This window comes from Pan paniscus, chromosome 3 (genome assembly GCF_029289425.2).
Source record: "Pan paniscus chromosome 3, NHGRI_mPanPan1-v2.0_pri, whole genome shotgun sequence".
Classification (NCBI taxonomy): Eukaryota; Metazoa; Chordata; class Mammalia; order Primates; family Hominidae; genus Pan; species Pan paniscus.
This window is the reverse complement of record NC_073252.2, coordinates 86366296-87519728: the sequence shown is the minus strand read 5'-3', so window position 1 is coordinate 87519728 and position 1153433 is coordinate 86366296. Positions and strand designations below refer to the sequence as shown.

General features: G+C 38.7%; 9 protein-coding genes, 1 long non-coding RNA gene, 2 other non-coding genes and 2 pseudogenes across 40 annotated transcripts; 8 read left to right on the top strand and 6 right to left on the bottom strand.

Annotated features, from left to right (window-relative positions):
* Nucleotides 1-207561: 207561 nt before the first annotated feature.
* Nucleotides 207562-274437, top strand: GPRIN3 (GPRIN family member 3). Of its 3 annotated transcripts, none has more exons than XM_003829886.5 (2): nucleotides 207562-208102; nucleotides 265482-274437. In XM_003829886.5, the coding sequence occupies exon 2, from the start codon at nucleotides 265605-265607 to the stop codon at nucleotides 267933-267935; it is 2331 nt and encodes a 776-aa protein (XP_003829934.4). In that variant the 5' UTR covers nucleotides 207562-208102; nucleotides 265482-265604; the 3' UTR covers nucleotides 267936-274437. The 3 variants fall into 3 exon arrangements, with proteins under 3 accessions (XP_003829934.4, XP_034814806.3, XP_063459901.1); XM_034958915.3 differs by lacking the exon at nucleotides 207562-208102 and adding an exon at nucleotides 208182-208331; XM_063603831.1 differs by lacking the exon at nucleotides 207562-208102 and adding an exon at nucleotides 208649-208852.
* Nucleotides 274438-385364: 110927 nt separating this feature from the next.
* On the bottom strand, nucleotides 385365-385466 carry LOC112439671 (U6 spliceosomal RNA). Its single transcript, XR_003027923.1, has one exon. It is a non-coding gene; the product is annotated as a U6 spliceosomal RNA (small nuclear RNA).
* A 16192-nt stretch (nucleotides 385467-401658) lies between these two features.
* On the bottom strand, nucleotides 401659-405074 carry TIGD2 (tigger transposable element derived 2). The gene is made up of 2 exons (XM_008955292.6): nucleotides 404656-405074; nucleotides 401659-404472 (listed from the first exon to the last, which is right to left on the bottom strand). Exon 2 carries the CDS (start codon nucleotides 403560-403562, stop codon nucleotides 401985-401987), a length of 1578 nt encoding a protein of 525 aa, XP_008953540.2. The 5' UTR covers nucleotides 403563-404472; nucleotides 404656-405074; the 3' UTR covers nucleotides 401659-401984.
* A 289-nt stretch (nucleotides 405075-405363) lies between these two features.
* Nucleotides 405364-789910, top strand: FAM13A (family with sequence similarity 13 member A). Of its 13 annotated transcripts, XM_008963666.5 has the most exons (25): nucleotides 458775-458967; nucleotides 459097-459147; nucleotides 486465-486654; nucleotides 495121-495330; nucleotides 524625-524802; nucleotides 577582-577735; nucleotides 609272-609355; nucleotides 664576-664739; nucleotides 710689-710730; nucleotides 725112-725153; nucleotides 727810-727989; nucleotides 734381-734567; nucleotides 748290-748366; nucleotides 748753-748795; nucleotides 757378-757525; nucleotides 765644-765857; nucleotides 766371-766509; nucleotides 767261-767342; nucleotides 768442-768662; nucleotides 769278-769361; nucleotides 777170-777265; nucleotides 778735-778818; nucleotides 784083-784279; nucleotides 784853-784954; nucleotides 787613-789910. In XM_008963666.5, the coding sequence occupies exons 2-25, from the start codon at nucleotides 459121-459123 to the stop codon at nucleotides 787737-787739; spliced, it is 3072 nt and encodes a 1023-aa protein (XP_008961914.2). In that variant the 5' UTR covers nucleotides 458775-458967; nucleotides 459097-459120; the 3' UTR covers nucleotides 787740-789910. The 13 variants fall into 13 exon arrangements, with proteins under 13 accessions (XP_024784438.2, XP_008961914.2, XP_063459641.1 ...); XM_024928670.4 differs by lacking the exons at nucleotides 458775-458967; nucleotides 459097-459147 and adding an exon at nucleotides 405364-405497; XM_063603571.1 differs by lacking the exon at nucleotides 710689-710730.
* Nucleotides 787579-923462, bottom strand: HERC3 (HECT and RLD domain containing E3 ubiquitin protein ligase 3). 5 transcript variants are annotated; one of them, XM_063603570.1, is made up of 28 exons: nucleotides 923296-923440; nucleotides 920260-920317; nucleotides 910162-910416; nucleotides 866162-866321; nucleotides 864073-864149; nucleotides 863072-863293; nucleotides 862033-862124; nucleotides 860834-860964; nucleotides 860103-860263; nucleotides 857642-857718; nucleotides 853582-853706; nucleotides 851924-851983; nucleotides 848654-848765; nucleotides 848061-848250; nucleotides 846108-846271; nucleotides 845879-845992; nucleotides 839898-839921; nucleotides 839716-839805; nucleotides 838004-838174; nucleotides 835893-836036; nucleotides 834802-834968; nucleotides 829320-829386; nucleotides 828823-828905; nucleotides 811853-812036; nucleotides 811524-811626; nucleotides 804132-809363; nucleotides 792917-797217; nucleotides 787579-788439 (listed from the first exon to the last, which is right to left on the bottom strand). In XM_063603570.1, exons 3-26 carry the CDS (start codon nucleotides 910385-910387, stop codon nucleotides 809155-809157), a joined length of 3153 nt encoding a protein of 1050 aa, XP_063459640.1. In that variant the 5' UTR covers nucleotides 910388-910416; nucleotides 920260-920317; nucleotides 923296-923440; the 3' UTR covers nucleotides 787579-788439; nucleotides 792917-797217; nucleotides 804132-809154. The 5 variants fall into 5 exon arrangements, with proteins under 5 accessions (XP_063459640.1, XP_003811323.1, XP_008961912.1 ...); XM_003811275.5 differs by having other exon boundaries at nucleotides 792917-809363; XM_008963664.5 differs by lacking the exon at nucleotides 839898-839921 and having other exon boundaries at nucleotides 792917-809363.
* On the top strand, nucleotides 816448-820225 carry NAP1L5 (nucleosome assembly protein 1 like 5). Its single transcript, XM_003811278.6, has one exon. It carries the CDS (start codon nucleotides 818376-818378, stop codon nucleotides 818922-818924), a length of 549 nt encoding a protein of 182 aa, XP_003811326.1. The 5' UTR covers nucleotides 816448-818375; the 3' UTR covers nucleotides 818925-820225.
* On the top strand, nucleotides 831172-831278 carry LOC112439783 (U6 spliceosomal RNA). The gene has a single exon (XR_003028003.1). It is a non-coding gene; the product is annotated as a U6 spliceosomal RNA (small nuclear RNA).
* A 57981-nt stretch (nucleotides 923463-981443) lies between the features above and the next one.
* On the bottom strand, nucleotides 981444-992433 carry LOC112439594 (leukocyte surface antigen CD53-like; annotated as a pseudogene).
* Nucleotides 991863-995134, top strand: PYURF (PIGY upstream open reading frame). Its single transcript, XM_008963662.4, has 2 exons — nucleotides 991863-992634; nucleotides 994108-995134. The coding sequence occupies exons 1-2, from the start codon at nucleotides 992432-992434 to the stop codon at nucleotides 994247-994249; spliced, it is 345 nt and encodes a 114-aa protein (XP_008961910.2). The 5' UTR covers nucleotides 991863-992431; the 3' UTR covers nucleotides 994250-995134.
* LOC100973017 (PIGY upstream open reading frame) lies at nucleotides 994343-994558 on the top strand. The gene has a single exon (XM_055111620.2). It carries the CDS (start codon nucleotides 994343-994345, stop codon nucleotides 994556-994558), a length of 216 nt encoding a protein of 71 aa, XP_054967595.1.
* Nucleotides 995135-1005163: 10029 nt separating the features above from the next.
* Nucleotides 1005164-1007555, top strand: LOC100972663 (nuclear receptor coactivator 4-like; annotated as a pseudogene).
* Nucleotides 1007524-1058665, bottom strand: HERC5 (HECT and RLD domain containing E3 ubiquitin protein ligase 5). 9 transcript variants are annotated; one of them, XM_008963661.5, is made up of 23 exons: nucleotides 1057839-1058665; nucleotides 1055889-1056012; nucleotides 1055188-1055264; nucleotides 1052999-1053220; nucleotides 1051732-1051823; nucleotides 1051371-1051501; nucleotides 1048165-1048310; nucleotides 1046947-1047023; nucleotides 1046109-1046212; nucleotides 1044700-1044759; nucleotides 1042836-1042929; nucleotides 1040134-1040323; nucleotides 1036604-1036758; nucleotides 1029906-1030019; nucleotides 1028956-1029066; nucleotides 1026789-1026959; nucleotides 1022966-1023109; nucleotides 1021789-1021955; nucleotides 1016129-1016195; nucleotides 1015134-1015204; nucleotides 1011708-1011891; nucleotides 1011526-1011628; nucleotides 1007524-1010453 (listed from the first exon to the last, which is right to left on the bottom strand). In XM_008963661.5, exons 1-23 carry the CDS (start codon nucleotides 1058101-1058103, stop codon nucleotides 1010248-1010250), a joined length of 3075 nt encoding a protein of 1024 aa, XP_008961909.3. In that variant the 5' UTR covers nucleotides 1058104-1058665; the 3' UTR covers nucleotides 1007524-1010247. The 9 variants fall into 9 exon arrangements, with proteins under 9 accessions (XP_008961909.3, XP_054967591.2, XP_054967590.2 ...); XM_055111616.2 differs by lacking the exon at nucleotides 1052999-1053220 and having other exon boundaries at nucleotides 1057839-1058265; XM_055111615.2 differs by lacking the exon at nucleotides 1029906-1030019 and having other exon boundaries at nucleotides 1057839-1058260.
* A 499-nt stretch (nucleotides 1058666-1059164) lies between these two features.
* Nucleotides 1059165-1102177, top strand: LOC106634697 (uncharacterized). The gene is made up of 5 exons (XR_004671130.3): nucleotides 1059165-1060172; nucleotides 1095061-1095133; nucleotides 1095790-1095915; nucleotides 1096081-1096187; nucleotides 1099409-1102177. It is a non-coding gene; the product is annotated as an uncharacterized LOC106634697 (long non-coding RNA).
* On the bottom strand, nucleotides 1072279-1136101 carry HERC6 (HECT and RLD domain containing E3 ubiquitin protein ligase family member 6). 3 transcript variants are annotated; one of them, XM_008963658.5, is made up of 23 exons: nucleotides 1135721-1136101; nucleotides 1132109-1132268; nucleotides 1129926-1130002; nucleotides 1124623-1124850; nucleotides 1121942-1122036; nucleotides 1119380-1119507; nucleotides 1118535-1118671; nucleotides 1117279-1117346; nucleotides 1110480-1110601; nucleotides 1109864-1109923; nucleotides 1106869-1106959; nucleotides 1102218-1102407; nucleotides 1097909-1098063; nucleotides 1091513-1091626; nucleotides 1090783-1090890; nucleotides 1086715-1086885; nucleotides 1084190-1084333; nucleotides 1079605-1079771; nucleotides 1078524-1078590; nucleotides 1077714-1077784; nucleotides 1075323-1075506; nucleotides 1075129-1075231; nucleotides 1072279-1073140 (listed from the first exon to the last, which is right to left on the bottom strand). In XM_008963658.5, the coding sequence occupies exons 1-23, from the start codon at nucleotides 1135917-1135919 to the stop codon at nucleotides 1072920-1072922; spliced, it is 3060 nt and encodes a 1019-aa protein (XP_008961906.1). In that variant the 5' UTR covers nucleotides 1135920-1136101; the 3' UTR covers nucleotides 1072279-1072919. The 3 variants fall into 3 exon arrangements, with proteins under 3 accessions (XP_008961906.1, XP_008961905.1, XP_054967594.1); XM_008963657.5 differs by having other exon boundaries at nucleotides 1106866-1106959; nucleotides 1135721-1136100; XM_055111619.2 differs by lacking the exons at nucleotides 1106869-1106959; nucleotides 1109864-1109923; nucleotides 1110480-1110601 and having other exon boundaries at nucleotides 1135721-1136098.
* Between the last annotated feature and the right edge of the window lie 17332 nt (nucleotides 1136102-1153433).

Below are 1153433 nucleotides of genomic sequence, written 5' to 3'. Positions count from 1 at the left end.
CTGGATAATTTATAAATAAGGATTTATTTTGCTCATGGTTCTGTGGACTGTGCAGGCATGGCGCCAGCATCTGCTCAGCTGCTGGTGAGGCCTCCGGAAGCTTACAATTATGGCCGAAGGTGAAGGGGGAGCTGATGTATCACATGGCAAAAGAGGGAGCACGGGAGAGAGACAGAGGTGCCAGCCTCCCCTAAACAACCAGATCTCACATAAACTCATTATTGCAGAGAGGGCACCAAGACCATTTATGAGGGGTCCATCCCCATGACCCAAACATCTTCAACCAGGCCCCACCTCCAACACTGGGGATTACATTTCAACATGAGATTTGGAGAGGACAAACATTCAAATTATATCACCCCTCTGGGAAGTTCCCTAGCTCTTCCAGGCAGATATAGTGCCTTCCTTAAATGCTCACAGTCAAGTGCAAGATACACTTGAAAATATGTAATATATTAGCTTGATGCCCTGCCACAGGTTAGACTTCAGTTGCCATATTAATATAGATATTGTTATTTTTCTGTAAACTTTGTTTATCCCATTTCTTCTCCTTCCTCACAATTAACATAAAATAATGAAGTAAGTGAACCGAGCTTCTGTAAGATGTTATTGGCGTAAGAATGAAACCAACAAGTATTTTGTCCTTTCGCAATACTCTGGGAGGAAAAAGCATTACCAATCATGTCCATGGACAAAGCGCCAAGAAAAGCAAGGGGTATGTTCTAAATGCATAGTAATGTCTTCCTTTCTTACTTCATACCACATGGGATAATTACTCCTGATTTTCACAGTATTCATCAGCTTTGCTGCAGTAACAAACCCTTTCAAGTTTCATTGGTTTCCTACAATACATTTTTCATGCCCATTCATGTTAAATGCAGCTGCGGCTCTGCTACAGGCGGAGGCACTGCTCCATGGGTTTTCTCATTCAAAGACCAGGACGAAAGAACAGCCACCATCTGGGACTTGTCATAATAGCATGAGAGCAGGATGCCTCACACAGTTACATTTCATAATTCTGTCACATCTACTCACATTTACCTCAGGAAGTCACATGATCAAGCCTAGGGCAGAAAGTGAGAAAGTAGAGGGAGATACTGAAAGTGACATGGCAAGGACAAAGAGATATAATCCCCTTATAGGGAAGGGAACAAAACAATATTTCAATCTACCTCATTCAGCCATTGGTTTCTAAATTTCTTTCTGTAGACCTCATACTACAGTGGAAAGAGGGTACATCAGAAGTCAGATGGGAACATCTGTCTCAGCTCTTGTCCAACTCAATCTCACTGAGGTTTGGTTTCTTCATCTATAAAATGAAGGGATAGGACTAAATCATCTAAAAATTACCCATCCAAATAGGCCATCCAAGTTTTGTGTGACACTTTCTTAGTCTGTCATGATTGGGAAGGAAATGCAAAATGCAACAAGAAAAACTAGTTTCCATTTATAAGGACTGGTTCAAACACATGATGCCACAGATGTAAATTCTATTATATTTTATTGGGAGGCTGTTGGGTTTTTTTTGTTTGTTTTGTTTTTGTTTTTTCCTGTAACATATTGACATTACCAATTTGTTACTCTTTCATTTGAAAAAAAACATGTCAGCCATACGTACTCAAGTCTACTGTATTAGTACGTTTTCAGGCTGCTGATAAAGACATACCCAAGACTGGGAAGAAAAAGAGATTTAATGGACTTAAAGTTCCATGTGGCTGGGGAGGTCTCAGAATCATGGCGGAAAGCAAGGAGGACCAAGTCACATCTTACATGGATGGCAGCAGGCAAAGAGAAAGAGAGAGAGAACTTGTGCAGGGGAACTCCTTTTTAAAACCATCAGATCTCATGAGACCCACTCACCATTGCAAGAACAATGAGAGAGACCCACCCCCATGATTTAACTACCTCCCACTGGGTCCCTCCCACAATATGTGGGAATTGTGGGAGTTACAATTCAAGATGAGATTTAGGTGGTGACACAGCCAAACCATATCATCTGCTAAGTTGCAAATGATAGTCTTTTCATTGCAAATAACAGAAAATCCAGCTCACATTGTTGTACACAATAAGATGATTAATGAGTTAAAATAGCCCAAAAGTCTACAGGAGAAAATGGCTCAAATCAGATGTGATTTGATTTGATAAGTAAATCATTTCACCAAGACCCTGTCAGCTTTATCCCAAGACTAAGTCTTCTCTTGGTGACAAAACGATTACCAGCTGCAATTTCAGTAATGTATGCCCTTCCTTCCAGTCCCAAAGGAAGATGTTTGCCACCCTAACTATTGACTAAAAGTTCTGGGCTTTACTCTGAGTGGACAAACCTGTGCCAAGTTCTTATCCTTGAACCAATCTCAGTCAGAAAGAGAATATAAATGTGCTCTTCAGCTTCTGCCTACTCAGATCCCCTGGCTTTGCCCAGTGGGGAAGGAAAACAGCAAATACTGGAGAAGCAACCAGTCAAATCAACAAGTAAAGTCAGAGATTTAAAGAGAATATTTTAATGACTGCTTTGTAAACTTTATCAATACTAAGGAATATATCACGTAAAGAGATAGAAGATGATAGGAAATAATCCACCACATTTACATATCCATGAGCATATTTTATGCTACTAAAAAAGATCATGACTTATTCTAATCTGAATTTTGTAAATTTTCAGTGTGTTTTCCTACTGAGAGTGTTTACTTTGAAGAAAGTTAAATTTTCCTATTTTTAGAGTTCTTAAAAATCTTTCTGAAAAAAAGGAGGTTCCACTACAAATGGTTCAATATTTATGGTGAAGAAAACATAAATCTAATTTATCATCCTTAGAAGTTACCCGATACTTTTATATTGATTTCAAGATTTTATGAATACAACTTATTTTGCTTGACTATCTCTTTTGTTATCATAAACAGAATGTTCTTTTACCTGGGGTCAGAAATAAGAAAGCACTCTATTTGAGGGGAAAGAGTCCTAGATTAAAACACACAGCACATGACAAATGCCAATCCCTTTTTGTTCCTTTTAATTTCAATATTATTCTCTTATTCCCAGAGGAGTCCTTGGAAAAGCGGGGCATATGAGTAGCTTGTGGAGGAGCTAAATAGCAGAGAACAGCTTTTAGTTTCTGAAGAATCAGGTCTTACAGATGTGCCTTCAATCTTTTGTATGAAATACTGGGAATTCCTAGAGCATCGACCACATTTATTCCTAAGGAAATGCCAAAATGTACTCCAAACATAAATATAAGTGATTTTTGGATTATCTAGTTTTGTTCCTTTCCAATAGCTTAGAATATTGAGTCAACAGCATGTGAACTTCTTATTCACAGTTAAACAGAATATAGCCTCCTCTGAATTATTTATACTAATTATGGGGAAAGAGAAGAAATGTCACGAATAAATTAAATTTGTAGGTGAACAAAAATATCTGTATTTTCATGGCGTATTGTATTTATCCTTGAGCTAGAATGTCTCACAGTACAATTTCTTATAATGTTTTACCTATCAGACTTGAAGTTTTGGGGTGCCAAGTTATAAGGAATTGAGGCAGGCACTACAACTACAATCAGCAAGTCATGGTTAGTCATCTCAAGGAATGTAAAGTCTTAGAGAAGACACAGATAAGAATACTAAGGTTCACAAAACAGTAAGATAATTGCTACAATTGCTGTAGGGGAACAGGAACAGGAAGAGGGGGAGCCTGAAGAATACAGAAATTCTAAAGCTAGGTAATATAGGAGCTGAATGTTCAACGATGAGATATCTAGACAGCTGATGAGAAAGGGCATATGTGGCCAACGTACATGAAATAAAGAGATCCCGGGCTTGCAAAGAAAACCAAACAGTTCCATAGAGCTTTGGCCAGCTCCAGGCAGCAGTACAAATCTGGGGTGGGCTGCTTCCAGAGCCTTTTTTGGCATCACAAGCAGTTATGGAATAAGACTAAAGTATCATGCAAAGAACCAAGTACCTAAAGATTTATTCTTTTAAAACATAGATTTCTGGACTCCACACCTAATCAAGAAATGAGAACACTGGAGCTGGCCCCAAGAATCTGTATTGTTAATAAATGATACAGATATTTTAAATGTTTACTAAAATATGAAAATTATTGTTTTATTACATGGAATGCACATTATAATCACCTGGGAAGCCTTAAAAGATGCCAGTGCCTGGACCCCACTGCAGATATTGTTACCCCGGCATCAGAAGTTTTTCATACCTCTCCGGTGATTCTAATGTGTACCAGTTTGAAAACCACTTGTCTGGGGAAACAGTCAGCATGTGTTTCCTTTTCTTTTTGCTGACATGTGTCCCCAGTGACTTTTTAGCAAAACAAAATCCATTTCTCTAAGTACTAAAACCCACTTTTACCAGCATCAAAGTAATGACAATCTGTTCTTTGTGTTTGGGTTTGCCAATAATTTGAAAAAGACCTTGCAGTCTAGTATAACCACCTAATTATGCCTAAATTCAAAAAAATAATCAAGATAACTGAAAGAAGGTTAGACAACACCAAAGCTTTAGGGGAAAAGTATCTGATACTTTCAAGTACTGTGCATTAGAATTAAATATTTCAGGAGCTCTATTTCAGGGAGATCCAGAACTTTTGCTTCATGAATGTAATTTGGTGATGATATGTCTTTCTACACATGTGCATAAAACTACTAATCCCTGTGAATTTTCCAGTATAAATTCCTTCTTTTGTGGGCAGGCCTTTGTTGTATGATCATTTAGGAGACACATTCAGAGATGTTTTATCTCATTTGTTCATTTGCTTTTCCTAATAACTATTTATATTTATAATAAAACTGTAAGCTGCCTTCTAAATGGACCATCACCCTCGAACCTGCACTGTATAGTCATTACCTGTTGGACAGTACATCCTCTATTCATTAAGAAGGAAAAAGTAGGCAAACAGCCAGCAAGCTAATTTCCAGCTGTACCAGAGGATAGAAAGAATTTTTGGACTAATCTCATTGTTTTGGATACAACAACAGTGGAAAAGGATAATAAAGAATATAAAAAAGATGGATATAAGAAGATAATCCATTTATTTGTTGGTTAAAATAACAGGAGCACCAGAATTTTTAGTACATGTTAATCAAGCAATAGAAGGAGAGATGGGAAGGAGTAAGAAAAAGGCAATAAACTATTCATCTTTATCTGTTGACGAAGATAATTCTTCACTGCTTTAGGTCTGGGGCCAGTGTTATTTACCCTGGAAACTAAGGTGGCTGAAAAGAGCAAAGAACAAGGCCATGCCTAAGTTTGTGTGTGCTAAGTGGTGAAACAGCCACCCTTCTCCACAGTGTTCTCTCAAAACTGTTTCTACCTATTGATGAGAAATGACAAAGAAAAGGTAAAATCCATTCTAAATTGTCACCTTTATCACTTTCCTAGTAATGCCTTCAGGCCAGATAGGAGTATTTGTTTCATATTGTCCTAATAGGAAATGAACCTAATTAGATCCTATTTTGTTCTTGGCCTTATAAACGTAAGTATCACCATAAGCATTCATAATATTACACAAGGTATTGTCCATAGGAAACCAAATACATTTACTTTCTGTCTTCTTTGAGGCTAAAAATCAAAGGCAACTGATTCTATGAATGGGGCAGGCAAATACAACATGAGCCTGAAACATCTTGTAGTGCCAGAAAGTAGGAAGTACTTAAACAAATGATGGGGCATGTCAAAGGACCCAAAAGCCAACCTGAAAGAGGTCACAATGACTAAAGCTGGAACAATTTGAACAACAACCTAATTAACTCAGTACTAGATTATAATCCAAAGTACAAAGTAAATACCCATGAGTCCATACTGATGTAAATAAATGACTGAATAAATAAACAAATGGGGGCAGAAGAGACAAATCTTTCTTAAAGAAGAATTCTAAATAATTTATGTAGTTACTCTCCCCTCCAAAAGGTGGAGCTTAATTCCCGATTGATCCCTTTAGTGTGGAATGGATTTAGGAGTTGCTTCCAAACGATTGACATCATAATCAAATACTACCTAGGTATCCCTGGATTGGGTCTTAGATCAGAAAATAATTGGTGAAAAAAACTAGTACTATTACCTTAAAGTAATAGTAATGTACCAGTGGTTTCTTAGTTTTGGCAAATGTGCCCTGATCGTATAAGATGTTAACAATAGGAGAAACTGGGTGAGAGGTATATGGGACTCCCCATTCTATCTTTAAAACTTTTCTACGAATCTATTTCAAAATAAAAAGTATATTGCATATTAAAAAAAATAAAAGGCAACATTATGAAAGTATATGGGATGATAATGTCAAACTAAGAAGATTTATTTGACAAATGATATGCAGGTAATATTTTTAAACTTGTGAATTAAGTGCATTTTAGAGAGGAGCAGGCAAGGTCATACTAAGAAAATGTTGTGCATAGAATTTAATATAGTTCCACTTCTTTGTGACAATTCAAGAAGGCTTTCTACATACACTAACTTCCATTTCCTAAAACAAACAAAATATCATATCCTTCAAGTGCTTTCAAAGGTAAATTTTCTGCAGGCCATATCAAACCTGAGACCACTATGCAATAGGGTAAAAACTTCAAATATTTTGCGCCAAGTACCCACCTAACATTTATTATTACAGCCCTAATCTACCAGGTACCCTGACTTTTCTGTGAATTCATGATGGTGTTTCCCACTCTTCAACTGCCATATGCTTTATCTCCAGATGTGGTCTTATAGCCTCATTTACCTCTTCTATACCGCTGCTATCACTAGCTTCTCTTTATTCTGTCATTTGGAGCGGAAGCAACAGAATTTGGAGAACAACATTTTTCCATCATAAAGTTTATAAATTTTGATCAGGGTTGGATAGTATGCAAAGTTATTCTGACCACCTTAGTTTTGTTTCTAGGTCAGAGTTTCTCAGAGTAGTGAATTGATATGTCAGAACCCCTTGACATATCAATTCCTGGCCTAGAACTGAGTTAGAATCTCTGCAGTAGGGTGCAGAAATCTAGCATTAACATTGGCTCCCAGGTGACATTTTTGTTCCCCACTATGGGAGGTTACAACTCTCTGGACTTCCCAAAAGATTTTCTATTTTTTTTGAGATGGAGTCTCGCTCTGTCGCCCAGGCTGGAGTGCAGTGGCGCGATCTCGGGTCACTGCAAGCTCCGCCTCCAGGGTTCACGCCATTCTCCTGCCTCAGCCTCCTGAGTAGCTGGGACTACAGGCGCCCGCCACCACGCCCGGCTAATTTTTAGTATTTTTTTTTAGTAGAGACGGGGTTTCACCGTGTTAGCCAGGATGGTCTCGATCTCCTGACCTCGTGATCCGCCCGCCTTGGCCTCCCCAAGTGCTGGGATTACAGGCGTGAGCCACTGCGCCCGGCCCAGGATTTTCATTCTTAGTTTTAGCTTCTTTCTGTGAAAGAATGTGAAACATTTTGGGGTAATCTCTTGTCTCCTCATGACTGTTGAGGTGTTCCAGATTTCAGAGGCTGAGGAAGCTCCGTCTTAACTCTTCATTAGGAAGAGTCTTATCAGTTCCAAAATAAAGGACTCATAGAAATAAAACTTCTGTGACTGTTTCTCAATCTCCACCTTTCCAAGGATGCTATCCAAATAAGGCCCCTACTACCACCCAGCTATGGACAGCTTCATTGAGAAGTGTTCATACACATTTAAACATTGTTTTAATCACTTGCTTCACTTTCTTCAATAGATTTCTTCCCACACTTACTATACTAATAATATAATAGGTTTCATATACATGACGTAGTAGAGAATTAGGTTGAACCTATATGAATAACAGATCGTTTAAGCTGATACTACACAGTTTAAAGATTCTCTGAAAAGATATTTCTTTTCTCAAAGCTAGAATAATTTGAAAAGTGTATGTGGCTTGTACTTGTTGAACTTTTCTTTCATAGCTAAACTTTCCATTGCCTGCCTCACTGTGGACACATCATTCTCATTTTCTTCTTTATTCATTTAAAGTGGTCAAATTGTCTTTCATGTTAATTAGCTTTAAACAAGAGAAAGAATCTGTGTGTGTGTAATATCCAACTCCAGATAGGTATTATTTCATTAACTTCATACTTTGGAGATATAATGGTTCATTGTTATACCACAACACAGCAGGTATAAATTAAATCTAAATGGGTTATTCATTAAACAGGCAGTGTGAAGTATCGAGAAAAGCAAGGTCCCTTCACTTAATTTAATGCTATTTTCCCCATAAAATCACAATGTTGCTCTAGTAGTTCAAACACATACCTATTTTAATTAATTTCTAAATTCTTTACTCAAAAATAATAACTTCAAAAAAAAGTGATTAATGCTGATTTCAACATAAGACAAAACAAACCTAGAATGCCAGCCTCATTGATGTTCCTAGGCAAATGTGACTGATACCTGTACATATGTTTTTGTTTGTGGATACAATATTTCCCAAGAAAATATTATGCAAAAACCTTTTGAGGTCCACTAAATATCAAATTTAATTATTTAAGAAATACTAGTAGTTTTTAAATTACTTATTCCTTTAATATTTTGAATTCTGAAGTAACACAGTGTAGACAAGGTTACATTGATTAATAAAGTCCTTTAAACAAAAACCCTCTGAGTTCTGAAAACCTTTCTTAAGGGTTTCTTAAAGGGTTTAAGAACAAATGCAAATACAGTAGACATTTTCCCTGCCCTTACAGAATCTGGAACCTAGTGCTATTATTATTTCTAAAAGTATAGTGACTCTGTCATTTTCACACTAGGTAGATTCATAGCTTATTAATCCATAAGTTTTTTTAGTACTTAATTGTTACTGTCTCAACACACAACAAAACAACAAACAGGAAATTTTAAACATGGTAGAAACATAAGCATGCATCAAAGATGAAATAATTCATGAAGGCATTAACAGTTTTACAGAATTAGTAATCATATCACTTCTAGGCCTTTTGGCTAAGATCAAGTGTGGTAATCACAGCATTTATTATAAGATTCAGCCAATTATATAGTAAAATTAGAAAACAAGAAACTATCTGAAAAAATGCTAATTCTGTGATATAAATTACAGTCCCTAAAAAATTAGGAGTTGATCTTTAGGAAGTTTATTAGAAGAAATAAACCCTGAATGCAGAAAGTCAAGATCTTGTCCTTTCCAAGTAAATGATAATATGATGTAAATAAATGGAGGAAAGGCTATCTCTTCCACTCGCCTATAAAAGTATGAAATTCTTAGCCTCTTCTGATTGTTACTCTTTAGAAAATCATATTATGTAAATTAATTAGGAAGATTAATTTTAAGTAATTCACAAAAATCCTGAAAGTTTTTCATTGTGAAATTAATATTATACACACATATTAAAATGTAAAGCTTAGTCATTTTACAACCTAATCCATAAATCAAGAATGACCTAGAAACTGTTTGGTTTCTCCCAACTGTTGGTTCAGCTCAACCTGTCCATTTGCCATTACTAAGTCAGTAAAGAACTTCTGCTGGTCATCTAGGAAACTATAATATAAATTGTGATAATCTCATTTTCCATAAACCTGTAAACAAGAGATAAACTGAATAGAGAAAGCACAAATGGATTCACCATCCCCTTGGAAAAAAATAAGTTTTAAATTATCCTACAAAAAGCCTCTTTGAAATATGGGACATGCTGTTTTACAGTAAGAAAAAAAGAAAAGCAAGAATCTGAAGATTCTCAAGAGGTACTAGGATAAATGAAGAAAGAAATGGAACATGAAGAATAATGACATACATTCATTGCAAATTCAGGAAGCTTTTTTCCTCTTGTCTAATTTAAAAATTGGACTCACAAGCCTGCAATTCTGCCAGTATTACTTTGCCTTTATCATACAGTAGGACAATTTTATTTGTTCATGTAATATAAGCAATTTCAGAAAAGATTTAATGAAAACAAAATCTCAGCAGTAGCATTTTTGTATTTCACTGAATAGTTTTAGAAACATCCAGAACTATCACTTTATTAAAATTCTAGGAATTGACTTAAGTGTGTAAAGGTTTTCAGTTTCCTATTTTCCAATTTTGATGTTACAAGACTAAAAAAAGTCTACCAAAAAAGAAGGAAAAGGAGGTACAGGAAGAGAGAAGGATGAGGAGGTGGTGCTGAGAGCAAAGTGTTAGCAATTATATCAGTATTATTGTATGGCTCATTCTGGTCATTTAAAAACCCAAGCAAGAGTGAAGAGTAGTGATGGAGCAGAAAAAAAGTATTTATGTAAAATATTCATAGTAGGGAAAGTCACCAATTGAATCAAGTTTCAATTATTGTATAATTTAGATCAAAACAGCCCCTACATAGGCACCTGTTCTATTACAAATTGTATATAAGTTATAAATCAGCACCTGGTTGTATTGACAAGATATGCTCCTTGTCCAAACTTTAGTCAGGCTCCTCTGAACCCTATACCCAACTAAGTTTCAACCTGTGGAATTTTCTGTCTCTGCATTGTGCTATTTTAGCAGAAGTCCTAAGTCAGTTTAGCAAGCATCCCCCATCCTTAATATCTGATCACCCTCAGTATCTTTCTTCTTTTTTTTTTTTTTTCCTTTTGAGACAGAGTCTCACTCTGTTGCTCAGGCTGGAGCACAGTGCTGTGATCTGGGCTCACTGCAACCTCTGACTCCTGGATTCAAGTGATTCTCCTGCCTCAGCCTCCTGAGTAGCTGGGAGTAGAGGCACGCGCCACCACACCTTGCTAATTTTTGTATTTTTAGTAGAGATGGGGTTTCACCATGTTAGTCAGGCTTGTCTTGAACTCCTGACCTCAGGTGATCCACCCACCTCTGCCTCCCAAAGTAATGGATTACAGACCTGAACCACCACCCCTGGCCTGATCACCCTCGGTATCTGATCAAGTTCCTCATCCTTCACACACCTCCCAGATCTGATCACCCTTGCCTCCCTCTGGTGAGAATCCTGTTAGGTTTGTTTAATCAGAATCCCCAACTTCTGATGTTTCCTCTTTGTAATTTTTCATCCATTGACCCCCAACCTGATCCTTAACTATAAATCCCCTCTTGCCCATGCTGTTTTCAGAATTGAGCCCAGTTCTACACTGAAGTCTCAATAGTTCCCAGATGAACTCCTTTACTATCCAGCTCTGGTTTTCTTTTAAAACACTCAATTAAATATTTTGTTACATATCACTTTCTATGGTCCTCTGTTTCACACTGCTAACATACATCTTGACAAATACTAAAACTCTCAGTCCCTTGAGATCTAAAGTATGCTATATATTTCTCTCAAGCTCCCCTGTTGCTCCTTCCACAGGTAGCCAGCAGAGAAATAATAAATACTCCAAAGATATAAGTAAATTACACAGGAATGGGATTGGCTTCCTTAAAGATTGAGTAGGGAGGTACCTTTTCAGTCTTGAATTATTTGCTTCTACCAGCAGAGATATATGTTAACATCTTCCAAAGCTGCTTTTTGAGATGTCCTTCTCATTGAATGACTTTAAGACTAAAAAAGTCTGAAAGTCTTAAAGTTAGTTGTTAACAGAGCTATCAAGGTTTAAGGAGTTAAAAAGAAAGTTCAAAATCTACCTAGTATACTTTGAATTCATTTGACAGATTTTCCCCTAAAATGAAGAAAGTAAAGGGAAATGGAATAATGTAACATGCATAGGCTTTCTCTAGAATAAAAATGTCTCTTCCAAAATAAAACTTCATGTCCCATATTTTCTAAAAACCCAGTTTCAATTTCTATGGGAAAGATGCACATAATGCTATTACTTGCCAGCTAAGGGATGTGACCTGAAGAACTAGCTACTTCTCTGCTGCCTTTCTTAACACCCAATATGGCCGTATCCAAGCACTACCATTGGTCATCCTTGCACGCATGGACTGTGAACACGAAAGAGGGACTGTGCCAAATTTGTGACTAACTTAATGCACAGATACTAAATTACTGGTTTTGTCTAGTTTTCATTTTTATAGAAAAAAGAAACCAAGTAATTATGAATCTAAATAGTAATAATAACAATCCTGCAAATTTGTATAATGCTAACACATTTATAAATTAATGTTGTAGACATTTTCTCATCTGACCATCACTACAAATCTCTGGAGTGGACCTAACAGTTATTATCTTTATTTCACAGAAAATGGAAATCTGATTTAGAGAAGCTTTAATTCACTATACCTAAATTTTTAACCCCAGGGACATTCAATAATACAAAGCAGAAATATACCTCTTGGAGATACCATTTGAAAACGACATGGTGATATTCTGATGGACTAGAAACCATGTAAGATATGAGATATCAAGTATCTCCTACTTTGCTATATCGAGTGTTGTGCAGGGAAAGAATTCTATGGCCCAACTAGAACTTAAGTAATACGAATGTCTGCTATAATAGATTTCACTTTATTTAACATGTGATTTTTTCCTTTTTGGTATGACTTAAAAAAAATAATAAGTCAACTGGGCATGGTGGCTCATGCCTGCAATCCCAGCAGTTTGGGAGGCCAAGGCAGGAGGATCGCTTGAGCTCAGGCGTTTGAGAACAACTCAGCTCTGGCAACATAGCGAGACCCCGTCTCCGTACACACACACACACGAAAAAAAATTAAAAAAAGAAGTCAACAGAATTTAGTAAAACAATTTAGCATGCATTTTAAAGATCAAACCATTACTATACACCTATGGAATTACATTGTTATCACTTTTATAAGGAATTGCCCTTTATCCACAAGCGTCATCCAAAACTAATAAAATAAGTGATAAATTTCCTTTTAACAAAGTAAACATTGTGTTCTACTGTGATGACCAAACATTCTACCAGTAAATGTCAAAGGTTGGGAACAGGGAACTCTTGTTTGAGATGATGGAAGGACATTTCCTGAAAGAAAAGCCTGGCAAGCAACACTGGAAAATCTACTCTTTAAACTTCCCTTTATAAATCCCAATGAAGCACCTCTCCCACTTGCAACATAGATAAAATGGAAATATTCTCATTCTTCTTTTCTATATTAGTGTTTATATGTTTTATAAACTGTAGAGGCTTATGTTTCACCTTTGAGTTTTTAAAATAACAATATACTTTGAAAGGTGAATCCAATGTTATTGAAACATAAGTCTACAAACCTTGGAGTTCAGTTACAAAGGTCCCATTGGGACAATTTTCTTTTTTTCCTGAATGTCACAACAGCTTTGGGTCACCAATAATTTTCCTTTGCTTTTCTTCCTGTCCTTGCCATGATCCAACCATGCCAGCAGGGAATCGGCATGATGCTTTGCAGCCAGCTTCAAAAAAGCTACATCTTCCCTAATGAGGCACTGAGAGGAGACAGCCACAGAGTCTGATAAAATTCCACTATGTAACTTTTGATGCTTCTAGCTCCATCTTCCACCCAAATCAGATGAAAGTAAGGAAATATATAAGATCATGAAAAATACAATAGAGATATCACAGCCAGGTGTATCCACAACATGGAGACCCACACAGCTTTGAAATTTATTTAACTCAGTATAATTAGAACTCAAAGATTTTAAGAGTTAAAATTTTAAATCATGCTGGGCATTATTTCAATTTTTATCACAAATTGCCTTGACAATGAAATGAAAGTCATTTTCTGACCTAAAAATGTACTGTAATATGATTAAAATATTGCTATAATTAAAAGAGAAAACTTGAATGATCTGAAGTCTAACCAAACTACACAGAATGACTTCAGCCCTGACAAAAGCCCTCATGGGACCCTGCTTTAGTAAACGTAGATGTTATGGTGGGAGGTTCCCCACCTCTGTTGTCTGCTGCCAGGTGAACATCTGTTTGTGGGTAGACCACAGACCAATCAAGATCAACACTAAGGTTGAGTCCTGCATAGGCCTGTGGGAACCCTGGAGTAAGGGGAATTAAGGTAATAGAGAACATTCCTTACATTATTTTCTTCAGCATAATTCCATGACTGTATTTCTATTCCACAGTTTGGGTTAAATACAAGTTATAAGTCAGATAGCTGAAAATTTCAAAACTTTTCTCCAGACAATTCAAATGTGCTCTAGTGAAGAAGAGTGGGGATTTTCTGCATTGTCATCATGAGCGTTTAGACACATGGACTCATCTGGAAGACCCATGGAGCTGACCAAGAGCCCACCTGGACAGCCTCCTGAGAAAGACTGCATTACCTGGCTTCGGAGGAGAGATGCCAAATACCACTCAGAATGTCCTCACTTTGTTGTCTAGTCGAGACCTCATGGTCTCCTATAAAAGTTATTAAGATAAAATTCCTACAAGAAAAAAAACATTGATTTTACAGAGAAATTTTTGTGATATACTAGGAACACAATGCTGGAGTGATCTGAGCCAAAATGAGGCTCTCAGGAACAAGTCTAACAATTCCTTCCTAGCCCACTGCACACAGCCCCCAAATGGGGCTATTATCTCCATAGGTGTACAAGCAGTGTCCTTATAGAAAAAAATTCTTGGTAGCTTGAAACACTCAGAACATGTGAGTGTCTGAAATACCCAGAAATACCCAAAAGAATCTGATTTTAAGCAGCATCCTTTCACTATATAGTACATTGTTGGGATAACTGGGAAAATCTGAATGAAGTCTAAGGATTAGCTAAATAGTGGTATTTATTTCCATATTTGGATGATTGAATGGTTGTATAAGGGAAAGTCCTTTTTTTATAAGAAATGCATAATAAAGTACTTGATCATAGGCTATCAGGTGTGCAAGTTACTTTCTAATGATTGAAGAAAATAAAAGTTCCATGTATTAAGCTTGCAACTTTTTATAAGTAAAGATTCCTTTAATTTTTGCATTTATTTACTAGTTTTTGCTTATATGTGCTTTTAAAAATTACAAATACACACACATACACACTCCACAACCTGGCCTAAACCTGTTATTCCAGTATTTTTACTTATTATTCCCCTTCATAAATCCTGTACTCCCATTTGTCTAGTTTATTGACTGTTCCCCAACATAGCCTGAAGACTTTTCCACTGACATGACTTTGCTTTAATTGTTACCCTCACTCAAGGAACTTTCCCAGCAAAAAATCTGCCATCAAATTCTACTCATCCCTGAAGACCAGTTTAAATGGCATTGTCTCCATTAAATCTTCTACCAGAGCCTAGTCTGATGCTTCATACCTGGTATGGGCTCAGAATATATCTGGCGAAAAGAATTCAGTCACTTAGGATTGGAACACTTAATGGTAAGTTAATAGAAATTGTACATGAGAAATTAGTCCAAAGGTAGATGAACACTTAACTTTTACTCTATGAATACAAGGTAAAGAATGCATTATTCAGGGTTCCCCAGAGAAACAGAACCAATATATAAAGAGATTTTATTTTAAAGTATTATCTCACACAATGATAGAGGTGGAGAAATCCCACAATCTAAGAGATGCAGCAAAGACAGTGGTGTTTTTTGAAGGAAGGCCTGAGAGCTGGAGGGCCATGGTATAGAATCCAACGTGGGCCTAAAGGCTGAGAACTAGGAGTGCTGAGAGGAGTAGATCCATTCCAAGCTCAAGGAGTCAGGCAGAGAGCAAATTCAAACTTCCTCTGCCTTTTTGTTCTATTCAGGCCCTGAATGGTTTTGATAATGCCCACCCACACTGGGGGAGAACATCTGCTTTACTCAGTCCACTGATTCAAACACTAGCCTCTTCCAGAAATGTCCTCAAAGACACATGCAGAAATAATCTTTAACCAGCTATCTGGGCATCCCATGGCCCAGTCAAGCTGACACATAAAATTAGCCATTACAAAGAAGAAGGTCAAAAAAGGAGATATAAAGTGGTTATCTGCAGGTAAATTTGAGACTGCAATGTAAAGACCCATGAGAAAGAGTGTAGAAGAGATTCAAATAATTGTAGCTGGCAGTATAGAAACCTAGCCTTGCTATCTTGAAGCACTGGCTAATAAACTAGAAGTCTATTAAAACAAAATAAACTAGAAAGCTATTGAAACAAAAAATAAATGAAGACATTTTCATGTACAAGCAATTAAACAAAGCAAGACAAGAGCTCTAAATATACAGATAGTGTGTTTAGATGTAATTTTGTTTGATTGAAGAAATATGGGGTTGGATCACAGGAAAAGATTAAAGATAATCCTAAAACACTGTGAGGGGTAGAACAGTCCCCCCTAAAATGACATATTCTGACTATATATTTCCTAAACCATTTTCTTCAGAAAAGATGCTCTAAATTTAAAATACAGTCATGAGTCGCTTAACAACAGGGAAACATTCTGAGAAATGTGTTGCTAGGCATTTTTGTCATTTTGTGAACATCCTAGAGTGTACTTATACAACCTAGATGGTATAACCTACTACACACCTAGGCTAGTTGGTATAGCCTGTTGCTCCTAGGCTACAAACCTGTACAGCATGTTACTGTACTGAATACTACAGGCAGTTGTAATACACTGGTGGGTATTGACACTCCTAAACACAGAAACAGTACAGTAAAAATACAACACAAAAGATAAAAAATGGTACAATACAGGGCACTTACTATGAATGGAGCTTGAAGGACTGGAAGTTGCTCTGGGTGAATCAATGAGCGAGCGGTGCATAAGTGTGAAGGCCTAGGCCATCACTCTAAACTACTGTAGACTTTATAAATATTGTACACTTTGGTTACACCAAACTTATTTTTAGAAATTCTTTTCTTTAATAATAATTAATCTTAACTTACTGTAACTTTTTTATTCATAAATTTCTTAAGTTTTTAAACTTTTTTGACTCACATAATAACATTTAGCTTAAAACACAAATGCATTGTACGGCTGTAAAAAAAATTATTTACATCTTTATTCTACAAGCTTTTCCTATTTTTAAAATTCTTAATTTTTACTTTTTAAAATGTTTTGTTAAAAACTAAGACACAAACACATACATTAGCCTAGGCCTACATGGGATCAGGATCATCAATATCACTATCTTCCACCTCCACATCTTGTCCTACTAGAAGATTTCCATGGGCAATAACATGCATGGAGCTGTCATCTGCTGCAACCATAGCTTCCTCTGGAATACCTCCTAAAGGACCTGCCTAAAGCTGCTTTACATTTAATTTACATATATATGTGTGTATATATATATATATGTAGGAGTACACTGTAAAATAAGTACAATTACAGTACTTACAGAAACCAATAACAGTTGTTTATTGCCATTATCAAATATTATGTACTATACATAATGTATGTGCTATCCTTTTATACAACTGGCAGTGCAGGAGGTTTCTTTACACCAGCATCAGCACAGACATATGAATAATGCGTTATGCTACTATCAGAGGCATTCAAACCACAGTGACTCCATCTTGAAAAGCGGCTGGGTAAAATGAGGCTGAGACCTACTGGGTTGCTTTCCCAGGAGGTTAGCATTCTTAGTCACAGGATATTTACAGTTGGCTCTGTTATATCCTGGGTCTGTTAAGTCCTGGGTCTGGCAGGAAATAACAGACCCGGGAAATGTCCTGATGTCCCAATATCTTAAGAACAAAAGCATTCTTAGTTTAAGAATAAGTTTCACTTCAAAGATAAAAATATAGATTATTAAGACAGTAGTTATACACCGATTAACAATCTTTTTGTCACAGCCCTTTTAGTAGAGCACCTCTCTTCCATGATATTTTGTTTTCTTACCTTACGTGCAAACAAGCATTGTACCTAATGTGGATGTGTTCCTCCTCTTGCTTCTGGGAATGCCCTGCTCTGTCTATGGAGTAGCTATTCTTTCATTTCTTGCTTTCTTAATAAACTTGCTTTTACTTTGCTCTGTGAACTCACTCCAAATTCCTTTCTTGCACAAGATCCAAGAACCCCCTTTTGGGGTCTGGAAAGGGGCTTCTTTCTCTCAACACTGGAACGTCACTAGGCAATAGGAATTTCTTGGCATCATTATAATCTTATGGTACCACTATTGTTTATACAGCCCATCATTGACGAGCATGTCATTGTGCAACACATGACTGTATATGTATTAGTCATAGCTATGAAAGGCCAAGCACATAACTGCTAAAGAGACAAAGTATTCCAGCTTCTCCTTGAATTTTCTGTCAAATAACACCTAGAAGTCAATAATGGTAATTCGTATACATCCGGAGTATTTCATCACAGGGCTACCATGAATTGAGCAGACACTGCAGACTGTTACATTAATATGAATTCTACATTTTAAGAGGACTTCCTCCAAAGATGGGAAAAAGAACAAAAACGGTTTCAGTTTCTGAAGGAAAATATTGGAATTATGCCAGTTTTCAAGAATCAGCAGTTTGGCAAATTAAGATCTCACAAAACAAAAATAAGTAATTTTATAATCAAAGTTGCCATAGTGCAACATCTGTCACTTCACCCTTAACCTTAAACTGTTTTCCTCTATGACATTTTAGGAGGTTCAATATTTCTATTAAGCTGTGGATCGCCTATTTCTCAATACTTCACTTCACTAACCAGTTCACTTGTAATACCCAAGAAATAAATCTTTCAGGGTCTTTACAAAGAAATGCATTTTTATAAAGATTTCCTGAGTAAAATATATTGATCTCAAAAAGGCTTGGAACATCTCTGTTTATTTATGCCTTCATGTTTCCTTGTTTCTAGCATCTCCCACAGACAGATAAGCTAGATTTATTTTTCTTTCTCACAGCAGTCTCCTGAGTCTAGTGTGCCTTGAGTAGAAGACCGTTAAGACACTTTCTGACCCTGAGATTCAGTCATCTATGAATGTAAAAGGTCTTTGAAGTGATCAATTAGAATTAACATTGTAGGTTTCAAGTCCCTTTAGCTTTCTCCTTTCCAAAGCCGAAAATTAAACTCATTAGGCAAAAAGAAATCAGGAGGCCAATTTTTTTGCAAATTATGTTTCCCTTGGGGTGCTTTCCTAGGGAAGAATTAAAGGATAAGAGGCTCATTTGCACTCTAGGAATGAATAATAATGGCTTATAATGACCATGACAATAAGCACTAGCCTATGCAGTCTAGGGCTTAGAATAAATCAGGGTGGATCTAATACGTAACAGGCAGTCGGCAGAGGGCCTAATGAGAAAGGCAATGATTTCTGTCATGCCTTTCCATTAATTTGTGGTTTGCTTTTTGTGGGTATTGATCTGTAGGTGACCTTTAGGAAATGTCTCTTCCAGGCATGCTTGGTTTCTCTTATCTGTTGATTTGGAGATCACTAGATGTTACTGAGGAAGACCAAGAAGAGAAAAATATGTCTGAAACATGTTAAGAAGGCCTAAGCAAATATTCAGTCTATTTTAGTCTATTTGAGTGAGTTGCTAAGCCTAAGATATTAATAATTGTCAAGACGGTTATTTGGGAAGACCCAGCAAATTGTAGTAAATCTCTTTCCAAATCAAATATTTCCTGAACTGAATTGTGAGTGGAATAGTAAAAACACTTCACACTTACAAAGTCGATGATACCGCAACATCTTCTTAAATTCTTCCATAAAATCACACTATCATTCTTTCATCCATAAGTGGAATATTCTGAGGCCAGCTACGTCTATGATAGAAACAGGAAGCAGCCAAGTCCCCCTGTGTCCGGAATTGGGGGGTTCTTGGTCTCACTGACTTCAAGAATGAAGCCGCGGACCCTCGAGGTGAGTGTTACAGTTCTTAAAAGCAGCGTGTCCGGAGTTTGTTCCTACTGATATTCGGATGTGTTCCGAGTTTCTTCCTTCTGGTGGGTTCGTGGTCTCGCTGGCTCAGGAGTGAAGCTGCAGACCTTCGCGGTGAGTGTTACAGCTCTTAACGCACCGCGTCTGAAGTTCTTCGGTCCTCCCGGTGGGCTCGTGGTCTCACTGGCTTCAGGAGTGAAGCTACAGACCTTCCCAGTGAGTGTTACAGCTCATAAAGCCAGTGCAGACCCGAAGAGTGAGCAGCAACAAGATTTATTGCAAAGAGCGAAAAAACAAAGTTTCCACAAGGTGGAAGAGGACCCCAGCGAGTTGCCACTGCTGGCTGGGGCAGCCTGCTTTTATTCTCTTATCTGGCCCCACCCACATCCTGCTGATTGGTAGAGCCCAGTGGTCTGTTTTGACAGGGTGCTGATTGGTGTATTTACAATCCCTGAGCTAGACATAAAGGTTCTCCAAGGCCCCACCAGAGTAGCTAGATACAGAGTGTGGATTGGTGCATTCACAAACCCTGAGCTAGAAACAGGGTGCTGATTGGTGTGTTTACAAACCCTGAGCTAGATACAGAGTGCCGATTGGTGTATTTACAATCCCTTAGCCAGACGTAAAGGTTCTCCAAGTCCCCACCAGACTCAGGAGCACCCAGCTGGCTTCACAGGGTGGATCCCGCACCGAGGCTGCAGGTAGAGCTACCTGCCAGTCCCGAGCAGTGCACGCCAGCACTCCTCAGCCCTTGGGTGGTCGATGGGACTGAGCGCCGTGGAGCAGGGGGCAGCGCTTGTGGGGGAGGCTGGGGCCGCACAGGAACCCACGGAGGAGCCAGGAGGCTCAGGCATGGCGGGCTGCAGGTCCCGAGCGCTGCCCCCTGGGAAGGCAGCTAAGGCCCCGCGAGAAATTGAGCACAGCAGCTGCTGGCCCAGGTGCTAAGCCCCTCACTGCCCGGGGCCGGCGGGGCCGGCCGGCCGCTCCAAGTGTGGGGCCTGCCGAGCCCACGCCCACCTGGTACTCGCACTGGCCTGCAAGCACCACGCGCAGCCCCGGTTCCAGCCCGCGCCTCTCCCTCCACACCTCCCTGCAAGCTGAGGGAGCCAGCTTCGGCCTTGGCCAGCCGAGAAAGGGGTTCCCACAGTGCAGCGGCGGGCTGAAGGGCTCCTTAAGTGCAGCCAAAGTGGGAGCCCAGGCAGAGGAGGCGCCCAGAGCAAGCGAGGGCTGTGAGGACTGCCAGCATGCTGTCACCTCTCACCCCGACCCCCATCCCCCCAGGTTAAACCCTGCCTTCAAGCCTAAAACAGCCTGAGGACTGAAAAACTGAACTGCCAGTCCCGGATGAAGCCCGCCCTTTCCCCACCGCCCTGCAACCCCCCACCCCCACTAACACCCTCCCCACCCCGCCACCACACCCCCTCCCACACCACCCCTTATTCTTTCTGAAGACGGAAAGAGAGGCTGTGCACTGAGAGGCCGCGGTGGGGCCTCGGGAAGTTCCACTGTTTGCAGGGAGGAGAAGCTTGGCCTAGGCTCTCCTGTTCCGGGGTGGTGACCTGGGATTCAGTCTGTGAGATGGAGGCCTGTTAACAGGAACTCCTATCGCTTTGCTGAGTTTTTTTTCCTTTTCGCCCATTTCGTTCCCCCTCACCCTTCAAAGTGTCTGCGAGCCTAATCTTTCCTGGTCGTGTCACAAGAACCCACTGTTTTCCTACAATATCTATACAAACAAACTCATAAATCATGTGGCTTCCGCTGGTCTTTTGAAAAAAGAGCAAATTAACTTGAAACTAAATGTTAACATTTTAAACAACCAATTAGAAACTAGTATTGAAAATTAGTTGTTTGGTTAAGACAAGCTGTATGTTCTATAAAGTAATGATTGATTTTGTCATTTTGGGAGAAAAATTTTTAGAAAGAATTGGTCCCTTGGTATGTAAATACTAAGTTCCAGAGAAAAAACATAGTCTAAAATTCAACAGAGCTGAGTAGCACTGTGTTGAATTTTACTGTTTTCAATTATTAACAAATTCTTATTTTTAGTTACTCTCAAAATTTGTTAAGACACTAAACAGTATAGTGTAGCAAATGTTTCAAAGTTAATGAGAATTATTAATGGTAATTTTTATCATATGCCCTCCCTACAATGCTAGTAGATTAATAACTAAATACGGAAGTTACCCACAGCTTGGCTGCCAGGAAGAATTATATAAACTAATTAACAGAAAACCTTGCAGGAAACTGGTCTCATTAAAAATCTTGATAAAAGAGGGGAAAGATGCCATAAAGAAAAAAATAAGCAGATTTTCCTACATATAACTATTGTTTCTTTATAATGAAATATATCGTAACCAAAATAACAGGTAAAAGGCTAATAAAATATTTTCAGAAAAAAACATAAAATTGAAAGGATGAAATGCGAGCACATATAAGGAAAAATTAGTAAACAAAAAATTGAAAAAGTAAATAAAATTTTCATTAAAATTTGGAAAACATACCTAATAAATATACACAGTGTAAAATAAGGTAATTTATGCTAATGTGTATAATAAATGTGTATAATAAAATAATTTATGGTAATGTGTATATGTACATTGATATCATTATAGAAACCATTTTTATTCTGGGTTCCAAAAATTACATAAAAGTCTCCTTCAATGCAGTAATCTCACTCTAGGGAATTTTCCTAAAGATTATCTAAAAGAACTAATATTTCTATTCATTGCAGATTTACTTATAACAGAAAAAAACCTAGCTACTTGGCAATAAGAAATGATTAATTAAATTCTGGCCTATCAATTCAATGAAGTATTATTGGGCAATAACTAAATTGTTATTTATGAGACTTCTGTAGCAACATTTGATAAATATTAAGTGCAAATAACTGTCAAAAACTTTACATAGCTACCAAGAATAGAAAAGAATGTGGAAAAAGTTTTGAGTGGAAATATCGTGAATGCTATGTCTAATTTTTTGCCACATTTTTATTGTAGCTTATTTACAGGGAAGGACAGTAGATTAAAAGCTTGCTCAAGCTTTTATTGGAATTCAGTGATTTCAAAATAGTGAAATATAAGCTATTCTAGCTGAATTTGCATTGTACTGTTTTTCCAAAAACAACATTTTTCAATTATAAATGTGCTGTAAAATAATATTCAATAAAATATTTCACTAGTGCAGTTAACTCAGACAGACAACGTTTGACAGGACGTTTTACTGAACTAATTGATAACGTTTTGGATTTCAGAACTAGGAACTAAGTAAGGTCTGGCACCAGGCCGAAGGCAACCCAGATGGAACCCCAGCTGTTCTAAGTAGAAATCATCTCGAAGTTCTTAGTGAAGAGAAAGTAAAACTGATACGAGAACTCTCCTCTCGTATATAATTTGCCTATATGGTTCTATGAAAAAATTGATACGAGAACTCTCTCTTCTTTATAATTTACCTATATGGTTATATGAAAAAATTGTCACAGGAATTTCGTTAGAATGCAAGCTCAGTCTGCCCGCAAAATGCTTTGGCTGCTTTTTTTTTTTTTGAAAGGGAGTCTCACTCCGTCGTCCGGGCTCCAGTGCAGTGGCGCAATCTCGGCTCCCTGCAAGCTCTGCCTCCTCCCAGGTTTATGCTATTCTCCTGCCTCAGCCTCCCGAGTAGCTGGGACTACAGGCGCCCGCCACCATATCCGACTAATTTTTTTGTATTTTTAGTAGAGACGGGGTTTCACCATATTAGCCAGGATGGTCTCGATCTCCTGACCTCGTGATCCGCCCGCCTCGGCCTCCCAAAGTGCTGGGATTACAGGCATGAGCCACCTCCCTGGTCTGGCTGCTTTTTTAAAACCCTGATTCAATTAGAGCAGGGGTCAAAAGCTAAGGGCCTGGGGGAAATCTGGCTTACAGATTTTTGTTTGTGTGGAAATAGCTTTGATAAAGTTTGAACCGAAATACCTTATGGTGGGGTTAGCCGTCTAGACCAATTCATACATTTATGTTACTTGCCTGGATCCCAGAGGCATTTGAGCTGATGATGTCTGTATTAGAACATTTGGGACCCTGAACTGGTGGAGAAGTGACTGTGATCTGAAAAGTCTTCTGAGTGGGCCCATTATGGGAGCCCCCTAGATCTCCCTAATTTGTTGATAGTTCAATTTTTCTAGGAGGCCTAGGGCTGTGGCAACTGAATTTGAATTCTTCAATGTATGTGGTTGCAGAGGTTGGGGAGATAGGATCCTCTCACCCCTGAGCTTTCTTATCTTAGCCCCAGGGGTTGAGATATTTTGCAGCTGTTGTCCTTGGATCAAACTATCAGTGTAAGGTTGGAATCAGTCAGCCTTCAGTAAGTTGAGAAAGTGCTAGAAGGCCCTTTTCCCTTTTCTGTGCTTCCTACTGGAGAAAGGCAGCTCCCAGCAACCCTTAATTGACTGTCAGATATAATATTCTAATATAATGATGTTGGCATTAATGATAGTATATGGAGAGTCTTCTGCCCCTGTTTAAAAGAAAAATACAATCATTTGGAACATATTGCAATTAGGCATGCATCTCACATAACACCTTTTACCTGAGAATCTCAGACGTGTATAGGAATTAGCTGATTTACCTTTAATGAATGATATATTTTTAATTCTTAGAGCCTGCAGACCGCATATAAAAAACATAAATGGAATTCCAAGGTTGAAAGAAAAAGAGAGTAAAAACAAATAAAATACATTGTCTTTTCAGGAGGGTTGAATATGTCCAATGGGAAGAAACATTGCATGTAATAGATAAAGGCATCAGTGTGACATGCTTATGAAAAAGCACGTTTTGCCCTCTAGCATTTTTCACCGTTAGATTCAAATAATAGTTAAACATTTCTCCTTTGTACCAAGAGCATCTATTACTCAGGCATCTTTAACTTTTGGTGACATCTACTGTACAAAGGGGAAAATGCTGTGGAGTCATTCTAGGAATGATAGTTGAGCTGCTTAGAGTGTGTCTAGCTGTTATTACTTCTTCTTCTTTTTGTATTTACAATGCTATAACTTTTTTGATATTTCTCCTCAATATAAATAGTCCTCATTTTAAAAAGTAAAGATATTTAAATAATTTCCATATGCATTGTGTCATAGAAATATTGACCTGAACTGGCAAATTCTAACTGAATGTTCTGGCAAATAGTTTAAAGATTGCATTTCAACTTAATAACTTTGCTAAAACTCTGGTCTAATATTAGGAATGACATTAAAGTGGATATTTAAGTACATTCTCTTATATTTAAAAACAGCTACATCTGAAGGCTGATTAAAATATTATCAATATTATAATAGTAATATTTACAGTAGAACTTGAATTTTAAAGGCAATTAAAGCTCCTAATAGGTTGTCAACTTTACTTTCTAGTCGCTGTTCTAGCTGTAAAATATAAGCACAATTATCTAGTATGCACCAGAAAATAGGCATCATTTATACACACTCCTAATTACGCTCCATCTCAATCCTTTGGCTCTGTTCCACAAGTGATGGTTTGAAAAACATTTACATACTTCATAGCTCTTGATTATAACTAGGAAAATCTCTGAGGCATATGGTAAATCAACAACAAAGTAAACCATTTTTTAATTGAGTATTCATTATTTGCAGTTATTCTGCAAGACACATTTACCAATGTAAGGTGATAAAATCATCTAGCTCCCAAAGAAAAGTTCAAAATAGGAAGATCTCAAGTTCCATAAAACAGCCTAGTCTTACCCACTCCTGTTAACAGGTGAGAAGATACTTCCCCCAGTTGACTATGGTTCTCCAGGTCTTAAAAAACAAACATAGTTTTTTCTAATTCTGTGAAGAACGTCATTGGTAGTTTGATAGGAATAGGAAAAACATGGAATCAACCTAAAAGACCATCCATGGTAGACTGGATAAAGAAAATGTGGCACATATACCCAATGGAATACTATGCAGCCATAAAAAGAATGAGGTTATGTCCTTTACAGCATCATAGATGGAGCCAGAGGCCATTATCCTAAGTGAACTAACACAGGAACAGAAAACCAAATATCACATGTTCTCATAAGTGGGAGCTAAACATTGAGAACACATGGACACAGAAAAAGGAAACCATGGACACTAGGGCCTACTCGAGGATGGAGGATGGGAGGAGGGAGAAGGTCAAAAAACTACCTATTGGGTACTCAACCTATTACCTGGGTGAAAACATAATCTTACACCAAAACCCCATGACACACAACATACCTATATAACAAACCTGCACATGTATCTCTGAACCTAAAATTCAAGTTCAAACAAACAAACAAAAATGCTTATTCTTCTAATCTTATTCTTCTTATGCATTGTAATCTAGTAGACAGCCATTTCAAAGTTCACGGTAGGAGAAAAAACATATATGGTTGAAATAAACAAAACTAGAGTCTCGTGCAATGTTACATGAACAGGTTAAACTATTAAGCAATTCCTTTCCGGGTCCATGGCCCGGGGATCGGGGACCCCTGTTAGACAACCACCATTTTGTCCTCAGAAATTACTTCTTGTATTTACTATCAATTTTAAAATACTTTACATTTCCTCCCCAAATACATTTTATCATATTCAGTCCTTGAATTTCCTTGATCACTTGTAGTAAGTAAAGGAGTATTCTGGGAATCCATTGGTCATCTCCCCAGACTATGGAAGGTGGGAAAATAATAGCATAGGAAAAGGCAAAGAGGCAGGAGGAAGCTTCACCCAGACTTAGTCACTCTCACCCACCTTCCAACAACCCTGAGTCACTTTCTCTTAAAGTGTGAAATAATCCTTTCTGTGACCTGTCAACAAAATACAGAAACAACAGTTTGGAAATGCCTAATATATAGGCCCCAAAATATTCACAGCTAATTAAATTCAGTTGATAATTCAACTGCAAATCATAAATATACATGCTATTTGAGATTCTGCCTAGAATTTAATTTTCATCCTAATTCTAGCAATAACTAACCATTTTTCCACTATATCAAGTTTTGGGTTTTAAACACTAGGTCAAACAAACACAATCTTGAAGTTTCAGTCTATGAGTTTATAAATTTTTTAAATCATCTATCACTATTCTTCTACTAATCTCAGCTTATTGTAAAATTAATTCACCATATGTTCTTTTTAGTTCATGGTCTCAAGGAAAATAGGACAATTTCAACTAATAAAAGGAATTATAAAGATTTTTCACATTTCTAGAACTAATTATTAAAATGTTTGCATGAATCAACCAGCTTAATTTGGGCTCTGCACAAGTCTACAGTAAGTAGGTAAAATGACCATGAATAAATCACAGTTCTCTCCATAATTTCAGCTTGGTCCACTTGCTTTGAACTGGTATTCCCACCTGCTTCACTCTCCCTTAGATCACATTGTCAGGACTGCCATCTACTGACAGAGCTGGCTGCATCTAAGTGAGATGATTTAAAAGAGTGGCCATGTCATTTGTTGACCAATCAGGAAAGCTTTGAGAGTGAAAAAAAATTTTTTTTACATAGTGCTCCTCAAAAAAAAGTTAATTTTTTTCTAAAAAGAAAAATACATTTCTGTACAACTGAAACAAAATATTTAAAACTTCTGTGTATTCATTTCATTTTCTGAACCTTAAAAGATAATATAAGCAGAATAAATATTCTTGGTACATATCCATGTTCTTAAATAAAATTTTTTAGTGATATCTGTCTCTAATACCATGCCACTGGAATTTTCCTGAAAAGTATATTTTTAAAATATAATTTTATTATTTTTACATTTTTAAATTTAAATGCCTTTCTGAAATCATTTGATTTAATGTAAAGGATGATATATTTTCATTTAAATTTATCATCTTATTCAGTGCTTTCTATTTTTCTTGCCTATTTTATATTCCCTTGTCTCTCCATTCTTGCCTTCTTTTTTTGTTTTTTTGTTTTTTTGTTTTTCATCTTTTAAGTTTCAGGGTACATGTGCAAGATGTGCAGGTTTGTTACATAGGTAAACGTGTGCCATGGTGGTCTGCTGCACCTATCAACCCATCACCTAGGTATTAAGTCCAGCATCCATTAGCTATTCTTCCTGATGCGCTCTCCGTCCTGTCTCCCCGCTACAGCAGGCCCCAGTGTGTGTTGTTTCCTCCCACATGTCCATGTATTCTCATCATTCAGCTCCCAATTATAAGTGAAAACATGCGGCGTTTGGTTTTCTGTTTCTGTGTTAGTTTGCTAAGGATAATGGCTTCCAGCTCCATCCATGTCCCTTCAAAGGACATGACCTCATTTATTTTTATGGCTGTATAGTATTCCATGATGTACATGTACTACATTTTGTTTTTTATTTTTATTTTATTTTAGGTTCTGGGATACATGTGCAGAACGTGCAGGTTTGTTACAAAGGTAAATGTGTGCCATGGAGATTTGCTGCACTTATCTACTCATCATCTAGGTATTAAGCCCCACATGCATTAGTTATTTGTCCTGATGCTCTCTTTCCCCCTGCCCCACTGACAAGCCCAGTGTGTGTTGTTCTCCTCTCTGTGTCCATGTGTTCTCATTGTTCAGCTCCTACTTATTAGTGAGAATATGTGGTGTTTGGTTTTCTGTTCCTGCGTCAGTTTGCTGAGGATGGCGGCTTCCAGCTTCATCCATTTCTCTGCAAAGGAAATGATCTCATTCCTTTTTATGGCTGCATAGTATTCCACGATTTACATGTACCACGTTTTCTTTATCCAGTCTATCATCGATGGGCATTTAGGTTGATTCCATGTCTTTGCTATTGTGAGTAGTGCTGCAATGAACATACATGTGCTGTATATTTATAATAGAATTATTTATATACCTTTGGGTATATACCCAGTAATGGGATTGCCTGGTCAAATGGTATTTCTGGTTCTAGGTCCTTGAGGAATCACCACACCATCTTCCACAATGGTTGAACTAATTTACACTCCCACCAACAGTGTAAAAGCATTCCTTTCTCTCTGCAGCCTTGCCAGCATCTGTTGTTTCTTGACTTTCTAATAATGCCATTCTGACTGGCATGAGATGGTATCTTATTGTGGTTTTGATTTGCATTTTTCTAATGATTGGTGATGTTGAGCTTTTTTTCATAACGTTTGTTGGCCTCATGGATGTCTTCTTTTGAGAAGTGTCTGTTAATGTCCTTTGCCCACTTTTTAATGAGGTCGTTTTTTTTTTTCTTGTAAATTTGTTTAAGTTCCTTGTAGACTCTGGATATTAGAACTTCGTCAAATGGATTGATTGCAAAATTTTTCTCCCATTCTGTATGTTGTCTGTTCACTCTAATGATAGTTTCTTTTGCTGTGCAGAAGCTCTTTAGTTTAATTAGATCCCATTTGTCAATTTTTGCTTTTGTTGCAATTGCTTTTGGTGTTTTTGTCATGAAATCTTTGCCTGTCCCTATGTCCTGAATGGTATTGTCTAGATTTTCTTCTAGGGTTTTTATAGTTTTGGGTTTGACATTTAAGTCTTTAATCCATCTTGAGTTAATTTTTGTGTAAGGTATAAGGAAAAGGTCCAGCTTATTCATTATCCAGTTTTTATAGATTTGCAGATGTTGAACCAACCTTGCATCCCTCCCAAGGATGAAGCCAACTTGATCGTGGTGGATAAGCTTTTTGATATGCTGCTGGATTTGGTTTGCTAGTATTTAATTCAGGATTTTTGCATCAATGTTCATTAGGAATATTGGCCTGAAGTTCTCTTTTTTGGTTGTATCTCTGCCAGGTTTTGGTATCAGGATGATGCTGGCCTCATCAAATGAGTTACTGAGGAGTCCCTCCTTTTCAATTGTTTGGAATAGTTTCAATAGAAATGATAACAGCTCCTCTTTGTACTTCTGGTAGAGTTCAGCTGTGACGCTCTCTGGTCCTAGGCTTTTTTTGGTTGTTAGGCTATTTATTACAGCCTCAATTTCACAACTTGTTATTGGTATATTCGGGGATTCAATTTCTTCCTGGTTTAGTTTTGGGAGGGTGTATGTATCCAATAATTTATCAATTTCTTCTAGATTTTCTAGTTTATGTGCACAGAGGTGTTTATAGTATTCTCTGATGGTTGTTGTATTTCTGTGGAGTCAGTGATCATATCCCCTTTATCATTTCTGATTGTGTCTATTTGATTCTTCTCTCTTTTCTTCTTTATTAGTCTAGCTAGTGGTCTATCTAGTTTATTAATTTTTTCAAAAAACCAGCTCCTGGGATTCATTGATTTTTTGAAGAGGTTTTTGTGTCTCTGTCTCCTTCAGTTCCACTCTGATCTTGGTTATTTCTTGTCTTCTGCTAGCTTTGGGGTTTGTTTGCTCCTGGTTCTCTAGTTCTTTTAGTTGTGATGATAGGTTGTTGGTTTGAGATCTTTCTGGCTTTTTGATGTGGGCATTCAGTGCTATAAATTTCCCTCTTATAAGTGTCTTAGCTGCATCCCAGATATTCTGGTACATTGTCTCTTTGGTCTCATTAGTTTGAAAGAACTTCTTGATTTCTGCCGTAATTTCGTTACTTACCCAGGAGTCATTCAGGATCAGGTTGTTCAATTTCCATGTACTTGTGTGGTTTTGAGTGAGTTTCTTAATCTTGAGTTCTAATTTGATTGTGCTGTGGTCTGAGAGACTGTTATGATTTCAGTTCCTTTGAATTTGCTGAGGAGTGTTTTTACTTCTCATTATGTGATCAATTTTAGAGTAAGTGCCATGTGGCAATGAGAAGAATGTATATTCTGTGTTTTTGTGTGAAGAGTCCTGTAGATATCTACCAGGTCTGCTTGATCCAGAGCTGAGTTCACGTCCTAAATATCTATTAATTTTCTCTGTCAATGATCTAATATTGTTAGTGTGGTGTTAAAGTCTCCCACTATTATTGTATGGGAGTCTAAGTCTCTTTGTAGGTCTCCAAGAAATTTATGATTTATGATTTTGGGTGCTCCTGTATTGGATGCATATATATTTAGGATAGTTGGTTCTTCTTCTTGAACTGAACCCTTTACCATTATGTAATGCCCTTATTTGTCTTTTTTGATCTTTGTTGGTTTAAAGTCTGTTTTGTCAGAAACTAGGATTGTGACCCCTTCTGTTTTCTGTTTTCTATTCCCTTGGTAAATTTCCCTTTATTTTGAGCCTATGTGTGTCTTTGCGCATAAGATGGGTCTCTTGAAGACAGACGGGTCTTGGCTCTTTATCGAGCTTGCCATTCTCTGTCATTTAATTAGGGGCATTTAGCCCATTTACATTTAAGTTTAGTATTGTTATGTGTGGATTTGATCCTGTCATCATGATGCTAGCTGGTTATTTTGCAGACTTGTTTATGTGCTTGCTTCATAGTGTCACTGGTCTGTGTACTTCAGTGTGTTTTTGTACTGGCTGGTAGTGGGTTTTTCCTTTCTATATTTAGTGCCTCCTTCAGGAGCTCTTGCAAGACAGGCTTGGCGGTGATGCATTCTCTCAGCATTTGCTTGTTCGAAAAGGATCTTATTTCTCCTTCGCTTATGAAGCTTAGTTTGGCTGAATATGAAATTCTGGGTTGGAAGTTCTTTTCTTTAAGAATGTTGAATATTGTCCCCGCATCTCTTCTGGCTTGTAGGGTTTTTGCTGAGAGGTGCACTGTTAGTCTGATGGGCTTCCATCTGTAAGTGACATGACCTTTCTCTCTGGCTGCCTTTAACATTTTTTCTTTCACTGAAATCATTTTAAAAGGTAATTTATGATTAACAAATTTAAAATTGTTGGCATATTCAATTGACTCCTCTCTTTAGGCCATAATTAAGAAAATACTTCTCTGTAGGTGCTGAAGTACCAGAGATATTCAGAGTAAATTCCATTAAATGGCAGGCATTGTCATATATATCATGTGGAATGTTGTAAGAGAAACCAAACTTATAAATTGTGAAGTAGATAACTAAATTAGATTTTAAATGGAATGTCACAAACTAATAATATTATCAATTTAAAGAAGTGGGAGATCAGAGGCCATACAGATTGGGCCCTTCTAGCAATTTTAACAAAAATATGGTATGTTTCTAGTCAAAAATTAAATTTTTTCCTTAGGCTTTGGAGACTAGAAAATCCTTGTTCTGTATTGTGGATAAAACAAACTTAGATATTGATTTTATACCATCATTTGCACTGGCCAAAAGGATGCTCAGATCAGAGAGGCACTTCGTTAATAATTGTGCAAGATCATAAGTGTACATATTGTCATTATTGTTGCTTGATTTTGCCTTTAAGTTTATTTACTTGAATATGTAATATAAATACAAATATAATATAAATTTTGAGTGTTTCAACTGATATAAAAATGTATACATGAAAAGTTATCTTCACTCTTCTATCCTTCAGCTACTCATACCCCCACTCCCATGAGGAAAAAAAATATCATCAGTTTCTTTTCTATTCTGTCAGTGGTCTTCCAAGACCACTGTGTGTATACTTTTTCTTTTCTTCTTTTCTGTAGGAATGGAGCAAGCCATACACATGATTCTACCTTTTGCTAGATACTTTTAACAATATATGTAATGTAGTTTCCTATAAGGACATAAAGATCTTCTACAGTCTTCTTTATAACTGCTTAGTATTCCAGTTTCAGAATGCTGTACCAAAATTTGGCTATTCCATAATTTATTTAACACGACACGTACTAATAACATTAGGGTTGTTTTCAACCATTTGCCATTTCAAAGAGTAATATAATGAATAATCTTATAAATATATTATTATTTTACACACATAAAACATTTTTAATTTTGAAGGTTTTCTTCCAAAAGGTACTCTATACAAGTATTCTCAATTTACATTCCTACACGGATATGCTACATTTTTATTATATTTGCCAATTTGACTGGTGAGAAACAGTATCATTGTGATAGTATTCTCTTATTGTAAGTGAAGTCAGGCAGCTTTTCGTGATTAAGATCCATTTTTATTTTCTGCTAATTTGTATTATTTGCCCTTTTCTATTGGATTGATGATCTTTTCCTTAATGATTTTTTAGAGTTCTTTTTATATTAGGAAAACTACACTTTTGAATGTAATAGCTGCAAATATTTTTTCCAGTTGGTCACTTTTCTTCAAGATATTTTACCTTGCAGAATTTTATCAATATCATCATCATCATCACTGTTTTATGGAGTTGAATTTATTAGTCTTTTTTGTATATATTCTAAGTTTTGGATCACACTTTATATATATTGTAAGCTTTGGATCATACTTTCCCTCTCTGAGATTATTGAAAATATATTATTTTGTCAGTCTCCTTGATTCCAGCCCTGCTGTTTGACCTTCATTGTTTATGGAATCCTTTCCAACTATTTTTGAGTCTGGGGTTTATCTGTCAGCTGGTTTTACCAAAGAAGTGATTTGTGTTCAATTATCTTCTTGTTGCCTTCTTGTGATTTCTTAAAAGGAGAAACATTTTGGCTATATGTATTCAGGTTCAAACTGGAAGTCCTTTTTAAGAAAAAATCTTATTATATACAATGTATTTCTGTAAGTCAAGTCAGATCCTTTGTAGAATGTGAATATTAATGCATAAACACAATTATCTTGATATACAATTAGTGCTGGGTTTTTGTTTATTAGCATGTTTGTTTTATATTACTTAGCTTCCTTTCACCAAAATATATGTTGATTTTTTAAATTGTCTTGGGGCACTGTCCTTCTAGGATTAAGTTGCACTATAATAATTTATAATTTTACACACAAACTTTTCTTACAACCGCAGGAGTTTGAGAGGCCTCCTCAGAACTCCTAATGCTCATCATGACCTCATTTGAGATTCAGAGAATCCAAACAAAATCATTTACGATAAAAGAGAAAAACTTGCCTTTGATGTTGCCACTGATGCATGAGGAATTAAAATGCCAAACAAGATGTGACCTATTTTAAAAACCCATAACAAACATTATTAAAATGGTTATTTATTTTGAAATGATCATGGAACATATGATTCAACATAAAACCTTGCAGTTTCCAATATGAATAAGCTTAGAAAATATATACTCAACATAGTTTTAACCAAATTATTAATTTTTCTTCAAAATCTTTGGTTAATGTAGCAAGTTCATTGACAATTAACTTTTTTATATAGAAAAAGATCTAGTCAGACTGTTAAGAATATAAATTAATTAATGTTGTAGGAAATAAAATTTAGGTACAAAATATAACAGGATATTAAAATGAGACTTCATATGCTTCAGTTTCATGCCAGGCCCAAAAGAAAAACAGAACCATACATGCCAGCCGCCCTCCATTTCAAAGTATCTTGCTAAATCATCTATGTAGGACTGCGAAGTAGGTAGTAAAAAATATTTTTGCACTTATTGACTCATTCCCTGATTTGAAAATATGTTTTGGTTTATATTCTATACAGGTTGTAACAGAATATCACAGATTAGGTGATTTATTTATTTATTTGTTTATTAAGACTGTGTCTCGCCCTGTGGCCCAAGCTGGAGTGCAATGGCACGATCTCGGCTCACTGCAGCCTCCGCCTCTTGGGTTAAAAAATAAAATTTATTTATTACAGTTCTAGAGGCTAGGAAGTCCAAGGGCATGGTGCTGGCATCTGGTAGGGTCTTCTTGCAGCATCATAACATGATGGAGGGCATCACAGGGCGAGAGGGTGACAGCATGTGTGTCAGCTCAGGTCTGTCTTCCTATTCCTATAGTCACCAGCCCCATAACGAAGGCCTCACCCTGATGACCTTATCTAATTCTAATCACCTCCCAAAGGTCCCATGTCCAATCAACATATGAATTTGGGGATTCAGTTTCCAACACGTGAAATTTGCAAGACACATTCAAATGTTTGCAGGTTGTAAAAAGTTGAAGAAACCTAACTAAAGAGAGAATTTCTTTAAAATAAGTTGCCCAGATGCAGTGGCATTTTACCTATTTCTATTATGTGGCTAAGAAACAAGGTGTTTGTCCTGACCTCACAGCTACGAAGTGGATCTTCCAAAGTGCTGCCCAGATAATTTGATATTTGTCCACTAAAGTTTAGAGATATAAACATTTGGTGTTTGCTTCACACCTGAGAAATTCAGAAGTGGAAGTTTGTACCTGGATCTGTAAAGAAAGAAGCCTCTATTTTCCATCAGTGGTTGGTCAGAGAGGTGTAATTTTTATGTTGAGAAGTGGGTTTTATAGGAAAGAACCTGACATGCTCTTTTAATGGGACACTCCTCTTCAAGAGCATTTGCTGCCAGGAAGGAGGAGCCTTTAGCAAGAAGAGGCTGTAGATACACTGTCCAATGGAGAAGCTGCTGGGAGACAGGGGAATGTAGGGAATAACTGTCACAGAAACATTCCCCACACACAAAAACCGAATTTTGATGTTTTTGCAAAGGGAGAAAATCTAAGAAAGCCACAAAAATATTCCAGAAAAAAAAATGAGCCCTGGGAATCTGCCATACTCGGAGGACACTAAATACCAAATTGTATCTGCCTCTGTCAACTAAGATGTTTTTCACATCTTTTGTTCTCCCTCCAGAACCAATCCAGGAAGTTGCAAGAGCAGCCTTGTGGGCCAAGTGATGCCAAGAAGGCTCAGAACAAGGTAAGGAAATGGAGAAGTATCCACACTCTCCTCCCCTGCTAAAGGTTTCTCAGATTGAAGCAGTGTGTCAGGGGCATTTTAAAAAGGCTTTAATTTGATTAAAGTGCAGAGGTTGGGTTATTAAAAGAGACAAGGTATACCATTTCAATACTGAGTCCCAATGGATGACTAGAATTTAGCAAGATAAATGGAAACTTTCTTCCAAAGCATAGGAAATATAGCATACCCATGTTGTATTCACCTCTTCTTCACTCTGTTGATGAGGAAGGGATTCCTACCCTAGGGTTAAGGAAATGGCTGAAAACACAACACCTGCCATTGAACAGATGAGATTGACAGGAGTTTATTAATCACATATACGCAGAGCCCAGGGGAGAAGGACATCCTAAACCAAGGAGGACTATGTGGAGGTGCACTTGGGAATCGATGAACAAGCAGGGGCCGTGGGGGGCTTTGTAGTAACAAGAGGGTAGGGTGAACCCTGCATCCTATGGAAGGATGTGAGTGGCTTCTTTGAATAATTTTGTGAGCTGGCACAAAAGTGAAGCCAGGGGACATAGGGATTGTGCCTGGTCCCCATGATAGGAGGGTTGTTTGGCTAGGGGAGCTTATTGCAGAAGCAGAGGGGAAGGATAACTTGTTGTTAGGCCACTCAAGACCCTTCTAAAATTTTAGGCCTTCACTATAATATAGAAGCACCAGAAAATATTGTATATTTAGAGTCTTAGTACTATTTTGGAATGCCTTGAATGTGGAGTACAGGAAGAGAAAAGTTGGGATGAGGCTGAGAGATAAGCAGGAGCCAGAATCTAGTCTCAAATTCCTTTTTTATCTAGGTCTCTAGCTATAATAAGGTGAATGTTCGTATTAGGGCATAGTCAGAGACAGGGAGAACAATTAGGAAGCTGTTGGAGTCTTGTGGGAGAACGGAATGTACTAAAAGTAATACTGGGAATAGAGATACATGGATAATCCCAGAAACATTAAGAAGAAGAAAAACCAGTTTTCTGGATTAAGCAACTAGATAAATGACTATGTCAAGTTTCTCCAACCTGTGGCAGGCCATGGGCTACATGTGGCCCAGGACGGCTTTGAATGTGTCCCAATTCATAAACTTTCTTAAAACATTATGAGGTTTATGCATGAACCTTTTTTTTTTTTCATTCATCAGCTATAGTTAGTGTTAGTGTATTTTATGTGTGGCTGTGATGGTTAATACTGAGTGTCAACTTGACTGGATTGAAGGATGCAAAGTAGTGATCTTGGGTGTGTCTGTGATGGTGTTGCCAAAGGAGATTAACATTTGAGTCAGTGGGCTGGGAAAGGCAGACCCAGCCTTAATCTGGGTAGGCACAATCTAATCACCTGCCAGCAAGGCTAGAATATAAAGCGGGCAGAAAAACGTGAAAAGACTAGACTGGCCTAAGCTTCAAGCATCCTCTTATGGTGGATGCTTCCTGCCTTCAAACATCTGACTCCAAGTTCTTCAGTTTTGGGACTTGGACTGGCTTCCTTGCTCCTTAGCCTGCAGATGGCCTATTGTGGGACCTTGTGATTGTGTGAGTTAACACTTAATAAACTCACCTTTATGTACATATCCATCCTATTAGTTCTCTCACTCTAGAGAACCCTGACTAATACAGTGGCCCAAGACAATTCTTCTTCTGGTGTGGCCCAGGGAAGCCAAAAGATTGGACACCCAGGACTAGGTCTTTCACTGTAGTAAGGAAAACCAAATAGTCACAGTTCAGAAATAGAAATGCACTATTCACAAAACTACTACAAATTTTTCATACGGTAGGAGGATGAGAGTCATGTATTACAAATGTTAGATTTTTGCATTTCCTGTGTTTATTGATTGTAAGAAGCTTATAGCACAATAGAATCAATATCTGGGTGATGTGAAGTAAGTTTAAAAGATAGTAGTCTCAAATAATTTTTACTAGTTGGTTATACTGAGATGAGGCTCATATAAGAACTAATAGTACTTTGTGGTATTTGATAAGTACCAAATGATCAAAAATGAAAATAAGTTTTATAAAAGTATTTAAAGATATCTCACAATACTAATGAAAACTTCTTGCAAAACACAAAATATAAAATGTCATATTTTTAACTTTTTATGTTAGGAAAATAGTGCTGGAATTATGATGAATATTTTTGCATAAAATTGTCCTTTTTATGTTTTAACAGTGAAAACTTAGCTATTATTAAGTTTGTTATCTATATTAAGACATTATCTATATTAATATCAAAAATTGACTGGGCCTGGTGTTCTGGCTTGTGCCTATAATCCAAACACTTTGGGAGGCTGAGGCAGGAGGCCTGCTTGAGTCCAGGAGTTTGGGACCAGCCTGGGCAACATAGCAAGACCCTGTCTCCAGAAAAAGAAGAAAAAAACGGATTGGTTATATAAATAACAGTACAATTATATAATTGAATATTATGCAGTCATTAAAAAATAATAAAATAGAACTGAATGTATTCTTTTAAAAGACATAAACAATATATTACTTTAAAATGCAGCTAAGGGAGAATATTATGGCACAGTTATATCTCTATCTCTCCCGCTAGCTCTACATGCGTAAGAAATTCTGCAAGAAATTACCAACAGGTTAATAGTGGTTATTCTGATAATGTGAAATTGCAAGGTTACTCTCACTTTCTCTCTACCATTTGAAATTTTAGAATAATAAAAAAACCCTGACTAGTATTAGTCAGGGTTCTCCAGAGAAACAGAACCAACAGGACATATACAAATACATAAGAGAAAGATTTATAAGAATTGGCTCATGTGATTATGGAGGCTGAGAAGTCCCACAGTATGTCCTCAGACCCAGAAAAACTGGTGGTGTAATTCAGACTGAGTACCAAGGCCAAAGAAGCAGGAGAGCAGATGATGGATTTCACAGTCTGGGGCCAACAGCCTGACAAGGTAGGGAGTAGGCAGAAGTGTGCTGGTGTGAGTCCCAGCGTCTGAAGGCTCTGATGTGCGAGGGTATAAGCAGATGGATGTCCCAGCTCAAGAAGAGAGAAACAGAATTTGCCCCTTCCTTTTGGTTTGATATGGGCCCTCAACAGACTGCATGATGCCAGCCTATATTGTTGAGGGTGGATCTTCTTTGCTGAGTCTACTGACCGAAATACTAATCTCCTTCAAAACCACTATCACAGATACACTCAGAAATATTTTCCTAGCTACCTGGATATCCCATATTCCAGTCATATTGACACATAAAGTTAACCATCACAATATGTTATCTGAAAAAAAAATTTATGAAATGACTTCTATTGTTGCCTTATGAGGAGCTTTCTGAACAACCCTTTTTTAGACAGACAAAATCGTACAGGCCAAATGACATAGAAACCCTTTCTTCTATGTTTGCATCCCAACTCCTACCACTGAGTGCTTTCCATTCCCCAGCAACTAAACTTAAAACTGATATATTTCATAGGATTTGCTGCATAGCAAACTCATGACTACTTACTGTTCATTATTTTAGCTTTACATAGTGGTAAATTACACAAAGGTGTCTGGCCATTTGAGAAAAGCCCAAATACAGGGCTTCCTATTTTTATTAAGGTAAAACATGCTCTCAATAATCCAAAGTTGAAATTATGGAACAATTTTTCATTTCCTCTTTGCTTTCTACATTATGTCACCAACAAGGTCACCCATATACTTCCACTCCTTTCTATTCTTTACAATAGGGATAGGTAAATGTTTTCCTGTAAAGGACCAGGTAGTAAATATTTTAGCACAACATGCTTGCATTTTAAATACACTTTGCTAAATGAAATAAGTCAGACATTAAAAGGCTCATTTTGTATAATTTCATTAATAAACACTCTGGAAAAGGCAAAACTATAGGAATAGAAAGTAGCTTAATGGTTGCCGGTGGTAGAGGAATGATGGGAGAGGTGAATATAAATTAGAAGCAACTGGGAACTTGGGGGATGAGAAAACTGTTCTGTATGAAACTGTGACTGTGGACACATGACTCATTGCATTTGTCAAACTCACAGAAACATAAGCCACAAAGAGTGCATTTTACTGCACGTTCCTTTTTTAAAAATCAAACAGGATGTGTGGAGGAGTGGAACGCAAACTGCCAAATAAATCTAGCTGTATTACAGATGAATCACATGATCACACTAAAGGACATGAGGAAGAAAGGAGCTGACTTAAGTAACTTTGGTAAGCAGTTATGTGACGGTATATTTTAAAGACAAAAAGTAATGTACACTAACACTCCGCTCTAGTGTAGGGGTTGGCAAACTTTTTGAGTAAAAAACAAGATAGTAAATATGTTAGGCTTTGTGGGTCATATAGTCTCCATTACCACTTCTCAACCCTGCTGCTGGAGCACAGAAGCAGCCATAGACAATACATAAATAAATGAGTGTGGCTATGTTTTAACAACACTTTATTTATAAAAACAAATACAGGGTCAGATGTGGCTTGTGAGCCATAGGTTGCTAATTCCTGATACAGTTGGCAAATTAGTCTCTTACATGGGTATGGGTTTCATTTCATATTTTATAGTACGGTTGAGCTAATAAGTAAATATAGTGTAGATAGTGAAAGCTGAGTTTCTCACTGTCAAAAGAAGAAGTTACAAATAAGGAAAGGGTGGATGCTGGAATGAACCACTGGTACTGGATTAGAGATGGAGATATCAGTATGAACTCATGATTTTCAAATATCTGCAAATGTAGATAAACAAATATGAGGCTCATGCCTTATGTTTGTAGGCATGAGTTAGTGTAATACATGTATCTCCAGTTGTATCCATTAAAATGTGCTAGAAGAAGTATCACGCCAGCAGCAAAGAGCTTCATTTCTAAATATCATGTGCTCATAAAAGGAACTATGGTTCCTTGGAAAAATGATTCATTTCAGGGTTATGGCAGGAAAAATATAAACAATCCTGGAACAATTTGTGATACTAGAGAGTAAGAAAGTAATTAAAAATGAGCAAATAAAATATCAAAGCATATTCAAAGGGCAAAAGAGACAACCTGAAAAAAAATCCCAATAGCCAAAATTAGGACAATTTGAGAAACAAAAAAAGTAATGATAGTATTGTATTGTAACCCAGAGAATGAAATAAATACTCATTCTGATATTAAAAAAAACTGAATAAATAAATCAGTAGAGGAAAAGAGACAAATCATCCTTACGAAATATTTCTAATTAAAAACTTAAAAGGCATAAGGAAAATAGAAAATAGAAAGTCATTGCTAGAACACCACAGCAATAATTGACTTATGCAGGATCAGTGATGGATCCTAAAATTGATAGGTAAAATTTAAGTAGAAATAAGATTTTGCATAGTCACTGTGTGTCCATTTGGACTGCATTAACAAATGATCATAGACTGTGTGGCTTATAAACAACAGAAATGCATTTTTCAACAGTTCTGAAGGCCAGTAAGTCTAAAATAAACACACTGGCAGATTCAGTGTCTGGTGAGGACCCACTTCCTCATAAAAAGCTGTCTTCTCATTGTAACCTCGCATGGCTGAAGGGGCAAGCAATCTCTCTGAAGTCTCTTTTACAACAGCACTAATCCCATTCTTGAGGGCTCCACCCAAATGACCTCATCACCTCCCAAAGGCCCCACTCCCAAATACCATGACCTTGGGTGTTAGAATTTCAGGACATAAATTTGGAAGGAACATAAACATTCAATCCACTGCAATCACAAAGTATCTCTCTCAAAATATTTAGTAATCACAAAGAGAAAAACAGCAACTTTACAATGGAAAAACATGGCAGACGCCAAGTGATCAAGATTAATATAATCAGTAATAAGACATATCAATGTCATTTACTTCGGATATGATGCATTCAGAAGTGCATATCATCAGAGGTAAATGATATTGATATGCATTATTCTTCTTAATTATGCATAGCCTTAATATAATCAATAAAAAATCTAACAAACCCAAATGGAGCAAAGTTCTATAAAATAACTCCTCTTCAGTAATATTAAAAACAAGACAAGGAAAGACTGAGAAAGCATCTCAGATTGGAAGAGGCTAAGGACATTCAGCAGCTATGTACAATGTGAGGTTCTAAATTGGATCCTGAACCAAAAATAATAAAATAAACTAGTGAAAAAATGGTGAAATCTGAATAAATTCTGTAGTTTCATTAATAGCATAATACCAAGGTTAATTTCCTAGGTTTGATCATTTTATTCTTTGGCTGTGTAAGATGTTGGCATAAGGATAATCTGGGTAAATATATATAAAATAGACTCTGTACTACTTTTTGCATCTCTTCTGTGTGTCTAAAATTATCACGAAATTTTAAAAAATGTTAAGGCTAAAAATTCATCTGCTGCCCACCAATTATAAGTATAGGATTAAATGGTGGGGCTATTAAAAACCTTTCACAATGGTATATAAATGCCTATTCAATATAATTAACATATACTTTACAGATTAGATGATTTTTCTTGGTGTAACCCATTTGTCATCATGGACTCGGGGTTAAAGGAAAGCATATGACAACTGCCAGTAGGATCCAGCTCTGAAGAAATTAAATACAAGGTCAATGATAATGATCTGCTTCCCTGGTACAGCTTTGCTGAAGCTTCAGGACTCTGTGAGAAGCCCAGAATTTGACTTGGCACCCAAGCTAGCCTAGAACCAACAACATTAATGCAAAGAGGCTCTGAACTAGGAAAGTCTAAAAGTCTAAATAAATACACTGTCTCTCCATGTCCTGTACATATGGATCCAGAAGTGTTCCCATGATCTGAGATAGAGAATACTGAGAAGGCCAATGGACTGACAAAGGCTGGAGGGTCGTGGCTGAAATATTCTGGGATTTCAACATTGGAGGCAAGTGACTAGAACCATTTCAGAGTAGGTGCCAACATAATGTCTCAAAAACACTATACAGAAGTGGTCACATCCAGTGGATAGCAGTCAGGGGTTGGTAAGACTGCATGCTTCTCAGAAAACTGGCAAGGATTCCTATGACTATGCCTTCAAAACCATTTTCTCCTATTCCTACAAGGACTTTTGAGTCTCCAAAAAAACTCAGAAATCACCTGAAATTAGATCACAGGGAAAATGAGGAAATCTAAAAGACTGAAAACTTGCACAAAAAAACCTAAACAAACCAAAGAGATTTATGCTGGAAGAAATTGAGGCCTTTATTTATATTCTGAAATAGGGTCTTTTGCAGAAAATAAAAATGTTACATTTTTACTTGCAAGTCTGAGAAGAAATTACTGAATTAGTGGCCTTACAATCCCTATTTTTTATGTACCATTTGACTAAAAGTTTTACCATCATGTGCCCAACATGATAGTAGGTATTTGATATATATTTGTCACATAAATCAATTAATAAACGATAAGGTCACTACCCTGGAGCTCAAGACCCAGAGAGGCAGGCAGACATGTAAATAGATAATATCAATATTTAAAACAATCATTAATGAAAGATGCAACACACCTAACCATGTCTGCCTACAAGAAGCAAAAAAGATTTCAAAGAAGAGTGGTGTGGATCTTGAAGGATTAACAGGGGTTTGACAAGGATCTTCTGAACTAGAGAGAAACATAAACTTTCTTGGGGTTGAAACCATTTATTTTAGACTTCTTAATATTTTCTCTGAGAGACATTCAGTAAATATATTAATTTGATTAGAGTTTTAGTTTACAATCCAATGTAAAAATAAATTGCCAGTTCCTAAAACATATTTCTAACTGATGATGTTAGAATGCTTTTTATAGCCAAGTTGATAACTATAGTGAGTTTGTATAGTTGGTGAGGTCTATTTATGAAATACTTACCATGGGATCAAATCAAATAATGATCATGAATGAGCATGCAAGTAAATTGACCTTTTTAACTTTTTTGTTTTAAATATATAAAAATTTAATAATAATGTTATCTATGGAAACCTCAGATTTTCTGAGCAAATCTATGCTTTCATTTGAACTTCTCTGCCTACATTATTAAAATTTGATTGTATTTATTTAAAAAGTACTGAGCTTTAAATGTTATATAAAAGGTGAATTTGATCTCTCTTATCCCTGCTTTGAATCTTCTTACTCTCAATAAATCAAGAAATATATTAAGAGAGAGCAGGGAGGGAGGAAGCGAGGGAGAGAGAAGCAGAGACAAAGAGACAGAGAACTTCAATTAGAGACACACACTGATCACAAATGGATACAGTTTTTTTTTTCATATTTCAGTATAAAATTATAGAATCATGAAATCTAAATTGTATTTCTGGAGACAAACTTAGAAATCATCTCTTTAGTTCCTTTGTTTTACATGTAATATTTATTAAACTACAAATTGGGCTTTATTCAATAAACAGAAACATTTTAAATGTCTTAGTTTGAACTATTACTATTTTTAGTTTAGTTTGTTTTAAGAACTTTATTGGGATATAATAGACATATAAAATTAACCATTTTAAAGTGTACAATTCAGCGAGTTATAGTAGAATAACAGTTATGCATTCATCACCAACATCTAATTTTAAAACATGTCATCACTCCAAAAAGAAACACATACTTATTATAGTCACACCCCATTCCCACCCTCCCCCAGCTCCTTGCAATCTAAGGTACTTTCTATCTCTATAGATTTGCCTTTTGTGAGTAGATTCTTTCACTTAACTTAATGTTTTCAAGTTTCATCTATGTTGCAGGAGGTGACAGTACTTTATTCCTTTTTTCTGCTGAATAATATTTTATTTTATGGAAATACCACATTTTACTTATCTATTCTTCAGTTGATAGGCATTTGGATTGTTTCTACTGTTGGACTATTTAGAATAATGTTGCTATGAATATTTTTTTTGAGTCAGAGTCTTGCTCTGTTGCCCAGGCAGGAGTGCAGTGGCATGATCTCAGCTCACTGCATCCTCCACATCCTGGGTTCAAGTGATTCTCCTGCCTCAGCCTCCTGAGTAGCTGGGACTACAGGTGCATGCCACCACACCCAGCTAATTTTTGTATTTTTAGTAGAGATGGGGTTTCACCATGTAGGCCGGGATGGTCTTGATCTTCTGATCTTGTGATCCACCCACTGTGGCCTCCCAAAGTGCTGGGATTACAGGTGTGAGCCACTGCACCTGGCCGAATATTTTTATTCATAGTTTTTATTCAAGTTTTTATTTGGACATATACTTTAAATCATGGGTCTATAACAAGGAGTAGAATATTCTGCGTCAGATAGAAACTCTAGGTTAAAATTCTAAGGAACTGCCAAAATGTTTTCCAAAGTGACTGAGCCATTTTAAAATCCCACCAGCCTTGGATGGTGATTCCAATTTCTTCAAGTTCTTGTCAACATTTGTTATTGTCTGTCTTTCTTGATATAGCTATCTGTCTTAGTTCCTTTATGCTGCTGTAACAAAATACCTGAGACTCAGTAATTTGTAAACAACAGAAATTTATTTATTATAGTTCTGGAGGCTGCAAAGTCCAAGAACTGGGCACTGGTAGATTTAGTGTCTGGTAAGGGCCTGTTCCACTGATGGTGGGTGTCTTCTCATGGTAGCGTCTTCAAATGGAAGAAGACAGAAGGGCAAAAAAAGAGCCTAAGGTTGTTCCTTCCAGCCCTTTTATAAGGCACTAATCCGTTCATGAGGGCAGAACCATCACAACTTAATCACTTCCTAAAGGGCCCATCTCTTAACACCACCATAATAGGGGTTAGTTAAGTTTCAACATGAATTTTGAAGGGGACATATTCAAACCATAGCTTTGTCCTAGAAGTTGTGAGGTAGTATCTCAGTGTTGTTTTAATTTGTATTTCCTTAATGGCTAATGAGGGTGAGCATCTTCTCATATATTTACTGGCCACTCATTTGTCTTCTTTGCAGATATGTTTGTTCAAATCTTTTCATTTTTAAGTTGGATTATTTGTCTTTCTATTATTGAGCTGTAACAGTTTGTCATGTATTCTGGATACCACTCCCTTATCAGATTTATGATTTGCTAACGTTTTCTCTCTCTGTGAGTTGTCTTCACTTTCTTAATTGTTTCCTTTGAAGCACAAAAGCTTTTAATTTTGATAAAGTCCAATTTATTTTTTGTGGGTTTTTTTTTTTTGGCAACTTGTGCTTTTGGTGCTATTTCTAAGAAACCATTACCTAATCCAAGGTCACAAAAATTTAGTCCTACTTTTTCTAAGAGTTATAGTATTAGCTCTTACCTTTGGGTCTATGATCCATTTTTCAATTAATTTTTGTATATGGTGTGAGGTATGGGGTTTAATGTCATTCTTTTTCATGTTGTCCCATTTTTTGAAAAGACTATCCTTTCTCCCATTGAATTGTCCTGGCATACTGGTGGAAAAGGTACTAACCAAAAATGTAAAGGTTTATTTCTAAAATTTCTACTCTATTTCATTGTTTTAGGGTTGAATTTGTAATAATGCCTATGCTAGTACCTGTCCCCACAATGCTTATTTTCTTACCAAAATAGTTTAGAATGAAATTCAACCCTCAAAGTCAGCAGAGGTATTTTCTTAGTTCATTTTGTCCTGCTATTATAGAATACCACAGACTTGATAACTTATAGTAAAACAGAAATTTATTGGCTCACAGTTCTGGAGGCTGGGAAGTCCAATATCAAGGTGCCAGTATCTTGCAAGAGACTTCTTAGGGCACCATTCCATGGTGGAAGGTGAGAGGGTGAGAGAAAGAGAGCAAGAAAGGGCTGAACTCATTCTTTTTTAAGGAACCCACTCATTGATGACAGCATTAATCCACTCAGAGGACATGCCCTCATGGCCTAATCACCTCCTAAAGGTCACACTTCCCAATGCTGTAGCACTGGGTATTAAGTTTACACCACATGCTTTTTGGTGGGACAAATTCAGACCATAGCAGATTCTTTTCTTCCTGTTGTTGGCACTAGTATCCAGACACAGTCTTGAAAAGTCAAGCAAAGAAATTCATTGTGCCTTTTTCTCTTTGTTTTAGGTTTAGGATAGTTGTTGTTAGAAATAGTGATTTACTTGGTCTCCTTTACTATATGTAGATTCTAAACTGTTCAACATAATGAATTTGATTACACACATTCTCTGTTGATATTGACTTTGTAAGTATCAGCTTTTACAACCTATCTGTACTCAGATAGGTTTCTTTTGTATCAGCAATATATTACTATTATAAAGAAGTGAAAAAGCAAGATTTGCTGTGAATGTTTTAAATTTAAATGTAACATAATTAAAAGACAACTGAAAAGACCTGAAAATTTATTATTATCGTGTTTGTTGATATAATGACAATTAATGAAGATACTTATTGTCCCATTACCATTCTTTAAATATTTCTAATTCTAATGGACTCCGAAGCTCCTAGAAAGCTTTATGAGTTCATGTATTAGCCCAACAAATATTTAATGGGCACATCCTATGTGGCTAGTATTGTTTTAAGTACATAGGATTTATAAAGATAAATGAGGCATAATCCCTCTTATGAAACAGGTCTGCTAGAAAAGAAAATTTCATAGTTAAAAAACTGTAACACAGCCAGGCACACTGGTTCAGGCCTGTAATCCCAGCTACTTGGGAGGCTAAGGTGAAAAAAATCACTTGAGGCCAGGAGTTTGAGACCAGCCTGGACAACATAGTGAGACCCTATCTCTAAAAAAATAAAATGAAAAGAAACCATAAAAAAAGTGATGTGGACTACTGAAAGGCACAATAAGTATTAAGGGAATTGAGGCAAAGTTGAATTGTGGCTGGAGCAAGTGAGATAAGTGGGAGACTATAAGAACATTTAAAGAAAGATGTAAAATTATGAAAAAAGTTTATCTAGAATTTATTTTATCTCCCTCTAAAATATTATGCCTATAAATCAAAGGAGTTCTTCCCATTTATTCCAACATTCCTCCCTCGTTCTCTCTCTTATTATCTCTTTTTCTCTTCTACCCTTTCTCCTCTCTCCCTTCCTCCACATTTCTTACTTGCCAGGAACCAATCTGGAGTAGAGAAGAGAGTAAGAGGGTACAGTATTGAATCAAGCTGATTGAGCATGTGTAGTGATGGTGACATCTCCATGTTAATATGAATATCATCATCTTTTAGTCATTATAACTTAAGCCTCAAAGTACTTCATTGAAAATACTGAGGATTTTAAACAATCTGACAAATAGAAATGGATCCATGGACTAGATTTTTGTCTCTCTTTTTTTTTTTTTTTTTTTTTTTTTTGAGATGGAGTCTTACTCTTGTCACCCAGGCTGGAGTACAATAGCACCATCTCAGCTCACTACAGCCTCCACCTCCCGGGTTCAAGTGATTCTCCTGCCTCAGCCTCCCGAGTAGCTGGGATTACAGATGCCTGCCACCACGCCTGGCTACTTTTTGTATTTTTAGTAGAGACGGGGTTTCACCATGTTGGCCAGGCTGGTCTCGAACTCCTAACCTCAGGTGATCCGCCCCCCTCGGCCTCCCAGAGGCCTCCCAGAGTGCTGGGATTACAGGCGTGAGTCACCGCTCCTGTCAGATTTTTGTCTCTCTTAAGCCACACATCTCAACTAACCTTTTGAAAAGAGTTAGTCAGCCTTTGATAAAAATGCCAAAACCATTTGAATTAAAATTCAAATTATACAGATTTTTTAACTGCGGAAAACATGGGGATTGCTAAATTACCATTTTAGCCCATAACTTCAGTCATTGACTGAACCTAAAATAAAGCCAGATGAACTAATTCATACTTTAAGCACAAAGAAAGCAAACGCATTTTCATTAAACTTTGGAAATACTGCTGTAGTACTTCTGGCCATGTAAAATAAGAAATTATTTTTACACATAATGTGGACAACTGAAGAATGACTTAACACCTTTAAATTTTTCAATCTAAAAAAGAAATAAAAGATTACCTGTTGTCCACAAGTTAGAAAGCTGATAATATTCATGTTAAACATTCTATTTATCCTCCTTTTTAAAATTGTGGGATGGGGAAGTTGGAAAATGATAAATTATTTATGCTGTCATAGGTTATTAGAATACAGCATTTGGAACTGGTGATTCTGAGTATGAGGAATAAGATATTACATCACACTTGCCAGGAAGTGATCAAAAGACTCTTAAGCTACAGAGGCTATTGCCATATACCCTGCTTTTTAACAATTTATACCTTTTTAAAAGTAAATGTGTGTATGTTTATGTGTGTGTGTGGTTGTGTATGCCAGAGAGTAAATAAAAAGAACAGAAATGCTTATTTTGAAAACAATGTATTAGATATGTTAATTATCCAAAGGAGCATTTATCCAAAAAATATTATTTTATGCCAGCTTTCTACCTATGTATGTACACGTCTAAATATTTTTAAATTTCACCCAGAAAACTTTTATTTGCCATGATTTTTTACTCAAACCTGTGAAGAACAATCCTTTTTTTGTTAAACAGCTTATTCTTTACAATAAAGGACATGACACCCTTACAAATGATGTTTGCAAAGTATTTTCAAGCAAAATTAAAGTAGTATAACTCTATCATTAAGATCTCATGCAAGGCAGATGGGTTCCACGTGGTAACAACGTATTGCAGACTACCTTGACATTGATTTGAATGGAACCTCAAGGAACCAGTAAAGATTCCTGTGCTCTTCGTGCCTGTCTCTCACCTCTCCCAGGGCCTTGCTCCATCAATTATTTGCACTCTGTCTTATACATTCTTCACTTCAACCCACAAAAACATCAAGTCTCTCTTATTCTAAAAATTTCCATTCTCTCCAGTTCTATTCAACATACTTCCTCATAATCTCTGCCAAACTTCTTAGAAAATATAGTGCATTTTCATTCATCCTATACCAGTCATCATTGAGATAGAGAGTTCTAGCTGCCTATCTTGTATCCACACTCCTGTTCTTTGTACCTAACTGCTCCCTGATCAATGCCCACCTGAAATATTTTATTTCCCAGTCTTTCTGACCACTGTTGATCTTCAATGGGTTCTAAGCAGAGGTTAGGTGGACTTTTATTAAAAAGTGTCATAAACTAAGTTTACAATATTGACATGTACCTTCTTGCCATTAGTTCTTTCTCCTTCCTCCTGTCTGGAATACAGGCGCAGTGGCCAGAGCTCCAGCAACCATCTTGGACAATGAAAAAACCTTCACGATGATAGCCATGGCGAAACACAGTGGAGTAGGAAGATAAAAGAGACTGCGAACCCGATAACCACGGAGTTCCATACCAGCTCTCCTGATACCTTTCATAAAAGAGTGAAATGAGCATCTACCTTTTTGTTTTGCTTCATTATTACTTGGCTGGGTTTTCTTTTAAGTTACCAATAGTCTATTTTTACTTGTACTTTAGCTGCTTTTATGTATTAATATACCATTGAATGCATGTAAATCTTCATATAAGTCATAAACTATGTAAGATTAGATAACACAGTAGACCCCACCCCAATTTACAGGAGCTATTTTACAAGACCCTCTATGGATGCCTGAAACTGTACATAGTACCGAACCCTATATATACTATGTCTCCTCCTATACATACATACTTATGATAAAGTTTAATTTATAAATTAGGCACAGTACTCTTGTGCTTTAGGGCCATTATTAAGTAAAGTAAGAGTTACTTGAGCACAGGGATACAATACTGCAACAATTGATCTGATAACCAAGATAGCTACTAAGTGATAATGGACAATGCCAGACAAAGGGAAGTTAAGTCTCAGGAGGGACAGCATGGGCCATTGCAAGATTTCATCATGCTGCTTAGAATGATGCACAATTTAAGATGTATGCATTGTTTACTTCTAGAATTTTCCATTTAATATTTTCAGACCACAGTTAACTTGGGTAACTGAAACTGTGGAAAACAAAACTGTGGCTAAGGGGGGACTACTGTGTTATTTAAAGCTTTAAACTTTAGTTTCAAAAAACATACAACATTTTAAGAAAATATAGTTCAGTGCATATACCACATTGATTTTAATTAGTTGATCTTTTATATACATGTTTATCTATGCAAGAATATGTGTAAGAAGTGTATGGAAGTTCAGTTATTTTCTGATTTTATGACTTCTCATAAGCTTAGGAATTCCTTAGATAAATAGGAATTATTTACTAATTATTTTTAAGGTCTTGCAGTCAAACAAAATTCACAGAAATGAATCTCAAGTTGATATTAGAGAAAAATGCAATCATTGTTAATATTAAAAATTCCTCAGTAAAAGAAATATATTTTAAGATTTTATGCATACACAAATTATTGTTTTTATTTGAGCCAAACTTAATTGATACACTCGTGTGCCCCTCAACCTCTAAAATCTTTTTTCATCTTTTTCCTCTAACAAAACTCCTCTCTTAAAGGTCTTTAGTTAACTCAAGTTGCCAAATTCAATATTTAAATGCTAAATCCAAGAGCCTCATGTCATTTCTCCTCTACTTTTGATCACACAAACCATTCTTCTTTTTTTTTCCTTCATTGTTCACTCCTGGGTTTTCTCTTACTTCTCAGATCAGTCTCTTTCATTTTCATTAACTCTTTTCTTCTAGCTCTCTGTTAAGTATTAGCTTCCTATAGTCTATGTCCAAGCCCAAGCATTTCTTCTTACTGTATATCTCATACAATGCCTAAACTTAACTTCCTATGATGACAATGCTTCCAAAACTTACATCTTAATCTGGATATTTTGCTTGAGTTCCACATTCATGTTTCATAGTTCTTGTGGCCCCACAAATATATCCTGTCAACAAATTTAGATGGGCGTAAAAGTCACTATCATTCCCTGAGAGTCTGTCACATTTTAGACTCTGCTCTGCTCCATGACTTGGGCAGGGAGGAGCAGTCCTACTGAAAACAGCCCACAATATCCTCACCCACGAGGAAATGACAAAGATAAAAACCTTGTGCCTCTGAGTGAAAGCTCTCTGTTTCAAGTAAGGAAAGTCCAAATCTACCTGGTTTAAGTGAATACGGAAACACACTGGCTCATATACCTGTAAATTTCTGGAATAAACTAGGGGCAGTATGGTTTGACCCAGTAGTTTAATCATTGTCTTCAGGAATACTAATTTTTCCTCTCTACCTCTTGGTTTTGTTTTGCACTTTGCTGGCTTCTTTCTCAATTATATTCATCTCAGTGGTAGCGAAGATGGGCAATAACATCTATAAGCTTATATTTAACGAATTTAAAATTTTTATTGGGAAGAAATTTCTTCCCCAATAATTCAAGCAAAACTCAAGGAATCATTCTCGTTGGCTTGGGCTAGGTCACCGTCCCCTAAGTGATCATTAAAACTTTCACTACCTCCCTTCCACCCAAATAAGTGGGCCCACTGACCTGGACCTCTTGATATTGTGATATAATAAGAAACATATAGTTGGGCTTCATCCATAGTTCCTGGCACAAAGCTTCTAAAACCCTTGTATTTTGTTATAATATTTGGTCTTTATGCCCAATTCTGGACACAGAGCTTCTAAAACCCTTGGAAGTTCCTGAGAGATAGGGGTCAGAGGACCATCTTTTGTTATTCATAATAAGCCTCTTTCAACCATACCTGAGTTTCTAGTAATAAGATGACTTTTGATGGACTTCCAAATAGCTTCAGCATGAGAGCTTGTTGCTACAGGAATCAACCATTGATTAGAAGGTTGAAACTTTCAGCCCCATCCCCCAGCCTTTGGGGAGATAAGAGGGGCTGGAAATTGAGTTAATTATCAATGATCAATGATCTACTCAGTCATGCCTACATAACGGACATTGCATAAAATCCCTAAACAGTGGAGTCCGTGGTGTGACTGAGCCCTTAAATTGTGGGAGCTGATCCTAATTCCAGGTAGTTAGCATCACAATTGAATTAAATTGTAGGACACTCAATGGTGTCCTACAGTTGGAGAATTGGTTGTTGGTTTGAGGAAAACCCCCATACTTTTGGTATGAGAAGAAGTGTTCTGTGGGTAGAAAGAGATCCTAGCAGCCCACACCTATTTTCCTGTCTCTGCCCTGCAATTCTGCCACTTCAGAGTGCCTTTTTAAAATTTTTATAGTCGCACCCTGGTGGCTGGAATCAGCCAGAGTCTGCAGTGTTATCCAGGCAGGAGCCCATAGTAGAACTTGAGTTGGTCAGATTCCCATTGCTCCCCTTGGGTGTACTCACTGACTCTCTAGCCCATTCATTGTGGTAAACCAGATGCCTGCAGAGTTCCAACAATCATACCTGTAGGGTTATGCTGGGACTTGGAGCCAGCTTCTGGAGCCCACGAGGGTGACCTGATTCTAAGATGGTGGCCTGGTGAGCAGATTATACCCACTGGCTAGTACGGTAATTCTTTTGTGGTATCATGTAAAATTTTATCCTCAGGATGGTTCAGAAATACTGATTTTGGGTGACTCTTACACATGTCGACACAGAGCCTTTTTACCTTGACATATAAGTCTCTCACACGGCATTCTGTATTTTCCATACTTTTTTCACTCTGAGCTTTATGTCATATAGTTTTTAGTAGTCTATCTTCCAATTCTCTAATCTTTTCTCCTACTCTGTCCAATCTGCTGAAGACCCAACTATTGAGTTATTAATTTTAGTTATTTTGATTTTCTTTCCTAGAATTTATGTGTGATTTTTTCTATAGATTCTAGTTTTTTAGTGAAATTCTCTATCTTGCTATCTATTTTCTCAAATGTATTAATAACAGTTATTTAAAATCTGTGCTTGATAACTCCAATATATAAATTTGATATATTTGATATATTTCTGGTGAATTCTTTCTCTTGCTTTCAGTGACTTGGTCTTGTTTTCTGACACATTCAATAATTTTTGATTGAATGAGAGACATTGTGTATTAAAAAATAAAAACAAAAACAAAAAACAAAGTTTTGAAGATAGTATTCTTTTCATCCAAAGAGGATATATTGTTTTTCTGGCAGGCATTTAGAAGAAGTATGATTATTTGAAGCTGTGTTTAATTCTCTGTAAAGCCTGGTCTATTTTGATTTGACTTTACTTCCAAGGCATAATGTTTCAAAAGACTTAACTAAAAACCAGAGATATTTAACAGGACTCTTACCCAAATAAACTTTCCTAATAATGAGATATAAATATTCTATATACAGTTCATATATATGAAGAATAAAATAAAATGATGGCAGAAATATGAAAAAAAACAGAGGCACAAAACTGAAATAATAGAATAAGGAAGATAGTAGACTAAGATCCCTAAACAGTATTCTGGAGGTGCTTTTGTTTAAGTGAAATTGGAATAAATACAAGGAACAAGGATTTGAAAAACTTCATTGCAGTTCTCTCTTTTTTTTTTTTTTTTTTGGGAGACGGAGTTTCACTCTTGTTGCCCAGGCTGGAGTGCAGTGGCATGATCTTTGCCCACTGCAACCTCTGCCTCCTGGGTTCAAGCGATTTTCCTGCCTCAGTCTCCAGAGTAGCTGAGATTACAGATGCCTGCCACCACACCTGGCTAATTTTTTGTATTTTTGTAAAGACGGGGTTTCACCATTTTGGCCAGGCTGGCCAGGATGGTCTCAAACTCCTGAACTCAGGTCATCCACCCACCTCAGCCTCCCAAAGTGCTGGGATTACAGACATAAGCACCACACCTGGCCAGTTCTCATTTTTGTTATTAACTTATCTCTGTCCTAGGAGAAAGTCAGTTACTTGAACACAAGATTAGTATTCTAATATTTTGTAAAGTACTGGAATGAATGAATAAATTAAGGAAGTACATGAACAAATGGTAATAAATGCTTTTTCATATATTTTAGTTTTCTCTCTCACACTATACAGATTGTAAAAAGTAAATATTCTTGGGGAGTGGACATAAATTAATACTTCTGTAGAGCTCAAAAGCTTTAATTACTTTCTCTTCATTTCATGTGGTTTATAAAATTATGCAGAATATTTATCATCAACAAGTAATTCATAACATAAGAAAAGATGAGAGATGTCATAAGAGACCCCAAAATTTTTCTATGTTCATGTAAAGGAAAGCCAGAGTCATTTTCTGGCAGTTTATTAAAAGCCTACACATACGTTGAGAACTAAAAGATATATTAAATTTAGGGAAAATAGAACACTTTAGGGCTTTAAGAAAGTAAAATACTAAATAAAATAAAGAATTAGAATTGAATAATTATTACAAAGTAAAAACAATTCCTAGGAAGAGAAATGCAAAGCTGTAATCATTAATGTTTTTGTAAAATTATAAACTATAAATACTATGACATGATTATTGTGTAAATATTTAAAAGGTCAATCTCTTGTCAATATAAAGTTATTTTTAAAGTTTTTAAATAATTATTTAAAAATTATTTTTATAATTTATGCAAATTTTCCCTCACTCCAAATTCAGAATTTAAAATATTTCAATATAGACTTTTCCTTCTATAGCAGTATTAGACCCTTTGGGGAAGCAAAACTCACAGAATATAATGTAATAAAGTCTTCTTAGTAATTGTTTTCAGTCTGTGTCACTTTCTCATACAGAACCTGAAGTGTGTGTGAGCTTTGGCATTAAGCACTTTCTTTAAACCCTTGAAGCACTATAAGTCTTACAACTCACATCAGGCATGTTTGGTAATGTCAGATAAATTATCCTCCTGAACCACTAAGTAGCACTGCTTATAATTAATGGTGAATCTAAGTAAGCTAAGTGACTCTTTTGCAAGTAAGCTAAACATGTTATTGGAAAACAAAAATCTTAAAAAGAAAAGTTAATATCTTTATACCTTTCTTTTAATTGGATTTGTTTTTCATAACATGTTTACCTGAAATTTACCTGGCAGTCTATGGCCAAGTTTTATTTTGACAATGTCATTAGCCTCAATTTCAGATAATCTTTTCCCATCACCTCATTCTTGTGTGTGTGTGTGTGTGTGTGTGTGTGTGTGTGTGTGTCTGTGTCTATACATAGAACAGAATGTGACTCATGAACAAATATCCACTTAATTACACCAGAAATGAAAAACAATGTATCTAGGAAAGATCAAGTAGACAACAATATCAACCACAAATTTTGCTATCAGTTTAATCATGAGATTGCTGAAGATTTTAAAGGAGCTGAGAGTTCATAATTGTGCAATGTTTGTCTATACACTGTGTATTTTAAAGGTTTACTGTAGGTAACCATATAATGCCATGCACTTTATACACCTCTATTTATAATCATGTGTGTATAATCATACTAAATCTTCATTGAGTATCAGGAATTAAAATAGTCTCTGTCCCTCCAAAAAAATATACCATATCAAAATACTACGAACTAAAATATGGGTGGATACATAGATAAATAGATGTAGTCAGACATAATTTTAAGGCAAGTAGGTCTTAAATAAAACTACCTTAACTCAGATATTCTTTTCTTTACCTTTCTCTTCCCTACCCATCTTCATCTTCTCTATACTCCCTGCTGTGGCTTAGATTCTGTCTTCTAAAATGATACACTGACTTCCTAACTCCCAGTACTGACGAATGAAACCTTATTCAGAAACAGGGTCTTTGTAGATGTAATCAAGTTAAGGTGAGATCATCCCCAATTAGAGTGGGCCCTAATCCAATGTGTCTGGTGCCCTTAGAAGAGGAGATAACAGACACTAGGAGGAGAACCACCCTATGAAGACAAAAAGACACACAGAGAGAGAGGAGAGACCACCACATGGGAAGATGGAGGCTGAGATTGGAGTTGTGGTGCAACAAGCCAAGGAACACCTTGGGCTACCAGAAGCTGGAAAAGGTGAAGAGGGATCTCCTTCAGAGGCTTTAGAGAGAGCACATCCCTGTAAAGACCTTGATTTTGAACTTCTAGCCTCCAGAGATGTAAGACTATGAATTTCTGTGGTTTTAAGACATCTAGTTTCTGGAAATTTGTTAAGGCAGCCCTAGAAAATGAATACGTTCCCCCATTCCTTTCAAATAATTTATTTCTTAATTTATATAAACTGAGCCCTACACAGGTCCTGGGACTGTGCTAATCCTGGGACTACAACAGTGAATTGGAGAGACATGACCCCTTTCTTACAGAAATTACAATTGACTTGGGAAGACAGAAGCTAAATAAGTATACATACTCATGATATATGTGTGACAACTGATAAGAAAGTCCTTAGTGCTTGCTAGAAATCCTACTGTGGTTCCTGGGACCTTAGTAAGTAAGGAACCAGGGGATGCTGGGGAGACAAGATTGCACAGCTGGGAGTCAGACAGATGGGACATTGATTGGGTGGTGCAGATATCTCTGATTGGTCAATGAGTCTGGTTCTGGGAGTGTGGGAAAAAACTAAATAAGAATCAAATGCTGCTATCAGAATTGATCTACCAGCTGCCAACATGAAGAGCCTTTGCTGTGACGATGCTGAGCAGGATCAGAGAGTAAACACGTGAGAAAGTCCCTTCCCCCTTTTTCAGCCTTCCAGTCTTCCTATGGGTCCTCTGTCAACAGATTCTGACAAGGGGCCAGCAAGCCAAGGATTACTGTGATCATCATAATTCCAGCTCCAGCCTGGGTGGGTTAGAAGCTGAGAGACAACAACTTAGTAACCTGTGCACTCAATTGTTTAAACATCCTCTCCTCTTATTCCTTCTCCTCATTTTTAATTAATAGGATTTAGTTTTAGAGTACTTTTAGGTTTACAGAAAAATTGAGCAGAAAGTACAGAAAGCTCCTGTACACATACTCTCTATTTGCCTCTTGCCCCCACTTTCCCCTATTATTAACATCTTTCATTAGTATGGTGTACTTGTTCCAATTGATGAATTGATATTGATATTATGGTTAATGTCAAACATTTACATAAGGGTTCACTGTGTTGTACAGTTCTATGAGTTTTGACAAATAGAAAATGTCATGTATCCACCATTACAGCATCATACTGAATAGTTTCACTGCCCTAAAAATCTCCAGTGCTCTACCATTTGTCCCTTCCTCTTTCTCTCCTCCAAACCCCAGCAACCACAGACCTTTTTACCATCTCTATAGTTTTGTTCTCATTCTCTTTAAAACTCACTCCAATCAAGGTTTTATCTTCAAAACTCCTCTTATCAAAGCCATTGTCGCCAAATCCAAAGTTCAAGTCTTAAATATCATCTTATTCAATCCATCAGAACATTTGAAACAACTGACCTCTCCCTATTTGTTCAAATCCATTCTTCTTCACCTAGTCTCTGAACACCAATATCTGGGGTGAACATCTATATCATAAACAAGTCTAATTTTTGTTGGCTCCTCCTTATCTTGCCAACCTCTAAAGTTTGGAGTGCCTAGATGTCTTCTGACCTTTCTTTATTCTATACTTGCTCCCAAAATAATGTCATTTAGTTTTAGTCTTTAAATACCATCTGTTTTCAGATGACTCAAAAATGTATACCTCTAGCCTGGAACCTCTCTGCTAAACTATGGATTTTTGTATCTGACTCTCAACTAGATCTCTCTGTTTGGTTCCCCAGTAGTTATCTTGGACTCAGCATGTTCTAAGGGGAATTCTTTATTTCATCGCCATCAGCAGCAGCAGCCCCTTTCTACATCCCACCCTTCCTAGAGCTTCTCTCAGTTTTCTTCTTTGTAGTATAGGACCACTCTATTCCATATTATGTATAGTTGCTCAGACCAAAGAATTGGAATAATTCTTGGCACTTCTCCCACCTCATATTAACAAATTCCGTTGGCTCTATCTTCAAAGTAAATTCAGACTCCAGGCATTCGTCAGCCCTTCTACCACCCCTGGGCAGTCACAGTCATACTTTTCAGGACTATTGTAATAGCTACCTAACTAGGCTCCCTGCCCCTACTCTCTCCCCATCGATTCTGCTTCTAACATAGCAGCTAGAGTGATCATTCAAAATATATGTGAATTATGTTTCTCTTCTGCTTAAGCCAACCAACAGATTGGTTGTTTCTCTTCTGATTTAGCCAACCAGTGCCATTGCATCTTAACTCAGAGGGAGAACCAAAGGCCTTATCTTGGTTTCCTAGTTGCACTGTACTAACCCATCCCCACTCCAGCCTCATCTCCCCATATTTACCCTTTCATTTGCTTCACTCCGGCCCTTCCTCTTATTTAAGATCAAAATCTGAACTTCTTACCGTGGTGTCTACATGTTCTCTGAGTTTTCCTTCTAGTGCTTCCCATGCTCTCTTCCTTCACTTGGTGCCTGCCATATTGGCCTTCTTGCTCTTCCTCAAACATCAAGTCCATCTTACCTCAGGGCCCTTACACCAACTGCTGCCTCTGCCTGGACTCTCTTTCTCCAGAGAGCTGCACATTTTGTCTCCAATCCTTTCAGGTCTCTGCTCAAATGGCACTTTTATCAGCAAGGCCTTCCTTCTTCATCCTATGCAAAATAACACCCCCACTATTACTCTTCACATTTCTCTATAATGATCAATGCCTTCTGAAGAAGTATTCCCTTGTTTATTTTCCTATCTCATCCCCATAGGTCTGAGGGGCCAAGAAAAGCTTTCCTGAGGAAGAGGTGCTTCTGCCGATACCAGAGTAGGAGCAGACTGACAAAACATGGGAAGAAGCACATTCCAGGCAGAGGGGTGAGAAAGCATAACGCCCGGGATTTAGAAAAGGGAGACACAGGAAATATCTGTTATAAAGGAGCGTGGAAGTCATGCTAAGGATTTTTCATTTTACCCCAAACACAATGGAAGATTTAAGGAGTAAGATAATATGACTAGAATTGCATTTTGAGTAAATGCTCTTAGCTAGTCTGAATATAAGATTGAATGGAAGCCAAGGAAGTACAGGAAAGCCAGTGAGGGCCTCTTGTAGATGCAAGTGTATCATGTGTCAGCTCCTGAGATATGCCTACAGTAGTAATAACCACCAAACTCTGGCAGCATCTAGGTCCAGATTTCTTCTACTTATATTGAGATAGTTATGTTTTTACTTGCTTTGATATTAGATATTTATAGTATCTTAAATGATTTTAAGTCGAGTTAATTTTCCCATGACTCATTTTTAAGTGTGCCATCAAAGTCTATCTATAGTTGGTAAAAAAAATTTCAAACCTCAACTGAGATTTTGAATGTGGGGAGTAGATGAAGAAATCGCCCCAGGATCCCCTCAAGAGCATGTCCTGCTGTTTTAAAGAGAAACCAGTACAAGTGGTGAGAAAAACTATAGCATATATTTCAACTGACAGGCATTTTGCTGTGAATGTATTCATGTCTATAATTCACAAAGAGAACAGTTTTTTCTTAAAGAATAATGATATCCATGAGATGGGGCTCTAATGGGATATTTCAGTGGTAAAACAAACACTTATAAACTTTCCTTTTTTTTTTCTAAAAATGAAAGTGACAAAATCATACCTTATGTTTTTGATAATTCTACTTCTACTGCTTTTAACTGACAGCTATTTCTGTAATATGTACAGATTATTGCTTTCAACCTCGTATATACTTTGTTCAGCCCTCTGAATCTGACCTTAGTCTGTCATTTTTTAAAACCATGAAATGGCCTACAGATTATCTGTGAGGGACTGGTTCATAGTAACTGAACCAGTAACTGCCTCATCTAGTAAAGGGTTTCATGTTTAGGAGCTTAGCATGTGATATTAAGTGCAGGTTGTTTTGATTTAGTAAGAGGCAAGTTGAATTTTGCCTTATCCTTATGAAGTTGTATGTTAAAATTATAACTGCACATAGAATTCTCCTTATACATCATAGGCATGAAAAATTCTGGGTAATATAATGTTTTTGTTTATTGAGTCTATGTGTATGTGCGCGTGTGTGCGTGCGTGCACAAAATTTATTTATCAGGTATAAATAATCTTTTATTCCACACTTAAAACATGAAATTTAAAACTTATGTAACATGAAAAAGTTAACTATGGCCATAAACCTGATGTACATGTTAACCAGTCTGTGAAGAGTAAGAATACAAGATAATTGACTCAACTGCCAAAACTACACTTATTGAAGTTTAATCTTTTTTTAACATGAATTGGTTAATATATTTTTTAATAATGCTGAGTGTCATCTAAAGGGTGATGAAGAGGCTATCTACTCCCTCAACTATTTATCCAGAGCTACTCATTCAGCAGTTATCTGCTTTGTTATGATGCAAAATTTCATTTGAAAAATGTGTTCTGCAGATTTAAATTGTTGAGAGTTACTCGGAAGATTAAATGAGATAATTTATGTAAAAGAAAGTTGCACCATACTCAGTAAATGTTAGCATTTTTCTTCCTTCCTTTTTCCTTTCCACTGCCCATCTCTCTCTCTTTCCCTTTCTCTCTTTTGTCGTTTCATTGATCACTTTTTCATTCATGATGTTACCACATCTCAAATAATAATCTTAAATATAAATGAAATGTAAAAGTAGAAATTCTTGATATTGAAAAAAATTTACCCAAACATGGCATTCAAAACCAATAATTTTTGATATAAGATAGTTTACAGATTTTCTTCCCTATGAATAAAATACAGAAAAGATTTGTGATCATTCGAGCTTTCTAAGTGCAAATATTTTGTACAAATCAATGATCACTATATTGTGCCTCCATGTCAAGGTATCACAATAGAATTATGAAAAAGTAATCCTGATCTTGAAAAATTTTTAATTGTAAAAAAAAATATTTGACAAGATATACTATTGATACATTGCTAGATAGAAAGGTGGGATATAGAGTATACATGTCAATAATTTTTACTTCCCAACATTCATTCTCCTCGATATTATTCATACTACTGTATGATCTCCGGAATCATATGGAACATAAGAGGACCCAGATCCTCCTATACCTTCTTGTGTTAGTCAGAAAGGGGCACATGTTCTAAGCTGATCTGACTAGAAGCTTACCCTGGCACTTAGACTGTAAATGTCTGGCCAAAAACATGGGATAAGTTGCTGTCAGATCATCTCAGCAGCCACGAAGCAGTGCCAGCAGCACTCAGCAGTGGTGGCAAACTGACGTGACCCATCCTGCAGCATAACCTTGGCTACTCTTTCCACCAATTCATTGTCATCTCCCTTCGATCCTGCGCATTTTCCCTGTCTTATTCCCCAGACTTCAAGCCTTCAGGTGAGTCTCTAGGGCCCTATTTAGTTCCAACAAACTCAAAGGAAATAACTTTCCTTCTTTTCCACACGTTCTTTTTCCCTATAAGATAGCCACATTTGGTTTCTATTGTTTGGAAGTAATATTTCTGAAACAGAAATTGGGACCCAGAATGAGGCTAACATTCTGAAACTCTAAAATGAGGTCTTGGCTGAGCTAAAAAGATTGGTGGAGGCCAGTGAAACCACTCTCTTCAGTGGTTGGAAGATTGTAGTTATCGTTACATGGTAGCAAAAATAATAATAATTTTTGTTTTTTCTACCCTTGAGAACTAGATCATGTACATTGAAATGTTAGCATTTAAAGGACTTAGGAGAAAAAAAATAGGATGTTAGAGTGTGTTGACTATTTTTTATGCTATTCAATAAATTCCTGCTTGAGAGAGAGAAAATAGAGTTTATACTAGCATCTAAAAACATGAGGGAAGAAAATAAGACATTGCTTAGAGAAATTCTAAGTTTGACTTCTATTCAGTTGACTTAAGAGTCAGGAATCTTGAAATACTGGAAATGTAGTTATTAACCGCAAACAAGAGTCCTAATAGAGGAAAGGGATGACAACTTAAGATACGACTATTAGTTAGGAGCATGCTGCTACTCTGTTACCTTAATACAGGCCTCCGTAATTATCTCCTATTTATAAGAAAGAAAAAGGCTAGATAATGTTGATTTACAACGAAGATGGCCGAATAGGAACAGCTCCGGTCTACAGCACCCAGCATGAGCGACGCAGAAGACGGGTGATTTCTGCATTTCCATCTGAGGTACCGGGTTCATCTCACTAGGGAGTGCCAGACAGTGGGCGCAGGCCAGTGGGTGCGCGCACCGTGCGCGAGCTGAAGCAGGGCGAGGCATTGCCTCACCTGGGAAGCGCAAGGGGTCGGGGAGTTCCCTTTCCGAGTCAAAGAAAGGGGTGACGGACGCACCTGGAAAACCGGGTCACTCCCACCCGAATATTGCGCTTTTCGGACCGGCTTAAAAAACGGCGCACCACGAGACTATATCCCACACCTGGCTCGGAGGGTCCTACACCCACGGAATCTCGCTGATTGCTAGCACAGCAGTCTGAGATCAAACTGCAAGGTGGCAGCAAGGCTGGGGGAGGGGCGCCCGCCATTGCCCAGGCTTGCTTAGGTAAACAAAGCAGCCTGGAAGCTCGAACTGGGTGGAGCCCACCACAGCTCAAGGAGGCCTCCCTGCTTCTGTAGGCTCCACCTCTGGGGGCAGGGCACAGACAAACAAAAAGACAGCAGTAACCTCTGCAGACTTAAATGTCCCTGTCTGACAGCTTTGAAGAGAGCAGTGGTTCTCCCAGCACGCAGCTGGAGATCTGAGAACGGGCAGACTGCCTCCTCAAGTGGGTCCCTGACCCCTGACCCCCGAGCAGCCTAACTGGGAGGCACCCCCCAGCAGGGGCACACTGACACCTCACACAGCAGGGTATTCCAACAGACCTGCAGCTGAGGGTCCTGTCTGTTAGAAGGAAAACTAACAAACAGAAAGGACATCCACACCGAAAACCCATCTGTACATCACCATCATCAAAGACCAAAAGTAGATAAAACCACAAAGATGGGGAAAAAACAGAACAGAAAAACTGGAAACTCTAAAACGCAGAGCGCCTCTCCTCCTCCAAAGGAACGCAGTTCCTCACCAGCAACGGAACAAAGCTGGATGGAGAATGATTTTGACGAGCTGAGAGAAGAAGGCTTCAGACGATCAAATTACTCTGAGCTACGGGAGGACATTCAAGGCAAAGAAGTTGAAAACTTTGAAAAAAATTTAGAAGAATGTATAACTAGAATAACCAATACAGAGAAGTGCTTAAAGGAGCTGATGGAGCTGAAAACCAAGGCTCGAGAACTACGTGAAGAATGCAGAAGCCTCAGGAGCTGATGCGATCAACTGGAAGAAAGGGTATCAGCAATGGAAGATGAAATGAATGAAATGGAGCGAGAAGGGAAGTTTAGAGAAAAAAGAATAAAAAGAAATGAGCAAAGCCTCCAAGAAATATGGGACTATGTGAAAAGACCAAATCTACGTCTGATTGGTGTACCTGAAAGTGATGCGGAGAATGGAACCAAGTTGGAAAACACTCTGCAGGATATTATCCAGGAGAACTTCCCCAATCTAGCAAGGCAGGCCAACGTTCAGATTCAGGAAATACAGAGAACGCCACAAAGATACTCCTCGAGAAGAGCAACTCCAAGACACATAATTGTCAGATTCACCAAAGTTGAAATGAAGGAAAAAATATTAAGGGCAGCCAGAGAGAAAGGTCGGGTTACCCTCAAAGGGAAGCCCATCAGACTAACAGCGGATCTCTCGGCAGAAACCCTACAAGCCAGAAGAGAGTGGGGGCCAATATTCAACATTCTTAAAGAAAAGAATTTTCAACCCAGAATTTCATATCCAGCCAAACTAAGCTTCATAAGTGAAGGAGAAATAAAATACTTTACAGACAAGCAAATGCTGAGAGATTTTGTCACCACCAGGCCTGCCCTAAAAGAGCTCCTGAAGGAAGCGCTAAACATGGAAAGGAACAACCGGTACCAGCCGCTGCAAAATCATGCCAAAATGTAAAGACCATCAAGACTAGGAAGAAACTGCATCAACTAACGAGCAAAATCACCAGCTAACATCATAATGACAGGATCAAATTCACACATAACAATATTAACTTTAAATGTAAATGGACTAAATTCTCCAATTAAAAGACACAGACTGGCAAGTTGGATAAAGAGTCAAGACCCATCAGTGTGCTGTATTCAGGAAACCCATCTCACGTGCAGAGACACACATAGGCTCAAAATAAAAGGATGGAGGAAGATCTACCAAGCAAATGGAAAACAAAAAAAGGCAGGGGTTGCAATCCTAGTCTCTTATAAAACAGACTTTAAACCAACAAAGATCAAAAGAGACAAAGAAGGCCATCACATAATGGTAAAGGGATCAATTCAACAAGAGGAGCTAACTATCCTAAATATATATGCACCCAATACAGGAGCACCCAGATTCATAAAGCAAGTCCTGAGTGACCTACAAAGAGACTTAGACTCCCACACATTAATAATGGGAGACTTTAACACCCCACTGTCAACATTAGACAGATCAACGAGACAGAAAGTCAACAAGGATACCCAGGAATTGAACTCAGCTCCGCACCAAGTGGACCTAATAGACATCTACAGAACTCTCCACCCCAAATCAACAGAATATACATTTTTTCAGCACCACACCACACCTATTCCAAAATTGACCACATAGTTGGAAGTAAAGCTCTCCTCAGCAAATGTGAAAGAACAGAAATTATAGCAAACTATCTCTCAGACCACAGTGCAATCAAACTAGAACTCAGGATTAAGAATCTCACTCAAAGCCGCTCAACTACATGGAAACTGAACAACCTGCTCCTGAATGACTACTGGGTACATAACAAAATGAAGGCAGAAATAAAGATGTTCTTTGAAACCAACGAGAACAAAGACACAACATACCAGAATCTCTGGGACGCATTCAAAGCAGTGTGTAGACGGAAATTTATAGCACTAAATGCCCACAAGAGAAAGCAGGAAAGATCCAAAATTGACACCCTAACATCACAATTAAAAGAACCAGAAAAGCAAGAGCAAACACATTCAAAAGCTAGCAGAAGGTAAGAAATAACTAAAATCAGAGCAGAACTGAAGGAAATAGAGACACAAAAAACCCTTCAAAAAATCAATGAATCCAGGAGCTGGTTTTTTGAAAGGATCAACAAAATTGATAGACCGCTAGCAAGACTAATAAAGAAAAAAAGAGAGAAGAATCAAATAGACACAATAAAAAATGATAAAGGGGATATCACCACCGATCCCACAGAAATACAAACTACCATCAGAGAATACTACAAACACCTCTACGCAAATCAACTAGAAAATCTAGAAGAAATGGATACATTCCTCGACACATACGTTCTCCCAAGACTAAACCAGGAAGAAGTTGAATCTCTGAATAGACCAATAACAGGAGCTGAAATTGTGGCAATAATCAATAGTTTACCAACCAAAAAGAGTCCAGGACCAGATGGATTCACAGCCGAATTCTACCAGAGGTACAACGAGGAACTGGTACCATTCCTTCTGAAACTATTCCAATCAATAGAAAAAGAGGGAATCCTCCCTACCTCATTTTATGAGGCCAGCATCATTCTGATACCAAAGCTGGGCAGAGACACAACCAAAAAAGAGAATTTTAGACCAATATCCTTGATGAACATTGATGCAAAAATCCTCAATAAAATACTGGCAAACCGAATCCAGCAGCACATCAAAAAGCTTATCCACCATGATCAAGTGGGCTTCATCCCTGGGATGCAAGGCTGGTTCAATATACGCAAATCAATAAATGTAATCCAGCATATAAACAGAGCCAAAGACAAAAACCACATGATTATCTCAATAGATGCAGAAAAAGCCTTTGACAAAATTCAACAACCCTTCATGCTAAAAACTCTCAATAAATTAGGTATCGATGGGACGTATTTCAAAATAATAAGAGCTATCTATGACAAACCCACAGCCAATATCATACTGAATGGGCAAAAACTGGAAGCATTCCCTTTGAAAACTGGACCAAGACAGGGATGCCCTCTCTCACCGCTCCTATTCAACATAGTGTTGGAAGTTCTGGCCAGGGCAATCAGGCAGGAGAAGGAAATAAAGGGTATTCAATTAGGAAAAGAGGAAGTCAAATTGTCCCTGTTTGCAGACGACATGATTGTTTATCTAGAAAACCCCATCGTCTCAGCCCAAAATCTCCTTAAGCTGATAAGCAACTTCAGCAAAGTCTCAGGATACAAAATCAATGTGCAAAAATCACAAGCATTCTTATACACCAACAACAGACAAACAGAGAGCCAAATCATGAGTGAACTCCCATTCACAATTGCTTCAAAGAGAATAAAATACCTAGGAATTCAACTTACAAGGGATGTGAAGGACCTCTTCAAGGAGAACTACAAACCACTGCTCAACGAAATAAAAGAGGATACATACAAACAAATGGAAGAACATTCCATGCTCATGAGTAGGAAGAATCAATATCGTGAAAATGGCCATACTGCCCAAGGTAATTTACAGATTCAATGCCATCCCCATCAAGCTACCAATGACTTTCTTCACAGAATTGGAAAAAACTACTTTAAAGTTCATATGGAACCAAAAAAGAGCCCGCATCACCAAGTCAATCCTAAGCCAAAAGAACAAAGCTGGAGGCATCATGCTACCTGACTTCAAACTATACTATAAGGCTGCAGTAACCAAAACAGCATGGTACTGGTACCAAAACAGAGATATAGATCAATGGAACAGAACAGAGCCCTCAGAAATAACGCCGCATACCTACAACTATCTGATCTTTGATAAACCTGAGAAAAACAAGCAATGGGGAAAGGATTCCCTATTTAATAAATGGTGCTGGGAAAACTGGCTAGCCATATGGAGAAAGCTGAAACTGGATCCCTTCCTTACACCTTATACAAAAATCAATTCAAGATGGATTAAAGATTTAAACGTTAGACCTAAAACCATAAAAACCCTAGAAGAAAACCTAGGCATTACCATTCAGGACAGAGGCGTGGGCAAGGACTTCATGTCCAAAACACCAAAAACAATGGCAACAAAAGCCAAAATTGACAAATGGGATCTAATTAAACTAAAGAGCTTCTGCACAACAAAAGAAACTACCATCAGAGTGAACAGGCAACCTACAACATGGCAGAAAATTTTCGCAACCTACTCATCTGACAAAGGGCTAATATCCAGAATCTACAATGAACTCAAACAAATTTACAAGAAAAAAACAAACAACCCCATCAAAAAGTGGGCGAAGGACATGAACAGACACTTCTCAAAAGAAGACATTTATGCAGCCAAAAAACACATGAAAAAATGCTCATCATCACTGGCCATCAGAGAAATGCAAATCAAAACCACTATGAGATATCATCTCACACCAGTTAGAATGGCAATCATTAAAAAGTCAGGAAACAACAGGTGCTGGAGAGGATGTGGAGAAATAGGAACACTATTACACTGTTGGTGGGACTGTAAACTAGTTCAACCATTGTGGAAGTCAGTGTGGCAATTCCTCAGGGATCTAGAACTAGAAATACCATTTGACCCAGCCATCCCATTACTGGGTATATACCCAAATGACTATAAATCATGCTGCTATAAAGACACATGCACACGTATGTTTATTGCGGCATTATTCACAATAGCAAAGACTTGGAACCAACCCAAATGTCCAACAATGATAGACTAGATTAAGAAAATGTGGCACATATACACCATGGAATACTATGCAGCCATAAAAAATGATGAGTTCATGTCTTTGTAGGGACATGGATGAAATTGGAAACCATCATTCTCAGTAAACTATCGCAAGAACAAAAAACCAAACACCGCATATTCTCACTCATAGGTGGGAATTGAACAATGAGATCACATGGACACAGGAAGGGGAATATCACACTCTGGGGACTGTGGTGGGGTGGGGGGAGGGGGGAGGGATAGCATTGGGAGATATACCTAATGCTAGATGACAAGTTAGTGGGTGCAGCGCACCAGCATGGCACATGTATACATATGTAACTAACCTGCACAATGTGCACATGTACCCTAAAACTTAAAGTATAATAAAAAAAAGAAAGAAAGAAAAATGCTAATCATTTCCCTCAAGAGTAAGCTGCTCACATACAGCCCACAAAAAGAGAGGATTTTAATGGAAATTCCTTACCCCAGCTTATTGTATTGGATTGTTGCAAAGTGGCAATAACTAAAGCCATGATCCCAAACTTTATCAAGTACCAGAATCACCTTGAGAGCTTAGTACAACACAAATGGCTGTGCATCACCCCAAGAGTTTCAAAGTAGGTCTGGGACAAGACCCCAGAATGCATTTGTAACAAATTCCCAAGATTCTGCTGCTGGTGCAGGATCCACACTTTGAGAACCATAGCACTAAAGGAACAAGCAAAGCAGTAAGACACCACGAAAGACACTCTGATGGCCAGAACTTAACTTCAAGATTACAACCCATCAAGATAGCTGACTTTGGCTGCTGATTATGAAACTAATAGAAAACAAATCGCCTGGAAGCCTCTAAACTTTTCATGGAGCTGTATTGCCAAATAAACTCCAAGCTTGTGGTTTCTTAGGCCTTGGATGCAATGTCTATATTTCTTAATTCACTGCAGTAGGAAATGAGACCCCAAGCAGCATAGTGAGAGCGGTGGTATGCTCAATGCCCATCTTGGAGATGACTCTGAAAGACAGCAGTAGAAAAAAAAAAATCCTCCCACAGAGGCAAATCAGTGGTGACCAGATTAGCAAACTAAGGAACTCTTGCCCAGAAGAGCATCGCATTTGCTATGGACCAGTTATCCCTATTTGATGTTTCTTCTTTTCCCAGTGGTAGTTTTGTTTCAGGTATTCTTTTCTTTCTGCATAATTGTATCATCAGATATTGACATAGTTTGGATTTGTGTCCCCAGCCAAATCTCATGTCAAATTGTAATATTCCCCAGTATTGGAGGAGGGGCCTGGTGGGTGGTGATTGGATCATGGGGGTGGATTTTCCCCTTGCTGTTCTTTTGATAATGAGTGAGTTCTCCTGAGATCTAGTTGTTTAAAGGTGTGTAGCACCTCCCACTTTGCTCTCTCTTCTTCCTACTCTGGTTATTTAAAGACGTGCTTCCTTCATCTGCTTTCCACCATGATTGTAAGTTTCCTAAGGCCTCTTGGGAAGCCGGCCATGCTTCCTATACAGCCTGTGGAACTGTGAGTCAATTAAATCTCTTTTCTTTAAAAATTACTCACTCTCAAGTAATTCTTTATAGCAATACAAGAATAGACTAATATGGAAAATTGGTACCAGGTGTGGGGTGTTGCTATAAAGATATCTGAAAATGTGGAAGTGACTTTGGAATGGTTTGGAGGGCTCAGAAGAAGACAGGAAGATGATGGAAAGTTTGGAACTTCCAAGTCTTGTTAAATTGTTGTGACCAAAACGCTGATAGTAGTATGGAAAGCGAAGTCCAGGCTGATGTGGTCTCAGTTGGAGATGAGGATCTTATTGGGAACTTGAGTAAAAGTCATTCTTGTGTCCCTGCTCTAGATATCTGTGGAACTTTGAACTTGAGAGCAGTGATTTAAGGTATCTGGTGGAAGAAATTTCAAGCAGCAAAGCATTCAAATTGTGGTCTCACTGCTTCTAACAGCATATGGTCATATGTGTAAGCAAAGAGATGATCTGAAACTGGAACTTATATTTAAAAAGGTAAGCAGAGCACACATGTTTGAAAAATTTGCACCCTGACCATGTGGTAGAAAAGAAAAACTCATTTTCTGAAGAAGAATTCAAACTGGCTGCAGAAATTTGCGTAAGTAAAGAGAAGCAGAATGTTAATAGTCAAGACAATGAGAAAAATGCCTTCAAAACATTTCAGAGACCTTAACAGCAGCCCCTCCCATCAGAGGCCTGGAGGCCTAGGAGGAAAGAACGGTTTTGTGGGCCAGGCCCAGGGCCCTGCTCTTCTGTGTAGCCTTGGGACATGGTGCCCTCCATCATGGCTACTCCAGCTCCAGTCATGGCTAAAAGGAGCAATGGTACAGCTCAGGCTGTTGCTTCAGAGAGTGCAAGCTATAAATCTTGGTGGCTTTCACATGGTGTTAAGCCTGCAAAGTGTGAGAGTTGAGGCTTGGGAGCCTGCACCTAGATTTCAGAGGATATATAGAAATGCCTGAACATATAGGCAGAAGTCTGCTGCAGGTTCAGAGCCCTCATGGAGAACCTCTACTGGGGCAGTGCAGAGAGGAAATGTGGGGTTGGAGTCCCCACACAGAGTCCCCATTGGAGCATTTCCTAGTGGATCTGTGAGAAGAGGGCCACCATCCTCCAGACCCAAGAATAGTAGATCCATCGACAGTTTGCATTGTGCACCTGGAAAAGCTGCAGGCACTCAGTGACAGCCTATGAAAGCAGCCACAGGAGCTGTACCCCACAGAGCTACAGGGGAGGAGCTGCCCAAAATCTTGCAACAGCGTTGCCTGGATATGAGACATGGAGTCAAAAGAGATTATTTTGGAGCTTTAAGATTTAATGAATACCCTGCTAGGTTTCAGACTTGCATGGGGCCTGCAGTTCCTTTGTTTTGGCAAATTTTTCCCTCTTAGAATGAGTGTATTTACCCAATGCCTGTACCCCCATTGTATCTTGGAAGTAACTAACTTGCTTCGATTTTACAGGCTCATAGACAGAAAAGACTTGCCTTGTCTCAGATGAAATTTGGACTCTGCACTTTTGAGTTAATGCTGAAATGAGTTAAGACTTGGGGGGCTGTTGTGAAGGGAGGATTTTATTTTGCAATGGGAGAATGGCATGAGATTTGTGAGGGGCTAGGGTGGAATGATATGGTTTGTGTTTTTGTCCCTGCCCAAATCTCATCTCGAATTGTAATCCCTAGTGTTGGAGAAGGGGCCTGGTGGGAAGTGATTGGATAATGGGTGTGGGTTTCCCCCTTGCTGTTCTCATGATAGTAAGTTCTCACCATATCTGGTTGTTTAAAAGTGTGTAGCACCTCCCCCTTAGCGTTCTCTTCTTCCTGCTCTGGCCATGTGAACAAGTGCCTCCTCCTCTTCACTTTCCACCATGATCGTAAGTTTTCTGAGGTCTCCCCAGCCATTCCTCCTATACAGCTTGTGGAAATGTGAGTCAATTAAACCTCTTTTCTTTATGAATTACCCAGTATCAGGTAGTTCTTTATAGCAATGCAAAAATGAACTAATACAGATGTGTTTTATATAGATAATTGTCCATTTAGCCATAAATTAATGAATCGTGAGAAACTATATTTGGACCCAATGAAAAGGAATGAAACTTACTAAAGGTCAACTGCTCCTCCCTGAAGAGATCCACATTTATTTTCTACTGCCATAAATAAAGTAGGACCTTGAAGGTTTATTATTAGTGTTTTAGAATAACAAGGTTAAAGGCAAAATATTAATTGAAGTTTTGATTCTGGTTTAATGCATCTGGTTATATTTTAGTGTGAATGCCTGATAATTTAGGTTTGGTGGACCCAGCAAGGGGAAAGTTTTGAAGCAAGCCTTGAGTAGTGAACAATCTAACAATCACAATTGTGTGATCTATTGAGATACCCTGATAAGGTCAAGTTAAGGAAAGTTATTTACCACTTCATCTTCCAGGCAAGACACTCCTGGAATAATGCAATCAGTCAAATACAAAAGCCATGTAAATATAGATCATATTCTCCACAAATGTGATGTATAATATATGTGGCTTTGGGTCCCATCAGAGCTCTTAAAATTTGAATTCAGTAACTGGATCAATTTGGGGTTTGTGTTTTTTTGTGGTGGGGTGTGTATATTCCATGTAAAAGGTTATACATTTTTAAGACATGTGTTTAAAGGAGAATATGTATGGCTATTGGGTAGCTTAAGGAGTATTCCGCAGACATTTGTGTTTGTCTCCAGAATCCATTCTGCTTTTCCCATTAGTGCCTGATTTCCATTTGTGGATCCATGTAGTTGTAGGGAAGCTCTTTCCACTCCTGAATCCTGTGGACAACGTAACAAAAACGAAGTGATTCACATAGTTTCTTTGCCTCACAGTGACAGGCTCTCATGTTGATTGGTTCAGGTAAGCGGCCTAAGTCTGTCTCATCAGACTGAATCTTGGAAGGATTGCTGGGAAGGCTGGCCTGTGGGAAACCAGTTTAAGGACAAAGGAAACAACTCAGAGAAGAGGGCAAAACAGAGAGAATCCCAGGGAAATGCAACTGCAGCTCTGATAACATGATAAACCTGTAGATTATACCACATTTCAAGGCTGCTCGATCTCTAGACTTTCCAATTTAGTGACTTAACAGCTCCACATTACTTTAAGTCAGGTTGAGTCAGATTTTCTTTTACTTGCATCTTGACTGTTTTCAAGCATATTGGTTTTCTATTGCCACTGTAACAAATTACCACAAACTTCATGGTTAAAAAAATTAATTTTCATACAGTTCTGAAGTTCAGAAATACAAAATAAGTCTTAAATAAAATCCGGGATGCCTGGTGCCTCATGGAGGCTCCAGGGGAGAATTCATTTCTTGTTTCTTCCAGTATCAAGAAGTTGTTGGCACTCCTTGGTTCATGGCTGCATCACTCCAATCTCTGCTTCTATCATCACATAACCTTCTTCTCTTTTTTTAATCTCCCTTACTCCCTCTCATGCCTTGTGATTACATTGGAGCCACCCCAATAATCCAAAATAATCTTCTCATATCTATCAGATCTGCAAGAATCTTTTGCCATATAAGATATTCTCAGGTTCTAGGGATTGTACAAGGCATCTTCAAAAGTTCATTAAGTTATGAAACAATTATGCTGGATTGCATTTTTTACACTAAAGTAAACTCATACCAACTTGTTATAACATATTTAAACATGATCTAGTTGAGGTACTAAGAAGAATAAGACATCAGTTTGAAAAGAGCCCTGTTCGGAGTAATACTTTTGCTAAAATTTAAGTAAGAGCAAAATCAGATTTATGGTGAAACTTTGGTGGAAGAATGGTGAAACCATTGATAATTTTTGAAAAACATATGGAGAAAATGTTCCAAAGAAATCAGTAGTTCACAAATGGATAATTCATTTTAAGAAGGGATGAGACAATATTGAAGATGAAGCTTGCAGTGGCAGATCGTCCACATCAATTTGCAAGGAAAAAATTCATCTTGTTGATGCTCTAATCAAAGAGGACTGATGATTAACAGAAGAAATAATAGCCAATACCATAGATATCTCAACTGGTTCAGCTTACAGAGTTCTGACTAAAAAATTAAAGCTGAGCAAAATTTCCACTCAATGGGTGCTAAAATTATTGCACCCAGATCAGCTGCAGACAAAAATAGAGCTTTCAATGGAAAGTTTAAACAACGGGATCAAGATCCTGAAGAATTTCTTTGAAGAACTGTAGCAGGAAATAAGGCACAGCTTTACCAGTACAATCCTGAAGACAAAGCACAATCACAGCAATGGCTACCAAGAGATGAAGGATCCAGTCAAAGCAAAAGTGGACTGGTCAAGAACAAAGGTCACGACACAAGTTTTCTTAGATGCTCAATGTATTTTGCCTGTTGACTTTCTGGAGGTGTGAAGAATGATAACATCTCCTTATTATGAGAGTGTTTTGAGGAAGTTAGCCAAAGCTTTAGCAGAAAAATGACTGGAAATGCTTCACTTAATAGTCCTTCTCCATCATGACAATGCTCCTCCTCTCATCAAACAAGGCCAATTTTTTATGAGAGTTTGATGACAAATCATTAGGCATCCACCTTACAGTTCTGATTTGCCTTCTTCTGAATTGTTTTTTTTTTTCTAATCCTAAAAAATCCTTAAAGGGGCCAAGTGTGGAGGCTCATGCCTATAATCCCAGCACTTTGGGAGGCCAAGGCAGGAGGATCACTTGAATCCAAGAGTTTGAGATAAGCCTGGGCAACAAAGTGAGACCTTGTCTCTACAAAAAAAATTAAATTAGTTGGGTGTGGTGGTGCACACCTGTAGTTCCAGCTACTCAGGAGGCTGAGGCAGGAGAATTGCTTGAGCCCAGGAGGTTGAGGCTGCAGTGAGCAGTGATCATGCCACTGCCCTCTAGCCTGAGTGGCAGAGTGAAACCCTGTGTCAAAAGAAAAAAATCCTGAAAGGGCACCCATTCTTCTTCAGTTAATAATGTAAATACTGTAAAAAAGACTGCAGTCACATGCTTAAATTCCCAGGACTGCCAGTTCTTTAAGAATAGATCAAATGGCCGGTATCATAATTTACAAAAGTGTCTTGAACTTCATGAAGTTTATGTTAAGAAAAAAAGCTCAATTTTTAAAAAATTTTCATCTTTTTCTTTTGTTAAAAAGAAAAAGCCTGTTTATAAGAATGTTTTTTCTCTTCTAATTTCATTTTTCTCCATGAACTTTTTGAAGTCCCCTCATACATGGATATCTATGGGAAGACAGTATTCAGGCTGACACACCAAGTGATACAATTTTTGTAAAGAAGAAAATAAAGAAAGAAGGAAAAAGGAGGACATGCTCCAAACCGTTAATGTCACTTAGTGGTGAGTTAATAGATGAATTTCATTTGTAAATTTTACTCCCTTGTGTTTTTTCCAGCTTTATAAAGACACAAGCACACACAGATGACTTTTTATAGGAATAAATAATGAATTTTAATACCTATACAAATATTTAAAAATTGAAATTAATTCTTAATTCAACAAAACTCTATAATCTACAAAGGAAAATTAAATATTATATCACTAAAACTTGTAGAAAGTGCAATTTTGGCCCAAGGTGGTACAAATAAGGTATCTAAATATTAATATATGGCATGGTGGTTTACTAGGAATTACTAAAATTCCCTGGAAATACCTTCCTCACTCACATTTCTCTATTCTGCTATTTTCAACTGAATTTCCTTTAATATAAGACACTTAATATTAGAAAATAAATTTAGCATAAAATTGCTCCTGGGGGACTAAAAATCTTCATACAAATGCCTACTAAGTACATCATTAAAAAGCAAATTTGGGGAGTAGAAGAGTTTCTGAGAGATGGGATACATGTGGAAAGGGGTATAAAAACAAAGAGCAAAGATGCTGGAAGCTGTTACTCCAATTACCTTTTCTTCAATGACAAAATCCTCCAAACTCTCAGTCAAGGTCTTGAATGTGGACCTAAAATCCACTTTCTCCTCTCACCTCTGATTCCCTCTGATTCCCATGAGTGCTGGCCAATCCTAAAATATAGCAAACCGGGCTCTGGAGCAGGCCTTGCAGCATAGAGTTGATTGTGTTACCAAAGATTGATTCAGAAGAAAATGAGCCACTTTCAGTGAATGCTGGAAACCATTATTTCTCTTTCTTTATCACATTAGCAGTCTATGGAAGAGGGAAAACAGAAGCAGCATTGACGGCTTCACCCACCATGCCAGAATATCAATAGGCAACTGCTCTCTGCTGACTTTCTTTGTTTTTCACTCATTCTTAGTATTTCCTTTGTCTCTCCTTTGGTCAAGTTATTGTATTCCCTGCGTGTCTCCTATTCTCATTTCTCTTAATCAGGCCAGTGTTATTAGGAGAACTGAACAATAACATGTTCAAAGCCCTAACCAAATGCCACCTCCCTCAAAACCTTCCCTGATCCTTCAACTGGAAATAATCTCCCCTATGAGTAATCGCCAGAACCCTTTATCTTCATTTTCCTTTGGGTAATTATAAGTACCTCATCCACTGTTACTTTCACTATGACTACTATTATTACTACTTCTACTACTATTGCTAATGACAATGATATCAATATTTATTAGGTCTTATTATGTGTCAGGTGTTTTCTGTGCTTTGCATTTATTAACTCAATCCTATAAGGCAGCCACTGCCTTCATATGGAAACTAAACTTGTGGAAACTAAGCTTGGTCTTTATGGAAACTAAAGTTGTTCTTTCTATGGAAACTAAACTTGTTCTTTATATGGAGCGGTTAAGTAACATGTCAGAGTCTTAAATGGGAGAGCTGGGATCAAACTCAAGCAATTTGTTCCTGGGGTCTGCATTCCTAATGAGTGTACAATACAGCCTATCTTTTCACTATGTTACATTGATGAATAATGCACATCCCTTTTTTCTAAAATCTTTTTGAATTAAAAGTCATGTCTGGATCATCCTGTTTTGACCTACAGTGCCCAGAATAAACATAAGAAATAAGCCTTTCCCGAATGAACAAATCAGCTTTCCCTCCAGTATTCTTGATATTATGTGTTGTACCTCAGGCAAATATTAGAATATGAAGTACAGTTTTAGTAGACTACCCTGTGTCTTATGATAGGATGATGTAGCTTGGTAGTGTCCCTACTTCCTTAGGAATTCTATGTCGGCTTTCCAATACAGTGGTGTGTAAATTTACTTACTACTTCTGAAACGACCCAAATGCACACACACACACACACAGTGTATTTTTCTTTATTTTCTCTGACTTTGTCTTGCTTTCAAGCCCCCATTACCATTGACAGGAGGGGAAAAAAACAAAACAGGCTTGTCAATAAGTAATTCAGTCTTTTCTAGTTTAAATAGCCTCTTTCTGGATAATTCATGTCTTTTGAGTGACTGTCATGGGTTTCAGATGTGATGCCCTTCGCCACCCTCCTCTCAAGGTTTCCTTCCCTTTTGCCAGAGTGATTTAAGGTCCCAGGTGGTGTAAGTGGTGTAGAGTAGAAAGTGTGTATCCAGAACTCGGAGGGCCTCTGTTCCTCTGCACTGGCTCCTGAGGCATCCAGAGGTGTGCCTCACATTCCGCTCTATGCTGAGGTGAAGACCTGATGCCCGCTGGCTGCCTCAGCCCTCCCCAGCTCTCAGTAATGATGCTCTGAGGTCTGCCCGTGACTCCAGTTTGTGTGGTCTATCAGTCAGGTCTCCGTCCCAAGGTTACTTCGTTTCTTGTCTCAACACTACTTCAAGCCTGTGAACTAGAGCATCTCCTGCGGCCATTTTTACCCCGGCACTCAAAAGCCTCTCGAAGTCATTTGCGATGCTCTCCCACCTTGTGGTTACTCTAAGAAATCTTCATCGTTTTCAGGCCACCCGCTGAGAAAACCAGAAGCCTCCAATTGCCTTGGATTTCCCCAACATGATCTCAGTGCTTCAGAGGCCCTGACCAGCACCACCGCCGCCCCAGCACTGCCAAGGACAAAGCAAGGACACCCAGAGTAGATTGCTTTGCTTCCCTCTTCCTTTCCGTGGTTTTTAAGCCTCAGCATCAGAAGGACTTTCTACTCCTTCCTGTCTGATGGGGCCTCATAACTGTCTTTCAATTTACAAATGTCTTATAGTAAAACACTATGGTATGAATCATATGTAGGTGTCTTGATTATATGAAAGGAAATTATTATACTCCAAGAAAACTTTCCTTTCTCTAAAAGTTACGATATCCAAGGCAATTGTTTTTCTGAGTGCTCAAAAAATGTCTAATTTGACATTCAAAGCTGAGCAGTGACTTCTCTATGTTAGGTTCTGTCTATTCTCACCCTGGAACAATCGAAGCCTACTCAATGGATACAGAGACCCAGGACAGTATAATTTATATAACTTATAACAATTAATAATTAAAATACAAAAATTAATATAACTTATGGGGAATAAAATAGATGATTTATTTTGAAAATATTCCTGTTATGGAGACACAAATCAAAGTCACACTATGTGACTGGGTGCAGTGGCTCACGCCTGTAATTCCAGCACTTTGGGAGGCCAAGGCGGACGGATCACTTGAGGTCAGGAGTTCAAGACCAGCCTGGCCAACATGGTGAAACCCGGTCTCTACTAAAAATATGAAAATTAGCCAGGCATGGTGGCAGGCACCTGTAATCCCAGGTACTTGGGAGGCTGAGGCAGGAGAATTGCTTGAACCTGGGAGGTGGAGGTTGCAGTGAGCGGAGATCAGGCCACTGCATTCCAGCCTGGGCGACAGAGCAAGACTCTGTCTCAAAAAAAAAAAAAAAAAAAAAAAAAAGGAAGTCACACTACATGATCAGGAAATGTAAATCCTTCCTCCCAGTTGTGATAACCAAAAATGTTTCCAGATATTGTCAAAATAGCCCAGTTGAGAACCATTGCTTTAGGTCTGAGGATAAATGTCACACCTCAGGGGTGTTTTCTGATAGCCCCACCATCACTCACACCCTTGTGCTGTCCTGTCATAGCGTGCATCCAAAATCATAATAAAAATTACCTGGGGCCGGGTGCGGTGGCTCATGCCTGTAATCCCAGCACTTTGGGAGGCCGAGGCAGGCAGATCATGAGGTCAGGAGATCGAGACCATCCTGGCTAACATGGTGAAATCCCGTCTCTACTAAAAACACAAAAAAATTAACCGGATTACACACCTGTAGTCCCAGCTACTCAGGAGGCTGAGGCAGGAGAATCACTTGAACCCGGGAGGTGGAGGTTGCAGTGAGCCGAGATCACACCATTGCACTCCAGCCTGGGCAACAGAGTGAGACTCCATCTCAAAAAATATATATATATATATTTGGGGAGATTATTTGTTTACTTTTGGTCTTTTCCACTAGATTGTAAATTAATTGAAGGCAGAAACTACATCTGGGTTTTCCTTTCTTTACTTTTTTGAATTACTATTTATTAGACAGATTCTCTCAATAAAAGCAATTATGCTTTAATATTTGTGGGCAAATAAATATTTGTTAAATAAATGAGAGTTCACTAAAGAAAAAGATACGAAAATATCATATCTAGCAGTTACAAATCTGAACTTGCCATCTTCTCCTATTTTGAGAATAACACTTAATTGTTAAGGGGCAGAGACGAAAACAAAAGGAAAGAAAAAGGGAGGATGAAAGGAAGGAAAAGAGGAAAGGACCAAAAGCAAGCACCCCAGTGAAGTGTGGGGTTTTTCTCACAGGCCCAGGGAACTCTGTGGTGCAGAATAAACAGCATTATGGAGGAGGGAACCATAGCAGTCCTGCATCTAGGCGTGAATATGGCTGCATACTGAAACAGACGTGTTTGAGAGTCCAACTTTCCTAAGGTTGGAACTCTTTTGAATCAAATGCGAGACTTTCCCCAGGCTCCTCCTGCCTTCCTTGTTCCTGACACAGCTACTTTCTGGGAAGTCTTGAAATGTCCCTTAGCATTTCCAACTTTCCTCTAGCTTCTCCCTAAATGTAAAAACTGATTAAGCAATGGCTGACATCATCATACTGTCCTGGAAAATTTGTATTATTGTCTAGAGATGTATGTAGAATCGCTCTGGATGGCTCAGAATAGCAAGAGATGTTGCAGAATGTGCCCAAAAGGTACAATAACATCTGTAGCAGCCGTGCAACAGTTTCTAGTCAACAAATGATGCTGAGCTCTTGGTGTTTTTGTTTGTTTTGTTTTGTTAAGTCATTTTAAAATGACAAATGTAATGCTCAATGCAGAGAACTTTGGACATATATGCAATAGAAATAAAGCAGAATAAAATCACCTATTAAATAAATCCAGTGATAACTACTCATTTTTGTGGGTGTGAGCTGTACTTTTATTAGATATTTTTATTACAGTTGTCTAAATATTGCTTAGAAACCCTTTTTTTACTTGCTCTCAGATTTCTGCTCTTATTGGTATCGAATTTGAAACATTTATTTATAATTATTTATTGTTATTTAATTATACAATGATGCCTAATGACTAAGTCCCTGGCAGATCAGGGCTGATAAAAAATGCAAACACTCTCTATATGGCAGCTTAAAATAGTCTAAAGAGTCATTATGACATTTTAATAATGTTTATTCTCAAATAGAGTGGTATTGAATTAAACATTTAAAAAGATTCAGAAACAAACAAGAAATCCCAAAGAGCTTTCCTCAGAAGCTAATTTCAGTTCTGCTAACTCAGGCAAAAGATGGTAATTTCTTCAATCGTTTTAAATTCTGCAGTCATGGATTAGAAAAGTTCCCACATGTGTACTCTCATATCTAATATTTCCTAACTCTCTCACTCCCACCTCACCAGCTGCACACAATTGCCACATAAAATTATATTCTTCTTTCATTTACCTAAGACACTGTACATTGTTAATAAAATTGTCATAATAGAAAAACAAGCATCCTTAAGTAGTCACCTATAATACCTTTCTGATTTACAAACTGGAGACCTTACGTAGTTAATTAACCTGGAATAGCTGCCAAACATTTTCTTTGATTGTGAATAACATAGGATCAACTCAACTTGATCTCTATTAGAAAGCACTCAGGCTCCTAAAAGAACCATAGTTTGCATCAACAAATAATTCCTCCTTGAGCTAACTCCAAATAATTTGACATTAGGACATTATTTAATTTTTAAGGACTAAAAAGGTCTGTTAACCTTGTCTTTACAGTTCAATATTTTAAACAATATGTGTTGCTGTTGTCATTTTTAAATACACTCTTTTCATCATATTTGAGACTTCTGTAACCAAAGGTTTATTTGGTTACAATTTTCTCTTTCCCCTTTTCTCTATTTCAAAATGAACAGCTACTTTGTATCTTATGTAGCTTGTAGCATGAAATTCCACATATGAGTAATTATTTCCCTCCTGCAGGTATTAAAAAGAAATGTTAATCATAATTAAAAGATTACTGGCTTCATTTCCATAAGGCATTCACTCTAAGCAGTTAATTACAAAAGTGAACTCATCATGCATGCGCTTTTAAGTCCCATTTATAAGAAACTGAGCACAGCAAAAATTAGGTATGATAAAATCTTTGTAAAGCAATGCTTTATGTACTTATTCTTTTGCAAGCGCATTTACCCAAACCATCTTATGCAAATTTTGTTCTCAGCCATTAGATTGCTGACTTTTCTTTTTGGCCACTAGAGGTCTGCCATTCCTAACTTGAAAACATGCTGGCCTTTGAGAGTTAGTATACTAAGTTCTGGAGCCTGCCTGAATATATCCATCATCTATCTTTCTATTCTTTCATTCACTGATTCATTAATTCACTCAACATTTATTCATCACTGCTGTGTGCCAGTCATGGTGCTACTTACAAAGGACAAGGGAATTGTCAGTTTCTTGCATCTGCCCTATCTTACTACATTTTGTGCTGCAACAACAGAATACCTAAGACTGGGTGATTTATAAAGAAGATAAATTTATTTCTTACAGGAGTCTGGAATGCCCAACATCAAGGGGCTTGCATCTGGTGATGGCCTCTTGCTATGAGGAGGTAGGAAAGGACAAACTCATCCTTTTATCAGGAACCCACTCTCGTGATAACCCACTCCAATGATAACAGCATTAATACATTCATAAGGACAGAGCCCTTGTGACCTATTCATCTCTTTAAAGTCTCAGCTCTCAACACTGTGGCACTGGGGATTAAGTTTCCAATACATGAACTTTGGGGGATGCATTCGTACCACAGCCTGCATCTTTCTCTATGTTTCCTTGTATATAAGGCTCGCTACTTCCTCTTACCTGCCCAGGCCCTTGTTCTATCAGGTATCTCTGAACCTGTCTATATATCTTCATTTTTTGCTTCTCTTATTTGTCTTTCCCACTTGCTCATTAAGCCTTCCATCCTAATATCTTTCTTCCCTCTGATCTTCCTCTGGCTATTACTCTAAGTCTTGCCACTGCTTCACAGATCATTCTTAACAGGGTTATCAGTGTTTCCACTCTCATCTCCCATTGCTCCTCTCACTGCTATTGGACTCAATGGAAGCTGCCTTAGTAAAACAATTGCTTGCTTGACGCCTTCTTTCTTTGTCGCCACACTGAATCACTTACTGAGTCCTGAGGACCTACCGCCTTAACAATTCCAGCATCTGACCATTTTCCTCCCTGCCTCACCTTCATCCAGGCCCTAATCATTTCTCATTAAATTACACCCATTACTCCCAACGGGCCTCACTGGCAACAACATATTCTCTACCCTCTGCCACAGTGATCTTACTACAGCATAAATCTAAACAAGTCCTCACCCTGCTGAGACCCTTTGATCACTCTGAGCCTTCAGGGAAAGCCCAGATCTCCCCTAAAGGACAAGAGCAGCCAGAGTCACAGGCCACTGCTGATCTCTCCCTTCCCCCAGACCTTCAGCCACACCAGGCCTCCCACTTGTCCCTGCTTGCTGGATTACTGTGGATTTGTGCACATATTCTTTTTTCTGTGTGGGGTTTCATCCTTTAGAGCAGCAGTCCCCAACTTTTTGGCACCAGAGACTGGTTTCTTGGAAGATAGTTTTTTCACGGATGGGGGTGGGGGTAAAATGGTATGGTTTGGGGGTGAAACAGGTCCACCTCAGATCATCAGGCATTAGATTCTCATAAGCAGCATGCAACCTAGATCCCTCACATGTGCAGTTCATAATAGGGTTCACGCCCCTATGAGAATCTAATGCAGCTGCTGATCTGACAGGAGGCGGAGCTGAGGTGGTAATGCTCACTGGCCTGCCGCTCACCTCCTGCTGTGCCACCTGGTTCCTAACAGGCCAGGGTCTATGGCACAGGGTTGGGGACCCCTGCTCTAGAGTACTTTCCTAAAGGGTCCATGAATAATAAATATTTAATCCTCATATGTCTAGAAGTGGCTGTATTTTATTCTCCCTTTTGAATGATAACTTCAATGGGAATAGAATGCTAGCCTAGAAGCTGTTTTTCTACTCTCCTTTGAAGATAAGAGTCAAATGTTTTCTAGCAGGTATCGTTGCTTGTGAGAATTCTGTTATTATTCCTTGTAGATAACCTATTTCTTCTGTACTTGGTTTTTCAATTTTCACTTTTTTTAATTGTTCTGAAGTTTCATCCTTATGTATGCATGTAATTTGTATTTAGTTTTGCTGATTAGAAAGCATTGTGATTTTTAAGTCTGAGGAACTCTAGTCATTTTATTCTGGAAAAATTTGAGCTATCACCTTTCCTTAATTTTTTCTCTTTTCTCCTCCTTTTACTCCAATGCTATCTTACCCATCCCTTACTCTCCTATTCCATGTTTTCGTCTCTTCATCACTCACTCTGATACATTCTGAGTAAGCATCTCAACTCTATCTTCCAATGCACTTGCATTTTCCTTTCCTATTTCTATTTTATTGCTTTAACTCACCTCTCCAATAAGTCTTCATGAAACCTAAACCTGAATTAAGGTATTTTTCTTCTGGGTCAACATAGTTCCATGTACAGGCTAAGACACATTATATGTTATATTGTATTTTATTGACCTGCTTATTTAACTACCTGCTCTATCTCTCCCATTTTAAACTTTCTGTTTTTTGAGGACAGGATATCTTTATATCCTCTGCATTTAATCCTGTCCCTGGAACATATGGGTAGTCTGTAAACAATGAAGGAGTAAAGTTTCTCACCTTCAGCCTCAATTTGCACATATTTCTGGTGCTTTTTTTTTTTTTTTTTAAAGTTGGAATCTCACTCTGTTGCCCAGGCTGGAGTGCAGTGGTGCGATCTCGGCTCACTGCAACTTCTGCCTCCTGGGTTCAAGCAATTCTCCTGTCTCAGCCTCCCAGGTAGCTGGGATTACAGGCATGTGCCACCATGCCCAGGTAATTTTTGTATTTTCAGTAGAGACTGGGTGTCACCATGTTGGTCAGGCTAGTCTCAAACTCCTGACCTCAGGTGATCTGCCCACCTTGGCCTCCCAAAGTGCTGAGATTACAGGCATGAGCCACTGCGCCCGGGCTTCTGGTGCTATTAATATGCTATTTTCACTCTATATTTACTTATACTCACACTTCTTCCCCAATAGATTATGTGAAGGCAAGGACTATATTTATTTTGTGCACTACTCTTATCCCCAGTTCTTAGTACATAAGAAACACCCAAAACCTGTGCCTCCTTGATGATGTGCCTCTCATTACCTTGAGGAATACCCAAAGAGTGGCCTGTGATTTGAAGATATTTGAAATATTTTTAGTATGGGGGAGTCACTGAAGGATCTCCATTTTAAAACATAATCTTCCTCTAACTCTTCCCTGACTGCTGAGAGGTTAGGTCTCAGTTTTATATTTTCAGCAATTCTCTCCATACCAACCACGTGGACTGACTTTTCATCTCTCTGGGTTTGCCGACAGCAAATTAACATTCTAAATATCTGAGATATACTAATTTTAACCAAAAGGAACAAATTTCAAAAGAGGAAAAATATAGATATTATTAGGGGACATCATTTCACTTCCATGTCTAATGTTTTCTTCTATATGACGGGATATTTATTGGAGTAACACCACTGACCTCTCCCCATGCCCTCATCACACACTCCTCTATCCCGCCCCAATTGCTCCACCTCCCCCAACTCCAAGAAACAAAACAATGAGTGGTGAATATATACAGGTGAAAAATGCATGGACAGCACAGTTTCTTTCTCTTTCCTATTCCTGGGAGTGGAAATTCTGCTCTGCCTATTCTGCTTTTGTTGGAAGAGATGTCATCGGTCAGTGCTGTTCTGTAGACACATGTATCTATTTGGGGCAGAGGTTCAGTATTAGATAACTGACTTGCTTACAGAAATAAGTATGTCTTTCTACCAGTCCTTTCAGTATTAAGGTGATATTAATATTTTGTGCTCTGCCTGCTGAAACTTAGTTTTGTCTATAAATTGGTTTAAACCTCAGCCAGGCAGGAAGGAGCTATTTATTGGTGCTTTCTCAAAGACACCAGCACATTTCAGCAGAAGGTAGTAGTTCATGTTATGGTGACCCCATGCACTCTTTTACGTCACGGACATAAAATAGCAATGGATTCTGTCTTTTTTTCTTTCTTTGTTGGAGAAAGGGTCTTCCTCTGTTGCCCAGGCTGGAGTCCAATTGTGTGATCATGGCTCCCTACAGCCTCAACCTCCTAGGCTCAAGTGATCCTCCAACTTCCAGAATACCCTCCAGAGTAGCTGGGACTACAGGCACGTGCCACAATGCCTGGCTATTTTTCTTTTTTTGTAGAGACAGAGGTCTCACTATGTTGCCCAGGCTGGTCTTGAACTCCTGGACTCAAGCGATCTGTACACCTTGGCCTCCCAAAGTGCTGGGATTACAGACATGAGCTACCAAACCTGGCCTAATTCACTTATTAAACAAATATCTATTGGGCATCTATATTGTGCTAGACCCTGGCAGTATGTCATTGGACAAAATGGTCAAAATCTCTGTCATCATGAAACTCACAATCTAGTAGAGGTGGAAGGAGGAGATAGAAAAAAAAAATAAGTAAGTACTACAGGGAGGACAAAAAAAGAAGGAACTGGGAGTGCCCAGTGGGGAAGTAGGATGAGGTAGAGAGCTAAAGACAGCCTCAATGAGAATATGACATTTGAACATTTGAGGAAAGAGTTGAAAGAAATGTTAGAGTGGGCCATGCAGACATCTGGAGGAAGAAAATTCCAGACAAGGAAACAGCTCCGAGGCAGGAAGAATGAGGAGGCCGGTGGGCTAGTGAAGAGGGAATGGAGGGCAAGAGAGGGGCAGTTCCTGGGATAACAAGTCAAAGAGGTGATGGGGAGAGGAAAACAGGCCATGTAGAGCAGTGAGGCTGCAGTAACGGTTCTAGCTGCCATTCAGAGTGATAAGGGCTCAAGCGTTTACACAGAGGAGCAATGATATCTCACTTATGTTTTCAAAGAATTATTCTTTCTGCTGTGTTGACAATGAACTTAGAGGGAGTGAGTTTAGAAGCAGGAAAACCAGTTAGAAGACTACGGCAACAATCCAAGTGAGACGTGATGGTGTCCTGGAAGACGGTGACAGAAACGGTAAAAAGTTGTCGAATTCTGGATACACTTTGCAGGTCAAGCCAACAAAAATTCCTGATGAGTTGGCTGTTGGATATAACAGCTGTGCTACGAATAATTTCCAGGGTAATTGCCTCTTAGGAAATACTGAAGAAACCTAGTAAAGTCCATCAGTGACTGGTTCTGTGGGGGGCCATATTTCAATAACTAAAAATAGATCTTTTACAATTTAAGCTACTACCACTGTGACAAGGAGGTAAAGTCTAGTCCAGATAGATAACTTGCTTTGACATATTATTTGATGGGGAAATTAAATTAAAATCCTTGTTCTCTAGGTATCAATGAACACTTTTTAGAACACATCATGTGTTTGAATGTATAAAACATTTCTTTAATATGAAAATATTTTATTAAATAAATGTCCAGCTTCATATCCACAATAACTGCTAAAAGAATACCTTCTATGTGCCACATTTAGAGTTTACCAAAGGGAGACAATGCCCCTGACATTTTGTGAAATTCTGTGCAGATATATCTTGACACATTGTTCACGAGTGCTGGAAAAAGTCATCATTCCTCTTCTTATTATAGCTTTTAATATAAAAGGTCAAATGAGGATCCATCCTCTAAATAGGAACATGTTAAAGAATTGTTTCTTTAATTTACAGGCCATTTAAGTGACACTTGATGAACTCAACTATGAATGATGATTCTGAAAAGACTGTGAAATAAAATCTTACAGACGTTTCTTAAAAGACTACCAACTTGCTCATACTCTACTATCTAACATAAGGTCTTAAACCTGCCAATTTACCAAGATAAGTAATAAAATGTTTGATTAATCATCCATCTATATTTTTCTTTTCTTTTCTTCTTCTTTTTTTTTTTTTTTTTTTTGAGACAGTGTTTCACTGTGTTGCCCAGGCTGGAGTGCAGTGATGCCATCTCAGCTCACTGCAACCTCGGCCCCCCAGGTTCAAGCGATCCTCCTGCCTCAGCCCCCCAAGTAGCTGAGACTACAAGTATGTGCCATCACCCCCGGCTAATTTTTGTATTTTCGTAGAGATGGAGTTTCACAATGTTGCCCAGGCAGGTCTCAAACTCCTGGGCTCAAGTGATCTGCCCACCTTGGCTTCCCAAAGTGTTGGCATTACAGCGTGAACCACCGTGCCTGGCCCATCTATGTTTTTCTTAATTATCATTCAAATGGAACAAGGTAAGTCAAAAAGCAACATTGTCCTTATAGTAGTGTCAAAAACATTTCTTGGGTACAGAAGAATAATGTTACTTTTTATTTGCTATTTTCATCAAGTTATCAACATTACAACATGGAGGAAAGTAATCTATACCCACAAATCTGTATGAATAGCATAATCTTAGCTAACAAATTTCCTCTTCTCCTGCTACAGTTTCCCTCCGTGTCAATTCCACACATTATTTCCTTTTTCCTGCTACCATCTTGTGTTTGAAGAAACATCCAAGTATCAAGGCCTACCTCCAGATAACAAAGTGGATGCCAGCATCTCCCTAGATGAACAGGAAGAATGTCAAGGACCTGCTTTTACAACATAGAAATCTAGGAATTTTTTTCATTCAGAAATTCTATTGTTTTTTCCACTGCCATCTGTAACAAAACAAGGAAATGAGGTTTTAAAAAATCAATCTTAAATGTAAACAGATCATTTGGGCTCCACTTGGCTCCACAGTGTTTTATGTTTACTTTACAGATGTAACCTTTCCAGGCATTGGCCAATTCCGGTGTGATAAATAAAATTATCTTTTAAATTGGAGTATGACATCACCACAAACATGGTATGACGGAAACAAAGATAGAGCCAGTGCCCATTTATCCAGAATGACACAAAATGGATAATTGAATAATCTCATTAGGTAAGAATTATTGTACATAGATTACCAATTTTCTAAAAAATAGAGTAAAAATAGAATATATTTAAATGATAATAAGTACAAGTTAACCCATCTGGTTCACAACAGTACCTATGCCACACTACTAATTATAAATATCAATTACTGTAATTTAAGAGTGGGAAGTGATGCTAGATACTGGGTTACATCAATGCTAGCTCTCTAATTTGACCTGAAAGTTGTTGATTTCAACAAATTCTTACCATATGATTACATCATTATTATTTGTCTCTTTTTCATAAAAGAAATGTACAAACGTACATTTTTATAAGTCCTATAATTTGAGCTTTTAAAATATTTTATTTCAGAGAAAGGAATGAAAATCACTATAATGATAATCCTCATAGGAATAATAGAGAAAACGGCACATGCTTTTTTCCAAATTACTTCTAATTACTAATCATATAGTACAAGTAAGAATCATGGTTTAAAATATTCAAAAATTCTCGTTGAAGTTGCAAAAATTATTCAAGCTGTGTAGCCATGTCCTACACTTGCTTTTATATTATAGCAAGCCTAAATCTTCTAATCAAAAGAATTGAATTTGGAGCATAATACATCTGAATGCAAAATATCCTGAAAATACTTTATTCTGCCTTGGGATACTGATCAGGAAGCAGCCTACGTTTTTCAAATCCGAAGATCAATCTTGTCTTTCTTTTGTGCATATGAAAGTTTCAAATTCTGTTTTCAGTATGGAATGATGTTTTGGTATGAACCAAATGCTCTCTGATCATCTGAAATTTTACTAGTCCCCTAAGTAGCAGGAACATTCTCAGTTTCCTTCCTGTCCTTGAAGGAACTATCGCTGATATAGTTTGGATATTTGTCCCCTCCCAGTCTCATGTTTAAATGTTATCCCCAACGTTGGAGGTGGGACCTGGCAGGAGGTGTTTGGGTCATGCGGTGAATCCCTCATGAATGCCTTGGTGCCCCCTCCATGGTAATGAGTAACCGTGAGAGTTGATTGTTACAAAGAGCTTGGCACCTCCTCCTCTCTTTCTTGCTTCCTCACTTACCATCTGATATGCCTGCTTCCCCTTCACCTTTTGCCATGATTCTAAGTTTCCTGAGGCCCGCACTAGAACCAGATAATGATGCCATGCTTTCTGTACAACCTGCAAAACTGTGAGCCAAATAAACCTCTTTTCTTTATAAATTACCCAGTCTCGGGCATTCCTTTATAGCAAACTATACAATAGCTTTCCAGGAATGCAAGCATTTTATGTGGAGACTTGGCATAGACAAAGGAGTCCAGATAATTATGTCAGGAAGGAAAATTCTGAGACATTTGGAGACCTGAAGCATCCCACTCACCAGGCATCACAGGCATGAACTTGGGGAAGACTTTGTGGGAGTCCACAGTGGACACTGTACCTAGCCCTTCTCATCCCTTTACCAGCATTCTTCATCTTTGGATTGCCATTCTGCTAACAACTAGAACCTATGACTTTCCAGTGTCCACCCTTAAAAACTGCAGTTATCTCACTTGGAAGTGCTTGGTAGCTAGGCCCCCCACTCGCTGACTACCTTGGCTGCCTGGAGCCAATGACTGATTGGCAGGAGGGTAAAAATCTTAGCTCTTTTGTCTTAAGGTAAAACAAACCCTGAAATGTAATTTATGCTCCAGAGTTCCCCCACAGGATCAGGCTGAGCCTGAAGCCACACCTGAAATCACACCATTGCTTGGCTTTTTTCCTTTTCTATTCTCTCCTTCCACTCTCTTGCTTGTTTTTCCTGGGGTTACTCCTGTATAAATCACTTGAGCCAGAATCTTTAACTAAGGCTATATCTCTGAGAGACAGCTTGATCTATGACAGAGGCAAAGCTCCGTATCCAAGAACCGCAGCATCTCACTTTAGACCAATAGGATCCAAGAAAAAAGTAGACACAGAAATGGCGGATTTGAGACAGGTGACTTTTAGAATCAGGATCTAAGACTGGCAGGCAATGTCAGAGAAGTCTAATGGCCACTATGAAACAGGATTGATATTCAGGAGAAGAACCCCATTTTCCTACAAACAGAATCCCAACATTAAAACAGAGCCCAAGAGGAGAATGGAATTTTGGCAAGTTACAAGAATCAAGATCTGAGAAGAGGAACAAATACAGTGGACTCGTTATTAAAAAGCATGGCAAACTTAATTCCTTCATGTCTTTTTTAATTTATTCTGCCTGAATATCTACTTTCAGTTTGCATATCACCTACTATTGAACCTGAAAAATTCTGTTTGCTTTTGAAAACATAAACCCAATGCTTCCTCCTCTATAAGCCTTTTTAATATCCATAACACAGGCATAAACATTCTTTCCTCTCTGCCACCTTTACAACAGATACATAACTCTATTATTGCACTTATCACTCAATACTAATGTTAGCATCATTTGTATTTCGATTTTTCTCCCTTTCTAGACTGTGGCAGGGCAGCATCTGTCTTATTCATCATTTTCTCCATAGAACCTATCATGATGCCTAAAGCATCTATCATGGCATAGCTCCTAGGATAATGTAGAACGCTGATTACCTAACTTGGGTAAAGCTCAGAGGCAGATTAGAGCTGCTCAAGTACATCTTGTTGAAGCTGGGCTGGGTAATAGATTCAAAGCTGTAGTTGGGGAATAAGAGGCACACCTGAGTGGGTGGAGAAATGTGGCAACTATTGTGTGGCAAAAAACCAGACTGAGTTAAAGAACTACTTATTTCTAGGTTCATGCCCTTCCTACCCCCAAATTGAGGAATTACAGAAATATCTTATTTTGTTCTGCTACACAAGAAAGATCAACTAGAAGAACTGACTTACAGTCTGTAGTCTGATCCTCCTAAGTTTCAAAATACTACCAGAATGATCTATCTAAGATTTACATGACCTTCTCATTCTAATTATTAAAATGTTTTAGCGGCCCTCTCCATCATTCATTAAAGTAATTCAATAAATATTCTTAGAGGACTTATAATTATGGCAGGCAGTGACAATAAAAGAGTAAGCAAAATGAACATCATCCCTGTCTTCATGGAGGTTATAGTTTAGTACAAGATCCAATTCAAACACACACGATTGCACACACAAAGTACAAATTATCCTAAGCATTTAGAATAAAGTACAAGATGTGTAAGAGAGAACAACAAAGGATATACACCTTATTTTATTTGTCTTTGAGACACCAGTATCTGAAAAATTACCTGGATCAAAGCCAAAGCTTGTTACAGGTACACTGAACCAAACAGAATTCTTCCTGATTTTCTACTGCAGAACATTAAAACAAATGTCAGGAAAACTGTGCAGAGTACTATTTATCTGACTCAGTTCATTTTTTTAGTTCATTGGAGGTGGGAAGTTTTCAATACTGCTCATGTGGAGATGGATGGATAGATCTTCCAGGCAAAAAGTTCCTGTGCTTTCACATGACCCCAAAATTCCCACTATAAAAATATATGTGGAAAATGGATAAAATGTAGAAAGGTCATAAATGACAAGTGAAGATACACATAGAATAATAAGATAAAAATGAAAGGGAAATATAAGGCAAGAAAAAATACACAGAATTATAAAGATGAGAAGAAAGTTGGAGTAGATATAAAGAAGAAAGTTTCTTCTATTTATCTCCATACACATTAAAATCCTTACCTAGTAGCTGGCAGTCTTTCATCTTCCTCTGCCAACAATGAATAACTAAATCGAATTTCATGTTATAAAATCATTAAACCAGACATGATTTTTATAGCTACCATAACCATGTCTTAGAATTTTTAAAACAAAGAGCCAGGTAAACATTTTAGGTTCTTTGGGTCCTGGAGTCTCTTTTGGAACCATTCAAGTCTGCTGTATATCGGGAAAGGTGCCATCAATCATACATAAACAAATGGGCATGGCTGTGTTCTAATAAATCTATATTTTAAAAAGCAAGCATCCAACCTGTGGGCTGTGGTTTGCCAAATCCTCTCTCAGAGTAAAATGTACTGTTGAATACACACATACATCTAGGCAAAGCGTCATATGTATATTTGGTTTATATAATATGTCTTTCATATGTATAAGGATGTATATTATTCTAGAGTTTGCTATGCATTAAATTATTTATAAAATATGATGCACATTTTGACTATATTGTAATCATTCTTCAATTTTTCTGAGAAAGTAACTGATTCATATATATGTATACACCAGCCTTTCCTCTTTTATGATCCTCAAATTTTGATAATCAATTACTTTTTATCCTTATTTTTCATAATAATATGGCCTCAATGCAAATGTTATTTTGTAGAAACAGATCCAGCCACCTAATCCTTCAAATTTATTGTTTCCACCACTGGGTGCTGTGCCCAAGAGATAGGCCAGCATCAATCTTGTTTCCCGTGGAAATGCATTGCTGAGTGTTTATTTACATCCTCTTTCCAGGAGACAATGTAGACATTTCCAGAAGACTTGCTTTAATTGGCAACAGTTTATGCCTTTTCTCCAGATAGGTGATTTTAAGAGAAAACATGCACTTAATTGTCTGGAGAAGGGCACACCTGGTTCATCATTATTTTCTGCTTTATCAGTTCTCCCAATTGACAGTACAGCAGATGATTCATTTTCTTTCATTTTATCCAGCTCAGTACATAGTTGCCATGACTTACCTTGGCCCTTCTGCTGGTTTACATGGCAGAACCAAAGGCCAAGCAAAGATACTTTCATGGCAGTAAAGGTGACTGGATAGTCACAGAATGAAAGCCAAAATTGTGTACCATGGAATGGAGAAAGGGAGTTCTGTTTTCTCATTTATGGAAACAGGCACAGAAAAAAATTAATTTATTCTAAAATTGAGGTTTATGTTACATGGCCATTAAGTCTGAGCTCACAGAAATGAAGTTGACGGCTAAATTATGGTAAAAGTCACTGTTAAATGCTGATCTTATAGCCTTTACTCACCAATCTATGTATGGAGCTATTTCTGTGTATGATGTGTTAATCTGACCCTGTCATCACTACCCATGTGGAACTCCAGATGAAGCCTGAGAAATCAATGGAGGAACTGTACGCAGACAGGATTCAGGAAGCTAAGAGAAAGCAAGGCAGGGTTTAGGGCCCCTGGAAAGACAGCAGGACTTGAATTGGGCCTTTGATACTACATCATTTAAGCCTGAGTAGAATGACAGCCAACAACATTCTTGTCCTGTATTTGTAGATTTAAGGTATGTATCCTCTAACCACAAAGTGAACCAGCCCAGGCAGCCTTTTCTTCAACCATGGCAAATAACTGGTTGATCAAGTTGTTTAAAAAATAGTATACAAACTAATGAAAGAGAATAGCATGGCCTTGCAATCTCTAAATCCAGCAATCAGACTAAATGCATTACCATTATTTTAGTTTTTAAGTCTCCTTTCTGCTTGCATTAACAGAAATTCAGATTTAGCAAATAAAAACATAGCACATGCAACTAAATTTGAATTTCAAATAAACAACAAGTGATGTTGCAGAAGTATGTCCCTTGCAATATTTGGGACATAGCTATGTTAAGAAATTATTTATATTTTTATCTGAAATTAAAATTTAACTAGGCATCCTGCATTTTAGCTGGTAACTCTAATTCTTAGTAAGGCATGGAAGATGGATAAGAGTAACATTTGTATGGAATATTCATTATTGAATAGGTAAATTGTCACCGAAATCTTCCATGCTATGACTTATCAGAGATCGAATGAGATCAGTTTATTAATTTTTGGTTTCATTTTTTCTTTTTTTTAAGACAGAGTCTCACTCTGTGGCTCAGGCTGGAGTGTAGTGGTACAATTACGGCTCAAGCCATCCTCCCACCTAAGCCTTCTCAGTAACTGGGACCACAGACATGCACCATTATGCCCAGCTAATTTTCTAATTTTTTTGTAGAGATGAGGTCTCACTATGTTGCCCAGCCTGATCTCAAACTCCTGGACTCAAGCAATCCTCCCACCTCAGTCTCCCAAAGTGCTGGGATTACAGGCATGAGCCACCACACTCGGCCCCTCACTGTTTCTTATACAGACACACATACTAATATGAAATAATTAGAAAAGGCCAGACTTAAATAGTAAAATATTCTTAAACAAATGATACCATTTCAGGAAAGGGATCTTATAGGACCTAGTTCAATGACCAGGCACTCAAAAATATTTATTGAAAGAGTCGTGTGAGATAAATTGTCCATTGTCATGCAGCTGGCATGGTTGTTAACTAATTCCAATTGAGGCTGATGGTGTTGTGAATCTTTCCCTTGAAAGAAATGGAGAATTATTATTATTATTATTATTATTATTATTAATTTTAGAGACAGAGTCTCGCTCTGTCACCCAGGCTGGGAGATGGAGAATTATTTAAAGTCCCTTCAGGGTTGGGCAGCAACATAGAATGTAAGATATAATAAAAGGTGATTAGCAAAAGGGTAAAAAACAAACTCTCTTCTTGAATTAACACAAGCTAATGATAATAACAACAATAATACCTAATATCTTATTGAATGCTTGCCACTGCCCATACACTTGAGTTGCATATTTTGCCTAGCATTTTATATGCATCATCTCTTTTTGTTTTTTAATCTTAAAAGTATTCCTATGAGAAAGATATTCCTACTCTCTCCATTTTATACATAAAGAAACCAGGGGTTAACAAAATTCACACAGAAACAGGGTGGACACTTTAATCTACCTTTCACTACTATTGTAAAGTCCACACTCTTAGGTGGTATGTACTATCAATCCACAAAAGACCAATTTAATGCATATTTTAAAAATAGGAAAGAAATTAGAATAAAATAATAAGTTACCCAAGTCTTAGAAATCAGAAGACATGTACAAGTATAGGAAACATAAATAAGCCAAATGAAGAATCTACAGTCTGTTTTCTAACCTAATTGGTGATTACTCTGACCATAAGGTGGCTAGAATATTGTGCAAGGGAAGGGAAGAAAGTTCTTGCATAGTTTATAAAAGCTCCCAAAGTGAATCAAGTATGCCCTCTTGAACCACTGGTTTAGACAGACGCACCATTCTAGATACAAGTGATTCATTAGGCCACCATATGTTGGGAATATTAATTGAGACATAGAGGTGAATGTGATAGGAATAGCAGTGTTGTCATCAATTACCACTATGGAAATTGGCTTGCATTTGGGTGGCTACCAAGTACTCATTGGGCATGGATAGAGCACATGTTAGGAAAACATCCTTTTGTAAAAATAGAACACTTTCTTGAAGTTACTAATGGCTTAGTCAGCTACACCATGAAAGTGAGATATAAAAATTTAGACATCCAAAAGGATCAAGACAGGAAAGAAATAAACATCTACGTATAATAGCATACTTTCTTTTTTACATAGTGTTTACTTGCTTTGAAATGAAAACTTTAGTGCCTTGTATAATTTTTAACTTTCAAATTTAGAAAGCCCACAAAATAACACCCTTCTTTTCCACTCCTGGATTCAAATTCCACCAAGATCAGAAAGATAGATATTAAAATATCAACTTTATTATAATAAATACATGGTTGGGAAGCAGGCGACTTACAGCCACAACAGGCCTCTTCTGTTTTATTTCTGAATTCGACAAACGTGTCCAGCCAGTAATAGGCAACTCTGGACAATCACAGGCCTGACCCTGCAGATTTATAATATGTAGGAGCAGAGAAATCAGATTTTCTGCAGGAAAGCTGGATCTAAAAGTGAAAGGGAAGAGAAAGACAAAGGGGCACGCACCTTGAGGGGACAATATAAGACTGAAACGATGCATGGAATCGGAACATACTGAATAACATGTGTCCACCCTTCCTCCTTTCATCTTTCAGGAATGCTGGATTTCAAGGACAAGATTTTGTTGTGTTAAGCTGGATAGTGGATGGAAATACAAATAGGAGAACAAAGAGAGATTAAATTATTTTCTACAAGGAAAATGCTGGAAAGAATTTCTGGGAGTGCCACAAAAGAGCTAGAGTAGCCAAAAGAGGGGGAAAAAGTAGGGGGCTAAAGGGAACAGTGATAGAGACAAAAAGAAATGGTGAAGGGGTAACAGTGGCCACCTGGAGAAAAGAGAAATATATTTAAAGATGATCTTTAGGAAAATGTTCTGAGTTAAGTGTGAAGTATACATATTTCTGTATCGCTGTGACACCTTCCACAAAATCTAAAATCCACATTATTATCCACAATGTCTTTGGAGAACATTTCCTTTTTTTTTTCCTTTTTCTCGGAGTCTCTTTCAGTGTGTGCGTGTGTGTGTGTGTGCGTGTGTTTTAGACACAGCAAGACCAGTGCTGAGTAACAGTGCCCTGCCCCAAGGAGACCCTGTTCAGGCGGAGGGATACAGATGTAAGATTTGGATGGTGAAACGGCAGGAGGTCAAAGGTGATATTCTTTCTACCTTTCTGCACTGGAAGAAAATAAACATCAGTGGAGACAGATGTTCCAAGCTGTAGTTAAGGGTGTAGGGGCAAAGCTATTGTTATGTAGAGATATTGAGTCACAGTAGAAGGAAAGTGAATCCTAAAAGCCTCTAACTTCATGTAAAAGGATTTAGATCATCTCTTAGAAGTTCACAGTATGATCAGGGGATTTTGAAAAGTCTGGAACAACTAACTTCTAAATTATTAGCAATTCAAAAAGAAGTCATCAGGGACTGAATTTTTAAAAGGCTTGCTGAGTAACAGTGAATATTCATCTGAAATTAGTGCAGAGTGATTTAGTGTCACTGTAGCTAAGATATCCCTCATTAGCACTAGCAACTCTAAAAAAAGAACTGAGAGAGTGATAACTTAAGATTAGCTGCAAGAAGGGATGGCAAAAAGGCTGGGGTATGGGTGAGTGCTATGATCTGAATGTTTGTGGTCTCACAAAGTTCCTGTTAAAATTTCATCCCCAGTGCAATAGTATTAAGAGGTAGGATCGTTGGGTGGTGATGAGGTCATGAGATGGAGCCCTTATGAATGAGATTAGTGCCCTTATAAAAGAGCCCAAGGGAGCTTCTTTACCCTTCCACCATGGGAGGACGCAGCTAGAAGGGACCATCTATAAGGAGCAGGCCCTCGCCAGCCACTGAATCTGCTGGCATCTTGATTTTGGATTTCACAGCCTCCAGAAGTATGAGAAATAAATTTCTGTTGTTTATAAGTTACCCAGCATATGGTATTTTGTTATTAGCAGGCTGAACAGATTAAGAAGGCCTGCTCTACACTGGGGAGAAATATACTGGGGAGAAATGCACTGGAAAAGTTGTTCATTGGGTTTCTGCAGCATATCTGTTCACAATGAGAAGAAAGAGGATCTTATGAAGAGAACTTGCACCATTTCTTGTGACTTGTATTTATTACATATCAATAAACAGAATGCTTGGGGAAAATCAGTCAGGTACAAGTTTGGCTATCCTTAACTAAATTCTGAGCCCTATTTTTCCCTAAATCAATTGACTATTAAATGTCAGGCATATAGTTCTGTATCAACTTAGGAGATGGAGAGGGATGGGAGGTTGAAAATAGGAGCTAATTCTGAAACGTATTCCTCTGCTTCTGTTCCAGAGTAATTGTTGAATCTTCTTTCTGCTACTTTACAATTGATGTATTGATTAATACATCTTTTAATTTATTTAAAGTCGCATTGTTTAAATCTTGAGAAACATCTTGAAATGAAAAAAAATTCTGCTTATTCATTGCTATTGTTTAGTGTTCCAATTATCTATTGCTGTGTAGAAAACCACCACAAAGCTTAGTGGCTTAAAGTAAAAAGACTTATTTTACTCCCAAATCTGCAGTTTAAGCAGGATTAGGTAGTGATATCTTGGCCTCAAGTAGAATGGCTCAAATGCGAGGATCTGGAAACAGCAGATGATTTGCTCACTTCCATGTTTGACAGTCAGTATTAGCTGTTAGCCAGGACAATAGCTGGCTTGTCAACCAGAACATATACATGTGGGCCCTCCATGTGGCCTCTGCTTCCTCACAACATGGTGGCTGAATTCTAAGGGCAAGCTTCCCAAGAGTGAGAGAACCAGGCAGACGCTGTACGACTTTTTCTGCCTGAACCTCACAAGCATTACTTTCACTGCATTTTATTCACAGGGGTGGTCAAAAAGGTCCACCCAAGGTCAAGAGAGAAGAGTAGAGAAACAGACACACTGTGTCACTCATACACATTCTTTTAATCTACGTGGTCACAAGGCCTTCCTAGTGTCAATGGGAAAGGAAATAGACTCTTCTTCTTGACAGAGGAATGGTAAAGTTCTAGAACACTTTGTCCTGGGAATATTGCTTTGGCCATTTTTGGAAAATACAGTTTGCCACATTTAGCAATCTGCTTTTCAAAAATAGTAAAGTATGAAAAGTAAGATCCAATTTCACTTAATTACAGAGAAAAGAAAATCTAAAAACTTTCTCAAATGGAAGCAGAGAAATGAGTATTATTACCTTTCTTCTGCAAACCACAAATTTCCTGAAGTTTTGCATCAATGGGAATTTTATTCTAGCAGTCAAATGTAGAGTTTGACCCTAGAATTTTGTAAGTGCATCTCAGAGCACAATCTGAGGATATAAGTAAAATGTTCTTCTGTTTGAAGCCTATTTTAGAAATAAGAAAGAAATGAATCACTAAATAGCTTATGGTAATGTTTTTATTGATTCATGACTCACCACACGCTCCTACCATTCAGGCAAAAAATAATGTCTTCCTTGTAGGTGATTTGCTCTATTAGACCTCATGGGGAAAAAGAGTTCTTTGCTTTATATCTTACTCTGACAAGCAATGGTTTTTGTCCTGCTTTTGAAAAGTAACTAAGATGCTAACTTTGGAAAGTAGATTAACTTTTCAAGCTCTACCAATTCCATTTATGAAATTATATCTACTCATGCATTATCTTAAAGAGTTAATGCTCTTTATAATTATAAGGAAGTTACTGAGAAAACCTAGGCCTCCCAGTATACACGGGGTGCCATGAGAGACACCATAGATCCATTTTGGGAAGTTATGCTCAGGATTAGAAAGATGGGCCAGAAAACCTCTGAAGTGCCTAAGCATCTTTGCCCAGTATCAAAACCAGAGGATGACTACCTACATCTCAAAATGTCGTACTTTTATTCATACTATTTCCTCTCCACTGAGAGAAACCTACTCCCAGCTCAACCATCATCACTTTCAGGAATCCACTGAAAGCCTCTCCCTCCTTCTCCAAAATTATAATCACTGTAACTTTATCAGAATAATACCAACATCAGATTTAATTACTCATGTATCAAGCCAGCATAGTATTTTATATGCTGTCCCATCTTTTGTTTTGTTTTTCTTAGCACTTAGGCAACATATAGAATTAGCCTTTATTTTTCTCTCCCACTGCATATGTCTCTCTGGCACCCAAAATAAGGCTGGCCAGAAAGAACTGGGCTTTCCAATACTGGCCTCATGAAAGACTCATGTAGGGCACTCTTTAAAAATACCAATTCTAGAGCTCACCCCAGACAAATGACCATTGATTAGGAAGAGAATCATTCTACATTAGCCGTTCTTGGAAATCAGACTTGCCCATGTCTGTTCACATAGAAATGTGCAAGAAAGATTATTACTAAAGCTTATGTGTGCTACTCTCAAACAAATGCTGGCAAGACTTAGGAGCACTCCTTCAGGCAATGTACTACTCCTAGCCCAAAATCAGTTGTGCGATAACAAGTGAATGCGTAATACATCACACAGCAAGAATATAATATCACAGATAAATTAATACTGTTATATTTTAAGCACTCCATTTCAGACTTTCACATTTATTATAGAGAGTTCAAGCATTTTTCAATATTATTAATGATACATTTTCGACACAAGCCTTTCAAATACTGGTCCTTCAAGCTTCCAAACCAATGTAATTGGAGGTATCTAATGTTTCAAAGTTACCTAATTTTTGTAAAGCAATGATCATTTACCCCTTTATAACTACTTACTTTTAAGAATCCAGTATATGCAAGTTAAAATATATTCAATACATTATATGTTAATATGGATAAAGTTCAGTAATTCTCACCTATAATCATAGAATTTATTAGCAAATTTGTCTGTAGTAAATCAGCTACATTGATTTTAGTAATTGAATTTATTATAAGTAAATACATGTTTGAATTTCCATATTACATTTATTAACAAAATACAACTTATTCATTTAATATATAAGTATTTCAGATAAGTCTTCTTAGAGGGTTAGAAGATTAAAATGCTTGAAAAAAACTTGAACATCCACTAATTTAAGAAACTGGAGTCAAATGTCTCAAATGTCTTTCGTCCTTTCCATCTTTATTACTAAAATTTTCTTCTGTTTAATATTATCTCTCATGTAAACCATTTTATTATGATTATATCATTTATAAGTATAATTATAATCCTTTAAGCACTCACTCAGTCTTCAGCATGACCACCACAATTTCTGCTTCTACTGCCACTAGAGTAATCTTTCTAAAACCTTAATGTAAGTATGTCACTACACTGATTAAAGCCTTTCAGTGTTTCTCGACTGCCTACAGGCAAAATCTGAACTCATTCATATGGCATTCAAGACCCTTCAAATTCCCTTTCTAGATTTACCTCCCAGCATCTATCACAAATCCCATTGACCTTAGCCTCATAGGCCTCCCCCACTCACATTACTGTGATTGGCACTCAAGTGCTTTTATTCCTCTTCTTTCTTCCTTAGGTCTACCTGGAGAATGCAAACTTACTTTTTGAAACCCTGTGGAAGTGCTACTTTCTCTGTGAAGCTTTCCTTGATCTTTCCTGAAACCTTTTCATTTACACATCCATTTCCATGAACTCCTTAGGAACTGAGACTAGACCATATTTAACTCAAGCTAGTACGGTAGCACCAAAAATTATACAAAGCTTAGTATACAGTGGGTGCTCAGTATTGGTTAAAGCAGTCAACATCATGCTTCTCTAGTGTCTCTACAACCAGTCCTTATGATGAGGGATATTTAAAAATCAATTCTTAGCATAAAGTAAATTTAAATTTCAGTAATGATACTGGACACAGTTACAAGTACATTACTGTTGGATATTACCTACAGTTCCCAAGAACCTAAAGACACAGCACTCAAACCAGAGATAACTGCTACTTTTCAAACACACTTGGCTGGCTATTGTTATGAGAATATTTATGGCAAGTAGATTTGGCCAGGAGAATCAAATTACTAGATTCAGGCTAAGTGTGCATTTGGCACTTCAAAAAAGTTCTGTAGTTTATGTGGAACTGTGTTTTCATAGAAAACCAAACTTCCTTCCTTCCTATTTTTCAGACTTATCTCAGAGAGGGTGGGAAATGCCAGAAACATGTACATCAGCACTGAAAATCATCTTTAAAATTGGAGTCAATGGAGGTTTCTTCAAATCTGTTATACTACAAGTATAAAGTCTGTTTGTCAGTTGCCCATTTTGTAATCGCTAGGCCTCAGAATCTTGCATTTGCATGCAGAAAGGACAGTGGAAGCCTTCCCTGCAGGGCTATATCCTCTTTGGTGTATCTTCTAAGGATATCGATTGTTCAGGACTGTCTAATATGAATCCCTCACTAAGTAGGCTAATTAGGAAAAAAACACAAACCAACCACATTACCGTTCTGCATCCATATCAACCCAAAACAATTCTCCCGTCCTCTCATTCGCCAGCGTTCATTCAGTATTCCTTGTGACCATTAGGAATAGGGTCTTGCATCACAATGTCTCAAGCTTGCCTTGACTTTAAGGGCAGTTAGGTTTAAATGCTTTTTTTTTTTTTTTTTGGGGGGGCAGCTTTTTAACCCAGCACAGAGTACTATACTATACGGTTTGTGAAAGCATCACTGGCAATATTAGGGAATGAAGAAAGTTGAATTTACCGGAAGTCACCTCAGAGAATAGTAAGTATAATAAAAGGAATATGTAACAAGCCCCTGGGGGAAATTGGTAGAGAAACCCTGTTCACCCACTAAGAAAAAAAAAAAGCAGGCTGGAGTAATAGATGATTTTAGAAAGGGGAGACAAATGAGCAGTGGCAGGGCTTCAGTTAGGTTCCCAGGAGCACAGGCATTAGAACTACCTCCCAGGAGACTCGTTCCCTGCCCTTCACTAGAGTAGCAGAACTAAGAGTGCCTGAGTTGGAATCTCTGGGGGTCACATGACCACATAGGAGGAGGAGGGTGCTGGACAATTTAACTTCTCATTGCTTTTATTTCCTTATCTGAAAATAACTGTACATTATGAATAGAAATGTTGAGAAGGTTAAATGTACTCATGCAGTACATAGAACAGTACATATAATAGTACAAATAATAGAATGTTATGATATAGTAGTATGTTACATATAATAGTATATTACATATAATAGTACACAGAACACAGCCTGGCACAAGTAGTGCTCAATTAATGACAGATACTTTAAAATTTTCAAGAATATTAGTTTGAAATAGTGCCAAATTAATCTCTAGCCAGGAATGCCCACAAGCTTCTATGTTTATTAAGGCTTGATTTTGGGATTTTAACATTGCCACTTCTATTATATTCTAAATTCTTCAGGCCTGCAGGATGAAGTAGCTATAAATAAGTTGTGTAGATCACAAATCTGGAAATCAAATTAAATGTATTTCTTTTCTTGGAAAAGGTCAGCTGATGGAGGTTAGAAAAACATGTCAAAAGCATTTCTTCTTGAGAGTAAATTCCTCTACCCTGTTCCCCATCCCATTTTTTTTTTCTAGAAAACACAGTCCTTCATGAGCTATTGAATTCTATAGGTGCTGAATTGAAAGTCTCAACTTGCTCTGCTAATTCTTCCAGGAGAATTATGTACTAGACACACGCCCCATTGGACAGCCTAGCTTTGCAGGTTGGGGGGCAGGCATCTCTCACTTCGGGGAGCTGTGTCTTTGGTTTCTCAGTAACTCAGAAGACACCCAACCCTATTGTTTGCTTCATTTCTAACGTTACTTCAGCAAAGCTATGATGCTTGTAGAGTTACCCAGTGATGTAAATTGAAAAACACTTGTAAAAATAGGCTCTTGGCAAGCAAGATAATCTACTCACCGGAGCCATTTTACAAAAGTTGAAAATACATCTAAAAACAAGATTATCTGTCTTTTACTTTACAGAATGTAGTATATTTGTCTTTCCACCATTTAGAAGGATCCTCAAAATAAAAAGGAAGGAATATTTGAGAATTAGTTGTACGTTTTATTTTAAAAATAAAATAAAACACTATTGCCTGCCAGATATTTTGTTATGTGCTGAATATACCACAGGGAACAAAATAGACCTGAATCCTAACTTCCTGGAGCTGAATTTATGCATGTAGTTCTCAGATTTAGTGTACATAAAAATATCCAGGAAGCTTGTTTAAAATGTAGGTTCTCAGAACTTGGATTCTAAACACATGTCCCATTGGACAGCCTAGCTTTGTAGGATGGGCGACAGGCATCTCTCACTTTGGGGAGCTGTGTCTTTGGTTTCTCAGTAACTCAGAAGACACCAGATATAACAATATAGTCATGTGTTATACATTACATAATAGCATATTATGTATAATAGTACACAGAACATAGCCTGGCACAAGTTAGTGCTCAATTAATGAGAGCTACTTTAAAATTTTGGATTCTGATTCTAATAATCTGAGAAAAGCCCTGGAATCTATATTTGTCACAGGCAACTCAAGCGATACTAATGCAGGGCATCCAAGAACCACGCAGTGAGATCACCGGAGGAGCAGATGACCCAGGCAAATCTTGTTAAGAAGAAAAAGGGTTGTGATGAATATTTCCATAGTGGTAATTTATAATGAAGGGACACAGAGGGTAAGTGTCAGCCTTCCGTATCACGTTGCAAGCACAGATAAAGCTTACCTAGAAATGGGGGCGGAAGGATTCCATTTTATAGGGAAATTTTATGTAAGATACAAGCTTTGTGGTTATTTGGGCTCTTTCAGGCACTCAATCTTTCAGCTGTGACCAAGTCTCTCAGGACTCTTCAGGACGAGTTCAGCCTCTTTCCCAAGCCCCCTGATACCCATCCAGCTGTTCAGAACACAAGCCAACTGAATCAACATGAGCTATATTTACCACAAGTGAGAGACTACCAATACTAGAGATAGCAGCAGGGAATTCTGACATCTGGTAGCACCAGATGATTAAGAAAAGCATTTGGCAAATCAGAATAGGTGAAGCTTAGGAAAGACTGCTGCCTTGTGGGATCCAGATTAAGCCAAGCTGGTCAGAGGAGGAACTGTCTCCAATAACAGCAGACTTGCCTGATAATTTACAAAACTGCTTCATAATGCCTCAAGGATCCCATTCTTACACATACCTAAACAAAGCAGTTTACATTGCTGGATACTATTTTATATAAACAAATACGTAAAATTGGATATTCACTCAGATATTTTCTTTTTCCGCCTTAAGATTAAAGAAGAACATTTCTTAGCAATACTATGAAACTCTGAATGGCTTTCATCAGTAAGTTTTCTTTGGGGAATTTTAGTTTACTTACCCTGTTGGGGCAGTTGCCAAAAAACAAAATGTGCCCAGTGGTGGTGTGACATGGAAGGCAGCCTGCTCAAGCCCATCCTCCTGAGCGATCCTTCTAGGAAATTTAGAAATTGCCATATCATTCTCCCATTGGGCTTATTATACTGATGTCTCTGAAATGATGATGGTACCTCCTATATATGGAGCTCAAACAATCCGGAACAGGAAGAAACTGCATCACAGAAGCCATTAAACAGGTTTCAGAAGCCCAGCTGATAAACAGTTGACATTAAGGTCTAGAAATTCAATCACTGTCTGATAGGAAAGGAAGCAGGGTTGGAGAAGGGGTTTGCTGACATGACCTTAGGCTCTGTGCCATTAAGATTCATCTATTCTTCATTCTTTCATGATTCTTTCCATTAGCAAGTGTTTCACAAATGCCCACAATGTGCTCCCTTCGGTGCTTGGTGCTGGGGCTATCAAAATGAACAAAGCAATCCCAACACTGCCCTGCTTTTCCTGCATTCCTCAACACTAGCAGACTGTGGGTGGATGATTCAGTACTTCGGAGAATGAAGAAAATGAGTCTGTGATGCCACAATCTCCCTGAAATTTTCTAACTTGTGCAGATATCTTACCTTTTGTCTTTGGGCTAATAACCAGGAATTCACTTCAGTAAGTTACACTAAACCACCTCCATTTTAAAAAAGCAGACTAGAGCCATTAAATAATTATGAAACTATTTAGTATAGCTTTAACTGCTTTGACTAAAGGATACTTAATGCCCTTAAAAGCAGCTTCAACCTGAATTTTTCCATTACTCAAATCATTTCCTGAGAGACCGTTAGTAAATTATTAGAAAAGAATATCAAATCTTTCAATTCCGCTACTGTGACCATAACGTGGAATTAATACATTATAAAACATTCTAAATTGTCACTGATAATTTTGAAATGCATGCTATGCAAGAGTGCCTATTTTAAAATATGTCTCATCAATGATGGTTATTTGCCAATTTTAAGAGTTCAATTATTTTGCTGTAGGTCTTGTTTACCTACTTTCCTTGCTGCCTTCCATTGAGAACTCTGTAGAAATTGTTTTCAAAGTTATCTCAATAACAGGGATGAAAGCATCTAAATTTGGTCTCCTAACACATTATCTAAGTTCCCTACTATCACAACTCCCAGTTACTAATAACAATAATTACTCTTTGCCGACTTCCAAAAGCATGCCAGGCACTGTGTTAGGTCTTGTAAAAGCATTTACTCATTTTCACATACAGGAGTTCTGTCAAACAGGTTTTCTCCCACTTTTACAGTAAACCAAGGCTTAGAGAGGTTGAGTAATTTGACAACATTTATGTAACAAATAAGCAAAAGTGCCAGAGCCAAGCCAAGTGGAATAAGACTCCTATGTCTGTCCCCACATCCTCCACCGTATCCAAATCCACCAACAATTTAATCAACTCTTCTATTAGTTCTCAAGTGTGAGTAATGTTTGTAAGTGTCTCAAAGCCAAAAGAAAAGAAAGACCATGTATTCTCTGTTTGTAGGATATAGAAATAGACATGGCTATAGATAATTAGTCTTTTAATTTTAGTACTCAAATTCTTTACATATTTACTTATTCTTTGGCTATTTGGTCTGTCAAATTCTCTCAAAAGATAAAAGGTTCTTGCTAGTTTGATCTAAAAATGCAAGACTTTTTCAGCTCAGGATTTTTTTTCTTCCTGTTATTGCTTCCCCTCCATCTGTTCCTCTTTCTCCTTTTAAACTTACTATTATTTGCATATTAAACTCCTGAATCTAGCTACCTTATCTCTTGTCTTTTAAATTATGATTCCCATTTCTTAGTATTCTTTGCTGTATGTTGTGAGGGTGTACATCAATCCGATCTTCTAGATTATTAATTCAGTTCAGCAAGGTCCATTTTCTTTTTGTTTTCATTTCCTCTACTTTTTTTTAATTGCATATTTATTCAACAAATAGCTACTGCACATCTCTAGTGTTCCTGGCACTAATCAAGGGTCTTAGGACATATCAATAAATAAAACAGGTAACTATTCCTACCTATGCAAAGCTTATAATTTAGTGGGGAAAGACAGATATCAACAATAAACATAAAATTAAGTTTATTATTTAACATATTAGTAAGTGGTAAGTGCTAAGGAAGAGAAGAAAAAAATAAAAGTAAGGAAAGAGAGACTTTAAAAATGCAGGAAGGCAGAAGGTTGTATTAAATTGGCAGAGTAGGCCTCACTGGGAGATTGAGACTTGAGTAACGATGTGAAGGAAGTCAGGCAGTTCCCACAGTGATACCTTGGAGGAGAGCTTCCTTGATTGAGAGAACAAGTGAACTGACCTTGACCATAAGGTGGGAAAGTGTCTAATTTGGGTACCAATGTGGCTGGAGAAGAGTGAGTAGTGGAAAGCATCAACAGGAGATGAAGTCAGAAAACAAAAAAAGAAATAGCACGGGGAGGCTGGAGTGGATAACTTAGGGCCCTGTGTCCCCTCTAGTGGCTTCTATTCTCAGTGAAATGCCGTTGCAGGATTTTGAGCACAGGAGTCATATGATGTGACATGTTTTAACAGGCTCACTCTCTACTCTGTTGAAAACAGGCTCTCAGGGTCAAGTATTAAAGAGGAAGACCCATAGGGAGGATTTTGCAGTAATTTAGGTGAAAGATAATGACAGCTGGCACCAGAGTAGTGATACTGGGAAAGGTGAGGCATGGACATATTCTAAGACGGAACACATACAATTCCCTAGCAGACTGACTATGGATTGTGTGAGAGAAAGAGGAATCAAGCATGACTCCCTGGCTTCTGGCCTGAGCAATCAGAAAAACAAAATTGTCATTAACTGAGATATGCAAGTCCATAGGTAGAACAGGTGTTTTGGGGAAGAACAAGACTTCAATTTTACTATGTTAACCAGTTTTTGTTTTTGAGATGGGGGTCTCATTATGTTACCCAGTCTGACTTTGAATTCCTGGGCTCAAGTGGTCCTCTCACCTTGGCCTCCCAAATTGCTGGGATCACAGGTGTGAGCCACCACACCCAGCCAAGACTTCAATTTTAGATGTGCTGAGTTTAAAATGTCTATTGAATATCTAAATGGAGATGTCAAGTTGGCAGTTGGGTATTGTATTAGTTCTCTATTGCTGCTGTAACAAATTACCACTAACTTAATGGTTTAAAACAACACAAATTTATTGTCTTATAGTTCTGTAGGTTAGAAGTCCAACATGGATCTTACCAGGCCAATCTCCAGCTGTGGGCAGGGCTGCATTGCTTTCTGGAGGCCTTAGGAGAGAATCAATTTCCTGCTAATTCAAGTTGTTGGCAGAATTCACTTTTTGCACTTGTAGGACTGAGATTCCTGTCTGCTTGCAGGCTGTCTGCAAAGGGCCATTCCCAACTTCAACAGGTCAGCCACATTCCTGGGTTTGTTACCCTCCTTCTCCAACTTCCAGCCAGGAATAAAAGAATCCTTTCCATGCTTCGCATCCCTCCTGCCTTCTTTCCTGTCCTCTCTCTGACCCGCTTCCTCTCTCTTCCACTTCCATGCTTCAGGACTCATGTGATTAGATTGGGTTTACCTACAAAATGCAGGATAATCTGACGATTTCAAGACCTTCAACCTTAATCACATCTGCAAAGCCCCTTTTGCCATATCAGGTAACATATTCACAAGTTCCACAGATTAGGGTAGGGACATCACTTGGGGAGTTGGGGGACACTCTTCTGCCTACCTCAGATGCATAAGCCTGGAATTCAGGAGAGAGGTTTCAGTTGGGATATTAATTTGGGCATAGCTGGCATAAAGAGTTGCATATGGAGGTTACTTTCGATAATGACGATGACAAAGGTTTGAGCTCTGGAAGAAGAAAGGAATCCATCAGAAGAGACTGAGAAAAGACAGAGGGATAAACAAAAGTGTCTTAGTCCATTTGAGCTGCTGCAACAAAAATACCGTAGATTGGGTTGCCTGCAAACAATGGAAATACATTTCTTGCTTTTCTAGAGGCTGGAAGCCCTTGATCAAGATGCCAGCATGGTCGAGGCATTCTGGTGAGGATCCTCTTCCTCAGACAGCTGTTTTCCTATTGTATCCTCACATAGTGGAAAAAGGGGGAGGGCCCTCTCTGGGGTCCCCTTTATAAGGACACAAATCCCATTCCTCAGGGATCCACCCTCATGACCTAATAACCTCCCAAAATTCGCACTTCCTAATATCATGACATTGAAGGTTAGGAGGATTTCAGCGAATGAGCTTTGGTGTGACACTAACATTTTGTCCATTGCAAAGTGAATATGGTTTTCTGGAAACCAAGTGAAGGCATTCTATTTTTTTTTTATTCCAGAAAGTTATTTTTGTTTTCTTTCAGCAATCTTATCTCCTTTAATATCTTCATTATTTTAGCATAATGCACTTCTGTTACCTTAATTAATTCTGTTTTAGTAGCAGCCGTCCAATCTGATACTGTGCTTGGTCTTCCTCCATCAAGTTACTGAGCCCCTTAAAAAAACAGTGTCACTACTTTGCCTCCTGGTGTCAGGGCACGTGGTTACCTCAGCATCTATTCAGATGTGCAAATCCAGAAAGGAATTTGTAGTAATGAAGTAAAAATGAAAGTTTCTTTTCCAGTAGAAAGACAAGTAGACAAACTGGGGTCTCAAGGTGTAAAGGTTACTCTGATTGTGAGGGGAAGGTGGGAGAGGTCTTCGTCTAACCCCAGGAAATGGGCTCAATTTAACCCAACAATGAAATACCCTCTGAGGCTGCCAGCATCTCTGGGATCATTAGCTTTTCCACAGGGATAATGACATCTGAGTGATAATTCTGTTCTAAGCACAGAAGTGAATTAAGTGCCTGGTTGGCTAGGAACTTTCTCTAGAAGGATGGTGGTCTTTGCCTCAGAGTCTGCTGGAAAGGAAAGCCTCCAACAGAGCTCATGGACCTTCATCAACTTGGCCCCACATGAATTCCTTCTTTTTCAGGATACTAAGGAATTTATACACAACTTCAGGTCTGCCACTAAAGCAGCCTAAGTCACTTAAGCAGACAACTGGAAAAGAAAAGAGATCCCAGATAAACATGTATGCTGCCATTCTGTTTGCAATTTTAAAACAGTATCTCTTCTGGTTATTCATTAAAGTGTTCAAAAATGCCTCATACTCAAGTTATTTCTATCAATTCTGCCTCACTATGATGTCCACACAACAGGCAGATCCAGGTTTTGTGGGACCTGAAGTCAATACAATAAGGGGAGGAAAAGGGTCTTTAGGAAGAAGGATACACAATTTTAAATGCAAAATTAAGGTAAAATTTAATATTCATTTAGAATGAGAAAACAAAGAACAATAATTATGGAAGCTTGAAGACTCAGATCCTTATATTCTAAAATATTTAAGGCAACTTATCAAAAATGATTACATAGAAATTCTTCCTATTGGCATCCTGACTCCACTTTCTCATCTAGAACATTCTATAACTCTGAACACTCCCAGCACTCAAAAGCCTAAGCTTCACCTTAAATTCTCCTCTGCAATGTATGAATGCTCTGACCCAATTTTTCCATGATTTGTTGTATTATGAGGGCATTTTCTATCTCAAAGCTTACCATTGCTAGAAGGTTAATTCTACAGAACCAGCTTAAATTATTTTAAATTGTTTGTTCTTTATTTTTGGCATCACTGATGAAAAGGTTATTAATTAGGTTATTAATACCCAGTTGACAGAACATATAGAATTAAACATCCCATAGTATGGTAATTTACAAGATGTTTTGTGGGTGTTACTGGCTTATCCATATATGCAACCTCAGAATGGTTTGTCTTATTTATCCTTGAATTTCCAGAACCAAGCAAAGTGCCTGGCATATATGTTAAAATAACTTTTTTAATGAATACTGCAAAGGACTGATTATTCAATATGTATTTATCATTATCTTATATAATAAGAAAATCACAGAGAATTGAAATAATAGATAGGATATGAACCAATACACAATTTAGAAGAGCTCACTGAGATTCAGCATAAGAGAAACAAGTAGTAAACCATTGCAGAATTTCCTTTAGAATTATGATTAGGGGAAAAGTGAAAATAACTTCTTCCTATGTTTTCTTATTATTAAAATTAGCATTCTCCTAGAATTTCTACTTGAAGGTCTTTGATTTTTCAGCCAAGTGAAAATAAATTGGTATCTTTTATAATCTGTTTGTTTCAGTCTTTGTAGTAGTGGGTTTTTTTACTGCAAGATGTAGGCTGTCACCATAGTTGGATCACTGTGCTGTTCTTTTGCTTTTCATATACTAACATTTCTTATATACTCGCACAATATTATTAATAGCAAAATATTGTTAAATTCAGCTTTTCAGGGGAGCTTGTGGGGTACCTAATAATTTTTGCCCCGATTTTTGCTTTGTAGACACTCAAAAGAAGACAAAAATTAATTATTTTTCCCTCTCCCTTGCACAAGAGCCAGCTCTCTTTGCTCTAAGCAGCATCTCAAAGAAAATGCCTCCTTGGGCTAGGCAGGTAATATAATTGAGTGATGCAGGTCAGGTGTTTGTGAATGGTGATGTGGCATGGTCTTTCACAATAAGACAGCTGCTATTCAGCTCCACGCCTAGGGAAATGCAAGCCCACAGTTTCCACATTCCATATCTTCCAGATTTCCATGAGAAGCCACAAATATGGACTTTTAAAAGATGTTGATAAAGCAATTCAGTTTAATAACAACAATAAAATGTAGAATAAACAAAAGAAAGACATGAATGGGCTTAGTCTGTCCACAGCTGCCAGTTTGTGACATCCAGTTTAATAACTATAATTTTATTAATCCTAGGGAGAGTTAAAATTCATTTTGTTTTTATTATTCTCAAAAAAAATTTTTACTTATATCCTTGGAGAGTTCAGGGGCCTATGAAGAATAGAATCAAATCGTCTCAGAATTAGTGGGTACAAAGACTGGAATTTGAAGGATTTAAGAATAAGAAAGTGGCACAAACCCAGGAAATAATTGTTTTCAGCAAACTGAAAGACATGAGGGCAGGAGGTTTCCAAATGGCGGAGCCTAGAACCCTATTGCCATATTGTTTCCAGGAGTTGACAAAGCTGGCTACACAGATAGATCAATGCCCATTAAATCAATACCAAGAGGTCGAGTAGCCTGTTTCAGATGGACCATGTCTTAGTCCATTCAGACTGCAATGACGAAATACCTTCAACTAGATAATATATAAACAACAGAATTCATTGCTCATGCTGAGAAGTTCAAGATTAAGGTGCCAGCAGATTCAGTGTCTGATGAGGGCCTGTTTCTCATAGATGGCAACTTCTTGCAATGTTCTCGCATAGCAGAATGGGCAAACAGCCTCCCCAGGCCTCTTTCAGAAGGGCACTAAATCCATTCATGAGGGTTCTGCCCTCATGACCTAGTCACCCTTGGTCACTTACTCAGCAGTTAATGTGAGAAAGAAACGTTTCTAACTTGTACAAACCTCTGAATTTATGGATCTCTATCACTTTAGTCTAGCTTATACCCTAATGAATTCAAGAGGCCCTAGAGTTTTTTTAAGAACCGGGCAGAGGACCTCACTACTCAAAAAATAAAAATAAAAAACAACTTCGCCTGAGAAATTCCAAAGGGCAGGAGAATGAGGCCTGTATCATATTTAATTTTATTTAGAAAATGTACAATCTGATGTTTACATGCCCAAATGTTAAGGAAGAATTCATACTGATTATATGTTTTTGCCACTAAAACTGAGTGTCTTATCTGGGTAGTTCTAGCCTTGAAGCAGTTTCTTTGATCTCCACTGAGGCTGGGGTGCGCGTATTTAGAGTTGTTGCCCACAAGGAGATTGGAAGTCCTTCTGTGATGGATCTATTCCTATATACAAAGAAAGTATCATATATTTTTAGGCAATAGTAACTTGTTTTAATGTCTAGTGTTAACTATGATTTGGGCTTTGATTACTTTGGACTGTAGCCTAAAATTTTTCTGACAACAGACCTCTAAAAGAAAATAATTTACTGTCTCTCAATAGTAAATTTAGGTACGTGGACTTTTTACATCCACTCACTTCATCATACTTGATGGTTTTTAATACATCTTTTCAAAATAACACTCAAAAAATATTTATATTTAACAGAGAGAGAAAATGCAGATATGAGAAAATAGGTAGAAATCCAATTCAGTAAAGAAACCAGGTGAAGTATGAGAGATCATCTGTATTTATGACTGCCTCAGCTTATTTATTAGATGTATTGTTTATGATGACAAACCTCAAAGGTACAAATGTCTCCAACACAATATATTAAAATGGACAGCAGCAATCATTTTAAAATATTATATAACCCTTAACAGAGCCAAAAATATCGCAGGCAGTTTTTCTGTTGCTCTAAAGCCTAGGGAACATTTCCTTTTATGGAAAAATAAAATCCAGGGCCTGTTTCCTTCTTTAAGATGTGAGATGTCTCCTGGGCTGTATACAGATACATAAAAATATCAGGTGGTTCCTATATTTTAATGAATACACAAATGAATGCCCAAAGCCATGTGCTGAGAGTGATTGCAATCATAAGTAATTTATATCAAGACATTTTCAACAACTGGACAGTATGCCTTGCATTTTTTGGACGTCTTCAGTCTCTGTGGTCTGGAGCTAACATAGAAGCCACCTTTTACAGACAGCCCTCATTAATGTCTATGGAATAAATGAATAGGCACATCTATGGAATAAATGAATAAGTGAAGGGAGGAATAAATAAAAACCAGCTTAAATTTCCACATAGTTAAAATATTAACTAACTACATATAGCAGCATGCCTTGGTTGCATTATTTTGTTTACCTAGAGTCTTAGCAAAATTCTTCTTCAGAGTTTAGAAGCCACTTTCACACTTGCCAGGGAGAGTATCAGATGTTGATGTATCTTGGACCATAGAGATAAAGAGGTAATATGTAACTTGACATTTCCAGAGCTCGGAAATACATGGCAAACTGGAATATATCTTATAGAGAAAAGTACAGTGTATATTGTGTGTATAATACATAATTGAGCATTCCCTGAACTGGAAAATGCATGGAAACTAGAATACATCATGGAATATACACATAGAGGAGTAGAGTTTGGGATAATATAGAACAGCACTGTCAATAGAAATATGATGCCAGCCACAGATGCAAACCATGTATGTCATTTAAAATTTTCTAATAGCCACATGTAATATTAATTTTAATGATACATTTTATTTTGATGAATACATCCACATTATTGTACTTCAATATGTAATCAATAACATTTTTAATCAGTTTATACTTTTTGCAAGCTATGTCTTCAAAATCTGGTGTGTATTTTACACTTACAGCACATTTCAATTTGAACTAGGCACACTTTCAGTGCTCAGTAGACACATAAGGCCAATGACTAGCAAATTGGGCAGTGTAGATATACACTTTAGCACTTTCCCTTTTATTCTAAGTGACCTCTTTATCAGAGTGGAAGAGAAATGCAGTCCTCACTTTGGTATTTTTGTTTTGCTAAAAGCATTGTTAATATCCAAAATATTAAACTCCAGGCATTCCAAAGTCAAATACAAGTCATTTGGAAGTTTTCCACATGTTAATGTTGCACGATCCTTAAAAGTCAAAACCCAGAGAGGGTGGACTACATTAAACAAATGAAATTCAGACCTACAAATTGCAATTAAAAACATGTAGAGTGAAACCCCATCTCTACAAAAATTTGCCGGGTGTGGTGGTGCATGCCTGTAGTCCCAGCTACTCAGGTGGCTGGGGTGAGAGGATGGCTTGAGCATGGGGAGGTCAAGGATGCAGGAAGCCATGATCACATCACTGCACTCCAGCCTGGGCGACAGAGTGAGACCCTGTCTCAAAAAAAAAAAAAATATATATATATACATATATATATATATATATTTAATATGTGCACAACTGACTTGCACTTAACTCCATGCTCCTGGATTCCATGAGCTGAAGTTATGCCCCAGTCTTGACCTCAATCTGGGACGTTGGGCTTTCTGCAGTGTCATAGAGGAGCATGAACCTGGCTTTGAAACCAAATAGGCTTATATTTTATTGGATTAATGCCACCACCTTATCTTTTGTGAAATGGAGCTAATAACACCTAGGGTGGGGCTTTTTCATATCTAAGGGATAATTTATGTTGTTCTCAGTGCCTTTCATTTGCACATCTTGAGTTAAATGCCATCAGCCCTCACCAACCTAACTCCCCTCTTTTGCACCAATACCGTTTCAGGCCATGGGCAGTGCTCCAGGAGGGGTCCCTGGTTGACAGCGGACCTAGCCCTCAACTGCTACCACCAACCCCCATCACACAGGCCACTCTCCTCCCATTCACCAGGATAATGGATAGAACAAGAATGACATATTAGGAGACAATTATCCCATTTCTACTTTGGCTAGACACTTTCCTTCTTTATCTCATTCCTGTGGCTAGTTCTTTGTCATTATTTCTCTTCCTGTTGGCACCTACCTCACTGGGAGGCATGGAATGAAAGGTAGCGAACACAAATCAGTCTATTTTAGATATTAACAATATCCTTTTAAGATACTATAACATAAAGTGTGCTTTAACTACCAAGAAAAATAATTCAATAGAGCATGGTTCAGGAATGTGCCACAGGGGGAGTGGATATCAAATAAATGATAAGTAAGATAAGCCTTACCAGGGAACAGATGTCTTCCATCCAGCAGAGGAAAAGTCCCATCACCACAGGCCTTTAAGGAAATCGGCATAAGAAAGCCTGAGTGTTATACGTAACGATAATGCCCCTATCTTCAGTCATCCTAATTAAGGTTTCAGACACTCCTTAAGACAGAAATTTGCACTCAATATGTATGCGCATGTCTTGTATGTATGCATGTGTGTGTCTGTGTGTGAGTGTATATATTTTAAGTTAAAGTTGGAGTAGAAAGAGAATATGTTAATTTTATATAGCATTTTATAAGTAAATGTTAAATGCGCAGTTTTAAATTAAACTTACTAATAAAATTCTATGGTTTCAGAGTACTTTTAGGTTAGGATTAGAGATGGCTTTTAATGATTTAGGTTTGTCTGGTCTATATGGCATTGGGTGCCAGATTGGCCATATTCTAGATCCCTCATGTTCTACAAATAGTCATGGAGGAAATCAGAGAGTAAAGCTATTTATATGTTGAGAACAGAGGGACTCCTGGTTGCCGTGGCTGTTCTCTCTGAGGGTAATGTTAACCCTTGCAGCAAAAAAGCCTTTTGTTTCATTTTAGTCTGTATAAAAATGTGTCTTCTCTGACAAACGAGTCTCAATCAAGATAGATCTGGGAAGGAAAGTAACTGCATGATACTGAATTGGAGCATTTGACTCTGGCAAGTCCCATGATATAAACTTCTCTTTCTTTTTTTTTGGCTTCATGTCTAATTTAATCTTAAAACCTTAAAATTAATATGACAACATAAATATGGAACAAAGCCAAAACTCAGTGTGAATTTTTCCACTGAAAAGTTTCTCTACTCCTATTCTGAACATAGAGAGGAAGGCAAAAGAATGTCTAAGAGTTAGGGGAAGGCCAAATTTCAGGTATAATTGAATGACTAATGAGAAGTTTTTGTTGCTGATCAAAAATGTAAAACAAAAAAATGTTTCTTAAAGCTCTAACCATCCAAAATGCACTGGCTTCCTAAATTCTCTCTTCTTACTGTATCTTTAAAATTTTTAGTCAAATACAGTTAAGTCTTATCTAGCCAGTTAGCTTATCTCGGGGTGTCTTATTTTTCTGTATTTGATGTCAAAAGGATCTCGCTATATTACCAGATGCTTTGTTTCAATATTATGCACCAAAGGGAGGGAAAAATGCCCAACCACTTCTATTTTTTCAGTCTTCTTGCTTAGCAATCCGTCTCAACTCTTTTTCAACCTCACTTAAAATCTCCAGTTCATAGCCTCTACAGCTTTTCCACTATTTATTACCCTCTTCACGTGCTCACTTTTTTCCTTAGCTAGAGCTTAAATTTCATGGTCCATCATTCAAATAATTTATTGCCAAAACCTTAGCTATTCCTCTCACTAATTTCTGTATCATACTCACTTGGTCAAATCTCAGTCCTAATTAAATTTAGCTAACACACCCAGTCTGAGCTTGAAACCAAGCAGTTTCTCCTGGAAAAAAACACACTCTTACTGACTTTGAATGCATGGTCGCAAAACCCAAAGGGGCATGCAACACTGCTCAAAACCATGTTTATTATGCAATTCTTCTAAATGACTGTTTCACTCATTACTATTATATCTTCAGACCTCCTGCATTCCTTTTCCTCTAACCCTCAAACTGCTGACAAGCTTGCCTCATAATTAACCAAAAAAATAGAAATATCAGACAATAGCTCATGCATCTTTGCCTCTTGAAGCAATCAGCCTACCCTTCTATTAATATGTGTGAACTAGCTCTGCTCCTATCCAAGGCCAACTCTTGCACTTGTGTTCTAGAGGCCTCTCCTTTTGTTTTTAAGGACTCTGTTCCTGCAATTACTTCCTATCTTGCGTCAGTTTCTGCCTCTCTAATAAATTATTGCCATTTATCTAAAACATGTTGAATATTTCCTCTCTTTAATAAAAAAAACCTCAACCCACTGCAGCTTCTGTCCCATTTCTTAGCTCCTTTCACAGCACAGCTTCTTCCTTAAAGAGCAGTCCAGAAGCACTGGCTTTTGCTTCTCCACCCCACATCCTCTCTTCAGCCTTTCTGCCCCTACCAGTCTACTATGCCTGCTCTAATCAAGGTTACTGATGACCTCTATGTTTATAATGACCACTCTTTTATTTTTGAAAGTGCTTTTATTTTTGGTTACGGAAAAAACGCACTTCCTAGTTTTCCTCTCCCCTCACAGCTCACTCCTTCTGAGTCTCCTTTGCTCTCTTTTTATTCCCTGATAAACACCAAATGCTGACATCACCCAGCACGGTGCAACTGTCTGGATCCCCCGCTTTTTTCTCTATCCACACACTGTTTCTTTGTGCCTTCTTCCAAGCTGATCATTTTAGATACCATCAATTAGTGATGATTCTCAAAACTACTCCTCTAGCTTTGCTCTGTTTCTGGAGCTACAGATTTATATGTCTAAATCCTACTCAATATCTAAATAAGGTTTTCTAGTAAATAGCTCAAAACTGACACAGCTCAAAATGACTATTTATTTGTTTTTCCCACAAACTTCTTTCACTTCAAAATTCCCCAGTAAATGATATGGCCATCTACCCAGTTGCTGGAGTCCGAAACCTAGGCATGCTTCTTCATGCTCCACATTCAATCCATCAAGTCCTGTTGAGTCTACCACCAAAACCCATCCCACATCATCCACTCCTTTCCATATCCATTATCACCCTGTCTCCCCCTAACTGATCTCGTGCTTTTTCCCTTGCTCCTTTATAATCCCCTCTACAATTCTCCATATAGTAGTCAGAGGGGATATGCAATGTAGATCAGATCATGTCATCCCATTACTTTTTAATCCCTAGTGATTTCCCACCTTCAAAAGAAAACCCAAACTCCTGAGCTGCCTTATAAAGAACCACATGCGTGTCTACCTCTGTGACCTGCTTGACTTTTCTCTCCCTTCCTTCTTGCACCTGCCAACATGAGTCATCCTTAAACATCTCATGTCCACTTTCTGGCTTATGACATTTGCACTTATTTCTTCTATGTGGAAAACTTTTTCCTTGATCTTTTCACACTTGACTTTTCCTTTTTCTTTCAGATCATGTAACTTCTTTGGAGCAGTCCCAACTACTTAATCGAAAGTAGCTGTCCAGTGATCCTATTTTAATTTCCTGCATTATGGTTATCCTTATATGATTTTTTTGGCTTCAGTCTTTTTTTTTTTACTTAGTACATTTGTTTGTTTTTCTGTTAACTGCCTTCTCACTGACGCCAAGAGAAGATAAATTACACGAATTCAAGAACCTTACTTTTCTGTTATCAGCTCTATTACTAACATCTAGAAGAGTGTCTGTTTGGCACAAAGTAGGTTCTCAATAAAATGTATATGGTATACAAATTGTTGAGTGTCTTAGATATAAGCATGTTTGAATTAAAATTAATGACAAATTATAGAATACTGTATTATCATTTTAAAAGAAAAATTATCACTTTCTGATTTCATCAATGAGAAAATTAATGATTGGTCATTTTTATTATGAGAAAAATGTGAACAGGCTTGCACTTATGAGGCAGTCTTAGAACACTCTAAAGGACAGTTTCTAGAACCAGTATATGACCCAGAACTTGGCTATGTCTGGGAAACTTAAGTCCATTGCAATATAAATGAGTCAAATTTACTGTCTAGTGACTACGGTTAACAGAAACTACCTTGAGAGATTTTCACCCCACCCCAGATGAAGTACCATGAACTAGACTTACCCTGCCACCTGAATCTATGGGGAAAAAAACAGACAAAATATATAAAGCAGTGTATTTCAGACATAGAACATCAGGAAGTGCAGGACAGTGATTCCTCAGAGATAAAAAAAACAAAATAAGTGAGCTCTGCAGTTGCCTCTGCTGACAATTTATGGGGAATTTTTAGCCTGTGGAATAGGGAAGTCACATTTAGGTAAAGCTCATTGGTGACTTTTGAGTTGGAGAGATGGAATTGGGTGTCTGAGAAGATTAAAGTACCTGTAGTTCACAGAGAAGAGTACTGGAAAGGAGACTGTTGCCCAGAGAGAGCTCTAGAGACCTGCTGAGGATGCCCCTCAAGTCTTCAGCTACCGACTACTCAACACTTGCACTTGAGAAAATAATCTCAGGCTGGGAAATCACCACAAGAAACGAGCAAAAGGGCAATCCTGAAGCTCACACAGAGCTGGGAATAATCTGTGTTTGCACCTGCCAGAGAGGAAAACCCTCACAATTCATGGGTATAAGGTAGAATACTCAGAAGGTTCTTGCCTCAGTAGTGGGCAGTATTAGCTCTAGACTAAAACCTCCTCTAATCCCACCAAACAAAGCTTGCAAGCAAGTCTCAAATTAGTAAATTAATTCCAAGTAACTTAACTGTATCCCAGAACATAGCTCAAGAATACTCTTACGAATACAAAAAAACCATCACCAAACAAAATAAAAATTACAATGTCTGACATCCAATTAAAAATTACCAAGTATATATAGAAACAAGAAAATATAATCCATAATGAAGAAATTAATCATTCAATAGAAACAGACCAATGTATGTCAAGATGACAGAGTTATTGAAATGTTATTCCATATGTTCAAGAAGGTAGAGAAACACTTGTGCATGTTAAATAGAGACAGGGATGATAATTTTAAAAGACTCAAATCAAACTTTTAAAGATAAAAAGTGCAGTGTTTGAGGGGGAAAATACACAGGATGGAATTAACAGAAGAGAAGAAAGAATAATGAATTTAAAGACACAGCAATTAGAATTTATCCAAAGTGAAACACCAAGAGAAAAAAAAAAAGCCTTTAAAAAGAAAAATAAGCAGAGCCTCTGTTAACTGTGCTCTGATATATGTGTTATTGGAGTCTTTGAGGCATGAAGTAAGATGAGGCATACTTGAAGAATTAATGGGCCAACAGTTCCCAAATTTGATGAGAACTACACATCCCACATTCAGGAAATGAAATAAATCCCAAGAAACAGAAAAAACTAACTAAAAGAGATTTAAGTCTATAGTAACTCATGAATAAAAGTAAGTTTGTTTCTGTATGCACTTTTATTACAAAAGCAGCTTTGCAAATATGTACAATGGATGGAGAAGATGATGTTATGAATAGTAGCTCTCTCCACAGCACTTCTTTTTTGGTGTGTGCTCAAATTGTTACTTGATTTGCAGTGACATCTAGAAATGTCACAACATAATCATATATTTAGTTATAATTAATTTCTTTTTTCTCAAGAATTTTCTTTTCTTTTCTTCACATATATATATATTTTTATTATACTTTAAGTTCTAGTTACATGTGCACAACGTGCAGGTTTGTTACATATGTATACATCTGCCATGTTGGTGTGCTGCACCCATTAACTCCTCATTTACATTAGGTATATCTCTTAATGCTATCCCTCCCCCCTTCCCCCACCCCACAACAGGCCCTGGTGTGTGATGTTCCCCTTCCTGTTTCCAAGTGTTCTCATTGTTCAATTCCCACCTATGAGTGAGAACATGTGGTGTTTGGTTTTTTGTCCTTGTGATAGTTTGCTGAGAATGATGGTTTCCAGCTTCATCCATGTCCCTACAAAGGACATGAACTCATCAATTTTTATGGCTGCATAGTATTCCATGGTGTATATGTGCCACATTTTCTTAATCCAGTCTATCATTGGTGGACATTTGGGTTGGTTCCAAGTCTTTGCTATTGTGAGTAGTGCCGCAATAAAAATATGTGTGCATGTGTCTTTATAGCAGCATGATTTATAATCCTTTGGGTATATACCCAGTAATGGGATGGCTGGATCAAATGGTATTTCTAGTTCTAGATCCCTGAGGACTTGCCACACTGACTTCCACAATGGTTGAACTAGTTTACAGTCCCACCAACAGTGTAAAAGTGTTCCTATTTCTCCACATCCTCTCCAGCACCTGTTGTTTCCTGACTTTTTAATGATTGCCATTCTAACTGGTGTGAGATGGTATCTCATTGTGGTTTTGATTTGCATTTCTCTGATGGCCAGTGATGATGAGCATTTTTTCATGTGTCCGTTGGCTGCATAAATGTCTTCTTTCAAGAAGTGTCTGTTCATATCTTTCACCCACTTTTTGATGGGGTTGTTTGTTTTCTTGTAAATTTGTTTGAGTTCTTTGTAGATTCTGGATATTAGCCCTTTGTCAGATGAGTAGATTGCAAAATTTTTCTCCCATTCTGTAGGTTACCTGTTCACTCTAATGGTAGTTTCTTTTGTTGGGCAGAAGCTCTTTAGTTTAATTAGATCACATTTGTCAATTTTGGCTTTTGTTGCCATTGCTTTTGGTGTTTTAGACATGAAGTCCTTGTCCATGCCTATGTCCTGAATGGTATTGCCTAGGTTTTCTTCTAGGGTTTTTATGGTTTTAGGTCTAACATTTAAGTCTTTAATCCATCTTGCATTAATTTTTGTCTAAGGTGTAAGGAAGGGATCCAGTTTCAGCTTTCTACATATGGCTAGTTTTCCCAGCACCATTTGTTAAATAGTGAATCCTTTCCCCATCACTTGTTTTTGTCAGGTTTGTCAAAGATCAGATAGTTGTAGATGTGTGGTATTATTTCTGAGGGCTCTGTTCTGTTCCACTGATCTATATCTCTGTTTTGGTACCAGTACCATGCTGTTTTGGTTACTGTAGCCTTGTAGTATAGTTTGAAGTCAGGTAGCGTGATGCCTCCAGCTTTGTTCTTTTGGCTTAGGATTGACTTGGCAATGCAGGCTCTCTTTTGGTTCCATATGAACTTTAAAGTAGTTTTTTCCAATTCTGTGAAGAAAGTCTGGTAGGTTGATGGGGATGGCATTGAATCTATAAATTACCTTGGGCAGTAGGGCCATTTTCACGATATTGATTCTTCCTACCCATGAGCATGGAATGTTCTTCCATTTGTTTATGTCCTCTTTTATTTCGTTGAGCAGTGGTTCGTAGTTCTCCTTGAAGAGGTCCTTCACATCCCTTGTAAGTTGGATTCCTAGATATTTTATTCTCTTTGAATCAATTGTGAATGGGAGTTCACTCATGATTTGCCTCTCTGTTTGTCTGTTATTGGTGTATAAGAATGCTTGTGATTTTTGTACATTGATTTTGTATCCTGAGACTTTGCTGAAGTTGCTTATCAACTTAAGGAGATTTTGGGCTGAGACTATGGGGTTTTCTAGATATACAATCATGTCATCTGTAAAGAGGGACAATTTGACTTCCTCTTTTCCTAATTGAATACCCTTTATTTCTTTCTCCTGCCTGATTGCCCTGGCCAGAACTTCCAACACTATGTTGAATAGGAGTGGTGAGAGAGGGTATCCCTGTCTTGTGCCAGCTTTCAAAGGGACTGCTTCCAGTTTTTGCCCATTCAGTATGATATTGGCTGTGGGTTTGTCATAAATAGCTCTTATTATTTTGAGATACATCCCATCAATACCTAATTTATTGAGAGTTTTTAGCATGAAGGGCTGTTGAATTTTGTCAAAGGCCTTTTCTGCATCTATGGAAATAAATAATGTGGTTTTTGTCTTTGGTTCTGTTTATATGCTGGATTACGTTTATTGATTTGCATATGTTGAACCAGCCTTGCATCCCAGGGATGAAGCCCACTTGATCATGGTGGATAAGCTTTTTGATGTGCTGCTGGATTCAGTTTGCCAGTATTTTATTGAGAATTTTTGCATTGATGTTCATCAGGGATATTGGTCTAAAATTCTCTTCTTTTGTTGTGTCTCTGCCAGGCTTTGGTATCAGGATGATGCTGGCTTCATAAAATGAGTTAGGGAGGATTCCCTCTTTTTCTACTGATTGGAATAGTTTCAGAAGAAATGGTACCAGCTCCTCCTTGTACCTATGGTAGAATTCGGCTGTGAAGCCATCTGGTCCTGGACTTTTTTTGGTTGGTAAGCTATTAATTATTGCCTCAATTTCAGAGCCTGTTATTGGTCTATTAAGAGATTCAACTTTTTCCTGGTTTAGTCTTCGGAGGGTGTATGTGTTGAGGAATTTATCCATTTCTTCTAGATTTTCTAGTTTTTTTGTGTAGAGGTGTTTATAGTATTCTCTGATGGTAGTTTGTATTTCTGTGGGATTGGTGGTGATATCCCCTTTATCATTTTTTATTGCATCTATCTGATTCTTCCCTCTTTTCTTCTTTATTAGTCTTGCTAGCAGTCTATCAATTTTGTTGATCTTTTCAAAAAACCAGCTCCTGGCTTCATTGATTTTTTTGAAGGATTTTTTGTGTCTCTATCTCCTTCGGTTCTGCTCTGATCTTAGTTATTTCTTGCCTTCTGCTAGCTTTTGAATGTGTTTGCTCTTACATCTCTAGTTCTTTTAATTGTGATGTTAGGGTGTCAATTTTAGATCTTTCCTGCTTTCGCTTGTGGGCATTTAGTGCTATAAATTTCCCTCTACATACTGCTTTAAATGTGTCCCAGAGATTCTGGTATGTTGTGTCTTTGTTCTCGTTGGTTTCAAAGAACATCTTTATTTCTGCCTTCATTTTGTTATGTACCCAGTAGTCATTCAGGAGCAGGTTGTTCAGTTTCCATGTAGTTGAGCAGTTTTGAGTGAGTTTCTTAGTCCTGAGTTCTAGTTTGATTGCACTGTGGTCTGAGAGACAGTTTGTTATAATTTCTGTTCTTTTACATTTGCTGAGGAGTGCTTTACTTCCAATTATGTGGTCAATTTTGGAATAGGTGTGGTGTGGTGCTGAGAAGAATGTATATTCTTTTGATGTGGGGTGGATAGTTCTGTAGATGTCTATTAGGTCCACTTGGTGCAGAGCTGAATTCAATTCCTGGATATCCTTGTTAACTTTATGTCTCATTGATCTGTCTAATGTTGACAGTGGGGTGTTAAAGTCTCCCATTATTATTGTGTGGGAGTCTAAGTCTCTTTGTAGGTCTCTAAGGACTTGCTTTACGAATCTGGGTGCTCCTGTATTGGGTGCATATATATTTAGGATAGTTAGCTCTTCTTGTTGAATTGATCCCTTTACCATTATGTAATTGCCTTCTTTGTCTCTTTTGATGTTTGTTGGTTTAAAGTCTTTGTATCAGAGACTAGGATTGCAACCCCTGCCTTTTTTTGTTTTCCACTTGCTTGGTAGATCTTCCTCCATCCCTTTATTTTGAGCCTATGTGTGTCTCTGCACGTGAGATGGGTTTCCTGAATACAGCACACTGATGGGTCTTGACTGTTTATCCAGTTTGCCAGTGTGTGTGTTTTAATTGGAGCATTTAGCCCATTTACATTTAAGGTTAATATTGTTATGTGTGAATTTGATCCTGTCATTATGATGTTAGCTGGTTATTTTGCTCATTAGTTGATACAGTTTCTTCCTAGCATCAATGGTTTTTACGATTTGGCATGTTTTTGCAGTGGCTGGTATCGATTGTTCCTTTCCATGTTTAGTGCTTCCTTCAGGAGCTCTTATAGGGCAGGCCTGGTGGTGACAAAATCTCTCAGCATTTGCTTGTCTGTAAAGTATTTTATTTCTCCTTCACTTATGAAGCTTAGTTTGGCTGGATATGAAATTCTGGGTTGAAAATTCGTTTCTTTAAGAATCTTGAATATTGGCCCCCACTCTCTTCTGCCTTGTAGAGTTTCTGCCGATAGATCAGCTGCTAGTCTGATGGGCTTCCCTTTGCGGATAACCGAACCTTTCTCTCTGGCTGCCCTTAACATTTTTTCCTTCATTTCAACTTTGGTGAATCTGACAGTTATGTGTCCTGGAGTTGCTCTTCTTGAGGAGTATCTTTGTGGCATTCTCTGTATTTCCTGAATTTGAATGTTGGCCTGCCTTGCTAAGTTGGGGAATTTCTCCTGGATAATATCCTGCAGGGTGTTTTCCAACTTGGTTCCATTCTCCTCGTCACTTTCAGCTACACCAATCAGACATAGATTTGGTATTTTCACATAGTCCCATATTTCTTGGAGGCTTTGTTTGTTTCTTTTTATTGTTTTTTCTCTAAACTTCTCTTATCGCTTCATTTCATTCATTTGATCTTCAATCACTGATACCCTTTCTTCCAGTTGATCGAATTGGCTACTGAAGCTTGTGCATTCGTCACGTAGTTCTCGTGCCATGGTTTTCAGCTCCATCAGGTCCTTTAAGGACTTCTCTGCGTTGGTTATTCTAGTTAGCCATTCGTCTAATGTTTTTTCAAGGTTTTTAACTTCTTTGCGATGGGTTCGAACTTCCTCCTTTAGCTCGGAGAAGTTTGATCATCTGAAGCCTTCTTCTCTCAACTCGCCAAAGTCATTCTCCGTCCAGCTTTGTTCCATTGCTGGTGAGGAGCTGTGTTCCTCTGGAGGAGGAGAGGTGCTCTGATTTTTAGAATTTTCAGTTTTTCTGTTCTGTTTTTTCCCCATCTTTGTGGTTTTATCTACCTTTGGTCTTTGATGATGGTGACGTACATATGGGGTTTTGGTGTGGATGTCCTTTCTGTTTGTTATCTCCACAGCACTTCTAAGACACTTAGCACCATTCCAAGCCTAAGAAGTGTTAAGATTGTTACCTTACACGACTTTATGTCTGTGTTTCATATTGCTTTCAATTGACCAAAATTGTTAAGTTAAAATCTATGAATATGCAAATAGTCTTGCTTTTTGTCACCATCTTCTGTCTGCATTTGCCAATATTTAAAGAAACAATGTCTTATAATAACACTCTCTTTTTTGAAAAACAGCCTTCCATGTAATTCTCTTTTTTCTCTAGGAAGTGTTGGCAGCACAACCTTTTTGTTCTGCGATATTTGGTTCTTTATGCAATCATCAGGAAATAATCAACATTTTCAGGTTTTCAGGAAAGAGAAAATAATCCATGGAGAGTCCATAGAGTATCATGATCTTTGGGATCTTTTCTTATTCTGACTCATGAAACCCTCACTTAGAACCCAAGTAGCTCGATCTCAGTCACCAAGTATTAATAGGTATGTCATAGACTAAGAAAGACAGCAGCCCTTCAGAAGGAATCACAAATGCCAACAAGCTAGCATGAGAGTGAACAGGGAACAGAAAAAGGGATAGAGGGAGGAGGACTGAGCACAGCTGAAGTCTAATAGAGCAGAATCATTACCAAAGGAGAGGCCAGGATACCATCGTGTAATACAAAGAACTTAGAACAAGGGCTTACTATGTGCTGCACGCTTGTATTAACATTTTTAATTTTCACAGTAGCCCCATGAGCTAGGTGTTCTCGTGAGCCTCATTTTATAGATGAAGAAAATAAATCGCAAAAAGATTTAATAAATTGCCCAAGGTTACACAACTAGCAATGGGTGGAGCTGGGATTCAAACCTATGGGGCTTCTGGAATCAAGACACTAGACTGTACCACTTCTTCCTAGAAGAATGTAGTCTCCAGGATTTACATGATGAACAGGCTGGAACAAGGGACTAAGCTGGGTAGAGGGGTTCTTGGGGCAAAGTGTCAGGAGCATGTCTATCTCTCCTCCTGCATATGGTGTGTCTTAAAGTGACTCTATTCACCAACCATTAACTGATAAAAGCAACACCAATTGACTGATTCTGCCCTGATCCACTTTTTTAGAGTATCAAACAATAACCAGGACAATGTACCTCTTACTTCTCAATAGGGCATATTTGTAAGCCAGTGACATTTCTTAATAATAGACATGATGATATTAATAATATTGAGCGCTTTCATGTGCCAAGAGCTGTGATTCAATTGCACAAAATAGACTTATTTCTGAGTAACAATTTTGTGTATGTATGCTTGATGTACGTGTGTGTGTGCATGTGCACGCATCTTTAATTGATATGGGTTTATTTTCAGAGCTAATTAAAATAGTTCTTCCTTATGGCCAGCAGAAAACTACTGCCAGCACAGAATACACATGAAAGCTAATATATGTAAAATCATAAAATTTCAGCACTACATCATAGGTTTATAAATTTCCCAGAGATGATGCAATTATACTCTTTTATAAGAAGTATGGTTTCTAAACTAGAATTCAAAAAATTTGGCTCTGTAATACAGCATTCTTATTCTACTGGATGGTAGAAATGTAGCCAGAAAAAGAAAGAATATTTTATGTTTTATAAATTGACAGAAATGAATTTTTGGCAGGTTGAGTCTACAAAGGTTTTAAACGAAATGATATACTTACAAGTCAAAGTGCTACTGTCCTTGTTGGAGTTAGCAGATGGTGACAGGCTCCAGCCTCCCTACCTTTCATTGTCATTGCCTTTTAAGTCCTCTGTTCTCCATCAAGTCATTGCCTGTCAAATGTGCTGCCGCATTTTTCCTTTCTTACGCTGAGGCCACCAGTGATTGATTGAAGGTTACTAGTGTCTTTACAGCTGCCATTGTCTCCACATTGTTGCTGAAAAGTCCGAGGAAATGACTCTGTATCATCACCTCTTTTACCTGGGCCTCAAGAGTGTTGCCTTGTGTTTTCATTGTCTCAGAGACTTGAAGGAAATCTTTGTCTTGTCGTGTTGTTCCCATTGGCTTCCGTGTCAGGGCTCAGGCACATAGTGCAAATCCCTGGGATTTGTATTGGAAAATTACAAGATGTGTGTGCTATAAAGGGCAAGAACAAAGGACCATGCGGGCCACACACACTCGTAATTACCCCACTGTTTCCACACCAGCCATGGCCTTGAATCTTTTGTGAATTCAACATCTTTCTCAATGAAAGTTCCTTTCTAGGACGTTTCTCTTACTCGCAGAATAGACTCTGGAAGGTCTGTCCCTCTAGACACTAAATATATACCTGCACTTGTCTAAATTCTAAAATGAACCTAGCAGAGGTGGAAACAAAAATATGCCACTTACCTACATTTAATCACAAAGCATTTTGCTACAGCTGTTATGTTTTTGACTAGTTCAAAGAATCATGGAAACTTACACACCGGAAAGAAAAAAGTACATGCTTGACATTGTCTTTTCCAACTAAGGCTAAGAAAGATTAAATGTCTACATTGTCTTACGGCTTTTTCTGCAATTCAGAGATTCATCTAAAGAGTTAGAGTAAACATACAATTTTGTAAATCACGATATTCATTAAAGGTAGCTAAATTCTTTGGAGTACCTCCAAACATTTTTCTGATGGTCTGTGACACCTGGACATGAAGAACTACAGCTTTCTTTCAAGTGAAATTTTAATCACCATTGATAAGTCAAAGGATTCATTTTACCATGGAATCTGCAACATTTCCTTATTCTCAATTGTTGGTCCTTCTTATTCCTTCTCAAGACTCTGCTCTGACCCCTTGGGTTTCTTCCTATATACTGTCTCCTTCAGTGAAATCACCTACTTTCGTGGCTTCTGTTGCCACCAGTCTTCAGATGATCATCAAATCCACATTTCTAACTCTCTTTTCCACTGCTGCCCCATTTTGGTCTCTAAGACATCACTTTTCTGTCCTGTCATCACTCAATCTAAACCAAGCCAAACTTATCTCTCAGGTTTAGTAATCAGATTTCCCAATTCTCCTGACTGTGTCCTTAACATTGTCATGATCTCAGACTACTATGTTAGGCATCTGGGTGAATGTTCGTTTTTTCACTTTATTTTTTTCTCTCTTCTTCAACTGGTAGTAAATTCTATAGATTCTTCTTTAGATACTTTTCTGTGTTTGTCCTCTCCTCTCAGTTCACATGATTCTCACCCCAATCCATGCTGTCCTCACTTCAATCCAGGCTCCTTCTGTTGTGCCAAAAACAAGTGCCCTGAAGCCCTCCCCTTTTCACAAATCCACCTGATACCCTACTTCCTAAAATGTTTCTTTCATTATCCTATTATAAGGATGGGAAAAGAAAAAAACAAATTTATTGGGCAGCTAACCATGACTTTGGCACTTGACACATGTTACCCCATGAAGTCCTCTCGATTAATAGCATGAGGCAGTTATGAGGATTCCTGTTTCATAGGTGATGGAAGCAAGCATCAGAAAGGTTAATAACCTGCTCAAGATCACCCATAGCTAATGATCAGTGGAGCCAATATTTGAACTTGTGCTATCTCATTTCCACCCCGCTGCTTCAATATCTTGTCATGGATCCTCATTATCTAGTGCACTGGTCATCAAGCCTTTATGTTTTGAGTATCTACAGTACATAAGGAAGTACAAGGTATATAAAAAAAAAAGATCAGGAAGAACAAGATCTTCCCTCCAGGACTTTACAGTCTAGGAGGAAAGGGAATTTGTGGGAATTTTTATGTTTTGTTCCCTGTTGTAACTTCAGCACCCAGAAACGTTCAGTATTCACTTCCCAGGTCTGGTGAAACAAATTATCAGAATCAAGGTGGCTTAAAATAACAGAAGTGTATTCTCTCATAGTTCTGGAGGCTAGAAGTTCAAAACCAAGGTGTCATCAGGACTGGTTCCTTCTGGAGGCTCTGAGAAAGCAGCTGCTCCAGGCCTCTCTCCCAACTTCTGCTATTCCTTGGCTTGTAGCTCCAACACTTTACTCTCTGCTGCCTTTGACACATGGCCTTCTTCCCTCTGTCCCTCCATGTCTTTGTCTCTCTATGACAAAATCTTCCCTTCCTTATAAGGACACCAGTCATTGGATTTAGGGATGCATCCTAATCCAGTACGATGCATCTCAACTTGATTGCATAGGCAAAGAAGCTATTTTCAAATAAGGTCACATTCCCAGGTTTCAGGCGAACATGAATTTGGGCAGGTCATTATTCAACCAGTCTACTACAGTGCCTAACATAATAGCCAATCAATAAATATTTGTTGAATACAGAACTAATATAAAATAGGAAGTGTTATAAGGGAGAAGACATTTTAAAAAATCACATTGGCATTTCTGACTGGTTTTAAAATCCATCCATAATTTTCTTAACAATCTTACCTCTCACTACACTCTAAGACAAAACTTGTCGATTGGTCTGATTTCCTCCCTGACCCTCATATTCCCATTCCTAATCCACTAAATGCATACGAGCATGCCTTATTATTGCTCTGTCAAATTCCTTTGCTTGTGTTGCTTCCTTAGCTTAGATACTTGCTTCTTCCTCCCAAGCAATCCATCTCCTCTTTATCTTCCAAGGCAAGTTAAAATAGCATAACTTTCATGAAGCTTTTCCAGGTATTACCTGTGTCCTCATGTTATGACACCTCCTTCTCTAAACCTTTCATTACAGTTGCATTTTGCTCTGTATCACTTGGAGTTTCAGTTACCTATCAATGTGGAACAAACTACCCCCAAACTCAGCTTACAAATGCACGTTGCTCTTTGTCATGGTTCTGCATAGTTCTTTGGCTGGTCTCACCTGGGGTCACTCATGTGGCTGCACAAGCATGAGTGTCAGCTGGGCAGAAAGATCCTAGATGACCCCACCCACATGTCTGACAGCCGGTGCTGGTATTGGTTACGGCATCTCCATTTTCCTCCATGGGCCTCTCATCCTCCAGCTAGCTAGACCAACTTCATCCTGTGGAAGTCCCAGGACAGAGTGTTAAGCCAGTTACGGTGGAAGCCACAATGCATCTAAACATCTAGGCTCCAGAACTCAACATAACCTCACATCCGCCTCGTTCCATTTGCCAGAATAAATCACAAAACCAGCCTAGACTCAAGGGTCAGGGAAATTAGTCTCCATCTCTTGGTGAGATGAGCAGCAAAGTCACTTTGCAGAGGAAAATGGGAAGAGAAGGGGAGAAAGGGTGTGGTCATCTTTGAAAACAATATACAACACTTGGAAAATAATGACATCTGCATAACCGTCTTTTATTGCTCTCCAAGTACACATGTTTAAACCTAACTGCTTCCCAAGTTGTGATACAAGCTCCTTGAAATCGAAATTCAAAACACATAGCTCTGTTGAAACTCCTTAAATGCTTACTACTGACATGAGCACATTTTATGCTTTGCTAGACACTATTCTAAGTATGTACTGGCATTTTAGCCTAAGTATATTAAGTAATTTAATTCTCACAATGACTACATGAGGTAGATACTATTATTATCCCCCTTTTACAAAGAAGACAGGAGAGGCAGAGTGAAGTTAATTATCTTTCTCAGTTTCTACAGCTACCAACTGAAAGGCTGGTAGTCAAACCCAGGCATTCTGGCTCCAGATTTTAAGCTTTTAACTAATAAGCTTTATTTGTATTGATATTATGATGATATAAAGTATCATCATTCTATTATATCTATACAAGTATATTTCACTCAAAACTACCTGGAAAATATTTCAGGGTGATTTCTACGATGAATAGACAGAAAAGTCAAATGATGTATTTCCAGATAGACTGGTTTCTATCTAAAATCATGAGCTATTTTTGAAGAAAATATATACAAAGACATCTAATAATCACAGAAATCATACCTGAAGTTAAATCTGCCCTTTCTTTCTCTCACCCTATTCCTCTAAGATCTCCCATCATGATGTGAACACCTGGCCTTTTTTTTGGTGTATTTACAGGACAAACTTCCAGTTAGTAATATCCTCTATGAATAGTGTTTTATCTGGGCTTTGGTCATATCCTCCTGCTGTTCACATTAGCAGATTAGCACATGTCACAAATGAGACCCATACCCATGTGGGCCAGTTAACATGCCTCCATTTCATTTCCCTCTTAATGTGCTTGCCCCTAGTTACAAGCAGGATTAGGTACAAGAGACCATCTATAATTGTTTCTCGGGAAAATAAAAGTGTATGTATTTATGGTAGGTCAGTTTTCATCACCCTCATGTACTAGGTTTGTTTTGTGTTAACTGCTTCAAGTGGCAGGACCTGATGCTATGGATGCCAGAAGCTAAGTGAACCCAGCAATGAAACACTTCTGAATCTTGTTCATTCCTTTGTAGATATTCAGCATAACATATTCTCCTCAAGGAAACAAAACAGTCTTGACCTGCTATATATTTCTCTAATAGATATTCTATTTTTTTTCTGTTGCTTCCAGATACCTGTAATGTCCCCAGTTTTCCTTATGACTTCTTGCCTATAAGCAAGGGTACACATAGTAATAAAATCTAGATAAGATGTTTCATGCACCACGTGGAGTACCAGGAGTCTAGACATGGTCTATCTGATATTACTTTAAACCATGGGATAATCACATAGACAAAACCCTTTTTAAAAAGAGCAGCAAGAATTGGAAGAGCCTTTAGAATTCACAGTAAAATGTAGGTAAAGTTCTCTCTGTAAGTCAAGCATGAACAGGGATTTTGTCTAACTCTCTCAGCATGGTGGAGGTGATGTTCTTAATAAAATCAAGGAGACTTCTTAGAAAATAGTTGTTACGTGGCTAGCACCTGTAATCTCAGCACTTTGGGAGGCCACGGTGGGTGAATCACTTTAGGCCAGGAGTTCGAGACACCAGCCTGGTGAACATGGTGAAACCCTGTCTCTACTAAAAATACAAAAATTAGCCAGGTGTGGTGGAACACGCCTGTAGTCCCAACTACTCAGGAGGCTGAGACAGGAGAATTGCTTGAACCTGCGAGGTGGAGGTTGAAGTGAGCCAGGATCATGCCACTGCACTCCAGCCTGGGTGACAGAGGGAGACTCTGTCTCAAAAAAAAAAAAAAAGTTGTTATGGGTTGAATTGTGTTGCCCACAAAAGATGTTTAAGTCCTAACTCCTAGCTCCTGTGAATGTGACATTCTTTGGAAAGAGGGTCTTTGCATATGATTAAGTTAAATTGTGCTCATTAGAGTGGACCCTATGTCTTTACAAAAAAGGGGAAATTTGGACACAGACACAGACATGCCCAGAGGGAAGATGATATGAACACATAGGAAGAAAATAGCCGTATACAAGCCCAGGGACACTGAAAATTGCCAGTAAACTACCAGAAACTAAGAGAGAGGAATGGAACAGATTCTCTCACACAACCCTCAAAAGGAACCAACCCTGCTGACACCTTGATTTCAGACTTTTAATCTCCAGAGCTATGAGACAATAAATTATATTGTTTAAGCTGCCCAGCTTGCAATCATTTATTATGGCAGCCCCAGGAAACCAATACAATAGTCTTCATACATTCTCTGTTACTTCGGGGCCTATATTAGTCATAGCGAATGGGGGGTAAATTCTGGGACTAGCACCAAGGTGCCAATTATTTAGGAAACAAAGCAATCATTTAACACAAGAAGAATCATTATTTTCCTCTCATTTCCTTCCACCTCTGTATTTGTAAAAGAAATTTCATACTATAGGTTAATATAAGGTTAACCTTAACCTTAACCTTATCTTCATGAAGCCATGGCTCTGGCTCCTGTTTTCAGGAAGGAGAACAATTTTCCACCTGTTTTCATTTAATGAGCATAATTTCATTTAATACTTGTTCTATATTTTATACTCATATAAGAAATATGGAAAACATGTTAAAAATGAGAATAAAATCCTATCTTTAAAGAGTTTATAATTATCTGGGGGTAAGCAGGCACTGATCAAATTAAAAACCAATTAAAGGTAATAGCTAATGGATTTCTAAATTGAGCAGTATAAGAATACTGTGAAATTCAACAATTGTGTAAAAATCACATAGGAAAACTGTCATCTTTTAAAATGATATACTTAATATGTACAAGCATAATATATAATATTCCCAAAAAGAAATAAACTTAAAATCAGCTTCATTTTAAAGTTTCAACTTTCTCTATCTCTTCACTCTTATCTAACAGGATCTTGAATACAGTAGTGATTTGGTGTCCACGTAGTCTAAGTATCCATGAACAATACCTAGAGCAGTGTTCCTGACTCTGGACTTAACCCAGCTGACAAAAATGATTAATTGAAAACAACTAAAACCATAATGTGCAATGTGAACTATATAGTGTTTTCCTTTCCAGTGAATTTATTAAATATTCTATATTATTACTATGTACTAAACCACAAATAATATGCTTTACTAGAAGCTTCTTAAAGGCAGGGAATGTCTTATTTCCACCCATGGTCCAGAGCTTTCAAAAATGTTGATTTAATAAACAACAAATAATAGAATAAAATGTGCTTCTGATATTAACTCTAGACTAAGGAGCACATTTACACTCTTAGCCAATTTTTCTGGTGCAAAACATTTTTTTCTTCTTTTTATGTTTATTAATTTCTATTGATCCTCAGTGTGTGGCCTACATTTCTCTTGTCTCACACCATTCAGTGCTGGGTTATTGATTCCCTGCATCAGTGTTCTTAAAATTATTGGCAGAAAATTCTAAGTCTTAGCTGATGTGCTTATTCAAAGTTTACTTTAAGTTCAGAACCATTATCAACTATATTGTGGGGGAGACTCTGGTACACTCCAGCATGTTCAAGTACAAAGTTATTTTGGAGGTATGCTTTTATTTTTGTTTTTGTAACTGCAAGGCAATACTCATCAGTAGATCAAGAAATTAACCCAATAGGTGGAGACCAGCTATTTTGGAAGGTAAAGAGGTGGAGGGAGGGAAAGGAAATGGAGAGAAAGGGAAGGGATGGGAAAGGAAGAGAAGGGAAGGGAAAAGGAAAAAGGAAAGGAAGGGGAAGGAGGAAAAGGAAAGGAAAGGAAAAAAGAAAGGAGCTTATGTATTTCGAACTTAGAACCACAGCCAAAAAAAATTTTTGAAAGAAGGAAGGAAGGAAGGAGAGGAAGGAAGGAAGGAAGGAAGGAAGGAAGGAAGAAAGAAAAAACGAAAGAAGAAAGAAAGAGAGAGAAAGAAAGAAATAAAGGAAGAAAGGAAGAAAGGAAGAAAGGAAGAAAGGAAGAAAGGAAGAAAGGAAGAAAGAAAGAAAGAAAGAAATAAAGGAAGAAAGGAAGAAAGGAAGAAAGGAAGAAAGGAAGAAAGAAAGAAAGAAAGAAAGAAAGAAAGAAAGAAAGAAAGAAAGAAAGGCAAGCAAGCAGGCCATCGATATGAAAGGACAGAGGGAGTCTTCCAGTCCAGGGCTCTGGGGAAAGGAAAAGCTTGGCTGGTGATATGATTTGGCTATGTTCCCACCTAAATCTCATCTTGAATTGTAGTTCCCATAATCCCCACATGACATGGGAGGGACCCAGTGGAAGGTAATTGAATCATAGGGGCAGGTTTTTCCTCTGCTGTTCTTGTGATAGTGAATAAGTCTTATGAGATCTGATGGTTTTATAAAGGGCAGTTCCCCTGCACACGCTCTCTTGCCTGCTGCCATGTAAGATGTGCATTTGCTCCTCCTTCACATTCCACCATGATTGTGAGGCTTCCCCAGCTATGTGGAACTATGAGTCCATTAAACTTCTTTTTCTTTATAAATTACCCAGCCTCTGGTATGTCTTATTAGCAATGTAAGAACAGACTAATACAGCTGGCTAAAGGAAATGAAGGAGACACTGCATGAATGGCTGGAACAGAGACAGATATGGGGAGGGTGAGAGGAGAGGAAGCTGGGGAGATGGAAGTAGTAATACAAGACCTTGCAGGTTATGGTAAGAAATTTGGACTTAATTCTAAATGTAATAGAAGCCATTAAAGGGCTTTTAGCAGGAGAAGGACATGAAAAGGCTCAAATTCTTAAAAGAACACTGTCAATGTGGTGTGGTGAATGAGCTAGAGATTAAAAAAACGTAGTTAAGAAGACACAGGGAGACTGCAGGGGTGATTTCAGTATCCAGGTGAGAGATGATTATGGCTGGACTAGGACTGTGCTTGAGGAATGGGCAGATGATTTTGGAGATAGACTGACTGGACTTTGTGATGGATTATATTTAGAAAAAAAAAGATGGAGGAATCAAGAATGACTCCAAAGGTTCGGATTCAAATGTTTAGGTGGATGTTTACTGAGATAGAGTCCCCTAGTAATCACAGGCTTCAGGGAGAAATTAAGAGCTCAGCTTGGGACAGGCTAATTTGAGATGCCTGAGCAACTTGAAGTGAAAAGTTGGCAGCTGGAGGGCAGGCAAATAAGCTCTAATGACACTTCTGCTTGGCTGCACTAATCATCAGAAACTTCCCTCACAGGGTTGCCTGGAGCCCCAGCTACTCCTAAACAAGGTAAGGGAATGAGGGAGTGGTCAGCAGAAGGAAACTCCATATTTTATTTAATCAAATTACATACACTTTGTTGCATTTGACTTGGCAACTCCAGAGTGAGCTGCTGCCAAGTCAAATTTTTATCCAGATAATGAACTGGATCTATTGCTACCACATCTGCTTCCTGTTTGTTGTAAGCAGAGAAGTTATCCAAGGTAGAACAATAGACAACATCATAGAAAGGGAAGCAGCTGGTATTGCCTGCTCCAATAGTGAGAAATCTGAGATGGGAAAGCCATATTTTTTTAAAAGTCAGAGAAGACTAAGATGTAAGATAATGTTACCCTTCTCATTTTTGGAGGGATGTCATTCAGCATTAAGAAGAAAGCAGGAGTCTGAGAGAATGTAATTGATAGAAAGTCAGGGAGATCAAGAACTGTGCCACCTGGAGCACTTCAGAACTCCCTAGGAAGCCAGACTCTCCTGTCTTATTTTAATATCTAGGGGCATATGTACCAGTCTCCCTAAAGCATAAAGCATCTCTTTTTACAGTGGGGCAATAAAGCATTTAGACAACTGTTCAAAAAGGAGGCCACTGGATGATTTCAAGCTTGCGTTTGCTGTACAGCTGAGGAGAAACATTTAGAATGTTCTACTTTTGTCACAATCCCTATATTTGCCATCCTCATTTACACATAAAAAAAATTGAGGCTCAGAGAGGTTGAGATATGTGCCGAAGGTTATAAATCTAGTGAATGGTAGAGGTAGAATTTAATCCAGCTTGACCTGATTTTCATGTCCCGATGTTATTAATGAGAATGTGTCTCAAATAAATGAGCCAAGTAGAAAATTGAAGAAAAAAGTAGATCATTAATCAATAAATTTCCTAGTGTTTTTCACCTTAGCAGCAATTTCTGCAACTTTGTTTTAATAGTAATCACTCCTACTTTCTACTCACTAAAAATATACCATAAATATTATTTTCAAAGCACAAATATGAAATACTGAAGAAAAACATTATCTCCAACAAGCAAAATATAAGAGGATTTCAAAAAGAGGGAGGAAAGGTAGAATTAAAAAATAAAAATATAATTATAACTTTATTTCTCAACATAAGCTCCATTAAGTTTATGACACTTTTGTAAGAGTGATACCAGCCTTTTAGTCCATCCCTATAGAGCTGAGGGTCCTGGGACTTTAACCATGTTGATGCAGGCTTTTTTACTTTATTAAAGGAAGAAAAATGTGTGCCTCTTAAATACTTTTTAAGATTAGGGCAGGAAAAGAGTTTAAAAAAAAGCCAATTCAAGACTATAAGGTGAATTCCTAATGATTTCCATCAAAACTCACATAATTGTTCTTGCTTGATGAGAAGAATAAACAGTGACATTGTCATGGTGGAGAAGGACTCTCTGGTATAGCTTCCCCGGGCATTTTTCTGCTAAAGCTTTGGATGACTTTCTCAAAACACTCTGATAATGAGCAGGTGTTTTCATTTGGGAGCCCTCAAGAAAGTCAACAAGCAAAGTGCCTTGAGCATCCCAAAAAAGCTGATGCCATGACCTTTGCTCTTGGCTGGTCCCTTTTGCTTTGATGGGACCACTTCCACTTCTTGGTAGCCATTGCTTTGATTGTGCTTTGTCTTCAGGATTGTACTGGTAAAGCCATGTTTCATCTCCTGTTACAATTATTTGAAAAAATGCTTCAAGATCTTGAGCCCACTTGTTTAAAATTTCCATTGAAAGCTCTGCTCTTGTCTGCAGCTTACCTGGGCACAATGCTTTTGGCATCTATTGAGTGGAAAGTCTTCTCACCTTTAATTTTTCAGTCAGAATTGTGTAAGATGAACAACTGAGGTGTCTATGGTGTTGGCTTTTGTTTCTGCTGTTAATCATTAGTCCTCTTCAATTAGGACATAAACAAGCTTAATCTTATCCTTACAAATTATGCGGATGGTCTGCCACTGTGGACTTCATCTTTGATACCACCTCATCTCTTCCTAAAAGGAGTTATCTATTTGTAAACTGCTGTTTTCTTTGAGTCATTGTTTCCATAAACTTTTTTAAAGCATCAATGATTTCACCATTCTTCCACCTAAGTTTCACCATAAATTTTATGTTTGTTCTTGCTTTGATTTTAGCAGAATTCACGTTTCTCTGAATGGGACTCTTTTCAAACTTATGTCTTATTCTTGTTAGTGCCTCAAACTAGATTCTATTCAGACATATTATAGCAAGTTAGTATAAGTTTATTTTGGTGCAAAAAAAGTTGAGAACTATGCATAGTTTTGTCAAAATACACATTTACCTGAACTTTGTGAAGTCCTCTTATGCAATGGTAAAGGAAATATATAAATAGAAAATATATTTTAAATTAGATGACAGCTGGTATTCTTTGACATCTAGATTGAAGAATGAAATGTACATATTGCTTATTTTTAGGACAGCAAGCAATTAATCGCCTCCTTTCCAATAAAAAAAGTCATGAAAATGAAAGTAAGAAAATTTCAAGATGATGGCTAGGCACAGTCTATATTTCACTCTAATTATTGGTGTATTTGTTATTTCCTGGACTCACAGTATTCCCTGATGCCTTTGCTTTTGTCAAGCTATTTATTCTCCCTATAATGCCCATGTTCTCTTTTATCTTTCATAACTTCATGTACCAAAATTGGACCTATCTGCAATGACTACTGTAGGGGCCAAAGAAAATCTTTCCCTTTGTCCTCTGAAGGTTAGCTGAAAAATCAACTGACAAAAGGCAGATTAATTTGGAAAAGGGCATACAAATTTATTAATATGCACACAGGGGAGAAGCGCATAGTGATTGTCCATCCCACAACAAGGTTTAGAAGCTCGTATACCATCTTGAGGTTACAGAAAGAGTGGGAGATGGATTGTAGCAAAACAGGTAGATAAGACCTGGGTAGCAAGGCGGTCTTGTAATGTAAATGAAATCTCACAGGTAGCAGGCTTCAGAAAGAATAGACAGTAAATATTTATTTTAGACCTTTAAAGGTATCAGACTCTCTTACTCCTTCCTAGATCCAGACAAGGGAAATCTTCAGAGAAAGCCTGGCTATATCAGCGCAGATTCTGCATAGATGCAAATCTCCCCTGCAAAAGACAGCTTTGCAGGATGACTTCTGTTTGCTGGCTCCCTAAACAACCATCTCAAAATATGTCAAAAATATATTTTAGGGTAAAATATTTTTATTTCTTTCATTACTCAAATGAGAGTTCTTCCATAGACACTTGCACCAATAACAGATATAAAAGAACATTTTCATTATTTTGTCTACCTTCCCACAACACCTTGCATTATACAGCATTTGTCTTGACTCTTCCTTCTCATGTGAAAGCCTCTTGAGAGCAGAAGTCATATTTTCTGCATCTTTGTGTCCCTCCCCTTTCCTCTGAATGCTAGGCATGCTTCACCATAAAGGGAATACAAAGAGGTCAGTATATGAAATCATCTCTTTGTAACAGTGAGAGAAATCTGACATCACTGACTTCATCTTGCTTCTATCCTCACAGGCTAACTGCCTTTGCTTATTCCTACATGTAGGCCAAACTAATCACGGAAAGAGTTTAGATATTTTAACTTTAGAACTAATGACTATTTCTCTTTTGAAAGAGGCCTGTGCGGAGATAAGGAAGTATGCACACAACTAACAATTCTGTTCAAGATTTATAGAAACAAGGTGGACCTGACAAGCAGTTAACCACAAACAAGTTTTGCAACCTCTTCACACCACTCCTGATGCCCAGATGTCCATAGGCACCAGTTACCTTTTGACTTTAACCCCCTCTTTGTTCCCCCCTCCCCTAATATAAAAGGAGCCTAAAATTCTATTAACTTAATGCGGTTCTTTAGGGCATTAGTCCCGTATCTTCTTGGCTTACTAGCTCTCTGAAATAAAGTCACTTTACTTGCCTCAACACCTTGTCGCTCAACCTATTGGCTTTCTTGCAGCAAGGAGTATAAGCTTTGGACTCAACAGCATCATAAGGGCTTAAAACATTCTAAAAACTAGAATGCACAGAAAATTTTTAAAAGATACTTTTGGATTCTCATTGAAACTAGTATCATTGCTCTCCTGCAGAAGTAATATAGCCTTGAGTCTGATAAATTATCCCAAGGTAAATTTAATTTAGCCAATTAGTCTTTTCTAGATAAAGAAAAAAAATTGACAGAAAGCCTCTATCGAGGACTCAGAGAATCTCCTGTGGGTCTATGGAAAGATATACACCAAGATAGTCAGAATATAGAACGCTTTCAGTGTTCGCTGTTTGTCCTCTGAACAATTTCCCCTTCCTTGCTTTTTCTATTGTCTTTTAAAGAAAAAGATCAAAAGCAAAATTAATTGATGGATTATTATTTAAAATAAAGGAGTAAAATAGTAACAAATAAGGGTATAGCAACAACACCTCCAACTTGGTAAACAAAATTGCCATAAGAATCCAACAAGAATCTTTATGGGAATTGGAAACATTAAATAGGATATATCACATCTTGAGTGTCAAATGAAGCTTAATTCAGAATTTATTCATAAGAGAGGATCATGGATAAAGCATTGAAGGCTAACTTCCTTGGTCAGAAAGAAACCAGGAACAGATTTTAGAGACTCATAAACCTAATGATAACAGCACTCACAGAATTGGCAAGCACCCTGGGACTACACTACATGGCCAGTGGAAAGGAAAATCAAGTTGAGAATGGAAAAGAGAGGAAGTAGAATCATTAGGAATAACAGTAATCATTAACATCCACTGAGCACTTACTATGTGCCAGGCACTGGGCTAAGGGCTTCATTTACATCATTTCATTCTCTTACCACCTAACTTGTCTCCGTTTTTATTTTTTTCTCCTGAAAGCTTATTCTCTTGATGCCTGAATGATGTTTTAAAATGTAAATATGAGCTTATCGCTCCCTCAAAACCCTCCAAAGCCTTCTAATCCCATCTTCCAAAGCCTTCTAATCACTCAAGATATGGTATATTTTATTTAATGATTTCTAATTCCCATAAAGATGCCTGTTGGATTCTTATAGCAATTTTGTTTACCAAGTTGGAGTAGTTGTTGCCATACCCTTATTTTCTTATTTTCTATTGTTTTACTCCTTTATCTTAAAGAATAATCTGTCAATTAATTTTGCTTTTGACATTTTTCTTTAAAAGGCAATAGGAAAAACAAGGAAGGGGGAATTGTTCTGAGGACAAGAACATTATAGGGAGAAGAAATAGCTTGAGCAAAGCAAAGGCATCAGATGGCTTACTGGCATGAATGATCCAGCCACCAGCTGACCCCAAGTTCATTTTCTAAAATTTCACAACCTCAGTGAGACTTCCACACTGTCCTTTCTAAATTATCACGTCCATCTCTCTCTTTCTTTCTTTTTTCTTTTTTTTTTTTTTTTTTTTTTTTTTTTTGACACAAGGTCTCACTCTCTCACCCAGGCTGGAATGCAGAGGTGTGATCTTGGCTCACTGAAACCTCTGCCTCCTGATCTCAAGTGATCCTCCCACCTCAGCATCCCAAGTAGCTGGGACCGCAGGTGCACACTACCATGCCTGGATAATTTTTTGTGTGTTTTTTGTAGAGATTTGGTTTCACCATGTTGCTCAGGCTGGTCTCGAACTCCTGGGCTGCAAGCGATCCGCCTGCCTCAGCCTCCCAAAGTGCTGGGATTACAGGTGTGAACCCCCACACCCGGCCTCATCCAACACTTTTTCTATCCCCATACTCTACTTAATAGCACTTATCAGTACTTGAGATTATAGTATATAAAATCAATTATTATTAATCATGGTACGTATGTTCTATAAAGTTTGTGTGAATACTGCATTAGCAAACACTGAACCATTGCTCCTAAGAGAAATATAGGGTGAAGTTCCTATGAGTCTCTGGAGACAAAATGTTTGTCAACTGATCTATATATAACCTTGTTTTGTGTGTGTTTCTGTTGAAAGATGTGATTTAATACATATTGTTGATTCATTAACATTGAACTCCTCGCCAACAGCACTATAACTCATACCAGAAAGCAGCTTATCTAACACACATATTCTCTCTGTTTAAGGCACATCACAGCCTTGTTGTGCTTAGGAACACTAGACAGCACTTCAGCACTACTCTCGGGGGGCGGTGTAAACAGCAAAATCAACACAAAGCACAAAAATGTGAAAAATGTTGCACCAAGTAGAACACACAAAAAAGCCCACTTTACATTATGAGGGTTAAAACAAGAATGCAGAGAGCATGGCCTTGACTAACTTCAGCTGAGAATGTGTGCACAGAGTGACTCAAATTTTTTGTCATTCTGCGCCGATGTGTGAAAGACCACAAAGGTGTTATAATTGTTAATTTTGGAGATTACAAGTATACTTTAGCAAGTAGATGAATTAGCAAGTACAGAATCTGCAAATGATGAAGACTGGCTGTATTTATTCATTCATGTTGTATTATGTATCCCCCCTTTTTGATATCTAAGCAAGCTGTATAATAGCAAAGATGTTTTCTGGTTTGCTTTTACTTCAGCATCTAGACCAGCACTGTCCACAAGAAATGTAATGTGTGTGCACCACAAATGTGAGCTACTTATATAATTTTAAATGTTTGAGTAAATACATTAAAAAAGAAACATGAAATTAATTTTCATAACATTAATCTACCATAATATATCCAAAATATTATTTGAACATCTAGTAAGTAGCAAAGTATTAACATAATATTTTACTTCCTTTATTTCAAATCTTTGAAATGCACATATATTTTATACTTATAGCACACTTCAATTTGGACTAGACACATTTTAGGTACTCAATAGCTGCATGTGGTTAGTGGCTTATCATATTAGACAGCGCAGGTCTAGAACAATGACTGGTACATACTAAGTCCCCAGTAAACACTGATGAGTGAATTCATTTATTAATTGCTTCTAAATCCCAGACACTGGGCCAAGAAGTTTACATCCTTTACGTCACTTAATCCACACAGCCACCCTTCTGTTAGCTAGAGTTAGCCTCATTTTACACAGTTAGTAATAGAGATGCACTAAATTGCCCACAGTCACATAGAATTCCAGAACAAGGAAGGGCTTGAATATCCAACCATCTGACCAAATCTAATGTCTCCAAATATGTCTTCGTTAAAAGGCACTAATACAGTTTTACTTACAATATCCATTAAAATATTAGTTGAAATATTTCTGACTATAGGAGGGACTACATGGTTCTAGAAGAATTTCAAGTTTGGCCAAATACAGAGTGCATAACTTACTATTTTAAAAACTAGGTAATGCTAATGAACATAATTATTATATGCCTGAGTGATGAAGCGTATTGTCACCCAAGAGCCTATCTGCTCTCTCCATAACTTACCAGAGACTAATTAGAAAGACAGTAGCAGTAGGCTTTGGGGCATGAAGCACCAGGCATCTTGCACTATTGTTGCTGACAACCTGAGATGCTTTGCACTATTGCAGGGAATGACGTGGAAAAAGGCATTGTTATCCTTGGAAACCACATGGTTCCCCCTCATTCTTAAAATCTGTGAAAGACCTTTCGCCTTTTTCCTTATACATGAAACAAACATTACATTTTTACACAAATTTATGAAGTAAAAAATACTGCATGACATTTATCGAATGGCAATGTAATAATCAATTCACAATATTTACCGTCTTATGATTCCAAAAACAACTCAGGGCAGCTTAATCAATTAATAAGAATAACCCATCACTGCTTAACACAAACAACTTATTTTTTCTGCTCCAATCCTGCTTGCATAAAAATCTGCAAGATTAATCAGAGGTAATTTATTAGAGAGCAAAAAATGGAGACAAAAGAAGGTTACTCAGTCAGAGCAGCCACAGAATAATAAAGCTCATTTTGTTTCTGTTCAAATTGAAGAGCTCTTGGTATCAGACTAAAAATTGCAAATCATGTTTTCAATTTCCCCGAAGCCAGACTCTGATTACAGCATGTGTTACACCACTGGATTTCCTCGGTTGGCAGAATGTTACACACTCATAGAAAAAGTAACCTGGACACTTCAGTCCATGAAGAGGGCTCCACACTCCAGGCCTCTGCCTCTAAAAAAGCAACATGGAACAGGCGCTGCTACAGACCTTCAAGTGTACTCACTAAGTCATATTTTCCTACAGTGAAAGATCTTTTAAATAGAAAAGACAATCAGCACTGTTTTCCTAATTCACATATTGTTTCTGTGTTGGGTTTTTGTTTTCATTTTGCCTTAAATAGTCTCTCTCTGAATGTGGAATTCCAAAGAAATAAACCATATATGTCTACCAGATATCATCACCAAAGCAACTAGAGCTGAGCCACATGTTCACATTCGGGTTTAAAATATTCTAACATGATGAGAAGAAATGGTCCATCTTCTCCGAGAAGATCATAATGTTTTAGGGAAATATCTAAGAAACAAATGACTGGAGTTGCTGGAATTTCAATGCAAATGAGAGAGGTGTGCATTTAGAAGTGGCAGTGCTGAGAAAAATTTAGTCCAACATAGATTTTATTTTGATTCCATTGGTTTTGGAAAATTTCCCAGTATGAAACTAAAAAACAAGTCCCATGAAATTTGTTTTAAAAATTCAAATATGTATAAGGTGGCAAAATATATGCTATAATGTGACCGTTCAATAGGCAATTTTAGTCAGGACACAGAAAATAGAGCAGAGCCCAACAGGGGAGGAAAACATTGTTCCTTTGGAGGTCAGATAGTGAAAGTGGAAAGGAAGGACAAGCTAGCATGGTTGGAGGCCATACGGAGGCCTAGAAGAGAAATGAAAATAGACAGCTCTGGAAGGATCAGCATTCCAAACCTGCACCAGCCTTGGCTGCAGAGTCACTAGCTAAACTGGCTACGTGCCACAATGCCCAATCTGCATTTCCTTATGTTGATGATATCCCTCATTTAGCAATGTGTGTTCTGATATTCCTCACAAGACCTTCTGTAATATCTTCCCTAAGTCCTCTCTGTCAAAGTTATTGTGATCACCATGCATATAGCTGAGGTTTGAGAAGCTGTGTTGTGAATGTAAAATATACTTCTTTCAGACAAAGACTTTCCTCCATTATTCACTCATTCATTTACTAAATAAATATTTATTTATTTAGTAAGGCACATGTGCCTTCCATGTGCCAGTTACTGTTGGAGGGTCAGGCATACAGAAGTTTATGCCACAAACACAGCTCTTGACATTCTGGCACTTCCTTTCTTGATGGGGAAGACAGATATTAAATAAGACAACACATAAATAATATAATTCCAGATGATGAAACACCAGTGTCGAGAATCAGATCCAGGCAGTGGTGTAGCTCAGACTGGTTAACTCTTTCAAATTCCTTAGAAGCCTTGAGGCTTGCTCTAGCATGGATTAGATCTCATTTGATCTAACTTATACAGAGTATCCTGAATGTCGGTGCCAACCCTACAAAAGAGTTGACACAAAGTAGCAATAAAATGCAGGGCAAAACTGATGACAGTATGATCAGGGAAGGGGACAGAATGACCAGGAAGCATGCTAAAAAAATAGACAGTGGTGGTGGTAGAGGCTGGAGGTTGTATTTTAAGTAGGGAGGTCAAGGAAGTCTTCTGAGGCACTGATACTTGAGAACAGAAGTCTCATGGTGCAAAGCTCTGGAGGAAAACTGATAGAAGCAGAAGACTCTCGAGCCCAGATAGAGTTTCAGGTAGTCAAGGAAATGTAAGAAAGCCAAGGAGTTTAGATTATGATGAGTAAGGAGAATCAGCAAAAGAAGACGAGGTCAGAAGGCAGATCATATAGGATCTTGTACGCCATGGTAAGAAGTGGGGTGTTAATTTTAAATGTAGTGGAATGCCTTAGAGAGCATTAAATTGGAGTAAGTTGATGTGATTCAAAATGGTTAAACTCTTCAGATGAAGATGGCACAAAAAGAGGACAAAACCAACAATCATTTCTCTGTTGTAAGTTGACATCAGCCCTGGAAGTAGAGAAAATTAGAAAAGGGAACAGGCAGATTATGCAAAAAGGCGCTGTAGAAAAGATTTGAGAATTAACTGAAACCAGTGACCTAGGTCAAGTGATAGAGCAGTATTATGTAGTGCTCAGGGAAGATAATGGACTATCAATATGTCATGAAGTCTGCTGGGTCTTGTCAAACCTCCTGGCCATTGCTCACTCTTGCTGCTTCATGTGGGAGGAAATGCCACCTCCAGAAAAGACTAGAAAAACATCTTTAGTAACTAGGATGTGTTGGGATCAGAAATTGAAATGTTTAGATTGAAAGGCGTTGATTCTCTGGTTACCTTCTGTAGCAGCTAGGGTGGAGTTTCCTTGGACCTTCCTTCAAGACATACTGCTGCAAGCTTCTCTCCTGCTGCAGTGCCTTCAGGTCCCCTGCAGAGACCCCTCTGTGTCACCTGCTGTCCCCAGGTAACCCCCAGCCAATGACATGCACGGTAGAGGGACTGAGACCTGCCAATTTCTACCCAATGTAAGACTCCTCTAATGGGTACTTTCTGCTCTAGAGAAACTGCCCAGTGGCTGGCCAAAATGCTCTCAGACTTGGCACCACACTCTGAACATCTTTCTACCTAATTCTCCTCCCACCATCCTTTCCTCTCACAGGATTCAGACCTGAATTGCCCTGTGATGGTTTTTCCTACTCCTGTTGCCGCTCCTCTTTATCTTTCACGGACAAAACTTATAATAAATCTCTAATATCCCTAACTCCATCTTGGCATCTTCTTCTCAGAGAACCTGACATGACACAGAAACTGACACACTTCCACTAAAAGTGGGAAGTGGAATGTGAATTGCAAACAGAAATGTGGGCTTGTGGTGAAGAGCCTACGTGCACTGTCTTTTGTCCCAGTATTTTGACACAATTATTCATACTAATAGGATAGAGGCACAAAGCCAAATGTTCTAGGAGCTACAGGAGCTTTTAGAAAACATGTTTGATGCATTCAAGGGGATATGAGAAAGAAGGGCCTCTTAGGGAAAGAAGGAATTCATAGGAAGAGAAAGGCTTAAGATGAAAACAGTTGTGAAACAGGAACTGAATACAATGGGAAAATAATACGAAAATCCCCCAAATACAGCAACAAATTTAAAGTCAGCATTGGTGGCAATCAAAAAACAAAACATTAAAGGTGGAAAACTGCATTAAATGATATTAACAACCAAATTAATAGATAAAATAAAGTAAAAGAAAAAACAGTGAAGCCAACCTATAAATCATGCATGTTACTAAAGACCAAACATGAGAATAGGAAACGTAATAACAGTATATAAGAAAATCATTGCTGAACTGAATGGAAGCCTGTGTAGGTACAATGAAAACTTCCATTGTGTTCCATGGAAAATTAATTTTAATATAGATATATTATAGCAATTTTAATTTCAAGTATAAAGAAAAAAGGTTAACAATCACCCAACCAAGGAGGGGAAAAAGAGATTTACCTACAAAGCACAAAAATTAGGCTGGCTTCAACATATGTGGTAGCTAATCACCATATAAAATATAATCACTCTTACTGGTAATTAAATAAATTTGTAGCAAGTAGCAAAGTCTTACGTCTCCTTATGTTTTTAATGATGGAAAGGACTATGTTAAGTATTTTCAAAACTGCTCTTGAAAGTAGATTTTGTGACAAAATATTTTGGATTAATTTGGTTTCATTCATCAACATTTCACTTAATAATTCTACTTCTGGCAATCACATCTAATGAAATAATGTGGAATACAAACCAATATTTAGGCATAAAGATGTTCATTAAGTTGTCCTAGTAAAAATGGAAGCAATGTCAACATCCAAAATAAAGAAAACTTTAAATAAATGATAATACATGATTACAATGGAATACTTTGCAGCTTTTAAAATAATATTCATAAGAAATTTAAATAACAAGGAAATGTTTTAATATTATAATCTAACAATAAGAGAGAAAACAGGACGTAAAGCTATCTAGCTATCTATGTACAGGCCTACTTCAGAGATATTGTTAATTGAGTACCAGGACACTGCAATAAGGCAAATATTACAATAAAACAAATCACTCAAACTTTTTGGTTTCCCAGTGCATCTGAAAGTTATGTTTACACTATACTATAGCCTATTAACTGTGCAATTTATTATATCTAAAACAACAATGTAAATATCTTAATTTAAAAATACTTTATTGCTAAAAATTGCTAAAGATCATCTGAGCCTTCAGAAAGTCATAAACTTTTTGCTGGTGGAGGGTCTTGTCTTGATGTTGATGGCTGCTGACTGATCAGGGCGGTGGTTACTGAAGGCTGGGGTAGCTGTGGCAATTTCTTAAAATAAGACAACAATAAAGTTTGCTGCATCCATTGACTCTTCCTTTCATGAAAGATTTCTCTGTAGCTTGTGAGGCTGTTTGATAGCATTTTACCCACAGTAGAACTTCTTTCAAAATGGAGTCAATCCTCTCAAACCCTGCCACTGCTTTTCCAACAAAGCTTATGTAATATTCTAAAGTCTTTTTCGTCATTTTAACAATGTTCATGGCATCTTCACCCAGAGTAGATTCTATTTCAAGAAACCACTTCCTTTGCTCATCCATAAGAAGCAACCCCTCATTTGTTGAAGTTTTGTCATAAGATTACAGCAATTCAGTCACATCTTCAGGCTCTACTACTAATTCTAATTCTCTTACTATTTCTACCATATCTGCAGTTACTTCCCCATCTTATGCCCCTCAAAATCATCCATGAGGATTGGAACCAACTTCTTCCAAACTCCTGTTAATGTTGATATTTTGAGTTCCTCTCATGAATCAGGAATGTTCTGAATGGCACCTAGAATGGTAAATCCTTTCCCGAAGGTTTTCAATGTACTTTGCCCAGATCAAACAGAGGAATCACTCTCTATGGAAACTATAGGTTTACAAATTGTATTTCTTAAATAAGAGAACCTGAATGTCAAAATTACTTCTTAATCCATGGACTGAAGAATGGATGTTCTGATGGAAGGCATGAAACAGCTTTAATCTTCTTGTACCTCTCCATCAGAGCTCTTGTTTGACCAGGTGCCTTGTCAATGAGCAATAATATTTTGATAGGCATCTTTTTTTTTTCTGAGCAGTAAGTCTCAACAGTATGCTTAAAATATTCAGTAACCCACACTATGGACAGATGTGCTGTCACCCACACTTTGTTGTTCCATTTATTGAGCACAGGCAGAGTAAATTATCACATAATTTTAAAGAGCCCTGGGATATTCAGAATGGTAAATGAGCACTGGCTTCAACTTAAAGTCACCTGCTGCATTAGTCCCTAACAAGCGAATCAGCCTGTCCTTGGAAGCTTTGAAGCAAACCAGTGACTTCTTTCTAGCTATAAAAGTCTTGAATGGCATCTACTCCCAATAGAAGACGGTTTTGTCTACATTGAAAGTCTGGTTTTTAGTGTAGCCACATTCACCAATGATCTAAACTAGATCTTCTGATAACTTGGCTGCAGCTTCTACATTATCTTTTGCTATTTCACTGGGTACTTTTATGTTATAGAGATGACTTCTTTTATTAATGTTCATGAACTAACCCTTACTAGCTTCCAATTTTTCCTCTGCAGCTTCTTTACTTCTCTCAGCCTTCACAGAATTGAAGAGAGTTGGATTCTTGCTCTAGATTAGGCTTTAGCTTAAGAAAACATGGCTGGTTTGATCTTCTATCCAGACACTCAAACTTCTCCATATCAGCAATAAAGTTGTTTTGCTTTCTTATCGTTCTGTGTTCACTGAAATAGCACTTTTAATTTCCTTCAAGGACTTTACCTTTGTATTCACAACTTGACTAACTGTTTGGCACAAGAGACCTAACTTTCGCCTATCTCAGCTTTCGACATATCTTGCTCACTAAGCTTACTCATCTGTAGCTTTTGATTTACAGTGCAAGACCTGTGACTCTTCCTTTTGCTTGAACACTTAGAGTTTATGGTAGGGTTATTAATTGGCCTCATTTCAATCTTGTTATGTCTCAGGGAATAGGAAGGCCCAAGGGTTGATGGAGAAGTCAGAACACATACAACATTAATCAATTAAGTTTGCAACTTTATATGGACATGGTTTGTAGTGTCCCAAAACAATTACAATAGTAACACCAAAGATCACTGATCGTAGATCACCATAACAGATATAAGAATCATGAAAAAGTTTGAAACATTCCAAGAATTACCCAAATGTAACACAGACATAAAGTGAGCACATGCTGTTGGAAAAATGGTGCTGGTAGACTTGCCCATTGTGAGGTTGCCATAAACCTTTGAGTTGTAAAAATTACAGTATCTCTGAGGTGCAATAAAGTGAAGTACAATAAAACATGATGTGCCTACATATGTAAGGATATTTGTGAGTGGGTAAGTACATATATATTTTATCAGTGATCATTAATCTTAATTATAGAAAAGCATACATCAGAATGTTATCTGGCATAGGAACACTTAACTTTTTTGTTTCCAAATTTTTGTGCTTTTCTGTACTCTCAAATTCTACTTCTAAAATAAGAATGTGCTCATTCCATAGTCAAAATTTTAAATTTTGTACTTATTTATTTTTTAAGGTCCTTGGATATTTCAGAAAAGATAATACTGAAGTAGAATTTTCAAAATTATAAGGTAGAGGTTGCAAGCTAGTGACCTGTGAGTTAGATTTAGACTACAGATCTGTTTTCGTTTCATTCATGGTGGGTTTTTGTAAGTTGATTTTCTTCCCAATATTGAAATGTAGAAAATTTTTTTTATAAAAATCCAGATATCTGTCCTTTCTAGGAAAATGAGAATATCTCATCATGCTTGGCCTGAATGCCCACAGGGCAGCCATCGCTGCTGAGTAGCAGCTGGTCGTCCCTTTAAATGGGGCGTGAGCTTGCCTGACCCAGCCTGCTTCCCTCATTCATGTTACCTGCCCTGACCCTCATAGGCTTTTGATTTTGCTAGTAATGCTTTGGAAATGTAAAGCATTATTAACACCACTGTATTCTACATAGTGAATGCCACTTCCTGGCCGCTGACTACCAAGCTCAGCTGTTTGGCAGCCTGGAGTGGAGCACATTCATTGCCATGAGGGCTTTGCGTGTAACAGGTGCGTGCTCCTCATCTCAAGACTTCCAAGCTGCTCTACCGTCTGTCTCTCTTCTCCAATGTCAGTGTTTGTTACATATCATCATCATACCCAATCCTAATCTGTGGCTAAGTCACTCCACCATGGCTGGATTCCATTACTCTTTGCTTCCATTTCTTTACAATGTTTCATTTTTTGTTTCTTAAGCTTCCAATTTCTTCTGAAGTCCTTTTTGATTTTTATGTAGACTGGCTTTTATAGAGCATCCCAGACGACTAAAGCATTTTTCCTTCATGTTAAACTGTCCAGTTACACTTTATCTATTTAGTCATTCAACAAACAGTAACAGTATAGTGTTAGGACATAGCAGTGGAAAGACAGACAAGCCCCTGCTGTCTCCACCTCTGGTGCAGTTACATTTTATGGGAAAGGAAGACAGACAACGAAGAAGTGGACAAATTAAATAATTTCAGAGTGGTACACATGCTATGAAAACAAAACAGTGTGATATAAACTAAAAACTATTTTATATTAAACAGACAAGGAAGGTCTCTCTGAGATCGTCCCCTCTAAGTTGAATGACAAGAAACAGCAAGTCATTGGAAGACCTGGAACGAGAAGATTGCAAGATGAGAGAAGAGCCAGTATGAAGGCAGTAAACTGAGTGCTTGACGAAAAGCCAAAAAGAGAAACAGAAAGAGGTCGCTGTGGCTGAATCACCATGAAAGAGGAGGGGAGGAAGAGATGAGGCCAGTCAGCTGGGCAGGGCCAGTTCAAGAAGGTGGAGCCTTGCAGGTTACTGTTAAGATATTTAGATTTTCTTCTGAATGCAATGAGAAGCCATTGGAGAGTTTGCAGAGAGGCCATTTTGGAGGCTGTCGCGATTGCTCCAGTGAGAAATGATGATGATTTGGACCAAGGTGGTATTAATGGGACTCTTAAGATTAATGGGATTCTGAATCTTCAGATTTTTATCAGGTATAGTCATTTTCCCCTGAGTCTTCAAATGCTATTTACTCACTACCAAAGAGATTTTTTTTCCTTAGCTATTAGTCTAGAAGTTGGGAAGTTATGAAAGGCTGCATTTTGAAGAGCTTATGTTTCACTGTACTTGAGGGAATAAATTACCACATTTCCTTGACTCTAAGATGCCATTTATTGAAGATGAGCCATTATTTTATGTACTATTAAGAAAAACTGTTACCAGTTAAACTACAATGCAAGGTTTGCTTATTATACAAAAATTTTGTTTCACACTTATTGAAAGGGTCCTTTTAGCATTATTTAGACATAGGTTTATTTTTCACATTTCTGTTTTCACTTTTCTCCACATGCAATAAATTTTAATTGCAAAGCTAAAGCACACTGTAATCTTTTTGGAGACATTAGCAATGGCAATTAAAATTAGCATGTGTGATATCAATAATGCACATAACTCAACTGAAGTGGCTATGAAAATACATAAATCTATTTCTGCATTCATGCACTGAAAGTCAATGATAGCCCATGCTAACTGCCCCCCTGACCAACAAGGATTGGAAAACACTTTCATTTGTAAGACACATCCTGATCTTGAAGATGTTAAAATATAACTAAAATATGCATCTTATGATTGATGATGCAGTAGTAGTAGAAAATTTTCTTAAAAAACAAAAATACAAATAGGGCTGGGATTGAGTCTCTTGACTTATTGCTGCTCCACTCTGCAATTTGTCTTTCCAATAATCATAAAACTTGCATCCACCACAAATTTCAAAAACACAGCCACCCACAGACATAGTTACATCATCATATGTACATACTTGTACACATATATTCACATAATAATTTAAAGTGTTCTAAAAATGTGAGGATAGATTGAAAAAATAAATTTTTCAGCTGGGCACGGTGGCTCACTCCTGTAATCCCAGCACTTTGGGAGGCTGAGGCGGGTGGATTGCCTGAGGTCAGTAGTTTGAGACCAGCCTGGCCAACATAGTGAAACCTCATCACTACTAAAAATACAAAAAAAAAAAAAAAATAGCTGGGCATGGTGGTGGGCTAGCTGTAATCCCAGCTACTAGGGAGGCTGAGGCAGGAGAATCACTTGAACCCAGGAGGCAGAGGTTGCAGTGAGCTGAGATAGTCCCATTGCACTCCAGCCTGGGTGACAGAGCAAGACTTCAACTCAAAAAAGAAAAAGAAAAAGAAAAAATAAATTTCCCTTCTTCCTCTCTTAGTGCAATAGCTAATTGAGCCCCCAGTTCAATGTTTCACTCCATCATTTATCTGCTCTGGTTCCCAGGGCAGTTTTCTCTCTGGGATTGAGAAGATTATGGTTAAAAAAATTTTTTTTATTAAGAAACAATTCTGTCACTAGGGGCCCAAGCAAGATTTTTGTTTGCTTCTTTCAAGGGAGCTTCCTCCAAAAAAAAGCTAGACATAATAAGAAAAAAGTTTTCTTGATAGCTAAAGAGAAGTTTGCTGAAAAAAGAAGTCCCATCTGCTGTCAGCACAAAGCTCTTCAATGTATATGGGAACATTGTTGTAGATTAAATTACATCCCTGAAAAAGATACTTTCAAATCCTGACCCCCGTATCTGTGATCATGACCTATTTTGGAAATAGCGTCTTTGCAGATGTAATAAAGTTAAGATAAGGCCATGCTAGATTAAGGTGGATCTTGATTCAATGACTCCTGTCATTGAATTTGGCCACAGAACCAAGGAGAAGGCCATGTGACTACAGAGGCAGAGACAGGAGTGAGGCATCTACTAATCAAGGAGCACAAAGGGATGGCGGGCACCCACCAGAAGCCAGAAGAGTCAAGGGAGGATTTGCCCAAAGCCTTCAGAGGAAGCATGGCCCTGTTGAAACCTTGATTTTGGATTTCCAGCCTTCACAACCATGAGACAATAATTTTCTGCTGTTTTAAGCCATCTGAATTTGTGGTACTTTGTTAAGGCAGCCCTAGGAAATTAATACAGACTGTAAAGAAAGCTCTTTGCACCCAGGTAAGAAGCCCAGCTTGAGTTCTTGTAGCATGGACCACAGCCCTTCCCATGTGGTCCAGAGGAGTTGGCAGCCATTGAAGGCAGTCACCCTAGAAGAACAAAGCTACTACACGCACTGGAGCACAAGACTTGCAGAGTGACAGGAGGCTGTTTTAATTACGTGATGGGTGACTTGCTACTCCTCTCCCTTCAGAATTGACCTGAAACAGCCTCTTCCCAAAGGCAACTTCATGAATGACCTAATCTAATTTATATTCCCCACTTTATGAATTACTGTCCATTTTTGCACCTGACTTTTTATGTAGAGAGTTCCAAATTGTAACTTTTTTTTTCTTTTTCCTCTTGTAGACTGAACTCCATGAGAGTCTGGTCCACTATAGATCTCTAACACATAGAAAAATGTCTGATAATTGCATGTACTTACAAGGTATTTCTTGAGCGAATGAAGGTACCCATCCTTTGGGAGGATCTATCTGAAAGAGACAAAAGGAAGGATCACTCTTTAGCCCTGTGTCTTGGCAGGTGAAGTTCTGTTAGTTCACAATCTAATGGAGCCTGGAGAATATGCTGATCAGGTCCTGACTGCTTGGACCATTCCTGAAGTCCCTGGAGTTCACACTAATCTGACCCAAATCCTTTAGAAAGACACAAATAAAGTGAATCGTGTTTAGCAGCGAGTGCTAAGGGGAGACAGAATAATGCCACGGAATGCCACAAAAAAAGGAAAATCTTTTGAGAACTAAAACATTTGGTACTATAATAATTATCTTCAACTGTAAAAGGCATAAGTGTAGAGAATACAGTTGTTTTGATATTTTTTTCCTGTTTCCTCGGAGGGCAAAACGGATATCAATGAGTAGAAGTTATAAGAAAGCAAAATTGGAAGGAATTTTCAAGCAGCTAGTTGTATGTAGATAATAAAGTTTGTATCATTAGTGATATTTCAGTTGCAGCAAAATAATCTTTTATCAAGGAAAATATTTTAAAAAGATACAAATATCTAATGAGAGTGAGATGGAGACAGTAGTTGGATTAAATAGTTGCAGAAATCCATTCCAATCATGCAAATTTATGCTTCTATGAAATTGGATACATAAAGCTTAAGTATATTTAGGTTATTTTACTTAAAAGTATGAATAAAATCTGAGTGAGTTTTGTTTTGTTTTGTTTTACTTTTATCACATTGTTTTGAAAGCATTGGGGTTTAGTATTAGTCGGCATCTTTTTTTTTTTTTAGTACTTTTCTATTCCTCTACTTATAATATATGATTACTTGCCTCTGCTAACACAATTTTAATAGAGTTCTTTTGCACTGTGCTGCTTTATTGCCAAACATATTATGAGATACTTACAAAGCACAAAGTTCTTCAGGTTCATTTTAGAGGACACATCGAGGTCAGGAAGTAATCCACTTAATAAATGAAGCCTCGCTGTAGTTTAATGACTTACAAACGTGGCTTAGCAAGTCTTAAGTGGGGCAGGGATTACAATCTGTGTCTGCAGATCTGCTCCACAACACAAGCATTCTCTGCTTGGAGAGGAGGGAGTTTGGTGTCCTGATTTGCCAATTTCAGGAGTTACCAAAATGATGAAGTCTCAGGGAAGAATGGCAGGAAATTTTAATTTATCCATTTTAAGAGAGCACATCTGGAGGATACAGAAAGTAAACCTGTCACTTGGCAAAATAAGGAAATCAAGATGTTCTGAGGAATGATGACATTTCATCTAATACAAACCAAAATTACAGAACAAAAATGACGAATGTCTTAATTATCTTGAAATGGAGAGCATAGTGAATTGTAGGAAAATGATAGATTGAAGACACATTCTCGTCTACATCCACATTATATTTCTTGGATGATGCGCCATTTGTATAACCACACACTGGTTGCTGGAGACAGCATTGTAGAAATGGGTTTAATATTACTTGGAATTTTGACATCTAAGATTGGCTAAAAACACAAATCATCATTGAGCTTTCTCATGTCTCAATTTCCATTTAATTGGGAAGGGAGTTAAATCATCTTCACCAAGCTACGCCTGTAATTGAATATATAAATAATTGTATGGTGTATGAGGTGCATAGTGCTTTATTAATGGGGAGAGAAAATGGGGGTAGGCAATGGAGGGTCATAGAAATAAAATTTGTAAAAACCATCCACAAAATTTACACTTATCAAAAATTTGATTCATGAATTGTATCCTGGAGGGTTTTTTTTCTTTTCAAACAAAAGTTCCCCTGGCTATTTACAGATTTGGGGGTTTTTTTTAAGTGCTGTCAATATAGAATCACGTCCCTAACAGAGACAGCCCCTCAGTGCTGCCCTGAACAGCCACCAGGAAACAATTAATGACGCCGCTCTTACCCATCAGCTAACCCACGTCATCCATTATCTGATTAGTACATTTCAAACAAAATCAAACCTTGGTAATTCCGTCAAAATGATTTATCACATAGAAATGATGCTGAACTACATGAGGTATTTTCATTGTCCCACAGCAAGGCAGGTCTGCAGCAGTTACTACAGCTTTCTAGTAATGATCATGGTAGGCCCATGTCAGTGGTACACAAAAGGTTACTTTCTTGTCATCAATTCCTAAGTGAGTTTCTTAGCTACTTATGATTCTCATAGGGCCGCACAGTAAATCTTGGGGGTTGAAGCCATAGCTGATAAGACTGTTGAGTCATATTTGTGTTTATTTCAAAAGCAATTATAATGATTTATGCTTAGGAAGAAAATATAATAAAGGGAGACTCTCCCAGTTCTCGATCTCCTCACAACCATAAATTTTAATTGCCTGTTTTTTTTATTCAAAATGCAATCAAAGAACCTACGTATTTTCTCAAAGCTGAGTGCACATATCAGAATCTAAAATAACATGTTAAAATATTTGCTGAGGCAGATCTTTGTTCTAAATACACAATTCAATAATGTGATTAGGTCAAGTTAATTAGCTAACCACCAGCTCAGAAACAAAACCTTTAGTTGTCAAGTAGATTCTTCTTATGTGAGTACTAAGCTATTGGAGTTATTTAAATTTTTGTTTAGAAATTCAAAATGGTTATTTTAAAGCTTCCACTTTGCTTGAGACATTTATACTTAGTATAGCAGAAAAATATGTTTTTAAAAATATGATTGACTCATTTAGAGAATAATTATTGAGTGACAGATATTTTACAGATATTTTTCTCCTTAGAGTATTAACAATGAAAATGTAAACACCCTTGAGGTACTCACAATCTAAATACAACAGACTGGAGAAATTCTAGAATAGAGGTATGTCCATTGTCCCACAGGAGCGTAACATTATAAATGAAATAGAAAAGTGTTGAATATAGGCTGCAAATGGAAGGAATTAGCCCTAAGACTCCATTTGGAGCCTTATATTTAAGGTACCTCTACATACACCCTATTCCAAGAACTCTTAGTGCTCATTGGTCTAACTCCTGGGTACTAGAAATTAGAAAAAAAGAAAAAACAAAAACATTGCATTACAATTCAAAAGCTGAGACTATTTCTCAGCTTAGTTTTGAAAACAGAAAGATGATATTTTGAGAAGGCAAAAAGCACTATAAATTTTGAAACAATAAGTGGAAGATTTTGGAACATTTATGTAGATAATTTGGAGGAGTTAATCTGTTTTTGAAAAAAGGTGTTTTTAGCTATTCAAGAGTAAAAATACTTATTGTTCTCAGTCCTGTGGAAAATACAAACTTATGACATGGTTTTTCAGTGCAGAGAACGTATTATCTCACTGAATTCTGATGACAGCACAGAACACAATGGAAATAATATATCACTCAATTCTCAACTGTTGACTAAACACTTCTGGCTCAGGATGTCTGGCTTTATCTCTTTTCTTTTGAAAAATCGTATTACAATGATATAACAAATACTCAGCAATCCTGTCAAGCCGTGAAATGTGTCCTCAGCACGTGAGAACAGAAAGATGTTTCTGATGAGAGTGAAGTGATGGAGAAAGGCAACAGTGCTGAATCATTAAGTAATGTTAAATGGAAAGGCAACGGGGGCCTAAAAGAGTAGTTTTCTTGTTGGCTGGGCCAATCTCTTTTCCAGAAGCTGACTCTCAGCAACTGGCCTTCAGCTAAGACCACATTTAGAGCCAATAAAATGGGAGCTCGAGAACAGAGAATCAGGATTGCGCCCCAGGGGACTTCGTGCAGCCATGAGGACATTGGGAAGAGAGAAGTAGGACTGGGCTCCAGGAGACTTAGTGCAGACATGAGGACATTGAAAATAGAGAAGCAGGATTGTGCCCCAGGGCACTTAGTGCAGCCATAAGGACATTGAAAATAGAGAAGCAGGATTGTGCCTCAGGGGACTTAGTGCAGCCATGAGGACATTGGGAATAGAGAAGCAGGACTGTGCCCCAGGGGACTTAGTGCAGCCATGAGGACATAAAGGTCCTGCACTTAGAAAATACATAACAAGTATTCCCTAAAAGAAAGCTAACCTGGCCATGTTTTTGCTACATGCACACACATCTACACACACATGCACACACACATGCACACATATAGACAAGGAGTGAAGTCTCTTGTTGAATCTGTGTTCACTTCCAGGAAAACATAAACTTTCCTTTGAACACTGAAATATTCTGCTGCCAACAGCAGTCCAAAATATCACCTCTAAGTAGAAAAGACTAATGGATATTCAGCAATCATTTGAGCAAATGCAATGACATGAAAGAAAGCTAATAAAATTCATAACAGAACTAATGCCCTAAAGCAACCAAGGAGCATTTGAAAATCAGCAAAACCAGTAACTTCTGAAAGATTCAAAAGGTTAATTCATCCATTAAGAATAAGACGGCTAAGAGAAAGAAATTATTAAAATGATCAATAAGTGGGAAGAATAGAAAATGAAACACAGTTGAAAAATCAACCTTAGATGTTGCCCCAAATGAATAGAAAAAAAGCTAAATCATCATAAATATGAAAGAACAGTTAGAAGATGATGCATGAAGCGTAGGTCTAAGAATTCAAATGTCCATCAACCAGACGCTTCTATGAAGGGATTGGAAGGAAAGGGAGAGAGACAGGGGAGACGGAGAGGGAGAGGAAGATGGGAGAGGGAGAGAGAGGGAGAGGGAGACAGAAGAAAGAAAGGAAAGAAAGAAGAGAGAGAAAGAGGGAGAGAAAGAAAGAGAGAGAGGGAGGGAGGGAGAGAGGGAGGGAGGGAGAGAGAGAGAAAGAAGGAAAGAAAGAAAGAAAAAGAAAGAAAGAAAGAAGAAAAATAAGAACATATATATTAAAATGTCCTATTCTTCCAAAAATACCCTAGGTCTATAGTTTTAATGGCTCCAACTGCTGTGGTCAATTTTAGACCATCAAGTCAATTCTAAAATGTATATAGGAGAATAAAGGACAAGGAAAATAGAAAATGTTGAAGAAAAACAAAATAGGGGCTTCCCTTTTCAGATAGTAAGTCATAACAAGGTGGAGTAATTAAGACAATTGTGGTCTAGGACAAGGAAAAACAAACAGTGCTGTGGAACCTGGAAGAGAGCCCAGAAGGCATTTAGGAAAGCTTGATGGATAACTAAAGTGGTACAAATCATTGGGGAAGGAATGAATTAGTCAATAAATGGTGCTGGGGTTCTTGATTAGCCATATGGGAATCTACCTCACTTTTTACAAAGATAAAAGCATTCCCACATGAATTAAAAACTTAAATGTAAAAATCAAAACTTTAAAGTAGTGAGTTCAGAAAATATTTGTAGTGAGGATATTAAAAAATAGAAAGTACATATGCTCTACGAGTGAGTGAAAATTGGTTCCACCTCTTTGAAGAGCAATCTGGCCGTATCCATTTAATATCTATTATTAATGATTTCAATGGAAAGTGTGAATATACCCAGAAATTCTATGTCTAGATATTTAGCCTCAGAAACCTAAAACATACTCTCAAGAAAACATAACAGGGTTATTTAAACAGCAAAGTAAAAAATAAAATGAAGCAAAGTTTAAAACTAAAACCTCAATCAAGAGGAGCATAAATAAATGATGGTAAATTTCAACCAAATTCATAAATTGTAGTTTAATGCCTCAAATACTATATAATAGGTATAAAAACAAGCTGGAGCTACTTAAAGCAACAAAAATAAATCTCAAAAAAAAACAAGCTGCAAAATTGTGTAATAGTATAATACCACTTCTTAAAGCATAAAAATACACAAAACTGGCCGGGTGCAGTGGCTCACACCTGTAATTCCAGCACTTTGGGAGGCCAAGGTGGATGGATCACGAGGTCAAGAGTTTGAGACCAGCCTGGCCAACATAGTGAAACCATGCCTCTACTAAAAATGCAAAAATTAGCTGGGCGTGGTGGCGGGGCGCCTGTAATCCCAGCTACTTGGGAGGCTGAGGCAGGAGAATCACTTGAAACTGGGAGGTGGAGGTTGCAGTGAGCTGAGATTGTGTCACTGCACTCCAGCCTGGGCGACAGTATGAGACTAAGTCTCAAAAAAAACAACAACAAAACAAAAACAAAAAAACACAAAACAATGTTGTGTGTGTGTATGTGTGTGTGTGTGTGTGTGTGTGTGTGTGTGTGTGTGTTCAAAATACTTAAAACGGCGTGGGAAATAAAGCATAGCACTGCATGGCGACAGGGAGCGGGTAAGGCAGTAGGGCCAAGGAGAGGTACACAGAGGCTTCAACTCTGTCTAATTTTTTTTTCACATGTGTAAGAAATTGATATGGCAAAAATCTCAAGATATGATAAACCTGTTACATAATTACTCAAGTCTGTCTTTTATTTTTCTCAACATTTTTCTGTATGTTTAGAATGTTTCATAATAGTCAAATATTTCACAATTAACAAATACTAAGTACAATATGATTTTAAAATAAACAGTGAGCGAATACATCAGTAAAATTTGTAGTTAATTCCAAATAAGGGTTAATGCAAGATATTTTACAAATTATTTATAATCTGAAGAGTCTAAGTGCCTTACCTAGAGACACACAGCTGATAAATGGCAGAGCCACAATTTAAACTGAACTTCTCACCAAGGACCTCTCTCCTTTGCTTCAAATACTAGAACAAAATATAGGAGCTAATTTAGAATACTGGTTGTGGAGGCCATCTTAAATAAGATATAATTCCCCAAAATCATAAAATCAAGCAACATAAACACAATTACAAAATGCAAATAAATCATGGGAAAATACTTGCAACATATATTTTTAAAAGGATTAATATTTAAAATACCTAAGGAGCTTCAACTCAGAGAAAAAGATGACACAATGAGAAAGCAAAACATATGAAGAAGCAATTTACTTTTTAAAAATACCAAGAGACAAAAAAGAAGGAAATACTTCAAAATAAAAAATAATAAAAATAAATAACAAATAATAAAACAATATTAGAGTGGAAGATTTTGAACTGTCCCTCCATGCACTGCTGGCCAGAGTGCAGGGAAACGCTTTTGTATATCATGGTTGAGACTCCAAAACTGTAGGGTAATTTGGCAGGATCTTTCAAAACCATAAACGTGCAAATCTTATGTAGTTCTAAAACAGTTTTCCTACATAAACTCAAAACCGTATGTATAGCGTTGTTTGAAATAATGAAAAATTGGAAGTATGCAGACTACTCATAAATGGAAAATGGCTAAAGTGTAGAGTACCCACATTGTGGAATATAGTGCAGTTATACACAGTTGTATATATTCTCTCTATATAGTTACAATGACCTTTTGGTCAATGAGGAACCACATGTGCAATGGTGCTCTCATTAGATTATAATGGAGCTGAGAAATTCCTAACACCTAGTGACATTGTAGCCATCGAAACATTGTAGCACAAGGCATTAGTCATGTGTTTGTGATAATGCTGGTGTAAATAAACCTACTACACTGTCAATCATATAAAACTATAGCAGTATAGTTATGTACAGTATATAGTGCTTGATAATAATATCTGACTGTGTCACTGGTTTATGTATTTACTATACTACTCTTTTTATTGCTATTTTAGCGTGTATTTTACTCCTACTTACTTACAGTTAACTGTAGCGGAGCCTTAGGCTGACCTTTCAGGAGGTATCCAGAGGAAGGCACTGTTATCAAAGGAGATGACAGCTCCATGGGTGTTACCATCCCTGAAGACCTTCTGGTGGGACAACATGTGGTGGTAGATGACAGTGACATTGATGATCCTGACCCTGTGTAGGCATAGACCTGCACATATTAGTGTGTGTTTATGTTTTAGTTTTTAGAGAAAAAAAATTAAGGTTAAAAAATTTAAAAAGCTTATAGAATAAGATTGTGAAGAAAAAAGTATTTTGGTCAGTTGTACAATTAGTTCTTTTTTTTTTTTTTTTTTTTTTTCCGAGATGGAGTCTCGCTCTGTCGCCCAGGCTGGAGTGCAGTGGCGCGATCTCAGCTCACTGCAAGCTCCGCTTCCCGGGTTCACGCCATTCTTTTGCCTCAGCCTCCCCAGCAGCTGGGACTACAGGCACCAGCAACCACGCCCGGCTAATTTTTTTGTACTTTTAGTAGAGTCGGGGTTTCACCGTGTTAGCCAGAATGGTCTCGATCTCCTGACCTCGTGATCTGCCCTCCTCGGCCTCCCAAAGTGCTGGGATTACAGGCTTGAGCCACCGCACCTGGCCAATACGTTCATGTTTTAAGCTAAGTGTTATTGTAAAGGAGTCAAAAAGTTAAAAAATAATTTAAAAGTTTATAAAGTAAAAAGTTATAGTAAGGTACGGTTAATTTACTATTAAAGAAAAAAATAATTTTTATAAATTTAGTGTAGCCTAGGTGTACAGTGTTTATATAGTCTACACAGTGTACAGGAATGTCCAAGGCCTTCACATCCACTCACCACTCACTCACTGACTCACCCAGAACAACGTCCAATCCTGCAAGCTCCATTCATGGTAAGTGCCATACACAGATGTGTTATTTTTAATTTTTTATACTACATATTCATGGTACCTTTTCTGTCTTTAAATATGTTTAAATACATAAATATTTACCATTGTGTTACAATTGCCTGCAGTATTCAACACAGCAGCATGCCATACAGGTTTATATAGCATATAGCCTAGGCTACACAATCAGGGCTTGTGTAAATACACTCTGTGATGTTCACACAATGACAAAATGTCCTAACAATGAATTGTTAGTGTATGTTCTCAGAACATATCCCTGTGTTAAGTGACACATGACTGCATATTACTTTATATTTTAAAACGATGTATTATATCCAAAAATAATGAGCTATGTTCACTTGTACTGCCATGGAAAGGTCACCAAGAAAAAAGAAAGTTAACTAAAAAAGCATATCAAATAACAATTTATTTAGGATAATTCTATTAACTTTAAAAAGATTAAATTATGTTATATGTAACATAATTATAAAATATAATCATGATGACATACACATTACAATATAATTCACACACACATATGCACACACTCATATATACTTAATAGTTATTTTAAGAAACAGTACTATCACAAGGGTGATTAGGGGGGTGAAGGGGAAAATAATAAAAAGACTTCAACATTTTACTGCATGTGCTTCTGTACTACGTGAATGTTTTTTATAATGTATGATTTTGAATGACTTTGTAATAAAAAATTATGAAATGTCCAAAAAATAAATTTCATGCTATGATTATTGATAATAAACAAATGCATGCTTAGCATTTTATTTGGCTTTGCCTTTATAGACATAGTGTTAGTAAAAGAAGTATGTGGGAGAATATTAATGAAGCAGTGAGATTTAGTTTGGTTTGATCGTGTGGCTCGTTATAGAATCCACTTTTTATTTTAATTTCCTTGGACATAATTATGTGGGCAAATACATGCTTTTTATGGCAATGTTGATAATCTGTAAACATTATTAAACACTTACACTATACCCTTTAAAGGCATTACATAAATTATGTCAGCTATTCCTTACAAAAACCTCTTGTAATAGGTACTAATTTTATCCCCATTTTATAGACAAGAACACTAAATTTGGAAAGATCAGGTGCCCTTGGAATTTGAACCCAGGCAGTCAGGCTCTAGGACTTGTTTTTGTAACTGACTACACTCTGTAGCTCCTCAGACTCGAAGTCACATCTTCGTCTTTTTGTCTCTTCTGTACCATGTGTGCTGCCTTTGGAGCAGCTGGATATATTCAAGATTAAATCAGTGTGTTATCAAATCACTTAAATCCTCAAGTTTAAGAGACTCTAACAAAATTCAGAATCAGCTGGCCATACATGATATTACTAATTTACTTGCTGTACCAATAATAATTATTCTTTGAATAGACTGCATGTTACTGAGTTAAGACATGCTGTCAATAGTTATTGTGGTATTCTTTTATTTTATTGACTACTCTGGCAGCCATACTTCACTTAGAGTGACAGTAAGTACTACCTGGCTTGTCTCTTTTGCTATAGTGCATCAATATTGATCCTTTTCCTAGCTCAACATTCTTAACGTGACTGAATATTTACTGCTAGTCTTGACTGAAAGTACGATAAATGATAACATATATCAAATTCTAAAAAGTCACAAATTCTAGAAAAGACAAAAGTGTATTTGATTTAAAAGCTTTTATTTTGAGGGTTTACCTCAATTGGCTTGTGATCTGAGTGTCAGTATCCTTTCTCTTCCATTGTTACTTTCTTCTAGCTTAAGTTGGGAAAGAGGAGGTTTGTCTAGTACTTGTTCCTGAACCATCTTCCTGACAGCTAGCTGCCCATCCTTAGCAGATGTTTCTCCCCACCTCTTTCAGCTTGCCGGGGCCACAGTTCATTCACTGATGGGTGTATCTTGAAGTTCTGAGCTATAATAGGATCTTCTTCATGGATATCAGGAGAGAGGTAAATATGAGCTGTGCCTAGTGTTTAGTTACTGACACATCCCTTTATTTTCCACATCACCATCAAAACTTCATGGTGTACCAGAATTTACTGAAGGGTTAAGTACAATAAATTTGAATACTGCAAAGGAAAACATTTTTAACAGTGCATGTGATCTGATTTTTATTTTTAGTAGTCCAAGAGATAAGCATCAAAAAGATGGCCTTTAACATTCAGTCTTTTGAGTATCTTGCCGCCTTGTTTTCCTGTCCTCAGGTCACTAGCATTGGAAAGAATGGCAGATAACATGTATTCTAAACCATTGTGAGGAAACTCACCCTCTACCCCAAAGTTGGTGTTGTTTTAAAATTTGCTCATATCAGCAGATAACACATGAAAGAGAGTTGTACTCAATAACACATTTCCCAGCATCGTGATTATTTAGTTCAGACAAACCTCTGGGCTGGGAAAAGGAAGTTCTAGGTAGTCCAGAGGACTTTGGTACATTCTGGTATCAAGTGAGGAATCAAGATTTTTGCTGATCTTCCAGGAGTACCTGTTGAATTGGACTTACACATCTCTTCCAAAGATAAGCATTTATTCTTATAGAGAGTAGAGTATAGACCCATATTTTAAAAGAAAAAGAATACCCTAAATGCAACATAAGCTGCACAGGCCCAACACACAATAGAAGTCAGGCTTTGCACTATTCAAAAGAACAATATCGGGGGACTTCCAGTTCCAAAATAGTGTTTTAAATGTAAGCTGGCTTTAGTCCCACTAAAGAAAACCAAAAACAAATATATAGCACCATGATTATCACCAGCAATATCCCAGAACTCGAATATGAGAATGAGTCAGTTCCTGGGGCCACAGAGAAGTTAAAAAATTCTGAGCAGATAGTAAGAGAATCAGATTTTTTGGAAGAACATTCCATGCTCATGGATAGGAAGAATCAATATCATGAAAATGGCCATACAGCCCAAGGTAATTTATAGATTCAATGCGATCCCCATCAAGCTACCAATGACTTTCTTCACAGTTATTGGAAAAAACTACTTTAAAGTTCATATGGAACCAAAAAAGAGCCTGCACTGCCAAGACAATCCTAAGCCAAAAGAACAAAGCTGGAGGCATCATGCTACCTGACTTCAAACTATACTATAAGGCTGCAGTAACCAAAACAGCATGGTACTGGTACCAAAACAGAGATATAGACCAATGGAGCAGAACAGAGCCATCGGAAATAATACCACACATCTACAACCATCTGATCTTTGACAAACCTGACAAAAACAAGAAATGGAGAAAGGGTTCCCTATTTAATAAATGGTGCTGGGAAACTGGCTAGCCATATGTAGAAAGCTGAAACTGGATCCCTCCATTACACCTTATACAAAAATTAATTCAAGATGGATTAAAGACTTACATGTTAGATCTAAACCCACAAAAACCCTAGAAGAAAATCTAGGCAATAACGTTCAAGACATAGGCATGGGCAAGGATTTCATGTCTAAAACACCAAAAGCAATGGCAACAAAAGCCAAAATTGACAAATGGGATCTAATTAAACTAAAGAGCTTCTGCACAGCAAAAGAAGCTATCATCAGAGTGAACAGGAAACCTACAGAATGGCAGAAAATTTTTTCAATCTACCCATCTGACAAAGGGCTAATATCCAGAATCTACAAAGAACTTAAACAAATTTACAAGAAAAAATCAAACAACCCCATCAAAAAGTGGGCAAAGGATATAAACAGACACTTCTCCAAAGAAGACATTTATGCAGCCAACAGACACATGAAAAAATGCTCATCATCACTGGCCATCAGAGAAATGCAAATCAAAACCACAATGAGATATCATCTCACACCAGTTAGAGTGGCGATCATTAAAAAGTCAGGAAACAACAGGTGCTGGAGAGGATGTGGAGAAATAGGAACACTTTTACACTGTAGGTGGGATTATAAACCAGTTCAACCATTGTGGAAGACAGTGTGGCAATTCCTCAAGGATCTAGAACTAGAAATACCATTTGATCCAGCCATCCCATTACTGGGTATATACCCAAAGGATTATAAATCATGCTGCTATAAAGACACATGCACACGTATGTTTATTGCGGCACTATTCACAATAGCAAAGACTTGGAACCAACCCAAATGTCCACTAATGATAGACTGGATTAAGAAAATGTGGCACATATACACCATGGAATACTATGCAACCATAAAAAATGTTGAGTTCATGTCTTTTGTAGGGACAAGGATGAAGCTGGAAACCATCATTGTGAGCAAACTGTTTCAAGGACAGAAAACCAAACACCACGTGTTCTCACTCATAGGTGGGAATTGAACAATGAGAACACTTGGACACAGGAAGGGGAACATCACACACTGGGGCCTGTTGTGGGTTGCGGGGAGCGGGGAGGGATAGCATTGGGGGATATACCTAATGTAAATGATGAGTTAATGGGTGCAGCACACAAACATGGCAGATGTATACATATGTAACCAACCTGCACATTGTGCACATGTACCCTAAAACTTAAAGTATAATAATAAAAAAAAGAGAATCAGATTGTTTTATATCCATGAAATCCCTCCCCTAAATCTTCCCAGCACCAAGTGCATAGAAAATTTCCCTTAACTCGTGGTTTCTAAACTGGAAAACGTGAGGTCAAAGTGGTAAACTACCTTCCACACAATCCTGGATTCTTTGACAGGAGACCTGCCCGTGCCTCAAACCATAGGAGGCATCATGAGTTCCTGAAGGAAGACATATCCCTGAGGACAGCCAGAGACAAAGGTGAGAGGTAGGACTACCATTTCCAGCCTTGGAAACTGCTCTGTGACTCAACTAAAGGAGATGCCAAATCAGAGTGACTGTTCAGCAGTACCATGCTGTAGGAAGTATGTTTCACAGTTCTCCTGGGCACGAACTCCTAGCCAGCCTTTTCACACTACTGGGATATCCTCTTTTGGACCTCCACATTCAGGATGCAGAATAGGACTCCTATCATTTACTAGAGCCAAAGCAAACCTGGACTTAAGGCACCATTAGTACTGAAATGGAGGCCATGACCTAGGAGAGAAAAAAAAAGAAATTCAACAGGTAAATTCTAAATAATTCTTAAGCTAACATATCCAATAAAAGCCAAACCAAGCCAGACAGGAAGACTGGAATAAATAAATAATCCTTCAGTGCAAAGACATAGATGTACATCTACAAGAAACGATAGCAAAGAGGAAATCATGACCTCCCCAAATAAACAAAGCAATAAACCAGTGACTAACACTAACAAGATAGTGATATACGAGCTCCCTGACACAAGAATTCAAAACAGCAGTTTTAAGAAGACTCAGTGATTTCCAAGATAACACAGAAGAGAAATTTGGAAATTATCATAAAAATTTAACAGAAAGATTAAAATAATTTAAAAAATCAAACTGAAATCCTGGAACTGAGAAATATATTTGCTAAACAGAAAAATTCATTAGAGGCTCTCAACAGCAGACTAGATCTAGAAGAGGAAAGAATCAGTGAATTCGAAGACAAGCTATTTGAAAATACAAAGAAGAAAAAAAGAATAAAAATAAAAGAAGATTGCCTACACAATACAGAAAATTACCTAAAAAAAAATCTAAAAAATATTGGCATTCAAGAGGGAGCCAAGCAACAGCAAGGGATAGAAAGCTTATTTAAAGAAATAATAACTGACAACTTTCCAAAACTCGAGAAAGATACAAATATCTAGGTACAAGAAAGTCAGAGAACACCAAACAGATTTGACCCCAACAAGACTATCCCAAGGCAGACAATGTTTAAACTTTGAGAGTTTAATCATCAAATTCTCAAAGGTCAAGGACAAAGAGAAGGAGGATCCTAAAGGCAGCAAGAGAAAAGAAGCTAATAACATACAAAAGAACTTCAATTCATCTGGTAACAGAGTGCTCAACAGAAATCACATAGGCCAGGAGGGAGTAGAACAACACTTTCAAAGTGTTGAAACAAAAACAAAACGGCCATGCAAGAATATCTTATCCAGACAAGCTATCTTTAAAATATAAAGGAGGTATAAAGTCTTTTCTACATAAACAAAAGTTGACAGAACTCATAGAACCAGCCCCATCTTATAAGAAATGCTAAAGGAAGTTCTTCAATCAGAAAGGAAAAAAATCCCTAATATGTAAAAAGAAAACATTTGAAGGTATAAAACCCACTGGAAAACAACATAGACAACCCCAGAATACTCCCATACTGTAATTATGGTGTGAAATCCACTTACAACTCTAGTAAGAAGCCTGTAAGACAAATCTATCAAAAACAATAACTACTGCAACCTATTAAGAAATAGGCAGTATAAAAATATATAAATTGAGACTGGACACTGTAGCTCATGCCTGTAATTCCAGGACTTTGGGAGGTCAAGGCAGGGGGATTGCTTGAGACCAGAAGGCCAAGACCTGCCTGGACAACACAGTAAGACCCCATCTCTACAAAACATTAAAACATTAGCCAGATGTGGTGGAATGCACCCACTATAGTGCTAGTGACTCAGGAGACTGAGGTGGGAGAAACACTTGAGCCTTGGAGTTAGAGTCTTCAGTGAGCCATAATCACACCACTGCACTCCAGCCTGGATGACAGAGTGAGACCCTGTCTCAAAAAAAAATGTAAATTGAGATGACAAAAAGTCAAATGGATTGGAGAAGGACTGGGGTGCAGCTAAAGAATAAACTTTGTTGTTGCTTTTTGTTTGTATCTTTTTTTGTGATCTAAGATAAGCTGTTGTATTAGGCCATTTTTGTGTTGTTATAAATAAATATCTGAGGCCAAGCAATTTATATAGAGAAGAAGTTTAATTGGCTCGCAATTCCACAGACTGTACAGGAAGCACAGTGCTGGCATTTGCTAAGCTTTTGATGAGGGCCTCAGGAAGCCTATAGTCATGGCAGAAGGTGAAGGGGGAGCAGGCATGTCACATGGTGAGAGTAGGAGCAAGAGAAAGAGGGGAGAGGTGCTACATACTTTTAAACAATCTGATCTCACATGAACTCAGAGTAAATCACTCATCACCAAGGGGATGACACTAAGCCATTCATGAGGGATCTGTCCCCATGATCTAGACATCTCCCACTAGGCCTTACCTTCAACACTGGGGATTATATTTCAACATGAGATTTGGAGAGGACAAATATGCAAAACACATCAATTGTCATCTCTTTAAAATAACTTGTTATATCTATGAGATGGTTTCTGTAAGCCACATAGTATTCACAATGCAAAATTCTATAATAGATACTAAAAATACAAACTAAATAAATTAAAACATACTTAGAAAGAAAATCACTTAACCACAAAAGATTTCAGTATGAAAGAAATGAAGTAAAAGACTCGAGTTACAAAACAACCAGAAAATGAGGAATAAAATAGCAGTAGTAAGTTTTTCTTATCAAAGATAAGTATTGCTTATCGACAGTAACACTGAATATAAATAGAATGAATTATCCAATTAAAATGCATAAAGTGGATGAATGGATTAAGAAAAAAACCCCAACTATATGGTGCCTACAAGAAACTCACCTCACCTACAAAGACACATGTAACTAAAAGTGAAAGTATGGAAAAAGACATTCCATGCAAGTGGAAACCAAAAAACAGCAGAAGTAGCTATATTTGTATCAGGTAAAATAGACTACAAGTCAAGGGCTAGAAAAAGAGACAAAGAAAGTAACTATATAATGATAAAAAGATCAATTTAGCAAGAGGATATAACAGTTATAAATATGTACGCATCCAACATCAGAGCTCCTAAGTATATAATGCAAACATTAATAGATCTAAAGGGAGAGAAAGACTGCAATACAATATTAGTAAGGGATTTCAACACCTCACTCTCAGTGAGAGACAGATCATCCATACAGAATATCAACAAAGAAACATTGGAGTTAAACTCCATACCAGACCAAAAAGACCTAACTGACCTTTACAGAACATCTTACCCAACTGCTGCAGAGTACACATTCTTTTCATCAGCACATGGAACATTCTCTAGATTAGACAACATTTTACATCACAAAATAAGTCTGAAAAAATTCAGAAAAGTAGAAATTATATAAAGTATCTTTTCTGACCACATTGGAATAAAAGTAGAAATCAACAAGAGGGACCTTAGAAACTATACAAGTGCATGGAAATTCAACAACATGCTTCTGAATGACGAATGAATCAATGAAGACATTAAGAATGAAATGTAAAAAGCCTTTAAACAAATTAAAATGGAAATACGACATACCAAAATCTATGGGATACAGCCAAAGTGGTATGGGGAGAGTAGTTTATAGCAATAAACACCTGCATGAAGAAAGTTGAAATAACTTAAATAAACAACCTAATGATATACCTCAAGGAAATAGAAAAGCAAGCACAAACCAAACCTGAAATTAGGAGAAGGCAAGAAATAATAAATACCAGAACAGAAATAAAAGAAATTGAGACTAAGTAAACAATACAAATCAACAAAGCAAAAAGTTGGTTTTTTGAAAAGATTAAATTGACAAACCTTTAGCTAGACTAAGAAAAAAGGAAAACACCCAAATAAATAAAATCAGAAATGAAAAAGGAGGCGTAAAATCTGAGACCACAGAAATACATAGAACTAATGTCTATTATGAACAAATATATGCCAACAAATTGGAAAACCTGGAAGAAATGGATAAATTTCTGGACACATACAACCTACCAAGATCAAACCATGAAGAAATTTAAAAACCTTAACAAACCTATAACAAGTAACAAGATTGAAGCTGTAATAAAAACTCTCTCAGCAAAGAAAAGCCCTGGATGTGATGGCTTCACTATTGAATTCTACCAAACACTTAAGAGTTAATAGAAATTCTATTCAAACTCTTCAAAAAAAATTGAGGAGAGAATACTTCCAAATTCATTATATGTGGCCAGCATTACCCTAATACCAAAACCAGACAAAAACACAACACAAAAGAAAACTACAGGCCAATATCACTGATGAACATAGATGCAAAAATCCTCAACAAAATACTAGCAAACTGATTCAAGAATACATTAAAAAGATCATTCATTATGATCAAGTGGGATTCATCCCAGAGATGCAAGGATGTTTCAACATATGCAAATCAGTAAATGGGATACATCATGTTAACAGAAACAAGAACAAACCTTTATGGTTGTTTCAATAGATGCTGGAAAAACATTTGATGAAATTCAACAACACTTTATGATAAAAACCCTCAACAAACTGGGCATAGAAAAAACACACTGCAAAATAATTAAAGCCACATATGACAAATCCACAGCCAACATAATACTGACAGGGAAAAATTGAAAGTATTTTCTCTAAGATCTGTACAAGACAAGGATGCCCACTTTCACCACTTTTATTCAACATAATACTGGAAGTCCCAGTCAGAGCAATTAGGCAAGAGAAAGAAATAAAGGACATCCAAGCTGGAAAAGAAGTCAAATTAGTCTTGCACATAGATGACATGATCTTATATTTAGAAATATGTACAGGCTCCACAGGAAAACTGTCAGAACTGAAAAATTCAGCAAAGGTACAGGATATAAAATCAACAAAACAAAAATCAGTAGCATTTATATAAACCAATAGCAAACAATCTAAAAATGAAATCAAGAAAGCAATCCAATTACAATAGCTACAAAGAATATAAAATACTTGGAATCAATTTAACCAAAGATGTGAAAGATCTATACAAGAAATACTATAAAACACTGTTGAAAGAAATTGAAGAGGACACAAACAAATGAAAGATATTCCATGCTCATGGAATTGAAAATTAATATTGTTAAAATGACAATACTACCCAAAGTAATTTACCAATTCAATACAATTTCTATCAAAATACCAATGACATTCTTCACAGCAATAGAAACGATAATCCTAAAATTTATATGTCACAAAAACTACCCTGCCTAGCCATAGCAATTCTGAGAAAAAAGAACAAAGCTGGAAGCTTCGCACTACCTCACTTCAAAATATAGTGCAAAGCTATAGTAACCAAATCATCATGATACTCACCTAAAAACAGACACATAGACCGATGGAACAGAATAGAAGATAAAGGAAATAATCAACAAAACGAAGAGACAACCCACAGAATGGGGGAAAAATTGGCAAACTAGCCATCTGAAAAGGGATTCATAAATACTCAGAATCTATAAGGAGCTCAAAAAACTCAATAGTAAAAAAAAAAAATCAATTATCACATGTACCCCCAAAAATATGTACATCTAATAAGTGCCAATATAAATAAAGTAAATAAAAATTAAAACAAAGAGAAACAAACACTGTATGATCTCACTTATATATGCAATCTAAAATAGTTGACCTTATAGAAGTGGAGAGTGGAATCGTGGTTACTAGTGGCTGGGAGAAAGCTGGGTCAAAGGATTCAAAATTTCAGTTAGATAAAAGGAGTAAGTTCAAGAAATCTATTGTACAACATGGTAACTGTAGTTAATAACAATGTATTGTATTCTTGAAAATTGCTGAGATCAATTTTAAGTGTTCTTACAACAACAACAAAAAAGATAACTGAATGTGGTAATGCATATGTTAATTAGCTCGATTTAGCTATTACACAATGTATACATATTTCAAAACATCATGTTGTACATGATAAATACATATCATTTTTATTTGTCAATTAAAAATAAAAAAATAAATTAATTCGGCCAGGTATGGCTCATGCCTGTAATCCCAGCCAGCGCTTTGGGATGCCGAGATTGGCAGATCACTTGAGGCCAGGAGTTCGAGACCAGCCTAAACAACATGACAAAACCCCAACTCTACAAAAAATACAAAATTAACCGAGTGTGGTGACGTGCACCTGTAATCCCAGCTACTCGGGAGACTCAGGCACAAGAATCACCTGAACTCAGGGGGCAGAGATTTCAGTGAGCCAAGATTGCATCACTGCACTCTAGCCTGGGCGACAGAGGGAGACTCGGTCTCAAACAAAATTAAAACTAAAATTAATTAATTAATTAATTAACATAACAATGTTTGTTCTGTCCTCCCCTCTTCTCAGCTTTTGAGTTGTTTATTAAAAGGGCACAAGTGCAAAATCATCCAGCCACTGGTACCTAGAGAAAAAGCACTGACAGTTCCCATTTTTCTATACCTCATCCCATTCCCATTTGCATATTACTCTCTGTAACAGAATGAAAAATAGATATTTATAAGTGTTCTGTACAACCCTGAGGATGGCAAGAAGGAGAGTGGTCCTTTCTTCTACCTAGAGGAATAAAAGATGGCTTGATCATGTCTTCCTAGTGTATAAAGGATGTGTGCTTTGGTTTGTTTAAATGATTGGCATTTAAAAAATCTATCCTTCTATATGTTGATAAAAATGTTTAATGAATTTTAATCTTTATCTCAAATTTTGTATTAATTCCTCAGATTTGCAGATGAGATAGCATTAAATTTTCAAAATGTCATTTTATGTATCATTTTATATACATAAATATATATCGTTTTATATACATAAATACCTCTCTATGGAATTGAAGTTCAGTTATGAGTTTTGTTCAAGTAATTTTTTCTAACATTAATGTTAAACTCATAGATATTGTCAATGAATAAAGAAGAACAATGACCTAATAACTGAATGGCATTTTTTTTTTTTATACTTTAAGTTTTAGGGTACATGTGCACATTGTGCAGGTTAGTTACATATGTATACATGTGTCATGCTGGTGCGCTGCACCCACTAACTCGTCATCTAGCATTAGGTATATCTCCCAATGCTATCCCTCCCCCCTCCCCACTCCCCACCACAGTCCCCAGAGTATGGTATTCCCCTTCCTGTGTCCATGTGATCTCATTGTTCAATTCCCACCTATGAGTGAGAATATGCGGTGTTTGGTTTTTTGTTCTTGTGATAGTTTACTGAGAATGATGGTTTCCAATTTCATCCATGTCCCTACAAAGGATATGAACTCATCATTTTTTATGGCTGAATGGCATTTTTATCACCTAATTGCTGTAATCTACTCTTCCTCTGAGTTCATCTACTTTCTTAACTTCCAAAACTATTGCTATGCAGATAATTTTCTGTTGGAAATAATATAGGTATATATATTCCTTTTTTTTTTTTTTTTTTTTGAGACAGGGTCTTACTCTGTCACCCAGGCTGGATCTCCCAGGCTCCTTCCACCTTAGAATTTTGAGTAGCTGGGACTACAGGCACATGCCATCATGCCCAGCTAATATTTTTAGATTATTTGTAGAGATGGGGTCTTGCTATGTTGCCTAGGTTGGTCTCGAACTCCTGGGCTCAAGTGATCCTCCTGCCTCAGCCTCCCAGTGTGCTGGGATTACAGGTATGAGCCACCGCATCCTGCCTCAATTTATAATGCATGACATTTTGGAGATAATTAGAAATGTGTATTTCAGAGCAACTTATTTGCATATCTAAGAAGAGTTGAGGTTTCTAAGCAAAAACTATTATTTACAAATAAACATTTGAGGAAGATAAATCAGGATGGAAGACAAGCTCTCCATAACTTGAAGATTCTCATGTTCTAGCTACCAAGAAGGAATATGAGTAAGCTCCATGAGTAGGAGTCATTGTTGTGCTTACTCATGTATTCTAACTGCCTAGGAGAGGGCCCGGCACAGAATTGGTTAGCAATAAATACTTGTTGAACTAATGATTTAATTGATTAATTAATTTAAGGTCCATATCTTTTCTTTATATGTAGGGAATTACATTGAAACTATTTGCCATTTAGCTTCCATGTTAAAGTGTAAGGTCTCATTTGCCGAATTACACATTATATTATCTAGGTCTTTGTCCTTCTTCCCTCATACATAATTACGGGCAGATATTACAAGACTGGAGGTAAGATCCTTGGGTAGAAAAGGGAGCAATTATAAAATTAGGAGAACTGAAGGCATTATGGTTTGAGGGTTGATGTGGAGACCATAAGAATCCTTTAATGTCTTGAACTTTTGGTATTTTTAACTCAACATTCACTAAGTAATTATAGAAACTTACTGTGTGCCAAGCACCACTTTAAGCACTAAAAGCATAGCAATGATTAACACATATGAAGATTCTTCTTTCATTCATTTGCAGCTGGGAAGCAGGGAGACAGGTCAGTTTTCTTTAAAAAGGATAGAACGAAAAAGTGATTAATTGATTGATTAGTTGATGTCAGAAGTGATAAATGCCAGAAAGTAAATTTTAAATAGTCTGATGTACTGGAGAATGACAAGTGGAGCACACACTTGTATATGTACACGCACACACAAGAAAGGGAAGTCAGGGGCTTCTTGAGGTAAAGCAGGATCTGAGATCTGAATGATGATGATGCCAGCAGTAGGAAGACATGGAAAATGTTTTCCATGCAGAGAGTGAGTAACCTCAAAGGCTCCCGGACAGAAACAATCCTGGCAGGTTCAAGGATCTGATCCTATGCCAGCATAATCAGAGGATATCAAGCCAGAAAAGATGAAGTAGTAGAGAATGAGATCAGAAATGAAGGGCATGTAGCCATGGAAATATTGTATTCCCAGTTCATTGGGAAGCCACTGAATATTTTAAAATTGGAAAGTAACACAGTCTGACATTTTTAAGAAGATCATATTAGTTGTTTGTTTTGTTTTCATGTTGGTGGTGTATCCTCTGCCTAGAAAATATCTTCAGCTCTAGAGACTTAAAGAGATGAGGCCAAGCCAAGAGAAAAGAAGAGCTGAGAAAAGACACGGGAGAGTTCCTTACTAGTTGAGAATTCCTAAGAATCATCAACAGGGCTTGTTTAAAATACAGATTCCTAGAACCTACTTCTAGGAGATTCTGTTTCAGGGAGTCTCAAGCAAAACCAGGAATTTGCATTTTAATTAACAATTACCCCAGGTAATTCAGATGTAACTGGCTGACAGATCACTTTGGTTCAGGAATTAATTTTAGTTGAAAAGAAAAGATTTAAGAGTCTTTTAGGTTGACCAACCCAGTTCAACATTAGAAGAAAATAGCAAGAATTTTGGGAAGGTGCTTTGTCTGGAAAACAACTATACCCCTGACTAGAACTGGATCTCTGATGGAAGTAAGTTTTTACATCTTCCTTCAAGAAAGAGAGAAATAAAGAAAGAAAGAGAGAGAACAGGAGGGATACACACTTGGTGTGAATAAGGTCCAACCTTATCTGATGTTTTAACAGGACATCACAATAAAACGACATCCAACACATTTTATTAAATGACTTCATTTCCTAATCTGCCCCACATAGCCCATACTTCAATCCTTGACCCAATTCCCTTCACAATTGTGCTTACATTTGCACTGCTCATTAAACTCTTGCTTTTTCTCCCTGAATCACAGCTAGTCTCATCTCTCGTGGTTACAAATCTTTGATTCCGGCTCTTGCATCTCTCTTTCAGCAGCACACAAAAAAAGCTACTGTGGATAATGAGCACCCTGACTCTCTCCAGTTTTCATACTGGCTCTTCTGACTCTTTTATACTTGAGGGGAGATAAAATGATAATAATAAGCCATTTTACACATGTGGTTGGTGATCCCTTCCCTTTAATACTGTACCCATTTCATTCTGCAAACTTGGTGGCAGAAATTGAAACTTGTCTCTTGACTCCCAAGAAAATAGATAGGGCTGGGCATGAGGCTCATTGTAGAATTCCATGTACTCACAATATGTGGTTTAAAAGAATGCTGTTCTGAGCACATTGCTTCAAGAGGGGATTATGAAATATTTTTCTACCCAAGGTATGAAGATGTTATGCTTTAACTTTCACATTTAAATCTATAATTCATCCAAAATTGATTTGGGGTGTGGTGTGAGATAGAGATCAGCTAAATAGCCAATTAGCCCAGCACCACTTATTGAATAAAAAGTATTCTTCTGCCTATTGTACTTCTATCATTATCATATCATATCATAGTCACTATCATTGTTATCATCATCTTCATTATTTGTTTATTAAACCTATCTTCTCCACTAAACCAAGACAGCTTTGAATAAGACCGTGTTTTGTTTACCAGTTTTCCTTTGTACATAATACAACTGCCAGTTAAAAGTCTATGATCAATGAGATGTTTATTTGATAACTATGTCATGTCAGTCTAAAATAGAGGTGGAGATCATGTAAGAAATCACATGATTATTTTCAAAGTGCTGGCATCTTGTCTAGTATATCATTTCAAAGGTATTAACAGAGTGTGGCAGACAGTGAAACGCTTTTGAAGATCTGCAGAGAACAGGAAAACTGCTAAAAGACTGGCAATAGCCTTGTTTTGATTTTTTTACCACATTCTTGTAGTTTGATGTGGATTCTCAGAAATACAATCAAATGAATTTTAAGAACATAAAGAATGGAGTAAAGAATTCTAGGAGCTTAACTGAGAACAAGTCATGACAGACTCAATTTAATTGTTCTTTTATAACACATTTAATTTGGTAAAGTAGGAAAAATATAGTTTATGTATTTTAGAAACGCACTTGATATGCCCTCTCCTGATATCCTAGTGAAATAATAACTGTGACTCCTGGACAATAAGTTTCTTTGAGGACAGAAACCATGACTTTTTACCTATGTACTCTGCCTAGCCTCTAATACACTATAATAACTCACTGTTTATAAGTGATTTATAATACAGTTAAGATTATTCTTTTACAGCACAGTGCCTCTGTTGAGCATAAACTTGGAATCAGAACCTGCCTGTTTGATGAACTAGTAACCTAACTTATTTGCACGATTTGATGAGCATGGGGGTTTTTATTTGGGGCTGAAATAGAATGGAGAAGTTGAAGAAGAAATAAAGAAGAAAGATGGAGGGACAGGACTGGGTAAGACAAGATGACTCAGATCTATCTCTCTCTGGCTTGAGGAGCTAAATTGATGCCCTGATGATGAGGGGAATTAAGGTCAGAAGGGTCAGGAGATGTTTTCGTGAAATACACCTGAGGCTGTGGGCATAAATGTTACCGCACTGGGTCCTCCCAACTTTGTCATTGCTCACTGAGGGGGCTTTGGCAGTCTGTGGGCTCAGAGAAGCCACCTTGGGGGATTCCTATAAAGAATACCAGCAGCAGAGGTCGTGGTGATGTGACTCAGTGAAGAACACGAGCCACCACGTGACACACCCTGACATCCCAGAAATAACTACTGGTGACTTTGCCAGGGGATGGAAGAAGAACTTCAGTATCAAAGGCAGAGGCTAAGTCACTATAACTTGGAAAATAATGTTAGCATGACTTCATTTTAACATGCTACTAAGACTTACGGAAATTCTATAACATGTAAGTACTAAATGAACGTATATAAAAGTAGTGATTTATTAAAATCCTAATCAATCTCAAATTCTTGGCATGCAATACTTTATTTAAACTTTTATAACCTTACTAAGTTTTATTAGCAATAAATTTAGTTTATTTTTTATTTTTTTTGTTATTTTTTTGTTTATTTTTTATTTATTTGTTTTTGTCTATCTATTTTTCTGGATAAACATTGTAAGCATTTGCAAAGTTGATTTTTAATCCCATCTGAATATTTGTTGGAATTATGTTTGTGTATATATTTATTTAGAAGAAAAAAAATGGCATATACAGACTCCTCATATATAGAGGAAGCCATGTTTCTCCGATTCTCTTCTAGGTATATTGCCTATTCATTTAAAAAAAAATTAGTTAGCTTCATATAAACCTTATGGTTCTTGATATGTTTATTTCTATCTTACTTCAAGTATTTTGCCAATACCGTGAATGAGCTCATCTTTCATTATATTTTCTAAATGGGAATTTTTGGAATAACCCACATTTATTGTTACATGGTTTTCATACATATAATTTTACTAAACTTTTTTATCATAATACTTTTTGACTTTAGTCACATGTATTTTCTAGGTATATCTTCCTACCTACAAATAAAAATAATGTTGTCTTCACTTTTACAAAACTTATGCACAACTTACTTCTATTTAAGTCTTACTACCTTAACCAGAACTTGCAGAACATTGATAAATGATCGTGTGACTGTGAGCAGAATCATCTATTTTTAAACCCTTCCATGTGGTAAAATGGAAAGAATTTAGAGGCTTCCTAACTCCCTTATAATTAAATTGAAGACAAGAGGAGAAACAATCCTAAAAGAAGGATGGAAGGTGAGAGGGAAGCAAGCATGTTTATGAATCTACATATGGGAAACTGAGAAAGAAGCTATAAGAGGCAAGCTGGGATCCAACGGCATTAGCATGAGTGAGTCTACCAGACTCTTCCCTGCAACCAGGTCTTGGAAGAAAGAAGTAAAGAATGAATGTGAATGTTAGATACAACATCGTTGGTGAGATATAAAGGCAAGGTGGCAGGTGGAGGGAAGGGAGGGAGTGGGCCATAAAAAGCAAATTTTGTCTTCCTCACAATCTCACCTGGGATTAAGATTGAAATCATATGACAGTTTGTATGGTGCTGATTTTCAATGTTAGCCAGAGCAACGAGTTCATATATTTGATGTCTGTATTTCCATTCTGAAGTAAACAAAATTTCTTTGTCACCATCTTATGCATAATCAATTTAACCGTTCTTCTGAGGAATTTGTGATAAGAATAAAGATGAGGTCTTAGAGTCAAAGTAACAAGTATTTGGAGAGAGATGGAATGATGTTTTTCCACAAGAATTGTCTGAATTTTTAAAATAGAACCAATGTATTGGCAGAATTGGCTGGAAGAGGAGAGTTAATTAGAATTGACTACCTACCTAATCACATTGAGATGTAAAACTTGCAGATGGAACCAGTACCCTAGATTCTGATGAGGTTGAGATTTCTCTTCTGACACAGAAAAGGCTTTGAAGGTTCAGGAAGATGCTCCCCACAATTGATACATTCCCAGCTGATGATGGAAATCTCTTCATAGAAAATGCTGTTTTCCAGTCAGATGCTTTTCTTTCAGAGAATTAAATTTTAGAGAGCAGGGGGTGGGGTACCAGGAACAATGAGTGGAAAGATCGTGTCCTTGGAAGCAAAACGTCAGCTCGAATCATAGCCTACCCCTTATCACACTGTATTGTTTGAGCAGTAACAAAACTCTACAAACCTTCGTTTACTCACCAGTAAAATAAAACTATGCGTATAATAGGTGGTTGCAAAGATGAAGTTTATATATATATATATATATATATTTCATGGCCTGACACCTGGCACTTTTAAAGGAAATTTTAAATGTTTGTTCTCCTTCATTATTATTTGTGTAGCATTTTGAAATATATTATTACTTTAATTACTGCCCCTTTTTTCATCTTTGCTCATGATCTTTCTCTTTTTAGCCAGCAGTGCCTATTGCCTCAGAGAAGTTTAGTATCTTTATAGCTGGGATGCACGCAGAAGCTAAAAATCTATGTTCATTTCTAGACTTCCAAAATAGGCACTTGAAGTCCATCTCAGGAACAATAGCCCTGAAATCTGGGCTTTTGAATGTAACTACTCAGTCTTTGAGATAGAAAAGAATGTTCTAAATCCCAGAAGCTTCTTTTTAAACATTAGGGAACAAAGCTTGAAGGCCTGACCACATTGTTTTCACTCTAAGTCATAGGCCAGAAAAGAGGAAGAATATATGGTACAAGTGTATGTCCTACAGTGAGGGGATTATAATAGTTAAAACATACACATTTTGTATTCCAAGTAGTTTACATACATGAACTCATTCATCCTTATAGCAATCTTTTGTACAGATAAGAAAACTGAAGCTCAGAGAGGTTAAGTAATTTACTCAAGATTACACAGCTTGTAATTCATGGTGTTGGTATTTGACCCCTTTGATTTATCTCCATTTTGTGCTCTTAAAAATTACACCACAGTGCTATAAAAGCTGGTCCTGAAGTTGGGAGGAGGTGCTTGGAGAGTGTCGGTAGGAATAAGACTGGTCTGCCTTCGAGATCCAAACACTTGGAGGGGGTAGATCAACAAATTTCCTGACATGTTTAGAAATTCCAAAGCAAAGGAGGCTGGGTCAAGATGGCCTCACACTTATAGAATGTTCCATGTGGTGCCAGTCTCTTTCTTGGCCATCATGATGTGATTACTTTGTTGTATTAAGGAAATGTTTCTGATTCTCACTGTGTCTGATTCCAGGGACAGAAACTAAGTGCACAAGCTGACTTCAGAGCAGAGGTCACTTTCTTCATTCGTTCAGCTGCCCTCTCTGCTCTGGAATCCTATTTTATACACTTCTCACAAGTCTGACACCTCTGTTCAATGTGTCTTGTCATTCTTGGCTAATAAAATTGGTCTTATGCCAAGTCAAGCATTCTCTCAAAACCTGGTTGTCCCATCTCATCATGTCTTCCTTTCGTCACTGAATGAAGTGCAGCCCTGTTTAATAAAAAAAAAAAAGATGACTTCACAAAGGTCCCTAGGCCCACCTCCACCCCCACCAAGCACACATGCACGCACACATCCCAACACTGGTGGGTGCACTGGCATGGGGTGTTTGTTCTGAAAGGGACATTGGAGTCGCGTGCCCTCTGCTCCCCACACTTCACATGCCCGTGATGCCAGTGGGGCATCCTGAATGTCACTGAGGCATCCAGTGCTTCTGAAATTCAGAAATGGACAGAGGTGTGCTGAAATGCTCCTGCTCAGGGAACACTGGCCAGGACATTTCTGGGGTCTGGACACTGAGAATGCAGAATAAGCTGCCTCAGGCTGGGGTCCAGGGCCCCTCGTGTCAGCACTCAATGTTCACTGATCAAGGGGCATAGAGAAGGCCAGGTAAGATCCACAGGGCCTGAAGCATATAGAATTTTAGGAGCCCACTTTAAGAAAAAAGTATACAAAATGATCAATATCATTCTAAGAATGAAAGTGAATATTTATTTATTTATTTTGAGATGGAGTCTCTCTCTGTTGCCCAAGCTGGAGTGCAGTGGCACCATCTCGGCTCACTGCAACCTTTGCCTCCCAGGATCAAGCAATTCTCCTGCCTCAGCCACCCGAGTAACTGAGATTACAGGCATGTGCCACCATATCCGGCTAGTTTTTGTATTTTTAGTAGAGACAGGGTTTCACCATGTTGGCCAGACTGGCCTCGAACTCCTGGCCTCAAGCACTTCTCCCACCTCAGCCTCCCAGAGTGCTGAGATTACAGGCCTGAGCCACTGTGCCTGGCCAAAAGTGAATTTTTTTTAATAGAGAAAAAAATATAAGAAAGCTTACAAATACTACAAGTCTCACAAAATCTAGATAACATTTTTATTAATTATTTGTTTATACCTTAGTAAGACATTTTTCCTACATTTTGGACTGCATACTCTTCGATCACCTCTTCATAGGATAATTGTTTTGTAATATTTTCTATAGAGAGGATAAAAAGGTAGATAATTCACATTTTCCTCAAGTATGCTTGATTGACTTTTTATTATTGATAATTGGAAAGCATAAAACCCATGACTTCATGCACAGATATACCTGTGTCCTACAAACACAGAAATTCTAAGTTCTATTTTGCATAATTTCCATCAGAAAAAATATATGTATGCATGACATTTACAAGTATATATGCTACATTATTCAGTATATTCCTGGCCTGAGAAAACTTCTGTATGTCCAGTTGTCAGTGAGAATTGAATCCTCTATTTACTATTTTACCCCTCTGATGACTGGAGGAAACTTCTATAGGCTTTTCCCAAGCCTTTTTCTCCTCCACTCCCAACACACTTCTGGTGCCAGGCATTCTAGGCAGTATATCATGATAGCACTCCAGCCCTGCACATTGTAAGTGGGTACAGCAAGTGACAAGAATATTTTTGGAAGCCATTACTACCAAAGGTTGTCCAGCATATAACTTAACCATTTGTGGAAGTGACTCCAAACCATATAAATACATCACACTAAATACAAACTGAGGTTTGTCACCTTCCCCTTAGATGACCAATATTCTTACGGCCACTCCAAAGCCACTTTATACGGCAGACAGCTTTAGTGGAGGGGAAGTCAAGTGGCAGGCAACAGTGTCTCAATCAATTGCTGTTAAAGTGTTTTACTTTCATTAATGTGACAAAAACTATGACCATGTGAATCCATCATTAAGGCCCTTTCTAAGAGCTCAGAGGAAGGCCTGCAAAGGAGAAGCTCTGAAGTTTGAGCTTCATTAACTACATAGCAAATTCAACCCCGGGCATGAGACACCTCAGGGAATAGAAAGGACAAGACAACAGAGGGAGGACTAGGAGCCTTCCCCCTCGCTTCTCCATTCAGGGTCTGGATCTCATCCTGGGGAAGGGAAGGAAGCAGAAACACTGACTCACCCTGGAAAAGAGGAAGATTTAAACCGAAAATGACTGAGAAAACTTAAACGGGCAACTTAAAGTTTTTCTTCATTCTTGACCATAATCGGAGGTCTTATGGGTAAGGTGAGTTCAGGTACAGAAAATAAAACTATATTTCTGCATTTCTAAGCAATAATTTTAAGTAACCACCCCACTACATATGAAAATTAAATGACTGAAACAGGAAAAGCCAAAGAATATAACCCCCGTTTTAACAGAATTGTGAGTTAATATGAACACTTAAAAAAGGAACAGATAACAGCTTGGATGGCTTTAAATAACTTTCTGTGATAACTTCTAAATCCCCAAGGTTCTGTGTAACTTTGACAAAGACATGGACCCAGAATTAATTGATCTTATCTTGGTTTCACTATGGCACTGGCTGATGATGGCAAGGTCTGGAAATAACACCTGGTGTCTGCAAGGAAGCTAACCCCTATGTCAACCCTTCTCTCTGGGTTTGCGAGGAAGAGAGACAGTTGCAGCAGGAACAAATTACTCCACCAAAAGATAATGTAAGACAGTAAATTTGGTTGATCACTGCTCTGGGCTAGATTGTGTCCCTGCAAAATTCATATGGTAAAGTCCTAACCCCCAGGATCTCAAAATGTGACTATATTTCGAGATAAGTTTTTAAAAGAGGCAAATAGTTTAAAATAAGGTCATATGGGTGGGCCTTAGTCTAACAAGACTGATGTCTTTATAAGAAGAGGAGATTAGGGATGCAGACAGGCACAGAGGGAAGACCAGGTGAAGGCACAAGGAGAGGACAGACCAAGGAGGAAGACCTGGAAAGAAACCAATCCTACTGTCACCTTGATCTCAGATTTCTAGCCTGTAGAAGTGTAAGGAAACACATTTCTGTTGTTTCACTACCCAGTCTGTGGTACTTTGTTAGGGAAGCCTAGTAAATTAATACAACCCCTAACTGAGGTCTGGGTAAAATGGAAGATTCATTTTATGCCCATAAATGACCATGATTTTATAAAAGTTTTAAAAAATAGTCTCTTGTTCATATCTACCATATCTACCAATTTGTTTCTTCATATCAGCCAATCCTCTCTGGGCATTGATAAGACCTTTTTTAAAAAAGGAAAATGTCCTAAAAATTAATATGTCACAATAAGACTCATATCCCTGCTGTTGTGTGTTGTAAGCACACACTGAGGATCCTGGGGACTAGTAACGACTTCTGTGCAAAAAATTATTATTTCTCTGTGATGTTTCTTGGTTTCTCTTGCAAGGGGAATTTAATATTTTTGCCCTTGAATTAAATAGCTGAGCCTATATTTGGGATGGGGTGTGGTTGACTGAATAATGCCCTCCCACCAAAGATGACCAGATTGTAATCCCCAGAACCTGTGGATGTTACCTAACGTGATAAAGAGATTTGCAGATGGGCTTAAATTAAGGATGTTGAGATGGGAGATTATGCTGGACTGTCATTACGATATAATCACAAGGGTCCTTGTAAGTGAAAGAGGCAGGAGAGTCTGAGTAGGAGATGTGATGATGGAAGCAGAGCTCAACAGAGAAAGGGATTTGAAGGTGCAGATAAGGGGATGGAGTGGGCAGGAAGTGCTGTGGATGGAGTGGGCAGGAAGTGCTGTGGATGGAGTGGGCAGCAAGTGCTGTGGATGGAGTGGGCAGGAAGTGCTGTGGATGGAGTGGGCAGGAAGTGCTGTGGATGGAGTGGGCAGGAAGTGCTGTGGATGGAGTGGGCAGGAAGTGCTGTGGATGGAGTGGGCAGGAAGGGGCCATAGCCAATGAATACAGCTGGAAAAGGCAAGGAAGTCAATTTTTCTCTTCGAGCCTCCAGAAGGAGAACAGCCCTGCCAACTCATTTTAGACTTCTGACTCCTGAACTGTGAGATAATAACTCTGTGTTGCTTTGAGCCACCAAATTTGTGAAAACTTGTTACAGTCATAGGAACTAACACTCAGTGTGTAATACAGGGTCCCCGCAGGCCTGAGCCCTTTCTTGACCCTGAGAACATCAGGATAAGGACAGGAAGTGTGTCAAGACCTCCAGTTCCACTCTCTACCGGAACATGGATTAAATTGTGCCATTATCTGCCCAATAACTGGCCCCCTCGGGGAGAATCCTGAGCGAATCTCACTGCACTTGAATCCACAGCACTTCCTGCCCACCCCGTCCCCTGATCTGCGTGGGCCTAATCTCCACACAGACTCCATCTTGATGCCCACTCCAGCAGCCTGCTACCCAGACCATGCCTCAGGCCTTAGCAATCCTACTTTTCAGTAGGAGAAACCATTCTGTAAGAACTGGAATTGAGAAGAGAGATATATAGTTTCAGAATCATATGCTTCTTGGTTGATAAAATAAAACTGGATTTTGATGAACAGCAGCAGTGACAGAACACCTCAGAAGGACGTGAATTTCATGTCAGCAACATTGTCAGTCCAACCTCACTTTAAGGCCTTTGGTTTATGTGAAAGTAAAATTAACCTCAATCAGCATTGCTCTGTTTAAGACTTTTGGGGTTTTCCTTAGAGCTGAATCAGTAAATAAAGGCCTAATGGCTTCAGAGCAAATTGATAAAAATTTTATTTCAAGTCTGACAATTAGAGCAAGGCCATTATAAGTAGCTTAATTACCCTCAGGGAAACAGATATAGAAGTGTGGTGAGTTCAAACTGTTCTTCAGGAATGAGAAAAGCTGAGATTCATTAAAATAATAACCATGATGATAATGATAGCTGTCATTCGTTGAACACCAACTACAATGCCAGACACAGAAGTGCATTCCTTACAAGCATCATCTCGAGTCCTTGCAAAAACTCCAAAAGGTAATTGATATTATCTTTACTTTACATATGAGAAACTTGAGATTAAATACTTTGCTTGAAGTTGAACAGATAGATAATGGAAGGGTGTGTAATATTTACGTGACAGATAAAATCACTTTGTTTTATTCACATGATAATTTATAATGTGCATTTTTCTAAAGACTACCTACTACTTCTGTTTTCTCTTCTGCAACTTATATTTTTATCTTCAGATATTACATCTCTATGTGATGTTTCCCCAAAATTCCGAGAAGCAATGGTAGACATCTGTTGTTCTTGCCTGTTTAGCATTCACACCCACTTTAGGTAACAAATAGCACCTCTATGCACCCTCAATCCAGATGACTAAAATGGGTCTACCCCATCTTCTGGCTCCAGACCTGGGAATTTTGGTTAGGATTTTGAGTCTGGATTTTGACTGGTTCTAGCCAATCAAAGAACTGTATTACCCTGGCACAAGGTGACTGTTTCCAAGATGATCCTATAACCTTGCAGGGTAAAAGAATTGTTCCCCAAACTTTTGATGGAACGCACAAGAAAAGAACCTTTCTTTCCACTGGAGTTAATTGAATGATGAGGCAAAAGCCTACAGACAAAGAGATAACCTACCTGAATTTGTAATTAGCACAGAGAAAAGGAGCACCAAGTGATGAAAAGAGGCAAATTCCTGAAGATCTGTTTGAACCCCTGGATCAACCTGTGCCTGAAGCCACCTAGACTTCTTCATTTAATGACCTAATAAATATCTATTTTTTCTTTATCTCAATATATTAATCAAAAAATTCTAACATGGAGCATACTTTCCCTTTGAAGATGGAGGAAGTGGGCCATGAGTCAAAGAATATGTGTCCTCTAGAAGCTAAGAATGACTTTCAGCAGGCAGGAAGAAAATGAGAACCTCAGTCCTCCAACCACAAAGAACTGAATTCTGCCAACAACCTGAGAACAATATTATCCCCTGGAGCCTCCAAAAAGAAACAGACTGCTGGTATCTTGATTTTAGTCTAATGAGACCCACACCAGTCTTCTGACCAACAAAATATAAGATAATAAATTTGTGTTGTTTCAAGTCACTACATATGTAGTAATTTGTTACAGAAGAAATAAAAAATTAATATGAATTATAATCATTATATTTGTCTTGGAGAGTCTGGAGACTCAGACAGTACCTCCCAGAGTTCTTTTGGAAAGATTATCTGGGCTTTGGGGAAGGAAACTTTGGGCCTGAACTTCAGGTTGATGATGTTAGCACACTCACATCAAAAGGGAGGCTAGGAGGAGAGGCTGCAGATGTATAATATAGAGAAGGTAGGGATCTTAGGCTGTCAAAATATGGCAAACATGTGCCCATTTTGTGTTACTGAGCAATCACCGGCGAGGAATATGTTTGCTGTGTTACTCTTGGGCTTTGGCAATCATGTTCAAAATTCCTAATGTGGTATTAGTAAAGATAAAGCAGAAAATTTGACCCTTGGAGGTCCAGAAAGCATTAATTGGTAATGGAAATACTTCCCTCCAACATTGTTGGTACCAACAGCAGAAGTTCTGACCGCAAGTCAAAGTATTGATAGGGAGAGAGAGCAACAAGACTACTGAATGGAAGTAGCAGCGGCAGCAATAACAGTGACTGGCCTGGGGTGATCTAAGTAGCAGCCACTGAGAAAGAACACAGGGTCCCCAGGGCTCTCTCAGTGAGAGAGAAAGAAAGGAGAGTGCTACGATCTCCGTGAGAATTCTGGGGAAAAGACCGGAAAATCAAGGAAATAACTATTGCAATTATTGTAGAAATTGTAAGTGTTCCCAAGCGCCCCACAGTCTAGCAATATAAGGGTTACCAGGCACACTAGTTTATATCCACTGAGACTTCTCAGAATGTTCTAAATGAGCTTATGCCCCTTTCTTCAAAGGTGTTTTTGCCCTCCGGATGATGCCTCAGGGGCCCTATTAAGGTCCCTCAGTCAAGGCTCATGATAATTCTTTTATACTGCAGTAGCCAAACACAAGGTTTAAAACACGTGACTCACTTGGCTGATTTGACACAAGGCAGAGAAGACCTAGGTACTTCTGGCAAGATATTCCTTCCACTTCTCCATTCACCTGGCTTCTGATGTCTTCTGAAGGGAATTAATCAGGGATTCTGAAGAGATTTAATCATAAATCTCTGAAGAAAGTACTTGAGAAAAAGAAATGAAGCTTATAAAGTGGAAATCTTCAGAAATATATTCTTTTCTTCATTCAAGGACAGTTACATTTATTACTAAAGCACCCAAGTCAGCTTTCTTTCTTTAGTAAATCACTATTTCTTTTCTTTCTTTTTTTGTAATAAGTTTATACTTTTAAAACAAAAGGTGATGTCTTTAGAAAGTTTATATTTTTGAAATCCTAAGAATAATTGAATTATTGATTTAACTTTTTAAGAATACCAGAACGCTATTTAAAGATACTTCTGGCCCCAGTGTGTGATCACAAGCCTGTCGGGGGGTTGGGGGCAAGGGGAGGGAGAGCATTAGGACAAATACCTAATGCATGCGGGGCTTAAAACCTAGATGATGGGTTGATAGGTGAAGCAAACCACCATGGCACATGTATACCTATGTAACAAACCTGCATGTTCTGCATATGTATCCCAGGCTTAAAGTAAAATAAATAAATAAAAAGAGCTTACAAATGAAATGCTCATAGTTTTTCACTGTGCCATCAGCTTTAGCTCTTATTTTATGTAATTAGTCTGTAAGCTCCATGAGGACAGTTTTATTCATTGCTGTTATCTTCTAGAATTGTCAAATATGTGAAGGGGAAATGGATAAACATTAGCATCAAATATAGCAACTTGAACAGGGGTTGGCAAGAGGCTAAATATATTGGATAAACGTATTGAATGGATGGCCCTTGCATTAAGAAAAAATTCCAAGAAAAAAATTTAAAAACCATCTTTCACCAAAGCATTTAATAGGAGAAGCCCTTTCTATATCAACCTTCCTATCATTAATAATGACTACAAAATCTCACTGGGCCCCTGGATGTGTTTTATGTACTTATAAACAGTAAAGCATTATCAAGAAAAATATAAAGACACTTCTAGCTATTCATACTTTGATATTGCATGTGTCAAGATGGAAACAACAGAGAATTAATAATTGTGTTAGAAACAACAAGAATTCCTTGGGGCCAAACATACTGTGTACTGAGGAATCGTAAGGAATTCATAAGGATAAATACTATGTTTTTAAAAGTCATAGCCTATCAGTTTTATTCACACATTCTTTTTCTTATTCATACACAGCTACAATGCCTCTACCCATTAATGACTCAGTTGAGCTGATTGCAGATAATCTATAAAATGGAAGCTAGTGGCCTCTCGATATACACAACTTGGAAGAAAGGATTCTAGTTCATATTTCTTACAGCAGCCTGAGCTTGGGAAATTTTGAAGAAGACAACTGAAAAGAGTTTTTTCTGCAAAGCTATATTTAGTTTTATTTGTTTATCTTCCTTGCTACTTAATTGAAATGTGAACAGAAGATAATTCGATTTCTTATATACCAATAGATGTCTACTAAACAGAAAACAATGACATGTCCTTCCTAACCCGCAGGGTTCTCTGAGCTGGGAGAGGCAGTTAATTGCATTCATACATATTAGGCAGTGGTAAATAGCAATGCACCACCTTTCTTTGATCACTAAGATTAATTGTTCTTGTGATTCTAAGAAGTAGCAATCAATAAGACTAATAATGTATAGTAACCCAATGTGGGTTTTTCTGCTCTCTGTTTTTCTTAACAAATAAGGGCTAGAATTTAAAGTAACATTAAACAATGTTGCTTATTAAGCTCTTGCAGTAGAGACAGATAAGACAATTCTGCAGTGAAATTCTGTTCTTCTGTGAATTGTTTTGATTCCTGGGTTTATAAGAAGTCCTCTTATATGATATTAGGGGACTGATTTTTAAAATATTTTAGGAGTCATCATCTTCTTACCAGCCAGCCTTTCTTTCTACTTGTGAAGAGCTGCTAACAAAAACAAAAACAAAAACAAAAAATAAAACTAACATAGAACAACAAAAAACAGCAATTTAGATTTCATGAAATCTAATTTCAGCTTTGGTTGACTAATGGTGGACAGTGTCTAAGATGACTCAGAGAATTCAAGAAGTGGAAAGGACATTGACATCATCTGCCCTGTGCATTCTCCCCCACATCCCACAGACCTACTCTCTGGGCAAAGAATTTGCCTCGTTTGCTCTTCACTGAACTTCATTACAAAAGAGGAAGTCAAGGCCCAGAGAGTATGAGGTGACTATCATCACTCCACTGACTATTAAGAGAACAGGACTCCTAACTTCCTGTCCAATTTTCATTTCCTGCATTTAGGGTCCCTGGAGGACGTGAAGGGTCAGATCAAGAATACAAATAATGATGTTGATACAATGTTAGGGCTAGAAGGAATGTAGACATCTAGTCCAACTCCCATATTTTTTGGGTGAAAAATATGAGACTCAGATAGACTGTGATTTGTCTGAGATCAGATGCCTTGTCAGAGGAAAAGCAGAACCCAGTGGTACTGTCCCCCGACCACCATCACCGTCAGTGGTCAACAGGCTCTATCGGTGCGACCTGAAAAAGTGAGGCCAGCTCCAGGGACCTCACTGTCTCTGTCATTTTCTTGTGTTTCATAGACTTCTGTGTAGGTGACTTTCTCCAAATGGAGTAAGGCAAACTATTTCAAAAGTCCAAATAATGAAAATCTGCAACACATTCCTAAATTCCTTAACTTAATAATGTCATACTATTGGCCTTTGGAAAGAAACACAGTAACCTGCCTGTCATGTCCCCATGCCTATGGTACTTGAAGGAACAAAGCCATCTTCTGCCCTAACTTGGGGTTAACCTCACAGTTACATTGTAGATATCCCAACAGAAAATAGAAGTTATGAGGTGCCATTGGAGTACAGCTCCAGTAGGACACTTTTTAGTTAAAATAGAAAACATATCTCTGAGGAGAGGCAATTGTTTAGTGGATCAAGAGAGGCAGACTGTTGCTTTTAGTTGTGAATTTTATTTAACCTATATCCTACATTTTCAATAGGAAGAACAGTGAAATACACATCACTAGACTCTCAAAGTTGGCAGGGCATTTGGGAGCCTTGGTGAGAAAAATATTAAGTAGATTTAATGGGGATAGCTTTCTAATTGTGTGCTAAAGACTACCCTTGTCAGAGCCAAGCTCTTTAGACTCCCCCCAAACATTTACTTGATACCCCAGGATAAGTATATGTTTGCCACAATGCCTCTGGAAATTTTAACTCTTTCTTAATTCATTTACAAGCCCTGGTCTCTGCAAAGCAAAGAATAATAACAATAACTGCTATTAAATGAGTTCCACCTATATGCTAGGCACTGGGCTATGTGCTATTTCCAGTCTCGCAAGAAACCTACAAAATAGGTCTTATGATGCACCCTTTATAGGTGATAAGTCTGAGAAGTCCAGAATTTGCCCAAAGTCACACAGGTAAGGTAACTTCCTGTTACCTTCCACTTGTGTTTCAATTGATTCAGGGGATCTTTACAGATTTCTCCTCTCTTCTAACCCTATTCTGGTTTACAGTCCCCATCTTCTGGCTACATTATACCTAAATTGAAGGTTTGGAAATGATGTCCGCCCTCAGAGAAATTGCTCTTGCTCTGGCCTTGGAGATAGCTTGCTTTCTTTACGTTGTTCAGGTTGAAATAACGAAGAGCTGGGGAAGTTGCGCGTTTCACTTAAGCTGCAGCCTACATTTTCAATAAGAAATACAGCAAAATCCACATTCCTAGATTCTCCAGCTCAGCAGGGCATATGGGGACCCTGATGAGATAAGCATTTGAGTGGGTTGAAGAAGATGTTTGAGCAAAGGAAAACTTAGAGATTGAAGCTTGACACTTCTTAATCAGAATAATATTCAAATCCAAAAAAAGTGGAGCAAAAATAAGTACTAACTTTGGGATAGAGTGGGAGAAGGAAACAATAAGATTAAAAAGGTTTTAGAAATACTAAGTAAGATAGAAGGAATGTAGGAGGTGATGAGGGTAATAGTGTGGTTGGCAGAGTGGAGTTTTGGTATAATTTTAAGTGTATACCTAATAAGATTTAAACATGAGCTGTCAGAGGAGTAGTTTCTAGGTTAGAATAAGGTATATACAGAGACTCAGGATCAGAGATTTATTACTGTCTCTTAACTCCTTTTAAAATATTACATAATTATGTTGACTCCCTCTGCAATAGAAATTGACCTACCCTTCACAATAACATAGAAGTTAATCTTGTCCAGGGTTATTCAACAATCTTGTAACATTGATATATTGCCCAAGAGAAATTAGGCCTTATGTTTTTAGTGAGATTAATAATTGAGTTGGTTCATATATTAAATCAGTAAAGAACTATTATTTCTGAATCCAGTGCCTTTTCTCTCTGGTTCTAGTGATGCATTAAACTGTTATCTTTACCCTTACAGGAGTGGGCCTATTGACTCTCAAAGGCAATTATAGATTGGAATGGACTAAAAGGTAAAGAGTACGTGCTTTGTAACCTATGAGTGAAAATGTATAATGTCTGTTTCCTGGGTCTCAACTATTAAGCAACGTATTAAAAAATATTGTTACTGTTCACTCTAACCTTTACAGGCTTCATTACTATTCTAACTATAGATTTTTTGTCTGTTTGTTTGTTTTGAGACAGAGTCTCATTTTGTCGCCCAGGCTGGAGTGCAGTGACACCATCACTGCTCACTGCAGCCTTGACCTCCCAGGCTCAAGCAATCCTTTCATCTCAGCCTCCTGGGTAGCTGGGATGACAGGCGTGTGCCACCACATCTGGCTAATTTTATTTTTAACTTTCTTATTTCTTGTAGAGACAAGGTTTCACCATATTACCCAGGCTGGTCTGGAACCGCCGGGCTCAAGCAATCCACTCGCCTCAGCCTCCCAAAGTGCTGGAATTACAGGTGTGAGCCACTGCACCCAGCCTATAATTATAGTTTTTGAACTATGCATAGTTGTCAACAATGCTCTGAAATTGATATTTATTATAGAGTGATAGCTGATTAGATAGATAGATAGATAGATAGATAGATAGATAGATAGATATGGATAGGCAGGCAAATACATGCATGTATTTGTGTAAGTCTCTGTGATATGTGCATATTTTATTATTTTGATCAAATTTTGATTAACTAAGATATATCTAGATTTTAGAATTTTTAAATACTCATCTCCAGGCTCATATCGGGCTATTTGTCATCTTTAGAAGTTTTTAGTATTAAAATCTCTTGTGAATTACAAAATTAGCCCATGTTGCAACAATTAGGAAAAAATATTCAAAAGAGAAAACAAATAAACACTCTTGCCCCGTATCTCTCCATGGCTACCTACCAACCATCCCTACTCTGAGACAACCTTTCTTGTCTTTTTACTTCTTTGCATAGTAATCAGCTCAGGTTTGGGTTAAGTCCATTTTTTCTCAATGCCCTGATAATTTAAATGCTATTTTGTAGCCATTTTGTGACAGAAACATGTTACCTCACATGTCCCAAAGGTTTACATGTATGCCCATAAAGTTCTGAAATTGAACAGCAAAGAGGTCCCTTTACACTCTAGGAAGCCCTATGAAGCTTCAATTTCTGTCACAAGAACAATAGAATATAGGAGGAAACAGGTGCATCAGTTTTAAGTCTTCCTCCACTGACAACATAGAGGATGAGGAGACCAACCCTTCCCATGGTTAAAATCTGGAGAGGGTTCTGAAAGAGAAAAATTTTACAAATCCTTTGATCTCATTGGATCTTAACCTCTGTGGGTTAATAATGTCATTCAACCAGTCCAGAATAAAACATGTATTTCTTAACACTGCAAAGTAAGGTTACTCTGCACTCATTTTTATATTAGCAGGGTTTTTTTTTTTAGATAAAAGTTGAAAAATACTACTCCATGCCACATAGATTTTCCTTTCCTTCCTGTTATTGATTATTTAGTTGCTAGACAATACACTCACAATCATTAAAAGTGCTACAGAAAATCAGTGTTATTTTACTCTTATCCCTTTGCATAATTTTCTCATTGCATTTCCGAGCCATTTCCGAGCTTTTTGCCCACTGTGAAGACTCTCCTTTAATAAGCCCTGAAGCATCTATTTGTGCAGAGGCTTCTAAAGGTGCAGGTAAATATCTTTTAAATAACTTTGTGCTCTACATGAAATACCTACAGGAAAGCCTAGAGATGACTACAGACAGTGAGATATTTGGCCAGATATTTAGAGAACGTACTTCACACAAGCAACAGTTACTGAGTTCAGTTGAGGTTGCGAGGTAAATATGACTGGATTCCTGTCCTCAGGGGCTCACATCTATTGTTCTTGGCTTATGGAGAGTTCATCAATGAGGTAGCACTTGATATAAGTGGGGATTAAGGGTGAGTTGAGAAAGAATCAGGAAGATGATTCATATTTAAGAAAGTAATATGGACAGGAGGTAACATGGCTGGGCATTATCACATAAATTAGCAGTTGGCAAATATTTTCCGTATAGAGGGCAAGATAGAAAATATTTTAGCCTTTGCAGTCTCTGTCATAACTACTCAACTCTGGTGTGTTCTAATTAAACTTCACTGACAAAAACAGGTGGCAGCTGGAGTTGGCCTGAGGGCCATAGTCTATTCACCCCAACATAAATTATCACAATTTCAAACTTAGATGTCTGTTTAGAGGGTGATGCCATTAATAAAGAAGAAAACAGAAAGTAAGATAGGTTTCCTGAGGGAAAAAAATGGGTTTGAAATTAGTAAATATTTTATTTAATATGAAAAATATTTCCTGAGCGCTTCTAGGCATGAAATCCAGTGTCAAGGATAAGGAAGTAGACAAATTATGAGCTCCACTCTAATGGAATTTGCAATCTATCATACAATGTGGTAAGATTATAAGATTATATCATACTGCCACAGTTTTAAGGACATATTGTGTCCTAGAATAAGCAAGCCATGAACAGGGACTCAACAAATTGCCTACATTCAAATCACTTTAGTCTACAAAGCCACTCATGATTCAGTGAGTTGGGGTGAGTAGGGCAGGTAGAAAAAGATGGCAGTGAGTGCTGGCAAAGTGAGGATAGGAGGACTTGATGAATTTTGAAGCATGTAGTCGGGAATGTGATGAGTAATCCAGGCAGATCAAGGCTAAATTTTTATCAGTGGTGAAAGTCATACTTATCCCCTTCAGTGGAGTAGTGGAAGTTGGAACAGGGCATAAAACTTTAAGTGCAACAATATCGTGGGGATATGGATGTTTTCGGTAAGCAAGTCATCTACTTTAAACAGGGTGTGTTCTGTGTTCCAAAAATTACCATTGTAGAAAGAGAAAAGGATGTACCACTATGGTTTCCAGATATTAGTGTTCAGTCAGAGAGTTTTCCTATGTCAATTTTGTGGTTTTGATGAAGGAAGGGAATATAACTATTCCATTCCTAGAGAAGTTGAGAGAAAAAGAGAAATGTTATTATAATTATCCAGCGCAATGATTTTCAGTATTTGAAAAATATATACACTCAGAAAATATAATTAAAAAGAGATAATATTTCCCCCATGTTCATATATATGAACAAAAATTGCATGTAAATCCAGAGAATCAAAAATTTATTAAAAACTATCTATTAATTCCCTAGAAATTTGTGTGTGAGAGTTTGAGAAACTCCACCCATGGTATGTCAACTGGTTTTCGTAGTTATCTCAGTTGATCTTCAGACAACAAACAACAGTTGACAGAGGTACCATTATCACTGCTATGGAAAGATGAAGAAACCAGGGGTCACAGAGACTAAAGAATTTGCTGGAGATCACCAGACAACAATGTAATAGAACTGAATCTCTGAACACCCTGCTCCCATAGCATAATGGAACTCACACATGCCTTCATGCTCTAGTGGTCTACCTGCAATCTGTGAGAAAGAGAATGGAATCATTCTTCTATAAAACAATTTGTCCGAAGCTTTCCCAAAAAGAAAATAGTTTCTTTGGTCTTAAATATTGAAAAAGTGTGGTAGCCTAAACACCATGCCCCCTTTCCCCAAAGATATCCATATTCCAATCCCCAGAGCCTGTGAATATGTTATTTTCCATTGCAAAAGACACTTTGCAAATGTGATTAAGTTAGTGATCTTGTGCTGAGGTTATCTGGGATTATTCCAGTGAGCCTGAATAAAATCCCAAGGCTTCTTTATGAGAAGGACACAGGAAGGTCAGACAGAGGAGAGGGTAATCTGATTATAGAAGCAGAGATTGGAGTGATGTAGTCACCAGCCAAGGAATACCAGCAGCCTCTAAAAGCTGGAAGAGACAAAGCGCAGGTGCTTTCCTAGGGCCTTCTGAAGGAACCAGCCTTGCCAAACCCTCGATTTTAGCACCATAGGCCTCATTCCAGAACTGTAAGAGAATAAATCTGTGCTATTTTTAGCCACTAAGCTAGTGGTAATTTCTAACTATGGTAATTGGAAACTAATACAAAAAGTGAAACCAAACCAAGTCATATTATTTAATATAATCAAACGCCTTTTTTTTCTGAGCTCTACAAGAGCAGGGAGTTTTGTATTCCAAGTACCTAGAAGAGTGCCAGAAACAGAGTACATGTGCAATAAAAAATAAAATAAAGCACCCAATGCTTGATAGTGCCATGGCTCTTCATTTTAAATTTGCCAAAGACTGTTGGGCGTGGTGGCTCATGCCTGTCATCCCAGCAATTTGGGAGGCTGAGGCAGGCGGATCACCTGAGTTCAGGAGTTTGAGACCAGTCTGACCAACATGGAGAAACCCTGTGTCTAGTAAAAATACAAAATTAGCCGAGCGTGGTGATGCATGCCTGTAATCCCAGCTACTCAGGAGGCTGAGGCAGGAGAATTGCTTGAACCCGGGAGGCAGAGGTTGCAGTGAGCCAAGATCACACCATTGCACTCCAGTCTGGGCAAAAGAGCAAAACTCCGTCTCAAAAAAAAAAAAAAAAAAACTGCCAAAGACAGGCAGATTTAAAATGCAGCTAGGGATCATTTCTACAGGGAGAAAAAAGAAATCTTTTAAAATATTGTTGGGATCTTAGCCACGTGTCTGCACCCAAAAGATGAAGAGGCAGGGAAAGCATTATGCAAATTTTAAGGTGAATTTATTAATTAATGAGCCAAATTCTTCAATACACAAGTGCCTTTCTCATATCATCTTTTTTTACTTATAAAGGAAGTGATCCAAGTTCAGTTCTGTCTAATAGATAACTATATTTTTCTTTTTCTGATTTGTTCTGATCATTCCTGCTATTCTTGTTGGAACTGCACAGGAAAAGAATCGGGTAGAGGCAGCTGTGGGCGGAGGCTGCATCTGAGGACCCTCGCACCCTGGAAGTTCATGTCTGTACCTCTCTGCATCACTAAAATAAAGTAGGATGACCATCCCTCTTCTCTTTAAAACAAAAACTTTCAAATTGATCTTCTGTGGCCACTTTGCTTCTCTAGGGTTGTCTAATCTGGGGGATATAGGATAAAGAATGAAAAAAACAATAAACTCAAGTGTCAGCTTTATTAAACACTTCTTTTTAAACCGTAATTATTCCAAAGCTTTATTAGTGAGAGCCCCCACATCTTGGTGACTTAGTGTAATTAACTGCATTTTGTGCTTATACAAAGTGCAATGTAAATATTCCTAGTTAAGTGATCAGAGACCCAGGACTCCCCAGGGCCTTTGAGTCTTCTGTGGGATCCTGTGCATCTGGCTAGCAAACAGAAGAGAGAATCACGCACAACATTTATATGAGTAAGTCTGAAAGTGATGCATTCCATTAGGCAGAAATCTTTCATGTGTCTATACACCTAACTGCAAGGCATGCTGAGAAATACAGTATAGCTACCTAATTAGGAAGTAGAAAAAATAGCTTTGGTAAATTCAAAGACTTTAGGTAAGCTAGCCACTTCTGCCAACTCATTTCCTGTTATTCGTCTACTCATTTAGGTTGCTCCAGACACTTTGGCCTCTTTGCTGATCCTTAAGCATACCAAGCCATGGTCCTGCCTCAGAGCTTTTATACAGGCTGTTCGTAGTATCTGCAATGCTCTTCCTCACTAGACAGTCACATGGTTTGCCCCCTAACTTCATTCAGGTGTCTGCTCAAAACCGCCTCTTTAGAGAGGATTTCCTTAACCCTTCACCCCTCAATTTAAAATAGCACCCTGTCACTTTCCAGGCCCTGACCCTGCTTTTTTTCTTTTATGACATTTATTACTCTCTGACATTGTGGCATACATTTATTTGTATATTCAACTTTTATCTGTTTGCCACACTACAGTTTAACTTCCAAAAGGTCAGAGATTTTTTACTGTTTCATTAATCATCATGTTTGCAGCACCTAGAACCTATTGCCCAGTACATAATAAAACACTCAGTAGGCATTTTATTTAATGAATTATGTTTCTTAATAAGCACTTCAAATATGTGCACATTACAATGAATGATTCTATTTTCTGATGACCCAATCTTGAGCAGAGCCTGAATTACCCACTCTCTAAATTATATCCTGTTCATTCCACTTCCTCACCTCACTAACCCATTTTTATCTTACATTTAAATCCTCATTTCAAGGATCCTCTCTTTTCCCAAAACTCTAGCTGCCCTGTGCCCTATCTCTATAGGGCATAACTCATGCATAACTCATGCTTGTTTGGAAATCTGCTACAAGACCAGGGCAAAGCTACATATTACTCAACTTTGTGTCTTCATTGCCTAATATACTGTGTCTGGCATACTGTAGAATCTTAACAAATGTTTGCTAGTCAGAACTTTTCAATAATTTTTAAGGCTTCTTCTTGCTGCAGGAAATCAAGAAAAAAAATTATGCAAACTTCCCTAAGCAGTTTCAGTGCAAAACATTATTTCCTCCATCATCTTCTGAATCACAAGAATGCAAACAAAATTAATCCTTGAATCATGTATAATTAAAACAATGGCTATTAGAGCTGGAATATTTGTTTTAAATAAGCAATGTGAGTGTGTGTTAAAGTTGTTAAGGGTTATATATGTACATTGTAGTACATTGGGATTCCTTGAATAGTTGTACACAACTTATTTATATTATTTTTAGAGATTTTAGAACATAGCCTTATTTTAAATGACTGCAGAGATTTTAGTATTTGTTTCTATGAAACAGTGTTAGTTTTTAAACTCTGAATTATTTTATTACTGTATTCATGATCAGAGAAGACAGGCCTAATTACAACACTATTGCTATAGGGAAAAAGAACCCACTTCATACTGATATGCATTGTGATTCAACTTCTACAAACATGGAGATTTCGTATAGTAAATGGATAATTAGAGAGACAAGCCATTCCTGGAAATAACAAATTGAAATGATTTTCAATTAGATGATTAGAAGAATTAAGTGTTTTTGTTAACTAGGCAAGGCTTTTTTGTATTTATCTTTCATGTGTATAAAAGATTTCCATAAAATCTGGCAGCATTTAGACAAATGTAATCTTATCAGAGACACCTTCAGTCTATATAAAATAAAACATATTATTTTTGTATCTAGATTTATGGATCCCTATATACATATATATATTTTCTGTGTAATAAGAAACAGAAAAAATAGGATATAGAGAACCATTTTTTTGAGGTTCCAAATTTCTTTGAGGTACCATTCTAGAAGATTTATTGGGTAAATCAGACTTTCCATCTTCTACAATCTAGGAGGCACCGTGTTTGCAGAGTATAATTCAAGTCATACTGATTGAGTGGTCCAATTTCATTATAACCAGACAAACTTAACCAATCTGGGGCAAACTGAACACATTCATCAATCCATAAACATTATGCTTATGACATGAGTTCATTCATTAACTCAGTCATTAACTGATATAATGGTGGTGCTGAATGCCAAATCACTGTTTATTCTTGCATTGTTCTAGAACTATATTTTAGTTTTAATTTATTTTGCTTTATTTTTCTCTTGTTATGTGATACCACGTTTCTACCAGAAATATTTATAGTTCTGCATTGGAAAAATAATATCCTATTTAATATATGGCAGATTAGACTTGTCAAGAAGAAAGAACAAGAGGCCAACTGGTTGGCTCATGGGCTGTTTTAGGTAGGGTCCCTTGAGGATGTAGTACCTGTGTGAGATTAACACAGGCCAGGTGTTTAGTTGTGTGGTTTGCTAAAGTCAATTCTATCAGTTCACTCCAAGTGTGATCACACTCTGGGAAAATTATTTGGACTGGAAAAACCTATAAGAGAAGGACACGAAAACCAGAGAATCAATTTATTTATATAAGTTGACATTTTGGCAGGATAAGTGTCATTGATCAAGTAATTCACCAGGGAAACTGAGTTAGAGATTAAAAGGTTGCTCAGTAAGCTCAGCCTAAGTGTAATGGTAGTTAAGAATTCTTAAAAAGTATTCTTTTAGGCTAAACTAGTTGTTCAAATAATATTTTCAAGCAGCTTTATTGAGATATAACTCACATACTATACAATTCACCCTTCTAATATGTACAATTCATTGTTTTAGTTCATCCACAGGGTTGTGAAACCATTACCGTAGTCTAATTTTAGAACATTTCATCACCCCAAAAAAATCTCATACCCATTAGAAGTCAGCTCCCATTCCCTCTTTTCCCCAGCCTTACTGCCCTAGGCAAACACTAATTTACTTTCTGTCCAGTCGATCTGCCTATTCTGGATATTTTATATTAATGGAATTCTGCAGTATGTGGTCTTTTGCGACTGGCTTTTTTTTTAACTTAGTGTAGTGATTTCAAGGTTCATCCATGCTGTAGCATGTATCAATACTTTGTTTCTTTTATTTCTGAACAAAATTCCATTTTATAAATATGTGACATTTTACTTATCCATCCATCCATCAGTTGGTAAATATTTGAGTTAGTTATACTGTGTGGATATCACTTATAATGTTGCCATGAACATTTATATAGAAGTTTTTGTATGGACATGTGTTTTCATTTCTCAAGGGTATATACTCAGGATTGAATTGCTTGGTCATATGGTAACTAAAGTAGCTTCACCATTCTTCATGCCCATGAGTAATGTGTGAGTGTTCAGTTTCCCCATATCCTCACTAGCACTTGCTATTTTCTGGTTTTTGATAATAGACATCTTAATGGGTATAAGGTGGTACTTTAATAAACTTTATTATGGTTTTGATTTGCATTTCTCTGATGGCTAATGATGTTGAGCATCACTTTATGTGCTTATTGGCCATTTTTATGTCTTCTTTACAGAAATGTCTGTGGTCCATTTTCAAACTGGAGCATATATTAATATCATTATTATATTAATATAATATCATTATTTCACTTTTTTGCCAAATATTATATATATACATATATATACCGCATTTTATGTATATGTGTATTTATGTATATATATACATACCGCATTTTATGTTTCCATTCATCAGTTGATGTCCTGAATAGAATAAAAAGTCAGTGGAAAGACAAATGTGCTCTTGTCTTGAGCTGGGGCATCCATCTTCTCCTCGCTTTGGACATCAGTACTCCTGGTTCTTGGACCTTTGGGTTTGGACTGGAACTATACCACCAGCTTTCCTGGGCCTCCAACTTACAGATGGCAGCCTCCATATTCACATGAGCCATCAACATCATACCTCTCTTTCATTATATCTATATACCTCCTAGTGGTTCTGTTTCTCCGCAGAACCCTGAATAACACAAGTGACTATGAAGAAAGGGAATTTCAGGAGGAGTTAGGGTGGGGCACAAATAACGAATTCATGTTGTTGTGGAACAATATATTAGTGTGTTATAAAAACTATAATTGCAGGAATGGAACATGTAAAATTAGGAGCCGCAAAAGATGAGGCAGTAGGACAAGGAGTGATTCGAGTATCTATTATCCAATCAGTCGAACAAGCCTATGTTAAGAGTATTCCAGATGGAGACAATCTAAACACTCAACAATAGGGCATTGATTAAACGTACAATGGAACACTAAGTATGACCAAAAATTGATGCTGGAGAAGCCTTATTTAGTAACAAAGAGAAAGGGGTGGAGAGAGAAGAAGGGGAGGAAGGAAAGAAGAAAGGGAATAAGTGGGGAAGGGAGGCAGGGAGGAAGGAAGGAGTGAGGGAGGGAGCACAGGAGGGAGAAAAGAGGGAAGAAACAGGAGCCTGACTTATATGCTTGCCATGATCTTCCAGAAATCCAGACACACTCAGGTAATATCAAAATGGACCTTAATGTTAGCCTTCAGTGTTTCTCCACTGATTCTCTGGGGGAAGACACTGCTATGGGATGATCCTACAAGCTGCCTTCCTTCTCCCTTACCAACACAAGCTCAGTTTTAATTGAGGCAGCAAGATGTCTAGCCTAGGAAAAGCAAGACGAGACCATGGCTGCATGCTAGATGCTTATTTCCACAGCCTCCTTGAGTGATCTAGTGACCACATTCTGGCCAATGGCTCAAGGGAAGGCAATGAGTTCTAGAAAATATATTTTTCCTGCATAAAAAAATATAAATATATATGTATAAAAGCTGTTGTCTTCACTGAGGTTCTGTTTTTCCGGCCTTGTGTGCAGTTTGTAAAGATATGATTTTTAGAAAGATGGCAGCCTTCTTGTAGTCATTCAGCAACAAATCTATTTTGAGTCCAGTACTGGGCAGAAGGCAGGGATATAAAGGAATTAAAAGTGATGGTCCCTGTGCCCAGAAAGCCTGTAATACCAAGTGTCAAGATGTGCACACACAAATTAACTTGAAAAAATTACAAAGCAACTTACAGTATTACTCAGTGCCAAATAACTCAGAACCAATGGCAGCCCTCCAGAATCCACTGTTGGTAACTCTGTCCTGCCAATTCTTCTTGCCAATCCAGTTAAACTGATGAAGTTTTTAGGAAAGATGTGACATTTAGAGAAGATTCTAGTCTCAAATTCTTATATTTTTAAAATTCATTGCTGCTCCTGTTTAAACACCACTAACACTTTCACTTGGAAAGGAAACACACTGTCCAAAAAGCACTGGGCTGGACACTGGATCTTAGTCTTGGTAAAGCCACTAAATAGCTGTAGGACATTGTAAAGGTTCACTTAAATGTCTGGGATTTGGGTTCCCTAATTTGCAAACTGAGAGTAACAATTCAGTAAGAAATATTTACTGAGCATTTAATAAGTGTTGGACACTGTTTTAGGCAATAGAAATACAGCAGTGAACAAAAGAGCCAAAGATCTCTATCCCACTGAAGGTAGATGTACAATAAGCAAATGTATACCAATCAAGCTGTAGTACTAAGTTCAACAGAAAAACATAAAGCAGGGTAAGGGGGATAGAAAGTATGCCAGGTAAGTGTTGAGGGGAGCTACTAATTTATATAGAATGGTCAAGAAAGTCTCTTTGATAAGAGGCTTGCATTTCCTTTCCCATATTGGGGGGGTGTGTGTGTGTGTGTGTGTGTGTGTATGCACTCCCACATGCACTGGCCTGCTTGTCTAGGGGGAGAGAAGAGGAGGTCAAATGACTGAAAATACATAAAAAGCACTTAGTAAATTACTTGGCACTGTGTGAACATAATGTATTATTACCATTGTTATTACTGTGGATTAAGCCTAAACTCCTTAGCTTGACATTTAAGATCCTTACAACACAACCTTCCAACCTACATTTCTAGTTTTGTCTCCATTCTCCTGGATAAACCTAACTTGCAAATGAAATGTTCACTTCATCTAATTCACTTGGCAATTAATAATATACCAGCTCAAGTTGCTTCTATTGTTTCTTCTGTTTAAATCCTTCGTGATTTCATTTTTTATAAATTCTGTGTTCCCAATGAAATGACAAACTTCCATATATCAGTCTTTCTATAAATGCTTTGAGTACAAAAGGCATTCAATAGCATTTATTGATTTCGTTTGATTGACTGATTTAATGTGTATCATCACTCTGAAAACCATCACCCTGTTTAGAATTTGGTGCTGTACTCAATTCTGCATGAGTTTTGAATCACCTTATTCATCATGGAACTGTGTACTGTTTGAGTAGCAGAATTTTTAAAACCTTTGTATTGCTAAAGAGGTCCTTTAATTGTATTTAGGATGTCCCTCAAGGATCATCTCAGTGTCAGTCAGACCAAAAGCAGCTGTACATCTTATATGTCTTTTTCATGATCATAATCCAATGTGTCCTTTTCATGATTTTTTCATGACTTTGAGGTATTTCTTGTCAATACTGATTTGTTATTGTTGTCTCTTGAATAACTTCCCTGTGAATTTTTAAGCTATAAAAACTTCCCAGCAGTCTGAGAAATGAAACAGAGGAGAAGGATGAATAAGGTCTAGTAGAAACTACAGAATAAGTACTAAATGTGGTTTTGATAGGCAGAATAATGACGCTCCCCAATGATATCTACACCCTGGGACCTATGAATATATTACCTTACATGGCAAAGGGACTTTGCAGATGTGATTAAGAACATTGAAATGGGGAGATTACTCTGGGTTATCCAGGTGGACCCCATGTCATTACAAGGGTCCTTCCAGGAGGGATGCAGGAGGATCAGAGTTGGAGGAGATGAGGCAAGAGAAGTAGAGGTTAGAGTTCTCCAACCAAGGAATGCAGGCAGCCTCTAGAAGCCGGAAAAGACAAGGAGGGAACAGGTGATTCCCCTCAGTCTCCAGAAAGAGTGCACAGCCCCTGCGGGCCTTTGATTTCAACTCTAAAAGATCCATTTTCAGATGTCTGACTTCCAGAACTGTTAGCTAATAAATTTGTATTTTATTCAGTTGGTGGTACTTTGTTGGCAGCAACAGGAAATGAATACAGTAAGATAGTACAAACAGACCTAGACAGAACTAGAGATAGGTCACAATCTAGTCCCTACCACACATATAATATATTAATTGTATAATCTCAGGCGAGTCACCCTATCTCAGTTTCCTTTCCTGTAGAGTGAAATTATATCTGCCTTACTGTGTTGTATAAAGACAAATAAAATTATTCACATGAGCACTTTGCAAAGTGTTTCATCCTATACAAATGTTAGGCCTAAAACTTTGGCTTAGTTTGCTTAATGAGAGGGAGAACTGGAATAAAGACATCTGTGCTTAGCATATTTATGATATGAATACTATGATGACATAAATATTATGCCACAACCACTCCTGTCATAAAGATGTCCTTTTAGAAGCGGCCTAGTGTAGGCAAGACGACCCAGCTCCCTTCATCTTCAACCAAAATGAACATGGCTAGCCGGAGAACCCAGACAGAGCCAGAGAATCCTTCTTAACCCACCTTCAGGAAGCAGCTATCAATTAACTACACCTGGCATAAAAGAAGAAACTTATTTAAAATCCCTGATCTAGAGGCTTAGAAAGTTTGATCTTTTTTTTTTTTAATACTTTAAGTTCTAGAGTACATGTGCACAACGTGCAGGTTTGTTACATATGTATACATGTGCCATGTTGGTGTGCTGCACTCATTAACTTCTCATTTACATTAGGTATATCTGCTAATGCTATCTCTCCCCCCTCCCCCAACCCCACAACAGGCCCCAGTGTGTGATGTTCCCCTTCCTATGTCCATGTGTTCTCATTGTTCAATTCCCATCTATGAGTGAGAACATGCGGTGTTTGTTTTTTTGTTCTTGTGATAGTTTGCTGAGAATGATGGTTTCCAGCTTCAGCCATGTCCCTACAAAGGACATGAACTCATCCTTTTTTGTGGCTGCGTAGTATCCCATGGTATACATGTGCCACATTTTCCTAATCCAGTCTATCATTGATGGACATTTGTGTTGGTTGCAAGTCTTTGCTATTGTGAATAGTGCCGCAAAGTTTGATCTTTTGGCCAGTAGCATGGGCATTACCTGGGAGCTTGTTAGAAATGCCTATCCTGGGCCAGGCATGGCTCACGCCTGTAATTCCAGCACTTTGGGAGGCCGAGGCGGGCGGATCACCTGAGGTCAGGTGTTCCAGACCAGCCTGGCCCACGTGGAGAAACCCTGTCTCTACTAAAAATACAAAAATTAGCCGGGCGTGGTGGTGGGCGCCTGTAATCCCAGCTACTTGGGAGGCTGAGGCAGGAGAATCGCTTGACCCCGGGAGGCGGAGCTTGCAGTGAGCCGAGAGCGCGCCACTGCACTCCAGCCTAGGAGACGAAGCAAAAAACAAACAAACAACAACAACAACAACAAAAAACTAAAAAAGCGTTTCCTCAGTCCCTACCCCAGACCTATTGGATCACAATCAGCATTTTAACAAGACCCCCTAGGTGAGTCCTGTGTACTAGTTGAGAGGATATATTTTGGATTGGTTTGAATCCCAGCTGAGCAGGTTACTACTGTGTGACCTCAAGCAAAGTGTTTAGATCATATAAGCCTGTTTCCTCGTCCACATGGTGAGGCACCTCAATGGGTTGTAGCAAGAATTAAAGAGGCTGAGGCTGTATGTAAGGCATTTTTCACAGAGCCTTCCAACAAATACCCAGTTAATAATGAAGCTCTTTTCATCGTATCATTTTGCATCATCTACAGCTGCTAACCATACTACACATCCATTCAGGATTCTGGAGCTGCTCAACAGGGAAGATTTCCAAAGCCCTCAAAGCCCTCCAAGCCCATGGGGTAGGGGAAAGGGGGTGGGGACAGGAGCACTGTCAGCAGTGCCTCTCCGAATACGCAGGATACTGTACATTTTGCAAAACATATTACTTATCGGATGATCTTGCTTTCAGATCTTCACTGCACGTGGCTTTATTGGAAACCTTCTGCTAGAGTCTAGACTCAGCCATGGAGTCTGGTGACCTGTGGGAGGGAGCAAGGGCCAGAATGCCTGCTAAATCGCTCTGGGCCCCCAGCCCTCTTCCTTAATCCCTTCTTAACTTTCCATCTGTCTCTGGTCTCCAGGGGTGCAGAACCACAACCCACCAGACCCTTCCTAGCTCCCGGCCAGGCGCTCAGCAGCCTGGGCTGCAACACTTTCCCCCAGGACCGGGAAGGCGGGGGAGGGGGTTTGGAGGGGGCGGAGCTCGGCCTCCTGCTGCCGCCGCTGCTGCTGCTGCCGCCGCCGCCGCCTGCAAAGCTGTCGCCCCTCTCTCGGATGCTCAGGCTGGGCAGCGCTGGACAGATGGGTACACCCCGGGCCTGACGGATGAACAGTCGGGCAAGTGAACTCTCACCTCCAAACTGGCTCTGCGCCCAGCGGGGGCGGCGGCGGCGTCTGCAGCCCAGTGGTGGGGGCAGCCCCCTCGGTCTACGCCCGACTGCTGCGCGCCGCCTCTGCTCTTGGCATAGTAATTTCAGTTCCTGAACGCACGGAGCTCGCTCCGGGACCGGGCTGAGAAGGACCTCAGCTCACGGGCCCGCCGGAGCCATCGGTGTGGCGCCGAGAGACGGTGTTTGGGATATGCGACGGGAAGCCCCCGCCACAGCGCAGGCAGTGGCCCCGCCGCGCCGCGGAGCCGGGCAGAGCAGGTAGGAGACGCCCCCTGCGCACCTCCGCCCCGCGGCCAGCGCGGGGGACCGGAGCCTGGTGGTGTGCTCTGTAGGGATGCGGAAGGGATTCGGTCCCACATTTTGCACAGGGATCCTTTGCCTGTTGCTCTTGTCTCTGTCCCATCCTGCGCTCTAGGAGGGGCAGTCTTTCTCGCAGGTGATGAATTTCTCTGCAAGGTCATTGCTCTCTTTGGCTCTGGCTTTGAAGGTAAATGGGAGAAGACGCCTGCTGATCGTGGGCAGGGGAATTTATAATCAATCGGGTCTGCACACTGCGAATATCCGAATATGAGGGGTGTGTGTGTGTGTGTGTGTGTGTGTGTGTATTTATCTCATTTTCCTATGCTTATCCCCTTTAAGGTCAAAACATAGAAATATATATTATATATGGATGTATGTATGTGTGTATATACACACACATACATAAATGCATATGTAAATAGGTTTTCTTGAGGTAGGCAGAAAGAAGAGGAAGGGCGGGCAGGGGTTGATAAAGGGAAATCGTTGTAGAGACATGTTCACTAATAGAGGCGAACTTTGGAACCACATTAAAAAAGGGTAGAGACTAGAGGTGATAAACGGTTCTTTCAAGATGGGCTTTAGAAGAGGTCTGAAGGAGCCTGTCAGCCAACACACACAGAAGATCTTCATGCTCTCCAGGCAGATGGAAACGATGTAGGCATCATTTCAGACGCAACAATGGACAGTGAAAGAGGGAAAAAAGGAGAGGTACTTAATATGCCACTGGGAAGTGAATTTTGGGTGATGGGAAGGCATCGAATCCAGACCAGGTTTCAAGGGCTTTCTGGAGGGCCATTGGGAGAAATCACCGCTTGGGGTGTAGGCAGTTCAAGGTTAAGACGATGTGAATGTCCACAAAGCAGCCGAGGAGGTGGGCAAAAGGCAAGGGCTTGGAGGGGGAGGGGAGAAACGGAGCTCTGAGCAGTCACTCAAGAAGCACCCACCTTTGAGTAAGGTGTCTTCTTCCTCTTGGTTAAAGCGGTACTTGAGTATGCTCCATCTAAATATTTTCACAACACATTTGTTTAAAGATCCATTGGACTATGTTTTTATTTTGTTTTTGCAAGGTATCTGGGTCATGGTGGGACTAGAAGAAACTGAAGTGTTTACAACACCAGCAAGATTTGGGAGAGAGGGTTGATTAAGGCTTTGCTTCATGAAATATTTACACATCTCCTGCGTGGGCTTTCGTTTGCTCTTGTTGGTGCTGCTGCATATTTTACTTTGATAATGCTTTGAGTGTACTTCGCCCGAATGTGCTTATTTTCCAGTTATAAACTATTCTTTCTTTTCCCATTGTGCTCACCGTTGGCCTGCCCTGAGTAACAATTGTGGGAATAAAGGTACATGAGTCACAGCCCAAAGCAGAAAATCTCTGCTGCTATCTGCAAAAGACAGGAGTTTGCGTTAGAGAATGTTCTTTTTTGAGTTCTTGTGTGTGTTTAGTTTTTCAAGTTTTGTGTGTCTTTAATCAAGGGAATAGGTTATTGATTCAAAAGAGAAAAAAAAAACAGCAATTGCAATTGCAGGCCTAGATGTTCTATGATTGAAATTTATTTTGGAAACAGCAGAGGAACTCATGGAGAGCCATGTACAGTGTGTTGTGGTGTGGTGAGCCTTCACCTAATCACTAACTAGACTTCTACGAAAATGATTAGGACAAAATCACAAGTGCATCAGCTTCACATGGGAAGTAGAGGACTGAGGCGTTGTATGAGTCAGATCAGTGTCAATTGGAGGGCAGGCTGGATTCCAGCAAGCTGTTTTGAAATTTGAGTGTTTTAATTGCCTCAAAAGAATTGCCCAATATGCTTAATTATTTGTTCCTGCAACATTTTCTTAATTATGCCTCAACATACTTAAAAGACTATATTTAGATCCAGCTATCCTTCACTGTTTGAATTTCCAGTTGCAAAATCTGCAGCTTGCAGGAAACACGGAAATATTGGTCTTGGAATCACAAAATTATAAAATGTTGGGCTCAGAGAAGGAGGACACATGATTCTAGCCACAGCTCTTATTTGAGCTCTTTCATTGGCAGCTGCTCCTGCCCTTTATGCACTCATTCATTCACTTTTTCATGAATATATGTTGATACATTCAACATATATTTAATCCTGGACTGGACATGGTCCTAGATTGTGGAATAGAAGAATAAACAAGACATAGTCTCAGCCTGCAAAACTTGGGAGGGACACTGCCAGCAACCGCTGGTGGAGTGCCCTGACAGGGTGCTGTGGAGGCCAGGGTAGAGGTGGAGAGAATAAGGAGAGTTTCCCATGGACCTGAAAGATGAGAGGACCTAGCCCAGTGAAGAAGAGAGGGAAGGACATTCCTGGCATGGGGACCAAAATAAGCAGAGACCAAGGAAAATACATAGCTCCAGATGGTTGAAAAACAGTGTGAGTACATAAAGATGGTAAGACGAGAATGGAGAGGGCAGCAGGATCCACCTACAAACTGAAGTCCAAAAGGCCTGCCAACTCATCTGGTCAGTAAACCATTTTATCTGGGTGACTTAGGTGAATGCATTCATTTTGAGGATCTATGGTATTCAGATTACCCAAATTTATATTCTTCAAATATCTAGAAATTATATTTACCTTAATTTACAATAGGCTGCTTAAAGGGGGAAAAGTCTTAATTATTTTGGCTCAAATATTTCATCTACAAATGTCTACCACCTACTTTGCATATTAGAAAAATAAGAGAGAGAATGAGGGAATAGAGGTTTAAATTATATAGAAATGAGTTATAAAAATTCAAGGATTCTTATTTTTATGAGAATAGGGCTCAGGGGAAAAGAATGACAAAGAGTGTATATTCTAAGTATTTATTTGTCCTAGATGACTCCAAAAGGCAAACATATGATAGTGTAAAAAACGGACTGAACAAACAAGTAACTCAGGAACACAGGTTAAACAGACCCCAAAGGCCACATACATTTTTAAAAATTATTTTTTAAATGAGAGAAATAGTTACAGTAATCCCATAGTAATCATTAAGTGCCCTTCAAGAATGGTGCTTTTCAAACTAGCACACTGTGAAGTCAGTTTAGTGAGTCTGATCAGCATTTTTATTTTTGAAAAATAAAAGACTAAAACAGAAGAGTAAGTATTGTTCATGAAATTCCTTAAATATATATATACGTATGTGTGTGTGTGTGCACGCCTGCATAATGGACTGTGATATAAAATGTATACCTCATTATACATCATTTTCCAAAAAGTCTGAAAGCTACTGCTTTAAGTGATACAAAGAAGAGATGTTCCCAGTTTGCAAGATGCCAAGAGCCGACCAAGAGATCTGACAGATCTGATAGACAAGCATTTTCCACAATATTCTGAATAGCATAATTGCCTGATTGAGGAAGGCAAGACTTACAATTTAGTGAGTACATGGCAGTAAAGTCAGAGAGCAAGATCCTTGGGGACTGAATTAATCTGGAAAGGCTTCAAGGAGGAGGGGGATCTTGAGTTAGTTTATAAAAGATGGATGGACCTGGATGTGCAGTGAGGAAGGGGTGCTGATTTCGTGTCTATAGAAGGAGGAAGCAAAGAATGAGGGAGTAATGGCAGTTATATTTAAGAATCATTTAGAAAAGAAAAAATAAATATCAAGTTGGAAGAGAACTGCAGTAGAATTTCTGCTTGGACTGAAATATTACATGAGTTACTTTTTAAAAAAATAAATTTCATTGTGTATATTTAAAGTATACAATGTGATGTTATAAGATACATACATACATATTTTATATATTTTTTATGTATACACATATATACATATTTTATATTTTTTATATATAAATATATATAATGGTATACATGTATATACATAAAATGTAAAATGGTGACGGTGTCTGTAGTGGAACCAAATAACGTATACATCTTTTATATCTACTACTTTGTATCCTTTGACCTGGATGCCCCCTTTTCCTCCCCTGACCATCTTCACCCTGGTAATCACTGTTTTATTCTCTAGCTCTGTATATTTGACCTTTTTTGAGTTGTTAATTATTTTATGACTAAGATCTATTTTCCTAATACTGCTACTTTAAGAAAATCTAGCCAGAGTGGCCATAACATCATAAATCTGCCATTTCCTGCCATCTTTTTATTTATTTTGCAGTAATTTACTGGTTAGGCCTTGTTCAGTTGAATCTTACTGTTGAACTATTGACATTACGAGATACACCACATTGTGGCGTGATTATTTCATTTCTCAGAATGCAACTACAGTCGTTGGCACAGAAGGCCGAGGTGGTCATGTGAGGAACTGACAGGCTGTGAAGATGAACCAGATCGCTTGGTAGCCATGAACTCCTAAAGGAACGGCAGCATCTGCCATATTTTCTTTTCGTCAGTTGCTCTATGACTTGTCCATCTTCTTAGTTAGATATTTAAATATGTTTGTATGCATTTCTAGAAAATTTATTCTTGTGTTTTGCTGTACCCTAACAGTTATTCTGAAGAGACAAAGTTAGAGAAGAAAACCTTTACTTGTGTTCCTGAACATTTTCTTGGTGGGCTTCATTCAGCTCTTGGTGTCTTTTCTCTGGAATAGAACAATTTTGTGGTATTTTCACCCTTTTAAATGAAGCTATATCTTTAAACAGAAGACCAGGGCCAGTTAAGTCAGAGATTCATCTGCTTGAATTAGTTGATTTGGAATGCAACCAAATATGGAACTTTGCTTTTTTTAAAAAAATAAAAATGACTTGGACCTCTTTCTTATCCATATCAGAGTGTTCAAATTAGTGATAATCTAACTTTTTGCACGTAAGAGTCAAGTCTGGAATAACAAAAACATTTAGAGTCTGCATTTGGATTGAAATTCTGAAATTACTGAATTTCAGGGAGAAAATGTATATACTCTTACAATTTAAATTACGTACTCTCTTGAATGCCAGTGAGAAAAGTTTTCACAGCTTTTTAATTCGGCATATTGGAGTTGGCAACATACTAACAGCTTTCTAATTGTTCATGTCGGTAATTAAATTATTGGCTTTATTTTGAGGCTGGCAGCATAATCTGGGGCCCCAATTATTATTACCAGGCAGTTATAAATGACCCTAATCTGAATCTGAATCTGGAGGTGGGGCTTAGAAATCTGTATTTTTATAAAGGTCCCAAAAGGATTCCAGTACCCAGATTTGGAAACCATTGCCTTTATTTACAAAGAAATAAATGATTACAGATGAGTCCCAAGGAAGTTAATAACTGTTTCTAGTCACTAATAGAGCTGAAGCTAAAAATCCAGAACTCCTCTTTCTAATTCCCCAGTAATTCTTGGCTAAGGGAAAAAGGACCAGGACCTGAAGACAATGTCCAAGAGTTTTCTCCATGGTGAGGGAGGAGAATCAGTTACTATGCACCCCTTCCCCCAAAATTGAGAGTCAATTCAGTAAGTCTGTCTAAATGACAATGCCATGATCTCATCTCTGTCCCAAGGGTCTAGCGTAGCAGAAATATCGTGGGGATCAGCAGGGTGATCTAAGACAAGACAATTTCTTGGCCTTACACACCAGATTCCATTTAAAATTTTTAATTCTTGGATCCTAAATAGCGTGGATACCAAGCCACCTCTAGAAGATTGGTTTAGTCAGGATTCACAGCTTTGTGACACTTACAGAAGCAAGAGAACCCTTTAAAAAATTCTGGAGGCTAGAGAGTAAAAACTCACAATGTCAGGCATCTCCGGGGACCTCAGCATTGTTGCTAATTCAGTAATGGACAGCTGGAGGACGGAGATATATCTCCAAAGCCCCTTTGACAATCACATTTGCATCTGTTAATTTTCTGGAGGAAAAAAGAGTTACAGAGAATTTTTTTAAAACTTGAATTGCAAATAGTCCATCCAAGTGGGAGATCTGGTTTATGAAGAATAATCAGATGCTTTATGTTAATAGATTCTTGATTGTTTTTCAGAAATCAGTTGTTATTGATTTCTAAATAGCATAAAATTAAAATAAGCGTATTGTGTCTATGGGAGACTCTTCTCTTTCTTTATAATGTACAACTTTGGTTTAATGAAATGCCTGAGGGAGTGAAGTGTTTGTGTGAACTATATTTTCTGAGTAATCAGAGCATTTTTTGTTTCAATTCTTGTTGACAGTTTTTCTAAAATGTAATAGCCTGCAAATATTATCAAGATTTGAAATTTTGCATTGCCTCTGTGTCTTTATTCTGAATTATGACTGTACAGGACAGATATGCTGAATATAACATAGAAGTTTTTCTTGTAGTTCTTCCTTTTTACTCTATGATATGAATGTGCTTTCTCAGTATACATTTTTTAAAAATTGTTGTTCAAAAATGCAAAAGACATTTGACTCACTGTGAGTTCCACTTTCTTGGAGTTTGATCTTTGCCTTTGCCATTACATCGCTTTGAAATGCTCATTCCTTCACTCTAAATTAGTTTCTCAATCCACTCAAAGCATGGTTTAAAGCTCCATGATTGCAGCAAAACTTTTGTAATTCTTAAGACCTGTTTCTAATTTATTTTATACATAGCATGATTCTTAAATTTATACTTAGTCATATTGTTAATTAAGCATGCCTTTCTTTGAATTTTTCTATAAGGTATTTCTCCTTGAAAAATGCAGGTAAAAATGAAGCAGCTAAAATTGTAATTGTTAATTAAAATTAAGAATTTTAAATTCCAGTAAAAATTTTAGTCAGAGCTAAAGTTAGTAAATGCATGTTCATTTTCACCTGCATCCTTGGTTGGGTAAAAATTGCTTATGACAAAGTAGGTATGGGTGATTGTTCTTGTTTTCATGTCGAACATGTTCTGAAAACAGTCAGAGAGCAGAAGTCTATCATTGTCAGGCTAAGGGGCTGAGCTCTGATTAAGTGAGTGAAAATGCACTTACAGTCTCCTTTCATATGAGGGATTGTCTACCCAAGTGGATTCTCAGAGCAGAAGAAAGCTTTGCTGTGAGCATCTGAGAGACCTGGTACTCTTCACTTTACCTGTCTGGGCCTCAGATTTGGAGATATATGTACCAAATCAGAATTGAAAACTGGCAGTCTGTGGGCCTAGCAGGAAAACTGTGGCCTCCAGGTATTTATTTTTTAATTAAGCCAGTGTTTAAACATCAGATCTATTATAAAAAATGAAGCCCTCACCCACATTCTCTAGGCTGGAGCTGAACAGCAATATATATGCTACTTCATTACTTCGCTGTAGTCCCCACTTCTCAATGTCTCACTGACATTGAGCATTTATATAAGTCACTTGTGCCCAACAGCTTCACTTAGTTGTGTTACTACCCCAAACCTGTAGGTATTGAGTCTGTAAAGTCTGGACTACTTAGGTGTTCCCTAAGTACCATTGAGCTCCAAAATGCTATGACTATACTCATGAAATTGATGTGTCTACAAAGCAGAAAGGTAATGGCGCCAAATATAGTTAACCCCCATTAACCATAGTGAGGGTCTAAAAATTTTGCAGTATCAAAATTTGTAGAGTCTGTGAAAGTTTAATGAATAAAAATTGAGTTAACGTAGTCTGTTAAAGAATAACGGAGTTTTTCATCTGTGTACTTGCTTGCTTTTTACTGTACCACAAGTGGCAAATGAAAAATATTAGCAGTTTTAACAATAATGTAATTTATTTTTTCTTTACCTTAAAGACCAATGACTGAGATCTCACATTGGATTGCTTTATGTATTTTTAAATGCACCATATCTTTATCTTATGTATAACTTTTTATACATAGACCAAACTTGCATAGCTTCCTGAAAGTCCAGAGTGTATCTCAATCTTTCAAGTGATGCTGCATTTTATTTAGCAGGCCTGGCAGTTGAGATAAACTTTCAGGAGTAGTATCAACTCGTATCCCAGCTTGTGTTTCTGTATAGCCTGGAAATGCTCAGTTAATGATTACAGTAGGCTGTGTTTGCAACCCCTCTCTGAGGCTAGGCAGATCACTGCACAGTCTGGCCACTTGATTGTGTAGAACTGCTCCGTTACTGTGGCCAAAAAATGAGGTGACTGCATCAGGGTTGATTTATTCATGTTGCAAATAAAGACAAATGCCCTTTTGAGGCAACAAGATGGAAAACTCAGGCAGATCTCTTTGGTAGGGAAAGCTGTCTTCATAGTGCTCTGAAATCTCTCATGCCTTCTCAACTTCTCCTGCCACTTTCCTTCCTCATGCACACTTCGCTGCATACCACCCCCACTTCGTGCCTCCTACTTTATTTCTAAAAACATCCCCTCATCTAATTATTAATCCTAAAGTGTCAGTGTTTCAACAGCTTCACTCCGAGAAGACAGTGCCGAGAATAGTACCAATCGAAACTAACAGAGGACACAGTGCCACATTGACTCTATGCTTTCTTTGAAGAGAGTGGCATTTCCTTATAGAATGGTGGCTGTGTTTAAGTATCAAGCGTCCTGTCACCTGAAATGAGTTGATAATATATAAAAGACCATAGGTGTTAAAAGTCTTTAGAGATAAAGACTGAAAGTGCCATTTAAAACACAAATTTAGTTCACTGAAATGTTTATGCTCTTTTACGAAGAAACTGTTCTGCTATTCCCCTGGTGGCTATTTTGATGTTTGGAACTATAATGATAGGTTTTTAAAAAATCCTGCCTCTGGGGTTTGTGGCTTTTGAGTGATGAAATCTGAGTCTCCGAGAGGGAGGGGAAAAGTTAATAACCTGAGCTGGACTGGATTGAGAGCATGTCAGCTCCTTCTACTTTGCAAATTGAATCAAAGCTTTCCTCCAACTGGAAATAGGAATTTATTTAGGAGGTGAGAGATAGAATGTGAAATGGGGTTGGCAGAAGGCCCTGGTTTAAGAAAGGTGAATTCTTTGGATCATTTAATAAATCTGTATCGAGCACTTGAGATATATATATATATATATATATATATATATATGTATGTATGTAAAACCCTGTTTTGTGTGCTAGGGACTCAAAATTGAATAATACATAGTCTGAACTCTCAAATAATTCCCAGACAACGGGAATAAGCTTAGTAATAAATATAGTTCAACAAAATTAGAATGGGCTCTTTTCCTGGTCACGATCTCAGAGAATTCCCCTGGTAGCCTAACAACCTGGGTCCCTCCTCTGTCCTAACCAAGCAGCCCTGTACCTCTTTCTTCCTTCCTGTATGCTGAGCAATTCAGCTTCATTTCCGTTCCTCTTCACAGCTTCACCACCTGCTTGCCACACCTGGGTTCCTTTCCTCCCTGCCAGGCTAACTTGAAAACTATATGTCTTTCCCATACTCCACTTCCTTAATGTTGTAGAAAATAAAGTCACAGACACATGCATTTTTGACTTACTTCTCCTAAAAACAACTAAGAAGCAGAGGGTAGCAGAAGTGACAAAAACGGAACAGATATAAGATGTAGAATTCTTACAAGAGTCTGCTGGTCTGTGTACTACGAGAAATTTCTTTCTCATGAGGATACCAGAACCTCAGTGTAACTTCATTTCCATTTTTTTCCTATTCAAGAAAATATCCACACATGCCAGTGAAATGAGTGAGAGTGACATTATTATAGAAATAACTTGATTTTTGAGGTTAATATAATTCATTAGAGAAAACAGCTCTAAATTATACTTTAATAAATAATTTGCTGTCATTGGTACTTTATCATTGCTCATAAATTGTTTGTGATACACAAGTGTATTTTAAGACTGCTTAAGGGCCACTGTTTTAGATAATTGCTTAGACTCTCAGGAAGCTCTTCCACCCTTGGGGAATGATCTTGAGTCAGATCATTATTGGGGAATGTACCCATTCCAATGGGACTGTAAATACCCAGCTATTTATGTAGCTGCTCTGTGAAATATCCCATGCCTTCTGGCTATCTTTTTATTCTGAGGAGGTGCTCACCACTCTCCATTGGTCTCCCTCTCCGGGGCTTCAACCTTGGAAGTTGAAGTGGTAATTCATGCCTCTGAAATGCCTAGTAAGTGATTCCATCTCTGTGTATTTGCCCCGACTGGGGGGAGAACCTCCTTTGCCTTGGAGCGCAGAGACTGGTGGTGTAGGGGAAATAAAAGAAAAGAGATGGAGCCTCCATTATAGAATTAATGATGATGAGTGGAAAAGAATGAAAGACCAACTAAACACATGCAGGAAGAGGGTTTAAAATTCGTTAAAGAATGAACAAGAAACAAAACAAAACAAAAAAACACTTGAGGCACTTTGCCATCTTGATTCTAGAGCATAAGAGAACCCTAATACATGTCTCCATATATATCCATCTACTTTCCAAAGGAAATGAGTGAGGGCTAGATTACAGATATCTATAAATCCTTAAAATTTTTATTCTTCAGGCTTATCTGCCAGTGACATCTTGCTAAAACCACTTCTCCTTTAAAGAAATCTCTGAGGTTTGTACTACTAAATAATAGCACATTAATAATTCCCCATTCTAGAGATGAGGAAATAGATAGCATAACTTGCCCAAAGTCCCACAGATGGTAATGGAGCTGTGTGAATTCAGTTGTTCAATGTCAAAGGCCATGAGCTTCACCACTATGCTACACTGCAGGACTCTGTTGGTGATGCAAATCACAGTGGGTCAAAATGCAAGGACTCAGTACGATTTTATGGACTTCTGTCTTCTATCTTGGATTTCATCTTGTGTTGCTTAAAAAGCAAATGTGAAAGCTTCTAAATCAGCGATAAGACATTTAAAAAAAAACAGGGTGAGTTCAAGGACAGGTATTTTAGGTTAAAATTTTATAGATCATTGCATAGGTGATAACATTGGCAAACATAAATTTTATCAAAATACCAGGTAACACATATGTTCAGCAAATAACATTTCTTTGTTTCTCAAAAGAAAAACCAAATGTGTTTCTTATGTCACATGTGTGTGCACACCCACACACATACATACGCGCGCACACACACACACACACACAAGAAAAAACAAACATGTGTCTTTGTTTAACTGCCTATGGACTTTGGACCTAGAAACTATTTATAGAACTAGTGTTTCCGTGATTGATGTTTTAATCATAGACATTCATTTACTTATGAAAGTTAAGCAATTCCTTATTACAGCTTACAGCTAAGTGTTCTCATTGCAAATGGAATACTAAGAAAAAAAAAGGTAATCCACGCACAGGAGGTCTATTTCAGACGAATTCCTTCTTAAAACTGTAGTTCTAATGAATTAATGGTACTTGGTAGGAGGATGAATATACCTGTCTGTCCATTTGGAAGGTGAAAATCCAATAACTGAAGAAAGCCGTGATTTCTGCCTTATTTTTTTAGTTCCTTAATTAGCAATTGATTTTTTTTTCTAGTAAAAGAAAATGGACAGAAATCACCTAGAGGCATTAGTCTTATTACTGGACCCTTTTTATCACTCTGGAATGTCTTTACCACCTCATGTCATTTCAGAATTCAAACTCTTTGTTCCTGGAGGTAACACAATAGAGAGCACTGCTTTTCAGAGTGCAGATTTCCAGCAGTGACCTGTGAGAGGATCTTAGGTAGCATACAGATTGCTTTGGATTTTCATACTTATGAATTTATTTAAATGTAGAAATATGTTCAGAACACATTTCAAAGTATATTTTTAAAAATATATGCTATGAAAAATAATATAACCAGTACATCAAACCTGTAATTTCACAGATGTTATTTTTTAGGACAAGGCTAATGTTTTCAACCAGTGCACCAGTTAAAGTCAATTTAATGAAAAATATTGAGTTAAAAAAATGGTTTAGATAGGAAGCACATGAGGCTAAAATCATGAAACAGGTACACAAATGTCACAGTCCCTGAAAGTGGAACATGAAGGCATGTCATTGCCCATGGCACCTCAGGTCCTCTCTAGAAATGAGAGGGCTGGTCCAGAAATCCCTAAGATCAATTCTAGCTCTGATGCCCCACCACTTGTTTTTTTAAATATTGCTTGTTTTCTTCTTCATTCATGGGCTTATTTTCTGAATTTTAGGCCCCTTCTGCCTTTGTTGGAACCCAAATGGGCCCTTCTTATCTCCCCCTCTTCATCATCACCAAGCATGTATGCCTTCATTCATTTACGCATGTAGTCATTTAGCCCTACACCCTATGGAGAGCTTATGGACTAGGTAATGTGGGCGTGCAAGAAAGCTACAGAGTTCTAGACCTGTGACTTCTGTGTAAAATGAATATATTTGTCTGTGTTTCACATTGAAGTTAAAGCCCTTGAATGAAAGGCCTGGACTTCTGCCATCATCTTGTCTTTGTAGTTCTTGGACAAATAAGAGATCTTCAATGGAAGACCCCTTCATTGATAAAATGCATTATCAAGGCTCACGTTACAAATTTAAAATGTGTGTTGCTGTAAATATAAGTGCATAGTGTGTGAGAATGGAAAAAAGGGGGGTCTACATTTCCTAGCTAGAAATGTCTAATTCTTGGGTCGTTTTGAATACAAAGGGAAAAAATTAGTACTTTCGTGTGTTGGAGTAGTCGTTAATACATCTTTGGTCTGTTAGAAATCTTTATAAGTCTGAGTCATATGAGGAATTTTAACACTTGTCAGTTTTTTGAGCTTTTTGTAAACATCAGCTACATTGAGAGGTGCATCAAGTTTCAATAGTGCTTATTGCTTTTTCATATAATTAAACTCCAAACACGTGGTTAAAGTATATGATTATTTTTCCTTGGGAATTTGTCCTTGAGAAACTTTTTTAAGATGTTTTAAAGCACTTGAGTGTGGTGAGTATAAATTGTCACAAACGTTGATGTGATGTCAATGGAGCTGTTTTATGCTTGCCAGTAATTCATAAGATTTTGCTATAGTGGTGAAAAGGATATAGCAGTGGTTTCCTGCTGGAGTTTCTATATAATAGTGAGAAAAGCATCAGAGGATGTAGTTGGTTGTGGTTGTTTGCTCATACCCTGCTGCCCTTTTCTTTTTTGTAAAAAACAGGAAGCTGAAATGTGTTCTTTACTTAGTTCAATTGATGTTGAATAAGGACTTATCTGTGTGCCAGTATGGGAGGATGTAAAAATGAGAAGATGCATCCCTGCCTTTAAAGACCATAAAATCTTCAGAAATTATGTAAAACATTAGGAATTTAAGTAAAAAGGTCGAAGTGCTTCATGGCAGTATTTATTTATTCTCAATGCACATACATTATGATAAAAATTGATTAACTGAAATTGGTTTCAATTTTCTTTCTTAGAGGAGGTGGGTCTCATTTTGTCACCCAGGCTGGTCTTAAACTCCTGGGCTCGGCTGATCCTCCCACCTTTGCCTCCCAAAGTGCTGACATTACAAATGTGAGCCACCATGCCCAGCCTGTTTTCAAAATTTTAATGTTTAGATTTCATCATGAGTGACATAACTTTCCAAGTGTCACATTAAAACAAATTTCGAAGAGGCAGCTAATTCACTCAAGTAGTCTTTAACTCATTATTATGCGGAAGTTCAAATTAATTGTTAGTTTTTCTGTATTCTCTGGTTATAGAGCAGACTCCCAATTCCTCAGCTTACCAGTTTTGAGAGGAATTGTGTAAAAGAGCATATTCCAAGTCCCTATCCCCAAAACAAGGGAGAATAAAATAACATACTTAGGCTCAGTACGTTAGTACTATTTCTTTTGACAATATCATAAATTTTAAAAAAGAAAGGCATGCACTAAAGAATATTTGTAACCAAGTACGTATTCTAAATAGAAAAGATTTAATGGAATCCCTATCACTTAGAAAAGCAGAACCACTATGGTAATATGGAATAATTGATTTATTTTCAGTTTTAGACTTTGCACAATTGTGGGAGCTTTGCAGTCGCTTTCACATCACATCTGGTATGGAGCTAAAGTCATCATAGGTTAGCAGAGCTGGCAACTGGGAAGAAAAGCTAGATTTGAAGTAGAGCTGAGCAAGGGAAAACCTGCAGGAGAAAATGAAACCCATAAAAATAAACTGGAACTTGTATTTGACTCATACTTCTCCAGCCTCAACGACCCTGACTTGAACAGCCCGAAAGGGACTGGCACTCTTCACTGCAAAGCCATTCGTGCACCTGGCCCAGAAACCAAAAGAGGAGATCTGTGGGGAGCCAAATGTCCGGCAGCCTGGCTGCTGCCTGCCATGGGCAAGATGATCTGGGAGGTCAGTGAGCTGCACTTGTTGACTACACTGACCTTCAGAGCAGAATGCTGCTGTTTCACTTTTACCTTCCAAAGGTCACACAAATTTCCCTTGTAGCCAACTGGAATGAAGAACGATTTAGGAAAGGGAATTCTGGGAATGAGTTTCCATCAGATCTAAGACAGTGGTACAAAACCATCATAGAGGATGCTAGCCCATAAAAGGAGAAATGTTTGCAGTCATTTCTGCAGGAAGTCCCTTGCTTGTAAGTTCTCCAAGAAACCTTCCAGCTGAAAGATAACTAATCCATGCTGCTCATGAACTATGTTTAAGAAGTTTTCTTATATAGACTGCTATAGACTTATACAAATTTTCTTCTATACACAACTAGAACTTGTTGGTTTAATTCCATTCAAAAACTGAAGTTTCAGAAGAAGTAGATATTAATGTAAAGAAATTCCAAGATTCATGTCATTTACCACTGAACTCATCTCTCCAAGGTATGCATCATCCTGCAATATAAAAGTTAATGAGATTAACTCCCATGTGGCTGGTTGATGTAGTAACAAACTTATTTTCTGCCACAATAGATTCTAATCTCTATTTTTAGATTTCTGTAGGTGCTACAGAAGGTTTATATAATATAATGTTACAGAAAAATGAAAGTTCAGTTAAGAAGTTGCCTCCCCCATGTTTCTTTTATTTATTGTTTTGTTTTGAGTCTCTTGCTTGTAAGGATGTGTATTTGGTGCTGTATGAAGTGGTGAGTTTACCAATGGTGGAAGACAGATGCTATAGCCATCAATAAATGGCTATAGCATTTAAATGGAGGTTGGCCTCTGTATCTTCTGAGAACCTTTCCATTTTCAAGATTCTTTGAGTCTTTATCAGTGACCCTCAACCTCTTTTTTGCCCCAACTCACTTGACAAATAGTATGTACAGATCAGGTCCCCTCTGTAATTCCAATTTCTTCTCTCTGACCCAAAAAACACATTGAAATATATGTGATCTAATTTGTGAAGTTAATTAATTAATAATTCTTAATTTCTTACTTAAGTACCAGTAATAACAATCTTGTCTTTTGTATAAGCACAAGAAATTTATTACACAAATATTTCACAATCCCAAATATATTTTCCAATTTAGCCCTTGGTAAAGCAAGAAAACAGAAATCTGTTTTTTCAGACATATACATGAAAATGGAAAAATTCATGAAAAGGGAAGAAAGTATATACTTTTATTAAAATTCTTTTGGTGTTCCACAATTGACAAAATTAGCCAATACTAGATTAGCCTTTGGATGTATTAATTATGTCACTGTATGTATTAATCTAATAATCTAATCTGATCACATAGAAGCATTTATTTAAGTAGCATGTGTTATTTGCAAATCCCTGCACTTGGGATGGGGTGGCAGAGCTTCATGTACACAAAGATGACTAAGAGTTTTTCCTTACCGACAAAGAAACCTTTAGTCTAGTGGGAGAGCTAATACAAAGAACCAAATGAAGGGAGAGGAGAAAAAACTGAATGTGGGCTGAGTATCAAAGTAGAAATATTTTGGTTATAAAAAGATGAAATGTTAAAATTCCATCCCACACTATATACTAAGAACAGTAGAGAAAAAGAAAAAAAAAAAAGTCCTGATGGTACCAAGTGTTGGTAAGGATATGAAGCAACTGGAACGCTACTATGTTACTAGTGAGAATACAAAATATAGTAGAGACACCATGGAAAATATTTTGGCAGTTTCTTATAAAGTTAAACGTTCACTTACCATATGACCACTCCTATTTAGCTAAGTGACGAGAAAACCTATGATAACATAAAAACTTATTTATAGTGGCTTTATTCATAATCTCCAAAAATGGGAAATAACTCAAATGTCCCTCAACTAGTAAACGAATAAACAAACAGTGGCACATTCATGCAGTGAAACAATGTCCAGAAATAAAAAGGAACAAAGTATTGATATGCATAACAACAGGGATGAACGTCAAGTACATTATGCTAATTAAAGAAGCCAGACTGAAACAGCTTTTATATTTATGTGACATTCTGGAGAACACAAAACTATGCAGGTGGAGAAAGAGGTCTGCATTAAAGGTGAGGAGAGTTTGACTACAAAGTGTCATGAAGGGAAATTTCTTGGTGGGGAGCAGTGGAAATTATTCTGTCTTGATTGTGGTGGTGGTTACACAGAGCATTTGTCGAAACTCAGACCTGTACACCAAAAAAAAGTAAATATAACTGTATGTGACTTGTGTTAATTCTTAAAGAAAAAATTCAGTCCCAAATCATGGTCAGGAATATAGCGTCCTCCTAGTTCTGAGGTCAGAAAAGCAGGCTATGGAGGAGATGTTAATCCTGCTCTCTGTTTATTGACACAGAAAAATGTGCTCTCTGAACAGATTTGCACTCTGATATCCAGAAATCTTGGGTTGGTTCCTGTCTCAAACGTCTCTTTAAATGGATGGAGGCAAGTATCATGGGACCCTGGATGTCAGCTGACAGTTCTGTTGCCTAAAATAATGTTATGTTCACCATCTGGTGAGCGTGTGTGGGAGTCGTGTGTGCTCACTGTGTCCTCTGCTGTTTGTGTGTGAATGGGGCATGCGGCAGTCTCTCCCCAACCTCATACTCACAGAAGCTGAGAGAAATTATTTATTCCAATATTGTTTATTGAGGTCTTATTAAATGAGAAATCCTGCACTACATGCTGTGAGGACTAAATAGGGAGCTTCTTAGAGTCCCTATCAAAAATGGAGCTTATAGCATGAAAGATAAGACATATGCCTCAATAACTGTAATTAAATCAGATTATGGTAAATCCTATAATCGAGGTTTCCTCACTGTACTATGGCTGTTGAGAAGAGAAAGTCCTCACTTCCTGCTGAGGGTATCAGGAACGGGTTATTTTGTGGAGAGTATGGCATTTGTCCTGAAACTTAATGCTTCCAGTGGATCCTAAGCCCTTTGAGAAATGGATCCTTCCTGCCTTATTCACCCACTTTTTTCCATACCTAGCCCAGTCCCTGATACACTATTGCTCCATCAATGCTTTGATGTTAATTAATGAATAAAAGAAAGAACAGTCAGCATTTTCAAAGGCAGAGAAGACAGTCCAGGGGGCATGGCCTGAGCAGAGGAATGCAGGCAAATGCTTCAAGCATATTTGAAACACTGAGAGTAGGGCCAGGTGCAGTGGCTCACTCCTGTAATCCCAGCACTTTGGGAGGCCTACGCAAGAGGATGGGTTGAGCCTCAGGAGTTTGAGGCCAGCCTGGGCAACATGGCAAAACTCTGTCTCTACAAAAAATACAGAAATTAGCCGGGCATGGTGACGCGCACCTGTAGTCCAGGTCTCTCACTCTGTCGCCCAGGCTGGAGTCTAATGTGCACCACTGCCCTCCAGCCTGCGTGACAGAGTGAGTCCCTGTCTCAAAAACAAAACAAAACAAAAACACTGAGAATAGTTCAGCTTGGCTGTACTATGGGAGGACATGGGAAGCAATGTTTCAAAATGGTGTTGGAAACAAACTGGAGAGTGCCAGGTTAAGTGATTTGAACATTTTTCAGTCTAAGAAGTTACTGACAGACTTTTGAGCTGAGAGTGATGTGATCAGATCTGTGTTTTAAAAAAGATGTCATTTAACAATGATTATTAGACAGTCACTATTAGTGATTACATAAGCTGCATTGGAGCAGTGGAAAAACTGTGTCTGAGGCAGCTGTGCCTCATGCATGAAGGTACAGGCAGTTGTTGGACTATTACACCTGGAAAACAGGAATCAGAAGACCTGGGATCAAGTCCCCACTTTGCTTCTACACTGTGTAACAAAACTCATATGTTTCTGAAACCTCAGTTTTTGTATCTGTGAGGTTAGTGTGGAAATTATAAGAAATAGTATCTGTGGGAGCTTGTTTTATTTTAAAGAGCTATATGAGTGTAACAGTTATTGGCATTTGAGTCTCGGCTCTTGGAAAGATAGTTGCAAATGTTTCTGGAGAGATGCCACAGGAGTTGGTGACTCTATGACTCTAGGAGGTAAGGGACAAAAGCTGTCAAAATGACTTCAGGTTTTGACTTGGAGAACATTGGTGCCATTAACAGAATTAGTGATGTCAAGAGGGAAAGTTTGTTTTGGCAGAATGATTTTGAATCTAATGGTGGATATTATTTGGGACCCTGGCAGAATATGCAGGTCAGATATCTGGCCCGCACTTATTATGTAATAGAAGACGACCAGGCACATGAGGAAAGGGAGATGCCTGGCTTGAAAGCAATTAAGGTCAGTACCATTAGATACCCTAAGATTATACGAGATTATCAAGGACAGGAAAGAAGAGGCCTGAAGGAGAGAATTTTCAGTAAAACCAACATTTCGGGCCAAAGAAGGAATTAGTTTGATCTAAGGCTACAAAGGGATGATCTGAAAGTGGAAAGAAAAGTCGACGTAGGAAAATGTCAGAGAGGTAACCAGTGGTGAAAACGATGCCGTGAGTGCAAGGTAGATGAAGAATAAAATTCTGTTTCTTGATCTTAAAACTGAAAAACTAATGCCTGCCTGTGGGCTTGTTGTGGAGAGTAAATAAGCGACAGTGCTGAGTGCCATCTCTTATACACAGGAGGAGCTATTATTAGTACTGTTATTGAAATTTATTCTCATTTTTAACGTTACCCAGATCTTGTGAGGTTTATATGTGATGGTTCCTTTTTAAGATAAATCATAGGCTAAATTTGCTGCATAATAATATCTCCTGACCTTTAAAGGGTAAAATGTAGTTCAGCCCCAGTTTTAGAAGAACTGCATACTGTTCTGACAAGAGCATATTGTTTTTCTGAAACTCTCATGAGAGTGCCCTGCATGGAAAAACAAATTCCCCTCATCCAGGCCAAAGTTGAATCCTATCAAGGTACACAGAATAAGAACAACTTGCTCATCAGCTGCCTGCTGCCCTCATGTAGAATATATTAAACCTGAATTTCACTCCAGAAGTTTGCATTTATGCAAACTTAGTTGACCCAGAAAATAATCTGTGAAAAGGAAAAAGTTGAAGAGAATATTGGTTTAATATATACCCTTTCAACAATTTCTTATAAATGAGTGACCAAGACAGCATAGAACAACCATCAAATCTATTTGTGTCATACTGATTATATTTTATTCTTGATCTAGAAAGCCAAGCAAGAGCTAGTTGGCTTTGCAAAGAAAAAAACAAAAAACCTTTCTTTGGGATCACATGTCTTTTCTCAAATCGGCCACCTTAAAAATGTATGCAGTTAAGAAGTCACAGAGAGAAAACAGACACGGCTCAGGGACATCTGCCACTGCTCTGGGAAAAACTATCCAATGCCAGGAGCAAGATTCTGTGATCTGCACGGGCCCTCGAGGCACCGAAATTAGACAGTACATTATTCCATGTGTTCAAATGATCAGTCAAAAATCATGAGCACTCCCAAGAAAACTGATGAAAAGAATTTTTTTGGTCATTATGTGATACAAGTTTGCTGGCCTGACACTGAAACTAGTGCAAATTTTCTTCCACATTTGCAGGGGTCAGTAAAAATCAAGATTATCATGGCATCAGCCTATCAGTCTTCCTTAACTTTAGGATTTATTATGATTTTCCTAATATTCAATAACACTTCTAAACACTCCCAACATTTCTCTCTCCTTTTTCATTCCACATTTTATTTAATGGAGTCATTCATGTTTTACTCGTTTCAGGGTTAGAACTTTGAAATAGTTTCTGGAATTAAATCCATTTTCTTAACCTGGCATTGAAGTCTATTCATAATAGGCTTGTGTCTAGAACTGAATTTCCCAATGAGTATCCCAAGCCCCAGCCCATTTTCTCCCCATCCAGCTCTTCCTGCATACACTTTCAAGTTCCAGGTAACAATGTACCACAGGGACCACAGTAAGTCTGTACCTCCCTGCCTTTAAATCTTTCCTTAGCCTCTTCCCTCTGCCCAAAGGCTCAGCTTTTAAAACCCAATTCAAATATTTATCCTGTGCTAGGAAATAGGACACAGTTCAATTTGGTCAGTTTCATTGTATTAACCACAGGTTGTAACATATACAACCCCAAAATTTCAATAGCTTAAGGAAATAAAATTATATGCATTTTTTAAAATCTCTGCCAAATACCTCCAAAATACCTTTTAAATTCATCCTAATGTTAATTAATCATTTGCTTTCTTGCTCTCTCACGGCATTTTTCTCTACATGTCTAGTACAAGAGTTATTTTTCATGGTGTATCTTCCCTGAAATATTTAGTTTTGGAGGCCAGTTTTGTATGTCTTGTATATATGTTTGTATAGCCCCCACAGAATTTAGCACAATGCCTTATACATAAGAAGCCTCAATAAATAGTTCTGGAATTCATTTGTTTTCCATTGAGTTCACTACTGAATTCCTCAAGATTCTGAGGCCAGAGTAGTTGTTTTGTTTTTTAGAGACAGGGTCTCCTTATGTTACCCAGAGTGAAGTGCAGTGGCTATTCACAGGCATGATCATAGCTCACTATAGCCTCAAACTCCTGGGCTCAAGTGATCCTCCTGCCACATCCTCCCAAGTACCTGGGAATACAGGCACATACCACTGGTCCAGCTGGAGTAGTAGAATTCAAAAATAATTTGCTTTCTAAGTATTTTGGGAGTACTACCTTCTAAATCCTTGTAAGATTAATAGTTATTTCTTTTTGTATGTTGTTTTAAGTGTCTTGGTGTCTTCATTGTAATGGGAGAAAGAAAATATTTTCCCTATCAGTAATTGGTGACTTTTCTTTTTTGAGAGTCTTGTTTTCTCAAAGGAAAAAGACAAAATTAATGTATAAAAGGATATGTACATAAGAAACAAAAAAAATTGAATTGGGAGTCACATTCTAAAAAACACAAAGAAAAAAGGCAAGAGAACTATAAAACTTTTAAAAGTAAGCTTTCTGAATATGATGAGGTAGATTCTCTGACAAAAAGAAATACCAGCTGTGATAAAGACACAGTGTAGGAAAGCACCAGCGAAAGACAAACTTGGCTGAAAGGGAAATACCCAAGCTGTTCCCAAGCAGGTCCCAGACAAAGAACAAGCAAAAGATTTTGCAGACCATCATTATACCATAGTTGTAATGAACACCATCCGCCTGATACCATCTGTACAACTTTAATAAGACCATCAGCAAAAACCATAGTTTAGTTGAAACTTTCTCATGTTTTGCAAGTTGGTGTTCCTCCTAACTTTTGCCTCCTTTCACTACCATTGTTAAAACAGTCAGAGAATATCACAACTCCTCAAGCATTATTTTTCTTAATTTTTATTAACAAATTAATGTCATCTTAGTTTACATATATATATATATATACACACACATACACATACACATGTAATTGAGCAACCTCTGCAAGAAGAAAAATGTCTAAAAGTTAAAGAAAAGGATATGTTCTGCAAAAGAAAAAGTGAGAGAGCTGACAGTCTTTGCAACTGAGGAAGTCAAGCTAGAAAATGATTAATCCAAATGAAGAACTAGTATATGGCTTCTCTTTCCCCTGAGGATAAAGTAAGCAGTTGGAGTAGCAGAGTTAGAGATTTAGGCAAAAGAATGAGCATTCTAACAAGCTACTTATCCATAGTAATTCCCTCCCAAACACCAGTTCATAAGCCAGTTCTTCTTGGATACACTGATTTACTTTGCATGCCTTTTCCCCATCTCTGTCAGTTTCAGTTTGTTTACAGAAGAATATTTTAGGAGTAATTATGGAGAAAGGAGATAGTAAAATTTGGGAAAAGTAAAAAGAAGTGAATTGGGTGACAGAACAGGAAGTTGAGATATTTGTGATGCAGCCTGAGGTGTCCAACACATTTTCAGAACTAAAATGTCATGTTATAAAGCATGATCTTTTGGTTATTCTATGATTGTGGAGTAGATGGGGTTGTAACCACCCGGGGGTTCTTCCTGCCCACTGCACAAATAAAGACCATGGCATTGCAGTAAAGAAAAAGTTTAATTGATGCGAGGCTGGCCATGCCACATGGTAGACAAAGTTATTACTCAAATCAATCTCATAAAGGCTCATATGTTTAGGGATTTTTCTTTTTTTAAAATTATTATACTTTAAGTTCTAGGGTACATGTGCACAACATGCAGGTTTGTTACCTAGGTATACATGTGCCATGTTGGTTTGCTGCACCCATCAACTCATCATTTACATTAGGTATTTCTCCTAATATTGTCCCTCCCCCGCCGCCTGACCCCCCAACCGACCCCGCCCTGTGTAGGGTAGGGATTTTTCAAAGGCAGTTTGGGAGAAGGGGTGAGAGTGGCTAGGTGCTTGCTGCTGATTGGTTGGGGTGGAGATGAAATCATAGGGAGTCAAAGCTGTCTGTCCCCTTGAGCTGAGTCACTCCTCTGTGGGGCCACAGGAGCAGTTTGGCAGGACCAAGTGGAGCCAGCAGTGTCAGACATGCAAAAGGCCTGAAAAGATGTCTCAAAAGGCCAGTCTACATTGGTGATGTTATTGCAGTAGTAATTGGGGAAGTTGCATATCTTGTGACCAGCCTATTAGCAGAATTCAGGCTCCTCTCCTTCCCCTAGCCTGATGGTCTCATTCTCATTTAAACTATAACCTAAATGTCTTCCAAAGTTAGCTAGGCCTGGGCCTAAGTCCAAGAATAATTAAGGCAGCTTGAAAGCTAAAGGCAAGGAGTGGGGAGTTGGGTTGGCTAGATCAGATCTCCCCCACTGCCATAATATTCTCACTGATATAATTTTTGCAAAGGCGATTTCAGGGTGAGAAAAGGGAGCTAGGGAAGGAGCAGTGGACTTGGAAGGTAGACCTGGTGGTGAGTTCCTGTTAGTAAGAAAGCCCAAGTAATTCTACTACCATAATCACTAATATTATTGCTGTTACTACTAGCTAACCTGTATGCAAAACTCTCTTCTAAGAATGCACAACAATCCTAGAGGAAGGTGTTATTTTCATTCCTGGGTGGCAAGTGTTACAAACCTTAGGCACTGGGGAGTCAACTAATTTGCCTGAGGCCACACAGCTTGTAAGTGGCCAACCAGATGTGAACCTGAATAATCTGATCCTAGAGGCATTGTTAACCACTGTGCCTCTCACACAGTGAAATGTTTCCAGAAGGTAAGGGACAGTAATTCTGAATGGCTGGCAGTCCTCCAGCATGTGGTCTTCAGCCTCCTGTCTCTGTTCATGCCGTTCATTTGCTTTAGTGGCCTCTTCCACCCACCCATTCCTTCACCTGGCTGACTCCCCATCCTTCAGGGCTCATTCTGCCCAGCACACCTTTCCAGAATCCTGCTGAGGCCCTTACCTCACCAGCTTGTGGTGGGTACCCAGTGATACCATCTGTTATAGCGTTTACCTCAACACAGTTGCTTTTCTGCCTTGTCTTAAAACCTTGGATCCTTCCATTCTTTCATCCTTCGCATTCAATCAGAGGGCACAGCTGATTTGACCTCTTCAGTATTTCTAGGTCCATCCTTCCCTCAGTTCCTGCTGCCAGTGCCCTACTTCTCACAGTTTCACTTACAAAGCCCCCCGCAGTTTTACTTTGTCACACCCTTTAGCCCTATATCTTGCATCCGGAGCTGCAGCCATGCCAACTAAATATTGTTCCAGCCCCACCCCACCCTCAACCACTTCCCCAGTAGGCTGCCTGTATATCTATTCATGCTTGTCCATATGCACCTGAAATGCCCTTTCCTCCCCACTGGTGAAGTCCTGCTTAGTTTTCAAGGCAGCATTGCTGTTGCTTACACTCAGAGGCCTTGGGTGGGCCTTCTCTTAGATGTGCCAGCATTGTGCACTCATAACACCCTATGCCGAGCTCTACCGAAGGGCTCACCATTATACTGTAGTCCAGTCTCCCTTTATGTTTCTGCCTCCCCCACTAGTTAGGAACTTCCTGAAGGTGAGGACTGGCAGATTCCACCCACCTTGTGTGTACCATGATCTGTGTGATTACTTACTATGTTCCTGGTATTTTTTTCCTTCCCTGTTTTGCAGCAGATCTCCACTGGTTCCCCGGAAGCTTTCCCTGATTGCAAAAGTTGGAATGAGTCATTCTTCTCTTGTGTTACCATTGAAATCTGTAGCAATGAAATCACCTTTCTGCCCAGTGGATGTGAGCTTCTGAAGGCAGGAATTGAGTCTTTGTGGCTCTCTAGAACCCACCACAGGCCTGGCACACTGTGTATGTTAAACAATTTGGGATAGCCTAAAAAGTAATGTTTAATGTTTGTGCTACATAGGCCTATTGTTCAGCTGCATGAATTGAGTGAATAAGAAAAATAATTACTCTGAAGGCCTGTCTTTACTTCCTCTCATAGCCCTCAATGAAGCAAGGGATTTTACAAACAAAACACTAAAGGCCTTGGCTATCTTTGTTAATATTAATAACAATTGGTCTTTTTAGGCCCCAGCATATGTGCATAGTGTTCTTATCACTTTCAGAAAAACAGTCCTCCATTACCATCTGAGGGTAACATAATCGCATGTGTGGCAAGTCATCAAATTAGTGAATTCTTAAAAGTCCAAGTTATTATATCTTTATTAGGCAAATTTCCACAGATTTGTGAGGTCTTCGATGTAGACTCTGAGACTATGATTCATAGTTCCCATGACAGCAAAGTGGGGATAGCTCTCTGAGCCACCTCGGGCCACGAAGAGGTAGTTTTTAGTGGGTAAAAATCCCATACTTCTGACAAGTGATTTGTCAGATTAATATTCTACACCAGGGTTGTCCAGTCTTTTGGCTTCCCTGGGTCACGCTGGAAGAATTGTCTTGGGCAACACATAAAACACACTAACAATAGCTGATCAGCTAAAAAAAAAAAAAAAAAAATTGCAAAAAAATCACATATGTTTTAAGAAAGTTTACAGATTTGTGTTGGGCTATGTTCAAAGCTGTCCTGGACTGCATAAGGACAAGCTTGTTCTACATACTTTGGATCCTTCCTTTCCTAATGAGGCTTATCAATCTGTGAGTTTATCCCAATAATAGATGCACACCACTGAAGCAGGTGAGAGATTACAACCCCTTGAGGGTCAAGGTAACAAGGCATGTTGGAAACATTCCTGACTCCCAGTATCTTATTGTTTACAAAGGATATTTCTATTAATTAGATACTTATATGACATTGATTTTTGTTATAAACTACTATTCAAAACAGTAAAATAAATTCAAAGCAAATAATTCATGATTTGAGATAGGATGGACATAATTCTCATCATTGCTAGTGAATATAATTAACTTCAGTAATAGAAATGGCTATTCTTTTATGTTACAGTAATTTTGTTGGCAATGCATTATACATGAAATAAAAATCACATTTCTTTAGAGGCATGTTAGCATTCACCAAACAGTAACTGTACTTCTTTTTCTTCTTGCCAGCACCATGCAGGATACTGAGACTACCAGGTACCCACTCACTCTCTACAGTACTCTTACTAAAGAGACCAAAAAAAAAAAAAAAATGATGACTGCATAGCAATGCATTATAATAAAGACTTTAGAATGCAATGAGACAACAGAGGAAAGACTTGTAATTAAGGGGGAATGGTTTAGGGATGGGAAAGTGCAAGGAAGGCTTCCCATAGAAGAAAATGCTGAGTTGTGTTGAGATTATTAGCAATGCAAGAAAGAGTAGAGAGGGTATTTTAGTTTCCTAGAGTGGCCATAACAAAATACCACAAACTGGGTGGCTTAAAACAACAGAAATGTGTTCTGTCCTTGTTCTGTGGGCTAATCATCTGAGATCAAGGTGTCAGCAGGGTTAGTTCCTTCCAGTGGCTCTAAGGGATAATTTGTTCCATGTCTGATATAGATTGGATCTGTGTCCCCGCCTAAATCTCATGTTGAAATGTAATCCCCAGTGTTGGAGGTGGGGTCTGGTGGGAGGTGATTGGATCATGGGGCAGATTTCTCATGCATGGTTTAGTACCATCCTCTTAGTGCTGTCTTCACGACAGTGAGTGACTTCTCTGTGAGAAGTGAGATCTGTTTAAAACTATGTGGCAGCTGGGTGCGGTGGCTCACACCTGTAATCCCAGCACTTTGGGGAGCCAAGGTGGGCAGATCACGAGGTCACAAGTTCGAGACCAGCCTGGCCAACATGGCGAAACCCCGTCTCTACTAAAAATACAAAAATTAGCCAGGTGTGGTGGCGGGTGCCTGTAATCCCAGCTACTTGGAAGGCTGAGGCAGGGGAATCACTTAAACCCAGGAAGTGGAGGTTGCAGTGAGCTGAGTTCACGCTATTGCACTCCAGCCTGGGTGACAAGAGCGAGACTCTATCTTAAAAAAAAAAAAAACATGACACGATGTGGGACCTTGCTCTCTGTCTTGCTCCTACTCTGGCTATGTGATGTGCTTATCCCCCTCCTTCACCTTCCAACATGACTGTAAGTTTCCTGAGGCCTCTCCAGAAACATAGCGGATGCCAGCACCATGCTTCCCATAAAGCCTGAAGAACTGTGAGCCAACTCAACCTCTTTTCTTTATAAATTACCCAGTCTCAGCTATTCCTTTATAGCAATGCAGGAATAGCCTAATACAATGCCCCTCTTCTAACTTCTGGTGGTTGCCAGCAATCCTTGGCATTTTTTGGTTAATAGATGCATCACTCCTATCTCTGTTTCAGTTTCCACAGGACTTTCTTCCCTTCTTGCTTGTGTGTCTGTGTCTATGTCCTAATTTCTTTCTTATAAGGACACCCAGCATATTGGATTTAGGGCCCACCCTAACCCTGTATGACTTTGTCCTAACTTGATTATATCTGCAAAAACCTGTTTTCAAATAAAATCACATTCACCGGTTCTAGGTGGACCTGAATTTTAGGGGACAGTGTCCAACACAGTAGAGAGCATTCAGGAAACAGGAAGCAGCTTGGAAGAAGGCAGAGAGGCCATGACATATTTGAGCAACCATTGATCCTTCCTTATGGTTGTATTGAAAGGCTCTGGAGGACCTAACAAGAGACATGAAGCTTAAGAGGCAACAGAAGCCTCATCTTACTTGTATGCCAAACTCAAGAATTTGAACTTCATCTTGAAATATGTGGGTACCACAAAAGGATTTTAATTCTGGGACTTGCATGATCATATTTGCATTTTAGAAAAATTTCTCCGGCAGCAATTTAGAGAATTGAAGAAGGTACAGATCGGAGGCAGAGAGATCACTTAAGAAGGCTTATTTCTGGCAAGAAATGATAGAGCCTACATTATATCAGTAGGAAGACTAGAGAGGAGGTGGGTAGACATAGGAGATATTACAAAGGAAGGATCCATAAACACCAAGTTTAGCTGGATGTTTAGTTGGATGTCAGCAATGAGGAGAGAGAGGCGAGAATGACTTTGAAGTTTCTGGCATGGATGAGAAGTTGAAGATGGCATTCGCTGAGATAATTAAGAAGGAAGAACAAGCTTAGAAGTGAAAACGGATGAGTTTTGGACATATTTAATTTACGATATCAATAGGACTTCTAAATGGAGAGTTGCTATTTTGGAGATGAATAAGGGAGCTCTGGCTGGAGATGAATTTTGAGATTTATGAACATATAAGTAATTAGGTCCTCCAGGTTGAGTGTATAGAGTGAGAAGAACAGGAGGTCTGGAAAATGCCAACATTTAGGAAATGAACTGAGAAAAAAGAACTGAAGAATGGCATTAAGGAGGAGACTTCTGCAGAGAAAAGAGGAAAACCAAGTAAGAGCCTAGCGCAGATAAGAGCTTCCAGAGGACAGTGTCAGAATATGGAGTGCTGCAGAGAAGGCAACAAAGATAAGGAGAGAAACGTGTTCATTTGTTTTGGCAAAGTCCAGTGATTTGTGGCTTGAGCAAGGGCAGTTTCAGCGGAATAGCAGAAATGACAAAGAAACAACATGATAGTAGATTTGGGAGTGACTGTGCAAGAAGTGGGGAGTGTGGGGATTGTAGACTGTCTTTTTAAGAAGTTGAGTTGTAAGGAAAGCAGAGCTATATGTAAGTCAGTAGCTACATGGGCCAGGAAAGACTTTTCCCTGATGATAGAGGCTTGAGCACGCTGTCACCCAAATGAAGTGGGAACACATGGGCTCTATAGAGCAATTAGGGTATGGCCATGGTGGCGGGGCACGGGTGGTGAGACAGGAAAAAGTTGGGACATCTCTTCCAAATAAAGGAGTCCACTGAGGACACGTTTTAAAGGCAGTTGAGCAATTTCTCACACAACTGCTATTATGAGCTATTTGTTAATATGAAATAAAAAACTCCTTTTCTTCATGCTCCATGTATTGGGCAGTGTTTTGCTGTCCAACCTCCCCAAATTCACTGTTTTCTTTTTACAACACTCCTGTCTTGTCCAGGGGAATCGGTTCTTCCCTCTGTGCTCAGCCTTGGTGAAACTGCCAGTCAAGCTGCCCTGCCTTCTCCTCGTCAAGGCCCGACTGGGCCTCTCTCCCAGGACTTTGTATCTGGAGGCTTTAAATGGAACCAAGGGTTTGGGAGATGAGGGTGATCAGAGTTTCTTCCAGTGACAGGCCTCTACCATGACTTGGTTTGTACCCTCTTTGAACCTGCTTCCATAGGTTTCCCCTCAATTCTGTGACTACCCCAGATCCTTGGACAGGCTGTAGTGCCTAAGACTCTGGAGCTACACAGCTTGGGTTCAAATCCATATTTAGCCATACCCTAACTGCACAACCTGGAGCAAGTTACTTAACTTCTATGTGCCTTGGCTTCCTCATCTGTAAAGTGGGGCTAATAGCAGTACCTACTATATAGGCATTAATCTAGAAATTAATGAGTCCAGTGCTTAGAATGGTGCCTAATCAAAGTAAGCGCTATAGGTGCTGGTTATTGTTATTCTAATAAATTCTTCTTGTCTGTATGCTAGCCAGGATCATTTGCTTCTGTGTGCCGCCAATGGAATAATGGATGCCTCCTTTATTCCAAATTAGTAACATTTTATTGTACAGAACTTGAAAATATAGACATAATTAATAATTGTATAGAAACTGATTATTTTTGACAATTTGGAAAAAGAAGGAGAATTTAAATATGTCATTATCGCTGTGGCAAATGAACAAAAGCTCTCATTTAAGAATCAGATAAAGGAAGTTAATGAGAGACACTAATGGCATGTTTTTACAGAATTTTGGAGAACGAAAATAAGGGAGAGATTTTTGAAAATTTTTTGAAATATGGTAGCTCATTAGCTGTTCATAGAAATGAGATAGATAATGATCGATCCTTTCTTTAAGTTCAGAACACAGTAGAAAATACAGTGAACTGGAAATCTGATTTGGAACTCATGTCACTCATGTCCCCGAGAGGTTCATTTTTCTCACTGAGCCTCACTTTCCTCACTCAGAAAATGCCAACTTCTGTCTGACACTGAGTTTCAGGGTAGTCTGTTACACAGCAATATTGCAGCAATAGCTAACTGATACATGGGGTTATAAAGCTGTGGGATTGGGAGAGATCACCCAGGGAAAATAGGGGGTGGTGAAAAACACCAAGGTATAGATCTGAGCTGAGGAGCAGGAACTACCCAAGATGAACCAGGCAGAAAGACGGAAGAAAATGAACAGGCTGTGTGGATCATGGAGGCCAATAGAAGCGCATATTTCAAGGAAGAAACCTGCACATGTTGCTAAGAGGTCAACTAAGATGAGGGCAGAAAGTCCTTTGGATCCCTCCACATCAAGGTCATCAGTGACCACAGCGTGAAACTAGATGGACTCCAGTGATGAAGGCTGAGCTTTCTGAGTCAAACAATGGGCAACTGGTGACAAGACAGTGGGCCCAGAAGGCTCAGACACCCAAAGGCAGAGGATGAAAAAGGAGTTTGGAATTACTAAGATGTCCACATCAGGTGACTCAGCAGTTGGCGGACGGGGCAGACATGGCAGTCTCCTTGTTGCAGACAACTAGCCTGAAGGTCAGCATTGTCCACTGACCATATAAGGTCCTGTGACAAAAGGGGCAAAGCCAAGCTGTAGACCTGGTGGGTGGAATGAGGGTCAGCTGCCAGGGATAGTGAACAGGAAACATTCAGTCCTGCTTTCCCTGGGGGTCCTGGTCCCTTCCCTGGCACGCCCAGTCTGTGGACCGCAGACCCCTCCTTGGGGACGGACATTCCGCTCTTGCACGTCACTCATGCCTCGCACCTGGACAAATTCTGTCAGTTTTCTCGTGAATTTAGCCCACAAATGAAGGGAATACTGGCCACTATGGTTACCATTTGGGCCTGGATCTAAACTTTCTAAACTATTTTGAGAAGCCAGCCATGACCCCAAAAGCCACTACAATAGAAAATAGATTGTTCTGAGGCCACAGCACCGTCCAACTTTAATGGTTCTAGGAGAAAAATTCTTTGTTTGGACTGAAGACTCCTCCCAAGATGTGTGTGAGAAGCTCGTGTATCAGAATAAATAGTTGAAAGGAAAAAAAAAAGACATTAACATTATGTTTTTTAATGTAAATTGTTATACATAGGTCCACCTAAACCAGCATATTTGACACATATCTTTATGAGCTTTCATTTCATTGGACATGTCCTCCTCCCACCCCCATATAGGAATATTAATTATGAGTTCCAACTTGAGCTGCAGGAGCTCATCTCATACTGCTAGATTCTCAGTAGGTGAAGCACCACCCAGCCAACATTGTCCCCTCCACAGATGAGAGTAGGAGAAACAATGCCATCAACTTTGAACTCCCATCATGGGGTAATAGGAAAGTGACTGGGAAACACTGTACTGTGCTAATAGGCCTGACAAGAATAATAGTCTCTAGCTTCTTCCTTCATTTCTTAATGGTTTGCAATGCACTCACATTATCTTCTTCTTTTACCTTTCAAGGATTTCAGGTGAGGGGAGGCTATATGTCTCATGTGTAACAGATTACCTGTATTTTCTGTAGAAGAGCACTAGAGAGATAGCTAGTTTTTCAAAAGAAATTGCTGATGGTGTCTTTTTCAACTAGTCTCTCTGTACATATAAATGATAAGCAAAAGCAAAATTCAAAATCTAGGTGATAATTGAAGTGACTAGTGCAGTATTAACTAATGAAAGGGGTCTGTAATTAAGAAAGATTCCATTAAAAGATGAATTAGAATATCGTCAACAAGAACTATAATAATCTTACTAAAATAAATATTTTAAAGACACCTGAAGAGCAGTGCATAGACAAGTTGTAGAATAAATAAGAAGAGAAGTAAAAATTTTATAAAATAAAATTGTACATGATATCTGGTGCATAGTAGGTACTAAATAAATATCTGTTAAAGAATGGTTGGTCTCTTCAAAATTCATTGTTATCATCAAAAAATACCCTATATTATTTGCTGTGTGGCAAGGGACAAGATGGGCTCTGGGCTCAGAGAAAAGTACTACTGTTTATCCTTATTCTACTAATTATAGCAAGAATTTCCTGGAATTCAGTTCTCTTGAGGCAGGTAAAACTCGCAGAACTTTTCCTTGAAATTAAATCGGCCTGGCCTAGGTTAATTGTAGGCATTATTCATTATGGAACTGGGAGCTTCACATAAAACTGACCCCCGTTAAGGTGAGTTAGGCAGATTGGAGTTTTTTCTTTGTGAAATGTGTTGGCAAATATTAACCCATCTGATCGGTATCCCAGATTGCATTACCATGACGGCATTGTAGTTCGTCATTGCTGGTGACGTGGACAAGGAGGCAAACAAAGGTCTACTTCATTAAAGGAAGGAAAAAATAACAACCGAGTCAAAGGTTACACAACCATTTCTTGGGCAGCTCTTTGCAGGGCTGGTAGGAAATGGGTGAAAGGAGGAAGGAGAGCTGCATTCTGCTTCTCCAAGAGTGTATGCAATTATTATCTTGTTAGCCAGGGCACCAAACTGCCAGAGCAGATCTTACCTGAGTGTCAGGGAATCTGTTCTGAAGAAAGAAGAGGAAAGCTATCCTTTTGTCTTTTATGTCTGTTTTGATTCTCTTTTTCTACTGATTCCAAGATACCCACATTACCTAAGGTCAAGGAATGTGCTAACTCAATCCAGCATTGAGTGGCTGCTGGCTCTCGGCAGGGTACTATTATTTTAACATTGATTAGAATATCTTGACTAGCAAAATATAGACATTATCGGTAAAAATTTCAAATTAGATACGCAGCTTTTGTTCTATTACCCAAATCACAGGGCCAAACCTGTCTTGCAATTGAGCCTTCTTTGCAAACAAAGTCATTGCTTTACTCTTAGGGTAATTGCTTCCCACCCATCCCCTATGTGTGGGCTCACATACCATACACTGTGCACATGCGCGTGGACACACACACACACACACACACACACACAGAGTTACTTGGTCCATTATTGGAAAATATAGAAGCTACCAGAACACAGTGCTTGCCAAAGAGGCTGAAGCTCTTCTGGGCACATCCACAGCTCCTAAACCCATCCTGCCTCAGTGTTCATATTTGGTGACAAACACCAGCCATCCAAGCCTCCTCATTTACCTGTCAGTAATGGGTCTTTTCCGGAGTAGGACAGCAGCTACCTGTCATCACTCCTCTACCTCAGTGCCAATCTGATTAGCTCTGAAAGTTTATCAGGAAGTCAGGCAATACTGGAAAGACAAGGGGTTGGGAGACAATTGCTGACAAATGTAGTCCTTTCTACCCTTCCCCACCCACAGCATCATCCCAGAAGGCCCAATCTCTGCCTCATCCTACAAGTTCCTGAGACCTGTAATTTTTTTAAAGCCTTCCAGATCATTCTGCTGCACAACTAAGTTTGGGATCCACAATCCAGGCCAACCTTCTCATTTCCCAGATGAAGATACTGAGGCTCCAAAAAAATCAAGTCTGTGTCTTCTAAATAACAGTGTTTTCCCCATTGCCCTGTGTTGCCTTCCTGCAAGTTTTCTTTTGGACATGCCTTCAGGGACACTGTGAAAATCAACATGATTACTATCAAATAATTACCTTTTTGTCCAGTCCGTGCAAATATCAACATAGTCAAAAAGGCAAGTATCTTTTAGTACAATTATAAGAGAAATTTTGACGTCACGAACCCCCTGAAAAGAGACCCTGGAACCCTAAAAAGCCCAGGAACTATACTTTGAGAACTTTCAAATAAACGTTTCAGCTTCCTTGCTGTTATCCCACACCTTAGTAAGGATAGCAACAACAGGCAAAAATAAACATGTTTCATTTCAACAAGCACAGTTAAACACAAACATACTTCACCTTGACAACAACACAGTTAAATAGCACTTCGGGGTTATTTTGTCTTCTATTACCAATCATTTATTTGGCGTGTTGCTGTATGTGCTAGATTCTTTCTCATGAGAGAAATGACACCACTCATCGGGCAAAGTCTTTGTCTGTCTTGGTCAAGCCCTCTTCCCCCATTTGTCTAATCCTCTCATTGTCTGTCTTTCCCACTCTGGAATTATCATTTGTTTAGACATCTGCCTTTCTGACTTCATAATACGCTTCTTGAGGACAGAGTCTATGTTTACTCATGTCATATCCTCAGTGCCCACTTTAGCACTTAGTACACTATTGCTTAATTAATTGGACTACATTAAACTGGCATTGGATATAACAGTGAGGAAGATCTGCCATTTGGAAGGAGGGACACATACCATAACATATAAGTCATGGGTGTTGTACACACAGGTCATTTCCAGGAGGTTTGTGAGGTCATATCACAGAGATTTGCTGGCTGGAGTACAGCACCTATGAAAAAAGTGTTTCTGTAATCATGAGGCATGTGTTTGTTTGTTTGTCTGTTTGTTTTTTGAGACGGAGTCTCACTCTGTCGCCCAAGCTGGAGTGCAGTGGCCTGATCTCGGCTCACTGCAACCTCTGCCTCCCTGGTTCAAGCAATTCCCTGCCTCAGCCTCCTGAGTAGCTGGGATTACAGGTGCCCATCACCACGCCTAGCTAATTTTTGTATTTTTAGTAGAGACAGGGTTTAACCATTTTGGCCAGGTCTTGAACTGGTCTTGAACTCCTGACCTTGTGATCCACCCACCTTGGCCTCCCAAAGTCCTGGGATTACAGATCTGAGCCACTGCGCCCGACCGAGGCATGTTTTTTAACATTAGTTTATGTTCTAGCAATTACAGAGGTAGGAGTGGTGAGGCTCTGTTGCCATAAATCTGTTTGACTCCAGATTAACTGTTTTTTGCAGCTTGTTGAAATTCTATATCAATTAATGTTACATTCTAAATTGATGTAATATTCTGCTTTGTCATGAATATGACCTTCAGGAGATGTGAACCCCAATTTGTAGATTTAAGCTCTAATTTTTAGTGGTGATTGCATTAAAGCTATAACTGGGTTATCATTTGGGATTGGGAACAAGTTTACTAAATTTTCAGATGGCATAAACTTAGTGAGATTGCCATGTAATGCATTTACTGAGTGTTTCTTAAATTAAGAAAAATAAATGATCTACAAAAAAAAATGTGGTTCATTCCTTCTTTCTCATTTTCAACACTTCTAAAGCTCTATGTGCTAGATTCTGTGATAGATACCAGAGGGCCCAAGCTGATGGTTACCTATTTGGATGGAGCTCTGAATTAAGCTTGCTGTTTTCAATCTGTGGGTCACTATGCATATCAATTTGGTGAGTTTCAGTGAGCATTTTTAAATGGAATAGAATTGAATAGAGAATATCAGAAGATAAGTGTTGTTTTATTAACATTTGATTTTGGTAAAATAGGTAGGTAGTTGAATATGAATGTGTGTACTGGGTTGTTATATCATTTTTTTTTACACTGGATGGTGTCAAAAAAGCATGAAATCCACTGGTATAGCTGATTCACAGAGAAAGTTTGTGATAGCCTAAATATTCCATTAAAGCAAAAGTTCTACTAACCACACTCATTTTAAAACAATTAGAAACATACCATCAGAAAAGTACCAAACAAATTCAGAGGAAATGGAAGTTTGAGTTAAATGCTCAAAGAGTAATGGAGAATGTCAAAAGAAAATTTCATTTCCATAAGTTCTAAACTGATAAGTGCAGTGATAATCGTGATTGCCACTCTGGTGTGACTGATCATGAATCTTCAAAAGGAAATTGCTTATGGAGTCAGCAGAGATGTATGTGGTATGGTAGGCATGATCCCACTCAGTGCCCAACACCAGCAATTGCCATTTTATGAGTCTGTTGCCTTCTGCTTTCCACTCATTTCCTGCAGTCTTTTTCTAGAAACCCAACTTTTACAGCCTTCCTGCTAAGATACAGGCCCCATTTCCAGGTTCTTGTTTCCTCCACCACCCTCCATAACCTGTTACTCTGTCTTAGTCCTTTCAGGCTGCTGTAACAGAATACCACAGACTGCATAGCTTACAAACAACAGAAATTTATTTCTGGAGGCTGGAAAGTCCAAGGTCAAGGTTCTGGCAGTCAGTGTCTCGAGAAGGTTCCCTTTCTGGTTCATTGACAGCTGTCTTCTTGCCACAACCTCACATGGGAAGGAGGTTTTTGGAGTACTCCGGGGTCTCTTTTACAAAAGCAATAATCTCATTCATTAGGTCCCTGACCTCATGACCTAATCACTTTCCAAAGGCCCCACCTCCAAATAATCATCACATTGGGTTTGAGGTTTCAACGTGAGTTGTGGAGAAACACAAATATTCAGTCTGTAGCAGAGAGCAAGTTCTGATGATTCTGGCTTCAAGACATGTATTGCACCCTTGTCTTTCTTTCTCTACTGCCCTTCTTATTGCTTGTCCAGACTATTGTTTTAACCATTTGTCCATCTCCTTTACTCCACTACCCCCAATACAGCCAGCCCTCTCTATCCATGAATTTCACATCCATGGATTCCTCCAACCATGGATCAAAAATATTCCTCAAGAAAACAATAAAAAATAGCAATACAACAATAAAAAAATACAAGTTTTTAAAATACCATATAACAACTCTTTACATAGCATTTACATTGTATTTGGTATTATAAGTAATCTAGAAAAAATGTAAAATACATGGAAGGATGTGTGTAGGTTATATGCAAATACTACGTTTTGCTTAAGGGGCTTGAGCATCCGTGGATTTTGGTGTCTGAAGTGGGGGTCCTGGATGATGGTATGTCTATACCATGCACTGGGAATGGGTCTTTGATCCTGCCATTCCTATCATGGTACCATGTCAATAAGCTTACAAAGAATGCAGGCTCTAAAGTCAGCAGTATTTCTTACTAGCTATTTGACTTTGGACAAATTGATTAAATTTTCTGAGCTTCAGTTTCATTGACTATAAAATATGAGTTAACTGAGTTCTACCTCCTAGGATTATTGTGAAGTTTCAATAAGGTAATGCTTATGAAATCTTTAGAACATAAAAGCACCTAGAGCATAGTAACATTCAACAAAATATGTTCCCACATCATAATATATTGCTAACCTCTGGGATGTATACTCTTCAGGCCACTAATCAACTTCCCATAGTCTGACACATTGTATTCAAAACACTAGTCAGATCCTTCCACTTCACAGCCTGACCACGGTACCTATCCCTGAGCATTGTAGCCTATGAAATGTTTGTCTTCTGTTTCAGTCGCCACTTCCACAATGCATATTTATTCTTCTAGGCTGCACCAAGTTCCAATTTCTGCATAGTACTTTTTGTTTTCTTTCATTCACTTGGCCCTTAGCAATATGTCTAATTAGTTATTGTTTCTCCTATGTGTACCTTGATGCATGAAATTTATAGCAAACCAGCCTGGGCAACCTGGTGAAACCTCCTCTCTTCAAATACGAAAAGAATTAGCCAGGTGCAGTGGTGTGCCCCTAAAGTACCAGCTACTGGGAGGCAGAGGTGGGAGGATCGCTTGAGCCAGGAGGTTGAGGCTGCATATATATCTATATTATATATATATATAAATTATATACATATATAAATATATATAATATATATGAGAGATGTCATAGCAAACAAAAAAATTAAAATGCCAAATATGGTAAATACATACAGGAAAAAGAGTACAGTTGAAAGAATAAGAAATAGATGAGTCGTTTGTATTTCCAGACTCAGAGAGGTATACATTTGTCTGGCAACTTTGATAAGTTATTTGATTTCAGTTAACTCACTTTTGCTTGTTTTTTTTGTTTGTTTGTTTGTTTTGCCATAAAAGAGAATTGCAGAGAGACTTACTTAGTCACCAGATTTTTTATATCAACCTTACAAGTCATCAATATTAATCTACCATCTTCATTCCTGAGAAGCTGTACCACCACCAGACAAAGGGAAGCCTTTCTATTTTTATTTCTCCTGTTCCTTTTGCCCTTTTTATGGTGAATAAATCCATCATATCTCTCTTGTCACTTTCTTTATACTTTTTAATGTCACCATGTATTCTGTTTTGGTAACTTTAAAATGGTAATGAATCGACAAATCATGCTAAATATTTTCTCCTTAAATGAGAATTAAAGATACTCAAGCTAAGAGAATTAATACTCAAGATTTGCACATTATTGATTGAGTAAATTAATCCAACCATTGAAAACATTATTTTAAATTAAAAGGACATTTATTCTCTTAGTTCCTCAAGTATTTGATTTAAAGCTTAGTGTGATGGAACCCCATTGTTACAGGAAAATATTCCAGTCTTTCCACAAACATTTTTGAGCACCGGTTATGTGCTCAAAATAGCAAGAGATTGGATTATTTTGTAGCACCTAATCATCTTTCTTGAAGATGAAATGGAAATTCCTACTGCACAATCCTCATGGTTTTTTCAACAGTTGAGTAGGTTTGAAGAACCATATTTTGTCTTGTCTAGGAGAATAAGGTTCAAAATAATGGGTATCTTAACCTTAATCCAAGCAAAATGTCAGTTAGATATAATCATCTCTTGTATCTTGCCTGCTCTAGTGAACAATTTCTGTAATACATTTCACAGTTGAAGGATTAAGCCTTAGAAATGATTCATTATGAAAAGAGTGAGTACAAAATACACTAGCCTTTTGGAGGAGGTAGGAGAAAGACTGCGCAGATGGGGCTTGTAGAGGGGGCGGTGTGGACGTTGTAACACAGATCTAGTTCTGAAAAGATGCCCTGAAAGAGAAGTTTAGTAATATACTACCATGGTGATTTGCTATCTCCTTAATAATTGCTTCCCACATTCAGCAGGCTAGCCTGCTGAAGAAATTCATTATTGCTCAATTGAAGTATTCATCTAATTTGTAAAGGAAACCCAGCAGGACCATTCTAACAGGAAGAATGAGAAGCAGGAACGATGGTCATCTATGAAAAACATTATTTGTACCAGAGTATTAAACATTGTTTATAAAATCAGAAGAAAATTTTTCCTCAAGGTACCAATGACTAACCTAGAAATATTTGGAGATCCCTTCTGCATGGGAATAAATCTGCCATCCCACCTGTCATGAACCTTCATAGCCATGCATATCAATCATACCTCAAACTCATGAGCTTCTCCTTTTTCTTCTTCCAGCTGTTATTCTTAAAGTTTATCTTAACAGTCATTCAAGGGTTATGTAATACTTCACTATTTTTCTTGCTTTCATAGCCAGTTCCTCAAGAGAGATATAAATATTTAACAACTGGCTTTCTGGGGGAAAAGTGCCTGAATTTAGAGAGCTTGCCAAATTCTGGGGTGTGAATATTCCCTCAGTGGCCCAATTTCAAGCTACCTACATGATGTCACTGATCATGGGGTTGGAAAGAGATGAACACAACCAGCTCTGTGAGCCAGCTCCACCACACAATTGGTTGTGGGCCTGCTATTCCCATCTTTCTACACTTGTATACTTCAGTAATGGCTTCAGAATTTTTACATAAAAGGGAATTTCAGGATCAACTCAGTGTGAAGGGGTGGCTTCATAGGAAGTACACCGCTTTTATTGGACTATACATTTATTTGAAGTGAGTTGTGGGGGAATTTGGGAGGGGTAGCAGAGGTGCCCTGCCTGTGCCCTTTGCTTACCCTTGGCATAGCCACTCACAAACATCTTCTAGTCTAGCCTTGTTCCCTGTGCTTGAACCATCTTTGCAATCTCTCCAACATTCTCCTAATCACTCTGGTTTGAAATCTTAGAATCATCCCTGATTCTTTTTCTAGCCTTGCTTCCTACATGCCACCAGTCATTAAATGCTGCCAATGCCACTTCTGTAATAATTTCCATATCTCTTTTCTCTTTGTATTCTTACTAACAACATTGATGGATTCTTTCCTATCTCTTGTATGGAAACAGCCTCATAGGTGATCACTCTACCTTTGGACTTTCCCCTGCTAATCAGAGCAACTTTAAAACTACTTCTTTTTTAAGTTTTCTAATTGTTTCACTGGTCTGTTGGAAAACCTCTAGTAACTTCCTATTGCCCACCACAAAAGCCCAAACTTGTTGAGGCTATTAAGGCTTTCCAGTTTTACTCAATCTGTTTGTTGTCTCCCAGTAATAGCCACTTTTGTGTAACTACATCCCAGTATTATGGTTTTACAAATATCACGCAATCTGATAAGTCAGGCACATCTAGGTGTGTACTAGATGATAAATGTTTCTGATGATACCTCTGCTTATGAATATACTATACTGAAGCTTTCAGGACAACCCACCCTTTCCTGAATAAGTGGAATATTCCCCCAACATCTGCACCTTTCTTTGTATAGGTTTCTCTGATGTCCTCCCTCCTGTACAGTTGAAATCTTCCCTATCATTTAAAGTCCAACTCAAATGCATGTAGCACTTATAGACATTAATAACAAAAGAAGAGATAATAGATCCTAAATTCAGAGTAAAAGAGACTGTGGCATCTATATGGCTTACACCAGAAGCCAGAGATGGACTGGGGCCCAGACAGGAAAGAATGTTAAGGACCAATGAGGAGCAGTGATAAGCAACTCCTAGAAAAGGTATTTTAATGCTGTTGAACCAGAGGCATCATGTGCCTCCATGTCAGGGTGACAGTGAACCTTCTAAAGCTGGTTAGTACTATCAAGCAGCTTGATAGTACTAACCCTCAGGTCTAATCCCAGATTTCTTCTCAGATATCTAGTACAGCCTAATTATATACTTCATACCCATGTGTAGAACTGGTTTAAACAAAGTAAGGACTGGTGTAATATTGGAAAATCCAGAGAGTGCATTGATATAAAACAAGATTCAAAAGTGCAATTGCAGAGAGGAACACCCCTGTCAGTTTTGCACCATGAATATTCTTAGCGGTGGTTAACTCGGAAGTTTTAACAAGGATTATAAAATGGGAAACCTCTTGGCTATGGGGTTCAACTTGGTAGGAATCTTGTTTTCCCAGTTTTACCCTTCTTTTACATTTTGCTACATTTTACACAGTTGAAATAAGACTATGTTTCCAGAGTTTTTCAAATACAAAAGAATAGTTTTAAAAATCACCCATAACCCCACCCTATGGTAACCAACTGACACTTAGTCTACTTCCTTCTAATTTTTTTTACATATATATTTTCTCTACATGTTATGTTAGATATAAATTTATTGCAGCCTATAGCATCACAATTAATTGATATAATTTATCAAAAATTAGTAAAAATTAAGAACTATAAAAATGACACATATATTCCTAAGGTTTTTCTTTCAACTTAAAACACTTGAATTTGTATCATTCACTAAGGATTTAGTGAGTTTATATCATTCACTAATCATTTATAAGGCCAGATGTCTTCTTTGAGAATGGATCCATTGATTGGAGTTTTGGATCATCTTTCTTACAGAAACTCACTATGGAACCTCAATATTTTTCTGCTTCCATTTTGTTACAATAGGGAGACGCAGTCGTAATTAAGAATAAGAATGTTAGGTGTTTACAAGGATTTTCCTATCTTTTACAGCTGTCTCACTCACCCTTAATTCAATAGCAACTTGGTTTTAGCAACCCACCTTTGTCATGTTTTCCCAAACCATTCAACTTCATTTCAAAGGAACAAGAACACTTTTTGAACTCGTGCTTCATCCTTTTTATATAATATAATTGTAGTCAAATTATGTGGTGAAAAGAACAAGAGTAAGTGGCATGCATAAGTTTATGAAGAGCCACTTACTCTTGGTCTCATGCAATATCAGTGACAGGTACTGGGCAGGCCTGCCAGAGAGAGGCCCGCCAGCTGCCAGGATTCCTTGAGTCATGGCATCCTCAGGAAGTCCCACTTTGGGAACAGAAAATTTGTCTGTCCGTTAGGGGAAGGTTATTGAGCAAGTTTCTTCTGTATAACCCTACAATGAACTTCATTGTTCATAAGCCCTAACCAGTTATTTTGTTTACTATCTTAAATTCAATTCCAAGGGGTAGAATTACTGGCTCAAAGGGTATAGATATTTGTGATGTTCTTAATCAGTTGGTTAATTTGTGTTTCCATAAGCACTACTGAGAATACTGCACCCCACCCTTACAACAACTGAACATTATTCTCAATCTTTGACATTAAATACACAAAAATATAGCGCTTTGTGTTAATTTACCTGAGTATGGTATTACATAATGTGGTGGAGCTCACCCCTGCATGCATTTCAACTTCTCCTAAGAAGCAGTTTAAAAATTGTCATATCTTATCATTTTAGTTACAAACTATATTACATTGTTACAAAGTAAGTAATGAAAAACAGCATATTGATTCTGTTATAAAATATTGGCAAATAAATTATATTAGGCCTATGCCAACATAAAAAGGAGGAGCAAGGGAAGAAAGGAAAAAAGGAAGGAAGGAAGGGTGGAAGGAAGGAAGAAAAGTCCAATAATTCCAGTGGTATAGTATAATAAATAAGCATCAGCTGAAATTTTTTGGAAGGGAAACAATATTTTAATGTTTAGCTTTGTTCTAAAGCATAGTAGTCCGCAAGGTCAACATATGTTCCTAGCCACTATTACCCTAATGAACTCATCACAAAGTTTTAAATGTTCCAGAAAACATCCAAGGAGCAAATATAGTTATAAGTATTCCCTAGGTTAGAAAGACAAATTTGAAAGAATATTCTTTAATTTTGGGTATTTTTCTGTAAATGTATTTATTATTACATTTTTCCAAAGTATTTTAAACAAAAAGGGGTATTGTAATCAGTTGCTTACAAGTCCCCAAATAAGATGTACCCTATCTACAAACAGAATTAGAAATTTCCTGTCTCCATAGCAGATGACTTTAGAGGAATAGAATTTATTATTTAAATTAGCCCCTCAAAACACTGATATATATCCCTTTATATTAAAACCATATCTTAAGTGAAAATTGAGAATAGTATAAGAATAATTATGGTGGCAGTATTGCCTAGCATTTGAACTATAATTGTCCCCAAAACACCCAGGATGTATGATTACCTCACCTATATATGTCCTTAGAGAAAAATCTATCTTTGAGTGCAATTAGTAAAAGCTAACTGAAAACCATAAAAACTGTAGCATTCTACAAATGCAGGCTAAAACACAAAAGGCAGTATTTATTAATTTAACAAATGTTTGCTGAGAGCTTATTATGGGCTGTTCCCTGATCTAGGCACTTAGGGTATCAATGAGCAAAAAAAGACAAAATCTTGCCCCCTTGAAGCTTGCATTCCAGCAGGGGAAGACATTTCATATATAATACTCACAATAAATGGGTAAATGTTTTGGTATTTTAGGTGATTAATGTTATGGAAAAAAATAGTAATTTCAGCTGGGCTTCAGAAGTGGCAGAGAGTGGAAGTCAATGGACTTGCAGTTTAACAATAGCTTGGTCTGCAGGAACCTCTTTGCAAATGGACACGTGAGCAAAGCCCTGCATGATCCCTCCACCTTGTATCTCTAATCTTGCCCCTTATTCTGTCCTCACCTGCTTGGCTCCAGCTGCCATTCTGAACTCCTCACTCTTCCCCATGAGCTCCTACATAGGACCTTTGCACTAGCTGCACCCTCTGCCTAGAACTCTCTTCCCCAAGTATGCAGGGAAGAGAAGGCAGCCAAAAAAGAACCAAGTATAAGGCTTAGTTTGTTTGTGTTGTTATAAAGGAATACCTGAGGCTAGGTAATTTATTAAGAAAAGAGGTTTATTTCACTCACAGTTCTGCAGGTTGTACAAAAAGCCTGGGACCAGAATCTGCTTCTGGGGAAGGCTTCAGGCTGCTTCCACTCATGGTAGAAGGCAAAAGGGAGCCAGTGTGTGCAGAGATCAAATGGGGAGAGAGGAAGCAAGAGAGGGGCAGTAGGTGCAAGGCTCTTTTTATCTATCAGCTCTCATGGGAACTAATAGAGAACTCATTCATCTGCAAGGGAAGACATTATTCACAAGGAATCCACCCCCATGACCTAAACACATCTCACTAGGCCCCACCTCCAACACTGGGGATTAAATTTCAACAGGAGTTTTGGAAAGACAAACATTGAAACTATAGAAGAGGCAATATGTGCAAAGTGTCCTGAGGTTGGTAAAACAAACTGATATAGAAGAAGAGAAATGGAACAATTGCTACTGTTTGGTGTTATCAGAAAAGATCTTGGGGCGAAATTACCTTTCAAAAATGCTTTTGAAATGTACCCCTTTTGTCTATATTTTCTTTTATCCCCATACATCATGAGTTCATGTTTATTTCCCATTCTGTACTCTTGGAGACACTTAAGAACATGAGTTTGGGAGTCAGACTTGGTTTTGAATTTCAACTCTGCTACTTAGTAAATGCACATCTTTGATGAGCTGAAATTCTCTGAGCCTCAGTTTCCTCATCTGTAAAATGAAGACCATAATCCTTCTTTGAAGCTTGTTTTCAGATACATAAATAACACACAGAGTCTGACAAATGACAATAATGCTGCAGGACTTTTCCTTAGTTCAGCTAAAGATGGGGTACTTTGTCCTACAGCCACGAAAATTCAGGCTCACAGGCAATTTGAATGGTTAGTAAGACAGGGTTTCATTGAGTGAAAAGGAAGAAGGGGAAACAGGGACACTCCAAAGGCCTGAGTCCCTGCTACAGTGCTTCCTGCCTGGCCGTTTGAATCCCAGGTTTCACACAGGAAGAGGAGGGGCCAGGCTCCTCCCTGCAGCAAATGGTGCAGACTTCCTGGGGCTCCACCCCAGTGCACATTCCCGCCAGTGCACAGGCTGGTTGGAGATTCTCCAAGGACCCCCCTCCCACCTGGCTATCTCAATAAGAGAACATACCAATCAGAAAATGAAATGGATCAGATAGTGAAGGACATTTTTTTAAACTGTGCCAAAATGTATACATCTTATTTTGTAGGTGAATGGGGAACGATTAAAATTTTTTATGCACAGAGAAGTGGCATATTTGTTTGTTTTACAAAGGTAACATTAGCAGCAAGTGGCGGGTAAGTGTTTAGCATTGACTAAATGAGACCAGTTAGTATAATATTGCGTTTTCATGAGATATGATAAATTCAGTTAAGCCCAGTACTGACAGAAGACGTGGATTTGATAACTGGCAATTAAAATATGTTTTCTAAATTTTGTATGTTGACGTTTAGTCAATTCCCAAAATATAGACTAGAGAAATAAAAAAAATGCATTTTTTTCTTAATCACTTTTATTGATGTTTTGACTTAATTTCGTAGTTGTTTGTCTTAGGTCATCTTTGGATTTATTGTTTGAGGAATGTATGATTTGGAAACCAACTGCTGGAGCTACCAGGAATAGGAAAGTAGGCGGATGGCGGAGGGTGGGCAGGGCAGAGAAATCAACTAATAAACAGGAGTCAGAAAGTCTGGGAAAAGTAACTTAAGTAAACTTTTATTTTGTGGCCTAACAGACATTACTTTAAAAAGCATTTCTCAGCTGTTGACTTTGAAAACTACTCACATTGCCCAGCTTGGAGCTTTTAGATAACCAAGATGGATAAGAAAATTATGGTTTCCTTAGTTGCATGGCCAGGCTGACCTCCCTGCACAGCAAAGAGCAGATGGAAAGGGTGTCGAAGCGTAGACCAGCACGAATCCATCATCACTGACAGAAACGTCAGCGTGCATGCTTGCTCAGTTTTGCCTAGGTGAGGAGCACCAGGCCTTAAATTTTTTAAATTATTTTTGAGTAGGTAATAAGTTCATATAGTTTAAAATTCCAAAAATACAAAAGGATATTAAGCGAAAAATATTCCATCCATTCTGTCCCCCAAGCACCATTTTCCTTCTCTGATAGCAATTTTTTATTTATCCTTGCAGCAATATTTTATATGTCTACAAGCAAAGATACTCATTTTTCTCTTCTTAATACAATGGTAGCATACAAAATATGCCAGTATCTTGAAATTTTATTATTATTATTGGATTTTTGTTTTGTTTTAGTTGCTGTTTTACTTAAAAATGTATTTTGGAGATTATTCCATATCAATTCTTTTTTTTTTTTTTTTTTTTTTGAGACTGGGTCTCACTCCATCATCTAGGCTGGAGTGCAGTGGCAGCATCTCAACTCACTGCAACCTCTGCCTCGGCTCAAACAGTTCCACCACCTCAGCCTCCTAACCAAGTAGCTGGGACCACAGGCGCGTGCCACCATGCCAGGCTAATTTGTGTGTGTGTGTGTGTATTTTTAGTAGAGATGGGGTTTCACCATGTTGCCCAGGCTGGTCTTGAACTCCTAAGCTCAGGCTATCCACCCCCCTACAGCCTCCCAAAGTCCTAGAATTACAGCTGGAGCCACCTCACCCAGCCCCATATCAATTCTTAAAGAGCTTCCTCATTATTGAGTATGGCTGCTTAGTATTCATTTCATCAAAATAGCATAATTTTTATAACTAACTTCTTATTAATGGACATTTAAATTGCTTCTAATCTGTTGTTATTTCATGTAGTGAAAAACCTTGTGCATATATCAATTAGCACATTTATTTAGTTTACTTACATTAGTACCTGAGGTGGAATTGCAGAGTCAGTGTGTATACAAACTGGCATTTTTGATAAACATTGCCAAATTGTTCTTTATAGGAATTATACTAACTTGCATTCTCACAGGTAGAGTATGAGAAGTGCTCTCTTTGACTTGAGAGCCGAAAACTATATCATTAAGTCATATCCAGCTGGAATAAGTTATCTTACATCAACTCACAGGCATTCATTCTAAGGAGATTTCTGTCTATCAAAGGTAAATATGCTCACCTCCTGGATCAGTGGTTCTTTCAATCAGGGACAATTACGTCCTCCAAGAAATGTCTGGAGACATTTTTGATTGTCACAGCTGGAAGTAGGGGCACTACTGGGATCTAGGGAGCGGAGGCCAGGATTGCACTGCTAAACATCCTACTGTGCATAGGACAATCCTCCTTTCTTCCCTTCCCCACTACAAGCTATCTGGTCCAAAATGTCGATAGTTCCAGGGTGAGAAACTCTACCCTAGATTAACATCTAGCTCCTCTTGATCGTATTAAATACGTCTTACAAAGCTTAGGATTCTCCACTCTAATTTAAGATCTGTGCTGAATAAAATGACAAATCCTCTGTACTTCTATAGGACATTGGGGGGCGGGGGTTGTGTTTTGTTTCTTTTACAACACTTTAATTCTGTTTAATGCAGGAAGTGTGAGCTCCTCAGAGACATAAGTGTGTCTTATTTATATTTGTATACTGAATATCTGGCACAAAAAGGCAGTTAGCTTATTAAATAAATGAATGGATGTCAACAGTATTTTGTAATTGTCTTTGTGTGATTTAAGGGATTATTTTATCTTTAATCAAAGACCATTCTTTTTCATCCTTACTTGATTCACCTTTCTCTTATTTCAAATGTTCACTTTTCTTTAGACTTACTTACATAGGGGCAACTTTTTCTAGCCTATAGAATAGCTATACAGGAAATGTCAATTGAATTAGAAATATTGGCCTTTTCCCTGATTTGAACATCTACAAAGCAGTTTATTACCACTGCATTAAGCCACTTAATTATATACACTCTTGCTCACTTATAGCTTCTTATTGAATTTGTCTTGTCTCCTCAAAAGGATTGATATTTCCTTAAGGGCAAAAAGCAAAACCTTTATGTACTCGCGATGCCTAACTTAATGTTTTACAGACTGTAAAGCAAGAGAGTGACGGGTTCTTTCCTTCTCTTCCTCGCTTTTTTAATCACAACTGTCAGATCAAACCTGAAGATTGTGGCCCCAGCAAAGAAGCTATTCATTCTCAAGAGCAGAGCACCCCACATTCTCTCAGACAGCCTGGTTCTCCTTGCAAACAGCAAATGGGGAGCACAGAGCAGGTATAGACCATAAGACCCTGAGGAATTTGCCTATTCCTGGGTTTCTCTGTGTTCTCTAAGAGCAGAAGAGCCCCCAAGGCACCATCTCAGTGAACAGCTCCCTTTCCCTGTGGATTCCTCACTGTATAAATATTGCCACCAGACATTTTTCCATCCTCCGATGTGATTAAAGACCCAAGTAGGGCCAGGCATGGTGGCTCATGCCTGTAATCCCAGCACTTTGGGAGACTGAAGCCGGTGGATCACCTGAGGTCAGGAGTTCGAGACCAGCCTGGCCAACATGGCGAAACCCCTTCTCTGTTAAAAATACAAAAAAACTAGCCAGGTGCGGTGGCACACGTCTGTAATCCCAGCTGCTCAGGAGGCTGAGGCAAGAGAACTGCTTGAACTTGGTGGTGTCTGACTTGGTGGTGTCTGATGTGAGCTAAAAGCAGAAATTACCAATAAGCTCTCAGCCTATTATGGCATAGCAGGGATCTCCCACTTAGGTGTCCACCTCTGCATTTGGAAGATGCCTTTGCCAAAAGGCAAGCAAGTGGAGTGGAAGACTTGTTTTAATGTGAACCTGGAACAGTTGGGGGTGGTAGAGGGGGGCAGTGTGGCAGCCAGGGAAAAAGGCAGCAAGATCAGTAAGGTCAAGAATGCAGCAAGGACAAGAATACTTGTTTGTAAGGCTGAGTGGCACTTTACTGGTGCTAAATATATCCTGTAGAAAATTGGGATGCAGAGCAGCTTTGATCATATCTAACACAGGATTTTAAAATGCAAATGCAAAAACATGCAAATGGAGGCTGCCTAGTTTACTTCTATTAGCGTGTTGTTTAACCACCACTTAGCCCTGAGATCCTGTTGCATTCTCTTTGCAATTAAAATAAGCTTGCAATTGAAGTCCTTCAAAGCTGAGTTGCAAAAGAAGAAAATATTCAGATTTGAATATTTGTCAGGCAAACCAAGTAGATGATAAGATCCAGCTTGATTAGAGAAGGAAAGAATAACAAACCTAAATGTTTTAATCACCTCTTCTGGAGAAGAGTTCAAGTTTTTTAAAAAATATTTTTGTTGAAAACGGACCAAAAAAGTCTATTCCTCCCACCTGAATGAAAAAGAATAAAGCTTATTGTGTGTCAATTTTCAAGTTAGCTAAATGTTACTTCTTCAAGTGGTAGTCTTTAGATTGGGATTTAGGGGAACATATAGTAAACTTATTTAAATGTTGGACCATGTAAGATGGACTCTCTGTAAAATACATTTCATAATTCCTGCCTCCATAGGTAAATTATGCCAAAATACTAATTTTTAAGAATAATAACTCACGATTGTTTATTATATTCTAAGCAGCATGCTAAGTGTTTAACCTATTTCATTTGAGCTCATAACAAGTCTTTGAAGCAGGTCCATTTTATTTTGTGACATTTTCCAATGCCATAGAGAAAAGGATACTAATGTGCAGCCGTGGAAAGGCTGCTAGTGACAGGGCTCAGAACACACTACCCTGACGTAGGGCGCCTTGGCATAGTGACTATTTTAAGCTGAAGGAATTTGAGAAATGGCAAGTACAGGAAGGACTCTCACGCCCCTTTCTCTCCAAAGCAGGTCATACGACCCTCATGTGAGTGGTGCCCTTCCCATACCCAGAGGGAATCCAAGTGGAGTCAAAGGAACAGGCCTTGCTAAGTTTCCTGCAGTTTACTACTCTTAGCTCCTGCCCATTTGTCTTATCACATTTTTCCATGATTTTCCACTCTTCATCAACCCTACTATAAAAATGCTCAGGTTTGGCCAGGCACAGTGGCTCATGCCTGTAACCCCAGCACTTTGGGAGGTCGAGGGGTTGGATCACGAGGTCAGGAGATGGAGACCATCCTGGCTAACATGATGAAACCCCATCTCTACTAAAACTACAAAAATTAGCTGGGTGCTGTGGCGCATGCCTTTAATCCTAGCTACTCGGGAGACTGAGGCACGAGAATTGCTTGAACTCAGGAGGTGGAGGTTGCAGGTTGGTGCCACTGTGCTCCACCCTGGTGACAGAGCAAGACTCTGTCTCAAAAAAAAAAAAAAAAAAAATGCTCAGGCTTAACCATTCCTACAAGTCTTCATTTCCTTATGAAGGCTTCTATGTCACATAAAGCTTATGTTAAATACAGTTATATGTTTTTCTTTTGATACTCTGGCGTTTGTCTGGAAATTCTTTTTCCTACTACCTTCCTAGGTTCTCAGGGCTCCAGCCAGAGAACCTAGGAAGGTAAGAGGAAAAAGAATTTTCCCTCCCCTAAAACACCGAGCGTAAACCTTCTAAAATGATCTGCAAATATGTGTGTGTACATGTACATGCATGTGATTCTAGAGGGTTCATGGTTTTCATCAACTTCTCAGAAGAGTCTATGGCTCTTAAAATGTCCAAACTGGATTAATCATTATGAAGATTTCTGTATTGGATTTCTGTATTGCCTAATTGACCTTTATTAGCTTCGGTTAGTAATAGGGTTTAAAGGAATGTTCCTATACCACTATGCTTTTTGAGTTTTCTGTTACTGTTCTTATTGTCTGATGATGCTGCTTGTCCAAGTCATTGAGTTTGCCTCCACAAAAAATAAAAATAAAAAGAGGTCTCTCTTCCCTGTGTAAAACTGGTTAACAATGTGGACTCAGGAGCCAGATGGTCTGGATTTAAATTCGGTCTGCACAACTCACTAGTGGTGTGACCTTGCCTCAGATTCCAGATCTGCAAAGCAGGGCACATAGTAAGACCATCCTTATAGAGCTGTTCTAAGGAGTAAATGAGTTCACATACAGAACAGTGTCTGCAATAGAGAAAGCAAGAAATAAGTGCTTGCTGTCCCATGATTCTAATCTGTTGTGAATTTAGAAGCCATCTGTTCAAATTGTATTTGACAAAAGAGGGGGAATATTTAGGGTCATCGTGCTTCTTAAAGCCCTTTTTTTTTAACCTCTTGGTTTTTATCCAGTCTTGCTTACAGTGGAATTCAGTAAGATAACAGGCCATGCACTCGTTTTTCTAGAACAATGTTGAAAAGACAAACTGGATGGGGAGAAGGGATGCAGCTTGTTTCTCATGAGCCTTTTATTAAAGTAACCATTATAATTGAAAGTCCACATGACACTGTTAGTAGCACTAAGCAAAGCAGTCTTCCTTTCTCTTCAGCCATTTTGACTTGCTTTAGCCACAGTCTGAAGGGACAAAACAATTTTTCAGCTAATGTCTTCAAAAAGTGCATTTTAGGCAGCTGTTAGTGCCCCGGTATGATGTTTTTAAAGAAAGAAGAAAGGACTGCTCTTCCCAGCCTGTGGCTGTTTCCTGGGATTGAATCACTTCTCCTTCAAACTCTGCACTGGCAGAATCTGCTGGGTTCAGAATGCAAATTATCCAGGCAAAAGTTCCCAATTAAAGGGAGCAATTAGATCAGATTGAATAGGATGCCAGATGATGTTTTTTCTTTACTCTTTTCTTGAGGATTAGTAATCTCTTACTTTTTGCCTTGCTGTTCTCTGAGGGTCTTTGCAGGAGCTATCTGATTACTAAAAACAGCTGTCAGATGGCTGGAAAGAAAGGTGCTCGCTGAGGTCCCTGTAACTCTTATTTAATATCACTAAAGAGGCATGATGACATCCTGGAGCCCTTGTTCTAGCAGTGCAGTGGTTCCGAAGTGGGCTAAGGTAATTGCTGCCCACAGGATTATCACTATGACCTGCACTACATCAGCCTCCTGTCGATCCAGGGCCACCACGCCTCTCCCCATCCATTCTGCTTAATGCTCTTCCCATCAGTGTGGCTTTGGGGGAAGTCACAAAGGGCTGAGATTCCCTGTTGCCTCTCTTATTAAGTGCAGGTGTCTGTTATGAAAATAGGCAGCGTGGCATAGTAGCGGAACTCACTATTTTCAGAATGGGCAGTGGCAGTGTCAGCTTTCAACAAGCTGGCTGGACTTTTCCTAAGGTGACCAGTTATGAATGTCACTGTAGTGGATGTTAATGCCATCTAGGCTGCCCCTGGATTGCAAATCACTTGCAAATAGAAGGTTCCCTCTCCTCTAGGGAGATATCTATATAAATATATAGATATCTATAAAAATTTTAAAATTTTTTCTTTCTTTCCATTTTCTTCTCATGATTACAGTTAATAAGGAAGCAGCATAGGAAGGGTCCAGGCATTCGCATCCATTAGAATTCAGTTCAACAGGAATTACAGGTATTCCATCTTGAGTGGGTTACTTAGCCTCTGGGCCTCAGTTTCCCTCCCTGTAAAAGGTGGATAATGTTTACCCTGCAGTCTTGCTGTATTACCAGAACAAGGCTTTAAGTCTCTGCTCACGATTTTAAGGATAGGTGCCAAAAGAGTCTGCTGTCAAGGAAACGGTTCCCATTAAACTTAAAGATAAACTCAGAGGTACCATTAGCTTCTGTGTGATTTCTGCTCAATTCAGGAAGAATTTATAATGTTACAGAGAGTCTTTTAAGAAAATCTTTATTTGCTGAGCCCTCTTCTCAACCAGGTCTTGACCTTAGGCATCTGTGTTCATCTTTTGCAGAGTCCAGTTTTAGCAAGAACCTTGCTAAGCCAGCTTAGAGAGAATTCACCATCCCTGACATCTGATCACTTTGGTCAACCATGCTTTCAGCAAGAATTTGTTAAGTGGTTTAGCAAAAATCCCCCTTCGCTTGATGTCTCCTCTTAGTAATTTTAAATCCACTGACACACCTGCCCCCCACCACAACCCTCTCCTTGGCTAAATATCTCTACTTGTTCTTGTTGTATTTGAATTTGAGCCCCATCTCTCTACTCTATTGCAATATTCTTGATACCCATCACAAAAGTCCTGAATAAAGTCTTCTTACCATTTTAACAAGTGTCAGAATAACTTTTACTTTAACACAGATAAAAGCTTAAATACCAAGGTTTCTAAAAAAGGCTAACACTTTTATGGTGCTTAATATGTGCCAAGATGCTGTTTGTTCTAAAGGCCAAATCTATTCCTCATGACAACCCAATGAGGCTGTACTTGTACTATTATTATCCTCAGTTTATAGATTAAACTGGGGCCCTGAGAGGTTGAGTTACTTGCCCAAGCACACAGAGCTAAAGCTAGGTGGTGGAACTGATATTCTAATCCAAGGAGTCTGCCCCAGAGTCTATGTTCTTAAACACAATGTCAGACTGCCCTCAGAGGCCTGCAAATTAGAGTGGGAAGTCTAGTGTCAGTACTCTTAGAGCAAGGTCTTCAAACCCAGCTGCACACACAACCCCAGGTAAGTAATGTTAACAAGTGTAGCAGGACTCCTGGTCACTTGGAGAGTCCACGCCCGTCAAGGGGGACAGTTCTTCTCAGCGCCACCTAGTGGTTGCCATGTGGAAATGCAAACCTTACAATAGAGGCAAGGGAGAAATCTGGATTTTTATGAAAGATCTCTTCAATTCAAAAGAAACAGAAGGAAAAGAAAGGGAAGGAAAAAGGGAAAGAGTTTCATCATTGTGGAAAACAGTGTGGAGATTCCTCAAAGACCTAAAAACAGAACTACCATTCAACCCAGCAATTCCATTATGGTGTATATTCCAAAGGATTATAAATCGTTCTGTCGTAAAGACACATGCATGTGTATGTTCATTGCAGCACTATTCACAATAGCAAGGACATGGAATCAACCTAAATGCCCAGCAATGATAGACTGGATAAAGAAAATGTGATACGTATACACCATGGAATACTATGCAGCCATAAAAAAAGAATGAGATCATGTCTTTTGCAGAAACATGGATGGAGCTGGAGGCCATTATCCTTAGCAAACTAATGCAGGAACAGAAAATCAAATACTTCACTTTTAAGTGGGAGCTAAATAATGAGAACACATGGACACATACAGGAGAACAACAGACACTAGGGCCTATCAGAGGGTGGAGAATGGGAGGAGGGAGAGGATCAGAAAAAAACTAACTAATGGGTACTAGGCTTAATACCTGGGTGATGAAATAATCTGTTCAGCAAACCCCTGTGACATGAGTTTACCCATGTAACAAACCTACACATTTACCTCTGAACTTAAAAAAAAAAGTTTAAAAAAAGAGAAAGAAGGAAAAAGAAAGGGAAGGGGAAGAGGAAAGGAAGGAGGAAGAGAAAACCATGCAGGACACACACTCCACACACACACAAACACACACACCCAGATGCAACACACCCTTCTGTAGAAGGGACTCATTAAGTCTGGGGGCCACCTGTTTGCACCTCATTTTTAGTGCAAGTTATTAAATCTTACCATAATGGACTCTGGTTGATGATAAAGACACATACTTCCCATTCTAAACCAACAAGTAGTTATACTTTTTAAATGTTCGATTTGTCTGACCTACTGGAGCCCATAGATTTCTGCCAGTCAGTGAGGGAGGGAAGGAGTGTTGGTTCAGAACTTCGGGCAGTCTCTTCTGGGCTCAGGGAGATGCTGTGACAATTCCATTAGCAGACAGATTGGAGAGTAGTATTGATTTGTTATCTATGCATAAATACAGAGATTTCAAGTGCTAGGTCTTAGCCAAGCAATTTGGGCTTTTCTTCTTGATCTTCAATTGATAGACAATTAAACCTCTATTAGCAAAGCAAATGAAATAAAACGCACTTTCAAAGTTAAACTAAAAGTTAGCTATGTGTTGGAAATGGAAGTAAACACAGTGGACTTCTGAGAGTTTTGTGAAGTCATCTTCATCTAAATCTTTTAACTTTCAGTTGCTGAACTTTGAGCTGTTCATGTTTTATAGTCCTCTTTGGCGAATTAGCTTCCTTGGCACCAGCCTTACAACACAGGAGATATTCTGTGTTCCTGGCTTTATGAGACCTTCCAACTTTTCATAGCAGGTGTTCAGTGTTCTTGGTTTTAGTTATCTAAACCTGGATTACAGACACATAAAGTTTAATAAGTAAGATAACACCATTTTCTCACTTCCAAAAGCACTCTTTTACATTATGTTTTTCTTAACATTTCGTGCCATGGATCAAATTCTCCTGTAAGTTTGACATTTGGCAGAGCTGTAATAATGGCCATTTTGGAGGGTAACAGGATCAATTAACAACTTTTTATGCACAAGACCCTGCACTGTGTCCTGTGGAGTCAACAGAAATGAATCAATAGGCTTCTTTCTTTTCCTTCTGGGGCTTGAAGTGTTTTTGGAAAAATGAGGCATTTATATAAGTAACAATGGTGCGAAAACAGTGCATGAAAAGAACAATACAAAGGACACAGAGGACCAACCAACCTGTAGGAGTTGTTTTTTTGTTTGTTTTTTTTTTTTTTTTTTTTTTTGAGAAAAGAGAGACTTCATAACTTGAAGGCTTTAGAGGACTTCAGAAAAAAAATGGGATTTAAGTGGGGCCTTGAAGAATGGGTAGGCTTTTTGAGGATGAGGAGGGCAGACAGTAGGAGGAAAAGTATAATAAACACAAATGCAAAACAGAGTGAAAGACTGGCTGGGGCAGAGCAAGTGATTTTGCAACAGAATACTGGGGTAAGGAAGAAATAGAACAGAAACCTACAGAAATGGTTTGAGCAGAAAGCAGTTAAGACCAGGAATGGGAATATATTCAACCTATTCATATAAAGAATGAAGTTAGAAGGAAGAGCTTGTTTAGAGGAGAAAATGCATTCTATTTATTGTTAGATCTTATATGATAGTAGATCACCTGGATTACATTGAGCTAAAGGATAAAATTATGTGTTTTCAAAATCTAGGTCCAACCGGATTTGATTTTGCCTTATTTTGACACTTTGTAGCCTGAGTGAAGATCATACAGTTTGATGTATTATTCATCATGTGCAAAGAAGTGGAATCCTTGAATTTTGGAGCTGGAAAGATCCTCAGAAATCATTTAATTCATTTTGCCAGTGAGTTAATTTGGGGTTCAGAAAGATTAAGTGATTAGCCTGAAGTAACATGGCTTATTAATGATAAATATTAAAACACAGTCATCCACTAATTTCTGATCCATTGCTTTATCCACATGACCTAGTGTCTAGTTATTCTTTCTAAAAAATGCTTATAGGCCAGGTTCATGGGCTTCTACCTATAATCCTAGCACTTTCAGAGGTTGAGGCAGGAGGATCACTTGAGTTCAGGAGTTCAAGACTACCCTGGGCAACATGGAGAGACTCTGTCTCTACAAAAAAAATTAAAAATTAGCTGAGCATGGTGGCATTCACCTGTAGTCCCAGCTACTTGGGAGGCCGAGGTGGGAAGATAGCTTGAGCCTGGGAGGTCGAGGCTGCAGTGAGCCATGACTGCATCCCTGAACTCCAGCCTAGGTGACAGAGCAAGACCCTGTCTCAAAAAAAAAAAAAAAAAAGCTTATATATAAACACACACATATAATTTTACATAATGATATGCCCTAAATCATTTCCGATTTTTAAAATTCAGCATTTTCCACCTTTGGGTACTTTCATCTCCCCTCTCTGTCCCCAACTTATCACTCTCCCTCTATTTAACACCTAATATGTCTCATTCCAAATGTTTTTAGAATTTATGTAATCATACACAGACATATCTGTGTGTGTGCCTGTTTGTGTGCATACATATGCAGTGTTTTAGGTCATTGTTTTACAAAAATGAAAATGTATATGCTGTTTTCTGGACCTTGTTTTTCTCATTCAATCATACCTTGAGGAAATCTCTTCCATGTGAAAAGTTATAGCTGAATTATTTACTTTACTGGTTGCATAATACTCTGTAGTAGAATTACGTCATGACTTATCCTATCATTCTGCCTATTTATAAAGACCAGTCTGTTTTTCTTCTACAAATAGTACTTCAGGAAACATCCCCATATTCATATATGTTGGTGTTTCTATTTCTGTTGATAGAGTTGGTATCATTGAGTCAAGGAAATGTGTATTTATAGTTTTAAAAATTAAACTGCCTCCATAAGAAAGCTGTAACAATACATATTTATTTGCACCTACAATTAATAAAAATACTTCCTTTTGCTAGGTCTCCCTAGGCCTTACTGTTAAAAGTCTATTTTTTTTAAGATTTTGCAGATGCAACTGGTGTGAAGTGAAATTGCATTGTTACTTTATTTGCATTATTTGACTATAAATGTATTTGATCATCTTTTCATAAGCTTGATGGTTATTTAAATTTCGTATCTTGTAAACTTATGTTTTTATATTTGTTATCCATTTTTTCAATGGATTATTTGGTCTCCTCGTAAATGTTAAAGAGCTCCTGCTATATTATAGGTATTTTTGCCTGCCCTCTAGGGTTATACACTTTTTATTTCCCCCAAAATCTTGTATTTTTTATAGCATCTTTTGTCATGCCATAAAATTCAGGTTTTGAATTTTATTTAGTCACCTATGTTTGTTTTCTCTTACAGTGTTTCTACCATCTCAGAAAAAGCCTAGCTCACCTGTCTCTAGATTACATTTATGATTCCTAGGTTTTCTTATATGATTTTATTTATTTATTTTATATTTTAACCTTTAATCCACTGCATCCATCTAGGATTTATTTTTGGAATTGGTATAATATAAACATCTACTTTTCTTTTCTTCCAGATGAATGAACAGTTTGCCAACTCCTTCTATGAAATAACTCAGCCTTTCACCACCAAACTGTAATACTTCTTTTGTCATAGATTAAGTCCCCATTTATATTTGGATCTCTCCCTAGATTTCTTATTTCACATATCTGTTTATGCCTACTTCAATACTTACTTATTGATTTAATTAGAGTGGCTTTACAGGATTTTCTGACATTTGCTAAATCAGATTACACCAATAACTTTTGAGATAGTTAGCAAACTTAGGTAGATACATGAAAAACCTATTTGCTAGACATTAGTGGGATGCAAGCAGAAACTAATATATCAAAATAATATTTTCGTAATTATAATTTTTTTCAAAATCTTTTTCTCAAGTCTATTTTTATTTATTTTTTTCTTCTCCCTCCCCACAAGGTCTATTTTTATATCAACAGGTATGGGAAGAAAAGTTTTTAATGTGCTCTTATAAAAATGACAGTTTGGTTTATTTTTCAATCCTTAAGCGACGTACTGTATTAATGATGCTGTTTCCTTGATTCACAGGCTGGTTCTTCAGAGGAATCATCCCTGACTGTGTCATCACTCTGAGCTCTGACTGCGCTCCCGTCCCCCACCAGTGGGAACAGTACTCAAGAGAGCTCTGGAGTGCTCCTGAAGAGAAATTCCATGGGGACTGTACCTGACCCTCTGAGATCAGCTAAAACTTCCCTGATTGCAGCTTCCGGAAAAGAAGACGATCTAGGAGAGCCACAGGCTGCCTCCCCTCGGCATCGACCAGCTCTCCTGTGTAAGAATGCCAATGGCTTTTCAGGTACCCCTGCAGAACCAGACCTCAGCCCCAGGGCAGCTGCCGAAGCCCTGATGCAGGTTTGTGAGCATGAGACCACCCAACCAGATATGTCTTCTCCTGGTGTCTTCAATGAAGTGCAGAAAGCACCTGCCACATTCAACTCTCCCGGCAATCCCCAGCTGCCAGGGAGCAGCCAGCCCGCAGCATCAGCCCCGAGTTCTGCAGCAGGAAGGGATCTTATACACACACTATTGACAATGCCTGCCAATCAGCACACCTGCCAGTCCATCCCAGGTGATCAGCCCAATGCCATCACCTCATCCATGCCTGAAGATTCCCTGATGAGATCACAGAGAACCTCAAATAGAGAGCAACCTGAGAAACCAAGTTGTCCTGTGGGAGGCGTCCTCAGTAGCAGCAAAGATCAGGTGTCCTGTGAGTTTCCTTCTCCAGAAACAATCCAGGGAACAGTGCAGACTCCAGTGACAGCAGCCAGGGTGGTTAGTCACTCATCCTCTCCTGTAGGTGGACCTGAAGGGGAAAGGCAGGGAGCCATCTGTGACTCTGAAATGAGGTCCTGTAAACCTCTAACTAGAGAATCTGGATGTACAGAGAACAAGCAGCCCTCTGTCACTGCCTCGGGCCCCCAAGGCACAACTTCTGTGACACCTCAACCAACCCCCCTCACTAGCGAACCTTCGGCATGTCCCCCAGGTCCAGAGAAGGTGCCGCTGCCAGCACAGCGTCAGATGTCAAGGTTCAAAGAAGCCAGTACGATGACCAACCAAGCTGAAAGTGAAATCAAGGAAGTTCCCAGCAGGGCTTGGCAAGATGCGGAGGTGCAGGCAGTGGCGAGTGTCGAGAGCAGATCCGTCTCCACCAGCCCCAGTATCCTCACTGCATTTCTGAAGGAAAGCCCTGCTCCTGAGCATTTTGAACAAGAGCAGCTGCGTGTCATTTGCCACAGCAGTGGGAGCCACACACTGGAGCTCTCTGACAGCACGCTAGCCCCTCAGGAGTCCAGCCAGTGCCCTGGCATCATGCCACAGGTGCACATTCAGGCAGCTGCAGCTGAGTCTACAGCTTTCCAACGGGAAAATAAACTTGTGAGCCTACCAGGTGGGGTCCTTAAAACCTCATCAATCAATTTGGTCTCCGGTAATGCCCAGCATACGTGTAAAGAAGATGGGAGGTTAGCAGGAATGACTCCAGCGAGGGAAGAGTCAACTGCTAAAAAGCTCGCAGGTACTAATTCTAGTTCCCTGAAAGCTATCGCCATTGACCAGATTTCTGTCAGTGCATGCAGTCAAGCTGAAACAAGTTATGGATTGGGGAAATTTGAAACCAGGCCATCTGAGTTTGCAGAGAAAACGACAAATGGCCACAAAACAGACCCAGATTGCAAACTATCTGACTCCTGTGGCTCTATCAGCAAAGCTGATCATTCTGGGAGCTTGGATCCCACTAATAAAGGAGATGCAAGGGAAAAGAAGCCTGCATCTCCTCAGGTAGTAAAAGAAAAAGAGTCTACTGGCACTGATACCTCGGATGCCAAAACCCTACTGCTCAATCCTAAATCCCAAGAAAGTGGAGGCACAGAATCAGCTGCTAATCCTACACCCTCCCCAATTAGGAAGAACCAGGAGAGCACCTTAGAAGAAAACAGACAGACCAAGACAGCCACCAGCCTGAGCCTGCCATCTGATCCCATGGGTGACTCCAGCCCAGGTTCCGGCAAGAAGACCCCATCTCGCTCCGTCAAAGCCAGCCCACGCAGGCCCAGCCGCGTCAGCGAGTTCCTCAAGGAGCAAAAGTTAAATGTGACAGCAGCTGCTGCTCAGGTAGGACTCACTCCAGGAGATAAGAAAAAGCAGCTTGGCGCAGACTCCAAGCTCCAGCTGAAACAGTCCAAGCGTGTCAGGGACGTCGTGTGGGATGAGCAGGGAATGACCTGGGAAGTGTATGGTGCATCCTTGGACGCAGAGTCCCTGGGAATCGCGATCCAGAACCATTTGCAAAGACAAATCAGGGAACATGAGAAATTAATCAAAACTCAAAATAGCCAGACCCGGAGATCCATTTCCTCAGATACTTCTTCAAATAAGAAGCTCAAAGGAAGGCAGCACAGTGTTTTCCAGTCCATGCTGCAGAACTTCCGACGCCCCAACTGCTGCGTCCGCCCTGCCCCTTCTTCTGTGTTAGATTGAAAGGGAGTATTTATGGGAGTTTGTGTATAAATTTACGGTATTCACATGTGTCCCTCTATGTCAAAGCTTGCTTAGTTTTTTGCTGCAAGACTAGGAAGAAAAAGCAAGTATTCACTATAGGAAATTGCTATTAAAAATTGTTAGATCCTTTGACCTGGAGCTCTATAAACAAAAATGTCATTTCAATTTGAAAGAAGGAACAAGAAAAGAGAAACAAGCTTCACCGAAGGTTTGCAACCTTAACAAATTGAAAATAATACTCACTGGGTTTTTAAAAATATGATGTTGTTCATAGAAATAGCATTATTATATCATTATACATGTATTATTTTGTATAACTGCCTCAATTTATCACACAATAGTATTTCCATTAAAATCCCTGCTTCATATTGAAAGTAGCAAAAACACTATTGGCAAAAACATTGTTATAATTTCTAGTCTTATTGCAGTAAGAATGCTGTAACCACACAAATTATAAATAAGTGATAAGAACCATAATGGAAAAAATGAGAACAAATTTGATTCATTCCTAGGCCAGATAACATTAAATAAAAACAGGTAAATGTGTAAAATATGAAATATGAATTAATGTTTGTAAACATCTGCAGACAACTCTTTTTATAAACCTTCTTATTGCTGTTAATAAATATAAGAAAGTTATATTAGGAACATTAGCTAAGCTTTTGACTATGAAAACTGCCTACATTAAACATGGATTTATATAGACCCATTTTCCTGCACTGAAGGCAAGGCGCATCTCTGTGATTCTGACCAGACATATTCATATTTTCTTACCCTAGAAGAAGTACATGGGACTGAATTCTTGAAAAGAGCCATCAAATTAGGGATAATACTAAATTGATACTGTGCAGGTGTTCTCCAGTGATATTCTACTGAGAATGCTAAGGTTCTGGTCAGGAACTATAAATAGCAGATTACCAAACACTGCTTTTTCTGTGATGATAAAAGCCTCATAAGTAACAAAAACAATGTTTAATTTAGACTCCTGTAAACAGGATGCAATTAGTGATTTTTTTTTAATTGGGTTCAGTAACTTCCAGTAACAAATGTAGTCAACACCAAATTAGAATGTGAGCTTCCTTACAATTTTTGTACATAGACTACTATCATCTAATTGCTTAAATATATACGCTGGAGTAAAAAGGTAACTTCTGCAAACTTATTGATTTTAAGAGAAATACCCATAATATCCTTCAAACCCAATGAAAGAAGAGGCCTTTACGAAAACGTGGCTTGTGATTTGGGTGGATTATACTTCCTGGGACCTTGGCCCTCCCGTGTCTCCAGAAGAGACGTGTGTCCCGAGACACATGAGTATCCTCCAAGGCACTGGCCTGGATGAGCAGCACCGGCTTGAGAATTGGGGTAGTGTGGAAAGGAAGAATGAACAACGGCCCTGGGAAGGCTTCCCTTCCTGCAGACATTGTTGGGGGAGTGCTGGTCTCCATTTTGCGTTTAGAAAACCAGACTTAGATGCTGGAGGGGCACCGGTTGTCTTCTTTGAACTCATTCCCCGTAATGAGCTAGAAAAGAGTACCTAACCATAGGTATTCTCTCTAGAGACTCATGTGTCCCGTGGGTACAGTCAATTCACAGTATCTGTTCTGGCTTTTTTCACTTTTAATTCTGTTCTGCACATTCTGAACATATGCAGGAAAAAAAAATCATTCCTGAACTTAGCACAAGCTACACTCGACACAACCTAAATTAGTAAAAAGCCTTTGATTTATTTTGAAGCAATTTAACTGTAGACAAAGCTTGCATATATGGAACAGTATTCTCAGAGCCTGAGAGTTGTTACAGTTGTTCTATTTGGAAATTAGAAGGAATTTTTTAATAAGGCACATTTTTCAGTTTCTTACCCATTGGTGTCTATTAAGAATACTATGTAATATCGAAATTTCCATCAAATTACCAAGCAAATTACTATTAACGATTAGAGATTTAGCCTAACACTCTCTCTTTGGGCCTTAAATACCCATTTGTAGTTGCGTTCGTGTCACTTCTGTCTCAGATGCCTCTGCCAGGACATAATCTCTCTGCTAACTCTTGCTAGCTGGCTTCTCCCTCCCACATGGGCATACATGCTGTGTATACACAGCGTACAGCCTGTGTACACAGTAGCAGCTGTCAACAGTGCCTACTCCAGATGGGTGGCCCCAGGTAATCCTCTGCTGTGAAGTGGCTAGAACAGGCTGTCCCTGCATTAAAATAGGTGAGAATAAGGAATTTCACCTCTGATAATAATATTTATTTTCATGACTTTAGAGTAACCACATGATTTGTAAACAGTTAAATGAAGCAGAGGCCTGAGAGAGTTGTTGGCATTTGTCTCACATTAAATACATTAAAATTGCTAGATTTGCTATTGTGGTTATGTCTATCAAAACTTTAAGAAAATTTGTTTAATGTACTAAGTTTAACTGATTTTCTTTGGTGCTGGGACCAAATTCTTCACTTCTACAACACTCAAGAGATTGTCACAAAATATTACAAAAATATTGTTTGTTTTGTGGCTCATTAAACCCTATAGAACTAACAGCTTTTAAGGACATTAACAGAAATATATCTTCAGATGGATAAATAAGATAGGGACCTATTCAAGACAGCAGCATTTTTGTATTGTGATACCTCCCCTAAGTTACTCTCACAATAAAACCTTATTTGAGAATTTTCCTTCACTTCAATCTGTGACATAGCATTAGGCATTTAGTATACCTTATTTGTGAAACCTAAGGTTCATTCAACAGATGAAGTTGCAAAACAGTTTTCTTGGTAGACTCTTGGAACTTGCTCAGTTTTTTCCTTACTTTACCTGCATGACACACATTGGGTTGAAAGTTGTTTGGTTTTACCCTTCATTTCTCTTAGATATGATTTGGTTCTTTTTCATGCATTTTATTTTTGAAATATATGGAGGAAATATTTTATTGAATCAAGAAATAGAAAATATTCCTTAAACCAGTAGTAAAAAGGTGAGTTAGAACTCCATGTCTGGAAGACAATTCAACATTTAAAATATTAAGATGCTATACCACTTAACAAGTGAATACTAAAATTTTTAATTTAAAGGTTGATTGTTCTGTTTTTATGACCATGAGAAAAATGTGACAGCTTCAGCTGTCATATGTTTATCTTGAATGCTTTTCTAATTGTGTATTTCTGGATTATTGACTTTGAATGCCACAGACCAACTACTTTACATAGAGTAAAATATTGATTAACCTTTGTGCTTTGGGTCACTGGCAAAAGTTGAACATCCTGTTAAGTCAAGGTTAACCAGAAACCTTTTTGTTCACGTCTGAAATTGAATATTTATAAAATGTGTTAGTATGTTTCCTGCCTTGATAAGTTCACCTATATTGAATGTAATTTGATCTTTGATAATTTTTTTAATCTTGAGAATTCTCTGATACTGTTTTGAATACCAGTGTTCACCATGTTATAAAGTTAAACATAAAAATTGAAATAAATTGAACTAAATATGCATGTGTAACATATACCTTAGAGGTTGGATTTCAGAACCAAATTCATAATAGGAGCTTGCTGTCTTAAAGTAGAAAGCAGAAGAGGAAAATAGCATTTGTTTGTATTCTAGCATATTGAGGTTTCACTGTTCCTAGCTTATACTAATGTTTTTCCTCTCATTTCTGGGAATGCCTGTCATTCTGAGAATCCCTATATATAGCATACCAAGAACAGAGTATGATGTTACTTTAAAATGTGTTTACAGAGGATATATGCAAGTGTGCTGTTAATATAAATTGTTTGTCCTTTTCTGCATCCACTTTGTTACTGTTTTGCTGCCAAAATGTGTGAAATGTGTGTCTTCTCTTCCTCCTACATATTGTGCCAAGTGTTTAAAATTTTGTCTACTCCTAGTAACACATAATTAACCACATCCCTTGTCTACTTTTATGAATCAGTATAAAGAAAAACAATACATTAGGATAAGGTTTGCATATATGTATATGTGTTTTTATTGAAAACTGGGCACTTGTAGCCTTGTGTAGACCTCTACCTGCCTGATTTACTAATTATCTGTAATGCTGCCATGGAGATGATGCTGTTTACTCTCTCCTGCTTTGTTCTAAGTGGTGTTTGAGAAGTGAGGCCTGTGAATTTCCCTTTGTGATAGAACAGTGAACTCAGCAGTATCTTGGATAAGTGAGCCGACAACCTTATTCCCACACTGTTTTTGTCTACATGGTGAAATCAGAAGTCAAACATCCCCTTTAGTGTTTGTTATTTTACGTATGTATCTGAGCATTTTGTTTTCTGTTAGCAATGCTTCCTGATGTTGTGCGTGGCGCTTTTTGGTTGATTCTCTCCAAATTCGGGTCAGCTGCTGCCACCTGGCAAATAACAGAGGATATGCTGAATCTCCTGTCCATCCTTGTAACGATATCCTTCTTGATGAAATTCTTCAACTGGCTGAGCAATTACAAATGTCATCTGTCCAGACACATGGGCTTAAGGATGTCTACAAAATTTTAGACATTTTTGCAAATGGGAAAAAAAATAGTCTTGTAAATACTGAAACAGATTTCCATGAACTTTATCCTACTCTTGGAAAGAAAACAATTCTCCTTGGCTGCAGAAATCAAATAAGCTGGGTTTGCAATGACCAAGGACATAAATGAAGATGGATTGAAGTGGAAAAATTCTGTCTCCCAAGTGATCAGTGACATCTGCCAGAGGTCATTACAGCTACTTTTAACTGTGAACAGTCACCAGCTAAACTACTCACTTGCCACAACAAAATAACCTCTCTCAAAGTAAATCCAGTACATCTGTATATATGTGTAGATAGCAGCAACAAACAATCCTGAAACATTACTTTTGGCTGTTAGGTAAGTAAACGTGATGATAATTATAAACAACATTCAAATAACCTTGGACCTTGGTGAAATGACTTGTGGTGGCCAGAATGGTGCAACAAGATGTTATTTACAAGTTTTTTTAAGACACAGATATCTCAGATACTAATAATGAGAATAAAGACTGTTGAATATGAAATTAAAGCCAAGCAATAATGTGCCAAAAAGAGGCAGTTATACCAGCAAATGCATCTATTATGGGCACACCATTATATAATGATGGTTTGCTTTATGAAGACTGACTGTAACCCACAGGATAAAATAAGCAAAGGCATAGTTTCTGCTTTCTTCCTGGAAAAACTTGTTTAGAAGCTTCATAAAGAGGTACAGCACTAATGAGCATTAGTCAGGATACAGTTGGCATCTATGTTTTTATGTGAGCCCAGAGGGAAGAGGAGCCACTCAAAGTCTTGCTGGCTTAAAACTCAAGACAGCTGCAACCAGAAGTTTTGTTGAAATGGAGACTTTAAACTTATGGTAATTGCTCTTTCTGGACACTAGCATGTAGAAAGCAATTCAGTTAACTCTGCCCAGAGGATTACCAGCTTTAGCTGTGAAAAAATGGGCTCCCGGATGTAAAATCACTAAAACATGAGATCTTGTATCCAAAGAGGCTTCAAATGATGCCTTACAGAAAACGATGCTCCAGATGGGCACTTCTAAATGCTAACTCTTCATCAAGTATCTTTCTGGATTCAAGCTCAAAATTAATTGGCTGCAAAATAGTAGGAATAAAAATCACATATTTTACACTTTAGAAAAGGATATTGATGATCAACCTGCATGATGATAATTATGATGAGATACCCCAGTGATTTAATGATGTTACAAAGAATTAAATGGGAGAGAATTGCTAACAGCTTTCTTGATCTCTTAACTATGGAGATGTCATTCATTTATTTCTGGGGTGAAAATTATAGCTTGCTTTTTGACATTGCTGCTAGTATTGTTCTTTGTTGCTTTAAAAATTGTCTCTCTTTAGAAAAACTCTTGAGCAGTTAAACCGTTTTTTTTCTGATTCATATCATTGCTTTTAATAACATGTAAAGGCTGTGTGTAGAGCAAACTATATAAAATGAGTAGAAAGGGCTTACTCATGTTAATCGGCATCCTTGATGATTTTAGTTGAGATTCCTTAACATTTATTTTAGATCACATCTTTACGTAACTTATTTTTCCTAATGTTTTCCATCGTGTCTTAAAATGATGCTGGTATATCAGGAGATTGCAGTATTATAGTCATACTCCCCAATCCCTAGAGGAGAGGAGAGACTAATTCTTGTTTTAAGGGCCCCTGGAGATACCTTTTATTAAGGTTGAAAAAGGTCAACACAGCCTGAAAATAAGAAAAATATATACTAGCAATTACTAATTTTCTAAATGTGTGTATCTCTGCTGTACTAATGTGTGAACAATATGTCGTGCATAATACTGTAGCTGGTCGTGGTATGTCAATACATTCTGTGAGTGTGTACAGTCTGAGTGATCAGTTTTCTATTTTTATGTGTAAAAAAATAACTTGTCGTATCCCATTTAAAGGCCAATTTCTGTATTCAGGCAGGCATATGTACATACATGAATAAAGCCAACAAAAGTGTGCACATGTATTCAGTAACAGAATTTGTCCTTTTATTTTTGAAGGTCAGAAAGGGCTGTTTGATTTGTGTTTTTTTTTTATCATCTCCTTGAGTAGGTAACATAATTATCACAAAGGCTGAATATAGTAATCAGTACATTGGCATATTATTAAATATGCCAGGGCTAATTAACCATGCCATTAGTCACAGGTAAGGTCAGTTCTTTGACCACTGGGATAATTTACATTCCTCACACATCCTCTCCATGTTAAGTGTGTGACTAGGATGTACATACTATGGGTGTGATTGTGTACATACCTTGTATGAATTATCTAAATCCTCAAAGCAGTTGCAGGAAAGAAGGAAGATGAAACAGTTGTTCAAAAGCCTCAAAAGGGCTAATCAATATATATTTTTCATTTTCTACACATAAAAATGTAAATAGCTTATCCACATATATATGCACACATAATACATTTTATTTATACTAGTATATTCAGATAAATCACAAATTAAAACCACTAATTGAAAGTTGCATATTTCCATGACTGCTCTGTTTTACAAATATTATTATTGAATCAGATGCCCCCCCAATTAATGGTGTTACTCCTTGGTAGCAGATTTTGTGCTTAGAAAACTCCAGCAACTGAAGCACAGACTGGTAACTGAGTAGCTACAGGGAATTAATGCTTCTCTTTAAGCACCTAATTTCATATCTGGAAATGGCAAACAGTGATGAAAATCGATTATGTTTTGGAGACTCCTTTTGGACATGTATCAATGTGTTTATTTGCACAAACCAATAAAAGCCCTACATTTTTTGGAAATGGATCCCTAGATTTCAAGCATGTATAATCACTCAAAGTGGATATGATCACAGGCATTCTTCTCTTGAGCTCAGCAAAACTATGCCTACCAACACCGAAGAGAAGTCAAAGATTTAAATGAAAAAAAATTGCAGATGATGTTGGTGAGATAATAGGATATGAGCAATGAACCCTTGGGTGGGGTTCCAGGGCACTGAAATTGCCTCATGTCTTGAGTTCCTTAAGATGGACTCAAACAAAAAATTAGTATTATCAATAACAGGTAATACTGTGTGGATTCTAACAACGTTAGAATCATTAGCTGGCAAGTGTCAACTCTGAACAAGATTTGTCAGCTTATCATAATTCCAACCAGTTAATTGATATTATTCGAATTTATCTCATTTCTTCTCAAAGGAAGTGCTCTATTAGGGATCAGAAAGTCTCACCTGGTTCTTAAAACCTAACACAATTTGACCTTGAATCCTCGACACTAAAAATTACGTTGGTTGGGTATCAGATTGAAAATATGCATGGAGGCTGGGCGTGGTGGCTCACACCTGCAATCCCAGCACTTTGGGAGGCCAAGGCGGGCAGATCACCTGAGGTCAGGAGTTCAAGACCAGCCTGGCCAACATGGCAAAACCCCGTCTCTACTAAAAATACAAAAACTAGCCGGGCATGGTGGTGTGTGCCTGTAATCCCAGCTACTCGGGAGGCTGAGGTGGGAGAATCACTTGAACCTGGGAAGCAGAGGTTGCAGTGAGCCAAGTTCGCGCCATTGCACTCCAGCCTGGGAGACAGGGCAAGGCTCTGTCTCAAAAAAAAGAAAATATAAATGGAAATACCAGAATCACCCCTTGATAGAGAATTCCATTTGGCAAAGTACAAACAACCACTTCTCAGTAGAAAGTTAAGAATAACATTTAAAAACATATTCATGTTTTAGAGAACGAATGTGCCATCGTTGTATATTAAATAAAAATAAAAGATTAACCAGCTATAAGAACACTACAATTACAACTAGAGTGGCAGTGTTTTTTAACTAATAAAAGTATACATGTTTATAAGTGCAGCATACCTGAAATCTTGATGTTTGTCAATACTTATGGTTGCTTCAAAGATAAATTTATGTGATTATTTTTGAAAGATGTGTATTAATTTAAATAATACCCAGAAAAATTATAACTTAAAAATTGCAGTTTTCAATATGAGAATTATTTATGTGTGTAAATACTCAACTAAGAAAGATCAAAAGTGTGGTATAATATTACAAGAAAAAATATTCAAAATGGAAAGTCCATTTATGAATGTATTAATATTAAAATCCAAAGTTATGTTTTTTTATAATGTCTACATTATAATGTTTACGAAGGCCATAAAATCATTTCAGAAAGTTCTCATCCTCCAGATATTGACCAATAAAACTTCATTTCCTAGAAAAAAGAAGAAATGTTATAATTTATACAAAGATGAAGTAAGATTTTGGCATTACGTATACTTACACCTTCATTTTGGATTTGATTTTTGAATGGATGCTTAAAATTCTGATATTCAACTAATGACTTAGTTTTACCATCAAAAAATTTAGATTATGATTTTTTTGCATCTCACTTTTCATAATAAATGTAATATAGATACAATTTATTCTGTTTTTTGTTGATGTTATTATTGTTTCCACTGCTATTGAAATCGTTCTTTTAACCATGAATGTGCAGAATCAGTTGATTTTCCATGTGACAGCTTCTGCTAGGAATCTGCAGTGGAACTGGAAGTATTTGCAATGAAAGAACTTTTTTCTTCAATTAAAATAGAATTCCCATAGAATCAACAATTCCTCCTGGTCATCAAACGCGAGGTTTTTCCTGTACTTGGTAGAGCAGAGTGTGTGTGTGTTTGTGCGTTGTGTGTGTGTTGTTTGGTGAGAATGATGAGAGCTGAGCATTGTGAAAATACAGGCGGGGGTGGGGTAACAGAGCTGAGTAGGGGTCCAGGGCGCTTAGATTGCCTTATTGTCCAGGCTTAGATGCCTCTTACCCAGAGCCATCAGGTGTACCCTATATAGCTCCAGCCTTTCTGCCTACTCCTGAGAAAACAAACTGGGATCCTGCAGTCTGGATTCCTAGAAGGAGATGGAAAGCCCAGCCATATCCCCAGTTTGACTTGACCAGTAGTAAAACTAGCACTACAATTTGATCCCTTTTTACCTCCTTGAATATCTTCAATTCATCAAGGATCTGTAAAGAAGGAGAGGTACAAGATATATGAAACCCAAATCTCAAAACAATGATTTAGTGAATTTCACATGAACTTTAAACAGTGATTGCTTCAAAATTTCCAAGAGCCATACTCTCCCTCCAGCTGCTGTGTGTGTGTGTGTGTGTGTGTATAAATGCACACTATTTTAACCTAAAATGGTGCCCTGTGGCTGCCATTCTCTCACTCTTGCATACTTAAACATTTATTCTTGGTCAAATTAAAACCTCATGCATTTCCAAAGATATAAATGCCTTGCCTGGAGAAGTTAGATCTTGCAAGTCTCAGGAGGGCCGAGATGGTTTGTCTTATGCCTATAGCTGTTTATGTCCCACCAGTGGGTGTTTGTTTCATTAGGTGCCATTTCCAGCCAAATGTTCTCATTCTTCACATCTTCAATGTTGAGTAGCAAACAGAAGAACATCCTTCTTAGCATAATATTGCTTCACTGGACTGATTGTGAACTCAAAATACCTCTTGTTTCTTGTGAAGGGTTTGCCTTTTGTCAACAATATAAGATCACTTTTGGTCAACCACCCTGTCTGAGTTTATCTGGGCTGCTATAATAAAGTATCATAAACTGGGAGGCTTGTAAATAAATGTATTTCTTACAGTTTTGGAAGCTGGGAACCCCAAAATCAAGGCCAATTTGGTGTCTGGTGAGGGCCTACTTGCCGGCTCACATGCGGTGCCTGTTTGCTGTGTCCTCACACAGTAAAAGGGATGAAGTGTCCCCTCCTGGGCCACTTTCAAAAGGGCACTAATCTCACTCATGAGGGCTCTGTGACCACCATCTAATCACCACCCAAAGCCCCCACTTTCTAACACCATCGCCTTAGGAGTTCAGACTTCAACATGAGTTTTGGAGGGATACAGACATTTAGACCATAGCACACACATTCTTAATGAACTTCTGAATGCCAACATTATTAAATTTTCTTCAACACCATTCTACACAACCACTGAGCTAATTTACAGAGTTCTAAAATGTTTAGACCCTTGTAACTACCTTAACAATGTTCTGAAGCTGGTTTTCTGGTTTTTCTAAATATATCACAGAGGTCTAACATAGTTGAAATTCAAATTGTCTGGATGGAAGCTGAAAGTGCTTGCAGAGATTTCTGGTGGGAGTACTGGCATCTCAAGAATGGTATTTCCCTACACCTTTTTTAGTCCCGCTTGACGTCTCTCAATCAAACTGCAAAAGAGCCTTGACCTGCCATTAAAAATAATAATAAGCAGAATGTCATTGCCAAAGATTATTATAGGTGTTTAAAAGCAAGATAAGACTTCTTAAAGGGCTCCAAAGCATTTGCTTGTTATCTATGTTTTTTTAGCCCAAAGCCAAAACAAAAAATAATGCCTTTGTGCCAGACGTTTTGCTGGGCACTTCCATCTATGTCTCAACCTTAGGAGGTATAATGTATACATGCACAGTTTTACAATTTTTCAATGGCACAGATACTTGAGACATATAAATTGGATGATCACAGAGATATTGTGGTAAATATCTGGGCTTGGAATCAAAGGACCCTGGGTTCAAATCTCAGCTTCGAATCAAAGAAGCTAAATTCTTTGGCTGAGTAAACCAAAACACCTCCCACCAGACCCCACCTCCAAATTTCAACATGAAATTTGGAGAGGATAAATACCCAAATTATTTCAGTGCATTCATCTGGAAACTGAGAATAACAATGCTCACTTTGCAAATTTGTGGGAATTAAATGGCATAGGCAAAATATTGTTCTTTTCTTCTCTTACTCCTCTGAGTTTTGCTTTCTTCCACTTGAACTTTACCACTCAATTGTTAAAAGCCTTGAATTTTGCCATTTTATTCTATTTAATAAACTTTTGATAAATCTGGATAAATAATAAGAATTTTGTTTTGTTTTGTTTTGTTTTCCCTCAGAGTCTCGCTCTGTCGCCCACGCTGGAGTGTGCAGTGGTGCGATCTCAGCTCACTGCAAGCTCCTTCTCCCGGATTCACGCCATTCTCCTGCCTCAGCCTCCTGAGTAGCTGGGACTACAGGCACCAACCACCACGTCTGGCTAATTTTTTGTATTTTTGGTAGAGATGGTGTTTTACTGTGTTAGGCAGGATGGTCTTGATCTCGTGACCTCATGATCCACCCATCTCAGCCTCCCAAAGTGCTGAGATTACAGGCATGAGCCACCACGCCTGGCCTAAGAATGGTTTTAATGTGTGACTGTGAGATACATAAAATGTGACTTTAAAAGTATTTTTATTTTTTGTTTAAAGCATGAGGGAAACACATTCCAACACGTAAAATTGCCAGACCTTTAAGAATTAAGAAAAGATTTTAATTAAGTTTAACTGGGTCACATTGAATGTGATTTCTAAAATATAAAGTTAAGTACTAATAAAATATTACTAATTCAAAAAGGGAGGAAAGGGGAAACAAAATTGGTAAATTTACCTACATTAACACTTAAAACTTTGATAAAAAGACTTCATAGACTAATTGAAAGATAAGTCATGTACTGGAATCTAGCAAATAGAACACCTACAAATTAGTTTTAAAAGATGAGCAATAAAATAGATTACTCAAACTATATAAGCAAGCATCATAAACATATGAAAATATGCTAAACTTCACTAACAAATCTCTAATCCCCACAGTTTAATATTGCTGGGGGAAACCTTCCAGATTCATGGGAGTTGAATTAAGAGCTTTATGTACAAGAGTTAGAAGAGGGTCCTTCGCCTGTATTAAGAGATCTTCCCGTTGGAGATACCTGGTGATGGGGGAGTGTGTGTATTAAGTCTGTTTTCATACTGCTATAAAGAACTACCCGAGACTGAGTAACTTGTAAAGAAAAAGGCTTAATTGATTAACAGTTCAGCATGGCTGGGGAGGGCTCAGGAAACTTACAACCATGGCAGAAGCCAAAGGGGAAGCAAGGCACCTTCTTCACAAGGCGGCAGGAAGGAGAATTGCTGAGCGAAGGGGGAAGAGCCCCTCATAAAACCATCAGATCTTGTGACAACTCACTCATTATCACAAGAACAGCATGGGGAAACCAACCCCATGATTCGATTACCTCCACCTGCTCTCTCCCTTGACATGGGGTTATGGAGATTACAATTCAAGATGAGATTTGGGTGGGGACACAAAGCTTAACCATATCAGTGTCTGAGTGAGGCTGTAGAGGGAAGATTCTCCAAAGAGAACCTGGAAGCCCATGAGAGGAGTTCAATGTAAACACCTGCCACAGGCAGAGTGCTGCACTCAGGAAAGTGTGACCTTTCCAGACCCTCTTTCTTCCTCTTCCTCCCTGGTCTTCAACCAGATTATTTGGCAGAAATGGAATCTCTAGGGATGGAAAGAGAAAAGAATCAAAATCACAACCCTCTTCCCAATGTAGCTCTATAGGGCTTGTAAGGAGGGAACCCTGAGTTATAAACAAGAATTACAGTATTACTTACATGATTATTACATGAGACTTGGCATTTTTAATTTGAATTGAGACTATATTTGCAATTTTGAATGACCTGTGGCTGAATCAAGAAGTGTACCCAAAACTGAAATAGATGTTGTCACTAATGATGACCTTACCGTGATTATGAGATCTACTTAGCCCCTAAAGGCATCTACATTTGTGGCTCCTGCTCGTCTAGAGGCCCCAAAGTTACTATAGGTTTTAGAGGTCAGCAACAACATCAGACCCTCCACAGGGAGTGGAAAGAAAGAGTGCTGCAATTTTTTAAAGGCCCACTGTGGTAGGCAAAACCTGAAGATGCTCCCCAAGATTCCCAGCCTCTGGTATGCACACACCTTTTCCCCATTATTCAATCACTGCTGGATGTAATACAGGTTGTGATTAGGGAGAGTATCTGGGTGGGCCTGACATAATCACATGAGCCCTTTAAAAGACAGAGTATTCTCCTGCTGATTCCAGAAGAGGAAGTCAGAGAGATGCTCCAGCTGGCCTAGGAGAAAGCAAACGTCCTTGTGAACTGCCTATGGAGGCCACATTTGCAGGAATTGCAGACAACCTTTAGGAGCTGAGAGTGATCCCAGCTGATAGCTAGAAGGGAAACAGGAACGCAGTTACTCAATTGCAAGAAAATCAATTCTGCCAACAACCTTCTTGGAAAAGGACACCCAAGCTCAGATGAAGACTGCAGCCCTGATGGTCTCCTTGATTTCAGCCAGAGAAAACCCTAACCAGAGAATCAAGCTAGCCTGCCTGGACTACAGAAATTGTGAGATAATGAATTTATATTATATTAAGTTGTTAAGTTTGCAGTAGTTCATTGTGTGGCCACAAAACTAATACAACGCCATTCAGCTCAATTAGGGATTCAAAATTGCCAAAGATCAATTTTGTAGTAAAGGACTTGCTTATGTCCATGCTACCCAAACCAGGACACACAAACCCTTCCATCCTGAAGCATCGATTTTACTGAAAAATGTGATGGTAGTTTTAATGAGTAAATGCTGAAGTCATTTTAATATTGTAGCAAACATAAATTTATTGTACTAGATATCTTTCATTTTCTCTTCTCTATTCATTCTTCACCCTTATTCATCTTGTCCTATGCACTTGGAGGCTGACTTGCATTGGCAGATTTAACAGGCTCCCTTGCCATCCTGCTATCCATTGCATTCAGCCATTCAGAAGTGCTGGCTAGAGGCGGTGGCAGGGAAGAGAGTAAGGTTGGAGCATTTGTTTCCTGAATACTCCCACCCCTAATAGGATGCCTCATGTTGGCCATGTCAAGCTCAACAAAGTCAGAACCCCTACCAGGCAGATCTCTCCATTAGGCTGGGTCCTGCCAACTCCTCCTTCCCTTTGACTTGTCAGGCCTAAAAGGGATGTGCCTGACCCCAGTTTGTCGCTAGACAGTACTGTGCTATTACTTTCTGATTGCCCTAAAACCTACCTATACCTTTATAAATAATCTGTTTATAACACTCTCCTCAGTTACCCAGTTTGAAAATGACAGCTGTCTCCTGCCAGAAGCTGACTGATACAGGCATCAAAGGACAAATTCACAGTCTTCAAATGATAAAACAGGAGATTTTAGACTGATTTTTCTTTGGCTGGCTTCATCAATTCCCCTTTACCCTGCAGTTTTATAAGTTTACTATTCTCACCCACCTTTAGGGATAATACTGCAGAAAATTTGAAAAGCATTTCTTTGTGTAAATAGTGTAGATCATATGTATAGATGATTTTCTTTACTATATGATAAAGTGTCATTTTCAGTAAAAGAGAAGCTACTGATGTAAAATAGGTACCAACTTGTCACAGATGTCTTCATGAATAAATATTTCATGAAATTATATGCCTCAATTTCCCCATTCACAAAATAAGACAGTTAGTATTATTTGTCTCTGGTCACAACTAAATTTATATATAAATTGTATCAGTCTGTTTTCACACTGCTAATAAAGAAAGACACACCTGAAACTGGGTAATTTATAAAGGAAAGAGGATTAATGGACTCACAGTTCCACATGGCTAGGGAGGCCTCACAATCATGGCGTAAGGCAAATGAGGAGCAAAGTCATGTCTTACAAGGCAGCAGGCAAGGGAGAGAGCATGTGCGGAGGAACTTTCCTTTATAAAACCATCATAAATCATGAGACTTATTCACTATCATGAGAAAAGCACCAGAAAGACCCACCCTCATGATTCAATTACCTCTTACCGGGTCCCTCCCATGACACATGGGAATTATGGGAGCTACAATTCAAGATTTGGGTGGGGACACCGTCAAACCATATCATAGGTGATTATGCTTTGATATTTTCTCCAGACTGTTTCAATAATTAATAATAATGGCTGAGGTATATTAAGTGTTTACTACATACTAGACATTATTCTATGTTTCTTATACATAGAATGCTGGGAGGGGCTGCCGTGAAGGTCACTGACATGCCCTGTGCCCTGGAGACATTTTCCCCATTGTCTTGGTGATTAACATTTGGCTCCTCATTACTTATGCAATTTCTGCAGCCAGCTTGAATTTCTCCCGAGAAATGGGTTTTTCTTTTCTATCAGATTGTCAGCCTGCAAATTTTCCAAACTTTTATGCTCTGTCACCTCTTGAATGCTTTGTTGCTTAAAAATTTCTTCCACCAGATACCCTAAACCATCTCTCTCAAATTCAAAGTTACACAGATCTCTAGGGCAAGTGCAAAATGCCACCAGTCTCTTTGCTAAAGCATGCAAAAGTGACCTTTACTCCAGTCCTAGTAAGTTCCTCATCTCCATTTGAGACCACCTCGGCCTGGATTTTGTTGTCCACATCACTATCAGCATTTTGGTCAAAGCCATTTAACAAGTCTCTAACAAGTTCCAGACTTTCTCACATTGTTCTATCTTCTTCTGACCCCTCCAAACTCTTCTACCCTCTACTACCCGGCACTGGGTAGTTTATAAAGGAAAGGACTCACAGTTCCACATGGCTGGGGAGGCCTCAGGAAACTTACAATTATGGCTTAGGTGAAGGGGAAGCAAGAACCTTCTTCACATGGCAGCAGGGAAGAGAAGTGCAAGCAGGGGAAATGCCAGATGCTTATAAGACCATCAGATCTCGTGAGAACTCACTATCACAAGAACAGCATGGGGAAACTGCCCCCATGATCAATCACCTCCCTCCCTCAACAGGGGGATTATAGGTCGCTCCCTTGACATATGGGGATTACAATTTGAGATGAGATTTGGGTGGGGACACATAGTCAAATCATATCAATTATCTTATTATGCTTCACAATAACCTACAATGTAAACATTATTATTATTGTCGTGCCTGTTTTATGGCTGTCAAGCCAAAATGCAGATTGGAGCATATAGTGAGTAAATGGTGGCACCAAGACTCAAACCACTCAAGCCTGGTGTCATCATCCAGGCACCTAACTAGGCACTGCATTGTTGCACACTAACATGCTGATAAAAACAAAAGTGATTATCAGGATGTTAAATACTACTTGAATAAAACCTAATGGTTTTCTCCTTGTGACCTACCTGATACATTCTCCTATTGACCATTACAATGTTTTAGTAACTCAATGTTTCGGTAACTCAGAGAAGTATTTGATGTCACTAATATAGTAACAACTTTCCCTAAATCAAAGTCAGAATATAAAAAGGGGAACAATTACTTTTAGAGAGTAAATAAGGATCACTCAAATATATTTCCTCTAAATAATATATAAAGTGGCAGAAAAGAAAAAAAAACAGACTAAGCCATCAAAATATCCACTCATTCTCTATGCAAACCTCATATTCACATTAACAAAAATTTTATGTCATGACTGCATAAAACATAGGAAAACACTAAGAAATGATGTAACGATATAAAGAGAAAAGCTATAAAATTATTTGCCCTTTTCTTGGGAAAAGAAAACAACATATGGGTGTATGAAGGCATTTTATGTTCAATCTGAAGTACAGTTGTACAAATTAAAGGCTATGTATTGTCTCGTGTAGCAAATGAGATTGCAGCAAATGACGTTGCTTTCTACCCTCACTAGTGTTTTAATAATTAAGTTAAATTTTTATAAACGTTATACATGCAATTCATAAAATATATGAACAAGCCTTGAGCATATTTGAAAATAATTCATAAAATTATTGGAAAGTATAAATAAATGTTTAATTTTACCACCAGGCTCCTTGATGAAAGAACTGAGACCTAATACAATTTCCTTTTTCCCTCGAAGGTGAACCGCTCATTTAAAGATACTAATCTTAGTAACATTGGCCCAAGGTAGGGCTTTAAAGTAATTATGTATTTAAAGATGATGCAATCATTTCATTTTGTGACAATTTTTTATCTATTTTCAAAGGAGGCACATTGCAACAAAACAGGAGCCAGCAACACATCTGACACAGGTGAAGAAGGAAGGCTTGATTGCGGTCATCACTTCACAATGTATATGTATATCAAAACATGTTGTGCACCCTTAAGACATACAATTTTTATTTGTTAATTATATCTCAATAAAGCTAGGGAGAAATTTTTAAAAATAAATGTTTTTATAAATGAAGGAAAGGAAGTCACAAACACAACGCATTAGTACTCTTTGGGAAAAGTATCAGAAACACTAAAGAAATAAGCACTGACACAGATGACTTGCTAGATAACTGGTCAATTTAGGAAAAACAAGAACAGATCATATCTCCTTCTGAAAACTTTCCAGGGCATAATAACCAGCTCTGCCTATATTTGGGAGAATTTTTCTACATTAGGTCAAATGTCAACCTGAATCTGAATCCTAGAACCCAAAATGGATTCAAACAAAATGAAATCAGAAGAACCACTCTTTTACTCAACAGACATATATTACGCACCTGCACCCAACATGTATTAGAAATTTGAGTGACCCTCAGCTCTTACCCTGCAGAGGCTCCCAGATACATAAACCACTAAACACAGCAATATGAGAAGGGCCATGTTAGAGCCATTATCAGTTACTTTAGGAGCCCAGAAGTTGAGCACTGGCCCTGCCTATAAAGTTCAATCATGAAGATAAAGAATGGAAATAAAAGAACACCGTACACACTGTCTGTGTGTATATTTGCACTCCTGTATATTTATAGTTTCTTGTATTATAATGTCATAAGTTATTTGTCACTGGACACATAATACCCTCCACATAGGTAAATTTTTACTAATGTAATTTTTTTAGGTCACATAATTGATTAGATGTGATACTTTTAAGCGGACTGTAACATGAAAAATCACTGTGTGAATGAACACTGAAAAGAAAAACTTTTATGTATTATATTATATATATATATATACAATATGAGGAGATGATACAGTATGATATATGACATGGAGAGATGAACCTTCATTATTCAGAACCCCTAAATCATGTTTGGAACCAGTAGTTGAGGAAGATACATCTGATTCAAAATAATTTTTAAGAGTGCTTTTTTTTTTCCTACAAAACGTATAAGGCCCACTGTTTCCTTTTGCTTTTACCTGTTGTGTTTGTGATCTATGGAACATATATATAACAAAGAATGCCAAATATCAGTGCAGAAAAAAAAATGGCCTACCAGTGTTCAATGTTTCCTAATACAAAAACAATAAATCACATTATATTCTTCAGTGAAAAAGTCATGTGAATCAACACAAAATTGGTCTAAAACAGGAATCTACTTCTCACGTGCTCACCTTGGGTGTCCTCTAACTTGGTTTGCCTTGAAGTGCTCAGTATCCTCACACCCCCATACTAGGAACTACAGTGTAGAAGGAACTACATAGCCATCAGGAATTTGGTATGTCAGTATTTGAGGCAGATGCAATTTAGTGATTGCACTCTTGTGACAGCAGATACCAATTCATTAGCAGCACTGTTCAGACAACAGGGCTCCTCACTGTCCACGTCTTGCCTGGTTATTGATGAACATTAAAGAAGCAACAGGAATGAATAAGAAATTATGCCATTGGTCTAAATCTATCTAATGCATCCTTTCAAGTTCTTGAGAGACAACACATTTATTTTTCCAACCTTGTCCTACATGGTCAAAAGTTGTACAGTTCTGTTTCATAATGCTTATCTGTGTTCAGTGCATGTCTTAGTCATGGAAACAGGCAAGGTTATGGTGGCCTGGGTTTTCTTTTTTAGTCTCTACTATACTCTTGGGATATTGAAGAGTCTTCAAAACCAAAATTATCCCAGTTTAATTTAAAAGAGCCAGAGAGAAATCCTCTTTTCACAATTTGACTATTCAACCTATAGATTTCAGAGGGTTTCTATCCCCCTAACATGAATATGAGTAATATTAAAATCTTCTAAGCCCACACGCTGCCTATAATATAAGCTGACACCTTTAAAGTGTTAGCGTTTGTAGCTATCAACACCACTCCTTGATGTCGCCTGCACCTGGCACACCATTCCTATACGTCCCTCCAGTAGAGACAGGCAGAAACTACATCCCATTTATGAACTAGCACTAGAAATTGTATAGCATCCTTTCTGAGATACTCCATTAGTCAAGGCAGTTACAAGCCCTGCCTAGATTCAAGGGGAGAAAACAAACCCCACTGAGAAGTGTGTCAATCGCCTTGTAAGGAAATCGTGTGAGTTTGATAACCATATTGGTGCCGCCATCTTTAGAACATAAAATCTGTGCTCTGTCGTACCCTTCCTCCAAAGGTAAGGCGGGCCCAGTTCTTAGAAATATAATGACCTTTCTCTCCTGGTTCAGTTGGAACCAAAGACTTACTTTACTCAGCTGTAGTATCAGTAATTAATAACTTTACATCATTCGTGAAAGTTCAGCTAGAAATGAATAATATTTAAATTAAGAATGCACTACGTAAGACTTTGTAATAAACTGTCTAATTGGAAGTTTATTGCGAGGTTAAGTCTCTTAAACTAACTTCCCTAATGAAACAGAAAAATTTTTTTAATAATTTGGCAAAAATAAATATTGAATCCTAAATTTAAATAAGAGAAGGAAACAGTAATTAATTGAAATCATTTATACCACATCGTTATCTAAAACCTTGCTGTTGGTAAGAATGGCATAACATTCCATTTTAATTTTTAAATATAAAGTTAATTAACAGATTTCTGGACTATGGACTTTAATAAATTATCAGTAATCACTAACAAAATAATTATTTGAATAATAAATGCCTTCTAGGTGTTTGAAGTTCCTCAAGCTGGTGGAGGGGGAAAAGGAGTTTCCTCATATATTTCTTAAATCTCTTAGTTTTCCACCTTCAAACGTCTGTATTTTTTCTCTTTTGCAAGAAACTTTCAATTAAGCAACCATAACTTCAAGCCTTTGTCTAAATCATATTAAATTCTGAACAGACACGTTCCAACATGATCGTTGATCAAACTTGAGAGCAGGGAAGCAAAAAGAAAATCTACGTAGATATATCTTCATTTCTGTACCCTGTATGAAAAAAATGTAGTTACAATATCGCCAAGGTCTTCTCTGGAATTTGAGACCTCAATAAAAGCCTTTTCCGTATCCATGGATTAGAGAAAAAGAGAGTGAACTGCCCTACCCTAAGCGTTGGAACCTGGAGTTAGCCTTGCCAGGGCAGTGAAACCCAAGGAATGAAGCCACGGGTTGCATGAGAAAAACCAAGCTGTGACTGCCCTCTGCTGGAAAGGTCTGGATGACCTGTCTCTGAAACTCTTGGTAGGCCCTAGAGGTAGTTCCCCTCCACTCTCCCTCCTGCCAACTGTGAACAAAAGTTCTCTGAAAAGGAATTTGAAGGAAAGAGTCTTTATTCCAGTGAACAGTTTGCTAACTGGTGAGACACAGCCTTAGGTGTAAAACAAAGGTGGTTCCAGAGAACAAAGAAAGAGTGTGGGTTTTATAGCAAAAGCTTCAGCCCAGCTTCCCGAGCAGGTCCTTTTATGTAAACAAAGGATTCAAACTTCCTTATTTCTGATTGGCTGACACAGCTGAGTTCTGATTGATTGATAGAGCCAAGCTCTGACTGGTTGGTTCAGGTGAGCTCTGAAAGTCCCAAAGTTAAAAAAGTGTGGCTTTTTGTGCATCTCAGAGTATGTGTGTGAACTTTGGTCAGCACATAGCTCCTTGGTCTATTTTAAATAGCCACTTGGGATCCATTCTGAAGGACTGACTCTTTCAAGTTCACATTTGTTCACACAACTAAGCCCATAAATGCCCCATCGGCTAGTTGCTACAACCTCCACCCTGTCTGCTCCAGCCTGCCACCATGCTAGATCTTTCTTCTCCTTAGGTCTGTACTGTGACTTCTTAATTAGTAGTAAGTAAGCCGTGGATCTTTGCTTTCCCCATTAATTGCCAAGGTGACATTCTGCCACAAGCCTGAGACATCTGTCTCTTCACCAATTCCACCCAAAAAAACTGAAGTATTTTATCTTTAGAGATGAGATGGGCAAAATAGGCTACAAGCATAGCTGACTGCTGTACAATCCACTCATGCCTCTGAGTTATCTTCTTTAACACACAGCTATTCTAGAATGGAATAGAAAGGTCTATGCCCTACAAGAGACCCATGCGTGAATCGTAATGTGTATGCTAACTAAATTAACATATTTCTAAAGAACTTAATTATAATTGCATAATTGTAATTACTTTTGTCCTAGATTAACATATTTGAAAAAATAAATTATTTACATAATTCAAAAACCTTGAGCTCTTACCCATCTGTGGATTTGAATGACCATACATCATGATTTAAGCCAAAATTTATCCGATTTATCACGCTTATCTGTACAATTATCAGCTACCTCCTTAATTATATTTCACATAGCCACCTCTGAGAATCCCTGGGGAGTTACACAAATGCCCACAAAACAGTAAAATTGTATTCTTCCCCTCCTCGCTTTTAGATGGTTTCTGCTGTTTGCAAATCCATCATAAATACCATTACCACAGCTCCAGGTACTTTCTGGGGATTGTCTGCCAATCCCATGAAGTTGTCTCCCTGACTTTCCAATGCCTAAAGACCCTTGAGCTAGTGAACCCTATAGTTTTACTGCACTTAAGCTAAACTCAATTCAGCACATAAGGAAAAATAATGGTGTCTCTATGTAAGGGTCAGAGAAAGCCCATAAACCTCGGCGAAACTGAGAGCTAAACCTCCTCTTAACCTCTCTATCTTATAGTCTCTGCTGCCCCAAACTCATCCTGCCTTTATTATCTGGAGAGGAAAAGGAGAAAAAATCTTTCCCCCTCCAAATTCTGTTCTCCCATGCACATTACCTATTAATTCACTGATAGATCAGCTCTCTTGGTAAACCAGTTTATGCAATGGAGTAGATGGAGGGAAAGGTAATAAAAGAAAGTCTTGGTGGTGATCAAATTTGAGAACCCTGAGCTATGTTGTGTTTAAGCCCCCCTACAGGACTTTTTTTTCTTGATGATAAAACTTCTGACATCAACTTGCTCACCAGGAATGTGAAAGTTTTTCTTATCTGACTTTCCTGGAGTACTTTCTCCCTATCACCATTCCTACCACTACCACTTCCAACCAATCCAATACTTATTCTCAATTTTTCCTCCCTTGTCCTGTCTAATAAGCATTATATATCTTATCTATGAAGTACAGTCTGTCTCTAGGTAGGTAGTTCTATACTGCAGGGATTTTTTTTCTCAGCTCGCGAGACTAATTTTTGTATTTTATTGTCTAAACTCTTTTTATTTTTCCTACTCTCAGATGTCACCAAAGAGCAATTTAAGAGTTTGATGTTGATAAGCCTCTTTATATATTAAAAAGATAATAATATTTATAACTTATTGAGTGCTTTAAAGATATCATCTTATATTATGTCATACTGTGATCAATACATTCCTATCCTCATTTAGAGAATTTTTTTAACAGAGTGATTTATTCTTTAAAAAAAAATCAATAAGATGACAGAGCAAGGACTCAAAACCAAATCTGTTTGTTTTCAAGTCCATACTCCTACATTTCTGCTCAGTAAAAGTTGAGAATAAGGAAGGAAACAAAAAGAGGCCTTTGCAACCAAAATAAATGTCACAAAGTCCATGTGCTAAAGCTCATTAACTTATGCCAGAGGGAATCCCTCAGACTCATAATCAGAGCCTATTCAGTCTAATCCTTATCACAATTCTAGATTACCTGTTTTCTACATCTGTGTCAGATAGGAAACAGCATGTTGAAAGCACTGAAATTAACAAGACATGTAATTAACATATTTGGCGTAAGGAAGAGACATGAAAGCTACAAAAATTAGTCTCACAAAGTGAAAAAAAAAATCTGCAGAATAGACCTACCTAGAGGCAAACACCTCTACACTCTAGTATCAAATGAGTGCAAGAGTTGATTTTCATAAATCCTAAGAACATCTTTTTGTTGTTCTTATACCCCACTTACGATAACTCCATTAAATCTTCCAAAAGACTAGAATCAGCAGCCCTGTGTTCCCATTTGTAATCTTTTCTTTCTTAAAGATAACTTTCTGCTTTAAATATCATAGTACCATTGTTGGAAAACAATTGTTTTTGCCCAACATGAAAACTTAATTTAGGAAGACACTCAGGATTTTATGTTAAAGACTCCATACAGTATAAATCCATTTTTTATAAAGCTCAAAAAGAAGCAAAACAAAACAATGTGTTATTTAGGAATACATGGTGGAAACAATTTTTTAAATGCAAAGGAATAATGACCTTAAAATTTGACCTAGTGCTGGCTGGGCATGGTGGCTCACGCCTGTAATCCCAGCACTTTGGGAGGTCAAGGCTGGCGGATCACCTGAGGTCAGGAGTTTGAGACCAGCTTGACCAACATGGAGAAATCTCTACTAAAAATACAAAATCAGCCAGGCGTGGTGGCGCATGCCTGTAGTCCCAGCTACTTGGGAGGCTGAGACAGGAGAATTGCTTGAACCCGGGAGGCAGAGGTTGCGGTGAGCTGAGATCGTGCCATTGCACTCCAGCCATGGCAATAAGAGCAAAATTCCATCTCCAAAAAAAAAAAAAAAAAAAAATTGAAATAGCACTTCCATCCTGGAGGTAAAAAGGAGATAAATAAGCAAATAACCCAATTTACAAATGGGTAAAGGAGTTGAACAGACATTTAGCCAAATGACCTGTGCCAATAAATTATACCAATAAGCCAATTGTCACATGAAAATATACTCCACATCATTATTCATTAGGGAAGTACAAAATCAAAACCACAATGAGATAACTTTTTTTTTAACCCATTAAGATAAGCATAATAAAAAGCCATGCAATAACAGGTCTTGCCATAGATGTGGAGAAACTGGAAACCCATACGTTGCTGGTGAGAATATAAAATAGCACAGCCATTTCAGTAAACAGCTTGTCAATTTCTTTAAAAAGTTAAACATTGACTTACCATATGACCTAGCGATTTCACTCTTTTTTTTTTTTTTTTTTTTGAGACCAAGTCTCAATCTGTTGCCCAGGCTAGAGTGCAGTGGCGTGATCTCAGCTCACTGCAATCTCCACCTCCCAGGTTCAAACGATTCTCGTGTCTCAGCCAAGTAGCTGGGACTACAGGCATGAGCCACCATGCCCAGCTAACTTTTGTATTTTTGGTAGAGATGGGGTTTCACCATGTTGGCCAGGCTGGTCTCGAACTCCTGACTTCAGGTGATCCACCTGCCTCAGCCTCCCAAAGTGCTGGGATTACAGGCGTGAGCCACCATGCCCAGCCAGAAATTTCACTCTTCAGTGTCATAAAAACTTGCACACAAATATTCATGGGAGTATTATTCACATTGGTCAAAACCTGGAAATAACCGCAATATCCATTAATGAGTGAACAGATAAAATATGATCTAGCCACAGAATAGAGAATTATTCAGCAATGAAAAGGAATGAAGTGCTGATATACAGCATGGATGGACCTCAAAACATTCTTGATGAAAGAAGCCAGACACAAGAGAACACCCACTGTATGATTTTATTTAAATGAAATGTCCTGGAAAGATAAAAACCGTATATAGAGACAGAAAGTAGATTAGTGGCTGCCTAGGACTGGAGGTGGAAATCGGGAGTAACTGTAAATGGACACAAATGACTTTTTTTTGAATAATGGAAATGTTCTAAAACTAGATTGTGATGATTGTACAACTCTGTAAATATACTAAAATTCACTGAATTGTATGCTTAAAATGGGTGAACTTTATAGTATGTAAATTACACCTCAATAAAACTTTTTTAAAAACATAACAGTTTCTAACTTTTTCCACTTTAACATTTTAATCACTTACCCACATTACTCAAAATTCTTATGAAATGTTTCTTAGTTGAAGAAACACATAACTGTGCTGTTCATCTCCTTCTAGTTTGCATAACTGTCAGGTGGAAAGGAGAGACTTAATTACCCACAAATTACTCTCATTATCATCCCTACCAATTTAAACAACCACAGTGTGCTTATGAGTAATGTCACTAAAAATGTGCTAGTTTGCAGTCCCACCGATGACAGGAAATAGTGATGACTAGTGACCTGTGCACCATTGTCCTTGATCACATGGGCACCTCTAGCTTGCAGCCCTGCCTATGCCTTAGGTCATACCACAATATATCCACTGTTTTTAATCTTTACGTCAAAGAATGGAAGTTGGCCCTAGCTCTTTCATTTAAAAAAAATCAGAAAACAAACACTATATGGTCTCACTTATATAGGGAACCTAAAAAAGGTAAACACATAGAAATAGAAAGTAGCATGGTGTTTGCCAGGGGTAAGGGAGTGGGGGAAATAAGGAGATATTGGTCAAAGTGTATAAACTTTCAGTTATAAGATGAGTACGTTCTGGGGATCTAAATCTAATATACGAGTAAGTTCTAGGGATCTAAATTTAATATACATTATGGTGACTGGAGTTAACAATACTGTGTTTTTACTTGAAATTTTCTAAGAGAGATCTTAAATGTTCTTACCACAAATAAAGGTTAAGAAAACCTTTCTTAATCAATCAATTTTTCCTGGCTGTCTTTTAAAAATATATAAATAGATAGTCCACCTGTAGAACAAGATGGAAAAGTAGATGAACATGGTTGAATGTCATCAAATCCTACAAGAACAAAGATCAACTTGGAGAACTTGGCCAGATTTAAGATTTTTCTATCACGTATATTTCCCCAGAAACTCAGGTGCCTGTTTCTGGCATAGCTGTTTTTAATGGAGACATGTTCTTTAAATGTATGTCTAGTGTACTATTGTTCTGTGGGTTTATGGGTGTTTGTTCATTTTTTAAAATAGGCTATTTGGAAAGCCTTTTAGAAAGAAGGCCCTTGATGAAAATGCCTTTGTTTATCCCTTTTTTATAGAGCACATTATCATCAGTTCTTTCTACCCTGAAAAATAAAAAAGTTGTTTGGGGAAACACAGCACAGACTGGCATATTTTTCTCCAATCAGTAGTGTGATGCAATGAGGCGAAAGCTAGAAGGCCAAGGCAGAAAAGCCACTGGAGTGCATTAGCACTGAAATGCTCACAGCCTAGTTTTCTGTTACTGGTGGTGCAGTAGGAAAAAGCAACAGTGCAGCAAGGGCACAAAATGAATTCTTTTCCTCTTTATTTATCGCTTTCTATTCAACCTGACAGAGCTGACTGGCAGGAAAGAAAACAGCAATCCCGAGAGAGAATTCTCCACTTGCTGATAGGGTAATTTAGATTGAATAAGTGTTATTGATCATCTCCTATGTATCCTGGACTGTATTAGTTTTCAGTATTAGGTAGTTCCCCTTCTCTCAAATATCCTCCTCTTCCATCTTTTAATAAAATTCCATTTCTTGGAGCCTGGAACAGAAAAAGAATATTAGTGGAAAAATGGAGAAATTTGAATAAAACCTATAATTTAGTGATAGTGTTGTAACAATATTAATTTTCTAGTTGTGCCAAGGATATATAAGATGAGGGGGAAATTGGGTGAAGGATGGACATAAATTCTATGTGTATTGTTTGCAAGTTTAGGGGGAAAATCGTAACCCTCTACATTTGTGGTTGGAACACAGACTTCTGTTACAAAAGACCGATTAACAAGAGAAAAACAAACAGAAATTTATTAACATGTATATTTCATATAAACATGGAAGACACCCAGAGAATTAGTAGTGCTCGAAGAGTTGGCTTTGAATTCTGGCTTATATGGCATTTTCAATTCTAAGAGAAGTGACAACACAAAAGAAAATAACTCTGAGTTTCTATGGACAGCCAAGTGGGGAAAGGTAAATATATGGCAGATAAAGACTAGTGAGTAAAGCTTGCTAACATAAATTCCTCTGGTATCATCTCCAAGCAGATGAGGGTCTAAAGCTCTCTTCAGGGGTTAACCTTTGTTCTTGCTCTGGGGGAGAACAAAGGGTAGGGGCAGACTACCTTTTGTGTTTATAAATCTATGTCCTGCTTTCAGGCAAATAGAGGGAGGGCAGAGAGCTCTGCTGTATCTCTTTCTTCTTAAATGCCTTCAGCTCAACAGTCCTTAATGCTATGGTAAGGCATATTCTGGTCTCCCACACAAGTCTTCTGTAAATCCAAATATACAGCCATGTGTCATTTAATGCTGGGATACATTCTGAGAAATGCATCATTAGGCAATTTTATCATTGTGCAAACATCATAGAGCTCACTTACATAAATCCAGAAGGTATCACCTCCTGCACACCTAGGCTATATGGTATAGCCCAGCAGTCCCCAAACTTTTTGACACCAGGGACCAGTTTCATGGAAGACAATTTTTCCATGGATGGGAGTAGGGGGTGGGAATGGTCTTGGGATGAAACTGTTTGACCTCAGAACATCCGGCATTGTTAGATTCTCATAAGAAGCGTGTGACCTACCTAGGTCCCTCGCATACACAATTCACAATAGGGTTAGCGCTCCTATGAGAATTTAATGCTGCTGTTGACCTGAAACAGGAGGTGGAGCTCAGGTGGTAATGCTGCTTGCCCACTGCTCACCGACTGCTGTGCAGCCCAGTACTGGTACTGGTCTATGGTCCAGGAGTTGAGGACCCCTGGTATAGCCTATTGCTCCTAGGCTACAAACCTGCATGGCATGTTACTGTACTGAAAACTGTAGGCAATTGAAATACAATGGTAAGTATTTGTGCATTTAAACATAGAAAATGTATAGTAAAAATATGGTATTATAATCTTATGGGTATAGCATTTATGTGGTCCATTATTGACCAAAATGTCTTTATGCAGAATATGACTGTAATAAATACCTTCTAAAGAAAAAATTTCAGGAGAGTTAATAAACTCAGAACAACAGGAAAAATTACTCCTCATGTTAGACTTATTAACCGACATTACCTTCCCCATGCTGTCTGCTTCTACACCCTTGGTTAGAACTAAAATTTTATAGTACATTCTCTGATGGACTTTTTAAATTTTGTGTAGCACATTCTAAATCTTATCACTATAAGTTTAATCTCACCTATTAGGTGGCATTTGTATATGTTTAATCTCACCTATTAGGAAGGCAGAATGGGTTAGAACCAGAAAAATATGAGTTTAAATCCTAGTTCTACCAACCTAGGTCAAATGACTTACTTTCCCTAAGCCTTGGACACTAAAAACAGTGAGGATAGTAAGTTAATCATAAGTTATTGGGAAGATTAGATGACACACACACATAAAGATCTTTGGACAATATCTGGCACAGAGTTGATGCTCAAAATATGTATTCTATTGCGGTTCCCATTACCATTATCATTAGCTAAGTTTCTTGGCACAGGGACATTCTTGCTGAAGTTCACAGAAACTTGAAATGTGAATGCTCAAAAATGGGTTAGTGAAGTGAAGTGGTTTCAGAGTATGGCTTTGCAGGTTTATATGTTTGTCAAACATTCTCATTTTACCAGTATTCTGCTCTAAATTAGTGTTGTCCTTGTTATATAATTTTCAACTCTCAAAAGTACATATTTATATTCTATCTAGCCCATCCCTTTGAAGTTTCTTGTCAACCTACAGCAAATAAATGACGTTTTTTTCTACAAAGATACTGAGTAAATACTAAATGTTTCCCTTTTCTATTTCTCTCTGTGAGGCAGGACCTTACCTCCCATTGCCAGCTCACTAGCTTGGGTCCCATTCCTGGACCTGTCAGTACCTTTTCAAGGTGACCCTGCTGAAAACCCACAGTGCTTGCACAACTTTGTTAATATCTTCTGTATTAGTCTGTTCTCACATTGCTATAAAGAAATACCTGAGACTGGGTAATTTATAAAGAAAAGAGGTTTAATTGGCTCACAGTTCCACAGGTTGTACAAGAAGCATAATGCTGACATCTGCTCAGCTTCCAGGAAGGCCTCAGGAAACTTAGAATTATGGGGGAAGGCAAAGGGGAAACATGACTCTTACATGGCAAGCTAAAGAGCAGGTGCGGGGAGGTACTACACACTTGTAAATGACCAGATCGCACGAGAACTCACCATCGCAAGGATGACAACACCAAAGGGATGGTGCTAAACCATTCATGAGAAATATACCCAATGATCCAATCACCTCCCACCAGGCCCCACCTCCAACACTGGGAATTACAATTTGACATAAGATTTGGTGGGGACGCAGATCTGAACCATATCATCTTCATTCCAAAATTAATAAAACATACTTTATTTATTCCAACCTTATTTTTTATGTCTAAGTGCTTTGGAGCTAAAAAAAAAAAAAAAAAAAAAAGGAACAGCACTGGAGTGAAACAGGAGGACAGTTTCACTTACTTATATATGAATATTCTGAAAATGTTTATTAGCCTAAGCTTAGTTGTTCTCTCATTCATTTGTTCTTTCATAAAGGCTGGTTGAACATTTGGTACCTACCAGTCACTAAGCTAAATACTGAAAATACAAACTACAGTGAAACCACAGCTCCTACCCTAAAGGAGCTCACATCCTTTAGGGAGACAAACTTGTAAACAGCTCATTATAAAGCCTTCTGGAATGTGCAATAATAGAGATGTTAAAGAACATTATGGGATCATAAAAGAGCATTTCAATCTGAGGAGAAAAGGAGTGTCAGATCAGATAAGGCATCCTTGGAGAGAGGATGACTGAACTGACTCTAAAGTAGTGTTCTCAGCCATAGCTTCCACGGAAGTCACCTGGGAAACTGATTATTAAAACTCAGATTCCTGTATTTTTTAATTCACTCACATAAATTCTGTAGTAATTGACCTGGGGTGTTGCCTATGCATAAGGACATTTTAAAGCTCTAATATTCCAAGGAATGAGTGGAAACTACCCAACATGAAAACAGAGAAGGTGGGAAAGGGCATGGAGAGAAGCTATGCCGAGCAGAGAAGAGCGTGAGCAAAGGCACTAAGGCAAGAAGGAGCTTGGTGAGCAGGAAAGGCATTCTAAAAAAAAAAGGTTAAAAAGAAAAAAAACCCAGCGTGAAAGTTCAGACCACAGGGGTGGTGAGAAATGAGGCATGGGAGATGGGCAAGGATGCCAGTGTGCTGCCTTTAGGACAATGGATTTAAGGCTAGGAAATCACCTGGTCAGATTTACATGGTGGGTAGCTTATCATGCTAGCTGAGAGGAGGCAGGGAGGTGAATCAGAAGATCCAGGCAAAGCACTACCAAGAACAGGCTCTTGACACAGCATTTGGGAGGGATTCCTAAAAACTGTTTAGGAAGTCTTATTAGGTGGCCTCAAGTATTGTTTGGAAGTGCCAAGTGAGGTAGAAAGAGCAATCTGGTGAACAGGTGGAAGATTAACACCTACTGAGATAGAGAAGATAATAATAGCAGTATGTTTAGGAGGGAATATGATATGCCTGTTTGGAACACAATGCATTTGAGATGCCTGTGGAGTGTTCAGGTGGATGTATTGCATTAGGCCACCTGGTCCAGATTCAAGAATGGGTAAGAATATTGACTTGGAGTCATGCAAGGTTGCTTCCGCTTGGCTCGCTTCTGAAGCAGCAAATAAGCAATGCAAAGATAAGGATGCAAATGGCTAACATATTTCTTCCTTGTGTCCTTTTTATCTTAAGGAGATGCATTAAAAAAGCACTGTCTTAACAATGCATATGGAAATTTTGCCCACTAGGACAAAATAATTATGAATCTATGGGCTTGTTGGCTTTTGTACTCTAAGTCAGTACCAGTAACTTATGGTAATATTTGAAGCCACAGTTCTGCTATTCCACAGACCACATCACACAGGCCTAAGATTTGAGCTATGGACCTTGAAATTCTTGCTCTGTTAGCACTGGGGAAAATACCTTTTCTACCCAAGTCAACTTGGTCATGTACAACTCTAAGGTTCTTTTTGTTATATCTCAATGACCAAGAATGTTTAGAGGTAGGGGATAAGGACTAAACCTCCCTAAAACTTCAATGTCAGGTTATAAACAAAGCAGGTTTCACATCAAACTCTGTAGCACAGACAGACATTTATTAGCGTTCTGGCTATCCATTCTCATAACAAACCACCCTAAGACCTTATGGGTTGAAAACAATTTGATTATTACCCCTTACAATTCTGACATATGACCAGTCTCAGCTGGCTTGTTTGTTCTTGAGGACTTTCAGGGGTCATTCCAGTTGGGGTTCTGGAGGATGGATTGAACTGCATATCCAAGATGGCTACTCACATGGCTGGTTTTTGATGATGACTTTGGCTGGGAGCTCAGCTGGGGCCAGAACACCTATGCACATTCTCTCCATAGAGCTTGGGCCCCCCACAGCATGGCAACTGGAAGCAGAAACTGCCAGGCCAGTTAAGGGCTACGCCCAGAAATGGCACAGTCATTTCTGACATATTCTATCACCAGAGCATCCGCAGGCCTTCTCCAGATTCAACAGGGTAAAAAAAAGAGGCTCCTGTATCTTACTGGGAGAATGACAAGGTCACATCTTTCCGGGGGAAATACAATCTGTGCTGGCTGGCTCTGGCAAATACAATCTGCCACCATTAGCAAACAGGCACAGCACAGTCATGTAACCTGTTCTTTAACAATGATAAGAAAAAAAAATGATGAAGTCTCAGCTGTTTATCCTTTAGCTCCAAAAATACTTTTCATGAAAAGCTTCACCTGAGACAAGTGTAAAGCCATTCCAGAGATAGGCTTTGGCTGGCATTTGTTTCAATCATATGGTATCAAAGAATCTGGACTGCCTGAGGCCCATGGGACAATTCAGGCCCATGGCATCCAGCTTAGAACACCATTACAAAGGTTACAGCCTATAGAACTCATTAAACTCTTATATTCTATTCATGCAAGGTTGGGGAATGTCTAAAAAATATTCATATATATACTTTTGTACTATCTATGAGAAAATATCTTAAATCAATATGCAAATGTCATAACAAGGCAGTAGGACTTTGCCATATATGTCTACTTATGGGTTTCTGAGAGTAAATTTGTTTCTCGCCCAGAACAAATGCCCAGTAAACCACTGGATATGAACATCTGAGCCTTTGCAGAGAGCTTAGTGTTGGAGTTTTTGATTTAGTAGACCTCTGGATATAAATTTTTGACCCAATTTTTACCTATTTAAAAAAAGAAACATGGGAGTGGATGAAATAACTCAGGAAGGTTGAGCACAATGAGGAAAGCAGTGATTCTCTGTCAATCCCTTGGAATCACCAATATGTAAAAGGCCCCCAGAGGAAGAGGAGCCCTCCAAGGGGTCAGAGAAAGACTAGAGTTAAGCAGAAACCATATAGACAGCCTCCAGAAAGAGGGCCAATCAGTAACTTTAAATGCATTAAGATAGTCTAGTGAAATCAGAATTAATTTTTTTTTCTAACTGGCATTGGCAACTGGAAGTCACAAGTCATCTTAGCAGACGTACTTTCAGTGAATCGTGGTCAGAAGGCAGATAAATGCGTCTTGAGAAATGAATGCAAGACAAGGAAGTGAAGACTGACTGAGAATGTCTGGGTATAAAAGAGAAGAGAGAAGTGGAAAGCCTCAAGAGGGACATGGGGTCGAGGGACAATTTTTTGACAGGAAGAGCATGTTTCCAGAGTGACAGAAGAAGAGAGAGAAACATTGAAGATGCTGTAAAAAGAATAAGACATTTCTTATTAATGTTTCAGAGGAGAAAAAAGGGAAGAGATACAGGTAAAGTTTAAGCAATTGTCTTAAGCCTAAAGAAAGGGAGGAAGGAGATAGATGCAATTAAGTGTGGCAAAATAAGTGACAAATTTATGAAGCTGGAATCTGATCTTATTAAATTTTTCTCCCCAATGAGGTGGCCAAGCATTTGTGTTCTCTTCCTTAGGCGCATTTGCATAGCGGAAGCAGAAAGCAGAAGTTTCTTGAAGACAGAGAGCCCCAGGTTTTTGTGTTTTAAAGCTGAAATGCACTGAGAGAGTCAATACTAGGTCATTTCTTTGGAGGCCAAGTAGGGAGACAGGCTGCATAACTTTAAGAGGAGAGGCTGAAACAGAGAAGAATGATGATGAAATTTTCCTAAACATGGAAGGCATGGAGGTGTTGGCTCATCTGGAGAGAAACCTAGATGACGCTCCCCACCACCACTGCCACCCACTCCCAGTACCCAGTCTTTGAAAGCATCTCAGGAGATGGTTGAAACTCAGAGGGGAATGAGATGTGGCCAATCTAGGGATGCTGGACATCAGGCAGAGAAATACTCCACCTCTCAGAGTACAAGCAGAGGGTAGAAACAAAATAATGGGGCTGCCAGGCTTCAGGTTTGGACCCTGAAGTATCAACAGCAATAATAACAGATGAAGTCTCAATGGGCCAGGCCCCATGCAAGTTCCTAGGATCTTTGATCAATCTCAGGACAAAAATGTGATTGAATTTTTCACAACCCTGGTGAATGGGAACTCAAAGGCAAGTTTAATTTGTAATTTAGTTTCAAAACACAAAGGAGAAAAAATTAAAGGGGCAAAATCACGCCTTCTGCTCCATGTCTGTCTTGAGTATGGTTCAAAAGTTTATAGTTAAAGGAAGTTAGAGGAAGATTCTTCATAGAGCATCTTTTTTTATTCTGAAAAGAAAGCAAGATTCTAAGATTAAGTGGGATAGGGACTGAGTAGAGAACATATGAAAGGAGTAAACTGGGAAAAGGTTTTTGAGGTAATTGAGGAGGATTCTGACCCAGGACTTCCAGGCAATGCTAAAGACTCCACTGAGAATGGAAATCATGACTTTTTAGTGATGTTAGTCAGATAAATTGTGTGATTGTCTCCAGCAATCCTCAGCCATTCTGGCATTGGAGTCGAAAAAAATGGGTTGCTGAATTGCTCTTCAGCTGGGTTTTGCTGAGGGAACACAGCAGGAGAAAAACGTGCAAAGCAAATAAAGGTGTAGATGAAAGATTGCTTTTCATCGACTATTATTTGCAGACTGGCTTGGGAAGGCAGATGGCCAAGAGGAACCGACAGCTTTGGGGAAATACAAGGAGAAATTAAAAGTCTGAAGTTTCCTGGAGGGTATTATGGAGTTGTTTTGATTTGGTTTGATTTAAAGAAGAGCAGTGCTTCAGTCACTTTCATCACAGTCCAATATGGTAAACGCAGTTCTCCCTCAAGGCTTTCCTCCAAAGGTGACTCAGTCCTGAGCTGCTTCTATCTTGTAACTCTGCCCAGTCTTGGAGATCTTTACAGCCAACCAATGGAGAAAAAATAAAAAAGTAGGAAGCACCCATATCCACACTTAACTGTCTCAGATGGGAAGTGGCACATTATATCCACTTACATTTCTGTTGACAAGGACTCAGTTTCAACCTAAATACAAGGAAAATGTAGTCTGCCTTTGTCCCCAGAAAAGGGAGTTATATGGTGAACATACATCAGCTCAGCCACAGCAGTTGTGGGAGGACATGGACATGAAGATTTCTAATATAAAGCAGGTCCCTACATTGACAAAGTGCCAAGGAATGTTTTGAGGTTATTGGATGAATGGCATTTGAAAAAGACCTAAAGGCTAAATTGTTGAATGGATAGTTGAAGTGGATGTTGTGCTGCACTGCCGACATTCCCCCGGCTGCTGAGATAGCCTTCGGCTGTAAGCTGCCTTTGGAATTTCCTTGGCTGAAAAGAGATTCAGCTCTCCCAAGGCCATGTTCCTTTCTTGGGAAGTCCCACATCCAATGACTGGGTAACATAGTTGTATAATTTCCTGGCTCTCTTGCCTCAATTTGGAACAATTCTGAAAGGCCATCCTAGCATCAGAGTTTTTTATGGGGTTGTTGAGGTCTCCATCAAGACCATATCAGAACTCAGCTCCTCCCCTTGCTTATATCAGAAAATCAGCTCCTCCCTTTGCTCAATGCTCTTCCTTCCTTTCACTTCCACAAGTGGGAATACCAAGAGCAATCCCCAATAAACCTCTGCTAATCTCCATCTCAGAATCTCCTTCCTGGGAAACTCAACTTGTAACAAATGTCAAGACTGCCTATATAATTTGTGGGGCCCAGAGCAGAATAAAACTGCAGGCACTTTGTTAAAAAATTAAGAACTTCAAGATGGCAATAGCAGAGCATTCTACCATGTAACGGGTCCTTCTAAGCACAGCTCTGTATGACTGCACAGGTTGCATACTCATGAAGCTGGCCCTATAATAATCTACCTAGCTGGCTATCTGTATTAGTCCATTCTCACACTGCCATAAAGACACTACCTGAGACTGGGTACTTAATAAACAAAAGAGGTTTAATTGACTTACAGTTCTGCATGGCTGGGGAGGCCTTAGGAAACTTACAATCATGGTGGAAGGTGAAGAGGAAGAAGGCACCTCTTCAAAACGCAGCAGGAAAGAGAGAGAGAGCAAAGGGGGAAAAGCCCTTATAAGATCATCTCATGAGAACTCACTCACTATCACAAGAACAGTATGGGGGAAACTGTCCCCATAATCTAATCACCTCCCACCAGGGCATTACAATTTGAGATGAGATTTGGATGGGGACACAAAGCCAAACCATACCTCTATCTATCTATGTATCTATGTACTATGTATCTATGTATCTATCTATCTATCTATCTATCTATCTATCTATCTATCATCTATCTATCTTTCAGTCTATCTTTCTAACTATATACTTTGAAATTTCCAACTGCATGAATTGGGGCAGATGGGTCAGCTAGATCCCAAGATGTTGAATAAACATGGACACAAGGTTAGAACATCAGATTACTGGCAGAAATGGGATACTGGAGGCTCTAGCTAGATGACTAAGCTTCACAATGGTAAAACAGCCAAGGTCTGGAAGCAAGGGACAACCAAAAGAATGCCCTTTATGTCTTTTTGGTACATGAGATCTGGGAGAACAAGTTGCTGCATGGAGCACTATCCTTTGTCAAGAACTAACCCCAAAAAAGGCAATGAGGAAGAAAGAGCACCTTGACTAGCAGTTATGTGCATTTTTTACAGTTACATAGACCTTATCTAAAAAATAATTGGATAAAATATAATCAATCTTGTTCAGCTACACAGTGTCTGTTTTCTACACAGATACTAGTGTAATAATTGCAATGCCATCATCCCGACACCTTCACATCTGGAATCATGACAATATCCAGTCTAATAGGCTTTGATCCATTAAACTGATACACCACCTTCGTACAAAAGGCCAATTACTTTTTCATAATAAATGATACTTAATTATAATTACAGGATTGCATTCAAGAGTGTAGATTCTTAACTACCGGAAAGATTTTGGAGATAAGGGTATTATTTGCTCTTGAGGATATGTTCATCCCAGCCTCATCTGTTGTTTATTTTTTAGTAAATGTGCAATATATTGAAATTGCAGCTTCCAAAAAACGCTATTAAGCTAATTATGAAAATAGTCTGTATAATACTAGAGTGTTGTCGCTACATGTCTTTTATCTACATTACAAAATTAGCACCCCTTTGAATGCCTTTGTTTGGCCCAGACGACCAGTACCTTTGTGAGAGAGATTAGGTAAGCAGCAGGCATGATTTCCCATCATTTCGAAGATAAAACAAGGCAACCAACAACTAAATAACTTGTCCAAAGATAATGACAGGAACTGCTGCAGTACTCAGAATCTCAAATTTATAATTCTCTTAGCTAATGTCCACAGTGTCTACTTGGCAAACTTTTCAGTTTCTCCTTCACTGGAGGGGAGGGGAAAACAGTTGACCTTTCTTCCTCCAAAAGAAAATACTTATTTGCTAAACATGCTGTCTAAAATTCATACAAGTTTTTTAAATTGATAATATGGAAGTACACAGCAGTATATGAGTGCCTATAAACTGCACTTTTGCTAAATCTGAGATTAAATTTAACTTTTTAAAAATTTGGGACAAACTGATATTATATGCTCCTAATATGAGGCACTGAGAATGCAATACCAATTTTGTAATATTCCTGCAAAAATGATTAACCTGAATATAATGGTAAAGAAGCAATCAAACAAATCCTAATTGAGAGACATTGTGCAAAGCAACTGGCAAGGACTTTAAAAAAATGCCAGTGTCATGAAAGAGGAAAAAGTGCCTGGAAAACTGTTTTAGATTAAAGGAGACTTAGAGGAACATTACAAGTAAATGCAAAGAATGACCCTTGAGTTGATCTTGGATTTTTTTAAAGATACTAATAAAAAACATGGTTGGTACAAGTAGGAAAATCTGAATAGGGGCTACGATGCGGTTTGGCTGTGTCCCCAGCGAAATCTCATCTTGAATTGTAGCTCTTATAATTCCCATGTGTTGTGGAATGGAGCCAGTGGGAGATAATTGAATCATGGGGACAGTTTTCCCAGTTTCCCCCATACTGTTCTCATAGTAGTGAATAAATCTCATGAGATCTGATTGTTTCATAAGAGGAAACCCCTTTCATTTGGTTCTCATTCTCTCTTGTCTGCCTCCATGTAAGATGTGCCTTTTTTCTTCCATCATGATTGGAAGGCCTCCCAACCACGTGGAAATTTGAGTCCATTAAACCTCTTTTTCTTTATAAATTACCCAGTCTTGGGTATGTCTTTATCAGCAGCATGAAAATGAGCTAATACAGGCTACAATTACATAGTAGTATTATATTAATGATAATTTATGTGAGGGTAGTTTTAAATAAGATTATGTACAAGAATTTCCTTTTTCTTACAAGGTACAGGCCAAAGTATTTAAAGATGAAGGGTCATTCGTGATATCTGCAGCAAATTCAAATGGTACAGCAAAATAAATGAATAAACACAGAGAGAGAGAGAGATTAAGAGAGGGAGAGAGAGACAGAAGCAAATTTGACAAAAATTCTAACAAAGGCAAATGCAGCTGAAATTCAGCTCATTGTACTATTCTCATGACTTCCCTTTTAACTTTAAAGTTTAAAACACATGCTTGAAAAAGTATTAATTTGATAGGGCAAAATGGTCTCATGTAAATTTGTATTTTTATCTCTAGATAGAATAATTTTTTTTGTTTTTCAGATTTTTCTGTGCAACTTATATTTGCTCCTCTGTAACCTGTCTGCTCATGTAAGAACATTAATTTTTTTCATTTAAAAATATGTATAATATTTTTGAGAGCTATATGGTTTGGATATTTGTCCCCTTTAATCCTCATGTTGAAATTTGATCCCCAATGTTGGAGATGGAACCTAATGGGAGGTGTTTGGGTCATGGGAGTGGATCCCTTATTAATAGATTAGTGCCCTTCCTTAGGGGTAAGAGAAGTTCCCACAAAAGCTGGTTGTTAAAACAAAGAGGCCAACATTCCCCCATCTCTTTTCCTCCCTCACCATGTGATCTCTGCACACACTGGCTCCACTTCACCTTCCACCATGAGTGGAGGCAACCTGAGGCCCTCATGAGACATGCCAATACCATGCTTCTTGTATACATGTATACAGTCTACAGAACCATAAGCCAAATAAACCACTTTTCTTTATGAATTACCCAGCCTCAGGTACTCCTTCGTAGCAACACAAAACAGACTAGGACAAGAGCCTCCCACAAACCAAGAGCTGTTCTTGGTACCAAGGCCACTGCAGTAAACAAAACAGTAAGTAATGCTGCCCTCAGAGAGCTTGCACCCTAGTAGAAAGGCAGAAAGTTTTCAAATAAAGAGATAATATTCACCTGTTTGTTCAACATGCATGTTTTGCATGTTCCTGTATAGGCACTGGGCAGGTAGTATTGAATAAAAGAGCTTCCCTCCCTTTTGGGGCTTACATTCTGGGGATGGGGGAATAGATAATTAAAAAGAGATAAATCTCCCTTCTGGGTACATATCCAAAAGAATTCAAAGCAAGCTATCTAAAGATATTCTCACACCTATGTTTATTGCAGCATTATTCATAATTGCCAAGAAGCGGAAGCAACCCAAGTGTCCATCAACAAATGATGGGTAAAGAAAATGTGATGTATACCCACAATGGAATATTACATAGCCCAAAAAAAGAAGAAAATCCTATTACATGTTACAAGATTGATGAACCTTGAAGACATTATGCTAAGCAAAATCATCCAGCCATAAAAGATAAATACTATGTGATTCCACTTATATTAAGTATCTAATGTGGTCAAAATCATAGAAACAGAAAATAGAAAGGTAGTTACCAAGGGCCAGAAGGAGGAAGAATTAGTGTTTAATAGGTTTAGAGTTTCAATTTTGCAAAATTAAAGTTCTAGAGATCTGTTGCACAACAATGTGAATATACTTAATCCTACTAAACTGTACACTTAAAAATGGTTAAGATGATTTTTAAAAGAGACACAAAAAAACATGATCTAATATCCAGAATCAACAAGGAATTTAAACAAATTTACAAGGAAAAAAAACCCATCAAAAAGTGGGCAAAGGATATGAACAGACATTTCTCAAAAGAAGACATTTATGTGGACAACAAACATATGAACAAAAGCTTATCATCATTACTGGTTGTTAGAGAAATGCAAATCAAAACCGCAATGAGATACCATCTCATGCCAGTTAGAATCATGAGTATTAAAAAGTCTGGAAACAGTAGATGCTGGTGAGGATGTGGAGAAATAGGAACTTTTTACACTGTTGTTAGTGTTAATTAGTTCTACCATTGTGGAAGACAGTGTGGTGATTCCTCAAGGATATGGAACCAGAAATATCATTTGACCCAGCCATCCCATTACTGGGTGTATACCCAAAGGATTATAAATCATTTTACTATAAAGACACATCCACACTTATGTTTATTGCAGCACTGTTCACAATAGCAAAGACTTGGAACCAACCCAAATGCCCATCAGTGATAGACTGGATAAAGAAAATGTGGCACATACACACCATGGAATACTATGCAGCCATAAAAAAGAATGAGTTCGTGTCCTTTGCAGGGACATGGATGAAGCTGGAAACCATCATTCTCAGCAACCTAACACAGGAACAGGAAACCAAACACTGCATGGTCTCACTCAGAGGTGGGAGCTGAACAATGAGAACACATGGACACAGGGAACATCACACACCGCCGGGGCTTGGTGGTGAGTCGGGTGCAAGGGGAGGGAGAGCACTAGGGCAAATACCTAATGCATGCGGAGCTTAAAACCTAGATGATGGGTTGATACGTGCGGCAAACCACCGTGGCACATGCATACCTATGTAATAAACCTGCACGTTCAGCACACGTATCCCAGAACTTAAAGTAAAATTTAAAAATTTAAAAAACATAAAAATATCAAGTGATAATATGCAGTACAGGGGAAAATATAATGAGTAGAGAGCATTAGGAGCAGCCACTGGGAGGGTGAGTGGAAGAATGTGCTCCAGAGGACAGGGTACTAGGAAAGGGTTTGCTATATTTAGGGTGGTCAGAGAAGGTCTCACTGATGAAGTGACATCGGAGTGACATTCAATCCACAGAGGGAAGAGTGTTCCAAGTAGAGAAAGCAGCAAATGCCATGCCCTGAGGTCATTCATGGGTGATATATTCTAGAAAGAGCAAGGAAGTCAGCGTGGCTGGAGCAAAGTGAGTGCAGGGATGAGGGACTGTTGATGAGGTGAGAAACGAATGTGGGGAGGAGAAGGACACAGATGGTGTAAAACCTGGAAGCCATTTTACGGGTTGACTTTTACTCTGAGTGACACAGGAAGCCATGAGCAAAGGCAGCAGCAGGAAGAACAGTCCAGAAGCTATTAAATAATCCAGGTGAGAGATGGTGGCAGTGTGGCAGGGATGGCCAAAAAGTGTTTGGATTGAGTCATGACTGCACATGTTGGAAAGGCTGTCATCTACCATCCCACGGTTATTTGTTTTCAGTCTCAGGGGGCCTATGTTCCTCTCAGTATCTAAATGGTGTGAACTGCTCAGATTCATCCCACCAAATTTATTACATCTCAAATATTTTTCATTTCATTATCCTACTTGAAAAGTAAAAATTCTTCAATGTAAAGAATATCTTTAAAATGCCAACTCTTCATGACAACCATAATCCAAGATTAAAACTGGTAAAATCTAAGGAGTCCTAGCAATCAGAAATGTGTTTTGCTGAGCTACCATGGCTAGAAAAAGCAAGCCCGATCCTTGCATTTTCCTGGGAATTATTCACCCTTAATATGTCAAAGGAAATAGTCCATACTAACATCTAACCTTGAGGCATATGTAGTCAAGTTCAAAAATCTAGTTTCATCTCCAGCTTTCATGTTATTTGTTCATACAGCATCTTGTATTTTTGGCATTGTTCCTTCTCTATAGTGACAATGGCAGGAGGAAAACAGAATGTGTCATTTCAAAGCTGTTTATTTTAAATGTGTAACTAATAGTTATATTATTCTAAAATAAGTGGTAGCTGTCTTGGCACATTTATAGGACCTCCTAGGACATTCAAGACAACATATCTTACCATAAGAAATTACTGGAAAATTTCTAGTACAACCCCAAAATCTTAGTGGTTTAGCACTACAAAGACTTTTTTGCATATACATATAGTCCCAGTGTAGGTATTCCTGGTTGTCTTGCTGTCCTGGGTGGCTCTACTACAGGTGATGACTAAGCAATCCAGATTCCTTCCATAAGGTTGTTCCACCATCCCATAGTCGTCCATTGCCAGACATATGAACAGGGAAAGATACAGAAGAAGATGGCACAAGATATTTTATGGCCAAGTCTAGAATTAGCAAAAATCACCTTACCCAGAACTCAGTCACATATTCACAAGCAGTAACAAGTATGGCTGCCATCATAGTCTCCCTGTGTACATTATAGGAGAATGAAATGATTTGGTAAACATATAGTATTGTCTGCAATAATTTCCTCTTTTGGTCTTTAATATATTTCTATTTGACTTCTCACCTAAATCCAAAGTGCATTGCTTAATAATTCTGGCCTTGTTATTAAGAATCATGAAGACATGCAACCCAACATAAAATCTGTAACTTTTTATTTCTGAAATTTCTCAGAATAAAATGGAACAAACATGTAGTCCGGTTTTGGGAACCTCCTTCCATGTCCAGCACCTACACCTTCTGCTCTAAGTCCTTCAGCTCCTCACAAAATGCCTGGAACCTAAAATGCCAGTGCCTAGGAGGAATTTTGGTGAAGATATTCGGTAGCTTAATGCATGGAAACTGGAATCTCAGAAAGTCTTTCACATAAGATAGTGATAAAAGGCCAAATGACAAGTGGTTTACACAGGCTGAGACAACATCCCTTCAAATCAATATTCCTTTATTTCAAATTCATTTGTGTTTAAATATTTCACAGACAAACCAAAAATTATAGAAAGTACTATAATGAACTTCATATCCTAATATCATCAGGCTTTTAATTTTTGACTATGTAATTAGTATGAAACAATATCTCTGGTTTTAATTAGCATTTATCTCATAACCAGTGTGGTTGAGCATCTTTTTATGTATATATTTGCTTCTTGGGTTTCTGTTACGTGATCTTCCAATTTATATCTTTTCCCTGTGTTTCTGTTGGGCCATGTTTTATAGATAGTCACACTGCTATTTTGAAGCATTTGTCTAATATTTATTTTGAGGTGATGCCAAAAGCTTCATGGAAAACAGGTGATGATGCATCACTGCTGCAGTTTGCCCTTTCTCTTATTATCTCTAGCAATTCCACTCTGGCCCCAAACTCACATACCCTACTTAGCAAAATAAAACCCTGCATGCAACCAAGAACACATTGGTTGCATTGCTACTAGAGAGTGCAATATCAAAGTACTCCTTCCAATTGTACGGAGAACATCTCCATGAGAAGAACTCTAATGAGTATCATTTTCTCCATTTCATTATATTTCCAGGGGAATTTTAATGCATCAATATTTCAGCACCCATTATAGGCTGACATTTAGTCAGATCCCTTAATCCCTATTTGGATTGCCAAAATCGAAATTTGTATAAGGACTTAAGGACTCATGAAAAACAGTGTAAGAAACAAGAAAATACGTAAACAAAGAAAGGGTCTCATATGCTGCCATTTACTGGTGATGTGATCTCACCATGCTTCCTGGTAAGTTTGTTGCATACTGGGGACCACGGTTTGCAAAAGTGTTAGTAAAATCTAAATAGAAAGAACCCCTTACTCCAAATGTGCTTAAAGCAAACGTGATTAAGTTATCAAATGCTTACATTCTATTACTGTCACTGGAAGCCAATAGTAACTCAGATTTCTGCATCAAAAAATGCAAAAAAGGCAAGTGGCACAGAATACTTGATAAAGCAGTTGCCATATCAAAGCCTGTTTTTATTCTCTTTCATATGCACAGACATCATTTTATATTTGCTTTTCAGCATGAGCAGATAACACGGTAACATATTTGACTTCAGGCCAAGTAACTTGTCTAGTAAGACAAACTTCTACTCAGTAAATCACTGAGGATCACACCACATTAGCTATATTGCAACAATTCTGTTGTTACAAAGATAAGCCTCACTTTTGATGGGAAGATTGAAGCAAATGCATAGCAGAATCAGAAAATACATCATTTCTACAGATACCCATCTGACTTAGTTGCCTGAGGCAATACAATAAAATACAACCTTTATTTATTTCAATCCATTTTGCCTTTGATGGTGCCGTTAGAAAGAGGGAAGAAACAGAGATGAAGCCAGTGTGCCCTTACTGCTCATTTGTGTGCATCAGTGTTTCTTAACGAGAAGAGGAGATGAGGCAGGGTTTTAAGAGGGATTTTAAGTTCAAAAAGCTCCACTTAGATGTAAAGGGTACCAAGGAATCTGCAATTTGAATTGACATGCACCAAGCCACTGATATGCCTGTGAATCTCCTGTCGATCCTCCTAAGATTGGGTCTCCTTACAGAGTACTCCAGCCTTAGCATCCTCTGTCCTTTAACCACTGAAAGGGGACTACTTAGATTCAACAAGGTGGACCCTGGTAACCCTGGCCTGGAGCCACAGTCGCCCTGGGACTCATCAGTACTCAAGACAGTGTAATTGGCCTCTCTTTCTCTCCATGACACTATTCAATACTGGACAGATGCCAGATTTATAAGAGCAATCAAATAGGAAGTAGAGTTTCATCAGGAGAAAAGAGAATATGGAATCATGCATAGTTTCATATCACTTCTCTTTGGAGTATTATGTTTGTTCACTTTTATCTCAGTTAAGTAAGAACTTTGTCCCATATGTATTCATTGGCAAGGGGTGCCATAAGAAGGTACCACTGAGTGGGTGGCAGAAGCAACAGAAATTTTATTTTCTTGCAGTTCTGGAGGCTGGAAGTCCCAGGTCAAGGTGTCAGCAGGGTGGTTTCCTCTGATGCCTCGCTCCTTGGTTGTAGATGGATGTCTTCTCCCTGTGTCTTTATGTGGTCTTTCCTCTCTGCTGTCTGTGTTCTTATCTTTTCTTTTCATAAAGATACCAGTTATATTAGATTAAGGTCCACCCATATAACCTCATGTTACCTTAACTATCTATTTAAAGACCCTGTCTCTAAACACAGTCACATTCCCAGGTTATAGGGGTTAGGACTTCAACATATGAATTTGGGAGAACATGATTTATCCCATAAGTTTCCAAGTGATCTTTTTTTTTAAATACAATGAGTTTAGAAGTTTCTTTTCTAACCCTAACATTAAAACAATCATTCTTCACAGTTCTACTTCTTACTTTTCTGACTTTTTCCTTTTTACTTTTCTGACTTTTACCTCCTCTTCAGATTCGTTGTTTTATTCCATCAAGTAAAGTTGTACTAGTACCATCAAGCCAGGAGAAGATGACAATACCCGCCCATCATGCTAAGAGGAAACTAAACAATTATTTCCCCAACTGAAATAAATTCAATTAAGTGGTGACTGTGAGTTCTATACCACCAATGTCAATAAATATATATTCATCTATCAAAATACTGCAAAAGCTCTGTTCTTTGGCATGAGGATACTGGCTTATCAAAATTTTTCAGTACACTAAATTAGTTGATGTTAACTCTTCTAAATTAATTTTATTTTATTTTTTTATTTATCTTGCAGGGCTTACAAGTAAATGAAAGAATGGATATTTATCCAGAAAGCTAGAAATATATTCATTTTCTCAGAAATTTCAATTTCCTAAGAAGTAAAGCTCTAAGTATTTTTTAACTTAACCCACTTCTCCACCCTCTCAGTTCTCCTCCTGCCAAGAGAAAAATAAATAAGTCATCTGGCCACCTACTATAACTGGATTATCTGGTAACTGTATTGCAACTAGTCCAACTAACTTAGATAACTAAACTAGACTTCAGATCTGAATGGGCCAACAGAAAATGACAACCACAAGAGGTGTCTTGGAAAGTGCTGGCTAACTCAGTCTCAATTATGCACAGATAACTGGCAGTTTTCCTGCTAGAATTAATCTGATTTAAACTTAAAGCAGCAGATAGAAGTTTAGAAGATATCTCAGAAATTTTTATTTCTCCAAGCTGATACTAAATCTTTGATATGGTTTGGCTGTGTCCCCGCCCAAATCTCATCTTGAGCTGTAGTTCCCAAAATCCCCACAGGTCATGGGAGGGAACCAGTGGGAGGTAATTGAATCATGGGAATGGTTACCTCCATGCTGTTCTTGTGATAGTGAGTGAGTTCTCACGAGATCCGTTGGTTTTATAAGCGGCTTCCCCGTCCCTTCGCTCTGTACTTCTCCTTGCTTCCACCATGTGAAGAAGGATGTGTTTGCTTCCTCTTATGCTGATTGTAAATTTTGTGAGGCCTCCCCAGCCATGCTGAACTGTGAGTCAGTTGAACCTCCTTCCTTTATAAATTACCCAGTCTTTGGCATGTCCTTATAGCAGCATGAGAATGGACTAACACAACATTGTTTTAATTTTTTTTTGCAAAACAAGATTCTTGCTGGAATAAAGTAGTTTTCACTGTTTGTTGTTTGGTAGGTTAAAGATTTAGTAAACTCCACCATTTTAAACTTCTGGGTGCTTTGTCCTGATGGCCCATCAGAGCATTTACCTCAGTGAGTTAGACCCCAGATAGTTACATTCAAAGTTATTTAATACATAGAAATGTATGTAGCTCAGCTTTTGGTAATTTAGATTTCTTTTTTCACCTATAATTTTACAGTTTCTGCCTTTCCTTTTACTTCTAATTGATCAAATATTGACTCTAAATAGCTAATCAAGTATTTAAATCACTTTTCTTGAAACCATTTTGTTAAGAAGTTTTTGATTTGTTACATACTGAAAGGATCTACAGGAAATTTCTTTAAAATGAAACCCTTAAATCTCATGCTACATTAAAAAAAATATTAAAAGAATACCACATCATGTCATGTGGAGTTCATTCCAGTAATATGGTGATAGTTCGAAATTATAAGATACATTTAAAATAACTAACCAGACCTTTAAAAATACCTTAAGATCCAGCAAACAACTGGAATCATGCTACATGGTTAAAAGCTGAACACTGATTCTTAACCAGAACCTCCAGCCCGTCTGCCAGAGTCTATAGGATGGGAATAGGGATGGATGGGAAAGAGATACATTCGAAAAACATATATATTCCGTTTACAAATTGTTTTCACAGTTTTAAAAAGCACCAGAAAGCAAAATTGACAATATTTTCTTCAGTGTGAGATACACAAAATATAGAACGGTAAGGTATTTAGGGGCTATGGCTTTTAATAAGTTGAAAAATGCTACTATAGTAAAATCTGATTAATATCAAATTAATCAAAAATTTCAAGTCTACTGTAAAAATGGTTGCTCACTTACAGTAAACTTAGAAATACTAACTAATATAATTATACCCAAAAAGGTAAAGGATATATATGAAAGTATACATACGCAAACATACATATAAGGCAGTAAAGTATCATTATGGCAGGTAATATATTTGTCGACTTGAAAACCCAAAAAAAAGCTACTGAAAAACATTTAGAAATAAAAAGAGGGCTCCTTGAAGAGGTCCTTCACATCCCTTGTAAATTGGATTCCTAGGTATTTTATTGTCTTTGAAGCAATTGTGAATGGGAGTTCACTCATGATTTGTCTCTCTGTTTGTCTGTTATTGGTGTATAAGAATGCTTGTGATTTTTGTACATCAATGCCATCTCCATCAAGTTACCAATGACTTTCTTCACAGAATTGGAAAAAACTACTTTAAAGTTCATATGGAACCAAAAAAGAGCCCGCATTGCCAAGTCAATCCTACGCCAAAAGAACAAAGCTGGAGGCATCACGCTACCTGACTTCAAACTATACTACAAGGCTACAGTAACCAAAACACCATGGTACTGGTACCAAAACAGACATATAGACCAATGGAACAGAACAGAGCCCTCAGAAATGATACCACATATCTACAACTATCTGATCTTTGACAAACCTGACAAAAACAAGAAATGGGGAAAGGATTCCCTATTTAACAAATGGTGCTGGGAAAACTGACTAGCCATATGTAGAAAGCTGAAACTGGATCCTTTCCTTACACCTTATACAAAAATTAATTCAAGATGGATTAAAGACTTAAACGTTAGACCTAAAACCATAAAAAACCCTAGAAGAAAACCTAGGCAATACCACTCAGGACATAGGCATGGGCAAGGACTTCATGTCTAAAACACCAAAAGCAATGGCAACAAAAGCCAAAAATGACAAATGGGATCTAATTAAACTAAAGAGCTTCTGCACAGCAAAAGAAACCACCATCAGAGTGAACAGCAACCTACAGAATGGGAGAATATTTTTGCAATCTACTCATCTGACAAAGGGCAAATATCCAGAATCTACAATGAACTCAAACAAATTTACAAGAAAAAAACAAACAACCCCATCAACAAGTGGGCAAAGGATATGAACAGACACTTCTCAAAAGAAGACATTTATGCAGCCAAAAGACACATGAAAATATGCTCATCATCACTGGCCATCAGAGAAATGCAAATCAAAACCACAATGAGATACCATCTCACACCAGTTAGAAGGGCAATCATTAAAAAGTCAGGAAACAACAGGTGCTGGAGAGGATGTGGAGAAATAGGAACACTTTTACACTGTTGGTGGGACTGTAAACTAGTTCAACCATTGTGGAAGTCGGTGTGGTGATTCCTCAGGGATCTAGAACTAGAAATACCATTTGACCCAGCCATCCCATTACTGGGTATATACCCAAAGGATTATAAATCATGCTGCTATAAAGACACATGCACACGTATGTTTATTGCAGCACTATTCACAATAGCAAAGACTTGGAACCAACCCAAATGTCCAACAATGATAGACTGGATTAAGAAAATGTGGCACATATATACCATGGAATACTATGCAGCCACAAAAAAGGATGAGTTCATGTTCTTTGTAGGGACATGGATGAAGCTGGAAACCATCATTCTCAGCAAACTATGACAAGGACAAAAAACCAAACACCGCATGTTCTCACTCATAGGTGGGAATTGAACAATGAGAACAGAGGGACACAGGAAGGGGAACATCACACACTGGGGCCTGTTGTGGGGTGGGGGGAGGGGGGAGGGATAGCATTAGGAGATATACCTAATGTTAAATGACGAGTTAATGGGTGCAGCACACCAACATGGCACATGTATACATATGTAACAAACCTGCATGTTGTGCACATGTACCCTAAAACTTAAACTATAATAAAAAAGAGGGCTCAATAACACAGTTAGTTATTATTTAAAATAGTTTAATTAGTATTTATTTTAAAATACACTAAAAAAAATCAAAAACTTGCCTTTGTAAAACAACAATCAGAAAATACAAAAAGGAAAAGATATTATTCATAATAACCGGATAAAACAAAATCTATGAACAGATTTAATATGAAATGTGGAAAACCTATGATTAAAACTCTATTAAAAGACGAATGAATGAAAAAACTTATGTTCTTGGATGACAAAATTTGATAATTTAAAGATTTCAGTTCCATCCAAATCAATCAACTTAATGATATCAATGCAGTTCCTATAAAAATTTCACTGGAACTTGGGTAGAGAGGAGATCTTGTTTCTAAAATTACTCTTCAATTTCCCTGGAATAGCACGTTTACAGAAAGGGCAGTCAGTATCGTAGTTTGGGATACCACAACAAAGTCCTATAAACTGGGTGGCTTATAAACAGCAGAGATTTATTTCTTACAGTTCTGGAGGCTGGAAATTTGAAATTAGGGTGCCAGCATGATCGGGTTCTGGTGAGAGCTCTCTTCCATGTTGCAGACTCCTGACTGCTCATTGTACCCTAATGTGACAGCAAGAGGATTAGAGAGCTTCCTGGGGTCTCTTTTATAAGCACACTAAGCCCATTCATGAAGCCCGTACCCTCAAGACCTAATCACCTCCCAAAGTCTCCACCTCCTAAGACCATCACAGTGGGGATTAAGATTTCAATGTACTAATTTGGCAAGGAAAACAAATATTCAGTGTATTAGTCCATTCTCACATTGCTATGAAGAACTATCTGAGACTGGGTAATTTATCAAGAAAAGATGTTTAATTGGCTCAGGGTTCCACAAGCTGTAGAGGAAGCATGGCTGGGGAGGCCTTAGGAAGCTTACAGTCATGGAGGAAGGTGAAGGGGAAGCAGGTACATCTTACACAGCTGGAGCAGGAGCAAAAGAGAGAAAGGGGCAGGGCTACACACTTTTAAACAACCAGATCTCCTGAGCACTCACTCACTATCATGAGAACAGCAAGGGGGAGTCTGCCCCCATGATCCAATCACCTCCCACCAGGCCCCTCCTCTAACACTGGGGATTACAACTGGGCATGAGATTTGGGAAGGGACACAAATCCAAACCATATCATTGAGTCAAAACAGGCCATTTCTTTCCAGAAAAGAATAATGAAGTAGGGACCTTTGGTACTGGCTATTACAGGGTATAAAAATAAAATCATGAAACAATGCATGAAACAATGCAGTTTAAGTTTAGTTAGATAGTATTGACAGAGATCCAACTCTATGAGAGGATTTAATATATGACAAAAGCTGTAACTTAAATCAGTGTTAAAAGATTTATTAATCAATGAACTTCTTTTTTGACTACTGCATAGCCATTTGGGAGAAAAAATTCAGTTGACGATTTATCTTTTGCCAAAATGAATTCCATACAGAGTCAAGAATTAAAGTTAAAAAAGGAAAAAATAATTTATAAATGAAAAAGACAAATATTTTTGTGATTTCAGTAGTTAAAATGCTTGTTAAATGTGTCAAAAGGCTGATAGACAAAAGGCTCAAAAACATTTTAAATAACAAAATTTTAAAACCCTCACACATAACACATAACAACGTAAAGCAAAAAGGACAATCTAGGAAAACTATTTGCAACAAGTATATGGCAAAAGTTTAACATTCCAAGGACTCTTGCATATATCTGAGGAAAACAGAACAATGGGCAAAGGGCATGAATAAGCAACTTGGAAAAGGTGAAATGTGAGTGTAAATAGCAATCAAACAAACGTACAGCACAATGGTCAAATCAGGGCTTAGAGCCAGACTGTCTGAGTCTAAACTCATGCTTTGCCAGTGTTTAACCATATGACTCTGACCTCTCTTTTCCTCTGTTTTCTCACCTGTTTGTTTAGTTCAGATTTTCCCATGCTCTATCCAAAAGGCAAACTTCTACAGAACAAGTAGGGATTTTAGTTTAACATGAGGCTTTTCAAATGTTCATTTTAGAACACTTAGTAAAATATAATTTCTTGGTACTTTAATCAGGTCCAACAGAGAAATATATGTGTTCAAAGATAGTAATTTGAGCAATTACAGGAATAGGGAGTTTACATATTTCTTTTTGAGAAGTCTGATATTTGAAATGTCAGTGATTCTAGGTCAGCAGTGCCAGAGCCACATAGTTTCATTTCTGAGTTTCTGTGTTTCTTAGATGCTCATCAGAGTATGGTTCCATGGTGAGGGTGAGAGATGAATGCTGAGAACACAATCCTCAGGAAGGAGGAGCTTGTGAGAAGCTGATGCAAAAGTCTGCAAGTTAAATGAGCTTTCCTGCAGCTGGGTTAGACTTGGGCTTGGTTAGAAACCCTGGGGATTTATTCCATTCCATCTAGACAACTTCTGTTCAGCATAAGGCCTCAAAGCTCAATTATAGGAGAGCAGGGAGAAACTCACAGGTCTATTAACTGTCTTACTCTGGAATCTCTAACTCATTGACGTTAGCATATGCATTGGAATCTTAGTTGATAATGGAGTGATAGCTCCATTTAATTGACAACTCCCATTCCATATCTTAACATACTTGGAACACTCAATTTAAACTGGATGTGATATACATTCTTATTGTGCTGCAACTGGGATGCCATTGTCCATTATACAACACATGAGAGCACATGAACTACTCAGATATTGGTGATTCATGTAGCACAGGAAACTTAACAACCTTTGCAAGCAGCTACAGCCTTAGAAAGATTAAAGTAATAAAATGGTTTCTATGGGAATTAAAGGTGCCATTGTAATAGGTGTCATTTATTAAGTGCTTACTATTTGCCAGGTACTATCTTGAATGCTGTATATACATGTACCTGCTATTTGGAAAGTTATATATACTTATAGCCTTGAAATCAAATTAAATTATATGCCAAACCAAATTCCCGCCAAACTGACTAGGAATTAAATTGCAGTAATTATTGATGGGTACTTCTTTCTTCCCAAGATCACCAAAAAATATGTAAGGTTAATGGGATTTCCAGAAAATGAGGACCAATCTCTATCATGTGGCCCACTTTTATGACAGCTATTTACTATAAACTCTCATAAAATTGTTGAAACACTTTAGTCTTTTGAAAACAGGCAGTTCTAGCATGTCCATGCCAAGCCTGGTTGTAGGGATGTTGAGAGGCTGGAAGTCTGGGTGCCAGGCCCCACCTACAGGGAGCACCGTGTGAGTGCCTACCAAGGTCATGCCACCTCTCGCCACTGCCACAGATCTGGACTCAAGTTCCTGCTCATCACAGAACCCACATATCTCTGGGCTCTTCCCAGTCTAGGAAAAATCTTTCTCCTCCTTCCTGTTACTTCTGTTTTCCTTTTCTTTCTATAGTATATTTCCCACAATGAGCTCAAGTTTATACACACACACAAGAAAAGCCATAAAAGGCAATTATCTTCACACCCCATCCCACCATCTACACCAAAATATGTAGGCTGCTTCGGAGAGAAAGGGGAAAAGGACAAAAGAGGGAAGAGGAGGGAAGGAGATGAGAAGAAAGAGGGAAGAAAAAAGGAAATAAAAAGATAACCATTACATTCCTGCTGATTTTTAGGCATGAAGGAAAATTAAAAATAAATTAGTGTCTTTATGCCATATATATTATTTCATTTAAGTGTCACAACAACCCTATGAGGTAGGTACTATTATTATTCTTATTTTACAGATGAGCAAACTGAGGCTTAAACAGTTTAAACATCTTGCTCGAGGCCATACAGCTAGTAAATGTAAAGCCTGAATTCAAACCCAGTGCCATCTGATTCTAGAACCCATGTCATTAACCACCACAAATATGGCCTGATTAACGGAAACATATAATTCTTTGAATACTGCATTGGATCATGAATGTCATATTATTTGAAGATTGCATAGTATCTATTCACATGCCCAGCTCATGGCAGTTACTCAATAAGCATTTACCATTTCAGTAACAAGTAAATAATAGTTTCTTAACACAATTTCACTTTTCCTAAAATGTGTTTTCTCTATGTGATTCCCCAAAACAGCATATCTAAAATAATATATCGTCAAAGAACAACCTGACAGTATTAAAATTTATATAACACAGTTTTTCCTGAAATTCCAGCACTTTTAAAGCCATCAACTACTAGGGTCAAAAGATTATCCTTTAAATTCTTTTTTGTTGGTGAAAGAAGTACAAAAAGAAATCACTTTTTCAAATTCACTGCAAAAATCTGGGCAGAATGGAAGGAAAATTGAGCTCAAAATTATGTTTCTCTGTGCACTGTGAATAAAGTGAAATTTTTGTTTATTCAGAAAGAGAGAGAAAGATACGTAATTACTCCAAGCTTGTGGTAGCTATTTTTTATTCTCCCTTTTAATTAATGAGCACTAGTCTTTTGAAAGAGCTAAAATGAAACTTGATAATTTTACATATTTTTAAAAAGGTAAAGACAGAAGAAAGTAGATCTGTGCTCTTTGAATTTTCTGTTCATTTGTATTCTCTTGGGAAGAAGCCAGTAAGCCTCATAAGTTTATGCTGTTCCTTAGTTGTTACTCCTTTCCATAAATTTAGTTCCAATCCAGGCAGGAAAATTCCTTTTTCCTGTGGCTCTACTGAGACTTCTGGAATTTCTCCAGGAGGCTGTGGAGAATGTTTTATTGTCATTTTGGTGGCTGTTCCTGATTGGTGAGCAAAGGTCGGAATTTTTGTCGATAATTTACAAGGCATTTCCTACAAATTTCTCAGAAATTCTTCATACATATTCCAATAGCTGCTGTGTCAGACACATCCAGATCAGATTGCAGCCTGCTGATACCGTGCAGCACTCATATCAAAGTGCTTAGCAACTTCTCTAGCATCTTTTTAATTTTAATTTTGCTTCTAGCATTCTCACAGATGGAAACCAAGTAACAAAATGTTAATAAGGGATTACTAACTTTCAAGACCACTCTTGAGCTAAAGTCCAGATGTATGCCAAGAAAGAAATAAGTAATAATCTACCCTTTGAAAGGATCTTGTGGTTTTTGTTGTTGTTTACTGTGTTGGTTACATAGGTTGAGGGAACTGACTAAATCTTTCTCTTTTTTTAATCATTACTTCTAAAATACTTAACATGCCCTCAGAAGCACAATTTGTAGAGGCAGCATTCTATAAGGATGGTGCTTAACTGAACTGTCAGTTCTAAGTAACAAAACCAGGACTGCCATGTTCCAAAGTGTATCTTTAATTGTATCTGACAGGTTTCTACAAGGACAAAAAAATTAAATGAGAATGATCACTAGTTAAGAATTTTTACAATAGGGCCAAGCATGGTGGCTCATGCCTGTAATCCCAGCACTTTGGGAGGCCGAGGCGGGTGGATCGCCTGAGGTCAGGAGTTTGAGACCAGCCTGGTCAACATGGTGAAACCCCATCTCTACTAAAAATACAAAAATTAGCTGGGTGTGGAGGCAGGCGCCTGTAATCCCAGCTACTCAGGGAGGCAGAAGAATCGCTTGAATCTGGGAGGCAGAGGTTGCAGTGAGCTGAGATCGCACTATTGCACTCCAGCCTGAGCAACAAGAGCAAGACTTCATCTTAAAAAAAAAAAAAAAAAAAAAGAATTGCTACAATAGCCACAATTTTTATGTAGTTTACTATTAAATTAATTTTGAATTTTGGATATATTTATATTATACAAAACAAAGCACAAATAATGGAGTGTGCTTCTGCTGTTAGCTTCCAATTATCATAAGGATGCTGGAGGACTTATTTGAAAAGACAGATTAGGACACAGATTTGTGTATGTTCCTATTTGTTCCAAACATAGTTATAGATGTGGATACAGATTCAGATATATAGACATAGGGTATATTTATTATTATTTATTTATGTTTTGAGACAGGGTCTCCCTCTGTCGCCCAGCCTAGAGTGTAGTGGTGCAATTACAGCCTCAACCTCCTTGAGCTCAAGCGACTCTCCTGTCTCAGCCTTCCATGTAGCTGGGACCACAGGCATGCTCCACCATGCCAGGCTAATTTTTTTTATTTTTTGTAGTGACAAGGTCTCACTTTGTTACCAGCCCAAGCTGGTCTCCAACTCCTGGGCTCAAATGACCCTCCCCCTTGGCTTCTCAAAGTGCTGGGGTTACAAGGTGCGAGCCACCATGCCCAGTGACATAGGGTATTTTATTTTACTGCTCTGCAGTATTTTGCTAATCTTCTCTTTCTCATGAATCTTCCTCATAGATATTATTGCCTATAGTTGGAATGATTATTTCTTTGCATCTCTCTGTCTACAGTTTCTCAAAGTTTACTTTGTCAACTCCATCTCCAAAGGTGTTTGACTTCTTTTTAGGAAATATTCCATTTATGACTATTACCTGTAAATTAACTCCTCTTTCTTTCTTTTGCTCTCTGTCTCTCTTGGCTCTAATGAAATTGTAAGGAGCCTACACTGTGAGAGTGTAGTAAGTGTCCAAACACCCAAGAATTATATACACTACTCAAAACCCTAGAGTCTAACTTATACTCTTAAAAACTTGTATGGATTGAAGATCCTGGATTTTTATTACTTACCTGTTTCATATTTACATTTGTAGGCTACTTGTGATGACATATACTATTAATTATTGTTTTTTAAGATGAAAAAACAAAGTTAGGACTTATTCTGTTTCCTTCTGTGCATACTAGGACTCCATTATTGGTAATACTTCCTCCAGTCCTTAAAAAACAGGAAAATTGGAAATTCACTGGATATGTTTTTTGTTGCTGCTGTTGTTGTTGTTTCAGAGAGAGTCTCACTCTGTTGCTCAGGCTGGAGTGCAGTGGCATGATCTTGGCTCACTGCAACCTCCACCTCCCAGGTTCAAGAGATCCTCCCACCTCAGCCTCCTGAATAGGTGGGACTACAGGCGTGCACCGCCACGCCCAGATACTTTTTGTATTTTTAATAGAGATGGGGTTTCGCCATGTTGGCCAGGCTGGTCTCAAACTCCTGGCCTCAAGTGGTCCACCTGCCTCGGCCTCCCGAAGTGCTGAGATTACAGGTGCATGCCACCATGCCTGGCTGCACTGGATGTTTTTATACAGAGTGTTAAAGAAACAAGTTCAAGAAAAATGGCAATGGTTTGTTTTTATTTCAATAATTAAAATCCTATTGCCAAAACTGTCATTAGATGTTTCAGTTTCTAAACATATCTTATTAAGCAATTCAATTCATAATCTCCAAATATTATACAAATCATAGCCCTAGGGGCTTGAAAAAGAAAGATAGAATAAGACTCACTTCTTTCTCCCAAGAAGATTGGAGTCCAAAAAAGAGAAGATACACAGATAATAAAGGAAAATTCATTCACCTTAGAAAAATTAAATGTGGAAGAGAATAATAGCAATAAGGATTGTATTTTATATAGTATATATGATCATATTTATAAAACTCAAGTAACTTATTTCCAACTTCTTCAAGGCTTTGCTCAAAGGAGGCCTACACTGACCACTCTAATTAAAAGCTTCAACCCACTCATCCCTGTTATTCTGCCTTACCTTTTATTCTATTCAGTAGTACTTGCTGCCTTCTAATATACTTTATAATTTGGTTACGTATTATGCTTATTGTTTATTGTCTCCATCTGCTAAAATGCAAGCTCCACTAGGGTAGAAGTTTTTTACTTTTTCACTGATACAACCCAAGAGCCTATGACACTATCTACAGATTGTAGGTGTCCAAAAAAAATTTTTGTTGAACAATTAAATGAGTAAATGTTCTGTGATTTGGATTAGATGTTGTGTGTATGTGGGGGGGCATACATATTATATATATGTTATATATGAACATATTGTATGATTTTTAAATATATCATATATCTAATATATAAGACTGAGAGCAATATTGGAAGACTAAAAATGAAATGTAAGTATTTTAAGACAATTGAAGTCCCAAACTTTTATATATTTGGTGGAATCACATACTCATCAGATTTACCAACGTTGAAATGAAGGAAAAAACGTTAAGGGCAGCCAGAGAGAAAGGTCAGGTTACCTAGAAAAGGAAGCCTATCAGACTAACAGTGGATCTCTCTGCAGAAACCCTACAAGCCGGAAGAGGGTGGGGGTCAATATTCAACATTCTTAGAGAAAAGAATTTTCAACCCAGAATTTCATATCCAGCCAAACTAAGCTTCATAAGCGAAGGAGAAATAAAATCCTTTACAGACAAGCAAATGCTTTTGTCACCACCAGGCCTGCCTTACAAGAGCTCCTGAAGGAAGCACTAAATATGGAAAGGAAAAACCAGTACCAGACACTGCAAAAACATACCAAATATAAAGACCAACCACACTATGAATAAACTGCATCAACTAACGTGCAAAATAACCAGGTAGAATCATGATGACAGGATCAAATTCACACATAACAATATCAACCTTAAATGTAAATGGACTAAATGCCCCAATTAAAAGACACAGACTGACAAGTTGGATAAAGAGTCAAGACCCATCAGTGTGCTGTATTCAGGAGATCCGTTTCATGTGCAGAGAAACACATAGGCTCAAAATAAAGGGATGGAGGACTATTTACCAAGCAAATGGAAAGCAACAGAAAGCAGGGGTTGCAATGCTAGTCTCTGATAAAACAGACTTTAAACCAGCAAAGCTCAAAAAAGACAAAAAAGGGCATTACATAATGGTAAAGGGAACAATGCAGCAAGAAGAGCTAACTATCCTAAATATACATGCACCCAATACAGGAGCACCCAGATTCATAAAACAAGTTCTTAGAGACCTACAAAGAGACTGAGACTCCCAGACAATAATAGTAGGAGATTTTAACACCCCACTGTCAATATTAGACATATCAACGAGACAGAAAATTAACAAGGATATTCATGACTCGAACTCAGCACTGGACCAAGCAGACCTAATAGACATCTACAGAACTTTCCACCCCAAATCAACAGGATATACATTCTTCTCAGCACCACTTAGCACTTACTCTAAAATCAATCATATAATTGGAAGTAAAACACTCCTCAGCAAATGCAAAAGAACGGAAATCATAACAAAAAACCTCTCAGACAATCAAATTAGAGCTGAGGATTAAGAAACACGCAAAACCACACAACTAAATGGAAACTGAACAACCTGCTCCTGAATGACTACTGGGTAAATAACGAAATTAAGGCAGAAATGAATAAGTTATTTGAAACCAATGAGAACAAAGACACAACGTACCAGAATCTCTGGGACACATTCAAAGCAGTGTGTAGAGGGAAATTTATAGCACTAAATGCCGTCATCAGAAAGTGGGAAAGATCTAAAATCGACAAACTAACATCACAATTAACAGAACTAGAGAAGCAAGAGCAAACAAAGTCAAAAGCTAGCAGAAGACAAGAAATAACTAAGATCAGAGCACGACTGAAGGAGATAGAGACATGAAAGCCCTTCAAAAAATAAATGAATCCAGGGGTTGGTTTTTTGAAAAGATTAACAAAATAGATAGAGTGCTAACCAGACTAATAAAGAAGAAAAGAGAGAAGAATCAAATAGACACAATAAAAAATGATAAAAGGGATATCACCACTGATTCCACAGAAATACAAACTACCATCAGAGAATACTATAAACACCTCTACACAAGTAAACTAGAAAATCTAGAAGAAATGGATAAATTTCTGGACACATACACCCTTTCAAGACTAAACCAGGAAAAAGTCGAATCCCTGAATAGACCAAACATTGAGGCAGTAATTAATAGCCTACCAACCAACAAATGCCCAGGACCAGACAGATTCACAGCCAAATTCTACCAAAGGTACAAATAGGAGCTGGTACCATTGCTTCTGAAACTATTTCAAACAATAGAAAAAAAGGGACTCCTCCCTAAACCATTTTATGAGGCCAGCATCATCCTGATATAAAAACCTGGCAGAGACACAACAGAAAAAGAAACTTTCAGGCCAATACCCCTGATGAACATTGATGCGAAAATCCTCAGAAAATACTGGCAAACAGGAGTCAGCAACACATCAAAAGCTTATCCACCACAATTAAGTCAGCTTCAACCCTGGGATGCAAGGCTGTTTCAACATATGCAAATCAATAAGCGTAATCCACCACATAAACAGAACCAATGACAAAAACCACATGATTATTTCAATAGATGCAGAAAATGCTTTTGAAAAATTCAACACCCCTTCAGGCTAAAAACTCTCAATAAACTAGGTATTGATGGCACATATCTCAAAATAATAAGAGCTATTTATGACAAACCCATAACCAATATCATACTAAATGGGCAAAAGCTGGAAGCATTTCCTGTGAAAACTGGCACAAGAGAAGGATGCCCTCTCTCACCACTCCTATTCACCATAGTATTGGCAGTTCTGGCAGGGTAATGAGCCGAGAGAAAGAAATAAAAAATATTCAAATAGGAAGAGAAAAAATGAAATTGTCTCTGTTTGCAGATGACATGATTTTATATCTAGAAAACCCCATCATCTCAGCCCAAAAATGTCTTAAGCTGATAAGTAACTTCAGTGAAGTCTCAGGATACAAAGCAATGTGCAAAAATCACAAGCATTCATATACACCAATAATAGGCAAACAGAGAATCAAATCGTAAGTGAACTCCCATTCACAATTGCTACAAAGAAAATAAAATACCTAGGAATACAACCTACAAGGGAAGTGAAGGACCTTTTCAAGGAGAACTACAAACCACTGCTCAAGGAAATAAGACAGGACACAAATGGAAAAAAAATTCATGCTTATGGATAGGAAGAATCAATATTGTGAAAATGGCCACACTGCCCAAAGTAATTTATAGATTCAATGCTATTCCCACCAAGCTACTATTGACTTTCTTCACAGAATTAGAAAAAACTACTTTAAATTTCATATGGAACCAAAAAAGGAGCCCATATAGCCAAGACAATCCTAAGCAAAAAGAACAAAGCTGGAGGCATCAGACTACCTGACTTCAAACTATCCTACAAGGCTACAGTAATCAAGACAGCATGGTACTGGTACCAAAATAGATATATAGACCAATGGCACAGAACAGAGGCCTCAGAAATAACGCCACACATCTACAACCATCTGATCTTTAACAAACCTGACAAAAACAAGCAATGGGGAAAGGATTCCCTATTTAATAAGTGGTGTTGGGAAAACTGGCTAGCCATATGCAGAAAACTGAAACTGGACCCCCCCATCCTTACACCTTATACAAAAATTAACTCAAGATGAATTAAAGACCTAAACATAAGATTAAAACCACAAAAACCCTAGAAGAAAACCTAAGTAATACCATTCAGGACATAGGCATGGGCAAAGACTTCATGACTAAAATATCAAAAGCAATTGCAACGAAAGCCAAAACTGACAAATGGGATCTAATTAAACTAAAGAGCTTCTGCACTGCAAGAGTAACTATCATCAGAGTGAACAGGCAACCTACAGAATGGGAGAAAATTTTTGCAATCTATCCATCTGACAAAGGTCTAATATCCAGAATCTACAAGGAAAGAAAACAAATTTACAAGAAAAAAACAAACAACCCCATCAAAAAGTGGATGAAGGATATGAACAGACACTTGTCAGAAGAAGACATTTATGCAGCCAACGAACATGAAAAAAAGCTCATCATCACTGGTCATTAGAGAAATGCAAATCAAAACCACAATAAGATACCATCTCATGCCAGTTAGAATGGTGATTATTAACAAGTCTGGAAGCAGTAGATGCTGGCTAGGATGTGGAGAAATAGGAATGCTTGTACACTGTTGGTGGGAGTGTAAATTAGTTCAACCATTGCAGAAAACAGTGTGGCAATTCCTCAAGGATCTATAACTAGAAATACCATTTGACCCAGCAATCCCATTACAGAGTATATACCCAAAGGATTATAAATCATTCTATTATAAAGACACATGCACACATATGTTTATTGCAGTACTATTTACAACAGCAAAGACTTGGAACCAACCCAAATGCCCATCAATGATAGACTGGATAAAGAAAATGTGGCTAGTATACACCATGGAATACTATGCAGCCATAAAAAAGAATGAGTTCATGTCCTTTGCAGGGACATAAATGAAGCTGGAAACCATCATTCTCAGCAAACTACCACAGGGACAGAAAACCAAATACCACATATTCTCAGTCATAAGTGGGAGTTGAACAATGAGAACACATGGACACAGGGAGGGGAACATCACACACTGGAGCCCATTGGGGAATGGGGGGCAAGGAGAGGGATAGCATTAGGAGAAATACCTAATGCATGCAGGGCTTAAAACCTAGGTGATGGGTTGATGGGTGCAGCAAACCACCATAGCACATGTATACCTATGTAACAAACCTGCACCTTCTGCACATGTATCCCAGAACTTAAAGTATAATGATAAAAAAAACTGCATGTAATTTTCACTCCCCCAAAATTTAACTATTTATAGCCTACTGTTGACTGCAAGCCTTACTGATAACATAAACAGTCGATTAACATATATTTATTACATGCTGGAATCTTACAATAAAGCTACACAAAAGAAAATTCTATTTAAAAAATCATAAGAGAAAATATATTTACTATTCATTAAGTAGAAGTGGACCATCATAAAGGTCTTCATCCTTGCTGTCTTCACATTGAGTAGGCTGAGAAGGTGGAGGAAGAGGAAGGGTTGGTCTTGCTGTCTCAGATGGCAGAGGTAGAACAGGTTGAGGTGGTTAGAAGGCGAGACAGTAGAAGCAGGCAGATTTATTGAAAAAAGTCTGTATAGAAGTGAACCCATGCAGTTCAAAGTCTTGCTGTTCAATGTTCAACTGTATTCCCAACCTGAATAGCCTCATCATCTTTGAATTAAGGCTCCATAAGCAGACAGTATATTGTTGATTCTTGGGTGTTTTTTGGGTTGGTTTTTTTTTCCGTTTTGGTTGATTTTGAATTTTTTTTTGTAAAGGAAAGCTATTTAAAAATAATCCTTGTGGCCGGGCACGATGGCTCACGCCTGTAATCCCAGCACTTTGGGAGGCCGAGGCAGGCGGATCATGATGTCAGGGATTCAAGACCAGCATGAGCAACACGGTGAAACCCTGTCTCTACTAAAAATACAAAAATTAGCCGGGCATGGTGGCACATGCCTGTAATCCCAGCCTCTCAGGAGGCTGAGGCAGGAGAATCGCTTGAACCTGGGAGGCAGAGTTTGCAGTGAGCAGAGATCGTGCCACTGCACTCCAGCCTGGGTAACAGAGGGAGACTCCATCTCAAAAAAAATAATAATAATAATAATAATAATAATAATCCTTGTTAGTATAGTTAGTATGACCAAATACAGAGATAGTATAGGGATTGTTAAATGTTAAGGTGCTTAAAAATCCACTGAGGACCTTATTTCAAATGCAGCTCCCCAGGCACTGCTCCCAGGAAATCTTAGTATGTCTGAAGTGAAGCCCAGAAATATAAATTACTTACAAGTTCCCTAAATGATTTGAGTGAAACGTTGAGAAAACATAAATCTGAGACCAAATATTCTGGATTCATATTAGGTTTATCTAATTTGATTAAGTAAATTATAATTTTTAGTTGATGTAGCTCAAACTTCTCAGTATATATATTTATTTTGCTAGGCATAATACACTTATTTGGAGGTAAATTATTTTTATATCATGATGTAATGGAAAGAGCATGGGAGCCTGTAGGAGCTTGGTTCAAATCTCAGTTCTGTTGCTTAATTAACTGAATAATTTTGGAAAAATTACTTTATCTTGTTAAGCCTTACTTTTTCTGTTTTAAATGAATAATAGCACCTAACCCCTTATGGAGGGTTAAAAGAATTAGCAGATGTAAAGTAATTAATTCAATATCTAACGCAGTAAAGTACCGAAAAAAAATCCAAATGGGCTATAAGAATTCTGCTGTATGAAGTGTTTCACTGAATACTCCTACTTTGACTTACTTGCATTTAGAACTATTTTGTATCTTAGGTGTTTCAGCTGGGACACTACTTTGCTATGTGATAGTGCCAGTTATTTACCTATTTGCTCTCTGATCCATTTGCCTTCTCTCCCAGCTCTTCTCTGTACCATAGGAAGCTAAACCCTGGGAATGTTTTCCCAAATTCCATTCCCAACTTGCTTCTGGGTAATTTTAGACAATAGGAGGCACCGAGGGAAGATAGAAAGGTGAGAAGAGAAGATAAAGGGAGGTGACCATTCCAGTAGGATCTCTTCTGGATTCCAGCTATTGAGGCTGCTGGCCTAGGCTTTGGTAAAAACACCTTTTCCCATTGTCCCTCCAGTGCTGGGTTAAGAATAGCTTTCTGCAGTTGCAGATCTTAAAGTTGCCTCACCTTCCCCTGTGTGTGCTTTCCATTTTAATAGAATGTAATGTTTTTGGAATAAATGGTTTTTGTTTGGGGACTCAGATGTGCATTAAAAATTTACAGAAATCCTTTAATAGTAATTGAAGTTTCAAGTTAGGTTTTATTCTAAGAAAGGGTTTTCAGAAACAAATTACTCTGTTAAGGAAAAGAAAGTCTATAGACAGTAAAAGCCAGAAAATGTTAGTTTCTTCCTTTTCTCCAAAAGAAAAAATTTGGCCTAGAATCTCTTCATCCACCAAAATCAAACTATCTTTGTCTTTCCATTGCATGAGATACAGTATTTTTTGTTTTAATATAGAGATGAAAACTACACTAAAAAATTTAAACTTCATATTATATGACCTTTTAAGAATATGTGGAGAAGTTTGAAGAAGATTGAATAGAGAGCCAGGAAATAAATCCATGTGTTTATGGCGAATTGATCTTCAACAAGGCTACCAAGAACACAATGGGGAAAGGATAGTCTCCAACATATGGTGTTGGGAAAACTAAATATCCACATACAGAAGAATGAAATTGGACCCTTATCTCACACCATATGCAACAATCAACTCAAAATAAATTAAAGATTTTAATGTAAGACCTGAAACTGTAAAACTACTAGCTAAAAACCTAGGGAAAAGGCTTCTTGACATCCCTCTAGGCAATGATTTTTTGGCTATAACCCCAACAGCACAGGCAACAAAAGCAAAAATAGGCAAATTGGATTACATCAAACTGAAATGTTTCTGCATAGCAAAGGAAGAAATCAACAGAGTGAAGAGACAACATTCAGAATGGGAGAAAATACTTGCACACTGCATATCTGATAAGGAGATAATGTCCAACATACATAAAAAAGCTCAAACAACTCACTAGCAAGAAAACAAATAAAATCCAATTTACGAATGAGCGAAGAACCTGAATACATATTTCTAAAAAGAAGATACAGAAATGGCTAAGAGGTATATAAAACAAATATTCAGCATCACTAATCATCAGGGAAATGCATATTCAAACCACAATATGATATCGTCTCACACTTGTAAGAATAGCTATTATCAAAAAGATGAAAGATAACAAGATGTAGAGAAAAGAGAACCCTTGTACACTGTTGGTAGGAATGTAAATTAGTACAGTCATCATGGAAAACAGTATGGAGTTCCTCAAAAAATTAGAAATAAAACCCCCATGAGATCTAGCAATTCCTACTTCTGGGTAAATATGTAAAGGAAATGAAATCAGTCTATCAAAAACATAGCTGCGCTCCCATGTTCGTTGCAGCATTAGTCACAATAGCCAAGATATATGGAATCAATCAAAGTGTCCGTCAATGGATGAATAAATAAGGAAAATGTGGCTTATATACACATGAAATATTATTCTGCCTTCGAAAAAAAGGAAATTCTGTCATTTGCAACAACCTGGATAAAACTGGACATTACGTTAAGTGAACTAAGCCAGGCAGAGAAAGACAAACACTTCATGATCTCACTTATATGTGGACCCTCTAAAAAGTTGAATTCAAAGAAGCGGAGAGTAGAATAGTGGTTACCAGGGCCTGGAGATGAGGGGATGGATGGGAAGAAGTTATTTAAAGGATACAAGTTTCAGTTAGACGGTATGAATAAATTCTGGAGCTCTATTGCACAGCATGGTGACTATAGTTAATAAAAATGTATCGTGTCCTTGAAAACTGCTAAGAGTAGATTTTAAATTTCACCACGTACACACAAAAAAGAATAACTATGTGAGGTGATGGTGATGGATACGTTAATTAGCTTGATTGTGGTATTCATTTCACAATGTATGCGTCTATCAAAACATGTATACCAGAAATATGCACAATTTTTATTTGTGAATTATACCTCAAAAAAGCTGAAGAAACATCTATGTGCAAAGGGAACATAAAATTGAGAAGATATTTCATCATAATGTTAGCATAAGTTAATTAGATTATGCTGATTTTTTCCAAATTGTACCATCTGTACAATGTTGTCAAAAATTTTAAACTCACTTTCTGGCTACTGGAATTAGCACCTCGACTGTATTTTTGGACTATGGCCAAATCTGCTATCTACAGGATTGCTTTACCTTGTGATAGCCAACCATTTACAATTTTATCCTCACTTGAACCCACTGTTAGCTGAAATTGCTACTACAGAGGTTTGAGATGAAATTTCTAATACTTCAGGACATTGTGGAAAGTAACCCAACACATTCAAGAAGTATATTGCTTCCTGTGGAATTGATCTGCAAGAAAAAAAAAAAAAACTACATTCCATACTAAAATTTCTGATAAATTTTTCATAATTTGTCACTAATAAAAAAATCAAAAATACATTGTTTATACTACCCTAAAAGCTTAAAATCCATAAATTTACATATATTACTTTATGAAGTATGTATTATTATCTTCTTTTTTTTTTTTTTTTTTTTGAGACAGAGTCTCGCTCTGTCGCCCAGGCTGGAGTCCAGGGGCGCGATCTCAGCTCACTGCAAGCTCTGCATCCCGGGTTCACGCCATTCTCCTGCCTCAGCCTCCCAAGTAGCTGGGACTACAGGCACCCGCCACCATGCCCGGCTAATTTTTTTTCTATTTTTAGTAGAGACAGGGTTTCACCATGTTAGCCAGGATGGTCTCGATCTCCTGACTTCATGATCCGCCCACCTCAGCCTCCCAAAGTGCTGTGATTACAGGCGTGAGCCACTGCGCGCGGCCTATTATCTTCATTTTTAAATGAGGAACTAGCTTAGATAATTTCATTAACTTGTCCATTGCACTATTTGTAAAGGGAGGAGTAAAGATTCAAACCCAGATATCTGAAATGATTCCAAAGCCCTTGCTTACCACAACTATATGGTTTCTGGGATGGCAAATGCCCTTAATTTAAGATAATACTTTAGCACTGCCCAAATCAATATCATCCAGTACCATACTTGGATCGCCAGTGTATTAACTAAGGTGAAACTCCAGTCTCCCTTGATTTATGAGTTTGACCTATTGATTTATGTAAGAGCCCAGAGGTTTCCTAAAGAAAAAGGTTTTGACTACTCAAGAGTTCAAGCACTAAAAAACATATGTTTGAAACACAAGATACTACTACATGCCTATTAGAATGGCAAAAATCCAAAACACTAACAATACCAAATGTTGGAGGGGATGTGGAACAAGAGGAAGTGTCATTTATTGCTGGTGGGAATGCAAAATGGTACAGCTACTTTGCCACACAGTTTGACAGTTTTTTTAAATAAAACCACACATACTCTTACTGTACAATCCAGCTATCATGACCTTGGTTTTTATCCAAAGGAATTGAAAATTTATGTCCCCACAAAAATCTACACATGGATATTTATGGCCACTTTTTTCATAATTGCTAAAACCTGAGAGCAACCAAAATGCCCTTCAGTGGGTAAATGGATTAACCATGATACACTCTATACAATGGAATATTATTCGGTGCTAAGAAGAAATGAAAAGCCATGAAAAACCCTGAAAAAAATGCAGAGGAAATTTAAATGCACATTATTAAGTGCCAGTCTGAAAAGGTTACATATTGTATGATTGCAGCTCTATAACACTCTGGAAAAGGCAAAACTATGGAGATAATTAAAAAGGTTAGTGGTTGACAGGGGTTAGAGGAGAGAGGGATGAATAGGCAGAGCACGGAGGATTTTTAGGACAATGAAACATTTCATAAGGTACTAAAATGTTTGGTGTGTGTCATTTTACATTGTCAAAACTCATAGAATGTACAACACCAAGAGTGAACTATAGACCTGGCATGGTGGCTCATGCCTATAATCCCAGCTCTTTGGAAGGCCAAGGGTGGCAGATTGCTTGAGCCCAGGAGTTCAAGACCAGCCTGGGCAACATGGCCAAGCCCCATCTCTACAGAAAACACAAAAATTAACCAGGCAAGGTAGTGTGTGCCTGTAGTCCCAGCTACTCAGGACACTGAGGTGGGAGGATCAATTGAGCCCAGGAGGTCGAGGCTGCAGTGAACAATGAGGGCAACACTGCACTCCAGCCTGGGTGACAGAGCAAGACCCTGTCTTAAAAAAAAAAAAAAAAAAAAAAAAAAGAGTAAATTATGGACTCTGTGTGATAATGATGTGTCATTGTAGGTTCATTGCCTATAACAAATGTACCACTCTGGTGTGGGATGTTGATAGTTGGGGAGGCTTTTCATGTGTGAGTACAGGGGTTATATGGGAAATCTCTGTACTTTCTGCTCAATTTTGCTGTGAACCTAAAACATCTCAAAAAAGTAAATCTATTTAAAAAGAAAGAGAGGGAGAGAGAGATGTACTGAGGAAGCCAAATCAAAAGGAAGGAGAAATTTGAAGCTCCAGCTTTGCTTTTGAAGTAGAAACACACAGATTAAATTTACATTGATAGGAACAGGAGGAAATTAACACTGGTTTTAAAATAAAAACCTCCTCACATAGAACTCTCTGTACTTCTTTTGCAACTTTTCTGTAAGCCCAAAATTAATTCAAAATAAAAAGTTTTTTAAAAGCTACAATATGCGAGGCAATGTGTGTAATAACCCTATGGTATAAATATTATTCTCATTTTCAAAGACAGAAATGGAGGCCTGGGATGGTTAAGTAGCATGCAGAAGGCCTGCTAGAAAATGGCTGGGCTAGAATTCTAAATATTATGTCCCCGCTACAAAGCTCCTCCGTTCTTCACTAGATCACACTGAGTCCTAATGGCAGCATTACAGATAGGGCACAAGTGTGGGAGCCGAGGAAAGCAATAGTGGAATTTATTTTCACACTTGCCTCTTTTTCACTCAGATGGCTGATCAATAGAAGTAAAAAGTATTTATAGAATTTCATGCTTTATTGAGCAGACATTAACATATGATCACGCCTTGAATCGCAGAAAGCATATCATGGCATTTTAAATGATTGAAAAACAAGATGTTCTCTAAAGATAAAACAGATTTATGTTCCTTTTCAATAATATTGAGTCCAAAGACTTGTATATAAAAGATTACAAAATTAACATGAAAATCTTCTACTTATTTTATTTGTAAAGCAAAAGCAGAGTCTTTCATTTTCTTTGACACGTTTTATCTACTTATACAGAAATAGGGTATACATTAATTAAGCCTCTTCATTGAAATGTGCTCAATTTGAAGAGCATCTTTGCTGGCAACCATTAATTGTGAACACTCCTCCTTCAGTATGACAAATGCCACCTTTGACCTATTCCAGTATTTGTTCTCCTTACCCCTATATTCATTCCTAGGTCTGTAAAACTTAAATTTATTGATTCAAATACTATTCAATGAGCACCGACTGAATGCCAAACATCGTGCTCTCATATTTCTTAAAATAACCATGAGGTACTTCCTGTCTCTGATGTTTGAATGATGTCAAGACTGCTCTGAATTTTTAGATGTTCATAATAAAGTAGATCCAAGAAAAGGATTCAGCAAAAGAGGCTCTCCCAAGATTTGTGAACGTTAAAAAGATTGGTGATGAATATTTCAAAAAAATCTGCTTTATTTTAGCAGCAACTTCATAACAGTAGAGTCAATTGTCCCTGAAGTCACAGTGGGTCACTTGCAGAATACTACAGTAATTGGAGACAGCATACATTCTTGTGAGGAGGAATATTCCCTGGGAGGCTCTGGAGCCTGTTTCAGCATTTGGTATAACAGCCAACATTGGTGAAAGTGCCTTATGCGATGTGGATGTTAAAAAAATCAGTCATTAGCCAGGGTTGGTGGCACATGCCTATGGTCTCAGCTACCTGGGAGGCTGAAGTGGGAGAATCACTTAAGCCTGGGGAGGTCAAGGCTGCAATGAGCAGGGAGGGGCCACTACACTCCAGCCTTAGGAACAGATTCTGTCTCAAAAAAAAAAAAAAGAAAAGAAAAAAGAAAAAAAAAAGGTCAGAATTTTATAGCTGAAAGGGACTCTTGAGATCAAAGTAGCTGATTATTATGAACATTTTCCCTCCTGAAAACACAGTGAAAGGAAACATTAGCAAAATGAATTTTCACACATTTAGTACCATCAGAATTTTAAAATCTGCTTCTTGGGGCCTAAAGCAGTAGTTTTGGGGATACTCCTATAATTCAAAACATGATGCCTCTTCATTTTATTGCCTGTTGACTGGAATATAGTTGTGCAAGTCTGATATCGCTGTCTACAATTTTAGATGAGTTCATTAAAATAAGTTATATCGCAGAAGACAGTTGACTTTTTAATCAGTATTATGAATCTCCATCTACCTGAAATCACATTTATTAAAATATCTTTTATTTCACTAATCTTTTATCTCACTAATACTTGAACTCAATGTTCTTCACCAAAAGCCTCATACCACACCAAAGAGAGCTAAATTATTGTTCTAACTCAGCCATAAAAGAGGATCAGAGAATGAGGCATAGAGCTCTGTTGACTTGTGAGTCATGCACGTTTTCAAATGAATGGATAATCAAGAACATCTCTAAGATGCAAGAAGGAAAGGTCAGAGCTTCATTTTAAATGCCCTGAGCCCGAAGACTAAATGTGAAATGTCACAAAATTCATTGCATGTAGTATTTTACCTATTATTTTAGTAACACAAAGGCAACTAATTTCATCTTATGGTTTCTAATACCATGCTGGAAATGATGCATACTAATCAGAGATAACATTTGCCAGCCAGGACTTTAGAGCCAGTTCTGCCTAACTTGATTAGAGGAAGAACTTCCTAAGCAGTCACCATGGCCCCCATCCCCAATCCTGATGGCACTCAGATTGTCCGCTAGAAAACAAATACTTGTTTAAAGGTTTTGAAGCCAGGCACAGTGACTCACACCTGTAATTCCAGCAATATGGAAGGCCAAGGCAGGAGGATCAGTCAAGGCCAGGAGTTCAAGACCAGCCATGGCAATCTAGGGGACCCCATTTCTAAAAATGATATTGAAAAATTAGCCAGTCTTAGTGATACATGCCTGCAGTCCCAGCTACTTATGAGGCTGAGGTAAGAGGAGTGCTTGAGCCAGGATTTTGAGGCTGCAGTCAGCTGTGATTGTGCCACTGCACTCCAGCCTAGGTGGCACAGCAACATTCTGTCTCTAAAACAAAACAAAACAAAATTAAGAAATAAAAAAGGGAAAGTTTTGAGCAGGAGGTGCCTTAAAGTAAGTAAAAGTAATTACATTTTAAGCTGCTAATTCTAAAAACATTTTTTGTTTGTTTGTTTAAGTATATTCTGGCCTTTGGCCTCTAATTAAAAGATGATCTGAGTATTTTCTTTAATACCACCTGCCCTGAGCTAGCCACTGTTCTATCAATTTTATTATTAACTCATTCATACCTAACAACAACCAAATTTGGTAAATCCCTATTTTACAAATGAGGAAATTGCGCCGCGAGGAATTTAAGTAATCTTCCCAAGGCCGCATAGTTAAGAAATGGCAGAGTAGAGTTTGAACCCAAGAAGTCTGGTTCCAGAGCTGGGACCCATGCACATTACAGGTACAACATATAGTTTATAATATATCATTTATTGTTTGTTCACTGAGGGCCAAATGCTACGCTAAACTCTGTATGTGATAGATGTCATTTTATTCCTATCACCCCCTGAGGTAAATAATGCATTTTACTGATCCTCATCATAGACTGAAAGAGCCCATGTCCTTTGTTCATAGTCACACTGCCAGTACGTGACAGAGTTGACACCTATTCCAGGTCTAGCTCTGTCCAAAATTCACAATGTAATAGCTCCATTAAAGAGTTTTTCAGGAAAAGGGCCAAGGAATCCCTTGATAAGGTATGAAAGGACAGGACAAACACCCAAATTTTAGGCTAATTACACTTTTATGATGCTTTCTTAATACATTTTAACAAATAAATAACTCTAGAACAGGAAGGACCTTGAGATGATCTAAGCCCCAGCTGCCTCCTTTTACTGATGAGGACCTGTGGCCCAGAGGGGTTAAAAAAAACTCTGAAAATCACAGAGATGCAAGGACAGAACCACTCTCCACTCAAGCTCTGTTTCAGAATTCTATGCCACTTTCTTCAGAATGCTGCATCTCAATTCATAGCAATTTATACTATAAGTGGATGTAAGTGTATCTATTTCTAAGATACTTTTGTTATCCCCTGTAGAACTCGGCAAATCTCTCTTTGCTAAAATTGTCTTTTTTAGCTGTATCATGATTGCTTAAAGGCCACTTTATCCACACTTATTGAAACACTTTCAATAATTGGACACAAATATTTGTTTACATTGTTTCCTGCTTGCTAATTTATCCTCCTGCATTTCTTTAAAAGCATTCATTTGCAATCTTAGTCCTCTTTAAAGACATTGTTTTATTTGAAAAAAAAAGATACTATCCTTAAACAAAGGCATATATTAATACATCTTCCATGCTTTTTGTGATTTTTAATTCAACCCAAAGAAGAAAAGCACTTTTAACTTCAGACAATTGTCCTTTTTTTCCCATTTATTGTGTGGCCCAAATTTATTTCTGTGCCAGTTCTGAGTACACCTGAGTCTCTACTTCCTCTGTGTATCCTTTGTGATTCTGAGCTTGTTGGCTCCCTGTTCCAAAACCTTTCTAGGCCATCTGCCATGTTCTTCTGTACCTTGACCCAGGGTTCTTGACTAGGTGGGGATAGTAGGTATGGGAAGCCACCTGTTCCTTTTCTCTGTGTGGAGATGTTTCTAATCCTTCAGCAGTAAACAGAGACAGCAAACAACAGCAGCACATCTATCCTAACTGTGCAAAGGCAGATAAATCTCCCAGCTCAACTGCCTGATCACTCACCTGATTTTCTTTCTTAAGATGTGAGTATGCGGTCCCATGCTCCTTCATGGGCAGCTTGCTTTGTTATGACAATGGAGTTTAGGATTATAGCCTGGGAAGGCAGAGTTTGTGCCTAGATAGTATTGCACCGACTGATTTCTCAGACATTAAACTGACAGAGAGACTATTTAGGATTCAGATCCTAGAGAGAAGGACTGAGGTTGGGAAAGAGGGAAGATGGATAAACAAGAGGAATTTCTCAGGGCAAGGGTTGTAGTTATGAAGGATTCCAGAGGTTTTGTGGACAGATAATGGTAGACATGTTAGGGGTGGAAAGTATCTGAGTTACCGGGGGCGAATCCATACCGGTCTGCAGCAACCTCAGTTCTTGTCTTCTCAGAAGAATTTGACTGAGGGGCATAAGGCAGAAAAAGAGACCAAGGCAAGTTTCAGAGCAGGAGTAGAAGTGTATTAAAAAGCTTTAGAGCAGGAAAGAAAGGAAGGTACACTTGGAAGAGACCCAAGTGGGCACTATGAAGGTCAAGTGTGACGTTTAACCTTGATCCTAGGACTTTATACTCTGGCCCCCTCCTGACGTTTTGCGCCTCTTTCCCATGATTCTTCCCTTAGAGTGGGCTGCCCGCATGCGCAGTGCCCTCCTTAGCTTGGGAGGTGAGACTACCAGTGTGTTTAGGAAGTTGTACTCATGCCCATCTGAGGCTTTCTTCCCTTTTCCAGTAGAGTGGCCCCGGAAGGTCATACTCCTCCATTTTGTCTCTTAATGGGCATGCCTGGGCTCACTCGCCCAATATCTGACATTTTATTGGATGCCCTTTTTGCTTCTCCCTGGCACCTGCATTCAATTTGCTTCTCCCAGGCACCTCCCTGGTTACCTGCTGTAACAGCTGTGGACCATCAGGAGATTGTCTGTCCCTGGCGCCGGCTGCTGAGTTATCATGTTTAGGGAGGCAATGTGGTAACTGAGAAACCATCACCAATGATTGCCTGACATTCCTGGTGGGTGGGGGAAGAGCCCTCTTCTGCCCTGCTCATGCCTGGCTAACTAACGGTAACAGACAGAAAAGGAAAGAAATGAAGGTGTGATTGCTTAAGAAGGGGCAGAGTGAGGATGGAGAGCATCGGGTCTCTCTCTGAGGCTGATGAAAATGAAGATCCTACCTGCTTCTGTGTTCAGGATGTACCTGGAATGCTGACTGGTCCCCCTCAGTGTCTCCCACAAGCAGGCGGCGGCCTCAGTGGCCACTTCTCCTTGGGCCTCCCATACACCAGCAACCAGAGAGCAGAGTTGGAGAGTGTGAGAGAGTGGAGAGTGTGAAAAAACCTTTGGCTTTTTTTTTTTTTTCTGAGTCGGATTCTTGCTCTGTCACCCAGGCTGGAGTGCAATGGCGTGATCTCGGCTCACTGCAATCTCTGCCTCCTGGGTTCAAGCGATTCTCCTGCCTCCTGCCTCAGTCTCCTGAGTAGCTGGGATTACAGGCACCACACCCAGCTAATTTTTGTATTTTTAGTAGAGATGGGGTTTCACCATGTGGTCAGGCTGGTCTGGAACTCGTGACCTCAGATGATCCACCCGCCTCGGCCTCCCAAAGTGCTGGGATTAGAGGCATGCGCCACCTCACCCGGCCCCCTTGGGCATTTTCTAAGTGAACTTAGACTTGGAAGACTCTGTGTTTCCCGTACGTCTCTGACTGCCTAACGGGGGATGGGCAGGGCTGTCAATCAGATGGCATTTGTCAGAGTCACAAATTACCAGCAAAGCGCCTCACAAGAAAAGCCTCGTGTTCCCTCTGCAGAGGTGTCCCCATTTAGGAAACGTGAACTGAAGTAACCTTGCAAGATAAAGTTCTCACATATCACAGATACTTGATCATTTTCTTCTTTTTAAAACTTCAGAGAATTTTTTTCTCCTTCTTCACGTGTTCTTGCCTATTACTAAGGAATTGAGACTTTTGAAATGTCATTGTCAGCATTTTCAGGCTATGATTTTCCTGTCTCATTAACAAAGGCCTCTTGTACTTTCTCTCCCCGCTTTCAGAAAGGTGAGAGCACTTGACTTATTCTTGATGTTCACATGAGGCTTCCAACCTCAACCTCCCACTGCTGACTTTCTGAACTTGACCTTGGGAGGGTCTGGAAGCCGGCTTGTCTGTTTAGACAAGGCAGAGATAAGTGCCCTTTTGTTGTGCTGCTCCTATCAAGAGCACTTATCTACAAACTGGATAATTTCTCCTGCACTCCTAATTTTTATCTTAAAAGCACCTCTCCCTCACCCTTCAGAACTAGCACACCATATTCACCAAATGACCTTTTTGCTTTAGTCTGGAGCTAAAGTATTTGGAAAGAATACCCATCAACTGGAAACTTAGACTAAAACTAATGTCTGGAATATTTAAGGATAGTAAGAGCTCCCTTCCTTGGATAATTGCTGTGTTGAAGTCAAAGAGATGAAAGTTTAATGTATATTATCTCCCTTAATCCTCACAACACCATGAGGTAGGTAGTCCATTTTACTGACGAAGAACTATGGCCCAAAGACAGTCTTTTGCTTGCAGTGTCACACAGGTACCATGCGAGGGAGTGATTTGAGTATACAACTCTTTGATTCCAAAACTGCAGAACACATTGATTCTGCCTCAAGTAGAATGTACTTAAATAACATATTAGGACTATTAAAAAGGAGGGGATTTCAGTAGCAAAATGTGTCTTTCCTCACACAGTAATGCCTCCTCTCAGAGGAAAGACATTAAGATATTAATAGGACTGGGTACAGTGGCTCACACTTGTACTTTCAGCAATTTGGGAGGCCAAGGTGGGAGGATCACCTGGGACCAGGAAGAGTTCAAGACCAGCCTGAGTGACATAGCGAGGTCCCAATTCTGCAAAAAATAAAAAATTAGCCAGGACTGGTGGTGCGTGCCTGTGGTCCTACCTACTCAGGATACTGAGATGGAGGATTGCTTGAGCCCAGGATTTTGAGACTGCAGTGAGCTGTGACTGTGCCACCACACTCCAGCCTGGATGACAGAGCAAGACCCTGTTTCAATAAATAAATAAATAAATAAATAAATAAATAAATAAATAAATAAGAATTGGCAGGATTTCACTATTTGTTGAATGAGACTGTCAGATTTAAGTGCAACATAAAATAGTGTTGGGAACTCAGTTTCTTCATAGATATTATTGGTATTATATCAATATTTCAAAGATGCCAAGAGTCATGGTTACCACAGGTTTCTGTTTAAATTCTAAATACTAACTCTTATCCTGTTAGACTTGGTTTGTATGGAAAATGCAGAAGCTGAAGTAAAGGTTCTCTCTCTTTTTTTTTTTTTTCCAGAGACAGGATTTCACCATGTTGCCCAGGCTGGTCTCAAACTCCTGGGCTCCGTGCCCAGCCTGAAGTAAAGCTTTTTACTCCATTTAGGAATGTGTGCTTCCCCTCTTTTCTTTGCCAAATCGCTTGACTTCTAATAACATCTGGGTGAGTATGTTTATTGAGTGTGAGTACGCCACAGAAATAACAGGAGAAATGGCAAGTAGGATCTGTCCGTATCTACCATGTGCTGGGCACTGTGGCATTTCATATGTTCCCTATTAAATTCCACATCAACCCCGCTAGCTAAGTGATGTTGTCCTTATTTTATGGCCCAAGAAACTGAGACTCAGAGAAGTAAAGTAGCTTCTAAGTGTCAGAACTTGACTTCAAACCTAGGGGTATCTGTTGTTAATTAAAGAAATGAGGAAGTAAATATAAGCTATGGTTCATGAAATATGATGTTAGGTCAGTATTTACACATGATTTTCAGAATGCAAGAGCTATAATATCAGGCAAGATCTGACATACAGTACTTTATTTATTTGGCATAAGGTGGTCATACTTCATTAATTTTTTAAGAGTCCATGACCTTGCTTTCTAATAAAATGCTTTGCTAGTAAAGCTCTGGAGACCCTTGTTTAAACTTTAATTAAACAGTTTACTTGAAACATGAGCATAATACTTTAAGCCTGGCAATGAATATTACAAATTGAAAACACCACCAAATATGTTGTTATAAACCAGGCTGTTTGTTTTGGGGTGCTGTCAACATTTATAAACCACTTGCTGATAAAAAGAAATACTGTTTTATATGACAACATTGAAATATGTGCAATAGAGATTTCCACTCTTGCTGTCTATTGCCAGTAAATGAAAGCCTCTGTTCATTCATGTTGTGCTTGATAGCTGTGAAAAAATCATTCCTATCCAAACCTCAAGCACACAGGGACAAAATAATTGCCAGTTTTAAGAACAAAAGAGCAGTTTGAAACCATCTGTTTGATAGTGGACTCGTTATATCAAAGAGTTCCTACTGGACAAATTTCTAAATGAGACAAAGGCAGCAGAAGGAGATAGAAAGTATGTATTTTATGTTACTGCGTCATTCCAAAATTTGTCACTAGGATTCTGAAAGTAACAAAAGCTGATTTTCTGTCCCCATTTTTTTTGTGTATGTTCTGTTATAAAAGGAAGCAATTTTACTGTTTCTGTGTTATTTTTAAAAATTCTCCTCAACTATATTATACATGAGTTTAATAATAAACATGGCAAGAGAAAAAGACTCAGGCCTGAAGGCATGAGGTCGGAGTTTTAACTCCAATTCTTCATGAAATTTTAAATGTAAGATATAATTGTGGCCCTCAGACGTCACAAACACTACCATGATACACACTACCCTGGCATCTTCTAGCTTCTTGGACTGTCAAAATTTGTAAGACCTTATGGATTCAGTTCGATTTTTAAAGCCTGTGGATTTTTAAATCAGAGATTCTGTCTGCTAAACTCAGAAAATGATCTGTGAAGCAGTTGAGAAACAGTGATATTTTCCATGGTAGTTCCTCTAGTTATCTTGGATTTCACTTGCTGGATATCTATACTCTTATTCTTGGCGCACTTGATTCCATGGAGTCTAGCAGATGCAATGAAAGAATTACATTTTTCAGTACAGTCAATTTAGGAAATAAGAAGACCTTGAATTAGCACGTGGGTTATATACATATATTTTTCAAATAACATCATGCAAAATAAACAGTGAATAATCTCCCTCCCATCCTTGCCCTTATCCACTCAATTTACCTCCTCTGTAAATAGTTTACTTATACGTTGAGTATCTCTTGTCTGAAATGCTTGGGACCAGAAGTGTTTCAGATTTTGGTCTCTATTTTGAGATTTGGGATGCTCAATCTGTATATGCTTTCAAAATTTCTTTATACATAAGCAAGAAAATACAAATATATATTCTTATTTCCCCCTTTTATACAAAAGATAGTATGCAATGCATAGTGTTCTGCACCTTACCTTAGAGATCTTTTCCACATTCAAATGGCCTGAGTATTCTTCTTTGAAGCTTATGTATAATGTTGCATTATATAAGTTACTATAATTTATTTAACCAGTGTTCTGTTGATGGGCATTTAGGTTGTTCCCCATCTTTTGCTTTTACAAACATTCTGCAATGAATAATCTTGCATATGTCTTTTGGAGCATGTTCAAATGTAGGTGAATGACATATTACTAGATGTACAATCTCTGGATCAAAGGATTACATTTGTAGTTTAGATGCAATCACCAAGTTGCCCTCCATGGTGCCTGTAACAATGTACACATTGTGTTATCAAACATTCAGATATGTAACAATCTAATAAATGGGAAAATGGTATCAGTTTGGTTTAACTTGCACACCTTCTATGAGTGAATGAAGTTAAGTATATTTCTGTATGCTCACAAGCTGCTTGCTAGTGGGGCACAGTGGTGTGTGCCTGTAGTCCCAGCTACTTGGGAGGCCGAGGTAGGAGAATCTCTTTAAATCTTTTGTCCATTTTTCTGTTGGATTTTTTGTTGTCTTTTTCTTATCTATTTCTAGTTTTGTATATAATAGGAAAATTAACCCTATCTCTAATATGAATTATATATGTTCTTATTTCTTTGAATATTTGGCTTTTGGTTCTGCTTAGGATATTTTGCCGTATGTTTATTTCTATGTAGTTAAGTTTCTGAATTTTTTATTTTATTCTATGTTATAAATAATAGAAAGACTCTTCCTCCAAGACAGCAAAATAATTTTTTCAAATATAGGCACATTTAGTTATATAATAATATATTATTGGTAAAATTATGTACCAGATAGCATAAAAGATAAATTTGGGTGTATACCAATATGGAAACAGTTTCCACAGTAAAAACATTAGTATAGTATGTAATATGTATTAAGTAAAATAATGTTCCCAATTTTCCTTCTTTTCAAAATTCAGTTTTCTTCATAATTCAGTATAATGTGAGTAATGTAGTATATATAAATATAAAAGAGAAAACTTTGTGCATAATAACATTCAACAAAAATTTAATAGTTTAGTAATTTGGGGTATGGAATAAGAGTGATGTCACCGAAACAAATGTCCTGAGATTCAATTATCACATTTCATAAAAAATAAAATTCAAAAATAAAAAACAATGATAAAGTTATTTAGCACATCATCCTCCCTTTCATCAGATTGGAGTTATTTGCTTCTTTTTAATTTTAGACTTTCTGGTTACATGCATTTTAACAGATTATTACCTTTTAAAGTTATTATTATTATTTTACATGGGCTAGAACTGTTCAAGACAATAGAGAGTATACCTCTCTAGAAGCTACCCATTGGAGTTAGAATTTGCTAACTCCAATAGGTAGCTTGCTAATGTTGGTTTTCTTTGCAAATCTTACACACTCAGAATAGAAGAGCATTGTAGTTTAAATGAATCAAATGTAAAGAGAGGCCCGCCAACTGATTGACAAGACTTACGAGCATTTGAGACATACATACATGGGTCCAGCAGCCCTGGTGTTCACTGCCAGGGACTCTGTATCAGTAAGTGAATCCATTCTCACCGGTCAGTACCCATGCCATACTTGATATTTTGAATATTTCCTCTGCTCACAGGGGAAGAAAGTACTTCGATAGCCATGGGTCTAGGATGTGGCTTCAGTTTTAAGGATCAAAAACTCAATTTCTCCAGCTCATTACTAGTGAACTCTAGGAAATGGATTTTTTGGTATATAAACTTGCTAGATGTTTATTGTTACTCTAGAAATTAAAATTATCTATTTACTATAATAATCATACTTACCAAGAAGCCTGGCACAAAGTGATGCAGTCATATTGGAAAAGAGTTTAGCAGTTCCTCAAAAAATTAAACATGAAATTATCCTATGATCCAAGAATTCACTCCTAGGTGTATGTCAGAGATAATTAAAATGTATGTATGTACACACCACAAAACCTGTACACAATTGTTCATCGTATCATTATTTATAATAGCCAAGAGTGGAAAGAACCCAAATGTCCACTGAATGCGTCCATAAAGTATGATATAGCCATACAATGAAATATTATTCAGCAACAAAAAGGAATGAAGTACCAATACCTCCTACAGCATGGATGAACTTTGAATACGTTATGCCAAGTGAAAGAGGCCAATTCCAAAAATCCACATAATGTATGATTGCATTTATATGAATGGTCCATGGCAGGCAAATCTATAGAGACTGAAAGTACTGAGTGGTTGCCAGAGGCTGGGGGAAAGATGAATGGGGAGCGATTACTAATAGATAGTGGTGATGGTTGCACAACTCTGTGAATATCTAAAACCATGGTAGTATGCACTTCTAAAGCATGAATTTTATGGTATTTAATTAATCTGAACCTATTATATAAATATATATTGTATATATATAATATATATATATGAAATAAGACTATTCTCAGTACCAGTTTCTGAAATATTATTAATGGTTCTTCTTTTGGTTCATATTGTCAACTCAGTAATTTATATAAGAAAAAGAATTATTTCCTAAACTAGATAAATTTGGAATTCCCATTAGGCATAGTTCTCCCTAAATTTAGCAGCAGCAGCAATAAGAACATTATGTTATAGGAGAATCCGAAGCTAAACGTGAAGCATGTTCCTGCCTACACTGTATTTGCATTCTGGTCCAAAGGTAATGAGACCTTTTTCATTGACTCAAATATCCTACATTTCTTATCTCTACTTTAAAACTTCAGATTAGATTAATCCAATAGCAATAATAGTAAAATAAAATAGAGGAAAAAAGAATATAAATTAAATGTAAGAAGAAAAAAAAAGCCAAGGCAAATGCAAGAGTTGGACTCATCACTCAAGTAGCAAAAAGGGAGTTATGCTGCCTTCAAGGTCACATGTTTCAGGTCTCTCTTTCTCTAAAACATAAAACTTGTTACAGAGAATTTTCTCACATTCCATAGTGTATTAGTAAAAAGGTGCATCTAGAATCCAAGTTTCCTGACCCCTAGTCCATTGTTTTTTCTGCCCACAGTCATTTATCCTTTCACATTCTCTGTTTTCTCATGTATAAGATGAGGATAAAAAACCCTTTCCTAAGGCCTTCCAATAGGAATTAGTGAGTAACACATGCAAACACCATGGTGGCTGGCACATTGTTAGCCATTGTGTATGGCTATATCACACTTTATACATCCATTCAGTGGGTATTTGGGTTGTTTCCACTCTTGGCTATTATGAATAATGCTACTATGAACAATTGCATACAGGTTTTTTGGTGTGTACATACATACATTTTAGTTATGTAAGACATATACCTATGATTGTATACAATCTACAATAAATATCTGTTGGATGAATAATCAAATGAAGGAGTAAATAAATAAATGTTTTGTTTTCTTCCCTTTCCCTTGGGTGTCAGCTCAAATTTCCTTCCTCCCCAGTATCAAATAAAGAAGATACAGGAAAACGTCTTCCTAGATAGGAAGAAAAATCAGGCTTTGCTTATTCTTTTTTCCCAAATATATTAAATGATTTGTCTAACGTCCCATAGTTATCAAGTGGTTAAGGAAGATTTTACCTGATTTCAATACCATTAAGTTTACCCCATTAAACTATCGTACCTTTCAAGAGGTAGCTATCTTAACATATGAGAAGTCTAAATTGTGTCCCTTTTTAGTCAAAGACTAGATATTTTGTACATCATAGACATTTGAGAGCTGGAATCGTTTATATTGTAAATTTGAGCTGGAAAGAAATCAGTGAATCTTGGGTACATCTTGTGCACCCATTTCTATGTAGAGGATGTAACTGAAAAAGCATTAATGCTGAAACTTAGCTTCTCCAGCACCTCAACCAATGTACTTGAACACAACGTGTATCTTGTTTTTCCAACCCAATTTGGGTTTCTCAAATTCTAAAAGTAGAAAGTTTACCCAATTAATATGACCACTCAATGTAGTGCAGAGAGATAGGCGTTGGGAATTACCCAAGATTGGTTCTGAAATATAACCCCCATCACTTATCAAATGTGTGATAGGAAAAGCCACCTAACCTGTTTGAGGGATATTCCTGTCTCATACAGTCATTGAGAGGATTAAATGATAAAATATATGTGAAAAATTTAGCAAAGTCCTGGCACATTCTAGGCACCCATAAATTATTAACCCCCTTTCTTATGGCTTCTGTTGAGTATAAGACAAATATAGCATTTTAACCATTTGCGTTTGTTTGCCTCTTTCAGTGTTTTTAAGGCTTTCTCCTATATGTGAGCATATTGTAGCTTGTCTTACTGAGAGTTCGAGTAGTCTTCCTCTTTGACAGTTGGAACTATAACTCGCATTGAGACAGAAGGTCTATGAAGATGAGGACTATGGCTTTTTTCCTCTCAAAGACATGGTAGTGCTTATATCTCTAACAGGTGACAATTATCTGAATGTTTCTATTTTTTTCCCCTGCAAACCTCATTTTGGTAGTAGCTGCTATGAATGCCACGTTAAGAAGGGTTTTGCAGTCATTGGAAAGAGTTTTGTGGTCCAATGTCACCACGGTGCAAAGTTAAATAATGGCATTCATGCCACAAATTAGCCATGGACCCCTGAGGGAAGGGAGTTATGCCAAATTAATCTTCGAAGCCCTGACCTTGTACCAATACCTAATGTAGGTCTTTATATGTAGAAGGTCTTCATTCTGTATTTCTTGACTGTATTAATAAATAAATGTACAGATGAAATAATCTGTGCCTGAAAGTGATGAATAGCCAGAAAAACTGGACAAAAGTGAAATACAGATCCTTTAAAGACATTATCTGTTAAGTGGATCAGCAAAGATCAAGAGAATAAAGAGGAGAGACTGTCTATGAAATTTTATTTAAAATTTGGTAGATAAAGTATTCCCTCGTTTAGTTACACAGGAACACAGGAGTAAATGACTCATTGTTTCATAATGCCCTTTACCCATAGCATTAATTTCTCCCACTATGATGCAGATCAGTTTTATTTGTTGCATCCATCTTGAAAAGGTTAACTCTGAGCCCACTTTTCGCTGTAATAATCCCTCCAGGATACCGCCAGGAACATCTCCTGGAACCATATGGTACTACTTTAGATATGGGATTACGTATGGGAACATAATAGGGCCATTTAAAATTAAAATAACTCTCCAGGAGTGTTGTCCCAATGAGCTATTTAAGATGGTCGACTAAGAAAAATGAGGTGAATATTCGTTACTGAAAAGACTGTATAAAAATAGAATGAAATAAGAGGGGATAAAAGGTAGTAGAGAGAATTCCTATCCTTGCCCTTAGATAGGACTTTGGTATTTCACAAAATGGACCATTGTAGATGTTTGGTAAATTGAAGATATCCCTAAATCTAAAGGATCTTCTTTTATGTTGTCTCAGTGGGTGGCTTATGTGACTACATCAGAATTTATTTAGACAATCTTTATATGGGACTGTTTCTCTTATTTTACTTTAATATAGCCAAGAAAAACGGTAAGCTGTTTAAATGGGTGAGGATTTAGTTTTCTGACATGACAATTATTTTTGGTATAAGTTTAGAATTGAAGTACCTTACATATATTGGGCTTCCAGTTGCACAAAAGTGCCATCTATAGGTTGGGAATAAATTATATGAATAGCTGTGATTCTCTGCTCTTTCAGAATCGTACAGTTAAAGAACCTGTAGTCAAGTAATGACGATGTGAAAACCTAGGTCATGAGCATTGAATTCATTATATTAGATGATGGATAGTTAGTGATGGGACAGGAAACCACATATTCCAACACTTGACCAAAGTATATTCAAACTCTTGCTGTACCTACTGTTATTATGTGAACTTACTCAAATCATTTAGCTTCTCTGAACTTATTTCTTCATCTGTAAAATGATTTTTAAGAATCATTGATCTTTCATATTTCAAAATTAGAAATGTTGTATAAAGAGCTTAGTACAGTGCCCAGCATGTATCAGGAACTCAATAATGATAGGTAATGTTATTTTATCATCATCATTATTATTATTCTCCATCTAATAAAAACAAAATGTTAACAATTGTATGAGGTTTTAATTTCAATATTGTATTTTAAAGCCATAAGTAATACTTTTCAAAGTTATATAATAATTATACAAAAAATATTGTGGTATGACTAGCATGGGCAACATGGTAAAACCCCATCTCTGCAAAAAATACAAAAATTAGTTGGGTGTGGTGGCTTGAGCCTGTAGTCCCAGCTACTTGGGAGGCTGAAGCAGGAGGATCACTTGAGCCCAGGAGGCAGAGGTTGCAGTGAGCCGAGGTCGCACCACTGCACTCCAGCCTGGGTGACAGAAGGAGACCTTGTCTCAAAAAAAAAAAAAAGATGGTAGCCAGCCTCCAAATAGCCACAATGAGCTCCATCTCCCGGCATTTTCTTGTGTAGTCCCCTCCTGCATTATACCAGGGTTGGTCTGTGTGACCCATAGGATATGGCAAAAGTGATAGTATGTGTGGTAGGCAGGATAATAGCTCCCCAAATATGTCCATATCTTAATCCCCACATCCTAAGCCTGTGAATATGTTGAATATCACATTACATGGCAAAACGGATTTTTCCAATGTGACTAAATTAAGAATTTTTGTAATAGGGAGATTATCCTGGATTATCTGGGTGGGCACAATGTAATTCAAAGGATCCTTAAAAGATGGAATAAAGTCAGAGTGAGAGAGATTTAAAAGTGCTATGCTGATGGCTTTGAAGGTAGAGAAAGGAGCTACAAGCCAAAAAAAAAAAAAAATGCAGATGTCCTCTGGAAGTGCAAAAATGCAAGGAGCCTCTGGATTCTCTCCTGAATTCTCTAAAAGGAACACAGTCCTGTTAACACCTTGATTTCAGCACAGTGAAACCCATTCTGGACTTGGGATCTTCAGAACTATAAGATAATATATTCATGCTGTTTAAGTTACTAAGTTAGTGCTATTTGTCACAGCAGCAATAGGAAACAAATACAGTATGTTACTTCCAATATTAGGTCATAAAAGACCATAGCTTCTATCTTGGGCTCTTTGTTTCTGTCTTTTGCATTGCTCATTCTGGGGAAAGCGAGCTGTAAAGTAATAAGGAAACCCAAGCAGCCGAAGGAGAGGCCCCTATGGCAAGGAACTGAAGCCTACTAACACATGAGAGAGCTTGGAAGCAGTTCTTGAGCTCCAGTGGAACTTCAGACGACTACAGCCCTGACAGGTTGACTGCAACTGCGTACAAGATCCTAAACCAGAACCACCCAACTAAGCTGATCCTGGATTCCTGATGCAACGGAAACTCTAAGATAATATTAATATTTGTTGCTTTAAGCTGCTAAATTTCAAGGTAATCTGCAACACAGCAATAGCTAACTAATACAATATCCTTGTGTAGTCTCCACCGACACAGAATCAGGCTGGCCTATGTGACAAATGGAATCCTGCAGAAGTGACAGTATAAGACTTCTTAAGATAGGTCCTAAAAATTATTGCAGCTTCTGCTTTAAACTGTTGGATCATTCACTCTGGAGAAAAGCAGCTGACATGTCATGAGCACACTCAGGCAGCCCTGTAGAGCAAGCAACTTGTCAGTCATGTGAGAGAGTCACTTTGGAAGTATACCCTCCAGCTCAAGTCATGCCCTTGACAATTTCAGCCCTTCAGCCTTCAAATCATCCAGCTGAGGCCCCAGACCTTATAGAGCAGAGACAGACCCTGCCAACTGTGCTCTCTTTGAATGCTTGACCCGCTGAAACTGTGAGATAATAAATAATTATTATCGTTTTCACTCACTTTGTTTTGAGTGATTTGTTATGCAGCAATAACTAATACAAATGCATTAATATTTAGTATCTTCTAATTGCAGTTTAGAAAAATATTTTTTCATGTTCATAATATAGGTATGTTAGTACCTTCTCAAAATGATGATTGACGTGTGTATAAAACTATGTCAACACTTCTTTTCCTCTGATCAGAATTTCTGTCAATATTGTATAAAGCAAATATCAGAAAGAATTCGTGAAAACAAACAAAACAGATTAATGTTGCAGGGTGTATAGCAGACTGAACACTTGGTAGGAAAGTGGATTGTGTTTTGGATATATGGCAGCTTTATTTTTTATAGTTACAACAAATAAGGTCAGAAATTTCTCTTGTTTACAACAAAGCTCAGCTTGCTCATACATCTTTTATTTGGTTGGATGTGGGAAGGGGATGCAGAAAATGACTCATTGAACTTGCCAATTAAAGGCAATGTAGTCACTTTCTGCATAACTCTTAACCTCTTGGGAACTCAGTTAGTCCATTCAAACTCCAAACTTCATATCTGGACAACATCACCTCTTACTTGTCCTCCCCTTCCATTGTTCTCCCCAGAAAGGGGTTTAGATCTAGGGAGAAGCTTACGTAATATGTGTGCGGGTGCCCATCTAATATCTGCATTGGCATGTCATCTTTGCTGGCCATTCTCTAAGCTGGAGCTTGTCCCACCTCATCTTGGGAGGTCTCTGTCTTGACTATGTTGGCTGCTGAAGCACCTAAGGCTGATGCGGCCATAGACTATTCTCTTGCACCCTCAGTTCATGGTCTCCCCCTTTTTCCCACTCCCCAACCCTTGTTCTTTCCCTTGTCTCATACTGGGGCTCTAATCCGCTGAAAATTTACCATATTATCAAATCACCGTGCAATCTCACAATAGCGTCCACTCTTTTCCTGAAAACAAGGACCTTCTGGAAGGCACAGAGGCTCTCAATTCTCAGACCTTCTTCACACCTCCAAATAAACTGGAAATTTTCTTATTTGTCTTCTACATACTCAGGAGCAGAAGGGTACTTTCAGTGGGGTGGTCAGTTTGCTCAGGGAGGCTTCTCTCCTCCAGCTAGTCTGTCAGAGTGAGGTAGAATTTTATGGTACCTTCTTGCTTAAATGAAGAGAGCAGCAACTCCTTGTCTAACCAGGGAAAATCATTTTCCCATATTTCAGATGTTCTACCTGGCCAATTAAGTATAGCAGGCCTAATTATCAAGTTATTCTGCCACCTTGTAGGTAGAACTAATAACATAGGCAACTTATACATCCATCCTATATATATTTGATATGAAACAATGCTGGATAAATGTTTTTAAATGTCTTCTTATTCAAGCCTGCAAGTGTACATAGAATGTTGCTTTATTATATACAGTAAAACATGTCTCCTCATATCTTCAACAAAGCAGCATGCCATACTGCTTTGGCATACTTCATGGCAGTGTGTAATGTACCAGACAACACAGTGTTTATCACTGAGTGTTTCTCTTCCTGTCTTTGTTTGCCACTGCTCATTTCCTAGCAGTATGAAATAACAGTTAAAAACACAGCTTCTAGAGATAGATTATCTTTGATTCAAATTCTGACTTTGCCACTTATTAGCCATGAAGCCTTGGACGTGTTATTTAGCCTTTCTGTGTCAGTTTTCATCTGTAAATAAAATGAGGTTGTTGGTAATAGTATCTACCTCACTTAGTTGTAAGAAATTAAATGAAGTTATATTAAAATCTTTAGAATGCTGAAAAACACTGAATAGTTGTTCGTTATCACTTTTCCCTTATTTTGTCCTTCCGTTCTGTATTAGTGAGCTCTGGATGCCATCACAAAATATCCCAGGCTTGGTAGCGTCAACAATAGAAATTTATTTCTCACAGTTCCAGCGACTGGGAGGTCCAAAATCAAGGTCAGGAAGGTAGGCTTTATTCTGAGGCCTCTTCTCCTGGCTTGTACAGAGGTAGCCACCTTCTCACTGTGTACTCACATGACCTCTTCTCTGTGCACAAGGGAGAGAGAACTCTCTCTGGTGTCTCTATTTATAAGGGCCATGGGGCACCACCCTTGAGACCTCATCTAAAACAAATCACCTTCCAAAAGCCTCATCTCCAAATACTATCATATTGGGGGTTAAAGGCTTCAACATATAAATTTGGGGAGGTGGGTGGAGCTACAGACATTTAGCCTATAACACATTCCTCTCCCAAAACCCAATTTCTTCCTCTAACTCCCAAAACCCAATTTCTTCCTCGACCTTGACTTCCTATACCTTAAGTCAAAACTAGATCTACTAAGTGGATAGAAACACTCAGTAAATGTTATGTATGCCAAAATACCTGATTGAATGGAATGCTAGGTCACAGGTACATTTTGCTGAAAGATATCTGGACCAGTCATGCACTTGTACAGAGTTAGAAATAAAGAAGACCTTACAACCATTACCTATTCTACAAATAATGCTGGACAAAAATAGCATGACAAAACTCAATGGCTAAAAACAGTGTATTTATTGCTCATACATCTGGAATCAGCTGCAGTTCAGAGACTTAGGCTGGGTGATTCTTCTGGCCTCAACTGGCCTCTCCCATTTGTCTGGGTGTAGACTGACTATTGGTGGGGATCTCATTTTTCTAAGTTTTATCTGGCTTGGAGAATCCAGCTTATCTTAACAGGTCTCATATACCATGTATCTGTCACATCCTTCCAGCAGACTAACTCAGGCATGTCCTCTCATGAGATGCAAATACAAGTAAGCTCAGTGCCCAGTCCTGAAAGCAGACAGCAAAAGGAAACACATTCTACTGGCCAGAGCAAGTCCCAAGAACAATTCAAATTCAAGAGATGGAGAAATAAACTGTGCCTTTTCATGGGAGGAATGAGGAATTAGAGCCATTTTGTAATCTGTTGCACCAACAATCCTTTAGTCAGCTCTACCACCCCTCCTTTCCTTTTTCAATTAAAACATCACAAATTTTAATTAGAGAGAGTATGGTATATATTGGGGGTGAAGTTTTATGTAATTCATAAATTACCCAAAGGGTAATTTATAAAAAGTCTTTCTTCATAAGAATTTTGGTGGTTGTGTGTGGGGGGGGAGGTGGGAGGACTGTATTTAGAAAACATATTGAGGAATAGTTCTGAACATAATTTAATTTCTTTTTGTGTGTCTCAAACTGAGAAAATTGTTTATTAAATAGAAACATCTTATGTGTGCTATATATTGCACAGAAAAGAGGATATTAATATAAACTAGAAGGCTGAAAAATATCAAAATCTATTTGCTAAAAATGTATTACCTTATCTTAGTGTTTACACTTAGCATCCAGTTATGGCCAGGAATGAGGAAATTTGATTTTTGGAAATGAAACAATAATGTGCTGCCACCTTGTGTACAATGCCTGTAAGCACCATTATTTGCCATTGGCATCTCTAGAATACTAATCAGAAAAAAATACTGCAATGAAGGGAGACATTTTGTCCTTATGAAAAGCGGGGTTTCTTAATCTTTTGTGTGCTCATGGGACTCTTTGACAACGTATGGGCCTTTTTTCATAATAATGTTTTTAAATGCATAAAATAAAACACTAGACTTAGAAAGGAAACTATATTGAAATATAGTTACCAAGAGATTTAAAATGACAAATGTATTAGACTAATCCGTGTGTTTAATTAACATATCAGTAACAAAATGTGGTGGTGAATCTAATAACTACTATGATTTTGAGCTGATAGTGTATACATTTTTTGAGACATCTGCAACAACAGTAATATGATATGAAAATGTATGTGACAGGCTGATACTATTGTGGTCTGTTGCCTATGCTGTATTCATAATTGAAGGAAATGTTTTATTACAGTTAGAAATTAGTGGAGAAAATTGGTCCTTTTTTGCCTATCTAAGTTCATGGGCCACTTGAATTCTGTCCATAGACCCCTGGAGCTCCAGAGACTCCAAAGTAATCATTCCTGACACTTAATGTAGATTATATTTGATCACTGAACAAAGAAAAACAACACATCAAAACTATCAAAATCAAATATTCATGGAAACCCTACGAATCCATGAAAATGTTCTTTGAATAACATGTTTTTGAAGAACAAAGCATTAATTTTTCTCTCATAAATATTACTTTTATACACCATAATGTAATGAACTATTGGATATTTCTGATATTTTTATATTATATATTATCAAGTATATGTCAACAAAATATATGTGTTGATGTGTTGTTTTATTTGATTTCTTAAGAAAATGTCTAAATTACCTGGATTTTAGCCCAAGATTTGTCTTTGGATGATTTAGTGACCTTGTACATTTCTTTCTTTTTCCTTCCCTTCTCCTTTTCTTTGCTATCTTTCTTCTTTCTTTCTTCTCTCTTTATCTTTCTCTTCCTCTGTCTCTCTCTTTCTCTCCCCCTCCCTCTCTCCCTCTCACACACATACACACACACACACTTTATTTTATTATTCTTTCAACAAATATTGAATAAGAGATGAATATGTGCTGACATGTGTGCTAAGCTTTGTATAGTGGATAGTGCTCTCAGAAGCCTCGCAGTCAGTCATAACATACCATGGCCCAGGGGCAAATTCATCACACAGCCAAAGAAGATTCAGCTTCATTCCCGTGGTCCGGGTATGTGTTCAGCTCCATCATAATGGGTCATAGCTTCCACAAGACCCTCCGGGTCAGAGACAGAACTGATGTAGGTTTCTGTCTATCCTCATGTGCTTGAGCTCATACTGTGGGTTACAGCTTGTTCTTGCTCTCCTCCACTTACCATCTCTCTTCCATTCCCTACTACCTGCTCGGCAGACTTCAAACTCTTAACATCAGACACAAGGGTGACATGTTTACGGAGACTGGTTTACCAGCTCCCAGCATTGCATAAAATTAAATCCCTGTAGCAAATATCTGATTATTACAGACATGTATATATTTTGTTTTATATATAATATATATAATATAATATAATATATATGATATTATATAATATTATATGATATTATATATCATATAATATATTATATAATATCTATTATATATTATATAATATATATTATATATTATATATTATATTATATTATATATTATATATTATATTATATTATATATTATATATTATATTATATTATATTATATTATATATTATATATTATATTATATTATATATTATATATTATATATTATATTATATTATATATTAATTAATAGATATTAATTAGTTAATATCTATTAATTAATATATAATATAATATATAACATATAATTATATATTATATATTATCTACATAATATATATTATATATTATCTACATAATATATATTATATATTATCTACATAATATATATTATATATTATATAGATAATATATATTATATATTATATAGATAATATATATTATATATTATATAGATAATATATATTATATATTATATAGATAATATATATTATATACATAATATATATTATATATTATATACATAATATATATTATATATTATATACATAATATATATTATATACATAATATATATTATATACATAATATATATTATATACATAATATATATTATATACATAATATATATTATATATTATATACATAATATATATTATATATTATATACATAATATATATTATATATTATATACATAATATATATTATATATTATATACATAATATATATTATATACATAATATATATTATATATTATATACATAATATATATTATATAATATATATAATGTAATATATAATTATATAATTATATATTACTATATAGGATATCTATATCCTAATGTAGTTATTAGACTAACCATTGGAGTTTATTTTATATAAAATACAATTATAGTATATTATTAATATAATATATAATTTTATATATAATACATAATATTAATATAATTATATATTATATATAATTTTGCTTTATATATAATTATATATATAAACAAACTCTAACGGTTAGTCAAATAACTACGTTAGGATATATATGTGTGTGTGTATATATATATATATATATATATATATATGTATATCCTAATGGCTCTGCTTCTCTGACTGAACCCTGACTGATACAAACACCCATCCATATTTACATACTACATTCTATAATGGCTAATTAATTTCCAATCCTTATCACTTAAGAAACTGATCACTGTACTTAGCCAGGCTACTAAAGGGATAGTCTCTGTGCTGATTCTATCTAGATCCCTCAAGCCCATCCCAGGATTTCTCGCGTGCCATATTGCACTTCTGTCCCACAACATCCACGCTGAAAGGTCTTCAGAAACAATAATCTGGTTTTCTCAGCCTGAGCCCTCTGTTCTTTTTTTTTTTTTTTCAGTCTTGCTCTGTTGCCCAGGCTGGAGTGCAGTGGTGCAATCTCGGCTCACTGCAGCCTCTGCCTCTGGGTTCCAGCGACTCTCCTGCCTCAGCCTCCTAGATAGCTGGGATTATAGGCGCATGTCTCCATACCCGGCTAATTTTTGGATTTTTAGTAGAGACGGAGTTTCGCCATGTTGCCTTCTGTTCTTTTACTCTCCTAGTCCGGCATTCTCTTGGGCATGATCAACATTCTCCTCAAGCTGCAGAGTTGAGAGGGACATTTGAAAATCTGCAAGAGTCACACTGGAGATGGAGCCACTCACTCCGTGGCCCTTTGACATTCTCCATGTGACACCATTAATCATGGCCTGGTAGCGCAAGCTTAGGAGTGCTCAGGCTGTTTACTGTTTAATTGCTTTATGTCCAGCATCACATGGGTCATACTAGTTCTTGTTGCTAGTCCAGAATGTCCCAAAAAACTGCACACTAGATCAAGTTATATTCATAAAATCTAGTACATAGCTTTAGAACAGTATTCAGTGGAAATATCTGCACAAGGGTATGCTACAGAATGTTAATGGGACATACTGTCTTGGAGTCAGGGCCATTCTCAAATTTACTCATACAGACATCAGGAGAGACTGACCCTTTTATTTTGTGTTATGAATGTATATTATTTTTAAAAAATAATTTTGTTACTGTAATAGCTCAACTATCATCTCCTATTTGAGGTCTTCCTCAGTTCCTTCAGACAGAGCTAATGACTTTGTTTGGTATGTAACATCATTTTAATAAAAACCACATTGTATAATGGCTGGATGTTTTTCCAGCTCATCCACAAGACTATAATCCTCTCAAGTCAGAAATCACACTTTCTTCATCTTTGTTTAACTAGTTCCTAGTGCATTGAGTTTTATTAAAGTTTTGTTGAATGAAAAATAAAGTTATTTTTATTTTATCTCAATTTTCCAGGCTTGGGAAAAATAACTCATTGTTACTTTTAGGTGTTACCGAACACCTTGATGAACATTAAGAATCTGTCTAAAGGCCAGGGCATGGTGGCTCACACCTGTAATCTCAGCACTTTGAGAGGCTGAGGCAGGAGGATCACTTGAGCCCAGGAGTTCAGACAAGCCTGGGCAACATAGTGAAACCCCATCTCTACAAAAAATAAAAATACAGGCCTGGGCAAAATGATGAAACCTCATATTTACAAAAATATACAAAAATTAGCCTGGCATGGTGGCTCGCACCAGTAGTCCTAGCTGCTTGGGAGGCTGAGGTGGGAGGATCACCTGAGCCTGAGAGGTAGAGGCTGCAGTGAGCTGTGATTATGCCACTCCACTCCAGCCTGGGTGACAGAGTGAGACCCTGTCTCAAAAAATAATAATAAAAATTAAAAAATAGCCAAGAATGGTGGCTCTTGCCTGTTGTCCTAGCTACTCAGGAGGCTGGGGTGGGAGTATTGCTTGAGCCCTCTGAATCAGTGATGTCCAGTAGGACTTTCTGTGATGATGGCTATTACAAATTTGAAATGTGTCTAGTGCAATTAAAAAAGTGAATTTCTAATATTATTTCATTTTAGTTAATTTAAAAATAAATAGACAAATATGGCTACAAAATGCTGATTGGTCAGCACCGCTCTGGATGCTTGGCATTTTGCAGACACTTCCACAGGGATAGCCTGTGTTTTGACTTTGAGTCTTTAAATGCCACAGACTAAGCTCTATCAACTTCTTCCCTCTGATAGGGTTTTGAACCTAAATTCACCATAAATTAGGGGGAAATGATCTCATGCTGGAACAGATATATATAAGATAATCTTTTTCTAAAAAATGGCCTTAGAATTTAGTAGCATCATTGATTTTTGGTTGTAATTAATGACCTTTAAAATATTTCCCATTACATATTGTATGTTCTGTTCTATTTATCAAAGCATTTAAAAAATTATCTAAAGAGCCTAATGAGGTTGGATAAAAGATAAGCTTGTTAGACCAATGTCACCTATATTATAAACTCATGAGTCTTTTCAAGTTAATTTATGATCATTAGTGGGGAGACATTTTAGGCAGTATAATGTGTTTTTAATGGAAAATGAACATATTGTTGGACAAATAATCTTCATTTCTCTTGAAAAAAAAAAACTTTCCTGAGATTACAAACCATTCTGTTAAAAGAACTATGCACAGTTTACTGAACACATTTGTATAAAACTGTCCATTAAAGACAAATAACAGGTTCTTAAATCAATGCCAATTTTGTTTTGGGGGTTATGTGAGAGGGTGTTTTTGCTCTTTTCCTCAAAAATAGGCTACAGAAAAAAAAGTCTATAGAGATGATTAATTCATTCAGAATGTTTGATGTATTTTAAGGGTTTAACCTAAAGAAAATACACTTAACCACAGTAAGAAGGGGATTTCAATTAATCAGATATATAAGAAGAGGACTGTAAAACTGATTGTATAGCTGTAGCTTAATCATATGTGTTATCTGCTTGCATTTATCATGGAATCCAGAAGACAACAGGCAAGTGTATGTTTTTTGAAGTTTAAACTTAGAAATCCTAATTTAAACCAAGGAAGGACCTCAAAAGCAAGTAGCTAAACCACTAGCCCCATAATAACTAAATTTAGAAATTCACATTTACAGAGCAATTCACCTATTATTTAACTACAAACTTTTCAGAGTAAAATGAGATCCATTTTCAACAACATCAGACAATACCACAAATGTGAAAACAAACTAATGAGATTCAAAGGAATTGCAGGATTAAAAAATATGAACAGTGAAATTTGTTCTTTACATAATACTCATGATTTGTGTTTCTATGGTGTTTTTAAGAAGCAGCTTAATGCATCTCTTATACAGACCTGTCTTTGAACCTTATTTCCATAACTTACTCATATCCTTGCAAAGGTGCTGTGCTTTGATTTCTCCATCAGTAAAATGTAGATAATCATCATGACTTTTATATGGAAAGCATTTAGAATATTAAGTACTCCATAAATATTAGCCATTCTCATTAAAGGCAAGGAATCTCTTCTTTCATTTATTTCTTAAAATGTAAATCTTGATATGTGTGATCTTCTGTAATATCTTTTATTCTCTTTCAAACATCAGCTATAGGAAGATAAATCAGAGCATTTGCAAGCCTACAGAAAGAGCAGGGGTTAGGAAATTGTAATTGTAAATCAGACTAAAACTCTACTCATTGCCATATAAGTGGCATAAGTACATATGCCAAAATAATTATGAATAATAAATTTAATAGCAAAGTAAACTTCTAGTAGTGAAGCACAGAAGTGATTGCTAATATTATTATATTATATCTTGAAGTTGCTAGCTAGTGAGATCCTCATTAAAAACTTGAAGTTTTTGTTCTGGCTGTTGTTGAAATAACAAGAGGAAAAGAGGACAATCTGTATCCTACCCCAGAATTCTAGCAGATGAACCACAGGAAGGAGAATTGGTGGTGACAGCTGGAAAGAAGAAAGGTGAGCAGACCAAATCTCTAGGGCCTGCAGGAAGAAAAGATTATACTGAAAGCTGACTCCAGATGAGGAAGGTGACTCAAGTGCTTAACCAGCAGGAGGGCCCATATGTTACCTCACAGCAGGGAGACGAGAAAGATGCCCAGTCAGGGATTCGATCAACCCCATGATTATATAATGAATGGAAATACTCACTGGAGTTAGACAGATCTAAGTGTAAATCTTGGCCCAGCCATTTGCTAGCAATGCAACATTAGGCAAGTTTTTTTTTTTTAACTCTCTGAGATTTATTTTTATTACTGTAAAATGAAGACAATAATTGTAATTTCTTTTAGTTTTTTGCTTTAAGAAAGACATTTATAAAGTGATTAGTGCAATTCCTAGAAGAAAGTAAATTTATTTTTAAATTTTTATTTTTAATTGACAAACAATAACTGTATATATTTGTGGGGTACAATGTCATATTTTGGTATATATATACATGTTATGGAATAATTAAATCAAGCTAGTTAACATATCTCACACATACTTGTTTTTGTGTGTGATGTAAACATTTAAAATCTACTCTCTTAGCAATTGTGAAATACACATTACATTATTAACTATAGTCACCATGCTAAGCAATAGATCTCAAAAAATTATTCCTCCTAACAAAAACCTTGTACCCTTTGACCAACATCTCCCTTTTCCTAAGTTTAAAATTATTATTTGAAGCAAATATTATTTGAGGTTGAGGAAAGATCTCTAAGTAACTGTAGCTTAAATAGATATTAAACTATTAACTCCCACGGAGAATCTGCGAGCTATGAATTGACTAATAGCCCTAGACAGTCATTCATTAAAGATGTTATGCCTTTTATCTTTTTAAAATCTTGGTGGTTTTTCTTAGATTCTCTCCTATTTTGGTTTGTTGACCTTTCTCATGACCTCCTCACCCTGTATTTTCAAATTCAGCTATGATAGGATATGAGGACATAATAAAAATGTCTATGTGCTTCCGAAAATTAGGGCCAACTTCTACCTGATGCCTGATTTAGAAATATCCCTTCTACCTTAGCCACTCAGATACTCTACGAAAGCCTTCTGTCCTGGGAATGCAGTGTAGACTTCATGTGCCCTGGCTTCCTGCTATTATGCCTCTAACAAGGACAGATAAGTCATATACAACCACATCCTATATAAGTACTTACAGCAAGTTTGTTTACAGCTTCAGGATAACTAGCAAATAAGAATTCTTCCCCAATGAACAGTTATTTATCACTTACTTTTTAAAAGGCCACTATTCTACAAGCTATAAAGAAGACTGTTAAAAAGATCTAGAAAAATCTGATCTTTTAAATGTAATTTAAAACATTAACTTTCTAGTACTAAGAAACAGAAAAAAAAAAAGGCTGTAAGTACAATCTTTAGACTGTGCTACTGGGGAACCTGCCCTGATTTTCACGTAGGTTCTTTTCTATTTTCCCTAAGTGTCGGCCAGCTTGAGAAATAAAGGGACAGAGTACAAAAGAGAGAAATTTTAAAGCTGGGCATCCGGGGGAGACATCACATGTCGGTATGTTCCGTGATGCCCCACAAGCCACAAAAACCAGCGAGTTTTTATTAGGGATTTTCAAAAGGGGAGGGAGTGTGCGAATAGGTGTGGGTCACAGACATCAAGTACTTTACAAGGTAATAGAATATCACAAGGCAAGTGGAGGCAGGGCGAGATCACAGGACCATAGGACCGGGGTGAAATTAAAATTGCTAATGAAGTTTCAGGCACCATTGTCATTGATAACATCTTATCAGGAGACAGGGTTTTGAGATCAACCAGTCTGACCAAAATTTATTAGGCAGGAATTTCCTCTTCCTAATAAGCCTGGGAGCGCTATGGGAGACTGGAGTCTATTTCACCCCTGCAGTCTTGACCATAAGAGACAGGTGCACCTGGGGGGGCTGTTTATAAGCCTATTCTCTCTCTCTCCAGGCACGTATTCTCTTTCCCAGGTATGTTCCATGCTGAGAAAAAGAATTCAGTGATATTTCTCCCATTTGCTTTTGAAAGAAGAGAAATATGGCTCTGTTTTGCCCAGCTCACCGGCAGTCAGAGTTTAAGGTTATCTCTCTTATTCCCTGAACAATTGCTGTTATCCTGTTCTTTTTTCAAGGTGCCCAAATTTCATATTGCTCAAACACACATGCTGTACAATTTGTGCAGTTAACGCAATTATCACATGGTCCTGAGGCGACATACATCCTCCTCAGCTGACAGGATTAAGAGATTAAAGTAAAGATAGACATAGGAAATCACAAGGGTATTGACTGGGGAAGTGATAAGTGTCCATGAAATCTTTACAATTTATGTTTAGAGATTGCAGTAAAGACAGGCATAAGAAATTATAAAAGTATTAATTTGGGGAATTGATAAATGTCCATGAAATCTTCACAATCCATGTTCTTCTGCCATGGCTTTAGCTGGTCCCTCCGTTTGGGGTCCCTGACTTCCCGCAACACTGTGCATCAAAAGACTAAGTTACTACTTAACCTCTGTTGACCTCGATTTCCTCTTTGAGAAATAAAGCAGTTGAACACAACTTGATCTGTTAATTCCCTGCTAAATTAACCAGTGTGTGGTTCTATGACTGTGGTGGACAATTTAGGAGCTAAAGATAGCTTAATTTACAGGTGCATTTGTCTCTCATAGAATATAAAAATATATTATTTTCAAAGCTAGCAGTGGTAGTTAAAAAAGATATTAAGAAAGACATCCCTTAGAAAGCATATGAGTAAGAACGTATAAAATGAAAATTACTCAGGCCAAAGCACCTTGTAATTTTTTTTCTTTTTTTGAGACAGAGTTTCGCTCTTGTCCCCCAGGCTGGAGTGCAATGGCGTGATCTCGGTTCACTGCAACTTCTGCCTCCCAGGTTCAAGCAATTCTCCTGTCTCAGCCTCCCGAGTAGCTGGGATTACAGTCACATGTCACCACATCCAGCTAATTTTTGTAGTTTTAATAGAGACAGGGTTTCACCATGTTGGCCAGGCTGGTCTCGAACTCCTGACCTGAAGTGATCTGCCCACCTCAGACTCCAAAAGTGCTAGGATTACAGGCATGAGCCACCACACCCAGCCTATAACATTTTTAAGTCACTTGTTGGCCTGCTTTTCACTCACCAATCAAAAATAATTTCATTAATTCATTTTCACCTAGAAATTTAAGTATTTGTTTCTTCTGATCCATTGCGCATGATCCTGGGGGGGGGGGGCAAAAAGGAATAATTAATCGTAGCCTTCTCAGTTTTTGGTTAAATGTGAGAAAAAGTAATCAGAAAATGGATAAATCTATATTATATTTATATGAGTTTCCTACAGGTGCTGTAACCAAGTACCAGGAGCTGGGTGGCTTACACCAACAGAAATTTATTGTCTCACAGTTCTAGAGGCTGGAAGTTTGAAATAAAGGTGTCGGCAGGGCCACAACCATTCTGACAGTCTAGAAGAGAATCCTTCCTTGCCTCTTCTAGCCTCTCGTGTTTGCTGGCGATCCCATGCATTCCTGGCTTGTAGATGCATAACTCCAGTCCCATGGTCACCCTCCCTGTGTGTCTTCACATTATCTTCCCTCTGTCCATGTCTATGTCCAAATTTCCCCTTCTTATAAGGAAACCAATCATATTGAATTAAATCCCTCACCTTAACCTGGTTAAATCTGCAAAGACCCTAGGTGCAAATAAGGTAACATTCTGAGGTACTGGGGGTTAGGACTACAAAGTATTTTTTGAAAGGTACACAATTCAGTCCATAACAATACATTTCCCTCCTCCAGAATAAATTCAGTGAGTACGCTAGATTTAAAGTTTTGTCAAAGACCAGGAACTGAAATAAATGTCATACAGGACTTTCATCACTTGTATAGGTGACATTGTTTGGTTGTGTTCCAACCCAAATCTCATCTTGAATTGTAGCTCCCATAGCTCCCAGGTGTCGTGGGAGGGAGCTGGTGAGAGGTAATTGAATCATGGGGGTGGGTCTTTCCCATGCTGTTCTTGTGATAGTGAATAAGTCTCACTAGATCTGATGCTTTTATAAAGGGGAGTTCTCCTGCATGCTTTCTCTTGCCTGCCACCAGGTAAGCCATGCCTTTTCTTCTCCTTTGCCTTCCACCATGATCGTGAGTCCTCCCCAGCCATGTGGAACTGATGGCAGCAGTGGGCCATCTGGTGAGGCCACTGCCATCACACCGGCATCTACAGGGAGGGCATGATAGGAGGCAGACAGTCCCCTTTCCGCAGCCTGCCATCCTGGGGGCCACCGTAATGGGGCTGGATCACATGAGGGCAAGGGGGAGCTCCATGCTGCCCCGGAGCACTGGAGCCACATGAGGAGCTTGCGTCAACATTGCCCTGCCCCAGATACCAGCTCAGGCCCAGTGAGGACCTGGCGCCCCCATCCCAGGCTGAAAGGGGTTGTGGCTGGATGCCATGCTCCATAGATCTTGGTGGGACCAGGGGACAAGCAGGGGCCCTGCCCCTTCCAAGTTGGCAAAGAGGGAGCTCCCCCAGTGCAACTGCAGCTGCCCAAGCTGCAGCTGCAACTGGGCATACCTGCGCTCTTGGAAGCTGAGAATAAGCAGGAGCCAAGCCCTGCATAGCTTCAGCTGCCCCCCACCCTGCCTCCCTGCAAGCAGCTTCAGCCCACTGGCAGACCCAGGGATACCCGCACTCCTGGGGCATCTCCAAGTGGGGTTGGGGCCAAGCCTGGATGTTGTCACAGCCCAGATGGGTGTGCACACGTTCAGGACAGTGCTGACATGCCAGCCCCCTGATGCCTCAGCCCCCTTCAGACTTTGGACATGTAGGAACATGGGAAGGGAAGCTGAGGGGGCACTGAGGATGGCTGGGCACTGGCCTGCAGTTGCCCCTTGGTGCCAGCAGCCTGGGCCCCATGGATGACTGGGGAGACAGACATGCTCCTGGGTGGAAGGAGGTGGGTCCCCATTGAAGTCTACCTTCAGGCTAGGATAGGCCTGAAGCCTGGGGCTGGGCTGCCAGTTCTGCAGACCAGAGGAGGAACTTATGGTGCTTTTTCCTGAGCCCACCCATGGCTGTCCCTGGACAAATCAGCCCACACTGCCGCCTCTTCTGAGGCCCCATAAAAGCCCTGGGCTCAGCCAGAGCAGGGCAGACGATGGAGAGACAATGGGACAACCAGCTGCAGAGAGGAGCTGCCCTCTTCAATGAGAGCTGCAGAGACAATGGGATGACCTGCTGGCAGAGAGGAGCCACCCACCGCAGGTCTCCTCTGAGCTGTTATAATACTCAAGAAAGCTCCTCTTCATCTTGTTCACCTTCCACCCTGCCTGTGTACCTTATTCTTCCTGGACACAGGACAAGAACTCAAGCAAAGGTGCCACCAGCCACAAAGGTTTCCAGCCAGAAAAGCAACATCCGAAAGATCCTGCAATGGAACTGTGAATCCATTAAACCTCTTTCTTTTATAAATTTCCCAATCTTGAGTATGTCTTTATTAGCAGCAGGAGAACAGACTAATACAAAAGGCAAGATATAGTTTATTGGAACCATCAGGAAATTTAGAGATATTGATTAAGATGAATTTTTGCCTAGCTGGCTGGGTCAATATCTTTGTAAATAAAGTATTGTAGGAATAAATATTCATATTCATAGAAGTGTGGATTTTTTTAGAGCTTACTAGTTTTGAAATACTGTTCTAAATGTCTGACCTGTATTAATTAATAATTCCTTTTATCACTCTACAGTATAAGTATTATTGTTATTCTCATTTTACAGTTGAGGAAACTGGGGCACAAAGAGATTAAGTAACTTGATCAAAGCCACACAACTATTAAGTGGCAAAACTAGGATTTGAACCAAGTAGTCTGGCACAAAAAGTTGTGCTCTTAATTACCATGAAATATCTTGCATTTATATTCTAGTGGTGAAGCAAAACATATTACCATGATATGACATAAAAACAGTCATTTGTTCATATCAGAAATCAAAATGTTAATTAGCAAAAGAGAAGAACTGTACAGATTATTTTTTAAAGGCTGGCTGATGTGTTTAGTAATAACTTCAAAAACTTCAAGGAAAAGGTATATTATGAAAAAAAATTCATAGATTTCAAACTTTTTTGCACCAAAACAAACTCATACTAACTTGTCATAACACGTCTGAACAGGATTTAGTTTGAGGCACTAAGAGGGTAAGACAACAGTTTGAAAAGAGCCCCTTTCAGAGCAACATGAATTCTGTTGAAACTGAAGTAAGAACAAACATCACATTTATGATGAAGCTTTGGTGGAAGAATGGTGAAATCATTGATGATTTATAAAAAAGTTTATGGCCATGCACGGTGGCTCACACATGTAATCCCAGCACTTTGGGAGGCTAAGGTGGGAGGATCACCTGAGATCAGGAGTTCAAGACCAGCCTGACCAATATGGTGAAACCCCATCTCTACTAAAAAATTGCCTGGCATGGTGGCGGGTGCCTGTAGTCCCACCTACACGGAAGCTGAGACAGGAGAATTGCTTGAACCCGGAGGCGGAGGTTGCAGTGAGCCAAGATTGTGCCACGGCACTCCAGCCTGGGTGACAGCGAGACTCTGTCTCAAAAAACAAAAAAAAAAAGTTTATGGGAACAATGGCCTAAAGAAATCAGCAGTTTACAAATGGATAACTGGTTTTAAGAAGGGATGAGACAATGTTGAAGATGAACCCCACAGTGGCAAAACATCCACATTAATTTGTCGGGAAAAATTAATCTTGTTCATGCTGTAACTGAAGAGAATTGATTATTAACAGCAGAAACAACAGACAACACTGTCGACATCTTAACTGGTTCAGCTTACACAATTCTGACTGAAAATTAAAGTTGAGCAAACTTTCCACGCAACGGATGCCAAAACTGTTGTGCCTAGGTCAGCTGCAGACAAAGGCAGAGCTTTCAAGGGAAATTTAAAGTGAGATCAAAATCCTGATGCATTTTTTAAAATAACTGTAACAGGAGATAGAACATGACTGAAGACAAAGCACAATCAAAGTAATGGCTACCAAGAGGTGCAAGTGGTCCAGTCAAAGCAAAACCGGTCCTGAGCAAAGGTGATGGTAATCATTTCTCAGGATGCTCAAGGCATTTTTCTTGTTGACTTTCTGGATGGCTAGTGAACAATACCATCTGCTTCTTATGAGAGTGTGTTGAGAAAATTAGTCAAAGTTTTAGCATAAAAAAATGCCCAGGAAATCTTTACAACAGTCCTTCTCCACCACAACAATGCTCCAGCTCATTTATCTCATCAAACAATAACAATTTTGCAAGATTTTCACTGAGAAATTATTAGGCATCCATCTTAACAGTCCTGATTTGGCTTCTTCTGACTTCTTTTTGTTTCTTAATCTTGAAAAATCTCTAAAGGGCACATGTCTTTCTTTAGTTAATTATGTCAAAAGACTCCACTAAATGGTTAAATTCTCACATCCTCCAATTCTTTACAAATGGGCTAAATGGCTGGTATCACTTACAAAAGTGTCTTAAACTTAAATGGAGTTTATGTTGAGAAATAGTTTCCATTTTTTATTTTTATCTTTTAATTCTTTTTTTTTCACAAGCTTGTTGAAGTCCCCTCAGACACCCTATTTCTTATGGCTCTTTAAGCAAGTTTTATTAAGAAAAGAAAGACAAGTCTGACCAACTTTTTACATGAAAGAGACTAAAAGATTATTGCATTATGTAAAAACAGACAAACGGGACCTAATTAAACTAAAGAGCTTCTGTACAGAAAAAGAGTTTACTATTAACAGAATAAACAGACAACCTACAGAATGAGAGAAAATATTTGTAAACTATGAGTCTGACAATCTGACAAAAGTCTAATGTCCAGAATCTATAAAGAACTTACACAAATTAATAAGCAAAAAACAAACAACCCCATTAAAAAGTGGGCAAAGGACATGAACAGACACTTTTCAAAAGGAAGCATACACACGACCAACAAGCAAATGAGAAAATGCTCAACATCACTATTATTAGAGAAATGAAAATCAAAACCACAGTGAGATACCATTTCACAAAAGTCAGAATGGCTATTATTAAAAAGTCAAAAAACAACAGATGCTGGCAAGGTTGCAGAGAAAAGGAAATGCTTATACACCGCTGATGGGAATGTAAATTAGTTCAGTCATTGTGGAAAGCAGTTTGTTGATTTTTCAACGCACTCAGAACAGAATTACCATTTGACCCAGCAATCACATTATTAGGAATATAGCCAAAAGAATACAAATCATTCTACCATAAAGACACATGCACATGTATGTTCACTGCAGCACTATTTACAAGAGCAAAGGCATAGAATCAACCTAAATGTCCATCAGTGGTAGACTGGATAAAGAAAATGTGGTACATATACACTATGGAATACTATGCAGTCATAAAAAAGAACAAGATCATGTCCTTCACAGCAACATGAACTGGAGGTCATTGTCCTAAGTGAACTAACACAGGAACAGAAAACAAAACACTGCATGTTCTCATTTATAAGTGGGAGCCAAACATTAAGTACATGTGAACACAAAGAAGGGAACACAGACACTGGGGCCTACTTGAGGGTGGAAGGTAGGAGGAGGGTGAGGATTGAAAAATGACCTAATATGTACTATGCTTAGTACCTGGGTGATGAAGTAATCTGTACACCAAACTCCATGATGCACAATTAACCTATATAACAAACCTGCACATGTACCTCTGAATCTAAAATAAAAGTTAAAAAAAAATCACTATATTATGAAATGATGCTAACTAGAAATAAGATGTTGAGTACATGGGAAATTGGCCAATAAACTATTAATATTTTGGTGTAAGCTTATTGTATTAATCCATTATCATGCTGCTATGATAATTTATAATTTACAAAGAAAAGAGGTTTAATTGACTCACAGTTCTGCATTGCTGGGGAGGCCTCAGGAAACTTACAATCGTGGTGGAAGGCACCCTTCACAGAGCATCAGGAGAGAGAATGAGTGCCAACCGATGGGGGAAGCCCCTTATAAAACTCAGCTCTTGTGAGAACTCACTATCACAAGAACAGCATGGGGGAAACCATCCCAATGATTCAATTATCTCCACCTGGTCCCATCCTTGACATGTGGGGATTATTAGAATTCAAGGTGAGACTTGGGTGAGAACACAGAGCCAAATCATATCAGTTATCTAAACATAATTTTTAGAGAGTGTCTATTTAACTGTAAATATAAACTGTATTCTTCAAATAGGAAAATGTAAAATGCATTAGTCTTAATGATAAAGAAATGTGCTTCCTACAACTACTAAGTAATTCATTCTTCTTTAGAGGACTTTTGTTATCTTAGAGAATACAATTCTTTTGGCCAAAGATTTCTAACTAGCCCTCTTAGTAAAATTAAATTATTTTGTAAACCAAAACTATTAGTTGCTTATAACATGTAGGCACAATAAAATGTAAATATTACCATTTATTGATTTGAATATTTCATTTAAATGGCCTTAAAATTATGCATCAATATATGCTGAATGCTAAAAAAGAATTATTAGATTTTTAAATTGCAATTGCAACTCTGTTCTTTTAGCTTGCTTAAAATTTCTAATTAGGTCATTATTTTAAAACTAAACAAAATATGTTAAGATATAAAAAGCCTTGGCACAGATGTCTATGATGTTAAAGTCTATTTTTTGCTAATATGCCTAAAGGTTATATTTGTGAGTGAACTGAGAGTCCCAAGTGCACTGATGACATATGTTCTTGTAATTAACAATTTACATCTGGTTTCCTGATTCTGTTTTGTACACGGTGCATTGGCAAACTGCTGTGTTTTAATTCATGACCCATTTAGATTAAATTTAATTGCACTTATCTTTTAATTTCATTCTTTATTCTTTGGTACATGGTATATTATTTTTCACAGTTATGCTATTTTTTAGAAATGTTTTATAAGCAATTATAATTTTTGTTTAAAATGTAATATTCAGAAATGGAAGGCAGTTCAATTTTGCATGCAGTAGCAATGCTATAGGCAAAGAAAGAATGCTTTCAATGACCATTCTTTTTGAAGGTATTAGGACATTACTGGCAGATATTTTTAGGAACTGAAACAGGTCAAAGTCACCAAACTGGTCATAATATTTTTCTAATTGAATGCACATAATAAGATATATATTTTTAGAGAAACCATATTTTAAGCCTACAAATACTTTCTGAATTAAATTCTAAAGAAAATAATATTATACTCTGCAGATTTCTTTTAATAGCTCATTATAAATATTTTATTATTATATTGCTGACTTTTTAAAACATGTGGGTGTCAAGAAAGTGCTGTAAAACGAAACTGACCATTGTGACGTTAATACATATCCAGTTAAGCCAGTTAGTGATTTCCTGAGCAAAATAGCTTCATTACTTGATCCCAAACAAGTATCATTTCATTTCATACTAGAAAAAAACTTTGTTTCGTTAAAGACATGTTATAAGCATATTAATCTTGATTTATTATGCAAGCCTTTCTATAGATAAAACAAACATTTTTTCTTCAAAAGTGATACCTTTGGTTATAAGGTTTCTGTCAACTAGAAATATAAAAAGTTCAGGTTGTAAAAATAAAATATGATAGCTGGTCTTGATATAATTTGAGGTTTGGGGTCTTTTATTTTTCTATATCTGGTACTAGATTAGTCTAAAAATATGAACTGAAATACATTTTAAAGTAGTGTTGGATGGGAGTCAGGGGAGAAGAGAGGCTGTTGTTTTGGTTTTTATAAGTGAGAGACTTAATTAACGACATTACTGCCATTGGCAGTTTCGCATTTCCAGCTAAGTTGTTTTGGAATAGATTGCCAGTATGCAAAAAGTTTTCACTAACATGGGGAAATCCAAAGCACTGTAAGTTTGAAATAAAACTGAACACTTTAAAAAAAACTAGTTCTAATAACTACTTTTCCACACTTAAGTCTGGAAAACAGCAATATTAGACCAGTGTGATGTTTGAGTCCAGGCTTGAGCAAAGATCTCATCTAGATGTTCAGAAAACTTTCTGGGTTCATTGTCATCATCATCTATTTTTGATGAGTTGATGACAAGAACAAAATATTATTCTCTCCTCTTCACTTTTCCTTTTTTGCCTAAAAATTTGTCCATTCCAAGAACTATGAACTTACATTTAGAGGCAATAGTTATTAAGTGTTGGCCATTGTGATCACATTGTTTAGCAAATAGAGGGTGCAGTGGTGAAAAAAATCACAAAATCTTGTCCTGCCACTGTGTGACCTGAAGAAGGTTATTCAACCTCTTTAAGGCTTACTTTACCCATCATTAAAATTAGGACAATAATGATATCTACTTTACTGAATTATTGTGAAGATTAAATGAGCTATGTAAACAGTATGAATTAAAGCATAAAGTTCTTATATGTTTTCCCATTTAAATGTTACTCTCATTTTATTTCAGATTATTATGTATAAAGATGCAAAATGAAATTCATTCACATTATTAGGCATGCAGTGGAAAACCAGAACAGTTCTTGCTCTAAGTCTCCTCACAATTTGTATTTGATTCTTTAACTCTGAAACTCAGTCCACAGAATAGAAAAAGTTTGTTCTGATTCAGGCTCTGTCCCTTTTTAGCTTTGTCCTGACTTTAGCTGGTAACTACCAGCTCTCTCTCCCTGTGTTAAGTAAGACTTTTTAACCTCTGTCTGTATTTTCAGCTTGGATTCTTTTTTAGCAAACTGTCTCTTTAAAGAAGGATTTGAGAAACAATAGCAGAGTTTTACACATATGATAAAATGTAAATAAATGTTAACTGTAAATTTTGTTTATTTAGAGACTCAGAAGTGAAAAATTAAAGTACAAGCCTAAAAAGTAACAAATAACATGGTCAATTTCACTTGCCATGCCAATCTATAAGACTATATCCTGTTGGGAGCCTAAAATAGGAGACAGATGGGAGTCTGCTTCTCCTAAGCCTAAGGCCCCACGTGCCTCTCACAGTAAAAGGCTCCTCATCAAAATGACTGTGATTATAACATTTAAAGATACTTTTCTTTCCATATTATATGGGTTTAAGATTAATTCAGTCAAATGAAATTTTCACCTTACGAGCTGATATTAGAATCTAACTTCCACTTCAAGTTTAAAATGATGGTTGACCATATATGTTTATCTTTTCTCCCCATCCTCTCCAAATCTTTCTGAAAGGGAGGGAAAGAAATTTTTTAAAATTATTAACTCACAAGGACAAAATGAATGGTAGGGGAGACTACAGGAAACAACATTTCAACAAATTCTCAGAAAATGGAAAGGAGATGGAGCAGAAGTAATGAGTGTAACAGAGTGGAAGAAGTGGCAACCTGAAAACCTACAGAGGAGTTTTACTCCAGAGAAGAAGTGAGCACTTTCGCCCTGTGCCCAGAGAGACACAGCTACTTCAGATTGTGAAGTACTTCAGGTGTGAAGTCAGGATATGAAAATGGAAAACTGACCAAAAAATTGTATACAAAATGCTTGACTGGCCAGTGTGATGATTAATTGTCATCACACTTGTCCGGCTTAAGGAATACCTGGAAACCTGTTAAAGCACGATCTTGGCGTGTGTCTCTACGGTGTTTTCCAAGGAGATTAGCATGTGAGTCCTGAGTGGACTAGGTGGAGAAGATCCACCCTTAGTGTGGGCAGACATCATCCAATTGGCTGAGGGCCAGGAGAGAACAAACACAGAGGACAGGTGAATGTGTCTTTCAAGCTCCTGGAGCTGAGATACACTCCTCCTCCTCTTGGATGTCAGAAACCCAGGCTCCCTGGCTCTTAGACTCCAGGACTTAACACCAGCTGCCGCTCACCCCAGGTTCTCAGATCTTTGGCCTTGGACTGAGAGTTACACCACCAGCGGCCCTGATGTTGAGACCTTCACACTTGGACTGAGTCATGCCCCCGGCATCCTGCGGGCCCCAATTTTCAGACAGCCTGTCTTGGGGATTTTTCAGCCTCCATAACCACATGAGCCAATTCCCCTAATAAATTCCCTCTCATATATTTATATGTATTTACATGTATATTCTATTGGTTCTGTCTCTCTGTGGAACCCTGACTAACACAGCTAGGTTTCCTATCCTACCCCAGGCAAGGAAGCAGATACCCCTCTTTCCTCCCAGCAACCACCTATCCCTTCATCTCCCCTCAAACACTTATTCTCTGGAGAAGATGAATGAAGAAGTTCCAGGCTTAAGGATGCTGTGGAGAGCTGAGGAGATGAGGGATTTCAAGTAGGAGCATCAAGTGAAAATGAGCACACCGAACTGTGGGAGCCTAGGTATGTTTGATTTTTTTTTTCATATTTTCCTGGGTTTTAAAAATAATAATAATTTATGAAAAGGACTTGATCCCAAAGCAGAATGCAAAATGACTATATAGTATAGCACTAAGATGAAAACTTGTATCAAATCATGGTTGTTAATGATGAAACTTACCCTTTATTGAGTGGTTACTATGTGCTAGGCACTTTACATAGATTTTTATTTACTATGTGCTAAGCACTTTACATAGATTTTTTATTTAATTCTCCCAAGTAGGTATTACTATTTCTATTTTCATAGATAAGAAAACTAAAGAGAGACTGTAACTTGCCACATGTCATACAGCCAGTCAGTGATCAAACCAAGGATTTTTGTTGTTTTGTTTTTTGTTTATGAGGCAGAGTCTTGTTCTGTTACCCAGACTAGAGTGCAGTGACACGATCACGGCTCACTGTAGCCTCGACATCCTGGGCTCAAGCCATCCTCCTGCCTTTGCCTCCCAAGTAGCCAGGACTACAAGGCACGTGCCACCACACCTGGCTAATTTTAAATTGTTTTGTAGAGCCGAGGTCTCATTTTGTTGCCCAGGCTGGTCTGGGACTCCTGGGCTGAAGCAGTCCTCTCTCCTCAGCCTCTCCAAGTGATGGGATTACAGGCATGAGCCACCATACCCACTCAAGATGTTCTTAAATACCATACTTTGCTCCTCTCCTGGCCCGGATCTTGAGTCCCAATTGTAGCAATTCGGATTTTTTGCCATGTTTAACACCCAAATTTTGATGTCTTTTCTAAATCTGTGAACAGTAGTCTTATATTGCCCCTGTACATAAATTTTGTCTTAATAACCTTGTAAAATTTGTAATCCCTCTAGGGCTAGAATCTTGCTTTTTAACTCTGTAGTATAGTTAGACTCCATTAGAGACTCCGTAAGTCACATAAAGGGGCAGGTAGAAAAAAAAAAACAGCTTTACTTTTATTTTTAATTTTTTTAGAGACAAGGTCTCACTCTGTCATCCAGGCTGGAGTGCAGTAGGTGTGATCATAGCTCATTGCAGCCTTGATCAAGCAATCCTCCTACCTCTACCTCCCAAGTAGGTAGGACTACGGGTGCATGTCACCACACTTGGCTAATTTTTAAAAATTGTTTTTGTAGAGACAGGGTCTCACTGTGTTGCCTAGGCTGGTCTCAAACTCCTGGCCTCCCAAACTGTTGGCCTCCCAAAGTGTTGGGATTACAGGTATGAGCCACTGGGCCCTGTCCAGATGGCTTTTAGAATGGGATTCTGCGTTGGCAAGAATTGGATTCAGCTACTTTGAGCTCCAAAGTGGGAGCAAAATATTTCAGTTTCATCACAAAATGTAACACCCAGAAAGTCAAATGAGACTGAACTGAGGCATATCAGAAGTAGCCTGGAGTAGCCTTTCTCAGTCTTTTTACCCTGGAGAAATTCTTGAAATAATTTTCCAGTATCAGGAAATCCTTACATAAATGTTCTTAATATCTGCTAATCACAGAATATTACTGTGATCATAAGCAATAGGTATAATAATCCAATAATTGTCAATCCTTTTTTGAGAAACAAATTATCTTTTTCTATGGATACCTTATCAGCTTAGTTTTTCTGTGTGCTTCTCCTCCACCATAAAAGACATCAACCCTAACATAAATTGGTACAATAGGTAAAGAAAACTTAGCTTCCCTTTTATTTTTATTTACTACTTGATTTTTAAACCATATCCAATGGTTAGTCCAAGTTATCCAAGAAACCAAGATTGGATTTAAACAGGTAAGGATTTTATTAAGGGAAATACCTTAGAGAGAAAACACAAGGGAGACTGGAGCCCTGGGAGAGCCATCAGACCATGAAGCATGTAGGACCCCGAGTGAGGGAAGAAGGAAGAAAGGTGGGGTGTTGAGTAGCCTCGACTGCCATGAGGTCTGAGGAAGGGTTAGCAAGGCTATCAGGGAGCCAAAGTCAGCCATCACGGGGGTCTAATGACATGCAGAAATGGCCTGCTATAGCATTCCTCCTGTACTCAGTCACCAGCCAGGAGCAGTCCCTGGGAAGCATGGCCTTAGCACCAACCCCGCAATGGAGTGCAGAGCACGGCAGCGGGGCTGAGTTCACTACAGGTGGAGGTCTGCAAGCTGCATTCTTATGGCCTCTGCATCTCAGAAAGCCTAAAGGTTTGCCATCAAGTCCTACTCTACAAGTAGCTGAGAAGGTACGCTGTGTGCTATATGGTAGATTAAGGTTTGTTTCCCCTATTTAAAACTAAGGATGACTTTTTCCCCAAACTGTCTTGAAAAAAAAAAGTTGTTTAGCTTACATTTCTTGAAAGTAATATTTTACTTTCTTTTTCATAAGTTATTAAAAAACATACAAGGCAAACAATAAATTTCTGTTAACTAGCAAGTTTAAGCCAAAAACTTATAATTTACTTTTTCTAAAGGTAGGCTTGATTGATTTAATTTGAATAAAATTTACGGTGATGGAGAAGAACAACACATGCTGGGACCTGTGGGGGGAGAGGGGAGTGACAGCATCAGGAAAAACAGCTAATGGGTGCTGGGCCTAATACCTGGGTGACGGGCTGATCTGTGCAGCAAACCATCATGGCACACGTTTACTTATGTAACAAACTTGCACATCCTGCATATGTACCCCAGAACTTAAAATAAAAGTTGATTAAAAAAAAGGTTATGTTGATTTAGTTAATGTTATTTACAACATGAAAATTAGACAATGCAATTAGTACAACTATTAAAACCATAAGCCACAGAATATGAATAAAAGTATACCCTAAGACACACTTTTTAACAAAGCTTTCAAAAAAGTATTTTCTTCCTGAGTAACATGATTAAGCTCAAGTATAAGACTAGCAGTTATGATCATAATAATTATATATGTGTCGAATTTTTATATCTCCTCTATATACCTATGCATAAAATTTGTTACTTTTGAAACTAGAAATAAAGAACAAAGTAACTTGAAACTTGTGCTATTTTTCTGCTGTACAATAATACAATTCTGGATCAAACTTGAGATAAACACACATGGATGACATTTCAACTAAAATGAGTTGATATTTTTCCTTGCTCATGATGATTGTTAAACAAGTCAAACTTGTTCACATATGTAACGAATTGAAAAAAATGCAGCAGAATGTTTATTGCTTTCCTGTGACTAGCAGGATACTCTTCATTCACAGAAATCCAGAAGTCGTCTAGGAGCAGATGAGTAAGCCTTATCTTGACTGCATGATCAGATGGCAGCTTACTAAGTTATTTTTCCTCTTTCAAAGTCAGGTTCTCAAACTGTAGAGTAGCAGTAGAAGATTCAGAGAAAAGGTTTTTCACCTTTGTGTTGAAAGAAAGAAAAAATACTGTGCCATTTTGTTCTGCGGTTCTTCAAGGTGGCTTTCTATAAAATTTAACTCTTACTAATATCTTTCCTCATTCTTAAACCCAAGTAGCAGTGGGAAAATTTTAAAATTTGCCATTGCAATATGATTTTTCTAAAAACTCAGATTTATATAAATCAAAGAATCTTGTCACTTGAAATCATGCTACTTTCTCCAAGGTCTTATAGATACTCATTCAACTGGTTCATGTGATGAAAAATATTTGCTAAGTAGTTCATTGCTGTAGCCACCACCTTCTTATTCAAAATACTCAGCAAAAGCTGGCCTACCTTGAAAATACTCATGCAATCCAATCCACCTGTTAGCTAAAGCATACTGTTGCAAATCCTTCCTCTGCTAAGCCACAGATTTCTATATGTAGCAGGAGATGTATGTAATCTTTGTCCAAATAATAACACAATTTTTAAAACATTATGGCGTGAATTGGCTTTTATTTAACAAAGCCAACCATTTTGTAGTATCATTCAGAACTTTTATCACTTCATCTACAGGGTTATCTCTCTGTGAAGAAAGCAATATGTTGTGACAACCTCAGATCCAAGAAATTCAACAAACCCAGGCACAAGCAACATGAAGAAAATTATAGCAAGGCACAAATCAAATTTCCCCAAACTAATGATAAAGAGAAGATCCTAGGAACCAGAGAAGAAAGCCTTGTTACATATACAGGAACAAAGGTGAGGATGACTTCAGATTTCTCATCATAAAGAATGCATGTGAGAACTAGAACAAATTATTACAGTTCTGTCCTGGTTGAGAAATGACACGTGTTTTGGAAATTCATGTGTCAAGAGCAAATGATAAAGAACGAGACTCCCAGGTGTCTCGTGATATTCTTCCTTTTATCATTCTTTAATTCCCTAAGTATCCTGTGGTTCCTTGAAGCTAGGCAGAGAGCCTCCTTCAGGTCTTTATATTCCCATTGCCAATATGTGTTCCAAAAAAAAAAAAAGAACACTACTGCGGGGGGAAGCTGTCACTAGAAAACAAGAAAGACCATTATCATTCCCCTTTACTTTTATGCTACCTGTGGATTTTTATACCCACATTGTAAAATATCTATCAAGTGCAAATACACTTAATAGTTCTAATAGACATAAGTGGAAGAAGTAGAAAGTTCACATGTATGTTAGATATCCAGTTTATCCCTTACATTTTAATAGTCCTCAATGAATAAGCTAATTCAGATAATGAAATATTTCTTTATAGTTATATAAGGGAATCATAAAGTCATTATCCCAGTTTGATTACACAAAATGTGAGAAATTACTGCATTGTGTGTTTGTGTGTGTTTATGCAATACTATTTACTACGTGCTAAGCATTGTTCTAAGCACTTTACATATACTAATTCGCTTAATCCACATACCAGTCCTGTGAGGCAGGTCTTATGATTCTCCTCATTTTGTAAGTGAGGAAACAGAGACAGAGGGTAAGATCACACGACCAGTGTGTGACAGAACGAGAATTCCAACCCAGGCAGTCAGAATCCACAGTCCATGTTCTTTACCACCTCACTATTTTGCCTTTCCACTACACAGCGTTAAATAGGGACAGAACACTGTGAAAACTAAGTTTAGGATGCTAGCCAAGCAGGAGAAAAACCAAAGTGGCCCTTTGCCAATCAGATGTTGTTTTGCTGCATCTGAAGCAACAAGACTTCTAGACATCTTTTTGTGGGAGTTTTAGTACAATCCCATTTTCCCAGGCTCTGGTTTTGTAACCTCGAATAGCCAAAGGGAGAAAAATAGATTAGCTAAAAGAATTATATTTTTGCCTTCACGTTTGTGTTCATATAAGATGTGTGTGTTTGTGTCTTTGTTTTTAATAAAAGTTTAAAAAGTAAATAAATAATTTTGAAAGTAGAAAAAAAGCTTATAGAAGAAGGATATAAAGAAAGAAAATATTTTTGTGTAACTGTACAGTGTGCTTATGTTTTAAGCTAAGTGTTATTACAAAGGAGTCAAAGTTTTTTTAAGTTAAAAAGTTTATAAAGTAAAAAAGTTACAGTAAGCTAAGCTGAATTTATTCTTAGAGAAAAAGAATAAATTTGTTTTATAAATTTAGCGTAGCCTAAGTGTGCAGTGTTTATAAAGTGTACAGTAGTGTACAGTAATGTCCTAGGCCTTCCCATTCACTCACCACTCACTGATTGAATCACCCAGCAACTTCCAATCCTACAAGCTCCATTCATGGGAAGTGTCCTATACAGGTGTACCATTTTTGTTTACCTTTTATATTGTATTTTTACTGTACTTTTTTTATATTTAGATGCACAAACACTGACTCTTGTATTACAACAGTAACAAGCTGTGCAGGTTTGTAACCTAGGAGCCATAGGCTACACCACATAGCCTAGGTGTGTAGTAGGCTATACCATCTAGGTGTGTGTATGATGTTCACACAATGACAAAATTACTAATGACACATTTCTCAGAATATATTCCCATCATTAAGTGATGCCTTGAGGCAGGAGATTAGGGTCTGGAGGCAGGGAACCTAAGGCCAATTCATACTGACTTCCTAGAACTAAATCAAAAGGAAAACCCCAACTTTCCATGCCCAAGTAACAAAAGGACCAGAGGCTACTCCCTTTCCACCGCCACCTTTTCTGTGTGGCAGACGAAAAACTGAAAGTACCTCTGATTGGTCCACTCCCACAACCAGTCAGGTTGGTTGTGGGCCAAGTCTTCTTTTGCACAGGAGTATAACTTTGTAACTTCACTTCAGCCTCTGATTGGTCACTTTCTGCAACTAATCAGACTGATCACGGGCCACTACTTCATTTACATATGGAGTACACCAAGCAACCAATGGGAAACCTCTAGCGGGTAGTTAATCCCCAGAAAATTCTGTAACCAGGCCCTTGAGCCACTTGCTTGGGCCCACTCCCACCCTGTGGAGTGTGCTTTCATTTTCAATAAGTCTCTGCTTTTGTTGCTTCATTCTTTCCTTGCTTTGTTTGCAAGTTTTGTCCAATTCTTTGTTCAAAATGCCAAGAACCTGAACACAATAACTAGAGTTGAGAAATACTACTTTTAATTATATAATTATGCTGTTATTTTTCTAATTTGAAAAATGCATTGACTTGTTTTTTTGAGAAGAACTATAATGGGCAGAGTTGTTTGTGTAAAAATTGCATTGCACTTTTTCAAAATTACCTGACGTTGAAATACATTCAAAGTAATTGGATACAATAAATGCTTAACCTTTTGCACTACAAAGTCAGGAAGATGATTTATGTGTCTATGGAGCTATGAACTCTAATAGTGTGCTTTATCCCTCTTCCCCTTGCCCTAGGCCCAGCTCTCTGAGAGGCCTAAACTATGTTAAAAATAAAAACGTGAAAAAAGGAAAAATAATTCAAACTGACAACTGAATGCCCTATTTTCTACTTTTTACTTTTCAATAAGAGGTAGGGGTGTTTCAAGTTTTGCAGACTAGAGCTTGTCAATTTTGGTTAAGTTCAAATCCAGTTTTTCTAGTTGAAAAGTGAAATTAGAGAGCATTAGGTTAGTGTTAGATTTTTTTAATGAAATTTGTTATTTACAGTGGAAAAATTAAATCTTAATATAATGCTAATTTTCAAGGTGACTGATTTAGGATGTGCTTCACATGTTCACTGTTTCTCTCCCCACCATTTTATTTTTCTCCATTGCCATAGTTAAAATCCAGCACAGGGAGAAGGGGATCATTCAATGTAGACAATGGGTTTCTCCTCTCTCCTTATCCCTTTCAACTCCCTTTTTTTCTTATTCCTATTCTATTTTCCCCTTTCCCTCATCTTCCCACTCTCCCTCCCTTTCCTGCATTTCTCCTTTTCCTTTAGTCAAAGAGAGAGAAGCAGAATTGGTATCTGGAAGTAGTAAAATACAATGATGGAAGTAGGGATTTCCTCATCACCATCACTAAGTTTTGTCACCACAGAAAGCTACTAGAAATAGTCTGCACTTGGCAGATTTTTCATCTCTCATTATCTCCTATTTAATATTTTTAAACTTAAAAAGGTTATGGGCATACAGAACAGCACATAACACATATATGCAGTTTATTCGCTGCCATTAACTCTTCAACTGACTAGCCTTTGGATACTACACCCTTCCCTCTGATCTTGCTCTGACAAGGGTCACAGTAACTTAATTGTAATTACTATGTTGATCACTACATTTTATTTTTCAGAGTCCCATTTAGTTCCTTTTCAAATCTGCTTTATCTTTGTAAGTCTCTCCTATTCTTTGCTCATATTTTAAAGCCTCCGTTTAAAATAAATTTTGCGGCCAGGCACGGTGGCTCACGCCTGTAATTCAAGCATTTTGGGAGGCCGAGGTGGGTGGATCACCTGAGGTCAGGAGTTCGAGACCAGACTGGCCAACATGGCGAAACGCTGTCTCTACTAAAAATACAAAAATTAGCCGGCAGTGGTGGTGCACACCTGTAATCCCAGCTACTCAGGAGGCTGACAGGAGAATCACTCGAACCCAGGAGGCAGAGGTCGCAGTGAGCTGAGAGCGTGCCACTGCACTCCAACCTGGGCGACAGAGCAAGACTCCGTCTCAAAAAATAAATTAAATTAAATTAGTTTTGCTATTTTTTATATTCTATACCTAAACTTTTGCTACTTTTACATTCACTACACAATAAATTCAGGAACTGCAGTCTGAGCATATCTGATTCTGCTTTCCACTGCTCCTGCTGGTGCTTACTCACAGTGCCTTGTGAGCTCTTGTTCTCTGGAAGTTTATCCATGGAAATTCTTTCAGGCCCATATAAAAGTTGTGTTCCTTCAGAGAGGATCTGGGTTTACTCCTACCAATCTCCTGCAAGCACTACCATCTTAAATTAAATGCTCAGCTTGATGGTTTGGGAACAACACCTAGAGTTAAGTTCACAGTGCAAATCTACCTGCAGCCAGGCTCCCATTTTCAAATTCTCAGGCAAGATGTTTTTATTCCTCCCACCAAAAGCCGAGCTTAAGACAAGAACATTGTCTTGCTGCCTCTCCTGTGCTACAAGTTTATTTCTAATTCTCTTTCACTGTGTAGTCTTTTGTGGTCTCAACCTTATAGGAGACTTCCTCCTGCATTTCCATCTTGGACAGGCTCTAAATTATAGTTCCCTAGTAACTCCCACAGCCATCAAAACAGAATCTGAAAATTACCAGGATTGGGCATATAACCTCCAGTCAAAAGCCAGCTTGGGTATCACTTACCGCCTAGTCTACCCACTTTTTTTGTGGTTTTTTTTAACTTAAAAAAAAAAAGTAAACTTTTACTGAAAAAAAGCACAAAGCAGTGCAAATATTTTGAGTATATGTGAAAGCTGGATGAATTTTTCACTACTGAATACTTCTACATAACCACCAGCTAAATCAAGAGAAGGAACATTAGCAATCCTTCTCTCAATCTCCTTTGCAGCCACTAACTCTATCAGGAATAATTATACTCTGACTTCCAACAGAGGTAAGTTATATGTGTATGTGTGTGTGTTTGTATTTTATATAAAATGGCAATGATTTTCACTTCTACTTGTTTTAACCTATGCAGATTCTATACTTTTTTGTCAGCTCAGTGATACATTTAAAATGATAGCGTTTTCTCTTTTTTTTAATTTTAATTTACAGGGCCATGCTAGTCTTCTCTGTATTGTTCCAATTTTAGTATATGTGCTGCCAAAGTGAGCACTTTTTAAATATTTTATCTAGCATTTTTAGTTGTTTTCAGCACAAGCGTCATTCAAGGAATCTAATCTTCTGTACAGGTGGTCAATGACTTTCTTGTTAAATCCAATCGACTTTTCTTAGTCCTCCTTTTACTTGCTCTCTGTGTATCCCTTCTTTTTCCTGAAATGTACTCTTCCCTGGCTTCCATGAGCCCACACTCCTAGACAGTCTCTTATTGCATTGATTTTATTAAGCAATTATTTACTGTAGTTATTTGAATAAATGATGCTCTCCTACTCCTTTATTGTAAATTCTTTGAGAATAGAACTTTGATCTTAATCATGTATATAGTGCTCAATATTGTGCTAATTCATTCAATCAACCAATATTTATTGAGCGTGTTCTATCTGCCAGGACTGTTCAGGGACTGTGTAACAAAATTGCCAAGGCATTTAAGGTCCCTCCTGTCCTGGGCATTAAATTTGTTAGGGCACATTGTAGGTAGTCAAAAAAGTGCTAAAATGAATGATACAATGAAGAGTAGCAAGAGCAAAGAAGAAAAGAGGGAAACTGTCAGCCACAAAAGAAGATAAAGTTATGTTTAGAAGAATGGCAATAAAAATGGCCTCCAGAGAAAGTGTTAAAGTTAGCTGCCTAAGGTGAGTATTCTAGAACCAAATCTAGGTTTAGAGTGTCAGATAGTGCCCACGATGAGAATAAGCTGGCTTAACTGGAGTAGGGAAATTTAGAAATAGGAAGCTAAACAATCTCCAACTGCTTTTGAATATCTTGCTTTTTATTTCAGCTCTGCTATGTGTACATACCTCATTTAAGGGCATTGACAAATAAGTGAAGCTGAAGACAATGATTGTAAGAAGTACATTTCATCATTCTCCTTCTCCAAGCTTCTCCCTCAAAGGACAGAGACCTGTTCTCCCTCTCTCTCTGCATTTCAAATCCCTCTTTTATTACTTCTTCAAACATTTACACTTCTGCTTCTCACTTATGTGTGTCTTCTCAATTTCTATCTCTAGGTTCTCTGGGGTTATCTTTGTTTCTTCTCTGTATTTTTCTATTTATATTCCCTTCACTTTTTTCCTTCCTGTCACTCCTATGCCTTTATGTGTCTTGGTAAACTCTTTAAGCGTAGGTATTGAAGTTCAATTCTTGACATTTTCACTTCTTACATTCTTCTTCAGTGATCATAGCCAGTTTCATGATTTAAACTAGCAATTCTACGTGGCTGAATTCCAGATCTGACTTTCTAGCTCTAACCTTTCTTTCTCTTTTGTCAATCTAGTCAACTACCTCATCAAGAGTTTATGAATGCCTGCCATATTGGTTGAATTTCAATGTTCTATGTAACATCATAAAAGTTCACAGCATATGAAGGTTCTTACCAACATTTACTAGGTAGATGGCTCTTGACTTTGTGCTATGTATCTTGCTGACAAAGGCTAGCATTTTCATAATCTGCATTCCTGTCCCCCACAAATCACCACACAGAATTTGAAAAATAAACATCAGTGGCCTTAAAAAGTGCTTTGTTTAAATAAAAATTCTTAAGAATTTAAGCCTTTACTTACTTTGTGTTTGTTTTGGTCTATGATGCTTTGGCTTTCATAAAAAACCCCTAAAGGAATAGTATGATTCTTAAAGTTATTCTGTTGATATGTATAGTGTGCACTGCAAAGCAGAATTTATTAAAGTGAAAAAGAACAAGCTTTTGGTAAATGAGCTCTGTTTTAAGATTAGCACTCTAAATGTGATATTTATTCATTGTAAATATGAAATTACAGAGAAATAATAAGAGAAGATTGACCCCATGTCCTTAAAATGCTAAAATGTTGAAATAAACTTTCCTGACTAGTAGATATATGCACTAAACCAAAACCACTCTATAACTCAGGTTTCAACAACCTGGTTATTCCTTAAAATGCTGCGAAGATAAAACGGAAATCTGTCTACTAAAACTTCATAGACTTTCAAAACTGTTTGCAGTAACCTTCGGAAATAGGAAAATAAAACAAGTTTCTGGTAAATAAGTAAATTTATTAAATTTGGCAATTGGTCATTCGACTAGTTGATTCTTGACAAACTGACCTGTGTTAAAAGATAAGCTTAGGGCCGCTACAATTTTAAAGAGTCTATTTGAGCAGACAGCAATTCATGAATCAGGTAGCACCAAATCACAAGCAGTTTGGGCTTCACCAAGGAGGCATGAAGAGAGAACTTTTATAAGGGGTTCATGAAAGCAAGACAAAGAAACTATTTTACTGTTTAAGGTGGAGAGTCTCTAGTTGGAGGTTAGTTGAAGGTTTTTGATTGGTACAGCTCCCAATTAGAGCTTTGTTGGCAGTTTCTGATTGGTTGAGTTACTCCGAGTTGGGTTTCAGTTTGCTTATGTAGGAACCCAGAATGCAGCCTAATGGCCTCCTAGTTTTTTTAACATCTATAAAAACAGGCAGATAGAGGTAGGCCATCCTGTTTAGCTTCCTTAAACCACCTTGGATCACAGAATTAGATGAGGTTCGGAAAGCTGCTAGAGAGGATTCGCCATGGCCAAGGGATGCAATGGATAGCTCTGTGTCAAGGGCTGTAGTCTGGCTAGGGCCAAATGGGAGTCAAACCCAAACATGTAGTGGGCTTACGGCACCAGTGAGAGCCAAGGTGAGACAGTCTCAGCTAAGCAGTCACTAATGGCCAGTGACTAACGCAGTGAAAAGCCAACCCACTACTGACACCAGGTTCAGTCTTTAAGGGTAAAAGTCAGCAGGGCAAGTATACAGCCAGAAAGAGCACAGACATTTCTCCAAAGACCAGAGATAACAGAGGGGAGTTCAAGGAGAGCACCTGAGCCTGAGGATTTCACCTTCATGGCAATGCTGAGAGGCTGATGAAGCTGCACACCCCTTTTCCATATACCCACGTGCTGCCTTGAGGAGAAAATTAGGGGAATGCATGAGCCACTTGAGAGACCAAATATTTTTATCAGAGAGGCACTAAACAGAACCTACAAGTACTATTTAAATTATCAGAGTGAACTAAGACTTAAGAGAGATTAGATATTTACACTTCTTCCCTCAGTTACAAATTGGAACTTCAGTTATTAGGAAGCCAGATTAATCACAAATGAAATAAAGAAATTATATTTCTCATTACATATCCAAATTGTAGTATGAGGTAAAATTTGTGATCTTGCTGTGTTTATTGTTCAAATACTCTATATCATTTATTTTTTATCTTCTTGATCTGTCAAAAACAGAATGTTAAATAATTCCATTACATTTATGTTTCTATCAATTTATCCCATATGACTAATAATTTTTGCTTTATCCCTTTAAGTATTACTTTATTTATAAAATACAGCTTTATTATTATCACCATCATTATGCCTATCATTTATATAAGATAATCATTCTGGCCAAACTTGCTTTTTGCTTAAAATTTTACTTTGTTAGTATATTGCCACTCCTAACTTTCAGTTTATTTGTTCTTTCTTTACTTTAAAATGTTGTGTGGCGTTTTGCTTAAGATATGTCTCCTGTAAACAGCATATGGTGTTTTGTTTGTTTGTTTGTTTTTTAGATCGAGTCTCACTCTGTCACCCAGGCTGGGGTACAATGGCGTGATCTCAGCTCACTGAAACCTCTGCCTCCTGGGTTCAGGAGATTCTCCTGCCTCAGCCTCCCAAGTAGGTAGGATTGCAGGCATGCTTCACCATGCCCAGCTAATTTTTCTATTTTTACTTGAGATGGGGTTTCACCATGTTGGCCAGGCTGGTCTTGAACTCCTGACCCCAAGTGATCTGCCCCCCTTGGCCTCCCAAAGTGCTGGGATTACAGGTATGAGCCACCACGCCCGGCCTGTTTTGGTTTAACTTAATACTAGAACAAAGTATTAGACATTTTTCACTCTCCCTATGTTCATTAAAAACATTACCATGCTTTTATTTTCCCAGTCCATTCTGGGTCTTTGTTAACATAATCTGGGGTTTCTATACTCAGACAATATTGCCAAAACATCATCATAGCTTATATTTTAAGGGCTTTTCCTTTCCAAGTTATTTTTCTTATTCATATTTTTATAGTTTACATTTATTTTTATATATCTTACTTTTATAGCTATACTTACAATTAGATGTCTATATTTAAATGGTTTTAAAACTGCCATTTTTTTACAAGGCTAACAGTTTCTTGTGTTTTTCAGTTCTTAGTCTGCTAGAGTTTATATATTGTTTTTTAATTTGAGGTAGGTTACATGGGTGGTATGATAAATTGCTGAACTCTGAACTCTTGCATAAGACAGAATAATTTTCTGTTGCCTTTACACAAGAATAACAAGCTGGGTGGGTATAAAATCATTTGCTTACAACTCTTTGGGGGGAGGGATAGCATTGGGAGATATACCTAAGGCTAGATGACGAGTTAGTGGGTGCAGCGCACCAGCATGGCACATGTATACATATGTAACTAACCTGCACAATGTGCACATGTACCCTAAAACTTAAAGTATAATAAAAAAAAATCTGTATTCAAAAAAAAAAAATCTATGGAGAGTCATCAGTCTCTTCTATCACTTGAGCTACAAAGCAACCTGAAGACAAACTGATCGTGTGTGTGTGTGTGTGTAACTTTTTCTGACTGGATGCTTTGTGAGCTGTCTTGATAGTTTAAAATGAACAATCTCTCTCCATTGATATTCTCTGCTATTCAGTAATTAGTATTCCCAGTACCTATTCCTATTTTCAGTTCAAGCATATAATGGAATTTAATTTTGATTATTGCAAATTTAAAGTTTGGGTTGTTTACTTTCTGTCACCTCATCATTTTTATTCCGTGACCTTGTTACTGGTGCCCTGGGTTCTTGAGCTCTCCCATGATAGAAATCAAGAGAGATCACCAAACATAGCAATAAAAGAGTTTTATTCAGCTTGCGCACAAGGGAGTCAGCACTGAAAGGAAAGGGGAATGGGTTAATCCCTGAGGATAGTGTGTGGGTATGTTTTATAGGGCCTTTCTACAGGGAAGGATTACATCAGGGCATGTATATAAGTCTTTCTAGCATTTGTGCAGTGGCTCAACATACTTCTTCATACATTGTATGGATCCTCAACATTATAAATCTCTACCCCAGGCAAGATTTTTAGCATTAAAAGGAGGAAGGGGTTGAAGTCTGTCTCCAGATCCCTGAGGAAGTCCCTAGCCCCCTCCATTAAGAACTTGCATTTGATAACTTCTTGGATCTTTTGTTACTGATTGGCTGAGAGTTAGGTAAGCTAGAGCTTGAGTAAGGGGCTTTTGCTCTCTTCCTCCAGTTCATATTCAAACAGGAAACCAACCAACCTGCTTTTCTCAACCTTATCTTCTGCATTCTGGGAAATTGTTTCCAGTTTATCATGAAAATTACTAATTGAACATTTTACAATGTTAATCTTGCTCCTTACCATCTCCAATGAAGACTTTAATTCTGATACTCTATTTTTGCTTTCCTGGAAAGTTGCTCATTTTGGTTAACTCACCATCTCAGTCTGCTGAAGGTGTATCTTCAGCATTGCTTCATAGAGCCCATGTATTTTTGCATCTTAATGAAGAAAAGTGCATATTTTCTATAGGTTGTTTCTGTTTTGCAAAGAAAAGCCATTGCATGCTCTTAACTCTGAACTTTCATAATAACTTTCATAGGCTGTATCCTTTCTCCCTCCCAACACAGAGCTATTAGGGTACATTATTTATTTATTGGTTGAAGGGTACATAGAATGTTATCCCTCTCACTATCCACTTGGGTGTTCCAAGATTTTCTTTCTTACCTAGACCTCATTTAGAGATGGCCATGAATGTCCTAAGCCAGTGTGTAGTATGGCTATGCTGGACTAAAGTGGGATCTCTTATGTCTGTAATTGCTGGATGGGAATTTATTTTTAAAAATCTGAAGTACTCTGCAATGCAATTTATGAAAATGATGGTACCCTGCAAATATATTGCTCCCAGTGCTGTAAGAAGGCTGTATACCCATATTGATTCTCCTTTACTCTCTACAGTCCTCTATATTGAGACTTGTATTCCCTGAATGTGGGATGTGAAATAGTGGAAAGCAGAGTTGGCTACCTAATTTGCAGGGCCCAGTGCAAAATGAAAATATGGGGCCCCTTAAAATAAAGGTGTTGTTAAAGGTACTAATATATAAGCATTTCCCTTTCTTCTGCAGTCTCTCTTTGGACCTATCATGCTGGTTTTTTTAATTTGCTATTGAATGTCACACACCTTTGGGCACAGGTACATTTGCTGGACAAGTGCAGACCCTCACAGGTGCCTGTGCCCACCCTGCAGTCCACTGCCAAAATAATGCACCCTGTCCTGGCTGGGGGTGGGAAAGCCAATCTCCCCTTCCCATGTGTCTGCCTTCCCAACCCAGAGCAATGGGTAACTACCAAGAGATTACAACCTGTCAGAGCTGCTCAGTACCTGGATTGGGGTGAGTGAGCAGCTCACCCCAGCCAATCCCCACCTAATGCACCACAGCACTATCGGCCTGGGGCAAAATACCTCCTGCTATGCCTTACCCAATATGCCCTTGGGCAACATGCCCAACCTCAACCTCTGTGAATTTGTGCCCAGGCCCCTGCCAGGGGAGGAAGCTGGCAGTGGTCACCAGGCAGGAGTGGGGAGAAAGAAGCTGGGTGGCACTTTGGGAGCCGAGGGGGGCAGATCACGAGGTCAGGAGATCGAGACCATCCTGGCTAACATGGTGAAACCCCGTCTCCACTAAAAATACAAAAAATTAGCCAGGTGTGGTTGCGCACACCTGTAGTCCCAGCTACTCAGGAGGCCTAGGCAGGAGAATCGCCTGAACCCGGGAGGCGGAGGTTGCAGTGAGCCAAGATCACGCCACTGCACTCCAGCCTGGGTGACAGAGTGAGACTCCGTTTCAAAAAAAAAAAAAGGTGGGTGGGATCTGTAGTGACAAAGGTCGCAGAGCTAGCAGCTGAGAGCCGGTCCTAAGAGGCAAGAGAAGGGACCACGTACACCTAGGCCTCAAGCCCCAGTGTGTGTTCCATTGCCCCATCAGTCTTCACTTTCCAACCTCTTTTAAATGATTTACAAATCTACTTATTTTAAAAAGCTGTCCAGACCTTTTGTGTTTTTCTGTGCCTGCAAGGACATTTTACTAAGTTAACATAATGCACAGATAATTCTTTGCCTGATGATATTTTCACTCACAATGTTACTTAGACCTTAAGAAAGGTAAAGAAGACTCCTTCCTTTCCTTTCAACAACTCTGTACTGGTGTATCCAGCACCATGAAGCTCTGAGGCCTCCTCTATTCACTGAAACAGGAGAGCAGACAGGTAGAGTATAAGGAAGTGGAGAACAAGTTTGTTTTTCTAATAGCTGACTCTAGAATTCTTTTAAGATGACTGCCTGTTAAGGAAAAAAATGTTTTCTAAGCTGCCCGGGGTAGAGGGTGAGATACAAAGGTTACTTGCACAAGCGCTAAAAGTTGCTTGCTTGCTAAATTGAAGTGCGTGAAACAAAGAGGAATTTGTCTTGCTGAAAGCGGGAGTGAAAATGCATAATGGAGAGGGATTCTCCCTGAGATGACGGAAGGCTCTACGCTCTGGGTGGTCTTTCTATCTCTGGGAGATCCAAATTTATAGAATGTGGGATAATTTTTTTTTCTGAGGTGAAAATACAGAATCTTAAAAATAATAGCCAACACACTTCTCATTCCCAGTAATTCTTGTCCTATAGCTTGACTGCTTCAGAGAAAACACAAATAATGGTGAGAACAAAGAAGTCTTTGCTTAGCTTTGACTTTCAAAGTAGACCAAAGGCAAAAAGAAAAAAAAAAGAGTGCAGTAGAAACAATAATCTGGAAAGCAAGGTTTTCACTTGCAAGAGCCAGGCTAGTTCGGAAAGGAAAGGAAAAAAAAAAAAAAAAAGATTTGTGATTCTGAGAAGCTAAGAAACTACTAAGGACTGAAGGGGTTCAGGTCATGCCACCCAAAAACATGCCACTTCGGCATAAGAATTATTTGAGCTGAAGGCAACTGAGAATCAACAGATGCAGGAAGTGTTCTCTGCTCTCCTCTCGTTTGCCTAAAAGTAGGGAACACATTTTCCTTGTGAAGGTATTGTCCTATAACAGAACTTAGGTCTGGCTATTCACAGTTTGAAAAGCCAGATACATGAGATGCCAAGTGTGGTGAAAGGAAAGCAGTTTTAATAAAATGCTAGCAGTTGAGGACATGTCCGGACTCGAGTCTCAAAACGATAACTCAAATTTTAAGGCTGACTGAAGGGGTTTATAAAGGGGAAACCTGGTGTGGGAAACACGCAGGAATCGTATACAGTACAGGTCTGCATGTCTTGTTCCGATGGCTATCTTGAGTTACTGTCCACCTGGAGTACTAGCTGGTCCCATGTCGACTGTGACCAGGTTGTAGATTAACCACCTTCAGGTAATCTGCAGCTGGGTCTCCAGGCCTGGGCTGTTTCAAGATTAGCCCCTGGAATTTCTTTTCTTTCTTTCTTTTTTTTTTTTTTCTGCCCTGTCCCCCAGGCTGGAGTGCAGTGGTGCGATCTCAGCTCGGCTCACTGCAAGATCTACCTCCCGGGTTCATGCCATTCTCCTGCCTCAGCCTCCAGAGCAGCTGGGACTACAGGCGCCCACCACCACGCCCGGCTAATTTTTTTTTTTTTTTTGTATTTTTAGTAGAGACAGGGTTTCACGGTGTTAGCCAGGATGGTCTTGATCTCCAGTGATCTGCCCACCTCGGCCTCCCAAAGTGCTAGGATTATAGGCGTGAGTCACCGCGCCCGGCCAGCCCCTGGAATTTCTAAACAAGCATACAGTTAGATAAGCATGTATAAGTTGGTCATAAGGTCATGGTATAAGGCAGTGTCCAGGGGGAAGGAGAGAAAAAAACAGGAAAAAAACCTTTTAAATACACTTTAAGGCTAGTGGGAAGGGCTTTAAAATACATTTTAAAGCTGACACTCTTGGTTACAACTCCCCACTGTCAAGTTCCATTTCATTTCTATGGAAAGGGGGTGATGTGCTCCATCTAGGTACTTCCTGCTGAAACGGGGTGCAGTTAAGGTGCAGTGGAATGGAACCTCACCACTTGGAGTGGAAAATATTTGTGAGTCCATGGGCTTAAGGAAGAGATCTGCTAGAGCATCACGGTGAGTGTGTAACTGCAATAGAGTCTACAGCAGCAGAATAAACCTAGCCCTATAATCATGGCTAAAATTATGAGCAACTTTTTTTCACCAAGAGGGGCCTGATCCAAACCATGAGGAGAGCCATTGACTTAGGACATTGTGGGATAAAACATAGCATTAATTTGCTTGTGCATGTCTCATAGGGCTGAGGATTTGTTTCCAGAATTATCTAGGATGTACACATACCACTCAGTCTTAATTATAGTGCACATTCTCCACTATCAATTGTGCTTGGAGGTCCTGTGGGAATATGACAACATGTTGGCTGAACTTACATATTTAACAGGTTGCAGGAGGGGCTAGGAATATTCATGAAGGTGGTCCTGACCCATGTGCATTCAACAAATATGCATGTAACATATGACCCATGTTATTTTGGGGTGGAGACTTAATATTTAAACGTATTACAATTAGGTCCTATACATTAAAAGGTCTTTTCAGGGCAGAAAGGCATGCAAGTGTGCAATTTCTGTAAACCAGCTAGAACTAGCCCATAGTCCGTGGTCTTCTATCAGGTGAAAATTATTAAAGTCAGTCTCATGTTAATTAAATCTGTAGTTATGGCTGATGGAACAGGGGCTGGGGGCCAGTGAGTTTGAGGCCAGTGCTTGTCTGACTGTTAGGGAAAAAGAAAACCCTTGTAGCAGCTAGAACACAGCTTACTTTTTTTTTTTGTGTGTGTGTGTGTGTGTGTCGGTTTCTTGCTCTGTCACCCAGGCTGGAGTGCAGTGGCGCGATCTCGGGTCACTGCAAGCTCCGCCTCCTGGGTTCATGCCATTCTCCTGCCTCAGCCTCTAGAGTAGCTGGGACTACAGGCGCCCGCCACCACACCCGGCTTTTTGTATTTTCTTTTTTTGTAGAGACGGGGTTTCACTGTGTTAGCCAAGATGATCTCGATCTCCTGACCTCGTGATCCACCTGCCTCGGCCTCCCAAAGTGCTGGGATTACAGGCGTGAGCCACCGCACCCGGCCAGCTTACTCTTTAAGTGTAGGCATGTATCACTTAACCCTTGCCTGCATGGTCTTAGGTCCTGTTTATAATTTGGTATTTTGTTGTTACAAGAGTCGGTTTTGTCGGTCTTATAATCTCTATTTTAATGTTAGTGATGGTCACTTGTGCCTAAATTCCAAGGGGGGGGGGTGGGCACAATGATGTGTGTCCAATGCCCACTTCCTGCCATACCCTGATAGATTTTCAGGGTTTTGGGGATCCCGTTTGGCCAAGAGCGAGTCCATTCAGTCTGTCGGACGACTTAGGATTTTATTTTTTTAGTTCATATTCCTTTTATGGTCAACATATGCCAGAGACACTATCGATATAAACAAGTCAATTTTGTAACCTGGTTTTTTGGCTTTTGGTTTTGGTCTCTTATGTTGCTTAATTAAAGGAGTTTTCCGAGCGCCTGCCCACCTCCATTCCCATTTGGCCTAAAACATTGAATTGGCTGTTAAGTCTTCTGACTCTAAATCCCTTGGCCATAGGGGTCCCACTGAGGAACGTGATGGACCCAGGGCAGCCAGCCACACCACCCCTGGCATCGATATGGGACAAAAGAAAAGCTTGGCCATCGATAATGCCTCTGGGGTTTAGGGAGCTTCTGAGTCGGTGAACACATCCACGTACTAGAAGGATGGTACATCCCAACTCCAAAGGGATAAAGCCTGCACTCAGGACCCTTCTAGACCTCCCCCTATGTATCGCTTGTTCATTTGTATCCTTTAGAATAAACTACTAGTAAGTGTAGCATTTTCCTGGGTTCTATGAGTCATTCTAGTGAATTATCAAGTCTGAGGAAGTATTGGGAGAACGCCTGACTAATCTGGGGGCCTAATACTTGCAACTGGCATCAGAAATGAGGGCAATCTTGTGGGACTGAGCCCTTGAATCTGTGGAATCTGATGCTAATTCTGGGTAGTTAGTGTCAGAATTGTAGGACACATAGTTGATGTCAGAGAGTTAGAGAAGTGTTGTTGGAAAAGATACCATTTATTTGGTGTCAGGAGGGAAAAAAGCTCTCAGGCCCCTGCCAAACTTTACACTGTTACTTCTAATTGCACCTTACTCGCATCACATTGCAATTCTATTAGTCTGTTACTAGAACATGACCTGCACTCTTGATTTTCATGTGACACCCCCTATCCTACCACAAACACAACTAATTACTTCATGGACAATATTACTTGTGATGAAAAGCCTTCCCAGATTCTTATAAGAATTTATCTTTCTCTCATACTTTAATGTATCTTTAATAGTGGCACTTTCACAGTCTATTTTGTGTTAGTGGGGGCAAGAAATGCATAAAGAACTAAAAAAATTTTTATCATATGAGGGACATTCTACAAAATACCTGACCACTTCTCCTCAAAACTGTCAAGATCATCATGTCCAGACAATCAAAAACGAGGAAATTCTAAGAAACTAGTACAGCCAAGAGGAGCCTAAGAACACACAATGACTAAACATAATGTAGTATCCTGGATGGATGCCTGGAACAGGAAAAGGACACCAGTCAAACCAAGGAACTCTGAATAAAATACAGATAAACAAAAACCCATTGTGGATAATATAAATAAACAGGAAAAACAACTGTTCTTGAACAATCTAAAAACTTCTTACCAGAATTAATTTACATACAAATCATTAGAAGTATGGCCAGTAAAACCACTATTTGACTACATTTTGTTAGCTCTTCAATTTATATATATATATATTTACATATATACTACATATATATTTACATATATACTACATATATATTTACATATATACTATATATTTTTTTTTGAGACGGAGTCTTGCTCTGTCACCCAGGCTGGAGTGCAGTGGCACGGTCTTGGCTCACTGCAACCTCTGCCTCCCGGGTTCAAGCGATTCTCCTGCCTCAGCCTCCCGAGTAGCTGGGACTACAGGCGCCCGCCACCACGCCTGGCTAATTTTTTGTATTTTTAGTAGAGACAGGGTTTCACGTGTTAGCCAGGATGGTCTTGATTTCCTGACCTTGTGATCCACCCGCCTTGGCCTCCCGAAGTGCTGGGATTATAGGCCTGAGCCACCGTGCCTGGCCTACTTTATATATTTAAAAGGAATAAAGCAGCATGTCTTTAAAGATAAGATTTTGAGTAATTTGGTAAGGATTACCCTATTTTTTCTCCTAAATTAGTAAAAAGTATGTATGTGTTCAAGGAATGAATAGTATTATGGGCTGGGTGCAGTGGCTCATGCCTGTAATCCCAGCACTTTGAGAGGCCAGGGCAGAAAGATCGTTTGAGCCGAGTTGAGACCAGACTGGGCAACACAGTGAGACCCCATCTCTACTAATATACAAAAAATTAGCCAGGCATGGTGGCGGGCACCTGTAGTCCCAGCTACTCGGGAGGCTGAGGCAGGAGAACCGCTTGAACCCAGGAGGCAGAGGTTGCAGTGAGCTGAGATCGTGCCACTGCACTCCAGCCTGGGCAACAGAGTGAGACTCTGGTTCACAAAAAAAAAAAAAAAAAAGAAAGAAAAAGAAAGAAAAAAAAATTAGCCGGGCGTGGTGGCATACTCCTGTAGTCCCAGTTATGTGGGAGTCTGAGGTGGGAGGATCACTTGAGTTCAGGTCAAGGCTTCAACAGATGAGTAAAACTGCCTTGAGTTTATCTTTTTTTACACTCAAAGGTGACTTTCTTTGTAAGTAAGTTCCAGAAGATCAAGATATTCTGAAATGCAGGAATCAGGTATCATTTTTGTTGGTCTTAGAAGAAACTAGAAGTTACAAGTTTATCTGTAACTCAAATTTTTTACAGATGGGCCCCTGTAGTGACTGACAGCTACAGTCCTCAGGGTCTGGGGAACTCAATGCTGCCTGCCCACCTACGTATACACCCCAGCCAGCATTCCCAGAGATGGGTCAGTGCCCTGGACCTCAATAGAGGTGCCTGGGTTTCCTGGGGGTCTGCACAGTCTCTGTGAGAGAAGAGCTGTGATGAATTCTCCAGGGTAAGCCTGAAGACCAGGGGTTCTCAATGTACAGCTGTAGGATTGCTTAATAGCTGGTGTTTATGAATGCCTGGAACGTGACTGCTTACCTTTCAACTCTTTCACATATGGGTAAACTGAGGTTCAGAGAGGTCCAGAATGCTGCTAAGGTTATCTATATAAAGAGTGGAGAAGCTGGAGTTTGCATTCCAATCTGTTAACCTTCAACAACCCTATTCCTTCTGCTTGGCTAGTGTTTCTAAAGTGTGCAGATGAGTTATACAAAATGGATTTTTAGTTTGGCAAGTTTAAAAATAAGAATTCTTATGTTTAACTTGAATTAGACAAAGACCCCAGTTGGCACATGAGACCTGCAATTCTGTAGATATCATTGCTTAACATATATAGTGTGTATATTTAAAAAAAAGTCAATTTGTGAAAATATTAAGGTGATACGTGAACACAGCCCTCCTGAATAAATCTAATTTTGGAGTGCAGGGTCCTCCCTATCATTCTGCTTAAATTGACTACGGCTTCTGATCCTGGCCTGCCAACTCTATATTTATTTAGCGCCCAGTTCTCCAACCAACCCCTGTATTACTGAGACTGAATTATGAAATAGTAAATATTCACACTCTGCAGTTTTGTGAAAAAAGCATGCTTAGTTGCCAAATACTTTGTCCATTTAGTCTGAGTTCTGTTAGTCTCTCAGGTTCCTCTAAAAAACATATACATTTTTAAAATTAACCAATAGTCAGAATGATTAACCAATAATCAGAATTTGTAGGTATTTCCTTTAAGGTGTACAAAGTCAAATGAGAGTACATATGTCTGCTTTTCAAACTAGGGTACACATAAGGGGCAAGAGTTAACCAAGATTACCATGATGTGTCTTTCTGGAGGAACTATTACAATATCTCAAGGAGGTTAAGATTTTTGTATTGCAATGAAATGCGGAATGAGAATGCATAATTTATATTACGATTAATGATACAACATGAGACTAAACCAGTTCAGTGTCATGACTGAACAAAGTTTAAGTTTGTGTTAGCAAAAAGCAATGTGAAAATGCAAAGCAGTGTTCAAATGTAAGTCATTACCCTTATCAAGTTTTAGAATCCTTGGTCTCCAGGAAGCCAAATAGCCTCAGGACTTATCTTGCAGGGTTGTATTTCCTCAAGGCTATCAGGTAGGTGAAACTGTGTGAACTGAGGAAAGTGTTTTAATAATGATGTATGAATTATCCAAAGAAAGTATATTCTGAGAGGTCTTCTGAAAAAGCTATTCTAGAATCCAGAGGCTCAGCTGAAGACACTGATGATAATCCTCACAAAAGAAAAATAATCAGATGTGGGCTCTAAATTCCCCTCAAACCAAATGACAAGCTCCCTATATATAGCTGGGCCTAATTACTATAACCACTGTCTCCCATGACATTTCTTTTGCTTTTTCTACTTATCCCATATTACTTTAGTTAGATAAAATATTCCAGGTGTCTTGCTTATTGCTATCTTATCCACTGTAAAGGTATTTTATTATTATGCCAATATTAAGATTTTCTTCTATGAATAAAGCCAACATCTGTTTATTAGCAAAGTGCTAACAGAACTGGACCAAAGAAATTACAATTCCATTCTCATTTCCTGTTATAACTCCACCTAAGATATCTTAAATGCCTGCATGCATCACAAAGCCTACCAGGGGGTGGTAACTGATTTTTCAATTAGAGTAACCCTTCAGTTTTCAATGAAAGAAATCATTATTGCATTTCTGCTGAAACTAATTACTTGTATCTTTTTTTCTTTTTTCTTTTCTTTCTGAGGCGGAGTTTCAGGCTGGAGTGCAGTGGCGTGATCACAGCTCACTGCAACCTCTGCCTCCTGGGTTCAAGTGATTCTTCTGCCTCAGCCTCCTGAGTAGCTGGGATTACAGGCGCATGCCACCATGCCCCGCTAATTTTTTCTGTTTTTAGTAGAGACTGGGTTTCACCATGTTGGCCAGACTGGTCTTGAACTCCTGACCTCAAGTGATCCACCTGCCTTGGCCTCCCAAAGTGCTGGGATTACAGGCGTGAGCCACCGCGCCTGACCACTTGTATCTCTTTTATCTCACTTCCTTGGAAGGGTTTTCCAAATGCAGCAACCCCACTTTGAATAACACATTGGATCTGTTTAGCATACTACTGAAACTCAATATCCACAATAGCAGTAACAGCTAACATTCAATGTTATTCTGTGCCAGGCCCTATTACAAGCCCCTATTATTTAAAATCCATATGTCAACTCGTTTACACCTCACAAAACTCTGAGGCAGGTATTACTTGTATGTAACAGATGGGGGGGTTAAGTAATTTGCCAATGGTCACACAGCAGCTGCACTCCTCTACTGCCTCTCTTCATGTTCTACTTTATGTTAGTCTACTGTTCATCTGCTGGTTCCACAAATTAGATGTATGCTTATATTCTCAGTATTGGTTTTCACAAAAAATGCTGTATGAAAGCAAATGACATACATACTTTGTAAGCTTTCAAATGTTACATAAACGTCAAATAGCTTATTAAAGAGAAATACTACTGGCATCTATAAAGAACCCAAAAGACAGATGATAAAATGTAACGCTTAACTCTTCTAACTGCAATGGTTTGGGAACTGAAATCTATTTTCCTGGAACAGGAATGGGATTCTTTCCACAACTATTTAGGAACACTCCCTCTTATCAGATGGAAAAAAAAAATGAAGTGCAAATCCTTTTTCTGGGACATTTAAATCATACTTCTCTTCCTTTACTATTCTCAAGAGATGGTTGATCTGAATTGCTAATTGCCCAAATACTGCTAGTACAGAAATGCAATATTTAAGGCTTTAGACTATTTTCCTTCAGTTCTCTGCAGTCGCAGTGAAATACTTCAAGCGCAATTTTTGCTGAACTCTTCTTTTCAGCAGTGGAAAAGCTGTGGAAATGGAAACTTACCCCCAACATATTTCAATTTGGAAGTTCAACTTCAAAGAAAAATCATAAAAATGTAAGTTTTATTGAGTGCCCATAGTGTGCATGGGCCTTTATTAGACACGCCAAATTCAGGCACAACAGACACAAGATCCCTGGCCTCAGGTACCTTATGATCTAATTAATAGATATTAGAAACAGTAGAAAGACAAGTTACACGTCAATGCCCAATGACTAGAGTCAACATTAAAGAGTTGTAATTTAAGTAATCCAAACTGACATCTAATTCCAAAATCATTTATAAAATGTATTTGGCTTTGGAATCCACAGGACTTCAAACAAGCAAAGTTTCACTGCAGATAGATAGTCACAAAGATGCAGATACACTGAAATACTTAAGAGCCTTATTAATGATTTTTGTTATTTTGGATCTTCTGTTTTTTTCTTATTATGGTCCGAAGCCTCCTTAATACCAATTTATCAGACAGAAGCATGTCATCCTGTTGTTCAAGATAATCCAGTAAATTTTCAGTCCATTCAAGTGCTGCTTTATGGCTAATATGCTTCTCTGGATTCGGTTCTGTTTTTCTACTCTTACTGGAAGGCTTTTGCTCAGCAGCCTTGGTCTGGTCCTCAGCACTTTCACTGTCAGTCAGCACCTGACAGCTTGAGTCACTGCTCCGAGAGTCGAACCACTGATCAATATTCTCAATGTCAACATGTTCACATTCTTCTGTGTTCTGTAAAACTGTTGCTAAATTAGCTGCTAAAATGGCTCCTTCATCAATGTTCATACCTGAATTCTCTTCATTGCCAGGGAAAAGTTTTTTCCATGCTTTGGTTATGGTACTTGATTTTACCATGTTCCAAGCTCTTGACACTTCATAAATTGCATCCAACACTGTCAAGTTCTTCCAAAATATTTTTGGGTCAATTCCTTCATCCATGTATTTCTGGAGAAGTCCTGCTCGATAGTATCTTTTTACAGTGGCTAGAACTCCCTGGCTCATTGGTTGAATCAGACTTGTGACATTTGGTGGCAAATACTTCACAATTATTCTGCCATCATCTGAACTCAACATTTCTTCATTTGGACGTGCTGGGGGAAAATCCAAAAGAAGCACTGCTTTTTCTAAAAGTCCCTTGGATTTCAAATGCTTCTGTACCTGTGGCACAAAGTACTTTTCAAACCACTGTCTGAAAACAGACTGTTCTATCCATGCACCTTTTTGACTGTAATATGTCACAGGAAGGTTTGAAAGGTCAGTGCCTTTGAATGCTCGGGGCTTTTTGGCCTTCCCCACAACACAAAGATTAAGTTTGTGTAAACCTGTGGCATTTGCACAACACATAATGATGATTCTCTCTCTGCTTGACCTACACCCAGAAGTACTTTGGTCAGTTTCAAGAGTTAACGTCCTTGATGGTAGACATTTCCAGAACAATCCAGTTTGATCAGCACCATAAATTTGCTCTGGTTGTAGATTCTCTTTTTCAACAAATTCCTGAAAGCTACCACAAAATTCTCTGGCAGCAGCTTCATCTCCTTTTAATTTTGTTCCTTTACCAGCAGCCTTTGGAATACCATGGCGCTGCTTAAATCGAGTTAGCCAGCCTGACGATGCATTAAAATCACCTTCCATTCCCAAAGCATCAAAAAAGAACTTGGCTTGTTTTGCACAAATCGTTCCGGACACTGGAATCCCATCGGTTTTCTGTTGGTTAAACCACTCTATCATAACTCTATCAAGCTCCTCGTATGTTGATGACTTCATAGATTTACGTTTGGATACTCCACTGGTAGGATCTGAACTGTTTGCATAGTTTATAATCCTTTCTTTGTTCTTTTTAATATCACGAACTGTGGATTCACCAATTCCGTACACCACAGAAAGTTTTTTGAAAGAGATGCCTTCCTCAAGTTTCTTAATAATGTCAAGCTTGTCCTTAATTGTCAACACCACACGCTTACGTTTCCCCAACATTTTAAGTGTCTAATATTTTAGGTGATTACTAGAACAAGATAATTAACAACTAAGATTTGAATACAAAGGAACTAGAAAATGAGTTCGTAAGATTCCTCCTCTCACTTCTAGGGCCTAGATGGATAGTGACCAATTTCCTGACAAGGTCTACGTGAATCTACTTGCTATTTTAAAACTTACAAACTTCCTACAACAAAGCCTAGCGCCAATTAACTCTTATCTTCTATCTTTCTTCCTCCTCAGGGTTCAGGGTCTTTCATGAAGTGCAATCACACTAGAGGCTAGAAACTGTACTGGTAAGGCTTCTAAAACAGTACTACTGCATACTCAATTCTTGCCATCCTTGCAGGTAATGTTCTTTGCCAGAATAGCCACTAAATCTCAGGTGGAAGTATTTTAGGAAATGTGCTAGGGAGTAAACAGTTTAAGTCAAGAGAGGACTTGCAAACTTGACATACAGGAAAATACAATGGGAAAACGCACCCTCTGACTATGTGGTCTTTGTCAAGCAGTGGATTGTATGGAATGCTGTCTCTCTAGGCACGGACTCTGCTATAGGTTGCGCAAGTGAGTGCTTGTGGAAATCATACGCAAGAGAAGATGACCCGGACAGAAGTGAACAGTGCAAATAAGGTGAAAGTGGAACAGGCAGAAAACTCTCTACTTTAAAAGCGACTTAAACCTACTAGATTTGGCAGCTGGAAAGGAGGATAGTGGACATGTGATGTCACATTACTAAAGAAAGCATCAAAAAAACTGCATCGGTGGAAATGAGGACCCAAGGTAGAGGCTATGGGGTGGCAGGCTCGGTGAAGATGATGTTACAATAATCCTGGTGAAAGACGATCCTCGATGGACCAACAGAAGGAGTTCCTGTGGGGGCTGTATAGATACTCGGAGGCTCCGAAACCTAAAGGAAAATACCAAAAACATTTTCTTTCAATTCAACATCAGGATCTGTGGCATTATCCACATTTATCCTGCAACTATGTTGAGAAAATTAACGCCTCCTATCAATGTGATAGCTAAATACGACAAATAATGCTTTCAGGCATAATCTGGGGTGACAGAGAGAGGGACCTGAAGAGCCTACCTCCTGAAATTAAGAGGTCAGAGAGAAGCCGTGTTAGCGAGGGCCTCTCCCCGCTGGGCGAGCTTCAGAGCGCGGGACGTCTTTCCTCCCGCGGAGGGAGCCCGGATTCCGCCTGGACGCCGGCGACCAGGATGTCACTGCTGCAGCCAGCCAGCCAGCGGGCGGCCGCTTGGCACAGGGAACGCCAGTCCGCCGGCCCCGGGCATCGCCCTGGGACCGCCTGCGCGGCGCCCAGACCACACTAAGCGCAAATGGAGTCTCCTGAGGCAGGCTGGCACTGGTGGCCCGGCAGCGGCGAGGGACGAGCGGAGAGAGACGAGCGTCGCTGCCGGAGCCGGAAGGCGGGGGATTAGAGAGCACGCGCGCGCCCCCGCAGAACGTTGTGCCGGCGAGGGGGCGGGGCCTGCGCGGGTGAGCGCACGCGGCCCGGGGGAGGGGACTCCGGCGAGCGGGCGGGAGGGGCGGGGCCCGGCAGGGGTGCGTCTCTAGGCGCCGCGTGGGTTCCGCTCACCGCCTGGCCGTTTCGGGGCCCCAGTGCCTCCCTGGCCGGCAGGGGGCGGCACACGCTTGCCTTGTCCTGGCGCTTTTCCCAGTGGCCCGGCTCTGCCGACGAGGCTCTTCTTTCCCTAGGGGGAAATTTTAAAATCTCACCCCCCACAGTGCTGGGGGGAAAGCGGAGGATCCTCGCGTGCCAGGAGCGGGCTGCGAATGGGGCAGGGCGAGCGCACGTGGGGCGTGTTTACAAACAGCAGCCGCGCCGCCTTGCGGAGGCGGTCCAGGTGTCGGAACCCAGAGTCAGCGCGCGTGGAAAGTGCTAGCCCGAGCGAGGATCATGAGGCACGGTAGGAGCCGGCGGACGTGGGTTCCGGGCAGGAGCTGGGGCGTTCTCTCGGCAACACCCAACCGGACAAGCCCAGGGTGCCGAGGCACGGCGGGCTGCGGTAGAGCCGAGTGTCGGGTCAGCACTCCCCGGTGCTGATGCTCCGGAATTCGTCACAGTCGCTGTAGAGACGGACCCTTTGCAAAATCGACAGCACCTGGGAGACCCTTGAGCCAGTGGGAGGCGTCGTGGTAAATTTCCTGCCGTGCCTCGACGCCCGGGGCTTCTCAAGTGGAATCAGGGAATTGCGCTTTGACCGATATTCCCTTTATTTGTTTCCAACGGAGACATCTGCGGAAGGGTCACCGCCTTCCTGGAGGAGAGAGTGGTGCACCTCCACCTTGCACCACCTGTTTCCTGGGAAACGCGGTCAGGCTGCCTTCCTTTCCGTCTTGTGTGTGCGTGTCAGTTTGAAAAACTGAAAATTCTTCAGTGAATTATCTCTTCCATATGAACATAAATGTAACCTTTTCGTTAACACAAAGTAACATAGTAATTCGTCATTTCTTTGACAAGGCCATATACTGTTTCTGGAATTTCAGAAACTTGGAGATGGAAATCAAAGCGAGCATACTGTAGAAAACAGATGTTGATTCTAAGCCTTCTGTTTGACTCCGCCGCCAAAACTGCTCAATTGCCTTTCTCAACATAGCAGCCTTCCACTATCTGGCATGACAGAAATTCTTTGATCTAGTTATGTTGTGAGGTTGTAAGTGGCTTTTGGAGAATACCTGCTTTTAGACCTCCCCTCTTCCCTGCCTTCCATTTGGCTTCCAACAAGCCAGTCCCTTTCTGGAAGTCCTGGTTGCCTATTTTGGGTAGATTATAACTTACTTCATGGTAGTTTTATATAACTTTACAAAATATTCTTATTTTCCCTGATACCTGTGAAGAGCGTGAAACACTGCTAGAACAGCACTTTACCGACTGCCACCCATGTGGAAATGAGGCAGCCTGTAACCAGATGTCAGCCGCCTGCCTTTCCCCCTCTCCCCCAAGTCTGCTGGAGTAGCTGTGTCCCAGGATATTTAAATACAAAGGAATCCTGCCTCTTACTCTTCCTCTCTTTTCCACAATATCTCTAGGATTTAATTTTCTTCCAGATACCATTTGCATTTTTCTCTGTTCCTCCTGGATTCTCCAGTTTGCTGTTTTATGTCTTATAGCTGTTCCCTTTTTATCACCTTGTGTAAGTTCAAATCTGGATACAGCCCACATTTCTAGATTTTCTCAAAACACCGCTTGACTCAAGGCAATTGTAATTAGTAGACTTTTACTAAGATTTTACTCAAGGCAATTGTGTCTTTACACAAAACAGTTTTATTGGGCAAACTTTCTCTTTTTGTTGGGGGAAGGGGTGGCTAGTTGTGGCAGACATATTACAGCACAAGGGGGAGAGGACTTAGAATGTTAAGAATATGTATATACACACACATATATATATAATAAGAATATATGTATGTGTATATATGTGTATTTTTGAGACAGGGCTTCTCTCTGTTGCCCAGGCTAGAGTGCAGTGGTACGACCATGGCTTGGGCTCACTGCAGCCTCAACCACCTAGGCTCAAGCAGTCCTTCTGCCTCAGCCTCCCGAGTAGCTGAGACTGTAGGCTACAGGTGCGTGCCATCATGCCCAGGTAATTTTTGTATTTTTTGTAGAGATGAGATCTTGCTATGTTGCCAGAGCTGATCTCAAACCCCTGGGCTCAAGTCATCCTCCCACCTTGGCCTTCCAAAGTGCTGGGATTACAGGCATGTGCCATCCTGCCTGGCCAATAATAGATTCTTAAGGTGGTGAAACTACTCTGTACAACTGTAATGGTGGGCACATGTCATTAAACATTTGTTCAGATGCACGGAATGTACAACACCAAGAGTGAACCCTAATGGAAACTATGGACTCTGTGATAAAAATGTTTCAAGGCAGGTTCATCAATTGTAACTGATGTTCCACTCTGGTGGGCAATATTGATAATAGGGAGGTTATGGATGTGTGGGGGCAGGGAGTATGTGGGAAATCTCCCTATCTTCTGTGGAATTTTAGAACCTAAAACCGTTCTAAAAAATAAAGCCTATTTCTTAAAAATGTAGGTTCAAAAAAAAATGAGAATGTTGGGTGCCTAAGGCAAAGTTGCCTTACTCTTTCTCATGTACTATATGCTCAACACAGCACACACCAAGCAGTTCTCCACTGGACACAGCTGGGTATCCTATAATTCATTTCAATTCTGATACCATCTGCCTGGAGTGTCCCCCCAACTTCAAATTCCAATTCCAAGTAGTAGGTTGTTGTCAGGTTCCAAGCCCAGCTGGGGTCTGAGGGGAGTTGGTGGACGGGTGGTGGGTAGTTGAAAGGACACGTGGGGGACCATAAGCAGTTGAGATACAGCTTTATTCTCTCTCTCTCTCTCTCTGTCAGCCTTTGTTTTGGCCACCTGCTCCAGCTGCAGCCTCTCTCAGCGCTGGCTCCACCGCTCCTGCCACCCCCACGCCTGTAGCTGAGCTCCCCAGTGTGCTTGCCGCTTCCTGGCTCCCCTCCCAGCCACCTGCAAGGTGGCCCAGCTCTCTCTTACAGAGTCAGCAGTCCAGTTATATTACTCACAGACAATAGTGGCTCAAAGCCAGTTGATGAGCCCACCCATAATGTGGTTACATAACTGTGATTATGTAATGCACAGGATTGTGCACCTGCACTGCAGTCCCACTGTGTCATGCAGCACTAGATGTTTGCCTCCACCAACTCTTGTCTGCAGTGCAACTATTTCCCTTACACTCCATCCCCTAGGCCAAGGGAGTCCTCTTAGTGGAGAAATGTGTCCATAGGGCAGCACCCTGGACCTATAGGCCACAGCAGTAGTACATATGTGCCCTGGAGGAGGATTCCTTCCTTGGCCATTCCCCTACAAATGGTCAATCACAGAGGCTGTATTAGCCTGTTTTCATGCTGCTGATAAAGACATACCCGAGACTGGGAAGAAAAAGAGGTTTAATTGGACTTACGGTTCCACATGGCTGGTGAAGCCTCAGAATCATGGTAGGAGGTGAAAGGCACTTCTTACATAGGTGGCAGCAAGAGAAAATGGGGAAGAAGCAAAAGCAGAAACCCCTGATAAGCCCATCTCATGAGACTTACTCACTATCACGAGAATAGCACAGGAAAGACTGGCCCCCATGATACAATTACCTCTCCTTGGGTCCCTCCCACAACACATGGGAATTCTGAGAGATACAATTCAAGTTGAGATTTGGGTGGGGACACAGCCAAACCATATCAGAGGCCATACATTAAATTCCCAAGCCCTCCCTCCAGGGGGCTACGATGGCCATCCATCTGCAATGGGTGGCTTGGAGGGTCCATGGCCAAAACCAGGTTTTTGTTCCCCTACCTTTAGGGACATTGAGGCAGGCAACAACAAATTACCATTTGTCACCATAACTGGTTGGAGGAGGTCATCCTTTCTCCCATAGGTCTTGCCACATGGCCCCGCCCCAAATGGTCCGGTGACCAGCTAGCCAATTCTGTAACTTCCAGGTAGTTAACCACAAGCTTAAGCCTTAATAAACTGCTCAGCTATCAGTGCAGATTATCATAGGTGTCACCTCTTTGGTGATCACCATTCACATTGTCCTGAGTTTGGCCCACTGACTACTTTGTCCACACCCGGTATCAAACCATATGGTATCAGTACTAAGCTGAACCACACACAACAGTGGTCCAGGCAGCAGTAGCACCCCAGTTGGGTCCATCCATATATCATGCCCCATGGGGGATGGGGTGGGGTGACCCTCTTTAAACAGTGATGGCTCAGGGTTTAGGCGTACCTCAGGCTGACCCATAGCCCTATATTGCATCAGGAACACAGGTCCCAAGACTTCTTGCAGTTCTGCTAATAAGGGGCTTGTACTCAGAGGACTCCGCTGTTCTAAGTAGACACCCCACTTTGCTAAAGTGGATGTCTGTGCCATCCCAGTCCTGGGAGTCATTACCCATGAACATATCCACCCCACTATTGGGTAAGTCATCTGCATGATGACTGTAGTCCGTCCCATCACACTCTCATAAGCCTGAAGGGTGGCATATGCAGCTGCTAACTGCTTCTCTATCGAATACTGGAGCTCAGCTCCCTTCCAAAGTTGGAACCAAAAGCCTCCTGGCATTCTAAAGCAGTCCATGTGCTGACATAGGCCCCAGCCAGAATCATCTGTGGTCACATGCACATCAAGTTCAAATGGGCACCCCTGGTTAATCACTTCTAGGGCCTACACTTGCTGCTGAATAGCCTGCTTGGCTGCCAGAAAGGCTGTCTCAACCTCCTTATCCCAATCCCGGGAAGCCCCCTTTTTTGTCAACCGGTACAACAGTTTTATCATCTGAGCCAAATGGGGCACAAATGCCCACCAGTACCCCAGGAGGCCCATAAAAGTCTGCAGCTGCCTTACGGTGGTGGGCCAGGGATATGCCTGGATTTTGTCTATGATGGCCTCTGATATGGCTTTCGTCTTACCCAACCAGATAGATAGCTCTTAAGAATTGGCAGTCAATCCAGGCCCTGGGATCTGGGATTAATTGACGGCCCAACCGCATGCTGCCAAATGTTGCAAGAGAGGTGCTGCCACTTCTAAATCTGCAAGAGAATCAGAGGTTAGCATAATATCATCTATATAATGGAATAGGGGACTCTCTTTGGACATTTCCAGGTGATTAAATCTGTGACAACGAGGCCATGACATATCGGTGGGGCTACGCACATAGTCCTGGAGCAACACCGTGAAAGTCCATTGTCATCCTTCCCATGTGAAGGTGAACTGTTCCTGGCTCTCTAGAGCAATGTCAATTGAGAAGAATGCATTGGCCAAGTCCACCACATAGTGGTACTGTCCCAATTCCATCGTCAAGTGGTCCATCAAATCCGTGATAGATGGCACAGCTGCCAAGCAGTGTAAAATATCCACCCCCAGAATATATTCAGGTATGGGAGAGACATACACAGTATAAACAGGGAGCCAAGTGGACAATGCCAAGGTGCAAAGATAAAAGGTTTCACTTTCACTGACTAGCCTCCATAGCCATTTATGTATGCAGCTTTACCCGGAAACTTATCCGGGCTCACATAGACAAGACTACAATCTGTGCCAATGTCTACCAGCACCAGCACCTGCTGTACATTGGTGGGGGACCAGTGGATTTCTAATTCCACATGTGGCCTCCGGTCATCTGGTGTCCCCCCAGGCCGGGTATCTCAGCCAGCTCCCTAATCAAACACAAAAGGCTCTATACCTCTGCCCGTCTGTAAGTAGTCCTTGAGCCAGAGCATCTATCTGGGTGGGCATTTCCGGAATTGCTGCTTTGGGGTCAATTGCCTCCACGAAGTTACCAGCACTTCCCAGGTGGGTAGGGGCTCCCCCAGACGGTGCCAATACTGTTTGCCTAACTCCCACAAATCACTGGGGGTATAGGCACTATATGAAGCATGCTCCACCATGGTAGGGGATTCCTGGGTCTGCTTTTTGGGCCCAAGTGGCTATTTCATGCTCTATTTTCTGGTGGACCATAGGGTGAGCCCGCAGTAGGGGTTCTTCCCCCTCAGTATCAGACCAAGCGGAATGTCCAGCCGGGAGGGTGGGCTCAAGCCGTCACTTATGGCAGTTCCCACTTCTTATTCCAAACTGTGTATCTGGCCCTCCAGGCGCTTGGCTTACATCTGAAGGTCCCTTACCTGTGCTGCATCCTGCAGGGAGTGGGCATGCACTGACCATAGTGCAGTCAAAAATGCCCATCTGACTCTGCTGGCAAAGGCATGCTCCTTCTCGGTGCTGTGTGCTTCCAGGTGTTTCAGCACCTTCTCCGTGCTCACAGGGGACCCGTCCACTGCTGCCCGTGTTTCTGCTGGACCCCATCCTAGCAGCACAGCCACACAGCCAACCCAGGATCACTGGGGGCTGAGGACACACTCACCTCAGAATCCTGCTGACTACACCAATTGTCAGGTTCCAACCTGAGCTGGGGTCCAAGGGGAGTTGATGGATGGGTGGCGGGTAGTTGAAAAAACACTCGGGGCACTGTAGGCAGTTGGGATATGGCTTTATTCTCTTTCTCTATCAGCCTTTGTCTCAGCCACCCGCATACCTGTAGCTGCGCCATAGCCCTTCTCAGCGCTGGCTTTGCAGCTCCTGCCACCCACATGCCTGTAGCTGTGCTCCCCAGTGCACTTGCCACTTCCTGGCTCCCCTCCTGGCCACCTGCAAGGTAGCCCAGCTCTCTCTTACAGAGTTAGCAGTGCGGTTATATTACAGAAAATGGTGGCTCAAAGCCAGGTGATGAGCCCACCCATAACATGGTTACATAACTGTGATTATATACTGCACGGGATTGTGTGCCTGTGCTCCAGTCCCACTGTGTCATGCAGCACCAAATGTTTACCTCAGCCTACCCTTGACTCCAGTGCAGCCACTTCCCTTACAGTTGCCACCTATACTTCTGAAGGACTAGCTGTAAGTTGGGATTCCCATGGTGCCCCTCCTTGTGTTCCATTAATTTGCTAGGGCAGCTCCTCACTGAACTCAAGGAAACATTTTCTTGCATTTGCTGGTTTATTATAAGGGATAAAACTCAGGACCAGCCAAATGGAAAAGATGTATAGGGGCAAGATATGGCAGGGTGGGAGGCACGGAGCTTCCATGCCCTCTCTGGGCTTGCCACCTTCTCAGCACTGGATGTACTCAACCTGGAAGCTCATCAGATTTGTTGTTCAAGTGTTTTTATAGAGCTTCATCTCCAGCCCAGTCCCCTTCCCAGATGCCAGTGAGTGGGGCTGAAAGTTCCAGCCTTCTAATCATTTGGTCTTTCTGCTGACCAGCCTCATGCTGAGGTTATCTAGGGGCCTCACCCTAAGTCACTGCATTAGCATAAACTCAGGTACCATCAAAAGAGGGTTGGTATAAATGTCAAAAGACACTCCTAACATTCAGGAAATCCCAAGGGTTTTAGGAGCTCTGTGGCAGGATCTGGGGAAAAACCAAATATATTTCGTATTATACCACAGCATTATTGTTTTATTAAGAGCCCAGTTGGCCACAGGGAACTTCCTATTGTCAGTTCTTCTCTTTGGGTCACAGCATCCTTCCATCTTGCTATGCCATTCTTTTCTTTCTTCCCCCAACATTTTTCTATCTCAGGGTCCCCTCTCTTCTCTTTTTTATCTTCTCACCTGCTTGTGAACGCTCAAGATTTTTTTCACTTCATTATGTAGAGCAATTTTGTATTCTTTTATCTCATTTCTAATTTCCCTTACCATTCACTGTGGTTTATCTCTAATGAAAAGTCATTTCAGTCATTGGGGAAGTTCTGTCACCCATATGTCTCTTTTTTCTACATATGTGCAACTCTCTTAATCCTTGTAACAGTACTATGAGGTAGATGTTACCTATGTTTTATGTAGAAGAAAGTAAAGGCTAGGCTGGGTGCAGTGGCTCACACCTGTAATCCCAGCACTTTGGGAGGCCAAGGCAGGCAGATTGCCTGAGCTCAGGAGTTTGCGACCAGCATTGGCAACACGGTGAAATCCCGTCTTTACTAAAATACAAAAAATTAGCTGGGAGTGGTGGTGTGTGCCTGTAATCTCAGCTACTCAGGAGGCTGAGGCAGGAGAATTGCTTGGACCCGGGAGCTGAGCTCCTGCACTGCTCTCTAGCCTGGGCAATAGAGTGAGACTCCATCTCAAAAAAAAAAAAAGAAAAAAAAGAAAAGAAAAGAAAGGCTCAAATGTAGGTAGCAGAACAGGGATTTGAGCCCAGTTATATTTGGGTTTAAAGCTCCATGCTCTGCCCGTGCTATCACAATAGAAGTATTTATGTCAAAGACATGAAAAGAAGAAAAGTATACTGTAATTATTTATTCCTGCAAAATTAAAGTTATTTATTAAAATGGAATATTTAACATTAACTAAGAAAAATGGTTTTCTACTCATGAAAGCACTGCAAGTCTGCAGTAGTGTTCATTTGCTTCATTGGAATGAGAGTTTTCTGAAAACTATCCCAAATCACCTGAAATTAGATTGTTTCTTATCATTACAAGCCCTAAATTTTCTGCTCTGCTGAGATAATACAGACATACAAATACCTTACATGGACTTTGAATTATTAGTAGTATCCCTTATACAAGATAGCTTTGTAATAGAATAGGATATCTTTAGGTAGATTTACATTCTTAGTTTTTAAGGGACTCCTTTTTTGTTTTTGGTTTCCATTTACTTTATAATGGATTCTCATTCACTTGAAGATTTTTGTTTTATGATACCTAATAAGCTTAAGATGAGGACATGGGCCAGACGTGGTGGCTCATGCCTGTAATCCCAGCACTTTGGGAGGCCAAGGCGGGCAGATCACTTGAGCTCAGGAGTATCAGACTGGTCTGGGCAACAAGAGGTGAAGCCCCGCCTCTACAAAAAATACAAAAATTAGCCAGGTGTGGTAGTACATGCTTGTAGTCGAGCTGCTGGGGGGTGCTGAGGTGGGAGGATTGCTTGAGCCCAGGAAGTCTAGGCTGCAGTGAGCCGTGTTCATGCCACCATACTCCAGGCTGGGTGACAAAGTGACACCCTGCCTCAAAAAAAAAAAAAAAAAAAAAAAGACATGATTTTTTTTTATCACAATGCTATTATTCTATGTGTAATAAACTTATTTAATATAGAATAGTATTTGCCTTTAGTAACTTAATTATTTAGTGCCAATAATAAATCAGTGGTTTGCACAAAAACCATTTACTGTCACCTACCTTAAGGGACATAAAATATTGAGGGGAATTTTCCCGATAAAATATAATTTATTCCTCTTTTGAAGTATGCAGGGGGATATGGGTCTGTTAGGGCAGTGGTCCCCAACCTTTTTGGCACCAAGGACTGGTTTCATGGAGGACAAACTTTCCACAATGGAGGAGGTGGCGGATGCTTTCAAGATGAAACTGTTCCACCTTAGATCATCAGGCATTAGATTCTCATAAGGAGCATACAACTAGATCCCTCGCATGCGCAGTTCACAATAGGGTTCGAGCTTCTGTGAGAATCTAATGCTGCTGCTCATATGAAAGGAGGTGGAGCTCAGGCCATAATACTTGCCCATCTGCCACTCACCTCCTGCTGTGCGGCCCAGTTCCTGACAGGCCACCAACCGGACCACACTGGTCTGTAGCCTGGGTGTTGGGGAACCCCATGTTAGGGAAAACAGGATGTGAAACGGTTCTCATCAGTAAAATGAAAGCTTTTCCTTTGACATCTCTTTCAGCTCAAACATTATTTTACTTCATATTATAGATGAGCCTTAATTAGAAAATATATATAGAAAATATAAATAGAAAAAGATATCCTTTTGCATAAAGGTAGGGACACTTTTCCACTTGAAAGTGTCTAGACACAAGTGAAAGTTCTGATTACTCACTGGAAAATCTCAGATCATTTTTAAGAAGTTGGTAAGTTACAATACTGAAAGATAGTGAGTTCTGAGACTCTTGAGTCATGTAGATGCCCAGTGGGGAACTTTTAAACTTTGTTTTGTTTTCTTTGTTTCTTGGTTGGCTGGTGGATGGCAGGTTTTCAGTTGGCTGGGAGCATAGGCAAAGGTAAGAGAATGAGTTCCCAGGAGGGTAGAAAAGATTTAGTGGGGTTTAAAAAAGAAGTGAAAATTATTGGTGGCGATGCTTAAAGAAAAGTTAGACTCGTTTCCTGAAAATCACTTAGATGTAAATTGAAGAAACCAGTGAATTGGCCGATTGGTATGAGAAATATGAGTAGGAAATGTGAATGAAAATTATATACCCTGCTTACCTTTCCAAGCCTGCCCAATTTCCAACATTCTTTAGAGGAGCCCTCAATTCTGCCCCAGGTTGGTAAGGTCAGGTTAACTGAGAGCCCATCGTGCATCACACCACTCATTCTCCCTCTCCTCAGCACATGCAGCTTCATAATTTTGAGCTTTTCATGCTTCCCCTTTAGCCTGGGAAGCTTTCTTCTTCCTCTGTACATCCGTACATCCTTCCAAGTCCTACTTTGTCCCCAAAGCCACATTTATCAAGGTTGCTCTTCAAACCCTGTGGGTTGGAATCACCTGGAGTCCAATATATAGATTTCCTGGGCTCACACTGGGGATGAAGCTCAGGAATCTTTATTTTCAGTGATCATCCCATGTGATTCTATTACACTAAAGTTTGAAAACCTTTTATGGTTAACAACTGTTTGAATATAAAATTCCTCCCTTATAACATATTCTTTTGGAAGGGAGTTTTTCTTCCTCCTCTTTTTTCTTCTTATTAAATTGTACACAGTCTTTGAAGAACAAGATAAGATACAGAGAAGCAAAAAGGAAAATAATAATGCCAACATATAGAGATAACTATTCTTAACATTTTACTGTATATCCATTACTTTCGTTTATTTGAGACAGAGTTTCGTCCTTGTTGCCCAGGCTGGAGTGCAGTGGTGTGATCTCGGCTCACTGCAAACTCTGCCTCCCAGCTTCAAGTGATTCTCCTGCCTCAGCCTCCTGAGTAGTTGGGATTACAGGCATCCGCCACCATGCTCAGGTAATTTTTGTATTTTTAGTAGAGATGGGGTTTCACCATGTTGGTCAGGCTGGTCTCGAACTCCTGACCTCAGGTTATCCACCTGCCTTGCTCTCCCAAAGTGCTGAGATTACCAGCATGAGCCACCATGCCCAGCCTCCATTACCTTTCCTATATCAATTTAACTATCCTATAGTCCCACCTTAGCCTCCCGAGTAGCTAGGACTAGAGGCATGCACCACCAGACCAAGCTAATTTTTATTTTTTGTACAGATAGGCTCTTGCTTTGTTGCCCAGGCTGGTGTTGAACTCCTGGCCTCAAGCAGTCCTCCCACCTTGGCCTCCCAAAGTGCTGGGATTTCAGGGCTGATTCACTGTGCTTGGCCCTATATATATATGTACTTTTATACATGCTTTTTGCAGTAATGTATTATAAATATTATATTGTGATTCTCATTAGCCAAATACCACCAAGAACACACTTGTAACCAAAACTAGGCTTACTGCTGTAGCAAGGGAGAGTCATACCTTGGAAAACAATGGGTATCGCATTAAGAGGGAGTCAAGAGAGGCTTATTGTAGGATTTGGGCTTAGCTAAGGTGATTTTAGGGAAGGTTCAAGAAAGAATCTGTTCTCGACTGGGTGTTGTCAGAAAGCAGAAGCAATTTGGGTGTTGGGTATATTAGAAATTTTTATCTAGGAAGCTAGAGGAAGAGAGAGAGGCCAGAGCTGTCACTAGAGAAGTTATCCAGGAGAGCGGGATGTTTGGTTATTTTTGTGGTTACACAGTATTTTTCCCCCATCCCCTTGTTAAATTTCTATTCAAGCAAGATTATGAGGTGATCTTGTTTTTGTCTTGTTTCACCACAGTCATGGAAGGTCCTCCTCTGATGTTGATTTACACAAAATTATTTAGGTTTCTTAGGGTAAATACCATGCCTACCTTGTTCATAGCATTCAACACATTCTCAAAGGATTCATGATCCAAAAAAATTTAATAATCCTTGAACTCATTTAGGCTTACAGCTATTCCTAATTCATTTGATTAGATGTATCATAATTCTACCTTCGTGAGATTCTCTTATGCTTGAGAAAGACAATTACAATCATCTATTGCTTAATGATGGGGATTTGTTCAGAGAAATGTGTTTTTAGGCAATTGCATCATTGTGTGAATGTCATAGAGTGTACTCATACAAACCTAGATGGTATAGCCTACCACATACCTAAGTTATACGGTATAATTTGTTGCCTCTGGGCTATGAACTCTACTGTACTGTACAAATCCTGTAGACAGTTGTAACACAATGTTAACTAGTTGTGTGTCTAAATATATCTAAACGTAGAAAAAGTACAGTGAAAATATGATATTGTAATCTTATGGGACCACCATCATATACTCAGTCTGTCATTGACTGAAATGTCATTATGTGACCCATAACTATATTAACACCTGGCTTGAATGCTTGTCCATCAAAATAATCCCTTCAATGCTTCATGATAGTGTTTCTTAAACTCCAATCAATTTTAGACAGGTTTATCAACTTTTCTTCACTTATACAAATCCTGTACCATTAGCAGTAATACCCCATTGTCCCCAACACTCCCTTCTGCTCTTGACAACCACTAACCTACTTTATGTCTCTATTTTAGATATTTTATATAAATGGAATCATATAATATGTGTCCTTCATGTAGCATGTTTTCAAGGTTGATCATTTTATAGCATGTATCAGTATATCATTTTCTTTTACTGCTGAATAATATTCCACTATATGGATAGATCACATTTTATGTATTCCTTCATCAGTTGCTTGGTTTCTGCTGTTTGTCTATGAACATTCATGTACAAGTTTTTGTGTGGACATATGTTTTCATTTCTCTTGGGTATATAACTATGACTAAAATTGCTTGATCATATGGTAACTCTCTGTTTAATCTAAGGAAATATTTTCTAAAGCAGCTAGATTATTTTACAAAAAATGTATGAGGCTTCCAAATTCTCCACATTCTCACCAATACTTGTTATTATCTGTCTTTTTTATTATAACCATCCCAGTAGGTGTGAAGTAGTATCTCACTGTGGTTTTGATTTGCATTTCCCTGGTGGCTAATTATATTGAGCTTCATGTCATGTGCTTATTGACCATATGCATGTCTTTTTTTGGAGAAAGGTCTCTTCAGGTCTTTACCCGGTTTTTATTTGGGTTGTAATAGTTCTATGTTAAATGTTGCAATTTACTGTTTCCCTATTGGCTTTCTTGGAGGGGAAGCATAAGAAATAAACTTCTGAGAATTATCTCTGTATTTAGCCCAAGTGATGTTGAACATACTGCTCATGATGTACTCTCTCATTTTATTTCAGGATTTATTTGATAAAGTCTGGCTATATTTAATGAAAAAATATGACCAGATGAAATTTGACTTCTTTTGTCTGACACAAGAACTAGATATGTCCATTTTAACATTGACTTCTATAAATCTGTATGCTTTATTTTGTGTTTACTTGCTCTATTAATTCACCTTGAATTCTTACCACTTTTCTTCTCCTATCCATTAAGTTCTATTTTAAGTATGTTTTAATGGTGAGTCTCTTTTTATATTATAATTATCTTGACCATTGTTTGGAAACATGTAGCGTAAACTAAAATTAAGAGACTTGACAGGCAGTGCGTCTTAGTGATAAAGCTTATGGTTCCTGAAACAGTCTTTGATTTGTACTTCTGACTGCCACCTACCACCTATGGAACTTTGGGCTGGCTATATAAAATCTTTCACTTATGGAAAATGGGAATAAAGATCATATTGATTTTTTTTTGTTTTTGAAGAATGAACTGAAATGGTATGTATACATTGTTTTGCAGAGTGTCCAACACATAATAAACACTAATACTAGCTATGATTTTATTATTTCCTAGATCCTCCAACCTGAAGGAAGTACTCACATTTTCTTAACCTCCTAAGATAAGGACGCTTTGAAAAGAGATATAGATAGCTAAAAGCCAACTACAGTGAGAAATGCCAGATTAATTTAGATACCCATGATGAATTATAGACTATTTGCAAGAATGGAATATATATATATTCCATCATATATATATATATATATATTCCATCATATGTATATACCATCATATATATATTTCATCATATATAATTCCATCATATATATATATTCCATCATATATATGTATAGTCCCTCATATATATGTATATTCCATCATATATATATATATATATATATATATGGAGAGAGAGAGAGAGGAGAGTTGTAATTAAAAGGGGGTTCACAAAACTACCTGAATATTGTCTGTTGAAAATTCTCATTAATCCAAAACAGATGCACATTTTCTGCCTGTGTTTTAATCCTGAATCACAGCATATTACATATACTGTGTTTTTGGCAGATTTATAGCCTGTCTGAAGGTATCTGAAGTAGATGATAAAGATATAAAATGTGTAATGTAATTGACAGTCTTCAAATAGTTATTCTTTTTTTATTTTATTTTATTTATTTTTTATTTTATTTTATTATTATACTTTAAGTTTTAGGGTACATGTGCACAATGTGCAGATTAGTTACATATGTATACATGTGCCATGCTGGTGTGCTGCACCCATTAACTCCTCATTAGGCATTAGGTATATCTCCTAATGCTATCCCTCCCCCCACCCCACAACAGTCCCCACAGTGTGATGTTCCCCTTCCTGTGTCCATGTGTTCTCATTGTTCAATTCCCACCTATGAGTGAGAATATGCAGTGTTTGGTTTTTTGTTCTTGCGATAGTTTACTGAGAATGATGATTTCCCATTTCATCCATGTCCCTACAGAGGACATGAACTCATCATTTTTTATGGCTGCATAGTATTCCATGGTGTATATGTGCCACATTTTCTTAATCCAGTCTATCATTGTTGGACATTTGGGTTGGTTCCAAGTCTTTGCTATTGTGAATAGAGCCTCAATAAACATACGTGTGCATGTGTCTTTATAGCAGCATGATTTATAGTCCTTTGGGTATATACCCAGTAATGGGATGGCTGGGTCAAATGGTATTTCCAGTTCTAGATCCCTGAGGAATCGCCACACTGACTTCCACAATGGTTGAACTAGTTTACAGTCCCACCAACAGTGTAAAAGTGTTCCTATTTCTCCACATCCTCTCCAGCACTTGTTGTTTCCTGACTTTTTAATAATTGTGATTCTAACGGGTGTGAGATGGTATCTCATTGTGGTTTTGATTTGTATTTCTCTGATGGCCAGTGATGGTGAGCATTTTTTCATGTGTTTTTTGGCTGCATAAATGTCTTCTTTTGAGAAGTGTCTGTTCATGTCCTTCGCCCACTTTTTGATGGGGTTGTTTGTTTTTTTCTTGTAAATTTGTTTGAGTTCATTGTAGATTCTGGATATTAGCCCTTTGTCAGATGAGTAGGTTGCGAAAATTTTCTCCCATTTTGTAGGTTGCCTGTTCACTCTGATGGTAGTTTCTTTTGCTGTGCAGAAGCTCTTTAGTTTAATTAGATCCCATTTGTCTATTTTGTCTTTTGTTGCCATTGCTTTTGGTGTTTTAGACATGAAGTCCTTGCCCATGCCTATGTCCTGAATTGTACTGCCTAGGTTTTCTTCTAGGGTTTTTATGGTTTTAGGTCTAATGTTTAAGTCTTTAATCCATATTGAATTAATTTTTGTATAAGGTGTAAGGAAGGGATCCAGTTTCAGCTTTCTACATATGGTTAGCCAGTTTTCCCAGCACCATTTATTAAATAGGGAATCCTTTCTCCATTGCTTGTTTTTCTCAGGTTTGTCAAAAATCAGATAGTTGTAGATATGCGGAGTTATTTCTGAGGGCTCTGTTCTGTTCCATTGATCTATATCTCTGTTTTGGTACCAGTACCACGCTGTTTTGGTTACTGTAGCCTTGTAGTATAGTTTGAAGTCAGGTAGCATGATGCCTCCAGCTTTGTTCTTTTGGCTTAGGATTGACTTGGCGATGTGGGCTCTTTTTTGGTTCCATATGAACTTTAAAGTAGGTTTTCTAATTCTGTGAAAAAAGTCATTGGTAGCTTGATGGGGATGGCATTGAATCTATAAATTACCTTGGGCAGTATGGCCATTTTCACGATATTGATTCTTCCTACCCATGAGCATGGAATGTTCTTCCATTTGTTTGTATCCTCTTTTATTTCATTGAGCAGTGGTTTGTAGTTCTCCTTGAAGAAGTCCTTCACGTCCCTTGTAAGTTGCATTCCTAGGTATTTTATTCTCTGTGAAGCAATTGTGAATGGGAGTTCACTCATGATTTGGATCTCTGTTTGTCTGTTACTGGTGTATAAGAATGCTTGTGATTTTTGTACATTGATTTTGTATCCTCAGACTTTGCTGAAGTTGCTTATCAGCTTAAGGAGATTTGGGGCTGAGAAAATGGGGTTTTCTAGATATACAATCATGTCATCTGCAAACAGGGACAATTTGACTTCCTCTTTTCCTAATTGAATACCCTTTATTTCCTTCTCCTGCCTAATTGCCCTGGCCAGAACTTCCAACACTATGTTGAATAGGAGTGGTGAGAGAGGGCATCCCTGTCTTGTGCCAGTTTTCAAAGGGAATGCTTCCAGTTTTTGCCCATTCAGTATGATATTGGCTGTGGGTTTGTCATAGATAGCTCTTATTATTTTGAGATATGTCCCATCGATGCCTAATTTATTGAGAGTTTTTAGCATGAAGGGTTGTTGAATTTTGTCAAAGGCCTTTTCTGCATCTATTGAGATAATCATGTGGTTTTTGTCTTTGGTTCTGTTTATATACTGGATTACATTTATTGATTTGCGTATATTGAACCAGCCTTGCATCCCAGGGATGAAGCCCACTTGATCATGGTGGATAAGCTTTTTGATGTGCTGCTGGATTCGTTTTGCCAGTATTTTATTGAGGATTTTTGCATCAATGTTCATCAAGGATAAAACCGCTCAACTACATGGAAACTGAACAACCTGCTCCTGAATGACTACTGGGTACATAACGAAATGAAGGCAGAAATAAAGATGTTCTTTGAAACCAACGAGAACAAAGACACAACATACCAGAATCTCTGGGACACATTCAAAGCAGCGTGTAGAGGGAAATTTATAGCACTAAATGCCCAAAAGAGAAAGCAGGAAAGATCCAAAATTGACACCCTAACATCACAATTAAAAGAACTAGAGAAGCAAGAGCAAACACATTCAAAAGCTAGCAGAAGGCAAGAAATAACTAAAATCAGAGCAGAACTGAAGGAAATAGAGACACAAAAAAACCCTTCAAAAAATTAATGAATCCAGGAGCTGGTTTTTTGAAAGGATCAACAAAATTGATAGACTGCTAGCAAGAGTAATAAAGAAGAAAAGAGAGAAGAATCAAATAGATGCAATAAAAAATGATAAAGGGGATGTCACCACCAATCCCACAGAAATACAAACTACCATCAGAGAGTACTACAAACACCTCTACGCAAATCAACTAGAAAATCTAGAAAAAATGGATAAATTCCTGGACACATACACCATCCCAAGACTAAACCAGGAGGAAGTTGAATCTCTGAATAGACCAATAACAGGCTCTGAAATTGTGGCAATAATCAATAGCTTACCAACCAAAAAGAGTCCAGGACCAGATGGATTCACAGCCGAATTCTACCAGAGGTACAAGGAGGAACTGGTACCATTCCTTCTGAAACTATTCCAATCAATAGAAAAAGAGGGAATCCTCTCTAACTCATTTTATGAGGCCAGCATCATCCTGATACCAAAGCCGGGCAGAGACACAACCAAATAGTTATTCTTTTGGAAATATGTTTGAAATATATCTTATTACCTTTGTTCTACTTTATATCATAAGGTTTAAAAATCATAAAAATTGAAAAGAGGGGTCTAACTGCCATTCCTATTATTGGAATTTATTATATCACTCAACTTACCTAAGCCCTGACGCCTCAATTCTGAAAAGTGGTAATAGATGTTAACTATCTCTTTTTTCTTGGATTTCCATATTTTTTCCTCTTGCTTTGTTACATGTGTGTATTTTCCCCAGCCCCTTTCTCTGAACATTTAAGCTTGTAATATTCACAAACTTAAGTTTTTTCTTCTTTCTTTTATCTTCTACGTTGTATTCTGTGTCCTTTGGGTATATAATAGTGGGATTGTTTAAAATCTTGGAAAGTCCCTATCGGCAGTGTGCCAAAATTGATACACTGATTACATTATTGCTGTGGTTAGGAAAGGTTTATGGGATTATTAAATTTGTCATTTTGAAATTGATTGTATTTGAATTTTTTCTCATTTTAATGGGTAGTTTTCCATAGTGTTAGAAATAAAACAGGCTTACTTATTTATACAACAACATCTGCTACTATAACACAGGAATTAGTTTTGCACTAACCTTGTTTTTTTTTCTGAGTTTTTTTTTTAACCAATAGGTGATTTTAGTTCATTTTTCATTGCCACTGTCACAAAAAAGTTTTTAGATCTTTTTTTTCCTGATGGATGGTTCACATGCAATAGTGGGGCTTTACCTCCCTCCCTCCCTCCCTCCTGTCCTTCCTTCCTCTGTCCCTCCCTTTTTCCTTCCTTTCTTCCTTCCTCCCCCATCCTTTCTTTTTTGTTTTTTTTTTTGAGACAGGGTCTCGCTCTGTCACCCAGGTTGGAGTGCAGTGGCACAATCTCGGCTAACTGCAGCCTCAATCTCTCAGGCTCAGGTAATCCTCCCACCTTAGCTTCCTGAGTAGCTGGGACCACAGGTGTGCATCACCACATTCAGCTAATTTTTCTATTTTTTGTAGAAACAAGGTTTCACCCTGTTGCCCAGGCTGGTCTTGAACTCCTGGGCTGAAGCAATCCACCTACCTTGGTCTCCCAAAGTGCCGGGATTACAGGCATGAGCCACTGCACCCGGCTCCTTCCTTTTTTTTTGAGCTGAAAGATTTCCTCCCCTTTGTATAGTTTGATACTCCTTGATGTAAGTGACTAAGAAATTGATTTATCGCAAACTAAAGTAGGTAGTTGCTTGGCCATTAGGAGTTTTGCTGTAACCCAATGAAGAGGAACAAACATTGTTATGTTATAAAACAGTGATTTAGCAGCAATTTATGTCCATAAATAATAATTGAACTGTTGTTCTAACTATAGTAATATGAAACATTGTTATTAAGCAGTTAACTGTGTAGAGACAAAGGGAAAACTTTCCCTTTACCCTCTGAAGGTTTGCTGAAAGTCAGCGGACAAAAGACAGATTAATAGGTGAAATGGCATACAAATTTATTAACATGCTTAGGGGGAGAACCACAGAGTGATAACCTCACCACACAATAGGGTACAGATGGTTATATACCCTTCTTAGGGTAAAGAGAGACGGAGGAAGTATGGATGATTTGAGGTGGGTAGTAAATGATTTTTAGGGGAATTGAATTTTAGGGGAATTATGGGCTTGAAGAACATATACTGGTCTGGGACAAAGTCTGTTGGGGACACAGAAGAGACAATGGTCTGTGACAAAAATCTGTCCAGGTATGTTAGACTTCAGTCTTTCTTCCCTCAGTATGAGCTTAGTTAATAAAAACTCAGGGAAGGGACTAGAGGTCATTGTTTTCTTCTTTGGAAGATTTGGACTTTGGGCAGATAAGGGAACTTCAGGGACTCCATCCTGTGCTTTGGGACAGACAGAGGATTGGGAGAATGGAAGAGGAAGGGAATGATCAGAGAGACTTTGAGGCTTTTTCTTCAGTTCAGCAAGTCAGAGCACCATATTTTGGGATATCGGTTCCTGAGCCTCAACAGCTGGTGCATGAATGCACAAGAGTCCTAAGCAATGCCCCCTCCATCTTTCCTGACAGTCATGATATCCTAGCATATTATAAATCATATCAGTTTTAAGGCTTTTAGAATTATGTTTTATTTATTGAAAAATCCACTGGAGAGGAGCATAGTGTGTGCAGTAGTCTATGACACATGGGATGCTCTTAATAAATATTTGATCGTTGAATGAATAAATAAGTGCACTATTGTGTTTCTGTTCTATTCTGATTGTACCTCTTTCCAGCTGTGTGATTTGATTTCTATAAGTTTCAAATGTGTTTCATCATAAAATGGAAATAATGCATTTATATCCTAGCTTTTTTCATATTGATTAAGCAAATGCATGTAAAATTCCTTGTTTTTAATATTAAAAAAAACTAACTCTTGAGGACACCTCTATTACTAATATGATTTGTGTATATAATGTTTTTGTCAGTTGGGATATTGGTCCCTAATTGCAATTGACAGTGATATTCATTATACATCATTACCCTAAGCCTAATCATAATTGGAAATCAGATCTGTTCCAAAGAGAGGGATTTACTGATACTAATTTAATGCATTTAAAAAATTCCTTTTCAGAAAGTAAAAAACAAAACCAAAATCTTGTAAGCTTCTTAACATACACAGATTTCAGTCAGAGAAGCATGGATTTAAAACCTGTCTTTGGGAGGTTCTTCCAACATGACTGAATAAGAGCAGCTCCAATCAGCTGCTCCCAGCGAGATCAACACAGAAGGCAGGTGATTTCTGCATTTCCAACTGAGGTACCCAGCTCATCTCATTGGGACTGGTTAGACAGTGGGTGCAGCCCACGGAGGGCGAGCCAAGCAGAATGGGGCGTCGCCTCACTAAGGAAGTACAAGGGCAAGGGGTCAGGGAACTCCTTCCCCTGGCCAAGGGAAACTGTGAGGGACTGTGTCTTGAGGAACCAGACACTCTGGCCCAGATACTACACTTTTCCCATGGTCTTCGCAACCCACAGAACAGGAGATTCCCTAGGGTGCCTCTGCCACCAGGGCCCTGGGTTTCAGGCACAAAACTGGGCAGCTGTTTGGGCAGACACCGATCTAGCTGCAGGAGTTTTTTTTTTTTTTCGTACTCCAGTGGCTCCCTGTCTTGGCTAGCAAGACAGAATTGTTCACTCCCCTGGAAAGGGGGCTGAAGCCAGGGAGCCAAATGGTCTAGCTCAGTGGATCACACCTCACGGAGCCCAGCAAGCTAAGATCCACTGGCTTGAAATTCTCGCTGCCAGCACAGCAGTCTGAAGTTGACCTGGGACGCTCCAGCTTGGTGGGGGGAGAGGCGCCCACCATTACTGAGGCTTGAGTACGTGGTTTTCCCCTAACAGCGTAAACAAAGCTGCCCAGAAGTTTGAACTCAGTGGAGCCCACCACAGCTTTCTTTCTTTGAAAGAAAGGCAGCAGCCCCAGTCAGGGGCTTATAGATCAAATTCTCCTCTCCTTGGGACAGAGCACCTGGGGGAAGGGGTAGCTGTGGGTGCAGCTTCAGCAGACTTAAACGTTCATGCCTGCCAGCTCTAAAGAGAGCAGCAGATCTCCCAGCACAGCGCTCGAGCTCTGCTAAGGGACAGACTGCCTCCTCAACTGGGTCCCTGACCCCTGTGCCTCCTGACTGGGAGACACCTCCCAGCAGGAGTCGACAGACACCTTATACAGAGGAGCTCCGGCTGGCATCTGGTGGGTGCCCGTCTGGAACAAAGCTTCCAGAGGAAGGAGCAGGCAGCAATCTTTGCTGTTCTGCAGCCTCTGCTGGTGATACCCAGGCAAACAGAGTCTGGAGTGGACCTCCAGCAAACTCCACCAGACCTGCAGCAGAGGGGTCTGACTGTTAGAAGGAAAACTAACAAATAGAAAAGAATAGCATCAAGATCAGCAAAAAGGATGTCCACACAGAAACCCCATTCGAAGGGGTTCAGAGAAGAACATAAATGACCTGACAGAGCTGAAAAACACAGCATGAGAACTTCGTGAAGCATTCACAAGTATCAATAGCTGAATTGATCAAGTGGAAGACAGGATATCAGAGATTGAAGATCAACTTAATGAAATAAAGCATGCAGACAAGATTAGAGAAAAAAGAATGAAAAGTAATGAACAAAGCCTCCAAGAAATATGGGACTATGTGAAAAGACCAAACCTACATTTGATTGGTGTACCTGAAAGTGATGGGGAGAATGGAACCAAGTTGGAAAACACACTTCAGGATATTATCCAGGAGAACTTCCCCAACCTAGCAAGACAGGCCAGCATTCAAACTCAGGAAACACAGAGAACACCACAAAGATACTCCTTGAGAAGAGCAACCCCAAGGCACATAATCGTCAGAGTCACCAAGGTTGAAATGAAGGAAAAAATGTTAAGGGCAGCCAGAAGGGAAGGTCAGGTTACCCACAAAGGGAAGCCCATCAGACTAACAGTGGATCTCTCTGCAGAAATCTTATAAGCCAGAAGACAGTGGGGTCCAATATTCAATATTCTTAACGAAAAGAATTTTCAACCCAGAATTTCATATCCAACCCAACTAAGCTTCATAAGCAAAGGAGAAATAAAATCCTTTACAGACAAGGAAATGCTGAGAGATCTTGTCACCACCAGGCCTGCCTTACAAGAGCTCCTGAAGGAAGCAGTAAATATGGAAAGGAAAAACTGGTACTAGCCACTGCAAAAACACACCAAATTGTAAAGATTGTCTACACTATGAAGAAATTGCATCAACTAATGGGCAAAATAACCAGCTAGCATCACGATGACAGTTTCAAATTCACACATAACAATATTAACCTTAAATATAAACGGGCTAAATGCCCCAGTTAAAAGTCACAGACTGGCAAATTGGATAAAGAGTCAAGACCAGGCGGGTGGATCGTGAGGTCAGGAGATCGAGACCACCCTGGCTAACATGGTGAAAACCCGTCTCTACCTAAACTACAAAAAATTAGCTGGGCATGGTGGCGGGTGCCTGTAGTCCCAGCTACTCGGGAGGCTGAGGTAGGAGGATGGTGTGAACCCGGGAGGTGGAGCTTGCAGTGAGCCAAGATAGCACCACTGCACTCCATCCTGGGTGACAGAGCAAGACTGTTTAAAAAAAAAAAAAAGAGTCAAGACCCATCAGTGTGGTGTGTTCAGGAGACCCATCTCACGTGCAAAGACACACATAGGCTGAAAATAAAGGGATGGAGGAATATTTACCAAGCAAAAGGAAAGCAAAAAACAAAGTAGGGTTTGCAATCCTAGTCTCTGATAAAGCAAACTTTAAACCAACAAAGATCAAAAGAGACAAAGAAGGGCATTACATAATGGTATAGGGGTCAGTGCAACAAGAAGAGCTAACTATCCTAAATATTTATGCACCCAATACAGGAGCACCCAGATTCATAAAACACATTCTTAGAGACCTACAAAGAGAATTAGACTCCCATACAATAATAATGGGAGACTTTAACACCCCACTGTCAGTATTAGACAGATCAACGGGACAGAAAATTAACAAGGATATTCAGGACTTGACCTCAGCTCTGGACCAAGCAGACCTAATAGATATCTACAGAACTCTCCACCCCAAATCAACAGAACATACATTCTTCTCAGCACCATATCGCACCTATTCTAAAATTGACCGCATAATTGGAAGTAAAACACTCCTCAGCAAATGCAAAAGAATGGAAATCATAAACAGTCTCTCAGATCACAGCACAAATTCTTAATCAGGATTAAGAAACTTACTCAAAACCACACAACTACGTGGAAACTGAACAACTTGCTCCTGAATGACTACTGGGTAAATAACGAAATTAAGGCAGAAATAACAATGTTCTTTGAAACCAATGAGAACAAAGACACGACGTACAAGGATCTCTGGGACACAGCTAAAGCAGTATTTAGAGGGAAATTTATAGCACTAAATGCCAACATCAGAAAGTGGGAAAGATCTAAAATTGACACCCTAACATCACAATTAAAAAAACTAGAGAAGCAAGAGCAAACAAATTCAAAAGCTAGCAGGAGACAAGAGGCAACTAATATCAGAGCAGAATTGAAGGACATAGAAACACAAAAAAACCCTTCAAAAAATCAATGAATCCAGGAGCTGGTTTTCTGAAAAGATTAACAAAATAGATAGACCGCTGGCCAGACTAATAAAGAAGAAAAGAGAGAAGAATCAAATAGATGCAATAAAAAATTATAAAGGGTATATCACCACTGATCCTACAGAAATACAAACTACCATCAGAGAATACTATAAACACCTCTATGCAAATAAACTAGAAAATCTAGAAGAAATGGATAAATTCCTGGACACACACACCCTCCTAAGACTAAACCAGGAAGAAGTTGAATCGCTGAATATACACCAATAGCAAGTTCTGTAATTGAGGCAGTAGTTAATAGCCTACCAACCAAAAAAAGCCCAGGACCAGACAGATTCACAGCTGAATTCTACCAGAGGTATAAAGAGGAGCTGGTACCATTTGTTATGAAACTATTCCAAACAATAGAAAAAGAAGGAATCCTCCCTAACTCATTTTATGAAGCCAGCATTATCCTGATACAAAACCTGGCAGAGACACAACAACAACAAAAAACTTTCAGGCCAATATCCCTGATGAACATCAATGTAAAGATCCTCAATAAAATACTGGCAAACCAAATCCAGCAGCACGTCAAAAAGCTTATCCACCATGATCAAGTTGGCTTCATCCCAGGGATGCAAGGCTAGTCCAACATATGCAAATCAATAAACGTAATCCATCGCATAAACAGAACCAATGACAAAAACCAAATGATTATCTCAATCGATGCAGAAAAGGCCTTCGATAAAATTCAACAGCCCTTCATGCTAAAAACTCTCAATAAAGTAAGTATTGATGGAACATATCTCAAAATAATTAGAGCTATTTATGCAAACCCACAGCCAATATCATACAGGCAAAAGCTGGAAGCATTCCCTTTGAAAACTGGCACAAGACAGGGATGCCCTCTCTCACCACTCCTATTCACCATAGGATTGGAAGTTCTGGCCAGGGCAATCAAGCAAGAGAAAGCAATAAAGGGTATTCAAATAGGAGGAGAGGAAGTCAAATTGTCTCTGCTTGCAGATGACATGATGGTATATTTAGAAAACCCAATTGGCTCAGCCCAAAATCTCCTTAAACTGATAAGCAACTTCAGCAAAGTCTCAGGATACAAAATCAATGTGCAAAAATCATAAGCATTCCAATATACCAATAATAGACAAGCAGAGAGCCAAATCCTAAGTGAACTCCCATTCACAATTGCTACCAAGAGAATAAAATACCTAGGAATACAACCTACAAGGGATATGAAGGACTTCTTCAAGGACAGCTACAAATCACTGCTCAAGGAAATAAGAGAGGACAAAAACAAATGGAAAAACATTCTATCCTCATGGATACAAAGAATCAGTATTGTGAAAATGGCCATACTGCTCAAAAGCAATTGAATCTATATTCAATGCCATCCCCATCAAGCTACCATTGACTTTCTTCACAGAATTAGAAAAAACTACTTTAAATTTCATATGGAACCAAAAAAGAGCCCATATATCCAAGACAATCCTAAGCAAAAAGAATAAAGCTGGAGGCATCACGCTACCTGACTTCAAACTATACTGCAAGCCTACAGTAATCAACACAGAATGGCACTGGTGCCAAAACAAATATATAAACCGATGGAACAGAACAGAGGCCTCAGAAATAATGCCACATATCTACAACCATCTAATCTTTGAGAAACCTGCCAAAAAAAAAGGAATGGGGAAAGGATTTCCTATTTAATAAATGGTGTTGGGAAAACTGGCTAGCCATATGCAGAAAAACTGAAACTGGACCCCTTCATTGGACTTTACACAAAAATTAACTCAAGATTGATTAAAGACTTAAACATAAGACCTAAAACCATAAAAAAAAAAACTGGAAGAAAACCTAGGGAATACCATTCAGGACATAGGCATGGGCAAAGACTTCATGACTAAAACACTAAAAGCAATGTCAACAAAAGCCAAAATTGACACATGGGATCTAATTAAACTAAAGAGCTTCTGCATAGCAAGAGAAACTATCATTAGAGTGAACAGGCAACCTAGAGAATGGGAGAAACTTTTTGCAATCTCTCCATCTGACGAAGGGCTAATATCCAGAATCTACAAAGAACTTAATCAAATTTACAAGAAAAAATAACCCTATCAAAAAGTGGGTGAAGGATATGAACAGACACTTCTCAGAAGAAGACATTTATGCATTCAACAAAACTATTAAAGCTCATAACTACTAGTCATTAGAGAAATGCAAATCAAAACCACAATGAGATACCATCTCACACCAGTTAGAATGGTGATCATGAAAAAAATCAGAAACAATAGATGCTGGAGAGGATGTGGAGAAATAAGAATGCTTTTACACCATTGATGGGAGTGTAAATTATTTCAACCATTGTGGAAGATAGTGTGGTGATTCTTCAAGGATTTAGAACTAGAAGTGTGATTTGACCCAGCAATCCCATTACTGGGTATATACCCAAAGGATTATAAATCGTTCTACTATAAAGACACATGCACACGTATGTTTATTGCAGCACTGCCCACAATAGCAAAGTCTTGGGACCAACTCAAATGCCCATCAATGATAGACTGGATAAAGAAAATGTGGTGGCTGGGCGCGGTGGCTCACAGCTGTAATCCGCGCACTTTGGGAGGCTGAGGCAGGCGGATCACGAGGTCAGGAGATCAAGACCATCCTGGCTAACAAGGTGAAACCCCATCTCTACTAAAAAATACAAAAATTAGCCGGACGTGGTTGCAGGTACCTGTAGTCCCAGCTACTCAGGAGGCTGAGGGAGGAGAATGGCATGAACCCAGGAGGCGGAGCTTGCAGTGAGCCAAGATTGCGCCACTGCACTCCAGCCTGGGCGACAGAGCGAGACTCCATCTCAAAAAAAAAAAAGAAAAGAAAATGTGGCACATATACACCATGGAATACTATGCAGCCATAAAAAAGGATGCATTCGTTTCCTTTCAGGGACATGGATGAGGCTGGAAACCATCATTCTCAGCAAACAAACACAGGAACAGAAAACCAAGAGGGAGTTGAACAATGAGAACACATGGACACAGGGAGGGGAACATCACACACCAAGGCCTGTTGGGGGGTGGGAGGCTACGGGAGGGATAGCATTAGTAGAAATACCTAATGTACATGACGGGTTGATGGGTGCATCAAACCCACCATGGTACGTTGATACCTATGTAACAAACCTGTACATTCCGCACATGTATCCCAGAACTTAAAGTATTATAATAATAATAATAATAATAATAATAATAATAATAAACCTGTCTTTGTCCATTACTGACTGTACAAGTCTGAACTTCTCTAAGTCTCAGTCTCTCATTTGGCACATTTGAGTAATAATACATATACTATGAAATTGTTCTGATAACTAAATGAGATATATATGAAAGCCCTTGGTAATAAATATTCCCTATACTCTCTCACAAATTAAAAATACGTTCTAATTCTAGTTCTGGGTATTATTATTCAAAATATGTATTTTCTTGTGTTGCTCATGACTCTTTTTTTGAAATAAGTTTTTTGGTTTTGTTTTTTACTTTCTGAAAATCAGTTTTGGATTTTCTTTTCTTGAAGAATATAAACAGCATTATTTCATAGACACTGTGCCAGCCAGTTTTAAAAATGAAAATATATTCAAGAATTGACTTTGTCTTAAAAAAAAGTCAGAAGTAATTGGTTCAAGAATTTCAATTAACCTTATTCAGACGTAAGGCTCAAAAAAGTTCAGTAAATTCTTCCTGATAAAAAGAGGTTGAAATTAAGGACCCAGTTATTAAGGGTTTACAAACATATTTTTCCAGGAGCACTGTACTCCTATTTTTTTCTTCTCTGTCTGACTAATTTCTCTTTACACATTTATTATTCCTAACTCTTCTTCCTTTTTCAGCTTTCTGAACTTCTTTCTCTAAAATCCCTTAGAAATAATATCTGTGCTCATATATTTCACCTCTTTTTCTGATGACACTCATGTAATTCTTGTTTCTTGTCCTAACTTTTAAATAGCTCCCAGAGTGTTTCCAGAAGCAACTCAGATTTATTACCACATGTTCAGTGTATTGATTGTACAAATGTGTATGTTAAGAAGCTTGCAAGGGACTCTGCATGGTAGCACATGCCTGTAAACCCAACACTTTGGGAGGCTGAGGCATAAGGATCACTTGAGCCCAGGAGTTTGATACCAGCCTGGGCAACATGGCACAATCCCCATCTCTACAAAAATTAAAAATTAGCTGGGTGTGGTGGTGCACTCCTGTAGTCCTAGCTACTTGGGAGACTGAGCTGGGAGGATCACTTGAGCCTTGGAGGTTGAGGCTGCAATGAGCTGTGATCGTGCCACTGCACTCCAGCCTGGATGACAGAGTGAGAGCCTGTCTCAAAAAACAAACAAGAAGCTTACCGGGAACACCAAACACACACACACACACACACACACACACACACACACACACACACACACACACACACAGAGAACGAGAGGAAGAGAAAGAGAGAGAGAGAGAAAATACTATGCCACGTGCAAATGTTATACTAATGGTTTAAACCATGAATATGCACACATAAAGGAGTGATGTTAGTAAATCTAGTGATATTGGTTCTGGTCATTGAAATATGTGTATGAATTCTCCAAGCAGAAAAAGGATACAAGGACTTTTCTACTAGGAAATGTAAGATCATGAACAAAGGTTCTGAAGTGGGAAAATACATACCTTGTTTAATTTGTGGAGCAACAGTGTGTTAATTTCCTTATTGCTGTAGCCATTACCACAGACTTAATGACTTAAAACAGCACAACTTTATTCTCTTATAGTTCTGGAGGTCAGAGTCTGAAATCAGTGGCACTTGGGCTAAAATCAAGGTCTTTCTTGATGCTCTAGGGGAGTCCTTGCCTTTTCCAGCTTCTAGAGGCCACCTGCATTCCTTGGCTCATGGCCTCTTCCTCCATCTTCAAGCCAGCAGGATCACATTTTCAAATCTAAGAATAGATCACTGCCTCTATGGTCACATTTCTTTCTCTGACTCTGACCTTCCTGCCTCCTTCTTATAAGGACCCATGTGATTAAATTGGATCCAGATAATCCAACATAATCTCCCCATCTCAAGATTCTTAACTTAATCCCATCTGCAAAGCCCCTTTAACCATGCAAGGTGATGTATTCCAAGGTTCTGAGGATTAGGATGTGGACATCTCTGTGGGGAGGAGAGGCATTATTCAGCCTACCTCAAGCCTGAAGGCCAGAATTTAAGGTGTATAATGGAAAAAATGCTAGTATGGGGTTAGATTTTGAAAAACCTAAAAAGCTGTGCTAAGAACTTTGAAATTTAATCTATAGCCCAGCAACTTTTATTCTTGTAAAATGTTAAAAAGATTAAGATGGATGCTCACTTTAATGCACATACACCCCAAATTCAAATACTATTACATGGTAATCACAGATCCTCCACAACCATTGATGAATGGAGGCCCTAGACTTAACAAGAAAGAGAAATCGCAGGAAAGTAGCATAATCAACTTTGATTCAAAAATATATGGTGTAGTTGGGTACCAGAGGAATGCTGGTGAGGTCCTGAATTTTAAAAATGGCTGTGGGAACAGAGGAAATAGATCTGAAAAATTTTGCAGAAACAGAATAAATAGGCATAGTGATTTTCTGGAGAGGAGTTAAAGAAGCCAGAGAAGACTGCAGCAACCTTTCAGAAAATATACATGAAAATGATCCTAATGTACTCTCCCTAGTGAAATTTTCTCCTACCATGTGACTGATTTCTGGAGTCTGCCTGAAACCAAGAATCACTTTCTGTTTCACAATTAATTGATTTGTTCCATTAGTAGGGTAACCATATAATACATAGTCCAAAGTGGGACAATTATCTTTATAACCATTTTAAAAATTTAAATCAAACTTATTTTTTAAATGCCAACTTAACAATTGGTATTTCTATAAAGCTTTCATTATCTAAGGTATAATCACTTAAGTAATACAGTTTCCTAGACCAGAAAATGAGGAGAATTGTAGATTACTTTTGAGGAGAGACAAAAAGTTTCAAGTTTCTTGTAGTTCTTTTTTTTTTTTTTTTTTTTTTTTGAGACAAGGTCTCATTCTGTCACTTAGGCTAGAGTACAGTGGCACAATCATGGCTCACTGCAACCTCGACCTCCTGGGCTCAGGTGATCCTCCCACCTCAGTCTCCTGAATAGCTGAGACTACAGATATGCACCACCATGCTTGGCTAATTTTTTGTAGAGACAGCATTTTGCCATGTTGCCCAGGCTGATCCCAAACTCCTGGGCTCAAGGGATCCACTCCCTTCAGCCGCCTAAAGTGCTGGGATTACAGGTGTGAGCCACTGCACCCGGCCTCTTGTGGTTCTGCATTTATGCAATAAGTTTGTTTGAAGAATGAGTCAACACTGCTGGTGCCTTGCTGTTATTATTTAGGATGCTGGAATGCTGAAAGAAAATTACACGTCTGAAAGAGGAAAACAAGAAACCCCCTTGGTGGATAGACATTTCTTATTGTTACTTAAGGATGTGGTAGTCCAGAAAATCCCTGGAGAAGTGTTCCTTGGAATATCCGTACATACTTTCTGGAGGTCTTCCTCTCGTGAACTGGATGATTTGCGTTGGAATTATAGGTGGAGGAATAAAGCCTGATTGCCAAGGTGAAAATATATGTGGAGGATGGTGAACCATCTTCCCAGTGAAGACACATAAAGGACCATATCTGAATGTTGTTGAATGCTCTATTTGGAAAAGTTCCTGGTGACATCATGGACTTTGGTTCATGTTCTAGTGATATTATTTTACTTATAGAGTTTCATCTAAGTCTGAATATTTAGTTTTTTCTTCTATTAGTTCTTGTTTTTTAAAGGTATTTCATCACCAAGTACAGAGTTGGACCCATTTAACTTTTCACCATTTGCCTCCCTTTTTGCTGTTCTTGATCACTCCTTACAAAGGTGGGCATCTCTTGATTCTAGGTCATCCTGCTCTCTTTTAAGGTGGCTAAACTTAAAGAATTTTACCTTTCAAACACTTTGGTAAATTGTATATCTGTGTGTTTTCTCTCTTTCTCTATATAGTTGGTATTGAGTGTAAATTTCTGCCCACAAATTAGAGAACTAACAAAATCCAAGGATCACTGACTATGTCATCACCTCCCAAGAAAATCTGACGTGATGAGGGCTGAAATTCAAGTTTTCAGCTCCTGTGATCTTATATAGCGTTTTAAGGAGATGCTAAAGCATGATGATGAAGCCGACCACAGTCCCTTTATGACCCCACAGTTCATTGTTGAGCTGTCTCTGTTTGCCATTGTCCCACAAAACAACAACAAACAAAACACCACAGCTCTGCTCAGAATCAAATCTGCTTCCACATATGTACCATTTCCAGCATTCCTCCTTCATTTGTGCAGATCCATTCTTTCATCTGCTATTACTTCCCTTCACACAAAAAACTTCTTTTTGCATTTCACTAGTGTGAATTTACCGGTGACATATTTACTTTGCTTTTACTTATCTGACATGTTTTTAAATTTTACCTGGATTGTTTGAAGAATATTTTCCCTGGATGTATAATTCTATAATTCTAGTTTTGTAAGCCCCCTTCCTTCAAAGCACTATATATATATATATATATCTCCATGGTTTTCTGGTCTCCATTATTTCTCATAAGAGAGTTTTTGTTCTTGTTGTTGTTCCACTAAAACTAACTATCTTTCTCCAGTTGTTTTTAAGGTTTTCTCTTTAACTTTCTGTGATGGTTAATTTTGTATGTCTATTTGACTTGGCTAAGGGATGCCCAGATAGCTGGGAAAACATCATTTTTGTGTGTGTCTGTGAGAATATTTCTGGAAGAGATTAGCATTTGAATCAGTAGTCTGAGTAAGAAGATATATCTTCACAGCTGTGAGCAAACATGTAATCTGTTGAGGAACTGACTAGAACAAAAAGGTGGAAGAAGGGTAAATTCACTTTCTCTGCTTGAACTGGGACATTCGTCTTCTGTCCTTGGACTTATGTGCTCCTGGTTCTCAGGCTTTCAGACTCAGACTGGGACTTACACCACTTGTTTTCAGGCCTTCAGGTTTGGACTTGAACAGAACCACCAGATTTCCTGGACCTCCAGCTTATAGCTGGCATATTGTAGGACTTATCAGCCTCTATAACCACATGAGCCAATTCCTCATAATGAATCTCTTTTGACATATCTCTCTATATATCCTATTGGTTCTGTTTCTCTGGAGAACCCTGACTAATACACTTTTATTTTTAGAAGTTCATTGAAAACTTGTGCACTTTTCTTTATCCTGAAGTATGCAGGGCCAAAGTTAACATTTTGTTATCAGCTTTGAAAAATGTTAGTCCTTATTTTCATTTTTTTTAAGCCCAGTTCTCTCTTATAGCTCTCTCTGTGACTCTGATTAGACTACTTGATCTTATCTTCCAGGTTACTGACATTCTTTCTTTCTTTTTTTAAGGTATTTTGATCTTTCTGCCTCCATTTAGAAAATTTCTACTGATATATCCTCAGGTTCAGTGAGCCATTCTTCTGCAGTGTCCAATCTGCTATTAAGCTTTCCAATGAAGTTTTGATTTTTGATATTTCATTTTTTAGTTCTAGGATTTTTTCATTTGGTTCTTTTCTTTAAAAAATTCTATTTATTTCATGAAATATATTAATACTGCCTTACTACTTACATCCATCTTTTCCTGTAAATTCTTTAAAATATCTTATAATAATGTTCTTAAAGTCCTTGTGTGCATATTCTATAACTGGGCTTACTTCTGTTGATTACATTTTTTCTCGATTATATTTTTGATTATTTTGTTCTTGATTATTGTGGTTTTTTTCCTAACATGAATGCTTAAATAGCACAGGCCTCAGCCCTTAACAGCTTGAGTTCAGTGTCAACCCCAGACATGTTGTCTGTGGTATTCAGATCTGCCTATTTAGATAGAAGTCTTGATGTCTCACATCTTAGGATCCTGGGGAGGGGAGGACTCCTTCTGACACCTGGCAACAGTCTTTGCTGCTACTTCATTTGGCCTCAACTCTCCCACAGCAGTTTTAAGAGTGAAAGGAGACACTATTAATAATTACATTGAGTCAACAAGCAAAAATGGGAACTTTCTAAGACAGACTGAATTATTAGTCATTACTCCAGTGTTCTGGACAACAAACTTAGACTCATTTTTCAAGCTTCTCTTTCCTTGACTAGCATGGCATCTGTTTGTCTCATACACAAAGTCAGTTATCAGTCTTATGAGTTCTTACTTCAAAATACATGTGATTTATCCTGATTAAGGGAAGAGGCCACCTCTCATATTGTCTTATGCCCAATTTCTGCCTCCAAAGAAAGAAGAAGTAAAAACTAAAAGGCAGAAATGAAATCCACAGGCAGACAGCCCGGCACCTGGTAGTTAAAGATCGACCCCTGACCTAACTGGTTATCTACAGATTCCAGACATTGTATGGAAAAGCACTGTGAAAATCCCTGTCCTGTTCTGTTCCAATCTGATTATCGGTGCATGCAGCCCCCAATCACGTACCCCCTGCTTGCTCAATCTATCATGACCCTCTCACACGGACCCCCTTAGAGTTGTGAGCCCTTAAAAGGGACAAGAATTGCTCACTTGGGGAGCTTTGCTCTTGTGACAGGAGTCTTGCCGATGCTCCCGGACGAATAAACCTCTTCCTTCTTTAACTTGGTGTCTGAGAATTTTTGTCTGCTGCTCGTCCTGCTACATGACAATCTAAATTCAAATCATCTTGTCAGCTGAATTATTAATAGGGTCCATTTATCTGTAATAAGTCTCCTTCTCATTGTAGCATATTCCAGACTTCCAGATTAACCGGCATTACTTTCATTGAGGTACTCATTCTATTTAAGAACCTACCATGGTTCCCAATTGTTTATGAGATCCAGCCTAGATTTCTTATTCTGATATTTCAAGCCCTTTATTTTCATGTTCATGTCTATCTCTGTGCTCATCATACAGAACCATACTGGAATGCCCTCTCCCGCTTCTGCCATCCTGTCTTAGTCCACTTTATGCTGCTGTAACTGACTGGGTAATTTATAAAGAAGAGAAATGTATTTCCTCACTGTTCTGGAGGCTGGGAAGTCCAAGATCAAGGGTCTGGCATCTTGCAAGGACCTTCTTGCTGCATCATCCCATGGTGGAATGTAGAAGGCAAGGACCGTGAGAAAGAGAGAGAGAAGGGGGCCAAACTCATCCGCTTTATAAGAAACCAACTCCCATGATAACAAACCCATCTCATGACAATAGCATTAATCCATTTATGAGGGCAGAGTGCTCATTGCGTAATCACCTCTCATTAGGACCCACATCTTAATACTGTTGCTTTGGGGATTATATTTCAACACATGCTTTTTGGGGGACACTTTCAAACCATAGCACATCCTAATCTATAACTTCCTTATAAGTCAGTGCAACACCTACTTTCTTGTAGCTCTAGCTACTTTCACTTCCATCTATTACATTTTTTCTGTATTAGAATTCACAAGTACTAAGAGCACAAATTCTAAAATTGATTATACAACTTAGTATATTGTATTTGCTAATTGAAGGATTAAAACCTAAGTGCCTGCAGGGGGCATGAGGTAATCATAAACTGTGAAGCCGGCAGAGTGAAGAACAATAGGTATTAAGTGTTGATTGCTACCAATAGTAATTTCCACTTAGGTATATGAACTTTTAAATCACGATGCAGGTGAGACAAAATGGCCAAACAGAATGCCTCCCCAGGGCTTGCAACTTGTGTCCTAAATTTTTAGCCATATACTTTGCAGCTCAAGTAATACACCATTTCCTGTACATTTCCTGTACTCCATTTAGCCATAATTCCTAGAATGGTAATGAGTACATAATGTACTTATAAAATGAAAAAATTGAATTATAGCTTTAGCAAACCTATGGGGAAAACAATGAAAACTGTTTTCAAAAGAAAATGCAGCTGTTCCCTTGTTTACCAGACCTGAGGTTTGGGTGATCATCACAGATATAGTGCTTCCAATTCCTAAGTCAACTCCCTTGCCCATTTTTTTAGGGGGCTGAATTCTGATGCTTATATGGAGACTGGTATAGTGGATCTGCTTTGGCTTCCAGAGGAAGATAGGGAACAGTATTGAGCAGAATGACCTCAACAAATGTCATATCAAACATTATGATTGTGGGGTAGATAGGGCTGGAAGAAGGAGTACTAGTAAGGCAAGCTAGTGAAGAAGTAATAGAAATGCAGGCCAAACAGTGGAGCTTAAATAATGGCCCATGGAATTGGGATGTCTAAACTATGGATTGTGTCAAAGAATGATGAGACCAATATTCAGTACCTGAAATAAAAAGAGAAAGCAAATTTATGGACTATTATAGTAAGGGAAAGCCATGCTGGTCAGGCAGGCTTTTCTGAGTATAGTAGAGTATTGATCCCATACAGCAGTCCCTTCTTGTCTGTGAGGGATATGTTTCAAGACTCCCAGTGGATGCCTGAAACTGCAGATAGTACTGAACCCCATATATACTGTTTTCCCTATACTTACTAACTTGTGATAAACTTTAATTTATAAATTAGGCACAGTAAGAGATTAACAATAATAATAGAACAATTATAACAATGTGTTATAATAAAAGTTACACAAATATGGTCTCTTTCTCTCTCTCTTTCTGTAAATATCTTATTATATTGTACTTACCTATTTCAGACCACAGTTGATTGCAGATAAGTGAAACTGTGGATTGGGGGTACTACTGTATAGGGTTTTTTGGCAAGTGTGGAAATTAGGATTGGTGGATTTTCAGGTGTTTGAGCAAATGCCTGAATGGATTGAGATCATCTGAAGGCGAGTAGTCACTCAAGTGAGATGGCTGTTGATTGGCTGGCACTCAGGGACATGTTTATCAGACCACCCTTTTTTATGTTTTTTTTGGTGCTCCAAGTGAGGCATGAAGTGAACCCATTCTTGGTTGGCCAGAGTGAGGGGTTGTCACTGATTGGTGGGCTTGCAAAAGTGAGTTTATTGAGGCAAATTGCCAGTTGATTGAACACATTTATAATTAGTTATGCTCTGTTTTCATAACTACAGAATAATTGATTTTTTCCTAAGAGTGTGAGGTCCCCCCGCTGCCCCGCAACGTAGGATGGGAATACCTGTAGAATTCATAACAGAGATTGGCCATCAGATTGTGAACTGACCTTTTTCAGGGAAATCTTTCAAAAAATGCGGAGAAAGAAAGAATAGGCCCAACTTCAGGTAATAGGGCTTTTGTAGCACAGTAGATTAACAAACCCAAGACCTATTTCGTGCTATTTTCCAAACAACCTAAGTGTATAGACTAGTACCTCTATGTGAATATGAGGACTCTTATGCCCACTAATGTTCCTGAATAGCCTAGATCAAGAGTTGGCAAACTTTCTCTATAAGCAGTCAGACAGTAAATATTTTAGGCTTTGCGGGCCATGGGCTCCATCTCTGTTGCAGCTGCTCAACTCTGCCATTGTAGGTGCCAAAGCAGACATACACTTACATAAACATGTGGGTGTGGCTGGATTTGGCTCACAGGCTGTAGTGTGCTGACCCTGGCCTAGAAAGTAATCTCAGATGTATCTACTTTCAAGATTGGAAAACCAAAATATCAACTTCCTGACTGGTCCAAAGGGAGTACATCACTATTAAATATTTGCTGACTGACTTCCATCCTGTCAGGTGGGATACTGCTGACTCTGGTCCAAGCTGGCATACTCAGTGAGAAAGAGCTGGGATGGGGCCATAGTTGGGGCTCAGAGTGGCTGAGTTTGGAGGAAAAAACCTCCAACTCCCTGTTTCCAATGTGGCTTAGGGTGGTTCGTGCTGTTGCTACCATACCCACCTCTGCACCTCCCATGATGCTTTCTGATCCCTGCTACATGACTGACAGTACTGTCTCTGTAGGCCACTGCTCTTCTGAAAACCATTATTTCTACTCCAGCTGAAGAGATTTTGTCCTTTGAAGACTGATAGCTCTGTTAGCTAATACCGTAAAGCCTGGCTTTGAAGCATTTTTCACTATTTTGGAGGCTAGAGACTAGCCTGGCTCTTTTAGCTTCCTCCATTAAGATGCATTCCCCAGTTTTCCCAGATCAGAGGCTGGTTTCAGTGACAGTGTCCTTGGGACCTGACCCTCAATTACAAAGTCACCTTGACTCCCTCTTCCAGGGTACTCAGGGAAGATCTTGAAAATTGGACATCCTTTGTCTTGCTGCAGTATTTCAGAATGTCCAGGAGTAGTTATGAAACTAGCTCACCATAGTGGGCTAGTCAGAAAAGCACTTTTTAAAATTCCTATATCCTTTCTGGAGAAAAAGTAGTAACTCATATCAGCAAATGTCTTGGCTGTGGCTTGTATATCTTAAAGTTCTTTGTAAATCAACACTCAGTACTCAATATTAAGTATATGACACCTAAGAGACCTTTCTGGGCTTAATTGAGCTCTAACATCATTTGTGTACATTTTGGGGTCAGGAAAAAATATTTCAGACTCTGATTTCAGATATATTCCATGGAAAAACAAACATTATTTGAAGTGCCCAGTGTCTTTTAGTTAGTGCTTTTTGTTCAATGGCCTATTCAGGGTGTTTTTTCTTTTTTAAGGTTTTGATGGGTTTTATTTAACAGGACCTAAAACAATGTTGTCATGGGGACAAAAATCTCTTTTTAAATTGCTTATTGAAACATTAGTCATTTGAGTTCACAAAGATATGATAAAAATTTTATCAAAATACTGTTTAGTTAGAAAAGCACTGAACTGTGTCTCCCCCAGATTCCCAGTGCACATTCCCTTTGACATGTTGACATTTCTGAAACCCAGCAGCTTGCTTTGACAATTGGCCAGGCAGATGGTGCTCTCAACCTTAGTCCCAGCACCTGTTTCCCTAGATTCCATCCAGCCTGTAAACTCAGTTCCAATGTCACCTGCCACATTCCAGATGGGACCAGGTAGTCTGTTCTCTGAACTTCTTTGTTCTCTAGTCTCTAACCCTCTGAATCTCCCAAGGGACACTGTGTGGTCTCACCACTTCATTGCCCCTTCTATGAGCATTGTGGGGTAGAGCAGAGAGTGGTCATCCTCAGGGGCCATCCCAATGCTAGTTTCTTGAGATGCCAGATTCCAGGCTGTGAGGTCAACTAGATGCCTGTAGAATACTGGAGTGACATGGAGCAGCTGCTGCTGTTGGGGAAAGCAGATTCCTACCTCATGGTCCACTCCCACACACCCCAGCAAAGCAGTGGCCACATGCAGAGGGTGTCCTGATCGATTGTTAGTTCACAGACATCCATGTCCTTTGAGAAAAGGAGATGACAGTCCTTTGGCAAGAATCTTCGACCTACCCCTCATCCAGGAAGGGTGCCTATGGGGGTGTTCAGCTAAGAGAACAAGATCGAGGAGATTCCCTTCCCCTGCGGTGCCTCTGCCCAGCCTCACCTACTCCACTCAATTTCTTTACAAGGAATTGCAGGAGAGCCTGGAAGTATAGACAATGTAGCCTTAGGAAATTCCATTCAGGTGGTGCTATTCCTGCAGAAGTTCTTCATTATTGTTTTTACTGTGCTGCTGGTACTTTATTCATCACCTCCGCCAATCCCTGGTGGGAGTACTTGCTTGCACTCCTGGCACACTCAGGCAGTGGATAGCTCACTTAACCTTTGTTGAAAGAATACTAGGTCAGGCGCGGTGGCTCACGCCTGTAGTCTCAGCACTTTGGGAGGCCCATGCAGGTAGATCACCTGAGGTCAGGAGTTCAAGACCAGCCTGGCCAAAATGGCGAAACTCCTTGTCTACTGAAAATACAAAAAATTAGCTGGCCGTGGTGGTGGGCACCTGTAATCCCAGCTACTCGGGAGGCTGCAGGAGAATCACTTGAACCTGGGAGGTGGAGGTTGCAGTGAGCCAAGATCTCACCATGCACTCCAGCCTGGGTGACAAGAGTGAAACTCAGAATCAAAAAAAAAAAAGAAAGAAAGAATATTTTATTTTTGCAAGTGAAGTCTAGTCATCACAGAGAATAATAATTACAGATAAAAATTTGGTAGGCACAGTACTAATTTTACTTTATAATGGTATAAGAAGTTATGAAAATTAAGACTTGATTTTTTAAATCCTAATATCAGCCTTAGGAAATAATATAATAGTTAAAATAATTTGTATATACCTATTATAAATAACATAAATATATTAGAAATAATATAAAATGTATGTATACTTATGAGAAACAATGACAAGATGTGTAACTTTTGTGGTATGATCTGCTGACACCAAATGTGTGGAGTTTTTTCTCCACACCAACCAATTCTCCAATACCAGCTGGGTGTTCTAGAATTCAGTTCAATTCTGGCACTATCTGGAGTGAGTATCATAATCTCACAAGCTAAGGGCTCAGTCCCGCAAGACTGCTCCCACTTCAGATGTCCCACAAGACTCCTACAAAGCTTCCTGTACTTCTCAGCCACAAATGGGGATTCTTGTGAGTCTCTGCTTGTGTTTGATAATTTTCTAGAATGGTTCACGTAACTCAGGAAGAGTTTACTTAAGTTAGTGGTTATAAAGGATACAGAAAGAGATGCATAGGGCAAGGACTGTAGGGTGGGGGTGCAGAGCATGCCAGACACACCACTCTCCCAGCACCACCATGTGTTCACCAACCTGGAAGGTCTCCCAACCCCATTATTTCAGGGGTTTTATGGAGGTTTCAGTATGCGGGCTTGGTTGATTAAATCACTGGCCATTGGTGATTGACTGAATCTCCAGCCTCTTTTCCCTCCCCAGGTGTCAGGGGTGGGGCTGAAAGGTTCAATCCTCTAATCATGCCTTCAAGCTATCCTGAAGCCATCCTGTACCAGCCCCCATCCTGAAGCTATAGGGGCCCCCAGCCACTAGTCATCTCTTTAGCATACAAAATATACTCATCACTCCAGAGATTCCAGGGGCCTTCAAAGATCTTGTGGTAGGAACCATAGACTAATACCAAATATTTTAACAAAAGATTCTCCTATCACCTTGTCACTCAGAAAATTCTAAGGGTTTTAGGAGCTCTGTGCCAGAAATCAGGAGTGAAGACTTAATACATATTTCTTATTATATCACAATATCACATGCTCTAACTTGTTCTACCTTTACTGAATGTTTCTGAAATTTATCATGAAGAATTTATTGGAAAGAAAAGCATAAAATTTTGAAAAATATGGATAAGAGAGGGCTATTTTTATCAGATATTTAAGTGATATTTAATGATATACTTATTCAAATATAATGATAGTGAGACTAGAAGAAAGAAAAACAGATAAAATATATTAGCTTGAAAAAGACCCTGGTATGTGCATGTGTAGGCATTGTGTTTGTATATGAATTTCATATGGAGTTTCAATAATATGAAATAATTGGAAAATGGGAAATTTGCTCAACAAATTGGGCTCTATTATTTTGTTAGTATATTAGCCAAATATACTAACCACTATACATATACACACAATAGCATATATGAGAGTTTTATCTTTTTCTCATGTAAGAGTCTAGTTGGTCTAGGATTGCAAGGCAGCTGTACTTCATAAGGTTATTCAAGGATCTAGATTCCTTCCGTTTAATTACTCTGTCATCCCCTGGGACATTGTCCTCCTTCTCAGTGATTGAAGCTAGGTTTCTAGCCCACCTGCATTACAGCTTGTGATAAAAGGGAAAAAGAAGAAATGTGTAGTAAGGGAGTTTTCTGTTAAGCATGTGACACAAAAGTTGCAAATACTTATGCATTCACATTCTGCTAATGAGTACATGATTACATGACCATATCTGTCTACATGAAAGGTCAAGAAATTTAGTCTGTAACTGGACAACAATGGGCTCAGCCACAGCTAACAGGGAGAACAGGATCCAATAGTATCAGAAAGATTGGGTTCTGAAGATTGTTAGCACATCTGGGTTGTAGTAGTTAGATGAAAAGTAAAAAAATCAGTTTAGATCCTCATATTTTACTGTATTTCAAAATAAATTCCAAATAGATATATAATCAAACCATGTAATAAGCATCCAAAAATGTTAGTTTTTATTAGCATTTTCCAGGTACTATACTAAGTGCTTTTTATCGACTATATTATTTAATCCATGCAGTTGACCCTATGTTAAAAGAAAAACTTTAAACATATTAAATTTGAGCTTAATCGAGCAAGAAAAAAGAAACAAAAATGATTCATACTGAAATAGCCTCCAGAATCTAAACAGATTGAGACTTCAGGGCTGCTGCATGGTCGATAAGATTTGTGAACAGGAAAAGGAAAGTGGTTAAGTTAGTGGTTATAAAGGATACAGAAAGAGATGCATAGGGCAAGGACTGTAAGGTGGGGGTGCAGAGCATGCCAGACACACAGAAAACAGAAGTGAGGTACAGAAACAGCAGGATTGGTTACAGCTCAGCATTTTCCTTATTTTAACTTGTTTTGAACAGTTGACTGCCTGTGACTTGTTGAGGTATGGCTGCTGGGATTGGCTGGGACCATTGTGCCTGTAGTACCTTATTTAACTACTCCATAACTTAACCCAGTAGAATGAGTTTCCCTATCACTGGAGATTTCCTCAGGGATATCACATAAAGGAAATACATTTTCTTTCTTTTTTTTTTTCTTTTCTTTTTTTTTTTTTTTTGAGACGGAGTCTTGCTCTGTTGCCCAGGTTGGAGTGCAGTGATGTGATCTTGGCTCACTGCAAACCTCCACCTCCTGGGTTCAAGTGATTCTCCCACCTCAGCCTCCTGAGTAGCTGGGATTACAGGTGTGTGCCACCACGCCTGGCTAATTTTTGCATTTTTAGTAGAGACGGGGTTTCACCATGTTGATCAGGCTGGTCTCCAACTCCTGACCTCGTGATCCACCTGCCTCGGCCTCCCAAAGTGCTAGGATTACAGGCATAAGCCACTGCACCTGGCCAGGAAATACATTTTCTAATAATTTCTTTGCTATTGTGACAGCAGCAGCTTTTCTACTTGGGAAAGCCTCTACCTAATTAGAAAACATACAGACTATTACAAGAAAGTACTGATACCAGTGAGGGTGGCAACTGAATGAAGTCCATCTGGAAATGTTGAAATGATCCATCAGTGGTGGAAATATGCCACCTGAAGTCTCAATTGTTTTCCCTGGATTATGAGTTTGACAACCCAAACATAGGTTGTAAACTATTTTAGCAATTTGGGAAGTCATGCCAATTGTGTTTATTCCATAATGAGTTATAGAGTACAGAACTTTTAACAATGGAAGCTTCAAAGACTTAGGAAGGCCCTCTGTGAGTCTACCCTTAACATAAAATTTATATCCAGTTAGATACCAATTTTGTTTTTCCAAATCAGATTAATTGTAGTGTTTATTAAATAGGTCATCATAAGAGAGTAGACTTGGATCAATCTTACGGAGTTTTTCAAATTACATATTCTAACAGTTTCATCACTACCTGATTTAGCATAAAAATCTGCTAGGACATTCCTTGATATTTAGGTGCAGTTTTACAAGTATGGGCTTTTATCTTAATGGCAATCTGTAATAGTAACAGGATAGCAGAAAGGAGTTTATCTAGTTGGAGTCTGTTTTTGATGGGGTTTCCACAAGAAGTGAGAAGCTTTTAGTGTTTCCATAATGTGCCCAAATCATGTACTGCTTCAAAAGCATATCTACTGTCTGCATAAGTATTTACTGACTTGTCTTTAGCTATACAACAAACTCTGGAGAGAGCAAAAAGCTCCACAGGTTGAGCTGACTTAAATTCAGGAAGAGTTTCCTTCTCTGTTAGCTCATTTTGCGTCGTAAGGACATAGCGTGCCTGATATTTTCCTTCTGAGTTTTCGGCATGGGACCCCTGAACAAAAAGTATTAGTGCAGGATTATCCAACAGAGTATTTTAATCAATGCGATGGGCCACTATTGCTGATGCTACACGTAATGTATTTGTGACCTTCACCATCATCAGGCAGAGAGAATAGAATAGCAGGATGAAGTAGACTGTAGCATTTTAGGTGGAGATTGGAAGGAGATAGGAGAATTTCATGTTAGTTTAATTGCTGAAAAATGCTGAGTTTGGTTGGAATTTAATAGATTTTCCACAGCATGTGGGACTTGCAAATTATCTTCATTCCCTGAAATCAGCTCAGATTAAGCTTCTACCAACATAGCTGCTGCTGCTACTGCTTTTAAGCAATTAGGCTATACTTTAGCTACTGAGTTTAGTTGCAGGCTATAATATGCAGTGGGCCTATTTTGCCTTCATGTTCTTAGGTAAGAACTCCTAATGCCTGATTGTTATGTTCATGGACAAACAAGGTAAAATATTTAGTATAATTAGGAAGTCCTAAAGCTAGGGGCTGTTTTAAGGCCAATTTCATTTGGCTAAAAGCCTACCCATGACTATTTTCCCAAAGGCTCTGGTATTGCCTTTCTAATGAGCTCACACAATGATGATGCCATTAAGGAAAAATTTGTGACCCAGCAATATCCTGCAAGACCAAGAAAATCTCTTAATTGTCTTTTGGTTGCAGGCTAAGGAAAACTTTGAGTAGTTTTTATTCTCTCAGCAAAAAAGAAATCCTTTTAGTGTCAAGTCATGTCCCAAATAGTGAACGTTTTCTTCTGAACACTGGTTTTTTTCACTGAAACTTTGTGACCTTTATGTTAGTTGCTGTAAAAAGTAAATTGAGTCAATTTCAGAGATCTTTAGTGGGAGATTATAACAACAGGTCATCTACATACTGAATAAGAGGAGTATTTCAGGAAACTATAGGGTTATAAAGTCCTGATGCAATGCCTGGGAAAAATATGAAGAGGCTTCAATAAACCCATTACACTCTGGGTGTACTGCTGATTTTTCCAATGAAAGCAAACAAGTGTCGACTCTGAATTAGAATGCTAAAGAAGGCTGAATAGAGGTTTATTATTGTCAACCACTTTGAATCAGCAAGGGCATTAGATAATAAAAGTATTAGGATTTGGGACTACAGGAAACCTTAGTAGTACAATTTTATTAATTTCCTGTAAATCTTGAACAAATCTCTGACCTCATTCATTGATTTTTTTAAGTGGTAGAATTTGAGTGTCACAAGGACTGGTACACAGAATTGTAAGTCTTTGTTTAATTAAATCTTCTACAGTTGGTGAAGGCCCTTGAATTGCTTCAGATTTTAGTGGATATTGGGGTAATTTAGGCCAAGGTTTAGAATGATCTACTTGAACTTTTATAAGTTCCACACTTTTAATCCTCCCTATATCAGTTGAGGAAGAGACCCATAAACATTCAGGTATTTTAAATAGGTCAGGGGTATTATAAGCCTGAATTTCAAACTTACCAATTTCTAGCTGTAGCGAGCATAATATTTCTGGTTCAGGAGAGTCCAGAAACTCTAACATTAGTCTCCCTCTGAGGAGAATTTTTTTTTTTTTTTTTTTTTTTTGTGACGGAGCTTTGCTCTTGTTGCCTAGGCTGGAGTGCAATGGCGTGATCTTGGCTCACTGCAACCTCCACCTCCCAGGTTCAAGCTATTCTCCTGCCTCAGCCTCCCACGTAGCTGGGATTACACATGCACCACCATGCCAGGCTAATTTTGTATTTTTAGTAGAGATGGGATTTCTCCATGTTGATCAGGCTGGTCTCGAACTCCCAACCACAGGTGATCCGCCCACCTTGGCCTCCCAAAGTGCTGGGATTACAGGTGTGAGCCACTGCACCTGGCCAAGAATTTTTTTTTAATTGAGACAAGGTCTTGCAATATTGCCCAGGCTGATCTTGAAGTCCTGAGCTCGAGTAATCCTTCCACTTCACCCTCCTGAAGTGCTGGGATTACAGGCATCAGCCACCATACCCAGCCAGAGGAGAATTTTATATGCTCTTTTGGCTTTGAAATTAAGTCTTGCCCTAGCAAGTTTTCTGGAGCATTATCACATGGTAAAATATATGTTTTTTTTTTAATTACCCTAAAGTCAATTGGACAGGTTCAGATATGGGAACTTCTTGAGCTTGATTCGAAACTCCAGCACAGAAATGACCTTCTTACTCTGAGGGATTTGTTCATGTATTAAAGTGGGATTTATGGTAGATAAGGTGGCTCTAGTATCCACCAGGATTGTACAAGACTCTCCACTTATTTTAACTTGTTTCTTTATGTTTATTTAAGAGTATTATTAGGAACAGTTTGCTGGAGAATACCTTAGAACCTCTTACATGTTGATTATCATCATAAGAGTTAAAATCTCTTGGGTTCTCTCTCGTGGTCTAAAAGGAGGCTTATTGGTGGACTGATATAAAACCCAACCATCTCTTTTCCAGTGTACAAGGTGGAGACACCTTGGGGTAAAGAATTTCTTGTTGTAGGACCTCCTGATTGTGATTTAAAATAAAAATGAGAAAGTCCCTTTAGTCTTGGTAACTGTTGTAATTGGAGTGACATAGGCTTGTTAGCTTTTTGGGTTTTTTCTTGCTCTAGAGTCCTCTCAAAATGTTCAGCTAAGGCCAACCATTTAGTCATATCTGTAATTTCCCATCCTAGTTTATGTTTTTTAATTAAACTACTAAGTTTAGGACAGAGTGCATTTATAAATACAACAGTTAATGCTGTTTCAGTCCCTGCAGGAAATACTCATTGTATTTTGAGCCCAGAGTGTTTCACAAATAGTGTTTCTAAGTGAATTCTGTAATCTGAAACTGGGTCATCCTTTTTGCCTGAAAGATTATGTGATGAACCAATCAATTTTTTGTGGAAGAATCTTATGAATTGAATTTAAATGGTTTTCAGCAATTTTTCTAGCTCATTTTGGCCCTCCCCATGAGGAGGTTTTGGAGGAGTCTTTAATACCTTCCTCGCATTTGTCCCATTCTGCCCCTATGATTCATTTTCATGCTTCGTAAAGCCCTAATATCATGTGAGTAAAGTGGCAAAGATTAGGGAGTCCTGGATCATAAGCTCCTATGAGGATTCTACATTCCTTAGTAAAGTTTTGAGGATTTTCCCTTAGATCAAGGAAGTCCTTTACCATGACTCTAAGCTTAGACCATGAGTAAAGGTTATGGCAGAAAGGCCTGGCTGATCAGAGGGCCTTGCTTTGTACGGAGTCTAACTTCTCTTATCACCATCTTCAGGGTGAAAGAGTAATTTAGCAAAGAGGTTAGTGGACACTCAGAGTATTTAGGTAGAGTTGGATAAAGAGAGGGAACAGTTGGGGTTAGTTTATGCAGAGTATAGTCCTCTTTCATCTGTTACTTAAGCTTATTTGTTTTTTGCAAAGAATATTTTAAGGAGGCAGTTTTAAATTTATTTAGTCTTGTAGATGCTCTGCATACCAATTAAATAATACATCCCATTGTTTTTGTGGGTTTTTCATTTTTTTCCTAATATACATTTCAAATAAATAATTTTATCCCAATTAAAACTTCCCCACTGTGGCCATCTTAATTTTAAGTTGTCTCTAGTAAGGTTAGCCCGTTTTTCCGAAAACGGTTAAGGTATGGCTGCTGGGATTGGCTGAGACCCAGCTATGAGACCCAGCTATTGTTACAGAAGCATACTCCTAAGTTAGGTTTTCAGCTTGTTTGCCTATAAAGTTAGGTTGTGGTTTATTCATCAGAACTCCAGTTTGTGAGTCTGGAGGCTTTCTGAGGCCAAATTTAGTTTGACTTAGCATCCTATAAAAGAGACTGTGATGAGATTCCAGTCGAGAAGTGGAAAAAATATGAAAACAGTTCACAGAACAGAAAATATAAATGGCTAATGAGGATTTTTTATATCATTAATTTCACTGAAAAGAAAAACGAATGTAAGTTTAAAATTGAGAAACCATTTTCACTTACTGAATAGTTTAAAATATTAGGAAATATTTTATAAAATGTTCATTCTTGGGTAGGGTAGCTTGTAGAATAGAAACTGCCAGAGCCAGTGCATGTCAGGAGCACTGGCCCAGCCCACATTCATGTTCTTTGTATTCCAGAAATTTCACTTTCAGGAATCTTTACAAGAAAAGAATCAGAGCAAGGACAAAGCATTACTGTCGCACACAGATAAAATCAGAAACTATGTAAATGTCTAAAAATGGGAGAATGACTAAGGAAACTGTTGTGTGTACAAAAAGTAATACCACTTCTGATTTAATTTGCTTATAGTGTTAGTAACATGGGAGCATGCATGCCTCTGATACAATTTTAAGTGAAAAAAATTAGGATATAAAATTATCATAAATTAGATCTGCATTATGTTTTTTAACAAGCATAGAAAATATATTGGAAGTAGATATGTTAATTTTTGCAGCAGCCAGCACTGAGACTCACAACAGCCTAACATGCTAAGCTCCCTGGGCCAGGGAAGGGTGGCACTCATTTCTATAGCTTGAGGCTGCACTTTTCCCCTGCTAGGGCCAGGGAGGCTGGACAGCTTGGTGCCATGACTTGTCCCCACAGCCCAACAAACCAGCTGTGGCAGTCGGCAGCTAGAGTGCCTCTTCAGGTCTAACCCTGACCCATCCTTCCTCAGTGGGCAGGTCTTCCCTGCAGGATCTCCAATAACTCCAGCCAGAGGCTGAGGGACAGAATTTGGATCTCCCGGGGCCCAAGCCCATAGTGGGAGGGGTGGCCACAGTCTCTGTGGACCAGCAGACTTAGCCTCTACTCCTGGTAGTTCTGAGGAATCCAGGCAGCCCAGACAAGTGGGTTTTGCCCCAGCAAAATACACCCTCTCCACCAAGGGACAAAGTGCTTCATTAAACGGTTCCTGCTCCCCATGCCACCCAACTGGGTGAGACCCTCCAACAGGGGTTGTCAAACATCCTATACGGGATCAATCCTACTGGCATCAGGTTGGTGCCCCTTGAGGTCAGAGGTCCCAGAAGAAGGAGCAAGTACCCATCTTTGCTGCTCTCCAGCCTCCTTGAGTGACATCTCCAGGCATGGGAGTGAATCCGATGAATAAGGCCTGAAGCAAACCCCCAGCAAACTGCAGCAGCCCTACAGAAGAGGGACATGACTACTGAAAGAAAAACAAGCAGAAAGCAACAATAACAGCATCAACAACAAAAAGGCCCCACAAAAACCCCATCCAAGGGTCAGCAGCCTCAAAGACTGAAACTAGACAAACTCACAATGATAAGAAAGAATGAACAAAAAAATGCTGAAAACCCAAAAGGCCAGAGTGCCTCTTCTCCTCCAGATGATCACGTCTCTCTGTCAAGGGCACAGAACTGGATAGAGGATGAGATAGACAAATTGACAGAAGTAGGCTTCAGAAGATGAGTAATAAAAAACTATGGTGAGGTAAAGGATCGTGTTCTAACCCAATGCAAAGAAGCTAAGAACCTCGATAAAAGGTTACAGGAATTGTTAATTAGAATAACCAGTTTAGAGAGGAACATAAATGACCCAATGGAGCTGAAAAAAACAGCATAAGTACTTTGTAAAGCATACATAAGTATCAACAGCTGAATTGACCAAGTGGAAGAAAGGATATCAGAGTTTGAAGACCACCTTGCTGAAATAAGATATGCAGACAAGAGTAGGGAAAAAATAATGAAAAGGAAGGAACAAAGCCTCCAAGAAATATGGGACTTCATGGAAAGACTGAACCTACAATTGATTTGAGTACCAGAAGGAGAAGGGGAGAATGGAAACAAGCTGGAAAACACAATTCAGGATATTATCCAGGAGAACTTCCCCAAGCTAGCAAGACAGGCCAACATGCAAATTCAGGAAATACATAGAACACCACTAAGACACTCCATGAGAAGAGCAACCCCAAGACACACAATCATCAGATTCTCGAAGGTCAAAGTGAAGGAAAAACTGTTAAGGGCACCCAGAGTGAAAGTCCAGTTTACCTACAAAAGGAAGCCCATGAGACTAACAGCAGAACTCTCAGCAGAAACTCTACAAGCTAGAAGAGATTGGGGGTCAATATTCAACAATCTTTAAGAAAGAATTTTCAACACAGAATTTCACATCCAGCCAAACTAAGCTTCTTAAGCAAAGGAGAAATAAAATCCTTTCCAGACAAGCAAATGCTGAGGGATTTTGTTACCACCAGGCCTGCCCTTCAAGAGCTCCTGAAAGAAGCACTAAATATGGAAAGGAAAAACCAGTACCAGCCACTACAAAAACACACCAAAATATAAAGACCAATGACACTACAAAGAAACTGCATTAACTAGTGTGCAAAATAACCAAATAGCACTATGATGACAGGATCAAATTCACACATAACAATACTAATCTTAAATGTAAATGGGCTAAATGCCCCCATTACAAGACATAGACTGGCAAATTGGGTAAGGAGTCAAGACCCATCAGTGTGCTGTATTCAAGAGACCCATCTTACATGCAAAGACACACACAGGCTCAAAATAAAGGAATGGAGGAAAATTTGCCAAGCAAATGCAAAGCAAAAAAAACAAAAAACAAAAAAACCAGGGGTGGCAATCCTAGTCTCTGACTAAACAGACTTTAAGACTTTAAACCAACAAAGATAAAAAAGACAAGGAAGGGCATTACATATTGGTAAAGGGAACAATTCAACAAGAAGAGCTAACTATTCTGAATATATATGCACCCAATACAGGAGCACCCAGATTCAGAAAACAAGTTCTTAGAGACCTACAAAGAGACTTAGACTCCCACACAATATTAGTGGAAGACTTTAACATCTTACTATCAGTATTAGACAGATCAAAGAGACAGAAAACTAACAAGGATATTCAGGATTTGAACTCAGCTCTGGATCAAGTGGACCTAATAGATGTCTATAGAACTCTCTACCCCAAATAAACAGACTATAAATTGTTCTCAGTGCCACATGGCAATTATTCTAAAATTTACCATGTAATTGGAAGTAAAACACTCCTCAGCAAATGTAAAAGAACTGAAATCATAAACAGTCTCTCAGTGCAATCAAATTAGAAGTCAGGATTAATAAACTCACTCAAAACCACACAATTTCATGGAAATTGAACAGCCTGCTCCTGAATGACCTCTGGGTAAATAATGAAATTAAGGCAGAAATTCAAAGAAGTTCTTTGAAACCAATGAGAACAAAGAACGTAGCAAAATATCTGGGACACAGCTAAAGCAGTGTTAAGAGGGAAATTTATAGCACTAAATGCCCACATCAGAAAGCTACAAAGATCTCAAATTGACACCCTAACATCACAATTAAAAGAGTTAGAGGCAAGAGGAAACTAATCCAAAAGCTAGCATAAGGCAAGAAATAACTAAGATCAGAGAAGAATTGAAGGAGATAGAGACACGAAAAACCCTCCAAAAAAATACATCCAGAAGCTTGGTTTTTTTTTGAAAAAATTAACAAAATAGATAGACTGCTGGCTAGACTAATAAAGAAGAAAACAGAGAAGGAAGAATCAAATAGACCCAATAAAAAATGATAAAAGGGATATCACCACTGATCCTACAGAAATACAAACTACCATCAGAGAATACTACAAACACCTCTATGCAAACAAACTAGAAAATTTAGAAGAAATGATTAAACTCCTGGATACATACACCTTACCAAGACTGAACCAGGAAGAAGTTGAATCCCTGCATAGACCAATAACAAGCCTGAAATTGATGTAGTAATTAATAGCTTACCAACCAGAAAAGCCCAGGACCAGATGGATTCACAGCTGAATTCTACCAGAAATACAAAGAGGAGCTGGTACCATTCCTTCTGAAACTATTCTAAACAATTTAGAAGGAGGGACTCCTCCTTAACTCATTTTATGAAGCCAGCATCATCCTGGTACCAAAACTGGGAAGAAACACAACAACAACAAAAAAACTTCAGGCCAATACCATAGATGAACACTGATGTGAAAAATCCTCAGTAAAATACTGGCAAACCGAATCCAGCAGCACATCAAAAAACTTATCCACCATGATCAAGTCGGCTTCATCTCTGGGATGCAAGGCTGGTTCAACATACACAAATCAATAAATATAATCCATCACATAAACAGAACCAAAGACAAAAACCACATGATTATCTCAACAGATGCAGAAAAGGCCTTTGATAAAATTCAGCATCCCTTCATGTAAAAAACTCTCAATAAACTAGTTATTGATGGAACAGATCTCAAAATAATAAAAGCTATTTATGAGAGATCCACAGCCAATATCATATTGAATGGGCAAAAGCTGGAAGCATTCCCTTTGAAAACTGGTGCAAGACAAGGATGCCCTCTCTCACCACTCGTATTCAACATAGTATTGGAAGTTCTGGCCAAGGCAATCAAACAAGAGAAAGAAATAAAGGGTATTCAAATAGGAAGAGAAGAAATCAAGTTATCTCTGTTTGCAGACGACTTGATTTTATATTTAGGAAGCCCCATCATCTCAGCCCCAAAACTTCTTGAACTGATAAGGAACTTCAGCAAGGTCTCAGGATACAAAATCAATGTATAAAAATCACAAGCATTCATTTACACCAACAATAGGCAAGCAGAGAGGCAAATCATGAATGAACTCCCATTCACAATTGCTACAAAGAGAATAAAATACATAGGTATACAGCTATCAAGGGATGTGAAGGACCTCTTCAAGGAGAACTACAAACCACTGCTCAAGGATATAAAAGAGAACACAAACAAATGGAAAAACATTCTATCCTCGTGGATAGGAAGAATCATGATCATGAAAATGGCCCTACTGCCCAAAGTAATCTATAGATTCAATGCTATTCCCATCAAACTACCATTGACATTCTTCACAGAATTAGAAAAACTATTTTAAATTTCATCCAGAATCAAAGAAGACCCCATATAGACAAGACAATCCTAAGCAAAAAGAACAAAGCAGGAGGCATTATGCTACCTGACTTCAAACTATACTACAAGGCTACAGTAACCAAAACAGCACAGTACTGGTACCAAAACAGACATACAGACCAATGGAGCAGAACGGAGACCTCAGAAATAACACCACATGTATACAACAATCTAATCTTCGTCAAATCTGACAAAAACAAGCAATGGGAAAATGATCTCCCATTCAGTAAATGGTCCTGGGAAAACTGGCTAGTTATATGCAAAAAACTGAAACTGGACCCCTTCCTTAGACCTTATACAAAAATTATCTCAAGATGGATTAAAGACTTAAATGTAAAACCCAAAACTATAAAAACCCTAGAAGAAAACCTAGGCAATACCATTCAGGGCATAGACATGGGCAGAGACAAAAATGCCAAAAGCAATGGCAACAGAAGCCAAAATTGACAAATGGGATCTAATTAAACTAAAGAGCTTCTGCACAGCAAAAGAAACTATCATCAGAGTGAACAAGCAGCCTACAGAATGGGAGAAAATATTTGCAAACTATGCATCTGACAAAGGTCTCATATCCAGAATCTATAAGGAACTTAAACAAATTTACAGGAAAAAGACAAACTACCCCATCAAAAAGTGGGCAAAGGATATGAACAGACACTTCTCAAAAGAAGACATTTATGTAGCCAACAAACCTATGAAGAAAAGCTCACCATCACTGATCATCAGAGAAATGCAAATCAAAACCACAATGAGATGCTATCTCGAGCCAGTTAGAATGGCAATTATCGAAAAGTCAGGAAACAACAGATGCTGGAGAGGATGTGGAGAAATAGGAACGCTTTTACACTGTCCATGGGAATGTAATTAGTTCAACCATTGTGGAAGACAGTATGGAGATTCCTCAAGGATCTAGAACCAGAAATACCATTTGACCCAGCAGTCCCATTACTGGGTATATACCCAAAGGAGTATAAATCATTCTGCTATAAAGACACATACACACATATGTTTATTGCAGCACTGTTTACAATAGCAAAGACATGGAACCCACTCAAATGCCCATCAATGATAGACTGGATAAAGAAAATGTGGTACATATACACCATGGAATACTATGCAGCCATAAAAAGGAACAAGATCATGTCTTTTGCATGGACATGTATGAAGCTAGAAGCCGTCATCCTTAGCAAACTACCACAGGAACAGAAAACCAGACACCACATGTTCTCACTCATAAGTGGGAGTTGAACATTGAGAACACATGGACACAAAGGGGAAACAACACACATCAGGGCCTGTTGGGAGGTTGGGGGTGAGGGGAGAGAACTTAGAGGATGGGTCAATAGGTACAGCAAAAGAAAAAAGAAAAACAAATTGACAGAAAAAATGGTAACAAAAATAAAAATAGGATAGTTTCCTTTTGGCTTACCTGAAGTGGCTATTTTAGCTATTAGTTCAAATATTTGTAAATTTTAAAATCTATCAACTTTTCTAGTGACAGCATGTAGAAGAGAAAGTTATTGAAAAGTCAGTTAGCTAATTTTTCAGACTGCAAATCACATATGTAGAATTATGGTTGTCTAGAAGTATGTTGTTTATGTTTATCATCAGTATATTTTTATAAGACAACTCATACATAATTAGAAGTAGTAACAGCTACATAAAATAGAGCATTTTCATTTAAAACAATTCTGATGGGGTAGGATGGAAGGAAGAAAATTTTGGTAGAATTTAGCTGGTTTCTAAGGAAGAGTAGAAGAGAAAACTGCCTCAGAAAAAATGAATAATGTGCCTGCAGTTTTAAACCTGAGTCTGAATACGTACATTTTGCTTAGAGCTGTGTGGAATCTGGGAAGCAAGTCTGTGTTTTCACTTTATGCACTGTTGGTTCTATTAATGAAAGCCACCAGGTGACTGGCAGTTTTCGGAGCCAAAGAAGCCTGTGTGTAGGATCTAGGGAGTCAGGTTTGAAAAAAAGATGTCAGCGACTTAAGACCCGTGTCACGTGACTCCCTCTACTTGCCAGCACTGAGGCTGTGGATCAAATTTCAACTCCAGGCAGTCCTTCCAGCCATGTGGGTTCAGCGGAAAGAGAAGCAAAACCACTCTTCCTAAAATGTTAGAAGCTGCTCTTCGCTTACCTTGGGGCCTTTGGATTGGGAGCTGTTTTTCACATCAAAGAATATGTGCTGAATGGAATTTTAGTATTTTGCTGTCGTTTTAATATTTTCGTCTGGTCTTCCTCAGTTCTTCCAGACGCTTCCTGAGAGAATGGGGGCAGGAGCTCTAGCCATCTGTGTAAGTATAGGCCTTCTTCTGTCTTCTGTGTTCACTGCCAGTTTTTAGGAGAGGGCCTTGCCTTCCTTGTTTTGATGAGATGTTTGTGTAACTTATTTTTCCTTCCCAGGAGGTGGGGAAAGATTTGTTACTTAAATTCCTATCTACTTAAATGGGTATTAGGCAGGATTTGGGATGGCATTCAGCATATTTGTGCACTTTAGTTTCCAAAAAAGGTGAAAGATGCATGCTGATTTATTCCGTTAAGTCAACTTGATTTAAAGTAGAGCACTTTCAAGCATTTTAGACTTTCTTGTCCCTGAATAGTTAAACATGAATGCTTCATTATAGCTATTAGAGAAATCTTGTGGCTAGCTTGAGAAGGAATTGAAGTAACCATTAATTTATTACTTTTGAGTATGTGTGTGACATTTTTCTGTTTTATATTTCTATTTTCGTTTAGTAATTCTGGAGTTTCTGTTTCAGCATGATTGCTGAAAGTGATGGTGGAGAAGCTCAGTTGATAAATGTTTGTGTATCCTTGAACTGTAGAAATGAATGGTTGTTATAACACAGTAGCATTAATAAATAACACTGAAATAAAATCCTTGGGAAAATGTGCATATTTCTGGAGTTTTAGAATTTTTAGAATTTATGAATTTCTAAATTATTCTGCTGGTGCTTGTACAAAACCTTTTGTAATAATCAAAAATTGTCAATTATATAATTTGCAGAATGCTGTAATTTAAATTTTGATTGTACTATATACAAAATGCATATATCTGTATGAGAATTACACATATTTATGTTTCAAGTTGCTATTGTATTCCATAGGGACATTTTATTTTCTAAAATGTATTAAATGAGAAATATCTTCTTCCTTATTATCACCTTAACTGCTCACTTAAAAAATCACACTCAGGCCAGATCCTCTTTTTTTGTGTGTGTTTCAGAAAGAGCTGCAATTTGCTGTAGCTTCTGATGGCATTCTGAAGTGTTTAGAAATATCTGAGCAATTTTTGACACACAGACACCAAATGGTCACCAAATGGTCACCAGATGGTAGACCAGCCCTGTAGATTAAGTTTTCTTAGTGAAACTGCAGGATGACCTTGTTTCCAGGCTCAAAACTTTTCAGCACCCTGTGTGTCACTCTGTCTTCCTTTTAACTCTGAGGCTTAGTAGCATCCAGGTATCCATGTGGTTATTCTTTTTTTATCACCCCAAAGAGTTTCCTTCAAAATCTGATTTATCTGTGTGTAAAATACTGACTTTTATTTTACTGCAGAGGTGGCCTTTCTATTTTTCTAGCTTTATAAAAGAAACAATATAGAACTGAAAATGTGTAGAATGAGGCAGCAGATAGGTCATGAAGATTGGTAGTCATCTCTGATTGTCTGATTAGATCTTTACTTCTTTCCCTTGACCTGCAATATATTGATCTCTACCTTGACTGGAATGCACACTGACTCATGTATAAAACTTTATATTTTCCCTTAATTTGTATCCAAAGCATGTATAAAATTTCAGTTAAAGTTGACATAAAAATCACACAGTGTAAGAGATTATTCACTCTGGTAGATGAGTAATTCTCAATCATTTCTACCCTTCTCCTTAAGGCTGGCCTTTGATTGTGCTGTCTCGGTTTTACTGTAGGAGGAAATACATTTTCAACAGTTGTACCATAGCATATCTGGAAAAAGATAGCTTTTGGAGAACAACAAAAAAAATTTTAAACATCGTGACAAAAAGGGAGAACTAAGTCACACATTAATACATTCAATGAGCTGATACACTACTTTTTTCTTTGTGTAGGAGTGAAGAGAAAGCTTTTCCTCTGCCCTTTCTGCAATTTTATTGAAACAATTGGCAATAGATTAATAGGAGAAAAAGAGTTACAAATTTATTAATATGTATATGGATATGAGAGCCCCTCAAATATGAGATTCAAAGAAGGGCCAGGTGGTTGAAGCTTAAATGCCTTCTTTTTGGGGAAGAGAGAAGTACGGAGCTGCAGGTAATTTTAGAGAGGTAGTAAATAATTTTTAAAGTGAATGAATGGGTTCAAAGAGCATGGCCTGGGACAGCGTTTCCCTGAGCTATGGTGAGGTGGTGGAAAGGTGAGGGGTGGAACTTCACTGTGAATGAAGGTTGTGTTTTTATGCAGATAAAGTCTCCCAGCCAATCTCTTGGAGCTGTCCTCAGAAGAATAGATGAAAAGTCAGTGTGGATATGGTGACAGCTTTTAGTCTCTTTTCTGATGGTTAATTGTTCATGGTTATTTGATGAGATTCTCAGGAAGTAGATCTTAAGACAATTGCATTTCTTTTGGAAAGAAGCTTCCTTAATCAGATAAGGAAATTCCAGAGAGAGTCACTCTCAGTGCTTTAGGAAAGAAAAAGAGAGACTGAGGGCAGGGCAGGAGAGTGGAAAGGCAGAGAGAGACCTTGGTTCTGAGGCTTATTTCTGAGACATTTTAATTAAAAATACCCAGCATGCCAAAGCACCATATTTTGGGGTATAGCTTTTTGAACCCCAACATTTAGGACTTACATACTTATACATATATGTAGCAACTACTGAAATATCCTGCTGCTGAAGATATTAATACTTCAGACAGTATAATGAGTACTAGATATTTGTAGTACGTACGTGTGTGTGTCTGTGTGTGTCTGTGTGTATCTTTGTGTGTCTGTATGTGTGTGTGGACTCTTGAAGTGGGACACAAATTGGTTCCAATAAAGTCAGTTTCTATGTCCATTGACTAACCTACTTTATCTTCCTCATTTCTTTTCTTTTTTAAACTCTTTGCCATGTTGTTAGTGTTAAGAAATTTTGCTGCTCATGATACTGTTGTAGGCTCAAAAATGTATTGCCAATCATGTGTACAAAGAAAATTTAGCTGCTTTACTGTAACAAATCTATTTTATTTTCAGTAAACCACCTATTCTGAGGTGGTGTAGGGAATTACAGTTGCCAGTTCATGTTATTTTAGTCTCTTCTAGTTTTAAATGTCACTTTTGGATGATTCTGTTTCTCTCAGGTGAATCCTGAGTCAGATTTTCTGCTTCTCCTGGTGTTCTATCCAATGTGGCATCAGGATATATTAAAGATTGGTGGGCTGAAAGTGGGAGTTTGCATATTCTAGTGGATGAAGAAGGAGGAGTTGAAATGCATGTGTAGATTCTTATACTCTGGATATTATGATTTCTGGTGAATTTAGGTCTCAAATCTATGACTGGTCAATTTGTGAATTGGTTCTCTTGGTAATACCAGTGCCTAACAGTCCACCCCACCTGATTTGTCCCCAGTTCATGCTGGTGCTGATAATTTCAAGAATGTCCTAGGCCTCGTAGCCTTTCTCTCTAACTTGGGGACCTCTGCTTCTGTAGTCTTACCACCTGGTACCATCAGCTACCTTCCATGTATCCCATAGCGCAAGCAGGAGCGTACAGTCGCGTTACAGAAAGGTCATATACCAAATTAAAATATGCCATTCATGGGATTTATTGAATCAACTTAAATCACAGCAAGAAGAAAGAGGAAAAGGATGAGGTTAGGTTTATCTTCTTTGACAGGGCTTAAGTGGGAGGAAAGGACCACACTCCCTGAATTCTGTGTTATTTAACGTTCGAATGTCCTGTTGCTCTTGCCTTCTGTGCCACATCAGCCTTTCCTGATCATGGTAATTATCAGTTCATGGAAAGATGTATGGCAAACACCATTCTGATGAGGTCACAGATGGAAATGAGGAACATGTTGTTGGAAACTGGAGGAAACATGATTTTTTGTTATAAAGTGGTGAAGAATTTGACTGAATTGTGTTTGTGTTCTAGTATTTTGTGGAAGGAAGAACTTGTGAGCAATGAAATTGGATATTTAACTGAAGCAATTTCTAAGTAAAGTGCTGAAATGGTGGCTTGGTTTCTCCTCACTGCTTGTAACTGTTTAACTGCTTATAGTTTACTCAGAAGAATAGATGAAAAGTCAGTGTGGATATGGTGACAACTTTTAGTCTCTTTTCTGATGGTTAATTTTTCACGGTTATTTGATGAGATTATAGTTTAAGCAGTTTCCTCCCCCTTGGTTTCTCCTGGCTGGCATATGGTTCTTTGTACATATGTGAGAAGGGATAAATGACCTAAAGATGGAGTTGTTAATCAGAAAGGAAGCAGAACTTAAAGATTTGGAAAATTCTCAGCCTATCGATATTATTAAAAATAAGATAGCCAGTGGGGAGAGAGAGTTCTAGGTGGGGAACACTAAAAGTGTGGCCAAGCCATTGTTTTATAAGGAAATTAATATGTATCAGCCGTGTCAACAGAAGCCAGGAGGTATTCTCCAAGATAACGGAAGAATTACCCCAAAGGCAGTTTAAAAATCCTCAGAGCTATTACTCTCATCCCAGGCCCAGAGTGCAAGTTCCTTGAAGGAAGAGTAGTTTCAAAGGAGGGACTATTGTGCCTGGTGCTTGTGGGACTTCAGAAAGTGCTACCCAGGGGGTGGGGGGATTGGGGAGGGATAGCTTTAGGAGATATACCTAATGCTAAATGATGAGTTAATGGGTGCAGCACACCAGCATGGCACATGTATACATATGTAACTAACCTGCACATTGTACACATGTACCCTAAAACTTAAAGTATAATAATAATAAAATAAAATAAAGTAAAATAAAATAAAAGAAAAAAGAAAAAAGAAAAAAAAAAAAGAAAGTGCTGCCCAGAACCTCCTTACATCTTAGGCTCAGCTCCCACACTCTAGTGCCACACTTTATAGCTGCCCCATTGTGGCTCCAAAAGGCCCAGTGAAGCAAGGTGGCTGCCCTTCCAAAGGGTACCGGCAGCAAACTTTAGTGACCACATAGAGCTGTCTCTGCCGGTGCCCAGCGTGCATGAGACATAGTAGCCTGGCTGCCTCTACATAGATTTCAAGGATGGGACCAACATTTCACAGAGCCACAGTGTGAGATTTAGGCAGAGAGTTGCTGCAGGACCAACCCACCAAAGCCATGGGGGCAGGAGCACCTAGAGACTTAGGGGCTCAACCTGTGCCCAGCAAAGATGTGGAGGCAGGTCCCAGTGGCCTGAAGGTCAGAGATTGAGCCAAAAAGGATTATTCTTGAGCCTTAAGGTCTAATGAAATTTGTTCCATTGGGTTTTGGATTTTTTTCAGGACCTGCCATTCTTTTCTTCTTTTCTATTTCCCCTTTTTGAATGGGAGTGTTTATCCTATGCCTGACCCACCTTTGTATTTTGGAAGCACATAACTGGTTTGATTTCACAGGCTCACAGCTAGAGAGGAGTTTGCCTCAGTATGAATTGTACCTTGAGTCTTACCCATAGTTGATTTAGATGATATTTAGATGAGATTTTGGATGTTAGACTTTTGAGTTGATGCTGGAGTGAGTTAAGATTTTAGGGACTGTTGAGATGGAATGAATGTATTTTGCATGCGAAAAGGATATGAATTTTGGAGGAACAGAGGTGGAATGCCATAGAGTAAATGTTTGTACCTCCAAAATTCACATGTTGAAACCTATTCTCCAATGTGATGATATTTGGAATTGAGGACTTTGAGAGGCGATTAGGTCATGAATGTGATGCCCTCATGAATGGGACTATTACCCCTATAAAAGAGACCCCAGAGAGTTATTTGACCCCTCTGCCATGTAAAGAAACAGCAAAAAGATAGCCATTTGTGGAACCAGAAAGCCAGCCCTCATTAGACACTGAATCTGTAGGTGTCTTGGATCTTGGACTACCCAGCCTCTAGAACTGTGAGAAATAAATTTCTTTAGTTTATAAGCACATCCAGTTTATGGTATTTTTTGTTGTAGCAGTCTGAACAGATTAAGACAGTCTGTTAAGCTACTTCCTTGCATATTACCCATATGTAGTTGTATCTGTCCTCCTCATTGTTTCTCTTGTTCTCTATTTAGTAGAATCAAATTTTCTTAGGTAGTACAACAAACAAATATTGCATAAGTTCAAGATTCAAGACCATGATGGTTATCTTTGTAGTTCTTTTTTTTTGGAGATAGGAGTCTTGCTCTGTTGCCCAGGCTGGAGTGCAGCAGTATTATCTCAGCTCACTCTAACCTCCGCCTCCTGAGTTCGAACAATTCTCCTGCTTCAGCCTCCTGTGTAGCTGGGATTACAGGCACCCACCACCACACCCAGCTGATTTTTGTATTTTTAGTAGAGACAGGGTTTCACCATGTTGGCCAGGCTAGTCTTGAACTCCTGACCTCAGGTGATCCACCCGCCTTGGCCTCTCAAAGTGCTAGGATTACAGGTGTGAGCCACCATACCCGGCTTTAGTTCTAGTTTGATGTTTGGTATCAGATTCATCCCACGCAGACTACAGTTAGGTTTTCTAAATACCAAGATTAATTTCTTGATTTTTGTTAAAAAAAGCTGTTTTTTATTTGGAGTTTTAGAAAGAACATGAGTTCTGTCCAGGCACAGTGGCTCACACCTGTAATCCCAGCACTTTGGGATGCCAATGCAGGTGGATCACTTAAGGCCAGGAGTTCAAGACCAATGTGGCCAACATGACAAAACCCCATCTCTACTACAAATACAAAAAAAATTAGCTGGGAGTGGTGGCACACACCTGTGGTCCCAGCTTCTCAGGAAGCTGATGCATGAGGATCTCTTGAACCCGGGGGCAGGGTTGCAGAGATCATACCACTGCACTCCAGCATGGGTGACAGAGCTTGTGAGACTCTGCCTCAAAAAAAGAAAAAAAAAGAGAAGAAGAGGAAAGAAAGAACATGAGTTTTGTTTGGAGACTTCCATACCTGGCAAGTCCTGGTTTTCGTCACTGACTACACTCTGATCCTAGTCATTAGTAAGCAGTGTGGTGCTATCTTGATAGATTTTAGGTAATATCTGACCATCTGTTCAACTTCCCTGTACTATTTGTCTTTCTCAGTAGCAGACTGTAAAGTTTAGACAGAGAAGATCGTATCTTATTTGTATTTCTTGCCTCTTGCTCTGGGCTAGACAGTAGTAGTTGTTAAATTAATGTTGCTCAAAACAGAATCCCATTCTCTAGATTTAGAAGTTTCACCTAAGTGTATTTTATTTTTAGATAAGTCATTGGAAGACCAAGGACATGACTGTAAAACATTTTATCTTGGCTGGGCATGGTGGCAGGTGCCTGTAATTCCAGCTACTTGGGAAGCTGAGGCAAGGAGAATCACTTGAACCTGGGAGGTGGAGCTTGCAGTCAGCTGAGATGCACCACTGCACTCCAGCCTGGGCAACAGTGCAAGACTCCATCTCAAAACAAAGCAAAATAGTAATACAATAGAACTCAGTCAAATGTTTTATTCTATGAAAAATGTAGACAGTGGCAATGAAAATTATATGCTAAACAGTTGTTGAAAGAGAATTTTGATATAAAGTTGCCTTATAATAAGCAATTAATTTACTTTTGTGGTTAAATTCCAAATATTTCTTTAATGTTTAGGAAGGAAGTTTTAGTTAAAATGTAAAGAAATGATGTCACAGGTTTTTTTTCCTGTGGTTTACACTGTAAAGAAATCACATAGGCCTAGTTTTCAGCACATTTGACTTTTCTGAAACTATATATAAACAAGTGAGTCTTCACTTAACACTGTAACGCTGTAATTCTCCTACTGCATTAAGGTCATTAGTTTTCAATGTGTCTTGGTAATTTTTTTTTTTTTGAGTTAGGGTCCTGCTTTTTCGCCCAGGCTGGAGTGCAGTAGTGAGATCATAGCTCACTACAGCCTCAAACCCCTGGGCTCAAGCAATCCTCCCACCTCGCCCTCCCAAAGCACTGGAATTATAGGCATGAGCCACTGCACCCAGCCCGAGTCTTTGTAATTTTATAAAAATTCAAAACACTATTCTGTTTTTAACTTTACATTCCAGTAAATGTGTTGAGAAATGATGGCAAGAATAATCTTTCCAAGAACATTTTTTCAGATTTAATTCATAGTGACCTCCTACAATATGGTTCTTTTCTGTTTAAATCATCTTTGTCTTTGTTAAAACTGCCAAAAATGATGAACAAAAGATGTAAAATAGTGACATTAATAGCTTTCCACCTTTTTCCAAATAACCAAAGGATTCTAAGTGTACAAATGTTTCTGTGCTTCCAGGTTTTTTGTACATTAGTGTAGCAGTAGTAATCACTTAAAAGTGACCCACTTCAAAAGTTATCTATTTCATCTAGAATTATTGAAAAGCAATAATATGTTATTAGACTGAAGAATATGGAATCTTTAAAAAATTTTAATATTAATATATTATTTCTACTGACAGTAGTCTTATTTTGACAGGAAGTTACCAAGCACTTGTTGACTTTCTTTTCTGTTTTATCAACAGCTCTTTTGAGGTATAACTTACATACCATAATGTATATTCATTAAAACTGTACAGTTTAATGACTTTTAGTAAATTGACCAATTGTGCAAGCATCACCAAAATCCATTTCTAGAACATTCCCACCATCCCTCCCCACCCCCACAGGACAACCACTAATTTGCTTTATGTCACTATACGTTTGCCTTTTCAGGACATTTGATATAAATGGAACTTACATGTTCTCTTGTGATCAGGTTTTTCACTTAGCATAATGTTTTTGAGGTTCATTCATGTTGTAGCATGTATTAGCATGTCATTTTTATTGTTAAATAATATTCTGTTTATGATATATCACATTTTATTCATTCACTGATAGATCCTTGGGTTGTTTCTGATTTTGATTATTATCAATAATGCTGCTAGGAACATTAATATACAAATCAAGTCTTTCTGTGGATATGGATTTTCATTTCTTTTGGGTAGGTACCTAGGAGTAGAATTATCGGGTTGTGTGGTAATTTTGCATTTAACATTTTAAGAAACTGCCAACTTTTTCCAAAGTGGTTGTACCATTTTATATTCTCACCAGTGATGAATGAGGGTTCTAGTTTCTCTATATCCTTGCCAACATATAGTATTGTTAGTTTTTTTCTTATAACCATTGTAGTGAGTTAGTAGTGCTATCTCAATTTCTTCATGACTAATGATATTGGGCATATTTTCATATGCATATTAGCCATTGTATATCTTCTTCGGCTAAATGTGTTTTCATATTTTTTGCCTGTTACTCAGTTGTGTCATTTTGGTTTTATTGAATTATAAAAGTTCTTTATGTTCTGGATACAAGTCCTTTATTAGATACATGATCCACTGGGTGTGGGGTTTTTGTCCTCTCTTCCAAATCACCAAAGCCGCTAGTTTTCACTGCTGGCTCCCCCTGTAGTAACACTACTGTGCCAACCCAGCCTAGGGCATGGAGGGGTTGGGAATAGGCAAGAGTGCTGCAAACTCTCACTATTCTTAAGTACACTTCATCTCCCATTCATGAATAAATGTTTCTCAATTTAATTTTTATATCTCTGATCAATTTCTAGAGCCCTGAAACTTTTTTTGTTTGGTCTGGTTTTATACATTTTTTTAGGAGAGTATTTGCAGACCTCTTCACTCTACCATCATGGAATTCAGCAATAGGTCTTGACTTGTGTTTATATAGAGAATTTAACTGTTTATAATAACCTTTAATTTTCTTGTTGTGATAGTAACACGTGTCTGGAGTATAAAATGAGGAACTGCAGGTGACTTAAGAGGAGAAAATAAGCATTATTCAAGATTTGATAACCCCCCCAAAAAAAACCACTTAATATATTTGTGTATGTCCTTCTAAAGTTTTTCTGTGATCATATAGACTTATAAAAACAGATTATGCTTGACATGAGTTTTATAGCTTTCTCTCCACCCCACCCCCGATAACAGTATATTGCAAATATCTGGCAGTCCCTTTGTATAAGATATGAGTCCTGCTCACTGTTACTTGCCCTTCCCCTGTGTTTGGAGCCTGGTTGGAGAGAGAATGACCTATGAAGAAGCTCCAGCTTTTGCTGGGCACTGCCAAATTGCCTTCCAGAAATTTGAGCCACTTTAGATCCCACCTATACTTCTTTCCAACATCCGTTTCTCTTTTTTCTTTCTTTTTTTTTACTTAAAAAAATTTATTTTTATTACTCTTTGGTTTTTTACTCAACTCTTTGAGTTACTTTTCTTTTCTTTTCGAGATAGGGCCTCACTTTGTCACCCAGACTGGAGTGCAGTGGTGTGAGCATGGCTCACTGCAGCCTCAACTTCCTTGGCTCAAGTGATCCTCCCACCTCAGCCTCCTGAGTACCTGGGATTATAGGCACATGCCTCTACACCCGGCTAATTTTTGTATTTTTTGCAGAAAAGAGGTTTTGCTATATTGCCCAGGCTGGTCTTGCACTCCTGGGCTCAAGCAGTCTGCCTGTCTTGGCCTCCCAAAGCACTAGGATTACAGGCATGAGCTACTGTGCCCGGCCACTCTTTTCTTTTTTTAAAAAATTTCTGTTAGTAGAATGGATAACAAATGGTATCACATTATGATTTTTGCCCATCTTCGATTACTAGGAATTTCACTACCTTCTGAGAAAATCTATTCCATCAATAGAAGTGACTGTTATTTCTTCTTTATATGTCTTAAAACGTGTCTCCATGTAACTGCCATTTACTTTCTCCTACCGTCTGAACCACGTGGCAGCTCTTCTAAAACCTGAGTATGTTCCAACCTCAAATCTTCTCTTTTGAGTATAACTGTTCCAGGTTTTTCATTTCTTCTTCATATTACATGGTTATACTTTTATTTTATTTTTAATTTTTTTGCTGGTCTTTTCATCAAACTTTCCCAGTCATTAATTAATTGGTTAAAATTTGTTCTCTGGTAGTTTGGACAAGGAAGGTTCAGGTGTACAGTATTCTCTTAACCTTTGTCTGTTCAAATTGTAGCATTTATAGTTGAAGGACAGCTTGGCTGATTATTAAATATGGCTCATAATTTTTTTTCTTTTTTCTTTTTTTTTTTTTTTTTGAGATGGAGTTTCGCTCTTGTTGCCCAGGCTGGAGTGCGATGGCGCAATCTTGGCTCACTGCAACCTCCGCCTCCCAGGTTCAAGGGATTCTTGTGCCTCAGCCTCCCGAGTAGCTGGGATTACAGGCATGCGTCACCATGCCCAGCTAATTTTTGTACTATTAGTAGAGACGGGGTTTCTCCATGTTGGTCAGACTGGTCTCAAACTCCCAACCTCAGGTAATCTGCCCGCTTTGGCCTCCCAAAGTGCTAGGATTACAGGCATGAGCCACCACGCCCTGCCTTGGCTCATACTTTCTTTCCATAAATATTTTGTAAGCCTTTCATACTCTGCCAAGGTCAAATATTGCAATCTATAAATTTGAGGCCACTCTTATTTTTCTTTTATTACATAGTGCATGATTTTTGCTTGGCTGTGCAAAAGATTCTTTATTGTTAGTCTAATAATTTCCTTATAATATATCTTTGTGTGGACTGTTCCGGGTTGTGATGTGCCTTTCAATATGTAAACTCAAAGCACTTTTATTTAAACAAAGATTTTGTGAATTATGTCTTTAAATATTCTATTCCATTGTTTGATTTTCTTCATTGGGGATTCCAAAGAGTGGAAATGGGGCATAAAGTGGCATCAGTTAGCTGCTTTCTGTAGCTCTGAAATCATTGTGATTTCTAAAAATGTTTCATTATATCTACTTTCCTCATTTCCTCTCTGCCCCTTACTGAGGTGAACAGTTTCTGTTCTTCTTTGTGTTCTTATAATTCAGTCTTCACTTCTGAAATGTTTTTTCCTTTTCCTTTTCCCCATTTCCTGAGTTCCACCAGTCTCCGCTTCACATTCTCCTATTATCTGATCACCTCTTTCCTGAATTTTTTTATTTCTGATTTGTGTTCTTTCATCATTGTGATCAATTCTTTAACTTTTTTTATTGTGATAAAATATACATAACATAAAATTTACTAGTTTAACCATTTTAGATATATAATTCTGTAAGATTAAGCATATTCACAATGTTGTGCATCACTACCACTATCCATTTCAAGAACTTTTTATCACTTCCAACATAAACTTTATAACCATAAAACAATAACTTCCTATTTCTCCCACCTCCCAGCCCCTGGTAGCCATTGTCCTTCCCTCTGTCTCTATACATTTGCCTAGCCTAGGTATCTCGTATTAGTGGAACTAGACAATTTTTGTCTTTTTGTGTTTGGTTTATTCACTTTGCATAACGCTTTCAGGGTTCATCCATCTTGTAGCATGTGTCAGAAGTTCATTCCTTTTCAAGCCTGAATAATATTCCATTTTATGTATATTCTACCTTGTATTTATCCTTTCATCTGTTGCAAAACAATTTAGATTGTTTCTACTTTTTGGCTGTCGTGAATAATGCTGCTATGAACATCGTTGAACAAATGTTTGTTTGAGTCCCTGCTTTCAGAGTATGTACCCAGAAGGGGAATCATTGGATAATATAGTAAATCTATGTTTAACTTTTTGAGGAACCATTTAGTTGTTTCCCACTTTGGCTGTTCTACTTTGTATTTCCACTGATGATGCACAGGGGTTACAACTTTTCCACCTCTTAACCAATACTTGTTATTTTCTTTCTTTCATTTTTATAATAGCCATCTTAACTGGTGTGAAGCGATATCTCATTGTGGTTTTGATTCTCACTTCCCTAAAGACCAGTGATGTTGAGCATCTTTTAATGTGCTTATTAGCCACATTATGTCTTATTTGGAAAAATGATTATACACGTCCTTTGTTCATTTTCGAACTGGGCTATTTTTTGTTGTTGAATTGTTGCAATTCTTTACATATTTTGAATATGTATTCAGATATATGAATTGCAAATATTTTCCCCTATTCTATAGGATTCTATTCTATATATTGTGTCTTTTCACTCTGTTGTTAGTGTCTTTTTTTTTTTTTTTGATATGGTCTCACTTTGTTGCCAAGGCTGGAGTGCAGTGGTGAGATCATGGCTCACTGTAACCTTGACCTCCTGGACTCAAGCAGTCCATCCACCTCAGCCTCCTGAGTAGCTGGGACTCTAGGTGTGTGCCACCATGCCCAGCTTGCTGGCTTGCTTATTGATTGATTGATTGATTGATTGTATTTTGTAGAGACAGGGTCTTGCTATGTTGCCCAGACTGTCTTGAACTTCTGGACTCAAGCAATCCTCCTGCCTCAGTCTCTCAAAGTGTTGGGATTACAGGCATGAGCCACTGCTCCTGGCCATGGTGTCTTTTGATGCACAAACACTTTTAGTTTTGATGTTCAATTTATCTTTTTGTTGTTGTTGTCTGTGCTTCTGTTGTCACATCCTTATTAAAATTTTGTTCTTTTTGTTAGTTTATAGTTTCCGTCTGCTTCTTGGCAGCATTTTTCTGATGAGTTGTTGTAGGAAGATTGTGATGCTTTTTTATACTTAAAAAAATACTGTTTCTATATAAATGCTGTCCATGATCCTTTTTTCCTACTCATCCTGAGTAAGATGAATTTTTGCAGGTTAGTAGCAAGAGTTTCCTATGGGGTATAGTAATAATGGGCCAAAGTAGCCTTTCAGGTTTCACAGCTCAGGAGTTTCCCCCCTCTATTGCTACAAAAATGACTGTTTTCTTAATACAGCCCCTCTGTTTGCCCATCTCTCCTTTGCCTCTCAGAAGCTGGCCTGGGTCAAGAGAGCTCTGTTGTCTTTTCTTCATAAACTTGCCTCCCAAGGTGATACGCTCACTCTTAGTTAGTGTATTTTTCTAATGCTTCCTGATATCTGCCACCTTGGTGTGCCTGTAGGTATTTTCTGTACCTTCTCCCGCCTCTTCTCTAATCAGCTTAGTCTTGTTCAGCTCCTTCTGACAGTGTGCTCTATCTTTCAGGTGGTAAGTATTTGTAGGAGAGTTTGAAAGCTTTCCACTGCTGGTCCTTTCTAGACTCCTGCCCCAGTGCTGATATGATGTCTGCCATAAGCTTTCCACACCATCCTCACCTTTGGCATCACATATGCAAATCAGAGTTTATAGCTTTTCTGTTACTTTTCTTCATCGTCTTCATCTGTGTGGTTTCAGAAGAAGGATAACACAACATTTTTATTGGATTTGTCTTTAATAGGTTCTTGAACATTTCAACAGTACTAAGTACATAGAGTCTTTTTTAATAGAATGTTTTTAGTCTAATTTGAATAAATTAGTTGAACTTAATTTGTGAGCTATAAGGCGATTTAAGCAATTTTAAATAATTTTTTGGATAAAGAAATCAATGGGCTAAATAGAAAAAAACATAAAGAGAAATTTAAATGGATTATCTTTTAAAAATCTTTTCTTAAACTTTACTTTTCTGTGAATGTTTAAAGATTGTTGGATCTTTATTTTTCAGATCATAGACCTCTTTGAGAATATGATTTCTAAAACAATTATATTTTATGTACTTTCAGGGTCTCATGATTCATGGATTCTAAGTTAAGAGCTATTGTCTTGGATCTACAATGCACATAAATAACCCTATATGCTATGAAATGTTTCTGTAAGGGTAACGAATAAGATATCTACGAACTGCTTTGAGTTTTTCAAATTAATATACTAGATTTAGAAAATTGATTTTTAGACGGCTTCAGATTTCCTTGATTTAACAACGTATTCAGTAAATAATTGACTTTCTGACAGAGCACTATTTGGGGATTCTCACATAAAATAAGTCCATAGCTAGCTATTCCAAGGTAGACATGTGCCTCTATTACATCATCAGGCTACAAGTCCTTTTTTTCTATTTTACTGTACTTAGAGCTTAGCTTCTGGGTTGCTGCTTAATTACAGCATGGCTATTGGTCATTGTATCTGTGATCTAGGCAGAAAACAGCAACATGGGGAAAAGACTGTATTGCTCCCCTGTTAAGGAGTTTTTCTGATGGTCCCAGCAATGTCTATTTACATCTTGTTCATCAAACATATACATATGTCCATCAAAGATGTGCTGCAATGAAGGCTGGGTACGTTTTAACCGAGCACTTTGTTCCCTACCAGCGCAAACAGAATCAGAGTTCTCTTACTAAGGAAGAGAAACACCCATCAACAGGCAACTGCAAACTCTGCCACAGTATTATTATTTTTTTTTTTTTGAGGCAGAGTCTTGCTCTGTCACCCAGGCTGGAGTGCAGTGGCATGATCTCGGCTCACTGCAACCTCTACTGCCCAGGTTCAAGCAATTCTTGTGCCTCAGCCTCTGGAGTAGCTGGGATTACAGGTGCCACCACCACAACTGGCTAATTTTTGTATTTTTAGTAGAGAAGGAGTTTCACCATGTTGGCCAGGCTGGTCTTGAACTCCTGGGCTCAAGTGATCCATCCCCCTCGGCTTCCCAAAGTGCTGGGATTACAGGCATGAGCCACCGTGCCCGGCCTGCCACAGTATCCTTTTAAAGAATTGGTCACCACAAAGAAATTTTTAATCAATGTTTTCAGCATTAACTCTCTTCTCACTGTGTGAGAAATGCTTTTACATACATTATTTAACCCATTTATGCCTAGTGTTCCATTATTGGAACGCTAAGCTTGTGGGAGTTATTTATATCCTACTGCTTAAAGTCATCATCCAGGTCTGATTTTTAGCAAGAAAAATTTGCAACCTTCGGCATAAATGGGTTAATTAAACTCTCATAACAATTTTTGTTGATACATAATGTTTGTACATATTTATGAGGTACATGTGATATTTTATTAAATGCATTGGCTGTGTAATGATCAAGTCAAGGTATTTGACTTGATCACCTCAAGTATTTATCATTTCTATATGTTGGGAACATTTCAAGTCCTTTCTTCTAGCTGTTTTGAAATACACAATACTTGTTAACTATAGTCATCCTACTCTGCTATCAATCATTAGAATGTATTCCTTCTTTCTAACTGTATGTTTGTACTCATTAACACCTCTCTTTATCTCCCTTATACTCACACTTATAACACTTTTAAGTAGGTGGCTGAAGGCCTGGGAGCTCCTGGAAAATCCAAGGGTCCAAGAGTGGGTCTGGTGTAAGACCAAGGGTCCAAAAGCTGAAGAACTTGAAGTCTGATGTTCAAGGGCAGGAAGCATCCAGAATGGGAGAGAGGTGGAGGGCAGAAGACTCAGCCAGTCTAGTCCGTCCGTGTTCCTCTGCTGGCAGCTGATTAGATGGTGCCCACCCAGACTGAGGGTGGGTCTGCCTCTCCCAGTCCACTGACTCAAATGTTAATCTCCTTTGGCAACACCCCCACAGACACACTCAGGAACGATACTTTGCATCCTTCAATCCCGTCAAGTTGACACTCAATATTAATCATCACAGACCGCATGGGTCATCCTTCTTTATTGTTGGGTTTGCTCTTTTCCAAAGCTGCACATTCACCAAAGAGGCTGACATTCCCAGTGAGACTATACCAGTCAATGGCAAAACCAAGATTCAAACTCAAGTTCCCTAATTTCAGATCTAGTCCTTTCCCAATGATGCCAACCTTATCCAAGCTAGTATGGTTGTCTATGTCTCTATAAAATAGTAATCCTCCAATTGTTATTGTTAATTTTTAAATTGCAATTTGGAAAGAACATGTTCCTTTTCCTCTTATGCTGTCAAAAATTGGTATGAGGTATAACTCTTTGTTAGCTGGGAGTCTCTTTGGGGGATTCCTATTTTTTCCAAATTTTTTATTAATGAAAAATATCAAGCATTCATAAAAGTTGAAAGGGCACTCTGTATACTGCCCACTTAGATTTAAAAGTCAGCATTCCATGATATTTGTACTCATTCCCTCTGTCTCTTTGTATGTTTGTATATATATGCATATGTACAATATATATACAGGCATAGACACTTTGTGTTTGAAATATTTTAGTATTTGAAGACATCATTACATTGCATCCCTGTTGCAGCATGCACCTCATAAGGATAAGGAGTACTGTAGCTGGAATAAATTAGTTCTTACATGATGTTATGATATGTTATACCTAAAATATTTAAAGTTACACTGTCTAATATCCAATACATTTTCACATTTTCCCAGTTGTCCTGATGAGACAATTGGCTGTTTTTATTTTTGCTTTTTTTTTAAAGAGACAGTGTCTTGCGTCACCCGAGCTGGAGTTCAGTGGTGTGATCGTAGCTCACTGCAGCTTCAAACTCCTGGGCTCAAGTGATCTTTCTGCCACTGCCTCCTGAGAAGCTGTGGTGGGAGGATTAGCCATCATGCCCAGATAATTAAAAAAATTTTTTTTGGTAGAGACGGGATCTCACTTTGTTGCCCAGGCTGGTCTTGAACAACTCTCACCCCTTTTTTTGATGTCAGTTATGCTTATATAGAGGTCTCAAACTCCTTACCTCAAGTGATCCTTCTGCCTTGGCCTCCCAAAGTGCTAGCATTACAGGCATGAGCCACCACACCTGGCCTAATTTTGCTTTTAAAAATGAGTAGACATTTTTTTGAGCAGTTTTACATTTACAGAAAATGACTAGGAAGTACAAAGTTCCCACATAATTCTTTGTCCTTACTTCCCAGTTTCTTCTACTGTTATCATCTTGCATTGGTGTGGCACATTTGTTGTAATTGATGAGCCAATATTGATACATTATTATTAAGTAGATCTCATACTTTACATTAGGTTTCCCTGTTTGTGTTATGCATTCTGTGAATTTGGTAAAATGCATGATGACATGTATCCATGTTTTTCTTTAATAAATGGGGAAACAATCAAGATTCATATATTACATTTGAAGGTTGTATATTTTAACTTACTTGAAATCTAGAACCAGTCTTTCCCTCATGACATTGATGTTTTGAAAAGTCCAGGCTGATACTGTGTTAGAATGTCCCTCCTTCTGGATTTGTTTCTTTTTTTCACAGTCTCTTTTAACTTTTTCTTCTAGCTTCTGTATTTACTGTAAACTAGAAGTTAGGTTTACAAGCTAGTGAGCATCACCTTAAAGGTTTTTAGCAAGAATACTTGATAAATTATGTATTCTTTATAATGCATCACATCAGGAGCACATGATGAGAAGTACTCTCATGATTAGTAATGATAAATTGTATCTTTTGGGTAACAAGTTAAGGTGATTATAGCCAGATATAATTGCAATAGTGAATTTTTTCTTTGCAATGAGTATATAATCTGTGAGGTAATCTTTTTGACACTATGAAAGTCGTATTCTCCAACAACCTTTCAGCTGATATTTTGGCAGCTGCTGATTATCTTTGCTTACATTATTAAGTGATTTGTGAGAAAAAATGGTGGTTTTCTAATTGTCATTCATTCTACATTTAACTGCAGCATTCTTCTGTAAAAAAGGCCTTAACTTTTTTACCCCTTTCTGTCACTTATTACAGATTCAGAGATTTTTAATACACTATGTTATTAGTGTATTAAATATGTTAATACATAGGTTATATGTATTAATAAAAAATTTAGGTTAACTAAATATGTTATTATTTACAGTGGTTACTTTTGGTGCTCTAACTGTCCTAAATTTGCCCAGTGGGATTCCATTACACTGGCCCATAGGTCTTGTGGACATGTCCCATTAGGCCTTGAGCATTTTTTTTTATTGCTTTCTGGAGTGAGATGTCTCAGGATCACCTTGTACTTTCCTTGCACTACTTTTATTTGGTGATGGGGTGGCTTTCTATCTTATACATTCCTTGTTAGATTTATTAACTCTAGCTCCAGTTCCAAAGAGTCTTGGAGCATATGGTTCAGAATTTAAGCAGCGATGTAATCTGATTATCCTTCAAAGTACTTTAAATATATGGGCTTTAAATTTGTGAAGGATCACCATAAGGAAATACAGGCCATTGATTTCAGTAGTCTAAACTTGGATTTTATATTATGTTAAACAGAGCTGCGTACAGGTAATGTTGGCCCCCTTGGGCCCTCGCAGATCTGCCAATATTAAAGGTTCTGGCAATACCATAGTGTGTCATCATTAAAAGCTCAAGCACTGGAGCCTTAAGGATCTGGGGTTATGTTCTGGCTCTAAACCTTACCAGCCATGTGTATTAGTCTGTTCTCACATTGCTATAAAGAACTATCTGAGACTGGGTGCTTTATAAAGAAAAGAGGTTTAATTGTCTCCTGGTGCCACAGGCTGTAAGGAAGTGTGGCTGGGGAGGCCTGAGGAAACTTACAATCATAGTGGTAGGCGAAGGGGAAGCAGGTTCATCTTACATGGCCAGAAGAGGAGGAAGAGAGGAAAGAGGGAGGTGCTACACACTTTTAAACAACCAGATCTTGTGAGAACTGACTCACTATTACCATCCACCCCCCTAGTCTAATTACCTCCCACCAGGCCCCTTCTCCAACACTGGGGATTACAATTCAAGATGAGACGTGGGTGGTGACTCAAATCCAAATTATATCATTCTGTCCCTGGCCCTTCTTAAATCTCATGTCCTTCTAACATTGCAAAATACAATCATTCCTTCTCAGCAGTCCCCCGAGTCTTAATTCATTTCAGCATTAACTCAAAAGTCCAGTCCAAAGTCACATCTGAGACAAGGCAAGTCCCTTCTGTAAAATCAAAACCAAGTTGTTGTTTTTTTTACCAAGTTAGTTTCTTCCAAGATAAAATGGGGTACAGGTGTTAGGTAAATACATCCATTTCAAAAGGCAGAAATCAGCCAAAACAAAGGGGCTACAAGCCCTGTGCAAGTTCGAAACCCAGCAGGGCAGTCATTAAATCTTAGAGCTCAAAAATAATCTTCTTTCACTCCATGTTTCACATCCAGGCCACCCTGATGCAAGGTGTGGGCTCCCAAGGACTTGGGCATCTCTGCCCCTATGGCTCTATAGGGTACAGCACCTCAGTTGCTTTCCTGGGATAGCATTGATTGCTTACAACTTTTCCAGGCACATGATGCAAGCTGTCAGTGGATCTACCATTCTGGGTCCTGGAAGATGGTGGTCCTCTTCTCTCAGGTCCACTAGGCAGTGTCCCAGTGGGGACTCTTGTATGGGGGCTCCAATCTCACATTTCCCCTCTGCATTGCCCTAGTAGAGGTTCTCCATGAGGGCTCCACCCCTGCAGCAGACTGCTGCCTGGACATTCAGGAGTTTCCATACATCCTCTGAAATCTAGGTGGAGGTTCCTAAGCCTCAACTTTTGCCCTCTGTGCACCCATAGGCTTAATATGTGGAAACCACCAAGGCTTATGGCCTGTACCCTCTGGAGCAGTGGCCTGAGACGTATCTTGGGCCATTTTAGCCATGGCTGGAGCTGGAGTGATTGGGACACAGGGACCAGTGTCCTGAGGTTGAGCAGAGCAACAGGGCCCTGGGCCTGGCCCAGGAAACCATTCTTCCCTCCTAGGCCTCCAGCCCTGTGATGGGAGGGGCTGCTGTGAAGATCTCTGAAATGCCTTTGAGACATTTTCCCCATTGTCTTGGCTATTAACTTTCAGTTCCTCTGAATGTTCAGCTGCAAATTTCTGCAACTGGCTTGAATTCCTCCCTAGAAAATGGAATTTTATTTTCTACAATATGATCAGGCTGCAAATTTTCTAAACTTTTATGCTCTGTTTTCCTTTTATTAATGAATATAAGTTCAAGTTTCAGATAATCTCTTTGCTCATGCATATGATCATACACTGTTAGAAGCAGCCAGGTCAAATCTCAAGTGGTTTGCTGCTTTGAAACTTCTTCCTCCTGATACCCTAAATCATCTCTCTTAAGTTCAAAGTTTCACACATCCCTAGAGAAGGGGCAAAATGCTGCAACTTCCTTTGCTAAAGCATAACAAGAGTAACCTTTACTCCAGTTCTTAATAAGTTCCTCATCTCCATCTGAGACCTCCTCAGCCTGGACTTCATTGTCCACATCACTATCAGCATTTTGATCACAACCATTCAATAAGTTTCTAGAAAGTTCCAAACTTTCCTTCATCTTCCTTTCTTCTTCTGTGCCCTCCAAACTGTTCCAACCTCTGAACATTACCCACTTCCAAAGCTGCTTTCACATTTTGAGGTATCTTTATAGCAATGCCCACTCCTAGGTACCACATTTGCTGTATTAGTCTGTTCTCACATTGCTGTAAATGTGGGTTGTGACTCAAATCCAAATTATATCATTCTGTACCTGGCCCTTCACAAATCTCATGTCCTTACCTGAGACTGGATAATTTATAAAGAAAAGATGTTTAAAAGGCTCACAGTTCTGCAGGCTGTACAGGATACAAGGCTTGGGAGACCTCAGGAAACTTACACTTATAGTGAAGGCAAAGGAAAAACAAGCATGTTTTACATGGCCAGAGAAAGAGGAAGAGAGGAAAGGAGGAGGTGCTACATACTTTTAAACAACCCGATCTTGTGAGGACTCACTCACTATCACAAGAACAGCAAGGGAGAAATCCTCCCCCATGATCCAATCACCTCCCACCCAGCCCTTCCTCTAACATTGGAGATTACAATTCCACATGAGATTGGGGCAGGGACACAAATGTAAACCATATCACCACGTAAACTTAGGCAAGTTTCTTTTCTTGGCACCTCAATTTTCCTTTTTCTTTTTTTCCCTTCCCTCCGCTCCCCTCCTTCCTTCCTTTCTTTTCTTTTCTTTTCTTTCTTTCTTTCCTTTTTGTTGTTCTTGTGCTTTAATTTTCTTATCCCAATGGAAGTAGCTAAGAGTACATACTGATAAGGTGATTTTGAGACTTAGACACATTAATTTTTTATTTTTTGTCTTTTAAATTTTAGATTCAGGGTACATGTGCAGGTTTGTTACAAGGGTATATTACATGATGCTGAGGTTTGGGCTTCTATTGATTCTGTCACCCAAATAGTGAACATAATACCCAATAGGAACTTTTTCAGCCCTTTTCCCTCTCCCTCTCTCCTCCCTTTTTCTGTACCCAATGTTTCACTCCCACTATATGTGAGAACATGCTGTATTTGGTTTTCCGTTTCTGCATTAGTTTGCTTAGGATACTGGCCTCCAGCTGCATCCATGTCCAGAGGACATGATTTCATTCTTTTTTATGGCTGCGTTGTATTCCATGGTTTATGTGTATACCACATTTTCTTTATCCATTCTGCCACTCATGGGCACCCAAATTCATTCCGTGTCTTTGATATTATGAACAGTGTTGCAATAAACATAGGAGCACAGATATCTTTTTGTTAGGATGATTTGTTTTCTTTTTTCTTTTGAGGCAGTCTCACTCTGTCACCCAGGCTGGAGTGCAGTGATGCGATCTCAGCTCACTGCAACCTCCGCCTCCCAGGTTCAAGCGATTCTCCTGCCTCAGCCTCCCAAGTGGCTGGGATTACAGGCACCCACCACCACACCTGGCTAATTTTTGTATTTTTAGTAGAGATGGGGTTTCGCCATGTTGGCCAGGCTGGTCTCAAACTCCTGACCTCAGGTGATCCACCTGCCTTGGCCTCCCAAAGTGCTGAGATTACAGGCATGAGCCACCGTGCCCAGCTGATTTATTTTCCTTTGATGTATACTACCCAGTAATAAGATCGCTGGGTTAAATGGTAGTTCTATTTTTAGTTCTTTGAGAAATCTCTTAACTGCTTTTCACAGGGGATAAACTAATTTACATTCTTACCAACAGCATATAAATGTACCCTTTTCTCTGCAACCCTGACAACATCTGTTGTTTTTTGACTTTTTAATTATAGCCATTCTGACTGGTGTGAGTGAGATCTCATTGCGGTGTTGATTTGTGTTTCTCTAATGATGAGTGATGTTGAGCATCTTTTCATGTTTGTTGGCTGCTTATATGTCTCCTTTTAGGAAGTGTCTGTTCTTGTCCTCTGCTCATTTTTAATGGGGTTATTTATTTTATTCTTGTTGACTGGTGTAAATTCCTTATCAATTCTAGATATTAGTCCTTTCTTGGATGCATAGTTTGCAAATATTTCCGCCCGTTCTGTAGGCTGTCTGTTTACTCTGTTGATAGTTTCTTTTGCTGTGCAGAAGCTCTTTGGTTTAATTAGGTCCCAAGTTGTTATATTTTGGCTTTGTTGCATTTGCTTTTGAAGACTCAGTCATAAATTTTTTGCCTAGCCTGATGTTTGCAAGGATATTTCCTAGGGTTTCTTACAGGATTTTTATAGTTTGAAGTCTTACACTTAAGTCTTTAATTCATTTTGAGTTAATTTTTGTATGTGGTGAAAGGTAGGGGTCCAGTTTCATTATTCTGCATATGGTTAGCCAGTTTTCCCAGTACCATTTATTGAATGGGGACCCTTTCCCCTTGTTTATTTTCGAGAGACATTAATTTTAAACCATATACAACAGTGTCTGTGATACAATCAGTCCCTTCTATGTGTTAGCTATTGTAAAAACTCAAGCTCCTGAAATTTGTCCTATTTACTGTATTGATGAACGCCGTCTTTATTCAGGTCCTAATATCATAATTGTTGATGTTGCTTCTGAACATACCTTACTTTGTATTAAAGAGACCATGAAACATGTAAATAACTATTTTTCTCTGCTACAAGAATATGGAATTTGTTTCTCATTTCTAGCAAGTGCACTTATCTTTATAGCATGTGTTTTTTATTCTCACCACTATCTATTTGGAGACAGTGTTAAGACTGTGGCTCCTGGAGTCAGCTTGCTTGCCTGAGTGTGACTCCTGGTTGCACCACTTTCTTATGCGAACTGGAGCACTTTACCGGCATCTCTGTGCCTTTTGTGAAGTGGGAATCACAAAAGTATCTTCCTTCCTAGAGTTTCTTTTTTATAGGATTTAATGAGTGAAGCCGTTTGAAGTATTGGCAGCCCTGACTGGCATAGACACTAAAGACTCCATAAAAGTTCACTGTCATTATCATTTTGATTTTTTCTTATCTTTTAAAACTTTAATTTTCTATTTTCTCTGATAATTTTAATTTTTTTCTAGGTATTTTAATCAATTAGAGAGAGAGAGTGTGTGTGTGTGTGTGTGTGTGTGTGTGTGTTGTTACAGAACAGAAATGAGTTCTGGCTAATTTCAGAATAAAGAAACTTTACTGGAAAGTTACTGGAGCAGCTTACCAAATGGAATGAATAGTGGAAGAATGAACAATGTCAGAAAGAGTAGATCAAGGACCATATCAGCTGCAGTGATGCAGGTGGCAAATGCTGTCACCCATCTTGTTAGAGCACTAGAGTAGTACCCATTTTCTGTCTTTATGATAAGCCACTCAAGCTTCAGTGGTTTCCCAGAGAAGGGATCTGATTCAGCTGGTGGAGAGACTGAGCCCTGTCTTTCCTAGAGGCAAGGCAATCATTTTGAGTAGTATTGTTATCAAAGCTGTTCACAGTGAACATGCAGTCATTCCTCAAAACACAGTCTGGATTTGTTATTTGGAAAAAGGACAAGTGGAGACTAAGTGTCCCCAAACCACAATAAATATTTACTACAATCAGTGTATTTTGTTAATTATCCTAACTATTTTCCAACAAAAATAAAGGCATCAACAAGGTCACCAGTACTTAATTATAAAAAAGTATACTGGTATAAAACTCAGGAGATCTGGACTCTAGGCACAGCCCTTTTTGACTGAAACCACAACTTTTTAGGTCCTGATTTTCTTACTACTAAGGTGATAGTGTAAGAATTAGAAGGCCCCTAAGGATTATTCTAACAGTAAAACCTTAAGGTTCTCTGGTTGTCTTTGTTATGTGGGAACCTATATTGTTTTTATACACACACAAACACACACACACACCCATGAATATGCTCCAGATAGTCCAGTCTTCACACTCAAGTGATGCATGGGAATTTATATGCAAACAAAAGTTTAAACAGTTAAGGTAGACTCAGAATACCTTAATTAGTAACTTTTTTTTTTTTTTGAGACGGAGTCTCGCTCTGTTGCCCAGGCTGGAGTGCAGTGGCGCGATCTCGGCTCACTGCAAGCTCCGCCTCCCAGGTTCACACCATTCTCCTGCCTCAGCCTCCTGAGTTGCTGGGACTACAGGTGCCCACCACCATGTCCGGCTAATTTTGTTTTATTTATTTTATTTTTATTTTTTGTATTTTTAGTAGAGATGGGGTTTCACCATTTTGGCCAGGATGGTCTCGATCTCCTGACCTCATGATCCTCCCACCTCGGCCTCCCAAAGTGCTGGGATTACAGGTGTGAGCCACCATGCCTGGCCCTAATTCAAGGTTTTAAACTCAAATATAGACAGAATTTCTAAGAAAACCTCGTGGATTTCTAGGAATAAATCAAGGAATTGTGATAAGTACATATAAAGTTATTTTATCTTCATTCAAAGGTCATACTTAGAGATTTTAGAAAATTAGAGATGTATGGAGAATAGTAATTAGGTCATCAGAATATTCAGCAATGAAATGTGTCTCAACCATGTTTCCCTTTTAAAAAAAGTAACTTTTATAGAGATATTTACCACAGGAATGATTAATTAGCTTTCCATTACTTTAAGAAGAAATCAGAATAATAATTCCTAGAAGAAAGAGGAGGAGAAGGAAAGGGATTATGACAATCAGTACTCAATGAGTATGCCAGGCACTGTTCTTACTCCTTTATGTAAATGAACTCATTTCTACCTTGTACATTTCTATGACATACAAACTCTTGGTATTCCCATTTTATAGATGAGGAAATTGAGGTACACAGAGGTTATATGACTTGTGCAAGGTTATAGCTAATAAGAGTCAGAATGGGATTCAATCCAGTCTTGTTCCATAGTCTATGCTCTAAACCACTATGCTGTATTCTCTGTGTAAGCAGATAAAATAAGATAAAATTTATATAATTTAACTTCACTGTCAGCTGTTTTTAATGCTACACTTGAAATTTTTTTTTAAGTTTTGTTATTACTGGTTATTTTTTAGCTGCTTGCTCACCAGATATACCTGGTTGAAACTTCCCATGGATTCAGTTGAAGGAGATTGATACATTTATAAACCTACAAGAAAAAGAAATTATTAACTGTTACAAGTTTGACTTAATTAACAAAATCATAATTTCCTTGGTAACAGAGATCATGGGTTTTGCCCATACTGCTATACTACTCCATAGTAGCTACCCCATGACTTATTTATAATATTAATAGATACTAAATCTGTATTGTACCTTTACATTGGCTGAAATTTCACTAGAGAAATATGGCTTTCAAATATGACCTACAAAAGATGCAGATATGTTAGTAAAAGCTGACCTGATTCTGTAGATTACACAATTTAAAATCAAATTGAGATTACAAGTATCCTACTCAAAGATTGTAGAATTAACTTGTAATTGTCTTATGTCACATATAGCATTTATAAGTTTGTCACTATAATTGTACATAACTGCACTATAACATTAATATAAATCTATTATAAATTAAGGAGAGGAACATGGACCTAGAGCAAGATGAAACTGTCTCTTACTAGTTCTCTGACTTTTACCAAATAACAACTCTGGTTTTTGCTGCCTCAACTCTAGATTGAACATAATGTTTCTACTCTTAGGATTCTTTGGTGACTAAATGTTGGTGATTTAAGCATTTAATAGTATTTCCACATTGGTAAGCTGCTACATTCATTCTCAGAAAGTGGAAGTTTCCTCCAATTTTACTGCCTCTGCCCCCAAATAAGACCATTCGCATTTTGCCATCTCTCTTTTCAGTGTTTGGATTTATTAACATATATAATAACATTTATATAAGACACATGCTTAAAAAATTCCTCTTTGCTTGGATGCAGATTTTTATTACAAGGAAGAAACAAACTCTTATGAATTTTTCATTATGTTATTAACTTGAGGTAATTGAATCTAAGTTGCATTTTTATTTATAATATATATAATACAATCTTGTTGAAAAATTTAAAATTGCAACTACCTAAATGTTGTTGTTTCAAAGATTTGAGGGCATTTTGAACCTCAGTAAGAACTGAGTTGATATTATGTTCCAGAAGATTACTGAGATATTTACAGATGTAATCAAATCAGAGAACTATAATGGTCATTATACATGAAGAATGGTCATTGTAATTTTTTTTTCTGACACTTTAAATTAAAACTACCTTAAAATGACACTGAGACAAATTTTTGTCTTTAGAAACATCTCATTGATTCAGGATCTGCCTGGCGTTTCACTGTTCTTATAAATGTTTTATTTTCCTGTTAACCAGGTAGTGCTGAGTCACACCCCTTGGTTACTGTAGTAATATATCTTAGATACGGCAGTGTATTGCTCCCTCTCTTAGCTGCACACTTCATTTGTGGCTTTAGGTTTTTCATTACTTTTCACTCCTTTTAACCATTATATCTGAGCAACATGTGAGAGATGTTAGAGATTTTGATTTGAGTTGAAGTAAAAATAAGACCACAACTATTCATCTTCAAACACATTTTAATTCAGGTGTTTCTGTTGTAACCATGCAACCTCCTGTGGTAAATATGACTGACTGCTCTTTTTTCTTACGCTCCTTTAAGCAAAGTAAAGCAGCGGTTCGGCTGAAAGAAGACATGAAAAAGATAGTGGCAGTGCCATTAAATGAACAGAAGGATTTTACCTATCAGAAGTTATTTGGAGTCAGTCTCCAAGAACTTGAACGGCAGGGGCTCACCGAGAATGGCATTCCAGCAGTAGTGTGGAATATAGTGGAATATTTGACGCAGCATGGTGAGTTAAGTCATGCTTTAGTCTGTTCATTTTCACAGTCCCTTGCATAAACAAATTATTTGTGTGAATTATTTCATAATGTATGATTAGGCTATCCTCTAAAGCACCTTCATTAGAATATTAAGTTATTGTGTAATATACTTTTCATTTAAAAAAGGGCATTACTGCTTAACATGATCTTGACAGTACTAATTTGATTAACCATAGAGCAATCACTTTAATTATAGAGATTTCTAGTTTGGAATGTTTCCTAGTTTTAAATGCTGAAATACACTGTTGTAATATTAATAGTCAGTTTGCTAGATTAATTAAATTCCAACTGATAGTCAATAATTTTTAATGTAATCAAACACGTTTTTGGGTATCTCTTTTACCTGAGGTCAATCATGAACTTATTCAATGCCTTGACTATCCTCATACACTTAGGAGAGACACCAAAAAACTAAGATGTAAAGCTTACTATGCGGAGTGGTGGGGGGTGGTTTCACTTATTTTTGGAATGATAAAATAAAGCATGTAAAACATTTGGAGAATAATATAGTACATTATACAGTAAAAAGATAAATTATATCTCATTTAGTTATTGAGAGCTGTGAAGCCCACAGCTTTTTGATGATTTCGTTTAAAATAAATCACAAATCTGGATAAGTTGAGAGAATGCTTCCATATTCCCTACATTTTTTTTTATTATACTTTAAGTTTTAGGGTACATGTGCACATTGTGCAGGTTAGTTACATATGTATACATGTGCCTACATCTTTTTTTAAGAGATAGGGTCTTGCTCTGTTACCCAGGCCAGAGTGCAGTGATATGATCATAGCTCACTGTAATCTCATACTTCAGGGCTCAAGTGATCTTCCTTTCTTAGCCTCACGAGTAGCTGGGACCACAGGTGTGTTCCACCACACTGCCTGATTTTTTAATTTTTTTTTTTATTTGTAGAGACAGGTTCTCCCAATGTTGCCCCAGCCGGTTCTGAACTCCTGGGCTCAAGAGATTCTCCCACCTCAGCCTCCCAAAGTGTTGGGATTATAGGCATGAGCCATGATGCTCAGCCATGAAGGGATTTTTAAATGTAAAACTTGAGGCTTCAAAAATATTCTGTACAGTAATCCCCCCCACCCTTATGCATGGTTTGGTTTTCTAAGGTTTCACTCTTACCTGTGACCAATCATGGTCCAAAAATACTAACTGGAGAATTTTAGAAATAAACAATTCATCAGTTTTGGGGGGCTTTTTTTTTTTTTTGAGACGGAGGTTAGCTTTTGTAGCCCAGGCTGTAGTGCAATGGCGTAATCTTGGCTCACTGCAACCTCTACCTCCCGGGTTCAAGCAATTCTCCTGCCTCAGCCTCCCAAGTAGCAGGGATTACAGGTGCACACCCAGCTATTTTTTTTTTTTTTTGTATTATTAGTAGAGATAGGATTTCACCATGTTGGCCAGGTTGGTCTTGAACTCCTGACCTCAGGTGATCTGCCTGCCTTGGCCTCCCAAAGTGCTGGGATTCCAGGCCTAAGCCACTGCACCCGGCCAACAATTCATCAGTTTTAAATGGTGTAGCCTTCTCAATAGCATGATGAGATCTCCAGCCATCCTGCCGCTTGGGACCTGAATCCTCCCCTTGTCCAGTGTATCCATGTGTATATGCCACCTTCCTATTAGTCACTTAGCAGTGGCCTCAATTTGCAGATTGATCATTGTGGTATTACAGTGCTTGTGTTCAGGTGACTCTTATTTTACTTAATAATGGCCCCAAAGCGCAAGAATAATAATGCTGGCAATTCGGATATGCCAAAGGGAAGCCATGAAGTGCTTCTTCTAATTGAAAAGGTGAGTTCTCGACTTAATAAAGGAAGAAAAAAAATTGTATGCTGAGGTTGCTAAAATCTATGGTAAGAACAAATCTCTCCCATTTTTTCTATTGTATTGCTTTTTTTTTTTTTTTTTTTTTTAAAGGGACAGAGTCTTGCTCTGTTGTCCAGGATGGAATGCCATGATGTGATCATAACTCACTGCAGCCTCATATTCCATGGTTCAAATAATCTTCCCACCACAGCCTTCTGAGTAGCTGGCATTATACAGGCATGTGCCACTGTAACCTGCTAATTAAAAAAAATTTTTTTAGAGGCAGGTCTCGCCATGTTGTCCAGGCTGGTTTGAACTCCTGGCTTCAAACAATCCTTACACCTCAGCCTCTTAAGTAGCTTCGATTATAGATGTGAGCCATTGCACCTGGCTCTATTCTGTTTTATTATTAGTTATTGTTGTTAATCTCTTACTATGCCTACTTTTTAAATTAAACTTTGTCATAGATATGTATGTATAGGAGAAAAAACAGTATATATAGGGTTTGGTACTATCCAAGGTTTCAGGCATCCACTGGCAGTCTTGGAACATATCCCCTGCGGGTAAGGTGGGTCTACTGTAATTTGAGTAATTTGTTTCAGGCCATATCTTTCCAGGATTACAAGTCTCTTCTCCCTTTCTGATAAGAATCATTTATTGGAAATGAGTGAGAAGCACTCATCACATGTTCCTATCAACTTTTGACAGGGACTCTATGGCAGATTATTCATTCTGCTGATGGTTAGATGTTAATTGAAAAAACATCTATCTGCTCTGGTTACTAGGCATGTAGATGACTGATACGGTTAGGCTTTGTGTCCCCACCCAGATCTTATCTTGAATTATAATCCCCCAATCCCCACGTGTCAAGGGAGAGACCAAGTGGAGGTAATTGAATCATGGGGGTGGTTTCCCCAGGCTGTTCTCTGATAGTGAATGAGTTCTCAAGAGATCTGATGGTTTCATAAGGGGCTCTTCCCTGTTCGCTCAGCACTTCTTCTTCCTGCTGCCTTGTGAAGAAGGTGCCTCGCTTTCCCTTTGCCTTCTGCCATGATTGTAAGTTTCCTGAGGCCTCCCCAGCCATGCTGAGCTGTGAGTCAGTTAAACCTCTTTCTTTTATAAATTACCCACTCTCAGGCAGTTCTTTATGACAAAATTATATTTTTTTTTCTGAAAACTGAAGAGCCAGGTTTCTGTTCTTACTCTGTAGAATTTTTCTCCTTATTAAAGGAAGATAAATTGTAAAAAGGCCAGATTCTTAGAAAACAGCTCTGGATTTATTCAAATGCTTCAAACAGTTAAACACAAACAGTGTTACACATAGCATGACAGGAAGATGGAAGTTTGGCCTACAAAATCTTGAAGCCAGGATTTACAACCAGCTTTAACAGGATTTATTTACATACTTGGTTTTGAGTAAGGCTGTGTATCCCACTGAGTTAGATACAAATGGATTTTTAGATCTTTCATTTCATCTGTTAAGTAGGGTTGTATGGTTCATTTAGATGTCCAACTATGGGTACCTAAAATAGTATTTTGGTTATGGCATAATCAATGTTCTTTCTCTCAGCATTCATTGGATAATAGTCTCTTGATCATACTTTTGTTGTGTAAAAAATTTTACATTTTTGATTTTTAAAAATTTTAATATTTTTTGAATAGTTAATAAAATTATGTGGTTAAAAATATAGGAGAGTATATGGTGAAAAGTCTATCCCTCCAAAGTGTCTCCTGACCTTTGTTTTCTCTCTCTAAAACAGTATTGCTATACCTGTTTCTGGTATCTTCTTAAGATGTTTCGTGTATATATAAGTATGCGTCTGTGTGTTCTTTTTTCCCTTTTATCACAAATATTGCACACTGTTCTGAATCTTTTAAATATCAGTGTATTTTGGAGATTGTTCCATATTGCATAAAGAGCTTTACTCATTTTTAATTATTTTCTTTTCCTCTGCACACTGTTCTACCATATGTATATATCATGTCTTTAAGCAGTCCCATACTGATGGGCAAATGGATTGTTTCCAGTCTTCTGTTGTTTACAAACAATGATTCCATGGTTAACCTTTAGCATATGGCATTTCAAGCACATACGAGTGTGTGCATAGACTACCTTCCTGGAAGTGAACTCCTGGATGGTCAGAGGATATGTGCATGTGTAATGAACTCTATCAGAGCTGAAACAATTTACACTCACACCATCAACATATGAAAATTTTGACAAAATTTAAATTAGGGATTGATTTTCTTCTGCCCCTCCTTAGCATACTGTTAGTTATACTTTAACAGGGTGTATTCAGGTAATGCAAACTAAACATTTTATTAAGTTAAATCAGTCGCTCTTAATGAGGGATGTGAAATAGAATCACTAGTGGAATCTTCCTAATACACATGCATTGCCCACACCTCATATCTACTGAATCAGAATCTTGACTTTGGGGCAAGCTCGGGTAGGCCTGGCACCTGTATTTTGAAAGGCTATGTAGTTAATTACTACGTAGACAAACACAAGCCCCTTCTTGTGTTTGAAACTATCATGTTAATAAACCAAAGAAATTGTGTAAGTTTGAAGGGTAGTATAAAGTTTGAGGGCATAATACTTCAATTTGTTTTATTTAATTACTTTGCAGTTTTTTCAGATCAACAAACATTTACTGTACACCTGTGATACACAGTAAGCACTGTGTCAGGCATGAGAATGGGACTATAGGGGTGACCGTTCATGTAATTCAATCATAGGTTGCTATTTTGGTTCTGCTTTATTATTGTTTCACGTAAATGCAATTTAACAATTTGGCATGAGGGTAAACTATTATTGTAAAGGAATTTTTAAGACAGAAAGGCCTATATCAAGCCCTTTAAGCAGATTTTGGATATTTTCATTTAAAGGTATATACATTATAACTTATAAAACATACAGTCTTTAAACTCTTTTTCTTGCTGACAATGTTAACGGCTTCTTTCTCTTAGTTTAGCATGAAGATACTATAGGTTATGCTGTTTTAACCCACAGTGTAGAGTCTCAAGTCACCACCAGGTGTCAGAATGTGCTTACTTATTGTCATACTACTTCCTTGGCCAAAGTGTGCTGTTAGGCAATTTGTGACTTCTGGCATATTGTTTCTAATGGCATATTCTGTTTTTAATATTCATACTATTTTGAAAGAAATATTTCAGTTGTACAGAAAAGTATCTTTCAGTGATGTAGACATTAGCTTATATAATTTTTTCTTCATTTCTAAACCACTATTAAGTTGCTGTTTTGTGATAATTAGCACATAGCCTAAAATCAAATATAATAGGAGCTCTGAAATGTATGAGAGTAACTCTGCTTCATGAAGTCATCCAAATATCCCCCTTTTCTGAATATTTTTGTTACAGTCATAACTTTCTACAATTTTAGAGTAGGAAAATTTAAAGGTTATATGGTCTGGTAAGCCTCATGTGGGTACTGGCTATATTCTAGCCTCATAAGAGGCTTTAAAAAACTGTATGGATTCTTCTTCTCAGAATGTGATATATTCATGCCCAAGATTATAAACTTTCCCTAGTTGAACATCACGAATTATCATAAGAGTTGTGGGTGGGAGATATTCTTGAGGGAAAAGAGTTGTTCAGATAAATGGGACAGAGACAGGAAAATATTATTGAGGAGCATTAAATTCAGTCACTTCTATTTGTACCTTATATGACTGCTAGTTTGGTCCAGTGGAATCAGGAGGCTTGAGGACCACAAGACAGTTCTTGGAGCTGGGTAGTTTTTTCTGAAATTGCTGGAAGTATATTTATTTGGGGGAAGGTTCAAAAAAACCTTGTTGGAAAAGAAAGACTAAGGTCAAAGCTAAAAAGAAAAAAAAAAACAACATCATGTGAAATCAGATCTAAGGGGCATTTGCTAGGCCAAAAACAGAAGGCAAGGTTAGGTTAAGCAGCTGGGTAAATATAGGAACAGGAAACAAAACTCTAAATTTTCAGGATTTCAGCTTTGACCAGGGACGGAATGCCTTTGTGTTGGATGCTAGCTGCTTGATGTTTGGATAAGTTTCTGAAGCTAAAGATAAACTTTTGTATAGTAGAGGAGACAGACCTTGAAAGCTTTAAATGATTAAGCTGGCATCTCCCAATAGAACCTGATATTCCACAGAACTTAAGGGAAAGGCGTATCGTATTCGTTACCCATTTGCTGCATAACAAATTACCCCAAAACATAATAGATTAAAACAATAGTATTTATCATTATCTCATAGTTTCTGTGGGCCAGGAATCCAGATACATCTTAGTTGTGTCCTCTGTCTTAGAGTTACAAGGCCGTGATCATGGTGTCAGCCAAGGCTTCAGTCATATCAGGACTCAACAGGGGAAAAATTCCCTCCCAAGCTCATTCATGTGGTTGTTGGCAGGATTCTGTTACTTGTGAGCTGTTGACCTGAGGGTTTTCAGTTATTCACTGGTCGTTGGCCGGAGACCACCTTTAGTTGTTTGCCCGTGGCCAGTAGCTAATAAAGTACATCAGACAGAGAGAGGGGGAGAGAGAGAGAAAGAGAGAGAAGCATGATGGATTGTCAGTCTTTTATAACTTAATCTTAAAATATGACATGACATCACATTTGCTGTATTCTGTTGTTAGAAGCAAGTCACTAGGTCCGGCCCACACTCAAGTAGAGGGGATTATAATGGGTGTGGTACGAGAAGTGGGGATCATGGGAACTATTTTAGAAGCTGTCTGCCACACAGACCAACTGGTATCTCTTCCATTTAGGTGGTGCCCTGGTCCTAGTCATTGTTAAATACTTTTAATATCATCCCTAGTGTCACAATTTTTTTCAGAATTGGAACTAAAATTCATATCAACTTTTGATATTGATTTTCTTCACAGCCAAATAATATGTATACGTGGAAGAACACAAACATCTCACCAGACTTCAAAGTCCATGAGGGTAATGATAGTGTTGAATTTTTTTTCTCACGATTGATTTTTTTTTATTACCTAAGATAATGTCAGGCACTTATTACATGTTTGTTGAATTAAAGAAGTTAAAAGTATTTTATTAGATTATAAAATAAAATAAAATTAGCTTCCTCTTTTGCTTTAAAAAGAGCAATACAATTACCAGTTAAGGGAAAGAAGCAAAGGCTGATATAAATTATCACCTCCCCTCTAAAAAATCCTGATAGGCTTCAATGTCATTATGTCATTGCTAACATTCACCATTAGACTCTCAAGAATGTCACGTTAAATCCTGGCCTGCTCTTTCTTAGAAAGATTGTTTCTTACACTTTCAAAGTCCTCTACTGCCTGACACATTCACTTACATGGTGTGTAGCACACTAAGCTGGAAATCATTATCTTCTGCCGTAAACCAGCTACTCTCCTATCCCTACCCCCTAATCTTATCTTTTACAGTGTTTTTTTTTTTTTTCCTGTATTCCTACTTTTCAAAACTTTAAGGTTACCTTTCAACCCTTTCCCTCTCCCTTTTGAACCAAGTTACCAAATCATCTTTATTCTTTGTTTTTCACTTCTTTTCCACCATAATCTCAGTTTACTACCTTAAAATAGAAGATAGTTTCCATAAGGCAAGTCCTCTCCATACTCTACTTCTTAGCTAGCTAAATCTTCCTAAAACCCTGATTATATTTTGTCTTTTTCCTCACTTATTGCTCCAGTGATAAGGCCTTCACTCTTTAACTTGTCACAGACCCTTTCCTGTTTCTCCATTTTATTATCCCATCATTCTTTGACCTAGGCACCCCACATTGTCCTCTGCCTACCTTTCTTTATGTTTTCCTATGTCTACTTCTCAATTCATATTTTTGTTTATCTTTGTCAGGGGTAGATCAAGGTTTTGTGAGTCCAGATGCCTAATCTTCTGAGACTTCTTTAAGAAAAAGAATATGATATTAAGAATACAGGATTAGGGACAGAGCTTGTAAAGGGCCCAAGAAAATGAGGGGCCCTGAAGCTCAAGCTTCATTGGTTTCACAGCGTAACAGCTCCAGCCCCTCTGTGTTGCTTTAGCCAAAGGTTAAGTTTACCTCCTCCAGGAGGCCTTCTCTGATAACCTCAGCTGACACTGATATCCCCCATCAACTGACTGAAGGCAAGGATCTTGTCTTATACCACTTTATAGTTTCCTAGAGTCTTATATTTTGAATTTAGTGATAACTGAAAAACTACCCCTTATTTCTTAAACTATTACACAGGTAATTACATAGAGTTTAAAAGTTTCTTAAATACATGTCATTTAAAAAGTAGTTGTTCATGAAGTGTTAAGCTGCTGTTAGAACCCTGAGTAAGTTTTTATGTGCTCTAGAAGATTATATAAATGAAATTTCTTTGTGTACTCTGTTTTGCTCTATGTTTATATATGCCATAGCCTTATTTTTAGAAGCTGGGTTTTATACCAATCATATATGATCTTTTTAGTTGACATGCAGTGGATATGAACATTTATTATTCTAAGGAAAGTTTTACAAAATGTGAAAATTACACAATGATTGATAATTACAGTGTTGAGAGAATCATATGCTGAGATTTCTTTCTTTGTGTTGTTATCATTCTTTACATTTCATATCTGTGAGAAACCTATTTATTTTCTGTGCCTACTTTGCTCTTCCAGGACTTACCCAAGAAGGTCTTTTTAGGGTGAATGGTAACGTGAAGGTGGTGGAACAACTTCGACTGAAGTTCGAGAGTGGAGTGCCCGTGGAGCTCGGGAAGGACGGTGATGTCTGCTCAGCAGCCAGTCTGTTGAAGCTGTTTCTGAGGGAGCTGCCTGACAGTCTGATCACCTCAGCGTTGCAGCCTCGATTCATTCAACTCTTTCAGGGTTAGTACAATAAATCCTTTTAGGAGTTAAAACAACTTTACTAGGCTGGGCACGGTGGCCCACACCTATAATCCCAACACTTTGGGAGGCTGAGGTAGAAAGATTGCTTGAAGCCAGGAGTTGAAGACCACCGTGGGCAACCAAGCAAGACCCCCATCTCTACAAAAAAAAAAAAAAAGGGCAGAAAAAAAAACCCAGTTTTATTTTTAGTAAACATACTAAATATTTAAAATTTAAAAAGTTTTTAAATATTTGTGGTCTTTCCATAACCACCACCTTGTTATTTTACTCCAGGCCCTCATCCCCTATGTAAAATCATATTAGACTGATTATGAAATACCGTTATTAAATGAAATTTCTGATACCATTAACATGTGACTACTTCAGTAACGTAATGTTGAAAATCCCTGATGCTTTTGGGCCAAAGACATGTTTTTCTGACTAATGACTGTCATAAAAGGAGTGAGATCAAGAATAATTTAGAAAACATTAGAGAACAATAAAGGAAATATTCATTAAATTGTGGTTGCATGACCTTTGAGACTGAAAGCTCACTGGTGTACTTGCTTTTTCTCCTAAGCAAGATTGAGTCCTAAAATAATTTTGTTCATTTCCTGAGGTAAAAATTGATTTTTGATTGTAGTATTAAGTGATTTCATATGAAAGAACTTGCTTTTTTTTTTTGTTTTTTTTTTGAAATGTAGTTTCACTTTTGTCACCCAGGCTGGAGTGCAGTGGCACAATCTTGGCTCACTGCAACTTCTGCCTCCTGGGTTCAAGCAATTCTTCTACCTCAGCCTCCTGAGTAGCTGGGATTACAGGCACCCGCCACCATGCCCGGCTAACTTTTGTATTTTTAGTAGAGTTGGGGTTTCACCATGTTGGCCAGGCTGGTCTCAAACTCCTGACCTCAGGTGATCCACCCATCTCGGCTTCCCCAAGAGCTGGGATTACAGGCATGAACCACTGCACCTGGCCAGGAACTCGCTTTTTAAGTGTAATAATTATAGGCATAGTCATTATTGAGTTCTCCCTCCTAAGTGCTGTAAGAAAAATGGTTTACCCTTAAAACCATTTATTTTATTATTTTTCCCAAATTAGAGAAGAAAGAAGAAAATATATTTCCAAAAGTATTCGTTGCCAGATTAAGGGTGTTACCTAAAGCCACATTCCTTTACAGCAGTGGTGTACCTATTCACATGCAGTATGCTAAAGAACAGGATAAGTGAGAAGGCCAGATAGGACAAGTAAGAAAGTACCAGAAATATTTTACCCCATGAAAGACGATTTTGAAATATTAGTTAAAAGTTGTGTGGTTGTATCAGAAGAGGACACTAACTACCTCCACTTGCCATCCCCTAGGGAAGGAGACCTGTCTGTAGCTCCCCCAGGCCCTCACATCAGCAATGCCTCCTGCCCTGGCCTCTTCTCACTTCTCTGCAGCCCCTGGCCTCCCATGGTGACCTCCAGGCAATCCTTTTGGAAGATTACTCATGTCTTATTTCTTTCTTCAGAGTACCTGGGCAGTCCTCAGGAAACACATCTTTGCCACATTCTTGAAATGGAGGTCAGTCACAAGGCAGAGCCCTGCCTTCTTGTGCTGCCACCCAGGGCACCCATAGCCAGACTGTCTGTGTTAGACTCTTTGACGAGTTTTAGACTCTTCAAACTACCCAAGTGATAATCTGATGACCCTCACTTGGCTTGGGAAAGTTAGAGGAAGCATTATATTTCTCTAGCAACTCTCTCCCTTCAAAGAAATCCTCACTCTCTAATTTTTAACTTCAAATTTTAACACTGAATTTCCTGCTTAAATATCTTTGTGGCCTGTTGATGGCCCAAGGCCTCCAGACCTGGGTTTGGCCTCACCTTAATAAGTTCTATATAGCTCATCTAGCATTTTTGCTTAGAATGGGTGGGCCCATCACAACCTTTATTTTTATCTTTGAGGCCTCAACCCCAAATTGTATTAATTTGCTACATCTGCCCTAACAAAATACCACAGACTGGATGTTACAAGCCTAAACGAGAGAAATTTATTTCTCACAGTCCTGGAGGCTGCAAGTCCAAGATCAAGGTGCCAGCAGTGTTGGTTTCTCCTGAGGCCTCTCTCTTCGGTGTGCAGATGGCTGCCTTCTCACTGTGTCCGCACGTGGCCTTTCCTCTGTGTGCACTCTCCTGATGTCTCTTCCTCTTCTTATAAGGACACTAGTCCTAGGATTACGGAACCCCATTATAATCTAATTTAACCTTAATTACCTCTTTAAAGGCCCCAAATACAATCACATTCTGAGGTATGGAGGTTAGAGCTTCAACATATGAATTTTGGAGGGAACACAATTCAGTCCTTAACAATGATGCAACAGGAAAAATCCCAGAAGTTTTACCTATTTTCAAACCTATTATTTTTTGTAATCTTAGCTACTTCATTTTTGAAAAAAATGATTTTATTTTTTGAAAAGGCATAAAATCATTGAATTATTAAATATTATATTTTATTGAAAATAGTGATAAAATATGAAAGCAAATTTGCAGAACAGTTTGTTCTGGTTGTCAACGGTGCTTTTAAGCTTTGTATGTCAGTGAGTGACATGTTCGAGGCTTGCTAATTGGAAACTTTATGAACTTTTTCACGATATGTATGAAGATAACCATTCCTTCATAAAGGTGACAGTTCCTCCTATTTGGAAACATTAAATCCTTTTTACAAGGAATATTTTATCCATAGGGAAGGGAAGTTTTGAGATAAAGTTTGGAAAATTATTGTAAAATAATGTCTACAGGAGTTGACGAATATTTTATGCTTAATGCAAAATATTTGGTAGTCAGATATCTTTAGTATTCTTAATATTATTCTATAGTATTCTGTATTATTAAGTATTCTTAGTACTCAAAAATCCTATAAATTTCAAAGGGTTTTATCACATTTCCAGAATAGTTTTCATTTGATACGAGAATGTACTGTTTTATTATTTTTATTACTATTTATAGAAATATTTTGTAATCATTTAGGTCTTTGTGAGTCGCCGTATTCTTTATGACATGATTCCTCAGTCATCAGAAAGTTGATAGGTGTCATAAAAGCAAGCAGTATCATTCTAAAAGCAAGACTGATTGTATAGTCAGCCTTTAGGTTATGTGAGGTTATGCACAGGTAACAAATTTTGAATGGGAAGAGAGGTTAAATTTTTGCTATGTTGGTATTATTCTTCCATTCTCTTAAAATCTCTGGTTAGATTTGAGTCATTCAGTAAAAAAAATTACAGTTAAGCATCAATGACATAAATACTTTCTGAAAAATACATTATTAGGTGATTTCATTGTTGTGTGAACATCATACAGTATACTTACACAAGCCTAGATTGTATAGCCTACTACACATGTAGGCTATATGGCATAGCCGGTTGCTTTTAGGCAACAAACCTATACAGCATGTTACTGTACTGAATACTGTAGGCAGTTGTAACGCAGTAGAAAACACTTGTGTATCTCAACATATCTAAAAATTGAAAAGGTACAGTAGGCCTGGCCTGTGGCTTATGCCTGTAACCCAGCACTTTTGGGAGCTGAGGTGGGCAGATTGCTGGAGCCCAGGAGTTTGAGATCAGCCTGGGTGACATGGCAAAACCGCATCTCTACAGAAAATTAAGAAATTAGCAGGGCGTGGAGGCATGCACCTGTAGTCCCAGCTACTCAAGAGGCTGAGGTGGGAGGATCACTTGAGCCTAGAAAGTTGAGGCTGCAGTGAGCCATAATCATAGCACTGCACTCCAGCCTAAGTGACAGAGTGAAACCCTGTCTCAAAAGAAATAACAATAAAAAAGAAAACAGAAAAGGTACGTAAAAATATAGTATAAAAGATTTTTTAAATGGTACACCTGTATAGGGCATTTACCATGAATGGAGCTTGCAGGACTAGAAGTTGCTCTGGGTGAGTCAGTGAGTGAGTGCTGAGTGAATATGAAGGCCTAGGAGATTACTGCACCACTGTAGGCTTTATAAGTCTTGTACACTTAAGCTAAACTAAATTTATTTAAAAATTTGTTTTGTCTTCAGTAATAGACCTTAGCTTACTGTAACTTTTTTACTTTATAACTTTTTAACTTTTAAAAACATTTTGATTCTTTTAAAATAACACTTAGCTTAAAATACAAATACCTTGCATAGCTCTACAAATTGTTTTCGTCATGTAATTTTAATATTTTTCTATTTTTAAAATTTTCTTTTTTCCTTTTTTACTTTGTAAAATTGTGTTGTTTTTTTTTTTAAACTAAGGCATAAGCACAGATGTGAGTCTAGGCCTACAGAGTCAGAATCATCAATATTACTACCTTCCACCTCCATATCTTGTTCCAATGGAAAGTCTTCAGGAACAGTAACACTCGTGGAACTGCCATCTCCTACAATAGCAATGCCTTCTTACGGAATACCTCCCGTAGTACCTGCCTGAGTCTGTGTTACAGTTAACATACACGTGTGTGTGTATATATATGTTTGTATATGTATATGTGTATCTGAGTCTGTGTTACAGTTAACATACACATGTGTATATGTATGTATGTATATGTGTATGAGTCTGTGTTATAGTTAACATACACATGTATATATGTATGTATATGTGTATCTAAGTCTGTTATAGTTAACATACACATATATATGTATATGTATATCTGAGTCTGTGTTGCAGTTAACATACACGTATATATGTATATGTGTATCTGAGTCTGTGTTACAGTTAACTTTATATATATATAAACTTCATACATATAAATAGAATGAGTACACTCTAAAATGCACTTTATACATATATGTATAAATAGAATGGGTACATTCTAAAATAATAAAATGTATAGTATAGTAAGTTTTCACTTAATGTTGTTGATAATTTCTTGGAAACTGCAACTTTAAGTAAAATGATATATCAGGAAATAAATTTTATCACAGGCAGATTAATACAAACAAAAGTTAAGTATCGGGGTAACCCGCCCCCGATAATTCAACATGAGTCCTTTTCTATTTTTCCTAAGTGTCAGCCAGTCTGAGAAATAAAGGGAAAGAGTACAAAGAGAGAAATTTTAAAGCTGGGTGTCCGGGGGAGACATCACATGTTGGCAGGTTCCGTGATGCCCCCGCAAGCCGCAAAACCAGCAAGTTTTTATTTGTGATTTTCAAAAGGGGGAGGGAGTGTACAAATAGGGTGTGGGTCACAGAGATCACATGCTTCACCAGGTAATAAAATATTACAAGGCAAATGGAGGCAGGGTAAGATCACAGGACCAGGGTGAAATTAAAATTGCTAATGAAGTTTCAGGCACACATTGTCGTTGGTAACATCTTATCAGGAGACAGGGTTTGAGAGCAGACAACCAGTCTGACCAAAATTTCCTCGTCCTAATAGGCCTGGGAGCGCTACAGGAGACCAGGGCTTATTTCATCCCTTATCTTCAACCGTAAAAGACAGATATTCCCAGAGCGGCCATTTTAGAGACCACCCCCTAGGAATGCATTCTCTTTCTCAGGGCTGTTCCTTGCTGAGAAAAAGAATTCAGCGATATTTCTCCTATTGCTTTCGAAAGAAGACAAATATGGCTCTGTTCTGCCCAGCTCTCAGGCAGCCAGACCTAATGGTTATCTCCCTTGTTCCCTGAACATTGCTGTTATCCTGTTCTTTTTTCAAGGTGCCCAGATTTCATATTGTTTAAACAATTTGTGCAGTTAACGCAGTCATCGCAGGGTCCTGAGGCGACATACATCCTCAGCTTATGAAGATGACAGGATTAAGAGATTAAAGTAAGACAGGCATAGGAAATCACAAGAATATTGATTGGGGAAGTGATAAATGTACACGAAATCTTCACAATTTATGTTCAGAGATTGCAGTAAAGACAGGTGTAAGAAATTATAAAAGTATTAATTTGGAGAACTAATAAATGTCCATGAAATCTTCACAATTTATATTCTTCTGCCATGGCTTCAACCGGTCCCTCCATTCAGGGTCCCTGACTTCCCACAATAGTTAAGTTCTGATGGCATGATTCTGGTTACAAAAACATCACCAAACTTCTAATTGAAGACCCAGAACACTTCTGTTATTAAACATTGAAATAAATGTGAGGTACACTTACATTTAAGAAATACTTTTTAAAAAATAAGAATTATTTCCCCAGTTTTTGGTAAATAGTGAGTGATGGCTGTCATAGTGGTAATGGGTTAAATCAAGGAATAGGTATTTGTGAAGTAAAAGTTGTCACCAGCACCTCTTCCCACCACATAGTTCAAAATCAATGGCAAATATGGTAGGCTTACTGAGTGCGTTCCTATTGCATCATTTATTGTCATGCATCTGTAGGATTACTGTCTACGAATTTTTATTTTACAATCATTTGTATTCATTCATTCATTTTCTAACCTGCCTTTTCCAATTCAGGGTCGTGAGTGGCTGGAACCTACTCCAGCAGCTCAGGCACAAGGAGGGAGTCAACCCTGAGCAGGACACTATTGCACCACAGGGTGTACTCACCCCCATGCCCACACTCACTCAGACTGGGAACATTTAGACATGCCGATTAACCGGTCATGCCCATCTTTGTACCCAGAGAAAACTCATGCAGACCTGGGGAGAAGGCACAAACTCTACATAGACAGTGGCTCTGGCTGGGAATTGATTATTTTTTTCTCATCAGCATTAGAACAAAATGACCTTGAATGAAATGTCGCTATACTTGCTGTATAGTAACTACATAAACCAGTAACATAGTCATTTATTATTGTTATCAAGTATTATGTACCGAATGTAATTGTGTATGCTATACTTTTATAGGACTGGAAGCCAGTAGGTTTGTTTACACCAGCATCACCACAAACACATAAGTAATATGTTGCAGTAGGACGTTATGATGGCTATGACATCACTGGGCAATAGGAATTTTTCAGCTCCATTATAATCTTATAGGACCATAGTCATATATGTAGTCCCTCAGTGACCAAAACATCATTGTGCAGTGCATGACTGTAATTGAGCAACTACTAGTTATGTAAGCTGCCAAATAGAGGGAATAATGTATGCATTAGGCATCAGACAATATAGCCTCTATAAAATAAACTTATTCTTTCATAATTCAGATAGAAGATAGGTAAAAAGGGTTACTGTGTTTTATATATTATATATATATATATACTGTGTTATATGTATATACTGTGTTTTATATATATATACTGTGTTATATATATATTTTTTATTGTCTCTATAAAATAAACTTCCTTCTTTCATATTTCAGATGAAAGATAGGAAGGATTACTGTGTTTCTTGTTGGTTTATCCTGTGTGAGGTACCCTTACAGTACAGGGTGGACGTTGCAACTGAGCACCCTGAAGCCGGGGATGGTAAAACTCTTTACACATAGTTGAATGGGTTTGCTTTTAATGCCCATTAAAAGCAGATGCTGCGCTTGCCAGTAAACAGTATTCTCATCTCCCACCCTTTCTACTATACATCAATATGTGATAAAGTTGTTTTGATGTAATTTCCTCAGGGGTGACTACCCTGCTTTCATAAATCCATCCTCATAATAACAGATTAAATTGTTTTCTTGGTATTCTGTCACAAGTCAATGCTACATTTCTTTTTTTTTTTAATGTTGTTGTAGGCCTTTGAATTATATCCTGTGTAAACAGCAAGTGATTTCATAGTTGAATATGCTTAAAATTTTTCAGATCAAAGTCCTCTCTTCCATGCTTTATAGGATGGAGTTCTGGAGCCCTAAGTATTTTTTCAGACATTTAGGCTAAACCAAACTGCCAGTGAGAACAGTCTGGATGTCTGTAAGCATCCCTGACCCTTAACATCTTGTAGATGAACAGTGGCCCTCCATGGGAGAAAACTATTTAAATTCATTCATTTCTATAACAAATTATCCACTTTGGATGTGTCTGATGTCTGAAGCTCTGAGATTGTATGGGTTTTAGTTAGCAAATCAGTATACCTGCATGACAGATTTTTATCAAAGACTTCTTTCTCTATTTGATTTCTTCCAGAACCTTTCACTTCTTTCAGAGGCCTCACAATACCTCTCAGAGGTTTAGACAATTTATATTTAAGAGGCACACTCGAAGGGACCTTCAGTGATCATCCTTTCCTATTGCCATGTTAGGCTTCTCTCTGACTGCAGCAACTCATCTTCCTTAATCAAGGTTTATAGTATGATTATCTCAGCTTGGTGTATTCCATGCCTTTTGATCTTTTATCCTTATGTTGGTAGGGCAGTAGTATATGTACTTTTTATTTTTGTAATCTCATGTGTGTTTTGGAAATAGGTGTGAATTGTAAGCCATAAAAAGATTGCAGAAGAGGATTCATTTAATTTAGGATTAACTAGAAATATTTTTAATTGACTGTTTCCTGTGGAAAATTCTTCTCTAATATAAATGTAAGTAGTTCTAGATCATAGTTGAGTATTTTTATTGTTATTTGATGACTTGGAATTAGATCATCCATCAGTATTTTTTTTAGTAACTTCTAAATAGATACTGAGTAATACAAAGAAATGAAAAATTAAACATCTTGATTTTAAGGAGTGTGTGATTTAATTGAGGAAGTAGAAGATATGTTGTATATATTCTACAATAGTGCTTTAAATGAACAATAAAAACATCCAGTCAGTGGTAACTAACAAGGAGGGAAGAAAACCAGCCTGGATTATGGTGGTCAGAAAACACTTTGTGGGAAAAATAAGATTGGAGACAACATTAACTTGTATGGAGAGGAAAATCTTTTAAGTAAGTTAAGGACATGAGCAAAAACACGGTAAGACAGAATTATCTGACAGAGCTATCTGTAGCTAGAAGAGATTAGCAAAAGATACCATTGAAAAAGTAGGTTGAGGTTAGGTGGTATAGGGTCTTGAATATTAGTGTTAAATTAATATTTATATATAAATAATAAAATGTTTAAGAAAGATCTCACATAATAGAAGCAGTGTTAGGCAGTGCTGTGTAAGATGGTTAGATGGGAAGATGCTACAGGCAGAGAGAACATCTAGAAGGCTAACAGAAATCTAGGTCATAGTCCTATAACCATCTGTATCAGATAAATAGTGGGCAATGAAAAATTTTTAAATTGTTGTAAATATATACGTAACATAGCATTTACCATTTTAACCATTTTTAAGTACAATTCAGTGACATCAAGTATAATCTCAGTGTTGTGCAACCATCACCACTATCCAGTGCCAATACTTTCTTTGTCATCATTCCAAAAAGAAACTCATCATGGGATTTTACAGGAAGGTTACCAGAGACAGACAGAAAACATGAAGAGAACATCGTAGCTGGTAATTATTAAGATAATGAGGATGGCCAGGCATGGTGGCTTACACCTGTAATCCCAGCATTTTGGGAGGCCAAGATGGGAGGATCACCTGAGGTCAGGAGTTTGAGGGCAGCCTGGCCAACATGAGGAAACCCTGTCTCTACTAAAAATACAAAAATTAGCCAGGCGTGGTGGCAGGTGCCTGTAATCCCAGCTACTCAGAAGGCTGAGGCAGGAGAATCGCTTGAGCCAGGAGGTGGAGGTTGCAGTGAACCGAGATCACACCACTGCACTCCAGCCTGGGCAACAGAGCAAGACTCCATCTCAGAAAAAAAAAGAAAAGATAATGAGGGTAAGAAAAGTCAGAGGTTTTGAGATGACCTGAGAAACTGTGTTAGGAAGGGGTAGTCTGGTGGCCTGACCCTGGTGTCTGTAACTTTGATGGGGTCCACAGAACCACATGATGGCAGAGGGCCAGTTTATCAGATGGTTGTGAATACATACTAATAATGAGGAAGAAATTTGTGAAGTGAGTTGTAGTAGCACCAGGGAAAGATCCCTGCAAACTTAGTGTTTAGATAAGGCCAGAGGCAACTACTGTTCCTTTGTCTTCAGTTATTCAAATCTTTTCTTTTCTATCTGTACACAGGGTAGCACCTTTACATTTTAAAGTGCTTCAGCTCCTCAGACCTGATCTTTTGTCCTGAAAGGAAGAGACAGTCTTCAACTTTCTAGGAACTTTCTGTGGCTGCCTAATGCTCTTTCCCTACCTCCAGGCAAATTTGGGACTTAGCCCAAAGGCTTAGGTGCTGTCTGTTACACTTGGTAGTGTCAACCTTAAATGATGAAATTCAGAAAATATGATTAAGTTTAGAGTTTATTCGGTACAAAGCCTGGGGATAACCACTCGGGAAACACAGACTCCAAAGGAATGGGGACAGAGGTTCAAAGTAGAGAGGTTAAAGTTTTACTTATATAGGCAGAGGCAGAGTAGTTTAGCAGGGTTACAAATTTTTCCATACAAGGTCAGTACATACTGTATAGAGGACCCCTGACATAACTATCTCCATCTTAGAAAAAGACTCTTATTTTATATTTCACAGGGCACACTGCCGACAAGGATAAGATCCTTTGCTTAATAAACAAATAAAAAATAAAGACTGTGTCCAACCAGATATGGACACAAACAGGCACCAGTTCCTACCAGTTCTCACCAGAGGACTCTGACTATAAAAGATTAGGTCTTCAGTAGCTCAAAAGGGCCGTCTTAACTGTCACTGTTTTGTAGTTACTCATGATTAAGAGCTTGGCATCTGTTGCAGAAGGTTCTGCCACCTAAAATACTCTTCCTTGCGAGACCAACAGACCGCTCAACCCAGACTAGGACTCTTTTGGTCTTCTTCACTCTCCCTGGACTGGTTTGTCAACCCTTTTCTCCTGTCTCTTCTTCCTCTTGATATTAAATGTTACTTTGTTGTGGAATGTTTAACATTATTTATATATTGCTGAAGTTTACTATTATATGTGGTTTGCAATATTGACTGAGTTGTGAAGTGGTTTGAGCCTGTGTCCCCACAACTCTGACTACCAAATTAACAGGAAGTACTAAGGAAAATTGCCCTCTTGGGAATTCCATGTAGCTCATGGCTTTTGTGATTGGAATAACATTAATAAAAGCCTGGCATTGTGGAAAGACACATACATGTGTGGATCTGGTTTTTTCTAACCTTGCATAGCTCATAGCACATACATTATAGCAATTTGATTGATTATAGCTTGTTACAGCCCAAGGAAGACTGCTTTAACATTCTGTAAGGAGAGGTAATGGCGTTGAAGGGAGTCTTATCTCTGGTACCTTTGGGTCTTTCCTAATCATCTACAGTACAAGAATACAGAGGACAGTTAATCTATAATCAGAGAAGCAGAAGTTGCAACTGCATGCTACGTGACTCAGGCCACATATTCTCATTTCTCTTAAGGTTCAAATAATTTAAAGTTCCAACAGCTTTTAGTTTTAATTAATTTAATTTCACAGTAGGATCTGATGATTTCGTGGTGGAGACTTTATTAAATATCTGTCTCAGAGATCGTGTTTTTTTTTTTTTTAAAGAAAGGGGAAAGATCCTGATGTGACATCTTGACAGTTGATCCTTTAATAAACCTAATGGAAGTTAACAAAGGAAGATTATTTGGGGGCCGTGACGAGGAGTTCATTTTAAATGGATGAGTAAAATGAAGGTTAGTGCTTATGAGAGGGATTAAGACTAAAGATGTGCATTTCATAGTCATCTTTGTAGACTCATCAGTGTTTATAATTCTGAGCATCAATTATGTTTGGACAATATTGTAGATATAAATAGATAACGATAAGCTAATTTTATATATTTCTTTAATCACAATTTAAGTGCCTGTTTTGGGTCAAGATTTTGCCTAGGTGCTTTACTTGTGTTTGTGTTTTTATCTCCATTACAGCTATTCCTACAAATATTTCATAGATAAAGAAAGTGAAGCTCAGCTCAGTGAGGGCAAGTTACTTGCCAAAGAACAAGCAGGTAGATTGTGCAGAGTTGGGATCTGCCTGGCTCCAAAGCCTAGCCTTTTTATTTTATACTGCTTGTATTAATCAGCTAGGGCCACCATAACAGAATAATACAGACTGGGTGGCTAAAACAACAGAAACTTATTTTCTCACAGTTCTGGTGGCTGGAAGTCCAAGATCAAGGTGCTGGCAGTAGTTTCTGGTGAGGGCTCTTTTCTTTCCTTGCAGATGTCGTCACTTTCTTGCTGTGTCCTCACGTAGCCTTTTGTCTGTGCTGGAGTACTCCTGATATCTCTTTCTCTTCTTATAGGGACACCAGCCCTATTTGATCAGGAGCCAACCCTTGTGGCCTCATTTAACCTTCCTTGCCTCCTTAAAGGTGCTGTCTTCCACTGTGGGCACATTGGGGGCTAGGGCGTCAATCTGTGAATTTTGGACAAAATTTAGTCCATAACACTGTGCTTTTTAAATTTTATTAAATTTGATAAATGTTTGAGTGAAAAACAGTAAAAAAGCCTGCAGTGGGATGTTAATTAGATAGTCTCTGGGATATAAATTATTATAGCATTGATTTGTTTCTGTCTCGGAAATCCTTAATGTCTAGTGAATTTAGAAGTAAGGAAAAAGTTTAAAATAAATGAAATGCTGTGGAAAAAATGATACTGAGGTGTTTTTTGTGTTTAATATTGATCCTTTTTAAGAATATACTTGTTCGAGTGACTGATGACAGCAATGGGTGCCATTAGGTGACTACTTATTGCTTAGTTTAATACCTAGTAGATATTTTACTTATATAATCTGTTTTAATCTTAGCACCAGCTCTAATGTGATATTGGCAGTATAATCTCCATTTTGAAGAAAGTGCTTATAGCATGTGCCTTAGAGCATAGGCTTTGGCTCCATTCCAATAGATTTCAAATCTCGGTTTGCCATTTGCTCTCTGCATTAGTATGGCCAAGTTACTTACCCTTTTTGTGCCCTAGTGTATCTGTTAATGTATTTCTGTATAACAATGACTCCAAAATTTAGTGGCTTGAATCAGTAAACATGTATCTTCTCTCACAGTTTCTGTGGGTCGAGAATTCAAGTGTGGTTTACCTGGGCAGTTCTGGTTCAAGGTCTCGGGAAGTTGTGGTCAAGAGGTTGGCAGGGGCTGAAGCTTGACTGGGGCTCGAGGATCTTTTTCCAAGGTGGCTTACTCACATGGATGACAATTTAATGCTCGGTCTTGGTGAGAGGCCTTAATTCCGTTTTCTGTGGGCTTCTTCAGATGGCTGCTTGAATGTTATCTTAACATGGTAGCTGGCTTCTCCCAGAGCATGCAGTTCAAGAGAGATGGAAGCTGTCCTTTTAGCTCTAGAAGTCAGATAGAATCACTCTGCCCTGTTTGTTAGGGGCAAGTCATTAATCTGGTCTGTATTCAAGGGTAGGAAAATTAGGCTCCATCTTTTTAAGGGAAATGTGTCAAACTTTGTAGGCATTTTTAAATCACCACACTTAGTTTCCCTGTTAAATGGAGATAATGATATGGACAAGAGGCAGGAGAGCGGAGTCCCTGGTGAGGGCTCCACCCTCAAGCCTGGACCCGTGACCCTAAATTAGAACAGGCATTCCTGTTTTTGTGCCTGAATGTTACTTTCTGGTCTGTCCTGCCCCCCTATCCTGTGCCCATATGAACCCCAGACCTCAGCTGGCAGAGGGACAAGTGGTTGAATGTCGAGAGGAGAAGAAGCGACTGAGTGTCTGAGACTATGGATAGACGCGGCTTAACTTCAGAAAGGAGCCCAGCTGGAGACAGCAGAGCTTCAGGGAAAGATTACCTTCCTCCTGCACCATCCCCTGTCTAGCTCTCCTTCCGCTGAGAGCCACCTTCCACTGCTTAATAAAAAATCCGCATTCACCATCCTTCAAATCCATGTGACCTGACTCTTCCTGGTTGCCAGACAAGGACCGGGGTACCAAGAGGGCAGGGTGTAAAAGGCTATCACACTGACTCTCCACTGAGCTGGTTAACACTTAGCCGTCGATGGATAGCAACTGCTAAAAGACCATTAATTGTAACATACCCCTAGACGCTACCTTGGGGGTGGAGCCCAAAAATGCTCGCTCTGGCCCCAGCACCTGCTTGCCTGCATGCTCCTCCTCCCACAAGGGGTTTGAGTAAGCAAGCCACACCCCTGTTGCAAGTCCTACAGTGGGGCGCAGGGAATTCTTCCCTCTCAATAGCAGTAGTGTCTACTTCCTGAGGTTATTGTGGATATTGAAAGATACTAAAGAACTTGGAATAATGCCAGTCACATACTAAATATTTAATAAGTGCTAGGTCAGTGCTTCTCAACTGTTGCAGCCTGTAAGAATTGCCTTGGAAGGCACATAGACCAATGGAACAGAATAGAGAGCCCAGAAATAAGGCTGCACACCTATGACTATATGGTCTTCAACAAAGCTGACAAAAACAAGCAATGGGGAAGAGACTCCTTATTCAATAAATGATGCTGGGATAGCTGGCTAGCCATATTCAGAAGACTGAAGCTGGACCCCTTCTTTACACCGTATACAAAATTCAGCTCAAGATGGATTACAGACTTAAATGTAAAACCCAAAACTATAAAAACCCTGGAAGACAACCTAGGCAATACCATCTGGATGTAGGAAAGGGCAAAGGTTTCATGACAAAGACCAAAAACAATCACAACAAAAGCAAAAATTGACAACTGGGATCTAATTAAACTTAAGAGCTTCTGCACAGCAAAAGAAACTATCAACAGAGTAAACAGACAACCTATAGAATAGGAGAAAATATTTGCAAACTATGCATCTGACAAAGGTTTAATATCCAGCCTCTATAAGGAAGCTAAACAAATTTAGGAAAGAAAAACAACCCCATTAAAAAGTGGGCAAAGGACATGAACAGACACTTCTCAAAAGACATACATGCAGCCAATAAGCATATGAAAAAAGCTCAACATCACTGATCATTAGAGAAATACAAATTGGAACCACAATGAGATATTATCTCACCAGTCAGGATGGCTATTACTAAGAAGTCAAAAATTAACAGATGCTGATGAGGTTGTAAAGAAAAGGGAATCCTTATACACTGTTGATGGGAGTGTAAATTTGTTCAACCATTGTGGAAAGTAGTGTGGCAATTCCTCAAAGACCTAAAGACAGAACTATCATTCAACTCAGCAAATCTCATTACTAGGTATATACCCAGAGCAATAGAAATCATTTTACCATAAAGACACATGCATGTGAATTTTCATTTGCAGCACTATTCACAATAGCAAAGACATGGAATCAACCTAAATGCCATCAATGACAGATTGGATAAAGAAAATATAATACATATACATCATGGAATATTATGCAGCCATAAAAAAGAACAAGAACATGTCTTTCATGGGAACATGGATGGAGCTAGAGGCTATTATCCTTAGCAAACTAACATCGAAACAGAAAACCAAATGCTGCTTGTTCTCACTTATAAGTGGGAGCTAAATGATAAGAACTTATGAACACAAAGAAGTAAACAACAGACACTAGGTCTACTTGAGGATGGAGTGTGAGTGGAGGGAGAGGAACAGTAAAGATAACAGCTGGGTACTGGGCTTAATATCTGGGTGACTAAATAATCTGTACCAAAAAAAAAAAACCATGACATGAGTTTACCTATGTAACAAACCTTCACATGTACCCCCGAACCTAAAATAAAAGTTAAAAAAAAAATTTCTAGAAAGCTTAGAAAACTTTCAGAGATCAACTTTCAGAGATTTTATTGCAGGCCAATAAAATCATTAGGGGGATGGAACATGGGCATCCATATTTTTAATGTAATCTCCCTTCCCAATGCTTTTGTCCCAACTCATCCTCAGCCCTCACTCCTGTCCATTGCTTTCTTGGTTATAAAAAGAAAAGTCATTTTAGTGTGATTCTCCTCATTTTTTCTGCTTTTAAGCTTAAAATTGGTCTCCTTACCCTTTCTCTATTCTAACTTCCCTTTCTTTTCGAATATTTACAAAAGAGTTACAGAAGAATAAGTGTGCTTACCTGCCTTATGATTAGAAAGGAGAAGGAAAAGGGAAAAAAGAAATGAATTCAACTTGGAGTTAAGAGGAAGATTTCAAAATCCTTGCCCAAATTAATTGAAACTGTGCTTGAACTTTCTCATCGTTGGCTAAGTTGATAACACAAGATGGGCTGGATTCGGTGGCTCACGCCTGTAATCCCAGCACTCTAGGAGGCTGAGGTGGGTGGATCACTTGATGCCAGGAGTTTGAGACCAGCCTGGCTGACATGGCAAGACCCCATCTCTACTAAAAATACAAAAATTAGCCAGGCCTGGTGGTGCACGTCTGTAATCCCAGCTACTCAGAAGGCTGAAGCACGGGAGTTATTTGAATCCGGGAGGTGGAGATTGCAATGAGCTGAGATTGCACCACTGCACTCCAGCCTGGGCAACAAAGTGAGACTCCATCTTACAAAAAAGAAAAGAAAAAACCAGCAGACCCTGGCCAGGTGTGGTAGCTTATGACTATATAATTCCAGCATTTTGCGATGCCAAGGTAGGAGGATTGCTTTAGGCCAGTAGTTTGAGACCAGCCTGAACAACATAGTGAGACCCTGTCTCTACAAAAAAAGAAAAGAAAACCGGCAGATCCCTACCATACCCTTTGGCAGCCCTCAGTTCTTTCTCAGAATGAATAACTTTTAATTGGTTTAGCTGTTGTTTTGGTATTTGCTTCCATTTGATAATATAGTGTTAAATCTTGATTGCTCACTTTCAGATATCTCATCACTTCTGCTTATAAAATAGATGGAATTCACTCTGTTGCCTTGCCACTTACTCCAAACAATTTCTTAAATTTAGTTAAATTTATAATTAATGTGTGAATAATTACGTAAGAGGGTATATGGTGTGTGAGATATTTTCTGACAATATTTGTCTTTTTTTTTTTTTTACATACATGTATATATATTTTTTTCTTTTTTCCCCACTCATTCTGTCATTCAGGCTGGAGTGCAGTGGTGTGGGATCCCAGCTCACTGCAACCTCTGCTTACTGCAACCTCCACCTCCCGCACACCTATAACCATGATTCTGCTGCCTCAGCCTCCTAGGTATCTGGGATTACAGGTGTGCACCAACATACCTAGCTAATTTTTATATTTTTAGTAGAGACAGGGTTTCCCCATGTTGGCCAGGCTTGTCTTGAACTCCTGAACTCAAGTGATCTGCCCACCTCAGCCTCCCAAAGTGCTGGGATTACAGGTGTGAGCCACCATGCCCAGCCCACTTGCATAATTTTCTATAAACTTGATGCAGTTTTTTTTTTTCCAAATTGCTCCAACAACTCCACTGTTAACTTTTAAAAAAAGTAATTTATCCATTCTTTATTTCTGTGGTGATTCCTCTTTGGGGCCCTTTTTATTTTCTGCTCCCACTTGTATTGGTTGTAGATGTCATCTTGAGTTTTCCCTCACCAGTGTTTTTTCCTGGACCTGCTATTTCCTGGAGTCTTTTTTCTACCCATTATGTTAAACATTCCATGAGTTCCATCAGATTGGAAAGTATTTTCTTTTGATCTTGGAAATTTTCTTGTGTTATCCTTCCTATATTATAGTTTCTTTAAATGACTTATCACTGTCTTTTAATTCTGTTTTCTGTGAAATTTCCTCATTTATTTTCCTGCCAAACCTATTTTTTTAATTTTAGCTTTTCTATTTTTAATATCCAAAATAATCTTGCTTTTGATTCCTCTTGCAAAACACCATACTCTTTTAGAACATTCTCATCTTTTCTGAGGATACTAATGGTTTGTTGTTACGTTGTACTTAAGTTTTCTTCTTTTCTCTGTATTATCTGTTTATGGGTTTTCTTTTTGTCTTTATTCAAACATAAAGTGATTCTTAGCTGTTTTGATCTGAGGATAACATTTTGTAAATGGGATCAGGGGCTTGTCTCTTGGCATACTTCACTTTGGAAGGATTAGATAGAAAAATGAGAAATTTAGCTGTGTCATTTGGGGATGCCCAAATGTCAGTATGTGAAGATCTTTTTCTGTTCAGCTACTGAGTTCATCAAGAGCAGGGCTTGGGGGAGGTGGGAAGTAGTATGCTTACTTCCCATCAGTAAGGAAATAATGACTCCTTATTTCTTAGCAGACTTTTCACTAATCTCACATTTTCAAATGTGTTTCTCGTGCTAGTCCTTAACTATCTCAGATATTCAAGAATCCTTTGATATTACCCGGAGACTAAGCCTCAGCACTCCTGTCTGAGCACATGCCTGCCTGGATGCAGGCGGTGTTGAAGGACTTGCCGAGCCTGACAGGCTTGTAAACAATCTGTTTCCAGTCACTTGCATCCACTTATCCACTTCCAAATGTCTTTAAAATCTCATACTCTTCTGTTTCCTCTGCTGTTCTTTTTTTTTTTTTTTTTTTTTGGCCGTTGGGTGCTTACACTTTTTAAGTATTATTTTACTGTCATTTCAGTGGAGCCTTGGGAAGACTAGATAAACACATATAATCGGTCTGTCTCTTTAAATGGAAATTCTCCCTTGCCTTTTTTTTTTTACCCCCACAACCCATATTTGATTTTAAATGAGACAGAATTTTATAATAGCAGCTGTGCAAACAACATGTGAGAGTTAAGTGCCTGTGAATTTTATCAAATGCTTATGAGCATTTGATAATTTAGACAGTAACTGTTTTTCTTAAGAAAACCACCATAATAATAGGGCCATTTTAATCAGCACAGTGGCTAATTGTAAATAAATCTAATTTAATAAGCTAATTTGTACCTAAGCCTTAGGGCTTTCTCTTTCTTCATTATATGAGGAACTCACTAGATACCTTGGAGTCAAGCCTGTCTTTTATCTACACTATCTTGATGCCATCTGTATTGTGTTGAGATTAGCTGAGTGGTTTCGACTTGCAAATTTTACAGTACCACATGAATAAATGTTGGCCAGATACTAGTTATGAATTGTCATTTCTTGGATAGTATGAACTCCATAACAAGCATATGATATATTTCCTTCCCTAGGGTAATTTCTTTTTACTGGGAAGCTTCTTTTCTTTTGAATTTACTCAACCTACACAAATATCTGTTTCTGCGAGAAACAGAATCATTATATTAAACTACAAAATTTAACCTTTCCATTTTCAGTGTGTATCTTTTGGGTTTTCTATAAGCAATGCCAAACATATACACTATTCTTTTTTTCTAAGTAAAGACTTAAACCCAGAGCAAAATTAAAGGTTTGATGTCTATGTATTTGCCCAAGGTACCAATCAATCAGCAGCACAAAGCCTCCACTGGAATAAATTGGAAATGTGGTGGCAGGAAACCCAGGTTTCCACAGATGACTTCATACATTTTGGCAGTGTTCCAATTGGACTGCTCTCATCCAGATCCATGTGACAGGAAGAACCTTATTTGTATCTATAACCACCCATGACCTCTGAGATTGTAGGTCCTGATAACTAGATGATCTTTTCTTTACTGGGTACACGTATGCATCTTTATTTTCCTTATATGGCTTTTGACTCTGTGAGATAGTATTAACTAGTGGGTGAGGTTGTGCAAGCTTGGAAAGGGAAGCCATGACTGAGCAAATTATTCCATATAAGAACAACTCATCTTGAAACATGATTGTGTGCACATGTGTGCGTGCATATGTACATTTGTTAAAATCTTCCATCTACTGTCATGTTTTAGGCTATTCTCTTTATCCTTGAGGACTTATTCTTTTAAAAAAATTGTCATTTTAGTGGGATATTAGGAGGAAAAGTAGGTACACTCATCTTTAACTGAAATGATCTGTCATCTTTATCTGAAAGGTCTCCTCTGACTTTCTTTTCCCATGCTTGATTTTTTCCCATGCTTGATTTTGAAGTCAACAGAATTTCTTTATAACAGCTTTATTGGTATATAAATTACCCACCATAAATTGACCTTCTTAAAGTGTACAATTCAGTGGTTTTTGATCTATTCACAAAGTGCAACCATCACCATTATCTAACTTTCAAACATTTTTATGACCCCAGAAAGAAACCGTATGCCCATTAGCAGTCACTCCCCATTCCTCCCTCCTTCCACCACCCACATCCTTAGGCAAAGACCAGTCTACTTTCTTTCTATAAACATTTGCTTCTATGGACATTTCATAAATGGAATCACACAGTATGTGGTACTTTGTGACTGGCTTCTTTGATCTAGCATAATGTTTCAAGCTTTATCTGTGGTGTCACATATATCAGTACTGCATTCCTATGGCTGGTTAATATTCTATTGTATGAATATACCATATTTTACTTATCCATTCATGTTGATGGAAATTTGGGTTATTTCCATTTTTTGGCTGTTATGAACATTTATGTACAAGTTTTTGTGTGGATATATGCTTTCATTTCTCTTGAGTATCTACCTGTAATTGCTATGTTATATTGTAACTTTATTTTGAGTAACTATTTTCTAACATAGTTTTAGAAAGATTATAGGCTTGAAGAGGAAAAGCGGGATACCCAGCAGCTCCAAGGCCAAGAAGAGGCCCATTGGGGATATTATGGAATTAATTGTGAGCTGGGTGAAATCCTCAGTAAGTTCTTTGTTTTTTTAGTAATGCTTTTATGTTGGAAGAAGAAAAGACATAGTCAACAAGTGAGTTATTTAAAAAGTATACAACTTGTATTAATAGAAAATCAATCTACATAAAAAATATTAAAAATTTGGTTAAAGAATATCAGTTGAAGGGATAGCCAGATGATTAGCTTGCTAGCCACTTAGAGCTCTGCCCTAACTCTGTCAAGCCGTGTTTTGAACACCTGCTTTACTGAACCCATGGAAATAATCAACCTTTTACAATGAGTCCATAAACAATTTGAGGCCCTTAGGGGAGAAAGGAGGGGTAAGAGGACATACAAATAGGCTTAAGTAACTCTGGGCTTGGTTTAACTCATATGGCACCAAATCCACTTACAGGCCACTTACAGCTGAGCATTTAACCAGTAGTGCCTAGAAAAAAACCAACTGGTGGTAGTATGATTTCATCTGAAACTATATATTTACTGTACTTGGCCCATTTAATGTAGTGCTAGATTGATGGAGAAAGCCTAGTTTTATTAGCTGAGATACTGCCAATATTGTTTCAGATTAGCATTTTACATTGTGTGAGGCTCTCTGTCCTATATGCTATTTGTTTTTTCCAGTCTCCTCGGTACATAAATTCTCATACAAATAAGTTCTTCAGCTGCTAAATGCTTGTGTCTAACCTTTATTGTAGATATGAGGTTCCAGCTTTATAATTTAGACTATTTTATATTTTTATGTACACCACCTGTCCCGACTGACAAGCATTCAGTACCCAATAAATACTCACAAAATAAATATGCTGAGATACTATTTAGGCATTATCAGGAGTTTGTTTTGGTTATAGGACTAAAGTGTAAAATATCACCTAATTCTTTGTTCTTCCTGCAGGCCTTTGCTCTTGGACATACAGGTTCTCTCTGGGAACAGGAGGATCACTGTAAATATTGACTAATTTGGCAATAAACATACCTCTGCATTTTGCAGAATCTAATCAGAATGATAAGATTCGTAGTTTCACTAATAACCTCTAAGAATAGAGGGTAATTTATTAATTTTTATTAGTCACTTTATCAGTCTGCCCTTTGAGAAATTTACGTGAGGCCTCTGAGAACCATATCATGGTCATGAGGTTGTAAGAGATTTGTAAGAAACATAATCCCTCCTTTTGCATAGGAAAATGAAATTCTGTCGCCTATATAAGCTTCTCATCACTCCAAAGAAGTGATTCCAGTCTTGGGGAATGAAATGCGGAGGTAAAACCCAGTCTGATTCTGTACAGCTGGCATTTCGTAATTATTTTTCTCATTCTTCTGTAAATACATATTTAGAAAGAAATATAATTCATGTTTTGTTTATTCTTATGTAGTTTATATTTTGTGCCCATGCAGCCTTACAGGTTTCTATTAAAATTTTATTTCTCCACAAGCCCTGAGAATTTACGAAGCTATAGTTTCTCATAAATTAATTAAGATTCCCACCTCTCCACTACACAACAGATTTGTTTATTGATTGATTAATTCAGGAAACATTTCTTAAATATTTACATACATGAGACATGGTGTTAGCTGCTCTGTAATAATGATAACAATAATAGCTAACTTTGTAAGAGTGTGCTGATCAAATTGTGTGTTATGAGGTCCTGGGCACTTGGATTTAAATTGTAGCTCAGCTATTTGGTACCTGGGTGAATATGGACAGGCTAATCAATCTCTCTATTTCAGTCTAGTCATCTCCAAATGGGGAACTACTAGATTCCTATTGCTACCATAACAGATTACCATGAACTTAGTGACTTAATGCATTGCAAGTTTATTATCTCACTGTACTGTGGGTGAGAAGTGTGTGGGCTCAACTGGTTCCTCTACTCTAAATCTCACAAGGCCAAAATCAAGGTGACAGTCTAGGCTCCTGTATGACTGTTCTGGGTGTTCTAGGGGGAATCTACTCCCAGACTCATTCATATTGTTGGCAGAATTCAGTTCCATGCAGTTGTAAGGCTGAAGTCTCTATTTCTTTGCTGGTTTCTCAGTTTCTAGAGGCTGCCTGTGTTGTCGAGTTTATAACCTCTCTTAATCTGCAAAGTTGGCAACAGCACATTATACTATTAATATCTAATAGATTAGCAAGTTTTCATAAAACATTTTGTGAGGTTTAATGAGGCAGAGGGAGGGGGGAAGCTACTTTGACAAATCTGGCACCATGAGGCTAAGTATTTTGGTTGTCTTAATGGTTGACCTTCTCATGGCTCTGAGATATATCATGATAGAGATTAGCGTTTTGTCGGTTACTTTATATTATTCTTTCCTTGAGGCTAAGATTATGAGTACAGTATAACTTCATGGTCATTGAAAAGTCCAGGCATGTGACAAACACTAGGATACATGTCAAGATTAGAGTTAGGTGCCATTCTGTGATATATCTTGTGATACAGGTATAGCATTGCTGATTATAATTATAATTTTTTTTTTTTTTTAGTGAGAGCAAATATTTGTCACATGGTTCAATGTTTGCTGCTTAACCTGGAACAAAAGTATTTATGGTACAGTTTTCAAGTGCTGAGTAGATTTGTCTGTATGCTATGTATACTGTGCTAGTTGAATGTTTGAATTTTAGCTTGAGAAATGGGTCAAATGCAGCCAACAACAAATGAGAACTTTCAAGAAAACTTGAATAATTTGAAGTAGCACTTTTCACTAATGGAGAGAGATAGTTTTTGTCCTAAGATTGATGTCAAAGAAAATGATGACTATTTTAATTGTGAACCATTATTTCCATCTGCAAAGTTTTCTTAGAATTTTTGGACTTATGAATTATAACATATGATCCTAGTTTTTATTCCAGTTTAACAAGTTTAAAGCAGTTAACATATGTTAATACATCTGCAGAGGTGCATTTCACTTCTGTTTCTGAGGCCCTTTTATGGAATTTTATTGCTGAGTGTCCTTTCCCTGTGACCACTAAAGGAGCTTTTTCTTCTATTTAGATACTATCTGTAATCTGATTCCTACCTAACAGTAATATTCCATCCAACTCAGCAAATTCTATAAATGGACTAAATTATTCCACATTTCTTTAAAATATATTTGAAATATAGATGTACTGTATTCCTATGCTAGTTTGTCTTACTGTGTGTCTTAAAAATGCGTATCATTCTTTAAAACAATGTCTTGAGCGCTTTTAATATGCAAGGCATGGAGGGTGTTTAAAAGATGGTTGAAACTCAACCACCAACTCTAAAAGAGCTTATATTTGCCAGTTTATAGATTTATTTTTTTACTTTGGCTGGAGACATCGACTACATTTCAAGGAGACCTTCCTGGCAATCTTATTTATAATCTCTATCACTAGCCTTCACCCTGGTCCAAGTACTCCCAATTCCCCTAGCCCTGTTACTATATTTATTGCCTAGTGTCTCACCTGCTAGATGGTAGGCTCCATGAGGGTAGGCATTTTCTGTTTATTTTGTTTATGGATTTATCTCAAATGCTTAGAATGGTGCCTGGAACAGAGTAGTCACTCAATAAATGTTTTCGGAATGATTAAATGAATAAAACAACTTCTAACACAAGACAAATTTAAACTGCATTCTGAATCCACCCCCACATCTAACCATCCCATCAGCATCAGCCTGATCCAGGCCCCAGGCCCTTTCCTTCTAGATGGTTACAGTAACCTCTTAAGTAATCTTGCTGCTTTCAACTGTGCCCCTACAGTCTAGACTCAGCAGAGCAGCCGGAGTGGTCCTCAAGGCAGATCATGTCTCCCCACAGCTCAAAACCCTCACACAGTAAACAAAACAAAACAAGAAAAGACCATAGCTTTTAGTCAGATTTAATCAGACAGTAATGATCTGTCCTTTCCCTCTCTGCATTGTCTCCCCACTTCATCTCCTGCTACTCACTCCACCCACCACCACTTGGCCCCAGCCCCAGGACCTCTGCCTCAGGCCCTTTGCGTGTGCTGTTTCCTTGCCTACTACACACTTCCTTATTTATTTCAGCTCTGCTCAAATGTCATGGTATCAGAGGGGCCTCCCTGACCATATTGAGTGAAATAACATCTTGTACCCTGACATCACTCTGCTTTATTCCACTTTATCCTGCTTTCTGTTTCTTCATAGCATGTATGTTACCACTTCACATATATTTTAAACATTTTTTAATTGTCTGTCTTCCCCTCGATTAGAATATGTTTCATAAAAGCATGGAGTTTGCTTTTGTATTAGTCAGGGTTCTCTAAAGGGACAGAACTAATGGAATAGATGGGTATTTGGCTTATTAAGGAGTATTGGCTCACATGATCACAAGGTAAAGTCCCACAATAGCCCATCTGCAAGCTGAGGAGCCAGGAAGCCAGTCCGAGTCCCAAAACCTCAAAAGTAGGGAAGCCCACAGCACAGCCTTCAGTCTGTGGCTGAAGGCCCAGGAGCCCCTGGAAAATCCAAGGGTCCAAGAGTGGGTCTGGTGTAAGACCAAGGGTCCAGAAGCTGAAGAACTTGAAGTCTGATGTTCAAGGGCAGGAAGCATCCAGAACGGGAGAGAGATGGAGGGCAGAAGACTCAGCCAGTCTAGTCCTTCCGTGTTCCTCTGCTGGCAGCTGATTAGATGGTGCCCACCCAGACACTGAGGGTGGGTCTGCTTCTCCCAGTCCACTGACTCAAATGTTAATCTCCTTTGGCAACACCCTCACAGACACACCCAGGAACAATACTTTGCATCCTTCAATCCAGTCAAGTTGACACTCAATATTAACCATCACAGCATTGTTTAATGCCTTCCCCATGGTGGTAAAGAATGTTAGACACATAGAAAGTGTATGATAAACAAATATACTGTTTGTATATTTGTGCAACAAATATACATTTTGGGTGCATGTGTGCAACAAATATACATTTTGGGTGCGTGTGTGCAACAAATATACATTTTGGATGCGTGTGTGCAACAAATATACATAGTGTGCAACAAATATACATTTTGGATGCATGTAAACAAAAATAGAAGCATTGCAAACTTTTATAATGTGAGACCTTAAGTGAGCCATCATAATTATCAATATAAATACAAGAACATGAATGTATAAGGCAGTGTTTATTGTATTTAGATATGAATAAATCAAAAAATAAAGCCATAGCAAAGTAATTATTAGGAATTTTTTTTTTTTTTTGACAGGGTCTCACTCTGTCACCCAGGCTGGAGTGCAGTGGTTTGATCATGGCTCACTTCTGCTTTGACTTCCTGAAGCTCAAGCGATCCTCCCATTTCAGCCTCCCAAGTAGCTGGGACTACAGGCATGTGCCACCATGCCCAGCTAATTTTTGTATTTTTTGTAGAGACGAGGTTTTGCTATGTTGCCCAGGCTGGTCTCAAACTCCTGGGCTGAAGCAGTCCACCCACCTTGGCCTCCTAAAGTGCTGGAATTACAGGCATGAGCCACCACACCCTGCCAATTATTATGAGCCTTCTTTCTCGCAAGCGTCGGAAGGCATCTTCCTAATAGGCACATTTGTACCACCACTGCCCCCATGGTGCTACCCTAGGCATTCTTCTACAAGCCTCCTCTGAAGGTGTTGAGCAATTATTATTCTCATATGTAGGAAATCTTATTTGTAGGGTTGCAGCAGGCTGGCAGTAATGGTAATATTTACCAGATATTTCCAGAAACACTTTACAAAATGCAGATACATAATTAACCTGTATGAAAAGAGATGAGGCAAAATGTCATGCTAATAAATTAAGGTCTTTACTGTACTGTCAGTATATTTGAACAGGGATTCAAGAGGTAAATTATAAATGTGGGTGTGCTGCTGTCAAAGCCGCTGATGTAGAGGACGCTCACATCCTTGTCCAGTGGGTGAATCCAGGAATCGATGAATCTGTCTTCCATCACAGGAAACAAAAATGCTGTGGAAATGGAAGGAGGTAGATGGAAGATATTTCTCAGTTACTTTTGACTTTTCAGAGTATATTTTGTGATTCTTCCATTCAGGCCATGAATGATTTTTTTTTTTTTGAGGCAGGGTCTTGCTCTGTCGCCCAGGCTGGAGTGCAGTAGCATGATCTCGGCTCACTGCAACCTCCGCTTCCCAGGTTCAAGCGATTCTCCTGCCTCAGCCTCCTGAGTAGCTGGGATTAGCCACCATGCCTGGCTACTTTTTGTTATTTTTAGTAGAGACAGGGTTTCATCTTGTTGGTCAGGCTGGTCTTGAACTCCTGACCTGGTGATCTGCCCACCTCGGCCTCCCAAAGTGCTGGGATTACAGGCGTGAGCCGCCGCGCCCAGCCGCCATAAATGATTTTATGTCATTTTGCTAAACATGAAATTCTCTAAATACATCTGTCTCCCTTCCCATTGTTTGGCTGTTTTATTTCCTGGAAAAATTGTTTATCGTATTTCAGAAATTGGAAAATGATGAAAATGCTGCTGCTTTTTCAAAGATGTTATTGTCATAAATTCATAACTATTTTGAATCTTCATTTTATTAGACCTGGTATCTTTACACATTGCCTGCCTTATGGTTTGAGGTTTCATTTCAGAGCCAGAAGGCCAGAGGCTGATTATCAAGGCTGTTGTAATGCTGTTGCTTGTTACCTTTAAATGCTGACAATCAGACCACAATTTTAAACAGAGAGCAAACACCCATGAAAACATCCCATAGACTCACTTTGAATTAGTTACCATAAAAAAGAAGGCAGAACATTTTCTCTTGGTTCATTATTTGTTTATTTTCATAATATAAAGGCATGAGAAATGGGTATCTCCAATTAGTTCTTAATCACTCCAACTTAATTATTTCATTATCTTATATATCCCTGCTATTTAAGGTCATAGTGCAGTGGAAAATATTATAAACAACACAACGTAGGTCACATAAGTAGTAGGTAGCAGAACCAGGTTCCTCACCCCAGAAATGACTTGAGCCTTCATTCTGATCTTGTGCTCTGAAGCCTCTCAATGTCACTGTGTCTGATTTGCTATATGTTTTCACTTCCTGTCTGTAGCATTATGTTATCCAGGTGCTTTGTAACACTGATTAGTTCTCTGATTTTGTATCTCATTTCCCTCATTTTTCTGTTTCTTCTTCACTTAACTGGCTAAAGCTGACTTATGTAGGCAGTACAACTGCTTATTAATTATAACTGAATTACATTTTTATTCTCTTAGATGTCTGTTAAAGTAATGGATTGTAGTCATTCCTCTACTGTATTTGTTATAAAATATTTTTATTTTCTTCTGAGAGAAAGCATTATACAAAGTCACAAAACTTAGCAATTTTACTATATTTAAGTATTGGCAAAACAAATCTTTGAGACTTGAGAGAAACTTCTCATATGTATGCCTATGAATTTTGATATATTGTTAGACATTTTGGGGTGTATGCTGGGTTATTAGTCTTTTGTATGAGAAATATATATCAAATTCTGAACTATATGACATGTTAGATATTGTTAAAGAAAAAGTTATTCTGGCCGGGTGTGGTGGGTCACGCCTGTAATTCCAACACTTTGGGAGGCCCCAGCCTGGCCAACATGGTGAAATGCCATCTCTACTAAAAATACAAAAATTAGCCGGGCATGGTGGTGTGCACCTGTAATCAATCCCAGCTACTCAAGAGGCTGAGACAGGAGAATCGCTTGAACCCAGGAGGCAGAGGTTGCAGTGAGCTGAGATTGTGCCATGGCACTCCAGCCTGGGTGACAAGAGTGAGACTCCTTAAAAAAAAAAAAAGAAGAAGAAAAAAAAGTTATTCATTCTGACACTTGTTAAAGAATGGTAAGGCAATCTTTATTCAGGACTATTATGATAGCTAGAGGGACTACTGCATTTGGGGTTTTGCAGCTTGGCAGAGAGATTGGGCTCAACTTGGAATACAAGGGAAAGTGGGAATTACATGACCATATACCAGAGTTGGGATAGGCAGCAGTCAGTGGGTGGAAAATTACTAACAGGAAACCTCAAGGGTCAGGACAGATTATGGCTAAACAGACCTAACAAGTTTCTTGCTGAAGGCAGGCTAAGGTGATCAGACATCATTTGGAGGATGGTGGGAAATGAGTAATTTGGTCAGATATGGAGGGTTATCAGATAGGAAGGGTGGGGATCTTGGCTGAACTGACTTAGCAGTATTCTTACTAAACGTGGACTCTTGAGGACATGCCCAGAACAGGGCTTAGTTGAAAAAAAGCTCAGAGAAGTCTGACTAGAGATTGGTCAAGGAGATAATCTTTGTCAAGATTAAAAAGCTGTTTAGGAATTAAGTTTCCTTTAGTTTTCTCTGTGTACAGTATCTTGATCACTAAGTTTAGCATCCCCCATGGTGTCCCTTGAAGGTCTCTCATATCAAATTTTATTCAAAAGAATCCTGATTTTGACAAAGTTGAAGACAAAAATCAAATGGAAGATTCCACTGTGGATCAAAAACCTAACCATTGTCTTAATTTGGGGACGAAAACATTAAATTGAAACACAAACCCATTTTGTGCACTGAATAAACCTTGTGGTTTTTAAAATATTTCTTGCATAAGTTAGTAATTCTTTTAATTATTATTATTTTTTTTTATTTTGAGACAGAGTCTCTCCCTGTTGCCCAGGCTGGAGTGCAGTGGCGCAATCTCGGCTCACTGCGAGCTCCGCCTCCCGGGTTCATGCCATTCTCCTGCCTCAGCCTCCTGAGTAGCTGGGACTACAATAAGTTAGTAATTCTTTAACATAAAGTCAAATACACAAGGCCTATCTCAGTCTCTCAAGAGTTTTTTTCTGAATAAAATGTTAGAATGTATTACACCTATGTGCTTTTGTTGTTGTTACTGTGAAATATACCTTAGAACATTTTTATTCTTTTTTTTTCCAGATGGCAGAAATGATGTTCAGGAGAGTAGCTTAAGAGACTTAATAAAAGAGCTGCCAGACACCCACTACTGCCTCCTCAAGTACCTTTGCCAGTTCTTGACAAAAGTAGCCAAGCATCATGTGCAGAATCGCATGAATGTTCACAATCTCGCCACTGTATTTGGGCCAAATTGCTTTCAGTAAGTTAGTGGAGTTTTACTGTTAATATCATCATGTCCCCCTTTGTGTTTACTACTGTCTGAAATTACTGGGATGTAGAAGCATATTTCAGTCTGAAAATTCAGCCAGCTTATTTTGGAGAAGTTGTATCTTGTTCTTGGGCATGTTAGCCTTGTTTTTCATCCCAATTTGAAGAAGGTGGCTATGCCCTTTTTACAAAACTATAATTTGCAATAAATCAAATAGCCTTATTTAAAAACCTGGAAATAAGTTATATTTTAATTAAAAGGGGCATTTAAAAAAATCTGTAATCAGAATGTTGATTAGCAGAAAGAGAAGGAGTATGACATAGTGAATAATTTTTTAAATAGTAATAAAGTTCAAATTATTGCCAATAGATGGAAAATTATGAACAGACTATGCCAGTATCAGAAAAATATAACCTCAGCTTCATTTACTGGAAATAAACCAGTCTATTTTAGTAGATTCTTTGTTGCTAGCCACAGGAACTTTTGTAAAGCTTAATATTTTATTCTCCTTCTTATTCCATAAAGCTCTTTAATTTTTGATACGTGAAATGTGATCCTGCAATCCAGGGACTTTGCTTTTAACTCTCCTATTAATCACCTCTGATATCAAATACATTCTTCTAGTTAAGAGAGAGAGAACATTTACACTCCAAAAGCTCTCAGAAACTCAGCAACTTTTTTTTTAATAGCATATCTACTTCTCCACTTCATTAATATACAGGCTTATTCAGCTGCCCAGAACTAGTAATATTACAGTCTTCAGAATGACTGTCTAAATATAGATTCTGGCTTAGATCCTAGTGACTACAGGGTTCCAGGTCATTCACAGCCTAATTTGGGTAGAAGTTCTACTGTAATAACTATCCTGATTGTAATTCTAAAGGTGTTAACTTTTAAATAATGGCATTTCATAGGATATGTTAGGGTCTCGTGAATAAATATCTCAGATGCAGGATCCACTAATTTTTTGTCTTATTCAGAAGCTCCGTGATAGTAAAAAGTCTATATTTTTTCTTATATTTGTTCTGCCCAGTAAACCTTTGTTTGGTGACTTACATGTGAGAAAGGTGTAAGTAGAAAACTGTTGAATAATTCTGAAACCTAGATTCTAGAACAGGTAAAAATGAATTTGTAAATAGAATGCTTATTTAGTAAGCATTAAACACAGATCCATACCTCATTACTAACTTAGAAATTGGGCTTGATCTGGAATTTCTGGTAATCTGCTCCAGGTAGTCAGTCAGAATATCAATAAGTAATGAGTATTTATTATAGGTTCTAATTAGTATGGTTTTACAGTTTTTCTATTGTTGTACAATATACATAAAATAAAATATACCAATTTAACCTGTTTTGTTCTTTTTAAGACAGTCTCACTTTGTTACCCAGGCTAGAGTGCAGTGGTATAATCTCGGCTCACTGCAACCTCCACCCTCCGGGCTCAAGCAATCCTCCCACTTCAGCCTCCTGAGTAGCTGGGACTGCAGGCACATGCCATCATGCCCAATTAATTTTTGTATTTTTTGTAGAGACGGGGTTTCACCATGTTGCCCAGGCTGGTCTCAAACTCCTGGGCTCAAGCCATCCACCTGCCGCGACCTCCCTAAGTGCTGGGATTATGGGCATGAGCCACTGTGCCTGGCCAACTCAGGTTTTTAAACTAATGCTTAGCTAGTTTTAGTATTCTTGACAAATTCCATTTACCTAATAGATCAGTCGTTTAATGTAGCTTTTTGTTTGTTTGTTTGTTTTGAGACAGAGTCTGGCTCTGTCACCCAGGTCGGAGTGCAGTGGTGAGATCTCGGCTCATTGAAACCTCTGCCTCCTGGGTTCATGCGATTCTCCTGCCTCAGTCTCTTGAGTAGCTGGGATTATAGGCGCCCACCATCATGCCCGGCTAATTTTGGGGTTTTTAGTAGAGACGGGGTTTCACCATGTTGGCCAGGCTGGTCTCGAACTCCTGACCTCGAGTGATCCTCCCGCCTCCGCCTCCCAAAGTGCTGGTATTACAGGCCCGACCCTCATGTAGCTTTTGAAATGTATGTGGTACAACGTTATACAATAATTCATTCAGATTTTTAAATGTTACTGTCTGTTGCTACATCTTCTTTCTCTTTTCTAATGTTAATTTTGTCTTCTCACTATTTATCTTGGCCAGAGTAGCCAAGCTTTTTGTCTATTTATTATTATTCTCAAATGATCCATTTTTAACTTTATTGAATAAATTTGCCTTAAAATTTTTCTGTTTCATTAACTCCTATTTTCATATTTATCAATTTACTAGAACTTAACTGGTTTTTTCAAGCTTTTCTCCTGTTTTCATAATATGAAAAATTTCAGTCATACAATTTGAAGGAGCATAATGATTATACATTTTCTCATTAACTAGATAAAACAAATGCATTTTATGTCTGTATATATGTAAATATGTATTTTTTGTTGAACCATTTGAAACTAAGTTGCAGACCTCAGCTATTTCACTGTTAAATACTTAATAATGCATCCTTAAAAATGAGGAATTTTTGCTACATAACCATAATATACTTATTATGCCTAAGAAAATGGACAATTCCATCATATCATTTGGAGAGTCCATTCAAGTATCCCAATTTGTCACAATTTATTTTTCTCAGAAGACGATCAAATGGTTCATCCATTCTACTTGGTTGTTAGGCCTCTTTAGTATGTCTTAATAAAGAACAGTCCTTCCATGTGTGCACACCCATGTGCAGGGGTGCCCACACTGTTGTTTTGTTTGTATTTAACCACAACTTTTTTTTTCAACCACATTGACTTTTGAAAAAAATTTAATTTAATTTAATGTTAAGTTCCTGGATACATGTGCAGGATGTGCAAGTTCGTTACATAGGTAGACATGTGCCATGGTGGTTTGCTGCAACACCTAGGTGTTAAGCACAGTATACATTAGCTGTTTTTCCTGATGCATCCACATTGAGTTTTTAAGAAAACAGACATCATCCTGTGGAATATTGTACAGTGTTGATTTGTCTGATGATTTTCTTGTGTGGTTAAGTCATTTTTCTGTCCTCTGAATCTACTATAATCTATAAGTCATATATAAGTCAAGTTATATTCAGATTAAGTTTTGTTTTTTTTTGTTTTTTTTTGTTTTTTTTTTTGAGAGGAGTCTCACTGTCACCCAGGCTGGAGTGCAGTGGCGCGATCTTGGCTCACTGCAAGCTCCGCCTCCCGGGTTCACACCATTCTCCTGCCTCAGCCTCAGGAGTAGCTGGGACTACAGGCGCCCGCCACCACGCCTGGCTAATTTTTTGTATTTTTAGTAGAGGCGGGGTTTCACCATAGTCTCGATCTCCTGACCTCGTGATCCGCCCGACTCGGCCTCCCAAAGTGCTGGGATTACAGGCGTGAGCCACCGCGCCCGGCCTCAGATTAAGCTTTTTGGCCAGAATACCTTATCAGTGATATTGTATCCTTAATGTTGCATCCCATTAGAAGCCATGTAATGTTAAGTTGTCTCACACTTATTGATGCTTAGTTTGCTTTGTTAGTTAAAGTCACCACTTTCAAATCTCTGTATTGTAAGGCTGTGGCATTCCCTTTGCAGTTAGCAAGTAATTCATTAGGTAACTACTTGGGCATCATGCAAATGTGTATTCTTCCCTATTCACTATCAGTTTGATTGTCTATTGAAAATCCTAGTCTGATTCAGTTTTTTCTTTTTGGGTTGTAGAATGTTGATTTTTAAACTCTACTAGTATTTTTTTTTCTTTTTCTTTTAGTGATATTCTTCTATAAAGAAGAGCTTTCCCTTGTCAGTGGGGAATGAACAACATTAAATTTTCCTGTGCTCAAATTATCCCAAATTTGGCAGTTGTAGGAGTCCCTTTAGGCTGGCAACTGTGTCCTTTTGACAAAACCCTGTAATAGTATTTCCTACCTTTTCAGCTAAAGATGATGTCTCAGGATGGAATTAACCATTTCTCCAAGGGGCTTTGGTTTCTTTTATAGAAGAATTATATTTAGAAGCCAAGATCTGGGTGCTAAGTTATTTGCATCTAGGTCTTAATGACTTCTAGAGCAAGGAAATAAAGAAAGAAATGAATACTTGAATGATGGAATGACTGAATGGAAGAAATAATGGATTTATATTGATATTTTGAGTTTAATTTTAACATTATAATATTCTTTCTTAACAACTTTGATTTCATATTTGTAACTCTATACTCTGACAGTGAAAATCTTGCTTCCTAAAAAATAAGAATATTTATTTGCTTTCCTCCACAACATATATAAAATGTGTATTTTATGTATAGATATAAATAAAGTGTCACAACATCAGGGAAACCACTGAGTAATGTTTAAGACATCCGGGCAGTCCGTATTGTCGTATATCTGGCTAAGAGAATGCATTCAAAGTAAAGGGTGGTTGTTTTCGCCATTTGGCATATGGTTGAGTTGACTTGTTTCAATCCATTTCCAATTTTAGAATGCAGAGCTTCTTTTCCTTTTCAATGTAATTTTGTTTAAATTTTTATAACATTTACGTGGCTTAAAAGTGAAAATTGGTTGGGCGCGGTGGCTCATGCCTGTAATCCCACCACTTTGGGAGGCTGAGGCAGGCGGATCACTTGAGGTCAGGAGTTCAAGACCAGCCTGGCCAACATGGTGAAACCACATCTCTACTAAAAATACAAAAATTAGCCAGGTGTGGTGGCAGGTGCCTGTAATCACAGCTACTTGAGAGGCTGAGGCATGAGAGTCACTTGAACCCGGGAGGTGGAGGTTGCAGTAAGCTGATATTGTGCCACTGCACTCCAGCCTGGGAGATAGGGTGAGACTCAATCTCAAAAAAAAAAAAAAAAAAAGTGAAAATTATGTAAAGAGAAAGAGGTTTACTCAGAAGTTTCCCTTTTATCATTATTCTTTCTATACTGTTCAACCTCTTGGTGTCTTTGGAAAACATTTTTATTAGTTTCTGGCTTATCCTTCAATGTTTCTTTTGGTAAAAATAAGTGTGTATATGTAGTTACATTTTGTGTATTATGTGATGTCTATATGTGTGCATTCTTATTTCTATGTGTTCCTTACACTGTTCTTCACTTTGCTTTTTATCTGCAAATCTTAGAGATCATTCCAACAGTTTTTTTTTTTTATTCTTTTTTGTGCTTGTGTGTTACTTCATTGCTTGGACAAAGTAAGTTTTAGTCAATGGTACTTTTCTGATGGTCGTTTGTTTCCCATCTTTTACTGTTAGATATGATCCCACATCAAATAAACTTGTGCATATGTATCACCAAGATTAATTCCTAAATATGAGATTTTTGGGTCAAAGAACAAATGCCTCTATATCATTAGATAGCCCTAATTCCCCTCCACAGAGGATGAGTCAGTGTTACATGTCTGTTAGCAGCATGCAAGAGTGTCCATTTTTCAGTCTTGCCAAGAGGATTTCGCAAAAATTTTGAAGTCTTGCCAGTCTGATAGGTCAGATGTGATATCCCAGTGTGGATTTTTTAAGTTTTAAGAGTTTTATTGAGACACCGTTTATATACCGTACAATTTGCCATGTGAAGTATATAATTTGTTGGTTTTGAATAGATACAGAATTCTGTAACCATCACCACAGTCACTTTTAGAATATTTTCATCACCCCCAAAAGAAATGCTGTACTGTTAGCAGTCACTTCCCATTTCTTCCCAATCACTCCCCACAACAACCTGGCTCTAGGCAACCACTCATCTACTTTCTGTGTCTAGAGAGTTGCCTATTCTGGACATTTCATATAAATGTAATCATACAATATGTGTTCTTTTCTGACTGGACTCTTTCACTTAGCAAAATGTTTTCAAGCCTCATCCATTTTGTAGCATGTGTCAGTACATCATTCCTTTTATGGCAGAATAATATTTCAGTGTAGAGACATACCAGTTGATGTGTTTATCAACTCATTAGTTGATGGGTATTTGTGTTACTTCTAGTTTCTGGCTATTTCGAATGATGCTGCTGTGAACATTTGGGTACATGTCATGTGTAGAATTATGTGTTCATTTCTCTTGGGTATATAACTAGGAGTAGAATTGTTGGGTCTCATGGTAACTGTTTAAAATTTTGAGGAACTACCAAAATGTTTACTGAAGTGGCTGCACCATTTTACATTCCCTCATGCATTTGTTCCCTCATATATTCCCATCAGCAATGGGATGTGCTTATCATGCAAAAAGAGACTAATATAAAATAAATATTCAAAGAAAAATAAAACCCGAGGACCTAATAGGAAAATGGCAAAAGACAAAAATATATGAAGAGAAAGACACATGGCCATGTACATTCCCATCAGCAATGTATGGGCGAACCAATTTCTCTACATCCTTGTTAATATCTTTTTTATTCCATTCCTGTGGGTATGAAACACTATTTCATTTTGGTTTTGATTTGCATTTCCCTGATTACTAATGACATTGAACATTTTCATGTGCTTATTGGCCATTTGTATATTTTTGGAGAAATGTTTATTCAGATCTTCTGCCTATTTTTAAGTTGATTTATTTGTCTTTATTGTTGAGTTATAAGAGTTGTTTATATACTTTGCATATAAATTCCTTATCAGGTACAGGACTTGTAAATATTTTCTTCTATTCTATAAGTTGCCTTTTCATTTTCTTGATCATGTCCTTTTAAGCGCAGAGGTTTTTATTTTTGATGGAGTGCAATGTATCTGTTTTTTCTTTTGTCTCTTATGCTTTTTGTGTTGTACCTGAGAAAGTTTTGGCTAACTAAGATCATGAAGATTTATTCATCTTCTAAGAGTTTTATAGTTATGACTGTTATGTTTAGGTCTATGGAGCTATTTTGGAGTTAACTTTTGTGAATGGTATAAAGGAGTCTAACTTCATTCCTCTGCATGTGGCTGTCCAGTTGTCCCAGCATCATTTGTTGAAGATTGTTTTTCCCCATTGAATTATCTCAGCACTCTTGTCAAAAATAAGTTGACCACAATTATTGGGGCTTATATCTGAACTCTATTCCATTGATCTGTATATTTAGTCTTATGTCAGTACCACAGTATTTTGATAATTCTATAGCTTTTTAATGAGTTTTAAAATCATGAAGTTTCAATACTCCAAGTTTGTTCTTCTTTTCAGAATTATTTTGGCTAGTCTGGGTTCATTGTATTTCTATACAAATTTTAGGATCAGTTTGCAAATTTCTACAAAAAAGTTAGTCAATATTTTGATAGGATGTTCTGTTGAATCTGGAGACCAATTTGGAGAGGACTCTATTGCCATTTTAGCAAAATTAAATCTCCCAATATGTGAGCATGAAATATTTTTCCATTTACTTAGGTCTTTAATTTGTTTCAATAATGTTTTATGGTTTTCAGGGTACAAGTTTTGCAATTATTTTGTTAAATCTATTCTCAAGTATCTTTTTCTTTTAGATGCTATTCTAGATGTAATTGTTTTCTCAGTTTTATTTTCAGATTGCTCATTGCTAATACCAATATAGTTTTAATTTGCATGTGTTTTCTTATAAATGAAACTAAACATTTTTACTTGTGTTTAAGGGCCATCTGTCTTTTTCCTCATATACCTGTTTGTATCTTTTGCCATTTTCCTATTAGGTGCTCAGGTTTTATTTTTCCTTGTTGAATACTTATTTTGTTTATTTTTAGTCTCTTTTATCCATCATAATCACACTTAAAACTCTAATTTTCCTCTCAGTATTACTTTGTCTCCTCATTTTCACTATTATTTTACCACTTGATATAATAGGTTGGGTTATCCAAGGTATAACTCTGAGACTAAGTTTTCAAGCAGAAGTTTTATTGGGTAGTACTTTTTGGAACCATTCTTTCCTTATACCTATAAGGAACAGAGGAAGGTAGGATTAGGCAGAAGTTGAACTGCCATCAAGTTGTAACACAGGATTCACTCAGTCCCAGGGGAGCTGAGAAGATGGGATGACCTTTCAGATAAATCCCTAGTTGAATCAAAGGGTTTAGTCTCCTTACCCCGTTTCTATCAATCACTGGAGGTGAGCTGTGCCAGGGACATTGTGTAGTCTCAGAAGAAGGACTTAGCCATGAGCCATAAGCAGGCAACACTTTGAGTGAGATTGGGTGGATAATGAATACTTCTGGCATGAAGGAGACACCTGGGCATCACCTCACAGAGTCACTACATAAATATTTTCTTTTAAAAATTCATTAAACCTTGGACTGTGAGCTATATATGTTGTATATGATTTTTCTAAGGAAATCCCCAATATCCCAGTTTCTAAGACAAATAAAAGTCCTCTGAATACTTTATCATTCTTAGAAATTAGCAGGAATTGCTTCTGTAAGTTTTGATAGTTATTAAAATGAGTATTGGATTTTCAGTGGTTTGGATAGCATGACGTATTAAAGGAAGTTAGTCTAGTTCTTATTCTGCCCATTAGTAGTCCTTATTCTACTAATGCAGGTAGATTTGGCCTGCATTATTTTCCTGTTAAATTTTTGTAAAACAGGACCCACAGAGTTTGCTTTGAAATTTAAGTGAGACTGTAAGAGAAAGTCCTCATACATTGTAAGCAATTGGCAGAGTTGGAATCCATGTGCATTTAATTAAATACATTTAAAATTGCATTAAGGGAAAGATCAGGTTTTATGGGCTCTGCCCATCGTACTAGTTAATGAACTGGGCTCTTTAGAAACATGAGATGGAAGACATGACATTGCTCTTAACCTCAGTTGTCATAGTTCTCACTTAGAACAAGCTTCTTACAGTATTGAGTATGCTTGTTAATATTTAATGGAATAGAAAATGTTCTTACCCAGTAAAATTTCTCAACACAAGCCAACTTCTTCAACTTAGTACTTGTATCAGACACCTTCTGACCTCCTCAGATTGCCTTGGCTCTACCCGCCTCTCAGACCAATCTGCTTCCACCAGGCTTGGACCTTTCTCCTGCCTTGGGAATGCTAGATTCTTCTCCTTGGCTTCTGCCTTATAGCTGGGTCAACAAGCCACCTGCTCAGAGTTTCTGGCTTCTGCCATCACTTTTGAACCCTAGACTCGGATCTTAATTCCTGATAGGGTATCAGAGGCATGGGATATGGCAACCTGGAAATCTAGAACAGTTAAATAAGAGTCAGGAAGAAACATGGACTTTTTTTGTTCTTCCCATGGAACACATTTCTTCATCCCATGGCTTCTCCTTGCAGCTTATCTGGGGAATTCCAGACTGCCAAGCAAAGCATCTGTCGAGCAAACTGTTATGTGTCTTTGTAGTTCTTTGTGAAAGAGCTATGCATACTTTACATTATTTCGTATCCCTGCTTGCCTCCTTTTCTCACCCACCCTGCCTGGTATCCCTGCTGTCAAAATAATACACCAACATCCTCATCATTGCCTTGTTTTCTTTGGGTTTCTTGAGGATCTGCTCTAAGGCACTGTGTACCTAGTGATGTAGCAGACAGTTCTAATACATTAGGAAAATCTATTTTCTTAAGATTAGGTGAGAGATTTTATACTTTAAGAATATTTAAGGATAACATTGGGTATGCATGAGATTCATTATATTAGAAATACCTAAATATTTTTTATTTGCCATTGTTTAGAGTGTATTTAAAAATCTGATTAAGTGATATTGATGAATGGACCAAAGCCTCGGCTTTTGGTTCTGGGTTTTTTGTTTGTCTGTTAGTATTCTTGGCACTTTGCATTAAACTCATTGTGCACACTTAGTTTGTACAATTTGATAACATGTATGTCTTTAATTTCTAATAATTAAATTTGCTATTGCTACTGATGAGTAAGTCATTTTGGTCAAATTTTGCTTCATATCTCTGCGTCTTGTGCCTTTCGTCTATAGATAGGTAAATTAATTCTATTCCTTGAAACAAGTGTTTCAGTACTAACCAATAAGATAAAAAGTAATTCTGTAGGTATTCCTGAAACTTTCAAAGATAAATCAGTTTCATATTTTGAATGATAAGCCCTTCCACTTAGTCTTCTATCCAAGATGTTACATTTTTTCTTAGTGGCAGCACCAAAAAAGTTTAAAACTGCTATTGGTCTTCAAATCTTGCAGAAAAACAACACAATAAGTTAGAGTTTAATTTACTGGTATAATATTTACACCATTAAATATTAAATGATATCAGCTAAATTTGTAGACACGAACATGATGTATAGCCAGATATTATAATGTTGCTGTCATTTTATCTGCTAACTGCTGTTAAGCAGCTATATTTGGTTTGTAACCCAAAAGTTACTTTTAGAAACTGGTAATTTGGATTGAAAAGTATAAATAGTTGAAATTTTTAAAAATCAAGCCCAAGCCCTAGGATCACATATTTATATATTTATAACCTGTTGTCTGTTTATAAAATGCAAATTTTTCCCTTAATTTTTAGCATAATTATATTTGTTATTGATATTCTCTATAAATATGATTTTGGAATATTAAAGAATGGGTGATTGGAAAGTTTGGCCTTTCTCTGCCTAAATCTGCACCAGCCCTATGTAGCACCTACTTCATTGCCTGTAGTTCTGTGCTGGCAATCCTACTGCCACTTGTAACTGTGATAATTGGCTTACTACTTACCATTTCTTTTCAAAATGTTTATACATTTGTTTTTATTACAAAAGTAACATATGATCATGGCCAAACAAAATGTTTTCAAACAAAACCCCCCACAGTATAAAGATAAAAATAAAAAACATCCATTATTCCACTAACCAGACTTAATCCCTGTTCACACGTCAGTTTATAAACCAGACTTAATCCCCACATGTCAGCTTATGTGCCTTCATCTTGTTTTCTCTGCATGCTCACATGACTAAAGATGGGATAATAAATTAATACTACTTTATAACCTTTATTTAAAAACTTACTATTGTTTATCATGGCATGTCTCATGCTTATACATGTAATTCTACATCATCATTTTTAACAACAGCATAGCATTCTGATCTTTTGAGCAATACAATTTATTTAAGCCATTTTATAAATTGCATTTAGAATGCAATTAGAAAAATTAATTACTTTTTGGTTTTTTGAGTTGGAGTCACCCAGGCTGGAGTGCAGTGGCATGATTTCCACTCACTGCAACTTCCACCTCCCAGGTTCAAGCGATTCTTCTGCCTCAGCCTCCCAAGTAGCTAGGATTACAGACACGTGCCACCACGCCTGGCTAATTTTTGTATTTTTAGTAGAGACGGGGTTTCACCATGTTGGTCAGGCTGGTCTTGAACTCCTGACCTCATGATCTGCTGCCTCGGCCTCCAAAAATGCTGGGATTACAGGGGTGAGCCACCATGCCTGGCCAATTAGTTTTTTTTCTTGGCAATAATAATAATAGGCAATATTTATTGAGTTCTTACTAGGTTCCTGGTAATGTTATAGATGCTTTGTATCTATTTCTTCATTTTATCCTCAAAACCCTATGAGGCAAGTACTATTATTATCTCTTCACGTGAGGAAACTTGCAGCACAGAAAGTTTAACTTGCATAAGGTCACATGACTAGTAAGAGGTTAGAGTCAGGATTCTGAATCCAGAAGGCCTGGCTCCTCAGCTCCAAGCTCTTAATCACCACTTAATAACTGTTTCCCTTATAAACAGCATTGCAGGAACTATTCTTGAACATACATTTTTCACACTTACTTAATTATTTTTGTTGGATGTACTTTTAGAATTAAACTTGCTGGTTAAAGGGTATGCGTATCATCAAATTTGTGCTCTAGAAAGGTCACACCAGTTCATGCTGTGAGCAGCAATACGTGAATGTGTCTCCTTTCCCATACTTTCTCTAGTACTCATATTATTCTTTTTAATATTTGCCAATATAATAAATGAAATTGTTTCTTTTGACATTTTTGCTTATTTAATTACTGTAAGGTTAACATGTTTAAAAGCGTATTTTTCCATGTAGTTCTTTTGTACATTGCTTTTCACTCTCTTCCTTGAGTTTTCCTAAGCTGGTGCTCGTCTTTTTTATGACTGATTTGTAGGAGTTCCTTTTCTTAATACAACTATTAATGTATTGTTGTGTATTGGAAATATTTCTCTGAGCTTATGATTTATTTTTGAAAGTTGAAAATATTTCTCTGAGCTTATGATTTATTTTTGAAGCTTTTTAATTGTCGCCATAAGAAGTTTAAAGATTTTGTTAATTCTTTATATCAATTTGTGTTGCTTGGGTTTGATGTTATCTTTTTTTTTTGAGACGGAGTCTCGCCCTGTCGCCCAGGCTGGAGTGCAGTGGCCGGATCTCGGCTCACTGCAAGCTCCGCCTCCCGGGTTTACGCCATTCTCCTGCGTCAGCCTCCCCAGCAGCTGGGACTACAGGCGCCCACCACCACGCCCAGCTAATTTTTTGTGTTTTTAGTAGAGACGGGGTTTCACCGTGTTAGCCAGGATGGTCTGGATCTCCTGACCTTGTGATCTGCCCGCCTCGGCCTCCCAAAGAGCTGGGATTACAGGCCTGAGCCACCGCACCCAGCCTTAATTGTGCTTTTTAAACACAACATTAGGTTATACGTATTTCCTGTGTCATTCAAATCCTTTAGTTTACAGCATTTTTTTTTCTTTTACTTACAGCCAGGAATTTTTGTATAGAAGATGACAGACTTGTACTTATTAAGTTCTGTTGGTATAAAAAAGTGTATCTTTAGTTATCTATTCCTCATGGTAAATCCATAAACATAGCTGTTACTTTCAGACTTTTATAGATTAAAAAACTGAAGTGTAGAAAGTATTATTTAGGATTACAGAGTTAAAATAGAACTTGTAACACTTCTTGATCTGTTTTAGTTAAAACTGAGAACTAGGCAAGAAAGTAATCCTTACTTTTTAGAGAGAAAAAGCCCAAACTGGTGCACAAGGATTTCTATGTTATCGTTGTCTCTTGGTGAGGTAGTTATAGGTATTAGATTGAACCATGTAAAACTGCTATTTTTCTGGTTCAAAATGTCCAAATACTGTAGTTTTATATAATACAGTCTTAGAGTAATGTGAAGTCTATTATTCCTTGGGTTCAGGTGAGAACATGAGTTTGTATCACGTAAAAAATTAAATATTACTGATTGGAGATGACATTATACATTATCCTCTAGATGTTCAGTTATTTTTTTCTGGAACTCATGATGTTTTATAACTTTATATGCTCCATATATAGTCTTCCTCCAGATATTCTGTGTGAGGAAGGATGGAGCAAACTTTATTACGCAGCTATTAGTGTTAGTAATTATGCTTCAAGTCTTAGTTTTCAAAACAAAAAGTAATTAGAAAGGATACTTTTTGACCTTGGTCGCACTGAAAAGGAGATAGTAGAATAACCTTAGATCTACAAATGATTACTCCGCAAGCTAATTGCTTGATTGTAATATATGTGGATTAGCAATCAATTGTTTTGGAAAATATGCATTGTAATTTGAATTTCTATATGAAATAATAATGTACTGTGTTATATTACAAGGGAGCAGTGATTTTTTTTTCCTAGTAATCTCCAGTCAGTAAATTTTAAGTTAGTGCTGATAAGAGAAACGGTGAATGAAGTAAGTGATTTGCAGGTGTTTTACCTCACCAGGGTGATGCAGAGTTTTTAGAATATGTGAACTCTTCTCTGGAATAGACAGTGGTATCCCTTTATTTGCAGTTTCACTTTCTATGGCTTCATCTCTTTGCACATCGTATCCACTCTGTATGTGCTACCTACCTGTTCGTTACTTAGTAGGCATCTTGGTTATTAGATGGACTGGTGTGGTATTTCAGGGCTTGTGTTCAAGTAACCCTTTTTTAACTTAATCACCCCAAATGCAAGAGTAGTCATGATGGCATATTGTTGTAATTGTTCTATTTTACTATTAGTTATTGTTGTTAACCTCTTACTGTACCTCATTTATAAATTCAACTTTATTATAGATACATATTTACGTGACATATCTCTTAACAACAGGGATATGTTCCGAGAAATGCATCATTGTTAGCTGATTTTGTCATTGTGTGAATATCATAGAGTGTGCTTACACAAATGTAGATGGTATAGTCTACTACACACCTAAGCTATATGGTATAGACTATTGCTCCTAGGCTACACAGCTGTACACCATGTTACTGTACTGAATGCTATAGGCAGTTGTAATACAATGGTGAGCATTTGTATATCTAACCATATCTAAACAAAGAAAAGGTACAATAAAGATACACTATAAAAGATAAAAAATTGTACACCTGTGTAGGGCACTTACCCTGAATGGAACTTGTAGGACTGGAAATTGCTCTATGTGAGTCAGTGAGTGAGTGGTGAGTAAATATTAAGGCCTGGGACATTCCTGTACACTACTGTAAACTTTATAAACACTGTACACTTAGGCTACACTAAATTTATAACAAAATAATTGCTCTATGACATTTTGATGGCTGTGACATCAGCCGGCAATACTAATTTTTCAGTTTCATTATAAACTTATGGAACCACCCTCATATATTTGGTTTGTTGTTGACAAAATGTCATGTGGCACATGACTGTATAGGAAGAAATATACAATATATAGAGTTTGATACTATTCACAGTTTCATCCTGTATTCAGGTTCTTGGAACATATCTCCTGCAGATCATAGAGGACTACTGCATCTCTCTAGTGAATAACCAGCCTTAGTTGTTGAACGTTGCTGATGAGGCCAGAGTCAAAGGTTTCTTATTCTTGTAAAAATAATCCCTTGAGTCCATCATTATCTGTGAGAATGCAGTGATTAAGCAATAACATCTGCTTGGCAGTTAATGGTCATCAGGAGAGATACATAGTTTATCGTAAATTCAAGATCCTTTAAGTCAGCCAGTTATTCATTAAAGAGAAAGGCTCAGCCAAAACTCATCAACACTACTCTGCTAATACTATTTTTAAAAATGAAACCGCATGTTTTCTTTCAAACATGGTTTCAGAGGACTTCTACATTCACGATCTTACTTACTCCTTATATCTGTCTTGGGAAGAGAGCAGCGCAGTACATTTTATTTAACAAAGGATGACCTAAGGCTCTATAAAATGGCTGGTGGGTGGGTGCCAATGATTGGCCACAAATTATATAACTAGTTATGGCAAGACTAAGAATAAAATGTCTTCTGACTCCTGGACTGGTGTTTTGTCCTTTAGAGCACACATTTTTTCAAGATAATACTACAGATGTTATTTACTGTACCATACTTTATCTCACTCATCACGGGTTATTTGTGGAATTAATGACCTTCATTGTATCATTTGCCTTGATGTGGCCCATGTGTGCACAGAGTCCGTTGTTAAGTACAAATTTTAAAAATGGAAGAAAGCATTTAAAATGAATACTCTTTGCAGAGAAAAAGCAAATTTGGATTTTGGCAATTCTTTGTTTCTCATTTTCCATGCTTCTAAAAGAAAATTCAAGTGAATGCAAAATTATTTTAGTAATGCAGTTTGGTTGCTGTCTATAAGACTTCAAAATGAAAATTAGTACTATATGTCTTATTCAAGAGTAATCTTGAAAATGGCTATTGACCCTTTAAACTCCTTGCAGCATCATTCAGTGATGACAAGTAGAAAATTTAGGTATATACACACAAAAATAAATATATTGAGGCATGTTTATTAGGTATTCACAGAATTCAGTGGCAAATTTTTATTCCCAACATTATATGTGGGAGTATGTGTGTGCACTTATGTAATAATCTCCAGAATTATTATCTCAACCCTGTGTCTACCTTCTACTTGCACAGCTATCTTTTATTTTCTCCGACGAGGTTACTGTGGAGATTCAGTCTTGGGGAAACAGGATTCTGCTCTGCCCTCTGTTACGAATCAGCTTTGTGACTTTAAGAAAGTCACACAATTTTTCTAACCCTCTATTTTCTACTAGGTGATATGTGAATTTCTTTTGAGCATTTAGATTTTTATATGATTTTATTTTTCTACAAGTTTTATCATTAATTTACTTATTTGGTAAATGTATTAAATTACCAAATATTTTTTGAGTACATACTGTATGCCAGCAGGCAGTATCCCAGATGTCAGCCAAACAACATGGTTCATGCCTTTGGGGAAGAAGGCTCCTTATGTAATTACTGAATTACAGTTGTGATAAGTGCTGCAGTGGTGTTAATAATAGAGATGCTAACTGTGCTAACTATGAATGTCTATGCCCGAGAACTAGCTTGTATTTCATTCAAACTTACCTAACTCTGAACTCTCCCCATTTTAGTGCATTCCGCAGACCCCAAGCTCTCTTCATCTCTTTCTTCTGGTTTTGATAACTTCTTAACTAGTTTCCCCTCTTTGATAACTTCTTAACTAGTTTCCCCTCTTTGGTCTCACCAACCCAAATCCAAATCCACACTGCATTATGTTTAAAATATAAAATTAGCCAGTCATGGTGGCGGGTGCCTGTAATCCCAGCTACTCGGGAGGCTGAGGCAGAGAATTGCATGAACCCAGGAGGCGGAGGTTGCAGTGAGCCGAGATCACGCCATTGCACTCCAGCCTGGGCGACAGAGCGAGAGTCTGTCTCAAAAAAATTAAAAATTAAAAAATAAATCAGGTGACTTTTGGTTCCTGGTCTAGCATTTAAGGAGCTTGGAATCACCACTCGTTCCTAACAACAAGTAAAAAGCTGAACAAACTGAAAAATCAACAACACTTCTTAGATTTGGAAGAGTGTTGAGGTTCACAGGAAAAACAAGTGCCCCAAAATTGGTCAGACAGACAGGCAGATACAGAGAATCACTATTTGCCCCAGTGGAAACCAGCAAGGAAGGGTAGAACAACCTGAACTGTAATTGACAAATTGCTGGAAGCTCCCGGTGGATAAGTCTGTCAGTTAACTCTAGGGCCACTGAGTCATCTGGAGAACTCCATAATTTTGGGAGTTTTGCCTCCTGAAACTCTACCCGATTCTCACAATGAATACTGGAGAAAAATCCCTTCATGCTTCTGACATGGGGAGGAGAAAAGGAACCAATTTGAAATATACTAGAGCATTTTGCTCTTAAAGGGTTGCCTTCGAGGAAAGCTATTTAACCAGAGCCTAACCTGCCAGGGATTTCTCAGGGCCTAACTGACCTAGGGGAAGGAAAATACCCAATTCCAGCCCCATCCAGTCATCCTGTCCCATGTATGGGTAGGAAAAACTGAGAATCACTTGTGAAGTTTACAGTTGAGGGGCACAGGCTCACTAAAAGACAGACCTAATCATGGGGCTGTAGAACTCTTCCCCTCTCCTAGTACCTTGACATCACATTATTAAAGGGCAATTTACAGCAGTTCCCTTTACCCAGTACATCATGTCCAGCCATCATGAAAAAAATCACAAAGCAGACTAAAAGAAACAAAAACATAGGTTAAAGTGGCAGAGCAAGCATCAAAATCAGACTTGGATAAGGCAGGGATGTTGGAATTATCGCACTATGATTTAAAACAATTAATAGGATAAGGGCCCTAATGGATAAAGTAGACAGAATGCAAGAACAGAAGGGATTGTAAGCAGAGAGGTGGAAATTCTAAGAAAGAACCAAAAGCAATGCTAGAAATCAAAATCACTGAAACAGAAATGAAGAATGCATTTAAAGGGCTCATTAATAGGCTGGTCATGGCTGAGGAAAGAATTTCTGAGCTTGAGGGCATTTCAATAGAAACCTCCAAAACTGAAAAGTGAAGAGAAAAAATACTGAAAAACATGGAATAGAATATCCAATTACTGTGATATAATTGTAAAAGGTATAACATACACATAATTAGAATCCCAGAAGTAGAAGAAATAGAGAAAGGAACAGAAGAAATATTTGAAACAATAATGACTGAGAATTTCCATTCACTAAACCAGAGATCCAATAAGCTCAGAGAATACCAAGCAAGATAAATGACCAAAAAAAAAAAAAAAATTATGCCTAGGCTTGTCATTTCAAACTGCAGAAGATCAAAAGTTCTGAAAGAAGCCAGAAGAATAAAACACTTTACCTATAGAGGAGCAAAGAGGTAAGCTCTACATCTGACTTCTCTGAAACCATGCATGCAAGAAGAGTGTGGATAAAATATTTAAAGTGTTGAGAGACAATCCTTAAAGTAGAACGTTGTACCCTATAAAATTATACCCAAAAGTGAAGGAGGCCAGGCACAGTGGCTCACGCCTGTAATCCCAGTACTTTGGGAGGTCGAGGCAGGTGGATCACCTGAAGTCAGGAGTTCGAGACCATGCTGGCTGATGTTGTGAAACCCCATTTCTACCAAAAAATACAAAAATTAGCCAGGTGTGGTGGTGCACACCTGTAGTCCCAGCTACTTGGGAGACTAAGGCACAAGAATCTCTTGAACTGGGAGGCAGAGGCTGCAGTGAGCCAAGATCACACCACTGCACTCCAGCCTAGGCAACAGAGTGAGACTCTGTCCTCCCCCCCCAAAAAAAGTGAAGGAGGGGCTGGGTGCAGTGGCTCACACCTGTAATCCTAGCACTTTGGGAGGCCAAAGTGGGTGGGTCACTTGAGGTCAGGAGTTTGAGACCAGCCTGGCCAACATGGTGATACCCTGTCTCTACTAAAATACCAAAAGTAGCCAGGCATGGTGGCACGCACCTGTAGTCTCAGCTACTCAGGAGGCTGAGGCAGGAGAATTGCTTGAACCTGGGAGGTAGAGGTTGCAGTGAGGCGAGATCGCACCACTGCAATCCAGCCTGAGCAGCAGAGCAAGACTGTGTCTCAAAAAAAAAAAAAAAAAAAAAAAGTGAAGGAGAAGCAGAAACTTTTTCAGACAAACAAAAATTGAGGGAATTTGTTGACAGTAGACCTGCTTTGCAAGAAATGTTAAAAATTCTTAGGGAGAAGGAAAATGGTGTAAGTCAGAAACTTGGATCTACATAAAGAAAGGAAGAGCATCAGAAGGAATGAGTTAGGGTAAAAAAAATATTTTTCTTATCTAATGGATAACAGTTTATTCAAAATAATAATAGTAACAATATATTTAATTATGTATATATGTGTTTATGTATGCTCACGTATAAATGACATGAATGACACAAATGATACAAGCAGCAAAGAAATAGGATTATTGTTCTTGAAGGAGATGTAGAAAAGTTTTGAACTGTGGCAGCAGTCTGGTCTTCTAAATTTGATATGTGTAAATTAAAGTTTTCTTTATATTCTCATTATGTTAGAGTTTCAACTAGTTTCCTTTTCCTTGCAGTAATTTGATATTAAAAATAGTAGAAGTGTTCCAGGAGCGGTGGCTCATGCCTGTAATCTCAGCAACTCAGAAGGCTGGTGGGAGGATTGCTTGAGGCCAGGATTGCTTGAGACCAGATTGGGCAACACAGTGAGACTCTGTCTCTTAAAAGTAAAGAATAAAACAAAGCTGGGTGTGGTGGTGTGTTCTTATAGTCCCAGCTACTTGGGAGGCTGAGGCAGGAGGTTCTCTTGAGCCAAGGAGTTCAAGGCTGCAATGAGCCATGATCATGCCACTGCATGCTAGCCTGGGTGACAGAGTGAGACCCCAACTTGAAAAATATTTAAAATTCATGTATTTAGCAAAGAAAGGGTCCCAGAGCCATTTTTAAAAAGTCCCAGTCTTGCAGAACAGTTCATTATTTTAATAATTCTAAAAAGTAAATAATAAAAATATACCTAAAAGTCTATGAAGACTGCCAAATACATGCTTGAATGAAAACGAAAAGCATCACTTGAGAGAAGACAGTTTGTTCATTTGTTGTTATCCAAAAGACAGTTACTAAGCCCTAATACAAGGTAGCCTTCTATTAACTAAATTTTCCCTTTGATGACTTTTGTGCCTTTTCTTTTTCTCTTTTTGAGGCAGAGTCTCACTCTGTCGCCCAGGCTGGAGTGCAGTGGCGCGATCTCGGCTCTCTGCAAGCTCCGCCTCTCGGTTTCATGCCATTCTCCTGCCTCATGCCATTCTCCTGCCTCAGCTTCTCCTGCCTACAGGCGCCCGCCACCACGCCCGGCTAATTTTTTGTATTTTTAGTAGAGACGGGGTTTCACCATGTTAGCCAGGATGGTCTCAATCTCCTGACTTCATGATCCACCCGCCTCGGCCTCCCGAAGTGCTGGGATTACAGGCGTGAGCCACTGCACCCGGCCAACTTTTGTGCTTTTTCAAAGAACTAACTTATGGCTTTGATCATTTTTTCCTACTGTGTTATTATTTCCAAGTCATTAATTTCATCTCATTTTTATTATCCCTCTCTTTGGGTTTATTTTTTGGTTCATTTTCTAACGTATTAAGCCATCTGTCCCACAGAGTTTGCTATCTCTTGTTTCATTATCACTGAGATCTGAAATTTTTTAAAATTTCAATTATGACTTCTTCTTTAACCTCTACGTTATTTAGCGGTGTGTTTTATTCCAAATATATAGTTGTTTACTTAACTTTTTGTTAAATTTTAATTTCTTTCTAATTGAAGATCAGTCTATATAATACTTAATTTTGGAAATTAAGGCTAAAATATAGATATATCAGATATGTATTATATAGATATATCAAATATATCATATCTATCAAATATATATAGTGTATCTATATATCTGATATATATCTGATTATTATGTATCATATATATATATCTCTCTCTCTCAGATCATCTCTCTCTTGCTTCCAAGACCTTTATTTAGTGATATTTTCTTTTCCATGGCATTCAAAGCCTTTAATGATTTGGTGCTTGTATAGCCTCATCTCCTCTACTATTTTCCAGGAGCCATCCATAAGAATCTAAAGATGGGCAACTGTAATTATATTATATTAGAGGAAAATCTGGGGGCTGAGGTAGATTTTGGAAGTTACTCATTTAAGTTTTATGTCTTTTCATCCAGGTTTTCTCAGATGTAAACAAGGAAGATGAAATATATTTTTTCAAGGGGACTGTCTAGTGCTAAAATTCTAGTAACTGTAATAAGCTTTTCATAATCCTCATACATTCAGCAGATATTTATTGAGTGCCTTCTCTATGACCAGCACTGTTTTATGACTGAAATAGGGTGATGTGATAGCAAGAGGCTGGGTGACCAGTTTTGGTTGGGAATCCAGAGATTGTCTTTTTGTAGAACTGATATCGACGCTGAGATCTAAAGTAGAAGAAGTCAGCCCTACAGAGAGCCGAAATGTGAGCAGGCTAGAAAACACTTCAGAGCATAGGCTTCAGCACTAGACTGACTGGATTCCAGTCCAGGCTCTGGCATTCACTATCTCTATGCCCTAGGACAGTTTTCTCAGCCTTTCTGAGTTTGTTTCCTCCTCTGTAATAAGTAAAGTAATAAGCAAAATAATGGTGCCCACATGATAAAGACTGGAGGATTAAATGAATTAAAACATGTAAAGTACCTGTACATAGTATATACTCAGTAAGTGTTACCTTTTGTTTTGTTTCCAGGTAGAGGAAATGTTCGGTGCAAAAGTTCAAAGATGAGGATAAGCTTGGCATGTTCCAGAAATAGAATAGATATGTGGTTTTGGAAAATGATAGGAAATTCACTTATATGCATTGTTCACATGTTTCTTCCAATCAGGGTGCCCTTATTTTCCCATCCTGACCTTCTACCTGAACCTGTCTATGAGTTTATCTGGTAGCCATCTTTTAGAGCCAAGTTGCTGGCATTCATCACCTAGGAAGCCTCTCCTGATCATTTCTACACATGAGCTCTTCATCCTGTATTGGCAAACAATCAAGATCCTGGACTTCAGTCCCATCTTTGCCACTGAAAATCTGTGCTGCCTGGACAAGTCACTTTTCTGATCCCAGCTTCGTATATTTAACACAGAAATTATGAAAATTATCCTGGAGTCTTGTCTTTTTCTTTTAAATTTTTTATTTCCATAGGTTTTGGGGAAACATGGTATTTGCTTACATGAGTAAGTTCTTTAGTGGTGACTTGTGAGATTTTGTTTTTTTGTGAGATTTTTGAGAAATTGATTTGATTTGATAATCTGAGGTGGAAATTATGTGTCTTCTAATGTTAGTTAATACTGTCACTAAAGACTTAATAGCATTCAATGATATGACCTCTTTGGAACATCTTTTAAATTGATGACATTAGTATTTAATTTCCTTACAAATATTTCATACCCCCTTAGTTAAAATATATCTCCTTTGATAGAAGAAGCTGGTTGTATTCCTTTATGTGACCCCAAAATCCCTAACAGCGTTATAGGCATTTCTGTTGAAAAATAAATAATAGTTTGAGAATGAATGTGGAGGCAAAATCAATGCCACTCTGCCCTTTAAAAAAAATTCAGGCAATGATTTAAGCTCTTCTGTCTATTTTGTTTAAATACCTATTTTGCTGGATATGGAGAACAGGGCAGGAACATGAAGTAAAAAATATGGAAGAAAGTGGGGTGGGAGAAAAGGGGATTAATGGAATAGAAACGTCCAAAACACTTTTGGAAATTATTGTCTATGATTCCCTTGTTATTAAGAAAGAACAGTGTATATCCTCTGGGGCATATAGGGCAGAAAAAAAGATTATGAACAATTGCCAAGTACTCTAAACTGAAAACAAAATCATTGTAGAGTAAGTAATTACTGTATCCCCTCCTGATTCTAGGTCATAGCGAAGAAAGAATTTGAAAGCTTTTTTCAGAGTCAATTTTACCTTGCTACTGATTCTATATTTTTGTACTTGCTGTGTTGGAAAACAATGGTTGTTTGGCCTCTACTTTTATCCCTAATTGTTTAGAACATAAGTGTTGCAAAATTGAAACTTTAGAAGGTGTGTTCTGAGCAAACAGGAGGAAAAGTATTTCTTAATCAGATGATGACCTTTGTTTGCAAGTAGGTGATGTGGCCAAGAGTTGAATGCAGTTTTAATAACTAGGATATTCAAGTCCCTGAGGCGGGTGCTTTGTATCAGAGATAACGCAAATAGTTCTTTTTATCTTCTCTTCTTGGCCATTGTACCCAGAGGCTTACCAGTCTTCCACATTTAGTCAACAAACCTTTCTAACTACTTGCTAGACTCTGCAAATTATGGCAGGTCTTCTGTGGAAAGGGATAAACAGGAAAAGTCAGTATGACTGTGGACTGTAATTGTGGAAAGTAAACACACACACACTACCACCACAGCCTCTCTCACTCAGCCAGTGTCCTCCACATGGCAGCACTAGGCACTGTTTAAGAGACGTGATACCCGGAAAAACAAGCACGGAACTCCTGGTAATAAACAAGTATCAACTGATTTCATCTCCAAAAGAATTTCCCTTCCTCTCTGTCCCCATTACCAACCTCCTGCCCACAGTGGGAATAACTGAACTGCTGATTAAAGTTTGGTTTATTTGTTTTTCTAATTATGATGGTACAGTGCTTGACCCACTGAGTTTTCTTCCCATTGCTCTTGCCGGGCATCTTTTCTGTGTTGTAAGGCACATGGAATTCCCTCTCATTTCTATGATGAGCAAAGATAAGGCTACTCTCCTTAAGCCGCATCCCACAATGGGCTCACATTATAAATTAAGATAAATATGAAGACCCTAAATATATTTGCAGCTACCCACTACAAGAGTTAAAATGTTCCACAAGGAACTTACCAATAAACGTGCTCATAAACGAATTTGGTGTATTTTATCTAGACTGCAGATGATCACATATAAAATAATGATTGTCATGGGAAAGCTCTCATTTAAAAAATTAAATAAGATTGTGTAGGGAAATGAGATTATTCATTCACTGACTCTTTAATCAGACTTTAATCAGCAGTTCAGTTATTCTCACCATACTGTGCACCAAATGTATAGTAGATAAATCAGAGAGACGTACTGCCTGCTCTCAGTGAGCTTGTGGAGGAAAACACACAGAAACACTATACAAATAAATAATCATTATAATAATCACAGGTAACAGTGTTTATTGTTATGTCAGGTACTGTTCTAAAGAAATTACATGTACTATCTTATTTCATCCTAATAACAACCCTAGAAGTTAAGTACTATTATTTCACATTTATAAATGAAGAAATAGACCATGTGAGCTAAGTAACTTTCACAATGCATGCAGCTAGTAAAGAGCCAAGATTTGAACCTAGAGAGAAGACTCAGAGCCTGAATTCTTTACATCTATACTATAATTGCAAAACATAGCAGAGCCTGGGTTAGAGAATATTGAGACCAGGTATCAAGTTCAAGAATACTGAAGAGAAAGGATAACAATTTTCTAGGAGGTTAAATGTCTCCATTCTAGTTTAGTGACTGGAGTGTTTCATTTTGCATGAGCTAAGCTAGTGACATTTAATTCGATATAACATTTCTGATTTAATTTTATGAACTTATTTTGGTAGTTCATTGGAAGAGGCTATTAATGTGATTCCTCTTAACATAGAATAGAACTATTCTATGGACTATTCTCAGGTCTAAAAATAATGACCATTGTAACTGACTGCCAGGGATTCAACTTTAGTTGAACCTACATCCTAGACTTAATTAATAAGAAAGTAGGTAATAAATGAAATGAAAAAAATAAAATAGCTTTCTGTTGGGCATATTTAGGATAATCCAACCTCCAGGCAAAAAGGATTAACCATGGTTCTGCTAATGCTTTACTTATTTGACTATAGCAGGAAAAAGGTCAAAGGTAAGAGAGGACAGGTGAAACTTCAATTTAGTTTAGTTTTTTTGGTGCCAATGCCTAGCACATAGTCCCTGCCATATAGGAGGCTCTCAGTGCATGTTTGTTCAAAGAAGGAATGAGTGAATATGAAGGATCAGTTTTATTTCTAATACTCTGGGAAAAGGAGGGAGGGATGTAGCTCACAAGGGTCTAATGTTTATTTATTTTGGGAAAAGCAATCACCCATAATTAATCTATATTATACTGTTTTTCTAACTAATTAGAATTTAATAAATAGGAGTCCAGTTTCAAAAATCACATTAGTGGTCAAAAACTACATAATATGTCTTCACCTCATTCCTCCAAAAATTAAAAATAGAACTACCACATGATCCACTTCTGGGTAAATATATCCAAAAGAGTTGAAAGAAGGGTCTCAAAGAGAGATTTGCACACCTGTGTTCATAGCTGCATTACAATAGCCAAGAGATGGTAATAATCCAAGTGTCCATGGATGGATGAATGGGTAAACAAATGTAGTATATACACCCAAGAGAGTATTATTCAGCCTCAAAAAGGAAATCCTGTCACATACTACAGCATGGATGAACCTTGACGACGTTATGCTCAGTGAACTAAGCTAGTCACAAAAAGACAAATACTGTATGACTCCACTTATATGAAGTATCTAAAGTAGTCAGATTCACAGAAACGGTAGAATGGTGGTTACCAGGGGCTAGGGGGAGTGGAAAAAGGAGATATGTTTAATGGATATGGAGTTTAAGTTTGCAAGATGAAAATGTTCTGGAGATCTGTCGTACAACGATGTGGATATAAATAAGACTACTGAACTCTACACTTAAAAATTATTAAGATGGCAAATTTCATCTTGTTTTTTTTAACTTAAAAAAACTTCATATAAGATAGTTTTGCCTGTTTTCAGGTTTCTTTTCAGTGTTTTAGGTATTCAGTATTTAAATCACAAAATTTGTGATTTGAACATTTTTTTCTTCCTTCATGACATTTTAAGTGGATTGATACTTGCTTTCCATTCTGTCCCAATGTCTGACCTTTGTAATGTAAAGAAGAACATTTTGTTTAATTGAGAGAAGTCTGCTGTGTTCTTGTTGATAGAGGACCATCCTAGAGTTGGGAGTGCTGTCTGCACAGCAACAAACCCAGAGTCTACTTTGGATCACCTTATATAGTTCATGAGTAATCAGCAGATGCCTTTCCTTTCCATGTCTCTCTCTCAGTGAAAGGCACTGTTTCTTCCACTTGGTGAGGAATGGCCTAATGCTCATTGTCTGTAACAGGAATGCTACAACTGCTCAAATTGTACCATTTATCATATTAGGCAAGGTCTTGCCTTAGTCTTGCCTGTTCAATTATAAAAGGAAAGAAGATGTAAAAGATGTAGAGTTGTACTGTGTGATTTCCTCCCCCTTTATGTCAGAAGAGGCCATAAGAAAACTAATACCAGCACACAAATATATCTTTTTAGATTTTCTATTATATATTTTGTCTTATCAAGAAGAGCAGAGTGGGCCAGGCGCGGTGGCTCACGCCTGTAATCCCAGCACTTTGGGAGGCCGAGGCGGATGAATCACTTGAGGTCAGGAGTTCGAGACCAGCCTGGCCAATGTGGTGAAACCCTGTCTTTACTAAAAACACAAAAATTGGTTGGGTGTAGTGGTGCGTGCCTGTGATCTTAGCTACTCCAGAGGCTGAGACAGGAGAATCACTTCAACCAGGGATGTGGACGTTGCAGTGAGCCAAGGTAGCACCACTTCACTCCAGCCTGGGTGACAGAGTGAGACTCCAAAAAAAAAGCAGAGTGTATGTTAGTTTGGTGATTCATTACATGTTAGTTTATGATTCATTATGTGCTAGTGTGGTGATTCATTATGACTAGATGGTGCTGTGTAAAAAAAAAAAAAATTCCAGAAAAATCTAGTTTAATAATTATGCTACCCAGTCCTTAAATCCTATATCAAATACTACCTTCTCTAGGAGGTCTTTCCTAATAATATTTTTTAATCCCAAAACAACAAACTACCTCCAAAAATACACAATGACCTACCTGCATTAGTTTGTATCTTTCTTATAGAAACATTCTATTAATTATGTTATTTATACCATAATATAAGCTCCTTTAGGAGAGAGGCTATCTTGCCCTTACCCATAGTATTCTCTGAAGTACTTCTCACAGGCAAAGAAAGCAATAAGTGTTTGGTAAATATTTGTTGGACTGAATTGAGCCAGCTGTTTACATATACATTAAGTTAACTCTTCTCATTATTCTCAGCCATATGAAAGAAATGCAGATCCACTCTGTGACTACATCCTATTGCCTAATCTAACTAGGCAGATTGCAGCTACTTTATGTTGACTGTTCAGAAGTTTTTGCTTGGGTTAAATGAAGTCAAACCTGTTGAGTTTTTTGGCGCATGGGGAGTTGTTTACAACTTTTCTTTTTCTTTAGTGCTATTGTTCAGTGGGACCTGCCTGAGGAGTGTACTGTACCCCAAACTGTTTATACTGAACATTCATTTCTTCAGTGGCACACCCATCAGCTGACCTGTTTACACTGGTACTTAAGTAAAGTGGGTGCCTGCAAGCTTGAAACACTCTTAAATTGAGTATAATATGTTTCAAATAATACAAGTATCTTACCATATTATTTATAAGTTTTAGCAACAACTAATAGACTGGTCCCTAAAATATATAAACAAGGAGCTATGAAATATAATTGTGGTGGTTTTTAAAAGTCTTTGAAAAGAGACCCTTGTCTTATTACTCCAGGGAAATTTGCAACCATGCTATAGAGGTATTATCTCATCCCTACTAAAAAGATTTCAAATGGGCTGGGTGCAGTGGCTCATGCCTGTAATCCCAGCACTTAGGGAGGCCGAGGCAGGTGGATCACCTGAGGTCAGGAGTTCGAGACCACCCCGGCCTACGTGATGAAACCCCGTCTCTAATAAAAATACAAAAATTAGCTGGGCATGGTGGCAGGTGCCTATAATCCTAGCTACCAGGGAGGCTGAGGCATGAGAATCGCTTGAACCCGGGAGATGGAGGTTGCAGTGAGCTGAGATCGCACCACTGCACTCCAGCCTGGGCGACAGAGCGAAACTCAGTCTCAAAAAAAAAAAAAAAAGATTTCAAATGAAACTCTTAGTAATCTCTCTTTGGGTGGCCAACCCGTTGTTGTAAAGCAAGGGAATATCTTATTAAAAGTTGTTTGTTGGGTGTGTTAATGACACCGTTATATTGTTAAGCTTCACAGAAGCATATAACCTCATCAATTTTAAATTTTTTTAAGTAACATTAGTTTCATAAAAATGATACTTGCTTCTTGTAAATAATTAAAATTATACCCAAAAAGGCAAAAAGAAAAAAAGTAAAAATCACCTAGTGACCCATTGATATTTTTCTGAACATCCTTTTAGAAATCTCTACCCAGAAATTAAAATGCATTTTTACATATAGTAAATATTCATACATGCTACTGTGTTACTAATCTTATTTAAATAATATGTCATGAACATCTTCCATGTCAACTAACGTTAATCTTTATACCACTGTTGTAGTAGTTGTCATAGTATTCCCTTATGTTTTAGAATTTACTTAATTCTTTCTTAATGAACATTTAGATTGCTGTCAATTTGGGACTATTATGCACTCACATTTCAGTGGCCAGAAAGGTTGATGTGTGTTCTGAGTGGTGCACATCCCATAAATATTTCACTAACTTCTAGTCATGTGATGAAATTAAAGTCTACACAGTTTATTAGATGACTCTTTGAGTTGACACACACATATGCTCTCTCTCTCACTCTCCCCGCCCACCAAATAGCAGTGACTCCTGATTGATAAACCGTGCAACCCGTTGCTCCCACCACTCTGGAGCCTCCCTGCAGCTGACCACCCCTTACTCAGATTGCAGCCAAACTCCCTGTTCTGTGAAACTCTGTTTTCCCCACCTCCTTTCTTTCCTCTTTGGAAAATTGTATAAACGCTGAGTTTTTTCTCTTATCCTTGCACTCTCACAGACCTTGAATTGGTTTACTCTCCTTTAGTAAATCCCCTTCATACAAATGCTTGTTCCAAATTTCCTAAATCTCGTTCATCCTTTCCTTCTCTTTTTTTGTGAAATATTTAAGTAATTTGTATTAAAATCCATATAGTTCATGTGTCTCTACTAATGTGATAACATTGTGTTTTAAATCTGTTAAAAGGAGACTCAAATATCCTCTGTGACATTTTTGCTGAGGTTTCATTTCTTTTTTTTTTAACTTATTTTTTAAATTGACAAATAATAATTGTACATATTATGAGGTCTGGTTTTTACTGTTGCCATTCACTCTCTCTTCTGACTCCTACCCAGTTACCTTCTTTCCCTGACTCTCTTCTTTCCCTTTCTCTCTCTTCCCCTCCATTTCCCTAATTTTCTATTGTTTTATAATTGAATTTAATCATTTTTATAATTTTTATAATTGAACTTAACCTATTTTTCCCCATTCACTTTCCATGGCTTGATAAAATACCTGCTATGTATAAGATTAAAAGAATCCATACAAGTGAAGTTAAACCACATTAAAATAAAAAGCTGTTTTTGAATCCCAAAACTTTCTGTTGAGTTAGACCCTCAAGTCTTTGTCTATGAGAAAGAGTCAACATCTATCATGTCATACATTTATTTATTTTATGTTCCCTACTGCTTCTTCCACACACCACTAAAAGGCAAGTTCTGGCCAGACAAGGTGGCTCACGCCTGTAATCCCAACACTCTGGGAGGCTGAGGCGGGCAGATCACGAGGTCAGGAGTTCGAGACCAGCCTGGCCAACATTGCGAAAACCCATCTCTACTAAAAATACAAAAAATTAGCCGGGCATTGTGGTGCACGCCTGTAGTCCTAGCTGCTTGGGAGGCTGAGGTAGGAGAATTGCTTGAACCCAGCAGGTGGAGGTTGCAGTGAGCTGAGATCATGCCATTGCACTCCAGCCTGGATGACAGAGCAAGACTCAGTCTCAAAAAAAAAAAAAAAAAAAAAAGGCAAATTCCACAAAGCTGAGGATTTGTTTTTATGTATCTCTTTTCTTGGCAAATATAGGTATTATTTGTTCAGTGAATGAGTTAATTATAGGTAAACTTATTCTATTGTTAAATGTGTATTTTGTTTTAAAGCTTTCATTGCAACTATATTTTCTGTGTTGTTTTTCCATTTCAAGTGAAGAGTATTTCAAAACTTTTATGGCTTTTATTGATTGTTCTAGGCTAACATTCAAACTTAGTCACCATTTCTATCACTATTTTTATTAGAAAGTCCACTCTGAATTCTAAATCGTGACTTAAAAATCAACTTTTGGTCTAAAAACTGTAAGAGGGCACCTCTTTAAAAAGTGTTAAGAATTAATACAAATGCACTTTCTGTGCTTCTTAAGGAGGCAAGTCATCAATTTCCATAAATATAATTTTGTTAAAGTTTCTTTATGAATTTTCCTCTCACTGGAGTTGATGTTTTTCTAATTAGTAACTGTTGCTTTTGTTAGGGTTTGCACAATTTCTGCTTTGCAACTGTAAATTGTTACATGTTTTCAGCAATGGTAAAACAAAGCTGCTTCCTGTAAATCTATTCAGGAAGCAACTTTGCAAAAGACAATGCCTGTCACACTTAAAAGGAAGCCCTACATTTGGGTTGTAGTTTAAAAAGGGAATTGAGGATACCTCTGTGTGTTTCTTACTAACTACTAGCTTCTTCGTTCTTTTCTCTTCTCTCCTCTTGCTGAGAGTGCTTACATAGTCATCTTAATACTTCAAATGAGGTTTTGTTGTTGTGGCGGAAAAATTCAGTTTATTGTTGTGCACTTTTGTGTATTTTCTCTTTCTTTGAAGGAGATGATACTGAAGAAGTAGAACCAAGGGATTGCTTCAATTATTTGGGCAGGCTAACTTGTATCCCTCTGTTTTTCTATTGTTTTGTAATTGAACCTAATCATCAGTTTTCCTCATATCTTCAGTTATATCTCACTCACAACTAGGACAAAAAATATTAAAAACTGTCTTTCTCACTGAAAAATCAAATAGGCTTCAGGATGTTGAAAATTGTGTTATTTTTTAATAAAGCAAAAAAGAGAAACACATAGTGACAATAACTGAGATTATTTTCCTGGTGGATTTCTTATAGCATTTTCATTTGTTTATTGCAAAGAGGTGGGACATTACTCTTGCCTTGGTATAGACATTTCCACATGGGAATTGCCCTTCAGTGCTACTTTGAATTTAAGACAGTTGCCTCTAGAACTCAGGAGAGGGAGATGACTTTCTACAACCCAGAATCCTTTCTTTCTGATGGTCCAGTGTATTTTGAAAAGTCATTCTCAAAGTGATTTAAGTGCCTTCTTGCCGAGAACCAGGCAACTTCTACTGTGTATAATGGAAGGGTAAGGATGCGGTAGTTAAGCAAGCAGGTGTTCAGAGTGCATGGGTTTGGATTTGGTTTTAAACCTGCCTAGTGAAATTATTGTGGTAGACAGAATAACAACATCCCCTCACCCCCTTACCGCCACAAGATGCTGATATCCTAATTTCCAGAACCTGTAAATATGTTACTTAACATGGATAAAAGGGACTTTGCAGATGTTATTAAGTAAAAGATCTTGAGATAGGAAGATTACTCTGGATTATCCATGTGGGCTGTTAAGCCATTCTTGCATTGCTGTAAAGAAATACCTGAGACTGAGTATTTTGTGAAGGAAATAGGTTTAATTGGCTCGTAGTTCTGCAACCTTTGTAGGAAGCATGGTACTGGCATCAGCTGGGCTTCTAGGGAATCCTCAGGAAACTTATAATCATAGCAGAAGGAAAAGGGGGAGCAGGCACATCACATTGCAAAGGCAGGAGCAAATGAGAGAGTGGCAGAGGCAAGGAGATGCCACGTCCTTTTAAACGACCAGATCTCATGTGAACTCAGAGTGAGAGTTCACTCGTCACCAAGGGGATGGCCCAAGCCATTCATGAGGGATCTGTCCCCCATGATCAAACACTTCCCACCAAGCCCCACTACCAACACTGGAGATGACATTTCAATATGAGATTTGGGTGGGGACAAATACTCAAACTATATAATTCTGCCCCAGCCCCTCCCAAATCTCATGTCCTTTTCACATTGCAAAATACAAACATGCCTTCCCAATAATCCCCCAAAGTCTTAACTCATTTCAACATCAACTCAAAAGTCCAAAATCTCATCTGAGACAAGGCATGTCCCTTTCACTTATGAGCTTGTAAAATCAAAAACAAGTTATTTAATTTCAAGATACAATGGGGTATATGCATTAGGTAAACACTACCATTCTAAATGGGAAAAATCAACCAAAAGCAAGTGTGAAATGCAGCAGGGCAATCACTAAATTGTAAAGTTCCAAAATAATCTCCTTTGACTTCATGTCCCACATCCAGGGCACACTCATGCAAGAGGTGGGATCCTAAGGCCTTGGGCAGCCCTGCCCTTTTGGCTTTGCAGGGTACCGCCCCCATGGCTAAACTCACAGGATGTTGAGCATCTGTGGCTTTTCTGCCTTGAGGTTGCAAGCTGCCATTGGATTTACCATTCTGGGATCTGGAGAGTGGGAGCCCTCTTCCCACAGCTGCACTAGACAGTGTCCTAGTGGGGACTCTGTGGGGGGGGCTCCAACTCCACCTTTCCCCTCCACACTGTCCTAGTAGAAGTTCTCTCTGAGGGCTCCACCCCTGCAGCGGGCTTCTGCCTGGACAACCAGGCTTTCTCATGCATCCTCTGACATCTAGGCAGAGGCTGCCAGACCTCCTTAACTCTTGTATTCTGTGCACCTGCAGGCTTAACACCACATAGAAGCCACCAAGACTTACAGCTTGCATTCTCTAAAGTGTCAGCTCAAGCTATACCTGGGCTCCTTTGAGCTATGGCTGGAGCTGGAGCTGCAGTGGCTGAGATGCAGTGAGCAGTACGAGGCTCCAAAGTATCAGCTCAAGCTGTACCTGGGCCCCTTTGAGCCAGGGGTGGAGCTGGAGCTGGAGCTGGAGTGGCTGAGATGCAGGCAGCAGTGTCCTGAAGCGGTGCAGGGTAGCAGGGCCCTGGACATGGCCCAGGAAACCATTCTTTTTTCCTAGGCCTCTGGGCCTGTGATGGGAGGGACTGCCAAGCAGATCTCTGAAGTGCCCTTGAGGCCTTTTGCTCATTGTATTGGCTATTAGCACTTGGCTCCTTTTAGTCATGCAAATTTCTCTAGCAAGTGGTTGCTCCAAAGCCTGCTTGAATTCTTCTCCTGAAAAAGCTTTTTTTTTTCCCCTCTGACACTTGGCCAGGCTGCAAATTTTCCAAACTTTTATGCTCTGCTTCCCTTTTAAATATAAATCCAACTTTTAGTCATTTCTTTTCTCTCACATCTGAGCATAGGTTGTTAGAAATAACCAAGCCACATTTTGAACACTTTGCTGCTTAGAAATTTCTTCCACCAGATACCCTAAATCTTCACTCTAAAGTTCAAACTTCCAGAAATTCCCTAAAGCATGAGCAGAATGCAGCCAAGTTCCTTGCTAACGCATAACATGGGTGACCTTTACTCCAGTTCTCAGTAAGTTCCTCATTTCCATCTGAGATCTCATTTCCCTGACCTTCAACGTCCATATTTCTGTCAGCATTTTGGTCACAACCACTTAACAAATCTCTAAGAAGTTCCAAACATTTCCTTGTCTTCCTGTCTTCTTCTGTGTCCTCCAAACTCTTCCAACCTCTGCCTGTTACCCAGTTCCAAAGTCACTTCCACATTTTCAGGTGTCTTTATAGCAATGCCCATCCTTGGTACCAATTTTCTATGTTAGGCTGTTCTTGCATTGCTATAAAGAAATATCCGAGACTGGGTAATTTATGAAGAAAAGAGGTCTAATTGGCTCATCATTCTGCAAGTTCTATAGGAAATATGGTGCTGGCATCAGGTCAGCTTCTAGGGAAGCCTCAGGAAGCTTACATGGAGAAAGCAGAGGCAAGTGAGAGATGTGGGGTGGGAGGGAGGTGCCACACACTTTTTTTTTTTTGAGACAGAGTCTCGCTCTGTCGTGCAGGCTGGAGTGCAGTGGTGCAATCTCCTCGGCCCACTGCAACCTCCACCTCCCAGGTTGAAGTGATTCTCCTGCCTCAGCCTCCCGAGTAGGTGGGACTGCAGGCATGTGCCTCCATGCCCAGCTAATTTTCATATTTTCAGTAGAGATGGCATTTCACCATGTTAGCCAGGCTGGTCTCCAACTCCTGACCTCAGGCAATCTGCCCACCTCAGCCTTTCAAAGTTCTGGGATTACAGGCGTGAGCCACTGCACCCGACCCACACACTTTTAAATAACTAGATTTCATGTGAACTCAGAATGAGAACTCACTCATCACCCTGGGGATAGCTCAAGCCATTCAAGAGGGATCTGTTCTCATGATCCAAACACCTCCCACCAGGTCCCACCTCCAACATTTGGGGTTATAATTCAACTTGAAATTTGGGCGGGGACAATCCAAACTATATTATAAGCCCAATATAATCACAAGGGCCATTATAGGTGGCCAGAGAGTCAGATAAGAAAGTGTGTTGTGAGAGGAGGCCACAAGCTAAGGAATGCAGGAGATCTCTAGAAGCTAGAAAGTGAGGGTAACAGATTCTCCCCTAGGAAGGACCTGAGCCCTGTTAAGACCTACTTTTTTGGCCTACTGAGACCTACTTTGGACTTCTGGCCTCTAGAACTCCAAGATAATAAATGTGTGTTGTTTTAAGCCACTGAGTTTGTGGTAATTTGTTATATCAGTAATAGAAATCTAGTATAGTGACCTTGGATAAATTCCTTAAGTTATTTGGTGTTTCTTCATCTTTTTTTAAATAATAGCTTTATTGAAGTATACAGTCATGTTGAGAAATGCGTCATTAGACAATTTCGTACATGCGTGAGCATCACAGAGTATACTTATATTAACCGAGAGGTGTAACCTACCACACACCTAGGCTATATGATATAGTCTATTGCTCCTAGTCTGCAAACATGTACAGCATGTTACTGTACTGAATACTGTAGGCAATTGTAGTACAATGGTATTTGTTTATCTGAACATATCTAAACTAACAAAAGTACAGAAAAATGTGATATAACAGATTTTAAAAAGGTACACCTACATCAGGCATCTGTCCTGAATGGAGCTTTCAGAACTGGAAGTTGCTCTGAGTGAGTCAATGAGTGAGTGGTGAGTAAAAGGGAAGGCGTAGGACATTACTGTACACTACTGTAGACTTTAAAAAGATGGTACACTTAGGTTATACTAAATATATTTTAAACAATTCTTTCTCCCATAATAAATTAACCTTAACTTACTGTAACTAGTTTACCTTATAAATGTTTAAATTTTTTTTTCCTTGGGGATTAACATTAGGCTCCTTGCTACTTATGCAAATTTGTGCAGCCTCAGAAAATGGGTTTTTCTTTTCTATTGCATCATCAGGCTGCAAATTTCCCAAACTTTTATGCTCTGCTTCCCTTTTAAACATAAGTTCCAATTCCAAACCATCTCTCTCAAGTTCAAAGCTCCACAGACCTCTAGGGCAAGGGCAAAGTGCTGCCAGTCTCTTTGCTAAAGCATAACGAGTCACCTTTGTCCCACTTCCCCCAAAATTCCTCATTTCTATCTGAGACCACCTCAGCCTGGACTTTATTATCCATATCACTATCAGCATTTTGGTCAAAGCCATCCAATAAGTCTCTAGGAGGTTCCAAATTTTCCTATATCTTCCTGTCCTCTGAGCCCTCCAAAGTGTTCCAACCTCTGCCTGTTACCAATTCCAAAATCACATTCACATTTTTTGGGTATCTTTACAGCAGTGCTCCACTACCCGGTACGAATTTACTGTGTTGGTTTGTTCTCACGCTGCTAATAAAGACATACCCGAGACTGGGTAATTTATAAAGGAAAGAGGTTTAATTGACTCACAGTTCAACATGGCTGGGGAGGCCTCAGGAAACTTACAATCATGGCAGACTATGTGTATTCAGTAGATTATATTGGTTTTCTGAATTTAATTTGAGGTTAATAGAGGTCTTTTCCCTGGTGCTCTGTTGTTATCAAAACTGAAGGGAAATATAACAATATAATAAATAAATATAATGATATTTAATTCTAATTAATATGTAATTCTACATTCTGAAAACAATTCTAAGCATAATAAAAACACATTCTAACTATAATATGGTTAGTTCTAGCCATTAAAAGTACATTCAATCTTAAGAAAATATTTGTGAGAGTTATAAAACGGTGAGGTATGAAGGAAGCTCTATGGAGTTTCTTTAACTGCCCTGACTTGACCTGACAGAGTAATATCCTGATGGGATTAGAATCAAGACAATAACCAGAAAAGAGGGAAATGCTGGTGGTGGGAATAACAAGCAACAACTACTTTTCTTGGAGTTCTCATAACATTTTTTCTTTTTTTTTTTTTTTTTGAGACGAAGTCTTGCTCTGTCGCCCAGGCTGGAGTACAGTGGCACAATCTCTGCTCACTGCAACCTCTGCCTCCTGGGTTCAAGCGGTTCTCCTGCCTCAGCCTCCTGAGTAGCTGGGATTATAGGCGCGCACCACCATACCTGGCTAATTTTTGAATTTTAAGTAGAGACGAGGTTTTTGCCGTGTTGCCCAGGCTGGTCACGAACTCCTGAGCTCAGGCAATCTGCCCACCTTGGGCCTCCCAAAGTGCTGGGATTACAGGCATGAGCCAGCACTCCCGGCCATTCTCATAGCATTTTGAACATATTTCTGTTTTGTATTCCTATTATTTTTTGTATAGGTGTTTAAGCCTGTTAACATTTATCCTCTTTCTGGCTCCTCCCTTGACCTTATTTGTAAACTTTTTAGGGCAAGAATCTGGTTTACGCATCTTAGAAGTGTCATTGACTAGCCTAGCCTCTAACACTTTGGTTGATTGATAGATGAATGGACGGATTTATGGATGGATAGATGGCAGTTTACTGCAGAGAAAAGTATTCTAACTCTTTTTGGACAGTAGCATTCTCCTATGCATCTCTGGGCTGCTTTAAAGAGCAGAGTAAGATTGTGATCACAGATTCATTTTCACTTTTGTTAATAAGTATTAAGCTTTTGAAATGAAGAAAATGTTCATTGGATGAAGAATACAGGAGTATATAGCACCTCATATTAATATTATGTGTAGACCAATTAGGTTGTCTTATTTTGGATTATCTCAAGACCTACCTTAACTTAGCTATAAGCAGACCAACTGAATTCATGGAGTCTAACTATTTTTTTTCAGAAGTAAACATACTCACTAAATGTTTATCATTTCCAAACACTTCAGCTCATTTTGGTTTGGGTAGAGGCTGACCAGAATTTTTGCATCGTTCTTATTCTGTTTTTTCTTGTCCTGTTATTTAAGCACCTGATTGCTTTTTAAAAATACGTACAAGAAGAGGTAAGACACAACAGTCAAGAGGTGGAAGCAACCCAAATGTCCATCAGTGAATGAATAGACAAACAAATTAGGTATATACATACAATAGAATATTTTTCAGCCATACAAAGGAAGGAAATGGATGAGCCTTGGGATGTTATGCTCAGTGAAATAAACCAGTCAAAAAAGACACATACTGTGTGATTCCACTTATATGAGGTACCTAAAATCATAAAATTCATAGAAACAGAATAGTGGTTATGAGGAGCTGGGAGGAGGGAGAAAGAGGAAGTTGCTTAATGGGTGTAGAGTTTCACTTTTGCCAGATGAAAAGGTTCTGGAGATCTGTTTCACCACTATGTGAATGTACCTTATGCTGCTCATTGTATAGTTAAAAATGGTTAAAATGTTAAAGTTTATGTTATTTTTTGTTGTTGTTGTTGTTTTTGTTTGTTTGTTTTTGAGACAGAGTCTCGCTCTGTCACCCAGGCTGGAGTGCAGTGGTGCGATCTTGGCTCACTGCAGCCTCCGCCTCCTGGGTTCAAGTGATTCTCCTGCCTCAGCCTCCCAAGTAGCTGGGATTACAGGCGCCTGCCACCACGCCCGGCTAATTTTTGTACTTTTAGTAGAGACGGGGTTTCACCATGTTGGCCAGGCTGGTCTCGAACTCTTGACCTCAGGTGGTCTGCCTGCCTCGGCTTCCCAAAGTGCTGGGATTACAGGCTGAGCCACCACGCCCAGCTGAGAGGGAAGTTTCTTCTTGGGGTAATGAAAATGTTCTAAAATTGATTGTGATGATGGATGTACTAGTCTCAATATACTAAAAGCATTGAATTGTACACTCTAAATGGGTGAGTTGTATAAGATGTTAATTGTATCTCAGTGATGCTGTAAAATATTTATTTACAAAGGCAAAGAGCTGAAATTCAAATTAGTCAAGTTTGCTACTATTTATTTATTTATTTATTTATTTATTTGAGACAGAGTCTCACTCTGTTGCCCATGCTGGAGTGCAGTGGCACGATCTCGACTCACTACAACCTCTGCCTCCCAGGTTGAAGCGATTCTCCTTCCTCAGCCTCCTGAGTAGCTGGGATTACAGATGTGCGTCAACACACCCAGCTAATTTTTGTGTTTTTAGTAGAGACGGGGTTTCACCACGTTGGCCAGGCTGGTCTTGAACTCCCGACCTCAAGGGATCCACCCACCTCGGCCTCCCAAAGTGCTGGGATTACAGGCGTGAGCCACTGTACCGGGCCTCAAGTTTGCTACTTAAAGAAGCTTTTCTGTGGTATTCAGTGGACTAAGGTTTAGAATGAACTACATGTACCTATACGTAGTACAGAACAAAATAAGAATAATATGATCTTCTTTCTTGGTACATTTTCAGTTTTAACTAAGATACATGAGGATCTGGCAAGTTTAGGCCTTACTGCTGTCAAATAGCATGAAGCTGGGCATGGAGTGAAGTTTCAAATTACTATTAAAATAACATTGAGACACTGAGCTGTTTTCTCTCTGTTTTGATAGCCACCATTATGCAACCCCACTGAGACTTGCAAATGGACCAATACTATAGCAATGAAGGAGGCAAGTTTTTCTTTATTTTTAGTAACATTACAGGCTGAGCTCTCGGTGAAGAACATGTGTTTCTTGGTATTTATTCCCCTGACAGGCCTTGCCAATGTTTCTTTAGCCCATTTGGAAGCATTCTGGTTGTTCCATCTCAATGGCTGTTTATATAAAAGATTGCTGGTTTGGCCTATAACTTCCTGATTTGGGGAATATTACCATTAGAGAGGAAAGGTGTCATATATGCTATTTATTCTAATACAAATGATAAGAACAATGGGTTATTCTTTACACTATATTTTACACTGTAGCCTAGGAGCATGTTGCCCATATATGTACAAAGAGGAAAGTAACTTTTTAAATAAGTTGAAAAGGAACTATGAAAGTATTAATAAGTTCAACTTCTAAGAGTATGCAAATTTTAGTTCCCTCTAAGTCATGCATAGTACTAGGCTCTGTTGGAAATATAAGATGAGTTGGAGAGACTCCCTGCCCTTAAGATACAAGGCAATGGAGATAAATACCCTCACAACAAATTATGATATATAAGAGACTCTAATAAATGCTGTGATCGAAGGTTAAACAAATTCTTTGAGAATAAGAAAGAAGTAATTGATTTTGATGGGAGAGAGGAACAGAACTTTAATTGAACATTGAAAGATGGATAGGATTTAGTAAGTAAAGAAGGAAAAACTCAGCATCATGAGTTCTGAGGTTGAAAATGTATTGTTATGTCTTGGACCCCAAAGTGCAGGGGAGAAAATAATGAAAAATAAAACTAAAAGTTACTTGAGGCATTCAAACTGCTAAAAGTTTGATCCTAATCACCTTTGGTAAACATAAAATTTATAAGTAATCTGAACACTGAGACTTATATTCTGTTTTAACCATTAATTTGAAAAGTTTCTATAAGCAAGATCCTGAGTTTATTTAAAGGAAAAATGATATTTTCCCTCCTGCTTTAAAATGAGAAGTTGTCCTGAAGTTGAGTTTCTAAAAATGTTTTTAATTTTGCCAGAGTTGATAGAACTCATCCACACAACCACCTGCTCATTTATTCAATAACTGGAGTTCTAAAATTATCAGAAGTCTGCCACTCGCCCCATCCCATCGTCTGCTTCTTCAGAAAAGTAGAATTAAAGAAATGGAGGGGATCTGATATACCATCTAGGACAAAACCCAGATTTTCAAAATGGGAAGGTTTCCAGAGAGGTCAGGTGTCCAGGGTGACACATATAATAAACAGCAGCAGCCCAGGGGCACGGTTATTCTGGCCCTTAAGCCCATTGCTCCTCCCAGCCTACAGCATAACAGAGGACCCAGCAACCGGGTTTACACCTTCGTACCTGAGCCCCACCTCCCTTTACATGTCTTCTCTTGTAATATTTTAGTTGCTCTATCTAATGCAGGTTCTCTGAAACTTCACAGATGCCCTGACTGCCTATGGGTCTTGTGGTTTAATAACAGCTGATGGCCATAACAGAATTGATAACTCTTCCAGGTTGGCCACCATTGAGTTATTGACCCGTCACTGTTAATTTAATGTGCTGCTTTAACATCAGCCACATCCTTGTATAAAAATGGGAATTATAGAAAAATTCACCCGTATTTTAAGTTAGACCACTCTTCTTCATCTGGAATAAATCAGCTCCTTTCTGTGACTATTTCAGATAAATAGTATACATCTATCTTCAAGATGCTAACACTGTCACTCTTTTTTCTGGTAGTGGATTAAAACAAGCCCATCCACCTCTTTACACTTCAGTATTCTTCTTGCTTCTATACTATTGATGGCTTTTCTGTAAGACACATAGGAGTTACTCTTTGTTGTAATATACAAATGTTTTGAGAACTAAAAATGATAGTAATTATATCCCAATTATCATGTGCTTCTATATATCAATTAATAGTGATCTGATTTTTAGCTGGGCATGGTGGCACAATTAAATATCAATTAAATATATCAATTAAATTTGATCCAATTTTTAGCTGGGTACAGCCGTGCACACCTATAGTCCCAGCTACTCAGGAGGCTGAGGCAGGAGGATTGCCTGAGCCTAGGAGTTCAAGGTGGCAGTGTGCAATGATCACCACTCCAGCCTGGGCAACATAACAAGACCTTGTCTCTTAAAAAAAAAAAATGCCTGATTTTTATCATTGCAAATTTAACAGTAATTATCCTTAAGAATATTAATTACTTACTACTGTTTTACTAATTTTGTTGAGACTGTGTGTCTAAAATAGATTGAAACATATCTAGTTATCCAGTATAAAACTTTTAAAATTACTTATCCACCCAAATGACTGGTAACTTGATTTCAAACCTAAGGGGATTTGAAAATATCTCAGAAATTAATGTCAATTTTTCCAACGTATCCAAAATATTGATTACTATGTAGACATGGTTGGGTAATTGTTGATGTAGTACTTGAGAGCTTTCACTTATGACGTTTTATGTTCTGTAGTGCTTTTGAGAAGCACTCATGAGTTGGATTAACAAGTGGAACTGTTTATAAACTCTGTAATGTGAGGGGAAAATGGAAGCTGACATACATAATATAAATTGAGTTCCTGGAAACACCAATGTCAATAATTCTTGAGAAGGGGAAGATTGCCAAGGGTGGGGCCAGGTACAAAAACAGTTCTGGAAATTTTAGTTTCCATTGCCTCACCTCAATTCTAAGAAACATTAGGAACTTTATAATTGAATGTTATCTTTTAAAAAAAATCTTCCAGCTTTTTGTTCATACTGAATTTTCATTTATAACATATTAAGGAATATAGGACCATTAAAATAGATTCAGAGACAGGAGAGTACAAATTTGGAAACTTTTGCATCTTTTAAAATGGTTGTTAAACCTGGCCTCAAGTGATTGCTTTCAATAATAGATTTTTTTTTCTTTTTCTGGCAAGGAACTACATAAGGGAGAATGTTCCAGTGTGTCAGCATTTTTTTAATTGCAAATCAATTAAGGACATAGTATCTGCATGGAATGTATGTGGACAAGATGGAGCAATTTGATTAGGTGATAATGCAATTAGGTGTATTCGGGCTTGGGTGAACAATCATTGTAAGGGTATTGCTTAATCAAATGATGCCAATACCAAAAGGGGTTACAAATTAAGTATCTTATTGCTCTTTATTTACTTATTAGGCTTTTTTTATTAATGACTTAGATTAAGACATAGAAGGCTTATACACATAAACGTCATCATTGAAACAAAGGTGAGGATAACTAATATGTTGAATAGCAAGGCTAGAAATAAAGGTGAAGAAAACTACAAAAATATTAGTTTTGTAAAAAAAGTTATTGTAGGTAGAAAGAATGTCTAGAAACTTAGCAAATTGATACTTACAGTGAATAAATGTTTAGTCTTGAACTTTGATTCTCAAGAGAGATCAGGACTAGAAAGATCTAGTTTAATACCAGTTTGCAAAGCATTATTTTAGAGAGTTAGTTTTCCTGAAGTACAATCTACATGCTATAAAATGTATCTTTTTTAGTATATTGCTCTCAGACAGTCATAACCACTACCACAATTAAGATACAGCCATATAGCCCAGGCTGGCATGGTGACTCACACCTGTAATCCCAGCACTTTGGGAGGCCGAGGTGGTTGGATCATCTGAGGTCGGGAGTTCGAGACCAGCCTGGCCAACATGGTGAAACCCCACCTCTACTAAAAATACAAAATTTAGCCAGGCATGGTGGCATGTACCTGTAATCCCAGCTACTCAGGAAGCCGAGGCTGGAGAATTGCTTGAACCCGGGAGGCGGAGGTTGCAGTGAGCTGAGATCATGCCACTGCACTCCAGCCTGGGTGATAGAGTGAGACTCTGTCTCAAAAAAAAAAAAAAAAAAAAAAAAAAAAAGATACAGGCCATTTCCATCATTCCATACAATTCCTTCATGCCCCTTTTAGTTGACTCCTCCTCTTACCCCAGCCACTGGTAACTTCTGACTGTTTTCTGACCCCATAGTTTTGCAAAGCTTCCTTCACGTAACTTTTTAAGAATTTGATCTTCATAAGATCTCTACAACATTAATATTATCAACAGTTCTATTTTACAATAGAAGAAACTAGTGTTTAAAGTTAAACAGCTTTCCAAAACCTACACTATATGAGTTGTGGAGCCAGAACCTGAGCCCCCATTTTCTAACACAGGATCCTGAATACATCCCTTGACCCTTCCAGCTAGCCCCTTGTTCCAAGAGCTCTGCTCTTTTCTGCATTGTTTAGTTACCTCCAGGTTGATCTTATATTAGGAGCCAGTGTTTAACATTCATAGTAATGTACTGGAGGGACCAGAGCAGTGTTTCTCAATCTTTTTTGCATTATTGTTCTTCTAAAGAGCCTTTTTAGACTTTTTTCCCTAATCATTCCTTGCCCCCATTAAATTTTAACACCATTAATATAGTGTATATCTGTATGTATAATGTATGTCAGTACTTAATAGATAACCCGTCTTTGTAATTTCAGCCTCTGAGGACCAGCCTCTCAAGGCCTGAGAATATCTATCTATGACTTTCAACTTTACTCATCAAAACACAAAATTGTAACAAATTTACTGTAAAGATCTCAGTTAGCTGCATTTGGGATTCTATTATCAGGCAGTACTTCATTCTATTATAGAATAAGCGTCCTAGGAAATCAAGCAGAGGAAGTTGGCTTCATAGGCAAAAAAAAAAAGGACTAAAGAAAGCAGAAACAAAGAAAAAGTGGATTGGTAGTTTCAAAGTTACTTTCCTTGTATGGCAGGAACAGGTAGCCAAAAATATAGGTTAAAGATCAGAACAGACAGAAATTTATTATTATGCCAACTGAAACTGGCCTGTTTGGGAAATTAGGCTATCTCTCTCTCCTGATTTTTCTGGCAGTCCGGTAACAACTTGGTTTTAGTTATGTGGAACTTTAGCATGGGCGACTTCATTTCTGTGTGTTTTTTGTTGTTGTTTTGAGACAGTTTCTCTCTGTCACCCAAGTTAGAATGCAGTGGCGCGATCACAGCTCACTGCAGTCTGCCTGCCAGGTTCAACACATTCTCATGCTTTAGCCTCCCAAGTAGCTGGGACTACAGGTGCACACTACCACGCCCGACTAAGTTTTTATATTTTTTGGTAGAGACAGGGTTTTACCATGTTGGCCAGCCTGGTCTTGAACTCTTGGCCTCAAGTGATCTGCCCACCTCAGCCTCTCAAAGTGCTGGGATTACAGGCATGAGCCACTGCTCCCAGTTGGGACTTCATTTTTGAAGTTTAGGCTGGTCATCTTGGGCCTCGTGCAGGTGCTTAGTCCAAAACAATGGCCTCCTATAATTTTTATTTAATAATTTTCCTCTTTTGGTCAGGCCAAAGCCTGACCTATTGACCTAGGTCAATAGTGCTGCTTTCAGTTGTGCTGGGTTGCAGTTTCAACATGTCCTTCATAGGTTATGGTGTATATATGATCTTGCATTTCTTTGAGTTTTTGTCATTCCAGCTGAAAAGACTGCATTTGACATTTGAAGGATGGCTTTATGCAAGCACTTGGAAGTTTGTAACGGGACACAGTGTACTAGGGAGACTGGTACTATTACTTTCAGGAGGATAATAACTGATAATAACTCTGGCTCCTTAGCCAGAGTCCTTATAAACCAAACCAACTAAAATCAAATAAATTTTTAAAAAGCTGAGCCAGACAAGGAATTTACCTGTTTTAACCAAGTAGCCCGTTTGTTAATGTTTTGTAACTGAGTCTCTCCAATACCCAGCATATTTATCTATATGCAGCAAGAAGTGTCAGCAACTGCACAGATTCCTCCAGGTTTGGTTAGTAGGTAGTAATTTTTTTTTAATTTTCCTTATTTTCTTTTTTGTTACTACATTTTCAAATAAGTAGATAGTAATTCTATCCTCTGGCATCCCAGGAATGTGTTAAATTAAAGCAGAGGGTGCTAATTCTATAAAAGAGACCATGTTGGGAATGAAGTTTTTGGTGTCACCAAAAAAAAAAAAAAAAAAAAAAAAGAACGCGGGAGCAAATGATCTCTCAGCAAGGCCAGCTTTACTTTCTGCAGAAAGGGTGCTACTTAATAGCTATCCAGCCACAAGAGCACACCGGACAGAGGAGACTGAGTTATTTATAACCTGATGCATCTGCCCTACTGCTGTGTCCAGTTTCCATTGGCTGGAATAGGACCTCGCATTTTACACTTTACCTGATTGGCTATTAGCTTAAAACATTGTTAATTAGGTAAGGGGAATAGAACAAAGAAAGAAAAGGAAGTTGCCCAGGGATAGTTAAGGAAGCATCTCCAAATAAGGTATGGCATGTACTATGGGCTGGGGCTTGTCTAGTTCTATCCAGGCATGCCAGAGCAAGCTAGAACAGCTGATTTGGATTACATATATATATATACACACACACACACACACACACAGATACTATGTGTGTATAAATATACTATGCATATAATATATACTATATATATATAGTCTGTGTATATACACACATAGAATACATAGTATATATGTATTCTATGTGTATATATATATACACACACACACATAGAATACGTAGTATATATATATACTAATATATATATACTTATATATATATATATACAACCACATAGTGTGTATATATATATATATGTGTATATATATATATATATATATATACTAATAGTGGTTGCAATCTTATAGTAAGAAAATGTGACTTTTTATAATGTTTGAAGAAGAACTTCCCCATTTCTCACAGACCACTAGTACAATTTGAACAAACAGTCGCATTAGGGATGTTGCTAATGCTTCCCGCTAGGTGCACTGTAGGATCTCTTAGATTGTATAAATATTTGGGTTTGATATGAGAGATCCAACCTTGTCAAGTGACCCCCAAAAACTACTGATTGGGGAATTCTAACTACAGCCTTACCCTTCCAAGAGAAAGAAGAAGGCCTACATATGGAAAAATTAAGAGGGGCAAGAGTCTTACTACGATAGGGAGTCTCATTCCATGCATCTTGGGAAAAACTCCACAGCATGAAGTTGGCAACTTCTCGTCCTGATTTGCAGTTGAATGTCTTTGGTTGTGCTAGCAGGCATTATATTCAACTCTGCATGTAGTTCACACATCAGGCATGAGACTTGTCCTTTGAAATTTATGTTGAGTTGTCCAGTTTAGCAGTTTTTGTTCTTAGTTGTAGCCAGATTTTGGAGGAAACTGGAAGAATTTAGGATCCAGTTCAGTCTACAGTTGATAATAAAAACTCAAAAACAATGAACAGAGCTACAATCTAATTACAGGTATAATGTAGTTTTCTTTTGAAACATAATGTTTCTCTCTACAGTCACTCCCATTTCTACCAAAGATAATCAGGGTAAGACTAATTTGTTTGCAAAATAAGTTTAGTCTCATAAAAATTGCCCTGAGGTATTTACATAAGTGCAGCAAGAATAACCCACAGAGGTTCCTTTTACATTTGCTTTAGTAGAATTTTGACAAGGGATCTCAGATTGAACTTTTTTTTTTTTTTTTGAGACAGAGTTTCGCTCTTGTTGCCGAGGCTGGAGTGCAGTGGCATGATCTTGGCTCACTGCAACCTCTGCCTTCTGGGTTCAAGCAATTGTTCTGCCTCAGCCTCTCGAGTAGCTGGGACTATAGGCACCCACCACCATGCCCAGCTAATTTTTTGTGTTTTTAGTAGAGACAGGGTTTCACCATGTTGGCCAGGTGGGTCTTGAACTCCTGACCTCAGGTGATCTACCTGCCTCGGCCTCCCAAAGTGCTGGGATTACAGGCATGAGCCACCATGCCCTGCCAGATTGGACTTTTAAAAGCATCTTAACTCTAGGAAGTCAAACCAATGCAGACATCGGACTTTGCCTGCGGCATCTAATATCTTGAGGTTCCTGGGCCTGCCAGGAAGTGGCAACTTTTTACTCACTGGCTATAAGGCAGGGAACCCTTGAAGCTAGGCAGTCTATCCACATTTTCAAATAGGATATTCCAGTCAAACCCTTGGTAATAGAACCAATGTTTCCGGTTACATGATGTTATAAAGAGGGCAAATTCTTTTTTTTAAAAGAGGAACTAGGGTCTTGCTCTGTCACCCAGGCTGCAGTGTAGTGGTATGATCATAGCTTGCTGCACCTTCAAACTTCTAAGCTCAAGAGGTCCTCCCACTAAAGCCTCCTGGGTAGCTGGAACCATAGGCACATGCCATCATGCCCAGCTAATTTTTAAAATGAGGGTCTCACTATGTCACCCAGGATGATCTCAAACTCCTGGCCTCAAGTCCACCTCCCACACAGTCTTCAAAGTAGTTGAGATTGCACATGTGAGCCACCATGCCCAGCAAGAGCAAATTCTTATTGAACTTATGCAAATAATCATAGTGCTGTGAAAATAAAACATAGTATAGTTTTTGAATTTCAGAGGTGTCAGGTAGGGAGGAGAAACAAATGTTTCCATTTTTGTTTACAGAAGTATCCTTTACCAAATTGCTGTAAACTATGGATAGTTTAAAAGAGAGAGAGAGAAAATGTGTCCTTCAGTCTGAAAAACAAAGCATTAAAAGAACCAGCAATGTTTCAAATTTTTTAAAAGCTTTAAAAATTCATAATTCTTCTTCATCAGTTCATTTAGTCTCATGTAATTAATTCTTGCTCTATTTGAGCTTAGTTAGTAGTTTCACAAACTCATCAGTTTCTTCATTAGAGTTCTAGAAATTCTCACGCTGTCCAGTGTTATCTCAAGGTTAGCAGAAACCTGAACTTGCCAGAGTTCCTCCCATCTTTTCTGTGAACCGTCTTGAAGACACATGCTTTAAGATTACAGTTGTTTACAGAAAGCTTTTAGAAAGGCATCAGAATAAAGCAATTAACTGTGGACAAGATTTAAAATGGCCATGTTAGAACCATGATGAGAATCCTTTATAATAATGATATAATTAACAAGCAAGTTTGGTTATTTCTGTGGTGTACAACATTTTAACATAAAGTTATGGCTGATAGCATAACAGATTTATAGAAATCTCACATAGTTTTTGGAGCACATATCAATAACATATCCATACAATTGGAACTCAAAGATTAAACATCATTTCTTACTTGACAGTGTTTCCACATATAATTTAACATCTCACATAAGCCTAATTGATTTAATATTTCTCTTTGAGACTTTAAGGAGCCCTTCTGGAATGTTCAAAAGTTAGTTTGTGATCAAAATGACTTAATTTTGAATTCAATTTTGGGAAGTTTGTCAAAAATAAAAGTTCAAAACGCTTATCAATAATAGGATCACAAATCACTGTGAATAATAGTCATTCATTTAACCAAAGTCATAATTGTAAGATTTTCAAAAGCAGTTATAGCATTGTAGAAAACCTTAACTCTTTTAGTAGAGATGAGATTAAGTTTTCCTAAGTAATCAATAACCTAAGAAGGAAAATATGAGGCACAGGGATTATTTTGACAAGACTCAGATTATTTGTTTCCTAGGCCAGTTACCTAGAAGTTCTCACCATTTTTTACTAAGAGCAGATAAATACTAAAGAAAACCTTGTTTTAAAACAGGGAACCAAATACTAGTTTTGCATCAGTGTATTGTTGATATCAAAGCTCAATTTTTTACCTTGTAAGGAGACTATTTTTTTCAAAGAAAATAGGCAATTCGGAGAGTTAGTAGCCTATGAATATTCAGGCAAGGTAGGAAAGAAGGGAGCAGTAGGAGTCAGGTGGGCTTTACCGTCTTTGGTATGGGTGATATCTTGCATTGTTAGCTTTTTATTAGCCTTCACAATACATTTCTTTAAAAGCAATTTTACAACCCTATTTTTTTTTTTACATTTCTATTTATTTATTTATGTTTTGAGATGGAGTCTTGCTCTGTTACCCTGGCTGGAGTGCAATGGCGTGATCTCGGCTCACTGCAACCTCCGCCTCCTGGGTTCAAGTGATCCTCGTCCCTCAGCCTCCCAAGTAGCTGGGATGACAGGCCTGCACCACCACACCCGGCTAATGTTTGTATTTTTAGTAGAGACAGGGTTTCACCATGTTGCCCAATCTGGTCTCGAACTCCTAACCTCAGGTGATCCACCCACCTCAGCCTCCCAAAGTGCTGAGATTATAGGCATGAGCCACCATACCCAGCCTCTTTGACATTTCTAAATGTCAATTAGAATAACAATCCCATTCTCTCTGCCTAATTCAAGAGGCTTGGGATTCAAGTGCACCTCTAGAAAACAGTTTTTTTCATCTAGGATATTTCATATAATGACCATTGTAATTCTGAATTATCTTTAGTAAGATTTTGCCACTTTTGTAATTCTTTGCAGCTTCTGTGGCCATAATTTTTATTCATGAGAAAGTCAGGTGTACCAGAAGGCAGAGTACTGACATCTTTAGAAATTAGGGATCTCATTTTTATGTTGGATCTTGGGTCTTAGAGCCAAGATGGCTTTGGCACTGAAATCTCAGCACACAAGAAAAGAAGAAATAAAGAGCCCCCCTGCAGTAATAACCACTTAGAGCAACTGACGGCAGTTACCTTAAAAAGTGCATCTTTTTTTGCCAATGACTCTTCAGTCACTGCAAACCAAAGGTTATGTGCCCTGCCATAGCACAAACTACCTGTTGGTACCCCAAAAGCCAAAGAGATCAGAGTACTCAATTACAAAAGAGAGCAGAGCCCAGACCTGAGAGGAACTTACACAGGATTCTCAGGGCTCCAGGAGGAAGACAGGGGACCCACCCCCACCCCCACCACTTAAAGGGGAGGTTAGCAGCATCTTTTCTGTGTTCCTCAAGGAGTCTCAGAGACATCAGTAACCTTCTTCATTCAGGTCCCTTCACTGGTCACCATATCTGTCAGAAGACAAAATTACAACAAATTTAGTTTAAAGATCTGAATTGGCTTTATTTGCAGTTCTAGAATCATGCAATACTTCATTCCATTAAGTAGAATAAGTGTCCCAATGAGTCGAACAAGGTTGGTTTTATAGACAGAAAAAGGCCTTAAGAAAGCAGAAGCAAAGAACAAAAAGTGGATCGGTCATTTTAAAGTTACTTTCCTTGTATGGTGGGAGCTGGGAGACACAACAATAGAAGAATAACTGTTTGGTTAACATTAGGTTATTTCAGGTTAAGGATTAAAACAGGAAACTTCGCTATTCATTCCAATTGAAGCCCCTGTTTGGGAAGTTGGATATTTTCTCTCTTTCCTGATTTTAGAAAGTCAGATAACAACTTAGTTTTGATTTGGTGATGTGGAATTTTAGCATGGGTGACTCCATTTCGATTTTTAATCTGGTTTGTTGTGCTTAGTCCAAAACAATGGTCTCCTATGATTTTTATGTAATAGCCCTCTAGATTCTTGGTTCTGCCCTCTAAGTCATGATTTATTTTTAATGAAACTACTCATGTTTGCAGCTGAGTAGTTTTATCAACCTGCTTCCTGCCAATAGAATTTGGGGGTGCCAACATCATCCTTTCATTTTGTATCCTCTCTGTCCCTTTGATTCCACGTTGGCAGTGTTTTTGCTGAAATAAAACTCTATGAGTCTTCTGTGGATTTTATAGAGATTCACTTCATTATAAGAAAGGCATATCCACAGATCTTTTAAAAATAATCCCTTTTCCATCTCATGCTAAAATGGCTGAGGGATGATGCTTTTCAGTTCCTAGAGGCCCTCTGATTTGATCGACAGGATCTGTGAGGCACACCCTTCATCACTTGAAAGGGACCTTTGCCTGACTGCATAAAACCAGCTTTTGAACTTTCTGAGGTTTTAGCAAAAGTCTATATAGTCACACCCTCAACTTTTTCTATAGAGCTTGCTTTCTTGACAGTGAATTTCTTAATTTTAGTGTCTTTTCTATTTGGAGAGTCTGAAAATTTTTAAAATCATGTCCCCTTTCATTTTTGTATAAGTTCTCCCAATGTCTTTCTTTCTCCTCTTGCATTTTACTGTAAGTGGTAAGAAGAAACTAGGTGGCACTTTCAAACCATTGCTTGCAAATAATGTTAACCGTATAGCTAAGGATATTGCTTACAGGTTGATCTTCTCAAGTAACTATAGGATACAGTTTCCCTAAGTTTTCTGCCGCCATCACAAGGGTCTCCATTGCTCCAATTTCCAGTAACATATTCCTCATTTCCCTCTGAGCCCTCCTCAGTGGTGTCCTTAAGGTCCAGGGGTCAGTTAAGAACTGGTTCAAGGCATTTTAGGCCTTCTCTATGATGCTGCCCAGTCTCCTTCCACTACCCAGTTCCCAAGCCACTTCCACATTTTAGATATTTGTTACAGCAGCATCCCCTTCCCAGGTACCAAACTCTGTATGGTAGTGTAACAAATTACCACACATTTAATGGCTTAAAACAACAAACATTTGCTATCTCACAATTTCTAGGGGTCAGGAATCTGGGCACAACTTAACTGAATCATCTGCTCTTGATCTTATTGTGCCAAATTCACAGTATTAACTGGGTTGCGTTTTTATCTAAAGGCTCGAGTTTGGGGAATGATTTGCTTCCAAGCTCATTCAAGTTGTTGGCAGAGTTCATTTCTTTGCAGCTGCATGACTAAGGACCCTAGCATCTTACTGTGTTCTTATGGCTGTAGCCCCACTGAAGTCCCATAGTTCCCTGCCATGTGATCCTCTTACAGCCATCTCACAACTTGACTGCTTATCTTTAAGGCAGATGGGAGAATCTCTCACTTCAGTTTTCTGAGTTTCATCCATTGTAACATAATCATGGGAGTGACATCCTATCACCTTTGCCAAATCATATTGATCAGAAGCAAGTCACAGGTTCTATCTACACCCAAGTGTAGGAGACCTTAGGGTGTGTATCCCAAGATAGTCTAGTAGGTTAAATAGTATCTCCTAAAGATATCAGGTCATAATCCCTGGAATGCGTAAATGTTACCTTATTTGGAAAACAGAATCTTTGCAGATGTGATTAAGGTAGGGATCTTGAGATATAAGGATTATCCTGAATTTTTGAGGGATAGAGGAGTGGACATGAAATGCAATCACGTGTATCCTTATAAGAATGGGGTAGAGGGAGATTAAGCACATGTAGAGAAGGCCGTGTGATGGCGGAGCAGAGAGAGATTTGCAGATGCTGGCCCTGGTTAAAGATTGATGTGATGCACCTATAGTCAAGCAATGCTGGCAGCCACCAGAAGCTAGGGGAGGCAAGGAACAGCTTCTCCCCTAGAGCTTTCACAGGGAGTATAGCCCAGCTGACACCTTGATTTTGCCCCAGTGATACTGATTTTGTTCTTTTGGCCTCCAGAACTGGAAGACAATACTTTCTGTTGTTTTAAGCCACTTAGTTTATGGTAATTTGTTACAACAGCCTCAGAAAATTAATACAGATAAGTAGTAAACGAGACCTAAGTGGTGCTTTTTAAATGTATTTCTCTGGTTATTCAGTGAAGCTAAGTATCTTTTCATAAGGTTATTAACTATTCTGTAACATTTCCAACTCATGTCTTTTGTCTCTTTTTCTTTTGGACTTACCTATTGATTAGTAGGAGTTCTTTACATAGTGTAACTACTAATCTTTGTCAGTTATACATGTTACTGAAGAAGTTTACCAGTAAATTATCTTTTTACCTTGTTTATGGGATATTCTGTATTCAGATATATTTTCAACTATTTTTATTGTGAATAATTTTAAGTACATTCAAAAGAAGAGAGAATAGTGTAATAGACCTTCCATGCGCTCATCACTTAGCTCAACAATTATCATTATTTTTCCCCAGAAGTATTCATTTCTACCTTTAAGGTTTGTACTTTTTGTGCATTATCTAAGAAAGCCTTAAATAAAGATTGTGTTGCTATTATTTGTGTGGCTATTTCTGTTATGAAAACGCTCATTCTTTTTTTACTTTTATATAACTATTATGTGTAATAATTTTTAATATATTCAAAGTACTACTGGCCTCAGTGTTCATCTCTATCTTCTTCCTGAACAGCCTATATTTTTCTTATTCAGCCCAAGCTATTGATTCAGAACTTGGGAACTCTCCAATTGCCCCAACAATGTCATGCATGTTACCAAAGAGCTTGTTGAAAATCCCATGCATCCCTATAAGGCTAATTATTCAGGAGATTTCAAAATACAAGTCTGAGTCAGCTAGCAGGCATTGTTGTGTTTACTAAGTAATTCTTCTCTTTCCCTTTCTTGTTTCTAGTGTGCCACCTGGGCTTGAAGGCATGAAGGAACAGGACCTGTGCAACAAGATAATGGCTAAAATTCTAGAAAATTACAATACCCTGTTTGAAGTAGAGTATACAGAAAATGATCATCTGAGATGTGAAAACCTGGCTAGGCTTATCATAGTAAAAGTAAGCAACTTGGTTTTTAATTTTCAGTATTGCTATAATTTTGGACAGAAGATTTTATTTAATTCTTTCTCATAAAAATTCCATATGGATATAACCCTCAGATTATTATTCCTGTGTATAGTGAATGCTTCTTATGAAATCTATTATTCCAAATGCTTATTAAATTGAAATATAGCCTTCTAAAATTCAAGAATAATAGCCATTTTATGTTTTCTTGTTGCTATAAAGTCATCTCAAAAACACTTGCATGAGCCCAGTGCTCTGGTCAACTGGCCGCACCACCCTTACTACAGAAGCCTGATGTTACAGCAGGAGTAAGTGCATATGGCTGTGATCGGGAGTGCTAGGTGACTAACTAGATTGCAAATTCCTGAAGACAATATTACTGTGTCTTTTTGTCTCTTTTGTGTCTGGCACAATTTGAAGCCCAACCTCAGATTCTAAGTCCCATATATTAGTTTTTGGTAACAATCATCAGTAAAGGAGAATATTTTAAAAACCTATAAAAGAGTCCTTGACAATACTATCTAAATCTTTTTATACATTGATAATTTTATAATATACCCTGTATATATTAGGTAAATGCCTGTAGGTCTCCAAAGACCTAGAATTGAGAATCAGAGGGTAAACATCCAAACAAATCCCCTAGATGTGGGAAAATAAGGAAGTTATCTTATTTCGTCCTCATTTATATTGAGGTAAATCATGATGGAGCTGGTATGAGATTTCCTCAGGAGGTTTCTTGAAGCTTATCAGGTTTACAGACCATAACATACTCTTTGCTGATTCATATAGCAATGAATGATAAAATCAGAGGCACTTGGTTTGGGCACTTAAAGGAATGTTTTCATCTCTTCTCCCAGTTGAGGCCATGACTTTGAAGAAAGGTTAAAATGGTTTGAGTATCAAGTAGCATCCTACGAAAGGATCTAAAACTAGATTTTCTAGTTTGCTCAGTTAAAATGATAAAATGAGATAAGTGGAGACTATCAGTTGTAAATCTGAGTTAGAAATAACACGGTAGCTGAAAAAAATGTCAGTGATTCACAAGAAAAAATAAGAAAACAACATTACTTCAGTTTTGCCTCAGAAAAGTTAAATGATTTTTTAAATAGAAAAAAATCGCCCTCAAGTTTGTTCCTCTAGTGCCTATGGTACTTTGAAAAGGATCTCTTTTTAAAATGTTAAAAGGTAATTAACTTTGTTTCAGCAGCATCTCTCAATCACATACCCCATAAATATGTACAACTATTAAAGGACCTATAATGATAATTACAAATAAAAGATTTTAAAAATCTCTTATAAACAATTTTTAACACTCATACCTTTTTACTAGGGCAGATAAAATAATAAGGTGAACCTGAAGTATAATGGAAATAGATAAATATAATCTTAGGCAGGGCAAACTTGCTGAGATAAAGCTAATTGCTGGAATATGCCAATGGGAAGTTGATATGGTTTGGATGTTTGTCCCCTCCAAATCTCACATTGAAACGTAGTCCCTGGTGTTGGAGCTGGGGCCTGGGGGGAGGTGTTTGGATCATGAGGGCGGATCCTTCGTGAATGACTTAGTGCCATCCCCTTGGTGATGAGTGAGTTCTTGCTGTGAGTTCACAGGAGACCTGCTTGTTTAAAAGTGTGTGGCACTTCCCCCTCTCACTCTTGCTCCCACTCTCGCCATGTGATGTGCCTGCTCCCCTTCGTCTTCTGCCGTGATTGTGAGCTTCCTGAGGCCTCACTAGAGGCAGATGTTCTGTATGGCCTGCTGAACTGTGAGTCAATTAAACCTCTTTTTAAAATAAATTACCCAGCCTTAAGTATTTCTTTATAGCAACACAAACAGACTAACACAGATGTTATTTGCTGTGCAAGTAAAATAACACCTGTTGAGATCTGTGGAAGAGTGCCATGCTTGGAAATCCTTGAGTGACTAGGTTTAAGGCTGGTGGAGAACATAGTATGAGAATATAATATAAGACATAATTCTGTGGGAGCCAAATACAGATGTCTTAGGTAGATGAAGAAGAATATAAAATGGTGCTCTTTTAATGTAAGTTTCAGATCGGCTTAGAGGCAGATAAATGTCATGATTAGAAACTACATTTATATTCTCTGGAAGTGTCATTCTGCCAAAGCAGAATTTTAATGCATTTTTTTTAACTGATCTCGCTGATAGTCTCTTCTTTGAGAAAGTAGAGAATGTGACAAGGGGTGTGATTCTCTGGACTTAATCCTAACGAGTAAGGATGAAATGGAAGTTATGGAAATCATTTCAAAAGGATGTGCCAATGCCATTTTAGAGTTCATAGTAATAAAAGGAGAATATATTAGCCACATTTAGATATGTAAACATTGACAATGCTTAGAAAACAGACTTTTTTGAAAATTGTAAAGATCATAGAAACATTAGATAGAAACTAAAAGGTAGATGGGTTTAAAAGAAATTGAGAATCTCAGAATGAAACCATTAATATACTGAAAAAGAAGAAAAATGAGAAGGTAATTAAAGAAAAGTTATCTTTCTGTTCAATTTTTCATATGAGTTCAGTTTTTGGAAGGATGAATATAAAGATAGGAAATGGGCGCAAAGTAAATGATAAAGACCCAAGAGTAACAGGGACATAAAATATATGAGTTGGGAATAAGGCAAGTCTCATGTAAATGACTTAGATATAAGGCTTTTAAGGGGGGAAAAGGACTAAACATAAACACTGACATACCTCTGTATATCCCAGTTTGGAGAACAGAGTCATAAAGTGTTGAATGAAGTTTCTTATATATTCTTGCATGTGAAACGGAGATTTGGGCACAGAGAAATATGTTCGGTTGTATTTGGACCTAGATAAAGAACTTTGACCAGAGTATTGGAAGATGGAGTCTTTTTCTGTCATAGGCTATCAAAGCCTAATGTCTGTTTCTGTTCAGCTGACTCTGGTCAGTAGCTGCAAAATTGATCATGGCATCTACAGCACATTCATCAGCCTCACTTCAAGACAGACTTCCTCTGTCTGAAGGCCAAGGTAACAATAAGGGGAAAAGTTTTGTCAGTATGACTTCCCCTTCAACTTTGCTTTCCCTGCCATTCTTTGGGAGTGAACCTAGGTCCCTACAGAGTTTTTCCAGATTCTGCAATGGTTTGGCCATGTTGACCAGATCTGGTTACTCCAGTGAAGGAAATTTTGGATAGACCTCTTAGCCCTGTGACATTTGGAGAAATATGAGAATATATATGTTGGCCCTTGGCATTTTAGCCTACATTTTGTTGAATTTGGCAAATAGTCTTCACAGTCAGTGGTCCACAGTTATGGCCATCTCTTACTTCACTTAAGTTGGAGGTTTCTTTTCTCTCTTTCATTAGTTTTGTTTTTATAGGTTTCAAGAAGGGAATTTACATAGGAACATTTTTATTTTGTCAAAATGAAAGGTTACAGCTGTATTTCTGAATAACTGGGTTAGGAGAAGCACATCTTTCCAGTAGGCATCTAACAGCCACAGTCTAATTTCTCCAGCTGCAGGATAATTCTAGATTTTCTCTTCAGAAGGTGTTCTAAATCCAGACACTAGTGAAGCCCCATTCAAGAAATAACTTAATCATCCAGATATTTACATACACAAAATTTAGTGAGAAAAGTATGGATAAAATAATGGACCATGGACTATACGTTGAATTCATTAAATCCAAGTGTTAATAATTATTCGGTGCCTACTAGGAGCAAAGCATTGTTCTAGGCATACTGAACAATAGATGAAAATCTCTGCTCTTATGATTCTTATATTCTCATGGAAATACAATAAACAACAGCCAATAAAAAAGAAAAGAAAATATGTAGTATGTCAGATGGTGATATATTCTGTGAAGTAAAATAAAGCAGGGAAAGGCAGAAGTAGAGGATTGGCCCTTGCTTATTTAAATAGGACAGTTAAAATGCTTCATTGACAAGAAAACGTTTGAGTAGAGACTTGAAGGAAGCAAGGGAGCAAGCCATGAAGACACTTGAGAGAAGAGTATTCCAGGCAAGGAGAAGAGCAGTACAAAGGTCTTGAGATATGAATATACCTGGTCTGATGAGCAGTTGAGAGGCCAGTACAGTTGGATTACCATGAGCAAGATGGAATTGAAACGAAATGAGGCCACAAAGGAAACAAGGGATCAGCAGATTGTGTCTATTCATAGATCATTTTGAGGACTTTGACTTTTACTCTAAGTGAAGCTATTAGTCAGTATTAAGCAGAAGAGTGCTACGTTGTGACTTCTGTATTAAAAAGATTACTAGGCTCTTGAAAGGGATAGGCAGAAGTAGGGCAATCTATTAGGAGTTTATTACAGTAGTCCAGGTAAAAACAATGGTAAATTGGGCATGGATGATGGTAATGAAGGTGATGAGAAGATCTGAAGGTAAGCTAGGATATACAACAGCAATACAAAAGGAGGTACTAGAGACTGTAGTTAGGCTAAAGAATGTTTGAGGCAGAAGTAGATGAGCAAGCAAGCTAGAAGAATAGGGGCTGAAAACAGGAAATAGGAGGTTTGCATTACTGATTTTGGAGGTTGAGCTATCTGGAGTGAAAATAAGGCTTAGATTGTGTTTATGAGCATGAGGGACTAAAGTGAAGGAGAAGAGAAAATTATGGGAAAGGAGAAGGCAAAGAGATGGGAGATAAAGATATTGATGGTTTCTCCTTATTGACCCTGAATTTACCCAGAAGGGTGGCAGATATTGAGGGGGACAGTAGTCTATGAGCCTGGTTTGTCTTGTTGTCCAGTTTGTGTATAAGAGTTATGAATATATATGTAATAGGGTTCATGCAAACCTCATATATATGCATCCTATAAAATAATGTGATGAGCATATTGCTAAGTATCTATCTAGAAATATCTAGATGAATATGAACCTATTCCAGATAAACATGTTATAAGACTTTCTTTATTAGACAGTGTTGCTGTTGCTCATTATATCTTTTGGAATTTTAAAGTTGTCTTCAGAGCATATATATGTCATTCATATACCATATTTTTCTGTATATCATTGGACTGGGAAATCTTTGTACTTTAATGCTTTATTTGATTGTGGGAAGTAATCAATAGTCATTTTAACCTATGGCATATCACTAAGTTGAGGAGTGCTGATTATATGTTAACTTTTGGGTTTAAAATTTAAATCTGGCTATAAAATAATTATGTTGATTTTCTTATATGACTTTTAAGCAAACTCTCAAAACAGTTACTAACAAATGCTCTGAGCAAAGCAAAATATTAGAATGGCCTTCCATAGCGATTAGTTCGAAGGAAGTGCCCACATTAATAAATGTTATGGCAAGTTTGACCACAAAGCTCATTTTTTTGTGTATTTGACTTTCCGGTCAAAAAATTTAATATTGTTTATGTAGAATCAAAGTCACTTACCATATAAACTGATATATCACAGAAACTTCCTAAACCATTTCCCATATCTTTTTCATGCTCAAAAACATTGCATGTGTCTCCATTTTCATTTAGGGCCACAGCCTAAGCACAATTAACTTCAACAAATGTTTATTCACTTTTTTCTTATTTAATGCAAAACTACTCTGGGCAAAGCTTTGTACTAAGTGCTGGAGAGCTTCAGAAAATAAATAAGACATGTCCCTGTCCTTGGGGGACCTTACAGTCTAAAAGAAACAAACAAACTCAGTGTAGGAACACAGGGGCAAAAGGGAGAATAGGGCTTTATGCTAGACATTGTGCCAAATTCTTCTATATATGTATCTCATTTACTACTGACAGTAACCTCACAAGTAATTGATCTTAATACTGGTTTACAGATGAGGAAATGTAATGATAAATTGCTTAAGATCACACAACAGTAAATGACAGAGCTGGGTTTTGAAATCAAGAAAGTACTGATTAGAGGCAAAGTAGAGAAATAACCAAAATCTTAGAGATTTAACTGAGGCCGTCAGTGCCATGAGCTTTTATATGTGTTTTCATTTAATGAGTATGTACTGTAGCAACTTAGTGTCAGTGTCAGGAAAGTAGTTGAACTCTGTTCTTCTGACTCCTATATGTCTTCACTATTCCTAACCTCTTCTGTAGCCCCTCAAGAATATTAGAACCTTCTGAGCAGCAGGAGAGTTATAACAGGAAATAAAAGATGTTTTTGGCTTTTTGTTGTTTGCTTCTTTGTAATCTGATTGCATTATCTCTCCTTTTGTGTAGGTAAACTTACATAGTGAGAATGACTAGCTTGTACCCACCAAAATCTATATGTTATCATTTTGAGCATTTATGAAACTCAGAGGTGGCACTTATTTAGAATTCATTTGTTCCTTTCTTCAGAACAAATCCTTCTTTTGATCGTGAGTTATAATTTTTAGGTAGATTCTGAATTTGGAGGTTAAAAAAAGTTAAAAGATGTATTTTTAAAATGCAATGATTAAATAGCATGACAGATCATAGAGTTGAGATCAAGATGGCTGAATAGACCCAGTAGTATATGTCTCCTTCACAGAGAGGGACCAGAATAGTAAGTAGATACATTTTGAACAGATTGTCTAGGAGAAGACACTAGGATTCACCAGAGAAGAGATGGGAAACACCAGAGATAAGTAAGGAGAGGGTTTGAGGCAGCCTGCATGGCCAGGGACTGACTGAAAGCCAGGAGAGGCTCCTGGACGTGGGGAAACAGTGAAAGAGAAACCCCTAGGGCTCCACACTCTGGAACAGGCTTTTATAGTTTTGGATATAGGAAAAACTCTCAACCCACTAGGGCCTTTACCCTGACACATGGAGCTCCAGAAAGGGAACCCACACAGAATCCCACAGGCATCCAAGCCTAGAGCAGCCTCATCTGGATGCCACTTTGAGAGTAGCCTAGATACCCATCATCTACAGACACAGTTGCTGCCACCACATTGCTCCAAGGAGAGAGAGGGGAAACCAAGCACTCCCATGCACCCATGGGAGGGTCCCTGCCACCCTGCTGTGAGCTGCTGTTGAGACTGAGATGTGAGTGGACTGCACTCCCCACAGCTTCTTGTCCAGGCTTCTTGCCTGAGAGGGACCCCACTCTTTCTGGTCCCAGGCCCAAGGCACCATTTTGAGAGTTTAACACTAGGCTGTGCCTCACCGTTAAGCCAAGTTTGAGGCAACATGGCTGCACTCATCACCTAGCCATGGGAAGGATAGGAAAGAGCAAGCTCTCCTAAGCTTAGGACAATACATATCACCTTGCTATAAGCGGCTGTGGGACTGCAGAATAGGCTGCCCCACTCACTGTTGCTTTCAGCAACATTAACACAGACCACTTGGGGGCCAGTGGGTTGCTCCACCACTGCTATGCCATCACCCACAACACTTCAGTTGCCTAGGACCTTAAGAGCCCACTCACACATGTAGCCCAATACTCTCACAACTAGCTTCTGTGAAAGCCACCAGGAGGCCCAAGAATCAGCCCTCCAGGACCCACTAATGCTGGAGCAAGCTAAAGTAAGCTGCTCTGGGGCCTAAAAACAGGGACACTTAATCCATTGCTGCCACCACCAGGGCCCAAATACTGGCTTAGTTGATGTCCAAGTCCCCAGCAAAGCTTCACCACAGCCTCACCTAATAACTGCTCTAAGCCACCTAGGAAATCACAGATACCACTGACCCTGTGTATTGCTGAGTGTCATACAAAGATTATACTACCTCAGGTGCCCAAAATCAAAGCCAAAGTATGCTACTCAACCAGAAAAAATACATCTTCAGAACAAAATTCTCCCCTACAAAAGCAATTTTTAAAAATGGGAACAAGTGCTTACTATACCAGATGTGTAATTACCAAAGGAAGGACATAAAAAACATGAAAAAGCATGGAAATAGGACACCACCAGAGGACACAACAAGTGTCCAGTAACAAATCCCCATCAAAACAAAATTCCTCAAAGTGCCAGATGAGGAATTCAAAATATTGGTTTTAAAGAAGCTCAATGAGATGCAAGATAATTCTGAAAACCAGTACAAAGAAATCAGAAAATCAATTCAGGATTGAATGTGAAACATACCAAGAGATTGATATCTTAAAAAAAAAAATGAGCTCAGTGGCTTACCTGTATAATCCCAGCACTTTGGGAGGCTGAAGCAGGAGGATCACTTGAGCATAGGAGTTCAAGACCAGCTTGGGCAACATGGCAAGACCCTGTCTTTACAAAAAAATTCAAAAACTAGCTGGGCATGGTGGTACACACCTGTAGTCCCAGCTATTCAAGAGGCCAAGGTGGGAGGATCACTTGAGACCAGAAAATTGAGGCTGCAGTGAGCTGTGTTTGCACCACTGTGTTCCAGCCTGAGTGACAGAGAGAGATCCTGTCTCAAAAACAAAAAACAAAGCAGAAATTTTGGAATTAAAAAAATGCACTGAAGCAAATACAGAATACATTTGAAAGCTCCAATAATAGACTTGACCAAGTAGGAGAAAGAATCTCAGAACTTGAAGACAGGTCTTTTGAAATAATCCAGTCAGACAAAAAGAAAAAAAAAGGAAAAAAAGATGAACAAAGCCTTCAAGACATATGGAACTACAAAAAGTGACTGAACTTACAAATTATTGGCATTCCTGAGGGGGAAGAGGGATAAAAAAAAGTTTAGAAAATCTAAGGAAATAATTGATGAAAACTTCCCAAATCTAGCAAGAAAGTTAGACATCCAGATATAGGAGTCCCAGCAATCTCCAGGAAAATACGTTGCAAAAAAGACTGCACCATGGCATATTATATTCAGAATGTCTAAAGTAAAAGTGAAAGAAAGAATTTTCAAATTAGCCAGAGAAAAAAGTCTAGTTATCAATATAAGAAACCCCTTCAGTCTAACATCGGACATTTCAGCAGGAACCTTACAGGCCACAAGAGAATAGGATGGCACTTTCAAAGTGCTGAAAGAAAAAAAAAACTATCAGCCAAGAATTTTATATCCTTCCAGAATATACTTCATAGATGAAGGAGAACTAAAGTTTTTATCAGACAAGGAAATGCTCGGACAATCTGTCACCACTAGACTGGCCCTACAGGAAATGGCCAAAGGCGTCTTAAAAATGGAAATGAAAAGTTAATATTCACCATCATGAAAACACCTGGAAATATGAAACTCAGAGTTCTTATAAAGCAATCACAGAAAGGAGGAAGAGAGAAGAATCAAATGACAACATGATAATTTCATCAAACCACAAAGACAAAATTAGAGAAAAAGAAACAAAGAATTTATAAAACAATTTGAAAACAATTAACAATATGACAGGATCAAAGCCTCACATATAAATATTAACCTTGAATGTAAATGGATTAAATGTTCCACTTAAAAGATACAGATTGGCAGACTGGATTAAAAAGAAAGAAGCATGATCCAACTATATGCTGCCAACAAGAAACCCACCTTACATGTAAAAAGACACATAGGCTGAAAGTTAAATAATAGAAAAAGATATTCCAGGCAAACAGAAACCAAAACCAAGCAGGAGTAGCTATACTTATATCAGATAAAACAAACTTTAAATCAAAAACAGTAATAAAAGACAAAGAAGGTTTTATGTAATGATAAAGGGATCAATTCAGCAAGATATACTCTGGGAACCCTACTCTGGAACACCCAGAGTCACAAAACAAATATTTCTAGGCATAAAGAAATAGACAGCAATACAGTAGTAATAGGGACAGCAATAGACAGATCATTGAGACAGAAAATTAACAAAGAAACATTAGATTTAAGTTGGACTTTAGACTAAACAGACTTAGCAGACATTCGCAGAACATTCTACCCAACAGCTATGGAATATACATTCTTCTCTTCAGCACATGGAACATTCTCTGAGATAGACCACATGGTTGGGCCACAAAACAAGTCTTTATAAATTTTTAAAAATCAAAATGATATCAAGTATTTTCTCAGACCACAGTGGAATAAAAACTAGAAATTAATACCAAAAGGAACTTCAGAAACTATACAGACACATGGAAATTAAACAACATGCTCCTGAATGATCACTGGGTCAATGAAGAAATTAAGAAAGAAATTTTAAATTTTTTGAATCAGATGAAAATGAAAACACACCATACACAGGATACAGCAAAAATAGTGTTAAGAGGGAAGTTTGTGGCATTAAATGCCTACATTAAAAAAATTAACAACCTAACTTCACACCTCAAGGAACTAGAAAAACAAGAACAAAGCAAATCCCAAGTTTGCAAAAGAAAAGAAATAACAAAGATCAGAATAGAACTAAATAAGAGATCCCCCCAAAATACAAAGGACCAATGAAATGAAAAGTTGGTTATTCACAAAGACAGACAAAATTGATAGACCACTCACTAGACTAACCAAGAAAAGAAGGGAGAAGATCCAGATAAACACACAATCAGAAATGAAAAAGGAAACATAACAACTTACACCACAGAAATAAAAATAATCATCAAAGACTATTATGAACAACTATAGGCTCACAAACTAGAAAACCTAGAGGAAATAGATAAATTCCTAGAAACATACAACTTTCTGAGATTGAACCAGAAATAGATAGCACTCCTGAACAGACCAACAATAAGTAGAAAAATTGAATCAGTATTAAAAAAAATTCTACCAAGAGAAAAAAAAAAAACCTAGAACCGGATGGACTCACCAGAGCAATCAAGCAAGATTAAAAAAAAAAAAAGGCATCCAAATTGGAGTAGAGTAAGTCAAATTATCCTTGTTCATTGATTATACAATCTTATATCTAGAAATCCCTAAAGGCTCCACCAAAAAAACTCTTAGATTTGGTAAAGGCTCGAGATACAAATTTGATGTACAGAAATCAGTAGCATTTCTATATACCATTAAGGACCTAGCTGAGTACCAAATCAAGAAGAAATCCCATTTACACTACTAGCTATACAAAAAAAAAAAATACATAGGAATATATTTAAACAAGAAGGTGAAAGATCTCTATCAGGGGAACTAAAAAACACCAGTGGAAAAAAAACTGTAGATGACACAAGCAAATGGAAAAACATCCCAGTCTTATGGATTGGGATAGCACTATTCACGATAACAAAGATAGAATTAACCTTAATGTCCATCAAGGGAGAATTGGATAAAGAAAATGTGTGTGTGTGTGTCTGTCGGTGGGTGTAGGTGTGTGTACACACACTAAAAGCCCAGACTTCACCACTGTGTAATATATGCATGTAAGAAATATGCACCTGTCCCCCTAATTATATAAAAGTTAAATTTTTAATAGCATGGTAGAGGGTTGTTTGCTTGAATTACTCAAATGGGCATCTTTTGGTAGTAGAAACTAATTAGACTAACAAGAAGTGTAAAGCATTAAGTAATAAAAGTAATATTAAAAGTTACTTCATAGTTTGGAATGCTTTATGGCTCCAATTTTTAGATCATACTCATATATTTACAATTTAGATTGCTGTTAATTTCTTCTCCCCAGACATTTTGTTTTATAGAGCGATTATAGGTAAACACTAGAAAGTCATGTCTTCTCATGAATCATTAGATGTAACACATTGCCAGATATTACATTCTTTCCTATTATAAGGAATAATTAACAGAAGACGGACTAAATTGCTTTTGCTTATGAAGACGCCATTATGCTATGTATCCTTTAAACTGTTTCCAGTGAGATGGCAAAACTTTGGAGCTGTTTGTTAAAGAAGCTGACTACTTTAAATCATTATACTGTGTATATTTGGCAAATAGGAGGCACTCAGTAAATGGCAAGCGAATATTTGAGGTTTTTAAAGATCACTTATGTTTTCTATAAAACTGAATTTCTGATATTTTCTTCAGTTGATCTCCTCAGGATGGAAGTTATACTTCTGTGGGCTGGAAGTGCCTAGAAATGAACATCCTTCCAGGGATGGGGGGTAAGCCTTACCCATGGCTGAAAACTGTGGGGGTGTAAATTTCCAGCTGCTTTACTCCTCGATTGGAATTATTCTGGGGTGTGTATTTTACACTGTTGCCCGAGCTCTCCCCTAAATTTAAGCTTCAGAACCACTGTGGGAGCTTAAGAGTGACATTTCTTGTTGGCTCCCTTCCTCCCTCTCTTATCACCCCCATTCCACCACAGAATCACCCGCATAAACTACTTGCTCTCAATCCTCGCAGCAAGTTCTGCTTCTGGTTAAGTTGGTGCGGGTCCAACTGAGACATCTCAAATACTACCCCCTCCACAAAGCCCTCCCCATCCTCCAGGTACAGTTAATCCTCATCTCCTTTCTTGTCTTGTGGCACTTTCTTTCTCCTTCTGTTAGAACATTCTGCCTTGGATAAGTTGGGTTTTTTTTTCCTCTCACGTTGCATTGTAAGTTTTTCTAGGGTGAGAACAATATCTCATATTTACTTATACATTGGCATTTCTCTTTTTAAATTTTTATTTATTTTTTATTTTATTATTATTATACTTTAAGTTTTAGGGTACATGTGCACAATGTGCAGGTTAGTTACATATCTATGCATGTGCCATGCTGGTGTGCTGCACCCATTAACTCGTCATTTAGCATTAGGAGATATACCTCCCCCCTCCCCCCACCTCACAACAGTCCCCAGAGTGTGATGTTCCCCTTCCTGTGTCCATGTGTTCTCATTGTTCAATTCCCACCTATGAGTGAGAACACGTGGTGTTTGGTTTTTTTGTCCTTGCGATAGTTTACTGAGAATGATGATTTCCAATTTCATCCATGTCCCTACAAAGGATGTGAACTCATCATTTTTTATGGCTGCATAGTATTCTGTGGTGTATATGTGCCACATTTTCTTAATCCAGTCTATCATTGTTGGACATTTGGGTTGATTCCAAGTCTTTGCTATTGTGAATAGAGCCGCAATAAACATACATGTGCATGTGTCTTTATAGCAGCATGATTTATATATTGAGTATATATCCATTGAGTATATACCCAGTAATGGGATGGCTGGGTCAAATGGTATTTCTAGTTCTAGATCCCTAAGGAATCACCACACTGACTTCCACAATGGTTGAACTAGTTTACAGTCCCACCAACAGTGTAAAAGTGTTCCTATTTCTCCACATCCTCTCCAGCATCTGTTGTTTCCTGACTTTTTAATGATTGCCCTTCTAACTGGTGTGAGATGGTATCTCATTGTGGTTTTGATTTGCATTTCTCTGATGGCCAGTGATGATGAGCATTTTTTCATGTGTCTTTTGGCTGCATAAATGTCTTCTTTTGAGAAGTGTCTGTTCATATCCTTTGCCCACTTTTTGATGGGGTTGTTTGTTTTTTTCTTGTAAATTTGTTTGAGTTCATTGTAGATTCTGGATATTAGCCCTTTGTCAGATGAGTAGGTTGCGAAAATTTTCTCCCATTTTGTAGGTTGCCTGTTCACTCTGATGATAGTTTCTTTGGCTGTGCAGCAGCTCTTTAGTTTAATTAGATCCCATTTGTCAATTTTGGCTTTTGTTGCTATTGCTTTTGGTGTTTTAGACATGAAGTCCTTGCCCATGCCTATGTCCTGAATGGTAATGCCTAGGTTTTCTTCTAGGGTTTTTATGGTTTTAGGTCTAACGTTTAAGTCTTTAATCCATATTGAATTAATTTTTGTATAAGGTGTAAAGAAGGGGTCCAGTTTCAGCTTTCTACATATGGCTAGCCAGTTTTCCCAGCACCATTTATTAAATAGGGAACCCTTTCCCCATTGCTTGTTTTTCTCAGGTTTGTCAAAGATCAGATAGTTGTAGATATGCGGCGTTATTTCTGAGGGCTCTGTTCTGTTCCATTGATCTATCTCTCTGTTTTGGTACCAGTACCATGCTGTTTTGGTTACTGTAGCCTTGTAGTATAGTTTGAAGTCAGGTAGCATGATGCCTCCAGCTTTGTTCTTTTGGCTTAGGATTGACTTGGTGATGCGGGCTGTTTTTTGGTTCCATATGAACTTTAAAGTAGTTTTTTCCAATTCTGTGAAGAAAGTCATTGGTAGCTTGATGGGGATGGCATTGAATCTATAAATTACCTTGGGCAGTATGGCCATTTTCACGATATTGATTCTTCCTACCCATGAGCATGGAATGTTCTTCCATTTGTTTGTATCCTCTTTTATTTCATTGAGCAGTGGTTTGTAGTTCTCTTTGAAGAGGTCCTTCACGTCCCTTGTAAGTTGGATTCCTAGGTATTTTATTCTCTTTGAAGCAATTGTGAATGGGAGTTCACTCATGATTTGGATCTCTGTTTGTCTGTTACTGGTGTATAAGAATGCTTGTGATTTTTGTACATTGATTTTGTATCCTGAGACTTTGCTGAAGTTGCTTATCAGCTTAAGGAGATTTGGGGCTGAGACAATGGGGTTTTCTAGATATACAATCATGTCATCTGCAAACAGGGACAATTTGACTTCCTCTTTTCCTAATTGAATACCCTTTATTTCCTTCTCCTGCCTAATTGCCCTGGCCAGAACTTCCAACACTGAGTTGAATAGGAGTGGTGAGAGAGGGCATCCCTGTCTTGTGCCAGTTTTCAAAGGGAATGCTTCCAGTTTTTGCCCATTCAGTATGATATTGGCTGTGGGTTTGTCATAAATAGCTCTTATTATTTTGAGATATGTCCCATCAATACCTAATTTATTGAGAGTTTTTAGCATGAAGGGTTGTTGAATTTTGTCAAAGGCCTTTTCTCCGTCTTTTGAGATAATCATGTGGTTTTTGTCTTTGGTTCTGTTTATATGCTGGATTACATTTATTGATTTGCATTTGTTGAACCAGCCTTGCATCCCAGGGATGAAGCCCACTTGATCATGGTGGATAAGCTTTTTGATGTGCTGCTGGATTCGGTTTGCCAGTATTTTATTGAGGATTTTTGCATTGATGTTCATCAAGGATATTGGTCTAAAATTCTCTTTTTTGTTTTTGTGTCTCTGCCAGGCTTTGGTATCAGGATGATGCTGGCCTCATAAAATGAGTTAGGGAGGATTCCCTCTTTTTCTATTGATTGGAATAGTTTCAGAAGGAATGGTACCAGTTCCTCCTTGTACCTCTGCTAGAATTCGGCTGTGAATCCATCTGGTCCTGGACCCTTTTTGGTTGGTAAGCTATTGATTATTGCCACAATTTCAGAGCCTGTTATTGGTCTATTCAGAGATTCAACTTCTTCCTGGTTTAGTCTTGGGATGGTGTATGTGTCAAGGAATTTATCCATTTCTTCTAGATTTTCTAGTTTATTTGCGTAGAGGTGTTTGTAGTATTCTCTGATGGTAGTTTGTATTTCTGTGGGATTGGTGGTGATATCCCCTTTATCATTTTTTATTGCGTCTATTTGATTCTTCTCTCTTTTTTTCTTTATTAGTCTGCTAGCGGTCTATCAATTTTGTTGATCCTTTCAAAAAACCAGCTCCTGGGTTCATTAATTTTTTGAAGGGTTTTTTGTGTCTCTATTTCCTTCAGTTCTACTCTGATTTTAGTTATTTCTTGCCTTCTGCTAGCTTTTGAATGTGTTTGCTCTTGCTTTTCTAGTTCTTTTAATTGTGATGTTAGGGTGTCAATTTTGGATCTTTCCTGCTTTCTCTTATGGGCATTTAGTGCTATAAATTTCCCTCTACACACTGCTTTGAATGTGTCCCAGAGATTCTGGTATGTTGTGTCTTTGTTCTCGTTGGTTTCAAAGAACATCTTTATTTCTGCCTTCATTTTGTTATGTACCCAGTAGTCACTCAGGAGCAGGTTGTTCCGTTTCCATGTAGTTGAGCGGTTTTGAGTGAGTTTCTTAATCCTGAGTTCTAGTTTGATTGCACTGTGGTCTGAGAGACAGTTTTTTATAATGTCTGATCTTTTACATTTGCTGAGGAGAGCTTTACTTCCAACTATGTGGTCAATTTTGGAATAGGTGTGGTGTGGTGCTGAAAAAAATGTATATTCTGCTGATGTGGGGTGGAGAGTTCTGTAGATGTCTATTAGGTCCACTTGGTGCAGAGCTGAGTTCAATTCCTGGGTATCCTTGTTAACTTTCTGTCTCATTGATCTGTCTAATGTTGACAGTGGGGTGTTAAAATCTCCCATTATTATTATGTGGGAGTCTAAGTCTCTTTGTAGGTCACTGAGGACTTGCTTTATGAATCTGGGTGCTCCTGTATTGGGTGCATATATATTTAGGATAGTTAGCTCTTCTTGTTGAATTGATCCCTTTACCATTATGTAATGGCCTTCTTTGTCTCTTTTGATCTTTGTTGGTTTAAAGTCTGTTTTATCAGAGACTAGGATTGCCACCCCTGCCTTTTTTTGTTTTCCATTTGCTTGATAGATCTTCCTCCATCCTTTTATTTTGAGCCTCTGTGTGTCTCTGCACGTGAGATGGGTTTCCTGAATACAGCACACTGATGGGTCTTGACTCTTTATCCAATTTGCCAGTCTGTGTCTTTTAATTGGAGCATTTAGTCCATTTACATTTAAAGTTAATATTGTTTGTGTGAATTTGATCCTGTCATTGTGATGTTAGCTGGTGATTTTGCTCGTTAGTTGATGCAGTTTCTTCCTAGTCTCGATGGTCTTTACATTTTGGCATGATTTTGCAGCGGCTGGTACCGGTTGTTCCTTTCCATGTTTAGTGCTTCCTTCAGGAGCTCTTTTATGGTAGGCCTGGTGGTGACAAAATCTCTCAACATTTGCTTGTCTGTAAAGGATTTTAGTTCTCCTTCACTTATGAAGATTAGTTTGGCTGGATGTGAAATTCTGGGTTGAAAATTCTTTTCTTTAAGAATGTTGAATATTGGCCCTCACTCTCTTCTGGCTTGTAGAGTTTCTGCCGAGAGATCCGCTGTTAGTCTGATAGGCTTCCCTTTGTGGGTAACCCGACCTTTCTCTCTGGATGTCCTTAACATTTTTTCCTTCATTTCCACTTTGGTGAATCTGACAATTATGTGTCTTGGAGTTGCTCTTCTCGAGGAGTATCTTTGTGGCGTTCTCTGTATTTCCTGAATCTGAATGTTGGCCTGCCTTGCTAGATTGGGGAAGTTCTCCTGGATAATATCCTGCAGAGTGGTTTCCAACTTGGTTCCATTCTCCCCGTCACTTTCAGGTACACCAATCAGACATAGATTTGGTCTTTTCACATAGTCCCATATTTCTTGGGGGCTTTGTTCATTTCTTTTTATTCTTTTTTCTCTAAACTTCCCTTCTCGCTTCATTTCATTCATTTCATCTTCCATCACTGATACCCTTTCTTCCAGTTGATCTCATCGGCTCGTGAGGCTTCTGCACTCTTCACGTAGTTCTCAAGCTTTGGCTTTCAGCTCCATCAGCTCCTTTAAGCACTTCTCTCTATTGATTATTCTAGTTATACATTCATCTAAATGTTTTTCAAAGTTTTTAACTTCTTTGCCTTTGGTTTGAATTTCCTCCTATAGCTCGGAGTAGTTTGATCGTCTGAAGCCTTCTTCTCTCAACTCGTCAAAGTTGTTCTCCGTCCAGCTTTGTTCCGTTGCTGGTGAGGAACTGCGTTCTTTTGGAGGAGGAGAGGCACTCTGCTTTTTAGAGTTTCCAGTTTTTCTGCTCTGTTTTTTCCCCATCTTTGTGGTTTTATCTACTTTTGGTCTTTGATGATGGCGATGTACAGATGGGTTTTTGGTGTGGATGTCCTTTCTGTTTATTAGTTTTCCTTCTAACAGACAGGACCCTCAGCTGCAGGTCTGTTGGAGTTTGCTAGAGGTCCACTCCAGACGCTGTTTGCCTGGGTATCAGCAGCGGTGGCTGCAGAACAGCGGATTTTCGTGAACCGCGAATGCTGCTGTCTGATCGTTCCTCTGGAAGTTTTGTCTCAGAGGAGTACCCGGCCGTGTGAGGTGTCAGTTTGCCCCTACTAGGGGGTGCCTCCCAGTTAGGCTGCTCGGGGGTCAGGGTTCAGGGGTCCACTTGAGGAGGCAGTCTCCCCGTTCTCAGGTCTCCAGCTGCGTGCTGGGAGAACCGCTGCTCTCTTCAAAGCTGTCAGACAGGGACATTTAAGTCTGCAGAGGTTACTGCTGTCTTTTTGTTTGTGTGTGCCCTGCCCCCAGAGGTGGAGCCTACAGAGGCAGGCAGGCCTCCTTGAGCTGTGGTGGGCTCCACCCAGTTCGAGCTTTCCAGCTGCTTTGTTTACCTAAGCAAGCCTGGGCAATGGCAGGCGCCCATCCCCCAGCCTCACTGCCACCTTGCAGTTTGATCTCAGACTGCTGCGCTAGCAATCAGCGAGACTCTGTGGGCATAGCACCCTCTGAGCCATGTGCGGGATATAATCTCCTGGTGCGCCATTTTTTAAGCCCGTCGGAAAAGCACAGTATTAAGGTGGGAGTGACCCGATTTTCCAGGTGCCATCTGTCACCCCTTTCTTTGACTAGGAAAGGGAACTCCCTGACCCTTTGCGCTTCCTGAGTGAGGCAATGCCTTTCCCTGCTTCAGCTCGCGCATGGTGTGCTGCACCCACTGTCCTGCGCCCACCGTCTGGCACTCCCTAGTGAGATGAACCCGGTACCTCAGATGGAAATGCAGAAATCACCCGTCTTCTGCGTCGCTCACGCTGGGAGCTGTACACTGGAGCTGTTCCTATTCGGCCATCTTGGCTGCCCTCTGGCATTTCTCTTAAAGTTGTGAATCAACTCATACATTCTTGTATCTTCTAAAACACTTATTCTAGCTCTTTATATTTACTCAAAACATCCATTAAATTACAACACATTTATCTAAGTGAAAGTTAACTTAAATTTCCTTCAAGAAAGTCATAGTAACTATTCTGAGCATTAATAATTGTTCACATCTCTAGTGCATTCAATAAAAGTTTGCTTCACAGACTTCCAACTACCTAATTTACCAGGTGAATCAATTCTGTGCATTCCTTTTTAAGACATGCTGACTGCTGTACATGGCAACCCTGAATACTTGTGACTAATAGGTGACTGTCTTATACATCTGCTCAATACCAGGTTTACTGTATGCTAACCATGATGTTTGTTTCCAAACCTGTTTATGCCAGTTATTGTTTTTTTATGGTACTTATATAATTTAGTTAAACAAATGTAGTGTGAATACAACAATATAGCTATTTATGGGAAAATAGTGTCAGAGTAGTTAATGGAAGGTTCTGTAAAAGATTATAAAACCTTGGTGGCTTAACACAATCAAAATGTATTTCTCATTCACTTTGCAGTACAGTGGGTTGAGGAGCCCTCCTCATATTAGACCAGCTACCATCAAAGTTTGCCTTATCAGAGAAAGAGGAGGATGAAAATAATTTGGAATATTTTTATGGCCAGGCCTAGAATTGGCTTGTCATGTGGCTCCCAATCTAACTGGAAGAGAGGCTGAAAATGGTTTCCCTGATGCCCAGAGGGAGAAGATGAGGAAATGATATGGTGTACACAAAGCGTTGCCACTGCCACAAAGCTTAGTTGAATACTTAGGAAAGACCTGATAATGATTAAAGGCTTCATATTTTCACTCCATGTATTTTCACTCCAATATATAGGTGATGCATTTTGACTGTGGCTTGTACAAGAAAGACTGTACACAAAAGATTATTTGTTACGATTCCCTGCTTTAGTTTACTTTGGGACTTACCTAACTTGCATTGTTTCCTGATCTCATTAAATAGGAAGGACTCTTCAGGAGAGGCAGTATTCTGTGCAGGTGAGAGCAGGTTTTGGAGACAGATAGCCTGGCTTCAAATTCCAGTGTTGCCACTTACTAAATGTAGGACCTTAGACAAGTTACTCATACTCTCCGTACCTCACTTTCCTTACATATGAAATTTGGATAATAAAGCACATATTTCATAGGGTTGTTGTGAAGATCAAATGAGTAAATGTATAATAAGCACTTAGAAGAAAACCGTGCACGTAGTTAACTACTATATAAGTGATAGCCAGTGTTGTTTATTAGTTTGATTATCATTACCGTCAATGCTGCACGATTTCAATTCAAAATTTTCTCGAGTGCCCACAATATGAAAGACACTATAATAAATATTTGTGTAACTCAAAGTACTTTCTTTAGTTGAAAACAACAAAAACCAACTCTGGGTAAAATTTGACAAAAGAAAAGGAAAGGAAAGGAATTTCTACAAACCAGACTTCCCAGAGGACACTTACCAAGACAGCTGTAAGGTTCTGGGCAGCAGGCAGTGTGAGAGCTGAACAGTGTCTTCAACAGACTGCCACTGGGAGAGTCGGCTTTAGCTATTCTCAGTTTTTGAGTCTTCTCATTTCTGGTCAAAATTATAGTGAATGGGTATCTGATTGATATTTGGAAGCTCTTGGAAGACATGTCCAGCTGTTCATCAGAGATACACTTTTATTGAAACACTGTATCCAATAGGAGAAGAGTGGTTTCTTAAAAATACATCTTCCTCCAAAGAAGGGAAAATGAGTGTTGGACGTGGAAAAATATTAATTGTCTACTTCAGCACCATAAAGAGAAAAAAGATTGAAAAGTCCTTTAAGCATCTGAGGTCAAGGATGGAAAATGGGATAAGCACATAAGTAATTAGGGCAAGCAACAAGTGACCGCAATTATAATGTTCATGTAGGGTAGATATGACAAGAAGGGTGGGTTGAAAGGTATTGGATGGCAGGAATAAGAATTTAAATTTGATGATGGGCAGCAGTAATTAAAAGTTTCCAGGAAAGGAGTAACTTGAATTAGAGTTGGCTATGGTTTGGATGTGGTTTGTTTGTGTCCACAAAATCTCATGTGGATACTTGGTCCTCAGCGTTGGAGGTGGGACCTAATGGGGGGTGTTTGGGTCATGGGGGTGGATTCCTCGTGAATAGATTAATGCCCTCCCTTGGAAGTGAGTGAGTTCTCACTGTATTAGTTTCTGCAAGAGCTGGTTATTAAAAAGAGCCTGGCACCTCCCCCTTGCCATATGATCTCTACACAGGTTGGCTCCCTTTTGCCTTCCTTCACGAGGCACTCACCATATGCAGATGCCCAAACTTAACTTTCCAGAATGAGCCAAATAAATCTTTTTTCTTTATAAATTACCCAGCTTCAGGTATTCCTTTATAGCAACACAAAACAGACTAAGAGTAATAAAGTAGAAAAAATTAATTTGGCATCCATATGTAGGATAAACTGAAGTAGAGGAGTCAGAAGAGGTTGTTTTTGACTCATCAGTCTATTCAGTTATTCAACCATTTATTGAATGCCTGTTAGCCAGCTGGTATTCTATGAGCTTTAAAAATAGCAGTGAATTTTAAAAATAATACCTGTTCTCATCTTTACCTTTTAGTGGGGTGGGGCACAGACAATAAACAATTAAGGAAGTTACTATGTCATCTGATGATAGATTCTGAAAAAAAAAAATTAAACCATGATACACTCTTGAAATTAATGGTACTGTATATGAGCTGGGGAGCTTTTTTATATAGAGAAGTGAAGGAAGGCCCCTAGGCTAGGTAGCATTTGAGTGCAGATCTAAATGACGTGGTGGAGCAAGCCATACAAACTTTTGGAGGAAGAGCAGTCTAAGCAGAAGGAACAGCAAGTACAAAGGCCCTGAGTCAGACACTTGCACACTTGCATATGGTAGTGGATAATTATTTAAACCTCTGTGCAAATAAATAAAAAGTAGAGCCTCTCTAAGTCAAGACTGTTAAATGAGAAAGCATGGTGGGTTAGATGATCGAAGGAAAGCACAGATATTAGGAATAGATCAGAGCAACACATGGACACCTAAACGAATCTCAACTCAATAAGTACTGTGACAGAAGTAAAGCAGGTTGAAAAACATAACTAGGGAAAGCTTTTTTTGATGAAGTTGTTAGATGGAGCTTCTCCAAAGAGGTGATATAGGAGCTGAAGGAAAACTCTATATTGGATTATAATAATATTAAGACTGGGAGTCCAAACTTTAGAGCTTAATGATGCTCGATGTCTTTGTTCATCTTCCCTTGCTTGTAACAGAATACCTGAAATGGAATAATTTATAAAGAAAAGTAATTTATTCTTTGTAGTTTTGAAGGCTGAGAAGTCCAAGCTCAAGGTGCTATATCTGGTGAGGGCCTTCTTGCTCTAGGTGGTACAGGGCATCACATAGTTAGGGGGCTAAGTGTGCTAGTTCAAATCTCTCTTCCTCTTCTTCTTCTTTTTTTTTAATTTATAAAGATAAGAGGTTTCTTTGGCCCACAGTTCTGCAGGCTGTACAAGAAGCATAGCACCAGCATCTGCTTCTGGCAAGGGCGTCAGGCTGCTTCCACTCATGGTGGAAAGGGGAAGGGGAGCTGGCATGTGCAGAGGTCACATGGCAAGAGAGGACACAAAAGCCATTAATCCTGCTCCCATAATAACCCATTAATTCATTAACCCATTAATCTATTAATCCACAAATGAATTAATCTATTATTGAGGGCAGAGCTCTTAAAACCCAATCACTGCTTAAAGGGCCTCTCAACACTGCCACTTTGGGGCTTAAATTTCAACACGACTTTTGGAGAGGACAAATACTCAAACCATAGCACTTGACAATAAAGTTTGATTTAATTTGACCACCCCTGCTGCAATTCATTTTCATTTGTTTCTTTACATGGAAATGACTGGTTGCCATTTTCTGTAGGGCAATTTTTAATAGACTTAAACACAATCAAAATTATAATTGTGTTTCATAAGGTATATAATTCATAAGGTTCTACCTGTGAATATTATTGTTGCAGTTCATAAAGTAATTATAATTAGTTCAAAATTCTATGTAGAATTTCACTACTTCTCATCTTCCCATTTCTACTTCCCTGGGCCAAGCCAGAAAATTACAGAGTTTTTCCAAAAATATATAGTGAAGATCTAGAAAGTGCTATTTTAAAATTCAATTTATTCCTTTCATTAATGTAAAGATAACATTATATTTCTTTCGAGTTTTAAGAAAATCTACTTTTTTCCATCAATCAAATTGAGATTCATTTTGAGATATAGATGAATTGCAGAAGAGACTTCTATGGGGTTGTAAAGAGTGATCTGTAATCTGCCAGTCATATGTATTGGACCCTGGTTATGTGCAAAGTAGCACTGTTCTACATGCGCTTTCCTATAAGATGCCTCAGCCATGGGCCTTTGCTACTTCAGTTTGTAATCATATCAGTATTGCTCTCTGTCTTCTGCTCTCCAGATCACCAAATCTGACCGAATCAACTGTTGTGAGTTTGACCCCAGCACACCAAATGCAGTTCCTCCCTGTCATAATGTAGCTTCTTTTATATGTATCCTCATCCATCAGAAATAGGAAAATGTGTTATTATCTTGTTCCCAATATCACAGAGTCCGCCAAAATTCTCTAATGGTTGGAAATTAATGCTAAAAGGAAGGGAAATGTGAAGTTGACAGTTTTATTTGTTCATTCAAAAAATACTTATTAACTATACACTGAATACTAGAATACACTGATCAAATATGTTTACCTCTCATGGGCCTTAAAGACTTCTTGGAGTGGTAGATAATCAATAACGAATTAAAGTAAGTACTGTGGTTGAAGATGAAGCCTGTTAAGAAGAAAAGAGCATAGTTAGAGGAGCCACTTTAGATAAGGTTGTTAAAGATGGCCTCTCTGAGGAAGTGACATGGGAGCTGAAAGATAAGAATGAATGCACAGCTATGCTAGAGCAGTGTGGAAAATCATTCCAGGGAGAAGGAATAAGAAGGGCAAATGCTGGAAGGCAGGAAGGGACTTGGGGTATTTGAAGAACAGAAAAGAAGGCCATGGTGGCTGGGGCATAACGAGGAGAGGGCAAATGCTATGAGATTAGAGACATAGGCAAGAGCTAGATCATTGGGACTGTGTAGGTCATGGTAAGGAATTTGGATTTAATTGTCGGAATAATGATATATCATTGGAAGATTTAGGGTAGAGAAGTGACATCGTCTGATTTACATGTACAAAGCTTGTAGAAGGCAAGATGTTTGAAATAATTTAGGTGAACAATGATGGTTATGATTGGGGTGACTGTGCACATAGGGAAGAGTAGACCGATTTCAGTTTATTTTGGAGATAGTACTGACTGCACTTGGCGGGTTGAATGCAAGAGGTATGGGAAAGGGAGGAATCAGGGGAGATTCCTAAGACATTGTCCTGAGCAACTAGGTGACATTTGCTCATCTAAGGAAGACTCAAAGACTGACAGTTTTTTTTTTTCTTTTTTTTTTGTGACGGAGTCTCACCCTGTCATCCAGGCTGGAGTGCAATGGCATGATCTCGGCTCACTGCAACCTCAGACTGACAGAATTTTTTTGCTGATAATATTTATAAGCTCAAGTTTGAACATACTAAGTGTAGAGTTGCCAATTAGGCAATTAGATGTAAGTAATATGAGCTCAGGAGAAACATCAGAGACAGAGACACAAATTTGGGCAACATTATATATTGGTTGTATTTAAAAGCCATGAAGGTGAATGATTTCATATCATTTGGGAAAAGAAGACTTCTCTGTATCAACTCTTGAGTCACTCCGACTTCCTTCATTCATTTATTCAACACACATTGAGTTCCTGCTATACCAGGCAATTCTCTATGGAATTGTGATCACAGTAGTAAAAGGAGACATGTATTATTTGCCGCCTTCTTCTTCTTTCTTCTTCTTCTTCCTCCTCCTCCTCCTCTTCTTCCTCTTCTTCCTCTTCTTCCTCCTCCTCCTCTTCTTCCTCTTCCTCTTCCTCCTCTTCTTCTTCCTCTTCCTCCTCCTCCTCTTCTTCTTCTTCCTCCTCCTCTTCTTCCCTCTTCCCTCTACTACTACTTCTACTACTTCTTCTTCTTTGTCTTTCTCCTCCTCCTCCTCTTCTTCCTCTTCTCTTCTTCCTCCTCTTCTTCCTCTTCTTCTTCTTCCTCCTCCTCCTCTTCTTCCTCTTCCTCTTCCTCCTGTTCTTCTTCCTCTTCCTCTTCCTCCTCCTCCTCTTCTTCTTCTTCCTCCTCCTCTTCCTCCTCCTCCTCTTCTTCTTCCTCCTCTTCTTCCTTCTTCTCTCTACTACTACTTCTACTACTTCTTCTTCTTCTTCTTCTTCTTCCTCTTCCTCCTCCTCCTCCTCTTCTTCCTTCTTTCTTCTTCTTTCTTCTTTCTTCTGTCTTGCTCTGTCACCCTGGCTGGAGTGCAGTGGTGTGATCACAGCTCACTGCAGGCTGGACCTCTTGGGCTCAATAGGTCCTCTTGCCTCAGCCTCCTGAGTATCTAGGACCACAGGAATGTGCCACCATGCCTGCCTAATTTTATTTTGTTGTTTTTGTAGAGACAGAGTCTCACTAGGTTGCCCAGGCTTAGACTTCCCTTTAGTAGAGGATTCAGAAAATAAACCAATAACCAATAGATATGTAACTGTAACTTTGTTGTATAGAGGAGGAGCAGCAGCCAACTGTATGGAGTTGGTCTAGGTGAGTAGGAAAATGTTTTCCTCCTGTATATGTTCAAGGTTTTCCAGAGAAACAAAACCAATAGGAGGTGTGTGTGTGTGTGTGTGTGTGTGTGTGTGTATGTGTGTGTGTAAAGAGAGAGGTGATTTATTATGGGGTTTGGCTCACATGATTTTGGAGGCTGAAGAGCTCTATAATATGCTGTTTGCAAGCTCTGGTGAACCAGGGAAGCTGGTAGCATGGCTCAGTCTAAATCCGAAGTCTTGAGTGGCTGGGAAGCTGATGGTGCAAGTCCAAAGTCCAAAGGCTGCAGAACCTGGAGTTTTAATGTCCAAGAGCAGGGGAAGATGGGTGCCCCAGCTCTAGGAGAGACATCAAATTCACCTTTCCTCTGCCTTTTTGTTCTCTATATGTCCTCAGCCAATTGGATGGTGCCTGCAACATTTGGTGAGGGTGGATCTTCCTTACTCAGCCCATTGATTCAAATACCAGACTCTTCCAGAACACCCTCACAGACATACCCAGAAATAATGTTTTGCCAACTCTTTGGACATCTCTTCATTTAGTCAAGTTGACACCTAAATTTAACCATCAAAAGCCACCTACCAGTGATGTCATGGAAGCTAAGAGAAGAGAGTAATTCAAGAATAGTCACCTTCTTTAAATGTTACTAAGAACAAGAGTAAGACGGAGGCTGAGCTGTGACTGTTTTGGCAGATTCTGTGAAATAGTGAGACAAAGACCACATCTTAGGGCATTGAAGAATGAATTGGAGGTGAGGAAGTAGAGAAAGTGAGTGAAGATGGCTGTTTTAAAGGAATTTGCTATGAAGGGAAGCAAGTAGGACCATAGCTAATGGGAGATGTAGGATTAAGGAAGTATCTTTTAAAAATAAACAAACAAAAATGAGAAGATATGACAGCAGAGCATGCTTGTGATTGATGGGAATGGTCACAGTGGGGAAGGGAGTGACAGGAGACCGTTGAAGGAGCAGCCTTTGGGGAGATGAAAGGAGATGAGATCCACTGTACATATGGAGGGAATTGCTCTTTGATACAACCAGTCTTATCTCTCATTGCAACAACAGGGAAGGCAGAGAGGATTGAATGATTTCAGCTAGGTTTGTAGATTTGATGGTGTGGCAATGACTAGCTTCTGCTCCGATGTTTCTGTTTTTCCAAAGAGGTATTAAGCAAGAATGGAAAGAAAGGGGTTTGAGAAGAGAGGGAAAGACAAGAAATATCATCTTGGAAAGTGGAAAATCAAGTTACGCAAGAAGTATAGCAGAATTGCTGTACATGAGGGAGGGCCCATCCAAAGTTTTTGGTCATAAATTTAATGTGAAACCAATCAACCAATTCTGTAATTTTTTCCAGCCACTTTGAGCTGCTCCGTTCTCAGCACAGAGAAAGCATATAGCTGGATTCATCCAACATTGTACTTTTGTGAGGTGAATGCAATGATTGGAGACTGGAGGAAAGAAATTAAGGGTATTAGCAAGAGAACGAAGGATCATAAAGGGAATTTAAGAAGGGAATTAAGAAGGGACTAAAAGCAGGAGGAATGCACAAGGGGCTTGGAAGGGGATTTTATTCATTCAGTTTACTCAGTCACTCAACAATTGAGCTCCTACTATGTGCCAAACCTAGTTGTAGGCTCTGTGGATATAATGTATTTATGAAGAAGACTGACCAAGTCCTCTCACAGAGTAGGATGAGATGGACAATAAAGAATTAAAAGCAGCTGGGCGTGGTGGCTCACGCCTGTAATCCCAGCACTTTGGGAGGCTGAGGCGGGCAGATCACGAGGTCAAGAGATTGAGAACATCCTGGCCAACGTGGTGAAACCCCGTCTCTACTAAAAATACAGAAATTAGCTGGGCATGGTGACGCGTGCCTGTAGTCCCAGCTACTCAGGAGGCTGAGGCAGGAGAATCGCTTGAACCCAGGAGGCAGAAGTTGCAGTGAGCTGAGATGGCACCACTGCACTCCAACCTGGTGACAGAGCGAGACTCCATCTCAAAAAAAAAAAAAAAAAAAAAGAATTAAAACCAGTAAGTTTAAGGTTGGATATTTCTAAGGGCTATGGAGAAACATAAAATAGGGTAGGGGATAGAGAGCAACAGGTGGAAGACGAGGGAGGTAGTGATTAATATCCCTTCCCAGGTGGCATCTTGGGAAGATAACCTGCTCCAGTGAAATTGAGCAAAGACCTGAATGAAACAAGGGACCAAACCTTAAAAGAGCTGTGGAAGTAGTGTGCAAGGCTGAGGGGACAGTGAGTGCTTTCCTATTTTTAAATGTCTTTAGTAGTTGAATAGTAAGGCAAAAGAAGCCATGGTAAGGTATTTTTTTCCTTCCTTATTGTATTTTTAACTGGTGTTCTCATGATACCGTGACACAGCTGGTTTAAGCAAGTAGGTGTTGTGCAAAGGTCGTTAACGTAAGCAATCGGTTCAGTCAAAAGTCTCATGTAAGTAGATCAAATGTTTAAAATAAGTATAAATATACCGTATGTGATCTATTAATGTCCAGTTTGACACTTCGTTCTCCAGTGCCCAGCATTGGAATACCACCCATTCCAACTAGCAATAAGATTCAGTTGATATTTGTTGAATAAATTTTCATGCCTACATACAATTTAACACTTAGAAACACAACATCCCCCTCCAAACTTTTTCCAAAAAGTTCTTCTAAAGGAAGAGTTTGAACACAAACCCGAGGTCTCTTACCTTGAGAATGTGGGAACGTTCTTTACATGGCTTTGTAAAAAATTTAGATATAATTCACATACCATTGAAATTCACTCTTATAAAGTATACAATCTATGGCTTTGTGTGTGTTCACAAAACTGTGCAATCATCACCATTACCTAATTCCAGAATATTTTTATCACCCTAAAAAGAAACCTCAGCCGGGCACGGTGGCTCACTTCTGTAATCCCAGCACTTTGGGAGGCCAAGGTGGGTGGATCACAAGGTCAAGAGATAGAGACCATCCTGGCCAACATGGGGAAACCTCATCTCTACTAAAAATACAAAAATTAGCTGGGCATGGTGGTGCACACCTGTAGTCCCAGCTACTCCAGAGGCTGAGACAGGAGAATCGCTTGAACCTGGGAGGCGGAGGTTGCAGTGAGCCAAGATCACGCCACTGCACTCCAGCCTGGCAACAGAGCGAGACTCCATCTCAAAAAAAAAAAAAAAAAAAAAAAACCTCATGTACATCAGACCCATTAGCAATCACTCCAGATTCCCCACTCCTCCCAACCCCTGGCAATAACCAATCTACTTTCTGTCACTAAGTATTTGCCTATTCTGGACATTTCATATAAGTGGAATCACACAATATATATCCTTTTGTGTCTGTATTATTTCACTTAGCATGTTTTCAAGGTTCATTCATGTTGTAGCAGGTGTCAGTACTTTATTCCTTTTTATAGCTGAAGAATATTCTATTATGTGACTATACAATGTCTTGTTTATCCATTCATCAATTAATGGGCATTTGGATTGTCACCACTTTTAGGCTATTATGAATAATTCTACTATTTGCATTTGTGTTGATATTTTTGCTGTGGACATAAATTTTCAACTTTCTCAGATACATATGTACAAATATAAATGGCTTTATAAAGGTTTAGAAGATGTTTTATCTTACTATTTCATACTTAACTGCATAATATATATTTTAAAAGAATACATTAAGTTATCACCAGTTATTTGCTTAGGTTACTAGTTGAATTATTTAACTTTTCTCCAGAAATCTAAGTACCATGGGCCTTATAGGAAGGTGTTACCTGTGTCCTGTGGCTCTGCAGCCCCCTTGCTCGCTGCTTGCTGCAAGGGTGGGAGCTGCTGTTTCAGTACCATTCTGATGGGGCACTGGGAACGCAACTCTGAACGGGTGCTGGCTTGTCTTTTCATCAATAAATACTACTTCTTCCTTGAGCTAGATCTCTTATCTGCCAGTTCATTCTCAGACTGCTAAACTTTACTTTGTCTGTATTGTCTAAGTTTAAAGTCATAAAACAAAAAGTAAATATAATTCATGTAGGTGACATTTGCAAATAGAAGTTTAGAAAAAATGCTTTCAGAGTCTTATAGGAAAAAGTTGACTGTCAGCCTTGTGCCCATTAATTCACAGAGACAGGGCTGGAAAATAGAATAAAGAAATACTGTCACTTCTGTTTTTTGCATAAGGAAGAAAGAATTATAGGCATTTGTAAACACTCAGACAGTCATAGACAACAGTCAGACATTTCTACTAATTTCCCTTAACAGTCAGCCTTGTTTCTTTTCATCATATTCTAGCATTTACATACCAGTAGTTTTAAAAAACGGGTACAAGCATAAAGCATAATTGTGTTATCCAAGCATAGTCAAATTATGCAATGTATTATGCAGTTGGCTCTCCTAAATGTCATGCTGGATATAGTTTATCCCTCTCACAGTGAGTCAGAAGCGGGAATGGATTCATTCACTATTTCCAGAAAGCAGCTTACCACCAGCAGGTGCTGTAACTAGTGGGAAAGGGTAAGACCGGAATGCACACTTATTTAGGGATCTCTGAAATGTACCCTTTGGTACTTACATAAGGGCTATGTGAGGCCACAGGCAGCTGAGAGTGTTGGCAGTACCTGCAGCTACTCCCCAGCTTAGAAGAGGCTTCCAATCCCCTATGCATCTGGGAATGTTTGTCCCTAGCACAAACCTGAGAACATGTGCTGTGTACTGCTTTGTGGTCCAGACATGAGTCTCAGCTTTGCCACTGTCTATGTGATCTTGGACACATCACCTTAGAATCCAAGTCCCTCATCTGTAAAATCAGGGAGGCCGACTAGTTGACCTTTACAAAACTCTTTTGGCTTTAAAATGCTATGGCTCCACAACTTAGTGGTTTTAGATGCCAAGTATGGTATATCGGAGATGAGTAATATATAAAGGTATTAAGAGCTCAGGCCCTAATGTTTTACAGAACAATCTTTGAGTCCTGTGTGACCTTGGGCAAGTTTACTTAACTTCTGTAAGCCTGCATTGTGTTAGCCTTAAAGGGGAGATGATGATAATAGTTCCTAGCTCATAGGGCTATTGGGCGTAAAAACGGCATTATAAATGCAGTCTTTAGCAATGCCCAATACATCATAAGATTCAATCTTTATTAATAATAAGTAGTGTTGTTACTTTATTTAGGGACATTTTATCCTAATAATATATTGTTCCCTTTAGAAATAAATGAATATAAGTCTAGCAAATTTTAATAATATTCTGAAGTATGCAGACTAAAATTATGTTTAAAAGATTGTAACGAATTAGCCATAAACTAAACTTTAAAAAAAGTATGATTTAGATGATTGAATGGCAGGAACGTTGGGGAAGAAATGGGATATGGAGGATTATGGAATAAGTGAAAAAAATCTGACTGACTTTCTCAGCCTTCTTGTTGCCTATAATTTTCCTTTTATGTATTATTTTCCTATCTTAATTTGGAGATGGAATCATCTATGGAAAGCTTATCCAAGTTAATGGCTATTCGGAAGTGAGGCTCTGCATTATTGAAACAACAAAACAAACAAGATTACTGTCATTTCTGTTCATCGTGTATGAATAAATAATAAATCTATACAGTTATGCCTCAGCTGCCTCCTTGTAATTTCTGCCATTATTTTGGCAAATGTTCTTTTGGTGTGAACCAAGGACTTGGAGGTTTAATAATTCTGGAAACAGATACTCATATATTCTTCCACAGGGTGTTAATACAAAACTATCACCATTTAATAGTGGTTTGGTAAATTATCTGAAGGAAATTGTTTAAGGTCAAGTATGTAAAGAGTCAGAATACATCTGTAAAATGTAGGGAATGTTGGCGACTTTAAGTTTGTTGGTTGATATTTTGGAGATTTAACTATTCACTTCTCAAAAGAAGAGCAAGCTGTCTATAGTGGATATGTATGTGATAAAATGACATAACAGTGCAGATATGATTTTTAATGATCATCTCGGAATATATGTACTGTACATCTCTCACCTACTCCATCACCATCTTATCTTACTTTATTGTTGTATATGACATGTAAGAGGAAAAGTTTTGACTCCGTACTACAATTTCACCAGTTTCTGATGTGAACAACTCAATCCAGAAATGCTCTCTCTTCAAAACTGTTTTTCACTACCTTGTAATTTTTGGTTAGGGTAAGTGTTCTTTAATCTCTAATGTTTCCTTTATACTTCTTTTGTAGGAGGTCTGTTATAAGAACTCCCTGCCCATCCTTTTAACAAGAGGCTTAGAAAGAGACATGCCAAAACCACCTCCAAAAACCAAGGTAAACTATGTTTTCTCTGTAGGCGACCATGTGAAATCTTTAGCATGGTTCTTTGTTTTTTGTTGTTTTTGTTTGTTTGTTTGTTTGTTTTGAGACAGAGTCTTGCTTTATCATCCAGGCTGGAGTGCAGTGGCGCAATCTCAGCTCACTGCAACCTCTGCCTCCTGGGTTCAGGCAGTTCTCCTGCATCAGCCTCTGGGGTAGCTCGGACTAAAGGTGCGCACCACCATGCCCAGCTAATTTTTGTATTTTTAGTAGAGACGGGGTTTTGCCATGTTGGCCAGGCTGGTCTCAAACTCCTGACCTCAGGTGATCTGCCTGCCTTGGCCTCCCAAAGTGCTGGGATTACAGGCGTGAGCCACCATGCCCGGCCAGCATGTTTCTTGATGCTCTCCTATTTCCATGTTCTGTTGCTTGCATTTCCTTCAGCCCTTTTGGTTTTTTATTTGTTTGTTTTTGCAGGGAAGTAGGCATGAGGGAGTGTTGCGGGAGGATCTGGTGGTATAAAAGCACTTTTTATACAGTACCTTTAATCCGTGGTTGTATTCAGCCAAAAATTCTTCAGACACTCCTATTATTGAACAGATAGTGATAATTTTTAGTAGATGGTTTTACTTCTGCTCAATAACAATTGTTTCTATGAGACCATGCCTTTTGCAGGAACATGGATGGAGCTGGAGGCTATCATGCTTGGTAAACTAACGCAGGAATAGAAAACCAAATACCACATGTTCTCACTTATAAATAGGAGCTAAATGACAAGAACTTATGAGCACAAAGAAGGAAACAACAGACACTGGGACCTCTTTGAGGGTGGAGGGTGGGAGGAGGAAGAGAAACAGAAAAGATAAGTATCGGGTACTGGGCTTAATACCTGGGATGTGATAATATGTACAACAAACCCTTGTGACACATGTTTACCTATGTAACCTTCACATGTACCCCCAAACGTAAAATAAAAAATTTTGAAAAGAAATATATACAAAGTAAAATGCCAAAAAGTTCACTATTAAGAAAGAAAAAGGACCAGTCTGGCCAACATGTTGAAACCCCATCTGTACTAAAAATACAAAAAAAATTAGCCAGGATTGGGTGGCGGGCTCCTGTAATCCCAGCTAACTGGGAGGCTGAGGCAGAAAGAATTGCTTGAACCTCAGAAGCAGAGGTCGCAGCGAGCTGCAACAAGAATGAGACTCCATCTCGTTCATACATACATACATACATATATGCACACATACATACTTACATATAATTTTTTCTAGCCTCTGACATAGGAAATAGTCAAGTGCAGTAGATCTTCCTAGGGTACCTCTAAGCATAATAGAAATGCATGAGATGCATTTTCCCTTCTGGGCGTAAAGTAAAATGTTCAGCTGTAATTTTTTAAAATAAAAATCACTTTATGATGTTTCATAATTATGAGGAACACATAATCAATGGAAAGTATTTACATAAATTTTAACAAGAAAAAATAAGAACTATTATAGATATGATAGCATAAAGGCGTTAATGTGTAAAATTTTGTTTCCCTTAGTAAGAAAAAATCCAAAATGCTGATAATTGTTTCGCCAGTGAAAAGAAAAATTTCTTTTTTCTCTTCAACTTTGATTTTAGGTTCAGAGGTACAGGTGCAGGACGTACAGAGTTGTTACATAGGTAAATGTGTGCCATGGTGGTTTGCTGCACAGATCTCCTACCATCACCTAGGTATTAAACCCAGCATCCATTAGGTATCCTTGCTTATTCCTTCACCCTAAGCCGCCCCACTGACGGGTCCCAGTGTGTGTTATTCCCCTCCCGGTGTCCATGTGGTCTCATGATTCAGCTCCCATTTATAAGTGAGAACATGCAATGTTTGGTTTTCTATTCCTGTGTTAGTTTGCTGAGAATAACGGTTTCCAGCTCCATCCATGTCCTAGAAAGGACATGATCTCATTCCTCTTTATGGCTGCATAGTATTCCATGGTGTATGTGTACCACATTTTCTTTATCCAGTCTATGATTGATGGGCATTTGGGTTGATTCCATGTCTTTGCTATTGTAAGTAGTACTGCAGTGAACATACATGTGCATGTATTGTTATAATAGAATGATTTATATTCTTTTGGGCATATACCCAGTAATGGGATTGCTGGGTCATATGGTATTTCTGGTTCTAGATCTTTGCAGAATCACCATATTCTCTGCCACAATGGTTGAACTAATTTACACTTCCACCAACACTGTAAAAGCATTTCTTTTTCTCTGCAACCTCATCAGCATCTGTTCTTTCTTGACTTTTTAATAATAGCCATTCTGACTGGCATGAGATGGTATCTCATTGTGGTTTTGATTTGCATGTATCTAATGATCAGTGATGTTGAGCTTATTTTCCTGATTGTTGGCCACATAAATGTCTTCTTTTGAGAAGTGCCTGTTCATGTCCTTTACCCACTTTTTAATAGGTTTTTTTTCTTATAAATGTGTTTAAGTTCCTTGTAGACTTGATGTTAGACCTTTGTCGGATGGATAAGTTACAAACATTTTCTCCCATTCTGCAGGTTGTGTGTTCACTATAGTGACAGTTTCTTTTGCTGTGCAAAAGCTCTTTAGTTTAACTAGATCCCGTTTGTCAATTTTTGCTTATGTTGCAATTGCTTTTGGTGTTTTCGTCCTGAAATCTTTGCCCATGCTTATGTCCTGAATGGTATTGCCTAGATTTTCTTGTAAAGTGTTTACAACAAATGTAAAACCCAAAACTCTAAAAATCCTAGAAATCTTTAATCCATTTTGAGTTAATTTTTGTATAAGGTGTAAGGAAGGGGTCCAGTTTCAATTTTTGGCATATGGCTAGCCTGTTCTCTCAGCACCATTTATTAGAGAATCATTTTCCCATAGTTTGCTTTTGTCAGTTTTGTCCGTTTTGTCACAGATGAGATAATTGTAGGTGTTCGGCCTTATTTCTAACTTCTGTATTCTATTCCATTGGTCCATGTGTCTGTTTTTGTACCAGTACTATGTTGTTTTTATACCAGTACCATGCTGTTTGGTTACTGTAGCCTTGTACTATAGTTTGAAGTCAGGTAGCATGATACCTCCAGCTTTGTTCTTTTTGCTTAGGCTTGTCTTGTATGTTTGGTTCCATATGAATTTTACAATAGTTGTTTTCTAATTCTCTGAAGAACATCAATGATAGTTTAATGGGAATAGCATTGAATCTATAAACTACTTTGAGCAGCATGAGTATTTTCATAATACTGATTCTTCCTATCCATGAGCATGGAATGTTGTTATATTTGTTTGTGTCCTCTCTGATTTCTTTGAGCAGTGATTTGTAGTTCTCCTTGAAGAGGTCCTTTACTTCCCTTGTTAGCTGTATTTCTAGCAATTTTATTTTATTCTTTTTGTAGCAATTGTGAATGGGAGTTCATTCATTATTTGGCTCTGTTGTTGGTGAATAGGAATGCTATGATTTTTTGTGCATTTCTTTTGTATCCTGAGATTTGCTGAAGTTGCTTATCAGCTTAAGAAGCTTTTTGGGTGAAATAATGGGATTTTCTGGATATAGGATCATGTCATATGAAAACAGGGATAGTTTGACTTTCTCTCTTGCTATTTGAATACGGTTTATTTCTTTCTCTTGCCAGATTGCCCTGACCAGAACTTCTGATATTATGTTGAATGGGAGTGGTGAGAGAGGGCATCCTTGTCTTGTGTCAGCTTTCAACGGGAATGCTTCCAGCTTTTGCTCATTCAGTATGATATTGGCTGTGAGTTTGTCATATATGGCTCTTATTATTTTGAGGTACATTCCTTCAATACCTAGTTTATTCAAAGTTTTAAACATGAAGTATGTTGAATTTTATCAAAGGCCCCTTCTGCATCTATTGAGATAATCAAGTGTTTTTTTTTTCTTTAGTACTGTTTATGTGATGAATCACATTTACTGATTTGTGCATGTTGAACCAACCTTGCATCCCAGGGATGAAGCTGACTTGATCATGGTGCATATGCTTTTTGATGTGTTGCTGGATTTGGTTTGCCAGTGTTTTATTGACAACTTTTGCATCAATGTTCATCAGGGATATTGGCCTGAAGTTTTCTTTTTTTGTTGTATCTCTGCCAGGTTTTGGTATCAGGATGATGCTGGCCTCATACAATGAGTTAGGGAGGAGTCCCTCCTTTCCAATTTTTTGGAATAGTTTCAATAGAAATGGTACCACCTCTTCTTTGTACCTCTGGTAGAATTCAGCTGCGAATCTTTCTGGTCCTGGGCTCTTTTTGGTTGTAGGCTATTTTCTTACTTCCTCAATTTCAGAACTCATTATTGGTCTATTCAGAGACTCAGTTTCATCCTGTTTCAGTCTTGGGAGGGTGTATGTGTCCAGGAATTTAAACATTTCTTCTAGATTTTCTAGTTTATGTGCATAGTGGTGTTTATAGTATTCTCTGTTGTTATATAGTATTCTCTGGTTGTTTGTATTTCTGTGGGGTCAGTGGTGATATCCCCCTTATTATTTCAGATTATTTGATTCTTCTTTCTTTTATTCTTTATTAGTCTAGCTAGTGGTCTAACGAATTTTTTCAAAAAAGCAGCTCCTAGATTTGTTGATATTTTTTGAAGGGTTTTTCATGTCTCTATCTCCTTCAGTTCCACTCTGATACTGGTTATTTCTTGTCTTCTGCTCGCTTTGGGGTTTGTTTGCTCTTGGTTCTCTAGTTCTTTTAGTTGTGATGTTAGGCATTTAGTGCTATAAATTTCCCTCTTACCACTGCTTTAGCTGAGTCCCAGAGATTCTGGTACACTGTTTCTTTCTTCTCATAGTTTCAAAGAACTTAATGATTTCTGCCTTAATTTCATTATTTACCCAAGTGTCATTCAAGAGCAGGTTGTTCAATTTCCATGTAGTTGTGTGGTTTTGAGTGAATTTCTTAATCTTGAGTTCTAATTTGATTGCACTGTGGTCTGAAAGACTGTTATGATTTCATTTCTTCTGCATTTGTTGAGGAGTGTTTTACTTCCGATTATGTGATCAATATTAAAGAAAGTGCTGTGTGGTGATGAGAAGAATATATATTCAGTTGTTTGTGGGTGGAGAGTTCTGTAGGTATCTATCAGGTCTGCTTGATCCAGAGCTGAGTTCAGGTCTTGACTATCTTTGTTAATTTTCTGTCTCGATGATCTGTCTAATATTTTCAGTGGAGTGTTAAAGCTCCTACTATTATTGTGAGGGAGTCTAAGTCTCTTTATAGGTCTCTAAGAACTTGCTTTATGAATCTGGGTGCTCCTGTATTGGGTGCATATATATTTAGGATAGTTAGCTATTCTTGTTGACTTGAACCATTTTCCATTATGTAAAGCTCTTCTTTGTCTTTTTTTTATTGTTGTTGGTTTAAAGCCTGTTTTGTCAGAAACTAGGATTACAACCTCTGCTTTTTCTGTTTTCCATTTGCTTGGAAATTTTCCTCCATCCCTTTATTTTGACCCTATGTGTGTCTTTGCACAGGAGATAGGTCTTTTGAAGACAGCATACTGATGGGTCTTGACTCTATCCAGCTTGCCATTCTGTGTCATTTAATTGGGGCATTTAGCCCATTTACATTTAAAGTTAGCATTGTTATGTGTGAATTTGATCCTATCATTGTGATGCCAGCTGCTTATTTTACAGACTTGTTTATGTAGTTGCTTTATAGTATCACTAACCTGTGTACTTCAGTGTGGTTTTGTATTGGCTGGTAACAGTTTTTCTTTTCCATGTTTAGTGCTTCCTTCAGGACCTCTTGCAAGGCAGGCCTGGTGGTGACAAATTCCCTTGGAATTTGCTTGTCTGCAAAGGATCTTATTTCTCCTTTCCTTATGAAGCTTAATTTGGTCAGATATGAAATTCTGGATTGGAAATTCTTTTTTTTAAGAATGTTGAATATTGATACCTAATCTCTTCTGGCTTGTAGAGTTTCCACTGAGAGGTCCGTGGTTAGTCTGATAGGCTTCCCTTTGTAGGTGACCTGGCCTTTCTCCTTGGCTGCCCTTAACATTTTTTCTTTCATTTTGCCCTTGGAGGATCTGATGATTATGTGTCTTGGCATTGATCTTCTCATGGAGTATCTTACTGAGGTTCTCTGGATTTCCCGAATTTGAATGTTGGCCTGTCTTGTTAAGTTGGGGAAGTTCTCCTGGATGATATATGTTTTTCAGCATATGAAGTATGTTTTCCAACTTGGTTCCATTTTCCTCATCTCTTTCAGGTACCCTAGTCAGTTTTAGGTTTGACATCTTTACATAATCCCATACATCTCAGAGGTTTTGTTTATTCATTTTCATTCTTTTTTCTGTATTCTTGTCTGCCTGTCTTATTTCAGAAAGGGAGTCTTCAAGCTCTGATATTCTTTCCTCCACTTGGTCTATTCTGCATTGATACTTGTGATTGTATTGTGAATTTCTTATATTGTGTTATTCACTTCCATCAGGTCAGTTATGTTCCTCTCTAAACTGGCTGTTCTGGCTATCAGCTCCTATATTGTTTTATTATGATTCTTAGCTTCTTTGCAGTGGGTTACAACATGCTCCTTTAGCTCAGTGAAGTTCTTTATTACCCATCTTCTGAAGCCTAATTCTGTCAATTCAGCCATCTCAGCCTCCACCCAGTTCTGTGCCTTTGCTGGAGAGGTGTTGCAGTCATTTGGAGAAGAGACACTCTAGCTTTTTGAGTTTTCAGTATAGAAAAACTTCTTTAATCCAGAATGTTTCATGAGAATTTGATCATTTGTTTGTCTACCCAGAAAAGTAATTGTATTAGTTTTATAGCCTGTCACTTTTCTAATCTTTAATCTTTTCATTTGAATAGAATGCCTACTTACTAAGTATATATAATACTCCTAACTAGCCACCATGACATTTATTTATTTATTTATTTACTTACTTACTTATTTTCTTTCCATAAGTTTTTAGGGAACAGGTGGTATTGGGCTACATGAGTAAGTTCTTTAGTGGTGATTTGTGAGATTTTGGTTCACTTATCACCCAAGCAGTATACACTGCACCCAATTTGTAGCTTTTTATCCCTCAACTCCTTCCCACCCTTTCCCCCAAAGTCCATTGTATCATTCTTATCCCTTTGCATCCTCAGAGCTTAGCTCCCACTTATGAGTGAGAACAATGTTTGGTTTTCCATTACTGAGTTACTTCACTTAGAATAATAGTCTCCAGTCTCATCCACGTTGCTGCAAATGCCATTAATCCATTCTTTTTTATGGCTGAATAGTATTTCACCATATATATATATGTATGTATATATATATATATGTATGTGTGTGTATATATATACATACACACACATACACACAGACACACACACACACCACAGTTTCTTTACTCACTCATTGATTGATGGGCTTTGGGCTGGTACCATATTTTTGCAATTGTGAATTGTGCTGCTACAAACATGCCTGTGAAAGTATCTTTTTTGTATAATGACTTATTTTCCTTTGGGTAGATACCTAGTAGTGGGATTACTGGATCAAATGGTAGTTCTGCTTTTACTTCTTTAAGGAATCACCACACTGTTTTCCATAGTGGTTGTACTAGTTTACGTTCCCACCAGTGGTGTAGAAGTGTTCCCTTTTTACCACATCCATGCCAACATCTTTTTTTTATATTTTTTTATTATTAGCCACCATGACATTTATAAAGCTACTTTTTTTCCAGTTCTAAGACAATATATTCTCCCAACTTTTTTGAATTCACTGCAGGCAAAATTTTTTAAAACTCTGTTTTCTGCTTTAATAGGAAGTTACTAAAAAAAATTGTAGTTTTATTTTCAAAGACAATTCAAGAGCAGCATTGAGCTATTACTTATTGTTTAATTTATGGCAAGAGTATATGGTTTATTTTTAAAGAAATAAAAAATCTTTCCTTATAAAACTTATGCTTTGATTTTTTTCTGGAAAATTATTTCAACTATCTATTATGGTTTCCTTTCTTGACTCAAACTATTTTTTGTGTCTTTTTTACTGAAATATTTGCATGTCCAAACTTACAGATGATTAATTCAAATGTATAGTAGAAATTTGGTTTACTGTACAATTAGTAAACATTCAGTATCAAAAATATACTCACTAAACAAATGCATTTTGGGAAAAAAACGTGGGATTTGAGGAACATTTTTAGGTAACATTTGCTTATTAACTGTATATGTATCGACTACTTTGAGGTGATGAGACCTTAAATGAATCATTTCCTAAACGAAATATGCTCTTGAAACTGCTCATAAAAATGTTTTGAAGCGATTCTATTACTCTCATGAAATTAGTCCCATTTGTAACATGTTATTTATGTAAAGAATCATAATTAATGCATACTTATTATCCTCCCTTTCATCTATCTGGCTGGATGGTTTATGACCAACTAATTCCATAGAGAAATTACTTCATTGGTTAAGTCTTGGTTTGTGACTAGCTTCTTTGTGGCCTTACATGGATGAGTGTAAGTTTACATGAGCAAACTAAGCTCCACTTAGTTTGGGGTGATTATCTTTGTAATGTCAAATGTCAGAAATGAGGCAGAGCTTGTGAACTATAAGAGATTATTAAGGTACTAACTCTGTCACCAAGATTTTATCTTAAAATCTTCTTTTCTCCAGTTGATCTTTGAAAGCTAAAACTGAGAACACCTTCAAAATATGGTTAGTGTGTCCTTTCTAGGGTGACTTAGTGAGCTGTGAGGGTGATGCCTATCCTTGGTATTAATGGTACTCCATTTGGCCTCCATTGCTGTCTTTCTCAGACATCTTTAGTTACAGCCATATTTGCCTTGGACAGTTAAGTATTTCTGATCCCTATATGGGCTAGAGATGTAAAATGGTAATCCAGAAATGGCTTATGTCCATTAGCTCTGGAGATGTCTCTGTCATCTAAGCCATCTGTCCGTACCTGTGTTCTCTCTGCCAGCTGGTGTCTCTGCTCTTGAGCAATGAAAAGTGTTATATTTCTTTTCCTTAGGTAGGAAAGCCACATCTTAATTTGAGTCCAGGATGAAAAAGATGATACGTCTATTACACAGTGCCATGGCACTTCTGGATGAGTAATGATTCCCAGCCCTGCTAGTTCAAGGACTTACTCGTGTAGCTATTCCATGACCAATACTGCATAGACTATATATGCCAACAAATAATTGGAATGGATGACACAGAAGAGAACATCAAACAGATTTTTAGATAAAGAGGTATAGAATGTAGAACGACACAGGTCCTTGTAACGTAGTATAGTTGTTAGGAGAGAAGACAAAATTTTCTTCTACCAGACACAGGTGCTATGGCTCTAAGCCTCACAACCCATTTACTTTGCTCAATATATAAACCCTGAAGAGGATCCAATGAACTGAGGGAAGAAAACGATCTTCCTTCTCTTTTCCCTTGGGGTATGCTCTAGACTTCACATGATAGTTGCTGCATTCTTAACCTTACCAAAAAACTCAAGGTAGGTCATTGTATGAGGATAAATATCAGATTTATTCAGTGCTAGTATGAAGGTATAAAATAAACAATGATCTATTTCCATTTTGACTTTTATCAGGGGATACAAAATGTACTGATAAAAATTAAAATTATAAGCACACGATAGTTTTGGTTAGTTATTGGATTCTCCTAATGCTTTCATTGATGTTTCTTTTATTAAACAGAGTCATATTAACTATAAGATATGGGATAAAGAAGTATAGTTGTCAAGCAAACAGTTATGGAGTAGAAGCAATTGTTAACTTGTTTTTCTTTTCAAAGCTTAATGTTTTCAGGAACTATGAATCATTTAAGAAGAGATTTTATTCAATAATGAGATGACATGTCACAGTTATTTTTTCTTTAATGTTTTTAAAAATGCCTGTGCAAAGTAAACCGGATACTTAAAATAATGTAAGGTTTTGAGAAAAGTTAGTGACCATATAATTTTTTTAATATACAGTTCCTAAAATAACTTAATAAACATTGAATTTTTTTTCTTTTATTATTATACTTTAAGTTTTAGGGTACATGTGCACATTGTGCAGGTTAGTTACATATGTATACATGTGCCACGCTGGTGCGCTGCACCCACTAACTCGTCATCTAGCATTAGGTATATCTCCCAATGCTATCCCTCCCCCCTCCCCCAACCCCACCACAGTCCCCAGAGTGTGATGTTCCCCTTCCTGTGTCCATGTGATCTCATTGTTCAATTCCCACCTATGAGTGAGAATATGCGGTGTTTGCTTTCTTGTTCTTGCTATAGTTTACTGAGAATGATGATTTCCAATTTCATCCATGTCCCTACAAAGGACATGAACTAATCATTTTTTATGGCTGCATAGTATTCCATGGTGTATATGTGCCACATTTTCTTAATCCAGTCTATCATTGTTGGACATTTGGGTTGGTTCCAAGTCTTTGCTATTGTGAATAGTGCCGCAATAAACATACGTGTGCATGTGTCTTTATAGCAGCATGATTTATAGTCCTTTGGGTATATACCCAGTAATGCGATGGCTGGGTCAACTGGTATTTCTAGTTCTAGATCCCTGAGGAATCGCCACACTGACTTCCACAATGGTTGAACTAGTTTACAGTCCCACCAACAGTGTAAAAGTGTTCCTATTTCTCCACATCCTCTCCAGCACCTGTTGTTTCCTGACTTTTTAATGATTGCCATTCTAACTGGTGTGAGATGGTATCTCATTGTGGTTTTGATTTGCATTTCTCTGATGGCCAATGATGATGAGCATTTTTTCATGTGTTTTTTGGCTGCATAAATGTCTTCTTTTGAGAAGTGTCTGTTCATATCCTTTGCCCACTTTTTGATGGGGTTGTTTGTTTTTTTCTTGTAAATTTGTTTGAGTTCATTGTAGATTCTGGATATTAGCCCTTTGTCAGATGAGTAGGTTGCAAAAATTTTCTCCCATTTTGTAGGTTGCCTGTTCACTCTGATGGTAGTTTCTTTTGCTGTACAGAAGCTCTTTAGTTTAATTAGATCCCATTTGTCAATTTTGTCTTTTGTTGCCATTGCTTTTGGTGTTTTAGACATGAATTTTACCAAGTTTCCAAGTTATTTTAAAATCAGTGTTGATGGGCATGCATACATTTTATGTTTCTTTCATTAACATATATATTATAATTAGTATTCTGCTTTTCCCAGTTAACATTATTTACTTTATGGGTTTCCATGCATCAACCTAGTTTATATGCTTATTGTTTTAGTAAAAGTAATAGTATTAGTAGTAATAGAAATAACAGTGGTGATGATGATAACTAACATCAGTCAAGTGCCAAGCATTGTACTAACTAATGTATATTATCTCATCTAATGATCATAGTATTTCATGTGTTGTCATATCATATTTAGCCATTTTGAATATTTTAGACTTTCTAATTTATCATTAGTATAAAAAGCACAACTATATAAGTGTTAATAAAGAATAACTTTTGAATATGGAATAGTATTATTTTCTTAGATTTTATTACCTATGGTAGAATTAAAGGATATAAGTAGCTTTAGAATTAAAGGATATGACTGATGTATCCTAATGTACCATCTTTCCTCTCTCAAATTACCACTATTGAAAAATTAAATTAGGCCATGTGTGGTGGCTCATGCCTGTAATTCCAGCACTATAGGAGGCTGAGGTGGGTGGATCACGTGAGGCCAGGAGTTCTAGACCAGCCTGGCCAACTTGGCAAAACCCTGTCTCTACTCAAAATACAAAAATTAGCTGGCCATGGTGGCGCATGCCTGTAATCTCAGCTACTCAGGAGGTTGAGGCACAAGAATTGCTTGAACCTGGGAGGCTGAGGTTGCAGTGAGCCAAGATCGCCACTGCACTCCAGCCTGAGTGACAGAGTGAGACTCTGTCTCAAAAAATAAAAATAAAATTAATACTTATCATTTCCATGCATGTTATTATAGGAACACTGCATATCTATATATATACTTATACATAATATATGCTATAGTCTTTGCATGTTTTAAAACATTATATAAAATAGTACATAGTGTGTTGCCTTCTGTGGCTTCATTTTTTTTCTGTTCAATATGCTGTCAATATTAACTTTCAGTAAGAATATGGTTGTTATTCTAATTTTTCCCCAATACTTAGATTGTCTCCAATATTTAAGTCACTTCCAATAGTTTGCTATTACAAACATTTTTAAGTGAATAATTTTCATGTGACTCATTCTATGCACATGGAAATATTAGATCGTAAGCATGTGCATCTTTAACTTGTCAGGACATTACAAATGCTCTTAGGATGTTGCATCAATTTACATGCTAACATCTGTATATGACTGCTTCCATTTTTCACATCCTCACCAGTCCTTGGTAATAGGAGTTTTTGTTGTTACTGCTTTTTCTCAGCCTAATGGTTATAAGATGCATCTTGCTATTGCCTTAATTTGGATTGCACTAATTTCTAGTTGTGCCAGAGACACTGAATATCCATGTGTTTCCCAGCCCCTTTGCAGTTAGGTCGGGCCAGTCAACTACTTTCGGTCAATATAGTGTTACTTCAGGAGAGAATTCAAAAGCTTGTGCGTAACTCTTGAACTGTTTCTTTTTTTTTTTTTTTTTTGAGACGGAGTCTCGCTCCATCAGCCTGGCTGGAGTGCAGTGGCGCGATCTCGGCTCACTGCAGCTCCGCCTCCCGGGTTCACGCCATTCTCCTGCCTCAGCCTCCCGAGTAGCTAGCTGTAGGTGGGACTACAGGCGCCCGCCACCACGCCCGGCTTATTTATTTATTTATTCATTCATTCATTCATTCATTGAGACAGAGTCTGGCTCTGTCCCCCAGGCTGGAGTGCAGTGGCACAATCTCGGCTCACTGCAAGCTCCGCCTCCTGGGTTCACGCCATTCTCCTGTCTCAACCTCCTGAGTAGCTGGGACTACAGGCGCCCGCCACCACGCCCGGCTAATTGTTTGTATTTTTAGTAAGACGGGGTTTCACCGTGTTAGCCAAGATGGTCTCAATCTCATGACCTCGTGATCCGCCCGCCTTGGCCTCCCAAAGTGCTGGGATTAAAGGCGTGAGCCACTGCACCCAGCCTGAACTGTTTCTTATTGTACGGCAGCTGCACAGTGGAGCATTGACCTTTTCGTTTCTTTGTGGAGCAGAGCCCCCTGTCAACCTATTTTGGATCTGTGTCATGACCAAAAAATAAACCTCTGTTTTGTGAAGCTACTGAGATTTGGGGTTTAATTTGTAAACTCATCATAATGAAGTCTATCCTGATTAATACAAATGGGCAGTTTTTCATATGTTTATGTTGTCATATGTTTATTAAGCTTTGATCATATCTGTGATGATTAATTTGTGTGCTGCTTTCTTCTATCACTGATAGTTTTACTATTGGATTATCACTTTTTTAATGATTTGTAAGAGTTTGTTTGTTAGCTGTTACCAGTTGTATGTATTCAAAGTACCTTTTCTCAGTTTTTTGGTTTTCTTTTCATATTGAATATAGTACCTTTTAATGTATAAAAGATTTTTTAAATATGATCAAATAAATCAATATTGTATCAACTAAAAATAATGTAATATCAGCAAAAAATAATGAGCATTGTTTATTCTTTTTCAAGCCTTTTATCATTTGACTTGTTTTCTTTTTTTCTTTCTTTTGGTTTTGTCCTACTGTGTTGGTAGTGCTTTCAGTACAAGGTTAGGTAAAAGCGGTGATAGCATGCCTCCTTGACTTAATCCCAGATTTTAAGGGAAAATTTCTACATCTGACTTTTAAGTATGATCTTGGCACTTAAAAAAATAATTATTTTAGAATGCCAGACACATAGTGGACCCTTAATAAAGACTTGAAAGTGAACAAATAAATTATTCAACTGCTACCTTTATTTTGTATGAAAGTAGTTGGCATCAGTATTTTTGTTGTTGTTGTTTCTTTCTTTTAGAAGACAGGGCCAGGTGCAGTGGCTCACGCCTGTAATCCCAGCACTTTGGGAGGCCGAGGCGGGCAGGTCACGAGGTCAGGAGATCGAGACCATCCTGGCTAACATGGTGAAACCCCATCTCTACTAAAAATACAAAAAATTAGCCAGGCGTGGTGGCGGGCGCCTGTAGTCCCAGCTACTCGGGAGGCTGAGGCAGTAGAATGGTGTGAACCCGGGAGGTGGAGCTTGCAGTGAGCCGAGATCTCGCCACTGCACTCCAGCCTGGGTGACAGAGCCAGACTCCGTCTCAAAAAAAAAAAAAAAAAAAAAAAAAGACAGGATCTTGCTCTGTCTGGCCCAGGCTGGAGTGCAGCGGCTCAATCTTAGCTCACTGAAACCTCAGCCTCCTGAGTTTAAACGATCTGCCTGCCTCAGACTCCCGAATAGCTTAGACTACAAGTGGCCACCATGCCCAGCTAATTGTTTTATTTTTTGTAGAGACAGGGTCTCACATCATTGTCCAGGTGGGTCTCAAACTCCTGGCTTTAAGCACTCCTCCCACCTCGGCCTCCCAAAGTGCTGGGATTACAGGCTAAGCCACTGTGCCCAGCCAGTATGTTTTTATATCTGTTTTCCTTTATATATCTGCTTATTACTGGGTTTATGACATTTGCTGTGTTTGGTAGTTATGCTTTATGACCTTAAGGAGGCTCTCTCATATCTGTAGTTTGCTAAGAGTTTTTGTCTTAAATGAGTTAAATTTTAGCAATGTTTTCTTCTGCATCTCTTAAGATAATTGTATGGCTTTTCTCTTTTACTCTTTTATTGTGAGGAGTTTTATTGATAGATTCCTCTAACCTTCAACCAAGATTGTATCACTGGAATAAACCAGTTCTCAACCTGGCCTGGATACATATTTTTAAATATCTTATGGGTTTTGAGTAGCTGATTTTTTGTTTAGTATGGTTGTATCCATGTTTCTAAATGTGTTTTGTTCTACATGCTTTTAGTATAAATGTTGTACAGCCTAATAAAGTGAATTGGAGAGAGTCCCTCTTCTTTTTTTCTTACTCTTTTTCCTTTTTCTTGAGGCAGGTTCTCTCTGTCTCACCCAGGCTGGAGGGCAGTGGCATGATCACAGCTCACTGCAGCCTCAATCTCCCATGTTCGTGCCTCCCAATTCAGCCTCCTGAGTAGCTGGAACTATAGACATGTGCCACCACACCTGGTTAATTTTTGTATTTTTTGTAGAGACGTGGTTTTGCCATGTTGTCCAGGCTGGTCTCAAACTCCTAAGCTCAAGCGATCCACCTGCCTCAGCCTCTCAACGTGCTGAGATTACAGGCGTGAGCTGCCGTGCCTGGCCCAAGTCCCTTTTTTCTAATCTCTGAAACAATTTAAGATTGGGACTATCAATTGCTTTACTATTTGGTAGAACGTACTGATAAAACTTTCTGGGTCTGATAGTGTTTATTGGCTTATTTGTTTTTGATGTTTTTGTTTTTTATTTGGTTTTGGTAAATGGCTTTTAATAATCAATTTCTTTTATGGATCTAGGTCTATTCACGTTTCTGTTCTGAATTTGTTTTGATAAGTGTTCTAGGAAATTGTCTATTTTAAGCAATTAAATTTATCAGCATAAATATTTTAATGTTAACTCTTATTTTTAAAATATTCTAGCTGTAGTTACAAACTTCTTTTCATTTGTAGTATTCTCTTTTGAGACCTTCTCTTTTTTGCTCCTGATTGGGCATGCTAGAAATTTGTCTATTTTAATTATACTTTCAGAGAACCAGCTTTTATTTTTGTTGATTCTCTACTGTATGTTTGTTTCCTATTTCATTGATTTCTGATTGTTATTTCCTTTCTTTTCTGCATCTATTGTCCATATAGAGATCTTTGTTTTTTTCTGTCTGTCAGCTTTTCCTCCATAGACATATATTTTAAATATGGTACTTATGTGTTGTGATATTGAAGCTTAATTATCAATTCCATGAGTGTATTTGCTCTATCTACTGAAAGTCTCTTTTGAGGTGTTGAGTCTTTCCAGATGCTATAAGCAGTTGTAACCCTAGGCCAAGGAATAAAAGGGACTCTATGAGAGTCTCTAGATCAGTACTGCTGGGAAATCCAGTGCATATCCAGCTTGTTCTCCCTGGTTCGGAGGATCCAGCTTCCTAAGAGACTGGGTTTAGATACCTGACCTGCCCTGGACCTGAATCATCTCCTCTTGTGTATCTTCCCTGCTTTGATAAGCACCCTGAAGCTTAGGCTCAGTTTGAACATTTCATCCCATCTATTGTATGCCAGGTGCTGGGATGCAAAGGTGAACAGCCACTGCCTCTTACCTCAAGGAGCCAGGCTGAGCTGGAGACCAGACAGACATACAGGCAACTAAATGAAAACATCACATGTGCTGGACTGATTTTCTGACCTCCAGTCTACCTTTGGTTTCACCTTCCTATTTGGCAAAGAACCAAATTATCCTGGTTGCCCTCATTTTTCATTAACCCTAAAGCTCTCACTGACCTCTTTGTTCCAGTTTCCCTTTATTTGCTGTGTTCTACAATTATGACCAATGCCTAGCCAAGGTTTTTAATGCTAACTGCTGTAACAAACATCCCCATTATAGTATGGGCTATGTTCAAAATCAGTGTATTTCTCGGTTCTTTCACAGTCTGTTGCAGGTAGAGTGGGATTCCTAGGCAGCAAGACCCTAAGCAGTGATTCTAGTCACAGGCTGCTTCCATCTTCTACTGGTTTCATCTGAAAACATGCCCTCTGAAATGGACACTGAAAAAGAAGATAGAAGGCGTGTGCAAAGTTCACAGGTCCATAACCGCCACAGCACAGAAGTGATACTTATCCCTTCTACTTACATTCCAGAACTCAGTAACATTCTTGGAAGTCTGGGAAATGTCATCTTCCAGTGAGCACAGGAAGAGGGAATGAAATAGGAGTTGATGAATACATAGTATTATTGCCACAACTCACCCTCCTGTTTGCCACCTATATTTTTCCATTTCTTTTATCATGCAAGAAACACATTTACTCCCTCTACAAAGATGAAAATCCAAAGAACCAAGCAGTCATTACAACCAGCTTAGACCAGAATTTCCTGGTAATACATGAGTACTCCATCTGGTCTAGACATGGCTCTTCTTGGTCTGAGGATCTATGAAATAAAAAGACGAATTGCCTGTCCCTCCCTCCACACACATATTGCCATATACAAATCAGACAGCATAACCACACTCAACAATCCCATTCACACTTCAGCAGTATACAAATGGGACAGTATAACCACACTCAACAATGCCATTCACACTTCAGTACACAAACACACACACGCACAGAAAGTAGTGGAGGCTCCCTGATTAGACCTAAATTCTGTTTTCTGTGAGGAATTCCATTGCCTGTTTTCTTTCTGGCTGCTGCCTTCACCCTCTGCGATTCCCCTCCTTGTCATTATTCCCCTGGGAGTGGGTATAGGGAGTGTGTTCCTTCAACTGTGCAGCTTTCCTACTGTTCATGAAAGTCTGGTGACTCGAGGAATTTTTTTTTTTTTTTTTTTTTTTGGAGATGGAGTCTCGCTCCGTCGCCCAGGCTGGAGTGCAGTGGCACAATCTCGGCTCACTGCAAGCTCCGCCTCCCGGGTTCACACCATTCTCCTGCCTCAGCCTCCTGAGTAGCTGGGACTGCAGGCACCCGCTAACACACCTGGCTAATTTTTTTTTTTTTTTTTTTAGTATTTTTAGTAGAGACGGGGTTTCACTGTGATAGCCAGGATGGTCTCGATCTCCTGACCCGGTGATCCGCCCACCTTGGCCTCCCAAAATTCTGGGATTACAGGCGTGAGCCACCATGCCTGGCCTCAAGAATTGTTTTAAGCCTTGAACGACAAAGGCTTGTTTAGTCTGGGCTGATTTATTTATTTATTTACTTTTAATGATAGTAGTGGTAGTTGCTTAGTTGGTTTGTTGTGGCTTGAAGGAAGTTGACAGTAAGTTTACTCAAAAATGTAAAAATTGACTTTTGATCTGTTTGCTTTCAGTCAGGTCCATGTGCCAGCTCTAATACCCAAAGTAGCATTGTCTTTTCGTCTGCCTTTCAAATCTCAAGAGAAATCCTCTCACTGGAAGACATTTACCAGAATCCTACTGGCAGAAGATTCTGGAAAATACAGTTTCTGGGCTTTAAGCCTGGCAGTACAAAGCTATCTTATAAAAATTATATGAAATTATGTTTCAAATAAGCAAAATAAACCATATGTGCTGTTAAATTGATTAGAGCTGGCTTCATGGAGGAGACAGAATTTAAGTAGAAAATGTAAAAAGAAGAACTGGAAACTGGCCAGAGGAAAGATTTCAGTTAGAATGACATAAGCAAAGAATATAAGGAGAAAATGAGCATCATATGCTTTGAGCAGAGTTGATAGACCAGTCTATAATGGGTAGAAGGTTGATGAAGGGACGTATTAGAAGATAAATTCTGAAAAATAGGCTGCAGCCAAATTGTAGAGTGGTTTGATTTTTAAATCTTGCATAAAGATTGCCTTGCTGTCTGACAAAATTTACTAAACAAAATCAAGAGCAAACAAACATAAAACAAATTTAAAGAATAAAGGGAAATTTATTTTCTTGTCTCAGAGAGGTTTTAGAAAAATAACAAGAAAGGCACATATGGACCAGGCACGGTGGCTCACGCCTGTAATCCCAGCACGTTGGGAGGCCAAGGCAAGCAGATCACTGGAGGCCAGGAGTTTGAGACCAGCCTGGCCAACATAGTGAAACCCTGTCTCTACTAAAAATACAAAAAAATTAGCTGGGCATGGTGGCACGCATCTGGAATCCCAGCTATTCGGGAGGCTAAGGCAAGAGAATCACTTGATCCCTGGAGGCAAAGGCTGCAGTGAGCCGAGATCATGCCACTGCACTCCAGCCTGGGCAACAGAGGGAGACTCTGTCTCAAAAAAAAAAAAAAAAAAAAAGGTACATATGTGAACCAAATGATAATTACCAGAGAGTTATTTTTTCCTGGGTCAGATGACTAGAGAATGAAAGATCTTTGGCTTCAAAGCCTTACAAAAGCAACTGTCACTTAATAGTAATGTATCCTTGAGCTCATTATGGAATATTTAGTTATCTCACTATTCTAAAATTTTTTTGTTTGCAGTTTGTCTTCAATTGGATTTTTCAAAAATTTATTTCTTTATTTATTTATTATTTCAATAGGTTTTTGGGGGAACAGGTGGTGTTTGGTTACATGAACAAGTTCTTTAGTGGTGATTTCTGAGATTTTGGTGCACCTATCACATGAACAGTGTACACTGTACCCAATGTGTAGTCTCACCCCCTCCCACTCTTTCCCCAAGTCCCGAAAGTCCGTTGTATCATTCTTATGCCTTTGCATCCTCAGAGCTTAGCTCCCACTTATGAATGAGAACATACGATGTTTGGTTTTCCATTCCTGAGTTACTTCAATTTAGAATAATGGTCTCTAATCCCATCCAGGTTGTTGCGAATGCCATTATTTTGTTCCTTTTTATGGCTGAGTAGTATTCCATGGGTAATATATATACCATAATTTCTTTCTTTCTTTTTTTTTTTTTTTGAGATAGAGTTTCACTCTTGTGGCCCAGGCTGGAGTGCAATGGCATCATCTCAGCTCACTGCAACCTCCACCTCCCGGGCTCAAGTGATTCTCGTGCTTCAGCCTCTCGAATAGCTGGGATTACAGGCATGCGTCACCATGCCAAGCTAATTTTTGTATTATTAGCAGAGATGGGGTTTCACCATGTTGGCCAGGCTGGTCTCAAACTCTTGACCTCAAGTGATCCACCCACTTCAGTCTCCCAAAGTGCTGGGATTATAGGCATGAGCCACTGCGCCAGGCCTATATACCATAATTTCTTTCTTTTTTTTTTCTTTTTAAGATGGAGTCTCACTCTTATCATCCAGGCTGGAGTGCAGTGGTGCGATCTTGGCTCACTGCAACCTCTGCCTCCTGGGTTCAAGCAATTCTCCTGCCTCAGCCTCCTGAGTAACTGGGACTACAGGTGCGTGCCACCACGCCTGGCTAATTTTGTAATTCTAGTAGAGATGGGGTTTCACCATGTTGGCCAGGCTGGTTTCAAACTCCTGACCTTAGGTGATCTGCCTGCCTCGGCCTCCCAAAGTGCTGGGATTACAGGTGTGAGCCACCACACCCAGCCACCAAAATTTCTTTATCCACTCGTTGATTGATAGGCATTTGGGCTGGCTCCATATTTTTGCAATTGCAAATTGTGCTGCTATAAACATGCGTGTGGAAGTATTACTTTTGTTTAATGATTTATCTTCCTCTGGGTAGATACCCAGTAGTGGGATTGCTGGATCAAATGGTAGATCTACTTTTAGTGCTTTAAGGAATCTCCACACTGTTTTCCATAGTAGTTGTACTAGTGTTCATTCCCACCAGCAGTGTAAAAGTGTTCCATTTCACCACATCCATGCCAACGTCTATTTTTTTTTTTTTTTTTTTTTGCTTATGGCCATTCTTGCAGGAGTAAGGTGGTATCACGTTGTGGTTTTGATTTGCATTTCCCTGGTCATTAGTGATGTTGAACATTTTTTCATATGTTTATTGGCCATTTGTATATCTTCTTTTGAGAATTGTCTATTCATGCCTTTAGCCCATTTTTTGATGGGATTGTGTGATTTTTTTTTTTTTTTTTTTTTTTTGCTGATTTGTTTGGATCCTTGTATATTCTGGATATTAGTCCTTTGTCAGATGTATAGATTACAAAGATTTTCTCCCACTCTGTGGGTTGTCTGCTTACTCTGCTGATTGTTTCTTTTGTGGTGCAGAAGCTTTTTAGTATAATTAGGTCCCATCTATTTATCTTTGTTATTGTTGCATATGCTTTTGGGTTCTTGGTCATGAAGTCTTTGCCTAAGCCAATGTCTAGAAGGGGTTTTCCAGTGTCACCTTCTAGAATTTTTGTGGGCTCAGGTCTTAGATTTAAGTCTTTGATCCATCTTGAATTGATTTTTGTAAAAGGTGAGAGATGAGGATCTGGTTTCATTCTTCTACATGTGGCTTGCCAATTATCCCAGCACTATTTGTTGAGTAGGGTGTCCTTTCTCCACTTTATCTTTTAGTTTGCTTCATTGAAGATCCATTGGCATTGGTATTTGGCATTATTTCTGGGTCCTCTATCCTGTTTCATTGGTCTATGTGCCTATTTTTGTACCACGACCATGCTGTTTTGGTGACTATGGCCTTATAGTATAGTTTGAGGTTGGGTAATGTGATGCCTCTAGATTTGTTCTTTTTGCTTAGTTTTGGATTGGCCATTCAGGCTCTTTTTTGGTTCCTTTGGTTCCATATGAATTTTCAGATTTTTTTTTCTGGTTCTGTTAAGAACAATTGGTGGTATTTTGATGGGAATTACATTGAATTTGTAGATTGCTTTTGGCAGTATGGTCATTTTCACAATATTGATTCTACCTATCCAAGAGAAGTGGATGTGTTTCCATTTGTTTGTGCCATCTATGATTTCTTTCAGCAGTGTTTTGTAGTTTTCCTTGTAGAGGTCTTTCACCTCCTTGGTTAGGTATATTCCTAAGTATTTTATTTTATTTTTTTACAGCTATTCTAAAAGGGGTTGAATTCTTGATTTTATTCTCAGTTTGGTTGCTGTTGTTGTATAGCACAGCTACTGATTTGTGTGCATTAATTTTGTTTCCTGAAACTTTGTTGAATTCATTTATCAGTTCTAGGAGCTTTTTGGAGGACTTTTTAGGGTTCTTAGATATACAATCAGATCATCAGCAAACAGCGACAGTTTGATTCCTCTTCAGCAGTTTGGTTCCGCTTTCTTTCTTTCTCTTGTCTAATTGCTCTGGCTAGGACTTCCAGTACTATGTTGAATAGAAGTGAAGAGAGTGGGCATCCTTGTCTTGTTTCAGTTCTTAGGGAGAATGCTTTCAACTTTTCCTCATTCAGTATAATGTTGGCTGTGGGTTTGTCCTAGATGGTTTTATTACGTTAAGGTATGCCTCTTCTATGCCAGTTTTGCTGAGGGTTTTAATAATAAAGCGATGATGGATTTTGTCAAATACTTTTTGTGCCTCTATTGAGCTGATCATGTGATTTCTGGTTTTAATTCTGTTTATGTGGTGTATCACATTTATTGACATGCATATGTTAAGCCATCTCTGCATCCCTGGTGTGAAACCCACTTGATCATAGTGGGTTATCTTTTTGATATGCTGTTGGATTTGGTTAGCTTAAGGATTTTTGCATCTGTGTTCATCAGGGATATTGGTCTGTAGTTTTCTTTTTTTTGTTATGTCCTTTCCTGGTTTTGGTATTAGGGTGATACTGGCTTCATAAAATGATATTGGGAGGATTCCTTCCTTCTCTATCTTGTGGAATAGTGTCAATAGGATTGGTACCAATTCTTCTTTGAATGTCTGACAGAATTCAGCTGTAAATCCATCTTTTCCTGGACTTTTTTTTTTTTGGCAATTTTTTATTAGCATTTCAATCTTGCTGCTTGTTATTCGTCTGTGCAGAGTTTCTAGTTCTTCCTAGTATAATCTAGGAGGGTTGTCTGTTTCCAGAAATTTATCCATCTCCTCTTGGTTTTCTAGTTTATGTGTGTAAACATGTTTATCGTAGCCTTCAATGATCTTTTGTATTTCTGTGGTATCAATTGTAATACCTCTCATTTCATTTATAATTGAACTTATTTGGATCTTCTCTCTTTTTGTGGTTAGTCTCACTAATGGCCTATCAATTTTATTTATGTTTTCAAAGAACCAGGTTTTTGTTTCATTTATCTTTTGTATTTTTGTTTGTTTCTATTTCATTTAGTTCTGCTCTGATCTTCATTATTTCTTTTCTTCTGCTGGGTTTGAGTTTAGTTTGTTCTTGTTTCTCCAGTTCCTTGAGGTGTGACCTTAGATTGTCTCTTTGTTCTCTTTCAGACTTTTTGATGTAGGCATTTAAGGCTATGAACTTTCCCCTTAGCACCACCTTTGATGTATTACAGAGGTTTTGATAGGTTGTGTCACTATTATCATTGAGTTCAATGAATTTTTTAATTTCCATCTTGATTTCATTGTTGGCCCAATGATCATTCAGGAGCAGATTGTTAAATTTCCATGTATTTGCATGGTTTTGAAGGTTCTTTTGGAGTTGATTTCCAATTTTATTCCACTGTGGCTTGAGAGCATACTTGATATATTTCAATCTTCTTAAATTTACTGATACTTGTTTTGTGGCTTATCGTGTGGTCTATCTTGGAGAATGTTCCATGTGTTGATGAATAGAATATATATTTTCTGGTTGTTTAGTAGAATGTTCTGTAAATATCTTTTAAGTCTGTTTGTTTTAAGGTATAGTTTAAATCCAGTGTTTCTTTGTTAACTTTCTGTCTTGATGACCTGTCTAGTCCTGTCAGTGGAATATTGAAGTCTCTGACTATTATTGTATTGCTGTCTATCTTATTTCTTAGGTGTAGTAGTAATTATTTTATAAATTTGGGAGCTCCAGTGGTAGATACATTTATATTTAGGATTGTGATATTTTCCTGTTGAACAAGTCCTTTAATCATTATATAATGTCCCTCTGTCTTTTTTAACTGCTATTGCTTTAAAGTTTGTTTTGTCTGATATAAGAATAGCTACTCCTGCTTGTTTTGTTGTCCATTTGCATTAAATATCTTTTTCCAACCCTTTACATTAAGTTTATGTGAGTCTTTATGTGTTAGGTGAGTCTCTTGAAGATAGCAGATAGTTGGCTGGTGAATTCTTATCCATTCTGCCATTGTGTGTATTTTAAGTTGAGCATTTATGCCATTTACATTCAACATTAGTATTGAGATGTGAGGTACTGTTCTATTCATCATGCTATTTGTTGCCTGAAGACCTTGTTTTTTTTTTTTTTTCCATTGTGTTTTTGTTTTGTAGGTGGTATGAGATTTATGCTTTAAGGAGGTTCTATGTTGGTATATTTTCAAAATTTAGAGCTCCTTTTAGCCTTTCTTGTAGTGCTGGCTTGGTAGTGGTGAATTATCTCAGCATTGTCTGAAAAAGATTGTATTGTCTGAAAAAGACAATACAGCATTGTCTGAAAAAGTCTGTAACTTTTCTTCCTTTATGAAGCTTAGTTTTACTGGATACAAAATTCTTGGCTGATAATTACTTTGTTTAAGCAGTCTAAAGATAAGCCCCAATCCCTTCTAGCTTGTAGGGATTCTGCTGAGAAATCTGCAGTTAATCTGATAGGTTTTCCTTTAGAGGTTAACTAATGCTTTTGCCTCACAGCTCTTAATTTTCTTTCCTTCATCCTGACTTTAGATTACCTTATGATTATGTGCCTAGGTGATGATCTTTTCGTGATGAATTTCCCAGATGTTCTTTGAGCTTCTTGTATTTGGATATCTAGATCTCTAGCAAGGCCAGGGAAGTTTTCCTCGGTTATTCCCTCAAATATGTTTTCCCAAGTTTTAGATTCATCATCTTCCTCGGGAACAACAATTATGGTTAGGTTTGGTCATTTAACATAATCCCAAAATTATTGAAGTCTTTGTTCATTTTTTTAAAATTCTTTTTTCTTTGTCTCTGTTGGATTGAGTTAATTTGAAAGCCTTTACTTTGACCTCTGAAATTCCTTCTTCTACTTATTTGATTCTATCGCTGACACGTTCCAGTATATTTTACATTTCTCTAAGTGTGTCCTTCATTTCCAGAAGTTGTGATTGTTTTTTATTTATGCTATTTCACTGAAGATTTTTCCCTTCATATGTTATATCATTTTTTTTGTTTCATTAAGTTAGACTTCACCTTTCTCTAGTGCCTCCTTGATTAGCTTATTAATCAACCTTCTGAATTCTTTTTCTGGCAATTCAGAGATTTCTTCTTGGTTTGGATCCATTCCTGGTGAGCTAGCATGACCTCTTGGGGATGTTAAAGAACCTCGTGTTGTTATATTACCAGAATTGTTTTTCTGTTTCCTTCTCATTTGGGTAGACTATGTCAGAGGGAAGATCTGGAGCTCAAGGTCAGCTGTTGATATGCTTTTTTCCCATGGGGTGTTCCCTTGATGTGGTGCTCTCCGCCTTCCCCTAAGGATGTGGCTTTCTGAGAGCTGAACTGCTGTGATTGTTATTCCTTTTCTGGATCTAGCCACCCAGTGGAGCTACCAAGCTCCAGGCTAGTACTGGGAGTGTCTGCACAGAGTCCTGTGATGTGAACTGTTTTTAGGTCTCTCAGCCATGGATACGAGCCCCCACTTCAGTGAAAGTAGCAGGAGAGTGAAGTGAGCTCTGTGAGAGTCCTTAGTTGTAGTTTTGTTTATTGGGCTAGTTTTATTTGGTTGGCTTCCAGCCAGGAGGTGGCAGTTTCAAGAGAGCATTAGCTGTGGCAGTATAGGGAGGATTAGGCAGTGGGCAGCGCCATAGAGCTCCCAAGAAATTATGTCCATTGTCTTCAACTACCAGGGCTGGTGGAGAAAGACCATAGGTGGGGGCAGGGTTAGGCTCAGACTCTTCTTGGGCGGGACTTGCTGTGGCTGCTGTCGGGGATAGGGGCATGGTTCTCAGGCCAATGGAGTTATGTTCCTAGGGGAATTATGGCTGCCTCTGCTGCCTCATTCAGGTCCCCAAGGGAGTGGGGAAAAGCTGGCAGTTACAGGCCTCACTCACCTCCCATGCAGCCCAAAAGGCCAGTCTCACTCCCACTGTGCCACCCCCCGCCCCCCGCCCCACCACCCGCAACAGCTCTGAGTTTATTTCCAGGCAGCTGCTAAACAGGGCTGAGAATTTGCCCCAGGCTGCCAGCCTCCTGGCTGAGAAAGCAAGCAGGGCTTTCATGGTTTGCACCTCCCCACCTGCCATGGCTTCTGTGCTGTGTTTGCACTCCTGATTCCAATGCCCCCTTCCCCAGGTTCTGTCCAGGAAACTCTGCGTTCAGTGGAAATTGTTGTGAAGTTCAGCTAGAAGGTTCCTTCTCCCTGTGGTTTTTTTTCCCAGTTCCTCTGGCAGTCCTGCCCAAGGACCCCTATGAGACAAAGTCAGAAATGGCTTCCCTGTGGACCAAGAGTGCCCACAGAGCTCTTCCTGCTGCTTCCTCTACTCTTGTATTTCGCTTGGCTCTCTAAATTTGTCTCAGCTCCAGGTAAGGTCAAACCTTCTCCTGTCATCTGGACCTTCAGGTTTCCCAGTGAGGGTGTGTGTTCGGGGCTGGACGGTTCGCCTTTCACACTTTCACACTTTGGGCTCTCGGAGTTTTTCAGCTGTGTCCTGGAGCCTACAGCAGCAATCCACTTCCTTCAAAGGGTCTGTGGATTCTCTTGGCTTTCCTGCTATGTCCCTGTGGTAGTTCTGGGAGCAAAAGTTCACAGTGTGAGTCTCCACATGCTGCTCTCTCCTTCTAAGTCGGAGCTTCCCTTGGATTTTATATTTTCAGTATTCTAATTTATTAGAGAAGAATAATAATATATAATAATAATATAGGTAGGTGTGACTTAAGTATTTACTCTGTGCTAAACACGGAAAAATACTTCTCATATTACTTCATTAAATGCGCACAATACTATAGAATAAAAATTCAGTCTGAATAGTCTTGGTTATACTTCAGTAATAAACAATCCCATTATCTTAATGGCTTAAGACAACATTTTTTTTTCTTGCTCATGCTGCCTGCCCAATTTAGATTAACAGGGAGGCTCTGCTCTTGCTGGTCACTCAGGCACCTGGCCTGACAGAGCAGCCCCTCGCAAATGTAACCAGTTATTGTACCCAAGGAAAAGGAAAGAGTTCTGTAGGACCTTGCAGTAACAATGAAATGCTCTGGTGGTCCAGAAGTAACTCCATTCCTTCTGCTCAGAACCCATTGGCCAGAGCTAATCACATGCCGCACCTCCATCCCCAGCCACAATCAGACAGTGAGTACAACCCTAGGATGTGCCTAGAAGGAAGGATGGCTTTACCAGTATTTGGTGAACAGCAGTAACATTCTACCATATTTTCCTTCTTCTTTTTTTTTTAATAGGTAAGAAAACAGGCTTAGAGAGACTAGTTAACTTAACCAAGATTGTGCGTATAATACATATCAGATATATTTGATGCTAAAGCATGAACTCTTTACCCTTATATTACCTCCCACTTTTCTAGTCTTATATGCTATATATAGCATGTTATACTACCTGCTTTGCAGAGTTTTTGTGAGAATCAAAGATACTAATAATAGATCTAAATAATTGGGTGTACTGCCTGGAACTTAATAAGCATCTAGGGATTAGTGAAAGGGTCTTTTTTGTTCTTACTTCTTAACCTGTGTCTCACAGCGTTTCTTAAGTGCTAAAGCTCTATATTGCTTTTATAGTGACTGTATTAATTGTTCTCCATCATGACAGCAGCTATTCTCAGCTACCAATATTAGATGTGTTTTATATATAAAGGTGTCTGATTGCACACAACTTATTCCCAACATTCATTCTAAAGACTGTTTTATATATCAACCATGCTGTTTAGAATACAGTTTCCTATCAGGCCAGCCTACCAAACTCACAAAGTAATTAGCTAAATAGACTTTAGTAGGATATCCTAGGAATCTAACACCTTACCTACAATGTGGATATTGCTGTGGAAAATTACATGTTGAGTTTCATACTATCAGGCTCCATAAGTTTGTACTTCGTGCTCATTGTGATAACAGATGTTTATTCAGTCCCCTACACTATTAGGTGCAGATGTCCAGTCTGCTGGGGACTCTTGTACCCAGAATTTATGGGCCTTAAATTGCCTATAAATGCTAGAGAAGATTCTTAAGGCAATCACTAAATATTGTGTTAATTCTCACAATCCTAAATTATTAGCTGTACCTAGTAATTATATTGAAAACCAATATTGAGAATGTTCAAGTTTACTTTTATGCCAAGTGTTAATGGAATGAATTTTAAATAAGAAAACAAAGTTCTATATGTAGAATATAGTTTTTTGACTCCTTTAAATTGATTTATTAAAATAACTGTATTTTCTAATTTTAGACATGATAAGCAGAAAATAAACAGGCTCGTTAATCCATGTCTAGAAGAGGAAAAAAATGCATTACTAGTATAGTGCTCCCAATGACTTTAATTCCTATTTCCAAATTAAAGAAATTACTGCTTTGATAAACAATCCTTTTACAGAAATAGAATCTCAAAAAGTACCAAATATTTTTTTTTTTTTTTTTTTTTTTTTGAGATGGAGTCTCACTCTGTCACCCAGGCTGGAGTGCAGTGGCGCAATCTCGGCTCACTGCAAGCTCCGCCTCCCGGGTTCACACCATTCTCCTGCCTCAGCCTCCTGTAGCTGGGACTACAGGCACCGGCCACCACGCCCGGCTAATTTTTTGTATTTTTTAGTAGAGACGGGGTTTCACCATGTTAGCCAGGATGGTCTTGATTTCCTGACCTCGTGATCCGCCCGCCTCGGCCTCCCAAAGTGCTGGGATTACAGGCGTGAGCCGCCGCGCCCAGCCAAAAAGTACCAAATTTCTTTAACTATAATGTTTTACTCCCCAGGAGGGAGTGTGTCAGAAAATGTTCACAAAGAGAAAGAATTTGTTCGTTTCACTAAATAAACTCAGAATGAGCACCACCATTGACCCCACTGCGAGGGGCCTTGTTAAGGGCTATGTACAATATAAGAGGTGGGAAGTAGAAGATTCAAGGAGAAAGTGGAGGTAGACTGAGGACTTTGAATAGGAGATTGGTACTCATAAATTTAAATCTTATTAGAAAACAATGGGGAGCTACTAAAGATATTTTAGTTAACTTTTCTTCATTATAGATGTGAAATAGCATTGCAACAAAGCAAAAACCAAAAATAGACAGTAGAGGAAAGAAACAAAGAGCCAACCTGCCTTTCTCTGCCACTATTAATCACTCTTAGCATTTTGATGTATGATATTTTACCTCTTTTCCTACACGTATGTGAATATATTTAAGAAAGATATATTCAAATTTTGCAAGCATTTTATTTTCTGTTTTTTCGCCTTAACATATTATTATAAGGACTTTCTACAATAGTTCAGGCCTCATAATAATAATGATGATCATTCCCAGACTGCTGTATTTCAGATGTTTTTAGTGTTACAATGTTATTCAATATGATAAATACTGTTTGGTCAAACAATTTTAGCATAAGATTTATTTCTTAGATTTATTTCCTCAGGTTAGATTGCCAGATTCAGTAGTTCAAAGGTTATAAACATATTTATGGTGTTTAAACCTATCACTAAATTAAATTTTTGCTAAAGAATTACAAAAATTTATTCTGCCACTAAAAAACATAACGGTATCAGTTGCATACATCAGACTCAATATTAGGCATTATAATTAAAACTTGTATATGAGCAAAAGCACCAAAAAGAAGACCCTGTTCTGAATTTATAACTTTATTGATAATGAAATTCTGCGTATTTCCATATGTAAGCTTAAAATTTTAATTTTCTATTTTGTGAAATATTTTCCAGTTCAATGTATTTTTCCCATTTAGTTCTCAATCATAATCTCAGTGTTTTCACTTAAGTAGCTGTGTGAATTAATTATATTTTAAAAATATTGGCAGTGATTGTTAATAAAGAAGTGACGCGGGCTGGGCGCGGTGGCTCACACCTGTAATCCCAGCACTTTGGGAGGCTGAGGCGGGTGGATCACGAGGTCAGGAAATCGAGACCATCCTGGCTAACATGGTGAAACCCCGTCTCTACTAAAAATACAAAAAATTAGCTGGGCGTGGTGGCGGGCACCTGTAGTCCCAGCTACTTGGGAGGCCAAGGCAGGAGAATGGTATGAACTCGGGAGGCGGAGCTTGCAGTGAGCCGAGATCTCGCCACTGCACTCCAGCCTCGGCGACAGAGCGAGACTCTGTCTCAAAAAAAAAGAAGTGATGTGACCAGGGGGTAGGTGTATATTAAGAAGGCAAATCTGACTATGATCCTATAGAATGGATTTGAGGACAGAATGACCAATAAGAAAAAAATTCTGTTTTACATTGTTTTTTATTATTATGTTAGTCTGATATTGGGCAGAGTTGCTTTTTATTCCTCCATTTCACTGATACTACAGAGTGGTGATAGTGTACTTTTCACAAACTATCTTCTTCTCCAGTTAAAATTTTAGTCATTGCTCTTCATCTTTTTTCTTTTTTCTTTTAAGCTTGCATTAGAATGCAATTCTTTTATTATTATTATTATACTTTTAACTTCTAGGGTACATGTGCACAATGTGCAGGTTGGTTACATATGTATACATGTGCCATGTTGGTGTGCTGCACCCATTAACTCGTCATTTGCATTAGGTATTTCTCCTAATGCTATCCCTCCCCCAGCCCCCTATCTCAGGACAGGCCCTGGTGTGGGATGTTCCCCACCCTGTGTCCAAGTGTTCTCATTGTTCAGTTCTCACCTATGAGTGAGAACATGCCGTGTTTGGTTTTCTGTCCTTGCGATAGTTTGCTGAGAATGATGGTTTCCAGCTTCATCCATGTTCCTAGAAAGGACATGAACTCATCCTTTTTTATGGCTGCATATTATTCCATGGTGTATATGTGCCACATTTTCTTAATCCAGTCTATCATTGTTGGACATTTGGGTTGGTTTCAAGTCTTTGCTATTGTGAATAGTGCCGCAATAAACATACGTGTGCAAGTATCTTTATAGTAGCATGATTTATAATCCTTTGGGTATATATCCAATAATGAGATCATGGGATCGAATGGTATTTCTAGTTCTAGATCCTTGAGGAATCACCACACTGTCTTCCACAATGGCTGAACTAGTTTACAGTCCCACCAACAGTGTAAAAGTGTTCCTATTTCTCCACATTCTCTCCAGCACCTGTTGTTTCATGACTTTTTAATGATCGCCATTTTAACGGGTGTGAGATGGTATCTCATTGTGGTTTTGATTTGCATTTCTCTGATGACCAGTGATGATGAGCATTTTTTCATCTGTCTGTTGGCTGCATAAATCTCTTCTTTTGAGAAGTGTCTGTTATATCCTTTGCCCACTTTTTGATGGGGTTGTTTGATTTATTCTTGTAAATTTGTTTAAGTTCTTTGTAGATTCTGGATATTAGCCATTTGTCAGATGGGTAGATTGCAAAAATTTTCTCCCATTCTGTAGGTTGCCTGTTCACTCTGATGATAGTTTCTTTTGCTGTGCAGAAGCTCTTTAGTTTAACTAGATCCCATTTGTCTATTTCGGCTTTTGTGGCCATTGCTTTTGGTGTTTTATCCATGAAGTCTTTGCCCATGCCTATGTCCTGAATGGTATTGCCTAGGTTTTCTTCTAGGGTTTTTATGGTTTTAGGTCTAACATTTAAGTCTTTAATCCATCTTGAATTAATTTTTGTATAAGGTGTAAGGAAGGGATCCAGTTTCAGCTTTCTACATATGGCTAGCCAGTTTTCCCAGCACCATTTATTAAATAGGGAATCCTTTCCCCACTTGTTGTTTTTGTCAGGTTTGTCAAAGATCATATGCTTGTAGATGTGTGGTGTTATTTCTGAGGGCTCTGTTCTGTTCCATTGATCTATATATCTGTTTTGGTACCAGTACCATGCTGTTTTGGTTACTGTAGCCTTGTAGTATAGTTTGAAGTCAGGTAGCGTGATGCCTCTAGCTTTGTTCGTTTTGTTTAGGATTGTCTTGGCAATGCAGGCTCTTTCTTGGTTCCATATGAACTTTAAAGTAGTTTTTTCCAATTCTGTGAAGAAAGTCATTGGTAGGTCGATGGGGATGGCATTGAATCTATAAATTACCTTGGGCAGTATGGCCATTTTCACAATATTGATTCTTCCTATGCATGAGCATGGAATGTTCTTCCATTTGTTTGTGTCTTCTTTTATTTCATTCAGCAGTGATTTGTGGTTCTCCTTGAAGAGGTCCTTCACGTCCCTTGTAAGTTGGATTCCTAGGTATTTTATTCTCTTTGAAGCAATTGTGAATGGGAATTCACTCATGATTTGGCTCTCTGTTTGTCTGTTATTGGTATATAGGAATGCTTGTGATTTTTGCACATTGATTTTGTATCCAGAGACTTTGCCGAAGTTGCTTATCAGCTTAAGGAGATTTTGGGCTGAGACAATGGGGTTTTCTAAGTATACAATCATGTCATCTGCAAACAGAGACACTTTGACTTCCTCTTTTCCTAATTGAATACTCTTTATTTTTTTCTCTTGCCTGATTGCCCTGGCCAGAACTTCCCACCCTATATTGAATAGGAGTGGTGAGAGAGGGCATCCCTGTCTTGTGCCAGTTTTCAAAGGGAATGCTTCCAGTTTTTGCCCATTCAGTATGATATTGGCTGTGGGTTTGTCATAAATAGCTCTTATTATTTTGAGATATGTTCCATCAGTATCTAGTTTATTGAGAGTTTTTCATCATGAAGCAGTGTTGAATTTTGTCAAAGGCCTTTTCTGCGTCTATTGAGATAATCATGTGGTTTTGTCTTTGGTTCTGTTTATGTGATGGATTACGTTTATTGATTTGCATTTGTTGAACCAGCCTTGCATCCCAGGGGTGAAGCCAACTTGATCTTGGTGGATAAGCTTTTTGGTGTGCTGCTGGATTCGGTTTCCCAGTATTTTATTGAGGATTTTTGCATTGATGTTCATGAAGGATATTGGTCTAAAATTCTCTTTTTTGTTGTTGTGTCTCTGCCAGGCTTTGGTATCAGGATGCTGCTGCCCTCATAAAATGAGTTAGGGAGGATTCCCTCTTTTTCTATTGGAATAGTTTCAGAAGGAATGGTAGCAGCTCTTCTTTGTACCTCTGGAAGAATTCTGCTGTGAATCCATCCGGTCCTGGACTTTTTTTGGTTGATAGGCTATTAATTATTGCCTCAATTTCAAAGGCTGTTACTGGTCTATTCAGCAATTCAACTTCTTCCTGGGTTAGTCTTGGGAGGGTGTATGTGTCCAGGAATTTATCCATTTCTTCTAGATTTTCTAGTTTATTTGCCTAGAGGTATTTATAGTATTCTCTGATGGTAGTTTGTATTTCTGTGGGATTGGTGGTGATATCCCCTTTATCATTTTTTGTTGCATCTATTTGATTCTTCTGTCTTTTCTTCCTTATTAGTCTTGCTAGCAGTCTATCAATTTTGTTGACCTTTTCAAAAAACCAGCTCCTTGATTCATTGATTTTTTGAGATGTTTTTTGTGTCTCTATCTCCTTCAGTTCTGCTCTGATTTTAGTTATTTCTTGCCTTCTGCTAGCTTTTGAATGTGTTTGCTCTTGCTTCTTTAGTTCTTTTAATTGTGATGTTAGGGTGTCAATTTTAGATCTTTCCTGCTTTCTCTTATGGGCATTTAGTGCTATAAATTTCCCTCTACACACTGCTTTAAATGTGTCCCAGAGATTCTGGTATGTTGTGTTTTTGTTCTCATTGGTTTCAAAGAACATCTTTATTTCTGCCTTCATTTCATTATTTACCCAGTAGTCATTCAGGAGCAAGTTATTCAGTTTCCATATAGGAGTGTGGTTGTGAGTGAGTTTTTAAATCCTGAGTTCTAATTTGATTGCACTGTGGTTTGAGAGACAGTTTGTTATAATTTCTGTTCTTTTACATTTGCTGAGGAGTGCTTTACTTCCAACTATGTGGTCAATTTTTGAATATGTGTGATGTGGTGCTGAGAAGAATGTATGTTCTGTTGATTTGAGGTGGAGAGTTCTGTAGATGTCTATTAGGTCTGCTTGGTGCAGAGCTGAGTTCAAGTCCTGGATATCCTTGTTAATCTTCTGTCTCGTTGATCTGTCTAATATTGACAGTGGGTTGTTAAAACTCTCCCATTATTATTGTGTGGGGGTCTACATCTCTTTGCAGGTGTCTAAGGACTTGCTTTGTGAATCTGGGTGCTCCTGTATGAGGAGCATTTATATTTAGGATAGTTAGCTCTTCTTGTTGAATTGATCCCTTTACCATTATGTAATGGCCTTCTTTGTCTCTTTTGATCTTTGTTGGTTTAAAGTCTGTTTTATCAGAGACTAGGATTGCAACCCCTGATTTTATTGGCTTTCCATTTGCTTGGTAGATCTTCTTCCATTGCTTTATTTTGAGCCTATGTATGTCTCTGCACGTGAGATGCGTCTACTGAATACAGCACACTGATGGGTCTTGACTCTTTATCCAATCTGTGTCTTTTAATTGGGCCATTTAGCCTATTTACATTTAAAGTTAATATTGTTATGTGTGAATTTGATCCTGTCATTATGATATTAGCTGTTTATTTTGCCCGTTAGTTGATGCAGTTTCTCCTAGCATCGATGGTGTTTACAATTTGTCATATTTTTGCAGTGGCTGGTACTGGTTATCCCTTCCCATGTTTAGTGCTTCCTTCAGGAGCTCTTGTAAGGCAGGCCTGGTGGTGACAAAATCTCTCAGCCTTTGCTTGTCTGTAGAGTATTTTATTTCTCTTTCACTTGTGAAGCTTAATTTGGCTGGATATGAAATTCTGGGTTGAAAATTCTTTTCATTAAGAATGTTGAATATTGGTCCCCACTCTCTTCTGGCTTGTAGAGTTTCTGCCGAGAGATCCGCTGATAGTCTGATGGGCTTCCCTTTGTGGGTAACCCGACCTTTCTCTCTGGCTGCCCTTAACATTTTTTCATTCATTTCAACCTTGGTGAATCTGACAATTATGTGTCTTGGGGTTGCTTTTCTCAAGGAGTATCTTTGTGGTATTCTCTGTATTTCCTGAATTTGAATGTTGGCCTGCCTTGCTAAGTTGGGGAATGCTCCTGGATAATATCCCGCAGAGTGTTTTCCAACTTGGTTCCATTCTCCCCATCACTTTCAGATACACCAATCAAACGTAGATTTGGTCTTTTCACATAGTCCCATATTTCTTGGAGGCTTTGTTTGTTTCTTTTTACTCTTTTTTCTCTAAACTTCTCTTCTTGCCTCATTTCATTCATTTGATCTTCCATCACTGATACCCTTTCTTCCAGTTGATCGAATCGGCTACTGAAGCTTGTGCATGCATCACATAGTTCTTATGCCATGGTTTTCAGCTCCTTCAGGTCCTTTAAGGTCTTCTCTACACTGTGTATTCTAGTTAGCCATTCGTCTAATCTTTATTCAAGGTTTTCAGCTTCCTTACGATGGGTTCAAACATCCTCCTTTAGCTCGAAGAAGTTTGTTATTACTGACCTTCTGAAGCCTACTTCTGTCAATTCATCAAAGTCATTCTCCATCCAGCTTTGTTTCTTTGCTGCCGAGGAGCTGTGATCTTTTGTAGGAGAAGAGGCACTCTGGTTTTTAGAATGTCCAGCTTTTCTGCTCTGGTTTCTCCCCATCTTTGTGGTTTTATCTACCTTTGGTCTTTAATGATGGTGACCTATAAATGGGGTTTTGGTGTGGATGTCCTTATTGTTGATGTTGATGCTATTCCTTTCTGTTTGTTAGTTTTCCTTCTAACAGTCAGGTCCCTCAGCTACAGGTCTGTTGAAGTTTGCTGGAGGTCCACTCCAGACCTGTTTGCCTAGGTATCACCGGCAGAGGCTGCAGAACAGCAAATATTGCAGAACAGCAAATGTTGCTCCCTGATCCTTCCTCTGGAAGCTTCATCTCAGAGGGGCACCTGGCTGTATGAGGTGTCAGTTGCCCCCTACTGGGAGGTGTCTCCCAGTTAGGCTACACAGAGTTCAAGGACCCACTTGAGGAGGCAGTCTGTCTGCTCTCAGAGCTCAAACACTGTGCTAGAAGAATCACTGCTGTCGTCAGAGCTGTCAGACAGGGACGTTTAAGTCTGCAGAAGTTTCTGCTGCCTTTTATTCAGCTGTGCCCTGCTCCCAGAGGTAGAGTCTACAGAGGCAGGCTGTGGTAGGCTCCAACCAGTTCGAGCTTCCTGGCCGCTTTGTTTACCTACTCAAGCCTCAGTGATGGAAGATGCCCCTCCCCCAGCCAGGCTTTCACCTTGCAGTTCGATCTCAGACACTGCACTAGCAATGAGCAAGGCTCTGTGGGCGTGGGACTCCCCCCCCCCACCGCCGCCAAGCCAGGTGTGGGATATAATCTCCTGGTGTGCCATTTGCTAAGACTGTTGGAAAAGTGCAGTATTAGGGCAGGAGTGACCCAATTTTCCAGGTACAGTCTGTCACAGCTTTTCTTGGCTGGAAAAGGGAAATCCCCTGACCCCTTGCACTTCCCGGGTGAGGCGATGCCCTGCCCTGCTTCAGCTCGCCCTCCGTGGGATGCACCCACTGTCCAACCAGTCCCAGTGAGATGAACCAGGTACCTCAATTGGAAATGCAGAAATCACCCATCTTCTGCATCGATCACGCTGGGAGCTGCAGACCGGAGCTGTTCCTATTCAGCCATCTTGTTTTCACTCTTAGAATGCCCATTGCTGTTCATTTTGTTTTTTTACAACAGAAATGTTTAGTTACTTTAAGGAAAAAGGAAGCACAGAGAAATAATGTGCTTTAGATCAAAGGCTCAGAGTAGTAACAAGTTGAATTTAAATTGTCAAAGTCTCAGTTTAGAGTTAATCTTGGATTTTGAAAGCTGACATAATTAGAGAGAATATAAATTATATAAATTATGAGTATTTTGTGATTGGTCCTATTTCATCTGGGCACATATTGATTTTGCTTGCATGTTCTGAATAATTCACCTTGTTAGTCCTTTTGTCTTTTCATGCAGTCATGTCTGTTTTGATGATCTCTTTGTCATATCAGGCATTTAGCCTGAATTATTTTTTTCAGAATACATAATTGTCTATCACATGCCAGGTATTGAACTAGAATCCAAGAATTCAGATATTGAAGTTGATAGTTGATAGTTGAAGTTGATACATGGAATCTTCAGACTAGCAAGCAATATAAACTAACATTCAAGTGTTTCGTTAGTAATTGTGTAAATTGCTTAGAAAGAAAATAAAGTGCCCTGAGAGTATATAACAAGGGTGCCTGATTTAAGCTGATACATCAGGGAAGACCTCTTGAAGGAATCTACCTTTCTTTTGAGACCAAAGCACATGGGAGTAGTGAGGAATGGTAATATGCACATTTCCGATATTGTCACAGCATGTGATAAGGCCCTGGGACTGGATAACTGAAGGGAGGCCACTGCAGGAGGCTGAAGCCCAGTGAGAGAAGCAGAAGTACCTGCCTCCACAAAGGCTGGAGAAAGGCTGCCAAGAATTTGAGAACATCTCCAAAATGAAATGAAAAACCATTGACAAGTTTTAAACAAGGACAACTGTAATTAAATTTCTGCTTAAAAATATAAATCTGGCTTCTGTATGGTGAATATAATCAGAAGAAGGCAAAAGTGGAAGTGAGAAAACCAATTAGGAAGCAATTAGAGTTGTCCAGGCAATGATACATGAAAGGCTGGAATGGATGAAGATAAAGTAGACTTATTTGAGATAAAGATGACTCTCAGGTTCCTGGTATGGGTAACTAGCTGACTGGAGACCATATAGTCTAATGGTTTGAGTCCTAGCCCTGCTGTGTGCTGCATAACTTCTTTGTGCTTTAGTTTTACCATCTTCCAAATGAAGATGCTGATTGAAGATCATGATTGAATATACATTTGGAACTCAGTGGAACTCAGAAGAGATGTCTGGACAAAGATAAAAATTAAGAATTATTGGTGTATGGATGGAATCTGGTGCATAAATGAGGGAGCATAATCATCTCTGTAGTATAATTAGCAAACTAAGGAGGAAGGTGATTACTGCTATGCCTGAGTTGACGTCATAGAGAGATTATATGTGTACTGACTAGCCAATATAGAGCTTAAGTGTTGTAAAAGAGTACAAAGGGAGGGAGGCATGTGAGAGAAAGTGCATGTTTATAGACATGTATAAATCTTGGTTTACAGGGTGCGGTGTGTCTAGGAAAATAGCAGGCAATGAACCTGCGGAAATAGTCTGGGGCCATTAATGTGAGACCAAAGAGTATGGATTATAGACTATAGGAGGTGAAAAGCCACTGAACAGTTTTAATCTGGAGATAAGACCAGATCACCCCTGGCAAGAGAGAGAGTGGATTGAAAGGGAGACTAGTTAGGAAGCTATAATCCAAATGAGAAGTGGGAAGGGCCCAAACTAAAGTGATAGGTAGGGAAGGAAAGTAAACAGATAAAAGCTGGACTTGGTAAGTGGCAAGGAAACATAGAGGGATGACTTCCAGATCCAAGTGGGTGGATGGTTCGTGCCTTCATCAAGGTGAGAACCAAAGGAAAAGGCACTTACTCGATGACTGGGAAGAGGATAAGTTTTTCGGGGCATGGAGTCTGTGAGATTTTAAGATAATGTCGGGGCCTCCGCTCATGAAGTGCTAAGACCAGCATGAAAAATTTTTGTTTGGGTATTCCTTATAGACTTTGACAAGGCAGATAAAGCACAGCAGCATATTTATTGATTAGAAATTAGCAAAAATGAAAAACTGCCTGCAGATCATCTTTTTTTTCAAGATCAGAAAGCAGAGACAAGTTTAGTATTGATATTTTAACATCCTTGGCAAAATCAATCTTACCTTCTCTGTTTGGAAACTTTAGAAGTGAGTTTCAGTACAATAAAATGTAATTATTTTCCTTGAAGTTTCAAAAAGCATTTATAGTTTTTAATAACATTGCCTTTGCGTGTTGCCCTTTGAGCCACCACTTTTCTTTTCAATTAACTGTTGTTGTTAGTTTTTCTCCCCCTACATACCCATATCCTAAAGTTGGTATCTACCATTTCCCTAAATGTTTTTATATTTCTATCACATGTGCACATATCCCTGAAATTATATATAAATTTGTTGAAGTATCATGCTGTACATATCCTTCTCCAACTTGCTTCATTCCCCTCAGTGTTTTTTTAAGATAGATCTATGTTGAAACATGCAAAATATAGTACAGTAGTCCTCATTATTTGTGGCTTCTATATTTGTGAATTTGCCTACGCGCTCAAATGTACTGGTAACCCCAAAGTCAATACTTAACAGTCCTTTTGCAGTCATTTGTGAGCATGCCAGGAGGCAAAAAATACACGTAATGAGAAATGCATATTCTCAGCCGAGGTCAAATAAGGTGATGACCCACCTTCTTGACAGCTGTCATCCTGTAAACAGGTGTCCTTTTCGTGTTCTATTTAGTCATGTTTTTTTACATGTTGTGCTTTCTGTTCATAATTTCCCTCTTTAAAATGGTTCCCAAGTGTATGCTGAAGGGCTGTCTAATGTTTCTAAAGCACAAGAAGGCTGTGATGTGACTTCCGGAGGATAAGTGGAGGACAGGTGTTTAAGATAAGCTTTGTTCAGGCATGAGTTACAGCACTGTTAGTTGTGAGTTTGGTGTTAATAAACCAACAAGTATATTAAATAAGGTGTATTTAAACACAGAAAGACACACAAAACAACATTATGTCTTGATCATTTGAGAAAAATGTGACCAGAGGCTCACAGGAACCTGTATTTCCTCTAGGGGCAATGATTCAGTATTTACTAATTCAGTGTTCATGGCAACTTTATAGAACATAACTACCACACATAATGAGAATCTACTGTATATTTACCTAACTGCTTTATGATATTCTCTTCTATGACTATACCGCATGTATGTACCCTTTGCCCATATTTAGATTATGTTCAATTTTTAATTAAAAAAGTTTAAAAAATTATATTAACATTTCATCAGGGTATGTAGGTAGGAGTGAAATATTAAAGTCTCCACACATTTTCAGGAAGAGTGTATGTCGCCATATTTCTCTCTAAAACATTCTATTTAGTGGTATTTTCACTAATAAAGTATAGAGGTTCCAACTGCTCTACAAACTATCAAGCATAGGGCACTATCAACCTTAAATATTTACCTACATGATAGATGTGGATTGGTATTTCCTTGATTGGGATATAAAATGTTCCTGATTTCCATTGGAATTGAGGATTTTTTTTGTATTCTGGACTGTGCATATTTGAAAAGTTAATTATGTAGATACAGTTGGGTCAGATCTAATAATTTAAAATAAATAGAAAATTTTATGTGCAAGGTTGGCCCTTTGATGATTGCAAAAATAGAAGCAAAAGTGCCGGGCACGGTCACTCACGCCTATAATCCCAGAAGTTTGGGAGGTCAAGGCAGGCTGAACCTCATGAGGTCAGGAGTTCTAGACCAGCCTGGCCAACATGGCAAAACCCTGTCTCTACTAAAAATACAAAAATTAGGCCGGGCGCAGTGTCTCACGCCTGTAATCCCAGCACTTTGGGAGGCTGAGATGGGGGGATCACAAGGTCAAGAGTTCAAGACCAGCCTGGCCAACGTGGCAAAACCCCGTCTCTACTAAAAATACAAAAATTAGCTGGGCCATGGTGGCGGGCGCCTGTAATCCCAGCTACTCGGGAGGCTGAGGCAGGAAAACGCATGAACCCAGGTGGCAGAGGTTTCAGTAAGCCAAGATCATGCCATTACACTGCAGCCAGGGTGATAAGAGCAAGATTCAATCTCAAAAATATATATATATATACAAAAATTAGTGGGACATGGTGGCTCGTGCCTGTAATCCCAGCTACTTGGGAGGCTGAGGCATGAAAATTGCTTGAACCCAGGAGGCAGACTGTGTCACTGCACTCCAGCCTAGGCAACAGAGTGAGACTCTGTCTCAAAAAAAAAAAAAAAAGGAGAGAGAGACAAAGGAAAAAGTTGAAAGAAATGAATGATGTTAGAATTTGGGTGAGCACAAAGTGGCCCACAGGCCAAATCCCACGTAGCATCTATTTTTGTCAGTAGTTTTGTAGGAACACAGCCTTGCCCATTTGTTTATATAATGTCTATGGCTGCTTTCATGCTGCCCACGGCAGAGCTGAGTAGTTGCAAAAGTGACTGTGTAATCCATGAACCCTAAATATTTACTATCTGGCCCTTTACGGAAAAAGTTTGCCAGCTCCTAATGTAGGAGCATAATTGCTGTAGATTGACGTAAACATCTGAGTTTTTATCATCACTATTCAATATCATGATTTGCTGTTACCGTTACTAGGCACTAAAACACAGAACTTACATGGTTGAAATTATTTTGTATTCTTTTGGGCCTATTTTACAACTATATTGTCATTTTAAAACTTACGTATTAGCTATAAGGTATAAACTATTTACTATCTGCAAGCAGATGAATTTGTTTTACTTCAAAATTATATTCCTGATTGTTTAATATTTTGCTTTTTTAAATAATTGTGCCTAACTGACCAACATTATGCTTAAAATTCCTTTAATTAAGAAATCACACTGGTTCTTCCTTTACATTTCCATCTAATGAGTCACTTTTAGAGTGAATCATTTCTCAATATGGCTTTTCCTGAGATATAGGCTAAGGCAAAAATAATAACAGACAATGTAAATAGGAAAAATAAATTTTCAAAAATTTACTACAATTTTTATCAGTGTTTCTTCTGCTTTTATTTTGTTTTTGACTCATATTTGCTTAATCCATGTAAATATGTCCCAAGGAATCCAATTACATTTTTTCGCGGATACTTTCTTTTTCCTCTTGGAGTGGCTGTAGGTGAAAATTTTTCCTGATATTTTTCACAAGTTGTTGATTACTCCTTTGAAATACCCTGTGATGCTCTGTAGTCACTTAATAGCTAGATATATTTGGGAGAATATACTATGCATAGGTTTTATGCCTGGAGACTTAGTAGTTACCACCTTTCCATTTAACTACTTACACTTACGAATGACAGAGAAAGGGACATTTTGTTTGTTTGTTTTTAAGAAAAGCTCTATTAAAAATAGCCCATGCTTATAAAGCAGAGCACAAAAACATAAGTAACTCCTTGTTAAAAGATCACAAATGGCCGGGCATGGTGGCTCATGCCTGTAATCCCAGCACTTTGGGAGGCTGAGGCAGGCAGATCATGAGGTCAGGAGATGGAGACCATCCTGGAAAACATGGTGAAACCCCGTCTCTACTAAAATACAAAAAATTAGCCGGGTGTGGTGGCACGTGCCTGTACACAGGTCCCAGCTACTCGGGAGGCTGAGGCAGGAGAATAGCTTGAACCTGGGAGGTGGAGCTTGCAGTAAGCTGATATCGTGCCACTGCACTCCAGCCTGGTGACAGAGCAAGACTCTGTCTCAAAAATAAATAAATAAATAAATAAGATCACAAACACAATGAAATGCTAGCAATCATCTTGATTTAATAACTCTGAAAGAAAGGTTTTATTTAGAGAAGGGTTAAAAAAATTTATTTGAAGTTCCACCAACATCCACATCTACCTATCAAACACTAATCTTGTAAATGACTCTTTGGAAACTTTCCTGGCATCCTTCTCCCTGACTGGAAAGGATCACTTCTATTGTGTCCCACATCAATATAGCATTCCTTTGACTACTTCTCTTTTTACCTTTCAGTAGAGTATAAACTCTTTCAGAATAAGGTTGTAAGGTGTCACATATCTAGATTCTAATATATTGCCTGACAGTTTGTTGAATGAATGATTTATTCTTTCTCTCGAATTCTATTATCGCAATATATTCCAATATTTTTGTTTACTTCTTGATCTTAAAGACAACCCTGTTTGATTATCTTCTTCAGATTTACAGTTTGGATTCTGAGAACATCATGAAAGTTTGAATTTGAACTTGTTTGTCTTCTGCTTCATGTGAAATCCTTTAAGTGGAAACTTACCCTGATGACTCTATCCAGGCCTTTATTTATTAATCTTGTTATCAGGAAGCTCACATCCCTTTATCCCATTAAAAGAAAAAAAACATAAACAAAACTCTTTTTCTTTCTACATCCTCCCAACACTTCTGACATCAAATGTGTGTTTTGCATACCAAGCAGTTCTCCAATTATCTGCAGACATGAACTGGGTGTCTGACAATTTAACTCAGTTTTGGCACTAACTGCCTGGCATTAGCATAGTCCCCGCAAGTCAAATGCCACAAGACTGTCCCCAATTTCAGATGTAAGTCCCAGGTTGTGACTTGTACTTCTGACAAAGTGGCTATAAATCAGGAGTTCCATGGCCCCAACTTCAGGTTTGATAATTTGCTAGAACAGTTCACAGAACTTAGAAAAGCACCCTAGCCATACTTACCAGTTTATTTTAAAGGATACAACTCAAGAACAGCCAAATGAAAGAGATGCTTAGGACACAGTATGGGGGAGGGCACAGAACTTCAGTGCCCCTTCTGGGCACACCACCCTCGCAGCACCTCCATGTGTTCACCAACCTGGAAGCTCTCCAAAGCCCATTGTTTACGCTTTTTATGGAGGTTCCATTAGGTGGGCACAATTAATTAAAGCATTGGTCATTGGTGATTGAATTCTATCTCCAGCCCCTTTCCCCTCTCTAGAGGCTATAAGTTCCCACCCTCTAATCACGCAGTTAGTTCCTCTGGCAGCCAGTCCTCATCCTGAAGCTCTCTAGCAGTTTTCAGCCTCAAATCATCTCATTAATATGCAAAAAGGCACTCATCACTGGACAGTCCAAGGGTTTTAGAAGATCTTATATCAGGAACCAGGGACTAAGACCAAATATATACACCCATCTTTTCTTTGGCTAAATGAAGGAAGAAAAAATAAAAAAGGAAAGAAAAACATAGTTTTTTTTTTTCCTCATGATGTCCCAGTGAGAAGTCTCTCTTAATGACTATATTATTTACGTAGAATGACAAAGACTGGTAACTAGCCTAGCAACTCATGGATCTACCCAAACTTCCTTATACATTTTATTATTGTTTATTTATTTTTACACGTAAAAAACTGGTTCATAATACGTGTACACTAACTGGGGGCATCGGAACAGAAGAAGGAGGGATATGAGCACTGAGAAGACAACTAATAATTGTCCACTGCACAAGATCTCTTTAGTGAGCATCAAAGTTAGAAGATGAAAGGTATGTATGTAATCCAGGGCCTTATATTTTATCAACAAAGATTAGTGTTTGGGGGAATTTCAGTCCAAAAACTGAACCTAGTTTTTTCTCCACATCATGGACATAATAACTGTTATAAAATGCTTTGTTGCCTACTGAATAGCAAATAAAGGTCAAACCCTTTAGCATGGTATACACTGCCTTAACAGTCTGAGTCCAGCCCAACCTTCTAGTCCCAACTCTTGCCACCATCTCTTTATTTCCTTCCATGCCCACTCATTTCAGATTTCTTATTTTATGCCTTTGCTCCCTCTGTTTTCATTATCTGGAAGCCTTCCCTCCTCACCTCTCTCTGCCTGCGGCAGAATTAGTTGCGTGCCTTATGTGTATTCTCAAATAGCATTGTATATATACATTATATAAAAATACATTATACAGTCATTACTTAACACCTGTAAGTTTTTCCTAACATTTATCATAGCTCATATGTATATATGCATGCAATTACATGATTAATGTTTGTTTTCCCCACTAGACTACAAGCTCTAGAGTGCAGAAATAAGTCTAATTTAGTCTCTCTTGTATCCTTAGTATTCACAGGTAGTAAGTGCTCCATAAATATCTGTTGCTATTGAATGTTTTTAAAAATATGAGAGACAGTGTGAAATAGTAGTTAAGATTGCTGTTTCTGTTATCAGATTGCCACAAGTCAAATCCTAGATTCATCACTTACTATCTGTGTGACTTTGGGCAGTCTCCTTAAATTTTCTGTATCTCTGTTCTACCACCTTTAAAATGGAAATAGTAGTACCTATTTCATAGGGTTTTTAAAATTGAAAATGAGAATACATAGATAATGTTTAAATATTATGCCTACCATATAGTAAGCACTCAACAGTTAGCTATTATTGCAATTATGCTTATTACTAGAGGTAGGAGTCCATGTGCCTCTTTTCTTGCTAGACTATCTACTTCTTTAAGACTACAGCCAGCATCATTAATGATGTCAGGGCCTAGTCCAAGGCTCAGCATGTCATAGTCATTTGGTAAATGCTTATTAAATTGTTGTTGAATTTGAAGAATGCTATTTAAGAATAAACCACTAGGATAGTTTGATAATGACTTGTCTTCCCAAGTTCCACAGTCTTTATTATTTTTATTAATTATGAAAATTAATAACTCTCACTTCTGTCATTTATTATGTGCCCAGTCTATTCCAGGCACTAATGATACATGGATTATTTCGTTTAGTTTAGTTTTTTTTTTTTTTTTGAGACGGAGTCTTGCTCTGTTGCCCAGGCTGGAGTGCAGTGGCATGATCTTGGCTCATTGCAACCTTTGCCTCCCGAATTCAAGCGATTTTCCTGCCTCAGCCTCCCGAGTAGCTGGGATTACAGGCATGCACGACCATGCTCGGCTAATTTTTGTATTTTTAGTAGAGATGGGGTTTTGCCATGTTGACCAGGCTGGTCACGAACTCCTGACCTCAGGTGATTCGCCCGCCTCAGACTCCCAAAGATGTCATTTAATTTTTATAATAACTTGTGAGGTGTAGGTTTTTCATTATACAGATGAGGCAGCTAAGCCTCAGAGAAGTTAAGGGACTTACTCCACATCATGCAGCTGGCAACAGAGAAAAAGAGAGTTTAAAGCCAGTTTCTCCCTATAAATGAATATGTTGTAAAATAAAGTGTTCACCTATATATATGACAACAGAAATGGCTTTAGTTCATTGAGAATGCACATTTTGTAAAATAACTGGTAATGCCTCATGGCCTTGTCACAATGAGTGGCGCCCTAATGGAGGAAACCTCACTGATTCCTGGCCTTACAATTTCCAGCTGGCTTTGTGGACAGGGTTCATTAGTCTCAGAGTTTGGCAAAAGGAGCACAAAACATTCCATCAGCTTCCCTTGTTTATAGTAGGGCCTACATTAAAAGAAAGCTTGGATTAGGAATAAATGGCATTTGTTTTATCCCTTTAATCATTTTCTGGCAGTGATGCTCACAGTACACATTCACAAATACACACAGATACAAATGTGCTGTCCTGTTCCCCAAGACAGCACCTTCAGAAGAACCTTTCAATGCAACATCCCTTCACAATTATTGAGGGAATGTGGGAGGTGCTTCTTCCCCACAACCCAAATGTACCTTCACTTGTGGATATATCATAGAAATGCAAACAGATCACCAGATAATTGTGGTACTTACTATTCACAATCATAGATGAAAGAATTATTTCTAGAAGTTTTCCAGAAGAAGCAGCTTAACTACTGCTGAACAGTGTAAGTCTTACAGCACAGAATCCTGAGTATTCTCATCCTTCCCTGAGGCGTTAATGCTCATTCCTGGGAGAAATCTGGGCTGCTTAATTTTTCCCCATAATATTTATGCTAGAAGAGTGAGATAATATTTTAAGAACACATTAATCAGGTTATCAAAAGCTGTTTTCATGTTTGATTAGTGCTTTGATGAACTTATTTAATAAGTACTCAGAAAAACACAATGCAATTATTTTTTGAACGTATTATTTTTGGTCCACTTAAATATAAAGAAACCTGTAAGGAAAAACTAGCTATAGTTTTATAATATATGATTTATAAGTACATTGCATCAGCTGTTTGAGGCAGCAAGGGAGGGGGAAAGAAGCAACAAAGGAATTACTGAATTTGTTTTTATAAGGAAAATATTATTTTGAATATTCATTAATTGCCTCTTCTGTGTTGAAGACTTACAGGCAGGAGATACAAAAATGAAAAAGACACACTTGGAAATCACTCACTCTAATAAGGACAACATGTGGAAACAAGCTATTACAGCACCAGAATAAAGAAGCTAATAGTGTCTGCTACCTTAAAATCCCAGCCCCCTCTAAAAACAACACTATACCCACTCCTTGCCTATCTTAGTACCTGAATGCAGCTGGTGAAACCCATGCAACTAAGCTGAGGTCCCGGTCTAAGGACATGGCTCTCAACCTCAAAAGGGCCCTCATGCTGGCAGTCCTGCTCCTTCCCCTCAAGCCCTTCATGCTTCCTCTCTTGTAAGCAACTCCTTCATACATTCTCCTTGGCCATTATGCCTCCAACATCACTTCCTTCACCGCTTCACATTCAGAGGATGACCTTGCTTGCTGTGTCACTGAGAACATCAAGAGACAGCATCCACCTGCTCCCACACTCATATCCCTCCACCACCTGCCTCTGGGCCCACAGTGTTCTTCCTTCTTCCTTCCCATCTCCTGGACGGGCTGAGAGTCCTGACTAAGATCAGCTCCTCTCCTGTGTGCATGATTCCATCCCCTCTCACCCACTCAAGAACTCTCCCCCAATTTTTCCTCCTTCCTCCTCCCTCTCCTGGGTCACCAGTTTGATGTCTGTCTATTGAATCATTCCCATTTGCATAGAAATATGCTATAATGTTTTCCATCTTATTTGAAAATAAAAACAACCCTCCTTTGACTCTTCAGCCCTCTTTAGCAATCGCCTCTTTCCTTTGCTATTCTTCACAGCAGAACTGCTCGAAAGAATTATACAAGCTCTCCTTTGAAAATGGAGAAAGAAAAAAAAAGAACTATTTAAGCTCTGTGTTTTCACTTCCTCTTTTTTTGCCTGGAACCCACTCTAATCAATCCCTACTACAAAATGAAACAGCACATTGCCAAATTCAGTGGTCAGTTCTCAGATTTCATTATTCGCCCTGTCAGCGGCATTTGACACACTTGATCTCTCCTTCCTCTTTGTTGTAACAGCTTTATTGAGATATAATTTATATACTGTAAAACTCACCCTTTTAAGGTTACAATTCAGTGGTTTTTCATGTATTTACAAAGTTGTGCAACCATCAACAATATCTAATTCCAGAACATTTCATTACCCTCAAAAGAAACCCCATACCCATTTGCAGTTACTTCCCCTCCTCCATCCCCTGCCAGCCACTAATCTATTTTTTGTCTCTCTGGATTTGTGTGTTCTAGACATTTCCTGCCAATGGAATTATACAATATGTGTCCTTTTGTTTCTGCCTCCTTTCACTTGGCATAATGTTTTCAGGATTCATCTATGCTCTATCATGTACTGCATTCCTTTCATGACTGATCGTATTCCATCCTACAGATATACCACATTTTGCTTATCCATATGTCAGTTGATGGACATTTGAGTCGTTTCTACTTTTTGCCTACCATGAATAATGCAGCTGTGAACATTAGTATACAAAATGAAATGTTTTACTGCAAAATTTTATGTAACAGAATGAAAATTTGTTAAAGTCTTCTACCTTAATTCCTACATTGCTCAGTTTAAACGATTACTTTTTGACTGAATTTTTTCCTGATAAAAGACTTGAAGTCAGAGAATTGAACAAATAACTTTGTAAAATAGCAGATGGAACTGTGTCAAAGTTAATAAGAAACCTCACCCTACTACCATCTACAGATTTACCTGAGTAGCTTCTAAAAGGTGAGGCTTCCTTGAGCCCAAGTTTCAGGACATGGGGCTCTACCACGGGGCCATATAGTTAGAGCCAATGTAGTTTCTTGACTCATAGTCATGCATTAATAATTCTTTTACTCTATAAATTCAGATTCTTGTGATCTCTGTACCATCACTATTTTTAAGTGGCAGATTTTGAAATTGAATATAAATGAAAGTTCTAAAATAAGAGCAATGTTTACACAATAGAATTAATATATTTTATAGTATCAGCTGATTGTTAACATTTCAATGTTTCTAGGAAGAAAGTAGATGCTATTATTTAGTTTTTTAGTCATTATACAAACATTTAGTGGTCACCTACTGTTTGCTAAGTGCTATTCTATGAGGCAGGGCTATAGCAGTTAACAAAACCCACAAACATTTCTGCTGGAATGGCACTTCCCAGTTTGCAGAAGAGAGAGGAGCTGAGAGGGGCAGAGTTGAGGAAAACAAAGAACTAAGGAGTGTTCCTTGCTTGGGCCACACTGTGAACCTGTAATTGATTTGATCTCTTATATTTCAAGATAAGCTTTTTTTTTTTTTTTTTTTTTTTGAGGCAGAATCTTGCTCTGTTGCCCAGGCTGGAGTGCAGTGGCACAATCTTCACTCACTGCAACCTCCGCCTCCCAGGTTCAAGCGATTCTCCTGCCTCAGCCTCCTGAGTAGCTGGTATTGCAGGCATGTGCCACCATGCCTGGCTAATTTTTTTTATTTTTAGTACTGACAGGGTTTCACCATGTTGGCCAGGCTGGTCTCGAACTCCTGGCCTCAAGTGATCCGCCCGCCTTGGCCTGCCAAAGTGCTGGGATTACAGGGGTGAGCCACCACGCTTGGCCTCAACATAAACCTTTTGAAAAGTATAAAATTTCTTTTTTCTCATCTATGAGTGATTTTTCTAACAAAGTTAAATTGAGTTATGCTAAAATACAGACTTGCTCTAAAACTTGGATCAAGATGAGATTTTAATTAGTTATAACTGTTTAACATTGTCCCATTTTTACTATTATAAAAAAAGATAAGCATGTGTAAGAAACTACTCCCCTCCTAAAAATATATATTCCCTAAAGCATGTTAATAATTTTCTCAGAAAAAAAAATGGAACATTAATTAGCTAGCACTGTGGCTGGCACAGAAGAGATTCATTAAATTATCTATGAGGAGAGTAGCAGCAGTTTAGTAAACAAATCTCTTTTTTGGAAAGCTAAATGAAACTTTTTTTAAGCAAAAACAAAGGCTTTTTTATGATTTGGAGTTTTTGTGGTCTTTAAATTAAAACTATGTATCTTTTTTTTGTAAATTCAGAACTAAGCATCTCTTTTCTGATACTTTGTTATTTCACATTTCTTCTTATGAAGATTATGAGTTTAACGAACATGAAAGAGAGGCAAGAAGCTTTGCCATCTTCCATACAAGTGACAGGTGGAGGAGAGAAAAGGCCAAAGATAATGAGGAGGACTGGTTAACTTTCTTGAGAAAATCTAAGTGTTAAAAGTTAGTGCTACTCCTTTTGTCCTTCGATCTCAATCTTTCATAATCATTGAAGCCTTGAATATAATTTTCTGTCCTTTTCTAATCACTTCTCAAAGTACCTGATGAAGAATATGGAGTCCATGAAAAGAACACAGTTAGAGTTTGGGTTTTTTGGGTTTTTTTGGGTTTTTTGGTTTTTTGTTTATTTGTTTTGGAGGTGGGGATGTTGAGACAGGGTCTCACTCTGTCACACAGATGAGAGTGCAGTGGCATGGTCACAGCTCACTGCAGCCTCAACCTCCTGGACTCAAGCCATTCTCCCACCTCAGCTTCCCAAGTAGTTGGGACTACAGGTGGACTCTACAAGGCCTGGCTAATTTTTTTTTTTTTAATTATTTTGTAGAGACAGGGTCTCATTATGTCGCTGAGGCTTGTCTTGACCTCCTGGTCTCAAGCAATCCCCCCATCTCGGCCTCCCAAAGTGCTAGGATTACAGGTGTGAGCCACCATGCCTGGTCCACACTTAGAGTTTTTGTACTTTCAAAATGCCAGCACAGCAACTGAACAGTGCTTAGGGTGACTCCTAAGTCTAAACTATCAGTTTATTATGCCTAAGCTTTTAAAAATTACTTACTAACAATACTGTCTCATAATAGCTTACTAAATTATTATTTTAAATTTTCCTCCAGTTGACTCACAAGCACATTACTTTTCTGGGAAGAAACTTTTAAGTGGAGAAACCTTCTACTCCTCCACAATGAAAAGAAGCTGTCCAGTAAACGAAATCCCTCCTGCTTCATGTCCACTTAGCATGGCAGATAATTCGTACTCTACACTCTCCTGTGGAACAGAGAGCCTTACAGCTTACTGTTGTATCATCACAGTTATATGATGGCAATGTATAAAAATTAAGATTGAGGCATGATATTTTAATGTCTTTTTTATTTTCAGTCACATTAATTTATCAGGGTGAATTAGTGCCTGGTATCACATATTTTTTTTTTTTTTGGTGATGGGTTCCTTATTCAATTTTTAAAGATTAGACCATCTTAAAATATTTTTAGTGTTGACTGTGACAATTTGTTTTTTGACTTTCAAAACAAATTATTGTGTGTTTTAAGTATGATGACCCTAGTTTTATTGGAGGTATATATCTACTTCCTTTTGCTTTTTTATTTGCTAAACTAGCTCATACTATATCTCATAAAAAGTACTTTACTATCTTATTTAAAACTTTGTAAGTATTTTAATGGCTGGGTAATCCTTTATCATGTGTATATGCCATAATTTACGTATGATAGTAATTTGGTTATTTAGAATGCTTACATTTTCATTCTATTATAAATAAAAATATGATGAACATATCTTCCATCTAGTTTTGTCCTCGAATTTGATTTTTTTCCTAAGGCTATGTTTCTAGAATGCTTCAACAGGTGCCAGAGAAATAAATTGAAAGAAAAGAAAAATTTAACTTCTAATACCCAAAAAAGAAAAAAGAAAATGGTTGCATTATGGTAGGTAGTATGAATTTCATTTAAAATGCCATTTATTCTTGCAATTCCAACATGTAACATGTAACAAGTATATAGACTAGGGTTAAGCACAGGTACTGAGGCCTATCTGGGTTCTGATGGTAACTCTGCCACTTACTCCTCGGAACAAATGAAATTTTTTGTGCCTCAGTTTCCTCATCTTTCAAATGATAATAATAACAGCTCTTGACTCCTTGGGTGTTGTGAGAATTAAATGGGTTGGTTTATGTAAATCTCTTGGAACCATGCCTGGCACAGAATAAGTGCTCAGTAAATATTAATTATAACAGCAGCAGCACCAGGATTTAAGAGAATGTTTTCTGATTTTACTATCTCAAAGAACATTCATTTGTTTTTATTCCCATGGCATGTTAAATACTAAAGCACCTTTAAAATGCCACAATTAGAGCTACTGCGCTCTTGCAGATACATGCATGGAATGTATTCTTTTTGAGATTCCTATAATTGTTTGTATTTTAGTTGTACACATAAATCACACAGCATATACCTAGATCTTTATCTCAAATAGCCAGTGGCAGAATTCTTATGAGCAAAGCATTCATCATAGATGGTTTGGGGGATTTTATAGTTTTTACCTTCACATACAAAAGTTACTAAATGATCAAATAAATGAAGAAATGACTAAAAGAAAGAAGCAAAGTGTGGTGTGAACTAGTGGATGTCAGTTATAACTACAGTGGAAAGAGAAAACTGGCCTCCCCAGTCTGTATCCCCAACCCTTGGCCATTTTGCTGCTTCAGCCACATGTTATGAGAGAGGCTGCAGGTATGTCTTTCCAGCACATTCACTCCATTTATTACGGTAAGGCTGTTGGCGCGATTTGGAGTCCCTGACTAGCAGGGCTTGCCTGAGCCTCATGGAGCCACTAGCAACTCTTGCTGAGATAAGGTGGATCTAAATGGCCTCCTGGGCCCACTTCTTGTCTGTCTTCCCCTCGATTAGAATATGTTTTATAAAAGCATGGAGTTTTCTTTTATATTAGTCAGGGTTCACTAGAGGGACAGAACTAATAGGATAGATGTTTATTATGAAGAGGAGTTTATTAGGAGAATTGACTCACACGATCACAAGGTGAAGTCCCACAATAGGCTGTCTGCAAGCTAAGGAGCTAGGAAGCCAGTCTGAGTCCCAAAACCTCAAAAGTAGGGAAGCCGATAGTGGAGCCTTCAGTCTGTGGCCAAAGGCCCAAGAGCCCCTGGCAAACCACTGGTCTAAGTCCAAGAGTCCAAAAGCCGAAGAACTTGGAGTCTGATGTTCAAGGGCAGGAAGCATCCAGCACAGGAGAAAGATGGAGGCTTGAACACTCAGCCAGTCTAGTCCTTCCACGTTCCTCTGCCTGCTTTTATCCTAGCTGAGCTGGCAGCTGACTAGATGGTGTCCACCTAGACTGAGGGTGGGTCTGCTCTTCCCAGTCCACTGACTCAAATGGAGCCCACTGACTCACAGACACACCCAGGAACAGTACTTTGCATCCTTCTATCAAGTTGACACTCAGTATTAACCATCACAGTCTCCTCATTTTAACACCATGAAATGTTGTCAAACAACTGTCCTTGTGCTTGCTTTAATATGGGCAGGGAACTAAATCTAAATGTGAGATTTTTGGCTAATTAGTTTGAAATCTTACTGCATTTTCAGTGGTTTTATTGATTTTTCATGTCTACTCTTATGAAAAATAATCACATGCAAAAGGAGCTCCTTAATGAAATATATAACAGCATATATTTTTACTTTCATGTTCTTGCTATTAATGTTTTTTTAAAAAAGTATTCTTGGTATTCTTGAAAATTGCTAAAAGAGTAGATTTGAAGTTTTCTCACCACAAAAAATGTATGTGAGGTAACGCATATGTTAATTATCTGTTTAGCTGTTCCACAGTGTATACATATTTCAGAACAACATGTTGTACAGGATGAATATATATAATTTTTGTCAATAAAAAAGTCAGTCTCAGCAAATATGGACTACAGAAGTATTTTTGTAAGTTTATAATATTTAAAAATTTTTTCCTTGCTTTCCTGATTTTATGAGCTTAAGAATGCTCTGCAAAGAAATGTCATGAAAAATTAATTGTCAGTCACCAGATTTGAGCAAATTTTATGTAACAACAATAATAATAAAAACTAGCTTTTATTGAGTGTTCATTTTGCTCTATCCTAAATATACCTTTTTGCCAAATTATGTTCATATATTTTGTTTGCGTGTGTTGTTTGGTTTTGTAAATTAATGTTATTTTTAGTTGACAAGTCATAATTGTACATATTTCTTCATATATTGTTTTTATATAATCTTCATAGAGGCATGAATTTATTCAATATTTATGTTTATAATTATTCCCATATTACTTTTAAAAATTATCTGTTTTATTGACTATCCTCCGGGATAGTCAATGTCTTAAGAATACCTTGTGGTTGACAAGTGGATTGTCTCACAATAAGTATTTACTAATAGATCCAAAACTTTGCTAGACTTTATGGTAAAAATGTTAATAAGAAGAATAAAAGAAAGGAGAGAGAAAGAGATAAACAATAGGAGGAGACTTTAATCTCTATTTGCAGAGAACCCATTGAGACCATATGACCTAGAAACATGAGAAAACTCAGATTAAAGTATCAGGCAATGTGTAATCAAGGGTAGACTATGTGGTAGTGTGTTATGGAAACTCAGAACTGGGAAAGGTCATTAAGACCTGAAGTTAAGTCCAGGTGCCGTGGCTCAAGCCTGTAATCCCAGCACTTTGGGAGGCCGAGGTGGGCAGATAACTTGAAGTCAGGAGTTTGAGACTGGCCAGGCCAACATGGTGAAACCACATCCCTACAAAAAATACAAAAATTACCCTGACTTGGTGATGCATGCCTGTAATCCCACCTACTCAGGAGGCTGAGGAAGGAGAATCACTTGAACCCAGGAGGTGGAGGTTGCAGTAAGCCAAGATCACGCCACTGCATTACAGCAGCCTGGGTGACAGAGCGAGACTCTGTCTCAAAAAAACAAAAGACCTGAAGTTAGTTAGAGAAAGTCCACTGGAGTTATCTCAGCCTCAAAGGAAGTTAGGATTGGTTTGGTTTTAAGCAGTGGAGTGGCCAGCAATGAGCACATGACATTCCAGATGTAAGGACAAGCATGGGAAAAATCCTAGAGACAAGAAAAAGCTTCCAGTGTACCAAATACAGTTGATCCGAGGTTTCTAATTTTTCCTACAATTCTGGCATAATATTTTTTACATTTTAAAGGAAAACAATATTGATTGTATTCATATTCATTCTGATCTAAAATAAGAGAACATGAAGGTATTTTGGTGGCTAGAGGGAACATAACTTCAGACACAGTCTGAGAAGTCAGTACCCCCGGGATTCATTTGGGACATATATTGCCCATGCATTCCAAGATAAAAGAAAACTAAAAAGCTTGTGTTGTTCCTATTTATTACCTTAACCAAAATTTTATTAGATCCTACTTTGCCCTACAAAAGAGGGCTACAATAGAAACCATCAGCAAATTTGTGTTTTGCTTATTGGTAGTAAATATTTCTGAATACCTTTCAGACACTGGCATCCTTTATTCCAGTGGTTCTTAGCTCTTTTTTTTCCTGCCTCCTTCCAACTATTTTTTATTTCCTTCAATCCAAGTTGCCAGTCTGACATACTCCCATATCATTTCTCATTACATAGAATGATTATTCTAAGGAGGGGTGGGCCTGGGGAAGATTAGTGCCAGAATAGAAATCTTCTCGTTAGGGTATGGGGTATATAAGGTTTGAATGTTCTCCTTGGAAATATTTGTATCTCCCCTTCCCTGTGCCCTTTGCTATATCATTTTTATATGTAGTTTAAATTTAATTTTTAGCTTGTTATTTTTCTGGGGTGTTATAAATTGGATTATTGCAAAATTGGAATAAATTGTCTTTTATCATAAACTTAATTTGAAAGACTTAACATTTATCTAGCTCTCCCCCACCCCTCTTTTTTTTTTCTTCTAGATCCCAAAATCCAGGAGTGAGGGATCTATTCAGGCCCACGGAGTACTGCAACCAGAGCTATCTGATGGCATTCCTCAGCTCAGCTTGCGGCTAAGTTATAGAAAAGCCTGCTTGGAAGACATGAATTCAGCAGAGGGTGCTATTAGTGCCAAGTTGGTACCCAGGTTGGCATGTTTTCTTTATCTACACAATCCATATTGCATTTTCCGCTCTTATGTTTAGGCCCACGTATGTAGGTATTTCTGCATTGATCTGCCACTGGAGTTTACAGGGTATAGATCAGTAAAGATATTTAAAATTCACTCTATGTTTTGAGAATTTTCTGACTAATAGTTCTTATCACAGAAGCATTCTAGTTGTTTTGTTTTCCAGATTGAAAAAGTGATTTAATCGACAGAAGTTATGTTAGGCTCACAGTTAAAGTTGAATTGTTGTTTTTGGATGCTTTTTCATAGCATGTTCAGTGGAAAATATCTGCAATTTAAAGTGGAGATCGAAGTTGTCACTAGAACCAACTCTCACAAACTAATTTTGAATGTTGCTTTTTAACCAGTATGTTGCACATTATAACTGAAAGCAGACTTCTCTGGTATACTGGAAGAAAAAAAACTGCAATTTTTTTTTGAGACACAGTCTTGCTGTGTTGGCCAGGCTGGAGTGCAGTGGCGCAATCTCGGCTCACTGCCACCTCCACCTCCCGGATTCAAGCAATTATCCTGCCTCAGCCTCCCAAGTAGCTAAGACTACAGGCATGTGCCACCATGCCCGGCTAATTTTTTTGTATTTTTAGTAGAGATGGGGTTTCACCTTGTTGGTCAGGCTGGTCTTGAATTCCTGACCTCAAATGATCCCTCTACCTCGGCCTCCCAAAGTGCTGGGATTACAGGCATGAGCCACCACGCCCGGCCACAATTTTCTTAAAATAGGTAAATTTGGGCTTGAATTTTATTTACTACTAGCTTGAATTTTATTTACTACTAGAATTACTATATTCCAGAAATTATATAATTTTCATTTTAATAATATCTTCTATTATAACTTATAACCTATTTTTAAAATAAAAATACTCCAGGAAGTTGAAAGAAGACATTAAACAGAGAAATAATTTAGTTAAGGAGCTTGCCACTTTGTATTGCCTTATAGAAGACATAGCAGTTGGGCTGGATCTGATGAAGATAATTTAGATGGCGAAGATGATGAAGATAATTTAGATAGGAAGAGACAGAAGACAAGAGTATTGTAGATATGCTTACTTAGGAGGTATAACAGATATTTTGGAAATTGTTAACTGGAATTAGTTGGAGATAAGGCTGGAAAGGTGGAGTGAGGCCAGGTCATAGAGGACCTTGAATGCCTGGTTCATGTGTTTTTTCATTCTTTCATTCGTTGAACAAATGTTTGGGTGGTTAACCTCTGGTTCCACGAACTGCTTTAAGACTGGAGATGCAGAGCAATGAACAAAACCAACGAGGCCCCTGTGTTAAGGAACCGTACATTCTAATGAGGAAAGCAATAGAGAGAGATGATAGAAAAAAAGGCTGTGAGGAAGATGATTTCAGCTCTAATAAATGAAAGATATTAAGAAATTATAACAGTTTAATAGACTGATGCAAAGATCATTTTAGTTTGAGTAGTCAGGGAAAGTTTGTTCTGAGACATAAGGAGGGGGAGAAAGTCTGTAAAAATCAAGGAAAGAGCATTCCAGGCAGAGATAATAGCAAATGCAAAAGAACCGAAATAGGAGAACCTCGATTTTATCCCAGAGGTAATACGAAGCCAATGAAAGTTTGAGCTGGGTAGGGGAGGTGATAGATACCATAGGGAGTTAGTATATTAGGAAAAGTAACCTTCCATCAGTGTGCAGGATAGATTAGAAGAGGTAGAGTTGGGAGGCAATGGCAGCGTTGGTTCCTTCAACAGATGTTAATCTTTATTGAAATCTAGTTATATGGCATTTACTAGAAAGATGTAAATCTCCCACTTGGGGAGATAGAAGATGAATGAATGAAAATTCAATAATTTGCCTTAAAGACACATTTACTACATGCCTATTATGTACTAGACACTGAAATCATAAATAAGATTCAGGCGCTTCTCTTGAGAAACATAAAATACAATTCAAAATACATAGAAACATAAAATACAATTCAAATACAATACAAAACACATATGAGTTTATCAGGCAGGGAAATAGAGATAAGGGTGCCCCTGGAAGAAAAAGCAACAAATGTGAGGACATTCAGGGCAGTGAGGACAATTTGGGGGAGAACTGCAAGTGTAGCAGTGGATTCAGGACATCTGCAGTTTACAATGTAGAATGTAGGGGAAGGTAAAGGTGAATTAAGAGACTAAGCTAAATAGGTCAGATCGTGAAAAACTATATCCCATATTTGTATTTTCTCTTGAAAACAATAGGGAGTAATTCTAGGAATATAAGTAGAAAAATGATATAAATTCATTTGTATCTTATCAAAGATCCCATGACAACCATGGAAAGGAAAGGAACAAGGAAAAATGAAAGTAAGAGGTGCTGGTAGACCAGCAAGCAGGCCTTTGGAGCAATTCAGCGCAAGTAAGAGCCTTCCCGAAGTCATTGTCACTTACTGAGAATGAGCAGGTGTGGACGAGTCTTTGTCCCTTGAAGGTGTGGGAGAGAATAGACTACTGCTTACAGGAGGGCTTGGTCCAGAAAGGGTTGGAGTTTTTCAATGTTTATTGTGTTTCATCTGGGGTTTTTAAATATTTTAATGAATCAAATGTAGGCACGTTTAGACGCTTAATGGGCAGAGCCGGTGGAGAGGAGAAGCTGATGTTGCAAGCCAGGAGGTAATAGAACAAGGACCTCCAGGAGGGAATCCAGAGACCAGGTGGCCATATCTTGTGTAAGGCAGCTTGAGCGCTGTACAACCACAAGGACAGTTTTCACATTATAGCTTATCTGAACAAACAGTCTAGGCAGGACACCTTCTGCATGGTGGAGAGAGAAGGTCATAAGCAATAGAAGAATTAGCCTTGGCCAATGAGGAACAGTTGGAAAAGAGTAAGGGGCACAGATACAAAATACTGGTCCTCTTTAAAATCAGAGTCAAGTGGCTAGGTGACAAGAGCTAGTGTCAATGTTATTTTGCCAGATTACCTTGTAAAGAATTATGTCAAAAATGCCTTAAGTGAAATAGTAAAAAGAAAAAGTCAAATGTTTGTTGTTTATGTAATTTTTTTTTTTTTTTTGAGACAGAGTCTCGCTCAGTCGCCCAGGCTGGAGTGCAGTGGCTCAATCTCCGCTCACTGCAAGCTCCGCCTCCTGAGTTCACGCCATTCTCCTGCCTCAGCCTCCTGAGTAGCTGGGACTACAGGCGGCTGCCACCAAGCCCAGCTAATTTTTTTGTATTTTTTTAGTAGAGACGGGGTTTCACCGTGTTAGCCAGGATGGTCGCGATCTCCTGACCTCGTGATCCACCCGCCTCGGCCTCCCAAAGTGCTGGGATTACAGGCGTGAGCCACTGCACCCGGCCTGTTGTTTATGTAATTTTTATTCATCCAATCAGAAAATGAAAATAAGTTTCCTGCTTCCAAGTTAACAAGACTCTCCTTTTGGAGAATGAATCAGTATTTCTGAGATACAAATCAAGAAGTGAGGTTATGGAGAGAAGGAACAGCTAGCCATTGCTGTAGCAACTATTTGTTCTTCTGGTTGGCATATATTATCCCCAGTTAAAACAAATGCATAGCTGTATTTATAAATTTCTTATATTTTTTCTAGTTTGTTTGTTTTTTAAGACAGGCTTTAACTATATTGCCCAGGCTAGAGTGCAGTGGTGCAATCTCAGCTCACTGCAGCTTTGACTTCCTGAGCTCAAGCGATCCAGCAATCTAACCACCTTGGCCTCTCAAAGTGCTGGGATTACAGGCATGAACCACCATGTCCAGCCTAACTTTCTAGTTTCTAAAAGTAGAGCCAGACAACCTTAAAGGTCTAGATACAACTACATTATCCATGTTTAACCTGGCCACCTCTATCACACAGAAACTTTTTCAACTTCCTGTCTCTATCCATAGATCTACTGTATCTGTGAAGAGATGTTTACTTTTTAATTTGATTTACCTCCTTGTGAGACAAATTACCAAAAGATAATTGGAGATAATTAAAAATAAATTTTAATTCCTTTATATATCTTTGAAGTAACCAAATCATGTTAAATGTGTAACATAACGTAATCATATTTTTATTTCAAAAATGAAATTATGAAGCTCTTTTCATTTGCAGTTACTTGCCAGAACAAGTTATTGGCTAGTTCGTATATTTTAAATTAAAAAATAAATGTGCGTGTGTGGAAAATACACAGAGCCCACAAAATCTTTCTCCAAATCTTCTACTTAACAGTTTATTATTTGTCCTAGTCTTAAATGGTAATATCGCTTGGTAAAGTTACTAAAAGTCACTGAATTGTAGAAATAGGTGGGTTTTATGATTTGTAAAATATACCTCAATAATACCGTTTAAACAAATACAAATGCAAAGAAAGTTGGAGTGAGGAGGGATATGCTTTAACAAGAATGTCACTTGATTACGAAATGCTAAAATATAGCCATTGTTATTAAGCCAATGCTGTCTGTAGAGAGAGTTAATGTTTGTTACATTTCAAGAGATTTTTGTCCTTCATACTTTTCTTTGACTACATCAGAGCATGGTGGCAGGAATAAAGGTCAGGTTCTCACAAAAGGTGATTCCTAAGGAGGGAGAGGAAGAGGGGGAAAAGCTCTTTGTTTTCTCATCCTGGCAGGATTCCAATTTGTAGCTTACTGTACTGTCATCAAAAGTTATTGAAGTAATCAGTATTTCGGGGAGATGTTAAAACAGAAAGAAAAAGCTGAAACATCTTGGAAATTTCATAAAAAATCATAGTTCCATTGTTTGTAAGCAGAAAAGTTAACCAGTTTGCTACTGGGATTAAGACAAGCTCTGTGACTCTAGGAAAATTGTCATTAGGTTTGAGTGTAAACAGAACTTCATGGCCTTCTTTCAAGGTACTATAAATAAGCTGACAATTAATGAAAGTTTTGTACTCGGTTGTCTCATAAAGAGATTAATATTAAATGTTTTTATTTTCTATAAAGAGAATAAAGAAATAGCTACCACTATGCCAAGTATTTATCTAAAATAATATGAAGAATATATAAAGAAAATGTCTGCTTGTGTTACAGGTGTGTTCTTAATTTGATAGATAAATGGGGGAAACATAATAAATCACTTTTCAATGTCTATTAAAAATAAATCTTACCGTGGGAGAGTGTGTTTCAGATGAGAGTTGTTCTATTCTAAAAGTACTTTCTTATCTATTTATTCCTTTTCCCAATACTTTTTCATTATTTAGAAAATACATTCCTCTTAAAAAATTTGATACATCACTGATGGCTAAAGTTCCCTTTGATTCTCTTGCTTCACGATTCTAATTCACTCCTTTCTCCCCCAGGGGTAACTGCTATTACAGGTTTGATAATGTGTTCTTCCAGACTTATCTCTATGGATTTCCCCAGGAATGTATCTCACACATTTTTTCAATTTTTTTTAATTCATTATAGTATATGTATTGTGGTGCTTCACAGATTCTTGAAAATTCTATTTCCTGTATTGCTTCCTCCTGCTGCGATGTTCCTTCCCTCGCCCTTCTGTCCAAAATGCAGCGTCCTCAAAGTCTCCTTCCTGGGCTGTCTGCTCTGTCTGTCTGCTGTTCCTTCCATGGCTAATCTAGTGCCACAGAAGGAAAAAATAAGAAATCAGTATCTCAGGCCTGAGCTCAGTCCTAGTTCTCCAGTGGCTGCCAGACAATCTCCACTTCAGGATGTACCTTAAACTCACTATGCCCAAACAGAACTCACTCTCATTTTTCCCTCTCAACTTTGTTCTGTGTTTCATTCTCCCGACCACCAGACTCAAAACCTTTTCTATCATCAGTCACCAAGCCTTGTCAGTGTTTTTTTTCAATGTCTCCAACATCCTTTTCCTCATTTTTTCCCTCGTGATCCTCAACCCTAATGTAGGTCTCCATCACCTTGTGGTTAGATAATTATTATATTTTATCCATTCCACTAATGTACTGGATTCATTTTTGTCACACAAATTATTCCAGTGCCTCTGTCTTCAACTCTTAACTGTATATATGATGGCTTCTGGTTCTGTATTTCCCATTCAGAATTTTCTACTGAGCCACATTCATGTCACTCTAACTAGCAGACTTGTCTTCCCAGTCCCTCAGATAACCCAAACCCTTCCCCTACTCCTTACCCCTGTCATCCAGTCATAGCCAGCCAACTCCAGAATGCTCTTTGACAACCTCACTGCTCACTGTCTTTATTTGGCCCCACAGCTTCCTCACCGCTTACCATCTCTGTAGACACGGAGTTCAAACAGACTCCACTCCTGCTCAGAACTATATAATGGCTTACTTGTGCCTAGCCTACAAGGAACCCCTTGCCCTGCCCTCTACCTGCCTCTCCAACTGTCTTTCCCCCAACTCTATGCTTGTCTTTTCCTCATACCTAGAGCCATCAGAGAACCCACACTTTCCAGGACTATCTTGGTTCCAGATAGTCTCTTCATGATCCGATCACGTGTCATATTTTGTCTTGATATTTGCTTTACAAATTATAATAATCCTATGTATAACATTTTTTGGCTATATCACACTGCTGTCAGGCAGCCCTGTAATAATAATGTCAGATCTGCAAAATGACCTTGGATGAAGAACCCATGATTCTGGAAAGGTTGTTCATTTCACAAATATTTATTGAGTTAGGTGAATTATCCAAGATCATGTAGTTATTATAGAGTCAGGCTGAGATTAAATACAGTTTCAGGCTGTGATTATTTCACTATTATTTCCTACCTGACTTCTACCTTGAGTTCCTTTCCCACATAAAAAGTATGTGTTTATATTTTCTTTCCAACCTGATTATGAGTTTCTGAAGAAGAGAGACTGTGTCTTAGGTCTCTTTTGTGTCCACGCTAGCACTGAGGGGGCATGTACTCAGTTGCTGCTGCCCTAGTTGCTATTGTGATATTGTTACATGTGCCCAATTTGAATTTGAATTCCACCGTCAGATGAGAACACTGACCTTTCTTCATCTAGCTGACCTAGACCTAGGTTAGAGATTGAAGTCTGACTCTAAAATAATATAATTTTTTAATGTGTCAGTTTTCTCTCTTCAGGTCCTTGGAAAGTACTGACCCAAGGGAACCCTGTACTGCACACCCTTAGAGATACTACAGAAGTCAGGACAGCCGTGCACTCTCATTGTCCCCACATCATCGCTGTCCATCTTGTTGCATGTCTGTCCATCTATCTGGGAGAAATTCATTGTTTTACAAGGCTCGTAACATTTCTCTGCAGCTCTCTGCACTTGTGGCAGAAAGTTTGTGCCTTGTGACACTTGTCAAAGAACACTTTATAATTTAATATTGTATTACAATAGTGCATTTCATGAGAATCAAACTTTCAGCAATATTAATCATGAATCAGTGTTCAACAACATTAACTGTAACCATTGCCCTTCAGGGTATCTAATCTGCAATTAAATATGACTGACTTCATTTCTGAAGTCCAGCCAGCAAAAAAAGCAGTCATAACTATCCTGTGTTTGTACTTCATAAAGAGCACTCCAATTACTTCCTGAACATGTGTTTGTTCCCTTACAGTGTTTCACTCTCTGCTACTTGGAGCCAAGTTTCAGAATTTTTTAATTGACTACTGAAGCTGAAATGAAGCAAGGATTCTTAGATACAAGACTTATAATCACATGTACAATATAATTTGAAAAATTACCAAATATCATAGCCGACTGCGGGGGCAGCTAAAGTAGCACCCATATGAATGAGGGAGTGTCTCAGGCTGCCTTGTGAAAAGCACAGCGTGCGCTTCAGCACGCAATTCCCCTGCAGAACTGCCATTTCCGGAGATGTTTCCACTCTCTGGCTTTCATAAGAAAGAGGTATTGAAAGGTAGACTCGAAAAGGGCCCCAACCTCTCAAACTGGATTAGAAGAAATATCTAACTCTATCTTTGCATGCAAACCATTTTGTAATTTGTTCTTGACCGCCACTAGCTCCCATGAAAAAATATCCCAAGGCCTTAGATAAACTATTGCGTATAAGTGAAATATCTATGTAAAATATTTTCTAGGCTTAATTTCAGTCTCCTTTCCAAATGAAAGTCTCCGATATTTCTCTCAGTATTTTGATTATTGAAGAACAAATTGTTCTTTACTCATTCACAAAAATCTGCCCTTCAATACAATTGCTATGACTACTTGAATTTTGACATTTTACTGGAATCCAAACTTCAATTAAATTTTTTTTCTAATTCTGTTTACAGTATGAGTAGTTGATGAAATGGTAGATAAGTAATGGTAAAGAAATGTATTGTCATATCTTCAGATAATTTCTAGTGGCATTTAGATCAACAGAGTATATCTGGACTCCTGTGATCTTAGCTGAATTTATTTTAGTAATTCAAAGTTAACAGATTGTTATTGGGCACAATCTATGTACTGCACATATGCGCTGGGCCCTGAGGGGCCAGACATAACTAAGGTGTGGAGTGTATTGTTAGATGTCTACCAGTCCATTAATTTGACAAACTTATACGTGATTAACAATAGTATATAATAGAAAGATGTTTAAAGGCAGCACAATAGAAGTGATGTAAAAGCAAAGAGGATTTGTTGAATTAAGTTCAAGGTCTTCAAAGGTCTTTAAAAATCTGGCTAAGCCTGCCTTCCTGGTTTACGCTTCTGTGGTTCTTCATTCTATATCTGAGCTACATTACAACCACATTATTTCAAATGTTTCCCAGTAGTTTCACAGTTCCGTATCTCTGCTAACATTTTCCCTTTTATCTGGAGTGTCCTTCTCCCACTTTGTCAATAGTCAGTTTAAATTTCTTCTTGTCTATGAAATTCCCTCTAACTCTTGCACATTTTATATAAATAGAATCACATAGTATGTGTTCTTTTGTGTCTCTCTTCTTTCACTTAGCATATGTTTTGAAGGCTCATCCATGTTGTAGCATGTATCAGTACTTCACTCCTTTTTATGTCTGAATAAATAAATATTTCATTGTATGTATGAACCACATTTTGCTTATCCACTCATTAGTTGACGTACATTTGGGTTGGATCTACTTTTTGGCTATTATGAATAATGCTAGGATGAACATTTCTGTAGAAGCCTTCGTACGGGCATATATTTTCAGTTCTCTTGGATATAAGCCTAGGGGTGGAATTGCTGAATCATATGTTAACTCTATGTTTAACTTTTTGAGGAATGACAAAGCAGCTGCCTGATTTTGCATTCCTTTCAACAATGTTTGATGGTTCCAGTTTCACTACATCTTCACCAACAATTGTTACCATCTGTTTTTTATTATAGCCATCCTACTGGATGTGAAGCGATGTCTCATTGTGTTTTGATTTGCATTGCCCCAATGAATAATGATGTTGAACATCTTTTCATGTGTTTAATGGCCAATACTATATCTTCTTTAGATAAATGTCTTATCAAATTCTCTGTTAATTCTTTATTCTGGATATAAGACCCTTATCAGATATATGATATGCAAATATTTTCTCATATTCTATGGGTTGTCTTTTCAAATTTTTTTTTTTTTTTTGAGACAGAGTCTCACTCTGTCACCCAGGCTGGAGTGCAGTGGCGTGATCTCGGCTCACTGCAACCTCCGCCTCCCGGGTTCAAACGGTTCTCCTGCCTCAGCCTCCTGAGTAGCTGGGATTACAGGCGCATGCCACCATGCCTGGCTAATTTTTGTATTTCTAGTAAAGACAGGGTTTCACCATGTTGGTCAGGCTGGTCTTGAACTCCTGACCTTGTGATTGGCCCAGCTAGGCCTCCCAAAGTGCTGGGATTACAGGCATGAGCCACTGTACCTGCTTTTCAATTTTTTGATAGTGTCCTTTGAAGCACAAAATTTTTAATTTTGATGAAGTCCAATTAATCTATTATTTTCTTGTTTATAATGTTGATGACACATCTAATAAACTGTTGCATAATGTAAGATCATGAAGATTTACATCTGAGTTTTTTTCTAAGAGTTTTATAGTTTTATTTAGGTCTTTGATCCATTTAGGTCTTTGATCCATTTTGGTCTTTGATCCATTTTGAGTTAGTTTTTACATATGCTGTATGGTATGAGTCTAGTTTCATTCTTTTGCATGTGTATATCCAGTTGTCCCAGCACCATTTGCTGAAAAGAATATTATTTTCCCATGGAATTGGTGTTTTGGCCCTCTTGTCAAAAATCTGAACCTAATTTTTCAAAAAACTAATTTAGGATTCTCACTCTTCTCCCTCCCACCTTCATTTTCTGAGAACATTAACTTTCAATTCAATAGAGATATGAGCATGGTTTAGATCTACAAAATATAATAGCACAGTCCAGAGGCTTCTATTTTTTTTCAAGCAGCAATCAGGAAAGACTGCTCTTATCCTCCTACCTCCCAAATCTGCCAACATATTCACATCTGCATCCTTACACTCTGCCTTCTTTCCCATTACAGTGGATGAGCTGAACCCGCACCTCTCTAGGGTCATGTACGTGTATTCTCGTATGTGTACTCTGAGTCTAATCCCCTCTCACTCAAGGGCTATGTTGGAGGCTACCTCCCTCCTTTATATCATCACTTTCCCCTTTTTTTCTAGATGAGTCCCATCAGCAAAGAAATATGCAATAAATAGCTCTAACATTTTTGTAATCCCTCTCTAGAAACCATATTCCTCTTCTCCGTTGGAGCAAATCTCTGATAAAGGATTATATGTACTTGCTGTCTTTATATCCTTTCCTCTCATTCTTCAACCCACACACCACTTAATGTGTTCTTGTTAAGAACAACAGCCTCTATCATGGCAAATCCAAAGGTCAGTCTACTGTTCTCATCTTACTCTGTCTCTCAGCACTATTTGACCCAACTGATCACTCCTTTTTGAAGCACTTTCTTCACTTTGCTTAATGTAACATTACAGTCTCCTGGTTTTCCTCTGGCCTTCCTGGATATCTTTTCTTAGTCTCTTTTGTATAAGCTTTCTTCTTTTCGAGACTTCTCAAATTTAGAGAACCCCAAGTCTCAGTCCTCTGACGTCCTCTCAACCTATACTCATTCCTGGGTGCTTTCATTCAGTTCTGTGATTTTAAATGCTATCTTTACTCATAAGCCTCCAAAAATTATACTTCTAGCTCTAGCCTCTTCATTATATTCCAGGTAGTTATATCCAGTTGGCAAGACCAGCTACTTAATTTGTTCTCCCCATCCTCCACCCCCCAGGACAATGTTGGGGGTCAGATTTAACAATTATTAAAAATGTTAAGATGTTGACAGCAAAGCATAGGGCCCTTCTGAGTATGGGCTCTGTGAGACTGCACTTTTCTTTTTTTGTTTTGTCTCACTATGTTGACCAGGCTGGTCTCAAACTCCTGGCCTCAAGTGATCCTCCCGCCTCAGCCTCCCAAAGTATTGGGATTACAGGCGTGAGCCACTGTGCCCAGCCAAAACTGCACATCTTATATGCCCCTGCCAGTTGAACAAGTCCACTTCAATATTTCACAAGCATCTCACATTCAATCTACACACAATAGAATTCCTAATTTACACCCCTAATTTACATATTTTTCCTTTGTCTATTGACTGTCTATTCCATGAGATTGTAAGCTCCATAAAGGCAGGAACTTCAATTTTATTTGCTCCTCTATACACTCTATTGCCTTAAAGAGTACTTGTTGAATGAATAAATAGATGTGTGCTTTATTTTTAAAAATAAGGTTTGGCTTTTATTTTTATAAATCTGGAATAACTAACAGGCTATTTTATAAATAATTGCTGTTAGATCTATAACCCATACTAGGTGGATTACATATTTAAACATAAAAATAAAATAGCAAAAGTATTGGAAGACAATATGGGTATATATGTTATAATGGAGCTGGAAAGGAGTTTCTAAGTGTAGAGTTTAAAAAAAGAGGTTTTACAGTATAACATTTTTAGAATTCTGAATGTCAAAAATAAAACAAAAGCCCAGGAACAAAACAAATAACATGATGATAAGAGTATTTGCATTATATAGAGAGAACATTTAATATTCTTTATATAGAGAGAACACAAGTAAAACAATGAAAAAAACACAAAGAAGGGAAAAATGAAAAAATGCTGTGAACAGGAAATTCACAATAGTAGAAGTAAGTGTAATCTCACTAATAATCAGAGAAATTTAATCTGCAACTATAAGGAGCTGCATCTTCCAATGTTTATGAGCATAGAAGGAAATAAACACTAGCTGCAGGTAAAAGTGCAAGTACTGCAGTGAAATTTGTCATTATTTATCAAACAGCTAAAAATGTGTATTTTCTTTTTCTTTTTTTTTTTTCTTTTTTGAGACGGAGTCTTGCTCTATCGCCCAGGCTGGAGTGCAGCGGCACAATCTCGGCTCACTGCAAGCTCCGCCTCCTGGGTTCACGCCATTCTCCTACCTCAGCCTCCCGAGTAGCTGGGACTACAGGTGCTTGCCACCACGCCCGGCTAATTTTTTTGTAGTTTTTAATAGAGGCGGGGTTTCACCGTGGTCTCCATCTCCTGACCTCGTGATCCGCCCGCCTCGGCATCCCAAAGTGCTGGGATTACAGGCATGAGCCCCCGTGCCCGGCCAAAATGTGTATTTTCTTTTACACTCATTAATTATCCTAGGAAATTATTCTACAGATATCATTCTCAATGTGCTGAAAGATAGAGCTTCAAGATTTTTGTTCATGGCACTTTTATTTTAGCACTTCTTTTCCATATTCAGTGCTTAATAATATGGAGTCATAAAATAAGCTGTTACAAATTATATTTTGCTGCACAATAGCAGTCTTCAAAACTTTTGTTTCAAGCCCTTTTGGTATATTGTTATACGTAGGTATATCCCTGGGGGATTAGGTTTCAGGACCCCCCTTGGGTACCGAAATTCATGGACAACTTAAGTCCCTGATATAAATGACATATTTACATATAACCTATGCACATCTTCCTGTATACTTTAAATCATCTCTAGATTACTTATAATACCTAATACAATGTAAATGCTATTTAAAGAGTTATATTGTTTAGGGAATAATGACAAGAAAAGAAAGTCTGTGCATGTTCAATAAAGAAGCATTTTTTTCCCAAATATTATTGATCTTATGTTGGTTGAATCCATAGATGTGGAACCCATGGACACAAAAGGCCAACTATATTCTTAAATGTTACTGAGAACACAAAGAAATTTCATTTATGTGGGCTATATCTATTGACATATAAATATAACTGAAAAAGAAAGACTTTTAATATGTATTTATCACTATTTAAAAATAATCATTTTAACATAATTTTGTTTTGTTTTGCTTTTTTTTTTTTTTTTTTTTTTTTGAGATGGAGTTTCCCTCTTGTTGCTCAGGCTGGAGTGCAATGGTGTCATCTCGGCTCACCGCAACCTCCGCCTCCCAGGCTCAAGCGATTCTCCTGCCTCAGCCTCCCAAGTAGCTGGGATTACAGGCATGTGCCACCACACCTGGCTAATTTTTTTGTATTTTTAGTACAGACGGGCTTTCTCCATGTTAGTCAGGCTGGTCTCGAACTCCCAACCTCAGGTGATCTGCCCACCTCGGCCTCCCAAAGTGGTGGGATTACAGGCGTGAGCCACCGTGCCCGGCAAAGGCTGACTATATTCTTAAACGTTACTGAGAACACAAAGAAATTTCATTTATATGGGCTATATCTATTGACATATAGATATAACTGAAAAATAAACAGTTTTAATATGTATTTATCACTATTTAAAAATAATCATTTTGGTCAGGCGCAGTGGCTCACACTTGTAATCCCAGCACTTTGGGAGGCCGAGGTGGGTTGATCACCTGAGGTCTGGAGTTCAAGACCAGCCTGACCAACATGGGAGAAACCCCGTCTCTACTAAAAATACAAAATTAGCCAGGCATGGTGGCGCATGCCTGTAATCCCAGCTACTCAGGAGGCTGAGGCAGGAGAATCACTTAAACCCTGGAGGCAGAGGTTGTGGTGAGTGGAGATCGTGCCATTGCACTCCAGCCTGGGCAACAAGAGTGAAACTTCGTTTCAAAAAAGTAAAATAAAAATAATCATCATTTTAACATAATTTTTTTTTTTCTTGAGATGGAGTTTCACTCTGTCGCCAAGGCTGGAGTGCAGTGGCACAATCTCGGCCCTCTGCAACCTCCACCTCCCGGGTTCAAGTGATTCTCCTGCCTCAGCCTCCCAAATAGCTGGGATTACAAACACCCGCCACCATGCCCGGCTAATTGTTGTATTTTTAGTAGAGACGGGGTTTCACCATGTTGGTGAGGCTGGTCTCAAACTCCCGACCTCAGGTGATCCACCCGTCTCAGCCTCCCAAAGTTCTGGGATTACAGGCATGAGCCACCGCACCTGGACCATTTATTAAATATAACTACACTTTTTAAATGAAAAAGAGTGAGAAGATCTCATTGTTTTCCATTTTTGCCAAGTTCTAACAACTGGCTTAATATTAATAGAAGACAGCTGGATTCTCATATCTGCTTCTGCATTAAATCTGTTGCCATATTTTAGAAAGCTTGACTGTACATTCATAAATGAATCAGAGTGAAAAAAGTAGATGACATCTTAGTATTACTATGACAATTTTTATACCTTGCAGATCCTCCCAAGAGAGTCTCAAGAACCTCCAAGGGTACTTGGGCCATAATTTGAGAATTTCTGCTATGCAGTATAACCACTAAAAATACTTTTAAGGACTAGAAATGTCATAGAAATGTATTACTGACTACTAAATGAAAAATAGTGTTACAAAGCAGTACATATTGCATAATCTTTTTTATTGTGGTAATGTATATATAACATAAAATTTACCATTTTAATCATTTTAAGTATGCAGTTCAGTAGTATTAAGTACATTCACATTGTCCTATCTTTTATATATGAATTTTTTACAATGAAAGAATATAGAATTTTGTTAAACACTGGATATGGAAGCAATGGGATTGTGTTTAACTTTAATCTTGTCTATATTTTTAAATTTTTTCTAGAATGAACATATACTGTATAATTTATAATGCAAAAAAAATTTGTTTTAAGTCAAGGATGGATGACAGATGCTTCAAGGAGGAAGTGTTAATTGTCATGTTTCAGAGAAATTATATAGAGCAGGGGTCCCCAACCCCCAGGCCATGGACTGGTACAGGTCCATGGCCTATTAAGAACCAGGCCACACTAGGAGGTGAGCAGCAGATGAGTGAGTGAAGCCTCATCTTTATTTACAGCCTCTCCCCATCACTAGCACTACTGCTTGAGCTCTGCCTCCTGTCAGACCAACAGCTGCATTAAATTCTAATAGGAATGCAAATCCTATTGGGAACTACACATGCAAGGGATCTAGGTTGCACGTTCCTTGTGAGAATCTAATGCCTGATGATCTGTCACTGTCTCCCATCTCCCCCAGATGGGACAATCTAGTTGCAGGATAACAAACTCAGGGCTCCCACTGATTTTACATTATGATGAATTGTATAATTATTTCACTATATATTACAATGCAATAATAATAGAAATAAACTGCACAATAAATGTAATCACTTGAATCATCCTGAAACTACCCACCCCCTAGTCTGTGGAAAAGTTGTCCTCCATTAAACCAGTCCCTGGTGGCAAAAAGGTTGAGGACCACTGATGTAGAGTGACAACTGAGCTGCTTTGTGACTTGCAATTGTGACTTCAGTCATTCAGGAGGGGAAAATCCTCTGAATGGACAAATCAGAATAGGCATGAGAAGCTGAGAAAGGATGAGTTTTGTTTTGATGGATGGGTATGAGCTAGGGAGGATATTCGAGGCTAGGAGAAAGACCTAAACAAAAACTAGTGATGGGAAAGCAGGGCATGATAGGGGGCAAAGTGGTTCATTCAGCTGGGCCCCCAGTCCATGTATGTGTCTGTAGAGGAGGAGAATACCAGGCCTGCTGAGCATGTGTGGAATTTAGATTTTACATTGTAGGCTATGAAAAGCAATCAAAGCTTTGTGACATGATTAAAGCAGTATTTGGGGAGATCAATTCTGTACAATCTGAATTTAAGGTGAACAAGACCAAAATAAGTAAAATTCACTAGGAAAAAAAAGCTGTAATGCAGAGGTTAATACAAATTTAAATGCGGGAAAGGGAGGGTGAAGGGGAATGGAAGAGAACAGTGGTGGTAATAGACTAATGGACAGGGAAGGAAGAGAGAGATAATAGTATTTCATTTAAACTTTTATTAACAAAGTATTCATTCAGGTATCACTTGGTTTGGCCAAATTCTGTACTATTTGTTTTGTAGACAGTGATTTGAAGTCTAGGATGATATTATTTCCAGAGGTATTTACAGTTGTTCAAATTATTTCACTAGACTGTTTTTAAAGTTTTAAAATTGGATTGATTTGTTTTAAAGTTGTCTTCTTAAAGTAGTATTTTGGAGAATTATTGTGGAATTATCATTTGTTTTTAATGCTTTTTTTCTACTTAGTATTTTTATTGTATATATTTAGAGTGTAAAATATGATGTTTTGATATGCATAGTGAAATGCTTAGTACAATGCATTTTCTTTATTTAAATAGTGAGTTAATTTCAGTGCTTTTTTGGGGATTCACTAGTTTTATTGGCTTGCTTCATTAATGTATGTCTAGCTTATTTCCTAATTAATTTGAAGTTTTATTTTTTCCACTTATATATTTCCTCACCAAAATTCAATGAGGAAAAAAGATTTTTGGTTTCAAATTCTAATAATGCTCTATACATGAATGACACTAAGAAAAGATAATATAAACATATAAACAATTATTTGATGCACTGAGTCTAATTTTCTGAAATGGATTTTTTTTTTTTGCCAGGCATGGCGGCTCACGCCTATAATCCCAGCACTTTGGGAGGCTGAGGCAGGAGGACCACTTGAGTGAAGGAGTTTGAGACCAACTTAGGCAACATAGTGATACCTTATCTCTACAAAAAAAAGTAAAAAAAAAAAAAAAAAAAAAAATAGCCAGGCCTGGTGGTGTGCACCTGTAGAGCCAGCTACTTGGGAGCCTGAGGTGGGAATTGCTTGAGTCTGGGAGACGGAGGTCTCAGTGAGCCCTGGGTGACACAGTGAGACTCTGTCTCATAAAATTAAATTAAATTAATAAATTAAATAAATTGGATTTTTTTTTTAAGACGGAGTCTCACTCTATCACCCAGGCTGGAGTGCAGTGGCGTGATCTCAGCTCACTGCAAACTCTGCTTCCCAGGTTCAAGCGATTCTCCTCCCTCAGCCTTCCGAGTAGCTGGGATTACAGGCACCCACCACCACACCTGGCTAGTTTTTGTATTTTTAGTAGAGATGGGGTTTCACCATGTTGACCAGGCTGGTCTTGAACTCCTGACCTCAGGTGATCCACCTGCCTCAGCCTCCTAAAGTGCTGGGATTACAGGCATGAGCCACCATGTTCAGTCTTGGATTTTTATGTGGAATTTTAAAATATTTTGTTTCGTTTTTATTTTTGTTTTTAAATCAGATCATCTAAAATGCAGTCAGAGTTTGACACTTTAAGGACTAATACTGTAGTTTTTTAAATAGGACCTATTCTTTTTTTAATACTTTGATTTTTCAAAAGAAAATGTTTAATGAACAAAATAAGGCAGAAGGCTTTAACTCACTGAGGTGCTATTCATTACTTATTTGTTTTTTAAGTTCCGGGTACATGTGCAGGGTGTGCAGGTTTATATAGGTAAACGCATGCCATGGTGGTTTGCTGCACCTGTCAACCCATCACCTACATATTAAGCCCCGCATGCATTAGCTGTTTTTCCTGATGCACTCCCTCCCTCCAACAGGCCCCAGTGTATGTTGTTCTGCTCCCAGTGTCCATGTGTTCTCTTCGTTCAGCTCCCACTTATACGTGAGAACATTTGGTATTTGATTTTCTGTTTCTGCATTAGTTTTCTATGGATAATGGCTTCTGGCTCTATCCATGTGCCTAAAAACGACATGATCTTGTTCCTTTGTACGACTGCATAGCATTCCATGGAGTGTGTATACCACATTTTCTTTATCCAGTCTATCATTGATGGGCATTTGGGTTCATTCCATGTCTTTGCTATTGTGAATAGTGCTGTGGTGAACATACATGTGCATGTATCTTTATAATAGAATGATTTATATTTTGGGGTGTATATACCCACTAATGGGATTGCTGAGTCAAATGGTATTTCTGTTCTAGATCTTTGAGGAATCACCACACTGTCTTCCACAATGGTTGAACTAGTTTACATTTCCACCGACAATGTAAAAGTGTTCCTTTTTCTCCTTAACCTTGCCAGCCTCTGTTGTTTCTTGACTTTTTAATAATCACTATTCTGACTGGCATGAGATGGTATCTCATTGTGGTTTTGATTTGCATTTCTCTAATGATGAGTGATGTTGAGCTTTTTTTCATGTTTGTTGGCCACATAAACATCTTCTTTTGAGTAGTGTCTGTTCATGTCCTTGCCCACTTTTTAATGGGGTTGGTTTTTTTCTTGTAAATTTGTTTAAGTTCCTCGTAGACTCGATATTAGACCTTTGTCAATTGGATAGATTGCAAAAATATTCTCCTATTCTGTAGGTTGTCTGTTCACTCTGATGATAGTTTCTTTTGCTGTGCAGAAGCTCTTTAGTTTAATTAGATCCCATTTGTCAATTTTTGCTTTTGTTGCAATTGCTTTTGGTGTTTTCATCATGAAATCTTCGCCCATGCCTATGTCCTGAATGGTATTGCCAAGATTTTCTTCTAGGGATTTTATAGTTTTGGGTTTTACATTTAAATATTTAATCCATCTTGAGTTAATTTTAGTATAAGGTATAAGGAAGGGGTCCAGTTTCAGTTTTCTGCATATGGCTAGCCAGTTCTCCCAGCACCATTTATTAAATAGGGAGTCCTTTCCCCATTGCTTGCTTTTGTCAGGTTTATTGAAGATCAGACGGTTTTAGGTGTGCAATGTTATTTCTGAGTTCTCTATTCTGTTCCATTGGTCTATTTGTCTGTTTTTGTACCAGTACCATGCTGTTTTGGTCACTGCAGCCTTGTAGTATAAACTCAGGTAGTGTGATACTTCCAGCTTTGTTCTTTTTGCTTGAGATCGTCTTGGCTATTTGGGGTCTTCTTTGGTTCCATATGAATTTTAAAAAAAATTCTAATTCTGTGAAGAATGTCAGTGTTAGTTTAATGAGAATAGTATTGAATCTATAAATTACTTTGGGCAGTGTGGCCATTTTCACGATACTGATTCTTCCTATCCATGAACATGAGATGTTTTTCCATTTGTTTGTGTCCTTTCTGATTTCTTTGAGCAGTGGTTTGTACTTCTCCTTGAAGAGGTCCTTCATTTCTCTTGTTAGCTATATTCCTGGACTTATTCTTGATAACCCAAATAATTATTACTTCCCCTTATTTTTATTTTAAATATATTTTCACTTATTTATTTACAGGGTCAATTCAAATAAAAACACTTCACTTGGTGTTAAAGCAAATTATTTACCAGCCAGTATATTGACATTAAGAGATTCTTATGCTTGCGCTTGGTATTTCATGTCTCAGGAATATGACGAGTTTATTTTATGTTTTATAGACATAGAATCAGCCAGTCAGTTACCATATCACACTAAATAATTTTGACATGTCTCTAAGGAAGCCCTGCTAAAGCCTGCTTCTCCGCTGTCAGGAAATATCATTTAACAAGGTGAAAGTTCAAGGGGACAATTTAAGGCAGCTGATCTCAGGTGTGGTAGCAGCTGTTGTGTGGGACATGACTTATTTTATGAGAACAGAAACACTATTATCCGGACTCCCACGGGAGATTTGGAGAAAGTCATGCCCAGAGAGTCCCATTCCAGGAAAATGTGCTTGAAGCACTTATTTATTGGCAATAATCACTAACTGAAAGTCCATCTGGCAAAACTGTGGATTTTTCCCTGTCCCAGAAAGTTGAGGAACAATTACATAAGTTGTCTCGAAAATTTTATTTTTAACCACTTTTTATGGAGAATTTTATAGTCCCTCAGTTCTTACAAGAAATTCACTTAAAAAAAAAAAAGCATCCACATGAATTTCTATACAACTTTGCTACTTCATGTACCATGAATAACTGCTTGTCTTTTGATTTGAAATCAGTACTTAGTCTTTTTGGGGAATGTTTTGAATCTTATTTTCTGTGTTTGAAATGTTGGAGCCAGTTCGTTGGTGAAGAAGGGAACCCTGAATCATGTACTTCCAGCTGTGGAGGCCTTTAAACCCCACCTCTCTTAGCAGCTCTTCCCTCCCCTCTTCACTGACAGCTTGACAAGATTTTAGAATCCAAATGAATGAACACTGTGAGCCATTTGGGAGTCCAGCAAGCCTACTCAGATAGATTTTAATGAAGTAAGCCCGTATCACTTTTAAAAGCAAGATACATCATCAGAATTAAAGAGGGGCGTCTTTGGAAAAACAATGATATAATTTCTATCTCTATGGGATATTTTTCTTCTGCAATCTTATATAGACTGGATAAATCTAATAAATAAATGAGGAAACACATTAAATTATGATGATTTTATTGTTCTTATTTTGGCCTTCAGTAATGCAAGCATATTTATTTCACTGTTACTCAAGAAAATAGTAGGACCTAACTAGAAATCCATTATTCCTATTAGCCTCAGCTTGAGTATCACTGTTTGCTTTCTAAAACAAGCTTTTTATATGGTTTTGTAATTATTCCTTAAGAAATACTTGAGCTTCCTTACATAAAACAACTCACATACCACCTGTTATTTCCATATATTAGTTTTTTAAAGAGGAATACAATCAAGAATACAATTTAAAACTTGATTTTCCATCTGTTTTTTCTTTGCACCTTCCTCTTTCCTCTAACACCCCACCTGCACCACATCCTTCCCCCACTTCAACTGTCTCCTTCCACTCAGTAGCAGAAGACGTTTGTTATGGTCCAGTGTATGCCTCAGCGTTCAGACAGCCATTATGTAAGACTGTGTAGCCATTATTGAATATATATATGCACACACACACATATAAATATAAACCTCAGGTGAGAAGAAAGGATTCTTTAATTCCCATATCCAACTAATAATATGTATATCAGTAAGGATAATACTTTATTATCTTGAGGGGCTATTGAATGGTGGAAAAGGTATGGACACTGGCATTTAGATACTGGCTCCATGTCAGCCACTTACTAGCTGAGCATTCACATTAATTGACTTCTTCATTTCCACATCTGTTAAAATGAGCTCAGCATAAATTCACAATAAATACTTGCTGCTTTACCTACACGCACTCCTCTGGTTTCTTCTCCCTTTTTTATTGACATTTTGTTGTTGTTGGTAATGATGATGATATTGTCCTGTAAGCCCGGAAATCCACTAGTGTTTTAACACAGTTTGCTGGAAAACTAGTTTACTCAAGATCTTGTATAATAACACCAGAATATCTAAATTGTATATGCACTAAAAATCTTGGCTTCATGATTCTAAATAACTCATGTTAGATTTAGTCCTTACAATTTATAAATACCATGTATCTTTTGGAGGACATTGCTCCTTAGTGTATTTTACAAAGATTGACAAGAATATGAGGAAGAACTCTTGCCTGAGACTCACTCTGTCACCTAGGCTGGAGTGCAGTGGCACAATCATGGCTCACTGCAGCTTCAGCTTCCTGGGCTGAAGCAATCCTCCCACCTCAGCCTCCCAAGAAGCTGAGATCACAGGCACATACCACCATACCCTGCTAATTTTCTTTTTTGTAGGGATGAGATCTCACTATGTTGCTTAGGCTAGAAGGACCTTCTTATCAAACTTGTAAGAAATAAATTATTTTAATATATCATTATATCTTAGGAAATAAACCTATCTGATTTTAAAACAATATCTGAAAATACATTACTGTGGCCAAGAAATGTTCTTGGTTCTTTGGTTGTTTTCACTTGATGTTGAAATTAAAAGAAACACAGCCACATGGTTTTTGTTGCTCTTGATAGGACAAGAGCAAATGCAGATATTGCCAAACACTTGGAATTTGCTGAAGAAGTTATGTAAGAAAATTAGAAATCTGCAAGCCAGCTAAAACGTGTAAAAGGAAATTGACAACCTAGGAGAAACTGGATAATGTAGAATGCTTAAAAGATTTCAGAAGTTTTGGATAGAATCTTACTTTTAGCACATCTGTGATTGCACATCAATATATAACCCAGGTAGTTTATTCCTTAAGCCAGTTATTTGTTAGTATTATTTTTCATTTGAACCTACATGTGGCATCCAGTTTATCTTATGTGTAGCCCTACAGTAGAAAGTGTTAAAAAGTGGGTAGAATATTGCTTGATAAGTTTAAATCTAATAAAAGGAGCTATACTTCAGAATCTATAGAAGAGTAATTGATGTATCCATTAATTCATTCTGCACTTATTGAGTGTTCTGTGTCAGGGCTGCAGGAAAGATACAGTTCCTGTTGTGGAAAATTTTCATTCCAAAAGGAAGATAATATATACAGCAGATTCAAATAATAATAAAACTGTACAGGAAAAAAAGATAAAAATCATCATTGATACAAAGGGCTGTATGACTTTAAAAGGTCAAGAGATTTCTTTGGCCAAACATAATGGCTCACATCTGTAATCCCAACACTTTGAGAGGCCAAGGTGAGAGGACTGCTTGAGCCCAGGAGTTCAAGACCAGCCTGGGCAACATAGAACCTCATCTCTACAAAAAATAAATTATCCAGGCATTTTAGCATGCACCTGTGGTCTCAGCTACTCAGGAGGCTGAGGTGGGAGGCACACTTGAGCCCAGGAGGTAAAGGCTGCAGTGAGTTGTGATGGTGCCTGCCATTACACTCCAGCATGGACAACAGAGAGAGACCCTGTCTCAAAAACAAACAAACAAAAAAACATTTCTTTCAATTAGCCTAGACCTAAAGTATAGGTAGGATTTTTCCTGAAGGGAATGAAATGGGAAAATATTCCAGACAGAGGGAACAGCATGAGCAAATATTTAGGATAGAAAAGTTCAGGGCAGATTTGAAAATAGTGACCCAGGCATGTCTGGAGTTGTTTCCTCAGGGGAGGTTTAAGCAACTGAACTGGAGAGGCAAATTGGGGTTAATAGGTGGAATGTTCTAATCATCACATTAAAAGGATTGGGGTTCATGTAAGAGGTAGTTGGGAGCTATTGAAGTTTTTGAGTACAAAAATGAGTTACCAAATCGCAAGCATGGTAGGATGTTGACTAATAGTGAAATGTGTGCTATGGTGGCAGAAAGAATATTTTGAACGTTATCCTAAGAGTACAGATAACCTAGGCAGATTGATTAAAGAAACATGACAGGTCAATCAATAGATTTGGTTGAGGGTAGGAGAGGAGAGGGAGGAGTAAAGATGACTCATGGTTTAAATCTGATTCACAAAGGGAATAATTACATCATTATCAAGAAGGGCCAGGAGGAAGAGAAATTTGGAGATCAGATAATATGAAGTCTTGAATGTTTGATTGGGTTGATAATACTAATAATTATTGAGCACTTAACTATTTGCCAGGCACTATTCTATATATTTTACATGCATGGCCTCATTTATTCCTCAGAGCAGCCTCAGAGCTTTTAAACAACCTGCCCAAGTTTGCACTGCCTGTCAGGGGTGAAGTCAGGATCCAGCCCCCAGAGGTGTAATTGCAGCGCCCAATTTATTGAATGCGTGTATTGAATGGTGTTGGGCTTGGAGGCAGGGCTAAACGAGGAGGAAAGACAGATGAAATCAAAGGCGAATGTTGATCAAGAAGGTTTGGTGAACTCCCAAGAAAGATCACAGAGAACCAAAGACTTTCAGAAAACTGAAGGTGAGTGTTTCAGAAAAGTCAAGAGTAGGAGAGGATCTAAGAAAAGGCATTTGGATTTAGTGGTCAAAAGACCCTAAAAGCAGTTTTGGAAAAGTGGTAAAGGTCGAAGTCCATTGGCATGGGATGGAGGAATAAGTAATTTATGAGGAAGTGGAGGCAGCAGAGATAGATTTGGGGGAAGTCTGTAAGTGGGGAAGGAAGAGGGAAATAGCTCTGCAGCACCAGAGGGTAGGACTGCTGAGAAGCACTTTCTAATACTGAGGGACACTCACTTGGTTGCCTGTCAGAAGGGAGGAGAAGCAAGTAGCAAGGGGCAGATTTAAGATGTAGGAGAGACCAGGCTTCTTCCAGAGGAAGGAGAAAATGATGAGATCCAATACACAGATAAGAGGCTTGAGACCTATATGTGAGGACCCTTTCTCCTAAACCAAGAGGACGTCATAAAGAGTGAGGCAAGATGTGTGTTGGAGTGGGAACAGGAGTGGTAGGTGGAGCAGAGAAGACCAAAGGCACTCGCTTATATTTGATGATCTTGATTTTCTCAGTCAATTGGCAGGTGAAATAATTAGTGAGTGAGAGAGGTCCTGTTTTGTGGCACTGGAGAAGATTTGAAGTGGGAATGCAGTGAACAGTCAAAGATAATAAAAAAGGTTGTAACACAGTATTGTGGTTCAAACTAAGTTTAAGTATTATGAATTTTTAGTATAACTAGTTACCAAGTTATGAGATTTTCTTTTGCAATCGTTAGCACTCTGGCAATAGACAGCCCAGATGGCAGGACTTATAAAGGGGGAAGAAGTGGAAGATGCTAGGGAGCCCATTTTAGAAATAACTAAATGCTCAGGAGGGTCAGGAATGGTTTTTTTTTTTTTTTTTTTTTTTTTTAATCCTACGTGCCAGTTGGTTTGATTGCAGGCTATCCTCTGTGGACATCACAAAACAGTTGGAGCTGAACAGAGAGCTAAGTGAAAAGGCAGAGGAATGGGAGAGGGAGAAGTAGTGGGGGTTAAGAGGGATGCACATTAAGGGGCTCAGTGAAAGGGAAATGTAGCCAGGGAAATGCAGTTGAAATACTGTGTTTGAAAAATTAGAAGTGACAGAGGTCATGAATGGCACTCCCACTCCCTGACTATGCACTGACAAGAGGATGTTAGAAATAGAAATAAGAAAGGTATTTAAGTGATCAAGAACTCTGGCAGTGGCTGGGGTAGAGAGAAGGGGCTGCAATCAGGTACAAATTCAGAAACGATTATCAAATAATGCCCCCAAAATAGATCAAAAACCATAAAAAGGAGGAATTATTATAAATGATGGAGACTGGAAAAAGCATGTAGTTATTGAGTTATAGCATTAATTAATTTTTTTAAAAAACATTGACATTTTATGTAATGTGGCATGTTAGAGGAATGTTGATAGGGCAACTTAATTTATTAGGAAATATATGTGAAATCTAATATTAAATGTAAATTGCAATTCAGTTTAACATATTTTGAATGTATTGAGTGTTGTAGTTCAACTTAACATTTTTTTTAATGCTGGGTCCTTTATTTTTGAGCTTTTATGTCTATTTTAGCCAGGTAGTATTAATGTGTTCATAAAATTCAGAAAGGACAAAATAATATTTCTGTCACTTGAATATTAACTATTTCTGAAAATATTTGTATAAGATATTTAAAACGTTCATGCCAGGCGTAGTGGCTCCGCCTGTAATCTCAGCACTTTGGGAGGCTGAGGCAGGTGGATCATTTGAGGTCAGGAGTTCGAGATCAGCCTGACCAACATGGTGAAACCCCATCTCTACTAAAAATACAAAAATTAGGGGGGGCATGGTGGCGAGCACCTGTATTCCCAGCTACTCAGGAGGCTAAGACAGGAGAATCACTTGAACCTGGGAGGTGGAGATTGCAGCGAGCCGAGATCACGCCACTGCACTCCAGCCTGGGTGACAGAGCAAGATTCCATCCCCCCGCAAAAAAAAAAAAAAAAAAAATTCACACAGAATAGAGTCAGCACTGTGGTTCCACAATTCCTCTATATAGCAGCGAGTTCCAGAATAGACAGGAGAAATTCCGATTCCAGGTTCTGTTCTGCCACTACCTTTCCATGTAAATTTGAACAGGTTATTTTCTAGTACCAAGTTTACTCATCAATAAAATAGATATTATGACGTATAATTGTGATTTTCTACCTCAAGCAGCTATTTAAAGTGTTAAGCTTAAGCCTGTAATCCCAGCACTTTGGGAGGCCGAGGTGGGCGGATCACCTGAGGTCAGGAGTTCGAGACCAGCCTGGCCAATATGGTAAAACCCCATCTCTACTAAAACCACAAAAATTAGCCAGTCATGGTGGCGGGCGCCTGTAATTCCAGCTACTCGGGAGGCTGAGGAAGGAGAATCGCTTGAACCCAGGAGGCGGAGGTTGCAGTGAGCCAAGATTTTGCCACAGCACTCCAGCCTGGGTGACAGAGCAAGACTCCATCTCAAAAACAAATAAATAATAAAGTGTTAAGCAAGAGTTAAAGTCATTTTTTAAAATAAAAATGGTATGGAGATATATGGAACTAAGTTATGTTACTAGAAAATCAAATTAGAATTTGTAAATCTAGAATCAAAAAAGTATAGACAATTTCAGTTGAAATAAGTTTGGGGTTAAATCAACTCCTTTTGTTTTAAAAGGCTGATTTTAGTTACTGATAGTTTATCATTATGTATGATGATAGTTTTAGGATGGCAAATCTATTTTCATAAACACAGATTATTTAGTCAGACAATGAAAATGTTTTTATTAGCAGGTATAGCAAAGAAAAGCAGATGTCTTATAATAAATAGGACCTTGTGTTCTAAATTCAGAATTATGAGTGATCTATATAAAATTGGGGAAAAATTACAGGGGAAGGGGATACCTCATGCCTACAAGCCCTCACTGTTTCTGAATGTCATGTTCCTTCTACTACTAGAAGTGATGGTCTGGACTATGTTGTAATTTTTTACAACTCATGATGTGAAAAAAATATCATGTAAATATATTTCTGCTATTTTTCTTAAAATGCATAAAATCTATGGATTAGGATTTATGTTCCTAAAAATAACACCCTGGTATTCTACACCAAAGAAGAAAGTATAAGGGGAAGGTGATAATTAACAAATATTTAGAAGACTTTATGGAAAAACTGATTTTGTGTTACCTATAAAAAAAATAAAAATAAAAAGCAACCCCCCCAAAATGCTGTTGATGTTCATGGAGAAAAATAACTGTGTAAACACATTCAGTTTTATAAGAATAAAATGCAGAAATAGTAAGTTGAAACAATTTTCATGAGAGTGGATTCTGATCCCTTAAGAACTTGGGCAGAGACTTAGGGCACGTATCCTCCCCAGAAGTGGAGCTACGTGCGCTGGGTGATGTCACCAGCGACTAGTAACCACCGCAGTGTAAACAAACATCAGCAGGAAATACATGTGGGTAGGGCAAGGGTCTAGAGGCATGCTTTCCTTCTAGAAAAGTCTCACGCCTTTCAAGGCTAGTGTTTTTGTTTTGTTTTGTTTTGTTTTGTTTTAAGGAAGAAAGGGGACGCAACATAACTCTTGCCTTCTGCTACAGAAACCTTTAGTTTCGTGGGCAGTGTCTTTCCTTGACAAATGGAATCCTTGCTGGCAGTCTCTGTAATGTTGAGAAGTACAGGACTCTTGGCTCTTGCTGCAGTTATTGGTTGCTTGCCCCAGACTGAAAATCTTGTCTGTGGAACTGCTCAGAGGAAAGTTTCAAGTTACCAGAACTAGGCAAGCCCACTGAGGAGCAGGAGCAGGAGGAGAGAAGGAGGAGGAGGAAGAGGAGGAGGAGGGACCATTGAGGAGCAGAAGGAGTAGGGTGCGGGGGGAGGAGGAGGAGCGCCTTTAGTGCTGCAGCAGCTGCTGCTCTGATTGGCCCGGTGGTTCAGCTGCTTCCCTGGAACAAAAGGTCAAAGTGGACTGCAGTGTAAATGTAGAGAAGCAGCCGATAAAATAGCATTGCCTGAAGAAGTTTGGAGGCTGAGAGCAGCAGTAGACTGGCCAACTGCAGAGCAAGTTGTTTCTCCAGCCGTGCGGTGCAGCCTCATGCCCCCAACCCAGCTTAGCCACTGTAAGAAGACGTTCACTGTACAGACGACCAAACTTGCCGTGGAAGAGACAGTTGTGAGATTCCCTTGCAAATTTACATACGAGAATGGCTTGTGAAATCATGCCTCTGCAAAGGTAGTATTCATTCCTATTTTATTTTATTCTGCTATGTATTTTTTGAGTTGTATCAAGCCATATAACTTTGCCAGTACTTGGCATCTTTTAGTAACATGCTGCAAAGTGTGTAGAGTCCGTTGTACATATGGTTCCTCCCTAAGAACAGAAAAATTTAAATATTATACTGCTCTTTTACTGACATTTTGCCCAACTTATCTTTTTCACTTGATTGTTGTATTTAGTTATATCCTTCTCTGAATGGAAATGAATGTAAGAAAATACCTTTGAAATCTGAAGAAAAACATGGACTGAGAAGTATAATGAGCGAGTTTATAATAAAAACTGAATCCGCTTCTTAGCAGTGTTTCTGCTAAGGCTATTTTAAAGGATGTTGATAGGCTGAAGACCTTTTAAAATGCATCACAAGATTCTTCTCTTCTGGAGTTCAGATCTAGGCAAGGATTTTCCATGAATAAGTACATCATAATATGTGAGAATAAATGTTAAGGATAACATTTCCCCTTCAATAATTCCAGACAGATTTATTACACAAATAGCATTTTTAAAAACTGCTTAGTAAGAATGATTGAGCGCAAGACTGTTTTTGTTCCTTCATGATTATAATATAGATTGTGGGGCTGGGGGGAGCGAAGGAGTTATACCAAAGCAGAGAAAGGTAAATTTAAACAAAGGGTCTTATGAAAAAGAACACTGTTGGTGAACTAAGAAGTGAAGAATGTAGGCATGGAGAGGGCCTCAGGGCTGCCCAAGGTCACATTTTAGGATTTTAAACATTACTTTTGCTAATCATATTGTCCTATTTCAACTTCAACTGCTTTACATGCAGTGGCATTTCATTCCATAGAAATGTTTCATTTAGGAAAACTATAGAAGGTTTTATTAGTAAAAAAAAATTTTTAATCAAATAGTAAATGTGGTTTATTTAAGGATAAAAAAACTAGACAAAAACTAATTTCATTTTTAAAAACCATGCCACAGATATTTCAGTGAATGTTTTTGTTTTAGCAATGAAAAATAAGCTTTAAAACATTGCTTATTTGCAAAATGGTTTCTACAGATACTTACAGTGAGATAAAACAGTATAGTCATTTTTCCTTCACTGTACTAACAAGGACACTGTCATGGGAATCTGATGGGGGTGTCCAAAGAGTTCCTTTTGTAAAAATTAAGACTCCAAGGGAGCAGAAAGTGGTTTACAAATATATCTAAAATTTTTCTACGTGAACTCAGTGAAAATGTCCACATGCTTAAAGCTTGTGAGAGACTAAAACACTTTGTGGAGTCTTGATTTGGTTTCCAACTTTAAAGTTGGAGACATTTTTCCCCTTATAATGACATCAGTTCTTAAGGGTTTTAAGCGAATTGTATTCTAGATAAGAATATTGGCTACTACTGAACTCTAATAGCCAGCCACGTGATGCTCTAATAATTGTTAAGAAAATAGATCTTTATACTGTTAAAACATTGTTTAGGCAATCAAAACGATTAAAGCTAAAATAAAACCATCATTATTTCCTGGAAATTATTTTGTATTTTTGGTCATGATTAATGAACCTAGTAGGAATAAATGCAGGAATAATTTGAATTTGCATTCAAGAATGTTGAGTTGCTACTTTTGTTTCTTTGCATTACCATTCTGAAGAGCGCTGTTACGTGCATTCACTGCCGCAATGTTTACCCAGCTCTTAGAGTTTAATTTGACTGATTTCCCTGCAATCTTTACTGCCAGCCTGTACCTACCTTTGGTTATAAACCTCCTGAAGGTAAAGACCAGGTTTGTGCGGTTGTCTTTGTTAAGCGTGCCTTGTGAATTTAAGCATTTGTGTAGAAAACTTTCCCGCCCTTACGTGTAATTGTTTCTTCAAATCCCAGTTTGATATCTTTGGCTATTGATTTCTGTGACTCTCGTGGTAATGATGACTATTGCGGACTCTCCCCACCGTTATGGGCCTGAAGCAGGAAGGTTCCAGAGCCTTAGCAGTATTCTTGGAAGGAGTGCTTTGTTCCATTCTGTTTAAGAGCACCAAGGGATAGAAACTACATTGAAACTGGATGTGTAAAAGAATAGCTTTAAATAGCAGCTAAAGAAATTCATGCTCACTGTTTGTATTTAGCAGAGAGTTCAATGCTTCTCATACTTTGAGTGCATGAGAATTACCTAAGGAACTTATTTTTCAAATCAAATCCTTCCTGTTGCCCTCCTTCCCTAGACTCACTGCATCCAAATCTGGAGGTAGCAGAGAGAGCATCTGCGTTTTAACAAGCTTCCTAAATCTAATGCAGATGGTCCACTCGTAGAGAAACACTGATCTAAATTCTAGTTAATGATTATAGCGCTTATAAAGCTAGTGACAGCTGGCATATATAGGAATCTAGCATTATACTACTCAACATCTCCAAATAGCATATTTAATATCTGACCTTATGTGAGGATTTTTTCATAATTGATGCTTTCATTTCCTAAATTGTCAGTTTTACCTATTAAAACAAAACATACTTAGAGTGTTGTTTAATATTTTCTCTTTGACTGAACACTACTCTGTACTGCCAGTTATCCTAAGGTAATTAAGACACAGCTCTCCTTCAAAAAGGTCACATGCTAGTTAGGATGCAGACACATTACCAGACAATTACAGTACCATGTGGTGAATTCAGTAATACACAGTATGATTAGCATAGTAATAATAGAGATGTGCCTAGATGGATAATATTATCCTGTGTATTATTTAACCCCGTGTAAGTGTGTGATTTTATTAGGGGCATGTTTGTACCCTAATGTCTACTTAACTTACAGTTTTCATAAATGCCTCTTTAGCCTTTCTTAGCGTATTGTGAGAGTGTATAGAAGATATGTTGTTACTGCTAATCTGTAGCCAAGATGAGAATGACAGATACGGTCAAAAACTAAAAATGAAATAAAATGTGTCTTGCTATCTGTTTATTACTGAATGTTATTGGCAGAGTTTCCAGGATGGAGTTGGCTGTTTAGAAACTCATGATCTTTAGAAAAAACATGGCAGAGGCTGAATGTTTAAATTACAACCTTCTGTAAAGTCCTCAGTTCTTAATGATTCACTACATGGTTTAAAGACAGTATCTTATTAACTATCTCTATTGAGATAATTAAACAGTCCCAGTTATTTTTTAAAATACTAAAATATTTACATACTACTTATAGCTAATAATGAAACTCAACATAGTGTATCAACTTATATGGATATTCTTACCATCGGAAAAAGTTCCTTGAGAAAAATAAAATAATATCAGAAATAAAGGGAGGGAGAAACTATATTAAACTAAGAATTGAAATATAAGTTTTCTCAGGTGACTAAATTTACCTTCTGTCACTAATGAGATAATCTGTTTTGTCAGATCTCAGGCCTAGTTTGTACCACAGGCTCTTTGTACAATTCATATTTCATTGAGTTTTCTTCCCCTTAGGTATTGTGGGGATGTAGGTAAGGATCTCTATTTTATGTATAGAAAGATTCAAGCAGGCTAAGATACAAAATTTTAACTCTGAGTCATAGCTATGACAAAACTCTCAACTTTCATTGCAGTATTTTAATTTGCTAGACTAACTTTCCAGTAAACTAACTGAATTTATATCCACAAGGAATAATGATGGCAGATGAGATGAAGTTATGAACCTGTGAGTGCTGATGATTGATGTGGATTCCTTTGATTTCAGTGCATTGACATCTGCTTTCATGTGTTGGCATCCTGTTCTTTCCTGGGTTTGTCTACCAAAGTGAGAAGCTGAAATCAATCATGTCTATGTAATTATTTTTTTCATGTAGCAAATAATGATATCCAGTGTATATTATTGAATATTTGTTTTATGATGGTGAAGCACATCATAATTCCAAATTGCAGTGGCTCTTCTTCGAAAAAGACTTAAAGGAAGACGATTAATAAACATGTATTAGTGACCCAATATCTAAAAGTTTCACTGAAGCTTCTTATCAGTAGAATTCATCAGTTCTTCCTAAGCATTGCTCTTTAGAATATCCTTTTGCCAACGTAAACGTTGATAACATGGGGATGGTATGGGAGTTCACCAGGGAAGAACCCAGGTAATGTTGGGCCAGCTTGTGAGTTTCTGTGTGGTGTTAGAGAGCCCTCTGCTGCTTGTGGAGATGACACCTTTCAGTTAATTTATCTAGAAGTCTCTGTTTTTCCTAACTTGTTGGCACTCTGGTAGCACTCCTGGCACTGCCCCCTCCCTCCACAAACACAGTCTGGGAGGGAGTTAAAAGCTGCCTCACTTTAAATCTGGGCCAGTGCCTATGGGTTGTGTGTCTGAATTTATGCTTCATCACTGTCAGTGAGAACAAATAAGATCTCTGTGGGCTCTGTTCTCACATGATGGTTTAATTACCCATGGAGCCCAAATATTTGCTAATTACTCCAAATAAAGAAGATAACATGAACTAAGGTGAGGATATTTTCAAATTTTAGGATCATCCTGTCTAAACCACTGAAAAAGTAAAGATGTTAGCTATTCAGTACAAACCAGTGGTAAACTTGCCATCAGAAAACATATATAGACACTGACAGCTAGCTGGCCATATATGAATTTGAGCAGGTCATTTTCATTGTCTGTAAGAGATGATACCACCCAAGGTACTTATTTTATGAGGGAAATTTTGGAGTTAAAGAATGTGATAGGACCAGGCACAGTGGTTCATGTCTGTAATCCCAGCACTCTGGAAGGCCAAGTCCTGGGGGGATCACTGGAGGTCAGGAGTTTGAGACCAGCCTGGCCAACATGGTGAAATCCGTCTCTACTAAAAATACAAAAAGAAAAACAAAAAAAAAATTATCTGGGCGTGCTGGCATGCTCCTGTAATCCCAGCTACTTGGGAGGCTGAGGCACAAGAATCACCTGAACCCTGGAGTTAGAGGTTGCAGTGAGCTGAGTTCATGCCACTGCACTCCAGTCTGTGCGACAGTGGAAGACTCTGTCTCAAGAAAAAGAAAAAGTGATAGTTTTGGTTTTGTGGGTTTTGTTTTGTTTGTTTTGTAAATGATGAAACTACTCAGATGTAAAGGGTATGTTGCTTTTCTTTTAGTTTTGTCTTCTTATGCTTGCAATACATTTTCAATTCCTTCAATGCAAAGGTGCTTAGCACAGTTCAGGTAGTGCTATATCATTGCAGTGCGTTTCATCGCATCAATATTGGAAGATGACCTCTGGAATGGTTTGCAGGAAGTACTGTTGAAAATAGAATTGAACCAAATTTCTTGAAACTCTCAAAGCTTTCACCCTATTTTTTCCTATGAAACTTACATTTGTCTGTGGTGCAGAATGGATTCCCAATGGAATAGTATGTTCTGTATTAAACATTTTTAATGCACTATTTATTCTTACCTTAAGAAGAACTAGAAATAACTTTTTTTATTTTTTTGAGACAGAGTCTTGCTCTGTCCCCTAGGCTAGAGTGCAGTGGCACGATCTTGGCTCACTGCAACCTCTGCCTCCTGGGTTCAAGCAATTCCCCTGGCTCACCCTCCTGAGTAGCCGGGAGTACAGGCATGCACCACCATGCCCAGCTAATTTTTGTATTTTTCGTAGAGACGAGGTTTCACCATGTTGGCCAGGCTAGTCTCAAACTCCTGACCTCAAGTGATCTACCCGCCTCAGCCTCCCAAAATGCTGGGATTACAGGCATGAGCCACCATGCTTGGCTATAGAAATAATTTTTTAACAGCTTTATTGAGATATAATTCACATATCATACAAATATGCAATTCAATAGTTTTGAGTATATTCACAGAGTTGTACAGTTTGCATGTAATCATATCATCAGTTTGCATGTAATCATATCATAGGTAATCTTTTGTGAGTAGTTTCTTCCCCTTGGTATAATGTTTTCAAGATTCATCCATGTTGTGGCATGTATCAATACTTCATTCCTTTTTATGGCTGAATAATATGATATATGGATGTAGCAAATTTCGTTTATCCATTCATCAGTTGATGGACATTTGGGTTATTTCCACCTTTTGGCTGTTATGAATAATGCTGCTATTAAAATATGCAAAAGTAACTTTTGAGAATTATGAAAATATAGACTCTATTTTAGATTCAAACGGATCCCTAAAGATAATCTAAATTATAGCTTCCATTTTCCAGATGACTGAACTCAAACACAGGGAAACAAAATGACTTGTTCAGTGACATATGTAGAAACAAATGGAAAACACTCTACACACATGTCTAAAGAATAGCCATTTGTATACGAAGTTGATGATCATGGCATGTATTTGGGATTAATAGTGGAGTTTTCCCCCATTAGAAGCTTAGTAAAGGGAAGAGTCTATTGTCATTCAAAAGATAAAAACTAGCTAACTGGTGGAGGAAACTGAACTCCTGACCTTCCTCCCATTAGCATTGAGCTCTAATATATAGACACTTACTGCACTACAGATTAAAAGTGACTCGGGACAGGGCAGCTTAAGTTGTTTTTATGTTAGGCACGTAGCAGGTACTCAGTAAATACTTGCTGAATTGGAGACTACAGAGAAATTTAATGGAAGCATATCAGAACACTATTGTCCACATAATTTCTAAAGCTTTCCATATAAATTGCTAGGAATATTCTTATACTAAAAAATTGCAAGTAATTTACTCACCCTTAGTTATTATATAAGCATTCCTATAGTGCAAAGAAAAAACAATTTGGAACACTACTTCTGTTTACATTGCGGAGTATTTGATATTTACCTTGAGAAAGAGGAAATAGTTTTTAGTTTATTTCCCAGAGTTACTGTATTCATTAATGCAGTTCAAGGAAAATGAAGTTCCTATTTTATATGTGCATTGAAATAGGAAGGTTTCCTCTTCTGCTTCTTTTTTCTTATATAATGATAGAGAGGATAAAAGACTATTTTGTAATTATCTGGAATTAATTCTACTTTGGTTTTTTTAAGATAAAGATTTATTCAAAAAAGTTGAATTTACCTTTCTTTTTTTTTTTAGAAAAAGAACTTGGATTCTCTTATTCCTAGTACAGATAGCAACTATTAATATTTTGTATTTGGAGGAATGTTTTGTCATAGACACTGAGTAGTTTATACACTGGGGATAAACATACTTCTGTCAATGGAAAATGTTAAGAGCAATGTTACATTCAGCCTTCTTTAATTTTTCTAAATAAACATAGTTCAAAATTGAATTTCTAATAAATATTTTAAAGTTTTCAGATTATAATAAACATTTTCAGGTCACACAATATCTTAGCTGATAGGGATACACTGAAGGAAATTATGACAAGTCCATTTTTACACATAAAAATGGCAGATGAAGTTTGTTTTGACCAAGTACACATGAGTACACTTTAAAAATTGTAAATGAATCTTTCGATCTATATGTCCTTTTCTTGCAAAGAGATTTGTCTATATTTCTAAATTTAAAATCCCTTTCAAATTTTAAACCATCATTTTAAGATAAGCTCTAAAATAAATTTGACTTCTGTTATCAAGTATAGACTTAGAATATTGTTGCTAAACAAATACCGGACTCCAGAACCAAAGTATAGTACATTATAACCCTTGTGCAAATTATCCCAAAGCCAGATATGGAAATTGATTTTAGTTTTTGCATGAGAAAAGACATGTTAATGGGAAATAGTGGGGCCAGGGGTGGTAAAAATAAGAAAGGAGAAGCCTCGGAAGTTGCTCTTTAAAATTAAGGTGCCTAAGTAACAACGTGAAAATAATGAGGTGGCGGGGGGTGGTTTAAGACATATGTTTTATAATACCTTTAAAGACCAAGCTCAGGAAAACATGGTATCTTCTCATCAAATCTAAGAATAAAACTCAGGGAAGCTGGGTGCGGTGGCTCACACCTGTAATCCCAGTGCTTTGGTAGGCAGAGGCAGGAGGATCGCTGGAAACCAGGAGTTGGAGACCAGCCTGGGCAACATAGTGAGACTCTGTCTCTACAAAATTTTTTTAAAAATTATCTGTGCATGGTGGCATATGCCTGTAGTCCTACCTACAAGCTGAGGAAGGAGGGTCACTCTAGCCCAGGAGTTTGAGGCTGCAGTGAGGTATGATCATGCCACTGTACTCCAGCCTAGATGACAGATTAAGACCCTGTCACACTCCCCCCCAAAAAAAGACTTCAGAAAACTTGAACTTACTAGAAATAAAAATAAAGAATTGAACTGCTTTACTCAGATCATATTAAAGGAATGGAACTGAAAGGCTAGAGAAAAAAATTAAGCGTTTAGAAAAAAACATAATAGATATCAGTATTTTGCAGTCAGCAAAATGATTATAAAAAGAAATAATTTCGCTGTCTAGGTTAAAATAACTCTTGAAACTAAAATTAGAAACTAAATGCTGGCCTGAGTAGACCATTGATACCCTATGTTTTATTTTTAAAAGTGACTTTCCTTTTTTTCAACTCCTTGATTTGATAGAAACCCAAAAGCCTGCCTGTTTCTCCAGTGTCAGCTTTCTGGCAGGTCACTGCTGCGCCCCTGGTGCTGAACTCCCTCAATTGCCACACCTGCCGAGTTATTAATTCTCCCATGCTTTCAAAGCACATTCTCTCGTCTCTCTCTCTCTCTCTCTCTCATAGTTCTCCTCCTGTCCATTATCTTTCTCCCAAAAAAATGCCTACGTGACCCTCAAAATTCACTCCCTGTGTGGCTTATCTAACTGAGCCTCAGCTAATCTGCCAGACTGCATAGTGCTTCAGAGTGGAAGGGCTGGAGCTCTGACTTCAGACTTGGATTGGAACCTCAGCCGTTGACTGCCTCTATGGCCTTCAGCCTGTTAATTAACCTTTCTAAAACTTGTTCTTCTTATCTGAAAAATCTGGTTAGTAATTCCTTCCTCCATGATGTCTTTGAGGATTGAATGAGATAATGCACGTAAACGCTTAGCACAAAGCCTGGCTTTTTATGGTGAGCTCTCAATCAATGGTAGTTATGTATCCTTTTTTTATAATAATCAAATTTCAGGTTTCCATTTCTCTGCTAGCCTGTAAATTCCGTGAAGGTTGGGATTGTGTTTTCTTAGCCTGTGTATCGATCATGGATTCTAATACACTCAGAAAATGTTTCCCATATGAGCACCTGCCCGTGGTTGTGGAAGCACCCAAAGTCTAGGTGTAGGTTGACATCAAACCTTCATTCACTTTCCAGTTGCTGCTCATCATCCTAAAAAGCAGCGGAAAGTCAAGATGATGTCAGAAACAAGCCTTGACCCATTTTTCTGTGCACAGTCCTCCTCTGGCTGAGGTGAGGGGTGTTCGGGAGAGGATGACAGGATAATTTGCTTGCCTTCTGCACATCTTTGTCTCAAGAATTCCACATTCAGAGTTAACAGTTTGGGAAATTATGTGTCTGTTAAAACTGTGTTAACAAACCCTTAATAAATTTGCAATAAGGTAATAATTGAAAGAAGTTAGCAAAAACAATTTTCTTTTTCCTTCTTTCCTTCTACAGGTATCCCCATATTGTTTTGATTTTGTTTCAGTGACTAAAGATTTGAAAATACTTTATTTACTAATGTTATAAAAATATTTTCTCATCAACTAATTTCATCCCCCCAAAGAACGTTACTGTATTTTACGTTCTAAATTACTGCCTCCATAAGACAATGTTTTTATGTTTATAATAATGATAAACATCACTTTTCTGAACAAGATCTCAAAGACAAATGAAAGCTTCCAGCTGCCCAAAATTTCTTCAAACCTCAAACAATCTTTGTGTTTGGCGTGAAGTGAAATAATTTTTTTTCCCCTACTCTCAAGCCAGAACAAACAGATATAGTGTGTGGCAAGGCCATACTCAAACATTACCTTGCCCGAACATATAATTTTCTGGGTTCTCTGTATACCACAAAGAGTACAGTGTTAAAATTATGGGCATAATGGCAAAGCTCCCACCTCTTATTGTGCAGTTGGAAAAAAGAAATGATTTTCTTTAAGTAAGGATGGGAGAAAACCCATGGCACAGCTGAAGATTCATTACGTTTTGAATATATGGGAAAAAGAAAATTTAAAATAATCAATGTACAGATATCAGAGAATGCTCCTAGGCAAAATTAGTTTTACAAATTATAAACAGTATGTTTTCAAAATATTTAATCAAACACTACTGCAAGCACTCAGCAAAATCTTGATGATAGTGATTTTATTCAAGAGCCATTTACTAAGCACATGCAGTGTTCTTGGTACCTAGCTAGGTGCTGTTGTTACAAAGATAACAACAAATCTGGAAACGAGACAAGCCTCTGAGCTCATGAATTCAGTGTTATGTGCTAAGCACTCGGTTATAGCTATGAACAAAGTGTCTTGAAGCCTGGAGGAAGAAGCAACTCCCTCTCCAGGGTGCTAGAGATGGCTTCCCAGATTAGATGACACTTGAACTGAGAGATGAAGTATTTACCAGGCAGAGAGAGGTGGAGAAAGGATTTAAGGTAGAAAGAACAACATGTACAAATGGAAAGAGTTGCAAAAGTGCAATGAGGTTTGTAGAGATATGTTGGGTTGCAATTGGGAGGGACTTCATGTGCCAGATTTAGGCATTTGGATTTTTATCCCAAATGCAGTGGGGAAGTAGGAGAGGCTAAGGAAGAACTAGTGTGGAAAACAAGGAAATAGTATTGCCCCTGTGAAAGACTAATACAGTGGAAATGGAAAGGAGAGATCTGACTCAAGAGACACATCCTTTTTTTGAGACATAATCCGTACAATTTGGTAATTGATCAAATATGGAGGTAAGAGATTGTCTTAGTCCATTTTGTGCCACTAAAACAGAATACCATGGGCTGGATAATTTATAATGAACAGAGACTTATTTCTCACAGTTCTGGAGGCTGGGAAGTCCAAGCTCAAAGGTCTCATATCTGACAAGGGCCTTCTAGCTCTGTCATCCTGTGGCAGAAGGCAGAAGGGCAACACAGTGAACTCAATGAGCAGGGGGGAGAGTGTCAAACTCATCCTTTTACCAGGAACCTACTCCCATACTAACCAACCCACTCCCACAATAACAGCATTAATCCATTCTTGAGGGCAGAGCCCTTATTAAGTAATCACCTCTTAAAGGTTCCACCTCTCAACACTGTTTCATTGGGAATCAAGTTTCTAACACATAAACTTTGGGAGACACATTTAAACTATAGCAGGGATAAAAGTCATTAAGGAAAACAGTTGGCTTATAAACACAATGTAAATACTATAACAAGAATAAGATTCTATTCTGTGACTTCTACACATGTCTCAGCCAGGATTCCCTGAGAAGTGCACTGTCAGTCAATCAGCAGGCAGTCATGGTTCACTTTTCACCTTCTAGCTGTAGAAAGAGATGCAAAACAAATGGAAGGTAAAGCAACTCCTCTTCCCACCCCCCACTTAAGAACTCTGTTCCTTTTCCCCCCACATGCACATACCCCTACCTCCATGCAATTTCTTAGACATTGCAAGCTGTTAATCAGAAGGGCATTCAGAGCTGGCACTAGCTGAGTAGGTAGGATTGAAATGGAATGAGATGATCCTTAGTTTTCTGTAAGTATAATATTTCTTTGATTCTAGAAGACAGAATAGGTGATAAAGAATGCCACAGTCGTACAAATAAGGAAGAGCCATGGAGGCCATGTCCTATGCAAAATGATGTCCTTCACTGTCTCTCTGAGTCTCATTCTTGACACCGTCCTGTGATGTAACTAGGGAAAGACTATTTAAGAGAGATTTGGAGATATTCTGTCAGCTCCTCCTGGCCTTCCACAACTACGTCATCATGCCCACTACTGGGCATATCCAGACCCATTTTCTCTCTGCTTTTCTTTACCATCTACACTCAGCAAAATCTGTACTTCTTTGGTCCAGAGCTGATTTTGGCAGTAGGACAGAGAAAGAAAGAGTTTTTTCCCTTTGTCTTGTGAGAACATAGATCTTAATTCATCAGCGTTCATTCAGTGTGCATTATATAGCAAGCAAGGGAGATGTGTATTTAGCATAGTGTTCTAGAACAGTATTTTTTAATTCTGTGGGTCATGACCTATTAGTGGTCATAAAGCCAATTTAGCAGGATGTGACCAATATTAATAACAAAATAGAAAATATCCCAGCAAACTAAGAATAATTTTTGTGAAATTTATATCTGATTTATATGTATGTATACTGTCGTGATATAAAATGTGTTTCTAACTGAATCATCATTAAAACTTTTAAAAAATATTGTATCTCGACTGCTTATGAGGATAGTTCACTTGAATGAGAGGTTAGATAGACTTTTGAATACAGGCCTGGAAACCAAATCCCCATGTCAGTATGGGAAATTGATTATAGTCTTAGCATTCCTGTAAATGAACTTTCAGAGCATAACCTTTGTGTAAGTAAGATTGAAGCACCTTTGTTAGGCATGTTTTTCTATCTGAATTTGATATGTTCCAGGCCTCTTCCCTAGCTTCAAGTAGTTCCGTTGCTTGGGGCAGCATAACTCCAATCTTCACATGATATTCTGCCTGGGTGCATATCTGTGTCTGTGTCCAAATTTCCCCTTTTTATAAGGACATTAGTCATATTAGATTCAGGCCCATCTTAATGACTTTATTTTAATTGGATCATCTCTGTCAAGACCCTGTTTCTAAATAAGATAACTTTCTAAAGTATGAGGGATTATGGTTTCAGTGTATATTTTTGGGGTGACATAATTCAGCTGATAACAGTATATTTCAAATTTCCACTAAACAGACAAAAATTGGTAGAAATATTTTTCTGTCTTATTGGAATAAAATCTAAATCTTTGGAAGTCTTTTTGTCTATTTGTTTTGCCTTCAGAATAATACCTCTTACTGTTAGCTAAAAATTTCTGTTCTGTGAATACTAACAACTTCAGCTCTTTGCATTTAACCTTTGGTTTGGAAAATCTATTTGCCCTTGAACTGCAATAATTTGTATTTCTACTGGCTAAGAGTTGTGTTCTTAGGCACAAAGTGCAAATAATAAAACTATAAACAAAGCTGCCTGGGTTTACAAAAAAGAATTGTAAAATATCCCCCACCCCCAACAAATTACAGCTGCAAACAGTTATGAACTGATCCGAAAACTCTTACATTTGTTTTCCAGAAAAAAAAAAAAAAAAGCCCACGGGGACTTTTTTTTTTTAATGTTCTTGATTGGGACCAAACCAAAAACCTAAGCAACAGAACAGTGGCTGCCACGTACCTCCCCAGTTGGCAAGGGGCATGGTTAACGACTGAGACTGTGGATAAATTGAAAATGCTCAAGTACATGTGTTGCACTTTATGTTTTGAGAACAAGGAAGGAAAGGAAAATGTGCTAACTTCACTTATCATTCTTTAAGAAAATTCCTCCCCTTACATTTGTAGCACATGTGGAAAATGCCTGAGTTCCTGAAAAAATGTTTACTTTATACTTTTCTTTTGTTTCTTTATACTTGTCCCTCACTTTCTCTTTTGTTCCTTGTTTTGTTTTTTAAGCCTCATGGATGGTTTTTCTAGTTTCTTCAATGAATGGGACCGAATTCTTAGCATTTACTTGTTTTTCTGTACTTTTCAGTATTCAAGGAACACTTGCAAACTATTTCTTCTGTCTCAAACCACTTAGAAATATATTTAAAATGTGTGGCTAAATATGCAAATTATGTTAATTTTCTGGTAGCCAGCCACATTAACCAATTAGAAAGTTGAAGTAATTGGAGAGTTAAAAAGGGAATGGAATGGAATGGTGGTTTGATCGAGTAATTGAAGGTCCATTCTGGGTACTTGCCCTGGGAATTCTCCCAACATTATTTGGTTTTTCTTAGACATATACAACACTATGCCTTTCATGATTTCCTTTAGCTTGCTGTATAATTAAACTGATAGGCATTGCACTGCATTCTGTGGCTTCAGTTTAGAAATTAGGGTAACTCATGAAGAGATTATCAGTCTAGGTGTCATTTATTTATGCGCATTAACCAATGTCAAGCTGTATAAAAAATAAGTTAGACAGGACTCTGCTAAAACGTAGATAAAAATATCTAAGTTATTGGCATTCTCAGTTGTAGCTTCTTAGATTTAGACTATTATTTAGGTCTATATGATAAATGTTCTTCCTACAAGCAGTTATTTTGAGAATATAGTACCATGTATCTGAGAACATTAAGCATAATCACATAAATGAGGTGATTGCCCAAATCTCTCAATGTATGTTTGATTTTTTTTTAAAGTAAACTACTTATAATTGGCTGCTTAAGCTTGGTCATTATTGAGAGTCAGCAAATAGGAAATAATTAAAACATGGAGTTTTTACTGGTAACCAAGGAGGAAATCGAATGAATTCTAAGTTGTTTCAATTTGTCATTGGTTTAATTTCATGACACACACTTCCTTCTTCATTCACAGAACACGTGCTTATTTTTAAAAATTAAAAGTGAATCAGAATTAATTCTCAATTTCATCTTTAGGAAAAAATTATGACAAATTATGCTCAAGTTAGAATTTAGGCAAAATCCTTTAGTATCATTGAACATGACAGATTGACACGAAAACAGAAATAGGTGTAAATAATCTTTGTTAAAGATGTTTTGGAGCCTGTAGTAATAGTACAATATCTTTGTACAGCTATATAAAAATGGTAATTTTTTCAAATGTGCATTCTGGTTTGTACATTTTGTGGAAAAGTTTATTTTGTTGATTTTATTTGGAAGAATTGTCCTTGGCCATTTTTCCTTAAAATTACCTTCGAAGTCAATGCATTAAATTTATTTCTAAAATTAGTTGGCTTAATCAATTTGAAATCAATGATTTAGTTGTCTCAAAATTTATGCCTTTGTTTAGATTGTATTACTAAATCCCAGAAAAGGGTACTTTTATGAAAGGGAAAAGAGAAATAAGCTTTTAAAATAAAAATTGATTTATTTACCCTCATTTTCTTTCCAAATTATATTGTTTTTCTCAGGGACTGTGCATGGATTGCTCCACTGTTAACTGCTGATTGTTGACTAAATGTAATGCTGACTCTGCTTTATTTTACTTAAATTTCAGTGCTTACATTTTCTTTTTTAGAACAAAAACTGGTAAAAATTCAGGGGCATAGCCAAATTAAGAATTTCTTATTTTGTCTTTCATTGATGAATTTACTTTGTGCAAATGCAGGCCAGATAAAATATTTGCTTATGATTAAAATCTTGTGTTTCTATCAAGAGACATTCTTGACATCGTGCCAGTATATTTTAATAAATTAATCACCTTATAAGTGCTGTCAGGCATAATGCATTACGGATGGACTTTGACTAAGGTGATGTAGAGTTGCCATAATCAGAAGCATGACAAGGAGCTTATCAAGTCCACGAGATCTTGTTGTGGCTGCTGGAATGCAGACTGGCCATCGAATGCATTTTCTTCACTAACCTAGTCATCTCGCTGTACTTTAGTAAGTTAAAAATCAAGGGAAAACAATAAGTAAGAAAAATGAACTAACATGTAATACAGTAATTTACACATCACTAGCTGCATCATCTGAATGAGTTATGTACTCACTCTGAGACTGCTTTTCTCACCAGAATTAAGGAGCAAGAAGCCAGAACCAGGGAAGTTTTGTGAGTATCTAATTGAGATAATTAATGTAGGACCTGTGGTAGGATCTGGCCCGCAGTCATAATTGATATGAAATTTGTGAGGGAGATGAAAGGAAAAAAGTATTGCTTCTGTTTGCTGCAGAGAAATTCAGCACACAGACACACACAAATAGCTAAGACACATAAACAGCTGTGTTCAAAGCCCTGAACCATTTAAATCATCTCTCAAAAGCACTTAAGAAAATCAAGCATATTGCTAATTGAATGCACATCAAAGAATGTTACAGTAACCATGTTAATTTTCCTTCAGTTTGCTACATGTTAGAGTAAAGGATCTGTTCTGGGCAAAGAAAGTATGTAGTACTAATTTTACAAAATATGGAGGCCTTTCCTAGAATAACAAAATCATTATAGGTTTTTAGTGGCAGGTTTTTTTGTTTGTTTGGCATGGTGTTTCTTTGGCATAATGATCAATTTCTTGATCAGGAAACCCAGTTCTAACATTTCTAAAATTGTTTTGTTTAGTGTTTTCTAGGAGTATTTGGAAGTCAAATGTGTAAGCGACTTCTGTCAGGTTGACTTAAAAGTAGTCACCTCCTATAATAGCGCTGTTTCAGGTGGTTTCTTCCTGGACACCTGGACATTTCCCAGGTGTTGTCCCCTCTTACTCTTCAACCCTGCAACCTAATTCTACAAGCTTTGCCCTCAGCCCATCCACATTACAGCCCATCACTTACCCCTCACCTGGGAAGAGTTAACACCATTAGTTATAAACATTAAGGTATTTGGCAACATGGGCATTAGAACAGCTGATCAGTGTTGAAATTGGAAACCCAAATCATGAGAGAATGAAAAACAGTGTGTCACATTTTATGTTCCATATTCCTTCTAAAATGTTAAGACCTATTCAACTTCCAGGACAGGATTTTGTTTGCTTGTGTGTGTTTTACAGTATAACTCTGTAATAAGAGTTTATTGACTGCAAGTTTAATACTATCAGTCGAAGCAGACTTTTCTCTTTTCATGAATGATGCTTAAGAAAATTAAAAATAAGCAAAAAGAGAGAGAAAGAGAATGCTGCAGGTAATTAGTTGCTTTCCCAGATGCGGTAAGGTGGTGTACACCCCAGGTGATATCCAAGAGGAATCCTAGGGGTACAAAAGAAAATATTAGACTTTCTTTTTCATTTTATTTAATACTTTATCTTTCTACTTTTATCTGTTTAATGATGTACATAATATAGTTATATATTTAATCAGTTATATATTTGAGGGGAGTGGCCACTGAAAAGCAAGTTTTATGAGTGCATAATTTTAAAAGTTCAGAGATCACTCCAGTGGACCGCAAGGGGGAGGGATTCATTCTATACTTTGAGATCATTTATTAGGAAAAATAAAACATACTAAAGAAAGGAAAAGAAAATATAGCATATATGTTACATTTTAAAAATTAAATTTCTAGGCCAGGCATGGTGGCTCATGTTTGTAATCCTAGCACTTTGGGAGGCTGAGGTGGGAGGATCATTTGAGCCTAGGAGTTCAAGACCAGCATGGGCAACATAGTGAGACTCCGTCTCCACAAAAAATAAAAAACTAGCCTGGCATGGTAGCACGTTCCTGTGGTCCCAGATACCCCAGAGGCTGATGTGGGAGGATCACTTGAGCCTGGGAGTTTGTGGCTACAGTGAACCATGATTGTACCAGTGCACTCTAGCCTGGGCAACAGTGAGACCATGTCTCTTAAAAAAAAAAAAATTAACTTTCAATGTATTAAGCTTCATATTTTGTCTGTGTTGTTTGAGGAACTTAAACTTTTTAATGATTTCATTTGTGTCCTTTCATGTTATACACACTAGTTAATACTTAGTACAGTAACTACAGAAGGACAAAGAGCCCGTGAGTATGGTGCTGTTTACTGATGTGCTCTGCATTGCTAGGGAATCATTCCTGAAGTGGCTCGTTCTTAACAGGAATGTTTTGTTGGTTGTTTCTTATTTTCATCATCATGTTAATGAGCTGCAGTCAGCTTTGTTGAGATAAATTAGTATGTAATCATTTTAAGGGTTTATGTGTAATATACGAATACTTGAATTGGGCCTCTAGAATAAGGCAGTAAAAAGCTTCCTCTTGAAAGTGTGATGTGAATTACTTCTGTCTTAGCTGATCTTGAAAGAAGCCTCACTTGATGGTATCCTGACAGGAAGTAATTGACCTTGGCTAGGTCCGAGGTGGATCGTGTTTTACTAACCTTATTCCCTCATGAGATTGGCTTTAATGTGCTAAATCAACATTTTTGACAGGTAGAACATTTTTAGTAAAATTGACATGTCATATTAACAGACATTACATTAATTCAAAATTTATTTTCCTTTTAGTTCACAGGAAGATGAAAGACCTCTGTCACCTTTCTATTTGAGGTATTTATTTGATTTTTGTTGGTCTACTACAGGGAATAAAGGAGGGTGAAGGCTTCTTTGGGTTTATTTGCTCATTTTAATCTCTTTCAATAGAACATTCATTACTGTGGCCAGACTAACTTGCTGGAGCTCTTCACCTCACTGTATTTTCCCCTTTGGTTCAAGAAATTTTTTTTTAAATGTCTAATATAGTTGAACAACTAAAATAAGACATTTTGTTTTAAATTCAAAAGTGCCAAGGTGATCATTTTAATTTAAAAACTGCCTGATGATTAGGCTGTAAGCAAAGTTAAAAATCTCTATTTTATACATATACATATGCATAGGTTAGTGGGGGCAAATGGGTACAAGACCCACTCACAGATAAAGCCTTGGGTTGTGTTACATCATTTTCTATGTCATAGCGGAGAAGGAAACTAATATTCAGCAAGTTTATAGGGTTTAAGATGATTTTCTAAAACTTACAAACCCAGAGTAACAATGTTAAAGCAGGTAAATTAACAGAATTCAAGATCACTTCTCTCTGGTGATTGAATGCTGTACTGATAGGGTTTTCCAGTGAGTCATCTGAGATATAGCCTAGAATCAAGTCTTCCTTATTGCATGTCTTTTCTTACTACCTACCCACTTCAAAGGCTTAGAAAATATATTTGAAAAGTATATACGCATGTAGAATAATGCTGATGTTTGTTTTTTAAAATATTTCCTGAAGTATACTGCTTTTTATTTATTTTATTTTATTTATTTATTTATTTTTGACGGAATCTCACTCTGTCACCCAGGCTGGATTGCAGTGGCATGGTCTTGACTCACTGCAACCTCCGCCTCTCGGGTTTAAGCAATTCTCTGCCTCAGCCTCCCGAGTAGCTGGGATTACAGGCACCCACCACCACGCCCGGCTAATTTTTGTATTTTTAGTAGAACAGGGTTTCACCATCTTGGCCAGGCTGGTCTTGAACTCCTGACCTCGTGATCCACCCGCCTCAGCCTCCCTAAGTGCTGGGATTACAGGCATGAGCCACCACGCCTGGCCTGAAGTCTACTGCTTTTTAAAAGAAATGTCAGGGGATGCAATACAGAATTTGTTTATTTATTTATTTTTGAATCTGACTTGTTGAAATAGTCCCAGAATGGATTTAGGCTATAATTCAACCACTAGTACTTCAGAAATGTGTCATAGGACTTCAGGCTTAGCCAAGTAACTGCTTTTTAATAGTGTTTACCCTTTAGTGACTTGCAGCATATTGCATAATCACTTTATGGCAAGAGAGGGAACATTTGAGGTTTCAGTATGAGACAACGTGGTCCATTTTTTCATCCTGGTTTCCTGCCAACCAAATCAGCATACTCTGGTTCATAGGGTATCTCAACTATGCAATTCCTGTGAACACATCAGGATGTTGCTGAGCACGTAGTGAGTCTGATATTCATTATATAAATATACACAGTAATATCAACAAATGTTTATTATATATTAATGGAAATTTAGTTTTACATAGTATAGGAGACTTTAGCACTGGTACATGCCAACGAATGAGAACTTATTTCTCTGAATGTCCTGTACTTGCAGAATGAAAGTACAAGAAAATACAGTAAAAGAAAATCAATAATATATTTACTGAACTCTTAATAGAAGCTACTTGATATTTTCAATGTTGAGTCATAAAAATTAAATATGATAAAATTAGGGGGAAAAAGAGAATGAATATGCATACTGGCCCACATTTATGGTAGAAAAAGGAGAAGTTACCAGCAGGCATTCTTTTCATATGATGGAGATTTAAACTAAGCAGAACTATTTCACAAATGCAAAAATAGTAATTATTTAGCCTGAAATTAGAATTTCAAAAGTAGGCCCAATCAAGACATAAGACACGTCTGCTGAGAGGGTTACTCACCGGAAGTAGATCCAGCCACAAGCAGCCATGGAGCGGATAGGGCTGGGAAAGCTGGTCAGCAATGGCATATTCAGTTTGGTGGTTAATTCTGAAAGGTCCAGCATAAAGAGGTGGAACAGCAAAACTCAGTGGCTACAAGTCTGTGAGTGGACAGTCTTCAGAGAGTGCAGATCAGAACAGACAGAAGATGAGAGCAGAGCAGGCCTCCAGTCTCAAAGGAAGGAGGGTAGATGACCCATAGCGGCCCTCGGGTATAGGAGATCACATGGGAATCCTGCTACTGGAGTGGAGAAGAGATGGATTGTATATAACAGGACAGAGTCTGTGTCTGGGATAGAGGATGCAGACGGAGAGCGTGTGAAGAGGCCACAGTGCACACTAGTGGAGGTCCCAGGACCTTGCTGTGGCTAGGGGAGAAGAAAGGGATGCAGGAACAGGGAACCAGAGAGGCCGTTTCAGTCATTATGTTGCTCTTGTTATCACTTTATGGAATTTCAGTTTCTATAATGTGATATTCTCATTGAACAGTCATGCCTGAATCCCATGTTAGTCTATCATATATTTCAGTTACCTTCAGTCCTTTCTGTAATATGGTAGGGCTGTTATAAATAGACACACACTCATATTTTTATTCTAAATCAAATATCTTCTGTGATAACTCTGTCATCTCTAATTTCAGAACTTCTCCAACTTAACTCACCACAGAGCCATTTGTCATTTTTTGCAAAGGAAGGAAACAGTAGCTATCAATCTACACCTGCCACCATTCCATGTAGCAAGTTAATTGCAGTTATAGGAGCTCAAACAGTAGATGTCATTGTTCCCCAGACGCTTATTAGGGATTACCAGCCCAGTTGAAATGATTAGGGAAATGAAAGGGAAAAATAGGTTATGCCAAACCCTTAGTAAGACTACAGCAGAATAAACATGACCTGCACACTTAAGGTGGAGAATGTTCTTGGCCAGGATGTTCATACCCTGTTCTCTTTTATAGTCTAGGCTGCAATCCCAAACAACAGGGCCCCTACCTCAGTTGCTCAGCTGAGCATCAAAACAACTTGGTGGTGGTGTTCTTCTGTGCCATGTTCAACCTTTTATTGTCTGCATTCTTTTACCTGGCCTCCAGTCAGATCTGTCTAGGATCTGTTGCTGCTCTACTTCTGTTTGCCTGAGTTTTCAGTGTCTGCAAGCCTGAGTTTGGATTTCAGTGTTTGGTTTCCACTAAGACTCGGGTTCTGCATCTCCTTTTGCTGTTTCTCCTCATCTCTACCAGCTCCCACCTCCCCTACACCACTTTCATGCTCCTATGAGCAGGATCAGATCCCATCCTTATCCCATTTCATCAGACTTCTATCCTTGAACTCCTTCTTTACAAATTCCTGGATTATACATATAACTTGCATATGTAGAACCTGTGTTTAATGTGCTTTATCAAAATCTGAGGATGTGTGCTTCAGGGGCTATAGACCAGTTTTGTTCATTGGGCTCTAAATAACTCACCTGGCATCTGAAACTTGGTCCTTGCTTACCTAACACCTATCTTCTAGCAGGTGCACTGATCTTCCTCTCTTTTCGTTTTCTCATTTAGTGCTCCATGAAAATCCTGGAATTGACCATCTCTTAAAATATCAACCCAAGTTTTAATACTCACAGTGCAAACTGAGGCTAAATTATTAATTTAGCATGTTTGGATTAAGGTCAGCTTTGGTGTTTCATCTGTTTTCTAATTTTCCTGAAGGAGCATCAGATGGATTTATTTCTAAGTTAGCTGTTTTGCAGATAGACTTACTATTTCTAATTTGGTTAATTTTTAATTGCTAGAGCCTGGGAACTATCGATTTTCTCAGTCTCATAACTGTACATTTATGTTAAAGAAAAAAATGACTTTGGCTAAATTCAAATTAAAATATTACTCGATATTTAGATGGGATCTGAATATTATACCATGCCACTGCTATTCCTGATATGTAGAAAACTTCTTTCTAAAGCATTTTTAGGTAATTTTTCTGAGGAATGGTTTTCCAAACAACTTATGCTGGAATTTGTATGTTTGTGATTTTTTTTTGTATTATGCTTCATTAGCTTTAACTTCTAATAGTTTGTTTTTCTCCTTAAGAAGCATATTGTATGTTTTCTAAATGATTATTTTAAGGTAAAAATCCTTCATTATCACATGGGAGAGTTTTGGAGAAGTGTAGCATACCAGACATTATATTTATTCAAAACCCTGTTTTAGGCTACTAAGAAGTGGAACAAACAAGCAAGCTGTTTATTTAAGTATCCACTTTTTTAGCAAGATGATAAAGTCAGCTAGGTATCTGGATGTCTTTAGACACAACTACTTATTAAAAATATTTGTTTTCCTTTTTATTATAATAGTGTTTCTTTTTCTTTTTTTTTTTTCTTTTTTTTTTTTGTTTTTGTTTCTGAGATGGAGTCTCACTCTGTCGCCCGGGCTGGAGTGTAGTGGCACAATCTCGGCTCACTGCAACCTCCACCTCCCAGGTTCAAGCGATTCTCCTGCCTCAGCCTCCAGAGTAGCTGGGATTACAGGCACCCGCCACTACACCCGGCTAATTTTTATATTTTTAGTAGAGACAGGGTTTCACTGTGTTGGCTAGGCTGGTCTCAAACTCCTGACCTCAAGTGATCTGCCCACCTCGGCCTCCCAAAGTGCTGGGATTACAGGTGCGAGCCACCGCGCCTGGCCAGAATAGTGTTTCTAAACGGAGGGGGCACATCCTCTCTGCCTGTGGAGCTCTGCTGTTTTGGTTTTGGTTTTTGTATTATGGTAAAATATAAACAAAGGTTGCCATCTTAGCCATTTTTAAATGTACAGTTCAGTGGCATTAAGTACATTCTCATTGTTATACAACTGTCATCACCATCCATCTTCAGAACTCTTTGCATCTTGTAAAACTGAAATTCTGTACTCACTAAACACTAATTTCTCATTTCCTCCTTTCCCTATCCCCTGGCAACCACCATTTCACTCTCTGTCTTTAAGAATTTGACTACTCCGGGTACCTCATATGAGTGGGATCTTACAGTCTTTGTCCTTTTGTGACTGGCATATTTTACTTAGCATACCTCAGGGTACATCCATGTTGTAGCATGTGTCAGAATTTTCTTCCTTTTGAAGGCTGAATAATATTTCCATCTATGTATATACTACATTTTGTTTATCCTTTCACTTGTCAATAGACACTTAGGTTGCTTCCATCTTTTGGCCATTGTGAATAATGCTGCTATGAACATGGATGTACAAATATCTGTCCAAGTCCTTGCTTTCATTTCTGTTGGGTATATACTCAGCAGTGGAATTGTTGGGGCCAGGCACAGTGGCTCATGCCTGTAATCCCAGCACTTTGGGAGGCCGAGGTGGGTGGATCACAAGGTCAGGAGATCGAGACCATCGTGGACAATATGGTGAAACCCAGTCTCTACTAAAATACAAAAAAATTAGCCGTGCATGGTGGCATGCATCTGTAGTCCCAGCTACTCAGGAGGCTGAGACAGGGGAATCCCTTGAACCCGGAAGGCGGAGGTTGCAGTGAGCCGAGATTGTGCCATGGCACTCCAGCCTGGCAACAGAGCAAGACTCTGTCTAATAATTAAAAAAAAAAAAAGTGGAATTGTTGGAGCATATGGTAGTTCTACGTTTAATTTGTTGAGGAACTTCCATACTATTTACCCTAGCAGCTACATCGTTTTACATTTCCACAGGTAAAGTACACAGTTCCAATTTGTCCTTATTTTTGTCAACACTTGGTATTTTGTTTTTCTAATAATAGCCATCCTTTAGTTGTGAAGTATGTGGATTTCTTTAAAGATGTTTGTGTCTCATTGGTCAGGATTCTAAGTCTCAGGTCGTGCTAGGTGCCTACACAGAACCAGACCAACAGTATAACTGAGGAATGGCTACAAAGTTTACTACTGTTTGTCATACAATTTTTAAGACTCATTATTGAGTTCTTGATCTGAGAATCACCAGTCATTATTTTTTATTTATTTATTTTTTGCGTAGTAAGATGTAAGTATAGATTCTGGGATTAATTCTAACAATGTTAATAAAAATATTAAGCATATGTTTAGAGCTATACTGAGAAAGATAAATTATATACATTTTAAATGCTTTTCTTCATATTTTTACCTCTTTATACCTCAGCATGATAAAGAAGAATTCACTTGTAGAAAATTACACCTTTATATCCATTCTGCCTAGGTCTCTTGTTACTTCATTCCTCGGTTTCCCTGCCTCTCTGTGGACTTCCCTTTGTAGAATTTCAGATTTTAATAAAATGTAAGCCTCTAGTTTAAACAGGTAGCAGACTGCCTTTGCCTGATACAGTACTCCCAGCTTTCTATTTAATATCCAATGATGATATAAAAGACAAACTCTAGAGACAGCTCTGTAGCAATGATAAAGAAAAGCCATGTCAAAAGTCACATCATCTATGGCGTGGACGGAGAAACATATTTTTACCTTGCAGACTTCATGTTCTGCCAACTAAACAATACAGATAGCCACAAAGAGAAAAGGAAGGGAGGAAAAACTGACTTGGCTGTCTTCTACTGTCTATTGCACTAACCAGAAAAGCTAGTGACATTTCCTCAACTGAGCAGAAACTTCTTTTCTGAACCATCTAGAGCCGAGTTGTGTTTTTATTGTTTTTCACCTCTCTGCCCTCATCAGCTTTTTTATTTCAATATCCATTCAGACAAGAATACTCAGTGTACAAAACAATGGAGAAGAAAGGGATTCTTCTCCTGGGATGCTCAGTCACCTAGCAACAGCATTTGAGAAAGGGATAAAGGGAAGAAGATTATTGGATTTTCATATGTGCTTTCAAGTGTACACTACCCCAAAACAAAGCACAAATTTGTTTCCAATTCTCCAGCATAATCATAAAATTGGACCAAAAAGCAAGTCCACCTAAGTAGGCATTATAGATTATTCTAGGGCAGATTCAGATACTGGCTCTTCAAATCTAAATCCAGGAGGAGGCATCTGCTCACAGCCAAGTGGACAATTATATAAACTAAGAACAATCTACCTTCCCAGGTTGTTGGAACTGGTTCTGCCTAGATTGATTGTTCCACCTTAAGAACCACTAAACACAAAGAAACTATTTGGGACCTATGAAGAAAAATTACAAACTAGGGGAAAGGATGATCTGCCTCAATGACTCAGCATAAAAGCAGAATCTAGAGAATTGATTTTTATAAAATTCAGATGAAAACTTGAGAACTAATATTGTTCATCTTCTCAAAAAATCCTCAAGGACATAAACCTTTTTGAAACAGTAGGAAGCCATTAAAGCAGAGTAGGCTTGGAATTGAAAGGCTGGGGATACAGAAAGAACAGCTGAAATGAGGAGGGAAAAACAACCCTAGAAATGTTTTAGAAGAGACTTTAAAAACTATGTTGAAGGCAGTAAAGAAGAGAAATGATTAAAAATCAGTCAAATACATGATAAAAGAGAAACTGGAGATGCCCTTCTGGAATAAAAAGGAACAGGATAAAGATAAAAACTACGTGACAGGCTGGACACAGTAGTTCTCTCCTGTAATCCCAGCACTTTCGGAGGCCAGAGTGGGAGGATCTCTTGAAACCAGGAGTCTGAGACCAACCTGGGCAACATAGCAAGACTCTGTCTCTGTAAGAAAATAAATAAATTGCCCAGGTGTGTTGATGTACACCAGTTTCTTGTGAGGCCAAAGCAAGAGGATTGCTTGAGCCCAGGAGTTTGAGATTTCAGTGAGCTGTGATGATGCCGCTGTACTCCCTCCAGCCTGGGTGACGGAGCAAGACACTGTCTCAAAAAAAAAAAACCCTCAAAACTATCAGAGTAATAATGTTAGATGTGAAAGTCAGAGATTGAAAAGCCAATCTGAAAACTATAATTTGAATGAAGAAACATATTTGTAAAATACAAGTATAGTGTGTGCCCAGCTAATTGAGAGATAAATTTTAAAAAAAAATTAGTAGGACCTAGAGATCTGATTATAAGCATTGGTGGAAAGGCAAAGAAAGTAATGAAACTATAATTTTCTTGTCTTACATAAACAGGAAAATAGAAGCAGGTGTCGAGGTTTTTTTGTCTATTTTCTTATTTTATTAGGTTGACGTGAAAGTAATTGCAGTTTTTGCCATATTTTTAATAATAATGAGAGAAATATGGGCATGAGAAGCAACCATAGTAGAATTGTGCATAGGATTCCTGTATTCAGAATGCCTTCAAAAGATAAGAGCAATGTCAGAAACCAAAGGAAAAGCAAGTTCCCAAATTAGAAAGTACAAAGCAAAAACAATACTAGAACAAATCAGCTAGGACAATAAATGTAAGTGGATTAAATTATTTGAGAAAAGCTAAACTACTAAAAAAAAAAACCTAGTTGAACTATACCATTTGCAAAAGAGTCATACCTAAAACAAAGTGGCACAGAAAGATCAATAATAAAAAGATAAACATATCTACGGTATTATCAAATCATATAAATTTGAATTCTTACATTATCAAGGGTAAACAAGTAAACACATTTGAAATATAGGACTTATACATATAACTATATGTCCATAACAAAATTTACAGGATAGATAGCATTGAGAATTTTGTAAAATTAATAAGATTTCAAATAAATGAGCACCTATATACATATGTGAAATTTTGCGTAATATAAATAGAGCTCAATCAAGCATTTCTGCTACTTTATAAAAATTATTCAGCTATCTTTAAAAGTTCTTAAAGAGCAGAAATTTTGATAGCCAATAATTTCTGACCACAGTGTAATTAATGACAAAAACTTTCAATCAACCAATGAAAACTCTTGTAAGGGGACAGGAGGAAGGGGATAACTCAAAGAGTAAATAAGAATCTCAAGTGCATACTGTTAAGAAAATAAAGAAAAAGTATATATGAAAATTTATAGAATAAAGTCTAAACTTATTTTAAGAGGTAACCTAACACAAGATTGAAGATAAATCAGCCACACATTCAGAATAAGAAGTTATAGAAAGGAAGAAAAAGCAACCTCTTTGAAACCTAAAATAACTCATTAATAATAAAAGAAAACAGAAAACGAGCAGAACTGATACTTGAATTCGGGAGCTGGTTCTTTGAGACTAAAAATGAAAATTACAAGATAGAAAATTCTTGATAAGCTTGAGAAAAATGAGAGATGATACTAATAATCATAACTGAAGTTTAAGGGTTATAATAATTTTTTAAAAGATTAGAGAATACATCATGCAATTTGAAACTAATAAACATGAAAACCTAGATGAAATAAAAATTTTCTGCATTATATAAATTTGGAGAAAATCTATTTGAATCAAAAAAAGCACTTTTAGTAACCTAATTCTAATGAAATAACTAGAGGTATAGCCAACAATTTATGTAAATAGCAGCATTATTTGAGAATAAAGATTGTTCAGAGTATCGAGGACATACCCTGAAGCCAGACTACATAGATAGAATGGAGCTGTATAAACTTAGATACTTAAATTCTCTGCTCTTCAATTTTCTGTAAAATGGAAAAGGGATACAGTATATAAGTGAATTATCCATTACATTTTATAATTTTGTTAATATAGACCTTAGTGTAAAAACTAAACTTTCAATTTCTTTTTATGCTAAAACATACTAAATATATAAAATTGAAAACATCAATAATTGTCAAAAGAAGCTGTATAAAAGATGAGTATTCTGACATTTCGATGGGTTATATTTGATTTGTTAGAATAAATTTAATATAGTATTAAGATATAGCTGTGAAGAGTAATTTTTTCTTCAAATCAGGCTATCTAAAAGAATAGGAAACATGAATTAGAGAAGGTATGAGGATAAATATTTTCCTCTTTTTGAGTTATATCCATGTAGTATGTTTTCAATTTATATTCTAGTATATTATGCACAGTATGCAATTTTAAACCAAGATTTGAGGCTACCCAAAATGTCTGTAATGATGCAAAAGGATGATGCAACTTTTATCAGAGTTTAAATACCAACAAATGTTCCATTAAAGTTCTGCATATGATAATCATAGCTAGAGGTTAAAACAAAAGGAATAAATATTGAGGATTGAATTGTTTTAATGTATGACACTATGAAGAATGCACTAAAATTATGAACAAAATTTAATTTAGAAAGCCATTATACCATAACAAATATGTGCATTGTTATATATGTATAATGTTGATGCTGCATATCAACTTATCATATTTTAAGATGATACTAAAAATACTATATTTTGTTAAATTGACAAATTAAGAATTTTAGGCTATTTTGATGATTGTTACATGAGCTTTATCCTTAGGTTTATTTAAGCGAACATCTCATAATTGTCTTTTTAATCCTTGCTCAATTAAAAAAAGAGTAAATTTAAATATTATATCCTAGAGAAACTGATAATTTTGTTAGACCTCATGTTTCCTAATAAAACGGTAATATTTTACAGGCAGGATTTTATATGCCATAGAGGAGAACATACTGAAATAAGACAACGCACAGAAAAGAGAACACATGCTTTTCAAGATGTCTCCATTTTGTAGATTTGAAACCTCTTTTTAAATGTATGCTTTTTTATTTCAAATCAAGAGATTTAATTAAAGAATCACTTGTCAACAGGCATCTGTGCATCTTATCACATGCAAATTTTACAGACTAATATTGCTGAGCATAATTGGCTTAAGGAAATATAGTTTGGGTTTTGCTAGTAAAAATAAAGACTAAAGATATTTCAATATGTCATAGAATATATTTCAAAGTAGGCTTAGAATCTATTTTAAATGACCATGCCAATAGAATATTCAGTTGCATCATCACTAACAGTAGGCTTAGGTTTGAATTTGGCCATAGAACTGGGATCTGCATATGAGTGAGCATCTTTCTTTCCATTTTAAATACTTGCTTTGTCAACATTAGGAAATGAACGCTTCCATATCCAACTGTTTATAATGCATAAGTAAGACATTTTCTTAGCAAATCAGTCAAAGACGCTGAAAAAAAATTCATTATTCTTAGCTCTCCGAAGAGGGTAAAAAGCAAGCTACATACAGATGAAGAAGGAAATTTCTTTATCTTTCACTTTGGCTTATTTGCTTATTGTTTAAATGCTTATTGCCTTTTTGTCAGTGTCTTAGTTATGGAAGAAATCTCTATTGCTTTTGTTAAATATTCTTTAAAATTTTGTTAAGGGTGAATTGTTAAGTACATCCCACAGGAACTATGGCGGTGGATGCCTGACTAAATACCAAAGTTATTTTGGAATCTAATAAACCATAAATGTATCTGATACTATGTCATAAAACTAAATATGCAGTCATAACCTTTTGTAATCATGTAAACTTTAGGCAGTAAGCCTGAACCTGAGATAGAACAATTTTTTGAGGTTTCTTTTAGAGGTGAAAGAAACTACAGAGATCACTAGCCAGACCTTTCATTTTCTATGTGAAGAAACCAACCCAATGCAGCCAAGCTAACCAACAACCTGCCAGTGATTTTGTCTAATCAACTGCAGAGCCAAGACCAGAACTTTCTTTTCTGATTACCAGTGGAAAATATCTTCTCCTAATGCTTTATATAGGAATTCTATTAAAAGAACCTGAAATTATAGACTAGTTAAATATACCAGAAATTCCAAAGGACTATTAAAAACATCACACTTTATTCTAAAACTGTCCTAAAAAATAAATATGCTAGCAAAAATATGAATATGATTTAATTACTTGGTTTTATTATTGATTTATTCGTTTACTTTTGTACTCTGAGAAATGTGCTCTACAACTGATTTAGATGGTTCAGGTCATTTTTCTCTAAGCTGTTGGAGAAATTTCGATGTGTTGACTTTTATTCACTAAGGTTAACATGAGTTTTCCATATCCTACCTTCATTACTTAGATTACAGTATTTAAAAATCATTATTGGGATATTTAAGTAATTGAAGTTTTGAAGAATTTTAGTTGCGAAGATAAGAGCCTCTGCCACTCAGTGTCTTCCACAAACCAACAGTATTAGAATCACTGAGGAATGTATTAGAAATGCAGTCTCAGCTTCCCCTTCCCAAGACCTAGACCTGCTGAATCACAGTCTGTATTAACAAGTGCCAAGGTGATTCCTATGCACATTAAGAATGAAGAAGCACTTATTTAAAGAGTTAGAAATCTCAGAACCTCATCTTGTTTGTTGTTTCCTTGTCTTTTTCTTTCTTGCCTTTCTTTCTTCACCCTCCCTTCATGGAAAATGAACATCAAAACATCAGGATCTGCTTTAATAGTCAAAAAGAAGACAGTTCAAAAGGATGTGGAAAGGAGGAGAGGAAATACATGTCTTCATTCTGAGATGGCATAGAGGACTAACAGGCTAATGACATGTCTTTGGAATGTTTTTTAGCATCTAGCAGATCCACATTCTTTACTCTCTTCTGGGTTTTCCCCGAGTCATTACTCATATGGGTCCCTGCTCTCAAAACCAAGGTTGTGTAACTGTACTGAGAAGTGGAGTATAGGAGTTAATTATATATTGTTGAATTTACAGAGGGTAAGCCACAAAGTAGCAAAAGCAAGGACTGCTTGTTCCAGTTAAAGACAGAAAGCAGAAAGGGGTTTATTGTTGGTTATGTAGCCTGGGAACCACTATGAATAACAGGCATTGTGAGGCAGAGGAGAAATTGTTGTAATTAAAAGCAAAGTAAAATACCTAAGGCCAGGCCTCCATATCCAAAGATGACTGTAGTGAGTAATGGATTGAAAGACAAGCTAGTGGAGTGATTAAGAGCTTAGACTCTGAGCTAAAACCTTTCTTGGTTCAAATCCTAGCTCATTTATTTCTTGGTTCTATGGCTGTGGGTAAGTTATTTAACCTTTCTAACCTCTTCATCTGAAAACAGGGAAAAGAGTAGTACCTCTTCATAGGGTTATTGTAAATAATAAGTGAAAAAAAAATCTATGTAAAAGTACTTAGCACAGTGTCTGGAACATAGTAAGTACTCAGTAAGTCTTAGGGTGTTTGTATTTATTTACTTATCTTCTTAATTATTTAATACGTATTTGAATCAGCTTCCCTTTTACCTAATCACATGATTTTACGTGGTTTTTCTGGGTTTGTCTGTGGCCATAACAAAGAGCTACAGCTTTAACTAAAGAAAATTATCTTGGGCGAAAGAGTAAACATTTTTTGATCACCTCTGGGATAATGAGTACTATGGAAGACATGATGGTGGTGGTAGTGGGAGGGAGTGTGATGAAAGAAAATGAGAAATATTGTACAGTCCCTTGAGGCCTTGAGATTCTACATTGAAAGAGATGAGATATACACTTACATGGGAGAAAAACCTGACAGATGATTCCCAAGCAACATATTCGTATGTTGAAAATTATATCGTATAAATTAGAATGTTTAGAGTAATTGAAAGACAACTATCAATATTGGTCCTTAACAACTTTGATTTTCTTTGAATGTCTTCTACAAAGAAAGAAAAGAACTATTAGGACTATTAGGTAGAACTATAGTTTGACACGACTAAAGATTGTCTCAAATCTGCTCAATATTTAACCTCTTCTTTTAAAGGATAGGCACTTTTAAATCTTGATTCACAAGCCAACTAAACACTAGAGGGCAGATTGTGAGAATGTAATGTGTTAATACAATTAAATTAGCTGCCAGCCTCAACACTCATTGTGGTTATGTGAACATAAGTGCAGGCATGAGGGGGGAAAGTTCTGAAGCGTGCTAACCTGATAGTGTTTTGTAATTTTATCATTCTACTTTGTGTTGACCACTTCTCAATACTTTTAAAAGAATTCAGACTTTAAAAAAATGGGAAAATCATGAAAATTTGTAAGTGCTCAACAAAAACATTGTAAATTAGATGTTAAGCTGACACATTACAGAGCTTGAGATGCTTTCCATCCTGAGAAACTTAGGAAGAAAATGTGGCTTCGAAAAGATGGTTTAGAAATAGTCATATAGAAAACAATATCGGTTCCTTGTTCTCTATCCCTGTCGTCCCCACTGCCCTCTGCCTGTTGAGAGCAGAGTTTTAGAAAGATGTTCTGTTTCCTGGCCTAAGAGGAGAAGAAAGGGAATGGATTTGGGCTGGGGAAAGATAGAAATAGGTGAAGTAGGTGGCAGGAAGGCACATGGCCACAATTAACATTTTAGGAAAATGAAAAGACCTTGAACTAGGGCTGCTGTGGCAATAGGTTGACAGCTAAGAGATGGTTTTCCAAATTTAGTTATAGAATTGTCTGCCTTGGACAACTTTTAAAAGGAGAAAAAGCCACTGTTATAAGCAAGCAGGGCCATCTCCATTTCTAGAAACAAGTGAAAACGAGCATCTTTCATTGGATGGTTAAACATTGTTTTGGGGATCACTTGGGACTGAGCTAATTTCTTTCAGCCTGCGATCCGCTTCACATGTTTGGTTCATCATCTCTGATCTTTCATCTAACCTGACTTTCTCTTTGCTTCTTTTCTGCAGTGCTCATGTACCCCAAGTCAGCAATGTGTCTGCAACCGGAGAGTAAGTTATTTGGGTTGGGTTTTTGGGCTTTGGGTTTTTTTTTTTTAATGCCCTGTCCCACTTATTAAACAGAAAAAAAAGCAACTCTAATGGTGTACAGTATTGGAAAATTCAGATAATAAGCAGCCAGTGACTTTTAAACTATATGGAGGAGAGGACTACATAGGTATTCTTATTTGAGCTTCTATATGTGTATTCCTACAGACAACTCCAACATTGGAAAATATGAGCTTTTTGTTTACTTCATTAAAAATAATGCCAGGATCAATTAATGTTAGCAAGTAGTCTAATGTACTTTGGGAGGCATCTTGCAATGGGTAATGTAATTAAAGGTTAAACCATTAATCATGTCTTTACTCCCTACTTAGTTCATTTGACTGAACCTACATTGACTGAGTGCCTGCAACACGTCAGGCGCATGTTAGATGTGTAATGTCAAGGACGCCTTGGGCCCTGTCTTCAGGGATGTTACACTCTAATAGGGATGCAGAAAAGAAAGCAAATTAGTGATGGCAACAAGTCCCTGGTCCACAGGGCAGTGGCGGTACTCTCTTAATTATGTCATCACATGCCTTTTCCTCCAAAGTCTTCCACTGACACTTAGACTAAACTAAACTCCAGTTATCAGTCCTTGCTAATGCCTCTGACCATATTGCTCATTACACTTCAGCCACATGACCTACTGTTCCCACGGAGGGCCAACCTTATTGCTGCCTCAGAGCCTTTGTGTTGGCTGTTCCTCAGCCTGGCCAGCACTTTCTTCTCATTCACTCCTCGTTCAAGTGTCATCTTATCCAGGATTCTATTCCTAACTACCCATATTCACTTGCCACCACTTTACTCAATGTTTTAGAGAACTTATTACTATTGGAAATTACATTATTTCTTTATTATCTATCTTGCCCTACGGGAATGTAAGCTCTGTAAATACAGGGAACTTGTCTGTCATGTTCATTGCTATCTCCCTACTGCCTAGAGAAGTTCCTGGCATATATTAGGCACTAAATAAATAGTCACTGAATGACAGAACAGCTCCTTGCTCACATATGTTTCCATTACACCTACCTATTCTCCTTACTTGCTGGGACATGAGTGGGCCTCTTTGGAGCATCTTCTCTTGGCAAGGATCAGGTGTAGGAGGTGGGGTAGATGTGGTGTGATAGGGAGAAGAGAGAAGAATTAGAAGAAGCACTAGTTGAAATGAATTTGGATCTAACAGGATGGATTTCCATTTTCTTAATTCCTTGTTGGGAGAGAAAACAATCAGAGGGCAGGACTGACCTCCTTTAGCTTTGTCAGTTTCAAAGATATTCAAGAACTGCACCAAGGCTGACATGTTCTTGCCTTTTTCATTTCCTAATAATCTTTCCTTATGGGTCTTGTATAGCTTGGAAAAGGTGCAGGGTTGTTCTGTTTAGATATTTCAGTTTCATCTGGATGTTTGGTATGTTGTAGGAAGCCACCTCTGATGTAATGCATTTTATGGCATCCTCATGAATATGTTATTTATATATTATGTACATCTCTTATGTGCATATTAATTTACTCACAATCCTCTGTACTGTGATTAAATAATCTTGAATCATTTGAGACATGGAGTTCTATCTATAAAAGTTCTAATGCCCAAGTTAATTTGACTATACTTCCTCATTATCTTAAAATATTTTTAATAAAATTTGAATAAGATAACTATGAGTCGATTATAAAACTGCATTTGAAAAATCTGAAATTAGTTAAGTTCTCAAAACACAGTTTATTTAAGTAAATGCTACTTCTCAGCCTGAGCATTTAGAACATATATATATAGTTCTTTTTCAAGCGAAGAAAAACATGGTTTGAGGAGTCTGAGTTAAGAGCTTTCCATACCAGCTTATTTGGAAATAATGTGGTGCTAAAAGGTATACACACCTTGCAAGATTCTACAGCTTTAAAAATGATTCCATTTCTAGCTTACCATGCACTTTTCAGCGCTTTGTGCTTATGTGTTTTCCTCATGTCGAACAAAGTAAATCTATCCTTCCAATTTCAGTAATATGTTTTGGGGTGTTTGCATGAATACAACTTTAATTATAAACATCACAATTTAATTGAATAGAGGTTAGGAAAGATTATGCCACGCTGTCGTGAGTTCTAATTGTTCTGGTGAGTTTTTTCCCAAAATATCATTATTTTCATATAATTTTGTCTTAGATTCTAAATAGATAATAGGCATCATAAAATTATTTGTGCCAGTTTGCTTTGCAAATCACTCTCTCTTCCTCTGTAGAATTGGTATGAAATTGCCTTTGTATGAATAGGTCTACTATTATTCTATGAGGGCAAAAAAAATCTTTCCTCATTCTTCCTTATATTAATTGACCCCTGTTTCCTGAATGCCTCATAATTGTTGCTAGACTTGCCATGAGCATTTCAGCAATACTGGCTTCACAAAGATGAGAAAGTTGTTAAATTGGCAGAATTGTTTTCATTTAGTTTTGGTTTTAACACATAATGCAGATATTTTTTAGATTAATGCCTCATCATCTCTCTTTGCTTATGAAGTTCTAAAGACTTTCCACTGGAAATACAGATGTTCCCAAAACTGTAGGCACAGATTTTTTAAGGTGATCACTGATGAACTTGACTGCTTGAATGACTCTGCATTCTTTTTTGCCAGACTCTTAGAAAGAACCATCCGATCAGCTGTAGAACAACATCTTTTTGATGTTAATAACTCTGGAGGTCAAAGTTCAGAGGACTCAGAATCTGGAACACTATCAGCATCTTCTGCCACATCTGCCAGACAGCGCCGCCGCCAGTCCAAGGAGCAGGATGAAGTTCGACATGGGAGAGACAAGTGAGTTGGCATTGATTCTTCCTCTTACTTGAGTTTTCTCTTTTTAAAAGAAATATACACCCAAATTAGTCACTGTGTTATAGTCATACCTCCTGGTCCTCTCCCATTTCAGTATTTAGGTTAAAACTTTAAGAGTTATCAGTTTGTCCATTCTAAACTTAGCTACATTTGGAAATTCATAGGTAATTGCATAAATATTTCCGTTTCATCCAGACATTTGGTATGTTGTTAGAAGCCACCTCTGATTGAATACACCCTATGGCTTCCTCATAAATATCTTATTTAGAGGGATTCTGAACCATGGGCAGAGAAAGTTACCATATGCTTGTCCAGAGGTATCTTTTTTCTTGCTAGACAACATTAAGTTGACTATTTAGACTTGTTTATGGAGCAGCTGATTTCTCCATTATATTTATGTGATTAAATAGTCAGATATCCCTATAATACTCTGACATTTGATTATGTTTTAGTATAAGAAAGGTTGGGCTTAAATCTACTCAAAAAATGAAAAGCTTAAGTTGTTTATTATAATAATCACTAATTTTAAGGCATTCCCGTAGTATGAATTTTAAGAATAGTGTTACAAAGAGCTTTATTCTCCATGAAAAAAGATTTAATAAAATACAGATGAACAATTACCATTTATATTATTTAATAATCATGATTTAAATTGTCAAGGAAAATAAATTTATATAGAGAATAGACTATACAGATATTCATATATTTTCCCTGAAAGTTCCAAGGTTATTTTTATTGACTATGGCCTTTAGCCTCTTTATGGTTGTTGTTTTGAACTCCTTATTAAATGTCAGAAACTAACCTGAACCAGACCCTAGCTCCCCTCATTCTTTTTCTTTCTTTTCTTAATTTTTAATCTTTATGAATATATAATAGTCCCACACCCCTCATTCGCATTCTTTTTCACTTTGACTCATAATCTACATTAAACCCTTTATGGAAAAAGAAAAAAAACTTTTTTTCGCTTAAAGAAAAACATAAAAGATAAACAGTATAAATAAGTTTCATGCTATACCTCACCGAGATGTTTAAGAGCTATATTAGCAAATGTAATTTTAGAAATAAAGCAGTATCAATAATATAACCCACTGATTTACAAGTAGCATGTGCAGTACTTTTAAAATAAATTTTCATGGAGCTGGTGGATAGAATAGTTGTAATATTCCATTTAGAAAATAGAAAAAGTATAATACAGGAGATATTTACATTTCTTCTCCTGTGGCATGACATGAGATATTTACATTTAAAATTAGCTACTGACATGTTTATAGAAAGTGTTTAGAAGTATAATTAGTTTGTGTACTACCTCTAATGTGTTATAGAGAGAGCACAAATTATTCATTTAACACTGTTCTTATCCTCTGCCTCATTTTTTGCTGAGGAGTATGTAGCAACATTTTGCATTTTAAAAATATCCTCAGTGTGTCACGATATCCTGCTCTCCACCCTCTTTGTTTGGACAGAGGGCTAGCAGGTGGAGGTGGGAAGTGGTGGGGAGCATGAGAGAGAACAGAGAGTGATGGTGCTGTTGGTGGATGCTTGGCAGCAGGTCTGGGGGAGGACAGTGGAGGTAAAAACAGATAGGGGCCAGACAGGGCAGGGAAATGTGAAACACAGCCTCACCTCTCCTGAAGAATTTAAATAGAGAGCTTCCCAAGCCCAGGGACATTTCTTGCATAAGTTATCTTGATTGTTTTTTACTAGCAGTATTAGGAGAACAAAAGGAGATGGGGAATGGTAGCTGAGTGATGGTATGAAGACTATACCCATGAAACCCTAGCCTTTCCCTTAATTGTTCTTCTCTTGCTATTCCCTTCACCACTCCTCCTGGTCAAATCACTGTTGGGCATTGAGTGAGAGAATCTTGGGGTACAAACAGTACCTAACCTGGCACACTATGACACAATCGTGTCTTGATAGTCCTTCAACTCCCAGCCCACACTGAACGGCTTCTCTTAGCTCTCCAGGTCTTTGGAAGAGTGAGACCCTTATCTCTCAAAACCCCCAGATCCACTAATTTTGTCTGGCCCAGCTTTGACCGTAGGTCAGTAGTCATTTCCTGCAACCCCTCTCCCCTTATCTTCATGCTGGGTTCTGTCATCCTTTCACTCACCTTCTTTGATCCAGTGCTCTCATTCCGCTTGTTTCTTCCCAGCTCCACTCTTTCCTTTTGCTCATCTGCTTGCTTGAAATACTTTTCCAGCAGGCTGATTCTTTCAGCATCTCCTCTTTGGTCTTAGATTTCTCTTTTAACCTTCCTTTCAATGAGCCGCCATAAAGGTCTTCTCCAGTATCTCCAGGAGAGTCATGAACATGTCATAAATTATAAGAAGATCAAGAATCATTAATATAGCCTACAGTCAAGAGTTCGTCATAGTATATGCTTCTATACAATTGATTCATTTAAGATTTTTCACAAGTCTTTACTCAAAAAATAAGGAAAAATTAAGCTAGGCTGTAATATTCTATTCAAAACTATAAGCTTTATGAAGTGGTTAAAAAGTGTTTAGAAACATAGAAATCTATTTATATTATTATCTATTATTTTGCCTCTAGTAACTTAGAGATGCAACAAATTAAAAAATATTCTTGAAGAAGCCAATGATGACTATGTTTCAAGATGAGTAGAAGGGTCAGTAAAGTCATACTAAAGTCATCATGGCCCATTTTTGAAATAGCAGTACCGAAGATAGACAAAGACAACAAATAACTTCATTCATAGGTACAAATGATTTGTTATTTGTCTAAATTCATAAGGAAATATAATCAGACCTATATTACTATTTGCTACAATTTTGTAGCAAATTAATCTTCATTATGTAATAATAAAATCTTCATTATGTAAAAATATTCAGCTAAATTCATTTAGTAAAAAAATCTACTATCTGCCAAGTTTACAGAAATGTGAAATTTTGGTAATGGGTATATGGAAGTCTGTTATGATAGTGTCTCTACTTCTGTATATGTTTGAAAAAAATCATAATAAATATTTTTTAAAAGCAAAGCATCATTTAAGTGAAAATGATTTTCAATCTTCTAAAAACACAGTGAACTGGAAAATTGATCCAAATGTTTCTTTGTTATATAAAGACTATATTAAAATCCTACTGCAAAGTAAAAGAAAAGCAGGCTATATTTGGGGAATAATAAATAGTTCAGCATTGCCAGGACATTAAGTAAGTATGTAGGGGTGAGGAGAAAATCCTGAAAAAATATGGAAATAAATCTAGATAATGAAAGTGAGAGGTCCAGAGATCTAAGTTCAGTCAAATCCAAGTTATGTCAAATGTGATTGAAATCTGACAGAATATTGCAGGAAGGAATTGAGTACACCTGCTCCATCTAAGATTAGATTTAAAGAAATACAACCATGTGTTTTATACAGAGCTGTATCTAAATAAAGTGCCCCTGAAGTCTTCAACAGTGATAATTGAGCACCCAGTACTATAAGGTGATTCAATGATGAAAAACAGATATCGCACCCAGGCTCATGGATCTTAGTGTAATCGAAATTAGAGTTCAACAAAGTGAAGTAGAAGAGACACGTGGATGCACGTAAAAGCAAAGACTTCCCTCGGAGGAGACAGGATTTGTCCATGAGCACAACAGCATCGTCAGATTTTCATATATTTATTTTGACAGGATTTTTTCTAGTCATTCATTCACTATTCAAAAAGATCATAAAATAAACTTTACTTTCTTATTTTTAAAAATAGTTTTTAGCTGTCGTCTTTAGTCTGCTTGGGCTGCCATAACAAAATACCACTGACTGGGTGGCTTAAACAACAAAAATTTATCTTCTGACAGTTCTAGAAGCTGTAAGTTCAAGGTCAAGGTGCTAGACGTGTCCGTTTCTGTTGAGGCCTCTCACATTGGCATGCAGATGGCTACCTTTTCACTGTGTCTGCACATGTCCCTTCCCCTGTGTGCACACTCCTGATGTCTCTCCCTCTTCTTACAAGGACATTAGTCCTATTGGATTAGGGTCCCACCCTTGTTACTCTTTTAACCTTATTTACCTCCTTAAAGGCCCTGTCTCCAAATATGGTCACACTGGGGATTAGGACTTCAAAATGTGAATTTTGAGGGTACATAAATCAGTCCATACTAGCTTTAAAGCATAAAAGGTCCTCCATTTAAAGGTTATAATTGGGGCTGGGCGCAGTGGCTCATGCCTGTAATCCCAGCACTTTGGGAGGCCAAGGCGGGCAGGAGTTTGAGAACAGCCTGGCCAATATGATGAAACCCCATCTCTACTAAAAATACAAAAATTAGCCAGTGTGGTGGCGCATGCCTGTAGTCTCAGCTACTCAGGAGGCTAAGGCAGGAGAATCGCTTGAACCTGGGAGGTCGAGTTTGCAGTGAGCCTAGATCGCACCACTGCACTCCAGCCTGGGCGACAGAGCAAGACTCTGTCTCAAAAAATAAATAAATAAAAATAAAAGTGAAAAAAAAAGTTATAAGTGGACATATACCCCAAAAGCTAGGTTAATGGATACGAAAACATAGTTTGCAAAAGACCTAGTATTTGTTAGGACAACAGGGTGATTAGAATAAAAAATAAATTAATTATACATTAAAAATATCTAAAAGAGTGTAATTGGATTGTTTGTAATACAAAGAATAAGTGCCTGATGGAATGGATACCTCATTTACCTTAATGTAATTATTATGCATTGCATGCCTGTATCAAAATATCTCATGTACCCTGTAATTTACGTATATACACCTACCGTGTACACACAAAATTAAAAATAAATAAAAAACAAACAGAAAAAAAGGCTAGGAAAACTATGAAGAGTGATAAGATAGAATTTAAATAGTAAAATAAATAATTTTTGAGTTTTAGAATTACACCAAATTGATGCAGCCACCCACAGAAGGCACTGCTCTCAGTGCGTGGAGGGGAGAGATTGAGGAGCATGTGCATGAGTATAAGTGCTTGCATTTAGTTCCTATCAGCTTCTCCTCCTGTCTTCAATTACTTTGTACTTAGAATATCTCTTATAAATGTGCATAAATCTTTTATATAATTTTACTAAATATATATTTTCACATTAAAGTTGTAGAAAAAAGACTAAAATATAGAGTGTTAAAAATTACCAAAGATAGTATAACTTTGAAAATATTATGATAGTATTTAATTCATAATTTTGCCTCTGTTATACCCTGTCTAAAGATATGAATTTAGATTTCAGAATAAATATTTAATGTTATCTTTCATTTTGGGATATGGTTGAGCCAATAGTAAAATATGATATGTATTTTTACTCTTTAGAATTCATTTATTTCAAGATACAGTTTTAGGTGTTTAGGGAGGTACATTAATTCACTCATACCACGAAGGAGGAGAATAAAGTCCCATTTATTTGTTCCTTACCAAGCCATGGTGCTGTGCTGATGGTTTTATTTGTTCCATGATATTGTTTCTTTTTTTTTAACTCAGTTTGCTAATTTACTCTTGTGAAAACCTATTATAGGAATGCTTAAGATATTAATACTTAAAACTGTTTCATGAACATCAAATGAATTAAATTCTATGACATTCATACCTACTTCTACAACTATGTCATGAAAGAGGTCTGTACTTGGAAGTAACAAATCCAGATTTCAGTTAAAATGCTTTGTATTCCATAGTTTTTATTAACTTATATAATTTCTACTAAGATTATCTATTAATAATTCAGTGAGATTGAAATACACATTTCTTTTTTTTAATTTTTTTAATTTTATTATTATTATACTTTAAGTTTTAGGGTACATGTGCACAATGTGCAGGTTAGTTACATATGTATACATGTGCCATGCTGGTGTGCTGCACCCATTAACTCGTCATTTAGCATTAGGTATATCTCCTAATGCTATCCCTCCCCGCTCCCACCCCACAACAGTCTCCGGAGTGTGATGTTCCCCTTCCTGTGTCCATGTGTTCTCATTGTTCAATACACATTTCTACACTACTAAAATGGAAGATACAATTCCTTTTTAGATTTTTCTCCATACACTGTATGAATTTATAAATTTTAAATATATATATATTTAAACATCTACTGTGAATAATAGGAAATTTCTGTATAAACTTGCACTGTTCTCCCTGTTTGAATACAGATTACTTTTGGTAAAATACAAAAGCTGTCCATTGGTAGAAACAGCCCTTGCCAATTTGCCTCTAGGAATTATTTCTCTTTCAATGTGATTTATTTGGCACCAAGCAGTCCCAGGAGTGGCACTCTGCTCAGATTTTGATCAGAGATGCAAACTGGAATTTCTGGGCACTCTTTGGATTTCCTAGGTATGATATGATGTAGTTAGAGTATCATTAAATGACCATTTGATCTTTTAAAATAAAATTAAGCTTTTTTCTCAATTCAAGGGGACTTATCAACAAAGAAAATACTCCTTCTGGGTTCAGCCACCTTGATGATTGTATTTTGAACACTCAGGAAGTCGAAAAGGTACACAAAAATACTTTTGGTTGTGCTGGAGAAAGGAGCAAGCCTAAACGTCAGAAATCCAGTACTAAACTTTCTGAGCTTCATGACAATCAAGACGGTCTTGTGGTAAGTGAATATGTCTATAAAGTTTTACTTGTTAGGAAATATTACATCTCTTTTCTTTGCTTTGTAAAAAAATTAAAAGTAATTTCAGTCTTTCAGTTTTGAGTGCTGGAAGAGACCTTAGAGCTACTAAGTGTATATATATTTGTATTTCTTTTTAATAAATACAAAAATTAAGGCCGAGAAATATTATATTCTACAAAGGAACAAGAGACACCACACACTCTGATTTTCATTGTTTTTTTCTCTTTTTTTTCAAGCATTTTTAAATTTTGTTTTTGAAATAAAATTGCCAATAAAGCATTTTTTCTTCTTTTTCCCCATTCTATTTGTTCTTGTCTAAGTGAATATGTTTTATAAATTAATGAATGAACTTAAAGCAAGGTGAAATACACAGTGAAAGAGGATCAGCTATCTTCATGTTCAGAAATCTCTTCATGTTCAGAAATTTCGTTTCAAATCTGTACTCTTTTAAAGTATTTTCTTCCAAGTTAATCAGAAACAAAAAGAAATTAATCCCTATGTAGTTGCCTCAGACCTGAATCTTGGATCCTTAATTCAATACATAGTATAAGTATTTACAAGTGGTTTAATCAATTACTAAATATTTGTTCAGTATAACTATTAACATTCATCATCCTTCTTCCTTAATGTATTAGTTTCTCTGAAAAATAAGCCACAAAGTCTTTAGTTAAAAAAGAAAACAACAAACCCAAAAACCTGAAGATAAATTTTATAACATGACGTGAACTGGAATCCCTAATAAAAATAGGCAATATCCTCTCCTACTGTTTAGTGTGCAAATCCTCTGACGTACTTTGACCAGTTTTTAGCTCCATGCTGTGTTTTTCATACATTCAATAAAATTCATGGGCCACCTATTTTCTCATTGTCAATTTCTGCATGTGCTCGGAGAAGATTTCTAATTTTTCCATAAGTAAAATACAGGTAAATGCAAATCTAGGATTTTTTTCCCCCCATAATGTCTCAATGCATTGTTTCTGGAAGTAAACTGATCAGCTAGAGTGAACAGAAATAATAATCTACCTCAGACTTATGTCTGGTACAATTCTCAAAATAAAGAATTTAAAGTTTGGAATCATGACACACTATTTTTTAACACTGATGATTTCATTTTTGTTGTTAAAAGTAAATATTTAAATAAAATAAATGGTATTAACTTCATTAGCTCTCTAATTGGCCCATGATTTGCTTATCTGCCAAAGAGATATCTGGTGACCGAAAGTCTGAGACTTGGCTTTATAGTGTGAAAAGAAGCTATGAAGCAGGCTTCTCAGTTTGAATCCCTTTTTACATTCATTTAACCCATTAATTTTTTCCACCAGGAATAGTGTCTTAAGTTAGTTAGATGGTAATAGTTAATAGAAGTGGAAAAGTACATTTACTCCTTCGAATATGTGTTTACTGATAAAACTATGGACATAGTCTGTGCTGAAAAACACTGGGATGGAAGATCCTAATTCCATTTGGGGTTTTTTATGTGAAAGAATTTGCCCCTACCTCAATTGCCAGTTTCCGCATTCCAGGATTGTGCATGTCACATGTGAACTCAGTGGACCATGTCTTTGTTGCAATGAATAACTTAAAACCCTGCCAATACAACTTAGAAGAAAAACTTCCTCATCTGTAAAGTGAGGGTGTTCTCAAAGATGTTTTCCAACTCTTATATTCCATGAATTTAAAAATCTAATCTTCGCAAGTACCCACAAAGCAAAGAGCCAGGGAACACAACGACGACTAATATTAAGACTACATCCTGAATGTTAAGTTGTGTATCTTCACTTCCCCCTTATTTTTAACCTTCTAATTCTACTTTCCCCAACTTTCCTCCAAAACCTTTCCCTAGCCCATTTTAAGTTCTTTACATTCTGACCAAACATTTGTTTCTATAGCTTAAAAAAATTACACATAATTATATGTCATCTGTGTGGCAGGAAATAGTTTAGATCCTGTGGATACAATAGTGAGAAAAACAGGTAACAATTCCTGCCTTCCTGGAGCTTACATTCTAGTCAGGGAAACAGACAATAACCAAGATAAATAAGTAAACAATAAAGTATATTAGGTAGTGATAACAACTAGAAAGAAAAAAAATATGCAGGGAATGGGGACAGGAACCTGTGAGGGGGAAAGGGATGCAGTTTTAAATGGAATAATCAGAGGAGACCTCTCCAAGAATTTGACACTTGAGTATAAAGAACTAGAGGAAGTAAGGAAGCAAGACTTACTGTTGGAATCACAGGTGCAAGGGCTCTGAGGCAATTGTTTTCTGGAATATTGAAGGAACCACAGAGGCACCATTATGGTTGGAAAAGAGTGAGCAAAGTGAAAGAGGGAATGGAAAGCAGGGCATGTTAAATAGGTCTTTATAGATCATTGTAAGGACCCCTCCTTTATTCTGGGTGAGATGAGAAGCCATTGAGTTCTCAGTAGAACAGTGACCTGGCTTACTTAAATTTGGTGATGCTTTGTTGAGAATAGACAATTAGCAGGCAAGGGCAGAAGCAGAGAGACCAGTTAGGAATCATTACAGTCATCTGGGTTTGAGATGATGATGGCTTGAACTGAGGTGATACAAGAGCCAGCTATATGGACTCACGGGCTGTACCCTTCACTGGTCTAGAGAGCACTGTTCCCATCAACTAAAACATGAATGGTTCCCCCTGGAGTTGTGCACTGCAGTGGTCAAGAGGTGGGGTAAGAAAGTGAATGTATTTTGAAGATAGAATTGACAAAATCACCTGACAGATTCAATGTGGGGTATGAAAGCAAAAGAGGAGTCAAAGATGATTCCAAGATTTTTGTCCTGAGCAGCCAGGAGACTGGTGTTGCCAATTTACTGAGATGAGGAAGATAGACGTTTTGGGAGTCATATCCTAAGTTCAGTTTCTGACATGGAAAGACTGAGCTGCCAATTAGACATCTAAGAGAAGAGATATTAGAGAGGCAACTGGGCTTCTGGGCCTAGAGTTTCGGGAGAATGCCCTCCTTAGAGATACAAATGTGAGAGTCATGAGCATTGTAAATGACATTTAAAGCCAATACACTGGCTGAGATAACCAAGGGAGTGAATATGGATAGAAAAGGCCTTCACACAAGGCCTTGAGGCAGAGAATGGGGAGATAAGAAGCCAGCTGAGGAAACTTAAGAAGCAGCAGCCAGAAAACTAGAAGAAAAATGAGGTAAGTTTGGTGTCTTAGAAGCCAAGTAACCAAGGGACTCAAAGAGGAAGGAGAATCAGATGATAGGTCAAGTAGAAGACTGCGAGTTCAACCATTGAAATTAGCAAAATGTAGCTCCCTGGTGATCTTAGTAAGAATAGGGTTGGTAGAAAGATGGGAGCAAGAGCCATTTTCAGGAGAAGATGGTAGGAGAGTAACTGAAGACAGTGAGTAAATGGCTTCACAGTGATCTTGCTGGCCCACAGCACAGCCAAAGAGGAGAATATGGTGTAGATCTGGAAAAGTATCTTACAGATTTGGTGTCTTTACAGTGGAAACTATCTGGCTCCTTTCTCCCTCTGTCCCTTGCCTCTCGAGGATATCATGACCAGCAGAGACCGAGAAACTACAGATAATTCAGAGCTCAGAAATCAGGGGCAGTGAGGTACCAGCCTGGGCATCAGACTGCACTGCCTTATCTCGAATTATTGCCACAATTTCAACCTTTCCCTTTCCTTAAACCCCAAGCTCATACCTGTGCCCTTCCTTCTCTCCCAGAAGAAAACCTTATCTCCTCTTTTACTTTGAAGAGCTGAAATAACCAGCTTCTGTTTCAACTTCCCTCACTTCACTTCCAAATTTCTCTAGCTCTCTGCCTATTTTATTTTCTTATCTGCTCAAATGACAAAGTAAGTTTCCTAAATTCTAAAACTAACCTCTAAGGTGAAAAGTATCTTTGGAAATTCTATTTTTCACATCCATCTCCCAGCCTACCTGACACCGGCATAAAAACATACTTACACATGCACACTTCCTCTCTATTGGCTCATCTCCACTGGCCCAGAAAAAAAGTCTCTATCTCCAAACTTCCACTCTAGGGCAGAGTTTAATACTTTGAGTCAAAAATCACAACACATTCATGCATTTTATCCAATAATCCTACTTCTGCTACTTACTCTGTCCTAGGTGCATAATCCTTTTTGTTTGTTTGTTTGTTTGTTTGTTTGAGATGGAGTTTCACTCTTATTGCCCAGATGGAGTGCAGTGACATGATCTCAGCTCACTGCAACCTCCCCCTCCCGGGTTCAAGTGATTCTCCTGCCTCAGCCTCCTGAGTAGCTGGGTTTACAGGCGCACACCACTATGCCCAGCTAATTTTTGTATTTTAGTGGAGATGGGGTTTCACCATGTTGGCCGGGCTGGTCCTGAACTCCTGACCTCAACTGATCTGCCCGCCTCGGCTTCCCAAAGTGCTGGGATTACAGGCATGAGCCACCACACCCGGCCACTAGGTGCATAATCTTAAATATCAAAAAAACCATATATATTAATTTGCTCACCACAAGGCTATTTATAATCATGGAGAATTAGAAGCAATTTAAATGTTCAGAAGTAGAAGAGCAGATGATTAACATTTGTATGTCAACTCAATAAAATATTCTGCAGTGATTCAAAATTATAGTTATGAAGATTATATAACAAAATAGAAAATATTTGACAAGTTATATTTTAAGTGCTTTTCATATATTCTCAATTTTAATCCTCCCAATAATCCATAGGTAGATATTATTATTCCCATTCTAATCATGAGGACAATTAGGCATAGGAGATTAAACAACTAGGTCACACATAAGTGGTGGAGCTGGGATTCCACTGTACTGCCCTTCAATATAAAAATAGGTTATGAAGCAGTATCTATAGTGCATGCATATGTATGTATGATATATTCATTCCTAGGAAGAAAGGCTAAAAGGATATATAGCTAAAAGTGATTGTGTGATTGCATTATGGTGGTGGCAGTAGTATTAGAGGTAATTGTTTCTCTTCTCTCCAAATATGTTCTGTGTGATTATATGAATTCTATAATATTACATTTAATATATAAAAATAAAAACAAAGTCTATAGGTCTCTTATGTATGAACAACTTCCTTTTAGTTTCATGTGTACATGAAATCTCAGTCAAGGTTCAAGAAAGGAGAATAGGTCTTGTAATCATACCTGAATTTCAGTTCCAACTATCTCACTTCATAGCTATGGCAAGTAAAGCACGTTACTTAGCCTTTTACTTCATCTGTAAAATAGCAGTTTTTTGTGAGATTGTGTTTTTTTGTGAGATTTAAATGCAACTAAATGTGCTAAAGAATAGGTAAAACTGAACACAGTAAATATGTTTCTGCTCCCTCTGCTCTGATGGCCAATCTCTTTTCTTCATTTTACCATCACACATTTTGAACAGTCTGTACTTGTTAGTTTCAGTTCTTCTATTTTTTTTAAGAGGCAGAGTCTCACTCTGTCATCCAGCCTGGAGTACAGTGGCATGATCAAAGCTCACTGCAACATCCAACTCCTGGGCTTAAGGGATCCTTCTGCCCCAGCCTCCCAAGTAGCCAGGACCATAGGCATGTGCTACCACACCCAGCTAATTTTTAAAATTTTTTGTAGAGACAGAGTTTCAGAAGTGTGAGGCCAGTCTGGTCTCACACTTCTGGCCTCAAATGATCCTCCCACCTCAGCCTCCCAGTGCTGGGATTACAGGAGTGAGGTGCCATGCCCAGACCCCATTCTTCTTTTCATATTTATACATCATTCCCTATAGTCTAGATTCCATCCCCAACCCCAACCCGAACTCCAACCCCATTCTCTACAGAACCTTTCTTAATGTCTCTACTGGTATTTTGTGCTATGACTGGTCCCTGTGCTATGACTTCATCTAGTTCTTGGCCTCCTCAAGGCCTTGGGGTGTTTGATACTTTGTGGCTCTTTGTCTGAACCCTTTCTCCCTTGGTCTGAATGATATTGACCTCTCCTTGTCCTCATACCACAATGACTGTTTTCTTCTTTGCTGTATCCTTCCCTGGCTAAGCTCCCATAAATCATGCTTGGATTTAAATGTTATCTAGATTTTTGTCTCATATGTCTTCTCTATCTGAACTTTCAGAGCTTTTCCAGTTCCATGGTTTCAGTTGTCACCCCTCTACAAATGACTTACAAATTAACATTTGATGGATTCTGTCTGCAGTTCACCCCAGAGAATACTTTAAAGTCAACATGTTGAAACCAAACTCATCATCTTCTCCTCAATCTCTTTTTCATTCAAGAGTCCCATCTGATTCAATCACATCATCGTCTCCTTAGTCATTTTCCAAGTCCTTTCCTTTTCCTCACCTCCATCCTTCCTTCAACATTTCAATCATGTGTCAAATTTAGTTGATTCTGCTTTTTAAAAAAATATTACATGCATCTCCTTTCCCTTTTTGCATTGCCATTACATAGTTGAGGCTCTTATTGTAACTAGTCTGGAATATTGAAACAGTCAGCCAACATGTCTCCAAGCTTCTACTCACTTTCCTCTCCAGAATATGTCTGCTGCTACAAAACAATTGTTTTCAGTGTAACACAACTCAGCAAGAACTGAAACATTGTTTTCAGTGTAACACAACTCAGCAAGAACTCCTGTTAAAAACTACATGACCATGATTTTCTGGGTGGTATCAAATATAATGTAAAAAAGCCCAACAATGTGAACCACTGACTTAAAATTATTTATTCCTTCAATCACACAACAATTAACTATATGACAAGCACTATTTTCAACACTAAGGACACAATGTGATCAAAACAGACACACACTCTGCCTTCCTGAAGTTTACAGTCTCATAAAATGAGATAGATAAGAAAGAAATATCTAGTTAGATGGCAATACATGGCTGTGGAGAGAAATAAGGCAGGGTAAAGAGGATGGAAAGTGGTAAGAGGTAAAGGATCGATATCGTAGAGGACATTCAAGTCAGGCCTCACTGAAAATGATGCTTGTGCAGAGGCCTGAAGGAGATGAGGGAATGAGCCATCAGGATATCTTGGGAGAGAAAATCCAGGCAGAGGGAGCAGCATGCTGAGCCTCTGAGGACAGGCAAGAGGTGGCCATGGTTAGAATAGAGTTGAGAGGAGCATTGTAGGAGATGAGGTCAAAGATGTAGCAGAGGTCCTGATCACCTAAAGCTTCATAGCCATTTTTAGGACTTTAGCAGTTACCTTCAGTAGGATGAGGAGCCACAGAGGATTGAGAGGGGAAGGAAGCCATTTTGTGATATACCTTATGAAAGGATCACTGTGGCAACTATGTTAAGTATAGTGCATGGGGTGATGAGAAATGGATAAGGACTAAAGTAAAATAATTGACATAATCTAGTAAAGAATTCAAGTAGGCAGTTAGATATATTAATCTGGAGGTCAAGGGAGAGATGAAATAAATAATTTTGGAAGTCTTTGGCGCACAGTTGGTTTTTTTTTTTTTTTTTTTTTTTTTTTTGAGACGGAGTCTCGCTCTGTCGCCCAGGCTGGAGTGCAGTGGCGCGATCTCGGCTCACTGCAAGCTCCGCCTCCCGGGTTCACGCCATTCTCCTGCCTCAGCCTCCTGAGTAGCTGGGACTACAGGCGCCCGCTACCACGCCCGGCTAATTTTTTGTATTTTTAGTAGAGACGGGGTTTCACCGTGTTAGCCAGGATGGTCTCGATCTCCTGACCTCGTGATCCGCCCGCCTCGGCCTCCCAAAGTGCTGGGATTACAGGCGTGTGCCACCGCGCCCGGCCACAGTTGGTTTTTAAAGCCTTGAGCGTGGATAAGCTGACACCAAAGGACTGAGTACAAAGGGTAAAAAGAAAGGGTCCAAGGACTAAGCCCTGAGACCTACCAGCATTTAGGGGGTAAGCAGATGAGAAGGGAGCACCACAAGGGACTAAGAAGGAGCTGCTGCCAATCTCCAGTGCAACATGGAGGCAAGAGCCTCATTAGATTTAGGTCCAGAGAAAATTAGAATAAAGAAATTGGAATAGGGAGTGAGTGATAATTTCACATATATCTAGCTAACCCACAGCTACCTTGATGGGAGCTCTATTGGTGGGAAGAGGCAGGAAGAGCCTGATTAAGTGGGTTCAAGAAAACCTAAGAGGAAATGAGTTGGATACTACCAGTATGGAAGGTCTTTGAACAGGTTTTGCCCTACAAGGGGGAAGAAAAACGAGGTAGCAGTTGGAGAGAATACAAGATGAAGACAGTTTTTAGAAGGCAGTGATGTTACAGAATATTTGTGTAAGACAAGCCAATAGAGAGGAGGAGATGACGATGCAAGAGAATCCATTGCAGGAGCAATGTTCTTGAGTCAGCGATAGGGGATGGAACGTAATGGACAAGTGGAGTGGTGTGATCATAAATCACTTTGATCTAAAGACCATCTCATCAAGAACGCCAACAGCTTTCCCCCACTGCCTCCTTTGCATAACACCAAAGGTCCATCTTTGTGTTCTAACCACAGCCTACCTTTCCTCTATGAAAAGTGAATACTCTTCTAACTTATATCAGTCTCCTCATGTTTATACACACATCTAGGATTCCTTTCTTTTGTGTACTATTGAGTAAGGAAAGAAGGCTATACATATTCACTAGAAGCTGTACTTTGAGTATCCATACAACCATCTGATTTTTTACTTTCAGTAAGTATAGTATTCAGTAAATTACATGAGATATTCAACACTTTTGTTATAAAATGGGCTTTCTGTTAGATGATTTTACCCAATTGTAAGCTAATGTAAGTGTTCTGACCATGTTTAGGCTAGGCTAAGCTATGCTATTCAGTAGGTTAAGTGTACTAAATGCATTTTTGGCTGATGACATTTTCTAATTACCATGGGTTTATTGGGATATAACCTCCATGGTAAGTTGAGAAGTGTCTGTACCTGGTGAAGCATTGTATTGGCCAGGTCTGGAAGCCACATATATCACTTCTCACATCCCATTGGAGAACAGTTAGTCACATGGTTGTACCAGCTCACGAGAGAGGCTGGGAAATGTATTGTTGCTGGACATCTAGCTACTTTATTACGGTGGAAAAAGTGTAGCATGGGTTTGGGTGGACAGCTAGCAAACTCTTTCATAGGCATCTTTTATGACACCAGTAGTTCTTTTTGAATATGAATGAGCTTATACAATTTTAAGCAATAAAACATAAAATGTACAAAAGGGTACAAAAAGGAATTCAAATATGCCATTAATCCTTTCTTAACGAGACTCTATCAAATATTCTCCTCTTAGAGCTCAAGGTTAGAATAATGAACCTGTTTTGACTAACAGCATTCCTGTAGCCTTCAGATTGAGCTGTTTGTATATTGAGAGAGGCATTTTTGTGTGTGTCCTCTATTAAGGTTTTGTCAGCATTTTACAGTTTTAGAAGATGAATTTGTTTTTGTTCCAAGGGTTTTTAAGTGCTTCAGTCAGTGGTCAAACAGGTTTTGAGCCTAGCTTTCAATGCCAACACAGAGAGGGAGAAAGAAAAATAATCAAAAACAAATTCCACAGTCTAAAATGAACTTTTATCAAGGCGTTTGCTCTTTTAGACTTGAGTTTATCTTTATAATTAAGGAGAATGGTTTTTAAAATTTAGTTCCTCTGACACCCCAAAATTATCAAAATAAATTATGTCGTAGTGAATCTGTGTTTTGAAAGTCATTGATAGGACTTATATGAGTCAAAATTTTATGGATTATAAACTAGGCTTTATCTGGTTGAAAATAATTGCAATACAAGAAGCAACTTTATTAAATTAGACCTAAAGTCACAATCTTCTTCTTTGCTGCTTTTTAAAAATTACCTATTACCTTTAAAAGATCCCAAATTTAGAAGAGGAATTAAAATAAAAGTTAATTCAATAAAACACTTCCACAATATTCTATTACTTCAACCTCTAATCAATGAAAACATTAATGGACTACTCTTTTACCACGCCTGGTAGGGATGTGTTTGGGACATAAAACAGTTTAAAACCTTCAAAAGACAATGACTCAATATTTTCTTGTTAGACAAGTACTATTAGCACCTACAGCACATTTGAAGGTCTAATGGCATACTTCTGAAAAGCATTCTGCATTTCAGCATTATTTTGACCTGTACATTACACTTTTCCCTTCTCTCATCTTAGTGAAGTAGAGAGATTACTGATCTATTTCTTTATCTTAATCATTCCTCCCTAACCCCAAGACAAAGAATACAAATTAGAATTTACAAAATGTATTGTGCCCATGGAAATACATAGTTTTGTTACTGTACTCATAGTTATTTACTACCCTTGTTAGTTTCATTCTGAAAAAAAAAAAAAAAATGCTTTCCGGGTTGTAACATTCTTCAGATTTTCCATTTCCAAAAGGTATAGGTGCAACCCAGCTACCTTAGGAAAGGAACACTGTGTACCTGCATGCTGTTTTAGTGAAACCAGACAATGAATATTCAGCAGTCTCAAATGTGCACAGAAATAACATGACAATTAGAATTACAAAAAAGCCTTAGAGAAGAATATTGAACAATATTGGAAATCAGCCTTTGTGAACTACGTCTACAAAACCTCAAATCATTGGAGAGTTCTTAAACATATGGATAAAACATGTAAAAAGTGGTAGGGATGGAGTTGAAGAAGTTAATACTTGTTTTAACACTGGAGATCAGCTAAGCTTTCTCACATCTCACAACTGCTTTTTGCAAAGCTTTCTATTGTGTGACCTAACTAACTTTATTCTGTAGTTCCTAACACCTGTATCAATTACATTTTGGTTCCTCTGTTTAGGAAAAAAAAAATCAATCTTCTAACATCTTCTAAATGAAATATCTCTAAATTTATATAATGCTATTACAGTTTATTTTCTGTTCACTCTTATTCTTCCTGAATATTTCTTTTTTATTTTATTTATTTTTTCTTTTACGCTATCTCCTACAGGAAGGATCTGAATATTTCTTAGCCTTGACCTGAAAATGTTTAGTTCTTTGGAAATAGTCATTTACACGTAATTATGAATGTATCATTTCATTGACACTGTTGTGAAGTGATCTGAAGATAGAGGATTGTGCTTTCCTTTGGAATTCATGTTTCAGAGGTTTAGGAAAACCTAATACTATTGCACTAGATCTTACACTAAAGAGTCTGATAATCTGTTGAAGATTACCAATGGGAACAAAGATTCTTTGTCATAGATACAACCCTCTTCATCAGGAAAGTCACATTCAGGTAATAAGAGCAATTATTCTTGATTTAATGGGAGCCATTTTATAAAGCCCTCTTCTAACTCAAACTTTAGAGGTATGAATATAATTGAATGTTGTAATTTTTAATTTCTCAGATCCATTCTAAAATTATCTAAGTGTGTAAATTAATGCTCAGTATTCTAGTATTCTAATGGCAGACACAAACACTGTATTTCCTGTTTTTGGGACAGTGTCTTAACTGTGAACAAGTAACAGTAAAATATTTTCCTTGGAGATATTATAACAAATATCTTGGAGATATTATAACAAATAACAATAAAATATTTCCCTTGGAGATATTATAGCTTCAGAAACAATAACATCAACAATTCATTAATTATATTAATAATAATATTCATTAAATGTACCAGGCATTATTCTATACTTTTGTTTTTTGTTTTTTTTTTTGAGACAGAGTCTCGCTCTGTCGCCAGGCTGGAGTGCGGTGGTGCATCTCGGCTCACTGCAACCTCCACCTCCCAGGTTCAAGCAATTCTCCTGCCTCAGCCTCCCAAGTAGCTGGGACTACAGGCACGTGCCACCACACCCAGCTAATTTTTGTATTTTTAGTAGAGATGAGGTTTCACTGTGTTGGTCAGGATGGTCTCGATCTCTTGACCTCGTGATCTGCCCGCCTCAGCCTCCCAAAGTGCTGGGATTACAGGTGTTAGCCACCACGCCCGTCATTATTCTAGTACTTTACATATCATTTTATTTAGTCCTCATGACCACCCTATGTTAGACCATATTGTTGCCATCTTCATTTTCCAGATGAGGAAATTAAGGCGCAAGTAGGGTCATATAATTGGCAAATGGTGGAACTGGAATTCTAACCCAAGTATTCTGATTCAGAGCCACTGTCATAATTACTATGTTATATTATCTCCCTTTGTTTCTATTCTTTAATGGAGCCCAGGGTGTCAAACTGAGAATTCCAGGCAAATTGGCAAAACCAACATAAATGGAAAATAATTCAGCTGTCTATGAAGCCAAAGATTAGTTTTCTCCTCTATGTGTTTATTTTGTGGAGATCGTTGTAAATGCCAATTTCATGGGATTATTGTGCACCTTAGATTTACTTAGTAAAGGGTTTTATTGTAATGGGATGTTATTGATAGGTAGATGAACATATGTTACTTTCATATATGTATAATTTACTTTGATGACACAGGATGAGTGGATTATGCTTAATATCCTTTTAATGCAGTTATAAATCTGAGTTCAACAAAATTCAGGTCCAAATTTCCAAGGCAGCTATGTTTTTGAGTTTGCTGAATTCAGATATTCTCATTTGCTTATTTGTAATCTCCCTTCAAGGAAATGGCTTACTTATTCTGTGGCAGTCACCTGAATGATATTTAGAAAGCATTGGCCATATTCACAGAGGCAGTCAAAGATATCTTACATATATGCCTCCTGGTAAGCATTAACCCCACCTGGTCAGCCGAAAATACATACTATTCAAATTAGGTTTTCTGTCTTTACTTTTTCCATCTTGGCTAATATAAAGATTAACATTAAATATTGTAAAAAGAAAGGTTCTTAAATTTTCATTTCTGTTTATAGATATTTTACAGCTTAGGTATAAGCTACATGTTACTCTAGATAATATTGGCAGTATACACTGAGTATGTATATGTGTGTGTGCATATATATGTATATACATATATGCACATATATGTGTATATATGTATATACACATATGCACATATGTGTATATATGTATATACACATATGCACATATATGTGTATATATGTATATACACATATGCACATGTATGTGCATATGTGTATATACATATATGCACATATATGTGTATATATGTATATACACATATGCACATATGTGTATATATGTATATATGTATATACATATATGCACATGTATGTGTATATATGTATATACATATATGCACATATATGTGCATATATGTATATACACATATGCACATATATGTGCATATATGTATATACATATATGCACATATATGTGTATACTCCACCTTCAATCTTATCAATGTACACTGAATATACATAAATGTGTGTGTGCATATGTATATATACGTTCTTATATAGATAGAGAGAGAGAGAGTAAATGGTACATCACTTTCTGATGAGATTCGATGTCAGATTCCTCAATTCTAAGTCTGACCCACCCTGATTCTCTAACAATCTGGGTTTTGCTATTTAGCTGCCCAATGTGGATAATACCTAAGGGAGACATTATAGGGCACAATGGCCATTTCTGTGATGCTGTCACATATGTTTGTTAAAAGGATGATAAAGTTCAATACACAATGCAAGCAGGATATAATAAACTGTCATAATTTTACTAGTTTAAACAAAGATAAAAATATGAGGACTAGAATTAGTTTATATATACATATTATTTGATTTTTCTATTTTAAAGAAAGGAGGGTCTGCGTTGCATATTTCTTACCATTCCTATTAGGCAACCAATAATGGTTCTGTTACAGAATATGGAAAGTCTCAATTCCACACGATCTCATGAGAGAACTGGACCTGATGATTTTGAATGGATGTCTGATGAAAGGTAATTTTAGAATTGTCTCCTAATATTCTTTCCAAGGGGAGGAAAAGGTTATTTTCATGTAATGCAATGTGAATTACAAGAACTAAAAAGAATGGAATTAAAGGACTATATATTTACCAGCAATATTTTATAGCAAGGAAAATGCTTAGAATAGAAAATCTATCACAGTGCTATTGAAGGCAAATAACTATAGTCATGTTTATTTGTGTTTCCAGTTTGCTTTGTTTTGATTAATTTTTTGTTTTGTGTTTTGTTTTTGAATTTTATAAGTATTTGGCTTAGAGCTACTCAACATACTCTTAAAATCATAATATCAGTGGATGAAAAACATTGTTATAAAACAAGTAGATATTTTATGATTTTTTTGTTGTTGCCATTATTTATAGGAAAGGAAATGAAAAAGATGGTGGACACACTCAGCATTTTGAGGTGAGTAACTAACAAGCAAGAGTAAGACTGTGACGGGGCTGTTCATACACTCTTGAGTGTACCTCTGGAATATTAGTCTGCCAATAAGGGACATTGAGATAAGTAATATAACTGTGATTGATTAGAAAGGCAAATACCAAACTTAAAGATTCCTTGAGAAATCATAAGAGCTCCATTATTTTCCTTTGTGAATTATTTTGTTTTGCTTATGATGATAAACTTTAATAGCACAGGGATTTCTCTTTAGATTTTCTATAAAGTAAAACAAAACAAAAAGCCAAAGCTACTGGTTTTATTTTCCACAATTTGATGCATTTTTTAAGTGATTGAAATATATAGGTAGTGAGTCTTAGTCACAAGGATTAGGTCATGAATCTTCAAATTAACACAAATTCACTTTGAGTTACTTTAATCCAATTTGTTTGCTGAGTTTTGTCTCTCATCTTAAATAAACATTGGAGAAGAAAAGTCTCTCACCTCCCTTATGTCATCTGTATCTTCAAGTTTCATTTACTTTCCTGACCTCCCACTTGTCCTCTCAGGCATCACCATGCTGACCCAAGTATTTGGTTTCCCTTGCTCCCAAGTCCAGCTTCCATTCAGTGTGCTGAGCATCATTTTTAATTCATGTATGTGTATGCAATCTGCTACCTCCAAATACTTCCAACTCCACCTTCAATCTTATCAGTTTTGCTTTTCAAGAATTAAAGTTTTTCTTAACCTACTCTTAAATTCTGACTCTTGATATAAAGAGAACGTTCCCTCTAACCCAATGATTCTTAATCTCTGTTGGGCACTGACCTAATTCACTGATGGATTTATTCAACAACATATATTAAATCCTACTAGGAACAGGTACTGTGCTAGGAGCTGGGATTTAATTACAACCACAGTCTATTCCCCCATGGAGTTTTACAGCATAGCAGCTTAAAAATCAGAAAGCTACAGACCCTCTTAGAAAATTGTATTATCATTAAAAAATGTGCATAAAATTCCTAGAAACTAATCCTCACTCCCTGAACACACGCTAATGCTGTAGACTCCTCATATCTCCTGTATTCAATTCTTGTCCTATATATACTTCTTCACCAGATAATTTAGCCAGATAATAGGAGGGGAATGCTTCCTCTTTCTGACCTCACAGCTTCTGAGCCACTTTTTTCATCTATTTCCAACTCATTTTTGCCTCCTTCCTTGGAACCCAAGCAACAAGCTGACATTCTTTCCTTGTCTCTAGGCATCCTTTTAAAGATCATGTTTCCCCATGATACTGTCAAGTTGTGTTTTGTTTTTTATGGTTTTATCGTTTCACTGCCATCTTCCTCTGCTCACAGCAAGCACCTACTCTTCTCCTATCTAACATGATTTTAAAGAAAATCGCTTTGCCAGTCTCCTGGAGAGGTCTCCTCAGTTCTTTCCTTTTATGCCTGTTTTCTTTTATGAGATAAAAGGGAATAAAAGTAACTTTTGTGGATGCACTTCATACATTAACTCATAAATTCTAAGTAGCACACAAACTAAATGGCAAACTAAACTGAACTCAGTCTGCCTTGGTCTTTGGTGGACAGCTCCCAGGGCAGTGGATGAATCATTGGGAAACAATCTCACATCCTTCTTCCATGTGCCAAGTCCTCTTCTTCTGTGTGTTACCCATGTGCAGCCACCAATCGTGCCCAGTGCCACTGCTGGCACTGCTTAGGCGTTCACTAATAATAACATGATGGTTTCAGTTAGGAGATAAAATTAGGTGGTGAACTAAAATCTAGACTAAGCTCTCCATGTCACCTTTCTACCACAGCTGCACCAAAGGAGAAAAATAAGACATCATTCCACAAGATTGGGATGATTTCTACTTGTGAAAGTATGTGCTTCTTTCACTGAAGGAAATTTATTTTGTTATTATCCATGAAAGACAGTGAAAAGAACTGTTTTCCATTTTGTAAAGCTTTTTCCCTTGTTTCAGTGTGCTGTTAGTTATTACTTTTTAATATATGTAGTCCTTCCTAAAACTTACACCACCCAATATTTAATCTAGTTTTCTAGTAAAAACATCAATAATCTTTCATTTTCAGTGATGAAAAATAAGTCTATACTTTGGTTACTCCTCCTAGAGTTCTGTTTAACCAGTATTTATTTTGTTTCAGGTCTCATTGCATAAGATTGAGACATCAGATTTTACATGCCCGCTATTGAATATATATTGTAATATTTCTAATTTTGTTTTCCGTTAAGACAGACTTCATCTTTATTGATATTTTCATTTAAAATTCTCCTTGTAAACTCTCAGATTCACATAAGATAACATAGCAAACAACAGCTCTTGGGGAAAGGTGATTTTTTTTGGGAGGACTACTATTCCCGTTAGAATGAGGAACATTTGTTTTCAGCCTCAGAAATGCTCTTTAGAGACAGGCAGAGAGAGGCTTCTCTTAGATCTGCTGCTCAAAGGCAAATGAAGTTACAACTGTGACCCCAGTTTTTAAATAATCAGCTTGCAGCCTTTAATGTGTTTTGTTTGAAGGTATGTGTGGAAAGTGAACATGGGCTTATCCCTTTGTTTCATATCTTTTTAATTTATTTTAATTATGCAACTAATATTGTCCAAAAAGAGATTCTCCTGAGATCTCAGATGGGCATTGGTCAATAATAGTTACCCATTTCTATTTCATGAGAGTTCCTTATGTGGTTTGGATTAAAATTTGTTTAGTGACACACTGGCAATGAGAAAAAAAGTCAAGAGTCACTTTGAAATGTCCAAAATTAAATTACAATTTCTTCAGGAAGGTTCAGAAAGGCTGACATTTTAATAAAATATCCTATCTGGGCAACGTGAAATGAGATAACATAAGGAAGAGCCTAGCACACTGCTCCCTGGGCATGCAAAATCTAGAGTCTTTGTTCTTCTGTGTATTATTAACTCTTTTAACAAACTACAAGTATCCAGAAGAGAGGTCATCCTTAAAACTAGCAATTTCTAGATTCTAAAAGATATCCCTGAAATTACAGATTTTCAGAGTTCTGTTTCCAAGGGAGTTTATACTTTATGCTTCAATTTAATCCCTATTTTCTATGATGAAAATATTTTATACTTCTCTATAAAACCCAGAATATTAAAACTAAAACCTTACAATGAATCTCTGTTGAGAAGTCAAAACAAGTAAGAATTATTAACTGCATGTGAGGGAATTACATTATCTGGGAGAGATCATTTTATGTCAGAATTACAAGGTCAGTGAAGTGTTAAGTTCTTTCAAAATATTTTTACATTCTTTATGCTTTCTAAGCCTACTGCTTAAGAGAGCTTAGAAGCATACCTTTGATAACAAACAAGACATTCATAATTTAAAAAAAAAAGACTAGTTCCATGTTTCTTATCCTGCTTCAAAAAAAAGGAAAAGAGAAGAGAGAAAGAAGGAGAGGAGACAAGACTTTTCAATCAAGACTGAGAATTAATATTAGTTATCACAAGATATTAAGTGCAGGCTTTTATTTGCCCTGAAAAAGTGAATTTCTGAAAAGTATTTATGGAATGGATGACTGTTATTTTGACTTTACTGTTTTCATGGAAGCTTTAGGACTTTGTTTAATATTATAACCAGAAAAATTAACAAGCTCTATTTACTTCAAATTCGCTTCCAAATCAATCCAATAGCCAAAGCCTAATGAAGCTTTGGAGTTCACATGGATTTTGAAAATTTATTTCCACTTTCCTTTATTGTCAGGCCAAACAAAAAATGTTTATGGTTCTCTGTAGTTCTTCGGTTAATATTGTAGTTTCTTCCTGTGCAAACTGCATTATACAGCATACTTTCTGATATTGTCATTCCTGGCTCTGATAAACTATTAGGCCACTTAACTATATCCTGTGCAGGGCAATGGAAGGAATAAAACAAAAATTCACCAACTATTTGAAGCCAGAGAAAGAGCAGGATCAAATAAAGTCTGGGGATAGAAAAAGGTAGGTCCAGCTGGACAGGGACAAGTCTTGGCAAAGATTAGACCGATAGCTTCATAATTAATGGCTCCTTGACCTGAATGTGAAATGTTACCTGAGGCCCCAGGAGAGATGAGCTCTCTTCATATTTGCCCCCTAGCATCCTACGTTTCTTTTATAACACACGTGATACTTGGCACTTGTATGTTCAGTGTCTCTCTCCTGCACCAAATCCCTTATCTTGCTTACTACTAAATTCCAGTGCCAAGGACATATATGTATTCAATGAACGCTTGCCAAATGTATGAATGAATGAATGAATGAACGAATGGGAAAGGGAGGTAGGGTATAAATGGAAGTAGCATTGTTTATAGTTCCTATAGGCTGTTTTATACACGTTTTTCATTTTAATCTTTACAAACCTTACAAAGTCTTGTTCCTGTATTCGAGGAAAAACAAAAAAGCTGAAGTTCAAAGAAATTTACTCACTGAAAGTCTTGCAGCTAGTAAAGCTAGTATCTAAACATGAGTCTCTGCCTCTAAAACCCATCCTAATATGCCATACTCTGTTGTCTCACCTAAGAGCCAAACACTAAATTTGTTTCAATACACAGATATTTGGTGTGTTTTCATATAGTGCAGCATTTTTGACAGTGTTTAGTGTATGACATCACAGTACAAGGATCTTGGAGTTGAAAATTGTGAAATTAATTTACTTTGTGATTTAACAGAAGATATTAGACATGTAAACAACAAAAGTTGAAACCAAAAATATTTTTATATTTGAGAATGCTTTTGACATTTTAACCTTAATGATCTAGTAGGAGAAACAGATAATATTTGCACTACTATATGAAGAGCCCTGTTAGAGAGGATGGAGCAACTGGGCAAGGTGCTTCACCCAGACTAGGCTAACATTTGAAGGCACAGCAGTTTTTATGCTAGTGTTTATGGAGCCTAAAGAACTTCACCATGGGCCATAGGACATAGGACAGCCTCCCTGGCACCCACATGCACAAAAAACCATCAGCAGTCTGCAGCCCTAGGCAAGGCAACCCTGTCACATCATAGACCAGCAGGGCCAAAAGCTGGGACTTGTGCAAGTAAGAAAGCAACCCCAGGGATTGATGGGAGCACAGCAGGACAGGGCCAGCCTATACGTGCATCTCCACATGCAGTTAGGGTGTGCTGTGCTTAGTGTGTCCAGGACTGTGCCAGCTGGTGTAGGTTTGTGTAGGAGGGATCTCTCCATTGCTGTGCCACAAATCAGCCAGGAAGTATGGAAGCTCATGTAAGTTGACACAGGTCTATGATGTGAATGACCGAATGCCTCATTATATATGACACATCCTCATCCTCTGTTTATGGTGGCTCTGGCTGTCCTTTGCTGGATTCCAGAAACACTGACCTCTGTACTATTCCTGAAACATAGAAAAACTGACCATGCCTCAGGGCCTTTGCACTTGTCTTCTTTCTTCCTGGAATGCTCTTTTCACAAATGGCCCACTTTCTCACTTCCTGTCACTTTATCACAGAGACTGTCCCTGACCACTCAATATAAAACAGAGGCCTCAACTGCTACCACCCACATCCCTCTTACTTTATTTTTCTTTTACTTTTTATACCCCTTTATTTTTCTCCAGAGCCCTAACAGGTTTTTGTTGATTAACTGTCTTCTCTGTAAGACTTATTATGACAGAGATTTTATTTTGTCCACCATAGTTTCCCCAGTGTGTGAAAAAAAAATCTAGCAAATAGTAGGTACTGAAAAATCATTTCTTTTGAATTAATAAGTTTTGTCTTTGTATCTCTAAAGACATAATAGGCAGCCCTATTATGCCATAATATTTATTGAATATATAAGTATATAATACTTAGCCCGGCATATGAGGCCTTTCACAGTCCAGCATCTACTTAGCTGACACCCTTGTCGTGTCCCGTTCCCCCTTCCTGTCCTAAGGGCTGGTCACCGTGAAACTCTTCTCTTGCTGTGGCCCAGCCACACTCTCATGCCTGCATTTGCACTTGTTATTCCTCCTTCCTTCTGTGTGATGTGCCGTCCTCCCTCACCCCTCCAGCCCACACCTATCTGCCCCCAAATCAAAATTTCTGTTGCTGATTCATGACAGATACACTAGTGGCTCTTTTCACTAATATTTTTTTTTTTTTTTTTTTTTTTTTTTTTTTTTTTTTGAGACGGAGTCTCGCTCTGTCGCCCAGGCTGGAGTGCAGTGGCGCGATCTCGGCTCACTGCAAGCTCCGCCTCCCGGGTTCACGCCATTCTCCTGCCTCAGCCTCCCGAGTAGCTGGGACTACAGGCGCCCGCTACCACGCCCGGCTAATTTTTTGTATTTTTAGTAGAGACGGGGTTTCACCGTGTTAGCCAGGATGGTCTCGATCTCCTGACCTCGTGATCCGCCCGCCTCGGCCTCCCAAAGTGCTGGGATTACAAATATTTTTTCATAATGCATTTAACATTGTCTTCCATCCTTTGTTGTAGTATGCTTCCCCTCAAATTGCAATTGTATTTGCCTTGTCTCCTATTCCCCTCTCTAGCAATTTTGAGGTGTGCCAGTGTTTTATTCATTTGTCTTCATACGGTGTCAAATAGTAGTAGAGAAAGAATGATGGCTTTCATTTGTGTCTCTCCTGCCCCCAGACACCATGCTGAAGGCCCTTCATACCTTCTGACAGATCTTCAAAAGAACTTTGCAAAATTGGTATCACTTATGCCATTTTAAATGTTAGGTAATGGAGGCTCAGAGAAGGGAAGCAACTCAGCCAGGGCACCAGTCTAGTAAATGTCAGAGCCACGCTTCAAACCCAGGTCTGCCTGTAAGCAAAACCCTTGTCCTTTCCATAGCATGAGGGCTTAAATGACTTGATGTATGTTCCTCGTGAAGGAAATACCATACTTTAAAAATGAAATCATATTTCTAGTATTTTTTGATGTCTGTAAAGGTAATAAGCATTATAAATCTTTTTGAGAAAATGCTTATTTGCTGTATGCATATTCTTACTCTCTTTTGCTTCCCCCCGCCCACGACCCCTCCCCCGCAACCCAGGCACACTCATGATTGGTAACTGAGTGGCTTTGTAACTTAAAAAGCTGAGAACTAGATTTGGGCATTTAATCCTGGTCCACTTAGGCTTTAGCTTAAGGGAAAAATACTTTTTGTGACATAAATGCCTAATCTGGCTTTTTCCCCAGTAAACAAACTGCATTTTTAAACTATCTTAAATCTCCAGATATACTTGGCATTCCTATAAGACTTTAGTAGCTCATCAGGACCCGATTGATGGTATTTCATTTTATCCCAAATGTGAAGAAAATATGTCTCCATGCATCATTTCATGGAAATATAATAGTAAAAAGCCCTGGCTATTCCCTGATGATTTCAAAGTGGGTTGGGTAGCTATTAAAAGTAGCTGCAAGTCTTAAGTAGTGCTTTCAGCATAGAAACGTTTCTCATACATTAATGAAATCACTTATGATTTCCAGATGTTCTTATATTTGCCAAAATACATTTCTAGTTACTCCTAAAGAAAATCTTGTGTACCCATCTGTGCTACTTAAGGAATACATTTGTGAGCAAACTGTTTCATAAACACTTTTGTTTATAATTGTGTGAGACAGGGAAGAGTGACAATGGTTGAATTTACAAATTACCCAGAGAGCAAGGTTTAAAAAAAAATTAATTCGAGTGCAGTTTGTTTAAACATAAAATTATTAATTTGAATATCAGCCTTTTGGGGAGGATCTCTCCATCCCTCAGATGTCCTAGCCTGGTGTGGGTGCCACCAATAAGCAAAACCAAGTGTAGCCAAGTATTTAATATTCAGAGTAGATGAATAGTAGGAAAACAAGTGACAGTTGCGTATTTGTAAGACATGAATTATGCATCACTGACTTGCCAGCTCTTGACTTTTTACTAAAAAAAAAAAATTGCTCCCTGTGTAATTTTGGCTCATTTCCAGAGTCCGTATTCTTTACTGCTAGCTGAGATGAGACGCCAGTCCCCTGTGCTGTTTGAATTTGCGCAACAATGCTTTAATACCCAGAGCTCCTCCATAAATAGTCTGTTCTCCCAATACTCAGTGAGAAAACAACCACAGGAAATCTGGGAATGTGCAGCTAGCCCCGCTTAATTGATCTAAGCAGCCAGGGCCGGCAGGGGAGCTTTCACGTACACAGCCTCTATTCCTGGCTTGCAGGACTGTTTACCTAAGGGGCAAAGAAGTCCACCTGCGAAAGACACCATGTTGCTACTACAGCCTTAGCAACAGCAGTAGCCCGGTTTTCATTGTTGTTGTTTACAGTCATGAGAGCCATACTCCTTTAAGAAAACACCAAACTCCTTTCCCTCATTCCTGGCCCCAATCAGTAATCACCAAGACTGTCAGCTGCCTGCAGTTATCGGGAAGAGCAGCCTGGGGAAAGTTAAAGGAGCACAGATGGACAGTTGCTTTCTGCATGCAAGTGGCCAGCTAGGATCCGGGGGGCATCAAGCCATGATTTTTATTTCTGTGCTGGATGCATTAGCAGCTGTGACTTGGAAGGTTTTATCCTGAAGGAGTGGAATTGCTGCAGACGTCTTTGGGTTTTGGCGAGCAGTAGATATTTGGGGACGTTGTGCTGTTATTGCAGAGCCCCACAATGAAGATCCAGGAGCATCCCAGCCTATCTGACACCAAACAGCAGAGAAATCAAGATGCCGGTGACCAGGAGGAGAGCTTTGTCTCCGAAGTGCCCCAGTTGGACCTGACTGCATTGTGTGATGAAAAGAACTGGGAAGGTAGGGTTGTCTGATACTTGGATGATTTGCTATCATTAAAGCATACATAAATAAGCACAAATGAGAGGCATGTAACTATGTGAGAGTGTGGGTGAAAGAGCTATGCATGCAGAAGTAACTGCATTTCCAAATGACCGAAAATCCTTGACCTGTCATAGGAATACCTCAGGGTAAATGTTGCTGAGGGCAGTTGCAATCTAAGAAAGAAAACATGCTTGCCCTTTATCATAGTGTCACCTTGCAGGCCTTTTTTTTTTCTTTGTGACTCACCAGGAGTGCTGATATGTGTATGTCTTTTCCCCCTCATAGTACCAAGCAGAGTAATAGGGAACCGGTGTGCTTTTAGGATTTCTACCTTCTGTGGCACGACCCTCCCACTGCTGCATGCCAGTCGCCTGCCTCTTTCATGAAATCTCCTTCCCGTTTTGGTTTGCTTTGTTTCTATGTTTGTTTTTATGGATAGATTTTTTTTTCAGGTTAACAAATTTAAGGGATTTGCTTATCAAAAAGAACACTGAATACATGCATCTTACTGAAAGCTTGTAATACAGTGAGTGCTTTAGATTGGTTTTTTTTCCTAGAGACTTTTGGTGAAAACATTAGAAACGTACTTGCGAGGAAGAAGAGAGTAGCCTTGTCAAAATTGTGTTTCAGGGAGGATTTATCAAGCTGCTTATTCTTTCGTTATCCATGTGTCTGCATCCAAACACATACCAATGTGGATCCAAAATAAATGCCAGTCTACCTCTATACAGTATGTGCGTGACGGCTGCAAGGAGGGAAAAATTGTGCACCTGATTCCAATACAGCAGGATGACTTAACACAATGACTTACCAGGAGGTCTTAGCTGTGAAAAATCAGTCCCGTTTCAGCACGTGGATCTCCTTGTCTTCTCTCCCTACCCGCTTTCCTCTCTTTCTTAACCAAGAAGTTATCTTAATGACCTTAGATGAAGGATCAAGAGGAGAGCTGAAAAGACCACCAGGTGAAAAAGAGTAAACCCCATTTCTGGCATCCAGGGCTTTAGTGAAAACAAACTGTTTTTTATTCTAGTTCTGTCCTTGAAATCTAAGAAACCTGTTCTAGTTATTTTTATATAATTAGGCAGTGGGTTTCAGATTTTGTCAGATATTTTCAGCTCAAAATGTATTCACTGAGCAGCAAAACGCAGGGTTGTTTAATTTGTAATTTCAGTTATATATTCCTGAGTACCTTTCTGTTCTTTCATTTTTGAGTACTGTGAAATAATCATGTTAGTTTTTAATTCATACATTAAAAACAACCTGTGCCCCCACCTCCCCCCAAAAAAGTCCCATAGTAGTCACTGTTACCCAAATGAAAGAAAAATACAGTAACCAAAAAATAAATGTTATATTTGTGTCTTAGTGATATGGTCTACCCTAAAGCTCTAGATAAAAACTAGGATTTTTGGTTAGAATTCAAATTAGCCACATTTTTTCTTTCTCCTGAAATGAACTCAGTTTGTTATTTTTATCTTGGTTAGTCATAAATTTATCGTCTCTCTCAGCCACTTAAATAATGCTAATATAAAGCCGAGAATACTCTTCAGAGTGACTGAAAGCCAGCTTATAGTTTCCTTAAAACTATTTTATTAACATAAAGAATTTTCCTTCAGATAATAATTGAAGGAACCAGCATTTCATTTTAGAAATCTAGATGGATTTTTTTTTTAAAGTTATTGGAAAAAAATATGTTGCATTTCAATAGGCTTGGGAAAGTGGATTGTGTATTCCAAGTAGTTTTTGAAATAACTTTAACTTTTTGTTTTTGTTTTGCCAATTACTGCGTTTGTCATTGAATGTACATATCTTTAAAATCTACATGAATTCACATCAAGGCCATTCTGATCATTTGATTACTGCTTTCAGTGACCTTTTTTTTTTAAGCTTATGTACTTATTGTAACTTTCCAAGTTACATTATAGCACTAATATAGCTATAAGTATAATGAAAGTAAGGAATTTTTGCATAAAACGAGAGCAATAAGTCTGATCACTAAAATATCACCTTTTTTTATAGCTAAAATAAGAAAATTGTGTCTTTCCAGTAAGGAATGAACTTTGCACGAATTTGTGAATGTGAAGCCAGTGCAACAAAATATGTAAACGAAAGTCATAATTACCAAAAACCTCCTGAACCAGTATCCACCTACAAGCCCCCATCACCAGTCTTCAAGGCACCATCCCCTCTTTTTTGGTTTGGTTGCTCCTTCCCATCCCCATACCATAGCTCCTACTCTCACATTAATGTGGAATCACAGAATGTCAGGTGAAGCAATACTTACTGCAGAGGTGAGCACCAGCAGGCTATTCACTAAGTACTGCCCCTCCACACGAAAATGATGTTCATTGGCTTCTGGGGCTCAGTATCAAGTAAACAAAAAGGGAAATGAAACTAATAAATAAATTCCGTAGGACATGTGGAATGGAACTCTCGCAAAGTGAATGTAGGATCCGAGTCTGGTCATGCTTATTGGCAAATACTAAGCATACTTTATCCTTTTTAAATATACATAGCTGTTTTATTATTTGATTTAGCCACATGACTATTATTACTAGGATTTCCAATCACCAGAGTTAAATGAATATACAGATTTAATGTACTATTCTGTGTTATTTAAAGCTCTTCAGAGTTGCATAATTAGAATGTTCCCAAGCAGTCAATTATGTTGATTTGAGGATACTCCTTGTGTAAGCACTGGGGTTTAAGCAGTCAGCTACTCTATTCAGTATGTCCTGATGAAATTAAATTTAAAGGGGCATTTTAAGCCGGGCATGGTGGTATGTGCCTGTAGTCCCTACTACTTAAGGGACTCCGGCTGAAGCCGGAGGATCACTTCAGCCCAGGAGTTCAAAACCAGCCTGGGCAGCATAACAATACCCCATTTCAAAAAATGGAGATGGGTGGTATTTTTAAAAGGGCATAAGATACTTCATATATCTAACTCATCACTTACTGCTTGTTGAAAATAACTTTGGAAAGGAAATTCTCTAAAAGTATCATAGAAAAACAAGAGATCTTAAAAGATCTTCCACTTGAACCTTCCTATTATACAGATGAGAATACTGAGGCCAAAAGAAGCAAAATGATGATTCAAAGTAACAAAGTCTCCTCATTTGCACCTGATGCCTCTTTCTAAACAATGTCAGTTTTATATCCTTGTGGGCAACAGATCAAAGTGGTTACAAGCCAGATTCCCTGGGTTCAAATCCTGGCTCTGCTGCTTATCAGCTTTGCGACAAGTTAGTAAACCTGCCCTGGTTTTCACCTTAATTTTCCCGTCTTTAAATAGGATGGTAACAGTAGGTAATAATGAATAGTAGATACAGTAGTATGTACTTAATAAGTTTATTGCAAGGATTAAATGAGCTAAAACATGCTAAGTGCACAGCACAGTATGGGCTCATAGTAGGCACTATGTGTGTCAGTTTTATCTTCCATAAATATTTCCAAGTATAGTTTCAGGAAAAATCAGCCTAAGTTTGCCTTCTTTGAAACCAGAGCGCAGTTTACTGAATGGCCATGGGTGGCTCTGAACACAAGAGGAATTGCTATTACTAGGTCCTCTACAGATTTATTAAGGATTAACCATGTCACACCAACCTCCTTTCTTTCTTTGATATTATTAATACTAGACTTTAGGTTGGGGAAATGGTGCATTTGAAAAGACTTCTCCTGGGCCTTTGACGGGGCCTTAATGATAGCCCGACTGTCAGAGAAGTGGGAGAGAAGACAGATAGGGTAGTGAATTAGTAACTGATTAAGCAGCTGTTCTTAAATGTGTAGATAAATGGATCAAAGTCAGCTCAAATGGGGGTATTCTCATTAGTTAAAAAGTCCTCAGCCCTACCCTGTTCCACACATTTATTAATGATTTAAATGGAGCTATGAAGGGCTTGCTTATTAACTTTGCAAACAGGGACAGAGCAGATAAATGTAAGGATTACATTTGTGATTGATAAAGCTGACTACTCTGGTTCTTTCTAACTCTGTTGGTTAACAAGACTAATTGAACAATTTCATAGGACTAACATTGTTCTAAAGTTAAATTTTGGAACACTAAAGAAAATTTTATAAAATTCTTCCAGTAAAGAGCCTCCACCATGAAGCTTACATCTTTTTATGTCTGGGATGTCCAAGTACCTCCTAGCTCAGCTGAGCAGAAAAATGGTTACATCTTGCCAAGGAGTAATGGCTCTAAATAATATAGTTGGAATGGGAATGTGGAAAACATCGGCCCCCTTAATTCTGTGCAGATTTCTGAGAAATCAATCATCCCAGTACCCGGTTTTCTTTTGTATAGTAAGTGGATCCAGCCAGCTAAGCAGAGAGTAGCTTGTCCCAGTGACCATGTTAGCGTTACTCAGAGATATGTTCCCTCTTTCTACAGAAAATTTCCGTTATATCCGTGTGTACTATAGTGTCTGAACTGGAACTCCCCCAGGGCCTAGTCTTTTTTTATTACTTCAGTAGCAAGCATGCAGCTTTTATCTCTGTTATTTCCGACCTGCTGCAATGTCAACTGACCTGGGTGGATTAATTTTTAATAGAGAGGCATGTCATACTTATGTCCAGAGTTCACTGTGACAAGACACATGACTAAAAGCAAAACTAACTGTACACAAGGAACTTTGGTCTAGATATGAAAATGCATTTATTTTATGTGGTGGTTTAGCAAGACAGTCCAGTGTGAAGCCTCACATCCCTCCTGTTTTTCCCTTTAAATAATTTTCTTGCAACATTCCTATCTCTCTCCTTGCTCTAGAATTGCTAGTTAAAATATAAAATATTTCCCAAAGTAGCAATTGGGAATGGTCAGGGAATGGTCGGTGAATACATCCTCAAAACCGGCTCTCTAGGCAGGCAGCGAAATTGTACCTGTTATCTACCACACTACCTTATTTAGTACTTTGTTATTGTTCTAGTTGAGTGCCAACTATCAAAACATGAGCCTTGTGCTTTTAGATCATTTCAAACTAAAATGGGGAACAGTTTTATTGATCCCTTAGTTATACTGAACTGTGTATTACATGTCATTTTATAACTCTTTTGAATAGAAGCCTTAAATTATAAGACTATCGAATAACAGAAAAGAGAGAAAAAGGAGCGAATCAGGTAAGCATTTTGTGTTGCATAGATGAGAAACCTTTCACTTCCGTTCTACATGCATACCTTTTTATTAGAGTTGAAACTCATATAGTTTTACATTTCTCATTTTAAAATAAGTGAATTCATTCACCCTAACTATATGCTTTAGGAGAAAATGTCACTGATAAGCTAGAATTACTGCAGCTGTGTATTTCCTGTATACCATGGGAGACGCTAGGAAAAGGACACATTTGATCTCCTTGTCAGTAAAGCAACTGATCAAGAATAAAGCCACAAAATAAAGCTGTGTTAACAAAGAAGAAAACTGATGGATGGCCCTGCCATTAGCCACAAAGCATCAAATAATGATTATTCAGTTCCATGATTAGCATTTTATAGTGAATTCAAGATCAGTTTATCTTATCACACACTCTTATAAGTAAAAATTTGTATACACAGAGACCACCTAGTTGAAAACTTAAAGATGAGTTATAACATTTTTAAGGAGATATTCTGCTAGATTCTAACACATTAAAGGGCTTCAGGATGTAAGGTAACACCTTTTAAACTAAGATTTTATGAATAGAAATGTCAAACTAACCAGCACACTCATACGCCAATATCAACATCAGACTTTGCTTTGCCAAAGCCCTCTGTCCCCAGGAAAGCTTCGTGCCCTGCCCCCAGTTGCTTTGCTGCTTTGCCACTCTGCGGTGAGCTTATTGCCTGCTGCATTACTGTTCAAGCCATCTTAACCCTTTCCCTCTCCTGGGGAAAGTCCTTGCAGAAAATTACTGGTGTCTTATGAAATATCATGACAGAAGATGCAAGCTGGTCAGTTTAATAGTTCCATTTTCTGCAGCTGACATGTTTTATTTTTTCTAGTGGTTGCTTTCCAGTCCCCCCTCCTTACTTCGCCTCTCAGTCCATTTTTTATTCTTTTATGTTGGCGTTTTGAGCTGCTTGTGCCCAAGTCCTACCACTTAGGAGGAGCAGACCGATAGTGTTAGTACAAATGATGAAACACCTCCTGTTCGTGTCCAGCTTTAGCCAGGCACATCTACCAGCATGTCCTCTGCCACTTTTTGAGCCTCAATAGATAAGAATCTGTCTTTAACACTGCTTTCATTTCTTAAGATATTTGTATTTTTATCTGCATTTCCAGATAACCTAGTTCTCTTTAAATTTCGAGAACCTGTGGACTTCATTCCATATAAAGTTAATTTTTTTAATTAATGTGCTTATCCTCCCTATTATATGGGGTCTACTAAAATCTCAGAAAGTTGCCGCTCTTATGGAAGCACTTGGCACATTCTAAGTTGAAGCACTGATCTGGAAGTCAGGAGACTTAGCTTCTAGACCCACCTCTTGGGGTTTCAGTTTCCTTATCTGTCACCTGCTGGGTTGGATCAATCGTTCTCAAACCTGGCTGCACATGAGCATCACCTGGACAGCTTTTAAACTTGTGTGTGTGAGGCGCACATATCTGGACCCTCACCTAAATATTGTTGACTTGGATAGTATGAGGAGCCTGCGTGCTGGTAGCCATTTATATTTCCCTGTGTGACTTTAATGTGCGGCCAGGATTGAGAAATCACAAAATTAGTTGAGGTATGAAGTCACACCCAGCTGTAACATTCTAGGATTATATATTTTTAAATAGAAGCCTGAATAAGCACTTATTTAAGATAGTTTTGCACATTTTATAGTATGATAGGTAGAGGAGCAACTGTTCCATGATTCAAAGTCTAGGAATCCCAGAGTTTAAGATCATAGCCAAATTCTACCGTTGTGTAAATCACAGTAATCCACAAGTAAATTTCAAGCATAACTCATTCTATAATGCAAACATTACAAATGAAATACCTTATATCATCGACATCTATTTTTTAAATCTTTTAGATAGGATTTTGTTTAATGAGGAAAGGAGTCTGTTGAGGTAAGTCTTGCAGTAAATAGAAGTAGACAGTTGCCCTCTTCTCTCCCTAAATGACGGATCAAGACTTTGTGCTGAGCGTGTTATTTTTTTTAACAGATTATCTAAACTGATTTGTACAGATTTGTCCTTTGTAAGGTGTTTGTTTTTCTTCTGTTGGCTAATTTATGTATGCATCTCACTCTAACTGGAGTCTTGAGCAGCTTCTGAAGTTTCAAGCGCAAAGCATGCATCTTAAATGTGCTAATCCCAACACACTTAAGCAGAAGCACACAAAACAGCTTACTGGATGACCTCAAGGGAAGTTATAAACTCCTAAATACATAGGCTCTCTCAAGATTGATGTGCTTCCTTAGCTTGACTCCTCGGTTGTTTAGTGAAGGATGTACAGCCGTGATACCAAATATCTCCCCCACCAACACATTTTCTTTTCTTTGTTTTTTTTTTTGTTTGCTTGTTTGTTTTTTGAGACAAAGTCTCACTCTGTCGCCCAGGCTGGAGTGCAGTGGCGCAATCTCTGCTCACTGCAAACTCCACCTCCTGGGTTCAAGCGATTCTCGTGCCTCAGCCTCCCCAGTAGCTGGGATTACAGGCATCCGCCACCACGCCCAGCTACATTTTGTATTTTTAGTAGAGATGGGGTTTCACCATGTTGGCCAGGCCGGTCTCAAACTCCTGACCTCAGGTGATCCGTCCGCCTTGGCTTCCCAAAGTGCTGGGATTACAGGCATGCACATTTTCTTTTCATTGATGCCATCACGTGGAAGAGTTTTTATCACTAATTGACTGGGCTTCCCCCCTTCAAGGCTGCTCCTCAGGGTAGCCTAGCAAATTCTCTTTGGAAAGCCAGTGAGAATGGAAACGAGAGGTAGACAGATGATGGCTGTCAGACATATTGGTGATTTCAGTTGGGGCGCGGTGTCCTTAGTCTGGACCTTAGCTGTAAAATGAGAAACGATTCAATGGGCAGCTTCCTAAAGCATCTGGGAAGCCTGGGAAACACTTGTGTTTTAAAGAACAACCCTGACCTCTTTCAGGAACAGTCCTGACCTCTTACTGCCGTTATCTTCCAGAGCCTATCCCTGCTTTCTCCTCCTGGCAGCGGGAGAACAGTGACTCTGATGAAGCCCACCTCTCGCCGCAGGCTGGGCGCCTGATCCGTCAGCTGCTGGACGAAGACAGCGACCCCATGCTCTCTCCTCGGTTCTACGCTTACGGGCAGAGCAGGCAATACCTGGATGACACAGAAGTGCCTCCTTCCCCACCAAACTCCCATTCTTTCATGAGGTATGTTTCTCTGTGTTGCTGATAGACAAATGCATCATCCCCACAACATCAGAAAAGAGGAATGGCACTGATAGTGAATATTTTTTTTAATTAAGTCGTGAGCCTGTGGAGCAACATATTTGAAATTCTCCATCCTAGGACACAGGCCATGTTGTAGTTTCCCATTTGAGCTGTGGCCCAACTGCAACATCACATATCGAATTTTCTTAGCATCTCCTTTCCAAAGCGCTCTCCAATTCAGCTCTTTTAGGCCCACAGGAAAGGTTGATGTTCAGTCCTACTTTGCTAATTATAAATGTGAGCTAGAAAGCCTAGATGTACTTAATAGGTGGGACATACCGAGCTCCAATGGATCACTCAAGTGTCTTTTATTCAAGAGGAGAGAGGCTGTTTTGTCTCCGCGCTGCCCCCACCCCACCACCGCATGCCACATGGTGTCCCACTTCCCCAGGGCCCCTCTAGGCAAGCAGTGACTGCTCCTGGGGAAACTGACCCAAGTCGTACTCTTCACAGGCGGCGAAGCTCCTCTCTGGGGTCCTATGATGATGAGCAAGAGGACCTGACACCTGCCCAGCTCACACGAAGGATTCAGAGCCTTAAAAAGAAGATCCGGAAGTTTGAAGATAGATTCGAAGAAGAGAAGAAGTACAGAGTAAGTGTCCCCTCACACTGTTCTTTTCGCCTCATCCTCTCCCTGGACATGGCAGCGTTTCAACAACTCAAAGAAACGACGAAAGGTTAAGGGAGGCTTCTAGGGAATCTTACAACAAAAAGGCAGTAAACCCTGGATAGTACACCCTGATAAACCCCAGTCATTATGTATCAGCATTTTCCTTGCACAAGTGTATTCTTACAAAAAAAAAAAAAATGAAAGCTTAAGTCTACATTTTATAAATTAATCAGTAAGCAGGAACTGGAGAAATTGTTGAATGAAATCCTTTGTTTGACTAAAATTTCTTTCATTTTAGAAGATTTCATATCTTCTGAAATCTTGTTAGCACTGAGCTCGTTCTGCTGTCAGCTCTGTACCACAAGAGTGGCAAAAAGGCATTTTTGTGACGGTTGCTGAGCAAAACATCATATACCCCTCTGTTTTCTACACTGTTCGTCTTACAGGTTGAACCCTACAAATAATGGCAAGGGGGTCATGGACCTCACAGAAGTCACTGATCATAAAGATGCATTTTGCCTCTGAGGAATTTTTTGAAAGCATCACAATAACCAAATATAAAGAAGGATAATGGAATTACATTTGTGACATTTGCTCTGATTGGTCGTGTTTAATTTCTTATTCTGATGGGGCTCAACTTTTCCTTCCTATTTAAAACAAAAATGATCATCAAACACTTCTTACTTTCCCTGCTCCAGTTCCAAAGCATTTACTCTAGACTTCCTTTTCTCAGCCTTCCCACAGTGACAAAGCAGCCAATCCAGAGGTTCTGAAATGGACAAATGACCTTGCCAAATTCCGGAGACAACTTAAAGGTGGGTAAAATTCTGGAGCTGTGGCTTCTGTACAACAAGCCAGGTGCAGAATCTCTCACCTCCTCTCCCACTGAGTGCCACTGCTAAGGCATTCCCCGGTCCTTAAAGATGCTTCCCAGCACTCTCAGCTATTCAGAGTGACCACTTCCCCAGGTCTTCACATGGTCTCAGTCATAGGGCAACCCGATCAGCTAAGAGGCGAATTCTGCAGCATTTCTTCATTTCCCTGGATCACTAATAGAAGGATGATGGTTTCAAGTCAGCATCTCTCAACACCTGTTTAATCCAAGTCTCCATTTGCTGTGGTGGTAGAAGCAAACAAGTAGACACAGAGATGAATCTGCAAAGGGTATGGCCTCCATCCCTCAAAGAGATTCCCATCTTTTCAGAGACACAGTCATGTAAACAACTAAATAGAATACAAAGTGAACCTAATTTCAGAATAAGGTATGTAAGTCATACAGAAAAGGTTGGCCAGTGGCTGGGCATTAGATCACTAAATACCTTTAACCACTGAAGGAGCAAGGATGCCACATTCTGAGAGCATCATACAGGCTGATGCGGCTAAAGCTTTCTCAGCAATTAGTGTTAGGGAAACATTCCATGTAATCAAAGAAAATGTTACCATTCTCTCAGGTTTTACATAATAATTCAGGGATTTCTACTGATACTGTAACTAGATACTCTCTGAAAAAAGACTAAGTTATTGATACTACAGAAAAACAATTTGTGTTGGGCAGACATCAAATCTCATATATCAGGCCGGGCACAGTGGCTCACGCCTGTAATCCCAGCACTTTGGGAGGCCAAGGCAGGCGGATCATGAGGTCAGGAGATCGAGACCATCCTGGCTAACATGGTGAAACCCCGTCTCTACTAAAAATACCAAAAAAATTAGCCGGGCGTGGTGGTGGGCGCCTGTAGTCCCAGCTACTCGGGAGACTGAGGCAGGAGAATGGCGTGAACCCAGGAGGCGGAGCTTGCAGTGAGCTGAGATCGTGCCACTGCACTCCAACCTGGGCGACAGAGCGAGACTCCGTCTCAAAATAAATAAATAAATAAATCTCATGTATCTTTACCCCCAAATCTTCTCAACTAGAATCAAAACTAAAGATATCTGAAGAGGACCTAACTCCCAGGATGCGGCAGCGAAGCAACACACTCCCCAAGAGTTTTGGTTCCCAACTTGAGAAAGAAGATGAGAAGAAGCAAGAGCTGGTGGATAAAGCAATAAAGCCCAGTGTTGAAGCCACATTGGAATCTATTCAGAGGAAGCTCCAGGAGAAGCGAGCGGAAAGCAGCCGCCCTGAGGACATTAAGGTGCGATCATTCTGTGAAGTGCTAAGCCCTAAGCCATTGCAGTCAATGTGGTAGAGACACAGGGCATGCCACGTGAATCCCAGTGGGAAGATGATGCCTTGTTAAGCCTTCCAGGCTGTTACGTGTCTAGGGAAGCTGATGAAACAGCTGCAGAGTGCGTTAACTGTGGGTGCTTTGGTTTTTGACTACAGATTGAAAACAAAACTCTATTGTATAGATTACAGAATGAACTTGTTTAGGTTAATAGCTGGTTTTGTGACTCTGAGGTAGAAGGATTAGAGACAAACCTTTGGGACCATGTAACATATAACCGTCGTCATTGCTTGGGCCATTAAGCTAAGCCCCATGTGCCTCACAGCCCTGCTTACCTCAGTGTTCACCTTACCTTTGCTGCCATGAGGGAGATCCAGGTGGCTGATGATGATTCTGCTGTGCTGGCCACATTTCTCCCAAGAGCTCAGGAGTAACCCATTTCTAAATGAACTTTGGATAGAGCTAGGGAGAGCTGTTATATGAGGGTTCTTTTTAGCCTTGCTTTAGTAATTTAAGTAAAGAAGTTGGAATATTCACAAACATTTTCCTCTCTTTCAATTCTCTATCCCTGTGTTTATACAGGATATGACCAAAGACCAGATTGCTAATGAGAAAGTGGCTCTGCAGAAAGCTCTGTTATATTATGAAAGCATTCATGGACGGCCGGTATGTGATGTAGTAAATTTTCTGATTGGGGTCAATTATCTGGCTTTAGAAATGGATTTTCTATGTGTAGTATTTTACAAATGGGGTTCCCTAATGTTTGCTTGCTTTACTTTTAGGATAAAGGAGGTTACTATATATTTACACCATAACTAAGCTTTCTGAAGGCTTAACCAATAAGAAAGTTCTATCTAGTAGATGTGGAACTTACTTGGGTTCCAATGAAAAATTTGTTTGCAACTAAAATTTAGTCATTAATGTACCGCTTTAAAGGAAGGAATGGTGGAGGGGCCAGGGGTCGGAGGGGCAGAGTATAGGGCATAAAGACCCCTGGAGTTTGGAGACTTCCCTGTCCCTAGGTCTCCCCCAATAAGCTGTCACTGTAGGCTTCCTCATCCATAAAATGAAAGGTGTTAAACTAGAATGATCTGCCTTAGAATTCAATCTCTCTGCAATGCAGTGCAACTAGTGTTTGTCTGTAAAGAAGTTCCAGCTGCCATTCGGAACCAGAAGTGTGAGGAATCCAAAATATGGCTTTGCCTTTTCATAACAACGGGAAGCATTTGAGGTGGCTTGCTGTTCAGCAAGCATTGCTTGAATGTTTGTTGTTAGCTGTGGGGGAAACGGTAGCATGATAGGCTTCTGCTCTCTTCCTTGAAGAACTTTTCATCAGACACCCTTCTTGTCAGTCACTGTTAATAACCTTTTGTTCATAATGTTGTCAGAGACCTAACAAAACAAATTTTTAAAAGCAGGTATCAGGAAGCATGAAGTTTAGGTTCACTGATTATTTTTATATAGCCAAAAAGTATAGATCTGTTTTTCAGTCTTGGCCATGACTATATGATAGTCTTTTCATCTAAAGTATGCTCTTTTAAATAAAGAAGGTTCCAGAATAATTCACTAGACTCTAAGGTGTGGGAGGTCAGGGATTCTGGGCTTTGTTCACCTAGTGGTGACCCCAGTCCTCAGTGTCTAGCACAAGACCTGACACATGACACAGGCCCAATAACTATCTGTAGAGTGTCTCCTTGGTGGCATTTTAATTCTGAATTTATCAGGTTTAAATATAAAAAAAAAAAATGCTGGCACTGATGATTCTTCTGCTGGCCTGTCCCTGCAGTGGAAAAATACTGACACTCTGGGATAATGTTCATGTTTCAGCCAAGCTTTGTTTGGGATTTTTTTTTGAAGGCATTGAACCAAATAGTAAATGCTCTAGAGCTCAAATACACTGTGAAACTTTCTCCTTCTCCACTGGAATATTCAAAATGTGTAGAGGCAGAAGTGAACTTCTTTTATCAGAGAGACACTCCTTCTCCACAATAGGCTTAGAACCCTGCTCTGTGTAGCCATCTGGTAGGCCTCATGGAGAAGGTGTGTTTTCCCTCTTGAACATTTCCTCTTTTACTTCTGTGGATTTGGGTTATGACATTGATAGACACCTTTAAGGACTTCCATGCCCAAGGCCCTTAAGAGCTCACAGCTGTGTTCTAGATAGACTTCACCTTGCTGCCAATTGAGTATTTTGTGTGTTGTAGTATTTGTTGCTCTGAGTTGGGAACAGATTCCCTCATTCAGCCTGGACTGGGTCAGACACGTAGAATTGGCAGACCCAGATTCAAAACTCAGCCCCACTGAGATTAGCTCTATGACTTTGGGCTGCTTAGGTAACCTCTCAGAGCCTTGGTGCTTTGTCTATATAATAGATATCTGTTATAGATTGCCAAGGAGATTAAATGATGTTACAGACACACACACACACACAGACGTTTATCTGTATATACTTACCTGTAGGATGTCTGTCACTGAGGAAGTGGGGTGGGGTGGCTTTTACTGGGTCTGCACAGTAAATGATAGTTTTCACCTCTGTTACAATTACATGTTCTACTTTCTGTGGCCTCCTTCTGATTAAATGATTAAATCAGGTGAAAGAATGTGCATTTCATAGCCCTCTTACCATTAAGAATATGAACTATTATTCTTGGCCCTGCCTTATTATTCCCTTTCATCACTCTTTCAGGTGGGTCCGGATTCTAGCATCTCATAGGGTGGGGAACAAATGCTCTAGGAAATTTGAGTGTCATTAATTTCTGGTCCAGGGCCAAACTCTCTGCCTCTCTCTATTTGGAACATGATGCTCCAACCTCCTCAGGAAAAGCAGAGTTCATTTGATATCTGGCCAGTCTGAAAAAAAATCAAAGAGTCAACTTTTAATTCTTAGATTTGTGGTGTTACCATGGACCCTGGACTGTAAATGCCATGCAGACAACACTCTTCTTAGAAGAAAAATACATGTACTTCCAGAGTTAAACTATTGTTCCAAACCCCAATTGTTTAGAAAAGCAGGTGCTCAAAACCCAATGGATTTTTTTCTGAGTCTACAGATACTGATTTAAAAGGGCACTAACTACTAAAATCTTAGGCCAAAACTGTAATCAGCCGCTTCTGTACATTTTTAGCAAAGCTGTTTGCTTTCTCAGGGCACTCTGAGGGCACTCTGCAGAGTTACACATATATAAACACAAAAACACTCATTTATACACAGGCATATAATTCCCTATTATTATTAAAGTGCGTCCTCTTCAATGTTTAAGAATCTTCTCATCAAAAGACCATGTCACAGAAGTGCAGTAAATAACTACATGTCACTGTATTACTGTGTGTGTATCCCACTATTTGATAATGACCATAGAGGGGAGAGAATGGGTTACCTGATCAGAACCAGAAGCATACTCCATCTGATCTTCCTCAATGGAGTATTTTAATCTTATGTTTTTAAACCTTGAGGACCCTAAATACAGCCATGTTCAAATTTAAATGCAAATTCTGGAGCCATTTATAAATATTCTCCTTCGGTTAGCTGCTGTTTTGGATTTTCTGATCTTTTTACAGTCTATTATGATAACCTGATAATGAAGACAGAGTTGCCATTTTTCAAATTAATAGGCCAAGAATGCAACAGTTATAAGAATCCATCCCATTTTGTCTTCTCCTTCTAGCAGTTTGATGATTCAGAGGTATACCCCTCACACACAAACTCAAACCACTTCTTGTTTTACTAAGAGTTTGAGGCCGCATAGTTTGTCTATGACATAATTTCTCACAAAGTTGTGTTTCTATGACACTGTTCATAAGCACAGATTTTTGTAAATTCAATATAGGCAAACTCTCAGCTTGGAAGGCAGAATTCTTTATATTATGAAGACAACTTGGCGAAACCCTATTAGAGAATAATGCTACATCTCTATGCTATATTGACTGCACTATATTGATGATGCTGTATTGATGCGCTATTGATTGAGCATCCCAGATCCAAAAATCATCACGGTTAAAGATCCTACTTCTTATTTGTGAAAGAAAACAACTGGAAGTTCATAAACCTGGGATCTGGACCCATCTCTGTGGGCTTGAGCAAATCATTACCCTCTCTGGTGCTTAATTTTATCATCTAAAACATAAGGCTTTTCTAGCTCTTAATATTTCATAGTTCTAATTTATCTTTAAAGTGAATATGTTCATTTTACCTTTCACCTTTGTGGTTTTGTCAGGTAACAGCAACTAAACTGATGTTTCAGTAGGGAAGAGTTTTATTTGAAGCTAAGACCAAAACCGTCACAAAAGATAAAGGCAGACAAATGCAGCTGCCTAATCAGGCCTTTTTGATTTCTGTTCAAGACTTGCCATTAATTAAATGTGGATAATTATTGGCTAGTGTTCCCTTTGTGTTTTGAAATATCCGAAATTTACGGGACAACCAAATAGGGTAGTAAAAGACCAGTAAATGACAATTTATTTGAATCATAAGGAAAGACGGAGTGGAAGTGCTGCTTTCTCCCCTTAGATCTTCACATCTGGATATTTATGTTGTTTGACTTATGTGCAAAAATACATCTTAATGATAACCCTAGTTCCACATATTGGAAGACCATTCAGCACTATCACTTTAAATAAAGTTTTGAAGCTAGAGGAGTGAAAGTATTTTGAAGAGATAATGTACTACATGCCTGGCCTAAAGTCATTTCCAAGCAATTAGGAAGCATAAAGATTTTCTAATTTGAATTCTGCAATTTACCATTCAGGAAACTGAGGCTGAGAGAAGATCAGTGTAGCTCATTCAGAGCTCTATTCTTAGTGGGCAGCAGAATCCCTGAGCAGCTGATGAGTCAAGAATAAGAGATGTCAACTCAAACGGTTTTCCTGTGGTTAGATTTAATAGCTCTTTTTTGACAGTTCAGCGAAGGTCCTGCTTTGTTCATATAACTATGGATTAAATTTTGACCCCACTCACAAACTGAGCACTGATCATTATTATGATGGGTAAAAGTTGCATTAACTTTTAGTATCACTGAGCCTTTGGCTTCAAATATATATTATGAAAATGATTATGATAAAAATCAGGTCGTTATTCTTACCTTTCTCTTACCTCAGACTTAAAGATCTTTGATATTTTTGGTGCTTCTGTTAAATGACAATGGTTTTGTGGAATCATGAGTTTTAACTCTCCATAGTCAAAAACACTGGATTTTGTCAGATCACCCACAGGTGATTAGTTCCTGGGGGTCACTAATTGAAAACATGAGCAATTTGTAGAAAATCTAAATATCAATGTCATGAGCCAAAGAATTAAGCTAGTGATCTTCCTCATCTACTCCAAGTAGAAAACTTCGTTTTTGAACAAAGAGTAAGGAAGGAGATTGGTTTCTGTCAAATTTGTCATAACTGGTTGGTTTTACTTTGGTCTTCTGTTGCAGTCCAAAGATGTTTCTGCCAAATAACTAGTAATGGATGCTAGTTCACAGTGGGGATGCTGGCTGGTTCCTATTTCTATTTTTAGTATGTCTTTGGTTACTCAACCGTCTATTGTTTATCTTGCACATTATATTTCACCATGTGTCACGTGCTGACATTAGGATGCACTTTAATCTCATCTGCAACATATTCTATATCTTGTGTTTAAAAGATTATTACATGTGTCTCAGTCCTAAATTCTGTCATTTTACATGTGACATTGTACAAGTCATTTAATTTCTGTTTCTCAAACTTATTTGTGGCTATTGTTGCACTTTTGTTGAAGTACAGGTTGAGTATCCCTTATACGAAATGCTTGGGACCAGAAGTGTTTCAGATTTTGGATTTTTTCAGATTTTGGAATATTTGCATTATACTGATTGAGCATCCCAAATCCCAAAATCTGAAATTCAAAATGTTCCAATGAACGTTTCCTTTTGGCATCACGTCAGTACTCAAAATTTTCAGATTTTGGATTTTCAGATTTGGGATGCTTACCCTGTATAACATAAATGCAGAAAAGAGCCCAAATTATAAACATATGTCTTGATGAAATTTCACAAAGTACACACACCCAGGTAACCAGCACCCATATCAAAAAACAAAACGTTGCCGATCCTCCAGAAGCCTTGCTCATGTTCCCTTCGTCAGTACCGTGACTCAAGGTTCCACAGAGGAAAACCACTATCATCTAACTCTGTGGATTTTTCTTATTTTTGACCTTTATGTAAGTGGAATCTGACAGTATGTTTTGTGTCTGGCGTAATTTACTCAGCTTTATTATTATGAGGTTAATCCATGATGCATATAGCTGTGATTCACTTATTCTCGTTGCTGTGTAGTATTCAATTTAGGGAACATACTTTATTCTACCACTGATGGGCATATGGGCAATTTCTGGTTTGGGACTATTTCCAGTTTGGGATTATAGTGCTGCTATGAGCATTCTTACATATGTCTTTTGATGAACTTAAGGCCACCTTTGGTATATACTTAAGAGTGGAATTGATAGATCATAAGTTCAGCTTTAGTAGGTACTGCCAAATAGTTTTCCAAAGTGTTTCACTCTTACCAGCAGTGAAGGAGAGTTCCAGATGTTCAACATCCTTGCCAGCACTAGACACAGTCTTTTCATTTCAGCTCTGTGGTAGGTGTGTAGCGGGTGACATCTGTGGTTTGATCCTTAGTCTTTTTCTGTAAAATAATTTGGGTCCCTTCTAGTTTTGACAGTCATTGTTTATAAAATTATAAAACTTCTCATGGTATAGTACATAGTAGAAGCAGGAAAATACCAATTGCCCATTAGTTATCTGATAACAGAAGTGCAAGTAATATAAGGGTGTTATTCTTCTTGATCTTATTCTAACTTGTCAAGTTTATCCAAAGCACACTTGCTGTTGATCACTTTGAGAAAGACAAATACAAAAGGCAACAAAGGATCATCCATTTCTTCATAATCCAGAGTCATCTTTGAAGTTGAAGGCTCAAAAAACCCGTAAAAGAAATGGTCAAAGCTAACGCTACTTGCCTTCCTTACCTCTAAAACTCTTGCCTTATTATATGTGAAATAGTAAGAGAATGCAGGAGACAAACAGCTAACTTGAAACAAAGATACTTCATCTCATTCCCCATTTAAGTAACCAATGGGACTGCATCTGTGAATCAGGCACGCCTATTTATGTTTCAAATATTTATTCACTCATTTGACTGATATTTATGGAATATTTCCATGATGTCAGGCACTGAAATAGTTACTAGGGATACAAAAATATAAACTCCTGCTCTCAAGGGGCTACAGTCTCAAGGAGAAACATGTGTCAACATATCGCTACAGTAGAGTGTGAAAGCATTTATGAAATTACAGGGTATGCACGGGGCAGGGTGGTGATTTTACAAAGGAGAGAATGGGTGAGTCTCCCAGAATGGGGGATGTTGGAAGAAGGCTGCACAGAGAAGTGGCTCTTCATCTGGAATTTGCCAAACAAAAGAGCAAAGAGGAAGCCATGGCAGGGTAGAGGGAATTAGACAAGAGGGTTGAGACAACCTACTTTATTTCTGAAGCTTGAAGTATGATGGGGAGGAGAAACAGCAGATAGAGTATGAGGAGCTTCCAATACTATACCAGGGAGTTGAGTATGATTCCTCCCCACTGCCTGGAGAATCAGTCCTTTAAACATTTTTTAGCCCTGTGCCAGATTTTAGGGATACACAGATGAATCAGTTCATGTATTTTTCATCACATGTTCCTTGAATACCCACTGTTTGCCAGAATCTTGTTCTTAGAAACATAATTTCATAGAGGAGAAAGACAAGTAAATGAACTACATGATACTTTTTTTTTTTTTTTTTTTTTTTTTGAGACAGAGTCTTTCTCTGTCACCCAGGCTGGAGTGCAGTTGTGTGATCTCAGCTCACTGCACCCTCCGCCTCCTGTGTTCAAGCGATTCTCCACCTCAGCCTCCTGCATAGCTGGGACTACAGGCACCCACCACCACACTCAGCTAATTTTTTTTTTTTTTTTTTTGTATTTTTTAGTAGAGACGGGGTTTCACCATGTTGGCCAGGCTGGTCTCGAACTCCTCACCTCAGGTGATCTGCCCACCTCAGCCTCCCAAAGTGCTGGGATTACAAGCATGATCCACCATGCCCGGCCTACATGATACGTCTTATAGCAGATATATGCTTTCACTTTCCCTGGGCTCAGAAAATAGTCATCTGGGAACTCTGAACCTTGAGGAGTTTTAAGCAGGAAGCAGGAACCTAAGAATGATCCTAGTTTGGATTTAGAAAAAGCAGTACTACCAGTGGAGTGACTTCCACTGATCTGCAGCTGAACTAGGTAATCTGAATATTTATTGAATAAATAATATTATCAGTTTAAATAAATTCTGTGAGGGTAGTAAGACTTAAGTTGCATCATCTGGAGTTTCTCTAGAATTACAAAGGCCCAGAGCATGCTTAGACAGCTGGTCGTGACTCCCAGCAGCAGGCTTCTCATAGCTCTCATTCTTGCTTTTCAGGTAACAAAGAACGAACGGCAGGTGATGAAGCCACTATACGACAGGTACCGACTGGTCAAACAGATCCTCTCCCGAGCTAACACCATACCCATCATTGTGAGTAGAATACCTTCCCGTGGCTGGTACAACACCTTTCCGCTTGAATGGGCCCTGGATATATGAATAGGGCCCTAACCTGCTTTCTCATTAAAGAATAGGCTTTAATTGCTGAATCAGCCATTACTATCCATGGCCCACAAGCTTGAGGAATGAAGACTTTATCAAAGAGCCCTGAGGCTACATTTGTTAAAAATGGGCAAATCTGAAGCTGATAGAATTTATTTTTCCCTTTTGGAGGACATGCTTTGCCCAAAAGGCATGTACATCCATTGGATATACTGGGTCAGAGATGGAGCACCAAGTGGGTAGGGCTGCACTTTCTCCAGGCCTCTTCACTCCAAAGAGTGCCGTTCTGATCCCAAGGCCCTCTGCTCATAGTCCCTCCCATCCAAGAGAGGGATAACTCCCTTGGGAATTGTGTCCAGGGAGAAAATCCTCTGAGAAACAAGAGAGAGGCCCTTCTTGGAGGATGTGGCAAGGTGTAGGAAAGGAGGCTACTCATTGAAGTTGCTGTCAGTGGCCACCATCCTTAAACTTTGCTGCTTTTGGCTCCTGGCTTTTGATTTTGTCAAGAGTAGGGAGCAGCAGCTTGCCTTCAGCGACAGGAAGTCTTTAGGGCCCAGCCACCTGCTCCCATCCCTCATCCCAGACTCAGCGTTTCCACCCCCAGCTTATGAGTAGGGTGTTCTGCCCTGTCCATCTCTTGGGGAAACGTTTGCTTCTGTTTCAGTGCTCCCATCTCCTCTGCTGGCTTTTAGGCTCTTTAGCAGACACAAACTCACTTTGATGTTGCCGTTGCAATACATACTCATTTTAGCTGCTGCTCCTGTCTGGCCCGGCCTTAAATGCCCTTCTTATTTCTAGGCCTAGAATATTGTCTATTTCTTTTAACAATGTATTTAATGAAGAAAGGAGGGTCCAGAGATCTCAGGCAGGTGTATTTGAAGAAAGCCACTTTAATGTATTCTGGAGGAATGTCCTAAACTAACAAAACGATTAGATCTAAGGAGTTGTTTTCATTCTCCAGGCAGGAACCCTTAGTGTCCCTAAGTAGAGTGAACGTGAAACAGAGAAGTCAGCTCCCCTTTGTATTGCTTTCTGAGCTTATGTGATTCTCCTTAGCTGACTACAGCCGAAGTGTTCTTGTGGTTACTGTGATTGGCAGGGGCAGCGATGGGAGGCAGGTGTTTCTCCTCGGGTTTCTTCTGCGTGTCTGCCGGATATACTCCTGTGCTGTTCTTGCTGTACTCTGTCCTCCTTGATTTATGTGTGTGGGCGCTGAAGGGAAGCAGCAACTTGGAAAAAGAACTTTTGTTGTTTCAGGTTTTCCTGGGAGTGTTTGGCAGGGAGGGATAAGAATGCAGAGTTAAAAGTTAATAAATACTGGTGAGGTCAGAGGAGGCCGAGAGCTGGAGGGAAAGGGAAAGGGGTTCGGAATGTAACCTACTTGTTAACACCTGTCACAGGGTTCCCCCTCCAGCAAGCGGAGAAGCCCTTTGCTGCAGCCAATTATCGAGGGCGAAACTGCTTCCTTCTTCAAGGAGATAAAGGTGAAGACCCCAGCTGCTAACCGATTGCTAAATCCGCACCAGTTCCCTCCCTCCTCCCCTCCCCTCCGGTGAATGGAAAGGGGGTGTGATCGGGCCTTTTGGTGGTGGCTTCTTACAGCATTCCCTAAAAATCAGTAGCTACATATAACCAACTTTGAACAGTTCCTCTAAAGAGTGCTAATTTCTCCAGTTCCATTTAGTTGATTTCTTTGGTTTCATTTTATTTCCCCCCTCTTTTTTGTATTGTCTGTTGTTGTTTTGTTTTTACTTTGCTTTCAGGGATTATTTTGTTTGGTTTTGTTGTCCACAATGCTTTTTGTTTGGTTTTGTTTTCTGTATTTGGGGAATGGATTTTTCTGTATTCCAAAATCTTAAATTAGCTCATTAGACCAACTTTAAAAGGAATCTCATATACTGTTTATAGAAAAATCAAAATTAACATAGGAAATATATATATAAACATATAAAACAATGAAAAATTTTACTTCTACAAATATCTTAGTAGTCTTTGACAGATTTGTGGGTGCAGTATTTCCGGCTTTTTTCCTTCCTGACTTTCTCATAGCACATTTAGTCCCCAGGACTAATTTTAAAATCTGCTCTTAATCTACGAATGAGGTGCTGTGAATGACTGATAGCTACCAGAACATATGTCCTGATTTTTTTTCCAGTAATATGGATTTTGTACAGATAATCCTTGTCATCGGTGGCTACTTTTGCTAGAATGGGAGATGTAATCTGTGCCCATAGATCAGTGTGTCTCTGTGGGACCCTAATTGGCCCGTACTAGGATCAGCCTCTTTCATGCTTTTGTTTCTAGATAACTGAACAAACTGGACTGCCTTATACAGAACTCTAGAGATGAAAAATCAAAGGCAATCATTTTTTAAAAAACAGTGATTGTTTTTCTAACAGTCATTTAACTCCAAAGCAAGAGTTAAACCTGAAGCAGAAGTGAGTTTTAAGAGTTTCACTTGTCATATTTCTGTGATAGTTCTGAGCCTGGGGCGATCATTTACGTGCTGTAGTTAGGAATGATTATTTCAGTATATGGGGGCCTCTTGTCTACTGAGGGAAACCAATTGAGAATTTCTCCATTTTCTTGTCTGAGGTAAGGTACCACAAGCTATAAAGTCTTCTTTTATGTATTCCTTTTCTTGCCTTTTGCAGATCTTGATACATCATATGCCTAATTTTATGGTATTAGGCAATGACTGTGCTCACTGTATTAAGTAGAACTTGTTTTATGAAAATGCCGTAAACACGGTACTTGAAATTTGGACCAGTATACTATATTGTGTCTTTAAAAATTAGAGCTATTTTCTTACAATAAGCCTTGATGTTAATGAAAGACAAATTTTGTCTGGCTGGTAATGTCACCCAAGAATGAAACCACAGTAATTGGAGAAATTTGGGTAATTGTGTGTATGAAAATTAGCATGTTTCTCTTAGCAGCATGCAATAGAACCGTTACTAGATAAAAATGTGTTCTTGAACACATCCAAAATGTAGACACTTAATAAGGGTTTCACCAAATGAATTGAAGATAACCTAATGATGCTCTTTTTTATAAAAGACATTTTTCCCATTCTTATCCTTTAGCTTAATTTTTTTTCACAAGTATATTTTGGCTGTGGTTTATCTCCTGGCCCACATCATGGTCAAAATTTCAGATAATTTTGCAATGACTACTTTGCTTTTGTAAACAGTGCTGTCTTTTGGTTCACTTTGTTCCTGTTGGCCAGGCCTATTAGAAAGTATTTGGACTGTACTAATTCTTGGCAATTCCAGTTTAGAATTTGGTGTGTGTGCAGATAAGATTGTATCTAAGTGGTTTCTCCAAAACTCACCCCTGGTTTTAAATGCTTTTGGGAACGAACCAGCTGTATATGAACTACAGCCAGCTCAGTTCTGAAGGCCTAGATTTTCCAACCCAAAGAAACCTAGAGATCATCTAATCAGTTCTCCTAGCCAACATAAGAATCCCCTCTAAAACTTCTCTGGCAGAATAGAGACATTGTCCCTACAGAGAGATTCCATCCTCAAGCTTAAAAAGTTTACAGCAATGGAAGGAGTTACGTCACTCACTACATAAGTATCAATAATAGCTGATAACTTATATTATTGGTTTTATAATTATCTTTGTTAATTACATAATATGTAATTTAAAATGTATAGGTTTGATAAATACCAAGTTAATGAAAATAGTTGAAATTATATTCATAGCTATTATCAATTTATTACATTCTATCCCATAGGCTTAGTTTTGCCCTTTGGAGCAACATGAAATAGACATACTGCTTCTTCCCTGAGAGCACTGCCTGTATTTACAGTCACCTGCCCTGCCCACTCTCACCCCACACCCTGTGACAATCTGTTATCCAAGTTCCTCTTACTCTTCCTTATGTGATACGGGTTCCAGACCTTTCAGTGGTCTCCTAGCTCTGCTGTGTGCACACACACCAGTTTATCAATGTTGCTGTTAAAACCGATACCCGGAACTGGACATTAACCTGCATATGGTTTAACCAGGACAGTGGACCAAAGACTAGTCCTTACATTGATCTGGATGACTGAGACCCTTTCATGCCTCCAATTTCTTGCCTATGCAACTGACAAGGTATTGGGAATTCATTTTGGCCTTTCTGAGGATAGGGTGTCTCAGCCTCAGCACTGCTGACCTTTGGGGCTGGGTAACTGTTGTGCAGCACTGCCCTGTGCTTTGTGGGATGCTTACCAGAGTCCCTGGCCTCCACCTACTAGAGGCCAGTAGTGTGCCACCACCACCCCTTCACCAGTCGTGACAGCCAAAAATGTTTCCAGACATTGCCCGATGTCCCCAAGGGAACAGATCACCCTGATTGAGAACCACTGCTCATGGCCCTGGCATATGGCCCTGACTCATGCTTTGCTGTATACTTGTGCATTGCCACTGATGTATCCAGCTTTTCTTTTTCCTAATTATAGGGCCTTGAATTTTTCCAATTTGTTACATCTCGTACTTCTATTTCAGCTGTAGGAAATACACTAAATCTAGCTTTTGTACTCCAACATATCAGATATCCCTACCCGCTTTGTATTATCTGTACATTTTGAAATATGCCTTTTCTTTGTCCAAGTGACTCAGATACTGAGTAAGGCAGGGTCAGGCAGAGGGGCTGCTGTAGACTGCCCTTCAGGTTCATGTCACCCTTCAGTCATTACTCAGCAGAAATTTGGGAAGCCAGCTTTCGTAGGGTCTGCTTACCTGGTTGTTTATTGAAATCCAAATACTACATCTATCAAAAAAGGAAAAATGGTTCATTTTCATGACTCATTTTTAAGGAACCACTCTCATCAGTTGATCACTGATTTTTCCCAATTGCTTATATATTATCTATGTATTAATTCCTTCTAGAATCTACCCAGTATCTACAACACTTATGATGATTGTCTTATTTGAAAATCTATTTGCTATTTTTCCTCGTGATTTTCAAAGGCTACTGAGAGTAATTTTGTTACATTTATCTCAAAAAATATTGAGTGCTCACTATGTGCAAGGCACACTTCCACACTTTTAAGTTCTCTCAGGACTTTGGGATATAATTGATAAGGCCTAGACACCTGATTTCATTAAAGGTCGTTAAGTTCTTATTTGTAACTCTGTTAGCTGTCCGTAACTCTGTTAGGTGTTTATGCTCTTCTAATAGTAATTTTTTGTAGTTCTCTTTTCAAACTGAATTACTAGACTGCTTAACAGCCATTTATTGGCCATATGCAAGCATTGGCCAAGCTCTGGGGACAGCAGTAAACAGGCCCCAATTCCTGCCTTCACTGAGTTGGTCAGATACTTCTACCCTGTTTTCCTTATCCAGGGGAGGGGAAGGAAGAGAGGGAGCGGAAAACTGATGTGCACAGCCGGTGTCCCAGGTGTGCCTTATGAGGTACCTGACACACATTATCTCAATTTTTATCAAAACTACGTCGATGGGAATTGTTATTACTCTTACTAAAACAAAAAGAAACGTATTCATTTAAAAAGTCAATTTTACTTTGTAAACTTTTAAATGTTTTTAACAATTTAAAGAGACTCAAGGTCTGAAGTCACAGCTGAGACAATCTGGAAAAGCCACCTAGCTTTTGCCAATTTTATTTTCATAGCAATACTTTGATATCAGTTATATGATAGTCCTTTTTTGTTTTGCTTTGTTTGGTTGCTTGTTTATTCACATTATTTCTCTTCAGAAACACCCTTATTAAACATACCAAAATTTACCATGAACCATTTGCACACTTGTACTTTGCCCTCTAGCGGGAACTGCTGCGGCCTCCTGAGATGTTTTTGCTGCACTGGCATGGAAACCATTTGGTTTACCTGTAATAATTGGTGCTGTGCATACCATTTTTTATGTGGCTGTATTCCGAACCAATTTTTAAATTTTTTAGGATAGTAAGTTATTCTCTGTGGTCTGACTACCTTTTGGCAGTACATCACTTGTTTTGAAATCTTTCACACTCTGATATTATCTCTTCCTTAGGCTTACATAGCCTTAAATTGGCTCTAAGAAATGCTGATTTGGCTTTATTATTTTTCTATTTGCATTATCAATACAGACCAAGAATATCATACTTTTCTTAGAATCTTGTATGCCAAAAAATACAGATGTGGCCCTTGGAAGTTCTTTGGAAAAGCTTGAGTTTTCTTATTTCAATCATGAGAATATAATATCTTTCAGTCTTCTTAAAATTTCCCTAAAATTTTGTGCATTAAGCAGCCATAAAATATTTTCTAATCTCAATTCTTAAATAGAAATGTTGTATTATTTCAGAAAATGTTCAGACTGATTTTTTTTAAAGCCATCTGAGATACCCAAGTAGTAGAATCCTTTCAAGCACTGGTTACTGGTGATGAATTTTGTTTTGTACTGTCACAGAGCTGGAAATTTTTGGATCCTTTTAGTTCATCTGATTTAGGTTATAAATTATGATGGTTGTTCCTTCTTACCCCCAACCTGACAACTATTAACATGATGTACACTCATTTTAAAATAGTTTTGCAGTCTGTTTTCTCTATTGAGTGGCTACATTGTGTTATTAAATGTGTATATTTACATCGAATACAGATGTTCAATAATATATCTGTAATGTACATATGTGTTGCTAAATGTAGATACAGAAGAAACTATATGGAGTCTGATAATTAAATGATTATTAAATGATACTTGTAATGAAAGTCTGCCCCAAAAAGTGACCAGATTTTTATTGGGGTTGCTGTGTATCTCCAGGAAGAAGAGGAGGGGTCAGAAGACGATAGCAATGTGAAGCCAGACTTCATGGTCACTCTGAAAACCGATTTCAGTGCACGATGCTTTCTGGACCAATTCGAAGATGACGCTGATGGATTTATTTCCCCAATGGATGATAAAATACCATCAAAATGCAGCCAGGACACAGGGCTTTCAAATCTCCATGCTGCCTCAATGTATGTCATTTTGGTGGTGGTGGTGAAATGTTTTGGTAAAAAATAGCTCACTTAAATATTATCTTAGCCTTTGTATCTAAATAAATTAGCTGATAAAATACAAGTGACTACCTGGGGTGTATCTGGATAAAACAGTGATTTTTTTTTAATTTCTTTTTTTATATGCTTCAGCCCATGTTATTTGAGGGAACTTTTGAGTCTTGTTTAAACAACCAGAAGTTCTCTCTCTAAAGGGCATTGTGTGGTTCTGTACATCACAGCCCATCACTTAACACACGCTGAGCACAGATGTCATCTCTTTCTTTCAAAGAAAAATATGACAAAGTGCCGTGGGATTTCACAAGGGCTAAGAATTCCCAAGTAGCAGGAACCCCCAGAAGCTGGATCTGTTGCCAGCATGTTTGGCTTTCAGGAAATGGAAAACATGCATTTCCGCGCCCCCTCAATGCTCTCAGCAGTTTCTGCATTTACTTGCCTCCCCTTTCTGCACAGCTCCTGTTGAGTTACACATTCATTACATTTATGACAACTCAAATTTAACTTAATTTCCTTGCAATGCTTCCTCTCTCTTAGACCTGAACTCCTGGAACACCTCCAGGAAATGAGAGAAGAAAAGAAAAGGATTCGAAAGAAACTTCGGGATTTTGAAGACAACTTTTTCAGACAGAATGGAAGGTAGTGCCTGTCTTCCCCCACCCTCCCTTCCCCGCCGCCGCACCACACACACCCATCCCTCTTGTTTTTCTGTCAGATCTGTGGAATGCCTTCAAAGGGGGGACTCTTCTGCATCCTCCCTGTAACCTGGTCCTTGGGTTTGTGCCCAGGGACACTTAGAGGTTGACTGTGAGATGATGGGATTTGTGTGGACCTCCCAGAAGAAATGCTCTTTGGGTAATGCCCAAGACTAATGCAGATTCAGCTGACGTTTATGAAATGAACCTGTCCCATCAAATTCTTATCTACAATGAGCAGCAGGAAGCTGCGTTTCCCGCTGGTGGTGGCACCAACGCTTTTTTCTTAAGAAGCTAGAGGTTAGCCAAGCGGCCGTAGTGGCACACCTGTAGCTCTAGCTACTTGGGAGGCGAAGGCAGGAGGATTGCTTGAACCCAGGAGTTTGAGGCTGCAGGGAGCTGTGGTCTGCTACTGCACTCTATTCTGGGCAATAGAGTGAGACTTCATTTCTAAATAAAAGGAGCTAGAGAAACAAGGGAAAGAGAGATCTAAGTATTACTGATTTTCAAGCTCATTTCAAAAATGAAGGTGATAATTGCCAAGTTTAAATGAAAAATATGTATGAAAATCAGTAAGTCGGCCAGGCGTGGTGGCTCACGCCTGTAATCCTAGCACTTTGGGAGGTCAAGGAGGGTGGATTACATGAGGTAAGGAGTTCAAGACCAGCCTGACCAACATGGTGAAACCCCATCTCTACTAAAAATACAAAAAATTAGCCGGGTGCAGTAGCACAGGCCTGTAATCCCAGCTACTCGAGGCTGAGGCAAGAGAATCACTTGAACCCGGGAGGCCAAGGTTGCAGTGAGCTGAGATCACGCCACTGCACTGCAGCCTGAGCTACAGAGCAAGACTCCGTCTCAAAAAAAACAAAGAAAAGAAAAGCAGTAAATCTACCTGGTTGATGGGCTGCCTCTCGCCAGTGAATTTTAAGGCACAATTTAGTCTTTCATGTTTACAAGCAACAGCACACAAAACATCTTACCGAAAGTCACAGTAGGAGCCTGAGGAAAGAACCAGGAACAGATTTGCATCTCTTACATTGGAGTTAGGTTTTATCATTTTAAATTGGATTTAACCCAGATTACTGAAGCTATGTAAGTATTGTTTCTCTTGAGTCCTCTTTTATACTTCTTGAAAGTTTGGGGAAATAAAAGCACCATAAAAATTAACTTTGTCATTTAAAATATATTGTATTTCAGTTTAGTTTAACAATTATTGTATGAATTTACTTTTAGGATCTCTGATTTGGATATGTCTCATATATTTTTATACCTAAACACTTGCTTTTCATTTCCCACCCATTGCACAGTATTTAGAAAATATAGGTAAGCAAATTTAAGTAGTAATTCCCAAAACAATAATAACCAAAGACAAGTCAGAATTAATGTTTTGATGTGTATCTTTCCAGTCTTTCATCTAAGCCTATTTTTTGGCTTATCCTTTTTTATATTATTCTAAGTCACATTATGCACAGATATCTTATACATGTAGAATTATGCAAACCACCCAGGTTTTAAGAAAATGTCAATGGAGGACGTTAACTTAATTGTCAAAAAAGTTTAAAACCATGAGGGACTTAGGAGATAAGCTCTGGTTCCATGACTTCGTGTCTGAGGAGAGTGAAGCCCCTCAGAGTGCAGTGGGGGCCTGCGTGCCAGATGCTGCAATTCCTGAGCACCTGTTCCTTGCCCTGCCCTCTGCTGAGAAGCCACTAGAATCCTTTCCTAGAACAAGGCAGGGTATGAATAAGATCAGTTTATTTTTAGGTCATTGAACAAATCAAGCCCCATGCTATCCTCCTTACCCACATTTGCCCTTTACTAATAAAGGCAGGAAGCCTATGATTGAATGTTTGCCATGTGCAATTTCCCATAAAACACAAAGCAGCAGCGCACCGCGTGGTGGCCAAGAGCAGGCAAGTTATCTGATTTCCTGTGCTGGTTTCATCATGTGTAGTGTGTAGAAAATGGCTCCATCTCATCAAGGTGTTATAAGGGTTCTATCAGATCATGGGTACAAAGTACTTAGCACAGGGCTTGACCTATAAGCTCTCAAATACTTGTGCATATAAATATTATGTATGTAAAGTTACTCAATAATAAAGGCTTATTATAATAGTATTATGTAATCCAGCTGCTGAATTCTAAGACAGTTTTATAATAAGTAGGAGTATTAACTATCTGTTTTTGAAAAAAAAAAAACTAAGTTGTGGACCAGTTGCTAATTAAAAATTTAAAATTTCACGAGATGAAATATATAAGAATGAGAAAACATTAAGTATGAATAAAAGATTTTGGTGTATGAGAGCTCAATGTGAATTCATACTTAGCAGAGAGAATTTCTGCATTTCTTAGCCTTCTTACCATACAAGATGCCAGATTAACTATATAAAAACTCAGTTGCATGTTGCCTTCTGGGTGAAACATTTTCATCACTTGTCTAAATCCAGCCCCAGTCTTGAGACCAAGGGCCACTCGGCAACACTGATTCTACAAGTTGATAAACTGCAAAGTTTCTATACAATGATAATTTGCCCGATGAACAGTATCTAGCAAAGACAGAAAATGATCCTTAGACCCCTTTTTCCTTTATTTGCATTAGAAATGTCCAGAAGGAAGACCGCACTCCTATGGCTGAAGAATACAGTGAATATAAGCACATAAAGGCGAAACTGAGGCTCCTGGAGGTGCTCATCAGCAAGAGAGACACTGATTCCAAGTCCATGTGAGGGGCATGGCCAAGCACAGGGGGCTGGCAGCTGCGGTGAGAGTTTACTGTCCCCAGAGAAAGTGCAGCTCTGGAAGGCAGCCTTGGGGCTGGCCCTGCAAAGCATGCAGCCCTTCTGCCTCTAGACCATTTGGCATCGGCTCCTGTTTCCATTGCCTGCCTTAGAAACTGGCTGGAAGAAGACAATGTGACCTGACTTAGGCATTCTGTAATTGGAAAGTCAAGATTGCAGTATGTGCACATGCGCACGCGCGTGCACGCACACACACACACACAGTAGTGGAGCTTTCCTAACACTAGCAGAGATTAATCACTACATTAGACAACACTCATCTACAGAGAATATACACTGTTCTTCCCTGGATAACTGAGAAACAAGAGACCATTCTCTGTCTAACTGTGATAAAAACAAGCTCAGGACTTTATTCTATAGAGCAAACTTGCTGTGGAGGGCCATGCTCTCCTTGGACCCAGTTAACTGCAAACGTGCATTGGAGCCCTATTTGCTGCCGCTGCCATTCTAGTGACCTTTCCACAGAGCTGCGCCTTCCTCACGTGTGTGAAAGGTTTTCCCCTTCAGCCCTCAGGTAGATGGAAGCTGCATCTGCCCACGATGGCAGTGCAGTCATCATCTTCAGGATGTTTCTTCGGGACTTCCTCAGCTGACAAGGAATTTTGGTCCCTGCCTAGGACCGGGTCATCTGCAGAGGACAGAGAGATGGTAAGCAGCTGTATGAATGCTGATTTTAAAACCAGGTCATGGGAGAAGAGCCTGGAGATTCTTTCCTGAACACTGACTGCACTTACCAGTCTGATTTTATCGTCAAACACCAAGCCAGGCCAGCATGCTCATGGCAATCTGTTTGGGGCTGTTTTGTTGTGGCACTAGCCAAACATAAAGGGGCTTAAGTCAGCCTGCATACAGAGGATCGGGGAGAGAAGGGGCCTGTGTTCTCAGCCTCCTGAGTACTTACCAGAGTTTAATTTTTTTAAAAAAAATCTGCACTAAAATCCCCAAACTGACAGGTAAATGTAGCCCTCAGAGCTCAGCCCAAGGCAGAATCTAAATCACACTATTTTCGAGATCATGTATAAAAAGAAAAAGAAGTCATGCTGTGTGGCCAATTATAATTTTTTTCAAAGACTTTGTCACAAAACTGTCTATATTAGACATTTTGGAGGGACCAGGAAAGGTAAGACACCAAATCCTCCATCTCTTCAGTGTGCCTGATGTCACCTCATGATTTGCTGTTACTTTTTTAACTCCTGCGCCAAGGACAGTGGGTTCTGGGTCCACCTTTGTGCTTTGCGAGGCCGAGCCCAGGCATCTGCTCACCTGCCATGGCTGACCAGAGAAGGTGCTTCAGGAGCTCTGCCTTAGACGACGTGTTACAGTATGAACACACAGCAGAGGCACCGTCGTATGTTTTGAAAGTTGCCTTCTGAAAGGGCACAGTTTTAAGGAAAAGAAAAAGAATGTAAAACTATACTGACCCGTTTTCAGTTTTAAAGGGTCGTGAGAAACTGGCTGGTCCGATGGGATTTACAGCAACATTTTCCATTGCTGAAGTGAGGTAGCAGCTCTCTTCTGTCAGCTGAATGTTAAGGATGGGGAAAAAGAATGCCTTTAAGTTTGCTCTTAATCGTATGGAAGCTTGAGCTATGTGTTGGAAGTGCCCTGGTTTTAATCCATACACAAAGACGGTACATAATCCTACAGGTTTAAATGTACATAAAAATATAGTTTGGAATTCTTTGCTCTACTGTTTACATTGCAGATTGCTATAATTTCAAGGAGTGAGATTATAAATAAAATGATGCACTTTAGGATGTTTCCTATTTTTGAAATCTGAACATGAATCATTCACATGACCAAAAATTGTGTTTTTTTAAAAATACATGTCTAGTCTGTCCTTTAATAGCTCTCTTAAATAAGCTATGATATTAATCAGATTATTACCAGTTAGCTTTTAAAGCACATTTGTTTAAGACTGTGTTTTTGGAAAAATACGCTACAGAATTTTTTTTTAAGCTACAAATAAATGAGATGCTACTAATTGTTTTGGAATCTGTTGTTTCTGCCAAAGGTAAATTAACAAAAGATTTATTCAGGAATCCCCATTTGAATTGGTATGATTCAATAAAAGAAAACACCAAGTTATATAAAATAAATTGTGTATGAGATGTGTTTTCCTTTGTAATTTCCACTAACTAACTTACGTTCTTCATGGAATGGAGCCCAGATGAAATGAGAGGAAGCCCTTTTCACACTAGATCTTATTTGAAGAAATGTTTGTTAGTCAGTCAGTGGTTTCTGGCTCTGCCGAGGGAGATGTGTTCCCCAGCAACCATTTCTGCAGCCCAGAATCTCAAGGCACTAGAGGCGGTGTCTTAATTGGCTTCACAAAGACAAAATGCTCTGGACTGGGATTTTTCCTTTGCTGTCTTGGGAATATGTGTTTATTAGCACATGCCAACAAAATAAATGTCAAGAGTTATTTCATAAGTGTAAGTAAACTTAAGAATTAAAGAGGGCAGACTTATAATTTTCATAAGTACTTTTATTGTGTTCAGTCTGGCGTAAACATTGAAATAGATGTTTATATTAAGTATGATATCATGTTTCATCTTTGAATCATTTAGTTCAGATTCACTTTCTAAGACTTGTAGGTGCAAGATTTAGGATAAGGGACAGCTTAGAAGTTTTTCAAGATAGTAGAAGTTTGTCCTGTGCTGCTTTAAAAAAAATAATAAAAATTTTAAAAGCTAGCACACTTTTGGTGACCTCCCAAGTGAGGGAAAATTTCCGTGAAAGACCAAATTTCAAACTGGAGTACTAATAATTATTTTTTTAATTACCAGCTAGGATGTTGTCAGCTGTTAAGATTTCTTCCATTTGCCTACCAGTTCAAAGTCAAAAGAAGATTATTACTCATTGCAGGGATCAGTGATGTCTCTGTAACATCAGTGTAATTTTTGCTTTGTCTCATAATTCATTGCTTGGGTGGCAGCGGAACAGCCTCTTGCAGGGTGTGCCTGCTCCCAGGTGTGACATTTCCAGCCAAGGACAAATGCCTCAAAGCTGTGTTGTGTCATAAATGCCGCACTAAGGTGTCCCAAGACCAGCAGTCTTGGAACCCCGAGGGCTGAGCATTTGTAAATGTGGTTGAGCTTAGAATTCCTTATAAGGTGAATATTTAGGTTTGTTATCAGCATAAAGGGATGGCCATGGTGCTAATCAAGCTGGTTCTGCCCAGGGGTTGCCTAGTTCTCAAGAGACAGAATTGGGCCCTGTGTCCAGAACTAATCACAGAGTTTAACTTTTTGGATAATTTTTGGTTTTAGAGCTTTTTAATCTGATAAAGATGCCATTTTCTTAAGAGTAACACCTTATGCTTTTGGTGGTATATTTATTTATAGTTGAACACCATAAACTGCTAACAGCTTTGTGAAAGCTAGCTGTAGTCTAAATTCTGTTTTGCTTTCAAGAGGGGTCTTCCTGACACACTGCTTGCTAGCTTATTTTCCCCTAGTCAGGGAGAGGTGGTTTCTGCACCAAGATCAATGCCTCTGTGATATTTTTTCAGTATCCACTTAGTTAAATCAATGAGGAGGGACAAACTATACTACAGTCTTGAAGCACTGTTTCCTCTGAAGCTCTTGTGTTTGACAGAACTCAGAAAGTGCTTTCCTTTCCTTCATTAATTTCCTTTTACTGTTTTTTTTCCACTTGACACTCAAAATATACTAAAGAGTAGACTGGCTAAACATATTTTCAAATTTTTATATATTCAAATTGTGCACACTGGCTCTACTTTAAGTGGTGACCAACACAGCACACACCAAACCAGAGTCACGTATAAATGCTGGGCACTGCACAGTGGCACTGGCCACTTTCCCAAGCAGAGATCACGTGTGTGCCTCAAAACACAGGTTTGGCAAATCCTCCAACTGAAAACACCTATACAGTCATGAAAATCTCCACAAATAATAGTTTTTGTAAAAAATATGGGCTCCTAACAATATTTACATGACATGTAAGCAGAAGGCATTTGAAATTACCATTGTCCTTTTTAAAAATGTAAACTGAACAAAAAACATTTTATACATGACTATTTTGTATAAATGTAAAATATTTTAAACTATGAAAGTGCTAGAATTTTTGACAGTGGCATCAGGATCAGGGTCTGACCTTTCCCTTCTTTAAGTAATCCTGTGACTCCCTGGAGCCCCTCAGAAGCCTCCTGAGGATTAAGTTTTGTTGTTCTAGCTTCAGGCAGGGCACTGGAAGGTGATGCGAGCTGAGCATACACTTCAGGCATGTCCGTTTTGCAGCTAGAAAAATGGGCTTGTGCTCTCATGGCTCAGTTGCCTTTAAAAAATTCATAGAAAGCACTGGAGAAGTGCAGAAATGAGGGAATTAAAGCAAATTTTTAAAAATTAAGTACATCTCCCAAGCCAATGAGGCCATCATGAATAAATACATTAGCCATTTACTATTCTGAAACTAGTAAGGCCACCAGAGAACTGAGAGACTTGCAGAAACACACATTTCAGTCGTGTGGAGGGAGCACCTCACCCTTTGCACTGCCTGTTCCTTCCTATCCCTGGCCAAGTGTGCCCTCCTCGCTCAGGCCTCGAATAGCCTGGAGAGTTCGGCAGCAGGAGCTCCATGCCTCACCTGACAGCTGGGGACACAAAGCTGCCATGGTGGGTAGGCATGCAGTGTCCTTCATGTGCTGCTACACATTCTATAAGTGACAGAAAGTAACCATTAGAAATATGCTAAGCCTGAAATTAAAAAATAAAAAAGGCTGGAATAAGGTCCTAGTGCTAAAACAAGGATTCAAACTCAGATCTGTCTGACTTCCGAGTACAAAGATGCAATACTGCTAACACAGATGCAAGTTAATGCTGTCCTGCCAAAACTGAAGCTCACCCTGAATAATTTTGGTAACTCTGGGCTCAAGTAATAAAATTTGGGCAGAAATGACAAGCTATATTTAGTGATTCTCACTTTCTTTAATCTTCTGATGTTGCCTCTTTTGAGGGACCAGAAAGTTACACAAGCCCAAGTACACCAGGTTCCACAGCCTAGTACAAAGCCTGATGTCCTCTGAACCCCCCAACAATGTCTTCACTTCTAATCCTATCATAATTTGCAGAACTGTGAAGTACCTGAATGGAAATTTCAGAATGGAGACCCCTCCCAATGGCCTTACTACCTCTTCCAGCCATGGATTCTGAATCCTGTAAGACAAAGTACATCAGAGTCATCCCTGACTGGGTCAGCTCACCAAGGCTATATATACACAGAATTTCACATTCAGTAAAAGTCAAAATTCCCAAATGCAGTCTTAGAATCCTGGCAGGCACACAGACAAATGGGGCTTGGCAGGTCTGGGATTGTTGACAGCTTGGTCCTCACTCTTCCCCTCCAGCCACAAGGCTTAGACAGCAAGGGTGACTCCGTGTTATGCTGCAGCTGCCCGGAGACAGGGCCCAATGCAAACCTCAGCAAGAACTCAGTTCTGACACCAAGAAGATCCCCATGTTACTATGAATTCTGAAATTATAATCTTTTAGATGTCTGGATTTTTCTTTAATTTCTGTAAAGCAATTCAAAGATGCACAGAAATCTTCATGTCAAGCTTCTGATCCTACAGCTTTGAGTATTTCTTGGTAAGCCATTTTGAGGCACTATGATTTTCTATAACTTTTAAATAATTTAAAATTACCAGACAAGATGAGACGAAGGGGAGGGAGAGAGTAAAGGATACATTCCTCCGTAGTGGCAGAAAGCAGTGTGGCTCAAACTTGGATGCACATGCGCCTGCCTAGGGATCTTGTGCTGTAGCTCCAGGGAGTGCCTGATGTTCTGCATTGCTGACAAGCAGCCAGGTGCTGCCGTGTTGCTCGTCCAGGGACCTCACTTTAAATAGAGGGTGCAGACTGCATCCTGGGTGTTTGTGAAAATGAGCAGCTCCACCCATTAATCCAAAACCCTGAGTTAACAGAGACCAGCACATTTGACAACACCCTCGGAGGCCGAATGCTGCCTCAATGCTTGAGATGCAGACAGATGGCTCAGCTGTACGATTTGGGTTACTTACCCTCCAGAAATCTGTTTCTTTTTCTGAAAAGCGGTACCCATGTAATCAGGTGATTATGAAAATTTACTTGGATGACTGTAAAGTGACCACACAGTAAATCCTTAATAGATGATGGTAGGTGGGGTGGTTACTGTCATCAGCCATCAAGGCAAAGATTCTTCCTATCTTGAAGTCCAGCAACACATTCTGAATCCCTGCAAAAAACGAACTGTATTTCCTGGTATCATTTCCCCCACCATCACCCTCTGATCCTTGTTTGTGTGAATCAGAAAGAGAATACAAGTTATTGCTAGCAGGATGAGCAAAGTTCCATGGGAACATCATCCCATTCTCTTGGGGGAATAAGATAAATTGTGACTATTACTATTTTCCAGCAAATCACATCAAAACTTGTGCCACCTTCTTAGAAAAATTAATCCTTGCTAAATTCCTTCTCTCACAGAGCAGGGAAAACCCCTCTAAGCCCACTTCTCCCCAAAACATTTTGGGAGGTCCAGATCTGCTCCAACATGTAAAAAGAATAAACCATTGAGATGGCAGCTGAGACCAACATGGAAATGCCTGAGCTGTGTGGAGTGAAGGAACAGAGTAACCTTTGGATGGATTTCAAAGTCACTTAAGTGTCCCAAAATTTCTGTCTCAGGGTGTATTTTTAACAACTGAAAACTAAACGTCCCCTTGGGAGGGGAGTTGCTCTGATTTTGGCAGCTCCTAATCAACATACTAAATTTCATCGAAACCTGTGGCCAAGGCTGACATTAAGAAGGGACCTGGGGTCCTCCACTCCCTCATCAACCCGTACAGGGGACAACCTGAAGGTGCCATTGCCGAGGCCAGCAATAGGGCAAGCTTTCCCATTCAGGTGACTTTGCAGTCTCATTGAATGAGGCTTTGCATCCCTCCTCTCATTACCTCAGACACTTAGAACTTCTAGGTCTTTTCTCCAATCTGCCAGTGACTTGAACTTGAGAGTCCCTGAACCTGGTTCACAAACATCTGAGTTCCGGAGAACGCCCAGGCATGAAAGGCCAAGAGACTCATTTTTTAACCAAAACAAGACGCTTGGGCTGTGGCAGGTCAGCTCTGTGGGGACCAGAAGCCAGTACCTAGTTGGCACCTGCTGCCGACCTTCGTCCTCAAGAACACCAGCCTCTTATGACCCAGTAGGGAATGGGGTTACAGTGTTTCAGAATCTGCTCTTGCTTTCTGATCCTCCTAATCCTGAAGAAAAGGTGACCACGAAAGACTAATCTGGTTTAGTGTTTGGCTCCATCTGAGGGTGTGTGGGTGTGTATTTTAATTCTTGTTTAAGTTTCTCAGTAAGTTCAACACCAGCAGGAGCTGAATCAGTAATTATCATAGACTGTCTCCAACTCTCATGGGATTAGGCCCAGGAAAATCAGCTTTTAGAAGATCTGAAGACCATGTGATTGTGTGCCCTGCCAAGTATCCAGCCACGCTGGAGGGGGAAAAAAAAAAGATGACATCTGGATTAATTTTCTTGGTGCTACACATAACTAAGGAGTACACACTCCATTATTTTGGGAGGAAATAAAGCACCAAAGCCTGGACTAGCTAATCCATGGGAGAGGCTGTTATTAATACAGATCCAAAGAGTCTGCCCACACTGTAGTGGATGCCTCTTCCAGCACCTATTCTGTTGTATATCCCAGTATCTCACTGCACAAGTAAAGGGCACTACAGATGTTAATGCAAATCCATGCCTGATCAGTGTGGACAAGCAGCCCTGCCTGCATCTGAGGCAGTCTGTGTTAGCATCCCTAAGGAGAGAACTGTAGTCAGAGAGCAACATTTGCCACCCGCTCCATGGGGCTCTGCTCTCATGGGATTCATTCATCACTCATTACCAAAAACCTGGATTGGAAGGCACTGTGGTAGGTTCTGTGTCACTTCCCACTGGAGAACTGCCTTGGTCCAAAATCAGTAGGATAATGTTCACCGTTTTTGAAGAACACAAGGACCTGCTCTCTTTGTCCTCTTCCTTATCACAAACTCCTGTTCTGCTTTGTGAGATCCTGTTCCCCAACAGAAGTCTGTAAGTGGAGCCCAGGAATGGTCCCTATCAATACTCCACAAAGGCACCTCAAAAATGGAGACATTCACAGAGCAGAGTACTCATAACTCATGGAACCTCTGCCACTAACGAAGTTAAGTTAAAGGTAACGTAGGCATCACACTTAGGCACTTTAGAGATATAGTTTAAAATTTGCTTGGTTACATTTTAAGAGTCAAAGACGACAAGACGACCAACACACACATTTCTCATTAAAAGAAAATAATGAAATTCTGAAGAGTAGCTTTGATTTTAATGAAAGTATTTGTTTTTCCTCCAATACTTCACCCTAACATGAAGTATTCTATTCATTGGGTTTCACTGCAAACATATTTTGCTATTCCAGTGTATGCCTCCCTTCACTTTAATCTCTATCATCTGATTAACTACTATGTGTCCATTAATTCCAAACTATGATTCTGGGAGAAATAAACAGATACTAAGCAAAAAAAAAAATTTCCAAAGGACGGGGGATTCCGTGGAAAACTAAATTTGAGAGGAGGTGGAGGGGGGGGAGGAAACGAAGGAAAAGAAGAAGGGGAAGAATGAGAAGGAAGAGAAGAAGGAGGAGAAGGAGGAGAAGAAAAAAGGAGGAGGAGGAGAGGAGAAGAGAAGGAGGAGGAGGAGAAGAAAGAGAAGGAGAAGGAGGAGGAGAAAGAGAAGGGGGGGAGAAGGAGGAGGAGAAGAAGGAGAAGGGAAAGAAGAAGGAGGAGGAGGAGAAAAAGAGGAGGAGAAGGGAAGGAGAAGGAGGAGGAGAAAAAGGACAAGGAAAAGTAGGAGGAGACAGGAGAAAAAGGAGAAGGAAGAGGAGGAGAAGGAAGAAGAAGAAGAAAGAACTAGTAGTCGTTGTGCAATAAAGTTTAACTTTCTTTAAATTAGAGACAGCCAAACTTATATAATACAAATCTCCTTTTTCTTCCTTATTCAAAGTATTTTTCCCACAGGAAGATCTGCTTTTTGCCAACTATTGAGGCCTCAATGCTTACTCATTCCTACTGCTGAGAACACAGAGCTGCTTGCTGAGGAAGGGCCCAACTGTGTGCTGATGGTCTCCCAGGGCCCATGGAGTGGCCTGATGACTTACCTGCCTGCCCGAAGAGGCCCTTCACTTTACCCTATGTCCCAAGATTGTACAGCATGACTGTCTGGGGAGGTGGAGGGGCACAGAGGATTTGTACTCTCATATCTAGCCAGAGACAAAGCCTGGAATCCCAATATTTACTGAAAGCCTGTTGAAATACATGCACTGTGGGATCCTCAATCAGACCTTGGGACAGACATCAGTGGAAAACCTGGTAAAATCAAAAAAAAAGAGTGAAGTTTCATGAATAGTAATTTCCCAATATTGGTTCCTTGGTTTGATAACTATACCATGGTGCTATGTTAACATTTGGGGATACTGAGTGAAAAATCAAATAACTCTGTATTATTTCTGCTACTTTTCTATAGATCTAAAATTATTCAAAAATAGAGTTTCAGAGTGATATTAGCAAGATGGTGGAACAGACAATCCCCCAGCATCACGTCCCTGACAAAAATACAATTAGAAACCATTCAATGACAAGAATACCACCATGAATATACCAGAACTCAGAGGGGAAGCAGAGAAACCACCAAGGCACACAGAATTGAGAGAAGCCATGACAGGTAGGATGAACAGTCATTTAACACTGTGCCACCCCTTCCCCTAAGCTGGCATAGTACCACTCACAGAGATTTTCCCTAGACCCATGGTTGCTAGTGAAGGAGGGAATTGGAGGTGAATATTCGATCTCCCCACTGGTCTAGGAATCTTCATGCGAAGTCCATTCTGGTCCTATTTGATCAGAACCATTGGGAGTGTCAGGAAAGCTTAACTACTTGGGGTGAGCTGGAAACAATGACCTGGGTGTTCATCACAGAAAGCTGATCTCAGCACTCTGATCGGTGGGGATGCCAAGTTAAACAAACTGGCCAGGACCATAGTGCCTCAGGGGCACAATCCAGAGGAAGGCCCAAATCCCCAGCTGGGTTTTCCACAAATCCCAGGTGCGTGAGTGGAGCCTTCCTCTAGCTCAGAAACAACTAAAAGGTCGAGATTAAGTTCCAGTGCCCATTTAAGTCTTCCCCAGACTGGAAAACAACGGCAGGGCAGCAGTGTTGTTTCAGGGCAGCATTTAAACTCTGGTATTTGCTATAAGTCTTCCCCAGACAAGGAAACAATGGCAAGGCAGCAATTTAGTTCCAGAACGTCATTTAATTTTTGATATTCACTGTGCCTTGCGAGACTGGAAATGACAACAGGGCAACAAGTTCATTCCAGTACAGTCGTTTAGTTCCGGTGCTCAATATAAGTCCTCCCCAGAATGGGAAGTGAAATTTGAAAAACAATCCGGAAACAAAAAGAGACAATGACAAAGAAATAGAAAAAATTAAAAGAAATCAAAGAGAAATCCTAAAACTAAGAATACAATAACTGAACTGAAAAACTCCTGAGAAAGCTTTAACGGCAGACTTGATTAAACAGAGGAAATAATTAGCAAGCTTTAAGCCAGAACATATGAAATTACCCAGTCAGAGGAGTAAACAGAAAAGAGAATGAAAACAGTGAAGAAGGCCTACAAAAAATTATGTTACACCATCAAGTGTATGAACCTCCATGTAATTGGAATTCCCACAGCAGACAAGGAAAAAAAAGGCCTAGAAAGTATATTTAAAGAATGAATGGCTGAAAATTTCCCAAATTTAGAGAAAGACGAACAGCATCCAGGTACAGAAGCTGAGAAGTCACCAATCAAATTCAAATGAAAGAGGAATTCTCCCCAAGGCGCATCATAATCAAATTAGCAGAAATCAAAGACAAAGAGAAAAAAACTCCAATCAGCAAGATAAAAGAAACATATCACATCCAATACAGCTTTCAGCAGACTTCTCAGTGGAAACCCTACAGGCCAGGAAAGGGCATGATGTTATATTCAAAGTGCTGAAGAAAATGTCAACCAAGAATACCCTACCCAGCAAAGCTATCCTTAAAACACAAAGGATAAGAAACACAAACATACATACAAAAGCTGAGGGAATTAATCAACACCATACCCATTTTATAAGAAATGCTAAACAGAGTTCTGCAATCTGAATATAATGGGTGCTAACATGTAATAGGAAAACATCTAGCTGGATATGGTGGCTCATACCTGTAATCCCAGCACTTTGGGAGGCTGAGGTGGGCGGATCACTTGAGGCCAAGAGTTTAAGACCAGCATGGCCAACATAGCAAAATCCCATCTCTATTAAAAAAAAAAAAAGTAATAAACAAGACATCTGAAGGTATAAAACTCACTGGTAAAAGTAATAAAACAGACAAAATCAGAATAATACTGTAAATGTGGAAAGTAAACCGCTTATATCACAAGTCTGAAAACTAAAAGACAAAACTATTAAAAACAATAATAACTGTACAAATTGGTTAAGGATAGGCAATATAAAAACATGTAAATTTTTTAACAAAAAGTCAAAATGTGGGGGGTGGATTAGACTAGAGTTTATTTTTCATAGTTTTCCTTGTAATAAAAGTTAAATCATTATCAGTTTAAAATAACCTGTTACAATTCTTAGATGTTTTTGTAAGCCTCTTGGTAACCACAAAGCAAAAACCTATAATAGATGTGCTAAAAATAAAGAGCATAGAATCAAAACACGTTACTAGAGGAAATCACTTAATCACAAAGAAATATAGGAGGAAAGGAAAAACAGAAGAAAGGATCTACAAAACAACCTAGAAACAAGTAACAAAATGGCAGTAGTAAACCCTTAACTATCAATAATAGTCTTGACTATAAAGGGATTAAATTCTTAAACTAAAAGACATCCAGAGGCTGAATGGATTTTTTTAAAAAAATACAAGACCAAAGTCTATGCTGTCTATAAGAAACTCACTTCACCTATAAAGACACCCAGACTGAAAGTGAAGATATAGAAAAAGATATTCCATGCAAATGAAAACCAAAAAAGAGCAGGAGTAGCTACAATTATATCAGATTAAGAATGATTAAAAAAAAAAAGACAAAAAGGATCCCTTTATAATGATAAAGGGGTCAATTCAGCAAGAGGATGTAACAATTGTAATATGTATCCAACACCAGTGCACCCAAATATATAATACCAATATTAATAAACCTAAAGGGAGAAACTGAATGCAATACAATAATAGAGGACTTCAATAACTCACTTTCAGCAATGGGCAGGTAATTCTGACAGAAAATTAACAAGGAACATTGGAGTTAAATCGCATTTCAGATCAAACAGACCTAATAGACACTTATGGAACACTCCATCGAACAGCTGCAGAATACATATTTTTCTCAAAAGCAAATGGAACATTCTCCAAGACAGACCCAATTCTTAACAAATTTTTATTTTTATTTATTTATTTATTTATTTTTTTGAGATGGAGTCTCGCTCTGTTGACCAGGCTGGAGTGCGGTGGCACGATCTCGGCTCACTGCAAGCTCCACCTCCCGGGTTCACTCCATTCTCCTGCCTCAGCCTCCCGAGTAGCTGGGACTACAGACGCCTGCCACCACACCTGGCTAATTTTTTGCATTTTTACTAGAGACGGGGTTTCACCGTGTTAGCCAGGATGGTCTCGATCTCCTGACTGTGATCCGCCCACCTCGGCCTCCCAAAGTGTTGGGATTACAGGCGTGAGCCACCACGCCCGGCCAACAAAGTTTTAAAAGTTGAAATCATATCAAGTATCTTTTCTGACCACAATGGAATAAAACCAGAAATCAATAACAGAAATAATGTTGGATACTGTACAAATTCATGAAAATTAACATGCTTCTGAACAATCAATGGGTCTATGAAGAAATTTAAAAGGAAATCTAAAAATTCCTTGTGACAAATGAAAATGTAAGCACAACATACCAAAACCTATGTGATACAGCAAAAACAGTTCTAATGGGGAAGTTTATAGGAATAAACACCTCCATCAAAAAATAGAAGCATTTCAAATAAACAATCTAACCATGCATCTCAAGGAAACAGAAAAGCAAGAACAAACCAAACCCAAAATTAGTAGAAGGAAAGAAATAATAAAGATCAGAGCAGAAATAAATTGAGACTAAAAAAAATACAGAAGAACAAAAGTTGTTTTTTTAAAAAAATAAGCAAAATCAACACACCATTATGTAGACTATTTAAGAAAAAAAGCGAGAAGGCCCAAATAAATAAAATCAGAGAAAAAAAAAGAAGACATTACAACTTATACCACAAAAATACAAAGAATCATTAGGACCATTATGAACTATATGACAACAAATTAGAAAACCTAGGAAAAAAAGATAAATTCCTAAATACATACAACCTACCAGGATTGAACTATGCAGAAATACGAAACCTGTAAGACCAACAATGAGTAACAAGATTGAACCAGTAATAAATCTTCCCATCAAAAAAAACAAATCAAAACAACACAAAAAAACCCAGAACCTGACAGATTCACTGTTGAATCCTACCAAACATTTAAAGAAGAGCTAATACCATTTCTATCCAAACTATTCTAGAGAATTAAAGAGAAGGGAATACTTCTATGAGGCCAGCATTACCCTGATATCCAAACCAGACAAGGATATAACAAAAAAACGATCTGATATCTCTGATGAACATAGATGCAAAAAATCCTCAAGAAAATACAAGCAAACTAAATTCAACAACACATTAGAAAGATCTCACATGATCAAGTAAGATTCATCCCAAGGATACAAGGATAACATACACAAATCTATAAACGCAATACATCACATTAACAGAATCAAGAAAAACCATAAAATCATTTCAACAGGTGCTGAATAAAGTATTCACTAAAATTCAACATCCCTTCATAATAAAAACTCTCAAAAAACTAGGTATACAAGGAACATACTTTAAAACAATAAAGCCCATATATGTGGCAAAATCCTGTCTCTACAAAAAATACAAAAATTAGCTGGGTGTTGGGGTGGCTCACAGCTGTAGTCCCAGCTACTCAGAAGGCTGAGATGGGAGGATTGCTTGAGCCCAGGAGGCAGAGGTTGCAGTGAAACAAGATCATACCAACCACCAGACTCTAGCCTGGGTGACAGAGCAAGACTCTGTCTCCATAATAAGAGGAAAACTGAAAACATTTCCTCAAAGATCTGGAAGAAGATAAAGATGCCCACTTTCACCACTTTTATTCAACACAGTACTAGAAGTCCTAGCCAGGGCAATTAGGCAAGAAAGAAGCGGCATCCAAATTGGAGAGGAAGAAGCCTTGTTCTTCCTCTCACAGGCAAGAACATGTATCCTTGTTCACAGGCAACATGATCTCATATTTAGAAAAATATAAAGACTCCACCAAAAACTATTAGAACTGAAAAATTCAGTACAGTTACAGGATACAAAATCAACATACAAAAATCAGTAGCATTTCTATACACCAATAGCTAACAATTTGAAAAATCAAGAAAACAATCCTATTTACAATAGCTACAAAAAATTAAATACCCAGGAATAAATTTAACCAAAGTGAGGGATCTCTATAATGAAAACATAAAACACTGATGAAAGAAATGGAAGAAGACAAAAATAAATGGAAAGATTTCCCATGCTCATGGATTGAAAGAGCTAATACTGTTAAATATCTATAGTACCCATGGCAATCTACAGATTCAATGCAAGCCCTATTAAAATACCAATAAAATTCTTCACAGAAATAAAAAAAAACTATCCTAAAATTCGTATGTATCACAAAAGACTCCTAATAGCCAAAGCAACCCTGAGAAAAAAAAGCTGAAGGCATCACATTACCTGACTTAAAAATATACTACAGGCAGGGCGCGGTGGCTCATGCCTGTAATCCCAGCACTTTGGGAGGCCGAGGCGGGCGGATCATGTGGTCAGGAGATCGAGACCATCTTGGCCAACACGGTGAAACCCTGTCTCTACTAAAAATACAAAAATTAGCTGGGTATGGTGGCAGGCGCCTGTAGTCCCAGCTATTTGGGAGGCTGAGGCAGAAGAATGGCATGAACCCAGGAGGTGGAGCTTGCAGTGAGCCAAGATAATGCCACTGCACTCCAGCCTGGGTGACAGAGCGAGACTCCGTCTCAAAAAAAAAAACTACAAAGCCATACGAACCAGAACAACATGGTACTGGCATGAAAACAGGCACATACATAGACCGATAGAACAGAATAGAGAACCCAGAAATAAATTCACATGTTTACAACCAAGTCATTTTTGACAACGGTGCCAAGAACATACATTAGAAAAAGGACAGCCTCTTCAATAACTGGTGCTGAGAAAACTGGATATCCATATGCAGAAGAATGAAACTAGATTCCATACCTCTCACTATGTATAAAAAACAAATCGAAATTGATGAAATTAAGACCTGAAACTGTTATATAAAACTACTAGAAGAAAAACATTGGGGAAATGCTTCAGGACACTGGTCTGAGCAAAGATTTTTGGGTAAGACCTCAAAAGCACAGGTAGCAACAGCAAGAATAGATAAATATGATTACATAAAGCTAAAAAGCTTCTGCACAGGAGTGGGAACAATCAACAGAGTAAAGATACAACCTACAGAATGGGAGGAGATATTTGCAAACTGTCTATCCAATAAAAGATTAACCAGAATGTATAAAGAACTCAAACAATTCAAGAGTAAAAAAAAATGTGATTTAGAAATGGGCAAATGATCTAAATAGACATTTCTCAAAAGAAGACATATAAATAGCCAACAGGTATTTGAAAAAATACTCAATATCACTAATAATGAGGGAAATGAAAATCAAAACCACAGTGAGATACCATCTCATCCTTGTTAAAATGGCTGTTATCTAAAAGACAAAAAATAACAGACACTGGCAGGAATGCAGAGAAAGGGGAATGCTCACACCCTTTGGTGGGAATGTAAATTAGTGCCAGTATAGAAAACAGTATGGAGATTCCTCAAAAAACTAAAAATAGATCTACTATATGATCCAGCAATCCCACTACTGCGTATATGCCCAAAATTTGAAAGGAAATCAGTATGTCAAAGAGACATCTGCATTCCCAAGTTTGTTGCAGCACTGTTCACAATAACCACGATATAGACTCAACCTAAGTATCCATCAACAGATGAATGGATAAAGAAAATGTGGTCTATAAACATGAGGGAATATTATTCAGTCATGAAAAAAGAATGAAATCTTACCATTTGCAGCAACATGGATGGAACTGGAGGTCACGATGTTAACTGAAATAAGCCAGGCACAGAAAGACAAATATTGCATGTTCTCATTCACATGTGGGAGCTAAGAAATTTGCTCTCATGGAGGTAGAGAATAGAATCATAGTTACCAGAGGCTGGGCAAATACTAGGAGGAGAGGGATAAAAAGAGGTTGGTTAATGGGTACAAAAATAACAGTTAAATGGAATAAGCTCTATTGTTTGATAGCACAATAGGGTGGCTATAGTTAATAATTTATTGTATGTTTAAAAATAGCTAGAAGATTTGGAATGTAACCAACAAAAAGAAATGATAGATGTTTTGATATCTTAATTACCCAGATTTAATCATTATGCATTCATTGTATGCTTGTATCAAAATACCACAAGTACCCCATAATACGTACAACTATGTACCAATAAAAAAGTATTCAAAAATAAAAAGCTTATTAATAAAAGAAAAAAAAAGTCTTCTGAAAAAAAGAATTCTACAGAGAAGGATCCCCTAAAGGGTATGAAGTCCATCCCTCTCTCAGTGTTTTACAAAGGGGCCTGTCTTAGTCCAGTCAAGCCACTATAACAAAATGCCAAACACTAGGTAATTTACAACAGAAAATCATTTTTCACAGTTCTGGAGGCTGGGAAATCCAAGATCAAAGCACTGGTGGTGTCTGGCGAGGGCCTACTTTCTCACAGATTGTGCCTTCTTGCTGTGTCCTCACATGGTAGGGAGGGCAAGGCACCTCTCTGGGTTCTCTTTTATAAGGGAACTAATACCACTCATGAGGGTTCTGCCCTTATGATATAATCACCTCCCAAAGACCTCACCTCCTAATACCATCATCTTGGGGGCTAGGTTTCAACACATAAATTTTAAGAGGGAAACAAACATTCAGACCATAGCAGTGCCCACTGGCATCTTGGGCAGGATAAAGAGGAATTGTTCTATGCAATGCAAGGCATTAAGCATACCTGGTTCCTGGCTACTAACTACCAACAGAGACCTCCAGCTTCACTTGAGACCCACTGCAAATGACATGAGAACTGCACTGATCACTAAATTGCACACTGGCAGCAAAACAAAATTCAGTGTGATGTCTTTGCAGATACGTGGAACTCGGTGCGATGTCTTTGCAGATATGTGGTCAAAGAAGTTACCTGCCACATTACAACATTCCTTTTTATTTGGCTACTGAGCAGCCTTAGTCCAATTTGTTGCCCATCTCTAGCAGCTGGGCGTAACACAGATTAATGGTCAAGTCCAGGTCCCACTATTTTGTGATAATGAGCAACTATTTTCTCTAATTAATTCCTTCATGTGAAAAACTGGGATAACGGTAATTCTAAGTACTGAGAGCTTATTATGTGCTAAGCGCTATTCTATATGCTTTCCATTAATTCATTTAATCCTCACAACAACTCCATGAGGTAGGCACTATTTCTGTTCTCATTTTGAAGAGGAAGAAAATGAGACATAGGTTAAGAAACCTGCCCAAGGTCAAACAGCTAGTAAATAGCAGAGCCAGGAGGACCCTGGTAATGGCAATTAAACTAGTTAGTGCATAGCAAATGTTGGTGCAGGATCTCATATGGGTCTGGTACACTGCACACAATTAATACAGGTTAGTTATTATTAGGTCGAAACCTTAGTATTAATATCTACTTCTGTGGGTTAATCTTAGTTAAAACTTGATTTTCTTACCTCTGAGGCAAATAAGCCCAAACAGTTGTTCTCTCTGATTCAACATCAAATTATGACTCAAGTTCCTCCTAACACTTCAAGAAGGTTTTTCACTCTGTTACTGTAATTTTTGCAAGTCTGGTCTCATAAGGATTGGTAAGTTTTTTTCTGTAAAGGGCTAGATAATATGTTAGGCATTGTAGGCCATCCAGTCTCTGTCATGTATCCTTCCATTTTTAAAGTTTTCAACCCTTTTAAAATGTAAAAACCATTTTAGCCCATGGGCCATAGTTTGCCAACCCCTGCTCTCTGGGATTATTAATAAGAGTACCATATAAAACATCAAGAGACTTTCACATGGAGTAGATGGAACTATCAGAATTTTCTAATTGCCTCATTACACTGTCATTGATCCCCACCCACCACAATAAAGTTGCCAGATAATTTCATTAAAGTGGTAAATGTCTAAAACAATGAAGAAGCATCTGAAAGTTTTCAGGGGAGGGAAGGTTGGTAGGTGGGTAGGCAAATCCAGAAATGCCTATGCAGAAGATTTAAGTCTTCTAAAGCACTGGTAATGAAGGGGAAAAGGAAACTATCTTAGAAAAATCATAGTGTTTTAGAAGCAGCACAAGATTTCATTCATGCAACAAATCTTTAGAAATATGTATTGGGTATCTCTATGTTCAGGCACTCTCTCAGTAATGGAATTATAAAATTTTAGAGCTCAAAGTAACCTTAGAAATTATCTGATCCAATCTCATTTCATGGATGAGAATTCTGAGGCCTCAAAGTTAGTTAAAATAATTTGGCAATTTCTGTGCAAAATTAAATGTAGTGGGGTTTGTTTTTAACCCCTCAAATGTAGCACTTATGTAGATTATTAAATGTTTGTTGAATGGAGCTTATTAATGGAAAGCTCCTATTCTCTTTACCACCTTTAAACCACCTTTTTAATCTGGCAAAACAATACATTTTACTTGCTTTACCAATTTACTTAAAATCCTTTCTTTTTTTTTTTTTTTTTGCTGTGTCTCACAAACTTTTGGTGTGCTTAAATGGCCTAACAATCACCAATCACTAAATGAACCAGTCTCTGATCCACCTTTAGTGTCTCCTTCTCCCTGCAGGCTCCTACCACCTCCACTCACTCCCCCTACCTCTCCTCAGACACTCTTCTCTAGTTCTGCTGCTGCCACTGTCACTGCTGTCTCAGCTCCTGTCTTTCTGCTTCAGTCCTTCCCACCTCAATACCTCCAGATTTAGACCATCCACATTTTCCTTCTTAAGACCCGGCTCAGGTCTTATCACCCTCAGGTTCTGAACATTGAAACAAATCCTACTTGGCTACTACTAAAGTTCCGGTGTTAGGCTAGTTCCTCAGCCCCAAATCTACCTTCTTTCTCCCAAGTCTTACTTACCATTATTTACTATTATTTGCCTATTTCCTCTGATGTTCCCTTCAAACTGTTCTTGGCTCTTGCCTAAATATGCCCCAATGTTTGAGCCTTTGCTAAAGCATCCCTCTCCATGAGAAACACCTTTTCGTCCATCCCAACCTTCAAAAACTTCATTCTTCCTTAATGCCATCTGCTCCTTGCCCCTGCCTTCTTCTCCATTTCTGCAGCACTTGGCTCTACTTTCTTATGCAGGAATCAAATCTGACCTTCTATTAGATTATCTGAGTATATGACCTAATGCTTCTACTGAAAGCAAGCTATCCATTCTGCAAGTACAATAAGAAATAGTTTTAAGTTAAAACACCAAATTTATTGCATAATATTGAACTATATGCACACACATAGAAAATAAACATTTCATATAACTGTATATATATTTTTAATCCTGTATTTATAAAGACTGAAAAACTACCAATTTAGCAATTGGAATAAGTTTTAAAAACAAAAAGAAAAAGCAAAAATCTACAATCCTTCATCAAGATTTGATGCTTTATCACAGTTCATAAATACTTCATTTTATATAAATAAGTCTTTTCTCTAGTTACTAGGAATTTAAAATTAGACTTACATGGATTCTTTAATCATGTAGAATTTTCTTACTCCATGATGAGGAAGGTTGAGCATGTCATTATTTTTAAAATACATATATTTGATTTAAACACCATCCCCCCTAAAATCCCACTGTAAACAAACATTTTGAATGTGATAAAGTTTCATAATAAAGAACGTCCTTAAATCTTAGCAATTAGGGAAGAGGAAAAAAAATCTGAGTAAAAATTTTGCAATTTAAATAAAAATTGAAAAAAAGGCTGCATGCATCCACTAGAAGGAGAGGAGAGGAAGGGAGCACTGAGTCAAGTAACAGAGAATGGGATAAAATAAAGAAGAAACGAAAGGAAAATCAGGGAGGACGCAGGGTACGAAAAGGAGAAAATAAGGGAAGGGAGGAAGGAGAAAATGGTAGAGGACATAAGGTGATAGAAAAAGGGAAAGTAAATTTATTATTTCTACTTTTCTTGGACAATATAGAGACTCAAAATAGTTAATGCAACTTGCTCCAAAAGCGAGAGTGCAAGAGGTGGTGGGTCTATCAATTAACCTTATTGTCAAAGGGACAAGGATGAGCAAGAAAAAATTAGGCTCAGCTGCAACGAATGCTAAGCTGCTCTGCACATCTTTTAAAAGGTCTAGGAAATAGGCACAGCCATGGGAAAGTTGCTATTCCCTCAAGAACTTTTTAAAAGCAAGATATGTTTATATAGGCTCCCATAAATTCTTAGGAGTTCTGCCAAAATAATGGACCCAGACTCAGCTTTTTGGAATTGGGAGTTTCTGAAGCAGTCCTTTCCTCCTTTGGGTTAAAGGAGGGCTGCAACAAGCCAGAGGCATTTCCAAGTGTACAGAGGAAGGTGATGTTCTCGCATGCGCAGATAAAAAAGGACAGGTCAGTCTAAATCATTCTTATAGAGGAATGAGAAGTTAGGAGAAGGACAAGGAAGCACTGTGAGAAAAGATCAGGGCTGAGAGAAACATTTGGGAAATTAAAGTTTAAAAATCCACTGCCATTTCATCCAGCAGAGTGCAACACATTCACAAGTGCAAGGAATACTGGGTAGTTTGGTTTAAAACAAAAACAAAAACACCTCCCATACAAGGGCCAATTTTTCACCCCATCCCCAACCTCTAATTTTTCAAAAAGGTTGTTTACTGCTATACAATCCCAGAAACACATCAACCAGGCTCAGTATTTAAAAGTCCCAACCCACTTAGACAATAAAAAAATAGAAATCACTCCCCATGATTTTCTGTATAGGCCTCAATGTGGACACTGAGGAACGAAGGGAAATACTGGACAAGCTGAGAAGCCTCAGGCCAAACTAAACCCCTCATAGTTGTCAAGGGCCTGGGTCAGCCGGGCACTCAGAATCTCTTTGCTGCTGTACTTGGGGAGGTCAAGAAGGTTGTAGCAAGTGTGGGCCACCGGCAAGTACTCCTCCCCGCTGGCTGTGGACTGGATGACAATCTGCAGACTGGCCATGCCGTAGATGGGAATCCGATCGCTGCCTGTCAGGAACACTGGGGAGAACGAGAAATGGCATTAGCAGCTAAGCAAACGGAAAATGGATCTCAGAGATCCTTCTGGCAACAGGAGAGGAAGGCATGACACCCTGTGGCTTGCATGAGAAGTACAATTACATTTATGTGCCAATATGCATCCTGTGGAATGATAATTAGATGCCATTAAGAAAAAAAAAAGGCCTCAATCAAATGTACGCCCTCACAAATGTTAGATTTCACAAAATCAAAGAGGGAAGGAATTGCTGTCATAGGAAAAGAGGAGCTGATCTTAAGGGGAAAACAGAAGAAGACTGAAGTCTCTGACCTCAGGGTCTCCTCTCACCTCAAGTGCCTGATGCCTGTACCACCTTGTCTACGGAATTCCATTTAGGATCTATTTGCTCTCCTTTCCACGTCTCCATTTTTCTTAAACCCGAAGAGCTGACCCAAACATTATGTTAGACATTGCACTCTTGTGACATGCACTGTGACTTGGCAAAAGAGAGAGAGGGAGACAGACAGAGAAAGACAGCCAGCTGTCTTTCCTTGTTTTCTAGTGCTGAACAACACTCTCATAGTTGAATTGCTGGAAATTACTATAAGAAAATCATTAGTTAAGAAGCACTTTCAAATAACCTGCCATTCCCTGAGGCTGTGATACATAAAGTTTCTTGCCAAAAATCTCCAGAGTTAACAAACATTTCTGTAAGTCTAATGAACAGAAAGTGCCATTTTCTAGGGAAATTCCAGGACCATGAGCAGGCATCTCTTGAATGTCACAGCCCTACAAGCTCACTTGGCAAACCTTAACCTGTCATTCAGCTCTTCCACTACTGCTTCTCAATAGCCAATGCAGCCAGGCAGAGGAGAAGTGGTCCCTCTTTTTAAGAATTCTTGTGTAAGATCTCCACTTCCTCTCATCCTTGCTCCCATGTGAGCAGCAGAACCTGTTAAGTCCTACATTAATACTAATATATGCTCCAACTTATAAAGCAAAATAGACTGCCTATCAAACCCTGTGCTTTGATTTTACATGACTAAAATTCCATACTATGCACTAGCTAATTTCTGACGCTGATTACACACAGACACAAACTGAGAAATATTTCAACCATTTTTAAAAGGCTGAATTTGTTCATGTAAATTAGAATTCATTCTCCTTTCCAAAGGTATTATTACCCTTCTCAAATGTCATTCAGCCAGCCACAAAGGTCTACATATTGTATGATTCAATTTGCATGAAATATCCAGAATAGGCAAATCCATAGAGACAGAAAGACTGGTGGGGGAGCTGGGAAGAAATGGAGAATGACTGCTAATAGGTATGGGGTTTCTTTTTTGAGGTTATGAATGTATTCTACAATTGACTGTGTGTTAGTTTCACAACTGTGTGTACACTGAAATATACACTTTAAATGAGTATGGTATATAAATTATAGCCCAATAAAGCTGCTATAAATCACACCTTCCCAGTTCCATCTGGATACTTTGTAATATATTTTAAAGGCTAGAGAGATAAGAGAGGTTAATCCAAACAATTTGACTTCATAAATGTAATACTTGAATAACTTACATATAAAATAATTGGTATTTTTAGAATAATTTAAAAATCAGGCCAGGCGTGGTGGCTCACACCTGTAATCCCAGCATTTGGGGAGGCCAAAACAGGCGGATCACTTGAGGTCAGGAGTTCAAGACCAGGACCAGTCTGGGCAACATGGTGAAAGCCCATCTCTACTAAAAATATAAAAATCTGCCAGGCATGGTGGCAGGTGCCTGTAGTCCTAGCTACTTGGGAGGCTGAGGCATGAGAATCATTTGAATCCAGGAGGCGGAGGTTGCAGTGAGCTGAGATCACACCACTGCACTCCAGCCTGGGCAACAGAGTAAGACTCTGTCTCAAAAAAAAAAAAAAAAGAAAGAAAGAAAGAAAGAAAAGAAAAATCAGTGAGATGCTTCTTTTCTTCCTCTCATGCAACCCCTCTTGTTAGGCAACAGATCTGGATTAACAACCTATATTGTGCCTGAGATAACATTAAGACAAAAAACATACATATAGTGAATTACCTGGTCTTTACCATTTAAATGAGTTAAGCCTCAGCTGTGGAGCATATCATCCTATACTGTATGTAAGATTAAAATGTAGACAAATACCATATTGAGATTACTGATACTTACAGAGAAACTTCTTCTTCTTTTCCAATGGAAACTCATGAAATGTTTCCCAAAATAGTTTTACAGTGGGATGTGTGGCCGAGTAATCTCCCTTGTAGATGGCAGTCTGTCCAAAAAAGAGAAAAAGAAAAAAATGTATCTTGGAAGAATATTATAGTGGACATTATATATCATTTGCATTTGAGGCTAAGAAATAAGTGCTGAGATACAGGACACCTCTAAATCTAACTCAACCACAGTATGCTTGGAACGAGACCAGGCTCTGGGAACACCTCCCCAAGCTGCTGCTGCTTCGCCAGAGTTAAAGGAGTTAAAGGATCTTTTGTGCTTACCTCTTCCAGTTCTTCCCAGTTGTAGTTGCTGTTCCCCACCATCATAGCCCTCAGTTCTGAAGGCTGGAAGAGCTCAAGTACTTTGCCACCACACACCTTTAGGAAGCCACTAGAGAAGGCTGTGTACCATTCATGAACTGAGATTTGGAAGACATAATTCACATAAGCATCCACAAATTCCTGCCTGCCAGAACACAAAAGAAAATACATTTAGCTCAAAGTCTTGTAAAGCTTATGAAGTTACCCTTCTACACTGAGATTGGGAGTGATAAAAAATGGAATTTCATCAAATTCTCAAATCAGGAGGCATCCTAAGGCATCATATAGGTTACCAGCTCTCCTCTCCTCCCTCTCCATCCCCAGCCCTAACTAACATTCCACCAAGTGCCTCAGGTGATCCAAGGCAGGATAAGCCAGATAGGAAGGGGAGCAGGCCAGGTATATAGAACTAAACTACTGGCTTTACCTGAGGTATTCCAGTTTTCATGTTAAAAGTCCTGCTTAAAATTTAGTGTGGAAAAAATAGTAAGACCTTTTCTGCTTAAAATAAAAAGTCTAGGATAACAGTTCTAGGCCATTTTCCCTATCCTCAGAAACAAATAAAGCTAAACCACTTGATACTTGTATCCTCACCTATTTTAAAAGGTTCATTTTATAACTCCTTGTTTATAAAACCTTTACCTCTGGGAAGAACCATCTCAAATAAAGGCTCCATCTCACTAATAATCAGGCAAATGCAAATGAAGACGAGTGAATTGTCATTTGCACTCATCAGACTGGCCTAAGTTTAAAAATGAGATTATATCAATATGGTGAAGGTGTGGGGAAAACAGAAACCTCATAGGCAGCTGGTAGGAAGATCAACTGAAATGATGGGAACCATATCGCAACCATGGAAATATATAAAGATCAACCAAATGAGAAGAGCAAAGGCTATTTTTTCAGAGCTGCTATAGCAAGAGAGTCAGCCACTGTCACTTGTGTTGTGGCAGAGACTCAAAATCAAGCAGAGGAGTGGAAAAGCTTTACAGTGGAAAGAGGGAAGGCTTCAGGTACACTCTGATTGGAGGCTGCTAGTCTGGGGAAGCTGCAGGTGGGCTAACTAGAAGTGGGGCATCCTATGTGACTGGTTAAGGGTGTGTATTTGGCTTTCTCTGGTTGGCCCTAAGTTGGAAGTAGGAACAAAAATTAGGGAAGCTGCTGATTACTAATCACATCCTGGCCTATTTGGGCCCACTGTTACAGAAGTTATCGAGAGAGATGGCAATCAGGCTGCCTGCAAGTCTGACTTATAGCAGGCTGGCTTCCTGGGCTGCTTATTGCAGATAAGAGGTTGGTTTCCCGGGCAGGTTGCTGCAGATTGTGGGTCTCAGCTCCATGTTTATTTATATATGGCCTGGCCATTGTCCATAGGAATATTCAGTCTCTCACAAGTGGAAATATAAACTGTGAACCTAGACATAAACATTTTGGGGGGAAATTCTGTCAATATCTAGAGAAGTTGAAAATGTAAATACCCTTGACCATGCCACTGTGCTAGCGGGTAGGTAATGCAGAGACGCTAACATGTGTGCACAAGAAGATGAGTGCAGGGAAGTTTACTGCAGCATTTTCTTGCAATACAGAGAATTTAGAGAAACAACACTAAATATCCATTAATATGAACATGGACAAGGAAAAGATGGTAGAGTCATATGATGGAAACCATAAAGCAGAGCACTTTGATGGAATTAACTAGATCTAAACTTAGCAAAATGAATAGAATCTCAAGAACAATGCTGAGTGAAAATCGAGTATTTGCATGTTCAGTAAAATATGATGGCATTTATGTAAGTTGTGTTTTAACACTTAAAACAATGCTACTTATAAAAGGTAGTAGCTCTGTCACTTAGAGCTTGTGACCCTTGGGCAAGTTATTTAACTTCTCCATGCCTGTGTCCTCATTTGTAAAATGGGGAGAGTAAGAGTAGATAACACATGGGACTGCTTTAGGATTAAATGAGTGAATACATGTAAGAGTGCTTAAACCAAGGCTGGTGTATAACAATTACTTTGTAAGTATTAACTAGTATTATCGTATTGTTTATGGATATGAGATTTTTCTTATGAGTATGAAATTATAAATATGATGCATACATAAGATGTGTAAGTGTTCATTTTTAAAAACAAAGACATTAATGTAAAAAGATCTTTGTCTAGCCAGGTGCAGTGGCTCATGCCTATAATCCCAGCACTTTGGGAGGCTGAGGCAGGCAGATGGCTTCAGCCCAGAATTCAAAACCAGCCTGGGCAACATGGCAAGACCCAGTCTCTACAAAAAATTAGCCAGGCCTGATGGTGCATGCCTGTAGTCCCAGCTGCTCAGAAGGCTGAGGTGGGAGAATCACCTGAGCCCAGGAGGTCAAGGCTGCAGTGAGCCATGATCACGCCACTGTACTTCAGCCCGGGTGACAAAGCAAGACCCTATCTCAAAAAAAAAAAAAAAAAATCTGTTTTAACATACATGTTTATTATAAAAAGTATAAAAACATAAAAAAACCATATCAAATTCATAAGAGTTTTGTCTGTGTAAGAAAGAAGGGCGGGAAGAGGGGAATGGAATTAAGGGTATGTACAACAGTATCAGTAATTTGGAATTAAGGGTATGTACAGCGGTATCAGTCATTTTTTTCTTTTATTAAAAAATCTGAAGCAAATACCTGTTGACTGTGGATCATATATGCAAATGTTTGTCACATTAACTTTTTGTATTTTAGATTAAAAACAATTTTAAAACTTCACATCATGAAGATAGTTATTTACTACTTATCCATCACTGTAATTTAATACTTCATAAAGCTACATTTGAATTATTGGGTTTCCTCCAAGCAGATAGTTTTTACATGTTCACCATCCACACCAATAACTAGCCAACAAATGGTGTAATACAGTGGATAAGTGAGGCAGACAGGGGTTCAAATCCAGGCTCTGCCATCTTCTGTATCTAACTAGTAAGCCTCCCTTTTCCCATTTTTAAAATGGTATAACTGTGCAATCTTTAAAATAAAGCCACTAATGTAAAAAGATTATTGTACATGTTAATCATTGATGCTGAAAGTTTCTCACACCGTATATAACACCTCACTTCTCTGAAACCCATGACGCTAAACTAATGACATTTTTCTGATACAATTACCCAAGAGAAACACCATCACAACAATTTTTATTACAGACTGTGATGGTTAATTTTATAGGTCAACTTGGCTAGGCTATGGCATCCAGTTGTTTGGTCAAACACCAGTCTGGATGTTGTTAAGGTATTTTTTTAGTTGGGATGAACATTTAAATTCATTGACTTTGAGTAAAGCAGGTTACCCTCCATAATGTGGGTAGGCCATATCCAATCAGTTGAAGGCCTTAAGAGAAAAAGACTTGAGGTCCTCCAAAGAGGAAAGAATTCTGCCTCCAGACTGTCTTTGGACTCAAGATTTAAATATTAACTATTGCCAGAATTTCTAGCCTTACAGCCTACCCTGCAGATTTCGGGTTTGACAGCCCCCACAATCACATGAACCAATTCTTTAAAATAAATCCCTCCTTGCCCCCACCCCCCTCGGCTTCACACCCTGTTGGTTCTGTTTCTCTGGAGAACACTGACATATAGATTTCGGTACTAAGAAGTACAGTACTACAACAGCAAATACCTAAAAACGCAGATGTGCCTTTGAAATGAGGAAATAGGTAGAGCCTGAAAGAGTTTTGAGGAGCTTGATAGAAAAACCTAGATTTCACTTAAGAGACTATTGGTAGAAATAGCTCAACAGTCTCAGGAAGCAGCCTGAGACTCTCACCATCTACATGCCCAATCTTGAACCTTTTAGCTAGCAGCCTCCGGTCTTCTCTTTTAGCAACACTAAACAGATTAAAGCCACCTTGGGAAACAGTGTGGCAGCTTCTTATGAAGTTAAGCGTACATTTACTGTATGACCCAGCAATCCCACTGCTAGGTGTCTACCCAAGAGAAATAAAAGTCCATGCTCATAGAGAAACCTGTAGATGAATGATCACAGCATTATTCACAATTATGAAAAACTGCAAACACCACAAATGGGAATACTACCCAATAATAAAAAGTAAAATAAAAAATAATAAAAAAATAAATTTACTAATATATACAGCAACATAAATCAATCTCAAATGTACTCTGCTAGTAAAAAAAAGCCAGGCTCAAATGGCTACATTCATATGATTCAATTTACCTGACATTCTGGAAAAAACAGAAGTACTGAGACAGAGAACAGCACAGTGCTCACCAGGGCTGGATGCGGGGAAGGGCCACAACGGACTTTTAGGGGACTATTTACTGTTCTATATCTTGATTACTACAGTGCTTACATTACTGTATTTGCTTGTGAAAGCACGCCCAAAAGGACAAATTTTACTGTTATGTAAATGATACCTCAATAAGCCAGACTTTTTAAAAAACAGTCTGGTTTAACACTAAGTTTTAAGATCTGTTGAGACAGGAAAATAAAAATCTTGAAAGATGAACATGCCCTAAATATTTTAAGCAAGTTAAGTTAGTCAAATGAATTTAACCAAAATGTGGGATTTTTTTTTTAAGTCTGTCACAACATCCATACTATAGGGGTCAAAAGGCCTGTTTTCTGCCCCTGCATCTGCCAATTAAGTGATACATGCAGTAAGATGATTTCACTGTATTTGCTTCTAAGTTTACTATCTGTAAAATGAGAAACATCATTCCTAATCTCAAGACAGCTGTAGCCATCAAAAGAGATGATATATGGGAGTGAGAAAGAAGGCAGAGAAGATGGTGAGCCAGTAAGAAGACGGTGAGCAGGGTAAAGAAGACGGTTGGGGGAAGGTGGCGAAGACCGTGGGGGAAGGTGGGGAAGAAGACAGATCGTGGGGAAGAAGATGGTGGGCAGGGTGGGGAAGAAGAGGGTGGGGCTGGGTAGGTGGGTGGGGAGGAAGAGGGTGGGGAAGAAGAGGGTGGGGCTGGGTGGGTGGGTGGGGAAGAAGAGGGTGGGGCTGGGTAGGTGGGTGGGGAAGAAGCAGGTAGGGGTGGGTGGGTGGGGAAGAAGAGGGTAGGGGTGGGTCGGTGGGGAAGAAGAGGGTGGAGCTGGGTAGATGAGTGGGGTGGGGCTGGGTGGGTGGGTGGGGAGGAAGAAGGCGGGGCTGGGGGTGGGTGGGAAGAGGGTGGGGCTAGGGGGTGGGGAAGAAGAGGGTGAAGAGGGTGAGGAAGAAGAGGGTGAGGAGCATGAGGAAAAAGTTCGGGGGCGGAAGGTGAAGAAGGCAGTGGGTGAGGAAGAAGAGGGTGAGGAGGGTGGGGGAAGAAGAGGGTGAGGAGGGTGAGGAAGGTGGGGAAGAAGAGGGTAAGGAGGGTGGGGAAGAAGAGGGTGAGGAGGGTGGGGAAAAGGACAGTGCGGGGGGGGAAGGTGAGGAAGGAGGCAGTGAGTGGGGAAGAAGGCGGGGAAGAAGATGGGCAGAAGGTGGGGCATAAGACAGTGCGGGGGAGGGGCAGGAGGGAGGGAGAAGATGTGGTGTGGAAAGGTGTGAAAACAGATAGTGGGGAAGGCAGGGAAGCAGACGGTGTTAGGGGAAGGCAGGGAAGACGAATGTGAGCGGGGTGGGATAGATGGCACATGCTTTAACCAAGATAAGAGGGGGCCTTGGCCCTGGGCCCCATGCTTTAGAAAGACTTGCTTTTTTTCAGCCCTCCTCAAGCTTTAGTCCTTCCCACAGGCCAAAGATTCTGTAGGATCTTCTAGAACACACACCAGGACACCGGGAGCTCTGAGATTTCCTACCCAAATGGCTCCAAAACTGCTTCCAGGGGAGTCCTGCTGAGAGACGACCTTGCCACCAAGATATATGCCGCTAGGTGTGTGGGATGGCCAAGGGGGTGTTGGGTGGACACATAGGTACAGAGCTTGGATATGCAAGCTGCCCTATCCACACACATGCACCCCAGGTCCCCAAAGGGGTGGAATGGAGCCAGCTTGCCCATTCCTCCACTGCATGGAGAGGAATGTGGAGGAATCTAAGAGGTGATCAAACGCCAGCTATGGAGAGAGATGCAGAGGAAAGCGAAGACATATGCACTGGCATTTGTAGAAGGGCCTGGATGGGGGTGAGGAGCACACGGAAAACGGTCTGAGGCCATCTATGCAGTTCCTGAAGAAGCACCTCGGGCAGCTACTGACACTCCCAGCCCAGCTCTACAGGGGTGGGTACATGGGTGGGCTGGGAACAGGGTGTCTGTCCAACAGGCGGGTGTTGAGGGCCCAGAAGATGTCAGGGTAGCAACAGGAGGAATCTGGTGCAGTATGAGCACACGGCCGTCAGCTGATAGTGGGAAGCCAGTCAAGTGCCGCGAAGGCAGGAGGCGGGGCCGCGGCCAACGTCATTCCCGCGGCCGCACGTCACCGCCACTTGCCGCATCCGCAAGATCTCTCTGGACCAGCTCGGGTGCAGGGCCTCTGCGGGAGCCCTCCTAGACCTCTGCGGCTTCTCCTCTAACATGGCCGACTCAGAAAACCAGGGGCCTGCGGAGCCTAGCCAGGCGGCGGCAGCGGCGGAGGCAGCGGCGGAGGAGGTAATGGCGGAAGGCGGTGCGCAGGGTGGAGACTGTGACAGCGCGGCTGGTGACCCTGACAGCGCGGCTGGTCAGATGGCTGAGGAGCCCCAGACCCCTGCAGAGAATGCCCCAAAGCCGAAAAATGACTTTATCGAGAGCCTGCCTAATTCGGTGAAATGCCGAGTCCTGGCCCTCAAAAAGCTGCAGAAGCGATGCGATAAGATAGAAGCCAAATTTGATAAGGAATTTCAGGCTCTGGAAAAAAAGTATAATGACATCTATAAGCCCCTACTCGCCAAGATCCAAGAGCTCACCGGCGAGATGGAGGGGTGTGCATGGACCTTGGAGGGGGAGGAGGAGGAGGAAGAGGAGTACGAGGATGACGAGGAGGAGGGGGAAGACGAGGAGGAGGAGGAGGCTGCGGCAGAGGCTGCCGCGGGGGCCAAACATGACGATGCCCACGCCGAGATGCCTGATGACGCCAAGAAGTAAGGGGGGCAGAGATGGATGAAGAGAAAGCCCACGAAGAAAAAAGCCTGGTTTTGTTTTTCCCAGAATATCGATGGACTTAAAAAGGCTCAGGTTTTTGACCAAAATACAATGTGAATTTATTCTGACATTCCTGAAATAGATTAAATTAAAGCAATTAGATCCTGGCCAGCTCGATTCAAATTTGACTTTCATTTTGAACATAATAAATATATCAAAAGGTGTTAAAGAAAACTGAATTAAACCCAAAATTATGTTTTCATGGTCTCTTCTCTGAGGATTGAGGTTTACAAAGGGTGTTAGCAGATGCGAAGTAAAGAACGTCACTTTGAAACCCATTCATCACACAGCATACGCTACACATGGAACACCCAAGCCATGACTGAACACGTTCTCAGTGCTTAATTCTTAAATTTCTTTACTCATGACATTTCGCAGTGCAGAGAAGGCAGAACCCAAGAAAAACGTCATCTTTGAGACTTTGCTTTTGTAACGCAGACATCAGCTTTACACTTCACAGGAGATTGATGGCATTGAGGAAGATTGCAATGGAGATCATGACACTACTGTTAATAAGGCCAGGAAAACTGCCATTTCAAGTTCTGAAAAATGTTTTGAGTATTTGAATTTAGAGAAACAACATGGTTCCAAGAAGGAGGGTGTAAAACCTGTAAAATACTGTCAACATATGTATTCATTAGTTACAATCTCATGTTTGTGTTTTCTTAGTAGTGTCTATTTACAAAGATGTAAAAAATACCCCAAATATGTTTAAGTATTAAATCACTTTGCCTAGCGTTTTAGAAATATTAATTTACTTGAAGAGATGTAGAATGTAGCAAATTCTGTAAAGCATGTGTATCCAGCGTTATGTACTTTGCGCCTTGTGACGTCTTTCTGTCATGTAGCTTTTAGGGTGTAGCTGTGAAAATCATCAGAACTCTTCACTGAAGCTAATGTTTGGAAAAAATATATACTTGAAGAACCAGTCCAAGTGTGTGCCCCTACCCCCAGCTCAGAAGTAGAAAGGGTTTAAGTTTGCTTGTATTAGCTGTGCCTTCATTATTTTGCTATGTAAATGTGACATATTAATTATAAAATGGTGCATAATCAAATTTTACTGCTTGAGGACAGATGCATACAGTAAGGATTTTTAGGAAGAATATATTTAATGTAAAGACTCTTAGCTTCTGTGTGGGTTTTGAATTATGTGTGAGCCAGTGATCTATAAAGAAACATAAGCTTAAAGTTGTTTATCACTGTGGTGTTAATAAAACAGTATTTTCAAAAATATATATATAAAAGACTCGGTACTGTGACTGCCTGCATTCAAATCCCAGCTCTGCCTCCTATTAGTAATGTACCTTAGGCAACTCAGCTAATACTCTCAGTGGCCAGTTTCTCCTCATCTACAAAAGGGAATAGGAATAGTCCCTTCCTCATGGGTTACTATGAAGAGCAAATGGATTAATACATATAAATCCTATAGAATAGCATCCAAACCATGGTAAGTGCTGAATAATTCTTAGCTATTATTATTACATGAAAGATAAAGACAGTGATTGGAAATTCAATCCTCTTTCTCTCCTGTTACAAAATGGGAGAAAGAGACATCACTACATCCCTCCCTATGTTTTTGATTCCTTATTATGAGAGAAGAATGTGGCCTTTAATTCAGAAATGCAGGAAATTAAATAAACTATCTTGTTTTGGTTTCCTCAATATAATATCAGGTTTTTATCATCTCCCAGAAAGGATAAAAAAGGCTATTTCAACTTTATGTTTGCTTCATTCTGAATGAAGCAGAAAGTTTTTTTAAAAACTGGACTCCAGAAAAATTAAAAAATCAGATGCCATTTGCTTCCTTTTCCCTGAAGGGTTAAAATTACAAAGAAGCAAAATTATATTGCTTTATCCTAGGGAATGGAAGGCAGCACTGACCTGTTGCTCATCACAACAGATTGTTGAGTACAAACAACCTTAAGGTAAAGTTAATCTTCATTATGCTCAGGCCAACCAAAAGAGAAAATCAGAATAATACATTACATACAAAGTTCTGATTATCTTAATCATATGATTATCTTAATAGAGAAAAAATCTAATAAAATTTAATATTGATTTCTTATATCCAGGAATGAGAGAGACTATCATTTTACTATTTTTCTGGTTCCAGTAAAAAGCAAAAACGATTGAAACACAACTAAGAGGCATAAGTATTGGGAAATTTTTTTACATATAGAAAACCCAAGAGAATCAACTGGAAAACAATTCAATTTAATAAGTTTGATGAACTGACCAGTTATCAGATAAATACACAAAAACCAATAACCATTTATAGGCAGTAATAATGATCAAAATATATGTGAAAGGCTCTCAGAGTAAAAATAAGAAATCAAAACATTTATAAAACCTCTAATAAGAAATGTGTATGACCTATGTAAAAATAAAAAACAAACATAACATAAGCCTTTGGATAGTAAGACTGAATATCACAAAAACGTCAGTTCTTCCCAAATTAACTTTTATCACAATTCTAATCAAACCTCAAACTGGATCTGGAACCTAATATAATTACCATAATGTTCACCTTAAGAACAGCTAAGAAAACCTTTAGCAATTTGGAAACAGTTTAGATTTTTACCTCAGACTACAGACTAACTGAAGAAAATATATTAAATATCAATTACTGGACAGGGAATGGCTAGGATTAGAGTGGTATAAGACCAAAAGAAATAACACACATGACAACACAAAAATTAAGAAATCACAGAGTTAAAGACACACTCTACATCTTCAAAACCAAAAACAGAGGATAAAACCTACAATAAATATGGATGGCAAAGGGTTAATAGTCATAAACATAATGAAGAGTTCCTATGAATCATATGAAAATTATTAAGTCCTACTAGAGAAATACATAAAGGACATCAGCAGAGTCTCTAAAAAGAGGAAAGACTGCAAACCCTGCCTGAGGCAGAAAGAACTCACCTAGTGCTGCGTGTTCCTGAACCTGCAGCACTAGGTGAGCCGGGGCTCTGGCAGGGTCTAGAGACAAGTGTTCCTAGCTATGTGCTCTGGCCAGCAATCTTTCTTTTGTTTATGATAAGACTTTAGCTGTGGGGTTTTCTAGCTTAGAGAATTGTTGGCCACTTCTCTAAGGATACAGGGATGTTTGTGACATCAAGCGATTTCTGCCACTTCCTAACTGGGCTAATCTTTATATTGTTTCCTGGACTGCTTATTTGATAGTTTCTCTGGCAACCCTAAAACCTGCATGTTAACATCTAACAGGATACCCTTGCTTCAAGGTAGGTCAAACACTATCATTCATAAACCATTTTAACCTATTATAGGCCAAAATTAGTCAACAAAGCACAAAATAACTGGCAGAAAGAAAGGAAGCATGCAATACACACTCAACCAACTCTCTGAGTATTACGCAGAAAACTGGCATGCCGATGCTTACTGTGAAAAATGGCATGGCAGCTCTCTCTGCCTGAGAATGCACACTCAATGCATACACATAGACACATTTACACATATACACACATGTACACACTTTTTATTGAGGTGAAATTTGCATAACATAAAATTAACCATTTTAAAGGGAACAATTCAGTGGCGTTTTGTACATTCATAATGCTGTGCAACCACCACCTTCTAGTTAATTCATTTTTTAAACAAATATTTTAGAGGTAAACAGCAGTAAAATAGATCAATACTGTGTAGACTATGTAAAGTAGCCTATGTGTGAAAGAAATGCAACTTTTTTTTTAAAGAATACACACCATGTTTCTAAGGACTGGATGAAATGGTGATAATGACATATAAGGGAGTATAATTCATTAGCAAAATCAATTTATCAAAAATATCTACCAACAAATTCAAACGTTATACATTTTAATTCCATTTCACCCCTGAGACCTTATCATTAAAAAGCAAATTTAAAGGCACAAAATCCTTTATACACAAAAGATACTTGATATAGTCTTATTAAAAATGGTGGTGGGGGGAAGAGAAAAAAGAGGAATAAAAAAGAACATACAAACAAGCCAAATATTCAACAGTGAAGAAACAGAAAAATACACATTCACATAGCAAACCATGCAGTCACTATTAAGGGCATTCATGAGTACTGTGAAATAGCATTTTAAATATAAGCATTGTCTTCACCTAAGTTTAAAAATTCAGACATTCCATTCCATATGTATATTAGTTATGTTTTTAACTATTACAATTTTGCTTTTTAAAAACATTACCTAGTCAGCCTGAAACGAAAAGCAGCAAAGTCTTCAAAGTCATTTTTCTTCCTAGGGCGAAAGGAGGATGGGAACTCTTGAGCCCCAGCCTTAGCCCCTGAGAGGCCATATGCTGATACCCATGGAGCGCAGTCTAACTCAAACCACCTGGCTTTGAATCCTGGCTCTGGTTTAGAATCCTGGACTTCTAGCTGTGTAACCTTGAACAAGAGACTTATGCCTGTCTGTGCCTCAGTTTCCTCATCAGTAAATGGGGAGTCTTACATGTAAAATATTTCAAATAGTGTCTGATGCATGGTAAGCACTCAAGAAGTGTTACTGGCATTTTAATTCTGCTGTTCCTGTAATAGTCCAGTGCAAATACAATGCAGATCTTAAAGACTGCATCCCTCAGAAACTATCCTGAAAGATCAACTGAAGTCTGCCAGCGGTCCTGAAGTAGATCTTAAGGAGCAAGAAGTGTTTGTCATGCATGAGTTTTATTCTCAGGTTCTCACTACGGAATCTAGATGCCCTTTGAAGCACTTACCTTAAGTTTGGCATTTCTTACTATGTGATCTCTTTACTCTACTCTCTGCCCCCCACTGCCCCACCCCCCAGCCCCATGTGTGTGTCATCTGTTTCTTTTTTAATATGGGGAAAATGGGAAGACAGCAATTGCATTTAATTTGATTGCATCAAATTAAGGTAAATTTTAGGGAATCTAGAATGACATATGGGTTTTTCACTAATGGTAATTAACACCATATTATAGACCATAAGAAATGCTTAACCATGAGTAGTCATGTGATATAGTATTATCCAGATGTGACTACCAGCTGGTGGCAAGATTTGTCTATGATGCAGCCACCAGTAATCAGCCACACATGTTCTTTTACCTGGATGCCTACAACTCATTTGACTGTGTAGGTTCTGTCCAAGGATAGAAAGCATTTTAAAACCAAATGAAATGGAATAAATTATGAATACAGAATTGGTATTCCTCTGGCATTTTCCCCTGGGGCAGCAATGCCAGCAAATATCTTACTGTTAACAAAAACAGCCTCAATGCCAGAAGTATCTGTGTATACAACTGCCTAAGTTAAAAGGCCAGTAGGTATTCTTCTTACAGCTATTTCATTTTCTTAGTCATATAATTTAGGACTGCTAATGACTACATTATGGCATATAGCCAAGGAAATAATGACTATAATGATCAATCTTTTATAACTTCATACAGCCTTTCTTACGAGGACCTCAATGTACTTTGTTGGTAAGATTTCTATTTTGTGCAGCATAAAATGAAAAGAAAAAAAAATTCATTCATGTCTTTTTCTGGTGGTCCCTAACCAAAACAGCTACAGTAAAGAGTACAGCAGTAACCATGAATGGGACTGGTGTCCTTATAAGAGTCATGAGAGCTTGCTTCCCAACGCTGCTCTCCACCATGCTAGGATTCAACGAGAAGTCAGCAGTCTGCAACGTGGAAGAAGGCCCTCGCCAGAACCTGACCATGCTGGCAGCCTAATCTTGGACTTGTAGCCTCCAGAACATGACAAATACATTTGTGTTGTTTATAAGCCATCCAGTTTATCGTACTTTTTTACAGCAGCCCAAAGACAAACAGGTAACTGTGACAGCAACAGGGTCTCCTGCCTGTCACTGAGTGACACAGACATGTACATCAGTGCCTAAAGTAGCATGGATGAGTTCACAGTGTATTCAATGAGTACTCTGAAAAACCGAAATCTAAATTTCTACCTAGTACAGAAGCTGTTCTGTACATCTTGAACACAGTAAAATGCAATCAAAATTTCTGTCTGAAACGACAACTCAGATTTTTCCATCCCTTTACAGAGTACCTTTCATGTTTATATCCTCTTCTCTACTTTCTAGTATCCAAATCTTAGTAGGCTTCCAAACTTAGCTCTATCCCATATCTGTCCTCCCAGATGCATCTGTCCAAGCTGACTTCTCTGAACGCCTTCAGATTCAACCACCCAATTTAGTCTTCATATTCCATTTATGGTTGCATCTGAGAACAGCTTATCACCCTAAACAAACTGTGTTATATTTTACTATTCCTGCAGTTTCTCCCACAACTGTTGAGTCAATTCAATTGTTGATTCAAAGAAATGTCTGTTGAATAAGGAGAAAGACAGTGAGAGTGACAGGGAGAGAGAAATGGAGAAACAGAAAGAGAGAAAAATTCAGACTCAGAAAGAGAACAAAAAAGACAGAGACAAAAAATATGCTAAGAGAAATAACTTGACAAAGATATGAAAAGGAGTAATAAGTTCTGGCCACTGCCTCAATTGCAGACTACATTGCCAATTGCCTATTCCTGCACTAGGTCATTCATTTCCCCAGCCACTGTATCATACTCACAGAGCACTATGATGACTCAGCAGAGGATGAGGACACTCTGAATGTTCCCCTTCCTCAGGATGCTTGCCTATTCCATTGTTAGCTTCTAACAAATGATGCATACATTATCTTGTCTGAAACTTAATGCAAAAGCCAAGACATTGTTTGAAAGACTAAAGGCTATGTATGTATCTACATACGTACTCACATGCATCTACAATGTTATAAAGCAATCCCCAAAACCAGGAGGGAAGGGAAATCAGCTGGGCTAACAAATCTGCTTTATGATCTGCCATAAATTTCCCAATTCTAAAAACATTATCTGACTATATGGAATAAAAAGCGTGTTCTTATTAAGGAAATAAACATCCTGAAGATAAATTATTTACTGTTAACAAAAGTACCAATGTTATATAAAGGAAACTGCTTTTAGCCCCAAGAGATTCTTATCAAGGGTTTTGATTGCAACATTCTTACTTGAATCAAGACTAGCCTCTATATTAGGTTTCTAGAGCCAAGATAATTCCATCAACTGAAGCCAGTTTTGTTGGGTGTCTCGGTGGCTTCTGCATCATTTCACTCAACTCTGATACTATAGCTCACTTTCCCCAAAGCTGAGGCTTCTTGGATAGTCTGGAAGGTTAACATGACAAAAAAAAAAAAAAATGGTTAATGAATGATGTATGAGATCATACTAGCTTCGAGTTGTTTGTTAAAATGTCAAGGATGGGCCAGGAGCGGTGGCTCATGCCTGTAATCCCAGCACTTTGGGAGGCCGAGGCGGGCACATCAGCTCAGGTCAGGAGTTCGAGACCAGTCTGGCCAACATGGCAAAACCCCATCTCTACTAAAAATACAAAAATTAGCCAGGCATGGTGGTACACGCCTGTAATCCTAGTTATGCGGGAGGCCGAGGCAGAAGAATCACTTGAACCCAGGAGGTGAAGGTTGCAGTGAGCCGAGATTGCACCACTGCACTCCAGCCTTGGAGACAGAGTGAGACTCTGTCTCGAAAAAAAAAAAAAAGTAGTCAAGGATGGAAGAAGAAGTCTGTCAATACTTTTTTTTTTGGCGGGGGCGGGGGGAGATGAGGTCTTGCTTTGTTGTCCAGGCTGGAGTGCAGAGGCATGATCACGGCTTACTACAGCCTCCACTTTCCAAGCTCAAGTGATCCTCCCACCTTAGCCTCCTGAGTAGCTGGAACTACAGATGTGCACTGCCACACACCTGGCTAATTTTTTTTTTTTAACTTTTTTGTAGAGACTTGGTTTTGCTATCTTGCCCACGCTGGTCTTGAACTTCTGAGCTCAAGCAATTCACCCACCTTGGCCTCCCAAAGTTCTGGGATTACAGGCATGAGCCACTGCATCCAGGCCATTCCTATTTTCAAAAGGAAAGATTATGAAAGAAAATCAAGATAGATCCCTTGGATAGAGTGAATTTAATAGGATCTCCAATTGCATCTTCCCAACTATTTAGAGGAAGAAGCCAATAAAAGTCCAGAGTGAGTTTTACTTAATTTTCCTGCATGCGTACAAACAGCATCTAGTTTCTCTACATCTGTATCTTTTTTCATAGCTTAAATGAAACCTTGCTTTCCTCTCTAAAGGCTTCCAAAGAAAGACTGTCATTCTCTCACCTTTCCCACCCCCTACCTGTTCTTTCCTTAAGCCAGGAAGTTTCAATGCTAGCCTATGTGCAAATTATGCTCAAATCCTCAAGAGTCTGCATTTTATTCTAACTTATATAGCTCCTCTAAGAAATTACGTTTTCCTTGCTCTTGTTTTTCATTTCACCACTTCTTTCTTGTTGATTCTTGCTGTAAGCGACCTCAAATTTAATAGTGATTGAGGCTCACATAACTAATTAAAAAATATTCATATAAGACTTCTTTATTGAGATATATAAATTTTCTGCTCTAAACACAATCACCTGGGTATCACAAAGACATATCAAAATCAATATATTCAAAATGGAACTTTCCCTTGAACCTGCTTTATAGACTCTGTTTCCTATTAGTGTTTGAATTAGAAACCTCAGCATTATTATCAATATATAACTCTCTGATACCATCCATATATAATCAGACACTAGCTCCTACTTGGTTATATAACCAACTCTGTTTCCCACTGCCTTCATTCTGGCTGTTAACATCCTTTAACTGAGCTACCTCAAAAGCCTCCTAATGGGTATCCCTGCACATGGTCTATTTCCACATGACCCCCAAAGTAATCTTTCTAAAATAGAAACCAATCATGTTCTACTCCAAGCGCCGTTCAAGGCCTTGATAACCTCCACTCTGATGCTACTATAGTCTCCCTTCATCCGTACACCAGTACCCACTCCACAAGTACCCAACATTCTCTATCATGTGTCAAACTGGAGAGTCCCGACTCATCTGGTGCCTAAAATGTTTCCTCCAACTTGCATTCTTTAGTGTCTGATAAAAGTGTGTAGCCTCTTACCCTAGTACCGTGGCACCTGGGCTACAACTTCTATCACATACACTGGATTCTATTGCAATTATTCCATACATTGACCCTTCTCAACTAATCCCAAGCTTCTAAGGATAGAAGTTATTCACCCTCTATACCCAGCACTATGGCTGGCACACAGTGGGCACTCAGTGTTTGTAAAGTAAATTGATTTCATGCAGATTAGCATAATTTAATATAAAAGTAAGCAAAATTGAGTATCTTCTCTCCTCTAAAGAGTTAACTCAGAGATTATGAATCATCCTGAAAAATCAAATGTACCTGAATTTGTTGTTATGATCCAGACTCTATGACAAATCATTCAGCAGTAAAATAGCAGTGATAGTAAGCACCTTTATAAAATTCATTTATTCAACACATATTTTTTGAGTATTTTTGTGCCAGGCACTCTGTTAGATACTAGAAACTCTGTGCTAGATGCTGGGAGTTCATTCATTCCAAAGTATTTTCCTGTGAATTATCTCATTTCATTCTCACAACCATCCCATGAAGTAGAGAGGACAGTGATTATAATCCCCATTTGGCAGATGAGAAAACTGAAACCAGTTTACGTAACTTGCTCAGAGTCAAAGCCAAAAAGATGCAGCTCTAGAACTAAAACAGTCATCTCCTGAATCTAGGCCGGGTGCTTGCTCTGCTTTAAAAATTATTTAAAATCTGTAAATTATTGCCCTATCACCCTTACTTACCTCCTCTGAAGAAGGTATTAATATTAAAAAGTAATTTTTATTTTGGTCTTAAATGTAAAACTGCAGAAATATGAAGTAGCAGTATCTGCAACAGTCCAAGGTCAGGACTAACCTGTTATCCTTGCACACAGTCACATTATCTCCCCCAGGTATCAGCTTCTTCTGTTCAATCACTCCATAGCTTTCTCGGCAGATCTATATTTAAGGTGGAAAAAAGAAATATTTCAATTTTGTTAACCATTCATCTTTCTAGAACTCAAATGACTGAGAGAGGCTTTAGGAACAAATGTAGTTTCATGACTATTACAGAAAATTAGTGGGAGAATAATCAGAACTTGAGTCAGAAAACATTAGCACGTTAAAAAACATCTTTTGTTTTAGGACATGGAGTTGCCAATAAATGCAATAAATAACAGATTAATCATTCATTCATTTATTCAACACGCTCACTGAACCCCTGTAACACTCAAGACACTATGACTAAAATAATTTGATTCAAAGAAGTCTCTGACTTTTTTCTATGATTTGAAGAAGGACTAATGTTAAATATCACTCTAAAGATGGTAAGAGAGACAGCCACAATCCTAAGTAAACTGTGGAAATTCTTACCGTGAAGTTGAGGCAGAAAGTCTCCTCCACATCCTCCCCGGGGTAATCTAAAAGTTCTTGGAGACTCCTAATCATAGAATGACAGAAAAGGAAAAGTGGCAAGTCAGACACTGCTGCAACAGTGTTTCTACTTCAGTTACATGTCCAGACCATTTCCAAGGAAAAACTACGAAAGAAGATTCTGGAATAAACATAAATCCGGACGGACAGAAAATCATGTACCTACACCTTGCAGAGAATTATGGAACTAGACCTATAAAACATTCATTAATTATTCTCTCTTCTTACCGACAAATCTTATTAGACTTGAAAATAAAATCAGATGGATTTTTAATCTGACATACTTGTGTCCTCTTAACTCTGGTGTAGCTTGCAAGTGTGTGTGTATACATATAAATGAGGAGATGGTATTGCAGGGGCCCTCCAGCCAGCTTCACCGGCTTATGCATTAGTAAAATAATCCTTCCATCAGACAAAATTTAAAAAGCCACAAAGTCACCACATCCACTGAGGAATCTTAATGGCTTACTTGTTAATGCAGAAGTCTCTATATGGTAAAGACCAGGGGTGCCCAATCTTTTGGCTTCCCCAGGCCACACTGGAAGAAGAATTGCCTTGGGCCACACATAAAATACACTCACACTAATTTTTTTTTTTTAAGAGATGGAGAGAGGAAAAGAAGTTGTATTTGAGAGGTTATGCACTGCACAGGCATAACAAGCTGCCAAATGTGTCCATAAAAATACATTATCTCTGTGTAACTCAGCATAAAACACTGCTGTCTTCAACAACAATATAATTTTAAAAGATTGATTTCAGACACTCCAAAAATTCACAAGCCAAGAAAACTGTCATAGTTGTTCACCTTCTCCCTAACGTTAACCAGTGAAAAAAGAGCTTCTTTTTAAATATTTTGAGACTGAAGAGACATAAAAGTAAGTCTGGTTTTATTATTAGTACACAGATAAAATATATATAGAAGAAAACACATCTTTACTTTTTTTCACCCAGTTAGACTGGCTTTATTATTATTATTATTATTTTACTTTAAGTTCTGGGATACATGTGCAGAACGTGCAGGTTTGTTACATAGGTATACATGTGCTATGGTGGTTTGCTGCACCTATCAACCTGTCATCTAGGTTTTAAGCCCCACATGCATTAGGTATTTGTCCTAATGCTCTCCCTCCCGTTCCCACCTCCACCACCCGAAAGGCCCCAGTGTGTGATGTTCCCCTCCCTGTGTCCACATGTTCTCATTGTTCAACTCCCACTTATAAGTGAGAACATGCGGTGTTTGGTTTTCTGTTCCTGTGTTAGCTTGCTAAGAATGATGGCTTCCAGCTTCATCCATGTCCCTGCAAAGGATATAAACTCATTCATTTTTATGGCTGCATAGTATTCCATGGTGTGTATATGCCACATTTTCTTTATCCAGTCTATCATTGATGGGCATTTGGGTTGATTCCAAGTCTTTGCTATTGTAAATAGTGCTGCAATAAACATACGTGTGTGCATGTGTCTTTACAGTAGAATGATTTATAAATCCTTTGGATATATACCCAGTAATGGGACAGCTGGGTCAAATGGTATTTCCGGTTCTAGATCCCTGTGGAATCGCCACACTGTCTTCCACAATGGTTGAACTAATTTACACTCCCACCAACAGTGTAAAAGCATTCCTATTTCTTCAGAGCCTTGCCAGCATCTGTTGTTTCCTGACTTTTTAATAATCTCCATTCTGACTGGCGTGAGATGGTATCTCATTGTGGTTTTGATTTGCATTTCTCTAATGACCAGTGATGATGAGTTTTTTTTCATACGTTTGTTGGCCACATAAATGTCTTCTTTTGTGCTCGCTTCAGCAGCACATATACTAAAATTGGAACGATACAGAGAAGATTAGCATGGCCCCTGCGCAAGGATGACACGCAAATTCATGAAGCGTTCCATATTTTTTTTAAAAAAGTCTTCTTCTGAGAAGCATCTGTTCGTATCCTTTGCCCACTTTTTGATGGGGTTGTTTTTTTCTTGTAAATTTGCTTAAGTTCCTTGTAGATTCTGGATATTAGACCTTTGTCAGATGGATAGATTGCAAAAATTTTCCCCATTCTATAGGTTTTCTGTTCCCTCTGCTGATAGTTTCTTTTGCTGTGCAGAAGCTCTTTAGTTCGATTAGATCCGATTTGTCAATTTTGGCTTTTGTTGCCCTTGCTTTTGGTGTTTTAGACATGAAGTCTTTGCCCATGCCTATGTCCTGAATGGTATTGCCTAGATTTTCTTCTAGGGTTTTTCTTCTAGGGTTTTGGGTTTTTACATTTAAGTCTTTAATCCATCTTGAGTTAATTTTTGTATAAGGTGTAAGGAAGGGGTCCAGTTTCTGTTTTCTGCATATGCCTAGCCAGTTTTCCCAGCACCATTTATTAAATAGGGAATCCTTTCCTCATTGCTTGTTTTTGTCAGGTTTGTCGAAAATCAGATGATTGTAGATGTGTGGTATTATTTCTGAGGTCTCTATTCTGTTCTATTGGTCTATATATCTGTTTTGGTACCAGTACCATGTTGTTTTGGTTACTATAGCCTTGCAGTATAGTTTGAAGTCAAGTAGCATAATGTCTCCAGCTTTGCTTTTGCTTAGGATTGTCTTGGCTATATGGGCTCTTTTATGGTTCCATATGAAATTTAAAGTAGTTTTTTCTAATTCTGAGCAGAAAGTCAATGGTAGCTTGATGGGAATAGTACTGAATCTATAAATTACTTTGGGAAGTAGGCCATTTTCACAATATTGATTCTTCCTATCCATGAGCATGGAATTTCTTTCCACTTCTTTGTGTTGTCTCTTATTTCTTTGAGCAGTGGTACACTAACACTAATGACAGCTAATGAACTAAAGAAGAAAAACTGCAAAAAAATCTCATGATGTTTTAAGAAAGTTTGTGAGTTTGTGTTGGGCTGCATTCAAAGCCGTCCTGGACCACACACAGCCTGCAGGCCGAGGGTTAGACAAGCTTGGTAAAAACACTTTATTATCTCTGTCACACTAACTAAAGAATAATGAAAAAAACGTACTCTTAAAAGAAGAATATGTTTATGGCAACAACAATCATATCCTAGCTCTCAAGAGAATACATTCTTATAACTAGCTCTCATTCACACTTTCTTCTTTAGTGAGCTCCAGTCTTGCAATTCTATCAAGAGTTGCCTGGAAAGAAAAGTCCTAGTGTGGAATTTAAATCTGCCACCAGTTAATCAGCCAAAGTCATTACTTGAAATACATAATTCTCAGCCACATAAGCAAAGTAAGGAACACACATTTCTGTTGCTCTCTAGCCTTTTCTTTCAGTTACCAAAAAATTAACACTGTCTGGGTCTCCTGTGCCACTTTTTAGTATTACTTCTAAGTTTTTTCTTCCACTCTGTGTGTCCTCCCATCCTTTATAGTTTCTCAGTATTGGTGTCCTATATGAGAGGGATACTCTCATTTATGGAGGGTACCTTCATCAGTATCCCTTATCTACAAAAAGATGTTCCCTCCCGTTAAAGTTGTCCTTTTATATACTTGATCTGATGTGACCCAAAACCAATACAGAGAAACTCAAGAATAAAAGGAATTTTAAGAGCCAGAAAGAGAATAACATAACCCCATCAACAAGTGGGCAAAGGATATGAACAGACACTTCTCAAAAGAAGACATTTATGCAGCCAAAAGACACATGAAAAAATGCTCATCATCACTGGCCATCAGAGAAATGCAAATCAAAACCACAATGAGATACCATCTCACACCAGTCAGAATGGCGATCATTAAAAAGTCAGGAAACAACAGGTGCTGGAGAGGATGTGGAGAAATAAGAACACTTTTACACTGTTGATGGGACTGTAAACTAGTTCAACCATTGTGGAAGTCAGTGTGGCAATTCCTCAGGGATCTAGAACTAGAAATACCATTTGACCCAGCCATCCCATTACTGGGTATATACCCAAAGGATTATAAATCATGCTGCTATAAAGACACATGCACACGTATGTTTATTGCGGCACTATTCACAATAGCAAAGACTTGGAATCAACCCAAATGTCCAACAATGATAGACTGGATTAAGAAAGTGTGGCACATATACACCATGGAATACTATGCAGCCATAAAAAATGATGAGTTCATGTCCTTTGTAGGGACATGGATGAAGCCGGAAACCATCATTCTCAGCAAACTATCACAAGGACAAAAAACCAAACACTGCATGTTCTCACTCATAGGTGGGAATTGAACAATGAGAACACATGGACACAGGAAGCGGAACATCACACGCCGGGGCCTGTTGTGGGGTGGGGGGGTGGGGGAAGGATAGCATTAGGAGATACACCTAATGTTAAATGACGAGTTAATGGGTGCAGCACACCAACATGGCACATGTATACATATGTAACTAACCTGCACGTTGTGCACATGTACCCTAAAACTTAAAGTATAATTTTAAAAAAATAAAATAAAAATAAATATAAATATTTAAAAAATGTGGCTCTACTACTTTGGGAACATCGTGGAAGTTCCTCAAAAGGATAAATACAGAGTTACTCAGCAATTCTACTCCTAGGCATATACCAAGAGAAATGAAAACTTGAATTTGTACAAAAACTTGTGCACAAATGTTCATGGCAGCATTATACATAATAGTCAAAACTGGAAACAACCCAATGTCCATCAACTGATGAATGGATAAATAAAATGTGGCAGATCCATATAGCAAAACACTATTTGGCAGTTTAAAAAATAAAATACAGTTGGCCCTTCATATTCACATGTTCCACATCCATGGATTCAACCAAAGGCCAATCAAAATTATAGTATTTGCAGAGAGGTTGACTGATGGGCACAAATTACATTTTGATAGAAGAAATATGACCTAGTATTTGATAGATCAGTAGGATGACCATAGTTTACAATAATCTATTGTATATTTCAAAATAGAATAATTCGAGTGTTTCTAACATAAAGAGAAATATTTAAGGTGATGGATATCCCAGTTACACTGGTTTGAACTTTACAAATTATATAATGTATTATATTATCACATGTACCCCCAAAATATGTGTATCTATTCTGCCTCAACAACAAAAACAGTTTAATTAAAGAAAGAAAATACAGTATTTGCAGGGTGTAAAACCCAAGGATATGGAAGGTCAACTTTTCCAATCCATGGGTTCTTCTAGGGCCCCTGCAGGACTTGAGCACATGTGGATTTTGGTATCTGCAGGTTGTCCTGGAACTAATACCCCTCGGATACCGATACTGTACCGATAACACAGGCAATGTCTCAAGCAAGTAGCTGCACAGCTACATCTTAGACAAAACACACATAACAGGGTCTAACCACAGGATGCAATAAACTCAGATTTGTACAGATGGTATTTTCAACCTTTAATCCTCATGCCAGAGGCAGCCACAACAGTTTCAGATACCAATCGCCTTTTAGCTTTGTACCTTCCTTCAGTGGGTGACAACTCCTTTAAGTCTTCCAAGCCAGGCTTTACATTGAGTAACTTCTTGTAGAGAGCCAATGGGAAGTGGAGATCAACCACAGTGGAGTTGTAGATAGCTAGTCCACAGGTTATACCAATCAAGTGAAACCAGTTGTGCTCTACAAAACACTTTTTAGGACACATACAAATGTGTTAAAAAGAAATGCAATGTTTCTGGCCTTCAAACATTCTACCATTTCCCTCAAAATATTTTCAAAATAAAAGAATAAAGGTCTCATTAATATTTAGTTACCTTCTGTAGCAAAGAAACACCCTGACAAAAGTTGTTATCCCTTAAAGATGCAATGTAGACAGAGTTAAGCATTTGTACCTAGTGATACAGAGAACAGCTCACAGTCATCTAGAGCAGGGCCATCCAACAGAACTTTCAGCCATTATAGAAACATTCTATTCTGTCCCATCTTATATGGTAGCCACTGGCTGCATGTGTCTACTAGGCACAGGAAATGTGGCTAGTACTATGGAGCAAATGAATCTTTGCTGTTACTTACTTTTAAATAAATAATATATAAATAACCACATGTGGCTAGTGCCTAGTGGCTACCTTTTGGTATGGTGCAGATCTAGGAAGAAAACTCTCATAGAAAAAAATGTAAATGACAGTCTGATTGAAAATAGAACGCCTTTAAAAACTTAGCTCTCCTACTGAAGTTTCAAAAATAAAGTGTGCATGCATATGTGTGTGATAATATATTATCATAGTTATTAAAATCAGACATATTTAATTATTGACCTTCCATATTTCACAAAACCAATTTATCACACTGTTTCCTTTTACCCTTCTCAGATAACAAGACTTGGATCTTACCTACTAGAAATGGAAATGGGACTGAAGGCTCACAAAATGCACTATGAGGTCTTGGAAACAAGTATAAATGAAGACTGGATAAACATTTTAATTACTTATAAACATTTTGAATTATTATCCTTGTTATGTTCCCCTTTGCAAAGTTAGAAGTTAGGGGATTGGTCTGACAACAAAAAGAAAGTTTAATTTAATCCATCTGTTTAATTGTGACACCACTTACTTACCGTGTCTGAAAACCACAAGAGATTTGAATCTTGATAGTAGGTAAACATTCCATAGATGGGATTCAAAAGTTCTTTTAACAGCAAAAGAAAAAATTCCTTTGTAACACCACCGGCATCCACTGCTTCTTCACCATCAAAGATTACCTTAAAATAATAGAATAGAATTAATGCTTCAGGGAAATCTATGACACATTTTATCCTTTTTAGCAGACCATTTTCTAAACTCAGGACAAAGGAAGGAAAGCATAACAAAGAATACACACTGATGCAATGAAAACTGCAAGGTGTGTCTGTTGATTATTGCTGGTGAAGTTTTAACAAGGTACTTATAGATACATACAATTTTTACTAGGTGCTTCAAGGGATACAAAGGAAGTCAGAAATTTACCATGTGTCCTTAGAAAGTCTACCATCTATTGGCTGGGCGCGGTGGCTCATGCCTGTAATCCTAGCACTTTGGGAGGCCGAGGCAGGCAGATCACCTGAGGTCAGGAGTTCGAGACCAGCCTGGCAAACATGGTGAAACCCTGTCTCTACTAAAAATACAAAAATGAGCCTGGCGTGGTGGTGGGCACCTGTAATCCACTACTCGGGAGGCTGAGACAGGAGTGTCACTTGAATGTGGGAGGCAGAGGTTGCAGTGAGCCGAGATCGCACCACTGCACTCCAGCCTGGGCAACAAAGAGCGAAACTCCGACAGAAAAAAAAAAAAAAAAAAAAAAAGGTCTACCATCTACTTAAGGGCAGAAAGACAAACATAAAAGAAGCAGAGAATACTTTTTATTTTTAAAGAGTCAAATATATAATGAGAGGTAAATATTCTGGCACATAGAAAAAAATGATTTTTCATTTAACTTGAATAAAAGAACACTTTCTGGGAGAAATCACTCTCAATAGGGTTCTTGAAGTAACTGCTGCATGTAGAAGAGAAGAGGGTATTCTAATCAGACACAGACATGGGTTCTGTGAGGGAGTGGAAGTGGGCATGATGGATACATAATGGTTATCAACAGTAACAACTACAGCAAATCAACAAATGACATGGAGTTTACTATATGCCAGCTGTTAAACTCTGTAAACCTAATCCTCAGAACAGCCTTATGCATAGGGTACTATTATCATCCCCATTTCATAGATAATGACTCGGGCAGAGAACTAAAAACAGCATTCAACAAAGCTTACACTTGTGGCTGTCTTCAAGATTGCCTAGAGCAGGACAAGAGTAAAAATGGGACAGAGACTGGGACCTGGATTACACAGATGCCAGAAGAATACTGCTACAAAGTAAGAACTGCCTCACCTGAATTACCTATTGAAAACAGGGCAAAAAGAAAAGCTGTGTCAAAAATATAACCCAGAAGTTCTGGGGAGAACAACCAGGCAGATTGATACGACTGATGCTACTTATTAGGAATTTTGGAAAGGGTAACAATATTATGGAGACGATCAGTTCATTTCATGCCTATTACATTTCTGAAAGTGGAACTCATAACAAGATTAGCAATAGGGATATGGAAGTTGTCTGAGGGAAAAGATGAATGACTTTAAACAATTTCAAATAATTCACTAAGTATTTCTGGAATACCTACTGTGTACCAAACATTATGCTAAGCCCTGGAAATATGCATGATATATGGAGAGAGAAATTTTTTTTCATTTAATAATTTACAGGTACTAGGTGTGCCTCTCATAATAGGCCAATAGCTTCCAAGATGATTTTACTACCTTTCCATTTTCCTATTTTACCTTCTTTCTCTTAAATCTTTGATATCTACAATCTTCCTAAATGATAGCTTAATAGTGGTAATTAGTCAAAGCTTTCGTTTTTGTTGTTGTTTGCTTGTTTTTGATAGAGCTAGAACTGGTACACCAAAGACAGCAGAAGACAAAGAAAGCACTCTAATCTTTCAAATAATCCACTGGCATTTTTATCCAATGTTACATTGAAGTGTTCTGTTTGGTGATTTGACAAAAGGAGGTGATTAAATTCTTGCAAAATGAATGAAAGAATGGCTGCACCCCACAATTTTAATAAGATCACTGCTGCTTAATCAACACTGTTCAAAGAAAAATTGCGAAGGTATTTAGAGGAATATCCTGAAGGAACTCACTTTGAGAGGCTTTTTCAAATCAATATCAGAATGAATGCTCAGCTCTCTTAGGGCATCTCCAACAAGGTTGTTCCTGCGAACGTGAAGGACCAGGAAGGGGCTTCTGGCCAGCAGAGGCTCCAGGGTGAGAAGCATGAAGACATTCTGCAGGTTGGCTCCATTGACTGCCACCTGGAATGGCACAGTCAAGAACGCAATTACTCAGAGCACACGTGTGAGTTGGGAGAGCAGTCAGCTGTGCTTCTGGACTTGGGGGCGCTGACTGCATCTCCATTTTGTTAATTTTTTTCCCTCTTAACTTCCACAGATTTTCTAAGTTACTTATGTTTACACAGCACTCAAGTCTTTCTAATCTGGACTCACAGAAATTAACTAAAACAGTTTATGAATCATATGATCTATAATCAGGTCCAGGAAAGTGACTTAAACTAGCTGATTAATACTAAAATAGTATCATGCTTGAAGAAACATGGTAGAAAGTGGGTAAAAACCACAACTTTCAAAATGGCAGGAAAAGAAAGCTAATAATCACTTGTTAAAAAGAGTTATTCTTTGAAAAATGTTTGTTTCTCTTGAAAACCTCTAAACTGTCAATATCACAGATATAGCAACATGAAAACAAACATATATATAGATAGATGCAGTCGAGCTGGAAAGAGACAGACAAGCAGACAGTCAGAGAGATGGAGAGGGAAAGATAAATGAAGTTATGTATCTGTATCTACCAATGGTAGGAAGTGGAGGATTTGAGCCGCTAATTCACAAATGTTTTTGTGGCTTGTCAAAATCAATTATACTTTATAATAAAAATGTGTATTTAAAATAAATTATTAAGTAAATCTCTATAACAAGTTTTTATTCAACAAAGAATTCCCAAGTTCCATTTAATTCTCTATGTCAGGAGTCAGCAAACTGAGGCCCCACACATCAAATCCAGCCTTCTGTCTGTTTTTGCTTAGCTTTTGAGCTATTAATGGTTTCTACATTTCTTTTTTTTTTTTTGAGACAGAATCTTGCTCTGTCGCCCAGGCTGGAGTGCAGTGGCGCAATCTCGGCTCACTGAAACCTCCACATCCCGGGTTCAAGTGATTCTCCTGTCTCAGCCTCCCACGTAGCTGAGATTACAGGTGGGTGCCACCACGGCAACTAAGTTTTGTATTTAGAGACAGGGTTTTACCACGTTGGCCAGGCTGGTCTTGAACTCCTGACCTCTGATAAGCCTGCCTCGGCCTCCCAAAGTGTTAGGATTATAGGCATGAGACACTGCACCCGGCATGGTTTCTACATTTTTTTAATGGGTGAAAAAAATTAAATGAAGAATAATCTTTCACCACATGTAAAAATTATATAATATGCAAATTTCAACATACATAAAGTTTTGTTGGAATATAGCCATGCTCATTCATTTATATATTGTCTATCACTGCTTTTGTGCTAAAAGAGAGTTGAATAGTTGTAACAGAGACCATACGGTTCCCAAAGCTTAAAACATTTACTAAGTCATCCTTTTGCCAATCTCTAATCTACACAAATGTGTATTCACCTATGTGTGTTATATTCAACACAAAATTACTGAAAAGTTTCAAACAGTTTTAAGAATTATAATGGAATTTCAACCAAATATGTTTTCTCCTACTAGAAAAAATTACAACTGAATGTCTAGAATGGGAGAAACACAGTAAAAAGAGGAAATAATTTCTAAAATATGATACCTGCATCTGTAGTTCAGCATCTGTCTGTAACATTTTGGTCTTGGCTTGGGCATCAAAGATGAAAGGGTAGGAACAAAGTGTTACAGTATCCTAGAATAAAGCACATTATTGACAGTATTATACTATTCCACAGAAAGTATAGCTGTAAAAATATAAAAGCAAATTTAAAAAGGATCATTTACCTGTATTATTGATGGTCTAGCCTTCTGTGTAAAGAAAAATAAAAAGTCTCTTACTTAAATTGTAAAACCTAAATTTTAATCCCTCCAAAAGTAAAATATAAATAACAAAACACAGAACCAATCTGACTACTGGCCATAGAACTAACACCATTTGAATGGCTGACTAAATTTTGAGGGAAAAGATGTTTTGATGGCCATAGAATGAGAAAGAGAGCAAAAGCAATTAAAAAACATTTTCTTATGACCGTTAAAGGGCATGTCACTAACTCTCCACAATTCACAGCATTAATAGAATTCTCTTTTATAAGCAATCTAGTTCCAAAACAGGAGCTTTACAACCTTGACTTCACAGGTTAATTTTTGTTGGGTAAAGTGGACAATACAAATTAGATTTTATTTGTTAAATGATGTTGCATCTTCCTACACACACACACACATACACACAGGCTGCTACTCTTAGGAGAAACCAAGTATTTGGAAAGAATTTCAGGTCTTTCTAAAAAGAACTTTATCTAGTAAGCTGTCGCTGACTCAGCACTTAGACTAGTACTTGGCCTACAGAACACATTCCATCAATACGTGAATGCACCTGTGAATAAACTTTGGAGGGGAGTAATGGTAAAAAACCCACAACCACAATGAAGGACATCTAGGAGATATGTTATAGTTTCACTTTTTGTTAAGTTACGTAACAAACATTAACTTAACTTAATAGAAACAAAAAAAAATCAACAATATAGGTCATGTTGATCTGTAGCAAGAATTCTCAAAAAGAAAACCATGGGTGTATTCTCAGAGATCTGGGAGTGCTCTATATTATTTCTTAATGATATCCTAAACAAAATTAGTAAAACACATTAAGTTACATTTGTTTGAATAACTGCATTGGCATCATGTTATTATTTAATCGTCCAGGTGTAGTGAGAAAAGAGAGAAGCAGTCTTGGCATGTGGATGCTCCATCTGCACCTAAGAAAAGGCCAGTGTGGTCCTGGCTTGCTGCATAAACATGGTTTAACAGCAGTTGAAGGAGAAAACAGAGGCGAGTCATCCCAGCCAGATGGGCGGTGGAACTCAAGCACCAGGGCCTGACAGCAGGCAGGCCACATCCACAATGCAACTAGGGTTTGGGTTCAGTAAGACATGTTTGATCATCACATAAAATCAATGAGGCTAATCTGCATTTTATTGCTGTTAGAGTTTTGTTTGTATTTAATTTATAAATTTGGTTTGGTTTTATAATTGTACTATAGCAGTAGAATGCGAATAAGCAGCATGTGCCTCCTCTTGTCCTTATGGATATTTAAATAAAATCATTTATAAGCAATTTTAATTAAAATCTACCCTGTTAACCCTTTATAACTAGGTTCCTCCAGGGATCTTGGCACATTTCTCTAGAAAGAGAAACACTAATTGAAGAAACAATTCCAGTCCAGTGACATCAGGTATGAAATCCTGCATATATAATCCAGACCAATCTTACTCACTCTCATGCCTACATATCCAATTACTTTGAAGTTAGAAATCAAGATGACTAAAAACAAAAAAACAAAACCACATCATAAAACAGCACTATACAAAGCTAAGTCATCTTCTAGTCTAGGTACCTACAAAAGATATAAGCATCCTGGGAAAGAAAGTAGGCTTAAAACTGGTGCCAATATTCAGAATTTCCTAATCTGTCTCTCAGAAGAGATTAGTTTATGCAAAGCATTATCTGCCTATTCTCAAGGGAAAAGAAAGATCTTGAATGTGTGTTGGTCTGTAAAGCAAGATAAAGTTTTAGATATTTCAAATATAAAAGTGACTGTGGAAGAAGTGATAATAAAAACAGTTCTGGCATTACAGAGTCCGAGCCTACTTAGTATTTTTAAGTACATACTGACATTTTAGTTGGTGTAATGCAGTTATTTCAGACATCAATCAGCAGTTTTGTCTGTATTCCTTGGCTCTTTCCAGTCCCACTCCTGTTCTCTGACTCTCTCCCCCCACCCTCTTCCTGTAACCCCCACCTTGAGCCTCCCTGCACCCCTTAAATACCCAGCTTCGGCAGCCTGTAGTCCCTCTCAGCATCCCTCACCTGACCCCTTCCCACACCCCAGAGGTGAAGGAACCCAGTTTTGGAAGTGGGCTGATCTTTCTACTGGAGAAGGGGAGGAGTTAAATTGAGGGCAGGGTCACCATTCTCTCTGTTGAGTGGGATGGCTGGGAAGAAATCCAAAACTGCCTCAGTTAGGAGCCACAGCCAAAGCCAGAGAGACACTGCCCAGAGCTGGTGGTCTAGAGAAGTCTCAGGTGAGCCAGCAAGGCAGGCAGGAAGATATGGAAGCCTTACAAAACAGAAGTGCCAACTCTAAGGAAGGCAAAGGATGGAGCGGTATTCAGTCAAAAGAAGCCGCAAATCTGTAGCAAAGGTCTGCTTATACATCCACAGACTTTTCGTAAGTCTGTAAGTTTTTGTATGTGATATATAATAATTTAATTTCGTTAATTTTTATTCTGTGAATACTGAATATTTTAGAAATTGTACTCACACTGGTATTTCCATATTATACAAAATAAATCTGCATGATTTTGTGCCACTATTGCTATTCATAACCTAGAAGGATGCATACGAACTGATAAGATACATGATTATCTCCTGAGAGGCTACTTGTCTTGGACTATCCATTCCTCAAAAATGAGTATCACAGACTTAAAACTAGTAAAGTACTAGTGGACCATATTTCAAGTCTCCCTGCCTGAAACGGGGCTGCACTGTGACCTAAGCTCATTTTTAAAGTATATGAAATAGAAGCAATGAATAAGTAAATGGGATAGAACAGAAAAATTGGGAATATCATTTTTTTTAAAATACGAAGTCAACATCTCCTAAATGTGGCTGCAAGTGGGGCAGGAGGCACTACACGCACACCTGCAGTGCTGGAGAAGAAATACAGCCTCCTCTGCCTTAGTGCCTGTCTTGTCTCACACGTGCACAATACTCATAACTGGGGACAAAACACTGCCTGGCTGCGTCTCCTTTAACACATACAGCAAGATGTCGAGCTTTATCTAGCTTTTATTTTTTAAGTATTTACACTGTGGCACTGACTTTCCCCACTTGTGCTGCCCTCTAGAGGAGCCCACCACTCATTCACTCTGTGCTATTTGGTTTTTAAGTGCAGATAATGGCAAGTTACTGATTGAAGTAAAGGAACCACTACCACCTCTTCTTTAAAAGGAGTAAAAATCAGCCACTTTAGAATGTTCCTTCTGCACACATGTGTTAGATCCCTTTGCAATTTTTCACTGCTGCTTCTGGGCTAAACACTCTGCAAAGGTAGACACCATATCCATACATGTTTCCACTCCGTGACTAGCAGGCAGATGGCACACATTAGGTACTCAAGAACTGCTTAGTGAAAAATAGTTATTGAGGGCTTATTATATGCTAAGTACTCTGCTAAGCAAGGTCTTTCCATGCTTTCTCCCATTTAATTTCCACAATCTGTTATAATTCTTACTCACAAAAGAGGATGCTGGGCCTATAGAAATTAGGTAACTTGTCTAAGGCCATGGCCATTAGACCAGAGTAAGGAACTGAACCCAGGTCTTTTTGACTGGAGCATGTGCTCAATAATACACTACACAGCCTCAGCTAGTAACAAGCTAAAAATGCCAACACACATCAAAAAAATCCATCTATTATTTAAAAGTAGTTAAACAAAAATAACATATGAAATAGCTTTAGTATTTTAAATTAAACTTCAAAATATCAAGACATTTAAAATTCAATTTCTAATAGCATTGTACCTCATACAATAAAAAAAATTCCACAAAAATCACAAAAGGCCATATACTAATTTCATGTAATTTTCCATATTTCTTTAATAACTATTATAGTTATTGAAGAGATGAGCATCTGTTATTCAAGATCTGATAAGATATTTATCAAATGTTAAAAGAAAGGAAGTTTAAAATATTGTAAAAGTTACTTAAATATCTCTACTCAGAGACTACTGTCATAATAATCTAGATTTTAACATGAGCAACTTCTTTTTCAGAGTAAAAAAGAATTACAATTTGTTAGACTTATTTTATTCAGCATCAAGTCACAGAAAGGGTAGATTAGAAATCAGAAGAATTGACTTTTACTGCTAATGAAATTAGTGGAAAAATTGTTTAACTTCCATTTCCTCATCTAGAAACAAAGCAGTTGGCCTAAATAATTCATCAGGCTTATTTTTCCGCTCATAATGTTATTATTCAGTGAATAATTATTCATAAATTGATAAAACAGAAGGGCTTATTTTTTAATAATTCCTAAATTTGAAAGTGAAAACAGAGTTCATTACTAGCCTCCATGTTAAATTTCCCAAGTCAGCCCATTTAGAACACTCTAACTCATTTATATTAAAAAGTATTTTCCTGGCCAGGCACAGTGGCTTACCCCTGTAATCCCAGCACTTTGGGAGGCCGAGGCTGGTGAATCACTTGAGCTCATGAGTTCGAGGCCAGCTTGGGAAACATCACAAAACCCCATCTCTACAAAAAATACAAAAATTAGCCAGGCATGATGGCACGCACCTGTAGTCCCAGCTACTCGGGAGGCTGAGGTGGGAGAATGGCTTGAGCCTGGGAAGCAGAGGTTGCAGTGAGCCAAGATGGTGCCACTGCACTCCAGCCTGGGTGATAGAGCCAGACCTTGTCTCAAAAAAAAAGTATTTTGTTTTCTCAGGGTAATCATAAAATCTTATTTAAAAATAAAACATTGTATGCATTTTTTAAGTCTCTAGAGAAAAAAATACAACATTGTGTCTAGCATTCATCATCTATTATTTGACAAAGAAAACAATCCTTCTTGTTCAGTTAGATCAGCCTATTTAAATGTCTTGCTTTTGGAGACAACTGCTGACTTCCAAAAACCCCACAGGAAAAATATTGCCCTAATACTGGTGATGAACCTGCTACACTGGCAAGGACTCACCTCAAATCTGCTGCACATGGCTTCACAAAATACAATAACCAAATTATCATTCTGTTTTCTGACCTAACTCAAATTTGCACATACTCCACAGATGGGAGATCCTAAAGAGCCTTGCATATATCCCAAGCTGGTGTGCTATCAAAAGGAGCAGTTCCTGCCACACCAGAGGTGGCAGGCAGGAATCCACAGGCCCCTGAATGGCATATCTAAAATACGGTGAGACAGCACTTGGTCAGGGATGTGTGACACTTTCACACACATAATTCCCAATCAGAAGGGGCCTACGGGGTCCAGGTAGCTGACATATGATGACTGGAGTAGGCTGTCAGAAGATGATAATTAGCAAATGACCCTTCCTCAATGTCAGGGATAAATTAAGCTGCAGTGGGAATTGTGGCATATACATAAGCCTCATCTAAAGAGTCACTCTTGAACTCCAGCCACTTGGTGTCATATGGGAAGACAGGTCGTGTTGCCAGATCTTCCAAGTTTCGAGGAAAGCTAAAAATTCATATTTGTATGTGTCTTGTTTTTTTAATTATGGTTTAAAAAAAAACCTAACATAACATGTACCATCTTAAGCATTTTTAAGTGTACAGTTCAGCAGTGTTAAGTATAGTCACACTGGTGTACAATTGGATCTCCAAACTTTTTTATCTTGCAAAACTGAAGCTATACTCATTAAATAGCAACTCTCCATTTTCCCCTGCCTCCGGCCCCTAGCAATCACCATTGTACTTTCTGTTTCTGCGGATTTGACTACTTTAGATACTCTGATTTTTTTAAAGGGGGCAACTGATAAAATGTGTAACATTCTGGGTGACTACTCATTTATGACTCCTTATAACATTGATGATTACTTAAAGCACTTCCAAGTTTCTAGAATGCAAAAGTCCAGCTGGATGAAGAATAGGTGACACACTGACATCAAAGTCAAAGACATATTATACAGCTCACATGTGCTTTTCTTATAAAAAGACTAAAGCTTTAAAATATGCTTTATGAATTCTTACCATCCCTGCTTGATGCAAGAACCACATGAGGTAGTCTTCCTGAATGTCCACGAGATTGGAAATCTCAGGAATGTAAAATGTATCATATTCCACATGCTTCACTTTAAGATTTACCTAATGAAGAACAAAATACAGACAACTGAAACATGGCTTCCCAGAGAACATCTCACTAGGACGTTTTACCCTACCATCTAATCACCCCCTCCCCACTAGCACCTCCTATGCTCACCTTATATAACTTCTCCAAGAGTTTGAGAGCTGCTGTGATATAATTGTTAAACAGTACGGGAATTAAGAATGTCTTTCTTCCCCTCAGTAGATAAAGGACTGCACCTTTATAGAGGTTTACCAGCTTCATGAAATATTTCGGGCATACCTGAGACCACCAGTTATCTTTAGAAAGAAAGAAAAGACATATTTCAACATGTAATCTTGGGCAAGTATTTATGTCTTCTGCCTGCCAGTTAAAAATTGCTTTGTCTAGAAGATAAACATTAGTCTAAAATACATTTTCCCAAAACTGACTTTAAAAAGAATCCATTAAAACCTTTTTGGGGAGAACAACAGCTGTACAAGAATCCCTGGAGCTTTTTTTGTAAAGCCTGGTCTGATTTTTTGCAAAGACTCAATCTGAAGGTTAACTTAAAAGTCCAATTCCAGACTACATGTGGACAAGATACACATATTTTGGGCAGGAGTGATGCCCAGTGTATTAATCCAAAAAGCATTCTTATGTCCTAGCGCTTTCAGCCATCACTAAATCCTGAAGCAGAAATGCAAAGGATGACGCACCACACACCCTAGAAGCAGCACCAATATGGCAACCATTCCCTTCCCTTTAAGAGGTATCATTAGTTGAAAAACTATGATTTTTACTTCTCACCAAAAAATGCTTTCTCATAACCAGACAAGAAGATTATACCACTGGCTTATACTTCGTTGGAAATAAACTCAGCCATACTGAAATACTTAAAGAATGAAATAGTATGTCTGAGATTTCCTTTAAAATACTCCAACAAAAAAATAAAAAGGTGGTGAGGGCGAGGGACAGATGAAATAAAATGGGCAAAATACTGACAACTGCTGAATTTGTGTGGTGACTACCTGTAGCATACTCTCTACTTTGGGGTATTCTTTTAAATATCAATAATTAGAAGTTAAAAATAAAGTTTAAAATTGAACAATTATGTTCTCTTTGTATTTTCCAGCCTGGAAAAATAAAAATGAAAAAACTCTAAAACTTGAAAGTCAGGTAAGATTTCTTCTGATATTGCCACCTCTCTGTTTCACATCAACTAGAACACCTGAGAAAATGTGCCCCCAAAAGGCTTTTGATCTTAAAAAAAATTAAGTACTAACATTTACTAGTGCTTTCATTATTATTTCTGTTTTTATCTCTTCTACAAAGGTGGAGGCAATATAGAAAAGCCAGTATTCCACCTTCAGGAACACAATCTCTTTATTCACGGCGAGACCACACTCAAGTAACATCCCAGTCCATCTGGAACACAGAAGTTACTGAGCTGCAATGACACCTAACAAAATTTACCAGGGGGGAAAAAAGTAAAAAGCCAGGTGATAGACTTCCTGCACTTGAGTAATAAAAACATTACAGGTGCTACTCCCATGAAAGACACTCTCCAAATCACTGAGGAACGGAAGGTTTTTATCTCAGCAAAGTGTCCGGAGCCTGCAAAAATCAGTGTGGACTCAACTGTCCTAAAAAAGAAAAACAAAACAAACATTTGGTAAGTCCACACTAGGTCATCTTCTTCCTCTCCTTTTTTGGAGACCTCTGTATCACCGAAACTGTTCACTTCACTCCCACCCCCTAAATTAGACATAGGAGAAAGACCAATGTACAGTAATACTGAGGTCCTATTTACTATAAGCAAATGTGGTAGAAAAAAATAGTTTCAAGTTAAATAAATTAGGTTTGTGAATACTATAAAATCAAGATTATTCTGGCATGAGTCATTTCAAATAATCTAAATAATGGTTTTATTTTCAACTTGAAAATAGGGTTAGCTAAAAATTAACAGCAAAGAAAAAAAGGTTTTAAGTGTTAAGGATATTAAATGGCAACAAATAGATTCTTGGATCTCAATCCACTGAGAGCCAGGAGTCACACCAACAAAACAAATGACCATAAAACCACTGATATCGAGGTTAGCAAATTCACCTAGTACTTTGCTGGGGTTTGTATCCAGCCGAAGAATGGCCATAGCCAAGGGAATAGTCAATGTTATATAATACTTGGAATCCTGGAGTAGGGGAAACTCAGGTAGTATTAAATAGATTCTCATGGCTTCAACATCTGGTGGTGAGCTTGACAACTGGGGAATCAGACAACTTTCAAAACTGTTCAAAATCTGTATGAGGGAAAAGAGTAATGAGAAATTCAAACATACTTGAGATCTAGTTAACTTTCTCTAAGTTCATAAGCTATTTGATAGACTCTCAACTCTCATTCATTCACTATGCACTGAGAACCTACTATGAGCCCGACACTGGTCTAGGCCCTCAGTACACATCCATGAAAAGAAAAGCCAAAGATCCCTGCCAGTGCAAACTGTATATTCTAGAGGGGCATTGCCTTGGAAAGGTTTAAGCCAAAAGAAAGCAAAAGGCAGGTCTAATTCCCAGAGTAAATACTTTACAAAATTAAGATTTGGAGACTTTCACTTTTTCATCTTACTCTTTTTCTCTTGAAGTTGAATTCATCAATACAAAAATGCATTTTTAAGAATGCACTTTACAAATATAGAAACATACCTGTTCTAGAATCATGGAGTGCTGAGAGTTCATTAACTTCTCAAATAACACCCTAGTTGAGTTCAGGTCAATCCCAGGGATTTTGGGACTCGTTTTAAAATGTTCATCAATTCTAAACAAACAAAATCAAAAAGGTATATAATAAAAGAAAAAGCAAACACTCTGATAGGAATTATAAACAAGTAAACAAAATACTGTGTTCTTAGTAATCAGATTTAAATTTGATCTGGCAGATAAGATCCACAAAAATACTACACTTTGCATAAATCTCAAAATAATAAACCCAAAATACAGAATATTATTCTTTCACAAAGAATAAACCACACTGGAATTCCTTTTACAAGAATTTTCAAATTTTTATATCTGTTTTCCTTCAAGTCAAAGTACAAGGACTGTCATATCAAGTTAAGGCTATCTTGAAGTTTATAAACAAATAATTATTTCCCTGATTTCATCTTGTGTTTTTTGGTTTTTTTTCTGTTTTTGTGGCTCATTGAACTAGATGTAGATGCTGTGGCTTGGTACAAATAACGTCCCCTGTGCAAACTGGTCCACTCATCAACAAATGACAGTAGAACTTCCTTGTTGAAAGCCTTTCTTACCAAAGTATTTAAAATAAAAATGATCTATAGTAAATGCAAAGTTAATGTCTCTCATCGTTAACACAAAGGATACAATTACATTCACCCAAGGACTAATTTCATTGCCACTATTTTTAACTTTCTAGCAACTAAATCATTTTTTTAACCTTAAATAAAATCTTAGCATTTTTGAGACTTAGAGAATATCTCATATATCCTGCTCTTGAACCTACCACATTTGTTAATTTACAAAAGAGCTATCTATTTGCAAAGCAGGCTTCTGTTTTTGAGTAATGGACACATTCAGATGATTTTAATACACTCTGACAGCAATGTTATAATTTTTGAAAACATAAGAGTTTCTAACATTTTTTAAAAATCATAATTATATGTATCGGAACCCTATGCTCAAATGAAGATAAATTGCTTGTACTTTGTTTTTTGGGTCTTTCGTTGTTGTTGTTATTGTTTTTAAAATAAATCTGCCCAAAATATAGAAATGAATTCTGGTTTCCCATATGTAATTTTCCATATGCTTTTTGCTATGCTGTTGAGAAAACAAAAACAAAATGTTTTATCTATACGTATTTATTGCTTTGTAAATCTGGTCTTCATTTTGACTGGTTTCCTGAGATGCATCCTATGTACGCTACAGGAGTAGACTTTCTGAAATACACAGATGTCAGTTTGAAAAAAAATAAAAGGCTTTCCCCACAACTCTATACGAAATCTGTGATACTAAGGATGAACAACCTAACAAGTTTGGCCAAGAGCCCTTCCCAAATGTCATGAAAGCTATCCATCTAGAACAGGGTTTCTCAACCTTGGTACTATTGACTTTTGGGACCAGAGGATTCTTTGCTGGGCAGGTGGGAATGAAGGATGTTTAGCAGCATCCCTGGGTTCTACCTACTGGATGCCAATAGCAAGTCCCTCCCCATTGTACCAACCAAAAATGTTACCAGAAATTGCCAAATGTCCTTTGGGGAGCAAAATCACCCTGGTTGAGAACCCCTGTTCTGGAAGGCCAACATCAGCATAATCCAGAATATCTTTCCCTAGAGGAAAAAACTAATTACTAAATATGAAATGAATTGTGTGAGCTCATCCCAGCTGCCTCAATTATAAAAGTAAATGACTTTATAATCTCTAAATGTAACCAAAGAGAGTTTCTGAAGTGACCTCCTGCAATCCAGTTAGGGACTCATTTGTGGGGAGGGGGTGGTGATGGTTGAATTTAGGAGTCAACATGACTAGATTAAGGAATACCCAGATAGCTGGTAAAGTATTATTTCTGAGTATGTCTGGGTCAGTTTTCTGTAAGAGATTGGCATTTGAATTAGTGACTAAGTAAAGAAAATCCATCCTCATCCAGTGTGGGTAGGCACCGCCCAGTCAGCTGAAAGCCCAGAACAAAAAGGCAGAGCAAAGACAAATTCTTTCTCTCTTCTGGAACTAGGACATCCTTCTTCTCCTGCCCTTGTACATCAGAACTCCAGGTTCTGTGGTCTTTGCACTCCAATACTTACACCAGCAGCCCCCACCCATTTCTCAGGCCTTCAGCCTCAGACTGAGAGTTACACCATCAGCTTCCCTGGTTCTCAGGCCTTTGGACTTATACTAAGCTATGATGCTGGCTCGCCTGGTTCTCCAGATTACAGATGCCTATGGCAGGATCTCTCAACCTCCATAATCAGGTGAACCAATTCCCGTAGTAAATCCCCTCTCTTCCTCTCCCTCTCTCTAGATACATCCATCTATCTATTTATCTCTCTCCTATTTGTTCCGTTTCTCTGAAGAACCTTGAGTAACACAGGGCTCGAGGGGCAGGGGTGGGATTCACACACAGAAATGAAGTCTAATTCACCTTGAGATCTCATATAGCCTGGTCACTGGCAGAAAGGACTGAGAAACAATTAGGACTTGGGATTACCAAAGATCCAAACCCATGACAAGACTCTTTTGCTGCATCAGGTTCCTGAGGGAGATATTTGCAGAAGGGATAAGGCTAAGCAAATAAACATTCTATTTACTACTGGGGAGTTCAACCTCAAATATAATTCTCTGGTGAGCTGGGCTGGACCTAAATCCAAGGAGCCCCTGAAGCCTCCTTAGAATTACTCCCTGAAATTCACTCCTTTTGAGAGAAAAAAATAAAAAATAATAAAAATTTTAAAACTATGGGAAAGCAAACCAAAGAAATCAAGAAAATTATCTGAGGAATTAAGAATTTAAAATTATGACACATCTTAGAATACTCTGAAAATCTTACTGATGATTCTACCAATTATTTCTGAGATACAGTCTCTCTCGGTAATCTGCTTTTCTGCCATCTAGGTATGAATCAGCATTGCTCTTCCTGAAATCCTCTCTTATTAGGCATTCCAATTTTTGCGCAAAGCATCAGCTTACTCATTAAATTAAGGCCAACCACCATCAAAGAGAAGAAAAGTATTTCACAGCCTTTGCTGAGTATTTGCATCACATGTGGGGTTTTAAGAAACTTTTTTTAAAAAGATGGGGCCTCACTATGTTGTCCAGGCTGGAATTCAGTGGCTATTCACAGGCATGATCACAGCATCCTAAAGCCCCAAACTCCTAAACTCAAGCAATCCTCCTGTGTCAGCCTTCCAAATAGCTTCAGACTACAGGTACACATGAGGGTTTTTTAAGGCTCTAAGTCACTTACTTTTTTTCAAGAAAACTTCCATTCCAACAGGCTGCAGAAGATAATATCTGAACAACACCACTGCTCAAAGAAAAGAAGGGAGGGGGAAGCCTTTAATAATTACAAATAAATGGTTATTTAAGCATCAACAATAAAGTAATCATCTACTCAAGGATTTCATTAATAGCAGCTCTTTGTCAGCTGAAGCTTTGGAAAATGTACATTTGCTTTAGAAAAACAGGATGTCACATCTCAAAATGAAGAAGAACTTAAGTTTTCCATGTTAGCAAAAAAAAAAAGAATATCAAAGCTCCTGAAAGAAAACCTCTTGTCCCAATAATGTTCTTGAATATTTTTCTACCACCAACCATCTAAGAAGTGCCCTATCTAAACTCCAAAGAGAAACACAGAATAAAACCAAAAAAGAGAAGCCAAGCAGTTACTTCCCGAACACAGAAATTATCTTGGCAAATTAATAACTGAAAAATTACTTCTATTTTGCTGCATATCTGAGACAGAAATTAAAAAATAGTGAAACAAGTGCTTATTCCCATTACCTTCTATTATACAGGCTCTAAGGAAACAGCTAATTCTGAGGACCCAAAATGAAACTGGACATCAGGAACCCTGGGCCTTTCCATTCAGTGTAAGGAAAAGAGAAAGAATAACACAAATATACAGCTGGGGAGGGGATTACAGTAGTTTCTGTTAATCACAGAATTTAGATCAGGAAAGATCTTTGAAGATCATTTCTTCCATCCATTCATTTTATAAATAAGAAAACAGAGAACTAATGGTAAAGTGTCACCGTTTCCCTTGCTGGACCCCAGCTAGCCCTCATCTCCTCTCCCCTGCGACCCTTCAGCCTGAGCTCCTTGGCAGAGCCATCCTAAGGTTAGAGGGATTCTGAAGACTGCCACAGAGCTGCTCTAGGGCATTTCTAATGCTCTCTCACTCACAAAGTTACTAGCTCAAGTGCCTCAAAGTGTAGCGTCCTGGTCATTTGGCCCACTACAATCTATGTCATAATGCAGGAACCATTATGTATATTTCTGGGAATAACCACAACTTAGTGCACAGAGCTTGATTTATTCTTCCCAAGAATCAGACTTTGCAGAAAAAAGTGGAGAGGCTGAGGAAAGCCAATGAAAATGTGTAAAAATGTGCAAAGGAAAACTGTCCTTTAAATTTGATAAAAGCTCTCAATCCTACTTACTGTTGGTTTTTTTTTTTCTACATGACTTTGAATTACCATCTCAATCATTATGAATAGGAAAATGCTAGAAATTATTAAGATTAGGTAAGATAACAGCTGTCTCAGATTTGGGATGTTTTGGAACATGCATACACTAAAACCCATGGGAGTTAACCATAACGCTAAGCTCTCTTAGCAGAATCACCAACTCAGGCCTTCATCAGTCAGGATTTTTAAGATCATACAATAAACAAGGCAGGTTGAGGCATACACTGTGTGTGAGAATTGGGGATCCATCCATTATGCTATTTGGGGCTAAGGAGATCAACCCTGAAATTGTAACCAAAAAAAAACCCACGATTCCCTATAATGTAAAACCCCATTTACATTCACAGTATCAATATGCAAGTAGGGAAAATCACACTAAGCTAAAAAGTTGTAACATACTTTGTGGAAAAAAAAATGAAGACAAGCAGCCACATACTTGATTGTATTTGCATTGTTGTGTTCTGAGAGTTTTTGTCTCCAAACTGCTATGGTTTCATCATTTATTAAACTGGTATAATGTGCTTGGTTCATAGTCCTGAAGTCAACAGCAGGAGAATAATTCTGGAGAATTAAATGTAACAGTAAAAAGAAGAAATTATGTAGCATGGATCTTGTCTCCTCTCCTTTCTCCCACATATTCTCCATTTTACGTTTCACTTATGATCTAAATGCTGCAGTGTGCCGCCCAGATCCCCTCCACCCTTCAGAATGGAGGCTCCTGACAGATCCCAGCTGGGTTGCTGTCCAGGACTTGGCATTGACTGTTGCTTCACTATCACATCCAATGGCAGGTAGAGGCATGGTGTAAAGGTCCAGCCCACTTGCCTCAACTCAGGACTGGCTGAAGGACCATCACAACTTCAGTGCTCCTCATGGGACTGGCTGAGGCCTCTGTTATAACTGAATTGCATTTCAACCCCTCCCTCTGCACAATCCTGCCTCCTTCATCCCTCAGTAGATGTTCTTCTAGAAAGCACTCTCCCAAAAACCTTTGAGTCTCGGGTCTGTTTCCCAGAGAAACCAACTCAGTACAACTTTCCCAGACTTCTTTCCCCTTTGCTTTGAATCACCGTAACAGCAGGTTTTTAAGGTATTAGTCAACTGCCATAAATGTCCACCAAACTTCAACAAAATGTATTACAAAAGAGCCAGAGTTCAGTTATAATCTATATGACAAATAACCTATAAAAACAATGACTCTTAATTTCTTGCTTCAAGTATATAGCTATTATAAGAAAAATGGCAGAAAAAGATGTTAATAATGTATGTCCTTGAAAATTCCAAATGTTGCCCAACACTGTACATCTTTTATTCAGTGAGATTAAAGAAAAAAACATAATAAGCACTTTCCTTTTCTAAAATTGCTTGTTTTCAACTTATTTTCCCCAAGCCTTGTTCTTGATCGAGAACTAAGGAAAGGTTGATGGTGCTTTATACTCCTATTCTCGTCTCCAGTGAAGAGGAAAAAGGTAATATTAAAGCACTCATTCATCAGCTCATGAGATTTTTTTTCTCCTTTGTACCTACACATAAAAACATAACTTTCAAAGTAAATTTTCTTGGTTACTTTCCCATAGCTTCAAGTTAAGGTATCATTATGGTAGGAAGGAGTAGAGCATGTAATAAAACAGAGATGCCTGACAAAGTTTGTGATCATCTGGATATTGATAACTATTCTACTAAAATGGCCACAGATATCTATTGAGAGAACAAAAATCATCTTGAAGTACATACAGGAAACTCATAATCCAAAGCGGATGCTGGAGTACACACAGAGATTGTCTTTCCACCTCCTTGTAAAACCATTGTTGTTACGTAAATTTTATTTATTTCCCCCATTCAAAGGGGCAGCTGAACATCAACTCTAACACAAACCTACAATAAAATAAAGACTTGGAACTATTTTCTCATTCCTCATCATATGTCCAATAAACCAGAGATGCCTTGGGTGAAGTACAAGTTCAGAATCACTTAAAGAACCAAGAAAAAACATCATTCTTCCTGTCTTTAATACATACAGGCAAAAAAGGAAAAATTGCTCTTAGGTCAGTGTTTCTCAACTTTGGCTGGACTTTGAATCACCATGGGAGCGTTCAATAATCCTGATGACCAAGTCATACTCCAGACCAATTAAATCAGAATCTCTAGAGTCATCAGTATTTTGTAGAGCTCCCAGGTGATTCCAGTAGGCAGCCAAGGTTAAGAATCACTGTTCCAGGAAAAAGAAGATTATGAGATAGACACACACACAAACACACACATGCACACACAATTCTAACAATCCCAACCACATTCCCTCTTCAATTCTATCCAGGGAACAAAACGACAGGAAAAGGAGATGCTATGGTTTACATTCACTAAATTCCCAAGACCTAGAATCAGTGTAGCAAAGGGGTATCTGAATATAACTCCTTCCCTCCCTTCTTTCACCTAAGGCCTGGCAGTAATGAATGAGTCAGCCTTTTATAAAAATAGAGGCTATGGCCGGGCGTGGTGGATCACGCCTGTAATCCTAGCACTTTGGGAGGCCAAGAAGGGTAGATCACTTGAGGTCAGGAGTTCAAAACCAGCCTGGCCAATATGGTGAAACCGGTCTCTACTAAAAATACAAAAAAAATTACCCAGGCATGGTAGCGGACGCCTGTAATCCCAGCTACTCAGAAGGCTGAGGCAGGAGAATCGCTTGAAACCAGGAGGTGGAGGTTGCAGTGAGCCAGGATCACGCCATTGTACCCCAGCCTGGGCGACAAAGCAAGACTCCATCTCAAAAAAAAAATAGAGGCTGTAACTATACAGGTGCTTTTTCTTGGTTCTTTAAGTGATATGGTAACAGGGTAAGCATATGATTTGATCAGCCTCTGTATCTAAATAATCATCTCTGGTTAATAGTTTTAAGTAAATGTGCATAGGTTTCAGTTTCAAAAGAAAGAGCAACATCTTCTTAAGTAATGTTTACTTTCCTTTTTCTTTGTGATCTTACACTTTTCATGCATACCTATCCCTCTTTCCAGTTGTTTAAACTTTAACCTGCCCTGCCTCTCTAATAGTATGCTACTTCACTTCCTTCTCATCAGTGTGTTGTTTTCCAGGCCCAAGGTGTTGATTACAATAATAAAAATCAGTTACATATATCAGATACTATATTTACAAGAGAAAACTAAATTTCATGTTAAATTTCACAGGAAAATTAAAGTTGGATACTATTGAATAACACTATTCAATACTAGTTTCTAGGGGAAATAAATACTTAAAACTCTATTACTTATGGACAAAAACTGATTATCCTCCACAGAGTCAGTGCCTTTTGTATTTTGTTTTATTGACATCTTGAAGAAACAAAGAAAACCCTCAGCTTCCTCAGGATTTCTCTGTAATACACACTCTGAGGCTGGGTCTAAAATAAGTCTAGGGCAGCAGTTCCAAATCACGCCAGATGGTAGCACTAAGCCACCTTCTTCAGGCACCTGACCTGGAAAATAGCTAATCATCAGCTTTAGCTGTCCAGCCTACAGCCTCGGGCTCCACCAGGATTTTCCAACCTAGTCACAGAATCAGAATGACTAGAAGGCAAATACTTTGTGTACTTAAAGATAGCTAAGTATCAAACTAATAGAGAAAGTTTCCAAGACAGAAAGAGCCCCTGGTTTCCACAGTTGCTCATTATATTCCCAGTCAATTCTGACTCCTTTTTCTTCACTAACAGCCCATTCCCTTGCTCCTCCCAGGAGAGTATAAGGATCCATGCACCACTCGGAGCTGGTCCTGTTGAAATGTTTGCTGAATAAAAGCAGGAAGGGTGGGGAAGAAGAAGAGAAGAGAGGAGAGAAAGCACAGGGGAAGGAGTGCAGCACTGACAACAAATCTGTGGAGTTTTTCCAGACTGAATTCCCCCAGCAAGGAAGAGTGGAAGGAATTCGAGCCCTGTCACAGAAACCTGGATCCACACTCTACCTTCAGGCAGAAAGACAATGTCACACTGTCTTTATCCACTACAGTGACGCAGGAGACAATGGAAGGGAAATTTTGGTGTCATGTCATAAGCAGATTACAAATAATAAAATACATCTGAAAATTGTGGTACCTCTTACATACATATATATACTCAATCACATCAAACAAAGAAACCCACCAAGTTCTCAAACACCTAGCATTTGTTGCCACTTAACAGGGAAGAAAAGAAATGGAAAATCAAATAATGCCAAAGTAAGCACCAACTCCCTAGGCATCCTTTACAGAGTTTCTGGAACAAGTACAAATATAAATAAATAATTTCAAATTATAAATTAGAACTCCATAATTCCAGGAGAATTGTTGGCACTTTAAGGGAGCCAAATGGAGACAACTTCTTCCAGATTTAGTTTGCTTATTTTAAAAATAACATAGGATTGGTAGAAACAAAGAGTAACATTGCTCTTTATGTTGTAATTACTTGTTAAAAGAAATGTTGGTTCACTATTATTCCTTCCTGGAAATAAGAGTCACAAGAAAAATTTTACCTCGTATTTGGAGCAAAGTACAAAAGTCTGGTCTCCTCCAGAGAAGATCTGCTTAACGATATGATACTTAAAGCGATCTGTCAAAAAAAAAATTCCGAAAGCATATTTTTCATTAATTGAAGTTTCTCCTTGATCCCCTTTTCTACTGTCACAGAATACACTTCAGAGTGGGTACCTATCCATTTTAATTGTGTCACAGAAGTAAGAAATCTTCTCCCCTGGCTCACTGCCTAGGACTGTTTCTACTTCAATTAAAAATAAATATATAAAATGGTATCCTCCACTCTAACTCTTCTTCTGCCCCTCCCCAACTGCCAGTGAATCCTGACCTAGTTTCTCTTTTTCATTCTAACTCTGTCATGCCACTGACCTGAAATCTGAAATGGGCACTATTCTTTATGGTAACAATTCAGCATGTGAGTGTGGTGGGCCCAGGCCCCGTCAGGACGAATCTTGCCATGGAAAGACCTCCGTTTCCTGCTCCCTGCTTTACCTCCCATCACACTGTGTCCACGGTGACATTCTCCTACTACCACGTTGCCTTTATTTCTAATACACCACACTATTTCACATCTCGGTGCCTCCTCCCTCTGCTGCCCCTGGCACACGGGATTCTCCATGAATGTGCCCACCGAGAGCACAACCTGAATGTGCTTCTGGAACTGCACCTTGGTGGTGCTCACACCAACTCCCTCACAGTCCTCTACACCTGGCTAACTCCAAATCATCCTTCGAGGCACAGCTCAAACTTCCTCTAACCACAATACTCCTCCATGCCTTCCTCTGTGCTCCCACATTACCAAGAGGGTTCCTAAAACCATGTCATTTACATAACTGACATTTACCTGCTTATGTTATAAAATCATTTTGGCAAACATCCAAGCACAAATTTAGGACCATGGAAGTCAGGTTATAATTCAACTTCAAAAATTTGTGGTTTTGAAATAACCAAAAAATACCTGAGTTGATAAACTTTCTAAATAAATGTATTCCATGTATGAGTACAATGTCTTGGAGAAAAGAATTTACAAATTACAGAGAAGAGGACACAAAGCCATTCTTTTGCTTTTGGGAACATCACCCAGACAAAATCTTGTTTATTTATATTTTAAGTTGCACTACATTTCAGATGCTCATATATCCATTCCAAAAATGTCTACTGAGTGACAAGTTCATGCCAGGTCCTGTGCTATATGCTAGGTTTACAAAAAGGAAAAGAGTTTGTCTGTGTCCTTGAGTTTCTTATAATCCAGTACTAAAACTTATGATGGTTACTGTTTCAAACAAATTCCTGATCAAGCCGTAAGTGTGTCACTTTATCGACTTCAAAATCAAAATTAATTATTAAGTTACACTTCCTTTTAATGATTCTCTAGCTCCATTTCAGCCTCAGATTTATTATTTCAAGGTGAAGCAGTCATTCAATATTAATGACTGCCTTACTTTGATTTCCAATGAAACCAAGACTGCTATTTAACTATTTTTTAAGGGAAGAAAAAAAATGGCATAAAAAGAAATCACATCATGTTATATACCAAAACGCCAACAGCAAAGTAGAGGTAACATAGTACACATGATTTAGAATGATCTGGGTTTAAATCCTGCCTCCAGAATCTATGTGATCTTGGGCAAATTACTTGACCTCCTTAAGACTTTGTTCCCTTATCTCTAACATGGGGATAATAACCACTAACTAGTTCTTAGATTATTTTGAGTGCTTTGCATAGTAATGAAACGTCATTAAGCATTCAATACATGCGAACTGTCATTATTAGCAACAACAATAAAATGTATACACCACCACCAAGGTCTGTGGAAACAAAATAACTGGTATAGTTTGAATGTATGTTCTGGTCAAAACTCATGTTGAATTGCAGTAATCCCCAATGTTGGAGGTGAGGCATGGTGGGATGTGTTTAGATCATGAGGGCGGATCCCTCATGAATGGCTTGGGCCATCCCCTTGGTGATAAGTGAGCTCTTGCTCTGAGTTCACATGAGATCTGGTGGTGTAAAATGTATGGCACCTCCCCTCCACTCTTCCTCTTGCTCCCGCTTCTGCCATGTGAAGTGTCTGCTCCTTCTTTGCCTTCTGCCATGACTGTAAGATTCCTGAGGCCTCCCCAGAAGCCAAGCAGATGGCTGCATCATGCTCCCTGTAGAGCCTGCAGAACTGTGAGCCAATTAAAACTCTTTTCTTCATAAATCACCCTGTTTCAGGTGCTCTTTACAGCAATGCAAGAACGGCCTAACACAACAGTATTTCCTGCTTTATTTATTCTCTAGGATCTCAACTCTACAGCTTCATGCATAGTAAGTACAGAAATTATTAATTGATGTTAAAAAATACCTTATCTTCATTCCCTCCAAAAGACCTCAAAGTAAGTAATAGATACATATTCTGTAAACAACTGTTTTCATCACTTAAAATACCATTAAATTCCAGAGACAATCATTCTTACCAGCTCGGGCTGAAAGCTGGCCACTGTGGGCAGCCCAGTAACCCTTGACAGGAGATGGGCACTTAACATTACAAGTGTGCCCAGTTCCTAATTGACCTCTTGCTCCACAACCAAATGCATAGATGAGTCCAGAAGAAGGCACGAAGGCTAGGGTATGTTGTCTGTGAAAAAATAATTTAACTCATCAGCATAGTTTCTACTAATGTGGATGTACACTCTGACTCTGACTTTTAACTTCCACATGTGCACAGCACAGGGTGCTCCTATAGAGCCTTTCCCATGTTAACACGTGACTCTTCTTGCAGCGGCTGCTCTCCATAATACTATCCTCTAACACTCTAGATCATGAGGAGGGTGGCAAGTCAGGAAACAGCTGAATGATCTGCTGCATGTGGCCTCTAAGATGAACGGAGAGAAGCAGGGTAGACTCAGGCAAAATTTTCCAAGAAGTTCTTTGGGACTCTCTCACTTTTCCTTTCTTTATCCCTTCCCCACATCCTGCTACTCTTTATCCCAAAAGAAGCCTAATGTCTCCGTGTTGCTCTGCTTATCTAAAACCCTTCCTTGCCACACTCTATCAAGGTCTTTCTCCACATTTCACCATAGGCGTGCATGCAGTTAAGATCTCTTAAAATGACGGTGACTAGGTATAATCACATTCTTCATCACTACAAAGATAAGACCAATTTCTGGGTCCTAGTGAATACAAGCAAGCTTTGAGGAACACTCACCTGCCACAAGCAATCTGAGTTACTTCACTACCCATCAGCTCTAGAACTCTTCTAGGATTAACCTCATCATTCATGGAGTCGTGTCCAAGCTGCCCACAGGAACCAGCGCCAAAGGTAAACACACCTCCACTCTAACAAGGAACAAATACCATAGGACTTCACTGTATCTTTAAGGGTATACCTCTAAACCCTGTATACAAAATGCCTATCACAACAATGTGCACAAGAGCACTACATTCACTTGACACTTGGCCAAAATCACTTTGTAAGGATGTTCATTAAATAGAAAAATAATAAAAAGGGAATTTCAGACTGCATCTTTATGGAACAAAGATAGCAATGCTCAAAGGAATGTGTGCCTTCTGTAAATTTTTAAAATCGTTTGAAAGTACAATGATGTGTTAGGAAGCAAAATTTTTAAAAAGGAGAAACAAGGAGCTAGGCTAAATGAGATGATTTTACATGATCATTCACATATAAGAAATTAAGTGCTCTACAAATTCCTTGGTAAGTAAGCTGTTTTTTTAACAGCAGTATTTAAACATTTGTTAAGGCATTTTATCAAAGTGAACGTAGAATAATATTTGTTCAATATAAAAATACATTTTCATTCTCTCTAGAATGTATTTAGAAGCAAAAGAAACACGATTATTTTAAAACATTAATTAAATTGCTGTTTCTTTTTTACATATTTAAATGACTTGTTTTAAAGGAACATAGGACATCATTTTATACATATTATATATACATAAAATAACAAATAAAAATAACAAAGTGCTATCTTTGTTCCATAAAGAACCAAGGAATTTATATATATATAAATATATATATAATGTAGATTTAGCTATATTTAAATCTATATTTTATATATAAATATATACATTATATTTATATATATAATCTACATTTTTATATATATATAATCTACATTATATGTGTGTGTATATATATAATCTACATTATATGTATATATATATATATATAAAAAATCTACAAGATTACCAAAGAGGATAACAGAGACATACAAAAAAGTAGTCTTTTTCTATTCCTTTGGAAAACAACAAACCCACATAAAAGAGAGCATTCAAGTTCAAGCCACAATACTGTAATCACACACCATCACTACACTAACATAATCAAGCAATTCTAATCACCCATCTTATCCCCAGCACCAAAGTAGAATACTCTGAGCTCCTTACCTTTGTGAGAACTGCTGTGTGTTCTTCTCCACAACTAATATAGACAACTTTTTGCGTGCGTAAGAGTTTTACATGGCATGGAGATTCTCGATCTAGAATAAATTAAATATCAGAATATCACTACCATTTGCCTTTGAGATGAAATATACACAACTATCTTGGCATGAATTTTGGATTCCTGGATTCCTGACGCATGTTCAGTTTCCTGCCTGCATCTGTACTTGGATATCCAACAGACTTCTCAGTTTTAATTTACCTAAAACCTACCTCATGGTTTCCCTACACTCTCCAACCCTGCCCACTCTCCAGCTCACTTTACTACATACAGTTTTCCCCATTTCAGAAACAGTCATTTTGCCCTTCCAGCTGTTCCTTTATTTCAAACCACACATCCAACAGTGAACAAAACTGGCCTCATCTTCAAAATATGTTTAAAATCTGACTTTACTCCCACAACCTCCAAGCTGGTCTTCCAGCTTCCCCCTTGACCCACTACAGCCAAAGCCAAAGTGGATCACGCTTGTCCTCCAAACCCTCAGGGTCTTCCCCTCTCACTGAGAAAACCAGTTATATCCTCACCCTGACCCTCAGGGCCCTGCATAACTGGGTCTACACGACCTCTCTGACCTGCAGCTGTGCTACTCTTCCCCTTCTCTCCAACTACATCTCTTCCCACATGAGCACCTTTGCACACCCAGTTCTCTCTGACAGGAACATTTTTCACCCAGACATCTACATGTCCCATCTCCCACCTGATTTCCTACAGGTTCTGCTCAAACATTTTCTTATCAGAGGGGCCCTTCCCCACCACCTTATGTAAAGCAGGAAGCTGCACTCTCAAACCCTGTGTATTTACTGGTTTTGTTGCACCTCTACTCACTAGAATACAGTCTCCACTAAGACGAGGATGTTCTCTATTTTGTTCACTGCTTCTCCCTTAGTATCTCACATGGGGCTAGCATATAGTAGATCCTCAAGAAGCATGTGTTAAATGAATGTGCTTTTAAACTAAATACATACATATGAAGGGTTTACCTACCTTTTTCATCACTGAGCCCTAGCTGCCCGGCATTATTCATCCCCCAGCCAAAAACAGCTCCTGAGAGAGACAGGGCAAAGCTGTGAGCCCCTCCGGCAGCCACCTGAGCCAGTGGGATCCCCTCCAGGGACCTCACCCTCTGGGGGCTGGCTTGGGAGGGGAACTCCTTCCCTAAGCCAAGCTGCCCATGGCTGTTCTTTCCCCAGGTGAAGAACTGGCCATCTGAAATAACAGGATAACTGGTATTACCATAAAATGATACAAGCTCCACACACAAAAATAATCTAGTTATTAGGGTCATTTGCCAGTTGCCCCCCAACACCAAACCCACCCAAGAGCAAAGGAACAGAGATACTTCATGCTATCAGACTGCCAAAACCAAAACTCCCAAGTGATATAACAGAGAGGTAAGCTGAGTCTTACTGCCCTTCAAAGGCTATTAAAATTTATACACAGAAAATATTAAATGTACACGTAAATTCAATTTCGGACAGGCCAATTACCAGGCTTAAGCAAGATCACACTAGTTCTGACCACACTAAGACTATGAGACCCAAGACTTCGGGAGGTCCAGCTATGACCACTTGGTCTGCTCTGCAGATAATCAAGCAGGACACAGAAGTGCAGATTTATTTAGGTTTCTCCAACTCCTTCTTTTTCATTCATTTGGGAGCTTGATAGTGGAATGTAGCTTGAGAGTTGGCTGTCACTAAGAAAAATCAATCTCCTCCATGCTCAGAACACCTAGGTATGGTCCTGCCCACTGCTTATCTTCCCCTGTAAAAGTTGGAGCAGCAATGATGCCCACCTACTTCATCACCCACACCCTGAGAAAAGGATGAGCTATGCAAAGCCCATCTGAGAATTGTCACGTCCAACAGCAATGCATAGACCCTAACCAGTTAATTCAAAGTTTTCAGTTAGATAATATCACACAAAAAGACAAAGAGAAATGTTTTCAAAATTAACATAGCATTAGCATATGTTTAATGTTACTTTACCAGCCGCAAGAGCCAAGCAATGCCAGTTGCCACAGGAAACTTGTAATATTGTTTGCTGGTTCAGCTTTTGTATTAACCTAAAACAGAAAAGGCTTTCTTTTTCAGATAGATATTCACACACAAACACAATTATCAGAAATATTCCCAATTAAATAAAATATCAGTAATAAATAATATCATCTTGCCTAAAAGTCTTTTTAAGGCCAGGCACAGTGGTTCACGCCTGTAATCTCAGCACTTTGGGAGGCCAAGGTGGGCTTATCACCTGAGGTCAGGAGTTCGAGACCAGCCTGGCCAATATGATGAAACCCCATCTCTACTAAAAATACAAAAAAAATCAGCCGGGCGTTGTGGCACATGCCTGTAATCCCAGCTACTCGGGAGGCTGAGGCAGAGAATTGCTTCAACAATTCCCCATCACCATTACTCTTGTCACAATCAGTTGCAGAAAAGAAGCAGTTCAGAAGAACAAAGACAGATAATAGAGAAATTGTACCCTTGAGGTGGGGAAGAGGGAGTCCATACAGTGCAAGCACATACTGTATTTTACCTACTTGTCTCCTTCTATCCTCCCCATAACCCTGTAAGGTACACAGTAAGTAATTTTTAAGTTAGGAAACTGAGGCTTAGAAAAGTTAACCTGCCCAAGGTCATTCACCTTACAAGTAAAAGAGCCAGTATTGGAATCCAAGGCTTGTTTGACATCAAAGCTATGTTACGTTCCACAATACAAAGGTATAAATTAATGAATTTATTTCAATTAACTTATAATAGAAAACTATATACAAATCAAAGTCTTGGAAGTCATCCATAATTTGAACATGAATAATGAATATTAAGCTATTACTGTAGCACACATTACTTCATTTTTAAAAATGAAATGCCGTTAAAAACCTTAATTGTGTTTTGGTCATCAACAAATGAAATATTTTTGCCATTAATGTTATAAACATTTTCCCTAATATTACACACAACATAACATCTAGCACTTCTTCTTTCTTACTGCCACTCTTCCTCTCCCCACAAAATTAAATTAATTTTTGGAAGAAATGAATCTAAGACATTACCTGTCCTAAATCAGGAACTGAATCAAATCACTCTTACCTCCATGGTCCTCTTACTTAACACAACTTTTGATTAAAGAGACAAAAATCTAAGAAGGGCAAAAAAGAAGAGGAAGAAGAATATGCTGTTCTTTAAAGGGGACGATAATTAGGCAGAGGAGGAGAGGTCATTTATTAAATTTGTACTCAGCAATGTATGTGACAGGCACTCCTAGCAATGGTGATGCTAAAATAAATCATCCAATTATCCTGCCATTAATAGCTCACATCTTTGTAGTAAAAACATATATTAAATAAACAATTACAAAGAATGTGTACTACAGTAGTGGTATGTGGAACACTTGTAGCACAAAGGAGTAAGAATTGAATAAAGGAAATAAAATGGCAGCTCTTTGATCATTAAGAACCTTCAACAAACTGAGACACCACCACTAAAAAGTCCATTTGAAAGTAACTTCAATATTTGGGATGTTCTCTTAGTGGCAACTATTAGATACTTAGCTAAATCATCTAAGGTTTAGATTTAAGTGAATCTTTAAGAGACTCAAAACCTACTGTATTAATATTTTTGCATTAAAGAATCTATGTATATCTGGTATTTTAGCTGTTTGTAATGCTTAAAGTGATTTGGCCTATCAGAGTAACAGGTCAGCTTTGTGATTCTATTTTACAGTACTTAATTGAGTAATTCAGACTTGCAATTTTCAGTTGAAGGTTAATAAGCCTACGATGTGAAAGATGTCTTTTTTATTCAAACATTTATCGACTGCCAGGCACTCAGCAAGCAAGCAGGCTACTAGAATAAATAAAGTACAGTTCCCAACCGACTCACATTTTTGAAACAGAGACAGACACTTCTATAAACAATTGCAACTTTTGTGACAAGTGTTTTAATAGTATAAGGCACAGGAGTGGCGCAAAGGAAATAGCAATTAAATGAAGAAAACAGAAGAAAAACAAGGAGTCTAACAAATCAACAGCAGGAAATAGCATTTAAAACGACTGACATTTGAAAACCTTCTTACCTGGGCACTGCCACAGAATCCTCAGTAGTCATGAGTCCTAGCTGACCATCACTCCCTGCACCCCAAGAAAACAGCTGGCCTCGGTCACTGAGGGCCAGACTGTGGGACTCGCCACATGCCACATGAATGATATGCTGATCTGCCAGAGCTCCAATTTGTTCTGAAAGAGACAAATTGGAGGAGGAAAATGTACAACCCAGAAACAGGAATACTGCTACCATTACACAGGATTATCTTCCTGGGCAGTTTTATTTTTTAACAAGAACCACTTAATCTGAATATTTATAGAGATTATAAATTTCACATATTTCTAAACTCTATCAATTTACATTCGGAGACCCGGGGTAACACACATAACTATAGTAGCACACACATCCCAGATGTTCCCTGAACCTATACAGCCATGTGCCTGGTGCTTCTCTCTCCAGGGAGAAGCCCGTACTATTTGGAGATGTTCCATCCAAGAGGCCTAAATGTTGAGTGGAAATGAAACATATTTCTAAAAGTAGCGGGAGTGAGTGAAACTCTGCCTGGAACAATGAGACCCTCTCCCCCCACATACAAACACACCCAGAATGCTAAACAACTTTCTCCCCTCAGTTCTGGATCACAGTCTTGTCTGTATCCAGCCAGGAAACAGAAGGATCTCTCTCTGGGAAAACTGGCCCAAAAGACAAGACCCACAGATAGTGACATTTGTGCATCCCTCAATGAAATGTCTAGCTTCCCATCAGTCAACAAGAATCACACACACCATGTGAGTGGACACACACAGCTCCACTCACATGTTAGCACCTCACCCTTAAATGTAAAAGGCCAGACAAGGATCACCCTATGTGTGAGGAAAACTTAAACATGAAAGGCAAAGAGCAACATAAACAGAAGGAAATGAACTCTGAAAAAACAGATCGTGCAGGGAGCAAAGTTTCTTAAAAGTCTTTTGAGAAATCAAAGAAGATATTTCCACTCATGAACTAGAAAGAGAGTGCTATAGGAAAGTATTATTCAAAAAACAAACCAACAGAAATATCTTGGAAACCAAAAATGTGGTAGCATAAATTAAAAAAAAAAAAAAACCTTCAAAAGCAGGATTGAAAGTTAGAAATGAAGAGATTTTCTAGGAAACAGAAGAAAAAAGCAAAGAGAAAATCAGAAGGGGAAAAAAGATAAGAAATTATAGGATTGTTCCAAGAGGTCCAACATCCAGAAAGAGAATGGAGAAGACAGAAGATATAAATATTTCAAAAAAAAATCACAAGAAAATTTCACACTGAAAGGATCTATTAAGTGCCCAGAATAATGACCAACAAAATACCTACTGTGGAACCCTTCATCTTGAAATTTCAGAATAACAAGAAAGAGTCTAAAAGTTTCTAGAAAAGAACATGTTTATATACAATAGAACAGGGATCAGAATGGCATCATACTTCTCAGAAGCAACACCGAAAACTGTAAGACAATGGAGGGATGCCCTCACAATTCTGAAGGAAAGTAACACCCAATCAAGAATTCCATACACCAGCTGTGAATGAAATGTGAGGCAAGGGGAGCAAAAGGGCAGTTCTGGAGCATGTAAAGCTCTCAAAATATTTTACCTCCCATACTGCTTTTCTCAGAAAGCTACTGGAAGATAGGCCTCCAAAACAAAGAACTCAGGATTTAGGAACCAGGAATCTTACACAGACAGGAAGGAGGTGAAGAACCTTTCCAGACAGCTATGTAGCATGCCTACAAAGCAAAGGTGGAGGGATGTCTCCAAGGTGAAAAAGAAAACACTACTTAAAGAGTTTTAGAGCATTATGAGTTTTATAATTCTACCAGAGATACAGAGGTTACTGTGGAAAAAAAAAATAAAGTCAGTAACTTCAGGAAAAACTAAATGATTTATGAGAAAGAAAAGCAATCATGGTACATGCAATCATAATAACCAAACAAAAATACTTTCCATAGTTAATAATTGTCAAATTTTATTTAAAAGATTAACTCTTTGGGGAAGGATGAGTGTCTGGTGGTGAGGAAGAGGAGAGGGCAGGTAGAGAATATAACAGAACTCTAATCTTTGCCAGTGTGAAGTTTCCAGATTATGTCCAATATTGAAAAAAAATCAAGAAATAATATTATAAGCATGTTATTTAGAGACATAAAGGTAAGCAGCAAAAAAAAAAAAAAAAAGCTAAAGAGTTGAAATGATAGGGAGTGAGATTCAAGATAAGGACAGGTGAGGCAGGGAACTGTTATTTAACCTGAACACAGTTTGCATAAATATATTCCTTCAAAACAATAACACTTTTTTTTAACTAAAAATATGCTCATGCCAGAGAAATTACCATAATAAACAGAAAGATTCTGTAATTCCTATTGTTCCCATTGTCCATCTTCTTTAACCTCTGCTCACTACTTACTTCCCAACTCAGCCTTGCACGAGGCACAAAGAATAGTCCTATCTTTACCTTGCAAAAATGTAAGGAACGCTATCAAAGGAGCCCAGGTGGCTCAGAGTCCACTCTAACCAAATTTCCACCTTGTACCAATTCCAGGACTTGGACGGCTTTTCTGCTCTCTAGACCTGGGGCCTAGCCTGATGCCTTATTCACGACTGAGGCCTGTCTCTTGGTACCTAACCTTCCTGCTACTGACTAGCAGCCTTACCTGTCTGAATGTTAGTATATGGCCTAACACAACACTAATAATTTTCCCCACTATCCTGACAGAATACTGTCGCTCTGATCTGTCTGCCGTTTTCTTTCCCTCAGTCTCTCAATAGCATCCCTCTCTTGATCTTGTCTTTACTACAGCTTAGTAACCTCAAAATGGAACACCTGGATTCCGATGACCATTGACTCCCAGTCACATCAATCTCTAGGCAAACCAATTCCTGTCCCATCACTCACCAGCCCCACCTGAGCTCCTTTGATAGCATTCCTTACATTTTTGCAAGGTAAAGGACTATTCTTTGTGCCTGGTGCAAGGCTGAGTTGGGAAGTAAGTAGTGAGTAGAGGTTAAAGAAGATGGACAATAGGAACAACAGGAAATCCAGCTACCCTCACCACAACAATAAAACCTGCAGCCACAAAGGCAGAAATACTGTTCAGCAATGCAAATGTTGATGGAGAACCAAACCACTGGTTACACAAGTCTAACTTATTCTATTTCTTCTAGCCAGAAAACTGCGCTCGTCTAATTCAGGCTGGAGATCTGTCACTGTGGAACTATAATCCCTCTTCTAGAATCTACCCCCTAGGTCAGCCCAGTGTGCTGATGAATGCCTCATTCACTCCCCTCTCTGAATACACCCCTGCCCCACTTGGGAACATTCAGGCTGAAGTGCCCTCTGATTCATTTTCACATGCAGTCTCTTTTGATTCATTCCGTCAAGACTATACACTATATTTTGCAGATGATGATGGAACCTCAACCCACACATTAAAATAACTAAACACACTGAAGAAGCATTTGGTATTTTTCAAGAATAAAAGTATACTTTCTCTTTGAACCTTCCACAGCAACACTTTAAAGTTTTTAAAACTCTTTAGTAATGTTTCCAGTTCTGAACAAGTCATGGTAGTTAGGATAGCACAGTGGCCAATGTGGAGTGCTGCTTACAGCAAGTCTGCAGTTCAGCTGGACTTGCATTATTAGGGTTAGTTCTACTTAGCTCTTGAGCCCATAATTTTTTAATGTTTTTTGAGTTAATGGTAAATTTGTCATTTAACCACCAAAAGATGGTAACAGAGAAGGATGATATGAGTCTAGGGGGTAGATGGATGATGCAGATTCTTAAGCCTTGCAACAACCCTGTAAGGCAAGGGCACAGGGTTGTTGTCCTCAGCTCAGAAAGAGGATGTAATTTGGCCAAGGCTCACAACTAATGATTGGTGGAACTGGGATGGACACCAGGTCTGTCTGACTTCAAAGCCCATTATACTTAGCTAAGCTATATTGTCTTTCCTCTGGAAAAGAATTAGATAGATTTTAAATTGGTAAAAATAACCTACAAAGTGAATACCCTATTTATGGATAATGGAAAACTAACTTTTTCCTCATCGTCTGTTCACAGGAGAAAGACATCCAATGGCTTACAGTAAATAATATCAGCATCTGGGTAGAAAGGACAGTAGTTCCCCCTTATCTGAGGTTTTGCTTTCCAGAGTTTCAGTTACCTGCGATCAGTGCAGTGCAAAAATATTAAGTGGAAATTTCCAGAAATAAGCAACTCATAAGTTTTAAATTGCATACCATTCTGAGTCATGTGATGAAATCTCTCACCGTCCCACTCTACCTGGGACATGAACCATCCCTTTGTCCAGCATATCCATGCTGTATACGCTCCCTGCCTGTTAGCCGCTTAGTAGCTGCCCCTGTTATCAGATTGAAAAAGCATAGTATATATAGAATTTGGTACTATCCAAGGTTTCAGGTATCTAGTGGGGGTCTTGGAACACATCCCCTGCAGATAAGGAGGGACTACTATATACAGTATATACAAAATTAGTGATTAACAGTTGGCACTAAGTTTTTAATAAAACTATCATAAAATAAATGTAAGCAGTTGATAGTACAAAGAGGGTTAAACTTTCACCACTTAGATGTCTCCTTTCTGCTTTTCCGCAAATTGTCAACTCTACAATTATACTTTTCTTTAATAGTAGAAAACAAGACAGAGACATATTGTAGGAAACCCAGTTCTTCACCCTACCATTCTGCACATTCTAAGTCCTCACATTCACCCTAACTCTTGATTTCCTGTTCCCACTGAACTCTTACCCTCCTGCACATCTTTCCTCCTGCTGCTATACTCTGCTCTCCTGACTGCTTTTTCTCCAAAATACTATCAACCCAGTCTGTGGGGTGCAGCAGACTTTTATTGAAAGTCTGGGTGATGGAGATACACTGTATCTTGGCAAACCGCTCAAAACAAAATATTATACATCCAAGTTCCTCTGCAGTTCCCAACACAGAAGATGGCCTGGTATCTAATTTTCATCCTAGAGTCTCCCTGCCTCCCACAACATGACTAAGTCTCTTTCCCTCATTTTGTTTGTTTCTTTATCTGAAAGGTCCTTTTCCAAAGCCATATTCCAATTTATTTCTTAATTAATTACTTTGGTCTAAACATTTTGGGGTATCTGGACTATTTCCATAAGAGATATTCTATCTTGTTTCTGAGCCAAGGCACTGAAACCAGAGTCAGCTTCAAAAAATTTTTAATTATCATAGAATAAACTTGACCTTTTTTTGGTATATAAGTCTATGAATTCAAACACATGTAACTACACAAATTAAGTCTATGAATTCAAACACAATCAAGATACAGAACAGTCCCATCACCCCAAAAATGTTCTTCATGCTATTCCTTATAGTTGCATCCTCTCCTCATCCTTAACCCCTGACAACCAACAATCTGTTTTCTCTCACTATAGTTTTGAGTTTTTTACACTGTCATGTAAATGGAATCATATAGTGTCTAACCCTTTGAAACTGGATTGTTTTACTCATAATGCCTCTGAGATTCAATTAAGTGGTTGCATGTATCAACAGTTTGTTCCTTTTATTGGTAAGGAGTATTCCACTGTATAATGGATGAACTAGAGCACTGTTCCCAGTTTTTAGTGATTATAAATAGAGATGCAATGAACATTCATATACAGCTTACTGTATGACAATAAGTTTTCCTAACACTGCAGTAAATACCCAGGTGTGAGATTGCTAGGTTATGTGGTAAATATATGTTTATTTAAAAAAAAGAAAAAAAAAAACCTGCCAAATCATTTTCCAGAATGGCCATCCCATTTTGCATTAACACCAGCAATTATGAGAGTTCCAGTTGCTCTGCATCCTTGCCAACACTTGCTATTATCAGTATTTAATTTTACCCATTCTAACAAGTATAATGGTATTTCATCACGGTTTTAATTTGCATTTCTCCAGTGGCTAAAGATGTCAAACATCTTTTCATGTGCTTATTTGCCATCCATCCTCTTTGGATAAATGTCTGTTCGAAGTTCTTGCCAATTTTTAAAATTAAATTTTTATTTCACTATTGTTGAGTTGTTTTTTAAATATATTCTGGATACAAATCCTTTGTCAGATACGTGATTTGCAAATAATTTCTCCCAGCCTGTAGACTGTCTTTTCATTCTCTTAACACGCTCATAGATAAGTCTACTTTAAGAACTTTTTCCTTTATGGATTATGTTTTTGGTGTCATGTCTAAGAACTCTCTGCCTAACCTCAGGTTATGAAGAATTTCTCCTCTGCTTTCTTCTGAAGGCTTTATTGACTCACATTTTACATTGAGATCTGTGATTCATTTTGAGTTAATTGTTTTAAAAAGCTGTGAGATTCAGATCAAGGTTCTTTTTTTTAAGGTATGAATGTACAAGTGTTCCACTACCCTTTGCTAAAAACAACTAACAAAATCCTTTCTATATGGAATCTCTTTTACATTTCTATCAAAAGTCAATTAACCACATTTGTGTGCATACATTTCTGGGCTTTATTCTGTTCTACTGGACTGCATCTACACCTCTGTCAGTATCACATACCCTGGATTACTATACCTCTATAGTAAGCCTTAAAATCAGGTGATTCCTTCAACTTTATTCATATTTTTCAAAATTGCTTCAGGTATTCTAGATCCTTTACCTTCCCATATAAACGTTATAATTGGCTTGTCTATATCTACAAAAAAAGAATCCTACTGGAATTTTAGCTGAAATTGTGTTAAATCTATAAGTCAACTTGAGAAGAACTGAAATATTTACTATAATACGTTAAGGGCCTTAATCCATGAACACAATATGTCTCTACAGTTACGAGGTCTTGGATTTCATCTACCAGACTTTTGTAGTTTTCAGCATATAAATCTTATATATGTTTTGTTAAAGTTATACCTAAGTATTTTGTTTGGAAATATTATAAATTGTATTTTTTATTCCAGTTTCCAATTGCATATCGTTAATATATATAGTAGATTTTTGTGTATTGACCTTAAATCATACAAATTTAACTAATAGTTTTTTAATTTTCAGTGTAGACACTGCAATTTTTAATAGAAAGAATTTTTTTTCTGAGAATAGAGATGGTTTTTTTTCTTCCTTTCCAATTTGTTTGCTTCCCCCTGTCACCCACACACCCCCTGCCCCCATTCTTTCCTTATTACACTGGCTAGGACTTCTAGCATGATATTGAATAGCAGTAGTGAGAGTGGACATCCTTGCCATGTCCAATGGTCTGAATGTTTGAATCCCCCAAAACGTATATGCTGAAATCAACCCCAAAGTGATGGTGTTAGGTATTGCAGCCTTTTGAGAAGTGATAAGGTCATGAGGGCAAAGCCCTCATGGTTGAGATTAGTGCCCTTATAAAAGAGACCATAGAGGGCTGGCTAGCTAGCCCCTTTCACTGTATGAAGATAGAGCTAAAAAGGTACCATCTATGAGGATGACAGTGCTCGGCAGACACCAAATCTGTTGGCACCTTGGCCTTGAAGTTTCCAGCATCCAGAACTGTAAGAATAAATGTATGTTCTTTATAAGCCAACAAGTTTGTGATATTTTTGTTATAGCACCCCAAATGAACTGAAAGAATGCAATCTTCCAACACTGTTTGACATAGCTATAAGATTTGTTGGTAGATTTCCTTTATAAGGTTGAAAAAGTTTTCTTCTACTTCTAGTGTGTTCCTCATGAGAGTTCTTATCATAAATGGATGCTGCATAATGTCAAATTCTGTTTTCTGTATCAACTGACATAACCATGTGAGTTTCTTCTTTAGACTGTTTTTCCTATTGTTTAAAGCAGATTTTATTTCATCAGTGTCATTTCTTATCTAAATGCTTGATAACATTTGGCAGAGAAACCACGTGAGTCTGGAGGTCTAGAGATTTCTTCCTTCCTTTTTTTTTTTTTTTTTGAGACAGAGTCTCGCTCTGTTGCCCCAGCTGGAGTGCAGTGGTGTGATCTCGGCTCACTGCAACCTCCACCTCCTGGGTTCAAGTAATTCTCCTGCCTCAGCCTCCCAAGTAGCAGAGATTACAGGCATGCACCACCATGCCCAAGTTAATTTTTTTTATTTTTAGTAGAGATGGAGTTTCACTAAAAATACAATATGTTGGCCAGCCTGGTCTTGAACTCCTGGTCTCAAGTGTCCTGCCCACCTCAGCCTCCCAAAGTGCTGGGATTACAGGCATGAGCACCGTGCCCGGCCAACGGGAACTTCTTTTTAAGGCTTTAAACCATGAATTCCATTCTTTATAGTTATAGATAACCTATTTAGATTATCTATTGCATCTTGGTTGAGTTTTGACAGTTTGTGGTTTTGGAAGAATTGTCCATTTGATCCAAGCTGTTAAATGTATATAGAGAGAACTGCTGTCAGATTCCATTACAAAGCTTTTAATGTCTGCAGGGCCTGCAGGGTAATGATATCCTCTGTTTCACTGATACTGGTAACTTATGTTTTCTTTTGTTCTCTTTGCTAAAGGTTTATCATTTTATTGATCTTTTCAAAGAGCTAGCTTTTGGTTCCATTGATTTTCTCTATTGTTCTTCTATCTTCAATAACACTAATTTCTACTTTCATCACTATTTCTTTCCTTGTACTTACCTTCCGTTTATTATGCTGTTAATATTTTTCTCATTTCATAAGAGAAGGCTTAAATTATTGATTGAATACTTTTCTTTCTAAATAAGCTTTTAATGCCACAAAGTTCTCTCTAAGCACTGCTTTAAGCTACATCCCACAAATTTTGATAAACCATATTTTCATTTTCGTTCAGTTCAAAATATTTTTAGATTTCCCTTGAGACTTCCTCTTTGACCCATTGATTATTTATAAGGCTGCTGCTTAATTTTAATCTAAGAGTTTGAAGACTTTCTTGTTATTTTTCTGTTATTAATTTCTAGTTGAATTCCCGTATAGTGAGAGAACATACTTTTAATTATTGCAATCCTTTAAAATTTGTTCATGTTTGTATTATGTCTCAAAATATGGTCTATCTTGGTGAATGTTCTATAGGCAGTTGAAAAAAGTGTATTCTGCTGTTGGATAGAATGTTCGATAAATATCAATCATATCTAGTCCATTTGATGGTGCACTTCTATATTCTTGATGATGTTCTATTAGTTCTATTTATCACAAAAAAGAGTAAAAAGTCTCCAAATATAATTTTTAGATTTGTCTATTTTTCCTTTTATTTCTGTAAGTTTTTGTTTCAAGTATTTTGAAGCTCAGTTGTTAGGTATACACACATTTGGGATTCCTATGTTTTCCTGCTGAACTGATCTTATTTATTTATTTTTTCTAAGTTCCAGGACACATGTGCAGAACGTGCAGGTTTGTTAAATAGGTATACACGTGCCATGGTGGTTTGCTGCACCTATTAACCCATCACTTGTTTTAAGCCCCACATGTATTACCTATTTGTCCTGATGCTCTCCCTTCCCTCGCTCCCCACCAAAAGGCCCCACTGTATGTTGTTCCCCTGCCTGTGTCCATGTGTTCTCATTGTTCAACTCCCACTTATGAGTGAGAACATGTGGTGTTTGGTTTTCTGTTTCTGTGTTAGTTTGCTGAGAATGATGGCTTCCAGCTTCATCAATGTCCTGACAAAGGACATGATCTCATTCCTTTTCATGGCTGCATAGGATTCCATGGTGTATATGTATCACATTTTCTTTTTCCAGTCTATCATTGATGGGCATTTGGGTTGGTTCCATGTCTTTGCTATTGTAAATAGTGCTGCAATAAACATATGTGTGCATCTGTCTTTTTAGTAGAATGATTTGTATTCCTTTGGGTATATACCCAATAATGGGATTGCTGAGTCAAATGGTATTTCTGGTTCTAGATCCTTGAGGAATCACCATAATGTCTTCCACAATAATTGAACTAATTTACACTCCCACCAACAGTGTAAAAGCGTTTCTATTTCTCCATAGCCTCGCCAGCATCTATTGTTTCTCAACTTTTTAATAATCGCCATTCTGACTGGTGTGAGATGGTATCTCATTGTGGTTTTGATCTGCATTTCTCTGATGATCAGCAATGTTGAGCTTTTTTCATGTTTGTTGGCCGCATAAATGTCTTCCTTACTGAATTGTCTGTTCATATCCTTTGCCCACTTTATGAAGGGGTTTTTTTTTCTTGTAAATTTGTTTAAGTTCCTTGTAGATTCTAGATATTAGACCTTTGTCAGATGGGTAGAGTGCAAATATTTTCTTCCATTTTGTAGGTTGCCTGTTCACTCATGAGTTTCTTTTGTTGTAAAGAAGCTCTTTAGTTTAATTAGATCCCATTTGTCAATTTTGGCTTTTGTTGCAATTGCTTTCAGCATTTTTGTCATAAAGTCCTTGCCCATGCCTATATCCTGAATGGTATTGCCTGGGTTTCCCTCTAGAGTTTTTATGGTTTGGGGTTTTACATTTAAGTATTTAATTCATCTTGAGTTAATTTTTGTATAAGGTGTAGGGAAGGGGTCCAGTTTTGGTTTACAGTAGATGCTAGCCAGTTTTCCCAACACGATTTATTAAATAGAAAATCCTTTCCCCATTGTTTGTTTTTGTCAGGTTTGTTGAAGATCATATGGTTGCAGATGTGTGGTGTTATTTCTGAGGCCTCTATTCTGTTCATTGTCTATAAGTCTGTTTTGGTACTAGTACCATGCTGTTTTGGTTACTGTAGCCTTGTAGGATAGTTTGAAGTCAGGTAACATGATGCTTTCAGCTTTGTTCTTTCTGCTTAGGATTGCCTTGACTATGTGGGCTCTCTTTTGGTTCCATATGAATTTTAAAGCAGTTTTTTCTAACTCTGTGAAGAATTTTAATTATAGTTTGATGGGAATAGCACTGAATCTATAAATTACTTTGGGCAGTATGACCATTTTCATGATACTGATTCTTCCTATCCATGAGGATGGAATGTTCTTCCATTTGTTTGTGTCCTCTCTTATTTCCTTGAAAAGTGGTTTGTAGTTCTCCTTGAAGAGGTCCTTTATGTCCCTTGTTAGCTGTATTCCTAGGTATTTTATTCTGTTTGCAACAACTGTGAATGGGAGTTCATTCATTATTTGGCTCTCTGCTTTTCCATTGCTGTTGTATAGGAACGCCTGTGATTTTTGCACATTGATTTTATACCCTGAGACTTTGCCCAAGTTGCTTATCAGCTCAAGGCATTTTTGGGCTGAGATGATGGGGTTTTCTAAATATAGTATCATGTCGTCTGCAAACAGAGACAATTCGACTTCCTCTCTTCTTATTTGAGTACCCTTTATTTCTTTCTCTTGATTGATTGCCCTGACCAGAACTTCCAATACTATGTTAAATAGGAGTGGTGAAAGATGGCATCCTTGTCTTGTGCCAGTTTTCAAAGGGAATGCTTCCAGCTTTTGCCTATTCAGTACGATACTGGCTGTGGGTTTGTCATAAATAACTCCTATTATTTTGAGATATGTTCCATCAATACCTAGTTTATTGAGAGTCTTTAACATGAAGGGATGTTGAATTTTATCAAAGGCTTTTTCTGCATCTATTGAGATAATCATATGGTTTTATCATTGGTTCTGTTTATGTGATGGATGATGTTTATTGATTTGCATATGGTGAACCAGCCTTGCATCCCAGGATGAAGCTGACTTGATTGTGGTAAATAAGCTTTTTGATGTGCTGCTGGATTTGGTTTGCCAGTATTTTATTGAGGATTTTCACACTGATGTTCATCAAGGATATTGGCCTGAAATTTTCTTTTTTTTGTTGTGTCTCTGCCAGGTTTTGGTATCAGGATGATGCTAGCCTCATAAAATTAGTTAGAGAGGAGTCCCTCCTTTTCAATTGTTTAGAATAGTTTCTGAAGGAATGATACCAGCTCCTCTTTGTACCTCTGGTAGAATTCAGCTGTGAATCTCTCTGGTCTTGGACTTTGTTTAGTTAGTAGGGTATCTATTACTGACTCAATTTCATAACTGGTTATTGCTCTATTCAGGGATTCAACTTCTTCCTGTGCTTCAGTCTTGGGAGGGTGTATGTGTCCAGGAATTTGTCCATTTCTTCTAGATTTTCTAGTTTATTTGCATGGAGGTGTTAATAGTATTCTCTGAAGGTAGTTTGTATTTCTGTGGGATCAGTGGTGATATCCCCTTTATCGTTTTTTACTGTGTCAATTTAATTCTTCTTTTCTTCTTTATTAGTCTAGCTGGTGGTCTATTTTATTAATTTTTTCAAAAAACCAGCTCCTGGATTCAATGATTTTTTGAAGGGTTTTTCATGTCTCTATCTCCTTCAGTTCCGCTCTGATCTTAGTTATTTCTTGTCTCCTGCTAGTTTTTGGATTTGTTTGCTCTTGCTTCTCTAGTTGTTTTAGTTGTGATGTTAGGGTGTTGATTTGAGATCTTTCTAGCTTTCTGATATGGGCATTTAGTGCTATAAATTTCCCTCTTAACACTGCTTTCTTTAGCTGTGTCCCAGAGATTCTGGTACATTCCTTCTTTGTTCTCATTGGTTTCAAATAACTTCTTGATTTCTGCCTTAATTTCATTATTTACCCAGAAGTCATTCAGGAGCAGGTTGTTCAATTTCCAGGTAGTTGTGTGGCTTTTTGTTTGTTTGTTTGGAGACAGAGTCTCGCTCTGTGGCCCAGGCTGGAGTGCAGTGGCGCGATCTCGGCTCACTGCAAGCTCTGCCTCCTGGGTTCATGCCATTCTCCCGCCTCAGCCTCCTGAGTAGCTGGGACCACAGGCGTCCGCCATCATGCCCGGCTAATTTTTTTTTATTTTTAGTAGAGACGGGGTTTCATCATGTTAGCCAGGATGGTCTCGATCTCCTGACCTCGTGATCCACCTGCCTCGGTCTCCCAAAATGCTGGGATTACAGGCATGAGCCACCGTGCCTGGCCTGTTTGTTTTTGAGATGGCATCTCACTCTGCCACCCAGGCTGGAGTGCAGTAGTGCAATCTCAGCCCATTGCAACCTCTGCCTCCCGGATTCAAGCAATTCTCCTACCTCAGCCTCCCGAGTAGCTGGGACTACAGGCGCACACTGCCACACCTGGCTAATTTTTGTATTTTAGTAGAGATGGGGTTTCGCTGTTTTGCCCAGGCTGGTCATGAACTCCTGAGCTCAGGCAATCCGCCCACCTCGGCCTCACAAAGTACTGGGATTACAGGCATGAGCCATCACACCTGGCCAGTTGTGTGGTTTTGAGTGAGTTTCTTAATTCTGATTTCTAATTTGATTGCACCATGGTCCGAGAGACTGTTACAGTTTCAGTTATTTTGCATTTGCTGAGGTGTGTTTTACTTCCAATTATGTGGTCAATTTTAGAGTAAGTGCCATGTGGCACTGATAAGAATGTACACTCTGTTGTTTTGGGGTGGAGAGCTCTGTAGATATCTATTAGGTCCACTTGATCCAGAGCTCAGTTCAAGTCCTGAATATCCTTGTTAATTGTCTGTCTCGTTGATCTAACATTGACAGTAGGGTGTTAAATTCTCCCACTATTATTGTGTGGGAGTCTAACTCTCTTTGTAGGTCTCTAAGAACTTGTTTTATGAATCTGGGTGCTCCCACACTGGGTGCATATATATTTAGGATAGTTAGCTCTTCTTGTTGCATTGATCCCTTTACCATTACGTAATGCCCTTTGTCTTTTTTTTTTATCTTGGTTGGTTTAAAGTCTGTTCTGTCAGAGACTAGGATTGCAACCCCTGCTTTTTTCCACTTTCCATTTGCTAGATACATTTTCCTCCATCCCTTTATTTTGAGCCTATGTGTGTCTCTGCACATGAGATGGGTCTCTTGAATACAGCAAACCAATGGGTCTTGACTCTATCCAATTTGCCAGTCTATATCTTTTAATTGGGGCATTTAGCCTATATACATTTAAGGTTAATACTGTTATGTGTGAAATTGATCCTGTCATCATTACACTAGCTGGTTATTTTGCATGGTAATTGATGCCGTTTCTTCATAATGTCATTAGTCTTTATATTTTTGTGTGCTTTGCAGTGGCTGGTACTGGTTTTTCCTTTCCATATTTAGTGCTTCCTTCAGGAGCTCTTGTAAGGCAGTCCTGGTGGTGGCAAATTCCCTCAGCATTTGCTTATCTGAAAAGGATTTTATTTCTCCTTAGCTTATGAAGCTTAATTTGGCCAGACATGAAATTCTGGGTTGAAAATTGTTTTCTTTAAAAATGTTGAATATTGACCCCCACTCTCTTCTGGCTTGTAGGGTTTCTGCTGAGAGGTCTGCTGTTAGTCTGGTGGGCTTCCCTTTGTAGGTGACATGGCCTTTCTCGCTGGCTGCCCTTAATATTTTTTCCTTCATTTTGACCTTGGTGAATCTGATTATGTGCCTTAGAGTTGATCTTCTCATAGAGTATCTTAGTGGAGTTCTCCGTATTTCCTAATTTGAATGTTGTCCTGTCTTGCTAGGTTAGGAAAGTTCTCCTGGATAATATCCTGAAGTGTGTTTTCCAACTTGGTTCCATTCTCCCTGTCTCTTTCAGGTACTCCAATCAGTCTTAGGTTCGGTCTTTTTACATAGTCCCATATTTCTCAGAGGTTTTGTTCATTCCTTTTCATTATTTTTTCTTTAATCTTGTCTGCCTGCCTTATTTCAGCAAGAGAGTCTTCTATCTCTGATATTCTTTCTTCTGCTTGACTGATTCAGCTATTGATACTTGTGTATGCTTCACGAAGTTCTCACGTTGCATTTTTCAGCTTCATCAGGTCGTTTACGTTCCTCTTTAAACTGGTTATTCTAGTTAGCAGCTCTCTAATCTTTTATCAACGTTCTTAGCTTCTTTGTTTTGGGTTAGAACATGCTCCTTTACCTCGGCGAAGTTTGTTGTTACCCACCTTCTGAAGCCTATTTTTGTCAATTCATCCATCTCATTCTCTGTACAGTTCTGCGCCCTTGCTGGAGAGGTGTTGCGATCATTTAGAGAAGAGGCACTCTGCCTTTTGGGTTTTCAGCGTTTTTTTCATTGATTCTTTCTCATCCTCATGAGTTTGTCTAGTTTCGATCTTTGAGCCTGCTAACCCTTGGATGAGGTTTTTGTGGAGACTTTTTTGTTGAAACTGTTGTTGTTACTTTCTGTTTTTCTTTCAATAGTCAGGTCCCTCTTCTGCAGAGCTGCTGCGGTTTGCTGGGGTTTCACTTCAAGCCCTATTCATCTGGTTCACTCCTGCATCTGGAAACGTCATTTGAGGAGACTGGAGAATAGTGGAGATGGGTGCCTGCTCCTTCCTCTGGGACCTCTGACCTCGAGGGGCACTGACCTGATGCCAGTAGGGATGCTCCTGTATAGGATGTCTGACAACCCCTGTTGGCGGGGGCGGGGGTGGGGTCTCACCCAGTTGGGTGGCACAGGAAGCAGGGCCCATTTAACAAAGCACTTTGGCTATCCCTTGGTGGAGGGGGTGTGCTGTGCTGGGGGGAAACTCACTCATCTGGGCTGCCCAGATCGTCAGTGCTCGCAGGAGGAAAGACTAAGTCTGCTGGTCCACAGAGACTATGGCCATCCCTCCCCCTAGGGGTTCAGGCCCAGGGAGATCAGAGTTCTGTCCCTTAGCCCCTAGTTGGAGATGGAGTTCCTGCAAGGAAGCCCTGAAGCTGCAGTGTTGGCTGCCACCCCTCCCGCAAGGAGCGTAGGTGGCTTAGACAGCAGGCAGCCACAGCAGTGGTGATGGCTGCCCCTTCCCCTGGGGATTTGGCTGGCTTAGGCCAATTCTAGCCCAGTGAGAATCTGCACGGCTCCATGGTTGGGACCCAAGGCCCCAGTAGCATGGGCTCACGAGTGGGATCTTCTGATCTGTGGGTTGCACAGTTCCGTGGAAAAAGCACGGTTCCCAAGGCTGGGTAGCACACTCACTAACCACCTCCCTCGGCTAAGGGTGGGGGCTCCCCTGCCCTCTGTGGCTCTCAGGTGGGCCGCCGCACCACACTGCTCTTCCTTCCTCTCCGTGGGTCATGCCGGCTGCCTAGTCAGTCCTAATGACCAAACCTGGATACTTTGGTTGCCGGTGCAAGATTAATACACTGTTTTGGATCTTTGCCATGGGAGCTTCCAATCGGCCATCTTGGCCCCGCCCCCCTCAAATTGACCATTTAATCACTATGTAACATTCCTCTGTATTCCTGGTCACTTTCTTTGCCTACTTTAAGCTTTACTCACTAAATGTTAATTATGATTAACGTTTGCATAATATATGTTTTGTATTCTTTTACTTTTAATAATCTTCCAATATCATTATTTTTGAAGTCAATTTCTTATGCACAGTAATTTGCTGGGTTTTTTTTAGAGTCTAATAGGATAATCTCTCTATTTGGGTTGTTTTGTTTAGACTATTTCTATTTAATATAATCATTGCTATATTTGGATTTTTACCTATTTTGTTATTGTTTTATTTCCTCTGTTTCTCATTTCCTCTTTCTTGCCTTCTTTTGTGTTAAATAATTTTAGTATTCCATTTTAATGTATCTATTGTGTTTTCTACTATATTACTTGGTATAGCTTTTTAAGTGATTGTTCCAGGAATTACAATAATTATCTTTTCAGAGCTAACTTAGAATCAACATTTTTACAATGCAAAATATATTACACGGAAGAAACCCTACCACCATATAGGTTACTTTACCATCCCCCCTTTAAGTTACAGTAATCTTAAATATGCTTTGAACCATAAAATATATACTGGAGAACTCAAGAGTGTATTATATTCCCAGATAAATCTGCTATTTCTGTTCCTCTTCTTCATTCTTGATGTGCCACTATTCCTTCTGATATCGTTTCCCTTCTGTCTGAAAAACTTCATTTTGCTATTATTTAGTACAGCCCTGCTAGTTGAATTCTCTGACTTTTCCTTCACCTAAAACTGCCTTTGTTTCACCTTCATTTATAAAGGCTATTTTTGCTGGATACAGAATTCTAAGTTTACAATTCTCTTCTTTCTATGCTCTGCTATGCCACTTCCTTAAGGCCTCCAGGGTTTCTGGTGTGAAATCCACAGTCTTCTGAATCATTGTTTCCTTATATGTAATGTGTTGTTTTTCTCTGGGCTTTCAAGTATTTTCTTTGTCTTAATTTTTAGAAGTTTGATTATGATGTGTCTGAATGCAGGCTTCTTTGGGTTTATCTTGCTTGGGTTCACTGGGCTTCTAGAATTTGTAGGTTTATGTCTTCTGCCAACTTGGAAACTTTCCAGTTTTGCACTATGTCCTTTGTCCTCTCCGGCTGGGACTCTAAAGACATATTAGACTTTTTGTTCTCATTCCACAGGTCCCTGAAACTCTGTTCATTTGTTTTCCCATCTTTATTATCTCTGTCATTCAGACTGCATAATTTCTACTGATCTATCTTCAACTTCATTGATTCTTTCCTCTGTCACCTCTGTTCTGCTACTGAGGTCATGCAGTGAGCTTCTCATTTTAGTTATGGTATTTGGTTCCTCTTCACATCATCTATTTCTTGCCTGAGAACTTTGTTTCTCCATTTGTTTCACAAGTATTTGGGCCAGCTTGTTGAAATATTTGTAAACTACATGCTTTAAAGTTTGTCAGATAATTCCGACATCTACATTATCCCACATTGGCATCCATTGTCTCTTCCCATGCAAGTTGAAATTTTCCTGGTTTTTCCTATGCTGAATAATTTTGGATTGTACCATGAACATTTTGGATATTACGTTACAAGATTCTGGGTCTTCTGGGGAATGTTAACAATTTTTAGTTTTCAAAGCCTTTGCACTGCTTTTCAGATGTGTGCCCTGCGTACACCACAAAGTGGCCAGTCTGAGTGGTTATCTATTAGTTCGGCTCTCAAGATCATTTATATGCTAAGTAGAATAAATCCACGCATGCAGAACACAGAGGTGAGCCAAAGAGTTCATGGATAACTATATGGAGTTGCATTCATGGGCTCTCTGTGATCTCCCAAATACTTCCAGGTTTCTTGGGGTTCCTTTTTAGTCCTCTAGCCTATGGACTTCTGCCTCCGGGGCCAAATGGCAGGATGATAAGAGGGGAAAAAATGGTAAACTCATTGCCAGCTTAGTGGTACTTCAAGTTCTGGTCTTCTTTCCCAATCTGCCTGCCACTATTTGTTTTTCAGAGTTATCAAATAGTCGCTCCAGGCATTCTGTCCAGGTTTTATAGTTGCATACAGTCGAAGACAGGAAGGCATGTACTTATCCATCCTTCCCAGAACTGGAAACTCAGGGCCAGATTTTTTAAATAAGACTTTTTTTCTCCCTGCTTTGTGTCCTTTTAAACATCAGAGAAAGTCCAAAAACTGTTCAATTTGGCTAAATGAAAAAATAAAGGCACAGCTCTCCCATGAATGTTTCAAAAACTAAATATGGGTTTAATCTTTCTATATAGTAAAGGGCTAGATTCCCGGAAGTAGAGAGTATCCATGAGCATCTAATGCTTCATTTAAGTTATCTGAACATATCAAACACTCACTTGCTTAATACCAAGTATTACTGACCAACTTTAAACAATCATTAAGCCAAATCTTTTCAACCAAAGAATCAGAGAGAAAGATTAGTTATGATAAGAATTTACAGTAGTATTTCTTTTCTTTTTTTGAGACAGAATCTCACTTTGTCACCCAGGCCCTGGAGTGCAGTGGCACAATCTCAGCTCACTGTAACCTCTGCCTCCTGGGTTCAAGTGATTCTCCTGCCTCAGCCTCTCAAGTAGTTGAGACTACAGGCACGCACCACAAAGCCTGGCTAATTTTTGCATTTTTAGTACAGGCGGGGTTTCACCATGTTGGCCAGGCTGGTCTCGAACTCCTGACCTCAAGTGATCTGCCTGCCTCAGCCTCCCAAAGTGCTGGGATTACTGTGAGCCACCACGCCTGGCCCAGAGTAGTACTTCTCAGTTCAGCGACAGGTGACTTTAACCTTGGCCCTTAATGTATACACACAAAACTCTAAAACAAATACTATGAAAAATGTTTCTGAATATATGTTCTTCTTAAAGCCATAAATCTAAATTTACTATGTATGCTTTCAGATGCAATAAGCTAGATATACTGATGAAGTCAATAATAACATATGGAGCCCTGTCACAGGGAATGGGAGGGGAGTAGACTTTGTAGTTTTGAGTCACTAGCATTCCACTAGTCAGAATAAGATCAGCTGCAATGACTCAGTTATTTTCAGGAACTCAGAATTGCCAACCATGGCATAATCTAATGCTTTAAAGGGATTTTTAATAAAGAATAAAAATTAGAAAACCACCTATGGGTTCTGACAGAGGAAATCCTAAAAACAGAGAGGTCCCCTGCATGGTGCTACAGTAGTATATATAATTTTGTTATAGTTAAATGCATAAATCCTCCAGGTAATAATTTAAGACTCCTCTAAGAGGACTGAAATCATAATTCTCAGGTGAAAATACTAATAGTCCCTTCAAAGTTCAGCTCACATGCTATCATGAATGCTTTATCCTTCACAGATCTTTCCTTTTCTGTAAAACTACAGCACCGGCTTCCATACAACCACGGCCTGCTTGGGTACCTACAAGAACTAGAGTGTAAGCTCCAGGAAGGCAGTTTCATGTATCTTAATGCAAGCGTATAACATTAAAGAAATGCTAGAAAACACTTGTTGACTATAAAATGTCTGTAATAATCAAAATCAAAATCAATAAAGTCAGGCTTTAAAATGTCTTAAATGACTACCAAAAAAGTCACAAATTCCAGTGCTATAATTCATATCAAAGGAGGGGGAAACATAAACTGTTTCATTTCTAAATCACTAGGGAAGCTCACAGACATTTCAAAGCATCATCATTCTTTATGGGAGAAATGGAGAATAATGGAGAAACTAAAACATTTTCCAAGGGTACAATATCAGAGAAGTAACAGAAACAAGACAGGTCCATTTAGAAAATAAATTAATCTGTGCTAGATCCACTAACATAAACAGAAGATTTATTCTCACTCAGAATAAAAATCTACCCCTCCCAATTTTCACCACATGCTATACTTATCCACTGGTACTATTCTGCCTACTTAGAGCTCAAATATTTTAACTTTGGCCTCCTTGGAAGGCAGTCAATACCCATAGACTGACCTAAAAAAGAATAAAAAGCTCTCTATACTAAGTCACAAAATACACACTGAGAAGCTGACATAGTTTAACTGTAAAATCACAACAAATACTCACCACTCCAATTCTTTACAAAAAGAGGCTATGTAAAAAATCTCCATGTTTGACTCTGCATTTAAACTGTTGGTAATAAATATAAAAATTATCTTTGATTAACCAAAAGATATAGAGATAAGTTTATTAGCCTTGCAAAAAAATGAAGAACTGGAAATTAAAGTTATGATACAAATCCAATCTATTTCTCCCAAAAAAGTTACACCCAATGTTAGTATACTATCTATCAGTACAAACTTTAAGGCTGGCATTTTTATAACATACCACCAGCCTTAGAATTTTGAATGTCTTTTGATCTAGCAGTTGTATTTCTACAAATATATCCTAAAGAAATAATGTACACTGCATTAACAGGAAAAAAATTAGAAACTAGGATTATATCCTATAAAATGAAATATGTAGTCATTAAAAAGGTTGATACAGATCAGTATGAATATGACCATCACAGAAAATTATGAGATAGTAAGTGGAAAAGTAGGTTATAAAGTGGTACTTCTGATATGACCTCATTTTAAAAATTACATTGCTGTTAAAAAAAAATACTGGAAAGATATAAACCAAAGAAATACCAATGTTGTTTTTGTTCAGAGTGGTAGAATTAAAGAGAATTTATTTGCTTATTTTAGTTTACAGGTATTTAATTTGTGAGCAATAAACACATATGTATTACTTTTGTAATGTGGAATTACTTTTAACTTTTGTTTTGAGCCAGTCTCACTCTGTCGCCCAGGCTGGAGTACAGCGGCACAATCTCGGCTCACTGCAACCTCCACCTCCCAGGTTCAAGCTAGTCTCCCAAGTGGCTGGGATTACTGGCACATGCCACCATGTGGCTAATTTTCATATTTTTAGTAAAGACGGGTTTCACCACTTTGGCCAGGCTGATCTCAAATTCCTGGCCTCAAGCAATGCAACCGCCTCGGCCTCCCAAGTCCCGGGATTACGGCCATGAGCCACCGCGCCCAGCCCTATTTTTAAGGTTTTTGAAAGGACTTCTTACCACTTCCCTCCTCTATTCACAATTTTTTCAACTATTCAGACCACATTCATTCAATGTGATTAAGTAAGAGGTCATTCCCAAGCCTGCAGATTGTTTTATACTATTTTAAACTGTATGTTATCTTACAAACAATATCGCTATAGATTATAATGCAAGATGAGATGCTTCCAGAGGGGCTTGCTAAAGATAGTTAATCCCACTCAATTTCTACAGCAAATGTGAAACATTTGATAATATGATAACATTTTATCACTGCAGGCAAAACATCCCTGCATTGGGATCCATCTACTTTATCTCTGAAATTGCAGTCTTCTGTCAATTTTTCTCTTAAAAATATATGTATATATAAGAACTCCAACTAGAAAAGAGAGAGCCAGGTTGGATGAATGTGGGAGACACAACTATATGCTGCCTTTTTTTAAAAAACCCACTGTAAATAAAAGGTAGAAAAATTAAAAGGTGAGAAAAAGATTACCATGCTAATACTAATCAAGAGAAAGCTAAAGTTATTTATATCAGGCAAGGTAGATTTCAAAACATCGAATATTACTAGGGACAAAGAGTAACATTTCTTGATGTTAAAAGGATCAACTCATTAACACCGAACAACCTTAAATGTGTAAGTCCTAACTACAGAGCTTAAAAATTCATGTAGCAAAAACTTATAGAGCCAAAAGAAGAAATAAATCAACAATGGTAATCAAAAATTTTACTACTACTCACTCAGTAATCAATACAGTAAGCAGATACAAAATTAGTAAGGTATAGAAGACCTGAACAACATACTATCATCCAACTTCAACTAATTGACATTTATAAATACACTCCACCCACGAACAGCGCAATGCACATTCTTTTTGATCGTTGATGCACTTAGAACATTCACTAAGACAGACCATATTCTGGGCCGTAAAACAAATCTCAGATAGGTTTTCTTTTTTTTTTTTTTTTTTTTTTTTTTTGAGACGGAGTTTCGCTTTTGTTGCCCAAGCTGAAGTGCAATGGCGTGATCTCAGCTCACTGCAACGTCCGCCTCCCAGGTTCAAGCGATTCTCCAGCCTCAGCCTCCCAAGTAGCTGGGATTAAAGGCACACACCACCATACCTGCCTACTTTTTTGTATTTTTAGTAGAAACAGGGTTTCACCATGTCGGCCAGGCTGGTCTCAAACTCCTGATCTCAGGTGATATGCCCACCTCGGCCTCCCAAAGTGCTGGGATTAGAGCCGTGAACCACCATGCCCGGCCACTAAATTTAAGAGGACTGAAATCATACAAAATCTGTACACTTGTCTCTCAGTATTTGTGGGGGATTGGTTCCAGGGCCCCCCATAGATACCAAAATCCATAGATGCTCAAATTCCTTATATAAAATTCCTTGTATAAAATGTCACAGTATTTGCATATAACCTACACACATCCTCCTATATACTTCAAATAATCTCTAAATTACTTATAATACCTAATATAATGTAAATGCTATATAAATAACAATAGTATATTGTTTTTAAAATCTGTATTATTTTTATTGTTGTAATTTTTTTTTTCCTAAATATTTTCAATCTGTGGTTGCTTGAATCCATGGATGCAGAACTTGTGGATCTGGAGAGCTAACTGTACTCTGATGAAAGAAAAATTAAACTAGAAATAATTAAATGAAAGATAACAGCAAAACTGCCACATATTTAGATATTAAACTACGTACTTCTCATAACCCATGTGTCAAAGAAGAAATCATACAGGAATTATTACAAAGTATTTTAAACTAAATAAAAACAAAAACACATGGAATTAAAGTTTGTGGGATACAGTTAAAATGATACTTAAAAGGATATTTTAGCATAAAATACTTGTTAGAATAAAAGAAAAGTTATAAATCAGTGATTTAGGTTTCCACACTAAGAAACTAGAAACAATACGGTAAATTAAACACAAAGTGAACAGAAGAAAATAATTAACAGCAAAAATCACTGAAACAGAAAACAAAACAAACAAAAAGAATAATAAAAATCATTGAAACCAAAAACTTATTATTTAAAAAGATTAATAAAATTTATTAACATCTACCCAGGCTAATCATGAAATGAAGATACAAGTGCTATACCAGAAAAACAGATCTTACAGATACTAAGAGGATAAGGGAATATTATAAACAATTTTATGTCAACAAATTTGACAACTTAGATGAAGTGGACAAATTCCTCAAAAGACATGAACTAAGACACCTCACCTAAGAAGAAAAAGATAAGTAGTCCTATATCTTTTAAAGAAATTGAAATTATAAAATGTCTCCACAAATAATCATTTTACAATGTATATGTATATCAAAATGTCACCTTATATACCTTGAACATACCATTTTTGTCAATTATACCTCAATAAAGCTGAAAAAACAAATAATAAAGTAAAATAAAATATCCCCACAAAGAAAGCTCTAGGGCCAGATGGCTTCAACAGTGACTCTACCAGCCATTTAAGGAAGAAATAATAATCTATAATAAGTCTATAAGTAATAAAAACATGGAGCCAGGCACAGTGGTGCACACCTGTAGTCCCAGGTTCTTGGGAGGTTGAGGTGGGAGGATCACTAGATCCCAGGAGTTCAAGACCAGCCTTGGACTTTCGAGAGATCTTGTCTCAAAAAAAGAAAAGAAAAGAAGGAAAAGGAAAGAAAGAATATAAATTAACATAAACAAACTCTTCTAGAAAATAGAAGGAACACTTCTCACCTCATTTCATGAGGCCAGCATTACCCTAATAATAAAACCAAAGACACTACAAGAAAACCGATAAGCCTCATAAACAGAGATGCACAAATCCTTGTCACAATTTAAGAAATCAAAAACAGTAATATATAAAAATTACCAAGTGAGATTTATTCCAGGAATGAGAGGTTGGCTTAATACTCAAACATAATCAATGCAATTTACCATCTTAACAGACTGAAAATAAAAAGCCACACAATCACTGCAAAAGGTTTGGAAATAACATTTGAAAAAAATCAACACAAATTTTTTATTTAAAAAAAAAATCACTAAATATCAGGAAACTTCCTCAACTTGATAAAGGACATCCATGAAAACCCTACTGTTAACATCACACTTACTGGTGAAAGATGAATGCTTTCCTATTCATCAGGAACAAGGTGAGGATGTACACTTTTGCCACTTCTATTCATTACTATACCAGTAAAATAAGGCAAATGAGTGAAATAAGCCAAGTGAAATAAGGCAAGAAAATGAAATAATAGGCACACAGCTTGATTTATAGATATTATGAAAATCCTAAGACCATACAGAAAAAAGCCAATAGAGCTAATAAGAGAGTTTAACAAAGTAATTCAAGACCAATATACAAAAATCAATATTTCTAAATACTAACAAAATACTAGAAATTAAAGATTGTTTAAAAATACCATGTATAACATAAAAAATGAAATATTTAAAATGAAACATGTGTAAGACCTGTATACTGAGAAGTAAAAAATATTGCTGAGAAAAATTAAAGAAGACCTAAAATATAGAGAGAGACACACCATGTTCATGAATCGAAAGATTCAACATTGTTAAAATGTAAATTCTCCCCAAATTGATCCACAGATTCAGTGCAATTCTAAGAAAATCCCAGTAGCTTTTCTTCCAAAATTGAAAAGCTGTTCTTACATGCAAAATCAAAAGACCAAGAATAACCAAAAAAAATTCTGAAAAATAAAAACAAAGGTGTAGAATTTATACTATCTGCAACTACATACTTCCAAGATTTACTATAAAGCTACAGTAATCAACACAGTGTAATACTAAGGAAAGACATGTAGATGAACAGAATACAGGGTCCACAAAAAGACGAGCACACACAGCCAACTGTCTTCCATAGGTTCCAGGATAATGCAAGGGAGCAGGGGGATATACAGTCTTTTCAATAATGATGCTGAAAATTGGGTATCCATATGCAAAAAAATGAACCTTGACCATTATATCACCTACATATAAAATTTTAATTTGAAATGGATCATAGGCCTAAATGTAAGAGCTAAACTATAAAATTTCAAGAAGAAAACTTAGGAAAACAATCATTACGACTGTGAGTTAGGTAAAATTCTTAGGACACAAAAAGCATAAACTGTGAAAGTAAAAATTGAAAATTGGACTTCATCAAAATTAAACTTTTGATCTTCAAAACGCACTGTTAAGAAACCGAAAAGGAAAACCAGATTGGAAGGAAATATTTGTAAAACATCTCTCTGATAAAAGATCTGTATACTGACCACATAAAGAACATTGTAAGACAAGCAATTTGGTTTTCTTTAAAGGACATATATTTGAACATACACTCTGCAAAAGATAAGATACCCAAATGGCAAAAATAAGCACAAGAAAAGCTGTTCAAGTTCATTAGTCATTAAGGAAGTGTATATTAAAACGACAAGGAGATTCCACTACATACCAACTTGGATGGCTAAAATTTAAAAGACTGACAATAGCAAGTGATGCTGAAGAGCAACTAGAACTCTCATAAATTACTGGCAGTTTCTTATAAAATGGAACATACACTTACCATATGAACCAGCAATTCACTCCTAGGAGTTTATTCATGAAAAATGAAAACATATGTCTACACAAAGATTTGTAATTGAATGTTCATAACAGTTTTATTCAAAACAACCCAAAACTGGGGAAAATACTCAAATGTCCATGAACTGGTGACTCTATCCATAAAATGGGAATACCACCCAGTAATAAAACACAAAAACCTACTGACATGTGCAACAATGTGGATCAACCTCAAGAGCATTATTCTAAGAAGCCAGACACAAAAGACTACATAATATGTGATTCCATTTATACAAAGTTCTAGATAAGTCAAAACTATAGTGACAAAAAAGCAGGGGGAACAAAACAGTTGGTGTGGATGTTAAATTGACATAAAGGGAAATGAGAAGTTTTGGGGGTGATGGAAATGCTATCATGATTGTGGTAGTGGTTACCTGATTCAATGACTGTCAAAACTCATTAAATTGTACATTTAAAATTGGTGACTCCTACTGCGTGTAAATTATCTAAAGTTGATTTTAAAATAATAAAGCACATACACACCAAAAAATATATGCTTTATCATATACAAGATTCTTTATAAATACTAGGGGTGAAAAGATAAATAACATGTGGTTCTGCACCCATGCTCCTTTGACTGACGAGGAAAACAAGACATACGTACTGATGGTCAACGTTTATCACAATAGTGTAATAAAAGAAACATGCAGGTTTGAATGGTAGCCCACGTGAGGGACAACGAACCCAGACTGCGAGTGGGAGACAGAGAGAGTTAGAAAAGGCTTCTTGGAAGAGGTAATATCCAAGATGTGCCTTGAGTGATAATGAGCTATTCATTCATTCATCCAAAGTGACTCAAAGGCTATAACAGATGACAGATTTAAAAATTACAGTATAGTGAGGTAAACCCAGTAACAAAATTATGCATAGCACATTATGGGAGGACAGAGGATGAGTAATCAAACCAGCCTAAGTAGGCCCAAGGACAGCTTCCTAGAGGCAACGCCCAGAGTGGAATCTTTAAAGCAGTGATTCACAACAAAAAATGAGCATCAGAATCCCTTGCGAAACTTTTTCTGAACAAACATGACTGATGTGAGTCCATCCTAGCCACTTGCATCAGAAAACTTCAGGACGACCAGAAATCTGAAGTTGCCCAGGTGAATCTGATGTTAAGTTTCATCATTACATAAGAAACTAGCTTATACATAGAGCACCCACTATATCAATAATAAGAATAATAGCCAGGACTTACTGACTGCTTTCTACATGCCAGGAACTGTTTTAAGAGCTTTATATGTTTTATCTCAATTAATCCTCGCAATAACCCTATGAGATAGGCACTCTTATCAACAGATCTGCATTTTTGTTTTTGTTTTTTTGTGATGGAGTCTCACTCTGTCACAAGGCTGGAGTGCAGTGACGCAATTTCAGCTCACTGCCATCTCTGCCTCCCGGGTTCAAGCAATTCTCCTGCCTCAGCCTCCCGAGTAGCTGGGATTACAGGCACATACCACCACACCCAGCTAATTTTTGTATTTTTAGTAGAAATGGGGTTTCACCATGGTGGCCAGGATGGTCTCAAACTCCTGACCTTGTGATCCACCCACCTCTGCCTCCCAAAGTGCTGGGATTACAGGCGTGAGCCACCACACCCGGCCAAACAGATCTACATTTTAAAAAGATCTCTCGGGCCCTCATACACTTCTTGTGAGAATTTAAAACGGTGCAATCACTTTAGAGAACAATCTGAAGGTTCCTTCAAAGGCTAAACGCAGAGTTACCATATAACCCAACAATTCCACTTCTAGGTACATACCTAGGAGAAATGAAAACATGTGTCCACACAAAAAATTGTGTAAAAACGTTCACAGCAGCATTATTCATAACAGCCAAAAACCTAAAACCACCCAAATGTCTATCAACTGATAAAAGTATAAACAAAATGTGGCATATCCATACAATGGGATATTATTTGGGAATAAGAAAGAATTAAGTACTGATACATGCTACAACATGGATGGACCTGGAAAATGCTAAATTAAAGAAGCCAGTCACAGAAGACCACATATCGTATCATCTCATTTACATGAAATGTTCAAAATAAGCAAATCTATAGAAACAGAAAGTAGATTAATGGTTGTCCAGGGCTGAAGGGGAAAGGTAAGTGACTGCTAATGTGTATGGGTGGTTTCTTTTTGAAGAGATGAAAATGTTCTAAAATTGATTGTGGTGATGATTATACAACTCCGTGAATATACTAAAAACCATTGAATTGTACATGTTAAATGGGTAAATCATGTGGTATGCAAATTGTATCTCAATAACTGTTATTACAAAACAAAGATGTGTCACAGTGGAGGATGGGTCCAAACTTGAGTGCACAGGCTGTCATGGCCATGCAAGTACAATTATCTACTGCAGATATAGTCATATTGCTTCTAATTTCAGAATACTTACAGTTTTAGGGTTATAAAAGAAACTTTATACATATTTAGGTAAGGGAATTAACACACTGTAGGATGTCAATATTCAACATATTTGTGTCCCTAGCACCACTGGCATAATTCCAACCAATTTCACAAATCAGACAAACCTGCTGCAGTAATGCAGCCAGAATTTCTAGGGGTGACCTTTCTTTCTCCTCAGCTTCACATATCTAAGACATGCAGATCATTACAGGCCATCAAGCAAATGCCTGACAGCAAAAACTGTGTGATCCTGTCTAGAAATGAATTCCACATACCAGACATAGGAAGGAAAAATTAAAGGAAAATAATTCTATAAAATAGAGTTTGGGCTTGATTTTATTTGTAAAACAAACAAAAAAATTCTATACTCCTTAATTAGAAAGTTTTTGTTTCACAATATAATCATTCATTTATCCAAAAAATACTTACTGAGGCCAGGCACGGTGGCTCACACCTGTAATCCCAGCATTTTGAGAGGCCAAGTGGGTTGATCACCTGAGGTTAGGAGTTTGAGACCAGCCTGGCCAACATGGCAAAACCCTGTCTCTACTAAAAGTACAAAAGTTAGCCAGGTATGGTGGCGGGCACCTGTAATCCCAGCTACTCAGGAGGCTGAGGCAGGAGAATCGCTTGAACCCAGGAGGTGGAGGTGGCAGTGAGCTAAGATCGTACCACTGCACTCCAGCTGGGTGACAGAGCGAAGACTCCGACTCAAAAAAAAAACTTGCTGAAAGCTGCACTCACTATGTGCCACACAATGTTCTAGGTGTTGAGGATACAAAACAATGCCCTTATTCTCATGGAGCTTAAACAAACAAAAGAGGTAGGAGAGGTATTGATTGTGACTGACTGAATAATATCAGATAGGGATAAATGCCCAAAGCAAGGAAGGGGGATACAGTGCTGGGAAGGGTAGGAAACACAGGGTAGTAAACGGAGGCATCTCTAATAAGGTGCCATGGGAGCAGAGACCTGAAGGAATAAAAGCATCAGGCATATAGAAACCAGAGGAACATAGGTCCTAGATAGTTCCCAAGTTACAGAATAGCAGGGTAAACACTCTGAGGAGGGACCAATGAAGCCAGAGGAACAGAGTATGCCAGGGAAGAGCCATAAGAGATGAGCTGAGAAAGCACTGGAAGATTTTGGGGAGAGGGATAATATGATTACTCTGTGGAGAGAAGGATTAAGGGAGGAAATTAGAAATTACTAATTACAACAATTAGAAATTACTGCAATGATCCAGGTGAGATATGATGGTAACTTGGACCAGAGAGGCAGGAAGAGGGGTAGAAGAGGTATGAGATCCTGAATATATATTCTCAAGACAGATCCTATGTAGATGGGGGTTTTCTTGAAAAATTAGATATGGAATGTGAGAGAAGAAGACAAGACAAATCAGGGATGACTCCAAGGTTTTTGGCCTGAAGAATGGAAAGGCCATTTACAGAGATGAAGAAAACAGGGTAAGAAACAGGTTTAAGGGGGAAAAAAACAGTGTTGCTTTGAATATGTTAGGTTTAAGGTAGCAATTACATATCCAAGTGGAGAATTTAAGTCAATATCAAGTCTGAAATTAAGTAGTTGAGGCTGAAGATAATTTGTGAGTCAACAGTATAAAGATGCTACTTAAAACTTTATCTTGTGACCCGTTATATTTATTCAACCTATTCCCTAGAGGATGAGTAAGCTATTTCTGTTATTTTGCCATTAACAGCATTGCTGCAATAAGCATACTTAGAAACATTTCCTTATGCTATATATTAACATTTTTATTTGCATAAGCTTCCTAAAAATGGAACTGTTCATTCAAAAGGTATGAACATTTTCAATTTTACTAAAACAGCCAGTTGACTGTATTACAAGATTTTAGCAGCTCACACCTGCTCAATCAGCACAACCCATTTTCCTACATGAGTGATCACTAGGTATTACTCTTTTAAAAATTTCTTGCCAATCAAATGGATGATGAAAAAGTGGAATCTCATTTTCATTCCTATTTCCCTGAACATATTTGCATAAATTCACTGGCCATTTGCAAGCACTCCTTTGTAAAATGTCCATTTTATTACAGGATTGCTTATCTTTTTCTTATCAAATTAAAGGTACTCTAGAATATTAGAAATATGAAATCTTTGTCTGGCAACGTCTGGCAGTTATTTCTCCCAGTCTATCACTCACCTTTTGGCTTTGTTATGGGATGCCTTACGCCACAGGAAATTTTAAAATTTCATGCAAACCTGCCAATCATTTCTCTTATGGCTTCAGGACCACGTTGAAACCCTCACGGTTGTAAACACATTCCCCTAATTTTTTTTCCTATTATTTTTATAGTTTTACTTTTTATATTCATGTCTTTCATACATCTGGAATTTACTTTAGAATATGGAGAGAGGCAGGGAGTCTAGTTCTGTATGCCAGGTGAACAGCCACTTATACCAACACCATTTATTAAGTAAAGCATCATTTCCCACAGAAATGCCCTGTTATCATATGCCTGACTGACCTGGGCAGCCATGCAGTCTTGACCAGAAATAAATTCTGCATGAAAGCCTGACTAAAAATAAGTCAAAGTGTCCTAGTACTTTATATAAATATGCAAATTACACAGAGCAGTGACATATAATATTCAGACTCAAGAATGATCTAAGGGAAGAGGAACAACAGAAAACGTGAAAAGAATTCAAGACATGGCTCCTTCTTGGCCTGTGGCTCTACCTCGCCAGGATGACCAGCCACAGGAAAGAACACAGAGCAAACAAACTAAAAACAGAAAAGGATGAATAAATTCTGAAGTCTCTGGCTCCCTCCAGTCTTTTCTGTCATGCAATTTTATGGGTTAACTCCATCCACAGGCACTACAGCTCCCCTGGCTGGACACACAAGGTCAGTCTAAGAAGGTCTCCAGACACCTCTGTTTGGCTGGAACAGGTGTGGCCTGCCAAAGCTGATGGTTCATTTAAAGTGAACAAACTCAAAAATAGTGTTAGTTGTTTTCTGACCCAAAATATCTAAATCAAGGCAGTTAAATGGTAATTCATAAAGTGGTTTAACAAAAGCGTGGCAGTAAGGAGATGAAACAAGACTTTGTTTTGTTTTTCTTGAGTTCACAAAATGCTGAGGAAAAGGAATTCTGTGGGTACAGAGGTCCTGCCCAACCTTAGGTGGAATGTACTGGTACCTTCCTTCCACTCAACCTACGTCCAGTGATCTGGGGTAAGGGAAAGATCTCTCTTTCCTCACCAGGCACTGACCCACCCCTTCCCACTCCTAATCACATTTTATCAGTTCAGAAATAAAAAAACCAGCTCTTTACAAATCCTTGACCAAAGATGAGTTGTCCACTCTATATGAAAGAGTAGCAAAGGCTTTATGACAAATTAGAAGGGTAGAGAAGAAAGGAGAAAGGTAGCTAGCCAATCTGAATTATACCCTCTGTGATCAGTGGAAAGCCTCTAATAGCCAGAATGACTATATGCCCATTCACCACTAATATCTCTACACTGCAAATAATAAAGGCATTCCCCATTGCTTTTCTACTTTAAAAGCTACCTTAGGGAGTCATGAAGAACTGAAAGATGAATAAAGCACAGGCTGGCACTCATAAAGACATTGCAATAAACTTCCAGTTTCTTATTCATGGCTAACCTGGTTTAATGTATCCCTATTACATAGCACCTCAAAGAAAATAAAAACATTCCATAATTAGTTCAGCCTTCTTTCCTCATCTGAAGGGAAAGGAGAACATGATTTGTGCCTCCTGGTGAGTTCAGCACAACTGTTATCTCAATTTTCCTATCGTTCCTTTCTCTCCAGCTTTTTCTCAACATCCTCGCTTCCATCTCGTCCTGGAGGAGACCCAGCATTCACTGCCTGCCTGCTGCCTCCACTTCCTTGAGGGAAACCAGGGGACTTGCTGCCTAAGGGCATAATGGTCCCCACTTTTCTGCACTCCCTGTTTTTTTCTTCTTTTTTTTTCCTTTAGACGGAGTCTCGCTCTGTCGCCCAGGCTGGAGTACAGTGGTGCGATCTTGGCTCACTGCAAGCTCTGCCTCCCAGGTTCACGTCATTCTCCCGCCTCAGCCTCCCGAGTAGCTGGGAATACAGGTGCCCACCACCACGCCCTGCTAATTTTTTGTATCTTTAGTAAAGACGAGGTTTCACCGTGTTAGCCAGGATGGTCTCGATCTCCTGACCTCATGATCCACCTGCCTCAGCCTCCCAAAGTGCTGGGCTTACAGGCGTGAGCCACTGCACCCAGCCTCCCTATTTTGACTTTGTGCCCAAACAGCCTCTGTGTATAGGCAGAATGTAGAACTTGCTGTTTCAATCAGCACAATCTACTTAATTTCATCATGATCAGCACAGTTCATATAGTATGAGGCCAATTCCAAACCAATAAATTAAAGACTCCTTTAATGTGATAAACTAATCACAAATCTATTTGAAGTGGAAAATGTTGGGGATTTTGTTTGTTTTTGTTGTTGTTGTTAAGCGCTCTCTGCAAGCTCTTATTAGTATGACTTTGAAAAGAAGAAAATGAGATAGAGCCTTATAACCCTCTTCCTAGCAGTACAAACAACTCCCAAAAAGAGTCAACAGGCTGAGATGCTGTTGTGACTTGTCCTCAGGGAAGGTTCTCAATTTCTTTTTTTTTTTTTTTTTTTTTTTTTTGGAGACTGGGTCTTACTATATTGCACAGGCTGGCCTCAAACTCCTGGGAAGCTGGGCCTACAGGCATTTCAATAGTGAAGCGTACTAAAGGAGAAAAATATCATGAGAGAAAATAATACTTTCAACATAACAAGCCAATTCTGGCACCCAAAAAAACATGGCATAGTGGCAAGGCTGACCCTGGCTGGTAAAGCACTTGGGGAATATATGCAGGCTTTAAATGAGGCCCAGAAAAATCTTACACCCACACCAGTGGGCTAGAGATTTGGCAGGAAGAATAAATCTCTGCATCACTACAAAATTCCACTCCAGAACAGAAAGATGGGAAACACATGAGGCAACTGCGCTACTGACTTAGCCTAACCTAGAAATACCTCTTCTCATGTGAGATGATAAATTTTACTCATTGTTCATGACACAGCTTAGCATTCTGTTGTTACTTGAAACTGAAAGCATAGCAACTAATACATTACCACTAAAACAAACAAACAAACAAACAAACAAAAACAGAGATCATGTAGGTTTAGACTCCAGAGTGAGCTCTTCTTAGGCAACTGAAGGATGCAGAAAGGAAAATCACTTGCATTCCTTCAGGTCATTTATCTCTCCATCCAAAGATTCACCCCCATCACAGCTAACTGGAAGTCTAAAGTAACTGCCCAAAGATTTCAGCTGGGCTAGGAGCCAGTGGATTGCACTCTATTTACTAAGCCTATGACAAGATCATACTACCCAGCTAACTGTTGCCAAACCACTACAAGACTTTCAGGAGCACCATAAAGTAGTCCCTGGTGTACCACAGTGCCCACAGCGACCTAATTTGATTCCCTTATCTTTGCCATTTTGGATGAGAATGCTGGAAGTAATGGTAACAATTGCATAGAGAGAAGATGTATGTATGCATGTCCATATGTGGATAATCAGTTTTACAGTGTACCCAACATATGTAAGGTACTTTTCATGAGAACAATAAAGTAAAGAACTGCAAAAATTAACAATAAAGAAAATAGACTTATCCTTTAAAACCTAAAATAAAAATGAACATAATATAAACTCTCCCTTAACAACCCTAACTTATAACATCTTCCTCAGCTGAATGTCCATATCATTCATCAGATCCTGTAGTATTAAAGGAATCTATAAAAGTGACCAACACAATTTATAGATGTATATGTTTGTATACATCTAGAAACTGTATGTATTTGTCATGAATGTATTAATTTGTTAATATGCTGGAATAGCAGGATCAAAACAATTGTAATGAAAAGTGTCAACACAAATTACTACTACTGCTACTACAAATAATGATGATAGCTAGTACTTGCTTCGGCAGCATATACACTAAAATTGGAATGAAATAGAGATCAGCAATTATTTTTTCAAATTAAAAATAAGAATAAATAATAATAGCTAGTACTAATTGAGTGTTTACTATAAGCCAAGCATTATTCCAAGTATCTGATAGGCAATGTATTAAATCTTCACAACCCTAATAAGTAGACATTATTATCTACATTTACAACTAAGGAAACTAAGACATGTAGAGTTTATGCAACTTTCTCCAAGTCACACAGCTAGTCCATGCTCTTATTCATTATACTGCCTCCATAATTAGCTAATACTCTAAATTAAAATTATTCACAATCATGATTTCAGTTGTGGCAAGTCAGTTAATAATTATAATAGAAATTTCAATGCATATTTTAATAATAAGTGAAAAAATGATGGAAAGTCTACAAGGATATGAGACCATACATCTGTTAGAGGGTTATCAAAGATTTCAACATTACATGCTATCAAATGGCATTCACTCAAAAAGACATACAAAGAATTCCAGTAGCCCTTGAAGAGATGTAAAATATCAGCTGACCAGATATACCCCATTCAGGCTGATAAACTACAACATTCTACCTACCCCAGATCTACAAAGATCATAGATCACCAACCTAGATGAAATCATCAAAATTGCTAAACTAAAAAATTGCTATTGTAACACAAAAATTCAGAATTAAAGGGTGGATTTACAAAAATCGCTGAACATCCCTAGAATCCTGAAACCATCTCCAAAGCTGCCCCTTCTCCGAAATGTTACAATTCGCTCCTCCAACAAGCTCACAAACTTAAGATAAATGTGAACCTTATAATGTGTGTAGGTATAGAAGATGATATTTGTTAGAATTCAGAATTCAGTACTGTTGGTGACCTATCTCTTCACTGCAGGACACTTATTTTGACACACATAGGACCTGTATCACCTGTTTGACACCTGCTGAACTGCAGGATATAACCTTTTTGGGTATATCTTATATTCTCACCTGGTCTATAAATGCCCAAAGGGTGGGATCTGCACTAATTTGTTGTGTTGTAAGAGTATTTAAAACAAATGAGGAATCTAGAAGTTTAGTCACTCAGTAAATGTCTGCTGAATCAGTGACTGAATAAGAAGTAAATAATTCAAGAAAATAAAAAAACAAAGAACAAGAGGCAAATAGCAAGACAAAATACATCAGCCTGAAATATGAATTATCATGTGTGCTTTTTATTTGGTGCTCAAAAGAGCTTAAAAAGGCAGCTGACAAACAGTAGTCTAATGGGTTTCAAGATAAAAAGGGAATTGTTTCTTAGTACCTTTTACCAAAGTACCTTGATCATATTTGTATTTAAACAATAAATTAAGGAATACAAGCTTCTGGGTGGGCAAGTTTATATCGTTTTTGTTTCTTTAATAAGTACTGAGTGGAAATTAAATGTAAACAAGTTTGACAATAAAATCTTATCAGCCATTCTCAATCAGCCTGAGGTTACAAAAATGTCTGTGAACAAAATTCTAGGATTATTAAACCCAAACTGTCAGTACCTAAGCAAGACTCAAACTCAACTCCCTTTTCTTTCCTCCTTTACACATACCTTGGATAATAATACTGACCTACTTTACAAAGCTATCATGAGGATTAATCAGCTTAAAAATGCTAAGCATATCAGAGATAAAGAGAGCTTATATATGTATCATTAACCACTTTTATAATTAACAAATTAACTAAAATTCTTGTTTCACGAAGCAAACCATTTTGTTAATTACTTAAAAGTAATACTGCAGGTTTTTAAAAGTCACAAATACCTCACACTAACAAGTATGCTCATTAATAAGTACACATTTTCTAAAACACTCAAGTATCTTTATAGAATGTAGGCTGAGTATCACAGACAGAAAAAAAAATTCCGATCAATTATCCCGCAATAAAATTATTAAATGACAGTTTCTCCTGATCCTTAGACCTCTGAACCAGAAAGTCATCTACCTAGCTATCAAAGGAGGCAAGACATCCTACTAGTTTTGATTATAACCATTATCACCAAAATCAGAAAGGGGTGCACAGCCTCCTGAACCACCTGCCATTCCTAGTAAGGAACAGATGGGGCCCTAACAAGTGCAATGTTGAGATCTGAACACTTCCTATGGCACATTCTGCCTTTTATATCAGCGTTATGCCCATAGAAACATGCACTTCAATAACAGGAAGTCATTACAGGGTCCCTTCTATTTCCTTTCAGCTCAGCTGGTTTGCTTTTCAGCAAGAGCTGATTAACATGACAGAGTTATTGCGCCCTTCAGATGCCCGAGAGCAACCTGAGAAGCTGGTTGAAAGCATTACTTCTACCATGGTTAGAAGCAACCACAGTTTGGGAATTGAAGCTTTTGGACGTTCTGCTTTATAAACCTCATTTATCAAACAGCAGGAAAGCTGTTACATATGGTGATGGGCATTAGGGAAATGCTTAGACTGAATACAAAGTGCGAATGTGAATTGGATTAAATTACCTGCAAGAGGGAAACTAACTCAGGAGAAAGTAAAAGGAACCAATCACAGAGATGAATCAAATAGAGTTGCACAGAAATGTTAGAGCTTGCTTATAAATTGTTACCCTTGGGCTCTGCTATAAGAAGATTTCCTGGTATGTCTACAGAGAATTTTAAAATTTAGCAGAGTCAAATTAGATTACACTAAATAACTGCCCCTACCACGGTTCTTGTCTATTCAAGATAGGGAGAAAGATTAGAAGACACTTATGTAAGTTCAGATATCCCTAATAACACAGAGATTAGCTTACCCTAAAATCCCAATATTAGAAATCAGAGTATGTATGAGGAAAGGAGAACTATTCATTTAGCTGAAGAGTACTGTTTACAATGTGGATGGGTAGGAATATGAGAGGCATGGTAAATTAAGGTATTTATTGAATCCTTTCTATGGACAACCAGTCTCTAGTTTAATAAAAGAGCTCAAGATTTACTTAATGTCCACTTAGTCACTTATAAAAAATAACATTCAGGAAAAAAAAGCTTATGTTTTGTTTGCTTGCTTTATTAAAAAAAAGTGGGGAAGGCACACAAGACTTCCTAAAATGCCAGCTCTGTAACTTTATGTCTTAGAAAATTATAAAATAAATTCATGGACAAAAACCATAAGGAAATTAGTAATAACCCTATGATGACTCCAATCACAAAAACTCTGTCTGCTTTGTCGGGGAGGGATGAGGTATATGTCTGAATGCAAAGGTGAGAATGAAGGAGAGAAAAGTCATGTGAGAGAGGAATGTGCAAAAGACTTATAATCCAATACTTTTTTTTAAAGCTGGAAATTGAGTTTAGATGGGGCTTAATATACTACATCTGAAAAATTCTTCTGGGAATCACAGGCCTCTATGCCCTTGGCCAAATCACAAATGAGTCATGGACACACCTAAGCTAGAACTCTGTGTGCTGCCTGACACACTGGGAAAATATCTGGGGCCTGAATAACCAGGAGTGTCAGAATTTGATGTATCTTTGAAATGCCTCCTTCTTACCACACACACACACACACACACACACACACACACACAGTTGGTCACATAAGGGTATTGCTAATGTGAGAAGTACAGAAATGAGAGTACAAAGAAACCACAGTAGTCTCAGGGTCAGCAACAGCAATAGTTAACTGTTACATATTCTTAAGAATGAAAAAAAGGATCTCCAAAACCCTTAGAATCACTGAGAAGTGCTTTATATCACTGCTCTGGCACATCTACAGAATGCATCCCAAAAAAATGAATTGATGTGCCTTGCAGCTGAACCAGTTAGAGACAGAGTGTATAACATGGTGTATGATGACTAGCAGGACAGAATCAAGGCACACATTAGAAGACTTGTCCAGGTGCATCTCCTACACCAGTACCTTCTTTCAACTTTCCTTCCCCTCAGGAAGGTCAGATTATGTGGCTCCCAGGGTTGTTTGCATTTTAACAGGAAACAAAGTTTCAAGGCAATGAAATAAATCCTCCTCCAGACTAGTGCTAGATGACCATACCCATACTGGTGGACACCCTGCTAGGACTAGAAATATTAACAAGTCCAATCAGCAAAGTAAGTGTTGATGGTCAGGCATTACTCCATTCACAGCCAGTACTGCAAAGCAAGAAAAAGAAACTTAAGTTTGCCACTTGGGTTCAAAACTCTGTAAGCCCCTTGGAGTTGGCCACCATGGAATTAACTCCTTCAACTCACTTCTTCACACTCTCAAAGCCTTAGAGGAACAGTCATACACTCACTTTTTAAAATCCTTCATATTTCAAAGTCAACCAATCTGGGCAATGATACCAAGTTGAAATCACAGACCTGCCCATAACCCCCAGAAAAATCCTCTTTTAAGGAAGGGGCCTTCCATCATGTTCCCTTCCCAAATACCACAGAAGCTACTTGGGGGTAGCATTCCTGTGGGCCAAGACCAACAGATACCTGTAACAAACTAGGCCTGCCACAGACTTCCCTTCCATGTCTAGCAGCTCTCCAGGTCATGGTTCTCAATAAGCAAACACAGAAAACAAGTTCATTCTCTTCTTCCCACTCATTAAAAACAAACGCAAATCGTATCCAGATTTAGAACACACCTACCAATGAAAAAGTTAAATGAAGAGAGGGAGGCACCCACCCACATAATCTTTCCATTCAAAGAGGCATTATTCCAAGCTGCTATGGAGTTTATAATTAACAGACAAGCTTAACCAACAACAGAAATTTCTGGAATCTCTTGTAATTTACACTACAGCCTGCCTTATTCCAAATTTAGATCACAAGCATGGGCTGGATTCCGAGGCTGAATCCCAAAGCCTTCTTGGCACACCTCTAGCTTGGGTTTCTTGTAGTCACTCAGCCCTGTGGGGAGGGCGTCTGCAGGATGACTGAGGGCCAGCTGACCCAGTATGCAGACAGACGCAGTGCGGCTGCTTTGCCAGAGCTCACTCACATCCAGAGGCCCAGCAACACCTACCATTAGCTCCTTGGAGCTGCATCAGGAGGCTGTGCTAGAGAAATGTCTGGTTGCACTCAGATGTATTCATTATGATGCCTTCTACAGATCTTTGCTATCATTGTTCTGCGAGGTTTTTGCTTCCTTTCCCAGCTGCTACCCCAGGGTGAATCCTCTCCCCCAAGTTCCAAGACCAAGGTGTGCACTGAGGCATATCTGAGCACCTGACTCTGCAGTGAGGCTGCCTGATAGAAGACCAAGCCACAGAGAAGACAGACAAGGAGGGTGGGAAGAGGGTGGCCATCACTGGCTACCGTCAGAGGCGTGTGAACCAGAGCAACTCCATCTTAAACAAGAGCTGGGTAAAATGAGACTGAAACCTACTAGGCTGTATTCCCAGACGGGTAAGGCGTTCTTTTTTTTTTTTTTGAGACGGAGTCTCGCTCTGTCCACCAGGCTGGAGTGCCAGTGGCGTGATCTCGGCTCACTGCAACATCTGCCTCCCGGATTCAAGCAATTCTCCTCCCTTAGCCTCCTGAGTAACTGGGATTACAGGCACGCGCCACCATGCCCAGCTAATTTTTGTATTTTTAGTACAGATGGGGTTTCACCATGTTGGTCAGGCTGGTCTCGGACTCCTGACCTCGTTATCCACCCAGCTCGGCCTCCCAATGTGCGGGGATTACAGGCGTGAGCCACTGCACCTGGCCCAGGTAAGGCATTCTAAGTCACAGGATGAGACAGGAAGTCAACAAAAAATACAGGTCATAAAGACCTTGCTGATAAAACAGGTTACAGTAAAGGGGCCAGCCAAAACCCACTAAAACCAAAATGGCCACGAGAGTGAGCTCTGGTTGTCCTCACTGCTACACTCCCACCAGCGCCATGACAGTTTAGAAACGCCATGGCAACGGCAGGAAGTTACCCTACATGGTCTAAAAAGGGGAGGCATGAATAATCCACACCTTGTTTAGCATATCATCAAGAAATAACCATAAAAATATGCAATCAGCAGACCTCGGGGCTCTGTCTATGGAGTAGCCATTCTTTTATTCCTTTACTTTCTTAATAAATTTGTTTTCATTTTGTACCATGGACTTGCCCTGAATTCTTTCTTGAGAGAGCCAAGAACCCTCTCTTGGGGTCTGGATCGGGACCCCTTTCCTGTAACATATTTCTCTGTCTGTAACACTACCAGCAGTTTTGTGGTGTCTTCTTTATCATGTGAATCCCCTTCACCAAGAACTATCTGATTAGAACAGGAAGTCTACTCCTTTTACAGGAAAGGGAACTGTGACTCAAAAATAGGAAGAAACTTGCCCAGGGACAGGCAATTATTTCCTGGTAGATAAAAAACTAGATCCCAGTTCTCAAACTCCCAGCTTAGGCTTCTTTCCCTGTAACTCCAGAGACAGTATCAGCCTTTACACGGGATGGTGAAACTGCACGGTAGCATAATTTCTGAGGCATGATATAAAACTGCCAGACACTGCATTCAATATTTACACAGATTACTCTACCTATGAAAGAGTATTATAATCCCCATTTTTATTTATTTATTTATTTTGGGGTTTTTTGTTGTTGTTGTTTGTTTTGTTTTGAGACAGAGTCTTGCTCTGTTGCCCAGGCTGGAGTGCAATGATGCAATCACAGCTCACCACAGTTTTGATCTCCAGGGCTCAAGTGACCTTCCAACCTCAACCTCCCAAGTAGCAGGAACAACAGGTACACACCACCATGCCCAGCTAATTTTTTTTTTTTTTTTTTTTTTGCATCTGTATGTTGCCCAGGCTGGTCCCCAACTCCTTGGCAAGCAATCCTCTGGCCTTGGCCTCCCAAATTGATGGGATTACAGGTGTGTGCCACCACACCTAGACTATAATCCCCATTTTAGATTAGAGATGTAATGCCTCCATTAGTTTTATCTGATTCCAAACTTCACCATAACCTTGCTGTCTCCATGGGAGGACTAGAAAGATCTCTTCCCAGTTCCCAAAATACTCCCTTCAAAGGCTGGCTAGAGTTGTACAAGTCCTTCAAAGATCATTGGAGTGAAGTTCCTAAATCCTGGCTGAATGTAGACATTCCCACAGGAAAGAGCATACTGTTGGGCCATGACCCTCCGAATGCATTACTTGTTAGACACTGGCTCTGGCCTAGGGAAACAGAGGGCACATTTAGGAGCTTAATGTGAGACACAAGTGAGTTTTAACAGGAGGAAAAGAAAGAAGACTTGGTTTTTAATCTGTTCCAGTATGAAGACCATTTGAAAAAGTCAATCTTCTTCCTGCCACCTCCATGGTAGTTGTATATGATACCTTTGTATTCTATTAATTGGTAAAATACATAATAAATAGGATTTACTAATTTCTGAATTAGTGGCATTTTCAACTGAATTTTCATTTTAGTAAACAACAGAATAATTTGAAAACCTATAGTATTGAGTGCACGGTACATGGAATGGTGTTCATCTGTAGATGACTCTAAAAACCCCTTCCTTGAAATCCCAAGATTTCAGGGTCCTCAGGTTAAGAAACCCCTGACTAGAATATGGGGTACTGCCCCCAGATGAGTAGGCCTGGTGCATGTCTCACAGCGGGCTTCCTGAAGGAACCTGGTGGCAAAGAATGAGGAATTGGAAGCTCATCAACCACACTTCACATCCTTCACAATTGTGCCTAAGCCCTGCAGCCCTCTTTCCAATGGGCAACATAAAAATTAACGATTATAAATTTACACTGACATTTTGGGCAGGGAAACTATGGAACATGGTCACTTACTATGGAAGGGAATAATAAACGTGAGAGAAGAGGGAGACAGTGTCACAGAAAAAATTTAATTCATATTGATGCCAAATAAAACGATAAAATCATCTAGAAAAAACTGTAAGGTTATTCTTTAATGAAGCTTCGGCATCTGGAATGATCTGTATTGAATGAAAAGAATGGCAGGTAACAAAAAAAGGGGCAAACACCTATGCTAGTATGACAAATATGTGGTCACAATTTAAGACCCTACCTTAAAATTTCTCACCAAAAGAAGATTCATTTACACATCCTCACTACTAAGAGGACCTTATAAATCCATGCTACACATATACTGAAAGTCAAACTTAGATTCTTTAAAAGTAAAAATAGGGCCAGGAACAGTGGTTCGCACCTGTAATGCCAGCACTTTGGGAGGCCAAGGCAGGCAGATTGCTTGAGCTCAAGAGTTTGAGACCAGCCTGGACAACATGGCAAAACTCCGTCTCTACTAAAACAAAAATTAAAAAATTAGCAGGTGTATTGGCACATGCCTGTAGTTGTAGCTAGTCAGGAGACTGAGACTGAGAGGATATCTGCAGCCCGGGAGGCGGAGGTTGCAGTGACTCAAGATGGCACCACTGCACTCCAGCCTGGGTGACAGAGCCAGATCCTGTCTCAAAAAAAATGTAAAAATAGGTGGAAAAAAACAAAATCAACAAGCTTAAAATATGTGTAGCACCTGTTATAAATCAATTAAAAGCACTGAAATTTAAGGAAACGAATTAGCCCCCCTACCTTTCCAGCTTATCCTCTTCCATCACCCTCTCTTCCCAGTCTCACCACACTATTCAACATGCCTTGAACAAGTATTGCACCTTTATATTCACATCACTGGGTATCAGGTGTGCAATAAGCTTAGTGATGCTGCCACATTCATTCATACACCCAAGTGCACATGCATACACACACACACACACACACCAAAGTGCTACTCAACAACAAAGGCAGAACCAATCTCCCCTCCCCTACACCTCTGGTGTACTCTTCAACTTACATAACACAGACTTGCATGACAGCATTTGCCATAAGGATCGCTGCAGCCACATCATCACCATATCTCATTCATCCCTCCACTCATAACACCAATCGCATTGCTTAGCACAAAACATGTAAGGGCATGTTGCAGAAACAAAGGAATGAATATAGGTAATCAGGAAGTAAAGTTTCTGATAGTGATTGTGTGAGGATTACCTATTCAAAAAACTGTCATATTTCTCGGCATTAAATTACTGGATGATATGATTTGGCTGTGTCCCCACCCAAATCTCATCTTGAATTCCCACATGTTATGGTAGGGATCCAGTGGGAGGTAACTGAATTATGCGGGCAGGTCTTTCCTGTGCTGTTCTCATAATAGTGAATGAGTCTTAAGAGATCTGATGGTTTTAAAAATGGGAGTCTCCCTGCACAAGCTCTCTTCTCTTGTCTGCCGCCATGTGAAACATGCCTTTCACCTTCTGCCATGATTGTGAGGCCTCCCCAGCCACGTGGAACTGTAAACCCAATAAACCTCTTTCTTTTCTAAACTGCCCAGTCTTGGGTATGTCTTATCAGCAGTGTGAAAACCGACTAACACAATGGGCAAAATCTATTTTATTCTAACTCTGAACTAACTAGTCACCTCCCCTCCCCAGGTAACTGATATTACATATGTTCTCTAATAAGATGAAAAATAAAAAGTCTTGTGGTGGCGCATGTCTGTAATCCCAGCTAGTCAGGTGGCTGAGGCATGAAAATTGCCTGAACCTGGGAGGTGGAGGTTGCAGTGAGCCAAGATCTCACCACTGCACTCAAGCCTGGGCGACAGAGCGAGACCATATCTCAAAAAAAAAAGAAAAGAAAAGAAAAGAAAAGTCTGCTTTTCCATCAAAAGGCTTGAATTAGACACAAGGGTTCCAAACAGGAAGGAATCCCTGCACCGTTCAAAAGAGCCTCCCTGAAAACCGAACACTTGGTGGAGAAAGCTCCAACTGGGCCCTCTGCCATTGTGTCCTCCAACTTTCCATTCTCACCAATAATCAAGACAGACAAGGTGCACTTACCTGGCTTGTTTCCTTCCCGCTCATGGCCCAGTTGCCCCTTGGTGTTCAAACCACATGTGTAAACTTCCCCATCTTCCAGCAGGAACACAGAGTGGTTTCCCCCACAGGCCACTTCCTTGACACTTCTGTCAGATATGAACCCACACACCTGGGGCTCAGCCACAATTCCCTGCAGGTTGGTGCTGATACCAGGTTGGCCCAGAGACCAATATCCCCAACATAACATTGTTCTTATCTTTCAGGGAATCATGTAGCCTAGGAGAGAGTTTAAAAAAATTATTTTTTAATTAAAAAGAAATAGGTCATAGAAAATCAAGTAATGAATGTAACCAATTTAAAAAATAACCCTCCCCTTAATATTCTTCAGATATCTTACAACTCAAAATAAAACATATTAATACTGTTGAAAGCAGTTATGTTATAATGATGCTATTTTGTATTTTAATCAGAGTTTAAAAAAGAAGTTTAAATAAATTGTGTTTGTTTAAATGAATGAGTAAACAGACAGAATATGGTTTTCAGATCACTGCTAAAGGATACTGAGTACAGGAGATGGGCTGAAACAATCTTGGCAAACCATTAAGTTAGTAACAGTTTTGAAATTACTCTCGAGACTTCACCTTATCCTTTCTCAATGCATCATTCCTTTGAATTTTCTGCTTATTTAATGTTTTAAAAAATTTTGAACCAATTAACTCCTTTAGGTACCCTAATATTAGATTGGTTAGTAGTATTTCACCACTTGAAGTGAAGATGAGAAATAGAAAAAAAAAATGTTATCTTCTCTGCCATTCCCTTTTACCCTTGGTTCCAGATTTGAGTCAAGCCTCACTTCCTACTTGAGAGACTCTGGGATTGTTGCAGTGACAGTCAGCCTGCATCCCTCTGACATGTCTACTATACTGCCTAACTGGTAGCTTTCTCTTTATATCTTTATAACTTAACTCCCCAAACAGATTTTAATCTCCTTCAACAGAGACCACAGTATAACACAGACCTCTTCTATTTAGCAGGTAATCAACTTTTGCCTGATTACTGACCCTAGCCTAAAGTTTCGTTACCTTTTAACAATTCATGTTTCCCTTTCATACAAACAAAAAAAATCTCATCTCTCGCTACCAATTCACACCACAATGATGGCCAGGTAACAACAAGTGTTGGTGATAATGTGGGGCTATTAGAACCATCCTACATTGGCTTATAAAAATGTCTGGCAGTTCCTGAAAAGACTAAACATAGAGATACCATGTGATCCAGCAATTTCACTACTAGTTATAAACCCAAGAGAACTGCAAGACTACGTCCACACAAAAACTTATAAAGGAATGTTCACAACAGCATTATACATAATATTGAAAGGAAATAACCAAAATGTCCATCAACTGATGAATGGTTAAATAAAACATGGTATATCTATACAATGGGATATTATTTGGCTGCAATATGGATGAACGGTGAATATATTATGCTAAGTAAAAGAATCCAGTCACAAAAGTCCACAAATTATATGATTCCGTTTACATGAAATGTATAGAACAGGCAATAGAAAATAGACTAGTGTCTGCCTAGGACTGGAGGGAAAGAGGAGAATGGAGAGTGACTGTACCTGCCCTTTTGGAAAGTGGTAAAATGTTCTAAATTTAGGTTGTGGTGATGGTTTTAAAACATGGTAAATATACTAAAAACCCCTAAATTTTATACTTTAAATAGGTAAATTTTAGGCCGGGCGTAGTGGCTCATGCCTGTAATCCCAGCACTTTGGGAGGTCAAGGCGGGCGGACCACCTGAGGTCGGGAGTTCCACACCAGCCTGACCAACACGGGGAGACCCCATCTCTACTAAAAATACAAAATCAGCCAGGCGCGGTGGCGCATGCGTGTAATCCAGCTACTCGGGAGGCTGAGGTAGGAGAATCGCTTGAATCCGGGAGGCAGAGGTTGCAGTGAGCTTAGGTCACGCCATTGCACTCCAGCTTGGGCAATAAGAGCAAAATTCAGTATCAAAAAAAAAAAAAAGTAAATTTTATGGTATGTGAATTATATCTCAGTAAAGATTTTTTAATTGTCTTTAAATTTCCTTTCTCTTGCTACATGTCTACTGCCTCTGCAGGTCCACATCAGCCAACAAGGCTTTCTTGAGTTTAATTGTGAGAATTGTTATTACCAACATAATAGGCACAAAGGTATTTTTTCTACAACAGAAAGGAGGAGGGAACAACCCCTAGAGTTTAATAAGGGAAAGGTATCAATTATTTCAATATATTATTTTTGCTTACAAAGACATAAGAGGGGAAGCTTTATCTAATGCTTTGATCAGAAATGAAATATTATAACTTCAAAAGTTCTGACTATTGATAAAGTTGGAAATCTTAAGTGGGTGGATCTTCTGTCAAGGAAAATACCCCATGCACCTCTCTGGTTTTGAAAGAAAGGTCCAAGATTTAGAGACGAAAGGAGACGGGGGAAATCCCAAGCATGCCTTATAAAACAGTAGATCCTCCTATTTAAGATACCAAATTAAGAGAGAGCGATTGGCCGGGCATGGTGGCTCACACCTGTAATCCCAGCACTTTGGGAGGCTGAGGCAGACGGATCACCTGAGGAAGGAGTTCGAGACCAGCCTGACCAACATGGTGAAACCCCATCTCTACTAAAAATACAAAAATTAGTGGGGCGTGGTGGCGGGTGCCCATAATCCCAGCTACTCGGGAGGCTGAGGCACAAGAATCACTTGAACCCAGGAGGCAGAGGTTGCAGGGAGCCAAGATGGCGCCACTGCACTCCAGCCTGGGCAACAAGAGCAAAACTCCACCTCAAAAAAAAAAAAAAAAAAGAGAAAGCGATTGAAGCCTGTAATATGGCTGCAAGTTTGGAACCTGGCCAGTAAACAGTAGATTCTCCGTGGCAGAGAACAGCAGATGAATTTTGAGAACAGTGGTGTCTAACACTCAGTTTGAACTTGTTGCCTGTTCTGTAACTACTTTTGAGAATCCCAAACCTTCTATCAAAGTTAAGACACAACACCCTTACAATAACTGTATTTTGCCAAACATGAATAAAAAGAACCTTGAAAATAAGCCCTCAGAGCCTCTCCTGAAGACTGACAACTGAGCAAGAGTTTTGGATGAGGCATGATAAGAGAACCTAAACATTCTTCTTCCCCTTGGAAATTCTTAGAAATTTGAGAAAGACACTAAATCTCTAATCAGCATCGCCTTGGGCTTGAATCACTTTATCTGGATATTAAAGAAAACAGTGACCAGGCACAGTGGCTCACGCCTGTGATCCTAACACTTTGGGAGGCCAAGGTGAGAGGACAGCTTAAGCCCAGGAGTTTGAGACCAGACTGGGCAACACAGTGAGACCTTATCTCCACAAAAAAATAAATAAAATCAGCCAAGTGTGGTAGGACACACCTGTAGTCCCAGCTACTTGGGGTGCTGGGGTGAGAGGATCGTTTGAGCCTAGGAGGTCAAGGTTTCAGTGAGCTGTGATCGCACTGCTGCACTCCAGCCTGGGCAATAGAGCGAGACCCATCTTAAAAACAAACAAGCAATGCAGAAGATTGGTCTTAAGGACATTCAGATTACATTTCAGTTTCCAAACATACTTTTTTTTTTTTTTTTTTTTTTTTTTTGGAGACCAAGTCTCGCTCTGTCTCCCAGGCTGGAGTGCAGTGGCGCAATCTCAGCTCACTGCAACCTACGCCTCACAGGTTCAAGTAATTCTCCTGCCTCAGTCTCTGAAGTAGCTGGGATTACAGGCGTGTGCCACCACACCCCACTATTTTTTTGGTATTTTAGTAGAGACAGGGTTTCGCCATGTTGGGCAGGCTGGTCTTGAACTCCTGACCTCAAGTAATTAGCCCGCCTTGGCCTCCCAAAGTGCTTGGATCACAGGTGTGAGCCACGGAGCCCAGCCGGTTTCCAAATATACATTTTAATTATAATTCTGAATATCCTTTTCTAATCATACTTCTTAAACATGCTAGTCTCTCCATATTAAGAATCACTGTTCTAGGTCCTACAGGTCAAAATATCAGGATTTCAAGACAAGATTGCAGACTTCAAAGGTCTTTTCATTGGTACATTCATTTCATCCTAATGAAAAGAGGATGGATTCTAACAGAACTAGTGAAGACTTACTTTGAATTATAATACTAGGAGAACACATCAAAGCTGAATATATCAGCCAATCTACAGGACAGAACTGTCAACATATGAAGGAGACAGCTAATTGGCTATTCTATGCAAAGTCAGCTTTTAAAATGACAAACTCTTTTCTCCCAAGGTAAAAGCATGCCCAAATGGCTACAAATTAAAGATTACAACACAGAGGAAGCTCATACTTTCAACCTCTCTTGACAACAATTACAGTACTTTGGACTTAACTCAATGGCCTTAATTGGTATATAACAATTTTAAAACTGCCTTATTGTAATCCTGAGGTATGCTTTGAACTCTTGAGGCTTTCAGGAAAGGCATGAAAAGGCCCAAAATAAAATATAAAACTGAATCTCAATTTGCTGTCTTACACAGAAAGTTCTGCTTCTTCCCAAGATTTTTATTCCTTGTCTAGATTCTACACTAAAAAAGTATTAAGATTAAATGTTATTCTTTGAATTAACTACAAATATTGTGGAGAGGGAAGCAGAAATAAAATGAAAAACTGGCAGGGTAGTGGTGGTGGTGGTTGGTGGCCTAATGATACACATTTAAATAGACCAGCAAGCTCACATAATCTAGAAATAATTTATTTTTCCCAACTTGCTCAATTGCTATTATCCACATTAATGGATTTTTTCATTTTTAGTATTTCATAAATTTGTCTTATCTCTCCTACCTTCTAGTGTTCTTAGGTGCAAGAAGGTTGTGATGTGCCTTACAGAGAAAAAAATGTGTATTAGGTAAGTTTCTTTCATGCATGAGTTATAGTGTTGGCTGTGAGTTCAATGTTAATGAATCAACAAGCGGGTACATCCAAAATATGGAACAGGAAATCTGCTGATCTGTATGTGAGGCCTCCCCTGGAGAGAGCTAAAGTAATATCCAGAGTACATAATGAAGCTATAGATACAATGGAAAAGCAATTAAATCTGTGGATTCATGAGATGACAACCCATAAAAAATAAAAATCACAGTGGATAGCACTGATGTGAGGCTGAAAGCCAAAAACACTGTCACATTACACAGGGTCAAGAAAATGTTAAACCCTTCTCAACTAGTGTTTTATTACCAAGAAATATTGTGTATATTAGTAAGAAATATATATTAAATAGGCTGTCTAGACAGAAACACACATAAAAAAAGGTTATGCGTCAGCTGGCTGATAAAAATCTCTTGACCAGAGCCTACAAGAACCTAATCCTGTATTTCCTCAGAAACAATGGCTCTGTATTCACTAATATGGTATTCACCATGACTTTACAGAACCTAACTATATACAGAGTATAACAAGTCCCTTCTTTGCTTACTTAAGCTTATTTATTTATGCTTGTTTGAATCAGGTTTCTTTCACTTGCAATAGAAAGAAACTCCTGACTGATAATATTAATAATGACATTATTAATAATAACAGCAGATAAGACCTGATTTGAGCTTACTCTGAGTCTGGTACTTTTCTATGTGCTTCACAGATGTTGGCTCATTTCATCTTCTATGAGACAGATACTGCCATTATCTCTAATTTACAGATGAAGAAAGTGAAACTAACAAAAAAAAGATGAAGTAAAGGAAAAGAAAGAGACACTATGCTGTGCTGTATAGTAAGGAGCTTAGAAAGTAGATAACCAAAAGGCCAGACTTCCCAATGTGTCTGCACCACTCTCCAGAGAAAACAGGGACCCTGATCAGTCAACCTGGCTATCTGATCCGCTAAGTAATTCTTTCCTAAAAGTGGATGGGTGGATCAGATTCCATAACAGTTGTCATTAAATTCACCCAACCAATTGCCTTGCTTAGCAAGCAACCTTAAATAACTTGGTTTCTAGGGCAGATTCTACTACAGGGATAGAATACTGTGACCAGGTAACCAAAGCATCTCAGTCTTATTAGGATTTCTAATTCTCATTATTAATTTGGCGTCCTGGGTCTATCAGCTTTTTGTAGTTTATCTGGCATGAGTCAGTCCTTGAGAGTCATCTGAGTTCTGGGTGCTTTGGCCAAGCACAATCCTGTGTAAACAGCCTGAAGTATGGCCTCATCCCTGACTGACTAGTAAAAACAATTTATGAAAAAAGATAATAAAAAGGACTATTGTTCAAGAAAACTTCAAAAATTCTTCCCAACTGAGTTACAGTAATGGAATCTTCAATTGGTCAAATAAAAACTGCCCACCAAGAGAATTAAATAGCAACCACAAAAAAGATGTGTTATCTGTGAATAAACTATCAATCCTAACTATAAATACGGCCTAGGTCATCACAATGCTCTGCCGGAACTAAAGAAGAAAGCAACTAAAATCATCTAGCTTTCAGGAGAGAAGTTCAACACATTGGAGAGAAGCCAGCCATTAGCACAGCTTTCACTTCAAAGTACACTCCAGTTGGACCCCTAAATCTTGTAGCTGCTGATGTCCATGACTTTAAAGGTCTAGTTTCAGCAACGGTCTGCATCGCTGGGCATTTTGATCTCCAAGGTCCTTACACCCATTTTTCCTCATTCACTCTCTTGCTTGCTCCTAGAAGAGCAGAATCTTTTATTTTCCTTCAAAATACACAATTATGAAATTCGCTGCAAAATATAGGACTACACTTCCCTCAGCACCTACACCAGCCCCACTTGGCTGCATTTCCTGCCTCTTATTTCCCCATGACAAAACAAAAGGAAGGACTACTTTTGAAGTACAACTTTCTCTCAATGTCAACCTGGCACTTTCCTGAGTCCTTCTCATCTATTCTTGGTAAGAGATTCAAGATAATCTTAGCAGAGCTTAAGGGTCAAAGGAACTAAAATCCAAGCCCTACATTAACCACGTTAGCTGTGAAACCTGAGGAAAGATGTTTACCCACCTTAAGCTCCAAAATCAGGAGAAGGTGCTAGAGTGTTGTGAGGATTAATGAGAAAATGCATGTAAAAAGGGCTTAGCATGGTGCCTGGCATGTAGTAGTAAGTGACCAGTAAATGTCAGCTGCTTTAGTCAATGTTACTCCTACTCCTAGTGCTCTTCTTTGAGATTTCAGCAGACAGGACAATTCCCAAAAGAGGATGGGATTGTGACTCCTGTCTTCCTCACTGCAATTAGCACTAGCTGCATTCTGCCAAATCTGCACTACAGCAAAGCAGCATCACAACCATCTGCCATAACTTTCATGAAAGGGATTTGAGGTTGATAGGAGGAAGTTTTTTTGTGTGCATTTGCTTTTAAATTCTGGAGAGGGCATGGGTGGAGGGCGGTGGGGAGATAAATCTCTTTTTACTAGCTCTAGTGAGTTGAATGCTAAAAGACAACCTTCAATTCCTAAACTTTGTCTTATGATAAGACTATGCGACTATGCACACAGCAGCCTAACAACTCATTCTTATCCCTTTGTTTGAAAGGCACTGAGACCAAAATAACACTCAGGCAGGACTTCTAATCTCATTTAAAATAGGAATAAGCTTCCTTTCAAGTAAGCTTAGAAGCAATTACCTGAATGTTGTATATATGAAGAGGGTCTCTTTCAACAGCAGGAAAAGACAATGTCCAAAACCTTCAGTGCTTTGCAGATACTCCCCAAATTCAGGCTTTAAATAAATGTAGGGCCAAAACTAAAATGCAGAATTAACTCTGGTAACAAAGAAGATTCATTTTAATGACTTGCCTTATTATCAAAAATGTTCCTACCAAAGACAGAAATGTCATAGAAGGCAAAGAGAAGTTTTCAACAACGTGAATCCGCTCCTTGCTGTTTTCTCTCTCCTCCACTTTAGCTGGACTTTGGTCCTCTGACCCCCTCAGCCAACACAGGAAACACTCCTACCCTTCCCCGGATCATCCCCTCTAAGGTGGTGCCTTCTTCACTACCTGGTGCTAGGCTTTGTGAAGCTGGAAGAATGACTTCTCTGCAGTCTGCTTAAGCTGTGGACTGCCTTCAAAAGACACCAACGAGACTGGCAAGAATTGAAAAGTCTAACAATACCAAGTCAAGGATATACAACAGCCAGGGCCCTCACAGACAGCTGGTGGGAATATAAACTGGCATAAGCACTCGGCAAAACAAGTTGGCATTCTCCAGTGAAGATGAAGATGTGGATACCTCCCCACACAGTAATTTCACTGCTGGGCATATGACCAGCATTATCCAACTTATTAAGCATCTATGGTGCTCCTGTACTATACTAATAAATGGAGATACAAAGATGAGTAAAATCTGGAAACTTGGAACTTTCTGTGATAATGGAAATGCTATATATTTGCACTGTCCACTATGGTAGCCAGTAGGTATATGTGGCTATTGAGTACTTGAAATGTGACTAATACAAGTGAAGAACTGAAATAGTTAATATTTTATTTTAATAAATTTTAATGTAAGTAGCCCTAGGTGACTAGTGGCTATCTTACAGTCCAATGCAGTGAGAAACTCATGAACATATGCACCAAGATACACGTATAAGAATGTTCATTCCAGCATTATTTGAAATAGGAAAAAAACAAAAAACAAATATCCATCAATAAGAAAACAGATACAGTGTGGCACATGCATAAAACAGAACACTGTACAGCAGTAAAAAATACACTCCATCTATAAGCATCATTGTAACTAAATCTTAAAAAGTGTTGAGTCACAGAAGAATTCAGAGTATGATGCATTTTTACAAAATTCAAACACAACTATAACAAATATATTATTTGGAGATTAAGAATCATCAGTGGTAACAAAGCTATGAAGAAAAGCAAATCACAAACACAAAATAGCGGGTAATGATTGTGGAGGCAGTAGGAATAGAGGGAACAATCTGGAAGGAGCACAAAGGGAGACATTTCAATAGCATGGCTGATATTCTGCTTCTGTCCTTTTATTGTTGTTTCTTAACATATATGACATGCATTATTTTATGCTTACAAATACTTCACAAAACAAACAAAAATGCAAAGCGCTGTTGAGGCAGTACGGCTGCTTCTCCTACCTCCTCCACTAACACCCTGTCCACGTGCAGACTGGGAGTTTCTCCATGAAGGAACCAGGTTTTACTCATCTTTGTGCCTTCCATTCTCAGCAGAGTACAAGAGCACAGTAGAGGCTTGATAAATGCCTAGTGAACTGACCCCCATTCTTAGAAAACCTGAATTTCCACCACCTCAACTTGTAATCACTTTTATTTTCCAGATAATGTTAAAGATCCCCCACCCTGAGTAATAATAAAACCAGTTCACTTACACTAAAACACATGTCCCTGCCACCAACAAGTACTATTTCTAAATGGAGTAAATGTCTAAAGGGGACAGAGTTATATTATCAAATTTACCACCTTATTAAAAGTCCATTTGATCTAACCTCTAAGCAAAAGACTTACATTCCTAAATTCATTTTAATGGCAGCTAAGGCCTTCAGAGGCCAAGTAACTTTGGTCCACTAAGAATTAAGTGCTTGGCCAGGCGCAGTGGCTCACGCCTGTAATCCTAGCACTTTGGAAGGCCGAGGCGGGCGGATCACGAGGTCAGGAGATCAAGACCATCCTGGCTAACACAGTGAAACCCCGTCTCTACTAAAAATACAAAAAATTAGCTGGGCGAGGTGGTGGGCGCCTGTAGTCCCAGCTACTCGGGAGGCTGAGGCAGGAGAATGGCATGAACCCCGGGGGGCGGAGCCTGCAGTAAGCCAAGATCCCGCCACTGCACTCCAGCGTGGGCGACAGCCAGACTCCCTCTCAAAAAAAAAAAAAAAAAAAAAGAATTAAGTGCTTGAAGCAGAGACCAGAAACCAGGTCTCCTACTTCTTGGGCTCACCTTGTTCTCTTCACTCTCTTAGAGCAGCAGGAAGGCACTGAGATTTGTTTAGGTCCCTCTCTAGGTAGCTACCTTAGCTTGAGTTGATGAGAGTATTAAACAGGATAATGCATGTAAAGGACTCCATTTACAAGATGAAAAAACTGAGGTCCAGAAAAATTAAATAACTCACCACAGGTCACACACTTGGCATTGGACTAGAAGCCAGAAATATTCCACACCTTGCAGTTCTGCAAGTTAAAGAAATAATAAATAACATTAGTATGGAACTCTGTTGTGTCTTCATGTTACTGTAAACAAAAAGGAGTTAACCTCTGAAAATAAGAATATCTTTAAATTACTCAATCTTGAATATTCCCCACGCATTGTATCTCAAGACAGGAGTTTGGTTAAATACCAGTAAGATAACCTCTAACCAGTTATAAAGACATCAATCACCTCTAAAAGTGAACTAGAGATATAGATATCACCTTATAAAAATTCCTGACATTTGATAGGGAGTAGTAAAAATGGAATTACTTTAAAATCTCCCATTTTTGTTAGAGAAAATTTTGGAAAATAATTAAATTTTGTCTATTTTATTTATTTTTCCATGTATGACACATAGCAGCTTGTTTTGCCACAACTGTTATGAAGACTGTCTCCTTTCATTCCTTTTCTTTTTTTTTTTTTTTTTTTTTTTTTTTGAGACAGAGTCTGGCTCTTTCACCCAGGCTGGAGTGCAGTGGCCGATCTCGGCTCACTGCAACCTCTGCCTCCCAGGTTCAAGCGATTCTCCTGCCTCAGCCTCCCAAGTAGCTGGAATTACAGGCGCCCGCCACCACGCCGAGCTAATTTTTCTATTTTTAGTAGAGAAGGGGTTTCACCATGTTGGTCAGGCTGGTCTCCAACTCCTGACCTCAAGTGATCCACCCGTCTCAAGCCGCCCAAAGTGCTGGGATTACAGGTGTGAGCCACTGCGCCCAGCCAGTCACTGCACCCGGTCTTTCCCTTTTCATTACCACATCCTCCATCATGCAAAATGAGAAGAGATCATCTCAGAGAGGTACCTAAAGTATCTCAAAAGAAAAAGTACTCCATGATTTTAAGATATTTTTGTCAAGCACTTTAGGAGGCCCAGGCGGGTGGACAGCCTGAGCCCAGGGGTTGGAGATCAGCCTGGGCAACATGGCAAAACCCCGTTTCGTCTTTTGGCGAAACCAAAAACTACAAAAAATTAGCTGGGCATGGTGGTGCACGCCTGTGGTCCCAGCTACTTTGGAGGCTAAGGTGGCGGATTCGCTTGAGCCTGGGAGGCGGAGGTTGCAGTGAGCCGAGATCGCACCAGTGCACTCCAGCCTGTGCAACAGAGCGAGACCCCCCATCTCGAAAGAAAAGATATTGTCATAACTTTATTTCTACCTCTCTATGCAGAAAATCCCATTCGATCTGGAGAATAGTACTTTTACTTGTAAAACTGAAGCATAACTATCTTGTGTCTCCAGTAGGGGTACTACTACTCTCATTAAGTATAAAAAAAGTTTTTAATTGGTCATACAAATCTTAAGAAATTTAAATTTGGTCTTCAGAATGAAATGCTATAACGAATGGCTTCAAGCACACAACATGGAACATTCTGAAATCCCTGTTTCTTTTTCAAAAAGTAAACTCCAGCTACTTACTGAACAAGAACTGGATGCTAGTGCTAATGTGCTAATTTTGTTTTTCATGCCAAAGGAGTTCTGCCAAAGAGGTTTCCAACCTGTCCTCCTTGTTCCCTGCATTATACTTTTTACAGAAAGTTCCTAGCCTCGAAGGCGGTACGACCATGATGTAAAATATGTAATTCAATTATTTTGCTTTAGGATATGCATTCCATGTACTTTGCTTTTCTGATTTATAATGCTACTCCCTCCTCCCCCAGGGTAAAGGAAAGTACAAAAGGAGAGAGCTTCACAGTAATCTGCCGACTAAAACATGATACCCGATCACTGCATTTAAAACTTTTTATTTTTTCATTTCTCTCAAGTCTAGAGTTGAAAAATCAGCTCACTTGATCTTATCTAATCTTCAAATAAAAGGTTCTAGAAATAGCTTCTTATTTGTGGAAAGAGCCAGAAGACACATAAAAATGGAAGAGAGCTCTTGAATAGTCTTTCCCAAAGCATTCTATGCGTGATGAATGCAAGCAAAATCCTGGAAGGCTTTTCTCTGAATTAGGTACTTCCTAATTGGGCTCATTTGAAAGCTGATGTAAAATGCAATCAGAAAGCAGCCAGAAACAGTGACAGACCAACAGCAAAGTTCAAATACTTATTCCCTGGAGCTCATGCTGCATACACATATTCCGTGCACAGTCGCATTAGGTACTGTCTCCATAGGCTCACCTGTTTCAGGTTACACATGCTCCTCTCGGTCTGGTTGCCCTGGTTTGCCCACTCCACACATTCACAAATGACTCAAGTCTCACCTGCCCCCGGCCGTCCCAGCTCCTGACACCCCCGCGTCGGTCCGCACCGACGTGTCGGCGCACACACACACACCCGTACACACGTGTCCGCACACACCCTCGCCCCCGGCCCCGCCCAGGAGGCGGACCCGGGAGAGGCGAGCCGGCCCGGCCTCCGCGAAGTGGGTGGTGCCGGGCCCCGCAGCCCTGCCGGCGCTGTCATCGCGGACGCCGTGCACCGCGTCCTCGGCGCAAACTCCTCGCGGCCGCTGAGGTTCCCCAAAATGCCAGGGCCTCGCCAGCTCCCATTTCAATTGAAAGCGTCCGCGCCCCTCACTGCACGGAGGTCCCTGGAACCCCAGAATTTAAATAGGGGCAGGGGGCGAGCATAGGGACTATCCTCCTTTTGACTTTCTGCGTCGCAATTCCTCCCGGGCGGCAGGGCGGGAGGGCGGCCGAGCGCGGGCGGGAGGCGCTCCCATTTTGAAGGCTTGTCTCGCCTTTCCCGGCGCGGGGCTCTCTGACCGGAGGGCGAGCCCACGAGAACGCCAGGGAGGCGTACGCAGGGTACTAAGGGCGCCGCGCCCCAACCTCCCCGCGCCCCAGACCCAGGTCGTCTCTGGAGGTGCCTGCAGCCCCCGCCGCCGGAGCCACGGGAGGAGCCGCAGCCGCCCCTCCGGGAGCCGCGCGCTGACTGCAGTGCCAGGCGGAACGCGGCCCAGCACGGCTGCAGCTCCGCCGTACCCTCCTCCCTGGAACCCCGGCCCCCGCCCTGCGCACCTCGGCAGCAGCCGAACCGCAGCTTGGGACTCCGACTGTCACAGCCCCTCTCGCCGGACCCGGGGTTTCTCCGTTTTCGGCGTCACAATAATAAGGAAGTTTCCCCGCAAGCCTGCGGGCGGCGGAATGCGCTGGGTGAATGGCTTCGCACCGGGCCAATGGGCGCCGTTCTGGGGGGGGGCCCGCGCCAATGGCGGCCGCCGTGGCACGGGCTGGAGGCGGGGCGGCAAGGTCCGCGGGCGGGAGGAGGGGAGAGGCCCAGGCCCCAGAGCCAGGCGCAGGCGGCCCGAGGTGACAGGACTCGAGGGCCCGGCGCGGGGACAGCGGCACGGGTGTGTCAGTCGAGATCGGACTGCAAGACATAGAGCGTTGACGCTGAAATAAGATTGCTTTTCACTGGCGGGGAAGCGAGCTGGACCGATCAGCGGTTGCCTATTCAGGTTCTGGACTCTGGTTTTTATTATTTATGAAGAGGTGACCGAAAGCCTTGGGCACTGGGGAAAAAGCTGGAGGGTGACAATTGAGGGAGAGTGCGCTAGTCTTCTGCTTTACTCCCCTTCGTAGGACTGTAGGAAGCGCGGCGCCGGCCCGCGGCGCTGCGCGGTGGGAGAGGCGGGGAAGGAGGTACGCGGCAGCCGCCGGCGCTCTTCTGGAGAGGTGGGGATCGAAGACCGGCACGGGGCTGCGGAAGAAAGGCGGGCCTGGGGGAGGCTGGAGGGTGGACCCGGGGGGAGCATAGCAAGAAGAGTCTGAGCACCAGATCTTAAAATCTTGTAATCTGAAAGACACTCTGTGGCCTATACCCAGTAACGGATTTTTTAAAAGTTTGTCCTTTTCCACTTTTCCCTAGCGCCGAATCCCAGAGCTTCCTCCTCCTCCCCAAGGTCACTAGTGCTTTCATACTTGCCCTAGACCTGATCTGATCCACAGCTAATCTTTTGCAGAAAACCTCAGAAAGGTGACTTCATGTGTCTGCCCCCCTTAAATGTAAAATGCAGAACACTGGCACGGTACTGCTTTAATCCAAAGGAATAATTCTCCCAGTGGAAGAATTTCCATAACCTGGCATTTGAACCAGGAAGGCCCTTTGAGGATAGATTCTTACCAAGGACATTCAAATCACCTCAGGTCTGCAATCGCTCGTCCTGAGAACCTAACAGACTGACCAAGTAGAAAAGAAAGTTTCAAGGAGTGGTGTATCCTGGGGATGAGACGTTGTTGGCTGACTGACAGTGTTGAGTCCTCCGTGAAATAATGCAAATTGTCCAGTACACTGAGACAAGAAAGCTAAAAAAGCAGAATCTAAGTTATCAGGTCATCTAAGAAAAAATACAAACCTTTGAAATTTGGATCACACTTGACACGTTTAGAAACACTGGGGATGGCCAGGCGCGGTGGCCCATGCCTGTAATCTCGGCACTTTGGGAGGCCGAAGCCGGTGGATCACTTGAGGTCAGGAGTTCGAGACCAGCCTGGCCAACATGGTGAAACCTTGTCTCTACAAAAAAAATACCAAAATTAGCCGAGTAGGGTGGTGTGCGCCTGTAGTCCCAGCTACTCAGGAGGCTGAGGCAGGAGAATCACTGGAACCTGGAAGGCGGAGGTTGCAGTAAGCTGAAATCAAGCCACTGTACTTACTCCAGCCTGGGCAACAGAATGAAACGTTGTCTCAAAAAAAAAAAAAAAAAGAAAAAGAAAAAGAAAAAAAGAAACACTGGACAAGAGTAACACAATTCACTTATATTCCAGATACGTGGCAGTTTCACAAAAGTTTAGTCTATTACAAAGATGCAATCCCAATTTAGAGATGCTGTTGGCAAAAGAACTGGTTAAATGCCCAAAGAGGAGTCTGGTAGGAAGAGGAAGGAGTCCGGTACTTGCAAAGGAGAAAGTGAGAGATCCTATTGTTATGTGTCACATAGGAGGTTTGTAATCAATCAGTGTTTGGGTTGATATGTCTGGCCCATGGCTCAAGTGTTTTTCTTTTTTTGTTGTTGTTTTTTTGTTTTTTGTTTTTGAGACGGAGTCTCGCTCTGTCGCCCAGGCTGGAGTGCAGTGGCGCAAACTCGGCTCACTGCAAGCTGCGCCTCCCGGATTCACGCAAGTCTCCTGTCGCAGCCTCCTGAGTAACTGGGACTACAGGCGCCCACCACAACGCCCGGCTAATTTTTGTACTTTTAGTAGAGGCGGGATTTCACCATGTTGGCCAGGCCGGTTTAGAACTCCTGACCTCAAATCATCTGCCCACCTCGGCCTCCCAAAGTGCTGAGATTACAGGCGTGAGCCTCCGTGCCGGCCGGCTCAAGTGTTTTTCATATGAAATTTCATCTTGAGGAAAAGGATGGTTATCAAAGACTCAAGCCTAGACATGGGGTAGGAGCGATGTATAAATAACAAGTTAGGATACTGTAAGCTTCTTTTACCAAATAAATAGCCGAACCCTGAGAACTTACATAGAACTTACATAGAACAGTAAAGATACCACAGTACTTCGATTTATTTTTTTTCATTGGGACAACATATAATGACAATTTCCTTAGCAAGCATGTCCTGCTTCAAAATGGCTTTAAATGGCTCCAGCATCAGCAATAGTCTTAACAGCAGATATGTAAACTGTTTTGAAGAGGCCATGGTTTACTTTTTCCTTCCATTTCTATAGCCCTGTCTTCCATCCATTTCTTTCTGCATTCTCATATATTCTCTAACAAACGTACTATATACTGAGCACCTACAATAATGTCAGCCCCTGTGAATACATTGGTAAGCAAAACAGTACAGTCTTTGTTGCCATGAAAGGGGAGACAAACATTAACCAAATAATTGTACCAAGGAATATATACTTGCTAACCTATATAAATTTTATAAAAGAAAAACATTCATGTTAAAAATAAAAGGCTTAATAAATTCTAGGCTCATGCCCCTGTAATCCCAGGGCTTTGGGTTACAGGCTGAGGCAAGAGCATCGCTTGAGGCCAGGAGTTTGAGACCAGCCTGGGCAACATAGTGAGTCCCTGTCTCTCCAAAAAATAAAAATAGGCATGGTGGGGCACGCCTGTAGTCCTAGCTACTTGGGAGGCTGAGGTGAGAGAATAGCTTGAGCATAGGAATTCAAGGTTGCATTGAGCTTTGATGGCACCACTGCACTCCAGCCTGGATGACAGAGGAGACTCCAAATACACACACACACACACACGCATACACGCGTGCACATACACACACACACACACACACACATATATAACCATAACTTTTTTTTTAAGAGACAGGATCTTGCTATGTTGCCCAGGCTGACTTCAAACTCCTAGACTCAAGCAATCCTGCTGCCTTAGCCTCCCGAGGAGCAAGGATTAAACTAACCATAACTTTTGACAGGGGGACAGGACCATGTGGTTCAGCTCTATCACTGGTTAGACAAGGTATGCCCAGTGGCAAGGGGATGGTGCCCAGGGCTGCTGCACTTCTACCTGAACACATGCTGATTTCCTCCATTAGTTAACATTCACTTCTTAAAATACTTACATCTATTTTGAAATGAAACCATTTTTCAATAGAATGGTAATACTGTTTAATGATAATTGTTTTCCTTTCTTCCCTTTGTTTAATTTACTTGCCTTGCAGACAAATATTTACTTGGTAAACTTTGAAAGAGATAGATTTCTGATATCTTGGATGAAATCTGTGGAAAAAAACAGGCTACCCAGGACATTCTGTCTCTCAGATACACCATTGAAGAATAAATATCTTTAGGAGGGAAAAGCACTGACTGATTATTTGACAAGTAAAAAGTATGTGTACCTTGTATGGTTATGTAATGACAAAGGTGTTTCTTGGTCCCCCACGTCCAAAAGAAGTACTTACTTTCTCAGTCTAGTCAGTACTTAATGGAAAAATCAGTCTATCTATACCCAGACTAAACTTATTAAAAACTGTCCTGTAACACGCAGCATTGATTTATTAATATGAAACAACTTAGAATAAAAACATTATGGTAAATCAGTATTACCATCAAATAATCTTTTAATATTATTGAATATGTTCCACCTGTAGTACTGCTAGACAAGAAGCATCATTCCTGACTACAAAGAGCTTACAGCCCTTATGATTATTTCTCTATCTTCCTTGAAACTATTCATGGTTTGTTTGCATTTTTTTCTTATCAAGCCATTTGGATGAAGCATAAGAATCTTACCTTAATTATGAGAAACTCATTGTTTTCATATAAATTAAAATGTATTAATGACAACAGGATTGGATGGTTGAACATTTTCTAAGAAAACCTTTAAGTTGAGCATTAGCTGGTCTCTGAAGATTTCATCCAATAATGCCTTTAGGAAGTGAAGTATTTCATGAAGGTTCCTCCTTTTAAAAAGTCCCTTAATATGTGCTCTTAGAAATGGCATCCCACATTTCACTATGACTGGACTGGCAAAATAAGTGCTTGGGCAAAAGCAGCAAAGATCATGTTTGTCATCATGTAGCTGCACAGAATGCATGCATGTAACTGCCAAAAATCAGGCAGCTGTTTCACCCTTCTAGAGGCAAAGAAACATAGTCTTCCAAAATTTACTTGTGTAAAACCAAAATAAAATCATAAATGTGAAAAAAAATCTCCTTCCTTTGAAGTTATACTAAATCTGGGTCAAAGGAAATTTAAGGAATTTTGTTATTTCCTAGAAAAGCTAAAGTGAACCTGTGGAATTTCAAGAGGGCATACCTATAACAATATTAGACAGCTTTATAGGTTGGCCATAAAAATCTGTAAACACAGCAAATATACCTAATAAATGGTTTGTTGTTATTACGTAATATGTTTAGTGACATTACATGATATGTTCAGTGACATTACGTGGTATGTGAATTGTGTTGTCCCTTGTAACAATGCTCATGTTACAAAGCATGGTGCATTGATACAACATTTTTCCCAATCCAAGCAAAAGCAAAATCAGCTGCGATGTGTTGCCTCAGTTGATTTCTCCCTCTGATTTCTCCTGAATAAACCTGTACCTTTAGCGTACCTCAGAAGAAGTAAGTAATCAGGGAGTTCAATGTGTAAAATCAATATATACTATAATATTATTTACTTAAGTCTGTAAAAAATAAAATAACAGTGTCTGTGTTTCCAGACTTTACGGCCACCTTTTTATAAAGGTAAACTGGTATTTAACTTTCTATTGAACTTCAGCATTTTATTTTCAGCCTACATATAGGTAAAAGCCCAGTGAAATCTGTCATTGTATTTACTTTTAAGTTGTTAACAGATTATTCTTCTCACAGATACTATAGATACTGTAATTGACTCTGTTTATCTCTTTCTGTTGGCTCTCGAAAGCCTAGAGCAAAATGTGTGGCCCATCTGTACAGAATCTTATTGCTTGCATTTTTAGAAGTAACCTCAAGGTTCATTTTAACTTTCTTATATCATTTTTCCCATTGTACTCATTTCCTTCCTTACTTAAAAAAATGAAAAGCAACTTGTTTTTCTCTTCACAAATGTAAAATATATTTGCTATATGAAATGTGTTAAATACATATAAGAGAAAAGAAGAAAGTGAAATGATCTGTCCTTTTCACTGACCACATTTAGTTCTTGATAGTTTGGCATTTTCCAATGCATACATATACATTTTAAAAAGTGGCTTATTCGGCCAGGCGTGGTGGCTCATGCCTATAATCCCAGCACTTTGGGAGGCCGAGGCGGGTGGATCACCTGAGGTTGGGAGTTCGAGACCAGCCTGGCCAACATGGCAGAAACCCCATCTCTACTAAAAATACAAAATTAGCCGGGCATGGTGGCACATGCCTGTAATCCCAGCTACTCAGGAGGCTGAGGCAGGAGAATCACTTGAACCCAGAAGGTGGAGGTTGCGGTGAGCTGAGATCACGCCATTACACTCCAGCCTGGGCAACAAGAGCGAAACTCCGTCTCAAAAAAAGAAAAAAGACAGAAAGAAAAAAAAAGTGGCTTATTCTACACATAATATTTATCATTCATCTCTCTGAATTTAACAGCATATATTGAACATCTTTAATAGAATCATATACTATTCTGCAACATCATTTTAACCAATGCATGGCATACGCAAAACGGATATGCTGTCATTTAACCAACTTCCCCCTGTTGAATGTTTAAATTGCTTTCAATTCTTTACTTCTATAAACAATTGTGCAACATAGCTAAACACAGTGAATATATCTAAATATTTGGCCTCACCCTTGATTATATCAGTAAGGTAAATTCCTAAAAGTGGAATTGCTAAGTCAGATAGAATGCAGACTCTTAAGATTTTGTAGTTTGCCAAGTTTCCCTAACAAAAGATGGCACCAGCCAAATACACACACAATATCTGAGTGGCTTCTCTCTAGCCCCCTTACCAGTAATTTTTAAAAAATCTTTCTTATTAATTTTGTAAGTCATTTTAAGTCATTACTGATATATGTGAAATACAAACAAAGAAAAATGTTAAAATCTTCTAGTTAAGTAAAAAGCAATGTGTACACATCTGAACATTAGCTTAGGTTAACATGTTTTTAAATATTCATATCAAAAATCACCTAAATGCCTAAAAATTTATGAATAGGGTTGTTGTTCCTTTGCCAAAATTTTGTTTGGTGTCATATATTTCCCCCACCCCTCCCACATACCTGCCAAAAATAAAGTTTCCAGAAAGGAAGTTCTATACAAACTCAAATTGTTGTTCATCATTTTCATCTTTAGTACACATGTACAAGCCAATAAAAGTGAGTCAATATTTCACCAAGTTCCATAGCAAAAAAAAAAAAAAAGCAAAGTATCAAAATTTATCTCATCATCAATAGAATGATAGCCAGAGAAGACATTTTATTGTCCATTTCTCAAAAAGAAAACTTAGTGTCATGATTTATATTATCCATCATGGTCCAATCACCTTCACTATCAGTCACTTCATCGATGTGCCCCATGCTTTATATAGGAAAACCACTAACCAACTACAAGATGGACATGTACTTTGAGTAGTTTTGTAACCTGCTATGGTTGAATATTTGTGTCCCCACTAAATTCATATGTTGAAATCCTAACCCCCAGGGTGATGGTATTTGGAGGTGTGGGACTTTTGTAGGTGATTACATCATGAGAGTTGAGCCCTTGTGACTAGAATTAGTGCCCACATAAAAGAGACCCTATAGAGGTAGCTAGCCCCTTCCACCATGTGAGGACACAGTGAGAAGGCACCATCTGTGAACCAGCAAGAGGTCCTTACCTGACACCAAATCTGCTGGTGCCTTGATCTTGAACTTCTCACCCTCCAGAACTATGAGAAATAAATTTCTGTTTATAAGCTATCTAGTCTATGTACGGTATTTTGTTATAGTAGCCTTAACATACAAAGACACAACCTTTATGGGTGAAATATGCTATTCCATTCAAGTTGTCACCCAGATCCCTCTTGAATTAACTGGATAACATTTCAAGATATGTCTCTTAGTCCATTTTGTGCTGCTATACTAGAATACCACAGATGGGGTAATTTATAATGAACAGAAACTTACTGGCTCAAAGTCTGGAGGCTAGGAAATTCATTATCAAGGTGCTGGCATCTGGCAAAAGCCTTCTTGCTGTGTTAACAAATGGCCAAAAGGTAAAGAGAGAGGAACTCTGTGTCCTCATGTGGTGGAAGAGCAGAAAAGCAAAGAGGCACTAACTCACCCTTTTTAAATGGCCTTAATCCCCCGCTGTGACAACTAAGCCCTCATGGCCTAATCACCTCTCTAAGATCCTACCTCTTAATACTGTTACAATGGCAATTTAATTTCAACATGAGCTTTGGAGGGGACAACATTCAAACGGTAGCAGTAGGTACATAACTGTCAGCATATAGAATCAATTTAAATGACTTGCCCAATACCTGGAATGGAACGTGCACCCCGGGCCATGTTAGCTGTGTTCTAATTAACTGTGCTGATGTTTCTGAGGGTAAATGGCTTAGAATGTGTAGTCAGTTAAATAGTTTCCCTTCAAATTCATGTCTACCTGGAATCTCAGAATGTGCACTTATTTGGAAATAGGGTTGTTGCAGATGTCATTGGTTAAGATGAGTAATGCATCTATAAGCCAAAGAACACCAAGCCACCACCAGAAGTAAGAAGAGAGGCACAGAACAGATTCTCCCTCAGAGCTTCCAGAAGAAACCAATATTGCTGACACCTTGATTTCAAACTTCTAGCCTTCAGGATTGTGAGATAATAAATTCCTATTGTGTTAAGCCACCCAGTTTGTGATTCTTTAATATAGTAGCCCTAGCAAAGTAATATAAAAGGTAACCATGATGCTTTAAAAAGCATCAATTATAGGATTCAATGTAGTGTAGCTATGGCATCTGTCACCAGGTTAATTGCCAGAATTGACTGACTGCTCTGGCATCCTCCTAGTCCAGAGTTCCCTTCCTCTGAGAGCTCCATGTGTGTTCTTCCCAAAGTGTCAACTCAATCAAAAAGAATGACATTTCCAATCTGACAAAGTCTATTTTTAGTCAAGGTATGTGGGGAGCTGTACTCCCTGGCTAGAGCTTTCCAATAAGCACTGAAATCCCTTTGCAAGCAAATGTAGGTTAGCCAAATCTGTTTTACAAAGCGCCCCTCTCCACCTGTGATTTTGTTAGAATATCAGTCAAATCATAGTTCCATATCAGTTTCACAGAAAGCATGTAGATTTATAAGATTAAACTTATATAAGCCTTGACCTTGATGAAGTCCTAGTCATTTCAAAGACAAGCCTTTATATTTTCTTTGATATTACATCAGAGCAGGTACTCTTTATAATTTATCATAGTAGAAGCTGAAAAATAATTACATATAATTACATTTTTTTTTACTTTTTTTTTTTTTTTTTTTTGAGAAGGAGTCTCACTCTGTATCCAGGCTGGAGTGCAGTGGTGTGGTGTGATCTCAGCTCACTGCAACCTCCACCTCCTGGGTTCAAGCAATTCTCCTGTCTTATCCTCACAAGTAGCTGGAATTACAGGCACCCACCATCATGCCTGGCTAATTTTTGTATTTTTAGTAGAGACAGGGTTTTACCATGTTGGCCAGGATGATCTCAATCTCCTGACCTCGTGATCCACCCGCCTCGGCCTCCCCAAGTGCTGAGATTACAGGTGCGAGCCACCGTGCCTGGCCTACTTTCTTATTGAAATATTATTTATACCATAAAGCAAGACTCTGAATGTTCAGGTAAAACTTCATGTTGTAAGGAATTTTAAACTTTCCCTCTGGAAGTTCTGTAATTGAGTCTGCTGAAATAAATTGACAATAAACAAATTAACAGGAGAAGGCATACAAATTTATTAATGTGTACATGTGCACAAGAGGCACACAAAATATGAGACTCGAAGAGCCAGATGGTTGAAGTTTAAATACCCTCTTCATAGGAGAGAGGGAAGTGGGGGATGTAGGCAATTTGAGAGAAAGAGTAAATGATTTTTAGGTAAAATTAATGGTTCCAAAAGACAGACAGTAGCCTGGGACAAAGTTTCTCTGTGCTCTAGGGAAGGTGGCAGCAAGTTACAGGAAGGAGAGGGGCAGAACTGCACTGTGAACAAAGGTTGGCCTATTATGTAAATAAAGTCTCTCAGGTTAATAAAAAAGTTTCAGAGCAGCCTCCAGAAGAATAAGAATAGCCTGTCTGGGCATGGTGATGACTTTTAATCTTTACTCATGACTAATCTTGACTGGTTGTTTGATGCAATTCCTAGGGAGGGAGTTTAAGACAGTTGCATTTCTTTTAAAAGAACTTCCCTCAGTCAAATATGGGAACTTCAGAGAAAACTTATCCCTGCACATTGGAAGGGAAGATGGGGAGCAGCAGGTCAGGGAGAGAGAGAGACCTTGGTTCTGAAATTTATTTCTGAGGCCTTTTAATCTCTTTTGTTCGAAGCACTCAGCATGCCAAAGCACCATATTTTGGGATATTGTTTTCTGAGCCCCAACATTGTCTATGGAGAGGACCGATGAAAATTAATCATACCCATAGGAAACTCATCAAGTGCAGACCTAGTCCATTCCTCTCTATATCAAAAGGAAATCTTGACATTAAAAAAAATTTTTTTTAAAGCTTCAATGTTCTACTGTAAAACAAAATGAAAACTATTCATTTTAGTCTATACAGAAATAGAAAACCAGTTATATAAATAAATTGCTTAGGGGATAGATTCTGATCCCAGGTCAGCCTTTGAAGCATCCAATGAACTTGGCTATGCTTAATCTAATATGCATTGAGAAGGATGTCTTTAGTATACGGGGTTGACATCAAATTTAACTATAGAAACATTTCAGTTAGACATCAAGTGGGCAACTCTTGATGATTCCACTGAATAAGAAATAATTGCTGCTAATTAGAAGCTACCTTTTTTATGTCTCAACTAGTCTTTGAAAAGAGATTACCAGTGATATTATTTATTGCGTTATTTTAATATCCATTTTGTGAAGATATTAGTATTTGTTGTATTCAGAAAAATTCTATAAAAAACATAGATAAATATTCTGTAAAACACTGAAATAAAATCTTTTAAGGAAATATTTTCAGGCCAGGGGCAGTGGCTCATGCCTGTAATCCCAGCACTTTGGGAAGCCAAGGCAGGCAGATCACTTGGGCCCAGGAGTTCAAGACCAGTGTGGGCAACATGCTGAGACCCTGTCTCTATTATTTTTTAAAAAATAAAAAGAAAGAGGGCCGGGCACATTGGCACACACCTGTAATCCCAATACTTTAGGAGGCCAAGGTGAGCAGATCACCTGAGGTCAGGAGTTCGAGACCAGCCTGGCAAACATGGCAAAACCCTGTCTCTACTAAAAATACAAAAAAAAAAAATTTAGCCAGGCATGGTCGCGGGCACCTGTAATCCCAGCTACTGAGGAGGCTGAGGCAGGAGAATCACTTGAACCCGGGAGGCAGTTGCAGTGAGCCCAGATCATGCCATTGCACTCCAGCCTGGGCAACAAGAGTGAAACTCCGTCTCAAAAATAATAATAATAATAATAATAATAAGTAAACAAATAGAAAGAAAGATTATATTTTTAGCAGATAAAATAACTCTCAACACAGTAGGTTCTGCAGCCTCTTTACAAGCTGGCTCTAGAAACACAAGAATCCCTGAAATGGGTCTAGTAAGGGAAAAGAGAAGCAGGAATTATCAGTACCAAGCTGCAGCAAAAGAATGGGGAGTTTTCATGTGTTAACCTTTCTATTTTCTCTTTCCCTCTTCCCTTCCTCCTTTGCCCTCTGATGTGCCATGCCATTACAGCACCATACTTAACTTTCTTTTTTGATCATCTATCCCCTTCAGGAATCTGATGAAAGTTATACATGTTTTCTTCAGAAAATGATGCATATACTCATACAATTATGAACACCATTCTAGGAGTATTCATGGATTCTCTGCATTTAGGGACGGACCTAATAACACTCCTCTTCCCTCATTATGAGCCTCTGCCTCAACCTCTTACCAAATCTTTCAATAAAAGAATCTGATAAATTCATTCATACCCAAATGCAATAAGGCTTAATATTTGGCCATTCTCTCATAGAAGAGAATTATAATTGAAGTGACATCATCTGTAACTAAAGGATATAAGCATCACTGTACTATGTGGGAGCAGCATTTACCACCTAATGACTCCTTCCTGAAGACCCAAAATCAAACCCTCATATAAGGTTAACTTGATTTTGGGTGCCTACTCTTGAACTCAATTCAGAGTATATAGAATTGAATTCATCTTTCCCCCAGAAAATTAATTCCACTTCCTTTTTTTTTTTCTTTTTTTAAATTGAGACAGTCTCCCTCTTTTGTCCAGGCTGGAGTGCAGTGGTGTGATCTCAGCTCACTATAACCTCTGCCTCCTGGATTCTCCTGCCTCAGCCTCCCGAGTAGCTGGGGATCACAGGTGCCCACCACCACACCTGGCTAATTTTTGTATTTTTAGTAGAAACAGGGTTTCATCCTGTTGGCCAGGCTGGTCTTGAACTCCTGACCTCAAGCGATGCACCCACCTCAGCCTCCCAAAGTCCTGGGATTACAGGCATGATCCACTGCACCTGGACTAATTCCACTTTCGTTGCCTTCATAATCCAGGTTCAGAATCCTGAAATTACCTGGATCCTTCACTCTTCTCCTTTCATCCAATCATCAAACACTGTCGTTTTTTCTTTATAATGTCTTTCACATCCATCCCTTCCTCTATTTATTGGTTTCCTATTGCTGCTGTAACAAATGACTCCAAACTTAGTGGCCTAAAACAACACAAAATTTATTATTTTACAGATTCTGGAGGCTAGAAGTCTGAAATGAGTCTTATCGGGCTAACATCAACATATTGACAAGGCTGGCTTCCCTCTGGAGACTCCAGGAGATAATCCACTCCTTGCCTTTTCCAGCTTTTAGAAGCCTCCCATATTTAACAGTTCATGGCTTTATATCACCTTCTCCTAACTTCGACTCTCCTGATTCTTTCATGTAAAGACCCTCGTGATTACATTGGGTTAACCATATTAATCCAGGATAGTCTCCTTATCTCAACATCTTTAATCATATTTGCATTTAAAAAAACATATGCACAGGTTCTGGGGATTAGGACATAGATATCTTGGCAGAGGGGGATGCATTATTCAGCCCACTGTACTCTATAATATCACCTCTTCCTCAACCCTACTTCTGGTCCTTATCTGTACCACTGATCTAGTTCAACATTTCCTAAACTGGTTTTCCTGACCCCAGCCTCTCTCCCAATTCCCCATCCATTCTACATACCAATAACAAATATTCATTAAAACTTAGTTCTTCGTCCTATTCCCCATACGCATTCCAAGGCCCTGAACCTAGTTTACTTTAGGCTGGCATTGGTCACTCTTTTGTTTGTTTGTTTGTTTGTTTTTTCAGATGGAGTCTCACTCTATCGCCCAGGCTGGATTGCAGTGACGCCATCTCGGCCCACTGCAACTTCCGCCTCCCAGGCTCAAGGAATTCTTCTGCCTCAGCCTCCTAAGTAGCTGGGATTACAGGCATGTGCCACCACACCTGGCTAATTTTTGTATATATATATATATATATATATATATATATATATTTTTTTTTTTTTTTTTTTTTTTAGTAGAGACAGGGTTTCACCACATTGGCCAAGCTGGTCTCGAACTCCTGACCTCAGGGATCCACCCGTCTTGGCCTCCCAAAGTGCTGGGATTATAGGCATGAGCCACTGGGCCCAGCCCACTCTTAACAAACTAATCTCCACACTGTCCCACAACCTACATAAACCAATTATTTGTTCAGATCATACCCCTTCTTGCCTCCAAAATTCTGCCATTATGCTAAAGTTTACATAAGTCCTGCCTCTTCCATGACTTCATCTCAACAGTTCCGAGTCACAATGTTTCTACTTTCTTTTACTTCCTACAGCATTTTTTGTAGGGGTGATGCCTCTAGCATTTATCACATGCTATTGGGTCTAGATCCTGTCTCCGCCTCTTTCCCACTATATGATCTTAGACAAGTCATTTCCGTTTCCCATGCCTCTGTTTTCTTGTCTATAAAACTGACGATATTTATGCCCTAATTATAGGATTATGATGAAGGTTCAAAGAGATAACAAAGCATTTAAGATACTTAGCATGTAGTGTTACCTCCTCCTCCTTTTTCTTCTTATTTGCCTTCTTTAATATATGACCTAAATCCTTTGTTATATTAAAAATTCCTTGAAGATTCTGACTATTTCTTTTTTTTTTTTTATGATGGAGTTTCGCTCTGTTGCTCAGGCTGGAGTGCAGTGGCATGATCTTAGCTCACTGCAACCTCCACCCCCCGGGTTCAAGCAATTCTCCTGCCTCAGCCTCCCGAGTAGCTGGGACTATAGGCGCCCCCCTCCACACCCAGCTAATTTTTGTATTTTTAGTAGAGATGGGGTTTCACCATGTTGGCCAGGCTGGTCCTGAACTCCTGACCTCAAGTGATCTACCCGCCTCGTCCTCCCAAAGTGCCAGAATTAAAGGCATGAGCAACCATGCTCAGCCAGTTACAACTACTTCTTATACATTATGCCATATACATTGGAGGCTCAATAGATACATTTTTTCTCACTATTGTTGTGGTGATGATAATTATGATAATGTAAAGGGACAATCTGATATTATTTTCACAACATTGATATGGTCCTTGACATTTCTGTTTCTCATTCTTGTTATATAAGTGAATTCCTCCTTTTCTCTTAAACGGTTTACACTCCTGTTAACTGTGTAGAGAGATTCATGCTTAATTCATTGTGGAAACACCTAAAGGCAATGCTTGGCAAACAGCTGGGCTTCATCAAATATTGGCTGAAGGAATGAATCTTCTAGTGTTACAGAATCTGCCTGTCACATCACCTCCTTTACCCATGATTGATAATCTGAAAAATGAAGAGATTGTATTTAATGATTTCTAAAGTCATTTGAAGCTCTAAAGTTCACTCATCGTACAATTCTGTGAATAGGACCAGAAACTAATTTGACCAAGAAATAACCCTTTCTTACCTTTTGAATTGTTTCATCAAACAGTACTGTCATTTGATATCACCATTCTATGGTGCCAATTTATAAAGTAAATCTGTTTATGGAGACAGAAAAGCAAATTTTTCCACTAATTGCTAAATATGAATTAAGTCAACCACTATTCAGTAGCTATTATTGGCAACTACCTTTGGTATTACAAGCCTATTATATATATATATACATATATATGTATATATATATGTACACACACACACACATATATACAAAGATATCTTTTGTTCTAATGCAAAAAACAGTTTAGTCAAATATATATGTGGCACTTATATAAATATTCATTTGGTTGAAGGTAATATAATAAAATATGCTTTTAAAGACAAATGTATAATTAAGGTTGAAAATGTGAAATTGTAGTCAATATGGGTTTTGGCCAGAAATAGCTAAGTCCCTGATCTATGTAAGTAACTTCTCCCCTTAAGGTCCACAAGGAAAATACATGCACAGAGGATTAAGCAAATAAAAAAACTTGCTATTAGATGAGGCTTTAATGCCAAACCTCAGTGTGGAACTTTAGGGTACTTGTTTGGAACTTGGGTAAGAAGTACCTTTGCCTAAACTTCATTAGTCTAAAGGACCTTGAACCAAAACAGAGGCCTATTTTCTCTACATCTGCCCCATAGCTCAAATCCACAACTTAGATCTTGCTATTTTAATTTCCACTACAGTTGTATACCCCTTCCACAAGACTCTACTCAAAGCATGGCCTCAATAGTGTCCTTTAACTCTACCAATCTATAGCAGCAACTCCTCCTCCTTAGAGGAGAGAAGAAATTGCCATGGCCAAAAATTGGAGGGAAAAAAGATAAATTCCTCCCTTACACCATATAGCAAAATAAATTCCAGATAAATTTGAGAAATAACGACAAAAGTTTCAGAAAAAAACTGAGGAAGTACAAAATTTTGTGGAGGGGAAGGAGTCTGTAAGCGTGGTACCATGAAAGAAAATGGAAAGGATTGATAGGCTTTATTATATGAAACTTAAAGCAGAAAATTAAACTCTATAAAAAGGTTAAAAGGCAACATCCAAGTGGGAAAATATCTGTACTAAGAGCATTTTAAAATAAATTTGAAGAAATGATCCAAAAAAATAGCAGAGGCCTTGATTAGGTAACCACTACCACCTCCCCACCCCAACACACACACATGCACACATTAATGGGGAGACCTATCCAGCATTTTCTGCGAATTCTTCCCTTAAGAGAAAACATTTAAGTCAAAACCTTAAGGATGTGAAGAGTTGCCAGGTGGGAGAAGAGCATCCCTGGGAGAGTGAACAGCATGTGTGAAAGTTCTGAGGCTGGAAAGAGCTTGTCATGTCAAGGCACTGAAAGGATTGCAGGATTGTCAGCATGGCTGGAGCAGAGTGGGCAGAAGGGGTGGCAGGAGGTAAATTTAGAGAAAAGGGCAGAGACATATCATGCAGACCCTTCTGGGGACCTTGATTTTATTGGACATTCAATGAGAAGCCACTGGAAGGTTTTATACAGATCACTGGCACCTGGAAAGACGGCAAGGGTGGAAGGGGAGTGGTAGTAGAATTATAAAGGCCAACCAGGAGGTTATGGAGGATACTGAAGTAATCTGGGCTAGAATGGCAGTAGCTTGGGTTCAGATGATGGCTGTAGAGACGAAGAGAAGTAGATGGAGTCAAGAGCTAATTTGAAGGTAGAAGAGAAAACAGCTAGGAATAGAGGGTTGGGAGTGGGAAAATCAAAGAAAAGTCCTAGATTGCTGGCTTGAGCAGCTGGTTAAGATAGTGCTGTCCTTTATTAAGGTCAAAACGATTGAGGAAGGAACAAGTTAGAATAGAAATAAAGGTCGTCCTCTAAAAGAATAAGGTCCTTGAGGGAGTATCTATGTTTAATTTTGCTTACCACCATCTACGCAGCACCTAGCCTACTGCCTAAGAAAATAGGCAGTATTTGTTGAATTAATGGATACAAATTGAACCGGGTTTGATGGCAGTTCTGTAACATCCTAACCACTCAGTTCTTACAACAATAGAGGATTTGGTTAATTGAAATGAAATATTAAATTAACGTGGAATAAAGTTCTAAGATTCCCATTTCAAATTCATGCATCAATTGATAGTGATAAGTTAATATCTTCTACAAATATGAACATTCTATAAAGCAAATGATGTTTTTACTGAATGTCTAATGTAAAAATGTCTGATGCTGTACAAGGTACTTCAGGAAGGAAAAGTCCCAAGAACTTCACTATAGATAATGGCTCTTTGTTATTGCTGAAGCTCTTAAATTCTATTGTTGTAGAGAGTTGACTCTTAAAAGCACTGCAGCCTTGTACCACTGACTTTTATTTTAGATGGGGGAGCAAAAGAGAGCAAGTGACATCATCTCTGTGTCAGCTGTTGATGGTTGTCAGCTTTGACAGGCTGAGGAGGAGCTCTAGAATGACACAGAGACCAAATCAGTATTCAGCTTTTAAACTCTTAGGGAACACGGTTTTTAGCATAATCACATTAACATGCTATTTGTATATCCCAGCTCTACTAGAATATGGATATCATTATGTGAAAAGAAAAAATCCTAGAGAGGAGGATACAGAAGTGTATATTCACTGGTGTTCTGCCAAAAGATACTTTTCAATAGGTAATTGGCATTTAGTATCTTTACTATTCCAATAAAGGCTTTTCAAAAATTGGCACTATCATTGAAAATCAGATTTGATAAAGGAGACCTCAGACTCAGTTAAATATATCCAGAGCTGAAGCTGTATCTCTGTCTACATGAGTTTTAAAATAAACAGTCTATAAAGCCATGCAAAGTTTTTTTAATATTCTGAAAGTGTTAAATATAATTATTAATTCCATATGACCCAGCAATTCTACTCCTGGGTATTTACCCAAAAGAACTGAAAGCAAGGTCTCAAAGAGATCTTTGTAGACTCATGTTCACAGCAGCATTATTCACAGTAGCCAAAAGGTAGAAGTAACTTGGGTCTATCAGCGGTTGAATGGATAAATGAAAGGTGGTGTATGCATACAATGGAATATTCAGCCTTCGAAAGGTAGTATCAGACACACGCTACCACATGGATGAACCTTGAGGACATTATGCTAAAGTGAAATAAAAGTCACAAAAAGATAAATATTGTATGATTCCACTACTATAACGTACCTAAAGCAGTCAAGTTTATAAAGACAGCAGAATGATTGTCAGGGCCTGGAGGAAGAGGAAATGGAGAGTGGTTGTTTAATGAGCACAGAGCTTCCATTTTGCAGGTGAAAGATTCTGGAGATGGATGGTGGTGATGGTTGCACAACAATATGAATGTACTTAATACCATTGAACTGTACACTTTAAAATGGTTAAGATGGTAAATTTTATGTTGCATGTATTTTACCACAATTAAAAATAATAATAACTATTAACTAACTTTAAGTAGAAATTGTAATATTACAATAATCTGGCATTACAAGACATTAGATAGGACATTGTATTTTCCTTCCTTTACTTTCCAGATCCCTAATACTTTGAAAAGATGGAATGTGCATAAAGCTGCAACCTCTGTGCACTGCCACAGGACTTCCCCTATCCTTGTCCCTTCTTCGTATCACTCCCTCTGGAGTTAGGAATGTGGTGGGATTTTTATATCCCAGGATGCAGTGGGCCATTTTAATTCTTCCTAGATTCTGCCTAGTTGCTTTCAGGGAGCTGCAGTTTTCAAATGGCTATAGATTGATTCTGGGGGCGGAGGAGGTAGAGGAAGATGGGGATAGGGAAACCTGTGATCTGGCTGCCTCAGAAAATAGTGCCTGCACATTTCAGGCATGGCAGAGAGGGAGAAAGAAGGGTTTTAGTTCTACTTTCAATTAGGAAGGATCATTCCATTTCTGACAGTAAAATTTGGGTGTATTTATTTTTCAGTTGTGTTTTGTTGCTTTAAGAATGATGGAAATGCTTTTTAGATCCCAGCAACAGACTGACAAATCTTACCATTTTTGGAGGAGGAATGTGACATTTTCACATTTTCTGGACCATCACAGGTCTTTTCACTGACAGCTAGGAAAGGCTGTCAGGGCTGTGAGCCAGGTGCTGTTTTAAATCATTATCTTTCTTTTTACTCTTTCTGCTGGCTTGTTTTGGAAAGGGCAGATTAAGGCATGGGAATCTCCTTTGGGACCGTCAATGAATCTGTAGTGAAGATTTGCCTTTTCTAAGATTCATTCTCAGAGAAATTTAGCATTATGTTTCAAACCAATGCACAGATGACAGGGTGAAGGGAAGCTCTGAACTGTTTAGGTCACCATCCTATCATCTATCCCAGAATTCCAGAAGTCAAAGTAGGCAAACAGTCCATGCTTCATGGGTCCCTAGTGACACTGACTCGTAGCAGTGTAAATAAATGGTTATGTTGTGCATATTTCTAATTTCAGATTTTGAATGTTCAGTTAAAATGTCATCTGATCAAGAGATTGGGCTATATAATGACTGGAATAGTGGCTGGATTCTAAAGCTGATGAGCTTTATGTCCCATGTGCACCCAAAGAATGTTTTTTAATGACTGATGAGTAAGGTAAATTTTTGTTTTCTTCTCCAAATGGCTATGGATTTTCTTTTTCTCAGTGAACACTGATCTTGAATACATTCAGATGTTAAAACCCAGCTGTTTCTCTTTCTGAACAAAAAGCAGTCTTAATTAGTTTTTATAACATATACATGCCTTTCACTCTAGAGAAGTGCAACACTCAACAAATGACATTTTAATTAAAATCCAGTGAATACTTTTCCTGTTCTTTTTCTCCTTGTATTGTTTTGCTCCATAGTTTCTGTATCTGACACACAAGGGAGAAATATCTCTAAAATATAACTTTTCAGATAAGAGAATCTGTTAACCAATTTTTAAAGAATTTATGAATTTTCAGTTTATGATTAAGTTTTCCCCATTTATATAACTTTAATTATAGGCTTCATGAAAGAAAAGACTGTAATTATTATTATTATTATTTTTTTGAGACAGAGTCTTGCTCTATTGCCAGGCTGGAGTGCAGTGGTACAATCTTGGCTTGCTGCAACCTCCACCTCCTGAGTTCAAGCAATTCCCCTGCCTCAGTCTCCCGAGTAGCTGGGACTACAGGTGCATGCCACCACACCTGGCTAATTTTTTATATTTTAGTAGAGACGGGTTTTCACCATGTTGGCCAGGATGGTCTCAATCTCCTGACCTCGTGATACACCCACCTTGGCCTCCCAAAGTGCTGGGACTACAGGTGTGAGCCACCACACTTGGCCAAAAGACTGCAATTATATCAATTTTACATATTGATAAATTGATTTTTGGTTAGAAGATGGCCTAAGGCCATATACATGTTTTGTTTTTGTTTTTTGTTTTTTTGAGGCAGGGTTTTGCTCTGTCACCCAGGCTGGAGTGCAGTGATGGTCACAGCTCACTGCAGCCTGAAACTCCTGGGCTCAAACGATCCTCCTGCCTCAGCTGCCCAAGTAGCTGGGACTACAGGTGGGTGCCACCACACCTGGCTAATTAAAAGAATACACTTTTTTGGAGATGAGATCTCACTGTGTTGTCTGGGCTGGTCTTCAACTCCTGGCCTCAAGTGATCTTCCCGCCTTGGCCTCCCAAAGTGTTGGGATAACAGCCATGAGCCACTGTGCCCAGCAAGGTTGGTTTCTTCTGAGACCTCTCTGCTTGGCTTGTATGTGGCCCTCTTCTCCCTGTGACTTCACTTGGTCTTCCTTCCATGCAAGTCTGTGTCCTAATTTCCTTATCTTATAAAGACATCAGTCATATTGGATTAGGGCCCACTCTGATGACCTTACTTTAACTTAATTACCTCTTGGAAGACCCCCTCTCCAAATATAGTCACATTCTGAGGCACCGGGATTAAGACTGCAACATATGAATTTTAGGGGACACAGTTCAGCCCATAACACCAACTCACAGACTTGCCATGTTTTTTTCATTTGATTGAGATGGAGTAAAGTAGTCTCAGATGATAACTGTTTGTATACAGACAAAATACTTATAAACAATATTCAAACTGGAGTCAGGTTATACCACAAATATAGGTTGTTTGGAGACTCCCAAATGGCAATTGGTAAGGATGGCAGATTTTTGGACCAACAAATCTCACAAGCCTAAGGACGTCAAAGGCCTATCAGGAATAATGGAGTTCCAGCTATAAGGATATTAAACACATGCATGTGTAAAGACTATGAATAGATATACCTAAGACTTTGCACCTGGGCTCTCTAGTTTGCATACCAAATCTGTCCTTCCAGGATCTGGGGGAAAAAAGAAAGAGTGAATGAGAGTTCAGAAGAAACCTTTGAATATATTTTCAAACCAAGACTAGTTTCTTCTTTTGCTACTTAGTTTAGGGCCATGGACATTCAAAGTCTAAAAAGGTTACCATTGCCGTAAAACTTGTATCATCCCACTTACCTATAGGGACATTCCCATTACTAATTTGTATATTATCTGTTTATTCCCACAGATGACTTGTTTACTAGTTATGATACTTAATTTCCCTAAGGATCATTTTTCTCATCTCTAAACTAGTGATGAGCCAGGTGCCTTGGCACATACACCTGTAGTCTCAGCCACTTGAGAGACTGAGGCAGGAGGATCACTTGAACCTAGAAGCTCAGAGTTGTAGTGCACTATGATGGCACCTGGGACTGACCACTGCACTCCAGCCTGAACAACACAGTGAGACCCCATCTCTAAAAAAGTAAAATAGGAGGCCGGGCACGGTGGCTCACACCTGTAATCCCAGCATTTTGGGAGGCTGAGGCAGGTGGATCACAAGGTCAGGAGATGGAGACCATCCTGGCTAACCTCTACTAAAAAAATACAAAAAAAAATTAGCTGGGGGTGGTGGTGGGCGCCTGTAGTCCCAGCTACTCAGGAGGCTGAGGCAGGAGAATGGCGTGAACCCGGGAGGCGGAGCTTGCAGTGCACTCAAGCCTGGGTGACAGAGCGAGACTCAGTCTCAAAATAAATAAATAAATAAATAAATAAATAAATAAATAAATAAATAAAAATAAAATAGGAATAATAACAGTACGTAACTCGCAAGGTTGATGTGAGAATTAAATAAGATGATGCCATTAAATGTCTGGCACAAAGTGAATATACAATAAAATATTAACTAACATCAGCTAAACTCCATGAAGGTAGGAGCCATATCTGGACTAATCACTACTGTGTACCCACTTCCTGGGAGACAAGAGATACTCAATAAATGTGTTCAGTGGATGAAACAATTAACCACAATCTGATTTTGGGATCATTGAAACAAAAACAGGGGAAGGCAGGACAGATAGGAGAGTGCACTATATTTTTTAATTGATTTTTTAATGTAATAAAGTTGTCATTGCATTTTTGAAACATTTGTATAAGATAGTAAACCTCTGACTAAGATTGTTTCATTACTGAGAAAATTATTTTTTCTTTCACAAGTTCATGAACACTTCTCTCAAATCCACACTTGTCAGGGTTGTTTTTCAGAATTTATGTTTCTTATTTTTTATTGAGAAAAATGAAAACAACTGTATACCATCCCACTTTGAATAATTTGAAACCTGAAACTAATTACTTCTATATCCACTCCTCATACTATGCATGCCAATGACTTGAAGGAATTTTTAGGAATTTTAGGAATGCCAATGACTTGAAGAAAAATGAAACAAGCCATCATGGTTCTCAACCACACCTGCTCAGTCCTTGTCTTTGCTTCCTTTCTCCTACCTATCTGCCACCCTGGAAAGGTGTGGTGTGGAGACTAAAATGCTAAAAAACAAAAATAAGAGGAAGTGGGCACTGCACTGGACACAGACTTGTTCCCACCCACTTGGAATTAAATTAGGCAGCACCACGACAACCGATAGAGAAACCAAAGGGAACTTCCACCTCTCACTTCACCACATACTCCTAGATGCATGTGCAGCCCTATGTGAGCAGGAGCTGGCCATTTCCAAAGAACAGGAAACCTGGAGCGCTGGGGAGGCTGCCTGGCTTGCACACACGGAAATCCTCCCAGCCAAATCCTTAGGGAAGGGAAAGCTGATGTGCATGACCTGGAGGGCTGAGGATCAAGGTTCAGGGCACACATAGTGACTTTCATGGGTACGTGGATATATGGCTACAAACAAATGGGGGCAAATTAACAAGAATAACTTCAAAGGAGTATCCTTAAGGAGAAAAGTTAAATAATACAAACCACATATATTGAAAGTAACAAATAGAAGTGGAGCAAGATGGCTGAATGGAAGCCTCCAGTGATCATCTTCCCTGCAGGAATACCAAAGTGAACAGCTATCCACATAAGAAAGTACCTTCATAAGAACCAAAAATCAAGTGAGCACTCACAGTACCTGGGTTTAACAGCATATAAGGAAAGAGGCACTTAAGGGGGTAGGAAAGACAGTCTTGAATTATAGATGCCACCCCTCTCCCATCCCCAGGTAGCAGCTTCATAGTGTGGACGGTAAATCTGTGTGCTTGGGGAAAGGAGAGTGCCGGGATTGTGGGACTTTCCATTGGAACTCAGTGCTGTCTATCACAGCGGAAAGCAACACAGGGAATTCAGTCAGCACACATGGAGGGAGCATTTTGACCAATTCTAGCCAGATGGGAATTGTCCATCCCAGTGGTCAGAACTTGAGTTCCAGCTAGCCCCACCACCACAGGCTAAAGTGCTCTGAGGTCTTAAATATCTTTGAAAGGCAGTCTAGGTCACAAGGATTGTAATTCCTGGGCAGGTCCTGGTGCTGTAGTGGGCTCAGAACCAGTGGACTTGGGGTGCATGTGACCTAGTGAGACACCAGCTGGGGTGGCTAAGGGAGGGTTTACATCACTCCTCCTCCAACCATACGCAGCACAGCTCACAGCTTTAAGAGGTACTCCTTCTTTCTGCTTGAGGAGAGGAGAAGGGAGAGTAGATAGGACTTTGTCTTGCAACTTGGGTACCAGCTCAGCTGCAGTGGAAGAGGGCACCAGGAAAAGTCCTGAGGCTCCCATTCCAGGCACTAGCTCCCAAATGGCACTTCTAGACACACTCTGGGCCAAAAGACAACCCACTGCCTTGAAGGAAAGGGCCCTCCAAGCAGGATTCCTCACCTGCTGACTAAAGAGCCCTTGGTCCTTGAATAAACATCAGTGGTACCCACACAAGTCTCATCATGTGCCTCCAGTGAGACCCAGTGTCATGCTGGCTTCAGGAGATTTCTAACTGTGGTGGCTGCAGGGAGAGATTCCTTCTTCTTGAGAAAAGAAAAAAGAAGAGTGAGAGGGACTTCATCTTGCAGCTTAGGTGCCAGCTCAGCCACAGTAGAATACAGCACCATGTAGATTCCTAAAGTTCCCAACTCCAGGCCCTGGCTCATGGATGACATTTCTGGACCCATCCCAAGCCAGAGGGGAGCTTGCCACCATGAAGAGAAGGACAGAAGCCTGGCGGGACTTACCACCTGCTAACTGAAGAGCCCTTGGCCCTTGAGTGAACATAGGCAATGGCCAGGCAGTGATTGTCGCAGGCCTAGGGAGAGACCCAGTGCTGTGCTGGCTTCAGGTCTTATCCAGTGGTCATGGCCACCATCCACACTATGAAGCTTTATGTCACTTCAGCTTCAGCCTGCGCAGCATGGAGAGAGAGACTCTGTTTGTCTGGAGAAAGTAAGGGAAGAGAACAAGAATCTCTGTCTAATAATCCTGGAAATTCTCTCTTATCTTACACAAGACCACTAAGGCAATACCTCTACGAGTCTGCATACTACTTTGGGGTGGCCTCTAATACAAATATGGCTGCAGTGACCAAATACTTAGTTCTCAACAATCAATTTGCTTTAAATACTTGGCAAGCCTTCCCAAGAAAGATGTGTACAAATAAGCCCAGACTGTGAAGATTAAAATAAATACATAGCTTTTCAAATCCCAAACATCAGCAAGTATCAAGACCATCCAGGAAAACATGACCTCACCAAACAAACTAAATAAGGCACCAGTGACCAATCTTGGAGAAACAGAGATATATGACCTTTCAGAGAGATAATTAAATACAGCTGTTTTGAGGAAGCTCAGTGAAATTCAGGATAACATAGAGGAAGAATTAAGAATCCTATCAGATAAATTTAACAAAGAGATTGAAATAATTTTTAAAAACCTAAGCACAAATTCTGGAGCTGAGAAATTCAATTGACATACTGAAGAATGCATCAGAGTCTCTCAACAGCAAAATTGATCAAGCAGAGAAAGAATTAGGTGAGTTTAAAGACAGCCTATTTAAAAATACACAATCAGAGGAGACAAAAGAAAAAAGAATAAGAAAGAATGAAGTACACCTACAAGATCTAGAAAATGGTCTCAAAAGGGCAAATCTAAGAGTTATTGGCCTTAAAGAGGAGGTAGAAAGATCAGGGTAAAAGGTTTATTCAAAGGGCTAATAATGGAGAACCTTCCAAACCTAGAGAAAGATATCAAGTACGAGAAGGTTATAGAAAACCAAGCAGATTTAACCTAAATAAGACTACCTCAAGGCATTTAATAATCAAACTCCCAAAAGTCAACGATAAAGAAAGGATCCTAAAAGCAGCAAGGGAAATGAAACAAATAACACACAAATGAGCTCCAATACATCTGACAACAGACTTCTCAGTGGAAACTTACAGGCCAGGACAGAGTGGCATGATATATTTAAAGTACTGAGAAGCCAGGTGTGGTGGCTTATGCCTGTAATTCCACCACTTTGGGAGGCTAAGGCAGGTGGATCACTTGAGTCCAAGAGTTTGAGACCAACCTGGGCAACATAGTGAAACCCAACTCCACAAAAAAACAAAAATTAGCCAGATGTGGTGCACACCTGTAGTCCTAGAAACTTGAGAGGCTGAGGTGGGAGAATCACCTGAGCCCAGGAGGTCAAGGCTGCAATGAACTGTGATTGTGCCACTGCACTCCAGCCTCAGTGACACAGTGAGACCCTGTCTCAAATAAATAAAGTACCAAAGGAAAAAATGTATCCTAGAGTAGTCTATCCAGCAAAAATGTCTTTCAAACGTGAAGGAGAAATAAAGATTTTCCCAGGCAAACAAAAGCTGAGGGTTTTCATCCACATCAGACTTATCCTACAAGAAATGTTAAAGGGAGTTCTTCAGTAGGAGAGAAAAGGATGTTAACAACAATAAATCATGTGAAGGTACAAAACTCACTGGTAATACAAGTACACAGCAAACAGAATATTATAACACTGAACTGTGGTATGTAAACTACACATATCTTGAATAGAAAGACTGAAAGATGAGCTGATCAAAAATAGCTACAACATCCCTTCAAGATATAGAGTACAATAAGATATAAATAGAAGAAGTTAAAAAGCAAAGGGGGGAAGGAAGTTAAAGAGTAGAGTTTTTATTCTTTTTCTCTTAGCTTGTTTATTAGTTTGTTTTTGCAATCAGTATTAAGCTCTCATCAGGTTAAAATAATGGGTTCTAAGATAGTATTTGCATTGCAAGCCTTGTGGTAACCCCAAATCAAAAAACATAAAAGAAACACAGAAACAGAAAACCAAATACTGCATTTTCTGACTTATAAGTGGAAGCTAAATGATGAGAACACATGGACACATAGAGGAGAACAATACACACTGAGGCCTTTTGGAGGGTGAAGGATAGAAGGAGGGAGAGGATCAGGAAAAATAAAAATGGGTAATGGGCTTAATACATGGGTGATGAAATAATCTGTACAACAAACCCCATGACACAAATTTACCTATGTAACAAACCTACACTTGTACCCCTGAACTTAAAATAAAAGTTAAAAAAAAGATGGAAACAAGAGTTGAAAAAAAACATGCAACAGATACACAAAAAATAAAAAGCAAGAAATTAAAATATGCCACCAGAGAAAATCACCCTCACTAAAAGGAAGACAGAAAGGAAGGAAAGGAGACCACAAAACATTTCTTGTAGGATAAGTCTGATGTGGATGAAAACCCTCAGCTTTTGTTTGCCTGGGCAAATCTTTATTAAACAACAAAATGGCAGGAGTAAGTCTATACTTATCAATAATATTGAATGTAAATGAACTAAATTATCCAATGAAAAGAAATAGAGTGGCTGAATGAATAAAAAAAAAGACCTGGCAATCTGTTGCCTACAAGAAACACACTTTGCCTATAAAGACACACATAAACTGAAAATACAGGGATGGAAAAAAATATTCCATGTTAATGGAAACCAAAAAAGAGTAGGAGTAGCTATACTTATATCAGACAAAATAGATTTCAAGACAAAAACCATAAAAAGAGACAAAATCATTGTATAATGATAAAGGGGTCAATTCAGCAAGAAGATATAACAATTGTAAATATACATACACCCAACACTAGTGCACAAAGGTATATAAAGCAAACATTATTACAGCTAAAGAGAGACATAGACCCCAATACAATAATACCCAGAGACTTCAACATCCCACTTTCAGCATTGGACAGATCATCCAGACAGAAAATCAACAAAGCAACATTGGACTTAATCCTACTGTAGACCAAATGGACCTAATAGATATCTACAGAACATTTTATCCAGTGGCTGTAGAATACATATTTTTCTACTGAGCACATGGATCTTTCTCAAGGATAGAACATATCCTCGAGAATAAGGCCGCAAAACAACTCCTAAAATTTTGTAAAACTGAAATTATATCAAGTACTTTCTCTGATCACAATGGAATAATACTAGAAGTCAATAACAAGAGGAACATTGGAAACTATACAAACACAAGGAAATTAAACAATATGCTCCTGAATGACCAGAAGCATATTGGGTCAATGAAGAAATTAAGAAGGAAGTTAAAATTTTTCTTGAAACATAAAAATGGAAATAGAACATAAAAAAACCTATGGGGTACAGTGAAACCAGTACTAAGAGGAAAATTTATAGCAATAGCCACCTACATAAAAAAGTGGAAAAACTTCAAATAAGCAACCTAATGATGCACCTTAAAGAAGTAGAAAAGAGCAACCCAAACTTAAAATTAGCAGAAGAAATGAAATAATAAAGATCAGAGTAGAGACAAATAGAAATGAAATTTAAAAATACTGAAATCAACAAACAAGAATTCGGTTTTTTGAAAAGATAAACTCAACAAATCTTTAGCCAGACTAAGAAAAAAGAGAGAAAACTCAAACAGATAAAATTAGAGATGAAAAAGGAGACATTGCAACTGATACCACAGAAATTGAAAGGATCATTAGAGACTGCTTTGAGCAACTATATTCCTGGACAAATACAACCTACCAAGATTGAACCATGAAGAAATCCAAAACGTGAATAGACCAATAACAAGCAACAAGATTGTAGTCATAATAAAAAGTCTCCCAGCAAAGATTAGCCTGACACTTGATGGCATCACTGCTGAATTTTGCTAAACACTTAAGGAAGAACTAATACCAATTCTAGTCAAACTAAATAGAGAAGGGAGTACTTCCAAACTCATTCTGTGAGGCCAGTATTACCTTGATACTAAAACCAGACAAAGACATGTCAAAAAAGAAAACTACAGGCCAATATATCTGATGAACCTTGATGTAAAAATCCTCAACAAAATGTTAGCAAACCAAATTCAACAAAACATTAGAAAGATAATTCATTAAGACCAAATAGGATTTATCCTAGGGATGCAAGGATGGTTCTACATACACAAATCAATCCATGTGATAGATTATATCAACAGAATCAAGGACAAAAACCATACAATCATTTCAACTCATGTAGAAAAAGCATTTGATAAAATTCAACATTTCTTCATGATAAAAATCCTCAAAAAAACTGGATATAAAAGGAAGGCCGGGCATGGTGGCTCACGCCTGTAATCCCAGCACTTTGGGAGGCTGAGGTGGGTGGATCACCTGAGGTCAGGAGTTGGAGATCAGCCTGGTCAACATGGTGAAACCCTGTCTCTACTAAAAATACAAAATTAGCCGGGCATGGTGGTGCATGCCTGTAATCCCAGCTACTTGGAGGCTGAGGCAGGAGAATCGCTTCAACCCAGGAGGTGGAGGTTGCTGTGAGCCGAGATCATGCCGCTGCACTCCAGCCTTGGCAACACAAGAGCAAAACTCTGTCTAAAAAAAAAAAAAAAAGGAAGAAACATATTTCAGTATAATAAAATTCATATACAACAGACCCACAGCTAGGAACAACTGAAAGTCTTTTCTTTATCTAGAACATGATAAGGATGCCGCCCACTTTCACCTTTCTTATTCAGCATAGTACTGGAAGTCCTAGCTAGAGCAATCAGAGAAAACAAAGAAATAAAGGGCATCCAAATTGGAAAGAAAGAAGTCAAATGATCCTTATTTGCAGATCACATGATCTTGTAATTGGAAAAACCTAAAGACTCCACCAAAAAACTATCAGCACTGATAAACAAATTCAGTAAGTTTCAGGATACAAAAATCAACATACAAAAATCGGTAGCATTTCTATTATATATGCCAACAGTGAACAATCTGAAAAAGAAATCAACAAAGTAACCTGATTTATAATAGCTACAGATAAAATAAGACACTTAAGAACTAACCAAAGAAATGAAAGATCTCTGTGATGGAAACTATAAAACACTGATTCAAGAAATTGAAGAGGACATGAAAATTGGAAAGATATTCCATGTACATGAATTGGAATAATCAATATTGTTAAAATGTCCATACTACCCAAAGCAATCTACAGATTCAATGCAATGCCTATCAAAATACCAATGACATTCTTTACATATGTAGAAAAAATAATCCTAACATTTATATGGAACTACAAAAGATCCAGAATAGCCAAAGCCATCCCAAGGAAAAGAAACAAAACTGGAGAAATCATATTACCTGACTTCAAATTATACTACAGAGCTATTGTAACCAAAGCAGCCTGAGACGGGCATAAAAACAGACACATAAACCAATAGAACAGAATAGAGAACACAGAAATAAATCCATACATCTGCAGTGAATTCATTCTCCACAAAAGTATCAAGAATACACATTCGGGAAAGGACAGTCTCTTCATAAATGGTGCTGAGAAAACTGGATATCCATATGCAGAAGAATGAAACTAGACCACCATCTCTTGCCATATGGAAAAATCAAATCAAAATGGATTAAAGTTTTGAATCTAATACCTCAAACTATAAAACTACTACAAGAAAATATTGGGAAAACTCTCCAGGACATTGGTCTGGGCAAAACTTTCTTTAGTAATACCCCCAAAGCACAGGCAATTAAAGCAAAAAATGGACACATGGGATCACATCAAGTTAAAAACGCACAGCAAAGGATACAATCAACAAAGTGAAGAGACAACTCAAAGAATAGGAGAAAATATCTGCAAACTACCCATCTGACAGAGGATTAATAACTAGAATGAATACATGAGGAGCTCAAACAACTCTATAGGAAAAAAATAATCCAATAATTTGATTAAAAGTGAGCAAAAGATCTGAATAGACATTTCTCAAAATAAGACATACAAATGGCAAACAGGTATATGAAAAGGTGCTCAACATTACTGATCACCAGAAAAATGCAAATCAAAATTACAATGAGATATCATCTCACCCCAATTAAAATGGCTTTCATCCAAAAGACAGGCAATAACACATGCTGGGGTGAGGATGTAGAAAAAAAGGAACCCTTGTACACTGTTGGTGGGAAGGTAAATGAGTACAGCCAGTATGGAGGTGCCTCAAAAAACTAAAAATAGAACTGCCATGTGATCCAGCAATCCGACTGCTAGGTAAATACCCCAAAGAATGGAAATCAGTACCTTCCAAAGATATCTGTACTCTCATGTTTATTGAAGCACTATTCACAATAACCAAGATTTGGAAGCAACCTAAGTGTCCATCAACAGATGAATGGATAAAGAAAATGTAGTACTATTTAGCCATAAAAAAGAATGAGATCCTGTCATTTACAACAGCATGGATGGAACTTGAGGACATTATGTTAAATGAAATAAACCAGGCATGGAAAGACAGACTTTGCATGTTCTCATTCATTTGTGGGAACTAAAAATTAAAACAATTGAACTCATGGAGATGGACAGTAGAAAGATGGTCACTAGATGTTGGAAAGGATAATAAGGAAAGAGGGGAAGTGAAGATAGGTAATGAGTACAAAAATGTAGCTAGAATGAATAAGATCTAGTGTTTGATAGCACAACAGGGTGATTACAGTTATCAGTAATTTATTGTTCATTTTAAAATAACCAAAAGAATATAATTGGAATGTTTATAACACAAAGAAATGATAAATGCTTGAGATGATGGATACCCCATTTACCCTGATGTGATTATTATGCATTGTAGGCCTGTATCAAAATATCCCATGTACCCCATAAATATATATACCTACTATGTACCCATAAAATTTTTTTAAATTAAATAAAGTGACAAATAGCAAAATTCTAGGGTAGAAATTAAATAAAACTAATTTTCCTATTATGCGCAGGTTCCCATTATGCTCAAGGTTCAAATATCACAAATTGCCAATCGGCAATACTGAGGCAATTAGAAAATAAGTCGTCTTAAAATACTTAAAATACTTAAAAATATTTAAGTGTGTCAATGCGGTCACACATAATCTCTCAGTGAGCAATCCCTATCAAAATCCCAATGGCATTCCTCACAGAAATAGAAAACAAAACCCTAAAATTCATATGGAGCCATAAAAGACCGCAAATAGCCATAACAATTGTGAAAGGCAAAAACAAAGTTGGAGGCATTATACTTTCTGTTATCAAATTATATTACAATGCTATAATAATCAAAACAGTATATACTGGCATAGAAACAGACACATAGACAAATGAGTCAGATTAGAGAGACCAGAAATACATCCAAGCATATACAGTCACATAACTTTTGACAAGGGCACCAAGAGAACACAATGGAGAGAGGCTAGTCTCTTCAGTAGATGATGCTAGGAAAACTGGATTTCTATAGGCAGAAGAATGGATTTGGACCCTTATCTTACACCATACACAAAAATCAACTAAAAATGGATAAAAACCTAAATAAAAGACTAGAAACTATAAAACTCCTACATGAGAACATAGAGAAAAAGCTCCTGGACATTGTCCTTGGCAATAATTTTTTGGATATCACACCAAAAGCTCAGGCAACAAAAGCAATACTAAATAAATGGGACTAAATCAAACTAAAAAGTTTCTGCACAGCAAAGGAAATAATCAACAAAAAGAAATAGAAGCCTATGGTTTGGGAAAAAAATATTTGCAAACCATATACCTGGTAAGGGGTTAATATTCAACATTTATAAAGAACCTATACAACTCAATAGTGGAAAAGCAAATAACTCAATTCAAAAATGAGCAAAAGACCTGCGTCTTTCTCCAAAGAAGATATAACAATGATCAGCAGGTATATTGAAAGGTGCTCAACATCATTAATCATCAGAGAAATTTAAATCAAAACCATTATGAGATATCACCTCACACCCCTTAGGATGGCTATTATAAAAAAGGATGGCCAGGCATGGTGGCTCATGCCCGTAATCCCAGCACTTTGGGAGGCCGAGGCGGGTGGATCACTTGAGGTCAGGAGTTTGAGACCAGCCTAGCCAACATGGTGAAACCCCATCTCTGCTAAAAATACAAAAATTAGCCAGGCTTGGTGGTGCGCGCCTATAGTCCTAGCTACTTGGGAGGCTGAGGCAGGAGAATCACTTGAACCTGGGAGGTGGAGGTTGCAGTGAGCCGAGATTACACCATTGCACTCCAGCCTGGGCGACAGAGCAAGACTCCATCTCAAAAAAAAAAAAAAATTCAGAAATAACAACCGTTGGCTAGGATGTGGAGGAAAGAGAACTCTTGTGTGCTGTTAGTGGAAATGCAGATTTGGTACAGCTGCTATGGAAAACAGCATGGAGGTTTCTAAAGAAATTAAAAATAGAACTACTGTATGGCCCAGCAATCCTCCTTCTGGGTGCATACACAAAGGAAATGAAATTATCACCCTGTAAAGACATCTGCACTCCCATGTTCATTGCGGCATTATCCACAATAGCCAAGATATGGAAACAACCTAAGTGCCTGTCCCTGGTCGAATGAATAAAGACACTGTGGTACACAAATACAAAGGACAATTATTCAGCCCTAAGAAATAAAAAGATCTTGCTATTTGTTAAAACGTGGATGAGCCTGGACTTATGCTAAGGGAAATAAGCCAGACACAGAAAAAATAAATTGCATGATCTCACTTATATCTGGAATCTGTAAAAACAAAACAAAACAACAACAACTATACAGAGATAGAGAACAAAACAGTGATTACCAGGGAGGGTCTGGTGGAGGAAATGGGGAGATGTAGTTCACAGGATACAACGTATATCTGCTTTGTATCATGTCTTTGAAGGATGAATACATCTAGAGATCTAATGTAGACATGAGAATTATAGGTAATAAAATTATACTTGTATTTGGAATTCATGCTAAATGAGATTTTTTGTTTAGAAACAAAAAAAAGTAACTGTGAAATAATAGATACATTAACCCATTTATGCCTAGTGTTCCATTATTGGAATGCTAAGCATGTGGGAGTTATTTATATCCTACTGCTCAAGGTCATCACCAAGGTCTGATTACAAAAGTTCAAAAAATTGCAACCTCAGGCATAAATGGATTATTGCTTCACTATAGTAAGCTTTTTACTGTCTATCTATCAATATATTCCATAATATGTTATATACCTTCTGTATACACAATGAAATGTATTTTTAAGAAAAAGAATCTCTCAATGAGAATTTTTTTTTTTTTTTTGAGACAGAGTCTCGCTCTGTTGCCCAGGCTGGAGCGCAGTGGCATGATCTCGGCTCACTGCAAGCTCCGCCTCCTGGGTTCACACCATTCTCCTGCCTCAGCCTCCCCAGCAGCTGGGACTACAGGCGCCCACCACCATGCCTGGCTAATTTTTCTTTTTTTTTTTTCTAGTAGAGACGGGGTTTCACCATGTTAGCCAGGATGGTCTCGATCTCCTGACCTCGTGATCCGCCCGCCTCGGCCTCCCAAAGTGCTGGGATTACAGGCATGAGCTACCGCGCCTGGCCTCTCAATGAGAATTTCTAAAATTGTTTTAATTTCAAAAGTTTTCAGGATACAGGTGGCTTTTGGTTACATGGATAAGTTCTTTAGTGGTGATTTCTGAGATTTTAGTGCACCCATCACCCAAGTAGCATACACTGTACCCAGTATGTAGTGTTTTATTCCTCACTCCCCTCCCAGACTTCCCCTTCAAGTCCACCAGGTCCATTATGTCATTCTCATGCCTTTGCATCCTCATAGCTTAGCTCCCACTTATATGTGAGAACATATGATATTTGGTTTTCCATTCCTGAGTTACTTTGCTTAGAATAATGGCCTCCGTCTCCATCCAAGATGCTGCAAAAGACATTATTTCACTCTGTTTTATGGCTGAGTAGTATTCCATGGTGTATATATACCACATTTTCTTTATCCACTCATTGGTCGAGGGGCACTTAGGTTGGTTCCACATCTTCGCAATGGCTAATTGTGCTGCTATAAACATGCATGTGCATGTGTCTTTTTCATAAAATGACTTATTTTCTTTTGGGTAGATACCTGGTACTGGGATTAGTGGATCAAATGGTAGTTCTACTTTTAGTTCTTTTTTTTTTTTTTTTTTTTTTTGAGTCAGAGTTTCGCTCTCGTTGCCCAGGCTGGAGTGCAATGGTGTGATCTCGGCTCACCGCAAACTCCGCCTCCTGGGTTCAAGCGATGCTCCTGCCTCAGCCTCCTGAGTAGCTGGGATTACAGGCATGCACCACCATGCCTGGCTAATTTTGTATTTTTTTAGTAGAGACGAGAAAAATTTTGTATTTTTCTCCATGTTGGTCAGGCTGGTCTCGAACTCCTGACCTCAGGTGATCTGCCCGCCTCAGCCTCCCAAAGTGCTGGGATTACAGGCATGAGCCACTGTGCCCGGCATCCACTTTTAGTTCTTTAAGAAATCTCCATACTGTTTTCCACAATGGTTGTATTAATGTACACTCCAACTAGCATTGTAGAAGTGTTCCCTTTTCACCACATCCAATCTGAAAGCCCTTGGATGTTTTGCTAGAGTTGGACTTTATTCTTTATATAATGAGACTACACAGAATGATTTTTAAGTCACTCAATGAAATTATCAGTTCTATTCTATATTTATATACATATATACACTTGTATACACACACACACGTGTGTGAATATATCAGTGCTAGCAATATAAAGAACAAATATCCACCAAAAATATTGGTGACAGAGGTTGTTTTAGGAATCTAGATGATTCATGAAAACCTGAGTTAATACAAGGTAGCAGGGATGAAGAAGAGACCCATGTGAGTGAAATTTAGGAGGTAGATTTGACAGTATTTATGACTACTTATTGAGTCCATGCTATGAGGCAGGCTAACTACTAAGGAAATAGAAAAGAAAAAATAGCTCTTAACATTAAGTAACTTCTAGTCCAATGATGGATACAAACAGTTAAACCAACTACAAATCAATAGGGAAGTCATTATGATAGAGGTATAATCAGGCGCTATGGTTGCCTAGCAAAGATGTGATTAACTCAAACTAGGGAAAGAAAGGTAAAGGAATTGAAGGATAAGGTGGCAAAGGGAGAGGAAGGAAGAGGTGGGAGCTTTCCAGATGAAGTGAATCTAAAAGGGATAGATGGAGGAAGGGGGAGATGTATGGTCATTTTGCAGAACTGCAAAATGTGTGAATATATGTGAATATAAGGTACATGAGACCATGTGGTGATAAATAAGGCTGAAGAAACTAAGATAAGAATAGGAAAGATTCCAGCACTTTGGGAGGCCAAGGCAAGAGAATTGTTTGAGGACAGGATTTTTAGACCAGCCTGGGCAACAGAATGAGACTTTGACACTATTTAAAAAAAAAATAGAAAGGGCTTCGTGCCATGGAGAGAAATTTGAAATTAGTTTGAAAGCTGTAGGACACCACTGAAGAATCATGGCAGGCAGGCAACAGAATCTAACTGGTGTCTGAGGAAGATGGCTGTGGTGGTAGAGTAGAAGACAGATTGCAGAAGGGTAAGGAAGCCAGGTCAGTAATGATATTAGGACTGAGTGCAAGTAAGGGATTAAGTAAAGGCTAGGATGAAGAGGTAGAATTTATAGGACTTGTGGCTGATCTGATGGGGAGGTTTTAGAAAAAGGAAGTAGCTGTTATCACAGTGATTATTTTCACATAATAGGCTCTCATAAATGTTGATAGAATGTAACTAAATTGCTTTTTTTCTTTAAATGGTTTTGTTTCAACCAACTAATTCTTTCAAAATAAGAGTATTTGTTTCTGTTAATGCTGCTAAAGAGTGTGGTTTTAGAGCTATTAGGGTTTACTTCCATTTTGTTCATGTCTTAATCCATTATTGCAAATGTTTGCACAAAGCTTTTGGACAGCTAAACAGGTGCTAGTATTCAGAATGATTGCTTTGCACAAAGACACTTGGGGTTTAGCAGCTCCAGGGCACCTCCCTCCTATGTAACACAGTTGCTCCTACCCAGATGCTTCATTTTTCACTGAGGGATATTGGAGAATGCAAGATGTTTGAAAAGGCTGGGATGATTTTATGTATCATGCCAAAGAGTTATAGTCTGGAAACATCAACAAAGCAAAATAAATGTGAGTCCTCTGTCATACTTTTACAGCTTCCAACATCATCAATTTCAAAGCTCCTTTAACTCTTCTTCTGACCCCTCTACCCAAATCCAACCCAATTATCAATTGGAGACCCCCATGCCTATTATATCTACTTGGTCAATCCAGTCTATTCTCTCATCTAGGTAACCTTACCAGCTTACTAGCTTCTCACTGGAGCTTAACAGGTCACCAATTTCATATAGAGTAACATTCACTATAATTCTCCTCTCTCCTCATTCTCATCATATCAAACTTAACCAAGAATAGAATATTCCTGCTCAATCTCTGCTAATAGGATTTATCTGCATCCTCACTTCAGCAACCATTGTCATACAAAATAGTAAGTAAATTTTAATTTATTTCAGGTTATATAAAAATTCTCCATATCCACCTGAAATATTTCAATAGAATGTGCCAATATTGTTTTCAATAAATACACAAAATACCTTTTTAAAAGAACCTTTTATATCAAACCTACCAGTTAATGATAATCAGCCATAAAAACAACATAATTCCATTAGTTTAATCAAATTTTCACTTGTAGCATACCCAACAGCCACTTGTAAACAAAATTTCTCCATGTTAAACAAATCAAATGTTTTTAAGATATCTCAAACTACCCCAAAATAACTTGCAAAACTTCCATGCTGTCATACTCCACTACATTTAAATTGTCGGTTAATTAAATTTTTGATTCCACACTCTAAAAATATTGGTTAATACCATATAATTCCATATAATTTCTTTTTCTTTTTCTTTTTCTTTTCTTTTTTTTTTTGAGATGGAGTCTCGCTCTGTCACCAGGCTGGAGTGCAGTGGCACGATCTCAGCTCACTGCAACCTCCGCCTCCCAGGTTCAAGCAGTTCTCCTGCCTCAGCCTCCCGAGTAGCTGGGACTACAGGCACCACCACCATGCCCACCTAATTTTTGTATTTTTAGTACAGACAGGGTTTCACCATGTTGGCCAGGATGGTCTCAATCTCTTGACCTCATGATCTGCCTGCCTTGGCCTCCCAAAGGGCTGGGATTACAGGCATGAGCCACTGCAAGGCCACCATATAATTTCTATACTAAAGTTCACCTGTCTGATAATTTTCTTATTTAGTTTACTTCTAGATGTAATCCTATGTTTGACTCTCCATAAACATTAGCATGAGTAAGCCTGGAAATTAACACTGTACCTGAAAATCATCATCCAAAATAACAAAAGCAGCAGCACATTTTGGTATACTTGCTATACCTATTACTAGGCCAATAAATAGGACATAAGCCCCACACCTCAGTCACCATAATTCCGACTCTACCCATGGAGCTAGGCCTTATCTGTTTCCCAGTTAAATGCCAAGGTATCCTATTTACCTCTTCATATCCTCCTCTAACATGTCAAAAATTTTCCCATTCTCAACCAATTCTTCCCATCTTTAGCTCTGTGTATCTTCCATTAGTAAAACTTTATCTGGCAGCTGAGAAGCTTTAATCAAATTCAGCTGGGAAAAACTGTGGGCTACCTATGCCTCAGTTGTTCACAAAGACTAAATAGCAGTCATTATTGTTTAAAGCCCAACTCTGATTAACCTCAATCATTTTATTTACCTCATCTTCACAGTTACCTTATTCTTCATTGAAAATTATGTGCCTGCTACCAAGACACAGCCTCTTGTCACTTAATCTGTAATTGGTATTGCCAGGATACCTTTTTTTTTTTTTTTTTTTTTTTGGAGACGGAGTCTCCCTCTGTCGCCCAGGCTGGAGTGCAGTGGTGCAATCTCGGGTCATTGCAAACTCCACCTCCCAGATTCAAGGATTCTCCTGTCTCAGACTCCCGAGTAGCTGGGACTACTGGCGCGTGCCACGACACCCAGCTAATTTTTGTATTTTTAGTAGAGACAGGGTTTCACCATGTTGGCCAGGATGGTCTCAATCTCTTGACCTTGTAATCTGCCCATCTCGGCCTCCCAACATGCTGGAATTACAGGTGTGAGCCACCATGCCCAGCTGATACCATTTTAAATCCTTAGGCATTGTTTGCCATTAACAAGGTTTCTGCCCAACGGTCTTCTTTTTGAAGAATTTATTAAGCACCACATTGCCATTTTAACAATTTTGTTATTACCCCCTTACAAATAAGGTAGTAAGTGCAGTGGCGCAATCTCTGCTCACTGCAACCTCCGCCTCCCAGGTTCAAGCAGTTCTTGAACAGGTGAACTTTAGTATAGAAATTATATGGTGGCTGCGCAGTGGCTCATGCCTGTAATCCCAGCACTTTGGGAGGCCAAGGCAGGCAGGCCATGATGTCAAGAGATCAAGACCATTCTGGCCAACATGGTAAAACCCTGTCTGTACTAAAAATACAAAAATTAGGTGGGTGTGGTGGTGGTGGTGCCTGTAGTCCTGTCTCCTAAATAGGAATCTGTTAGTGAATGCTAATTGCATTTCTAACACCATAGGTTTATTAAAGGTAAGGATCCTAAGGTTCTCCTATTTTCCTTCTTAATTGTCTTCATGAATTTTATCCTTTACTAACCCCAAAATAATTTTCATTCTCTTTTCCCATGTCATTCTTTTAAAAGTCAGTATCCTTGAGAAAAATATTATTGTCAAATGTGACAAGTTTATGCTGAGTATTTTTAATTATTTCATTTACTCTGTTTCAACAACTCTGTTGTTTACAAGCCACAAAGACCCTTTCAAGTTAGCTCATGTGGATGAATAAGCAGACTAGGAATTCATGGAAGTTCAAGAATTGAGGCTGGTTATTGGTTTTAGATTCAAACTTATTCTAGAAATATTAGATGCAGGAGTTCAAGAATCTTTCCTCACAAACTCTGCTGTTAGTGTCACTCAGCTGAATTCTGTGTGTCTACTATTCTGTGCTAATAAACTTCTGTCTACTTATGATTTCTGTTTCCCCATAATTATATTTCTCATGGTCCATTATGGCCTCCCAAGTCTGGGTTCTGTCTCATAGATTTCAGCTACACCATCCACCAGTAACAGACAAATTCAGTTTTGTTCCTTAGGTCCAATTCATGAGAAAAATTCATTTGGTCAAATTAATTTTTTTGAATCTGGCCTTAGAGGGTAAAGATTACTGTCTCACCTAAAGATGAGCTGTTTCTGACACAGATGGTTTCCTTCTGCAGCCTGGAGGCAGCAGGGGAAGGGACCTTGGCAGTCGCTGTGGCAGAGGGCTGTTCACTGGTCTTTTGGAACTCCACCCCAGAGAAATGCAGAGCCACTACCAATTGGTGCAATCAGCCCAGGGTCAGGTGGTTGTATTGTGGGCCCAAGCCAAGGGCCTGCCTGGTGATGAGCAGGGGTAACAGGGGGTTGTGGCTGGGACAAACTGGCTTCTTTTCCTTAGGGTGGCTGCAGCTTACTGGAGATGTGATTAAAGCACTCAGGGTCTTTGATCCATACCTAGTCCAAGGGCAGCAAGGGCAGTACCATTGCAGCAGCCATGGCAGAAGGGCTTTCAGTTGCCTCTGGGAGATCCACCTTAGAGAAATGCAGAGCTGCTGCTACTGGGAATGTTCAGCCAGGGTATGGGGCCACTGCACTGCTGGCCTGAGCTGAGGTCCCTGCTTGGTGAAGAGCTGACCCTGATTATGAAGGCTCATAGATCACAGATGTGGTTGGAGGGTAGGGAATGAGGGAAGATATCACCACATACCAAATATGGCTTCTGAAACAACAGGGCCCATTAGTAGGTCAGTTTCCCTTGGTGGAGGTTATGGACAGGGCAAGCACACAAAAAAGGTGGCCAGTAGTTACAGATGAGACAAAATGTGACCCTATTCTTTGTTTAATGTTGACCTCAATTTAATCAGATTTTATTATGCTGTTGTGTATTAAGTAATGAAACTGTTTAAGAGAAGATTGTAACAATGATAAATTCTTTAAAAGATTAATTACAGCATCTATGAAAAATCCATAGCTAACATCATCCTTAAAAGTGCCCATCAGTTGTGGACTGGATAAAGAAAATGTGAGCCAGTTTGGTGGCCCATGCCTGTAACCCCAGCACTTTGGGAAGCCAAGATAGGTAGATCACTTGAGGTCAGGAATTCAATACCTGCCTGGGTAACCTAGTGAAACCCTGTCTCTACTAAAAATACAAAAATTAGCCACGCATGGTGGCACGTGCCTGTAATCTCAGCTACTAGGGAGGCTGAGTGTGGGAAACAAATTCACCGTCCAAACCCAAAGAATGGACTCTGAGACACAAAGAGCAGAGGAAAACGAGACTTTTTTTATATATATATATACTTTAAGTTTTAGGGTACATGTGCACAATGTGCAGGTTAGTTACATATGTATACATGTGCCGTGCTGGTGTGCTGCACCCATTAACTCGTCATTTAGCATTAGGTATATCTCCTAATGCTATCCCTCCCGCCTCCGCCCACCCCACAACAGTCCCCAGACTGTGATGTTCCCCTTCCTGTGTCCATGTGTTCTCATTGTTCAATTCCCATCTATGAGTGAGAACATGTGGTATTTGGTTTTTTGTCGTTGCGATAGTTTACTGAGAATGATGATTTCCAATTTCATCCATGTCCCTACAAAGGACATGAACTCATCATTTTTTATGGCTGCATAGTATTCCATGGTGTATATGTGCCACATTTTCTAAGTCCAGTCTATCATTGTTGGACATTTGGGTTGGTTCCAAGTCTTTGCTATTGTGAATAGTGCCGCAATAAACATACGTGTGCATGTGTCTTTATAGCAGCATGATTTATAGTCCTTTGGGTATATACCCAGTAATGGGATGGCTGGGTCAAATAGTATTTCTAGTTCTAGATCCCTGAGGAATCGCCACACTGACTTCCACAAGGGTTGAACTAGTTTACAGTCCCACCAACAGTGTAAAAGTGTTATTTCTCCACATCCTCTCCAGCACCTGTTTTTTCCTGACTTTTTAATGATAGCCATTCTAACTGGTGTGAGATGGTATCTCATTGTGGTTTTGATTCGCATTTATCTGATGGCCAGTGATGATGAGCATTTTTTCATGTGTCTTTTGGCTGCATAAATGTCTTCTTTTGAGAAGTGTCTGTTCATATCCTTTGCCTACTTTTTGATGGGGTTGTTTGTTTTTTTCTTGTAAATGTGTTTGAGTTCATTGTAGATTCTGGATATTATCCCTTTGTCAGATGAGTAGGTTGTGAAAATTTTCTCCCATTTTGTAGGTTACCTGTTCACTCTGATGGTAGTTTCTTTGGCTGTGCAGAAGCTCTTTAGTTTAATTAGATCCCATTTGTCAATTTTGGCTTTTGTTGCCATTGCTTTTGGTTTTAGACATGAAGTCCTTGCCCATGCCTATGTCCTGAATGGCAATGCCTAGGTTTTCTTCTAGGGTTTTTATGGTTTTAGGTCTAACGTTTAAGTCTTTAATCCATCTTGAATTAATTTTTGTATAAGGTGTAAGGAAGGGATCCAGTTTCAGCTTTCTACATATGGCTAGCCAGTTTTTCCAGCACCATTTATTAAATAGGGAATCCTTTCCTCATTGCTTGTTTTTCTCAGGTTTGTCAAAGATTAGATAGTTGTAGATATGCGGCATTATTTCTGAGGGCTCTGTTCTGTTCCATTGATCTATATCTCTGTTTTGGTACCAGTACCACGCTGTTTTGGTTACTGTAGGCTTGTAGTATAGTTTGAAGTCAGGTAGCGTGATGCCTCCAGGTTTGTTCTTTTGGCTTAGGATTGACTTGGCGATGCGGGCTCTTTTTTGGTTCCATATGAACTTTAAAGTAGTTTTTTCCAATTCTGTGAAGAAAGTCATTGGTAGCTTGATGGGGATGGCATTGAATCTATAAATTACCTTGGGCAGTATGGCCATTTTCACGATATTGATTCTTCCTACCCATGAGCATGGAATGTTCTTCCATTTGTTTGTATCCTCTTTTATTTCCTTGAACAGTGGTTTGTAGTTCTCCTTGAAGATGTCCTTCACGTCCCTTGTAAGTTGGATTCCTAAGTATTTTATTCTCTTTGAAGCAATTGTGAATGGGAGTTCACTCATGATTTGGCTCTCTGTTTGTCTGTTACTGTTGTATAAGAATGCTTGTGATTTTTGTACATTGATTTTGTATCCTGAGACTTTGCTGAAGTTGCTTATCAGCTTAAGGAGATTTTGGGCTGAGACAATGGGGTTTTCTAGATATACAATCATGTCGTCTGCAAACACGGACAGTTTGACTTCCTCTTTTCCTAATTGAATACCCATTATTTCCTTCTCCTGCCTAATTGCCCTGGCCAGAACTTCCAACACTATGTTGAATAGGAGTGGTGAGAGAGGGCATCCCTGTCTTGTGCCAGGAAAACGAGACTTTTAATGGTGGTCTTGCAAGATGGGGTTTCTGCTAGGCAGGCACACCTGGGGCAGTCACAGCAGGTAATTTCTCTCCTAGCACACAAGTCCCTCCCCAAGTTCCTCATTGGTCGAGTACTATGGGGTTATAATCTTTCCAGATGTCGCCTAAGTTTCACTATCCCCTTATAAGGTCATACCCCATTCCCCTTCCCTGCTAAAGTTTCGATTCCCCAATAAGGAAACTTTCTTCCCTTTTATGGGCTGACTCCTACTCCTGTTCATGTATCCTGACTTTCTAGGTGCCTGAGCCGTATGATTGGTCACATCCGCAGGCTGGCTGCTAGTACTTAGATTCCTATCATGCCTTGAAGATGGACCATTTAAAATGTTTTCTCACACTGAGGCAAGATAATCGCTTGAACCTAGGAGGCGGAGGTTGCAGTGAACCGATATTGCGACACTGCACTCCCATCTGGGTGACAGAGCGAGACCCCATCTCTAAAGAAAAAAAAAAAAGAAAAAGAAAATGTGGTACATATACACCATGGAATACTACACAGCCATAAAAGAGAATGAAATCATGTCCTTTGCATCAACCTGGATGCAACTGGAGGCCATTATCCTAAGTGAAGTAGTGCAGAAACAGAAAATCAAATACCACATGCTCTCACTTATACATGGGAAAAAAACAATGGGTTCACATGGACATAAAGATGAAAATAATGTCTATTTGGGGACTCCATAAAGGGGAAAGCAGGAAGAAGAGGAAGAGCTGAAAAACTACCTATTGTGTACTATGTTCACTATTTGGGTGATAGGTTCCAGCATGCATTATGCAATATACCCATGAGCAAACCTGTATATATACTCCGTGAATCTAAAATGCTGTGTATTTTTTTCAAAAAAAGATACTGTTAAGTAAAAAACCTAAGGAATATATGAGATTTATAATATAATGCAAGTTATTAAAATTAAACACTCACCCCCCCAAAAATGGTGCTAGGACAAATTGCATCCACATGCAAAAGAATAAGTTTTTATTTCTACTTTATATCATATAAAAATTTCACTGACAATGGTTCTAAGAACTAAATGTAAGAGATAAAACCATGAAACTCTTAAAAGAAAATATAGGCATAAATATTTGTGAACTTGGATTAGGCAATAGTTTCTTAGATATGACACCAAAAGCACAAGCAACTAAAGAAAATAATAGAAAAACTGTACTGCAAAGGACACCATTAAGAAAGTGAAAAGATGGGCCGGGCGCAGTGGCTTACGCCTGTAATCCCAGCACTTTGGGAGGCTGATGAGGGCGGATCACGAGGTCAGGAGATCAAGATCATCCTGGCTAACATGGTGAAACCCTGTCTCTACTAAAAAATACAAAAAATTAGCCAGGCGTGATGGTGTGCGCCTGTAGTCCCAGCTACTTGGAAGGCTGAGGCAGGAGAATCGCTTGAACCCGGGAGGCAGAGGTTGCCATGAGCCGAGATGGTGCCACTGCCCTCCAGCCTGGGCAACAAGTGAGACTCCGTCTCAAAAAAAAAAAAGAAAAGATGACCCACAGAATGAGAGAAAATACTTGCAAATCGTATATCTGATAATGAAATTGTATCCAGAATATATAGAACTCAATAATAACTCTTAGAACTCAATAATAAAAAGACAACCCAATTGAAAAACGTGCAAAGGATCTGAGCAGCCATTTCTCCAAAGAGGATAAACAAATGGCCAATAAACAGATGAAAAAAAGATGCTCAACATCATTGGCTCTCAGGGAAAGGCAAATCAAAAGCACATGGAGATACCATATCACACACACTGAGTGACTATAATCAAGGAGACAAGATAATAACAAGACCTTGCAAAAATGTGGAAAAATTTAAAATCCTCATATACTGCTGGTAGAGATAAAATGGTGCAGCCGCTTTGGAAAACAGTCTGGAAATTTCTTAAAACATCAAACACAGAGTTATATGGCCACCAATTCTAATCCTAGGTATATATTGAAGTGCAATAAAAATGTACATGTATACAAAAATTTGTTCACAAATGTTCATAACAACATTATTCATAATAGGCAAAAATTGGAAACAATCCAATTGTGTATCAACTGATGAATGGATGAATAAAATACGGTATATCCACACAATGGGATATTATTTGGCAATAAAAAGGAATGAAGTACTGATACATGCTAAAACATGTATGAAACTTTAAAACATTATGCTAAATGTGGCTGGGCACAGTGGCTCTTACCTGTAATCCCAGCACTTTGGGAGGCTGATGCAGGCAGATCATTCAAGGCCAGGAGTTCGACACCAGCCTGGCTAACATGGTGAAACCCTATCTCTACTAAAACTACAAAAATTAGCCAGAAATGGTGGTGTGCTACTATAGTCCCAGCTACTCAGGAGGCTGAGGCACATGAATGGCTTGAACCATAGGGGTGCAGGTTGCAGTTAGCCAAGATAATGCCACTGCATTCCAGCCTGGGTGACAGAGCGAGACTCTGTCTCAAAAACAAACAAACAAAAAACTTTATGCTAAATGAAAGAAGCCAGTCGCAAAAGATCACATATTGTCTGATTTCATGTATAGGAAATATCCAGAATAGGCAAATTAGTAGAGAGAAAGTAGATTCGTGGTTGCCTAGGGCTGCGAGTGGAGTGGGATTGGAGAAATAGGGAGTAAGTACTAATAAGTATGTAATCCCTTTCTGAGATAATGAAAATGTTCCAAAATGAGTCTTAGTGATAACTGTGCAACTCCGAATATACTAAAAACCATTAAATTTTACATTTTAAGTGGGTGAATTATATGATATATGAGTTTCTCCTAATAAAGCTGTTATTTAAACAAATTTATAAGTATACATTCCTTTCATATTTGTTACAATAATGCAGTGATTAGCTACTTGTTATACTTTCTATCCAAAAAATTGTAAGACAATTCTTATACCAATACGCCAGCAAAGAATAAAAATTAAGAACTGGAATTTCACTAGAGTAGTGATATTTTATCTGATAAGGCCAACTAGTTTAATAAAGCTGTCTACCATTTCATTATTAAACATAATATTGTCTTAAACATTGCATTATATTATAAATTATAGTGTATTATATAAGTTTAGGATGAAAGAAAGAAAAAAAGGTTAAGGAAGTACTGAAGCATGGTTTCTTCAGTGTCTGTTGTGGAATTTCAATTATAGACCAAGAAACAGTTTTTAAAAATCACCCTAGCCTAGGAACTATGTCACATGGTCTAGGGGAATATGACACATTATTGAAGAATAATAACTCAGGGAGCCTATTATTTTAATAATAACAAGGTCCAAAACTTATTTCTGAAACTCTATGACAGTGGCTAAATACATTAGATTCATCTGGGATTAACAATGCCCAGTGAGTTTCAATTTGTATGGTGCACAAAAACAAAAATAAAAACAATCATCTGCACAATTGAGCCATATGATTTCATTAAAACAGGTTACACAATGCATGAAAGGACTAGATTAGCCAGGCATGGTGGTGCATGCCTGTAGTCCCAGCTTCCCTGGGGGGTCTGAAGCGGGATAATCAGTTAAACCCAGGAGGTCGAGGCTGCAGTGAGCCATGATCGCACCACTGCACTCCAGCCTGGGTGACAGAGCAAGACCAAGAAGGAAGGAAGGAAGGAAAGGAGGAAGGGAGGAAGGGAGGGAGGGAGGGAGGGGAAACAAAGAACTAGAAAAAGTATATAAAAGAATCATTAAACACTACCAGATTTGGTAGTCAATAATATTCAAGTTCTCCTTTTTCCTGGCATATGGATAGCACTATCCTACCCCGCTGAAGTTAGATACAGCCTTATAACATTTTTTGACCAACAGAGGTGCAGTGTTAAATGATGTGTGTACTTTCTTCAGTTCTTTTCCTTCTGCCAAGGTAACCAGCAATATCCTAGCTGGTGCAACTTCTGTTAGACTTTGCCTCTCAGTATAGACAACATGGAATAGAGACCCCAATCATTCTGTGATTGATATGGATTACACCAATCCATATGAATTTAGAGTATCTCTAGTTCAAAAATTGTGAAATACTGGAAATTTCAAGTAATTCAACCTAATAGCATAAACACAAAATACACTTGTTCTTTTAAGCCACTAAGACTTAGGGATTGTTTTTAGTGTAGTATACCTAATCTATACTATTAATAAGTGATTTTTTTCCCTAAAGAGCAATGAAGTCTCTTCTAAAATGTTTGGTTGAGATTCACATTTATACCACTATTAAGGAGGTTGGAAATATAGAGCACTTGAATGATTACATCTGCATATTAGGATAATTTTGCACTGGATTTTAGTTTAGAATTATTCCTGAATAATTTTTTAAGTTCAGATTTAAAAGCTCTTTATAGTTGAGTTCTCTTCAAGCATATGAAAAGAGAAAATAGATATTTTTCTTAGAGCCATCATTACTTTAAAAATGAAACCAGGCATGGTGGTACACCTTTAGTCCCAGCCATTTGGGAGGCTGAGGTAGGAAGATCCTTTGAGCCCAGGAGTTTGAGACCAGCCTGAGCAACATAGCGAGATCCTGCCTCTAAAAAAGAAAAAAAAATTCTCATACATAATTCCCTAATCATTAAGAATTCTCAAAATGCCGAAGTGGTAGGATCACTCGAGTCCAAGAGGGTGAGGCTGCAATGAGCCATGACTGCGCCACTGCACTTTGGCGTGGGTGACAGAGCCAGACCCTTTCTAAAAAAAAAAAAAAAAAAAAAAAAAAAAAAGAATTCTCAAAAGGAAAGATTTCCTTTAAATAATTACACAAATTTAAATACGTGTTGTAAAGTCTCATGAGGAGTGTATGATAGCTCCCTTTAAGTCCTTGTAAAGTTGGTAGAATAACCAAAAATTTTTTATTTTATTTTATTTTATTTAGAAAAAAATGTTATTTTTAATTTCTGTGGGCACAGAGTAGGTGCATATATTTATGGCTGGGGTACATGAGATGTTTTGATACAGGCATGTAATGTGAAAGAGAAACGTTTTATACCAAGCCAGTAGGACTGGAAGAGTAGTGATATGGACAGAACCGTGTCCCCCTTACCATGCATATGTTGAAGTCCTAACCCCCAGTGCCTCAGAGTGTGAATGTTTGGAGACAGGATTTTTTTATTATTATACTTTAAGTTCTAGGGTACATGTGCACAACATGCAGGTTTGTTACATAGGTATACATGCGCCATGTTGGTTTGCTGCACCCATCAACTCGTCATTTACGTTAGGTATTTCTCCTAATGCTATCCCTCCCCCAGCATCCCACCCCACAACAGGCCCCAGTGTGTGATGCTCCCTGCCCTGTGTCCACGTGTTCTCATTGTTCAATTCTCACACATGAGTGAGAACATGTCCCTGTGATAGTTTGCTGAGAATGATGGTTTCCAGCTTCATCTATGTCCCCGCAAAGGACATGAACTCATCCTTTTTATGGCTGCATAGTATTCCATGGTATATATGTGCCACATTTTCTTAATCCAGTCTATCATTGATAGACAATTGGGTTGGTTCCAAGTCTTTGCTATTGTGAATAGTGCCGCAATAAACATACGTGTGCATGTGTCTTTATAGTAGCATGATTTATAATGCTTTGAGTATATACCCAGTAATGGGATCACTGGGTCAAATGGTATTTCTACTTCTAGATCCTTGAGGAATCACCATGCTGCCTTCCACAATGGTTGAACGAATTTACTCTCCCACCAACAGTGTAAAAGTGTTCCTATTTCTCCACATCCTCTCCAGCATCTGTTGTTTCCTGACTTTTTAATAATCGCCATTCTAACTGGTGTGAGATGATATCTCATTGTGGTTTTGATTTGCATTTCTCTAATGACCAGTGATTATGAGCTTTTTTTCATGTTTATTGGCTGCATAAATGTCTTCTTTTGAGAAGTGTCTGTTCATATCCTTCATCCACTTTTTGAAGGGGTTGTTTGGTTTTTTCTTGTAAATTTGTTTTCATTCCTTGTAGATTCTGGATATTAGACCTTTGTCAGATGGATAGACTGCAAAAATTTTCTCCCATTCTGTAGGTTGCCTGTTCACTCTGATGACAGTTTCTTTTGCTGTGTGGAAGCTCTTTAGTTTAATTAGATCCCATTTGTCTATTTTGGCTTCTGTTGCCATTGCTTTTGGTGTTTTAGTCATGAAGTCTTTGCCCATGCCTATGTCCTGAATGGTATTGCCTAGGTTTTCTTCTAGGGTTTTTATGGTTTTAGATCTTACATTTAAGTCTTTAATCCATCTTGAGTTAATTTTTGTATAAGGTGTAAGGAAGGGATCCAGTTTCAGCTTTCTGCATATGGCTAGCCAGTTTTCCCAACACCATTTATTAAATAGGGAATCCTTTCCCCATTTCTTGTTTTTGTCAGGTTTGTCAAAGATCAGATGGTTGTATATGTGTGGTGTTATTTCTGAGGCCCCTGTTCTGTTCCATTGGTCTATATATCTGTTTTGGTGCCAGTACCATGCTGTTTCGTAGTATAGTTTGAAGTCAGGTAGCGTGATGCCTCCGGCTTTGTTCTTTTTGCTTAGGATTGCCTTGGCTATGCAGGCTCCTTTTTGGTTCCATATGAACTTTAAAGTAGTTTTTTCCAAATCTGTGAAGAAAGTCAATGGTAGCTTGATGGGGATGGCATTGAATCTATAAATTACCATGGGCAGTATGACCATTTTCATGATATTGATTCTTCCTATCCATGAGCAAGGAATGTTCTTCCATTTGTTTGTGTCCTCTTTTATTTTGTTGAGCAGTGGTTCGTAGTTCTCCTTGAAAAGGTCCTTCACATCCCTTGTAAGTTTGATTCCTAGGTATTTTATTCTCTGTGTAGCAATTATGAATGTGAGTTCACTCATGATTTGGCTCTCTGTCTGTTCTTGGTGTATAGGAATGCTTGTGATATTTGCACATTGATTTTGTATCTTGAGACTTTGCTGAAGTTGCTTATCAGCTTAAGGAGATTTGGGGCTGAGATGAGGGGATGTTCTAAATATACAATCATGTCATTTGCAAACAGGGACAATTTGACTTTCTCTTTTCCTAATTGAATACCCTTTATTTTTTTCTCTTGCCTGATTGCCCTGGCCAGAACTTCCAACACTATGTTGAATAGGAGTGGTGAGAGAGGGCACCCTTGTCTTGTGACAGTTTTCAAAGGGAATGCCTCCAGTTTTTGCCCATTCAGTATGATATTGGCTGTGGGTTTGTCATAAATAGCTCTTACTATTTTGAGATACGTCCCATCAATACCTAGTTTATCGAGAGTTTTCAGCATGAAGGGCTGTTGGATTTTGTCAAAGGCCTTTTCTGCAACTATTGAGATAATTGTGTGGTTTTTGTCATTTGTTCTGTTTATGTGCTGGATTACGTTTATTGATTGGCATGTGTTGAACCAGCCTTGCATCCCAGGGATGAAGCCAAGTTGATCATGGTGGATAAGCTTTTTGCTGTGCTGCTGGATTTGGTTTCACAGTATTTTATTGAGGATTTTCACATTGATGTTCATCAGCAATATTGGTGTAAAATTCTCTTTTTTTGTTGTGTCTCTGCCAGGCTTTGATATCAGGATGATGCTGGCCTCATAAAATGAGTTACAGAGGATTCCCTTTGTTTCTATTGATTGGAATAGTTTCAGAAGGAATGGTACCAGCTCCTCTTTGTACCTCTGGTACAATTCAGCTGTGAATCCATCTGGTCCTGGACTTTTTTGGTTGTTAAGTTATTAATTATTGCCTCAATTTCAGAACCTGTTATTGGTCTATTCAGAGATTCAACTTCTTCCTGGTTTAGTCCTTGGGAGGGTGTATGTGTCCAGGAATGCATCCATTTCTCGTAGATTTTCTAGTTTATTTGTGTAGAGGTGTTTATAGTATTATCTGATGGTAGTTTGTATTTCTGTTGGATTGGTGGTGATATCCCCTTTATCATTTTTTATTGCATCTATTTGATTCTTCTCTCTTTTATTCTTTATTAATCTTGCTAATGGTCTATCTATTTTGCTGATTTTTTCAAAAAACTAGCTCCTGGATTGATTTTTTGAAGGGTTTTTTTGTGTCTCTATCTCCTTCAGTTCTGCTCCAATCTTAGTTATTTCTTGCCTTCTGCTAATTTTTGAATGTGTTTGCTCTTGCTTCTCTAGTTCTTTTAATTGTGATATTAGGGTGTCAATTTTAGATCTTTCCTGCTTTCTCCTGTGGGCACTTAGTGGTATAAATTTCCCTCCACACACTGCTTTAAATGTGTCCCAGAGGTTCTGGTATGTTGTGTCTTTGTTCTCATTGGTTTCAAAGAACATCTTTATTTCTGCCTTCATTTTGTTATTTACCCAGTAGTCATTCAGGAGCAGGTTGTTCAGTTTCCATGTAGTTGTGCGGTTTTAAGTGAGTTTCTTAATCCTGAGTTCTAATTTGATTGCACTGTGGTCTGAGAGACAGTTTGTTGTGATTTCTGTTCTTTTACTTTTGCTGAGGAGTGTTTTACTTCCAATTATGTGGTCAATTTTAGAATAAGTGCGATGTGGTGCTGAGAAGAATGTATATTCTGTTGACTTCAGAACTGTGGAGAGTTCTGTAGATGTCTATTAGGCCTGCTTGTTGCAGAGCTGAGTTCAAGTCCTGAATATCCTTGTTAACCTTCTATCTTGCTGATCTGTCTAATATTGACAGTGGGGTGTTAAAGTCTCCCATTGTTATTGTGTGGGAGTCTAAGTCTCTTTGTAGGTCTCTAAGGACTTGCTTTATGAATCTGGGTGCTCCTGTATTGGGTGCATATATATTTAGGATAGTTAACTCTTCTTGTTGAATTGATCCCTATACCATTTTGTAATGGCCTTATTTGTCTCTTTTGATCTTTGTTGATTTAAAGTCTGTTTTATCCGAGACTAGGGTTGCAGCCTCTGCTTTTTTTTGCTTTCCATTTGGTTGATAGATCTTCCTCCATCCCGTTATTTTGAGCCTATGTGTGTCTCTGCACGTGAGATAGGTCTCCTGAATACAGCATACTGATGGGTATTGACTCTTTATCCAATTTGCCAGTCTGTATCTTAATTGGGGCATTTAGCCCATTTACATTTAAGGTTAATATTGTTATGTGTGAATTTGATCCTGTCATTATGATGTTAGCCAGTTATTTTGCTCATTAATTGATGCAGTTTCTTCCTAGTATCGATGGTCTTTACAATTTGGCATGTTTTTGCAGTGGCTGGTACTGGTTGTTCCTTTCCATATTTAGTGCTTCCTTCAGGAGCTCTTGTAAGGCAGGCCTGGTGGGGACAAAATCTCTCAGCCTTTGCTTGTCTGTAAAGTATTTTATTTCTCCTTCACTTATGAAGCTTAGTTTGGCTGGATATGAAATTCTGGGTTGAAAATTCTTTTCTTTAAGAATGTTGAATATTGGCTCCCACTCTCTTCTGGCTTGTAGAGTTCCTGCCGAGAGATCTGCTGTTAGTCTGATGGGCTTCCCTTGTGGGTAACCCGACCTTTCTCTCTGGCTGCCCTTAACATTTTTTCCTTCATTTCAACCTTGGTGAATCTGACAATTATGTGTCTTGGGGTTGCTCTTCTCAAGGAGTATCTTTGTGGTGTTGTCTGTATTTTCTGAATTTGAATATTGGCCTGCCTTCCTAGGTGAGGGAAGTTCTCCTTGATAATATCCTGCAGAGTGTTTTCTAACTTGGTTCCATTCTCCCTGTCACTTTCAGGTAAACCAATCAAACGTAGATTTGGTCTTTTCACATAGTCCCATATTTCTTGGATGCTTTGTTCATTTCTTTCTACTCTTTTTTCTCTAAACTTGTCTTCTCACTTTATTTTATTAATTTGATCTTCAATCACTGATATCCTTTCTTCCACTTGATCAAATTGGCTATTGAAGCTTGTTGTGTGTGTCACGAAGTACTCGCACTGTGGTTTTCAGCTCCATCAGGTCATTTAAGGTCTTCTCTACACTACACTGTTTATTCTAGTTAGCCATTCGTGTAACCTTTTTTCAAGATTTTTAACCTCCTTGTGATGGGTTAGAACATGCTCTTTTAGCTCAGAGAAGTTTGTTATTACCAATCTTCTGAAGCCTACTTCTGTCAACTCATCAAAGTCATTCTCTGTCCAGTTTTGTTCTGTTGCTGGCAAGGAGCTGCGATCCTTTGGAGGAGAAGAGGTGCTCTGGTTTTTAGAATTTTCAGCTTTTCTGCTCTGGTTTCTCCCCATTTTTGTGGTTTTATCTACCTTTGGTCTTTGATGTTGCTAACCTACAAATAGTTTTGGTGTGGATGTCCTTTTTGTTGATGTTGATGCTATTCCTTTCTGTTTGTTAGTTTTTCCTTCTAACAGTCAGGGCCCTCAGCTACAGGTCTGTTGGAGTTTGCTGGAGGTTCACTCCAGACCCTGTTTGCCTGGGTATCACCAGCGGAAGCTGCAGAACAGGAAATATTCCAGAACAGCAAATATTGCTGCCTGATCCTTCCTCTGGAAGCTTCGTCCCAGAGGGTCACCTGCCTGTATGAGGTGTCTGTCCCCCCCTACTGGGAGGTGTCTCCCAGTCAGGCAACACAAGAGTCAGGGGCCCACTTGAGGAGGCAGTCTGTCCGTTCTCAGAGCTCAAACGCCGTGCCACTGCTCTCTTCAGAGCTGTCAGACAGGGACGTTTAAGTCTGCAGAAGTTGTCTGCTGCCTTTTGTTCAGCTATGCCCTGCCCACAGAGGTGGAGTCTATAGAGGTGGTAGGCCTTGCTGAGCTGCAGTGGGCTCTGCCCAGTTCAAGCTTCCTGGCTGCTTTGTTTACCTACTCAAGCCTCAGCAATGGTGGATGCCCCTCTCCCCCCGAGGCTGCAGCCTCACAGGTTGATTTCAGACTGCTGTGCTAGCAGTGAGCAAGGCTCTGTGGGCATGGGACCTGCAGAGCCAGGCACGGGAGGGAATCTCCTGGTCTGCCGGTTGCTAAGACCATGGGAAAAGCACAGTATTTGGGCGAGAGTGTACTGTTTTTCCAGGTGCAGTCTGTCATAGCTTCCCTTGGCTAGGAAAGGGAAATCCCCTGACACCTTGTGCTTCCCAGGTGAGGTGATGCCCCACACTGCTTTGGCTCGCCCTCTGTGGGTTGCACCCACTGCCCAACCAGTCCCAATGAGATGAACCAGGTATCTCAGTTGGAAATGCAGAAATCACCTGTCTTCTGCATCAATCACACTGGGAGTTGCAGACCGGAGCTGTTCCTATTTGGCCATCTTGGAAGCAAGTGGAGATAGGACTTTTAAAGACGTATGAAATGACAGTAAAATGAGGTTATGGTGGGTGGATCCTGATTCAATATGACAGATGTCTTATAAAAAGAGGAAATTGGGCCGGGCATGGTGGCTCACGCCTGTAATCCCAGCAATTTGGGAGGCCGAGGCAGGCGGATCACGAGGTCAGGAGATCGAGACCATCCTGGCTAATACGGTGAAACCCCATCTCTACTAAAAATGCAAAAAATTAGCCAGGCGTGGTGGCGGGCACCTGTAGTCCCAGCTACTCGGGAGGCTGAGGCAGGAGAATAGCGCGAACCCAGGAGGCAGAGCTTGCAGTGAGCTGAGATCACACAACTGCACTCCAGCCTGGGTGACAGAGCAAGACTTCATCAAAAAAAAAAAAAAAAAAAAAGAGGAAATTGGGACACAGACATGTACAGAGAGATGACCATGTGAAGTCAACAGAGAGACAGCCATCTATAAGCCAAGGAGAGAGGCCTCAGAAGAAACCAACCCTGCCAACACGTTGATACCTAGCCTCAAGAATTGTCAGAAAACAAATTCTGTTGTTCAAGCCATCCAGTCTGTGGTACTTTGTTATAGCAGGCCTAGCAAACTAATAGGCAGCTATTGCCACGATACTCCATGGTGTACAGTGTCATCTCAAAGAGCATTGCAGTGTGAAAGAGGTCTTTAGCAACTGAATCTAGTGAGAGAAGGAAATGTTGTACTCCAAACTGCATGGTTCCTTTACTATGATACAAAACCATTTGAAAGAATAGTTTAAGAACCTCCCATTTATTGTGTTAGATTTCTAACTCCAGAAAACAAGTAAATATCCATTGATTCACCTGTACCATTTCAATATAGTTCTCCCTTAAAGAATATGTGGGTCAAACAAAGAGGCTGAGAGTAAGGACTCACAGATTTAACACCAACATAAACCTATTTTTGATTGTAAAGTATGGCTAATAACATAGGACATTATCTTCCTGTCAGAAGGTTTTTGACAAGTGATCTAGCTGTGAGCCAAATGCACAGTGTCACAGAAACAACAGTTCTGCTGCTATTCGAGCTTCATCCCTGAGGAGCTGCTAAATGCAGATCTCCCATTTACTTAAGGCTTTAATATTCAGTGCTATGGATTTCAGAGCTACATCTTGTTTTTATAAATAATTTTGCAGCTAAAGCACTAAAAATGTCAGAAGATCACCATTTTGAAGTCTTTTGATTTTTATACGTAATCTCTAAGAAGGCCAAATAACACAGCTAAACAATTTCTATTTAGAACACAGAGGAACACTTGGTCTCTCTTTTGTTTAGCCTTCAATATAACCTCATCCCTGTATGCTACTTATTGATTACATAGAGGAAAACAGTAATTTACTGTAGTGACAACTTAAAGGGACCACTTTAATCGAATGATCAGAGTTAGCATAACCAGTAATAATTCTTGGTAGGATGCACTAAAAATGACACAGTGTTATTTCTGTGGTATCCTGGCAAAAAATGCATAACTTAAAAAAATATATTACCTGAATCTAATCATGAAGAAATATCAGACACATCCAAATTGAGGAATAGACTTGCTGCAAGTAAACTTCCCATAATGCCTCAAAATGTCAAGGTCATGAAAGACAAAAAAAGACCAATGAACTGTTTCAGATTACAAGAGATGAATGAGACGTGATGACTAAAAGTCATGTCTCATCCTGGATTGGATCTTGGACCAGAAATCCTTTTCCTTTTCCTATAAAAATACATTAATGGAACAAATGGTGAAATTTAAATTCATAAATTATACAGTAATACTGTATAAATATTAATTTTCTGATTTCGATAATTGTCCTGTGGTGATGTAAGAGAATATATTTTGTTTTGGTTTTCATTTTGTTTTGAAGTGTTAAAGTGTAAATGAACCTCATGTCTGCAAGTTGCTGTCAGTTTTTAAAAATCTAGCTACAGAAATCTGTTAATTTAAGAAATCCAGGTGAAAGTATATAAGAATTCTTGGTCGTATTTTTATAACTTTGGTGTGTGTTTTAAAAATATATAATCCCAGGCAGAAAATAATTTAGAAGACAGCTCTGATAGAGTACTCCTTCTAGCACCTCCACCCTAACATATTATTCAAAATTATAATCAGATTGGGAAAGAGTTTATATGTTTTGAATTTCTCTAAATTGAAAAAAAATTCATTGTGCTTTTCTTTTCACAGGTAGCTAAATTACAAGCAGATTCTGTAACTGTGTAATATTTTTTTCTATTGGCAAGTTAAGAGGAACAACATTTGGTACTAGACATATTACATTCATTTTACAAGTGTTTATTAAACATATACTATGTGCCAGTCATTGTGCTAGATTTAGGGATAAAGAAATAAAATACACATGGTATGTGACCTAAAGGATCTTCTAGATTAGTACAGGAGACAGACATATAAAAGAATACTTGTAAAGAAGTAATAAATGTTATAATAAGAGTGAGTGAGTGAGTATGTGTCGGGGTAGGGTAGTTTACTGTTGTATACAAGGGATTGATGGTCAATTCCCAGGAAGCAGGGAAAAGGAAGGAGTTAGAAAAATCTTCATAAAAGTGTCTGTGTTTGAATTGGGTCTTAAAAGCTGAGTAGTGGTTTAGAGGGACAATGGAGTAAAGATATTCTGGGCAGAAGAAATGGCATGAACAAAAGACATGGAGCTATGAAACAGGCTATTATGGGGACAACAAATAATTCAGAATGGCTGAATTCAAGATGAGAAGTGGCCACAGTGAGAGAATATGCTGGAGACAGTCTGGGGCCAGTTGCTGGAGGGCCTCATAAGCCACTATGCCAGAAGTTTTGCACAAACCTAGGGAAATCATCTGGGAGCTTTTGGCCACTTGAGTGCATCAGTGAATAACTAATTTGTTAAACTATTACATGCAAAGCAAGGTGCATTGAGGTAGGTCATCCTAGCCCCATGAGATGATTTGTGTTTATTGTAATAAGGAAATGGAACCAAGAATTGGATGCACTCCCATCTTTCTATCTTACATTATGACATAAGAAACATTTGCATTATTTCTACTCTGTAATATTTCTGTAAGAGATTTCAGGAGTGCTGTGGTTTGAATATGTCCTCCAAATGTCTTGTAATGGAAACTTAACTGCCAAATTCATCTGTTGGTTGGAGGTGGGGCCTTTGAGTGGTAATTGGGATTAGATGAGGTCATTCGTGTGGGACCCCCATGATGGGACTGGTGGCTTTATAAGCAGAGGAAGAGAGACCTGAGCTGACACACTTGCTCCTGTCCTCCTGCCTTGGGATGCCCTTCATCATGTGATTGGATGTGGGAGGTGAAAAGATGAAGTCCATCATGACTTCAGACCTCAGCCCAGGTGACTCAGAAGATGGTGGTATCATTTACTAAGTTCAATACAGAAGAAGGAGAGTTTTCTGGGGAAGTGTAGGTGAGTGGATAGTAAATTTAAGAAGATCATTCTGATTTAGTCACCTTATATAACATTTTTCAGTTTATGAATTCTCTAAGTTGGTGACTAAAGTACTTTTCAGTAAGATCTTTACATTAAAATAAAATGTCCCTAATGATTAGACCAAACTCAAACTACTGAAATATTTAGTCATATTTTCCATTGCAATGAAATCAAGAAGAAAGCAGGGCAGAGTGGGAATCCCAGGGCAGTGCCTAGGTGCTGGCAGGCCAGGTGTAAGTTCGAGGTTGGTCTCTGAGTCAGTCAAAGATGCCTGACAGGCTTAGAAAACTAGGAAAAGCAGACTTTCAAAAACTTGGAATTGTGACCATAGTTTCAATAAAAATACTCAGGACTCAATTTACTTTCATCTAGCCATGATTCTGGTAAAAATTATCTATTTTTTTCATATGCAATAACTCTTGTGTTAGCTACATCACTGAAGAGTCAAATCAAGTTAAAGTTGTCAAATTCCTGACTCTCTTCAACTATGGAAAACACAGCTTTCTATAATAAAAGAGCTTTTAAAATAGCCCCATCTTCTTCATCTGAATACAAAAAAATACTTCTTTTGGAGGTTCATTTCCTTTTACACTATGGACTATTTGATGGCTACAATCTGAACAGTCATTGAAAACACACACAAAGTAAAACACCTATTGATTATTATTTTGAGAATTACTTCAGTTGTTTTCGAAGGTACCATAATGAGCTAGCTTAAACCTGGATAATAAAAAAGCCATATAGAATCACACATTTCAAAGCTGTAAACTTGCTGTCTTAATTTTTTATTTTTTTCTGAGAGCATGAGGCTTTTAAAATCACGTTAATGCCATGAAAAATTCCATTCATAACTTTCATTTAATAAATTGGAAAAGGAAATGGTAGACGTTTGGGGAAAAAAAGCCTTGCAGTATGAGATCCTTTTAGTCACAGGAACTGACTAAGTAGAGGAAAGAGGACTGGAAAGTTTTTTTCTAGGAAAAAAACCCCAAAACTGTTAGACTAATAGAAGATGCCACTGGGTACTTACAGTGTTTAAAATCATTCTAGAGCAGGATTCCTCAGCCTGGTCACTGTTGACATTTTGGGCCAGTTAATTCTTTGTCGTGAGGGGCTGTCCTGTGCATGGTAAGATGCTTGGTGGCATCCCTGGCCTCTGCCCAGGAGCACCACCCCAGTTGTAACCATCAAAAATGCATCCACACATTGCCAAATATTCCTGGGGTTCAAAATCATTCCAGTTGAAAAACCAGTGTTCTGGAGTCTTGCTACTAAAAGTGTGGTCTGCGATTCAGCAGCAGCATCCGGAAGCTGTTAAGAAAAGATTTCAAGCCTCCTATTTAGTATGATCCTAGTCATAATGAGTCAGAATTTGCATTTTAACAAGATTCCCAGGTGACTCATATGCATATTCAAGTTTGAAAAGCACTGTCAGATGATATGGATCATATTTATCCATTAGCAGGAGGGTAGTGGGGAAGAAGGAGGAATGGAAGGGAGTAAAAAAAGATAGAAGCTAGGAAACCTGGGTGATAGTGAAGGCACATAGCACTTTAAAACCAAGCATAAATAACTTTTCTTTTTGTGAAATTTTGAACAAAGTTGCCAGTAAGAACGATAAAGAAGAAAGTTTTATTATTGGGATTTTAAAGGGAAAAATATTAGAAAAGTAGAGATAAAGAAATTAGGACTATATATGAAGTTAGCCACAACTTTAAATCATTGAGGCCTAGATTAGAATCGTGACTATTAAGATCAAAGTGCTGAAAGCCAGAAGACTTATAAAGAAACAAATTGTAAGAAATGGTGAACAGCCAAATGTGAAAGAGAAATTACAAAGGCTTTTGGCATGCTGTTTCTCACCGGTCCCCTTCCAAGCTAGTCTGCATCATGACAAGGAAAACCTTGAGAAAGGGCAGGGGATAGTAGTATGAGTAGCATCGAATTACTCACATAGGTCTCAGGTGACATCGTTTTGCCTCCTTTTATCCCTTCAATTTTATCTATAAAATCAGAATTTTCCATGGTGTGATGGTTAATAATGTGTCAACTTGATTGGATTGAAGGATACAGAGCATTGTTCCTGGGTGTGTCTGTGAGGGTGTTGCCAAAGGAGATTAACATTTCAGTCAGTGGACTGGGAGAGGCAGACTCATCCTCAATGTGGGTGGGCACCATCCAATCACCTGCCAGCGTGGGCAGAATAAAGCAGGCAGAAGAAGGTGGAATGAGCAGACCTGCTGAGTTTTCTGGCCTTCATCTTTCTCCCATGCTGGATGCTTCCTGCCCTCGAACATCAGGCCCCAAATTCTTCAGCTTTTGGACTCTTGGACATACATCAGTGGATCGCCAGGGATTCTTGGGCCTTCGGCCACAGGCTGAAGGCTGCGCTGTCGGCTTCCCTACTTTTGAGGTTTTGGGACTCAGACTGGCTTCCTTGCTCTTCAGCTTGCAGATGGCCTGCTGTGGGACTTCACCTGGTGACCGTGTGAGTCAATTCTCCTTAATAAAGTCCATTTCGTATATTCATCTATCCTATTAGTTCTGTCCCTCTAGAGAACTCTAATACATATGGTATTAGTACAAGAGGTAAGTTATCTTGCCTCTTCCTCAAGCTCTCCCTTGAACCCTTGCAAAAAGAAAATTCCCCACATTGTTTTCCTAAATATTACAACTCTACGTCCAGAGGATGATTGTTTTCCTGAGTACTTGTTAGTACTTCTACTCTTCATTCTTTTTAGTAATTCTGATCAGGACCTTTTATTTTCTATTATAATGGGCCAATGTGATGGTTAATTTTATGTGACATCTTGACTGAGCTGAGGGATGCCTAGTTAGCTGGTAACACATTATTTGTGTTTGTGTCTGTGAGGGTGTTTCTGGAAGAGATTAGGATTTTAATTTATAGGTTGAGTAAAGAAGATCTGCACTCACTTATGTGAATGGACATCATCCAATCCTATGAGAGCCTGAATAGAACAAAAAGGTGGAGGAAGGGTGCATTTGCTTCTCATTTGAGCTGGGACAGCCATATATACTCCCCTGCCCTCAGATACTGGTGCTGGGTTCTAGAGCCTTTTGAGCTCCGATCTGGACCTACACTGTTGGCTCCCCTGGTTCTCAGGCCTTTGGACTTGGACTGAGTTATATCACCAGCTTTCTCCCGCTGGTTTTCCAGCTTGCAGAGGGCAGATTATGGGATTTCCAGGCCTCCGTAATTGTGTAAGTCAATTCCTGTAATAAATCTCCTGTTTTATAAATATATCTATATAGATATCTATATAGTGTTTCAGGCCACTATTCTTTACTATATATAAATCACTATTCTAAGTGATTTACATATTTTATTTAATGATCACATCTACACTCTGGGGTAGTTGACCAGTCAGGGTTCAGTGTAGGAAAAAGAAATTGTTCTAGGAATTTCCAGTATATAGGAATTTAATATACAGAACTATGTGTTTATAAATTCATTAAAATGGCTGGAAAAGCAGAAACAGGGGGCTGCTTCTGGAGTTTTGGTGTTAAGCTAATGCCCTAATAGCTGTGACCCAGAAGAAACTGTTACTGCAACCACTGCTGTGGCTGCCACAGCTGCCCTGTGCTAAGAAGACACTGCCCCTTGCATCTAGAGAGTGCAGCATTCATCTAACCCATGCAAATCCTGTGTCTGTCAGAACCTGAGTGTCAACTCTCCCTGCTGCAGGAAGCTCACCTCTGCCTCCCTTTCAAATTTCACGTGTGTGTATCTAGCTGGCAGAGTCTATTTCATAGCCAGAACCCTATCTATAAAGGAGTCTGGAAAATGTGCTTGTTCGTTTTCCAACTTCTTCAAATAGGAGGGTTGAGAGAGCAACAGCTCATCTTCAGATGGAGGTTGAGAGAGCAACAGCTGCCACAGATTTCAAGCAGAGTTGGAAAGAACTGCAAATTTTTTATTGATTTCATTTGTTCTAAATAGACAAATTAATATCATGTGGAGTTGCTTATCTGGATATTTTCTTGTGATATATTTATAGTTTTAGTGAACGCTTATTTTTAAAGTTTATATTTCAAAATATGTATGAATAGGATATTTTAAAGAACAAAATAGTGGTGATGACTCCCATTAAGAAATACTATTGGCTGTGCACGGTGGCTCATGCCTGTAATCCCAGAACTCTGGGAAGCTGAGCGGGGAGGACAGCTTGAGGCCAGTTCAACTAACCTGGGCAACATAGCACAACAACAATTTAATTTAAATTTAAAAATTTTTTTAAATTTTTAAATTTTAAAAATTAAAAAAATTTTTAAAAATACTGTTCCTGCCAGGCATGGTGGGTCATGCCTATAATCCCAGCACTTTGGGAGGCTGAGGAGGGCGGATCACCTGAGGCCAGGAGTTCAAGACCAGCCTGCCCAACATGGCGAAACCCCATCTCCATTAAAAATACAAAAAAATTAGCCAGGCATGATGTGGTGGTACACACCTGTGGTCCCAGCTGCTTGGGAAGCTGAGGCCAGGAGAATCACTTGAACCTGGGAGGTAGAGGTTGCAGTGAGCTGAAATCGCACCACTGCACTCTAGCCTGGGCAACAGAGCGAAACTCTGTCTCAAAAAGAATAAAAATAAAATACTATTCCTTTTTCCATATATTCACATCTTAATTATGTTGAACTTTTAGGCTTAAGCTCAAACCTGGCCATTTTCGTGATCAGTTTTGAAATGTTATAGTTATACACAGAAGCCATTTAAAATGTATATTAATATGCAGCCCTACAATATTTACTCAAGTCCATATTATTCACTCTTACCTGAGCTGTAGTATAGTATTGATGGCTCATCATACTCGTCTCTGCCTAGCAAACTTTCATATTCTACTTGCAAAGTTAAAATTGTTTTTGTGGATTAAAAAACGAGGAAAGGAGATAAAATGGGTGTCCCCTGAGGTCTCAGTAAATAATTTGTTACGGCTATAAGACCTATACTGACACTCCCCTAAGCACTCCTTAGGCCTTAGGCACAGCCTTCTTTGTGAGCCTCATATACAGTATAAGTTCAACAAATGTTGAATGAATACACAAAAGAATGCATTATATGTAAACCTGAATTTTTTATTTAACTTTATCCTGTGCTGTTTATTCCACTTAAGATTATAAACATCTTGAAAATAGGGATAGCTTTTTTTTTTTTCTTTTGGAGATGGAATCTCACTCTGTCGCCTAGGCTGGAGTGCAGTGGCACGATCTTGGCTCACTGCAACCTCCACCTCCCTGGTTCAAGCAATTCTCTTGCCTCAGCCTCCTGAGTAGCTGGGATTATAGGCACCGCCACCACACCAAGGTAATGTTTTGTACTTTTAATAGAGACAGGGTTTCACCATGTTGGCCAGGCCAGGATGGTCTTGAACTCCTCAGGTGATCCGCCTGCCTCAGCCTCCCAAAGTGCTGGATTATAGGCGTGAGCCACCACGCTCAGCCAGAATAGCACCTTATATGCCTTTATAACCCTCCTTTTCACCTCCTAATATAATCTGAGAACACAGGAGGTGATCAATATTTACTGAACCGAATCAATAGTTTTGAAATAAAGTATTCTTTTATCAATTATGAACTGGTAATGTTTATATTTTAAAACTACTTTATTAAATAAAAAATTTTAAATAGAGAAACATTTAAAGAACAATTCAGCAATATTTCAACCAGCTAAAGAAAACCAACAATTTTTTTTTTTTTTGAGACATAGTCTCTCTCTATTGCCCAGGCTAGAGTGCAGTGGTGTGATCTCAGCTCACTGCAGCCTCTGCCATCTGTTTTCAAGCGATTCTCCTGCCTCAGCCTCCCGAGTAACTGGGATTACTGGCACCTGCCACCACGCCTGGCTAATTTTTCTATTTTTAGTAGAGACGGGGTTTCACCATCTTGGCCAGGCTGCTCTTGAACTCCTGACCTCGTGATCCACCTGCCTTGGCCTCCCAAAGTGCTGGGATTATGGGTGTGAGCCACTGCGCCTGGCCTGTTTTTTTATTTTTTAGAGACAGGGTCTTGCTCTGTCTCCTAGGCTAGAGTGCAGCGGTGCCATCATACCTTACTGTAACCTCGAACTCCTGGGCCCAAGTGATCCTCCTTCCTCAGCCTCCTGAGTAGCTAGTACTTGCAGGCACTGCCACAGCCAACTTTTTTATTTTTTGTAGAGATGGAGTCTTGCTAAGTTGCTCAGTCTGGTCTTGAACTCCTGGCCTCAAGCAATCCTCCTGCCTCGTGCAGGATTACAGGTGTAAGCCACAGCACTCAGCCAACATTTTGGTTGTTATTTGTTTTTTGCCCCTATGCCGAAGTTCTGGGTTTAAAAATATAATCATTGTGCATACATTTTTGTGTCCTGCTTGTTTTCCACTTATTATAATTTTCTGTGTTGTTATGAGTTATTATTTTTAAATCTGAATAATGGTGCATGCCTGCCACATAGTGGACATTCAATAAATTAATAAATTAATACTTTATTCATTGATTCATAAACATTAAGAATTACATTTTTAAAATATTTACTATTTTGATAGATGAGAAATGGAAACTTCTTTGACTTTTTAAAAAATTAAGATCACTTTTATTTATCGAAGAGCAAAATAGTAAATTAACAAAACCTTAGCTGACAGAGAAATAACACCGGAAGTCTTGTGCATGTGATTATCAACTAAGTAACTGGTTGAAGTCAGGATATAAATCACTGGATAATTTTTTGTGGAAAGACAGAATAAATTGATGAGGCCCTTAATAAAGAAATGGAAATGAAACCTTGCCCTTTGGAGAAAGAGCACTCTGTAATTCCTATAGCCACCACTCTTCGTCAAAGAGAAACAGGGTTGTGACAATGGTCCCATGAGCCTGGACCTAGGACCCTCTTCAGCTTGTCTCTTGCTTGACTTTGGAGAGCAGACTGGGCATGACACAGAGGCCAGAGACTAATTTGACAATGGGAAGGTTAAAAACTTCATATCCTGGGCCCACTCTTTGATCTTGAGCCATTAGTTCCACAATTTCTCTTGGCCTTTCATGTCTAAAAAAATGTCCAAGTATTACTGTTACCACCTTGAGAGATGTGGCTGCTGCCATCAGTAGGTGAAAGGTTGTCTTGCTGCCTGAGATGGAAAGTCCCTAGCCAACACCTTATTTTCTGGCTGTATAAGACAGCGACCCAAAAAGCAAAGGGGTGGGAGGAGGACAGGCAGTCCAGCAGATGACCATTTAGAACTTCGTGCTATAAATGGTTTTGGATTGAAACGAGTCTCCCCAGCAGAGGGCAGTTGCAGGTCACACCCCCAGGGCCTGACTGGTTTTATCAATCTGGCTGTTTGGGGTCAGTGCAAAGGACATCCTCACCACCTGGATTGCACATATACACAGATGGTGATGATTCTGATATACAGGAAATTGGCGTGAAACTACAGTCTCGCTTTTGCATAGCAACCTTTCACTTTTGGATCTGAGGGGCAGGATGCTTGTTGCCCGCTGGACCAATCACTCATGCCATTTACGCCACAACAGTGCAGAAATGACTGGATGGAGTCCCACATCACCTTGGTGCTGTTGTCCCAGTGGTAATGGTAGATGCTGTCCGTCAGGCCCTCAGCTACCTATACATTCAGCTTCCGTTTGTAAACTAAGTGCAGGATGGCCAAGATCACCTCAGCAAGGAGGATAACCGGCAGCAGAATGAACAAGGACATAAGCAGGCACCTGTTTTTCTTGACAGAACCTATGCAGCGCAGGAAGGCAACCATCGTGATAATGGAGACCACGATGACAAGCACATTGCCCGGCATGAGGGAGGGGAGCTTATGGAAGAGCACTCCCAAGCTGTTGTGGATCAGCGGGTACATCCCCCTAACTGCAGCAGCCACAGAACCAAAAGAGCAAGTTGGGCTGTGTGTGGTAGCTCACGCCTGTAATCCCAGGACTTTGGGAGGCTGAGGCGGGAGGATCACTTGAGCCCAGGAGTTCAAGACCAGCCTGGGCAACATAGTGAGACCCTGACTTTACAAAAAAAAATTTTTAAATTAGCCGGGTGTGGTGGTGCATGTGCGTGCCTATGGTCCCAGCTAATCGGGAAGCTGAGGTGGGAGGATTGTTTGAGCTCAGAAGGTGAAGGCTGCAGTCAGCTATGATGGAGCCACTGCACTCCAGCCTGGGAGATAGAGCAAGATCCTGTCTCAAAAAAAAAAAAGAAAGAAAGAGAGAAAGTGAGAGAGAGTAAGAAAGAAAGAAAGAAAAGAAAGAAAGACAGGACATACTTCCATAATTTCAAGCTACTTGTGCCCATGCTGGGATATTCTGGTCCTTTTGCAGGCACTAGTCCTCAGCCCTTCAGACAGAATTTGTGATTATCCTTCAGATGGCCAAAACAAGGCTGGTAACATTCATGTCTAGAGTTATTTCAAAACTCCTTTGATGTTTGAAACTAGCATTACTACTTTACTATTGAGGATAATTTCTTAATGTTTATTGATCAACTGTATTTTCTTTTTTGCGAATTTTTCTTTTCAAATATTTTGTCCATTTATCTATTGGAAACTTGATTTTAATAAACTCATAATTAAAATTTATTAATAGGACTTTTATGATTTTTGTTTTTAAAATAAATGTTGGGCTGGGCACAGTGGCTCATGCCTGTAATCCTAGCACTTTGGGAGGCCAAGGTGGGTGGACTGCTTGAGCTCAGGAGTTCCAGACCAGCCTGGGCAACATGAAACACACCATCTCTACAAAAAATACAAAAATTAGCTGGGCGTGGTGGCATGCACCTGTATTCCCAGCTACCTGGAGGCTGACATGCCAGGATTGCTTGAGTCTGGGAGGTCAAGGCTGCAGTGAGTCATGACTGCATCACTGTACTCCAGCCTGCATGACACAGAGAGAATCTGTCTCAAGAAAATAAAATAAAAATAAAAAATAAGTGTTGTCAAATTAAGAAACAATTGGCAAAATGAAAGTAAGTCTTTGTAATCACAGAAAGAAAAGATCAAGCAGAGATAAATGTTAGTTCAAATACTAAATGATGCCATCTAGTGGAAAATTTATTTTGACTCATTTCTTTGGATTGCAGGTTCACAAATTTCAATGCCCCCAAATTTGGAATTGACAGGCTCTGTTAAAATACATAGTCCAGCCCCTCTTCTGCCTAGAGATTTCTAACTTCATGTGTGTGATAATCCAAGAATTGTGTTTCAATAGTATCCATATTGGAAATTAGAAAAATTCCATTTCAGTTAAAAAGAGTGTCCCAGAAGTACCTTGTGCTTTCCCTTTTCATCAGAATGTTTACTAGTTTCACCATAATAAATAATTTTATTGCTAAACATTCTTTAAATGTGTTAGCCCCTGTGCTGTTTTACTTGAATTGTTTTATTTAGTCTGTTCAAACACTGTAAGTTACATACTATTATTATTGTATTTCACAAGTGAGAAGGTTGAGGGTGAGAACTTAAGTAGCTTCTCCAAGATCACACAGCTATATTGTATCTGAGCCCAGAAACCATCAGGTTATTGTGCACAGGCCTATGTGACACGAAATGTCAGTCATGTGAATAGTGAAAAGGGACTAACTTTTAAAAGACCAGTTCCAGTCCCATGATCCTATCCTATCATCTACATTTAGCTTAGTATACTACAGGCAGAAATGAATTGTATTTCTTCATTACTAATGGCTATTTAGGGACATATTGCTTTGATATGTTGCAACTTAATACACACATGGTGATAGTCATACATTCATATGTTCCTTAAATATTGGTTGTTGATTTCTGGTGTTATAAATTTGAGGATGTTTTCAATACTTCGCTGTTACTCTCTATTCTTCCCCTAAATAAAGTAAACTGAACTGCCTCAAACCCTCTATGTGGAGGCAAACTGAAACTAATTTATTTATAACTGGTTAGAAAACCCAGTTGATAGAGATCTGTCAGCCAAGCTAGCTGAGGCATGTCAGCCAAGCTAGCTGAGGCTTAAGCATGGGTGCCTTCCCCTACCCAACAAGCGCCAAGGGTTGGGCCCACTCAGCGCTTGCAGAAGTCAAGCGCTGTTTCTCCTTAAGCAGAAACTTATCTTTCCTACAGCTCACCCCTTCCCTTGAGCCCAAAGTATCAACTGACTTCAACTGAAAAATTAATTCCTGCTACTGCCCTAGTCGGAAATAGTGTGAAGGTGACATAGGAACTTTACAGTAGTTTCCCTTGAGGGTATGTCCCGATAACTGCCCTATTCTCTAGTCCGTTAGTAACTCTAATAACGGAAAGTTATGACTGTGAAAGATTGCTTTGCGAGGGAAGGAAGGTGAGGCAACCAGAGACTTTCATTACCTCTTAAATATCTATCCAGTAGAAGTGTTTCCTTTTTGGTATCCTATAAGCTACATTAACCTTAGAAAATCTTCTGAGCATTAGTGAACAAAGAACATCAAAAAATAAACTGTTTTTTTTTTAAAAAAAACAGGATGGCCCAAAAAACAAACAAAAAATTAGGATGAACATATAAACATTTGTCAGTTTATTTTTACATTGGAGTGGAAGAGAAATTTGAAAATATAAACATATTTTTGGATTCTGTACTTCCAGCTCCAGGAACTCAAAGTGTGAAATGATAATGCCCAGTGATGCAAAAAAAAGTTCAGGTTGATATTCAGCAGAACGGAGGGAAAAAATGGATGACTAATGAGAATCTTTGAGTCTTCGGACATGGAAAAACTAGATGAAATAAAAATAAAAATAGACAACATTAATGGAGCATTAATTTGTGCCAGGCACTTTTCTAAATGTTCTTCGAATGCACAATCACATTTATGCCCTACCTACAAGGTAGGTACAATTATTAGTCTTATACAGATAAGGAAAATGAGCAGTTAAGTCATTTGCCAAAGTCATCCAGCTACTGATTGTGGACAGGGAACCAAGCTGTCAGGCCCCAGAGCCCAAGTTCCCATCTACTACACTGTAAGAAAGAGATCTAACATGGTCACTTTCTTGGAGAGTGGGAAGCAAACCTGGGATACAAATTCACTGAATGGATCACCCACTCATTGAATGGATCTTTAACAGGCAGATCACATCTGCCTGTTACACAGTTATTTAGGCCCCTTGAGGCCTCCAAGCTCATTTATAGAAGTAAATTAGCTGTGCTTTATTACGCAAATACTTCACAGTGACTGGGTCTCAGGCAGGAAGAATTTATATATTTTGGAGGGTCAGAGGCCTAGGCCATTCCTTCCAGGTTCTCACTTTTTTTAATGAGAGAGAAAAAAGCCAAACAAGGTTACAGAAACTAATGGTATAGTAAAGATGTACATGAAACAAATGAGCGCTTTCAATACATCCATGACAATACATTCAATACAATACATAACAGTGTGTTTGAAACTTCACTTGGAGGTAACCACGTAGGTCCAAGCCTAACTCCCTACAACTCTGAGGCCTGGCCACTGGCTTCCTAGCATCCTTGCGACAGGCCCCGGTGAAAACCCAGACACCTTGACTTAAACACTGGTTTAGTTTGTAGTCTGGTAAGGCGGCGGGGCACTCACCAGAGGCCCCTGCCCTGGGGCTGTCCTCCGAACTATAGATGACGCCCGTGGGAAAAGCAGTCGGAGCAGAAGCACCCTCGGAACCAAAGCGCCCGCCCCGCCTACTCCTCGGCAGCGTTTCCTGGAGCACCAGGGGGCGGGGCCTGCCCGGCTGGCCTGGACGAACGGGAAGCCGGGAGCTCGGCCACGGGTGGCGAGGCTGCGGTGAGGCCTGGTCTCCGGCTGCCAGACCATGCTGAGTGGAGCACGCTGCAGGCTCGCCTCAGCGCTGCGGGGGACGCGCGCGCCGCCGTCCGCGGTCGCCCGTAGGTGCCTGCACGCGTCGGGGTCGCGGCCTTTGGCCGACCGGGGCAAAAAGACTGAGGAGCCGTCCCGCGCCTTCGATCCGGCGCTGCTGGAGTTCCTGGTGTGCCCGCTCTCCAAGAAGCCGCTCAGGTAACTCGCTGGCCTTGGCCCTTCCTTTGCAGCCTCCCGGTGGACGGAAAGGGAGCGGTGGACCGCGGCCTCTTGCAGCCACTGGGGCCTTGTAGGTCGGTCAGGTACTCTCCGCTGCCATATTCTGGACTCTGTCCTCGCCGGGCGCACAGCGGGCAGGACGGGGGAGACCGGAGGCCAGGGGAGCTGCGTCCCACCTCTCCCAGAACACATCGCCAGCCTGCGGGAATGGCTCGAAGCGTTTTAGGGTTCGCCACCGGCTGCGCATTGCAATCACCCGGGGACCGTTTTAAAAATGCCGATTCCCCGACAGCCCCCAAGACGGGCAGACTTGGAATGCTCGCGGAATGGGACCTGAACATTTGTATTTTCTTTCTTTTTTTCTTTTTTTCCTTTTAAGAGACCGGGTGCCCCCTACGTTGCCCAGACTGGCCTAGAACTCCCGCCTCAGCTTCCTCAGGAGTCGAGAGACAGGCGCCGCCCCCACGCCCAGCTTATTTGTGTTCTTAAACGGTCCCTAAATGATTTCTAACGTACCACCAGGTTTATGAACCACTGCGATTCAGGACAAGTCCAAAGCCTTCCGGTTTTTAAGCCAAGATAATGAAAAGTATTGTTGTATCCTCCAGATTCTTGTGAAAGTGTCTTGTACAACTGGTGCCTGACAATCTTAAGCAATTCAGCTGTGTTTGCTGCCCAGTGGCTCTTAGTTGTGGCCTAGCAGGTTTCGTAGAAGCCTCTTTAACTAGTTTTTGGGAAGACAGCTCTACAGTTTCCAAGCTACCAAAATTGAATATTGACAACACTAACGCTAGTATTACAAATCGCATAAACACCAAAATGTTATCAGTGGTTATCTTTGAATGGTAGATTGCTAGCAATTTTTCGTATTTCTTTTTCCCGTAATAAACATATTATTCAATTTTCTCGAACCTTGAAATTATCATTTGATTTACGTTTATAACTAGCTCACTGCAGACTTAGTGCTTTCGAAAGTTTCTTCATTTCTGCCCTCTCACCTTTTCCAGTGATTTCCTTCTAATGGATTAGTTAAGTTTCTCTACTTAGCATTTATTCTAAAACGAAGAAGTTGATTTTTCTCTAGTGTTTATTCCAGTAGTAAATTAACAGGGATGGTTTGGGGGTTGACCAAAGTAATGAAGGAATATTTGGATAAGAGAGGGGGATCTTTTCTGACTAGTATGAAAAAGAATTAAGGAATAACTTGTGAATAAGGTGAAAAAGAGAATATGAGAGAAACTGACTAAAATGGGAATAATTATAGATTGTAAGATAATTTTTCTAAGATAAAAAGTTGAATTGGCTATTGTTGCTTTTAGAATTAAAGAAGACTATTCTGGGATTAACTCCATACCAAAAATTGGATAAATGGTGGTATTTGTTGAAAATCAGGCACTTCAAGCATTTTATTTTCCCACAACTCATTTTGTTCTTTTTTTTTTTCCACCTCAGATATGAAGCATCAACAAATGAATTGATTAATGAAGAGTTGGGAATAGCTTATCCAATCATTGATGGGATCCCTAATATGATACCACAGGCAGCTAGGATGACACGTCAAAGTAAGAAGCAAGAAGAAGTGGAGCAGCGCTAGTTCATAATTTAAAAAAATTTAAAAAACGCAACAGCCAACTTAGTACCATATACCTTTTAAAACACAGTGGCAGGTAATAAGTGGAAGAGAAGAATGTTTCTGTCTCTTCCTACGTTGACTGTTCTTATTCCACTGGTTTCTTTAGCAGGACTGTTCTACTCAGCCTCTGTGGAAGAAAACTTCCCACAGGGCTGCACTAGCACAGCCAGCCTTTGCTTTTACAGCCTGCTCTTGCCTATTACCATACCAGTGTATGTATTCTTCCACCTTTGGACTTGGATGGGTATTAAACTCTTCAGGCATAATTGATGCAACTAGAGTCAATATGCTGTATATATTAATGACAGCTCTTGGGCATCGATCTCTGAAAGCTCAAATGGATGGAATTTAGTTTGCGGGAAAGAGGCTTTGCTTTGCGCATATCAGGCTTAGGACTGTGGGAGGCTTAAGTTGCAGATGCTTCTTTTATTGTACTCTTGTTCTGCCCTTGTTTTTTGAAGGCTCTGACTTATAACTGCTGTATCAGAAGAAACATTTTGACAGTGTCTTGTTGGAGATGAACATCCCTAATTGACATGTGATGACTATTTCTTATTCCATTCATCTAAGAGTCATTGAAATTTTGTTTTGCTTGTTTGTTTAGCTTCAAGGTCTTTGGTAAAAGTCACATGTTAGGGATGACTGAAATAATTCCAAAGGAGTGATGTTGGAATAGTCCCTCTAAGGGAGAGAAATGCATTTGAACGAATGTGATATAAAACCACATAATCAAATAGAAACTTCATGTACTTACAAAAACTGAGTTTGTAAAATTACCTTCATTTCTTTGACATTAAGTGCTTATATTAGCAATAAACATGTTGACACTTTCCTATAAAAAATAAACCAGTTTGCAGTAGTCATTTGTTTGTTTGGTCACAGAAGTGTTAATGATACTAAGGGAAGTTGTAAAACTGCACTAAATGTAGTTGTGTTTAGAGAGGTACTTAATACCCAAAACAGAATCATTTCCTGGGAAAGTGAGGGGTGGGAAGACTTGCAAGTAGTGGATTGTACCCTGTTGAGCTTAGAGCCATATTTGAGCCACATTTCGGTTTATTTTCCCAGGATGCCGAATAACACCACTAAGGGCATGAGCATCGACACATTAATGGCCCCTGCTTTTCTAGAACTTTCAACAAGACTAATCAAGCATAGTACAATACTTCTGAAATATAGTGTGTTTCAGTAGTTAACCCAAAGAAACCTAAGAACCGAATACAAACTTTATTTTTATTGGAATCTTATGTTAACAGAAACCTTAAACAGTGATTCTTCTGCATCAAAAAATTAAAACATGTTAGATGTGTTTTCTTTTGAATTCAAGGTATACTGTAGTACAAACAACATGTTAAAATTACCCTATGGCAACATACAGATAACCTGAAAGACTACAGGTTCCCAGGTATTTCCTGAAGAGTTGTTCTTTTCAATTAACCCTAAATCTCACACTTAACCAAGGCAGGGAAAAGGAAACAATTCTGAAAAACAAGTACATACTATATCTCAAGAAGTCAATTTCAATTTCAGCATTTGGAAGTTGAGTGTTTTACTATTTCAGGAAACACTGACAAGAATGCCCTGGGGGAGTTTAGTATTTAACACCATCCCCTCACTAATAGAATTTATTTAGCAATCAGTTGTTACAGTATAAACATATACCAGGTACAATTATAAACATAGTGCTGTGTCTTCAATTGTATAACCCTAAAGAGTAGGTAATATTGGCACCATTTTACAGATAAGGAAACAAGCACAGAGAGATTAAGTGACTTACCCAAGGTAACATAGCTAATAATTGGATGGAAATGTAAACCATCTAGCCATCTGGCTTCAGTCTTAACTACCAAGCCATGTGCCACTTTATTTTGCGCTATTTGGTCCTTTCTATTTACAAGAAAAACAGAGAAATCAAAATGTTTAGTTTCTAATTCTTATTCAAGATTGGACTAGGTGACCACCCAATCCCCTCCTTTTTTTTTTTGAGACAGGGTCTTACTCTGTTGCCCAGGCTGGAGTGCAGTGGCATAGTACGATCATGGCTCACGGCAGCCTCCACCTCCTGAGTTCAAGTGATTCTCCCACCTCAGCCTCCCAAGTAGCTGGGACTACAGTCATGTGCCACCATGCCTGGCTAATTTTTTTTTGTATTTTTTTGTAGAGATGGGGTTTCACCATGTTGTCCAGGCTGGTCTCAACTCCTGGGCTCAAGCGATCCACTTGCCTCGGCCTCCCAAAGTGCTGGGATTACAGGAGTGAGCCACCGCACCCAGCCAGTGCCTTTCTTATTGCTTAAGGCACCGTATGCTTTATTCTAGCACTTAACCTTGTGCTGCAATTGTCTGGTTTTTGTCTCCTGTCTATACAGTAAATGCTGAACATTTTAAATCTAATGTTTAGCACAGAGCAGGAACTAAGTGCCTCCTGAGTGAACACATGGCTCTGAGAAGCCTTATAACTTCAGCCAGTTACTTAGCATTCTGGGCCTCATTTTTAGGGGTAAAAAGTCCTTACCCTTGTTTCATAAAATGGTGAGGATGAAATAAAATTTTACATGCGAGGGTACTTTGTAAAGAACTAAGTGATACTTCTAGAGACCACGTGAGGAACTTTGTGGACCCATTCACCAGTGAAACAAGCCTAACTAGTGAAAATTATAAACAAAACAACCATTTAAATGGTCTGGAAATTGTCCTAAAGGCATACAGCTCATTAAATGAAGAAACATTCAAGGAAACCTACTGAAACTTAATAAGAACAGCAAGTTTTTGTCATCTGACCCACCAACCACTTGTTTTCTGCTCCCTCTCAGTTTGGCGATGGCCACTCCAGGAGGGTGTAATCAAGAACACGGGGCTCGCTCTTCCCCCAGCTCCTAGTTGAGGGTTATGGTACCTCCTCGGAAGCATAGGCCATCAGCATAGTAAATAAAGGTAATTATGTAATTATAAAAGACAGTATAAATGCGTATTTTGTCATTCTTATTTATAGGGCAATTATATAAAAAAACCATGTTTATGCAAGATGCATTGTATTTGGGAGCCTGTAACATATATAACATATTTAGCATTAACATCACAAAGGAAATGGAGGTAAGCAAAGCTGTATTTGCAGTATGAAAATGATACCAGATAGTAACTTGAATTCATAAAAATACATGAAGAGAACCATAAGAGATAAATAATGTAATGAATGCTATAAATATATACTTGCTGTCCTTTTCTCAGTTTAAGATACATCAGATTATATAAAATAATTATAACTTAAGTATTGAGTTTGTAACATACAGATGTGATTACATAACAATAGCACAGCAAGAGGGAAAAAGGAATTGAGCACTTGATATGTGGCTAGATAAAAGTAATGCTTCTATATCTTATCGACACTTTTTTGTTGTTGCTGTTGTTGTTTGAGACGGAGTCTCACTCTCACCCAGGCTGGAGGGCGGTGGCACGATCTCTGCTCGCTGCAACCTCCGCCTCCTGGGTTCAAGTGATTCTCCTGTCTCAGCCTCCCCAGTAGCTGGGATTACAGGGGTGCACCATCACACCTGGCTAATTTTTGTGTTTTTAGTAGAGACGAGGTTTCACCATGTTGGCCAGGCTGGTCCTGAACTCCTGACCTCAAGTGATCCACCCTCCTCTGCTTCCCAAAGTGCTAGAATTACAGGAGTGAGCCACCATGCCCAGCCTCTTATTGACACTTTTATGAACAGATCAGTAGTTTTAAAAGACCTCTTAAGCCTTCATACACTGCTGGTGAGAATATAAAATGTTGCAGCTTCTTCGGAAAACAGCAAGACCACAAAAGGTCAAATGTAGAGTTGCCACATGACGCAGCAATTTCACTCCCAGGTATATACTCAAGAGAAGTGAGAACTTAAGTATTCACGACAGCTTGTATGCAAATGTTCATAGCAGCATCATTTAGGATAGCCAAAAAGTAGAAACAACCCAAACGTCCATAAACTGATGAATAGATAGATAAAATGTGATATGAATACAATGAAATAATATTTGGCAATATAAAGTGATAAAGTACTGATATATGCTAGACTATGGATGAACCTTGCAAACATCATGCTAAGTCATAGAAGCCAGTTACGAAAGGTCACATAGTCTAATTTCATTTATTTGAAATGTCCATAATAGTCAATCTCTACAGACAGACAGTAGATTAGTAGCTGCATAGAGCTGGAGAAGAAGGGGGAGATTGTGCAGTTTTGGCTAAAGGGTACAAGGTTTCTCTTTGGGGTGATAAAAATGTTCTAAAATGGACTATGGTGGCAATTTGGGAGGCCAAGCTGGGAGGATCACTTGAGCCCGGGAGTTCGAGACCAGCCTGGGCAACATAGGGAGACCCTGTCTCTACAAAAAACTAAAAAAATAAAAAAATAAAAAAATTAGCTGGGCATGGTGGTGTGTGCCTGTGGTCCCAGCTACTCAGGAGGCTGAGGTGGGAGGATCCAGCCCAGGAGGTCAAGGATGTGGTGAGCCATGATCATGCCACTGCACTCCAGCCTGGGCAACCAAGCAAGACCTTGTCTCAAAAACAAAAAACAAACAAACAAAAAACCCAAACAGAAAAATTGACTATGGTGATGCTTGCACAATTCTGTGAAGATACTAAAAACCGTTGAGTTGTACACTATATATGGCTGAGTTACATGCTATGTGAATTATATCTCAATAAAGTTGTTAGAGGAAAATTTAAAAAGCAGTATCTCAGTGTCCAGCCTAAGGGTCAGCGGTTCCAGGTCACTTGCTGGAGGTCAGATGCTGGTTAGAGGCATGGCCAAAAGTGAATGCAGGTCTTACGCCTTCTAAATTTTGTCCACCCACTGTGCTACTTCTAGTGACCCTATGAAATATGACACCCTGTATTGGGAATTCAACAGGTTTCTAGTGTTCCTTCCCAAGCTTCTCACTAGCAAATCATCCTGGCTTCATATCTGTTTACAGGGACACAAGCTGCCCATTACGTACCTCATGCTGCACGCCATGGCTTTGACCCCAACACTTCCATTTGTTGCACTGTAAACCCACCATGAGGAACACCACCTTATTCCTACATTAATGAAACTCTTCCCCACTCCTCCTCCTTCTCAATAATCCGCTGACTTCACAATGCCAGGGGACCTATTGCTTCCTTAGAGACTCTTAACAAGATTCTCTTTTTAAGTGTCCTCAGCTGCATCACTGACAAATCATCTTTAACCACATGTTAATGAGATCCTTCCCACCAGCTCTAAATGAGAAATTCCCATCCTGAGGGAGCAAAACCTGGCCTATTGTGACCTACTGTCCTTCTTTATTTGCGGCCAATCCTGCAAAGAAGAGGATTTTTTTTTTTTGAGACGTAGTCTCGCTCTGTCGCCCAGGCTGGAGTTCAGCGGCGCAATCTCGGCTCACTGCAAGCTCTGCCTCCTGGGTTCACGCCATTCTCCTTCCTCAGCCTCCTGAGTAGCTGGGACTACAGGCGCCCGCCACCACGCCCGGCTAATTTTTTGTATTTTTTAGTAAAGATGGAGTTTCACCGTGTTAGGCAGGATGGTCTCAATCTCCTGACCTCGTGATCCGCCCGCCTTGGCCTCTCAAAGTGCTGGGATTACAGGCGTGTATTTTTAGTAGAGACGTGGTTTCACCATGTTAGCCAGGATGGTCTAGATCTCCTGACCTCGTGATCCGCCCGCCTCGGCCTCCCAAAGTGCTGGGATTACAGGCGTGAGCCACGGCGCCCGGCCCAAAGAAGGGGATTTTAAGGAGGCCCCTCTGAACCTGAGACTGCATCTGTAAGATGAAAATTATGATACCTACTTCCAGACCAAGGGAGAGTTTTAAATTAGGTAGAAAATGTGAAACTATCTAGGAGAGCCAAGAGCCACAGTAGATCCTCCCTACTGTGTGTAGTGGTGGAGAAAGCCTGTCCACTATTCCAAGTTTTGTCCCTCTTAGTGAAATGCTCCATTTGGAAGCGATTGTTGTCTTCTGCATTTGCCACTAGATGGCACTTTTGGTTAACTCATGGGACCACTGGCAATTGATCCCTCAGAAGGAAGCAGAAAGACAAGTGCACTGCTGAAATGCAGAGCTAGGTAGCATCCAGCAGAATGCCATGACAGCCGACGTGAATCCTGAAAAATGAATAGGAATAACCAAGACAGAGGAGGAGGCAGAATTGAAGCGAGGAGGTGAGGAACAGGGAGAGATAGTGGTGCAATGGGAAGAGGGTTCCAGGCAAAAGAAAAAGCATGTGTGAAAACACAGAAAAGAGACTGGGCCCGTTCAAGAAACTGAAATAGAATCATGGGCTGCTTAATGATGTTTCCAGTAACAACAGACCACATATACAACGGTAGTCCCATAAGATTATATTAGGAGCTAAAAATTCCTGTTGCCTAGTAGCATCATAGCTGTCATAATGTTGTAAAGCAATTGCTTTATTTTTAAAATAAATTTAGTGTAGCCTAAGAGTACAGTGTTTATAAAGTCTACAGTGGTGTAATGTCCTAAGCCTTCACATTCATTCACCACTTACTCACTGACTTAGAGCCACTTCCAGTCCTGCAAGCTCCATTCATGGTAAGTACCATTTTTTATCTTTTATATCATATTTTTACTGTACCTTTTCTATTTTTAGATATACAAATATTGACCATTGTGTTACAATTGCCTACAGTGTTCAGTACAGTACACATGCTGTACAGGTTTGTAGCATTGTGCAAACATCACAGAGTGTACTTACAAACACAGCATGTAAGTATACTCTGTGATGTTTGCACAATAAGAAAATCGCCCAAACAGTGGGAGATGAGGCTGGAACTGTACACAGGGCACATCAAGAAGGATTCGGGAGCTGTAATAATAGTCAGTGTCAGTGAAATCGGAATTTATTGCCTGACTTTTAAATTGTTTGGATTTGTGCAGCTGATAAACACTATGGCTCTTTTTCCCATAAAAAAGGAAAAAGAAAAAAAAGCACGTGCAGCATTCCAGAGGGTTTGTATGTTACAGATCCCTGCTGTGGCAAGTGTTCATACTTACAGTACAGTAACCACTTGTCACATGTAGATATTGAGTACTAGAAATGTGACTAATGTGACTGAGAATCTTTTAAATTTATTGAATTTTTATTAAAGAGCCAATATAGGATGGCACAGTTCTAGACTGTTTTTCCCACTGCTGCCAATGAATGTGTTTACTTTTCAAAATTCTTCAAAGACAAAGCCTTATCTACAGAGGAGTCCAACTTATTGGATAGTGCAGATACAGATTTCCAGCTTCACAGGAAGCTCTGTTGGGCAGTGTTGGTCTAGATACAAGGAGAATGTTGAGAGGCTAATGAAGTGATGGGACAAGAGTTTTTTTTTTTTTTTTTTTTTTTTTTTGAGACTGAGTCTTGCTCTCTCGCCCAGGCTGGAGTGCAATGGCAGAATCTCAGCTCACTGCAACCTCCACCTCTCGAGTTCAAGCAATTCTCCTGCCTCAGCCTCCCGAGTAGCTGGGATTACAGGCACCTGCCACCATACCCAGCTAATTATTGTATTTTTGGTAGAGACAGGGTTTCACCATGTTGGCCATGCTGGTCTCGAACTCCTGACCTCGGGTGACCCACCTGCCTCGACCTCCCAAAGTGCTGGGATTACAGGTGTGAGCCACTGCACCCAGCCAGTAGATGATGATCTTGAGCTTAGTGCACTGGCAGTAGTGGGGTTACAGAGATGTTAAAACTAAAATTATTAGAACTTGACTTGCATGTGGAATGTGGTAAAAGAGAGGGAGAAATGGAAGATAACTGTAGGCTTCTTCTTGAAGATATTGGTGGGATCACTCCAAGCTGTGAAATATGGAAAAACATTTTTGGAATAAAAAATGACAACTTTCTCCTTGCAAATGTTGAGATTAAAGAGCCAAGGGGCATGCAGGTAGTGACATAGACTATATAGAAAAATGGCTATTGTGCTGGAATATATGAATTCCTTTAGGTCAGAGGTATAGCTCCAGGTATCACAGGTAGACCTCATCTATCAGCTTAAAGAGGAGACATGTTAGCCGCGGGCCCAGTAATAACTGAAGCCAGAGACTTGATCAGGAGTCCAGGGGTTGGGGGTGTAAGGATACAAAGGAAATGGAAAATAAGTCAAGAAAAGGAGAGCAACAGTCTCGTTTCAAGGAGAAAGTAGTCAACAGTTTCAAATACAGTAGAAATGATTTAAGATGGAAATAACAAGTTTCTGTTGATTTTTACAACAAAAAAAGTCATCTGTGACTTTTACTGGAGCAGTCTGAGTGGGAGAAGTGGGGGACTGGAGGGCAGATCACAGTGTCATGGAGAGATTAAGGCAGGAATTTCCTAATTGCAGATTTTTAGGAAAAAGAATAGGAAGAAGGAAAAGGGGGATATATAATGAAGAGGAAAATTCTAAAATGTATTATCCTAATGGCAGAAATGTGGATATGGAAGAGCCTGTGGTGAAGCAATTGAAGATTAGAAGATACAGGAAAGCTGGCTGGGCATAGTGGCTCACGCCTGTAATCCCAGCACTTTGGGAGGCCAAGGTTGGTGGATCACCTGAGGCCAGGAGTTGAGACCAGCTTGGGCAACATGGCCAAACACTGTCTCTACCAAAAATATAAAAATTAGCTGGGTGTGGTGTGCATGCCTGTAATTCCAGCTACTTGGGAGGCTGAGGCATGAGAATCGCTTGAACCCAGGAAGCAGAGGTTGTGGGGAGGCAGAGGTTGTGGTGAGCCAGCATTGCACTACTGCATTCCAGCCTGGGCAATAGAGCGAGGCTCTGTCTCAAAAAAAAAAACAAAAAACAAAAAAAACAAAAAAACAAAAAAACAAAGATATAGGAAAGCATGGAGAAATGATGGAGGTCTTGGAGGCGGAAAGGAATGCAATCAGACACCTCTCCTCAGAGACAGGGAGGGAGAAAGAAACAAAGGGTGATGGAAGTGGGTTTATAGATGGCTAACAAGTAGGAAATTCCAGGCCTGGCATGGTGGCTCACCCCTGTAATCCCAGCACTTTGGGAGGCCAAGGTGGGTGGATCACGAGGTCTGGAGATCAAGACCACCCTGGCTAACATGGTGAAACCCCATCTCTACTAAAAATAAAAAAAATTAGCCAGGCGTGGTGGCACGTGCCTGTAGTCCCAGCTACTCGGGAGGCTGAGGCAGGAGAATCGCTTGAACCCAGGAGGCAGAGGTTGCAGTGAGCTGAGATCGCGCCACTGCATTCCAGCCTGGGCAACAGAGTGAGACTCCATCTAAAAAAAAAAAAAAAATTAGGAAATTCCAGAGGTAGACCCCACTCTATCAAGTTAGGTCTAATGGGTGGACATCACACACCAGGTACAACTTTTGCTCTTTCTTCTATAAGAAACATAATTTAGCACACATTTAAAAATATATATTAAATAAGATAGATTTTATTTTATCCCATTTTCTCTCTGCTTGAGAATATAAATACCACTTCATAACGGAGGAAAACATTTACTCACTGGTGTTGAATTTGTATCTTGTCTTATTATTAATTTGTTTTATTGTGTAGCAAATGAAAGACACTGTTCATTTTCTACCTATTGTGAGCTATCCTTCAAATACTTTCAGGTTGCATGTTTTATAGGTTGGCCTTGAATATCTTATTTTATTAATCATAATTGGACTCTTGTACCCTCTTAACAGACCATTGTCTTTAACCAGTTTCAAAAACTTGTTCCTCTCTTGTTTCTCCTGTGCCGTAAGCATCTCTTACAAAACTATGAGCCAAGGTAACTCCTTAAAAAGTCATCCTTGTGACTTAGGGACGGAGGCAAATTATCTTTCAACTCAAAGTTGCCCTAAATTCTGTCCCCAGGCAAACAGCTTGCCATCTTGGCGCACACACACACACACACACACACACACACACACACACAAAATGAAATACCTGTTCATTTATGTACTCAAAAAGTGTACAGTGACAGATTTCCCAAGGCATATTAGAATTTTATAGTTGCTGCTTGTACTAGAACTGTTTCTTTAGAATAGCTCCTCAATTTGTTTCTCCATCGGATGCAATTCTAGGGGAACTGCCAATCATCTTAGCCTTTCCTGGCCATGGAATGGGTATGAGACTCAAGGTAGACAAATAAGAAAGATCATCTCTCTTTGGAATTTAAAAACAGCTTTATTGAGATATGAGGCATACAATAAATTACACATATTTAAAGTGTGTAATTCGACAAATTCTGGGATATGTATATACCTGTGAAACCATTCTCACCATTGAAATAATGAACATATCCATCATCCCCCAAAGCTTCCTTGTGCCATTCTGTAATCCTTCCCTCCTGTCCCTCCTCACCCCCATCCCATTTCCCAGGCAACCACTGATCTGCTTTCTGTCACTATACTTTACCTTGCATTGTCTGGCATTTTATATAAATGAATCATACAGGATATAATCATCATTAACTTTCTTCACCCAGTATAATTATTTTGAGATTCCTGCATGTTGTTGTGTCAACAGTCCATTCCTTTTTATTGCTGAATATTATTCTATAGTATGGACAGACCACGATTTATTTATGTATTCACCTATTGATGGACATTTGCGTTGTTTTCCACTTCTGGCTATTATAAATAAAGCTGCTATGAACATTTGTATGTAATCCTTGCATGGACATACGCTTTTATTTCTCTTGGGTAAATTCCTAAGAGTAGAATAGCAGGATCATATGGTAGATACTTCTTTTTAAGAAACTGCCTAACAGTTTTCCAAAGTGGTCAAACCATTTAAATTCCCACCAACAGTATATAAGAGTTCTAGTTCTTCCACATCCTTATCAACACTTGGTACATCTATTTAATTTTAGCCATGGTAATAGGGGTGATGTGGTACCTTACTTGGGTTTTAATTTGCAGTTCTATAATGACACGTTGTTAAGCTTATTTGCCATTGATATATCTTCTTGTGTCTGTTCAAATCTTTGCCCATTTTAAAATTGTGTCTTCATTATTGAATTTTGAGAGTTCTTTACATATCGTGGGTAGGATACAAGTCTGTCTTTGTCCATTTTGTGCCGCTATAACAGAATACCTGAGACTGTGTAATTTAAAGAACAGGAATTTATCTCACAGTCTGGTGGCTGGGAAGCCCAAGATCAAGACATCAGCAGATTTATTCTCTGGTTCAAGCTGGCACCCTTGTTGCTGTGTCTTCAGAGTAGGAGAATTGTGTTCCTCATGTGGCTGATTGTTGCAAGACTCCTTACTTGGAGTCAGAGCAATAGTAGGTAATACTGTTCTATGTAAAGAATAAAGGAGGAAGCAAAAAGGTTCCAGTCAGTTGAAAAGATTCCCCTTAAAAAGACTCCTCAGGAGTTTTGTGTGGGGCTGTGTCTCTGTCCATCCAAAGTCCCCTGGATCACCCGGAGAGGGATTGGGAGCTGGAGCAGTGAGCAGAATGAATACCTCACATGACCAGAGTGGCTACTCCAGTAATAGAGAACCCCTTTTGAGATGTAGTAATGCATGGAAGGACTTGGAGCTTGCTATTGGTGGAGTTCCCTGGGCCAAACAGCAAATTAAAGATAACTTGTGAGAAGTCAAAGCTCAGATTCAGAGTTGTATAAGCTGTCACCTAGAATGCCTTACAAACTGTGAGGTGGCTGTATGAACAAGTAGACCTCATCTATCAGCTTAAAGAGGAGACACTTCAGCCACAGGCCCAGCAGCTCTACTGGTGATTGGGCCAGTTCAACGGTCTTATTCATTAACTGAAGTGCACCCAAAACAAAGATCTAGCCAAGTCTCTGTGTGCCTGGAGAGACTGGGCAGTTTGACCCTTAAGTCTGAAGATTCAACTTTCCTGCTGTTTGAAGCAGACACAACTGCTCTGCATGACTATCACCACATTTGGGTTTCTCAAGACCATTCAAATTCCTAAACACTTCATGCCTCATGCTAGCTTATCAAATATCAGGCCCTTCCTGGAGAAGAGAGGCTATATCCTAATGCCAGAGCAGAAGTCAGCATCCAGCATCACAGATGTCCCTCTCAGGGAATGGCTCCTTGGAAGCAACCGTACCAGTGGTCTTCAGGAACAACTCCCCACGACTGGCTCACCCAAAAGCAGACGTTGGAGAATAGACTTCTTCCAGAGCCTGCAGTTTCTTCAGTAATGTCTCAGGCAACCTAAAGGGCTTTGAAAACTTGCTCCTCAAGAGTCAGCAACAAGAAGTTCCAGAAAAACCAAGTTATCCAAAGTGACAGCCATTTTACTACCAGTTCTTTCTCCATTTAATTGAAAAGGTGGAAGATCTAGAGCTTTCTGATCAAGGTGAGATGATCTATCTAGTGGCTGGTGACTCCCCAGGAATCCTGTAAGTTGGAGAAGCCTGAGAATGGCAGTTATGAAACCAGTGAGAAGTTTAAATTCTTGTTCCATTCCTACAATGTGAATGATTGGCTTGTCAAAACCAACTCCTATATCAACTGTTGGGTCAACCAGCCCAATAGTGTAGAGATTTTGAAAAACCTGGGCAATGTGAAGTGCCTGAATGACTACTTGGAGGCCAAGAAACTATTTTCTACCCTCAGCATCGTTTCTGAGGATTGACTTGTCCAGAACCATCAGGACCCATATAAAGTAGAGGACATATGCACAGCCAATGAGCCCTGCAGAAGTTTTGCAGAGTGTATGATGAGAATTGAGAAGGAAGCTCTGTGTAAGTGGCTTCTAAAGAAAGATAGACAAAATAATGGGATGCCTGAGGAAACCAAACCTGAGCCTGAGAAGCATCAAGATTCCCTGAATATGTGGTCCTGTCCTTCAAGAAAAGAACAAGCTAAGGCATCAAAGGCAACGGCTCCTTCTAGAATTGCTGATTCAAGTCATAAACAACAGTCCCTTGTCAGAGTGGCTAATCCGGCCCCCATATAAGGAAGGAATTCCCAAGGAAGTGCCTAGTACTGAGGACAGGGCTGGCCAACAAAAGCTTAAAAGCCCCACAATCACTTCCTGGTGTCCCTTTAATACAGCTGACTGGATCCTGCCAGGAAAGAAGATGGGCACCCTCAGCCAGTGATCCTCTGGAGAAGACAAGTGGCTACTTTGGAAGAAGGGCCAGGAAGTATTACTTAATCCACCCCTACAGGAGGAACATAACTTCCCCCAAGACCATGATGGCTACCCTACATTTTGTGATCTCTTTGCCTGTATAAAGCTTAAAATCGAGAAAGAGAAGTGATTATATCAAACTCCTCTACAGATGTGAAGGAACAGACAAGAGTTCAGCAGCTTTTCTGCAGATTATTACACATCCATGAGCTAAGTGACTGTGACTTGCCAAATAATTGTGTTTCTGGGTCCGACCAGTTAGCTTAGTCCCTTTCCTGCCTAAATTTGAACTAGTGAAGCAAAATACATCATCGGATTATGAGTTACTATTTAAACAAAAAATGCTGAGGTGACTCAGTTCTTTCCTTTTTACAGAAGTATTAATTCACCCCACACTAGAAATGTAGCACCTTGGTGGAGTTTTTCACAAGCCTCCCACGCTCCTTAGATTGGGTTATTACTAAAAGTACATTAAAACACTGTAGTTTTAAAAAGAAGTATTTCTGTAATTGAAGTGTATTGTATTCTAAAGCTAGTAAACGTCCCTAACTTTTAATTGTTCTTTAGCTGCTTCTCTTGCTGTGTTTTCTTCTATTAGAGGCTGAAATAATTTTTCTCTTCTATTAATATATATTTTGCACAAAAAATTAATCCTGCCAGTAGTGATTACCAAAACATGTACTAATAATCTTGGTAATTTTTGACACTAATTACCAAACATTTTAGCCTACATATTAGTTTTACATCATTTTTCTTCTTCACTTGAAAGAAACTGAGCTACTGCAACGTTTTTCTTTATTCCTTTTTCTAAATCAAACTTGTCCAACCCATGGCCCACAGGCCCCAGGATGGCTTTGAATGTAGCCCAACACAAATTTGTAAATTTTCTTAAAACATTATGAGATTTTTTTTTAGCTCATCAACTATTATTAGTGTATTTTATGTGTGGCCCAAGACAATTCTTCTTCTTCCCATGTGGCCCAGGGAAGCCAAAAGATTGGACATCCCTGCTTTAAATGTTATTAGAGTATCCAGTATTTAGTATCCTTCTAAAAGTATCCCTCTTTTAGAAGGGCTCTGTATTAAGACCATTTTCAAGGTAGTTTTAGACTCTTTTCAAAATATTCTATAGATCCACATAGGGTTTAAAAGAGCCCCAGTGCTGACTAAGAGCAAATAGGTAAGACACGTTAGAAATGTAGTGTAGTACTTGAACCACTCACTATCCTAGGGATTACTGGTGTATCCTCTGTAAATGGAAGCTGAACTTGACCCCTGGTGCTTTTAACTAGGGATAAAGTTGTCCTCTCACTGTAGGCACAGCATTTCTGTACCTCCAAAAGTACAATGCAGCAACATTTTAGTAAACAGGCTGCTTACAACACTTGTACCTTGGGGTATTCATTGAAGCTTTATGAAAACCGATGTTTTCTCAGTATCTTTAAACTCATGTCCATGCTTTAAAAAGTCTCCAGGAGAGAAATGGGGTTTACAATGTTTTAAAATTCTCTAAGATATCTTCACCACTTTCCAGACTTTGAAACTATGAAGTTTCTCAAATGCCTATGTTATTGGAAATACTTTTGGGAAAATGTCATGGTCCCACAAGGTCATTGTCATACAGCTTTACTAAAGTTCTTTGAACCACAGCTGAAAAGAGCTTTGTATTATTCCTTAAGCCCCACCCAGATATCATTTAGAACTATTATAATAATAAAGATGACGGGTAAAAAAAACTTAAGGACGGCTGGACACGGTGGCTCACGCCTGTAAGCCCAGCACTTTGGGAGGCTAAGGCCGGCGCATGACCTGAGGTGGGAAGTTTGAGACCAGCCTGACCAACATGGAGAAACTCTGTCTCTACTAAAAATACAAAATTAGCTGGGCGTGGGGGCGCATGCCTGTAATCCCAGCTACTCGGGAGGCTGAGGTAGGAGAGTCACTTGAACCCAGGAGGTGGAGGTTGCGATGAGCCAAGACAGCGCCATTGCACTCCAGCCTGGGCAACAAGAGTGAAACTGTCTCAAAAAAAAGAAAAAAGAAAAAAAAAACCTAAGGAGTCTTTCCAGTATCTTCAGTTGCAGCTAACTTTGTAGTTTCTTTTTGGGGCCTAACACACTGTATTTTACATTATCAAAGTGTAATTTACATTTATCACTATGTTAATGAGTATGTACAACATTCTTTTGCTTGGATGCATTTTGTACCTAACTGCATTAAAAGCATAACAGCATTTAAATAAAAAAGCTTCCTCAGAAGCTTCTCCCAATAACTGTCACCACTGCCACCTGTCCCTACCTTGAAGAGAGGCTGGGAAATGTATGATTTTAAGACTGAGAACAATGCCACTCCTACCATATAGGGAATCTGTACTGAAAGAAGGGGAGAACAGATATTGGGTAGATAATTACAAGTTTTTTAAAAGAACTTCTAAGGTAAAGAGTATCCCTTCAGGCCAAGTCATGCAAACATTGTGTGAGAGACACAGCTTAATCTATATTATAATTGATATATCTTACATGCAATGATAGCAATTCCAAAAGAGCTGGTAAACACATTGAATAGTGAATAAGACTTTTATGTTAATTTTTCAGTTATTTTATTTTTGAAAAATATTTCCCAAAAGAGGTAAGGAATATGATGTAGGCATAGGGGTATCCAAGGGAGAGAATACAGTCACGGGTTCTAACCGGCCAGTAAACCCTCTTCTTCATCCCTCTTTCCTGCTTATCACTAGAGACAGAAATGAAAAACCATGGCTTCAGGCTGCTAAAAGCCTAAAACAAAACAAAGTAGAGGAACAACAACAACAACAACAACAAAATAAGGCTGTTGGACAAGCAAGCTGGTCAGCCAAATCCTCTGCTGTTGTTGATGGCTTCTTGAAGCGCTTCTTCAACTGTTTCCATTGTAGAATATTTAGGGAGGAAGAGGATACTGAAACATGTCAGTGCTCTTATAGGGTCTCTTTCATTCCAACTTTCAGGACAGCAAAATGTTATTTTCATATTATTTAAATCTTTCATTTCTAGTCTGTCAGTTCCTGTAAGAAATACTAAAAAGAAGAATAAAATTAGGCAATCTGTTTTACATGGAGACCAAAATCTCTTTACAGAGAAAAAAATCTATTTATTCACAAAACTTCATTAGAGCCCATGTGCAGTGTCCTACATTTGACAGTGCATTGGGGATTGTATTCGAACAATGTCTGACACATAGTCACTGTCCTCAAGCAGCTTAAAGTCTGACTGGGAATATTAGATTCTTGTGAAGAAAAAGACACATAATAGCAAGAGAAAAGCTGTAAGGTATAAGACAGCCCAAAGAGGTGTCATGGAGTTAAGTGCCTCCTGAGTCAATGCTATGCTTGAGAATAAGGAGAGAGAGCCAGGCTGGGATGACTGAGGGGATTTCCAAGAGTTCAGAATTATGCCGGACCTTTAAGGATGGAAAGGTTTAGAAAGGCAACAAGGAGGTAGGTGAGGTTCAAGGCAGGAGAAGGAACTTCAGAGAAAGGCCTGGAGGTGGGAAGGTGCAAGGTGAGCTCAGGAGTGTTCAGACAATGGGATTATTTGGTTGGGACAAAAATTTCCCCTAGGAGTTAAGACCGGAAAGGTAGGTTGGGCTTCTATTAAGTCTGAATATCTTCTAACATACATGTTATCCACAAAAATAAAAATAGAAGATAAATATTTCTCAAAAGTAAGGAAATAGAAAATGAGAAAGTCATTAAGCCTAAAGATACAAATAAAATAGCTGTGTACAGTAATAGCAAATATAGTATTAATAATATAGGAACAGTAAAAATTAGCCAAATAAAATATTTTAGTTAATCCCAAAAAGGCTGAATAAGTGAATGATGACAGGGCTACAGAAAGAAGGCTTGATATTTAGCTTGGATGAAGAAACAAAAACTTTAAAAGCAATAAGGGATGAAATCACAGGGGAAAAGATTGCTTATAGATATTAACATTTGTTTTTTGATGTTGGGACACAGAGGATGTTCAATTGGACTAGGCGTAGCTCTGACACTATGATCTGTTGCAAATGGTACTTATCATAAAGGAAATTTTTATCCCATTAAAAAGACATACGATTACAGATCTATTCCTTGATATAATACTTACCAAGGAATTTTTTCTTTTCTTCCAGAGTCAATTTGTGGAAAGCCTTCCAAAACATCACTATGGTGGGATGTGAACTGTTATATCCTGGTTCATAATGTGCATTCTAGAGAAAATACAAAAAAAAGTTATTGAGGAAATAGGAAGGAAAACTGAATTTAATCAACTTAGACTTGATGATGTACCTTTTCAAATGTTTTCCAATCATAATCTGTATTTCCAACAATCACATCCTTCAGTTCTTCGGGGTGGAATAATTTGATAATGTCTTCGTCGCACATTTTATAAAATCCTCTCCGAAATTCTTCATAAACCGCCTTTACAGAGTCGTTGAAAATGTAATTGATATACTTAGAAACATAGTCTCTCCTTTAATAAAACAAAATGTTATTTCCACTTACTGCAATATCCTGAACAAAATGGTGAGGGGCTAAAAATAAAAGCTAGAATACCTAACAGTTTTTGAGTACCTACCATGTGCCATGGACTGTCATAGTTACTAGAGATTATCTAATGTAATTTTTTTTTTTTTTGAGACGGAGTCTCGCACTGTCACCTGGGCTGGAGTGCAGTGGTGCGATCTTAGCTTATTGCAACCTCCACCTCCTGGGTTCAAGAGATTCTCCTGCCTTAGCCTCCCAAGTAGCTGGGATTACACGTGCCCGCCACCACGCCCAGCTAATTTTTTTGTATTTTTAGTAGAGACGGGGTTTTACCATGTTGGCCAGGCTGCTCTCAAACTCCTGACCTTGTGATTTGCCTGCCTCGGCCTCCCAAAGTGCTGGGATTACAGACGTTAGCCACCGCACCCGGCTCTAATGTAATTTTTATAACAACTCCATCATATGCTGCTTATAACATATATAACTTAAATGTGAAAACACAGATTAAAGTCAAAGAAGGGAAAAAGATACACTATGCAAACATCAACCAAAATGAATGTGGTGTAACTATACTAAAATCAGACAAACAAGACAAGGATAGAAAAGTACATTTACTAATGACAACCGAGTCATATACCAGGAAGGTAAAACAATTCAAAAATCTGTTATGTGCTTAGTAATAACGAAACTTAAAGAAACACTCATATCCACATGTATAGTATAGATGCTAATATACCTCTCCTAGTAACTAACAGAAAAGCAGACAAAAAATTTTTAAGGACAGAGAAGATTCAAATACAATAAATGATCCAAGAAACCTATTTAGAATATTGCAACAAGATCTCTACATAGAAAACTACCTAACATTTTTTCAAGAATGACAAAAGACGATTTAAACAAATGGAGATTCTGTATTCATGGATTAAAGCCTCATTATTTTAAGATGTCAATTTTTTCAAAAAATTGATCTATAGGTTCAGTATAATCAGTTTCAAAAATTGAAAAAATAAAACCTGATCCATACCTTGCATCTTACTAAAAAATCAATTAAAGTGGATCATCGATCTAAATGTGAGAAATAAAATGATAAGCTTCTAGAAGAAAATACAGGGGAATATATTCATAGCCCTAGGATAGGGAAGTATTCATAAAATAGAAAACAGAAAAACACTATGCATTAAGGAAAATATTGATAAAGTAGACTACATTACAATTACGAATTTTGGTTAATCAAAAGACACATTTAAAAAGTGAAAAGACAAGCCACAGTATGTAAGAAGATATCTGCAGTACATATAACCAACAAAAGACTTGCATCTAGAACTCTCATAAACTGACAAGAAAAAAAAACCAACAGAAAAATAGACTAAAGATGAGGAATAATTATTTCTGAAAAGAGGATATCCAAACAGCCAATAAGCATATAAAGTGCTTAACATTAGTAATCAGAGATTGCAAATTAAAACCACAATGGAATACTACTATATACCCACCAGAGTGGCTAATTTAAAAAAGACTAGTAATACTATTAGAGTGGATATAGAGCAATTAGAACTGTCGTACCCTACTGATGAAAGTGTGCCTCCATTTTTTATGTTTGCTTACTAACAGCTTTCAAGTCCCACTCCTCCTTTTTCCCCTTTCGCCTCCAAATCTGCACAACACAGGCTCACTCCCTGGGCACCCACTGATGGCTGCGTGGCTTAAACTTCCCCACGCATGCTCTGGGTTGCATGAGAACCCTGACCCTGGCCCCACGGAACCACCATAAAAACTAAAGCCACCTGCCTCTCTCTTCACTTAAGCCAAACAGATCAGCTTGGATGCCTGTGCAGCTCTCCCCAAAAAGCCCCATTATGTACTAAACATTTTCATACTCTCTGGCTTACATATGGCATCATCCATATCAATATCCAAATGAATTTCAGGTAGGAGCATTGATTCTGCCTGCATGGAGCAAGGGGCAACCACAAGGCACCAAGCACTTCTCCCAGTTACATACCAACAGAAATGCCTGCACATAAACAAAACACATGTACAAGAATGTTCACAAGAGCATTATTCATAATAGTCCAAAACTTGAAATACACTATGTCGGTCAAAAATACTACAGATAGGCCGGGCGCAGTGGCTCACGCCTGTAATCCCAGCACTTTGGGAGGCCAAGGTGGGTGGATCATGAGGTCAGGAGATGGAGACCATCCTGGCTAACACGGTGAAACCCTGTCTCTACTAAAAATACAAAAAATTAGTTGGGCGTGGTGGCGGGTGCCTGTAGTCCCAGCTACTCGGGAGGCTGAGGCAGGAGAATCGCTTGAACCCGGGAGGTGGAGGTTGCAGTGAGCCAAGATTGCGCCACTGCACTCCAGCCTGGGTGACAGAGCGAGGTGCCATCTCAAAAGAAAAAAAAAATTCTACAGATAAATAAACTGTGATGTATTCATACAATACACAACTATATAGCTGGAAATGTTATATTTCTTGATCTGGCAGTAATTACATAGGCATGTTTGCTTTGTGAAATTCACTGAACTGTACATTTATGACTTGTGCAATTTTCTGTTATATAGGTTATACTTCAATACAAAGTTTAAAAAAAAAGATTAAGAAATCGTGGAAAAAGATGTGATGTAGGCCAGCATGCTTCCTAGAGATCTCTTTGCCACTCTGACCAACTATCAAGGGAAGGTTCTATAATTCCAAACTCCATGGCTTTAAATGGCATTCCATTAGATGTTGGGAAGTCAAAATATCATAGTAACCTTTTCAACAAATACTTACTATGTTCCTGCAATGTATCAGGCACCACTGTAGACTACTCTAGGTACTGAATATACAGTGGTGAAGAATACATACCAAGTCCCTGCCGCATTCACTATCATTGGAGAAACAATGAGAAATAAATAAGCAAATAAACCCTAAAGGTAGGTAATGTGTGATATGAAAAGAAAAAGCAGAACAAGTGGATAAAGAGGGACAGATGTTGGTGTTGTAATTTTGGACAGGAGGAAATAGAAAGGTCTCTCTGAGAAAGCCATTTCCATTCCTTACCACAATATAAACTCCATGATATATATGTCAAAACACATACAACACACACCAACTTCTCTGCCTTAGTGAAAAATGATTAATGAGAATGAAAAATTAAAGAGCTAAAAGGAATTTTTAGAGCTCAGTAAAATAAAAATAGTACATATACAAACCAACTATTTCATTTTTTGTACCTACTTGTTAGTCTGGTTGACAGTTATGCTACTTCCATTAGGAATTAAGTTTGTGTCGTTTCTGTCCCAGTGCACCTGTAACCGCAAATGAACTCAGATAATATCTCCAACATAATTCTGAACAATCTATCATCAATAAAAACACTTTGGAGCATACTTTCTAAAAAGAATGTGTTAAAATGTACATTTTTGTCATAAAAGCTAGCAAGGAATGTACAAACAAAAAATTACACCCTATCACACTGAATAAAAATAAATTTTTTCAAAGCTTGAATTCTCTTATTTTAACTGATCAAATTAAACAAATTAATTGGAAAATTGCTACATCTCAGTATTCACTTCATACAGCATAGACCCAGTATGGTAGATTTACAAAAATGGCCATGAATTCTTCCCATCCTAGTCCTCCTGCCCCTTTGCCTAGTGGCTTTGCAACACTTGCAATCAAGGGGAGAGGCTATCTCTTCAGCCACTGAATCTCGGCATGGCCATGTGAGGTACTTTATTTAGCCAATGGGATCTGACAGAAGCAGAAGCATGTGTGGTGGGGCTTGCTATCGCTTCCTCTCTGTAACCCTAAGGCCACCATGTGAAGAATAAAGACTGCAGTCTTGCTTCAAAAGCCTCAGCTAGCCTATTGGAGAATGAAAGACCACAGGGAACAGAGACAAGCTGTTCCAGCTGATACCCTATAACCCAACCAGCCTGCCAGTGACTGGGCATGTGAGTGACACCACTGTAGACCATCCAGCCTAGCCAAGTCGGGCCAGTTCAGAAACCCACAAAATTGTATTTGTTCTTTTAGGGCACTAGGTTTTAGGGTTGGCTGTTACATAGTAAAATCTAACTGATGCACCTAGATCATGATGAAGAACAATACCTTTTTCACTAATTTATTCAGGTTTTTTTTTTTTAAGTAAAAGTTGACATGTTTAGTTAAATATGTAAAGGGTTAATCAGATTAAAACTAATCCGTTATCTGCTTTTATTGTTACTCACATTAAAATGGATGTAAAATACTTCCTCAAAGTTATCACCTTCATCATCCAGAAGTGTTTGCAAATTCCTAAGGAAAAAATAATCTTGCTTTAAAAAAGGTAATAACCATGATCACTAGACACAGCATCTAAAATAAATGTCAAGTGTATAGCTATTCTGAAGGTATGAGGTCAGGTATAGTTCACAGCACCTCTTTCTCTGCATACTGATAGTCTAAACAGGGCCAGACCTCAACTAAACATGTCAAATTTAAGAAGCTTGTCTGCATTTCTGCAGGCTGCCTGCCTGCTTCACAGCTCTTGTTCCTTTACTCTAAATTCCCTACCTAATGATTGTAGGTTTCTATTTAGAAAAGGATTCTAACGTTCACTGATAGTGAATTCATTCAAACTGGTGTTAGCTTTATTGAAGCTTTTGAACTTTACTTACAGAATAGGTCTCATATTAAATTTCAGGTATCAGTAACTCTGAGGTGGGTCAAAGGACCTTCTCTGCACCTCTTGTCCCAATATCATCAAGCTTAAGAAACACCTGAAATTAGACTACCTTAATAATTTCAGGGCATTTGTGAGAATAGAGGTCACATCAAAATGGACAGTAACCAATTTTTAAATTATTTCCATCCTATCATCCTATGATGCTTTATACATGCTTTTGAAATAACACATCTCATTGTATTTGCTCATTCACTCAAATATTTATTCAACAAACATTTAAGTAACCCCTACTATAGCAGGCATAGGGGATGTAAAGTTGAGACTAAGATATTACTGCCAATACTCTGGGACTTGAAGGTGAGGTATGCTGATGGAAGTCTCACCTACAATACAGTGAGGTATGTGCAGCCAGAGAACTATGGAAATCACACAGGTATAGGCTTAAAAGAGCACAGTTAAATTTTTCTGAAGGGATACCTGACATTGGGAAAGGCCTCTGGGATAAGGTGGAATCTGAACTGATTTTTTTTCCCCACTGGGTTTTTAAATTACTGTATTGTGAAGTAACAGACCATGTTTTATTCATTGTGGGTTGTTTTTGTTTTTGTGGGGAAGGCGGTGAACTGTTCTCCAGCTGTGATCCTGTGAAATCGAACAAGTTACCTGCGTCTAAAATACAATGGTAGGCCAGGTACAGTGGCTCATGCCTGTAATCTCAGCAATTTGGGAGGCCGAGGCGGGTGGATCACTTGAGGTCAAGAGTTTGAGACCAGCCTGGCCAACATGACAAAACCTCATCTTTACTAAAAATACAAAAATTAGCCAGGCATGGTGGCATGTGCCAGTAATTCCAGTTACTCAGGAGGCTGAGGGAGGAGAATCGCTTGAACCTGGGAGGTGGAGGTTGCAGTGAGCCCAGATTGCACCACTGCACTCCAGCCTGGGCCACAGAGTGAGACTCTGTCTCAAAATAAATAAATTAAATAAAATACAACAGTGGAACAGGCATAGGATAGACATTCCCATTTCAAAAGGGAATAATAGAAATAAGAAAGGGGTAATAGGTTCCAACTAAGTCCAAAACTCAAAATGGCATGCAACATTAAATCTTAAGGCTTGAGAATAATCTTTGACTCAATGTCCCACTTTCAGGACACACTGGGTTTGGGGTTGGGCTCCTAAGTTTCCAGGCAGCCCTACACCCATGACTTTGGTGGGCAAAGCCCACCCCTAGAGGCTCTCACACATTAGTGTTGGGTGCTTTTGATTCTCCCTCAGGCTGGAACTGCACACTGGTGGCTCTTCTGGGGTCTCTAGAGCAGCCTCACTCCCATGACTCCACTAGGCATTGCCTTAGTGGGGGCTCTCTGCAGTTGCCTCAACCCTGTGCCAGTTCTCTGCCTGGACCCCATGGCTCTGTGGAGTATCCTTTGATATCTAGGTGGGAGAAGCCAAGGCCCCACAGCTTGTGCACTCTGTGCCAGCAGAGATGGCACAGCCACTGTGACCACACAACACCTGGGGCCACTGGAGTCACACCTGGGTCAGCTGAGGAGCACTGTGCCAGAATGCAATGAGTAGGGACTTGAGGCAGCGCTGGACATCAAATGTCCAGGTCCTGTGGGCACACAAAGCCACTCTTGACATAGTTCTGTCCTCCAGGCCTTGGCACTCAGGGCCTATGATGGGAGTGACAGCCCCCAATGATCTCTGAAATGCCTTTGGGATCATTCTTCCATTGTCGTGATGAATAGCACCAGGCTTCCACCCATCCACACTAACCTCTTTATTAATAAAAAGAGTCACCTGGCCATACCCTTGGTGCTCTCTTCCAAACACGTTTGCATTCTTTACAACATGGCCAGCCTGAGAATTTCCAAATCTTTAAGTTTGGCATTTTTTCTAATGATAAATTCCACTTTAAATAATTCTCCCTGCTTGCATTTTGGTATAAGCAGTCAAGAAAAGCCATATTGTTCCTTTACCACTTTGCTTACAGATTGCTTCTGCCAAATATCCTATCTCATTGTTAAGAATCTGACTTTCCACAAAACACTAGGATACAACAGAATTCAGCCACATTCTCTGCCACTTTATATAGTAACAAGGAGCACCTCTCCTCCAATTTCCAATGTGTTCCTCACTTCCATCTGAGACCTCATCAGAATTGCCTTTATTGTCTACGTTTCTACTAACATTCTGATCATGACCACTTAGGTAATCTCTAAGAAGACCAAGGCTTTCTCTAGATGTCTCCTCTTCTTCTGAGCCCTTGCCAGAACTGCTCTATAGGGCAATACATGATTTTTCTAGCATGTGCCTCAAAACTCTTCCACTACTTACTAATTACCTAGTTCCAAAGTTGCTTCCAACACCACACTTCTTGGTAGCAATTTCCCTTAGTCCATTTACGCTGCCATAACAAAATACCTTAGACTGGGTAATCTATAAATAGAAATTTATTGCTCACAGTTCTGGAGGCTTGGAAGTACAAGATCAAAGTGCCAGCAGATTCGGTGTCTGAATCTAAAGGGAATAGGTGACGACCCATTCCTTTTCAATGGTGTCCTCTGTGTCCTCTCATGGTGGAAGGGGCGAACAGGCTCCCTTGGGCCTCTTTCATAGGGGAATGAATTCTACTCATGAGGGCTCCACACTGGGGATGAGGCTTCAAAATATGAATTTTGTGGGGGACACATTCAGACCCTGACAGCACCTTCCCTTTTGCATTTTCCTAACACCCTCTTGATGAACAGAGAAGTTCTTTAATCTTATTGCAGTTAAATGTATTAAATCTTTTCTTTACTGTTGGTACACTGCATGTCTTGTTTAAGAAATCTCAAAGGTGAGAAAGATCATTCTCCTGTATTTTCATGATTTTTGCATTTAATATCTAAATCCTTCATCCACATGGAGGTGATTATCGTGTATGGCATAAGACAAAGATCTACTTTCATTTTTTTCCCCAGATATATATCATTTTTTTCCAGTTCCATTTATTGAGTAGTACTGCTATTCCCCTTGATCAAATATGTCACCTCTAATAAAGTTCCACATAGGCATGGGTCCATTTCTGAGCTCTATCTTCTGTTCTATTGGAAAACCTGCACCAATATCATACATCATACTGTCCTGACTAATACAGCTTTCTAATAATTCTTGATAGCTGACAGACCAAGTTCTCCATCCTTATTTGCCTTAAGAATTATTTCTGGCTATTCTTGACCCTTTGTTCATCCATATAAATTTTAGAACCAGGTTGTGAAGTTTAATAAAAAGCCTCCTGGGATTAAAATTGAGTTTTACTGAACACAGAGATCACTGGTTCTCAAAATGTGAGCCAGACCAGCAATTCTTGGGAATCCTTGGGCCTTTACAGAGTTCATGAAGTCAAAACTATTTTCATAACATTATTAAGATGTTATTTGCCTATTTTCACATTCTGCTGTGAGTAAACAGAAGAGTTTTCATGAGGCTATATGATATTGTGGAATGCTCTGCTAACAGATATTTGTGTATTCCTGTGTTTAAAATATTTAATTTCTAATCCCGTAAATATTGACAGATGTAACCAACCTAACTAAAAGCGCTTTGGAGTCCTCAATATTTTTAAGAGAATCTTAAGACCTAAAAGTTTGAGAAACAATGATACAAATTTAAAGATCTTTTAGTTCATGTACTTTGTTAATTATCAGTCTTTTGAGGCATAATTATTATTTAGGTTATCTTCGATGTTTCCAGTAAAATAATAATGACAAATTTATCTCCTTCTTTCTAAATCTTGTGCTTTTGATTTTTTTTTCCTTGTCTTATTAGTACAGTTAGTATAAACGATTAATAGACTCTGGAGCCAGACTGTGTTCAGATCATCGTTCTGCCATTATGGGGCCTTGAGCAAGTTACCTAATCTTTCTGTGTTTTAGTTTCTGAACCTGTAAAAGAGGGATGATAATAATACTAGAATCATATTACTGTTCTTATTCTTTTTTTTAATTGAGACAGGGTCTTCTACTGTCGCCCAGGCTGGAGTGCAGTGGTATGATCACGGCTCACTGCAGCTTCGACCTCCTGAGCTCAATCTATCCACCTGCCTCAGCCTTCTGAGGTGTGCCTCCTGGCATGTGCCACCATGCCCAGCTAATTTTTGTTGTTTTTGTTTGTTTGTTTTTGTAGAGATGAGGTCTCGCAGTGTTGGTCAGGCAGGTCTCAAACTCCTGGGCTCAGGCAAGCCACTTGCCTCAGCCTCCCCTCAGTGCTGGGATTACAGGGATAAGCCATCATGCCTGGTCTGTTCTTACTCTTTAAAAATAAAAATCTCTGTAGTATTCCATTTGCATAAGTATACCAAAAATATATCATTCCCTTAGTGAAGGACATTTAGGGAGTCTTTATATTATAAACTATAAATACAGTATATATTACTATACACTGATCCTTGCATGGTTGTGTATTTCTGAAAGTTAAATGTCTAGAAGTAGAATTGTTGAGTTGAAAAGGCAAATATGTTTTGATTTTGCTAAGTCCTGCCACACTGTTCTCTGAAAAGGAGTACCAATTTATATTTCCACGAATAATACCTGAAATTAAAATGAAAGTTTTCAAGCCCTTGCTAATACTATATAGCATCAACACTTCAAACCACTGTCAACTTGAAGTATAAATTAGCCTCTCACGTTAATATGCATTCTATGAGCACTGGTGAGATTGAAGACATTTTTATTTAGGAAGCATTTCTATTGCTTCTTTGCCAGGTTGCCTTCTTGGATACTTTGTGAATATTTCTTATGGATGTGTAGGAATGCTTTACACAGCAGGGATATTAAAACCCTTTTACTGTTGCCATTTTTTGGTGAGGTGGTGGCTTGTCTTTTAACTTAGAAATAAGTTTCCATTTTAAAGGTGATGACATGAAACAACATTTAACATAAATATCACTAGCAGATTTTGCACCAAGGTGTAACCTGTGCTCTGTGCATGACTGTTCCTACACAGAAAAAGTTGAAAGATTAATGCAAACATTGAAGACTAGTTATGGGAATAATCAACACTTCCTAATTTTAGAAAACGAAATTATCATCCAACAATTCTTGCCAAAGTTAAAACTGGTCTAAAGTACCTAAAATGCTGCTGTTGAACATGGAAATATTATGAAGCGTGTGTACTTAAATATTTGCCTAAATATATGTTAGAAAGGGTCCTTTCTCAGGAACTATGTTTACTTACTTTCCCAAATCAGGACTGAGTTCTTTCAAGTCTTCCAATGATGGCATTTGGTCCAAAAGTTTCTTAAACAGTGCCAGTGGGAAAGGGAGGTTGGCAACATTGCAATTGAACAGGGAAAGTCCACACAGAACCCCAAAAAAGAAGTATCTTTTCTTCTCAAATTTAGGCTGAAAAGCGAAAAAAAAAATCTTACAGTATTATGAGTTTTTACCAGTACAATGAAATATTTATATTAAATAAATCTTTGTTTCTCTTTCATAAAATCAAATCTCAAATTGAAAAATTTAAAGCCTGAGATAAGAATGTTTAGGGTTTATATTAGGTTGGTGCAAAAGTAATTGCAGGTTTTGCCATTAAAAGTAAAGGCAAAACCTGCAATTACTTTTGCACCAACCTAATATTTGGTCATTAAGTCAATTTAAATCCCTGCCACTCTCACGCTTGTAATCCCAGAACTTTGGGAGGTCAAGGTGGACAGATAACCTGAGGTCAGGAGTTTGAGACCAGCCTGGCCAAACTGGTGAAACCCCATCTCTACAAAAAATACAAAAACTACCCAGGTGTGTTGGCGGGAGCCTGTAATCCCAGTTATTGTAATCCCGCCAGGCTGAGGCGGGAGAATGGCTGGAGCCTGGGAGGCGGAGGTTGCAGTGAGTTAAGATCATGGCACTGCACTCCAGCCTGGGTGACAGAGTGAGATTCTGTCTCAAAAATAAAGCAAAACAAAACAAACAAACAAATAAAAAACCAAATAAATCCCTGCCACAGTTTTGGTTCCTAAAAGCATACCAGCAATAAAAATACATTAGGTTCAGTAATCCTTATAAACTAGTTTTCACAATTTCTTTCCACAGCCTTTGTCTTCAAATTCATTAGGAAAACAGAACTGACACAAAGAATGAGTACCTAAAAAAGAGAGGGTTCCTTTTTAATCCATGCATTATATAAATGATCAAAAAATATATTGCTTGAGTTCGATGTGAACAGACATGGGAACCCAGGAAAAGGAAACTCCATTTTAAAGAAAATAATCACCTTATTAGAATTATACATTATCTCCATAATTACATCAATACTCCTCTTCTAACATGAAATAGTCTAGACAAACTAATTTTCTATGGTATATGGTGTACTTTTTCTGTCGCAAAATACCTTAAGCAAAGAAGAGGGAACTTACCTTGACAGGAAACCACATGCAGGAAGCCCCTTCAGGATACATGAACATCCCATATTCCGGCTGGATCATCTCTGCAAACAGACAGTAGAAGAACTCTTTCTTGACTCCTCCGAGGTCATACCCAATTTCTCCACTAAATGAAACCTGAGGAAACAGAGCAAATAATACATCACTTCCAGGGCTCTATATTGCTACATATGAAGTCTCATTTAATAATAGTAAATAGCTAACATTAATTGTGGACCCAAGTATTTGGAAGGCACTGAGGTAAGTATCCTACTTATATTATCATATTTAATCTCTACATTAATTCTATGAGATAATGAGGCCTTGAGAATTTAAATAACTTTTCTAAGTTTATACAATAGTCAGGTGGTGCAGCCTAGTTTTTTTGTTTTGTTTTGTTTTTTGAGATGGAGTCTCACTCTGTTGTCTAGGCTGGAGTGCAGTGGTCTGATCTCGGCTCACTGCAACCTCCGCCTCCTGGGCTTAAGCGATTCTCCTGCCTCAGCCCCCAGAGTAGCTGGGATTACAGATATGCACCACCACGCCTGGCTAATTTTTTTGTATTTTAAGTAGAGACGGGGTTTCACTGTGTTGGCCAGGCTGCTCTTGAACTCCTGACCTCAAGTGATCCACCCACCTCAGCCTCCCAAAGCGCTGAGATTACAGCCATGAGCCACCACACCCGGCCTACAGCCTAAATTTAATCCTTTATCAGTCAAACCCCAGAGCCTAAAGTTTTTACCACTTTAGGTAAAAGTTTTACCTAAATTGACCTCAACTGGCATCACTATTATAGTCACCAGATCCAAGTATAATAAAAATAAACAGAAAGAAATCATAAAAATTGGCCGGGTGTGGTGGCTCACACCTGTAATGCCAGCACTTTGGGAGGCCAAGGTGGGCGGATCATGTGAGGTCAGGAGTTCGTGACCAGTCTGGCCAACATGGTGAAACCCCGTCTCTACTAAAAATACAAAAATTAGCTGGGTGTGGTGATGCATACCTGTAATCCCAGCTACTCAGGAGGCTGAGGCAGGAGACTCACTTGAACCCGGGAGATGAAGGTTGCCATGAGCCAAGGTCGCACCACTGCTCTCCAGCCTGGGCAACAGAGTGAGACTCTGTCTCAAAAATAAATAAATAAATAATAAAAATCAGGATATTCAAAAAACCAGAGCACACATAAGGTGTTTGCTGAAGTGGCTGTTTGCTCCCTGAGGAGGCTGCACCCCTACTGCTGACACCAATCCCTCCCAAGAGGATGCTATCATAACCCATCTTTGCTCCTTCAGTCACCCCTCCATTCCTGCCTTTTCCTGGAATCCTTCACTTCCATTCACAAACATGTTAAGGTCCCCCTTAACCTTAAAAGGAAAAAAAAAATCCCAACACATTGTCTCCAATACAAACACGGGCTCCTTCTACTCTTGCCAAACTTCAGAGATATACGCCAACTTCCAAACCCACTTCTCCACTTAAATGGGTCTCTCCAAGAAGAACAAGAACTGTAAATCCCCAAGCTCCAAGGACTTTTTCTCATATCTCATCTCCTTGATTTCGTTAACTCATTTTCCACTTCTGATCATCATGTCCTTTTTCTTGACACAATCTTCTCCCTTGCTTTCTCCTATGAAGCACTCTTCACGGTTTTATTTCTCTCTTCTTTTTCCTGCTGGCTTAATTTCTAGAAACAGAATTGCAGACAGTTCTATCCTAACACTTCTGTCCTTTCTCTCTGTTCTTTCCCTGGATGCTCATTTTCTCCTTAAACTTTGTTTACCACCCATACGTATTTAACCTTCAGATTCAGTGCATTTTCTCTCCTGATTGACAGTCACTTCCAACGGCCTGTTCAACATTTCTACCCAGATGTTATACTAGCATCCCCAGAAATCTCCTCTTACCAGTTTATTTATTTAGATGCTGCCTCTTCCATTCCTCTTGGTGAAATAGTGAAATATTAAAAATCTTTGTAGCAAGACCAGGTGTCAAACCCTTCCCCCTCTTCGTACTAAGGACAAGCTGCCCGACCTCATAAAACCTCAGTTTTCCCACAAGATTATCAGAAAGATTACAGGGGTCATACATGTAAAATGCCTCACACAGAGCCTGCAAATGGTAAATGCTGAGTGTTACCTGAATTTAAAAACTGAATGAACAATATATAAAAGTGGAACTCAAATAATCGAGTGGACGGACTGGCAAAGCATAGAATCACATAACGAGTCCATTAGAGTTATACAATTATCTGTGTGCAAAAATACACGGAAATGCCAACTCTAACTGCAATATATATATTTTTTTCCTTGAGACAGAATCTTGCTCTGTCGCCCAGGCTAGAGTGCAGTGGGGTAATCTTGGCTCACTGCAACCTCCACCTCCTGGGTTCAAGCGATTCTCATTGCCTCAGCCTCCCAAGCAGCTGGGATTACAGGCGCCCGCCACCACACCCAACTAATTTTTGTATTTTTAGTAGAGATGGGGTTTCACCATGCTGGTCAGGTTGGTTTCGAACTCCTGACCTCACGTGATCTGCCCACCTCGGTCTCCTAAAGTGCTAGGATTACAGGCATGAGCCACTGTGTCTGGGTGCAATATGCTTTTAAATCGGTATCTTGAGACTTAGTAAAGTCAATCTTTCTTTAATCTGAGTAGGAGAAGTGATAAACTAGGGTCCCCAATCAAAAATACTCCATTTACTAAATATTATCAGGCCAATCTTTATCCGTCTTCATTAAGCAGAAAGTCTAGTGCTTAATGGCCAGGCCCAAATCCTCTGATGCTTATCAGTTGGGTTACTCTTGGATAAGTTACCTAATAGTTCTGTACCTCAGTTTCCCCATCTGTAAAATGAGGGAAAAACAGAATCTGCCACATAATGTTGTTGAAAGGGTTAAAAAATTAGGTATAAGGCACTTAAAACAGTTCTTGCCACAAGGACAGCACTCAAAAGATCTACTGGTCATTATGATTCAGTATCAAATATTTACTAATAAGACAAATTATATGGTAATTAAACAAAAAATCAGTTAAAGATCTTCCGAACATGGTCAAATCTACAATTATACCCCAAAATAACTGTAGGATTTAAAGAGAAAATTCTCTTTTCTACAAAGCAATTTAGGTTATTATTTTTGTTTTTTTTGAGACAGAGTCTCGCTCCGTCACCCAGGCCAGAGTGCAGTGGCATGATCTCGGCTCACTGCAACCTCTGCTTCCTGGGTTCAAGTGATTCTCATGTTTCACCCTCCCGAGTAGCTGGGATTACAGGCGCCCACCACCACACACGGTTCATTTTTGTATTTTTAGTAGAGACAGGGTTTCACCATGTTGACCAGGCTGGTCTCGAACTCCTGACCTCAGGTGATCCACCTGCTTCAGCATCCCAAAGCGCCGGGATTACAGGTGTGAGTCACCATGCCTGTCCCAATTTAGGTTATTGCATAAGAACAAAAACAACCCCTTAATTCTCCTCTATGCTAACCATCTCACTGAAACCCTTCAAGGGTGGTGCTAGCCAGGCTAGGCCAGACCTCAGAAGGGACTGGACCTCTTAGGGCCAACACTGAACTATCTACCTGAGCAGGGTGTGGGGAGAACAACCACTTTGCCTGCTGCTCCTTAGCCCAAACATACTGAGTGAGTGCCCACAGCTATCACCCAAAACTCAAAGGCAACTAGGGAATCAGAGGAACCCTAAAATAAACAACCTCTGTGGCAAAGGAAGATAACTTCCTCTCTATGAAACCCTTTGCTACATTCTTTTATGTTTTTCTTTTCTCGGCAGCAAAAACATTAAGTGAGAATTATACCTTACCCATAACTCTTTCCTCAGGTCTTCATTCTCAAATTGACTTAACTGATTCAAAACATCCTCAATCAAGTGATTCCTTCTGACTGTTAGATCAAACGTGGGCCTCAAAGCGAATTCAGACTCTCCTTCTTCCTCAATTGCTGCCGACCTAAGATAAGCTTTATGTTTTTTACCCTAGGAAAACAGAAACAGAAATATTACACTTCATTTTACCATTGGCCCTCTCTAAGTAAAAATTTGGAAAGCAGAATAAACTGGTTCTGCTTATAAGTGCAGGTCACATTTATGAAAAGAACCTTATATGCACCACTGAAGATAAATGATAACATCAGTATTTAGTCTCAGTGAAGAGGAAACAAGGGACCTGAAGAATCAAAGCCTTTGTGGAGCCAAGCTGGATGAGCAAGTAAGTTACCAACTGCAGGTTTTAAAGGACCACTTTCTCCTATACGCACAATTATTAATGCTTAAGATACCAAAGCTACTTATTAACAGGCTAAGAGATGTATTGGTATCCACTGAAACAGTGCACTGCAACATGATGCTCTCTCATTCCGAAGAGAACTTCAGATGTTTAGAAAGCAAACAGGCTGCAGGAAAAAAAATCCAGGTTATGAGAGATGTCACCAAAGAGCCTACTCCAGGAAAAAAAAAAACCAAGACAAGAGATTTTAAGGGAGAATTTACCTAAGAAGTTAATTGAAGAGAGACAAGCAGGGAGAGAGAGTGGGAGAGACAGACAGACAGACAGAATGTCCATTCTGAAACCAAATAGCAATTTTAGGTCATTAAAGTCTATGGTTCAGGGACAGGCACGGTGGCTCACGCCTGTTAATCCCAGCACTTTGGGAGGCTGAGGCGGGCGGATCACTTGAGGTCAGGAGTTTGAGACCAGCCTGGCCAACATGGTGAAACCCTGTCTCTGCTAAAAATACAAAAATTAGCTGGGTGTGGCGGCGGGTGCCTGTAATCCCAGCTACTCGGGAGGCTGAGTCAGGAGAATCGCTTGAACCCAAGAAGTGGGGTTGCAGTGAGCCAAGATCATGCCACTGCACTCCAGTCTGGGCAACAGAGGGAGACTCTCTCTCAAAAAAAAAAAAAAGAAAGAAAGAAAAAAAAAGTCTATGCTTTTAGCAGAAAAAGGAGTAGTCAAATATTACTTCTACGAAATTATCTCTGGAACCTTGTTTAAAATCAGGAGAGAATAGGTTATAAGAGCTGAAGCAAAACAAAGTTCTTTTATCTTTTTTTCTTTGATTTCTCTTTGTTAAATATTTCATTACAGTCATACTCAGAACTCATAAATCAATTTCCCATTTTTATTATGGTAAATGCATTATATGAAACTAACTGCTTTAAGTATGTATAATATATTTGAATATTATACATACATATAACATATGTCTGCATATGTAAAAGTGATAATAATACCCAACCCTTTGGGTACTTTGTGTGAGGCAGTTTTAAATGCTTTACCTATATTAACAAATTTAATCATTATAAAATTGCAATGAGGCAGGGATTATCTGATACAATTCCTTGGGAATTTTCAATTGCCCAATTTTACTACTTTGGTGGTAAAATAGTTTGTTAACGGTTGATAAAATATCCATCCACTTTGCTGGATACATCTACAAACATAACCACCTCAGCTAGTAACAGTACCGTACATAGAAAAGGGAGGAATCTGTACAAACCTCTTTTATGGCACCATCACAGAGTAGTAGCCATTTATTGGGCTCCTAATTTCAGGAATCCTCAGCCACTTCTATTCCTGCTACCGTATCTTTTCATTAGATTGTGCCTCCTTACATAGGTGCTAGTCAAGCCCAAGTCTGTTATACCTAATCAAGCCCAAGTTTGTTATACCTCTTTGAGTACTATTCAGAAGACTACAGGCTGCCACTGCCAACTTCAGGTAAAAACCCGACAACTAGGCCAGTTGTCCAAGCTCCATCCCTTGCTACCAAGGCCCTAATTTGCCTTAAGGTGAAGATGATTCAAATTATGACAGTCTGCCTTGCCGTCTTCATTAGAGTATAAGCTCCTTGAATGCCACAACCATTGGTTTCACTTGTAGGTGGTTCTCTTATCACCCCCAAAATACTGCATGATTAAGAAGGCGCTTAGCATGTGATTTATGCTAATGAAGACAAATAGGCATACATACCTCTATTTTTAAAAGTGTGTCTGTATGTAGTAGTTTAATTTTCGACAAATTATTAAAGATAAATGGAAAGTGACTGAATATGACACAGCATTGTACATTTTCTGAAGTGTCCTAAAAATGGAAATGACAATAATTCTGATAAGTTAAAGGACAGAGAAACCTTACACTTTACCTCATAGCCTTACATCCCTGATGGTTTAAGGTCTCAGTACTTCCAACAAAAGCAATCCAAATTACTGGTCCATAGTACCAGTAGTAGAAAATGTGTTTTATATGTATCAATGAAAGGTATATAAAGAGAATGTTTAGTGCCCATTTAATTTAGCAATTAATTATAAACTTTGGATGCTTTCCCAAAGAGTCTGTTCTGCTGAAACCTGAGTTTCTACCATGTGAATAAGCTCAGTTGCATTTGATAAACGGAGAATGATATAACATGGGTAGCTGGTTAGCTCATACATGAATTTTGCTGGACAAGACTTGATGTGCTAGAAGGAGAATTATAACCTTCAGAGAAAGGAAGAAACACTTCGGGTCAACTGCTACCTTGGCAGCAGGAGCCCTTCAACTGTATTTTCAGAAAATAAAAAAGGAGTGCTTACACCCAAGACACTCTACCCACAGGGTCTTGGCTCTTGGCTCCTGATGAGTCTCACTGCCTTGTATGACCACTTTAAGGGTATCAGAGCTCCACTAGTCCTTCTCTAATTACAGTATAGACAGATTTCTACCCTTTCCTTTTTGTGCATTTTTCATACTCCCATAGTCATCTCCCAAGGTGTCAATCACTTTTCTGCTGGAACTCTAACTGCAAAATTGCATAGATTTTGAGGAGTCTTAACGTTTCCCACAAGTCCTGCTATTTCTATTGTGCAATTTTGCAGAGGACAAGAAATGCCTGTATTAACTCACTGATTATCAATTTCCCCCTTTAAACATGCTATACCTACCACAGTCATTTTCCACAAGTACCTTCTGCATACTTCTACAAAAAAATTGAGACGGTGCAAGAGTTCGTCTACTTGGAAAATACTTTCAGGTAGTTGACATTTCACCTGGTTTACCTTAAATAAAATATGACTTGTGAAAAAGTTTTATATTTAAAGACAATTTTGCTTAATAGCTGTTAATTAGATTATCAGATTAAATTATAAATGAAACACTCTTATAATGACCAGAATAAAATTCTATCCAATTCCTCCACTGCCAGAGCCCCAAATTTTCATGAACATAAAGAATATCTAAGATTTAAGAGTAGAGATTGATGATGTAATGATAAACCTCTAGTTATTTTTAATTCATAAGAAAATTTTAAAGAACTTTCAATAGAAAGAAAAAAAAAAATGCAATATCCCAAAGTACTCTGGGGTCCAGTTCTTCATGTCTTAGTCTTTAGGACTTAATAATATACCACTTATAGACATTCACTCTGCTGAGGCATTTGTGGAACATTCCCCTACCGAGAGGAAATTTTCCAACCCTCCATCCCATATGATATGATCAGGGTTATTATGACAGACACATGAACACCCTGGCATGTCGTGAAGACAATAATAACGACACTAGACACTTCAGACATTAGTGACTGTTAGTATTTGACTTGGATGGGCGTTATCCTGAAATAAATTACTCTCAGGTGGTCTTCTAAAAACTCATCTTGGCTATATGCACTGAAACCATGTGTCTAGAATGTTCTTATTGACTCTCGTCCAGACCTCAAATATTCCAGGCCTCCCAGTACTACTACCCAAAGTCTGGTGAGACTGTTTCACCCTGTAACTATGGCCCTCTGGATCTGATGATCTTGGCCTTACATTTATCATTATTAGCCTTAAGATCTCCAGAGTCACAGAAAAAGTGGGTACTTCATCTTCATGGTTCCTGGTGGCCTCCTGCTGAGGTGGGGAGCCTGACAAATATAAAATATTCTGATATTATCTATTACGGTCAAAGGACAAAGCGGGATCCCCTGAAGATTTCTTTTGTTGCTGCTTCAATATTTCTTGTGATTCTCCTTGTAGGTGGCAAAAGCTTGTTAGACTATACCTTCCCAGAGCTCTTCAATAAATTTCTCATTTTTTCAAAACACAAATTATTTTTCATTAACCTTTCCCTTTTGTAAAAAAAAAACCTTTAAAAATTGTTGAAAATAGCCATTGTTTTTCAATAGTATGGCAGATTTTTTTCTTCAGCAGTATGATATATTAGGTACCCTGATCCACCGAAAACACCTAGAAATACAGGAAAAGCTGTAACAAACATGTTTAAAGGTGTTACTGATTTTTTAGGTAGATATGGAATAATCAGGTCAAAAACTAAATGAAAGTGGCATTTGCCTTGAGAGCATCTGCCCAACCTGGTGAATGTAAACTTCAATTTTCAATGGTTGGGGCTTTGGGGAAAGGAGGCAAAGCCTAGACTGTTCAAATTAGGGAGTCCATAGGAGAAGTTATCCCCACAAGTCTGAGACCCAAAAGGGTTAAACCATCAGGTAAGGATGAACTAGAAATGAATAAGCTCTTTCCTCCACTGCCATATCAATCACTCCACCTCCACCTTGACCCCAGGACCACAAGGCAAACTGTTCCAAGTTCAAATGGTGCTGAGTTGGGGAAAAATTATCCCCTATAGGATCTGTAATTACAAAAGAGCTCTCCTTCAACTTTGCCACCAAATTCTAAAAAGCTTCAAGCCAAAAATGTAAAGTACTATCAAACTGGTGGTATCTCTAGGAGCCTGGCAGAAGAAAATTCTCTGCGAAGAAACCCAGCCCTCAAGTAATTCCAAAAGATAAAGTTCCAAGGAAAACAGACAGCTCTCACACATACACAAATCACAAAATACATGAGCATAAAGACATCATGAGGAAGATTCAGCAGAAACTGACCTGCAAAGACTTCAGATACCTGAGTTATAAGGCATATATATTCAGATAAATAAAAGGAAAATGTGAAAAGAATGAAGAAATTATAAATAATGAGCAAGAAACTAAATTTAAAGAACAAATTCGAGTATCTAGAAATGAAAAACATTACTACTTGAAATAAAAACTTAAAAGGTAGTATTAATAGCAACCAAAATATCTGAAAAGAGAATTCATGAACTGGAAGATAGGGCTGAAGAAATACCATCCAGAATGGGGTACAGAGAGACAATGAGACGGAAAATATGACAGAAAGCTTAAGGGACATGCCAAATAGACTGAAAAAGTCTAACATGTCAATAACTGGAATTTCAAAAAAGAGAGTCAATATTCATTTAGATTTAAAATGTGGAACAATTTCTAAAAGGAGGGAAATATCCTTAACCTACAAAGGTTATTTTCAAAAACCTAATAGAAGGCCAGGCGCAGTGGCTCATGCCTGTAATCCCAGCACTTTGGGAGGCCAAGGTGGGAAAATCACTTGAGGTCAGGAGTTGGGAGACCAGCCTGGGCAATGTGGTGAAACCCCATCTCTACAAAAAACTCAAAAATTAGCCGAGTGGGGTGGCATGTGCCTATATTCCTGGCTACTCAGGAAGCTGAGGCACGATGATAGCTTGAACCCAGGAGGCAGAGGCTGCAGTAAGCCAAGATCGTGCCACTGCACTCCAGCCTGAGCAACAGGATGAGACTCTGTCTCAGGAAAAAAAAAAAAAAGCCTATAGAGCCGGTGTGGTGGCTTACCCGGGTAATCCTTGCACTTCGGGAGACCAAGGCCCAGGTGGAGAATCACTTGAGGCCAGGAGCTCAAGACCAGCCTGAGCAACATAGTTAGGCCCTGTCTCTCCAAAAATGAAACAATTAGCTGGGCATGGTGGTGTATGCCTATAGTCCCAGCTACTCAGGAGGCTGAGGTAGGAGAATCACTTGAGCCCAGGAGTTCAAGGCTGCAGTGAGCCATGATTGCACCACTGCACTCCAGCCTGGGCAGAGTGAGACTCCAACTCAAAACAACAACAACAATAACAAACCCCTATAAGTAAATGATACTAAAAGCATTTCCTTTGGAAACTAAGAATAGTCCATGAAAAAAAATTTCCTTTAAAATCACAAATAAGTATCCACTGTTCCCCCACTTCTATTTAACATCATATTAGAAGCCCTACCTAGAGCAAGACAAAGGAAAATAATAAAACGTATATGGACTGGAAAAAGAAAACATAAATAATTCAAACGAATCTATAAGTAAATACTAGATATAACATGAGAATTTGGCAAATTTGCTGAATATAAGAATCACTATTCAGGCCAGGTGCAGTGGCTCACACCTGTAATCCCAGCACTTTGGGAGGCAGAGCCAGGCAGATCACTTTAGGCCAGGAGTTCAAGACCAGCCCGGCCAACATGGTGAAACCTCGTCTCTACAAAAAATACAAAAATTAGCCAGGCATGGTGGTGCACGCCTGTAATCCCAGGTACTTGGGAATACAGCCCTAGGACCATGGTTCTTGCAGTGGCTCTCCTCCAGCCAAGCCTCTTCCCCCAGAATAAGGGGTCTGCAGGGCCAGGGGGACCTGTCTATTTTCAGCCCACACATCCCCTTCTAGATTGGGCTGCATATACCAAGGATCTGGGATTCCATGTTCAAATGGTTCCAAGCCTGCTTCTGGCACAGGCCTCTCCCCGTGCTTGGTCTCTAGAGAGTGAACTATGTCACAACTGAGATCCTCCAGTCTCAGGGTTGGCTACGGAGGGTCTGTGGTGGGAGATGGGATGGAATTCAGACATATGGGCTGAGGTGTCCACATACGGGCATGTGACACCCCTTCTGGTGTGGGGACAAAATCAAGGGAGGAAAAGAAGAGCAGAGGGCTGCATTTAAGCTACTACTTCTCTTTTCTTTTCTCTTTTTTTTTTTTTTTTTGAGATGGAGTCTTGCTCTGTCACCCAGGCTGGAGTGCAGTGACGCAATCTTGGCTCACTACAACCTCTGCCTCCTGGATTCAAGCGACTCTCCTGCCTCAGCCTCCCAAGCAGCTGGGATTACAGGCATACGCCACCACACCCAGCTAACTTTTGTATTTTTAGTAGAGACGGGGTTTCACTATGTTGGTCAGGCTGGTCTTGAACTCCTAACCTTGTGATCTGCCCGCCTCAGCCTCCGAGCAAAGTGCTGGGATTACAGGCATGAGCCACCACACCCAGCAAGCCACCATTTTTCAATGTAGAATTTTAAGAAGACTGAGATTTCTAAATTCAAACCTGGCCCTCCCTGTCATTATGACGATTTATTTGTCAAAAGAGGAGGACAGTATATTTTATTTTAACAGTTTGTTAGATAGGTTTTTAACCTTTTTAGGCCTCCATTTGTACTCTTCCTCTGGCCTTGGCTATTGTCCTCTTAGAATACTATCTAGGGCAGTTTTGCAGACCTAATCTAGCCCTCTGTTATTTTTATAGTCTTATTGGAACACAGCCACGACCATTCATTTTTGTATTGCCTGTGGCTGCTTTCATGCTACTCCTGAACAACTGAATAGCTGCAGTTGTGACAGAAACCACATGCCTCATAAAGCCTAAAATATTTACTATCTGGTCCTTTCCAGAAAAAAGCTGCCGACTCCTGATTTAGGGTAATAATTTAAAACCTTTATGGGAGAAAAAAAGTTTAAAACAAGACACAAGGAGTAAAATTATATAAAGAAACGGACAGACAAATTTATCTACATTAAAATTAAGAATGTGAGTTTGTCAAAAAACACCATAAAAGCAAAAGACAAGCTATAACTGGGATAAAATATTTGCAACACATATCATTGACAAAGGAGTAGTATCCAAAATAGAAAGAATTCTTGTAAGCACTAAGAAAAAGTCAAATATTGGCCTGGCACAGTGGCTCATACCTTTAAAACCAGGACTTTGGGAGACTGAGGTGGGTCAATCATTTGAGCTCAGGAGTTCGAGACCAGCCTGGGCTACATGGCGAAACCCCATCTCTACAAAAAATATAAAAATTAGCAAGGTTTGGTGGCTTGCACATGTAGTCCAAGCTACTTTGGAGGCTGAAGTGGGAGGATCACAGAAGCCTGGGAGGCAGAGGTTGCAGTGAGCCGAGACTGCGCCACTGCACTCCAGCCTGGATGACAGAGGGAGAACCTGTCTCGAACAAATCAAAACCCTTTACGGGAGAAAAGAAGTTTAAAACAAGACACAAGGAGTAAAAAGAAATGGATTGACAAATTTATCTACAATAAAATTAAGAATGTGAGTTTGTCAAAAAATACCATAAAGCAAAAGACTAGGATACAGTATTTGCAACACATATCATTGACAAAAGAGTAGTGTCCAAAATAAAAGAATTCTATAATCAGTAAGAAAAAGTCAAACATCATTTAAATGAACAAAAGTCAAGGACAGGCATTTCACAGAAGGGGAAACAAATATTGCAATTACAAACATGAAAATATGCTCTAGTGCATTTGAACCAGGGAAATACAATTAAAACCATAATTTGGTATCATTTCCTATCAAAAATATTTTCAAAATGTTAAAGTCAGACATGGAGCAACGGGAATTCTCATCATCTGGAGAGAATTTAAATTGGTCCAACTGCTTTAGAAGTTTGTCACTACCAGTAAAGAACAACACACACATATCCGTAGCTTATCAATTCTAGAATTAGGTATGAAACCCAGAACCAATCCTTGATACAAGAAAACCAAGAGATATGAACAAAAATGTTTATAGCAGCATGTTTTCTCATAGAGGAACTCCCAACAAGACAAAAAAAAAACCACACAAGAATTGCAAACAGCATATATATCTGTCAATATTGGAATGGATAAGCAAAGTATGGTATATTCATACAATGAACTATACTGCAGAGTGAAAATGAATGAAATACAGCCATAAGCACTAATCTGGATGAATCTATAAAACATTGAGTGTAAGAAGCAGTATTCCATTCACATAAATTTTGAAAATAGCAAAATTAAACATCATAGTGTCTAGAAATACATACATATAGTTCTAAAATAGTAAGAGCAAGGGAATGATTATCCCGAAATCCAAGATCATGACTACCTCTGGGAGATGGAGGGGTTGCAACCCATGAGGGGTACACGGTATTTCTAAAGCACACAGGTTATTTCTTTTTTTTTTTTTTTTTTTTTGAGACGGAGTCTCGCTCTGTCGCCCAGGCTGGAGTGCAATGGCGCGATCTCTGCTCACTGCAAGCTCCACCTCCCGGGTTCACGCCATTCTCCTGCCTCAGCCTCCCGAGTAGCTGGGACTATAGGCGCCCGCCACCACGCCCAGCTAATTTTCTGTATTTTTAATAGAGACGGGGTTTCACCATGTTAGTCATGATTGTCTCGATCTCCTGACCTCGTGATCCGCCCGCCTTGGCCTCCCAAAGTGCTAGGATGACAGGCGTGAGCCAACGCGCCTGGCCCAGCACACAGGTATTTCTAAAGTACTGGAAATGTTTTATTTTTTTAACATGGGTGGTAAGGACACTAATGTTTATTTTATTATTTTTCCTTGAATTCTAAATAGGTATTATATATGTATTCCCTTGTATGATGTAATTTTTAAAAAATTAAAAAAATAGCAATATAAACTTCATATGTCTCACACGAGTCTACTTAAAGATTCAAGCCAGCTGAAAGGAAGGGAATTTTTACGGCTAGATAAAAACACAGAGGTTTCTAAAGGAACTCTTACCCTGTGCAGCTTCTTCAACATTTCTAGGAGAGCTTGAACATTACCATTCTCCTCAGCACTTTCATCCCAGTAATCCAACTGGCATATGACGGCTGTTTTAAACATTTGGACCAGTTTGCTGAAAGTGGATTCTTGCAGAGTTGCCCAATACTCTTCTGAGGAACACAAGGAAAGCAAATTTTTTAAAAAATGAGTTTTATTGTGCTTTTTTTTTTTTTTTTTTTTGAGACAGAGTCTCACCCTGTTGCCCAGGCTGGAGTGCAGTGGCACGATCTCAGCTCACTACATCCTCTGCCTCCCAGGTTCAAGCAATTCTCCTGCCTCACCCTCCTGAGTGGCTGGAATTACAGGCGCCTACCACCATGCCCGGCTAATTTTTGTATTTTTATAGAGACAAGGTTTCACCATGTTGGCCAGGCTGGTCTTGAACTCCTGACCTCAGGTGATCCGCCCACCTTTGCCTCCCAAAGTGCTGGGATTGTAGGCATGAGCCACCTCACCAGCTTATTGGGTATATTTGAGGTCTACAAAATGTAATGGGATACATATAAATAGTAAAATTGTTACTATAGTGAGGCAAATTAACATTTTTTTGGTAGGCCAGGCATGGTGGCTCACACCTACAATCCCAGCACTTTGGGAGGCTGAGACAGGTGGATTGTCTGAGCTCAGCAGTTCCAGGCTAGCCTGGGCAACATAGAGAAACTCGGTCTCTACCAGAACTACAAAAAATTAGCAGGGCGTGGTGGCACGTCTGTGGTCCCAGCTACTCGGGAGGCTGAGGTGGGAGAACCGCTTGAGACTGGGAGGTGGAGGCTGCCGTGAGCTGAGATTGTGCCAGAGCACTCCAACCTGGGTGACAGAGTAAGACCCCATCTCAAAAAAAAAAATATTTTTTTATAGCAAGGACAGCTAACATCTACTTATTTAACAACAATAAAATCCCTAATACGATATGTTATTAACTACAGTCCTCCTGTTGTCTTATCTAGTAGATCTCTAAACTTGTTGATCCTACACATCTGCTTCTTTGTGTCCTTTGACCTACATCTCCACATTTCCTTTCCACCCCCATCCACTAGTAACCACTATTTTATTATCTATCTCTGCATATTTGACCTTCACAAGGAAGGTAAATATAATTATCACGTAATTTTACTTAGATTGTTGAAGGTAAAAAGTAGCCAAAATTTTTTGATACACATGACAAAATATTTTAGTATATATTATAATTACAAAAGCACACTTGTAATAAATTTTTCACTGAATAAATACAATTACTATTACAAGTTTAGAATTTAACTTTCTGGTTGCTTAAGCCCAGGAGTTCAAAGATTACAGTGAGCTACAATTGTACCACTGTACTCCAGCTAGGTGACAGTGAGGTCCTGTCTCTATTAAAAAATACTACTAATAATTTAACATCCTGGAAAAGTTCCTGTACAGTTAATACAACTACAAACTTGATGTAATTAATTTGTGAAAAAATATGAGCAAAATTAATCACATTCTTTGTGCAGATGAAATAGTATAATGTGTTAAAAATTAAATTAAAAATTGTTCGTGATTGCACAACTTTCTTTTTGTGCTTCCAGTCTGAGGTGTTTAACTCTTAGAGAAAACATATTTCAGCATTTTAAAAAACAAAAACCATTTTAAAGTAGCTTTTCATCACTTATCATGTTATCCAGATTTAATAAAACATAAAGAATGGATTTCCTTGAGCTGAATATGCTATGTATGTCAAAAATCCCATTAAACTCTATTCATGCCCCTAGAACTTACTTGCGGTATACTGGAAATACAGGGATAGGAAACAGTCAGACTATCTGGATGTGGGACAGTCTACAAGACAACTGACCAGGATTCATCCTTCCTTCCTCCTTCATTCCTTCCTTCCCTCCCTCCCTCCCTCCTCCTTCCCTTCCCATCCCCTCCCCTCCCCCACTTCCCCTTCCCCTCCCCCTTCCTTTCTGTTCCCTTCCCTTCACCTTCTCCTTCCCCTCCCCCACTTCCCCTTCCCCTCCCCCTCCCCCTTCCTTTCCCTTCCCTTCCCTTCACCTTCTCCTTCCCCTCCCCCTTCCTTTCCGTTCCCTTCCCTTCACCTTCCCCTCCCCCTCCCTTTCCGTTCCCTTCCCTTCACCTTCCCCTTCCCTTCCCCTTCCCCTCCCCTTTCCTTTCAGTTCCCTTCCCTTCACCTTCCCCTTCCCTTCCCCTCCCCTTCTCTTTCTCTCCCCCTCCCCCTCCCTTCCCCTTCCCTCCCCTCTCCATCCCCTCCCCCTCCCCTCCCCCTTCCCTTCCCCTTCCCTCCCCTCCCCCTTCCTCCTCTCCCCTCCCCTCCCTTCCTTCCTTTCTTTTGATTGATTGTATTTTTAGTAGAGATGGGGTTTCACTATCTATCTATCTATCTATTGACTGATTATATTTTTAGTAGAGATGAAGTTTCACCATGTTGGCCAGGCTGGCCTCAAACGAGATTCTTAAAAAAAAAAAAAAAAAAAGCTATAAATACTTTTTACTTTTTTTAGGAAAAGAAATTTGAATGACCTAGATATTGGATAATATTATAAAATTATGATTAATTTTCTTAGATATGATAATGATGCCAGGGTAATACAGGATTCCATGTTCTTTTTTTGGGGGACGGAGTCTCACTCTGTCGCCCAGGCTGGAGTGCAATGGTGTGATCTTGGCTCAATGCAACCTCTGCCTCTCAGGTCAAGCGATTCTCCTGCCTCAGCCTCCCGAGTAGCTGGGATTACAGGCATGCACCACCAAGCCCGGCTAATTTTTGTATTTTTAGTAGAGTCAGGGTTTTGTCATGTTGGCCAGGCTAGTCTTGAACTCCTGACCTCAGGTGATCTGCCTGCCTCAGCCTCCCAAAGTGCTGAGATTACAGGCATGAGCCACCGTGCCCGGCCAGATTCCATGTTCTTAGATGAATGGTGAAATATTATGAGTGAAATCTCATGTCTTCAACTTCTTTTCAAATAGTTCAGTAAAAATAAAATGTAATCTGTACATAAACAGAAAACACAAATGACAACATACTTATTATTGCTGACTCTAATACCATAATTACAAAAGCACAATTGTAATAAACTTTTCAGTGAATAAATACAATTACTATTACAAGTTTAGAACTTAGCATCCTCATCGCTTGAGCCCAAGGGTTTAAGATTACAGCGAGCTATGACTGTACCACTGCACTCCAGCAAGGTGTACCATTTATTGCATATGGTATACCATACTATTCTTTCAACTTCTCTGTGAAATTTTTCATAGTGAAAAGTTGGAAACTAAGGAAATCATGACAAAGCCATGTGTGTATCCAAGGAATCTAAAAAAGTATTAGAATAATCTATTTTAGATGACCATGGTAATTGTTATAGTACCTTTAGAGTATGCTAACAATACGAACTAAAAAAAAAATGAATACATTTCTAAGTATCTTAGTTTTGCCATAACTTTACTAGACATGTCTTTCCACTGAGAAGACAGGTAAAGTATCTTCAAATGATCAAACTTACCCAGAACCAGTGAAGACTGGTCACTCATTTTACAAACAACCTTTGCAAATGGAACCACAAGGCTCTCCCAGTTGTTGGAAATATGCATCACAGGACATTCTGGGAGAAGGAAGAAAATTTCTAAAGCTTCTTGGGGTGGAGAATGAAATGGAAGTCTTTTGAGCAGATTATCTTTGAGGCAGGTGGTTATCTGTGGTCAGAAAGGAACAGGGAAAAGGGATTCAAAACTCAGTAGAAGCAGGGTGCAACTGATGGTAATAAAACAAGGTGTAGGGGCTGGAATGTTATTCTACTACTAAATGAGAATAATCATTGAGTTTTCTAAAACCCCTGTTTACATCCCTTCTCACCTAGCCTCCAAAATACTGGAGGTATTTGGGATATACAATTAGTATTCTCTCCATTCAATTATCAGGGTGCATGAAGGAGATCAAGCACACCTAACCAGCACTTTGGGAGGCCGAGGCAGGCAGATCACAAGGTCAGGAGATCGAGACCATCTTGGCCAACATGGTGAAACCCTGTCTCTACTTAAAATATGAAAATTAGCTGGGCGTGACGGTGCGTGCCTGTAGTCCCAGCTACTTAGGAGGCTGAGGCAGGAGAATCGCTTGAACCTGGGAGGCAGAGGTTGCAGTGAGCCGAGATTGTGTCACTGCACTCCAGGCACAGAGCAAGACTCCATCTCAAAAAAAAAAAAAAAAAGAAAGAAAAAGAAAAAAACATGTGCAAGAATTACACTCAATGAACAACAGATTCAGAACTAATAAACAGCCTTCTCAGTCATAAGTACCATATTCTACCCTCTGGTTTACATTATCACACCGTGGGTTTCTTTTTTCAAGAGTAAAAATGCATCAGAACTCCAAAAAGCAGAAAAACAAAACAAAGCAAAAAAAAAAAAAAAAGACAAAATCTGAAAATTTCAAGAACAAAATTTAAGATAATTCTCATTATCTTCCATAAGAGCAACTGTCTCTACCACAGACTCTAGTTTCTAGCCCCTCCAATTTCCTTATAGTTTCCCCAATTCAGAATACAACTGTTTAGGAAAAAATGGAATGGAATTCTGAATTTTTGTTATGTGTGCTTAGATCACAGTAATCATTTGTTTAAAATCCCACTATGAAGATAAGCTAGTATTTATGGAATACTTATTACTTGTCAATTATTGTGCTAAGTGATGTACATATATTAATTAGGTCATTTAACCCTTATTATAGTTTCTCCCTAACACAGATGTTATTAATCCCATTTTACTGATGAGAAATCTGTGATTCAGAGAAATTAAGTAACTTGCTCAAGGTCACACAGCTAAGTGGGAATTTCTCTGGATCTTTCTGACTCCAAAGCCCAAATTCTTAATCATTATATTATGAGATAGTGGCTCAGTGATATCTGTAAATGTACGAATTGTTATAATTACCTATTTTTATATTAAAACATTATATTGGACTCCTACGATGAGATTCGGTCTTTGGAGTTACGTATACCTGACAACTCTATTTCAACATCTTATTAGTACACACGCATTCTACCTCCTTGCTCATCATCAGACACAACCTCAAGCCTCCTCACCTATTCCAAACCCTTAGAATTACTGTGATACCCTCGAGCCAGTCCTATTGTCTGACACGCTGTGCTTTGGCATACGCTTTTCTAGCTGCCTCGAATATCCTTCCACGTGAGCACCTGGTAAGATCTTAATTCCTCTGGGCAACTTGTTTTGAGTAAAAAGAGCTAACCATTCACTGCCCTAATAATGACTCAATTCATCCAAAAATATTGCACACAGGCTACATTCTAAGCCAGGCACTAGTGAAGACAGTGAGGTGTAAAACACACCAGGTCTTTGCACTGATGTATGCATGTATGTATCTGTCTCCCTTACTACACCATGAGCTTCTAAAGCACAGGGAGTATGTCTCTTTTATTCTTCATCAAGAGTCATCATTACAGTGCCCAGCACACAGCAAGTATTCAAATGTTTGCTGAATAAACGAACACATGCCAAAGGTCTGAGACTACATTAAGAAAAACTAAATTAATAAACGAAGCATGCAGTAAGCCGAGATCGCACCACTGGACTCCAGCCTGGGCAACAAAGTGAGACTCCGTCTCCAAAAAAATAAAAATAAAAATAAAGGAAGCATGTTTGGAGCACCTGCAAAAAGAAAACCTAAAGATAGTAGTAACAGTGCTGAAACAGGAAGCAATCATCCCATAAGGAACAAGAACATTCTAGAATCTACAGAAAAGTAGAATGGAAAAAAAAAAAAAAAAGAATCCAGGCAGTCCCTGGTGAGAGGGATATTCATATCAGAAAAAATGTTCTCATTTCTACATTTATGCTTTGCATATAAAATGTTCTTATTCTAGTGTACCAATCTCAACAAATCCTTAATCATCTTCCTAAAGCCCTGAGTTGAAAAACTTCCCTCTACGAATGTGTATGCATATATGTGTATGTGTGTTTGTGTACAGACACACTATTTAGAATATCTGTAACCTGTGTGACTACTATGCCAACTATTTCACCCTAAAAGGGCAAACTCCTAAATGTTATCTGAGTTTAACTTAATCTGAATATGCTACAAGGTCTCGGAGAATCCCTTAACACAAAACATTTCTTCTGAAATTTTGAGTTCTTATAAGAAATATTCTGGTGTATTTTCTTTCTCCACATAACAATCTGAAGATACCATGTTAGTAATCCAGTCCTTTTGGGTTAACTCCTTGAAGATGTTTCTTGCTTTATTTAAGTCCAAATAAACAGGCATCATTTCTGTAGTTCTTCTGTAGAAGAAAGATAAATTAAGTATTTTGTTAGATTATCTCCCTAGATGCAAAGTTTCTTCTAGAGCTTGCCCCATTTCAACAAAATTACCTTTTTTCTCAAGTAACTATAATAAATTGTCTAAATCCAAATGCAATGTAGTAAACAACATGATTTTTTCTAAAATACCAAAAAATATCAAGGCTGCTTTAACTGTATATACCATAAGACTTTAACTCAGATGCTGTCTTATCTGTAATAGATTAAAAAAATTAATATTTCCCAGTTTTAAAAAAATAGCCACAGAGGGAGGCTGAGACAGGATAATCGCTTGAGCTTGAGAGGTCAAGGCTGCAGTGAGTTGTGAACATGCCACTGTACTCCAGCCTGGGTGACAGAGCAAGATCCTGCCTCAGAAAAAGAAAGAAAGAAAAAAAGAAAAGAAAGAAGGAAGGGAAGGAGGGAGGGAGGGAGGGAGGAAAGAAGGGAGGGAGGAAGGGCGGGCCATAGAAAAAAGATAAAGGTTTTTCGAAGGAAGGAAGGAAGAAAGGACTGACCACAGGAAGGAAGGAAGACAGAAAAAAGATAAACATTTTTCCCATTTCTAAAAAATACATCCATTTCTTCCCGTTAAATGGACTGAAAAGTGGGAACCAAAAGAGAGGGCTTCTGACCAATAATTTCTTAGTACTTCAATAATTTCTTAGTACTTCAATATAAAGTTATTAATGAAATGTTTAAGTATCTTCTCATGGAAGACCTTCTAATGGAAGGTCATGCAGCCATTAAAATTATGTTACCAGCTGGGTGCGGTAGCTCACACCTATAATCCCAACACCAGGAGGCCGAGGTGGGAGGACTCCTTGAGGCCAGGAGTTCAAGACCAGCCTGGGCAACATAGCAAAGCTGCTGTCTTTACAAAAGCTAAAAAATTAGCAGGAGGTGGTGGCACGTGCCTGTAGTCCCAGCTACGTGGAAGGCTAAGGTGGGAGTTTTGCTTGGGCCCAAGAGTTTGATGATGCTTGAGCCCAAGAACCAAGATGCTGTAACTCCAGCCTGGGTGATGGAGTGAGACCTTGTCTCAAAAAAAAAAAAAAAAAAAAAATTACCAAAAAAGATAGAATAAAATGTAAAATGGGCAAACATTAAGTAGAAAACAATGTATAAACAATATGATCCAGCTGGGCATGGTGGCTTACACCTGAAATCCCAGCACTTGGGGAGGCCAAGGCTGGTAGATTGCCTGAGCTCAGGAGTTCGAGACCAGCCTGGCCAACATGGTAAAACTCTGGCTCTACAAAAAAAATACAAAAATTAGCTGGGTGTAGTGCCATGTGTCTGAAGCCCCAGCTACTCAGGCTGAGGTGGGAGGACTGCTTGAGCCTAGGAGGCAGAGGTTACAATGAGCCAAGATCACACAACTGCATTAAAGCATGGGCAACGACAGGGCAAGACCCTGTCTCAAAAAAAAAAAAGAAAAAAAGAAAAAAACAAAAAACCAGTATGATCTCATTTTTTTTAAAAGAATACATTTGCATGAAAAAATATAATCATATACGTAAGTGCTAGCTATTACTCTTAAGTGATGGATTATGGAAGATTTTCACTTTCTTTTTATTGTGTGTATTTTTGACATTTTCTACAGCAAACATATATTTACTTTTGTTAAAAAAAAATTTTTAAAAAGGGATGAACACACAGCTAATTATTTTACTCTCCAATCATTTTTTTATCCTCTTTCACGGTACTCTTAATACAATTTAATACAATTAATTTATTACATATATTACCTTTTCCTTAAAAAACTTCCAGTTAGACAAGCAGGAGATGAAAATATCTCTTGGATTTCCCTATATTAGTAATAAGACACTGGTTAAACCAAATCACATGGTATACATACATACAGCCTCTTTCTGTACAGCATGAGACATGATAAATACAACATCTTATAACTATCCTTCCAACTTCTCCATTTGTCTCCTATCTGTATGCATATTATCTTGGCTTGGCTTCTAAAAGTCCATTCTGTTTGGTAAATCTCAAAATTTCAGTGGCAAACATGGGAAATAAAAAAGTTTATACATACTCAGAGAAGCCTCAAATAAAGAGGAAAGGCTTGATTTATGGTCAGAACTTTCTTGAACAAACAAAATACTCCCACCCCACCAACTATGCAAGTCCTATTTATTTCTATTCCACTGAAGTAGAAATAAATTACCAGAAATTAAATGGGGGAAGGAGTATGCTCAGTTTCATCTTAGAAGTAGTTGTACAGTTCTTATTTATGCTCTGCAAATTATGATGCAACTATTTTGTGCAACTACTTTGTACAATCATTTTCCAGAATTAGAAAGCCATACCTAAAAATATTTCTAAAAGATGATGTTTGTAAGAATAGGTAGGAGTTCTGTAAACCTATAAGAGTTCTATGGTTTAGAGAAGAATGGTACAAATTGTTCAGCTAAGACTAACAGGTACATAAACTAATGGTTCCAGGATCAAATGGGATTGGGAAACACTATAGACTGTATTTTCTGGCCAGAGAGTCACAATATACATAAACAGAGGCCTGGAGAAGCCCTACAGTAAAGAAAGCTGTCCTCATGGCGCTTACATGCTAGTTGTGATGGGTTAGTTTTATATGTCAACTTGGCTAGGCCATGGTACCAAGATATTTGGTCAAATATTATTCTGGATGTTTCTATGAAAGTATTTTTTTAGATGAGATTAACATTTAAAATGGTAAACTGAGTAAAGCACTTGAACAAGTGAATAAAAAGAAAGGACCTTCCATAATGTGAGTGAGCCTCATCCAGTTGAAGGCCTTAAGAGAAAAGGCTGAGGTCACCCAAAGAAGAGGAAATTCTGCTTTTAGATTGCCTTTAGACTTGAGCTGCAACATCAACTCCTCCCCAAGTCTCCAGCCTGCTGGCCTGCCCTACAGATTTTGGACTTGCCAGCCCCTACAATCTCATAAGCCAATTCCTTAAAATAATCTCTCTCTCTCCCCTCCATAGATACATAGATGGACAGACAGACATGATAGAGATAAAGATAGAGACAGAAATACACACATATCCTATGAGTTTGTTTCTCTGGAAAACCCTGACTACAAAATCTCATATTGCTGTGCAGAACCAGTTTGGGAAATGATACTTGAGAGTGATATATAAGCAGAGAGTCAGATGGTGGGGTGTACCTTTTTGTGCTCTGCCACCGTTTAGTCTCCACATCAGCAATCCATCTCTTTACAGTCCCTTCATTCAGTGTAGGAATTGTCCTCTTCAGATTAACATATGAATTCTGTAAACAAACAGGAAAGTAAAATACAATAATTTAGACACATCAGAGATAGGCACCCAACTTTTAGGTACACTCTAGAGAGTAAAACTGACTTTTAAATATGTGTAATACAGCCCTGGGACAATCACAAAGTGATACTCAACCAATAAGTAATCAATCATTTGCCTGGTTGCCACTTTCTTGTCCAAGGGGGCTTAGACTGAAAGTAAATTTCTTTGAGGACTCAACACTCAGCACTTTATACAAATACAATCAAATTAAACTGAACATCAGACAGCCTTGAAGGGAAGGTAAGATCCTGAAAGAGCTGTGTGCAGAAGTGTGAGGAACTCGATTTCACTTGGTGAAGTAGGGCAAGGAAGTTATGGACTTTTTATTTGCAAGCCCATGAACCTTGGTGTCTTTCTTAGTACTGGCCTGCAAAGTCATTTTTAGAATCTGTCACTCTGTTGTTTGCAAGGATGCTGACCAAACATCATTGGCAAGTAGCCCCCAAAAGGTAAGTATAGTCTATGGAAATCACACCGATTAGACATTCACCAGAGGAAAATCTGCTGATTTTTGTGGGAAAATACTGATGTAGTTTAGACAATAAAGGATCAGTAATGTCCAGCTATCCCCCAAAAAGTCAGCCTGGTAAACTGATGATTTTGGAATTCACCAAACTTGGATACTAGAACCCTTAGTTTTGCTGAAAATACCAGGTTATAGAACACCTGGAGATCTATTTTTACCTCTTTCTTTATCCAGAGCAAAATGCTTTGATTCCCTCCAGCAATCATTATTAACTCCTTTTCTGAGGTATGGCTTTCTGAAAGGATGCACAAAGAGTAAGAGTTTTAGAAAGTCATTTGGCACAAACATGCATGTTCAATTTAAATAACTTCAGATTCTTCTTAAACGTAGTCATCTTTTCTTCTTAATAGACAAAACTTAGTACATTTTCCGCCAATTAAGAAGCTGAAATACATATCCTTTGGAGTAAAGTCTAGTTGGCAAACATAGGTAATTCACAAGGTGGACATGTGACATCAGTTTAATATACATAATATAAATATTTATATATAAAATGCAAATATTTGATTAGCTAAATGCTATCAGTTTAATTCAACTCCCATTACTAAAAACCACGTTTTCAAGATTTAACCAATGACTGCTGGCTATAAAGAATATAAGTACTTTAAGCCCATGTAACTGTTATAAGGAATCAAAGATAATACATGCTGCTTAAGGTAATAACTCTGTTCGTTTTCCTACAAGAAATGAGTAAATTTTGTTACTTGAGGTCACCACTAAGCTTTCAGAAACAAGTAACAGAAATGCTCCAAGGTGCTTCTACAATGGAGTGTTTCAGAGCTCAGACTCTGAGGTCATAAAGGGCACGGGTTCAACTCCAGACAAACCACTTACTGGCCATGATTAAGTGGCTAACCCTTTTCTCTCCAAGTCTCTTTATCCTCCAGTAAAACAGGAGTGACAGAATATACCTCCCAGGAACTGTTACAAGGATTGGTGAGATAACACAAGTAAGTGCTGAGCACAGTTCAGTGCCAGGTATACGTTGATTGCTCATTATTCTGAGGGTTTTATATGACTGTGGACCAACTTAACCAGGGCAACCAGCCAATTACAAGAATTAGTAAACAACTAATTACAAGAATTAGTAAGTCTCTTGCAAACTGGAATGAGAGCTGCGTATGCCTCTGAATCCATTGTCTATTTTATCATTTAAATTCACATTAATCCTAATCTGAAGGAGTAATATAGAATAATTATTTTGCCTCAATAAATTAGACTGACTCTTGAATTGTTTACCAGTAAAAAATGAAACCAGTATTTAGAGAAACTCCCTTCATAGTCATATGTTGCTTTCTTTGCCACATTACCTAGTTAGAAAAATCATTTTCTCTAAAAAGATACTATGCCAAACCCTATGTTCCTATAGAATTTACCAAGTTTGAGTTCTTCACTTGATGATACTTTCACTGGAAGCGGCATCAGCTGGTCACGTGTTCCACCATTTCCCAGTTGTCCATCTTTTCCAGAACCAAAGGAAAAGACCTTTCCCAAATCAGAAACATAGGCAAGTGTGTGCCACCTATTAAATAAAAGCACATATGGTCAATTCTTAATTATCCACAATGATGAGAGTGTTTAGCAATACAGTAAATTGCCAAAACTATGTTACCCAGTAAGAGTGAAACTAAACATCTCTTAAAGGATGAAAACCATCTGGAAACCAAGAAATCAACATGTACCTGAAAAGACTTTGGAACCCAAAGGCCACTCAAGACCATGATGTCATACTTTGGCAAATGGTGTTCCCTTTGTTGAAACAAGCACCTCCCCTTGCCCTCTGCTCATTTTTCAACATCAGTTTGAGTCACCACCTCTTGGAAACCATCTCTGAGTCCCTTCTCTTTCCATCCTGGAAGACTCAGTTGAGTTCCCACTTAATTTCTCAAAGACCCTTACCACACTGATATTCCTATTGATTTGCTGGTTTGTATATTCCACTATACTGTTGTGTAGCAAGGAATCTGCCTTGCCCAGAGAGGTCTGGCTGGTGCCCTGTTCCTAGGAGGTAACCTCTAAACCCACAGAATTCCCTAAGTGATAGAGGAGAGTCTTTATTATTCATGGCAGGATCCTGGGAGAGCTCTCCTGGCCTGTGATGTAAATCAGACCTACAGGAGGGCAGTGCTGGAGATTAAGTTTAACTATCCGGGCAATGATTTAACCAATCATGCCTCAGCAATAAAACCCCTCAATTTAGGCGGGGTGTGGTGGCTCATGCCTGTAATCCCAGCACTTTGGGAGGCCAAGGCAGTAGGATACTTTGAACCCAGAAGTTTAAGACCAGCCTGGCCAATATAAGGAGACCCTATCTCTACAACAAATTTAAAAATTAGCTGGGCATGGTGGACCTGTGGTCCCAGCTACTCAGGAGGCTGAGGCAGGAGGATTGCTTGAGCCTGGGAGGTCAAGGTTGCAGTAAGCCATGATAGCACCACTGCAGTCCAGCCTGGGTGACAGAGTGAGACCTTGTCTCAAAAAAAAAAAAAAACCACCAAACCAAAAGCAACTCTTGACTTGGTCTTGACTTGGGTGAACTTCTCTGACTAGATGGCAGATTATGTACATCCTGTACCCTGTCTGCAAAAAAAAAAAAAAACCAGAAAAAACAAAAACAACTCTCAACTTGGGTGAATTTCTCTGATTGGTTGGCAAATTCTGTATGTCCTGTCACATTATCAGGCCAGAAGAGATAACACCATCCACCTGCTCCAAGGGGAGGTGACAGCCACAAGCTCAGCATTTGCAGCCCTCCTAGACCCTGCCCTTATGTGTCTTCCTTTGACTGGTACTAGTTTGTATCCTTTTCTTGTAATAAATGTGACTATGAGCATAATAGCTTTTAGTAAGTTCGTGAATCTTTCCAGTGAATTCTCCTGTTAGCAGGGGTATTGCCCTGATGCGCATTAAGACAGATCTCCAACTTGCCTCCTTCTCTTGTAATACATGCTACTCAAAAGGATTGTATGTAATGAAGAATCCAAAGAGGTGATAAGACTGCTTTGGTTAAGAGATACCGAATGAGGTATAAATATTGAAGAGAACGTTTCTTTGGTGAAGAGACTCATATTCCGATAATTTGGTCTACCTTAATAATATTACCCATTTATGTAATTCTACTCCAAGATCATAAGAAAATATGCCTACAGACTGAAAGTATTCATGCTAGTTTTTTATAAGAATGGTTTCAGTAAACTAATAAATGAACTCAACATTCAAATACAGTCTGAATTTTGCTCTACATTTAGTGAGGGAAAAACTGCCCAAAAGAATAAGTGTATATGGGGGAAAATATTTTTTAACCCTACCAACTTCCAACATCCCTCTGGCAAGACGTGGACTGATATATCTGATAATCAAAAAAATTAAATAGTGGCGTGGTGGCTCACCCCTGTAATCCCAACACTCTGAGGGGTCAAGGCGAGCAGATCACCTGAGGTCAGGAGTTCAAGACCAGCCTGGCCAACATGGTGAAACCCCGACTCTACTAAAAATACAAAAATTAGCCGGTTGTGGCCGGGTGCAGTGGCTCATGCCTGTAATCCCAGCACTTTGGGAGGCCGAGGCAGGTGGATCACAAGGTCAGGACATCGAGACCATCCTGGCTAACACGGTGAAACCCCGTCTTTACTAAAAATACAAAAAATTAGCCAGGCGTGGTGGCGGGCGCCTGTAGTCCCAGCTACTCCGGAGGCTGAGGCAGAAGAATGGTGTGAACCCAGGAGGCGGAGCTTGCAGTGAGCCGAGATTGCGCCACCACACTCCAGCCTTTGCAACAGAGCGAGACTCCATCTCAAAAAAAAAATAATAAATAAATAAAATTAAAAAATTAGCCAGTTGTGGCAGTGCACGCCTGTAATCCTAGCTATTTCAGAGGCTGAGGTGGGAGAATAACCTGAGCCTGGGAGGCGGAGGTTGCAGTGAGCTGAGATTGCGTCACTGCACTCCAGCCTGGGCGACAAAGCAATACTCTGCCTCAAAAAAAAAAAACAAAAAACAAACAAACAAACAAGAAAACCAAAAAACCTTTAAATAAACTAAGGAGTCTGAGCAAGACATTTTACCTTTCTTTTCTAAAAAGGAGCTGTGAAAATTAAACTTCTTAGGAATATTTCACTCAAACCATCACTGACTATGTCTTATACTTTACTGTGATCTGGGCAGGCTACAATGAAAGAACTCTGGTAATTAAAAAGTATGTTGGCCGCAAGGCATTGTCAGAGAGGGTGATTACATTTAATGAATAATCCTTTGTGATTTACACTTTATTTTTCCCAAATAAACAATTAATGACTTATTTTTTTTAAGACAAAAGTGCACCTGAATAGTTACAAAGGTATTTCACTAAGGAGACAGCAGAAAGTGAACTGTATCTGCTCATTAAAAAAAAAAAAAAAAATCAAAGAAAACAACCATGTATAGTAAAAGGGGTATTACATTTATCTAAATAATATAAATTAAGCATTTTCACTGATTTGAAAATGTTTGATACATCTCAAAGAAACTGAAAGAAATGTTATTAAATTACTATCTAGTTTGCTGCACTCATTTTATCAATTCTTATTGATACTTTACAACTTACCTTCCACATGCTATCTGAGTCACTCTATACTCAACAAGCTCAGCCACCAAACAGGGTCTTAGCTCATTCTGTGTTGAATTATGACCTAGTTGCCCATGTTTTCCAGCACCGAAAGTAAACAGCAGCCCATCCTAAGGAAAGGGAATGTCATATCAGATGCTAGAAAAATAAAATAAAAAAGTAGTATTCACTGATGCAAAGTGAATCACTAATAAATAGCACTGTCAAAGTAAAGCTCCTAAATATCAGAAGGACAGTCCTACATACAGAAGTGATGACCTTTCTTCTCTGGGAAACACTAACTTCCCATACAAACTGTTCTTCTAAAAATACAGCCAAAAAGAGACAAGAGTACACCCACCTGTGTGAGTAGGGCACTGTGAGAGCCACCACAAGCGACAAATTCAACTTTCTGATTGTCTAGTCCTTCAATAAGGGATGGATAATCTTTACCTATGTAAGGAAAAAAATAGCTGAAGTGACCAAAAGGAAATGCTGAGTTTCACACTGGAGTTACCTGGACTGCTGCTTCTCAACCCAGCGACAACAGTTCTCATGATATTCTGACAAGAAAGGCTCTATGTTGCCATGTTTAGGATCAAGTTCTACGCCTCAGGGTGAAGGTGGGACCAGTGGCCAAAAGGATCACACTTAGGGGCACCCACCTGTGAAAGGGTCAAACCACTTCCCAAAGCCTGTTCTCAGTTATGACTTGATTCACTTTAATTGCAGCACATTAGATATTTCCAACAGCCATCTAGAATTACTTTTAATGAACATAGCAATTCCTTTCTTTCAAATTATCTACTAGTGTCATCACCTGACACTACCTCTTCTTTTCTTCATGATTATTTTCATGTCAAAAGCACTCAGACATTCAGCCAAAGTAGTTTAATGGCCGCTTTATTCTCTTCTCTCCTTTGAATATTTTTCTAACACTGACTTATGGGCTATTCTGTGTAATGACCATTGCACTGTGTCAGGGAGAAATGAGTAACCAGTGATCCAGGGTAATGCATACAGTACCACAGCTGGGTAAAGCAGCAGAATTTCTTACACCTGAAAACTTTTAATGAGTTGTTTGGGATCATGAGAAATTTCACCATCGGCTTTGTTCAATAATGGAAATTACATGTTTCTTCATGTGTGTTTACAGACATAATTGATACCTTATAGAATAAGATCAGGATATGTGAGTTCTTAAATATAATTTTAGTATTCTTTTGTAATAATACACTAACAGACTTTAAGTGCAAAGGCTTTAAAGGTCATCTCATCCAAACTTGTCACTTGACAGAAAAAGAAAATGAGGTCTAGAGAAAAGTTTAGTGACTGGGCAAGGCTTGCAGTTAGTAAACTGCAAAGTGGGAATCAGAATCCAGGTTCTCATCCCTAATTCAATGCCCTTTCCCGTCTCACACACAGCCCTGAAATATGTCTCAATTACAGTAACAACTTCCACACTATGTATGCCTCTTGGACTGATTCTGCCCTGAAGACAGAGAGGTAATCAGGAAGAGCAGTGAAAATGAAAGTGAAGATTTGAACCATTTTTGACAGGGAGGTCCATTAAATTCATCTAACAAGTATATCTGTTGGTAATAGGAATCTGAGAATGTGTTTCATACTCTCAGTGTGGCCCAGGCCTAGTTGTCCAAATTCATTTTTTCCCCATGAATAAATGTTGCCAGACATGGATAAGGCCATGCTGTGGGCTTCTCCGGCAGAAATCTGAGCCAAGGGTACTCCTGCGAGGTGCTCCACAATCTGTGGTGTGGTGGTTGAGGGAAATTTCCTTCCAACTCCAAGCTGCCCATGCAGGTTCTGTCCCCAGGCAAAAAGCTCACCACCTTGACATAAACAAAGCAAATGCTGTTTTATTCCATTAAAAATGCAGCAGACATTACCCTAAAGCATTATGCATGCTCTACATAGTATAATATCACAATATTGTACCTTTGCACTGATGGTACTCTCAGTTACCCTATGTCTGCCACAGAAAAACACAGAATCTTCTCTTTAGCAGTGACAGTTACACTTCCTTATCCCTCACTTCAAAAGTGAAGCTATTTGAACATATTAAATAATATCTTCAACATAATAAATTTGATTATAAATCAAATTCAAGAAATATTTACTTTAAAACACTCAGAGGATGGGCCCATGAAAAACAGAAGCAATCTACCTCTACGAAAAACCCCAGCGCTACTGTTTTCTCTCATGTGCCTAATGATCCCAAATAAACAACTGTAAAATTCATTTGAAATTACAAGATCCCAAATAAACAACTGTAAAATTAATTTCAAATTACAGTTTCTTGAACGAGTCAGTTTCTTCTTCCATTAACTGAATATATGGAGCACATTTTTTAGGGAGCGTTCTTAGATGTTATCTGATAGAGCTGACAATATCTAATAGAGTCTAAAAAAATACACCAGAGAATTAAGGTTTACTGGAATCTCTTTGCAAGATATTGTGCAGGATGTGGTGGGAAGCAGAGCCTCTCCTTCACACACAATTTTCATGCACCTGTCAACCACCAGGAATATAATGATGAGCATGACCAGTTTCTTTTCTTGCTTCCCCAACTTTTATTCTTTCTGTACTGTGATTTACTAGTAATAAACTCTGAATATCCCTTTACCCTTGTACATACACGCCTCTAGACCCTGGGCTTCTTAAAGGCAGCGCTTGTGTGTTTCATCTTCATAATCCGAACACAGTAGATAATATGAAATATTTGTTCATGAATGAATGAAGTCAAATGATCAATTTCTTCCAATACAAGTTCATACTATCAAATCTCAACAGGCCTTGCAATGAAGGTCAAATACTCACTAATTATTAACTTCCCTTGAATCCCAGATTCTATTCAGTTTATGAACATGTTTACATCTGTCCTATATATTAACAAAAATTCCCTTGACTTCGAATTCCCCTCTATTACCCTGCTTCTATCTTAATTATTCCATTCACAGTAAGTTTCTTTTTTTTTTTTGAGACAGGGTCTCGCTCAGTTACCCAGGCTGTAGTGTAGTGGCACGATCATGGCTCACTGCAGCCTCAAACTCCTGGGCTCAAGGGATCCTCCTGCCTCACCCTCCCAAGTAGCTGGGACTACAGGTGGAAGCCACCATGCCCAGCTAATTTTTAAGTTTTTTTGTAAAGATGAAGTCTCCCCATGTTGTCCAGGCTGGTCTCAAACTCCTGGCTACAAGTGATCCTCCCACCTCAGCCTCCCAAAGTGCTGGGATTATAGGCATTAGCCACCAAGCCTGGCCTCATAGTCAAGTTTCTTTAGGAAATAATTCATATTCACTGCTTCCATTTCCCACCATGACAGTGTCTGATAGAAAATGGGAAATACTACAGGGCTAGGGAGATCCTTGAATTCAAAAAGCAATGTTAAAACGTATCAGAGGTCTGCAGCCTGGCCACAAAAGGGGATTCTGAGCCGGAAGAGTGGAAGTTGGAAAGGTGTTAGGAAAAGGGAAGCAGTTTCTGGAAAAGGGTGGCCCCAGGCCTGGATCAGATGTAGAGAAAACAGTTTTGATTATTCAGAAAATTTTCACTGTTTCGTACTTGAAAAATAAAAACATGAAACCAAATTTAGGAATAGTAATTTTGGAAACCTGAACATTTTACAGACCCAAGAATTCTCTCATTATGTATTTACTTTAAGAATCGTACTCGGAACCATATCAAATTCAAAACTGTATTTCTGTCCTGTTACAAGTGAAATATAGACATTCTACTGGCTCCACATATACACACAGGTATTACTTCTACAAAACTATTAATATTACAGAAACATTACCTTTTGAGAGTGCAAGAGAATGGTAATCTCCACATGTGATCTGAATTATTTTTTTTTCTTGTAAAATGCTTTCAAACCTGATGAAGGAAAATACACTTTGTGTTAATCACCATAATGAAAGTTACAACATGGATTTTAGAACTATTAATAGTATTTAATTAGAAATGAAGCTCAAGAAAAAACTTTCAATTTACTGCATCACATTCAGTACATCTAAAATTATTTTTTAAATACTATGTTTTAATTAAGAAAAAATATGCATTACATAATTATAATAAAATATTATGCAAACAATTTTATGATGCAGGAATAAATGCAAGATGAAAATGAGTTCTAATTCATATAATCTACTAGGGAAAAGTCTCACAAATTATTTCATGATAATGTGTATTTTTTCTAGGTTAAAAACTTTTATTTCCAGAAATTTAACTTATAGGATTATTGCGAGGATCAAATGAGTTAATGAATAGGAAAGTCCAATTTAGGGCTAGGCAGACTATTTAATCATTTCCTTTAAATGCCAAAACAACACATGATACCTGCCCTGGGGGACATAAGGACTTTACTGGTCAGTTCAGAATTTATTATTTACTTAAGATGCTACTATATAAAGCAGGGGACAAGAATCAGATATTTCCTACAGAAATTATTATTGTCTTTTGATTAAAATTAATTTTTAATAAAAGAAAAAAGTTCCCTACCTTAGATGTTTCATGCTATAGTTGTCATACTCAAATGGTTTTCCATCTGATGAGAGAATCAGCATGTGCTCTGCTCCTTGGTCCACGGAATGTATCTTCATGTTTTTTCCTAATTTAATGCATTCTACAGAGCAAATCCAACCAGGAACTATTGTCACTTTGATTATTACCCACTGTATTACTAACTTCATTATAATACACTTAAAACATCTGGGAAAAATTTCAACTAGACAAGCTTTGACTTACCATGAACTTCTCTTAAGAAAATTCAGGTAGGCAAAGCAAATCAGGAAAGACAATCGTCTTGACATAGATTTTTTTTAATTAGAAAAAATATTGATGTATACTTTGTTGTAAATGGAACATACCCTTAAAATATCCAATTAAATATCTGCTTTTAGGTTCTTGTTTATTAAGACGAACGAAATTTGAAATGACAAAGAGGAAAAGGTCTATAAGAAAATATAACTTTAAGACAACACAAACTCATTTCAAGAACAAATAGTGTATTCTGAAACACATTCCTTTCTCCCAAAAAGCAAATAACAGTAATAAACACTTCCCGACAGTTACCAATAGAAACCAATGCCTATATTCTTAAAAGGAAGGATTATGTTTGGGGGACTATCTTTAAAGAGGATGCTGTTGAAAACATTTTTCATTGGCATTAGTGCACATTTGGCCCTTTCTGAAGTTAAGAGATTAAACTGTCCACTAGTAAAAATGTACTCTTATTTAATTTGTTCACAAAAATTAAACTAGGATAGTTTTGGGACCTTGTTTCATCTTCAGTGCTAATGAAACAGAATCTATTCGTGTAAAAATCTCAAAGCACAAACCATATTACAAATGCTAGGGGAACCAAAACAGTTTGGTAAGAAGAAATGGTCCAGCAGACTAACGGTTTCTTTTAAAGAGTCTCAGCATTTCAAATCAGTTGAAAAAAAGGAAGTATTAAGAAATGGTATTGGGACATAGGCTAAGCCTTTGGAAAAGCAAATAAATCTAGCTCCCCTCCTACCTCAGTACTTAAAATTCCAAGCGTACGAAAAATTTTAACTTAAAAAAAAATTTAACTTAAAATTACTACAAAAATGAGTACATTTTTTAAAACACTGGGAGTGTGGATAGCTTTCCAGCCTAACATAAAACCCATAAGCCTTAACAGACAAAAAAATTGACAGACTACCCCCCCAAAAAAGCACAAAAAACAACATGCACAAAAGGCAAAGTGAGAAAAATATTACAACATGTACGACGTGCAAAAGGCTATTCTTGTTCAATATTCAAATACCTCTTCCATACAAATAAGAAAAAGATTTAACAACTCAAATTTCTAAAAGCCAGGCAAAGATAAACAGGCAATTTACCGAAAAAGGAACGCAAACGTCCAGTAGTTAAACGCAAAATAAACTCGCAGCAAGATACCAATTTCTTCACTCCACAGATGGGCAAAATTTTAAAGAACGCGGGCAACTATTTCCCCCACTTCGATGAGAATGTGGGAGAAGTGCAACTGAAGGCCAAGGTAAAATCCCATCACTGAGAATGACTCCCAAAGTTGGAGCAGTGACTACTTTCTCAAAACGAGACAGTGGGAGATGCGGCGGGCGGGGGACGGGGGTACAAACTTGAACAGAAACCTATGAGAAAGCCAGACTGGCTAAAAGGATGAAGACGGTGCCCGCATGCCCCGCACCGGCCACTTTGCTGAGAGGAGGATCCGCTGGTCGCCAGTATCCCGCTCACCCCGCGCCTGACACTGACCGGGATAAAAGAAAGCTCAGGTGCGCCGTCGGCGAAACTATCCGAGCCAGGCGCGCGTCTGCGGCCTTCTGGGCTCTCCTCCCTCAGGCGCGGACCCCCGGCTGCCCGCCCCTCACAGCCCTCAGCCCTCACCCCTCACAGCCCTCACAGCCCTCACAGCCCTCACACACCAGCCCCACTCACTCGGCGTCCGGGCGCCGCCGCTCCCGGCGAGCAGCTGGTGAACCTGGACGCCCGCCCCGCCGCGTTCCAAGACCGCGAGGCGCCCCGGCGAGCAGCAGAGTTGGCGCGTCACCTCCACCCTCCGGAGCAGCGCGCGTTGGAGGCCCGCGGCGCTGGGAAAGAGCCAGAGCTGTGTGCCCGGAGACTTCGCGGGCTGGGACGCGGCGGCCTTGCCCGCGGTCGAGCGCCCGTTGCGCCGCGACTTCCTCCGCGACCTCCGCTCCATCGCCGCTTTGCGGGGTCCCAGGCCCAGAGGCGAGAGGAGAGAACGCGTTGTCCCGGGACTGAGCGCGCCCACTGCCTCAGGCGTTGCGCTGCAGAGCGGGAACCAGCTGCGCGCAGCTGCGTGGCGTCGGGGAACCGCAGCCTCAGCTACTGAGCCCCTGCCGGGACGCCACGCCCCCCACGTGCTGTTTGGGGGCGGGGCCTGCAGCTCCAGTGGGAAACGAAACAATGTTTGTTGTTGTTTTTAGGGGGCGGAATCGAAAAGGAAAAGGAAACTGTAATGAGAGTGACTTGGCAGGCGGCCAAAGGCAACAGGTCGTTGGCTGGGGTAAAGGCCGATGGGCTGAACTGAGAAAGTGTCCCCGGGCGGGCAGCGGCCACCTTAACTCCTGGACGGAATGGCTTTCGAGGAAACGCTGCAGTTCCACTAGGAGGCACCCTGACACACGCATTTCCAGAGGGAGGGATAACGGAAGCCAAAGTTTGTTAAGCGTTGTGCGCCGCGGCCGGGCGCGGTGATTCACGCCTGTAATCCCAGCACTTTGGGGGGCCGAGGCGGGCGGATCACGACGTCAGGAGATCGAGACCATTCTGGCTAACACGGTGAAACCCCGTCTCTACTAAAAATACAAAAACAAAATTAGCTGGGCGTGGTGGCGGGCGCCTGTAGTCCCAGCTACTCGGGAGGCTGAGGTGGGAGAATGGCGGGAACCCGGGAGGCGGAGTTTGCAGTGAGCCGAGATTGCGCCACTGCACTCCAGCCTGGGCGACAGAGCGAGACTATGTATCAAAAAAAAAAAAAAAATGCGTTGTGCGCCGGGCTGAAACCGGCATAAAACTGGGCAGAGCTATGCAGTCAGCTACCCCTCCCCCCCAACCCCTACCCCCACCCCCACCCCCACCCCCACCCCCCTCGTGCCCGCTCCGCTACGTATTCCCGTATTCCCGGGTGCCTGGCGACAGTGATGTGCTTTAGGCCTTTTTTAGAATGCATACAAACGGAACCATATCTAAGTGATGTCTGGCTTTTTTAACTTAGCACAATGCTTTGAGATTCATACTATTGTGTTTAATTAGTAATTCATTTGTGTTATTGCTGAATGGTAGTCTATCATACGGGTAAGCCACAGTTTATTTATCCATTCACCAATTGATGGGCCTGTCGGTTGTAGGGAACAGGAGAAAACTTCCCCTTTGCCCTCTGAAGGGTCACCGAAAATCAACTGACAAGGCTGGGCCTGGGATCCTGCCTGTAACCCCAGCCCTTTTTTAGCCCAAGGCAGGAGGATCTCTTCTTTGTGAAGTGTGTATTCAAATCTTTTGACCATTTATTTATTAGCTAGCTTGACTTTTTATCTAAGAGTTCTTTATATATTATTGAGTTCTTTATATGTTTCATACCATGTTCTTTATTAGCTATACGTTTTGAAATGTTTTCTACCTGTCTGTGGCTTGCCTCTTCATTTTAAGTGTCTTTTGAAGCACTGAAGTTTTAAATTTTGATATAATTTATCCATTTTTTTCTTTTACATAGTTCATACCTTTTTTGTCCTACTTAAGACATTTTTGCTAAATTCAAGATTATAAGATTTCCTCATTTGTTACCTTCTGGAAGTTTTATAATTGTTGGTCTTCATTATATTTAAAATGAATTATTCTTTATAGTATCGATAGATGCTGGAGGCAGATAAGGGAGGGTCCCTGGAGAATCTCTGACCTGCCCCACAAGCTTTTGTGCAGCTGAGGAAGCCTGCCCAGGGTCTTGTCTGGGCATGCCCACAAGGGACTTGGGGGCCCACTGCACCGGGAGAGTGGGGTGCAGCCAGAGGGAATTCAGCCTTATGCAGCAGGGAGGAGCAAGAAGTCTTCAGCTTGTGTGTGTTGGCCTGTTATTCAGTCTGTGAGCTGGGAGCCTGTTGGCAGGACCCTCCTTGTTTTTTTGCTGAGAGCTTTTAATAAATGCCACTCTTCACCTTGCAATGTATTCACATGCCTAATTGTTCCTGGTCATGAGACAAGAACCTGGATTTTAGCTGAGCTAAGGAGCAAAAATTCCTGCATCAGTATGAGGTAAGAATAAAGGTTCATTTTTTTCCTTATGGATTTCCAGTCGTTCCAGCTTGCCTATCCCCATGGAATTGCCTTGGCATCCCTGTCAAAACTCAGTTGGCCGTATATTATAACCTCAGAGCCAGCCCAAACTGGCCCTACTCTGTTGATAACAAAATGGCCAGTTACCTTGTAGGTATAACAGAGCCAAAACTGCAAGTTATGTAGACTGGGCATGTGCCATGGAAAAAGCTTTGACCTCTAACAATGAAATGGGAAAGGTTCCCTTGTCCCCTTCGTAGGGCATGCGGCAGTGGGAGTGGGTCGCTTCTTCAGTGCCCCACTGCTCACACCTCTAGGGGAGCATACAGACAGGCAGGTTTTGGGGCTCCAACCCCACGCCAGTGTCTAGGGGTGGATGTTTACTGCTCCTGAAGCACCAGTGGGCTGTGCTACTGTGTGCTTTTTTAGTTTTGCTGTCTATAGGCACTTCTGTTAACCAGCTCAATTAGACCCTCTACCTTGTCACAAGGACAGAAGACTTTCTGTATCCCAGTTTCCTGCCTTGGTGTACCAGAAGAATTGCATCACATGTGGGCTTAGAGAATGAGTGCACGGTTTTATTGAGTGGAAGTAGCTCTCAGCAGATGGGGGAGCCAGAAGGGAGTTGGTTTTCCCCTGGAGTTGAGCCGCTCAGCGGCCCAGGCTGTCCTCCGACTGCCCTGGCCAAACTCCGCATTGTTCTGCTGGTCGATGGCCTGCCAGTGCTAGTGCCTTTAGAATGGTACTTGCCACACAGTACCTACTATAAGTAATTATTCAATGAATTAATGAATCCCTTAACATTCAGATTTTTCAAAGCACTTTGCTAAAATAAAAACTCTAGAGATATTCCTGAATATAAAATATATATATAGCAAGGTTAGGGATATAGGAAATGTTGCTTTACATAACATTGTTTTATTAAAAATATTATTCTTGGCTCACACCTGTAATCCCAGCACTTGGGAGGCAAGGCAGGAGAATTTCTTGAGCCCAGGATTTCAAGACCAGCCTGGGCAACATAGTGAGACCTCGTCTCTTAAAAAAAAATTATTCTTGATTCATCACTTTATTATTTATCCAAACATTTTTCAACTAATTCTCTTTTTTTAAATTGTAAATTGGCAATTTATAATTGTATACATTTATGGGGAACAAAGTGATCTTATAATTTATGAATAACAATGTGGAATAATTAAATCAAGCTAGTTCCCACATCCATCACCTCACCTCAAATACTTAACAATTTTTGTGGTGAAAACATTTGAAATTTTATCTCTTCGGTATTTTGAAAAGTGCAATACTGTATTGTTAATTATATTTACCACACTGTGCAATCGAACTCAAAAAAAAAAAAGAATGAACACATTCATCTCGTTTCTGGGTTTAGTGTTCTGATGGTGAGGTGTCCAGGTCTTGGCACATTGAACAAAGAATTGAACAACACACATGAACAAGCGGTGAAGGAGTGAATTTATGAAAGTGGAAGACAGTGGGCCGGGCGCAGTGTCACACCTGTAATCCCAGCACTTTGGGAGGCCGAGACAGGCGGATCACGAGGTCAGGACATCGAGACCATCCTGGCTAACACGGTGAAACCCCGTCTCTACTAAAAATACAAAAAAATTAGCTGGGTGTGGTGGCGGGCGCCTGTAGTCCCAGCTACTTGGGAGGCTGAGGCAGGAGAATGGCGTGAACCCGGGAGGCGGAGCTTGCAGTGAGCCGAGATCGCGCCACGGCACTCCAACCTGGGCGACAGAGCCAGACTCCCTCTCAAAAAAAAAGAAAGTGGAAGACAGTGAAGGATCAAAGCCAAAAGTACATTCCACAGGGTGGGAGCGGGCTCAAGCAAGTGATTCAAGAGCCCTGGTAGCAAAGTCTTCTGGGGCTTCAGTACCCTTTAGAGGTTTCTTGTGGGTTACATCCTATGTAAATGAAGGACTGGCTTGTGACCAATTCCATGCCAAGGTGAATTGGCCCATGGCCAATCAAAGACTGGTGTGTTTTGGTGCCTTATGCAAATGAAGGGCCTGGAATAGACCAATCACTGGCCAGAGTGCAGGTACCGGCCTGTGGCCAATCAGAGCCTGATGTGGTTTGGCACCTTATGCAAATGAAGGTCCTGGAATGGACCAATCATAGGTCAGTGTGCAGACTCTTCAGCTCCAGGGAGTCTGTCCAAGTTATCCTTAGATTCCCTATCTCTGGATCCTATTCTCCTGCCTCATTTTCCCCCTGAGACACATGATCCCTAGAAATCTTTATGGGAGGCAGAGGGACTGATGGTCTTTTCTTTTGTAACTGCTTCCTGCTGATTTAGCACGCTGGCCTTACCTGCTGGGGACCACAGAACTCTCGCCCTGCTTTGTCTTGTGGAGACAGAGTAACCTTTTGACGGCCAGAGGTGGTGCCTTTACCTGGCACTGGCTGGAAACCTTGTCGCACAATCATCTGAAGCTAAATGGTTTCTAGGCAAGAGAAAATGAACTTGGTTAAAAGGTTTAGCAAACATGGGCCAAAGACCAGGGCCAGTATAACCATTAGCAACGGTCTGGCTAGGGGATGGAGCCATGACACCCAGCCCAGCACCTTGACCGGGAGCCCCATGATTCTGACAGCTGTTGTTGTATCTTAGCGGCCTGGTCAGCTAGTTTTCAGGTGGCATCCCTTACTATTCCTGATTGGTTGACATAGAAACAGCATTCTTCCTCTAGGAAAAGACATAAGCCTCCCTTCTCAGTGGTTATGAGGTCTAGTCCCCTTTTATTTTGCAAAGTGACCACTGCCAGGGAGCCTATTTGATTTTGTCTGATGACAATACTTTGAGCAACGTCATCCAAGATTTCCATGAAATCAATGGACAAGCCCTGGTAGTAGGATAGGGAGGTTGCCAGCCCGTTAACTCCTGTTCCTATTCTTGCTGCTACTCCCAGCTCTACTAAAAGGGGTATGAGTTGGATGGCTTGCTTGTGTCTGGTGGTTGCAGTCAAAGATACAGTGAGAGATTGGTTATTGGGAGCTATATTAATTTTAGGGGCTAAATAAACAAGTATACAAGTTCCAGTCCAATTGGCAGGTAAACGTAAGTAGGAGCTGGTCCTGCACAGGAAAAATGCTCCCCGTTTTTCAAGACAGAAATTGTTTTCTATGGTGAACATATGGGTTAGTTTGTTATTTTTGCTTTCCCAAGTAGTTAAGGTCCCTGCTAAGGTAGCCCCTGTTGACGACGGGAAGGGGCCTTGCAAAGTTGGGTTGCCCCAGTGGTTTTATTTTCCCAGTGGAGGTAGCTGCTCTTGGCGTCCACCAACAACCACCTGGGAGTATTTTCATAATGGGGACCCAAAAGACAGCTAGAGGTGAATTTCAGGGCTAATGCAGTCTTCCCAAGGAAAAGTGTGGACACAGCTAGTGGGCTTCCCTTAACAGAACTTAGACCGAATATGTTTTAAGGTGCCCTTAACTAGGAATGGTTTCCGTGAAAACCATACAGGTTTTCTAAATCATATAGTTTGGGTAGTTGTGTAATTTACATGATTGTGTGAGGGATTAATCTCCAGAGTGTAGTTGCACTGATTACTCTTCAAGGTCCCCAGGACCTGACTGGACTTTTGGCTCCTTTTGACACAGAGTGTACCTGGAATTCTAGCTCTGTGTGTGTTGATATTGGGCCCTAGATGGGCTTTTCTGAGGATGTAACCCTAGAGAGGTTGCTCTGATAGGACTGCAGGAGGTTTACTGCTCGTCCTGTCATTGTAACCTTTGTCATGTCTGTAATTTGGTTGTATAAGTCATCTAAGTTTATTAGTTTGAAGAGAGTTCCTCCTTTGTAGGCAGGGTGATAAGTCATTTTTTCAAGGGCCCAATATCGTGCTGGGACTGGGATAGCAGTGTACCTGGAGGAGTATGGGGATAAGCAAAGCCAACAATGTTTTTACTAAGGCTAGGCTGGCAGCCAGGCACAGTGGCTCATGCCTCTAATCCCAGCACTTTGGGAGGCCTAGGCGAGCAGATCACTTGAGATCAGGAGTTCAAGACCAGCCTGGCCAACATGGTGAAAGCCTGTCTGTACTAAAAAATACCCAAAAAACAAAAACAAAAAAAACAAGGCTTGGCTGGTGGTGTTTAACAGTCTTTGTGTTAGATTCAAGATTCTTAGTAAATACTGAGGGTCACCTAATGGTCAGAGGGTAAATCGAGGCCCTGCTGTAGAATTAAGCCAATTCCCAATATGCATGATCCCAGTGTGTGTGGCCTATAGCAAATCATTGTGGGTATGAATGTACCTTTTTGTTATTTTGCTTCCTTTAAGTCCTACAGGATAGGATTCTACTAGGGCAGAGGAAATGATCCTACCTGCTTGGGAAAAGGCAGTTTAATAATGTAAGAAAAACTAGTATTACCCCAACTACCACGACCACACAGAAAAGACACCAAGGAAAGTTAGTAGGCCTTTACTTATCTTTTAGCCATTCTTTTAAACAGGTATTTCAGGTCTTCCACAGGTTCACAGGTATAGTGGCTGGTGGGAGTTCCACGTTCGGGGTCCGGGAACTTCTGGTATGGCAGGCTTGATGCTGGAAAGATGTATCCAATTATCTAACCCTAGTACCTTGACCATGGAAGGTGTGGCCAGCACCACTGAAAATGGTTCCTTCCATTTGGGTTGTAGCTGTTGAGCAGATGATTCCTCTTTCCATGTTTTCACCGGTACCTTACCTCCTGGCCTAATTTTGGGTTGCTGGTTAGTTCCCAGTACAGGGAACCACTGGGTTCCAAACTTTTGTAAATCCTGCTGAAATTGTCCCAGGTTAATTAGGTATTTTACTAAACTGGTTGTTTCTGGATCAGTGATTAGATCATTAGTTAAAGATGGCCTTGCATATAATATTTCATATGGGCTTATATTAATTTTTGCTTGAGGGGAATTACGGATCCTTAAGAGGGATGTGGGGAGCAAGTCGACCCAAGTCTCTGACATCTCCTGGCACAGTTTAACTAATGCCCATTTTAGAGTTTGATTAGCCTTTTCTACTTTCCTGGAGGATGGAGGCCTCCATGCTGAATGTAAATTTGATCCTGAGGGCCTTAGCAACCCCTTGAGTTATTTGGGAGACAAAAGATAAGCTGTTATTTTGAAGGCTCTGGGGTAGCCCAAACCAAGGGATTATTTTTCTTTCTTTCTTTTTTTTTTTTTTTTTTTTTTGAGGCAGAGCCTCACTCTGTTGCCCAGGCTGGAGTGCAGTGTGCTTGGCTCACTGCAACCCCACCTCCTTGTTTCAAATGATTCCTGTGCCGCAGCCTCCTGAGTAGCTGGGATTACAGGCATGCACCATCGTGCCCAGATAATTTTTTTTTTTTTTCGTAGAGACAGGGTTTCGCCATGTTGCCCAGGCTGGGCTTGAACTTCTGGCTCAGTGATCTGCCTGCCTCAGCTTTCCAAGGTATTGGGATTACAGGTGTGAGACATCGTCCCTGGCCAGATTATTTCTTTTAAGAGAATTTTCACTACTTCATTGGCCTTTTCTGTTCTGGAAGGGTAAGCTTCAATCCAGCTAATAAAGGTTTCTATCAGTACTAGTAAAAACTTGAATCCTTCACAGGCTGGCATATGGGTAAAGTCCAATTGCCAGTCTTACCCTGGGTAAGTTCTCCCTCTTTGGATTGGCTCTATTAAAGGAGGCACTTTGTTTCCTGGGTTGTTTAATGCACACAGTGAGCAGGCTTGACAGACCTGTTTGGCCATGGAAGCTAGGTTGGATCCAGTGAAGAGCTTGTTTGCCATGGCCAAAGTTGTGTCTCTTCCCACATGGAAAGAGTTATGCAGGGCTTTTATGATTTTCCATTGGGCTGCTTGGGGAAGATTTATTTTTGATCCCTTATACCACCAAGATCCCTGTTTCATTCCTCCTTGTTGTCTTATTAGATGTTCTTCCTGTGAGGTGTACTCAGGTTCTATTGGGGGGTCATAAAAAAGGAGTAGTGCTAAAACTTGTTGAGACTGTACCTTGAGGGCTGCTGCCTTGGATTCCTTTTTGTTCCCTTGTGCTATAGGAGTTAGATTCTTTTGTTGCCCTTTGCAATGAATAATGGCTATGGCCTCTGGCAAATGTTGTCTGCAATAGCTGAAGAATCCCATGTTTTATGGGGGAGTGCTTGCTAGTAAGTAGTCTCCTTTCCAAATTGCAGCATTAGCATGAACCACAAGAAATGCATATTTAGAACCTGCATAGATGTTAGCTTTCTTTCCTTGTCCCAACCTTTATTTATTTATTTATTTTGAGACAGAGTTTTGCTCTGTCGCCCAGGCTGGAGTGCAGTGGTGGTACGATCTCAGCTCACTGAAACCTCCACCTCCCAGGTTCAAGCAATTCTCCTGCCTCAGCCTCCCAAGTAGCTGGGACTACAGGCACACACCACCATGCCCGGCTAATTTTTGTATTTCTAGTAGAGACGGGGTTTCACCATATCGGTCAGGCTGGTCTTGAACTCCTGACCTCAGGTGATCCACTTGCCTCGGCCTCCCAAAGTGCTGGGATTACAGGCGTGAGCCACTGCGCCAGCCTCTTGTCCCAACCTTAATGCTTGAGTAAGAACAATGATCTCAGCCTTTGTGTCAATGTGCCTGGGGGCAGTAGCTGGACTTCAAAAATGGTGTAATTCACTATTGCATATCCAGCTTGGTGCTCCCTGTTTAGCACAAAGCTGCTGCCGTCTGTAAACCAGTTATCCACAGGGTCTGGAAGAGGCTGTTCTAAAAGATAAAAGAGGCTGGCTCCCATATCTGTGTACAATGATTTGCTCACAGGAATGATTGGTTATGGTGCCCATAGGTAGCAGTGCAGCTGGTGATATGGTTTGGCTGTGTCCCCACCCATATCTCATCTTGAACTGTAGCTCCCATAATTTCCATGTGTCATGGGAGGGACCTTGTTCCCAGAACCAAGCTGGGTCTGGCTGCGTTTTCTCAAGGCCCAATAAGGAGAAGCAGACAAACTAGGAAAGAATGGAATTTATTGATATAACTGGATACAGGGAGAAGGCCAGAGATAATTCCACCAGACCAACCCAAAGTGTTACAATTTTCTTAGTGCATGTATAGGTTGGGGTTATGTGCCTACGTGCAGTATAGCATTCACCTAAGTCTATTTGTAGCTAATTTTGTTTCAACTAGAAGGTCAGAAGCAAAAAATGCTTGCTAAGTTTGATTAAAAGGGCCCCAGAACCTTCAAGGCCTGTCTACTGTGGTACCAGAGTGATTATTTCTATCTTATCTCCTTTGCAGCTTGGTCCAGAGAGCTGCCTTAGACTCTCTAATGAATCTATTCACACAGCTGCCACCATTACCTTGAACTGTCTCAGATTCCATCAACCCGAGATGGGTCCTAGCACTAGGAATGTAAGACTGTCTCTATTATTTTGGCTTGCTCCGGGTTAGGGAGAAGCCTACTGACCATATGACATATGTTTCATTTCTAGCTTTGATGTCTGGGCACCAGTTTCCCTAGGCTTAACTATTTGCTAAATGTTAAGGCAGTGCTGTGGAAATCTGTCAGTGTAACTGGAGTGCTATACAGGCCTGTCTGTGTGATTGTCAGGGAGAATTGGCCTGCCACAACCCAGTGGGAGGTAATTGAATCATGGGGGTGGGTCTTTCCCGTGCTGTTCTCATGATAGTGAATCAGTCTCACTAGATCTGGTGGTTTTATAAAGGAGAGTTCCCCAGCACACGCTGTCTTGCCTGCTGCCATGTAAGACATTACTTTGCTTCTCCTTTGCCTTCCACTAGCCATGATTGTGAGGCCTCCCCAGTCATGTGGAACTGTGAGTCAGTTAAACCTCTTTCCTTTATAAATTACCCAGTCTCGGGTATGTCTTTACTAGCAGCATGAGAACAGACTAATAGAGCTGGGTTTAAGGTGTTACAGGTCTTAATTGTGATCTCTGGATTATCTAGGAGTGCCACCTCGTATTTAATCTTTCTCCTGTCATCCAGATATGTCCTTTTATTTCTAGGACTGGTGGGGAGTTGTGGCTGGTCTAGAGTAATTTTTGTTTATTTATTTATTTATTTTTGAGGCAGAGTTTTGCTCTTGTTGCCCAGGCTGGAGTGCAATGGTGCGATCTGGGCTTACCATAACCTCCGCCTCCCGGGTTCAAGCAATTCTCCTGCCTCATCCTCCCGAGTAGCTGGTATTACAGGCATGTGCCAGCACCCCCGGCTAATTTTGTATTTTTAGTAGAGACAGGGTTTCTCCATGTTGGTCAGGCTGGTCTCCAACTCCCGACCTCAGGTGATCCGCCCACCTTGGCCTCCCAAAGTGGTGGGATTACGGGCATGAGCCACCACACCTGGCCAGCCTATAGTAATTTTAATAGCTTCTTCAACCAAAATAGCAGTGGCTGCTATTGCCTGCAGGCAGCTGGGCCACCTGGTGGCTACTGTCTTATTTCTTTGAAAAGTATGCAACAACTGGGCACAGTAACGCACGCCTGTAATTCCAACATTTTGGGAGGCCAAGGTGGGTGGATTGCTTGAGATCAGGAATTCAAGACCACCCTGGCCAACATGGTGAAACCCGGTCTCTATTAAAATACAAAAATCTGCTGGGGCATGGTGGTGACAGGCACCTGTAATCCCAGCTACTTGGGAGGCTGAGGCAGGAGAATGACTTGAATCCAGGAACTGGAGGTTGCAGTGAACCAAGATTGTGCCAGTGTACTCCAGCCTGGGAGACAGAACAAGACTCCATCTCAAAAAAAAGAAAAGTATGCAATGGGCCTAGGCTCTGTTCTCAACTTCTGAGTAAGCACTCCCACTGCTATGCCTTTCTTTTCTGCTACATACAGGAAGGGCTTGGTGAGGTTTGGAATGCTGAGTGCAGGAGCCTGGCTGAGAGCCCGTTTTAACTTGGTGAAAGTCTCCCTCATTTCTAGGGTTCATTCCATTGGCTCATCTTAAGGTCCCCTTGTTGCCTTGTAAAGGGGCTTTGCTATGTGCCTGAAATTTGGGATTTATATCCTATAGAATTCAGCCATTCCAAGTGAAGCTGCTGCTTGGCCTGTGAATTAATTTTGGTGCCCATGACGTCCAGAGTTACCCAGGGATCCTAAGTGGTAGTGATGATGTCCCTGGGTCCCATGAGTCTTCATCTGATCCCTCCTTATGTGCTGCTAGAGTTTTGACTGATGGAGCCCCTTGGTGGGAGCAGGGGCAGTCAATTATCCAGTGCCAGAGGTCACGACTGGTGCCCTCACATTGGCAGCACAGGCCCTGCGTGGGCTTAGCGCAGTCCTTTGCCTAGTGCCCACTTTTCTTGCACTTGTAACCAGAGCTTTTGCCGGCATTGTCCTTGTGACCCTTTGGGTTTTCCTTGGATGACTTTTGGGCATTTAGGGCATCACCAGTGACAGTTGCCATAATTTTGGCTGTTTTTCTTTAGTGTATTCCCTTTCCACTTCCTCCAGATCACGATTGTTATATACCATGCAGGTGGTATCAATAAGCTGATTTTGATTAGTTTGTGGTCCCATGTGTAGCTTCTGGATTTTATGCCTAATGTCCAGGGCAGCTTGGCTAATGAAATCCTGTGCCATTAGTACTTTGCCTTCAGGAGGGGGAGGGTCCAGGTTGGTGTATTTTTTAAAAGCCTTTTCCAATCTACTATAAAATATAGCTTTCCTCCTTAACCTGTGTAATTTCCCTTAATTTACTGCCTTAGTCATTTCCTTTCTCATTCCTCCCAGGTGAGCTTCAAGGAATTTGGCTGGGTTGTTCATTCCCATAGGGGTGTTATAGTTCCAGTTACAGTCAGTGATGGGGACTGTATCTGGGCCCAGGCTATTGCCCTCGGAGTTTCCGGCAAACAGCTTGTTTGCTTCACGTTGGGCAGCCTCAGAAATACATTCTTTCTCCAGAGGAGTGCAACAAGTTGCCAGGATACATTGAACATCTTTCTGTGAGAGATCGAAGGCTAAGGTTAAAGTTTGGAAGCCATCTGCAAATCTCCTGGGGTTCTCAGAATAAATTCCTAACTTATCCTTTCATTGCTGTATATCAGTTATGGAGAAGGGGGCCTCCACTTAGATTAGCCCCTCAACTCCTGCTACTTCCCTTGGGGGAAATAGAGCTGGACAGGGAATTGAATAAGGTGTTCCCCTGGAAGTATGTGGGGGAACTTAGTGGAGTTTCCGGCTCCTGTTCCTGGGTTTGATCCTCAGGAGCACTTGGCAAGGGGTTGTATGGAGGTGGTTGCAGTTCCCCCTAAGAAACGGTGGCCCTTGCAGAAAGGGGTCATCTATAACATCTGGTTCTACTTTAGGAATTTTTTCTCTTTGAGGGCAAAATTTGGAAGCCTTACAAATTGAAGGGTTTTGGTGCAGGGCAATGAAGGCTTAAACATGGTATTTCTGACCATTTACCCTGCCTTTTACAAAATAAGTCTAATTGCAGGATAGTGTCATGACTGAGACTCCTATTGACTAGCCATTGCTCCTGGCTATCTAGAGGATACTGGGGCCAAACAGTATTACAGTAAAAAAAACAAATGTTTCCCTACTATATTGTCAGGGTTAAATTGGTTCCAATTATTGAGGATGCAGCTGAGTGGGGAGTCAGGTGGTATGGATGGAGTATTTCCTATTGTTGTTTGTAAGAGAGAAAAAGTTCTGAGGAGGGTTTAATACTAGACCTCAGAACCTCCATCTAGGGTCTTCCCCTTCAGAGAGGTTGTGGCCTAGGATTGGATCTCCCAAGGAGTCCCCCTTTGGGGTCCAATCTTAGAGTGTCAGACATCTCTGACCTTAGGTGGGCACCAGTGCTGCTTTGAATGCTTTCCCTTCATAGACAATGGCCTAGTATGATTCCCTTCATTCTTGGATATGGTTCTTGGCTTTTGGCATCCTTGTAGCTGGCCACAATAGTTTCTTCCCAAATGGTTTCCTTAACCATTGTTGTAACTACAGTTTGAAGGGCAAGGGATGGCAGACTGCCTAATTTAAACTTGTTGGAGACTGGCCTCTCAATAAGGGAGCATAGTGCTCTCTGACTGTACCAGATAAACCAGGAGCAGAGATTACCCCATGGATCCACTGTGCAATTTCTACAGTGATCCAAGAGTCTCCACCAGGATTCTTCTCTTAGTACCAGATCTACTAAACTCAAATGATCTAGAAGTGGTCCCTTACAAAAGAAGCATGGCACTTTCCCTATCCAAGTGGTTGGTCCCTAACCTTTAGGCTAATGTTTGCTGTTGGAGCCTCCATAGTTAGTTACCTATTGCCCTGGCCCTTTGGGTTTGGGGTACATCTCTAATTGGTCTAAACATGTTATCCCAACATAAGCAGCAAATAAATATAATATTATAGTCACAAAAACATGCACCTCATGGCGGTAGGGATTTATCTTGTGCCCCTATTTGTTGCATTCCCTGACAGGCTGACTCTACGAGGGAATTTTAGCATAAGAAAAGGAGGGTTAAAGGCACCTGAAATGTGTATGTATTCACCCTGGACAAGCCGCCACTGCCAATTGCATCACATGTAGGGCTCAGGAACTATAACCAGGAAAGATAAAAAAGAATCCCACTTCCAGGCCGGGCAGCTAACCCCACTCACTCTTTGGCTTTCAGGCAACACTGGAGAGTGGCCTGGGCCAGTTGCCCTCAATTACCAACGAGCTACTGGGAAATGGCTGCTGAAGGACTAAAAAGAAAAGGACTCAGGACCCCACCCGAAGCAGGCAATGATGGTTAGGTGCTTACACACGGAAACCTTTCAGTCTCACCAGACAGTGGCCCTAGCAAGAGACCTGCAGTTGTCTCTGTGCTTAGAGTGCTGTCTGCCAAGGGTCCCAAGTTGGAAAAGGGAAAGAAAGAGAAGGGGAGAGACAGAGAGAGTCCCACGTGGAGTTTAGTTCCAGCCCATGGCCACAAATGGAATCTCAATAGAATAAAAGAAAATAAATCCCCAAATTTAGGCTTACCTCCTGACTGGCTCGCCAAAATATGTTACTAGGTTAAGGGTTCTGATAATGAGGTGTGCAGGTTCTTGGTGTGTTGAATAAAGAATTGAGCGACATGCATGAATGGATGGTGAAGGAGTGGATTTATTGGAGCACAAGGCAGTGAAGCAGCAAAAGTGAAAGTACATTCCACAGGGTGGGAGTGGGCTAGAGCAAGTGGCTCAAGAGCCCTGGTAGCAAAATCTTCTGGGGCTTAAGTACCCTGTAGAGGTTTCTTGATGGTTACACCCTATGTAAATGAAAGACTGACTCACAGCCAATTAGAGACTGAGGTGAATTGGCTCACGGCCAATCCAAGACTGGTGTGGTTTGACTCCTTATGCAAATGAATGTCCTGGAATGAACCAATCATTGGCCAGAGTGCAGGTCTGGCCCATGGCCAATCAGAGGCTGATGTGGTTTGATACCTTATGCAAATGAAGGTCCTGGAATGGACCAATCACAGGCCAGTGTTCAGACTCTTCAGTGCCAGGGAGTGTGTCCAAGTCATCCTTAGATCCCTATCTCTGTACCCTATTCTCCTGCCTCAGTCTTGTGTGAGATTTTGCACCCTTTGACCATCATCATCATCTCCCCATTCCCCCAATCTCTCCCTCAACTACTTCTAACCACTATTCATTAATCTCTTGTATTATTTAGGTGTAAGGAAGAACAGAAGGATCCAAGTGTGAGAAAGCCCACCCTGAGTCTCTCAGAGGTGATTATGACTATGTGAGCATGGGTGAGACAAATCCTCTGTTGTTGTTGATGGCTACTTGAAGTGCTTCCTCCATTCTTTCCATTGTAGAATACTTAGGGAGGTAGAGAATATTATGACAAGTTAGTGATGTTGGGTGATCTCTTTCACTGAAAGTTTCAGGACAGCAAAATACTATTTCCATTTTCTGTATGCCTCTTGCATGCAGCCTATCACGTCCTGTAAGGAAAACTAGAAAGGAATAAAATTTGGTTAAGATATTTCATAGAAAGAGTAAAACATAATGAAAAGGAAGAAATTAATCACTTCATTCAGTAAGTATTTATTGAATGTCCTTAGGCAGAGAGAACTGTCCTAGACCATGTTGAATGTAGAAAAATCATGACATTTGGTCTTTGTCCTCAATGAGTTCATGGTGTAGTTGGGGGAAAATTATATGCATGAAAAGATAGTAGCAAGAAGGAAGTTTATTTAGCTCATCTAGGAAGAATGAGGTTAGGAGCTTAAAGGATTCAGCAGGGAGAGAAACACCAGGCTGAGTGGTCAGACAGACTTCACAGAGGTCACACCAGGCTATTTCTCAAGACAGGATTTGGCTGAGCTTTCAAGGCAGGGGACAAAGCTCAGGAAAAAGCCACAGGTGGGAAGAAGTGAACTCATGGGGTGTACAGACAGCTGAACCACTGGGCTGAATCAAAAGTTTCCCATTAAGAGAGAAGATTAGAAAGGCAGCTTGGGCTTATAGAGAAATAGGTTGGATCTGTGGACAAGTTGGAATTGTCCTCCAGCATCCTTAGTAGCAACAAAAATATCAAGAAGAAAGATGTGTAACTCAGGAAGAGCTGACGAATGGGATGAGATGGTGAGAGAAGTCATTAAGTCTGCCTTAGAGAAACCTTAGGGTTCCCACCAAGAGAAGTTCTTATACCATGAGGCTACAGAGCTTAGTGCTCAAGAGCCTGGGCTTTGGAGTCAGCCTGATGGATTCTATTCTGGTTCCCATACTTACCAGCTGTCTGAACATGGGCAAGCTACTAAATGCTCCAAGCCTCTTTTTCCTCATGTCTGAAACGGGGAAAAAAGAATAGTACCTACCTCGTAGGGTTGCTGTTAGGAAAAAGGTAGGTAATAGATACAAAGCAGTCAGCATAGTGCATGGCACAGAATAAGCACACAGTAAATGCTGCTGCTGCTATTATTATCATCAGTTGTTGTTGCCATTATTATTTCTAAATGATATATTACTATAAAACAGATAGTTGGCATCATTCGAACATCATAGGACTTAGATAATTAGATGAAGATAGGAACATGAGATAAAAGGCTTAGGAGCCAGCTGAAGTGAGGAAAGAGGGTGCAGAAAAAGTCAGTGTAGAAAAAGTAGTAAATTAGCAAATCTCTACTTAAAAAAAAAAAGAAACAGGCTTGAGTAAGAGAAAGAATGCTGGTCTAGAAGGTAGGGAGCCTGGGTTCTCATCCTTGCTCTGCCACTAACACATGTGACCCACCTGCAAGAATGGTGATACAGAGATAGAAAATTATTTTAGGCAGATAGTGAGGGCAAAAGAGTCCTCAGCAGAACTTCCCTTCTAACAAAAAGCAGTCCAAGAAATCACTTCTTTTCTAACAAAGAGCAGCCTGGAATATCGGGCTGCAAACATAGATAAGAAGGCTGGAAGCTAGCACGGGGGAATGCCAGCAGCTCCACCAATAGAAAGGGCAACCTGGGACCAGGCATGTCCACCATGGGGGTTCCACCTCCCCCCTTTTTTAGCACATGCACAGTAAGAAAGAAATAAGCACCATGGAGTAGCTACCCACCTGTATAATCAAAGATTGGGGTAGGGGCTGCCAGAGATTCGTGCCCTATGCAGATGGTACACCTGGGTCCTAACTCGTTTTTCATGCCCTATGTAGATCAGACACCACCTCCTCACTAGCTCATCTATAAAAAACCCTGCATTTCACCACAAATCAGCAACTCATTTTTCTGGGACCCCTCTCTGTAGCAGAGAGCTATTCTCTTTTCGCCTATTAAGTTTCTGCTCTATACCTCACCCTTTGTGTGTGTCCATGTCCTTGATCTCCATGGCTGTGAGACAAAGAACCTTGGGTGTCACCCCAGACAATGAGGCCACTTCAATGGCTTCATTCTAAACAAGACTGTACCTTTTTAAAAGATACATAATTATGTGTCCATCTAGTACCACAGTACTTACAGAGGAATTTTTTCTTTTCATCCAAGGTTAGTTTGTGGAAAGCCTTCCAAAACAACTGTATAGTAGGATGTGATTTTTGGTATCCTTGCTCATACTTTGAATTCTTGAGAGAAAGAGGGAGAAAAATGATTTGAGTGGGGTGGAATATATAGAAGTTGTTCGGAAAAATTTGGGGCACTTTAGGTATCACCTACCTGTTCAAACTGTTTCCAGTCATAATCAGTATTTCCAATGATTGCTGTCATTAGTTCTTCAGGGTAGAAATGTCTAAGTATCTCCTTCTCACAGACTGTATAAAATCCTCTCTGAAATTCCTCATAAACTGCTTTTACAGAGACGTTGAAAATGTAATCAATATACTTAGAAACATAGTCTCTCCTTGAGGGAAGCAAAAAAAAAAAGGAAAGAAAAGAAAAGGCCAATGATTAAAAGATTTTATACTTTGTTCTTTTTACTATTTCTATTGAGAAGGAAAAGTAAATTACTTCTATATAGCACAAGAATGTTGTATTGTGACCAAAACCTGGTCAGCTAGAAGAAAGAAATTTAGAAAATATAATCAGAAGGTTTAAAACTATTTGGCTCACTTTCCTCACTGCAGTCAGGAGGATTTTTTTAAAACATGAATCTGAATATGTCATTCTCTTGCTTAAAGTCTTTCAAAGGCTTCCCATTGCCCTTGGGGTAAATTCCAAACCTCCTTAGCAGGGATCAACAGGCCTTCCCAAGCCTAGCTCCTCCCTCAATTATCTGACCTTGCCAGTCTCAGCAAGGGGCCTCTTCCCACTTCCATTTTCTTTCTTTCTTTCTTTCTTTCTTTCTTTCTTTCTTTCTTTCTTTCTTTCCTTCCTTCCTTCCTTCCTTCCTTCCTTCCTTCCTTCCTTCCTTCCTTCCTTCCTTCCTTCCTTCCTTCCTTCCTTTCTTTCTTTCCTTTCCCTTCCCTTCCCTTTCCCTTCCCTTTTCTTTCTTTCTTCTTTCTTTCTCTTTCCTTTCTTTTCCTTTCTTTTTCTTTCTTTTTTTTAAGAGATGGGGTCTACCTGTGTTGCCCAGGCTGGACTTGGACTCCTGGCCTCAAGCGAACCTCCCGCCACAGCCTCCTGAGTAGGTGAGACTACAAGTATGCACCATGGTGCCCAGCTCCCACTTCCATTTTCACTTCTGGCCATACTGACCTTTAGTTCATAGGTCTTGTCTCTCTTTTGTAGTTAGGCCACAGAATGCAGCATTTCTTCTTTACCTGATAACTTCTACCATCCATTAGATTTCAATATAAGTAAGACTTTCTCAGGGTTGATCCTTTTGTTCCTTTGCTTGTCCCCTCTCACAACACGTCACTTTGTGAAAATTATTCCTGCAAGGTCTGTCTTATACTACAGGATGTAATTTCTACTAAATGATTAATTTCCTGATGGCAGGGTTGCTACTGGAGGCATTTCCATCAGAGACATGATTGTCTCCCACACTTTGGGCAGCCTTTGTGGACTAGCCTATCTAAATCAACTCTTGTCTGCCTTCCCCTGTAACCATTGGTGTGCTGGTAAATATCTAACAACCAGCTCTCTGAAAAGGAGTGGGAGGGGAGGGGACACACATTTGCAGCATTGGCGAATTTCTGTGGTGTTAATATTCCCACCGTGGCTGATTTTCAGCTACTAATACTTTGATAATAAACTCTTAACATTTTTGAAAATTTAACAATCAGCTCTCACAAGCTGGTACTAGTGAGCTCCAGCATACCACCACCTGGAACTCCCTAGTTTCTTAATCAGTTTTAATTTTCTTCAGAGTGCTCATCCTTATCTGACATTATATTACATAATAATTCATTTGTGGCCAGGTGCGGTGGCTCACCCTTGTAATCCCAGTACTTTGGAAGGCTGAGGTGTGAGGACTGCCTGAGCTCAGGAATTCGAGACCAGCCTGGGCAGCATGGCAAGACTCCATCTCTATTAAAAATAATAATGATTCATTTGTGTATTGTCTTTCTGCCCCACTGGAATTTAAGCTCCAAATTTTGTCTGTCTTTTTGACTACTGTATCTCCAGCACCTAGAATAGAGTCTGGTACAGAATACGGGCTCAAAAATATTTGCTAAATGAATAAATAGTAAAAAGAGCTACAAAGGAAATATTGAACCCTGAATTCTTTCTCCTTTTCTTTTATCTTAAAAACTTCTTTTTTCTAAAAGATTAGGAGCTAAAACAATCACCTAAAATGCTTTTTTTTTTTTTTTTTTTTTTTGAGACACAGTCTCACTCTGTTGCCCAGGCTTGAGTGCAGTTGCGCAATCCCGGCTCACTGCAACCTCCACTTCCTGGGTTCAAGCAATCCTCAGCCTCCTGAGTAGCTGAGACTACAGGCATGTGCCACCACACCTGGCTAATTTTTGTAGTAGAGACGGGGTTTCGCCATGTTGGGCAGGTTGGCCTTGAACTCCTGACCTCAAGTGATCCACCCGCCTCAGCCTCCCAAATTGCTGGGATTACAGGTGTGAACCATATTTAAAAATACATTTTAAAAGAATAGTGATACAACATTTTATGTACAGTATATTCAAAACAGATATTCTAGCTGTCAAAACTTACTTGTTGGTTTGGTCCACAGGTATGGAGATCCCATTTGGAATTAAGTCAACATCATTTTGGTCCCAGTGTATCTGTAACCAAAATGTATTCAGGTACCAAATATCAAAGTAAGTTTGAATAATCAACCACCCATAATATCTTTATTGCCAATACATTTTCCCCTGTGTAACTGAAAATAACTTGGAGCTAAATAATTTTTTATGTAGTTCAGCCTTTTAAATACATGTGAAAGCAAAAAAGCCTACCCTAGTACATGTTGTACATTACTTTCATGCCTAAATTATCGTTTAGTTGTTAAATTATTTACACTAGTTGAATAATCACCATAGCTTCACTTTATTTGAGAGTATATAGACATGAGAAGAAGATAAGGGGAAAGTCTTGTGGTACAGAAATAAAATGTCTTTTAAAAAAGGGATCCCAGAGGCCAGGCACAATGGCTTATCCCTGTAATCCTAGCACTTTGGGAGGCTGAGACAGGTGGATCACTTGAGGCCAGGAGTTAGAGACCAGCCTGGCCAAGATAGCAAAAACCCATCTCTACAAAGAATACAAAAATTAGCCAGGCATGGTGTCACATGCCCATAGTCCCAGCTACTCAGGAGGCTGAGGTAGGAGAATCACTTGAACCCAGGAGGCGGAGGCTGCAGTGAGCCGAGATCGCGCCATTGTACTCCAGCCTGGGTGACAGAGTGAGACTCTGCCTCAATAAAAAAAAAAGGGGATCCCAAATTTAAGATACTATAATAAAAATTATTTTTTAGAAACAGATTAAAGCTAAACTATAATTTGGCTTTCATTAGTACTCACAGAAAAGCGTATGCAGAGCGCATCTCCAATGTCATCAGCATCATCATCTAGAACTTCTTGCAAACTCCTAATGAAGATTTTGGTTTTAAAAATTATATTTATTGATCTTATAAAGTTTCACAAGTAATTTTCAATGGAAAAAGTTGTGAACAATATAGAAATGTATAAAATATAATATAAATTTCCTAACCTCCATCTTCTCATTCCCTTTCCCTAGAGTTTACCTCTATTTACAGTTTGATTTGTTGGACCATTGTTACCACATAGACACTGCTACATCTTCATGGAAATTACAAAAATGAGCTGTTTCCTCTAGACAGTGATTCTGAATCAGGGATGACTTTGTCCCCTAGGGGTCATTCAGCAAAGTCTGGAGACATCTTTGGTTGTCACACTTGGAGGGAAGGTTGCTACTGGCATCCAGTGGGTGTGACCCCATATGCTGCTAAACATCCCACAATGCCCAGGACAGTCTCCCACAACAAAGAATTAAACAGGCCAAAAGGTCAGTATTGCCAAGGCTGAGAACCCCTGCTCCAGCACACATCTAGCCAATATATTCTTACACTAACAGTACACGAGAAGAGAGTCCTTTCCCCCAATTTTTTGCCAACACTGTAAGAAAAACTTTTTAACAAGTGTCAATCTGTAAGTAGAAAAATGATATCTCATTTTTATTTATTCCCTCAATTACTAGTTAGGGTGAGCATATTTTCAGTTTTTTTATTAGACTTACACGCACACACACACACACACACCCTTGTATAGTCATAAATATTTATATGTGTGATGATGCACATATATATTGGGCTCTCTGAAGCAACTGTTTCCACCTGATAAAGTCAAGAGACCAGGCCAGAACTCCTGTTTCTTCCACTTGTTAATAATTAGAGGAACACTCAGCTTTCCTCCATTTTGAAGGTTTACTCAGTTATAAATCATGCTAAAATTCAAATTCCTCTCAAGAGCATACATTATTGAAATTGAAGACCGTATCTGTCTCTCTGTGTGTAAGATTATTTATGCCTAAACAACTGAGACTTACTAGATACAGTCCTGAAAAAACGTTATATTTACTTACTTCCCCAACCGAGGACTGAGTTCTTTTAAATCTTCCAATGATGGCTTTTGGTCCAGAAGTTTCTTATACAGAGCCAGTGGGAAAGGAAGGTTAGCAACATTTAAATTGAATAAGGAGAGTCCACACAGTATTCCAAAGAGGAAATATCTTTTCTTCTCAGGTTTAGGCTAGAAAAGAAGAAAAAAATCCCTAAGGTATTATAAATAATTAGTAATACAAAGGGATAATTAGATTAGTAAAAAAAAATGTGGTTCCCTTTTCTGAAAGTCAAAAATTAAAAACAAAATGGGCTTCCAGAAAATAAAAATGTGAAGTTCTTCTACAGATTATAATACATTACATTTCTTCCATAATTTTGAATACAAATTGATAGTTCAGAACATTAAATAAATGAATTCATTTTATCTGGAACGTTAAAAAATATGCTCAGACAGCTTTATATAATCAGGTTTTCACAATTTAATTTTATAGTCTTTCCCTTCAGATTCATGTAGAATAATGACACTGAGAAAGGAAGGGTGCACTTTATACATTTATTGGTCACCAGGCATATTAGATGAGCCTCGCATGAGTGGCAGCCCCTTTGGCAATGCAGCCCCACAACTTGGGTGTGCTTAGAGGGATGAGCATATGGGTCAGGGAGGGTGACTGACGCTGGGGACCAAGAAGGTAGGTAGAAGAAAGAAGGCGAAGAAGGAAAGAGGCCTGGTGAAGTTGGCATGTCTTGTCTGCACTTGTAGTCCTTGGTGAGAGAAAACACTGGCTCCATCTATCCAGGCCATGATTGCAGCACAGTAGATCAACAGCCTGAAAATTTTGGGATTCAATTCCAATGCCAACCTTACTGTTAGTGGGTGCATGACTTTGGGCCACTCACATAATATTCTATGGTACAGTCTAGTTGCCATATTTATTTATTTAATTGTGAAAATAAATTCTAAAATTGCATTTAAATTTTGAAAGTAAGTTCTAAGTACAATACAAGTAATCGACAAAGGGGTCCCCTGAAACCTAATCAGTCTTCTTTCCCATAATTTGTAATATGTCCCTTGGTTATAGCTGATTTCATCTCTTCACTGAGCCATACACAAATCAGGGTGTTTTGTTTTGTTTTGTTTTGTTTGTCTCTGTGTTTTATCCAGCAGTATAGCATAATGCTTAAGAGTAAGAGCTCTGGGATTAGACAATCCTGAACTCATATCCTGGCTTGATCACTTACTAGTTTTCTGTCATTGGCTGATTTATTTAATCTCTCTAAACCTCAGTTTCTTCATCTGTACCTCATAAGGTTGGTACCTCCTCTCCATCCCCAACCTGTGTCTCTTTAGTTCATTTCATCCCATCTCCTCTCCATCCCCAACCTGTGTCTCTTTAGTTCATTTCATCCCATTCCTTAACCTTCAACCTCAGGCCTTCGCCTCTCCATTATACTTTCAGATGCAATCACTTCAGTCCCCTCTTGATTTATTTCTCTTCTAACCAAGAATCCCTTAAGTTTGTATAGTGCCCTAAAGCCTTCATGGTACTTTCAGATACCTTACTTTGTTTTGTTTTCACAATAGCCCTGCAAAGCAGGCAGAGCAGAAATTATGACGTCCGTTTTCTAGGTGAGGAAACCGAAATCTCAGAGAGGCTAAATGACACACCCACCATCACTGAAGATTAGAACTCTAGGCTTCTGATCCCACATCAGTGCTTCCTTCCCCATCCTGTCATGCTTCTCAAAAACTATTACATATTAAGTCAGCAATCTATAACTTAGAGCCAATTGGTAAAGTTTCTGGTGTGTTGATCCTATTGCTACAACTACATCTATAGAGTTTCAGGAGGAAAGGGATTATGTCATGTAATAATTTGAATATCCCACAATATTTAATACAATGTAGGAACCTCAAGAAACATTAAATAAATGCTTGCTGATTGACCAACAAAAAATCGTACCATTGGCACACCTTAGCCATTCCTATATTTTAGAGGGTCCATTTGTTCTCAAAAAGATACAAAACACCTTTCAGTATTTTTTCACATGTATTCATCTTTCTCCTCCTCCTGCCTGTCCTTTCTGCCATTTGGAAGAACAATTTGGAAGTTTATGGGAAAGGGGACTAATAAATATGCCTTAGTTCATTTTCTGTTGCTTATAACAGAATATCTGAAACCGGGTAATTTATAAAGAAAAGGAATGTATTTCTTAGAGTTCTGGAGGCTGGGAAGTCCAAGACTGAGCAGTTGTATCTGGTGAGGGCCTTCTTGCTGATGAGAACTCTGCAGAGTCCTGAGGCTGCACAGGGCATCACATGGTGAGGGGGCTGAGTGTCCTAGCTCAGGTTTCTCTTCCCCTTCTTACAAAGCCACCAGTTCCACTCCCATGATAACCCATTAATCCATTACTCATTAATCCGTGAGTGGATTAATCTATTCATGAGGGCAGAACTCTCATGACCCAAGTACCTCTAAAGGACACCTTTTCAAGGCTACCACATTGGGGATTAAGTTTTAACATGAATTTCAGGGAGGGTGGGGCATTCAAACCATAACACAATAGAAGCTCAACATGTGATTCTTTTTAGAACTGTAATCTGAAAATCCAAAATCTGAAATGCTCTAAAATTGGAAACTTTTTGAGTGCCAACATGATGCCACAAGTGGGAAGTTCCACTCATAAGTATTTAATACGAACTTTGTTTCATGCACAAAATTATTTAAAATATTGTATGAAATTACAATTTCATACACAGATTAAATGATCTGTGTTACTAATACAGAAATGAAGACAAATGTTTTTGTTACTTTTCTTTTTTGAGATGGAGTCTCGCTCTGTCGCCCAGGCTGGAGGGCAGTGGTGCGATCTTGGCTCACTGCAACCTCTGCCTCCCAGGTTCAAGCAGTTCTCCTGCCTCAGCCTCCCGAGTAGCTGGGACTACAGGCTCGTGCCACCACACCCGGCTAATTTTTTGTATTTTTAGTAGAGATAGGGTTTCACCATGCTAGCCAGGATGGTCTCGATTTCCTGACCTGGTGATCTGCCTGCCTCAATTTTTTTGTTACTTTAAGAAAGAAAATGTTTATACTTTAAGGACCTTTACAAAAATATAATAATTACAGACATGAATCACCTTTTTTATTTTTCTTTTTTCCTTTTTAAGCACCTTTTATTTTTGAAACAGAGTATCACTCTGTCGCCCAGGCTGGAGTGCTATGGCGCAATCTCAGCTCACTGCAACCTCTGCCTCTTAGGTTCAAGTGATTCTCCTGCCTCAGCCTCCCAAGTAGCTGGGATTACAGGCACGCACCACCACACCTGGCTAATTTTTGTATTTTTAGTAGAGACAGTGTTTCACCAGGTTGGCCAGGCTGGCCAGGCTGGTCTTGAATTCCTGACCTCAAGTAATCCCCCCACCTCGGCCTCCCAAAGTGCTGGTATTACAGGTGTGAGCCACCGCACCTGGCCATGAATCACCTGTTTTTGTTTTTCTTTTTTTTTTTTTGAGCCGGAGTCTCAAAAAAGGGATACTGAGATTCTGCTCAGTATCCCTATGTGAAAGGCTTGGGACCAGCAGTGTTTCAGATCTCAGAGTTTTTCAGACTTGGAACATTTGCATAAACACAGTGAGATATCTTGGGGATAGGACCGAAGTCTAAACACAAAATTCATTTATATTAATAGTTCGTATACACCTTATACACATAGCCTGAAGGTAATTTCAAACAATATTTTAAATAATTTTGTGCATGAAACAAAGTTCGTATTAAATACTTATGAGTGGAATTTCCCACTTGTGGCATCATGTTGGCACTCAAAAAGTTTCCAATTTTAGAGCATTTCAGATTTTGGATTTTTAGATTACAGGATGCTCAGCATGTACTACAATTTGTTTACCTGCTCTCCTACTGATGGATATGTAGGTTATTTCCTAAATTTTGAGAAGCAGTAATCTAAAGTGTTTTAAATTAGGACAGAAATGACTGATAGAATCCTAGAGATAATTTTTCATTCTTAAAAGGTGATTCAGCTGAGTGTGGTGGCTCACACCTGTAATCCCAACACTCTGGGAGGCCGAGGCAGGTGGATCACTTGAGGTCAGGAGTTTGAGACCAGCCTGGCCAACGTGGCAAAATGCCGTCTCTACTAAAAATACAAAAATTAGCCTGGTGTGACATACGCCTGTAGTCTCAGCTACTCAAGCAATCCTCCCACCTCAGTGTCTCAAAATCCTGGAATTACAGGTGTGAACCACCAGGCTGAGCCAAGCTGGACACCTTAAATATATGCAGTTTATTATTTCTCAAGTATAATTTATTAAAACCATTAAAAATGTAACGTGCATGTGAATCACCTAAGGATCTTATAAAATACATGCTCTGATTCAGTAGGTGTAGAGTAGGGCCTCAGATTCTGCCTTTCTAACAGCTCCCCAAGTGACGCCGTAGCTGCTGCTCTGTGAACCATACGAGTACTACTCAAAATATGAGTAGCAAAGCTCTATATGACCTAATTTTACACCACTATCTATGGTGTTAATGTTGCAGTATATGGGGTGCCTTTTCTGTTCTGGGGGAAAAAAAAAAAAAAGAAAAGACTTACCTTGGCAGGAAACCACATGCAGGAACCCATTTCAGGATACATGAACATTCCATATTCTGGCTTGGTCATCTCTTCAAACATACAGTGGAAGAACTCTGAACTAACCCCTCCAGACTCAGGACAAATTTCATTAATAAATTCAACCTAAGGAAAGAGAACATAGTCCCAGATCCTTACTTAAAATACAATGTTTTGAGCTTTATGGAAGTTTTAAACCTCTAACGACCATTCCTGCAGTCTCTAGAATTATTAGAATCACATAGCCCTTACCTCCTTGCAATCTGTCTTCCCTCAGTTTGCTGCTGAGCAGTGAAGGCCATGAATCTATTTATTCTCAGATTGTTGTGTGCATCCTTTACACTGCTACATGGACCAAGTGAAGGGGGACTGTAGCAAGACTTAGCATTCACCAGTTACATTGACCAGTATCTCAAACCAAATTTTGATGTTCTTCAAACCCGTGGGCCCCTAAATTCCCTGATTATTCTATCTTGTTGTCCATCTCATCATTCAGACTTCACAACCTTGGCTGGCTCCAGTCAACAAGTATTTGGTTTCTCCTGTCTCTACTCTTATTTGGGCTTCTGCAAAACAGCCCTCCCAGTCTGCCTGGGCATGAGACCTTTGCAGGAACCAGCAGAGCAGATTGCCCATAGCTCTCAAATGAGAAATCAGCATTAACCAGTCCCTCTTTTTATTTATTTATTTATTTATTTATTTGAGATGGAGTCTCACTCTGCTGCCCAGGCTGGAGTGCAATGGCACGATCTCAGCTTACTGCAATCTCCATCTCCTGGGTTCAAGCCATTCTCATGCCTCAGCCTCCCGAGTAGCTGAGATTACAGGCACCCACCACTGCACCCAGCTAGTTTTTGTATTTTTGGGCAGTCTGGTTTCAAACTCCTGACCTCAGGTGGTAATCTGCCCACCTCAGCCCCCACAAAGTGCTGGGATTACAGGTGTGAGCCACCGCACCTGGCCCCAGTCCCTCTTTTTAAAAGCTTTCTCTACCTTTGGACTTTATGGCTATGTACTATCTTGGTTTTCCCCCATGTCTCTTAACTATTTCTTTTCTACATCCTTTTTTGGGTAATTTACTTTTATCTTTTAATGATAAGCACCACTAATTTTTGTTGCTTAGATTTTTGTTCTCTCTCTACTCTCTTTGCCTGGGAAATCTTATCTACTGCTGCTTCGATCAATAGACCATCATGTTGAAGGGCCTGCCCCACTTTCCCTTCTGAATATCTCAATAACAAATTAAGCCTACTTCTGATTTTCCTATTTCTGCTCATTTATACTAGCAAGTCTGTCCATGTCAAGACTCACTCATGATGGGCCCTGACAACCTTGCCCTTGTTCAGAGTCTGTATTTTTATTTGATCTGGCTTTAAGTTTACTTTTTTTTACCCCTTGGTCATCTCTCATAAGGGGAATACTTTTCTACTGATTTCTTTACAGTTAAGATTTAAAGAAAAATAGGCATGAAGGGAGACATACAACTAGAAAGCCTGGTTTATAAAGTAGTTTTTGTTTTCCATTGGAGTCACATGCTGGGAAAATCCCTTTTTTATCTGACTCCCACTTCCCAGGTTCTGATTTCTTCTCTAACAGCCCAACTCTTCCTCTCATGGCTGACATCGAGAAAATACACTCCCTTCTGGACAGACTCCAGCTCTTACCTACAGAGTTAGTCATTATTCTGTAGCCTCAAGAGGGCAAATAACCTGAGTTACTACACAATAAAAACCCTGTAAGCACCCACAAAGGATAAAAGGAAGGATGGCTAGCATTGAAACTCATATAGTGGAAGGTCTTAAGTGATGAAACTAGAGCCAACATGTAGGAAAAGTATCCCTTCCTCTAGCAGTTTGATTGCATTATAGCCCCGATTCTTCACCCCTCTGTGATCCATGTCTTTTGCATATGACTTTGCAGTTCCTCCCACTGAAGAGGCTGTGTATATTTCCCTAGCCTTTGACTTAGGTTCAGCTTTATGACTGCTTTGACTAAAGCAATGTTTGGTCTTGCTATCTTGCACCTCTGGCACTACTGTGGGAAGAACATGCTTGCTCGCCCCAGGAGGAGAATGAAAGACATAGGAAGCAGAGCTAAATTGCTCCAGCCAGGCCTAGGTCAGCCAGTCCCTAGCCAACTCCCAGACATGTACACAAACTCAGATAAAATTTGCAAAGCCACCCAGATGAGTTCAGCCTAGATCAGCAGGTCCTCCACTGAACTGCAGATCTGTAAAATAAATTATTGTCATTTTGAGCCTTTACGTTTTGGGATGTTTCATTATGCAGCATTTTTGTAGTCATCAGTAACTAATAGTTAACTCATAGCCCAGTGTGCAGTTAAGCATCCTATTGCTATTCTCTGAAGGGTAAGAGGGGAATTCTGGAAACCAAAAGATTGATAACCATAGCTGCAAATGCAGGCTCTTTTAAGAGAGCATTTATTACATCATATGAATGCATCCCTCCCACAGAAGTAAAAATGTTCAATGAGACTTTTTACCGTACCACTAATACTTTGCAGAAGTCAGTAGCTTCAGCTTGACTTAATTGACGCAGAGCATCTTTAACCAGGCGACTTCGTCTGACTTTAAGTATAAATCTGGGTGATGGAGGAAATTCATCCTTTTTTTGCAGAATTGTTTCATGCATAGGCATGTATGCTTTATTTTCTGACATCTGGAAAAATAAATTTTTTAGTTGGCTTCTCCTTTTGACCTCATAGGAATCCCAAGGATTGTTTAATACTTCCAATAAACATTTTGTGTAGTATATACTTAATCCTGCCATTGCTATAAACACTCACATTGTAATTATTTAAGAAAACAGACAACATATCTGCCTTATGGAAGGTGAAGTGATTGTAGGACCAAAGAAACTATGGTTACCTAGGAATTGTGTACAGGAGATTAGTCAGCATGGATGAACAGCTAAGTTATTAAAAGCTATCTCAGATTATTTATTATAGTAAACATCATCCTTAAAGGCCATACTGGTATTCAACATGCTGAGACATTCATCCACCATCAGTCTTAAGACACAGAGCATTAGCATTGTAATCCTCAGGAATATAAAGACAGTATAAGGGCTCAGGGATAATGTGAGCTGTAGGAAAAAGACAGAAGACAGACTTCCTCAGAGAAGATCCACTCTTCTCTTTCCAATAACTATGATCCATCCATGGGAACTCTTTAAGAATATGCCACAGGTGGCCTCATTTTATATCTAACATTACTCTTGGTCACCCTAAATAGTACTTCTTTTAGCTTTTCTGATCACCCTAAGTACTTCTCTTTAGCTTTTCTGAATTCTCAACATTGTCTCACTATTTTAATCTCTGATCTTGTTTCTGTTGAACTTCTTTAGATTAGAAATCTAGTGTTGGACTTGCTATCCTTGCTTTGACCTTCAGCACTCCTCAAGGGCTTCAGTTACATCACAAGGACAATAAACGAGGATTTAGAACTCAAACCAATGTGGCCCTCATAGGGCCTGTCCTGAAATCGTGACAGCAAGACCAGAGGATAATAGCTATCCTACCCCAGGTTCCTAGGCTGGGTGTGTTTGCCCGCATTCACTCTCTACAAGCACTTCAGAGAAGTGTGCATATGGCCCTGGGGTTGGGAAATCCCTGCCCTGGGTATCTGCCACCATTATATACTAAGAAATTTGTCTGTTATTACTAGATTCTTCTGGTTTTTCTTTAAGATTTTTTTTTTTTAAGCACCAGATTTGTAGGGAAAAGGAACAAGTTCCATCTCTGTTCCTTTCTGGTGGTGGGTCATCACCTCCTGTGGCCCTGCAGAAGTCTGCAGGTCTGGGACATCCAGCAATACTGACTACTGAGCAACATGTTCCATGGGTCTGAGTTCCATGGGTTTGTGGCCAGCAATGTCCTCCACTGACTACAGCAGGGAGAGGTGTCTGTACCTTCTTTTACATAACCAAGAGCTAGATGGGAAACCTGCCTCTTAGCTTAATTTCCAGCTTCTCTACTCCGGTTCTCTGTATATTGGTTTTACCTTTTCACATTTACACATTTGAATTGGTGATCCACTTTGGAGCTTGCAGTTTTAACTATATCCATTATCTCTCCTTTGGAGAGCAGGATTGTAAAGTCAGCTTTCCAGCTTCACTCATAACAACTAAAAGTAAGAGTTTTCTTGTCCTCAGACTTTTCCTAGTCTTTCATAATGTGCAATCTGCCTGAGTCCATTATTCACTCAACCCTCGACTACTCACTAGCAGAATAGACAAATGACCCAGAGAGAAACATGACTATAGGAGAAAATACCATAAAGGGAAGGTCTTGTTTAAGGGAAACTGATGGGAAAGTTAGGTTTGGAAAGGAAAGACAATCTATTTTCTCCCTTTACCAGGGATGTTACAAAAATAAAAACAGATGGCTCAGAAATAAAAGAAGAGATGACCTGGTCAAATATATTTGTAAACATGCTGGTAATAGGCACTAATAATAGTAACTAGTCCGGGCGTGGTGGCTCACGCCTGTAATCCCAGCACTTTGGGAGGCTGAGGCGGGCAGATCACCTGAGGTCAGGAGTTCGAGACCAGCCTGACCAACATGGTGAAACCCCGTCTCTACTAAAAATACAAAAATTAGCTGGGTGTGGTGGGTGCCTGTAATCCCAGCTACTTGGGAGACTGAGGCAGGAGAATCAGTTGAAACTGGGAGGTGAAGGTTACAGTGAGCAGAGATCGCACCATCGCACTCCAGCCTGGGCAAAAGAGCTAGACTCTGTCTTAAGATGATGATGATAATAATAATAATAATAATGATAATAATAATAATAAGCCAGGTGCGGTGGCTCACGCCTGCAATCCCAGCACTTTGGGAGGCCAAGGCAGGCAGATCACTTGAGGTTGGGAGTTCGAGACCAGCCTGACCAACATGGAGAAACCCTGTCTCTACTAAAAATACAAAATTAGCCAGGCGTGGTGGCGCATGCCTGTAATCCCACCTACTTGGGAGGCTGAGGCAGAAGAATCGCTTGAACCCGGGAGGCGGAGGTTGTGGTGAGCTGAGATTGCACCATTGTACTCCAGCCTGGGCAACAAGAGCAAAACTCTGTCTCAAAATAATAATAATAATAGGAACTAGAGGGACAGCCCTTACCTGTGGAATGCTACTAGCAGGATATACCTTGTCTGTCTAGGTTGCTTATTATAAATAAACCTGGAATTCGTGGATTTATGGGGCATGGCACATTGGAAAATGTCATGTAAGCCATGTAATTAGCGGGGTATAAAAAGGGAATGAATAACTGAAATGGCTTCTCTTGTGCATGTTCTATCTCAGACTTCTTATGTTTAACCCAGATGCATCCTTTGAATTAGTAATAAAAGTCAATAATGGGTATAAGTTCTGATTCCTATGAGTCTTTAAAATATAAATATCATAGAAAAATAGATATAAACTTTTCATGAGGAATGACCTAGAAAACAAGCCTCAGCAATAAAAAAAAAGTTTGGAAAATTTGTTTTAGCATAATAAGGGGATGGCATTATATATACTTAACTGAGAACTAAGGCTGATGGTGATAAAAGAAACAAAATAGTATGTAAATCTTATGTGGGACTAATACAACTACCAGAAAAGAAGCAGAAGGGTGAAAGTAAGTGGAAAACAAAATAAACTCATTGATTGACTCATAGACATTATTTAAGAATAAAAGAATATCAGTCGGAGCTTATAAATCAAGCTCCAAGAAGCTTAAGGAGGTATTTTTAATCCAAAGATTAGCACTTAAGAACACAGCAATTAAAATTGGATAGAGGAGGAGAGGGAAGAGAGAAGGAAAGAACAGTTTACTGGATAGCGTCAGTGTTGTTCACGGCAGGAAAACAATAGATACATATTATATAAAGAAAGTGAGGACTAGAACATTAAATAACAAGGAGAAATATAAATTAAAATCAAACTGAAATATCATGATTAACTCATCAAAATGGAAAAGATCACAAAGCTTGATAATACTCTGCATTGCTGAGAACAGCATGTGGAAGAGGCATTTACAAACTCTATAGAGGGTAATTTGGCAACATTTGATAATTAAAGGGATAGGAATTAATTATTCTACCTTCCTATGTGAATGGTCTTTAATCATTTTGGAGGAACCAAGTGCCCTGACTGATAAGGAAAAGCTCTTTTTTACCTAATTCCAGGAAATGACTTTGGAAGGAATAAGATTAGAAGTATTGCCATACCACAAACCTTAATGAAAATAATGGATGAAATTATTAAATAAAAGGTTAATGAGAAACAATGAAAGAATCATGTGGTTGCCACTTGAACCACTCATGAATCTCACAGTGAACACGAGTAAGACAACCAGAAATAATGCATTGAAGTATGGGCAGGTGAAGAGACATTGGAACTGAAATTTGCTGTAAAATACTTCAGCAAAAACAGTAACAACAACAAAGAAAAAAAGTGATAGATAAAAGTGTGGCAAAATGTTGACAATTGCTGAATCTTGGTGATGGGATTCATTATACCACTATCTCTATTTTATATATGTTTGAAATTTTTCATACTAAAAAATAGGACATACATACCTGCATCTTTATAAGTGAATCAGCTTGCAATAATTTAATTTTGGATAGCAAATTAAAGATAAATGGAAAATCACTGAAAATAACAGGACTGGGGGTTTCTGCAGGTATCTAAAAAATAAACAGAGATAATAGTTTTGATAATTAAAAACAATGAAAAAAAACTTACTTCCTTTACCTTATCGCCTTTTTTTTGGAATCTGATTTTTGTGGTTCTTTGTTTTTTTAAGGCAGAGTCTTGGTCTATTGCCCAGGCTGGAGTGCAGGGGCATAAACTTGGCTCACTAAAACCTCCTTCTCTGGGCTCAAGTGATCCTCCCACCTCAGCCTCTTGAGTAGCTGGGAGTACAGATACGTGCTACCACGTATTTGTATTTTTTCGATAGAGACAGCGTTTCACCATGTTGCCCAAGCTGGTCTCAAACTCCGGGGCTCAAGCAATCTGCTCACCTTGGCCTCCCAAAGTGCTGGGATTACAGGTGTGAGCCACTGCACCTGGCCTCAGAAATCTGTAAGAATCCGAATTACTTAGAAACAAAATTTCAAAAACTGCATTTGTTTTATGATTAAAATATATTTAAGTTTTCAGTGATCATCAAATTTAGCAAATTTATCATTGCAATTAAAAAATTTTCAAATCCTGATTTATCAAAGGAGTACCTTTACAGATACTACAGTAATGTGTCTTCCTTTAAAATATGAACATTTTCAGAAGTAAAAATGTTATTCTTACCAGGTGGTTATCCCGAAAGAACTGTCTTCTTCTATCTATATAAAAGTTTAATAAGTTGGAGAGTTCATTTATGTTGAAAGTATTTTCTGGTAGTCGACAGTTAGCTTTGTTTACCTTAAAGAGAATATGACCTGTGAATTTCATTTTCTATCGATAAGTGATTTAATCTATGATATATAGATATATATGTATGGCTGTTATACAGATAATAAGAAAGCTCTCTAAACTGAAAACATTTGTCAGTGTTGAAATAGAGTTCTATAAAGTTTCCATTTTCTGAGCTATAATTTCCTTAATTTTCATGAAGAAATGTCAAAGATAAGACGCTGACAGTGTGGATTAGTAAACTAATTTTTAGGGCATAGATTTACTAGAAATAGTTTCTAGATTTTGAGAATAAAAGCACCATAAAAATCCAAGGTACTTTTAACAAATTCAGCACTTTGTTCCTTAATTAATAAATACTAACTTGGCACACACTATTTTTGTCAAGCACGGGACAAATCTTTAGATTAAAATGTCCTGTCTTACACAAATGAATGTGGATCTATTCCCATAAAACTGTATTTGCAAAAACAGGAGACTGCCCTTGGGTGTAGATTGACAATCTGTGGTCTAGTAGGTAAAAACAACAAGTTACCAGGAATTTAGGATACAGTTTCTGATTGGGGAAAGACTTAAGAGGTTCAAGAAGGCTTCCTAGAGGAAGCATCAGTGATCTAAATGATCTAAATGCCTCCATCACAAAAATGAATCCAAATGATAGAAGGTGGGAAATAAGAAACTTAAGAACATAAATTAAGGAAATGAAAAACAAATATACAGGAGCAAGATCAACAAATGAAAAGACTGCGTCTTTAAAAAAGAAAAAACAATTTCCTGGTAAGACTTTAAAAAAAACAAACAAAAAAAAAACCAGTATCAAGAATGAAAAATGGGGCAAAACTACAGATTGTGATGAGATTAAAAAGATAAAAATAGGACATTTGAAAACTTAGATGAAGAGACAAATCCTGGGGAAATACCCAGCAATACAAGAAAAAAATAGAAAATCTCAATAATCCTGTGGCTGTTAAATAAATTAAACCCATAATTTAAAAAACTTCCGACAAAGAAATTTCCAGACCCAAAAGGTTTATAGATTAGTTCTACCTATCATTTAAGGAAAATGCTAGTATTACACAATCTTTTACATAAAATAGAGAAAGAATATTCCCCAAATAATTTCATGAGATTAGCATTACCTGGTCCAGAAACCTCACAGGGGCATTATGAGAAAGTAAAATAACAAACCAGTCTCACTCATGAATATAGATGCAAATATGATAAGCAAAATATCAGCAAATGGAATCTTTGAAATCTATAACACATTATGAGCAGGCTGTGTTACTTCAAGTAGATAAAGTTAAAACAGCTGAAAACCCATCTGTGTATTTTGCCATCATATGCAGAAAAAGCATTTAATAAAATTCAGTATCCATTCATGATCTAAAAGAACAAAGCCCTCAGCAAACTAGAAATAGAATGAAGTTTCCTTAACCTTTTAAAAACGTATCTACAAAAATCCCACAGCAAAACATAAAACTGGATGTTAAGGTTTTCCCTTTGAGATCAGAATAAGGTTATAAAACATTATACTGGTTGTCCTAGCCAATGAAATAAGTAAAGAAAAATAAATAGGAACAAAACTGTTATTATTTCAAGTTATATGATTCTATACAGAGAAAATCCAAAGAAATCATGAGATTAGTTTTAGTAGGTAAATTTAACAAGATTGTTAAAAAACAAGCTTAATGTATAAAAATTACTGCATTTCTATACATCAAAGACAGTTAAAAATTTAACTTTTAAGAGGAAAAAGTAGATGAATTTATCATCAAAATAAAAAACATTTGTGCATAAAGACACCATGGTGAAAGTGAATAAACAACACATGGGAAAATACTAGCAAATCGTATATCCGATAATGGACTTGTAACTGTATGTAGAGAACTCTTATGACTCAATAATAAAAAGACTAATAAACTAATTTAAAAATGGACAAAAGACCTAAATAAACATTTCTCAAAATAAGATACAGAAATGGGCAATAAGCATATGAACTGCTCAACATCATTAGCCATCAAGGAAATACAAGTCAAAATCACAAGGAGATATCATTTCCCACTCACTAGGATAACTATAATCCAAATGACAGATAATAACAAGTGTTGGCAAGAATGTGGAAAAGTGGTCGGGTGCGGTGGCTTATGCCTGTCATCCTAGCACTTTGAAAGACTGAGGTGGGTGGATTACTTGAGGTCAGGAGTTCGGGACCAGTCTGGCCAACATGGTAAAACCCAGTCTCTACAAAAATACAAAAATTAGCCAGGCATGGGGTGTACACCTGTAATGCCAGCTACTTGCGAAGCTAAGGCAGGAGAATTGCTTGAACCTGGGAGGTGGAGGTGGCAGTGAGCCGAGATCCTGACACTGCATTCTAGCCTGGGCAACAGAGCAAGAATCCGTCTCAAAAAAAAAAAAAAGAAAAGAAAAGAAAAAAGAACGTGGAAGAACTAGAACTGTCATACATTGCTAGTGGTAATACAAAATGTTGTAGCTGCTTTGGAAAACAGTCTGCTGGTTCCTCACAAGATTAAACTAGAGTTGCCATATGACCCAGATATCCCACTCTTGGGTATATACGGGAAATGAAAACATGTCTACACAAAAATTTGTACAGACATTTAAATAGCGGCATTATTCATAATAGCCAAAGAGTGGAAATAACCCAAATATTCATCAATTGAGGAAGGGATATATAAAATGTGGTATTTCATACCATGCATTATATTATTCATCAATAAAAAAGAATGAAGTACTCATACATACTCCAACATAGATGAACCTTGAAAACATTATGCTAAGTGAAAAAAGCTAGTTACAAAAGACTACATAATGTGTGATTCCATTTACATAAAATGTCCAGAATAGGCAAATCTGTAGAGACAGAAAGTAGATTAGAGATTGCCTAGGGCTGGAGTGAGAATAAGGGGATGGGAGTTGAGGGGGAATGGGGAACGGGGAGTGACTGCTAATGGGTATAGGGCTTCTTTTGGGGTGATAAAAATGTTGTAAAGTTGATTGTGGTAAAGGTTATACAACTCCATGAATATGCTAAAAAGTATTACATTGCACATTTTATTTATTTATTTTTATTTTTAAAAAAATAGAGACAAGGTCTCACTATGTTGCCCAGGCTGGTCTCAAACTCCTGAGCTCAAGCAATCTTTCCACCCTAGCTTCCCAAAGTGCTGGGATTACAGGCATGACATTGTATATTTTAAATGAGAGAATTAGATCTCAATAAAGCTGTTTTAAAAAGATATATAACCACATAAAATATCAAGTACTCATGATTTATCTAATAAAAGACTGCAAGACTTCTACATAGAACACTATAACATATTATTGTAAGAAACTGCAGAACTAAATAAACAGAGAGCTATGTCATGATCAGACTTAGAAGACTCAGTAAAGTTGTCATTCTCTCTCCAATTGTTCTATAGATTCATTTCACTACCAGGTCAAAGACACAATCAAAAGCCCGACAAATGGAATTTGTGGAATTGGAACAAAAAGGTAATTCTAAAGTTAATATTTAAGTTTAACAATAACACTGAAGGAGAAGATAAAAGTTGAAACTTTATCACATATCAATATTTATTATAAAGATACAGTAACTTGTACGGTGTTGTACAGGTACAAGGATAGATTAACAGCCAAATGAATACTTGATTTTCAACACAAGGAGTACTACAAAGCACCAGGGAAAGAGGTGTATTTTATTAAGAAGTAAATTTAACCTAGAAAGAAAACGAAAGTTAGTGTGAGAAACAGTGCCCTGCTCTGACACCCTATATATAGTAAGAGAGAATGAAACCCAAAAAGAAAAAAGCCGAGAGAGAGAGAGAGGAGAGGGAGAGGGAGAGGAGAAGACAGAGGATTGATGACAATGTTTGAGGGAGAGGGAGAGGGAGAGGGGAAGAGAGAGGATTTATGACAATGTTTGGGTCCTAGGATGTACGTCTGAAGTTAGCATGACCTAATATTGTCCTTTCTCTATCACAACATTAGTAAAACAAATATAGTCTTCCAATTGTCCACAATACTAGAGACCATTCCAGAACCGAGACCAAATATTATGTTTATTAATTGCAGCTTAAGACAGTAAATTACAGTGTAATGGTCTTAATTACTAATTCATTATTAATTAGTTTAATAGCTTTTCTTCCTAGGCACAAGAACATCAAAGCATAAATCCTTCAGGTATCAGCAATGACATCACTTAAGAATTTCTCAGAATCTTTGGCACCACCCCAGGCCTACCGGATCAGAATCTGAATTTTTTAACAAGATCTCAGGTAACTTGCATGCATATTAAAGTTTAAGAAGTGCTGCCCTAGGTGCCTTAGACATTAGTGCTCATTACTCTGGTCTACTTCTCTGGAATTTAAGAGCTCTTCTGTGAATCACTGATCACTGTGAATTCAGACACTCATCTGTAACATGGTTGTGTCAATCTTTAGATCTAGTCAAGAGTCCAATCTGATTTCTCTTTATTGGGACTACCACCCAAAGCAGAATGAGGATGATGTAACCACGCCCAGTGACTTCTGGATACCACTGACTCTAGGTAACTCTACTAAAACAGACTTTGCATTCTTGGTGACCCTAATGTTGACACAGCCATAGAGAACGTGGACACCAAATCCTAATGGCCTCATTTGATATTTCTACAGTGGGATTTAGCAAATATTCTGATATAGACAGACTGAGTTGATATAACAGTATCCATTGGGCCCTTTCTTTGTTCTGGCCATAGTCCTCGGTGAACTTTTCTTCCTTTCTATTTAATTTTTACTAAGTTACAAATAAAACATATATGTTTCATTTATAAATCACATATCTAGGCTGGGCACAGTGACTCACGCCTATAATCCCAGCGTTTTGGGAGGCGAGGCAGGCGGATCACTTGAGGTCAGGAGTTCGAGACCAGCCTGGCCAACATGGTGAAACCCCATCTCTATTAAACATACAAAAATTATCTGGGTGTGGTGGCAGGTGCCTGTAATCCCAGCTATTCCGGAGGCTGAGGCAGGTGAATCACTTGAACCCAGGAGGCAGAGGTTGCAGTGAGCCAAGATCACACCACTGCACTCCAGCCTGGGCAACAGGGCTAGACTCTGTCTCAAACAAATAAACAAACAAACAAAAAAATCACGCATGTGTAGTGTGATGGGTCTCTCACCAAGTTACTTAAGGGTTTTTATCCAGTGCCTTAACCCTGAAGGCCAGGCAATGAGCCAAGGCCACGGTGCCCAGCTGAGGAGCAGGTGTCCCTGAGAACCCAAACATCCTGGAGAGTATCTGAGAACCTACCAAGAAAAACATTCTCATGGCTCAAACACTGTAGCTCTTTGAGCCAGAAAATTCGCTTAAAAGCAGTTTAGAGATGGGAGGCAGCACAGATCACTAGAGCTGTCCTATTGCCGTCCAGGAGTGCCCTGTATGTAAGTCCTAATAGATAACATCTACTCATCAAGCTGGGCTTGTCCTAAGTCATTTTTTGGTCTTTTGGCTCGCTCCTACTTTGAGGGAGGGCTTTTCTATGTGATTCTGGGTTTTTTTTCTTACAACATACATTGACTAAGTGCATACATCTTAAATGTGCAGCTTGGTGAGTTTTTACACACATACTCACTTGGGTAAGTACTGTCCAGGTGAAGACATGGAACATTTCTAGCAGGCCCCAGGATGTTCTCCTATGCTCCTTCCAAGCCAATTGCCCTTCCCAAGAGGTAACACCATTCTGCTTTCTGTCATTATAGATTAGCTCTGCTTGTTTTTAAAATTCTTATAAAAGATGACATAGAGTGTAATTTTTGGTGTGTTTTTTGCTTATCACTGTGTTGATGAGATTGATCCATGTTGTTGTATGTTGTTACATGTAGCAGTATCTTCAGTGTACTTTACTTTTTTTCTTTTTAAGAAATGTGGTTTTGCTCTGTCACCCAGGCTGGGGTACAGTGGCACAATCATAGCTCACTGCAGCCTCAAATTCCTGGGCTCAAGCCATCCTCCCACCTCAGCTTCCAGAGTAGCTAGAATTACAAGCACAGTGTACTTTTTCTTAATGAAAGAAGTCCATTACAAAACATCTTAAGTCCTCCTAAAGTTTCTCAACTTTTAAATCCCTAATTATTTTATGCCAAACATTTCCCTTTTCTATATTCCTTTAAAAAACATTTGACTCCTCATGATTTTTATTTGACTTCTTAGAAGTCCAACTGGTTGAGACTTAAGGGATTTTGATTACATAAAATAGTACATGCATTCCTTTAGAGTAACCCTTACCTTATGCAGTTCTTTCATCATTCCTAAAAGAGCTTTAACATTACAGTGACACTGTTCGGTTTCAGTCCAATGAAGCAGCTGAGAGATGATGGCTGCTTTAAGCATCTGGATCAGTGGATTCAGAGAAGATTCTTGCAAAAATGCCCAACACTTCTCTGGGGGTGTAAAATTAGCCATGATAAATATGTTTTTCCTACCACCCCCCAAATCTCTGTTTCTAGTGGGTTTTTTAATGTAAGAAATAGATAATATTTTACATTTCTGATGGCATAATTTATAAATATCTTTTTTAAGTATATCCTGCACAACAGTTACTGCTCAGAGATGTGGAAATTTTTTTCCCTTATTAAGTATCATTAGAATTTTGAAAAGCTCAAATTCAGGATTTGAAGAAATTGGTTAATGGCTCACATTTATGCTTAATTGATTGACTTCATGATTTTCAAACTGACAATTGTATAGGGTATCTATGAAGTCTGAAAACACACACAGGTGAATACACAAACACATACAATGGCATCAAGGACGTTTTTAATCTGTAAAAAATGAAAAAATATTATATATGTTTTTGGATTTTATGAACATCTGGTACATGGCCATGTACTTTTTAAAATAGCCAATAATTATATTTTAATATTACTGGATTGCAACATGGATTTGGAATGTGGAACCTTTAAATTCTCAGAATAACTCTCAGAAAACAAATAAATTTGATGTTAAAATACATTATCAAGCAAATGTAATTAAAACAGTATTACCTAGATATATGAAAAGCAAACACATAGAGATTCCATAAGTAGACTCAAATACACACGAAACTTTAATACACAATAAATGCGGCATTGCATATTAGTGGGAATGAAAAAGATTCAATAAATATGTGGGGAAAACTGGAAACTGATCTAGAAAAAATAGTGTTTAACCAAGATAAACTTCATATGGATCAAATATTTAAATATAAAAATAAAATAATAAAAATTACAGCAGGAGGATGGGAATTATTTTAGTTATAAATTATTTTTGAAGTATGACCCCAAATCCAGAAACCATAGAATAAAATATTAATATAGTAGGCTACATTAAAATTTTTTAAAATAATTCTGCATAGCAAAAATACCACAAAGTAAAAAAAAATTTTTAATAGCCTAAATACTTGCAATTCATATTATTGATAAAGGATTAATTGCCTTCATAATTAAAAAGCTCCTAAAATAAAACAGAAAAATACTAACAACCAATAGGAAAAGAGCAAAGAAGGAAGAATAGCAAAACCGCTCTCACAGGGTTAATGGGAATTATAAGCCAGGCTTTATGCAGAATTATGGTTATTGACGAGGTCAATTGACTAGGGTGTGCTGGTGCACTTCAACCCACTTCCCTGAGCTGATAACTAACCCTGAGTCACACAGCACACTGAGCACCTGCTCTCCCATTGTTCCTATGGATAAAATCTCTGACACTGGACCTTTTTACCCAATAATTATTTAAGGCATTTTGCAGATCCTGAATTCCAGCAGAATGGCTGACACCAACTGGTCTGAAGACCCTCACCAAGGAACTGACTCAGTGCAGGAATGCAGTTTCTTCATCTCCCTATCCCTGACTTCACCCCTCACTTCTCAACCAATCGGTGATCACCACACTTTAGGCCATCGCCTGTGTCCAGACCCCTTAAAAACCCCATCTGCAAACCTCTTGAAGAGGCATATTTGAGGTTTCCTCTCATCTCCTCATTTGGTTTCCCTACAATTATTAAATTCTTTCTCTGCTGCAACTCCTACTTTTTCAGTGTATTGGTCTGTTACTGTGCAACAGGAAATCAGACCTGGTGGTCCTATAGTAAGAGTTCACAGAATATGATATACAAAGTGATCTGTGATATACAAAAACCGGCACAGTCTCACTCTTAATAAGAAAAATTCAACCTAAAATTAAAAGTTTTTTTTCCTCAGAATGGCAAAGATCAAAGTTTGATAACATGGTTGGAAAGTATGCAGACCGATATTCTCATATTCATTGATGAAGTGTAAATTGATACATCCTTTGTCAGTACGGACAGGTTTCCCAACTCTAGGGGTGAAATTTATAGAGACTACAGTGTGAATGACAACCACTTCAAATTGGGTGATATGATGACCTTGACTCTGTGGAGGGTCATTTGGCAAAATATCTCAAAATAAAAATGTACATACAATTTGACTCAGTGATTTTGCTTTCTGGAATGTTTCCTGCATGTGTGAATTTATATATGTACAATGAAATGCTTCACAATAGAACATTCTTCAGCCATTAAATAGAATGAGGCAGTTCTATAGATTCTCTATTGGAATGATCTCCATGATATCCTGTTTAGTGGGAGAAAGCAAGTTGTGGAAGAGGAACTTTAATCGTTTGCTACCATTAAAAACAGAAATAATACATTTGTATGTTTCTATATATAGAATATCTTTCAAACATTACACAAGAAACTAGAACCTGTAGCCACTTCTGGGAGGGGAACTGGGTGGCTTACATTTCATTGTACATATCCTCTGTACCTTTTTGTTTTTCTTTGAGATAGGGTATTGCTCTGTCACCCAGGCTGGAGTGCAGTGGTATGCTGATAGCTTACTGCAGCTGTCAGAGGCATTTGAACCAGAGCAACTCCATCTTGAATAGGAGCTGGGTAAAATAAGGCTGAGACCTACTGGGCTACCATCCCAGACAGTTAGGCATTCTAGATGACAGAATGAGATCGGAGGTCAGCACAAGATACAGGTCATAAAGACCTTGATGATAAAACAGCTTGCAGTAAAGAAGCCGGCTAGAATCCACCAAAACCAAGATGGCAATGAGAGTGACCTCTGGTCGTCCTCACTGCTGTACTTTCACCAGCACCGTGACAGTTTACAAATGCCATGGCAATGCCAGGAAGTTACCCTATATGATCTAAAAAAGGGGAGGTATGAATAATCCACCCCTTGTTCAGCACATAATCAAGAAATAACCATAAAAATGGGCAACCAGCAGCCCCAAGGGGCTGCTCTGCCTGTGGAGTAGCCATTTTGTATTCTTCTACTTTCTTAATAAACTTACTTTCACTTTATAGACGCTCCCTGAATTATTTCTTGTGTGAGATCTAAGAACCCTTGTTTGGGATCTGGATTGGGACCCCTTTCCAGTAATACAGACTTAAACTCCTGGGCTCAAGTGATCCTCCTGCCTCAGCTTCCAAGTAGCTGGGACCACAGGTGTGTGCCACCATGCATGGCTGATTTAAAAAAAAAAATTGGTAGAGTCAGAGTCTCACTATGTTGCCCAGGCTGCCCTCAACCTCCTGGGCTCAAAAGATTCTCTCACCTTAGTCTCCCAAAATGCTAGGATTAAGGTGTAAGCCACAATGCCTGGCCCTCTGTACCTCTTAAGTGAAGGAGTCCAGGGAAATTTGCCCCAAAATATGGCACCCTGGTATGCTGATTATTTTAAGTTAAAGGCCCTTGAAGGTCAGCAGATGCTGGAAAAGGCTTTTCTCTGACACTCCCTTATCTACCTTAAGACTGGACCCACTACAGAGAACAGAATTGCCTTTCATGCCATCTCTGAAATTACATTATCTGTCACAGACAAGACGACTGAGGAATGTAACCACACCTAGATGTATTTTTTCAAAAGATAATGCCTGCCTCTCAGGCTCATTCCAATTCCAAGGAGAATCATTTACAAGTTAATTTCTGTTTCCTGGGTCACTCATTCTCCCTAATAGTCATTTACTACTCCTCAAAAGTATTGTCTACATTCCCTACCTCCCCTCTCCTCTATGTAGAAGGGTATATAAACATCTGGACCCCATTGGGTTATTGGGTAATCACTGAACTTTCAATATATGCTAAAAGCTATAAAAGGACATAATACAGTACTGAATAAAGTAAATAATAATAATACAAAGTTTAACATTTGTTTTTCATCATCTGGTCAAAATGTCAATAGTTTCAAAATAACATGAGCAAAAAATTTTAAAGTATGGATTGATCTTGATTGAATACTTTATAGCTACCAAACTCTGATGTCAAAGCCACATCCAAGTCTAAAATGAATACCTTATAGCTACCAAACTCTGATGTCAAAGCCACATCCGAGTCTAAAAACTACACCTGCTTTGTATGATAGAACTAATAATTATAATAGCTTTAGATTATTAATCTTTTCAATAATTTACATGCCATGTTCTCAAATACTTGTCTATTTTGAAATCTATTCAAAATTTGCTACAATGTCTACTTCAGAGAGTGACTCTATATTGAGAGTACAGATAAAGTGACATAAAACTTACTTAGGACTTGCAAAGATTGTTTACTCATTTCACACACAGCCTTTGCAAATGGAACCACCAGGTTCTTCCAGTTCTTAGAATCATGCATCACAGGACATTCTGGGAGCAGGAGGAAAACTGATAAAGCTTCTTGGTGTGGAGAACGGCATGGAAGAGCTCTGAGCAGATCATCCTCGAGACACGTAGTTATCTGTGGTAAAAATAGGATCAGGGAACAGACCCAGGATATATTAGATACAGAGGATTGTGAGAAGCAAGCTGTGAAATTAAGGATTTCACTCCACCATGTTCCAATTAGAATAATCACTTAGCCATTCTGAAACCTATTGATGAGACTCCATCACTCCTTCCATCCCAAATGCCCCTGATATAGTACATGAGAGCCATCCTCTTCATTTTATATCAGGTTCCCTGAAGAAAATAAAGTGAAATCCCATGAGCATGGATATACTGAGTGAATTATGGATTCAAAACGAATACAAAGCCCTTCAAAAGCAATGTTGTATGCAGGTCACATTAGTATTCCTCCTTCCAGAAGGAAGAGCTGTCCCCTTCCCCTCACACAATATCCATTTCTTTCTTTCTGTTTTCTCATGTATCAGTAGAAAAATTTGCAGAGAAAAATAGCTCTAAATTTTTATATTATTTATTTCATCCAGAGGTAAAGTTTTACTTCAGCGTGTAGTGGCTCAATTACAGCTGGAGTGCAGTGGCTCAATCACAGCTCACTGCAGCCTCAAGCTCCTTGGTTGAGGCAATCCTCCCACCTCAAGACTCCTAAGTGGAGTGCACTGCCACAGCCAGCCCATTTTAGAAAATTATTTGTAGAGATGGAGTCTCACTATGTTGCCCAGGCCAGTCTCAAACTCTTGGGCTCAGGTGATACTCCCACCTTGGCCTCCCAAAGTGCTAGGATTACAGGCATGAGCCAGTGTACCTGGCCCAGAAGTAAACTTTTAAAATAGGACGTATATAAAAACATACTAGTGGGAATAAACTTGTATGGTATTCTTTATATTTGTTTGAACATTCATTGAGTACTTACAATGTGTCAGGTGATCTCGTGTAAATCATTTTATTTAATCTTACTGATAATCCTGTAAGGTAATTTTTGCTTTATTTGTGTTTTACCTTGTTTTTACAGATGAGCAAGGAGAGACTCAGAGGAAGTCAGCGTTACTCGATTAGAAACTGACTGTGGCACTACCATAGTAGTAAAATCTACCATGGCAGAGAAAATGCCATATGTTCACCTTGCCAGTCGTTTTTCTTTTTCCTCCTGGGTTTATAGGAAGATGGCAGCCCCTGGCTCCCCTGCAATCAGGCAGGGCCATGTGACTGAGTCTTAGCTCACCAATGTGGGAGAAAGTGATGTGTGACACATTAAGGCCAGGCCACTGAAACCTCTCATGGGAACTTCCATACTCACTTCCCTCATCTGCTAGTCAACCCAAAAGATTGAGTGAAGGATTTTACAGCCCCAGGGCCTAGAGATGCTGGAAAGAAGCCTGATTCAGCCCTGAATGAACCTTTGCAAAGGTGCCTCTGACCTCCAACCCTTGTTGGACTAGGATGTTGGAAAATACTGTGTTAAGCTACTGGGATTTCAAAGTTGTTTGTTATAGCAGCTAGCCATATTTACTCTACCTGATAGATCTATGTTCTGTAATTACAGTGTTTGCCTTTCATGTCCTAAGGGTAAATAAGTGATATATGCAACAATAAACTGTGATGTACTATATATTGTTTTTATTACATTAAAATTCTTAAAATTTGCTTTTTCACATGTCTAGCAGAATATGATTTCTGTGGAATGCCAGTAGGTGTTATGCTAGAAAATAGCATCACAATGTCAAATAACTCCAAGAAAAATAGGGTCAAAAGAGATTTCTTTTAGTGTATGACATCATAGAATCTTTGATTTCCTAATGCGCATATCATGACTCCATAATAGTAGGGAGTGTTCCCAAAGTTTTCTCATTAAGAACCCTTTTTTATGGGGTTTTTTATAAAACTAATGTCCCTTGGAACTCACACCGGGAACAGCACCCCAAATTATCTCCCATATCACCTAAATTCATTTAAGAAATATACTTCATAATATTTGCTATTATCACTTCATCTTGAAAAGGAAAATATTGTATCTACTACACATTAAGGCACACTTTCCCCTGTCCCTTCCAAGTATAAGGACCCACTCAGACCCATCAAAATGGTATAAAGATTATTTTACTAACTGAAGACATTTGAGATGCCTTTTTGGAGCTTCTTTTATCTAACTAATGCAGAGCTCTTCTAGTATGAAGCTCTTGTACATCCCCCATTGAGGAGCTACACTGCTAAAAAGGAGACCAATCATTCAGACAACTTGCATGTGGATGAGAAATTGCATAAACAAACATTCTCACAAACTGTCATACCTTCCATTTGTCTCCATAAAATCCCATTTGTTCTTCCCATAGGAGCCCTTTCTCCCTTCTCCCTTTCCTCCATTAAGTTGGTTTATAAATTCTTATCCCTAGCTGTTCAGGGAGCCTCTTCATCTGAATGCCCCACATGCAAGCGTACAAAACTTGTTTTTTTCCTCCTGTGCTATAGGCTAAATGTGTTCCCCAAAATTCATATGTTAAAATCCTAACCCCCAATATGATAGTATTAAGAGGTGGGGCCTTTGGTAGGTAATTAGGTCACAAGATTGGAGCTCTCATGAATGGATTAGTGCCCTTACAAAAGAGACCCCAGAGAGATTTCTTGCCCTTTTTGCTGTGCAAGGAAAATACATCTTCGGGCCTCAAAATCACTAAGCTAAAGGGGAAAGTCAAGCTGGGAACTGCTTAGTGCAAACCTGCCTCCCATTCTGTTCAAAGTCACCCTTCTGTTCACTGAGATAGATGCATATCTGATGCCTCTTTTGGAGAGGCTAATCAGAAACTCAAAAGCATGCAACCATTTTTCTCTCATCTACCTAAGACCTGGAAGGCCCCTCCCTGCTTTGAGTTGTCCCGCCTTTCCAGACCAAACCAGTGTTCATCTTATATATGTGGATTGATGTGTCGTGTCTCCTGAAAATGTATAAAACCAAACTGTGCTCCCACTACCTTGGGCACATGTCATCAGGACCTCCTGAGGCTGTGTCACAGGCGTGTGTCCTCAATCTTGGCAAAATACACTTTCTAAATTAACTGAGACCTGTCTTAGATATTCGGGGTTCACACTGCCATGTGAGGACACTGAAAATATGGTCATCTATTAACCAAGAAGTGGGCCCTCACCAGACACCAAACCTGATGGTGCCTTGGTCTTGGACTTCCCAGCCTCCAGAACTGTGAGAAATAAATGTCTGTTGTTTAAGCTACCCAGTCTACAGCATCCTGAGCACTAAGAGATTCTGTTAATTATTAATTTTCAGTGACCCCATCCACCAGCTCAAACCTGAGTCAGTACAGGAAAAGAAAATTTTCCTCCCAATACAACCCAGAATCACACAATATTAAACTGGAATAGATTTTAAAGATGAATTCAACAGGTAAAGAAAATGTGATCCAAAGAGAAAGGATGAAGTAGTAACAGAGATTCATCTCAAATAGATGTAAGTTTCATCTCAGAATACAGAAGTGGCTCTTCAGTTGATCAGTCCAGGATAAGGTTATCCTGCTTCCCAAACCAATGCTCTTTTCCTATATCATGCTAGAGATTATCCACCTCTCAAGCATTGCTCTGATTATATTGAAAATAAAAATATTGTATCTATTGTACATTTAAGGATTCAATAAGAAAATAAATGTCAGCACCTAATAGTACCTGGAATATAGTAATTTCATAATGAACACTAGCCCCGTCTTTTGGCCCCAATCATAAAACCACCTTTGCAAAAGTATGACAGTAAGAGAAATCTGACATGGTTGACTCTATCTTGCTTCCAGCCTCACAGGTTGGCTGTCTTTTCTCATTCTTGGGCATGAGCCAAGCTAACTTTGGGAGGAATTTAGTTTATAGTTTAAATGATAATAGTCTGTCCCCAAAACTGAATTGTTCTTGTAAAACTAATGAAAGTCCAACAAGTTAGGAGGATGAAAGGGGCTTGAATTCTAAATAATTATCAGCCATTATTCTGGAGGTCATAAGATTTGCAACTTCCCCAATTACTCTTGCAAATAACATCATTATTTTAGAACTTAAGATTGGCCTTTTGAGATGTCTTTTCAGGTTTTTGCATTTCTGACAACTGGATGGTCCCACCTGGACCCATCAGCCAGTCCTGTGGCCCCCACCCAGGAACTGACTCAGCACAAGAGGACAGTTTCTATTCCCTATGATTTCATCTCTCACTCAGCCAGTCAGCATGCCCCCTACCCTAGCCCCCTGCCCACCAAACTGTCTTTGAAAAGCCCCTAAGCTGTGAGCCTGAGCCTTCACGAGATTGATTTGAGTAATAATTCTGTCTCCTACATGGCATGGCCAGCCTCATGTCAATTAAACTCTTTCTTTACTACAATGTCATAGTCTCAGTGGGTCGATTTTTGTTTCTGCAGTGGGCAGGAAGAACTCATCGGGCAATTACAATCATAGTTCCCATCTCACCCAGCTTCCAACAAAAATAAACTGCAATTGTATTTGTTCTATATCTAAAGTAAGTATTGGCTATTACCACGGAAGAAATCCATTCCTTTTTTGTTAACTTCTTGAAGGTATCTCTTGCCGTTTCTAAGTCCCCATCAATGGAAGTCGTTTCTCCAGTTCCTCTTTGGATACAAGAAATGCAAGAAACCACATAAACATAAGGAAAGGGATATTTCTAAAGTTTGTATGTCATTTGTTGTTTTATTACATATAAGATACAAACCTTTTTCTTAAAGCTTACCTCCTTTCAAAATAATCAACTTACTTGACATAAAAAATGTACAGTTTATGTTCTCCTTGTTAAAAGACAGTAGATAACAATTTATTATCTCTGTAGTGGCTACATCAAGTTTGGACTGCCATATTAACAAAATTTTACGTGCTGAATCTGACAACGGAAACCATCTGCCCCCACACTCAGTTTGCACACTAAGAACTAGAACTACCTACCCCCCAACCTCCTTACCATTCATATTTACAGAACTTTTCAATTCCACTGTTTTTATTAGCACGACTTTACTTTTCCAGGAAACTTTTGCCCAGGCAAATGTAAATTGTTCATCATGGGAACTTCTTGAAAGACCCATTTAACTCTTCAATGGAGAGCATCAACAGTTTGTGCCCATAGATTCTTTGAATCCCTTATCTCAAAATCCTTACCTTGCTGTTTGCACCCATCCTGGATTGTTGTACATTTACCCAGTCCAAGTCAAACCTCCAGCCTTCCCTCTCATATTGAAAGACCTCCTTAAGCCAGACTCCCAATTGTAAATAAATTCCGAATTGGTCTTTCCTCTCAGAAACAGTACCAAAGCTTTGTCCAGGTGTGCTGTTCTCTCTGGCCTGTCTTATCAACAAGTTGTTTTAGTGATATTTGAGAGGCCAGCATTCAATAAGCCTAACCATTTTTAAATAATGCATTATCAAATATTGTATGCCAGCTGCAGTGGGTCATGCCTGTAATTCCAACACTTTGGGAGACCAAAGTGGGAGCATTGCTTGAAGCCAGGAGTTCAAGAGACTAGCCTGGGCAACATAGAGAAGACCTTGTCTCTACAAAAAAATTTAAAAAAAAAAATTAGGCATGGTGGTGCACACCTGTAGTCCCAGCTACTTGTGAGGCTGAGGTGGGAGGATAGCTCAAGCCAGGAGTTCAAGGCTACAGGGAGCTATGATCAAACTACTGCATTACAGCGTGGGCAACAGCACAAGACCCCATCTCTAAACATTAAACAAAACAAAACAAACAAACAAACAAAATGCCAAGCATAGTGGCTCACGCCTGTAATCCCAGCACTTTGGGAGGCTGAGGTGGGCGGATCACTTGAGGTCAGTAGCTCAAGACCAGCCTGGCCCAACGTGGTGAAACCCTGTCTCTACTAAAAATACAAAAAAATTAGCTGGGCATGGTGGCACATGCCTGTAATCCCAGCTACTCAGGAGGCTGAGGTGGAAGAATCACATGAACCCACGAGGCGGAGGCTGCAGTGAGCAGAGATCACGCCACTGCGCTCAAGCCTGGGTGACAGAGTGAGACCCTGTCTCAAAAATATAAATAAAAATAACAAAAATTTAAAAAAGAGGCTGGGCGCGGTGGCTCATGCCAGTAATCCCAGCACTTTGGGAGGCCAAGGTGGGTGGATCACTTGAGGTCAGGAGTTTGAGACCAGCCTGGTCAACATGGTGAAACCCCATCTCTACCAAAAAACATAAAAAATTAGCTGGGTGTGGTGGTGCACACCTGTAATCCCAGCTATTCAGGAGGCTGAGGCAGGAGAATAGCTTGAACCTGGGGGTGGAGGTTGCAGTGAGCCGAGCTGCACTGCTGCACTCCGGCCTGGGTGACAGAGTGAGACTTCACCTCTAAATAAATAAATAAATAAATAATAAAAAACAAAGAAAGGTTTTCTCCTTGCTAGATTAACTGATTTATAGTAACATTAGGGCTAAAATATTTATGCAAGTACTAAAACAAAGTATTATAAATTTCCCCCTTAAAATATATTCTCTTTCGCAGTCTTTGACATCTTAGGAGTTCCTCACTCCTGGGAAATGAGCATGGATACTTTTTCACATTAGGAAGAAAACAATCTTCACATAGAAAACATTTTCCCACATGCAGTAAGAATTAGCCTTAGGTGAAGTTATGGGCATCCAACAGTTCCTCTAATCCCACAAGCTGACTGAGAATGCAGCTGGGTTAAGAGCTAATGGGACTGCCAAGAGGGTTGTACAACAGCAAGTAATAGCAACAAGGGTTAAGTGAGTACCACCTAGTGACCAGCAGTGGGTACAAGATGTGTATCACCATATTTTGAACCAGTGAGCAAACTTAACGCCAAGTTAACAAGGGAGGGACAGGCAAAGGAGAACCCATATGAGTTACACTAGCTGCAGACAGATCAGCAAGGCATCAACCTCCAAAGAGGCAGAGGGCAGCCTAAGACCCTCTACACTGCTATTTCTCCTTCTCTTCCCTTTTACACACAGGTGCCATATTGGAGAGCTTGGAGGAAAGAGCAGAAATAGAAGACCCAAATATTGAGCATTATAGGAACTGTTTCAACTATTGGATCAGACCAAATGTTAAACCAAATAGGAGTAAAATCAGATTTTCTTCTGTAGCAGTGAGTTAAAGACAACATAAATAAGATCTATTTTTAAATTGATCATACACAGTAAAAATTGTAAAGTGTACTCTTGGCTTCTAAGTACTAAAGCAATGTGAGATTTAGCCGATCCCTTGTATATACAAAGATCCTGAAAAAACACCATTCCTTCTAATCAGACAACAGAGTAAAGTGGTATGAAGGAAGTAAACAATATTAATTAGGAATTATAACTTATGGTAGTCTAATAGAAAATTACTTCATAAAATGAAAGAATTCTATAACAACCTACAGAGTTCTCTGTGTTGGACTTTGTGGGCAAGAATAACAAAATTCACAAATTAAACTTACTTGAAACATTTCATTTTAAATATTTTCCAGTGTTTTAAATGAAGGTAAATCTTATGTAAGTATTACCTTTTCTTTAAAAAACTTGCAGTCAGACAAGCAGGAGATGAAAATATCATTCTAATTTCACTGTAAAAGTAATAACAAGGGGTAAGTCACAACATACTATAAAGCATGCCTTTTGAAAATCTTATTATGTCTGAATAAGTAAATGATGACGTGGAATCATTATTAATGAAAATAACTACTCTCTTAAGAGTCTCCCAAATCCTGGGTATACTTTGTTCATATTATTTCTAAATCTCACCAAAGCCCTTTATAGTTGATTTGTTCAAGTCACGTAGGTTTAAATAAAACCTATCCCTGTGAAGACCAAAACTCATAAAACTCCAAAGGGGTAAACTATGAAGATATGAAAACAGTCCACCTTATTAAAGGCTTTGTGAGCTTTTTTGATTCACTCCTGCAACTCCCTCACCTAGTAAGTCACCTGGGATATCACATGTCCTCCATATATCTGTAAATGAGTACACTGATGACCTAGTCACACTAAGAGGCTGTAGAAGAGAATCATGGTCAAAATGCAAATACCTTCACAACAAAACCAAAACCTCTATCTTAGGATAAAATGACCAAAGCCCCAGAACCAGATAAAAGTGGCTTATAATTTATCAGACAGAGCCACCTTTTAGCCATTTCATGTTCAGTACTTCTTCTTTTCACTGCTATCCATTTTTCTGCCATGGACTGGCTAATTCGGCTTATTTCTGGCAGGGTTTTCCCGGGAGCACGTGTGGAACTAGTATCCTTCAGGGAAGGAAGAAACAAGAATGATCAGGAACACACACACGTTCAGTAGTAAATTATACAGTAAAAATCACCTGGCATGGGTGGTAAATAGGCCCTGCCCTCTTGGGTGGTAGCATGTGGTGGGAGGAGCTTTGGCGTCAGACCGGTAGGGCTATTCCACCTCCTAGCCTGGGCCACTTTGCTTGGTCTGAGCCTTAGTTTCATCATTAAAAAAAAAAAAAAAAAAAAAGAATGCAGGGCTTCAAACAGATACTTGTAGATCATTATTCACTGCAGCATTATTTACAATAGCCAAAAGATGGAAACAACCCATGTCCATAAACAGATGAATAGATTTTTTAAATATACATAAAATGAAATATTATTCAGCCTTAAAGGAATGAAATTCTGGCTGGCACAGTGGCTCATGCCTGCAATCCCAGCACTTTGGGAGGCTGAGGCAAGCGGATCACCTGAGGTCAGGAGTTTGAAACCAGCCTGGTCAACATGGTGAAACCTTGTCTCTACTAAAAATACAAAAAATTAGCCGGGCATGGTGGTGGTCACCTGTAATCCCAGCTACTCGGGAGGCTGAGGCAGGGGCTTGAGCCTGGGAGGTGGAGGTTGCAGTGAGACAAGATCATACCATTGCACTCCAGCCTGGGCAACAAGAGCGAAACTCTGTCTCAAAAAAAAAAAAAAAAAAGAAATGAAATTCTGACACATGCTACAACATGGATGAATTTTGAAGACAAGCGAATGAAATAAGCCAGATGCAAAATGACAAATATTGTATGATTCCACTTATATGAAGTATCTAGAACAGGCAAATTCATAGAGACAGAAGGTAGATTCAACATTACCTAAAGCTGGGGGCGGAGAGAGGGAATGGGGAGTTATTATTTAATAGTTACAGAATTTCTGTTTGGGGTAATGAAAAAGCCTTGGAGATGGATAATGGTGACAGTTGAACAATATTGTGAAAGTAATTAATGTCACTGTCACTAAATTGTATACTTAAAATGATTAAAATGGCAAATTGTATTTATATATATTTTACCACAATAAATAAAAAGATAATAATACCTACCTCTCTGGGTTCTTTTTTTAAATTTTTTTTATTTTTTATTTTATTATTATTATTTTTGAGACAGAGTCTTGCTCTGTCACCCAGGCTGGAGTGCAGTGGCATGATCTTGGCTCACTGCAAGCTCTGTCTCCCAGGTTCACACCATTCCTCTGCCTCAGCCTCCCGAGTAGCTGGGACTACAGGCACCTGCCACCCCGCCCAGCTAATTTTTTGTATTTTTAGTAGAGACGGGGTTTCACCGTGTTAGCCAGGATGGTCTCCATCTCCTGACCTCGTGATCCACCCGCCTCGGCCTCCTAAAGTCCTGGGATTACAGGCTTGAGCCACCTCGCCCGGCCTATCTGGGTTCTTAAGATTCAATTATAGTAAGTATAAAAAGCTTTGGGATTATAATAGGCACTCAACAATTAGTTTTCTTGTTCCCTTTAATCACCCACAAGTGTTTACTTTTATGTCAGTAACTCAAATTGTCATGTGCATCCAAATCACCTGGTGGGTGATTCTGGTGAGCTTGTTAAAGTAGATTGCTGGGCTCCACCCCATAGTTTCTGCTTCAGTGGGTCAGGGTAGAGGGCGAGAATTTGCATCTAAAAAATACTCCAGTGATGCTGATGCTGCTGGTTTGGAGATCACACTTTGAGAACCATTGCTCTATATAATACTTGAGACCAAATAGCCCAAACAGGGGTTTCAAAAATCACTGTCTGGAAAGAAAAATCCATTTTCAATACAGTCTTCCAAAGGCATTAGTGCTCTGCTATAACTTATACCTATGCCTCCACTGCACTTGTTATGAGCCAGGAAATCCTGCATCATTTTGGTTTAATGCTGAAATAAAAGACCTCTTGAAGAAGACAGGTAACCACGGCTCTTAAAGTTCCCTTCAGCTTCTGGATCTGAGTCCTGGGTTTTCCCTGTAGTTTGATCAAGAGGAAGAGTTTTTCCCCCCACATCCCAGGAAACTTGGGACAATGAGGTGCTCCCTCTTGGCAGTTACATACCATTTCTTCATTTTCTGCTTCAAAATCCCTAGCTCCTCCCAAATGCACAGCATGAGACTATGTCATCTGCCTCTTCTTGTTTTGTAATCTTCTCCCACTGTCCTGGTCACTCCCCTTCATTCATTGAAAGCTTCGGCACCTTGCTGTCTTCTTCACACCACGATTCCCATGGTCACCCTTCCTGCCCTCACTCTTGGTTACTTCAGAACTGATGAACCTGATCTATCTCCCACCTTCATCTCTCAATTCTTAATCATCTCCACTATTTTCCTCTGCTCCACCCCAGCCACACATGCCCTGGATCAGGGTTTTTAAACTGACACTACTGATATTTTGGGTCAGATAACTGTTTGTTGTGAGCAGCTGTCCTGTGTACCATAGGATGTTTAGTGGTATCACTGGCCTCTGTCTACCAGACGCCAGTAGCAGCCACTCCCAACACCATGCTCTCCCCTAGTTATGACAAACTACAATGTCTCCAGACATTGCCAAATATTTCCCAGAGCATGAAATCACCCCTAGTTGAAAACCACTGCCCTAGATACAGGTGAGAAGCTGGATGTTATAATTATCAATTGTTCCATCTTCTAAATTTCTATTGGAAATGTTCTCTTCTCTGACCATCATACACCATCTTACAGATTCACCTCCTTTAGAGTAAAACCTGCAGTCCAAGATTCTTTTGTCCGCCTGGATCTCCAATCCATTAGCCCCGTTGTTTGTCCATGATTCATCACCCTCTTTCGTCCTCCTTACCCAGCTTAGATTCCATGGTTCATCACTATAATCACACCTATAACTCTTTTGTCCATTTCCTATTGTACTTACCTAGCAAAATTCCATCTGTAATTAAACTTGACTCTGAATTACTCCAAAATCCAACTGAAGCAGCCTAACATCACGGAAGAAAGCTGCACAACTGTGCAGACTGATTTCACTTTAAGTCTATGACCACAGATTTCAAATGGGCACCTGATATTGTCTAACGGATTCCAAGGCTACCTGCTTTCTCCCCAAGACAACTATCACAACCCTTCCTTTTCTTCCTAAACCTTTCATACTCCTCTGCTTACTCATGCTCAGATGGGGACCTTGTCTTATGCATCACTGAAAATTGAAGCAATTAAGCAAGAACTAATCACCTTCCCACCATCAACCTACCTTCACCTGTACCATTTCTTATTACAGCAGAATAAACACATCTGTTCAAACCCCTCAATCACGCGTTAGATTCTGCTTCCTCTCTCCTAATCTCAGACATTGCTTCTGCAATTATTCACTCTTTCTCTTTTTTTCTTCTTTTTTTTTTTTTTTTTGAGATGGAGTCTCGTTCTGTCGCCCAGGCTGGAGTGCAGTGGCGCATCTCGGCTCACTGCAACCTTCGCCTCCCAGGTTCAAGCAATTCTCTGCCTCAGCCTCCCGAGTAGCTGGGATTACAGGTGCCCTCCACCACACCCGGCTAATTTTTGTATTTCTAGTAGAGATGGGGTTTCACCATATTGGCCAGGCTGGTCTTGAACTCCTGACCTTGTGATCCACCCACCTCGGCCTCCCAAAGTGCTGGGATTACAGGCGTGAGCCACCATGCCTGGCCTATTCACTCTTTCTTATGCAGCATGAGAAACCCTCTCACAGTTCTCTATTCTCTTCACATCAAAATTTCTCAGAGTTGTCACAGGCATTGTTTGCACTTGTTCCCCTTTTATTCTCTGTCCAGCCACTCAGGTCAGGTTTCCTTCTCTCTCCTCTGCAATAACACAATCTTACCAAAGCAAAAATAAACTATGCACTCGTCTTACTTGACCACTTGGCTGTATTTGACAGAATTAGCCACTTTCTCGTTCTGGAAATACAGCAGTCCCCCCTTATCCATGGGGGATGTGTTCCACCAAGACCCCCAGTGGATGCCTGAAACCATAAATAATACCAAACTCCATATTGACTGTTTTTTCCTGTTCATCCATACATATGATCAAGTTTAATGTATAAATTAAGCACAGTAAGAGATTAATACCAATAACTAATAACAAAATGAAACAATTATAACAATTTACTGTAATAAAACATATGTAAATGTGGTGCCCCTGTCTTTCTCTCAGAATAGTTTATTATACTGTATTCACCCTACTTCTTGTGATGAAGGGATGAAGTGGAATGGTGTGAGATTTCATCATGCCACCCAGAACATGTGATTTAAAATTTATGAGTTGTTTATTTCTGAATTTCCCATTTAATATTTTTAGACCACAGTTGAATGTGGATAACTGAAACTGTGAAAAGCAAAACTGTAGATAAGAGGTACTACTGGGAGCCAGGCACGGTGGTATACACCTGTAATCCCAGCACTTTGCCAGGCCAAGGTGGGCAGATCACTTGAGCTCAAGAGTTCAAGACCAGCCTGAGCAACATGGCGAAACGCCGTCTCTACAAAAAAACCCCACAAAAATTAGCTGGGCATTGTGTTGTGCGCCTGTAGCCCTGGCTACTCGGGAGGCTGAGGCGAGAGGATGGCTTAAGCCTAGGAATTTGAGGCTGCAGTGAGCCAAGACTCCAGCCTGGGTAACAGAGTGAGACCCTGTCTCAAAACAACAAAAAAACAAGCAAACAAACAAACAAACAAAAACAAAAGAGAGGACCTCCATACAAGTGCTTTCTTCTCTTAGCTTGTTTGGCCAGTCTCTAGGTCTCCTTTCCAAGCACATTTCAGATGGGTCTCCCCTCACATAGCTGACCCCAGCCTACAGAACTGGCTCCATCTTGTCGAGCTCTTTGTCCTTTCTTCCTATGGTTCTGCCTCACTGGCCTTCTGTCACACACACCAAACTCATTCTTACCTCACAGGCTTTCTGTGTGCAGTTCCCTCTGCTCTGAGCATTCTTTCTCTGGACCTAAGCGTGGCTAAAATCTCTGCTCAACTGTCACAGCCTCTACAAGGCCTTTTCTGACAGACATTTCTAAAGAAGGCCACCTCACCAATCTCAAATAATCAATGTGTTTTCTTCAGAGTACTTGTCACTACCTAATACAATTTTTTTTTTTTTTTTTGGAGACAAAGTGTTGCCCTGTGCCCCAGGCTGGAGTGCATGGCATGATCTCAGCCCACTGCAACCTCCACTCCTGGGTTCAAACAATTCTCCTGCCTCAGCCTCCCAAGTAGCTGGGATTACAGGCTCGTACCACCACTCCCAGCTAGTTTTTGTGTTTTTACTAGAGATGGGGTTTGACCACATTGGCCAGGCTGGTCTCAAACTCCTGACTCAAGTGATCCGCCTGCCTCGGCCACCCAAAGTGCTGGGATTACAGGCGTGAGCCACCATGCCGGGCCTCTAATACAATCTTATTTATTTTGCATTTACATATTTATGGTCCGGCCCTGCCTGTGGAGTCCAAATGCTATGAATGAGGGTAACTTTGTCTGTACTATTCACTTTTGTCCCAGGCACCAAGAGCAGAGCCTGATATATAAAAAGAGTCTCATTTTTTGTTGAGTGGCTGATTGAATGGCTATGATAGAGCAACCAAAGCATAGTCTCCTAACTATCCCAACAGCACAGAAACCTTTGCCTCTGACCACTTTCTGTGCCAGGGACTACAGAAAGAGTCTATTATGTTTCTAATTTGTACTTTTTCCTGTCATCAGGAATGTTTTAAATATCAAGTTTAAACATCAATTTTAAAACATTCCTCATAACAGGAAAAAGTACAAATTAGAAAAATAACTATGAAGGCCTTTGTTTCCATAAACATATTTCAGAACTCACCCAGAAATGTAATAATAAAATCCCTCCTGTTAACAATTAGGAAGGCACTATAGCATGGTGGATAATGGTGTAAGCTATTGGGTTGGACTGCCTGGATTTGAATCCAGCTCTACCACTTACTAACAGTGCAACTTTGCATAAATTCACCTCTCTGAGACTCAGTTTTTTCATCTGTCAAATGTGAAAAATAAAATCAACGAGAGTTGATATGAGCATTAAACATCTTGATCCATTTGAAGAACTTCGATTGCTGCCTGACACTTGGTGACTGCAGTTAAAATTAGTCATGACTGTTATCTATCATCATTAATTTTATTAAGCAATAAACTTGAGTTGGGGACTCGATGATGTGACCCTTGCAACACAGGACAGCTGAGACGCTACACGCCACCCCTGCTACACACACCCCTGCACACTCACACACATGGCAATCCTCCCACTGAAGGAGGTGCCACTGGGAAATTCCCTCCAGGACATGTCAGAAACCCTTCCTTCACAGTCCTGGACAGGGAAAATTCAGTTCCCTCCTGAAGATGGAAACAGCTGCTGTTGACACAAGTTACATGTGTATGCGCATTTACATGATGCAAATTCAACATACACACTTACCCATAAAGAAAAAATAAATCTGAAATGGTGGTGGTGGGGGGGTCTAATCTGTTAGGAAAGTTGACAAATAAGGAAGTGAGAATTATGTAATATTTTTTCATAAGCATTCTAATATAGGACCTTATTGTTTTAGTAAAAGACCTGAATAGGTATGAATAATACAGTATTTCAAATACCAGTCTGAAATCTTGAGAAAAAATAATTTTTAAGAGGAACAAAAAGTATAATAGATACCTGATGAGTTGTCACAAAGTTGGCATATGTTCCAGCAAAAATGTGTTTGACGTGAACATCCACGAGGTCTAAAAGAAAGTCATAAATCCATGCTTAGAGTTTCTAGAAGTAAAAATAAATCTGATGTATTACCAAGCCAAATTTATTTACTTACTGGCAATTTATATTCTCCTAAACGGATTTTGACTACAAATGCATAAAAGATTAATTTTTTTCTTTTTTCCCCTCCCATCATATTGAAATAAAAGATCAGTTTTGATCAGATTACATGTCATATATTCACTTAGTCTAAAATTTAGTTTTTCATGCACTCGCATAATGCAGCCAGGTGGCCATGCTTTAGAAGAGATTTGATTAAATACATGAAAGTGGATTGTTCTGGTTGCTTCTTTACTTTCTTAATAAACTTGCTTTCACTTTATGGAAAAAAAGTGTATTGTTCTGATGTTTAAGTAATCAAGTTAGGATAGTCTTCTGTATTACCTTAATCTTTTTTATTTTATTATTTTATTTTTTTTTTTGAGATGGAGTCTCGCCCTGTTGCCCAGGCTGGACGATCTCGGCTCACTGCAACCCCCACCTCCTGGGTTCAAGGGGTTCTCCTGCCTCAGCCTCCTATGTAGCTGGGATTACAGGCTTGCACCACCACGCCCGGCTAATTTTTGTATTTTTACTAGAGACGGGTTTCACCATGTTGGCCAGGCTGGTCTTGAACTTACCTTAATCTTTAGAAATGATTACCAAATACCCTAAGATTCACTGCATAAGAAAAAAATGCACCATATATATATACACACACACACACACACACACACACACACACACACACACACAGCCAGGCGCAGTGGCTCATGCCTGTAATCCCAGCACTTTAGGAGGCCGAGGTTGGTGGATCCCCTGAGGTCAGGAGTTCAAGACCAGTCTGACCAACACGGAGAAACCCCATCTCTACTAAAAATACAAAATTAGCCAGGCATGGTGGTGCATGCCTGTAATCCCAGCTACTCAGGAGGCTGAGGCAGGAGAATCGCTTGAACCCAGGAGGCGGAGGTTATGGTGAGCCAAGATCACGTCATTGCACTCCAGCCTGGGCAACAAGAGCGAAACTCCATCTCAAAAAAAATAAATAAATAAAAATAAAAATAAAAGTACTAGGGGAACTACAGTTCTGTAGGATCCTTTGAAAGGAAGCTGAATACTAGTTCTCTTCCAGTGGCATTGATGAACACAAAATCATGAATTAGTGGGACTCATACCTTCAGCAGAAATCAGGCAGCTAATGTCAAAGTTCTCTGTCAGGGCCTCTGAATGAGTTGGCTTGCTTGTGTCACTTGGTCCATGACCAAAAGATACCACCTGACCAGTGGTGTGCACATATGCAAGGGTGTGATAACTACAGGAAAGAGAATACACCATAATGAAGACTAAGGCACTCATGGCTTTTGAGAAAGATGATGTCCCTTAAGACAAAATAACAAACACAAAAAGCCCAATTTACTTTTACTAAGTACGCAGCTCCCTTATCACAATGTCAGTGTTAGAGGGCATCAAAGGATGTGGCTAAACAGACGGTCAGTCAATATTAACTTACTACTAATCTTAAAAACAGAATGTTATTGATAGGTCTTTACTATGGTTTCTATCATTTGTGTTCTAAATACAGGCATTTCTATTTTTTTTCTTTTTTAATGCATTGGGTAGATATTTAAACACTCAAAGTGTCCTCATAATTAGGTTATGCAGAACTCCGAATATATATATGTAAATACACATCATCTTCTGCATGCATGAGATTAATTTACTTTAATTTTGTCTTATCAACTTAAGCAGGAAAGCTCTGCTATTTTTATCAATCTACTTCCCATTCTCCAGCACCTGGTACAGTGTTCTATACACAGTAGACTTCCAATTATTTCTTATTAAATAAATAAAATATCTAGAATAAAGATTAAAAACTGAAAAATTAAACTATATTTGAAATAAGCAAATTTTCAGGCAGGAATTTTAAGGTTTGATAACATTCCATATGAGTCATTTCTAAGTAATAAAATATAACACTTTCTACACATGCTAAGAAAAAGAAGAAGAAGAAGCCTATTACCTTCCACAATCTATCTGCGAAACTAGGCCATCAATTCTTTCCACAAGTTGTGGACCTCTCTTCTCAGGAGTGGGGCTGTATCCCAGCTGTCCAGAGCGATTGTCTCCAAATGTGAACACTTTCCCGTCCTGCTTAGCAAAGGAAGAATCAAATTAATTTCAGGTTTAAAAAGGTAACTAAAAGCTTACTGATTAAGTGTCATACAAGAGTTAATATGGGAGCACTCTGTGAAACACAAGCTCTACATAAATAGGAGAGATCCTTTATTTTTTCTAATAGTGTATGTCGAGTTAACACATTAAACATGAAAAATCACTGGGGTCAGGCACAGTAGCTCACACCTGTAATACCAGCACTTTGGAAGGCTGTGGCAGGAGAATTACTTGAGGCCAGGAGTTTGAGACTAGCCTGGCCAATATAGCAAGACCCCATCTCTACACAAATTTTTTTAAAAAAATCATTAGCATTTCCTTAAAAACTGGGCACCTTGGTGATGTATTGTACAGCATGGTGACTATAGTTAATAACGTGTTTCATATATGAAAATTACTAAGAGAGTAGATCTTAAAGATTCTAATCACAAAAAAAGATATTTATGTGAGGTGATACATATGTTAACTAGCTTGATTGTGCTAATCATTTCACAATGTACACAGGTATTAAAACATAATATTGTATAGCATAAACATATACAATTTTTATTTGTCAATTATACCATAATAAAGCTGGAAAAAGAAAGAATTAGGTACTTAATAAGTCTTTATTGAATGAATAGATAAATTAACTGGTTCAAGAGTAAAACCAACATTTAAGTATGAGGTTGAATTTATTTGAGCATTTTCCTAAAAATACTGTCTTCCCAAAACATTCTATGATTACAAACAACTCTAGCTTTCTCTTTATTTCTATTTATTCTATTTATTTCTATTTATTCTTTATATTGAGAATAATATAATCCAAACAATTGAGGGTTTTCTAATTTAAGATATGCATTTAAAACAAACAAAAATAATTGGGGGCATATAGTTTTTAAACAAACATTTCAACTACACAAGTAGTTTTCAAGTCTATTCCTTATGGCTCCAGAAAGAATCCATCCCTTTGGAATATATTGTATGGTGAGGACAAGAATGGGAAGAAAACATTCAGGAAGCTGTGTCATACCTATGCCAAGCAAGAAATGAAATGAAATCATGTTCTAGGCTGTAAAGTGGATTATTGAAAACTGTAAAAATTACTTTGTTGCTTCTATAATAATTTTTATCTGTAGAATCACATTGTCAATGAATAATTGCTAAAGGGGCCGGGTGCAGTGGCTCATGCCTGTAATCTCAACACTTTGGGAGGCTGAGGTGGGTGGATCATTTGAGGTCAGGAGTTTGATACCAGCCTGGCCAACATGGTGAAACCCTGTCTCTACTAAAAATACAAAAATTAGCCAGGCATGGTGGCACACGCCTGTAATCCCAGCCACTTGGGAGGCTGAGGCAGGAGAATTGCTTGAACCTGGGAGGCGAAGGTTGCAGTGAGACGAGATTGCACCACTGCACTCCAGCCTGGGCGACTGAGCGAGATTCTGTCTCAAAAAATAATAATAATAATAATAATAATAATTGCTAAAAGGGATTAGTTCCTGTATTAACCTAATTTTTTTTTTTTTTTTTTTTTTTGGACAGGAGAGTCTTGCTGTGTCAACCAGGCTGGAGTGCAGTGGCACGATCTTGGCTCACTGCAACCTCTGACTCCTGGGTTCAATTGATTCTCCTGCCTCAGCCTCCCAAGTAGCTGGGACTACAGGTGCCCATAACCATGCCCGGCTAATTTTTGTATTTTTAGTAGAGATGGGATTTCACTATGTTGGACAGGCTGGTCTTGAACTCCTGACCTCGTGATCTGCCCGCCTCAGCCTCCCAAAGTGCTGGGATTATAGGCATGAGCCACCACACCCAGCTATTAACCTAATTTAGTAGGTATCTAAAGATACTTCCTAAAGCTGAAATTAGCTTTTGTTATGTATCTTGAAAACCTTATGATTTACATTTGGTTCACATCTCCTCTTTAGATATGTGTATACTGAATGGCTCTGTCTAGATATTGGTATATATATCTTATGCTACAGTCTGAATATTTGCATCCCCCTAGAATTCATATGTTGAAGTCCTAACCCTCAATGCCATGATATTAGGAGATGGGGCCTTTGATAAATGATTAGGTCATGAAGGCAGAACCCTCATCAATGGGATTAGTGCCCTCACAAAAGAGGCCCAGGAAGGACCCCTCACTCCCTTCACTATGTGAGGACACAGTGAAAATATGGTATCTGTGAATGAGAAGTTTGGCCCTCATCAGATATCAAATCTGCTGGCACCTTGATTTTGGACTTCCCAGCCTCCAGAACTATGGGAAATAGATCTCTATTGTTCATAAGCCACTCTTTTTATGGTATTTTGTTATAGTGGCCCAAATGGGCTAATGTCTCTGTCTTTCAACAATAATTAGTACATATGTATCTTGTTACCATTTCTCTGGAACTCAAAAAAATAGCAACACGTTTTGGATTACCTGGGTAAGCACCGCAGTGTGCGCATCACCACAGCTGATATAAACCACACCTAGATTCTTCAGTGCACCGACTGAGAGAGGTTTGTTGCTTTGCACTGTTGAAAGAAAGCAGAATCTCTAGAGTATAAGAAACAGACTCAGATGTCATGACTATTTACATTTTAATATCTTTTTATATTTTTTGTGTAAGAGATATATTTTATTATTCTTATAATTCACTAACATAGTTTTCAGATTTCATGAGTATTTATATTTTTAGTATCTTTTTATATTTTTTATGTAAGGGGTATCTTTTATATCTTTTCTTATTTTTATAATTTATTAACATAATTTTAAAAGTAAACAATCCGAAGTATAAGACAGAGGAAAAACCCTACCTTGGGAAAGAAAAAAAGAAGTGCTCCTTTAACATTTGTTTCTGGAAGCTATCTAATCTTCTGGAATGCCCGAGGCTATTGACCTAGAAAGCTAAGCTTCAAGACCCTCATGCCTGATACTACTGCCATCTGTTGTATTCATTTGTCAACCTAAAATAACAGCAGAGAGGCTCTCAAAGAACAAGTTTATTTGGGAATGAATGATGGGATTACAATCCAGGATATGCATGCCATAGCAGGCCATGGGCATATCTGGGGAGGTTGAGGCAAGGGGGAACTTCTAAAGGCAAAAAGGAGAAGTACACGTAGGTTATTTTGAAACAGAAGTTCATTGGTTACAAGGAATTATTGCAGGCAGTGACATGTGTACTGGCCATTGCTAGAAGAGCATCTTCATATAAGCAACCTGACTGCAAGGCTGCCATTTAGTAAGGTTACTTGCAAGGCTGCAGTTAGGAAACACTGCTACTGGAAAGACGTCCTCATAGAGGTGGCCTTAACTGCAAGGTTGTGGTTTTGGTAGAGTCCTCTGGGGTGGTTATTATCAGGCGGCTCTGTGTGAGGATCCTCCCTTCATGCCCCCAGGCCACCCAACTCCATTTTATTAGGGTTTGAAATAAGTGACTCCATATTGATTCTGACAATTTTCACATATTTCTGTCACACGATAGATGCTCTGCAAATGTATTATAAAAATTGAGATGATAAGAAAAACTGGTCAGGCATGGTGTCTCACACCTGTAATCCCAGTGCTTTGGGAGGTTGAGGCGGGTGGATCACTTGAGCGCAGGAGTTCAAAACCAGCCTGGGCAACATGGTGAAACCCCAAGGCTATTGACCTAGAAAGCTAAGCTTCAAGACCCTCATGCCTGATACTACAAAAAATACAAAAAATTAGCTGGGTGTGGTGGTGTGTGCCTGTGAGCCCAGCTACTCGGGAGCTGAGATTCCAGTGAACTGAGATCACACCACTGCACTCCAGCCTGGGCAACAGAGTGAGACCCTGTCTGAAGAAAAGAAAAGAAAAAAGAAAGAAGAGAAGGGAAGAGGAGAGAAGGGAAGACAGGGGAGGAGAGGGGAAGGGAGGGGAGAGGGGGAACGGAAGGGGAGAAGGGGAGGGAGGAGTGGAGGGGAGAAGGGGAGGGGAGGAAGGGGGAGGGGAGGGAGAGAAGGGGAGGGGAGGGAGAAGGGGAGGGGAGGGAAGGGAAAGGGAGGGGAAAGGAGTGGGGAGGGGAGGGAAAGGGAAAGGAAAAGGAAAGGAAAGGAAAGAAAAACTTAGCTAATGCTGAAATGGTGAAATGAAACAAGGTATAAGTGCTCAGCATGGGACTGGCACAGGTTAGGTGTTAACTGTATGTTAGCTGACTGTAAGGAATTGAATAGAGGAGGATGGAGTTTGTGGGGAGTACATCTTGACGAGTTTTGTGTTCAGAGGAACTGGTTGTTTAGAGAAGTTTTCTTTTGCCTAGAGGAACTGGTTGTTTGACCTAATGTTAGCAGTCTCCCAGTCCAGCAGTTTCTAAACTTTGCTGCAAATTGGAATCACCTGTGAGGTCTCTAATGCCGACGGATGCTTCTGGGTTTCACCCCCAGACATTCTGATTTAATAGGTATGGGGTCTGACCTGGGCATCGGAATTTTTAAAGGATCCTACAGTAGGCAGAATAATGGCCTCCCAAAGAATAATGGTCTCCCACTTCCTAATCCTGGAGCCTGTAAATATGTTAAGTTACATGGCAGAGTGAAGTTACGGAAACCGATGGAACTAAAGTTGTTAATCAGTTGACCTTAAAACAAGGGAGATGCGCCTGGATTATCCAGGTGAGCACACTGTAATCAAGGGTCTTTTAACTGAGGAAGAGGGAGGCAGAAGAGTCTATGTGAAAGTAACGTGACTTGAGAAAGACTTGATCAGCCACTGCTAGCTTTGAAGAAGAAAGAGGTCTATGAGTCAATTAATGCAGGTGGCCTTTAGAAGCTGGGGAAGGCACGAAAATGGATTCTCCCTCAGAGCCTGTAGGGAAGAAGGTAACCTGCTAACACCTTGACTTTAGCACAGTGAGACGTGTGTCAGAATCCTGACCTCCAGAACTACATGATAGTACATTTATGTTGTTTCAAGCTGCTAGGTTTGAGATGATTTGTTACCGCTGCAACAAGAAACTAATATACCTCCCTAGGCTATTCGAATGTGTCACAAGTTTGGGAACCACTGTTTTAAGCGTTAAGACTGCCCTTTGCCAAGTTGGTCTTCCACCTGGAAAGAAAGAATGATTTACTGCACAAACAAGACTATCTCCTTACCTGGGACATTACGCCCACTGAGGGCCAGCTGCCCGGAACTGTTACTTCCCCAGCCAAACGAAGTCCCACAGAGAGACAGGGCAAAGCTGTGAGCCCCTCCGGCAGCCACCTGAGCCAGTGGGATCCCCTCCAGGGACCTCACCCTCTGCGGGCTGGCTTGGGAGGGGAACTCCTTCCCCAAGCCCAGCTGCCCATGGCTGTTCTTTCCCCATGAAAACACTTGGCTATCTACAAAAACAAAGACGAGAAATTAAGAACTGTACACATATTAGAATACCAAATTCAAATAGAAACTACTAATTCTACAAATCTTTTTTGTGGCTTTAATGAGGTATAATTGACAAATAAAAATTTCATCTATTTAAGGTATACAATATGATGAGCTGAAATACATATACATTGTTAAATGATTGTCGCAATCAGCTAATTAACATATCCATCACCTCACATAGTTACCTTTGTGTGTGTGTGTGTGTGTGTGTGGTGAGAATACTTAAGATCTACCCTCTTAGCAAACTTCAAGTATACAATGCACTATTATTAACTATATAGTCACACGGCTGTACATTAAAAACTTACTCACCTTATAACTGAAAGTTTATACCCTCTGACCCACATCTTCTGATTTCCCCCAAACCCCCAGCCCCTGGCAACTACCTTTCTACTCTCTGTTTTTATTGAGTTTGACTTTCTTTTTTTTTTTTTTTTTTTTGATACAGAGTTTCATTCTCTCATCCAGACTGGAGTGCAGTGGTGCGATCTTGGCTCACTGCAAACTCCACCTCCTGGTTTCAAGCGATTCTCCTGCCTCAGGCTCCTGAGTAGCTGGGATTACAAATGCGTGCCACCACGCCCGGCTAATTTTTGGCTTTTTTAGTAGAGATGGGGTTTCACCATGTTGGCCAGGTTGATGTCGAACTCCTGACCTCAGGTGATCCACCCGCCTCGGCCTCCCAAAGTGCTGGGATTACAGGCATGAGCTACCGTGCCTGGCTGAGTTTGACTTTCTTAGATACCACATCTAAGTGAGACCATGAGGTATTTGTCTTTCTGTGTCTGGCTTATTTCACTTAGCATGATGTCCTCCAAGTTGCAAATGGTAGGATTTCCTTCTATTTCTATTCTACTTCTATTTAATTTTACAAATCTTTAAAAGGTAAAACAGAGATAAAGAAAAAAATGAGATTAAAGTATCCCAACTAAAGGCAAGCGGGGCGGTCCAGGTCACCTTCAAAAGTCCCTTCAAACAATGTCCACTCTTCTCCCTCCGGTTAAGGGCAACTGTGTTCTTTCAGCTGCTCAGGCCAAAAATCTTACAGTTATCCTTAACTCTTCTCTTTTACACCCTTTGACCCAGCAAATTCAAAACTTCTACCCTCAAAATCTATCCAGAATCCAACCATTTCTCAGCTCTCCACTGCTACCACCTTAGCCAAGTCACCAACATTTCTCTCCTAAAAAATGACAATAGCACCTCACTGATCTCCCTGAGGCAACCTTTGCCCCCATCAGTTTGTTCTCCAAAGAGTAGCCAGAGTGATCCTTTTAAAAATCTAAGTCCAATTGAATACTTCAGGGGCTTGCTGTCTCACTCAATGACGGACCAACTCCCATCACAGACCCCACATCACCAGTCTGGCCCACCCCCACTTCCCGGACTTCATCTCCCCCTGCTCACTCCTCTCAAGACCCTTTGCTATTCCTGGAGTACACTTCTGAGCATGCCCCAACCCCATGGCCTTTGTGTCTGGGTAATTCTTTCATGGTTAGCATCCTATCTCTCCCTCCCTTTTCATTTGGTTTCTGCTCATATGTCACCTTTTGAGAGATATCTTCCCTGACCGCCTCATAAACTAGAAAGACTCCTTTCCTCCACCCAGGTACTCACTCTCTGTCCCCTTACTCTTGAAGGGGTACCAAACCAATATATCTCATCCCACTTCTTTAACATATTTCAAGATGGCTATTCAGTAGGGCTGGAAGTGCAAGCATAGCTAAAAAGCTGTCTTTTGTGTGGGAGATTTGCACCTGTACAGAAAATCTGCATTGATGCAGGCAGGCTTTCTCTGAGGCCCTCCCGTGTCTGATCTAGGAAAGATTAACTGAGAGTCCCACACCTCTAAAGGTCTGGAAGAAACATTCACCATCGATTCTCTTTGAGGGCTGCTACCTGTAAGCCTTCATCTACACAACAGGACCTCCTCTGCCTCAAGATGGTATATAAGCTTCTCTACCCCATTGGAGCATTGGGGTAATTGCTCTATGGTTCTCCCCTATGCATATTAATAAATTAATATGTCTTTTCTCCTATTAATCTTTTTTTTTTTTTTTTTGAGACGAGTCTCACTCTGTCACCCAGGCTTGAGTGCAATGGCACAATCCCAGCTCACTGCAACCTCTGCCTCCCAGGATCAAGTGATTCTCCTGCCTCAGTCTCCCAAGTAGCTAGGATTGCAGGTACCTGACACCATGCCCGGTTAATTTTTGTATTTTTAGTAGAGACGGGGTTTCGTCATGTTGGCCAGACTGGTCTTGAACTGCTGACCTCAGGTGATCCACCCACCTCGGCTTCCTAAAGTCCTGGGATTACAGGCATGAGCCACCGTGCCCAGCCTATATTTTTAGTAGAGACAGGGTTTCACCATGTTGGCTAGGCTGGTCTCGAACTCCTGGCCTCAAGTGATCCCCTTCCAGAGTGCTGGGATTACAGGCGTGAGCCACCGCACCCAGCCAGAAAAAAAAAATCTAATCTAAGCTTATCTAATGCCTAAGTCTATACCCAGTGAAATGCTAACATATCTCAGAGATTTTTAAATAAGTTATTACATCTTTTATTTTTTAACTCTTCTAAAGTTAATTTCTAACACTAAAAATAATTTTGAGGGCAAAATGCAAAACGTTAAACTCTCACGAAGGTCTGTGAGAACTCACCTTTCACCATAGCAAATGCATTGAATGCCTGGGCTCTGCCCAGCCTTTACAGTCCAGACCAATGCAAAGGCAAGTCAGTGCCCCAAGGAAAGAATTCACACCATGTCCATAATTAAGAAGGAGCGTGAGAAAGGAAAAGATGCTCCTATTTATGGTGCCTCTCCTATATGCTAAGGACTGTACAAGGTATACAGGGTATCTTCTCTCACTCAATCTTCTAAATAACCTTCAATTTAGGTATCAATATTCCTACAGATGAGAAAATTGAGACTCAGCCAAGTTAAATAACTTGCCCACGATCAAACAGCTAGAAATGACAGGTAGAAGGAATCACACAATGGCCACGGGATATGCCCTGGACTTGTAGTCAGTGCAGCGTAGTAGTTAAGCACTTAGGGTTGAGACCTAAACACTATAGGTTCAAATCCTGACTATTCTGTTTCTTAGTGTGTAACTTTGGGTAAATAATTTAAAATCCCTGAACTCAATTTTTTCCATCTCTGAAATGAGGATATAAATCATACCCTGCTCCTGTTTTTGTTTGTTTTTCTTTTTTAGAAACAGTCTTACTCTGTCACCCAGCCTGGAATGCAGTGGCACAATCATAGCTCACTGCAGCTTCAAACTCCTGAGCTCGAGCACTCCTCCCACTTCAGCCCCCTGATTAGTTGGAACTACAGGTGCATACCACCATGCCCAGCTAATTTTTCAAATTTTTGTAGAGACAGGATCTCACTATGTTGGCCAGGCTGGTCTCAAACTCCTGGCCTCAAGTGATCCTCCTGCTTCAGCCTCCCTAAGTGCTGGAAATACAGGTGTGAGCCACTATGCCCGGCCCAGTTCATGTGTTTGTAAGGTAATTATGTGAAAAAACACACATAAAACATTTAACATGGCAGCTGGCACATAGAAGCTGACCAATAAATGTTAGCTGTCCATAGACCATGGCACAGTTGCAATGACACATAAGACATTACCTGAGGAACATACAAATGTTATAGTCCTTTGAAGGGGGTCAGGATATGCCACACCAAAATATGCTACTTTGGCATAAGGATTGTTTTGAGTTGAAGGCAATTGAGAGTTAAGAGATGCAGGAAGAGGTTTCTGCCCCTCTCTTACCTGCCTAAAAGCAAAGCATAAGTTTCCCTTTGTGGAGTTATCTCCACTCTACCGTACCAGGGAGAGAAGAGTAACTTTTATCACTGAAGACAATGAAGCAGCACTGAGATGAATCTGCAGAAACGAATCTTACTAAAATATCCCGTATCTTCCATTGGTTTCCCTATATATTTCCTAGTCACTTTCCCACAATTTATTATCCCTTGAAGCCCAAACTCCCTTTTTTTGTTAAAACAGTATGTAAGTTCCTGAGTCTAACCACTACTTTTAGTTTCACTTATTTTCTGTGAACTCTTGTGCACAAAAATATTAATAAAAATTGGGGACCGGGCACAGTGGCTCACGCCTGTAATCCTAGCACTTTGGGAGACCGAGGCAGGTGGACCACTTGAGGTCAGGAGTTCGAGACCAGCCTGGCCAACATAGTGAAACCTCGTCTGTACTAAAAATACAAAAATTAGCCGGGCATGGTGGCGCACACCTGTGATCCCAGCTACTTGGGAGGCTGAGGCAGGAGAATCGCTTGAACCCAGGAGGTGGAGGTTGCAGTGAGCTGAGATCGTGCCACCACACTCCAGCCTGGGTGACAGAACAAGACTCCATCTCAAAAAAGAAAAAAAAAAAAAGAAAAGAAAAAAAGATAAATTGGATGCCTTTTCTCTTTTAATCTGTCTTCGGTTAATTTAATTTGCAGGTTCCCAAAGACTATGCATAAGAGGGTAGAGGAAAAATTTTTCCTCCTTCAGACTCTCCATTGAGAAATTTGGATTGAGGGTGGACAAAGGAGGGTGGAGGTTGGTAGAAAAAGTGTAGATGTACAGTTGTTATGTGTCAATAAAGATAAATAAGTAACAATTTTTAAAAAGAAAAATATAGAGTCATGATTTTGACACCTTGACTTCTCTTTCTTTGATCTAAGTGAAATAGACAAATAAGTCTGCCAGTGTGGACAGGCCATTCAGCATAAAGAGCAAAGGGCTGGAAATAAAGCCACTACTAAGCTCTGAGAGAGTTGGTCAGTTAGGTCAAATAACCAGAGACAGCCCCTTATGGCACTATGAATTAGGCACTGTTTAGAGTATAATTAGGACCAAGAAATTTGAGAAAAAAATAGGAAAACAATATATCTTATGAAACCTGGAGAATGAAAAACTTCTAAATGAACCCCAGTGCATTAAAAATCAGCAGCTGTAATTCCTATTCAAAAAATTACTTCCTACTCACACTCAGATCCAAAAAGTGTTTCTTACCTTTTGATAATGCCAGGGAGTGGTAGTGTCCACAGGAAACTTGTATTATTTTTATACCATTCAGAGTCGTTATTTTCCTATAATACAAATAATACAAAATTGATTAATCCTTATTTAGAGCGAGTTGTCCGGTGGACTACAGATATTTAAAAGTATCTCAAGTAATACATCTGGTCCAGGAAAACCATTTTATTTTCTTGTATTTCTATAGTACCTTTATTCCAAAGCCCTCAAACTGTTTTTAACATGACATCAACATGTACAAAGGTATAGGACAGAATCCAAAACAGTATATAATGCAAAAGCCATTGTTATTGGACTTTAATGCAATATCTAATATACTAATTTTATTCTACACTTAATAGCCTAAAAGAAAAATAAATTTTTTCTACATATATAGTATAGGGCCTTAGAATTTATAGAACACCAACATCTTCATCATCTAATTTAAGCCCTAATTTAATGAAGAAATCATTAGGTTAAATCATACAAAATTGCCATTTTTGTGGATCAAAACCAGGTAACTATCAGCGCAATTTCCTTTTTTTTTCACAGACGGAGTCTTGCTCTGTCACCCAGGCTGGAGGGCAGTGGTGCGATCTTGGCTCACTATAACCTCCTCCTCCCGGGTTCAAGTAATTCTACTGCCTCAGCCTCCCAAGTAGCTGGGATTACAGGCATGCACCACAACGTCCGGCTATTTTTTTTGTATTTTTAGTATAGACGAGGTTTCACCATGTTGGCCAGGCTGGTCTCGAAATCCTGATCTCAGGTGATCCGCCCACCTCGGCCTGCCAAAGTGCTGGGATTACAGGTGTGAGCCACTGCACCTGGCCACTATGAGCAATTTCATAAGGTGAATCTAATGGAACTCAAAGAGGTCAAATAGTTATGATGCTGTAGAACCAGACTCAAATTCTGCTCTTTTCATTCCAAGTTCAATGCTCATTTCCCCAAGCCACATTGATCTCTTCTAGAATTTAATGACCAGAAGAGGTAACAAGAGGTCATTTACTAATATTAAAAAGCATGCGTTTGAAAATCCCCTAAGTATGTAATTCATAAACACATAATCCAGAGCCAACTACTTGTCATATCTGTCCTGGGAAGTTGTTTGTGAGGAAATGTGATATTTCCCTCCACTTCACTAAGTAAAATGTTAGGGCCCAGTGGTTTATGACAAGCCAAAAGGTTGTGTTGAGAAAAAAACTTCTCTTTCACCTTTGGTCCAATATTTGGGGGCTTGCAAATTAACTGACAATAGATTAACAAGAGAAAAGACAAAGGTTATTTACAAGCGTGCTCACCATTGCAGAATATCCCAAAGTAAAGTTTTATATATGTCACCTTAATAAAAGGCGGGGTTTTGGGACTTCAGTGGGAAAGTATAGAAGGTTCTATTGGGCTTTTTGATGGTAATAGTAATGGGTGGTCTATCTTAATGACAACTGAATTCCCAGAAAACTCTCACTCAAGGAAGTTACTGGGAACTGCATTTTCAGGAGGCTCTGTTTTAGTGTGAGAAAGGAAGTTCAGGTAAGATTTATATCTGTATCTTTTGCAGCTCAAATGTTTCTACTTTACAGTGGTCTTTATACCCACTCTGGAGGTCTAAGTTGGCCCCCACAGTTATATTCCAAGAGATAAGATTAAGATCAAAGGGTCACATCTCATTTCACTCTGCTCTAATTAAATAATAATTGGTGTTGTAGGTTTTTTCCTCCCTTCTTCCCTCACTACACTGTAGTCCTTCAGGTTAGGAACTGTGTTTGTCATAGACAGTTTTTTTTTTTTTTTTTTGAGACTGAGTCTCCCTCTGTTGCCCAGGCTGGAGTGCAGTGGCGCTGTCCCAGCACCACTGCAACCTCTGCCTCCCAGGTTCAAGCGATTCTCCCACTTCAGCCTCCTGAGTAGTTGGGATTGCAGGTGCCTGACACCATGCCCGGCTAATTTTCTTGTGTCTTTTTTGTAGAGAGGGGCTTTCGCCATGTTGACCAGGCTGGTCTCAAATTCCTGACCTCAAGTGATCTGCCCACCTTAGCCTTCCAAAGTGTTGGGATTACAGACATGAACCACTGCAGCTGGCCTGTCATAGTCATCTTTGTATCCTGGCATCTTGCACAGTGCCTGGCACATGGTACTATATATATTCAATAAATGAAGGAGTGGGTTGAAATACTTACTTAGGTGTGAAACTTATTTCCTTGAATTCTCCAATCCCCAGCTGCCCTTCAGAACCAGCTCCCCATGCGAAGACCCTTCCTTTGTGGCACACAGCCAGGGAGTGCTCCTTCCCGCAGCTCACGAGATCAACAATTAGGGTTTCCAATGCCTGAATTGGTTCTTTGGGAAACAAAACAAAACACCCCCCAACCACCACTGCAGATTATTAATTTAACACAAGTTTAAGACAGCACTTTTCTTCAAAAAGAAGGATCATCCAGATTTCTTGTCTCCTCCAATGGTCTTTTGAATCAAGACCTTAAGTCCATTCTAAATGTCTGAAGGAAGTAAATTCAATGTATGTTACCCTGTCTTTATAGGATACAGCTCTGTTAAAATAATCAACAGGGAGACTATCAGGTTGAGATGGCTCCAGCACCTTGGGTTCCTACCTAAGCAAACCAAAACCCAACTCAGAGTGATTGATCATAGCCTAGGAAAATGAAACTTAAGGTTAACCAATCAGAAACCACCAACTAACATCTAACTAGAGACTTTACCAACCAGAAACTGCTGACTACTTCAAACAAGGGACTTTCCACTTTAACCAATCAAGTATTTTCTTTGTCTTGCTTCCTGGAACACGTTATCAAAGGTTCCCCCTGGCATCTCCTTGCACCTCCCTTAGTGGAGCCCAACTGCTTGAGGTCTGGTGCTGCTCAATTCATGAACTGCTGAGTGTTCAAATTGACTCTTAAAAACATTCAATTACCCAAGTCTATCTTTTAATGGCTGTTATTTAAAGGAGTAGGCATCACGGAGGGGGTAACTTCTAGGGACTATGACACATGACCAAATGTTTCTCTAGCAAAACCTAGCAAAATAAAGGGACCCAGAAAAAAGTTGGGATCTCCTCCATTTTGCTATTCTGTCTTCCCACCCTAAACACTGAAAGCAGTGAATCCCTTGCTCGGAAGGAAATTGGAAGGGAGCCTACCTCATGAGTGTGAGAGGCAGGTGCTGGATCCTCTTACAATGAAAAGTGAAAAATATGCCCCTATGGAGGCCCTAAATATGCCCACAAATGAAAACCGGATCACATTTCCCTACAAGCCAATCTAAACTGCTTTCCCAAGGTGTCTGTCTCTGAATTATTAGAGGTTTGGAGTTGAGAACATCATACCAGTAAAGTTTATGCAACATTTAAGATTTTGTTTTTCCTTTTATCTTTGTAATCTTGTCTTTTTCAACTATTTACTGTCAATTTATGCAAGGTTAAAATTTCCCAAAGATTCATGCACTCACAAAGATAGAAATTGGTACCATTTTTCTGGAGAACAATTTGGCGTTAAGTATCATGTTGCCCTTCATTTCCAAATGAAGGTGATAAGACCTGAAGACATGCTACTTTAAGAATTTGAGCTGAAGGCAATTGAGAATCCACAGATGCAGGAAGAGTTCTCTGCTCTCTTCTTATCTACCTAAAAGTAGGTCATAAATATCCTTTTGTGAGAAGCTCCCATCTCCGGCACCAAGAAGAGAAGGTTCGGCCAGGCACAGTGGCTCATACCTGTAATCCCAGCACTTTGGGAGGCCGAGGCGGGTGGATCACGAGGTCAGGAGTTTGAGACCAGCCTGACCAACATGGTGAAACCCCGTCTCTACTAAAAATATAAAAATTAGCTGGGCATGGTGGTGGGCGCCTGTAATCCCTGCTACTTGGGAGGCTGAGGCAGAAGAACCGTTTGAACCGGGGAGGCGGAGGTTGCAGTGAGCCGAGATAGTGCCATTGCACTACAGCCTGGCGACAGGGCAAAACCCCATCTCAAAAAAAAAAAAAAAAAAAAGAGAAGAGTCACCTAAGATGAAGACTTGGCACTGAGGTGAGCCTGCATAAACAAGTCTAATTAAAATAACCCTTATCTTCCATTAGATTTTCCCATATATTTTCTAGTCACTTTCCCTGAGTTCATCATCCTTTAAAGTCCAAACCCCCTTTTCTTTGTTAAACATGGTACACAAGCTCCTAAGTCGAAGCACTTGAGTTTCACTTCTATTCTGTAAATTCCCACGCATGTAAATTCCCCTATATGTAAAAGATTAATAAAATTGTATGCTTTTTCTCCTGTCAATCTGTCTTTTGTCAGTTAAGTTTGCAGGACCCAGCCGCTGAACCTAAGAGGGTAGAGGAAAATTTTTCCTCCTCCACACACCTTTTGAAACTATTCTCAGCAGGTCATCAGAAATGTAGTCAAATATTTGCTTAAGAGAATATCAATCAGTATTATTTATAAAAGCCCCTAGTGGGAAACAATCTTATTTCCACAAAAAGAGAATAATTATGGTACTCTCAGAGTTTAGAATGTGATGCAGCAATTTAAAACATATTTTCAAAACATACACAATAAAAGGGTAATATGTTCATAAGATTATGCTTGATGAAAACACAATGTACAGAGTTGCATAAATACTGCATATACAAATCTATAATGACATGATTTTTATAAAGATTAAATATGTACATAGAAAAAAGTAGACAAGGAGAAAATGCATCACAATGTTAGTAGTTATCTTTGGGTGTTGGAGCTACGGTGATTGCTTTCTCGTGTTTCTACAATAATCCATAACGATTATTGTATTATCTCACATATATAATATATATATTTATTATTATTATGTTTTTTGAGACGGAGTCTTGCTCTGTTGCCAGGCTGGAGTGCAGTGGCGCGATTTCGGCTCACTGCAACCTCTGCTTCCCGGGTTCAAGCAATTCCCCTGCCTCAGCCTCCCAAGTAGCTGGGACTACAGGCGCCCGCCACCACGCCCAGTTAATTTTTTGTATTTTAGTAGAGACGGGGTTTCATCATATTGGCCAGGATGGTCTCGATTTCCTGACCTCGTGATCCGCCCGCCTCGGCCTCCCAAAGTGCTGGGATCACAGGCGTGAGTCACCGCGCCCGGCCTATTTTTTATATATATATATATATTTTTTAATATTTTATATATATTATATATTATATATTTTATATATTATATATAATATATAATATATATTATATAGTTTATATTTTATATATTATATATATAATATATGTACATTATATATTATATATATAATATATATATATATTTTTAATGCCCCAGTGTATTTCTAAGGGAGATACAGGTGTCCGACCCACAAACCACGTTTGTAAGGTCAGGCTGCCTTCTCCAGGTAGAACCGCGCAGGCGAGGATTTATCTGCAAGGCAAGCCGGAGGGACCACATCTCTTTCCAGAGCAGCGCTGACCAGGTTAGTTTCGGCTCTCAGTTTCGCTTTGAACTTGAATTGGAAACCGAAACAAATCCGAGGGGCGTCGGGAAAACGAAACTGAGGAAGTTGCTCTTCGGTAGCACAGGGCACCATTTTCCCGGTTCCTGTGGCTCTTCGGGCCCCGAGGAATCCGAGGCTCCCAGCACCCCTCCCTGCCTGGCCCGCGGCGCCCAGCATCTGAGCCGCTCCCTGCACCTGGACCCCCGCGCCCATCACCCGGGTCCCAGCTCTCCGCACCCGGTTCCCTGCGCCCGGTACCCAAGCCCCCGCGCCCATGTACTGGGGTCCTCACACCCTGCACCTGGGGCCCCGCGCTCACCTGGCAGCTCCCCGCGCTGCGCGCCCCTGCGGCCCAGCTGACCCCTGCTGTTGTCTCCGCACGAGAGGACCCTGTGGTTGGTCAGCAGCAGCAGAGAGTGGCGCTCCCCGCTGGCCGCCTGCAGTAGCTCAGCCCCGGGGCTGCCCGCCGTCCTCCGGCGCTGCAGCTCCCTGGAGTCGGTGCCCCAACAGAAGTACATCCCGCTTCTGCGCCCTGTCGTCTACTCCGGATTCCGTCGGTCCCGCTGCGACAGGCTCCCGAACGCTGGTGACTGGGTGCGCGATGATTTCCTGAATATCAAGAGACTCACCCTGTCTTCAACCCGCCCCAGGGGCGCAGCCCTGGCCCCATGTCAACTCTCGCTGCCTGAACTTCAAGTGCTGAAGAGCAGAGAGGGCGTCCCCGGGAATAAAACTAAGTTTACATCCTAAGCCATTTGTGAGTCATGAATGCCACTTTGTGCAAGTTACCTAATGATTCCGTGCTTCAGCTATCATATCTACGAAATATGGACAGCAATTCAGCAAATCTAATATGTCGGGATAATTTAATAGACACATAAAGTGTTAGAATAATACCTAGAGTGGTTAATAAAGCATCTGAGTGCCCACCTCCTTCCAGACCTTTTTTGGCACTGAAAATATGTTTGTTTTTTGTTTGTTTGTTTGTTTGTTTGAGACGGAGTGTCACTCTGTTGCCCAGGCTGGAGTGCAGTGGCACCATCTCGGCTCACTGCAACCTCCACCTCACGGGTTCAAGCCGATTCTCTTGCCTCGGCCTCCCGAGTAGGTGGGATTACAGGCATGCGCCACGACGCCCGACTTCATTTTTGTATTTTTGGTAAAGATGGGGTTTCACCATGTTGGCCAGGCTGGTCTCGAACTCCTGACCTCAAGTGATCCACCCCTCAGCTTTCCAAAGTGCAGGGATTACAGGCGTGAGCCTCTGGGCCCGGCCTGAAAATACAATTAGTGAAAGACAAGATCCTCTTGATGCGGTTACATTCTTCTGAGGGAAAGAGAACATAAACAGATAAACACATAGTGTAATATCAAGGGGCAATGAAAAATACAACAGGAACCAGAGGGTGGAGGCGGAAGGCACTGGTATTTGAGATGATATTAGGGAAGATCTCTCTGATGAAGTGATATTTGTGCAGAGAGCTGAGGGGACATGGGAAATGACGGAATGAGTCGTGATCACACCTAAGGGCAGAGGATGAAAAGAAGCAGCTGGAAGGTTTTGAATAGAGAAGAGCCATGATCTGACTTCAGTTTTTAAAGATTCATCTGGCTGCTGTGTGAAAAATAATAGGACAAAAATGGAAGCAGAAAGCCAGTTAGCAGAGACTACTTCAGAGTTCAGGTCAGGTGATATCCTAGAAGGGAAGAGAGGAGAAGTTATTAGATTCAAGACGTGTTTTGAAAGTAAGAGTCCACAGATTTGATGATGGATTAGAAATTGGGGGGAAAGAAAAGGGATTAGGGATTACTCCAGGGTTGGCTTTAGGGGTTACTCCAAGGTAAACTCTACTGGACTGGGAAACCGAGGAAGGTGCAGGTTTAGAGCTATGTGTGTCTGGAATACAGATTGGTAATGATAACTGTGAGATGCTTGTTAATCAAGAAGGCAATAGGATAAACTGTTTTGGAGTTGTAGAGAGAAGCTTGGGTGTAGTCAGAAAATTGGGAGCCATCAGTGTACAGATGATGCTTAAAGCCAGATGCCTGAATGAGAACACCCAGGGGGTGAATGTGGTGACAATGTAGCAGAGGCTAGAGGACTGATCATAGGAGGAAAACCAGGAGGAGGAGTTATAGACAGAGCAAGTAACGAATAAGGGAAGGATCAACTCTGTCAATTTCTTGTGGAGCAAGGTAAGGATTGAGCACTGATTTTTATTTATTTATTTGTTTGTTTGTTTGAGATAGAGTTTCCGCTCTTGATGCCCAGGCTGGAGTGCAATGGCGCGATCTCAACTCACAGCAACCTCCGCCTCCCAGGTTCAAGCGATCCTCCTGCCTTAGCCTCCCAAGTAGCGGGACTACAGGCACGTGCCACTACGCCCAGCTAACTTTTGTATTTTTTGAAGAGATGGGGTTTCATCATGTTGCCCAGGCTGGTCTTGAACTCCTGACCTCAGATGATCTGCCTACCTCAGCCTTCCGAAGTGCTGTGATTATAGGCCACCATGTCCCTCTGAGCACTGGTTTTTAGATTTGGTAACTTTGACAATGTTAGCCATCATCAGCATTATTGATTTTTTTTAAAAGAAACTATTACAGAACCTATTTATATAATTTCAATTCACCACTCTTCATGACCATGTTTCAAGTTCTTTAAAGAGAAGAACAAATGTTCTTTATTTTTCTACCTCAAGAGTACCTGGAACTTGGTAGATGCTAATAAGGGTATGTCGGACAATTGGATTGATGAGTAGTGAGTCAGTGAATAGTATTAGTATTTCTGGTTCTGTTTTGCTGTATACCAAATATAACCTTTTTCTGAATAGTAATTTCTTAATGTTTATTTCTTTTCTCAAGCACAAAATGTAGGAGTTTGGTATTATTACCATAAGACACTGAGCCCTCAAATTAAGTTATTTCTTTAAAAAAAAAATTTTTTTTGAGACAGAGTCTCACCTTGCCACCCAGGCTGGAGTGTAGTGGCACGATCTCAGCTCACTGCAACCTCCACCTCCCCGATTGAAGCGATTCTCCTGCCTCAGCCTCCCGAATAGCTGAGATTACAGGCGGGCACTATCACACCTGGCTAATTTTTGTATTTTTCATAGAGATAGGGTTTCACCATGTTGGCCAGGCTGATCTCGAACTTCTAACCTCAAGTGATCAGCCTGCCTCAGCCTCCCAAAGTGCTGGGATTACAGGCGTGAGCCACCACTCTTGGCCTAAACAATCTTTTATTGATACATAATAGATGCACAGATTTTGGGGGTACATATGATAATTTGACACATTATCAAATTGGGATATCTGTCGCCTTAAATAATCTATCTTGGGCTAGGCACAGTGGCTCATGCCTATAATCCTAGCACTTTAGGAGGCCGAGATGGGAGGATCGTTTGAGCTCAGGAGTTGGAGACCAGCCTGGGCAACATGGTGAAACCCCATCTTTACAAAAAATAGCTGGGTGCAGTGGCACATACCTGTAGTCCCAGCTACGTGGGAGGCTGAGGTGGGAGGATTGCTTGAGCCTGGAGCCTGGGAGGTGGAAGGTGCAGTGAGCCCAGATCGTACCACTGCACTCCAGCCTGGGCGACAAAGCCAGACCCTATCTCAAAAAAAAAAAAAAAAGGAACATTCAAATTATTATTGGCTAGTGGTTTTGAAATGTACCTATAGTCATTCTACTGAGCTATTGAACCAGGTCTTATTTCTTCTATCCAACTGTATATTTGTACCCATTAATCAACCTCTCTTCATTTTCCTCACCCCTACACCTACTCTTCCTGGGCTCTGGTTACCAACAATGTACTCCTTATCTTCATGAGATTCACTTTTTTTTTTTTTTACTCTCTGACATATGAGTGAAAACACGTGATAATTGTCTTTCTGTGCTTGGTTTATTTCATTAACATAATGACCATTCCACCCATGTTGCGGCAGAAATGACAGAATTCCATTCTTTTTTTATGGCTGAACAATATTTCATTATGTATATGTACCACATTTTCTTTATCCATTCATCTATTGATGGGCACTTAGCCTGATTCCAAATTTGGGCTATTGTGAATAGTACTGCAGTAAATGTGGGAGTGCAGATGTCTCTTTGATATATTGATTTCCTTTCTTTTGTATATACACAGAGTAGTGAAATTGCTGAATCATATGGTATTTCTATTTTTAGTTTTTTGAGGAACCTCCATACTGTTCTCCATAGTGGCTGTACTAACTTACATTCCCACCAACAATGTATGAAATGTACACCAACAGTGTACGTTTCTTTACATCCTCACCTGCATTCCTTATTCCCTATCTTTTGGTAAAATCCATTCTAGCTGTGGTGAGATGATATCTCATGGTTTTGATTTGCATTTCTATGATGATTAGTGATGTTGAGCATTTTTTCTTATACTTGTTGGCCATTTGTATGTCTGCTTTTGAGAAATGTCCATTCAGATCATTTGCCCTTTTAAAATCAGATTTTTTTTTGCTTTTCAGTTATCTGAGCTTCTTATAATAATATGGTTATTAATCCCTTGTCAGACAGATAGTTTACAAATATTTTTCTCCCATTCTGTGGGTTGTCTCTTCACTTTGTTGATTGTTTCCTTTGCTGTGGAGAAGCTTTTTCGCTTAATGTAATCTCACTAGTCTATTTTTGCTTTTGTTTCCTGTGTTTTTGAGATCTTCCACAAAATTTTTTGCCCAGACCAATGTCCCCAAGCATTTCCCCAATGTTTTCTTCTAGTAGTTTCATGTCTTATATTGTCTTTAATTAACTTTGATTTGATTTTTGTATATGGGTCTAGTTTCTTTCTTTTTTTTTTTTTTCTGAGACGGAGTTTTGTTCTTGTCTCCCAGGCTAGAGTGCAATGGCACAATCTCTGCTCACTGCAACCTCCACCTCCCAGGTTCAAGCAATTCTCCTGCCTCAGCCTCCTGAGTAGCTGGGATTACAGGCCTCTGCCATCATGCCCGTCTAATTTTTATATTTTTAGTAGAGACAGGGTTTCGCCATGTTGGCTAGGCTGGTCTCGAACTCCTGATCTCAGGTGATCCATTCGCCTCGGCCTCCCAAAGTGCTGGGATTACAGGCATGAGCCACCACGCCTGGCCAGGGGTCTAGTTTCATTCTTCTGCATGCAGAAGTTTTCCCAGCACCATTTATTGAAGAGACTGTCCTTTCTCCATTATATATTTGTGGCATCTTTGTCAAAAATGAGTTGGCTCTAAGTGTGTGGATTTATGTCTGAATTCTATATTCTGTTCCATTGATCTGTGTATCTGTTTTTATACTAATATGATGATTTGGTTACTAGCTTTGTAGTACATTTTGAAGACAGGTAGGGTGATGCCTACAGCTTTGTTCTTATGCTTATTGCTTTGGCTGTTAATGGTCTTCTATTTAAAAAAAAATAATAATAACTTTTATTTCCCTGAAAAAAGTCATTGGAATTTTGATGGGAATTGCATTAAATCTACAGATTGCTTTGGATAATATAGACATTTTAACAATATTGAATCTTCGAATCCATGAGCATTAAACATCTTTCTACTTTTTGTCTTTCCTTCCTTCCTTTCCTCTCTCTCTCTCTCTTTCTCTCCCTTTCTCTGTCTCTTCCTCTCTTTCTTTCTTCTTTCTGAGTCTCACTCTGCCACCAAGGCTGGAGTGCAGTGGCACCATCTTGGCTTACCACAACCTCCACCTCCTGGGTTCAGGAGATTCTCATGCCTCAGCCTGCCCAGTAGCTGAGATTACATGCGTGTGCCATCACGCCTGGCTAACTTTTGTATTTTTACTACAGACAGGGTTTCACCATGATGGTTAGGTTGGTCTCAAACTCCTGGCCTCAAGTGATCCACCTGCCTCAGCCTCCTAAAGTGCTGGGATTATAGGTTTAAACCACCATGCCCAGCCCCTCTTCAATTTCTTTAATCAGTGTTTTATAGTTTTCTTTGTATAGATCATTTTGGTTAAATTGATTTTTAATTATTTTATATTCTTTTAGCTATTGTAAATGGAATTGCTTTCTTGAATTCTTTTTTATATTGTTTGCTGTTGGTTTATATAAATGCTACTGGTTTTGTATGTTGATTTTGTATCATGTCACTTTAATGAATTTGTTTATCAGTTGTTTTTGGTGGAGTCTTTGGGTTTCCTAAATATAATATCATGTCATCTGTGAACAAGACGAATTTAACTTCTTTCTTTCCAATTTGGATGCTCTTTATTTCTTTCTTTTGCCTAATTGCTTTGGCCAGAACTTTCAGTATTATGTTGAATAAAAATGGTGAAAGTGGGCCGGGCGCGGTGGCTCACACCTGTAATCCCAGCAATTTGGGAGCCTGAGGTGGGTGGATCACCTGAGGTCAGGAGTTTGAGACCAGCCTGGCCAACATGGTGAAACCCTGTCTCTACTAAAAATAGAAAAATTAGCCTGGTGTGGTGGTGCATGCCTGTAATCTCAACTACTCGGGAGGCTGAGGAAGGAGAATCCCTTGAACCTGTGAAGCAGAGGTTGCATTGAGCTGACATCACGCCACTGCACTCCATCCTGGGTGAAAGAGTAAGACCTTGACTCAAACAAACAAACAAAAAACAAAAAAGGTGAAAATGGGCACCCTTGTCTTATTTCAGATCTTAGAGGAAAGGTTTTCCAGTTTTTCAGTTCAGTACGATATTGGCTGTGGGTTTGTCATATATGGCTTTTATTATTTTGAAATACGTTCCTTCTATACCCAGTTTTTTTTTATTTTTTATCATAAAGGAATGTTGAATTTTATCAAATGCTTTCTCAGCATCTATTGAAATGATCATATGGTTTTTGTTCTTGCTTCTGTTAATGTGATATATCACATTTATTGATTTTTGTATGTTGAACCATCTTTGCTTCCCTGGGATGAATCCTACTTGATCACTGTGAATAATCTCTTTAATGTGTTGTTGAATTTGGTTTGCTTGTATTTTGTTGAGGATTTTCGTATCTATGTTTATCAGGCATATTGGCCCATAGTTTTTGTTGTTGTGTCCTTGTCTGGTTTTGGTATCAGGGTAATGCTGGCCTAGTAAAATGAGTTTGAAAGTATTCTCTCCTTTTTCATTTTTTTTTTTTAACAGAGTTTGAGTAGGATTGGTATTAGTCCTTCTTTAAGTGTTTGGTAGAATTTAGTAGTGAAGCTGTCAGGTCCTTGGCTGTTTGATGGGAGATTTTTTAAATTATGGCTTTGATCTTGTTACTTGTTACCGGTTTGTTGAAGTTTTCTATTTCTTTGTGGTTCAGTCTTGGTAGATTGCATTTGTCCAGGAACTTATTCATTTCTTCTAGGTTTTCCAATTTGTTGGCATGTAGTTTTTCATAATAGTCTCTAATGATTCTTTGTATTTCTGTGGTCTTAGCTGTTACGTTTCCTTTTTCATTTCTGATTTTATTTATTTGGGTCCTCTCCCTTTTTTTCTTAGTCTAGCTAAAGTTTTGTCAATTTTATCTTTTCAAGAAAACTTTTTGTTTTGTTGATCTTCTGTAATTTTTTTAGTCTCAATTTCATTTATTTCTGCTCTGATATTTATTGTTTCTTTTCTGCTACTAATGTTGGGTTTGGTTTGTTCTTGTTTTTCTGGTCTCTTGGGGTACATTTTTTAGCTTGTTTATTTGATGTCTTTTTAGTTTTTTGGTATAAACCTCTCCCTTAGTACTGCTTTTGCCATGTCACATAGATTTTGGTATGTTGTATTTTCATTTTCATTTGTTTTAAGAAATTTTTTAATTTCCTTCTTAATTTCTTCATTGACCCATTGGTCATACAGGAGCATGTTGTTTGTGTTTCCATGTGTTTGTCTAGTTTCTGAGGTTCTTGTTATTGATTTCTAGTTTTATTCCACTGTGATCACAAAAGACACGATATAATTTTTACTTTTTAAAATTTGTTGAGTCTTGTTTTGTGGCCTAAGATATGGTCGACCTTGGAGAATGTTTCATATGCTCAGACTGTAAGAGTTTGATATTATCAATATAAGACACTGAAACCTCATATTGTTATTTCTTAAAAGAAAATCTACTGAATAACTAAAATGTAAGCGCATTGTACTCATTTTGTATTCCCAGCACCTAGCACAGTGTCTGCCAAATTAAAAAAAAAAACTGAATAAATGTTAGTGAGATAAGTGAATAAAATGTATATTAAAGAAATTGAGCATATCTTTTTTTTTAAGAAAGATAATTTTCACTTAATCTGTGTTCATGCACTTGGAAACAGAAGGTCCGATATTTTGAGTACTTACCATGTGTTGATGATTTTATATAAAATACCTAATTCTTTCATCACCTTTCCTTAGTTAAGATTCTCCAGCCTGGCCAATATGGCAAAACCCCGTCTCTACTAAAATACAAAAATTAACCAGGTGTGTTGGAGGGCATCTGTAATCCCAGCTACTCGACTTGCGAGGCTGAGGTATGAGAATCACTTGAACCTGGGAGGCGGAGGTTGCAGTCAGCTGAGACGGCGTCATTGCTCTACAACCTGGGTGACAGAGTAAGACTCTGTCTCAAAAAAAAAAAAGATTCTTTTGGTTGCAGGTGACAGAAAATATAGCCCAAGCTCACTTACGTGAAAGGGAAATTTACTTGTAGATTGCATTATTATTTTTCAAAAAACTTTGCTGCCCCTCTCCATCCTGTGACATCAATCTTGACCATGTGATTTGTTCTGGCCAATTATATGCAAGTGGGAAGCAAGCAACTTCAGGCAGGTAGTTTAGAGCGAGCACTTCTTTTCCTACTTTTCTTTTCCTCCGTTACAACAGGTGATTTTCTAGAGAGAGATTGCTCTATTTTACTGAGTCCCAGATTAAAAACAACAATTAAGCAGAGCTGCAGGTAGCCCACGTAGCATCAGCAAGAGCTAATTTTTGTTGTTGTAAGCACGTGAGCATTTAGGAGGTATTTATGATTATAGCACAACTGTTTATTATTAAAGTCAAGTAACTGAAAAATCCACCAGAATGGCTGATTACAGGCACTACTGAAAACAAGGACTTAACCAATGTCCTTAATGACTCCATTTCTCTGTCTCTTCACTCCACCTCTTGCTATGAGGGCTTCATCTTCAGGCTCCACGCAGTCTATCTTGCAATTCCAGGAGCTCCTCTGAGATTGCAAGAGGGTTACAGCAGCTCTAAACTTTATATATATCCAGCTCTCAGCTTCACAGCCTGTGTACAGAAAAAATCTGCTCAAAACAAAAGTCTTCGCCCGATTTGGGTCATATGTCTACCCCTGAGGCAATCACTGTGGAAGCCAATGGGGTAGTCAGTCTACCTTGTGGATCAGGATGGAATCTCATCCATGCACTTTCTGAGCGGAGTAGGCAGATCCCAGATGAAAGGCATGTGCTGGAAGAAAGCTGAGACAGATGCTAAGGAGTTAAGCAACACGACTTTCTATATCAATCATGCAAAATAAGTATTATTATTATTATTCTCATTTTTGAGGGTAAGGAATTAAGGCTCAGAGAGTTTAGGTAACTTGCTTGAAGTTACATGATGTGTATAAATGGCAGGGTTTGTTGTTTTTTTTTAGATGGAGTCTCACTCTATCACTCACCCAGGCTGGAGTGCAGTGGTGTGATCTCAGCTCACTGCAACTTCTGCCTCCCAGGTTGAAGCAATTCTTCTGTCTCAGCCTCCCAAGTAGCTGGAATTACAGGCAGGTGCCACGACGCCCAGCTAATTTTCGTATTTTTAGTAGAGACAGGGTTTCACCATGTTGGCCAGGCTGGTCTTGAACTCCTGACCTCAAGTGATCCACCTGCCTCAGCCTCCCAAAGTGTTGGGATTACAAATGTTAGCCACTGCACTGGCCTAAATGGTAGGATATTAACACTGATCCATTTGACTAGAAAGCCTGTTTAATTTTTACTAAAGTCTTAGAACACTCTTCATTCCCTGATCTTTCCTTTCATGCCCCCTAGTGGCACTTCCTTAAAACCATTCCAGCTAAAAACCTCCAATTCATCTTACATTTTCTTGCCACTGCAAAACTCTCAGGCCAGGGGCAGTGGCTCACACCAGTAATCCCAAAAATTTGGGAAGTCAAAGGGGAGGATAGCTGGATCCCAGGAGTTCAAGACCAGCTTGGGCAACAAGGCAAGGCCCTGTCTATACAAAAAATCGAAAAGTTAGCCTGGCGCAGTGGCACACACCTGTGGTCTCAGCTACACGGGAGGCTGAAGCAGGAGGATCACTTGAGCCCAGGAGGTCAAGGCTGTAGTGAGCTGTGTTCACTCTGCTGCACTCTAGCCTGGGTGACAGAGCAAGACCCTGCTTCAAAAAACAAAAAAGGAAAACCCTCCCCTAATGGATTAATTGCTGATTGGCTGATATCATCAATATCCCATTTTCTATCTACTTCTTTCTGTCTCCATCACTCCTACCAGAGTTGAGGTTTTGGCAACAACATCTCAAATGTCTCTATATCTAACAACTGGCATCACAAATGGATCCTTTTTATTCTCCTGAGTGTTGCCTGTGGAAAACACAGGTCTGATCACATCACTTATTTTTCTTAATGGTTGTAGGCCTTTTGCCTACAGAAAAACAAAGAAAACAAAATCCTTTGCATATAATTAAAGGCCTTCTATTATCCACTTGTAACCAACATTTCTATATTTATCTCACTGACAGTTATATATATCCCCCCCACCCCACCACACATACACAGGGACTACTGTCAAAATGAACTACTTGCCTTTTCATGCTTGCTTTTTCCTAAATCGATGCCTCTATTCATTCTGTGGTTTCTCTGTGGAATTTCCTTTTCCTCATTTCTTTTTATGAAAAAACATGTCTTAAATGTCTCATCTCTGTGAAGTCTTTTCTTTCTTTCTTTTTTTTTTCTTTCTGAGACAGGGTCTTACTGTGTTCCCCAGGCTGGAGTGCAGTGGTGCAATCATGGTCACTGCAGCCTCGATCTCCTGGGTGCAGGTGATCCTCCCATCCCAAGCCTCCCAAGTAGCTGGGACTACAGGTCTGTGTCACCATGCCTGACCAATTTTTAAATTTTTTGTAGAGACAGGGTCTCACTATGTTGCCCAGGCTGGTCTAGAGCTCTTGGCCTCAAGTAATTGTCCAGCCTCAGCCTCCCAAAGTGCTGGGATTACAGGTGTGAGCCATCACACCCACCCTTGTGGGAGCCTTTCTTAGATTCCACCACATAAATTGCTCCTTTTTCTAGGCTCTATAACAAATAATGTCTTTTGTACACATTCTGATATGGTTTGGCTGTGTCGCCACCCAAATTTCAAATTGTAGCTCCCATAATTCCCATGTGTTATGGAAGGGACCGGGTGGGAGGTAATTGAATCATTGGAGTGGGTCTTTCCTGTGTTGTTCTCGTGATAGTGAATAAGTCTCATAAGATCTGATGGTTTTATAAAGGGGAGTTTCCCTGCACATTCTCTCTCTCTTCCCTGCTGCCATTTATGTAAGACATGACTTTGCTCCTCCTTTGCCCTCCACCGTGATTGTGAGGCTTCCCCAGCCATGTGGAACTGTGAGTCCATTAAACCTTTCCTTTATAAATTACCCAGTCTTGGGTATGTCTTTATTAGCAGCATGAGAACAGACTAATGCATATCCCTCCTGCCAATTTAATACTAGTTTCATATTATATTGCCATATTATTCTATCTTCGGTCAATAATTAAAAAAAAAGTCTTGGCCAGATGCAGTGGCTCATGCCTGTAATCCTAACACTTCAGGAGGCTGAAGTAGGTGGATCACTTGGGGCCAGGACATCAAGGCCAGCCTGACCAATATGGTGAAACCTCGTGTCCACTAAAAATACACAAATTACCTGGGCATAATGGTGCACACCTGTAATCTCTGCTACTCGGGAGGCTGAGGCAGGAGAATTGCTTGAACCTAGGAGGCAGAGGTTGCATTGAGTCGAGATGGTGCCACTGCACTCCAGCCTGGGCAACAGAGTGAAACTCTGTCTCAAATAATAATAATAAAGTTTAAAAAATAAAAAATATAAAAAATCTTTACTGAATATCCACTATAGGTATAACAAGGAGCAAACAAAATATAATAATTACTATTCATTAGCATTTACTTTAGACTTTACAAAATCTTTCCAGCTATTTCCCTCATGTGTCCTCATAACCACAGAGTAGTAGGCATGAGAGGGCTTACAGAGCTGAGAGTAATTTGTCCTGAGCTTGCAGATGAGTAAGTAGAATAGTGTCCCTTTATCAAAGAATACCCACTTGAAAAAACAGAAAATCAATAGAAATTCACTGTCACATACTTCTAAAATCAAACTTTGAAAATTATTTATACCTAATATTTTATTCCAGTAGCCTATTTTTCTTTTTTTACTAATTTTCCCCTAACAGTGATTTATGGAAGGGAAGAGAATGAGAAAAGGAAAATAAAATGAAATGTCCCAACTGCCTACCACATCTGTCTCTTTCACAATACATCGTCCAATTTGAGCAACCTCCCTATAAGGTACATATTATCCATGTATTATCTACCCAGGTACAGATATGAACAACTTAAGCCTCAGAAAACTCAAGTGATTTGCTCAAGATAACTAGTAAGGAAGTAGGGGATCCCAGAATCAAACCCTCTTTCCACTAAACAGCACTGACTCAATGTGAGGTGAGGAGGACATTAGAAAGGGGATGAGAGAGTGTGAGCTTATGAAAGGTCATCATGGAGTGAGTGGGATTGAGGAGACACAGATAGACCAGTGAGGAAGTAGAAAAAGCAGTCTGGGGGAAATCCTCCAGAGGCAAGTAGAAGAACATCTAAGAGGAGGTAGGAGCGCTGCAAGTCTCCATTGTTCTTTTGCCTTTCTCTTCTTAGACTGTCTTCTCTTTAACTCCATTGTTCTGAGTTCAAAGCCCACACTCTGTGCTTTCAGCCCTTAAGACAAATGAAAAATAGAACACACTCCCTAATATGCTTAGTTTTTTATTATACTCCAGCTGCCAGCTCAGTCACCTCCAGGTGGCTCCCTGGAATATTATCTAGTGTTTTTCTGTTGTTGTTGTTGTTTTTGTTTTGTTTTTTCGCAAATGGACAAGACAATTAGGATGGCCCAGCACAAGTCAGCTGGGGGAAAGAAAACATTTGCTAAAATCCGACATTGTCCTTATAGACAAGAAATAGTAGTTTTCAATTTGAACACTAGATAGAAGTATTAGTCACCTTAATCTCTTATCATGCCTCCTCTTTCGTGGTTGATATATGTCAATGGTTGACATCTCTTTTCAGTGGTAGTCTTATAATTATCCACATGAATTTTTATGGCTTTCTACCCCAAATTTGTTGCATAATTTTAATATTTAAATTACTTTTAAAAAATAAGAAATGTTATTTCTACTATAACATTGTCATTATCAGAATACTGCATTTATCAGCAATCTCAGAAATCCAGAAAATAGTCCTGACCTGGGAAGATAAAGGAAAAGGGCCTCTGAATCCTAGAAATGATTGTCATTCATACCAGCGGCTTCATGACACATTGCCCAACAACAAACTGAAGACTGCCTGAGATGTGTTTAAAACATTGTTGGCCAGGCGTGGTGGCTCACACCTGTAATCCCAGCACTTTGGGAGGCTGATGTGGGCGGATCATGAGGTCAGGAGATCGAGACCATCCTGGCTAACACGGTGAAACCCCATCTCTACAAAAAATACAAAAAATTAGCCGGGCGTGGTGGCGGGTGCCTGTAGTCCCAGCTACTTGGGAGGCTGAGACAGGACAATGGTGTGAACCTGGAGGCGGAGCTTTCAGTGAGCTGAGATCACGCCACTGCACTCCAGCCTGGGGGACAGAATGAGACTCCAACTCGAAAAAAAAAAAATCGTTTAACTTGGCCGGGCGTAGTGGCTCATGCCTGTAATCCCAGGGCTTTGGGAGGCCGAGGAGGGTGGATCACCTGAGGTCAGGAGTTCGAGACCAGCCTGGCTGACATGGTGAAACCCTGTCTCTACTAAAAATATAAAAATTAGCCGGGTGTGGTGGTGGGTGCCTGTAATCCCAGCTACTTGGGAGGCTGAGGCAGGAGAACCACTTGAACCCCCGGGAGGTGGAGGTTGCAGTGAGCCGAGATTGCATCACTGCACTCCAGCCTGGACAACAAGACCAAAACTTCATCTCAAAAAAAAAAAAAAGTTTAACTTAATTTCTTAACCTAGGTAAACTAGTGGAGACTTCCATGCAAGTTTAGATTAATTTTACCTGCACATAATAAAGCTGTAAAAAATAATGGTTTAACAAATACAAGCTTATTTCTCTCACAGGTAAAAAATTCAGAGGTAAGCATGTTGCAAGAAGTCAGGGACCCCGAACGGAGGGACCCGCTGGAGCCGCAGCAGAAGAAACATAAATTGTGAAAATTTCATGGACATTTATCACTTCCCTAATAATACTCTTATAATTTCTTATGCCTGTCTTACTTTAATCTCTTAATCCTGTTATCTTCGTAAGCTGAGGATGTACATCACCTCAGGACCCTGTGATGATTGCGTTAACTGAACAAATTGATTGTAAAACGTGTGTTTGAACAATATGAAATCAGTGCACCTTGAAAATGAACAGAATAACAGTGATTTTAGGGAACAAGGGAAGACAACTATAAGGTCTGACTTGGGGTTGGGCAAAAAGAGCCATATTTTTCTTGTTGCAGAGAGCCTATAAATGGATGTGCAAGTAGGAGAGATATTGCTAAATTCTTTTCCTAGTAAGGAATATAATATTAAGACCCTAGGAAAAGAATTGCATTCCTGGGGGAGGTCTATAAACGGCTGCTCTGGCAGTGTCTGTCTTATGCGGTTGAGATAAGGACTGAAATACACCCTGGTCTCCTGCAGTACCCTCAGGCTTATTAGGGTGGGGAAAAAATCCCACCGTGGTAAATTTGAGGTCAGACTGGTTCTCTGTTCTTGAACTCTGTTTTCTATTGTTTAAGATGTTTATCAAGACAATACGTGCACAGCTGAACATAGACCCTTATCAGGAGTTTTTGACTTTGCCCTTTGCCTTGTGATCTTGCTTTGTCCTTTGCCTTGTGATCTTTATTCGCCTCAGAAGCATGTGATCTTTGTTCTGCCTTTTGCCCTTTGAAGCATGTAATCTTTGTGACCTACTCCCTGTTCGTATGCCCCCTCCCCTTTTGAAATCCTTAATAAAACTTGCTGGTTTTGGGGCTCAGGTGGGCATCATAGACCTACCAATATGTGATGTCACCCCGGTAGCCCAGCTGTAAAATTCCTCTCTTTGTACTCTTTCTCTTTATTTCTCAGATCAGCCAATACTTAGGGAAAACAGAAAGAACCTACACTGAAATATTGGGGGCAGGTTACCCCAATATAAGCAGCCAAGGGCTGGGGTGGCAATGCTTTGGTTTTTTAGGGACTCAGTCACCTTCTGTGTTTCTGCTTCATTTCATCCTGCAGGTCACCTCACTTTCTAAGATTCCAGATGGAGTTCTAGCTATCACAACTCTATTCCAAAGCTACTAAAAGGAGGAAAGAGACTGTTATCCCAGAAATCCCATAAAACACTTCTGTGCACATCCAATTAACCAAAACTTATTCATGTGGCTATAGCAGCTGCAGAAGTTGCTGAAAATGTAGTTTTTAGCTCAGCACATTAAACTCCAAACAAAATTGGATTTCTGTTATCAAGGAAGGAGAGGCCAGGTGCAGTGACTTGCCTGTAATCCCAGCACTTTGGGAGGCTGAGGCAGGAGGATTGCTTGAGCCCAGGAGTTCAAGACTAGCTTGGGCAATAGAATGGGACCCCGTTTCTATTTTAAAAAAAAAAGAAAGGAAGGAGAGACGAGATATTAGGTGGCAATGAGCAGTCACTCCACAACCTACAAACAAGGAACTGGAGGTATTTGCTACAGACACAAGTGGTAGGCAGGGACCGCTTCATGAGTGTGAAGAAAACTGAACTATTCACCTCAAAATATGCTTCTTTGACATATTCTGTGACTAGGGTGCCTGCAGACAGAGTGACCCTGCAAAGCTGTCTTTTGTGGGAGAGATTTGTATCTGTAGAGAAGATAAAGTGAAGGAAACAATGGAAGCAAACAAGCTTTCTTTGAAGCCTTCCCTTGTCCAGATTTAGGAAAGGTTAGTGGAGAGTCTAACATCTATTTATCAAAATTTACCATCTATTCTCTTTGAGGGCTGCTACCTGTGAGATTTCATCTATATAACCAGACCATCTTTGCTAGGCAAACCTCCTCTTCTCTTCCTCCCATGACCTGTCTCGCCACCACCACCAGATTTACTGCCATAACTTGTGTGGACATGCTCCAAACCCTTACCCTTTTTATGTATATATAATTTTTATTTTATTTTATTTTTTTGAGATGGAGTCTCACTCTGTTGCCCAGGCTAAAGTGCAGTGGCACGATCTCAGCTCGCTGCAACATCCACCTCCCAGGTGCAAGCAATTTTCCTGCCTCAGCCTCCCAAGTAGCTGTGACTATAAGCACGCACCACCACACCCAGCTAATTTTTGTATTTTTAGTAGAGATGGGGTTTCACCATGTTGGCCAGACTGGTCTTGAACTACCAGCTTCAAGTGATCTGCCCATAGTTGGTTACTGGGATTACAGGCTGAGACACCGTACCCAGCCGAGGTCACACTTCTGTTGAACCAGAACTTGTTTCCAACACAGAAAAAAGGCAATGGCATTCCAAAAACACAAAGGAAAGAAGTGAACCTTATTATTGTCTTACTCCTATTACTTCTCAGGATTAGCCAGCCTCTTATGTTGAAAGTGATGACATAGAAAGAAAAGGGAAGACAGGGCAACCCATAATTTTTTTCCCTTTCAATCTTTCCTTATCATTCAGCCAAAAGTAAGAGTGTTAGTGGAATATGTGGGGCATTAAGAAGTGAAATAAAACAGATGAGTAAGTTTTGTGCAGTGTTTCAGTAGAAAGAAAGACTGGTAAGAATGAAATACAGATGCATATAAGGGCTAAAAAAATACAAGTTGCACAATTTTGGTGATTTTGCGTACTAATTAAATGTTCTTATATTTGCATTTAAAACTGGTATGGGGAAGAAAAATCATTTTCTTCATCACTTTTCATGAATTCTTAGCTGGGACTCCCTGTAATAAAAGACAAATTAACAACAGAAAAACACACAGAGATGTAATAACATGTAAACCTCTTGTATACATTGGTGATAATCCAGAGAAATTAGTAAATCTCTAGAGTAGATCTTAGTCTTAGACTTCAGGCTTAAATGCCATCATTTCTCTGAAAGAAAAAAAAAGAGTATAGGGAACAGCCAGTTAAGGTAAGATGGCCAGGAAAAACATTTTAAAGATAAGCGTTGTTATGCAGATTTAAGTTGATACCTTCTCCGCTGATTAAGAGCCTCTAGTGGTTTAGTCATCCCTCTCTTCCTGGTGCAGAGGAGACACCCCCCAGATATTTTCTTCATAGATGTAAATTTCCCTTACCAAAGGACAACATTCATCCTTGTTTTCAAAGCTACTCCTGTGTCTGGAGTTTCTCAAAATAACCAGCTTGTGTCCGGAATTGGTGGGTTCTTGGTCTCGCTGACTTCAAGAATGAAGCCGCGGACCCTGGTGGTGAGTGTTACAGTTCTTAAAGATGGTGTGTCTGGAGTTTGTTCCTTCCCATGTTTGGACGTGTCCGGAGTTTCTTCCTTCTGGCGGGTTTGTGGTCTGGCTGACTTCAGGAGTGAAGCTGCAGACCTTCGAGGTGAGTGTTACAGCTCATAAAAGCTGGCATGGACCCAAAAAGTGAGCAGCAGCAAGATTTATTGTGAAGAGCGAAAGAACAAAGCTTCCACAACATGGAAAGGGACCGTAGCGGGTTGCCGCTGCTGGCTCAGGTGGCATGCTTTATTCCCTTATTTGGCCCTATCCACATCCTGCTGATTGGTCCATTTTACAGAGAGCTGATCGGTCCATTTTGACAGAGTGCTGATTGGTGCATTTACAAACCCTTAGTTAGACACAAAA

Bases quoted from the DNA above. Each gene is read 5' to 3' on its own strand.
- GPRIN3 (XM_003829886.5), top strand. From the start codon at position 265,605: ATGGGGACTGTACCTGACCCTCTGAGATCAGCTAAAACTTCCCTGATT.
- TIGD2 (XM_008955292.6), bottom strand. From the start codon at position 403,562: ATGTTGGGGAAACGTAAGCGTGTGGTGTTGACAATTAAGGACAAGCTT.
- FAM13A (XM_008963666.5), top strand. From the start codon at position 459,121: ATGGGGGCAGGAGCTCTAGCCATCTGT. The intron at 524,803-577,581 runs GTAAGTTAGTGG...TCTTGTTTCTAG, and splicing joins TTTGGGCCAAATTGCTTTCA to TGTGCCACCTGGGCTTGAAG. The intron at 765,858-766,370 runs GTATGTTTCTCT...TACTCTTCACAG, and splicing joins AACTCCCATTCTTTCATGAG to GCGGCGAAGCTCCTCTCTGG.
- NAP1L5 (XM_003811278.6), top strand. From the start codon at position 818,376: ATGGCCGACTCAGAAAACCAGGGGCCTGCGGAGCCTAGCCAGGCGGCG.
- HERC3 (XM_003811275.5), bottom strand. From the start codon at position 910,387: ATGTTATGTTGGGGATATTGGTCTCTGGGCCAACCTGGTATCAGCACC. The intron at 839,806-839,897 runs GTAAATGATCCT...GCTTTATTCTAG, and splicing joins CTAGACCATCAATAATACAG to GATACTGTAACACTTTGTTC. The intron at 828,906-829,319 runs GTAAGAATTTCC...CCTTAAATATAG, and splicing joins CTTTCTGCCTCAACTTCACG to ATCTGCCGAGAAAGCTATGG.
- PYURF (XM_008963662.4), top strand. From the start codon at position 992,432: ATGCTGAGTGGAGCACGCTGCAGGCTCGCCTCAGCGCTGCGGGGGACG. The intron at 992,635-994,107 runs GTAACTCGCTGG...TTTCCACCTCAG, and splicing joins CTCTCCAAGAAGCCGCTCAG to ATATGAAGCATCAACAAATG.
- LOC100973017 (XM_055111620.2), top strand. From the start codon at position 994,343: ATGTTTCTGTCTCTTCCTACGTTGACTGTTCTTATTCCACTGGTTTCT.
- HERC5 (XM_008963661.5), bottom strand. From the start codon at position 1,058,103: ATGGAGCGGAGGTCGCGGAGGAAGTCGCGGCGCAACGGGCGCTCGACC. The intron at 1,036,759-1,040,133 runs GTAAGTTTGATC...TGTGTTCCTCAG, and splicing joins CCAGTCTTCACTGGTTCTGG to AAGAGTATTGGGCAACTCTG. The intron at 1,023,110-1,026,788 runs GTAAGGTATAAT...CTGTTTCCTCAG, and splicing joins ACCTGAGGAAAGAGTTATGG to GTTTCATTTAGTGGAGAAAT.
- HERC6 (XM_008963657.5), bottom strand. From the start codon at position 1,135,919: ATGTACTTCTGTTGGGGCACCGACTCCAGGGAGCTGCAGCGCCGGAGG. The intron at 1,079,772-1,084,189 runs GTAAGTCTTTTC...CTTCTTTTCTAG, and splicing joins GCATGTGGTTTCCTGCCAAG to CCTAAACCTGAGAAGAAAAG. The intron at 1,075,507-1,077,713 runs GTAAGTTTTGAC...GCTTCCCTCAAG, and splicing joins CCTGTGGACCAAACCAACAA to GAGAGACTATGTTTCTAAGT.